Here is a 1,153,433-nt window from a genome sequence, read left to right as displayed (position 1 = left end):
TTACATTAAGTTTGAAAGGTGATATCACGTAGGTGGTGGCCGTCAGCCGCGATGCACTCTTGAAGGCGAATTCTGAAGTTTTCAACCGCTCTTCTGCACATTTCGATGGGTATTGCCGTAACTTCCTCTCTGATTCTGTCCTTAAGTTCTTCCTGGGTATGTGGACGATGTTTAAAAACTTTTTCCTTTATGTACCCCCCAAAGAAAAGAAATCACAAATGCTCAAAACTGGTGAGCGCGCAGGCCACTCCACGTCACCTCTCAAAGAGACGAGGCGCTGGGGGAACACTTACCTCAATCTCGCCATTGAAATCCTAGCAGTGTGGGATGTAGCCCCGTCCTGTTGGAACCAGATGTCTCCCAGTTTAGTTGCTTCACTCAATTCTTCCAGCTCAGGTTCGAAAAACTCTTCCAACATTGTCACATAGCGCTCAGCGGTGACAGTGACGGTTCGCCCAATATCCTCGAAAAAGTAAGGACCAGTAATCCCAAAGTGCATCGCGGCTGACGGCCGCCACCTACGTGATATCATCTTTCAAACTTAATGTAAAAAACTAGATTCTGTACTGAATTAAACAATATAAACATAATTTCTGCAAGTTGAATTGTTTTTGTTTTACATCCCTTTAAAACCGGTTCATACCTTTTGTCCCACCCTGTATTATACATTTTCACTTTAAAAGTACAGTACAAACTCGATTAACCGGGCTGACCTCCGGCTATATCCACCCTGGAATACTGAAATCCCGGTTAAACCGAATACACAGTATTACGTAGTAATACCATTACTGTTTCGCCCCAGAGATCAACTTCTATCTTAGACGGCGATCATTTTTTTTTACTTTTTACATACATATGATTTTTTATTTTTTGTTTTATTTTCTTTTTTTTAATTTTTTTTTAAAACTTTCAACGTTCAACTTTTTGAAAAATACTTTTCAAATGTTGTTTTCCATTGCGTAAGTGAAATAAAAATTGGACCGAAAGGGCAAACGAAAGATGTTTTCTGTAGGACGGAACTGATTAACACTGAAGACTAGCTTGAGATTAGGCTGCTCTCTGGGAAGATTAAAATAATGCCGGTAATTTTCCATAAAAATATTACATATAACTGTGAAGTTGATAATCAACCATTTACGGACACGTAAATCCCATGGTCTTTTGTAAAACCGTGGTAAAATCCCAAGAAATTAATTGCACCATATTTTGGGTTTTTACATAAATACATACATACATAATGACCCTTCAAGAAAATCAGGTATAAAAGAGTTGCTGGCACGCCTACAATTATGTTACATCGGAAGACAAAAAATTTTCCTGTCGCCACCCGAAAATTAACTTTTGTTTCGACGCCGATCCAGGTGTTCTTATGATGACTCAACATGATCCCGGTTAACCGAGGTTGTACTGTACCATTAAAAATAAAAAAATTGCTACAAATTCAAAAACTCTATTCAAATTAGTGGAACTTTTCCGGCCGCCATTTTTTTCAAATTTTGAATTTAAGTTATGTACCTAATATAATAAATATTTATATTTTAATTACGTACTTGAATCCTTCCCGCCATATATTTCAATCACATTTCCCTGCCTTCAGGTATTCAAGTCGGTTATCTGGGACACCACCTTGACAAACGATTGACATGGAACCCTCCAACGAACTGTACTGAATGACAGATACAGATGGTTATAGAAACTGACAAACGCTCCAGACTCACTCGACAACTAAACAACAAATCCCTTCTAACTCCTATACAGATTTATGGATTTGAACTATACGGGTCTACCGAAAATACAAACTTAAATCTTATTAAATGTTTATAGTTCAAAATCGTAGTCAATCATAGTCAATACTACCTTTTACATCACAAACCTCACCATTCATACCGAATTAAAAATACCCTTTGCTCTCCGTCAAAGATAAACTTCGTTACCTGTAATTTCATTCGAAATTACTCCCCCATCAAAGACACTTACCCAAGCCCTCTCAACCCTCATCCCACTAGAGGTATCCTTGCCTTTTCCCCATGAATAATTCCGAGGATTTTTTTTGATTACTTGTCTCGTTTTGGCATTGACTTTTCATCATACAGTCACAATACAATCAAATATCCATGCGTCAAGAATGTGCCAAGAATGCATTCACAAAATGACAAGAAAATATTTACAGTGAATATGAACAGGGACTGCATGGAAGATGGGATGCAATATGAACAGCCGACACTCCAACCAACCCGAAGCACTTAAACCTCTCTCACTTACTCAACTTTCATATTAAACGTCGGCATACTATTTGATCAGCACTAACAGCCCGACGATCAACACACTAGCATTATTCGAAAATACTATAGCCTACATAACGAGAAGAGGTTTCCTATATGTTTGTACACTGTTCAGAAACGTTGGTTTCTTTCATCAATATATTTCGGGCATTCCATCCCTAGTGTCTAAAATCATCTTCCTTTTTGCATTGATTACAATTTGGCGACTGTTTGACATTAATTCAGCAGACATCGTGGTTCAGCCTCAATCTATTTATCGCCATGATTGTCTAAAGCCCCAGGGTCTTTAAACCAATCATGGTATGGATAATTTGGATGTCACCATTTTCTAAAATTACCCATTCTGATTACTCTTATGATCCATTTGCTAGGATTCGAGCGCTCTTCTTGTAAAATGAGCGAGTTTAATTTTATGTTAGCGGTCTCTCTAGTTTTTGTCCACAATTTTATTTGGCACATTTTCACCCTGCATGATGCACTTGATCAGTCTCATAACTATGGGAGAAATCTCTGATTCTTTCATTTATGATGTTTATTATATCAACGGCTGGAACCTGCATCGTACTTGAATACAGATAGATAGATAAAGTGGTTTATTAACTTAAAATCGTACAATATAAATATATATATATTTTTTAAACAAAATAAACTTAATACATCAGTACAGTGGTTTTTGTAATACCGTCTGCCCAGTTTGCCTTTCTTGTAACACGTACATAAATAAACTACAAAAAAGTAGTTAAGCTAAAGTAATTCAAAACTAAAAAGTTAAGTTACTTTAACTGAAAATAATAAGTACCACTCAGGTAATGTACTCTATAAAGATGGTAAGCTGGGCAAATAAGAAATATTCGAGTATGAGCTAATGTTTCTACTACGTCTAAATTACAGTACATACGAGTATTTGCATTTCTCGTTGAAATTCACAATGTATTTAGATTTTTAAAAATAAATAACACATTTATCTATTGAAATAACCCGAAGCTGGCTAATAATTTTTATTATTTGCAAGTTCAGTTCTAATTGAAGTTATGAAATATTTTTATAAAAGTTGGTTTGGTAAAGGCTAGTTCAGGATGTATTTGACCACATATAGTTCAATTAAATTATTTTTCATATTTCTGAAAATATTCTTTTTTTAGATTAATAATTCGGTCCACGTTTTGGGATTGCCAGAGAAAGTTCATAGCCCAATACAGAAATCAACTTTTTTCAGTTGGCTCGCCTAATTGTTTTTTATATCACAGATTTTATAAAAAATTGTTTCCTATTTATTTATAAAAATTTTATCATACATCTGGGTTTCCAAACACTCAAAATTTTTAAAAGCCCCAAAGTTATATTAAACAAGGTTGTTAATCGAATTAATTTTTTACACCAAAAGCCTATTGCGTGTTTTCTACTACATTGGACAGTCTGTTATTTATTATCTGCACTGTTTTTATTATGTAATGTATGTGTAAAGAAAATGTATAAATAATTATGTAATGGACCTGTTTCTAAAAATAAGGAGTATTCAACGAAAGTGTTAATAATTTTATTAATGCAAATATTTGAAATTAATCGACTACTTTAAATTCTTTGAAAGACCTGGGCAGCACAGTACACAGTGGATTTGCAAACTGAATTACAAAATGTCCATTTATTTGAACAAATAAATTGAATTTTCGCTTAAAAGCTTTTTAAACATATACTTGCAGCCATGTTTTGCAGATGTTATTTATTTTTTTGCTTTAAATGGTTGGATATTGTTGTTCCCAGAGAGTTACCTATACTACCTATACTGAAAATTATCAAAGACGCGAATTGCACGCCAAAATAGCGCAAGAGGTTAAGGAATCAAATAACGAGGAATCGGTCCAAAAGAAAAGGAGTAAAAAACGATCTTCTGCGGAGTGAAATTTCTTTTAAAGGGGTTATGTTTTCTTAAGTTTTCAAAGAATTTTAAATTTAAACTAAATCTTCAAAATTGAAATTTAAACTAGTCGTTTATGAAAGTGATGGATCACAAATTAAGAAGAAATAACATTTCTCTTTCTCTCTGTGAAAGTAAAACTTTGTATTTTGAAATTAATGTCCTGTCACCTCATTTTGTCTGTTAAAATAGAACTGCTTATGTTGTAAAAATATGGCAAATATATATTACAGTTTAACAGGCTTTACGCCAAAAACTTTTATCGGTTATAAATTTCTAGTAAGTAACAAGGTGAAACGGGACAGAGAAGGGAGGACGGGCGTTCGATCCAGCCCCTCCTGTTATTTCTAGCTCTAAAATCTTTAAAGACAGAGGTCGGTGTATACGCTCCAAGGCTATGGACCGTGTATATATCACAGGCACACACACAGAGCCACCTATGAAAAAGTTGTGTAAGGCCAACACCACCCTAACACCAGTGGAAATAGTAGCTACCCCAGTTCTACCATCCTATTCCTGAAAGATATCTAAGGTTACAAAGAAGGAGAAGAAGAAAAATTCAATAAATTGGAAATAATATTAAGCAGGGAAAAACTTTATACATTAACGGGACAATTTATCGGCATCGTCCTGAAACCTTTTACATGTTTAAATTTACACTTTGCTTTGCCTTGTAAAGCCGCCCTTCAAGTTGTTGTGCACAGATTGCAAGGCCCAATTTAATGTCTTCCCCCAAGATTTACAAATAATCCATATGGTGAAAAATAAATCTTGAATAAAGTTAAATGCATATACTCGTATAAGAAATTATAAGAAGTTTTCATTTAACAATGAATTACGCTGTAATATCTTCGAATAGTGTAGGGAAGGAATTAGTTCAGAGTATTGCACATAGCGGCGGTCTGCGATATGGAAACGTCACACAGGACGCGATTCTTTTGTTAGAGCGGTCCAGTTTGGTAGTTCTCTTCTTGAGAAGTAGTAGTGCGCTTGTTTGTTATTTGTTTTAATTTTTATATATTGAGTATGAGATCGGACGAAGAGCAACTCCTTCTGCTATTAGCTTTGCAAAGCAAGAAGAAAAGACGAAGTTGGGTGTATGAAATTAATAAGATGAGAGAACAATTAGGGGAATACCACCGCTTATGTATCGAACTGGAGTCACATGAAGATAGGTTCTTCTAGTATTTTCGTATGTCGCGAGAATGAAATAAAAAATGAGTAATAAAGTTTCTTAACATTGGAATCTTTATTTTGTACTTACTAGGTGGCAAGGCGGTCACGTTGAAATCTATAATTTTGTACTAACAGATCGCTTGTCGTCGCGACAAAGACTAGCCCGCGGCGGTAGACCGCGTTCTGTTTGACAGAGATGATGCAACATTGTGTGAATACAACTAGACCGCCTGACCGCGTAAGTCGGAGATCGTTGCCCGCCGTGACAAACCGCTTTCTGTGTGCCCAAGGCCTTAGATAGCATCGCAGGAATATTATGTATTCCTTCCTAGGGGATCTAAGGGCCAGCAGCTGGTCATCAACGGCCAGTGAGCTGTAAGAAGCTCCTAGGAAGGGTCTAAGGGCCAGCAGCTGGATTTGAACCCACGATCTCCGCATTGGAATCCAGTACACGCTAACCTCAGAGCTAATTCCTCCACTACACGATTGCTTTATAATAAAAAAAATGTTCATGCAGAATGAACTTTAGATATAATTTTAATTAGAATTAAGTTCACACAACTATCTGTTCGTAAGTTATTTTCAATATCTTCAAAATTTTGAATTTATTTTAGATCCTGTATTATTTTCTCTTTAAATTTGTTTGGGCTTAGCAATTATTAGGCGCGATATTAATTGAAATTACTCTCCACGCGGAAAACGAACGTATTAGCCCTGAGCAGCAATAAGTTACACTCTCTCGTTCGACGACTTTGCGAAACATTTTCGACGATTATGGCCATGTGCTAAATAAAAAAAACGCAAAATTATTCTTTCCACGCAAAATTTCTAGCGTAAACCCTCTCTTACAATTTAAGTAATTAATTTTTATTGAATCAAACAATTTGTTCCGATATTTGACTTCAAAATTTTACCATGCGCTGAAATAAAATATAGCTGTTCAAAGAAAGATGGCATCGCAGCTTCTCTAATGCCACACTTTATCCTTTTAGAAAAAGTTTTCGATCCAAACTGTTGGATTAAAAATAAATGTATTGTAAAAAAAAGTAATACACGGCATCGAATTCCGTTCTTCGGAAACGGGTAATATTAAATTAAATACACGTTTTATCTTTCTGTAGTCTCATTTCCGGCGTAGTATACTATTTGTCCTGCTCGGAATTTTAATAGAAAATTTCATATTTAAATATTGTACGAGTACTAGTATAATAATCGTACTATCTAGCTTGGCACGTTAGAGAAAAGCCTTACGTTACTCCCATTCTAAGCGTCTCGAATAATGTAGCCTGGCTAAATGGTTCAATTGTGTGCAATACTCACATATAATGTAGAGTTTACATAAGAAGTTCAAAATAGAAAAATTGGTACAAATTAAAAAAAAATAAATAACGGTAGCCGAGTGGGTAGAGAAGAGGCCCACAAAGCTAAGAGTACTGGGTTCTCCTCTGTTTTGGCATCCTGCTAAGTATGTCAGTAGAAAGGAGGTTAAAAAGATATTTAAAGTAGCCTTTACAACAATCCTCAATAATACAAATATGGAAACCAAGATGAGATTAGTATCTAGGCCTTAGTATTTAGGTATTATTGCCTTAGGTATGACTTTTATTTTTAGGATCGTGATTTAGGTAAGCTAGGCTCCTTTAAGAGCCATGAGATTAACTCAAGGCTGGTATGGGACTGACTGGGTGCCCTGGATGAAATCAGTGACCAAAATAAGGTGTGGGTGCCCGGTCATTCAGGATATAAAGGAAAGGAAGCAGCAGATTCGCTGGCCCGTTAAGGCGCTACCGGGAGACTTCGTTGGAGCCCTACTTTGGGGTTTCCAAGTGCCTTAAGAGTGCGGCCATTAAATTATGGGTGCAGAGGAGGTCTCAGGAGTGGTGGATGGCCACCACTGGGCAGAGTCGGGCGAAGGAATTCATTAGGGTCTACTCGCTAAAGCTGACCAGCAAATTTAATCCGTCAAGGCCGTGTGGTTACTAGGATAATTGTAGGCCTATTAACTGGCCACTGCAGGCTTCGCAGAGTAGGTTCTGTCAGGAAGAGGAGGAAACGGCACTAGACGTGTTATGTCAGTGCGAAGGGCTTGTCTGGCTAAGGATGTTACTCCTCGGGAAGGAAAAACCAAGGCCTGAGAGCTTTACCCAGAAGCCGCTCTCCAGAATTAAGGTCTGATTAAACGGACGGGTCTGGAGAGTGAACTCTCGAGTGGTGGGAGCCACAATAGATCCATGGGGTCGCGGTGGCGGCGTAGGCCTTCAATGCCGCCTCGCTAGAATCTATCTATCTAGCCCAGTTTAAAATAAGTATATGATTGTAACTTGATAGCTCTCAGAATCGATTCCTACTGGACATGAAATTTATCGAACTTCCCACGTTTTCAGACGTTTTTAAAGCAATTCTACTGTTATGATCGTTGTCTGAGAACATCCAAACGGAATACGAAGATTTAGCTTTCTTTGGGTTTTCCATTATAAAAATATTCTGACACGTAAGGACAGATGTTTGGCTTTTGCAATTCGAAACTTTGACTACTTAAAGCATTTTCAGTTACTGCTCTTTAACTCTCTAACGAAGTGAGATTATCATCCATAAGCTTTTCTTAAAAAAATATATATATATATATTAAGTAATCCATCTAGTAATAAGCACGTCACGCTGCCTCATGGAGGGTCTAACCTCAGGACATTAATTGCTTCCCCTAATGCGAATCCTTGTAATTTAAGCCTTTGGACGGCATTTTTCTACTTCATTGTTTACGAATTCCATTCCCTTTACTTGCCCAACGGTTGGTTGTATTGTGGTTCCGTTGTTCTCTTTTTTCATTTCCTTCTGAGGTTTCTCTTAGTCATCCCAAGTAATCAATACCTTGTATAGGGGGGTAGCAGTGGGTGGGTGAATGGCTCTAGGTCAGGTCATTATTGCAAGAGAATCTGTTTAGAGTGGTTTTGTAGTAAAGAGTAGAAGTAAATCTAAAGCATTTACTTGTTTTCATCTTCATTAGAAAAGGGTTTTCTATATTCTGTTGAAACAGTAAACCTCTAGGGTTAGAACTGGAGACTGAGTGGTAAAGGAAGTTGAACAAAGAGGAAGAATGGGATGAGAGATGGGTTAGAATCAAGGTGGAAGAAGAAGAAGAAGGCAATCACGATATATCTTTATTATTTACTACACTTCTAGTAACACTGGAGCTCAACTTAACGGAGTAAAACTCAACGGGCGCTCAATTCTTGAGTTGTGGGCGGGAGTAGAATGTTTTTCCAAATGTCCCTGTCTTACCTAATTCCAGCATTCAGCCAATAAGTATAAATCAAGGGCCGTACATGACAAACTGAAATAAATGAAGAAAAGTATTACAGTAATTCAACAAAGTCTCACTCCTTAATCTCCAACTGAAAAGTAACAAATGGAATTTATTTTACGAAATTACTTTACATTAATTTTTATTTAGCACTAACCGAGAAGAAGTTCCAAACGGATGAATTAAATGTATTATTTATTTTCATTTAAATTTATTTATTCAAATGAAATAATACGGAGGAAGTATAATACATCAACTTTTATCTCGGATATCCGATTCACTTAAAATTTGAAACATTTCACTTTATTGCCGACGCATTTAAAACTGAATAGCAGGTATAAAATAATGAAAATGGCAGATTGGAAAAATAAAAACTTCTATCCAGAATTACCATCGAGTTGAGGGCAATATCGCTTTCTTTCTTTAGCGAATAGAGTGCTGTTCAAGTGTACGAGGTGTGGCTATTAAATAACAAGACTATTGCTGTAAAATATTTTATTTTAAATTTATACATATTTAGTTATTATCACCTTCAATATACACCCCTCCCCTAACCCTACAACGCTCCATGCGAATTTACCATTGTTCGAAACAGTGCTGGAAGTCTTTTTCTGTGAGCTTCTGCATGACGCGTACCGCTTTTTCTTTCACAGCTCCAACGGACTGAAATCGTGTTCCTTTTATTGCAGATTTAACTTTGGGTCAGGTCAGGCGAATAAGGCGGATGGCCTAAAACTGGGATGTTTTACTTGGCTTAGAAACGTCTTGACAGACAATGCAGTGTGAGCCGGCGAGTTGTCTTGATGGAGAACCCATGACTTGTTCTTCCACAAATCGGGTCGTTTTTTCCTTACTCTTTCACGGAGTTGAGCAAGCACCTCACGGTAGTAATATTGATTAATTATAATCGATATTTTCATCCGTTTTGGACGTGGAAGGGCGACCCGGGCGGTCATCATCTCCGACCGGTCTTCTCGGCCATCTTGGAAACGCTTGAACCACTCAAAAACTCGCGCACGAGATTAACATTCATCGCCATAAACTTCTTTTAATAAAAGATAAGTTTCAATAGCGGTTTTACCAAGTTTTGATGAGAAATTTCACAATTCGTTGGTGTATTACATGTGTAGTATCATGTTTTCGGCAAAACGAAACTAATACCTCTTACACAAATGACGGTTCCGATCAGACAGATTTCTCTACAAGCAAGTGAGATGCTGCAATCGAAATAGAAGGCTTTACGCTGCACAGCTGTCGGTCGCTAGGATTTGGCGCATTTATAGTTATTCTGTAGCAGCATCAGTCTCGTTATTTAATAGCCACACCTCGTATTCTTAGATCGGATATGACACCTTGGACTGCTCTAGCAGCTGAAGAGTTTTCTTCATTTCGCCTATTACCTTAACCTCGAGTCCTATCTCATTGTTCTTCAGAAGCAGCTGGTCATAAAGGAAGCATATTAGGCTTTATCCTATTATACGGTCTTCACAGTAGACATTCTATTGTGAATTTTGTAACAACTAAAAGCTATTCTCTTTACCTGTGCAGACAATAAATGCACCAGTACAATGTAGTATCTGAAAATACTAAATTCTGCTCGAACTCTATATACTACGGAAAATGCATAACAAATTCAACAGGAAATATGAGGACATAATTAATGAAAGTTGAACAATCAATTATCGGACGGAAGGGTGCTGCTAATTAATTTATAAATAATTGACGAATTTTCCGGAAGTTATTTGAGCTTAACTTTTTCGTGACACCTGCTGCTCTTCTGTTTTTATCTTTATTTATTTATTTTCTTCATTGTTCCTGTTTACGATTGCGTGCAAGTGATGTTGACAGGGTCAAATCAAAATGCTCGGATTGAATGATGATCAAATATTTGCCAGAAATATTAATTCAAATGTTTTGCTTTAAATATTTTAAATTAAATTATTTTTAAAGAAATGTTTTAATACAATTTATCTTTTAGTAAATTCTGAATATACTACAACTTCCAGATCTATCGAATTATTTATTACAAAATTGTTTATAAGACAACATAAAAAAATATTTATGGCATGCCAACTAAACCTTTCAACAATTGAATGGATAAGTAATTTTCTATAAACCAAATTTGACATTTACTCTTTAAATCCCCCTAGAAAGTGAAGTAAGTTTAGTGATTGTATTTACATCCATGCCTTGGAAGTGACTGTGATTGGTAGCCGACAGATTGCACTTAAATACATGCCTTGAAGTGATTGTGTGATTGATTGGTAGCTGACAGATTGTACTTTACTTCCATGCCATGAAGTGATTGTTTTATTGATAGTCGACAGATTGTATTTACATCCATGCCTTGAAGTAATTGTTTTATTGATAGTCGACAGATTGTATTTACATCCATGCCTGAAGTAATTGCGTGATTGGTAGCCAACAGATCTTATTTACATCCATGCCTTGAAGGGACTGTAATTGGTAGCCGACAGATTATATTTTATATCCATTCCATGAAGTGATTGTGTGATTGGTAGCCGACTGATTGTATTTACACACATGCTTTGGGTGATTGGTAGCCCACGATACCACTAATCTGTCTGCTTTCCTTCGCTCTTGGATTGTAATAAAAGGCATTTCGGCTATGCCAAATCACTACGTACTACTAGTTTATATGATTGGAAAGTGGAAATCTCCCTTTCAACCACTAAGAGATTTTGTTTTATAAGATCAGATACAGAAATCGGATCATGAACGTACTTCTCGCAATGATATCAAGTAGATTTCCAAGTTGTATTGGAATTATCTCTTTACTTCAATTTGGTACATTTCTGCAGAAATGTACATAAGTGCTAAATAAACTTAAGTAATCACTTAATCCAACCACATTTTCAAACAAGTGAGAATAAATTCTAACATAACAAAGCCATAATGTTCTTAACTGATAACAAATATCCCGAAATAGCCTAATATCTTATACTAACAGTTTTAGTTTTAAAACAATTTAACTTCAGCAAAAAAAAAAAAATTCCAAATGATGAGAAAAATAATATTTATCAATTTCTGTGTTGGATGAGTTGAGAAATAAAAGAGACAAGTCCCCTGTGTACATTGTGGTTAGCCAATGTTTCTGCTGTGGCAGTGGTGCTTGGGGCGACTATATGTGCTGTCGGTGCTCGGCAAGATGGTGCTGTCGGGCTGAGAAGGCCTAGTAATACCACTGCCAGAGGCATGAATTATTAAGTATTTCATTTTGAAGGTAGAAATATATGTTGAATATATCGCTACTGAATAAATATATAACCTTTTTAGATGTACTGTTTTTTAGTACGAGAATATAGCGCCATCTTTTCTTTTACATATTTATGTGTTTTTTAAATTTTAACTCTTATATAAACAAAGATAAAGAAGGCTGCTGGTGAAACCCCTATTTAAGTTATGTACGAGTATATATATACGAGTATATATGTCTATCATTTGCTAAATTAAAATTAACATTTGACAACTTATATAACAAAGTGGTGCTTTTTTGTTAATTTATTGTAATCTTGTAATGGAGAAATTAAAAGAGCATACATTGCATTTTCTCTCATGCAATCTGTGCGAAAAAACATCGTATTAGAAATTAAGAATTAGAAGGCTAATTTTCAATAGCAGGACATAATAGTTGAAGACGCCAAGGGACATCCTTCAAAGGATAGTCAAAAATACAACGGTAGGAAACATTTGGAGGAGACTAAAAACCTACGTCTCTAGGTTGTGAGTAAAGAAGACGAAATATAATTGAAAATTAGTTATAAAACTAAAAAGGAACGGATCAGCTATGCGTTTAGCGTATTGGATTCCTATGCGGAAATCTTGGGTTCGAATCCAGCTGCTGGTCCTTAGATTTTTTTCTCTTCTTAAGAGCTTCTTACAGCTCACTGTTCGGTGATTGACAGTGTTGTTTGTAACGTGAGAATGACTGTCCCAGAGACAAGCAGTTCGCTGAAAAAAGCTGTCAGATCAAGTTGATGCGCCTTAAATCATTAAAAAAAAGTTATAATTTTTTTTTTTTTTTAAATCTTTTATTGGAATTTACCACAATGCAACACAGTTGTTGCAACAAGCAAATATGGTAAAAAAAAGAAATAAAAGAAAATAATGAGTAGAGAAGGCACCCAGTGGTGTCACTCCAGTAACGTGCTTTGCTCTCACGATAAGAGTAGATCACGAGGCCATCTTCTCTTCAATCTCCTTAGAGGATTACCTGATACTGTGGAGGAAGATAGGTGTTCTATGAGAGGGTTAGGATGAGCTGCTGTAGAGGAATGAAATTTGAAGAAACGAGTGTTAGCAAGATCTGTAATGAAAGGGATTTTGAGGTCATTATGGATAGTGAGGTTAGATACATAGAACGGAACGTTAAGAAGTTTTCGAAGTATTTTTAACTGTAATGCCTGGAGGCGTAGTGAGTTGGAACGCTTAGTCGATCCCCATACTTCGATGCCGTATGACCAAATAGGTCGCAGTAACAGTAGATATAAGAGTCTTCTTGTTATGCAGGTTAAGTTTCGAACGTTTGTCAAGTAGTCTAGCGAGAAGTTTGTAACGTTGGTTAGTTTCTTGTCTTTTCAGTCTAGTATGGGGATTCCATGTCAACCGTTTGTCTAGGTGCAGTCCAAGGTAGCGTACTTTGTCCACAGTTGGTATAGGAGTTTGGTTCAAGATGATAGGATTTGCCGTCTAAGAGTAAATACTATAAATTTTGATTTCGTAACGTTGGTTTTGATTCTCCATTTGAAAAGCCAGTCCTGTAAGTGGTTGATGTGTGTTTGTATAGCTCGTGTAGCGATAAGAGGATCGGAATAAGGAGATAAGATTGCAATATTGTCAGCAAAGGTGGAGAGGATTGTAGTTGGATGTTGAGGTATATCTGCTGTATTAAGGAGTAAAGAAGAGGACCTAGGATGCTGCCCTAAGAAACGCCAGCTTTGGCTAGATGGATATCAGCGTCTGCTGCTCCACAGTCACTCTGAAATATCGATCTTTTTAAAATTTAAATTATTTATTGCGGTAAATTATTAGTTATTTAAAAATGCAGTTATTGAAATTATTCATTAGAATATCTAATTCCTTATTGAATTGATCAATTCTATCAATAAACTTCCTAGAATCTTTCTGTTTCTATTTCAATGAACGCTTGACTAATTACAGTTCACTAATTACACAAGAGCGGATAATGTCAATTGTAGGTACCAACCAGCAGCAAGATCTCTCTGCTAACCGCAATACTAGCTTTATCAATTTTAATAACCCTTTTCCAGATAACAGATTACTTCCGTACCAGATAACATTGAATTTTGGATTCTTTTGTTTCCCATTAATTAATATTAATCTTAAGTAAAGCTTCGTCTATTTGGGTTATGCTCAACTTGTGTCTACAATTCAGCGTTGGTGGTTATTATAAAGGAGAAATCGAAAGTTCTAGCTTCAATGCTTGAAACGATTGATTAATTACTAGAGCTCATCAATCAAAAATTCTCTGCACTAATTACTCAAATATTCCATTATGCTGTCTGCACAATTAATGATGAAGTGGGGAGTTTTTTGAAAGGTTATTTTTGATCAGATAATATGAAATGTGATACTAGCTTATAATGAACCATAATATCTCAAATTTTATAATATTTGGCCTGATGATATTTGATAATGAGTTTACGATACTAAGTTTTGCTCGTATCAACAGAAAAGATGTGTGCCGTTTATTTTGAAAGTGGGGCAAGTCCATTTTTTGTTATTTCGAGATATTTAAGGTTTTGCGGTTCAATAAATTTAAAAATATCGGTAAATATTAATAGACATATTTTTTGATTTTGTGGTGTTAGATAATGTAAGTTTTTAATCCAATAGTGTTCATAGTGCTGGCTAAGAAAAATAAAGATTTATTATAACTAAATGGACTTGCCTCACTTTCAAAATTAATGAATTATTGTAATCGTTGATTTAAATGGATAATATTTCAGTCGTATCAGTCTTTTTTTAACAATAAAAACAAAATACTAATCAATAGTTCAACTATTCTTCTTCTTTTTTTGAATCATTTTGGTCCGAATTGCCTTCGTATTCAGATTCTGATTCCAAGATTCTTCTTTTATTACCGATTCTCATGGGTCTTATTTCTACAAACATAATAAATATAATAAAATTACTTGCAAATGAGGATTTTATTGAAATGGCGGCGTTATTACCCAGAAAAGTATTTTTATTCTATTTTTGTGACCTACCAAATTCACTTTCAGATGCATCAGAGTTATAATTACCGTTGTAATCGGTTTCAGCCATTTTTTCTTTTTATAAAATAAACCACAATTCGTTATTAATTTTCAAATAATGAAACATTTTTCGTACACCGAGCACAAAACAACACAACTTACTTGATAGCCGATAATATAAGTCGAATGTTATACAATTTACAGTTTTTCAGAGCCAATAGTACTAAAATTTCCCGATGTTGGCGCTATTATCGTAACACAAAATTAAGATGTACTTATTTTATGAAATATTGTACACCCTACATTATTCAGACATGATGTTAAACCATCACAGTTGCTTCACCATACAGCAACCGGAGTTAAATTTTGCTGTTACAGTTTACTAATTACACAAGAGCGGATAATGTCAATTGTAGGTACCAACCAGCATCAAGATCTCTCTGCTAACCGCAGTACTAGCTTTATCAATTTTAATAACCATTTTCCAGATAACAGATTACTTCCGTACCAGATAACATTGAATTTTTGATTCTTTTGTTTCCCATTAATTAATATTAATCTTAATTAAAGCTTCGTCTATTTGGGTTATGCTCAACTTGTGTCTACAATTCAGCGTTCATCCTAAGATGGACTTGCACCATTTTCAAATTAAACATATTTACAATATTGTTAAGAGCTAAAACTTCCATCTCCCAAATATTAGGATTCTGAATTTTTTTGACTCTAAATTGATTACAGATAAAAAGATCATATTAAGTTTTATCTATAATTACCATTATCTTCATTTTTTTGCAAAAATGGACTTGCCCCACCTTCAAAATAAACGGCTCATATAACTGGAACAAAGATAAATGAATCGAAGAAAAAAAAGTCAAGAAAAGATTGAAAAAATCACAGAATTAAAGAAGAGGAAAATCTTGACGCTCAGTCTGTGTCTTATTGACGGCCAGCTTCTGACTCCCGCTTTTGACAGAATTGCTCCCGTGCAGTTGCCATGGAAATACAAGGCTTAAGTTTAATCTAATAAAAATTACCGTAAAAATGATCATCCCATGTGGAATTAGCGTTGAAAATAAAATTATAATTTTAGTAGCGGCTACATTAGATCCTGTGAAATCTAGTGGACTAACCTGCTTTATACATTTTCTTTGTTGTTTGAATTCTCCTATTTTGAATGTGCGTTTGCCTGTCTGTATGTAGATGCTGTTTCCAAGAGGAATCCCTGTGGAGGTTATTAAGATAAATATAGGAAGTGGGCTTTTAAGAAGATTGTCTTGTGACGCGCAATGCTACGTTGTTTTCTCTGTTCTAGAGTGACTATGATACGTCTTGGCTCTTTAAATGTATTTTTTCTTCATTACCATTTATTTTAGTGAATAAGAAAAAAATCTACTTTACCTGTATTAACCTTAAGGTTAACTAACTTCTAGTAAATAATGCAAAACATCTATTAAACATATTAAACCAGATAATTACATTAACTGACGGTCCACAAACTCTACGAGATCTATTCGGGTAATGTTTTATGCCAGGAGTGTCACACTGGCGGCTCCCGAGGTAATTTCTTGTGGCTCACGTTGTTCTAAAATAAAATTAAAATTGAAAATATGTAGAAAATAGCGCTTCGGCGAGATAGATGCAATACCGTATACAAAATTCCCTCCGTTAACCTTTTAAACTACGAAGACCGAGTATACGAGGTGTGTTCAAAAAGTAACGGGAATTTTCGTTTTTTGAAAAAAATATTTATTTATTCATCTACATTAATATTGTCGCCTTCAAAGTAGTCCCCTTCGCATACAATACACTTGTGCCAGCGCTTTTTCCAATCCTCGAAACACTTCTGAAACTCGATCTTTGTGATAGCTTTCAGCTCTTTCAGCGATTCGCTTTTAATGTCATCTATGATTGTAAAACGACGGCCTTTTAATGTTCTCTTTATGTTTGGAAATAGAAAAAAGTCACATGGAGCCATGTCTGGCGAATATGGAGGCTGGGGCATCGTTAAAGTTTTGTTTTTGGCCAAAAATTCACGAACAAGCAATGAAGTGTGAGCAGGTGCATTATCGTGGTGCAAAATCCATGAATTGTTTTGCCACAAATCCGGGCGTTTTTTTCGGATTGCTTCACGCAAACGGCGTTGAACTTGTAGGTAGTACTCCTTATTGATTGTTTGACCTTGTGGCAAGAATTCATGATGCACTATGCCATTAAAATCGAAGAACACAGTGAGCATAACCTTCACATTCGACCGCACTTGTCGAGCCTTTTTCGGTCTTGGCGATCCAGAATGCCTCCACTGGGACGATTGATCCTTAGTTTCGACATCATATCCGTAAACCCATGTTTCGTCACCTGTTATAACACGTTTCAGTAGATCCGCATCGTTGTCGACTTCATTGAGTGACTCTTGAGCAACTTCCATTCTCCGCTGTTTTTGTTCGAAATTCAACAATTTTGGAACAAATTTTGCTGCCACACGTTTCATACCCAAAACATCCGAAAAAATTTCATGGCATGAGCCAATTGATATGGCAACATCATCAGCGACTTCTCTGATTGTGATTCGGCGATCGTTCATAACCATTTCTTTCACTTTTTTCACGTTTTCATCGGTTGTTGATGTGCTTGGATGTCCAGGTCGTTCGTCATCTTCAACGTTTTCGCGGCCATCTTGGAAACGCTTATACCACTCGTAAATCCTTGTTTTACTCATAGCAGACTCACCATATGCCTTTATTAACATTTCACACACTTTATTTCATTTTTTACGCAAAATTTAATACAAATTCTTTGATCCATTTTTTTTAACAAACAAAAATCGCCAAGCTCGAAAAACACGTCTAACCTTAACGGCTGCCACTTAAGAAGTAAACAATGAATATTACTGAAAATTTTATCGTACTTCAGGGGCATGTGTACCAACATAATAAAAAAAAAAATTTTACAATCAGACTCTCCAAACCCGCGAAATTTAAAAATTCCCGTTACTTTTTGAACACACCTCGTACATGTGGCCCAATGTCTGTCTTCCTGGAGGCCTGCGGCCGTGTATAAACACGCTGACACAGTTCCGGCAACGTTTGGAAGCGATTTGTCTGCCACTCTAAGTTGAATTCCAGAATGATTCGGTTTTAAAAGACAAAAAGAAGTAGGAATTCCCCAAAATATACTCTTACTTTCTCAGTCTTTGAATCCAGATATAGCAAAACTTGTACGAGGGAAATCGCTGGCCAAGTTTCGGGTAAAAAAAGAATAATTTTCGTTTTATAAATACAATTATATAGTGTTTTAATTAATAATAATAATAATAGTCTTTATTAAAGACTGCCTCCTGGTCATCGACCATCGGGGGAGTCGGTCATCTCATACATTAAATTAAATACATTTGGTACATTACTAATAAAATACAAAAACAAAAAAACCAAAAAAAAAAATGAGATAGAAAATTTACACAAAAAATACATTCAAACGGGTAATTAAAAAATAAAATTCTCCAAATAAGCAAAAGTAAAATAAATTCAATAGGATGAAAAAATAAATGCCAATTTCAGTCATTATAAACTTTATTTTGCCGAGCTTTCGACCTAGGGACTAGGTCATCTTCAGGGCTAGTTTAGAAAGTAATACTATTACATTACAGGGTTGGTGTGTCTTCTGTCTTGTCTGTTCATGGACTGAAGAAACACCAACCCTGAAATGTAATAGTATTACTTTGTACGAGTGTCGTTTGAAAAGTCCGTGCAAAAATAAAAACTACTTAATTTTTGGGGGTAAACCTTTTTTATTTTTCAACATAGTCTCCTTTTAGGCTTATACACTTCGTCCAACCCTGCTCTAGTTTGTTGATCTAGAAGTCTGAAAAATAGCCATTCGTTTCTGCAATCACCTCCTCGTTTGAATAAAATCTTTTTCCCGCCAGCCATTTCTTCATATTGGGGAACAAATAGTAGTCCGTGGGAGCCAAGTCTTGAGAATAGGGGGGATGTGAAACGAGTTGGAACCCTATTTCCATTAATTTTGCGACCACAACTGCTGAGGTGTGAGCTGGTGCGTTGTCGTGATGGAAAAGGACTTTTTTGTGGGCCAATCGTGGGCGTTTTTCTAGCAGCTCGGTTTTCAAACGGTCCAATAACGATGAATAATATGCACCTGTAATAGTTTTACCCTTTTCCAGATAGTCGATGAGGATTATTCCTTGCGAATCCCAAAAGACAGTCGCCATAATCTTTCCGGCCGAAGGAACGGTCTTCGCCTTTTTTGGCGCAGATTCCCCCTTGGTAACCCATTGTTTAGATTGTTCTTTGGTCTCAGGAGTGTAGTGATGTATCCATGTTTCATCCACAGTGACGAAACGACGCTTAAAGTCCTGCGGATTCTTCTGGAACAGCTGCAAACCGTCCTTGCAACACTTCACACGATTTCATTTTTGGTCAAGCGTGAGCAATCGCGGCACCCATCTTGCGGATAGCTTTGTCATGTCCAAATGTTGATGCAAAATATTATTTACCCGTTCATTCGAGATGCCCACAGCACTAGCAATCTCATGCACCTTCACTCTTCTGTCATCCATCACCATATCATGGATTTTATCAATGATTTCTGGAGTAGTAACCTCAACAGGGCGTCCAGAACGTTCAGCGTCACTTGTGCCCATATGGCCACTCCGAAAATTTTGAAACCACTTATAAACTGTTCTAATCGAAGGTGCGGAGTCACCATAATGTTTATCAAGCTTCTCTTTAGTCTCCTGAGGCGTTTTGCCTTTCATAAATTAGTGTTTAATCAACACACGAAATTCTTTTTCGTCCATTTTTTGAAAATCACTCGACTTCCTCGATTCAAACGAATGCCAAACACAAAGAAATAGACCGATCTGGCTGAAACTTGGTGTGTGTTCTTCCAAGAGATGCTACTAACTAAACATAACCTCGATACGCGCCAGTAGTGCTACCTCTCTGACTTTGCACGGACTTTTCAAACGACCCTCGTAAACTAGCCCTGAAGATGACCCTAGTCCCTAGGTCGAAAGCTCGCGGCATAATAAAGTTTATAATGACTGAAACTGGCATTTATTTTTTCATCCTATTGAAACTATGAATCAGTCACCAAAAAGAATGAACATCAAGTAAAATAAATTGACAACCTGTATGCTTACGCAAAAATAAAATAAAAAATAATTAAATTAAATAATAAAAGATAAATAAAAATAAATAAATAACTAAAATAAATAACAGAAATACTAAATAAAAACTAAATAATCATCTCAAATTTTATCTACTAAAGTTTACATTTTGACGTAATCTTGTGGCAATCTTACAAAAATTGACAACTGAATTCCAGCCGTACTCTCCATTTAAATATTTTATTAAAACATCTTTCGGCAATATCTCTTGATTAAAACATTTTAATCTAATTTCTTTCAATCTGGGACAGACAGCTATGAAATGGAAAGAGTCTTCCGTTTGAGACAAATTACACAACGTACAGAGTGAGCTATGTTCGCTTTGTTGATAAGATTTTAATGTTTAAATTCAACAGGCCACTTCTGGCCTTCATAATCCAAACACTATCGCTCTTGTTATTGTCGTACACATAGCTAATACATTTATGCTCATAGTTCAGTTCTATGTACATCTAGTGTTTTAATTATTCTATCCATATTCTAGAATCCTCACTTCAGAATAGAAATTTAACAAAATTTTTAAATGTAATGTGGCGCGCGTGAATCTTGCCTGTAGCACCAATTGGCACGTGTTTTAATTGACTTTGACACCCCTGTTTTCGGCTAATAATCTTGACATTGATTTTCGCGAAACACTCTAAGCAAAGCAAACACTTTCGTCTGTATGTTTTTATTCAATTATAGGACCTAATAATATTAATAATAAGAAAGAATTAGGTCAGTGATCAGCGTAATTGATACCCACGCAACGATATCTGATTCAAATCCCAGCTGCCTGCCCTCTGAGAGTTCCTCTTTCTTACAGTTTCATACAGCTCACCGGTGATGTACAGTGTTGCCCGTACAACGAGACTACACTGCTCGGAATTCGGTATTGCCCAGTAAAAAAAAAGCTTACGGACGCCAATAACCAATGAAAAGTAGCGGAAGAGATTAGCTTAGTGTTTACTGCTCTGGATTAGGAAATTCCGGAATTGAATCTATTGCCCGCTTCTAGATTTTGTCTTTGTAGCGGCCTCTTACCTCTCCACTGTCTGGCGGGGGATGGATAGTTTTGTATGTAACGAGACTACACTGTTCGGTGGCAGGACACTTTGTTGTGAAATTTTGTGGGTGCCAGTGACCTTTGGTGTTAATGAGCGTAATATTAAAAATACGGTTTGAACATCATAAAACTATTATTAAGAAACAATAATAACTAAAAAGGTTATTCTAACTTCGATTTTCTAAACACCATTAATTCTTCTTAAGAATAGTTTTAATTCTAATAGTTTCGAAATCAGCTTTTCTCATATAATACTCGTAGTTTACTGTGAGTTTTTGATAAACCTTATTTGAAAGTATTTTTTTAGTCTTTTGTTGGCCTTGCAAACAACTTCTTTGCAAAAGAAATTTTTATTCCTGTACGCAACAAATAAATTGTAGCGATTTCTGGTTTAATAAATAAATAATAATTTGTATTATGGTTTTTAATAAATTTGGAATGAAACTGAATGTAGCTGAAAGGAACTTCTAAAATGCTTGTCTAATAAAATCGTGACTTTTGGCAGACATTTGTGTTTAGGAGGAACCTTCTATCAAACAATCCGTGCATGTGTCCCCAAGCAAAACAAAGCAGAATGGAACTTGATCCATTACTTTTCGTCCATAAAGATTTTGTGAGATAAAGTACAAGCTATAACATTGCAATAGTCCATTTGATGAGCAAAAAAATAACTTTAGATATTTCAGTTAAATATTGGAAAAGATAAATGACAGCGATAGTTAATAAAAAAGGGTGAGAGCTTTTAGGGTTGGCAGATAGTTGATCATTATCTCCCCTCTTTCTAATTTACAAGTTAGGAGAAGGGTGTTCATGAACGGAAATAAGATTACTGCGATAAGGCAACAAAACTCAGCTTTGCAACTGTTAAATTAAATTATTTAAAAAGCAAAACAACTTCCGTTTACTTATTAACTTAGCTGCAATAGTTGGTAGCTTCCTGAGTTTATAAAAGTGTTGAATGCTGAAAAAGCGCAGAGGGATGTTGGAACAGTAGCTGTTTCTTAAGGCCATTTACAGTCAATTTTCGATATAAGTAAAAATTGTTTTGTGGTCGATTCAGACAAACAGTCAAATAATTGTTGACTTTCGGAAATATTTTTTTAGGCCAGCGATTCCCAACCTGTGGTACGCGAGTTGCTGGTTGGTGGTACGCGAAAAATAATCAATAATGGCGGTCATACGAGTGTCGTTTGAAAAGTCCGTGCAAAGTCAGAGAGATAGCACTACTGGCGCGTATCGAGGTTATGTTTAGTTAGTAGCATCTCTTGGAAGAACACACACCAAGTTTCAGCCAGATCGTTCTATTTCTTTGTGTTTGGCATTCGTTTGAATCGAGGAAGTCGAGTGATTTTCAAAAAAATGGACGAAAAAGAATTTCGTGTGTTGATTAAACACTAATTTATGAAAGGCAAAACGCCTCAGGAGACTAAAGAGAAGCTTGATAAACATTATGGTAACTCTGCACCTTCGATTAGAACAGTTTATAAGTGGTTTCAAAATTTTCGGAGTGGCCATATGGGGGCACAAGTGACGCTGAACGTTCTGGACGCCCTGTTGAAGTTACTACTCCAGAAATCATTGATAAAATCCATGATATGGTGATGGATGACAGAAGAGTGAAGGTGCGTGAGATTGCTAGTGCTGTGGGCATCTCGAATGAACGTGTACATAATATTTTGCATCAACATTTGGACATGACAAAGCTATCCGCAAGATGGGTGCCGCGATTGCTCACGCTTGACCAAAAACGAAATCGTGTGAAGTGTTGCAAGGACGGTTTGCAGCTGTTCCAGAAGAATCCGCAGGACTTTATGCGTCGTTTCGTCACTGTGGATGAAACATGGATACATCACTACATTCCTGAGATCAAAGAACAATCTAAACAATGGGTTACCAAGGGAGAATCTGCGCCAAAAAAGGCGAAGACCGTTCCTTCGGCCGGAAAGATTATGGCGACTGTCTTTTGGGATTCGCAAGGAATAATCCTCATCGACTATCTGGAAAAGGGTAAAACTATTACAGGTGCATATTATTCATCGTTATTGGACCGTTTGAAAACCGAGCTGCAAGAAAAACGCCCAAGATTGGCCCACAAAAAAGTCCTTTTCTATCACGATAACGCACCAGCTCAGACCTCAGCAGTTGTGATCGCAAAATTAATGGAAATAGGGTTCCAACTCGTTTCACATCCCCCCTATTCTCCAGACTTGGCTCCCTCGGACTACTATTTGTTCCCCAATATGCAGAAATGGCTGGCGGGAAAAAGATTTTATTCAAACGAGGAGGTGATTGCAGAAACGAATGGCTATTTTTCAGACTTGGACAAATCCTGTTATTCGGAAGGGATCAACAAACTAGAGCAGCGTTGGACGAAGTGTATAAGCCTAAAAGGAGACTATATTGAAAAATAAAAAAGGTTTACCCCAAAAAATTAAGTAGTTTTTATTTTTGCACGGACTTTTCAAACGACCCTCGTAGCACGACACTTAATTTCGTATTGAATGTAAATAATGGTGGAGAATATATCATATTCTTTAGGATTTTAGTATTTTTGTGTTTGGAAACTCTAAAGTGCTTTGATGTTCTTTTTAGATATAAACGGAGAAAAATACTCAAAAAAAGGAATGCACTAGAAATGTTTTACTGAAAGACAGAAAACTGTATAAATTTCAAAACTGACAGGAACAATCTGAACAACATTTACGCCACGAGAAATTGACCTTTATTTTATTAAGTAGACAGTACCACTAAGTAGCTTTACTTACAAATCAAGAAGAAATTCATAAAAATTGAATTGTATGAAGGGATAGCAGATACGAAAAGAAAAAAATTGAATATGAATAGGTTTAATGGCTGACATTAGCACTAACTGTACTAAAGAGAGATAATTACAAGTACTTAAGCAATTTTTAATAATAAGGGAATTGGCCAAGCGGTATCATCACTAGATTGCTGAACTAGGAATAGTGTCTCGTTGTCTAGGGGATCCCCTCCAGTAAGGGCACGAGATACAGACGGCTCTAACGATCACTTCTGTTCCAAGCCTCGCCAATTCCACTTTTCTATCTAATAATTCCCACGAATTTATCTATCTTCTCCTGACACAAACAGTAATTTAACTTTCTTTTTTTTTACAATGTTTTACAAGCAGATGGTTTAAAAGAAATAGTTTTTTAACCTTAAAGGTTAACTTGTTGATTGATAAACCTAATTGTTGATTATAAAACCAGACTGTTCATTTAGTTTGAGATTAACACAATTTTTAAACCAGCTACCAAATAAAATGAAAATAGTCAAATAAATTTAAATTAGGTAATTAAAACCTGCGTTTAATGCAAAAAATTAATTTGTGTAAGCCCTGAAGATTACCTGTTTCCAAGTTAAGAAATAAGGCTGAAATTGGCAATAATTTCTCTTTTTTGGATGAATCAGTCACCTTAAAAAGATGAATAGTGCTTTGCGATAGTTTTAAGCTTAATTTAAAGAAGGATAATCTTTGTTTCTTTGATCGTTATTGTTCAAAAAAAAATTTTTTTAAATTTATTTATTTATTTGCAACTGTACAAAGTATACACCTAGCAAAAGAGTAATACAAAGAAACATTTTTGATTGTGCCACAGAGCTGGCTCAGTGCCACAATCAGGATGACGGGATGAGAGAAACCAGCCAGCGCTGGAACTCTCTAGGAACTTATTGGGGGTTTAGGAAGCAATGAGGTCACGTGGCCAACGCCGTTTTAAGCGACGTAGAGGATTGTCAGGATAGGACGATGTGGATAGTGATTGAGCCAGAGGATTTGGGTGATCACAGAGAGTTTACTGTGGAAATTGAGGAATCGGGTGTGGATTAACTCATTTACATAGGGAATATTGAGATCATGATGGAGGGTGTGGTTGGAGACATAGAATGGTGCGTTAACGATTCGGCGGAGGACTTTAGACTGGAAAGGTTGGATGTTGGTTGGTTTCTGCTCCATATGTCTATATTGGTTGTAATAGTGTTTTGTAAAGTGTAAGTTTGTTTTGTAGGTTCATGGAGGATTTCGGTCCAAGGAGTGTCCTTAGTAATGTCCGTAACGTCTGTTCAGTTCTTGTCTTTTAAGTCTTATGTGAGGGTTCCAGGTTAGACGGCTGTCTAGGTAAAGCCCTAGATAAAGAACCTGCGTGGAAGTCGGTAGGTCAGTATTGTTAATAGTTAGTGGAGGGCAGGTCTGTCTTCGTAATATGAATGTCACCTGTATACATTTGGTAGTGTTAAAGTTTAATCCTCCAAGTTCGGCACCAAGCTTCTATGAGCTCAAGGTGTTCTTGGACAATGTTAGAGACTTGAAGAGGATCAGGGTGGGAAGATAGTATGGCGGTGTCATCGACGTAGGTTGTGATTAGGGTTTGGGGATGGGTAGGGATGTCAGCAGAATAGGATCGGTCCAAGTATGCTGCCATGTGGCACGCCAGCGTATATTGCATGAAGATCAGAGACCTCTCCGCCGCATCTCACTCTGAAACAGCGATCGGTAAGTTAGGATTGCAGGAGTAGGTAAAAAGGAGTGGGGAGGAATTTTTTTAAGTTTAAATAGTAGTCCTGGGTGATTGTTCAAAATTAGCGATATGTTCAATAGCGATCCTAACAATACCAACTTAGACAAGTGATTTGTTCCTAAACATAAAGTTTAATTGAAACATAACTTAGAGAATACATTAATCACATTTTAATCGTTAACATTATTATAAATCGGTAGATATTAATATTGTTTGGGTGGTGTTTTGTTTGTTTGTAGTAACGCTACAGAACAATTAAAGCTATATAGTATCGCAAGTTAGCAGAAGAGCATCATCTGTAATAGAATTATGTTGTGGTGGTGAGTGTTGCAAGTGTCGCCCGCAAATCTTATTGGGACCGTGTCCTCTGGATGGTAACGCTTGCTTGCTCTCTATCCTTGTTTGACCCGTTGTAACATCGTTTTCTACGCTTTAGTTACAACTATAACCAAACTGTTCTCTGTATACACTATTTCCTATTCAAAACCCTAAACTACATTGCTCTCAAACCGTTCATAATATCTTTGAACAACAGCTGTGCTGTAATTTCTCGTAAACTATATTTACTTCTCTAGATGCTTTAAATACAGTCTAAAGTAGCATTTTCTTACTAACTGAACAATCTTTTAATCTAAAAATCCTCTAAATTAGTCAGTCTTTCCTGTTTTTAAATTATTGGAACTGAAAGGTTAGTATTTTTCATTTTCGACTGAAAATGAGCATTGAGCTTTTTCATGATTATTAGCATTTTTCAGCATGAAATTTCTTTCATGCAATTTTTTTTTTAAAGAAAAACATAAATCAAAGAAAAACCTTATATTTTGTTCAGTAATGTTATTCTAAAGAATATTGAGAAAAGATTTATTGACATGATTCCGATCAACAAAGCAATGAAGTATTAATTGGCCAAATTCTTTTTTGAAAATGTAAACAAACAATAAATTAGTATCAAATGCACAATAACCTTCTTTTAATGCAAACATTTCACCATCAATAAATTAACGAATTTATTTCAATATTAAAATGTTAGCCCAACGTTCATTTTATTTTATTTTTTAATAAAACTTTGTTAAAAGTTGTACTAGGCAATATACATTTCAGCTACCCTTTAACAGGGGCATGACTGAGGCTAGTCAGAGTTAACTCCAACCAAACTTACGGTTGATGGATTTTAACAGAAATCATCGTGCGGAAGCAAGTTGAAATATTAAGTTAGAACTTTCTTCGAAATATATTTTTTTCATAGCAAAAAAAGAAAAACTTCGATATCTACTTCAAGTTCTTGAGGTTTTCGAATGTTTGTGACAAGTTTTAGTTTATTTTAAGGGAATTTCTATTTTGACGTGAAGTAATTTAGTCTGCAAAATTAATGTTATATTAATTATTTAATTAAAAGCGGAAAATATGAAGTGAACAGAATTGGTGAATGTTATTTTTAATTACAAGTTAGGGGAATGTAGAGTATGATCCGTTTACCTCACAGGTATCGTAAATTGTTATTCACACCTATAACTTAGTCTGACATCTAGTGATAAAACACAATTACAAGGACCTTTATTAACTTTATGTCAATCATAATCTTTATCCATTTCATCGTTCCAGCTAGTGTAGAACGGAGCATGAACCAAGGAGTAGGTAAGGGAAAATATTTCGGAAATTCGCTAACAATAATTTTTCTATTTCTCTAAACTGAAAGGCGCCCGTACTTGTACAAGTTAAGATGGCTCTCTTGAGTTGTCATTGTTAGTTGATAGAATAATCTAGGTGTTCTTCCCACAATGTAATATATGGTAATATAACTAGATATGCATATTTTTAGTTTGTTGTAAAACTTCTTTACACCAAGTACTCAATTAAAGGGCTACATTAAATTAAAGTTTAAAAATGAATGCATTATAATTACAAGTATTGTTAACCACGTAATTTGTGCTCACTTAAGACGAATTCAAGACTGAAATTCAAACTCCGTAATTCAAATTACAACAGTATTAGACCAACTCTTACTTTCTCATTTGCTTTTTAATATGCGAGTGAATGTGATGATTATTCAGAATAGAGATAAATCACGAGAATAATTTGGAACAGGGTTAAAATGAAGTGCCTTTTTAATACTATGATGATGAGATACATCTTTTATTATTCTAACAGAAAAATATTTATGGGTGATAAAAGGCCAGCCCAAGGGTCTCTGACATCTAATACATTCTAAAAAATATGATACTAGAAGTATTAATGAAATGTTGGGTACTTGCTGATTTGTGTACCTTTTAGCGTTTAATCAACCCTTATACTTAACTTTTAAACCGTAAGTTTTTGTTAAGGAGATAAAATGAATACAATGCCTATATTGAATGTGTGTATCCACAAAGATTATGTGAGAACTAGTTACCTACAGCTTCAGAACGAGGCCGAATTATTGCTGATGAGCATGCAAGCTGGGTTATGGCTTTTGAGATAAAGTTTTTTCTTCGTGTTGAGGAGAAGTCTATAGAACGCTTTGATATTTCGATATTTCAAAGTCAACTGTTGAGCAGCAGACTCTGTTACCTATCTAGCCCGAGCTGGAGTCCCTCAGGGCAGTGCCCCAGGTCCTCCTCTTTACTCCTTATATTCAGCAGATATACCTCAACATCCAAATACCATCCTCTCCACCTTTGCTGACGATACTGCTATCTTATTCCGATCCTCTTATGGCTACACGAGCTCTATAAACACACATCAACCACTTACAGGACTGGCTTTTCAAATGGAGAATCAAAACTAACGATACGAAATCAAAATTTATAGTATTCACTCTCAGACGGAAAATCCTACCTCATCTTGAACCAAACTCCTACACCAGCTGTGGACAAAGTATGCTACCTTGGACTGCACCTAGACAAACGGTTGACATGGAATCCCCCATACTAGACTGAAAAGACAAGAAACTAACCAACGCTACAAAACTTCTCGCCAGACTACTTGACAAACGATCGAAACTTAACCTACAAACAAAAGACTCTTATATCTACTGTTACTGCGACCTATTTGGTCATACGGCATCGAAGTAAGGGGGTCGACTAAACGTTCGAACTCTCTACGCCTCGAGGCATTACAGTCAAAAAATACTTTGAAAACTTCTTAACGCTCCGTTCTATGTATCTAACCTCACTATCCATTACAGATCATTACAGATCTTGCTAACGCTCGTTTTCTCAAATTTCACTCCTCTACAGCAGCTCATCCTAACCCTCTCATAGAACACCTATCTTCCACCACATTACCAGGTAATCCTCTAAGGAGATTGAAGAGAAGATGACCTAGTGATCTACCCTTATCGTGAGAGCAGTATAGTAAGAGCACGTTAATGGAGTGACACCACTGGGTGCCTTCTCCATTTGTGCATTTTCACGTGATTTTTTTTTATCAGGTACCACATTGGCATGTGCATTTCAATAAAATATTTAAAAAACTTTACTTATTATTTGTTAGAAAAAATGTCAATAGTGAAGCATGTGCTTCCGTCTTTGTTTAAATAGACTCGTATTAAATATTAATTTTAAAAAGTTTATCAAAATAAATTAATTTTAAGTAATAAAAAAGCATAATTTCTATTCTTAAATGATGAATCGTATAATTCTGCTGGCAATTTGTTCATTACAAAGTATAGTATTGGTGCTAGTGGAAAGACGTGTTAATAGTTAGTTAGTAGATTGGTTTGGTAATTCCGCAGTGCGACATCTCTGAATACATGTTGCAATTACGTAACACTCATTAACGAGATGATGATTATTGCATAAGTGCTTACATCTCACTACTCATGCTGTGTGGTTAGTTGGTAACTATTGTCCTGCTGACGGTACAAGTAACTCGCATTTTATTTATCACCTTATTACCTACTCAAATGAAAAATGTTAATTAGCCTGGATTATACAAATGAAAAGTGGCGTATTAAAATTGGGAAAACATTTTTCCTAACTTTCAAGAAATTTTTAATTGGTTGAGAAAATTTTTAAACTGTTTACTGTAAGAGAAAGTATTGTCTCCCACTGCTTCAAGTGGTATAAAAGCGGACAGAAAGAAAATGATATACACCATTCCTGAGGAAAACAGAGTTTCCTTGTTCAACCATAAATCTGAGTTCGCCCACACTCGTGCTTGTGAACTTGTTTTTCTAGGGTAAATTCAATATCGATAGAATTTCTTGTCGCTTAATTAGATGAAAGTAACTTTGATTATAAATGTCACATTCTCGACCACATTTAATGAGCAAAACTATTGAATAAAGTACGAATACAAGATGAGTCAGACAAGAAGTTTGCTACAGATTCTGATTTTCAGCAAAAGAGAAATGGATTATGATCGAGAAATTGATCTTGAAGATCGCCCTTGGTGACATCTTCTGCAATACTATTTCACCTCTGATTGTTGCTTTTGCATATTTTTTAAATCCCAATTATTTTGTCGCTATTTTTATTTTATTCATTATTTATTTATTTAATAATTTGTAAAGCCTTTAGGCCCTACAAATGGGTACAGTGCATATTTTTACAAAATATTAAAGAAAAATACAATAAGAGATCGACTTTTCAATAAAACAAAATAATAAACTTTTCAGCAAACCAATAAATGATAATAAACTTCTTAAAACCCCATTGGGGGAAGAGGATTAGCCACTTCTTCAAGCTACTTGGTGTCCCTGCGGGTAACCCAGCCTAATAACATGAACTTATTGTTCATAATATACTGTTACTCCCCAATACATTTACACAGCCACAAAGGGCATAGTCTTCTGTACAAGGTGGGGGCTTATTAGCTCGGAACCGGTGTGCAGATTGTGTCAGGAAGAGGAGGAAACGGCCTCTCACTGGCTGTTCGATTGCGTTGCAATCGAGCGGTTGCGCTATGAAACCTTTGGAACATTGAGATCAAAGGAGATAGTAGCGCAAAAAGAACTAGTAGGGAAAGTCCTCAACCTTCTTAGTAGAGGAGGTTTCATCTATTTGACCCAAAGGGGAGGGCACAATAAGCCTCTTTTGACAGCGGTGCCGAGGAGCATAGGTCCCACCCCGGTAATCTAATCTAATCTAACTTCTTAAAGAATTAAATGAAATCAAACACTTGAACATAAGTTTAAACTAAACACGCAAAATAATTTTATAGCAGCTATAAATTAAGGGAGACATTAATTATAAAATACTGGAAGACATGGCCGTCATGTCCGTTAGTTTTCTGCATTCTGTTCCATTAATACGCCATAATTTGATTGCCAGCAACCTCTTGCTGGATGTTTTGTTTTTGTTCGACACTACGATGCCCCTTTACGAGGTAGATGGTAGACGAGAAATGAGGGATTGGCCAGCTTATTCTTTCTAACGGTTGCAGACTTCTTTTTTTTTCAATCAATTCAAAAAATCAAATTAATAGAGGCTCTTCTTGATTTGACAATCACGTATTTCAGAATTTTTAAAATTATTACAAATCTATTCTCCAGAAACTTGTATCTAAATTAATTTAAAGGGCTACTCATGAATAAATATTATGTAAAATATGTATATTTAAATAATACTCTCGAGGGAAAATTAACAGTTGTGTTGGAAAGGTTATAAAACAAAGGGCAACAAAGAAAGTATGATACACGGTGCTCTCGTTGCACCTCACATACACACCCGCGCGCGCGCGCACAGAGGCACTTAAGAGGAAGACAGAATGAGAGGAATTTAACGAGGAATATTTTAACATCTCTTTATAAAGTTTGCTTAGCGCCGCCGCTCGCTGTTCACAGTTCTATTCCTTGCTCCTTGTTTACGCATTGCAGGAAATATGAGAGGATTATAATATTTATGAGCACTTTGGTGACGTATGGCTTGATATTTTAAGTTGATGCTGCTGTTCAGTATAATTCTCTAAACATCTGAGAAAATGTAATTTAGAAATATTTTTTTCTCGTATTTAAATTTTATTTAAGTGTTTATTTCTCTTGAAAATCCTTTATACTTTCAATTTAAATCATTAAAATAGTTGATATTCGTCTGTTTTTAGAATTAAGTCAAGCTACATGAAAGTATTAAAATTTTAGGGAAGCAAAGATACTAATGTAAAACGAAAAGATCTCGGTTTTCATTGATGTCGTTGCTATCAATTAAATTTGTTTTTGTAATGTTGATATCTGTATCAATAAGATCTGACTGTGACAATAGAACTATCCAATGACTATCAGTTCAGTAAGAAATCTCCAGGTATAACTGCTGTTACTTTTTGCTTGGCCCACTGCGCCTTGCGTTTTTTGGCCATGTCCATCTAGATATCTTACCCAACAAATGACTACCTAACAAATTTTTACAAATTTGCATCACTTTACAATTTTGTAAAAGTTTTTTTGACTTGCGTTAGCTTCTTATCACTTAGTGATAAGGAAATTTGCTTAGGATTACCCTCATTTCATCGGCTGTAGAACAGGTTCTAATGATCTGATTCGTTGCTCTTAGGAGTTAATTGAAATTAAGCAGACTCTATATTTTACTCATCACATTAAAAATTTACATTCAAGCTTTGGCAAGAAACTATTAAAATTAGAGAAAATTAACTAGAGAATTAAATCTTCTAGTTCGCACTTAATAAAAGATTTCAATAAATATTTTATTTTTATGGAAATGACGGCATTCAAATAAAAAAGAAACGTCAGACTTCTGGGAGTATTCCTGTAAAACTTTTTCAAGTTAAAAAGCCAGTGTCAAGCTTTTAATAGATTTGGTTTATATTGATTTATGATGCATTATACCAAAATGAGGTGATCAAATGAGAGAACCAGAATAATGTCAGATTACTGAGTGCATAACGTGTCACCGTTAAGGAGTAGATATACGCGTCTGAGCTCTCTCCATTAGCAAACCTCTCGTTGTAGTATATTTAAGTATGCATTTGAATTTGTTTTTTCAATAATAACATTTTATTGAGCGAACATTTTGCATAATTAGTAATGCAAAAATTGTAAAAGTTGATCACAATATCATTTTTAGTTTTTACTTCTCATAATGGATTCCTGCTGATCTTTTTTTAATTTTGTTTTATTAAACAACTGTGTTTATAAAGTGTTATATTTTATTTACGTTGCTCTAAGGTGTCATTTCAATGTTTATTTAACTCCAATGATTTTTTTGAGATCAAATTCTCTACACGAAATGCATTAATCAATCTTTGAAAATGGATGGAAATCGTTAAAAAATAGTTAATACGGTATTGATGTCGTATAATGGCAGCTACGCTATCCATAACTCCGGAACTAACCACATTTTCAAATTATTTAGCATCTGTACATAATTTAAGGTAACATTTAAATCTTTTTCTTGAATTTCTGGAGTTAACTAGAAGAATGATTTTACTAAACGGTTTTCTGCCTTTATAATCTGCTTAGGGATACAAAATCCTGAAAAGGCTATTCAACAAACGATCTAAACTATCAATCAAGAAAAAAGAATCATTTACAATTTACTCGCTCTTGTATGGACTTGCACTGTAAGGCCCCATTTGCAAAACCCCGCCAATCCTGAATCCTTAGTACAATGGTGAACGTCCCATTTTATGTCTTCAATCTCACCATCGACTTAGACCTAAATATTCCCTCTGTCCTGTCGCAGACTTAGTTCAATTCCCCTACTCAAAGTTTCATGTCAAATTAGCGTCTAATTACAATCCCTTAAAGGCGCCACGGTAACCGAGCGCTTAGAGGCGAGACCTGTACAGCTAATATGTATTGTGGTACTGGGTTTGATGCCCGATCTTAGGCCTTGGATTTTATTTAATGGTTAAATGAGAAATAGTAAAGTACGTTTGCTAGTCGCCTCCGTCCACGACACCTTATTTGGTAGTTGGATGTAAAGTCCGCCTGAAAAAATAGGCAATTACTTTACTTTACCTTTACTTACAATCCCTTAATGCGCTCTCATTCCTCAAGAACTCTGTTCAGAGACTTAGGAGTCGATGGCATTGTTCACCATTCTAACTGCATTCTTTCTAGGTTGGCTGTCATGTAACAGCTAATGGCTGAACCAACATGGACTGGTCATTTGTATGAGAAGGGCTGTCTTTTGTTTTAATTTTTATCGCATTTTTTGTTTATTTACAACTGTAATCAGCTAATGTGAGCATACAAGATAAATAATTTATGTTGTAACACCGAGCTAGCATTGGTAGAACGTGATGAGAGAATTTGGCCGTCGATGGCATTCATTAGGTTAAATATATTTGAATAAATATATATTCTGAATTGCTATACTATTATTATAAAATAAAATAAGTAGCAATAATCTCTTTACACTTATTAAGCTAAGTATTATTTATTACCGGGTGTAGAACGTCTTTTTTAAAAAATATTTTCATAAAATTGTTTGGGGACCAATAAAAGAATTTAAAATCATATTATTGCGTTCTTTTGTTATAGTAATAGCTATTTTTAATTATCAAATACATTTAGAACAGAAGAATAATACATAAAAAACATGTTTAATGGTTAACCAAAATCATATTGATCGGAAGGCAGCAAAGTATTGGTAACAAATGGTTTCTCCTTTTTACCAAAGGCATTATTTTTGTAGTGGCTGTACCACCAACTGTTCTCTTTTACAGACCAAATATGTTGAGTGTTATCTATAGTTTTCTCCTTTATCTTTTTGACTTCTTATTGGATAGAAAAGGAAAAAGTAAAAAAAAGAAGCGGTTCGCGTATAAAAACACCGTCTCACACCACAACGATCTCAAAAAAAAAATAACAAAAATGATCTTATTTCTCTTTGGATCTCAGTTCTCTTTGTAACTAACTTTTCTTTTTCCATATTCCCCTGTATCTCTCGTTAGCTCTACCAGTTTCACTTTACTTCTTTTCCTTTTATGTTTTTCTAATCTACTTTTCTCTTAAGAATTTTGGTAAGTCTGGAGACCAATATGCAAAATATTTCATACTGAATATATACTTAAATAAGGGTACGTTTTTTAGGCTTCTCTCTCTCTATTAATAAAAAGAAGCTGCAAGTGATTGAAATCACTAAGATTTCCATTCGGAAACTGTAAGTTAAGATTCGCCTTGAACAAATGGCGTTTATATTTACTACACTAATTTAAAAAATAAAAATTGTTTTAACAAATTAATCTGTGCCTGAATCCAAAAATCGTAGAATTTTTGCAATAACATAGTTCACAAATAGATTTCGAGTTGCTAAAATAATTATTAATAAAAATTAAATAATTTATGTGATAAATTATTTAATTTTTTTTTTATTTGTTTGTTTATTTTACAACTGTGTGCAGTACAATAAGCAAAAGAGATGAGTGATAAGGAATGGCGCAAATACACATGCACGCCTCTATATGTGTATACATACATATACGCGCACTTGCATGTGCTCCATGAGGCATGAGAGGAGTGAACGACGGCCATCCAGTGATGGAAGCCGTTAGTTCGCCACGTTGGTAAGCTTACACAGCAACCATCCTAGGAGGTTGAGATGGTCGCGTGGCCACCGCCGCTTTAGTCTGCGTTGAGGATTAGAAGGAAGTGTTGTAGTAGACATGTTGTGGATCAGAGGTTTGTAGTGACTGTGTAACACTACACCGGAGTTTTGTGTAACGAGATTGGGCTATTTTAGAGGCGAGAGGAATATTGAGATCAGAGTGTATAGTGTGATTGGCGACGTAGAAGGGAGCGTTAACTATTGTTCTTAGGATTTTTGATTGTAAGGTTTGAAGTCGGTTGATGTTCGATTTTTTGGCGCTTCCGTAGAGCTGTATTCCGTACGTCCATATTGGGGCAAGTAGGGCGGTGTATAGTTTTCTTTTGTTTGTCAGGGTCAGTTTTGATCGTTTGTCGAGTAGTCTTTTCAACATTTTATATCACAGATTGAGGTCAATTCATTTGAGTCTCGTGTGGGGGTTCCAAGTTAGTCGTTTGTCTAGATGTAGTCCGAGATATTGTACTTGGTTGGAAATTGGTATAGAAGTATTGTGGAAGGAAAGAGGAGGGAGAGTTTTCTTGTTTAAAGTGAATACTTCAACCGACTTACCTTTATAAACTTATACTTACCTTAGAGCAACGTAAATAAAATATAACACTTTATAAACGCAGTTGTTTAATAAAACAAAATAAAAAAAGATCAGCAGGAATCCATTATGAGAAGTAAAAACTAAAAATGATATTGTGATCAACTTTTACTACTTACAGTTTTTGCATTACTAATTATGCAAAATGTTCGCTCAATAAAATTTTATTATTGAAAAAACAAATTCAAAACTCCACTCAAATCTACACAGTCATTACAACCTTCTGATCCACAACATGTCCACCAGAACATTTCCTTCAAATCCACAGCGCAGACTAAAGCGGCGGTGGCCACGCGGCTATCTCAACATATAACACCGATCTCCTAGGATGGCTGCTGTGCAAGCTTGCCAATCTGGCAAACTAACGGCTTCCATTACTGGATGGTCGTCGTTCACTCCACTAACGCCCTCGGCGCACATGCATGTGCGCGTATATGTATGTGTATATATACGTGCATGTGTATTTGCGCTATCCTTATCTCTCATCTCTTTTGCTTATTGTTCTGGATACAGTTGCAAAATAAATAAACTAATTAAAGAAAAAAAAATTGTGTTTTGATTTTAAAAATAGTTAAAAAAAAAAAAAGGATTTTAGCATGTAAATTGGGTTAAGACTCCAGACAATAAATAACTAATTTTCAATAGTGTGTGATCTAATTTAAATAACTATTACAGTTCTAAAGTCTAGCATCCTTCATGAACAGCTATTTTTATAACTCTTCGCTTGAATGAACATGATGTTATTGATGCTTGGGGGTTATTGGGTAGTCTTGGGATGATCAGACTTTTAGCGAGATATCGTTTCTCTCGAAGTTACGACGGTATACCGTTAGCATAAAATTGTGGAAACCCTACGGCAGATGGTGGAAAAATAAAGTACCCTTTTAATTAGTGTCTAGGGACAATGTTGTTGTTACTAGATGTTTTAGCAAATTAAGTTCTTTAGCCCTCCACTCCAACCTTAAAACATACCCAAAGGGCATTTAGTATACTTTTTTTTTTTTTTTTTGAACAACTCATTTGTTGCTAGGTAAATAGTTCGCCGGTTTAGGTTATTAAATTTAATTGCAAAATGTAGTAAAGAGAATTCCAGTCAAATATCTGGTGTGCAGGAAAGAAGTACAACTTATTTCAATGAGTAATATTTTAGGGATTAATGCCTTGTAATATTTTTTTTAAAAAAATTCTATCATTAATAGTTGCATTCACTCTGACAATAAATAACCAACTCTTACTTTAAAAAACACTACTTAGACCAATACGGACTTAGGGAGGCTCTTAAGTCCTCTTATTTATGAGGACATTCAATTTATTCAATGCGTCATATACAAATTCCATGTTAGGATTGTTATCTTGCTATACCTCCAAACATTTTACCTTAATATTCCCGTGGACCAAGAAGTAATCCACACCCAATTCCTAAATTTCCTAATTCATTTTCGATTCTGTATTCCCATAGCGAATTCTTAGCATTTTCTACTGGTTCTGCTGCCAGTAATTGCATGTTGATCAAGATTGATTCATGTTGAAAGCAATTAAGAATAAAAAGAACTAATTACTATTCTGCAAAATAATTAATTAGGTACTAGGTAATAATGTATATCTTCATTATGATTTTTTTTTCGTAAATTTACAGTTCTTGGAAGTTTTCCTAAAAAAGAAACATTTTGAAATAGTTTATAACAGAGTCTACTTTACTTTTAGCTTCCCATAATTTTCAGAATTTTCTTTTCTCCAAGAAAGAGTAGCGTACGAGCACAGAGTGCTTTTTCTGGCCTTAAGAAAGATAAAATCAGTTTACGACTGCAACCCCATTATTACATACGCCCCACACACACACATATAATATAACCAACCATTTTACACTCTCATGCTGAACGTAAGGTTATGTGTATAGGTACTGAGTGTGTTTTTATTTGGCTCACTGTTTTTTAAGAAAATCGAGTAAAGTTTCTCGAGTCTTAATTGTGTTCTTATTCGGCAGATTTTGCTTTGACAAAATTCTCTCTTTTTTTTTGGTTATTTTTAACGAAACTTCTGCTTATTCTATTTTTAATTTTCTAATTTACGTATTTCTGGAATCATAGAATGTTTACTAAAAGTTTTGTGTTCCTTGCTTTTTGGCCTCTTGTACTTAGCAAAACGGCCATTTAAATGTTGGGTGTTCGAACCAATACCTCTGAGTGTTAATATATCCAAAATCTCAATAAAGTATAAAATTAATTATTAAATTCTTATAAATGTAACGATTTTATTTTCTTTTCATTTATTGTTTAGGTTATTTTGCGTTTTGGTTTTTGATTCCTTTATTGTCTAGTGCAGGGGTCGGCAACCTATTTTAAGTAGAGAACCCATTTCTCCTTAAATAATTTTAATAAATCTTACCAAGAGCCGCAAGGATGATAGTGTAAAAAAACTCTGTAGATCATTTGTATTCACAAATTATTATTTTATGATATTCAATAACATTTAAATGTTTTATATATTTATTTTCACATATTACAAAGCAAATAAACAAATAAATAATAACTAAAACTGTATTTGAATGAAAATGGAGGCAGTCCTGTATATTACGTACTGTATTTTAATATAATTCTATTCAATTTCAAACCTATCACATTTAAAATTCTTTTTGAAAAAATATCTTTACTTTAATAAATGAAATTTTCATTTATTTCAATAAAATTGAAATATACAATTTATTTTGGACAGGCTGAAGAGCCACAAAATTTGGATAAAAGAGCCGCATGCGGCTCGCGAGCCACGGGTTGCCGACCCCTGGTCTAGACTATAAACTTTATACATGGCTAGAGTATCTTTAGTATTTGAGTTATTCTGTTGTTTTTTTATGAATCCAAAGAGTTTCTGTGTAAATTTTGCCATCATCAGATACTAAAAGTTCGATATCTTTAATATTAATTACAAAGGTTCATTACAATTATACACTGGTCAAAATCAGAAAATAATTTTGTGAGAAACAATTAAAATAAACTGAAAAAACGCTTTAGTAAGAAGGTACACTCGATTTGCTGGTCTTGACCAAAACCTTATTGTGGCATCCTCTCTTGTAGTTCCTCAGCGAAGTATCAAACTTATCCACGATTCTTCGTTTTTTTTGAGTTACACTGCACCCACATTAGCGCACACCAATATTAGAAAAACCTTAAAACGGATATGTGTGGTGAAATATCAAATTGGTAAACCTACACGTTTGCTTACTATTTCTAGATTTTGTTAAAGGGAAATTATAAATCCATAAAAAGAATTCAGCGTTAATGGAAACGAATCGTTATTGATATCTTCTAAAATACAACTAAAAATTATCTCAAACGAACTAAAGATAATTTATAAGGTCATTTTAAGTTGGTTGGAGTACTCAGCTAGACAGATCACTGGTAATTTCTGGTAGCCCAGCGATTATTTAAGGGAAATTTCATTATTATGACTTGATGTTTTTGGAATATTTTCAATTCTGTGTCAAAACCATCAGGCCCACAACGTTTATTATGAATCTGATTTGCGCGGCCAGTGAAAACGAAAACGTATAAAAACAATGAATACGGTTTTATAGTTTAGCTTTGAAGTAGTTTTGGAGACTGGTGGATTTGAAGCCTGAAGTATTGATGGTATTCAATTATAAGGTATGGTTGCCAGGCTATGTTTAGCTATTGGCTTTAAGTTATATCTGAGAGTGGCCGTGCGTGTATGTAATATGAGTGGACGAGACGAAGCGACGGGATTAGCAATGACCAGTCCTAAAGCGTACACGCTATCCAGCTATTGCCCCATATCGGCTTTATTAGCTATCTCTATCAGGGTCCTAATACTCCACAGTGGGCCAATTGGTCGTTCTATATAGCAAGGCCTAGCTACCCTACTCTCTGTCATACACAACCCTGTAGATTCATACAAAACCGACACTACTGCAAACCATCGAATTTTTGGCGTAATGTATTCTAGCATAATGCCGTTTGACGGCATCCCCGTATTATTACAATTTGCCTCTTTCGATCAATTTCAATTAAAATCCCAAATACAAGCCAATACGAGCTTTTACTCCCCTCAAATGTTCAGGAAATCAATCTAAATTAAAATACTCCACGCATGATTACCCGCCAATTTTTTACTGAAATCAAAATTACATGATTAAGTTTAATAATAATTATAATAAATTAAAAAATCTGCACTTTTCTGCACTCTTTCTGTTATTAATGTATTGACAGGTGCGTTTTACGCTGATGCAACAAGCAAATAAGATAAATGCACTAGTGCAGTATAAAAATCAAACAGTAAAACAAAACAAAGTAATAATGTGGAAAATAATATGATAAAACAAAATCTCAGGAAGGGCTTGAATGAAGGCCATCCAACGATGGCCATCATAAGTCGGTTAATGGAAAATACCGAATTCGAAGGACACCCTGTTTATCGTTCGACGAGAAGGTAGCGTGGCCATATTATCGCCTTAGTCTAGGAGGATTTGACTGGAAGATAATGCGGGACAAGTTGCGGACTAAGAGATAATGATGGTAACGGAAGTTTGGAGTAGAATTTGATATAGCTGGGACTGGGCAGTGGTCAGAACAAATGAAATTCGCGTAATGATGTGGACGGTGCTACAGTGATGATTGGAAGGATTATTTCACTGTAGGGTTTGGATCCTGTTTAGCTTTGAACGCTTTGCTCTTCCTTACAGTTTAAGTCCGTTCTTGTTTGTAAGAGTTAGTATTTATCGTTTGTTAAACAGTTTTCTTGGGCTTTCGGTGTATCTCTGGTTGAGTTCAAGTCGTTTGCGTCTAGTGTATGGTTTCCATGTGAGTCTCTTGTCAAGGTATAGCCCAAGATGGTATCTGCTCCAGGTAAAGGATAGTGATTCAGGTACACTGGTGGAAGTATTTATCTATTAAGAGTGGTACAGTGAACATTGTTTTTATTGACTATTATTCTCCATTTTGTGGAACTGGGATTTAAGGATATGAAGATGGTTCTGTAGGAATACCAGATCATTTCTCTAACAGATCTAAGTATATTTAGTAAATAAAATATTTAGAGCAAATCGTAAAAGCTATATTCAAAAAAATATCTTAAAAATAAAAAATCTATTTAATAATGAGATATACATAGAGGGGATACAAGTTGTTAGCATATATGTACTGGATCCCCATGCGGAGATCCCAGGTTCAAATCCAGATGGCCATTATTTCTTCCTTGTTCTTCGAAGGATGTTCTTTTCTTAGAAACTTCCATTATAATCGGCATTTCAGCAACATATTTAATACTACTTTATAATATTTGAGACATTGGATTGTAAATGCTTTTTAGTGGAATCCTCCAGATCCCCCTTTACCCAGACTTGTTCTAAATAGAGTATTCCCTTTAATGAATATAACTTTAAGTGGTGGGCAAACCCGGCAGGCGAGAGATTGGCCGAACTAGTTTATTAACTGCTGCTACTCGACTAAACTTATTGCTGCATTACTCCAGTAAGGCAGGGCAGCAATTATGTTAATCGTTGGTCTCTTCGCTAGTCATTGTTGGATTGAAAAACACCTGGGCCTGGTAAAGGGCAACTAGTGCTGCTGTCTGTCGGCAAGCAGATGAAACACATTGTAGGATCAGAGTGAAGGGGGGTGGTTTCCTAAGCGTTTTCTTCAGGGGGAAAAAAATCCTTGCCTTCTTACTTTGCCTAAGAGCGTAGCACTTGGTTACTAAGTCTAATTAAACATACAGGACACGGTGATTTCCTGGCCAACCCTCATGGATCCTATTGTGAATGGTTATTTCAACCAAAGAACCTCTTTTAAAAAATAACTGAGATCATATAACAGAATAACTGAAAATGAATAACAGCAGTGATGCCATTAAGGTTTTGTAAATAATGAATTAAAGCAAAATTTTATCCAAACTTTTGGGCCTACCAAATGGCTCTTGTTTATTTAATTTTCTTAAAAAAAAAAAAATTAAACAATCTTTCTCTCTAAATTAAACAAAAAATTTGGTGTTTTCTGTAGGAGTGCAGGAACAAATTTTAAAAATTCAAGAGTTGCTAGCAGGTGAAAAGGTTAAGATGTTTAACCTTTTCACCTGGCGAGACTATATTAACGGAAACGTATCTCTAAGTGGAATATGGACAGTTATGGACTGTTCTAAAACAATCAAATCTATAGTTGGCAATACCTCTAAATGCCAGCCATTTTTATGATGGGTTCCCCACTTTGATGAGTAAATCCCCCTGCCTTATTGTTATGGAAAATCTGTTGTTATTGAAAAACAGTCTTATTCCATCAATCAATCTTATTTGTCCATTGTTGCTACAGTACGTCTCCGTAGCTAACTTAGTGATATTAGTATGTACGCTTAAAGAATTTTCAGCCAGTCAAGCACCAATCGTGGTTGACTATGCTACGATAGATTGAGGCGTTCCCAAGTGATGTGAAATTGGAAATGTAATCTTTGTGGTTAATATTATTACTTCTTTTTTTTTATGATTTAAGGCGCGTCAACATCTAAGGTTATTAGCGCCCGTAGCTTTTTTCAGTGCACTGCCGGCCTCCGAACAGTGTTCTATCGTTATTATTATTATTACGGAATTTGACAGAGAGAACATCAATTCGACTATCATCATCATTATGTTCATCTTCAGTAGATGAAAGCCAATCTAATTGTATGTCGGGAGCAAAAGACGAATCATCGTCGCTTGGCATTGGCGGCTTTTCATGAGTTACTGGAACTGGTGATGTACCTTTTCCATGGATTACGTGTTTGACCCTTGAGATCTTCAAGTATTATTCTGGCTGTTTCTATTAGTACGTGAATCAGCCTTTGAAGGTCATCAGCAATTGCATCTGTTCCAGTTCTGGGATGTCTAAAAAATTGGTGCCGATGTGATCCCCTTCGAATGTGAATTAGTAAAAGTAAGATGAGCTGGTGAAATTGGAGGTTGTGGTAAGGTTTCAGGAAACGGTATACGAGTATAAGCAGGGTTGGAAGCGTTGCTTGATGCTGTGGTGTGGACCTGATGTACCTCGGGCCCATCGGCTCAATAGTCTGTAACAATCTGACGATGGTGATTTGTAACAATCTGACGATGGTGATTTGTAACAATCTGACGATGGTGATTGTGAAAATGCATTATACATTATACCTGCATCAATAGCGTTTTGTAGAGAACTCAAATTGTTCAGTGTTTTATTTTTTTATGTAAAATCAGCTGCCTACAATCTAGAGTAGATCAGTGGTAGGGATACCGCCGTCATCTTCCCCAATTCAAAGAAGATTGTTCGGTGACAGGACGACAGCAGGGAAGCACTTATATACAGAGACACGAACGAACTGAATCACCATTTCAGTGCAACACAGCCAAGATTCATTAACACCCACCCATTGTTCATATTTAGTTTAAACGTACTGGTGGAAGTGTTAGTGAAGAGATAGCTGTAGCTGAGAAATCTAAAAGCATGGCCAATGGCGAAATTCGAAGGAAACAAGTGAAAATTAAGAGTTGTATATTAAAGCAAGTGAAGAGTTTTAAATGGTAGGTGCCCACCTAAATGAATCAAAAGAAATAGTAGAAGTTGAAGGAAGGATAGATTTGGTAGAACGATTTTTCTGAGCAGATAGGAAACATTTTTTAGAAAGGACACACTGTGTATGTTAACAGTTGAAGAGCATCTACGGGAAGATATCTGAGAAAGGTTATTGACAAGACTAGAAGAAATATGGGATTAGGGATAACACGATAAGAAGAGATGTAGGTGTACAGCAGCTATAATGTGCACATAAAGAGAAATCAACTTTGCTGTTACGAGCATAATGATTAGTCTGGCAACAGAAGGAAAAAGACGACGGGGTTCGCCTCCGAAGAATTTGGGAGTAGAAATTAACTGAGGAATCGTAAGAATGAGAAATAGAAAAAAGATGAAAATTAAGAAATTGGCTATAAATACCTATAAATGGTTGAGAATTCGTTAGGCCGCTTGATGGCAGTAGAAGATTGGGGTCTAATGATGATGTTGATGACCTACATCATTAGACTTTACACAGTAGTTCGATTTTTTGTATTCTATTTAAGCAGTGGTGGCATCCAAAATTTTTAAGAAACGGTTCCATAAAGTCAAGTGATGTGTAGAAACTTATTCTTTATTTTTTAAGAGTGAAAACAAATCACTTACCTACTTCCATTTCATAAAATAAAGAAAAAATAAATAAATAAATAGCGGAAGATAAATAATATGTCGAAAACAAAACTTACCTGTACATTTACCTGCCGACATGAGGTCTAAAGTCTACACTACTAACTACGGCGAAATTTCAACGGTTCGAAAAAATGAAATATCCCTAGATTTTTACAAAATTTTATTTATTATTTATTTATAGTAGACATACAGACATAAATATTGCAAGGCTAACATGATACATAATGTATTAACAGTTTTACATCAATATTATTTATGTATTCTATTGTCTTTACAAAATATATTTGTAACCTAGGGGTATTTCATTGTTTTTGATCCGTTGTACTTTCGCCCTAACCTCTGCAGTCTACACTATTACGACACAGATTACAGCGCGGTTGCAATTTTGTAAGGCTCCTCAATTTATGCAGTTGCAACACTGCAGGGCATAGCGCACGATTCAAAACCAAAGTCAGAGTAAATCATTTATTTTTAATAACCGGTTCCCTAAGGTTTTATAATTTAAAAAAAAAACGGTTCGCTGCGAACCGGTAGGGTGCAAACATTGTATTTAAGGAATTCATTGCAGCCATCTTCCTAAATTCGAAAAAAGAAAAATGAATCAGTCCTTTCAATGAAGAGGTTTTGAGGGAGTTAGGAGTGAATATAAATTTATGATCATTGAAGGTGAGAAATAAATTGAAGTAATAACCTCCTTGGAAATCCTCAAAGCTCAGGGAATGTCAAATAATGCTGTCTGAGTCTCTGAAAATTTTTATTAAGGATGTAATCCAGTATACAAGCTATTTTTTCTTCACCGCTCGATGGTACACGTAACTTGGTGGTCCTGAAAAGGCCCAGTTACAAACAATATATCGGCACACGCTCCCCAGCGGGGAAACCACACAGTTGAGTGGCCCTGAAAAAGGCCGATCTCAATGTTGGTTAAGGTGAATGCGCCGCTCTGAGAATAGCTTGAACACAGCGCGAGCCCACAGAAAATGTGAAGTGAGAGGCCCTGAAAAGGGCCGTAAGCTAATACTAGGCAACCGGCTTTGGGAGCCCCGGCAGTGTGGCCAGCACCCCGATAAACCCCGGTACCAATTGGCCTGGTCATCGCTCGTATCTCACACTGTGGTAGCGCTGGTGATTCTGCTTGCCTCTGCAGATGGTGTACTAATGCGGCTCTGCGTACTGCACTTTCTTCTTTCTTCGATATATATGTGTTAAGTGTTCGATATTTTTTTCTGGTCCGGTACAGTGAAATTCTTTGGCTGGTACAGAGATTCAGGTGGTTTTTAAAAGTAAGGCCCAGTCAGCAACCTTCGAGCTAGTGTAGCTATTGTTGATGTTTCCAAGTTGAAAAATTTTCTTAGACTGATGCAGACACGGCCGATTCTGCCCTTTATATAGCAAAGCCGACCGTGCCGCGCTCTGGCGTCGCGACTGCGTCGCTATCTCTGTACCGTCCAAAGAACCAAACTGCCATTCCAGAGTCTTGAGAATGACTTTTAAAATTGGCTATTTGCCTCTTTTTCTTATTTATTTTTATTTAGTAAAAAACATTTATACATATAAAAATACATTTCTTCTATTTACAAAAATTATGTAGCTGTTCAATTATATAGCAAAGTAAAGTTGGGGTTCCAACAAGAATTATTTGGTTGAAAAGTGATAACTAATTTCTATTTATTTGATGATTTGTTTAGGTTTTATTGTTATTGATTCTGAATGGAATAATGCAGTTAAATTTTTATCTGAAACAAATTAGTTATCCTGTCCAAATTTATCGGTAGTAGAGTGGCCTCTATAATGGTCGTACCAAGCACTGCATACATGTAGATACTTGGGTCGCAATTTATATGGCAGATGTGTCATAACAGTCAGAATGTAATCCGGGCTTGTGGAGATGGGTGGTGGATTGGCTAGAGTGATGGCTGACGGTAGAAGTGCTTGGATGCAAGAGTAGTGGCGAACATAGTATCAAACAGGTCCCATCTCTGTGGCCAGCAGGCTGCTATCTACTTCAACGCTACACCGCCGGAAGGGGAGGAGTTGTTATGTGTTAGACCTGTGGCCATGTTTAGTCTAGTTGGTCCTGGAGTTTCCACACTTGGTTTATGTTCGATTAGAAACGCTGGAGTAAAGTGGCTTTCCCCACCTCAGCCACCTCTTGATTGTAAACCTCACTTCCACCCATCCCCCTAGATACCCATCGGTGTACTGACAACTTCATTTAACTTTATGTATAAAACCACTTTTATGGTTTCCCTTTCCTAGCCATTCACACAACCTGAATATACCAACAACCAGGCCTCCCAGACCAGAATGTAAACGAGTCCTTCAACAATAATATACACATTTTAGTTAGTTCAAGCGACCTCTGCGAATAGAACAAACTGCTCGTGCTGTAAAATATATTTTTATTTAAGAGGAAAACTTAAATCATGAAATATTGTTTCGAGTTTGTTTCCAGTTATAATGGTCTGGCTGAGGCCAGAAGCAGGATTCTCTTCAACATCGAGTTTCAGGACACCTCGAGGTGTCCTTCTTCAGAAACAGGATATCAAGTTTTTAAAATGAATTCAGTTCTATATAAAAATAATAATTGACTGTAATTTGATATCGGGGAAGAGAGTATTCCAGGTTATGATCGGAAGATCGGAGCTTACTGAAGATTGTCAGGCAGTGAGGCACAAAATAAGATAATACTCTAAATTTAAGTTATTAAAAAACAAAACAAAAAATGGATGAAGAAATAAAATTAAAAAGTAATGAAATAATTTAAATAATAAATTTATATTTGTGTAAAGCGTGGGTTCACTATTCACAATGTTCTTCACAAATGAAATTTACAAACTGTGATATCAAAGATTCCATTTCTCTATCCTATTCTAATCCTTTCTAATCTAATCCGTTACATTCAAATCCTTTAGCAAGGCGCTTCTCATCCCGAACTCTCCCTTACAACCCTCTTAGACGGTAAAACGGCAGAAACATCCATTTTAGTGAAAGTGTCGCTTTCCACTCACCATTTTAGTGAAAGTTTCGCTAAGTTTTTCACCAATTAGGAGTGTTACTTCTGGACAGTTTCTCATCTCGTTTGTACGAGGGTCGTTTGAAAAGTCCGTGCAAAAATAAAAACTACTTAATTTTTTGGGGTAAACATTTTTTATTTTTCAACATAGTCTCCTTTTAGGCTTATACACTTCGTCCAACGCTGCTCTAGTTTGTTGATCCCTTACGAATAATAGGATTTGTCCAAGTCTGAAAAATAGCCATTCGTTTCTGCAATCACCTCCTCGTTTGAATAAAATCTTTTTCCCTCCAGCCATTTCTTCATGTTGGGGAACAAATAGTAGTCCAAGGGAGCCAAGTCTGGAGAATAGGGGGGATGTGAAACGAGTTGGAACCCTATTTCCATTAATTTTGCGACCACAACTGCTGAGGTGTGAGCTGGTGCGTTGTCGTGATGGAAAAGGACTTTTTTGTGGGCCAATCGTGGGCGTTTTTCTTGCAGCTCGGTTTTCAAACGGTCCAATAACGATGAATAATATGCACCTGTAATAGTTTTACCCTTTTCCAGATAGTCGATGAGGATTATTCCTTGCGAATCCCAAAAGACAGTCGCCATAATCTTTCCGCAGATTCCCCCTTGGTAACCCATTGTTTAGATTGTTCTTTGGTCTCAGGAGTGTAGTGATGTATCCATGTTTCATCCACAGTGACGAAACGACGATTAAAGTCCTGCGGATTCTTCTGGAACAGCTGCAAACCGTCCTTGCAACACTTCACACGATTTCGTTTTTGGTCAAGCGTGAGCAATCGCGGCACCCATCTTGCGGATAGCTTTGTCATGTCCAAATGTTGATGCAAAATATTTTATACCCGTTCATTCGAGATGCCCACAGCACTAGCAATCTCACGCACCTTCACTCTTCTATCATCCATCACCATATCATGGATTTTATCACTGATTTCTGGAGTAGTAACCTCAACAGGGCGTCCCGAACGTTCAGCGTCACTTGTGCCCATATGGCCACTCCGAAAATTTTGAAACCACTTATAAACTGTTCTAATCGAAGGTGCAGAGTCACCATAATGTTTATCAAGCTTCTCTTTAGTCTCCTGAGGCGTTTTGCCTTTCATAAAGTAGTGTTTAATCAACACACGAAATTCTTTTTCGTCCATTTTTTGAAAATCACTCGACTTCCTCGATTCAAACGAATGCCAAACTCAAAGAAATAGACCGATCTGGCTGAAACTTGGTGTGTGTTCTTCCAAGAGATGCTACTAACTAAACATAACCTCGATACGCGCCAGTAGTGCTATCTCTCTGACTTTGCACGGACTTTTCAAACGACCCTCGTATTTGATTTTATATTATTTCTGTACATATTATGGCACTATGGTATCGGTAAAGTCCTTACGTGGTCAATAGTATTTTAAATTGATACATGAATAAATCAAAATGAATAAATAGTAATTTGTTTGCAAATTATCATTAAAAATTTGATGGATTCAGTATAGTTAGTTATTCAAGTCAGCCTTGCTGAGAAAACATAGTTTATTTCTTTTTATCTTTAAAACTTCTCCTTTTAAAATTGTAAAAATTGTACTTTCAACAAAGTTTTATGAGTTAAGGTAACATTTACCCAAAAAATTCCTTTACAAAAATAAAAATAAAAAAAGAATTAAAAATGGATTAGAAACTCGTGCTGTTCGGTAGATTCTATGTACTTTAGGCATCCCAACATAAACATGAACACTTTCCTAAGTTTGGGAAAGTGAGGGGGACTTGACGTGATGGAATTATGTTTTAAACGCGGATGGAGTAGGAGACTTACGAGCAGTGAGTGAAATGAGACTTAAATGGAGACTTTCGAGGAGTGAGTGAAAAGATTTTTAAAAGGAGACTTACGGGGAGTGAGTGGAAAGAGATTTAGAAGGAGTGAGTGAAAAGAAACTTACGAAGAGTGAGTGAAAAAAGGAGTGTCGTCTTTAAAGTCTCTGAAGCCTGACCTACTGCAATTCACAGCATCCTAGCTGTCCGCAACATACTAAATCATTGCACAACCAACTAACTCCCAAACCGAGCGCCACACTGTCTTAATTGCATTATTACCCGCATAACAATTAACCCGCACAATATGGTAAATAGACTAGTTGCTTGCCTCTTGAGTTTTTTGATATATAATTTTCAACGAAACCAAACCTAATTGTGTAAACATGGACTGAGAGACCGACAAAACATTTCTGCTTCCTGAAAGGAGTATTGCAATTAAAATACAAAAATTTTACCTGACATATCCGATATGAGATCTCCCAGTGTGAAGCTGGAGAATGAAAATTTGTCAATGAGGAATCCGGTTAGAACGGATAATGAAATGATGCATATTTACCAGGACATTTTTTGCAGGCAGGCGGTTGAATCTCTCACTGATCTAATGTAATTTAAGCATTGCAGACCTCATCTGCTTAGTAGAGTAGCTTAAAGTGAACCTTTTTTTTATAGATTCTAAAAGGGAAGGATCCGTCCAATATTATGTAAGAATGTTTGGAGTATAGGAAGATAAGATGCAGTATATGTAGAAGCTTAGGCTACTTCATATGAAGATTATTATTCGTTTTATTCAGACTTCTGTGAATCAAAAGCGGTTTAACCGGATCTGAACTTCCATCTCAGGCGCTGACAATTTCCTTAGAGATTTTACGCAAATACTTTTTCGATCTATTCATTTTTGTGTTCATTACAGTTATAACAGCCAGGAAAGATTCTCCATCATGCTCAGTTTATAAGAAAACAAATGAAAATTTCGGTACAAAGAGGTTTTCCGAAAATTTAGCATTCTTAAAAATTACTTACAAATTCTGAACAGGTTTCAATAAATTTTTATTTTAGGTGTAATATAATTCATAATTCAGTAAATTACATTTGCTTTCAGCTTTCTTAAAAATGAGCTTTCAATTTATATATAATTTAAACTTAACTATACTCTAGTTGCGTGAATAATTGGGGGAAGAAATAAAATAGAAAAGCTCTATGTATGCTCTATGTATGCTCTATGAAGCTCTATTAACTTTAAGTTTGGTGGAGAATTTTAAAACTAAGTTTAGAACTTCTATGTAATCACTTTCTGGGTGAGAATCAATAGATACGTTCGCAGGATGCTGACACAAAAATCAATGAAGGTCTATGATCATTTTCACTGATTGCGGTTATAGAAGGAGTAATGAGGAGGAGGAGGTACTGAGACTGCAGAGATTGATTTTATATCCTACCCTCAAGCAATGGCGATTCAAGTTTCTAATTGCTTTTGATTTTATCATCTGTTCAAGAATGGTGTTCTGTAAAATAAGGAAAAACGTTTAATTGCAAAAATGATTGCAATATTTTATAATTTGCTTTTTCTTTTTTTTTTTTTTGCCGAAATGGCACTCAAAATCTTGATGAAATATTGGTTTTGATGACAATATACAAGGTGATCCATTTAAAACGCACCAATCGCTAATAACCTTTTAGAAAAGCGGAAATCCGGAAAAACCCACGGAGTAAACTATATTTTTTTTAAGGTCTAGTTTACAAATTTTCCACCCCAATGCTGTATCTTCATTTTTGGCGGAGTTACGGGCAAAAACCTGATTGGGATTTCATAAGGACCACTAGTTTTCACAATGATTATGAAAACTATATAAAAAATTGTGAAATATAACGTTGACCCCGTTTTGATATCCCTTATATTTGTCGAGATATTTAAGATCAAAGTTACAATTTTTATCTATTCGTGATCAGTTTTAAATATTAATTTTCCACCAGAAATACGCGTTTTGGGAGGTCCTCTGACTGCAAAAAATGTTACTTGTGACGCAAAGTAAAAAAAATAATAGTAATTGAAGACTTTAAAACATGTAGTGTAATGTAATGGTTGTGGGTGAATCAGGATAAATTTGTTTTATCATCAAATAAAAGCAACCATCACATCATTTTAAAATGCACCCCGAATGCAAGACTACTTGACCTATGATTACGGTAAAGGAATATGTGAAAGTTGACGGTTGTAGGATTTTAGATTCGAGGAAAGGATTGCGGTATTGTCAGCGACTTTCGCAGTTGACAATGTTGAGATTATGAGCGTACGCTGTGTTCGGAGTGTAGAAGATTCTCTGCTGAATTGCCAAACCGTTGATGGGGAAATATGGGATAGGTCCTTCTACCTGAATATACTGGACAATTAGGTTAGTAACTTATGATTTGGTAATCGAGCGAGGGGATACTGAAACGTTAGAAATAAAGGTATTTGTTGAAGTTACTATCAAGACTATGAACAAAATAAAGTTAAAAGTTTGTTTTCATCTATTTTTATTTTATTATTTTTTTTTTTAAGTTAATAAAAAATGTTATTGTTAAAAAATAATTGTGTATATTTGAAAAGACTGAATGACGTATTTATGGCGCGTGTGTTCGATTGGCCGCTGGACCGAAGCCAGCCACAAACATCTTATTGATCCCGTAGACAGCTCACTTTGGCGACATTACCTGATAAACCTATTTACGATTGAAACGGCGACTAAACTTTTGAACCAGGTTTAGCACCACTAATACATTCTCTTGTATTAATTTGTTCCTTAAGGATATTACATCCACTTCAAGACATTGCTCAGCTTAGCGGTTAAATTATTCAATTATTTTTACAAAATTGACTTCATCCATCAATCGAACCTGCATAAAAGTAAAATTATACTCTCTAAACAATGTCTAAGTTATTAAGAGAATTTAATAATAACTTCTAATTGGTTTTTTAAGCATATTTACGCGTGCACAAGTACACCTGCATCAAATATTCGCAGCTGTTCCTTTGCATTTTGTGCAAGGAATATCTTATTTTTTATTGACATTCTTTGCTTTATTCCTGCGTCTTCTCAAGTCATATTCAATAGATTGCTTAAAATTAGTGTCTTTATATGTTTCTTTTAATTTTAATTTTAATTTTTTATAGTTTTATTTACTCTTTCTAAGGCGGATATTCATATTTTTATGTCCACCGATCTAAGATACCCTTTTTTGTCATTTGTACCTATCTTTTTTGTTGTAAAAGTGCTATGTCAGATGGATTTTTAAAATGGAAGATTGGAAATTTCCTTGTTCCATCATCACATATTTTTACTTTTGCCACAGTGTGGAAATGTCCCCCTTAAAGTGGCTATCTTGACGCCCATACACGAGAACTGATTGCTTAATTTGGCTACACCACTTCACTAAACAAGGCCGAAGAATGTAAGCCACGATGACCGACCTGAATCTTTTTCTAAGGTCTTGGGCACACAGAAAGCGGTCTGTCGCGGTGGGCAACGATCTCCGACCGAGGAGGTCAGGCGGTCTAGTTGTATTACACAATGTTGCATCATCACTGTCAAACAGAACGCGGTCTACCACCGCTGGCAAGTCTTTTTCGATCTGGTAGTACAAAATTACAGTATTCAACGTGACCGCCTTGCCACCTAGTAATACGAAATAAAGATTCCAATGTTAAGAAACTTTATTACTCATTCTTTATTCCATTCTCGCGACATACGAAAATACTAGAAGAACCTATCTTCATGTGACTCCAGTTCGATACCATAAGCGGTGGTATTCCCCTAATTGTTCTCTCTTCTTATAGATTTCATGCACCCAACTTCGTCTTTTCTTCTTTTTGCATTGCCAAGGTAATAGCAGAAGCAGATGTTCTTCGTCCGAGCTCATACTCATTATATAAAGATTAAAACAAATAACAAAAAAACGCACTTTCTCAAGTAGAAAGCTACCAAACTGGACGTCTCAAACAAAGATATCGCGTCCTGTGTGACGTTCTCATATCGCGGCAACACTGGACGACCGCTGGATCGCTACCCGCCGTGACAGAACGCTTTCTGTGTGCCCAAGGCCTAAGGTCATACTTCTCTAAGAAAATGTAGAACTGATTGACGCTGATCCAGGAACCTTTTCGATTTCATCTAGAAAACGCTGTCAATCGTCAAACATCATCTTCAGTAGATGTAGCGTTTTTCTATCTTTTAAATCCATAAATAAAGTAGAGCTATATTTTTCATAAAATCACATAAATTGACTAAAGTAGAGCTATATTTTTCATAAAATCACATAAATTGACTAAAACATTGTAAAATTTAACCTTGATCAAAACTCTTCACATTCTACATCGTGATTGTAAGATATCTGAAGAATATAGACGCATTTTTAGAGGCTATAACGTTAGAAAACAATTCTTTTCTTTCTTTTAGCTCACAGATATTTTTGAAAAATGCTTTAAAGTTTGGATTTATAAATAAATAAATTCAGCCAGAGCTTTCCGAAATATAGGTGTACTATTACCCAAATTAATAATTTTAACTTCCATCAAATCTTGAACATAAATAACTAATTCATTATTTAAAGGTAAGGTAAGTGGAATGAAATCAATTTGATCAGATTGCTACTTTAAGAGGTTCTACTAAAGTGTAAAAGAGCCAACAGATAGTGTTTATAAAGAGATATGCTATGAAGGGAACTTACTAAACTTTCTCCCAATAAACCCGCTTTACAAGTAACTGTATTGTATAGTTTGCAAGTTCATAGTAGCCAAACAGATCCTTGTTCAACTACCGTAACGGACATTCAGGATTTCTAGCTTGTTCAAACAAACATTAATCTATGCAAGTGAAGTTGTGATATATTTATTTATTTACTTACTTTATCATATAACTTTTTATCGTATTGTATCGATTTCCAACAATTAATGCAAGTGTTGTTTGACAATTACCATGAGCCCCTTACTGAAGTGATTTGATAGCGTCAAACTACAATTTTAGTTATCTAAGCTGTTTGCTAATACTGGGATGATTCTTTGAATGAACAAATTTGCTTCATTTTTTTTGGAAATGAAATATTGTTTTATATTTATTTTATTTCGCGAACTGACTGATGTTATCATTGTTTTTTTTTAAATTGGAGACTAGAAATGAGGTATAACTTATTCGCAATAAGGGCTCAAAATTTGTAGAAATAATCTAATTTAGCAATCGTAAGAATATTATTCTCTTATAAACGAGGATTTGTCCTATATTTTAAAGAAAAAGAGAAAAAAATTGTTAAAGTTGGATGTTTTTTATTTTTACGCTTTTTCGTGCAGTTTTTGACGTCAACTGCCGAACAGTTTCAATAATAAACTCCATTACATGGCTTAAATTGCATCTGATTAGTAAAGATACAGAATCCAGTGCTAGCTTTTTCCTTTTATTCCTGTTGCAGATTTTAGTAAAGTTCCAAATCATATTTTCTTGAATAGCTCAATAAAAATACAAGAATTATAATCAAATAAAAGAATTGTCTTCAACTAAGTTAACTAGACTACCAGGTTAGTTTATTCGAAGAGTCGTTTACACCATACTGAAAAGTCATAAATAATTTCTATGCAGATTTTGAGTACTCATGAGAAATAAAAGTCCAAAAAGGTAGCCTTTTTTTCAAATTGGCCTGTGGGTGTCTTCTGTTGCATATATTTGTGACTGTGAAAAGTATAATTGAAAACGGACAAGTTCAAATGTAGTATTTCGAATCGTCGCCATTATGGAAGACCCAATAATAAAGCTCTAGCACAAAATCAGCCATCTGGGAAAGGTCCCTAAGTTTTTGCGATGATCTCGAAATACGGTTTCAATGATTTTGTTTAAACAACATGAGCTCATTGCATACATTTATGTCTAATAAACTTGTATTTTAAATATTTCTCGTTTGACTTGAAAAGAAACGTTCGGAGAGATAAGACTTAAGAATGAGATAGAAGACAATCTCTTATCCTTCCAATACTCGCTGGAGTTCCTCAAGGATTCTAGCCCCCTTACTTTATATTCTCTATACTGCCGACTTACCAACTAACCCGACTACAGTTACTTTCACATTCGCCGACGACACTGCAATTCTATCACCTCATCTGGATCCTGTAATAGCATTCCGTGCACTCCAATCACACCTTAATATTCTCGAGCAGTGGCTGCAAAGGTGGAGAATCAAAGTGAATGAATTGAAATCTAAATACATAGTATTTACCTTAAACAAGAAAACTCTCCCTCCTCTCTCCTTCCACAATACTTCTATACCAATTACTAACCAAGTACGATACCTCGGACTACATCTTGACAAACGACTAACTTGGAACCCCCACACGAGACTCAAACGAATTGACCTCAATCTGTGGTATAAAATGTTGAAAAGACTACAAACGTTCAAAACTGACCCTGACGAACAAACGAACACTATATACCGCTCTACTTGGACGTACGCTCTATATGGACGTACGGAATACAACTCTACGGAAGCGCCAAAAAATCGAACATCAACCTACTTCAAACCTTACAATCAAAAATTCTAAGAACAATAGTTACCGCTCCCTTCTACGTCTCCAATCACTCAATACACTCTGATCTAAATATTCCTCTCGTCTCTGAAATAGCCCTGATCTCGATACCCAAAACTCCACTCAAATCTACACAGTCATTACAACCCTCTGATCCACAACATGTCTACTACAAACACTTCCTACAAAATCCACAGTGCAGACTAAAGCGGCGGTGGCCTCGCAATCGACTCAACATATAACTCCGACCCCCTAGGATGGTTGCTGTGTAAGCTTGCCAACCTGGCGAACTAACGGCTTCCATCACTGGATGGTCGTCGTTCACTACACTATTCTCAGAATAAAGCTTCTAAGCTTGAGATGGGGTTCTAATTTCTCTCTGAACTACCATTGAAATGTACTGTACGGGCTCAATATCTTTATAGTGCTAGCTAGAATTCGATATATAAAGTGATATGTTTTAGAAAACATCGTTATCACAAAGTACAAGGATAAGATTCCCTGAAAAGTTACAATTTAGCGTAATTCTACGGTTTTAGAAAATTTTTAATGTTGATTAAAAAATTAAATATGGCTAAAATATTCTGAGTTTAAAAAATATTTATGAATTAGATTTATGAGTAATATATGAGGCTGCAGACTAGATTTCTTATTAATGAATGAATAAAGCACAGTTTTGATATTTTATTGCTAGTTGGGAGACGTTGGTTTGCGAACATTGTTTTACCAATCTAATCGAAATTTCAGGTACTTTATAAATGAACAAAATTGTTCACATGTTGCCCCTTCCCATTGTACAATGTTCGCTAATTACTACTGGTTACGAGAATTTTGGACTCGGACAATAAAATGTTAATGAGTGAAGTAGGGACTGTTTATTCCCTGTGCATAATTTACCAAATATACTGTGAATGTGAAAAATACTCGATACTTTCGTTATGGAATTATTGCTGCAGAATATTTAGGCAGGACACCTCTGAGGACATCGCAGGAGCGATGGTCATGGTAATGATGGAAGTACTCAGTGGAAACTCGATATTAATAATTTGTCATTAATAGGGGAGGAAAACTGGGAAAACATAGGAAGCTTTTATATAATAAACACGAGATTGAAGTCGTCAGAGAGTTCAAGTATTTAGGCGTCATTTTTTCATCTAATGGTAAGTTTAAAAAAGCAAGTGACCACAGTAAATCGTTGGCTGTTTCAGCATCAAGTAGGGTTCACCATATTTTGCGTAAGGGCAAGTCCGACTCTTGGGAAGCCAAAGAGAGGTTGTTTGACTCAATGGTTGCTAGTGTTTTACTGTATTCAGCCGAGGTATGGGCCGCTCCTTATGTCGGCTCACTTGATAAGGTTCAAACCCACTTCTTTAAATCCTTATTGCAGCTGCCCAGAACAACTCCTGACGCTTTGGTTAGATTTGAAACTAGCAGGGTACACCTGGATTTTCAGGTATTTGTCAGACTGATCAATTGGTGGATGGTCATGTTACAGATGGGTGATGATCGTATACCTAGATTGTGTTATGACAGATTGTGTAAATTGGTTCACTGTCACTTAATGCCCTTTAACTGGAGTAGTTCTCTTTTGTGTTCACTTGAAAAAATTGGAGCATCAGATTTATGGATGTCTAACAACTTTAATCAGGTGAAAAAGAGTAAAAAGAATTTAATTAATGCATATAAGTTACACTTGATTAGTATTGACATTAGTAAAATCTATAATTGTAGATATAACAGCTACATCAGATTTATCAGTAGTTTTCATGATGATGAATCGTATTTAAGGTTAAATGCAAAGTTTGAGTTTGCTAAAATTCTTTCACAAATTAGAGTAGCTAATGAAAAATTTCCACGGATTATTTTAAAAAATAAAATTTACAAATTTAATCCTGAAATTAACTGCAAGCTTTGCTCAGAAAATTTGCGAGACACAGTCGCCCACTTTCTCATTGAATGTAAATTCTTCAGTAATTTCAGAACAAAGTACATTGGCCAGTACATTTTGCCTAATAATTATTGTCTTTTAGACCAGTTAGATCGCCTCTTAAATTGTGTAAGTGGAAAACAATTAAAATCTGTTGCTGTGTTCATTAAAAAATGTATAATAATAAAAGAAGAACTCCAACGTTGGCTATAATTCTGCTCGATATTGATGTATATAGTGTAATAAAAAGATAATTGATAATTAATTAAGGGAATACTTTTTTGTTTTGTTCTGTATATTATAATTAATTTGTTTATTTTTGGCTTCTTTGTATCTTGTATGATTATTGACTATTAAACCTAGGCTAGACTCCAGCTTTTATAAAAATTGTATTTTTAAAAAAAAAAGCAAATAAAATTTATTTAATAATTTGTCATTAGTGCTGTACTTCTTCTTTAGTTAGGGACTGCAAGAAAAAACGCTAAATCTTTATTTGAAATAACAGAAAATCGCAAGCTGTTTCATATACTCGTTTAGACGTCGCTACAATAAACGTAATTATTTGCGGGTCCGCATCTGGTTTCACATACTCACGCGCCTGCATATAGCTAGAACGTATAAGTTGGTGCGATCGTACAAGACACTGATCCGCCCAGTCTTCAATTACGTCTCTGAAACTTGGACCACATCTAAGGCGGATGAGAGAGGCCTCCCTAGTTTTCGAAAGGAAAATACCGCGGCGAATTTCATGCAGGAATGGAAGTCACGAACGAATCAGAGAGATGTATGCGCTGTTTAATAAAAATAGATGAAGTTGGCTAGACTTCAGTGGGCTGGACATATGGTTAGGTTGTGGGAAGAGGACAGCCCATAAAATAAAAGATGTCGAACGAGCACCTCTCATGGTGCGAGTTGGACGGCCGTGGCTACAATGAACGGACAGGTGTTGCTGGTGATGCGATGACGATATTGAGAATATCGCCGACTGGAGAGCGGCGGCAGAGAGCAGGACTGACTAGCGGAAAGTGACTAAGGAGGCCATGACTCAGCAATGAGTTGTAGCGCCATTGGATGATGATGATGTTATTTGGTTGTGCATTATTAGTGCACATGATTTTGTAAAATACTGTAAAGTTTTTTGTCCTTTTATTAAAAAAACTTTAACTACAACTAGTGACTGCCACTAGTTATTAAATAATAAGTGTGGGTTCGATAAATAATAAAACTCGCTAAACTTATAAGTAGTTTGATTTATTAACACATTAACATTTACTAACATTAACATTTACTAGCAACTATCGCAATTCATTACAGTCACCATTTACAACAGTTTACTGTAACTTACTCACTAGGTAAATACACCACAAAACTGTTCCACGACTGACTACTGGTCCGCACTGCGCTGAATTGCACTAGTCTCAGCTGCACTAACAAAGCTCTACTCACTAACTGGCCAACTGGCTAACTCTGCAGAACTCTGACTCTCTCCAACCGATACTCACTGCAACTCTGTCTGTCGCCCTCCTCCAACTGCGACTCCCCCACTCCAACTGGGACTGCTCCACTTTAACTCCGTCTGTCTCACTCCCACCTGCCACACACTGACTGGGAAAACGCATACTGCCCCCACCCCAACTGGGGCCGCTCCCTTAGCTTACTTTTACACAGTGGTAAATCTAGCCCTTTCTTCTTCGGCTCAGGTAACGTCCGGCCTTTTGTTTACACAGTGGTGGACCGTTATAGATTTTGGTCAGCCAACTCCCAGGACAATCTAGGCCTTTCTTCTCTGGCTCAGGTCAACTTTGTTACAATACGCTCATTAAAAATAAAAAACAAAAACAAATCCAAATTTGTCTGTGCAAATAAAGGTTCGGCGAGACAAAACAGTTTAGAAAAAATAAATTCTCTTTTTTTATTTTCCTTTATTTAAGTGAAAGTGAAAGTAATGTCTATGTTTTCAGGCGGACTTGACGCCCACTCACAAAATTAGGCGTCATGAACGGAGGCGACTAGCAAAACGTGCTTTACTAATAAATTATTCATGTAATCCATTAAATAAAATCTATAGCCTAGACCGGGAATCGAACCCAATAGTGAAAACAATCTTAGCATTGTGTGCTTCGTCTCCACTACTCGGCTAAGGTGGCGCCTATAGTATTTACAGAAATTAAAATTAACTCAAATTGGTCTGTCTTTCTGTTCATCCGTAACTCAAAAACGATCAATCGCAGATAGTTCACTAACTAAGAACCTTGAGGATAGTAGTAAGAGAAGTCGTATCGTTGCGCACCATATTTTTGGAACTATGAACAAAGTAACTTATTCACATTTTTATTTTTGTTAACATCATATCGTTGTGTAGATGAAAGTAGGTCGAACAAATGATTGTATTAGTGAAACGTCTTCATCTTGTTGGCCTGGCGAGAAGTGTAATGGCAGATGGAGAGAGTGAGTGATAAAAGAGAGATAGTGCTGCAGTCTCTGGGACCAGCAACACCCTCCATTCCTTCTTCCAGGATGAACTACCACCCGCAGCACAGAGCTGACTAATACTTCTAACTCGCAAGCCACATTTATTTCCACTCCAGATACCATTTCCTTACTCCTTCGCATCTGTCTTCTTCCTTTACTAGCAGCCTGTAATTATCAACCAGTCTCGATTAATTACCGCAACACTTTAACGCGTAATTCTTCTTCAAATGAAAATAACTTTTTCCTACTTAGAAATTAAATAATTCTAGGTTATTTATTTTTTTAACTTTTTTAAAATTTTTCACTCGCAATAAATAATTTTTTTCTTTTGTTAAAGGTAAAAATAAAATCCAAATTTATTCATAAAATGACTAGAAATCTCCGAAATTTAAAGTTCAAACTTGATTATAATTGAGATTGAGAAGTATTTGACTCACCTATGAACCGTTGTATGTGGTGTATCTAAATTCAATTCATCTGACAGCTGGGTCATTCTACTGCCTGCATTAAAGGGCACTAAATTTAGGGGAGGAATTAAAAGTTCATGATAATAAGTAAGTAAAGTAATCGCCTATTTTTTCAGGCGGGTTTTAACGTCCAACTACGAATTAGGTGTCGTGGATGGAGACGACTAGCAAACATAATTTACTGAAAATTTTTGATTAACCATTAACCCTTCAGCCTCACGACTGGTCATATTGACCCAGTTCATACTTTCAAGTCTTCTATTTTAGTTTCTATAAGGGCTGGGCTTGCGTAATTTTTATTTATCTCTTTTTGATGTATTTTGATTGAGATGGCATACGATTTTTTCCCGCTGCCTGCTGTACGGGTGCGAACAGCCATTTTGACCCGAGGTGACAGTGTGTGCCGTTCATTTCTTAGTCTTAGTTCATTTCTTAACCTTTGTTGGGACTCTTAGGGAAAATAAACCAGAAACCCCCACTGCATTTCTGCAACACAAGTCAAGGGAAGCGAACAGCTACCTTTTTGGGTTCACAAAGAAAATTTCTATGGTATCTTATGTACCCAAAAAATCAATAGCACTAATTTTGTTATCTACAATGCACAGCGATAAATCCATTGACAGCGGAACAGGGAACAAAAATAAACCCGAAATTATAACTTTTTACAATGCTACTAAAGGAGGGGTAACGACCAACTTTGTGTAAATTATTCTGTAGGAAGAAAAACGTCATTTTCAGAAGGTCGCTGAGCACCGTGATCCCACGAAATTTGAAGGTGAGGATCAATATGTTTCTGCAAGAAAAAAACGCAACAATTCTTCCGATTGCAACAAATGGAGAAGACATTCCTAACCCTAAAAAACGAAGAAGATGCCACATATGCCCTAGTACAAGAGACAATAAATATCCTACTTTTTGCAGTAACTGTAAAAACTACATATGTAAGATACACTCAGTAACTATTTGCACTAACTGTAGAAATAATTGTAATTAATTAACTGTTTTAATTTTAATTGTAAATTGTAAATATTTTCTCTGTTTTTCATTACATGCTAAGCAGCACCTCATTTAGAAATTACATCTTTATGTTATTGATTTTTTTTTAAATTTGTATTTCTGTTTTATTAAAGTATAAATAAATGTTTTGTCTTCGATTTCTATTCCCCACAACATGATATTAGTTAGTTTGTCCTTTTTATTTAATAGTTTTTAATGCTGGGTCAATATGACCCGAGGTGACGGATTATGGCACTTTACGAAAGGTGACGGCTCAAGTGTTAAATAAAATCCAAGGCCTAAGACCGGGAATCGAACCCAGTACCGCAATACATATTAGCTTCGCAGGTCTCGCCTCTAACCGCTCGGCTACCGTGGCGCCCTCATGATAATAATAATATATTTATTTGTTTTAAGATTAACTTATACAAAGGATTGGTGTGAATACAATAAACATTACAGTTCAAAAAAACAGTAACATAAAAGATTGAAACTGAACAGAAAGTTCTAAATTCTTAAACAGAATTTATAAATAAAACTGAAATATAAACTTTCCTTATCAGAAAATAATAGTCCTCGTTATAATTAGACTCCATAAAAAATTAAAAAAAATTATCTTTTTTTTACAATTCAAATTTTGAAAATGGGAAATTCAATTATTAATACAGTTCATTGCTCTAACTTCTAATCCCTTTAAAAGATATAAATATATGTCATTAATTTTGTTAATATCAATTTTGTACAGCAAAGGTCTCCATAGACACATATTCTCCCTGAGCTATAGGAGAGGGATTCATCGTATTTAGCCAAATATTTTTTCCTAATTTTATTAAACTTGCAACAATAAAAAAGAAAATGGTAGATATTATCATTTTGATTTAACGAACATAGAGAACATAATCTGTCTGGAAAAAATTTATAATTTTTAAAGTTAAGGTATAGAGTGGGATATTTTTTATTGAATAATCTCAGTTGTACAATAATCCTTATCTTATTAATATGACATCTATTAGTTAATAAATATTCCTCTCCAAAAGCTAACGAACAGCAGAGACGGAAATGTAAATTAAACGAAGAGTTCACAGCAAATTCAATATCTTTACAAATTAGATAGTTTTTAAAAGATTCACAAAGACCATTTTTAATTAAAATTTTATAAATAAGCAAGTTATTAGTGATCTAAGTAGACAAAATTAGAAGCCAGAGAGTTGGTAGTTCACAGCGCTTTAGACCTCAAATTATTCGCTAATACCAATTATTCTCCTAATAATAGAGTAATCAGTAACGAAGCGCTGATATTCCGCGAGTATTTTATAATCCATGGTCATCTTGAAGTCCAACTGCGCCATTATCGCTTTCGTCCCTTCTGGTACACTTGTATTTATTAGTGAAGTCTACCAAGTACTCTGGTACACAAATGATGCTGAAGAAGATAATGTGCTCATGCCGAAAGGGTGCCTCTAAACGCTTGTACCATCTAGCGAGCATTTTCTTCCTTTCTTTTGTACCATCTTGGACGTTTCATTATCATTTGCTTGAGATCTTCTTCATCATTACACTCTGCACATAGCGGTGAAGATCTCTAATTGATTCTTTACAGATCTTATGTTATGCTTCGATCCCAACCAAGTTTTTGTTAGTAGCCTCTTTTCCAAGCTTGTCTACCATTTTGTTGGCTCCAATGCCACAGTGTTTTCTTACCAAAACAAACCATTATGGGTTTCTTCCTCTATGAGGGAGGCTATAAGCTCTACGATCTATGAATGCATAAATTTAATATTTTGTGGAGGAAGGTCAAAATCCTTGTGCAACAATAATAATTAACAGTTTTTCTTGGATAGCGTTCGAATATATTGCAATGCCCACAGAATTACGATCAATTCGACTTTATAGATAGATGGTTCTCCTTAAGCTGCACAGATCATGTACAACACTACTCGCCAAAATGATTGCTGCCAAACAGAAGAAAATAAGCTGCAATCTTGAAGTATACTTACACAATTTATATATCTTGAATACACGATTGAATCTAAAATGGAAATGTAATAAAATGTCAGGAATTTCATTTGCCATTCTATTACAAACAACTCAACTTGGTTACATTCAATAAAATCACTGCATACCCTTCCTTGTATCATATCCGTCTGACATTAACGGAAATATGGCTCGGAATTCAATGTTTTATTACTACACCCGGTTTCATTTAATGTTCAATATTTTCTTGGAGAGTCTTCTTCTTTCAATAAATTTTTGAAAGTTATTAGTTATTTTTATCTAGTTATTATTTAATTATTACATTAATTAAAACGCACAGTTAGAGAAAATCTGCTTTCCACTTCGTTTGACTCCCACTTCAAGAATCCGGGCAAAATCTGTTGAACAAAAAGCTCCTCTCGTAAACTTCACGACAATTAAGCACTAAACTTAATAAGTCTCCTCAGTACATTAAAACCAAAACTATCAACTACAATTTTACAAGCTCCAGGATACAACATCTTTACTGTCTGAATACTATGTTATTAAGCGAAATATCCCAGTTAATACTTTAAGATAGCCGAGCGGTTAGAGGCGAGGCCCGCAAAGCTAAGATTATTTTGTTCGATTCCTGGTCTAGACCTTGGATTTTATTTAATGGTTAATATAAGAACAATAGTGAAGTGCCCTTCTGAAGAAATGGGCATTATTATAAACAGAATGCTATAATATATATTACTAACAACTATAAACTCAATCCTAAGACTGAATCATTTTCAAAAATAGTGAACATTTTCAAATTTAACTATGGCACCAAAACCTCACAAACCGATTCATCTTATCAACTTAGTATCTTCTTTGTACTTTCCAAAATTTGCCCAATAACTTACATATGTATTCATCTCCGACGTATACGTAGACGATATAATTCGTACCCAAAGTTGGGATTTAGGACATCATGCTCGATTGTTGTACGCTTATGGTTATTACTAACTGGTTCCCGTCAAGGCCGTGGGCTATCAGGATGATTGTAGGCCTATTAACTGGCCACTGCAGACTCAGAAAACACATGCATCACATTGGCCTGGCAGATGATAGCCTTTGTAGGTTCTGTCAGGAAGAGGAGGAAACGGCACTACAAGAGTTGTGTCAGTGTGAGGGGCTCGTGTGGCTAAAGATGTTACTTCTCGGGGAGGAAAAACCAAGGCCTGTGAGCTTTCCCAAGAGTCGCTCTCCAGAATTAAGAGTCTGATTAAAAGGACGGGTCTGGAGAGTGAGCTTTAAAGTTATGGGAGCCACAATAGACCCAAAGGGGTCGCAGTGGCGTAGGCCTTGAGGCCGCCCTAGTCTAATCTAATCTACTTACTGGTTCACCCTGTATAACTATAAATAAATAAACCAGTCAGATTACATAATTCAACTTGCTGCACTTTTAAATTTGTAACATTTTGTTTAAAAACAAAAAACTTTTTCTGACTCAGGATCCTTGTGAACCAATATTTTGGTTACAAATTTTAGAATCAAAAATATGACATTGCGATTCTTTCCTTGCATAGTAAGGGATATTAATTAAAATAATTTTAATTGTGTCTGCATCAAAGCTGTTGGGAAGGGCGATTTTTTTAAACTAGTATTTGTGCTGTCTAAAATTATAAAAGTGATTTTACGATATTCTTAACTGGAGTTTGTTACCTAGCCGTAACGAGTAATAGTAATGTAACTTCCCTATTTTATAACACTTATGTAACAAATAACAGTTTTAAACAAGCATAATTTGTGTACATTACAATCATGTAAATATGTTATTAGATGATTGTAATGTACATCACATTATATTAATTTACATTTTCATTGTATAAATAACGTATAATCAGCAAGTGGCTTAGATAATTGAATAGTTGATGTAGGTATTGAGTAGATTCACTAAGGTTGGATTTTGAGAACTCTGTAAACACCCTAAATAAATTATTATAATGATCTGGTAAAGTAAATAATGATATAAGATATTGGAAAAGTATGTAACATAACTAACTACATGCAGTGTTCAGTGAAATATGTAAAAGATCCTTAAGGTATACGAGGAATATCGTTTGACAAGATTTTATTAGAAAGTACGAGGGTCGTTTGAAAAGTCCGTGCAAAGTCAGAGAGATAGCACCACTGGCGCGTATCGAGGTTATGTTTAGTTAGTAGCATCTCTTGGAAGAACAAACACCAAGTTTCAGCCAGATCGGTCAATTTCTTTGTGTTTGGCATGCGTTTGAATCGAGGAAGTCGAGTGATTTTCAAAAAATGGACGAAAAAGAATTTCGTGTGTTGATTAAACACTACTTTATGAAAGGCAAAACGCCTCAGGAGACTAAAGAGAAGCTTGATAAACATTATGGTGACTCTGCACCTTCGATTAGAACAGTTTATAAGTGGTTTCAAAATTTTCGGAGTGTAGTATCATGTTTTCGGCAAAACGAAACTAACACCTCTTACACAAACGACGGTTCCGATAAGACAGATTTCTCTACAAGCACGTGAGACGCTGCAATCGAAAGAGAAGGCTTTACGCTGCACAGCTGTCGGTCGCTAGGATTTGGCGCATTTATAGTTATTCTGTAGCAGCATCAGTCTCGTTATTTAATAGCCACACCTCGTATTCTTAGATCGGATATGACACCTTGGACTACTCTAGCAGCTGAAGAGTTTTCTTCATTTCGCCTATTACCTTAACCTTGAGTCCTATCTCATTGTTCTTCAGAAGCAGCTGGTCATAAAGGAAGCATATTAGGCTTTATCCTATTATACCGGTCTTCACAGTAGACATTCTAAACAACTAAAAGCTATTCTCTTTACCTGTGCAGACAATACGAGGGTCGTTTGAAAAGTCCGTGCAAAGTCAGAGAGATAGCACTACTGGCGCGTATCGAGGTTATGTTTTAGTTAGTAGCATCTCTTGGAAGAACACACGCCAAGTTTCAGCCAGATCGGTCTATTTCTTTGTGTTTGGCATTCGTTTGAATCGAGGAAGTCGAGTGATTTTCAAAAAATGGACGAAAAAGAATTTCGTGTGTTGATTAAACACTACTTTATGAAAGGCAAAACGCCTCAGGAGACTAAAGAGAAGCTTGATAAACATTATGGTGACTCTGCACCTTCGATTAGAACAGTTTATAAGTGGTTTCAAAATTTTCGGAGTGGCCATATGGGCACAAGTGACGCTGAACGTTCTGGACGCCCTGTTGAGGTTACTACTCCAGAAATCATTGATAAAATCCATGATATGGTGATGGATGACAGAAGAGTGAAGGTGCGTGAGATTGCTAGTGCTGTGGGCATCTCGAATGAACGGGCACATAATATTTTGCATCAACATTTGGACATGACAAAGCTATCCGCAAGATGGGTGCCGCGATTGCTCACGCTTGACCAAAAACGAAATCGTGTAAGGACGGTTTGCAGCTGTTCCAGAAGAATCCGCAGGACTTAAAGCGTCGTTTCGTCACTGTGGATGAAACATGGATACATCACTACACTCCTGAGACCAAAGAACAATCTAAACAATGGGTTACCAAGGGGGAATCTGCGCCAAAAAAAGCGAAGACCGTTCCTTCGGCCGGAAAGATTATGGCGACTGTCTTTTGGGATTCGCAAGGAATAATCCTCATCGACTATGTGGAAAAGGGTAAAACTATTACAGGTGCATATTATTCATCGTTATTGGACCGTTTGAAAACCGAGCTGCAAGAATAACGCCCACGATTGGCCCACAAAAAAGTCCTTTTCCATCACGACAACGCACCAGCTCACACCTTAGCAGTTGTGGTCGCAAAATTAATGGAAATAGGGTTCCAACTCGTTTCACATCCCCCCTATTCTCCAGACTTGGCTCCCTTGGTCTACTATTTGTTCCCCAATATGAAGAAATGGCTGGCGGGAAAAAGATTTTATTCAAACGAGGAGGTGATTGCAGAAACGAATGGCTATTTTTCCGACTTGGACAAATCCTATTATTCAGAAGGGATCAACAAACTAGAGCAGCGTTGGACGAAGTGTATAAGCCTAAAAGGAGACTATGTTGAAAAATAAAAAAGGTTTACCCCAAAAAATTAAGTAGTTTTTATTTTTGCACGCACTTTTCAAACGACCCTCGTAGTTGTTTTAGAGAGAAATATTTATTACGTGTTTATTTTTGTTCAAGTATGATTACATTTGACAATAACACTATTTTTTCCCCAACAATTAGTGGGTATCATTTTTTTAAAGAAACCCCACATTAATAAACCCAGCATAAGAAACATAAGCAATGTGTTATGTTTGTAATAATTATTAGAAACCTAGGCCCTTTATTGTCTTCTTACTGGCTGAAGTTATATTATATTGAAAGCTTAGAATTTTGGCCAGTTTACGGTATATACAAAAATATTTATAAATATATACAGATAGGCCTCCTATAACGCGGTAGATATGTCTCTCGAAAATGCCTCATTTTGGAAATTTGCGTCATAGGAGACACCAACTTAATACGAGGTGTGGCTATTAAATAACGAGACTATTGCTGTAAAACATTTTATTTTAAATTTATACATATTAGTTAATATCACCTTAAATATACACCCCTCCCCTATCCCTACAACGCTCCATGCGAATTTACCATTGTTCGAAACAGTGCTGGAAGTCTTTTTCTGTGAGCTCCTGCATGACGCGTGCTGCTTTTTCTTTCACAGCTTCAACGGACTGAAATCGTATTCCCTTTAATGCAGATTTGACTTTGGGGAACAGATTGTAAGGTAGGAAAAAATAGGGAATGAACTAAAACAAGAGGTTAAACATAAAACACAATTTATTGGAGACCAGAGTAAAGAATAATTACAACTGAAAGCGATTTCCTTGTTAAAATAATAAAAGATAATATCCCAGTTGTCAGTCTGTGTCTTAGAGACCTCTCTCTCAGCTAGCCACGCACAGCAACAGTTCAGCAATCGTCAAAGCCCTCTCCGCATACAGTTCACCTAACGAGCGCTCAGGCCATTCTGGATGTCCGTCTCGCTGTAGGTCGCGCTCCCCATTCCACTATGCTAGGGGCCTGGGTACACCCAGCCACGGCCCCCTCCTTCTCGCGTTCTCTATTCCATTTCCTTTACATAGCCCCCTCAGAAAAAAAAGTGAAGTTCCTCCTTGAGGCCTCACTTTTCTTACAGCTTGCTAACTCTCTCTCTTGGGCTCGAGCATCGAGAACGATTCTACTGGGTGGAAATGGTTCTGGAATTACACCCAAGTTGTCCTAGGGGGTCCTGAGATCCCCTGGTTTCTGCTGGTTTCGGTCCCCAGTACATTCCGTCTTGATACTTCTGTCCTTTCCTCCAGGCTACTTGTTCTTCCGGACCATTGCCTTCCGCCACCAGTCGGCCTTTTCTTTTCAGTAGAAGAGCTTTTCTCCGCTGGGGGTGATCGGCTAACCAGCGGGTATAAAGGCCTCTGACTAGCGCCGATCAGCGTCAAGGTCTCCTAGTGCAGAGAGAACTAATGGCCCCCCCCAAACTCCAGCCCCACGTGACCAGTTAATTCTAGAATATCATCAACAGTGATTTCAGTGAATCCATCGCCTCTTACAGCGGGGTGCAAGGCTTTACTATGTTATTATATTCACGCTGAATTTTCCTGTCTAACCTTTTTCCGGTAATAAAGCTACACATTTCCTAAACCACGATGTAAGAAAATTACCCCGTTTTTCCAAACGCCTTGGAAAGATACCGCGTTGTAGGTGGCTTACTTTTCGATGTACCTATAAAAATCTTTCTAATTTTTTTGGTAAAAGATAAAATTTTTGGTTCAATAATTAATTAGAATAAAGTTAAATTAATTAACGTGAAATAAAGTTTAAATAAGTTAAAAGTTAAAGTTAAGTAGTAATTAAAATTTAGTTAATAATTAAAATGAGGGAAAATTATTTATTTATATCTGTGTTAGAGCGTGTGTTATTTATGATTTAGTTAAAATAATAGGTGTTACGTGTCCTGTTAGTTTTTGCAGTACACAATATAAGTTGATTAATTAACAATGATTAACAATAGAAATGTGTTAAGTGTTAATTTTTCAGAAGTAATCAATATAAATTGAACGTAACAAGAGTGGATGTGTCAAATATCTTGTAAATTTGAAGGCTTTTACTGAAGGCTCAAACCGTTGTTTAATGTCAACAACTTGTAAAATAAATTAACCACTTTTGGTACGAGAATTTCATCAATATAATGGTTCACTACAGGAACTGTTTTTCTCTTAATAGTCTTTCACATGATTTATGGTTAATCGATATCATTCTCATACTTTCCGGATACATCTAAAAACTACATGTTTTTCATCATGTTTGAAACTGGAATATAATACACTCGATAAAAACTTTTTGGAATTGCAGAAAGTAGTAGAAATTTGTAGTTAATGGGTCTGAATGTTCATTAAAATAACTTTGGTAGCAATGCAGTTAGCGTATTGGTTTCCCACGCGGAGGTCCCGGGTTCGAATCCAGCTGTTGGCCCTTAGATTTTCTCTTCCTAGGAGCTTCTTACACACACTGTCCGGTGTTGTCTTTAACGAGAGAATGGTAGTGCACAGAAAAAAAGCTCTGGGTGCAAATAACCTTAGATGAATCATTAAAAAATAATAAAAATAACTTAGAAATGTTGCAACTCTTTTCTCTAACTATGATCAATAACTAACGGGTTAATAAATGTTAATAAGTAATTATAGTTATCAAATTGAATAAAATTCAAGGCTTTGACAAAAAATCTTTTTCTTTTTTTTACCTCTAAGAAGCTCATGTCCTTTCCACGGCTGAATGCTTTTGCAAAACGATACATACATCAGCACTTAAGGGTTTAAGTTAAAGCGATTCCAATACATCAATTTTCGCACAATACTCAGCCCTACTCCCTTAGCTTTAAGTATATTAACTAGCTAAGGGAACAGCTTTCAAAGTTACACATCCGATACTTGTGTACATGGTACATGAACTTATAGAAGGATAAAAAACCCTTTCTGCTTACTTAAATTCTAAATATTAGAGGTGCCACGGTAGCCGAGCGGTTAGAGGCGAGACCTGCAAAGCTAATATGCATTGTACTGGGTTCGATTCCCGGTCTATAGGCCTTGGATTTTATTTAATGGTTAATAAAAGAAATTTACAGTAAAGTACGTTTGCTATTCGCCTCCGTCCACACCTAATTGGTAGTTGGGCGTTAAGCCCCGCCTGAAAAAATAGGCGATTACTTTACTTTACTTACTAAATTCTAAATATTACATCATAGTTATCAATATGGAGATGATAAAGCTGTTGAAAGCTTGAAATGTTCAAAAGAATTATGGCCTTAGGGTAGTAGCATTAAAAGACGGAAAATTGCGTGAGTAAGCTAAATTGCGTGAATACAAGCAAAATGTCTCTATGATGATAGATGAAACATGGAACAGAATGGACAACGTTGGCTAAAAAAGTTGAGAAAGATATTTTAGAGTCCTTTCAAGATAATATATCTTCTTTACAAAAAATAAAAATAAAACGTTCCTATAGAAACGGACCAGTAACTTTCAAAGCGGCGACAGGTACCAACAAAATAATCTGAGAGTTTCAACCTGCTGCATGAATTAAATTTTTACACGGCCAAACAGAAATGTAATTTCTATTAATGAAGGCAGATGATCAGGCTCTTTCTCAATTAGTTCCCATTTGTCCATATTTGAAGAGAAAATATTGTCTCTTTATTTTTTTTTTTTGCTGACCAATTTTTCAAAAGCATTTTGATTAAAATCAGAATTTTCATTAGGTCTCTGGGAAATTCCGCTTTTCTGAAGTATAAATATTTCTTGTTATCAGTTTTACAAGATTTTCAGCAAATAAAATTAATAAAAATCTTATTATTTTAATAAGTTAACTTGATGTTTCAGTCGCTTAAAATGTGAGAATAATTCTAGAATGCACTAACTAAAAAGTAGGTAAAATTGACAACAAATAGACAATTTTTGTCTAATCCAGGAGTTCTCCAACCTTTCTACATTTTGAGGAACCCTTTGAGCTCATGGTTTACTAGAAGAAACCTCATGTTTAAGTAGCAGGTAAAATAGTTTATCAAAGCTTTTTTCAATTCATATTCGCTAAAATATTCTTGTACCTTTATATTTAGTCAGTATACTTGGCCCCGTTCTCTACACAGTATCCACATCAGACATACCTGTACAACCCTCTACACTACTCTGTACATATGCAGACGACACAGCCATACTAGCCACAAGTACACATCCTACAACAGCTTCACACAAGTTACAGATACACTTACATAAAGTAGGATCCTGGGCAAAGAAGTGGCTCCTGTCCACCTGTCCTCTTCAACAGTGATTTCAGTGAATCCATCGCCTCTTACAGCGGGGTGCAAGGCTTTACTATGTTATTATATTCACGCTGAATTGGCTCAACAACATTTTCCTGTCTAACCTTTTTCCGGTAATAAAGCTACACATTTCCTAAACCACGATGTAAGAAAATTACCCCGTTTTTCCAAACGCCTTGGAAAGATACCGCGTTGTAGGTGGCTTACTTTTCGATGTACCTATAAAAATCTTTCTAATTTTTTTGGTAAAAAGATAAAATTTTTGGTTCAATAATTAATTAGAATAAAGTTAAATTAATTAACGTGAAATAAAGTCCTTGTACAGATCTGGTGCGCTACCTTGACTGCATGGACAAAAGACCCACGGTGGAACCCACTCACTAGACAAGCAAAGACGAAACGTGCAAAACTACTTTACAGACTACTTGGACGACGCTCCAAATTGCCCATTGAACTCAAACGCTTAATGTACAACACTATCCTCAAACCTATGTGGACTTACGGACTAGAGCTGTGGGGTTCAGCCAAACCTACAAACATACGGACAGTACAAAACATTTCAGTCAAAACTCCTCCGACAGATAGTTGACGCTCCTTTCTACGGTGACTAACCTCACTCTTCACAACGACCTCAACATCCCCTTCGTACACTAACTCGCCAAGATTAAATATCAAAAGTTCCATACTACTCTCTCGACTAGCTCTAATCCTCTTGTACTGTCTCTCGCTTTCTCTAACATCCCTAATTCTCCTCGCCGACTGAATAGCCAATGGCCCCACGACTTCCTCGCAATCTGAAGACCTAAACGTCATTCTTCTCCTATTGAGAGTGCTACCGCTGGGTAGTTTCTCTCCTCCAGCTCTTCTCCCGCACCAGTTCATCATACTCATCATATTTACTGATTTTATACATGTATATAGATTGTAATCTTAAATACAAAACATTTTAATAAGACACTTGTATAGATGATTTCCATTTTATGTTCATTTTGACTGAACAAATAGTGATCACTTGCGGAACCCCAGTCAACGTTCCAAGGAACTCTAGGGAACCCAGGTTTAAGACCCCTGGTCTTATCCAAGTAGAATTATAAGATATTTAGGAATAAAACAAAAAATTAAGTGATAATTAGGCTAGGCTTGATAATGAAAATAAATCAATAATACAACCAATTTAATGCTCTTCAATCCCTCTTCATTGAACACAGAAAGAAATTTTGCAAAAATTTTCCTAAATGTTCAATTTAGGTTTGTTGAAATTGCAATGAAATCCACTAATATCCAAATTGTAAAACGAATTACTTACCATATTTGGATTGCATTAATCCTTGGCTGGTTGCTTTTAGTATTGCAACCAGATTTAAAGCTGCGCTACTGTAAAAAAAAACGGATAATTCATACTTTAGATTTCCTCAAATTTACCCCTTTAATTGAATTTTTTTTAAAAAAAATCATTCTTATCAATGAAAATGATTATCGATTGTATGCCGCCACTGATTTTAATTATTTGAAAGAATTCTGAGGACGAATGGCGTGGGTATGATGTCGTTGTAATGAGCTATTATCTACTAGTTAATAATTAAGTACGTTTTAAAATTCCGAGTTTCAAAAACATAAGTGAAAACTTCGAGAATAGTCTCAAGAGAAGGTCATGAGAGTATTCAGACCATTTTATCTTTTTTAAATAATTAAAATAAGCGGCGATTTCGACACAATGAAAACTGAAGGAAGAAGAGCATATAAATGCACAATTTGGCAAGCATTGAGTACAAGTGTATGCTGATAAAGTCGGCGCTAAGTACACACTAATGGATATAGTGCTCATTAAGCTGATGCGCCGCTTAACTTGTTTAAGTCCTCTATCGGGACTACTCAAACTAACCTAACTTGCCCCATGTAAATCACTAGTTTACTTTGCTTTAAAAGATTAACTGTTTTCATCAATTCTAACTAGTTTAAAATCATTTATTTTTAATTTTATTCGTTTAAAATGCAATAAAATCATTATAAGCATTGTTTTGACTCGTATTTAAAAAAAAAAATCATTTTTACAAAATCTATACCTTTTTTTCACTGAGCGGTAGAATCGCATGGTTTTTCTGGAATAACGTTTTAACGACTGAAAATGCAGATTTTAATGACTGAAATGGCCAGTTATTTTACTACAACGTTTAACAAGACTATTAATATGGAACTATAGAAGATTAAGATTATAAAAAGTGGGACTGGACCCATGCCCCACGGCACCGCAGCCCCAAGAGGCTTATTGTGCCTTCCCTTTTTTGGATCCAGTAGACGAAACCTCCCCTTCTAAAAAGATTGAGGGCTTTCCCTACTAGTTCTTTTTGCGCTACTATCTCCTTTAGTCTCAACGTTCCAAAGGTTTTATAGCGCAACCGCTCGATTGCAACACAATCGAACAACAGGTGAGAGGCCATCTTCTCCTCTTCCTGGCACAATCTGCACAACGGTTCCGAACTGATAAGCCCCTATCTTGTGCAGGTGCTTTCTGAACCTGCCATGCTCTGTGAATAGACCTGCAATCAGAGTAATCTGATTTCTGCCCAAACCCAGAGTCACTTTGGTTCTTTGTTTGCACAACAAGGGCATAACCCTCTTGCTGAGTTTAACCCCAGGACATATCACCCAGTTCTTTTCGTGCTTCCTCCAGTTCCAATCTCTGAGTACCTCACGAACTGCACCCTTGGTGATCCCCAGGACTGGTTACTAGCTCCATTCCTGGCCAGTTGAACAGTTGAATATGAGGTGGTAATTTGTAGCGAAGTATTAGAGATGGAAACTGTAAGTATCATTTACTAAATTATTTTTTTCTAGAAAACTGATTATATTAATAATTTTAGAACATAACGGCTAGGTCGTAGGGTTGTGTTTGAAGTAATCAAACTTCTTCGTCCTTTTTTTGCGGTTCAATTTTATTTTACTAAAGCTTTCGAAAGTCTAACCATTTTATCTACTAAAGATGGTTAGGCTTTTCTAACCGAACAAATTAGGATAAACAAAATTTCAACTATAAAATGGGCGAAGAAGTTTCATTATTTCAGCAATCCTACCATCTGTAAAATCCATTTCTACAAAAACCAGTCTGGCGCTAACACTCTCATTTCTATTTGTTCTTCAGCCTCATGAAGCGTTATCCTTTCTCTGGCACAGTACACAGCCAAATCCTAAAGCTAACGGCAGCTATTCATCACCATCAAATCTTCACTAACTACAAACTTCAAATGATCTCTATAAATCATATTTTCTAGCTGGTCTTTGTAAATACGTTGTAACTTATCGTGTAAGTTTAAATCCTTCTTCAGCATCCCAGGTTTACTGCAACTCTCAACCCTGCTCTGCTAGAACTAGATTATCGCCGTAGAGTTGAGGTTACTTCTTCAATAAATGGAATTTACTCTGCTACAGATAATAATGTGAACACATTAGGTAAGTGATTCACTCTAGCTTCCAACAAAAAAAAACACAAAAAATCAGTGAAAGTAGGGTAATGATACTAGCCTCCTCGAGTTTAAGGGGGTTTTAACTAGAAAAAAGAACACCTGGTCGACACTTTAAAACTTTATTATTTTACATAGAAATCCTTGACTAATAATTAACTAATTACTGTAAATTGTATATATGTAACTTAACTAATAATACACGTAAATTGTAAATAGGTAAATGAACTAAAAAGGTGACAAAGATGTAAAAAGTAATTAAAAACCCTTGACTAATAATTATAAAAACCACCACTACGACAGGAGTTCCCCCTTACCGCCCGTCGCCCTGCCTACCGGGACCAGAGAGTGGCGACCCCAAAGATCTCAAGACAAATTTGGCTTACCCGCCGCCAGCACATGCAGCTTGACCATTCCTCGCCAAAAATCTTCTCTGATATTGTCAGGGTTTTTCGCACTCAGCACCAGCCACTCCTTTCGGTCACACTCACTGTTCTGTTTTTCTTTCCTTCCTTTCTCTCTTACTATCACTCACACAGACTCACATTGACACACCCTACACACACACACACACCACTCTCTAGGCCCCCACCATTCCGTCGGCAGCGCGCACAATGCTCCTATCAACTTCCTGACTATGCATTCTAAGACTACCTTATCGGCCTCGTGTTACATTCTCTATGTATAGCAATTTAATTCTAAAAGAAAATATAATTACAATTCACCAAAACCCACAATTCCGTCCCTTACAGTAGCGATGAGAGAGATGATTAAGAAGACAAAAAAAAAAAAGATATGAAAGCGATGTTACTGCCACAATGTTACAATATGTCGTAAAATTAATTGGAGTAATCAGTTAAATGGTGCGTTTGTGTAACTACAGAGGGGTGGAATTGCAGTTAGTGGAGATTTCATTGGACTCCTGGGAAACAGTGGACATCACTGTGACTCAATATCGTTGGCTGATTCATTTCCCAAATGTATCTCTGCACATACATAACATGCAGTTCATCTTGTCATTTGCACTGAAATTCATTTTCTAATCGAACGTAATGACACTTTCATTTTGTTAACATTTCCAATACAATTCAATCTATTCATTGCACAGTAAAAGTTTGTTTACAATTCTGGATATATTTTCAACATTTTTTTTTTTTGCGGATGATCAGGTAGATGGTGTTTGCTTAGGATAAGGATGACTTGGAACTGATACTGAAGAAACTAGAAGGGGCGTCTTCACACTCTTGAAAATTAATATAAGTTATGAAAAGACAGATTATATTAGGATTAAGACAGAGGAGAAAAAACGATTTAAAAATGAATGTGGAATACTTCAAAAAGAGAAGAGGAATTCAAATATTTAGGATCGTACTTGTGTATGTAAGTTAGAAGTGTTGGGAAGAAGATACAGCTGTAAGAATGCCTAACGCAGTTTTGTTGGATAGTGGTAATTCTTAAGCAACAAAAGAAAACAATCTTTTTCACAATCTTTGAGAGAATCCTAACACATGGCGCTGAAACGTTGTCCACGGCGCAAAAAAAAAACTTGTAAAAGTAAGAGAGATGTAAATGGATTTTTGTAGACATTATCTAAAACCACAAGTGTGAACACCATAAGAAATAATGTGATTCGACAGGAGATGGAAGTAACGAAATCAGTCACTCAAAAGACTTAAAAAAAACGTATGGTGGTAAGGAATTTTAGAAGAATGGCTTCTGGGAGATGGAAATGGTTAGGAAGTGGGTTCCGAAAAGGAACTTGAGGATGATATCGGAGTGATGATAGCTCCACTGTATTGTATTGGCACAATCGAGAATTCTGAAGGATGGATTTGACCTGGACTTATCATGGAATTCCTAAGTAAATAATGGTGGTCAACAACTCGTATCTAGTTTAAAATTCTAATAAAATATAATTACTTATTTAGCAATAAAGTATTATTTGAAAAAATTAGGGAGGCTCCGAGATAGCCGAGCGGTTAGAAGCGAGGCACGCAAAGCTAATATGGATTGTGGTACAGGGTTCGAGTCCCGTTCTAGGCCTTAGATTTTATTTAATGGTTAGTAAAAGAAATTTACAATAAACTACATATGTTTGCTCGTCGCCTCCGTTCACGTAACCTAATCGGTAGATGGACGTAAAGTCCTCCTGAAAAAATAGGCGATTACTTTACTTTACTTTTACTTACTGTTGAAAAACTAGAAATGTATTATCATTGATAGAAAATATAATAATTCCAGAAATTACAATTTTCTAAATATTGCTAAATAATATTGTAAAACTATAAAGACTAGCTAGCAATTAGGTTGCTGTTCCGTCACATGGCAACAAAAGATCTGGCTAGAGTTATTGTTGGCAACAAAAGGCGTATTCAACTCAACCTGTATACAAGAGAAAATACATTCTTCATCATTTCAAAAACATTCTTTACGTCCCTCTTGCTCTGATTCACGCAGTCTGTCTATTCTAGTTTATATTTCAGCTCGTTTCTATGTTAAGTATTCTTATTTAGTGTTAAGCAACACTAAGGATGTTATTACTTTAATCATTAAAATAGTTATTTTTCCGAAAATATTCTCTAGTTACTATTATAATTATTATTTTTTCTGTATAACGATCTTTAATAAATCCGTTCGTGCCTTTGCCACTTGGTTAGTCGCAAAGATAATCGTAATAAAGTGAGTAGAATTTTACAGGTTAATGTGAATCACTCTCGAGCTAATTTTCTTCGAATTTTTAGTAAAATTTAAATAAATCGCACTAAATCATATTGCAGATAAACTGCGCAGTTTCAGCGATGTCATTTAAAACCACTTCTTCATCCGAACAATCTTATAATGCATTTCCTCTGAAAAGTATCACGCAAATCAGAAAAGCTGATGATAGTTATTAAACAAATATTAAACATCAAAGGATAAGGTTCAAGATATATTTTAGAGCTTAAGATTGACACAGGACAGAGTCACCGTCTCCTGTGTTGGCAGTTATGAAATGCAAAAATACTATCTAAACTGCTGTGAGTTTTCTTTACATCCCAGGATGAATGTAAAAGTCGATCACCGAAAGTCGGAGTCTCTTATAAAGGCATAAAGAACCTCAACAAACACAAAACCATCAAGAATTTCTGAGGATCCGTCAAAAGCAAGATGCCGCCGATGGAAAGCGATTACCAAATTTTTTGTCTTGTTACTGGACACGATTTCCTTCAGACATAACTTTCTCAAGATTGAAATCGTTACAGAAAACGGTCCTTTGCGCTAGAATAGTAAGCGTAGATGCAGAAGACCTAGAGAGAGACACGCGTAGTGTTAAGTTGAAATACCCAGGTTGGTAACCAATGAACAAGGCTTGCTTGTGATGATCTTCTCAGCGTCAAGTAGTTACACCAACACGTGCGGTCGTTAGATAAAGTAAAAATACACAAAATGTATAGTTTCAGAAATTTTCGGTTCTTATATTTAAATATTCGTATTATCTTTTTTATTGGTCACATGGGAGAGTAATGTGAGAAATGTATTGATTTTTGCTGCAATAATAATGAAGAGGTGGTGCATAGGTGGTTTTGTTGTTGTATTCCTGATTTTGCAGACTGCAGTTGGACAGATGCATGTTAAGCGTCACCACGAACCAACTGAAGTGTGCATTCTAGACGCGTGATGAGGCACTGGAGATATGTGACGAGTGTTGTTGCATTTGTTTACGCTATGATGATTTCACAATAAGTGGCCATCCCAGGTGCATCCTTATTCCTATTTCTAAATAACCAAACTGCAAGTACCCTTTACAGTATCTAGTTAGTACACCTCCCATAGGTTTACACATAATAATCTCAGCCAATGTAGCCACTAGTGGTTCACATACACATCAAATACTCAAGCGCGTACGACTACCCACAATAACATTCCCATACACATACAAAGTGGGCCTTCCATCTCCCTAATTAGCAAGTATCTGGGATGCAACAATCCTGGCTGGCACTACAGATACAATGCACAATTCAATCTCGCTCTATCTATTGCATACACCTCTTTGTCAAGTTGCAACTAACGATATTTGCAAAATTTAACATTTTCATTAGTAATCTTGCTTCTGTAATGTTTCATTATTTTGTCGTTTTATCATCTTTTTTCATTAAAAGACGAAGAACATACTGCCGTTTCACTGTACAGCTTCTTCAGTAAATATTTCCAAAATTCTAAAGTTTGAAGGAACTTGATTCACTAGTATAGTTCACCGCACTGTTCATTGAAATTAAATTTTCCTTAATTAAATTTGAAGTACACTTTAAAAAGTTTCAAGTGAACTTTAATTTTATAAACATTTAGAGTTTACCACCTTGCTTAAAATTTCAGCACTTTCAGCTGGTAAAATATCTATAAATATTTAAGCTACTCTATGATTCCTTTAAAGTTTTTAATCGCCCTGATTTTAGGTGTTGAGGTAAGGAAAAGGTGGATGAAGTCTAACAACCAAATTCTTGACATTATTTTTATGTTTACATTTTAGAAAATTACAAAAATCATAATTTAGCGTTTCAGTTGAGGAGTTTCCGTGAAAGCAAGAGATGCTGCAGAACAACTATTTAATGAAAGTGATATTCTAATTAATTTATTGCAAAAGATAAATTAATTAAAATCAAGTAGGTGTAAATGAAAAAACAAAAAGCATATCGTGCATGATTTATGACATTAATGTACAAAAAATTTAACTTTGATGTACATCAGAAAGAAATTAATTTGACAGCATTTTGCCCTTGTATTAAAGATATTTTATGTTTGACAATCATTTCATTTTCCAATTTCATTTTATTTCCATTAAATTTGTTTTATATTCTACGATTTGTTGGGCGTAAATTATGATATTGATTTTGTGTTTCGGTGTTCTTTTGAAATTGTTAGAGGGAGCAGTCTGATTTTCAAATAGTATACTTCTCGGAGAGATATTTCAAAATACCAGCGTATTTTTTTTTTTTTAAGTTGTAGGTTGGGTCAAAGTGATCAAAAAGCCAATAATTGTTGTCTTCTGTGGTGAAATCTTTAAATTGGAAAGGCTTAAGTACGTCAAATCCATTATCCTAAAATAACTATTGAAGCTCATTAAAATGATAAGTTATCTCAGATTTTAGCCATCTAAATTGTGTACTATGTTAAATGTTGGTGAGTATGAGATGATTTTAATGCCAGCGGATGGGCTAAACCGAAATAACTGCACTCATTTATTGCATCTTTAAGATCTATGAGTACTAAATAAATAAGTGATTGTTTAGGTGTCACTATGTTTGTTTTTAGGTTGCAAGGTTTCTTTTACAGAGTCTGTTCTGTGAACCATTTACTGATGAACATAAAAAGGCGTCATTAATGGCGGAGAACAACAGTCAAAGTTCAACTTTGTGTTGGAGGTAAATCTGGAAGCAAAAGGCCCACCCAATGTGCGGACAGATTAGATAGTGTACCTCAAAAAATTGATGGAAGGCAGGTGCCCAGGGTTGAGGAAAACGACCAAAGACTGTAATAGAGGCCTCTCAGTACTTGAAGATGGACATTGATCTGGTGGGAATAGCTTTGAGTTACAAAAAAAAGAAGTAGAAGTTTAACGTTATCATTTAGCAGCATGACGACTCATTTCTAAACACCACAGTTTTTTGCTACTGCTTGCTAATACGTCACTAGCATAACTAGTTGAGGCAACCAAAGTTTACACGTCGCCAGAAAAAGACCGTTAGTAATAACTAAAAGTATAAACGTCTACATTTCAAGTTTGTTTATGAGAATCACTACAATTCGAAAGGGTTTACACGACTGCCCTCGGACTAGTTGACACTCCACAGAACCACTGTAATCTCATGTGCATCGTGAACCTTATAGCTTCAAAGTTTAAACAACCGTTGTAAATAGTGCAATTATTGTGTCAATAAAATGTAGTTTCGTGTTCTGTACAGTTTACAACAAAATAACTAATAAATCATTACCACTTACAACTTACTTTAGTATATTATATTTGACAAAAACAATGCCAAAAAGTAATAAAGTTATGAATTATTTGTTAATTTTAAAGTGAGTACTAGATCTGTATAATTTATGTAAGAAGTTGTTGGACGATTGGGGAGCTCGAGGAGTTGGCAAGAATGCAGGTCCTACCCAAACTGTAATACATCATTCTCTGGACCAGTATTTGACGCTAACTCCAGCACTGTTAATATCTCTATAAACCTAGAATCTTGTACTATGGTTATTTATAAACATTTTTTGTTTATATTAAGTTAATACTTTTATTGTTGCGAAATTAGTATAAAACTTTAAAGACTTCGTTGTCTTTGTATAAGTGAATTAGCCCTGTCTGATAAGTAAACTTTATTCTGAATTTTCTCTGAGATCACGTTGATTGGGGAGCCGCTGAACTGGCATTCCTCAAGATAATTCTCAAAATGGACTGATTATTGATATCACCTGCAATCTAAAGGTAAAATACCCTCAAAATCTTTAATTAGACCTATTGCGCCCTGAGATGGCCTGCGGGACCGGAGCTGGAGTGTATGGGGCTAAACCTAAGGTACTCATTGAGAGATATGCCACCGTCTTTCAGGCCGATGTTTTTGCCATTAAAGCTTGCGCTGGGGAAAATCTGCGAATGAATCTTAGAAATAGGGAGATTTTTTCGGACAGTCAAGCGGCACTGAAGGCCCTCCCTTCCTTCAGAACTACCTCTTCCCTGGTATGGGAGTGTAAAAAGGCTCTAGATCAACGGGCTCGGCACAATAAAGTCCGAATTCATGTCCATGTGGGGATTGAGGGGAATGAAATAGCTGATCAGTTGGCCAGGAATGGAGCTAGTACTCCCTTCATTGGCCCAGAACCAGTTCTGGGGATCACTAGGGGTGCAGTTCGTGAGGCTCTCAGAGATTGGATCTGGAGAGAACATGAAAAGTACTGGGTGATGCTTCCTGGGGTCAAACACAGCACGAGGGTTATGCCATTGCTGTGCAAACAAAGAACCAAAGTGACTCTAGGTTTGGGCAGGAATCAGATCTCTCTGATTACAGGCCTATTCACAGGGCTCTGAAGGTTCAGGAAGCACCTGCACAAGGTGGGGCTTATTAGCTCGGAACCGATGTGCAGATTGTGCCAGGAAGAGGAAGAAACGGCCTCTCAGCTGTTATTCGATTGCTTTGCAATCGAGAGACTGTGCTACGAAATCTTTGGTATCTTGAGACCAGAGAAGATGGTAGCGCAGAAGGATCTGGTAGGGAAAGCCCTCAACCTTCTTAGAAGGGGTGGTTTTACCTACTAGACTTTAGGGAAGGCACAAGAAGCCTCTTGGTGGCTGCAGTGCCGTGGGGCATGGGTCCCGTCCCGCCGTGTAAAATCTAAAAAAAAATCTATTGCGCCCTCCCTCCAGTAGGGCTAGTATAGACCTGTGCATCCTAGTTGGTGAAACAACTCGATTAGGTAATCTAGAGAATTTCGAGAAGAAAAATGAGTTAACTCACTCGAAAAGTATAGGATAACTACTTCCTGCAGCCAACTTACCTCTTTACCCGTAATACCTTCCCTAAATATTCTTCAACAATGGCTTCCACCAGAAGATTCTAGATGGAGTAGATTTTTTTGACTCTCCAGGATGCGTGGGAGCGACTTTCTCGACCATATCATTGTTCCAACGCTTCGCAGATGTTCAAAGAATGAGTCCACCTGATAGAAAAAAAGGTAACCAAGGCAAATTCTAGGAAAAGAATGGCCAGTTATAATCTTCTTGGCCATACGCTTCTGCGTGTAAAGTCTTCTTCAGAAGTCAGAAAAATCGACCATAAATAACTGTTTGAGAGAGTTCTGTGGAGAATGTTCTTTTGATTCGGATCAACCACTCACTGGCCACAGACTCCTCAAGTTAGAGATGTATATTATTGATTGAAAATCATCTCAATGCCAGTTATGAGGCAAATCATCATACTATCTCTGTTTGCATTTTTTAAAAACAGATATCTGATCAATTAAATTAAAAGTACCTATTTAGTTGCTATAAATTTTTAATTGTTTGTTGTAGTACACCTTTACGTATTTTCGGAATTTGATAATTTCAAATTAATAATTGATTTTATTTGTACACTATTATTCCTAACAACGATATTTTTTGCGAAGCAGGAAAAACAAAAATATTTCATCTAGCTGGAGCCATTGTAAGGGAAGTCCTATTAAGAGTTTGTTTTTGTGGAGAAGAGCGCCATGAAATCCATTCATAAAAATTCATTCTAGTTCCATTGATAGTTTAAAAACATCTAAAATCAGCTTTTCAAAAAGACCTTTAAGTATCTTTATCTGAAATATGAAAACTAATCGACTTCTCATGCTAAAAAGTTACATTCAGCTTTGAAATCGATACAAGCCGTATCATTATCTTTCTACGATATAACTGCATTTTTCCATTCAAATAAGTTTTTTCTTCAATTCGATCTAATCCCTAAATGTATACATATGAATGTTTGTATAGTATATTCTTTTAAATTAAAAGAATACAAAGTTTTAATTAGAAAAAGGTTTAATTATCTTATTAATTTTTAGAAGAAAGAAAAGGACTTTAATCTGTTTGAACAATACCCTTCAAATAATTGAGTTATAAAAATTTAAATAGCTTTTATTGCTTGAGTCTGTTTAGGTAATTTAAATTCATAGTTGTTGGGAAATCTAAATGAGAGTATCTTCCCAATCGAAATCTCTTCATCATTTCATTTTTTTCCCTCTTTAAAGACTTAGTAATCAAATCAAATCAAAATTTATTGTTTTTGAGTAATACAACTCATAACACGAGTTAGGCAAAATATATAAAAAATTAACTAAATACAAATCTGTTCAATATATACAATACAAAAATAAATTAACCACATAATTTTAATATAATAAAAATTAAATCACTGTTAATAAAACTAAATAAAACATAAAAGTAATACCATGAAAGTCAAAAAAACAAAATCAGTTTAATATAATATGACAATGTAATAATAAAATAAATATATGTTGATTGATGTAACACAGCTATCTCATCCTCATAAAAATAAATAAACAAACGTTACAAAAAGATGAAAAACTGAAAAATACAAGTCTAAGACAACAAACTAGATATAGAACTGGTACCAAGAATACTAAAATAATAACTAGACAATACAAAATTAACTACAAACCCGTCCAAATTTATATTAACAGAGGGAGATTACTCATTTAATAGGAAACTTCTGAGTGCTGTGGCTGCACAGAAATAGTTATATATCAAGTTGGCCTGAACTAAGGACTCAATTAAAAGTGATGATTCAAATAAATTATTATGGCAGGACATATCCATGTTTAGGTTTTCTGCTAACTGAATTCTAAGTGGCGCAAAAGGTCGGCACTCAAACATAAAGTGAAAGAGTGAGTCAGGCTTAAAAAGCTTGCACAAAGTACAAATAACAGAAGAATCAAAAATATATTTAGTACCCTTAATGTAAATACTTGTTTTATTTAGATTTGCAAGTCTTAGCTGAATAATAATTCTGGACTTAGATAAATTATAATTAGTCTCCAAGTAAAATTCACCAAGACCAAATGTACTCAAGTTTCTGTAAACTGTATTATATTTAGAATCTATAACCCAAGCAATGTCATTACTTAAAAATCTATTCTTTAAGGCATCAGTTATATTTGATAAAGATCTCTTAATTATTACTGGGTCCAGCGATAAAAAAGTGTCAAGGTGGCCAATCGAGAATAGTTCCAATTTGAGTTGGGAAACCCAATTAGAAGATTTAGTGCTTGACAATGAGTCCAAGCTCAGAAGTATATCAAAGCAAATACGGGGCAATCTATTAGAGGGCATCTCAAGAAGTTTTATTAAAAAGGTTAACATTGATTTGACTATAGTCAGCTTAACTGGAAATATTGCACATTCTAAGCGGAGATAACTATTAGGAGTTGATCTCGGCAGATTAAATATTTGTTTTAAGAATTGCACCTGCACTGCCTCCAGATCGTCGGCATACCTATAAGCCCATATTTCGCATGCGTAGAGTAAAGAAGTCTTTACAACAGCATCTAACAACTTTCTGATGGGTTTGATGGAATTTGCTTTAGACGTTATTAGAATCTGCCTTACCCGATTTGTTGCTATTTTACCTTTTGATATGAAATGTTTGGATGCTTGATAGAATTTCCCAGTTAGACTGAAAGGAACACCTAAATAAGTGTATGTATTTACAATGTTTATTGGAGTATTATTTATACAAACTTGCTTAAATTTTTTGGGGCGTGTACTTTTTGAAAAATAGATAATTTTTGTTTTAGATGTATTAATTTTCAGGGAGTTTAAACAGCAGTATTCTTCAAGAATTAATAACTTTTCTTTTACGTCAATTATAGAAGTAGCAAGGATGACAATGTCGTCCGCGTAACATAACAAACAGAAATTATTGAAGTTAGCCAGTTTAATCGAAGTGGCACCTTTCTCCGTGAAAAATCTAGTCAAATCCGAAAGAAATAAGTTAAAAAGCAACGGTGAAAGAGGTTCGCCCTGAAGTATTCCTGCCGAAACTTGAATATCATCTGTTTGTCCATTCTCAGTTAGAATCCTTAGTCTAGCATTGTCATATAGTGATTTTATAACATTTGTTAGCTTTGAACCCACTCCTACTCTTAGAAGTTTTTCATATAATAATGAGTGAGAGACCGAATCAAAGGCAGATTTAAGATCTATAAATATTCCAAAGAGAGAGGTATTATTGAACAATTTGATATTAATTACTGAAGAAAGAGTAAAAAGATTGTCCTGACAACCTCTACCAGGTCTAAAACCTGCTTGCTCCTCAGGTATAATAGAATGTTGTTCTGTCCAATTATTCAATCTCTTAAGCAATATGGAGGTAAATATTTTTGGAACACTATTTAGGAGTGCTATCCCCCTGTAATTTGAGGGGTCATTGAGAGAACCTTTTTTATGTAACGTTTTTAAGTGTATTAGTGACCAAGATTTTGGGGTTCTCTCATTTAGTAAGACTGTATTAAAGACGTTCAGTAAATAATGATCCCAAGACGGTGGGAAATTTTTATAGAACTCAAATGGAACGTCATCTGGGCCAGGAGTTTTATTTAATTTACAATTTTTCAATGCTTGCTGCAATTCAACTAAAGAAATACTAGCTTCCAATTGTGGATTAGAATAAAATATTTTAGGTAAATCAACTATCTTCTTAGGGGGATAAGAATTATTATAATAAATTTCCCAAGTCTCTATATCTATTACTGGTTTTACTAACTTAATAGGAGAAGCTTCACGGACTGCCAACCAAAAATCTTTTGTGTTCTTTATGTTAGAAATTTTATCTATTCTAGCTTTATAATAATTTTTCTTTTTCAATTTGACTAAAATGCGATATTGTTTTTTCTGAGTTATATATTGATTTAAATTTTTTTTTTCAAAATTTGATTTTTTGCACAACTTTAAAATCTTAATTAAATTTCTTTTCAAGGAAAGACAATCGGCATCAAACCACAGATTACCCCTTCGAAAAGAAGGAATAGTTGGCACTTTTTTAATCATATTTAACAAGTCAGCGACATTTTTAATTGCTGAATTTATATTTAAATATAGATTTTCAGTATTTGAACTATGGTAATATAATAAATCTGTACTGGCCATAAAGTTACAATAATCTCGTTTCAAATGATCCACCCATCTGTACCTCATCTATGCCGTGTAAAATCTAAAAAAAATCTATTGCGCCCTCCCTCCAGTAGGGCTAGTATAGACCTGTGCATCCTAGTTGGTGAAACAACTCGATTAGGTAATCTAGAGAATTTCGAGAAGAAAAATGAGTTAACTCACTCGAAAAGTATAGGATAACTACTTCCTGCAGCCAACTTACCTCTTTACCCGTAATACCTTCCCTAAATATTCTTCAACAATGGCTTCCACCAGAAGATTCTAGATGGAGTAGATTTTTTTGACTCTCCAGGATGCGTGGGAGCGACTTTCTCGACCATATCATTGTTCCAACGCTTCGCAGATGTTCAAAGAATGAGTCCACCTGATAGAAAAAAAGGTAACCAAGGCAAATTCTAGGAAAAGAATGGCCAGTTATAATCTTCTTGGCCATACGCTTCTGCGTGTAAAGTCTTCTTCAGAAGTCAGAAAAATCGACCATAAATAACTGTTTGAGAGAGTTCTGTGGAGAATGTTCTTTTGATTCGGATCAACCACTCACTGGCCACAGACTCCTCAAGTTAGAGATGTATATTATTGATTGAAAATCATCTCAATGCCAGTTATGAGGCAAATCATCATACTATCTCTGTTTGCATTTTTTAAAAACAGATATCTGATCAATTAAATTAAAAGTACCTATTTAGTTGCTATAAATTTTTAATTGTTTGTTGTAGTACACCTTTACGTATTTTCGGAATTTGATAATTTCAAATTAATAATTGATTTTATTTGTACACTATTATTCCTAACAACGATATTTTTTGCGAAGCAGGAAAAACAAAAATATTTCATCTAGCTGGAGCCATTGTAAGGGAAGTCCTATTAAGAGTTTGTTTTTGTGGAGAAGAGCGCCATGAAATCCATTCATAAAAATTCATTCTAGTTCCATTGATAGTTTAAAAACATCTAAAATCAGCTTTTCAAAAAGACCTTTAAGTATCTTTATCTGAAATATGAAAACTAATCGACTTCTCATGCTAAAAAGTTACATTCAGCTTTGAAATCGATACAAGCCGTATCATTATCTTTCTACGATATAACTGCATTTTTCCATTCAAATAAGTTTTTTCTTCAATTCGATCTAATCCCTAAATGTATACATATGAATGTTTGTATAGTATATTCTTTTAAATTAAAAGAATACAAAGTTTTAATTAGAAAAAGGTTTAATTATCTTATTAATTTTTAGAAGAAAGAAAAGGACTTTAATCTGTTTGAACAATACCCTTCAAATAATTGAGTTATAAAAATTTAAATAGCTTTTATTGCTTGAGTCTGTTTAGGTAATTTAAATTCATAGTTGTTGGGAAATCTAAATGAGAGTATCTTCCCAATCGAAATCTCTTCATCATTTCATTTTTTTCCCTCTTTAAAGACTTAGTAACTCTTTATAGTTACAGGCCAATTGAAAACAAGTGTAATGGGTTCAGATGACTTGAAGAGGAGGTTTATGATGCGGGAATTAGTTAGAGATTTGATAGATAGATAAAGAGTTGATATTCGGAGAATAAATATATATATTTTAACAATAATTTAGAATGATTTAAATTGTAACTAGAATGCACAACTATAACGACGTTGAATAGATATATGTTTAAACACTTAGATAGGGACGCGCTCGCGGTGTAACTCGCTGGTAGAATCTTGAGGTTACGGTGGTAAAAATCTGAAGAATAATCATCGACTGATGCCCCACTTCCTGTAGAGAGACCATATATAGCCCTCACCACACATTGACAAGTCTTGTAATTACGGGTCACACTAAAACATCTCTTGCCGTGTGTTGACCCTAGTCTTGAATAGGCCGGTGAAAGGTGTTGGATGTTGTCAAAGGGCTGTAGCCAGGTAGTCACTGTATACTGACCGTATAATGACCCTTTTGAAAGCGGTGTGTCTTTGGCGGGCGGTCCCTTTTTGCCCGTGCACTGACCGCGGCACTAGCGTCTGACTGGCACCACTAGTTATAATTTTTATAATTAAAAATTATATTTTTTTTCTTCTGTTATCACATCACACAAGCTACATTTACAGGAACCCAATTGCTTTGTTGATTGGATTGCCTTGAAGTAGATCCTCGTATAAGGCTTTGTAAAGAATTTTCTACTTGCGACTACCTTTGGCTTCTAAATGGAGATTGTCTGTGCTTTAAAACAAATACCTTCAAGTCTTCTAATGGAACAAATCAAATTATCAGCAGTTTCGAAACTACTGTGAATATTGACGCTTGTTTATTTTTTTATTGTGCTGTATAGTTTTATAAGGCAGTATTAAAATAATTCATTATTGAAATTTGGTCTTTATTTTCAGAGTTGGGCACTGATTAAAAAAACAATTAAATTCTAAATTTAATTGATTAAATTTTTTAATTGATTAAATTTATTTTTAATTTTAATCAGAATTTAATCGTAATTTCAATCATATGACAATTATTTAATCAATTAAATTTCAGATTTAATCGTTAATCAAACTAATTTAATCAAACTAAAAAAATTATGATTAAATCTGAGAATTAAATTGAACTTTTATTTTAATCCTAATTTTTAGTTATGATTAAAAATTTTAATTGATTAAATTCCGATTAAATTAAAAGTGAATTTAATTTTAATCAACTAATTTTGGCCGATTAAATTTTTTAATTTTAATCATGATTAAAATTAAATTTCGGTTTAATTCAATTGTTTTTTAATTGATTAAATTTTTGCCCAACTCTGTTTATTTTTAGGACAGGTTTTACAATCATTGTATTTATTTCAATATTTGTTGAAATTATTTTTAATTAACGGAAATAGTTACTATTTTATTCTTCTAATTCAGCGTTTCCCAACATTTTTTGGTTTGCGTACCTTTTGGTAGAACATCCTCATGCAAATTGTATTTCGTAAAATTTGTTATTCCGAGAGTCATTTTACTATTATTATCTTTATTTATATAGAGATACAATCAATCTGCTAAAAAGGAGTTCAAGTTCATGTTCACTTTATAAACTTTGTAACGCGTAAGATCTTAGTTTTAAAACTTTTTTTTAAATAATTAAAAATTGCGTACATATTTTTCTCTTCAAAATTATTAATTAATTTACAAAGTTCTTCTTTAGGATTATTATATTTGTGCACAAATCTTCTAAATTAATTTCTTTTAAGCATTCAACTACCTGTAAGTACCAATTAAATGTAATGTTACTGGGATAGAGCTTACTCATTACAATCAGTCTCTTTAAGCAGATTTTTACATAGTTATCGTTTAAGTTCTGTCACGTGATAATTCTATTAAATTTTCTTTATAGAAGGGGGTTTGAAATCCAATTATCATTCGTGTTTTCGGGTACTGGAAAATACTCTTTGAAAGACAATTTTAATCCTATTAAATGTGCTATTATATTTTCTCGTATATCTTAAGACAGACCAACCTTATTACTGTCAAGTATTGCATTCATAGCAAAGTACGACTCGAGCCTAGTCACCCCGCCGCTAGATGGGATGAGTATTCAACTTGATTAGTGGCCATCACCGTTTAAGGAAATATAACCATAGCGGCGGGTTACCATCCTATGTGTTCAAGCTAGTGATGTGCTGATGTGTCGCGTTCCTTTTATATTTATATTACTTTCTTTTATTGTATATTTTGTCTGTTTAATAAATCGTTTCTGTCATATTCCATGTTCATTTGTTCACACTGGGCATCTGCCACTATCCGACTTTTCATTTATCAGGTTATGGGCCCAGACTATTATAAGTGATAAAAACAGTTCTACTTGGTTTGCATTTTTATTTCGTATATTTTTTTGTGTTTTTACTTGTTCCGAAAATAACCTCGGTTGTAATAATTTATTACGGTTTTGTCTTATTGTAACAATATGAGTATCGCTAATTTCTCACGTTTTGAAACCTTATCAAAGGACAATTATGATACGTGGAAGTTGCAGATGAAAGCCCTTCTTATTAAAAATGATTATTGGTGCTATGTCAATGGAGAAAATAAGAAACCGGAACCAGCCGACTCGAACAAGGAAGCTATTGAGAACTGGGTAAGAAATGACAGTAAAGCTACATCAGATATAATCTTAAATATTAGCCCACCTGAACTTAAACAAATTAAAAATTGTTCTACTTCTAGAGATGTCTGGCTTAAGTTGCAAGACATATATCAGTCTAAGGGGCCAGCTAGAAAGGCCACCTTGTTAAAACAATTAATACTGCAAAAAATGCAGGAAGGTGAAGATATTCGTGAGCATCTAAGAAAGTTTTTTGATGCTGTTGACAAATTAAATGATATGGAAGTAACCATCAACCCTGACTTACTTGCGATCTTATTAATTTATAGTCTCCCCATAAGTTTTGAGAACTTCAGATGTGCAATCGAATCGAGGGATCAACTGCCAGACCCGGAATCGTTAAGAATTAAAATAATTGAAGAGAGCGATGCAAGAAATAATAGTAGGGCGGAAACTCCACAAAACGCCATGTACTCGTACAATAAACACCAGAAGTTCAAGTACAGAAACAGAGATAAAAGTGCGAATCCCCATCAAGCTTCACCTTGCAAAAATAATACCAAGGAGCCATTTAAATTTCAATGCCATAAATGCCGAAGGTTTGGCCACAAGGCTTCTGAGTGCAGAAGTAAAGACTATAAGAAGAGGGACGTCAACAATGTTGCAAAACAGGTAGAAGAAGACCTGTCGTTGTGCGCCTGGATTGGTTCGGAAAACGTAGGAATGAATACTAGTTACAGATGGTGCCTCGACAGCGGGGCAACCTCACATTTGAGCAACGAACCAAAAGACTTCATAAGTTTAGGAACCGCCCATGAATCCGAATTGAAGTTAGCTAATTACGGCTCGTCAAAAATTGTGTCCGCAGGCACAGCAACCTTTACATCTGATGTTTTCGGTGAAGTCAAAAAGATCACGTTGAACGACACTCTACATGTGCCTGAACTCCGCACAAACTTACTATCCGTAAGTAAGATGACAGACAAAGGCTATCAAGTGCTATTTCAGCGGGAGAAGGCCAAGATAATTGACCCGATTGGACATGTGAAATTATTGGCTGACCGCGTTGGAAATTTGTTTTTCGTCCGTGAATTGAAGCCTTTACCAGGTGCATCCGCATATAATTCGAGACATGACACATCACTTGAAACATGGCATCGTCGCCTAGGTCATCTTAACTTCAAGGACCTAGTTGAGAGTGTAAAGAACGGGGTTATCCAAGGCCCAAACATCGTAAAAACTACAGAAAACCCCACATGCGATGTCTGCTGCAAGGGAAAAATGACTCGTGCTCCATTTCCAAAGTTTTCAAACCGAAAAAGTGATTTTCTGGAAATTATACATACCGACGTATGTGGACCCATCCGAACAGAATCCAATGGAAAGGCCAAGTATTTCGTAGTGTTCATCGACGACAAGTCCAAATGGTGCGAAGTCAGATTTATCAGATCAAAAGATGAAGTCACCGAGAAGACTCGTGAAGTTATAGCCCTGATGGAAAATCAAAAGGGAAAAAGGGTCAAATGTATTCAATCTGACAACGGGTCCGAGTACGTCAACAAGGAATACGACAAGATGCTTAGTGAGCGCGGCATTGCCAGGCGACTAACCGTACCTCACAACCCACAACAGAACGGAGTGGCCGAAAGGAAAAACAGGACACTTATGGACATGGCAAGATGTCTGCTGATAGAGTCTGGACTTCCTCCGAGTTTCTGGGCCGAAGCAGTTAACACTGCGAATTACTTACGAAACCTTTGTCCTTCAAATAGTTTACACGGAAAGACACCTTACGAATTATGGAAAGGGAATAAACCCAATATCAATCACCTGCGCATTTTTGGGTCAAAGGTCTATTGCTTGAACAGAAATCCTAGTCAAGGAAAATTAGAGCCTCGCAGCAGGGAAGGTAGATTTATCGGGTACTCAGATAAGTGTAAAGGATACCGAATATGGTTATCCGATGAAAAAAAGGTTGAGATTAGTCGGGACGTTAAATTTGTGGAACAGTTGACTAACTCTTGTAGAGAAGTCGAAAATGACAAGATCCTTGAAGTCGAGGACAGAGAGGTTGGGAAAGCACCCAGGGAAACAGTCATAATTTTAAATAATCCTGCGGAGAAAAATGAAGAAGGTGACTCTCAAGCGGGAATACAACCTGCGAAAGAAGATAAAGAAAAAACATCGAAAGGCAACAAGGAAATAGAAGAAACAGGAGCTTCATTCAGAGGCCCTGGAAGGCCCACACTTCTCAAAACCGGAAGACGCGGAAGACCCAAAAAGATATATCACATGAAGGGAGAAGAGGCGGATAACACCGAGCCCGATGAATTCAGCATGACCTGCGAAATACCCATGAATCGTGCTCTATCGAGTCCCGATGCTGATCAATGGTACCAAGCCATGAAGAGAGAGGTAAGGTCCATAGTAAAAAATGACACCTGGACTATTGTCGATCGACCTAGTAACGCTGTAGTCATTGGGAGCCGAATGATCCTACGGAACAAATTCAAAGCAGACGGCAGTTTTGATAAAATGAAAGCTAGACTGGTTGCTCAGGGGTTTACCCAAGAACCAGGAATACATTTTAACGAGACATTCGCTCCGGTCGCCCGCCTCAGCACCATCCGGTTGGCAGTCGCTTTAGCCGCTCGAGATAACATGTTCATGGAGCAACTTGACGTCACCTCCGCTTACCTACAGGGAAACCTAGAGGAAACCATATACATGGAACCTCCTCAACAGCTAAGACGATTATTGGAAATGTTACTGGAGGATAGTGACGCATCCATTAGAGAGAAATCCGCCGCAATGCTTCGCAACCTAAGTAAAGAGAATCAAGTATGCCTATTAAAAAAAGGCGTTATATGGCCTGAAGCAGGCCGGAAGAGCTTGGAACAAGGTGTTAAACAAGGCTTTAACCTCGATAGGGGCTGTACCTTTGACGTCTGACCCCTGCCTTTATCGGATGAAAGACGCAAAAGACTTGACTCTAGTAATCGTGTATGTGGACGACATCTTATTGATTTCTAAAAGCCGCGAAACTATTAAGTACATTAAAAATGAGCTGGCGAAAAACTTTGAAGTCAAGGAGTTGGGTGATGTGAAAAGTTGCCTAGGGATGGAATTCTCGAAAGATGGAAGCAAGATCAATCTGCATCAAAGGGGGTATATCTCCGAAATCTTGAATCGGTTCGAAATGACCGATTGTAAACCTGTGTCCACACCGGTGGATCAGCACACAAAGCTGACAAAGCCGACCGAAGATCACAATCAGGTAGAATTCACACATTTACCTTACAGGGAGCTTGTTGGTGCGTTAACATACCTGTCAGTAACTACCAGGCCAGACCTGAGTTTTGCGGTCAGCTACTTGGGGCAGTTTAACAATTGCTACAACAGAACACACTGGACTGCAGCCAAACGAGTTCTTCGTTATTTGAAGGGAACCCCTGATTGTGGCATCGCCTACTATAGTAATCAAGAACCTCTTAAAGGGTACGTGGACGCCGATTGGGGAAACTGTGGCGTGGATCGCCGATCGTACACTGGATATGTTTTCCTGCTTGGAGGAGGACCGGTAACATGGGACTCCAGGAAACAAAAAACTGTAGCCTTATCGACAACAGAGGCCGAGTATATGGCACTGTCAGAGGCGGTCAAAGAGGCCATTTACCTACGACGTTTTCTAACGGAATCAGGCTATGAGGATGTAGCAAATGTCAACCTGCATATGGACAATGCGAGTGCGTTGAAGCTAGCTCAGAACCCGACTTTTCATAATCGAAGCAAGCATATCGACATTAGGTTCCATTTCGTCAGAGACGCACTGAAGGAAAAGAAGCTGACAATCCATCATGTGAGCTCCGAAGACATGCTGGCCGATGTTATGACGAAAGGACTCCCTAGAGCTAAACACCTCTCGTGCATCCAAGGGCTTAAGATGTCCGGAATCTGCCCGGCTCGCCTCGAGGGGGCGTGTCAAGTATTGCATTCATAGCAAAGTACGACTCGAGCCTAGTCACCCCGCCGCTAGATGGGATGAGTATTCAACTTGATTAGTGGCCATCACCGTTTAAGGAAATATAACCATAGCGGCGGGTTACCATCCTATGTGTTCAAGCTAGTGATGTGCTGATGTGTCGCGTTCCTTTTATATTTATATTACTTTCTTTTATTGTATATTTTAAGTCTGTTTAATAAATCGTTTCTGTCATATTCCATGTTCATTTGTTCACACTGGGCATCTGCCACTATCCGACTTTTCATTTATCAATTACTGTACACATTAACAACTTTACTGTATAATATTATTAATTAAAATAATTTTTATGAATTATAGGGAAAAACGTTTCTATGATAATTTTATGCTTTAATTTTTTATGTCCGCCATTACTGATTATTTTTCGCGTACCACCAACCAGCAACTCGCGTACCACAGGTTGGGAAACGCTGTTCTAATTTGTTAAATTTAGTGACAGAATGCTGCTAATTCAATAACTATCAAGTTAAACTTTGGTTAATTTACTAACAATACGTTACTGAATATGAATTTATCAGATAAGCTGCTAGAACTTTGATTTAATATTATTTATTATAATTTTTTACTTATTGATTTGGAGGGGTATAAACGTTGAGGGTGGCCTTCCCCTGCCTATAATAGGCTTCTATCCATCCATTATGTTACCCTATTATAATTCGGCTTGCCAATTTCCATTTGAACAACATTGCGTGATGTACCAAACGACCATGCAACTTTTCTTTCGACATCAATACCTATATTTTGTACAACTTACCTGTTTTTTTTTGTTAGAGAGGGGGAAAAATAATTGTATTTTGCCCCTACTTCTCTGATAAGGTGTTGAGATCGGGTTGGTTTTCCTATTTTGAGTTTAAACCGAAAATATCCTTTTAAATGTAAAAATAAATGAACAGTAAGATAAGTATGTAATCATTAAAAGAGATGTCTTTAAGAGAGAATCATATAACGAAAACAGAAAAACTTGTGCATTCTCTTGTAAGTAATATAATATCCAACTATTTTTTAGAAAAAAGAAGCACTAAATATGGCCAAGTGCGCCATTTTATAAGAAGAATAATAAAAAAGATGCCAGTAAATACGTTATTTATTTCATTAATGCAGCATGTACTGTGCCTCCAAAGGTGCCTCCTCAGATACAGAGAGTAGTTGAAAACCTCCTGGCTAACCTGGCTTACGAGCCACAGGAGGCATCTTTGAAGGCACAGTACATGCTTCACAAGTTGAGTAAATTGCATTATTTGATAAATTAAGGAATAAGTTTGATCCTTTAAATGAAAGATATTGATCACTTAAATATGTGGCAGGAGGTTTCCAATTTTTTTGGTAATTAATCGCAACTCTCCCAAAATTACCAAATAATTATTAAACCTTCTTGTTTGAAACAGATGTAAAATTATTTTTTAGCCATTTTGTGTATGCTTGAGAACATCTAAAGCTCTTATCATTTGATTTTTCATAGAAAAATCACTCGGAAAACTACTTATTTCCCGATATTTAAGACAAATACTAGCTTTACTGCCTTGGCAATATTTTTAGTAGAAAGGGGATGAGAAAATACATAAAAATGACCCATCACGTGCTCTTCTTTCTCTTTGATAACAAGTTAAAAAATTGAAATATGATTAATAAATACAAGATTTTGAAATGGCCTAGCACCTTTAATTTTAAAGATATCGAATTGCGGTTTTCGGTTTATTTAATAACTTTTTAGACTTTTTAAAACTGTGTATATGAAAATGGGGGTCAACCGCGAACCCTCACTTTTGGGCAGGAATCTAAAATCAAGTTACATATTCTGAAACTAGAGGTGACCAGCAACAAATTTTTCCTCTGCCATTTTTTTGCTCAGATCAACCGTTTAAGCATGAAATGCATTTGAGCCGTCTTAAAATGCACACCCTATACATATACAGGGTGTGTATACTATTCACATTTCTAAAATATTCGGTCCATTATACATATTTCCTTTTTGTGCTGTATTCTGTTTTACTGGTAACTGAATTAAATTTCTCTACTTAATATTTGCATATAAAGTTCTACCAAAATGTTTACTCTAAAAATATCTCTACAGGGTTGTAATAATAATGCTAGAAGTTTCCGCCATTTCCTTGTTCATACAAGTTGGCCGCTGGTGATCCTCTGCCTAGTTCTGTAGGCAGCACTGGGCTCTGACCATTTTACAAACTGCTCTGTCTTTGCCAACGTAGTGAAAATCTATGTACTTTTCCATTTGCTTGTTGAGAAACGAAGCCTGGCCGAAATGTTTGGACCCAAAATGTTAGACTAACCTTATATATATTAGGGTAGGGTAAGTGGTAAGCGATGAGATTTGCAAAGAAGTATGAGTAGTACTAGCAGCAACGATGGTAACTCGCCGAAATAACAGTTTGCGGTGGTGAAACGGGTGCGTTTTGTAATCACAAACCGTGTATTTATTGAGTTCCCTCTAGCCGGCTGTTTTACTCCATGCTCTGCTAAAGCTTTACTGCAGCTTGGCGTTACCGCTATGCTCTCCTCTCGGCCGTCGGCTTCACTATTACCGGCCTCTCTTGGTTGTCTCTCGGTGTAAGCCACAATGCCGGTAATTTCTAGCCGCTCGCCCCCTAGCCACAGCTCTCAAATCCCCGCTGCAACGTTAATTACTGGTCACCACCTTCCTCTGCTTCCATTCTGACTAGACTTACCTGTTAATAGTAAATTTACTGAGTATTTATATTATAAATTACGGGAACATAGTTTACTGTGTACATAAAAAAATAACACTTACAGTTCGGCAATTTATTTCTCTACAGGAATTAAAAAAAACATCTATATTATAAAGGCCACAGTGTAATAAATTAGTTATCATATAAATGAAATTTAACAGCAGTTTAATTCAATTTACTTTTCCTTTCTCGTCGCCATATTGAAATCGTCCAATTTTCCAAGTCGCATTTCCCAAACTAGTTTGTGTGGTTCATCGTAATTCAATCACCAAAATGAAAGAATTCAAACTTTATATTCAACTAAACAATCAACTGGAAACTATTTCACTGAATTAATCTTATTTAAACCGCTCCCTACAAGTTTCTGTAGAAGAATAGATAGTGTACAAATAGTTTTATTTGTACTTTTATTAGTTTTTCCTTACTTTTATTTAAACCTATTTTTCAAAGAAGATACGATTTTGGGAGGAAATAATGTAGGCCATCCTTCTAAAGAGCTTTACGTAAGCGAAATTATAATTCTGAAAAAATCAGATGACTTAGAGTATCATTTTATCAAATAATTGTTTTTTTTTGTCCCTAGCGATTTAACTCTGACGCTTCGGACAATAGTAAAGACTACTGGACAACAGATCTAAACACTCTCTGGACAACAAAATATTTATATAAGTGTATTAAAGTCCGTCTTAACATGTGGCATCGAACTGTGTGTTTGAACCAAACGCTTAAACCTCCAAAGGATCCAGTCCTTGCATTCTAAAACTATTCGCTCTTTATATAAAGCTCCTTTCTTTACACCTTATTTGAGGCGCCAGGGTAGTCGAGTGGTTAAAGGCAAGCCCTGTGAAGCTAATATGTATTGTAACGAAGTTGACCTGAGGAGAGAAGAAAGGCCTAGATTGTTCTAGGGGTTGAGCGACCAAAGTCGGTAACAGGCCACCACTGTGTGAACAAAAGGCCGGTCTCTACCTGAGCTGGAAAAGAAAGGGCTAGATTGTTCAAGGAGTTTAGTGACCGTAGCCTGTAACGGTCCACCGCTGTGTAAAAGCCAGCTAAGAGAAAGGCCTCAGTTGGGGTGGTGGCAGTATGTTTTTTCCCAGCCAGTGATTGACAGGTAGGAGTGAGGCAGACGGAGTTGGAGTGAGACAGAGAGTTGGAGGAGGACGGCCCCAGCTGAGGTGGTGGCAGTATGTGTTTTCCTCGGCCAGTGAGCGGCAGGTGGGCGTAAGACAGACGGAGTGGGGCAGTCGCAGTTAAAGGGAGGCAGACACAGCTGGAGAAGCTAGTTTTTGAGTTAGTGTTGGAAAGTTAGTTAGGAGAGACACTTTGGAAGTGACAGTTTCGAGAGAGTCAGTGTTGCGGAGTGCTTCAGAGTTAGCCAGTTAGTCGGTCAGTCAGTTAGTGAGTAGAGCTTTGTTAGTGCAGCTGAGACTAGTGCAATTCGGTGCAGAGCGGGCCAGTGGTCAGTCGTGGAACAGTTTTGTGGCGTTACGTAGTGGAGTAAGTAACAGTAAACTGTTGTGACTGTTGTAAATGGTAACTGTAATGAATAGCGTCAGTTACTAGTAAATGTTAATGTTAGTAAAGGTAATGTGTTAATAAATCAGGTTATTACTTACAAATTGAGCGAGTTTTATTATTTTATCAAACCCACATATTATTTAATAACTAGTGGCAGGCATTAGTTGTAGCTGTGAAGTTTTTTGTAAAAGGTAGAAAAACTTTACAGTATTGTGGTATTGGGTTCCATTCCTGGGTCTTAGGCCTTGGATTTTATTTAATGGTTAATGAGAAAAATTTACAATAAAGTATGTTTGCTGGTCGCCTCCGTCCACGACACCTAATAATTGGTAGTTGGACGTAAAGCCCGCCTGAAAAAAATAGGCAATTACTTTAATTTACTTTACTTTTACTATTCCTTATTTGAATCATATTTTGAGGACTCTATAGTTTAAATGGCACCCTTATAGAGTAGGTAGGTAGGTAAGTTCTGTCAAATTGTGGTATTTCACATAACGTAGACCCTGTATCATAAATACCATAGTTAAGTAATTGCAAAGTTTGTTTACAGATAAGGCTTTACGTTCGAAATACCAATTAGATGGTAATAGACAGGGACAGAACCATACACTTTACTATTAACATTTTTTATTAGATAAAAAGTAGCTACAAGCGGGATTCGAACTAAGGATCTATCTCTTCAAACTCACGTTTCTATAGAATAGAAATAAATGTTTTGCTAATAAAAAAATTTGTCTCTAAACTTCATATTTTAAACATAAAATGCGTATATACAGGGTGACCAGAGTTATATGCTCCACCCACTTTTTTTGTAAACGGCAGGAAATTTCGAAAAAATAAAAAACACGTGTTTAATCATTTTTAGTCTAGTTTATTTTTAGTGATCGACCCATTTTTTTAAACCCCTGTATCTCGAGATACAGCATCCAACTTTTGTTTTTCAAATGGAACGTTAAAAGTTTTGTTGCATATTTTTGTAGTATTTGAGCTCCTAAAAAAAATAAAAAAAAATTGTTTGAAATCGGTTAGGTTTTTCAATAGTTATGGTAATTTAAAATATGAAAAACAAAGTTCAGTTTACTGTCAAAATTACGTTATTTTTTTTAAAGAAGCTGTTCGGATAGGCAAGCCAAAGCTCTGGACTCTGTGGCAGCACTTATGGTGGCAAAGTCAAGATCTAGGCAGGCTAGAGTTATTCGATGTTCCAGATCTTCGACTGAAGCCACGAGATTAAGGATACTTCACACTTTATTTTTTAGGTATCCCCCAAAAAAATAGTCCATTTGGGTTAAATTCGGAGATCGAGGTGGCCATTGGATGAGAAAATGAGTTCCTAAGCACTTTTCATGGAAATTTTTGTCCAGGTAACCTCGAACCACTCTCGCATTTTGTGCCGGGCAACCATCTTGTTGAAAATACATATCTAGCCGACGTTGTAGATGAACATCTTCAAGCAGAACTGGCAAAATGTCTCTGAAAAAAAAAGTTGGATACCTTTCACCAGTTAAGTTCTCTCTGTAGAAGTATGGGCCGATTAGTTGATTTCCTAAAACTCCACACCAAACGTTTATAGAAAGACCAACCTGAACGCGGAATAACTTTAGCCTGCCTAGATCTTGACTTTGCCACCATAAGTGCTGCTACAAGCAAAGCGTGGAAGTCCAGAGCTTTGGCTTGCCTATACGTTGATGGTGGCCCAGTTTGAACAGCTTCTTCAAAAAAATAACGTAATTTTGACAGTAAACTGAACTTTGTTTTTCATATTTTAAATTACCATAACTTTTGAAAAACTTAACCTATTTCAAAAAAATTTTTTTTGTTGTTTTTAGGAGCTCAAATACTACAAAAATATGCAACAAAAAATATAACGTTCCATTTGAAAAACAAAAGTTGGGTGCTATATCTCGAGATACAGGGGTTTAAAAAAATGGGTCATTCACTGAAAATAAACTAGACTAAAAATGATTAAATACGTGTTTTTTATTTTTTCGAAATTTCCCGCCGTTTAAAAAAAAAGTGGGTGGAGCATATAACTTTGGTCACCCTGTATATAAGAGAAATATGAATATCGTCAGACAGTCCATTGTGTCGGATGTCTATTAATGTTAATCTTATTTTTTTCTGTGCATATCTGATGAAAAATTAAACATTATTCTACTTTATGTACATATATACAGGGAATATGTATCGTATACATAAGCTTGTAGTAATATTACAGAAAAATATAAAAAATACATTAACATTTTCATTTAATAAAATATTTAAAAAAATAAATAATCTCAAAGGGTATTATATTTTCTAATTGGATTACATTTTCATTAATTAATTATACGAGTATTTGAATAGTTATTATATACTCTTTTATATCTAAACTAATTACTTTATTTAACCATAATTACCAACAGTTATTAGCCATAATTAACAGTTTTGGAGTGGTAGGCGTGGTTGTTAAATCGCCTCAATAAGCGCCACGCAGCGAGAAGTGTCATTTGAATCGCACGCTACATACGCTTCTCAACTAGCGTATTGCCCAATAACACAAGTTTAATTTTTTCTTGTCTAAGATTTGGTAGTTAAATCAAAATGGAACGCAAGCTTTACGACAATTTTGGTCCATTTTTGTAAAAAAAGAAGACAAGAAGAGGTGACATTTTAGTAATACAATTTTTCCATATAATGTATTAAATTATTATTCATGTTTAAAAAAAATACCTAAAGCTCGTATTCAGCGATGAATGTAAGTGTGGTAACTATTTTATTGGGTTGTTTGTGTAGCATTAAGTAGGAGGTATGTTGTAACAGGATCACAAGAGTTGAAGTACTCTTCAACTGAGAAGTGAAACATGAGACGCATTGAGATATTTAGTGCCCGAATGAGTGTTAAGCCTGATGCACACCTATAATCCAGTTTTTTCCATGTCTCTGTGCTGTTATCTACCAAATGTTTTTGTGTTTAATTTCATCTTACGATGGCGTGACTGTTACTTTTCTCCTGAATGAATTTCTTATATGGTAAGCTGTAATGGATCTCCGTGGAGTGACTACTTAGGTAAATACAATCTCTCTTTTTAACTGGTTCTGGAAATGAAGATATTTCTGTTACTATTTCCCTTATATGTGATCAGTGTTATTCTCAAGTCAGAGCTTTCGTATTTTTGAGTTTTGGCCGTTCGAAATTCACCTCTTAATTTTCTCTATCAGTTCTTGTTGTTTTAATTCCGGTTCTAATTTGTTTTGTGGCAAGTTCTTCACTGCGACCTACTAATGCCAATGATACACTGGTGCCAGATGAGTTTCAGCTGCATCCACTTGTAAACTCTCCTAGGTTCTCTAGCACGTTCTAGAAAGAGACGTAGGAGGCGGTAATATCATGAATAACTACTCTCTGGATAAGCTGGAAGGGTACCAAGCTTTGGTGAGGAAGTTCTACGAAGTAAGGGATGATTGGTTGTTCTCGCTGTTGTCCCTTATATCTCCATAAAACCCTCTCCGAATATTCTAAAAATTAGCCCCAAATTTGAAGTTTAGGAGTATTCTAAGTAGGATAAAAAAAAATCTTTAACCATTAAACATACTGGGAGAAGTTTGGGATAACAGTTCCCTGGTGTCGACTTCTACCTCCACTTCCGCAGGAAGAACAAATGTATCTACAATGTCCATCTTATCTCTAGAAAGAGAGAAGGCGGAGCCAGCGTATTAGAATGATCACTCTCCAAAGCCTTATCACTTTTTCCAACCATCCTTCACTAAGAATTGCAAGGATTGGGCTAGGGAAGTGCTTAGAAGAGACGGAAGCAGCAGTCTTAGATTTCAGCTTCCTAACTCCGTTTGCTCCGTTTCCTATTCCCAAAAATCTTCTCTAGATGTTTTTGAGATGACTTTTTCCCCCTTTTAGCCCAGATAAAGGTTTATGAAATTCAGAATTACGGTCAATCCTTCAATGGAATAAGTCCTTATACCGTCACTGTTGGCCCGCTCCTAGGGTTGTCCGTGGATTTTACCGTAACAATTTTTGGAATTCAACTTCTTTTAATGCTTAAATATGAATCTCCTCATTTTCTCTCCATGTTTACGGAGACTTTTCAAGAAGTTCCAAAACATTTATGAAGTAGACGCCCCCATTTCCATGCTGATACATTAGCAACTGCTCATTTCTAGGGGCATGTCAGAGAATCGTTACCAGATTGTGGTAACCACAAGTTACCATAAATCGACAAGGCAGGGGATGAATAAAGAAGAAGTAATTGTGGATACTGCGATTTCGGCAAACTTTTCACCGAGAACCAAAGTTGAAATGAGGCGGGAACCTTAAGTCTTCAGAAAGGTCAGACACAAGTATTATTAACACCCCAACATTAGCGTAACCATGTACATACTTAATTTATCTCTAATCAATGGGTGAACTCAAAGGGACCGCCCTGATCTACAATTTCAGTGCAACTTTAATACACACGCCAGAATGGATATGCTCCTTTGAATGCAACACTCTAAGAGAGAGAGACAACTTAGAATGGAAGACATTTAGCCTAATTACCAACATCATTTCCGTTATACTTAATTATATGTGACCAACATTCATAATAGTTGAGGTTACATAAGCATATATCTATATTTGTGTATGTGTTTGCGATACAATTGGCCTTTGTGCTAGAGAATTCTGCAACAATCCTAAATAGATGCAATATGTTAAACAGTCGCTCATTGTGTCTATTGTCATGCATCCATTATGATGGCAATATTCACCCCACGACCTAATAATAATTATGATAAATATATCGCGTAATTTGTATGCTTCACTAATTAAATTTAACTGTTAAATATTCATTTAAAGTTATATTCTGGAAAAATGATTATTTTTTAAAATATAATTATTGTTTTTGCTATGAGTGTAAACTGAGAAATGAAAACTACACAGGGAAAATGGAGTAATATCCGCTTGAAACATACGAGTATATAATTGAACTATTTAAATTGATTGCAACCAGCCCTTAACTCAAAGAATGACAATCTAGAACGTCCCCCTGAGGACATTTATCCGGCCCCCGCCGCACTTCCGGAAGGGGCATCTCTTTCATTGGTGGCCAGTGAGAGGAGCACTATATGTGGCGATGCCGCAAAGCGCTGCGTCGCTCAGGTACGGTACTACTTCCGATGACGCGGAATGCACGCGTTACGGCTCCGAAAACAGTGTAAAATAACAGCAGAAGAAAGGCAAAGCACTATAACTAAACCGGGCATTGATCATCTCAGCCAAAAGCAGGTCCACAATTCCCACAGAAATACTGGGCAGTTTGTTGATTTAAATTTAATTGTTCTTTATTTGAAATATTCCATTTGTTCCCGTTTTGTTTTTTTTTACTTTAAAATAGTTTGTTTTATAGTCCGGCCCTCCAACGGTCTGAGGGACAGTGAACTGGCCCCCTGTGTAAAAAGTTTGGGGAACCCTGATCTAAAATGATCAGAGAGTTATTTGCGTATTTCTTAAGAGCATTTACCCTGGAGACGTTTATACATAGAGCCTGCGATGTACAAGTCTATCCCAGTACCATGGTAGTTGGTAACTCCACGTTAAAGACCCGAACTTGTTTCTAGTGCCTGATACGACTCATTTTGGCCTAATGAATCATGAATGAAATAGAATCGCAGGCAGTCTCATTATGGTTAATTCTAGACCGACAGTGCACCTACCGTTGCTAAGTTCTTTGCGGCCTGCCATTAAATTTCCCTGGCCTAATATTGTCAAACTTTTGAATAAATCATTTTATTCACCAAATATAGCAAAACATTTATTTATTTTTGTAACGTGTAAGTCGTTGAAGTTAATCATTGGTGCTAAAGTTACAATTTGGGGGTTAATTGTTTATTTAAGGTAATATTTGGAAAAATAGGTAGACCCAGTGTTCAGGATGCATTAGAGCTAGGTTTTAAACTATTGTGGAGGTCTTATGCTGCTGATTGATAGTCGAAGTTAGTTACGGTTATGGGATTGATTCTGTCCATAATAAGTTACAGTTACAGGTATTATGCTGTCGAAATAAAATCGTAGTTTAATAGTAATAGAAATAGTAATGCTACTAAATGAGCTACATTAATGTTGAGTGATATTTTGATCAACCGAATGATAGAATAGAATAGAATAGAAAATAAATTTATTATTTTGGGACAATTGTCCCCTAAGAATAAATACAGGAACAAATAGAGGCCTTAACAGTTTGGCCTGTGATTATACAGAAAATAAATAAATAAATAAGTATTTACAAAAAGTGAAAATAAAAATAATAGCAGAAATTAAGGAAATAAATTAAAACAATTAGAATTTCGGAGGAAGCTGAATAGAAAGGAGATAACTGAATAGACGGGATTTAAAGATAGATAGGGTAGGAGCATAGCGGACAGATGATGGTAAGGAGTTCCAGAGAGAGGTAGCACGTATTAGGAAGGATTTGTCAAAGGATGAGGTACGGTGAGAGGGAACATAGAGATCGGATGAGCGAGATCTAGTATTACGAAAATGGATGGAGGATTTAAACTTAAGGAGTTGAAAAATATAGGAAGGCCTTCGAGACTGGATGACTTGAAAAAGGAAAGAAGCCAAAAGATACATTTTTTAAATTTTATTTTGTAATTTAAGTGCGTCAAAATCTGAGGTTATTGGCGCCCGGAGCTTTTTCCAGTGTTCTTTTGATACATTCCTTACAGTGAACTATAAGAAGCTCTTGGGAAGAGAAAATCTAAGGGCCATTAGCTGGATTCGAACCCTGGAAATCTTGTTGAATTTATTTATTTCCTCGAACTGCCTGGACTTCAACATATAATCACTGCGGTCATCGGAAATTCACAGCTTGAACTCTTTTATTGATTAAAAAAGAAAAAAGTTTGTGTTACGCACGCACAAACCAACACATAAAACACAAAGGTAAAAGGTAAAAGTGAGTTATCTTTGTTTTAGTAATAGATCACCTACTGGGTTAACAGTCATTCGTGGCCAATAATTACCTTTCATCAATAACCTGATATGAACTTTAACATATATTCTGATATTTCCGTTTTTTTTACATCACCTGCTTCTTTTTTTCTGTTTGTTCTATTTCTGAGATATTTGTAACAGAGATATTTATTTTTCAAAAAGAAACTGAAAACGAGAAATCCATAGCTATAATTAAAAATGTAAACGGGCTAGATTTGTAGCTAGTTTTATTGAACCTATTTGCTGATGGAAATCTCTGCTTTTACGCTTCTTTATTTCTGCTATTTTATTCAGAACTTTCCAATAACCTTTTTCTTTTTATCAGATTGAAAAATTTTAAATCCGTACCTTTTTGGGGAATATAATTGATGAAACTGTTTATATGTGTATTAAAATGTAACTTGCTTCAAAGCTAGTTCTCCCAGTGTGATACAGACGGTCGCCAGTCGTACTGCGAAGGACGTTCTAGCGTAGAAGACTTTCGGGCAAAAGCGTGATGATAGTTGCGCAAGTACGAACTCTTAGTTGGTCTAGCCACTAGGCGGCTAGTAAGTTTTATACTGCCACTCGCGTGGGATGTAGGACCCAAAATCGGGGTCATACACCCCTTTTTTAAGCCAACTTCTTAAGCTATCAGTTGACGACGTTAATGATATAGTTTGATTGATATGCTGGGTCAGCCTCCGCTGGTGGTTTTTCTAGGATGTTCCAGGACTCTCTGTTTTTAGTCCGTAAGCTGAGGAAATGCCGTATCATTTTCCCCATTCTTTTAATTTGACATGAGTCTGACTTAACTGGTCGCCTTGAATGAACCTTCATTTTTTTTTACCACGCCTGAGCCAAGCGTTCGATGCACATTTCTCGGGATATATTAGACTCAGGTCATGTGCGAATCGGCCGAGTTTTATCACATGTTTCACCAGACCTCCAGCTATCCAGTAGGAATCTTCAGCAGTTGACTCCGTGTCTCCCTTGATAGAGGGCACTTAAATTCAACAGACATGGGCTTCACCATCAGCGCTACATAACTTTTCTTCAACAAATGATTCCTTAGCACGATCTTGGAAATATCTTTTGAAATTGTCTAATTTGTGCATGAAATAGTTGTTTAATGTCGACCAAACTTCTTTCTGCCCTTGGCTCGGGGAACGACCAATCTGACACAGCTGGCTGGCATGTAATGTTACCGGTTTTTGGCATAGATATCCGTACAATGATCTGCAAATCCTCAAGTTTGTGACATACTATGATATAATAGCAAAGAATTAATTTTTTTTATTATTATTATATAAAAAAAAAAAAAAAAAAAAAAACTAACTAACTTTCTAACTACTTCAATACAAACTTCCATTTGGGACTCTACCAAACAAACTTTCTACAAGACCGAATCCCGAACACGTAACCTTCCTGTTTTAATCAGAATGCTAATAAGAGAAAAACGACGAGCTCGAGCAGTATGGCAACGTACTCACTACCCGAGTGACAGACTGAATTACAACAGACTGACTAGACGGTTAAAACGTGAACTTCAAAACTTCAGATCCCTGAAATACGAAGAATATGTTACCTCCCTGGCATCTGACCGCAAATCACTCTGGACCGCTACCAAACGACTACTCTCTTACAAACTTGTTCCTTCTCCTTTAAGACGTAATGACGGAACATGGACGAAATCAGACTTAGAAAAAGCCATAGAATTCAAAGACCACCTGAGCAACATATTCACACCTCATCCAGACATTAGTGACGACATACACTCTGCTGAAATACTAACCGACTTAGATACCGCCTTGCCTCTCTGACTCCCTCCAAAAGCGTTCACTCCTTCTGACGTAAAATATTTAATAAAATCATTACCAAAGAAAAAATCTCCGGGCTTTGACTTAATAACTTCAGAAATTCTTCGTCATCTACCACAAAAGGCAATAGTATATCTCACCTACATCTTTAACTCAGTACTAAGAACTACATACTTTCCGGCATTATGGAAATTTTCAGTCATAAAAATGATTCCCAATCCGAACAAACCTTCTCATCTTCCATCCTCATACCGGCCCATCAGTCTGTTACCGACCATGGGGAAACTGTTGGAAAAATTATTGCTAAAACGCATCTGTCCTATTCTTGAAACTGCAAATGTCATCCCCTCTCATCAGTTTGGATTTCGTCAACAACACAGTCCCATACACCAATGCCATAGAGTAGTGGACGCCATTTCTTCTTCTCTCGAACGGAAACAATATTGCTCCGGGGCCTTCCTTGATGTGGCTCAAGCCTTTGATCGGGTATGGCATCTGGGGCTGTTGTGGAAGTTAAAGAGAAATCTTCCTTCTACTTACTACTTAATTATGAAATCTTATCTTACAGACCGTTTCTTTCAGGTTAGTTGTGGCTCTGCCACTCCTGATTACTCTCCCGCTCTAGCCGGCGTCCCTCAAGGTAGTATACTTGGTCCTCTTCTCTATACTGTATATACAGCAGACATACCGACTCACACTAACACAATACTATGCACTTACGCTGACGACACCGCCATTCTTGCTTCCAGTTCCGACCCTGTAACAGCTTCCACTCACTTACAGACACACTTAGACATACTTGAACCTTGGGCCAAAAAATGGCGATTAAAATTTAACTCTCAGAAGTGTCAAAACATCACTTTTACTCTGCGACGCCGTACTTCTCCACCAGTCAGCTTTAACTCTGTACCTCTTTCTCCTGCAAATTTGGTTCGCTACCTTGGGATGTATATCGACAAACGACTAACATGGAACCCGCATACTAAACTAAAAAGACTGGAACTCAACAAACGGAATAAACTGTTACTAAGACTAATTGGCAGACGGTCGAAGCTTCCAATAGAACATAAACGACTATTATACAACACCATACTTAGACCAATGTGGACTTATGGACTCGAGCTGTGGGGTTCAGCCAAACGCTCAAACTCACAAAAAATCCAGGCCTTTCAATCAAAAATTCTCCGCCAAATTACAGATGCTCCATTCTACGTTTCAAACTCTTCTCTTCATGAAGATCTCAACATACCCTACGTGACTGAAACAGCTAAAACTAAATACCGAAAATTCCATAACTCTCTTTCTCTATGCTCTAATCCTCTAATCCAAAATCTCGCCTCCATAGCTATTCCGGACAACCCCCCACGGCGGCTGAGGCGTTGCTGGCCCCGCGACCATCTCATGGATTGATGACCAACTCAAGCGGGAGTGTTGCCGGTGGGCAGCTTCTCTCCTCCAGCCAATCACGTCCATAGCATCATTCATCGGATTTGCTGATTGCATTGTTTGTTTTGTAGATAGTAAATGGCAAATAAAATTAAAAAAAAAAAAAATTATTATTGTATAACGTTTATTATTAATTATTGTTCCTTATTTTTGGTGGCTGATTCATAGCTTCAATAGGATGAAAAAATAACTGCCAGTTTCAGTCATGATATAATTTTATTATGCCGAACTTTCAACCTGAGAGACTAGGTCATCTTAAGGGCTGTAGAACATATTTACAGTGTGTTAACAATAAATATATTACATTATTACAATGAATATGTATAATGTAACGAAATTCGCAAAATTATTTACAAAGCAATATTTTACATCATGAAAGGGTTGGTGTGTCTTCTGTCTTGTCTGTTCATGGACTGAGTGTGATCGGTCTGTGTGTGATTGTGTTTGGTTGTAAGAAAGTCAGTGTTGCCAATTGTCAAGTAATCTGTAGTAAGTTGGCGTAGGTATATCTTGTTTAAATTGTTGGTGTCAATTCTGAAATTTAGACAGTTTTCTGTCTTTGATATGTATTATATTTCATTTCTAGCACTTTCATTTTTTTGGTATTTTGGTTTCTGATTTAAGTATCTTTTTATTTGGGAAATGGAAAGTGTGATGATTTTCTGTGCTGTGTAAGTGCTTCTTTAGTTTAGTGTCGTAAGAGTGTTGGTACAGTCTTTTTTTTTTAATATATCGTGACTGAAACTGGCAGTTATTTTTTCATCCTATTTATTATTCTCTGGACCTAAGGAGCTGAGCTGTGGGGCTCTGCGAAACCTTCCATCATCCAAAGAATCCAATCCTTTCAATGTAAAATCCTTCGGCAAATCGTCAACGCTCCTTATTGTGTATCCAATTTAGCCCTCCATACAGACCTCAGTATCCCTTTTGTCAATGACCTAATACATTCTCGACTTCTTTAATTTCCATAATAACCTAACCGCACATCCTAATCTCACAGCACAAGCCTTATCCACAACAACCCATCCCGACAGACCTCCACGGCGCCTGAAACGACATTCGCCCCGCGACCTTTTACCAATTTCCTAAACTTCCTTCCAACCCCTAGAGAGTTCCAGCGTTGGCTGGACCCTCTCAGCATGCCTTCCCAATTGTGGCGCTGGATACTCGTATTCAGGATGATCACATTTACTTAATGTATATGTATATGTACAGGTTGTAAATAAATATATTTTTATATAATTTATTATTAAACATTGTATAACAACTTCGCATGTATAGAAATGTGCTACGGATGTAAAAGTAAAGTAAAAATACTTCTCCCTAATGTGAGATAATCATAAGAAACAATCTACGGATCTACCTGGGTACTTAACGAGCCTTCAGAGTAAAATGTAGTGAACTCAGCGTCAGGGGAGCTTCAATTCAGAACTTAATATAGTTGGAAGAGGTTCTTGCACCAAAGGACATTATTTATATATCAGCAGGTAGAGTCTACCACCAACCAAGTTGTTGCGACTTAGATGGAGGGCCAGCACAATCGATTCCAACTTAACAAGCTACATAAATGAGTTGGAGGAGGGGATCTGTGTGTATATGAGAGGGGAAGAAGATGAATAGTTGTAAATGCTATTATGCAAATTCGGAGAGCTTTCCCTCTTAGTTCTTCATCAACTAACCACTCTCTCAATTCAACAGTTTGTCGGTGGGCCACGTTGGTGTACACTGACTATGCTAACCGCCTCGAACGAAGTAAATTGATTTTGAAGGAAGGTGCTATGAAGCGGCTAAACTTGTTATTAAAACCTTAATTTCAAAATTTCAAAATCCATTTCTTAAATTAGCATATAAAACAAAGAACTTCTCCAAAAACTAATTAATCATTTTACAATGATCAAGAAAATACACAAAATAATAGGGAATTGCAATTATTTCCTCTCCATTCAATTTGTTTATTTGAAAATTTCAATTTGGCATGTAAACATCTTATTCATTTATAATTAGCTTCATCAACAGGCATTCTGCTGAAATGCTGCTCATAATATCTTTCCGCTTCAATAAAAATAATCCATTTGAGGGATCGATGGTTAGCCTTCCAAGTTGAGGCAACATTGCTTCTTGGTAGGATCTTATCAGGATAAGGATAAGGCAGGACTGCCTCCCGGATGTAGAATATCAGTTATGTTGCAGAACTTCCTGCTTGAGCTGGATCTTCAAATTTACCATCAATTGTAAAGTGTACATATGTACTTGTTACTCGTACGTCTGTGTATAAATCTGTGTATAAATATGTATATAATGAGTAAATAAGAAAATAGTGAAGATAGATGGTGCGTGAAGAGCAGGAGGAGAGAAACTACCCAGTGGTAGCACACTCTCTACAAGATGAAGTGTTAATAATGATGATCTTCAGACCATCAAGGAAGTCTCGAGGCCATTGACGATTCAGATAGAACTTTGGGGTTCAACCAAACGAACTAATCTCCTAAGAATTCAATATCTACAATCTGAAATACTTCGATCCACAGTAAACGATCCATTTTACGTCTCTAACCGAACTATACAGATCTTAACATTCCTTTTATCACCCAAATCGCCAAAACCCGATACAGGAAACTCCATTTCGACCTACAATCACTCGAAAATCCTTTAGCTCAAAATCTTTCTACTAGATCTCTTCCTGGCAACCCAACAAGACGTCTTAGAAGACTGTGGCCTCGTGATCTCCTCTCTAGTGATGAGAGTGACTGATAGTTCAGTGTTTCAGAATGTTACCACTGGGTAACTAATCCAATTGTTTGCATCTACTTATCACGGCTATCGTTGTTACTTATGGCACCAGCACGCTGTTTGTATCATGAATAGTGGATAAAAAAATAAATAAATAAAAGTAACTCGTAAAAAATGAAGAAATTTAAAAAATAAGCATTAATTTTTACTGTAAATTTATTACTGAATTAATTAGAAAGAGGCGGCCATTACAGTCAGCATCGAGCAACATGGAGGGTATATGTAAAAGGCTTACAAATGTCGCTTATAACTTTAGGGAGCTTAAATATTCAAATACACCAGTGAGTTTATAAACCAGCATGGGCTTAATAGTTTCTGCGGCACCATCATAGATTTGAATTGAAGGTAAACTACTTGCCAAGTTCTTCCGTGGACTTTACAGACACGAAGATACTTAGAGTTGTGAGCGAAGACCCTGTGGGTATTTATTGAGTGAAACGATTAAATGTTTATTTAAAGGTGTGTGCCTGTGACCAATCACTTTTGGGTAAAATATCAGAAATATATTTAGCCATTTATCAGACCTTTATTAAGCTAACTTTAAAAACAAATCAAATTTAGTATTGGTGCCACATTGCCGAAAAAGACAATATGCTTTTGGAGCCGGAAAAAAATCAGCCAATCAAAGATCACTTTACTGTATTTTTCAGTTTTCTCAAAAACGAAATTTAGGACTTTCCTTAAGAAGCACAGTGCGCTTTTTGCTTATTAATATTTACACATCATTGCTTTAAATATCATTAAGTTTACATATTTTAGACATTTTTTTTAAATATTTATTTTCATTTTATACTTTGTCACAAGATATTATAAAGACAACGGCGCCTCTAGCCTACTCAGTGCATTTCCGACTTCTGGCATAGTGTTATTTCGCTAAAGGCAACACTGCAGTCCAGGACGCCTGGATTAGAACCTCGGGACTTCCGGGTTACTTGGTACACCGTGCTACCAGCTGAGCTAATCTCTTTTCTAGAAATAAATGTTCACGTGTGACATCTGAGGTTAGAAACCACATCACTGGTATCACTGCATTGACACTTGTATCGGCGAAAGTTCAGCTTTTAAGGGCAAAGACAGTTTCTTCTCCTTTTTCAATATCTCACGACACTCGTTCAGGACAAAGAAAACGCAGGCAAACTGGACAACACGACTATTATTTCCTCTACTCTCACGTGACTCCAAATTGACTGTGACCAAAAAACTCCTCCTCTACAAAGTAGTCATTAGGTGGAGCCTGACTTGTAGCAGTAACATCAAGAAACTCCAGAACAAATTTCTCAGACTCGTGACAGTCTCTCCTCGACGCATTGAAATTGACTCCCTTCATGCGACTGCATCCATTATCCCCGTACACTCATATATCCAAAATCGTCTGCTGAAACTCCTTTCCATCCTAGACTGTCACTTTAATCCATTCTGCCGCGACATAGCCTTTTATGATCATTCTATACCATGCAGGCACAAAAGACACATACTCCGTTTTAACTTTCTGCACTAGCTGCAGGTTTTTCCTTCTCTTTCCTTGCATTCATTATTCTTTAAATCTTATGCTTTACACATACCATTGTTATGAAGGTTATAATGTATTTATTATACATTGGCACTTCATGTATGTATTTATTGTATATATTTACGATAAAGATTTATTTATCTATCAACCATTCGCTTGTAGCAATGTAATCTTAAATCAACATTCATTCTTAGCTCGTGTTCAACCATTCTGTCTAACCGTTTTGCGCTTTCTAATTATATAATTACTTAAATAGAATTTAAAAAACGGTGTTTCAAGTTTAATGGTTTAAATTTTAATAACTTGGTCCATTCATAACTATCTCTCCATTAATTTAAATTAAAACCCCTTCACTTGCAAGCCAAAACCTTTCCCCATTTTATATCCGTAGTTTAATTAGTGTAAATCGCATTAAATAGTTTAAATTTTGATGATAAACAATAAACTTACTAATAGCGTTATACGAGGGTCGTTTGAAAAGTCCGTGCAAAAATAAAAACTACTTAAATTTTTGGGGTAAACCTTTTTTATTTTTCAACATAGTCTCCTTTTAGGCTTATACACTTCGTCCAACGCTGTTCTAGTTTGTTGATCCCTTCCGAATAATAGGATATGTCCAAGTCTGAAAAATAGCCATTCGTTTCTGCACTCACCTCCTCGTTTGAATAAAATCTTTTTCCCGCCAGCCATTTCTTCATATTGGGGAACAAATAGGAGTCCGAGGGAACCAAGTCTGGAGAATAGGGGGGATGTGAAACGAGTTGGAACCCTATTTCCATTAATTTTGCGATCACAACTGCTGAGGTGTGAGCTGGTGCGTTGTCGTGATGGAAAAGGACTTTTTTGTGGGCCAATCTTGGGCGTTTTTCTTGCAGCTCGGTTTTCAAACGGTCCAATAACGATGAATAATATGCACCTGTAATAGTTTTACCCTTTTCCAGATAGTCGATGAGGATTATTCCTTTCGAATCCCAAAAGACAGTCGCCATAATCTTTCCGGCCGAAGGAACGGTCTTCGCCTTTTTTGGCGCAGATTCCCCCTTGGTAACCCATTGTTTAGATTGTTCTTTGGTCTCAGGAGTGTAGTGATGTATCCATGTTTCATCCACAGTGACGAAACGACGCTTAAAGTCCTGCGGATTCTTCTGGAACAGCTGCAAACCGTCCTTGCAACACTTTACACGATTTCGTTTTTGGTCAAGCGTGAGCAATCGCGGCACCCATCTTGCGGATAGCTTTGTCATGTCCAAATGTTGATGCAAAATATTATGTACCCGTTCATTCGAGATGCCCACAGCACTAGCAATCTCACGCACCTTCACTCTTCTGTCATCCATCACCATATCATGGATTTTATCAATGATTTCTGGAGTAGTAACCTCAACAGGGCGCCCAGAACGTTCAGCGTCACTTGTGCCCATATGGCCACTCCGAAAATTTTGAAACCACTTATAAACTGTTCTAATCGAAGGTGCAGAGTCACCATAATGTTTATCAAGCTTCTCTTTAGTCTCCTGAGGCGTTTTGCCTTTCATAAAGTAGTGTTTAATCAACACACGTCGATTTTTTGAAAATCACTCGACTTCCTCGATTCAAACGAATGCCAAACACAAAGAAATAGACCTATCTGGCTGAAACTTGGTGTGTGTTCTTCCAAGAGATGCTACTAACTAAACATAACCTCGATACACGCCAGTAGTGCTATCTCTCTGACTTTGCACGGACTTTTCAAACGACCCTCGTATATGGAAGGAATTTTCTGAGTGATGAGCGATTACTAGATACCAACGCGAAGATCACGGGTTCGAATCCAGCGGCTGGGCCCCACAAGATCTCTTCCTTGGATTTTCTTGACAACTCAACATCCGGTGATGGACAGGGTTATCTGTAATGAGAGAACACACTATCCAGAGGCCGGCAGTGCACTGAAAAAGCCTCTGGGCGGCTATAATCTCAGGGTTATATGTACGGTAAAGAACAATTGGCGAAAGTAGGTTTGTAAAGACAACACGTTACATAAAGAAAAATGCCTCAGAGAAGAGCGGATATCTGAGTCTTAAAGAAGACGTCAGGTGGAGAAGATTATAGTCTCAGAGTCTGCTGAAGTAATGTTTTTAGTTTCACTGTGAACATTTTTTTATTTTTTATTAATTTAATTTTTTTGAAATGCGTAACGCGTAATAGAATAATTAAAGTATGGCGAAATAGCGATCTGGTAGTGGGAATATTTTATTCTATAAATCTAAAAAGGCGGAATTCTTTAAGAAATTACAAATTCAGGATGTTGTAACATCTTCATAAGTTACATTTTGTTTGAATCATAAAATTTGCAATCGCCTAATACACTTTAATAAAGAATAATTGACATTGTTACTATTTAAATGAAAATTGGAGAAGAATCAAAGGACATAAATTGGAATTTTAGCAGAAGTTAGGATTAGGAATTGGTTTGAGAGTTTTAAAATTACCCTGAATAGGAATTACATTCTAAAATTGTATTGTTTTGAGTAATCATCTTTAAAATTACTACCTCATTTTAAAAAAAATAAAATTTCAACAGTTCATTTAGGAAAAATTTATTTCAAAGGAAGCAATATAGTTGTTATGTATATTAATGTTTCATACAATGTTAAATTGGGTATTTTTCTTTGTGTTTTAGAATTTCAAATCTATTTTGGTAGGTACAAAATAAGTAGATCAGATGAAGAGAGGAATCTGTTAGTCTTTAGTACCAGAGGGACTGCCTGCTGGTATCACTCTCGACTTGATACCTCATTAGTTATCAGTCCTAAAGGAGGTCTCGGAACCACTGGAGCTTCAGTCGGCTTAGGGGATTGTCTGGGAATGGTAGAAGAGGCGAGAGACTGGGCGAAAGGATTAGGAAAATGTTGGATGATATTTCTGGTATTTTTCCTTGGTTAGTTACTTTGCGTAACGGGAATGTCCAGATTGATGTGTAGTGTCAGGATTGTAGCATAGAATGGAGGTATCAACTATTTGTCGTAGTATTTTAGATTGAAATATCTGTATTGTCCGTATGTTTGTCTATTTAGCTGCGATCTAGAGTTCTAGTCTGTTGGTCCATATAGATATTTTTCATCATACAGTTTTTATAGTAGTCTTTTTAGTTTCTTCAGTGCTTCCAATTAAAAATTTGACACGATTTGTCCATGGATTGTCTTTTAATTCTAGTGTTTTGGTTCCATGATAATGGTTTGTCCATGAACAAGGTAGCGAACCAGTGGCTGTGAAAAGAAACTGTTGTCAAAGAAGGACAGGAGTGCCGACGGAGGCTCAACTCTGGCATTTTTAGGGGTTGGAGTTTTATTTGGTAGGGTGGGATTGAAGGCGAGTCTGCAATTTGTGCGGAAACTGATGAAGAGTTTTGTACTTGTCTATAGTTTAGCTGGGTTGATTAACTTAATTACACATAGGACATCGTAGCATCAATTACACTGGCCAAGCTAATCTGTAGCAGATGAAAATAAATCTAAGAACAGGCAGCTGGGTAAGAAACAGGCGTTTCCGGTGTAGCCCAGGGTGTAAAAGCGCTGAGCTGGCTCCTACTCCGTAAAAATGAATATTGAATTCTAAATTTTTTGAAAGTAATCCGAATGAAAAGTGAATTTGGCAGTTCAATTTTATAAAAAGCTTTTTATAGCAATAAATTGATTGGGGATACTTTTTTTTCAGCTGAGAAAACTGTTTTTGATGGGGAAGTAAAAAATAAAAATAAAAATAAAAATGGACAGTTATAGAATGATTGTGACGTAGTTATCGTGGAAGGGGTATAAATCCGAGATACGGGCGTACATCGAGAGTTAGTGGCACGTCCGCAAGTCATTTGTTGGTGCCAACGACCAAAATGGCCACCAGGACTTTTGTACGGGACACATACAAACATCATACTAGCCGACACAACACGCATTGCTATCCCCCTCCGACCAATGCTAACACTCACCATTACACAATCATATTTCTGTGTGCAATAATATAAGTGTGAGTACACATACAAACATACAAAGATGCTTACTGCTCACGTCGCCGCAGGAAGTAATAAGAAGCTGAGAGCACGTGATTTAGCTTTGTCGACAAATCATTAGATATTTTCCTTTACAAATGCATCTCCCTTATAATAGACTCACACGAAAACACAAAGAACTCCCTTATTGCCTTCGTCTTTTTCAATAGATTTTCCTCACCATCGTTACAGATTATGTGGGTCCACCTCGACGCTATTCAGCCAGACTCCTTTTGATTGATTTTATTTATTCGTCCTGTCAAAGAGTTGAAAGATTTTTCTTTTAAATGAACTCTATAACAATAGGATAAAAAGGAAATAATGTCAGTTCCAGTCATGATATTTCTTTATTATGCCGAGCTTTCGACCTGTGAACTAGGTCATCTTCAGGGCTTTTACAATGTATTAAAATTACAAAAATTGTATTGAAGTGACTTTTGTATAAAGTAATGTAATTTACAAAATGATTTACCTAAATTACAATGTATTTTACATCATTATAGGTTTGGTGTCTTTTGTCTTCTGTCTTGTCTGGTTATGAACTGAGTGTGATCGGTTTTATGTGATTCGTTGTGAGGAAGTCAGTGTTACCAATTGTCAAGTATTTTGTAGAAATTTGGCGTACATCTCAATAACATTTTGAAAGTGAAACAAAAAACAAGATACAAAAGAAAAACCATATTCCAGGCAGATGGTTTGAATAGAATCAGAGATCTCTGGATTGTGCATTTTACTTATTGATTTATTATAATAAATCTTCGTGTTTTATTATATCAATATTTTTGAAAATTTTGCTAGAAATTGTTATTACAAAACAACACGTTTGGCAATATCACGATTTCATCATCACAACTCAAAAAAAAACAACTCCAATAGTTTGATATTTCTTGAAAGGTCTTGTAAACCGTTTTTTGGTCCGAATAGATCAACCGACAATTCTAAATTTATTTATAAAATTAGGCCTCTTTTATAGGGGTTTTCTGGACTGGAAATTTAAAAATGTTAAGAAGCGGAATTTATTCAGTATTAGCGGAATTTAATGAAGAATTTATTAAAAACAAATCAAAATCAAAAACTTCTATCTAAAGCTATCCAGATGTTAGGAAATGGAATGTTTCCTTCATATACCAACAGAATAACGAATTAAAAACCATCGCTGCAATGTCCTCTCCCACTCAGAAAGAAAAAGTTAAAAATGGGTTTAGTTAAAGTAAAGAGCTCTGGAAGGGAGTCACATTGTCCGTATCTAAGTCCCTCTAAGGCAGAGTGGGAGTTATTGGAGGGATCCAGTATATTGCACCTTAGGGAATTGTTGTGATCTGGATTCATTTCTCTGCGTTGGCAAACAGTAGGGACACTGCTTGACTGATAGTGTATTATATCCTATATATCCGCAATGGCGGACTTTCCATGCTAACCACCCTCAGTCTCACCCAGCTACTGATGAAGGTGCACACTCTTTGGCTCACATATTCTAAGAAATCTAATGGATGTAGTCAATTAGGTTCAGTGCTTTTCCACTTTTGAATCAAGATGGATTTTGAAATGAATAAAAATATAATGAGTATATATATTCAATTGGATTATTCCAAATTAATAATACTATGGAGTATCTTGGATTTAGCTATCTCCAAGAGAAGATAGCCCCAGAGTGTGCAGTGTAGGCACCTTGGTGTGCTTTTATACGTGAATTTAGTGTAAGTGTATTCTGTCCCTATTGTATAGTGAAAGTGGAATTGCAATTACCAACAAGCTGCAGCAACAGCGACTTCCTGCAGGAATTGCACAACTTAAGATTGTCAAGTATAAATACGAGGGTCGTTTGAAAAGTCCGTGCAAAAATAAAAACTACTTAATTTTTTTGGGGTAAACCTTTTTTATTTTTCAACATAGTCTCCTTTTAGGCTTATACACTTCGTCCAACGCTGCTCTAGTTTGTTGATCCCTTCCGAATAATAGGATTTGTCCCAGTCTGAAAAATAGCCATTCGTTTCTGCAATCACCTCCTCGTTTGAATAAAATCTTTTTCCCGCCAGTCATATCTTCATATTGGGGAACAAATAGTAGTCCGAGGGAGCCAAGTCTGGAGAATAGGGGGGATGTGAAACGAGTTGGAACCCTATTTCCATTAATTTTGCGACCACAACTGCTGAGGTGTGAGCTGGTGCGTTGTCGTGATGGAAAAGGACTTTTTTGTGGGCCAATCGTGGGCGTTTTTCTTGCAGCTCGGTTTTCAAACGGTCCAATAACGATGAATAATATGCACCTGTAATAGTTTTACCCTTTTCCAGATAGTCGATGAGGATTATTCCTTGCGAATCCCAAAAGACAGTCGCCATAATCTTTCCGGCCGAAGGAACGGTCTTCGCCTTTTTTGGCGCAGATTCCCCCTTGGTAACCCATTGTTTAGATTGTTCTTTGGTCTCAGGAGTGTAGTGATGTATCCATGTTTCATCCACAGTGACGAAACGATGCTTAAAGTCCTGCGGATTCTTCTGGAACAGCTGCAAACCGTCCTTGCAACACTTCACACGATTTCGTTTTTGGTCAAGCGTGAGCAATCGCGGCACCCATCTTGCGGATAGCTTTGTCATGTCCAAATGTTGATGCAAAATATTATGTGCCCGTTCATTCGAGATGCCCACAGCACTAGCAATCTCACGCACCTTCACTCTTCTGTCATCCATCACCATATCATGGATTTTATCAATGATTTCTGGAGTAGTAACCTCAACAGGGCGTCCAGAACGTTCAGCGTCACTTGTGCCCATATGGCCACTCCGAAAATTTTGAAACCACTTATAAACTGTTCTAATCGAAGGTGCAGAGTCACCATAATGTTTATCAAGCTTCTCTTTAGTCTCCTGAGGCGTTTTGCCTTTCATAAAGTAGTGTTTAATCAACACACGAAATTCTTTTTCGTCCATTTTTTGAAAATCACTCGACTTCCTCGATTCAAACGAATGCCAAACACAAAGAAATCGACCGATCTGGCTGAAACTTGGTGTGTGTTCTTCCAAGAGATGCTACTAACTAAACATAACCTCGATACGCGCCAGTAGTGCTATCTCTCTGATTTTGCACGGACTTTTCAAACGACCCTCGTATAATAAGAATCTATTTAAATAGGGAAAAATATAGTATCGATACAAGAATTAATTGTCAAGAATGTAATTTAAATGTGTAAGAAACATTGGTTCTCATCTTTTTGAATTACGTGCAGTATAACAGTTTGCAGTTTGTAAAGAAAATAATGATAACATAATTTAATATTAAAAATCATTTTCAGATGAAATGTATTTTTAGTTTTTTGGTTTCTGTTCTTAAATTTAGAGAATTTTAATTTTTTTGTTTTGGTGACTAGAACTTAATGTATTCTTCGGTTTTTATATACTTACATATTTATTTATTACGAGAGTTTAAGCTAATAAAGTGAGTTTGAATCAACTGAAAGCATCTGTCTACTAAAGATAGATAGTTTAATATATATTTTTTTAATTAAGATAAATGAAAATTTAAATTTTGGTTTCTCATGACAGCAGAAATTGAATAGAGTTAATTTGCAATTCAAATTCATGAAGAAGATAAAGTTGGTCGCATAAAAATAAAAAATAAATAAACAAAAAAAAAAGAAAAAAGAAATCTTTGTTGACAGCGAACTTTAGACAGAATTGTGAAAAATTAAAACCAATTCAAAGCAGAGAAGAAAAGCAGAGTTGCATATGCTTCTTTTGTGTGGTGTATTAAGGAGATCTTTGGTACATTTTAAATTTATTAGAGAGAGAGTGCAAACAATTCACAGAAAGCCTTTAGAGACCTTACTGTTTCCTCCTCAGCTATTGCTATGGTGACAGGAAATCTCGCGATGAATCTAGTTTTTCGAAATTCAGTTTCTATAGAAAATTGAGGTACACCGCAAAACTAAACAAAAATGATTATAAATTTCAGAAAGGCCAAATTTATTTGGTTTTTAAATATTTTGATCTTTAGCTGTTTACACAGAGATGTAGCTTAGGATTTTCAGCCAAGGGTTCTTCCTCTTGGTCTGATGGAAAGCAAACAGCCAGTACGTTGGAAGAATAGAAGCAAAAACTACCGGAGCTATCCTATCCCAATGATTCTCAATAAAATAGAAGACTGACGTAGAAAAGGAAACAATTGATATGTAGAAAAAGAAATTTTATAAATTTAATATGAAGCTTTATTTCTTGTCATTTTAGGCAAAATTTTAGGCAGGATTTGGCACTTTACTGAAACTTTTGTGGGTATTTTTTAAATTCTCTCAAAATCCGGCTCCTAAAATTTTATTTAAAATTCGTTATGTGAATAGAAAATAAAAAAACTACAATTTTTATTTCGATCATTTTCGATCATTTGGGGGAGAGGTTTGATTAAGTTTCATCCAAAGTGCCATTTTTGTTTAATGTACGGTTTTATTTCTTGGGCGCTGAATACGTTTGTGAAAATGTGAGGCTAAAATTCTGAACTTAGGGGGAAAAAGTTAGTAACAAGTAAAGTAATGCCTGTTTTTCAGGCAAGCTTTACGCCCAACTACTTGTCACCAACAGGGACGTACTTCACTATAAAGTTGTCATATTAACCATTAAATAAAATCCAAAGCCTAGACCAGGAATCGATCCCAATACATCTTAACTTTGCAGGCCTTGCCTCTAACCGCTCGGCTATTGTGGTGACTTCGTATTTGAAAAAATTCCATAACTAAAGATACCTGTACCCGTTATTAGATTGATCACTTTTTTTTGAGATTATTTTAAAAATGGCTCCTGAGTTTTTCATTCGAATCATCGTACATTCGAATAGATTTATTATAATTTCTGAAAAAAAGAAAAAAGTAAAGCGTTTTAGGGTAAAAGACTTCGTTTTGGGGTAAAATTTTCGATTTGAATTCATCAGATACCAGTAAAGTAGTTTTTACCCTTTAATTACCCCTTCGTGGGCTCCAAATGGTTTGTGTGTGCACTTTAATCGAAAATAGAAAATTGCGAAAATTTAAAATTTGGTGATTTGAATTGTTCACAGCATGAGATCCATTATTAAACTTTTGAATCAGCCATCCAGTCATGCTGCTTAACTGAATAGATATTCAGTTATCTATTTATATTTTTGCTTTTAGAAGTTATCGCTAAAAAGGTTTCTTAAACTTCGTCTGCTCATTGTAAACATGTAGCTCTAAAAATGACATTAAAACAGGTGACAGGAATTTGTATCATCCTTTAGTTTCCTTAAACTATTAAAATTTAGAATTAAACTAGCAAAGATTCGGTCAAAATAAAAAGCATAAAAACCTCCATCTTATCGCCAACGTTTCGACAGTTGGTTTCAGTTCTTTCTGTAACTGAACCCAACTCAGACGTATTAACGCCCTGAGGAAGACAGTAAATTTGTGGAAACGTTGGCAAAAAGACGGAGCTGTTATCTTTTTCTTAAATATTAGTGACAGAAGTGGTGAGCCCCTATTCTATAGGATCATTTGTGCTTAATGATTGGCTAATCTGCCCGCACAAAAGGTAAACAAAAATTGGGTATTGATTGGAAATAAATATGAAAGTAATTTAGATACCTAATAAGGGAAATTCACTTTATAGAAGTGGCACTTTACCGAAGAAAGTTTTTGGTTTTTTAGTGATTAATTCGCTTACAGACAAAACAGGCGCTCCCAGGATATTGTTGCGTAACTAGGGGAAGAATCGTGTGAGTGAAATCATACATCTAATTTTTTTTTTTTAAATAAAGACAAATTTGATTATATTAAAATTAAAGTGTACAGCAGTACTTTGCATTTTAAGTAGATTTACAGATTTATATTCAAATGTTAATGCAAACCCAAGCTTTACTGTTTTTGCATTCATAAATCAAGCAAGATTTTTTACCTTTTTATTTAAACTATTCTCGGGTCTTTCTCTTTTTTGCTCTCTTTCCGTTTTGTGGTAGCACATTATATGCGGAAGATTGCAGTAAAACTGCAGGTTATAGCGGGTTAGCTAGTATCTAGTAGTTTACTTTTGTAGAATCGAGTCCACATAAAACATAATATGCGTGACTTATAATAGCTCACTATGTTTTATTCTGTAATATTTTGACCCTTCTAGTTATTTTTTTGTATTATTATTTGATTTATTGAGCTGTATATTCGGCTTAATGCATTTTCACTGTTACACCATTCCTATATTTAAGTAAAAATAAATAAAGCCCCATAATATCATATTCTTTTCATGCACTTTTTACAGAAAGATTTTTAAAATTTAAATCGAGTGGCCGTATTTTTATGAAATATTACCTCAATTAACTGATACTGATCACATAAATTTTCAGTCATATTTAAATCTCTCTACACCTTTTCATTTAAAGACAATTTTTTGACATATTTTTTTATTAAGCTACTCATACTTCTTGCTGATATCCCATAAATTCTTCATCTTCAGTGTACGCCCTCTCAATCCAATTTTCACTTACCATATTCCATATGGCGGGGATACGGTGTATGGTGCGGATACAAGCGGAATTCTCCGAAGAATTTCTGACAAGAAAGGGTGCGAGGCGAGGCGATGCCTCTTGTTTAACCTGGTCCTGGAAAAGGTGTTAAGAAAATCGGGCATTCAAACAGATGGCACCATATTTCAAAAATCTGTTCAACTGTTTGCCTATGCCGACAACATTGATATAATAGGAAGGTCATTTAGAGCCGTGGAGGAAGCGTTTCTAGCTTTGGAAGGCCCAGCAAGAAGGATGGGACTCGCCCTCAATGAAAAGAAGACGTAGTAACATGGTAACAGGTCGGAGTACACCAATCACAAGTCAGGTGACAATTGGCTGCTACACATTTGAAAATATGAACGAGTTCGTTTATCTGGGCTCCCTGGTGAACGAAGATAAACGTATCAGCCGAAATAAGACGTAAGATTGTAGCTGCTAACCGATGCTACTTTGGGCTTCGGGAGCATCTGGAAAGACAGGCAGACGAAGCTGCGATTGTACAAGACTTGAATTTGTGGTTAAAATATTTCTATTTACCGGAATAAAAGGTTCTTTTTTTGAAAAATCACTTCTGATTTCTGCGTTTGCAGAAGTGGTAATTAGAAGATGGATTAGGATGGCCAAATTAGACCTATTCTGTATCTATTGTTGATTTCGAAACACTGCTATTGCAGTGTCTCTAGCGTTTCCAGTTATCGACGATTTCACAGAGTTCTTCATCAAGTAGAATTGGGAGTTCAAGGACAGGTAGGATTGGAAACTTTGATGTTAATTCTTAAAGAAGCTCCCATAGTTTCTATTAAAAAAAATAAATGCAAATCATTTAACGCTAGATAGATTCACTTAAATAGATACTGGCTAGATAAAGTAAAATCCATCATTTATCTATTCAAATGAACCAAGTAAAAAGAGATAACTTAAATTGTTTATTTCTTTGTTAAATGTTCTTTAAAATAAAAGAGAAAATAAAATAAATTAAAAATAAAAAAATGCTTCCGCAAACCTTGTATTATGTATGGAGTGGGGAATTAAGAGGTTGTAGAGGAGCGGTCAGGGGTGGAGCGTAATCAAACATTGTTGTGCGGTTTATCTGCCTGTGACCTAGATAAGTCCAGCTCAGGAAATTGGATTTTCAGGTTCAGGCAAGTTTCCTCTGTTACTATTTTCAAGCAATCATTTCTTTAAAAAAAAAAAATAAAGAGGGAAAAATTTTATGAAACACATATAAGCACACACGCTGTTTATATTGTGTAGGAGATGTTATTATTTTTTCCTCGATGCAAAAAATAAATAAATAATTTTTCTTTTTTGTAATATAAGAAGATTTCATCCCGCTCTGAGTTCAAATTCTTTCACCTAACTGCACTGTAATTCTTGAGAAATTGAATGCTCCATCAAGTGCATAGGAATATGCACAATATGCAATTAAAAATACAGATTGTTCAAATTACCTTCCTCTTGATGCAAGAAAATATAAAGCCAGTACAGAACTTTAAATACATAGAGACATTAGGAAGATTTAATACTTTAATATCTTAAAGGGCACCAACTATTCCCAAAATATTACCTAAAAATGTTATTTTGAAGGTGAATGTATACAAAATTTTATGTCATTTTCATCTATTAATTTTAGTTACAATCTTAACAAAAAAGTTGATTTAGCTGGTAAGTGAAGGTTACCTAAGCAGAGTTACCAATTTTTTTTTTTAACTATTTTCATTCAAAATCTACAAAAATAAAACGTAATTAGTAGGTAAATGTGCAATTAGCGCATTAGGGATTTTATTACATTCATAAATAAGTAAAAAGTTGACCACTCTGCTTAGATAACCTTCCTTTACCAGCTGATCAGGCTGGCCAGTTACCGGCGGTCATCCATTTGTAATTCGTTAGTGTTGCCTCTCTTTTAACGTGATTTTTTTAAGTGAATATTAGTGAGTGTTAAAGTGAAATTCTATTTTATAAATTGTGTTTAAGTTATACTTAGTGCGTGATATACAGTTTTAGTGCATATAGTGGTGTGAATTATTTTAAATAGTGTCAAGTGTCAAGTTGCTATTGGACTGGTAATCTATTGATATGCTGATTAACTTTAATATTTCTTAAACAAGGTAAGACTTTATATTTTTGCTACTCTTGCATGCAAATAACATTTAATAATTTATTTATTACTTGCAATTAATGCTCTGTCTTGATTAGACTCAGTGTTGGTTCAATCTTTAATTTTGAAAAGAATTTTAATGGATTTCTAAACCTTTTTTATAGATTCATTACTGTTATCTTTTTAATCAACTATAAGTTACAAATTAGTATTTCTAGTAGGTTTCACTAAGTGGTTTTTAGAATGGTTTTCTACCCTTTCTATTGTATTCTTCAATATTCCCTTTTTAATCGACCATAAGGTACAAATCAGTATTTTTGCATTTACAAAGTTGTTTTTTTAGAATTGCTTACTACCCTTTCTTAATATATTCTTTAATCCATCCTTTTTAATTGACTAGTAAGCCGAAAATTAGTATACTTAATTTCCTGAAGTTGATTTTTGGAATGGCATTGGATTCTAAAAGATTTCTCGGTTGTTTTTATAAATAGATGTTCATTTCGTAACATTCTTAGAGGGAATATTTTTGCTTACGTTTTTAATAGGTTTAAATTAAATTTCCTAACCAGATTAGTTGATGTCTACAGTTTAGTGATAGTTTCGGTAATGTCGGTGTATTTTTCTGTGACAACGCCATGACATTGTGTCGTAAGTAGTCAATATCGTCATACTAGGTTTAGGATGTCCGTAGAGTAAAAATTGAAGAGTATAGTTTTTATTTCTCCCTGAGGCAGGCTCGCGAGAATCGTCGTCGAGTACTGTAAGTGTTATTGCAAGAAAGTTAGATCTTGTAAGAAGGATCGTTTGATTTGAACAATGTAAGAGCGTTGGCATACAATAGGAATAGAGATATTAGGTCACAAAATATAAGGAAAACGAAATTTACTAAACTACATCTTACTATATTTCCGTTACTATTGCTTGTAGAATTATAATATTTCTCTCAATTGTTAAGATAGTTAAAGGCTTCAATTGTGCCTAAATACATAGAACATTGATGAATATTGATTTTTATCATTTTACAAATAATGCGTAAATAAATTAAATCTTAAATAGAACTCTTTTAATATTAGTGAACATACAACACGCTGGTTTCATTCATGTTTCCTTTTGTGAGCTTTGCTCAGCTGTGTCGGTGTGTTTGGTAGGGAATAACTTTAAATAGTGCATCAGGTTATAGTTAATTTGGTCTTTCATATTGTTTTGGTGAATGGATTTTTGGTTGTACATTTCTACTCTTTCTAAGATTTCGGTAAGTCTTCCTTTCTCCTGTACGTACAGAGTCATTTTGTTGTTGATACTGTCCAGTTAGTGACTGTGTTTGATAAGGAGGTTTGCGAAAGTTGAGTTTGTACGAGCGGAGGTTTTCTTTGTATCTGCCTTGCATTTCTCTTGCGCTGTGTTTTACATAGGTGCTATCATATTCTGGACAAACTAGTTCGTAAATACTGCTATCGTCGTAAGGGTTGTTAGTTTTGATTTGTGCACTGTTTCCCAGTTTGTTGTTGGTCCTAAGCACAGTTTTGAGGCTCAGTTTCTTGGAAAGGTTACATACTTTGCACTACTCGTTTTCGAAGTAAGTAAAAGTGGCGAATATGTTGAGTAGGTTAATGTTTTGGCCTTGGTTTGGGAAACGTTTGTTTGTACTCAGTATTTTATTAATAAAGTTGGTGGTGTAACTGTTATTTGTGGATCCTGTGCGAATGATGTTGAGTTCTCACCCATAGTTGGTCAGTACAAGAGGTTTAGCTTTCATTCTGTCAGTTGTCTGAGAGCGACTAGTTCATGTTGAATAGGATGGTAGGAACTGTTGTGTATAATAGTTTTAGTGGACGTGGGCTTTCTGAATATTCCGAATTCTAAGTTATTATCTCTTACAGTAAGTGTGATATACAGGAAGTTAAGAATTTTGTCGCTCTCATATTCATGGGTGAAATTTATGTTAAGGCGATGTCTGTTTAGTTAAGAAAATAATTTACGAGGGTCGTTTGAAAAGTCCGTGCAAAGTCAGAGAGATAGCACTACTGGCGCGTATCGAGGTTATGTTTAGTTAGTAGCATCTCTTGGAAGAACACACACCAAGTTTCAGCCAGATCGGTCTATTTCTTTGTGTTTGGCATTCGTTTGAATCGAGGAAGTCGAGTGATTTTCAAAAAATGGACGTAAAAGAATTTCGTGTGTTGATTAAACACTACTTTGTGAAAGGCAAAACGCCTCAGGAGACTAAAGAGAAGCTTGATAAACATTATGGTGACTCTGCACCTTCGATTAGAACAGTTTATAAGTGGTTTAAAAATTTTCGGAGTGGCCATATGGGCACAAGTGACGCTGAACGTTCTGGACGCCCTGTTGAGGTTACTACTCCAGAAATCATTGATAAAATCCATGATATGGTGATGGATGACAGAAGAGTGAAGGTGCGTGAGATTGCTAGTGCTGTGGGCATCTCGAATGAACGGGTACATAATATTTTGCATCAACATTTGGACATGACAAAGCTATCCGCAAGATGGGTGCCGCGATTGCTCACGCTTGACCAAAAACGAAATCGTGTGAAGTGTTGCAAGGACGGTTTGCAGCTGTTCCAGAAGAATCCGCAGGACTTTAAGCGTCGTTTCGTCACTGTGGATGAAACATGGATACATCACTACACTCCTGAGACCAAAGAACAATCTAAACAATGGGTTACCAAGGGGGAATCTGCGCCAAAAAAGGCGAAGACCGTTCCTTCGGCCGGAAAGATTATGGCGACTGTCTTTTGGGATTCGCAAGGAATAATCCTCATCGACTATCTGGAAAAGGGTAAAACTATTACAGGTGCATATTATTCATCGTTATTGGACCGTTTGAAAACCGAGCTGCAAGAAAAACGCCCACGATTGGCCCACAAAAAAGTCCTTTTCCATCACGACAACGCACCAGCTTACACCTCAGCAGTTGTGGTCGCAAAATTAATGGAAATAGGGTTCCAACTCGTTTCACATCCCCCCTATTCTCCAGACTTGGCTCCCTCGGACTACTATTTGTTCCCCAATATGAAGAAATGGCTGGCGGGAAAAAGATTTTATTCAAACGAGGAGGTGATTGCAGAAACGAATGGCTATTTTTTAGACTTGGACAAATCCTATTATTCGGAAGGGATCATCAAACTAGAGCAGCGTTGGACGAAGTGTATAAGCCTAAAAGGAGACTATGTTGAAAAATAAAAAAGGTTTACCCCCCAAAATTAAGTAGTTTTTATTTTTGCACGGACTTTTCAAACGACTCTCGTACATATGTCCACATGCAGTTTAAGAATGAGTAAAATATAATTTTGATGGAAGAAGAAGTGTCAGGGAAATTATTGCAATCGTAAATAGTCTAATTATTCTAGATATCCTAATATTTATTTATCGTTAGATCTCGTATTTAAAGTGGTTCAAATCATGGAACCGAAAAATAAAATCTATTCTATAGGTACAGAAATCTCCTCAACAAAAACTTACAGTACACCAATCAGCAAGTACCCAACATTTCATTCATACTTCAGCTTGTAATTTCAGCCATTTAGAAACGTTTTTTGAAATTTCATAACAATGATCATTTAAGTAATTTTATCGCATTAAATTTTCATTAATATTGTTTAGAATTTAGTAGTTGTTACAAACCCTAACGCTGGCCATTTTCGTGTATAAAATATTTGTTTAGTAAGGTGTGAATTTCTGTGACGATTTCCTTGTTATTTTATTACTTGGATTCGATAGCGAATGGTGCTTCTTCTGCGTCTCCCGCTCTATTCTCTGCGCATTTCACTCACATCTGTAACTATTTCTTACATTGAAGTTAAGTGTACCACTACACCTGTCACAGTTTTGGCGTGCTGTTTCTTTAGTTTACTCCAATTGTGCGAGTATTTAAACTATTGTGAGTATTGTTGTCAGCAAGTGAACACTGAAGAATAATAAACAAAAAATATGAATTTAAATTAATTTCTTTGGACCATAATTAAAACTGTCCGGTAGGGCAGTTGCCTAAGGGTTGATCATCAAAAAGTGCACGAAAGAGCTTAATGTTGAAAGCAAATTATGCAATAAAAGATTTTCTCAATAAAACATCAAAATCTATTCTTTAAAGTTAAATCTTTACTTTTAGCTTTTTAAACTGTAAGTTCTTGTTAAGTAGATATTTGTAGGTTTTACATTGAACGGTTAAAAAAGCCGATTCTATTGGTTTGGGTTTACATAGGTACGCTCCTTTAGTTGAGTGTTCATCGCGTTTCAGTTCTTGCGGTGATGAAGAAAATTAGAGCAGAAGAAGAGAAGCAGTAGTTGTGCGACAAAATGAAGCCAACTGATGATTGGCTAATGGAGCGACGGGGTGGTTGTATTGTCAGTGTTCAAGGCGGTAGAAAGTTAGCACCGGGCCTTCCTCACGGGTGGGGGCTCCACAACTCCCCCTCCCTTAACAGTTCACCAGAAAACCCTTCTAAAACCCCAGCTTTAACTCGTTGCCTTGTTTGAAATCAATGTCGGACAATAGCATAATATAATTGTCGAGTTTGTCTGAGCGATTCAAAACGGAGTTTGGTATTAATTGCCAAGTTGGTTGTATGAACGCGCCCCCCTGCCGACTTGGTTAGAGAGTGCCTTCGCTACTGGAGAGGAGGAGTTACTGCGAACGTCTCTTACCCCGTCTTTTCCCAACCAATCCCTCATCCCTAAAACCTATACTTCCTCATAGCTTCGTACAGAGTTAGCATCCCTTTTGAAAACAACTTTCCTCCGTTCCGCATACACAACCCTTACCCTTGTACTAAAGCTTCCCCTAGCATATCCACCAGACCTTCCATCTTTTGTACCAAAATCCATTCCTAATCTATTGTCCACCTCTTGCTTCCTAGCCCTTTTCCTTTAGTTCTACTAATACAAATACTAAAGAACTAGTAACGGTCTATCGGGCCTGGTCAATGTTTTGCACAAACAACTAAACTAAATCCATCCATTTGGTCAACTCAACTGCTGCAAACTCTTCCAACGGACCAATAACATTTGACAATAAAATCAAAAATTGACTTTTCGTTATTTGTTACAGGAAAATAACTATAAAGTTATATTACCAGTGCAACTCATATTTGAGAGCAATTTGAACTTTTCAAATGTTATTGCTAAAGTACATCGAGTGCTATAAAGTGAACAAAATTTGGCCCACTTTCGTGATTGATTGTTGGTACCCAATTATATTAATTGCTGGTTCCCCTTTCCAAAGATCTGCTCTACAAAATGTTTATCCCACTCTACAAGTGCTGTGCAAGCCTCACACAATCATTCCTGTATCCCCGTATCCAACTCCTCTTGACTTCTACTATCCATTTTCTTTTTTTGGTCTTCCTCTTTTTTGTGGAACCTTTCACCTCCGACTATGGTACCTCCTACATTCTACATTCTTTGTACGTGGCCAAACCACACTACAGACTCTGCTTCTCAATTGTTACGAGGAAATTTTCTTTTCTTACTCATAATTCTCATATTTCGGTATTACTCTTCTTGATTTTCTATCAGACCCCGTCTCTCAACAATCCATTTCGACTGCTAGCAATATCTCACTTCTTCGTTATAGTCCATGTTTTTGTGTCCCACATTTTGAAGTAATTTGAAAGATTGCATCGAGCATACCTGTTGCTTTTCTTGCTAGTCCAATTCTTGTCAGTATTTTATGAACATGGGTGACACTATCATTTGCTCCGAGTAATTCACTGCGTTCTAATTTGGTCCATTTAGCCCCCGTTTTTAATGCTCTTCCCTTTGAGGCTACTCTCTTTGACTACTTAAGGCACAAACATTAATTTAACGCGAACATACAATCAATTTACGACTTGCATCAAGTCCATCGACCATACTTGGCGATCCCAGTATATCTTTGTGATGCAAGGAATATTTATTCAACTTTTAGCAAACTCTACTTTTTACCACATAGTAAATTCACTTCATTGATTGATTGATAGTAAATTAATTTAAAATTATAACAATAAATGCAAAATACTGCATTGTCTTTGTAGCAAATTATATTTAAATAAACTTTGTACAATTACATGTTTTGCTAATAATTTGAAAAGATACAAAACATTTAATAAAGATTTTTTATAAAAAAAAAGCAAAACAAACATTTTTTGATCAATGGTAGCGACCTCTAAATATTAATCGATTTGGCTCTAATACGGACGAAACTTTTTGTTTTTAAATGCACTTTGATTTTCCGCCCGGCGCTGTTTAAAATTTAAAAGTCATCATTTTTTGAAACACCCTAGTGAGCAACTTTTTTGACCTAGAGGACCATCTTTTACTCTACTGTTAGGTACTATCGGTACGATATAACAGCCATATGTGACCTAGTGCAGGAATGGCCGACATTAATTTTTCAATATTAGCTATTCTACTTCCAATAATTCGCGACACTTTTTTATTTTTTAAAAAAGGTTCCGTAATGAAGATTTAACAAAATTTGCCAAGAAGTATTTAGTGATCTTCAGCTCAACTTATATTTGTGAACGAACTTTTTTTTTTAATGAATCTAAATAAAATTTAGGAGGCTGTGGGAAGAATAGCTGCTACTAGTTTAGATCCAGCCATTAAGAAAATACTAGCAAAGCTTCTCAACATGTCACATTATTTGTATTTTTGTTAATTTGTTTTACTATATTTCTAAAATTTATTCATAAACAAATTCAAAGATAAAATTTTGTTTACTTAAATGAAACTTTTTTACGTTTAACATTTTTAAATTTTAATATTTCGTTCGGCCCGAGACAAAAAGTTTTCTTTCTAGTTCAGCCCGGAGGCAAATACTGTTGGCCACTCCTAAGCTTAGTGCAATAAATAATTTTACAAAATTTGAAAAGGTATCACGTAGTAGTGTGTGGATGATAGAGTGATGATGTGATATTTGATAAATTTGGTGAATGTGATTGAATAAGTAATAGAATGTTTATAAAGCTAACATCACTAGAGATTGCATTGTGCTACCAGTTGCCAGATGAGTATAAGGGTGAATACGTTCTTGCACTGGTAAGATTTTGCGTAAGTTTTTCCTGAAGGAACCTCTGTCTTCACCTTTTTTGTTGGCTATTCCATAAAACAGCACATGTACGGTATTACGATGGAGTCACACTAAGGGTACGTTCACAACAGAGCTGTGAGCATAGATGATAGCGGAGATGATAGCAGTGATGCATTAGCGCTTATAGAATAACCTAGTACATTCTTATGTGATCGTGCACAACGAAGCTTCGACTAGTGACTCATACGCGCTGCTATAAACGAGCATAGATGATAGAATATAATTTTTCATTTTTCTGCTAGCTGAACTCCAGTATCGGAGCTTCAAAATGGACGTCGAAAAATTATTTAGTGCTGTCTTTACTCATAATTTTTGGTTATTATTTTATTATTTACTTTTAAACAATATTTTGTTTTTTAAATCGTGCTTACATTTATTTTCATGTGTATTTATTTGTTTTTTTTTTTCTCAATAAAACCATTACTTACCTAAGAGTAATCACTAGTTTTTCTTCTATGGTTATAGGATTTCCATGACAATTTTTGTAAAGTTTTCTTAATTTTGACCTTATTTTTTCTAAAATATAGTCGAATGTGGTTGGACCCATCCTCACATATTCAAAAAAACGATCCGGATAATTTCTAAGTTCCTTATATAAATAGTGAAATTCGCCCAAAGTACTTCGTTTTTTATTTATGGGATGTACATGATATTTTCTAAAGCGTTTTTTCTTTAAAATATACCATTTTGTTGCTGCTGAACATATAAAAACTCTTCTTCACTACTCGACATGTTGCATGTATCACAGCTTCGTTGTGCACACTAATCAGCGATTATATTTTACTCTATCAGTTATCATCTCTGCTATCATCTATACTCACAGCTCCGTTGTAAACGTACCCTAAGAGTCGAACTCCATGATCCCGAATGAACGACTGGATAATTGTTTAGCGAAGGAAAAACGAATAATATTAATTTCCATTGTAACGAGAATATATTTAATTAAATTAAAATAAAATTAACGTAGAATAAAGAAAAATGATTTTCTTAATTAAAATTTTCGGTTTAAACTTTAAACAATGGGGAGGCCAGTTGAAAGAAATCAGTTTATCACTCGGCTGAGATAAAGTTTTAAGCTTAAACTGCTTTTTAGTCGGTTGAAAACGTTAAGAAAGTTAATGGCAACGATAGTTTTTGCTCTTCACAATTCACCAAACTTTTCCAACCATCTTTAATCTTTTCCTTTTTAATGTTGCAAACTTGGGTGCGCACAGAGAGCCTTCAACCAAAGTTGGCTTGTTTTTCTTTTTAGCAATGAAAATAAAAACAAGAGCCGAATTTAAATCACTAATGTAATTGCACCAAAAAAACATTTTGACCTTCTCTTACAATCAGATGTAAGATAAAATATCACAGTCGCGACAAATTTTCAAAAACATATGCTTTGATCGGTTAAATTCGTTTCGAGATCTTCCAAGAATGGAAAAAGTGGAATTTACAAATTGATTTTTAGGCGCGACAAAATCTGAGATATCATTGGCGCCCGAAGCTTTTTTCTCAATGCTTTGCCGGCCACCGAAACGTGTTCTCTCGATACAAACAAATACTATCCATCACAACAAGACCATGAGCTGTAGGAAGTTTCTAGGAAGATAAAATTTAAATGGTAATAGCCGGGATTTGATCCCGGGATCTTCGCGTGAAAATTCAGTACGCTATGCACTGTGCTAATCCTTTCCCAGTGAGTATGGTTTTTATCTTGTATTTTTTTGAGGAAATTGCTGTTAAAAAATAAATCAGCCAATCGTGCAGTTTTATGAATTTCTTTTTAGTTTTACTGATATTTTATTTTACTTTTTAAAACTCTTACTTTTAAGGTACACTTATTGCGTATGAGTTACAATTAAATGTGACTTCTTCCTAGAAAATTCTATTAAGGCTTATCTAGGTGAGAACATTGGTTAGGTTTCCCTCCAAAATGTTAAATACAGTGAAACGTAAGAACTTGTTGATATTTATTAAAATTAATATATAACCAACATTTCTAACGTGAAGCAAATAATCTGACTGAAATTTATCAAATAATTTAGGAGTTATCAACAGAATTTCAAACAAATTAGGCCGCCTAGTGGTTCGAGACGAGGCCCTCAAAGCTAATATGTATTGTGGTACTGAATTCGATTCCTTGACTAGCGCTCGCATATTAATTAATGTTTAATACGAGAATTTTATTGTTCAGAACAGGGTTTCCCAACCTTTTCTGGCTTGCATACCACTTGGTAGTACATCATGCTAAATTGTAATGTATCTGTTACAAGTTCATGTTCACTTTATAAACTTTGTAAAGTGTAAGATCTTAGTTTTAAAATGTTTTTTAAATAATTAAAAATTGCATACATATTTTTATCTTCAAAATTATTAATTAATTTACAAAGTTCTTCTCTAGGATTACTATATTTGTGCCCAAATCTTCTAAATTAATTTCTTTTAAGCATTCAACTACCTGTAAGTACCAATTGACTTTAATGATGCTTGGATAGAGCCTACACATTACAATCAGTCTCTTTAAGCAGATTTTTATATAGTTACCATTTAAGATATGAATATATAGTTTTCGTGACCGCAAATTGTTAAACTTAGGATGGAAGATTTGCGAGGAATCGGTCAAATAAAACAACTCGTCTTTTTGCCAACGTTTTGACAAATATATTGTCCTCTTCAGGGCCTGGATATTTTTGTATTACTGATTTTTACTGTTTTTTCTATGTTACTGACTCTGTAAATTGTTTTGTATTTGTAATATCCAGGCCCTGAAGAGGACAATATATTTGTCGAAACGTTGGCAAAAAGACGAGTTGTTTTATTTGACCGATTCCTCGCAAATCTTCCATCCTAAGTTACCATTTAAGTTCTGTCACATGATAATTCTATTAAATTTTCTTTATCTTTTATCGATAATGATGTAGCTTTTCCTAAATTTTCTTTATAGAAGGGGGTTTGAAATCCAGTTATCATTTGTGTTTTCGGGTTTTGGAAAATACTCCGCGAAAGACAATTTTAATCCAGTTAAATGTGCTATTATATTTTCTCGTCTAACTTGAGACAGACCAACCTTATTACTGTACATATTGACAACTTTACTGTATAATATTATTAATTAAAATAATTTTTATGTATTATAGGAAAAAACATTTCTATGATATTTTTATGCTTTAATTTTTTATGTTCGCCATTACTGATTATTTTCCGCGTACCTCCAACCAGCAACTCGCGTACCACAGGTTGGGAAACGCTGGTTAAATATGTTTGCCGGATGCCTTCATCCACGACTCCCCCAATTTGTTGTTAGTTGCTCATAAAAGTTCGCCTGAACGCCTGAAAATGTAGGCATTACATTTTTTTTTTTAAAACAAATTAAAAATTAATAACTAAGATTTTAATGTTAATGAAAGCTGTCCATCAGTTTTTCCTTTATAATTACATAACCTGAATCAAACCTATTTATTATGAAAAAACAGAACAAATAGAGATAGCTGTATCCTAGCTCTATTATGAAATATGTACACTCGTATGTATGCGACGTTTTGTCGAACTGACTGGGTTGTATGAAGGAAAAATAGAAGAAAAACTTACAGGGAATACGTTTAGAATATCAATGAGAGTCCGTAGATCTAGCGACAGTCTCTTCAGGCCGGCATGACATCTTTTTATCTTATTTTCTTTTATTTTTATGGAGGAAAAGATTGCGTATTCTTTGTCTCGAGTTTTCATTATTATAGTTTTACTTATTTTATTTAGTTTTCCCAAGTTAGATCGGCACAAACCTTAATAAATACAACACAATTTATAACTTTCTTTTTGTTTCTTTTTAATATAACCAACAACTAACTTTTTCCATAAATTGTCAAAAAAATAACGTTGTTGTTCTTTTATTTTAAATAGTTGCCTTAAGTTTATTTCATTATTGCTTTTAAATAAAATAGAACTGTTTAAAGGAACATACATTTTCTTACTCCAGTTATTAAGGTTCTTGTTTGAAAAGTTTTTACTTATGCTGAATTTAAAATTTTAACTAAATCCATAATATTCACTCATTTAAATCTTCTCAAAACCTGGTGCCGAAAATTGAAGCTAAAAATGAATGAGAAAAAGTCAATGCACATTACATTTACATTACGGACCACCAGTTGAAATGAACGGTGTAACTATTCCTCCAGCTGACGTAGTACGATACTTGGGACTGTATATTGATTGTGGGAACCCACATACTCGATTGAAACGACAAGATCTAGACGACAGATCTTGACTTGATTAACAAACTAACCATCTACAAGAGACTGAAGTCCGATATGGACATACGAAGCAGAAGTGTGGGATTCAACCAAACCTTATTACAAAGTCACACAGACATTGCAATCCAAAATCTTACAGAAAATCCTTAATACATTACATACCGAACCTTACCATTCATATTGACCTTCACATCCCTATTGTCACCGATCTAATCAAGTCTCGATACCGCAAATTTCACAGCCTCCTAGCTCTCCATCCTAATCCTCTTTTCGCGATAGCTCCCCTCTCCACAACTTCCAGACAATCCTCCTCGTCGCTTGAAGCGAGACTTACTGATGTGAGTAAATCGATTGTAAAAGAGTTTCATCACTGACTGTTGGCTCTAACATGTCATAACAAGGGAATTGAACCTGTATCAATGACACAACTGTGTTGTAGTTGTATTATTAATAAAGTGAAAAATAAATTTAAAATTTTTAATTTTAACGAAAATAAATTATTGTTAATTAATTAAGATGGGAAAATTGATTCAATTTCAATGTATAATGATGCAGTATTATTAACTTTCACATTTTAATTAATGCGATGAGTGATTATGATAAGAAATTGAAATTGTTGTCACGATATATAAGCAAACAGTCCCTGATGAAGTTAACGAATTAATCTACATACCTATAGATACAATTCATTGAAGCTTGTATAGTGCAAGCTCTAGGCCACCATTTCTGTACTCTACTCTGGACAACTCGTCTTTCTTTTTACTTCAATTTATACCTTTGCTACATCCTTCAACGGTCCTCTCCAGTACATAACAAACCTTTCCTTGCCTTTAGAAACTTGTAAAACCTTGTAAAAACTCTCTGGGAAGTTGGTGTATAAAAATTAAAGAGGCAAGTTGAACTTTTCCATTAAGATAGACTGAATTGCCTCCGCTGTAACTAAAGGTTCGGTTCTTCACTTCCAATAGCCAAGCATGTACTTAGAATTGTTCATCGATAAACGTCTAACTCGAAACTTCGTACTCGACTTAACAAACTAAACTTCTATAACTGCGGCTGGCAAGATTCTCAAAGCTAAATCGTATATTACAAACCGATTGACTTGTTACTGATACAAAACCATGTAGACTTAGTTATTGAAGTTTAAACCAGGCATTACAGTTTACCGTTGCGTTTAAATGTTAAAAAAATAAATAAATAAAGTAACGTTAATTATAGGAAAGCAATTGCCTATTTTCCAATTTAGATGTTGTAGACAGTGGCAGAGCACATACGAGGTGAGGCTATTAAATAACGAGACTGATGCTGCTTCAGAAGGACTATGCATGCGCCAAATCTTAATGACCGACAGCTGTGCAGCGTAAAGCCTTCTCTTTAGATTGTAGCGTCTCACGTGCTTGTAGAGAATTCTCTGTTTGACCGGAACCGTCGTTTGTGTAAGAAGTGTTAGTTTCGTTTTACCGAAAACATGATGCTACACATGTAGTAGAGCAACGAATTGTCGTGAAATTTCACATGAAACTTGGTGAAACCGCTACTGAAACTTATCTTTTATTAACAGAAGTTTATGGCGATGAATGTTAATCACGTGCGCGAGTTTTTGAGTGGTTCAAGCGTTACGAAGATAGCCGAGAAGACGTCAGAGATGATGACCGCCCAGGTCGCCCATGCATGTCCAAAACGGATGAAAATATCGATTATAATTAATCAACATTATTACCGTGAGGTGCTTGCTCAACTCCGTGAAAGAGTAAGGAAAAAACGACCCGATTTGTGGATGTACAAGTCATGGGTTCTCCATCAAGACAACGCGCCGGCTCACACTGCATTGTCTGTCAAGACGTTTCTAGCCAACTGCAACATCCCAGTTTTAGGCCAACCGCCTTATTCACCTGACCTGGCCCCATGTGACTTTTATCTGTTCGCCAAAGTCAAATCTACATTAAAAGGAACACGATTTCAGTCTGTTGAAGCTGTGAAAGAAAAAGCGGCACGCGTCATGCAGGAGCTCACAGAAAAAGACTTCCAGCACTGTTTCGAACAACGGTAAATTCGCATGGAGCGTTGTAGTGATAGGGGTTGGGGTGTATATTGAAGGTGATAATAACTAAATATGTATAAATTTAAAATGAAATGTTTTATAGCAATAGTCTCGTCATTTAATAGCCACAACTCGTACTTCACTATTCGTATTAACGTTTTTTTTCTAACAAATAAAAAGTAGCTTCATTCGGATTCGAACTAGCAAACTCTCACTTACAAACCAACCCTTTACAAAGTTTGCTGCACCAATAACCGCTGCGGAAAATTATAACTTAGTATTTTAATGATTGCAGTAAGTAGAATTTGTACAAGAGTTTTATTTTTCCTTAATTTTAGTAAGTTTTACGCTTCTTCTGTGTTTAATACTATTACCAATCTTTTTTTCGACTTGGTTCACGACTGCGCTAGAAGTAATACTTGCACTTATTAAAACTGTCCGGTAGGACAGTTGTATAAGGGTTGACCATCAAAAACTGCACGAAAAAGCGTAACGTTGAAAAACACCCAACTTTGACAATTTTTTTCTCTTTTTCTATAAAAGATAAAATTCCCAAATTTTCTTTATAATATAGGGCAAACCCTCCTTTATGACTGTAATTTTTTGCAACAACCCAGATCTAATAGGTTTCGAGAAAAAAGTTGCCAAAAATGAGCAAAAACAGCTTTTTCAAAAAATGTTCTTGTTCTTCTTCTTCTTCTTCTTCTTCTTCTTCTTCTTCTTCTTCTTCTTCTTCTTCTTGTTACCTTTTTTGTAAACAACGTAGCGCCTAAACGCGTGAACCGATTTTCATGAATGAGGTGTCATTCGATTCGGAATTTTATGTAGATGTGCCTTTTGGGGGTCTCGATCCTGTACATTGAATGGGAGAGGAGTTAGCCCCCTTTATGTAAGGCCCCCTCCAAAATTATTATTACTAATTACTCTGTAAATCTTGGCCCGATTTTGATAAAATTTGGTAGGATGATAGGGTTAGGGCTCCCCTACGTAACATTAAAGCGACGATCTGCTCTTACACTTGTTAAGGGGAAGTATAGCAATCGTTGCAAATTATCGACACGTGAACCGATTTGCATGAATGAAGGGTCATTCGAATCGAAATTTTGTACAGATTTGCACTTTAAAAGTCTCGACGCCGTGCCTCATAAGGAGGGGAGTTTGCCCCACCCAAATAAGGCCCTTTCTAAAACTATTATTACCAATATTTCTATAACCTTAGTCCGATTGTGATAAAATTCAGCTCGAATAAGTGGTTAAAGCTCCTCTACGTTGCTGATGCTCTTGCACGTACTAAGAGGAAGTACTGCAATCATTTAAATTATCAATGAGTGAACCGATTTAAATCAATGAATTGTCGTTCGATTAAAAGATCTTTGCCTCTTTGCCTTTTAGGAAGAAGTACTGCAATCGTAGTTTATTTTTCTTACTCCTCTTAATAGGAAGAACTGAAATCGCAGTTTAATTTTGCTATTTACGTACAAATACCTTCCTATGTTATTCAAAACGCTTTTTCAAAAAAATTGTTATTGAGGATGGTTTGGGGGAACGCAACTATAATCATTCTTTAAAAAGATCTCTCCATTGGTAGTTACGGTTTCGACTTAACACCTTATCAGATTATAATGGTAGAATTGTTTTTTCCAAATTTTAAAAAAATCTGTAAAGAACATATGTAACTTTGTAAAATAAACAAAAAGGAAAATCTACCCAAAAGGTACAAAAATCTCCTTAACAAAAACTTACAGTTTAAAATGTTAAGTATAAGGGTTGATTAAACGCCAAAAGGTACACAAATCAGCGAGTACTCAACATTTCATTAATTCTTCATTAATAGTTAAGTAATTCTACTGCATTAATTTTCATTAATAAGTTATTTTTTAGAATTTATTAGATGTCACAGACCCTTATGCTGGCCACTTCATTTATAATATTTTTTTGTTATAATTATGATAAATCACATAAATATGTACATGCATGTTAAAGTAGAAAAAGACAAAGAGTAGGCTACTGTCTTGAATTCGTCTTACCGAAATATTCGTGAGCACAATTAACACACAGTTATAACAAGTAGATTATTAAACAATAATTATTCATTTCTCTATTGTAATTTAATTTAGTCCCCCGAATTTTACTTATAGTAAAATACTGGAATAATTAGCTGTCCTAAAAATATGCATATCTTATTTACTTTATATTACATATATAACATTGTGGGAAGAACACCTAGATTGAGAATGTAATTGAAGAAAACTATATTATTTGTGATAAAGCCAGATAATTATTACCTATTATTATAAACGTTTGACTACTTCATACAATAACAATTACTTTAATCAAAGAATGAACTTAAACCGACGATTTTTATTTAAAAATAAAAATAAATAAATAAATAAAATAATCAAAATCATTGATGTAAGTTTTTTATAAAAAAAAGTTTTGAATTTTTTAGCCTCATAATTTTTTTATATTTTTTATAACGTTTTTCTTTTTAACCTGTAATTAATAGTTTCATTATTATAGATAACTAGATATTACAGTCAATCTACAGTGCTACTTGAACATATATTTTGTAGACGAAAATGGCCAGCATAAGGGTCTGTGACATCTAATAAATTCTAAAAAATAACTTATTAATGAATCCATAGCTGCACTGTTTCAATAGCTGCAATTTTCAATTTTATACTTTTAATAGCATTCATTAGAAGCTTAAAGCCAAGCTTAAAATTAAATTAATATTTTATTTTTGAATGAAAAAATATTTATAAGAAAATATTAAAAATCGTTTTCTGAATGTTGGGCACACAATTTTTTCTAAATTGGGCCAAGGGTTAATGAAAAACAAATTCTTGGAATTCCATTCCATCGTTATTAAGTTGGAAGTGGGCAGAGTTAATATAACACTGAGATAACCTAAAGTAAATTTCGGCTTTTCCAATGATTGGATTGGACAAACAATGAACTTTTTTTTTTAAATACAAAATCAATATATATTTTTTCAAAAAAAAAAAAATAAAAAAAAAAATAGAACACAAAAAATGGAGTTGCGACTTTCAATTATAAAATTCTTTGAAAAATAACACGCTTTTGAAAATGAACTCACATTCAGAGTAAAGTTAAAAGGATTGGAATTGGTTAGATTAAATTACATAGTATGAAGTTGGTGAGGAAACATTACGTAACATGTACTACACTCAGCAATTTGTACCAGGTGATCCAATTCACAAAATACCTTACAGTATCTAGCTTGTCTTCCCTGGCAATAGCCTTCTTATTTAATGGTAAAATTGTTTATACGACATTTTGAAATGCCACATTTAATTGTGAGGTATAACGATTGCAATTTTAAAAATTATTTATAGTCAGTATTTCGTAATTAATTATGCCGCAGTAAAAGATGTTATTCGTTCCAGAATTCGATTAAGGGATTATTTGGCATTGCAATCGTCCAGGTTTAAGTCGAGCCTTACTTAGTCTTAGATTGAGAAAGTGCATCGTTTGAATAAAGTGGGTTGTATTTCCTTGTAAAAGGAGGTGTTACGACGAGAAAGAGAAAAATCAATATTTGATAAAAGTGGTTATGGGTGGTTTAAAGAAGGTATCTGATTGGTCAAGACATGGTTTCAATTGTTGTTAAGGAGGCACGCAGTAGGAGAAAAATCCAAAGATAATGCCATATTTAGAAAATATGGTTTTCCATTGTTCTGCCCTTCAGAACAGTTTTCTTTTCGATCTAGCTTCATTCATCTATTTTTTTCTTTGAACTCTCTTCATTTAATTTACAACTGCCTATTGGCAACAAGTAAATCGGATTACAATACATAAATAAAAATGGCTTGAAAGATCTGAATGAGGGCCATCCAACGATAACCATCATGAGTCGGCTAATACAGGATGCCGTTGAAGTGAATGCGAAGGATGCCCCTTTTTTATCATGCGATCAGGTGATCGCGAGTCCATCGACGCTTCAGTCTTCTGCGAGGATTTGAGGGAAGAGTAGTTTGGGATAGATTGTGTTTATGAGCGGGTTGAAGTGTTAGGAAAGTTTGGAATGAAATTTGGTGTAACGGGATTTGGCTAGGTCAAGAGCAAAAGGGATTTTTAGGTCAGTGTGGATGGTGTGATTGCTTACGTAGAAAGGAGCGTTAAGGATTGTGCGTAGGATTTTCGATTGAAGGGATTGGATGCGATTGAGATTGGATCACTTTGTAGTACCGTACAGTTCAAGTCCGTATGTCCATATTGGGGCTAATAGAGCTGTGTAGATTTTCTTTTTGTTGGTAAGCGTTTTTCGAGGAGTCTTTTGATCATTCGGTAACGTAAGTAATGTTCCTGTCGCTTGAATCAAGAAAAGACCAAAGGAGATTTCCGAACAGACGTCAACCTTTCTATCCCAATACCCTTATCGGCCATCTAGATTCCAGAGGCTTCAAGAGACAGAAAGCACTACTTCCAATCATCAAAGGGGCAACGATTGCAACAACAAAAGAAGGTAATCAACGCGATTTTTTTGTACAATTCCACCGTAAGTACTAAGACGCATTGTTGGGTAGTTGCATCATTCATTGAACATTGCGAGGAGGACAGTTCGCCGAGTTTAGGCTTTACAATCCAGATCAGATGAATTCGCTACAATAATGTGGTGGCACGTGATTTAAAATGATTGGCAGGTGTCATGTTCGCACACGATCCTATGGTGCACATCTTTAATGACTCACTAATTATACTGTTACAAAAATAACAATTGCTAACTTTAGCATATCTAGTTTCAATGATAAATACGTATAATATTTGCTTATTTAAATAAAGTTTATTAGGTTGTGGTTGGTTTTGTGCAGGACTCAATTAAACCACGGGCCTCTTGGTGCAACATGCAAGATTCACGCGGGCCACAACATACTAGGGTCGTTTGAAAAGTCCGTGCAAAAATAAAAACTACTTAATTTTTTGGGGTAAACCTTTTTTATTTTTCAACATAGTCTCCTTTTAGGCTTATACACTTCGTCCAACGCTGCTCTGGTTTGTTGATCCCTTCCGAATAATAGGATTTGTCCAAGTCTAAAAAATAGCCATTCGTTTCTGCAATCACCTTCTCGTTTGAATAAAATCTTTTTCCCGCCAGCCATTTCTTCATATTGGGGAACAAATAGTAGTCCGAGGGAGCCAAGTCTGGAGAATAGGGGGGATGTGAAACGAGTTGGAACCCTATTTCCATTAATTTTGCGACCACAACTGCTGAGGTGTGAGCTGGTGCGTTGTCGTGATGGAAAAGGACTTTTTTGTGGGCCAATCGTGGGCGTTTTTCTTGCAGCTCGGTTTTCAAACGGTCCAATAACGATGAATAATATGCACCTGTAATAGTTTTACCCTTTTCCAGATAGTCGATGAGGATTATTCCTTGCGAATCCCAAAAGACAGTCGCCATAATCTTTCCGACCGAAGGAACAGTCTTCGCCTTTTTTGGCGCAGATCCCCCCCTTGGTAACCCATTGTTTAGATTGTTCTTTGGTCTCAGGAGTGTAGTGATGTATCCATGTTTCATCCACAGTGACGAAACGACGCTTAAAGTCCTGCGGATTCTTCTGGAACAGCTGCTTCCGTCCTTGCAACACTTCACACGATTTCGTTTTTGGTCAAGCGTGAGCAATCGCGGCACCCATCTTGCGGATAGCTTTGTCATGTCCAAATGTTGATGCAAAATATTATGTACCCGTTCATTCGAGATGCCCACAGCACTAGCAATCTCACGCACCTTCACTCTTCTGTCATCCATCACCATATCATGGATTTTATCAATGATTTCTGGAGTAGTAACCTCAACAGGGCGTCCAGAACGTTCAGCGTCACTTGTGCCCATATGGCCACTCCGAAAATTTTGAAACCACTTATAAACTGTTCCAATCGAAGGTGCAGAGTCACCATAATGTTTATCAAGCTTCTCTTTAGTCTCCTGAGGCATGTTGCCTTTCATAAAGTAGTGTTTAATCAACACACGAAATTCTTTTTCGTCCATTTTTTGAAAATCACTCGACTTCCTCGATTCAATCGAATGCCAAACACAAAGAAATAGACCGATCTGGCTGAAACTTGGTGTGTGTTCTTCCAAGAGATGCTACTAACTAAACATAACCTCGATACGCGGCAGTAGTGCTATCTCTCTGACTTTGCACGGACTTTTCAAACGACCCTCGTATTTACAAATTTTTCCTAGTTTTCTAATATCTGGATTCAGAGACTAAGAAGAGACAATCTTCATTAAGGCAGATAGAAGTTTATCCAGTCAATCTTGATCTGTATGCCGTTTTATTTAATTTCATAGACGGAAATAGTTGCTCACACAGGGTCTCATACTCTTAAAATAACACAAAATTTGTGCAATATACATTTTTAGATATTTCTCACCTAAATAATATATTTTTGGAATTCTTACTTCGTCTTTTAAAACCGAATAATTCTGGGATTTCGCTGAGAGTGGCAGATATATCGGTTCTAAACGTCGCTGGAACTAAGTCACCGCGTTTATACAAGCCCACTGGCACCCAGGAAAGGCCCTGGGCCACGTGTATACTCGTTCTTCAGCAGTTAACGGAAACTGGGAATTGTATGTACGATATTGCCTCGATCTTCCCCTAAGCGCTCTATTTCCTTCATAAAACCTTTTTCTATTTTCATTTTCTTTCAGTACATCGTCCGCCAGTTTGACACCCCTGGTTTAGTGGTTATGAAGCGTGGCTTTATAAATGGGAGATCCCCAGTTCAAATCCCGCATGTGGCTGCAGGTTATTTGTTTGAAAAAAATGTTAAAAGTAATGCTTGTGCCTCCACCTAATTGGTAGTTAGACTTAAAGCCGTCTGAAAAAAATATGTTAAAAGTTTTGTAATTGACCACAAATATGACCTAAATCCATGCTACTATTGTTCACTTAAAATTACTTCTCCTTCTTTTTAGATTCGTTATTGATCAACCTTTGACCCTAGTTTGACTGTAACGGAGCGGTTATAGCACAGTTTTAACTGGGCTGAGAATCCAGTATCGATATACCACTATTTTATATTAACCCTTAACGAATGAAGAATAGTTGTCGATATTGCACCAAAGAGGAAATATAATTATTTAAACTACGAGCATTCTAAAACAATCATTCTAATAAAAACACAGATTAATGCAAATAAATGCTTTCATCCAAATAAATACAGACTCATTAACTCATATCTAAAATGCAGTCCGTTCAATTTAGTTATTGGGGCTTGTAAAAAGAAGATAAAACATAAAGGACCCAGTTTTATGCCGGCAGCTGCCTAATGGCAGTTGATATGGTAGATAATAATTAATGGCAGATAATATAATTATTATCTATCAGTAATTCAATAGTTAAACCATAGTCAGACAAACTTCGTCCAGCCATGAACTCCATCAAATATGTTAAACGCTCAATAAGGGTGTGTTTGTACGAGTGGAAAGTGAATTCTAACTTTGGAATGGCAGTGTTGTCTCGCTATTTACATAGGTACACTGAAATTTGCATCAACATTACCCCCTTTAAATTCCCCGCAAATAGTATAAATATACAGGGTGTACACGGAGGAGTGGCCGAAACTTCGGGAGGTGATTCTGGGCATCATTTGCAACAAAAAAAATCCATATAAACTATAGCTCGATTCGGCTCCGTTTTATAGATATTTTTATTTTTATGTTTTTTCATGGTATTACTACTTTTTAGCAAACTGTTGTCTATATTTCTCAAACTATTAAAGCTACAGCAATTTCAATAAGCTCATTAGAAAGAAGGTTAAATTTCCTTTTAAATAAGCTAATTGATATTCCAAAATAATAATATTAAGTGTTTCTCTTTGTGGCCCAAACATAAGAAATAGCAAGTTTCTAATTTTTTCCAAAAACTTTGACTTCATTTTTCTCAAAAACATTATATAAGTTTAAAACGTACACTCCACATGAAAAACATCTACATACGAACACCTTTCGAAAGGTACACCATGAATAGTGGTTATTTTAAAAATTGATGCTGAAATCTGTGATTAATTGCAAAAAAGTAGGCCTCAAAACAGCGTCGGCATTATGAAAGGAATTCTCCTACCATAAGAATATAATTGATTATAAACCATTTTTTACAAACGTGTAATTTAATAATTAATTAATTAAGAACTATATTCAAAAATATAAAATTTACATTATAAATAATAAAATAAAATAAAAAGAAGAAAATGGTGCATGAGGTTAAATGAGAGTTAGGTACCAATTTCGAAAGAAAGGATTTTCGTTTAACGAGTTTAGATCTGTGTGCTATTCTTTAGTTAATTAGAAAAATATGCTAAATATGTGAATAAAACACAGATATTCTTGAACTACACAATAAACCTTTCGAATTAATAAGTTGTAAAGGGCTAATAAATAAGCCGAGAACTTACTTATTGCTCTAATCTAGTGCAGCATGTACTGTCTTCAAAGGTGTGCTTCCTCTAGCTCGCAAACACATCTGCATACTCAACCTCCTCCAGTCATAAATTCCATCAAATATGTTAAACGCTATCAAACCGAGAGTATGTGTACTAGTGTTTTTGTGAGGAGAGAGATGGTAAATTTCATTGCTCCCACCCTACACATCAGAGCAACTGAAGAAGGTACACATCTATTTAGCGAAAGGATTGTACCGTACAATAATCAACAATCAGTATTCGAAATTTAAATTTTTTTTCCGCTCTTGAGGTGATCCAACTTCCTCGCTAGTTTTCTTCCAGTCTCTCTTCAGTTAAGAAACTCCCCACTTGTGCACAACTTGGCAATATGTTCCTCCACTTCCTTGCACCATTTTCTCTTCGGTGCACCAACTTTTCTTCTGCCATTGGATTTACTTCTTAACCACTTGCTTGTCATCTTGTCTCAACCAATGAATACTGTTCGCTTTAATTTCTGCTACTGTGTCTGGCGATTCGTACAGTTCACTGTGCTCCTTATTTTAACTTTACGTATTTTCCAAACTCCGCCTTCTAGTTTATGATCTTTTATCCCCTTAAATTCTTCCTCTTCAAAATTCTCTGCGCATTATTGTATCAATTCAGCAGCCATGCGTCTGGACCATAGTTTATCACTGGATGGAACAACTTTAGAAATATGAAATTTGTGCTTACACACAAATGGATGTGAACTTCAAATTCTGGCTCATTGCAAAAAAAAAGTAAAAAATTCTACTAAAAATCTTTCATAAATTGTACTCTTAACTTCTCACTTTTTTAAAAAAATATTATTCTTGAGTATTTACATTTTACATTTCTAAACTGTTTCCTGTGGATATTAACATACTTAGACTGACATATTATATGATGTGAAACCTTGAAGCGAGCGTATTCTTAGTTCTAATGCAGTTTAATTGACAGTCGACGAGCTTTACATCCCAATCGCTCATGGCTTTGCTCCAAAGCTCTAAAATTCCTACCATCTAATATAATCATCAATATACATATGTCAAGTACCGAATGAACAAGATGGTTGCTGGAATTTCACCAGAATCTTTTCGTATAATTATGAAAATCAATCAAGAAGGCTGCCATTGCAATCAGTTGACTTTAATCTTAATAGAATATTCACTTACAACATCAGAGAAACTGAAAAAGGTGGCAAATCTGTTCTATGTAAAGTACAAATCAATTTTAACTAAAATTATAACCGACAACGTTAAAAATTTATATGGTCAGTAATAAAAATAGTGTTTTATTAAAAATGAACTAGCGAACAATTAGCTTCTTAATTATTAGAATGTGTTGGTATTGTGTAATTGGTAACTTCGTTACAACAGCAGTTCGATATTGGCTTGAATATTCATTAAACTGTAACTCACAGTTGAAAACCGTTCGCTTTCACTTTGTTTGATTTTAATTATTACTTTTTATGACTTTTCTGATATCTGCACACTTTAGGCATGAAATGTGAGCTAGAGAATAGGTATTTTTTTTTACAGGTGAACAATTTGTTGGATGCAATTTGGATGTAAAGTGAGATTCTCTTCATTACAATTTTTGGAGAAAAAGAACGCGAGATGGTTGAAATCAATATGAGTGAAATTTGCTCTCGTTTCGACGGTTTCGATTAATTTTAACTTTTATGCTGTTAAACTTTGACTTTAGCTGCTGTATTTAATGATTTCTTGACTTCAAACAATCTGCAATCTACCATTAAGAGATTAGTTTCTACTTACATTTCTTACTCTCCTTATTTCTCTTACGATGGTATTACGATTGAATTATTGGTGGGACAAGGAACCTGTTGGTACAAATTTTTACAATAAGTACATTGATTCTTAAATCTTTATACACAGGTTGATCTATAACGAATGTAAAAATGAAATAAAAAAACGTGGGTTGTTACGACAATAAGCAGGCTGAGAGCGAACCACGCGGTGTGCGGATCGTATCTACACAGGATCAACAAAAGGTCCTCTCCTCTTTGCGTAGATTGCAATGAGGAGGAGGATTTCAAACATGTAATAATGGTATGTCCACGTTATGTGGTAGAAAGGAAACGAATGTTTGACGATATATACAGGTATTTAGATGCACCATTTCGCTACGAAGACATAATATTCTCCACCGACATTTATGTGCTTAAGTCGATAGCAGAGCTAGCAATGAAATATGAATGTATTTAAAAGCTATAGCCGAATTAGAATGAATGGAAGAAAATGCTTAGAGAAGGATTACGTGATTTTAATTTTGGTTAAGCTATAAGGATGGCAGGAGCACAGAGTGCTGCTCCATCCATTATCAGTAGTTTATGTAAATAGCAGTATATAGTAGAATGATGAACGTGTGAAGCGAATGTATTTGTAGGTAAGATTGGAGAGTGAGTGATACTCTAGTGATAAGCACCTAGACGATGCTGGCTGTATGGCGGAAGCCAATGCAAAAAAAAAAACGTGTTATTTTAAGTAAATAATGTTGTATGGACTAGATCGTGTGTTGAATTACTACAGATCAAAACTTTATAAATCTATTTAGGCAATCGTACATTACATCTATTTACACCTAAGAAAGAAGTGGGCGAACGCAGACTTGACTTCTTTTTTGTTTAAATTTATTTTTGAAAATTACTGCAGCGCTAGATACACTCTTAGTAAAAATGGCAATAACTGACTCTAAGCACTCACTAACTGAGGAGAGAAGTTACCCTGCGGTAAAACTCCCTTAAGTAGTCTCCAGGATTAAATACTCTCTTCAGAATAGAGGAAATCGTGAGTCCAGTGGCGTTAACTTGAATCCTGTGAAAATCATATTCACAAATATCACCGTTATTAACAACTGCTTATTGAAAACAAGTCAGTGAGATTTTTTAATGAAGCCAAATTGTTTGAATGATTTGAATGAGAGACATTAATGTGATACCACGTTAAGTCAGTTTATACGATGAAGTAAATTTAAAAGATGCCCTTTTTTCCATCATGAGGTCAAGTGATCGCTAGGCCATCGACGTTTCAGCCTTCGGAAAGGATTCGAGAGAAGAGTAGTTTGGGACAGGTTTCGGGATGAAGTATTGTTGTATTTGGAAATAAAATAAAACTTAAATAACTTGCAATAATGAATGTTTTAACTTGTTAAGTGCGTTTGACGTGTATATTCGTTGTGAAAAATATAAAATTGCCATTAACTATAAAAACTCGAAATTTTAATAAAATACAATAAGAATATTATTTGGTGGGATGTTTCCTTTATCTTACCCAATAGAATTGCCAAGTATTTTATACAGAGGGAGGTGGTGGGAGTTAGCCAAATGATAAGTGGTTGGTACATGTTTGGTCTCCGCATTAGAGATTGGGAATTAGGCACACAAATAGAAGCTCTCAACCCTTGTGCAATGCCGTTTTTACCTTAGATAGAGGTTCAGACCTCAGTACGAGCATGATTTCATTTTGCACAGAATTCAAAGCTCTTTTCTTCCTTGTAAAAGCTATTGCGTCTTAGTTAACTAGAGCAATGCATACGTGAAGCGGTGCAAGAATTTGAAAGAGCACAGATCGCTCTGGTAATCTCAAGCCCTATAGCAGTGATGGCGAACCTATGACCCGCGCAAACTTTTTCACTGACCCACATTTGCTAGGCAACCATTTGTTTGTTTACGCGGGTTGATTTAGATTTTCTAATTGTGTGGATAATTTATATTCTATCTGTATTTTTTTCAATCACGCATTGACACAAAAGCAATTTAAATGCTATCTATAACCTTTAGTTCGATCATTACAGTTCTAAAACCCGAATGACGACAAATGCTTTCTTAGTATTTGAAGTAAAGCAAAAGTGTTTACAAAATATCAAATAAAATGTATAATTTTACTCATATTTTGTTTGTTAAAAAAAATCGACAACCCAAAGCAAATAACCATATTTAGATTTTTCTTCAGATTTGAAGAAAATTTGACCCACGTCTCAGAAAGGTTCTCCATCCCTTCCCTAGAGATTGCAGAAAAAGTCGGTTGCAGTGACTATTACGACGTTGTAAACTTTTGGTTGTTTTGCCCTTCGTTCGACGTGTATGCACCTCATTGTCTGATTTTAATTCCGCACACTGTGGGGGTATTTTTTAAAACTAAATTCCACGCTTAACTGGTTTTAATCAAACTTAATGAAATTTAGGTAAAAAGAAATAATATTTAAAAAAAAAAAATTGTTAAAAAAGAGGTTTATTTTAACAATCTGTTTCTACCATGACAAAATGAAAACCATGCAGAGTTCACTTTATCTTATCTATAAACCTGGAGAACAGCACTCATGTTACTGGCGTTCAGTGACATGGTCGCCACCATAAATTGAACTACGCGTCCAGCAAATCACAACTAAAAGGCTGTTAAAGCTATGAGCTGCCATGGAAGTTGCATTTATCTTGTAAACTTCAGTCACGTCTGTGTTATAAATTACATCTACAATGGTTTTTAATGCATTACTTACATTTAGTTGAAAATAAAATTATTATTCTCTACTTTTATATTTATGATAAAATCTATGAATTTCTAAATTTATTTTAAAATAGGGCGTAAATGGGAAGAAGACAAATTTTACAGGAAACATACAAATATTTTTTGACGTGAATACGTATAAATATATGAATATAATTTGCTATCATATGTAGACAATCCAAAAAACCTAATGATGACAAAATCGGGGGATACAGTTTGGCGTTATAGTTTCGAATCTATCGTCTACATCCAAAATTAAATATTATACCACTGGATAGCTAAAGGATCAAAGAATTCATTACGATAAGCGAGGACTGTGACGCATCGCGCGCGGTGGAGGGGGAAGCGCCGCCATTTTGAGATCATTTTGCTGCGTATCGAGATTTGCAAATGGTATAACTTTTGACTCGGAGAAGCTACGATGTTCGTTTAAGTTTTAATCGTCAGCTGTCGTCACAATCTATCGATTATATACAAAACATTAGTGTAAAATAGTGACAGTGAATATACTAAGGTGTTAGAATAAAAATATATTATCAAAAATATATGTCGGCCTATACGCAGCGAAAAGCCAAAACCAAATACAGAGATCGTGTACGGTTGGAAAGGGCTTCTCAAGAACAATCGAATGGTAATAATAAAACACCATATGACCGAGTCAAGCTGTGCCGGGAACGTAAAAGAATGGATGCGGCCGAGCGGATCAACGACGGTGTCAGTACATCTGCAGCTGGGGCGGTTGAAATTATGCAAGTGGATGATGAAATCGCTTCTACATCGACAACTGACTGTATAGGCATAGATAGTGTTCGATCGTCGATTATGAAGACACATTGGGCAGCAGCTAGTGCACGTTTCACTACGACGTTTGTCAACAATCCATTCGGACATAAGTGAGATGTGTCTGATCGTCTATGGTTTCTGAGCTCATTGAAGCTAACAAAAGAAAAACACTTACCGCTGCTTAATAATATATAATTATTATTATATAATAAAAAATATAACCCGTTACGTAAACGCGTATTCACGTACAACACACGGCCGTGTCCATGACACAGCTACAGTTTTTTTTTTATAAAAAATTTAAGGCGCTCCAACATCTGAGGTCATTGGCGCCCGGAGCTTTTTTCTTCAGTATTCCGCCGGGTTATAATTATGAGAACTAAGAAAAGGTTATTGTTAGGAATTTCTGATAGGAGGGGAAAAACAACTCGTTGTTCAGGAAGCAAATAATCCTTCATCATTGGTAGGATTGCAAAAAAATAAACGGAAACTGATGAGCCATATTAAAACTGTCCGGTAGGACAGTTGTATAAGGGTTGATCGTCAAAAAGTGCACGAAAAAGCGTAACGTTAAAAAACACCCAACTTTGACAATTTTTTTCTCTTTTTCTACTAAAGATAAAATTCCCAAATTTTCTTTAAAATAAAGGGCAAACCCTCCTTTATGACTGTAATTTTTTTGCAACAACCCAAATCTTATAGGTTTCGAGAAAAAAGTTGCTGAAAATGAGCAAAAACGGCTTTTTCAGAAATTGTTGTTGTTGTTGTTGTTGTTGTTGTTCTTCTTCTTCTTCTTCTTCTTCTTCTTCTTCTTGTTACCTTTTTTGTAAACTGCGTAGCGCCTAAACGCGCGAACCGATTTTCATGAATGAGGTGTCATTCGATTCGGACTTTTATGTAGATGTGCCTTTTGGGGGTCTCGACGCTGTACACCGAATGGGAGAGGAGTTAGCCCCCTTTATGTAAGGCCCCCTCCAAAATTATTATTACTAATTACTCTGTAAATCTTAGCCCGATTTTGATAAAATTTGGTAGGATGATGGGGTTAGGGCTCCCCTATGTAACATTAAAGCGACGATCTGCTCTTACACTAGTTAAGGGGAAGTATAGCAATCGTTTCAAATTATCAACACGTGAACTGATTTTCATGAATGAAGTGTCATTCGAATCGAAATTTTGTACAGATTTGCACTTTAAAAGTCTCGTCGCTATGCCTCATATGGAGGGGAGTTTGCCCCACCCAAGTAAGGCCGTTTCTAAAACTATTATTACCAATATTTCTATAACGCTTTGTCCGATTTTGATAAAATTTAGCTCAAATAAAGTGGTTAAAGCTCCTCTACATGACTGTGAAGTGCCATCATGCTCTTACTCCTACTAAGAGGAAGTACTGCAATCGTTAAAATTATCAATGGGTAAACCTATTTACATTAATGAATTGTCGTTCGATTCAAAATCTTTGCCTCTTTGCCTTTTAGGGAGAAGTACTGTAATCGCCCGTTTATTTTTCTTACTCCTCTTAAAAGGAAGGTCTGAAATCGCAGTTTAAATTTGCTTTTTACGTACAAATACCTTCCTATTTTATATAAAAAGGCTTTCTCAAAAAAATTGTTATTGAGTATGGTTTGGGGACCGCAACTATAATCATTCTTTAAAAAGATCTCTCCTGTGGTAGTTACGGTTCCTACTTAACACCTTATCAGGTTATAATGATAGAATTGCTTATTCCAAATTTAAAAAAAACAGTAAAGCAGATATGTAACTTAGTAAAATAGACAAAAATGAAAATCTATCCAAAAGGTACAAAAATCTCCTTAACAAAAACTTACAGTTTAAAAAGTTAAGTATAAGGGTTGATTAAACGCCAAAAGGTACACAAATCAGCAAGTACCCAACATTTCATTCAAGCTTAGTTGATATAATTTAAGTAATTTTGCTGCATTAACTTTTCCTTCACATTTTTTAGAATTTATTAGATGTCACAGACCCTTATGCTGGCCATTTTCATCTACAAAATATTTGTTCAAGTAGCACTGAAGATTGACTTTAATATCTATTAATCTATAATAATCAAACTATTAATTACATGTTAAAAAGAAAACGATATAAAAAATTAAAAAAATTACGAGGCTACAAAATTTAAAAACTTTTTTAAAAAAATGCTTACTCCAACACACATCAATGATTTCGATTATTTTATTTTTAATAAAAATCCTCTGTTTAAGTTTATTCTTCGATTAAAGTAATTGTTACTTTATGTAGTAGTCAAACGTTTATAATAATAGGTAATAATTATCTGGCTTTATCGCAAATAATATAGTTTTCTTCAATTACATTCTCAATCTAGGTATTCATCCCACAATGTTGTATACATGTAATGTAAAATGAATAAGATATGCATATTTTTAGGACAGCTAATTATTCCAGTATTTTAGTAAAATTAGGGGGACTAAATTAAATTACAATTGAGAAATGAATAATTGTTGTTGAATAATCTACTTGTTATTAACTGTGTGTTATTTGTGCTCACGAATATTTCGGTAAGACGAATTCAAGTCTGAAATATTGTTTTAAATCCTCCGTGATTCAAATTTGAACAGTAGCCGACTCTAACTTTGTCTTTTTCTACTTTAACATGCATGTATAAGATGTGACAACTTCAGAATAAAGGGCATATTAAAGATAAATCAGAAGAATAATTTGGAATAGAATTAAAATTTAAAAACGAAGATATAATATACATTTTATCATAATTATAACCAAATAATATTATGAACGAACTGGCCAGCATAAGGGTCTGTGACATCTAATAAATTCTAAAAAATGTGAAGGAAAAGTTAATGCAGCAAAATTACTTAAATTATATCAACTAAGCTTGAATGAAATGTTGGGTACTTGCTGATTTGTGTACCTTTTGGCGTTTAATCAACCCTTATACTTAAGTTTTTGTTAAGGAGATCATTAAAAGAATCGACTGGTTCATCAAAATACTAATTGAACGCATATCCTGGGAGAGAATAATAAAAAAAACACCCTGATACCGAATGGGATGAAGTAATTTAAAACAATAAAAAATGCGACGGATCAAAATGGCCGAGGATAACCTTTGACCAGAAAGAGTAAAACAATATCACGTTTGACCCCCGTTTTCTGTAAAGAGTTAGTTGTGTAGTGAATCTAATGGAATAATAAAGTATTAAATAAATAAATAAAATAAAAGAAGGTAAATATAATGAGAAAAGTAAATTAGCAACTTTATTATTACTGTTTTAAAAAGATGTAAACTACAAGAAAAAAACTTTGTTTCAGTGAATTAATAAATACTTTATAAAACGGAGAAATATATTTTTTGTTTGCTCAAGAAACTTTAATTAAGTGTAAAGTTTAAGTTTTAATTTTTGTTTACTTTCTGTTTTCAGTTAATTGATTTATTTATACTGCAAAAAATTAGTGCGCAGTAAAAGAAAGTAAAAAGAAAGAAAATATATCAACTCTTCAGCTAAAGGTGTTATATATATTACTTAAAATTGGGACGAGTGTTGGCCTAGTGGTCAAGAGCGTGGCTTTGTGTGTGGAAGATCCCCAGATCAAATCCCACGTTGGCAACTTTTTATTTGTTAAGAAAAAATTGTTTATAGTAAAATATGAGCTTCCGCCTCAAACAAAAAGGCAATTAATTTACTTAAAAATTAAATTTATTAGTATTATAACTAATATATTTCTCAAAACCTTCCTTGCAAACGGATTAAAAAGAGATTCGCTTTGATTGGTGATATCCGAAGGATTAGCTGCTATAAACTGATGCTAGGCCTATCAACTTTGGTTATCTAAAATCCAGGCATTTTGAGACAGTGTAAAATATTTTTTGGATTGCATTGCGCACCAATTTCCCGTGATAATTTCTGATACTCTTTTTATTTCAGTTAAACTGTGTGAACATAGTTATTAGATTATTGCTTTATGTCAATATGTACTGCCAAACTTATTTAATGAATCCAAAAATGTGAATAATATGTACATAAGAAACAAAATTATATTTACAATATATTTAAATCAATTTATAAATTAATTAAGTTACCAAAAAAAAGAGTAATTATTGAAGAGAAGATAATTATTTTGAACTGATTGCACATCATATGAAATTACATCACAAAATTAAAGTTTGCACAGTCTGCGAAAGACAAATATACGTTAATAAATGGAGTTATTGAGTGCAAATTTAATAATAAGCAGTATATTTACACATGTCTGTCACATATGACCTTGTAAAAAGTGTTAACTTGGAGAGATTGTGTGTGTGTGTGTGTGTGAGTGAACTGGGATGTAATTAGTGTAATTGCAATGGCGTTGACGTTAACAGATCCAAATTTAATCGAATATATCATTAATTAGTGATGATTCAATCAACTAATAAAAACAACTAAATTTTCTGTTCCAATTAAATGATTTTCGTCGTTCCATTTTGTCGATTTTTCCTGTACTGTGCGGGGTAGGGATTTTTCGGTTTAAAAAATCCCGTTTTTTTTAAAGAAAATTTTGGAATTCGAAAATTAAATGTAACGGTTTTAAATGTATAAATAACACTTATATATTAATTTGCTAAAAAGATTAAAATATAAGCAAAAGTGCTCCTAAAGGACACTGCTAAGTAGTAAATCTATTGACGTTCTTTGCTGTTTGAAGTCATATTTTATTAAAAAGAACACTACTAAGTAGTAAATCTATTGACGTTCTTTGCTGTTTGAAGTCATATTTTATTAAACAGAATAAGAAATAAATTAATAATTTACATATTAAATGGTTAACTGTTAAGCATTTTTGAACTTCTGTAATTTTTAAGAGTATTAATGTATAATTATTTAAATGTTTTATTTTCATAATTTTGTGCATATACATATTATGTATACAGGGTGACCAGAGTTATATGCTCCACCCTCTTTTTTTTTAAACGGCGGGAAATTTCGAAAAAATAAAAAACACGTATTTAATCATTTTTGGTCTAGTTTATTTTCAGTGATTGACCCATTTTTTTAAACCCTTGTATCTCGAGATACAGCATCCAACTTTTGTTTTTCAAATGGAACGTTATATTTTTTGTTTCATATTTTTGTAGTATTTGAGCTCCTAAAAACAACAACAAATTTTTTTTTGAAATCGGTTAGGTTTTTCAAAAGTTATGGTAATTTAAAATATGAAAAACTAATTTCAGTTTATTGTCAAAATTACGTTATTTTTTTTAAAAGAATTTGTTCAAAATGGGCACAACCAACGGATAGGCAAGCCAAAACTCTGGACTCCCACGCTTTGCTTGTAGCAGCACTTATGGTGGCGAAGTCAAGATCTAGGCTGGCTAGAGTTATTCGACGTTCAAGTTGTTTTTTCTACAAACGTTTGGTGTGGAGTTTTAGGAAATCAACTAATCGGCCCATATTTCTACAGAGAGAACTTAACTGGTGCAAGGTTTCTAACTTTTTTTTAAGAGACATTTTGCCAGTTCTGCTTGAAGATGTTCATCTACAACGACGGCTAGATAAGTACTTTTCAACAAGATGGTGCCCGGCACATAATGCGAGAGTTGTTCGAGGTTACCTGGACAGAAATTTCCTTGAAAAGTGCTTAGGGAGTCCTTGTCCCATCCAATGACCACCTAGATCTCCGTACTTAACCCGAATGTACTATTTTTTTGTGGGGATATCTAAAAAATAAAGTGTACAGTATACAATGTTCGGTTTACTTTTTTAATTTTCCTCCTTCTATCCAGTCAACGCGAGAATGCTGAGAGATAAAAGATTTCAATTTCCGGGCTAACAAAACGATTACATCAATCGATCCGATATCCTCGGCACCACATACAAATGATGGTACTGTAATTCATAGAATTGTTAAATAACTGTAGCGATCAAATGCATATTTAGCGAATAGTCGTTATTAAGAGTTGTAAATATAGTTGTAGTTACAATAAAATGTGGAATATACGAGGGTCCTTTGAAAAGTCCGTACAAAAATAAAAAGTACTTAATTTTTTGGGGTAAACCTTTTTTATTTTTCAACATAGTCTCCTTTTAGGCTTATACACTTCGTCCAACACTGCTCTAGTTTGTTGATCCCTTCCGAATAATAGGATTTGTCCAAGTCTGAAAAATAGCCATTCGTTTCTGCAATCACCTCCTCGTTTGAATAAAATCTTTGTCCCGCCAGCCATTTCTTCATATTGGGGAACAAATAGTAGTCCGAGGGAGCCAAGTCTGGAGAATAGGAGGGGATGTGAAACGAGTTGGAACCCTATTTCCATTAATTTTGCGACCACAACTGCTGAGGTGTGAGCTGGTGCGTTGTCGTGATGGAAAAGGACTTTTTTGTGGGCCAATCGTGGGCGTTTTTCTTGCAGCTCGGTTTTCAAACAGTCCAATCGCCATAATCTTTCCGGCCGAAGGAACGGTCTTCGCCTTTTTTGGCGCAGATTCCCCCTTGGTAACCCATTGTTTAGATTGTTCTTTGGTCTCAGGAGTGTAGTGATGTATCCATGTTTCATCCACAGTGACGAAACGACGCTTAAAGTCCTGCGGATTCTTCTGGAACAGCTGCAAACCGTCCTTGCAACACTTCACACGATTTCGTTTTTGGTCAAGCGTGAGCAATCGCGGCACCCATCTTGCGGATAGCTTTGTCATGTCCAAATGTTGATGCAAAATATTATGTACCCGTTCATTCGAGATGCCCACAGCACTAGCAATCTCACGCACCTTCACTCTTATGTCATCCATCACCATATCATGGATTTTATTAATGATTTCTGGAGTAGTAACCTCAACAGGGCGTCCAGAACGTTCAGCGTCACTTGTGCCCATATGGCCACTCCGAAAATTTTGAAACCACTTATAAACTGTTCTAATCTAAGGTGCAGAGTCACCATAATGTTTATCAAGCTTCTCTTTAGTCTCCTGAGGCGTTTTGCCTTTCATAAAGTAGTGTTTAATCAACACACGAAATTCTTTTTCGTCCATTTTTTGAAAATCACTCGACTTCCTCGATTCAAACGAATGCCAAACACAAAGAAATAGACCGATCTGGCTGAAACTTGGTGTGTGTTCTTCCAAGAGATGCTACTAACTAAACATAACCTCGATACGCGCCAGTGATGCTATCACTCTGACTTTGCACGGACTTTTCAAACGACCCTCGTACTCGTAAATTTGCTTCATGCAATAAAACTTAACTGCAGTTTCTCCCTAAGTTTTGGATTAGAATGAATCTTTCGATTTTTTTTGTACTCTTATATTCATGACCCATCGTATTATCTAAAACCAGCCTTTAAATCAAGTATGATGTTTGTTTTGGTGAAGATCCTTCGCAAGCCTTTTTGCCAGTGGTATTACGCTATGATTTGCTGCTAATTACTGATTTCATCAGCCGAACAGTTCTGGATCTGAACTAAAGATTTGACCTTAGATACTAATCGGGCCATTAAGTGCATTTGCTCATTGCCCATTTGTCCTTCTTCATCTTCAAGGTTGGTAATCATTTTCTTACGATAATCACGTGGATTTGTTGAAGATCTAATAGGGTGAGTTTGTTTGATGTTTGCTAGCATTCTACGGTTTATTTTTTTAAAACAATTTTGTAAAGAGAATTGCAAATGGAAATGGGAAATTTGAAAATAAACTTTTTCTTACCTTTCCTTTGAAAAATTTAAAATTACAAACATCTGTGTATATATACATATATATAAATTCAATTACGCTGGTTGTTTAATCTGTTATTTTGTTATTTTAAAGTTTGAATCGATTAAATGCTTTATAAATCAAACATGGCTGTAATAAATCGTGAACAACGTACACAGTTAAATTAAAGGTCGTAAATCTCTTCTTTTTTTTAAAAAAAAACCATCAATTATTCATTCCCTCTTTTGATTTCTAATGCATCCACGACAGTGTTTGCTACGTGGTATAATGCCAATTATATTTTGATGCTAACTTTTATTATTTTGTTAACATTGTAAACAATTTTTAATAATTTTCCCATTTTGTATTTATTCGTGAATAAAGTTTTTTATGCAAACATGGTCTTTTCTTTTCTTTTTGACTGGCCTTACAGTCATTGATGGCCAGATTGTCAAGACTTGATTACTGTATAGCCAACAACTAGATTAGATTAGATTAGACTAGGGCGGCCTCAAGGCCTACGTCACTGCGACCCCTTTGGATCTATTGTAGCTCTCCTCACTTTAAAGCTCACCCTCCAGACCTGTCCTTTTAATCAGACTCTTAATGTTGGAGAGCGACTCTTGGGTAAAGCTCACCGGCTTTGGTTTTTCCTTCCCGAGAAGTAACATCCTTAGCCACACTAGCCCCTCACACTGACACAACACGTGCAGTGCCGTTTCCTCCTCCTCTTCCTGACAGAACCTACAGAGGCTATCATCTGCCAGGCCCATGCGATGCATGTGTTTTCTAAGCCTGCGGTGGCCAGTTAATAGTCCTAAAATCATCCTTATAGCCCCACGGCCTTGACGGATTACTTCTGTAGTCAGCCTCGGCGAATAGCCTTTAATAAACTCCTTCACCTGCCTCTGCCCAGTGGTGGCAAACCACCACTCCTGAGACCTACTCTGCACTCATAAGTTAATGGTCGCAGTCTTAACACACTTCGGAACCCCAAAACAAGGCTCCGGGCCAACGAAGTGTCCCGCAGAGCCTTCCCGGGCCAATAAATCTGCCACTTCGTTTCCCTTATATCCTGAATGACCAGGTACTCAAACCAGAAAGACCTTATTTTGGTCACTAATTTCCTCCAGGGCACCCAGACAGTCCCAAACCAGCCTTGAATTGACCTGGTAGGAACTAATAGCTCGTAGAGCAGCCTGACTATCCGAGAAAATCACGACCTTAGAATGAGTTATTCCTCGTCCAACAATCTCGACAGCACAGAACCTAATTGCAGCTAGCTCAGCCTGAAAAACTGTAGCTAGTCTTTCTAGGCTAACCGAAAATCTACATTTCGGCTTCACCCCGTACACTCCCGCTCCCACGCCCTCCTCCGTCTTGGAGCCATCTGTGTACCACATCGAATCTCCCACCACTGGGAGTCCACGTCTCCAAGACTCCCGGTCTCCAATTCAGACTTTGAAAGGCTTGTTGAAGTTATATTTGGAAGTCATAAAATCCGAAGGCAGGCCCAGAATAGGGTATAGTTTGCGAGGCAACTTCTTCTCATTCAGTTGCAAGCAAGTCGCCTATATTGGACGATCCATCTTAACCTTCCATATGTAACCATTCCTTCTAGCTCTTGTTTTCCGTTTCATTTTGCTAATCTAACTCCTGATTAAACCTCAATCATTATTGGTTATTCTGTCTATTGGGACCAAATATCTCACTGAAAAGTTTTCTCTCTCTAACTTCACTAAAACGCTGATCTTTTGTCAGCATCAAGGATTCACTACCGCGGGATGGGAATTATCCTATTAACTTTCCTTCTCTTGGTAATAACTATAAATTGCTATTTAGCTATTTTCTGCTGCTATTTGAGCGTATCTTCTAAAACTACTTCATTTATTGCTGTGATAATAGCTTGCAGGTATTTAAAAGTTTGGATCACACCAAAATCAAATTTAAAACACTTCAAATTACTAGAAAAATTATCAGCGCTTGTATTACTGTTGATCATAAACATTTAGGAATTTGAGAAAGGCTTCTTATTTCTATAGCCCACAGAGTACTATAGCCCATAGAGCACTATAGTGTGTATGAGAAAGAGGAAGAATAATGAAACTATGAATTCAACGTAATTCATTTTGTCAGACAAATTTAAATTCTATAATTTTTTTTGTTTTGTGTTACAGGTAAGATCTTCCTTTTCTACACAATTCCAAAATAAAGATAGAAATGATTTTTTGAAGAAATCTATTCCAATCAACCAACAAAAAATATTAAGGTAAAATTTTTGAATTTACTAAATTTTGTTGCCATATACGAAGTAGTATTAGATACTTATTTGGTCTTAGAAAGAAATATTTCATGTCTTATTATATTATTCACTGGCATAAAAAAAACTATATTATAATAATTATTATTTAATTATTTATTTGAAAGCACCATTTATTAGAATTGGTATTAAGTCGCAAGCAAATGTATAAAAGGTAACTAGAATGAACTGATTAGGTTCTAATTCAGTTGATGCATCATTACTCTATATTGAAGCATTAAAGTTTTGAGCGCAATCAGGTTCTTACATCAAAGATAATTTTATCGAAGGGTTTATATTTTGTATAAATATTCTTCGTCTGAGCTTGTTCAATGTGTCTTTATCAGGAGTAATACCAGAGGCACTATAACATTCCAGTTGTGACTGTTACTTGTTGGAAGATATTCTTAAGTCTTAAGCCGTAGCAGAGAGCAAGCGGTAATTAATTTAGATGGCAGCGAATTAAAGACAAGATGGCTTACTGTTATAAGTAAAAACTACAAAGGTTTAATAAAACTATTCAACATTTATTTGCCAGAACTTTTATGGCACATAAAGATGAGCTTAAATAAAGATTGTACAGATAGACGGACGGGAGTAACCGAGTGTTTTCTTAGTAAACTAAGATAACTAGCCTCAGTTGGGCTTTAACGGCTGGAATTGTCCATTGTTTTAATCTGCCGCAACTACTTTTTTAATGGAATTCGCGATTATTTGGCCACCATTGAATTATTTTTAATTTTTTTGAAATTCGCAATTCAGAATTTCTAAAACCTTGATTCCGACTAAGTTATTCTTGTCCCCAGGAGACATTTACTGACAACTTTTCTGTAAAATATTGGGAGAAAATTGTATTTTGGTGTGGCGAAAGACATCAATGAAACCTCTGCATCGTCAGTGCATATACTGTGCACTGCACATATTTACTTACACATTTTATTAATATACAGGGTGATCAATTTAAATCGCACCAATCGCTAATAACTTTTTAGAAAAGCGGAATTTAAAAAAAAAAACCCACGAAGTAAACTATATGTTTTTTTTTATCTAGTTTTCAAATTTTCCACCCCCGATGCTGTATCTTCATTTTTGGCGAAGTTACGGCCAAAAACCTGATCGGGGTTTCATAAGGACCACTGGTTTTGACAATGATTATGGAAACTACATAAAAAAAATTGTGAAAAATGCCGTTAACCCCGTTTCGATATCCCTAATATTAGTCCGAGATATTTAAGATCAAAGTTACAATTTTATCTATTCGTGATCGGTTTTCAATATAAATTTTCCACCAGAAATACACGTTTTGCGAGGTCCTCTGACCGCAAAAAATGTTCATTTGTAATGAAAAGAACTAAAAAAATAATAATTGAAGATTTAAAAAAATGTAGTTTAATGTAATGGTTGTGGGAGAATCAGGATAATTTTGTTTCATCATCAAATAAAAGTAATCATCACATCATGTTAATGTATCAGTATGCAAGACTTTTTATCCCTGGCAAGATTTTCTTACCCTAATCACAGGTCAAGAAGTCTTGCATACAGGGTGCATTAAAACGATGTGATGGTTGCTTTTATTTGAGGATAAAACAAATTTATCCTGATTCACCAACAACCATTACATTACAGTAAATTTTTTAAAGTCTTCAATTACTATTATTTTTTTACTTTGCATCACCAAAAACATTTTTTGCAATTAGAGGACCTCCCAAAACGTGTATTTCTGGTGGAATATTGAAAGCCGATCACGACTAAGATAAAATTGTAACTTTGATCTTAAATATCTCGACAAATATTAGGGATATCGAAACGTCATTTTTTTACATTTTTTATGTAGTTTTCTTATTCATTGTCAAAACCAGTGGTCCTTATGAAACCCCAATCGGGTTTTCGGCCGTAACTCAGCCAAAAAGGAAGATACAGCATCGAGGTTGGAAATTTTGAAAACTAACCAAAAAAACATATAGTTTACTTCGTGAGTTTTTTCAAAATTCCGCTTTCCTAAAAGGTTATTAGCGATTGGTGCGTTTTAAATGGATCACCCTATATAATTCATTACATGTAGCAAGAGTCCCAAAAAATGTAATAAGATTATTTCTGGGGTGTAGTAGCTGCGTCTATTTCGGAAAAGATATTTATAGTCATTTTTGGATGCGAAAAGAAAATCTTTTGTCAGCTTCCTGAGGTCCATTCAGATGACGGCCGAATTCATGCCGGCTTATATTCGCTCTGGTATAACCGGATAATATCTGAACATAATTGGAGGAGGAGTTACCACGCTTTCCACCTTGTTAGATGTAAAAAAAAAGACTTATTGCGGTTTTTTTTAGACTATAAAGGACCTTGAGCCAATTAATATCTGTTAACATTCAATTAAAAAAAAGGAAAAAAAATCCTTAAAAATACGTTGCTGTCCTTCTGCCGAAGCGCCATCCACTTTCTCTACGTCAAATTGTGCCCCCCAGGAGTTGTGTTTCATTTTCACAGAGTTTAAACCTTGATTTCAGCAATTATTAAAGCACTTGAAGGGACAACGTCTAAAGAAAACTCACAGCATAATTGTATTTTACCCAGATAAACAACTTGGGGGAAAAGAAAATCCTATTCAGTTTCCTCTAACGTTTTTAATAATTGCCCATTTTACGTTACATTTGCCTCTGGTCCTTGGAGCTCATAAAGGAACTCTTCTCGTCATTTTCCTTGATCAGCAATCTCAAACCAGCAGATATCATCAAAATATTGTTTTAAATGTCAAGGTTACTGGAAAATTCTTCGACTTCTCTCTCGTATTTCCCTCTGATATCTTTTTTTTTATTATTATTCTCTTGATTTCTCTCCGTTTCCTAATTTACGAAAAATTTGGGAACTATTAAAGAAAAACATTAAACCGTTTTTAAAGTTTGGAAAACATGAGTATAACTACGTTTGAAAATTGAACCCTCAATTCTGTATTTGTTCCTCTATCAATTTTTTAATTTTGTCTAGAAAATCTATAAAATTTAATCAATAAAATGTAAAAGTCAAAAATGAGGGAAAACAGTAGGGAACAGGGGGCACCTTTGAACAGTTTTAATTTCTCGCCAAATATTTAAAACATTTATGATTGGTCATTTTCTCCATATTTTGTGGTAGACCTGTTGTATTATTGACAGAGTTTCCCTTCGTTTTCATAGTTTGTAAAGTCAGAATTGAGGAATGTTATATTTTGTAAGGTGGAAGTAAAATTTTTTTTGCAGCTTTGGAAGTGTATTGTGAAGATTGTAGTGGACAATATTTAGTTAGTCAATATTAAAACTGTCCGGTAGGACAGTTGTATAAGGGTTGATCGTCAAAAACTGCACGAAAAAGCGTAACGTTGAAAAACACCCAACTTTGACAATTTTTTTCTCTTTTTCTATTAAAGATAAAATTCCCATATTTTCTTTATAATATAGGGCAAACCCTCCTTTACAACTGTAATTTTTTTGCAACAACCCAGATTTAATTGGTTTCGAGAAAAATGTTGCCGAAAATGAGCAAAAACGGCATTTTCAGAAAATGTTCTTGTTGTTGTTGTTGTTGTTGTTCTTGTACTTGTTACCTTTTTTGTAAACAACGTAGCGCCTAAACGCGCGAACCGATTTTCATGATTGAGGTATCATTCGATTCGGAATTTCATGTAGATGAGCCGTTTGGGGGTCTCAAAGCTGTACATCGAATGGGAGAGGAGTTAGCCCCCTTTATGTAAGGCTCCCTCCAAAATTATTATTACTAATTACTCTGTAAATCTTGGACCGATTTTGATCAAATGTAGTAGGATGATAGGGTTAGGGCTCCCCTACGTAACATTAAAGCGACGATCTGCTCTTACACTATTTAAGAGGAAGTATAGCAATCGTTTCAAATTATCGACAAGTGAACCGATTTTCATGAATGAAATGTCATTCGAATCGAAATTTTGAACAGATTTGCACTTTAAAAGTCTCGACGCTGTGCCTCATAAGGAGGGGAGTTTGCCCCATCCAAATAAGGCCCTTTCTAAAACTATTATTACCAATTTTCTATAACGCTTAGTCCGATTTTGATAAAATTTAGCAAGAAGAAGTGATTAAAGCTCCTCTACGTGGCTGTGAAGTGCCATCATGATCTTACACCTACTAAGAGGAAGTACTGCAATCGTTAAAATTATCAATGGGTGAACCTACTTACATTAATGAATTGTCGTTCGATTCAAAATCTTTGCCTTTTTGCTTTTAGGGAGAAGTACTGTAATCGCAGTTTATTTTTCTTACTCCTCTTAAAAGGAAGTACTGAAATCGCAGTTTAATTTTGCTTTTTACGCACAAATACCTTCCTATTTTATTGAAAACTCTTTCTCAAAAAAATTGTTATTAACGATGGTTTGGGGGCCGCAACTATAATCATTCTTTAAAAAGATCTCTCCAGTGGTAGTTACGGTTCCGACTTAACACCTTATCAGGTTATAATGATAGAATTGCTTATTCCAAATTTTAAAAAAATCTGTAAAGAAGATATGTAACTTTGTAATATAGTTAAAAAGGAAAATCTATCCAAAAGGTACAAAAATCTCCTTAACAAAAACTTACAGTTTAAAATGTTAAGTATAAGGGTTGATTAAACGCCAAAAGGTACACAAATCAGCGAGTACCCAACATTTCATTCATGCTTAGTTGATATAATTTAAGTAATTTGGCTGCATTAACTTTTCCTTCAAATTTTTTAGAATTTATTAGATGTCACAGACCCTTATGCTGGCCAGTTCATTCATAATATTATTTTGTTATAATTATGATAAAATGTATATTACGAGTATATCTTCGTTTTTAAATAGGTACTTTATTTTAACTCTATTCCAAATTATTCTTCGGACTTATCTTTATTATGCCCTTTATTCTGAGCAGTCACATATACGAGTACATGCATGTTAAAGTAGAAAAAGACAAAGTTAGAGTAGGCTACTGTCTTGAATTCATCTTACCGAAATATTCGTGAGCACAAATAATACACAGATAATAACAAGTAGATTATTCAACAACAATTATTCATTTCTCAATTGTAATTTAATTTAGTCCCCCTAATTTTACTTATAGTAAAATACTGGAATAATTAGCTGTCCTAAAAATATGCATATCTTATTTATTTTATATTACATATATACAACATTGTGAGAAGAACAGCTACATTGAGAGTGTAATATTATCTGAGATAAAGCCAGATTATTACCCATCACTACATCCCATTACAACATCCTGAACTGAGTCATTCTTGATTTTTGAACTAGATTTCAGTGGTTTGAAAGAGAAAGTAATGTAGTAGTAGTGAGAGAAATAGCTGATAGAAGGTAGATTCAGAGTAAAGTAATATCATTTCTTTCTATTTTATATTGGGGCAGCTATTAACATTTGTCACTACATTTTTAAATTAAAAAAATATAGATATTTACGTAAAGTACCAGCTGTTTATTAATATAGATCTGATAAGAAGACTTGATAGTTGAGAAAACAAAATAAAAAGGTTCACTAATACGATTCTGTGCACTCTGTGACAGAAAATGTAAATTCTGTTCAAATGTGCCCCCCTCTCACTGCAGGAAACAATCAGCCAAACTTTACAGAATTACTTCACTAAATATTTGATTATTATCAAAATAAAGTATACATATTAATAAAATTATAATACATAATTAATTGGCATCTTTATGAATATAAATGAAATAAGCGTTAATAAGTTCTTGCGTCAATTTGGAAGATGATAAGTGGATTATAAAATGTGTTTGTTGATATTAATTAGATTCTTGTTGCATTAAATGTAATGACTTGTCTGCAGCTTTACAAATCGATTAAGTAGACGATGTCGACAGAGAGTTGTGGAGGATGGGGGTACTAGAGGCGGTACATCCCCTTTGATGTACGCTTGAGATGAGTTAGCGGTAATACAAAGATACTCTTGTTATATTATGTAGTGTTTGGTTTCGTGATTAAAGTCACTCTACAGTCGACTATCAATCCGTCTATCTCTCGTTGCACACTTTAACACCATTATCATTAATAAGGCATCTAAGATGAGTCGATCAATCAGAATCATTTCTCAATTACAAAGTCATGTTGCAGCCCTAAAGTGATTCTTTTTTTAATATATATTTACAGCTTCTTCTCCATTAATTTGTTTTCTCTCCTTTTTTTTTTAAGCATTTACTTGGCACATTTTTCAAACCTTTTCCTAATGAGAAAAACTGGTGTGAACCGTCAAAAGACAATTTTCGAGTCGAGGTGATTTTCACGATGTAGATTCTGATTAAGAGGACAACAAATAAGCTTGATGCCTAAAGCATTATTTAAGTAATTACCTTAGCAGTTAGTTGATAATGTTAAAAAAAGTTATACAATATTTTTCAGATAAGAAATTTACAAAATATAGGATATAAATCCGTTAAATTATTGGGAAATAAGAATGCATTTTTTATTGCAGTAAAAAAATGCATGTTAGCCGAGACATTATATTGTGAACAAGTAGGGGGATGGCGACAGTGCAAAAAGTTTAGAAACCACTGCCTTAACTGGTCGAAAGTTTGTTTGAAGTTTAAGATTTTTTAAAGCTAGTTTCGATGTAATGGTGTCCATGTATCCTTTGTCTTTAAAAACATATGCTCTTATACTAGAAGTGATTCTTAACCTTTTTTATTATTTATAGTCTGCGTTTTGGTTGATGTTTAAGTTTATACCATGACAGTCTCTTCAATATCACGTTGATAAAGAAAACTTTAAAGTTACATTTATAAAAAAAGAAATTTGAACTTGCATCAAATTTGAACTTTAACATACAGACAGTTTGTAAGGCGCCACGGTAGCCGAGCGGTAATCGCCTATTTTTTTCAGGCGGGGCTTAACGTCCAACTGCCAATTAGGTGTCGTGGACGGAGGCGAATAGCAAACGTACTTTACTGTAAATTTCTTTTATTAACCATTAAATAAAATCCAAGGCCTAAAGACCGGGAATCGAATCCAGTACCACAATGCATATTAGCTTTGCAGGACTCGCCTGTAATCGCTCGGCTACCGTGGCGCCTTCACAGCATAAAGGATCAGCATTCCTATGATCCACTATAATCGACTTTAGCTTTTAATTTTTTTTCTCATCCATGATTTGTGACCCAATGCGCCCCACTCATGAATTGGGTTCTCAATGCTTACAAATTCATGGAATAGTAAGAATTCAGTAATTTAGAAGCAATAATTTTAATTCATATCATAAATAATTCATAAAAAACTATATTAGGAAAATAAAATTAATATTCCTCGCCACAATTTAATAATCAATTGCCACAGTTATGATCACCAAATGTGCAGTATTAAACAGAATCCAACTGAGTATTACATATTATTATTATTTAATGCTGCATAGTTACAATGTTCCATACAAAATTGGAATACTTCATTAGCGACATGGTATTAGTATTTTGAATAATGCACTTGTAATTTACTTTGGCCTTATTCCTAATTTAATAATACCATTAGCCTTCTGGACTAAAATTGGTTACTATTTATATGTTCGCGGTTGTTTGGTGTAACCGTAACTATTTACAGGTTTAGTTAACGCAATATTATATTACTTTTTAAATGCAATAAAGCAGTAAACAGGAATCGTTATTTCCATGGGAACCAAATAAGTAAAATTTAACATTTATTATTGATAAAAAGTTCGGTTCTAAACCTAGAAGATACTTTACATTGTTAACGTTTTTACCTTTTCGAACATGTTGGGTGTCCTTCTATAGGCACTGGTTAGTGGAGGTAGGGAATAAGTTACTGAGGTGTTGGAAACGACAAAAATTTATTCTTTTTGGAGCCAACCAACTTTTGAAACAAATGTTTAATCCTTGATTGAAATATTGGTAAATCTTCAGAATAGCTCCCCGGAGGCGTGGCCTAATTCGAAGTGATTCTGATTCGCTGTTACTATAGAACCCGCCATATTCAAATATAAATATAAAACTATTTCTTTATTTTATATTTACACTTAAATCTAGCGGGTTATATGGTAACAGCGAATCAGAATCACTTCGAATTATTTATTTATTTCTTAATGGGGGGCTTCGCCCCCCACACCCCCTGATTTTTTTCTTCCCTTCTCCTAACCTACCTAATCACCCTCAATTTTTTAATTTGTGTCACAAGATTCATTACAATAATTACACAGAACAACACAAAAGAAACTTACCTTATTCTGTGGAGTCCTTTTCCTGAGGAGGGTATACTTGGCGGGGTCGAATAGCCTCGGCACCTCCAACCATACTTATCAATCGCACTATTTTTTTTTTGTTATTTTCATATCACATCCACACTTCGGACATCCATATCTCCTACTGATCAAACCAACATCCATACAAAATTTTAAAACATTCATTACTCCATCCTCACTCACACTGCAATCATGCTTTAATTTTTAAAAAAAACTGCAAATTTAAAACGCTCATGCTCATAAAGTTACAAAAAAAAGGCACCTCAAATCACAAACAGGGCACTCGCGGGAACTAATAATACATTAAAAAGGAAGCAGTTACTATGCAGTAAGTGTACTGCGCATGCGCGCGAAACATAAGCGTTACGAAATTCGCACAATCCGAAACAGTTCATTGGCGGTAAATTTTCACCGGTAGGTGCGCTGTACTTCCCACTCCCTAAAAATAAACAGGCCACACCTCCGGGGCGCTATTCTATAGATTAGCCGAAATATTTTTTTACACTTTTCTTTAATGTCGAGTCGGAGGAATGTAGCGACGGCCGACAGAGAAGATACTTTGTTCTCACATCTGCGGGATGTCCTGCTGAATTAATCGAAACAAGTTGTTTCAAGCGGACGAAGCAGAATAATTAAGTTCATCAATTGAATGGTCAAGACTTATTTACAAAAGACACATCAACAAATTATTTTTCTATAAAAATAAAAGTGTGATTAGTTTGTAGCATTGTATTTTTTATATGGGTAAAGATAGAAGAAAGATATGAATGGAGAGTTCTGGGTTAGGAAGTGAGAAAGAAGTAATGGGCAAGAAGAATGAGATTTTGTGCTGGTGAAACGCTAAGGGATATTACGGTTGGTTCTAAGATCATGCAGGCATTTGGAGAATCTACGCGAAAGCAAGGAAGTATTCTTACACATTACTCTTAATTCGATTCCATAACTCGTTTGGCGAGCGCACTTCCTTTTTCCTTAAAAAAAAAATGGGTTTTCCTTGTTAAATATTACTTTTACCGCTTTTCTTCCAGGACTATATATTCTGCGATTTCCCACTTTACTTTCTATTGTGAGCGTTCAGTTGGAATTCCAAAGAATGGGAAGCTCTTTAATATTCAAAGCATCAGGATTCTATAGATTTCCCGTTAATCCAAAAACCTAATGAGATTTACTAATATAATTATAATAAATCTACTGTTAGGTTTCTTTCTTCGCTTTCAGTTAGTTCTACTAGTAAGGAATGGGTTCTGGTGGTAAGATTTCGAAAATAAGTAAGGCAACTTAAGTACTAATTTACTGTAACAAAGTTTGACATGATCTCGAAAAAACGGCTTCAAAAATTTTCTTTATAGGTACTTATACTTTTCGTGCATGAAGATTAATTATTGAATATTCCTTATTTACTTATGAAATCGTTTAAAAATAATAGTAATAACAATAATAATAATAAGGGAAGGGATTATCTATGCGATTAGCGTATTGGATTCCCACGCGGAGGTCCCGGGTTCGAATCCAGCTGCTGGCCCTTAGATTTTCTTTTCCTAGGAGCTTCTTACAGTTCAAAGTTCAGTGAAGTGTTGTCTGTACCGATAGAACACTGTCCGAAAGCCGGCAGGGCACTGAAAAAAGCTCCGGGCGCCTATAACTTCAGATGCTGAGGCGCTTTAAATCATTTAATAATAATAATAATAATAATAATAATAATAATATAGGGAAGGGATTAGCTATGAGGTTAGCATACTGGACTCCCACGCGGAGGTCCCGGGTTCGAATCCAGCAGCTGACCCTTAGATTTTCTCTTCCTAGGAGCTTCTTACAGCTCACTGTCCGGTGATGGACAGTGTTGTCTGTAACGAGAGAACACTGTCCGGAGGCCGGCAGTGCACTGGAAAAAGCTCCGGGCGCTAATGACCTCAGCTGTTGATGCGCCAAAAAAAAAAAAAAAATAAAAAAATAAATAAATAAATAAATAATAATAATAAATAGGGAAGGGATTAGCTATGAGGTTAGCATACTGGACTCCCACGCGGAGGTCCCGGGTTCGAATCCAGCAGCTGACCCTTAGATTTTCTCTTCCTAGGAGCTTCTTACAGCTCACTGTCCGGTGATAGACAGTGTTGTCTGTAACGAGAGAACACTGTCCGGAGGCCGGCAGTGCACTGGAAAAAGCTCTGGGCGCTAATAACCTCAGCTGTTGATGCGCAAAAAAAAAAAATAATAATAATAAATAATAATCCATATGAAAATGTTACATATAAAAGGGCAGAAAACATGACTGAAAACTGCCTGAAGAAGCATTCATAAACAAAATTATAAGAAAGTAGATTGATGCATGCAATATTGCAATTTTGTACAATTCAGAAATACTGATACTGAATTCAGAAAAATAAATCAGTACAATCAAATTAGCAATCTTTAGAATAAAATGATATATATATTAATAATACTTATAACATGGACTGTTGTTTGTAACGAGAGAAAATTGTCCGTAGACCGGCAGTGTCCTGATAAAAGCACTGGGTGCCAATGATCTTAGATATGATTTTGTCACGCCTTAATAAAAAAAAATAATCCTATGAACTTATGAAATAATTTGTACAAGAAATTGGACTAAATGAGATGCAATGCTTTGATACCTTTTTTCATAAAAACTACTTTCTTAAATAATTAAACAGAAAGATTCGTTGGGCCATCTCCCTTGAAAGTCTAATGACCCAAGGGCTTTAAATGATGTGTACCAAGTTGTTGATAAAGCTTAGAGGCCAACATAGATGGACAATCAATCTGGCACCTGGGAGATCCCAAGACCATAATCTCCTCTCCGATAAGAAGTGGAAGAATTACTGCTCTCCATCAGCGGTACACAACAAACTTAGTCACCACTCTGTCCAGCCAGGGACACACTCTATCCTTCCTCCTTAAATAATTAACCTCTTAGTCACAACAGCCACTAAAGATTGCTCAACTTCAGATTCGGATTCACCAAGATAGATCCCTAAAATCCCATTTCACATTGGTCAGTTTTCAATTGATAAGAAAACGTTTAGTGGTTTTCGCTCAACCGACACACTGTTCACAATATACAATAATAGATTCTGAATTTTTGGCAGTAAACGTTGACAAGTGTGATGGCCAGCAATTCCTAATTGTAAAATGAAGAATAACATTCCATGCAAGTTCCATCCAGCGACCCCCACCCATCAAAGATGCAGTTCTTACTTAACACTGCTACAGCAAGAATTCGAGACAATCTGAAGGCAGATAGAGCTGAAAATAATGTCATCTCTACGAAAGGAGTTGTAAAGGTTTCCTTTGAGGTTTCACTAATTGATGGTTCTTTCACTTGTTTATTACTAAATGTGGCCGAAATTTCGAGTTCAAGGAAAATTTCTCGATAGTTTGATCATTTTTTTGAGCTATTCTCGAAAATGGGCCCCAAGATTTTCTATAAACTTTTCTGGAATATTCATTTTAGGATAGCTACTGAGATGAGGATGGAATAAAATTAAGAATAAAATATAACTCAAAAGTAGAGAAAAAATGGTGGTTTTGGCGCACCTAAATTGTGCCAGATCCAAACACCTCCAAAGCTGACCGGGTAATCATCGAGTTCAACGAAGCTGTAAGCCATACCCATCAGCACCATTCTACCCCCACCTATCATCGAATTTGACGAGGCTGAAATCCGCACCATCTCAAAAAAAAGAGGAATCGTTTTAAAAGATCTAAAGATTTAAAAGATTTAAATCGGTATAGATATACTCAGAACTGTTAAATAATAATTTTTTTCAGAATAATGTTTGAAATAAATAGGTTTACGACAGAGAAGTTTAAAATAAACAACAGACTAAAGGGTGTTTTTAAGCGTATAAAAGAGTTTAAAAAAGCAACCCATATACAACTATCCTACCGGAGAGTTTTAATTTCTTTCAAACCTTCTAGGGCAACGGACTAAAAAAAATCCTCTTTCGCAGAGGAGAGCACTGTAAATGGCTCTTTTCGTCTGCTGACTGTAGATTTACCTTTCACTTTGTACAGTAGGGTAACTCCAGCGACTGGGTGCTTTTTAGCAGCTTTAGTAATTGATGTTCCTTGACCTACAACTACCTCCCGCAGTTAACAACACATTATTGGCATGAAATTTTGTTCACTTATATACTACAATTTACTGAGTTATAAGTTGTATGCTGTAGTTTCCTTGAGTACAGATCCATAAGCTGAAAAGATATTGAGAGTTGAAATTTTTTTGGGTCATGGTTTTGCTGTGAAATGGGGCCCTTATAATTCCCACAGTTAACAATAAATTATTCGTATGAAATTTTGTGCTCTTATACACTCTGTTTTACTGAGTAGTATGCTATAGTTTTCTTGAGTACAGATCCATTAGTTGAGAAGATATTGAGAGTTGAAATTTTTTTGTGTCATGGTTTTGCTGTGAAATAGGGCCCTTATCCTCTAGCTAAAAATCTTTCTTCTAGAACTCTTCCTGACAACCCGGACAAGACGCCTTACGAGACAGTGGCCTCGTGATCTCCTCTCAAGTGTAGAGAGTGACTAATAGCCTAATATTTTGGAGTGCTACCATTGGGTAACTTCTCCACTCGTATACTTCTGTAATTCATAGTTCTGTTATCACTGTTACTTATAGCGCCAACGCACTGATTGTAGCAAAAATAAACGCCAAAAAAAAAAAACTAATTAAAAGGGGAATGAGTTTTAAGTAAGAGTTTTTTAGTGTTTTCTAGAAGTTTCAGTTTCAATTTATTCGCGCTATATTTTAAGAAGTGAGAACCGAGTTTTTGCTCGGCCTTTTATCAGGGGAGGGAACAATTAAAATCAATTCAGTAGCTGCAAAAATTTATATGGCTTTTTTCTTTTATAGAGAGAATCTAAATAATAAATACAACACACCAAACATAAATAAAAACTATCGAAGATCAACTATGGTTGTCCAACAATCACTCTCCTCTCTAATAAGACTAAAGTTTGCTCCAACTCTGGTAATAACCTTGCTCAGAGATAACCTGTCTGAGTTGAGGTCGCGGATCACAATCACTACCAAAACTACTTCGTCCTAAATCTACAATTTCAATGAGATGCCAACTCCTATAAACTATAGTAATTTAAACAATTCAGAACTCTGAAATGTTATCCGATCTATGTCTTAGGGCAACGTTTTCAACTTCAGATCGATTAAAATTAAATATATTTGTATTAACGCAATATTTTAATTAAATTAATTTAAATTAAAATAGCTTATAATGAAGTTATTTTTTTTTTTTTTTGGCGCATCAACAGCTGAGGTTATTAGCGCCCGGAGCTTTTTCCAGTGCACTGCCGGCCTCCGGACAGTGTTCTCTCGTTACAGACAACACTGTCCATCACCGGACAGTGAGCTGTAAGAAGCTCCTAGGAAGAGAAAATCTAAGGGTCAGCTGCTGGATTCGAACCCGGGACCTCCGCGTGGGAGTCCAGTATGCTAACCGCATAGCTAATCCCTTCCCTAATGAAGTTATTAATAATAGAGAGATTTTATGTTCATTTTAATAATAATGGTAATTAATATATATTTTTCGCTAAATTCAAATAAATTTTATGCTTCCTTTATTATACTGTACTTGGGTATACATTAATTCAAATTTCTGCACTATCATTATGAAAATCTGAATGGAAAATTTTAAGCTCTGAATAAATGATGGAGTACCAAAATTATTTTGGTTAGGCACGCAATAATATTAAGATGTTGCTTTAAGTATATAGTTGATAAGATCCAGATCTTTGTAGTTAGACGCCTTCTGGCGTGTTTTATAATGTTTTATGTGGACATCGTTTGTTCTTCTTCCCTCTCACACACTATATCTTTCTCTTCTCTTACCTTTTTCCAAAAATGTATTATAAAAAGATATAAACATTCTTGTTTCGAAATTTGTGCCATTCTCCAAACGCAATACGAAATATACATATTTATTTTATCAAAGTTAAAGTAATTTTTCAAAGATACTTTTTATTTAAAAAGGTTAATTGTACAAATATTGGCTATCACCTCCGTACACAATATCTAAAATAACATTCCATAAAAAACATAAATAAAATTCAACCTCGAGTTTTCTAAAAACTGAGGTTTTCCTCAATCGAAATTTTCTTTAAGATGTTCCTTCCATCCTTCTCTGTGTCCTTGCACCTTTCTCTCGCAAACCATATCCTTGTAGGCTATCATCTAGCAAGTCCCCCCATGTTAGGTTTCCCTCATTGGGTCTCCCTCATTTCCTTCTGCCCTCCACATGCATGTTTTAAACCTAGTACATAAATTCAAAACATTATGGTTTCAAGTCAAAATCTAAAAGAAACATAATGTTACGTTCACAAATTTATTCTTAATAGTCACTTATTATAGTTGTTCGAGAAGGTTTGACCGACCTTATTTCAAGATCTGAGCTTATTTTATCGACAAGTTCTGTTGTGATTAAATCATTGTGAAAGAGTTTCACCAGTGGGTGATTGCTCTAACCATGACTTTACAAGTGAACTGAACCAATAAGATCAAATTTACTTGATGCAACATTTGTTGCAGTTGTAAATATGGCAAATAAAGTGGGGAAAAACAACAAAAAACAAATAATTTCGTCGCTGAAGGTAAGTCACTATTTCACTTCGATGAGTTACTATTCATAACTCAACTTGCAATACTGCTCCACAATACTTAATTATATCATATTATAGATCATACTTAAATTTGATCTAATTTCGCGTATAAGTATTGTATTTTGACGTTGAAATCATCTCTCTCTCATTGGGAAACTTAGCCCTTTTATATCCCTAAGCAATATGGTAGCTCCCTTACTAGAAGCTAGGATATTTGACCAGCACCTAACAGTTCTACCTAACCTTCAGAAATACCGTTTATTTATTCACAGAAATTTAAAAGATTAATCTGAGTTATTTTAATTATAATTTATCACGGGAAATTATTATTTCAAATAAATTATAAACTCTATCGAGTGTGTATTACAATGTACGTATATAAATATTCTTTGATTATTTTTTGAATAGAATAGCAAGGATAGATAATCGTTTTAGTGTAAATAGTTTAGTGGGAAAAACAAAACGGATTAATATCGAAACATTGCACACGAACAGAGGGGCGGGTACCTTTACAAAGGGCCGTAATCTACAATAACCGACCGGCGAGGGTGATTGGATTTGGTAGCACCTCTGAGAATTATTGTTTTATGTGATTAGTGATTGATTGGTTGCTCTCAATGACCAATGAAATTGAGTAATAACCTACCATTCCACACAGAAATTGCAACAATCAACACCCTCTCTATCCAAGATTTTCGCATTTAAATGCTATCAATTTTTCAAAACTGGGTAATCAATGGAAATCATTGTATCCAGGATTTTTTGTTATAAAAATAAATAATAAAAACGCTGCTCAGCGAATTTGGCCGAGACTGCGGTAAAATAATAAAATATTTTAATAAAATACTCGCAAAACTTTCTAAAATTGACTAAAACTGTCGACGTTCTAACTTTTAACTATGAATTTAGGAACACATGCAATCCTAACACTATTCAGATGGAACTTACGTTGAATTCCCCTTTGAAGAATTTAATTGTTGACTGTGCCCATCTTAGGGCAAATGCCTCTTCTTGTTTCTTCATCCACTTTTGTTTTATCCAGATTATCCTTCCATCTCAAGAACTACCTTCCTCTTTTCTAGTTCTGTTAATCTCCTCGTCCAGTTAACCTCATTCTTTCCGAATCCATTAAAGCAATAATGCCATTTTCACAGCATCAGTTGTAATTTATTTGAAGAGTTATTTATTTATTTTTCAAGTTTATATTCAGGTTAAATCTTTTGTTTAGTTTTTGGTTTCTTTATAATTCAATAATTGAATTAATTTTGTGTATCATACATATACAACTTGTAAAGCATGTACTGTGCCTTCAAAGGTGCCCCCTCTGGCTCGCAAGCCAGGTTAGCCAGGAAGTAATCAACTGCTCTCTGTAACTGAGGAGGCACCTTTGAAGGCAAAGTACATGCTGCTCAAGCTGCGTAAAGTGCGTTATTTGATAAATTAAGAAATAAGTTTGATCCTTTAAATGAAAGATATTGATCACTTAAATATGTGGCAGGAGGTTTCCAATGTTTATGGTAATTAAACGCAACTCTCCCAAAATTATTAAACCTTCTTGTTTGTAACAGATGTAAAATTAATTTTTAGCCATTTTGTGTATGCTTCAGAACATCTAAAGCTCTTAACATTTGATCTTACTTAGAAAATCACTCCGAAAACTACTTATTTCCCGATATTAAGAAAAATACTAGCTTTACTGCCTTGGCAATATTTTCAGCAGAAAGAGGATGAAAAAATACATAAAACTGACGTATGGCGTGCTCTTCTATCTCTTTGATAACAAGTTAAAAAATTGAAAAATGATTAATAAATATCAGTTTTTGATATGGCCTAACACCTTTAATTTTAAATATATCGAATTGCGGTTTCCGGTTTCTTTCATAACTTTATAATAATAATAATAATAATAATAATAATAATAATAATAATATACTTTTATTGAAATAGAAAAGAAAATGAACAAAAATTCTTATAGAATAAAACAAGAAAAAACAGAAATATGTAATATTCCAGCAATTTAATAATTAAATTCTTGGACAAGGAAATATCGGTACTGCCATGCACGACTAGCAAATATAATTAAATTTTTATTAAAAGAGTTTAGTAAAGTGACCATCTCAGCCTCAGAAAAGGTAGACGCACCCAGATACCTTGTTCGAAATTCTGACAGTATGGGACACGCTGCCAAAAAATGCATAATATCCTCCCTAACTTTCAAATTACATAAAGAGCAGAGTTCAATTTGCCTTTCGACCCAAGGAGTACAGTTTAAAAACAACAACTCTCCTCTCAATTTAAAAAACCAGCAAAGATCTTTTAATGGGTAAGAGTTGGCCTGGGAATCTCGCTCAAAAGAAAAAAGATTTAACGAGAAGTTTAATTTTTTATAGAACAAAAACTTTGTCGACTATCTGGCTCTTTCTACACACTCCTCCCGATGCGCCAGCCTAACAGTATCCAACAGAACAGGCAACTGACTCCATAGATGCATATTCTCAACTGAGGGGAAGAAACCAGCAGAATATTTGTCAAAAAGATTGATCCAGTGTTCAAACCAGAATACTTTACGTTTAATTACTTCCAATGCAAGTATTCTAGGAAGACGGTACTCAGGTAGATTCAAAACTTTTAGACAATATTTGAAATGCAGTCTCAGGGTAAACACCTCCAACAAGTCCACACCAGTCTCTAAATACAATATAAAATTTGGGGTTATTGACGGTAAGCAAAAAAGTTTTTTTTATAAAAAAAACGTAATAATTTTCATAACTTTATATACTCTTTAAAAGTGTGTATATGAAAATGGGGGTCAACTGCGAACCCTTTCTTTTGGTCGCGCGTCAGCCGCGTATGCGGACAGGAATCTAAAATCAAGTCACATATTCTGAAACTAGAGGTGACGGGCAACAAATTTTTCCTCTACCATTTTTTGCTCAGATTAACCGTTTAAGCATGAAATGCATTTGAGCCGTCTTAAAATGAACACCCTGTATACATACATATGTATACGTATACATGTGTATGTATAATACACATTATTCCTTAAAAATACGCTTAAAATTAAAATTAAATACTTGTGTACACTTTATATTTGGTAATAGAGGCTATGATTATTATCATTATTACTATTACTATTAACGAAGGAATTAAAATCGCCCTGAGAAAGTCCCAAAAAGGATTTTCCGAAACTACACTAAAAGATAACAATTCCCAATAACATGTCAAAAAAAACAAAAAAAAAAAATGTAATTTTAATCCAGTTAATTTACATTACTTAGGAAAATGATTCTCAATTTATTGTGGAACAATATTAGCCATGGAAAAAGCGTCCAAGTTTCCCTTGGGTCGCTTATAAACGTCAAAAAACAACTCCTCCAAATCTTGTGATATAAATTATGCGAAATAATAATTAATAAAACATTATTCCGGAAGATTGACTTTTAAAATAAAAAGTGGCAAACGACGGTGTTAGTGAAGTGGTAGATTCTTGTTTTTCTAGAACGGTTTTGTTTAGGGTTTCTTTATGGTGTGTTGTTGTGCTGCAACCAGATAGCGTACTGGCTGTCGTATAGATAGACGGTTGTTCGGTGGGGTAATGATTAGCTCAGAGCGTTCTAAAGAGACTCCATTTTTTGTTCTAAACTTTGTCCTTACAATGTACTCACGTTGAGCTATTATTTTTTTGTAAACTTATCCTACAAAATTCGATTAAGGACACAGCTCTGTTGCGTTGGATTTGTGTGACTTACCACTTTAAATTGGCTATTTAATGCAATTTGCGGACTGTAATGTAACTTTTTGCGGGAATCATTTCGTATCATTAACGTTTATCATTAATCTTTATTTGAATGATTTTTGATAGGAATATTCGTTTTAGATTTTAGAACATTCTGAGAACAGAATTGACATAAGGAACCTTCGTTTTTTGGTTCCTCGGTCCGTCATCTTTTGTGATTATTACGCTCTGTAGATTCCTTCTCATGTGAGGCTTCTTTTATCGAGACCGCCATCTCGTAACCTCTTTCAACTTTTCTCAGCGGCCAATTATCTCTATTTACAGGAATGGCTATTCCACAATTCAGAAAATGTCCTTTCAATAAACTGAATGCAGTTCACTCGTTAAGGTTGCCATGGTAGTTTTTTTTTTCTTACTTCATTACCTTTTTACTCTTCAGTTTATGTACGGTAGTTTAGACTTAGGGTGGCACTAGTTGAGTGAGCAAAGCTGGTAATAAACTGGTACGTGGGGGTGATGGTTCAACGATAAAAACGAGAAGGGGTAGGAAATAGTTGTTGCTAAGAAGTGATGTTCGTCTGTTCTCAGAGATGATAGCGGTATAACCCAGTAAGAAGAAACTTGGTACTTGGTACCAAAGAAATTTGAACCTTCCAATACTTTTTATGCAGTAATGATAGCTATGGCACTTGTGATGACGTAACTACAGATCTCTTTTGACCAAAACTTAGCCATTATCTTAATATCAGTTTAAGTTGTCTATTTTTCTTCGTTCCTTCCATTCGTCTCAATACTTACATTAAATCACTCAATAAAATTTATATAAAAAAGTGGCAAAATTTCATTACATCAATTGACATTAATAGAGTATCTTGCTGGCTTTACATCCATACAGTTTAAGTTACGCCATTCTTCAGTCATAACTGTTTTGGTACATCTATATAACAGTACCTTAAGCAGAACAGGGCCAAAGTCATACGAAACTTTAATGTTATCATTCCACAATTTAAAAGAAGTCTATATTTCAAGCTGTTGGCTTAGCCTTGGAGGTTGAAAGTTTTTTACCAAAAGACATGACCAACATTCCATTCTGGAATTTATGCTTCGCATTTTATAAAAAACTGGACTCCAATTACTCCAAGGGCAGAAATATTTTTGTAAACATGATTATTATTGGGGTTAATAACTGCATTATCTAAGTGTATTTATTACGTTATTTCCGTATGCATCAAACAGATTTGATGAACTAGTAACTATTTAGCAAATTAGCATCCTGGTCAAAAACTGTACCGATTTAAATAATAATGAGGGTAGAGAAGGAAGGAATTACTTCAGTTTTAAGCCAGATGGATTACCAAGCGAAAGCCCCGGGTTCTAAATCCCAGCTAGCGGCCCCTGAGATTTTCACTTACTAGCAAGTACCTTTTTACTCGCTACCCGGAGGTGAAAAATGTTCTCTGAAACTGGAGACATGTGGCAACCGGATAATTTGTTACATAAGGAGTTTCGTTGAGAGTTAGGAGATTGGGAAAGGTTTTTGTCACGAAGAAGGTTAGAAGGAGAGAGTTAGCGTGGTCGTAAAATATAATGGAAATTAGTGCTAGAAGGGTGTTTTGAAGAGTTATTACAAAGTGCGAGTTGAGTAGAATTAAAGTTAGTTTAGTTAGAATAGATTTGACTAGAGAGATGTGGTGTAGAAATATTGAGTAATCCATCTCAAGGAGAGTAAGAGGTACATGGTGTGGTATAGGAGTGCATTTAGAGAACTAAACAATGTGGAATTAAATTAGGATCGTACCTTATTAGGCTAAGTGCAAAGAAGTGGAGGAATATTGAGTACTCCACTATAAGTATGAATTGTTGGGGTGCATATGCACTTATTGTATCAGAGTAGGATGATTCGAGAGGGCTTGAATGGCGTAGGAATGTGGCGACACCACCACTTCCTTTCACCTCCTAGAAGATCAGTGGTAGCTTTCCAGTTCAGGGACTCCCATTAAATAATCCCCTTTTTCCTTAGTAGAATGCTAGTTAGTTTTAATGAGATGTAACTGTAACTCTGGGCCTTCAGGCAATTGACAGAATTTTGCAGCAGAAGCTAGTAGTTTGCAGGTATTAGTTCAACAAACGTCAGTTCAGTCGCGCTATACCTACTCAAAAGTGAATAGAGTGAAGTGCGGAAACTACAGGGCGCATGCGCTAGATCGAAACCTCATTTTTTTTTTTTTTGCAACTGGGTTAGGATTCGAGAAGGTAGTGGTTTGAAAAACTACTCTAATGAATGTGATTATGAGTTGAGTGAGAAGATACCGGCGTCACTTCAGTCCCAACTCGTTAGGGTGGCGTGCCTTCCCTAACCTTCATGTTATGGGGTAATGGAGTATGGCCACATTGTGGGAAGATCCATTACATGCACTAGTTGAGCGTATCTCAAAGTACCCTTAAATCTTGCAGGGTCTTGCACATCAACCGCTTCGATGCGGTGACATTTCCTCCTTGTAAAATGATCCTTGTAGATGCATAAGGCGCTGGTATACTCGAATAGGGTAGGAATGGTTCTTAATAAAAAAAAAGCCTGATCGGTAGGGAAAGAATATCCAGATGTCAGCATTAAAAGAAGATCCGGGCACCAATAACCAGTTGTATATAACGCACCTCGATTAAAAAAACAGAAAAAGTATAATGATAACAGTACACACAGCATTTAAGACTTGTAAATATTCTTTGCTGGGATGGTAGAAGTATAACCATCAATTGAAAATCTAACCCTCTATTGATAGAAAGAGAAAAGAAACTATCAACTCTGCTTTAGAAGTGAGGAAAGTTTGCGAAGTTGTTGGGTAGAAGTATGTTTGAGGGGATGTAGTATTTATTTGGGGCGATGCTACGAACTGGAATGATGGTAATATGTTTCCCCTTGAACAATATTGTCTGAGCGCCACCCCCATACTAGTACTAGTCGAGAGACTAGACACTCTCTGTGGCGGCCACCGCAATATACTCGGAACGTACATCACCGTAACTACAGCTCTGCAGTTCGTGTGGGCTTAGTTTGTTCAATATGTTTTCCAATTCCTCTTCAGTCTTACTACGCTCGCAGCACCTTCACAAATTCAGAGGAACTGGCAGCAACGCTAGTAGAAACTAAACTTTAAAAAAAAATATATGTCTGGTGCCATCAATACTCGCTTGACTAATTATACTTAACACAATTTTTGGTAAAAAAAAAAAGTCACTAAAAACCATTTCATTTTCTCTCTTTTATGTTTGCTACCTGCTTTTCAAATTTTTAAAAATATTTTAAATAAAACCAAGCAATGTTTCAGTCTTTCTTTTCTTTAATTCTTCGTATTAAATCATAGACACGTTTCGGAACCAACGGATATCTTGAGTCTACAATAGAGGGAACCTTAGTCTACTTCTATCTCGAGAAACATGTCTCCAAGAGGAAAAAAAAAATTACTTTTTTTCACTCTTCTATACACGTTGGTTATCGATTTTGAGTCTTATAGAATGAATGATAATTTAGGTATTTCCCGATTTGTGAACTGGTTATTCTTTAATCAACCATTATACATAACTTTTTAAATTAAAGTTCTACTATTAAAACGAAAACATGTAAATTAATTTGTGCTTGTTTTTTACCAAGTTGAAACGCACTTTATTAGCGTTTTTTAATCCATGAAAATTTCACCTCATTTAATCTTCCTTTCAAAATTTACAAACACTAACCATAATCTTAGAGATTTACGGATTGTATTTCTTTATTTAGAATTTAATCAGTCTAGTATACATTTTATTCCGATTTTAAAGGTCAATAGAAACAGCTAATAATAGTTATTTTACAAGGTATTTTACAGATATTCATTTCGCTAGTAAATATTGACTAAAGTATAAAAGTGCCCGTCAAAACATTGTTTGTAAGCAATAAATTTTGCTTTGATATGTTCTACTTAATATTAACAATATTTACAGAACTGTAACGTTTCTATAACTCGTGAATTTGTACTATTCTATTTTCCTGGAGGCTTTTAAATAGCGTCAGTTTATTTTAAATGGTGGATTTTTTATTAATTGGTTTTCGAATTTGTGTTTGTAGACTTTTTGTTTTTAATTTTTTATTGGAATTTACAACTGCAACGATTGTTACAACAAGCAAATGTGGTACCTGATAAAAATAAATAAATAAAATAAAAAAATACGTGATAATCACGAGTGGAGAAGGCACCCAGTGGTGTCACTCCAGTAACGTGCTCTTGCTATACTGCTCTCACGATAAGAGCAGCTCACGAGGCCATCTTCTCTTCAGTCTCCTTAGAGGATTATCTGGTAATGTGGAAGAACATAGGTGTTCTATGAGAGGGTTAGGATGAGCTGCTGAAGAGGAATGAAATTTGAGAAAACGAGTTTTAGCAAGATCTGTAATGAAAGGGATTTTGAGGTCATTATGGATAGTGAGGTTAGATACATAGAACGGAGCGTTAAGAAGTTTTCGAAGTATTTTTTGACTGTAATGTCTGGAGGCGTAGTGAGTTGGAACGCATAGTCGATGATCCCCATATTTCGATGCCGTATGACCAAATAGGTCGCAGTAATAGTAGATATAAGAGTCTCTTGTTATATGTAGGTTAAGTTTCGAACGTTTGTCAAGTAGTCTGGCGAGAAGTTTTGTAGCGTTGGGTTAGTTTCTTGTCTTTTCAGTCTAGTCTAGGGGATTCCATGACAACCGTTTGTCTAGGTACAGTCCAAGGTAGCGTACTTTGTCCACAGGGTATAGGAGTTTGGTTCATGAAGATGGGAGGTAGGATTTTTCGTCTGAGTAAATGCTATATATTTTGATTTCGTAACGTTAGTTTTTATTCGCCATTTGATAAGCCAGTCCTGTAAATGGTTGATGTGTGTTTGTAGAGCTCGTTGTAGCGTTAAGAGGATCGGAATAAGAAGATAAGATGGCAGTATGGTCAGCAAAGGTGGAAAGAATGGTATTTGGGTGTTGAGATATATCTGCTGTATACAAGGAGTAAAGAAGAGGACCTGGGGCACTGCCCTGAGGGACTCCAGCTCGGGCTAGATGGATATCAGAGTCTGCTGCTCCACAGTTGACTCTGAAATATCGATCTTGTAGTTAGGATTTGAGGATAAGGTAGTAAGCGTGAGGAACAATCTTCCTCAGCTTAAACAGTAGTCCCTCGTGTCACACCCTGTCGAACGCCCTGAGCGACGTCAAGGAAAATATAATTCCGTATCATCAATTCGGATTTCGGAGACATTACTCAACTTCACACCAGGTGATTCCTCCTCTGTCGCTACCTCTTTCGAGTGAAAGCAGTGTTGCCCGAGTCTAGACAACTTAAAAACATATTTTTTAATATTTAGGATCAATGAGCTTATTGGGCAAAATTAATTGTTTCGGTTTCTTTAGGCTCTAACGATTCTCTTTGGACTTCATATTGTGTTCATTAGATACAGTTACGATCTCTCACTTTTATCTGGAACATATTTCCGAAAAAATGCTTGTTTAAAGAGTTCTGGGAGAAAAGAATGTTTCTCTAACGTGTCATTTAACTTATATTGACGGACTTATTGCCAATGAGTTCCTTATTGATAAGTATTCAATGAGTAAATAATTGAATAATTCAATAAGTAAATAAAATAATAGGTTTTGAGATATAGCTTTTTTAATTTTGTGTTTTTTTAGTTATTTTTCGCGTGAAATTGTTTGAAGAAAATTTAATTAAAATAAATTGTGGTCAAATCAGAAATTCATATTTTTCTTAAAAAAAAAATAAAATAAAACAGTGCTCTGATTTTGATCTCATATATGTATATTTTATTGACACTCATTAAAAAAAAAAGTAAAGTAAGTAATTGCTAATTTTTTCAGGCGGGCTTTACGTCCAACTACCACTTAGATGTCGTGGACGGAGGCGACAAGCAAACATACTTTACTGCACATTTCTTTCATTAACCATTAAATAACCAGGGCCTAAGACCGGGAATCGATAAATTATAGCTTTACCGGTCTCGTCTCTAACCGCTCGGCTTCCGTGACGCCTTATTGACATTCATTATCTCGTATATGTGCAGTAGGTCTGAACCCTAGATTAAACTTTGGGCGTTGAGAGTTTTAGGAGGAAAAAATAATGGTTAAACTATTTACAAACATACCCACATAACATATGCAGGGTGACCAGAGTTATATGCTCCACCCACCTTTTTTTTGTAACGGCGAGAAATTTTGAAAAAATTTCAATCATTTTTAGTCTAGTTCAGTGATTGACCCATTTTTTTAAACCCTTGTATCTCGAGATACAGCATCCAACTTTTGTTTTTCAAATGGAACGTTATATTTTTTGTTGCATATTTTTATAGTATTTGAGCTCCTAAAAACAACAAAAAAAAATTTTTTGAAATCGGTTTGGTTTTTCAAAAGTTATGGTAATTTAAAATATGAAAAACAAATTTCAGTTTACGGTCAAAATTACGTTATTTTTTTTTAAAAAAATCTATTCAAACTGGGCACAACCAACGGATAGGCAAGCCAAAACTCTGGACTCCCACGCATTGCTTGTAGCAGCACTTACGGTGGCGAAGTCAAGATCTAGGCAGGCTAGAAGTATTCGACGTTCAGGTTGTTTTTTCTACAAACATTTGGTGTGGAGTTTTAGGAAATCAACTAATCGGCCCATACTTCTACAGAGAGAAATTAACTGGTGAAATGTAACCAACTTTTTTTTAAGAGACATTTTGCCAGTTCTGCTTGAAGATGTTCATCTACAACGTCGGCTAGATATGTATTTTCAACAAGATGGTTGCCCGGCACATAATGCGAGAGTGTTCGACGTTACCTAGACAGAAATTTCCATTAAAAGTGCTTAGGGACTCATTGTCCCATCCAATGGCCACCTCGATCTCCGGACTTAACCAAAATGGACTATTTTTTTGTGGGGATACCTAAAAACATAAAGTATAAAGTATCCTTAATCCCGTGGCTTCAGTCGATGATCTGAAACGTCGAATAACTGTAGCCTGCCTAGATCTTGACTTCGCCACCATAAGTACTGCTACAAGCAAAGCGTGGGAGTCCAGAGTTTTTAAATTCTTTTAAAAAAATAACGTAATTTTGACAGTAAACTGAAATTTGTTGTTCATATTTTAAATTACCATAACTTTTGAAAAACCTAATCTATTTCGAAAAAAATTATTTTGTTGTTTTTAGGAGCTCAAATACTATAAAAATATGCAACAAAAAATATAACGTTCCATTTGATAAACAAAAGTTGGATGCTGTATCTCGAGATACAAGGGTTTAAAATAATAGGTCAATCATTGAAAATAAACTAGACTAAAAATGATTAAATACGTGTTTTATATTTTTTCGAAATTTCCCGCCGTTAGAAAAAAAGTGGGTGGAGCACATAACTCTGGTCACCCTGTATATACATACCCAATTCATTGTAAATGAGTTACAAAACTCTGTAACAATATACTCTTCTTAAAGATTGCTTCTTCAGGGATTGTAAGGATGAGCTAAGGAAATAGATTTTACGAATGGAAAAAGGAGGCGAAAAACCCAGCCTGAGAAAAGTATTATCAGAGATGTTTAAAGCCTTCTATATCTGTTGAGAATAGAAAGTTCTTCAAGTGACTATTTTGCTCCAGAACGGCTATGGATTATACTTCAGAGTGCAGTGGAGTTTTTAGTCGACGGTTTTGCATGCAGTTATAGGCTGGGTCTATAGAAAATGATTTTTCCATTAAGGTGATTGATTTTAGTGCAACGTGGAAGTGTTTGGTGAAGTTCTCTAGTTGTCTAGCATTTCTGGTTATTACTGGTTCAGAACAGGCTCTAATGTGGAGCAAACGAAGTGTAACATCATCGTTTTGTTCGGGAAGAGATTGTTTTTGTCCAGCCATCTTTGGGTTCACTAAATTGTAATGGAAAAGGAATCGTTTAATCATTTTGGCGGAGTTAACGCTGTACGATGCTTGGACATGTTAGAGCAAAGGGTACCATTGCGCGGAGTTGGGTGTACCCCCCCAAAAAATGAAAAGTTAATGGTTATTAAATTTTGGTATTCCGATTTTATACTATTTCCTCTTCCACTGCTGATGTTTTCACCGTTTTCTTTAATCTTCCATCAGGCGCGTAAGATTAAAAGGATCCTAGGTGCTTATATTTGTAGCTTATGAGCATCCATTTCGAGGTGATTAATATACTGGATTCCCATGCCAAGTTCCCGGGTTTGAATCCGTGGGCCGGACTTTAGATTTTCTCTTTCTAGTAGCTACTTACAGCTCACTGGCCGGAGATGGACAGTGTTTTCTGTGACGAGAGAACTGTATCCGGAGGCTGGAACTTATTAACAAAATTCAATTAATTACAACATTTTCTTGATCATTGCTAAAATTATTTTCTTTATAGTTAGTTTACAATAACAATTTGCAGTACTAAAAGAGAAGTATTTCGAATGAATGAGAATATTTATTTACTTCCAAAAATGTTTGGAAACTGATTTCATAATAATCATTTAATGATTTTTTTGGCAATTTTTTCAGCCAACAATTACTAAAGTTATCCACTCTTGAAATTTATTCTACCCCAAAACTAAGTACATAACCTCAAGATACAGACACACTGAGATTAATTGCGTAACAACTAATTGAGAAGCGAAATAAGTCAGGTTCTTAGAAAATTAAAGCCACTTCACTTGCTACGGTAGTTACAAGGAACCCAATTTGGAATGTTTAATTAGTAACGTGTTTCAACTTTGCTGAAGATCTAATGAAGCGCACCTCAAACCCTATTTGCTTTCTCCACCTGTTCATCACCGTCACTCACTTTCCTATTTTGAGTAATTTGCAATTTTAGTGTTCCATATGTCGTCTATATTTTCATATAGTTCGATAGTTGTAACAATGGGACTATATTAAATTGCATGATTTGCCATTATTAGAGAGATAAAGGGAGGTAACAATCTTTATATGACTTCACGGATCACTGTAGGCCTAAATAGCGCATGCCAGGAAAAATGTTCTAACGTCACAATTGGTTCATAAAACCCAATCGTATGCGATGTGCACGAAGATTTGTTGATCTGTACATGTACAGTTGCACATACGGCACAGCAGTCTTGATGTAAATTATGTCGAGCTTGATGGTACTGCAGTTTGCTCGATTGTTGGTTTAAAGGAAACCCGCGCTGATGTCATGATCACTGAAGAAGTGATTAGTTCTGTAATGGGTAACTGCAGACTTGACTTATTTAAGTTAAGTAGTTCGAAGTTGCACTAAGTTACTCTGCTTACAATCCGAACTGTTAAATTATAAGAATAGATTGTTAGAAAATTCTACTAGAACTAAAATAGATTAAATATAAATAAGTTTAATGCCTAGCATTATCACACTAACTGCACTAACGAGAGATAATTACAAATATTATATTAGGGAACCAAATATACAATTATTTGGTAGTACGATACTTAGGACTGTACATTGACAAAAGACTCACGTGGAACCCACATACTCGACTGAAAAGACAAGACGTGAACAGACGCTACAAGCTACTTACTAGACTACTTGACCGCAGATCTTAAACTCGACTTAAATCACAAACTGACAATTTACAAGGCACTGTTAAGACTGACATGGTCATACGGAGCAGAAGTGTGGGGCTCAACCAAACTCTCTCTAACTCCAAACGCCTGCAAACACTGCAGTCTAAAATCCTACGGAAAATCTTGAATGCTCCCCTTTTGTCACTGATCTAATAAAGTCTCGCTACCGTAAATTTCACAGCCTTCTAGCTCTCCATCCTAATCCTCTTGTACAACAGCTCTCCTCTCCTCACCTTCCAGACAATCCTCTTCGTCGCTTGAAGCGGAAATGGCCTAGGGACCTACTGATGTGAGTAAAATCCACTGAGAAAGAGTTTCACCAATGGGTGTTTGCTCTTACATTACATTCATGAGAACTCAACCAGTTTCATCAAATTTACTTGATGTAACATTTGTTGCAGTAGTAAATATACTAATAAAGTGAAAGAAAAAGCGCCTATTTTGTTTAGGCGGGGCTGAACGTCCCACTAGGTTTCTTGGATGAGGGCTGAAGCCCACACTTTACTTTTAACATATTTTCTAACAAATAAAAAGTAGTCATACGCAGGATTCGAACTGGGGATCTTCCTCTTACAAAGCCAAGCTCTTGACCACTAGACCAACACCCGCCTCATAAGTACGGTTATTATTAATAACTGATCGGCTAAACGGCGCAGGTTAATTTTGCATAGGTCTAACTAGCGTGCAGAATTCGTCAAGTTCTAACTCCAAACGGCTGGACCGGCGCCGCTTCAGTTGAAAGTCTAAAAAATTCAAAACTAATTCGCCCTTATTTCACCAAAGAAGTAAATTAACGACAAAATGATATAAACGAATACATTTTTGCCTGAATAGTGTTCCCAAATTTGAAATCTAGATTCTTCTATATTATACGATACTTACAATATTCTAGCATTTATTAGGAGATATTTGAGTGGTGATATTGGGTGGGTTTGCAGGTAGAAGGAGATTAGTCTTAAGAATAAGGTATTTTGTTGGGATAAGATTTTGCGCAAAAAGGGATGGATGGAAGAAAGATTTGGATTAACGCTTTGGCGGAACAAAGATTAATTTTTAAATTAACCACAATAAAGACGTTCTATATTATTATACTGGCTTTCCCTCTTCTTTCTGCAGAAAGGAGAGAGATTGAGTGAATGAGGTGATGATGTGCTGAAATTGCAGGTTATTTTCGCTCATTAACTCCTGAGGAAACAAGTTGGGAAGGAGTTAGCAGGGAGAAAAAAGGTAACAGTATGTCCATTTAAGACTACCCAGAGCTACCCACTTTAATAAAAACCTACCTCAGCCGTTTCTTACGAACGGTCATTAGGTGAATCTGGTTTTTATTGTGTTCTCGCAGCCTATAATCCTTTTGTTGGCACAGATTGTTGAACCTTGGTTCCTTTGCACAGATACCTACACAACCTGCACCGGAAACTGTCTTTCAATAGCCGAAATACTGCATAGTTTTTACTTTTAAATCCCAAGTAATTAAATATATTCTTTTTCTGAGCTGTAACGCGACAGAAATATGATAATTTTTTTACAGCTTGACATTTCGGTTATCGCTTCTGCACTAAAACTGCAATACTTATTTTTAGAACTTCAATTTATTTTAAATAATTCTTAATTGAATTCTTTTAAAAAGTCGAAAGTTAAAATAATGGTTTATTTGATGCCTTTTAAGTTATAAGTTAATAGAATTGTATATGTTTATGGAAATTCGGCGAGCCAGTAAATTGAGGTAAACTTTTCCTTGGTGCCAAACACTTCCTCTAACACCTGGCTCTCTGGGGAACCCCAAGGAAGAAAGGGTAGCCGGCAATTTAGGATTGACACTTTTCCCCTAAAGCCAAAGATTGCCCCTCCCCAACAAGAAGCGCCACACTAGATGTTCTAAGCATGGCTCCATTTGCTCACCTCTCTGCAAAATGGCAAGTTTTAATATTGAGTAACATCTCAATTCTGGCAAAGAGATAGGTCCGCTAATCTTTCTGTTGACCTGTTCTTAAGAGCAGTTGTCCGTCGAGCACCACGGGATCGTAAATCAGCCCGCTAGTGTTCTGTCTCCAGGTTCACGAGTTCATGAAAGGTTTCGTGGTGGTTGTGGTAAAGCAGGGATGATGGTAGAGTCCCCTTGGTCTGCTGTGTGGGAGGAGAATGGTCGTTTAGCCTTCGGGAATTTTTGCGCCACCGCGAGAACATGTCCGTCGAGCACCACGAGGAGGTAGATATCTGTCCTCTTAATACTTAATAGCCTAGAGGTCTAAGTACTTCACTGTTTCAACGCGTAGTAGCGAAGGTTGGTGCATAAGAACTAGAGGTTATAACTAATTCTACTTTCAAAGAAGTTAACCTTCATTCTTTATCCGCGAAAGCCCTGTTCGAGAGATTGTAGTTTGAAGTTAAGAGCAGCGACTATTTCCTCTTAAAATTATTGCTCGATTTATTCGTACTAGGAATCTCAGGTGGCTCAGACTAGTGGCTAGATTTACATTGTAGACTATTAATTTTTTTTAACCAATCATCTTCTAGGTTGTTAGCACCTTTTTACTGATATTATTTTTGGGGGATAGAGGTTCAGTGTTCAGGTCGTTGCAATCCGGGGATGTTAATAGTGATCTTTAGCTTTCTGGAAAGACAACATCGGTTCTTTTGTTACAGACTGCAATGTCTTCAGTAGATGATGGGCTATATTTTTTCTCACCGTGTCCTTTTAAAAATTTAACACTACTCAAAGGAAACACCGCTGAAGATTAGTTTCGAACTAAGATATTAATATATGAGCCGTTCACTGCACAAATCGATTAGCTCCATTTTTTGAAATATCTTAAATTTAATTATCAAAGCACTTGGTTCATTCGTAACTTTTTATATTTATAATAAATTTCCCAAATAATAAAGATTAGACCATTAAACGATAAAAAGTTTTGGCAATTTATTAATAAATGATTTATTTCAAAAGCCATTTAGATTAATTTTAATGCTCTAATGTAAATCGTTGCTATAATTCACACTACGGGAGGCGCTAAATGAAAAAGGTAAACTTCTTTTTTTTAATTCGTATTGTAAACAGAATTATAAAAAATAATGCATACAATTATTTCATCCCATTTCTCCAATTTTTGTTTTATGGAGTTAATCGAGTTGTGCTGTGAACGGCTCATATATCGATCTATTAATTAAAACACTAGACGATTAAGAGTTTTTAAAAAAAGGTTGCCAACTTTGAACGGTTATTTGTCCTTCACCGATACAAATTTGTTTCAGCCATTAAAGTACAGCCCTTTTTTTAGATCATTATTTTCTAAATATAGAGTAGATAAAATAAATGAAAGGATGATCATTAACTGAGATATAATACGAGGAATATATGAATAACGTTGAACACTAGCATTATATTAATTAATTATTACCGTGTATAGAGAGGCGGCATGTAAAGATTGGAGGTAGTGTCCAATGTGGATGCTGTGGGTGTTTACATAAACGATACTCTTCTAATCTCAGTTTATCCCTTAAGTAAACATAGTAATTAATTATCTAACCATCCTTTAACTAATACATGTTCATGTTCAGTGATTAATTATGTCCTCTATTTTGTTTCGGTTCTGTCCTAGTTTGTTTTAATATTTTTTTTTAAATAACGTTCTTTTATTCAGGTCTAATAAATATTGCCCATTTAGTGAAATTATTGTACGGTTTGAAGCTTTTTATTAATGATATACCCAGTAGAATGGGGCAAAGAAAACTTTGTGGGTAACAAAAATAATGGGGGCATATTATATTAACTGGGGCTGTCAGCGTTATCTACTGGGGGTATCCTCATTACAACATTTCTTTGGACAAGCGCAATCTTCAAGCCTGTAACAGCTTGGCCCACCTGCCATATGAGTTATCATCCTTCTGAATAAATTAAGTTACTCAGAGCAAGCAGCAGTGACTCATTCTTAAGTTCACCGTTGCACTACTTCCAACTAGAGAATAAATGCAAAAATTTCGTCATTAAATTATTCCATTAATTACATCAAAACAATGTCTATAATATAACTTATTATTATTTTCATCGTTAAAAATGGTTTTGAAAACATACTAAACGGGGTATTCCGTGAATTTTACTTAAATCTATTGGGCCTGGTGCCTGGTGAGTCTTCGCAGACTGTAGCACCCCAAGAGATGAAGCGATTCGTACAGGTCCTCTGGAGTAGACCTAACAGAAGAAGGAGGCTGCCGGCTGATAGCAATATCAATTTCTTGAAGCCCCTCATTTCTCATCTTTCATCAGAGTATTTTTAGGAGTACGGGTAACCTCTTTTTGGTAACTACACAGCTCTCTAGGAAACCCCTAGAATAGAGTGGACTCCTCCAGTGTGGGATTATCATTCTCTGATAACCCCTGACAGTGAGGTATAAGCACTTTTTTTTTAGTGCCATAAGCTCCTAAATGTCCCTCATATTTTCGCTAGTTGTTCTGAGGTTACCCCTTTTTGTGCTCCTAAGTTAAGGATTACCTCAATCACGAAGTTGACTCAAATGTTAAAACCGTCTCAGTTAGCCTCAGCCTCAGGGGGAAACAGAAAGAGTAAATTTATCGGGCCAGCAGATGCTCGGCCAATGGGATTAGATTTAGATTTTGAAAGGCAGGACCGGACCCATGCCCTACGGCACCACAGCCACAAGAGGCTTATTGTGTCTTCCTCTTTAAGTCTAGTAGATGAAACCTCCTCCTAAAAAGGTTGAGGACCTTCCCTACCAGTTCCTTCTGCGCTACAATCTCTTTTGGCCTCGAAGTTCCAAAGATATCGTAGCGCAGTCTCTCGATTACAACACAATCGAACAACAGGTGAGCGGCCGTCTCCTCCTCTTCCTGACACAATCTGCACAACGGTTCCGAGCTGATAAGCCCCACCTTGTGCAGGTGCTTCCTGAACCTGCCATGCCCTGTGAATAGGTCTGTAATTAGGGTAATCTGTTTTCTGCCCAAGCCCAGAGTCTCTTTGGTTCTTTGTTTACACAGCAAGGGCCCCCGTGATCAACATGCAGGCCAGCCTTTGTACTCTGGCAATCTGTTGTTCAGTCTTCCTCCACCACACCACCGCTCTATAGGTGGTAATAGGTATGACTGTTCTTGTATAAAGCCAGTGGGTCATCTTTGGGCGAAGACCCCAAGTCTTCCCACAAAGGTCTTTGTTATACCACACAGAGTTTTTTTTTTAGCCTTTAGTGTGACTTTATCCAGATGTGCCTTCCAAGTGAGTCCAGAGTCCAGGATAACACCAAGATACTTAACCTCGTCTGACACATCCAGAGTTTTATCAAAAAAATTTAAGATTTTTGTAGCACTTCTTGTCCCTTCTTCTAGTGAAGGGTACCAGAGTAGTTTTAGAAGGGTTCACAGAGTGATCCACTCTTCTGCACCATCTTTCTATGATTTTGAGTGCTTCTTGCAGGAGTTCAGCGTGAACCTGCCAATGGGAACTACAGTCAAAGATTTGAAAAGAGATATTTTTGCTAATTACTAAAAATGGAAAATTCGCCCGATTCTAATACTTGTCCTTACATAACCAGTAATTTAGAATACATTAATTAATTCTGCACTTCGGGCATAGATAACTATGAAATAGGTAAAGGGCGATTGGTTCAGTTTTGCATTTATGGTTACCTGCCTGTTGGCAATTTAAGATAAGGGCATTAAATAGTAAAATAGACATCGATGGAAGCAAAGCAAAACAAGGTTGTGTAGTTATTTACACTAAACTAGGCTCTGTTCGCTAATTGAAAGTGGCTAGTGGATATTCCAAACGAAAGCAAATTTGCCAACCAAAGTCAATCCAATTTAAGTAAGCACCTAACAATCGCATTGGTTAGCCAAATAACAAAAGAAATAACAATGATTCTAACGAAACTGATGTTTATTATAAAATTAGAAGAGAATAGCTGAAATCTAGGGATAATCTAGTTTAGATTATTAATAATAATGATAATAATAAAGGTCAATGAAGGATGATAAGTTGCACTATAGTTTGCAAGTATTCCCCTGTCAGTTATAGTGATGGAGCACCTCTTAACTTAACGTTAAGCAGAAAGTCGTATAATAATCATGGTGTATACTATAACCTCAAATTCGTTATAATATTTGTTCAAAATTTATAATATTATTCCTTTAAACTTATTCTTCATTTTACTGTATTTATTTTCTCTACGAACGAACCACTAGGCTGATAATACAACATTTTACACTTTTTTCTGAAAAAAAAACAGAGCGCTTATGATTCTGAGAATGAGCCAATGAAATGAAGAGAAAAGATGTGACGTTAAATCGTACGGAAAACATAGGATGAAACCGATGGAGCATATTTAGTAATTATGTTAGCTAACGGAAATTTCGTTTAGGAAAAAACCTGACGATGTGAAATTTTAAGTTGCAGATCTGCAGTAGATTTTCAGCTTTCAACAGTGCTAATTGAAATAAAGATGAGAATATTGGACAGTTTCAAATTTAATAAATATTCAATTAATTGCGTTGAAGGACTCTCTTAAAGGACAGTTTCTAATTATGCTGCCTAAATATTTAATGCAAATAATTGCGAATTGTTTAGAGACTAGACACCACGTCTAAGAACTGACATGCCATTTTGATATTACTTCCTTGTATCTGTCTTCACATGCTTCTATTTGTACGAGTATGTCGTCTGGTACAATTAACTTGATTATTCATTCATCGCCATGTACAATAACCTACTTGAATTCTCTCTTCATGCTATTTAAGAATTTAAATTTATCATGTTGTATCAGCTTCACTGCTTTCAGTAATGTACTGCTGTTTTGAAAATAAATAATGTTAACATAATAAAGAAAGTTCTACGATTTAAAGTTTTTTTTCTTTTTTTTAAAAAATGTATTTGCTATTCACAATCTACAAAGAATAAAATGTAAAAAGTGAATATGATGAAAGAACACTTCATGACTGGATCAACTTGAGGAGAGAAACTGCCCACCGGCAACACTCTCGCTGGAGTTTCTTGCACTACTGAAGCTGGCCACGAGGCCAACAGCGTTTCCAATCGTAGTGGAGGACGATCTGGAATCGTTTTGGAGGCGAGATTTCGAACAAGAGGATTGGTACAGAGTGGAAGAGAGTCAAAGAATTTTCTATATTTAGGTTTAGATTCAGTCAGTTACGTATGAGATTTTGAGATCGTTATGGAGGGTACAGTTAGAGACATAAAATGGAGAATTCGTAATCTGTCGGAAAATTTTTGATTGGAAGGACTGTATTCTTTGTGAATTGGAAAGTTTGGTTGAACCCCACAGTTCAAGTCCGTAAGTCCAGATCGGTTTAAATACGCTGTCGTTTATGTTCCAGTGGTAGCTCTGATTGTCTGCCAATTAGTCGTAACAGTAATTGGTTTCATCCATTGAGTTCATGTCTTTTCAGTTTAATCTGCGGATTCCACGTTAATCTTTTGTCGATGTATATCCCAAGGTAGCGCACTAAGTTAGCAGAAGGAAGAGGAATTGAGTTAAAATTTTAAGTGGGACAAGAATTACGACGCAGAGTAAAAGTTATCTGTTCGCATTTTTGAGTATTGAATTTGACTCTCCACTTTCTGGCCTAGGATTCTAGTTTGTGTAGATGAGATTGTAGATGAGAGGCAGCTGTATTGGCGTCTGGGATTTAAAGTTATTGAATTAAATTAAAACCACAGGAGTCAATTTGTAAAACTTTTTTTCGTACTCAGGAGACATCAAAGCGGATATTTGTGGTGAGAACAGGAAATCTTAAATCTGCACGACTAGCAGTATTTACTAGCAAATGAGTAAGTGTGATAAAAAAATTATATTGATAAATTCCGTGCATGATAAACAATTACAATATTTAAATACTAATTAAACTATAAATTCAAAACTGGGAAGACCGTAGTGGAGAAAAATCAGATGGTTTTTAGTGCGCAAACTGGACTTGCACGCGGAGGCCAAGGATTCGAGTTTGTACACAGCGGTTTTTTACACATTCTCTTTCAAAGTAGGATTTCCTAGTTTTCTGGCAAAAAAGAGAGAGAATTTTGCCAGGAGAGCGCCAATACCTTTTTTAAGATCCATTTTGTTTTGTTTTTTTTAATTTAAGGCGCGTCAACATCTGAGGTCTTTCGTTAACATCTGAGAAGTTTTTTCAATGCACAGCCAATCTCCAGATAGTGTTCATTCGTTACAGGCAGGTTATTGAGCTGTGAGAAGCTCCTAGGAAGAGAAAATCTAAGGATCAGCAGCTGGATTCGAACACGGGACCTCCGCGTGGGAATCCAATACGCTATCCACTCAGCTAATTCCTTTCTTAAAATTCTATTATTTCTTTAAGCATATATTTTTTCATTCACGTAATTTTATATACGAGTATGTATAAACATTGATTTCTAAGTCCTCTAAGTGGTATTAATTGTATAGATTTAAAGCCCATCGTCGCTTGAAGATATAACACTATAGATCTAATAAGAGAAATTGATCTAGGCAAGAAGCTGGTACAGGAGAACATCGCCCTAAACTTTCCAAATGCTATCAGTAGACATAGAGGCGACCGTCTACCATGAATCTCACTTTCGCGATTTACTGAAAACTAATTAAACTTTTCTCAGAGCTTATATAAATGGGAAAGCGTATATAAAGTTAAAGATAGAATGGGCAAGTTGTACTTGCGGATACTGATGAGTATGGGGCGCGGGGGGTTCGTACACTAGAGAGGGCGGATGCCTCTCTTCTCCAAATATTCTACTCAAAACTGGCTCATATCTGTTTTACATGTTAGCTTTATGTACAAAATTCTATATAAAGTTTTAAACAAAATATCTTTTGTTTTTAAAAATAATAATATATACGTTAGATTGCCACACAATTTAATTATACAACTTCTCTCTTATACATAGTTAATGGTGGACTGTTTTTTTCTGGAGTTCCTCAATACTGGGCTTTTCCTTAACCAAATATTTCTTTTAATTTCAGCTTCCAGAAGGATCTATCCCGGATATTCTTCTCTCAGTCCTTAACTTGGAGACTTTCTCGGACGCCATCCTTGGAACTGCCCTTTCTTCTTCTTCTTCTTCGTTCGGCTTCCAAATCTATGATTCCTTTAGCCATTCTTCCATTCTTTTTAAATGGCCGTTACCCATCAAAATTTCTTTACCACTATCTTTTGCAGCAAATCTTTTGAAATTTTCATTTTCTTTCTTATTTCTTACTTTTTAAAATCTTAATATTCGTTTGCCCTTCTCCTTCACGGTTCGCGCAACTCTGCAGAGAGTCTAAACTGACCATAATTAACTAGCTGTTGATATACAAGATAGTAGGCTAAATCAAGTAATTATATCACGGTTCGCCTAGAACGATTTTAATTGAAAAGTTCGCCAACATGAAAAATTTTTCTTTATCTCCTTATTATTTGGGTCAAAACTAACCAAAATCCACTGAAAACCAAATCGGTTTATGTTGCGGATTTTTTTTTTAATTTTTCAGGTCAAAAAACGGGAATAAAAGGCTTTTTTTGCATTGTTAAGCCTAATAAATGGAAAAACAATACAGTTTTGCAAAACCAATGCATGCATTTTGAAGCTGAGGGAATTTCCGACAGATTGATGTATTTTATAAATGTTAAAAATGAAATTTCGACATTCAAAATCAATAAAAAAGACATTTTTGAGCAAAATAAGGCAAAAACAAGGGTTTCTCGCATTTCAAAGCATACTTAACAAATAAATCATCGTTTTTTTGTGGAAGGGAATGGGACTTTTCAAAAATGAGAAAAATTCCTGCAAAATACAATATTTATACAATGGGAAAAGTGAAATTTTCCAATTCTTTCCAATTAAAATCGTTCTAGGCGAACCGTGATATACCTGCTAAGGAGCAGGAAAGGATGGAGTATCATCTGCAGGACTGTAGAAAATTCAAAATAAGTTTCCAAAGCTGGCAACAAACTCGCCACGATATACAGAAAATTAAAAGACTTGCAGTGCAACTCTTTGAATGGTGGCCTTTTTAATAGCGTTAGTAATAAGCCGCTTTGTAGAAGCGTTGGCGGCTACAACGTTGGTGTGGAGTCCAGAGATGCAGAACGGTGAGACATAACTTTCTGAAGTAAAGTAAGCTTACAGTGCTTAAGGTTATTTCTTAATTTCTTTCCCTTAATTGTCTGATTTTGACCCTTTGACTGTAGTTGTACTCGTATACTAGTTGAGGTTACATTGTAGGCTGAAACTCCAGATGAGAAGCTGAACGTACGTATATCTTTGAATAAGTGTCTGCAAGTGATAATTTATCTGATCGTACCTAAATGTCTTTAGATATCATTTCTGACAATAGTGCATTTCCATTTCACTCCTCTTTAATTTACTTACCATCTTGTTTGTTTCCTTTCTATCCTTTTCTTTTTGCCTAAAAAAGGGAAATATATATATTTTTTTAGTGAAGAGGTTGGTAAACGTGACGCCCTTAAAGCTGGTACTGTGAGAATGCTTCGCTAAAGTGAAAATCCAATTTACTCAGGGAGCTTCTTATCTAGTGCTGCAGTCTTATCCCTAACGCTTATCTAATGACATCTTTTAACTACAAAGTCCTACTACAGTACTTTCCGCCAACACCTAAACTTCTTTTTAATGTATATTACAGAAATCGTTTAGTCTTTTCAATTCTCCGCTTAATCATAAATATAAATATATAAGTTTTTATATCAATTTTACTTAGCTTTTAGTCTTAAATTGCCCACGTTTATTATGAGAAATAAATTTCCGTTTTGCCCTATAATTGAACTCGTATCTTTCTTTTCACTTACACCAAATATATGGCCATTCTTTGCGTTCACAAAGGCCCTGTCTTTTCCTATCGCTCCCTTTAATCTCATGTAGAATCCCTTGAAATTTGGACAAAGAAGTGGAGAATTAAAATAAATGTAATTACTTTAATTCTCCCTTAGGCGAACTGTGCTTTCACCCATTTATCCAACCCACAGGCTCTTTCCTCCTTGTAGAACCTCTTTCCAACATCTGTAAGTACATAGGACTCTTCATAGACTAAAAGTCTAACCTAGAATCCCCATGCTAAACTAAAAAGAAAAAAGCTCCACTAACTAATAAAACTTTCATTAAATAATAAACGATTTATCTAACAATGGATACTCAAACCTGTCTGGACATGCAGAATAGAACTTTGGGTTCAAAACCAAAACTTGTAATATCTACAGAATCTAATCCTTCGAATCAAACAAAGAGCTAATGCTCTTTCCTTATCAACACAGTGATAACAAAACCTGTTCAGACATTTAAAATAAACGTTGAGGCTCAGCAAAAGCTTGCAATATCTGTAGAATACAGTCCTTCCAATCAAAAATACTCTATCGAATAGCGATTTCTCCTTACTTTGTTACTTAACTTGATCCTATCATCGAGACCTCCTTGTTCTCTACGTGTCCAAAGCTATAGGATCCCGCTATGTCAAGTTGTGCACCTCTCTCCTGATATTCTCCTTGTCTTCCAACTTGAATGAATGAATAAAAATAAATTTATTATCCTGGGACTATGGTCCCCTTACAATAAATACTTGTACAACTGGAGGCCCTATCGGTTTGGCCTATATTTTAGATATTTATAAACGAAAAAGGAGCAAGTATTTACAAAAATAAGAATTAAAATTAAGGAAATAAATGAATTCAATTATTATTTCGGAGGAAGCTGGGTAGAAAGGAGATAATTGAACAGAAGGGATTTAAAGATGGAAAGAGCATGGAGGACAGATGATGTTAAAGAGCTCGAAGAGAGAGGTAGCGCGAATTAAGAAAGATTTGGCAAAGGATGAAGTACGATGTGAGGGAATATAGAGGTCAGAGGGACGAGATCTAGTAATACGGGAATGGATCGAGGATTTGAACTTGAAGAGTTGGAAAATATAGGATGGCCTTTGAGATTGGATGACTTCGAAAAGGAATGAAGCCAAAATATACTGGCGGCGATAGGCAGGAAAAAAGCCACTTCAACTCATTGCAGTAGTGCGAAATGCGAGAGTCTCTGGAATTGCTGAAAATAAATCGTATGAAGTAGTTCATGAGGCGCATGAGCTTAGCTTCAAGATCACCAGAAAGACCGCGCCATACACTAAGCAACCATAGTCGAAGTGGGTGGAAAATAAGAGCAGGAAACTAGGAGTTGCCAGGTCTAATTGAATCATTGCAAGGAAATCCTCCAAGAAGATGGTTGCACTGGTGACAATAAGTGCCATTGCATAGTAGTGTAATGCGCTTCTGAGGGAGTTTCACGACAGGGCGATCTCTTTCATTAAGCAACTCATTTTGTACGAGTGTGTAATGTTCATCCTTTACTTGATGCAGAAATATATTTTTACTACAGAGTGAAAATAAATAAAGTAAAAAATAAATGAATACACTGAAACTACGGGGCTAAGCTATTTGTTTAAAGTTAGCAAAGTTGCTGTTGTAAATTATGGTAAATGGCTAAAAAACGATAGCGCCTGGACATGTCTGATGACAGTAAAAAAAAAAGTAAAACAAAGTAAAACAAATAATAATAAGTAAATAAAAATAATCGTGGGCAGTTTTCTCCTCTTCATTCGTTATCTTCCAGATTACGAACCAAATCAACACATCAACAGGTAGATTAATTACCCCCCACTCATATATCTAATCGCTAAGCAACTAGGCTAGTGAACGGTTCCCACGTTTCAGTGATAGCAGAGACTTTAACTCTAGTTAGCGTTAATGGTTCATTAAGTTTCCGCTAAAATTTGCTAGCAAATATAATTCAAACTAGCAATGGTCGCACATCAAGATCATTATTGGTTATGACATTGCCAGTGAGAAAGTGTATAACTCTTTAATTTTGAAGATGTTTATTTCTTTGGTGAAGCTGTGGTTGGCTAGTCGAATAGGATAGCTAATTTGAATTTCAGAGGCGAAAAGATGTCCTTAACCGCCAGGAGCTTTTTGGGTTCCGCTAGTTAATCTTAGAGGGAGAAACTCTTAGAACATTTCATGCTCTTGTATCCACCCAGCATCAGTGGACTCCTTGAAAGACTTCCTGCCCATCTTCATATTACGCACAAAAATTGTAGTGATTTAAGCGATTTAGAAATTCAAAACTCAGTTAATAGAATGGTACCTATCTCTGAGAACTGGCCTTCTCCAAAAACTTCTGCCAGTATCTTTGCCGAAACAATCCAATCGCAGTTACCTATTTTCTGTCTTCTTCCACCTCACCATGTGACCATCATTGTTCCAAACAATGGTTTTGTTAAAATTTATTTTGTCATTTCAGTGTCGCCAATTCTGGCTCTGCCACCATAGACGAACCAATTTAACAATTACGGTCACGATTATCTCGTTTGTACAAATCATATCTTCTCGGTTGGACTTTCTCCTACTCGCATGTCCAACCTGAACTAGCCTATAATATTTCCCTTTCAAAAAAATCATCTCCTTTTTTTTTCATCGGCTTTCAAGGAGTCGTAAACTAACACTAGGCAACGTTTTATATAGAAGAGTCTTAGTGGATCTGGATACGAGATGCCTCTTTTTAGGTGCCTGTGTAGACCTATAAAAACATTTGTTCCAATCCAAACTTCTTCAGTCAACTGAGAATAAATAATTTTATGTGATGATTTGAAATCCAAAATGAATGATTTTGATGATTGTATTTTGAAGATTTAAAGACCAGTCCAAACAGCAATGGAAGTACAGATAGTGACTCATATCCCAACATCATTTACTATTGGTAACAAATAAATATGATGGCGTAAATATATACACAGAATTACTTCGGGGAATTGAATGAAGGTCATCCAACGATGTCCATCATTAGTCGTCTAACGCAGGATATACAGTATAGATCATTTACTTAAGTTTACAATTTTTAAATGAACAAAAATATTTATTTGATTATGTAGTTGAAATTTCTTTATTAAATAATATTTCTCAAAACTAACGTTACGAAATCAAAATATATAGTATTTACTCTAAGACGAAAAATCCTACCTTGAACCAAACTCCTATACCAACTGTGGACAAAGTACGCTACCTTGGACTGCACCTAGACAAACGGTTGACGTGCAATCCCCATACTATACTGAAAAGACAAGAAACTAACCAACGCTACAAACTTCTCGCCAGACTACTTGACAAACGTTCGAAACTTAACCTACATAACAAAAGATTCTTATATCAACCGTTACTGCGACCTAACATATTTGGTCATACGGCATCGAAGTATGGGGGATCGACTAAGCGTTCCAACTCTCTACACCTCCAGACATTACAGTCAAAAATACTTCGAAAACTTCTTAACGCTCCGTTCTATATTTCTAATCTCACCATTCATAATAACCTCAAAATCCCTTTCATTAACGACCTTATTAAACTCGTTTCATTCCTTTACAGCAGCTCATCCTAATCCTTTAATTGAACACTTATCTTCTCCCACATTACCAGGTAATCCTCCAAGGAGATTGAAGAGAAGATGGCCCCGCGATCTACTCTCCTCATAAGAGCAGTATAGTGCATCTATTCACGTTAATGGAGTGTCGCCACTGGGTGCCTTCTCCAATCTTCATTCAAGACATTATATTACATCACATTTGCTTGTTGCAACAACCGTTGCAGCCGCAAATTTCAATAAAAGATTAAATAATAATAATATTTCAACTAGAAAGGACCCAAATAATTGCGGTTGTTGAAAAGATATCTACTCGATGTCTCGTAAAGGTTTTTTTTAGATAGGAATAAAAACCATTACTTTATTCTCTCGTTAAATTAAAAAAAACAAACTATTATTTGCCAAAAGATTAACAGAAAAATCACCTCTGCTACTATTTGAATTTTTTTATCACTTTTTTTTTTTTTGTAAAAAAAGAAATATTATTTCGAACTAGAAAAAATATAAATTGACAAGTAATATCGAATCGGCGGTGGCAAGAACGTCGGCCATTGTTATTTATGAATATTCTGTACAAATTGAGAGAGAGTTCTCATTTTTTTTGTTAGTGTATTGAATGAGCAAACGGCATCCAGACTCTGGCGGAAAAAAAATAATTAAAAACCCCAATGGAGATATATATATACAGAGTAGCAAGGATAACAATGTCCGTCTTCACTTTCTCCTTCCCTACGGCATATACCACTCCAATCTGCAAACATTTCTCTTTTTTATAATCAATGAAACCTTCAATTCATTTATTTACGTCTTCTTGTACCCTGTGCAGGTTGTTTTGTTCCGTCTGTGTACGAATAACTTGTAACATTTCTACAATCATTTTAAATCTTTTTTTTTTTATTTTTTCAAAGTTTTGGACATGGTGATAATAATTAATTTTGCTTGATTATATAACAATTAATAAATTTTTTTTAGTTTAGAAGTGTCCAAAAATAAAGTTAATATCTTAAAGGTAAAATAAGTGTAAAATATGCTCAAAACTTAGATGTGTAAGCAAAGTTTCTGCCCTTACATTATCGTAATACAGGCTTCCACCTCTAGCCAAGACTCAAGGGCGTAACACAACCCTAAGCTATGGTCTACAAACGAACTGCAGTGAGAATAGCTGGACCAAAAAGCTAGAGGATTTTTGGGCGGAATATCATTCCAGCAGAGCTAATGCTCGAAGCCACTTCTTTGACCCAAAGAAAAGGAAAAGGGTCAAGAAATCGCCTACAGGTACTCTGAAGTCCTTTTTTCGTCCCAGAAGCAGTTCAGCCTCATCGACTCAATCGGGTAAATAGGCAATGGCGATGGATGGAAACGAACGTACAAGGCGGCGACACATCGCAGACACTGGTTACAAATAAGTTTGAAAGTAATAAAAATAAGGTAATAAAGCACACACAAATCTCTTTAAATTCTTATTTAGGTACTGATAATAAAATTAACCTCGGTGGTTCATTAAATATACTATCCTATAATATACAGGGTCTAAATAATAAAAAATATGATGTTAATTTTTTGAATTATATTAAAAACTATGATATTTTTATGCTATATGAAACGTTTGTTGAAATAGATGATTGTGGAAGTTTAGAAAAATTATTTACTGAATATAAGCTTAAATGGATACCTGCAATAAGGACTGTAAAATATGGTAGAGCTAGTGGTGGGGTCTTGCTAGGAATAAAGTTAAATAAAAAATTCAGCGATATCTCTTTCATAAATCAATCAAATTTTATTCTGATTAAAATTAAATACGGCAATAAACTGGTGTATTTGGTGCCTGTCTACCTTAATTGCAATCATTGGAGCTATGATTTTGTTAAGTTACGCGATATGTTAGAGGAATATGCAGACAGTGAATTGGTATGTATCGGAGATTTTAACTGTAGGATTAAAAATATGCAAATTATTCCGGAAGAATTATATGTAGAAAATATAAAAACTGTGTCGAAAGAAAGGAGGACTAAAGACGAAATTATTAACTCTAATGGCAAAAGATTAATAGAATTATTTGATGATCATAACATTATTGTACTGAATGGTAGAACTGAAGGTGACCGTAATGGGGACTATACTTATTTAGGAGCACGGGGTAGCTCTACTATTGATCTATGCGGAGTTTCATATAGTCTGATTTCATTAGTTAAATACTTTAAGGTGGACGCCCAGATATATTCAGACCACTTGCCGGTTATCTTGACCTTGAATTTTCAGTATGAAAGAGATATAGATGTACTCCCGCTTATTCCTAAATTAAATTGGTCGACACAAAATATAAATACCTATCATCGTAAATTAAATTCAGATTGCAAAAAAATTGCAAAATTAGCAGATGTGAACTGCCATTATGTTCTCGAGCAAATAACAGAATCTATTAAGAAGGCCTCGAGTAATTTTTCGTTTAATCATTCACAACCAGGAGGAAGGAATCAAAAATGGTTCGACAAAGAATGTAAACGGATGAGACTGAAAACATTTAATCTATTAAATAGGTACAGGCATACTAATGGAATGGAAGATAGAAAAAATTATACTGATAGTAAGCGCGAATATAAAACCTTATGCAACGAAAAACGGAAGCAATATTATTTAGCAATAATAGAGCAATTCAAAATGGTAAATGACTCAAAACATTTTTGGGACTTAGTTAACACCTACAAAAAGCGTTCCTCTGTAATAAGCGCGGAAATAAGTGCTCTAAATTGGCTAAACTATTTTCGAAATTTGTACAATCCTCCCTTGATTAATGATAAAATCTCTTATGTCGAACCATTGGTACTAGATGTTGGTATGGATAAAGATTTCACGATGAATGAACTGAGACTCGTATTAAATAACTCAAAAAATAATAAAGCCCCTGGAAATGACCGTATTCCATACGAGTTTTACAAAAGTGCTCCTGACCAAATGCTTCAGCTATTGCTGAAAGTCTACAATAAAATGTATGAAACAGGAAAAACGCCTGCGTGCTTTAAGCACTCAATCATTTTTCCCATATATAAAAAAGATGATATTAACTGTCCAAGCAATTATAGAGGGATCTCATTTGGTAACACTATTGGCAAAATTTACACTGGACTCCTGTTAAAGAGGTTAACGGAATTCATTATAAATAATAACTTATTAAAAGAGTTCCAGGCAGGATTCCGTCAGGGCTACTCAACTTGTGACAACATCTATACCTTAATGAGTCTGGCGGAGATATCCATTACTAAAAAAAGAGGTAAAATGTATGCTTTTTTTGTGGATTTATCTGCGGCTTTTGACCGGGTTGACCGGCATGCCTTGATTTATAAATTGCACTCGTTAGGGATCTCCACTAAGTTCGTGGAAGCTATTAAAGATTTAGTAAATGGAACGACGAGCTCAGTTTGGTGTAAGGGAGGTTTAACTAATACTTTTGATATAAATATGGGGGTAAGACAAGGTTGTTTGCTAAGCCCGCTCTTGTTTTCATTATTTTTAAACGACCTAGAGGATTTCATCGAAGAAGGCGGAATTAAAGTTAATAATGTTAATATAAAAATTTTAGCATACGCCGATGATATAGTGGCAATTGCATCGAATTCGTACTCATTACAAAAAATGATAAATTCAATTGATAGGTATTGCAAGCTGTGGAATCTCCAGATTAACTTAAAAAAGTCAAAGATAATGGTGTTTAAAAATGGGGGCAAACGGGCAAGCAGGGAGAAATGGTTTTTAGAGAAGGAGCAAATAGAAATAGTAAACAGTTATAGGTATCTAGGAATATTACTCACACCAAGTCTTTCTTTAACTAAACACTTTGAAGATAGGATTGCAAAAGCAAAATTTGGCTTGAACACAGTGTGGAATAGTTTTATAAGTAATAAAAATGTACCATATTCCGCTAAATTAAAATTTTATTATTCCGCATTAAGGTCAATACTGTGTTATGCAGCACAAATTTGGGGTGGGTGCGAATATCGAGAGGTAAACAAATTTCAATTGTATTTTCTCAAAAGAATGTTTGGTTTACCATTCAATACACCAACTTATTTCTTATATATAGAAACTGATGTTAATTCCCCATATTTGCACACGCTACAACTGCATCAAGATTATCTCTTAAAAACACTTGCATTGCCCGATAACAGGTATCCGAAAATTATAACAAAAGAAATTATAAGCAAGAAAACCTCTTGGTATAACAATATTTTAAAACTAATAGAACACTGTGGTATGCAAATTGAAACAAATAATTTAACCTTAGACAATATTGATATGTGGCAAATGGTGTTTGGAAAAGTGCGCTCCAAATTAGAAATAATTATTAAAGAAAATTGTGTTAATAAGGCAAGAAGTTCTACCTCTGGTCGTTTATATTGTAAATTAGATTATGAATTAGATAGTAATAATAAATATCTAAATGACCATTTCCATTTTAATGACATAAAATGGATCTTGAAAGCCAGAGGAGGCTTGCTTTATCTCAATAGTGCACCTTCAAGAGAACTCCCAAGTCGGCTGTGTTCTCTATGTAATAAATCTCTACCGGAAGACCTGTATCATTTTCTGTCAGTCTGCCCTATTTCGAAAGAGTTTCGGCAAGCGTTTCTTAAAAATAGTGAATTGACGATGGAAGAAACGCTAAAATATTTAAATGGCGATCTCCAATGGAGACCGATTATTAATTACTGTAAAGGTGCATGGAGGTATAGAAAAGAATTAATAGCAGAATTTAATTTCTAAAATCAAGTGAAATAAATAAAAGTAGCAAATATTGTTATATGGATAATAGTTTTCTATAAAAATTCTTAATAAATAGCTTATAAAATAATAATAATTAGTTAAAAAATAGTTTAGTATGAGAAATGAATAATACATTGTAATGGTATCATAAGGTACAAACAACAACCCCGCTGATGGTCTCAGACCTAGTGTATGTCTTTATTTTGTTTAGTCTTATTATTTAAAGAAGTATTTCTTATTTATTATTTATTTTAAAGGTAATTTATAATTTTTGTGATTGTTTACTTTTTTGTTATTATAAAAGGAAAATAAAGACTTTATCTATCTATCTATCTATCTATCTATATACAGAGTAGCAAGGATAACAATGTCCGTCTTCACTTTCTCCTTCCCTACGGCATATACCACTCCAATCTGCAAACATTTCTCTTTTTTATAATCAATGAAACCTTCAATTCATTTATTTACGTCTTCTTGTACCCTGTGCAGGTTGTTTTGTTCCGTCTGTGTACGAATAACTTGTAACATTTCTACAATCATTTTAAATCTTTTTTTTTTTATTTTTTCAAAGTTTTGGACATGGTGATAATAATTAATTTTGCTTGATTATATAACAATTAATAAATTTTTTTTAGTTTAGAAGTGTCCAAAAATAAAGTTAATATCTTAAAGGTAAAATAAGTGTAAAATATGCTCAAAACTTAGATGTGTAAGCAAAGTTTCTGCCCTTACATTATCGTAATACAGGCTTCCACCTCTAGCCAAGACTCAAGGGCGTAACACAACCCTAAGCTATGGTCTACAAACGAACTGCAGTGAGAATAGCTGGACCAAAAAGCTAGAGGATTTTTGGGCGGAATATCATTCCAGCAGAGCTAATGCTCGAAGCCACTTCTTTGACCCAATTTGCAAGTGCTTTGATACCATTCATTTCTGTCAGCCAACCATTCATCGTACTTAGGTCGTTATTGTCATTTAGTGCTGAAGGATTCGTGTTTTCTTTGGTTTAACTCCATTTCTGTATTCAATTCCCACACAACCTTCTTCAATATTCATTATTAGGAATTGCCCCTGCTTGCAGACAGTATTCATTCCTCTTTCTCCCGCTAACGTGGTTTTCGACCTTCGAATGTGCATTGACAGTACGATTCACCTGCAACCAAGACCGATAATACTAGTTGAACAGACGTTTTGATGGCAGCAATGGCTGGAATTTGAGAAAATTTCAAATCATTTTAAAGAACAAAGAAATACTAGAAAATCTCCAGAGCTGAACATGCTGAGACCTCTTTGCCCTAAATTAAAACCATGGCCCCAGGTAAAGATCGGTGCACAGTACAGTGCAGGACGACTGCGAAAAAAGATAATGTTCGACAATTTTGAACACAATAACCACTCCCTCCTTGCACGTCACTCGCTCCCACCCTAACTCTCTCTTCAGACAAATTAGTTGACAGAATAGTTCGACATTTTTCATTAATAATTATTAATTAGTATACATTTTTGTGTATTCATAATTTAACAGCGTTATGATATTTAATTATCTGGCCGACAGCCTGAGTTAGCTGTAGCTTTACAGGTTCTTTGGAACTTTTAGTGGCCGTCAAGACCCAGCGATGTGCTACCCCACATCCTGTATACCTATACGGAACAAGCAGCTTCTGCGACTGATAAGTAAACGACCAAAATGTCCACTTCAACGTAAAATACCATTTCAGCACTTCAGTACACTGAAACAAAAATAGACTAACTGGCTTAAAACTGTATGGTTTAGAGGAGAAGGTGGTAATATGGGATGGTGTTGGAATTTGGGACACCCCTGTTTTTGTGAAACCAGTAGTGCTATCTGTTAGTTTTTGGTGCCTTACTACTCTTTGGAGTAGGCTTTGTCTGCTGCTGAAGGCAGCGCGTCAATCGAGTGACAGCTTTATCCAAGAGAGGACCGTGTTGATTTTGTCAATGCTAAAAAGTTTTCTTAAGGTTGATTTTCCTCTTCTTTTGGTTAATACCGAGGAAAGTTAGAATAATTTCCCTTAGACATTAAAAATGTAGAAAGTAGAGAGTTTTAATTGCCAGTATTATGGATTTCAAATATGAATGTATATTGGGGAAAAAAATGAGGTTATATTGTACGCGGTGTATGGTGGTATTATGGGACAGCGTTGTCCCCATATAACAACCTCGTTAATCGTCTGCCGAACAAGTGTGAAAAGTGGCACTGAGGACGAAACTAGTGTCTTAAATATTTTTTTCTACAGGCTACTTACTATGAAGGCCTAAAAAGATCATTTCAAAGATTTCTTGACATTTCTCTAAGTAAACTGATTACACCCTTAATATTTATCCTTAATGTACGATAATTGTATAAAATATAGTTTTGTGGCATATTTAAGGCTTATTTTTACAATTCATGGAGAAACGGGAACATTAAATATCATTATTATGTGTGTCCCATATTACCACCTCACTTTCTGAAAACCCAATATGGCATCAAGACAGACTTTTTCAATGTAACTCCAGACTCCTTGCTGTGATCCACTCCAAGGACGCCAAATTTACAAAGATAAATAATGTATGTCTATGATTTTACTTCAGAGTAGATTTTAAATTCTGTAGTGTTCGAAATATGCAAGGTAAAAAAAAGACTGCCCCAAATTACCACCTTCTCATCTAAATCTAGATATGGCAAGATAAATAGTTCCAGAAATCCATTTCTGTCGCAGCTATTTTTTTCGGTAACTTCTTGCTAATCGTCCAGGTCTCCGCAGCATAGAGCAGTATGTTCTGGACGATTGCATTATATATTAGATGCTTGGTCTTCATCTGGATATTGCTGCTCCATAAGATAGGGTTTAACATTCCAATAGCTTTTCTCGCACTAGTCACCCGTTTTTCTACTCGTATATCCAGATCCGACGCACCATCCAATTTACTTAATTTTCCATAATGAAATTCGTTCCATTGCAGTTTTCGTGTGGATGTTGTGAAAATTTTGGTTTTTAAATGTCGTTTAAGTGTTTGGTAATAGATTTTTGGTTGACGGTGACGTGAGTGAAGTCGAAATCTCTGCACTAAACTGATTATTGTATCTCTGGCACGTTGGATGATCTACCGGAACCGGTCAGGGATACAATAAACATGCGTGCTGCTACGGATAAAATCAAAGTTATTATTCAGCTCTACGGACCTAACTAAATTTTTAAAAAAAGTATTTCAGAATAAAAAAAAGAACCTCTGGTAACTGAAATTTAGTATCTGGCTAAAACATTTACTCCATGTCTGAACATGAAATTTCCTTAAGCACCCATAAATACTAATTCTCTTGTAAAAGGCTCCAGCATTTCTTTAATAAAAACTTGCTCCTGCCCACTTAAAAAATAATATTTAAATAATTACGTAAAGGGTGAATGGTTTTTTTTGGGGGGGGGCCTCTCGTGTAAAATTTTGGAAAATGGAATCAACAGGTTTTGACTAAACGCCCTAATTGTGGCCTAACTTTTAGAGCAGGGGATCTTCAACCTTTTACACTTTTAGGAACCCTTCAAGCTTCAAGGTTTTCTTTAAGGAACCTCATGTTTAAGTAGCAGATAAAATAGTTTATCGAAGCTTTTTTTCTACTCAAATTTGCTAAATTATTCTTTTATTTTTATTTAATATTAAATACAAAACATCTTAATAAGACAAGGAATAGTTAGGTAGCGAATCAGGTATTATTTTATTTATTTTCTAGAATACATTTTATGAATAATTGATCTTGATTGGTCTAAAGATTTCCATTTTATGAGTTATTATTAGGTAGGTTATAATAATAATAAAAAAAAAATAACCCTTTGCACTCGAGCGGCGCCGATAAGGCGCCCGGCCGATTTCAAGTGTGAACTCGAGCAGCGCTGCTGCAGTGCCCGAGTGATTTGAAGTCTTATCGAGCGACGCCGCTACGGCACTATCTTTCGTGGACATTATAGCCAAATCTTAGCTCAGTTCAGTTAGTCTCAGCGTAGCATTCGCTTGAAACAGTCATATAGTAACTAAAAAGTGTTTGAGCCCTAAAATATGGAGAAAGATCAGATCAGCTCGAGTTCGGACGAATTCGATTTTGCCGCTTGAATGATGAAGTTACATTGATTTCCGGCGAATTATGCCGAGAAACGAACGAATCCAGTGGAGAAGACAGTGATGCAGTAAGAGGTGTGAGACGGTGAAAAATTAGAATTATAGAGAGCGACAGTGAAGTTGAGAGTGATGTTGAAGGATGAAATGATGATGAAATTTTATTATTTGTATACGCTTGTTTGTTTATAAATGTTTTTAAAGTACCTGTGAGATGTTTACCTAATTTGGCCGAAATCGTCTCGAGTTGCCGGTTCGCGCAAGCGAAAAAGGCCTCGAGTGCAAAGGGATAATATTGTCTTCCAACTACTTTATTAATAGAAAATAATGACAATTAAAAGTAAATAAATAAATAATAAAGCAAATGAGGTATCGGTATCTTTCTTCCACAGCAGCAATAGCCGAACGGCACTGGATTGCTGTTATTGATTCAATTACACTTCTTCTTAAAGAATGAAGATCATTGACCGGCATTTCATAGACTTTTCCTTTAATGGCCCCCCCCCACGCAAAAACAATCCATTGGTGTCAGATCTGTGGAGAGCAAGCAGGCTAAGCCGTTGGTCCTGCTCGGCCAACCCATCGATTGGGATAATGTAGATTTAGCCACTTTCGTGGACCTCTGCCGCAATGTGCTGGACAACCATCTAATTGAAACCATGAGTTCCTTCTGAATTGAGGCGGAACAACTTCAATCAACGTGAATATCTCATAAACAAAGCGTTAACGGACATACCTTCAAAGGAAAATTTTTTCTTGTTTTGGGATCCTAAATTCATATTTTCGGTTAGGACACTTAACCCTGAAACACCCTGTATAATAATTCTGTAATTATTTACTTAAATATTATATTAATCTAATGTTTCAATAAGACCGTCCACTTCCCTGTTCCTGCATGAAAAATTTCTTGTATAGATGATTTCCATTTTACGTACGTTTTGACTGAGTAAATAGTGATCACTTGCGGAACCCCTGTCAACGTTCTAGGGAATCCAGGTTAAAGACCCACCTGTTTTAGAGCATAAACGTTTATTTATTTATTTTTTTTAAAGTGATCGAGTGTGTAGATCCAAATATGACTGCTTTATGTCTGGAAGTTTACATTTTAAGTTATAAATGAAGTAATCTTACGGATTTCAAATTTAATTTTGATTTCTTTCCTATCTATGGGGGGATGGAAAAATGAAGTTTTGCCGTCGTCTGCACCTATAAAACATGGAACGAGTAATACAGATTCAGTAGGATTCGCAACTAAACAGAACCGACTGAAAAAACAAATATGTAGAATAAAACAAAATGTTAGCGCATACTATAAATTAGAGTAAAAGTTTTTAACAAATACTACGCTGGTTTTTAAATTACTGAGCGCTAGCGGGTAATGGTGCAACCAGCGACACAGATTCCGCCCTTTTATTTAACTTACTTTTTCTTTTTTTTTATCCTGAGTTAGTAGCCGCAGACAAATTTATTAGGTCGCACCTGTTTTTAATTGTAAAATAACTTTCCTTTAGACACATCTAACGGGGAATGCAGACTAAGGGAGGTTGTGTCCGGAAAAACTATCTATGTTAAAATATCTATGCTGGAAAATTCTTCAAGCGTATTTCCCAGTTGGAAGTAAAAGTGTGAAGAGAAAACTAGGCTTTTTGTAAATCTTATAAAATAATTCTTTTAATTCCAAAGTTTAATAAACTTTTTTTCTTTAAAATGAAGTTACAGTGGGTCAAAAAAGTATTGGCGTTTTTTTTTGGGGGGGGGGGCCAGGAAAATTTACCATGAAAGAATAATATGACTTACTTTTTGCTAATCTATCAATAGCTCAAAGTGGTTTTTAGAAAGTGTGAGTGAATTTATGACGAACCTCTCAATAACGGCCAGTAGCTGGATTCGAACCAGCGATCTTCTCAACGGAATCCCATACGGCAGGAGTGGCCAACTTTTCTGTATAATAAGATCTACTTTTTATCTTAAAAGTGGGTCGCGATAGACTAGTTGTCCATAGGCGTAGTCTAAGGGGTGTGAAATGCATACTATGTTTATACACTGAGTTTCAGTATAAGGTGCATTCCAGCGAGGTATGGGTAGATAAGTAAAATATATTATTTTTTAAATCACTTATTAAGTTTTCCAGATATAGGCTCATGAAGGAAATAAATTTCCAGACCAACTTTTGATAGCAGCATTCGGTTTTCCGAAACTTTTTCAAGATAGATTTTTACTAACTTGAAATGCAATTTTTTTATCAACTGCAATGTATAAGTTGTGGTACTATTTGTTCGTAAATATGGAAAAGTTGTTATAAAAATGCTCAGTAAGGCTGATAATTTGATTTCAATATTTCACTTTCGCGTTTTTTTTGGGCCAGGAAAATTTATCATGAAAGAATAATATGAGTTACTTATTGCTAATCTATCAATAGCTCGCTGAGTACACCTCGTACTGAAATATAGATATACGGCTCATCTACCTGCGTAAACAACAACAATAATTATTTAAAGGGCCAAAAAACTCACATCCAGGGAATTAAAAGAACATGGATAATTATTAACAATATTTATTAATTCCAAATAGCTACAGATAAAGACAGATTAAGAATTTACTTTGTTGCCTTAACATTAATGGGAAGACTGAGTTTGCATGTCTCTAACCAAGGAATATTAGGTGTACGTATATCCTGACGAAGATAATACATGCAGTTAGTACCTTCTACAATCACTTCAAACCCCATGGTACAAGGAATTACAGTCGAACCTCTCAATAACGGACACTGGCGGGGGAAAGCAAAGTGGCCGCTGTTTGGAGGTGGCCGTTAGAAGGAGGTAGGGAAGTTTCATATTGAAAAAATATGGGTTTTTTCCAAACATCTATTTAAAAATTGTTTATTATTAATAGATTTAAAAACGTACATAATTGCATAATTATTTAGCTATATGATATGCATCAAGTTTTTCTTAATTATCCAAAAGATTTATCAAAACACTACTTAATTAATAATTTTTATAATAATCATCGAATTTATTCACAACAATAATAATTTATGGTAAAATTATCATCATACCATCATCTATTATTAGAAAAAATAGAACAAACCTTTCGGCAAGTTGACGATGGCTCGATTTGGTTTTTGCAAAATCTTCCAACACATTTATTTTCTCTTCTTTCCAGTTAACCACTTTCGTTTGGGAGATATATCGGAAAAAATAATTTTGTTCGTCAAAAGTAATATTGAAAAATGATTAAAATGGTACAAGATGTATGAGCTAGGAAACTTTAGGAAAAACCAGAAAAAAAAGAAAAACTTGAGAGGGGATAAATTTTGATCACCGCGTCAAACTAACTTTTAATAATAAGGTGGTCGTTGGTGGGAGGTGAAGCGTATAATCCGTCCCCCAAAATCAATGTCCGCGGTCGCTAAGTTGAGTGCCCGTTAGTCGGAGGTTCTTTTATATAGAAAGTGTATTAGGGGTAAAACGGGGAAATCCAAAAACTGTCCATAAATGGAGGTGGTCGCTAGTGAGCGTGTCCTTTATGGGAGGCTCATTGTACGTACACCCCTGACATTGCGAGCAATCGCCGATCGACCAAAACTGGCCTCGCGATCAACCGGTCGCCACCCCTGCCATACGGTAACAAAATACAACTTGAAGTCATTTTTTTTTTTATTGATAATTGTGATGTGGTAAGTCTGACAATAAAAGTACGAGTAAAGATACATCGCACCCTTGTTAAAATATAGAACCAAACATATCGGGCAGAATTAGCCATATTTTCAATCTAAAAGATCATTGTTTTTATCTTCTTCTTTTGGATTGCGCCCTTATTTTTCTTTTTTAGGCCCTTAAAAAGTTCTTCTAAAATTTAATAGCTGTGACTATTGCTAACAGCTGTTACTGCAAAAAGAAAGTTCTTATTTATCGCAATACTTTATGAAATATCTCTGCTTTTCGAGTGGATATTGTTATTAGAATTTGATCTCATTTTATTTAGAAAAATAAATAATTTCTTTTAAATTGAAAATTAACAAAAAAAAAGAAGCACGATTTTGGAAAATTACATGACCAAAAAAAAAAAATAATAATCTAATAAGGGAAGGGATTAGCTATGAGGTTAGCGTACTGGTCTCCCAGGCGGAGGTCCCGGGTTCGAATCCAGCTGCTGACCCTTAGATTTTCTCTTCCTAGGAGCTTCTTACAGCTCACTGTCCGGTGATGGACAGTGTTGTCTGTAACGAGAGAACAATGTCCGGAGGCCGGCAGTGCACTGGAAAAAGCTCCGGGCGCTAATGACCTCAGCTGTTGATGCGCAAAAAAAAAAAATATCTAATATTTAGAAATATCGTTTTTCGAATACTGTTTGAAAAATATGAATCAATTGTGATGTGGTATTTAAAGGAAAAAATAATTTTTTAGATTGGGATGAGTAGTAATTATAGTAAAGAAAGAATTGATGAGTTAAAGAATTGACTGTCTGTAGAAGGTACGTAAATGTTGAAAAATCGCAAGCGTTTTATAGCATTGATTAATAAATTTTAGATTCTGTTTAAAATCAACAATGCTTCAAAGCTACTAGTGCTGATTATGTCTGCACAATCCCCTCCCTTAACTGTCTGTAGCTATGTAGTGGGGGGAAAGTTACACCCCTTATTGCTACCACTGAGAGATCTTCTTCCATTGCGTGTACTTCCATGTTTCTTTTGCTTATCTGATCGCCCACTTCCGTTACACTTATACACAATATATCAAACAATTATGCTGATAAGACCTCCTCGACTGTAGTTTCAGTCATATCTCAATTGCCCAAAAAAGATTGACGTGTCCTGATTTTAAAATTCTGGTGTAAACGCTCTCACGATAAGAATTTTAAAATTAAATTTTTTGAACTTACTATTTTTAATAGTAAGCAGTTTTCTTTTTAAAATTAATTAGACATTACCGTGTACTACCAGAAATCGTTCCTTAGTTTTCTGCCACTTTTATTTTTGAGATACAGTCGAGCCTCCCATAAAGGACACTCTAGCGACCACCTCCATTTACGGACAGTTTTTGGATTTCCCCGTTTTACCCCTGTACACTTTCTATATAAAAGAACCACCGCCTAACGGACACTCTACATAACGACCGCGGGCATTGACTTTGGGGAACGGATTATATGTTTCACCTTCCACCAACGACCACATTATTATTAAAAGTTCGTTTGACGCGGTGATCAAAAGAATTATTCCCTCTCAAGTTTTTCTTTTTTTCTAAGGTTTTTCCTAAAGTTTCCTTTATAAGCTCATACATCTTGTACCATTTTAATCATTTTACAATATTACTTTGGACGAACAATATTATTTTTGCCGTTATGTCTCTGAAACGAAAGTGGTTAACTCTAGAAGAGAAAATAAATGTGTTAGAAGATTTCGCAAAAACCAAATCGAGCCATCGTCAACTTACCGAAAGGTTTGTTCTATTTTTCTAATAGATGATAGTATAATGATAATTTTACCATAAATATTTTTTTTTTTGGCGCATTAACAGCTGTGGTTATTAGCGCCCGGAGCTTTTTCCAGTGCACTGCCGGCCTTCGGACAGTGTTCTCTCGTTACAGACAACACTGTCCATCACCGGACAGTGAGCTGTAAGAAGCTCCTAGGAAGAGAAAATCTAAGGGTCAGCAGCTGGATTCGAACCCGGGACCTCCGCGTGGGAGTCCAGTACGCTAACCGCATAGCTAATCTCTTCCCTACCATAAATAATTATTATTATTATTGAATAAATGTGATGATTATTATAAAAAATTTATAAAAATTATTAATTAAGTCAATAATATGTAGTTTTTTTGATAATTTTTTTAGGATAATTAAGAAAAACTTGATGCATATCATATAGCTGCAATAATAATGCAATTATGTACGTTTTTAAATCTATTAATAATAAACAATATTTAAATAGATGTTTGGAAAAAAAAACCCATATATTTTCATTATGAAACTTGCCAACCTCCTTCTAACGACCACCTCCAAACAGCGGCCACTTTGCTTTCCCCCGCCAGTGTCCGTTATTGAGAGGTTCGACTGTAATTCCTTGTACCATGGGGTTTGAAGTGATTGTAGAAGGTACTAACTGCATGTATTATCTTCGTCAGGATATACGTACACCTAATATTCCTTGGTTAGAGACATGCAAACTCAGTCTTCCCATTAATGTTAAGGCAACAAAGTAAATTCTTAATCTGTCTTTATCTGTAGCTACTTTGAATTAATAAATATTGTTAATAATTATCCATGTTCTTTTAATTCCCCTGGGTGTGAGTTTTTTGGCCCTTTAAATAATTATTGTTGTTGTTTACGCAGGTAGATAAGCCGTATATCTATATTTCAGTACGAGGTGTACTCAGCGAGCTATTGATAGATTAGCAAAAAGTGTCATATTATTCTTTCATGATAAATTTTCCTGGCCCCAAAAAAGAAACGCGAATATGAAATATTGAAATCAAATTATCAGCCATACTCTGCATTTTTATAACAACTTTTCCATATTTACGAACAAATAGTACCACAACTTATACATTGCAGTTGATAAAAAAATTGCATTTCAAGTTAGTAAAAATCTATCTTGAATAAGTGTCGGAAAACCGAATGCTGCTATCAAAAGTTGGTCTGGAAATTTATTTCCTTCATGAGCCTATATCTGGAAAACTTAATAAGTGATTTAAAAAATAATATATTTTACTTATCTACCCATACCTCGCTGGAAATGCACCTTACACTGAAACACAGTGTATAAACATAGTATGCATTTCACACCCCTTAGACTACGCCTATGGACAACTAGTCGATCGCGACCCACTTTTAAGATAGAAAGTAGATCTTATTATACAGAAAAGTTGGCCACTCCTGCCGTATGGGATTCCGTTGAGAAGATCGCTGGTTCGAATCCAGCTACTGGCCGTTATTGAGAGGTTGGTCATAAATTCACTCACACTTTCTAAGAACCACTTTTTTGGTCTTGAGGAGATCTCAAAACGGATATTTCCTTTTTGGTGTTATCGTCAATACTTTTCCCTAGTAAAAGAAATTAATACAATTAAGTAGTAAATGAGGCACAGTTATTGTGTTTAATTTTACAGATGGATTTACTTGAATTTGTACCTAATTTCAACTCAGTAAATTATTATTTATAAGAAATATAATTGTATGGATTTAGGGTATGAACTAATCAAATTTAATCCGAAAATTGATTTACTATATTTCTCGTTATTGTTTGACCAGCCTATAAGTTTGTCAGTTCAACAGATTGAATCTTCTCTCTTCTATACTACTTTTTGTCTTATTGTTGTTTTCATTTAATAGTTCTTCTAACAAGAAAAGTCCAATCTAATTGTTTACATTTGCTGTCCTACACAAATAACCAACTTCGCAAATCAATGTCTTCAGTTTCAGTATAAATGCGCACTGATAGATTAATTCTTTGCTTCTCAATCTCTACGAACGTTTCTAACCAACTCTTTTTGTCTCTCTGATTCCAACAGCGTGCTACCACGACTTTTAAGTGCATACCGAATTTATTTTCTTTTTAACTTTTATTCAATGCTATCGTTTGCCTTATTTTATAATTTACCTTTAAGGGATGTTATTGGGTTATCCGGAAAATAATGCAGGATTGTATGTTTTCTTTAAAATACCCCTCCAAATAGTAAACTGTTTATGTTTGACTTTTATAAATGTAAACACTTATTAATCATCTTCCAAACAAAAATGTTTGTTTACCTCTGTAACATTTTGCTACTTGGAAATAATTCAGTATTTACTGAGCGTGATTTTCGCATAATTTTGTTTTACGAGTTCAAACTCGCCCGGAACGGGGCCCAAACGGCCAGAAATATCAACGATGTCTGGAGCGAAGGCAGTATAAGTGAGTGCAGTGTTCAACGGTAGTTCCAGAGATTTCGAGAGGGAGCCTTGAGCCTTTAAGACAAAGAAGGCCGTGGAAGAAGTTCCGCCCTTGATGACGATGGAGCTTTGGTGGAAGAAAATCCTAGAACAACTGTTCGAGAACTGGCAGGGAAACTCGAAGTCAACAAATCAACGGTCGATTACCATCTCAAGGCGATTGGGAAGGCGAAAAAGCTTGAAAGTTGGGTTCCTCACACATTACAACGACCGCCAAAAATATCAGCGGGTATGAAATTTGTGTTGCACTTCTTTGCCGAAACAACAGCGATTCTTTTCTGTCCAGAATTGTGATTTGCGATGAAACGTGGATCCTCTACAACAACAGGCGCTCTGGATAGTGGCTTGACAAAGGAGAACCTGCACGACATTTTCCAAAGCCCCAAAATCATCAAAAAAAAGGTGATGGTTACTGTTTGGTGGGCTTCATTTGGTCTGATTCATTACAGCTTCTTGAATCCTGGCGAAACCATCAATGCCGTATCGTATTGTAACCAAATTGACGTAGTGCATCAGAAATTCGCAATAATGAAGCCATCTTTAGTCAATCCAAAGGGGACCATTCTGTTGCATGACAACGCTCGGCCACATATCTCACGTTTGACTTCCAGAAAATTGTTGGAGCTTGGTTATGAGACTCTGCCACACCCGCCCTACTCACCGGAGACCTCTCGCCAACTGATTACCATTTTTTTAGACACCTGGAGCGCTATTTACAAAATAAGAAATTTATTGACCAAAGAAGATTAGAAAATGCGTTTTCTGAATTTATAAATTCTAAGGATTCCAAATTCTATACAGAGGGTATGGGAAAAGTTACCCACACGTTGGCAGAAATGTATAGAAAGTAATGGAGACTATTTGATTAATAAAAACAGTTATAAATCATTAATTTTTATTTTTTTCTTTTAAATCCATAATCCTGCATTATTTTCCGGACAACCCAATACTTCTGACCTAAATATTAATCTTCGTACTTAACAATCTCCTTCTTACTTTTCTTAAATTGCTGTCACTTATGTAACACCGTGATTTTTCCTCAGATGACGTAGTGTGTCTTCAACTGATTTGATGCTTGCGATAAATATTTGAACTAGAAAGATTTTATTATATATTTTTACTTTAAAGAGCGTCTGCTCTTTACTTGGAGCTTTCTTTTCAGTGCACTGCCTGTTTTCGGACAGTATTCTCTCGTTATCGACAACACTACCGCGGAAATTTCTAGAAAGAGGAAATTTAAGAGTAAAAATTTAAAAAAATTTATTAGAGAGCAGTATGGGGCAGTGTATGGTCAGTAAGTGTAGTGCGAGTTGGTAACTTACGTGAAATAATCGAAAGTGTGAAGTTTGAATCGTCGAAAAATATATGGATTTTTTTTGTAACCTTGAGATGATTACGAGGGTCGTTTGAAAAGTCCGTGCAAAAATAAAAACTACTTAATTTTTTGGGGTAAACCTTTTTTATTTTTCAACATAGTCTCCTTTTAGGCTTATACACTTCGTCCAACGCTGCTTTAGTTTGTTGATCCATTCCGAATAATAGGATTTGTCCAAGTCTGAAAAATAGCCATTCGTTTCTGCAATCACCTCCTCGTTTGAATAAAATCTTTTTCCCGCCAGCCATTTCTTCATATTGGGGAACAAATAGTAGTCCGAGGGAGCCAAGTCTGGAGAATAGGGGGGATGTGAAACGAGTTGGAACCCTATTTCCATTAATTTTGCGACCACAACTGCTAAGGTGTGAGCTGGTGCGTTGTCGTGATGGAAAAGGACTTTTTTGTGGGCCAATCGTGGGCGTTTTTCTTGTAGCTCGGTTTTCAAACGATGGTTAACGATGAATAATATGCACCTGTAATAGTTTTACCCTTTTCCAGATAGTCGATGAGGATTATTCCTTGCGAATCCCAAAAGACAGTCGCCATAATCTTTCCGGCCGAAGGAACGGTCTTCGCCTTTTTTGGCGCAGATTCCCCCTTGGTAACCCATTGTTTAGATTGTTCTTTGGTCTCAGGAATGTAGTGATGTATCCATGTTTCATCCACAGTGACGAAACGACGCTTAAAGTCCTGCGGATTCTTCTGGAACAGCTGCAAACCGTCCTTGCAACACTTCACACGATTTCGTTTTTGGTCAAGCGTGAGCAATCGCGGCACCCATCTTGCGGATAGCTTTGTCATGTCCAAATGTTGATGCAAAATATTATGTACCCGTTCATTCGAGATGCCCACAGCACTAGCAATCTCACGCACCTTCACTCTTCTGTCATCCATCACCATATCATGGATTTTATTAATGATTTCTGGAGTAGTAACCTCAACAGGGCGTCCAGAACGTTCAGCGTCACTTGTGCCCATATGCCCATATCAAAATTTTGAAACCACTTATAAACTGTTCTAATCGAAGGTGCAGAGTCACCATAATGTTTATCAAGCTTCTCTTTAGTCTCCTCAGGCGTTTTGCCTTTCATAAAGTAGTGTTTAATCAACATACGAAATTCTTTTTCGTCCATTTTTTGAAAATCACTCGACTTCCTCGATTCAAACGAATGCCAAACACAAAGAAATAGACCGATCTGGCTGAAACTTGGTGTGTGTTCTTCCAAGAGATGCTACTAACTAAACATAACCTCGATACGCGCTAGTGGTGCTATCTCTCTGACTTTGCACGGACTTTTCAAACGACCCTCGTAAGTTTTAAATTCTGTGACATTTACAAATAGCAGTGGAGAAATATCTTTAAAATATTCGCGTTTGAAATGATGAGAGTGTTCTGATACCCATAAAGAGTTTAGTGCCATGATACATTTGTGATGACGACATTCACTTAAGTGGTTGGATGTGAACCTATTCTGTCACTGTTTATCTTGATCACGCCACCAACCGCCATTTTCTTTCCACTTATTTTCACCTATTTTTCTTTTTCTTTTTTGGTTCTGCCTTTACCTTCCACTCTAACTTCTTTTATTTTATCACCCTAATTCTTCCGCCTACTTTCAACGCAGTATATTTACAAATAACTTATTCGTAATTGCATTAAAATGATGAACATCTCACATTTTTTTATGATGCCTGTAAACTTAAGTGAAAAGAAGAACAAAATTACTTCAGCTTTTGGAAACATTGTTGAGAATTCAACTTCTCTTTGGGTATTGAACAATGGCAGTGTTATGGTAGTAGAATCAGAGAAAACCTAATAATTGGAAATTATATTAAAATTTAAGAACTTAGACAGAGTTTTGGCGCGTATGACATCTTTTAAGGTGATAAAAAAATATTAATAAAACAACGACTTTAGAAGTATTAATCCAGGTGGATTTAATCCAGGCACCTCAATGAAGACAACCAGCAGAAACAATTATCTAAATTTAACCGTTAACCAAGCTGTTACGCTTCCATTTTGTTTAGGTGTTATTATAATTTACCTATTCGCTGTTAGAGGCGAGACCTGTAAAGATAAGATGTATTATTGTTGTGTAGTGGATTAGATTACCGGTCTTGGGCCTTGGATTTCATTTAATGGTTAATAAAAGGAATTTCTAGTAAAATATGTTTGCAAGCCTCCTATGGCATCTAATTTATACAAATCACGCCACGGTCTCGTATGTCAAGTGTCTCGTCTCGGGGTTACCAATCTCGTAGAGATATCTCGGTTTTTGAATGTTTTTGTTAAGTATTAAAACTGGAAAAAAAAATGAACCCAATATCTGAGGTAATCAAAGTGAATAAAAAAATGGTTTGTTATTTATAATCTTCAAAATTTATTAATTTTTCTAATAATTATTTTAATTTATATATTGGTAATGAAAATGTGTGTAAAAGAAGACAACTACTTACACTTCAATGCATCATATATTACTATTATTGTTATATATCTTTATATAATTTCAAAAAGATGTTAAAAACGCGCCAAATGAGAGACCCAAATAACATATCTGCCTCCTATATCAAGTCGATTCGTGAAATAAAAAATACATTTCCCAACAAACTTCCTGCTTTCTAAAATATAATTCAAGTAATATAATATAATACGTAATAGTTCTAAGTATTAGAATAATGATAGTGAAATTTACGATATAAAAAATTATGTAATTCGAAGTCAAATAGATGTAGTATTATTGAATATGTATATACATAATAAAATCTTACCTTTTAATAATTAATTCAATACCCGTAATGATTATTTATTAATAAAGAACAAAATTTTATAATTTTGTAGCTAAAAATTAATATTTGAAAAAGCAAGACGAGACCGAGATTTCTCGACGAGATATATATAATGTCTCGATCTCTGTCTCGGTCTCGGTCCTTCAAATCTCGTCTCTATCTCGGTACCGATTATCGTCCAACATTACATCTAATAAATAGTTGGACGTAAAGCCTGCCTGAAAAAAATAGGCATAACTTACGTAATTTTTATAAATTTGGTTAAACTAGGTTAATTTTTAAGCAACACTGTTTTAATAAACTTTGAAGAAATTTATTTTTCATTAAAACTTTTGCAAGTATTGTGTGGAAACTATGATTTCGTCTCTAATAACAAAGGAATATTCTATCTTCTAAGTGATTACTTTAATTCTAGATAAATATAAAGGTTAAAATCATTAAATTAATTTTGTAATAAGCTTAGAAAGTCATTAATTAAAGTTTATTTAGTTTATAATTAACTGAAATATGAGGTTCTAAATTTTATGCTTATTGTTAATTTAATATGATGTCTGTGTTTACCTTTTGACATTTTAGCCAGACTAAAACTTCCCTCCTAACTCTTACTGTTATTTGTTAAAATAAATTTTAACAAGTTTAGAGGGAATGTAAACATTTCCTTTTCAGTGATTTTAATTTACTTATGTAAACAGGTTTGCTTTATAAGAATTAGTACTGTGAAAATACCGTATTAATCTCTTATTTGACTCGTGCGGGTTTTCGTGTGATAAATGAAGGTTAGCGGAGATTTCTTTTTGGTTTTTTTCTCGTTTATCCTAATTGACGAAATTGCTTTTAGGGTCCCTAACTATAGTTTATTGTCAGTTCTAGTTCGCAAAATTTCACAATTTTTTATCTGGAATTCGGGATTTGGAAAACGTTTAAAATAAAAATGAAGTTTTATTTTGGAGAACTTAGACCATTCAGCGGTAGTCCCATTGCTATGTAGATGCTTCCTGAAGAAGCAATACACTATTATCATCTCAGTAGGCAATAATCGTCCTTAACTTGACTTATCTTTCACCCTAGAGGTTAGCTGAACGATTAAGGACCTCCAAAAAAAGATCTTGGAATTACCACATCCCTACCATATTCCATCAGTAGAGATTCGTTCAAAGTGTTCCTCACAAAAAAGCCAACACCGACAGCTTTTTTATACACACCCTTACATACACCCGGCTCTTACATCGTTAACACGATGTAACTAACACCAGACCTCATTTCTACTATCTACGAGGGTCGTTTAAAAAGTCCGTGCAAAAATAAAAACTACTTAATTTTTTGGGGTAAACCTTTTTTATTTTTCAACATAGTCTCCTTTTAGACTTATACACTTCGTCCAACGCTGCTCTAGTTTGTTGATCCCTTCCGAATAATAGGATTTGTCCAAGTCTGAAAAATAGCCATTCGTTTCTGCAATCACCTCCTCGTTTGAATAAAATCTTTTTCCCCTCCAGCCATTTCTTCATATTGGGGAACAAATAGTAGTCCGAGGGAGCCAAGTCTGGAGAATAGGTGGGATGTGAAACGAGTTGGAACCCTATTTCCATTAATTTTGCGACCACAACTGCTGAGGTGTGAGCTGGTGCGTTGTCGTGATGGAAAAGGACTTTTTTGTGGGCCAATCGTAGGCGTTTTTCTTGCAGCTCGGTTTTCAAACGGTCCAATAACGATGAATAATATGCACCTGTAATAGTTTTACCCTTTTCCAGATAGTCGATGAGGATTATTCCTTGCGAATCCCAAAAGACAGTCGCCATAATCTTTCCGGCCGAAGGAACGGTCTTCGCCTTTTTTGGCGCAGATTCCCCCTTGGTAACCCATTGTTTAGATTGTTCTTTGGTCTCAGGAATGTAGTGATGTATCCATGTTTCATCCACAGTGACGAAACGACGCTTAAAGTCCTGCGGATTCTTCTGGAACAGCTGCAAACCGTCCTTGCAACACTTCACACGATTTCGTTTTTGGTCAAGCGTGAGCAATCGCGGCACCCATCTTGCGGATAGCTTTGTCATGTCCAAATGTTGATGCAAAATATTATGTACCCGTTCATTCGAGATGCCCACAGCACTAGCAATCTCACGCACCTTCACTCTTCTGTCATCCATCACCATATCATGGATTTAATTAATGATTTCTGGAGTAGTAACCTCAACAGGGCGTCCAGAACGTTCAGCGTTATTTGTGCCCACATGGCCACTCCGAAAATTTTGAAACCACTTATAAACTGTTCTAATCGAATGTGCAGAGTCACCATAATGTTTATAAAGCTTCTCTTTAGTCTCCTGAGGCGTTTTGCCTTTCATAAAGTAGTGTTTAATCAACACACGAAATTCTTTTTCGTCCATTTTTTGAAAATCACTCGACTTCCTCGATTCAAACGAATGCCAAACACAAAGAAATAGACCGATCTGGCTGAAACTTGGTGTGTGTTCTTCCAAGAGATGCTGCTAACTAAACATAACCTCGATACGCGCCAGTGGTGCTATCTCTCTGACTTTGCACGGACTTTTCAAACGACCCTCGTATAGGTCTTACTGCGCTCATATTCTGCAAAGGTGTTTGTCTCTGCAACCAAATATGCACAAGTGGACCTAGCACTCGAAACATAGATTTGGAAGAGGGTTTATTGTGTATTCATACTTGGTTAACACATGAAATAATCCCTTGAACGTTGAGAATATGGCTCTGGCGATGTTGCAGAAGTCCGGAAATGAGATTGAATTGAAGATAGCTGGTCTTGAGGTTGGCAGATTGGATGGCAATAATGTTACCCAAGAAAGAATGCGGTGAAATGAAAGACAGTAAAGCAGTAATGGCATCCTACCAGTTCGCGCGAACCATTCTTTAAAATTGTGGAACCTTAGGGAAACGGTTATTAAAAATAAATGAATTACTCTTACTTCAGTTTTGAATCGTGCGCTATGCCCTGCATTGTTGCAACTGAAGACTGCATAAATTGAGGAGCCTTACAAAATTGCAACCGCCCCGTAATCTGTGTCACAATAGTGTAGACTGCAGAGGTTAGGGCGAAAGTTTAACGGATCGAAAAATGAAATACCCCTAGGTTACAAATATATTTTGTAAATACAATAGAATACATAAATAATCTTGATGTAAAACTGTAGTATATTATGTATGATGTTAGCCTTGCAATATTAATGCCTGTATGCCTGCGATAAATAAATAAAATCTTGTAAAATTCTAGGAATATTTCAGGTTTTTTTTTTTTTGGATCCTCTGAACTTTTGCCGTAGTTAGTAGCGTAGACTGTAGAGCGCACGTCGGCACGTAAATATAAATGTTAGCTTCGTTTTCGGCAAATTATTTATCTTCCACTTTTGCTAGAATTCCTTATGAAAGAGTAACTTTTTTTATTTAGTTTTAAAGTAATGTTTTCCACTAAAATTTTATTAAAAATTTTGGCTAAAGTTGGAAAGTAGAGACCCCTGTCAAATCATCTCTTGTCTAAAAAAATTTGAACTACAAATGTCAGTGGTTCTAAAAAGTTATTTTTGTAATAAGAGTTTATATTTTAATGATATGTTGCTTGAAAAAAGTGGTATTTTTCAATGCAAAGTAAGGCTAGGTAAGTGATCTGTTTTCATTCTTAAAAAATAAAGAATATCTCTTGACTTTATGGAACCGGTTCCTACAAAAGTTTGGATGCCATCACTAGAGTAAAGGATCCACTCAATTCTTTCATCATTGTCGCTTTAGGGTACGTTTACAACGGAGTTGTGACCATAGATGATAGCAGAGATGATAACTGATAGAGTAAAATATAATCGCTGATTAGTGTGCACAACGGAGCTGTGATACATGCAACATGTCGAGTAGTGAAGAAGAGTTTTTATGTTCAGCAGCAACAAAAAGGTATATTTTAAAGAAAAAACGCTTTAGAAAATATCATGTACATCCCATTAATAAAAAACGAAGTACTTTGGGCGAATTTCACTATTTATATAAGGAACTTAGAAATTATCCGGATCGTTTTTTTGAATATGTGAGGATGGGTCCACCCACATTCGACTATATTTTAGAAAAAATAAGGTCAAAATTAAGAAAACTTTGGAAAAATTGTCATGGAAATCCTATAACCACAGAAGAAAAACTAGTGATTCCTCTTAGGTAAGTAATGGTTTTATTGAGAAAATACAACAAATAAATACACATGAAAATAAATGTAAGCACGATTTAAAAAACAAAATATTGTTTAAAAGTAAATAATAAAATAATAACCAAAAATAATGAGTAAAGACAGCACTAAATAATTTTTCGACTTCCATTTTGAAGCTCCGATACTGGAGTTCAGCTAGCAGAAAAATGAAAAATTCAATTCTATCATCTATGCTCGTTTATAGCAGCGAGTATGAGTCACTAGTCGAAGCTTCGTTGTGCACGCTCACATAAGAATGTACTAGGTTATTCTATAAGCGCTGATGCATCACTGCTATCATCTCCGCTATGATCTATACTCACAGCTCCGTTGTAAACGTACCCTTAGGCTGGAAACATAATGGAACGGCGAGCAAAGCGGCGATGAGAGCGAAGAGCAAAGCGGCGAAATCAAACAAGTAAACATATGGGACCGCGCATAGTGGGGAGCAAAGCGAAGATAGAGCAACGCTATCTATATAGAGTGGAGCAAAGCGTTATGACATGTTTGATTTCTTCGCTCTTATCGCGCTCAATTTGTAAAGGTTATTTTTCAAAGGTTATGGATATTGATACATTTAGTTTAGTTTGTTTAAAGAAACCTCTGTGGAACATAGTATTTGCGAAGCTACAATAGTTTTTAACAATTAATAATTAATAGTTAAAATTAATTAACAAGTAGTTAATGGAGAATTCAGGTAATTTTTGCTACGTTCAATTGGTTCTCAATCCCTTAATGCTAACTTTCATCTAAATACTAGGCAAAATTAAATTACATTTTCACGTCCTACTACTTCTGATCAGGACGAATTCTCCAATCCTTCTTCTGTAGCGTCGTACTACTCCAGTTTTTCAGATGAACAACATTAATTTACGACAAATCATGGTGTAGAGATTTAATAAAATTATTGTTTTTTTTTTAATTGACTAATTTCTTTTTATCTGCATATATTTCTATTTTATTTTTATTTATTTTGATTTTCTTATCTTAAAGTAACTGCTAGGATTAATGGGGTTACACAGATTTGTATTTAGTAAATAATTTAGTTAATTTTTCGATATTGTGCCTAACTTTTGTTGTAAGTTGTATTATTCAAAAACAATAAAATTTGATTTTGATTAATGGGGTTACACTGGGCTAGTATGTAATCAAATGTTGATCTAGACATTCGAAAATACGCATGAAACTTGCCAGGATGCTCCCGAAGTTGTTGGTACAAGTGATGAAATTCACCAAGTTCATTTCTAGACTTATTTATGTCATGTACACTGCAGCTCCTACTACTAAGCTGCTGCAAATACTAAAGTTTCAACGAAGAATTTTCATATAAAAATAGTTCCTCCATCTTGTTTTGTCGAAAGGAGAACGCGACTAAACTCGTCGCTATGTGCATGCGAATCTTTGCTCGCTGCTCGTCGCTCTCTTTGATTTGAAGCAGCTATCATCGCCGCTTTGCTCGCCGCTTCACTATGTTTCCAGCCTTAGCTAGGGTGGGATTGCTACGCGCTTTGTGTTTCTTGACTACATTCTGGTGATGAGGATAATGGAGCACTTGCTTAGCCTCTGAGGTGTTTACTTATTGCATAACTTTCACTGAGAGAAGTATTCAATTAGGCATAATTATCAGGTGGCTAAATAATTAATGAGAAGTTTTAATAGAGGTATGTATTGCATTAGGAAAAATATCATTTGAGCTCAAAATGCTATTTTATTGGAATTAACAAATTTGTTTATGACTTAGAAGAAATGAACTCATTCCTTAGGCAAATACAAGGACCTACTCTATTGTTAGGTGATTTCAACGCGCACCATATAGTTTGGGGCTCCGAGGTTACTGAGAGCAGAGGAAGAGAATTATTGGATGCAATTGAAGAACAAAATCTAATTCTCTTAAATGACGGCAGTAAGACCTTTTTATCCTCATCATGGAAAATGATTGTAAATTATGGAAAATTGTATTTGGGAAAATGCAATTGAATTAATATTCTTTTTTACAAAAAAATCTTAAAACAAGATTTTTTCGGGGAAGAAATGTTGTCCCAAATATGAAAGTAGGCGATTGGCTGTATTAAGAAATAAGGATGAACAAAAAATAAATAAAAATATAATCTTCCCATAAATATTGCGGATAGTACATTAGACAGTGAATATTTGGGGTATTGATGTACCGTTTACCACAAGAAGCACGGTAGGCTTGTGCTGAATAATTTCAAGATAAATCTGAAAGGGTTGGCCGGCATAGGGTTTTTTTTTTATTATTTTCCTCTTTTTTGTTCTGGTCCATCCGCGTCTCCCTTCAATCCGGAGTACCCTTGTTCAAACCCGCATCGCCGCAGGCATATTTGGGAACGTTTTACCACAATAGTGGGCTCGGGGGTTTGGAGGGCAAGATGCTCGACCCGTGTTGGGAAAGAGGGAACTTCCTTGTACGTAAGTTCGGCACATGGGAAACGTGATGGCGAGTAGGACGGTCTAAAAAAAGAGAGAGAGGAACTCTTGTGATATATAGGTTGGATCGTATATCTTTCGAGAGTCTGGCGTTATACCCGCCGCAACGAATCGAACCGTCCGGACAACCTTATCCGGACGTCTAATCGCAATAGAGCGTACTGGCCAAGACAAACTGCCCTTAGGGACGCATTTCCTACAAGGCGCGTAAAACCTACTCACTTTTACCCTTCACATCTGATAACAGTTTCCTGTGTGTACCATATGGGTGCTTGTCTACTTTCAACTAAAAGCAATACATTTTAAATACAGGTAATTCCTATATCTCTTTTTATATTCTTTATTTATCTCGCCCCGGAAATAGCATCACCTGGGTTTCTTTTCCTTCTTCCTTCATGACATCCGAGGACCCTTCTTTTATAGTTTTTTGTTTTTAATATTAAAACAAAATTAGCTATATTATAATCAATAATCTAAACGAAATATATGTTACTGTTGTTTTAATCAAATCTACAAATCGACTATAATAACCTTTCCAATTGTAATAACCTTCTCAACCAATGGTAATAGCAGTTTGTAAATCTTTGCTAAAGTCTGTTTACCTGGTTTGGAACAGTGTAAAGCAAGAATTTGCGTATAGGTAGCTAACGCCTAACCCAAATACATTCACCCAAATTAATAATATTATTATTATTATTTATTTACAAGCTTATAGGCAAGCTTGTCCATGGGACATATTTTTCTAACCCATCTCATCCCATCCCATGGCAATTTATGCCTGTCCCATCCCATCCCATCCCATGGGATTCCCATTATAATATTAATATGGAATACATTTCAAATAAAATTATTAAATTTATGAAAGTTTACGTTTAGTGTTGTGACCGGTCAGGGGCGGTATCCTTGCGGGCGCCAGATAGCCGAAGCTATCAGAGACGATATCCCTAACCAGCCTCAAAAGAAAAATACCCTTAAGGGTGCCTCTGGCGGGATAGCTCACTGGTGAGAGGAGGGAGGGTCTTGGAGAAAATTCCCGGGGCGATAGGGAGTAAAATAAAATTCTCTCTTATGCTTAATGATCCAAACGACAAAATACCTTTAATTGAGGAAAAAAAATCATACAAAAGGAAAACTTATACTGGATACGAAATACTAATAAAAAGATAAAACTCACAGACGATAGATAACATAAGCAGGCACTGGCCAGGCCGAACGCACGGTAGAGAATGAATTTTTTTTTACTTTTATTTTGGAATATTAGCTGTAAACAGCACCTGGTCTTGCAGTCCAAAGTGCAAATTTATATTATGTAGCAGCTCCTGCCTCCTACGACTATTTTTCGGTTACAGTGTCTACTAAATAGGACTACATGTTCAAAGAGACATACAAAACGACAAAATTTATTAACTTTATTAACTTTAACACTCAAAAGTATAATCTAAGTATGACAATTCAGTATCATTCTGACACTCGAAATCCTTCTCATAGCACCATCCAGTTACATAGATGATGAATGAGTTCTATTTTGTTGCACTTACTCAACTGCAAATTTCAGCCTAAATTTATTTTACAATATCAAGTATCGACTACCACGGGAAATACAAATGTCTGCTGTCCCATCCCATCTCATCCCATGGGACGTTACCCATGGGAATAACATGGACAAACAGTAAAAAATAAATATAAATAGAATTATATAATTTTTACATAAATTCACTAAATTTCACTCATTCATTCACTTTCATAAATTTCACTATTAATAATCTATTACTTTGAACTTAGATATTATTTGAATTATATTTTAGAATTTTAGAATTAATGAATTTGATGTCTTCTTTCATCTTATTCACTGATTGCATTTTATTCTTTTGCAGATTGTGAATAACAAATAAATTACAAAAAAAAAAAAAAAAAAAAAAAAAAAATGAATTTGAAAAAAAAGACTATCTATGCATCTAATAAATATTGCCATAAATTTTCGTTTTTAAGTTACTCTTTGCCCAAGCATTGATACATAAAAGAGCTTTTACTGAGTCAAATATTAGAGAAGATCTTCTATTGGTCATTATCAAAGCAGCTTGTGAAAATAATCTTTCAGATGGCACTGAAGTTGCACAGATACTAAAAATATCTTTCGCCATTCTAGACAAATTTTTGAAGGAATTCTCATGTGTTTTCCACTATTCTAAAATGTCAACGTCTACTGGTGCTTGGTCTAATTTGGTATAATTAATTATTACTGACTTCCATGCTTCGGTGATATTTGCTGATTTTTTAGCAAATGGTGCAAAAATATCGATACAGTCGTTCGTCGTCGATAAATTAAAATAATTATTAGAACATAATAACAATTTTTGAAAAGATTATTAATAACAAACCATTTTTTTATTCATTTTGATTGAGTTCATTTTGTTTTTTTCTCACTCCTTGATAGCTCACTATAGTCGTCTCGATGTTTGTGAATTTACGACTCTTATAATAATTATCTTATTTTTATAATCTCAAACAGCACAAATGTTGAGCAACTAACTCAATAAGAAAGTGTTTCTATTGCATCCTAAATGAAAGAATAGTTTTAAATTAAAAAGAAAATAATGCATTTACTAATCAAACCAAACTCCTATCACCGAAAAATAGTTATTTATTTAACAAGTGTGAGGAAAATACTTGACACTCGAGTTAAATATTATATTTTTTCTGCAACCATTAGATTTATTAACTAAAAAAATTAAAAATTTCATTTTTACAGTCTACAAAAAGTAATTTATTTATTATAAACATTTATTGTTATATTACAATTATTTACATTACTTACGTGTTTACATTACTTATTACATTTTCTGCTGTTTCTTTTATTGATGGAGGAGTGTTTTCTAAACAGGAATCACTAGAATCCATTTTAAATTTCTATAAGGTAACACTATAACCTTTTTAACTGTTATAATTAAAAATATCTAATTATTTATTAAAGTATTATTTTTATTTCTATATTCCTTTCAATTTTTATTTTATTTTTTAATATTCGTTTTTTAATTATTTAGTTACGTTAAATAAGCTTATTAAAGTTTTACAGAAAATATTTATGTTAATAACAAAACTTCTTATATCAAGGAAGCACAATAAAGTTTTTCCACTCACTAGTGAGGAAAGTGACACTAATGGGAATTTTTCCCCACTAGTGTGGGAAGTTAGGCATTACACAGCTGATTTTAATTGAATAATGAGAACATTAGTTCCCATGTAGGGAACTACATGGTTGCAGAAAAAAATATGTTTAGCCATGATTCTAATCATATTTTAGTGAAAATATCACACTACGTAGTTGAAACTTATATAGTTTTTCCAAAGGACGTCTTTTTCATCTTATTCACTTTATGAGCTATTCTACTAGTAAATGTTTTACCATCACTTGAAGTGGTACTCAATTGCGAAGATATGAACACAACAAGAACTTCTGTTGGATCGATTCATTTCAAGGGGATGAAAAGGCAAAATATTAAATGAACGCAATAAAGATGAGAGAGTAAAAAAATTAAAATGCAAATTAAAAAATATAATCCTGCTGAAGTACAACTATACTCGCTTAATGCTTTTTCACTTTATACTATTTTTGTTATTTTAATTTTTCCCTTTTTTTTTACTGTTGTCTTTTTCTAGAATTTTTCTCACCGCCACGTGAAATAGCGAAGTAGTTTCTCTTGTTAACTTCAACTAGATACTTGCTTATTTTATTTTATTTTTTGCCTTTACAGCTATTCCTGTTTTGTTTTTGCCCGGGAAGAACTATTATATTTTTTTTTTTAATTTATTTATTTTCACAACTGCAGAATAATTCTGCATGAAGTGAAGCTGATACAACATGATAATGGAATAGATACATGAATGTATGAGGGGAGAATTCACCCATTGGTGAAACTCCCAAAGTGGTACAGTTCACTATTGTACATTGGCTCTTACTTCATTTAGAAGATCGCGTGGCCACCTGCGCTTCAACCGCCTGGGAGGATTTCCTGGTAGAGTGGTAAGTTGAGCTACTAAAGGATTGGGATGTGAGGTGATTGATGTGTGGAATTTAAAGTATCGGGATCTTACAGCTTCAGAAACATAGGGAACAAGGAAATCTCGGTGCAAGGTATGATTGGAAACAAAGTAAGGAGCATTAGCGATTCTACGGAGAGTTTTTGACTGGAAGGATTGGATTCTGTAGATATTGGAAGCTTTGGCTGAGCCCCAAAGTTCCATTCCGTAAGTCCAGGCAGGTTTTAGTATCATAGTATAGATAAGTCGTTTATTCTGTAGAGAGAGTTTAGATCGCTTGTCAAGAAGTCTAGAGAGAAGTTTGTATCGTCTGTTCAGTTCTTTCCGTTTGAGTCTAGTATGTGGATTCCAGGTTAGGCGTTTGTCCATGAAGAATCCTAGATACTTAACACAATCTGTTGTGGGAAGAGGAGTGAGGTTTAGGTAAACGGGTGGAAGGATAGTTCGCCTTAGGGAGAATGTAATGTAATTACATTTATTTTCATTAATTTTAATTCTCCATTTCTTTAGCCAAGGCTCAAGAGATTCTATATGGGATTGGAGGAAGCGGTAGGCAAGGACCGGGTCTTTATGAGGAGAGAGGATGGCCGTATCATCGGCATAAGTAAAAAGGAAGGTACGAGGATTGGTAGGAATATCAGCAGTGTATATGGTGTAGAGTACAGGCCCAAGGACACTTCCCTGGGGAACACCTGCTCGAACTGGGTAACAAGGAGAGTAGGAATTTCCACAGACGACACTAAATAAGCGTCCAGTAAGGTAAGATTGAAGGATGAGAAAATATGTAGTTGGTAGGATGCTCGTGAGTTTGGCAAGCAATCCCCGGTGCCAGACGCTATTATTTTTAAATTGAATTTTACAAACATAATATTAATGAAACTTATCTCAACTTCATTTAATTTATGGTATATTTTATGCATACAATTTACTAAATAACAAAATTTACTTTTAATGACTAAAACTTTCTTGCACACTAAAGAAAGTAGATTCTAAATTAGCTTCTAAGGGTACGTTCACAACGGAACTGTGAGTATAGACGATAGCAGAGATGATAACTGATAGAGTAAAATATAATCGCTGATTAGTGTGCACAACGAAGCTGTGATACATGCAACATGTCGAGTAGTGAAGAAGCAACAAAATGGTATATTTTAAAGAAAAAACAATGTACTTTGGGTGAATTTCACCATTTATATAAGGAACTTAGAAATTATCCGGATCGTTTTTTTGAATATGTGAGGATGGGTCCACCCACATTCGACTATATTTTAGAAAAAATAAGGTCAAAATTAAGAAAACTTTGGAAAAATTGTCATGGAAATCCTATAACCATAGAAGTAATGGTTTTATTGAGAAAAACAAATACACATAAAAATAAATGTAAACACGATTTAAAAAACAAAATATTGTTTAAAAGTAAATAATAAAATAGTAAAAAATAATGCCGGTTTTCACCAAATGTCTTGAAAAACAGAGGCATTTTGAACAGCAGTCAAATTTGAAACTTATTTTGAAGTTCCGATACTGGAGTTCAGCTAGCAGAAAAATGAAATATTTAATTCTATCATCTATGCTCGTTTATAGCAGCGCGTATGAGTCACTAGTCGCAGCTTCGTTGTGCACGCTCACATTCGAATGTATTATTTAAGCGCTGATGCATCACTCCTATCATCTCTGCTATCATCTATGCTCACAGCTCTGTTGTGAACGTACCCTAATTCGCCATATTTAAAGCTTAAATTATAAGATTGTTGATAATCTTCGGCACTGGACAAAGGAAGTCTTTTACAAAACTTTTATTATTTCTCTACGTAGCATTTCCGTTGGTGCCTTATGTGGCAGCAGTAATTATTGCAAAATGCAGCTGAACATGAGCCAGTGAAAAAAGATAGCATTAAAAATTAAAGTTGAATATTTTTAAATAAATTTAAAGTACAGTATACCATAACTAGCCAATAAAAAGGCAGTATAACTATTAACCCACTCTCCACGTACTGTGGGCGGCGATAAGAACTTTACTGGTCCTATTAGTTTAAGGGCTAAGGTAAAAAGGGCCTCCTGGTAGGCCAGGTAAAATTTCTATTCTCTCTTGCAATGAGAACGGGCAAACTGTTGTTTAAGTTACTACTTTAATACTACCTTTTTATTGGCTAGCGTTGTTCAACAATATTTTGTAATACTACTTCTTTTTTTTTATTGGCTAGTATTGTTCAGTTGTGTTTTCTAATTATTCCTATTGTTAGGCTTGCTTTGAGGTTTACAAGGCTGAGAATGAGTTCAAAAGCTCCTGTCAAAACGCAACAACCAAAAATTTATCTCTGGCCATTTCCGAAAAAACAATTTATTTCTATTTTTATAAAATATTTTAAGAGAAAATTTTCTTTTTAAAACAGTTAATTATTTAATTATTTCCTCTCTTTAATTTATTAAATTTTTATGCACATAATTAGTTGTAAAAAAAAGTAGACTTTAATATTTTTCATAATTAATATTAAGCCTTCTTTCTTTGAAACTTTTTTTCTTAATAAAAGAAATTATAAAGCCTGCAGACGAACAAAACATTGTTTTTTTAACTTTAAATAATAATTAACGAAATTAGCAGTAATTATAAGGACAACGTTCTTAAATACGTCACAAATTTATAATAATTGTAATTAAATTAAATTATCTCATCTAAATCAAGTAATCCCCATCGTTCCCTTTTAATGAGCTGTTTCAAATTTTATCTTAAATTTGAGTACTCATATTTATTTAAGATGTCTTTTAATTGTATTTTGTCTTTTAATTATGATCTGGTGTCATTTTTAACGTAGAAGCACCAATTTGGGAGAGGAATATACTCGTATTAAAGCCTAAAATTTAGTTATTTATACTGAAGGAACTGTTTTAGTTTGTAAAGTCTAATTTTTCCTTCCCTAATCAGAGGAGAAGCAAATATCGTTTTTATTTAAAGTTATGGGTCAAGTTTTTCCCAAATTTAACCTAAAACATAACCAGTGCCACTAGCTCAGTGAAGAAGGGGTGGGGAAGGGCGGTTTATAGTTGCCTTGAGCGCCACGCTGTTGTTTCGAGTGAAATAAGTACCGGTTTCAAGGGGATAAATGAAGATAAATAAAAGAAAATAAAATAATAAATGATTAAACAAATGGTGTAGGGAGAGAGGATGTTTATGGGCTGGTAAGAGTAGGTTCTTGGGGGTACAGCAGCGAAAACCCCCAATACCCGGAATAGTAGGTTGGCTGGAGTAAAAGAGAGAACAGTAACTATAAGGAAGCAGGAATTTAATTTAATTTAGATTTACGGAGCAATCAGTCATCGTGTAATGCACCAGCTACAGCAGGTCGTACTTCCTGCTAAAGTTAGGATGGTCGATTTCCTAGTAGTACCAAACCTGAAATACCCACTAATTCTCGGTATAGATTTTTGGACGAACATGAGTTTAGTACCCGACATAGGGAATCGGACGTGGACCTTCAATGATTCAGTCATGGCGGTAGAGGCGGTCCCAGCTTTAATTGATCAGTCCTCCTTAGAGGAGTGGCAGAAGCCAATCTTAGAGGAACTGATTTCTAAATGGAAGGGGACCCGACCTCAGAAACTAGGGTGCACCAGCAGAGTCAAGCACATGATCGAGACAGACCACCGTCCGATCAAACAGCGCTACTACCCGGTTTCGCCACATGTTCAGGAATCATTGAACAAAGAGCTGGATGACATGCTTGAGCAAGGTATAGTAGTCCCATCCAAAAGCCCATGGTCATCACCTGTCGTACTGGTAAAGAAATCAGACGGAACTTATCGGTTTTGTGTGGATTACCGGCAGGTAAATGCGGTTACGAAGAGAGATGCCTATCCTCTTCCTTTCGTTTCTCAGATTCTTGACCGGTTACGAGATGGACATTATCTCTCTTCCGTAGACATAAAGTCGGCATATTGGCAGATCCAAATGGAGGAAAGTAGTCAAGAAAAGACGGCCTTTACGGTACCTGGTCGTGGGCTCTTTGAATTCACGAGGATGCCATTTGGGCTTCATAACGCCCCAGCCACGTGGCAAAGGCTTATTGATCATGTTCTGGGGGCTGACCTAGAACCACATGTTTTCGTATACCTCGACGACATTGTGGTGGTGACGAACGAATTCGGAAAACATGTAGAGGTATTAGAAGAGGTATTTCGGCGACTGGCTGAATCAAAATTAACTATAAATTGGGACAAATGTCGCTTTTGTAGGTCGCAATTGAGGTACCTGGGCTACGTTGTGAATAAGGATGGGTTACAAGTAGACCCTGAGAAGGTCTCATCCATTATGACTTTTCCAGCCCCAAAGTCTATCAGGCAGGTTAGACGTTTTATAGGCCTAGCGTCGTGGTATCGTCGATTTGTCCCAGACTTTTCAACCATAATATCACCGTTAACCACCTTGCTAAAGAAAGGGAAAAGGTGGCAATGGAATGAAGAACAGGAAACAGCATTCATTGCCATAAAAGATAAACTTATTTCTTCACCGATCTTGACCTGTCCAGATTTTAGCCTACCCTTTATCCTTCAAACAGACGCGTCCTCTTCGGGCGTAGGGGCTATTTTGTGCCAAGAGTATCCGGAGGGCGAAAAGGCGATAGCCTACGCTAGCAGAGGACTGACCGCCTCTGAGAAAAAGTTCTCGACTACCGAGCAAGAGTGCCTGGCCGTTCTCTGGGCAATAGAGAAATTCAGACCCTACTTAGAGGGGATGGAATTTACGGTAGTCACTGATCACATGGCGCTTAAGTGGCTTAATAATCTAAAAGATCCACAAGGCAGGCTAGCCAGGTGGGCTGTGAAATTACAGCAATACACCTTCCAAATCCGTCACCGACCGGGGAAGTTAAACGCGGCCGCGGATGCACTTTCAAGGGTTGAGGAGGATGCCGAGGTGACGGCAATAGATTGCACTGGCCATACAGACTCCTGGTACCGAGATTTGTGCACTAAAGTCAGTACGCGACCTGATGAGTACCCACTATGGAAAGTAGAAGGGTCGAAACTGTACAAGAGAATAGTGGATCGAAGGAAAATCTTGGGGGAGGATCGTCCTTGGAAGTTAGTGGTGCCAAAAAGCGAAAGGAAGAAGCTGTTATTCGACTTCCATGATAGTTCTATGTCAGGTCATTTAGGTTCCTACAAGACTCTTCAGCGACTGAAGGAAGGTTATTATTGGCCAGGAATGGCTGCAGATACAGCGAGGTACGTTGCTAGGTGTCCGACCTGTCTCGCAATGAAACCCTCTCAACAGGGACCAGCAGGGTTGATGGGAGGGCAGAGAGTTGCGGAAAGCCCCTGGCAGGTAATTACTGCCGATCTAATGGGCCCACTTCCCTTGTCCACTAAATTAAACAGATGGCTGCTAGTGGTATGCGACTATTTTTCAAAGTATTCCATATTACTTCCGTTGCGGACCGCCACATCCAATAAGATAGCAAACTTGTTGGAAGAAAAAGTTTTCCTGAAGTTTGGTGTTCCCCAGATAATCATCTGTGACAATGGCGTACAGTTCAAAGGTCGCCAGTTACAGGAAAAGATGCAAGAATATGGGACAAAGACGTGGTTCACCAGTCTTTATCACCCTCAGGCGAATCCCACGGAGAGAGTTAATAGGGTAATAAAAACCATGATGTCGTCTTATATACGGGAGAACCATCGCCATTGGGATAAGGAGCTATCAAAACTGGAATTCGCGATAAAGACAGCAGTACACGACGCCACCGGGTACACTCCCGCATACCTAAACTACGGCCGAGAACTGCCCAGGACCGCGTTTGAGTATGAGAGGGACCCACCGGATGAGACCAGCGGTGAAATAGGTCTGAATCGCGAACGACATATGGAAAAGCTGAAGGCGATGCCAATCCTTTACAAGGAAGTCCAGGACCGTCTCGATCGCGCTTATGAAAAGGGGCAACGCGCTTATAATTTAAGGAGAAGGCCTGTGGAATATCTAGAGGGGCAGGTAGTATGGTGTAGAACCCATCCACAATCCGATGCTTCATCTTACTTTTCGGGGAAGCTGGCACCGAAGTTTGTCAAACGGAAGGTGAGGAAAAAGATTTCCTCTGTAGCGTACGAACTTGAAGACCCCTCAACAGGAGTATTTGCGGGGGTATGGAGCGTAAAGGACCTTAAAGAACAACCAGTGCAAGAAGAGTCCTAGTCCCATTAATTCCTTCCTTCGTTAACTTTTCTCTCCCAGGTTGCCGCTACATTCAAAGTTAATAAAAGTTATTAATCAGGCTACGTCTCGTTGTGCTATTATTTTCTTTCCTAGGAAGGAAGGGAGAATGTTAGGGGTTAAAAAGAAAATAATAGCTAGGTCAGTCAGTCTGGTGGAAGAGAGAGAGGCAGTGATTATTTATACAGACAAAAACCAAAATATATAAATAAATAATATTTTTTTTTTTGTTGAGAGGGGGGTCAGTCATTTGTAATGCACCTCTTAATGAAGTGAATTTGATTTTGTGTAATAAAAAAAAAAATTAGGCTTAGTAATAGTTGGGAAAAGAAAGGATTAGAAGACCAAAAGTGAGCGGAAACAAAAGAAGAGAGAAAATCCAGGAGTACAGAAGGCAGTGGGAGCAGATGAGGAAAAAAAAAGTTGCGAACCGAACAGAGTTGGTTCTGACGCTGGCGAAGTAAGTTGAGCCTTTGGATAGCTGGTGAAGAAAAGTAAACGAAAACTCGCTTGCAGGAGGATTTATCGTGTACCGAGAGAACGAAAACTCTAAAGGCGTACAGGCAAGAGTAGAGAACCAGGCGTCTGCCCAATTCAAGTTGAATTTAAAAGGAGCGGTGAGTGAACCCCAGCGCTGGTGGTAGCAAAGGTAATGGAGATTGGACAATTTGACAAAGTTTGAATCTGTTATTATTCCGAACTGAAGTTTTTTTTTTTATTATTATTATTATTTAAATTTATTTATTTTTCTTATTAAATGTATACAATGTGTTGAAAATATTCTTTGGTCAGCTGGGCCCATTAATTTAATTCCAAGCTTTGTTTGTATAACTAATATAATATTCATGTTCAAGAATTGCTAACCAAGCATTATATTTTCTGTTATAGATCATAAAATAGCCTATTCTGATATTGAAGTGAGTACGACCTGCTGTAGCTGGTGCATTACACGATGACTGATTGCTCCGTAAATCTAAATTAAATTAAATTCCTGCTTCCTTATAGTTACTGTTCTCTCTTTTACTCCAGCCAACCTACTATTCCGGGTATTGGGGGTTTTCGCTGCTGTACCCCCAAGAACCTACTCTTACCAGCCCATAAACATCCTCTCTCCCTACACCATTTGTTTAATCATTTATTATTTTATTTTCTTTTATTTATCTTCATTTATCCCCTTGAAACCGGTACTTATTTCACTCGAAACAACAGCGTGGCGCTCAAGGCAACTATAAACCGCCCTTCCCCACCCCTTCTTCACTGAGCTAGTGGCACTGCTTTGCCTTCCCCATCGGGGAGCGTAACACAGTATCGCGTGAAATATTTTTAAAGTTACAAAAATATCTTTCAAATAAATCAAGTTAAAAAAATAAACTGAATAATTTTAAAGAAATTAGATTATATTCTTCACTAGGATTGAAACCTCTATGTATTCCGTGTTTATAGAAGGCAAAATTATGAAATCAAACTCTTGTTTTCCTTCATATCCATACAAAGAAAGTTTAAATGGTTTCGAAACGTAAAAGAGAGGAGCTTGAAACAATCTAGACTTCGGCGGAATTCTTTAAAAAACATTTTGCCTATACCTCGCAGAGTCTCAGATACTTTATAATCAACTATCGTATTTAAAGTAATCGAGTTAAAGTAACGAGTTAAAAATAAACTTGCGTCCAAATTGTTTAGGAATTTGTGTTTTTGATCAACTCAGGAGACTTGAATTGAATTCTCATTCAGCACTGTTAACGCTTGTTTTTTTTTTTTTTTTCTTGTGTCCTTAAACATTGTAGATTGCAGAATAGCAGATCCAAACCGCTTCAATTGACTGTGCATTGAAGTCGGTGGCTCGCCTTCTGGAAATCCTCTTTTGCAAGTTCTTCCTAAGCAGTCGTGCTTTACAATATCATCATTCTATGGGCATTTTGGTTATTCTTTAAAGGGGTAGAAATCGATCATTAGGGCTGATGCTTGTATTGTCCGGAGCATTGTATCGAATGTAAGAAATTAAGTAAAATCTAAAATCAAAACATTTTCTGTAGATTATAAAACGTTTCACTTTTCGTTCAATAGGAGGAAACAAGGTATTATATATATTTAACTATTTTGGTAGGATAATTATTCATTTTTCACTCAAAATAGGAGCCGTATCGCACAAGAACGGGATCCGGAATCGCCTCAAAAATATCTAAATTCTTACTTCGATCTAAACCTCATTCTCTTGTCCACAGTGACTGGAAACCTGCCTGATCTATTAACGTATCTTCTTGATCAGGGACGAATCCGCTCTTACATGCAACTCTCTCTTCGGGCGGTCACCTAGGTAGTATGCCATTGTTTCACTTACTTCTTCAGCTCCATATGGCTGAAACTGCGCCTGTTGGAGTATCGCTTTTTGGACAGTTGATCCACAACCCTGGCATTAGCCATATCATATTCTTAAAATCTTTCTTGATCAAATAAATCAACTCTAAAGAAACATATAGTTTGACTTTATACGTAAATCTCTTGCGCTGGGGTGTCAAACTGGTGGTCCCCGAGGTAATTTCTTGTGGCCCACGATGTACTGAAATTATATGAAAATATAAAAAATTGTTATGAAGAAAGTAGCGCTTAGAGTAGATTAAGGCAATACCGTACACCAATTCTTTGTTAACCCTTTAACTACTGAAGACGTGTATACCCGTGGCCCCAGGGCCTTTCCTGGGGGCCAGTGGGCTTGTATAAACGTGGTAACTATTTCCGGTGACGTTTAGAGGCGATGTGTGTGCTACTCTCAGTAGAATTCCAGAATGTTTCGAATTTAAAAGACGAAGTAGGAATTCCCAAGATATATTCTTATTTAGGTTTGAAAAATCCATAAATGTTTGCTGCACTATTTTTATGTTATTTTAAGAGTATGTCCTTGCGTGAGCAACCATTTCCGTCTATGAAATTAAATAAAACGGCATTCAGATCCAGATTGACTGATAAACATCAATCTACCTTAATGAAGATCGTCTGTTCTCAGTCTCTGAATCCAGTTATTAGAAAACTAGGACAAATTTTTGAGTATGTTGTGGCCGGCGTGAATCTTGTCTGTTGCGCCAAGTGGTCCGTGGTTTAATCGAGTTTGACACCCCTGATCTTGCGATTGACCGCAAGTCGTAAGCTGTCATCATCTTCTGTTAGTCCCATTCTTTATTAAAATTTTATCCGAAATCGCTGACGAAGGTTTTGGCCTATAAACAGTTAGAATGAACCCATCTTTGTTACCCTCATTCTCCTGTTCATTACCCGGAATTCCTTCAACTCCAGGGATCCAAAAGGACACCAGTATCCTTTCCTCAAGTAATTCGTTGCCTCCTTTTCCTTATTTCCGCAAGGTTTGATTTGTTTACCAACAAACCAATAGGCGTTATAAATTAAATCCAGTCATTGTATTAACGCTGTAACCAACCATAATCTCAAGAGATTTACAAAAATATTAATAGATATTATACGGTTTTAAAATACTTTGCCATAATTTAACCACACCAAAGACACTAATGTGGTTAAACTTTGACGGTGTAGAATTAGAGGGTTAAACCTCGAGAATAATTTATAAATAAAAGTTTGGTTTTTTGTTAGGTAGGATAATTTAGTGAGTAAACTAGACCTTAACACGATTATGGGCTTTAAAGAGTTAGTTTTTTGTTACAGTATCATACCGCTAACAATCTCAGCGTGAATAATACTGTTTTACAAAATGCAAAGTTAATTTTAACTTTGTCTTTGTTTTGACCTTGCAATTGTGAAAGCGATAGTCACCATTGTTTGCTTTTAATTGTACACAAAGGGAATAAAAAAGATATATATGGTTATTTTCGCACTTTTCCGGATATTGGCCAATTCTGCCAAATAAATTTGACATCTTGTTTGCGACTAGTTCTGTTCATGGGAAGCAGAAGTTAGTAATGCCGCTTTAGAATTCTTTTTTTTTTGCCTATTGTCAACAAAAATAATATTTATTAATTAATTTAAGCAGTAACTGAAAGTAATGGAGTGTTCTCACTAGATTTTTTTAATATTTTTATGATAAAATGTTTTTTATTGCACAATTTGATAATTAACCACACAGAAATAAAACATATTTTGGACCAATTCAGGATAATCCAGGAACCTGATAATCTGACAGTTTACTAACCCATCTAGGATAGATGTCATGTTGTATTAACATGATAGTAACTAGAGCTATGTGATAGTACATGCTGCTATCAATCATCGATAAACACAATCCATAGCTAGGGCTACAATAACCATCTGGGTTACCTTAATATTCCTAAACTGTAAACCCATCCACTAACATTACCCAATATACACTGATTTTGTGGATTGTGAGGAATATTTTTTTAGTAAATTTTAACTCAATTACACATTCAACATGTATTTGAGTTTGATAAGGTAGCTTAAGGCGTTATTTGGTCATTGATAAATGTCCTTTAAATTACAAAATTACAAACTAGAAACAAGTGTACAAGAATATATGCAAATTAGAAAATAATTTTTTTCATTACTTCTTTTTACAATTTTTTTTTATTTATTTATTTTGTAATTTACAATCTGTATACATTGTATACAATAAGTAAATAGGAGGTGAATGAGATGAACTGGTAAGGGAAGAGCAGGAGGAGAGAAGCTACCCAGCGGTAGCACTCTCTATAGGAGAGGGGAGAATTTGTGGAGAAAGGAGAGATAGGAGAATAATGACGATTAGTTCTTCAGACTGTAAGGAAGTCGCGGGGTCACTGGCGATTCAGTCGTCGAGGAGTATTAGGGATGTCAGAGGAGGCGAGAGACAGTACAAGAGGATTTGAGCAAGTAGAGAGAGCAGTATGGAATTTTTGATATTTAGTCTTGGCGAGTTGATCTATGAAGGGAATGTTGAGGTCGTTGTGAAGAGTGAGGTTAGTCACTGTAGAAAGGAGCGTCAGCTATCTGTCGGAGGAGTTTTGATTGGAATGTCTGTACAGTCCGTATGTTTGTAGGTTTGGCTGAACCCCACAGCTCTAGTCCGTAAGTCCACATAGGTTTGAGGATAGTATTGTATAGTAATCGTCTGAGTTCAATGGGTAATCGTTTACAATTTTTTAAAAATTTATTTCTTATGCAATAAAGTAATCGCCTATTTTTTGAGGCGAGGCTTAACGTCCTACTACCAATTAGGTGTCTTGGACGGAGACGGAAGCTCATAATTTACATTTCACATTTTTTTTAATTCTAACAATTGAACTGGGAATCTCCCACTTAGGAAACCATAAGTCATTTTCACTAGACCAAAACACAAACAAGTTGATTGTTAGAATTAGGACATAGAGCTGAACCAATCAGGTGTAATACGTACCTCATTAGTTGAAATCATTGAAATGGTGCTAATTGATTGGTGGGTAAGTTTCTTGAATGAAATTTCGCTGTAATACTGCATCTGATTGGTTGCAATTGATGCAACTTGATTGACGTTTGATTTTATGAGTGAAATGATTAATAAAGTAAGTCAGAACTATTATATTTTTACAGTTTTTACCTTTATGTGAAAATTTTCATTGACTTCTTCACAGTTGAGTGAATCCTCAAAGATAAGGCCAACACGTTAGGTGCACTAATATTGTAACTTTTCCTTAATAATTTGCATTTTCCTGCGCTTTTTAATAATTTTGATCTTGAAGCAACTCCTCTGTTAGTTTTCCAATGGAAATCTGCAATACGTATAAAACTCTTTGATAGCATGCTCTAATTTATGGGATAACCTAGCAGTCTAAGTGGGAATTTAATTCTCTTTCTATGACGTTTTATCTTATTTCTTTGGCCGTATAACAATACTAATTGTGCTTAACTAATTAAATAAATTAATAATATAAGGTAAATATTATTGAGGCTCTTTCATCCGCAAGTCTATAAACAAATAGAATAAAGCACCTTGCACAAACTAGAAATTAATTAACGCGAATAATTGCGCTTTTCGTCGAATTTTCTATTATATATGTGGTTAACATTCCCAGCCAATCGTAGGACAAGTTCTAATCATTTAGGAACATATTAATTATACGAAACGTAGTGAACACTAAAGGTAGAAGTGACAATGGACCACCCATCTAGTTCACAAGCTCACATAGTTTGTGTATAACTTATCAATGTAAGCAAAATGAGTTTATTGATGTGAGCAAAGTTAGAGCTCCCCCCCCGGTGTTGTACATTGAGTTGCAAAACCGTTAATGAGTTAGCCAATTAAGTTGTTGGTCAATGTTGAATTAGTTCAGGCGTTTAATTTGACATGAATGTTTGTACATGTGAATTGATTCAAGTTACTTTGTGATGATAGATTGTTACGAACATTTGCTACACATACGTCACGAGGTCTACTCCATTAAAAGCCTGTGAATGGTTTGTGATTGTTCGGAGCATGCGTACACAAAGTTTGATGTTTCATCAGAATTCATATCAATTACAAATACTTGTTTTTTTTGTCGGCTGTTCCATCGTAATTTAAACCAACTTTAAACTGATTTTTGATCGATCAGATAACCAAACCATGGTTCCTAACCATGGTAATACCATGGAATTAGTTTAGGACGTGTGCGCAAAGTAATTGAAGTACTCCAAAAGGATCAAAATTTAAATACACGGGTATGTCCACGTTATGTAGTAGAAAGGAAACGAATGAGATGCAGCATTTCGCTACGAAGACATAATATTCTGCATTAATTTTTTGTGGGTAAGGGGGTCATTGTGTTATAAAAGAGAATGAAATTGTTGATAAACTTTCAAAGGAAGCCACCAATAGTGGGGAAATGGCTAATTATAAATTACCACACACCGATATCAAGTGCATAACTGCAAAAGCAGCACTACAAAAATGGCAGACAGATTACAGTAATGGTAATAAAGGGAGATTCTATAAAACTATGTGTAGATCAGTTACCTAGACAACCATGGTTTAAGGGGAACTGTCACTAATAAATGGGTAGTTACGACAATAAGCAGGCTGAGAACGAACCACGCGGTGTGTGGATCGTGTCTTCACAGGATCAACAAAAGGTCCTCTCCTCTTTGCGTAGATTGCAATGAGGAGGAAGATTTCAAACATATAATAATGATATGTCCACGTTATGTCTGTAGAAAGGAAACGAATGTTTAGTCTACTTATACAGGTATTTAGATGTACTATTTCACTACGAAGACATAATACTCTCCACCAGCATCTATGTGCTTAAATCTGTAGCAGAGCTAGCTAAGAAATATGTGTGTATTTAAAAGTTATAGCCGATTAGAATGAATGCAAGAAAATGATTACAGAAGAAGTACGTGATTTTTAATTTCGGTTAAGCTGTAAGGATGGCAGGAACATAGAGTACTGATCCATCCATTAGCTGTAGTTTATGTAAATAGTTGTATACAGTAGAGGGATGAATGTGTGAAGCGAATGTATTTATAAGTAAGAATGGAGAGTGAGTGATATTCTAGTGATAAGCACCTAGGCGATGCTGGCGGTATGGCGGAAGACAATGCCAAAAAAAACATATGCGCGCTAAATAATCACAAACTAATCAGCGAACGATCACAAATAGCCTGATGAAGCCTATAGAATATAGGATAATGAAACCTATAGAATGAATGTACCCTAACACGAAACGTAAGTCTCTTTTTTAGTAACTTAAAAGTTACATAAAAAAACTTTGTTAAGTATATATATTGTATATCATTGATTTAAAAAAAAAAATTGGATGGTCGATGAAAGAGGCAATGCAACTGACATACCGCATCATCCTAGCCAAGTTGCAATCACCTGTCAAAATCATCCGAGCGCCCATTATAAATGACACTTAGCACAATGTCGACAGTCTTGTTAAAAATAAATATACAAGAAAAATAATAGATGATGAGATTTTTTTTGGGGGGGGGGGGTTGTACACCCTAATGATTTACATGGCGCTGTTATTGCCATCAGAGACATGACTGATGCTTAGGCACTTCTTTACAACAGCTACTACATTTGCTACTTGGACAGGATTATTTAAATTGCCTAAATTATATCTAGTTTATATTTCTTATAGAATTGTATTTATTTATTTTGTGCATAAATATATATACTCTGTGATTGGCGCTAGCAAATGCTTTAACAAGGAGAATTTTACAAACGGGTACTATAAAGAGCTTGTCTTCGGGAATAGAGGTATGACCCTTCTTCAGCTGGTTGTTGGAAGGTGGACAAAGAGAGGTGTACTCTAAACAATCTAGGGAAGGCAGTCGGAATAAGGGAAGTTTTGGCTACAGGAAGTGGTCTTCCTTCTTAGATAGTTCCCCAGAAAAGGAGTTATCAATAGATGTAACATCGTCAGAAATGTTTCTTCAAGAACATGGGCGAATAGAATAATGAATCCACCCATTCGAGCATGAGAAACGTGATAGTTTATGGCATAAGAATGGTAAGTTTGGGCCAAGAATTAAAGAACCCGTGGCAAAATTTTGTGCCGTCTTTTAATTGCAAATACAAAGCTTTGGAAATAAGATTTTAGTGTGGTTAAGGTTTTGACAAGAGTCAGAAGATTTGTTATGATCCGTTTCCGAACTATTTTACTATAATTAAATTAGAAGATGAGGCGTCCATCTATACAGCGGAGCTAATTGCTGTTTTAACGGCTTTAAAATATATTTATTCGTTGTCGGAGAAAAAATATACCATTATTAGTGACAGCCAGAGTGCGTTGGGTAAATTATCACATACAACCAGTCTGCAGGAATGAATCATATTATCGCAGAGATTATAGAAACTGCAGCCATTTTTAAAGAGAAGGGGGTCTGCATTAATTTTTTGTGGGTAAGGGGGTCATTGTGGTATAAAAGAGAATGAAATTGTTGATAAAGTTGCAAAGGAAGCCACCAATAGTGGGGAAATGGCTAACTATAAATTACCACACACCGATATCAAGTGTGCAATTGCAAAAGCAGCACTACAAAAATGGCAGACAGATTACAGTAATGGTAATAAAGGAAGATTCTATAAAACTATGTGTAGATCAGTTACCTAGACAACCATGGTTTAAGGGGAACTGTCACTAATAAATGAGTAGTTACGACAGTAAGCAGGCTGAGAACGAACCACGCGGTGTGGATCGTGTCTTCACAGGATCAACAAAAGGTCCTCTCCTCTTTGCGTAGATTGCAATGAGGAGGAGGATTTCAAACATATAATAATGATATGTCCACGTTATGTGGTAGAAAGGAAACGAATGTTTGACGATATATACAGGTATTTAGATGCACCATTTCGCTACGAAGACATAATATTCTCCACCAGCATCTATGTGCTTAAATCTGTAGCAGAGCTAGCTAAGAAATATGTATGTATTTAAAAGTTATAGCCGATTAGAATGAATGGAAGAAAATGATTAGAGAAGGATTACGTGATTTCAATTTCGGTTAAGCAGTAAGGAAGGCAGGAATATAGAGTACTGATCTATCCATTAGTTGTAAGGTTTATGTAAATAGTTGTGTATAGTTGAGGGATGAATGTGTGAAGCGAATGTATTTATATGTAAGAACATCTAGACTGCCAGTAAAGCGCCGAATTTTAGTTATCAGCTTCAGTAATCAATTTTTAGATAATAGTTTGGGAATGTCTTGGCTAACGCAATGAACTGAGTCTCTCCTTGTTTTGGCATGGCAAAGCGTCCATCCCCTTTTCATGGGGCCAGAACTTTTTTCAGAATGAAGAGTAAGAAATGAGCACAGTTACGCTCTGGAGCATCCTCTCAGGTTTAAGGCAGGCAATGTTCTAGGTAATTGTTCCTGAGTTCGCTTGGAAACGGGCTTACTAGATATCAATATCCACCGGGATTATTCTTCTAAATAAGCATAACCTAACTCCATTTTTTTGTTTCAGGTAAGCACATTTTTTTGTTCTTCTCTTGTTGGGCGGACAGAAGTGTTCAGACAATTATCATTATTAGTACTATGGGCTAATTGAATTCAAGGAGTCTAGACAAAGGTTAGTTAAGTAATTTATAATACAATTTCATTGCTTAACTAAAGTATCGTTCATTAAGATGCAATCACAATCTGAACACAAATCACAATTTTCTACTTGAATAAGAATCAATTTGAATCTGTATCGGTGGGCAAGGATCGTTTTGGGTACTACTTGACGTGGAATAAATCATCTTTGGAAATTTACACGATTCTCTAGATAAATATGTTTGGAAAAGGGGCTTCTGTCTTTTTGGTGCATCGACAACTTAGCCCATTAACGCTATCTCTAAACCGCTCTAAAGTAGTATAGGACCGAGGTATATTGGAGTAATCGCCCCTCTTCAGCGCTTTAGCCATCGAATCCAATCGACGAAGGCCAGTAGAGTAAAATTATGAAAAAGCATGAAGTATATGAAAATTATACTTTCTTTATTTTTGTATAATGAATATTATTTGCTTATATTACTGAAAAATCTCCACCTCTTCTGAAGCTTTCACGTCCAGCATCTGCATCCATAAAGTAAGATCAGCTCTGACTTCTTTTCAGAGTAAGAGGAGTTTTACTAAATGCTAAATGCTTGACACAGTTATGGAGCATTATTATTACTCTTTCAGATAGGAGAAATGTAGTCGGCCATGTTCAGTTTTAGTGAAGGACATGGTGCAGATTGACCTTCAAATGTTTTTTTTCAAGGGATCTTGGTTGTTTTGGTCATGTAAAGTCTAATCGGATGTAAAGAGTAGAATTTTCTGAAAGTAATGATACCATACTCAATTTCAAAAAAGAAATTTGGACATACATCTTTTTGAAAATAACTGGTCGTCTTAAAATGCCCTGTATTTTATAAAGTTCTTCCCACAAAATTAAAGGCATTATTACAGTATGTTCATATTTTTCAGAATAGTGCTTCTCGTATTTCCATTTCGGTTAACTTACCTTGCATATTTTATGTGTAGGTTCTTAGTGACGCATCTGGTAATTTTTAGAATAATAGGACCTCTTTTTTTTACCATGATACTAAAACCAGCCTGGACTTACGGAATGGAACTTTGGGGCCTAGCCAAAGCTTCCAAAATCTATAGAATCCAATCCTTCCAGTCAAAAACACTCCGTCGAATCGCTGATGCTCCTTACTATGTCTCTAACTCTACCTTGCACCGAGATTTCCTTGTTCTCTGTGTTTCAAAAGCTGTAAGATCCCTTTACATTAAATTCCATGCTTCGATTATCTCACATCCTAATCCGCCAGTATCCCAACTTACTGCATTGCCTGGAAATCCTCCCAGGCGGATGAAGCTCCTCCACATGATCTTCTTAATGAAGTAAATGCCAGTGTATAATAGTGAAATGTTCTTTAGGAGTTTCGCCATTAGGTGAATTCTCTCCACATGCTACTCATGTATACAGGGTGTCCCAAGCTACATATATGGATAACGACTTTTTCTCGGAAATTAAGATAGCTAGAAAAAAACTAAAAAATACGTGTCCCCTTAGTCCCATCAAATTGCCTATCGAGATATCTCTTTACATGCCTGATGGTATTATATCGACACGGGGGGCGATTCAGTGGCCACCTCGTTCAACGGATTTGACACCTATGGACTATTTCCTTTGAGGATACCCGAAAAACAAGGTGATTATTCATAACTTTTTTCTTTCTTTTCTTATTTCTGCTTATCTAAAAGCATTTCTAAATCTAGGTGCATCAGAATCAAGCCGGAATTGCATCTGTAGATGAACTAAAGCAGAGAATGCCTGTAACTCGGTTAAAGCCGAATCTATTTCCTTGGCAGTAAGGGACAATTGGCAGGAAAGAGCATGTCTATGCATTCCTAACGGTGGAGGCCAGTTCGAGCATGATCTGTAATATTAATGAGGAGTAAAATTTATAATAAAATAGTACTTTTCTTCTTATTCAATCAAAAAAACCGTTATAATATTATCATTTTGAAATTTCTTATAAGAATCATGTTTTCATTCATAACTTGTAAAATATCGCTCACAGAAAAAAACTGTTCGAGTAAATTTTTCTTAAAAAAAATAGAGGAATCTATTTCTGAAATAAAAACCACACCCTCTCCATTTGAAAAAATGAAGTTGGTGCCTGTATCTCGCTTCTGGAAGCACCGAAAAAAATTTTACAAATTAAATTTGGATTTCTAACAAAAAACTAAGGGGACACGTATTTTTTAGTTTTTTTCTAGCTATCTTAGTTTCCAAGAAAAAGTCATCCATATACCTCGGGACACCCTGTATAATCGTGTTTTATTAGCTACACTTGTTGCAGAAGTGCGCTGCAGTTATGAATATAAATAAAGTAATAAAATATAAATAAGATATTTGCAATAAAAGCTCTCCGTGCTCTTGCTTCTCCCCCAAAGACAGCATTTTTCAAATTTTGGACACAACAAAATGATTAAATTTTTACTTTCCCAGACTATAATACCATGTATAGTTAGTCTAGGTAAATAAGAAAAAATAATTTCAATTAGGTAAAATTGTCAATTTCGGCATTTGACGGGAATATCTGTTTTGAAATCTCCCAGAGTTCCCCCAAAAAACGATTTTAGACAATTTAAGCCAATCAGAAGGCATTATTATTGAATCGATTTTTTTGTTTCATTTTTTTTATCAATCTCGATTAACTGTTCTCTTTAAACACTGCATTCTTATTGCAGATAATTAGTTCTCAACTTTGATTTGCAACATTGGAAACGGAGAATTCGATTAAATGCGCCTAGAGTGTACGAGTAGTTGGCTTTTGTCCAAGCATTGAATGCCTGTTGTACGATTCTCTTTAATTTACAGTATTTAACACAAGACTCGCACTTGATTGAATCACTTTTCTCTGAGTAGATATGATGTGGTTAGCACAGGCGTTAAGCATGCCTGAGTGTGTCAAGTACCTAATGAACAAAGTGTGCTAATTAAAAGTCTGTGATAACTCCCAAGTGTGAATGCTTATCTGATATTTGATAAGTACAGTAAGTTAGAGTTGTGGTAAAGTGGTGTAAAGATTTATTTTAATTTTAAATTACGTTTCACCATTATTTGATAAGTAGTTGATATGAAATATTAAGATAAGTAGATAAGTGGTTGCAAAATGTTAAATAAATTAAGGAAAATTCTCGCTTTTAATGATCACCATCACGACATTCACTGCCATTTCCTTTGCATACTAAATTTGAGATCACGTTTTTCCTAATTTAAGTACTAAATAGAATTTATTTAATTAGGACAATTTTTATGTAAGCTGATTTTAAAACCTTTTTTATCTGTACAAGGGAGATAATGATACGATTTTCTTTATTACAACATTTCTGTTGATTCTACTGATTTTTTTAAAATTAAATTTCACAATTAAGGTACGAATCGTCGGGTTCTAAAAACCGTTATTTTAAAGAAAATTTTGAAATTTGAAAACCGGTTATTCTGTAAAAAAAAAAAGATCGGTTTTAAATGTATTAATACATAACACTTATGTATTAATTTGCTAAAAAGATTAAAATGTAAGCAAAAGTACTCCTAAAGGACACTACTAAGTAGTAAATCTATTGACGTTCTTTGCTGTTTGAAGTCATATTTTATTAAAAAGAACACTACTAAGTAGTAGGTAAATCTATTGACGTTCTTTGCTGTTTGAAGTCATATTTTATTAAAAAGAACACTACTAAGTAGTAAATCTATTGACGTTCTTTGCTGTTTGAAGTCATATTTTATTAAACAGAATAAGAAATAAACTAATAATTTACATATTAAACTGTTGAATTTTAAACACTCTTTGGCTTCTGTAATTTTTAAAAGTATTAATGTATAATTATTTAGGTAAATGTTTTTAATGTTTTATTTGCATAAACATGGTTTTTTTTTTTTTGCATGTACATACATATACTCGTAAGTACTTTATCTATTCTTTTTTGTATTTTTGAATTATAAGAAACAAAAAAAAATTAAATTTCTATTTTAAGTTGTATTTCTTGTTTTTTATCCGGAAAAATTCGAAACCGGTTTAAACCAATTTTATGGAAAAATTAAAATTCGAAAACCTGTCTTTCAAAATGGCTGTTTTGGTATAAACCCTATTTTAAACTATAAACCCTCGTTTTTTGTATCATCCAAATTAATGAACTCCGCTTTTATTTTAACCTAACTAATAAATCCTTGCTTTTATTTTAACCTAACTAATAAATCCTTGCTTTTATTTTAACCTAACTAATATATCCTCGCTTTTATTTTAACCTAACTAATAATTCCTTGCTTTTATTTTAACCTAACTAATAAATCCCCGCTTTTATTTTAACCTAACTAATATATCCTCGCTTTTATTTTAACCTAACTAATAAATCCTTGCTTTTATTTAACCTAACTAATAAATCCTCGCTTTTATTTTAACCTAACTAATAAATCCTCGCTTTTATTTTAACCTAACTAATAAATCCTCGCTTTTATTTTAACCTAACTAATATATCCTCGCTTTTATTTTAACCTAACTAATAATTCCTTGCTTTTATTTTAACCAAACTAATAACCTCCGTTTTTATTTCTCTTCAGCGCGAATAAATCTTTCGCCTTTTACAAAGTATCATCTAAACAAATTTACAAAAATAAAAAAGGTAAGTAAATGTAGAAATCCGTAGAAATTCTGCTGTAAACACGGCACTAGACTGTGTTAACTTTGTCAAATCATTGTGTTTTTATTTAGTTTTGTTTACGCCGACAGCTTTTCTTTTTGTAATGTAAAAGCGACTACAACTTGTAGCAGACTTCTCTGGACGGCCATGTGCCGTGCGGCCCATTTACTATTGCGTGCTACATACAATTTAACTAAATTTCCATACACTTCATCATTACCGTGCCGTTCCATCCACTGCCTTGTTTTACGTGCTAATTTTTACATATATAGTTTTTTATTTTATTTCCTTTTGAGGCCTGTTTCTCTTGAACGCCCTTACAGCACACTTTTCCTCCTCAACTCCTCCACTCTCATAAACTCTTCTACTTTTATTTTCTTTGTTTCCTCTTTCTTATAATAAACTTATTTGATATTTCTGTCAGATTACAAGGCTAGATAACAAGAAAACTTTGCTTATCCTATTCTTCTTATTGTTTTACCTTTTACTTGTGCAAGATTTTTATGAAACTTCGTTACCATGGTTATTTTGCAACTATATTAACTTGAGCAGATGCTTATTCTTCTACTTGTAAGCTCAGGTATTGCTACCATACTGATTTTTCATTTTGAGCTCCCTTAAGGGCTAAAAAATTGATCTCTACGTGTGTCTGGAATCCACTTTAACTTTGAATGTTCAGTTAGATTCAGCCAAAATTGGCCGAACCTAATGTATCACTTAACATAATCGTTGTTTCAACTCTTCGAGATTTTTCTCGAATATGGTCTTTAAGATTATCATCAAACTTGATGTTCCAATTTCTTATATACAGATTTATAACTTTTATATGAACCTTATGAAAAAGAGTTGAAGTTGGGCTGACCATTAAAGAGCAATTTGTCTGTTTTTACTGTCTTGCCACATACAGTAGAACCTCTCAAAAACGGACACTGGCGGGGGAAAGCAAAGTGGCCGCTATTGGAGGTGGCCGTTAGAAGGAGGTAGGCAAGTTTCATAATGAAAATATATGGGTTTTTTCCAAACATCTATTTAAAAATTGTTTATTATTAATAGATTTAATAACGTACATAACTGCATTATTATTTAGCTATATGATATGCATCAAGTTTTTCTTAATTATCCAAAAGATTTATCAATAAACTACATATTATTGACTTAATTAATAATTATCACATTTATTTATAACAATAATAATTTATGGTAAAATTATCATCATACTAAAAAATAATATTTCATTTAAAACATTTCTCTGATAATTATCATCAACAATATCATAAATACAAATAGCAATATCAATTTACATTGCATTCTTTATCCACATTTCACTTTTTTATTACTTTATGAACGGTAAATTTTTGCTAAACGTAATGGACAGACGCACTTTTACTGTATCACACCTCAACATTGTAAAAATAAACACTAATTTTGTTTTGCAAGCCGTTTTGTTTTTTCACCGCGTAGATTCCATCTCGGTCCTTCAAAATATTGGTAATCTGCGTTTTCCCAACTCCAAACCTAATTGTACATAATTAACTTTTTGTTAGAAATTATGCAAACTCATAGAATAATTGAATTTCTTAGAAAAATTGAACGAACCTTACGGCAAGTTGACCATGGCTTGATTTGGTTTTTGCAAAATCTTCCAACACATTTATTTTCTCTTCTAGAGTTAACCACTTTCGGACATATCGGAAAAAATAATATTGTTCGTCCAAAGTAATATTGAAAAATGATTAAAATGGTACAAGATGTATGAGGAAACTTTAGGAAAAACCTTTAAAAAAAAGAAAAACTTTAGAGGGGATAATTCTTTTTATCACCGTGTCAAACGAACTTTTAATAATAAGGTGGTCGTTGGTGGAAGGTGAAACATATAATCCGTTCCCCAAAATCAATATCCGAGGTCGCTATGTAGAGTGACCGTTAGACGGAGGTTCTTTTATAATATTATAGAAAGTGTATAGAGGTAAAACGGGGAAATCCAAAAACTGTCCGTAAATGGAGGCGGTCGCTAGTGAGAGTGTCTTTTATGGGAGGCTCGACTGTATATTATTTCAGATCATTGTTGGAACTTATTCAAGGGACTCATTTCAGTTTAGAAAATTGTACGTGATCACAAGACTTTCCTTCTCTATTGCGAGAAGATAAAAAAAAGTACCTATAACCAATAAATCCGGCTATAAATCATCGAAACGGTGACCGTAGTTGTCAAATGCACATTTTGACTGCAAAGATAGTAGATTTTTTAATTGGATGTGATTCTTTCCTTTCCGATATTTTTTCTGAAGACTCCACGAAGGCGCATCTTCTTTGTAAGTCGTAGAAGTATAATACATCTCCAACAGCTCATTCCTGAGCGTAGTATATGTAGTAGGCGTACATAGCCTTTAGTAGTAGGAGTAGATTTCGTTTATTCTTACGAAATAATGTAGGAATAAATTATTTATTCTGTAATTTACAATCTGTATATAAATTTATAATTAGTAGGTGGATAAGAAATAGTGAAGGTACAATATACTTGGTGCGTGAAGAGCAGGAGGAGAGAAACTACCCGGTAGCACTCTCTTCAGGATATCGATGTTGATGATTATCTTCTGACGTCAAGGAAGTTTCAGGACTACTGGCGAGTCAGACCAAGTGGATTGTCAACAATAACAATAGAAGCGAGAGACTTTACGAGAGGATTAAAGCAAGTAGAGAGACCAGTATGGAACTATCGATATTTCGTCTTGGCGAGTTGTTATACGAATAAAGTAAATAAATGCTAACATAAATAAAAGCATTGTTTTATTTTTAAACATTAAAATACAGAATGAAAGTGAGTTGAACAAAGTTTTAATAGAATTCCAGTAGTCTAGTCGGGAATGTTGCTTGATAAACGTATCACTTGTTGAAAACGGGCCTGGTCCAACTAGATTTCTAAAGGCGAATGAATTGCGAATATAAACTGTGACTTTCTCGCCGGCGTAGGCGATGAGTCCTTCATAACCTACAAGAGATTACAGAACAAGAGGACGAGGTAGTCAGTCAGATTAGAACGTGCTATTTGCCCTGCTCAGTTTTAACAACGGAAGGATTTCGTTTAAAAGGTTGTGCGCAAATCGTCAGTTCCCTGTTTAGTTGTAAATCAACCAATTCAAGAATCTTTGTATTTATGGAAAACAAATCTAAGAGGTATCTTCTCTAAAATGATAAAGTAAATTCAAGATCAAGCAAAGCTAACATAAAACAGAAAGGAATTCAAAAGTATAAAAGGGGTTCTCCTTCAAAAGTATGGGAGAGGAGCTTGTGATAAGATCTGTTATGTTTCATCATTTGACTTAAAGGGATTAAGCATTAAGGGAAGCTGGATTAAAAAAAAAATAATCTCGAAATTGATATTGAAGACATCCTTAACAGTACCGCAGATATTTAATTTCTTTATTTTTAATACAGCAAAAACTGGAAGGTTACAAAGTACAGTCGATGAATTATATAGCAATTAATCGATTTGGCGCTAAATTTTTAAATCTATCGAAATAAAGTATTTCTTTTACTGAATCTCATGCTTATATATTTTTTATCATATTTTTAACACTTCTACCCAGGCTAAAGGTTCTAATCCGGGTTGTGGGAATTTTAAACTCATGGAACTTCAGTGTACGGGCTGCCAGAGAAAACAAGAGCAGGTTAAAACGATGCTACAAAAAAGAATTTATGAAAGCGGAAAAATCCTTTTTCAACAATTCCAGATTATGGACTCTGCGCCCTCACTGTATTTATACAAACTGGTTTTAGGGTAAAAAGGAAGTACAGAATTAGTAACTAGAGGAAGTCAGCTCCAGTCCAACATTAGAAGCAAAGAAAATATTCACTTACCTGCGACAAGGTTAATAAAAACAGAATCGCTTCTAAATGTTGCTTCAATGAGAATTTTAAATTAAAATTTCAGTAAATGTTAAACTGCGAGATAATTTTTTTTTTAATCATTGGAATTTACCACTGCAACAATTGTTGCAACAAGCAAATATGGTAAAAAAATAAAAATAAAAGAAAATCATGAGTGGAGTAGGCACCCAGTGGTGCCACTCCTGTAACGTGCTTTGCTCTCACGATAAGAGAAGATCACGAGGCCATCTTCTCTTCTATCTCCTTAGAGGATTACCTGGTAATGTGGAGGAAGATAGGTGTTCTATGAGAGGGTTAGAACTGAGCTGCTGTAGAGGAATGAAATTTGAGAAAAACGAGTCGCTTCGCTCGCTCGCTCGTGCGTGCAAACCCTGCCTCATGTGAGGAAAAGTACTACTTCCCACACTTGTTAAATAAATAACTATTCCTCACACTCGGCAATTTGCACTTGCAATCGCCTCGCTTCGCTCGCTCGTGCGTGCAAACCGTGCCTCGTGTGAGGAAAAGTACTACTTTCCACACTTGTTTAATAAATAAATATTGCCTTGAACTACGAGACAAAATTGTCGTGATTCAACCTTAAACTAATAGCTAAAAGTATAAGGTCAATAAGTTAGTTAATAATAAAGTTAGCTAAAGAAAATTACAATCTTTGATCGCCGCCAGTTCGAAAAAACTGTATTATTTTTTGAACAACACTATTTTGAAATCAATTTTCTGGCGTAAAAATAAAATTATCGAAACTTTGGCATAATTCACGTTGCTTTCCTCTCAAATCTGAGATACAATCTATAATATCTCAGTGGCTGACATCCAAGCACTTTATTCCCTCAATAAATGTCTGATAATTACTGCTAGTGATCAACTATTCTATTAAACTATTAAGCACTATTTATTACTTGGGTACTCAGAACCCTAACAAGGTGAAGTAACTTTGGGTTAGTCACTTTCATCTAATTAACTTACTCATCTTGTTCTTAAGTAAATCGATTATTGCCTTACTTTACTCAAGATGTATATCTAGCTCGCGATTACTTGATTGCATGGATGTGATTGCGAACAGTCGTCTTACGTATCTTAGAGGAACTGAACAGGCCCTAAATTCTGAAGCTAGCGTTAGAATGGCACGCGTTTACAGCAGTTGGTAAAACATTAGCGCTATTTAGGTATTGGAAATAATGTTTTTAGCAGATTTCCATCTGCCAGATGAAATTTTTGAACGAATGGTTACCCAAGCTACAAGAGCTTTTTTAAATTTGCTGAAACTTTGGTATTACGATTCAAATGTAAAAGCTGGACCACTCTTCTGGTCAGAAGATAAAACCAAATTTGTGGATGTAATAAAAACTGTCCGGTAGAGAAAGATTTCAAAAACGTTGACTGAAAGTGTTGTTTTGTAAACTGGCAAGAACTCGTTTAGAATGGGGTTCCTTCAATGAAGTACTCTAAATCAAGTTTTTCGAAAAAAATATTTTGGAATATAAATAACAGATTTAAGGTTACGACCATCCATTTAAAGATGTGGGCGAAAGGATTAAATAAACCATCATATTTCTTCGCATATAATATCAGCAGAATCACAATAAAAGCTAAGATTTTGAAAATAGAAATTCAGAAATTGGAAATAATCTAAAATAAAGTAAAGGTTAGTCGGAGTTCAGGAGCGGGGTTAGCATTTAATTGAGGTCGAAAGACCAAAGTGGTTTACTCATGGACCTTAGGTTATTTCCAAGGTTCAATAAACCAAGGACAATCAAATGCTCTGTCTTATATTAAATACGGGACTTCGACAACAGACAGAAGAATCCTATTGCAACCTTGCAGGTTCACTGACAAGTTTGTTTACCCATTTTAATTATTACTTCGTCGTAGTATTGAACTAGTCATTTAATTAGATCTAGTCATAGGTTCATAACTCTGTAACCAAAGCTTTAAGTAAATCATTTTATTTCTTTAAATAAATATTCCCTAAAGACCGCGACGACGATAAATAAATAAAAATATATATTCCCCTTTTAGCTATTCTAAAATATACAAAGCGAACATACTACTACACTACATATTTACAAATTATTAGCTAAAAACATTTAATTAAATCAGAATTTAACTTGGAACAAAATCAACTGTAATTTTCGGCGTATAAACTACGGGATAAATTCAATCCGTTCAATATAATGCTATAAAAGCTGTTTGTACATAAAGCTAAAGTAGTACAAAGGCTATTCACTGAGTTCCAAAAAGGTGTACAATGAAATTTAGCTGGAATTTATCCCCACTCTAGGGTCTGCGATAAGATAAACTGTGCTGCTGTTTACTAGAAATTATGTAAGAGAACTTTAGTCCTTTCTATAGCTATATAAGACCACCTTGTTTGGGTATCAACATGGCATTGTTTTGTAATATGTAATAACTTGTAATCTAAATCCTGTTTTGAAGAAAATTTCTATGTTCTTGATTATTACCTTATATTCTTGTCATATTATATATTCTTTTCAAATTTCCTCTTCTTATTTTAATGGTTTTATAGCTCACGAAGGTCCTTTGGCCTCTACAACCATTCACAGCAGTAATCCTTCTCAACCGTCTTAGCACGAGACTTCTCAAATCCGGGTCCATCTGAGATCCTGCCACCTTAGTCTCGGTTTTCCTTTTCTACTAGCCCCTCAAGGATGGCCATGTAACTTTTCCTTGAGGGTCCTGGTATCCTCTAATATTTTGTTATGCCCTAAACTACTGAATCCTTCCACTCTTGATCCAACCTACACCTTTCTGATCCTGTAATTGCTCCCTATATTTTTTTTTATTCTATACCAAAGATCTTCCTGAAAAGCTTTTTTTCCCGAAGATTTAATAACCCTTATCTTATTAGTACACGTCGGTAATATGTAACTTGTCGTATATAACTTCCACGTTAGTCTGGATAGCGTTCGGTAGTTCAATATTTTTTTGTAGGACGCAAAAAGATCAATCGGCTGTCGTTATTCTAATCGTGATTTCTGTGTGTACACTCAGTTTTCTCGGTTTAAACGGATCCCAAATATTTGGGACCTAACCCTAACCTTTTTTGAAATTATGAAATTCACTGGTGGTCTCCTTCACTTCTTGCTTCGAGCTGAACATGACCACAAATCTTCCTTCGTTTTTTGCTATCCCAAACGTTTTTCATTTTATTAATAATAATGATTTATTATTGAAACTGTTGAGCTCATGTACATAACAGCTGAGTTCAGCGTGACAGATTTAATATTTATGTAGGTTGAAGTACAATAATATTGTCTTATATTACAAAAGAAAAGGGAAAGAAAACAAACTGTCCAATGAAACAAACATCTTTTAACAAAAGTAAAATGACATTGTAAAAGAAACAAAACTAACATTTATATATCCCGTAGGGGGAAGTGGATTAGCCACTTCTTCAGGGTATTTGGCCTCCCTGCGGGTATCCCAGCCTAACAACATGAACATGAGCAAAATATGTTGCTACACCCCAATACATTTAGACAGAATACATAATGCATAGTCATCTGTACAAGGAGGGGCATATTAGCTCGGAACCGTTATGCAAATTGTTTCAGGATCAGGTGGAAGCGGCATCTCTCTGGCTATTCGATTGCAGCGCAATCGAGTGGTTGCGCTAAGAAACCTTTGGAACCTTGAGACCAAAGGAGATAGCAGTGCAAAAAGAACTAGTAGTGAAAGTCCTCAACTTCTTTAGTAGGGGAGGTTTCATCTACTAGATCCAACGTGAGAAAGCACAATAAGCCTCTGTTGGCTGCGATACCGTGGGGCATAGGTCCTACCCCGATAATCTGATCTAATTTAATCATTTATTTTAAAAAATGTCTCAATTTTAAAGAATTATTAAAAAACTAAAATATGTGGATAATGAGGTGCCATAAAAGATCCTCTGTGCTTCGTCAACTCTTTCAGAATCTTATCTAAACTAAGTTCGATGGATTCATGTTTCAGGTGCAGGACAGCTAAGCCATTTAATCTTGTCTTAGAGCCAATTACATTTTTACAGATTACATTATTTACATTATTTCATTTTAAAGATTACATTATTTACATTATTACATTTTAAAGATTACATTATTTACATTATTATATTTTAAAGATTACATTATTTACATTATTACATTTTAAAGATTACATTATTTACATTATTATATTTTAAAGATTACATTATTTACATTATTATATTTTAAAGATTACATTATTTACATTATTACATTTTAAAGATTACATTATTTACATTTTTATATTTTAAAGATTACATTATTTACTTTATTACATTTTTATAGCATATTATTAGAAAACTATCGGGGTGCTTTGCAATTTCTAATCCTCATCAACCGGATGCGTCTATGTTCTGAAACATAAGGTCGAACAATTTTGAAATATTGTCTGATCGCAATACTAGCGTTTGTACGGTTTTAGAAAAAGTGAATGTCTTCAATTAAAAAAAAAATTAATAAATAACAATAATGTCATAAAATAATTTTTAAAAAACTGATCCAATGCGTTAAATTAATAATTTATGAAGAGGCTTGAACTGATTAATAATGAGCTTGTATAATTAATTACGCATGCGTGCTCAATTAATTTAGATTAGCTTTGTTAATTAGCCGATCGCCACATAAGCTACTAGTTGGACCAGTAGTTGGCTGCCTGGATATTAGGACAATTTATTTTATTACAGATATAAATGTTTAAGGGCTGGCGAATGATGAGGTGTTAGCGAGTTGTATATTTGATTACAACTTTATTGATACTCAATAATCTATCAGAGCATGTTCATTATGGTTTATATAATATTTCGATTTTATTCGACCTTCTTTGCGGTGTGTGAAAAGTTACAATAAAATTGTTGCACATTTTGAATGTGAATTATTGCAATCATATAATTAAATTCAATTTTATTTCTGTATAAAATTTCCAGATTTATATAAAACAAGTTGGTTGGTAACAATAAGTGACAATATTTGTTAAGTTTTTATACACTAATTTCTTTGTCCCTTTCTGAGATTCTCTAATTTCCCTCGTGGGTGTGGGCCAGTTAAACTAAAAATTAAATCGCAAAAGTTCCAATTTCTTGCTTCGTACTTGATGCATAAGCTTTAGGGCAATTAGCTAAAGGAAACGCTAACTGAGCATTACGAAATATAAGGGCTCAGCTAGTTAACGGCCAGTAATTAATTATAAAAAAATTCGATAACATGAAGCAAATTGTCTTTTTTTTAAAGAAATAATTTAATGAATTAAAGATTTGTTTAACTTTCTTTCTTTATACCTGTACATAATGTACAATTAGTAGTTGATGTTACTGCATCACTGTCAGGTACTATAAGGCAGTAGGAGTTTATTATGGCAACTAGGTTATGTGAATTAAGTAAGATATCGAGGTCTCAGAGGCTTCAGTCGACGACAGGTTTTCCTCGAAGCTGGGAGGAGTTTAGCTGCACGATAAGAGGTTTTGTGTGGGGTGATAGTGATTCATGGAAATGTTTTGAAACGGAAAAAACATTAGGTCTTTGATGTAGGGAATATTCAGGACTGTGCGCAAGGATAAATTTTGATAAATAAACAGAATGCTTGGGCATTTTTTTTTTTTGGATCTGCTCTACAGAGAAACTAAAGATAAAAATGAAATAAAGAAAAAACAAAATGGAAATTGAATAAAAAAGAAGCAATCAATGAATGGGTGGACGAATGGGTGTGGTAGGGAGTAGGCTTTCGTTTGTCAAGTCACGAGCCTCGTATTTGATATCGCTAGTGATGGTAACATCTGGGGGTAACTGGGTAAAGCTGTCTGCGTGCTGCCTAGTCACTGCTTATAGTATGTGTGTGTGTGTGTGACGCAGAGAGAGAGGTAACACAGTCTGCTATAGTGTGTATGTGACGCAGAGAGGGAGGTTATACAGTCTGCTATAGTGTGTTTGTGTCGCAGAGAGAGAGGTTATACAGTCTGCTATAGTGTGCGTGTGTGTGACGCAGAGAGAGGTTATACAGTTCAGGATTGCTGACATCAAGTACAGTAGTCGTAAAGATCTATAGCCTCTATTAGTATCGGCGTGTCATGTGCTTAATAACAGTACTTCATGCACTGATTTTTACAAGTAGTAAACTTGCCTAATAAGTTTTGGTGTATTTTTCAGCTCAGCCTGAGAAATATAATTTTTTGAAATTAACCGATATTCAAATGTAACGCAAAAGTAGACCGACCGTCAAAGATTATGGCCGTCAGGATGCCAAAGTAGTGGTGGAACTTGAGGAGGATCTAGTTCCTCAAACCATTGCGACCATCGTGGCTTATTGAACCATCTCCTTAAAAAATGCCTCCATATTGTACGGGGTCCACGGGTTCTATCCGTGTTTTTTGCTATTGTTTTTTGCGACTTGATTTCTTTTGTTATCAATACGAGTATGCCGCAGATCGCGTTTCTCAATGTCTGTTTGGTGGCACTAAGCGATCTTGTGAAGGCTTCGTCACTGTGTGGCCCATATAATTCTAGTAGAACACGCCTTTCTTTAAAAAAATTTCAGTTAAATGTGTTGTCTGTAACAGTCACCACCAAGTGTCAGGATACCTCATAACGCAAGGTTAGTAACTGCCATCTGACAGAGTGAATATATAAGTAATATGTAGAAGTTTTCTATCTTGCTGTAATATTCATCACAGACTCTGGCCAATCTTGAGTTTTATTAAATTGGCTCCGGCGATCATTGAATAGTGTTCTAACAACTTCTATTTGAAACAAAAAATGTTCCAGAAAAATTTGATTAATAACAGAAAAAAAAGAGAGGCTATGATTCTTCTTCATTATTATTTTAGTATGATGCACAAACTTATATTATATCTATGTAATAAATGAAGATCAAATGAGGTATTTATTATAAATCATATTTTGAGGGAACTTTAAGTATCATTTCTCCGAATAGACATTTTCTATTTAGAGATTTGGAAAACTATCTTCTTTTTTTTACTTATTCTGCGAAGTACCAGGTCAGCTTAAAGTTCGTTCCTGCTTCTTACAAGCGTTATAAAGTTGCATAAAATCTGATGCTGAAACACTGAATCTTAATTTCCACCACTGGATATGGTAGTTTTGAAATTGAAATTGTCTCTTACGATTTCGTTTAAACTCTGTATTTACTATAAACACTATGAAATTATAATTTTATAGTGATAATAATAATTTAATTATATTTTTATGTCGTTCTATATAAACTATAAACACTATGAAATTATAATTTTATAGTGATAATAATAATTTGATTATAATTTTATATAGTTATTAGTTATTACTATAAACACTATGAAATTATAATTTTATAGTGATAATAATAATAATTTAATTATATTTTTATGTCGTTCTATATAAACTATAAACACTATGAAATTATAATTTTATAGTGATAATAATAATTTGATTATAATTTTATATAGTTATTAGTTATTACTATAAACACTATGAAATTATAATTTTATAGTGATAATAATAATAATTTAATTATAATTTTATATCGTTCTATATTAACTATAAACACTATGAAATTATAATTTTATAGTGATAATAATAATTTAATTATAATTTTATATAGTTAATATAATTTTATTTAATTTTCTATAGAAATTCGTATTACAGCTTTCAGAAGAGTGCTGGTGAAGATTCAAATTGTGTTTTCGGCATAATATACGGTTTTACAATCTCGTTATTGTTAATAAGAATAAAATTTATTGAAAACTTAAAAAAAAAACACTTGAATAAAAGAAAGTCAACTGAATAAATTAAATAAATGAAAAATTAAATAGACTTTTAGTTGGGTTCACGATTTTTCAGTTTTGCAATTTTAATTAGTGTTTTTGGATAAAATACCTAATATTCAAGCATTTATCTCACAATATTATATTTCAACCAACTATTACGCAGTATTCGCACAGTGTAATTTCTTAACATGTTAATAACTTGCCCGAGAATTATTTACTTACATCATTAGTTGATTTTGTGTTTGAAGGAGGAGTTGAAGTGATAATGACTAAGGTAGAAGTCATTGGGATTGTGGCGCCAAGGATGACCCTTCGCATACCCCAGACATAGAAGGGTGAGAAGAGTCCACTCACTACTAAAAGGGTAGACGAGTTCCATTGGGAACAATCTCTCGCCAACAATGTTCCAGTTATCTGGGAGAAGTGAGGTAGATGGACAGAGTTTCACAAAGGGTGAAACAGCGGAATGGCGGAGGGTTTAATGGTTATACATTTCGGCTTTGCACTCAAACCATGGTTACAAAACCTAGAACCAGTGACTGTTTCCAAGTGAAGGAGCGAAAGCAGCTGTAATCTGTATCGCTTTACCATTTACTAGTCAACAAACATCAGGCTACAGAATTGCTGTTAAGCTACATATTCAACAATTCAATCTCTTAATTAATTAATGAGAATCGTGTTAATGAACAATCTGATATGCTGTTACTCCTTCTCTTTCAAACATGGATTTGTTTGACATCTGATACAGGACTCGAAAAAGTTCTGGGACATTTGTTAATATGTCTAATGTTCTCACGATTTCGCGACCAAAATTTACCAACTCTAAGCATTTATATGAAAAAGAACAATTTTTATAAATGTTTTCTATAAAAAAGCTTTGATATAACAAAAATAAAATGAACTTTTTTAGAACTTCTGTTTATCTCTAACTAGAACTTATTAAATAAGTTTTCAAGGGGTTCTAGTTAGAGATAATTTTAATAATATGTAATTAAATTTTAATAACATTCCACCATAATTTTATAGTTTATTAATTTTATAATTAAACAAAAAATTGTTCCAATTGTCAATATATTTATTTTATAGATAGATATGACTTTCCTGTAATTATAAATGCTCGGGTCTTAAGATTGAATTTTGATAGAATTATTCTACAGTTTTAAATTCTTAAGAATTCCTTTATTGTTTTTGTTAATTGCGTAAAAGTTGGCTTAACTTAATTATTTGGTTCGAAGAATCCTCTAACATTGAGGTGAACCATTCTCATTATCTATACATATGAGAGAGTGTGTTTGTTATTTAATCCCCTTTTAGCTTTAATTATTTTCTTTTTAGAATTTTAAACTCTGCTATCTTGTGTACTGATGAAAACAGTGTCTATTTCATTTGGAAAGTAAACAAATCGCAATTAATCTGAAATTATTTGTACTTATTTGAAAGTAAAGATTCTTAATAAACTTAATAATAAATAGACTGAAGGCGTGTTAGTTGAGAAATAAGAAAATAAAATTAATTAACTAATTAATAAATAAAATTAAATTAAAATTATTTAATTAATTAAATAAAATTAATTAAATAAATAAAATTAATTAAATACATAAAATTAATTAATTAACCCCCACCATGGTTTTTTATAATTTTATATTAAGTAAATCACCTAAGTTACATCATCCTCTGAGACTATTCTCCAACAAAGTATTTATCTTTCTACGAATGCCCACGGCAAATATTTTAAATGGAACTCATTAAAAAAAATACGAGAGTTAAACTTGGTTAGTAAGTGAACATTTAGAGAATCATACTTTAGCAAGAAAGATTTTAACCGTTCTTTTGTTGTTTTTGTTCCTAAAAATAAATCTGAATCACAAAATACGACAAAAAGAAATTCTTACATTTATTTTTTCCTTTTGAATTATTCATCCGGTCATTTTGAATTCTTTCATTGTGAAAAAATGTATGGATGAAATAATATGATTGAAATTTCCAGTTCTAAAGAAATTTGTTCTTCTTTTTATTATGACGATGGAAGCAGTCATGGAAAGATAATACAGGCTATGGACTCCAAGTTATGGTTGCTGGAGAATCAACTTAGTTTTAATCGTGAATGGGTCACAAAAGAATGGTTTTTCCTTCTTTTACACAAGCGCCATTTTATCAGCGTAGTTTAGAAATTTTTGCTGCGCATTTAACCATTTTCTACTTGGTTTGTCGGAGGCGTTAAGAACCGACCCCTTTTTTCTATATTCTTGAACATTAAAAGAGGTAACTCAGAAGAGTTGGTAAAATTGAAAATCTGAAGGGTACCATTCATTGGATCGAAATAAGCAATTTTGTTTAGGATAGTGTTCTGCAAGAACGTTTTCTTTAAATTCGGAGGCTTTAGAAAAATTCAAAATTCTGAGATGCTATTTATTGTTTGGGTTTAACTACTGGATTCAATAAATTCACTACTTAATCAGTATTCAAAATGCTGAAGCAGACATTTAGATAAAGATCTCGGTTCTACTTCATCAGAATACCTTAGAAATCCATTTTCTTACTTTGTTTTTCAAATAAATGTAGCGGTTATAACGGATATAATCAATATATAATCAAAGAGGAATTTAAATAGAATTCGTAGGCTGTGTAAATGATAACGGAGAGCTGAGAAGACCGGTCTTTATTATTTTATACAGGTATATTACCAAGCTCTACACTTCATACTACTTAATAAGCTCAATTTTTTTTTTTTTTTAAATTTGTTGCCAAATTTCGTACAACACCTGATGGAACTGATCTCTATTGTTTTAAGTAAATTAGAAATCGATTAGAATAACATGGAACTAAATATAAATAAGTGATAAACATTGATAAAAAAACTCAATTTTCAATTGATTGTATAGTTTTTGATTGATAGTTGTATTGATTGTATACTTTTTGATTGATAGTTGTATTGATTGTATACTTTTTGATTGATAGTTGTATTGATTGTATACTTTTTGATTGATAGTTGTATTGATTATATAATTGTGGGACTCAGCGAGTCCAGGTTTTGTCCACAGGAACATAAACACTCCCCAAAGTAAGCGATATTACATTTTTCCCACAATCATTGCAATAATTTGTAAAACATAACCACCAAACATAGAGGTAAAGGCTACCCGCTGAAGGTTAATTAGGATATTGGATTAATTATAAATATTCGCCCATCAAGTGGGTGTTCTCAATTACCCTAGGCTTCCTTCTCAAGTAATTTCCGCTTTGTTTTCTAGGTATATTTCGTGAACTTCCTGCTATAATTTATAATACTGACGGATGAGAAGAAAACTAAATTAAATATTTTCTTTAGGCATTTCACTTTCCGGTTCATCGCATGATACCCAAGCCGATTGCAAAATCACGTAAATTCTATAGCCCTAATTTAACCATTTTTTCGGTATTGATTGAAATCGCTGATAAAACAATTGCTTTCTAATATTAAAGCTAATTTCTAATACCGGACAGTTTTAATAAATAAAATCACATATCAAGTGAGCAGTTTTTCTTTTAATAAAGTGTTAAATTTGCCAGGTTTTCACTAGGAAAAAGAAAAATGAGCAACAGTAAAAAAAAAATTGCAGAAATATTATTCAGTTTCATCTTGCAGCAGAGTCAGAGATAATCTTCAGTGCGCTGCATATCAGAATGCAAATCTCACGAAGAAAAAGAAATTGGAGTTAAATAATGAAACAACATTGCATTATTAAATTTTCTTTTCAAACTTCTCGCTTTAGATGTTCAATTTAGATAATTGTCATTTTCATACTATGTTTAGAGCTGATTTAATTATCATTATTTAATTATAATAATATAACAATAATTATTGTTGATTCTTTAAAGGTCGAATTATGTACATTTATATTATAAAATACTTAATTGTAATGAGTGGAATATGGAACATTCCCTAAGTCCTTGTCACTTCTTAATTGATTTTCCACAAAATGTATTGGTCTAGTGGTCAAGAGCGTGGCTTTGTAAGTGGGAGATCCCCAGTTCGAATCCCGCTTATGACTACTTTTTATTTGTTAGAAAAAAATTGTTTATTGTAAAGTATGAGCTTCCGCTCCCGTCCACGACACCTAATTGGTAGTTGGACGTTAAGCCCCGCCTGAAAAAGTAGGCAATTACTTAACTTTACTACAATATTAATGTTCTATGTCAACCCACCTTTATGTCTTAACGGTTTGAAACCATTCTGGCTGTTAATAAACACTTTTAATGAGAAATTGTTGATGGTAGTAAGTTTATGAGGTCTTGTGTTTCTACTTTTAGTGCTTTGAAGACACAAGATCATGCTATGTACTAAATATAGAATTGTCCATTTACTTAGATACCTGCTCTAGTATTCCGTTTAAATTAAAATATCATCGGTTATAAGCGAATTAAAGTAGCATAGGTTTTAAGCAATTTAAAATAGTTAGCATAGGTTTTAAGCAACTTTAGATAGTTAGCATCGGTTTTAAGACTTAAAAATAGCGTCGATCACAAGCAACTTAAAAAATAAAAAAAAATTATGAAGTTCTCTCACTAAATTTATTGTAATATTGGTCCAAAGCTTCTTAAAATACACTTTACCCCTACTTTAAATTTTTAAATTTAAAACAATTGAAATAAATTTTAAAATTATAGAAACATTATGTGTGCCGTTTACAAAGAACATTTACGAACTCAATAGAAAAGTAGCTTTATATAGCCTGCAAGTGCTGGCAGAATGAAGTACACACCACTGTTCCAGTAAGTAAGCTTTTGGAGTTAACAATAAGTTCTTAGGCTTCATAGTATCTGTAAATGACGTTAGAAGATGAAAACGTAGGAGCTGTTCTTTGGCAAGAAACTTGAAACTAGAGCCGCTTTTCAAACTAATGTTAGGTAAAGTTTAGATCTGTTGTGGAGGCTGCATTACAACAACCTAACTGATGTTTATAGAGAAAAAAAGTCTTTTAAATTTATAGTTTTTTTTAGTTACTAAATACAATTATTTATATATTTTTGTTTATTATTAAGAAATTTTAAGATTTTATCTTTCACGCTTTTTAAATAGGATTTATTATTATTATTTTTATTTAAATTTTTTTAACGTCTGAGGCGCTCATAGCTTTTTTTAGTGCACTGCCTGCCTCTGGACAGTGTTCTTTCAGACAAAGAAGTTCCTAGGAAGAGAAAATTTAAGGGCCAGCAGCTGGATTCGAACTCATGATCTCCACGTTGGAATGCAGCATTCACTAATCACTCTGCTAATCACTTCCCTTGTTATTATTATTATTACTATATTACACATATTCTAAAATACTGCCATTAATATCGCTCTGATTTCGTGCAGGTTGGTCGAAAGCGACCAAAAGAATTACTTCACTGCAGTGTTTTTTTTTGTTGTTGTTGGTCCTAAGCGCGGTTTTGAGGCCTAGTTTCTTTGATAGGTTACTATAGTTTGCTTGTCTCGTTTCCAATGTAAGTAAAAGTGGCGAATATGTTGGGTAGGTCATTGTTTTGGCCTTAGTTTGGGTAATGTTGGTTTGTATTTGGTCATTGGTATAACTGTGGATTAGTGGATATTGTGCGAATGATGTTGAGTTCTCACTCATGGTTGGTCAGTACAAGAGGTTTCATTTTCAATCTGTCAGGTGTCTGAGAGCGACTAGTTTATGTTGAATAGGATGGTAGGAACTGTTATGTATAATAGTGTCAGTGGACGTGGTGGGCTTTCTGAATATTCCAAATTCCAACTTGTTGTCTCTTATAGTAAGTGTGATATCCAGGAAGTTAAGAGTTGCGCCATTCACATATTCATGTGTGAAGTTTATCTTAGGGCGATATCAGTTTAGTTAAGAAAATAATTTACGTATGTCTGCATCTAGTTTGAGTATGAGTAAAATATACTCGTAATTTGGCAGGAAGAAGAAGTGGCAGAGGACTTATTGCAATCATGAATAGCCTAATTATTCTAGATATCCTAATATTTATTTATCATTAGATATATTTAAAGTTGTTTTAATCAAGGAATAATAAGAAAAATCTATTCAAAAGGTACAAAAATCCCCTTTAACAAAAACTTACAGTTATAAAGTTAGATATAAGGGTTGATAAATTTAAAATTTAAGTGTTCCATTAGTGTCCAGTGTCTGTTTCGTTTGTCAGGCCCGTAATGGCGTGGTACTTGCTATCTTGCTTTATTAGGGTGTTAGGAAGATATGGCCAGATGGTCAAATGTAAATTAGAACTAAATGAATTATTAAATTGAAAATCAAATAAATTATTATATTACTTGTGCATAACAAAGGTAGTGACTTCAATTGTTGCAGATTAAATAGAATCTACTTCTTTCTTCATTCAATAAATTTTTTTAGAAACCTTGAGCGTCATAATCTAAAAACGAATTGATTTGTACAAACGATTTCTTATTTAGAATGAACAGTTTACAAGTATTTGTTTCACAGTAAGGCTGGAAACATAGTGGAACGGCGAGCAAAGCGGCGATGATAGCGAAGAGGAAAGCGGCGAAATCAAACACAAGTAAACATAGTGGCGAGCAAAGCGAAGATAGAGCAACGCTATCTATAGAGAGTGGAGCAAAGCGTTATGACATGTTTGATTTCTTCGCTCTTATCGCGCTCAATTTGTAAAGGTTATTGCTCATAGGTTATGGATATTGTTACATTTATTGGTTTAGTTTGTTTAAAGAAACCTCTGTGGGACCACAGAATTTGCGAAGCTAGAATAGTTTTTAACAATTAATAATTAATAGTTAAAATTAATTAACAATTAGTAGTTAATGGAGAATTCAGGTAATTTTTGCTACATTTAATTTGGTTCTCAATCCCTTAATGCTAACTTTCACGTCCTACTACTTCTGATCAGAACGAAATCTCCAATCCTTCTTCTGTAGCGTCGTACTACTCCAGTTTTTCAGATGAACAACATTAATTTACGACAAATCATGGTGTAGTGATTTAATAAAATTATTGTGTTTTTTTAATTGACTAATTTCTTTTTATCTGCATATATTTCTATTTTATTTTTATTTATTTTTTTCTAACCTTAAAGTAACTGCTAGGATTAATGGGGTTACACAGATTTGTATTTAGTTAATAATTTAGTTAATTTTTCTATATTGTGCCTAACTTTTGTTGTGAGTTGTATTATTCAAAAACAATAAAATTTGATTTTGATTAATGGGGTTACACTGGGCTAGTATGTAATCAAATGTTGATAAAGACATTCGAAAATACGCATGAAACTTTCCAGGATGCTCCCGAAGTTGTTGGTACAAGTGATGAAATTCACCAAGTTCATGTATAGTCCTGTTCATATCATGAACACTGCAGCTCCTGCTACTAAGCTGCTGCAAATACTAAATTTTCATATAGAAATAGTTCCTCCATCTTGTTTTGTCGAAAGGAGAAACGCGTCTAAACTCGTCACTATGTGCATGCGACTCTTTGCTCGCTGCTCGTCGCTCTCTTTGATCTGAAGCAGCTATCATCGCCGCTTTGCTCGCCGCTCCACTATGTTTCCAGCCTAAGGGTACGTTTACAACGGAGCTGTGAGTATAGATGATAGCAGAGATGATAACTGATAGAGTAAAATAAAATCGCTGATTAGTGTGCACAACAGAGCTGTGATACATGCAACATGTCCGAGAAGTGAAGAAGAGTTTTTATGTTCAGCAGCAACAAAATGGTATATTTTAAAGAAAAAACGCTTTAGAAAATATCATGTACATCCCATAAATAAAAAACGAAGTACTTTGGGTGAATTTCACTATTTATATATGGAACTTAGAAATTATCTGGATCGTTTTTTTGAATATGTGAGGATGGGTCTACCCACATTCGACTATATTTTAGAAAAAATAAGGTCAAAATTAAGAAAACTTTGGAAAAATTGTCATGGAAATCCTACAACCATAGAAGAAAAACTAGTGATTACTCTTAGGTAAGTAATGGTTTTATTGAGAAAAAACAACAAATAAATACACATGAAAATAAATGTAAGCACGATTTAAAAAACAAAATATTGTTTAAAAGTAAATAATTAAATAATAACCAAAAATAATGAGTAAAGACAGCACTAAATAATTTTTCTACGTCCATTTTGAAGCTCCGATACTGGAGTTCAGCTAGCAGAAAAATGAAAAATTCAATTCTATCATCTATGCTCGTTTATAGCAGCGAGTATGAGACACTAGTCGCAGCTTCGTTGTGCACGCTCACATTAGAATGTACTAGGTTATTCTATAAGCGCTGATGCATCACTGCTATCATCTCCGCTATCATCTATGCTCACAGCTCCGTTGTGAACGTACCCTAAGGCATTTCCCATTGTTTTTATTCCATTTATGGTTTATACCATAAAATAATCACGCAACGATAGTGCACACAAATAATAACTATTTCATAATTTATTTATTTTTCTCGCAAAACACATTTAATATCTATTATTTGAAAAAAGAGAATAATAACGAATGAATATTATAAAATCTTTCCGCCTGAGTAGACATATCTACTCGCCTGTTTTCAAATTATTGAACCATTTTTATGTTTTGCTGTTCCATGTTTTTCTCAGACCATTGACGTACTCGTACTTCTAAATTCTTCACATTTGTTTTCTCTCCTCCTCTTCCTCACTCCCCCCAAAAAACAGCTGGAAGATTTTTCCCCCATGGTGCTTGTTTAGTATCATCACTATACAAAAGAGCGCAAGCTTTTTTCCTTTTTTTTTTTTTCATTAGCCAAAAATCCCGCCTCTTGTTAGCAAGAGTCTACAAAAAAAACTGTAAACTCTCTCGTTGTTTATTTATGCTGCCAACAAAACAATCTTTTCATGCACGAGAGCCAACAGAGTAAATCTTTTATAAAAAAAATATTGGGTTGGAAATGAAAGCCACAAATAAATATAACCAAATAAAAAATAATATGACTGTAATATTAAATATAAATACTTGTGTTTAAGTCAATATGCAAATATTAAATCTCTATTTATTTAATAAAAACTAATATACACAATTAAAACAAAGATTGGGAGATAGATTAATAATTATTATTACTAATATTATTTTATATTATTATAATATGATAATAATAATAATTATTATTTATAAATGAGTTCGTGTGCTACTCGTTCAGAGGTAACAAAGACAAGGATCCTGTTTTTACCATAACTGAGGTAATGGCTTTGAACGCCTTTTCAAGTAACTTTAGGAACTGACTGGGTTACAGACTGGACCATGGGTCCCATATGATTTCAAGAAGTTTTGGGTCTGGCCACTGTGGGATAATGCCAAAGATGTTCACTGATTGTTCTCTTGGCAGTTGCATCACAAGTTTCCTAGACGCAAATTTTTGCTATGAAGACGCTGTGTTGAGGACTTTAGATATAAAGAGATTCACATTTCTTTGGACATCCAGGGCTGCTGATAATAGCTTGTAAAATAATTGCATCTATTGTTTGGGAATGCTTTCTCGGCACAATAAAGGAGTCTTTCAGTTGGTGCCAGGTTATCAGTGGTAAGGAAGTTGTTGATAAAGTTGGACAATAATAGAGCGACCAATTTGTTTGATGGTCCTTGATAATAAAAAAGACTCAGTGCTAACGGCTCTGAAACAATGTCTTTGGAGTGAGCAGGACAACTCCTGCAAAGATGTTTTCTAGGAAGCAAACACAGTTCTAGACTTATGCCTAATCTGTTTAAAATCATTACCTAGAAAACACTAAGGTTACGTAAGAATCAGGATTATCTGGCCTCCTTACAGAACACAGTAGGTTCCGGAAATACTTCAAAACGGTAGGGTTATTTTAATCTGAACCTATCTGCAGCCTTTGTCAGGTAGTGGAAGACATTTCCTGTTTACGCGAGGTTGCCATATGAAATTTGTGGCCCTCTGCAGAGGGGATCATATTGAAACAATGTCTAGTACGAAAGATCCTGATTGTTGTAAGGAGAGAGAGATTTACCTACTATACTATATTAGGGTATACACGGAGGAGAGATCGAAACTTCGGGAGGTGATTCAGAAACTCAAATGCAACAAAAAATATAATTACATTCAATGATTATAGAATCAAGAAGTCACCAAATTATAGTAAACGTTGTGCATTTATTGAGCTTCAAGACCATATGGATGTTTTTGTTTTTAATTAAAAAAGAACAAAACAAAAAATCATTGAAAAAATGCAGTTGAAAATTTTAACAGAAATCATGGGGAACGAATTTTTTAGACATTGAAGTAAAAATTTCATTGTTTATTAGAAACGTTTTTAAGCTCTGGGTTAAGCAGATTTATAGGAAATTTAATGCTCCTTCGTTTGGAATAAGCAGATTTGTTGGAGGATAAAGGGTGGAAAAGTTACGATCGTTTTTGTGGTGAAAAACGCGAATATCGACGGAAAAGTTAAAAATGCAAATATCTTGGACACTATTAAGAATCGGGCCAAAGTGAATAGAATATTTTTTGTTGCAATTGAGCTGCTGAATCACCTCCCGAAGTTTCGACCACTCTTCCGTGTATACCCTGTATAGAGGATGGTATATAATAAGCAAGCTTCTCTTGCTGCTGTGCCTGGTTTTCAGGACCCGCTCTTTTGACTCCATAATAATAATGAATTATCACCAAGTACGAGGTGTGGCTATTAAATAACGAGACTATTGCTGTAAAACAGTTATTATCACCTTCAATATACACCACTCCCCTATCCCTACAACGCTCCATGCTAATTTACCATTGTTCGAAATCGTGCTGGAAGTCTTTTTCTGTGAGCTTCTGCATGACACGTGCCGCTTTTTCTTTCACAGCTTCAACGGGCTGAAATCATGTTTCTTTTAATGCAGATTTGACTTTAGGGCACAGACAAATGTCATATTGGGCCAAGTCAGGCGATTAAGGGGCGGTTGGCCTAAAACTGGGATGTTGTACTTGGCTAGAAACGTCTTGACAGGCAATGCAGTGTGAGCCGGCGCGTTGTCTTGATGGAAAACCCATGACTTGTTCTTCTACAAATCGGGTCGTTTTTTTCCTTACTCTTGCACGGAGTTGAGCAAACACCTCACGGTAGTAATGTTGATTAATTATAATCGATATTTTCATCCATTTTGGACGTGGAAAGGCGACCCGGGCGGTCATTATCACCGACGTCTTCTCGGCCATCTTGGAAACGCTTGAACCACTCAAAAACTTGCGCACGTGATTCGCCATAAACTTCTTTTAATAAAAGATAAGTTTCAGTAGCGGTTTTATCAAGTTTTGATGTGAAATTTCACGACAATTCGTTGCTCTACTGCATGTGTAGTAGCATGTTTTCGGCAAAACGAAACTAACACCTCTTACACAAACGACGGTTCCGGTCAGACAGATTTCTCTACAAGCATGTGAGACGCTGCAATCGAAAGAGAAGGCTTTACGCTGCACAGCGTATGAGATGAGCTTTAAAGAGCTGTAAATCGGGGCATATTTGAGATACACTGAACCTATCACAGACGATTACTTCAGGAATCGCGAAACTTTACTGAATAAAATCGGAGATCCAAGTCCCACTATGACTATGCGGGATGTCAGTCCCGATAGAAGAGCGTCGAAACAATAATATTTAAACAAAATAGCGTTTCTTGGCTCTCCAGCCAACTATCACACCGTACATTGAAACTAGAACCTAAAAATTCAAATAATTTCGCTGATTTCAACCATCGTATTAACTCAATGAGGTATAACCTGACTCGAAAAACATGGTTGAAGTCGAATCCTCTACACCAAATCGATTAATCAACATCTGATATCGGTTGAGAGTTCGAAACTTCCGAAAAAACATCTGTTTTAGTAAAACTTGTTTCAGTTTTTATGTGAAATGAGCGTCATTTTGTACAGCACTGCGGGCAAAATCACATTTTCACCCAAATAATCATCAGTATATGAAAAATTATAAGTTGCTTGTAAAAATGGATTTCTGTTGGTACGCTTGAAAGCTATTTTGGCCAAATCGGATGATACCACTTTTCAATTCTTCTAATTATTTCCTGTACTGCTCCAGAGATACTTACCAATACCTGTCAATTAAATTACCCTTGCTGTTGAATTTGTCCTGTAAAGAGAACTGTTTCATCAATCATCAATAAACAAGAAACAAATCTGTCCTGTCCAATTAGCTTCAGTATGGTAACACTAGGACATTTGATGTTTTGATAAATGCCCATCAGTTTGGTTCGCTTTTATTTAGCCACCACTTAGATCTTTCTACCAGTCGTGTTATTTCTTGTTTAATTTATATATATTTTTCGTTTTGCTGTCCATTTCCACTGCCATGGTGGAACAGCGGAAGGAGATTCGATTTTGAATCAATCAATCAATGAGAGCTGATGAAATGCCATCAAACGTGGCATTGCAGTACTGTTAAATGAGATGAACGAAATGAAACTAATGAAGAGGAAGAATTTCTTCAAAAAGGTGGTGAATTTTATTTTTTTTGAAAAGAAGTCGTTCTAGTATTTTTCTCAAGATGGGTAGCAAGCTGATTGCTAGGTAAGGCTGGAATCAAAGAGAGCGACGAGCAGCGAGCAAAGAGTCGCATGCACATAGTGACGAGTTTAGACGCGTTTCTCCTTTCGACGAGACATGATGGAGGAATTATTTCTATATGAAAATTCTTCGTTGAAAATTTGGTATTTAAGCAGCTTAGAAGCAGGAGCTGCAGTGTATAAACATATTTGTACCAACAACTTCGGGAGCATCCTGGCAAGATTCATTCGTATTTTAGAATATCTATTTCAACATTTGATTACATACTAGCCCAGTGTAACCCCATTAATCCTAGCAGTTACTTTAAGGTAAGAAAAAAATAAATAAAAACAAAATAGAAATATATGCAGATAAAAAGAAATTAGTCAATTATAAAAAACAATAATTTTATTAAATCACTACTCCATGATTTGTCGTAAATTAATGTTGTTCATCTGAAAAACTGGAGTAGTACGACGCTACAGAAGAAGGATTGGAGAATTCGTCCTGATCAGAAGTAGTAGGACGTGAAAATGTAATTAAATGTAGCAAAAATTACCTGAATTCTCCATTAACTACTAATTGTTAATTAATTTAAACTATTAATTATTAAAAACTATTGTAGCTTCGCAAATACTATGGCCACACAGAGGTTTCTTTAAACAAACTAAACCAATAAATGTATCAATATCCATAACCTATGAGCAATAACCTTTAAAAATTGAGCGCGATGAGAGCGAAGAAATCAAACATGTCATAACGCTTTGCTCCACTCTCTATAGATAGCGTTGCTCTATCTTCGCTTTGCTCTCCACTATGCGCGGTCCCATATGTTAACTTGTGTTTGATTTCGCCGCTTTGCTCTTCGTTATCATCACCGCTTTGCTCGCCGCTCCACTATGTTACCAGCCTAAGATGAGTTGGTTTATTAGGCATTAGGTACCCCAATGATGATGGCGAATTTCAAAGTAGAGCAAAAATGGATTGTTCGAAGTACTGAATTTTTAAGAAAGAATAAAGAGCGTAGAACTTTCTAATGTCAGATGAAAGTTGTGTTAAGATGAATCCAGGGGATTTTTCAGAGTATTCAAAATGATGAATTTGATTTCAGCAAGCTAGAAGGCGTTGGGTTGAGGAGATAATAGATGTTAAGTTTTTCCAGATCACTTGACCACTGAATTGGTTCGTGTGTTTTTTAATATTAACCATATCTTTGATTGTAGTAAATATTATACAATTTTCAAGCAGTTTTTATTATATCTTTGTTATGTATTTTAATGCTAAATAAATGGTCATTATAAAATAGTCAGAACACGATATAGAACAAGCAGACTACGTAATGCATTTGAATTTATGTAAATGATGATTCAAAATTATCTTTACGCCATGTTTATGTTAATTTGGAATTAGACTGGGCAACTAATCCTACTGTAATTTTCGTATCAAAGTAGAATTGTAATGATAATACCTCCATTATTCATTTGAATCTCAAATGTACGTTTAATTACATATAGCGTCAAATATTGTAGACAAAATTTTATTTTATCAAAAATATTATTACTTTTAAATAAAATTTTACTATTAAGTTCCCGTGGAATTCTATTTCTATTACTAAGTTCTGCTATTACGGATACGATTCTTCCTGAATGAACTTTAGTGAGATATCTCAGAAATATTGAGGTGAGATAAAGTTAACATTGAATTGGTTTGTTACATTGAAAGATATTACACACAGTTTTAATGTGCACCTCATTGTATTGATAGTCTTGAAAATAATTATCTTTTTATAGCTTACAGAATGAGAGCCCACATATCTAAAGCTTCTCTGAATCTATTAGTCAAATAACAGAAAATTTCTCAGTATAAGATTCAAAATTAGAATATATAGAATGTAAGATAAGATTCTAGGAGGGTGGCCCAAGGCCTACGCCACTGCGACCCCTTTGGATCTATTGTGGCTCCCACCTCTCTAGAGCTCACCGTCCAGACCGTCCGTTTAATCAGACTCTTAACTCTGGAGAGCGACTCTTGGGTAAAGCTCTCAGGGCCTTGGTTTTTTCCTCCCCAAGAAGTAACATCCTTAGCCAGACAAGCCCCTCACACTGACATAAACATATCTAAAGCTTCTCTGAATCTATTAGTCAAATAACAGAAAATTTCTCAGTATAAGATTCAAAATTAGAATATATAGAATGTAAGATAAGATTCTAGGAGGGTGGCCCAAGGCCTACGCCACTGCGACCCCTTTGGATCTATTGTGGCTCCCACCACTCTAGAGCTCACCGTCCAGACCGTCCGTTTAATCAGACACTTAACTCTGGAGAGTGACTCTTGGATAAAGCTCTCAGGGCCTTGGTTTTTCCTCCCCGAGAAGTAACATCCTTAGCCAGAAAAGCCCCTCACACTGACATAACATATCTAAAGCTTCTCTGAATCTTTTAGTCAAATAACAGAAAATTTCTCAGTATATGATTCAAAATTCAGAATCTATAGATTGTAAGATTAGAAAGAATCAGAACAATTCCGAAAATTTCTTTAAGATGGTTTAAACAATCCAAGCGCATTTTCTAATCTCAAATCTCCTTACATCCTCAGTAGTCTGGCATGAGAATGTCCCTTAGTAATGCCATCTCTTAGTTGGATGTGCTCCAAACTTATGATCCGGTGCTTTTTTTTGGGGGTGAGAGGTGGGAAAGATAATATTTTCTCTTGTTCCTACTCTTATGGGTGCAGTCCGTTTTTTATGCATGCTACATGAATAAAAAAAATAAATAAAATAAAAATAAACTTCGTTGTTCTTTAAATTGTTGAAGTGATTGTAATAAATCAAGAATGATATTAATGTTCTAGTAGAAGGAATGCATTTCCGGCACGTAGCCGAATGTTTTTCACATAGTTTTGTAAAATATATTTACGTGCCTGACAACACTGTCACGCAATCCAACTGTATATACAAACCAGATATACAAAATTCCGAACAACTGGTTACTTGTCCAACCATATTGCTTAAAAAAAAGAAAAAAAAAAGACATAATTCACTTCGATTTCGCCCTTGAATCACAAATACGAGGTGTGTTCAAAAAGTAACGGGAATTTTTAAATTTCGCGGGTTTGGAGAGTCTGATTGTAAAATTTTTTTTTTTATTATGTTGGTACACATGCCCATGAAGTACGATAAAATTTTCAGTAATATTCATTGTTTACTTCTTAAGTGGCAGCCGTTAAGGTTAGACGTGTTTTTCGAGCTTGGCGATTTTTGTTTGTTAAAAAAAATGGATCAAAGAATTTGTATTAAATTTTGCATAAAAAATGAAATAAAGTGTGTGAAATGTTAATAAAGACATATGGTGAGTCTGCTATGAGTAAAACAAGGATTTACGAGTGGTATAAGCGTTTCCAAGATGGCCGCGAAAACGTTGAAGATGACGAACGACCTGGACGTCCAAGCACATCAACAACCGATGAAAACGTGAAAAAAGTGAAAGAAATGGTTATGAACGATCGCCGAATCACAATCAGAGAAGTCGCTGATGATGTTGCCATATCAATTGGCTCATGCCATGAAATTTTTTCGGATGTTTTGGGTATGAAACGTGTGGCAGCAAAATTTGTTCCAAAATTGTTGAATTTCGAACAAAAACAGCGGAGAATGGAAGTTGCTCAAGAGTCACTCAATGAAGTCGACAACGATGCGGATCTACTGAAACGTGTTATAACAGGTGACGAAACATGGTTTTACGGATATGATGTCGAAACTAAGGCTCAATCGTCCCAGTGGAGGCATTCTGGATCGCCAAGACCGAAAAAGGCTCGACAAGTGCGGTCGAATGTGAAGGTTATGCTCACTGTGTTCTTCGATTTTAATGGCATAGTGCATCATGAATTCTTGCCACAAGGTCAAACAATCAATAAGGAGTACTACCTACAAGTTCAACGCCGTTTGCGTGAAGCAATCCGAAAAAAACGCCCGGATTTGTGGCAAAACAATTCATGGATTTTGCACCACGATAATGCACCTGCTCACACTTCATTGCTTGTTCGTGAATTTTTGGCCAAAAACAAAACTTTAACGATGCCCCAGCCTCCATATTCGCCAGACATGGCTCCATGTGACTTTTTTCTATTTCCAAACATAAAGAGAACATTAAAAGGCCGTCGTTTTACAAGCATAGATGACATTAAAAGCGAATCGCTGAAAGAGCTGAAAGCTATCACAAAGATCGAGTTTCAGAAGTGTTTCGAGGATTGGAAAAAGCGCTGGCACAAGTGTATTGTATGCGAAGGGGACTACTTTGGAGGCGACAATATTAATGTAGATGAATAAATAAATATTTTTTTCAAAAAATGAAAATTCCCGTTACTTTTTGAACACACCTCGTACTCCTCACCAGTAGAGTTTTGTACTTCACGATTTACGCTACAAGTATAGTGGATCATGTTAAATTTTCCAAATTAAAGATTTCAGTGGATGATACGTGTTCCATTGTTAAAATTTAGGAATTGAGGGGAAAAATTGCTGTAACGACACTATTCATAATTTTAAATAACAGGAGAGCTCTTTCCCCATGATAACTCTAAAATCATCTGCATGATTACAATAGTTTATCTTACTGCAGTAGACTGAGTGATCGTAAACATTGATAACCCATGCAGTGAAGTGATGCATCCGGTTGAACGGTTTTTAGTCTATTTTCCAGGGAAAGACAGAGAGAGAAGCACCATTTAAATTTATTTTTCATATACAAGCATATGACTCGCAAGCCAGGATAACCAGGAGGTTATCAACTGCTCTCTGTATCTGAGGAGGCACCTTTGAAGGCACAGTACATGCTGCAAAAGTTGAGTAAAGTGCATTATTTGATAAAATAAGGAATAAGTTTGATCCTTTAAATGAAAGATATTGATCACTTAAATATGTGGCAGGAGGTTTCCAATTTTTTTGGTAATTAAACGCAACTCTCCCAAAATTACCAAATAATTATTAAACCTTCTTGTTTGTAACAGATGTAAAATTAATTTTTAGCCATTTTGTGTATGCTTGAGAACATCTAAAGCTCTTAACAATTGATTTTTCTTAGAAAAATCACTCGGAAAACTACTTATTTCCCGATATTAAGAAAAATACTAGCTTTACTGCCTTGGCAATATTTTTAGTAGAAAAGGGATGAAAAAATACATAAAAATGACCTATCGCGTGCTCTTCTTTCTCTTTGATAACAAGTTAAAAAATTGAAATATGAATAATATATACCAGATTTTGAAATGGCCTAGCACCTCTAATTTTAAAGATATCGAATTGCAGTTTCCGGTTTCTTTCATAACTTTTTATACTCTTTAAAACGGGTCAACTGTGAACCCTCACTTTTATTCGCGCGTCAGCCGCATATACGGGCAGGAATCTAAAATCAAGTCACATATTCTGAAACTAGCGGTGACGGGCAACAAATTTTTCCTCTACCATTTTTTGCTCAGATTAACCGTTTAAGCATGAAAAGCATTTGAGCCGTCTTAAAATGAACACCCTGTATATGTATTTTTTTTTTTTTTTATAAAAGATTGTTTATTAATTACTTTTTTAAAACATCTATTTATTTATTTGCAACTGTAACATTTACAAGCAAATGTGAACCTAGAATAAAATGAAACGAGTTACATTTGAAGTGGTATCATCACTTGATGGCGTTGGAATTAGTGAAGAAAAGGCTTTTGGCACTTCAGTCGTCTAAAAGGAGTATCGGGTAAAGTTAGGCTTGAAAGCTGCGGTACAAGAGAACTCTGGTGATAGAATAAGGAAATGTAAAACCTTGGATACCGGAATTTCACTAAATCGGGTACGATGAGAACGGATAGATCATTATGTAGAGTTTTATTGGTATTGTAGACCCAGATCAAATACTCAAGATAATGTGCAACTGATTTTATTGTTTCATAACTCGTTTCTACAAAACAATACATATTTGTACATGTGTAAACATAAATGCTTAAAAATAGTAACAATTAAGATGGTATTTACCACATTTTATCTCTCTCCGAGTGAAAACCCAAAACCAGATTATCCAGTAAATTACTAGTCTGAATACATAAATAATGTTCTTAAAAACACAAATCACATGTTAGTTACCGTTACGGCCAATTAAAGTTATTCCAATATATTCTAAAGTAGAAACACATATGTTGTACACTAACAATCGGAGACGTAATAAAGGGGAATTGGAGATATTTTGAAGAATTTCGGATTTGGAAGGACTGGATTCGGTAAAGATTGGAATGCTTAACCGAATCCCGCACCTCTAATCCGTAGGTTGTAACAAAGTTTTGTACAAAAATTAGTTTGTTTGCGAATAGTCTTGTCAGTATGCGATATCATCTGTTAGATTTTATTCTTTTGCAGTCTAGCGTGAGGATTCCAAGTTAGTCGTTTGCCATTGTGAAATCCAAGTTAGCGTATTCTGTCAGAAGTTCGAAGCAATGTATTTATTATTCAATTTAACACCAGGACAAGTGGAATCTCTGATTGTAATAGTGGAATGAATACATTTTTGTTCATTCACCCTTATCTTCCATTTTTAGCATCACTTTTCTATTAAGGAGTAATGTTCTTAAAGGTGTCTAGATACAGAGATATGTTCGGGATGAGTAGAGGGGATGACAGTATCATCAGTTTAGGTCTATGTTACTGCTCTAGGATATAAAGGAAGATTAGCAGTGTGAATTACGTTTAAAATAGTTTGCATAAATACTTTACTGCGGAACTCATGCTTTCAAAGAAATGTAGTCAGAAAAAGAAGTTCCTTAAGAGACATCCCCGGTCTCTGAAGTAAGGAAATAGGTATGGAGTAGGATTGCCAGAAGCCCTGGATGCCAATTTGCCTAATGCCTGAAAAAGAAAGAAGGCTTCGTACAGTAAGTTTTTTCTCAAAGAAGGAGACTGCAGCTTATTAATAACTTATATTAAATTTTAACTGAGGTAGCGCTGAAATATCTGCACCCAGGCTCCTTTTACCCATGCGGAGGCACTAAACTAATGGATTGCCAAAGGCCTAAATATGAATTTAGGAAATCTAAAAATGAAAAAAATTATTTCTTTTCATAATAGCAATAAATTGTTCATGAATTGTACAATAGTTTGTTATATCTGTGTGGTGTGTATTTGCGTTATTCTTCTGACAATGAAAACAAATTTTCTATCCATCGCTGGATCTATTTTTAGCCTTAATATTAATGGAGATCTATGGAGAAATTTTGTTATTTGTTTTGAGAGAGAAATAAACTGAGACGCCTATAAAGTTCGCAGACGTCTACATTAGGCTTCTCTCTGAAAGCCTTTCTTTCTTTCTGTAAAGCTAACTGGCAGCCTTCGTCAGAACACAGAGGCGAACATGTGTACGTATGTTCGCCGTGTAGAGGACAGTCAGAGGAGATGTCAGCCTCTATGTGTGTTTGTTAGGCTGAGGATTGTTCTGCCAATGACAACAAATCGATGTGCTCTGCTTTTCTTTATACAGCCTATATAACTTCAATACCTTTCAATCTACCAATACAGTATAGCCTTTATATATATTAGCTTACTGCTAGTTGTGATAACTTGCAATAAACTAGTAACTTATCTCATCTGCACTGTACTTGATCATTCATTGTAAATCTCTACCAATCGTTCAATGGAGACATTCTATTTCTACAAAATCAATGCAATCTTCCATGAACCACTGAAAGATTATTTGAACTTAAACAATGTTCCTTGCTTTTAATCTTAGTCATACTTCTAAAGTTTCACTAAAAACAAAAATTTCAGATGATGATATACAATTTATTTATGTTATTATATTTCAAAATTAAATATGAGACTCGTCAGAGTAAAAATGCCAACTTTACGATATATTTTAAAGACCTAAAATTTATTTTAAAAAAATGAACTGAACAAACACACTACTCTCGCAAGGTTTTAACCAATAAATGTACTCCATGAATAAGTTTAAATCATATTTAATTCTCATTACTAAGGCGCCGCAGTGGTCGAGCGGTTAGAGGCGAGAACCGCAAAGCTAATATACAGGGTGAACCAGTAAGTATTGTCCATAGGCCTACTGTGTGTAGTACTACATCTAAAGTGGAGTTCAATGACGTATTGGCCAACTTCATATTTTCCACTGTTCTTGAGTGACGTCACTTTAATTTTTTTTTCTAAAATCATTACTTTTTTCCAATAAAAATGTTATTACTCAGAAAGTTTTAGTCCGAATTCGATTCTGGCACACGAAACTAACACTAACACTTGTGTTTTCTTGCAAAACAAACGTAATTTCTCATACGAAGATAAAAGGAATCCCTGGAAAATGATATACTGTTTGAAAGCCTACATTAGACAAGGAAACTTTTATAAAAAGTGCCAGCACCTAGGTCTGATAATGATCACATAAGAGCCTAACGAGTTTTCTTAAAAATTTCGATTACTTTTATTTTTCTGGTATTCTGAGGAAGATTTGGAGAATACTGTAAAGTTTTTCCCAAAAACTTTACTTACACAACTAATGCCTGCCACTAGTTATTAAATATGTGGGTTTGATTAACTAATAAAACTGGCTAAAGTTGTAAGTAATAACCTGATTTATTAACACGTTAACATTAATCACATTAACATTTACAAGCAACTAACGCTATTCATTACAGTCACCATTTACAACCGTCACAACAGTTTACTGTTACTTACTCACTTCGTAACGCCACAAAACTGTTCCCCGACTGACCACTGGTCCGCACTGCACCGAATTGCACTAGTCTCAGCTACACTAACACAGCTCTACTCATCAACTGACTAATTGCCCAACTAGCTACCACTGAAGCACTCCGCAACACTGACTCTCCAAGACTAACTCATAAACTTGACTAATAACTATAAACTCTAATAACTCCTTAAAACTTGCTTAAAAACTCTTAAAAACTTGATTAAAACTGACTTCTCCAGCCGTGTCTGCCTCCTTTTAACTGCGTGCCTCCCTCCAACTGGGACTGCCCTCCTCCAACTCTCTGAGCATAAGTTTCCACGCCCTCCTGATGTTCATTGGCTGGAGAAAACATACTGCCACCACCTTAGCTGTGAGCCGCCTCCTCCCATTCTCTGTCTCTCTCCAACTCCGGCTGTCTCACTCTCACCTGTCAATCACTGGCTGGGAAACACATATGCCACCACCCCAACTGAGGCCTTCCTCTTAGCTGGCTTTTACACAGGTCACTAACTCCTTGAACAATCTAGCCCTTTCCTTTCTAGTTCAGGTATAGACCGGCCCTTTTGTCTACACAGTGGTGGCCTGTTACCGGCTTTAGTCGCTTAACCCCTAGAACAATCTAGGCCTTTCTTTTCTGCCACAAGTAGATACCGCCCCTTTTGTTTATGCAGTGGCGGCCTGTTACTGACTTTGGTCGTTCAACCTCTAGAACAATCTAGGCCTTTCTTTTCCGCCCAGGTCAACTTCGTTACAATACCTTATGCTTCGAAATGGAATCTGTCTTTCTAACCGTGTCATCAGAATCCGAATTCGGACTAAAACTTTCTGAGTAATAACATTTTTATTGCAAAAAAAAGTAATGATTTTAGAAAAAAAAAATTAAAGTGACGTCACTCAAGAACAGTGGAAAATCTGAAGTTGGCCATTACGTCATTGAACTCCACTTTAGATGTACTACACACAGTAGGCCTATGGACATTACTTACTGGTTCATCCTGTATATTGTGTGGTACTGAGTTCGATTTCTGGTCTAGGCTTTAGATTTAATTTTATATTGCTAGTTGTCTCTCCGTCACGTCACCTAAACGGTAGTTGGATCTAAATTTAGGAGTACATCTATTCCTAGAACTATATTATGTAATAATTTTCCGAAAAGTGGTTCAATTAAAAGTAAATGTTTTTTATGGGAGCTGTTTAGCCCTGAATTTTATGAAATTTGGTGAAGCCGTTTACTACGAAAAAGCTTCAAAAGCTTAGAAACTTATTCTTTGAATGCCTACTTCCGCTTATAGTTTTCCTTCACATTTAGAATTCTAACAATGTTGGTGGCCCTGTCATTTGAGTAAGTGACAAAATCGCATATAAAACGCAAGCGACAACTTATAGTTTTTTAATGCACCGATCTACAGAGAACTCACAAAAAAATAAATCGATTTCCCTAGGAAATTTCACAAGTGAAAATGAAAATGTTTTGCATAAATATGGATAAATTAATATAATCTTTGAAGTCGTTGGAATGAAAAATAGAAATTAGAAAAACATCATTAAAACTTTACACTCATTCTAGAAACGCTTCATTAAAATTTGCCTTCACTAGTGGTTGGTTATTGGACATGTTAGTAAAAGTCGAATTGTTAACGGTTTGGTGATGCCAATAATCGCTAAGAAACTTCTGAGTTACTGTAGATTTACTATTTTACAGTAGCAGTTTACTACTATCAGATCTTGGTAAATGGTAGCTGAAAATTTACCTTCTGCTGAGTAGATAAGCCCCTTCCTGCATGTAGATATCAGTACAGTACTACCAGAAATAGCATGAAGAAATGTCATCTATTGAATGATAACCAACAGGGATGTCAGACATTTCATCATTTATCATTTAAATTGACGTGCTAGTCATGAAGCATTTTAAACTCACTTTGCAGCCAACAATAACAATAGCATTGTTAAATTTATTATTGTTATTTTTACAATAAAATAGAATATTTGTTGAAATTTAATTATTAATAATATTTAAAATACCCCTTAAATGCAATAAAATAGTTGCATTTACTGTTATACACTCCTGAACATTCTACAATTGATAACTGATTCTCCTAAAATACTATTTCTATGTACTCATTCTGTCTGTAATGTGTTCTCTGTTGACAACATTTTTATCTGCGTGATATTAATTTTTGACTGACTTTAGAACAGTGCTCTAGAACAATATACAAAAGTACTCCGAACCTTTGTGAAATTGTGCCAATCCGTTTGTGTCGTTATTCCGTAGCTGAAAAAGCGCCCCAAATGTGGCCTACAGTATAATAAATTAGTTTGATGCCATTTTGAATCGTATAGACTTCAGAGTAAGGAATACAAGTTGCCTGTGAATGTAATTTTATACAATCTTCACATCCTTTATATGGGAGGACTGTAAGGATTCAAAGGCGCCACGGTAGCCGAGCGGTTAGAGGCGAGACCTGCAATGCTAATATGTATTTATGGAACTGAGATCGATTCCTGGTCAATGCCTTGGATTTTAATTAATGGTTAAAATGAGAAATTTACAGTAAAATATGTTTGCTAGTCGCCTCCGTCCATGACACCCAATTTGGTACTATGTAAAGCCCGCCTGAAAAATTAGGCATTGCCTTACATTAAGGATTCAAGGATTAACAATAATCAATTATAAATTTTACTTGTAAATTACACTCCAATGTAAAAAAAGAAGACTTTTGTGCTAACTTAATCATGAATGTATGGTTAAACATGAATTAATTGTTGTAAAGCAAGTGTTTGGACATGTCATGATTGTTCAACATAATGATTACTGATGTCTTAGATTGCTTCGTAGTCTATTTTCTTGAAGGTAAAGACGCCGGCAAATGGGGTACCTTACATTTCTCACCAATATAGACTGTGCTCTTGTTTTACAATGGTAGGAGCTATTTTTTTTTTTTAAACTCTTTAGGCACCATGGTAGCCGAGCGGTTAGAGGCCTTGGCACGAAGAGTTAATAAACTGCTCCACAAAAAAAGTGGCGCACTTTGAAAAAAGCGTTTATTTTTTGTTTTATCACATTTTGGGGAAAGATTATTAGTTTTAATTATTTTCATAAACTGTCAGGGAACAATTAATCGAAACAAGACCCAAAGTTTCTTGAAAATAGTGAAGCAATTCCTCGTTTAATCCCCTTCGGTCTTTTTGTGTAAACAACAACGTGAACTTTACCTCAACAGTAAATAAATTTATTGACCTCTACAGTTGCGTTTCGACTTTTTTCAAGCTGAAAGCATTGCAAACTCTCAATTACAGCAGAGCAAGTGGCCCGTATTATTGCATTAGTTGAGGATGGACGGAGTCAGCGGTAAGCAGCACGAACGTTAGGGTTGCCTGAGACCACCGTCCATAGAACCATCCATCGTTACCGGGAGACAGGCCTCTGCACTCGCAGGCAAGGTCCGGGTCGACCAAGAGCCACAGAAGCACTTGATGACCGATTTATTAGAATTCACACTTTAAGAAATCGTACATCAACTGCTTCTGAAACAGCTCAAACACTGCTTACTGTTCGTGGAGTTTCAGTCAGTGCTGAAACTGTACGAAGATGGTTCGCTGAAATGAATTTACGCCCTAGGAAGCAAGCCACAGGACCATTGCTCAACGTAGACCATCGGAGAGCCCGTCTAGAGTTCGTTAGGGAACACCGCAACTGTCTGAGAACGATTGTAGAAACGTTCTCTATTCAGACGAGTCTCGTTTTGCTCTCTACGCACCTGATGGGAGGCGACGAGTTTACCGAAGGCCTGGGGAGCGCTACGCTCCGTGCAATATTTCTGGTAGACTACCATTCGGAGGTGGTTCAGTGATGTGTGGGCTGGGATTTCTATGGGGGCTTAAACTGAGCTCCACGTGTTCAACAGGGCAATCTTGAATGTAGATTTGTATGTGAGGGAAATTTTGCAGCAATATGTGATACCCTATGCACCATTTATTGGGGAAAATTTTATTTTTATGCAAGATAATGCCCGACCACACACTGCCGCCTGTGTTGTTCAATATCTACAGGATACTGGCATTCGTGTTCTGAGATGACCAGCACGCAGCCCGGATTTAAATCCAATTGAACATCTTTGGGATGAGCTCGGTAGGCGATTAAGATGGAGTAATAATCCTCCCAGGAGCTTAGAAGAGTTGCGAGGTGCTCTGGTGGAGATATGGGAGGAATCAACACAAGATTTCGTGAGAAATTTAATAGGGAGTATGCCGAGGAGATTGGATGCAGTAATGCGAGCAATACACGTTACTGAAATTCTTTTTCTCTTTCTTAATCGGAAGAAATACATTTTTTTTCAAACTCATTTTTTGCCGAGAAGTACTTTTTTGTTAAATTAAAGGTTTTCATTTCTTTTAGATCATTTCTTATTTTATTTTAGCCTTCCCGTAACTTCATACTTCTTATATTTGCTAACTAAAATAAAATGTAGAACAAAAAAGTTACAGAGAAAAAAAATAACGCATTTTTAAAGTGCGCCACTTTTTTTGTGGAGCAGTGTATGTATTGTGGTACTGGGTTCGATTCCCGGTCTAGGCTTTGGATTTTATTTAATGTTTAATATGAGAACTTTGTAGTAAAGTATGTTTGGTAGTCGCCTCCGTCCATGACACCTAATTTTGGTAGTTGGACGTAAAGCCCGGCTAAAAGTTCAATCTCTTCTTTACTACCGTTTCGAATAACGGAGTGTCCATTGCGTTAGTCCCATTTCAAAAGTACGTTGTATTTTTATAATAAATTCGGTTCAATTTTATTTAATTGTTTTGCAAAACATATTAAACGTGATAAAAAGAGAACAAAAATGTCTGCAGAAAAGTAGTAAAAGATACGATGAAATTAATTTACTAACTTTTTTTTAGCAACTCGTTTTTTTATTTAGTTTATTTTAATTAAGCCATTCTAAAATACAACAGTAAATACAAATAATATTAATTCTTGACTAAAATATATCATTGAAATCGTGCCGTGAGTAGAACATATTTAACGTGTTAGTCACGAAATCTGTTTCTTAACTAGAGTTTTGGCGCATTAAAAACTATTAGAGGATAGACTGTTAAAACAGCACGCCTCCTCTTGAGGTGAAGTAGTCGATAATTGAAGTTAGGGTTGTAAGTTGGCCAAAGGGCCCACAGTATTGCACACTTCTAACATTAGTTGATTGCCATTCTTCTCCTTGCTGAAATAATTACACTTGATGTTAACTAAGTAATATTAAAACTAGAAATTTTTAACTATTTCTATTAATGTTTACAAACTTACTCTCACAATGACTAAACATTTATTTAAATTAATTTCAAGTGGTAATGTAAAAACTGCCCTTTTTGGATTCATAATCGATTACATTATCTAATTATACTAAGATTAAGATTTAGATTGAATAGCGGGACGGGACCCGTTCCCCTGGGCACCGCAGCCACAAGAAGCTTATTGTGCCCTCGCCTTTGGATCTAGTAGACAAAACCTCCCCTACTAAAGAGGTTGAGGACTTTCCCTAATTGCTCTTTTTGCGCTACTATCTCCTTTGGTACTCGTATCAAAGAGCCAAAGGTTTCATAGCATCGATCAAGGTTTCATCGAACCACAAAATGAGGAGTCGTTTCCTCCTCTTCCGAACATAATCTGCACAACGGTTCCGAGCTAATAAGCCCCCACCTCGTACAGGTGCTTCCTGAACCTACCAAGCTCTGTGTATAGGCCAGTAATCAGAGTAATCTGATTTCTGCCCAAGCACAGAGTCCCTTCGGTTCTTTGTTTACACAGCCAAGGCATCATACTCTTACTGAGTTTGACCCCAGGACACTTCACCCAGTTCTTTTCATACTTTCTCCAGATCCAGTCGCTGAGAGCCGCACCAGGGCAGGTTCCGGGCCCATGAAAGGAGTGTTAGCTCTGTTCCTGGCCAGTTGATCGGCTATTTCATTCTCCTTGATCCCCACATAGCCTGGCACCCATTCCAGCCGAACTTTATTGTGCCGCGCCAGTTGTACCAGGACCATTTTTGCATTCCCAAACCAGGGAAGAGGCAGTTCTGAAGGAATTAAGTGTCTTCAGTGTAATTATTTTAAATAAGAAGTTTCCGAATTCAGTTTTCATTAGAAATATCCGTTTTAGGTACCCCTGAGCCTAAAAATAAGTGCTTTTACAGATTGATGTGGGAATCTTTCTGTTTGTGTAGTTCAGATTTGATATCTGGTGCCTCCAGTGGGTGGCTCCTGCTGAGATTGCGTTTTTTATTATTTCATTTTGACCTTTCCTTTTAAAATTCACTACTCCTTTGGCAAGATTTAGAATTATCCATCTCCTATTTCCTAGACTTCTACGTGTATGGATTGATGAGAGAGACGGAGAGTCCAAGTGCAATGCTGATTGTTTTTTTCCTTCGATGTTTCCAGTATTGCTTGAAATGTAATTGTTCGCCTTCACCTCAAGAGTTTCTTATCATGGTGCTATGGAAATAGTTGACTGGAGAGCAAGGCTAAGAACTAAGCAGCAGAGAAAGGATTACTATTCAGCTGATTATAACCAGCTTACGATAACTAGCAACGTCTTCTTCTGATAAACCTTTTTTTTAGGAGCTTCTGTGTATTACAAGGTAGTGAAATTGGATTGATGGTTGCTGAGTCTTTTGCAGATTTCTATTAAGTACTTCGTTTATTCACTTAAGGAACATTGTTATGTTTTAAGTAGATATTCCCTTAGTACGAGTACTTTACAGTTTGTTAGATGGAAGAAGAAGTTAAGTCTTCCTCAACTTCTGGTAAAGGATTTGCGTTGTATGGAGTGATCAGATTAAAGTTAATTTGAATTTTGTACGAAGGGCTTTTGGCAGGGCTCTAGTTATTGTTACTGTTTCCCGAGAAAGATTGTTTTACAAACTGTACTTAAAACTCTGATTCACTACCCTCTTCCTTCACAAAAATAGCACGCATCCTACGCATCCTGGATGAAATCTTATAAGAATCAACAATATAATTTCTTCTTTTTTGTGTGTGTCTTAGTCATTAATCCAAAAGAAAGAAAAATTAGCGCCTGTTTCATTCGTAATTTTCTAAATTTCAGTCATAATTTATGACTGTACGAGGTGTGGCTATTAAATGACGAGACTATTGCTATAAAACAATTTATTTTAAATTTATACATATTTAGTTATTATCACCTTCAATATACACCCCTCCCCTATCCCTACAACGCTCCATGCAAATTTACCATTGTTCCAAACAGTGCTGGAAGTCTTTTTCTGTGAGCTCCTGCACGACGCGTGCCGCTTTTTCTTTCTCAGCTTCAACGGACTGAAATCGTGTTCCTTTTAATGCAGATTTGACTTTGGGGAACAGATAAAAATCACATGGGACCAGGTGAGGCGAATAAGGCGGTCGGCCTAAAACTGGGATGTTGGCTAGAAACGTCTTGACAGACAATGCAGTGAGAGCCGGCGCGTTATCTTGATGGAGAACCCGTGACTTGTTCTTCCACAAATCGGGAGTTGAGCATGCACCAAACGGTAGTAATGTTGATTAATTATAATCTATATTTTCATCCGTTTTGGACGTGGAAGGGCGACCCGGGAGGTCATCATCTCCGACGTCTTCCCGGCCATCTTGGAAACGCTTGAACCACTCAAAAACTCGCGCACGTCATTAACATTCATCACTATAAACTTTTTTTAATAAAAGATAAGTTTCAGTAGCGGTTTTACCAAGTTTCATTTGAAATTTCATGACAATTCGTTGCTCTACTACATTTGTAGTATCATGTTTTCGGCAAAACGAAACTAACACCTCTAGTACACAAACGAAGGTTTCGGTCAGACAGATTTCTCTACAAACACGTGAGACGCTGCAATCGAAAGAGAAGGCTTTACGCTGCACAGCTGTCGGTCGTTAGGATTTGGCGCATGCATAATATTAAGTCAGTATACAGAGGCAGCAAAGGCAGAATAGTGACAGACAGGAAGGGACCCTATTTTAGCATTGAAAGGGGAGTTAAACAAGGAGACCCACTGTCACCTGTTCTGTTTAACTGTGCCCTTGAAGAACTGTTTAGCTGTTTAAACTGGAAAAGTTATGGCATCACTGTAGAAGGAAGAAAACTCAGTCAACTCAGGTTTGCTGATGATTTAGTATTGTTTGCCAATACGTGCGGAGATTTCGGAAAAAATGTTGATAGAACTAGAGGCAGCTAGCAGAGAGGCAGGACTAGTTATTAACCTTGACAAAACTGTTTTACTTACAAATCCTAACAATAAAACTAAAGATATTTTATTACAAAATGTTAATTTAAAATGGGTTAGAGAGGCAGTTTATTTGGGGCAGATAATTAGTTTTGATAACAGGAATAGCAAAGAAATAGAAAGTAGAATTACGCTTGCCTGGAAAAAATACTGGTCATCGAAATAGTTAATGAAAAATAGAAATATTAATACTATTAAACAAAGAAGTCAAGTTTTAGAACGTTGCTTAATGCCCTTCCTTCAGTGTGGTGCTGAAACATGGTCTTACACAAAACTAAATCTAAGTAGGCTTCACACTACTCAAAGAACTATGGAGAGGAGTAATGCTAGGAGTTTGTCGAAAGGATAAATTCAAGAGCACATTTATGAGAGAGCAAACGGGATTGACAGATGTTATAGAAAGGTGAAGCTGGCCTAGTGGAAATGGGCAGGAAAGCTGATGAGAGTGAGAGATGGTTGTTGGACTAATCGACTTACTAACTGGTCAATGGAATTGAGGAAAAGAAAGGTCGGCAGACATTATACGAGGGTCGTTTGAAAAGTCCGTGCAAAAATAAAAACTACTTAATTTTTTGGGGTAAACCTTTTTTATTTTTCAACATAGTCTCCTTTTAGGCTTATACACTTCGTCCAACGCTGCTCTAGTTTGTTGATCCCTTCCGAATAATAGGATTTGTCCAAGTCTGAAAAATAGCCATTCGTTTCTGCAATCACCTCCTCGTTTGAATAAAATCTTTTTCCCGCCAGCCATTTCTTCATATTGGGGAACAAATAGTAGTCCGAGGGAGCCAAGTCTGGAGAATAGGGGGGGGGATGTGAAACGAGTTGGAACCCTATTTCCATTAATTTTGCGACCACAACTGCTGAGGTGTGAGCTGGTGCGTTGTCGTGATGGAAAAGGACTTTTTTGTGGGCCAATCGTGGGCGTTTTTCTTGCAGCTCGGTTTTCAAACGGTCCAATAACGATGAATAATATGCACCTGTAATAGTTTTACCCTTTTCCAGATAGTCGATGAGGATTATTCCTTGCGAATCCCAAAAGACAGTCGCCATAATCTTTCCGGCCGAAGGAACGGTCTTCGCCTTTTTTTTTGGCGCAGATTCCCCCTTGGTAACCCATTGTTTAGATTGTTCTTTGGTCTCAGGAGTGTAGTGATGTATCCATGTTTCATCCACAGTGACGAAACGACGCTTAAAGTCCTGCGGATTCTTCTGGAACAGCTGCAAACCGTCCTTGCAACACTTCACACGATTTCGTTTTTGGTCAAGCGTGAGCAATCGCGGCACCCATCTTGCGGATAGCTTTGTCATGTCCAAATGTTGTTGCAAAATATTATGTAGCCGTTCATTCGAGATGCCCACAGCACTAGCAATCTCACGCACCTTCACTCTTCTGTCATCCATCACCATATCATGGATTGTATCAATGATTTCTGGAGTAGTAACCTCAACAGGGCGTCCAGAACGTTCAGCGTCACTTGTGCCCATATGGCCACTCCGAAAATTTTGAAACCACTTATAAACTGTTCTAATCGAAGGTGCAGAGTCACCATAATGTTTATCAAGCTTCTCTTTAGTCTCCTGAGGCGTTTTGCCTTTCATAAAGTAGTGTTTAATCAACACACGAAATTCGTTTTCGTCCATTTTTTGAAAATCACTCGACTTCCTCGATTCAAACGAATGCCAAACACAAAGAAATAGACCGATCTGGCTGAAACTTGGTATGTGTTCTTCCAAGAGATGCTACTAGCTAAACATAACCTCGATACGCGCCAGTGGTGCTATCTCTCTGACTTTGCACGGACTTTTCAAACGACCCTCGTACAACATGCTGGACTATCATGGACCAGGAAAGCGAAAGATGAAGAATTGTGGAGTGCAATGGAGAAGCCTATGCCAAGTAGTGGGCCTAGTTTCAAGAATAAATGGATATTTAGTATTCTTTTTTTGAAAAGTTTTTATTTTATTTATTTTATTATAAAATGTATTATTCTGAGGCTTTATTATTATTATCAATGACTAAATCAAAGCTAAAAAAAAGACATGTTGAGATTGGCATCTTAACTGTATCTTGGAGTTCAGCTATAAAGAAATAAAATAAAAAAATCTTCATTAAAATAAATATTAGTATTATAGTATTCATGCTTCATTCCTTATTCCCGACTTTAGAAAAAAAGTAACTTGAGTAAGATCCATGATTAAATAATTACTCGAACTACTTTATAGACTATTCAGGTGATCAAGGCAGTCACGTTCCTAGACCTTCACCTTTCCTTTCCTTATTCTTCAACCAGATTATACTAAAACAACCGTACCATCTTAGAAGAAGATCCTTTGATTAGAGGAACATGGTCAAATATTTATACAATTCCTGTTATTTGATTAGGAAGTGCCCCGGCTTTGTGGCTAATATAATCTAGAGCTGTGGCCTCGTGTGTTTAATTCTCTCTACTTTAGTACCGGACTTAACACGACATGCCTTGGCCGTTTTAAAAGGCACTTTGACTTTACTTGTTTGTAATTACTTCATTTGTCACACTAGGTAAATACGGCTCGTTTTTATTCAATTAATGTACTAAAATCTGTTGTAACTATAGCGAGATTACGAGTGTAGTTCAATTTGTATTTGTATTTAAGTAAAACTAATGGTATCGTAACAGAATGTTCTAAACTTGACTTCCTCTTTTTTTGAGTTTTGAACAGTAATAAAAACTGTAATAAGTTTTTACATCCGCAAAGAAGTTGCTTTTATTTAAGAAACGATCACATTCAAAGAAAAAAGTCTTATAACTAAGCAGACGAAAGAAGTTGACTGTGAAAAATAGAAAAAAAGTCAAGTATTTGCCTACTTTTTTCAGCTGTAATGTTTTGCCTTTCTAATGATGGACAGTGTTGCCTGTAGGGAATCAACACTGTTCAGAGGTCGGCAGTGCACTTTAAAATCTCGTGGCGCCAATGATCACAGATGTAGACTCGCCTTAAAATAAAAATTCTTAAAAAAGCTATCGCATGTGTTAAAGAATATCTCTATTTTTACAGGAGGATGTAAATATTTCCGAAGTTCGAATGAAATATGCGAGTTTGGAAAAAGTGCTGTAGACCATACCCGGGCAGTCTCTTTACTTCGTACCCTGGTTCCACACTTTTCTGAAACTTGGAGCTTTTTAGTGCTCAAGATAGCCATTTCCACTGTCATCACCTCCTTATCATACAGCAGGACATCAGGTCCGTTTATTTTGAACTGTTCTGTCAGTGAGCACCGTCTGCCCGCAGTACTATCTGAAACAGTAATACCCAAGCACAGGTTGAGGCTTATATTGGTTGTAACGTACACTTCAATTAACTCACCAAATTTTCGTTGTTAACTTCTGATGTGGATAATTTTAGCCACCCGGTTGAGCCGTTCGCAAGGGATTATTATGAGCTATATAGTGTCTGGCATTTGATAGCACAGTCTACAGTTATAATCCTGCATTACCTTAATCATGTATGCGGATAGCTTGACCATGGGTAGCTGTCTTGAAACTCTTTGTCACTACAAACGAATCTTCGAGAGTTCGACGCGTATTACTCCTCATACGATAGACTCAGGACATGTGGGGTTCGACCATGTAATGACATTTGCTTTTAAAAACCTCAATCTTGCAGAACATGCGCCTCTTTGTCTCCATTCTTGAATTAATTGTAATTATATTCACAGATTCAGTTAACTGAACATCGGCCTCACATACGCTTTTGTGCAACGAGGATATCTTAGTACGATCATGGAAATATCTCTGCCCAATTTATGCATGACAGGTTGCTTAAAATCAACAAAACTTCTCTCCACCAGCGAATCGGGAAACGGCCAGTATGACACTGCTAGCTTGCATGGTATTTTTTGCAATGCTTTGTTATATGCACCGCAACAATGAACTGTAAATCCTCTTTTATCGGACCATGATATTATACAAAAAGAATTTGTGATTGGAATCGCTTATGGGTTAATAGGTTGAGTAGGGTTAACGCTAGTGAGCTCTGATTTGAACACATGTTGAGACGCTTCGAGATAATTCCTACCAATTCGCTGAAGACTTTTTTATGAACAATGCTCTTAGCTTGCTGAAAGCCAGTATATTTTATTATGAATATTAAAACTGTCCGGTAGGACAGTTGTATAAGGGTTGATCGTCAAAAACTGCACGAAAAAGCGTAACGTTGAAAAACACCCAACTTTCACATTTTTTTTTTCTCTTTTTCTATAAAAGATAAAATTCCCAAATTTTCTTTAAAATAAAGGGCAAACCCTCCTTTAAAACTGTAATTTTTTGTAACAACACAGATCTTATAGATTTTGAGAAAAAAAAGTTGCTGAAAATTAGCAAAAACGGCATTTTCAAAAATTGTTCTTGTTCTTCTTTTTCTTGTTGTTGTATGTAGATGAAAATGGCTAGCAAAAGGGTTGTGACATCTAATAAATTCTAAAAAATATTAATGATAATTTAATGCAGTAAAATTACTTAACCAGTTAAGCGTAAAATTTAGTTTTAAAAACACCCCCACATTGTGCGAAATTAAAATCAGACAATGACGTGTATACACGTCGAACGCAGGGCAAAACAACTAATAGTATACAAATCACTGCAAGCGACTTTTTCTGCAATTTCTGGGGCTTCAGATTACAGAGCTCATTCAAAATCTTGCACCGCTTCACGTATGCATTGCTCTAGTTAACTAGAGACGCAAGAGATTTTACAAGGAAGAAAAGAGCTTTGAATTCTGTACAAAATGAAATCATGCTCGTACTGAGGTCTGTATCTCTATCTAAGGTAAAAACGGCATAGCACAAGGGTTGAGAGCTTCTTTTTGTGTGCCTAATTCCCCAATCTCTAATGCGGAGACCAAACATCTACCAACCACTTATCATTTGGCTGACTTCCACCGCAGTTCTATTGGTAAGATAAAGGAAACATTCCACCAAATAATATTCTTACTGCATTTTATTAAAATTTCGAGTTTTTATAGTTAATGGCAATTTTATATTTTTCACAACGAGTATACACGTCGAACGCACCGTAATAGAGATTTGGTTTGACGTGTATACACGCGCTTAACTGGTTAAATGATATCAATTGTTATAATAATTCCATTAAACGGAGCGGAATTATAAATGAAATATTGGGTACTTGCTGATTTGTGTACCTTTTGACGTTTAATCAACACTTATACTTAACATTTTAAACTGTAAGCTTTTGTTAAGGAGATTATAATCATTAATGTCGTGCGATTTATTTCAATATATGCTAGTAATTAATGCAGAGGGTGATATACAGAGTAATCTGCTTCATTACAAAATGTCGGGGAAGTGTTAGTTCCTTTTCTTTCTTCTTTTTAAGAAAACAGAAAAGATTTTATTGTAGAAAGAGTCAGTAATAACGAAAGGCTTTAGTCTCTTTATAGGAGTTTTTACTATCTTGGCTAGAAATTTAAGAGTTCCATTAAGAGCGTATGTGTTGTGTGGAGCAAACTGAAGGCTGTGAATAGCCTGCCAGCTGGTGGGGTGCGGCCCCACTATGGCGAAGCACTAACAATGGCGGAGCTCCTTGTCCCACCATACATGTATCCCCACCCGTCTCTACACCTCTTGCACCATTTCTGATTATCTTGACAGCCTTAAAGGGAACCTTTTTTCATTTTATCGCTTTACCAACAGAAATAAATTGACAATGATTATTAAAAAAAACAAAAAAAAACACAGTAATCATTAAAACATGGCGTTTAAGTTATTGTCACTAAACAACAGACAGGTGATGTTTATCATAAAGCACTAACTTTTTCTTATACAGCAGGTTTTAGGAACTGTTGGGTTCTACGAGCAAGATAAAGTCGGAACTCATGGCAAGGTGCTCGAAGAATTAAAAATTCTGTTCCAAAACGCTCTCTTATGCTTACCGATATTTACGTGAAAAAGTGATTTGGCGCAAATTCTACAGTTTTAAAATCATCCACTTATTTATTTGCAACTGTAAAATTTATAATAAGTAAATGTGATACTAGAATAAATAGAAACGAGTTACATTTGAAGTTAAACATGACCACGAGCCTACTGGCGCTTTAGTCGTCCAAAAGGAGTATCGGGTAAAGTTAAGCTTGAAAGGTGCTGTACAAGAGAACTCTGATGATAGAATAAGGAAATGTGGCATCTTTAAATACCGGAATTTTATCAAATCTGACACGAAGAAAATGGAGACGATGATAAGGAGTATTATTGGAGACGACAATGAGTATTATTGGAGACGATAATAAGGAGTATTATTGGAGATGATAATGAGTATTATTGGAGACGATAATAAGGAGTATTATTGGAGATGATAATGAGTATTATTGGAGACGATAATGAGTATCATTGGAGACGACAATGAGTATTATTGGAGACGATAATAAGGAGTATTATTGAAGACGATAATAAGGAGTATTATTGGAGACGATAGTAAGGAGTATTATTGGAGACGATAATGAGTATTGTTGGAGACGATAATAAGGAGTATTATTGGAGACGACAATGAGTATTATTGGAAACTACAATGAGTATTATTGGAGACGACAATGAGTATTATTGGAAACTACAATGAGTATTATTGGAGACGATAATAAGGAGTATTATTGGAGACGACAATGAGTATTATTGGAGACGATAATAAGGAGTATTATTGGAGACGACAATGAGTATTATTGGAGACGATAATAAGGAGTATTATTGGAGACGACAATGAGTATTATTGGAGACGATAATAAGGAGTATTATTGGAGACGACAATGAGTATTATTGAAGAAGATAATAAGGAGTATTATTGGAGACGACAATGAGTATTATTGGAGAAGATAATAAGGAGTATTATTGGAGACGATAATGAGTATTATTGGAGACGATAATAAGGAGTATTATTGGAGACGACAATGAGTATTATTGGAGACGATAATAAGGAGTATTATTGGAGACGATAATAAGGAGTATTATTGGAGACGACAATAAGGAGTATTGGTGGATTTTCGAAGGATGTTTGATTGTAAGGATTGGATTTAAGAAAAATACAAATATCTTATTTTCTAAAGAATCGTCGTCAAACGATGTAAATGTAAAAGTCTTTTTTTTTAATCTTTTATTGAAATTCGGCGTCTGCAACAACTGTTGCAACAAGCAAAGGTGATATAAAACAAAACAATAACTTGAATATGGATTGGAGAAGGCAACCCATTAGTGTCCACTGCATTATCGTGAATCTATAGTACTACACCGATCTTATGAGAAGTGTAGATCGCGGGGCCATCTTCTCTTTAATCTTCTTGGAGGATTACCTGGTATTGTGGAAGAAATGTTAAAGTAAAATAATTTTTTTTTTAAATTGTTTTTACTAATTTCAATAAATGCAATTAAGTTAAACTATATTTTGACCATATGCATTGAAATGCAATGTTTTTTTGTGGACCAACCATAATCTAACTTTGCGGATTATAGGAAGGAAATAGTTCCATCCCCTTCTTTTTGTGGAAGCAAAGAAACATTTTGTTTTACCTTGACCTTGATCCGCCAATTAACTTGTCCCTGAGATGCCATAAAACTGCTCTATAAAAAATTCCATTTTGTTTTTACTACTAACAGATTTCTTTTTTTTCAAAGATTCTTTTAAAAACAGGCATTATATATGTAACAAAAAGTTAGCTTAATGACAAATATTATACCTCTATCTAAGAATTATCTACGTGGTTGTAGATTGAAGACATATTGGCTTAATAATGTTAAATCCAATAATTCTAAGTGGTCTATAGTGGCTCTCTTGAATGTCCGAGTTTGTTCACAAAACGTTATTGAAGGAGGTTATCAATAAATTGTGAAATGATGAGATAAAAAGTTAAACAAAGCAAAACGTTTTTAACAGTTGAACAAGGAAAGAAAAACTAGATTTGGTTAGAACCGTCTAAATAATAATGTAATAACTAATTCTTATTGAGGTTGGACATCCTTTGAAGCACACAGACATGCGGTCAGTCGCAGCGCTATTTAACAAGGAAATCTTAACTAATTAACAGGTCCCCCAACTAGGGTTTCTAATTTAACTCAATTTCATTGAAAATTTTTAAACATTTTCATAAAGCGTTAGTTGATTGTTATTTCAACAGTGTACTTTATAAATGTATGTAATGTGTAATTATTCAGAAATGGGGTATGCAGATTAATGCAAACACTAAGAAGTAATGCGGTTAAGAACAGACGTCGTATGCTAGAAATACAACGATTTATGAAAACATTCATTTGGCCTCTATACCGCCCGCCGCATTTCGTATTTGTGTAGACTTTGCGGGCGAGGTTGGTCGGTTTGTTCTATAAAGTATAGAAGGGGTTGCAAAGTAATGCCATAGCTTCACCCCAAAATGCAAATGGTGTCTATCTTGCCAAAGCAGTCGCATAAATACACTTGAACAGAATATTCAACGCCATGCTGATAAACTATAGCCGGCAGTACAGCCAACCACCCTTTGTAAAGACACTACATCTCCTCTACAGTGATGCCACTCTATATTTATATTCCATTTTATAACCACTTAGATTTAAATTTATTAAATTATATAGCCATTAGCTCTTTCTTACTATTTATTATTATTCTGTTCTATATTCGATTTGTATTTATCTTAACCATTCCGGTCGAGTACTGGACTTGAATCATTAAGGCATCGAGAGAAAGTAATCCTCATAAAGATTCATTTCACATCAATTTTAATCACAAACTCCAAAAACCAATCAATTTGCGACAAATACAGTGATTTCAACCAGCGATAATAAAGAAAATACGTGCTACAATATTTATTTATTTATTTATCTTTCAGCCATTCACAACACAAACTTGTTAACTCCACTTTTTGAAATATCTTAAATTTAATTGTCAAAGTACTTGGTTCAGTCATAGCTTTATATATTTATAATAAATTTCTCAAATAATAAAGATTAACAGCATAAAATGACAAACACATTTTTGTCCATCAATTATAAATAATTTATTTCAGAAGCTATATACTATAAACAGAATTATATAAACCAAGTACATTATTTCATCGCATTTCTCCACTTCTTGTTATGGAGTCAATCGAGTGGTGCAGTGAACGGTTCATATTACTTTTAAGAGATTTTTTAGATCGATGTAAATTCATTTTGTTCTTTAATTAACAATTATGTTTTACTATTCATTAAGAACAGATTTTGAGTTACTCCTTTTTGTGATTTTGTATGTTAATAATTATTTATTTTGATTTTTCAAGAATCTATTTTCTGTGTTCAGCCATTAGAAGGGTCTTAATTTGTATGGAATGCATAAATTCCACTCCTGCTTCTAGAGCAATGTAACCCATAAGCAATAATAATAATTTAGCTTTGAAATTGGAGCTATGGATGCGCAAAAACGCTATAACAATACCATCATGTTGTATTATTGGGATAATGCAATCCAGTATTTCCATTTCAGCTAATGCTATTATTAGGTTATTGCTACCACAACAACTGTAATCTATTAATTAAATAAATTTATTAATAGTAATTCGTGTAACTAGTGTGAAAAGTGATCCTTTTCTAACGAGTGTGTAATAATGCAACAACGAGTTGCATACAATATTTTTCATATACTCTATAAAAATTTATTTAAAAAAAAATGTACCATTTTAAAATATTATAATCACAAAATGAAATAAAGTTTAAAAAAGCATTGCCATGGTAACATTGGTAAACAATTCCAATATAACAAAGCGATACTTTCTGCTTAAAATATCTAACTACTCAAAATCAAAAATAAAATAGTTACAATTAGACTTAATATCTCATGAATACAGACGCCTTAAATATTAACACGCTCTATCCTTTTTATTGATAAAGTAAATGAATCAAAACTACATTCTTTTTAATGATAAATACGAGGGTCGTTTGAAAAGTCCGTGCAGAGAAATAGCACTACTGGCGCCTGTCGAGGTTATGTTTAGTTAGTAGCATCTCTTGGAAGAACACACACCAAGTTTCAGTCAGATCGGTCTATTTCCTTGTGTTTGGCATACGTTTGAATCGAGGAAGTCGAGTGATTTTCAAAAAATGGACGAAAAAGAATTTCGTGTGTTGATTAAACACTACTTTATGAAAGGCAAAACGCCTCAGGAGACTAAAGAGAAGCTTGATAAACGTTATGGTGACTCTGCACCTTCGATTAGAACAGTTTATAAGTGGTTTCAAAATTTTCGGAGTGGCCATATGGGCACAAGTGACGCTGAACGTTCTGGACGCCCTGTTGAGGTTACTACTCCAGAAATCATTGATATGGTGATGGATGACAGAAGAGTGAAGGTGCGTGAGATTGCTAGTGCTGTGGGCATCTCGAATGAACGGGTACATAATATTTTGCATCAACATTTGGACATGACAAAGCTATCCGCAAGATGGGTGCCGCGATTGCTCACGCTTGACCAAAAACGAAATCGTGTGAAGTGTTGCAAGGACGGTTTGCAGCTGTTCCAGAAGAATCCGCAGGGCTTTAAGCGTCGTTTCGTCACTGTGGATGAAACATGGATACATCACTACACTCCTGAGACCAAAGAACAATCTAAACAATGGGTTACCAAGGGGGAATCTGCGCCAAAAAAGGCGAAGACCGTTCTTTCGGCCGGAAAGATTATGGCGACTGTCTTTTGGGATTCGCAAGGAATAATCCTCATCGACTATCTGGAAAAGGGTAAAACTATTACAGGTGCATATTATTCAACGTTATTGGACCGTTTGAAAACCGAGCTGCAAGAAAAACGCCCACGATTGGCCCACAAAAAAGTCCTTTTCCATCACGACAACGCACCAGCTCACACCTCAGCAGTTGTGGTCGCAAAATTAATGAAAATAGGGTTCCAACTCGTTTCACATCCCCCCTATTCTCCAGACTTGGCTCCCTCGGACTACTATTTGTTCCCCAATATGAAGAAATGGCTGGCGGGAAAAAGATTTTATTCAAACGAGGAGGTGATTGCAGAATCGAATGGCTATTTTTCAGACTTGGACAAATCCTATTATTCGGAAGGGATCAACGGACTTTTCAAAAGACCCTGGTATACTGCGAATTGAGCTAAAATGTCAAATTTAAGTTGGTAATCGTGATATCATTAAGGGATGGGAATATACGAGTACGTCTGAGGGTTTTGGCCAGTAAAAATATTCCTGTGGCTCCTCAGCCTCCTTATTCGCCTGACTTGAGTCCTTGTGACTTTTTTTCTCTTCCCGAAGTTAAAAAATCACCTCACAGGGAACTCATTTTGGGACAGTCGAAATCATTCAAACGGCTGTAACCGACCAGCTGAAGGTTATTCCAGTATCGGAGTTCGAGCACTGCTATAAGGAGTGGAAGAAACGTCTCCAGCGCTGTGTGGCATCAGGAGGAAGTTATTTTGAAGGTGACAATATAGAATTGTAATTCTTTTTGAATAAAAAAATTTAAAAAATCCGTCTCATTACTTAATTTACAGACCTCGTATTGTCGCTAAATAAGGACTATCATAAAGGAACTTCTATTTTCTTTACGGCCGTAGAAAAATGTATTTATTTAACATTGAATTGTAAATGAATTGTAAATGCTCCAAAAATTAATTAAAATGCATAAAATAAATGCCCTCTTTTAAAAGGTATTGACCAATTTTAATTATTTACTTCTTACTCATATCATTTGAGTGCTCTTGAAATTATCCAATTAAATAACATTCGCCCAACAATCCAGTTTGCGATCCAATATAATTACCATGAAAACAGGACTTCCGTTTAATCAACTCAAAATGACCGGAAAAATGATCAGCACGGTTAAAAATAGGCCTTCAGTGGCGGAGTAGATTAGATTAGATTCTGAAATTGGGAGGGTTATTTCTCCTCTAGCAGTTCTGCCAAAACAGGCTTGTGAAACAAAAAAAAAATCCCTCTAAGGAATTGCCCAGTTACTACAACCAAGATCCAGCGGCCACTTCCAGATCCAGGCGGAATGTCGCCCTCACAATTCAGTGCTTACATTTCCTAACAGCAAGGAAAAGGCCTACGCTGGCTTCTCAATGTGAAGTCAAAAGGTTAATTCAATCATATTTCAATTGTGGTTTTGTTCTTAGTCATTAAGACAACGATAACTATTTGTTACAAAATTCTGAAGCCTTTTACCATTTATCTGTCCATGTCCAGTCATCAGCCATTTTCATTGCATAATGCTCGGTATAACCCTTTTATCTGCTGTCACATCTGGCAAAATCTTGTAAACTGTCCTTACTTTCAAAGGCGGGGTCCACACTATATTCCCATCCAGTTATCCTGGAGATCTCGCCCACTGACCACTTCCATTTTTAGCAGCCAAATCCTGTAATCACCAAATATTCCATTTGAAAAGGATTTTGAGATATTTGCGGGGCTTAACATGTCCTGAATGTTTCCAATACTTTTCATTGTAAGTAATATGATTAAAGAACAGTGTCGTTTTTGCTGTGCAAATATAGTGAAGTAGTAACTACTAAACATTACAATATATTTACCTCATCATTGAACATTATGAACTGACTTTCAAGCCCAATGCGCTTTAAAGCATCTTCAACGACCAGTTGCTCCGTGATCTTCCAAATTGTTTGAATAGATTCGTAAGCTATCTAAGAGAAGATGAAAATTTCTGGACCAAGCTTATTTATAAAATTGGCTGTAATAAATAATGTACCAATAAACATGGTATGAATTAAATATCACTGAGGGCCATTCTGTTAATGTAAAAACATCGATACTTTTCTTCGAATCTAATATAAATTCAAATTTACTCGTATTTTATTCTGTCAGTTTTACAAATACGCAATCAGGAGTGCTTCAGATATATCTTCAACTCCTTCACTTCTAATTAATTTATTGCTGAGTTAAAATTCCTATAAAAGAGAAAATACCGTCGGAATTTAAAAAGCTTTTAAAAGTACTTCATTCAAGAAATAAATAAATAAAACAAAATAAACACAATTTCTGTGAAAACCATGACCGTGGGCTACTCAGAAATGGCAGCGCAGTATCGATTTTGTTTCAAAAATCGTACTATCGATCCTCTATTGATAACTAACTTAAATTATCAAATAGAGGAGCATGCTGCTAATTTTCAGTCCGGAGCGAACACAAACTATAAACATCTGTAGGATTGATTTACTGACTTTTATGAGGACAAAATATGTGTAATATACAGGGTGGTCCATTAAAAACGCACAAATCGCTAATAACTTTTTAGGAAAGCGGAAATCCGGAAAAACCCATTAATTAAACTATATGTTTTTTTGGGTCTAGTTTTCAAATTTTCCACCTCCGATGCTGTACCTTCATTTTTGGCGGAGTTACAGCCAAAAACCTGATCAGGGTCTAGATATTATTTAATTAAAAAAAAGTATTACGATATATAACTTATTAAGTATTATGTATGACTCCATTCGGGAGATACGAACTGGGGATCTCCTACTTACAAAGCCATGCTCTTGACCACTAGACCAACACCCTGGCAAGATATTCTTAACGTAATCATAGGTCAAGAAGTCTTGCATATGGGGTACATTAAAATGAAGTGATGGTTACATGTATTTGACGATAAAACAAATTTATCCTGATTCACCCACAACCATTACATTACACTACATTTTTTTTTAATCTTCAATTTTTTTTTTTAATGATTTAAGGCGCGTCAACATCTAAGGTTATTGGCGCCTGGAGCTTTTTTCAGTGCACTGCCGGCCTCCGGACAGTATTCTCTCCATCACCGGACAGTGAGCTGTAAGAAGCTCCTAGGAAGAGAAAATCTAAGGGTCAGCTGCTGGATTCGAACCCGGGACGTCCGCGTGGGAGTCCAGTATGCTAACCTCATAGCTAATCCCTTCCCTAAAAAATCTTCAATTATTATTATTTTGGTTCTTTGCGTCACAAATAACATTTTTTTTTTTTTTGCAGTCAGAGGACCTCCCAAAACGTGTATTTCTGGTGGAAAATTAATATTGAAAACCGATCACGTATAAGATAAAATTGTAACTTTGATCATAAATATCTCAACAAATATTAGGGATATCGAAACGGGGCGAACGTCATTTTTCACAACTTTTTATGCAGTCTTTATAATCAATGTCAAAATCAGTGGTCCTTATGAAAACCCGATCAGTTTTTTGGTCATAACTCCGCCAAAAATTAGGATACAGCATCGGGGGTGGAAAATTTGAAAACTAGACCAAAAAAAAACATATAGTTTATTTAATGGGGTTTTTGCGGATTTCCGCTTTCCTAAAACGTTATTAGCGATTGGTGCGTTTTAAATGGATCACCCTGTGTACTGTAACCTACTGCAAAGAGCAACTGTCTGCTCAAGTAGGATTTGGACTTCCTTAATAAGTTTTAAGAACAGCCATCTGTTCCTAGCCGAAATTCTCGCCTTAATTGCTGCAGTTTATGTCGTCTTATTCGAAGCAAGCCGACCCTAAATTTAAATATTGTAATATTTTGGTATTGATGATTTCGAAGGTTAATAATTGTTGAGTAATTGAATTGACATATTCCATTATTTATCTTGGATTAATCGTTTGAATGGAGAATCTGCCTGTGGCTTGCTTTATTGTACACAGATATAAATGGCTCCCAATCTGCTATGAGGAAAGCTCTATTCAATTAATGCGTATAACCCGATTGACAGGAAGCGATAATGGTGTGAGATTGTGATGGAATAATGTGAGAATCGTGTGTATGTTAGGGGAGCCAATAGGGAGCTGAGCGAGACGGAAGTTAGTGATCTATACAGGTTCACCTTGGAGCCTTGGTGGACGATGGTATGAGTAACCGCCCTGGTTACTGACAGCGCTCCCTTTGTAAGGTCCATTGTCTAAGTGGCAATGGCCAAGAAGTGTGGGTATATAGTGAGGACACTGTGGGCACATCTGTTCCACCCCCTAAATCACAATGGTCCACACATTTCTGTCTCCAATTGTTGTAAAGATGGTGGAGTTGGGGCGGCCAGGACAATATAACGGAGAAACTAGGCCTAAGCAATATGTTTTGTTCCACCAGTTAGGTCCTTCTAATTAGATTCGCGGTCTGTCCCCACCTCACACCCAGTTTCCTTGCACATATTACAAAAGGAAAGCTGTCCTTCGTGTATTCCTTTCTCCTAATTTGTCCCAGTGAATCATTCATTCCTCCTTGTTCTTCAGCCATTTACTTTCCCACCACCTTAAATATCTTCGGTTCATCAGAGACATCCATCATTTAGCTATTTCTATTTTTAATTATCCTTCAATTATTAAAGCCAGAATAAAATTTGTTCGTACCTTTCACAGAAATATAAGTTTATCATTAATCAAACCAACAAAGTGACGAAGGAATGGATTTTGCCCCTGAATCTTATTATTCTTTATCTGCTCCATTTCTAAAAAAAAAAAAAGGTTTTAGCATTTGATAGGATTCTTAAAAACCGGTAGGAGATCGCAACTACCGATAAGATCAGCGAACCCCAAAATGGACGCAATACTGCCCTACAATATACATATAGCGTCAACTTTTAGATAACTGAGTAACTAAAGGAATAGCCTGCTTTAATCACCAACTTCTAACTTAGCAAAGTAGATGTTGTGGCAGCTGTCAGCTGTATTACGATTAACATTTTTAAAATAAGTAAACAGTAGATACAAGCTGGGCTTGAAGTGAGAATAATATACTAGCTAGTTCAAACTCATAATAATACAGGAGACCAAACTTGTATAATATTGTTTAGGTGGTATGTAATGCCAAAACAACATTCCAGGTTGGGAGAATATCTCAATAAACCGAAAGGGCGACTGACTGTTCAGAAAGGCGTTTTTTAATGTCTTATAATTTTCTAGTTAGGCAAAATTGTAATTGAACTTAGGCATACCATTTGTTAGGCCTATACATTGTTTTTGATAATATTGATCAAGTATACAAAGAATTCTTAGGCGTGCTCTGCATTTATCATGGAAATAGCAAATGTCCCCCTAAAGTTGAAGGGTGACTGGAAAATAAGAAAGAACCAAGAATTGATGGAATTGTTTGGATAATCAGACATAGTCGCCCAAATAAAGAAGTGGTGATTGAGATGATTGGAACACGTGGAGAGGATGGTTGCCCCGAAGACAATTAAATGAAAACCCAGGAGGGAGAAGTATTTATAGGGCGCCCTCGACTTAGTAGATGGTTGGAAGATGTGGAGGAAGACCTTCTTTGTCGAATTGGAGTGAGAAGATGGTCGCATTAAGGCAGTAGACCTTGAAGATTGGGGAAAACTTGTTGAGGAAGCCCAGGTCCTGCTTTAAGGACAGTTGCACCAAGTACGAGGGTCGTTTGAAAAGTCCGTGCAAAGTCAGAGAGATAGCACTACTGGCGCGTATCGAGGTTATGTTTAGTTAGTAGCATCTCTTGGAAGACACACACCAAGTTTCAGCCAGATCGGTCTATTTCCTTGTGTTTGGCATACGTTTGAATCGAGGAAGTCGAGTGATTTTCAAAAAATGGACGAAAAAGAATTTCGTGTGTTGATTAAACACTACTTTATGAAAGGCAAAACGCCTCAGGAGACTAAAGAGAAGCTTGATAAACGTTATGGTGACTCTGCACCTTCGATTAGAACAGTTTATAAGTGGTTTCAAAATTTTCGGAGTGGCCATATGGGCACAAGTGACGCTGAACGTTCTGGACGCCCTGTTGAGGTTACTACTCCAGAAATCATTGATAAAATCCATGATATGGTGATGTATGACAGAAGAGTGAAGGTGCGTGAGATTGCACTAGCTGTGGGCATCTCGAATGAACGGGTACATAATATTTTGCATCAACATTTGGACATGACAAAGCTATCCGCAAGATGGGTGCCGCGATTGCTCACGCTTGACCAAAAACGAAATCGTGTGAAGTGTTGCAAGGACGGTTTGCAGCTGTTCCAGAAGAATCCGCAGGACTTTAAACGTCGTTTCGTCACTGTGGATGAAACATGGATACATCACTACACTCCTGAGACCAAAGAACAATCTAAACAATGGGTTACCAAGGGGGAATCTGCGCCAAAATAGGCGAAGACCGTTCCTTCGGCCGGAAAGATTATGGCGACTGTCTTTTGGGATTCGCAAGGAATAATCCTCATCGACTATCTGGAAAAGGGTAAAACTATTACAGGTGTATATTATTCATCGTTATTGGACCGTTTGAAAACCGAGCTGCAAGAAAAACGCCCACGATTGGCCCACAAAAAAGTCCTTTTCCATCACGACAACGCACCAGCTCACACCTCAGCAGTTGTGGTCGCAAAATTAATGGAAATAGGGTTCCAACTCGTTTCTCATCCCCCCCCTATTCTCCAGACTTGGCTCCCTCGGACTACTATTTGTTCCCCAATATGAAGAAATGGCTGGCGGGAAAAAGATTTTATTCAAACGAGGAGGTGATTGCAGAAACGAATGGCTATTTTTCTGACTTGGACAAATCCTATTATTCGGAAGGGATCAACAAACTAGAGCAGCATTGGACCAAGTGTATAAGTCTAAAAGGAGACTATGTTGAAAAATAAAAAAGGTTTACCCCAAAAAATTAAGTAGTTTTTATTTTTGCACGGACTTTTCAAACGACCCTCGTAATAAGTTAAAGTTTGGAGAAATAAGCGAATCAGCCAGCCAATGTGTTTCTGAAGTATTTCCACAAAAATAGTACAGCATTGGCAAAAATCAAAGCTTCACCAAATTAATACTAGAAACAAGAAACTTAACAGGCAAACCGTAATCGAATACCAATGGTTGAATAAAACCGATTGGCCCAATTTATACACCGTAAAACACAACAGTTACCCACCTTTTATTATCCAAAATATTATTTTGAGATTCCTTTTTTTAAAGTTTTTACTAACTTTTAAATTTGTTTAGAATTATTCATCTTTCTAAATTCAATTCTTAATTTATTCTTAACTGCTTTTTTTACTGGTCAAATTACTTTTTAATTATGGCAATTAGCCTTTCAAAAGAGTTCTAATGATTCAACTTCAAAACAGGTTATTGTTTTACATTTTTTATAAGTTGAGTTTAGGTATTGCTTGGATACTTTACTTCCTGTCTCAGTGTGAGAGAATAAAGTCTAGTAACACATCAGCAGCTCCATGTGTGGACTTATGTCTTCTCGATGAATGATGTTCTTCCGGTAAACCTGCATAAATTACTAAGATATATGGGAAGTTGTTATGAAAAGAAAAGAAGATCAAATATCTAACCTCTTTTCGTTGAATTGTTAATTTTTAATTAACTTTTTTTTAATCTTCATTTTTAAACTTCTTAACGCAGACATCGGTGGCCCCACTTTGTGTTCCACCAGCTATGTGGCCCCAAACACTCTCAGTAATCCTTACTTCCAACTCTCCTCGAAATCTCCGACAAAAAAAAAGAAGCTATCCTGGGCTTCCTAGCTTAACTATTTATCATGCCTAGTTAAAAATTCATGAATTTTCAGAGACTTTCACCCACAGCAATTTATTTTGTTTTCTACACAAAAAACAATACCTAATTCTGAATTGAGAACAATATAGGTTAAAAACAAAAATCCTCTTACTTTACATTCCTAGGTAAAAGGAAGTAATTCAATCGGGGGTCGAAATTTCTGAATCAAGTTATCATTGGAGATATCCTTTTTGAGGTCTTCAGGGGCCCGAAAAAGAGCTTTTCACAAATTGGGGTGCCCAATTTCTTTGACAAAAACTTTCATTTTAAAAAGTAAGGACCATCAATTTTTTTGTATAACTTTTTTTAAAAAACATTTTTTTTTATTTATCTTTTTAATGAAATTTACTCCTGTACCTACAGGGTGCAATAAGTAAATGAGATAAGTGTATAAATAAATAGCTTGGCAGACGTGAATGACGGTCATCCAGTGATGGCCGCCATTAGTCACCCTGTTGGTCACGGGCGCCTCAGCCGTCTTCGAGGATTGGAGGGTAGCGTAGTTGAAAGACAAGTTTGCAGCTAAAGAGTTGGGATGAAGTGAGAGTTTTTTGATGAAAATTTTTATATCTAATTTTGGCAAGTTCGGAGATGAGTGGAATTTGGAGAACTGTATGTATTGTGTGTGGTTGCTAACATAGAATGGAGCGTCTACTATGCGGCGGAGTATTTTGGATTGGAGTGTTTGCAGTCTATTGATGTTTTAGCTGTTCCGTAAAGTTCCGAGTCCGTAAGTCCCATATTGGTGTGAGAAGAGCTGTATAGAGTCGTCGTTTGTTATGTAGTGAGAGTTTTGAGCGTTTGTCGAGTAGTCTGGCTAGTAGTTTTTTATCGTTTGTTTAGTTCGGTACGTTTAAGTCTCGTATGGGGGTTCCAGGTAAGTCTCTTGTCTAGGTACATTCCAAGGTACCGCACATGGTCGGCTGGTGGGATAGGAGTGTGATGTAAGAAGACAGGTGGTGGAGTTTGTCATTTGAGAGCGAAGACTAGGTATTTAGACTTAGTTGGGTTAATTTTTATACGCCAGTTTTCTAACCAAGGTTTTATTGAGTGAAGGTGGGACTGTAGTGAGCGTACTGCGAGGATAGGGTCAGAGTGTGTGGAGAGAATGGCAGTGTCGAAGAAACATCGATATTAAGCTCAACATGGAATTCTTTGCATAACTAATTGATTTAAATTGAAAATAATAATTGATTTGCGTCAGGTGCGTGCACATCTTTTGTTTTTGTCTTTCGTAAGCATTACAAAATGCCCCTTTTGGCCATACCTAACCGGAATCAGTTGGTTGTTTTCTCTAGATATCGTAAGTTTTTTAAGTATGAATTAACTTTGACTCCTATACATTATAATTGGGAGATAGATTTATTCTTCTATCCATACAATAGCCATCCATGCATTTAACATAGATCCATGGATTATATACGTGAATAAACTGCACCACCATTGCTTATCATATATACCGATTCTACCAATTGGCCAATCATGCCAAACTGTTTTTGTATGAATTCAGCAATTAATTGTGGCCCCTCAAATTACCACTTTTTTTTATTGTTTTTCTTTGTGGAATATCTTTTCGCATAGGATTCACGCGCAATTTGGCAACAAAAGTCCTTAACGGGTTGTAATGTATAATATTAAGATAGATACAAAGAGATATTGAAATTTCCCAGTTCGAAGACCCTGACTTCACCGGAAATGCCTCTTTTCTGAATGTTTTCCGTTTAGTTTAGATTTAATCGAAAACGGCTTCTAAATTTCGTATTTCTTATTATATCCATCGCTTGATACCTCATCAATTTATTATAATCTTTTTGTTTTCAAGTGTAGGTCACCTTTTGGAGGAAGGATTATAGTAGGCTCCCTCTAGAGCAGGGGTGTCGATCTGGCGGTCCGCATGCGGCCCCTGAGGTAATTTTTTTGTGGCCCATAATGTTGTGAAATACAATGAAAATATAAAAATTTGTTGTGAAGAAAAAAATCGTTTAGAGGACATCAAGGCAATACCGTACACATAATTCCCTCCCTCGTTAGCCGTTTAGCTCCTGAAGTGGACCCAGTACCTTAGCTGGAGGCCTACTAGCGTAAATAAAAACGCTAACTCAGTTCCGGCGACGTTTGAAATTCCAGAATTATTCAGTTTTAAAAGACAAACAGAAGTAGGAATTCCCAAAATATATTCTTATAACTCAAGTCTTTGAATCCAGATATAGCAAAACTTGTACGAGGAAACCGCTGCCAAATTTCGGGTAAAAAACAATAATTTTCGTTGTATAAATACAATTATATAGTGTTTTAATTATTCTATCCATATTCTTGAATCCTCATTTCAGCATATACATTTAACAAAATTTGTAAATGTGATGTGGTTTGCGTGAATTTTGCCTGTAGCACCAATTGGCCCGTGCTTAAATTGAGTTTGGCACCCCTGCTCTTTCAGTTTCAGTGTGGTGAATAGTTTTACAAACTACGTAATGTTTGGAGTTTGAATATATATACGTAAATCTTGAAAATCATAATAAGAGAGAATCGTGTATGTTCAAACCATTTTATTTATTTTTAGTATCTATGAAGTGTGAAGCTATATACGAGTATTACTATGTAATACTGTCTATTCGGTTTAACCGGGATTTCAGTTTTCCGGGGTGGTTATAGCCGGAGGTCAGCCCGGTTAATCGAGGTTGTACTGTAATTATTTTTTATTTTATTTCTACCGAATTCATCACTGATTTATTTGTTTTAATTATTACCCTTGGGGTAGCCAGGCTTCTGCATACACTGAGCTCATTCTCCTCCATTCTGCTCTGTCTAGGGCGATTCTCTTCCATGCTACTCCGCCGCAGCATTTCCTCATCTCTTAGTCTAACCCCTCTTTCTTTTAAAAATCTAGGGGGCACCATTCCAGGATTTTCTAGGCCCATCTGCCATCTTCTGAACGCACAATATGGCCGTAGATCTATGAATTCCAGTATGGAATAAGCAATGCGGTCTTTCTAAATACAACTACATTTCAACATTGTCTACAAAAAGTTATTTTATAATCTTCCTAACTTTACAGTCACTCTAACTTTACTGGTCATCTCTTTTCTTTTCACCAGTAAACTACCTTTTGCCCTGACAAAATACTAAAACTTTTAGCAACTCTATTACATTGCATCAAACTTGACAAAAAATCTAAAAACAAACTACAGTATACTATGTCTTAATGTCTTATTACTTGCTGCAACCAAAATTGTATATTACCTCACACTTTTTCTTCAAATTTCTAAGGAACTTAATATTTTTCCGAAATCTGGCGCAATTATAATTTTTATTTTTTAGGGATCTAATTACCAATTTACTAATTAGCTAATTAATTAAATTAATTACCCTTCCCCTTTAAGCAAAATTAATTGTATTAAATGTATAAATAGTATAGATTATTCATTAACAACTTTAAAGAAAATACTAATTAAACAGAAAAATGGACTTCATTATGAAAAGAAATTAGTTGAATTTTTATGCGAAATACAAATTACAGTAGCCAATAATTTAGTGGCGACTGGAACATCGTTGTCAATTAGTACATGTGATGTAGGAGAGTCATTAGTCTGCAGCTGAGAAATGGACCATTATAATGGTACGGCCGTATTCAGTTGCTCTACAAGTGGTTCTCAAGTCAGGACAGACCTTCCTTGACAAAAGATGTTATCCAGTAATGTTCTAAAATGTTATTTTTCAAATGAGAGCGTTCGAAAAACAAGAAGGAGTGGCATGAATGTCACACGACTCAATGATCTTATTTTAGCTAAATAAATTTCCTGTATATTTTTAAAAAATGGCGTCAAAACCTTTCACCAAAAAATGGAACACCGCTTCATGAACTTTGGTTCAGTTACGGTTTCAATGCAGTATTGTTAAATATTATTTAAATAAATATATTTATTAGTATTTTGCATTTTGTATTTTTTTAGTATGCAGTATTTTAAATAAATATACAGGGTGTCCCAAGCTATATGGATAACGACTTTTTCTCGGAAACTAAGATAGCTAGAAAAAAACTAAAAAATACGTGTTCCCTTAGTTTTTTGTTAGAAATCCAAATTTACTTTGTAATTTTTTTCGGTGCTTCCAGAAGCGAGATACAGACACCAACTTCATTTTTTCAAATGGGAAGGTGTGGTTTTTATTTCAGAAATAGATTCCTCTATTTTTTTTAAAGAAAAATTTGCTTGAACGGTTTTTTTCTGTGAGCGATATTTTAGAAGTTATGAATGAAAACATGATTCTTATAAGAAATGTCAAAATGATATTATAACGGTATTTTGATTGAATAAGAAGAAAAGTACTATTCTAGTATAAATTTTACTCCTCATTAATATTACAGATCATGCTCGAAATGGCCTTCACCATTAGAGATGCATAGACATGCTGTTTCTTGCTAATTGTCCCTTGCTGCCAAAGGAATAGATTCGGCTTTAACCGAGTTACAGGTATCTATTATTCTCTGCTTTAGTTCATCTACAGATGCAATCCCGGCTTGATTCTGATACACCTAGATTTAGAAACGCTTTTAGGTAAGCAGAAATAAGAAAAGAAAGAAAAAAGTTATGAATAATCACCTTGTTTTTCAGGTATCCCCAGAGGAAATAGTCCATAGGTGTCAAGTCCTGTGAGAGAGGTGGCCACTGAATCGTCCCCCGTGTCGATATAACAATCAGAATCAAGCCGGAATTGCATCTGTAGATGAACTAAAGCAGAGAATAATAGATGCCAGTAACTCGGTTAAAGCCGAATCTATTTCTTTGGCAGCAAGGGACAATTAGCAAGAAACAGCATGTCTATGCATCTCTAATGGTGGAGGCCAGTTCGAGCATGATCTGTAATATTAATGAGGAGTAAAATTTATAATAAAATAGTACTTTTCTTCTTATTCAATCAAAATACCGTTATAATATTATCATTTTGACATTTCTTATAAGAATCATGTTTTCATTCATAACTTCTAAAATATCGCTCACAGAAAAAAACCGTTCAAGTAAATTTTTCTTTAAAAAAAATAGAGGAATCTATTTCTTAAATAAAAACCACACTCCCCATTTGAAAAAATGAAGTTGGTGCCTGTATCTCGCTTCTGAAAGCACCGAAAAAAAATTTACAAATTAAATTTGAATTCCTAACAAAAAACTAAGGGAACACGTATTTTTTAGTTTTTTTCTAGCTATCTTAGTTTCCGAGAAAAAGTCGTTATCCATATAGCTTGGGACACCCTGTATTTCCATCAATGAATACAAACTATAATCGTGTAGCTGATAACTCTATAAATGTGTTGGTCAAATGTTTTTATTGATGGATCGCCTCATTCCGTGTCGTATGCGTGGCTTATATAAATAAATTAATCTCAAACCCTTGTGATAACAATAAGAGCAGAAGTTCTGCAACTTATTCTTGTTGCACAGCCAGTGTTTGGTGGGAATCAACCTGATTAAATTTGGAATTATTGTATTTCACATAATGAATAATTTATAATTATTCTAGAATTATTAAATTACTACAAAACGGGACTCGTTAATTTAATTAAAAACACGTAGTTATGTTCGAGTCGCTTAGTTTATCCTTACTTTGTAGTCCTAATGTTTGCATTTTTCTTTGATTTATCGCATTTAGTTTAGTTACTACTTTCTCTTACTTCTAATTACAGAAAGTATTGCGATTTTGCTAAATTTTAAACACTTTTTTGAGGCCATGTAAGTCGCACGAATAAAAGTTGCTTCATACTGGGTGGGACAAAAGGTATGAACCGGTTTTAAAGGGATGTAAAACAAAAACAATTCAACTTACAGAAATTATGTTTATATTGTTTAATTCAGTACAGAATCTAGTTTTTTACATTAAGTTTGAAAGATGATATCACGTAGGTGGTGGCCGTCAGCCGCGCTGCACTCTTGAAGGCGAATTCTGAAGTTTTCAACCGCTCTTCTGCACATTTCGATGGGTATTGCCGTAACTCCCCTAAAGTGACTGTATGGTGTGCAGTATCCCAATTTGCGATTATTGGTCCTTACTTTTTCGAGGATAATGGGCGAACCGTCACTGTCACCGCTGAGCGCTATGTGACAATGTTGGAAGAGTTTTTTGAACCTGAGCTGGAAGAATTGAGTGAAGCAACTAAACTGGGAGACATCTGGTTCCAACAGGACGGGGCTACATCCCACACTGCTAGGATTTCAATGGCGAGATTGAGGTAAGTGTTCCCCCAGCGCCTCGTCTCTTTGAGGGGTTGACGTGGAGTAGCCTGCGCGCTCACCAGATTTGAGCATTTGTGATTTTTTACTTTGGGGGTACATAAAGGAAAAAGTTTTTAAACATCGTCCATATACTCAGGAAGAACTTCAGGACAGAATCAGAGAGGAATTTACGGCAATACCCAACGAAATGTGCAGAAGAGCGATTGAAAACTTCAGAATTCCCCTTCAAGAGTGCATCGCGGCTGACGGCCGCCACCTACGTGATATCATCTTTCAAACTTATTGTAAAAAACTAGATTCTTTACTGAATTAAACAATATAAACATAATTTCTGTAAGTTGAATTGTTTTTAAAACATCCCTTTAAAACCGGTTCAAACCTTTGGTCCCACCCTGTAATTATTACCTACCGCAGCACAACCAACAAATAACTTATAAAATGAATAGCCTAGAATTTTTATAAATGATTGGAACAAAAAAAGCTCCTGCTAACTGTAGTGACCTACAAACATCGCAATAAAGCGAGAGAGAATATTTATGTTCTATGACTTTAGAATTTATTTAATCAAGCCAGAACCCAGGACGGGCAGAGTGGATATAAAACTCGTCTACGAATGTTTTCCCCAGATCCTGCAGCCTCATTCCAGATGATAGAAGAGCCAGCAGGTAAACCTCTTACAATTAGTAGTCTAAAGGATTACCTCTAAGCGGATAATGTTAGTAGCCATTGCAGTGCTATTCATTTAATTTTCTTTATATTACTGTTGTGGTGATTTTTAAACGAGAAAACTTCTCCGTGAAACGGCTCCTATTATGCAGTGGTTTCCTAATACTGGTAACCAACGCCTTTCCGCTGGGACACTCTTGTTTTTCAAAGATTCCAGCGTTTACAACATTCTTAGAATTTGTTTTCTTTTATTTTAGTTTTCGCTTAGCTAAAGATGTTTTCCTAATCTAGGTTATTTGGGGTTTTCAGGGCGACGAAATCAGCAGCCTTACTCCCCCATATCTGTTCCCCCAAATCAGCAGTTGTGCTTTGATTCCCGCTTGACAGGTTTCCAAGCATGGACAGCATTCATCCTAATAAACGTGAGATGTCGATAGTCTAAAATATTTTTTCTAGCCCCACCCAACCTTACGTTTTACCATCCTTTCTCAGAAACGTGATTGATTCCTTCACAGGGTTTTAAGGTTTAAAGAGAACATAGCGAAACTCAAGGTATTGTATGTTAATGTGTTTCGCTGAATTCTCAGGGTCTCTATGCTGATTTCCGCCCCTTCCAAGTCTGTTCCTTAAGGACGAGGGATGAGCATGAAAGGAATCCTTATCTACTTTAGACGTCCAGCTTTCGCAGCTTCCTCCATGCCACCGTTCATTTCCCTAGGCACTCATGACGAATTCTTTGGCCATTTTTTTGCTTTTAAATATCCGGAAATCCACTCAGCTCAGAAGACATCTTCCTTAGGCTGGAAACATAGTGGAGCGGCGAGCAAAGCGAAGATAGAGCAACGCTATCTATAGAGAGTAGAGCAAAGCGTTATGACATGTTTCATTTCTTCGCTCTCATCGCGCTCAATTTTTAAAGGTTATTGCTCATAGGTTATGGATATTGATACATTTATTGGTTTAGTTTGTTTAAAGAAACCTCTGTGGGGGTAATAATATTTGCGAAGCTACAATAGTTTTTAACAATTAATAATTAATCGTTAAAATTAATTAACAATTAGTAGTTAATGGAGAATTCAGGTAATTTTTGCTACATTTAATTTGGAAATAGTTCCTCCATCTTGTTTCGTCGAAAGGAGAAACGCGTCTAAACTCGTCACTATGTGCATGCGACTCTTTGCTCGCTGCTCGTCGTTGTCTTTGATCTGAAGCAGCTATCATCGCCGATTTGCTCGCCGCTCCACTATGTTTCCGGCCTTAGCCATCAGATGAACAGGAAACTCACCTGATGATCTTAGACCAGCAGGTTTCGGGGCCACGTTTAGTTGCTTCAACCATGCATACAGCGATGACCATAGTGCTGTCAGCGATTATTCATTTTAAAAGTTTCCAAACACAAAAAACGTGCGCTAGTATTTTCAAATAATTATTTACGACATCAAAGCTCTTCATGAATCTATATACATTTTCTGAATACCGAAAGTTTGTCATGGCCGTAATTAATTATTTACTGTGGCAATAGAAAAGAAGACATTTTGGTAAATTTGGGATATTTAAGTAAAACTTTTCAAGAATCTTAACGAGGAAACTCGATGTTGATGCGTTTCTCCAACTCAAAGCGCCATTTTTATTTTATTTTTTTTCCTTTCTTCAATTTTAATATAATGCGAGATTTATGCCAATATAAAAGTAAAAACACAAACTACTCAAATATACATCTCTTGAAGTAAACAACATAAAACGGAAGCATTGTTTTGAATGAAAAGGCTGTAATAAAGGAAGGCTAGGAAAGCTTTATTACTAAAAAGCAGCCGAGGAAAAACTGAGGAAAAGAAGCTTTTTTTTTTCATTTATGGAAATCACCTTTTCCTCTTATAATGGGTTGCATACATGTTGAATTCTTTTAGACTTTAATAACTCATAGAAGTATTCAATTTAATAATAAAACTTCTTTGTTTTTTGATTCCTTAATTAAAACATATTCTATGATAATTTAATTAGTTTTCAAATTATTACTTCATAAAATTTATTATTTCTTTGTAATAATGCGTATTGTATTATACAAAATCTGTGACTCTACAAAAACTCGGGTAGAGTTGGTAGGTCTTTTTGGTTGTAAAAGATATGAAATTAATTACTCAAGGAATTTGCCACGTTGGGCCTTATTGCAGGCTTTTGTCCTATCTTTTGAAAATATAGCTTCTCAGTAGCCATTAAATTTTCATGTTTTCTTATTTGATGTACAGAATTTCGTTGAGTTGCGCGTAAGTGAAGAAATGAAGAGGATGTATACTCTGTTAGATTTTTTTGGTCATCTTGGTGGTTCTTTGGCCCTTCTACTTTCTGGAAAAGCCTCGAAAAAAATAATGAAGTAGAAACAGAAGAAATTAACAAACTATTCAGTAAAGTGAAGCGTTTTGCCGACCATTCTGATCTAATTGTCTGATAGAATAAAACGCGGAGAGAGCAGAGGAAAATCGATATCAATCTACGTTCTGGAGTATACTTCCTTTGCCTAAAACATGCAGATCTTCGAGGATAATTTTAACAGGAACATATCTTCGTAGTGTATCACCTACCACCTGGGTAAGGATGGATTCTACAGTCTGTCAGGTTTTCTTTTCAGAGCATTGCCAAATTAGTGGACACATGAAGAGGCTGGGTCTATGGAACGAATATTGCAACTGAAGATTTTGTGGGACAGATGATTATCTAAGAAAGATGCAAGGTTTCATAGGAAAAGCTACCAGCTGGACCTAGAAAGGATGCACAGGATATACTCCTGCTAGAACTCTCTCAGATTCAGGGATTTCTTAGGGATATCTGGAAAATGGAGATGATAATGTAGTGACTCGCATGCATGTACCAGTGACTGGGCTTAGTAGATCCTGCTACGATCAGATAAAGGCATGAGATTGCGCACATCAGACTGTTTGTACAAAGCTATGATCCTTCTGAACAAATATCTGTTGAAATTGAAGCATCTAGAATTTCAAAATCACAATATGTTTATTCAATAATAGTTCATCGATTCTTTACTGACTTATTAAAACTGTCCGGTAGGGTATAAGGGTTGATCGTCAAAAACTGCACGAAAAAGCCTAACGTTGAAAAACACCCAACTTTGACATTTTTTTTTCTCTTTTTCTATAAAAGATAAAATTCCCAAATTTTCTTTATATTATAGTAAATATCCTCGTTTATAGTGTTATTTTTTCGTTAAAATGGATTAATTAGTTTTCAAGGAAAACAATTCCAAAAATGAGTAAAAACAGCCGTTTCAAAAATTGGTCTTGTTCTTGTTCTACTTATTGTTGTTACCTTTTTTGAAACAACGTAGCGCCTGAACGCGCGAACCGATTTTCATGAATCAAGGTATCATTCGATTTGGAATTTCATGTAGATATGCCTTTTGGTGAACGGACAGATCTTAGCTTTGTATGTACTGTGGTGAAGTTTGGAAAAAATCTACCGAGTGGTTTCCCTGTTATTAGTGAAATAACAATTACAGTTTTAATAGATTTTTTCTAATTGAATGTAACAGGTAAACTTGGAGGGGATAAAGAAAAGGCTAATCAAGTCACAGGTGGGGATCTATTTACTAATAGACCTAATATTTACCTAATAGATCATAGATCATATTATTTATATATCTCAATGAAATAAATAACAACTTATTTATTTCTCTATCGAAGTTAAGAGAAACAAAAACAACTTATATTGAAATAGTGCTTTTTTTTTTCTTGGCATCTCATTTTTGACAAATTTAAGGGTTTTTTTTCCGTCTTTTTTTTTTTTTTTTTTTTTCTTTTCTGTTTTATGCTGGTTATTAATTATTAGTTATTTGGAAATAAGACAAACAAAATAAAGTACAGTAAAATAATTAATGCCGCAAGAAAAAATTTATAAATTTTTGGCAAGTAGTAATACTTCATCTTCTGATAATTCAACGCCTACTAAGAGAATCCCTTTAAAGAGAAGTAGGAGCTCTCCGGAGAACCTCTATTCACAACCTGATAAGAAGGTGAATTTATTAAAAAAATCCGACGAGATGGGCACTTCCAATAACGATGAATTGTTGCAAGCCTTTGGTAAGATGATGGATGCTAAAATAGCGATACTTCCAACAAGAGATGATTTTAATTCGTTCAGAGAAGAAATGAGGAGCTTAAAAATTGAAAATGAATCTTTGAAAATGGAAATAAAATCTCTTAAGGAGAATGAGCGTCAGTTAATAAGGCGGATAGATATACTTGAAAATAATGCACGTAAAAATAATCTAATTATAAAAGGGCTCTCATTTACTGATCAAGATAATCTTTTTCACTTGGTGAATGAATTTATCTCTAATGTGATGCAAATTAAAGATAAGTTGGAAATAGTTGAAGTACGCCCTCTAGGGAACAAATCTATGAAGCAGAGGCATGTCTTAGTTACATTCCTGCGCAATCATGAGAAATGGGCTGTTTTAAGGCAGTCATTTCGACTAAAGGGAACTGTTTGGAGAATAGTGCAGGACTTTCCTTTTATGGTGCGCAGGCGGAGACATAATCTGTTTCGTTTACGATGGGAGATTCGCCGCCTAAACAGCAGCGTTAAGTGTGAAGTCAGATCGGATAAATTAATTTTAAATGGTAACGTGTTATCATGGGATGACTCCACTGGGCTTATTTATAAAGGAGATGTAGGAATATCTAAGTTGAAAGAGCTGGTGGGTCATGATCTCACTGGGTACATCGGCGGACTTCTGGCGGAACAGCCTAATTCCCGCAGCATCGTCAGGGCATCCAACCCTCCAGTGTTACCGGGGCGCCAACAATCAGCATCTATTATAAATAAGGCTTGAGATACACCCGTCTGCCGGAAAAATAGCACTTCTAACGGTAATCAATTACATTTAAGTTATGTTAACATTCTTTCTTTTAATATTGCGGGCCTTAATAATAAAGTAGGAGATTTTTTATTTATTAATTTTGTTAAATCATATGATGTTTTTTTTCTATTTGAGACACATGTAACGGATAACGGTAGTTGTTCATCTTATTTTGAAAATTATTTTTCTGAATTTAATCTTATCTGGATACATGCTATTAAGCAGCATAAATATGGTAGGCCTAGCGGAGGTGCGCTATATGGAATTAAAAAGAGATTAAAACAGAGAATTAAATTTTTTAAAATGGGAGATTCGGAAATAGTTTCATGTCATGTTGGTAGTACTTCTGAATTTTACATTGTTCCAACTTATTTAAATTGTTCTCATTGGGAGGAGCACTTTAATGGTCTTACTGAGTTTATTTCTGAATTCGCTGAGGCTGATATTATTGTGGTGGGTGATATTAACGCTAGAACCGGAACATTGCAGGAAATAAGTTCTGAGTTACCCATTGATTCAGAGAAATATGACTATGTCAGACGTTCTAAAGATGATGTAGTGAACACAAGAGGGGGTAAATTTGTTAATTTATGTGATGAATATGGGTTAATTATATTGAACGGGCGATCTAAAAGTGACGCTGAGGGCCATTTTACATATGTAGGCGCACGCGGTAGCTCCGTCATCGACTTGTGCTGCGTCTCACTAAATGTTCTCCCAATAATAGATGACTTCTCAGTGGAATGTGAGACTTTTTCTGACCATCTCCCAATTTCGTTTTCCATAAAGTTACTAAATGTAGATGAACAGGTATCTCCTTTACTTCCTCAAATAAGATGGGTTGATAACAATAAGACTCTATACCAGAAACGATTGGTTAAGGAGGTTCAGCAATTCAGTGATCTTGAGCAGTGTGATCCTGAGAACGCCATCTCGCTCCTGGTTGAATCTATTCGTAGAGCAACTTTTTGGCACAACTCGTGTGATAATAAAATGCAGGTATTTAAGCAACCATGGTACGATTGGAACTGTTATAAGGCTAGGAAGAAATCGCGAAAGTTACTTAAGCTTTACCGCAGGAGCTCATCTCAACTTGTTAAAAAAGCGTACTTTGAGGCCAATAATAATTATAAGCAGTTAATAGTTGTTAAAAAGTCTGAATACTATAAAAATTTGTTGGAGAAATTTAAAAGTGTCAAGTTAAGTAAAGATTTCTGGGATGTTGTGAAAGCTTTTAAAAAGCCTCGTCATTTTATCGATAGTGGCATCTCTTCAATTGATTGGGTGCATCATTTTAAGTCGTTATTATGTCCTCCTCGCTCTACGTGCGCTCTTCACTGCTATGCTCCACCCTTAAACATTTCTCCTCAGTTGGATGGCGCTTTTTCAATGGATGAACTGTATGCAGTTCTAGGGAAAGCAAAGAACAATAAAGCTCCCGGAGTTGATAGGCTGAGCTACGAATTCTTTAAGAACGCACCCTCAGAGTACCTGGAACGGCTTCTTCTTGTCTTTAATGAAATTTACGTTACTGGCAGTGTCCCGTCCAGCTTCAAGGAGTCTATCATATTCCCTTTATTTAAAAAGGGTTCTATATCTGAAGCCAAAAATTATCGAGGTTTGTCATTTTTGAATTGTATCGGTAAACTTTTCTGTGGGCTCTTATTGAACAGGCTGGAATTATTTGTTAATTCAAATCAGATCCTTAAAGAGTGTCAGGCTGGCTTCAGGAAGGGCTACTCCACGGTTGATTGCATATTTGTTCTGTTTAATTTGGTTCGTATACAGTTACATAGGAAAGGGAGGAAACTATATGCTTTCTTTGTGGACCTAAAGGCTGCATTCGACACTGTAGATAGGGATGCTCTCTATTTGAAGTTGTTCAATTGTGGAATTTCTTCACGGTTCATTACTGCCCTAAAAAATATGTATAGGGGATCGGTTTCTTCGGTCTGGACTCCGCAAGGTAGAACAGAGACTTTTAGTGTGAATACTGGAGTACGACAAGGCTGTCTACTTAGCCCACTCCTATTCGCATTATTTATAAATGACTTGGAGGATGAATTTGAATCAGGAGTGCAGGTAGGAAGTCAGGTAATTAAAATTATACTATATGCGGATGATATAGTACTGATTGCTGATAGTCCGCGAGCCCTACAGAGAAACATACTGAAGCTGGAGCGGTATTGCGAAAGGTGGAACCTTCAAGTGAACATTGATAAGTCCAAAGTGGTTGTGTTTCGCAATGGAGGTAGACTTGGAGCTAGAGAGCGCTGGACGTACAAGACCCAGGAGATAGAGGTAGTAAATCGTTTTGTCTATTTGGGTGTGTTGTTGACCTCTCAATTGAATTTAAAACCTCATTTTCTCGATAAATCCTCGTCAGCTAAACTTGCGTTAAATGTTATTTGGAGAGGAGCGATAATGCAGCCTCAAATACCTCTGAAAGCGAAACTCCAAGTATTTAATGCGGTGTCGCGTTCTATTCTTTGTTACGCAGCTCAAGTTTGGGGGTCAGAGGAGTTCCGTGAGGTGGAGAGAGTCCTGTGGTTTTTCATAAGAAAAATATTTGCTTTGCCAAATTTCACTCCATCATACATACTTCACTTAGAAACTGGCCTTGAGCCTATATTCTTTTATACCTTGGCATTAAATAGTCGGTATCTAGTAAAGGTGTTAAATATGGATCAATCGAGGTTTCCCAGGATAGTTGCTGAGGAGATCGTAAGAGTGGGTATATCATGGGCTAAAAGTTGGAACGTTTTGGCTGAGCGGGCTCAGGTTAATCTGAGGATGAGCGTTCTGGAGCGAGAGGGACTCCCTTCACGCTTTCAGTCCATTATTGCTTGGTTGAGGAAGGGTTTTTTGCTGAACCAACTTGAAAGGGCGCAGGCTTCACATAGATATACGATTTACAAGTTGCTTGACCACGAGGTCAGGTGCGCAGATTTGACTGGTGGTGGCGGGATGGAAAACGGTATTACTGAGATAAGGTGGATATTAAAGCTGAGAGGAGAATTGCTGAACCTCAACCATAAACCTTACAACCTTGACAGAGAGGAGGAATGTTCTCTTTGTAATTATAGGGTAAAGGAGGACACCTTTCACTTTGTTGCAGAGTGCCCTATTCTTGCTCCCTACCGTTTATCTGTGTTTGGGGAAAGATTTCTTTCGTTCGGTTTCTTCCTCAATCTGCTGAACGGTCCTGATTGGTCTCACCTAATTAGATACGTGGTTGCAGCATGGCAATACAGGAGAATAATAAAAAATGAATTTAATTTTTAAATTTCTCTTATATACTATTTGTTAATTATAAACGCACTAGCCCTAGATTTAGTATTCAGTAGTTCTTCAACGAATACAATATAAATATTGTTCAATAATGAATTGTTTTATCTATTAGCAGTTTTGGATGTCTTTTGATTTGTATTTAATAACAAAATTGTAATTTATCTCTCTCTCTTTCTCTCAAATTTTCGTTTCTTTTTTTCTTTTCTTATACTTTGTTTCTCTTTTTAATTTTCAGTTAATAGTCACTATTATTATTATTATTATTAAATTTGTAGTAAATAAATTTTGAAATTAATGGTAATATTTTGTTGAATTTATATTGTATAAGGCACTGCCATAATTGTATCTAACCAAACCCCGGCAGACGGTTATCCTTGCCGTATTAAGTTTTCATATGTATTAATGAATGTATTTCTTTCTTTTTATGGTATTATGTGAAATAAACTTACTTATTATTATTATTATTATTATATGCCTTTTGGGGGTCTCGACGCTGTAAATCGATTGGGAAAGGAGTTAGCCCCCTTTATGTAAGGCCCCCTCCAAAATTATTATTACTAATAACTCTGTAAATTTTAGCCCGATTTTGATAAAATTTGGCAAGATGAAAGGGTTAAGGCTCCCCTACTTAACATTAAAGCGACGTTCTGCTCTTACACCTATTAAGGGGAAGTTTTTCAATAGTTTCAAATTATCGTCGCGTGAACCGATTTTAGCGAATGAAGTGTTATTCGACTCGGAATTTCATGTAGATGTTAAAAATTGAAACTGGTTTTGGCCGGTCTTAGCAGTAATATCAATTTATTTTGTGATTTTCACAAAATTGTCCACAATTGCGTTCAGACCGCTTCAATATATTGGTTATGCAATGATTGAAAAAGGGGGACTATGGCGTATACTATTTGTATATATATTTATTAGACATACTCTCATATATTCGCACATTTTAACAAATACATGTATGTGATATGCAACCGTTTGCTTGTGTTTGCTGATAACTAAACAGGACCGTATTGCAAAGAGCACATATAGAGGAAATACGAGTATATTCTAGTCAGACGGGTGTCAATCACCAATGTCAGAGCAGAACACTTGTATTTCCCGAATGTGAGGAAATGGGGCCCAATGTTGTCGACCGATCTCCTATCACAAATAGTCCATTTCTGCCACCCATAATGAACTCCAAACGATGCTCCCCACGGAAATATCTGTCTACATGTTTTTACATATTAGATCTACAATTTTTCTTGCAATTTATAAATTCCAAATTGAAAGTATAGTCAGACGGACTTGACGTCCGTGTTGGGTTTAGTCTTGAAACTTCTTGTTAATTGCTAATTCTAGGTATTGCTATGGCTTTCCCGTGGATAGTCTTTGTATAGTATAGTCTTTGCAGATACTAGAGAATCAAAAAATCATACATGTTACAATACTCTCTAATAACATCAGTATTTTCTACGATTTCAAGCTTTATTTATTTTTTTTAAATCTTTCATTGGAATTTACAACTGCAACGATAAAAAAAACAAAACAAAAAAAACGTGAAAATCACGATTGGAGAAGACACCCAGTGGTGTCACACCAGTAACTTGCTCTTGCTATACTGCTCTCACGATAAGAGTAGATCACGAGGCCATCTTCTCTTCAATCTCCTTAGAGGATTACCTGGTAATGTGGAGGAAGATAGGTGTTCTTTGAGAGGGTTAGGATGAGCTGCTGAAGAGGAATGAAATTTGAGAAAACGAGTGGTCAGCAAGATCTGTAATGAAAGGGATTTTGAGGTCATTATTTATTTATTTTTATTTTTTTAAATGACCTACCAAGGGACTCGACTATAACTTAACGATCAACATTCCTGAAGCGATTTTAGCTAGGCACCTTCCTATTGTATTTCATTACTTCTGCGTTTTATTGCTACTTTATCTTTTACTTCCGTTTTATAAAATAATAATTGTGAAAAACTAAAATGGTTACTTTTCTTTTTGTTCCTTCTCCAAAAATTGACATTTGAGTAAATTAGTAATGAAAAGTCGGTTACGCAAAATCCCAGTTTTTCTGCATTTACACCATTCTGTTCGGGGTAGGGTTTTATTAAAAACGAAAAAAAAATCCATATGGTCTGGTCTTGAAGCTCAATAAATGCGCAACTTTTTCTGCAATTGGATGACCCCTTGATTCATTAATAATTGAAAAAATACAGTTGAAAATTGTTAACAGAAATCATCGAGAATGAATTTTTTAGACATTAAAGTAAAAATTCCATTGTTTATAAGAAACGTTTTGAGGCTCTGGGTTAAGCAGATTTATAGGAAATTTAATGCTCTTTCGTTTGGAATAAGCAGATTTGTTGTAGGTTAAGAGACAGAAAAGTTACGACCGTTTTTATGGCGGAAAACGCGAATATCGACGGAAAAGTTAAAAATGCAAATATCTTGGACACTATTGAGAATCGAGCCATAGTGAATAGAATACTTTTTGTTGCAATTGAGCTGCTGAATCACCTGCCAAAGTTTCGACCTCCCTTCCGTGTATACACTGCATTAGTATTTTTTTTTAGCGCTTACAATGCTAAGGAATTCATTTAAATCTACAATTTTTATTGAAAATATTTTCCAGGAGTTTTATTTAAAGCACTTCTAGAAAGCTTTTAAAAAATAAAAAATCCTAGTAAAAGTTATAAATTGTACATGTACGAGGGTCGTTTGAAAAGTCCGTGCAAAAATAAAAACTACTTAATTTTTTGGGGTAAACCTTTTTTATTTTTCAACATAGTCTCCTTTTAGGCTTATACACTTCGTCCAACGCTGCTCTAGTTTGTTGATCCCTTCCGAATAATAGGATTTGTCCAAGTCTGAAAAATAGCCATTCGTTTCTGCAATCTCCTCCTCGTTTGAATAAAATCTTTTTCCCGCCAGCCATTTCTTCATATTGGGGAACAAATAGTAGTCCGAGGGAGCCAAGTCTGGAGAACAGGGGCGATGAGAAACGAGTTGGAACCCTATTTCCATTAATTTTGCGACCACAACTGCTGAGATGTGAGCTGGTGCGTTGTCGTGATGGAAAAGGACTTTTTTGTGGGCCAATCGTGGGCGTTTTTCTTGCAGCTCGGTTTTCAAACGGTCCAATAACGATGAATAATATACACCTGTAATAGTTTTACCCTTTTCCAGATAGTCGATGAGGATTATTCCTTGCGAATCCCAAAAGACAGTCGCCATAATCTTTCCGGCCGAAGGAACGGTCTTCGCCTTTTTTGGCGCAGATTCCCCCTTGGTAACCCATTGTTTAGATTGTTCTTTGGTCTCACTAGTGTAGTGATGTATCCATGTTTCATCCACAGTGACGAAACGACGCTTAAAGTCCTGCGGATTCTTCTGGAACAGCTGCAAACCGTCCTTGCAACACTTCACACGATTTCGTTTTTGGTCAAGCGTGAGCAATCGCGGCACCCATCTTGCGGATAGCTTTGTCATGTCCAAATGTTGATGCAAAATATTATGTACCCGTTCATTCGAGATGCCCACAGCAATAGCAATCTCACGCACCTTCACTCTTCTGTCATCCATCACCATATCATGGATTTTATCAATGATTTCTGGAGTAGTAACCTCAACAGGGCGTCCAGAACGTTCAGCGTCAATTGTGCCCATATGGCCACTCCGAAAATTTTGAAACCACTTATAAACTGTTCTAATCGAAGGTGCAGAGTCACCATAATGTTTATCAAGCTTCTCTTTAGTTTCCTGAGGCGTTTTGCCTTTCATAAAGTAGTGTTTAATCAACACACGAAATTCTTTTTCTTCCATTTTTTGAAAATCACTCGACTTCCTCGATTCAAACGAATGCCAAACACAAAGAAATAGACCGATCTGGTTGAAACTTGGTGTGTGTTCTTCCAAGAGATAAACTAACTAAACATAACCTCGATACGCGCTAGTAGTGCTATCTCTCTGACTTTGCACGGACTTTTCAAACGACCCTCGTATGCAATTAATGCATCAATTTTAAAGAAAATACTGGAAACTATTTTTACTTAAATCTCAAAAAAGAGGAAAAAGAAAATTCATTTAGTAAATTGGTTCTTTTAATTGAGGGATTTGGATCTAAAAATAAAAAACGAAATTTTGAGCTTCAACTTAATGTGTTGTTAAAGTTGAACATTTAGACGTAAAAGAAAAGTAAATTGCAGTTAATGAAAGTTTTGAGTATTTGAAGTCAGATTTTATTAATTAATTTATTTTTTATTTATAATTATTTACTACGCGTTGAATTTATTTTTAGTCCAACCTATTCCTCAGTTATCGACAACTACAAATTTTGAAAAAGCTACATCTTAACTTCTAGTAAAACTGAAATAACTTCACAAAAAATTCTAGAGAAAAATTTAAAAAGTTAAAGTAAAACTTAGAAAATAAATTTCTTGGAGAGATTTAATAGCCAAAGAAGACTCAATTTGGGAGCCATTGCAAGTAGCAACTAAATGAGGTTTTAGGTAATGATGCCAATAATTTCTGTATGATTTAATCATCCTTTTACAGCACACTTGGGAGAAATTTCAACTGTTTGGCTAATAACAATTCAAATCCCTTAACGGCTATAACCCCTAGCTACAATAATTAACTGCCTCCAATCCGTAATGTTTATCGCTTTATTTCGGCTTTCTTTATTCCACGAAAACTCTGCTTCTTAAGGCTCATTAAAATTGATGATATACGCGGTTGTTAATAAGCATCTTCCTTTTTTGGATCTAACATCACTTTTGAGGACATCCTGTGAGATCTTTCTTTACTTTATCAAATAGCTTCAACTCCATTGTACTTCGTTTCCTATCCACGGTTGTTCCATGTTTATTGAAAAATATTTTCACTTAGTTGAATCAAGTCTTTCAATAAAAACTAGCTTTGTCTTTGATGGCTGCATTATACAAGCCATCTGTACGTGGTGTGAGGATATCGTATCTATCACAACAGTGTCCGCGCTTCCTGAGGTTTAAGACTAGAATATTTAGTACTGACCAGATATTAATCATAAACATTCATTAAACATTAATCATTAAACCAGATAAACATAAAGAGAAGAGATAGGATCAGAAGCCAAATTATAAGGGAAAAAACTTCTGTGAGAGACGCCGCTCGGTGCTGTAAGAAGTTAAAGTGGGAGTGGGCTGGACATTTGGCCAGAACAGATTCCCATAGATGGACAAGGATGGTTAAGAAGTGGTTACCTTTAGAAGGAAAAAGGAAAAAAGGTAGACAGCGCAAAAGATGGTCCAGACGAGATGAAAAAAGAAGAGGGAGTCAGCTGGATGTGGAAAGCGGAAGACAGAGCCTGCTGGTACAAGAAATGTGAACAGATGAAGAAATCAGGGAACTCTTATTCTTAGGTACGGCTGGTCACCGTCAAAGGACCAAAACTCCCCTATGGGAAGGCCTACTTATTTACAGAAGAATGGTTCAATGAACAATTATTTAAACAGAGTAGTTTTATTTTATTTATTTTTTAATTTTTGTCTTATTTAAACTGAACGATGGATATTTCTTTGTTTTATTATTTTTCTGTAAAATATGTAAATAAAGGCTATTATTATATTATTTTTTTTTTTTTTTTTTTTTTTTTTTTTCTCTGGCGCATCGACGTCTGTGGCCATTAGCGCCTGCTACACATTTTCTTTTCTTATTCAAAGGCCACTAGAGCTGGGAAGGTACCCTATTGTCCTATCAGGCTGCCACACACATATCTTGCTCAGCAAGGCAGGGTGGAGCCTAGGCAAACGGAAGCAGACCGCGCTCCCCTCTTACATCATCGGTCTAGCCGACGAGGGGGAATGCGGTTTCGCCGATGGTACCATCCCTTATGTTCACAAGTTGACATTTTCTAAAATTCATGCATTTAAAAGTACTTTGGGTTTTGCTTTAACAATTATAAACATGTGTGTAAGACTTATATAGTAGTATATGACATATGTAACAACGACTTAATCTAGTTCATGTATATAGTCTATCCTAAGGAGGCTATTTCGTAGAATCTAACTCAAGTGTGCAGTACTTTTAACAAATGTTCCTGCACACTCGAAAAGTGACCTAATCCTAAATGAATTTAAACCTAAGGGGGGTTGAAATACTTTTATAAATTTCTTTCAACCCCGGATTAAAAGCCTAAATCTAACAGTCATACCAACATTCTCGCAATAAATACACGTACACTGATAAAATCATTCATGCTAATAAATACGTTCACGCTAATAAATACATTCACGCCTATAAATACATTTACATCAATAGCAATCTCGCAAATAAATACTTTCACGCCAATAAATACACTCACGCTATTAAAAACAATATACTACTCATTCACACAAGGGGAAAGTACTCGATATTCCTTTCCCCTTTAAAAGAACTAAACTATAAACTAACCTAATCTATATCTAAATTTTATCATAATAATTTATATTTTTTAAGAAATCAAATAGCCTCCTTACATAAGGAGAACCCTCTTGGAGAATTGCGCGCTGGTCATGTGGCAGGCCTGCTCTTTCTCTTTGGCTACGCAGTGCCTGACACCCTTCCAACACGTGCGACACTGTCAGCCTTTCTCGGCATCGTGGGCACCTCGGCCTTCTTTCGGCAATAAGGAGGTACCCATGTGTCACACGTGTATGCCCAATCCTTAGCCTCGTTAAAATTACTGATTCATGCCGCGGGTAGTTCTCGACTTTAGCATTTCGCACACATGGTTTAAATTCTTTAAGTTTTTCATCAATATTATCCCACTGACTTTGCCACTTTCTATTTATAATATTTTTCATATATATTTGTAAGTCAGTGGGCCGAACAAGGATGGTATGGTTAGTTTGTGTAGAGGCTGCTCGTTTTGCAGCCTCGTCCGCCCTTTCGTTTCCGGACACGCCAATGTGGCCCGGCACCCAGGCGAACACCACACTTCGACCATGTATGCTTAGCTCGGACAATAAATAGTGTATTTTCATGACCATTGGGTCTGTCGAGAATCTATCCCGGAGAGCCATTATTGCACTTAAGGAGTCGGTAAGTATTAATGCTTTTGTGCAATAATTTCTTTTAATGAACTCTATGGCCTGGCAAATAGCATAAATCTCAGCCGTGTACACGGTCGCGTAATGCGGGAGTGTCCAACTGAGGGTGACTCCCTCCGTGTACAAGGCACTTCCAACTCCGTCGTTTACCTTCGAGCCGTCTGTAAAGATCGGTCGGAAGTCATAATAAAAGTTTAAAAGTTCTAGAAGTCTTTGTCTGTAAACGACGGGTGGTGTTTCTTCTTTTTTAAATATTGCCAGGTCCATGCGGACGCATGCGGAAGGTAGTGTCCATGGTGGGGAAGGCGAGAAGCCCCAATCCATCACCGAACACAATTGCACTCTTTCCGTGTCTAAGAGCTCTTTGGCCCGAACCCCGAGTGGGCGCGTCCGCGAGCGTTGTCTTCTAAATTCATCTTCATGTGGGCTCTCAAATATGGTAGGAAACAAAGTATGAAAACGTTTTCCCCATATTCCGGCAATGTAGGTCAGGGTGAGCTGTTCTCTCCTCAGCTGAGGAGGATGCATCCCTGACTCCACATAGAGGCTTTGCAAAGGACTAGTCCGGAAGGCGCCTGTGAATAATCTAATTCCTTCGTTGTAAATTCTATCTAATAGTTTCAGGCGAGACTTGCGCGCAGAACTATACACTGGGGCTCCATATTCTAACTTGGAACGGGTTAAGGAAATAAAAATACTCTTCAAGATTTCCCGCTCCGTCCCCCATTTGTATCTTCCAAGGAACTTCAATAAATCGAGGGTTCTCCTTGCTTTAGTGCTAATGTAATCAATGTGATCCTGCCAGGTCAACCTACTATCAAATACGAGGCCCAGGAAACGGACACTTTCTTTACAGCGGATCGGTGTGCCATCTAGTACCAGTGTTGGAGGATTGCAGTTCCGTCTTAGGCGACAAAAATGAAGGCACACGGTCTTAGTTTTAGAAAATTTAAATCCGTTCCTAGATGCCTCTTCAGCCACTCTCTCTACAGCCTGCTGTAGGGTTTCCCCGACCTCATCGATATCACTACCTGATAAATAAATAGCGAGGTCGTCAACATATAAGGATACTTGTAGTGGGTCACCTACAACTTCAGCAAGGCTGTTTACCGCTATCGTGAACAACGTAACGCTCAATACCGACCCCTGAGGTATGCCATTTTGTAGTTCGTGTGGGTCCGAAAGGACCGACCCCAGTCGCACTCGGAACCTTCGCAGTTCTAAGAAGCTACGGAGGAACCTCGGCAATCTCCCTCTCAGTCCCCACTCGTGACACTTCCGCAGAATCGCGTATCTCCACGTCGTATCATAGGCCTTCTCGAGATCGAAGAACACGGCCAGCACGTGTTCTCTACGCATAAAAGCGTTTTGCACATAGATCTCGAGGCGGCTCATCTGATCCAACGTGGAACGATATCTGCGAAATCCCGCCTGAAACTGGCTGTAAAGTCCTCTCGTTTCTAACAGATACACTAGTCTATAATTAATTATAGACTCAAGGACCTTACTTAAGCAGGTGGTCAACGAAATAGGTCTGTAACTGGAGGGGTTACTAGGGTCTTTTCCTTCCTTTGGGATCGGTATAATAATAGCGTCCCGCCAACCATCAGGGTATTGGCCGGTATCCCATATGCTGTTATACAATTGGAGAAGGCCTACCTTCCCATTTATGTCCATATTTCTGATCATTGCATATGGGATCCCATCCACTCCTGGGGCAGAGTCTTTACATTTCTGTAAGGCATTGTCTAATTCGTGAATGGTTAGCGGTTCATTGTATGTTTCATTGATAGCGGCATCAAAATCGAGTGGCTGTTGCTCCACGTCACCTTTTCGCCGGAGGAATTCCGCCGAATAGCTCCCCGAGCCAGACACTTGAGAAAAATGCCTGGCCAAGGCCTCAGCGACCTCTTCTGCCTCGGTGACGACGACATCATTTATTTTTAAGACTGGTATCGACGGGGTTTTATGTCCACCAGAGAGGGCTCTTATCTTACTCCACACCTCTTTCAACGTCGATGTTGAGGAGATTTTTGACAAGTAGGAGGTGAGGGTTTCCTTTTTTTCCTTTCTAATTATACGCCTCTCCCTGGCTCTTAATCTTTTGAAGTTTATAAGATTTTCCTCCGTCGGATGCCTTTTGAATCTGTTTAAGGCCCGCTTTTTTGCTGCATTAGCTGCCCGACATTCCGAAGTCCACCAGGGGACAGGGGGTCTAGTGACCTTCCCGCCCACCCTAGGAATAGTGGAGCCAGCTGCAAGAGTCAACCCTTTAGTAAACAAATTTGTATCAAGGTTGACATCCCCTGTAAGGGGTGGTATCAACACTTTGGCAGCATAAGCAGACCAATTTGCTCTTTTGATGTCGTATCTCCAGGGCATAACGTATTCTGACCTGGAGATGGAGCTTGCTACTAATATTGGAAAATGATCACTGTGGTATAATTCTTCTAGTGTGGTCCATTCAAGTCGAACTGCAATTGTGGGAGTTGCCACACTCAGGTCAATTGCACTGAATCCTCCTGAGTGTGCATTAAAATGAGTTGCTTCACCACTGTTGAGGAGCATCAGGTTAGCGTTGTCTATAATCTCCTCAAGAGCTCTACCTCGAGCGTCAGTTCTGACGGAACCCCACCAGGTGCTGTGACTATTAAAGTCACCCATTAGCAGCACCGGTGCAGGGAGTTGCGAGAGTAGATTCTCCAGGTCACCTCTTCGCCAATAGATATCTGGTAGGTAAATACTAACTAAAGTGACCTGCAGTGGTGTAGCTAGGCGCACGGCAACGGCTTGTAAATTAGTTTGTAGTGGTAGCCGCCTGCTGGAGATATTTTCCCTTACACAGACGGCGACTCCGCCATGCGCCCTCCCACCGGGGGCTGGTTGCACTTCTTTACTGTAAACAGTGTACCCAGGGATTCGTATGATTTGTCCTGGGCGAATCTTGGTCTCTTGGAGGCACAACCCGAATGGTTTGTGTTCTCCTACGATTCTGCGCAAACCTTCCATGTTGTTTATGAAACCCCGCATGTTCCATTGAAGAATGGACTCACACATTTAAATATTATTAGTAACCTGACCTGGCAGAAATATTCTATTAACTAAGGATAGACTATATACAATAAAAGCAATACATTTGATAAAAATCTTAAGATAATACATGTTAAAATATTTTGTAGATAAATACCGAATTGGAAGAGCTATATACTTCATTTTGCCGACTCGTAGTCAGTGCCACAATCGTCCCCAGTTTTACCCCTGGGCAAACCCTTTTTCTTTCTTCTTGGAAGGAGGGAAGAGGTGCTTTCACCACCTTCCGATTCTGAAGCATCCATGTCTGTCCCTATTAATTCTCTTTGTTGTTTTAGAGAGCTAACAACAAGCTGAGAGGACGCTTGTTGCTCTAATGTTTTAGTTTTCCCCCTTGTCTTTAAAGGGGGTGGCAAAGAGGATTTTGATATTTTCTTTTTGGGGGATCGTTTTGGTGGATTTACCACCTTCCACTCCCCATCAGAGGGACTCATTTTTTCTGGTGGGAGTGATCCCACCTTTGCATCATTCCTGCTAGTAGCAGGAATGCTTTCTGGTGGTCTTTCGACCACCAGCACCCCTAACGGGGCGTTTTGGATTGGTGGTGGGATTGCTCCCACCTTTGAAGAGTCCCTCCCCACAAATGGGGAGAGCCTCTGAGGTGGTGGGATTTCTCCCACCTTGATAATAGAATCTTTTAAGGTCGAGGAAGGGCCATTTATTTGGACTCCTCGGGTCTTTGCAGGGGTTACAATTGAGTGTGGCACTGATACGGGTGCCCTCATCTTTTCTGCATAGGATATTTCTTTTGTCGCATACGATTTGCTTTCCACTAATGCCCTAGCTTCAAGGTAGGGTAAGTTTTGCAAAGTCTTTACTTTTTGTATTTCTTTTTCCTTTGCTAAAGTTGGGCACCCCGATGATCTGGCATTATGTTCTCCGCCACAGTTCACGCATGTAATTGGTGGTGTGCAATCTCCTTCGTGAATAGATTTACCACAAATGCACACCGGTTCTGCAGCCTTACATCTCATAGCAGTGTGACCAAACTTTTGGCATTTAAAGCACCTCATTGGCGAGGGTATGTATGGACGCACTTTTAATTTATAGAAGGCTGCATCTACCATCTGCGGCGGTTGAGGACGATCGAAAGTGAGGACCAGAGAGGCGGTATCCACTAGGGATCCTTCTTGCCTCCTCTTTATTCTCCTCACTTCTATAACTCCTTGGTCAGCTAGGCCTTCTTTTATGTCCTCTATACTACTATTGAGAAAGTCCCGGCAAGTTATCACACCTTGCGATGTATTTAAACGTTTATGGGGACCAGCTTCCAATTCGGTATCCATATATTTTTGTAGGTTCAAGATAGCTCTAACTTGGTTGCGGTTATCCGCTTCAATACATATTGAACCATCGTTAAGTTTTCTGATACTCTTAGTCTTACCCAAAGTACTTTTAATAAACTTGTGAAGCTTAAAGGAACATTCGTTTGAAAATGTTCCTTCCTTCTTTTTCAAAACAAAAAATCTTCCCCAGTTGTCTTCATCTAAATTAATAAATTTAAAAAATGATTCACTTACCTTCCTGTGGCCACCCTTGGCTTTCTTCCTTGGCGGGGAAGAAGGGCTATAGGGTTGCAGTGTAATCTGCTCCCTAGAAGTCGATGTTCCTAAATCAGTGTCCATGTCCATGCCGAGTTTTCCGCCAGTTGTATCCATTGTAGGGAGTTGAGGGTTAAGGAGTTGGAGATTATTGGTAGTAGGAACGGTAAGGATTTGGGACGATGTAGGTAAGAGGAAAGGATTGGGATTCGTGGGGTGAAGGGAGGTAGTTGGTGGGCTAGGCCCGAAAAAGGTTGGTTGATTCTCCATAGCAATCAACGAAGATTCATCAGGGCGCGTGATCCCGCCTCCACGGACGCTCAATTGGATCCGGTTACTATCCGGATGGATCATCGCACCCCAACATAGACCGGTGCCGCGGAAGACAACGTTCCGGTACCAGGTACCGACCCGTGCCCCCGCGACCCCCTTCCTACCCCTAGGAACCTGTCTGAGACAGTGTTCCCTAGCCGATTTCCTGAAGTAGGGGTATCCTCCAGGTGGAGCTCTTGGGTGAAGCCGAGGCCAAAGACATGTGTTGGGATAAGAAGCCCGCAGGTCAACGTCTCCCTCAATGCCCAGGATCCTCTTTTCCACCCTAGCCCCAAAGCCTCGCCACGGCACGCGAGGGAGAGATATTTATACTCTGACTCTCGACGAGTGCGTGTCCTTGTTCGTGCAGTGTGTGTAGTCGTCTGTATAGTGTGAATGTTAAGGTGTAAGTGATTGTGTGTGGTGGGGAGCTCGAGTTTACCTGTGGGTTCGCTAAGTCCCAAGTAGCTGCACACAGCAACTACCTCTGCAGGTCCTAGGTGTAGTGTGAAAGTGTGAAGGGGTGTCAGTGTGTGTGTTGAAGTGTTGTTAGACTGGGATAACCGCAGGGACGCCAAGCTCCCTGAAGAAGTGGCTAGTCCACTCCCCCCTACGGGGTATTATTATATTATTATAGATATTAATGGAGGATCTCGGTCAGTTGTAGGCAATCATATTCTCAGACATTTCATTGAGATCAGCAGATTGACCAGAGAACTTTGAGGAATTCTTTTTTGGGGGTTAAGATAAGTAGTTTTTGCAGTCACAAATCTCTGGCGTATTAGCGGCCCTAACGTGAATCAAATACGTAGGTGACTCAAATATTTACCGGACTTCTCTCATTGACGCTACTTAGGTGAAGTGAGTAACGAGACGTCACAATATAAGTTGGGTGGAGATATACGAGGGTCGTTTGAAAAGTCCGTGCAAAGTCAGAGAGATAGCACCACTGGCGCGTATCGAGGTTATGTTTAGTTAGTAGCATTTCTTGGAAGAACACCCACCAAGTTTCAGCCAGATCGGTCTATTTCTTTGTGTTTGGCATTCGTTTGAATCGAGGAAGTCGAGTGATTTTCAAAAAATGGACGAAAAAGAATCTCGTGTGTTGATTAAACACTACTTTATGAAAGGCAAAACGCCTCAGGAGACTAAAGAGAAGCTTGATGAACATTATGGTGACTCTGCACCTTCGATTAGAACAGTTTATAAGTGGTTTCAAAATTTTCGGAGTGGCCATATGGGCACAAGTGACGCTGAACGTTCTGGACGCCCTGTTGAGGTTACTACTCCAGAAATCAATGATAAAATCCATGATATGGTGATGGATGACAGAAGAGTGAAGGTGCGTGAGATTGCTAGTGCTGTGGGCATCTCGAATGAACGGGTACATAATATTTTGCGTCAACATTTGGACATGACAAAGCTATCCGCAAGATGGGTGCCGCGATTGCTCACGCTTGACCAAAAACGAAATCGTGTGAAGTGTTGCAAGGACGGTTTGCAGCTGTTCCAGAAGAATCCGCAGGACTTTAAGCGTCGTTTCGTCACTGTGGATGAAACATGGATACATCACTACACTCCTGAGACCAAAGAACAATCTAAACAATGGGTTACCAAGGGGGAATCTGCGCCAAAAAAGGCGAAGACCGTTCCTTCGGCCGGAAAGATTATGGCGACTGTCTTTTGGGATTCGCAAGGAATAATCCTCATCGACTATCTGGAAAAGGGTAAAACTATTACAGGTGCATATTATTCATCGTTATTGGACCGTTTGAAAACCGAGCTGCAAGAAAAACGCCCACGATTGGCCCACAAAAAAGTCCTTTTCCATCACGACAACGCACCAGCTCACACCTCAGCAGTTGTGGTCGCAGAATTAATGGAAATAGGGTTCCAACTCGTTTCTCATCGCCCCTATTCTCCAGACTTGGCTCCCTCGGACTACTATTTGTTCCCCAATATGAAGAAACGGTTGGCGGGAAAAAGATTTTATTCAAACGAGGAGGTGATTGCAGAAACGAATGGCTATTTTTCAGACTTGGACAAATCCTATTATTCGGAAGGGATCAACAAACTAGAGCAGCGTTGGACGAAGTGTATAAGCCTAAAAGGAGACTATGTTGAAAAATAAAAAAGGTTTACCCCAAAAAATTAAGTAGTTTTTATTTTTGCACGGACTTTACAAACGACCCTCGTAAAGAGGAGCGGAGTAACTCAGTCCGGCTCTCCAGAGCAGTTTGGCTGTTAGTAGCGCCATGTCTGAATAAGAGGTACACATGTCTGTTGGGCAACGCAATATTATTAAATTTTTGTCCCGGTCAGGGCGTAAAACCTGCCGAAATTTTGCGTCGACTAACTGCACAGTTTGCTGAAAAAACGTTTTCAAGGACCCAAGGTCTACAATTGGCACAAAGAAATTTTCCAATGGCCGAGAGTCAGTGCAAAATGACACCCATGCACGCCTGCACTCAGACAAGCAGCAGTGACGCGAACGTTCTTGTGATCCGTGAGATGATTGAAGGAGACCGCTGGCCTTAAAATGTGGGAAATTGCTGCCCACGTTGGAATATCGTATGGGAGTGCCCAATTAATCATTTCCGATGATTTGGGTTACCGAAAAGTGTCGGCAAGTTGGGTTCCCCGCCTGTGAAAGACTTTTCGAACAGAGGGGGATGCTTTCTTGAGGCACATTGTCACCTGTGATGAAAAGTGGGTGCATCATTACACCCCTGGAGAGGTCATCACTTTGACGACGACGATGGTGTAGAAACGTTCTTGCGCAATTGGCTACTGACACGACCAGATTCATTCTTTGATGACGGAATTAAAAAAGGTCCGATTTGGAGGGGAAAATGTGTAAATAAAAGAGGAGATTATTTAGAAAAATAAGGTGTATTCAAAATTTTATTTACTGTACCAATAAATGTTCTAAAGAAAAAGTCCGGTTCATATTTGATTCACCCACGTAATCATAAGGACATCACAAAAATTTTGTTTCGTGAAAGAAAAACAGAACCTTGCTGTTCAATCATACAATTTCTTAATGATTGATCAATTAACTGCAATGTGATCAATGCCTATATTAATTGGTTTTCCCTTATCGGAGCTTATTTTCGATTCTATTTCAATCTGTAATACAATGTTTTAAAAATTTCATTTTACTACTTTTGTTTACTTGATAAAGCCGAACTGCTGGGGGAGGAAATTTGTTTACGAAATGAGATGTAAATTGTTTACGCTGTTGTACGCTACTATGCTGCAAACATAATTTTATTATGGAATTTTTCTTTTTTCCGTTAGCAGAGAGTATGGAGCAAAGAGCAGTTGAGAAAAAAGTGATGTCAGCCGCTGGGCTGGTTCTTTATTAAACAAAATCCTTGCAGCAAGTATTGTTTTCTTTTACAAGAACATCGTACACATAGACAAACTGAGAGCTGGGGCCGCCAGAAATATTGAAATAGATCACCTTAGCAACCGCGGAGGCGTCTAACCGTCCAGATGAAATATTAAAACAACCACCGATTCTTTATCTTCTTCTCTGCGCTTCTTCTTTGCCCAAGCTCTCGTTTAGTTGATGTATGAAATTAAACTAAACATGTTGTTTACAAGGAACTATACCACTGATAAATATATTAAAAATTTATTATCACAGGCGCAGCAAGCAAATAATTGCTCATTTTTCTGTCTAGCCTTAATGAAATTGTGTTTAGTTAACTAAACAAACAATTGTGAGTTAAAAATAAAAACTTACAATTTATTTTGTATAATTACCATTACGAATAAAACTTCTAAGTGTATTCAGTTCTATCTTATTACTGTTGAACGTGGCGGACGAAAGAAGTAACGGCGCTGCCGACATTTTGGGCAAAAAGACTAACATCATGTTGCTAACTAGCTGCACCCGGCCAAGCGTACGTAGTAGCTCAGTCCACAAAAAAGCAGCAGCAGATCGATTCGACGATGGCATTCCCAGTCGATTCAGAACTTCGTCCGCAATTTCTAAGCGCAAGTCTTCGATCATTATCAACGCTTCGTTGTAGATTTCAGCTGTGAAATCCATGTTCATATTGGAATTTTCCTAGCGTATTCGACGGAAAATATCTTCAGCCATGTGCGATTTATATTTTTCTTCCATAACTCTGTTGGAGATGAAGGAGAGCAGGCGATCACTATGATTGAAAATAATGCACGAATTTGATTTGGATATAAAGTGTTGCATGCATACGAGGGTCGTTTGAAAAGTCCGTGCAAAAATAAAAACTACTTAATTTTTGGGAGTAAACCTTTTTTATTTTTCAACATAGTCTCCTTTTAGGCTTATACACTTCGACCAACGCTGCTCTAGTTTGTTGATCCCTTCCGAATAATAGGATTTGTCCAAGTCTGAAAAATAGCCATTCGTTTCTGCAATCACCTCCTCGTTCGAATAAAATCTTTTTCCCGCCAGCCATTTCTTCATATTGGGGAACAAATAGTAGTCCGAGGGAGCCAAGTCTGGAGAATAGGGGGGATGTGAAACGAGTTGGAACCCTATTTCCATTAATTTTGCGACCACAACTGCTGAGGTGTGAGCTGGTGCGTTGTCGTGATGGAAAAGGACTTTTTTGTGGGCCAATCGTGGGCGTTTTTCTTGCAGCTCGGTTTTTAAACGGTCCAATAACGATGAATAATATGCACCTGTAATAGTTTTACCCTTTTCCAGATAGTCGATGAGGATTATTCCTTGCGAATTCCAAAAGACAGTCGCCATAATCTTTCCGGCCGAAGGAACGGTCTTCGCCTTTTTTGGCGCAGATTCCCCCTTGGTAACCCATTGTTTAGATTGTTCTTTGGTCTCAGGAGTGTAGTGATGTATCAATGTTTCATCCACAGTGACGAAACGACGCTTAAATTCCTGCGGATTCTTCTGGAACAGCTGCAAACCGTCCTTGCAACACTTCACACAATTTCGTTTTTGGTCAAGCGTGAGCAATCGCGGCACCCAACTTGCGGATAGCTTTGTCATGTCCAAATGTTGATGCAAAATATTCTGTACCCGTTCATTCGAGATGCCCACAGCACTAGCAATCTCACGCACCTTCACTCTTCTGTCATCCATCACCATATCATGGATTTTATCAATGATTTCTGGAGTAGTAACCTCAACAGGGCGTCCAGAACGTTCAGCGTCACTTGTGCCCATATGGCCACTCCGAAAATTTTGAAACCACTTATAAACTGTTATAATCGAAGGTGCAGAGTCACCATAATGTTTATCAAGCTTCTCTTTAGTCTCCTCAGGCGTTTTGCCTTTCATAAAGTAGTGTTTAATCAACACACGAAATTCTTTTTCGTCCATTTTTTGAAAATCACTCGACTTCCTCGATTCAAACGAATGCCAAACACAAAGAAATAGACCGATCTGGCTGAAACTTGGTGTGTGTTCTTCCAAGAGATGCTACTAACTAAACATAACCTCGATACGCGCCAGTGGTGCTATCTCTCTGACTTTGCACGGACTTTTCAAACGACCCTCGTACATCCCAGTATAGGTTGTTCTCCAATAAATTCAGATCTTGACATGCACCGCGGAAAGTGGCATGTGTAATGCCGTTGACAATTCTCAATTTCTGGAAAGATGTTGAGACCGGGAATATTTACCAACAGCATGCGAAGAAAGAAGCATTCATCTTGTAGTAGCGGGGGCTAAGACAAGTTACTATGAGCTTATTAAGTTGAGCTTAAGGAATGTAAAAAATAGTAAAGACTTTTGGACCGCTGTAAATAATTTAAAAAAAAAAGACTTTCAAAAGAACCCGATTGGTATAGAAATGTGGGAATCTTTCCTTTCAGATGTGTACAATAACGATCCTATCTCTGAATGTATAGCGCAATTTTCCGGCCATCCTTTTTTGGACTATGAAATAACTTTAGATGAGCTAAACGAAAGTGTTAGTAATATTAAATTGTTCAAAGCTCCTGGACCTGATAATATTATTAATGAATGCTACAGGGCGTTACCTGCGAATTGGATACATTATATGTTAAATTTATTTAATACTATTTGGCTATCAGGGAAAGTCCCAAAAGGATGGGGAAAAGTTAACTGAAAATGATTTATAAACGAGGAAATCCTCTTGAGCCTACAAATTATAGGGGAATTGCCCTCATAAATAATATTGTTAAAATTTTTACTCGCATTCTAACCAATCGGCTGACAAATTGGGTGGAGAGTGAACAGATCATTCCTGAGGAGCAAGTGGGTTTCAGACGAGGAAGGGGATGTAGGGATGCTATTTTCTCGTTGGCCTCTTTGATCAGCATTAATCTCCGGACTAAAAGAGCAAAACTGTATGGGATATTTGTGGACTTCCAGCGCGCTTTTGATTGCATTCCGCATGCAAAACTTTGGGAAAAGTTGAATGGAAATTCTATTTATGGTAAATGTATAAACGTAATTAAAGACTAATATGAGAAAGCCGTAATTTTCATTGATAATGATGGAGCCACAACAAAGGAGTTTAATGTATCACAGGGCGTGCTTCAGGGAGAAAATCTCTCCCCCCTCCTATTTTCGCTGTACTTGTGCGATATTATTCAGTTTTTCAGGGATCACGGGGCGGTTGGTGTCAGTGTTAATGAAAAAAATGATGTACTTATGTTACTGTACGCTGATGATATCGTCATTCTGGCCTATTCATGGCAAGACATTCAATTTAAGTTGGATTTGTTGCACAAGTACAGTGAAGCGAATCTTTTGAAGGTTAATGTGGATAAAACGAAAATCTTGTCTTTCCATAAGGGAGGAAAACTGGGAAAACAAAGGAAGCTTTTGTATAATAAAAACGAGATTGAAGTTGTCAGAGAGTTCAAGTATTTAGGCGTCATTTTTTCATCTAATGGTAAGTTTAAAAAAGCAAGTGACCACAGTAAATCGTTGGCTGTTTCAGCATCAAGTAGGGTACACCATATTTTGCGTAAGGGCAAGTCCGACTCTTGGGAAGCCAAAGAGAGGTTGTTTGACTCAATGGTTGCTAGTGTTTTACTGTATTCAGCCGAGGTATGGGCCGCTCCTTATGTCGACTCACTTGATAAGGTTCAAACCCACTTCTTTAAATCCTTATTGCAGCTGCCCAGAACAACTCCTGACGCTTTGGTTAGATTTGATACTAGCAGGGTACACCTGGATTTTCAGGTATTTGTCAGACTGATCAATTGGTGGATGGTCATGTTACAGATGGGTGATGATCGTATACCTAGATTGTGTTATGACAGATTGTGTAAATTGGTTCACTGTCACTTAATGCCCTTTAACTGGTGTAGTTCTCTTTTGTGTTCACTTGAAAAAATTGGAGCATCAGATTTATGGATGTCTAACAACTTTAATCAGGTGAAAAAGAGTAAAAAGAATTTAATTAATGCATATAAGTTACACTTGATTAGTATTGACATTAGTAGAATCTATAACTGTAGATATAACAGCTACATCAGATTTATCAGTAGTTTTCGTGATGATGAATCGTATTTAAGGTTAAATGCAGAGTTTGAGTTTGCTAAAATTCTTTCACAAATTAGAGTAGCCAATGAAAAATTTCCACGGATTATTTTAAAAAATAAAATTTACAAATTTAATCCTGAAATTAACTGCAAGCTTTGCTCAGAAAATTTGCGAGACACAGTCGCCCACTTTCTCATTGAATGTAAATTCTTCAATAGTTACAGAACAAAGTACATTGGCCAGTACATTTTGCCTAATAATTATTGTCTTTTAGACCAGTTAGATCGCCTCTTAAATTGTGTAAGTAGAAAACAATTAAAATCTGTTGCTGTGTTCGTTAAAAAATGTATAATAATAAAAGAAGAACTCCAACGTTGGCTATAATTCTGCTCGATATTGATGTATATAGTGTAATAAAAAGATAATTGATAATTAATTAAAGGAATACTTTTTTGTTTTGTTTTGTATATTATAATTAATTTGTTTATTTGTGGCTTTTTTGTATCTTGTATGATTATTGACTATTAAACCTAGGCTAGACTCCAGCTTTTATAAAAATTGTATTTTAAAAAAAAAGCAAATAAAATTTATAAATTTATAAGAAGCATTCATCTTGTATTGGGATGCACGGTGAACAGTATGTCTATCGTAGTTTCTTTAAATATGCCAGGTTGTCCGTTCCGTCGACTCGCTCTCCTCGTTTGCGTCATTCAAATGATTTTCTGCTCGCATTCCATACGTAATACGTTGGCACTTCCGAATACAGCAGTGTTTTCGCTAACGCATCATTTTGCCATAACGTGCCACAACGTTGTAGCCGATGGATTCAGGGCTATTTGTTACACATTAAAAAATCAATGAACATTAATTTAACAATGGAATCGTAAAATTAGAAATTTGGAAATCGTAAATGAATCTTTGTCGGAAACATTGAAATGGAAAAATATTTAGTATAGCTTGTGTTGCTTTTGCATCCAACAGATGGCACTGTAAAAAAAACATGTTCTTACATGTACTGTCACAGGTGTAACATCTATATAATAGATATATAAAAACACGCCCTTATTCGAAAGCAACGTTGTGTCAACATTTCAAAACAATTGATCAAAAGAACTTTTGGAGATTTAAGATTTATACACTGAGATATACATTTTTATTTATGTAGAAGATTCACATCTATAAATAGTTATTTGTGTGACTAGTGCGATAAACGGATCTTTTTTTTGTAAATTTTGCAAATGGCGACAGGAGCGAAAGACTTTTATGAATAAGAAAACGTTTCCGCGCTAGACACCCACAGTATTTTAGTATCTTAATTAAAGAAACCATCGCGGGCATTTAAAAGTAATAACAATATCTGTATTGAAATTTCTTATAGCAAAATTTGTGTGTTAAAATACGATCTGTTTGCGCCATAGACTATTGGTTGATGAGAGAATATTATGCTAGCAACAATGGTTTGGCTGAAACTGAAGTTTCAATGTCTATAAATTCAGGCGATCTTACCTTCAGATTATCTTACTGCTGACCTGCCATTATTTCGTTGTCCATTCAGCAGCTTTACCAAACCTTGCACAAACATCCCTCTCAAACATGTTAATCGCTCTTGAATATAAATCCCTAATTAATAAATCATTAATGCTCCAGCTTGATTGTATCAAATATTCCAAAAATAATTTCATCTCGTTAACAGCGTCATTAAAATAGGATAATTAAATCCTTAAAATTATATAGTAAAATTTTTAACCATTTAAATGAAATCATAATTTTTTAAAAAAATATAACGTTAAATCTTGTGTAAAAATTTAAAAAAGTACTCTTTAATGTTCGCCATTTTCTGCATTGAATTCTCAAGTTTCTGTTATGAACATTATTAAATTCTTAGTTTGTTTTTTTTTCTACAATGAAGTTATTAACCATCTCTTTGTTCTCCTTCTTTACATCAAATATTCCCACCCTTTCTGCAACAATTGTTCTCACGAAATAGCTCCGAATATCTTGCCTCTAGCTGTTCAGAACCAACTGTATTTCCAAGAAGACTGGCAAACGAAATGGGAGTAAAAGTTAACTGTAATAAAGCAAAAATGGTTTCTTTTAACCTTTGCAGTGACATTCTTTCTCCAACCTTCCTCATAAACGACTGTAGAACGACTAAACAACGGTTCGGATGTTTGGTAAAACGACTAACATGGGACCCTCATAAAAGAATAAAAAGAGTTGACTTCAATCAACGATATAAACTTCTCTCCTACAACTTAACATACACTCTTGAAACTCTCAATATTCAACAAAAGAATAATTTACAACTTGTCATAAACCCACTGCGGATATTCAGATGCAAGGTTTGGCATTCTACCGAGCAGCTCCACTTCTATCGTATCCAATCCAAAGTCCTCGGACGAAACATCAACGGAAGATATTATGCTTCAAAATGAACCAATCAAATGTCGTAATCGCAAATTCTACGAGACTAACCTCTCACCAACGATCCTAATCCTTCTTATTATCCTTTGACTCTCCTTAATCCTCTAGTTCGGATTAAAGCAAAGAAATAAGCCACTCTGGGTGTTTAGCTAAAACTTAACTTTTTTGCTTGTTAAGCTGTCTTCCGTTACACATGTTTACTAAGTTCAATTATCATAAATCCTGACGAATATCTGATGAATCTGAGTCCTAAAGGGTAATGCGAGACAGTAACGTAAGTGAAGTCAAAATCTCTACACTAAACTGATTATTCTGCCTATGGTGATGGATATAAGTCTGAAACTGACCAGATATACAAAATACTCGTATATTCGTGTTACGCTTGGGAAAATCTGCGAATGAATCTTAGAAATATGGAGATTTGCATTTTTTGCGGCACTGAAGGCTCTCTCTTCCTTTAGAATTACCTCTTCCCTGGTCTGGGAGTGTAAAAAGGCTCTAAATCAACTGGCTCGGCACAACAAAGTCCGACTTGAGTGGGTGCCGGGCCATGTGGGAATTGAGGGGAATGAAATAGCTGATCGGTTGGCCAGGAATGGAGCTAGTACTCCTTTCATTGGCCCGGAACCAGTCTTGGGGATCACTAGGGGTGCAGTTCGTGAGGCTCTCAGAGACTGGATCTGGAGAGAACATGAAAAGAACTGGGTGATGCTTCCTGGGGTCAAGCACAGCAAGAGGGTTATGCCCTTGCTGTGCAAACAAAGAACCAAAGTGACTCTAGGTTTGGGCAGGAATCAGATCACTCTGATTACAGGCCTATTCACAGGGCACGGAAGGTTCAGGAAACACCTGCACAAGGTAGGGTTTATTAGCTCGGAACCGATGAACCGATGTGCAGATTGTGCCAGAAAGAGGAAGAAACGGCCTCTCACCTGCTATTTGATTGCGTTGTACTAGAGAGACTGCGTTACGAAATCTTTGGTACCTTGAGACCAGGGGAGATTGTAGCGCAGAAGGAACTGGTAGGGAAAGCCCTCTACCTTCTCAGAAGGGGAGGTTTCACCTACTAGACTCAAGGGAAGGCACAATAAGCCTCTTGATGGCTGCAGTGCCGTGGGGCGTGGGTCCCGTCCCGCCGAGTAAAATCTAAATCTAAATCTACGTTGGATAAAATGAAAAATATTATCCATCACTGCGTAAATAACCACATTTTCAACAATTATTTGGTTGTTCACTGGATATTTAGCCATTATTATAATGACATGTAGTAATTGGTTGGGGCCAAAAAGCAGAATTATGTTTTAGAAGTCAAGTATTGCCTTGCATCTTCTGTAACTCTAGGACTTCACTTCCCTCTAAAGGCATCCGAAAACTTCGAACCAATAATCTTTCTGAAAGAAAACTGTACTAAATATTTAGAGTATTTAGTTCTCTCCAAGTAAGAATACATACTAACCAGATGGCTCTTTCTTCGGCTACCTTAGTATCTTATCTCAAAATTCCCAGCAATCGCCAAGTTCAGAGACTGTCTTAAAGTGTTCTGTCGCCAGCCATTGGTTCTACGATTATTTTAGGGATCAGTGCTCAATGTTCAATGATCAATCAGATCATATCCACTCATCCTCACGCCAATTATACTTCAGTAATCGAACGTTCAAAATAAAAATATGAAATTCTGCATAATTGCAACATTTTCTCTGCAAAAACAGGAGGTGATTAAAAAAAATCGCGTAATTTTTTAATTTTTTGGAGAGATTTTGTTCGTAAAACACGCCACAAATTTATGACGTAGTTTTTTTGTACTTTAAAGCAAGCGTTCTTTTCCGTATATGTTACTAGAGAGAACAATTTTCTATAAATCAAAGGTATCAAAGGAGATTGTTGAACCCTCAATCTCTTCTTAGCTGTCGAAAACTCTAACCTCATCCCTGAGGGAATTTCGCCCTGGAAAACAGAAAATTGACCCAAAGTTTTCAAAACAAATATCACCCTCTGGAACTCATTTCTGGAAAATGACCGCCATTACTCTTAAGAGGAAAAAAAAATGATAAAAAATTAGCCGCCCACTTGAGAGGTTTTTATAATCTTAATATTAGTTGGTTTAATTTAGGATTTATTAAAAATGTGAAAAATTTACTTTTATAACGTAATATTTTTCTTATCTTTATTTCTTTGTTTTATACGGTATTAGCTCTTTGAGGAAAGAAAGAAGAAGCCTGTTGCTCTGAGGAAACGTAATATTAGTGGCCCCCACTTGTGGTGGTCTGGTTTGACTTGAGTATGTGGTGAACCTCTTACCTCGAAGAAGAATACCAATTTATATAGTCTTCTCTCTAGCAATATGTTCCTTCTTTACTTCTCCTTATTCCATTGTTTAGATCTTACCCACACATTCTATTTCACTCTGAATAAAAAATAAATAATTCTACAAAATTGGTTTTATGTAATAGATCTTCTAAAAGAGCTTTAAAGTTATTCATTTTCCAATATCTAAGCTTGTATTTGTCAGGCTGATGGTTCTTTCTTTTGCTAGTAAAGAAGAGGGCGTCTCCATTTTTACCTTTTACTAAGCCTTTTGGTACATTTCCAATTCTGTCTTTAGGTAATAAATTTGTAAAAGTGTTCTTATGGGTATGTAATGTATCGAAAATCCGTCATATTTGAGCATTCCTTTTATGTCCTCTTACTGCTTATGGTTAAAGGGAAGGGTTAAAGCAATCGTTTCAAAGCTTCATAATTGAGATTAAACGGGAAATACTTGTTTTGGAAAGCTCTCTTCAACTCTCATTCAATGTGAGCGTAATACGTAATATTTGTTGAAAACAATGAAAAGTAAAGTAAAGGAATGCCTGTTGTTTCAGGCGGCTTTGCGTCCAACTATACTAATTTTTGTATCGTGGACGGAAGAAACCAGATATACTTTACTATTAAATTCTCATATTAACCATAAAATCAGTTTCAATGCCTAGACCGGGACTCGTACCCTGTACTACAGAAATAACTCCTAGCTTTGCGGTTCTTGAAGCGCTCGGCTACTGTGTCGTCTATGTTATCAAGTCTCAAGAAAGAAACTTTGTATAGAACAAACTTGGAATGTCGTTTTATTACTAGATTTCTTAATTATTATTAAATTAAAAGGAAGGGATGAGCTATGCGGTTAGCGTATTGGATTCCCACGCGGAGGTCCCGGGTTCGAATCCAGCTGCTGGCCCTTAGATTTTTCTCTTCCTAAGAGCTCCTTACACAGCTCACTGTCCGGTGATAGACAGTTTTCTCTGTAACAAGAGTATATTGCCCGGAGGCCGGTAGTGCATTGAAAAAAAGCTACGGGTGCCAATAACCTCAGATGTTGACGCGCCTTAAATAATAATAATTTAGAAGATTAAAGATTTTTTGTTTTAATTTATTTGTTATTCACAATCTACAAAAAGAATAAAATGTAATCAGTGAATATGATAGAAGACTTCATGACTGGATCAGCTTGAGGAGAGAAGCTGTCCAACCGGTAAAACTCTCGCTGGAGTTTCTTACATTACTGAGGCTGGTCTCGAGGCGAACTGCATTTCAATCGTCGTGAAGGACGATCTGGCATCGTTGTGGAAGCAAGGTTTTGAACAAGAGGATTTGTACAGAATAGAAGAGAGTCAAAGAATTTTCTATATTTAGATTTAGATTCGTCAGTTACGTATAAGATTTTGAGATCGTTATGGAGGGTAGAGTTAGAGACATAAAATGGAGAATTCGTAATCTGAAGGAGTATTTTTGATTGGAAGGACTGGATCTTTTGTGAATTGGAATGTTTGGTTGAACCCCACAGCTCAAGTCCCGTAAGTCCAGATCGGTTTAAGTACGCTGTTGTATATTAATCGTTTATGTTCCAGTGGTAGTTTTGATTGTCTGTCAATTAGCTGTAACAGTGATTTGCCCCGTCGGTTGAGTTAATAAAGATTAACACAATTAAACGACATTGAATAATAAATAATTTATTTCAGAAGCTATTTTGATTAACTTCTTGCTCTATTATAAATCTTTGCGATAATTCAACTCAAATTGTGTTACAATTTATTAAATGTACAAACCGAATGAGAAAAAACAGTGTACTTACATTATTTCATCGCATTTCTCCATTTTTTGTTTTTGTTTTATGGAGGTAATCCGAGTTGTGCAATGAACGGCTCAAGTACAACTCAAACGTTTAGAGTTTGAAGAACATAGAGAATAGTAAGTAAGGGAAATTCTAGCCACATTCTCCACCCGTTATAACGATATCGGGTTATTTTTGTTTGTTTATGCGAGTATTTTAACAATAACATTGTCAGTTTCTATTGAGTTTAGAATTTGGCGTACGGGCTTCACCTTCTTAAATGAAAATAGCGTTTAATGAAATTATTAATAGAGCTTAAAATGGGCGGGAATCCTACATATGGGGAGGGGTGCTTGCATTAATAACTTGATAATTAGTTCTTGAACTCGCTCAATAGTTTGTATGAGGTTATCTGCTGGGAGTTCTTGGGAGTTTGGTCCCACCCTGAGCTTCCGATTACCTTCCTCCTGCTAAATTGCCCGCTAATTGTGATTCATTATGCTAAAGTTTATTACTGAAGCATTCGGTAATATACCCTTATCTATGCTTATGTTGGTAAGAATATATTTATATAAATTTAATAATATTTCTTTCCCTTCTTTTTGTATTTCTTCTGATTGTAATGCAGCCATAGGTTCCGTTGAGAGTCGGACAAGAACAGACTACTACAAGCCTGTGACATGCTTGGTATCTAAGAAAAGTAGAAGGAATAAAACAAAGCAAGCATTCAAAACACGACCATTAGGTCTTCATTGACCAGGTGGATAATAGCGCAGCTGCCTTTAGTTTGGACATTTCTCCCATGAAAGGCTTTCGAAACGAAAGTAATGGGAAATCGTTCCAGAGGAAGAAGAAGAAGAAGTATTTCCTGGAAAGTTGAAGCTAAAAGAGAAGATCTAGAACTATGGCGGAAGCCAGAATCATGGCCAAGAACAAGAAGACTTCAGAGAGTGTTCAAACCAGATTTCTGCCCCCTTTAGTGATGTTAAGTCTTTTAAGAAAGTAAAGTAAAGTAATCGCCTATTTTTTCAGGCGGGGCTTAACGTCCAACTACCAATTAGGTGTCGTGGACTGAGGCGACTAGCAAACATAATTTACTGTAAATTTCTTTTATTTAACCATTAAATAAAATCCAGGGCCTAAGACCGGGGAATCGAACCCAGTACCACAATACAATATTAGCTTCGCAGGTCTCGCCTTTAACCATTCGGCTACCGTGGCGCCTAGTTTAGTCATGTATGTTTTATACTTTATGAATAAATTGCCGTTTTTTTAGTGAGTTGAGAATTTAGCCTTAGTCTTTCATTTATTTTTCACGAGGGAGAGACAGACGAAGTTAGGCTATTTGCCAAGACTGACTGCAGAATTAATCCGCCAAGGCTGTGTGGTTATCAGTGTAATTGTAGGCTTATTATCCGGCCATGGTAGGCTCAGAAAATACATGCATTACATATGCCTGGCAGATAGCCTTTGTAGGATCTGTCAGGAAGAAGAGGAAATGGCACTGCACGTTTCGTGTCTGGCTCAGGATGTTACTCCTCAGGGAGGAAAATTCAAGGCCTGAGAGCTTTACCCAGGAGTCGCTTTCCAGAATTAAGAGTCTGATTAAACGGATAGGTCTGAAGAGCGAGCTCTAGAGTGGTGGGAGCCACAATAGATCCAAATGGGTCGCAGTGGCGTAGGCCTTGAAGCCGCCCTACTAGAATCTTATCTCATCTTACATTTATTTTTTGGAGACACCATAAAGTAGAGGAGACAATCAAATACTTAACAGTTGCAGAAGAAGGCAAAACACAAGTGAATTGACTGGGTTAGCAGGAGTTCTACCTATTATAGTACAGGAAAAAATAAAAATAATTAAAAATTAATTATTAAAAATTAATGTACATCAAATTAATTAATTAAAAATAGTTAATGTACATCAAAACATATACTTTGGAAGCCAGGTTTACAATAATGTTTTACAGCGCTCTGTGCACAAAGCTGTATCGTAGCTGGTGATCTAAAGTAATGTACGATTAATTTAACGTAGCACTAGTAAAAGGCCACTTGGTGGTGTTGGCTGCAATACCCCGTACTAGCGACTTTCTCGTTAATGGACACAGAACTTAACAAAAATGAGGCCCTCTACACAGCTGCACCGGCTCCGCCATACTTTATGACGCCACTTTACATTTGTTTCGTGCCTCAGCACCACTTTAATTTTAAGTTATGTGTCCATGTTTCTGTATGTAAAATTCCTTCCACAGGTGCCTTTATCTATACTTTTTAACAATTTCCTTTAAACGGTTCAATTTAATTATTGAAAAGTAATTAATACTTGATGGATTCACTAATTAATCTAAAAATTAGTGTTGCTTCAGTATCTTTTTACCTTATTTTTTCTCTTCGTAAGAAAGTAAAGTTCTATCTACGTCAGGGGTCGCCAAACGTTTTTGATCATGGACCCCTATATAATTTTTCGAAATCTCCATCGACCCCTATAAAAGTAATTTTCAGTTAATTAAAATAAAACTATCTATTAGGTACTGTGTTTGTACATTTATTTTATGATTTTAAACATTTATTAAAGTAATTTTACTTATGTAACAATAGTTTTATGAAAAATGTCTTAATGTTGAAATTTAAATACCTTAATATTTATTAAATAATAAGTAATTATAAATAAGTAAAGTAACTACAGTATTGCTTCTTAATTAATGAGATGGGTGTGCCTGTTATTTCTTTGCAAGGTTCGCTATATTGGGTTCGAAATTGTTTTTCCTTCTACCCCCTGGCTCAGATAGACCCCTACTTTTGTTAAATAGACCCCTGGGTGTCTATACAGGGTGAACCAGTAAGTATTGTCCATAGGCCTACTGTGTGTAGTACATCTAAAGTGGAGTTCAATGACGTATTGGCCAACTTCGTATTTTCCACTGTTCTTGAGTGACGTCACTTTAATTTTTCTTTTCTAAAATCATTACTTTTTACCAATAAAAATGTTATTACTCAAAAATCTTTAGTCCGAATTCGATTCTGATGACACGGTTAGAGAGACAGACAAATTTTCTAAAAATTGATACCATTTCGAAGCATAAGTTATTCTCCAAACAGCCTCAATCTTCCTCCGGATGCTGGAAAAATAAAAGTAATCGACATTTTTAAGAAAACTCATTAGACCCTTACGTGATCATTATCAGACCTAGGTGCTGGCACTTTTTATAAAAGTTTCTTTGTTTAATGGGCTTTCAAACGGTGTATCATTTTCCAGGATTCCTTTTATCTTCGTATGAGAAATTACGTTTGTTTTGCAAGAAAACGTGTTCACGAGCACTCAAGAGTGTTAGTTTATCAAGTTATTTAATTCATTGAAAACTCTTTTAGATGGACACAAAATAATATTTTGGTCTAAATCTGAATCGAATCGATTTTACAGTTTTTCTAAAAAAAAGATTTTGATTTTTTTAACTCTTTTGTGTGTGTGTGTGTGTGTGTGTGTGTGTAATGTACGGACCTGCCATATTTGTACTGTTAAAGAGTGTCAAACCTGATCATGTGAACACTGTGGTATCATTGAACGGTTACATTTTAATGAAATAACAGTTTTTACAAACTAAATAATCTCGAAAATATAGGGCGCTTGTTGGTCTAGTGGCTAAGAACTTTGCTTTATAAGCGAGAGATCGCCAGTTCGAATCCCGCATAAACCTATTTCTTTTCTATTTGTTAGAAAAAAAAGTATTAACAGTAAAGAATGAGCTTCTGCCCCTGTCCACGATACGTAATTGGTGGATAGACGTTAAGCCCCGCCTGAAAAATAGGCTTTACTTGCTTTTAATCTCGAAAATAATTAATTATGAAACCTTCACATTGAGACGCCATGTTTACTGTTGTGAAATGTACCTAAGAAACATAATACGAGGGTCGTTTGAAAAGTCCGTGCAAAGTCAGAAAGATAGCACCACTGGCGCGTATCGAGGTTATGTTTAGTTAGTAGCATCTCTTGGAAGAACACACACCAAGTTTCAGCCAGATCGGTCTATTTCTTTGTGTTTGGCATTCGTTTGAATCGAGGAAGTCGAGTGATTTTCAAAAAATGGACGAAAAAGAATTTCGTGTGTTGATTAAACACTACTTTATGAAAGGCAAAACGCCTCAGGAGACTAAAGAGAAGCTTGATAAACATTATGGTGACTCTGCACCTTCGATTATAACAGTTTATAAGTGGTTTCAAAATTTTCGGAGTGGCCATATGGGCACAAGTGACGCTGAACGTTCTGGACGCCCTGTTGAGGTTACTACTCCAGAAATCATTGATAAAATCCATGATATGGTGATGGATGACAGAAGAGTGAAGGTGCGTGAGATTGCTAGTGCTGTGGGCATCTCGAATGAACGGGTACAGAATATTTTGCATCAACATTTGGACATGACAAAGCTATCCGCAAGTTGGGTGCCGCGATTGCTCACGCTTGACCAAAAACGAAATTGTGTGAAGTGTTGCAAGGACGGTTTGCAGCTGTTCCAGAAGAATCCGCAGGACTTTAAGCGTCGTTTCGTCACTGTGTATGAAACATGTATACATCCCTACACCCCTGAGACCAAAGAACAATCTAAACAATGGGTTACCTAGGGGGAATCTGCGCCAAAAAAGGCGAAGACCGTTCCTTCGGCCGGAAAGATTATGGCGACTGTCTTTTGGGATTCGCAAGAAATAATCCTCATCGACTATCTGGAAAAGGGTAAAACTTATTACTGGTGCATATTATTCATCGTTATTGGACCGTTTGAAAACCGAGCTGCAAGAAAAACGCCCACGATTGGCCCACAAAAAAGTCCTTTTCCATCACGACAATGCACCAGCTCACACCTCAGCAGTTGTGGTCGCAAAATTAATGGAAATAGGGTTCCAACTCGTTTCACATTCCCCCTATTCTCCAGACTTGGCTCCCTCGGACTACTATTTGTTCCCCAATATGAAGAAATGGCTGGCGGGAAAAAGATTTTATTCAAACGAGGAGGTGATTGCAGAAACGAATGGCTATTTTTCAGACTTGGACAAATCCTATTATTCGGAAGGGATCAACAAACTAGAGCAGCGTTGGACGAAGTGTATAAGCCTAAAAGGAGACTATGTTGAAAAATAAAAAAGGTTTACCCCAATAAATTAAGTAGTTTTTATTTTTGCACGGACTTTTCAAACGACCTTCGTATTAGAAGATGAGAAGATAATTACAATCTTAACTCTCTCAAACTGATATATTTATTACACTTTAAAGGAAAATGCCTTAGTAAAGAAGGAATAAAACAAAACAAAAAATGTATTTAGGTCATTCGTTTATGTTTTTTCTGGAGAACCCAAAATAATCGGGTACATGTAGACTCGCGTGTAAAGTACATTATATTTGTCTTGGTCTTGGTGTAATATGTAATTTTGTACTGCACATAAATTACAAATAATCTAATTATTCGGATATATGCCGTAGCAATTGTTTATACAACGTTACGATGTAGGGAGTTCTTCCTGGTATGGGTAATAAGAGTTTGGGGATAGGGTTTAGCCAGAGGTATTACAACATATATATATAGCTAAATATATTCAGTAAGTGTTAGTGTGTGGTACACTGTTCGCCTGAGGGTGCTAGTTATGAAATACGAACGCTACTATATTCTGTAATAGAGTTAGCCGTGTAGATGATTGTACTATTTCTCATTCTCTCAGTGTATCCAACTCCACTGGTAATGCTTGCTCAGTCCCAGTTGGCTAATTGTGCCAACTAACACGCATCCAATGCTACCAACCTTCGTACCTCCTTCACATGTTACCACCCACACTGGTACTTGCTCTACACACTGCCACCTGAATCTCAACTATCCTACTATTGAGTCAACTAATATTAATTTACTATCTTAACTGGAATGGGCGAATGGTATAGTTGTAATACTTTGCCGCCCGCAAGGCTATTCATATTCTAGGCGTCCCAGAGGTTAGCTCGACCACACTTGGGATTTCTGTACGGTTATCTTAGTTCCTTCCATTTTCATAACTTCCTGTCTCACTTTTATGTTGCTTAATTAAAGAGGATATTCTGTTTTAAATGTTCTCATTTTTTCCCCTCCTAATTAGGGTGGGCTATGGTAATGGCGCCTGAAGATATTTTTAATGTGATGCTGGCCTCTGGACAGTTCAGTATCTCGTTACAGACAACACTGTCTATCACCAGCCAGTAAGCTGTAAGAAGCTTCTAATGGCCGGCAGCTGTTACCTGGAATTTCCGCTTAGGAATCCAGTGTGCTCACCACTGAGCTAATCCGTTAATCCCTAATCCCTGGTGACATTCAGGATTTTTACGCGGCGAGTATCCATTACTATAAACACTGAACTAATTCCTACAGTCCCGTTAACCTTTACTACATATAAACAGAGATACTTGCCTCAGAATTAGGACGATCTGATCCTCATAATTGATGCCTAGAAATTTACTTTTGATTTTTTTTACACTATAGTGTGGAGAAACCATCAATCTGGTATCACTCCAATGACGTATTGAAGTAGATGCGGTTAAAAAACATTTCTCTGCAAGAATCGGCATAAGAATTAGAATTACCAACGAGACGGGACCTGTGCCCCAAGGCACCGCAACAACAAAAGGCTTATTGTGCCTTCCCCTTTGGATCTACTAACCTTCCCTACTAAAGAGGTTGAGGACTTTCCCTACTAGCTCTTTTTGCGCTACTATCTCCTTTGATCTCAAAGATCCAAAGGTTTCATAGCATCAATCAAGGTTTTCCGGACAACAAGTAGAGGCCGCCTCCTCCTTTTCCTGGCACAATCAGCACAACGGTTTCGAGCTTATAAGCCCAACCTTGTACAGGTGCTTCCTGAACCTGCCATGCCCCTTGAATAGACCTGTAATCAGAGTAATCTGATTTCTGCCCAAGCCCAGAGTCTATTAGGTTCTTTGTTTACACAGCAAGGGCATGGACACTAATGCCGTGTTTGACCCCAGAACACATTATCCAGTTCTTTTCGGGCTCCCTTCAGATCCAATCTCTGAGCCCCAGGACAGGTTCCAGGCCGATGAAAGGAGTGTTAGCTCCGTTCCTGGCCAGCTGATCGGCTTTTTCATTCCCCTTGATCCCTACATGGCCCGGCACCCATTCCAGCCGAGCCAGTAGTTCTAGGGCCTTTCTGCATTCCCAGACCAGGGAAGAGGTAATTCTAAAAGAAGTAAGGACCTTCAGTGCAGCCTGGTTGTCCGAAAAGATGCAGATCTCTCTGTTTCTAGGATCCATTCTCATGTTTACCTCAGCACATATTTTAATTGCAAGAACCTCGGCCTGGAAGACGGTGGTGGTGGTGTATCTCTCAAGAGATCTCTCAATGATGAAGAATCGACATACTAAGTACACAAATTCAGTAAATTTGTAATACTTTATCGTACTTTTTATTCGAATAGGTAAGAATGTAGGAGTAGCGACTACTTTGTCCCGCGTGACTTAAGTATCATAATTTTTTTTTTTTTTATTATCCTTTTAATGAAATTTACACCTGTACCTACAGGTACAATAGGTAAATGCGATGAAAGTATGTCAATAGCGTGGCATACGTGAATGACGGTCATCCATTGATGGCCGCCGTTAGTCACCCAGTTGGTCACGGGGCCAACGGCGCCTCAGCCGTCTTCGAGGATTGGAGGGTAGCGTAGTTGAAGACAGGTTTGCAGCTAAAGGGTTGGGATGCAGTGAGAGTTTTTGGTGAAAATTTTTGTATCGAATTTTGGCAAGTTCGGAGATAAGTGGAATTTGGAGATCTGTATGTATAGTGTGGTTGCTTACATAGAATGGAGCGTCTAGTATGCGGCGGAGAATTTTGGATTGCAGTGTTTGTAGTCTATTGAGGTTGGATTTTTTAGCTGTACCGTAAAGTTCGAGTCCGTAAGTCCATATTGGTGTGAGAAGGGCTGTATAGAGTCGTCGTTTGTTCTGTAGTGAGAGTTTTGAGCGTTTGTCGAGTAGCCTGGCTAGAAGTTTGTATCGTTTGTTTAGTTCGGTACGTTTAAGTCTCGTATGGGGGTTCCAGGTAAGTCTCTTGTCTAGGTACATTCCAAGGTACCGCACATGGTCGGCTGGTGGGATAGGTGTGTGATGTAAGAAGACAGGTGGCGGAGTTTGACGTTTGAGTGTGAAGACTATGTATTTAGATTTAGTTGGGTTAATTTTTATACGCCAGTTTTCTAACCAAGGTTCTATTGAGTGAAGGTGGGACTGTAGTGAGCGTACTGCGAGGATAGGGTCAGAGTGTGTGGAGAGAATGGCAGTGTCGTCAGCGAAGGTGTAAATAGAGGTATTAAGGTTAGAAGGTAAGTCGGCAGTGTAGATTGTGTAAAGAAGAGGAGCTAAGACACTTCCCTGTGGCACACCAGCAAGGACGGGATAGATGGAAGAGTGAGTAGTGCCTTGAAGAACTTGAAAGAATCTGTCAGAGAGGTAAGAGCTGAGTATGAGGTAATAAGTGCTAGGAAGGATGTGTTTTAGTTTCCACAGTAGACCTTCGTGCCAGACTCGGTCAAAGGCTTGCGAAACATCGAGGAATACTCCAGCGCAGTACTGTTTTCGCTCGAGTGAAGAAGCGATGGTGTCTACAACACGATGGGCCTGCTGGATCGTCGAGTGGCAGCTTCTGAAACCAAACTGATGGTCCGGTATAATTTCGAGAGATTCTGTAATTTCGTAGAGGCGTGGTAACAGAAGTCTCTCGAATATTTTGCCCAAGAGAGGCAGTAGGCTTATCGGTCGATAGGAAGAAGGTAGTTGAGTCGGTTTGTTGGGCTTGGGTATCATTCGAACTGTAGAAAATTTCCAGAGTATAGGGTAGTAAGTAGTTCTGAGAATAGAGTTGTAAATGGTAGTGAGGAAGACTATTGCTTTTTTGGGTAGTTGGAGTAGGATGTTGGCAGTAATTAGATCGTAACCAGGGCTCTTTTTTTTATTGAGATTAATAATGACTTGCTTGACTTGGGAGGGTGTGAACGGTTTTGGAGGCATAGAAAGAGGTAAAGGTATGTCTAAGTCCCTAATAACATCTTGAGTATGTTGTGAGTTGAGAACGTCAGGATGCGGAATGAAGACAGTTGAAAGGTGCGTTGCAAATAGCTCAGCTTTTTCCGAGTCACATTTAGCCCAGGAACCGTCAGTAGTACGAAGAGAAGAGGAGGTAGGTTGAAATTTTAGAATACGTCTAGTGGCAGCCCAAAGGGAGTTGTCTTCAGTAGTCAGAGATTTGGTATATTCGGTGTATTGTTTGTTGTAGTATTTACGGAGTTCTTTTTTAAGTTGGTTTGTCAGGTGATTAAGTTGTTGTTTATGAGATGGGTATTTTGTACGTTGCCAGAGAGATCTCGTTCGTCGTTTGTTAGTTATGAGTGTGCGCAAATAGAGGGGTAAGTTATAAGGTATGCGAGCAGGTTTTTTAGCGGTGCAGTTAGTCGTCGCTTGCCAGATACTCTGCTGGATGGCGGCAGTGAAGTGATCAACGGTATTGTCTAATTCTTGGGGTGTTTTGAGAGGTATTTTGAGGTCAATTTTCTTCTCAAGTAAGTCTCTGAAGAAGTCCCAGTCTAAAGGTCCGTTTATTAGCGTTGGTTTTGGTGGTCTAAGTTTGTGGTGGATGTCTATTGTGAGGATGACTGGACTATGATCAGAGGAGAGTTCATTTAAGGTGAATGAGTGAGTATGAAATGATGAGATGTTAGAGCAGATGAAAAAGTCAAGCAAGTCAGGGAGTTTATTGGGAGCAGTCGGCCAGTAAGTTGGTTGAGAAGGTGATATGTATGAGTAGCTAGTTAGAGAGAGTGCATTGTAGAGTAGGCGTCCTCTTGGGTTTGCCACCCGACTACCCCAGCGAGGATGCTTCGCATTGTAGTCCCCACCGCTTATGAACCTGGGACCCAGAGACTGGAAGAAGGATAGAAATTGGTTTTGAAGGATTGTGTGATTAGGTGGACAGTACACTGAAGCAATGTTGTAGTGGAAGGGTTCACTTTGGAGAGAGATCACAGTAGGTTGTATGTAGTTTGAGGCATTGTATGGAATGGGAAAGTGAGATAATGAATTTTTTATGAGAATAGCAGAACCGCCATGTGCAGTACCATCAGGATGGTCAGTTCTGTAGGTTTGGTAGCCATTGATGTAGAAGCGTGTTTTCTCAGTGAAGTGGGTCTCTGTTATAAGGGCAATGTCTATCCGTCTGTCGTGTAGGAGGATGTCCAGCTCTTGTCTGTGGTTAGTTAGTCCGTTTGCATTCCATAATAATATAGTAAGAGAGAACTGAGTTAGAGGCATTAAGGAGCGAGACGGGGAAGTAAGGTGTTGACAACGGTGGTGAGAAGAGTGACGAGAGGAGTAAGGAGCGATTTGAAGTCAGAAAGGAAAGAATTTAGCAAAGTGGTAATGTCGGAAGGAGAGGCTGACTGCTGAGGCGGCGGCGGACCCGCGACCACTCGGGCATAAGATGAACAATCGTTGACGTTGGCTGAAATGTTGTTCCGTGGGAGGTTCCCTGATGAGGCCGAAGCAGCAGGTTGCTGAACAGACGCAGCTACTCTGTTGAGGGCTGAGGGATGGTCGTAAACTGGCGGTCTTCTTCTTGAGCGTTGAAGTTCCCGGTGGACTATGCATCCTTTATAGTTCGCAGGATGTTCTCCATCACAAAGAGCGCATTTAGGACGTTCTATGGTGAGCTTGCCACATTCTTGAGTGAAGTGCTCGCCAGCGCACTTGACGCACCTTGGTCGATGCTGGCAATAACTTTTGGTGTGACCATATTCTTGGCAACGTTTACATTGCACAATAAGCCGCTGTTTGTGAGGTTCCTCAACTGTTATTCTCGTGTAGCAAAGTAATTCTAGGTCAAAAATATCCTTGTTATTATTATTTGGCTCGAGGTCAACGAAAAAAAGTGGTAATGTTTGCTTTGTAACAGGATGAATAACTGGAGTGATACTGCGGGCAATATGCCCATGTTCCGCTAGTTCCTCTTTTATTAAATCGGGAGGTGTGCTTTGATGCAGATACCTTATTACTACCCGATATGCTTTCTCCTGTTCAAGTTGGTAGGTATGAAATTCTGCTTTTTTCTCCCTGAGGTAGTGGATTATTTGTCTGTAGCCGTCAACTGTTTTCGCCTGTATAATTAAATCAGTTGCTCGGGCTTTGCATGTAAAACAGTTTGGACCAATTAACTGTGTCAGTGCTTTACAAAGATCAGCGTACTTGGTTACGTTTTTTTAAATATATTGGCGGTGGTTTCGGTATTTTCTGAGACTGAGTAGGCACAGATGCAGGCATTTCATCTGGAGTAGCTAGGGGAGTGAACGGGTTGTAGGTGAGTATTCCTGGAGCTACTATTGTGTCTGGCATGGAATTTGCAGTTGCACTGCTAGGCTCTGGATTCAGCTCGGGGAACAGAGTGGGTTTGCTTGCTAGGCTTGTTTTCGTAGTTGCTGCAGGCGGAGCATTTTTCTTTTTGTCTTTGGGGGGAGAGCTGTGAGGTGAGATTGTTCTTTTTTTAGTTGTTTTTGAACTTACAGAGGAAGTAGACAAGCTGGCGGGAGATGATTTGGAGTTAGATGTGTTGCTGAGACTCATCTTTAGAGTTGAGAATGGAGAATTGGAAGATAAATAAAGAGGGGTGAGAAATTGTCTTAGCACTTGGTTTTACACTCAGAAGGTCAAATACTTACAGAACTGAAGGTTAGAGGTCACTATGAATGTTTTGCACAAAAAAACTAAGAAAAAAAAAAAAATTATATTTACATTGTTCTTGCACACCGTTAAACTGGTTAAAAGTACTTTACAATCATCTATTAACACAACTTAAACTCTTTTAAACTGATTATTTAAGAGAGCAAAATAAAATAATTTTACTATCAAGTATCATAATTAAAATTAAAAAATTATACATAACTATCCTTATTGTTTTTCAGCTCTTAAATTTTATTAATTCTTTTTTATATAATCTGTTTTCTCTTTGTAATATGTAGGGAACGGATTCGTATGTATTTACATATTTTTTTTCTAGGCAATTTACAGACGTTTTTCAACTAGAAGTATTCATACTGACACTTTTTAAGCCGTTTGAGTCTACTTTTATTTCACATATTTCCACATATTTGGATGTTATCGCATATTTATACATATTTGATTAAAATAAATAAATATTTCTACATATTTAATCAAAATATGTACATATTTTTTCATATTTTTCATTTTGGGCATATTTTCATAATTGGGAGGTGGTTGACAGGAACTGTGAACCACAGACTGTAGGGCTGTGAATCACAGTGGGTACAATGGTTATTGTAATTTACACAGAATGCTGCTAAACAGTGACGGGCACTTGTTAGTTCTTTGCAGTTGTCTGACGTTGTCTGTTCTTTCAGCTCGTTCGTTGAAGTGTCCAATTCATTTCGTTCGGTCACTTAATGTATTCTTTTATGGGTGAAATGCCACGAACATCGGCCTCAAACAAACAACTGGTTGCTAAAGATCTTCGCGAGTTTCCAGCAGAACGTTTTCTTGGGAGTAAGGGAGATCTGATCAGATCAAAACTGGTAGAAGTACTGAGCAAGAACAAAGGGTGGGAGACCATCTGCCAGATTTCTGATATTATCAGTGGAACAGAAGTCACCTCAGAACATCGTGTACCCTTTACAACCAACGAGATAACTTCTTTCAGCAAGGCACCTATAAGATCTGTAGATGTTGAACGATCTTTTAGTCGTTACAAGTCCATCTTACGCCCAGATCGTCGTCACTTTACGTTCCAACATTTGAAATTTCATGTGGTTGCAAACAATTTCGAAGAGTGAAGTTTTCAAAATTGAAAATTTAACACATCTTTTTATAAATAGTAAAAATGTTCTTTGTTGTATAAATCATTATAACTTGTAAAAACAAATTATTTTGTTCCTAATAAATTATTATAAATTGTAAAAATGTTCTTTTCTTGTATAAATAATTATAACTTGCCCCCCCCTTAAAAAAAATTCATTTTCATAAAAAAAAATGTCCATTTTACTTAAATATTCCAGAAAATATTTTAAGTAAATCACATATTTTCCACATAATTGACGAAAATAAATGCATATTTTAATTAAATATTTGGCATTTTTTAAATACATAAAAATCCGTTCCTTAGTAATATGGTTAAGATTAAAAATGTTTACCATTTCATAGCTGTAAGTTCCTACCTCAAAGTATTCAAGTTAAATAACTTGACTAAGAACAGACTATCGAAGGAGGTGTTAATATCATATCTAGATGGATTTAGAGGGTGGTTATCACTAATTAGATGTTGTACGAATGTCAGATTAAAGTAAAAAGTAACTTTTTAATTCTAAAGTTAGAATAATATTTTATTTTGTTGGATAATTTTGTTCATTTAGTTTATTTTTATATTTGTAGTTTTCATTTTTTTTTTCTTTGGCGCATCGACTGTGATGGATATCAGCGCCCTACATACAGTTTCCTTCTTGTTCTGAAGCCACTCGATCTCGATGGCACTGGCTATTATTTTATATTGCTTCTAGCCCACAGTACCTTGTCCAACAAGGCAAGGTTAAGCTTCGGTTATTGGGTATCTTCCTCGTATCTTATTTCATCGCACTCGCCGACGATGAAGAGAGCTTGGTCATTTAGTTCATTATTTATTTATTTGGTTATTTATTAATCACTATTATGTTTCACTATATTTCATGGCGAGGACCTTACATTTATAAAAGAACATCCTCCGCTGATGGTTGTGGCCAAGCGTGTCTTTTTAAATTTTCTTTTTGGGTATATTTTCAGGGTAATAATGAAGGCATTATCATAGTAATTTTAGGGGAGGAAGTTTTTTCAAACACTCATTACTGAAATAACTTCCAACCCCAGTTTTCTAAAATACTTCTTTTAATCACTGAAACTAGGAATGATTGGAATCAATAACGAGTGAAAGAATGTTAATCACTCGACCTTCTTTCTCTAAATTTATTTGAATAATGGGCCCACTATTTAATGATTGCAACAAAACTAATGTCTTTTTTTCTATTTTACTCTTCTCTAGAATTAAAAGCTTTATCGCCTGTAGATTGTTAATTGGCTCTTCCATTAACATGATGAATTAACGCTTTTTGTTCTTCTTACCACCGTGTAATATTCAAACGTTTTCAGTTTATATACACCATTTTCAAAATTTTATCTAGAAGAGAAATTTGACAGTCACACGAACAGGTGGTGAATTAAATTACAAAACTATAATTAATTTAGAAGTGTAAGCTTTAATGCCAGGGTGAGAACAGTTCGGTTGGTTAAAAGATGAAGATTGGCTAAAAGGGAATGTGCTATGTGTCTTTTGGCTGGCAGAAATATGGGATCTAGAGGAATTACACCATTTGCAAACCTTGCATACCTAAATTACTTCACTTGAAACTAGCGTATACACACTGTCTTTTGCTTTTATATATACGTACATATATATGCATATAACTCTGTCTGTTCGTATTTATTCACTAAAACACATACTAACCGCACGCACAAAACCCCCCATTACCTTAATTGGAATAAACTTCAACCATTTTCTTTAAAATTTGAACAATTTAATTAAGGTTTTCACTTTTAAGAGTGTTCAATTACAAATATTGCAAATTTTATGTTCCAATTTTAACTTTGTTGAAGTCATTATTGAAATTGTTTCATACTTTTATAATGTTGTATCCATTGGAAAAGCTTGTATTTAACTTTATAGAATTAGAAAACTTTTGCTCTATTATTATTATTTATCTTTTTGTGTAAACAAAATACCTATACACCCAAAGAACAAAATTCCTAGCTGACATTTGTTATACTATTTTTATGCCGTGGATCTGATTCGAACAAATTAAAATCCATCTGCCGTAATTGAGTTTTACCTACCATACTTTTATTACAATTTTCTGGATTTTTTTTTTTATTATTATTATTGCATTAGAAAATACAATTCTATGGCAAAGGAGTGGCTGGCCAATACAAATTTATTCACCACTTCTACAGAACTCAAAAAAAATGAACATAACCCAGTCGTAGACATTACACTTGATATTAGATGAATTTAATCTTGGTCTGCAGCATTTCTTAGTTTTAATGTATTAATAAGAAATTTATAATAAAGCATTAATTTTATTTAAATCTATACTTTGAAAAAAAATTATCATTAGCTCTTCAGGTGACGCGCCATGTTTTAAGAATTTAACTAAATATTTATTCCTTTGCGAAGAAAATGCATGAAATTTAAACAAAAAATGAGGAAAGTCATCTAAATGATTTTCGCTGAAATGCGAACAAAATTTGAGGGGGGTAAAATAGTTATTTATTTAACAAGTGTGGAAAGTAGTACTTTTCCTCACACGAGGCATGGTTTGCACGCACGAGCGAGCGAAGCGAGGCAAGTGCAAATTGCCGAGTGTGAGGAAAATACTTTACACTCGAGTTAAATATTATATTTTTTCTGCAACCATTAGGGTTATTAACTTAAAAAAAAAAACTAAACAGGAATCACTAGAATCCATTTTAAATTTCTATAAGGTAACACTATAACCTTTTTAATTGTTATAATTAAAAATATCTAATTATTTATTAAAGTATTATTTTTATTTCTATATTCCTTTCAATTTTTATTTTATTTTTTTAATATTCGTATTTTAATTATTTAGATAAAATAAATTTAAATAAGCTTATTAAAGTTTTGCAGAAAATATTTAATAACAAAACTTCTTATGTCAAGGAAGCACAATAAAGTTTTTTCACTCACTAGTGAGGAAAGTGACACTAATGGGAATTTTTACTCACTAGTGAGGTAAAGTTGGGCATTACACAGCTGATTTTAATTGAGTAATGAGAACATTCCTACATGGTTGCAGAAAAAAATATTTTCTAAATTACCTTATTATCTCAAATACGCATTCAAATGATAAAGTGTTATCAGCAAATCCGACAAAGAATCATAAAACTTGAAAAAACCTGGGGCCACTATGAAAACTAAACAGCTTACTCAATACTCTCCTTGCATAAATACCAAATTACAAAGAATGCACACTGCTGCAATTATCTCGAATAGGTCGCAACATTACAGACTGGTATTTATGCAAATTAATTCCTGACCAAATGATAAAATACAAACAATTATGCAGGGAAATATCTTGGCAGGATAGTAGCCCATTTGATCGCTAAATCTTGAGCCCCGCACATGAGCCAAAAGCTCCGCCTCTTGAATACAGGTAAATAGGGAACAAAAGGATCCTCATCCCGTTTTTTATTACCAGGCGCGCCACTTACTGCATAGTGTAGCCTAACACAATATATGAATTCGTTATTGATTCAGTGATGACTAATAAAAGACAAGGATACATTTACAAAGACTAATTCGTACTATATCTTCTATAAATTCTTTTTATTCCGACATGGCCTCAAAGTATTCCAAACTACTGGCAGTTTACGAATATATTTTAGTTTTAACTAAAATTGCAAAATTAACTGCCGATGGTCACTACTGAAAACGCATGACGAATATCCTCGTCATAACACAAAATTTTAAACTTTTTTAATGACGAATATCTTCGTCATAAACTGTTGGCTGGTTAATAAAATCTTCTATTTTTCTTTCACGAAAACATTATTAGTGTGGTTTAATTGTCAGAAATACCAGAGATTTCCTAAAGTATCCTTAAGGATGGAAGTTGTTTAAGTAAAAAAGAAAAAGAAAATATGAAAACCACCTTCCATCGGTTTTAACATTTTAACATCACTCTCCACCAACTAACCCCAAACATTTTGTAGGTTGTTGTTGGAGGATCGGTTCTCATCTTTTGTTGTCAATAGCAAGATCGTTTGCTTACATTGCTGCCAATGTTTGTCATCTTTACCGCTAGTCGTAACCATCAACATTTGGCACAATATTTAAACGCATATCCAACATGTCCGTCAGCTACATAATCTTCTTTCCAAGAGTTATTCCTTCAATTTCCTGCTCTATTAAGAATGGTGTCACTCACAGGGTTCCACTCACATCTTGAATACAACTTTTTACTCTCCACTCCTTTCACAAGTATTTCCCTCTCTGTTTCCTACTTTCTAGAATGTGTGCATTTGCTGAATGAGGAGGAAGTATTATACTCGTATATGTACCTATCGAGGGCAAGATTATTCAAGATTTGAATAAAATGAATATATGTACTATATATATTGAATAAACTTGCTTTCCATCTCACAAACACATTTACTATACTTGGAGGTAGACAGATGTAGACACCAATAAAACTATAATGATTTGCATGCTAAATTGATCTAAATCATGTTGCATTTAATTATAGGTACATAATCCATAGATTAGATTAGATTTAATTTGTATTTGGAATAAGGCTCCAATACAAATGGAGTTAAGGTTTAAATGGTACATTTGACAAATAATACATAAAATGAAAAATAGAAGGGTTGTAAAAAAAGAAAAAGACAATTAAAGTATTAGAATAAAACGCAAGCTAACGAAATTTGTTCTCTTTATTTTTGGAGACCTTATTATTATTAAACAAGTGGTTAGAAAGGGTAATAAACAGTAATGACACGTTAGCCTAACCGCTTCTCTCTCAGAATTGCCCTTAATTTAATTATCCTGACAATTGTTTCGAACAACACTTGTAGGTCTAAATATTCTCAACTAATAATAGAAGTTTTAGAATATGCTACTTTCGATTGATTGATTTTGACCAAAACCTTATTTTGTAAGTATCCAGGTTAGTATCTAAGCGAAATATTCAAATTTCAATTTACTCACGCAAAACTGAGTTGCCGATAGATAAACAGGTAAAAAGACAAATAACCAGACAGACCATTTTGATAAATACCACTCTTTACGTCTTCAAGGGTCCTCAAGATAGTGTTCATTGCCAAACAAAGAGCTACAAGAAACTCCTAGTAAAAGTAAATCCAAGAGTAACTGGATTCAAACCCGGGAACTCCTCATAGGAATCTAATTAGGACTATATTAAGGATTCAAAGTATATAATATTCAAAGTATATGATTGAATAACCTGATGATAACATACATTAACCTGTGATGATTTATTTACCCAAGGTTATTTCTTGAACTGACAATTTTGGATTATTTTATCCATTTCATATGGATTTAAGCAGACATTTCTTGTTCGTTAAATCTAAAAGGAAAATACTAAAAGAAGTGACAGGTTGTTATTCATTATCCTTAAGTTGCCGAATTTCCTATTTCCATAGTTTTCAGCTCCAATATTTGCATCTATCACCGATGTAAATAGAACAAGAGCCAAAGAAATTTGAACGGATAGTAATAGCAGACAAATTGGCCCAGAACAAAAAAACAACTCCGTCTTTTTGCCAACGTTTCGACAAATTTATTGCTCTTCTTTAGGGCGTAGCTATGCGGGTTGGTTGAGTTACAGAAAATTTTCGGCAATTAGTAGTTGAGAGAGGGGCACATTTGAACAGAATTTACATTTTCTGTCACAGAGTGCGCAGAATCGTATTATTGAACCTTTTTATTTTGTTTTCTACAACTTTCAAGTCTTCTTAACAGATCTATATCAATAAACGGTTGGTACTTTACATACATATCTATATTTTTTTAATTTAAAAATGTTGTGTCTGCGAATAAACATAAAAAAAGTCACAAACTTGCAGGTCGGTAGGGCACATTTTAACTGAGATGTTGAAATGTGGTGTCCCTCTCCTTCCATAAAAGAAATTATAGTATCCAACACTTTTTGCAAGCAAATAGACTTTAGTAAATACTAGATTTAATAATACGAATTCCAAATGTTAATATGGACTAACAATACTTATACCTTGTCCACTACAATCTTCACAATACACTTCCAAAGCTGCACCAAAAATTTTACTTCCACCTTACAAAATATAACATTCCTCAATTCTGGACTTTACAAACGACGAAAACGAAGGGAAACTCTGTCAATTATACAACAGGTCTACCACAACATATGGAGAAAATGATCAATCATAAATGTTTTATATATTTGGCCGGAAGTTAAAACTGTTCAAATGTGCCCCCCTCTCCACTACTATGATTATTTTTAATGTTAATATCTTTATTATTATTTATTAATTATTATTATGTATATATACAGATGTGTATCTTTAAATAATTTACGTGTTACTCTGCAAGTAAGCAGTGATAATGATGACAGTATCTGGGAATTTGTTGAGTATATGTTCACAAAGATGTGAATGTTCGTTTAAGTGTAATAGAGTTTAGTGTTGGAGGCGGAAGATGAAGGAAATTAAACATAAAGTGGGTCGATGTAGGTGTGTCAGTAAGTTGAGTCAGAGCAAATTGTATCTCTCCCCAGTGCCTTGTGTGTTTCTGTGTGCTGCTGGAGGATAAGAGGTGCCGGTGACACACGGAGAAGAGGGGCTAGGATGGTGGTAGTAAGTTGAAAACGTTGGAAAATATGGCTCTCAAGAAGACTAGAGAGCTTGGTTTGAGCTGGGATTTACAGAATAGATGGCACTAGGTTTGGCACCTTGCCACACAACCTCTTCTCAATCCTCAACCACTTTGCCAATATCCTACGGCAGATGCGAAGACAACCTAATTGTTCATATATTCTTACTCGGTTAAATTTCCTTCTCACTTTTTACTCTTGTATTATGTAAAATTATTGGACCTAATACGCAATGTCCGGAACTATTGACAAGGCGTCTACTTCCGTTTTGTGACCTAATTGTTTTTATTTATTATCTTTTACTTTTTAGTTTTTCAAGAAAGAAGTAACTTGGTTTTTTTTTGGATTCACTTTTCTTGTCTTTCCTTGCATATTTCTCGACATCCAATTCATTTATTAAAACTGTTTTATACAAGTTTGTACATTCAGTGAAACATAGTTTACGCTAATCAAATACATTTTTCTGAACAAATGAAGTAGTACAAAATTAATTAAGGATAACTTGAAATAGATGAACTTTAACATTAAACTTAGATGATTCAAAAAACAAAGCGGAAGTGAATACCTAATCCATTACATAACCGCCATTTTATGATAACTCAAGAGCCTTTAACCTGATTACAGAATTAATAACAAATATACATTACAGAACTGATCCTTATTCGATTTTGTAAGGTAATATTTTGGAGAATAGTGGCCTTATACACGTAATAATAAAATAATTAATTTTTATTCATTTATTACAATATCGTAATTATTCGCATTGTTGAAGATTTTTCCAAACATGTTTTATGAGTTCTGTTAAACTTCATTGGAGAGAAGCAAAATAATGATTAAAAAAAACCTTTATAATAACAAAAAAGCGTATTATTAAAAATATAAAGTGAAAATGACAAAATATAAATAATAATATAAAGTTCAAATTATAATAATTTTTGGCCAAAATAAATTTTTAATCATTATTATACACTATAGAGCAGTGTGCTTCCCAACCTATGCGCCGCGGCTACGGTAGAAGCGTGCCGTAGTAAAGAAATTTTAAAATTATAATGGCGTTGCATTAAAATTAATTATAAGTTAAAAATAGTGTAACCTCATATTCCTATAATGAAATAAAACATAAAATGATTCGAGTATGTATGCACTGAATTCGAGCATGCAGGGCAACGAATCAAACATACTCTCTGCTACTGACAAAGTATGCGCATTTCGTGGTCACATGAAGTAGAAGCAACTAATTCAGTAGCCATGTTTCGTCGTGCTGTTGAAGTTGATCCTGGTGCAGCTGTGTTACATGGCCATAGTTATTGAGAAATTGCAACACTAGCTTTGCAAGTCTAACTCTTTTTGACAAAGCTTGGATTAGAAACCCACTTCATATCCAAGTTGGTAACTCTGGCCTACGATTAATGGAAAAGGAACAGCTTATTGTCGTTGCAGCTGATAGTACACTGCGATTGAAGTTTCGGGAAATGAATTTAGTAGAGTTCAGGATTATGGTTGAAAAAGAATACCCATTGATAGAGGTAGTAAGGCAGTCGGAATACTGGCTTCCTTTCGGCACTACTTACCTGTGTGAGAAGGCATTCTTAGCAATGATACTGATCAAAACGTAACACTGAGTGTGCTTGTCAACTGAGGTTAACGCTCAAATTGAAACACTTTCACGGTCCTTGCAAAGCCAGCCGGTCTCATTAACACACTGTTGGTCACTTGACTAGTAACTGTTAACTAAATTAGTAAAATATGTCATAGCTTTCGTTCTTCTTTATTGACTGTTTAGTTTTTGTAACTTTAATCTCATTTAGAGGTGCTTTTAATCACTTTCTTTTAGTTACGGATTTACAATTTTGCATGAATTACAGGCACTTCTTGACATCAATATTGGCATTAAAATAAAGAATTTCTTTGTCATAAGATCCATTGCTACTGTATACATGTAGACAGAGAACGGTATAGACGGGTGAATGATTGGGTTTGTTATTAATGTTACAGCCTGCCACGAAAACTTGTATTTTTGTAGGATTGTAATAGTGTTGTTGTTACAGCACTAGTTGAGCATAATACGTCATTTTAAAATGAATGGGAGCATTTCAGTTCCAGTGTGCCGTTTACTGTTTGGTATCTGACTAATGTACCATCACCAGAAAAAAGATTGAAAAAGCAGTGCTAAGGAGGGACTAAGTAAAGTAAAAAAAGGCCTATTTTTTCAGGCAGGCTTTACGTCCAACTACCTAATAAGATGTCGTGGACTGAGGCGACTAGCAAACGTATTTTACTGTAAATTCTTTTTATTAACTATTCAATAAAATACAAGGCCTAAGACCGGGAATTGAACCCAGTACCAACAATACTTCGTTAGCTTTGCGAGCTTCACCTCTAACCGCTTAACTGTAATGATGCCCTTATACAGAGGGACTAATTTTCATATAAAAACACATAAATTTGTGGCTGAAGGTTAGCTCTTGTTCTGTCTGATGAGTAAAATTTCTCATAGCACATTTAAGCGATTCAAAAGCGTTACTGTTCCCCAGTACTTACTTTGATCTATTTATTTCTTACATCACAGTAAACTCTACTGACCTTAAACTTTTATCACTCCTAGTAGCTGCTAGGAAAAGAAAATTTAATAGCCGTGAGCTGGATTCAAACCCAGGATCTCCACGTGGAAATCTAGAGTGCGCTTACCATAATCTCTTCTTTGGAAATTTAATTATTATTGTAGGCGCGTGAAAGCGCCCACACCCAGAAGCGGAAGACACGAGAGTTTTAGAGAGAGTTATTCTCTTGGGCCCTTAGTGCGTAAGCACCACCACCTCGACAAGGTTGGACACCAAGTGGGGTCAAGACCGGCAGGACCAGGTCCATAAAGAGGGCAAATTAAAAGACACCGAGACAACTCCTGCAGATGAAGAGGGAGTAAAACTGATGCTGAAGAGATGAATATGTAAAGGATACAGGAAGGCGGTTGTTGTTCTTGCCTATGAACGAGGTGCACTGTAGCCTGGAAGAAATAGAAATGAGAACACAGCAAAGGTTATAAGAAGTTTGGCGGGATCCAGAAGCGCGGGAAAAAGCATGACGGGAAAGTTAAAAGGGCTGCTAAGAAAAGCTGTGCACGACTGAACAATTATATTCAACGATTTCTTGATTATGCCTCTCTTGCAATGTATGTTTACAAAAATTTTCAGTGGTTGGTACCACTCATCAAACCATTGTGGTTTCTTTTTTTAATTTTTGCCTTTGGAAAGTGTTTGGAGAACTTAACCTTGTTAACCACTGTCCAGAACCAAATTTATGTACAGTACCCAATTTTTGTGTCACGTCATGTCACGATTAGATCCTTTTTTTTTACCTCAAGGCTGACCAATAATTACCAATTTTTCAAATAATGAGGCACTCTCTTTTTTCTTCTTGGCGCCTGAAGAACTTTTTTCAGTGCACTGCTGGTCCTCTGGACAGTGTTCTCTCGTTATACCATCACCGGCATAGTGAGCTGTACGAAACTTCTTGGAAGAGAAAATCTGAAAGCCAGTAACTGGATTCGAACCAGAGATCTACGCGGGGAAATCCTATACGCTAACCACATAGCTAATCCCTTCCCTAAATTTATTTATTTAAAAAAAAAAAAATTTAAATAAGAAAAATATTGCGATCATTTTTATAAATTTAGTTAGATTGCTGGGTTTGAAGAAACTCATTTTAACTGGCGGGTTCTGAGCTTACTTTCTTGTAAGGACCAATCATAATACAAAGAACCTTTTGCTGATTTTAGTGTTGAGGTACTTTGTTCAAACACTTCTATAAACCATTTGCTGATTTGTGTTTTTTTTTTTTTTTTTAGTATTACAGAGACCACACACTAAATATCCAGCAAAATCTCATTTTTTAAAATCACTAAATAATTGAGGTACTTACGAGCAAACAAAAGGAGATATACTTTTGTTATAAATAGCACTTTGAAACATTCTAACCTAGTGGAACCAGTCCTTCCTTTTAACTATTGACATTTCAATCAAGTATAATTTCATACAATTGACCCAGACTTGACGAAGAAAATGCATTAAATATTACTACGTATACTTCAAACACACTCCCAGAAATTGATTATGTCCTATTACTCTTAGTTTGAATGTTTAAATTTTAATGGAAATTACACTGGAGCTTCAATTTAAAAGTGATCAATTAAAAACCAAATAATACATATAATTACACTAATAGAAAAAAGAAAACACCTTTTTTATGGGTATAGATCCCGTTTTTGGCGATCGATTGAAATTCACCATAGTATGACCCAGTGAGCTTGTCAGTATAACGAATCAACACGATGTTATACGGAGCTGGCCGATTGTATTTGCCCGGGCGAGTAGAAGACCTACGCCCACCTCACACATATATTGTTGGGTGGAACTGCTGGCTGGCTCTGTAAGAAAGTGAAATTGTATCTAGTTTGCGCTTCAAAAAGCTCCTAAAACTGATCCAAACATGTATTTGTAATAGTGTGCTTAATGGCTTGTTGTGTACAGCAGAATCTAAAGCGCACTCAATTAAAGCTACCTTAATTAGTACTTGGTTACAAATTAATTACTAAAAAGCACATATATGTAGGTTGCTCTTTTATTTTTTTGATTACTAAATAAAAGTTTGCTCAAGAAATTAGTGCTAGTGGTTTGTGTACTTTGTTTTGTTTTAATAAAACGTATTCCATTGTTTATACATTCAATTTTACTTTCATTTCTCAATTGGTTTTAAATAAACTAATTTAGAAGGTACCCCTCCCCCCAAGGGGAAGTATCCTTGGGCCTGTACCAGCGTTTCCCAACCTGTGGTAAGCGTTCTTGCTGGTTGGTGGTACAAGAAAAATAATCAATAATGGCGGACATAAAAAATTTTCAAAAAAATTCAATCATAAAAATATCATAGAAACGTTTTTTCCTATAATACATAAAAATTATTTTAATTAATTATATTATACAGTAAAGTTGTTAATACTTACTCAATAAGGTTAGTCTGTCTCAAGATATACGAGAAAATATAATAGCACATTTTACAGGATTAAAATTGAGTATTTTCCAAAACTCGAAAACACAAGTGATAATTGGATTTCAAATCTCTTCTATAAAGAAAATTTAGAAAAAGCTACATCATTATCGATAAAAGATAAAGAAAATTTAATAGAATTATCATGTGACAGAACATAAATGATAACTGCTTAAAGTTATCTGCTTAAAGAGACTGATTGTAATGAGTAAGCTCTATCCAAGCAACATTAAAACTTAATTGGTACTTACAGGTAGTTGAATGCTTAAAAGAAATTAATTTAGAAGATTTGGGCACAAATATAAGAATCGTAAAGAAGAACTTTGTAAATTTTGTAGCGAAAAATATGTACGCAATTTTTAATTATTTTAAAAAAAGTTTTGAAACTAAGATCTTACACTTTAGAAAGTGTATAAGGTGAACATGAACTTGGAACTCCTTTGTAACAGATACATTGTATCTCTATACAAATAAAGATAATGATAATAAAATAACACACTCGGAATTACTAATTTCACGGAATACAAATAATTTTTTACGAAGTGGTACAATTTAGCATGATGTACTACCAAGTGGTACGCGAGCCAAAAAAAGGTTGGACAACGCTGCTCTACACCATATACACTGCTGATATTCCTACCAATCCTCACACCTTCCTTTTTACTTAAGTCGATGACACGGCAATCCTTTCCGTTCACAAAGACCCGGACATTGCCTATAGTTTCCTTCAAACCCATATAGTATTCCTTGAGCCTTGGCTAAAGATATGGAGAATTCAAATAAATGAAATCAAATGTAATTACATTACATTCTCCTTGAGGCGAACTATCCTTCCACCCGTTTACCTAAACCTCACTCCTCTTCCCACAACAGATTGTGGTAAGTACCTAGGACTCTTCATGGACAAACGCCTAACCTGGAATCCACGTACTAGACTCTAAACTTCTAAACTAAAACTTCTAAACTTCTAAAATTCTCTCTAGACTTCTCGACAAACGATCTAAACTCTCACTACAGAATAAACGACTGATCTACAACACTATGATACTGAAACCTGTCTGAATGGAACTTTGGGGCTCAGCCAAAGCTTCCAGTATCTATATAGAATCCAATCCTTTGAATCTAAAACAATCCTACGAATCGCTAATGCTCCTTACATTGTATCAAACTCATCCTTGCACCGAGATTTCCTTGTTCCTTATGTTTCAGAGGGTATAAGATCCCGTTATATTAAATTACACACATCAATCACCTCACATCCTAATCCACTTGTATCTCAACTTACTACTCTACCAGGAAATCCTCCCTGGCGGTTGAAGCGCAGGTGGCCACGCGATCTTCTAAATGAAGTAATTAACTGCCAATGCAAAATGGTGAACTGTACTACTTTGGGAGTTTCACCAATGGATAAATTCTCCTCTCATGTATCTATTCTATGTATCATGGTGTATCAGCTTCACTTGTTGCAGAATTATACTGCAGTTGTGAAGGTACCCCTTTAGTAATTTGTAATTTTGTTACCCATCTTTAAAGAATGCGGTTGTAATTTTTGGCTTTAACTTGAAGTATTCGTTGTGTGGATCACTGAATAGAATAAGATGGTTTTTATAAGTAGGAACAATGCTTTTACGTCTGTGTGTATTTGATGAAGTAAAAATTATTTTCTGCAACTATGACAAAGCCATGTGGCATCCACTTGTTTTAATTGGGCACATTGCCTCAATAAAACGTGTCACTGCACATTCTTGCATTTAACAACCTCTGGTCTTGATTTGTCTTACCTGAATAGTGTCGTCAATTAGATGAGTAAGAAAATGAATGATAAAGGCAAATGATACGGTAATGTCATACGAGTCAACGTGTAGTCAGTCATTGGTTTGCCTCATTAAATACATGCTAATCGCAATTTTTATTTAACAATTATTCATTAAAATTAAATAAAACCAAGAATGCGAGCCACAATACATAAATAAGAATCAAAAAAATAAGAAAAGCAAATTTCAAAAAACATTTCAAAATTTTATTCCTTCAGTGATTTTTTGGCTTTTTGAGTTATGCGGAAATGTAGTCCAATTAGTAAAAACACATTTTGTGTGAATGAGACGCTGACATTGGTTTAATTTTCCTCTTCTTTTCAATTCTGTGACTTTTTAAGAACATTTTTTTTTTTTTTATAGATTTTTATGAGAGTCCTTAATCCATTAGTATAAATCCAGACCTCCTAAGAGGAGACCCTGTCGTTGAAGACGATAGTCAATAAAGGTGCCAGAATCAAAAAAACTCTTATCTGCTCCTTCCATGTCTTTAAAGACCAACGCCTTTAATCCGGATCAACATCCGGATGCCGGGGAAGTTTAAGACTGGCGCATCTCGAAGCCTAGTTCCGGTGAAATGAACGTGGTGCACCTACACAAAATAAAAAGATTTAGTTTCCTAAAAGTAAACCATAATTTAGTCCACTCAAAAGAAAAGCATGATAATTTGGAAGAATATGTTATTATTATCTATGAAGGAAAACTATATTATGTTTTAGATAAAAAAAAAATAGAAAAGAGAAACAAGTGGGACTTGTGAAGCCAATGGAAAAGTGATCATCATACAATATAAGCAGGAGGAAATTTGCAGAAACTTTATATATAAGTATAGTTGAATTGGAAAAGGGAAATATGAAAATGCAGGTCACATACCACATAAAATGAGGCTTGAAAGCATGCACACACGTGCATAGAATACATGTAAACTTCTACCTTCTTTATTTATACTGTTTATCTCCTTTAAATATAAGGAAATTGTCGGAGAAATATATTTTTCATTTCCACTGTATTGAATAAATGTTACAGATAATAATGTTATTGCCCAGATTAGGCCCAAAAAAAACTAGGACAGATTGTATATAATATAACTTAATCCGGACTTAGAGAAAGTAATTTGAAGATCAAGCAATATTAGATTACTTGATTTCCCTTTTCTTTTTTTGAATTCCCTATGTGTTTTATTTTTGAGCTTGAATTTCTTTCTCAGCTCAATTGGATTGATGTTCACGGTAATTCTGTGAAGTCTTTGATGTAGTTCCACTCTAATCCTTGTTCTAACTTATTTTTCTTTTCATGAAATAAATCTACTATAATTAGTTTTAGGATAACATTAATGAAATGTCTGTGTTAGTAAAGAAAAAAAAGCATCATTAGAAAAATACTAAATTTATGTGTTTACATTCTGAGTTTGATGATCTTGAAACGACTTAAAGCCTAATTTTGTTGACAAAATGTCATTCCAGTTCAAACTTGTATTAGATATAGGGTAAAGTCGGGTGAGATGGCCAATTGGGAGAGATGCCGAAATTTAACCGAAATGTCGGCCGACGGTGCTGCGTGACCTCTCGAGTGATGAACGTTCATGTCTGACTACAGTGAGTTCATTTTGGTCTGCGTCAAAGCGTTATTAATTAACTCAGAGAATAAAAACATTATCGTCTCAACAAAAAAAATTTATGATAGTTACATATTGCGTGCTGCAGCGAATGTATGTGTCGAAATTTTAGTGTTGTTTTCTACATATTAGGTAAGTACTGTACACATTAATGAATCCTAACCTCTAAAACTGTCAAAAATTATGCGTTGTGTTATGTTTATCATGATGGACATCTCTTCCTAGCATTCGGGACAGATGGCCATCAAAAATATTTTATTTAACCAAATTCCATTTGTATAGGGTAGTACCCTGAAAACTAATAAAATTAATCTATTCTATTGAGTCATTCCATGTCAAATCAACACGGGGTCTGAACCTCACCATCTCGGATTTTCTTGAAATTTGGCACATGTCTACTATTGGTATAGACTTGGAAAAATATGAAATTTTACTGTGATATGTCAACTGGTTTACGAGTTACAGGGCTGTAAAGTTGCCAAAAATGGGCTGAAAAACAGGGAACCCCGTGTTTTTGAATTACTGTGGAAGCTTTCCTAATTGAGCCACAGACTTGGGATTGGTGTCATTTTATAGCATATATAATGCCCTTTCCTGTGATATGCGACACCATATGGGTTAGGATAAATAAAGTTTGTTAAATTTAAATTTTAAATTTTTTAAAAAGTACATATTTTAAAATTTTAAAATTAATTCCATGAATAGCTAGTAGTGTTATGAATCACTGGGCAAAATATTAATTTGGGACGACAATGGCTTCATTGTTAAAAAAATTTAAGACTAAAGCTCCAATCCGATTAATTCAACTCTGAATTCATGTTAATGCAATAATGCTAATAATAATTCCACTAACAAGTCCAAAGTAAAACATACTATTAAGTAATAGGATCTCTTTATTATTTTAAGCTTGAAAAGGCTTCATTTGTTTGACATGCATCACTTTCTAGTAGGACATATGTAAGTTCTTCCAGTCAGAGTCACAGGATCAATTTTTATCAAAACATCCACTACTGAGACCCAAACAATATCGGCATTTCTTGGATGCGAGATGATTTAGAGGGTCCAGCTGGATGAAGAAAAGTTACTTTTACTTCATCAAGTTCTTCATTTTTCTCTAAAACATATCCAAGCCACCAGCTTCTTTATGGACTACACTGATATAACCTGATATGTCGGCTAATTTTAGTTTATCAGGGAATTTTGAAACTTCCATTTCGCAAGCTTCTGAGTTCATAGAAAAGTTTTTAACCAATATTTTGGATTTACTTCTGGGAATGAAAGCATGGTATTGCTTGTTCCTTTAATAGCCAATGCTTGAGCAAACCGATTTTTTAAAAAACACTCAGATTCAACGTAGTCTTCCTGGGTTGAATATGCAAAGTCTATGTTGGTGATGTTTTCTAGTGCCCACTCAAAAAGTTGTAGTGAAGTTTGGATTTGATTTTCATAGAGTCGTTGCAAACTGGCACGAGCTGCCAGTCTCTTTACCGATCCCCCTACGCCATCACAAGGCCCTTTGCCGACTTAAACCAACTTAAAGAGGCTGTTATCTCAGCCAAAGAAGTCTGTTCTTAAACAAACATATTAAATTGAATTATTTTTGTATGATTTGATTAACTGCATAATTTCATTAAAATAATATAATTAATATGATTAATTTCTGTAATCATAATTATTAATTCTAAAAATGATTTCAAAATCAATATTTTAAATCTTAATAATTATTAATTATGATTCATTGATTCATTATTACTATTTTCAATTTATTTATTACTTTAATTTTCCATGAAAAGGAGCTTTAGTCATAAATTTTTTTAACAATGAAGCCACTGTCGTCCCAAATTAATATTTTGCCCAGTGATTCATAACACTACTAGCTATTCGTGGAATTAATTTTAACATTTTAAAATATGTACTTTTTAAAAAATTTTAAATTTAAATTTAACAAACTTTATTTATCCTAACCCATATGGTGTCGCATATCACAGGAAAGGGCATTATAAATGCTATAAAATGACACCAATCCCAAGTCTGTAGCTCAATTAGGAAAGCTTCTACAGTAATTCAAAAACACGGGGTTCCCTGTTTTTCAGCCCATTTTTGGCAACTTTACAGCCCTGTAACTCATAAACCAGTTGACATATCACAGTAAAATTTCATATTTTTCCAAGTCTATTCCAATAGTACACATGTGGCAAATTTTAAGAAAATCCGAGATGGTGAGGTCAAAAATGGTCTTTTTTTGTGTTGATTTGACATGGAATGACCCTATTCTAATTTGAGAATTAGAATTTTGGAGGTTTTTAAATTTCATTCTAAAAGTAAGAAAATACAGTAAGTTTCTGATATTTACCCTTTACTATCTGAAATGTAATTACCTATATTAGGTAGGTAATAGCCAGTCTATGAAAACTGTATTTTACATTAGCTATTGAAGGAATAATGCATTACAATGCCCTACTATTTTCCTTGATATTTTAAAGTAAAAAAAAATATATAATTGCTTAAACAATAGTAAAAACTTGTATGGAAAATCTGGAAATGATAAAAAAATCTTATTTAATCAGTTGGGCTTTTCGTCTAATCACTGATCTGGTGTCATGAAAGCAAGCGAATAAAAAAAATATGTAGTCTTTATTCCTAATAATTAGACGTTTATAGTTTTTATTCTTTACTGGACATGTACAGTCTTTATCCATAATAATTAGAAACATATAGTCTTTATTCCTAATTAATAGAAATATCTAGGTCTTTGTTCCTTAACAATTAGAAATAACATATTTCACCTTTATTTCTGAGAAAAATGTCTTTATTCCTGATAATTAGACGTTTATAGTTTTTATTCTTTACTGGACATGTACAGTCTTTATCCCTAATAATTAGAAACATATAGTCTTTATTCCTAATTAATAGAAATATCTAGGTCTTTGTTCCTTAACAATTAGAAATAACATATTTCACCTTTATTTCTGAGAAAAATGTCTTTATTCCTGATAATTAGAAGTACCAAAATAGACAACTACTTTACAGATTTTTATCTTTTTGAACAACCGATTTTACACTTCTTCAATTGACTTAAACTTTTAAACCCGTATTTTCACTATAAATACATATTTTAAGATATTTAAACCGAATACTAAAAGTCCTATATCTTCTGATTCTTCATATTTTATACGAATACGACAAGCCTTTCAAAGTCTGTATTGGAGACCGGGAGGCTTGGAAAAGTGGACCCCCAGTGGTGGGAGATTCGATGTGGTACACTGATGGCTCCAAGATGGAGGAGGGTGTGGGAACGGGAGTGTATGAGGTGAAGCCGAAATATAGCTAGGAAAACTAGCTACAGTTTTTCAGGCTGAGCTAGCTGCAATTAGGTTCTGCGCTACCGAGATTAATTGGCGAGGAATTATTAATTCTAAGGTCGTAATTTTCTCGGTTAGTCAGACTGCACTACGGGCAATTAGTTCCTACCTGGTCAACTCAAGGCTGGTTTGGGACTGTCTGGGTGCCCTGAAGGAAATTAGTGACCAAAATAAGGTCTTTCTGGTCTGGGTACCTGGTCATTCAGGACATAAGGGAAACGAAGTGGCAGATTCATTGGCCTGGGAAGGCTCTGCGGGACACTTCGTTGGCTCGGAGCCCTGTTTTGGGATTCCGAAGTGTGTTAAGACTGCGACCATTAACTTAGGGGTGCAGAGTAGGTCTCAGGAGTGGTGGCTTGCCACCACTGGGCAGAGACAGGTGAAGGAGTTTATTAAAGGCTATTCGCCGAGGCTGACTGCAGAATTAATCCGTCAAGGCCGTGGGGTTATAAGGATGATTGTAGGCCTACTAACTGGCCACTGCAGGCTCAGAAAACACATGTATTGCATGGGCCTGCCAGATGATAGTCTGTAGATTCTGTCAGGAAGAGGAGGAAGCGGCACTGCACGTGTTGTGTCAGTGTGAGGGGCTCGTGTAGCTAAGGATGTAACTTTTCGGGGAGGAAAAACCAAGGCCTGTGAGCTGTACCCAGGAGTCGCTCTCCAGCATTAAGAATCTGATTAAAAGGACAGGTCTGGAGGGCGAGCTTTAAAGTGAGGGGAGCCACAATAGATCCAAAGGGGTCGCAGTGGCGTAGGCCTTGAGGCCGCCCTAATCTAATCTACGAATACTGATTTTTATTAGAAGTTTTTAGTTATCCTATTATTGGACGTTATAATTACAAGCAGGTAAGTGAAGTGGTAGTTACATTACTGGTATGTTTTCAAATTATATCTAAAAGTATACAACCCCAAAAAATAATTTGTTTTGAGAAATTATTACAAAAACAGAAACTGTCTGTTACATAAACAAAGATAAATGAAAAATATTAAATTAGAATACTGTCAGAATTCTCAATTGTAAGTTACTCACTTACAGTTACAGTTCTAGCTTTTTGGGTTGAAACTTTGGTAATGTATTAATCGATTGTCTGTGCGAAATGTTGTCTTCAAAGTATCGCTCTATACATTCACTATTCCAAAGTAAAGAGTTAACATTCGCCGACATTAAAGAATATTAAATTAGAATTCTGGGAAGGCTGTGGCATGTCAATGTTACAAGCAAAATCTTAAGTCACAAACCTTCTTTTGATGAAGGTAAATATAATCGTCTTTCAGAATTGTAAATCTATTAGTGGTTAAAAGCGGTATTTCCCATTACTATTTTCTTATTAGCATCTTATCTTGTGATGGAAGGTTCTTTAGAAATATTCTTCTTAGGTAGATGAATAGAATGAAATGGTACCTGGTAAATTAAACAGCTAGTTCATCATTCCTCTACATTCAAGCTGCGAGCGTAATTAAGGATGGCAAATCTTATTTGGTTTTCTGTAGTTTTCATGTAAAATTCAGCAGGTGTTGCTGGCAGTTTCTTTGAGAACTATATTTTCAAGCTATTCCAGGTTGTTTTTTTGTAATATCGGTTACAGGCTCACAGGTAATGACGCAACAGGATAGCTCTTAGTACTAGGGGATGTTGGAACGAAGGAGTACCTTATCGTTGGATGGTCTTTGCTTTGAAAACAGAAATATCGCCAGGATTGCGTGGGTAAAACCTTTTTTCTTCGCAAAAGGAAGATCAGAACTGTTTCGGTGAAGTATAAAAATAGTGAGGTATGCTGATTTTTTAAAAAATATTTTTCTCTTTTTTGTAAAATTGGCCACCACAAAATCCCAGCGACTCTCAACTTTCTTTTGATTTAAAGAATAAAAAGGTTTCTTCAAGGAAAAAGAAAAAGTTAAAAGAGGAAGAACAAAAAATAAAAAAGAGGATTGAAAGTAAAAAAAGGAGTGTAAAAAGAACTCCGAAGAGAAGTTGCAGATCAGTTGGAAAGAGTGAATCAAACTGTTTAGCCTAGGAAAGGTGGGGGGAATTATCTTTGAAAAGCTATGGGGAAAGTGTGGCCAGTAGAGTAGACAGTGTTCTCTGAGGCTGTCATTCGTCTGTTCCAATGCAAATCAGGCGATTACCATTCATCTCGATACGGGATTTAACGCACGCTACCTCTCGCTTCCTCAGCGAGCAAGGCTCTCACCACTACAGCACGCTACGCCATCGATTTTGGTCCATACTTGGATGGGAGTTTGCAATCACGCTCTGTTCCTCTAAACTCCATCAACATTTCCAGATTTTCCATACGAGTTTTTACTTCTGTTTTTAGCAATTATCTTTTTTTTCAAGCAAAATATTAGGGCATTGTAAGCATTCCTTTAATAGCTAATGTAAAATACAGTTTGCATAGCCTGACTATTACCTTCCTAATTTAGGTAATTACATTTCAGATAGTAAAGGGTAAACATCAGAAACTTACCGTATTTAGTTACTTATGGAATGGAATTTAAAAACCTCCAAAATTCAAATTCTCAAATTACGTAGAATAGAACAGAATAATTTTATTAGTTTTCAGGGTTCTACCCTATACCAATGGAGTTTGGTTAAATAAAATAATACCTTATTAAACATAAATAAAAACCCTAAACGGAAAACTAAAAGTATACATTCTAATCGAATAAAAACAAAAAGAACCTAAATTTAGAAACAAAACAAAATTATAAAAGTCATCTTTTATAAACACAAAACAAAATTATAAAAGTCATCTTTTATAAACACAAAACAAAATTATAAAAGTCATCTTTTATAAACACAAAACAAAATTATAAAAGTCATCTTTTATAAACACAAAACAAAATTATAAAAGTCATCTTTTATAAACACAAAACAAAATTATAAAAGTCATCTTTTATAAACACAAAACAAAATTCCTCATTTTCAAAGCACCTAGTACGAAATAAAAATAAATCATTTAATTTATCAATATCGGCTACATCTAATAGAGCTAGAACTTGAATATCTACATCTGAAATATTAGAGATGTATTTATTCAAGTATTTATCTCTATAAGATTGCAGCCTTAAACATTTTAATAAAAAGTGCAGTAAATCCTCTCTTTCGGGAATGCTGCATATAGGGCAGCTGGAGGTATCTGTTTGAAAACTGTTTCTGAAACCAGAAGAAGTGATTGGAAATAAACGAGGCTGACATAACCTCATTTGACTGATTAATTTGTTTAATAATTGGCACCCTCAGAGTCAAATATTGCTTACCCAGCGTTTGGCTACTTATCTTTCTAAAGTCTGGGTTATAATTTGAACGCATAACTGCGTTAATATCTATAGAATTTGTTGTTTTTTTTTTTTGGCATTGGCTTTCGCCATACAGCCAGAATCGTCTAGGTCAGGGGTCGGCAACCTATTTTTAGTAGGGAGCCATTTCTCCTTGAATAATTTTAATAATTCTTACCAAGAGCCGCAAGGATGATAATTTGAGTAAAATTCTGTAGTTCATTTGTATTCAAAAATTATTATTTTATGATATTCAATAACATTTAAATATTTTAAAACTGTCCAGTAGGACAGTTGTATAAGGTTCCATCGTCAAATACTCCACGAAAAAGCGTAACGTTCAAAAACACCCAACTTTGACAATTTTATATATTTATTTTCACATATTCAAAGTAAATAAACGAATAAATAATAACTAAACCTGTGTTTGAATGAAAATGGCGGCAGTCCTATATATTACGTACTGTATTTTAATATAATTCTATTCAATTTCAAACCTATCACATTTAAAATTCTTTTTGGAAAAATATCTTTACTTTTATAAATGAAATTTTCATTTGTTTCAATAAAATTGACATATACAATTTATTTTGGACAGGCTGAAGAGCCACAAAATTTGGATAAAAGAGCCGCATGCGGCTCGCGAGCCGCGGGTTGCCGACCCCTAGTCTAGGTCAGTGGTGGGCAAACTTTTTTAATGGGGGGGGGGCCACAAAGTTTAAGAAATTCTAGAGGAGGGCCAGAATTATAGAAAAAATGCATTTTGTGTTAAAGCTTTTAATCATAATATTATAAAAACATTACAGCATTACACACTTGTGTAACTACGCGGCTAGTTTAGCTTCACCTATAGGTTATGCATCTATTATTCTACTAAGTAGAATCTACTTTATACTTCTCGACCGTCAAAACGTAATTATAGCGGGCCATATACTATCCATGTCGATGGACCCTCGGCGGGCCGGATTAAATACTTTCGCGGGCCGGAGTTGGCCCGCGGGCCGTACATTGCCCATCACTGGTCTAGGTGCTTATCACTAGAATATCACTCACTCACTTATAAATAAATTCGTTTTCAGGATCTATACAAATGGAGTTAGGTTATATAAAATGAAATCAAATATTATTATAAAAACTTAAATTGAAAACTAAAAATATACATTCCAATCGAATGTATATTCGATAGTATAAATTAGATGTATAGTAGTATTTTTCATAATACTACTATTGAATTCATCCTTAAATTGTAACTTGCCACTAGTATTTTCTAAGCTAACTACAGTCATCCCTCAGTTATGGCGGTTAATAGGGGGGACCAGAACCGGCCGCGATAAGTAAAAAAGTTTTTTGCAATTGATCAGCTTTGCGCTATTCTTCTCTCTTACCTGATCTAAGTATTAACGTCTAAAACTTCGTGTTCCTCTAAATAAATATACAACCAACCGATCAAGTCTTAACAATACAGTTAATATAAGCTAGTATCGAATTATTTGCCAAAGTAGAAATGATATTTAGTTTTAACTGTATTATCTGAAAACCATTAATTACTGACTAATTAGGGTTGTCTATACTTGACATTTTACAATTTCAAGATAAATATTATTCTGGCGTTCATGTTTAAAATGTTAAATTACTTTTTCTTTTATTTATTTTATTACTTCTGTTCTTATTTCTAATCATTTCTTTGTAATCTAATTATTTTCAAAATGCTACACTTAGCATAAATACGTTTAATAATAATATTACTCATTTGAAATAAATAAGCTTCTGAAAAATTAACGAATTAAACTTTTTTTTTTCTGTTCAACTAGATCTTGGTTATTAGTCGCTTTTCCCAGCGGCATATCTAGAATCTTAAGGAAAATTTAAATAAGAGCCAACTGTAACCGAAAAAGATGAAAGTGTTCAGGTACACTAACAAGCAATTTGTACGTGTATTTGTTAATATTATTGTTCGTTACATAAATTGTAACATTATTATTACCGTAGAAAAAGTTTTGGTGCTCTACAGTTTTACCAGTCTTATTGGGCATGAAGTATGTTGCTAAAATTTTCAATTTTCAGAAAATTTGCACTTACTATTGGGAGAATGGTTATCTAAGGCAGTAGTGAAGGTATAAGTCTGATTGATTATGAACCGTTCTATCTATGAAAACAATCACTTTTTCAGAGACGATTGTGGTGATTGTTGAGCAAGAAATATAAACAATAAGGGTCAAGAGAACTGTACGGAACAAAGTGCCCAATTATCGTCAATTTGCACTAACCCTGTTAGTCCCATGGTCTTGCTTTATCAATAAATTATTAAATTTGTTGATCGCATCTTATAATGGCATCGATAAAGGTTACAGGAAATATTACAAAGATATTTCCCATTGTTTTGAATTTTAGCTGATCTGTAAAGCAGCATTTTTCAAAGTGTATACCGCGGAGTAATAATGTTTCTTTAATCTGGCTGTGTGCGGATCGTATCTTCACAGGATCAACAAAAGGTCCTCTCCTCTTTGCGTAGATTGCAAACATATAATAATGATATGTCCACGTTATGTGGTAGAAAGGAAACGAATGTTTGACGACATATACAAGGTATTTAGATGCACCATTTCGCTACGAAGACATAATATTCTCCACCAACATATACCTGCTTAAGTCTATAGCAGAGCTAGCAATGAAATATGAATGTATTTAAAAGTTATAGAATGAATGCAAGAAAATGATTAGAGAAGGAGTACGTGATTTTAATTTCGGTTAAGCTATAAGGAGGGCAGGAATATAGAGTACTGATCTATCCATTTGCTGTAGTTTATGTAAATAGTTGTATTTAGTAGAGGGATGAATGTGTGAAGGAATGTATTTATAAGTAAGAATGGAGAGTGAGTGATATTCTAGTGATAAGCACCTAGACCAGTGGTTCCCAAACTTTTTTGACCCATGGACCCCTTTTTATAGTCAAATCTTGCCCGTGGACCCCCAAGTGAAAAAGCTACATAAATGCATAGTATAAAAATTACAAATTTAAAAAAACATTTTGTTGAAGAAGTATTTATTGAAATTATAACTTTTTTTTAAAATAAAATTTAAAAAAATTAATAATTTGGATGAACGTGATGAGATGTTATGAGTGTATTTATATCCGGCTCAATGTTTGTGAGTAGCTTCCGCAAATCCCCACGAGTAATCTTTGGTTCAGGTCTGCATGAAGAGCCGTTAAGTGTTCGACACTGAGCAAGCAAATCTTCATCTCTATTTTGCAATTTTGAAAGATTTGGAAACTGAGAACGTTCTCCTCTTCCCAAGTTTTGTATTTACAGAAAAAGTTTTGCAACAAACGCAGATATAACGCTTTTGGTTTTGATTAAATTTAATTGGTCACCTTGTTAGTTTATAATTTCCATAATAATAAAAATGGATCACAGTTTTATTATTTTATATTGAACCTTGCGCGGACCCCCTGATGTTGTTCAAGGACCCCCAAATCAATTTTAATTTTCCACGGAACCCCTGAATGATACCGGGGACCCCTGGGGGTCCGTAGGGACCACTTTGAGAACCACTGACCTAGACGATGCTGGCTGTATGGCGGAAGCCAATGCCAAAAAAAGAAAACAATAAAGCACGAAGTATTACAAGAAATCAGTTTTGTTGAAGGTACTTTTAGTGAGGAAGATGTTATTGCTGATACAGATGCTACAATTAAATCTGCTATCTCGAAACCATCAAGAAAGAAAATCTAACATCACCAATCCGTTCAATAAACCGCAGGTATAATACCATTTCCTGTTATATAATTGAATTATTAAACTCGTATACTGTGATGTATAATAGCAACCATAGAATATTATTTACTGCTAAAGACATTTCTCATTGTTTTGCCTTTCCATTTTTTAATACAGTGGTTCTCTTTGTATATTTCTTGGAATGGTTAATCCACCTCTTTCTATCCTATTTTAATAACAGTAATAACTCTTCTGTTACTGTTAATAACAGTAATAACTCTTCTGTTACTGTTAATAACAGTAATAACTCTTCTGTTACTGTTAATAACAGTAATAACTCTTCTGTTACTGTTAATAACAGTAATAACTCTTCTGTTACTGTTAATAACAGTAATAACTCTTCTGTTACTGTTAATAATAGTAATAAAATTAGGTACAACGTTAACTGGTTTCATGTAACTCTAACAGTGCTTGTTTTTATTTTCTTTCTAATTACTGGCCAATATTAAAACTGTCCGGTAGGACAGTTGTATAAGGGTTGATCATCAAAAACTGCACGAAAAAGCGTAACGTTGAAAAACACCCAACTTTGACAATTTTTTTCTCTTTTTCTACTAAAGATAAAATTCCCAAATTTTCTTTAAAATAAGGGGCAAACCCTCCTTTATAACTGTAATTTTTTTGCAACAACCCATATTAAAACTGTCCGGTAGGACAGTTGTATAAGGGTTGATCATCAAAAACTGCACGAAAAAGTGTAACGTTGAAAAACACCCAACTTTGACAATTTTTTTCTCTTTTTCTATAAAAGATAAAATTCCCAAATTTTCTTTAAATTATAGGGCAAGTCCTCCTTTATAACTGTAATTTTTTTGTCAAAACCCAGATTTAATATATTACGAGAAAAAAGTTACTGAAAATGAGCAAAAACGGCATTTTCAAAAAATTGGTCTTGTTCTTGTTGTTGTTGTTGTTGTTGTTGTTCTTCTTGTTGTTACCTTTTTTGTAAACAACGTAGCGCCTAAACGCGTGAACCGATTTTCATGAATGAGGTGTCATTCGATTCGGAATTTTATGTAGATGTGCCTTTTGGGGGTCTCGACGCTGTACATCGAATGGCGGAGGAGTTAGCCCCATATATGTGAGGCCCCTTCTCAAAATTATTATTACTAATAACTCTGAAAATGTTAACCCGATTTTAATAAAATTTGGCAGGATGAAAGGTTTAGGGCACTCCTACGTAACATTTAAACGACGTTCTGCTCTTACCCTTATTAGGGGGAAGTATGGTAATCGTTTCAAATTATCGAAACGTGAACCGATTTTCATGAATGAAGTGTCATTCGAATCGAAATTTTGTACAGATTTGCACTTAAAAGTCTCGTTACTATGACTCATAAGGAGGGGAGTTTGCCCCACCCAAGTAAGGCCTTTTCTGATACTATTATTACCAATATTTCTATTACGCTTAGTTCGATTTGGATAAAATTTACCACGAAGAAGTGGTTAAAGCTCCTCTACGTGGCTGTGAAGTGCCACCATGCTCTTACACCTACTAAGAGGAAGTACTGCAATCGTTAAAATTATCAATGAGTGAACCTATTTACATCAATGAATTCGATTCAAAATATTTGCCTTTTAGGGAGAAGTACTGTAATCGCTGTTTATTTTTCTTACTCCTCTTAAAAGGAAGTACTGAAATCGCTTTTTAATTTTGCTATTTACGTACAAATACCTTCCTATTTTATTCAAAACGCTTTCTCTAAAAAATTGTTATTGAGGATGGTTTGGGGGACCGCAACTATAATCATTCTTTAAAAAGATCGCTCCAGTGGTAGTTACGGTTCGGACTTAACACCTTTTTAGGTTATAATGGTAGAATTTATTATTCCAAATTTTAATAAAATCTGTAAAGCAGATATGTAACTTTGCAAAACAGACAAAAAGGAAAATCTATCCAAAAAGTCCAAAAATCTCCTTAACAAAAACTTACAGTTTAAAATGTTAAGTATAAGGGTTGATTAAACGCCAAAAGGTACACAAATCAGCAGTTCCCAACATTTCATTAATACTTCATTAATATTTAAGTAATTTTACTGCATTAAATTTCATTTATTTTTTTGAATTTATTAGAGGTCACAGACCCTTATGCTGGCCAGTTCATTTATAATTTTTTTTTTTATTGATTTAAATCGCGTCAACATCTGAGGTTATTGGCGCCCGGAGTTTTTTTCAGTGCACTGCCGGCCTCCGGACAGTGTTCTCTCGTTACAGACAACACTGTCCATCACCGGCCAGTGAGCTGTAAGAAGCTCTTAGGAAGAGAAAATCTAAGGGTCAGCAGCTGGATTCGAACCCGGAACCTCCACGTGGGATTCCAATACGCTAACCGCATAGCTAATCCCTTCCCTTAGTTCATTCATAATATTTTATTTTTTGTTATAATTATGATAAAATGTATATTATATCTTCGTAATTAAATAGGTACTTTATTATAGCTTTATTCCAAATTATTCTTCTGATTTATCTTTATTAGGCCCTTTATTCTGAGTAGTCACATATACATGCATGTTAAAATAGAAAAAGACAAAGTTAGAGTCGGCTACTGTTTAAATTTGAATCACGGATTTAAAACAATATTTCAGTCTAGAATTCTTCTTACCGAAGTATTTGTGAGTACAAATAACGCATAGGTAATATCCAGTAAATTATTCAACAATAATTATTCATTTCTCAATTGTAATTTAATGTAGTCCCTCTAATTTTACTTATAGTAGGTAAAATACTGGTATAATTAGCTGTCATAAAAATATGCATATCTTATATTCCAAATATATAACACTGCGGTAAGAATACCTAGATTGAGAATTGAAGAAAACTATATTATTTGCGATAAAGCCAGATTAATTATTACCTATTATTAAAAACGCTTGACTACTAAATAAAGTAACAATTGCTTTAATCGAATTACGAACTTAAACCGAAGATTTTTATTTAAAAATAAAAATAAATAAATAAAATAAACAAAATCATTGATGAATGTTGGTGCAAGCATTTTTGAAAAAAGTTTTTGAATTTTTTAACCTCATATTTTTTTTTTATAAAGTTTTTTTTTTAACCTGTGATTAATAGTTTGTTGATTAGATATTACAGTCAATCTAAGAAATAGTGTTCTATTTGAACAAATATTTTGTAGACGAAAATGGCCAGCATAAGGGTCTGTGACCTCTAATAAATTCAAAAAAATAAATGAAATTTAATGCAGTAAAATTACTTAAATATTAATGAAGTATTAATGAAATGTTGGGAACTGCTGATTTGTGTACCTTTTGGCGTTTAATCAACCCTTATACTTAACATTTTAAACTGTAAGCAAACCCTCCTTTATAACTGTAATTTTTTTGCAACAACCCATATCTAATAGGTTTTGAGAAAAAAGTTGCCGAAAATGAGCAAAAACGGCTTTTTCAAAAAATGTTCTTGTTCTTGTTCTTCTTGTTCTTCTTCTTGTTGTTGTTACCTTTTTTGTAAACAACGTAGCGCCTAAACGCGCGAACCGATTTTCATGAATGAGGTGTCATTCGATTCGGAATTTTATGTAGATGTGCCTTTTGGAGGTCTCAACGCTGTGCATCGAATGGGAGAGGAGTTAGCCCCCTTTATGTAAGGACCCCTCCAAAATTAAAACTGTCCGGTAGGACAGTTGTATAAGGGTTGATCGTCAAAAAGTGCACGAAAAAGCGTAACGTTGAAAAACACCCAACTTTGACAATTTTTTTCTCTTTTTCTACTAAAGATAAAATTCCCAAATTTTCTTTAAAATATGGGGCAAATCCTCCTTTATAGCTGTAATTTTTTTGCAACAACCCAGATCTAATAGGTTTCGAGAAAAAAGTTGCCGAAAATGAGCAAAAACGGCTTTTTCAAAAAATGTTCTTGTTCTTGTTCTTCTTGTTGTTGTTGTTGTTGTTGTTACCTTTTTTGTAAACAACGTACAGCCTAAACGCGTGAACCGATTTTCATGAATGAGGTGTCATTCGATTCGGAATTTTATGTAGATGTGCCTTTTGGGGGTCCCGACCCTGTACATCGAATGGGAGAGGAGTTAGCCCCCTTTATGTAAGGCCCCCTCCAAAATTATTATTACTAATTACTCTGTAAATCTTGGCCCGATTTTGATAAAATTTGGTAGGATGATAGGGTTAGGGCTCCCCTACGTAACATTAAAGCGGCGATCAGCTCTTACACTTGTTAAGGGGAAGTATAGGAATCGTTTCAAATTATCAACACGTGAACCGATTTTCATGAATGAAATGTCATTCGAATCGAAATTTTGTACAGATTTGCACTTTAAAAGTCTCGACGCCGTGCCTCATAAGGAGGGGAGTTTTGTCCCACCCAAATAAGGCCCTTTCTAAAACTATTATTACCAATATTTCTATAACGCTTAGTCCGATTTTGATAAAATTCAGCTCGAATAAGTGGTTAAAGCTCCTCTACATTGCTGATGCTCTTGCACCTACTAAGAGGAAGTACTGCAATCGTTTAAATTATCAATGAGTGAACCGATTTAAATCAATGAATTGTCGTTCGATTAAAAAATCTTTGCCTCTTTGCCTAGAAGTTCTGCAATCGCAGTTTATTTTTCTTACTCCTCTTAAAAGGAAGTAATGAAATCGCAGTTTAATTTTGTTATTCACGCACAAATACCTTCCTATGTTATTCAAAACGCTTTTTCAAAAAAAGTTGTTACTGAGGATGGTTTGGGGGACCTTAACGATAATCATTCTTTAAAAAGATCTCTCTAGTGGTAGTTACGGTTCCGACTTACCATCTTATCAGGTTATAATGATAGAATTGCTTATTCCAAATTTAAAAAAATCTGTAAAGCAGATATGTAACTTTGTAAAATAGACAAAAAGGAAAATCTATCCAAAAGGTACAAAAATCTCTTTAACAAAAACTTACAGTTTAAAATGTTAAGTATAAGGGTTGATTAAACGCCAAAAGGTACACAAATCAGCAAGCACCCAACATTTCATTAATTCTTCATTAATATTTAAGTAATTTTACTGCATTAATATTCAATAATATTTTTTAGAATTTATTAGATGTCACAGACCCTTATGCTGGCCACTTCATTTATAATATTTTTTTGTTATAATTATGATAAATCACACATATGTACATGCATGTTAAAGTAGGCAAGACAAAGAGTAGGCTACTGTCTTGAATTCGTCTTACCGAAATATTCGAGAGCACAAATAACACACAGTTATAACAAGTAGATTATTCAACAACAATTATTGATTTCTCTATTGTAATTTAATTTTACTTATAGTAAAATACTGGAATAATTAGCTGTCCTAAAAATATACATATCTTATTTACTTTATATTACATATTACATTTTTTTTATAAAAAAAAGTTTTGAATTTTTTAGCCTCATAATTTTTTTTTATTTTTTATAACGTTTTTCTTTTTAACCTGTAATTAATAGTTTGATTATTATAAATAACTAGATATTACAGTCAATCTACAGTGCTACTTGAACAAATATTTTGTAGACGAAAATGGCCAGCATAAGGGTCTGTGACATCTAATAAATTCTAAAAAATATTAATGAATATTAATGCAGTAAAATTACTTAAATATTAATGAAGAATTAATGAAATGTTGGGTGCTTGCTGATTTGTGTACCTTTTGGCGTTTAATCAACCCTTATACTTAACATTTTAAACTGTAAGTTTTTGTTAAAGATTATTATTACTAATTACTCTGTAAATCTTTTGCCCCTATTTTGATAAAATTTGGTAGGATGATAGGGTTAGGGCTCCGCTATGTAACATTAAAGCGGCGATCAGCTCTTACACTTATTAAGGGAAAGTATAGCAATCGTTTCAAATTATCGACACGTAAACCAGTTTTCATGAATGAAGTGTCATTCGAAACGAAATTTTGTACGGATTTGCACTTTAAAAGTCTCGACGCTGTGCCTCGTAAGGAGGGGAGTTTGCCCCACCCAAGTAAGGCCCTTTCTAAAACTATTATTACCAATATTTCCATAACGCTTAGTCCGATTTTGATAAAATTCAGCTCGAATAAGTGGTTAAAGCTCCTCTACGTGGCTGTGAAGTGCTATCATGCTCTTGCACCTACTAAGAGGAAGTACTGCAATCGTTAAAATTATCAATGAGTGAACCGACTTAAATCAATGAATTGTCGTTCGATTAAAAAATCTTTGCCTCTTTGCCTTTTAGGGAGAAGTACTGTAATCGCAGTTTATTTTTCTTGCTCCTCTTAAAAGGAAGTACTGAAATCGCAGTTTAATTTTGCTATTTACGTACAGATACCTTCCTATTTTATTCAAAACGCTTTCTCAAAAAAATTGTTATTGAGGATGGTTTGGGGACCGCAATTATAATCATTCTTTAAAAAGATCTCTCCAGTAGTTACGGTTCCGACTTAACACCTTATCAAGTTATAATGATAGAATTGCTTATTCCAAATTTGAAAAAAATCAAATCTGTAAAGCAGATATGTAACTTTGCAAAATAGACAAAAAGGAAAATCTATCCAAAAGGTACAAAAATCTCCTTAACAAAAACTTACAGTTTAATAAGTTAAGTATAAGGGTTTATTAAACGCCAAAACGTACACAAATCAGCAAGTACCCAATACTTCATTAATTTTCAAGTAATTAATACTTCATTAATATTTAAGTAATTTTACTGCATTAATATTCATTAATATTTTTTAGAATTTATTAGATGCCACAGACCCTTATGCTGGCCACTTCATTTATAATAGTAAAAGTAAAGTAAGTAAAGTAATCGCCTATTTTTTCAGGCGGGGCTTAACGTCCAACTACCAATTAGGTGTCGTGGACGGAGACTACTAGCAAACATACTTTACTGTAAACTTCTTTTTTATTAACCATTAAATAAAATCCCAGGGCTAAGACCGGGAATCGAACCCAGTACCACAATACATATTAGCTTCGCAGGTCTCGCCTCTAAACGCTCGGCTATCGTGGCGCCTACTTCATTTATAATATTTTTTTGCTATATTTATGATAAATCACATATACGTACATGCATGTTGAAGTAGAGAAAGACAAAGTTAGAGTCGGCTACTGTTTAAATTTGAATCACGGACTTTAAACAATATTTCAGTCTAGAATTCGTCTTAAGAAGTATTTGTGAGAACAAATAACGCGTAGGTAATATCAAGTAAATTATTCAACCATAATTATTCATTTCTCAATTGTAATTTAATGTAGCCCCTCTAATTTTACTTATAGTAGGTAAAATACTGGAATAATTAGCTGTCATAAAATATGCATATCTTATTGTATATTCCAAATATAGTGGAACCTCGCATAACGAGCACCTCTCCTAACGAGTAATTCGCATAACGAGTAAAACAAATTGATTCTTATAGCGAGCGATGTTTCGCATAACGATAGTTTTCTAATGACATTTCGCTGACTGCGCAGTTTTCGCTGACTCATCGAAAACTGCGCATTCTTCGATTAGTCATTCCTGTTTACGCATATGCGTTTCATATTCTCCACGTATCCAATGCATTGATACAGTCGGAACCGAACTTCATCGAATGAGTGGTGTATAGGGGAAGTCCATATAGTGATATTTGTGTTTAAATATTATTGTGTTTATTTTGTTATCCCTCTAACAAAATGGTTTCGAAAAGAATTGAAATAACGTTAGAATTGAAACGTAAAATCATTGAGAAACGAGAAAATGGTGTAAGTGTGGCTGATCCCCTTTTATTTTAATTTATACAAAAAATTGTTTCGCTTAACGAGTATTTCGCGTAACGAGTAAGGTTCTGGAACGAATTATGCTCGTTAAGCGAGGTTCGACTGTATATAACACTGTGGGATGAATACCTAGATTGAGAATGTAATTGAAGAAAACTATATTATTTGCGATAAAGCCAGATAATTATTATAAACGTTTGACTACTTCATAAAATAACAATTACTTTAATCGAAGAATGAACTTAAACCGACGATTTTTATTTAAAAATAAAAATAAATAAATAAAATAAACAAAATCATTGATGTATGTTGGTGTAAACATTTTTTAAAAAAAGTTTTTGAATTTTTTAGCCTCATATTTTTTTTTTATTATTTGTTTTTATAAAGTTTTTTTTTTTAATCTGTGTTTAATAGTTTGTTGATTAGATATTAAAATTAATCTAAGTTAAATGGTGTTCTACTTGAACAAATATTTTGTAGATGAAACTGGCCAGCATAAGGGTCTGTGACATCTAATAAATTCTAAAAAATATTAATGAAAATTAATGCAGTAAAATTACTTAAATATTAATGAAGTATTAATTACTTGAAAATTAATGAAGTATTGGGTACTTGCTGATTTGTGTACGTTTTGGCGTTTAATAAACCCTTATACTTAACTTTTTAAACTGTAAGTTTTTGTTAAGGAGATCTTAATAAATTATGCTTTTTATTTAAGTGTTTTGTAAGGAAATTATCATGTGAGACGTGTTCCGCTGTACTGTAAAGATTAAGAACCACTGTGTAATTTATTGTTTTCAATTATTGTTCTGTTTATATTGTTAGCTTTTTTTGTTCCTTGATTAAACACTATTAAATTCATTCATTTCTGTTAAAGAGAAACTATACAGAATGGGCGGTACACTATCGTACCTTTACTTGGATTTTTTAGGGTTTTTCTCTTTTTGTGATGCCATTCTTTGCGAAATTTAACTCGACTACCAAAAAAGGTCCTGTCGATCATCCATTTATGTTTCCTAGCAACTCTGGGACTCTGGTCTTTCTTCTTCATCCTCAATAACTTTACATCAACAATTTTTTCGTTTTCATTATATATAGGAGAGGTCGAAAAACTTCGGGATGTGATTCAGCGGCTCAAATGCAACAAAAAATATTTTATTCACTTTGGCATGATTTTCAATAGTGTCCAAGATATTTGCATTTTTATCTACTCCGTCGATATTAGCGTTTTTCACCACAAAAACTTTTCTAACCCTTATCTTACAACAAATCTGCTAATTCCAAACGAAGGAGCATACCTCTCTGTTCGGGGTAGGGTTATATTAAAAACAAAAAAAAATCCAAATAATCTTGAAGCTCAACTTTTTCACACAACTTTTTCTGTAATTGGTTGTCTCCTTGATTCATTAATTATTGAAAAGATGCAGTAGAAAATTTTAACAAAAATCATCGAGAACGAATTTTTTAGACATTATTAAAGTAAAAATTTCATTGTTTATAAGGAACGTTTTGAGGCTTTGGGTTAAGAAGATTTATAGGAAATTTAATGCTCTTTCGTTTGGAATAAGCAGATTTGTTGTAGGATAAAGGATAGAAAAGTTACGGCCATTTTTATGGTGAAAAACGCGAATATCGACGGAAAAGTTAAAAATGCAAATATCTTGGACACTATTGAGAATCGGGCCAATGTGAATAGAATATTTTTTGTTGCATTTGAGCTGCTGAATCGCCTCTCGAAGTTCCGACCAACCCTCCGTCTTGATACTCTTCCTTCTTCGTTATTTCTGTTCTTAACGTGTTTTACTGAATTCTTTATGCTCAAAGGTTACTATCTAGTATTTAGACGGCAGTTATCAGTTTAGGAATCTGTACAGAACGATTGATGCAACAGTACCAATGAAAACATTTGAGTTATTCTTCTGGTCGGAATTCCGGTAGACATTTCTGTGTAATGAAGTAACCATAAATTGTCTAAAATAGCACTTTAGAGAGAAGTTTTACTTCACCGGTCTCTAAGAACCCCGCATAAATATGGTAACCTGAAAAAACGTTTTTAATACATTTAAAATAGTCCCTCATGTATGCCCAACTCTTCAACCTAAAGTACTTTTTTTATGAATTCACCTGGATAAAAGTTACAGACCTACCTAGATGATTGATTGATTGCAAGTTAAAAAGTAAAATCGAAGGAGAAGTTTTTGAGAAAAATAAATAAATGAAACTGAAAAATCGATTTATCAATCGATTATTCATCAAAAGTGGATACTTCAAGTTGGAAATTTTTAGTCAAAAGCTAGTCGGATAGTGGAAGCTAAAGTTAATGCGAAATTTGAAGTTATTGCTTGTTTCGTTTGAAAGTAAAAAGGTTGGCCTTGAAATTAATGTAACTAAAACTAAATACATGGTAGTGTCCCCGTCTGACTTAAGAAGAAGACTGACTTAATTTGGTTGTAGGCAACTATTGCTTTGAAGCTGTTGATCGTTTCACGCACCATGGAGTAGAATTAAACTGCGAAAACAAGGGAAGTGAGGAGATCAGAAGTAGAATCATGGCGGGCAATAGAGTCTACTTTGGCCTGCAAAAACTTCTGAATTCAAGACTGTTAATCAGGCAAACCAAACTTAAAATGTACAAATCGCTGATTAGGCCGATAGTTGTGCTAAAAGGAGCCTGAAAGTTGCAGACCAGTTGGCCCCGAAGGGTCTTTGAAAGAAAGATAATCAGACGCATATTTGGCCCAGTTTGCGTATACGGTACATGGCGAGTTAGGAAGAATAGAGAGAACTTGATGAACTTTAGGGGCATAAGAATATAGTTAGGTTTGTGAAGTCGAGAAGAATCAGTTTGCTTGGGCATATAGGGAGATTACTAGAGGGCACTGATGACGAGAAAAATAATGAAGCAGGAGTTTGATGGAAAAAGAAGAAGAGGGCGTCCCAGAACGAGCTGGTTGAGAGACGTGGAGCAGTCTTGGAGTGACTGCAAGGAGGACGAAGGCGTTAGTTCGGGTTACCTGGAACAGGATTGTACTGGAGACCAAAGTTCATATCGAACTGTAGCGCCGGATAAGTAAGTAAGCTTGTTTCGTTTATGTGTGACCACGCACTTCAGTCACACATACGCGCATATGCACACAAAATTTTTGGGTAAAATCAATTTAGAAAAATGGAACACGATCAGAAAAAAAAAAAAACTGAGGCTGTGTCATGGACACGGCCGGGTGTTGTACGTGAATACGTTTACGTAACGGGTTATATTTTTTATAATATAATAATAATAATATGTTATTAAGCAGCGGTAAGTGTTTTACTTTTGTTAGCTTCAATGAGCGCAGAAACCATAGACGATCACACACATCACACTTATGTCCGAATGGATTGTTGACAAACTTCGTAGTGAAACATGCACTAGCTGCTGCCCAATGTGAAGTTGTGTCTTCATAATCGAAGATCGAACACAATCTATGCCTATACAGTCCGTTGTCAATGTAGAAGCGATTTCATAATCCACTTTCATAATTTCAACCGCCCAAGCTGCAGATGTACTGGACACCGTCGTTGATCCGCTCGGCCGCATTCATTCTTTTACGTTCCCCGGCACAGCTTGACTCGGTCATATGGTGTTTTATTATTACCATTCGATTGTTCTTGAGAAGCCCTTTCCAACCGTATACGATCTCTGTATTTGGTTTTGGCTTTTCCACGCGTATAGGCCGACATTATGTATTCTAAAACCTTATTATATTGACTGTCACTATTTTACACTAATGTTTTATATATAATTGATAGATTGTGACGACAGCTGACGATTAAAACTTAACGAACATCGTAGCTTCTCCGAGTCAAAAGTTATACTAATTGCAAATCTCGTTACGCAGCAAAATGATCTCAAAATAGCGGCGCTTCTCCCTCCACCGCACGCGTCACAGTCCTTGAATTCTTTGATCCTTTAGCTATCCAGTGGTCTAATTTAATTTTGGATGTAGACAATAGATTGGAAACTATAACGCCAAACTGTATTCCCCGATTTTGTTATCATTAGGTTTTTTGGATTGCCTCCATATGATAGCAAATTTAAAGACGTATTCACGTCAAAAGTAAAACTAGATACATCCATAAGTCAGATCAATTCAGTATAAAAACATTATATAGAATAACTGGCATTTGGGAATGTTGTATCAGTATGTACTTTATTCTGAGTACACAATTGATCTGAGGTTTGTCGGTGTAGAAAACTACCAGAGTCATTTAAAAGGAATGTTCGAGGAATCTTTTTTTTTTAAATTCCGCGCTTCTTCCCCGAACTGCTCATCCAGCTATTCAGCTTTTATGTTTTAAATTTTTAGGAAATGGAATTAGTGAAGAAGATAGGTATTTCTTTTTTTAATTTTTAGTTATTTTTTTAAGCAGATTATTTTTTTTTATCCAGTACCATTTTATCATCAGAATTTCATTTAAATCCTCTTCTATTGGAAGGCTTTAAAGGGAAGAGCTTTTTTACTTATTTTAAAATGTTATACAAGTAATTGAGAAGAATTTCCTTAATGCAGAAGAGAGACGGAAGTTAAAGAAAATTTTCTAATAAAGGTCGTCACACGGATTTTATTGTGGCAAGTCAATAACTTTTTTCCTGATGCTTGTTCTCCATTCGCTATTACTCCGGTATTTCTGAGTTGCAATGAGATAAAATATCCTTTTACCATTTGTAAGCCAGGAGATCTTAAAAGTAAGTATTGCTAAACGCCTTAAATTTTAGATTTTTTTTTTAGATTTTGAAAAGACGGGGCGGGACCCTATCCCCACGGCACTGCAGCCACACGAGGCTTATTGTGCCTTCCCCTTAAACCTAGTAGGTGAAACCTCCCCTCCTAAGAAGGTCGAGAGCTTTCCCTACTAGTTCCTTCTGCGCTGTTATCTCCTTTGGCCTCAAGGTTCCAAAGATGTCATAGCGCAGTCTCTCAATTGCAACGCAATCGAACAACAGGTGAGAGGCCGTTTCCTCCTCTTCCTGGCACAATCTGCACAAAGGTTCCGAGCTAATAAGCCCTATCTTGTGCAGGTGCTTTCTGAACCTTCCGTGCCCCGTGAGTAGGCCTGTAATCAGAGTAATCTGATTCCTGCCTAAACCTAGATTCACTTTAGTTCTTTGTTTGCACAACAAGGGCATAACCCTCTTGCTGTGTTTGACCCCTGGAAGCATCACCCAGTACTTTTCGTGTTCTCTCCAGATCCAGTCTCTGAGAGCCTCACGAACTGCACCCCTAGTGATCCCCAGGACTGGTTCCGGACCAGTGAAGGGAGTATTAGCTCCATTCCTGGCCAACTGATCAGCTATTTCGTTCCATTCCAATCGGAGTTTGTTGTGCCGAGCCAGTTGATCTAGGGCTTTTTTACATTCCCAGACCAGGGAAGAGGGTAATTCTGAAGGAAGAGAGAGCCTTCAGTGCCGCTTGACTGTCCGAAAAAATGCAAATTTCCCTATTTCTAAGATCCATTCGCAGATTTTCCCCAGCGCAAGCTCTAATGGCAAAGACCTCGGCCTGAAATACAGTAGCGTATCTCCCAAGAGGACTCTCAATGAGTGCCTTAGGTTTAGCCCCATACACTCCAGCTCCGGTCCCGCAGGCCATCTTGGAGCCATCCGTAAACCACATGACTCCCTTCTGGCACTGTTCGGTCCAGTTTACCCTCCATTCATTCCTCGATCTGAGGATCACCTGAAACGGAGTCTCGAAACTGTATCTAGGACAGACACTGTCCCCAACCATGTCTAATACTGGCAAAGGGTCGACCTTCAATTTATCCACTGCCATTTTTTTTTTTTTTTTTTTTGGATCAAGCATTATCAGATTTAGTGTTGGCTTATACTTATCCACTTATACCAATACAATTAGCTTTACGCTGCGATTTCCATTCAAGAAGCAATGAATTTAGTAGAAAGTTTAATCGAGGACAAATGTTTCAAGTAATCTATCGATATCGAAAGTGCATCGAAACATTACTTCCTAAACGGATTCTCCATTTAATTACTTACTAATGGTCTCTACCGTTCTTGAAAATCCTCCTCATCAATTTTCAGCCACTCATAAAGAACTTTGGCACTTGATTGCCATCTTCTTATTCAGAGACTTTATAAGATGTCATATACTCTGACATCCATTCAACTCCGCTAAGCCATTTCAATCGTATCTCTTAACACACTTAACATGTAGATTTCTTCCTACAGTTTTATTAATCTCCGTTTGGACGGAATTTCCTAAAATCCTTCGCGCAACACCGACCTGCAATTATCTTCAGCAATTTTCATTCTCACACCAAAAGGACTCTTTCCTTTTTTGTTTTAAATTAATAATTTCAGGTCCTTGAACATGACGGAAGTAGTTAATGTTTTATAATTGTAAAATGGAAGTTGTGAGAACGTAAGCAGGAAAAACTAGATCATACTTAGTTCATTTGTACTGGGAAATCATTGTTAAATTAAATATTGATGAATCAGTGATTCTAATCGTTTTTCAAATAATGCGTAAATAAATGAAATCTTAAATAATAAACTTTTAATAGTAGAGAACATGCTACACGCTTTGTGAGGTTTGCTCAGCTAACTAATTAATTGGTAAGTAATAAATAAATGATAAAATGTTATTTGCATGCGAGCATTATAAAAATATAATTCAAATTTAAAATTAAATAGTTGGCCGCCAGTAACTGAGCTAGCAAATCAGCTGGTAAATGAAGGTTATCTAAGCGCAGTGACAATTTTTTTCTCTTCTATTTACCTATTTGCCATTCATATTATAAAAAAAAAAAAATCAAATATACCTAATTACTGAATTTATAATTAGCGAATTAGAGATTATTTTCATCGATTTATTTTAAAGACGTCTTTGAAATATCAAAGAAGATTTAATTTAATATTCGCAAATAAAACGACTTAAATTTTATTGTAGCTTAAAGTTTTATAATAAAAGGTGACATTTTATTTTGGTAGATTGTGAATAGCAAATAAAGAAAAATAATGTTTGTCACTCAGTTAAGATAACCTTAATTTACCTTACCAGCTGATCTGACTGGTCAGTTACCGGCGGACATCTTTAACTCGTCAGTTGTGTTTCTTTATTATCGTGATTTTTGAAGTGAATATTAGTGAGTGTTAAAGTGAAGTTCTATTTTATAAATTGCGTTTAAGTAATTCTTGATATACAGTTTTAGTGCGAATAGTGTTGTGAATTATTTTAACTAGTGTCAAGTGTTATTGGAGTGGTGATCTATTGAGATGCTGATGGACTTTTATATTTTCTAAACAAGGTAAGACTTTATTATCAATTACTTATAATTCTTGCATGAAAATAGCTTGTTATAATTTAAGTATTCCTTACAAATTAATATTAATTCTAAGTCTTGACTGTGTTCAGTGCTAGTTAATTCTTTTATTTAAAATAGTCCTAAAGTATTTCAATTGATTTTGTAAACATTTTGGATGTATACTTAGTTATAATTTAGGTTTTTGTTTCACAATTTATTTTTCTAAGCTTTTTTTTTTTGTAGAATCTTTAATCTGTACTTTTATATCGACTATAAGCTATAAGGGTTTTTGAATCTCAAAATAGTTTTCTAAGCCATTTTGATGTATTCATTGATCTTTTCATTTTAATCGACTATAAGTTCAAAATCAGAATGTTGTTTCCTCAAATTAGTTTTTTGAATTTTTTTAAAAATAGTTTTAGTTGTGTACATGGAATTTTTCTTTTTGATGGACTATAAGTTTAAAATTGGCATTCATGGTTTCCCAAATTTTTTTTTTAACTTTTTTAATGTGTTTCTCAATCTTTTCATCGAAAAGATCTTTCTTTTTCTTTTATTCGACTATAAGTGCAAAATTATCATTCTTGGTTTCCCCAAATTTATTTAAATTAATTTGGTTTTTATTTGATTTCTTAACCTTTTTAAGGTATTCTCTCATCTTTTCTATTTACGTAATTGACTATTAGTTTAAAATTAGCGATCTGTTTCCTCAAGTAGTTTTATAGATATGATGTATTTTTTATTCTTTACTTATTAATCGACTGTAAGTTATACTTTAGGGGTTTCGTTTTCCCAAATTGTTGTCTAAGCCTTTTTAATATGAAATCATATCAAGTGCATCACTTTAAAGTTTTCAAGAAGTAGGTAATTACTTAAAATCAATTCGATCACTGCTAACCAAGTTACCTACCAAATTAAATCAGTTTCTTTTAATAAGATTGACAATAAGTATAAAAGGCAGTTAAAAAGACAATAAGTAAATTGTTAAAAGTCTGTGTTTTTATTTTAGTACAACCCGAGATCCATTGAGTGAATTAGTGTGTTTCTGGTGAACAAAGAGATGTTTAGTGAATCATGTTTTATAATGTCTTTAGTTGTTTGGTCAGTGGTTTACTAAATGTTATCCAAATTTGACAGGATTATGCTAGAACAGGTTTTAATAGCGCCTTGTATGTTATTGTTAGTGTTTTTATGTTAATAAGTTGCAATAACTGTCTCAGTTAAGTTATGATTGAATGCAGTTTTGTGTTATGTCGACGTCCGGAGTTACGTCGAGCTAGCCCACCCTTTGATCTTACTGATTTCTTGATTGTTTATAGGGGATCTTAGATGATCATTTCGTAACCTTCTTTGAGGGAAGATTTGTGCTTACGTTTTCGACAGTTTTAAATTCAGTTTCCACTTTTTTTTTAATCAGTTTGTCATCAGTAGGGAACGGATTCGTATCTGTTTACATATTTTTTTCTAGGCAATTTACAGACGTTTTTCAACTAGAAGTATTCATACTGACACTTTTTAAGCCGTTTGAGTCTACTTTTATTTCACATATTTCCACATATTTGGATGTTATCGCATATTTATACATATTTGATTAAAATAAATAAATATTTCTACATATTTAATCAAAATATGAACATATTTTTCATTTTGGGCATATTTTCATAATTGGGAGGTGGTTGACAGGAAATGTGAATCACAGACTGCAGGGCTGTGAATCACAGTGCGTACAATGGTTATTGTAATTTACACAGAATGCTGCTAAACAGTGACGGGCACTTGTTAGTTCTTTGAAGTTGTCTGTTCTTTCAGCTCGTTCGTTGAAGTGTCCAATTCATTTCGTTCGGTCACTTAGTGTATTCTTTTTTGGGTGAAATGCCACAAACATCGGCCTCAAACAAACAACTGGTTGGTAAATATCTTCTGCGAGTTTCCAGCAGAACTTTTTCGAAGTGATGGAGACATTTTGTACTGCACAGCTTGTGACAAGCGCGTTTCTTGCTCTCAACGTTCCCAAGTCACCCAACATATTGCCACCGGATCGCACATAGAGAATAAAAACAGAAAGAAAGGGAGGACGTCCTATCAAGCCTTCCTTACATCTCCATCATCAAGTAAGTCTACTCTGTGTCGGGCTTTGGTTAGAGCAGATATCCATTTCCACAAACTTATTTATAATTGTAAAAATGTTCTTTTCTTGTATAAATAATTATAACTTGCCCCCCCCAAAAAAAATCCATTTTCATAAAAAAAATGTCCATTTTACTTAAATATTCCAGAAAATATTTTAAGAAAATCACATATTTTCCACATAATTGACGAAAATAAATGCATATTTTAATTAAATATTTGGCATTTTTAAATACATAAAAATCCGTTCCTTAGTTATAAGATTAGTTGATGTCTGTAAATCGGTGTTGGTTAATGTCTGAGTTGCCGTCTTATCTTTATGACATCGTGTCGTAAGTAGCGAACATCATTATACTGAGTTTAGGTCAGTCCATAGAGTAGAAATTTGAAGAGTATAGGACTTATTGCTTTCTGAGACAGACTTGTTTCAAACTCAAAATCAAAACAAAATCTAAATGAATAAAACCATTCAAAGATAACCATAGTTTTTGGGTTTTTCTTATTTATGCTTAAGCGAAAAGAGAATATGGTAGACTTGTATGATTCTATGAGAAAATAAGGGCAAAAAACAAAAAAATTTACAAGAGAATTTGCGGATTGTCTTTTAATTAAAACTGATCAGTTGAATTTTGATTAATACCCTAGTAATTAATGTGCAATACTTTACGGTTCGCATTGTAAACTTATGGAGAATATATTTGACCTGAAACTTGAATTACAATCCAGCTCAACGGGGGAGTTAGCTTTTAAGGACTTTTATTTTTGTATAAGTTCTTTGCAGTAAAGGAGAGATCCGTTGTTCAAGAAGAGCTAACGGTTTTTTTTATGTAATGGGTAAAGAATGAGCTTCCGTTCCCCGTCCACCACATCTACTTTGACCGTTGGATAAGTCCTACCTGAAAAAAAATAGGCGATTACCTTACTTTACTTAATTATTTCCCAAAATCAATTAACTTTTCAGGAAAAAATCGTGTTTTAAAAAAATCATGTTCATAAAATGTGATAAAAGAATATTCTGTTAGTGTTTACATCAGAAGTTTCACCTGATAGATGATTTTTTTAGATTTTGGAAAGACGGGGCGGGACCCTATCCCCACGGCACCGCAGCCACACGAGGCTTATTGTGCCTTCCCCTTAAACCTAGTAGGTGAAACCTCCCCTCCTAAGAAGGTCGAGAGCTTTCCCTACTAGTTCCTTCTGCGCTATTATCTCCTTTGGCCTCAAGGTTCCAAAGATGTCATAGCGCAGTCTCTCAATTGCAACGCAATCGAACAACAGGTGAGAGGCCGTTTCCTCCTCTTCCTGGCACAATCTGCACAAAGGTTCCGAGCTAATAAGCCCTTTCTTGTGCAGGTGCTTTCTGAACCTTCCGTGCCCCGTGAGTAGGCCTGTAATCAGAGTAATCTGATTCCTGCCTAAACCTAGAGTCACTTTAGTTCTTTGTTTGCACATCAAGGGCATAACCCTCTTGCTGTGTTTGACCCCTGGAAGCATCACCCAGTACTTTTCGTGTTCTCTCCAGATCCAGTCTCTGAGAGCCTCACGAACTGCACCCCTAGTGATCCCCAGGACTGGTTCCGGACCAGTGAAGGGAGTATTAGCTCCATTCCTGGCCAACTGATCAGCTATTTCGTTCCCCTTGATCCCCACATGGCCCGGCACCCATTCCAATCGGAGTTTGTTGTGCCGAGCCAGTTGATCTAGGGCCTTTTTACATTCCCAGACCAGGGAAGAGGTAATTCTGAAGGAAGAGAGAGCCTTCAGTGCCGCTTGACTGTCCGAAAAAATGCAAATTTCCCTATTTCTAAGATCCATTCGCAGATTTTCCCCAGCGCAAGCTCTAATGGCAAAGACCTCGGCCTGAAATACAGTAGCATATCTCCCAAGAGGACTCTCAATGAGTGCCTTAGGTTTAGCCCCATACACTCCAGCTCCGGTCCCACAGGCCATCTTGGAGCCATCCGTAAACCACATGACTCCCTTCTGGCACTGTTCGGTCCAGTTTACCCTCCATTCATTCCTCGATCTGAGGATCACCTGAAACGGAGTCTCGAAACTGTATCTAGGACAGACACTGTCCCCAACCATGTCTAATACTGGCAAAGGGTCGACCTTGTCTGTAATTTTCATATGCCCAATAGAGGAGCTAATGCGCCTCCATTGTCCATTCCTCACTAGTCTGTACGCGCCAGCTCTTCCCTCCGCTTGAATGACAAACTGGAGCGGAGGCAACCCTTCACCTGATAAGCAAGAATAATTTTTTTTTTATTAAAATCTAAACAGCCAACTCAATAAAATTTTTCATAAAATGGAGAAACTTGCGTTTGGGAAAATTTATAAATAAAGCCCAAAGATTTAACTCGCTATTAATAATCTTAATCTAGCGGTTTTTAAGGATTAGGTGTGGTTTTAGGTGAACATGTGGACCGCGGGCATAAAGTATTAACGTTTATAAACCCACCAGACTCATTATTTATTACGCATTTCGTTTGTAAAGACTCACATCCAGAAGAGTTTTCTAATTTGGTATTTTATTTATTTCCTCGGTGATTTTTTTTTGTTTTATTGTTACACTGTCTCTTTATTTCTGGAGAGGATCTCTCACTAGAAGTGCGGTAATAATTTATAGTTAGCCTTCTGGCGCTTAGAGTCACTAAACTTTTAGACACTTAATATAAAAAATTCATCTCACTTAAGAGAAAGAAAATTATCTGCCTTCTTGATTAGAGCCGACCTAGTGATTTATGGTTTATATAGGTCTTGCTAAACGGATGCTATATTGTTGTTTTTAGAGTTGACTTGTGCAATTTTTATATTCTTTTCGTTTTTCGGGCGCCACGATAGCCGAGCGGTTAGAGGCGAGACCTGCGAAGCTAATATGTATTGTGGTACTCGGTTCGATTCCCGGTCTTAGGCCTTGGATTTTATTTAATGGTTAATACAAGGAATTTACAGTAAAGTATGTTTGCTAGTCGCCTCCGTCCACGATACCTGATTGGTAGTTGGATGTTAAGCCCCGCCTGAAAAAATAGGAAATTACTTTACTTTACTTTTTATTCTGTTCGTTTCTAATCCATTATTTTTAGAGTAGAGAGATGAGATAGATAGATGAGAATGTGGTAATTTGGGACAGTCTTTTTTTACCTTGCATATTTTGAACACTACTGAATTTAAAATCTACTCTGAAGTAAAATCATAGATATACATTATTTGTCTTTGTAAATTTGAAGTCCTGAGTGGATCACAGCAAGGAGTCTGAAGTTACACTGAAGAAAGTCTGTCGTGGTGCCATATTGGGTTTTCAGAAAGTGTGGTGGTAATATGGGACACACATAATAATTATAGTTAATGTTCTCGTTTCTCCATGAATTGTAAAAATAAGCCTTAAATATGCCACAAAACTATATTTTACACAATTATCGTACATTAAGGATACAAATTAGGGTGTAATCAGTTTTCTTAGAGAAATGTTAAGAAATCTTTGAAATGATCTTTTTAGGTCCATCATAGTAGAAAAAAAAATTATAAGACACTAGTTTCGTCCTCAGTGCCACTTTTCACACTCGTTCGGCAGACGATTAACGAGGTTGTTATATGGGACAACGCTGTCCCATAATACCACCATACACCGCGTACAATATAACCTCATTTTTTTCCAATATACATTCATATTTGAAATCCATAATACTAGCATTTAAAACTCTCTACTTTCTACATTTGTAATGTCTAAGGGAAATTATTCTAACTTTCCTCGGTATTAACCAAAAGAAGAGGAAAATCAACCTTAAGAAAACTTTTTAGCATTGACAAAATCAACACGGTCCTCTCTTGGGCAAAGCTGCCACTCGATTGACGGCGCTGCCTTCTGCAGCAGACAAAGCCTACCCCAAAGGCACCAGCAACTAACAGATAGCACTACTGGTTTCACAAAAACAGAGGTGTCCCTAATTCCAAACCCGTCCCATATTACCATCTTCTCCTCTAAATATCGTGTAATGAAACAAATTGATTTCGTTCCAAAAGTCTTTATTCCGATATTTTTCAGCATTTTATCAACAAATATAAATTCAATTAGTCATAGTTAAAACATTTCGTAAGTAATAAACCCTAATAACTTCTCAATTCTAGAGATTAGAAAGCTACAGCATCGATATTGAATCATGGATTCAGACTATTAGTTACTGACATTTCCGAAAATATTGCTAGTTTTTTAAACGAGATTTATGTTTAACTACGAGGGTCGTTTGAAAAGTCCGTGCAAAAATAAAAACTACTTAATTTTTTGGGGTAAACCTTTTTTATTTTTCAACATAGTCTCCTTTTAGGCTTATACACTTCGTCCAACGCTGCTCTAGTTTGTTGATCCCTTCCGAATAATAGGATTTGTCCAAGTCTGAAAAATAGCCATTCGTTCCTGCAATCACCTCCTCGTTTGAATAAAATCTTTATCCCGCCAGCCATTTCTTCATATTGGGGAACAAATAGTAGTCCGAGGGAGCCAAGTCTGGTGAATAGGGGGGATGTGAAACGAGTTGGAACCTATTTCCATTAATTTTGCGACCACAACTGCTGAGGTGTGAGCTGGTGCGTTGTCGTGATGGAAAAAGACTTTTTTGTGGGCCAATCGTGGGCGTTTTTCTTGCAGCTCGGTTTTCAAACGGTCCAATAACGATGAATAATATGCACCTGTAATAGTTTTACCCTTTTCCAGATAGTCGATGAGGATTATTCCTTGCGAATCCCAAAAGACATAATCTTTCCGGCCGAAGGAACGGTCTTCGCCTTTTTTGGCGCAGATTCCCCCTTGGTAACCCATTGTTTAGATTGTTCTTTGGTCTCAGGAGTGTAGTGATGTATCCATGTTTCATCCACAGTGACGAAACGACGCTTAAAGTCCTGCGGATTCTTCTGGAACAGCTGCAAACCGTCCTTGCAACACTTCACACGATTTCGTTTTTGGTCAAGCGTGAGCAATCGCGGCACCCATCTTGCGGATAGCTTTGTCATGTCCAAATGTTGATGCAAAATATTATGTACCCGTTCATTCTAGATGCCCACAGCACTAGCAATCTCACGCACCTTCACTCTTCTGTCATCCATCACCATATCATGGATTTTATCAATGATTTCTGGAGTAGTAACCTCAACAGGGCGTCCAGAACGTTCAGCGTCACTTGTGCCCATATGGCCACTCCGAAAATTTTGAAACCACTTATAAACTGTTCTAATCGAAGGTGCAGAGTCACCATAATGTTTATCAAGCTTCTCTTTAGTCTCCTGAGGCGTTTTGCCTTTCATAAAGTAGTGTTTAATCAACACACGAAATACTTTTTCGCCCATTTTTTGAAAATCACTCGACTTCCTCGATTCAAACGAATGCCAAACACAAAGAAATAGACCGATCTGGCTGAAACTTGGTGTGTGTTCTTCCAAGAGATGCTACTAACTAAACATAACCTCGATACGCGCCAGTGGTGCTATCTCTCTGACTTTGTACGGACTTTTCAAACGACCCTCGTATAGAAATACTTAGTTCTTTCTTTTTTTATGAACATAAAGGGCGCGTCAGTAAGATTACATTATCGCTACAACTTGACGTGCCTTTAATTAAAATAATAACAATAAGGGAAGGTTATTGCGGTAAACGTATTGGACTCCCACGCGGAGGCCCCGAGTTCGAATCCAGCTGCCGACAGTAAGATTTTCTCTTCTTAGGAGCTTTTCTTACAGCTCTGTTTTCCGTTGATGGACAGTGTTGTTTGCTACGAGGCCGGCAGTACACTGAAAAAGGTTATGGGCGCCAATAACCTCAGATGTAGACTCGCTTTAAATCATTAAAATAATAATAATAATAATAATAATATTTTTTGTTCAATGACTTAGACAGTTATAGAATAATACATTAAGAAAAATCCTAGTTTTTGAAATGTACAAAATAATATTTTCATTACGCTCCGTATATATGTATTAAGGTGGCAACATTTGCTAACAAAATTTAGGAAAGCGGTTGATCGAAGAATTCTGGGTAGTTTTATAATAGCTTTAGAACTGTCCTGGTTTTTGTAGAAGATTCAGATCTAACCAATAATAATAATTGTTTTTCAGTTCAGTCTTTAGTTTTTACAAAATGGATTAAGGTCAGCAGAACAGCTTATTCCTCTTATTTTTTCATGATTATAAGCCGAACTTACCCCATTTATAAAAAACTGCAGATCCAATCGTATTCCTAATATAAATAATTTGTTAGGTGCCCAGTTCTCTAATTAAATATTAACAACATGTGCTTCTTTCATTTGAATAAATATTAAGGTTTGTGCTTATTGAATGAAATTTAAGTAAGATTCTTACATTAGTATAAGGAACAGTGTAACTAGAACATTACCATGTATGGCAAGTTGAAAAGGAAATGGCGGAATATGAGGTCGTAAGCATGCAAATTGTCCTTAAGTTTGCAATTTTGGGCGCTATACACTCTCGTCTAGTCCTTGGATTATTATTGGAGAACTTTCTTTACAATCGCATCGATATTCTAGTCAAACCGAAGGATGTACTTTACGTTAAATTAACAATCTTATGGTGTCATAAGATAAAATTACTTTTTACAATTATAAATTATTTTGAAAAAAAGACTTATACTGAACCTTATTGTAATTTATGTCAATAATGTTTAGTTGAAACTATTTCGTGCAAATAAAAGAGCAAAGTTTATCCAGCAAAATGGCACCTCTGCTTCACCGATTTCTTCAAAATTTTAATTTGATTTTGGATTAAATTCCTGTAAATATTTATGGGTGAAGATGTTGCTCATTTCACTTGATTGATAATTTAAACTAAAGCTTAACCTTAGTTTGTGCAAAGAGAAGATTATATAAGAATAGCAGGATCACGTTGTATGTGCAAGTGAACATAAAATTGGGTTATTTTTCTAATAATTTAGATTGGGAAATCGAATTAATGCAACGAAATGAGTTATTTGACTCATCATTAATTTGAGTATAACCTTTCATTCTTATATTTAAATAATAAGTTACTCTTTTCAAAAAATTAAAAAAACCATATCAAAATTAAGATCACGATGTTGGTAATAAATGTAAAAAATTTGTCATTTTGATATCATTAATATTGCAAAATTATGGAAGCAAGCTAGAAAGTTGGTTCCAAAGCATTAGAAAGTAACGTACAAACTCTAAAGCGTTCTTTCTCTCTCACTAACTGTAATTCACCAAATGTTTGTTAGGAGATTGTTTTGCCTCGGGGAATTGTTACAATACTTTTGAAACCCTTACAGCTGCAATATTAATAATGGTGGAGCAATAATTTAACGGAAACTTTTAATGTCACAAAAAAGAAAAAAACTTTTTGTAAAATAATGTTCTAAATAAAAGTGAAATAACTTTATTTAACGCGTAGACATTTTGTATGTTGTTAATTCTCTTAGCCTAAAAGTATACTTCTACCCGTTTAATATGGGAAAACACCTGTAATATTTTCCATCAAATTCAGCTTTCATACAATCAAACATACTATTTTTCAACGTAATTAATACTTACTGCGAACAATTTAATACTTTTTCTTCAATGTGTAACCATTTAATCAAAAAATAGTCTCAAAAATTGAATGTGTAACAACAGAAAGTTCAGACAGTTGTTTCTTCTACTTATTTTGACAACTCAGATTCTTTATTTTATTATTTACCTCAAGAATTAGCTACTCCAGCCAGCTTAGTTTCCCAATTTTTATTTATAAACAGTTGATGCATATAAATACATAAACTGCTTAAATATAAATATAGGGGAGAGGGGGCACATTTGAACAGAATTTACATTTTCTGTCACAGAGTGCACAGAATCTGTATTATTGAACCTTTTTATTTTGTTTTCTACAACTTTCAAGTCTTCTTAACATATCTATATCAATAAACTGTTGGTACTTTACATACATATCTATATTTTTTTAATTCAAAAATTTTGTGTCAAATGTTAATATCTGCCCCACTGGTGGGGTACCTTTGAACACAATATAAAATAGAAAGAAATGTTATTACTTTACTCTGAATCTACCTTATATCAGTTATTTCTCTCACTACTACATTACTTTCTCTTTTAAACCTCTGAAATCTAGTACAAAAATCAAGAATGACTCAGTTCGGGATGTTGTACCCGAAGTGGTGACGGGTTTAGGGAGTTTGAACAAAATATTCGGTTTGTTGCGCTTCTTAATGTAGGTTCGGACCACTTTCCCCTTCTCTGCGATTAAACAAAAAAAAAGTCACAAACTTGCAGGTCGGTGGGGCACATTTTAACTGGGTTGTTGAAATGTGCCCCCTCTCCTTCCATAATAGAAAATGTAATATCCTACAATATTTGCAAGCAAAACTATTGTAAATACTAGATTTAAAAATACTAATTCCAAATGTTAATATGGACTAACAATACTTACACCTTGTCCACTACAATCTTCACAATACACTTCCAAAGCTGCAACAAAAATTTTACTTCTACCTTACAAAATATAACATTCCTCAATTCTGTCTTTACAAACAATGAAAACGAAGAGAAACTCTGCCAATTATACAACAGGTCTACCACATAATATGGAGAAAATTACCAGTCATAAATGTTTTAAATATTTGTGCGAGAAATTAAAATTGTTCAAAGGTGCCCCCTCTCCCCAACATGAAATCGTTAATTTTTGTTTATCGATTTTTCTTTTAATTATTTTTCAAATATATGACTACTTAGCCAAGTTAATAATTTTCTTGTTAGCATAGAGATGAAGTTGATATGATCTTGATGAATGGTTCCTTTAAAAAATTAAAACAAAAACTCAGAACTACGACAAATATGTAAATAGCACCTTGAAAGGGAAGGTTATTATTAGTTATGCGCCAATACATCAGATGTTGACGCGCCTTAAATTAGCAAAATAATAATAATAATGAATAAGTAGGGTAAAGTCGGGTGAGATGGCCAAGCGGGAGAGATGGCCAACAGCCGAAATTTAACCGAAATGTCGTCCGACGGCGCTGCGTGACCTCTCCAGTGATGAACCTTCATGTCTGACTACAGTGAGTTCATTTTGGTCTGCGTCAAAGCGTTATTAATTAACTCAGAGAATAAAAACATTATCGTCTCAACAAAAAATTTTATGATCGTTGCATATTGCGTGCTGCAGCGAATGTATATGTCGAAATTTTAGTGTTGTTTTTTACATATTAGGAAAGTGCAGTATACATTAATGAATCCTAACTTCTAAAACTGTCAAAAAGTACGCGTTGAGTTATGTTTATCATGTTGGCCATCTCTCTCTAGCATTCGGGACAGATGGCCATACCAACAGTAGGGATAGATGGCCAATCATTTTTACTTTTTTTCTGTTATAGTTTGGCTCAGTTTCCAATTCAGTGCAGAAAAATGCCAACTCAGCATAAAAGACAGAACACTAACCGCGGAAATTATACTGAAGAAAATTTGAGATCGTATTAACCCCACACCCAAACTGTCGTCTCTGTAAGAAAACGAGCTAAGTCTGTTGTCACTTTATTAACTTCTTTCGAGCACATTGCTGTTGTGAAAAACAGAGTTGCAAAAAAATTCAAACCAACAAGAAATACCATCCCCAAAGAGACAATTCTGAAAGAAAGGATTGTCCGAAAAAGAAAACGCTCACCTTCCCCAAGTTCCGATGAAGAGGACGAAACAGGTATCGAATTTGAAGAGGAAAGTGATGCCATTTTAGAAATCGATGAAACTGAATGTACAGGATATGGGGAAAGCTACAACAAGACCAGAAAGAAAAGATTGGTTGGAATGCATAATATGCCGGAAGTGGTTCCATGAAAATTGCTCTTCTTTTGCATACGCTTGCCAAAATTGCAGTAAAAGAGCATTTAAAAAGAAGAAGAATAAGTAAATATTAAGTAACCATTCATTTTTTTCTGTTATTTTTACGTTTTACTAGCGCAATTTCATTTACAATATGTGGCCATCTCTCCCAAGTTACATTGGCTAACTCACCCAACCCAGTGGGGATAGATGGCCAATTGCTATTTTTTTTTTTTTGTAAGAATAAAAAAATGTTTCCCTTAGCATTTTTTCTGAAAGTTTTTTCCTTATCTTATGTTTGTGAGCGTATGAGGTTTCCAAAAATAATAATAAAGTAAGCCTAGCCCTTACCAAAAATTTGCAGGCACTCTCCAAATAAAATGGTGGCCATCTCACCCTACTTTACCCTATAATAAAATAAAGCCCGGTTGACCGAGTTGATGTCGATTTTGGTATTAATTATTACTGCTATAGATCTATAAGGCCGTTCTGGAGCTCAAAAAGTGACAACACTGGGTTCAAGGGGTGTTTTATTTATTTATTTAGTTACAATAGGATGAAAAAATAATTGCCAATTCAGTCGTGATACATTTATTCTGTCGAGCTTTCGACCTAGGCACTAGGTCATCTTCAGGACTGTGGAACATATTTACAGTGTGTTAACAATAATAATATTAAAATTAATACGTATAATGTAACTTTATTTACAAAATTATTTACCTAATTTACAATATGTAATATTTTACATCATTAAAGAGTTGGTGTGTATTCTGTCTTGTCTGTTCATGGACTGAGTGTAATCGGTCTGTGTGTGATAGGTTGTGAGGAAATCAGTGTTGCCAATTGTCAAGTATTTGATAGTAAGTTGGCGTATATGTTGTTTAAATTGTTGGTGTCAGTTTTGAAATTTAGACAGTTTTCTGTCTTAGATATGTACATCATTTCTAGCACTGTCCCTTTTTTTGGTGTGCTGGTTTCTGATTTAAGTATCTTTGTGTTTGGGGAAATCGAAAGTGTAATGATTTTCTGTGCTGTGTAATGGCAATTACATGATTGAAACTGTCAGTTATTTTTTCATCCTATTGAAACTATGAATCAGTCACCAAAAATAATGAACAGCAATTTATTGATTTATTTTATGATTTGAGGCGTGTCAACATCCTAGATTATTGGCGCCCGGAGCTTTTTTCAGTGCACTGCTGGCCTCCGGATAGTGTTCTCTCGTTACAGACAGCACTGTTCATCACCGGACAGGGTGCTGTAATTAGCTCTTAGTAAGAGAAAAATCTAAGGGGCCAGGAGGTAGATTCGAACCCGGGATCACCGCGTGGGAATCCAATACGCTAACCGCATAGTTAATACCTTCCCTTTCAAGGTTGTTATTTGCATATTGTCGTAATTCTGAGTTTTTGTTCTGTTTTTTTAATGGAACCATTCATCGTATGTAAAAAATATCTTTTTTCGGCAACCATGTAGGAATGTTCTCATTACTCAATTAAAATCAGCGGTGAAATGCCCAACTTCCCTCACTAGTGGGGAAAAATTCCCATTAGTGTCACTTTCCTCACTAGTGAGTGGAAAAACTTTATTGTGCTTCCTTGATATAAGAAGTTTTGTTATTAAATATTTTCTGTAAAACCTTAATAAGCTTATTTAAATTTATTTTATCTAAATAATTAAAAAACGAATATTAAAAAAATAAAATAAAAATTGAAAGGAATATAGAAATAAAAATAATATTTTAGTAAATAATTAGATATTTTTAATTATAACAGTTAAAAAGGTTATAGTGTTACCTTATAGAAATTTAAAATGGATTCTAGTGATTCCTGTTTAGTTTTTTTTTTAGTTAATAACCCTAATGGTTGCAGAAAAAATATAATATTTAACTCGAGTGTAAAGTATTTTCCTCACACTCGGCAATTTGCACTTGCACTCGCCTCGCTTCGCTCGCCCGTGCGTGCAAACCCTGCCTCGCGTGAGGAAAAGTACTACTTTCCGCACTTGTTAAATAAATAACTATTTACTGTTAAATTATGTTATACAGTTTAACGGTATGAGGAAATCAAATATGGCTGTAGTCATCGAGTAGATTTGGTTATATTATAGTCATATAGTCCGTATAAAGTCCTAAGTGAGTTGTAAGTAAAACATTCGGAGTTTAATTTGTTATTTTGTTCTTTAGGATGTTTATTTTTGCATATTCTAGTTCTGTCCTTCCAACCTCTTCGTAAAGTCTGTGAAACAGAATTAGGTTTTTCTTTTTTTTACTCCCAACTTGCCTAGAAACCCGAAATTCATTTGAAATACGTGTACGCAAGCACTTTATAAAATTAAAATTTTACTTCCACAATTTATGAAAAGAGCCAATAACTTGATGCTCTCTTATTAATAAACGCAATGAATCTGAATTAAATAAAAGAAAATACTTGGGAAATGAATGGAAAATTTTTTTCGAGGGGATGAGAGTTGAACCGGAGAAGGAAATGCGAATGAAATTGAATTGCGTAAAAGTAGCGCTTACTTCGAACTCTGGCTGAAAGAACGAAAAATTCTTAATCTTCGGGATTTATTACTGGACTTTCGTAGCCATTTTATTCTCTCTCTTCTTGCTCCACCTGTACGTATATTTTATTTATTCCGCTACCTCTCGCTACATTTTAATTTCATCTCAACATTAAATTATGTTTTATATTCAGCTTAATAATATGGATTAACTGTAATTCGTTTTAGTCGAGCTCTTTCTAGATGTGTTTCATGCTATATGGATTCAAATATTTGTCTTTGAGTTTTATTATTCGGTCCCCTTAACAGTTTTTTTTTTTTTTTTAATATTTTATTGGAATTTACAACTGCAACGATTGTTGCAACAAGCAAATATGGTACCTGATAAAAGAAAATAAATAAAATTAAAAAATACGTAAAAATCACGAGTGGAGAAGGTGTTACTCCAGTATCGTGCACTTGCTATGCTGCTCTCTCGATAAGAGTAGATCGCGGGGCCATCTACTCTTCAATCTCCTTAGAGGATTACCTGGTATTGAGGAAGAAGATAGGTGTTTAATAGAGGGTTAGGACGAGCTGCTGTAGAGGAATGAAATTTGAGATTAGCAAGATCTGTAATGAAAGGGATTTTGAGGTCATTATGGATAGTGAGGTTAGATACATAGAACGGAGCGTTAAGAAGTTTTCAAAGTATTTCCTCATACTTCAATACTGTATGACCAAATAGGTCGCAGTAACAATAGATATAATAGTCTTTTGTTACGTTTGTCAAGTAGTCTGGCGAGAAGTTTTGTAGCATTGGTTAGTTTCTTGTCTTTTCAGTCTAGTATGGGGGGATTCCATGTCAACCGTTTGTCTAGGTACAGTCCAAGATAGCGTACTTTGTCCACAGTTGGTGTAGGAGTTTGGTTCATAAAGATTGGAGGTAGGATTTGCCGTCTAAGAGTAAATACTATGAATTTTGAATTTCGTAACGTTAGTTTTGATTCGCCATTTGAAAAACTTGAGAGTTAAAAAATAAAAGTTATAATAATAATAATAATAATAATAATAATAATAATAATAATAATAATAATAATACAAAAGACGAGGTCAATGGGATAGATTGATTGCACGACGTAAGCAGTAATTCTAGATAGTTTAGTGTTAACCAGTGCAGCGGCAATTCTAGAATTACTACATTTGGGTTTTGCTGCACGCCACTGTGCTTTAATATTGCTTGCTAGTTTGTTCAAAGTAAAATTGTGCAACTTTTTAGAGAATTAGTTTAGGGAAATAAATAACTTCTTTTTTTTCGAGCTAAGTTTTTACCGAATAGCGTAATGGCAGTTGTTAGCAGTGTTTGAAATATTACTAAAAAAAACAACGACAAAAAATGCCTCGACGTTACTCTTATATATGCTTATGCTGTTTTCCATGTCAGTGAAGTAACAAAAGAGAGAATGATGTTGCCATTTGTTTCACATTCGGTTCACGGATAAACTAATTAGCCGCAGTGTATATTTCTGCCTTATACATCAGCTCTTTTTGGCCACGTAATACATTGGACTTGTTATTATGTGGAGTTTGTTGTCGTGTTATTATTATTCTTGAATAATAACCGCTGGGATCTTAATGGCTTTATTATTAGTAAGATTTTTTTTAACGCAGTTTTTTTGTCCCGCGAATGGATGATGTGTGATTGTGACCTGTTCTAGGCGTTCAGTATTTTGTAATAAAAAACTGTTGGTTGTAATTGTTTTTTGGTAATGAAATATAGAAATAGTATCTCACTTTTTGTACACATAGCACTTCATAAAAATTTGGAACTTGAAAGTTTTAATTAACCACATCATCTTTCTTCTTCTTACCGACCAATAAGTCTACTGCCAATACTTGGAAAAATTCTTGAAAAACTTCTTTTAAAACAAATTATTTCCATACTCGAATCCTCTAAGATTATTCCAGACCATCAGTTTGGATTTAGGCGACGACACTCTACTGTACAACAGTGTCATCAAGTGGTAGACACGATTTCATCCTCTCTTGAGAAGAAAGAGTGTTGCTCGGGTGTCTTTCTCGATGTGAAGCAAGCCTTCGATCCGGGTGTAGCACCCGGGCTTGTCCTATTTGTCAGATCGCTATTTTCATATTCAAATCGGTACATCGTATTCAGCTAAACATCGTATTGAAGCTGGTGTTCCTCAAGGAAGCATCTTAGGACCTATCCTATATGTTATATACACAGTAGACATACCAATTCATCCTGAAACTGTCCTCCTAACTGATGCAGATGATATCGCTATACTTTCTCCTCAAATTGATACGGTAACTTCAAACAGAAACCTTCAAACTCATCTCTTTTCTTTTGAGGAATGGTTTAAAAAATGAAAAGTCAAGTTAAATGAAACCAAATCCCAAAACATTACTTTTACTCTCCGATCTTCTGTGACTCAATTCCAATTCCTCCTGCCAAAATGTTGTCCGTTATCTTGGGCTGTATTTAGACAAAAGACTGACTTGGAACCCGCACACTCGACTTAAACGAACTGAAGTTAACAGGCGATATCGACTATTTAAAAGACTACGAGAGTAACGATCAAATCTTTCTCTTAATAACAAACGATTGCTTTACAATTCTATACTAAAACCCACCTGGACGTACGGTATTGAACTGTGGGGTTCAACGAAACGCTCAAATCTTCAAAGAATTCAATCGCTTCAGTCTAAAATTCTCCGCACTATCGTTAACGCTTCATTTTACGTTTCAAATTTAACCATCCACACAGACCTAGAAATTCCGTTTGTAGGTACAGGTTGCACGAACTCGCTACAAAAAGTTTTCATCAGAACTTGCACTCTCATTCCAATCCTCTTGTCCGCCATTTAACATCTCATCACCATCCAGATCATCCTCCCAGATGATTAAAACGCCCAGTGGCCTCGCGATTTTCTCTCTTCTTAAGAGAGTAGCTAATCCTGTGAGACGACTTAGGGAGTGTCATCACTGGGTAACTTCTCCTCTCAATTATTGAGTTTGTAGTGGTGTCAGTTATTGTCATTGTCACTTATAGTGCATCTAGCGCTGGTGTCACTTAACAAATAAATTTTTAAAAAAAGTTTTAATTAATATAAATTGAAATATTAAGGTTTCAATTGGCGAGGAATCGGCCCAAAAAACAGAAAAATCAAAAACAACTCCGTCTTTTTGCCAATGTTTCGAAAAAATTCAGAGTTTTCTATAACTCAACCAACCCGTACAAGCCACGCCCTGAATATGGCAACAAATTTGCCGAAACTTTGGCAAAGAGACGGGGTTGTTTTTTTGTTCATGTTTTTGCACCGATTCCTCGCTAATTGAATCCTTAATATAAATATTTTACGGTCGCTAAAAGCTGATACAAATTCAAAAAAAGTGAAATAATAAAAATGAGGGAAAAAATGTATTCGAAAAAAAAAATATGGGGGAATGCATACTTTCACAGCATTAAATGTATTATTTATCAGTTAGTAAATAGCTAAAGGAGTGAAGTGTATATTGAGATGATGTCTTTAAAAGGAAATATCTCATCTATAAACCTTTTAGGAATTCATGAGATCTGGAGCACATATCTCTGTCTCATCTTTCATTTCATATTCTTCAAAAATAAAAATAAATAAAAAATGTAGGTACGGAGTTTATAAAATACTAACTGATTATGAGTTCAAACTGTATTAATATTATTATTATTATTATTATAAATTTTGACTAGCAATAGACTGAAGAACGTTTTTGGTTTTTTTAAGTTTATCAAAAATAATTTACTAATGAATAGGGAACGGATTCGTATGTATTTACATATTTTTTTCTAGGCAATTTACAGACGTTTTTCAACTAGAAGTGTTCATACTGACACTTTTTAAGCCGTTTGAGTCTACTTTTATTTCACATATTTCCACATATTTGGATGTTATCGCATATTTATACATATTTGATTAAAATAAATAAATATTTCTACATATTTGATTAAAATAAATAAATATTTCTACATATTTAATCAAAATATGTACATATTTTTTCATATTTTTCATTTTGGGCATATTTTCATAATTGGGAGGTGGTTGACAGGAACTGTGAACCACAGACTGTAGGGCTGTGAATCACAGTGGGTACAATGGTTATTGTAATTTACACAGAATGCTGCTAAACAGTGACGGGCACTTGTTAGTTCTTTGAAGTTGTCTGTTCTTTCAGCTCGTTCGTTGAAGTGTCCAATTCATTTCGTTCGGTCACTTAGTGTATTCTTTTTTGGGTGAAATGCCACGAACATCGGCCTCAAACAAACAACTGGTTGGTAAATATCTTCTGCGAGTTTCCAGCAGAACTTTTTCGAAGTGATGGAGACATTTTGTACTGCACAGCTTGTGACAAGCGCGTTTCTTGCTCTCAACGTTCCCAATTCACCCAACATATTGCCACCGGATCGCACATAGAGAATAAAAACAGAAAGAAAGAGAGGACGTCCTTTCAAGCCTTCCTTACATCTCCATCATCAAGTAAGTCTACTCTGAGTACAGATCTGTGTCGGGCTTTGGTTAGAGCAGATATCCTTTTCCACAAACTTAAAAATCCTCATTTCAAAGGATTCTTAGAGACCTATATTGGGAAAAAAAATGCCTGACGAGAGCGCTTTGAGGAAAAACTACCTGGAAGATATCTATAAAGATACACTAACCAAAATTCGAGAACATATCAAAGATGGACCGATTTGGGCGTCAATTGATGAAACCACTGACGTTGAGGGCAGGTATATTGCCAATGCAGTTATTGGAAAACTTGACAGTGATGCTGATGTGGATTCAAAGCCATTCCTTTTGAACTGTGAGGTTCTCGAAAAATGCAATCATTCCACCATTTCACGATTTTCATAAAAAAAAAAAGTCCATTTTACTTAAATATTCCAGAAAATATTTTAAGAAAATCACATATTTTCCACATAATTGACGAAAATAAATGCATATTTTAATTAAATATTTGGCATTTTTAAATACATAAAAATCCGTTCCTTAATAATGAAAATGAGAATTTATCCTGCAGTTTTTTTTGTTTTGGTTTTTCTCGTTTTTTGGGCGGCGTACTCCTGGATATTTGACTAACACGTGCCCGCTCAAGATGGTACATTATCTTGTCGCCTCTACAGTATCAAATAATTTTAAAATCGCTACTAAAGTTTTCTAGTTAGAAGATAATCTGTCGGAAAGATGTAATTTTTTTTTCTGGTTTTTCTGATAACCCATGCGCTGTAGTTATACTATACTCGGAAAGATAAATTAGTTACTTTACCATGATATCTACCACTTTTTTTTTAAAGATTCATTTGAATCCTTAGTTCATTTTCCCAGAATTATTGTACCCTGGAAGAGATGCTCACGAAGCGTACTTCTGCACCATATCCTGGGCTTCGGGAGCATTTCCCTTCATTATTAACCCATTACCTGCCATAGGCCCCATTTGGGGATCATAGCTTTATTTAGGTTTTTCAGTCGGCCGAATTGATAGTTTTGAGATTCTATATCGTTAATAATACAGTGTGTAAACATTTTAAGTGAGTTTGGAATAAATAGAGTTTTTTTTAACTAAAAAATAACATTTTGAAGTTGTCATCACGCAAGGTGTGCGGTAAGAATAATTATGACCGAGTTCACAATTTAAAAAAAATATCAACGAATGGTAGTTAAAAACTTATTCTGCGTTTAATATGTGCCCTATATCTTTAACTTTTGAAACATATAGCTTTCTTCTCAAATGAAGCCTTTAGTTTAAGTTTTGACCTTATATTTAAAGATCCCCATTTGGGGATTATGGCAGTTAGAGGTACATTTTTTATGAAATCAGTTTTTTTGGTTTCTCCAGCTATGAGTTCAAAACAATTCACTTTAGGTGAACTTAGAGTCAACAGAAAATGATCCCTATTTTCTAGAATAATTTGATGATGGAATTGAGGGCAGTGATGTTATCAACATCGTGGAGATACCACCAAATAAAGTAGCTGCTCTGACTGATGACGAGGAGATTGATGAGAATGTCTTAGAATCTACAGTCCCAAAGAACCTACCAGGACGTATCGAAATTCACAACAATCTTCCTAAAGAAGGTATCAATGAAGAATTACCTTGCCCGCCTAAAAAAGTCACAAAAAAAAAATAGCCTGTGATGTCATCTTGGAAAAAAATGAAGTGATTTCTTCAAACTCTTTGAGGACAATAGGTAATTTTAAAAAGAGAGGAAAAAAGAAAAAGTTCTTCAAGGGAAATCACCTGAACGGATGTTCGAAACCCTGTTATCAGAAGACATAATGCTGTATATCGTGAAAGTGAGTGTGTATCTGACGCTGCCAAAATAATCGTGAAATCCATTTTTCTATAGATTGCCTTCGTAAGTTTATTCTATTCGTACTGCTTACTGGATACCTTTGTCTTCCGTAAGAACAGATATATTGGTACGAGGATGAAGATGTGAAAAACTAAGAAAATGCAATGTAGGGATACATGTAGAATGTATGGAAAAATGGCGCTCCTATTTTCAAAAATTTGATAATTCTTATTAATTTTTTTAAAACCTAATATTTTAAACACTTAGGTAATTTCTTTTAATAATAAAATTATCTCTGTTGAAGTATATACTTTGTTTAAACAAAAATCAAAGGTTTTTAAAAATGATTGTTTGTACCTGTAGTTGCCAAAATCCCCAAATGGGACTTTTCAAAAAACTTAATTTTTTTAATAAAATGAAATGTTTAAATACTATTTATTTAATACTGGAGTTATTAAAAAACTATATTTTTAGAAAAAATAGTAAAATTTCGCAAAAAAAAAAATTGGCAGTTAATGGGTTAAGTTACTGTCAGCAGTTATAGGATTCATATTTTGAGGGGATTCCGTCGTTTAAGGATTCTCTCACCCCAAGCTCATTTAATTCTTCATTTTTCTTTTCCAAGTGTCTCTGTTCTTTGCGTCTTCAATAATTAAAAAGCCAGATTTAGACATATTCTCCTTAGCCATCTTCAGCCATAACAGTATCGGCCTGCCCCTTCTCCTTCTCTGGGTCCCGTTCCATGATCTGTCTAAGAAATCCTTTGCTCTTCCATCCTTGAAACATGTCCGAGCCACTCCAACCTCTTCTCCGTAATTTTTTGGAGAATGCCCTTCTCTACATTCATAGTCTTTCTTATCACCCAATTTTTGACTCTCTCTAAACGGGGATTCTAAATGGGGAGCTGTTCATCTCCAAAAATCCATCTTGGTTGCCATCAATCTGGAGTTCCTTGTTTCACTAATCTACAGTATGATGCTTTCAACTATGGAATTATACTTCAAATTCAAATTCTATTTTGCTTTTCAATATACTGTATACTGTAATTGTATGTCTAGTTGAGATTAGTATGTCATTCGCCAACGAGAAAATTAAATATAAATATTACTCAATTCAATTAGAGTTAAGATAGTTTACACAGGGTGCGTTCCACTAAGCGACCACAACGACCACGCTCACGACCGCGATTTTGCCCGTACCACTTGCTTGCGAGCGTTGCGATCGAAAACCCAAGTGGAATGGACTGTGGGCGTTTTAACCGTTCATGTAAACATTACATATGGCGGCCTCGAAAATAAGTTAGAAGCTTGAAGAGGTTATTTTTTAATTTTAACCCCGTTTATAAGCAGTTATAATAAACTTTATTAATTATTGGTATAGTTGACTTATATTAAAAGAATATATATAATTCAATTTTTTATATTACATTTTAGTGGAGAATTTATAAAATTTACGTTTAAATACCATTAATTTGTCTTTTGTGGCAACAGTTGGATATTTATTAATAATGCTTTAGAAAGTTCTTTATCTAGTTCTGACGAAGAGTGGAATGCAATTTTACAAAATCGTAATGATGAAAAGCGAAAACTTAGGCCACGTATTATTAGCTATCAGAGTAATTGATCTTTATTCAGATGAAGAATTTAAAAGTTATTTCAGGTAAATGATTTTGTGATATTCAGTGATTTAGTGTGTAAAGGGATAAGTAATTATTTATTTATTTTAGACTTTCGAGAAACACATTCTATTATTTACACGAGATAATACTTTCATTTACATGAGATAATTTTTTCGGTCGCCATATTTTGTTTTAAAAATTGCGCCATATTTCTGAACGCCCACTTCGACCCAGCTCTTAAGGTGGGGCGTTGTGGGCTTAGCGTGAGCGAAAATAGTGACGTCATTAGTGACGTTTTTGCCACGACCACAACGACCGCGGTCGCCAAGTGGAACGCCTGAAAGTATGTTTTGATCGTTATGGTCGCTTAGTGGAACGCACCCATAAAGAGTTATTAGAGTACATTCAGGACTTAACTTTTTAGGTTAATTTCTCAAAACAAAACGACAGATTAAAAAAAAATTGATGTCACCAACGCCTTTACTAAGATTACTTCTAAGTAAAATAAAAATCTCAGCACGAAACTTATCTCTGATGATTTTATCCCTCCGAAAGTGGATGCGTACTATAAAAGCAAAGATATATTGTAAGTTGTCATATTAAGGCCATTAATACTTACTGTAACTCTGTTATATAAAAATTTATTTCCAAATGGTTCAGTTTGAGAGACAATAATGGGGCCTCTAACGTTTTAACTTAAAACCATTTTACTTTTTCCTTTTGTATCTTGCCATCTTTATACTTTAGCATTTATCCCTCACTTTCTTTACTTCTTAATCAAATAACCGGAAAGAATTCTGCTGCTCTTTGATGACTTACAAGAAGTGAAATGTCTGGAATTAGCAAAGTTCCTACAAAGAGCAGGGAGAGGTGTGTCGTCCCCCTTTGCGTGCTTTTCTTAAGGCAGTGTCACACTTGTTTTCGGTTTATCCCTTTTTTAAAAAAAATATTTAAATTTAAATTTGAAAATATTCTGATGTCTCAAGTTCTATTTCTCCCCATACGTATAAATATATATAGGGCTAATATCCATTCTAAAAAAGGTATTATCATGGAATTGATGTATTAAAATTCATTCTAGTATTAAAAGTTGTCAATTTCACGGAAATACCACACAGATAGTTGGATTTAAATAGATCTAACCCACACACAAATAGATGCACATATTTGTTGATTTCCTTTTACGATCTGTAAATAATGTTCTGTTAGTTGTTTTATTCCGGTATTATTTGTTTTATCAGCCCTTTCTTTAGTACATTTGAAAATAATATCCTTTTCATCTGAAAATTAAACGCTAGCAAAATTTTAAGTAAACAAACGAATTGTAATCAAACTGAAATTAATTGTAAACTAAATGCATGCAATCGAATTCTGATGTAATGAATTTCCCGTTCCATTAGATTCTTGTTTGTGGGAGACAAATAAAAATAATCTGCTAATAATTATTTGTAATTAATAATACCTGACAAGTAAAATTGGTTTTCTCTGTTTTCGATCTGGATTAGTGTGAATGGTAATACGTTTCAATTTGTAGTCTAAACTCTAAATGTTCTAATTCTTTTATTGCTCTAGTTCGTATTATTGTTCATTATATTGCTGTTGATAATGCTTTAACAAAAGAAGTAAGAAACTAGCTGCAACTATGTCCCTAATCTTCGACTTTCAGGGCTGTAACAGTAGCCTTGGAATGTAACCTCAGAATGGTGAAGAACTGAGTCCGGAGATTTGGAGATTTAAAAGGTGTGCGCATACAAAAACATATTATCCTGTATCCTGCTGAATGCAAGGAATTATGATGCTGACGGGTACTTTCTATTTCCAAAATACTTAAGGAAGAAATTGAAAGAAATCGGGTCCCTAAGTGTAAACACGCGAATAGTCAAAAGTTGTACCACTGTCCCGACAAATCGTCTTGATTTTCAAACAGGTTTGATTTATATAGAATTATATTGAATTGAAATGTGTTTTATGTAACGCTTGGTACAAATCTACAAATATAGATTTATTTCTATTAAGGATTGGGATTCTGCAACCGACAATAAGGAATTTTTAAATAAGTTATAATCAAAATGTTGAATTCTCATTCCTTGGTCAACCCACATTAAGTACTTAGGGCTAACTTTAGACAACAAACTGACTTTCACTACGCACGTTCAGGACAAAGTAAACGCAGGCAAACTGGCTATACGACTATTATTTACTCCAAAATGACTATGACTAACAAACTCCTCCTCTACAAAGTGGTCATTAGGCCAATGTTGCTCTAAGCCTGCTCTGCCTGGAGCCCTGACTTGTAGTAGCAACATCAAGCAACTTCAGGACAACGCAAAACAAATTTCTGAGACTCGCAACAGACTCTCCACGACGCACTAGAATTGACTCACTCCAGGAGACCTGCATCCATTATCCCCCGTACACTCCTATATCCAAAATTGTCTGCTCAAACTCCTTTCCATCCTAGACTGCCATCCCAATCCATTATGCCGCGACATAGCCTCCTACAGATCCTTCTACAACATACAGTCACAGAAGACTAAAGCATATCCTACTTTCTACACTAGCTGCAGGTTTTTCCACCTTTTTTCCCTGCATTCCAATCCTCCTCACCTAACTTTTCTCTTTCTTCACTTAAGAGGACTTCACTTAAGAAGGTTGAAATGTATTATACATTTATGCTTCTATATTTATTTTATGTACATACGAGGGTCGTTTGAAAAGTCCGTGCAAAAATAAAAACTGCTTAATTTTTTGGGGTAAACCTTTTTTATTTTTCAACATAGTCTCCTTTTAGGCTTATACACTTCGTCCAACGCTGCTCTAGTTTGTTGATCCCTTCCGAATAATAGGATTTGTCCAAGTCTGAAAAATAGCCATTCGTTTCTGCAATCACCTCCTCGTTTGAATAAAATCTTTTTCCCGCCAGCCATTTCTTCATATTGGGGAACAAATAGTAGTCCGAGGGAGCCAAGTCTGGAGAATAGGGGGATGTGAAACGAGTTGGAACCCTATTTTCATTAATTTTGCGACCACAACTGCTGAGGTGTGAGCTGATGCGTTGTCGTGATGGAAAAGGACTTTTTTGTGAGCCAATCGTGGGCGTTTTTCTTGCAGCTCGGTTTTCAAACGGTCCAATAACGATGAATAATATGCACCTGTAATAGTTTTACCCTTTTCCAGATAGTCGATGAGGATTATTCCTTGCGAATCCCAAAAAGACAGTCGCCATAATCTTTCCGGCCGAAGGAACGGTCTTCGCCTTTTTTGGCGCAGATTTCCCCTTGGTAACCCATTGTTTAGATTGTTCTTTGGTCTTAGGAGTGTAGTGATGTATCCATGTTTCATCCACAGTGACGAAACGACGCTTAAAGTCCTGCGGATTCTTCTGGAACAGCTGCAAACCGTCCTTGCAACACTTCACACGATTTCGTTTTTGGTCAAGCGTGAGCAATCGCGGCACCCATCTTGCGGATAGCTTTGTCATGTCCAAATGTTGATGCAAAATATTATGTACCCGTTCATTCGAGATGCCCACAGCACTAGTAATCACACGCACCTTCACTCTTCTGTCATCCATCACCATATCATGGATTTTATCAATGATTTCTGGAGTAGTAACCTCAACAGGGCGTCCAGAACGTTCAGCGTCACTTGTGCCCATATGGCCACTCCGAAAATTTTGAAACCACTTATAAACTGTTCTAATCGAAGGTGCAGAGTCACCATAATGTTTATCAAGCTTCTCTTTAGTCTCCTGAGGCGTTTTGCCTTTCATAAAGTAGTGTTTAATCAACAAACGAAATTCTTTTTCGTCCATTTTTTGAAAATCACTCGACTTCCTCGATTCAAACGAATGCCAAACACAAAGAAATAGACCGATCTGGCTGAAACTTGGTGTGTGTTCTTCCAAGAGATGCTACTAACTAAACATAACCTCGATACGCGCCAGTGGTGCTATCTCTCTGACTTTGCACGGACTTTTCAAACGACCCTCGTATTTATTATAATAAATATTTATTCTTTTTCTTAAAATGTTGAATGAAATTTGGTTTAACCAGTTGACTGTTTTGACCTTGTTAGAAAATGTGTCCCCTAGGTGCGTCGTACAAATTAAGCAATGACGAATGTATTCGTCAAACCCAGAGTATGTTTGATATGAAATTGGGTTGCAATGAAATGATTTTTATATTTTTATTCGTTATTCATTTCATGTACTCATTTATTCATTTATTTAAATTAACATAAATAGGAACCAAATACATCAACTAAAAATAAATTGACGAATACATTTTAGTTCTAACTAAAATCGCAAAATTAACTGCCGATGGTCACTACTGAAAACGCATGACGAATATCCTCGTCATAACACAAAATTTTTACAATTTTTTCATGACGAATATCTTCGTCATAAACAGTTAACTAGGTTAAATTCATTAAAAAGAAATATTGAGTCATGAAGATTAAAAATAAAAATAAACTAAATAAACATGATAATTTTAATGATAAAAGATCATTGGCTCAAGGCATCCTTCGTTTTCAATCCATTCGGTATTTTACTTTAACCGACTTATGATGGTCATCGTTGGATGGCCTTCATTCAAGCCCTTCCAGTGATTTTATTTTATTTACTTATTTATTTATTTATTATTTTACTTCGTTTTTTTTTTTTATATATTACTTTATTTTTTGTTCTAAATTTCATATTTATGCTATACTTTACGTTCGCCAGATTTGCTTGTTCCGTCAATGTATTACGCAGTTGCGAATTGATCAATAAAGGAAGGAAAAAAAAAGATTATTGGCTACAGTTACATTAATGAAATTGTTACATTAACTTTTTTCCATGTAGAAAGTAAGAATCTGCACAAAAGAACAATAAGTAAATAAGATGTGTGGTGGATAAGTAGCGGAGAATAGGAGGAGATAAGCTATTCAGTGGGCTGAACAGCCTCGATGGATATCTCGGGTCCTCGGCTTGGAAGATTTTAGGGATGGTTGAAGAGGCTGGTAATTGTTTGAAAGATTAGGGCAATGAAAAAGAGCTGACTGGAATTGTGCGTAAGGAATGTTTGAAATTGCAATGAATAGAAAGTTTGTGACATGAACTAACTGTCATAGTAACTTAGACTGAAATGATTGTATTGGTAACGAGTTTGTCAGTTTTATTGAACCTCACTGCTCTGGTTCTGAGGTCTATTCAGGGTTTTATAATTGTACATATATTTTGGTTCTTCAGTTTTTATTTATTTTTTTAATTTAAAGGCAACCCGGAGCATTTTCAGGGCCAGCCTCCAGTCAGTGTCCTCTCGTTGCGGACAATTAACATAGTTGTGAGGAGCTCTTAGATTAAGGAAATGTAAGGGGTTGGCAACCTGGATTCCGTGTGAGAATCGAAGAAGCTAATCGCTGGGTTAATCCCTTTCCATCCCTCTTAGTTCTGTCAGTAATTTAGACATTTCTTCTGAGAAGTTTTGCTTAGTAATTGTTTGTCTGTTAGTTTCCTATGTTAGGTTTCAAGTTAGTGATTCGTCTTTGAAGAGCCCTAGTCTGTACAAAGAGGGAAATTTTTATCACAGAAGTCTGAAGTACGGCCGGAGAATAATTGTACCATTTTGGCATTTCTGTGTGTGTGTGTTCATTTTGTTCATCCATTTTCTGGCCCAAGTTTCTATTAGATCCAAACGTGTTCTCAATTTGTGAGAAGCTGATGTTAGGTCTGCTCTTATTAGTATTGCTGTGTCGTCTGCAATCAACTAAGACTTCTGCAATCATAAATGATTTCTGTATTCCTATATTTTTTTAACTCTTTTTATTTAATTTACAACTGCCTATTGGCAACAAGTAAATATGAAGGCTTATGAATAAGGGCCAACCAACGATCTTAAGTCTACTAACACAGGATGCCGTTGAAGTGAATTCGAAGGATGCCCTTTTCTATCATACGATCAGGCAATCGCGAGGCCATCAACGCTTCAGTCTTCGGCAAGGATTCGAGCGAAGAGTAATCTGAGACAGGTTGTGCATGAGCGGGTTGAAGTTATGGGAAAGTTCGCTAAGGAATTTGGGATTTGTTTAGAAAATAGACAAAAGAACGTTGAATTAAATGATAAAAAACGTATATTTAAATAAAATTAAGAATTCAAGATTGGCGAGGAATCGGTCAAATCAAACAACTCGTCTCTTTGCCAACTTTTCGACCAATATATTGTCTTCTTCAGGACCTGGATATTACAAATACAAAAATTCAAACAATTTAGAGAATCAGTAACATAGAAAATCAGTAAAAAATCAGTAATATAAAAAAAAAGTAAAATACAAAAAATTCTTTATAATTATTGAAACTTACGTGGCTATGCGGGTTGGTTGAGTTACAGATACTAAGAGCCAGAAATGGAGAAGCAGTTATATAATGGGTTGGCAACTAAGTCATTGCGGATTTTGCCAACAGATGGCTTTAGCACATTCTTTTGCTTTGTTTACGTGATCAAAGCATCTACGCTGGATTGTTTTCTTGTTCTTAGGACTTTCGCCTTTAATTTAGTAAAAAAAAATTTATCGATAAGTCATTTAGTTTCCTTTTTATCCAATTTAAAAATGGAAGAACAAGACGCGCATTTCAGACAAATTTTATTATATTATTTCCGAAAAGGCCAAAACGCATCGCAAGCACATAAGACGTTATGTGCCGTATATGGGGCATGAAGCCTTGAAAGAAAGGCAGTGTCAAAATTGGTTTGCCTAATTTCTTTCTGGTGATTTTTCACTGAAAAATGCGCAACGATCTGGCTGTCCAGTTGAAGTTGATGAGACCCATATCAAGACTATTTTTGATTCAGATCATCATAGCACAACTCGTGAGATTGCAGAGAAGCTCAATGTATCGCGTACATGCATTAAAAAAAAAATTAAAACCACTTGGCTACGTCAAGAAACACGATTTATGGATCCCTCATCAGCTTAAGGAAATTCATTTGACGCAACGCATTAGCGTCTGCGATTCGCTTCTGAAACACAACGAAATTGATCCATTTCCGAAACGACTGATTTACTAGCGACGAAAAGAGATTAGTTTACAACAAGGTTAATCCGAAAAGGTCGTGCATGATGCAAAATGAACCAGCCCAGACGTCACCAAAAGCTGAGATTCAACAAAAAAAAGATTATGCTGTCAGTTTGTTGAGATTATAAAGGAATTCTGCACTTTGAACTTTTACCAAGAAACCAAACGATTAATTCAAGCGTCTACGTTGAACAACTCGCCAAACTGAGCGATGAAGTTCAAGAAAAGCGGCCAGAATTGGCAAACCGTAAGGGTGTTGTTTTCCAGCATGATAACGCAAAGCCCCACACATCTTTGGTCACCCACCAAAGATAATTGGAACTAGGTTGGGATGTGTTGTCACATCCACCATATAGCCCAGACCTTGCGCCTTCAGTTTTCCATTTATTTCGTTCCATTCAGATCTCCTTTAATCGTAAAATTTTTAATGATGCTGATGATGTAAAATCACAATTAATTCGTTTTTTGCTGGCAAAAATCAGAAGTTTTCTGAACATGGAATTATGACACTCCCTGAAATATGGTAAAAGGTCATCGACAAAAACGAAAAATGCTTAATTGAATAAAGTTATATTTTTAAGCAAAAATTTTGAATTTTCCTTCTTATTTAAAATCCGCAATCACTTAGTTGCCAACCCAATAAATACAGATATAGCGGGACTTACACGGAGGAATATGAATATTGGTAATGACAATAAAGAGATGGGACAGATACAATCCTTGATTGATATCTTGGCTCCTTAGTTTAATAATTTACGGTCACAAAGCCTATATATTCATATTTAAATAAAATGTTATTGTTTTGGATTTAATTATCAAAACTGTGGAGTGAATAAGCTAGTATGCAGAATTGTTAACATTTTTTGAATTTCACTGTGACGTACTTGGCTAATTACATAATGGTGTCATTAAATAAATTTAATCTCCTCTTTTATATCACGTGTTTTGTACACGCTACTATCGGAAAAATAATTGTGTCAAATTAGAGCTTGAATTTTGCCAAAAAAGACCTTTGGTTACAACTAGAATTATCATCAAATTCATAATTAAAAACAAAGACAGTATAATTCGTGTTAAATCACTAAATTCCGTGATAGTTGAATTGAATTGAAAGACAGGCTAGATGCAATTAAAAAACAAAATCCTAATTCAAGATTGAAGTAGCTTAAACAATTTTGTAGCGTTTACATCATCGCTTGTTACCATAATAACATTGCTACAGTAAATTACTATGAAAACTAAATTAAAAGAACGAAATGTCGCGTGTTCAACAGTTCTCTTCAAACGATTTTATTAATAAAATGCCATTATTTTATATATTTTTAAAAAAGATAACCTTTTTGGCAATTATTACCATTTATTTTTAAATTATCGCACATTAAATTTTCTTGGGAGAATTTGATCAAAATAAACTGCATCATGGGAAATTGTACGCAAGGGAGAATTCCTTCAGATTTTGCAGGCAATTGAAGCTGCCGAAAAATTTACTTCAAATTGGCTCCGTCATTAAAGAAATGTTAAAAATAAATCCCGAATAATGACATTTTATGAAGTATCTAATTTCTTTTCTATAATTGGTTTGAAATTATTCTCTCTTTTTTAACTGAGTGAGGCTGTACGTTCAAAAAGGAACTCATTTACCAGAGTTCCGATTTCAAATAGAACCAGAACGGTTACTTTATACAGGGTGAACCAGTAAGTATTGTCAATAGGCCTACTGCGTGTAGTACATCTAAAGTGGAGTTCAATGACGTATTGGCCAACTTCATATTTTCCTCTGTTCTTGAGTGACGTAACTTTAAAGTTTTTTTCTAAAATCATTACTTTTTTCCAATAAAAATGTTATTACTCAGAAAGTTTTAGTCCGAATTCGATTCTGATGTCACGGTTAGAATGACAGATAAATTTTCTAAAAATTGACACCATTTTGAAGCATAAATTATTCTCCAAACTGCCTTAATCTTCCACCGGAACCTAGGAAAATAAAAGTAATCGAAATTTTTAAGAAAACTCATTAGGCTCTTATGTGATCATTTTCAGACCTAGGTGCTGGCACTTTTTACAAAAGTTTCCTTGTCTAATGGGCTTTCAAACGGTATATCATTTTCCAGGATTCCTTTTATCTTCGTATGAGAAATTGCGTTTGTTTTGCAAGAAAACGTGTTCACGAGCATACAGCAGTGATATTGTATTGTGTTGTTTAATTCATTTAACTCTTGTGGATGGAGCTGTAGTCAATTTTTAAAGTAGATTGTCTTAAAATAAGGTAGTCTAAGGTTACTTATTGCACATAAAAAAAAAAAAAAATTATAATCGAAGGCTAATTTGCTTAGTTTCAAATAGGGTACAATAGAAAATTTTGAAATACCAAGTCTAACAGATAAGAGAAGTTTAGTCAGTTTAGTTGTGTTCTTATAATTTACATGATCATGCCCCGCTACATTTACACTGATGTAGAGTACGCCGATATGGCTTGAGGCAGTTATGGAACACCGACTGCATTTTTCTTCACGACGCGTCCCGGACCGACCAACTATTGAAACTGCATTTTCTAACATTTTGTCAAATATTTCAGTTTAGATTTTTTTTTTTTTTTTTTTTTTTTTTTTTTTTTTTTTTTTTTTTTTTTTTTTATGTACAATAAGTAACCTTAGACTACCTTATTTTAAGACAATCTACTTTAAAAATTGACTACAGCTCCATCCACAAGAGTTTAATGAATTAAACAACACAATACAATATCACTGCTGTATGCTCGTGTACACGTAGGTTCCGGTGGAAGATTAAGGCAGTTTGGAGAATAATTTATGCTTAAAAATGGTGTCAATTTTTAGAAAATTTATCTGTCTTTCTAACTGTGACATCAGAATCGAATTCGGACTAAAACTTTCTGAGTAATAACATTTTTATTGGAAAAAAGTAATGATTTTAGAAAAAAACTTTAAAGTGACGTCACTCAAGAACAGAGGAAAATATGAAGTTGGCCAATACGTCATTGAACTCCACTTTAGATGTACTACACACAGTAGGCCTATTGACAATACTTACTGGTTCACCCTGTATACCAAGATTCAACCTTTATCAAAAAAGCTTAATACACTTTTTGTAAAATCCATTTTGTTTTTAGACGCTAGGTATATGAAAATGGTCAATAACTGTATTTCTTGCCAGATATTTGTTATGTTTGCGGCACTTCATGAGTTAAATGGATCTGCAGTGGTCAGTTACTGCTGTTTTGCATATTTCAAAGTTTGGAGTTTTTGTAAATTTTGAAGATTATTTGGACCCGGTTATTTGATTGGGTGAATATCCATGTCTAGTTAATTGTACTATTTATTATTTTAGGTGTCAAAAGTGCCCAAATGGGTTCGTACTCAACAATACCATTCCTACCTCATTTCTATTTGGGCAGTAGTCCCACACACTGGACACAAAAGACTATAACTAAAAAAAAGGTTCGGACAACTAAGGCGCAAGATCGGACCTAAATCTAATCTAAGCACACCTAAAATGGATTAACCCTCTACAAGACGTTACTTAAACCCATCTGGGCTTACGACTGTGGGGCTCACCTAAACACTCCAATATCTCCCGCATCCAATCCTTCCAATCAAAAGTCTTCCGCCGTATTAATGCTCTTTCTAAATTCATGCTTTACAAAGATCTAAATGGTGTTGTCTACCTGACTTAGATTATTTTCATGAATAATAGCTAATCTAACAGTAAACTATGTTGGCTCAGTGGTTATAAAAAGTTGATTTGTAAGTTGGAGCTCTCCAGTTCGAATTCCACGTGCAGCAAAAACAGAACAAAAAAAATGCTAATACGAGGTGTGGCTATTAAATAACGAGACTGTTGCTGTAAAACATTTTATTTTAAATTTATACATATTTAGTTATCACCTTCAATATACACCCCTCCCCTATCCCTACAACGCTCCATGCGAATTTACCATTGTTCGAAACAGTGCTGGAAGTCTTTTTCTGTGAGCTCCTGCATGACGCGTGCCGCTTTTTCTTTCACAGCTTCAACGGACTGAAATCGTGTTCCTTTTAATGTAGATTTGACTTTGGGGAACAGATAAAAGTCACATGGGGCCAGGTCAGGCGAATAAGGTGGATGGCCTAAAATTGGGATGTTGTACTTGGCTAGAAACGTCTTGATAGACAATGCAGTGTGAGCCGGCGCGTTGTCTTGATGGAGAACCCATGACTTGTTCTTCCACAAATCGTTTTTCCCTTACTCTTTTACGGAGTTGAGCAAGCACCTCACGGTAGTAATGTTGATTAATTTGTAATCGATATTTTCACCCGTTTTGGAGATGGAAGGGCGACCTGGGCGGTCATCATCTCTGACGCCTTCTTGGCCATCTTGGAAACGCTTGAACCACACAAAAACTCGCGCACGTGATAAACATTCATCGCCATAAACTTCTTTTAATAAAAGATAAGTTTCAGTAGCGTTTTTACCTAGTTTTGATGTGAAATTTCACGGCAATTCGTTGCTCTACTACATGTTTTCGGCAAAACGAAAGTAACACCTCTTACACAAACGACGGTTCTGGTCAGACAGATTTCTCTACAAACACGTGAGACGCTGCATTCGAAAGAGAAGGCTTTACACTTGCACAGCTGTCGGTCGTTAGGATTTGGCGCATGCATAGTTCTTCTGTAGCAGCATCAGTCTCGTTATTTAATAGCCACACCTCGTATGTGCTTCTTTACCCGTTCACCTAATTCGGTATTTGTCCCGAGAGTATTTTTGGTTTTAGAATTCAATTCTATTTTAGAGAATTTCGATCGTTAAGATACAGTTGGTACTCCTGATGAGTTCCAATCAAAATATTAACTTTTTTCTGCAAATTTTCGTTTTTCTGATTTTTTTGTTCCCTCTTTGCACACAGAATGTGACGAGATCATTTTCTGAAAAAATACTTTTTCTTTCTCAGTAGGCGCCAAAAAGACTATTTCAGATAAAAATCTTGAAATTGAAAATTTATCATTTACCTAGTAAGAGGAGGAAATGAAACTGATAGCTAACTGGGTCTTGAAATAATACAATTAATTATTATATAATATAATTGAATTTCACATACTCTATGATTACGTAATAAATTTTTTTAGATACTGAGTATATATATCTTGAAATATGTCAGCTCTATATCAATTTAAAAATAGTATAAATAGCAGAGAGTATTGGATAATCCCAAAAACGGAAACTAGGGTCCTTTTCAGGGTCCGCTTTCTAAAGCAATTGCTGGATCACTTTCCTTCCTACAGAACTGGAATATCAGCAAAAACAACTGTATTTGACTGATCAACAATAACATAAGATAAGAAGAAAAGTAGAGTATCTTATTTGTGGACAAGGATGGGATAGAAGTGACGTCGAAGGGATAAGTTTGATGACGTAGCTCACCTATATCTTGTTTGCCCAGGTTTCCACTATCAGTATAAGTCTACTTATCAAAAAAAAATAAAATAAGTATATATAAAATATCAATATCATCTGAAGTAACCAACAAATACTCCAGAGTCTAATGCAAGCTGGTTTCTTCTACTAGTACCTACCTTTTTGGGTATTTTTATTTTGTCTTCTTGTTACCATCTTGCCAGTACCATATTCTTTTTTTTTTTGTTTCTGTTATACAGGAATACGCAGCCATTAAGTGTGCCTTTTCCATTCTGCTAGGTTCGCTCTTGATCCTCGTACTCCTGACAAACCTCCTCGTTCTTTTCCTTCCTTTGTTATATATGCAGCCTTTCACATGTCCTCCATTTTGTGTGTGTGTGAGTGTGTCTATAGAAGAAGGAAATAAGAACACCATGGATAAGTTCGGCATGCCTTCATACTTCTTGTGGCGATGGTAGCCATAAAGCCCTCTCTATACCACAATCTCCACTTCCACGTCAACTCTGTTCTCCGTTCGCCGCTAGCAAACCAGCAGCAACGTCATTGGAGCGTGCTCTCCACCCTTTCTGCTTCCTGCAGAGGGCTAGGGTGGTGAAAGACCCAGTCTATACCAAGCACCCCATCCCCTAATATCCTTCCAAGGATCCTCCAAATAATAATACACACACACACACTCACACATGCACTGTAATGCATGTACTGTTGCAACCTCCATTGGGACGCCTGATTTACCTCCTAAAAGTAACACCTCCGTCGCCTTCTCTGTCATCCCCATCTTCCACTCGGGGGGTTCCCCTTGCTGCTAACACCTCCACGTAGCCCTTCTTATACAAAAACCCCTTTTCTCACGCTCCACTTAACCTCTCACTACTTCGATATGCTTATAATAAAACTTGGGCCTGTAATATGCGCATGTTTTGTATGGGAATATAGATTTTATGTATATAAGTATACTTTTTTAAAGCCTATTTATTTCTGCATTTTTACTTTCTCCTGCTTCTACTGGGTAATTACTTTTTCACACTATTCTAGGGAACGTTTGGAGATTCGCGATTTGGTCTTTCTGTCGGTCCGTAAAGTATATTGTCAGCAAAACTTTTTTAATTTTTTTTATTTATCTTTTTAATGTAAATGCGATAAGTGTATAAATAAATAGCGTGGCAGACGTGAATGACGGTCATCCAGTGATGGCCGCCATTAGTCACCCAGTTGGTCACGGGGCCAACGGCGCCTCAGCCGTCTTCGAGGATTGGAGGGTAGCGTAATTGAAGATAAGTTTGCAGCTAAAGAGTTGGGATGAAGTGAGAGTTTTTGGTGAAAATTTTTTATATCGGATTTTGGCAAGTTCGGAGAAGAGTGGAATTTGGAGATCTGTATGTATTGTGTGTGGTTGCTAACATAGAATGGAGCGTCTACTATGCGGCGGAGTATTTTGGATTGGAGGGTTTGCCGTCTATTGATGTTTGATGTTTTAGCTGTTCCGTAAAGTTCCGAGTCCGTAAGTCCCATATTGGTGTGAGAAGAGCTGTATAGAGTCGTCGTTTGTTCTGTAGTGAGGGTTTTGAGCGTTTGTCGAGTAGTCTGGCTATAGCAGTTTGTATCGTTTGTTTAGTTCGGTACGTTTAATTCTCGTATGGGGGTCAGCAAAACTTAGGAATGAAAAAGTTGCCGCAAATTTAAATTTTTTCATATTAAGTTTTAGCTCTGAACATTTTGATATCTAAACTTTTAAAACTTCTCTATTTTATTTAGTTTTAACATTGGCTGTTCTAACCTTAAGAGCTCAACTGAAAAAATTTAGTACGTTTCTTTAAATTTCTAAAAGTGTAAAAGTGTGACTAAATTATTTTTTATTTTAATATAAGGCGCTTCAATATCTAAGATCGTTGGTGCTCGGAGCTTTTTTCAGTACATGGCCGGCCTCCGGACAATAATACGTATCTCATTACAGTCAACACTGTCTTAGAAATAGAAGATTTTTTTCAGCCAGCAGCTGGATTCAGCAGGGTTTGTACCTGGGCTCTCCTCGTTGGCAAGTTCAACATTCAATCTTTCGTTTGTTGAAAGAAGTTTTACACATTAGTGCTAGATTTGCTTATTAAATTTTCATTTTTGCATTAAAAGTAAAATAAAGTAAAGTAATCGCCTATTTTTTTTCAGGCGGGGCTTAACGTACAACTACCAATTATAGGTGTCGTGGACGGAGGCGACTAGCAAACATACTTTACTGTAAATTTCTTATATTAACCATTAAATGAAATCCAAGGCCTAAGACCGGGAATCGAACCCACTACCACATTACATATTATCTTTACAGGTCTCGGCTCTAACCACTTGGCTACCGTGGCGCCTGATTTTTGCATTATTTACACACACACACACAAAAAAACATTTAAACTATGATAACTACACGTTTTACATATCTATAATACGAGTATGTGCTACCCTGTTAGCAAACCTGTGCGTGATTTGGTTTAACTTTAACGATTCAGCACGGAACTTTTCGCGATATTGATGTTTATAATTCTGAAAATATTCTTAAAATTAAATAAATTTCAAAGAACTAACAAAAATCGCTAACAGAAAGCAAAATGTAAACAACAAAATTACCTAACATTGCAGTCAAAAAATCAATTTTAAATACGAGGGTCGTTTGAAAAGTCCGTGCAAAGTCAGAGAGATAGCACCACTGGCGCGTATCGAGGTTATGTTTAGTTAGTAGCATCTCTTGGAAGAACACACACCAAGTTTCAGCCAGATCGGTCTATTTCTTTGTGTTTGGCATTCGTTTGAATCGAGGAAGTCGAGTGATTTTCAAAAAATAGACGAAAAAGAATTTCGTGTGTTGATTAAACACTACTTTATGAAAGGCAAAACGCCTCAGGAGGCTAAAGAGAAGCTTGATAAACATTATGGTGACTCTGCACCTTTGATTAGAACAGTTTATAAGTGGTTTCAAAATTTTCGGAGTGGCCATATGGGCACAAGTGACGCTGAACGTTCTGGACGCCCTGTTGAGGTTACTACTCCAGAAATCATTGATAAAATCCATGATATGGTGATGGATGACAGAAGAGTGAAGGTGCGTGAGATTGCTAGTGCTGTGGGCATCTCGAATGAACGGGTACATAATATTTTGCATCAACATTTGGACATGACAAAGCTATCCGCAAGATGGGTGCCGCGATTGCTCACGCTTGACCAAAAACGAAATCGTGTGAAGTGTTGCAAGGACGGTTTGCAGCTGTTCCAGAAGAATCCGCAGGACTTTAAGCGTCGTTTCGTCACTGTGGGTGAAACATGGATACATCACTACACTCCTGAGACCAAAGAACAATCTAAACAATGGGTTACCAAGGGGGAATCTGCGCCAAAAAAAGGCGAAGACCGTTTCTTCGGCCGGAAAGATTATGGCGACTGTCTTTTGGTATTCGCAAGGAATAATCCTCATCAACTATCTGGAAAAGAGTAAAACTATTACAGGTGCATATTATTCATCGTTATTGGACCGTTTGAAAACCGAGCTGCAAGAAAAACGCCCACGATTGGCCCACAAAAAAGTCTTTTTCCATCACGACAACGCACCAGCTCACACCTCAGCAGTTGTGGTCGCAAAATTAATGGAAATAGGGTTCCAACTCGTTTCACATCCCCCCTATTCTCCAGACTTGGCTCCCTCGGACTACTATTTGTTCCCCAATATGAAGAAATGGCTGGCGGGAAAAAGATTTTATTCAAACGAGGAGGTGATTGCAGAAACGAATGGCTATTTTTCAGTCTTGGACGAAGTGTATAAGCCTAAAAGGAGACTATGTTGAAAAATAAAAAAGGTTTACCCCAAAAAATTAAGTAGTTTTTATTTTTGCACGGACTTTTCAAACGACCCTCGTATAGCAAACAAACGTACAAAGAATTGTTTTATAAAACGAAAATAATTAAAATAAAATTACTAATTTTTGTTAATGTTAACCAAATAGTATTCTCTAAACTTCAATTAATCTAATGTTCTATAAGCAGCATTGGCAGTCTTTGTGTTTAATGTATAAAGCATTTATCTGTAATATGATGGCAAGATAGCAGAGAAATATTAATAACATCTAAAGAAAGTGTTTTTACTCCCTGGTTTCGATGCCCACTCGTTACGGATATGTAGACAATACCTGAACCCATGAGTTACAGTAACACTTCTTTTACTCGTACTATAAACAACTCTTTTATCACTTTTGAATTTTATAATTTTGTTGATTATCTGATAGAATATGCGCAAAATATTTCTCTTTTAACAATTTCGAATTAAAGCGGATTCGGTTCGCAGAAGAGTTTCCACATTATATTGATTTTGAGCTAAAAAAAGTTGTGCTAAAATTTATTTCTTTATCAATAAACAGTAAATATTATATGTTTATTGTTTTTATAAATAATGTCAACATATTTCATTCCACCAATACTAATATAATGTTTAAAACTATCTACGTAAGCAGTAACATAAAGAGTAAATGCAGCATCTTTAGAATAAATCGTTTTCCTTTTAAGAGATTTATTACACGTACTCCCTTACATAGAACAATATAGCAGCGAAAAACTGTACAAGCTTTATTCTCCATTTTAAGATTTATCAGAAATAAGTTTCTTTGTAATCGATATAAATATTTGAGGATGTTGATAACATACTCGATTTCTTGGACTTTCTTGGTTCTTTTATCAATTATTTTAAATGTTTAAGAAGTGCAAAACAATTTTTATATTAAATTTTTTCTTTATTCTTCACTACAATAAAGTAATCGCCTATTTTTTTCAGGCGGGGCTTAACGTCCAACAACCAATTAGGTGTTGTGGACGGTGGCGACTAGCAAACATACTTTACTGTAAATTACTTTTATTAACCATTAAATAAAATCTAAAGAAATATAATCCCGAATTCTAAGTGGCCGAAAAGCCATAAGAATATTGAATTCCGTATTGTGGAATCCACACATATCAGTTGGGGTGAAAAAGCAAATTTTTTACGTCCATTGTGGAGAGTACATTGCTGTATGGGAGCGAGACCTGGACTCTCACGAAAAAACAAATGCAAAAGCTTAGAGCTGTCGAAATGGACTTCTGGAAAAGGTCGGCGCGATGCTCACGAGCATAATGGTTGAAGTCAGAAGCAATAAGAAGACTCATGGAAGTGGACAACGACATAATAGTCCGGATATACCAAAGTGGTTTAGCTTGGTATGGTCACTTACAGACAATGGGAGACGACGGATGGCCCGGAAGATGTTTAAGGTGGCAACCACCCTTTAATAGAAACAGATGCCGACCGAGGCGGGACTGGCAACAGTGCATCCAGAAGGTTATAACCGGCTGGGGACTGCGGGACAGTGAATGCCAGGATAGAGAAGTTTGGAGAAATAAGATCCGTGCAGGCAACCTTCGGGAGACGCCTGAGTAAGTAAGTAAGTAAGTAAGTAATTAAAATCCAAGGCCTAAGACCGGGACTCGAACCCAGTACCACAATACATATTAGCTCGGCTACCGTGGTGCCTTTATTCTTCCAGTATATGTTCTAGAATTTCTTCTTCTGAACGTTAAATATTAAATGTAGTGGATTTATGATTGCGAGGATCCGGGCTATAAATCAACTTTATTTTTACGCCAGCGTTTCACATATTTCTTTCCTTCTTCACGTCTTGAATTGTACAAATAGAACACACTATAATAATACAAAAATTGTTATTAGAAACAATAAAAACTATACAAACAGTTTTGTATTAGGTTCAAGGTTTAGCCCTTACTTGCTCAATAAGTTCTTTTTTTTAAAATGATTTAAGGCGCCTTAACATCTTAGGTTATTGGCGCCCGGAGCTTTTTTCAGTCAGCAACTGGATTCGAACCCGGGACCTCCGCGTGGGAGTCCAGTACGCTAACCGCATAGCTAATCCCTTCCCACCATAGCTAATCCCACCAAGTTCTTGGATGCTGCAGTACTGTAATTCTGTTGGGGTTTCAGTTATTGTACCCAATAGCCTGCATCCAAACTTCCGAAGTTTTCTTCCATGTAGATTTAAAATATTTCACACAAAGAGGATCAATTTCTGTTTGCAGAATCGAAAATTGAATGATGTTGCTTAAGAACTATCAATCTGCTGACTTTTGCATTGCTGACCAATGGTATCCTGATTCAAAAAATAAAAATAAATCTCTTATTCCTAGCGTTGCTGGAAGTTTTTGTGGTTCTAGTTTTAGTGAGAAGGAAGAGACATGAATAAAGAAGTGGAGAGTGTGCTGCCTACAGATCACATTGGCTTTCAAGTAATCACATCATGTGATCTGAAGTGACACACTCAGCTTGGAGATGTAGACTTCTGTCCCCACCACCAACATCTTCTTCCTTCTAGATCGTCCTTCAGTCCCAAAAACACACAGGAACGTACTTTTTCTCCTGTGACAACTTTCCCAAAGAGAGAGAGTGAAGGAGACAGCCAACAAGCCGGCATATATTTGAATCCAACCTGATTTACATACGAGGGTTATCGGTGAGAAGTGAAAACCATGTACATTTTAGATAAGGCAGAAATAGAGAGAGGCAGAAATAAGGAAAAAGGAAATCAGCGTCACAATATAAACGGCTAAGCGGATTTGCAAATTTATTGACGTATAAATTTTATGCTGTTTTATTTTTCAAAAAGACAAAAAAAAGGAGAAAAGTAGTAACCTAAAAGGCAAAGGTTATCTTTTTTAAATTAAACAAATTTTATTTGCTTTTCAACTACGCAAAAGTCTTCTTTCTTTTGAAGATGTGGTTAGGTCCTCCACAGTTATGTATAATAATATACATCGCTCGTATCCAGTGTAGGGTGAAATGAAAACATCAGTGACCTTTATAAAGATTACTTATAAGAGAAGATAGAATATCTAGACCAAATATAGTAATCTATCACTAATGATCTATGAAAGCCCAAAAACGGCCAGGTCAGGGAATGCCTGTTACGAAAGATGCACCATTTCGCTACGAAGACATAATATTCTCCACCAACATCTATGTGCTAGATAGATAAGATAGATAAAAATTTATTTTACATATAAAATACATACATATATACAGAGTGGAGTACCAGTTAAGAACTATAACCTCCAGACATAGTTTCTTACAACTAATTTATTAAATTATATTCTATACTAAGGGGATAACAATGAAAAACAATGAGCTTATAAGAGAGATTTCAATTCAGGGAGTCCCTAACTCTCCTGTGCCTGTGCACCGCGTCCTATTCGTCTGCAGAGGTGGTTGTGACTGGATTCGCATTTGCTGAAATAACCAGTAGCGAGGTACTTGATGTAGTGTTCTACATAGTCCATGTTGGTGTTGGCGTGTAATACGCGTGTAGCCGGGGGGAAGTTGTCACAAGCCTGAGGAATTTATTTTGGATTACTTGCGTGGCGATATTGGATCGGCATGTCAGACTCCAGGAGGGACAAGCATAAAGTAACATGGGCCCAACCACTACCTTGTACAGCAGGAGTTTATTCTCTGGGGACAGTTTAGAGTCCCTGCAGAACAGTGGGAATAGCACTCGAATGGCTGTCTTGCCTTTATTGACTCTGTCCTTTATATGGGGGGTAAAGGTCAGCCCTCGATCCATTAATACTCCAAGATTCTTGATAGTGGCAGACCACGGCACAACCCGTCCCCCGAAGAGGACATTTCGATAAGAAATACGAATGTATTTAAAAGTTATTAGAATTAGATTTAAAGCCGATTAGAATGAATGGAAGAAAATGCTTAGAGAAGGATTACGTGATTTTAATTTTGGTTAAGCTATAAGGATGGCAGGAGCGCAGTGTACTGATCCATCCATTAGCTGTAGTTTATGTAAATAGTTGGATATAGTATAGGGATGAATGTGTGAAGCGAATGTATTTGTAGGTAAGAATGGAGAGTGAGTGATATTCTAGTGATAAGCACCTAGACGATGCTGGCTGTATGGCGGAAGCCGAAAAAAAAAAAAAAAAAAAAAAAATCAGTATACTCTGCTGTCATCGCAAAACAATTTTTGTCTTCTCTACGTTAATAATTTTAAATAACATATTCTTTTAGTAGAATTAGGGATTTTTGTTAATTTTCATATATTTAATTTGAATTTTACAATAGTGATTTGTTTGACTAGTGCTTGAAGTGTGATAATTTTCGTCACGAGTGTAGAACATTTCAACACGAGCAGAAGTTTTGTAACCGCACGAGTAAGAGTGCACTTCTGCAATGCAGTGACACGCTCACTCTATATGGTCACACTATACAGGTTGTGCACGGAAGAGAGTTCGAAACTTCGGGAGATGATTCAGCAGCTCAAATGCAATAAAAAATATTCTATTCACTTTGGCCCGATTTTCAATAGTGTCTTAAGATATTTTAGCGATTTTAGGTAAGCACCTGCCTACGAGTATTGTATTTTATTACTACTTTACGAGGGAAGGGATTAGCTATGCGGTTAGTGTATTGGATTCCCACGCGGAGGTCCCGGGTTCGAATCCAGCTGCTGACCCTTAGATTTTCTCTTCCTAGGAGCTTCTTACAGCTCACTATCCGGTGATGGACAGTGTTGTCTGTAACGAGAGAACACTGTTCGGAGGCCGGCAGTGCACTGTAATTGGTTGACTCCTTGATTCATTAATCATTGAAAAAATACAGTTGAAAATTTAAAAAAAATCATTGAGAACAGATTTTTTAGACATTAAAGTAAAAAATTTCATTGTTTATGAGAAACGTTTTGAGGCTCTGGGTTAAGCACATTTACAGGAAATTTAATGCTCTTTCGTTTGGATTAAACAGATTTGTTGTAGGATAAAGGATAAAAAAGTTACGGCCGTTTTTATGGTGAAAAACGCGAATATCGACGGAAAAGTTAAAAAATGCAAATATCTTGAACACTATTGAGAATCGGGCTATAGTGAATAGAATATTTTTTTGTTGCATTTGAGCTGCTGAATCACCTTTCGGAGTTTCGAACTCTCCTCCGTGTACACCCTGTATAGTCAATAGTCCCTCAATATATTTCCCTACCGTCGAAAAACCTTAAAGAAAAATCACTACTTCTATCAAGGTCCTGTCTTCCATATTTTCTTCCAAATCTGAACTTTTTGGTATTTAATTCTTATCAAAATTATGCAGCTTATAACCGTAATTTACACTAAAAGCCCTACCCCTGAAACTCTTCACCAAGAACTGCCTTAAAACGGAATCCCCCAAGGAAAATGGTGCAAGAAAAAGCTTAGTAAATTTATGTGTGTGTAAAGTACATGTAAACCGTTTATAAGAAAGCCTTCCGATTGAAGGGGCTTTATTCAAACACGATTTTAGAAACATATTTAACCTTCCTTCCCTTAAATGGGCACATTTCAGGAAAAGAAAAAACACTTTAGATAGAATTTTCTCTTTCCTTAATCGAATTTTCAGGGTAAACATGTTATTACAGATAAAAGTTGTGTATCTTCATGTACACAATTAGAACGCCAGAAAACCATAGTTATTTGGAGAAAATCTCCAAATGCTGGAAAAACTGTTCATTATGTAGCATCCCGTTTTAGTAAAGTGGTTCTTTTGATTAACCGATTTTGGCCAAAACTGTAGTAATATTTTCTGGTTGTACCTAAGCGATATGTAAGAATTTCAATCTGCAATTTTGCTTTTTTATACATTCACTTAGACAGGCACTCAATAACTTTGTAAAAATAATTTTTTCGCTATCTCCGGGGGACTCCGATCGATTTTTTACGATGATTTATTCCAAAAATTGAAAATCTGCGCAATAACAGATTACTTCTCTTACTAGTGAAAGTGAAAACATATTTGAAAAATAAACATAACCTGAAATAAAATAAACAATGGTCCAGTATGGTTCTGTTAATCTTTTGCAATAACAAATTGATATTTTTAAATTGAAATAATCTCGTGCACTTAAAATAACAAAAACACATCGCAGTTAGATTTAATTGTTAAAACAATTTATTAACATACAGTACAGCTCAAATTGTAAAGTTTATTATTAATTTATATCTACACACAATAGAAGTTAGGTTAAATTAAAATATCTTTCTGTTTTTATTGTGATTTGTACAGAAATTAACTAAACAGTTTTGTGCAAAGTAGAATGGAGTATCTAATTTTTAACGCTATATTGGAACACGAAGTAATTACTTCCTGAATATATATGAATATACTTAAAAATTAAAGCCGATTAGAATGAATGGAAGAAAATGATTAGAGAAGAATTACGTGATTTTAATTTCGATTAAGCTGTAAGGATGGCAGGAATATAGAGTAATGATCCAGTTTATGTAAATAGTTGTTTATAATAGAAGGATGAATGTGTGAAGCGAATGTATTTATAAGTAAGAATGGAGAGTGAGTGATATTCTAGTGATAAGCACCTAGACCTGGCTGTATACATAGACGATGCTGCCTGTACACAAAGACGATGCTGGCTGTGTACATAGACGATGCTGGCTGTATACATAGACGATGCTGGCTGTATACATAGACGATGCTGGCTGTATACATAGACGATGCTGGCTGTATACACAGACAATGCTGGCTGTATACAAAGACAATGCTGGCTGTATACAAAGACGATGCTGGCTGTATACATAGACGATGCTGGCTGTATACAAAGACAATGCTGGCTGTATACAAAGACGATGCTGGCTGTATACATAGACAATGCTGGCTGTATACAAAGACAATGCTGGCTGTATACATAGACGATGCTGGCTGTATACAAAGACGATGCTGGCTGTATACATAGACGATGCTGGCTGTACACATAGACGATGCTGGCTGTACACATAGACGAAGCTGGCTGTATACATAGACGATGCTGGCTGTATACAAAGACGATGCTGGCTGTGTACATAGACGATGCTGGCTGTGTACATAGACGATGCCGGCAGTATACAAAGACGATGCTGGCTGTATACACAGACAATGCTGGCTGTATACACAGACAATGCTGGCTGTATACACAGACAATGCTGGCTGTATACACAGACAATGCTGGCTGTATACACAGACAATGCTGGCTGTATACAAAGACGATGCTGGCTGTATACAAAGACGATGCTGGCTGTATACAAAGACGATGCTGGCTGTATACATAGACGATGCTGGCTGTATACAAAGACAATGCTGGCTGTATACAAAGACAATGCTGGCTGTATACACAGACGATGCTGGCTGTATACACAGACGATGCTGGCTGTATACAAAGACGATGCTGGCTGTATACAAAGACGATGCTGGCTGTATACATAGACGATGCTGGCTGTATACATAGACGATGCTGGCTGTATACATAGACGATGCTGGCTGTATACAAAGACAATGCTGGCTGTATACAAAGACGATGCTGGCTGTATACATAGACGATGCTGGCTGTATGGCGAAAGCCAATGCCAAAAAAAAAAGCAAATAAATTACTTCCTGTACCGCATATTGGCTAACAGTGCGGTAAGTTAATGACGCAAATAAATCTTTTCCGCACTTGTAACTATGAGCAATTACTCGTATCTGCTCCTTAACGCACTGAATTCAATCCAGGCTCCCTGGCTAACTCCAAACAGAGTAGTCTGAGATAATATCTCGCTTACTTTTTCTCCCCCCAAAAAAAAATATTTAGTTGTTCTGAGAATTATTCGTTTTGCCTAAGTCTTGACAAGATGGAGTGGTGAGAGATTGAGAATTATGACGACAATCCTGGCTCGGGATTGCAGGAACGAAGATTGAACTCTGAAAAGTTTGAAACTTTGTTATTACAAAGAATAACAAAATTTTGGAGCTAAATTGGTGTTTGATAACTAATCGTGAAAGTATTAAAACTGTCCGGTAGGACAGTTGTCATAAGGGTTGATCGTTGAAAAAGTGTAATGTTGAAAAACACCCAACTTTGACCATTTTTTTTTCTCTTTTTCTATAAAAAATAAAAATTCCCAAATTTTCTTTAAAATATAGAGCAAATCCTCCTTTATGACTGTAATTTTTTGCAACAACATAGATTAAATAGATTTTAAGAAATACGTTGCTGAAAATGGGCAAAAACAGCTTTTTCAAAAATTGGTCTTGTTCTTTGTTCATCTTGTTGTTACCTTTTTTTGTGTTAACAACGTAGCGCCTAAACGCGTGAATCGATGTTCATGAATGATAAGAAATTGATCCGGAACTAACAATATTAGCTTATGCAAAAAATAAAATTGGTTTGAAAAAGAATTTTTTAATACAAAAATATTTTCTTAAAAAACTAAAAATGTATGAACTATCTACTTATACTACTTACTCCATTTTCTGTTCTTCAGAAGGGGAAAAAAAAGGAAGAGAATAATAATATTAAAACTTTTCAAAAGTTTTTTTGAATATTTTTTGTATATCTGTAATGTGTGCCGGGTTGGCAGGGGAGGTAATATTTGCAAGATAAGGTAAAAATCGGCTTTACTAAGAAGGGAAAAATAAAAAAAAGCACTGACAATGGTGAAAATTCAACAAAAATCACCCAAGATAAAGAAAAGGTGTTAAGAAACTCGGCTATTTAACTTTAACTCGAGGCAAAGTTTCAGAGGTACCTCGGCTTTTGGCCTTCTTAACCCCCTAAGTTCACAAACTTTGTCCGTTTCATAGTGAAACGGTGTGCGTGCTATTGCTGCTGTTGCAGGTAAAGCGGGGGCAGAAGGTCAGAAGTTTGCTAGTCCTAGGATGAGAGCTTCAGATCCCAGGCATACTCTCACACACACACTGTTCGGCAATCTGAGAGAGGTTATTTGCTTTGAAGCACACCAAGTTCTCGGCTTCATCATTTGCCATCGCACAAGTTGTTACCGCTCCTCTGTCTATTTTCGTCAACCTATTTGCTTCAACATCGCTTGATATTACAAGTTGTGTTTTACACCGATGTAGAGAGCGTAGTTGAGAATGTACGAGAGAGAGAGAGAGAGAATAGGAACCCGCGCCTTTATTAACTTCCCCTGACGGTACATAATTTACCACAACAGTCATTAATTCCGTACATAATCAATATAGATGAAGGATTTCGGATATAGACAGAGCCGCGTTCCGTTCTATTAAATCGCATACAGTTAAACTTATATGGCATTTATGACAGATAATATTCTAAGACGTCCGCGTATTTCATTAATTTCAAGTAATTTAAATTGTTTAATAGAAACAAATTACAACAAATTTGTTTTACGAAATGCCATTTTATTTCTGTAACTCACACAACAACGCCCTGAGGAAGACACGAAACGTTGGCAAAAAGATGGAGTTGCTATTCTTTATTTTGACGGAATCCTCGCTGGTGTAATCCTGAATCTTAGATAAATTTATAAATTATAAATACGTGAGAAGCTAGACAAGTTACTGCACAGAAAAACGCTCTGTTTTATACACATGTGTTTCTAGTTTTGGTAAAAAAAAAAGTTTTAATATTGCTAATAATGCGCTAATTATGGCTTCTTGGATTAAAATGTATGATTCTTTAATATGGATCCATAATATTGCATTTGATTTTAATGTTTTCTTTAGTTTGTTCTTCCTTTGTTATATTCTCTTTTTCAGTGTACATTTTTGTTAAATAATAATTAGGCACTTAACATTTTTTTATAAAGTGAAAGAAATGTTATTTTGTTTATTTTCTTAAGTTCTAAAGCAGAGGCAAATGTTATTTATATTTTCTGTAAAAAGACTTTTTAAGAGTAAGAAATTTTGTTTTGGGAGATTTAATTATATTTTTAATTTTTTCTTTATTTTATTTTATTTTTTTGTTCCTTCGAAATTATATTTGAAACAAATCTTAATTTACTTCTCTTTCTCTCTTACCTAAAAATTAATTATTAATTATTTAGTTTACTCTACCAGAGTGGTATTTTGGTAATGACTATAAAGAGATGGGACAGATACAATAGACTAATTAAAATGTTGAACTTTGACAAAAGAGTAAATACAGTAGATTTTGGGAAATGTCTTTTAATACAAAAACGTTTTCTTTAACATAGGAAAAACCAAAAACCCGTACGAACCCATCTATAGATACAGAATTAGTAGTCAACATAGTTGCCCAAAAAATGGAACACTATAAAACAATACACACAGATACCGCTGCAAAAGTTTGGTTTTTCCGGTGTTTTGTGTTTAACGTTTTTGTTAATTGTTAATTTTGTTAACCGATTTTCTACATTACACATTCTCTAAATTGTTTGTATTTTTGTATTTGTAATATCCAGGCCCTGAAGAAGGCAATATATTTGTCGAAACGTTGGCGAAAAAGACGAGTTCTAATTTTTATTTGACCGATTCCTCGCCAATTCTAAAACCTTAATTTAGTAATTTACGGTCATGAAACAAATATATTCAAAAAAATAAAAATAAAAAAGTAAAAATAATTGGGCATCTATCCCTACTGTTGGTATGGCCATCTGTCCCGAATGCTAGAGAGAGATGGCCAACATGATAAACATAACTCAACGCGTACTTTTTGACAGTTTTAGAAGTTAGGATTCATTAATGTATATTGTATTTACCTAATATGTAGAAAACAACACTAGTAGAGGGAAAATGGCGGTTCTGGCGCACCTAAAATTTGCACCTTTTTTGTGCAAGATGGCCGCAATCCCCACTCCGTTCAACATTACCCCACCAATCCTTATTGAATAATCATGGAATTCGACGAGAGTTTAGGCCACGCCCCCCCTCCTTATTGACTAATCATCGAATTCGACGAGAGCCTTAAGCCACGCCCTCTACCCCTACTTATTGATCAATCATCGACACACCTAAATTGTGCAAGATGGCCGCTCTCCCAGGCAATCCGAATTCGACGACATCACCTTTACTCAGTAAAACAGAGTGTGTAAGAGCAGAAAGTTTCATACGAATAATCTGTTGTTTACTATGGGCCCCATTTCACAGCAAAACCAAGACCCAAAAAAATTTCAACTCTCAATATCTTCTCAGCTAATGGATCTGTACTCAAGAAAACTATAGCATACTACTCAGTAAAAATGAGTGTGTAAGAGCAGAAAACTTCATACGAATAATCAGTTGTTTACTGTGGGAATTATAAGGGCCCCATTTCACAGCAAAACCATGACCCAAAAAAATTTCAACTCTCAATATCTTCTCAACTAATGGGTCTGTACTCAAGAAAACTATAGCATACTACTCAGTAAAACAGAGTTTGTAAGAGGAGAAAATTCCACACGAATAATCAGTTGTTTATTGTGGGAATTATAAGGGCCCCATTTCACAGCTAAACCATGACCCAAAAAAATTTCAACTCTCCATATCTTCTCAAGTAATGGGTCTGTACTCAAGAAAACTATAGCATACTACTCAGTAAAACAGAGTTTGTAAGAGGAGAAAATTCCACACGAATAATCAGTTGTTTATTGTGGGAATTATAAGGGCCCCATTTCACAGCAAAACCATGACCCAAAAAAATTTCAACTCTCAATATCTTCTCAACTAATGGGTCTGTACTCAAGAAAACTATAGCATACTACTCAGTAAAACAGAGTTTGTAAGAGGAGAAAATTCCACACGAATAATCAGTTGTTTATTGTGGGAATTATAAGGGCCCCATTTCACAGCTAAACCATGACCCAAAAAAATTTCAACTCTCCATATCTTCTCAAGTAATGGGTCTGTACTCAAGAAAACTATAGCATACTACTCAGTAAAACAGAGTTTGTAAGAGGAGAAAATTCCACACAAATAATCAGTTGTTTATTGTGGGAATTATAAGGGCCCCATTTCACAGCAAAACCATGACCCAAAAAAATGTCAATTCTCAATATCTTCTCAACTAATGGATCTGTACTCAAGAAAACTATAGCATACTACTCAGTAAAACAGAGTTTGTAAGAGGAGAAAATTCCACACGAATAATCAGTTGTTTATTGTGGGAATTTTAAGGGCCCCATTTCACAGCAAAACCATGACCCAAAAAAATGTCAATTCTCAATATCTTCTCAACTAATGGATCTGTACTCAAGAAAACTATAGCATACTACTCAGTTAAACAGAGTGGTTAAGAGCAGAAAGTTTCATACGAATAATCTGTTGTTTACTGTGGGAATTATAAGGGCCCCATTTCACAGCAAAACCATGACCCAAAAAAATTTCAACTCTCAATATCTTCTCAACTGATGGATCTGTACTCATGAAAACTATAGCATACCACTCAGTAATATAGAATGTGTAAGAGCAGAAAGTTTCATACGATTAATCTGTTATTTAATGAGGGAATTATAAGGGCCCCATTTCACAGCAAAACCAAGACCCAAAAAAATTTCAACTCTCAATATCTTCTCAGCTAATGGATCTGTACTCAAGAAAACTATAGCATACTACTCAGTAAAAATGAGTGTGTAAGAGCACAAAACTTCATACGAATAATCAGTTGTTTACTGTGGGAATTATAAGGGCCCCATTTCACAGCAAAACCATGACCCAAAAAAATTTCAACTCTCAATATCTTCTCAACTAATGGGACTGTACTCAAGAAAACTATAGCATACTACTCAGTAAAACAGAGTTTGTAAGAGGAGAAAATTCCACACGAATAATCAGTTGTTTATTGTGGGAATTATAAGGGCCCCATTTCACAGCTAAACCATGACCCAAAAAAATTTCAAATCTCAATATCTTCTCAACTAATGGGTCTGTACTCAAGAAAACTATAGCGTACTACTCAGTAAAACAGAGTTTGTAAGAGGAGAAAATTCCACACGAATAATCAGTTGTTTATTGTGGGAATTATAAGGGCCCCATTTCACAGCAAAACCATGACCCAAAAAAATTTCAACTTTCAATATCTACACACGTAATGGATCTGTACTCAAGAAAACTATAGCATACTACTCAGTAATATAGAATGTGTAAGAGCAGAAAGTTTCATACGATTAATCTGTTATTTAATGAGGGAATTATAAGGGCCCCATTTCACTGCAAAACCATGACCCAAAAAAATTTCAGCTCTCAATATCTTCTCAACTAATGGATCTGAAATTTTTATACGAATAATCTGTTGAAATTTTTTTGGGTCATTGTTTTGCTGTGAAATGGGGCCCTTAAAATTCCCACAGTAAACAACAGATTATTCGTATGAAACTTTCTGCTCTTACACACACGGTTTTATTGAGTAGTATGCTATAGTTTTCTTGAGTACAGACCCATTAGTTGAGAAGATATTGAGAGTTGAAATTTTTTTGGGTCATGGTTTAGCTGTGAAATGGGGCCCTTATAATTCCCACAATAAACAACTGATTATTCGTGTGGAATTTTCTCCTCTTACAAACTCTGTTTTACTGAGTAGTATGCTATAATTTTCTTGAGTACAGATCCATTAGTTGAGAAGATATTGAGAGTTGAAAATTCATTCTAATTCTCCAGTAATTTTTATTGGAAATGGAAAACTCACCTTTAATTATGGTAATTTCAAATGGATTCAGAAATTGAAAAATCAAGAGACGATTTAAAATATTCCAAGTCTTGAAATCTATTTTGAAATTCTGTCAATATTCCTTCTAGCTTGATTATATACTCGTTGAGTTTTTCTTGTTTAATATTGGAACATAATTTTTTAATTCGAGGAAAATGACAAAATGATTTATTTTTTAATGTCCTTGTGAAAACGTTTCAATTTAGTTTGAAAACTAAATATACACTGTGAGAGGTCAGATATTATTTTATCTTTCCCCTGCAATTGTAAATTCAGTGTGATAAATGAATACATTTATCGAGAGCCACAAATAATCCTTCAAAGAGCCGCATGTAGCTCGCGAGCCGCAGGTTGTGCCCTCCCCCCTGCTCTATAGCAATAAATAAATGAATAAATACTAATAATATCACTAACAACTAGATGTCCTGAGTTGGACAGTGTTGTTAGTAAGTAGTGGTCACTTTTTTGGAAGCCCGCAGATAACGAAAAAGGCGAACAGTGACCTAGATCTTGATGCGCCTTAATTACAAAATACTATATGCATTACAAATACATCGAACTAACAATTGTTGTTTCGTGCAATGGACTGTTCATGATGATTGTCAGGAAACGAAAGCAAAATTGCAATATTTGTGTTTGCTGCATTAGGATCTCCGCTATTACAAAATGGGGTCATATTGCTGCTGATTTTAGTATTATTTTTATCGGCTAGATATTTATCTGCTTGATTATTGTCGGCTTTCTATCGTGTGATGGCCAATCACTATTTTCTTCTATGTTTATTTCTAGGTTTTCTTTTTTGTTTTTTCTTAAATTAAATTGTCGTCTATTCTTGATTTTCCACGAACAATCAGAAATTTGGTAATCAATAGCTGTTTAACCCCACACAATTTTTCAAATAAACAATTAGGTTTAAAACTTATTCTTTCTTTAAAATAGCTGGGACTGCATTGAGCTAGTTTAGCTAAGACTGCAGCCATATTCTTCTTCTAGAAATAGATAAATTTTGTAAAAAGGGTCAACTAGTTTGGTATCACAAGTGAGTTAGTTTTTTTCTTTTTTCTTTACTTCAAAAGATCCACTTTCTTAAAGGATCTATTTCTCAGAATATTATTAAAAATAATTTTGGGCAACATGATGTCTTTATGCTAAAAAATAAACATTAATAATTGACTGTCATTGATTATTACTCAGTTGATTAATTGTGCAATTTGCAATACCAGAGAGTCATAATTTTCTCAGACATCCAAGTAGCTCTACAAGGGACCAAAGTCCTACGAAGTAAATTCAAGGAGTGAGATACTTCCTGAATTGATAAATATTTTGATGTCCGGGTGTCCAAGTATTTAGAAAATAAAAAGAACGCGAAATTAGACGGCGGTTAGCGGCCGCAACAATATCACATCATGGGCCTCGGAAAATAAGGTTACTCTGAATGTAAAAAAGACCAAAGCAATTGTTATTGGCTCCAATTCACTCCTTAAATCATTGGCTCCTCTTCCTTATCTTATTTTATTGGGGTATTATAGAGGAAAAGATGTGAATAGGATGTGAATGGAGCGGCGAGAGATTTGGAAAACATGGTTTTTCCAGGAGAGGTTTTGGTCAAAAGTGATACTGAGGTTCTTAGCAGAGGAACCTTATTTTATTGGGGTATTATAGAGGAAAAGGTTCCTCTGCTAAGAACCTCAGTATCACTTTTGACCAAAACCTCTCCTGGAAAAACCATGTTTTCCAAATCTCTCGCCGCTCCATTCACATCCTAAAGCAGTTTAATAGTTCCCCGCCACCAATTAAGACCCGGCAACTCCTAGTTTCCTGCTCTTATTTTCCGCTATTTCGACTATGGTTGCTTGGTGTACGGCGGTCTTTCTCGTGATATTGAAGCTAAGCTCAAGCGCCTCATGAACTGCTTCATACGATTTATTTTCAGTATTCCCAGAGACACTCGCATTTCGCACAACTACGATGAGTTGAAGTGACTTTTCCCCTGTCTACCTCCGCCAGTATTTTTTGGGCTTCATTCCTTTTCCAAGTCATCCAGTCTCAAAGACCATCTTATATTTTCCAATTCTTTAAGTTCAAATCCTCGATCCTTCTCGCAATACTAGATCTCGTCCCTCTGATCTCTATATTCCCTCACACCGTACTTCATCCTTTGACAAATCCTTCCTAATTCGCGCTATCTCTCTCTGGAACTCCTTGCTATCATCTGTCCGCCATGCTCCTATCCTTTCCATCTTTAAATCCCTTCTGTTCAATTATCTCCTTTCTACCCAGCTTCCTACGAAATAATATTTGAATTCATTTATTTCTTTAATTTTAATTCTGATTTTTTTAAATACTTACTTATTTTTTATTTATAATTATCTAAAATGCAGGCCAAACCAACAGCGCCTCCATGTGTACATGTTTTTATTCTTAGGGGACAATAGGCCCAAGGTTAATACATTTATTTTCTTCTTCTTTTTAGTCTAGCCTGAAATCTTCTCCATATTCAAAGGACCAGAGCCGTTTAAGGCGACGTAAATATGTCAATAGTGCACCAAACCAAGCGTTGAAATAAAACTAATAAGTTGGTAGCGATTGGTGCGCGCAAATAACTTTGAGGCGAAAAAGTTCATTATTAGCGTAACTCTAATACGGTATTTAGAGAGATGCTCTATCTTCAGAGTACCACAAGAAGTCACGGCGAAATAGGCTGGCCAGCCAAAAACCAAGTAAACTAATCTAACCTAAACTTACGTCTAAATTTTAAATTAAAGATTTATGTTTGGATTGCAAATAGATGGATTAATGTTTCTAAACAGATTTAGAAAAGTCAAGCCATATGATCTTGCCTTAATATTGGGATTTCCTAAATAATGTTTATAGCCCACCATGAAATTACCTACCTGATTTGCAGCAATATATTATTTTTTTGTATAAACTACAACATGTAAAGTGGTCTATCTATATTTGACTTTCTGCAATAATGTTCTGGTATGATCTAAGTAAGAAGCGTACGGTTTTCTGCATCACGAACATTTATTAACGAATTCAGAATTATAGCACCAGATTCATATTTAAATGAAAAAACAACTACAATTCAAAAATTAAATTGCTTCCGACTGATTGCTTAACAATTGATTTTTTTTTAAATAAAGTAAAGACACAATGCATTTTCTATGTACGAGGGTCGTTTGAAAAGTCCGTGCAAAAATAAAAACTACTTAATTTTTTGGGGTAAACCTTTTTTATTTTTCAACATAGTCTCCTTTTAGGCTTATACACTTCGTCCAACGCTGCTCTAGTTTGTTGATTCCTTCCGAATAATAGAATTTGTCCAAGTCTGAAAAATAGCCATTCGTTTCTGCAATCACCTCCTCGTTTGAATAAAATCTTTTTCCCGCCAGCCATTTCTTCATATTGGGGAACAAATAGTAGTCCGAGGGAGCCAAGTCTGGAGAATAGGGGGGATGTGAAACGAGTTGGAACCCTATTTCCATTAATTTTGCGACCACAACTGCTGAGATGTGAGCTGGTGCGTTGTCGTGATGGAAAAGGACTTTTTTGTGGGCCAATCGTGGGCGTTTTTCTTGCAGCTCGGTTTTCAAACGGACCAATAACGATGAATAATATGCACCTGTAATAGTTTTACCCTTTTCCAGATAGTCGATGAGGATTATTCCTTGCGAATCCCAAAAGACAGTCGCCATAATCTTTCCGGCCGAAAGAACGGTCTTCGCCTTTTTTGTCGCAGATTCCCCCTTGGTAACCCATTGTTTAGATTGTTCTTTGGTCTCAGGAATGTAGTGATGTATCCATGTTTCATCCACAGTGACGAAACGACGCTTAAGGTCCTGCGGATTCTTCTGGAACAGCTGCAAACCGTCCTTGCAACACTTCACACGATTTCGTTTTTGGTCAAGCGTGAGCAATCGCGGCACCCATCTTGCGGATAGCTTTGTCATGTCCAAATGTTGATGCAAAATATTATGTACCCGTTCATTCGAGATGCCCACAGCACTAGCAATCTCACGCACCTTCACTCTTCTGTCATCCATCACCATATCATGGATTTTATCAATGATTTTTGGAGTAGTAACCTCAACAGGGCGTCCAGAACGTTCAGCGTCACTTGTGCCCATATGGCCACTCCGAAAATTTTGAAACCACTTATAAACTGTTCTAATCGAAGGTGCAGAGTCACCATATTGTTTATCAAGCTTCTCTTTAGTCTCCTGAGGCGTTTTGCCTTTCATAAAGTAGTGTTTAATCAACACACGAAATTCTTTTTCGTCCATTCTTTGAAAATCGACTTCCTCGATTCAAACGAATGCCAAACACAAAGAAATAGACCGATCTGGCTGAAACTTGGTGTATGTTCTTCCAAGAGATGCTACTAACTAAACATAACCTCGATACGCGCCAGTGGTGCTATCTCTCTGACTTTGCACGGACTTTTCAAACGACCCTCGTATTCTTTCAATATTTATTTCGACATATTTATTAACAACATATTTTTGCATTGTTAAACAATGTACAGTCACACATTGAACCTTACCCATGTCAGTCAAAAAGCGTGCTGATAACAGACTAAAAAGCTTTACAAGCGGAAGTTAAATTTTATGACATAATCCTAACGATTTAATCTCTGAAGATAGATGAGAATCTGAAATCTGTCAGATTCACAAAAAAAAAAGTAAAAAGCATACTGTGACGAATAGATATCGCTGACATTAACCAGCAATGGAAAACCAACTGTTTTGTTCTAAAAACATAAATCAATATTTTCTTTTATTTACTTTAATCTTTCAATTTATTTGATAATATTCTTTAGGGTGGCCATAAATAAGGAAAAGTAGAAGGTATCTCTATTATTACAGGCAACTATTTCTAACTTATAACTGAGACAAATTGAAAAGTATATAGCTTTTAAGGGTAGAGTCATCGCCCTACTACGCTTTGGCAACATTCCAGATGAAGCTGCTTTTACGCTCGGTTATTTCCAAAGAAACCTTCTCCCAAAAATTTTATCTTCTAGTTAACTGTATTAAATTTTGGGTAATTTCTTGTTAGGAATGAACGGAAAGAGATATGGGTACTATAAACACTAAATTATTATATTTAATGGAATTTGAGATCAAGGAGAATTCTTAAACTTATACTTATACTATATTCAAGATGTCGGTCTAGCGTTTCAAGTTTTTAACCAAAAAAAGTAACCAAATATAAAGTGTAAAGAATGAACAACCAACACTGAAATATTAGATCTACTTAATCTGGGTTGTTGCAAAAAATTACAGTTATAAACAAGGATCTGCCCAACATTATAAAGAAAATTTGGGAATTTTATCTTTTATAGAAAAATAGAAAAAAAGTGTCAAAGTTGGGTGTTTTTCAACGTTACACTTTTTCGTGCAGTTTTTGATGGTCAACCCTTATACAACTGTCCTACCGGACAGTTTTAATTCACAAGATGCTTAACTGTTTTCATCTCTTATTTAATCCTCTTTTAATAGTGCGCTAAACTATTTTAACTCCCTCAACCAATTTTGATCGGTTATTGTTAACAACCTCATGAGACAGTCGTCTTCATAGCAAGGCGATCTAGATCTGAACAGAAAACATTTTAAGGAGAAACTAAACCCTTCAAATGCCTTCAAGGAATATTATTTGAATAAAATCCATTCGGGGTTCATTGATCCATTGATTAAGAAAATGGAAAATCCATTCGTTGAATTAATTCTTACGGTCGTGGAATTTTTCTTAATTCAAAGTTTCGCTTTACATTTATCGCTCCATTATTAAAGCTGTCCGTTACGTACACGAAAAAGCGAAACGTTGAAAAACACCTAACTTTGACAATATTTTTCTCTTTTTCTATAAAAGATAAAATTCCCAAATTTTCTTTAAAATATAGAGCAAATCTTCGTTTATAAGAGTAATTTTATTGTAACTACGTAGTTAAAACAGATTTCGAAAAAAAAAAGTTGCCAAAAATTGAGGAAAACAGTATTTTCAAAAAATGTCCTTGTTCTTCTTCTTCTTGTTACCTTTTTTTTTGTAAACCGCGTAGCGCATAAACGCGTGAACCGATTTTCATGAATGAGGTGTCATTTGTTTCTTAATTTCATATACATAGATGTTATTAAGAAAAAATTACAGTTATAAACGAGGATTTTTCCCTGTATTATACAGAAAATTTGGGAATTTTATCTTTTATAGAAAAAGAGAAAAAAATTGTCAAAGTTGGGTGTTTTTCAACGTTACGCTTTTTCGTGCAGTTTTTTGACGATCATACCTTTATACAACTGTCCTACCGGACAGTTTTAATGAGCCCTTTGAGGGTACACAACGCTGTACATGGAATGGGTGAGGAGTTAGCCCCATATGTATGTAAGGTTCCCTTCAAAAGTATTATTGCTAATAACTCTGTAAATCTTAGCCCGATTGGGATGTAATTTGACAGGATGAAACGGTTAGTACTCCCGTATGTAACATGAAAGCGACGTTCTGCTCTTACACCTACTAAGAGGAAGTGTTGCATTCATATCAAATTATCGTCGCGTCAGCCGATTTTCGTGAATTTAGCGTCATGATTTATAGTATAAGGTACAGAATCAAGTATTATACTGATTGGTACTTATACGAGGGTCGTCTGAAAAGTCCGTGCTAAAATAAAAACTACTTAATTTTTTGGGGTAAACCTTTTTTATTTTTCAACATAGTCTCCTTTTAGGCTTATACACTTCGTCCAACGCTGCTCTAGTTTGTTGATAATAGGATTTGTCCAAGTCTGAAAAATAGCCATTCGTTTCTGCAATCACCTCCTCGTTTGAATAAAATCTTTTTCCCGCCAGCCATTTCTTCATATTGGGGAACAAATAGTAGTCCGAGGGAGCCAAGTCTGGAGAATAGGGGGGATGTGAAACGAGTTGGAACCCTATTTCCATTAATTTTGCGACCACAACTGCTGAGGTGTGAGCTGGTGCGTTGTCGTGATGGAAAAGGACTTTTTTGTGGGCCAATCGTGGGCGTTTTTCTTGCATCTCGGTTTTCAAGCGGTCCAATAACGATGAATAATATGCACCTGTAATAGTTTTACCCTTTTCCAGATAGTCGATGAGGATTATTTCTTGCGAATCCCAAAAGACAGTCGCCATAATCTTTCCGGCCGAAGGAACGGTCTTCGCCTTTTTTGGCGCAGATTCCCCCTTGGTAACCCATTGTTTAGATTGTTCTTTGGTCTCAGGAGTGTAGTGATGTATCCATGTTTCATGCACAGTGACGAAACGACGCTTAAAGTCCTGCGGATTTTTCTGGAACAGCTGCAAACCGTCCTTGCAACACTTCACACGATTTCGTTTTTGGTCAAGCGTGAGCAATCGCGGCACCCATCTTGCGGATAGCTTTGTCATGTCCAAATGTTGATGCAAAATATTATGTAGCCGTTCATTCGAGATGCCCACAGCACTAGCAATCTCACGCACCTTCACTCTTCTGTCATCCATCACCATATCATGGATTTTATCAATGATTTCTGGAGTAGTAACCTCAACAGGGCGTCCAGAACGTTCAGCGTCACTTGTGCCCATATGGCCACTCCGAAAATTTTAAAACCACTTATAAACTGTTCTAATCGAAGGTGCAGAGTCACCATAATGTTTATCAAGCTTCTCTTTAGTCTCCTGAGGCGTTTTGCCTTTCATAAAGTAGTGTTTAATCAACACACGAAATTCTTTTTCGTCCATTTTTTGAAAATCACTCGACTTCCTCGATTCAAACGAATGCCAAACACAAAGAAATAGACCGATCTGGCTGAAACTTGGTGTGTGTTTTTCCAAGAGTTGCTACTAACTAAACATAACCTCGATACGCGCCAGTGGTGCTATCTCTCTGACTTTGCACGGACTTTTCAAACGCCCCTCGTATAGCGCCATGAAAGCCGAGCGGTTAGAGGCGAGACATGCAAAGCTAATATGTATTGTGGTACTGGGTTCGATTTCCGGTCTTGTAGGCCATGGATTTTATTTAATAGTTAATTATGAGAACTTTCTAGTAAAGTATATCGCTAATCGCCTCCATGCACGTCACCTAATTTGATAGTCTGAAAGAAATAGGCGATTACTTTACTTTTTTTGTATCATTACCACTTTTCACCGCAAGAACTGTAAACTTAATCCAATTTTTTTTATAAAACAGCTTCAAATAAAAGCTGCACCCAACCAGATGTACAATTATAAACAAAATTTATCAGAAAATCGGAGTAATTTTTGAGAAAATTTCAAAAAAAAAAGCCGGCTCAGTGATTGGGTATTTCCGGCTTCAAGGATTCTGGACGAAATATAAAGCTTCATTTTCCCGCGATTTCCACTTAGTTTCCAAATTTGTACAATAGATTTACTTTATTGTTTCCATATTTTCTTACTGAGAAGTTTTTGATATAGGTTCTGCAAAATTCAATGCCGCCTTCATTATCGTAAAGAATTACAAAAATTTGCGGTGTTGAAGTAAATTGTTTAGAATGTACCTTAACTTTGCGATGCTCCTGCAGGCCGTGAGCAAAATGAAAATAATGATTTCATACATAATGTCAAATGCAATGTGCGAGCGGAAAGTTAGTTCATAACGCAAAAAAGTACTTTCCAAACCCTAATCATGTGGTAAAGGCCGATTTTCTGCACAAGCGTAGCTAAAATAAATTAAGAAATTGTGTATAGAACTCGCCATGTTTTAATAGAAATATCGTTGTAAGCATTGCAGAAGTGTAGGAATGATCTATTGCAGTTGTTAACCTAGACATTTTAATAGAGTAGCTAGCAAAGAGTTGGAAAGTGTAATTTATGTTTGACAATTGTAAGAGCAGTACTTAGTTCTGTAGGGAATGAAGAGGAAGTGCCTAAGGTTTAGTGGCGCTACTTCCTTTAGGAGTTCCTTTGGAAAGGGCACAAAATATAACCCACCTGGCGACATCTCAATGCTTGGCTAATACATTATCCCAACTCCAATAATAGACAGGGTGAGTTGTAGTAGAGGAAACCACGTGGACAATAGCTGTGCACGATTCCGCCCCCGCCATACTGTCAGCAAGCTCGCCCGTTAGCTGGCCTGAGCTCTAGCTAGCAGGTGAGAGAGAGAGAACAGCCTCCTAGATAGAGGCGATGGTGTTGGAGCAATTGGTCGGAGACAATAGAACCACGTTCCATTGTATTAGTTTGGTGCGTCTATACTTGTAGGAACTACCGTCTCATTTCGTAATAATATTACCTCATACATCACAATATATATACCATCAGACCAATATCTATTCGTGATTTACACCTCTACCAACCAATTCATGCATTTAGCCTCCCACAACGTACTGTTCTCTCTCGATTCATACTATTTACCCATAACTACATCATCGCATAATAAGTAAAACGCCGTTTGATATAATTCCATGTTCATCAATATTTCACCTAATTTAATAATTAACAAGAGCACTTTGTCCATTTCCTCTTAGTTTTACTGCGGTATAAGATTACCGAACATCCAAACCACTTTTTACCACTGGATATTATTTTATTATTGCTTTCTCGTGGGTACGCTCCGCTATAGGTATTTAATGTACAGGATTTCAGACTTAATAAATCGGTGGCAATGAGAATTTTAAAGAAAAATATCTATTAGACGGAAGAAATAAATAAACATTTAGAAAAGGTCAATTTAAATTCATTTTTGCTGCGAAAAATTTAGTTGCATCCATCGGCGAATTTTGAAAGAATACTGGTCTAACATAAAAGTGAAAATTATTGAATGCTTTAGTGATTTGGGACTAATTAAGTGTTAATCTAAATCTTGATCAGATGAGTAGGATTATCAAAGTACAAGCTGATTGAACTTGATAAGGGTATCCTGATTCTTTCTTCCAACAGCCTCATGAAGAGTTACGGCGTGTATGCTCGATGAATTAATTTAGGATTGATTTAATTGTATGGATAATTTCACCATTCTGTTGTATACTGATTTGCCAGAAACGACAAACTACTATAAAACTAAAAATTTGACAAGCAGGATTTACGTTCAACTATCAAAGTAAATGTCGTGGACGGAGGTGATAAGCAAGCATACTTTACTATAAATTCCCTTGATTAACTCTTAAATAAATACCAAGGTCTAGTTTGGGAATCAAACTCAGTTCCTCAATATATCTTAGGTCTCCAGTAACCTTGGCGTCTGAAAAAAAAATGATGTAAGATTATTGCTATTTTAAAACTTTTAAAAAAACCAAAACATTAATACTATAAAAAGCAAAATGAACTCTCCAGCTCCCTTCAGTGAGGCTTTTATACTGACTGTTAACGAAGAATGATCTTTATCTTGACTGACTACTCACTTGAAATCCATCCTCAAGGTTAAAAAAGCTGGGAATTTAGACTTGGACGGTAAAAAAAATATTTCTAGGCTACGTGACAGTCGCTCGAAACATTCTTTGGAAAAAGACTGTTCCAAAATAATGAAACAAAAGCCGCTCTAAAGACTCAAATGCGAGGTTTAAGATTCAACAATCAAATTCCTTGTGACTCCAATTCGAGGTTTACGATTCAACAATCCAATTCCTACCAACTACAATCTTAGTTGTTAGGAAAATTACCTTCATACAGACCTCGAAATTTCATTAGCTCGCCATCTTATCAAAAACTGTTTCCAACATTTCGTGGCTTAACGTAAATCCTGAAGTTTCAAGCTTTAATTGTCCGAATTAAAATTTTAAATTGAATTCCTCCACCTTCTTAGGTATCTTCCTCTTCAGATTTACTGGTAATACTTGTTGTACAGTTATGAATAAAAAAATAGATAAAACAGTCACTGAATACCTAAGATTCTATTGTGACTCCTCAATCACATATATGTCGATAGGGTTTAGGTTAGGTATAAATAATCTGCTCACAATGGAATTTATTCACACAATAACTGTGAGAATAGAGATGTTATATTTAATGAATCGTGGGCCAAATGATTTATAACTCTTGTCGTGCTCTACTATAAATAAATAAATACAATCTTCGAATGAAATAGTGCATTGATGCCATAGCTATATTTTATTGTACTGCGAAATTACAGGGATAGATATCATTATTTAAATGAATAACGATTTACAAAATAATTTGAAGTGCACTTTTTTGTTTGCAATGCTACTAAAAGTAACCTTATTAGGATAGAATTTATAACCGAATTAAGCCTTCGTACTTTATGTTTCTAGCTTGAAAAATAGTAAATAGACACCCGTGGTAATTCTAAAATTGTTGCAGTTATTATTGGAAGAGATTGTTTTTTAGTGATAGTTTGTAGTTTAGTTGCGGTCAATTGAGTCTAGTCAGTGTAGTTTATCGCAGAGGATTGCATAAATGCCTTAAATTTACTATGTTCTTTAAGAATATGTGGGAAATCAAAGTCAAAGAGTTTATTAAGGCAATCGTATATTTATCGGAAATGCTGTGATGAAGTTAGTCCAGCTTTCATTCAAATTGTCGCAGTGATCTACTTCTACTTTATCTGCAAATTAAGGTTTTAGAATAGTTCGTAGCAATTTAAGATCCAGAGTCTCTTCCTTTGAAGACTCTTCTTCGTCGATTTTTCACAGCCCTCTCCTTCTAAATGAGCTTCACTCGTAATTGTTAATTTTAAATTTGAACTAGAAGAACTGTAATCCAATGCGACCTGCGAGTTTTATTTAAGGCTTTCCTGCCTCTTAAGCGTCATACCCCGTTCACAGACGAACGTAAGCACATAAATTTGTGAACTGGTCACTCTTTCAGCTTTTGTCACCTTTGAAGACTACAATTGATTTACATTGGTTTTAAAATTGCAATTTATTGGTTAAAAAAAATTGTTTTAACTTTTTAACGCTTCCAAATTTCTTTGTATTCAATTAATGTTCCTGCTGCAACTGCAGCATCAGTCTTCTCTTTGTATTCCAAAAAATAACAGCAATTGGCTGCTGAATAAATTTGCTTTTATTTAATTAGATCGATTATAAACTTATGCACACAGAAGTACGTACTTTACAATTTATGTATTTACTCCTCCGACAGATAGCTGACGCTCCTTTCTACGGTGACTAACCTCACTCTTCACAACCACCTCAACATTCCCTTTGTAGACCAACTAGCCAAGACTAAATACCAAAAATTCCATACCACTCTCTCGACTAGCTCTAATCCTCTGGTACTGTCTCTCGCTTCCTCTGACATCCCTAATACTCCTCGCCGACTGAATCGCCAGTGGCCCCGCGACTTCCTTGAGGTCTGAAGGCCCAAACGCCATTATTCTCCTCTCTGCTATAGAGAGTGCTACTGCTGGGTAGTTTCTCTCTTCCTGCTCTCCTCCCGCACTTAAAATTTATTATATATTTATGTAATGCGTACATGTACTAATGTATCATAATGTTAGATTTTGGTTTGTAAGAGAGGATTTAGTTTTGCGAATCAATTGCAAGATTTATTGTGGCTCTCTCTAGATTCAGTCCCAGTTCGTGAGACTGCACGCAACTGCTGATTGTATAATGCAGGGTATAAGAAATATGCTGGAGTTGGCCTTAGAGTGTCCTAAATCCAAGCTGTTCACATTGACCAACTCTTATTAGGCCTACTGTATTTTTTTGCTTCCGTTTTATTAAATAATAATTGTTAAAAACTAAAATGGTTTCTTTTCTTTTTGTTCCTTTTACAAAGTTGACTTTTGAGTAAATTAGCAGTGAAAAGTCGGTTACGAAACTTCCCAGTTTTCTGCATTTACACCCCTCTATTCAGGGTTGGGTTTTATTAAAAACGAAAAAGATCCATATGGTCTTGAAGCTCAATAAATGCGCAACTTTTTCTGTAATTATGTGACTCCTTGATTCATAATTCATTAAAAAAATACAGTTGAAAATTTTAACAGAAATCATGGAGAACGATTTTTTAGACATTAAAGTAAAAATTTCATGTTTATAAGAAACGTTTTGAGGCTACGGGTTAAGCAGATTTATGGGAAATTTAATGCTCTTTCGTTTGGAATAAGCAGATTTGTTGTAGGATAAAGGATAGCAAAGTTACGGCCATTTTTATGGTGAAAAACGTGAATATCGATGGAAAAGTTAAAAATGCAAATATCTTGGCCACTATTGAGAATCAGGCCATAGTGAATAGAATATTTTTTGTTGCATTTGAGCTGCTGAATCACCTCCCGAAGTTTCGACATTTCCTTCGTGTACACCCTGTATACATTTGGCCATTTAGTCTTAATTTCCAATAAGAAATTCTAAATGTACTGGGTCCTTGTCTTTAAAATTCTCTTAAGGCTTTATTTTTGAGCGTTAATATCCTACTCGAGCACTCGTTATAAGAGTTCTTGTTCTAGTACATAATGGTTGTTGACATGTTTCTTTTTCCTCAGAATCCTTCAAAATTCAATTTTACTGAAAAAAAAGAATCAAGTAATTGGGATTGGTTAATATGAGAAGTTTCATAGAAATAGTTAAAATTATTTTTGAAAAAAAAAATCGCGAATAAAGTGAATTGGTTTTGTTTGAACGATAAAGCGTTTTACAATTTCCCTACTATGTTACACTGCTGTTTGTCCATGAATAAGTAAATATAGAAACTAACAAACAAAACCTGTCTAGAAAGCAACATACTTTTGTAAACATTTATTTATCCCTTCATTTACAATAAATACAAGAAAACAGTAAACATTGCCGTAGGGTCTGGGCCTGGTATTTCATGACTCTCTCTGTTTTATGGTCATAGATAAAATCCCGATGCTCTTCTTAGCCAGAGGTCCGCTGCCCTACCTTAGATTCTATTTCAACTTTTATTGTTGTCATAAAAATAAAGTTTAAAGCAAAACATAGTAATTCAGGAAATGTTTACTGAAATAGATTCACCTGTTGGGTTTCTTAGATAAGTACTTTTTTTTTTTTTTATAGTTTCAACCTAAAAATTTTAAGATTTGTTTTTAATTTTTGTTAAATATTATTAATAGTTATTTATTTAACAAGTGCGGAAAGTAGTACTTTTCCTCACGCGAGGCAGGGTTTGCACGCACGAGCGAGCGAAGCGAGGCGAGTTCAAGTGCAAATTGCCGAGTGTGAGGAAAATACTTGACACTCGAGTTAAATATTATATTTTTTCTGCAACCATTACATTTATTAACTAAAAAAATTAAAAATTTCATTTTTACAGTCTACAAAAAGTAATTTATTTATTATAAACATTTATTGTTATATTACAATTATTTACATTACTTACGTATTTACATTACTTATTACATTTTCTGTTGTTTCTTTTATTGATGGAGGAGTGTTTTCTAAACAGGAATCACTAGAATCCATTTTAAATTTCTATAAGGTAACACTATAACCTTTTTAACTGTTATAATTAAAAATAGCTAATTATTTATTAAAGTATTATTTTTATTTCTATATTCCTTTCAATTTTTATTTTATCGTTTAATATTCGTTTTTTAATTATTTAGTTACGTTAAATAAGCTTATTAAAGTTTTACAGAAAATATTTATGTTAATAACAAAACTTCTTATATCAAGGAAGCACAATAAAGTTTTTCCACTCACTAGTGCGGAAAGTGACACTAATGGGAATTTTTCCCCACCAGTGTGGGAAGTTGGGCATTACACAGCTGATTTTAATTGAGTAATGAGCACTTCCCTACATGGTTGCAGAAAAAAAGCATTTTCTAAGAACAGACCTTCGTCTTTTACATGTTATTAACGACGACAACTGTTGATTTTTACTGTTCCATTATTTTTGGTGACTGATGCATAGTTTCAGTAGGATGAAAAAAATAACTGCCAGTTTCAGTCATGATATATTTTTATTATGCCGAGCTTTCGACCTATGGCAGGGATGGCGAACCTTTTTGAGTCGTTGGTCAAATTTTGTTCATTTTTTTTTTTTTAGTACTACCTCTTGGGTCACTAATGCCCATTTGCACAAGAGTTAAGTTTAAAAATTTTAAACTGAATATTTGTAAAACTAAACATCTTTAAAATTCAGTTGGCTTAACGGGTAAAACGGGACGAAACAAGTGCTATGGAAGTCTCTTTTTACAAACAACTGAACAAAACCTTACAAAAGCGTGTTTTATCTGAAGAAAAATCTAAATATGGTTATTTGCTTTGGGTTGTCGTTTTTTTTTTTAACAAACAAAATATGAGTAAAATTATACACTTTTGCTTTATTTCAAATACTACAAAAGCATTTGTCGTCATTTGCGTTTTAGAATTGTAATGATCCAACTAAAGGTTATAGATAGCATTTAAATTGCTTTTGTGTCAATGCGTGATTGAAAAAAATACAGATAGAATATAAATTATCCACACAATTAGAAAATCTAAATCAACCCGCGTAAACAAACAAATGGTTGCCTAGCAATTGTGGGTCAGTAAAAAAGCTTGCGCGGGCCAGTGTCTGACCCGCGGGTCATAGGTTCGCCATTACTGCCCTAGGGACTAGATCATTTTCAGGGCTAATTTACAACGTACTATTTTAGATCATTAAAAGTGAGTCTATGAGCAGAAAAGACAGAAGACACTCAATCCTTTTTAAATTAGCCCTGAAGATGACCTAGTCCCTAGGTCGAAAGCTCGGCATGATGAGAATATATCATGACTGAAACTGGCAGTAATTTTTTTTATCCTGTTGTTTTTTACATTACCATAACAACATGGTCTACACTTAATTCGTACTATAATAGAAGAAATAATCGAGGACTCCCAGAAGATACTGCAACCCTTACAGATCTAGTATAACATTCTCCTGGTTATTTAAAGTCAGTGACAAGCACAATGCTTGCAAGTAAGCCTCCTAAATCTCATTGAGCTCTTCGCCTTGGGCGTTTCTGTATCCCTGTTTAAGGTACCTCGTTTTTGCCCTCACCTTAACTAGAGAAGATGACGTGTTTCTCTTCAAGTAAAACCTATAAAATCGTCCTAACCCAGAAGGTATGTCTTCTGACCCTGAAATTTTAATATATACATACGAGGGTGGTTTGAAAATTCCGTGCAAAAATAAAAACTACTTAATTTTTTGGGGTAAACCTTTTTTATTTTTCAACATAGTCTCCTTTTAGGCTTATACACTTCGTCCAACGCTGCTCTAGTTTGTTGATCCCTTCCGAATAATAGGATTTGTCCAAGTCTGAAAAATAGCCATTCGTTTCTGCAATCACCTCCTCGTTTGAATAAAATCTTTTTCCCGCCAGCCATTTCTTCATATTAGGGAACAAATAGTAGGGAACAAATAGTATCCGAGGGAGCCAAGTCTGGAGAATAGGGGGGATGTGAAACGAGTTGGAACCCTATTTCCATTAATTTTGCGACCACAACTGCTGAGGTGTGAGCTGGTGCGTTGTCGTGATGGAAAAGGACTTTTTGTGGGCCAATCGTGGGCGTTTTTCTTGCAGCTCGGTTTTCAAACGGTCCAATAACGATGAATAATATGCACCTGTAATAGTTTTACCCTTTTCCAGATAGTCGATGAGGATTATTCCTTGCGAATCCCAAAAGACAGTCGCCATAATCTTTCCGGCCGAAGGAACGGTCTTCGCCTTTTTTGGCGCAGATTCCCCCTTGGTAACCCATTGTTTAGATTGTTCTTTGGTCTCAGGAGTGTAGTGATGTATCCATGTTTCATGCACAGTGACGAAACGACGCTTAAAGTCCTGCGGATTTTTCTGGAACAGCTGCAAACCGTCCTTGCAACACTTCACACGATTTCGTTTTTGGTCAAGCGTGAGCAATCGCGGCACCCATCTTGCGGATAGCTTTGTCATGTCCAAATGTTGATGCAAAATATTATGTACCCGTTCATTCGAGATGCCCACAGCACTAGCAATCTCACGCACCTTCACTCTTCTGTCATCCATCACCATATCATGGATTTTATCAATGATTTCTTGAGTAGTAACCTCAATAGGGCGTCCAGAACGTTCAGCGTCACTTGTGCCCATTTGGCCATTCCGAAAATTTTGAAACCACTTATAAACTGTTCTAATCGAGGTGCAGAGTCACCATAATGTTTATCAAGCTTCTCTTTAGTCTCCTGAGGCGTTTTGCCTTTCATAAAGTAGTGTTTAATCAACACACGAAATTCTTTTTCGTCCATTTTTTGAAAATCACTCGACTTCCTCGATTCAAACGTATGCCAAACACAAAGAAATAGACCGATCTGGCTGAAACTCTGTGTGTGTTCTTCCAAGAGATGCTACTAACTAAACATAACCTCGATACGCGCCAGTAGTGCTATCTCTCTGACTTTGCACGGACTTTTCAAACGACCCTCGTATTTCAAGGTTACCTGGTAAAAAAAAAAAATTATTATGCAAACAATTCTTTCTCAAAATTCTGTACCCAATCGTGAAGTATATGCTATAACAAAAATGTTTTACTATGAAGACTACTTTAAAAGAAGAAAATCATTACTAAGTACGTGGTCAGTTACCTAATTCTTTATGTCGCGTGCACTATAGTTTTACCCCTCGTCAGGTTTTATGGGTCACTGTCTTTGTAAGATTGTCTTGAATAACTTTGAATGTGATACAAAATAAAAGTAAAATTATGATTGATGGTGTGCATAATTTAAAAAAAAAAAAAAAAATTGATGTATTAACTAATGATGTAACTTTTTATTAATTAAGTCAATGGTTTTAGACGGCATGGACCCTGTTTTAATATTTATTCTTAACAGTATCATAGCTCCCATTCTTGGTTCGCCAATTTTTGTAAAACTTATTTTAATGCTCCATTCTAATGCTCAATTTTACGTTTCTAACTAGACCATCCACAAAGATCTCAATGTTCCTTTTGTACGCGGACCTTATCACATCCCGGTACAAAATAAATTTCATAACTTCCTCTCTCTTTACTACAATCCATTAATCTAAGAACTTTCTTCTCAATCCATTCCTGGGAATCCCAACTGAAGACTGAGACGACGTTGGCCAAGAGATCTACTGTTGGAGTAAAAATGATTTATAATTTTTTCTTTGTCAATCTGTAAATATGTAGATTAGTTTAGATTATCGGGGTGAGACCTACGCCTCAGGGCACCACAGCCAAAAGAGGCTTATTGTGCCTTCCCCTTTGGATCTAGTATACGAAGCCTCCCCTACTAAGAAGGTTGAGGACTTTCTCTACTAGTTCTTCTTGCGCTACTATCTCCTTTGGTCTCAAAGATCCAAAGGTTTTTTAGCGCAACCGCTCGATTGCAACGCAATCGAACAGCAGTGAGAGGCCGTTTCCTCCTCATCCTGACACGAACTGCACAACGGTTCCGAGCTAATAAGCCCCCACCTTGTACAGATGACTATGTGTACTGTGTAAATGTATTGGGGTGTAACAGTATATGTTGCTCATGTTCATGTTGTTAGGCTGGGATACCCGCGGGGACGCCAAGTACCCTGAAGAAGTGGCTAATCTACTTCCCTCTATGGGGTGTAAATATCCCTCTCCCTTCTCATTCAGTCAAACTCTCAGCGCTATTACTTTGTCAATTACTCGCATCTAGGGAATGCAATACCGATATACCAGTATACCGAAAACCGGGATACCGTCCAAATTTTCGCCGGTATTAATACCGGTATTCACCTTAAAAATACCGGTATTTTTCGGTATTGGAACATTAGCGCTAGTTGATAGACGTTACACGGAAGCTTGATTCGGAGAATCTCCCATTTACTTAGAATCAAATGAGATCCCGTCCACTGTAGCTAAAGGCTGTTAGTTCAGTGCGGAGTGTTTTTTCAGTACGTAGACACAAATTGAGAGTGAAAGTTGTTAGTTTTGTGCTTGTGCAATAGTTAATATATGTAAGTAAATTTGGTAGTCCTAGAGTTTAAGAATCATGAAATATGTGTATCCTAGATAAGATTAAATAAATGTAATGTAAGAGGGTTTTCAAAAACAGATTTTATTATTCTGTAAAGAATAATTAAATTGCTAGTTATATTTCACCGTCGTTAAACACTATAAAAAACTGTAACGTAAACACTCTAAAATGACGCTAAACTTTCCTAGACTATAACCTAACCTTCAGGCTGTGTGGCGTTGTTGGCAGCCCCCTCTGATGGCACTGGGACTGGAAGTATAGAATAATGCAAAGACGAACAAACATATCTCAAGTTTTGCAATATTTACACAACGCTTCACAAAACGAAATCGAAACGGATACAGACTTATGTCCTAAACTTAAAAAAAGGTTCTATTACAAAAATATTGATTCCTCTTATAAAAAACGCCTAGGGGTTAAAAGTAATGAACCAAACAGTGAAGATTTTGATCTTGAAGATTAAGATACACCAGTTACATCTCTCTCCGCTATTAATACTGCAACTGTTTCATTAAAAAACAAATTAGAGAATGTGATTAACAAAGCAATGACGAATGTTCCAAACCCAAAGAAACAAAACAAAAGATTAGAAATAGAACATAAACTTAAAAAAGAATTACAATTTTTTGAAGAGCATGGAATTAGGGGGGTGCATCTAAAGCGGGGTGCATCTAAAGCTTGCTTATAAATACTTGTTAACCATACCACCAACAAGTGTGGAGTCAGAACGAGCCTTTTCGGCTGCTCAACATATAACCACAAAAATAAGATCGAGGTTAGACGACGGTACGTTGGATCATATATGTTTTTTGAAATCATATTTCAATTTGCATCAAAAATAATAATCACTTGTACGAATTAATGTAATATATATTAAAAAAGTTGGATTTTTTTTTTTTTTTTTTTTTTAATTTGCTATTCACAATCTACAAAGAATAGAATTCGTAATAAGTGAATACGATAAAAGAAGTCTTCCTGACTGGATCAACATGAGGAGAGAAGCTGCCCACCGGCAACACTCTCGCTGGAGTTTCTTACTTTACTGGAGATTGTCACGAGGCCAACAGCGTTTCAATCGTCGTGGAGGACGATCTGGAATCGTTGTGGAGGCGAGATTTAGAACAAGAGGATTGGTACAGAATGGAAGAGAGTCAAAGAATTTTCTATATTTAGGTTTAGATTCAGTCAGTTACGTATGAGATTTTGAGATCGTTATGGAGGGTAGAGTTAGAGACATAAAATGGAGAATTCGTAATCTGATGGAGTATTTTTGGATTGGAAGGGCTGTATTCTTTGTGAATTGGAATGTTTGGTTGAACCCCACAGCTCAAGTCCGTAAGTCCAGATCGGTTTAAGTACAATGTTGTATATTAGTCGTTTATGTTCCAGTGGTAGTTTGGATTGTCTGCCAATTAGACGTAACTCAGTAATTTGTTTCGTCGGTTGAGTTCTAGTCTTTTCAGTTTAGTGTGCGGATTCCACGTTAGTCTTTTGTCGATGTACATCCCAAGGTAGCGAACTAAATTAGCAGAAGGAAGAGGAATTGAGTTAAAATTTAAAGTGGGACAAGAATTACGACGCAGAGTAAAAGTTATCTGTTCGCACTTTTAAGTATTGAATATTAAAAAAGTTGGATTTAATTTTATTAAATTATTCTTAAAAATAAATGTTTTGTTGTATAGTCGTGTTTGACATATATTTGTACTAACCCTAAATAATAACATAACCTATAGTAAGTAAATTTTAATTTTGTTTACATTTTTTAAAATAATACTAATACCGGTATTTTACCGGTTCTAAAAGCGAAAATACCGAAATACCGGTATTGCATTCCCTACTCGCATCTCGCTCAACTCGGTTGTTCACTACCCTAATCACAATCATTATCTATCGCCTGCATATTTCTCCTTTCTCACTGCTTGTAAATATCTCGGAGGGTTGTCAGTGGACAACTGCTCCTCTCTTGTGCTCATCTTTTGCACTTATCATATTTATTTACAAGATGCAAGTGTATATATAAGCGCCATCTTGTATCTTATCCTGAATACAATTTATAATAATTCCCATAAAAATATTCAAATTAATGAAATCTCTTGAAATTGCTTTAGGTTAAAAGTGAAATGGCCAAAATTTATGTATAGGCATATAGATGTGTGTATATGCTAGTATAGGAGTCCGTATCTGTGTTTTTGTGTAGATATGGACTTTGGTGTGGTTAATAGACTAACTATGTAAGAAAGGTGCAGCATTCTGAGCACGCACATCTCTTCCTTAATGTACTGACGACACGTCGCCAACCTTCTTTTGCATACTAAGTCTTCAGCGTACCCGCCACTCCAGTGGCCCATGGCTCTATGAGAATGTATATACGCGTCTTGTGTGTGGGGAGTGGAGGTTGTGGAACCCCAGCCGCTCTGCTCATTGCTTATCGCATCCTTCAGGACCCGACAGACAAGTGTGTCAGTGGTGGCACTACGCCCTAACTACTGTTCTACCCTTACAAACCTTTGCACTATATGTGCCCATCACTGGCAGCCATGTTCACACTGTAGTAGTTGTCCTAGCTTAGTCCAATTTATTTGTGACACCTGTCTATATATCACTGTAGTTCATACTACCACACATATGAAGCTCATAGACACAGTTTTCCTTCCTTGCGCACATACGATCAACTGACATTCCTTTTCTTAACTCTTAAAGTTCCCTTACCAGCGAAATTACTATCACCTCCGTCTCTTATCCTCCAAGAAAGAAGAACAACTTCTTCTTACCTCTCCGCCTACCTTACCATTACTTTCTCCAATGTTTCTCTTGTTGCCATCGTCAACATATCTTCTTCCTTCTTTCTTTGCTTTCCAAACTAGGCTGCAGCCTAGGTAACCATGTCAGAATTATCCCATCCATGCCTACATCATCTAGCTATCAGGTAAACAAATAGGTTTAGGTTTTTACAAACTCAGCACAAACTCTGCGCCGCAATAAAGAAAAAACTGGAAACCAACAAATAAAATCTCTTCGCAAAAATTATACAGGTTTGCCACTCACATTGCGTAGTAATGCTTTCTCTTTTTTACATTTATGAATCGTGCAAGCACCACAAACAAATATATTATTTTATGTTTCCTTTTATGTATGTCTAAGTAATAAATTTCTAACATAATATTTATCATTTTTGTCGTTTCACCGTGTAAACCCATTAGGGTTCTTTTTTTTATATATATACAGGAGTATACGCACGCATTGTAGCATGCCCATTTGCATTGTGCCTTCTACCTTATAACTTAGTTTTTATAATAATAAATAAAAAAAGTTATGATTTAAATGTAATCATATTTATGTTCAAAGAAATATTAAATGAAATATACTTTCTCATCAGTGTTGATATAAAGCTAAACGTCTCTTTCATTAACTCATCTCGTAGAACAAATTGAATATCATTATCTTGAAAGTTTTTAGATGTTGCCAATGTTTTTCATATTTATCGCTAGCAGTTAGTTAATATCTGTCTATTATAATTATTTATTTATTTCTATTTTTTGGAGGCGCGTCACCATCTAAGGCGCCCGGAGCATTTTTTCAGAATACATGGTGGCCCCTGGACAACCTCCTTTTATTACAAGCAACACTGTCCATTATTGGAAAAGTTAGCTGTAGGTATCTCTTAGAAAGAGAAAATCTAAAGAACAGCAGCTGGATTCGAACCCCTTGATCTCCGCGTTGGAATCCAGTATATTGCCTATCCTGCACTACGCTGTGGAGCCGAACTCTCTGAGCAGCGCAAAACCTTTCCAAAATTCAGAGAATCCAAAATTCTTTCAATCTAAAGTCATCATACTTGACAGCGCTCTTTATGTCTCCAATTTTTCTGCGTTTTCAATTACTGTATCCAAAAAAGTTTTTACAAACTGACTATTCTCCTCCTTCGTATTTTATAAGACACCAAAACATTATGTGTAAAGCCAAAATAATAAACCTTTTTTTTTTTTTTAAATATTTTTAAACAAATAATAAGGCGCCACGGTAGCCGAGCGGTTAGAGGCGAAGATCGCAAAAGTTAAGAAATATTGTGGTTCTGGGTTCGATTGGATTTTATTTAATGTTTAATATGAGAACTTTGTATTAAAATATGTTTGCTAGTCGCCTCTGCCCACCACACCTAATTGATAGTTGGACGTAAAGCCTGCCTGAAAAAATATACGGGTTTACTTTACATTAAACAAATAATAGTTTGGGTTTGAGGTAACTAGGCATTAGGTGAAATTTCAGTATTTCATGCCATTCTGGAAACTGTACATTATTATATAATCTGGTATGGCCATCAAGATGATCGCAAAGCGATTGTTGGTCGATCAGAGCCGACACGAGACGATCTCAACCCTTAAGGAAGTCTGCACATCGTTCTCTACTTACAGATTCCCATACTGAAGACTCCTTACCATTATCTTAGTCTGGATGTATGCCAAATTACGATTTCTTGATTAGAAACACGCAGACAAAGGCTTCTCAATGATGATAGGGCAGTCAAATAAAATATAAATCTGTACTTTTCCTGTAGTTACTTCTCAATTAATAATACTATCTATTATTTTTATAAAAATGTAAATGTTCTTTTGTTCAAAATCTTAAATTTCCAAAAGTTCTTCACCGGTTGCTTTGAAATTTGGACACAACGTTGCATCTGAATACTGGCGTGTTTCTATATGCCTAATATACGGATATCATACTTCTGACTGGTAAAAACATGTTTAAAAAAACAGCGCCATCTGTTAGACTTAAAAGTAACAAACGCTATACTAAATCGCGAACAAAGTTCTCAATTGACTGGGAATGCCATCACCGAATCGATCTCCTGCTGCTTCGCTGCAGACTGAGCCAATATTATGTTGATTTAATATCCTTTCCCCCATTTTTACTTATTACGTATTAAATATCAAAATTTTAGTAAGTAGATCGTGGCAATTTTGCCTGAAAAAAAAGTCGATCTTGTATATACAGAACTTGGTCACACCTGATTTATATATGATTGTAGAGAGCTGAATTAATTTAAAAATGTGTACATACAGGGTGATCCATTTAAAACGCACCACTCGCTAACTTTTTTGGAAAGCGGAAATCTGGAAAAGCCCATGGAGTAATCTATATGTTTTTTTGGTGTAGATTTCAAATAATCGAGATGTCTTGCATACTAGGTACTTTAAACTGATGTAATGATTGCTTTTATTTGATGATAAAACAAATTTATCCTGATTCACCCACAACCATTACATTGCACTACATTTTTTAAAAATCTTCAATTATTATTATTTTAGTTTTTTACATCACAAATGTTATTTACTGCAGTCAGAGAACGTGTATTTCTGGTGGAAAATTAATATTGAAAACCAATCACGAATAGATAAAATTGTAACTTTGATCTTAAATATCTCAACGAATATTAGGGATGTCGAAACGGGGTCAACGTCATTTTTCACAGTTTTTTTTATGTAGTTTTCATAATCATTGTCAAAACCAGTGGCCCTAATGTAACCCCAATCGGGTTTTTGGCCATAACTCCGCCAAAAATGAAGATACGGCATCGGGGGGTGGAAAATTTGAATACTAGACCAAAAAAAACATATATATTTTATTTAACGGGTTTTTCCGGATTTCCGCTTTCCTAAAAGCTAATGGTGCGTTTTAAATGAATGACCTTGTATATGTAAATTTACGCAATTAAAAATTTAATCGGTGATTTCTGGAATTCTCATTTTATTATTAAATCCTTTCTGTCTTTTGCTATTGATCATTTCGATACCCTCCAATATTCACTGTCTTTGCTGAATGTTTCAAACAACCTTACACATCTACACAAGTATTTAATGAGAATCGAAGGTTAAAGGAACACATCTTGGAGCCGAATAGTTTTAGCAAAGAGTAATTTCCCAAGTATTTAGTTAGCTTTATGAAGCATTAAAAGATCAGTTGTCAATAACATGAATACTTGAGATTAGCATGGAAATTGGAATCGCTAGTGAAGCAGTCAATTACTTATATATTGATGCAGTTATGTGGGGAGGGAGGACGGATGCTGGATGAGATCTAGACGACAGTTTCTGGTATTCTGCCTGGCGCCGCATTACGCTTGGATTGGCTCTCAAAATGTATTAAAGCATACAACTTGTTAGCATTGAGCTAGGTTCCATGATGTATAACTTCTTAGTTTTCACTCACTGTAGTTACAGTTTGTTCGCTGGTCTCTCCGCCCGGCAACTGTACCCTGCCTTCCGTGCATATATCATCCCAATACGTGACTCACATATTACTCTGGGTAATGCCCCTCGTATTCCTCCATCTGCACTTCTCAACATAGCCCATCCAAATACAAACTACTCGCTGGCATAGAAATAAATGGGGCGTTCCAAATAAATATTCATTTAGCTACTGCGCATTCATATTCTATGAGACCATGAGAAGAGTACGGGTGCGTACAGAATAAACGCAGCGAAATAGTTTTATTTCCTTTTTCTACTAATTTCTCCTACCTTTTTATATATTTTTTTTATATCCGTCTTTTTTTATTCCGTTTTGTCTGTCATCCAGCGATGTACAACCAAATACATCGTGCCAAATATTATCCTCTTAATAATCTTCTTGCGTTTTCCAACAGACAGACAAATGCAAAGATAACCCAGCTTCCATATAGCAATTGCCACATCAGAGAAATATCCGGTTATCTTTGTCCCCGATATGATGGAGGTGATTCAGCATTTAGTCTTGAGTAGTAAAGTAAAATAATCGCCTATTTTTTCAGGCGGAGCTTAACGTCCAACTACCAATTAGGTGTCGTGGACGGTGGCGACTAGCAAACATACTTTACTGTAAATTTCTTTTATTAACCATTAAATAAAATCTAAGGCCTAAGACCGGGAATCGAACCCAGTACTACAATACATATTAGCTTTACAGGTCTCACCTCTAACCACTCGGCTATCGTGGCGCCTAATTAAAGATACATATATTTGATATTACTTATTTTTATAACCAGTATTAACACTCTTAGAACAAGAGAGATAATGTAAGTAAAGAAAACGCTTATTTTTTCAGACAAAGCTTAACGTCCAACTACCAATTTGGTGTCGTGAACGGAGCGTGGAAGCTCATACTTTACTACAAAAACAATTTTTTTCTTATCGAATAAAAAGTAGCCATACGCGGGATTCGAACTGGTGATCTCTCACTCACAAAGTCAAGCTCTTAACCACTAGACCAACACCAGCCCCAGACCATGAGTAGTAAGTAACCTGAATGAAGCAAAGACTCTTTTTTTTTTTGGAAAGGATCTTGGGAATTGTACTGAGAATTATAAACATTCACACCGTTCCCTTGCAATAAGCATGTTAAGCTCGCCAGTGACTAATTACCGTTTTTTGGTAGCTATGTGGAAAGTAATTGGACAGACCGTCTGAGAGGCATTTGACTCATTTCTTTCGCAAACAGATAAGTCATTTTTTTTCGGGCGATTCCTCTGTGGCCTGGGATCCAATAGAAAATGATCTCGCATTGTCGCTTATCTTGCTAGTGCATACCCTTCCCGCAGTCACTGACCTCAGATATATCGCCGACTTCTGGCTTCAGCACCTCGATTGGATGTCTACAATACAATATAGAATCTTTTTTTAAATCACAGCTCGGGCATTTTTTGGCAGCCCATAATATATAATTTTGCCATCTAAATTGGGGCGATTTTAAGTACTGATGCTGACAGCTGAAGTAAAGAAGAATAGAGACTCTAGCCTCTAGATTTCTGGCAACACTCTTATGATGATCGTCTGCCGAATATGAATCCACTCCGTAGCCAGATAGCGTTCTGTGAGAGTCCTAATCGTTATTGTTAAAATGGGAAGGCCCTTCGGATGGATTTGTTTAGCTTCTAAAATACGGCAGCCATTAAGTGTCATTTATATACGAGGAATTTTTCTTCGTTCTCTTTTCGTTGTCATTTTAATAGTTAAAAGGGTAGGGATGAGCTATGCTGTCCGGAGGCCGGCAGTGCACTGTAAAAAGCTCCTTACGTCAATAACCTCAGATGTTGAAAATAAAATAAATAACAAAAGGCAGTATTATTTTTATAGTTTCCCGCATTGAATTTTGAAAATATTAGGGTTAAATGAGAAGAAAAAATTTCTCAATTTACTAGAGAAAGCCTTTTCAAAAAATTTTCATTGATGCTCTAATTTTTCTTCTATAATGTATTTAAAGAAAATCATGGGAATCATTTTTGAAAAAAAATATAATGAAAATAGAAGCAGTGAACTGTACTTTTGGTCGCCCAAATTTAGCCAAAACCTTATGGTTATTCTTTTTTTTTTTTTTTTTTGGTATCTTAGGGAAATAAGTACGAACCTTCTGCGTTCTTTCGTTCTGGAGTTACTATGGATACTTACACATATATTTTTAGACCAATGTGCAAAAAAAATCACTTTTTGACGTGAATACGTCTTTAAATTTGCTATCATATGGAGGCAATCCAAAAAACCTAATGATAACAAAATCGGGGGATACAGTTTGGCATTATAGTTTCGAATCTATCGTCTACATCCAAAATTAAATTAGACCACTTGATAGCTAAAGGATCAAAGAATTCATTACGATAAGCGAGGACTGTGACGAATCGCGCGCGGTGGAGGGGGAAGCGCCGCCATTTTGAGATCATTTTGCTGCGTATCGAGATTTGCAATGAGTATAACTTTTGACTCGGAGAAGCTACGATGTTCGTTAAGTTTTAATCGTCAGCTGTCGTCACAATCTATCGATTGTATATAAAACTTTAGTGTAAAATAGTGACAGTGAATATAATAAGGTGTTAGAATAAAAATATATTATCAAAAATATATAATGTCGGCCTATACGCGTCGAAAAGCCAAAACCAAATACAGAGATCGTATACGGTTGGAATGGGCTTCTCAAGAACAATCGAATGGTAATAATAAAACACCATATGACCGAGTCAAGCTGTGCCGGGAACGTAAAAAGAATGAATGCGGCCGAGCGGATCAACGACGGTGTCAGTACATCTGCAGCTGGGGCGGTTGAAATTATGCAAGTGGATGATGAAATCGCTTCTACATCGACAACGGACTGTATAGGCATAGATTATGTTCGATCGTCGATTTGTTTCCTTGATTTCATCCTAAATACATAAATAAAAATATTTTATACAAAAAATTTAATCCGTTACGTAAACGTATTCACGTACAACACACGGCCGTCTCCATGACACAGCCACACGTTAATTTTTTCTTCCTTAAGGCACCTCAAAAGGGATATCCCGTTGAAAAGGCAAAATGAAATATGACCTCCAAATTTATATTTATGTTTGCGTAACATAAATTTAATTTTGTTATTTGTTATGCTCGTTTTTTTGTTTTTTTGTTTTTTTTTTTTTTGATAACCTATATTATTGCGAAGTATCATTTAGTAAAAAGGCGAATATTGAATACAACTTTCGGTATTGTTGTATGAGGATGACAAAGATTTATTATTATATTTGCTGACCTCAGACAACTGTGTTCGTATTAAGTAAAATTCTAAGACAACAGCTGCACTAAACCTACGATGAGCGCAAGGGATGTGCAGTAACACACAGCCAAATCATCCCCATAACTTGTTATTATTTACATTGATATTCTATCTTAGTGTATTACATATTTATGTGAAACTCTTTGAACTCCTCAGTCTCTCCAAGAGTCAACATAGTTCCAATCGATGTCCTAGGAAAGAGCGTTATTTGTTCCTATAAATATGATTGTTTTACTTGAATTGAGGTCAGAAAGTTCAGAGGATGTGAAAAAAACAAGTCCGTAAATTGAGAGCTTGATTTTGTTTGTTTTTATAGCTCGCTTATCTAGCAACTAGGAGGATATTTTAAACCATTTGTTTGCTGCGCTACTGAAATAAACCTTTCGATTCTATAAAATTTGCAACTTAATAAAAGGGCAATTTGTTATTGAGGTTCTTTTTTTAAAGTAGGACTGATGAGGTCTGTGCGGGGGATCTAATGAAGGTTATTTATTAGTTTGGGAAATCAATTTCTGTATGCAAATGGATTTTGAAGTTATAAAGGCTGTGGTGTAGCTTCTCATTAAACTATAAGAGTAAACCTTATATTTATAGCAAAAAGAAGTCTTTCTTTTATTAGCCTTTTATAAATTACCTTGATTTCTCCATATAATAATAATAATAATTTTGAATCACTTGCTTTACGAATAAACCAAGCCAGAAAGTTCAAGAATTATACCGACAACTAGCACACATCGCAGCCTCTAGCACTTGCAAAATTCTCCACACCAGCTGTAATTATCACTTGATTGTCTATAGAAGGCATGGCAAACCCACAGCCCGCAGGACGCATGTGGCCCGTTTTCAATAATTTTATAGCCCGCGAGATTCAACCTAATTTTACGAAAATTGTTTACCATCTACAAATGGAACACGACTTACAATGAAATGAACTGAAACATATTTTTTGAAACATCAGAATTAAAAAAAAAAGAAGAAGATTATTAAAACATTTAATGACACAAAAGAAAACATTTCAAATTCAAGAAAAATGGCACAAAAGTTGTAAGCACATTTGGATCAAGTTACTCCTGCAATCCGTTTTATTCGAGCATTACGAGTATATTTACCCGTTTACCTCTACAATTTGTGCACAGTTTCCAGCTTTCTAGCTGTATTTGTAAAGGGAATATAAGATGATAAATATTGGGAGTTTTGCATTTACTTTATATTACGAATTGTTGTAAAAAGTGAAGTAATTACCTATTTTTTCAGGCGGGGCTTTACGTCCAACTACCAATTAGGTGTCGTGGACGGAGGCGACTAGCAAACATACTTTACTATAAATTTCTTTTATTAACCATTAAATAAAATCCAAGGCCTAAGACCGGGAATCGAACCCAGTACCTCAATGCATATTAGCTTTGCAGATCTTGCCTCCTAACCGCTCGGCTATCGTGGCGCCTACAAATTGCTGTATCTTCCGTCCTATTAGAGAAAACTGCAAAAATATAGGTAATTCTAGTACTCGTTTACCTCTACAATTATGCACAGTCCAGCTTTCTAGCCGTATTTATGAATTTGTATGTATTAAAGCTGTATTTATATCTGAAGATATAAGATTATAAAAATTGGGAGTTTTGCATTTACTTCACATTCCGAGTTGCTATGTCTCCTGTACTGTAAAGGTAGAACGTTCGAAGGCTATCATTTCGGCTGCCTCCGAGATTTATCGGTGGTACAATAGGTGTATCCAGTTTGAGCATACTATAATTTCGAAGTGAAAAACTTTATGTAATATGCCTTTTTGCAGTCCAGCCAAAAAAAACCAACTGTGGCTACTCATGGACCCGGCCGTGTGTTGTACGTGAATACGTTTACGTAACGGGTTATATTTTATATATGAAAAATGGACGTCGACGCCCGAAGCGAACACAATCTAAGCCTATACAGTCCGTTGTCGATGTAGAAGCGATTTCATCATCCACTTGCCTAATTTCAACCGCCCCAGCTGCAGATGTACTGACACCGTCGTTGATCCGCTCGGCCGCATTAATTCTTTTTACGTTCCCGGTACAGCTTGACTCTGTCATATGGTGTTTTATTATTACCATTCGATTGTTCTTGAGAAGCCCTTTCCAACCGTATACAATCTCTGTATTTGGTTTTGGCTTTTCGACGCGTATAGGCCGACATTATATATTTTTAATATTTTTTTATTCTAACACCTTATTATATTCACTGTCACTATTTTACACTAAAGTTTTATATATAATCGATAGATTGTGACGACAGCTGACGATTAAAACTTAAACGAACATCGAGTCAAAAGTTATACTAATTGCAAATCTCGATACGCAGCAAAATGATCTCAAAACGGCGGCGCTTCCTCCTCCACCGCGCGCGATGCGTCACAGTCCTCGCTTAACGTAATGAATTCTTTGATCCTTTAGCTATCCAGTGGTCTAATTTGATTTTAGATGTAGGCGATAGATTCGAAACTGTAATGCCAAACTGTATCCCCCAATTTTTTTATCATTAGGTTTTCTAGATTGCCTCCGTATGGTAGCAAATTTAAAGACGTATTAACGTTAAAAGTCCTTCACCAATTTCAGGCAAGTGTATCCAATGTTTTCTAGCCATATTTGTTAATTTATTTTTATTAGTAATATTTACAGCTGCGACAAATATTGTAATAAATATTGTAAATTGGGTGAATTTGATTTCATTTCTCTTTTTATTAAATTTTAGTGTAATCACTCAGTGATGAAACTCTTTTACAATGGATTTACTCACATTGCTAGATCTTAAGGCCACTTCCGCTTCAAGCGCCGGGGAGGACGTTCTCGAAGTTGAATGTAGGCAACAGACTCATGCACTGTTTGTAAAAAGATTCGCCATGGTTTGGGAAAAGCTAAACTTGTTTTATGTTTTTTAATAATATCTCAAAATTGATATTCGAACGATTTCAAAAAAATCTCCACGCGAATAGAACAAAAGTTAAGATTTAAATGTATCGAATGCTCTTTAATGTTATTTTGCAAGTGGTGAAAAATAATTCATAAATGCAAACTTCTTTTTTGTTTTTTTTGCTTATTCTGTTTAGCCATAACAATGGGTTCGTACTACATATTTCAACTGGGTGACTTTATGAAGGAAATATTCTTCCTTCCGGAAGGAAGTTACCCTTAGAATTTATCGTTATTAAAAATAAAGCCAACGCCTCCTAGTTGTTTAAAAATGTTTTTTGTTTGTTTTTCTCTTTTATTTTTTTTGTTTTAACTTGGAAATAGGGAAGCCATTGTTGTTTTTAATTACAGTTTGAAATTTATGAATTAGAAAGAGGATGGAATAAATCCCTTAATTACTAATGTACTTGTTTTATGTTGGAACATCATTTTAGGTTGTATGATGGAAATATATGAAGAGAAAATATTATTTTATTGTAAAGTATTGAGTGCGAGATTTCCATTAATTCTAATTATACAGGGTGATCCATTTAAAACGCACCAATCGCTAATAACTTTTTAGGAAAGCGGAATTTCGAAAAAACCCATGAAGTAAACTATATTGTAACGAAGTTGACCTGGGCGGAGAAGAAAGGCCTAGATTGTTCTAGAGGTTGAACGACCAAAGTCAGTAACAGGCCGCCACTGCATAAACAAAAGGGCGGTATCTACCTGTGGCAGAGAAGAAAGGCCTAGATTGTTCTAGGGGTTAAGCGACCAAAGTCGGTATCAGGCCACCACTGTGTAGACAAAAGGGCCGGTCTCTACTTGAACTAGAAAGGAAAGGGCTAGATTGTTCAAGGAGTTAGTGACCTGTGTAAAAGCCAGCTAAGAGAAAGGCCTCAGTTGGGGTGGTGGCATATGTGTTTTCCCAGCCAGTGATTGACAGGTAGGAGCGAGACAGAGAGTAGGAGGAGGCCGGCCCCAGCTGAGGTGGTGGCAGTATGTTTTCTCCAGCCAATGAACGTCAGGAGGGCGTGGAAACTTATGCTCAGAGAGTTGGAGGAGGGCAGTCCCAGTTGGAGGGAGGCACGCAGTTAAAAGGAGGCAGACACAGCTGGAGAAGTCAGTTTCAATCAAGTTTTAAGGAGTTATTAGAGTTGTTAATCAGTTTTAATCCGTTAGTTTTAAATGAGTCTTGGAGAGACGTTAGTTTGGAGAGACACTTTGGAAGTGACAGTTTGAGAGAGTCAGTGTTGCGGAGTGCTTCAGTGGTAGCTAGTTGGGCAATTAGTCAGTTGATGAATAGAGCTGTGTTAGTGCAGCTGAGACTAGTGCAATTCGGTGCAGTGCGGACCAGGGGTCAGTCGTGGAACAGTTTTGTGGCGTTACGTAGTGAGTAACAGTAAACTGTTGTGACTGTTGTAAGTGGTGACTGTAATGAATAGCGTTAGTTGCTAGTAAATGTTAATGTGAGTAAAGGTAATGTGTTAATAAATCAGGTTATTACTTACAAATTTAGCGAGTTTTATTATTTTATCAAACCCACATATTATTTAATAACTAGTGGCAGGCATTAGTTGTGTAAGTAAAGTTCTTTCTTAGTAAAAGGACAAGAGAAAAACTTTACAATATTTTTTTTTTTTTGGTCTAGTTTTCAAATTTTCCACTCCCGATGCTGTGTCTTTATTGTTAGCGGAGTTACGGTCAAAAACCTGATTGAGGTTTCATAAGGACCACTGGTTTTGACAATGATTATAAAAACTACATAAAATATTGTGAAAAATGACGTTGATCCCGTTTCGATATTCGTAATATTTGTCGATATATTTAAGATCAAAGTTACAATTTTATCTTATTAGTGAACGGTTTTCGATATTAATTTTCCACCAGAAATACACGTTTTTTGGGAGGTCCTCTGACTGCAAAAAATATGTTATTTGTGACGCAAAGAACAAAAATAATAATAATTGAAGATTTCAAAAAATGTAGTGACATGTCATGGTTGTGGGTGAATCAGGATAAATTTGTTTTATCATCAAATAAAAGTAACCATCACATCATGTTAATATACCCCGTATGCAAGATTTCTTGATTTATGATTATGGTAAGAATATCTTGTAAGAATATTTTACCTTCAGGGGACCTCCCAAAACATGTATTTTTACAAATATTAGGAATATCTAAACTGGGTTAACGGCATTTTTCACAATTTTTTATGTAGTTTTCATAATCATTGTTAAAACCTTAATTAGATTTTTGCCCGTAACTCCGCCAAAAATGAAGATACAGCATCGAGGTTGAAAAATTTGAAAACTAGACCAAAAAAAACATATGGTTTACTTCATGGGTTTTTTCGAAATTCCGCTTTCCTAAAAAGTTATTAGCGATTGGTGCGTTTTAAATGGATCGCCCTTTATATTCCGGAATCCCTGAATTTAATAACTACTATGCACCCATATATGTCTACAATGTTTTTTTAAAAAAATATCTTTTTTTGACTTTTTTTTTTGAGGGTATTCCTGGAGGCTGTTTAGCTCTCCTTTGACGTATTGGCTTCTGTATTTTGCTGACGTTTCCCCATTTTTACTTATTTCTTTGTTCTTGCTTTTACTAACCGAATTTCATCTAGTTGTTAGTAAATTCGAAATTTATTACTAGCATAATTGTAAATGTATCTTTGTGATGAGCGCATACTTTACATTAATGACACTCTGGAAGAAGAAAGATTTTTTTTATATATATATTTCATCTTCTTTGTCAGATTAGTTTTTAACCTTTTTTTTTGCCGTCAGGTATCTCAAAATCTAAAATCTGAAGAGAATGTTTAAAAAAAGATCCTACTGATGATAATTGTTCCGCATTATTTTAGACTAAAACATTATAATTGAGACGTGCATACAGTTGCCTTTGCTCACTTGGTGAAATTAATTTGCTGAAGCTGTTTATTTGTGAATGTTCTTTATTAATTATTCATGCTAACTGTTGTCCATAAAAACTGCTAACAGAGTTTATGCCTATTCAGGTGCGTGAATTTAGACCTGAGAGAAGATGTACGATATTCTGTTTTGGTATCATTGTTCTGTCTAACCGGAACCGTCGTTGGTGTAAGAAGTGTTAGTTTCGTTTTACCGAAAACATGATACTACACATGTAGTAGAGCAACGAATTGTCGTGAAATTTCACAACAAAACTTGATAAAACCGCTACTGAAACTTATCTTTTATTAAAATAAGTTTGTGGTGATGAATGTTAATCACGTGCGCGAGTTTTTGAGTGGTTCAAGATAGCCGAGAAGACGTCCGAGATAATGACCGCCCGGGTCGCCCTTCCACGCCCAAAACGGATGAAAATATCGATTATAATTGATCAACATTACTACCTTGAGGTGCTTGCTCAACTCCGTGAAAGAGTAAGGAAAAAACGACCCGATTTGTGGAAGAACAAGTCATGGGTTCTCCATCAAGACAACGCGCCGGCTCACACTGCAAATGTCTGTCAAGACGTTTCTAAGCCAAGTACAACATCGCAGTTTTAGACCATCCGCCTTATTCGCCTGACCTGACCCCATATGACTTTTGTCTGTTCCCTAAAGTTAAATCTGCAATAAAGGGAACACGATTTCAGTCCTTTGGAGCTGTGAAAGAAAAAGCGGTACGCGTCATGCAGGAGCTCACAGAAAAAGACTTCCAGCACTGTTTCGAACAATGGTAAATTCGCATGGAGCGTTGCAGGGGTGTATATTGAAGGTGATAATAACTAGATATGTATAAATTTAAAATAAAATGTTTTACAGCAATAGTCTCGTTATTTAATAGCCACTTCTCGTATATTAAATTTGTATTAAGAAATTATATGTTTAAGAAGAGTATATGTTTTAGTTTATAAACAACTTGTTTGAGAAATTTTAATTTATCAAATATTTCTAAATCTAGCTTCTTTTTTATTGCATTTAAACAAAAATAAAAAAATATTAGCTGCATTTAATCCCGCAGGGGGTCGCTGTTGCTTGCAGCTTCCTGGGGGTTGCAATCCCACGGGTTCCTAGCACAGTACCACCATGCACTTTTACTGTACAGTAGGGACACAATACACTTACATTCACTTGAACAAGCACACCAAGGCAACATGTATTACATAGCCTTTGGAGATAGCTCCGGCAAAGGGAGTGAAACCTTTTAAAAAAAATCCAAGGTCCTCCATTGCATCGGGGGTTGGCCGACGGTAACCCTACCCTGCAAAATCTTAATACGTCTAGAAACCTGAATTGGAAAATTGAGAAGACTAGGGTCCTTCATGGACTGTAATGCCTTGCATGAAAAAGAAGAAGTACTTATATTTAATAAATTACCTTCGTGTGTCTGTCTAAAGAATCGAATCTGTTAGAGGTTTTAGGCCACGTGGCCAATAAATACCACAAAATAAATCGATAGGCCATTCGCTGATCTTTTCTAAGGAACTGATTAAGCTTCAGTTCACATTTCTACAGATGAGTTGCTTGGTAATTGTTTTTGCAATCGCAATGGGATGCTTATTTTGCACAGCGTGAGCAATTAAGTGCTCCATCGTAGAACCAAGCTTGATTGATGAGTTTACCAATTTCTCATTTTTGTTTGTAATCTAGGTACTTTCAAATGTGAAATTTGTAAAAAAAAAAACAAAAGAAAACAACCAAAAATCCATCATTTTGTCTGTGAGGTAACTGAACACTTGTACGAGCACTTGTATACACACTAACATACCTACAGACATGTTTGAAACTAATAATACGATACGTACTAATATAGACACCACAATTTCCGTATATTACCTTTCACAATTCACAAATTACGACCTTAATCCTTATCACTTTCCCAACAATCCTCCCAAATCGCCTCCTGTTCCACAACAAATTATGACATAATCCTTATCAAACTCACCCATTCGCTGTCTCTCTTTCAGATCACTCGTCATCTCACTTATCACGCAGATAGTTTTTTTCATAACACTTCTATCTTTTTCACAAATTACTTGTAAATAATGCTTGTCACATGCCTAAAAAGTCCCTTAATATTGTTTCTCACGGCTCCGCCTTATATTGTCTCTTTCTCCACACAAATTAAGGTATTATCCTTATCAAACTCGCAACAATTCCCTCATATCAACTTTCATTAGGGTGTGTAATATTTTTCCGATCCCCTGATTAATTACTTGTAAGAAATTTATCAGCTCTAATTTGATTAATTCTATTTGTTACAGGTAAGACCCTTAATTGGACTGAAAGCTTATCGACAACCTATTTATTGCTTGAAGGACAAAAATTAGAGTAATAGAGGTATGGCTTATAATCATACTTATCATTGAATGTACGAATTATTATGACGATTTGGGTTTAGACCGTGTTAAAACACGTTCCATGCCAAGCCATTTTTGCCTGGACTTGTCGTTTAGGCCATTTGATATTTTGACTAAAGGTTGATATATTATCACACAATATTTCATTACATCATCAATCGATAAGTAGTTCTCTTGTTTAGAAGTAGCTAACACATCGTGTACCATTTGTGGTATGAAAATAAGAACTCGTCTTCAGAAACTGCGACCAACTCAAGAAGTCGCCACGAAATTAAAAAGAAAGAGGGCAAAGCGAGGACAGCAAGACGAACGTTGCATTTCTTGCTACAAACAAAATATTAAAAAAATTCGCTACTGAAGCAGCAAGAGAGAAAACTATAAGAGTAATGACGTTTTGCAGCGATTGCCCCGAAATAGCCGTCTTTATGTCTCCCTTGCTTTAACAAAATCTATTATTAAATGTAATTATTAACTATTGTACATGTAACAATTAAATAAACTTATGTGTTTTGATCTTTACTCCATTTTGTATAAAGTCTCATTTTTTTGGTAGAAATATATTTTACAGAATTACATTTGTCATAAATTATGTTTTCAACGCATTCAATAAATATGACTGCTTGTACCACCGGTGACACGAAACGTGTTAATAGATAATCCTTTTGAATTTTGAGGAGAGGCTAATGAAATTTTGTAGGCTAATTTCCTTTTTTTGCCGACGTTTCGGCAAATTTATCGCCGAAAAATTTATAAATTTATAGATTAGAATTTGCCGAAAAGTAGGTAAAAAGGGAGAAATTTGTCTACATAATTTTATTGATCTCTCCTCGAAATTCCCAAGGATAATGTACTAATTATTATTAGACAGTAATATACAGTAATTATAATATAGATGCTTCTTTATTAAATACTGAAAGAGATAAACTAGAAGCCTATTTTGATAAAATGTATATGTTGGTTGTTAGATGAATGAACGTCATGGAAACCAAAGATTTTGTTCTTCTCTAATATGAACCACATTTTATACATAATTAATGGCCGTGATTTGATTGATTGAAACGGAGATATGATTAATTATGATTATGTTAGCGAAGAATTAGTGACTTTTTCTTAAAAGTGCTAATCAATAAGATTCTTTTAAGAGCAAAGTGACTGAAATATAAAATTCAGTCGCTGCAAAATTTCTTTTATCTGTATAGACTAGACTAAACTGGAGCAGGTTAAGTTTTCTATCTAGGAAAAAGAGGTTGCAAAAGGGTTACTTTACTGCACTTTGTAAACCTCTTGGTTTACTTCTTGTTTTCATTAGAAGACTTCTTCTTATTCTTCTTCTTCTTATATTACAGTAAGTAAACAAAAGCTTCTACCTATTTGTATATTAGTTCCAGTATGACTAGTTGAAGGAATATTGTAGTAAAGTTACAATTCTAGATTTGACTTTTAAGAAAATGTAATAAAATTGTCGAAACAAAAGCGTGCGATAGAACAACAATATAACAGCGTCCAGAGGCGGGATGTGGATGCAGAGATGATTTGGATGCTGTAGTGAGAGAAAAACAGAAAAGGGCGCAAGATTAAATATTCTAGATGTCTCGTTATTAAAACATTCCTCTCCTTTGACATCCTCTCATAACTTCTATTTTCATGACGTCAGCCCACTTTTACAAAATAATCTTCATTCTTTACTGAATAATTCTTTCTTATTTATTTATTATTTGGCCAGTAATAATATGTAGATTGTAATTTGTATAAGATTAGCATGATGGCGATATTCACTTATTTCTTGAATTTCATTTTATATTTCTTTCATTTTTTTTATTAATATTTAATTTGATTTAGAAATTTTTAACATCCATCTACGTACTGCCAGACATTTTCAGTTCATCAACAATATTTAATGTGGCATTTTTCTCAAAGCCTCTCTTTCCCAGCACAGTGTACCCAGCAAAAGAGGACAAAATAGCAGTCAGTATTCAGCCGTCAAACTACAGTTTGCAGTATTTCCGTTGGGTCATTTAGTAATTTCACAACTGTTTTCAATCGATAATTATCAAAAAAAGATTTCGGCTTAGTTCATAGTATTCATTTCACTGAACTTTGGCGAATACTTCTGACTTTTACCATCTCAATCAGACTTCACTGCTCTTTCGCCTGTCATCTACAAATATATCTTACTTTAACGTACATCATTCATCCTATTTCGCATCATTAATTTGCAATTATCAACAGCAACCCTCTTCCTTATACAGATATGGTGCACTACCTTGGGCTCTACAAAGACAAACTACCACAGTGGAACCCACACACTTGACTTAAAAGACAAGCAATGACAAAACGTGCGAAACTGCTTTACAGACTTCTTGGACGACGCTCCAAATTGCCCATTGAACTCAAACGATTAATATACAGTACTATCCTCAAACCTATGTGGACTTATGGACTAGAGCTGTGGGTTTCAGTCAAACCTACAAACATATGGACTGTACAAGACATTTCAGTCAAAACTCCTCCGACAGATAGCTGTTGCTCCTAACTACGGTGACTAACCTCACTCTTCACACCGACCTCAACATTCCCTTCATAGACCAACTCGCCAAGACTAAATACCAAAAAATCCATACTGCTCTCTCTACTTGCTCAAATCCTCTTGAACAGTCTCTCGCCTCCTCTGACATCCCTAACAATACTCCTCGACGACTGAATCGCCAGTGGCCCCGCGACTTCCTTGAGGTCTGAAGAACTAAATCCTCTCCTCTCTCCTACTCATATTCTCCTCCTCACATTCCCCTATCTCATATAGAGAGTGCTATCGCTGGGTAGCTTCTCTCCTCCTGCACTTCCTGCACCAGTTCATCTCATTTACCTCCTATTTACTTATTGTATATATTTATACAGATTGTAAATTACAAAATAAATTTAAAAAAAAAAATTACAATTATAATGATGAAGAAGCATGATTGATAATATGAAGTCCACATTCAAAATTTCAGTTCCTCAAATAGATGCATCTGCCCCTTTTCGACCTACAGAAATGAGGTTGCGCCTCAAAAGCCAGCTGATTCCTGGCGCAAAGTGGGAAATTATTATTTATTATTTTTATTAATTATTACTATTTTTTTAATTTTATGACTCAGTAAAATTTGAAGCCCCTTTTTTATTTATTTATTTTTATTTTTTTGATTCGTTGAAAGAAAAATGTTTTATCGATCAAGCGGTTTATGAATAATATTGGTCATTAAATACTTTCACAGATCATAATATAAATATTACGACGCATGTTAATGACGTGGTATAATACCGATAAGGCGATAATCGTCAAGATTGTATAATCGCTAGTATCATTAACGTTTGGCATACATGATGTCTAGTCATTTAATTGCCATTAGTTGCTAGGCTCACACATAAGCAAGTAATAAGGCTGGCGATGATATTGGTGCCATTTACTCTGGGATGTTCACATCTGTGTGAAGGAGTATCTCTGCGTGTTTCTGGACTAACTTCAGAAACTAAGAATGGTGGACAGTTTTTCTTTAGTATTTAAATGACAAATACACTCAGTGACAAAAAAAACCGGACACTTATATTTATAATAAAAAATGCCGCACACTTGTATTTATTCGTTTAATTCCAATTTTTTATCTATGTATTAATTATAACGCATGTAATAATTTACTGAATAAGTTAATTTTAATGCAATCAGATCAGAAATTCATAAGTTACAGAAAAATTATGTAAACACCGGAAAATCTTTATAGTGATAAATTGAAATTTAAGTAGCAATTATTACCTTGTTGATTTCTAATACTGCGTATTACCTCCTCTGGCCCTTCGGATGGCTTCCAGTCTCCTAGGCATCGAGTAAATAAGCGACTGAATTTCATCTTGTGAAACAGCATCCCATCACCAACAGCAGTTTCTAGCTGATGAACATTTGTTGGGGTGACGGAAGTTGCCTCTTAAACATGTCCCATAAGTTTTCAAAGGGATTCATGTCTGGAGAACGTGCTGGCCAATTCATTGTAGTAATTGAAACATCCTCCAAGTAAGGGGTAACAATTCGAGCAACCATACGGTCGAGCATTATCCTGCATTAACACGAAGTTATCCCCAAAAAATGGAGCAAATGGAACCACATCTTCCTGAAGAATCTCTTCAATGTATCGTCGAGCAATCAAAGATCCATTCTGTATAGTAATTAGTTCGGTACGGGCTTGGGTGTTGGGATACCATAATTGACTGCCTTTGAAAAGGTTGGGATTTTCGCATGGTACATGAAGCATAGCGCTCACCAGGTCTTCTCCACACACGGTACCGGTCATCTGATTGCCACAAAGCAAACCGGCACTCATCTATGAAGAGAACAGCCCCCCCTTTGCTCAAGTGTCCAATGGAGATACTGCTTTACAAAAAGTCTCCTTTCTACTCGATGCCTCTCCAGTAGAAGAGGACCTGATGCGAGACGTCTAGAGACTAAGTTATTCTCTTGAATCCTTCTAATGACTGTCCGAGAGCTCACCCTGACATTGCGGACCGTTTGTAGTTCGCTACGTATCTCGGGAGCGGTCACATGACGATTTCGCAGTACTGTAAGAGTAATAAAACGATCGTCTCTAGGCGTCGTACATCACGGTCGACCGCTACCTTCTCTTCGATCGAGACTTCCGGTGGTCCTAAGTTGTTGAAAGCCATCGTGGATGGTAGAGCGCGGCCACCTATGACTTCAGCGATGTACCGCACGCTACGCCCTTCGTTGGCCAAAGCATCTGCCCGGGCAAGGTCTTCACGACTTAAAACCATCCTTTTTGGGGAAAAAGTCAATTTAATTAAATTTTTGCAATTTATGTTTAATCAAAGAATATAATTTGAAAAAATTAAAAAACTCACTTGATCAGCTGACTCAAGAAAAAAATAAAAAAATCTGTTAACCCGTTTTAAACACTTTAAAAGAATAAGCATCACTGATAAATGGTAAACAACTAGTCTGCAATGATTAGTTTGAGCTCAAAGATCATTGCTAACATTTGTACCTAATTATTAAAGAAGATAAACAAATAACTACAGGTGTCCGGTTTTTTGTCACTGAGTGTATATAAATTGAATACTGGATATTGTTAAAAGTAAAAGAGCAAGTGAGGCATTTTTATCTAAAAAAAAAAGTAAAGTAAAGTAATCGCCTATTTTTTCAGGCGGGGCTTAACGTCCAGCTACCAATTAGGTGTCGTGGACGGAGGCGACTAGCAAACATACTTTACTGTAAAGTTCTTTTATTAACCATTAAATAAAATCCAAGGCCTAAGACCGGGAATCGAACCCAGTACCACAATATATATTCCGCTCGGCTACCGAGGCGTATTTGAAAATGAAAGACGCAAAAGCTGGTGATGTCTGTCTAGTAAACGTAAAGGCCAATGGCATCTTCAAATTCATACCCGGATGTGTGTATATCCATCCGGGCACAGCGTTAGCAGAAATCCTTCAGAATACTTATCAAATGCTTCCTATGACTCCAATTTAATTTATTTTCAAATACTTTTTTGCCAAATTGATTCACAAATTGGCTACACTTTTTTTCCTGGCATTTTATAAGATAATCTGGGCATTACATTTAAAGCCTAAATTAAAAATCGCTGAATGTTTAATTTTAATTGAATTACAGACATAGTAACGTAACATTTTAGCCAATCTATAAAGCAACGAAGCATTAGAACAAATGGATATCCGTTGATTTATCAAACAAATATTATATTTCGATAAATAAAATATTCCTGTTAAATTTAATGAAAATATCAAAGAATTTAAATTTCGTTTATGGAATAAAATTTACCTTTGGTGTTGTATGAATTTATACAAAAAAAATATATATTATATTAGACAGTAGACATGAGCCTCATATGTATGGCAATTAGGTGAATTAATATATCTGACAAACTTTGAGAGCGGGAATGAATTCTGAAACTCTAGAGCTGTTTAGTTTGACAGATTTAATATAGGAGACAATGACATTGTGACAAGTTAACAGCACTTAATGTGATTAGCTGTTTTACCATTATGATCGTTCTACATAATGACGATCATTCAGAACAGTTTAAAATGAATGTACTATTTGAAATGGCAAAGACACAAAACTAGCCTATTTCACCACAAAAGTTTCTTAGAATTAGTCTTTACATCAGTAAAATCTAAAAAAATGAAATTTTACTCGTATCTAGTTTTTACAAATTGGTTTACATTGGAAATACATATTGTCGGTATCTAAACGGTGTCAACTTTGAGCTTTGAAAGAGTGTTGTAACACATAGCTCGCACACTTACATATTGACTTTTTCTGAATAAAACTTTTTTCCTAGAACCTTAAAGGTGTATGTTTTGATGACGATTCAAAAACTAAAAATCTGGGCGTTTAATTTTTACGACAAAAACGCAAAAAACAAATGGTTCATTCGCATTAATCTTAGCTCTACGTGATGACTCGCTACAGTTTTCTGTATTTTTTGGGTTATTTCAGACATTATCCACCGGTTTAGATTATATGGGTCTGGTAAAGTGTTTTGAAAAGTTTATATAAAATTGGAATTTAGATGGAGACCATTTCTACACACACCCAAAAAAAAGGGCGTACATGAAACGGAAGTCCTCAACAAATTTACAGAATGCAGCCTTTAAGAAGTGCACAGGCTCTTCTAAATCTTAGCTGTTTTGATCAAGAGGGCTCATCTCCATGGCTTTTGAATCCTATGTGGATTGAATCCCAGACCTTCTCCGGAACTGAACCCAGTCATGAATTTTTTTATTGAACTCCTCACATGCTACCATCTTTGCTATTTCTTCGAGGGCTTCTTGCAATCAATTTATTTCAGAATATATACTTTTTCTTGAAAAGTTAGAGCCGTGTAATATTAGATTTTTGGAAACCCAAGATCCAAACAAAATTTATTCCGACATCTAATCAAAATATTGGAACATGAAGCTTTTGCTAGTCTAATCCAAGATTTGAAGAGTAATATGGCTGCTGAATTTAGAATTCTGTGCTTATTTAGTTACAATCAACGCATTGCGTTATAAGCGACAATGGTAACAAGAAACACCATACGAGGTGGGGCTACTAAATAACGAAACTGATGCTGCTACAGAAGAACTATGCACGCGCCAAATCCTAACGAACGACAGCTGTGCAGCGTAAAGCCTTGATTGCAGCGTCTTACGTATTTGTAGAGAAATCAGTCTGACCGGAACCGTCGTTTGTGCAAGAAGTGTTAGTTTCGTTTTGCCGAAAACATGATACTAAGTACACATTTCGTAGAGCAACGAATTGTCGTGAAATTTCACATGAAACTTGGTAAAACCGCTACTGAAACTTATCTTTTATTAAAAGAAGTTTATGGCGATGAATGTTAATCACGTGCGCAAGTTTTTGAGTGGTTCAAGCGTTTCCAAGATAGCCGAGAAGACGTCGGAGATAATGACCGCCCGGGTCGCCCTTCCACGTCCAAAACGGATGAAAATATCGATTATAATTAATCAACATTACTACCGTGAGGTGCTTGCTCAACTCCGTGAAAGAGTAAGGAAAAAACTACCCGATTTGTGGAAGAACAAGTCATGGGTTCTCCATCAAGACAACGCGCCGGCTCACACTGCATTGTCTATCAAGACGTTTCTAGCCAAGTAAAACTTCCCAATTTTAGGTCATCCGCCTTATTCGCCTGACCAGGCCCCATGTGACTTTTATCTATTCCCCCAAAGTCAAATCTGCATTAAAAGGAACACGATTTCAGTCCGTTAAAGCTGTGAATGAAAAAGCGGCACGCGTCATGCAGGAGCTCACAGAAAAAGACTTCTAGCACTGTTTCGAACAATGGAAAATTCGCATAGAGCGTTGTAGGGATAGGGGAGGGGTTTATATTGAAGGTGATAATAACTAAATATGTATAAATTTAAAATAAAATATTTTAGAGCAATAGTCTCGTTATTTAATGGCCACACCTCGTATAACATTCAGAGTGGAGAAGTTACTCAGCGGTAACATTCCAATAAAATTTTACTTTCTAACATATTGACTCTCTTCATCAGAGAGGAGATCGCGAGGCCACTTGTCTTTTAAGACGTCCAGAAGTGTTGTCTGGAAATGTTCTGGAAGATAGATATGTACAAGTGGATTGTGATGTGATTCAATGTTAAGATAAAATTTTCTGTATCGTGTCATAAAAATATAAAACAACTAAATAAAAAAAGATTTCTCGATAAAACAAAAAGCGTTCTCCACATAGTTCTCTAATATCTTGAAAAGCTAGTGGCCAAAAGTGGTAAACTTTGAATAATAGCAGAAACCTATCGTAAGAATGGAGAATAAAGTTACTCAGGCAATGAATAACTTTCGTTCATCGTTTCATTTTAGATAGCTGAACTATCACCGCAGATCTGCGCTGTTGTGAGTTTTAGAATGAGAACTTACTCCACTAAACTTTAAGGGAATCTTATATCGCCATTGCGAAGCATCCGCCATTCGGGGTGGACGCATTACGTTGCCATTCACAACTACAGCGGAGAAGGGAATAATTAAATGTCATTTTCTGAAAATTGTTTTCTATAGGAATTTAACATTCCATTATTTTCTCCTTAATGTCAAAATTGTTGTTCACTGAACCGTTATTTGGTATATTAATTGGAAAATAGAGCTTTTCACATGCTAAGTCGCTATACTAAAGCTAATGAAAATAGGAATATGCTTGTAAATTATTAATATAACCAAAATTTTGTGTGACAAGTCGAAATTTGGAGTAAATATAATTTGATAGTATTGTACATGTTGATGGTATTTAAGTAAATTTCTTGAATCTAAAATGGAGAGCAATTATTATCTCCATTGATATTTACTATAATTATTTTCAGACATTGCTGATTTCTCCGCTAAGCTATTTGTCCTATGAATGAGTCTAATATGATTTTTTTTTTTCTACTGATCAAGATTGAGAGACAACTGGCCAGGAATGGAGCTAACACTCCTTTCATTGGCCCGGAGCCTGTCCTGGAGATCACCGAGGGTTCTGCTCGTGCGGTTCTTAGAGACTGGATTTGGAGGGAGCACGAGAAGAGCTGGGTGATGTGTCCTGGGGTTAAACATAGCAAGGCTATAATGCCTTGGCTGTGTAAGGAAAGAGCCAAAGAGGCCTTGTGTTTAGGCAGAAATCCGATTACTCTGATTTACAGGCCTATTCACAGGGTATGGTAGGTTCAGAAAGCATCTGCACAAGGTGGGGGCTTATTAGCTCGGAACCGCTGTGCAGACTGTGTCAGGAAGAAGAGGAGTTCGATTGTGTAGCAATCGAGTGGATGTGCTATGAAACATTTGAAACCTTGAGACCAAAGCAGATAGTGGCGCATAAAGAACTAGTAGGGAAAGCCCTCTTCCTCTTTAGTAGGGGAGGTTTCGTCTACTAGATCCAAAGAGGATGGCCTAATAAGCCTTTAGTGGCTGCGGTGCCGTGGGGCGTGGGTCCCGTCCCGTTTTCCAATCTTAATCTTAAGATGGAGAGTACTAAGATTGAAAATTATGTTCGTAATTTAATTATTTACAAACAGAAATAAAAATTATGGGTGGAAAATAGAAAAATAATAAAAATAAAAATACAAAATACAAAAAAGCACTGGGAGCAAATATGTTTCACAAAGCTATTGAATTATTTAGCATTCATTCGCTTATGCACTAAAGGTGCTAAGATCAAAGCAAACTAACCCTCCTAAAATATAAATTATTTGGCCTAGTTCTGGTTTGTACTGTTATAAACAGAGTTAAAACCACTTGGTTTTTATCGTTCTATTCTTTTCCTTTAGGCAGATGACACTGTGCTTATTAAATCCCTTTGTTAATCCTTTGCAGCTCTTTCCACCCCCTTTATTGTGAGTGTGTGCGTTTAGTTGGTGGGAAGTTGGTGATGAGCTTTTGAGTTCACTAATGGACGAGACACTTGTTTCTCATCTAGCAATAACTAGACTCAAAACTAATTGAATGAACATAAAACTAACTTACTTGAATTAGATATTGTGAACTTTTTGTATTACAAAAAAATAATGTAGTTTTGCTGTGGTTTGCCACAATACTCCCCCCGCAGAGGGATAGAACCGTCAATATTTAGCAAGAGGTCGAACCTTAATGCCGAATCGGGTCGTCCTGTAGCCTGATATCGATTAATAGTTAAGTGCAAGTCACCTGTAGATTGATGGCGTGAATACCATGTTCGTGGAGGCTGTGGCGCGATTTGTTTCTTTGGGATTAAAACTTATCCGGTACCATAGTTGTATAAAGCTTAATCTTCAAAAAGACAGGACAGGAAACATTATACAGGGTGTTCATTTTAAGACGGCTCAAATGCATTTCATGCTTAAACGGTTGATCTGAACGAAAAATGGTAGAGGAAAAATTTGTTGCCTGTCACCTCTAGTTTCAGAATATGTGACTTGATTTTAGATTCCTGCCCGCATACGCGGCTGACGCGCGTCCAAAAGTAAGAGTTTGCAGTTGACCTCCAATTTCATATACACAGTTTTAAAGAGTATAAAAAGAGAAAAACAGAAAACCGCAATTCGATATCTTTAAAATTAAAGGTGCTAGGCCATTTCAAAATCTGGTATTTATTAATCATATTTCAATTTTCTAACTTGTTATCAAAGTGAAAGAAGAGCACGCGATAGGTCATTTTTATGTATTTTTTCCTCCACTTTCTACTGAAAATATTGCCTAGTCAGTAAAGCTAGTGTTTTTCTTAATATCGGGAAATAAGTAGTTTTTCGAGTGATTTTCTAAAAAAATCAAATGTTAAGAGCTGTAGATGTTCTCAAGCATAAAATTAATTTTACATCTGTTACAAACAAGAAGGTTTAATAATTATTTGGTGATTTTGGGAGAGTTGCGTTTAATTACCAACACAAAATTGGAAACCTCCTGCCACATATTTAAGTGATCAATATCTTTCATGTAAAGGATCAAACTTATTCCTTAATTTTTCAAATAGCGCACTCTACGCAGCTTGTGCAGCATATACTGTGTCTTCAAAGGTGCCTCCTCTGGCAAAGCAAGCCAGGTTAGGCCAGGAGGTTATCAACTGCTCACTGTATCTGAGGAGGCACCTTTAAAGTCGAGTACATGCTGCACAAGCCGCGTAAAGTGTCATGTAAATAAAATAAAACCCTAATTAATTAAGAATATTTAATCATTTTAATGACTTCCTAGATGCTGTTTCATAATCTCTTTTCAAGTTTTGAGATATTTGGGTGATGGTTGGTTGGTTTGTAAAAAAAAAAAATATATGATTATGAATTTCCGTTAGTTAACCTGTTTCGCGATGAACTGAGATTTAACTTCATTTTGGGAAAATACTTGCATCGCATGAGTAGCTGGGCCCAAAAGCTGATCGTAAAGCGAAACCAAACATTCTTTACCGAAGAAAACTTGAAAGGAAGTGATGCCCAACATGTAGCCATCATGCTCTAGTGATTTTCATCACTTGTTTCAAGTTCTCTTCTAAAAGAAAAATATCTAACCGATCGTCATAATTAATAATTTTTCACTGGTTCACTAAAATTTTACTTCAACAGACAAGATGGTCGTAGGCTAAGCTACTTCGGCTATAAAGAACAAAAGAACTATTATCAATGATTAAATAGAAGACTGCATTATTCAATAATATTCGTGAAATTTGGATTATTTAAGAGATTTTTTTTCTGTACCAGCTCAATCACCATTTATGAACTACTCCATCTTCTTTTACGGCCATCTTTCTTTTGACTTTTTTTGCAAGAAATATTAGTAATACCAATAAATTGATACAGATTATATTTCTTGGAAGCGTTAAATCTTCTTGGCTGAGAGTTATCAGAATAAATGAGCTCTTTCATAACAAATTGAATCTTTAATCCCGGAGTGAATGACTTATCTCATTTGAAATATTTTCCATTCTGATGACAATTGAAGACCTGATAGGGTATTAGACATTTTATCTCATTTATCTTTAAGGGATAGTACTTCCAGCTTCTACATAGAGTTGTTGCCGTTCTCTTAGAGGGTATTACTCTCTCTTTTAGAGGGGAAAATGGAAAGAAGAAGGAACGGTTACTCATTTCGCCATTTCACCCCTTGCCAACATTTCTGCAAACCCCATCTTGCCGCCTCCAATCCCAAACTACTACCATCCAACCACCACTTTAGTTACTTACCCCTCTCTAAAACAACTCCTACTGCTGTCGGCTGGATGTAATTTTAGAAGCTTTTAACTTAGTACCAATCAATCAACGCCTTCTCCATTTTCCAAGCCTCGACAGAGTAAAGACAGTGCATATTATGTCTTTCACTCTCGCCTGACGCTTTATAATTCGTCTCCCCAGGCTTTCTTAGAGTCTTTACTTAAAGCTCTTTATCCATCAGCGTAATCTTTTGCAACTTAAATTATATTCTTATTCATTTTTTTTTTGTCCTTTTTGTAAAATAAAAATACAAAACGCACACGGTTTACTCTTACCAAAATTAAATTTTCTTGGAATTTAGGATTTCCTTTAAAACATTGATTGAAAAAAGTTTTAAGCCAAACTGATCGATTGGCAGAACAAACATTTGGTCCACGTTCAAATGAATCACTTTGGCAACGACATAGAAAATTAAAAGAAACATCAAAATAATCCCTTTATTTAAAGTCGCTCTTCTTACTCACAAAACAAATTCACACACAAAACTACCTCTACAACTTGATATTAATTTCCAAAACTGTAATTTGACCTAAATGTGGGAGAAACACCAAACCTTAAATTTTCCTCAGCATAAAGACAACATTTCAGCATAAATTTAGATGAATTTAGGTTACAGATTTCATATTTGAATATCATGCTGGTTCTAGAAGCGTACAATTTCTAAATTGACACGTTAGAGGAGAAAACTTACTCTCAAGAACTTTGCTTAAATAAAGCAGCCTGGGAAAATGTTTCAAAGCAATAAGATAGTCCTACTGAGTTCACAATAATAGTTTTTTTGGAACTTTTTTGGAAAGTGGCATACCTATTCGGCTAATTTTCACTTATATATGGACCGTTTATTTTGAAAGTGGTGTAAGTCCATTTTTGAAAAAAATGAGATATCACGTAATTCATGCTTAAATTTGTTAATTTTTTATGTATAACTAGTCCGTGTTTAATTGACACGGTAGTAAGTCCAATTGACAGAGGTAGGCGGCTTAGCAGATGGTTGCCGATCAGTAGCCTGTTATTTTACATTTGTTTTATATTAAATACTATCAATATCTTGTAATTTTAACAATGTAATTAGCGTCTAAAATTAAAAATATTACTTCTATTTTATGTCGTGTCATTATTATTTGTAAACAAAATTGGATTTATATGAAGTATACTATTATTTATTAACATGAAATATTATTATATATTAGTATATTATTATTTGAAAATATATATTATTTGATTTTTCAAAATTGTAACTAAACGATTTGAATTGACAAAATTGACTAATTTTGAAAGTGGTGTAAGTCCATTTGCAGCCCGTAAGTATACATCAGTTTAGTAAAATACGCCTAAAACAAATTTATAAAACCAAATTACATATTGATAAAACAGTAGAAACATTGCCAGACTTCATATAATTTGTCTAAATTTTATAATTAACAGATATGTTAACCTTTAATTTTCTCGAAATAACAGAAAATGGACTTACACCACTTTCAAAATAAACGGGCCATATATTTAATTCATGTAATTTTTACGATTGTAGATATTAGGGTATCAATTGGATCAAACAACCTATTTTTTTTATATTTTTTTTTTTTTAGGCGCGTCAACATCTGAGGTCATTAGCGCCCGGAGCTTTTTTCAGTGCACTGCCGGCCTCCGGAAAGTGTTCTCTCGTTACAGAGAATCACCGAGATAGTAGCCGCTTGTAATTGAAAATCAGCCAACAGCTGGATTCAAACCTGGGATCTCCTCCGTGTTGGAATCCAATATTTAAGGAGAATCCATTATTTTGTGCTAAAACTTTCACTTGTAGAGGTTGTTATTTTAGACCAGAGGAAGGCCAAAGTCTATATAGACCCCCAGGGGGTCTATTTAACTAAAGTAGGGGTCGATCTGAGCCAGGGGGGTCGAAGGAAAAACAATTCTTAATATGCAAATCACACATACCTAACACAAATTGAAAATATTAAGGTATTTAAATTTCAACATTAAGATATTTTTCATAAAACTATTGTTACACAATGTAAAATTGCTTTAATAAATGTTTAAAATCATAAAATAAATGTACAAACAAAGTACCTAATTCCTAATAGATAGTTTTATTTTAATTAACTGAAAATTACTTTTATGGGGGAGTCGATGGAGATTTCGAAAAATTATATAGGGGTCCATGATCAAAAAAGTTTGGCGACCCCTGTTTTGTTTTAGATTAAAAATATTATTGTAAAATTCAAAATCTAAAATTTAGCTTCTTCCCATGCTTTCCAAAAAAATAAATAAATAAATAAATGAAATAAAATAATCCATCATTTAATATTTACTGAAAAAATGTTTTAATTAAATTTAAATCGATATAGATATAAATCGAATTAAATCGATTTGCAAATTTGTACTCTAAGTTTAAATAGCATTGAAGGACGGACCCCCTTTGGAAAAAAAAAATTAAAAACAGCTTTTGACGAGTTCCATAGTGAAATTCAAGCTAAAAATCGAATTTGACTTTTCTGGTATTTTAGAGATATTTTTATAAAACAACTTTTCTTAATAACTGACCTTCAAAAACATGTATTTCATGTTCATTAATTTTGAAAACACGATAGCGTGCTTCTGCGCTAGCCTAATTATGGAAACTTAACTTGGCCATATCACTAAAGTCATCTAAAGGTAATTAAAAAAACAAAACACTTCTGGATTAATCAGTTGATGCTATAGCTAATTGAAATAATAAGTAAAGTGTTTAAGTAATGTATATGTAACTATAGCTTGTATACATGTGACAGAAGAGTCATGGCTGAAGCTACCCCCCCGCAGCGCTTGGCCTTAACACTGCACTAGACGACAGAAATTAGTCGAGTTATGGCTGTCGAGTTAGAAACAAATTAGCTACCAGAGAGATAGATGCGGCAGATAGAATGAGAAAGCTTTCCCACCTTCTCCTCCATACAGTGTGTAACATGCGTGGTAGTGTGTTGGTGTAATTGAGTATGTTTGAGTATACGAGTATTGTGTTAGTGTAGTTGAGTTTGGTGAGAATACGAGTAGTGAGTTTGTGCTACTCGGTACGAGTCAGACAGCGGCCTACATACAAACTTGAAATTAGATAAAGCCCCTCCCATGGAATTAACCTCATCTCAACACTCTAATTCCTTTACATTCAACTGCCAGAATCTGCCCATTCTTCTTACATTTATCTCCTACAACGTTATTAATTTTATTATTATTTTAATAAATGTTGAGTAGCTTTCTTAGGACAATTCTAGCTATTTTCAGTAACTATTGCTAGCTGAAAACTGATACAAGTGCTTTTTTTTGGGTATCTTTTTACGTGGAAACGTAGAAAAGTATTCTATAATTAGATTGGGAAGTACAAACTAATTAAAGTAATGCCCATTTTTTCAGGAGAGCTTCGCTACCTACTACCAATTAGGTAGTACGGAGGCGACTAGCAGAAACATATGTCTTACGACAAAGTTCATTAAATAAAATAAACTTGGAATTCTAGGTTAGCGAGGAATCGGTCAAATAAAAAACAACTCGTCTCTTTGCCAACGTTTCGACAAATATATTGTCCTCTTCAGGACCTGGATATTACAAATACACAAATACAAACAATTCAGTAATATAGAAAATCAGTAAAAAAATAGTAATATAAAAATAAAAGGAAAAAAAATAAATAATAATAAAATACAATAAATTCTTTATAATTATTGAAAACTTACGTGGCTATGTGGGTTGGTTGAGTTACAGAAACTAAGAGCCAGAACTGGAGAACTGGTGTATACGATATATACAGATATAGCGGGACTTACACGGGAATTTTGGTAATGACAATGGGACAGATACAATAGACTAATTACAATGTTCAATTTTGACAATAAAATAGATATTGGGAAATTTCTTTTAATACAAAAAGCCGGAAAAACCAAAAACCCTTAAAAACTAAATAACATAAGAACCAAATGATTAGTAAATTTAAAAAACACAGCAATAATTATGTGTACAGAAGTTAGAGATCTGTTTATTTTTTAATGATAAAATTGTAGCAGTTGGCTAAATTCGTCTGTCAGCTAAAGTGTACTGTGTTGTTTTGTTTCACTATGTGGCACATTTCTAGAAAATTACGTTTCTACTGGTTCTTTTCCCTATCGAGTACTGTCACATTCTGAAAGTCTAAATTATTTTTGTTGTCAATGTGGTGTCTAAGTTGCGCGGTGGTATTGTCGTCTTTTTTTGTCTTACAGTCATACTGATGCTGGTACAACCTTGCCTTAAGATACTGACTTGTCTGGCGATCCCTTGCTAACCTAGAATTCCAAGTTTAACAATTTACGGTCACGAAACCTATATATTCATTAAATAAAATCAGAGATCTCTACACCAGGAATCGAACCCAGAACCAACAATACATATTAGCTTTGCAGGTCTCGCCTCTAACCGCTCGGCTATAGTAGCGTCTATACCAACTAATAATATTGTAACGAAGTTGACCTGGGCAGAGAAGAAAGGCCTAGATTTTTCTAGGGGTTGAGCGATCAAAGTCAGTAACAGGCCGCCACTGCATAAACAAAAGGGCGGTATCTACCTGTGGCAGAGAAGAAAGGCCTAGATTGTTCTAGGGGTTAAGCGACCAAAGTCGGTATCAGGCCACCACTGTGTAGACAAAAGGGCCGGTCTCTACCTGAACTAGAAAGGAAAGGGCTAGATTGTTCAAGGAGTTAGTGACCTGTGTAAAAGCCAGCTAAGAGAAAGGCCTCAGTTGGGGTGGTGGCATATGTGTTTTCCCAGCCAGTGATTGACAGGTATGAGCGAGACAGAGAGTAGGAGGATGGCAGCCCCAGCTGAGGTGGTGGCAGTATGTTTTCTCCAGCCAATGAACGTCAGGAGGGCGTGGAAACTTATGCTCAGAGAGTTGGAGGAGGGCAGTCCCAGTTAGAGGGAGGCACGCAGTTAAAAGGAGGCAGACACAGCTGGAGAAGTCAGTTTTTAGAGTTCTTAACGAGTTATTAGAGTTGTTAAATCAGTTTTAATCAGTTAGTTTTGAGTGAGTCTTGGAGAGACGTTGGTTTGGAGAGACACTTTGGAAGTGACAGTTTGAGAGAGTCAGTGTTGCGGAGTGCTTCAGAGATAGCTAGTCAGGCGGTTAGTCAGTTAGTGAGTAGAGCTTTGTTTGTGTAGCAGAGACTAGTGCAATTCGGTGCAGTGCGGACCAGTGGTCAGTCGGGGAACAGTTTTGTGGCGTTACGTAGTGAGTAAGTAGCAGAAAACTGTTGTGACTGTTGTAAATGGTGACTGTAATGAATAGCGTTAGTTGCTAGTAAATGTTAATGTGAGTAAAGGTAATGTGTTAATAAATCAGGTTATTACTTACAAATTTAACGAGTTTTATTATTTAATCAAACCCACATATTTAACGTAACTAGTGGCAGGCATTAGTTGTGTAAGTAAAGTTCTTTCTTAGTAAAAGGACAAGAAAAACTTTACAATATTTACTATATAAACATTATTTCTGACGGGCTTTACGCCTAACTAGCGATCAGCTAACATACTTTAGTTATTTTGTTATTCAATATATTTACTAAATAGAGTCCAAGACAAACCAAACGCACAGATAATGTGGTGAATTACTAAATGGCGCACATTAAGATATAATTGATAAAAAAATTATTTGTATTGTAAAGTTTTTCCTGAAAAGCACAACTAGTGACTGCCACTAGTTAATTAGGTTCGTAAATGATAAAACAAGCTAAACTTATAACATCTGATTTATTACACAGCACAGTAAATAAAATTTACTAACAACACGACTATTTACTGCACTAATTCACTAAAGTCACAACAGTTCATCGTTAAATACATAACATCACTTCATAAATTCACTAAAAATACTGCACAATGACTATTCAAAGAAGACTCACTCACTGGAGCCGCTCTCTTGTTTTTTTTTTATACATTTGTAGAATGTTCTAGAGCAGCGGTTCCCAACATGGGGTACGCAAAAGGTTGTTTAGGGGTACGCAAAAAAAAGTTATTATCGCGAAAGATATAAAAATTATACAGATATATTATTAATGAGAAAGAAATTATACAATAATAAATGATTCCTACAACTTAATTACAAAATTATTAAAGTAAAACTGAACAACATATAAATTGACAAGAATTAAGTACTCATTCGATACTGCAGTATTTTTTCGATACCAATATAATATCGAATGATTCGATACCGATATTCAGATTGTTTTGCTGCTAATTTAAAGTTACGATACGTAAAATCAAGAATACGATTATTTATTTATTTTTATTTATATATTATATTACATATTTATATATTAGGGGTACTCACTAAGGAAACAATCAGGTAAAGGGGTACACTAATGAAAATAGATTGGGAACCGCTGTTCTAGAGTCCGCCAGAAGCTTACAGCATAAGCTTAGGCATTTCTGTTTGCCTCTGGTCAAGTCTAGACTTCCAACTTATGCTAGCTCTTCCTAGTGGCTCCCTAATGAACTAGAGGTTCTATCTCCTCCCAAGAGGTAGCGCTAAAGTCACTTCTTTACCAGTATTAATGTCCTCCGCGCCAACTACTTTACTAATTATCTATTTAATATTTTAGCTTTTTTTTTTTAGTCGGTGCAATAAGTTTTGGGTTGAGACACCTTTAAAATATCGTTCTTTTAAGGCTTTTAAGCATTAAGCGAATACCATTACACCCTTTTAGGTGCTATTAGGAAGGAATGTTGGTGGGACTTACCTCTAAAGTGCCGCTACAGTGTAATTTATGGAGTTATCTCTCAAATAATGAGTTATTAGAATTCGCCTACAAGTGGGGATGTGACAATAAGCTATTTTACACTAATGTTTTATATACAATCGATAGATTGTGACGACAGCTGACGATTAAAACTTAAACGAACATCTTAGCTTCTCCGAGTCAAAAGTTACGCAGCAAAATGATCTCAAAATGGCGGCGCTTCCCCCTCCACCGCGCGCAATGCGTCACAGTCCTCGCTTATCGTAATGAATTCTTTGATCCTTTAGCTATCCAGTGGTCTAATTTAATTTTGGATGTAGACGATAGATTCGAAACTATAATGGCAAACTGTATCCCCCGATTTTGTTATCATTAGGTTTTTTGGATTGCCACCATATGATTCAAAAAAGACGTATTCATGTCAAAAAAAAAATCATTAAGGATTAATTGTAGGAGAAACATGGCTATTCAATTTAGGATTATCAATCTCTCAATTACTGTCTAATCCAATCGTGTAACTTAGTAAATTAAAATTTCAGTCAAATGCTCATTATTTTCGGATTAATATTAAAGATAATTTTATGCTTTATATAATTTATAATTTGAAAGATAAAATAGCTATCCTGTCCACTTCATTTATCATTAACCAAGCCGTACAGAAAGTGGCGTATGCCTCATTAACCTGTAAGGATGTAACCTTCCACTTAATGCTTTTACTAACTCTCGCCACTGTGTAAGTCGGAAATCCCTGCATTAGCTTTTGCTTGACCCTACTAATTAATATTCAGTGTAACCACTTTCTAATAGACCAACTTCCAAATTTATATTTAATATTACCGAGCAAAGTCATTTTACTTCATTAATCGTTTATTTTTTGTTTTTGTTTTAACCAATTAAGAGGGGAAAATTGTTTTGGCGCATTTTGAGTGTGCGGGGTGTGAACAGAATAAAAAATGGCAAAATGTTCCGACATTTTTAGTTTTTAGTGTTTAGTTTTTTTTAAAAAAAACCGAATACGGAACTGCTAGAATACTGAAACAAGACTTCAGTTTGATGATGCTTTGGTCTTTTAAGATCCATTGTGACTTCATTTACTGCTGCTAGGTGAAACCCTACATCACCCCTTCCTGACAAAGTTATCTAATAAGAAATCTCAGAGTCTGAGAGAGTTCTAGGGTGGTACACTCTTCTCCATTACCTAAGTAACTTTCCAAGGGTCTAAATGGTCAAATACTGGCATAACAGCCAGTTAGAAAGGTAGTAAAGTTTTCTAAAATCTCCCCCAAAGAAAATACAGGTACCATCACTAAACCAGACTTTCAGATTCTTCAGGTATGCTCTTAACATTTCCCTGATGTCCCTAGGAGCCAGATCAAAAAGAGCCAAGTCTTTCAGGAAAGTGAGGAGAGCCAGTAGTCAAGTAAAAAAATCTCCATGTTGAAAGCCTACCACAGATAATCCTGAATTGGACACCAATTTGAAAGGTTGCGATTGTTTTAAGGATGGCTTATACACTGTTAACTGTATAGGATTGGGAAGACATCCCACAGACTATCTTCCGCTAATTCCCAAAAGAAGGGCATATACCCAAACCATCTGGGAAACTTCTATAAATTGAAAGCCGGCCGATTAGGATGTCAAATTCCTACACGTATTCATATAGATTGAATAATAACAATAATTTATTTATTTACAAGGGCGTCACGGTAGCCGAGCGGTTAAGAGGCGAGACCTGCAAAGCTAATATGCATTGTAGTACTAGGTTCGATTCCCGGTCTTGGCCTTGGATTTTTATTTAATGGTAGACGAGAAATAGTAAAGTACGTTAGCTAGTCGCCTCCGTCCACGACAACTAGTGAATGGTAGTTGGACGTTAAGCCCCGCCTGAAAAAATAGGCGATTACTAGTTATTTACAAACTTTAAATATGTACACAAAAATGAAAGAATCATCAGATAAATATTAGTACAGATTAAAAGGGAACATATTTACATATTAAGGGAAGAAATAACAAATAAACCTTACATTGATACAGGTAGTTACGACAAAATATGCTTAGAGCGCTTATGTTTATATTTTTTATGGCCAAGAGGACTTATATTATAATTTACAATGGCTACTATATGAGGGTACGGACTATTGTAACAGGTAGCGAAAAATTTTTCTAAAGACAATAACTAGTAGTGGAGATGCTAAGTACCGCGTGCATGTAGTCTATGGGCGTCCATCTGGGAAATGAACCAATCAATCTAAGGCTTTTATTTTGTACACTCTGTATTTTACTAAGCAATTGGTAGCACTAGTGTGGGGCTACATCCAAGAGTATTGGTCGAATATAAAGATAGAAATTTCTTATTTTGGAAATCCAAGGATGAGTTTGATAAATGAACTGTAGAAAAAACTGCGATCGCTTCGCCATTAAAAAAAATATCGTTAAATAAGTTTGTAAAAAATGTTTGATAAATGAGACAGGTTTAAAAATTAATTTAAAACAGTAAAATGAAGTAAAAAAAAATCCCTTCCACATCTTTTATCATACCTGTTAATTTATATATATGCCAACATAGCTGAACATGCTCCAACAAGTCTGGACATGTAGCCAGCTGCCTCTTTCGCTTTAACCGTTTTTTTTTTTGTTATTATGAAGTTAAAAGTAAATTGAACTTTGAACTTTCATATATCTTATTATTATTTCCGTTTACCAACTATACAAACCTGTATGAACATATCATCGGTGTAGTCTCAATATGTGTGATTACCTGAACATGCTCCAACAAGTCCGGACATGTAGCCAGCTGCCTCATTCGCTTTAACCGTTTTTTTTTTGTTATGTGTGATTACCTGAACATGCTCCAACAAGTCCGGACATGTAGCCAGCTGCCTCATTCGCTTTAACCGTTTTTTGTTATTATGAAGTTAAAAGTAAATTGAACTTTGAACTTATTAATAAAATATAAATAAGTTTTAATTTACTTTTCTTTATTTATAAGTGTATAAAGTAAAAATAAGAATGAACAAACATTAATTAAAACATTTTATTTTTATTTAAAGGAAGTATACAAGTAAAATAATAACATTTATTTCACAGTATAAATTTTATTTAAATTCTATGTCATATCTTCCATTATTAAAGCCTTTGTACATTATTAACAGTTTTTTCTTTGATTGTTGGTAATCTTCCACCATTTCATCAGTTATCACTGCCGCAAATCTGCGTGGAAGGAAGATCCTCGTTGGGTAGTCCATTGTCGGGCCAATATAATGTAAATGGGCAACGATGGCATCTCCAAATTTAGTGTTGATTCTTTCGAATTGCTTCACTTCGTATGAGTATCCGGTTCTTAGATCTGATAATTTGCCAATGCCCACAGACCTTGTATTCACATCATTTAAAAAGCTTGCCAACTTAGACATCTAAAAGAAGAATATTATATGAAAGTATCACATCATTATCAATATATTGTTTCAATAAAAAAAAGTATTATTACTTACCTTTGAAGTATGAAGTTAACCTCTCGAGCTGTGGGCAACGAATGACGAATTACCTTACAAGCTTCACTACTCTACCGTTACGGATGTCCCCCCCCCCACTCTATGACGTCACTTATAGTTAGCCAATAGAATTGCGCGCTTGTCTTCCCTCTCTCTCTCTCTTGCAAGTGTCTCTCTCTCTATAAGGTGAATCATACCTCCCACCTTTGATGCAGGACTCAACCTGTCCGTTAACTTCATATATGTTTCTTAGAAAAAACAATATTTTTAAAACTGAACTTTGCCCTTATTAGCTTTTATTGCTTTATAAATAATAAAACTTTGAATGTTTGTAGACTTAATAACTTACTTTTTAAAAAAATGTTAACACGCTTGCACAACATGTTTGAACAGGCAAGTAAAAATAATGATGACTCATACCATTGTCATATCCTCAACGAGCACAAACATGCTCCAACAAGTCTGGACATGTAGCCAGCTGCCTCTTTCGCTTTAACCGTTTTTTTGTTATTATGAAGTTAAAAGTAAATTGAACTTTGAACTTTTTAATAAAATATAAATGTTTTAATTTACTTTTCTTTATTTATCACATAATTTGTATATGGCTTAATATTGCTCAACTTGCATGTCTGAGCTTGCCCTGTTTGAATTGGTCAGTAACTAACTGATGTCTCCCACCCTTGGGCATGACGTCACTTATTGTTAGCCAATAGCATTTCGTGTTTTTATGAAAATGTATTAATTTTCAAATTATCTTCAAGAGAAAAAAAGTTAAATTACCTGTAAAAAATATAAGTAAATCTATCTTCGTATTATTTATATTCTTATTTGTTTTTTTATTTTTAGTATCTATATTGTATATCAAATATATGTAATGTAATTGTTTGTGCAATATATATAACTTGATATATTTTGAAATATCGGAGCTCCGAACGCTAAGGAGTCAAGATTAAAAATGAACTATATTGTGCCTAGCAAGAGATTAACATGCCTGCACATGCCAGGCAAAACATGCAAGCGCAGGTCTGATAAGTTTTGTGTCTGTGCTCCACTAAAAAAAAAAGGCCTGCTCTGACATGCCGTTTTCAGACTTTTCTTTTTAAATATCATTATTCTTTTTAATAATTTATTTTATTTCATTATAATGTATTTATTCAAATATTTTATTATTTTATTTTCATGTTATTCATTTTTTTTTTTCAATGTATATTTTTTTATATAAATTATTTTATTTTATTATTTATTATTTTATTATCATTAGCAAGAAAACAGGGGAAGAAAAAATGAAATAAAAATTTTCTAAATGCAATTTTTTTTTTATTATTAAAAAAAAAAGAAATTAGAGATATTCACAATTTTTTTTTTTAATATAATCATTTACATTATCAGTTTAACCATTACTTATATACAAACATCTTTTATACAAATACAATACATATATTAAAATTAAATTTTTCTTAATACATTTGAAATTAATATCCAATGTGAAAGAGCATATACATGAAAATGGGTACACATCGTCGGAGTCTTGTTATGAAGAAGACACTGAGTGCCATCGTTTAATGGTCTTAATTGAGAAATTTGAGGGCAATCGAATTCTTCTAGGTTGATTACGTTTCCACAATAATGATTTAAAAATTGTTTTTTCTGGAGTCCTTTTACAAAGATTTTGTTGTAATGGGTAAGATGTTTGTGTAGAATAGCATCTAATTCCACATAGTCCACCTCTCCTTCTTCCCATTTAATTTGATGAAAATTTCTAGTTAACCATGAATTTACTCGATAACTGAATGCATTTAATGACAGATTTTCTGGCGGTTTAAACAACCAGTGTCCACTTGAAAGATTCTCCATGTCTAAAATAGACAATTCTTTCACGATATACAGTTTTGAGTTGTCTATGAAGCACTGCATGTCTACGACACACGCACCCGACGAGGTCATGATTGCAATTGATACAACTGAATGAAATTTTTAATCGAACTGGCTTGTCTTAACATGTCCCAACGTGCACAAACATGGTATTGCAATTGATACTTCTGAATGAAATTTATAAGTAACTGGCTTGTCTTAACATGTCCCAACGTGCACAAACATGGTATTGCAATTGATACTTCTGAATGAAATTTATAAGTAACTGGCTTGTCTTAACATGTCCCAACGTGCACAGACATGGAATTTATTACATTTTCCTCTAAATAATTAAAATATTTTTTTTTTTTTATAAACTTAATTTTTCTTTCATTTTTTTTTTTTAACTAAATTATTTTTTTTAATAATTTTATAACAGAAATCTTGCACTAAAAGTATTATTTAAAAAAAAAAATATATATCTTCCAGTTTTACATAAATTAATTTCTTCCATTTTTTTTAAACTAAATTATTTTTTCTTTTTTAATTTTATAACAGAAATCTTGCTCTAAGAGTATTATTTTTAAAAAAATATATATATCTTCCAATTTTACATAATTTCTTTCATTTTTTTTTTTTTTTTTTTTTTATATATATATCACATAAAAATAAAAATAACTTAAATAAAAATAAAATTAAAATAACACTTAAAAGAATTCCAAATCATATCGGCGATTTTTTATTCCTTTATAGAGCAAAGCTATTTTTCTGTTTGTAACATCATAATCGTCGATAATTTCTTTCGTAAACATGTCGGTGAATCTATTTGGCAGGAAAACTATATTTGGTTCGTCCTCAAACTGTGTAGGTCCAACATACGATCTGATGTGTGCTATTATGGCTTTTCCATATTTAGTGTTAATCTTATCAAATTTAACTATTTCATAGCTAACTCCTACGCGAAGGTCGGCAAGCCTACCAATCTGTGAGGAGCTTTGGTTAGCATCGTTGAGGTACGCTGCCAAAGTCGACATCTGAAGGGAATTTTGAAAAAAGTACATATGTAATTAGAAAAATAATATTTTAATTCAATCACTGTGAAGTGTATAAAGATTTATGTAAGTATAAAATAGTAGTATAAATACTTACTTTTAAGTATTGATAAAATTTAATTTAATCCGCCTGGGTCGAGTTCTAGAGAAGAAATGATGTTGAATCCTTTATCCTATACCCCCACTACCAGTCACAAAGCCGACATGTCAGTGCAAGTCTAATAACTAGCTCAAAATTCAATTGCTAATACAGGTGTGCATAAACATGTTTACACCTGCATAGACCTGATTAGCTTCAGTAATCATTTAATGCATGGGTTATGTAAATTGTACGGAATACAAAAGTAATGATAGTAGTTTTAAGCACTCATTGTACATAATTTATTTTGTCTCTCAATTAAGATTACAAAGTAGAATATAAATATAATTACCATTAAAACTTGAAGTTGCTCAAAGAATAAAATAATGTTATTATCCAGAATATGGTCAAATATTATGGAATTTTGTACAGATTCTTAAGATTTAGCAATAAATGCAAGTGCTTATCATCGTCGTTGAAGGTTAATACTACTTTTTTCATGTCTCACCAGATTTTATTATAGGTGCTTGGAAAAAATTATGATAATAATCGGTATTGACAAATTGAATTTCACAATATATTATTTTTTATGAAAGACTTGCTTCTTTTTTCATCTCATTTTGCTTGTGAGTAATCAATGACAATATAAAATGTTACAAATTAATTTGGTGAAAAGGATCTAAGATCTGTGAGCTAGCCTGTCTTTGAATTTGAACTATACATGACAACATAAAATATTCCCAGTACTACACAGAAGTACTTAATTATAATCTGTAACGTAATATTATATAAGAAAAAGTTTTTAAAAGAGGGTAGGCATGAATAAATACATAACTCAAAAGGTAGCGTACTATTTTTTCATATCTTAGGATAAAACTGTCACTAAATATTTTCTTCTTCTTTTTTCTGGTGTTCGTGTCGTTTATGGCGAATGAAGAAGGATGGATGAGATCTAGCAGTTGTTGCCTAAAGGTTGGAAATGATTCACTCTTAAGAGGACTCCATCGAACTTTTTGATTGTCCATCCACTTTCCTTAAGTGAGGATTCCTCCATTTCGGAAATCATCTTATCAAAGCCTTCTCTTAGAGACTTTTCAATAGAGGAGTCTTTGCAAATTATCTTGTTTTTTGTCTTGAATGCGCAATTAGTTGTTTCCTCTTTCATATTTTCAAATGTAGCCTCCAAAACCAAATTATATTTTATTGCGGTTTTATCGCCATCCATGGCACTTTCAATCAGTCGATGCAATGTTTCTTGCTTACCTGCTAGAAACTCCATTACATCAACTTCTCCAGAGCACGGTATGAAGAAGGTTCTCAGAGTTCCACCAAACGACGATTCCACTTCGTATAATTGTCCTTGTGCGGCGTCCAATCGTGTTTTTTTTTTTGGTTAAGTTGGCCGGCGCTTTCTGTCCACAGCTACGAATGTGACAGTTTAAAGTTTTCTTAGTAGAATAAAACTCGCCGCATGCCACACATTGGAAACGAGTCTGACGTTTCAGATATGTTTTTTCATGGCGTTTTTTGGAAAATGCTCAACTTAAGAATGTATGAATGCTGTAGCTTAGTAGATATAATTGCGGTTCTTGAAATCAAAGGGTTTAAGTGTACAAGTGTCTAACGAATTAACAGCTTGCGCACAGTCATAGAACTAATAAAAAAAATGCATACTTCGCAACACTTTTATCGTGCAAGGGATTAAAATCGATATTAGCGTTTCTGTCGGCAAAAAATAATAAATAAATCTAAGATCTGAACTGGTCGTAACATGCATGTTATAGCCCCCGCCCCCCAACCACTAACTTAGGTTAGGTTATGATACTGTAAGTTGCGTTTGATTAGGTTGGGTTAGGTTGGGTTAGGTTAGGTTAGGGTTAGGCTAAGTTATCGAATTTACAATTAAATACAATTTAGTACTGTTAAATTCGATTAGGTTTGGTTAGGTTAGGTTAGGGTTAGGCTAAGTTATCGAATTTAATACAATTTACAATTAAATAGGCTCAATTCGATAACTTAGCCTAACCCTAACCTAACCTAACCCAACCTAACCCAACCTAATCAAACGCAACTTACAGTATCATAACCTAACCTAAGTTAGTGGTTGGGGGGCGGGGGCTATAACATGCATGTTACGACCAGTTCAGATCTTAGATTTATTTATTATTTTTTGCCGACAGAAACGCTAATATCGATTTTAATCCCTTGCACGATAAAAGTGTTGCGAAGTATGCATTTTTTTTATTAGTTCTATGACTGTGCGCAAGCTGTTAATTCGTTAGACACTTGTACACTTAAACCCTTTGATTTCAAGAACCGCAATTATATCTACTAAGCTACAGCATTCATACATTCTTAAGTTGAGCATTTTCCAAAAAACGCCATGAAAAAACATATCTGAAACGTCAGACTCGTTTCCAATGTGTGGCATGCGGCGAGTTTTATTCTACTAAGAAAACTTTAAACTGTCACATTCGTAGCTGTGGACAGAAAGCGCCGGCCAACTTAACCAAAAAAAAAAACACGATTGGACGCCGCACAAGGACAATTATACGAAGTGGAATCGTCGTTTGGTGGAACTCTGAGAACCTTCTTCATACCGTGCTCTGGAGAAGTTGATGTAATGGAGTTTCTAGCAGGTAAGCAAGAAACATTGCATCGACTGATTGAAAGTGCCATGGATGGCGATAAAACCGCAATAAAATATAATTTGGTTTTGGAGGCTACATTTGAAAATATGAAAGAGGAAACAACTAATTGCGCATTCAAGACAAAAAACAAGATAATTTGCAAAGACTCCTCTATTGAAAAGTCTCTAAGAGAAGGCTTTGATAAGATGATTTCCGAAATGGAGGAATCCTCACTTAAGGAAAGTGGATGGACAATCAAAAAGTTCGATGGAGTCCTCTTAAGAGTGAATCATTTCCAACCTTTAGGCAACAACTGCTAGATCTCATCCATCCTTCTTCATTCGCCATAAACGACACGAACACCAGAAAAAAGAAGAAGAAAATATTTAGTGACAGTTTTATCCTAAGATATGAAAAAATAGTACGCTACCTTTTGAGTTATGTATTTATTCATGCCTACCCTCTTTTAAAAACTTTTTCTTATATAATATTACGTTACAGATTATAATTAAGTACTTCTGTGTAGTACTGGGAATATTTTATGTTGTCATGTATAGTTCAAATTCAAAGACAGGCTAGCTCACAGATCTTAGATCCTTTTCACCAAATTAATTTGTAACATTTTATATTGTCATTGATTACTCACAAGCAAAATGAGATGAAAAAAGAAGCAAGTCTTTCATAAAAAATAATATATTGTGAAATTCAATTTGTCAATACCGATTATTATCATAATTTTTTCCAAGCACCTATAATAAAATCTGGTGAGACATGAAAAAAGTAGTATTAACCTTCAACGACGATGATAAGCACTTGCATTTATTGCTAAATCTTAAGAATCTGTACAAAATTCCATAATATTTGACCATATTCTGGATAATAACATTATTTTATTCTTTGAGCAACTTCAAGTTTTAATGGTAATTATATTTATATTCTACTTTGTAATCTTAATTGAGAGACAAAATAAATTATGTACAATGAGTGCTTAAAACTACTATCATTACTTTTGTATTCCGTACAATTTACATAACCCATGCATTAAATGATTACTGAAGCTAATCAGGTCTATGCAGGTGTAAACATGTTTATGCACACCTGTATTAGCAATTGAATTTTGAGCTAGTTATTAGACTTGCACTGACATGTCGGCTTTGTGACTGGTAGTGGGGGTATAGGATAAAGGATTCAACATCATTTCTTCTCTAGAACTCGACCCAGGCGGATTAAATTAAATTTTATCAATACTTAAAAGTAAGTATTTATACTACTATTTTATACTTACATAAATCTTTATACACTTCACAGTGATTGAATTAAAATATTATTTTTCTAATTACATATGTACTTTTTTCAAAATTCCCTTCAGATGTCGACTTTGGCAGCGTACCTCAACGATGCTAACCAAAGCTCCTCACAGATTGGTAGGCTTGCCGACCTTCGCGTAGGAGTTAGCTATGAAATAGTTAAATTTGATAAGATTAACACTAAATATGGAAAAGCCATAATAGCACACATCAGATCGTATGTTGGACCTACACAGTTTGAGGACGAACCAAATATAGTTTTCCTGCCAAATAGATTCACCGACATGTTTACGAAAGAAATTATCGACGATTATGATGTTACAAACAGAAAAATAGCTTTGCTCTATAAAGGAATAAAAAATCGCCGATATGATTTGGAATTCTTTTAAGTGTTATTTTAATTTTATTTTTATTTAAGTTATTTTTATTTTTATGTGATATATATATAAAAAAAAAAAAAAAAAAAAATGAAAGAAATTATGTAAAATTGGAAGATATATATATTTTTTTAAAAATAATACTCTTAGAGCAAGATTTCTGTTATAAAATTAAAAAAGAAAAAATAATTTAGTTTAAAAAAAATGGAAGAAATTAATTTATGTAAAACTGGAAGATATATATTTTTTTTTTTAAATAATACTTTTAGTGCAAGATTTCTGTTATAAAATTATTAAAAAAAATAATTTAGTTAAAAAAAAAAAATGAAAGAAAAATTAAGTTTATAAAAAAAAAAAAATATTTTAATTATTTAGAGGAAAATGTAATAAATTCCATGTCTGTGCACGTTGGGACATGTTAAGACAAGCCAGTTACTTATAAATTTCATTCAGAAGTATCAATTGCAATACCATGTTTGTGCACGTTGGGACATGTTAAGACAAGCCAGTTACTTATAAATTTCATTCAGAAGTATCAATTGCAATACCATGTTTGTGCACGTTGGGACATGTTAAGACAAGCCAGTTCGATTAAAAATTTCATTCAGTTGTATCAATTGCAATCATGACCTCGTCGGGTGCGTGTGTCGTAGACATGCAGTGCTTCATAGACAACTCAAAACTGTATATCGTGAAAGAATTGTCTATTTTAGACATGGAGAATCTTTCAAGTGGACACTGGTTGTTTAAACCGCCAGAAAATCTGTCATTAAATGCATTCAGTTATCGAGTAAATTCATGGTTAACTAGAAATTTTCATCAAATTAAATGGGAAGAAGGAGAGGTGGACTATGTGGAATTAGATGCTATTCTACACAAACATCTTACCCATTACAACAAAATCTTTGTAAAAGGACTCCAGAAAAAACAATTTTTAAATCATTATTGTGGAAACGTAATCAACCTAGAAGAATTCGATTGCCCTCAAATTTCTCAATTAAGACCATTAAACGATGGCACTCAGTGTCTTCTTCATAACAAGACTCCGACGATGTGTACCCATTTTCATGTATATGCTCTTTCACATTGGATATTAATTTCAAATGTATTAAGAAAAATTTAATTTTAATATATGTATTGTATTTGTATAAAAGATGTTTGTATATAAGTAATGGTTAAACTGATAATGTAAATGATTATATTAAAAAAAAAAATTGTGAATATCTCTAATTTCTTTTTTTTTTAATAATAAAAAAAAAATTGCATTTAGAAAATTTTTATTTCATTTTTTCTTCCCCTGTTTTCTTGCTAATGATAATAAAATAATAAATAATAAAATAAAATAATTTATATAAAAAAATATACATTGAAAAAAAAAAATGAATAACATGAAAATAAAATAATAAAATATTTGAATAAATACATTATAATGAAATAAAATAAATTATTAAAAAGAATAATGATATTTAAAAAGAAAAGTCTGAAAACGGCATGTCAGAGCAGGCCTTTTTTTTTTAGTGGAGCACAGACACAAAACTTATCAGACCTGCGCTTGCATGTTTTGCCTGGCATGTGCAGGCATGTTAATCTCTTGCTAGGCACAATATAGTTCATTTTTAATCTTGACTCCTTAGCGTTCGGAGCTCCGATATTTCAAAATATATCAAGTTATATATATTGCACAAACAATTACATTACATATATTTGATATACAATATAGATACTAAAAATAAAAAAACAAATAAGAATATAAATAATACGAAGATAGATTTACTTATATTTTTTACAGGTAATTTAACTTTTTTTCTCTTGAAGATAATTTGAAAATTAATACATTTTCATAAAAACACGAAATGCTATTGGCTAACAATAAGTGACGTCATGCCCAAGGGTGGGAGACATCAGTTAGTTACTGACCAATTCAAACAGGGCAAGCTCAGACATGCAAGTTGAGCAATATTAAGCCATATACAAATTATGTGATAAATAAAGAAAAGTAAATTAAAACATTTATATTTTATTAAAAAGTTCAAAGTTCAATTTACTTTTAACTTCATAATAACAAAAAAACGGTTAAAGCGAAAGAGGCAGCTGGCTACATGTCCAGACTTGTTGGAGCATGTTTGTGCTCGTTGAGGATATGACAATGGTATGAGTCATCATTATTTTTACTTGCCTGTTCAAACATGTTGTGCAAGCGTGTTAACATTTTTTTAAAAAGTAAGTTATTAAGTCTACAAACATTCAAAGTTTTATTATTTATAAAGCAATAAAAGCTAATAAGGGCAAAGTTCAGTTTTAAAAATATTGTTTTTTCTAAGAAACATATATGAAGTTAACGGACAGGTTGAGTCCTGCATCAAAGGTGGGAGGTATGATTCACCTTATAGAGAGAGAGACACTTGCAAGAGAGAGAGAGAGGGAAGACAAGCGCGCAATTCTATTGGCTAACTATAAGTGACGTCATAGAGTGGGGGGGGGGACATCCGTAACGGTAGAGTAGTGAAGCTTGTAAGGTAATTCGTCATTCGTTGCCCACAGCTCGAGAGGTTAACTTCATACTTCAAAGGTAAGTAATAATACTTTTTTTTATTGAAACAATATATTGATAATGATGTGATACTTTCATATAATATTCTTCTTTTAGATGTCTAAGTTGGCAAGCTTTTTAAATGATGTGAATACAAGGTCTGTGGGCATTGGCAAATTATCAGATCTAAGAACCGGATACTCATACGAAGTGAAGCAATTCGAAAGAATCAACACTAAATTTGGAGATGCCATCGTTGCCCATTTACATTATATTGGCCCGACAATGGACTACCCAACGAGGATCTTCCTTCCACGCAGATTTGCGGCAGTGATAACTGATGAAATGGTGGAAGATTACCAACAATCAAAGAAAAAACTGTTAATAATGTACAAAGGCTTTAATAATGGAAGATATGACATAGAATTTAAATAAAATTTATACTGTGAAATAAATGTTATTATTTTACTTGTATACTTCCTTTAAATAAAAATAAAATGTTTTAATTAATGTTTGTTCATTCTTATTTTTACTTTATACACTTATAAATAAAGAAAAGTAAATTAAAACTTATTTATATTTTATTAATAAGTTCAAAGTTCAATTTACTTTTAACTTCATAATAACAAAAAACGGTTAAAGCGAATGAGGCAGCTGGCTACATGTCCGGACTTGTTGGAGCATGTTCAGGTAATCACACATAACAAAAAAAAAACGGTTAAAGCGAATGAGGCAGCTGGCTACATGTCCGGACTTGTTGGAGCATGTTCAGGTAATCACACATATTGAGACTACACCGATGATATGTTCATACAGGTTTGTATAGTTGGTAAACGGAAATAATAATAAGATATATGAAAGTTCAAAGTTCAATTTACTTTTAACTTCATAATAACAAAAAAAAAAACGGTTAAAGCGAAAGAGGCAGCTGGCTACATGTCCAGACTTGTTGGAGCATGTTCAGCTATGTTGGCATATATATAAATTAACAGGTATGATAAAAGATGTGGAAGGGAAAGGGGGTGGCTTGCTACAGAGACCTGTCCAGAGAGGTAATCATTTGGAAAAAAAGATGCAATTCTATTGGCTAGTTAGAGTGTGACGTAATTGTGGTGGGGGGTTAATGCTAGTATCGCAGTCCAAGTGTCAGTTCAGGTTTAGTTTTCAGTGAGTGTAGGTCGCGTCATCAGCAACGGAAGCAGTCCAGGTGGAGGGGGTAAGTAAATAATTTTTCTATTACCTAAAGTGAGGTTATCCATTTTTATTTAAGTTGAATATTTTTGTGATAGTGGGGGTAATTTAAATAAAAAAAAAAAAAAATCTTTGTAAGGGGGGGGTTAGATTTTTTAAAAAATAATTCCAAGTTAAAACATAAGAGAACATTCAAAACTAGAGTAAGCGAGACTACCACTGTGGCCGACTGGTGCAGATGACGTGTCTATCAGTACGAAGGTTGTAGGATCGAATCCCAGGTAAGTAAAAATAATTAAAAAAAAAAATCCCCTCCTGTCTATCAACGGGCGAGGGGGGGTGGAGGTATGAGGTCCGCCATCTTGTGGTCATCAGCTGGTACGAGGTCGGCCATCTTGTGTACTACAGCTGTTAGGAGAGCCGCCATCTTGTAGGAGGAGCTTAAGAGGCCAACGAATACGACGACCTAGAGGTGGTGGGGGTAAAGGTAGGTGTCATGTGATAGGAGTAGGGCTAGGGTGGGGGTAATGAGGTGTCGTCGAATTCGCTGATTGGTCAATTAATAAGGGTGGGGGAAGGAGTGGGGGTAAAAGGGGTGTCATCGAATTCGCTGATTGGTCGATTAAAATGGTGGAGTGGGGGAAGGGGCGTGGCCTAAAGCCCTCGTCGAGTTCGATGATTGGTCAATAAGGTGGGGTGGGGGTAGGGGGCGTGGCTTAAACCCTCGTCGAAATCGATGATTGGTAGGGTTAGGGGAGGGGGTGGGAGGGGAGGGGATGGCCGCCATTTTGTATTTTAGGTGCGCCAGAACCCCCAAATCCTCTCTACTTTTATTTATTTTTATTTATATATTATATTACATATTTATATATTAGGGGTACTCACTAAGGAAACAATCAGGTAAAGGGGTACACTAATGAAAATAGATTGGGAACCGCTGTTCTAGAGTCCGCCAGAAGCTTACAGCATAAGCTTAGGCATTTCTGTTTGCCTCTGGTCAAGTCTAGACTTCCAACTTATGCTAGCTCTTCCTAGTGGCTCCCTAATGAACTAGAGGTTCTATCTCCTCCCAAGAGGTAGCGCTAAAGTCACTTCTTTACCAGTATTAATGTCCTCCGCGCCAACTACTTTACTAATTATCTATTTAATATTTTAGCTTTTTTTTTTTAGTCGGTGCAATAAGTTTTGGGTTGAGACACCTTTAAAATATCGTTCTTTTAAGGCTTTTAAGCATTAAGCGAATACCATTACACCCTTTTAGGTGCTATTAGGAAGGAATGTTGGTGGGACTTACCTCTAAAGTGCCGCTACAGTGTAATTTATGGAGTTATCTCTCAAATAATGAGTTATTAGAATTCGCCTACAAGTGGGGATGTGACAATAAGCTATTTTACACTAATGTTTTATATACAATCGATAGATTGTGACGACAGCTGACGATTAAAACTTAAACGAACATCTTAGCTTCTCCGAGTCAAAAGTTACGCAGCAAAATGATCTCAAAATGGCGGCGCTTCCCCCTCCACCGCGCGCAATGCGTCACAGTCCTCGCTTATCGTAATGAATTCTTTGATCCTTTAGCTATCCAGTGGTCTAATTTAATTTTGGATGTAGACGATAGATTCGAAACTATAATGGCAAACTGTATCCCCCGATTTTGTTATCATTAGGTTTTTTGGATTGCCACCATATGATTCAAAAAAGACGTATTCATGTCAAAAAAAAAATCATTAAGGATTAATTGTAGGAGAAACATGGCTATTCAATTTAGGATTATCAATCTCTCAATTACTGTCTAATCCAATCGTGTAACTTAGTAAATTAAAATTTCAGTCAAATGCTCATTATTTTCGGATTAATATTAAAGATAATTTTATGCTTTATATAATTTATAATTTGAAAGATAAAATAGCTATCCTGTCCACTTCATTTATCATTAACCAAGCCGTACAGAAAGTGGCGTATGCCTCATTAACCTGTAAGGATGTAACCTTCCACTTAATGCTTTTACTAACTCTCGCCACTGTGTAAGTCGGAAATCCCTGCATTAGCTTTTGCTTGACCCTACTAATTAATATTCAGTGTAACCACTTTCTAATAGACCAACTTCCAAATTTATATTTAATATTACCGAGCAAAGTCATTTTACTTCATTAATCGTTTATTTTTTGTTTTTGTTTTAACCAATTAAGAGGGGAAAATTGTTTTGGCGCATTTTGAGTGTGCGGGGTGTGAACAGAATAAAAAATGGCAAAATGTTCCGACATTTTTAGTTTTTAGTGTTTAGTTTTTTTTAAAAAAAACCGAATACGGAACTGCTAGAATACTGAAACAAGACTTCAGTTTGATGATGCTTTGGTCTTTTAAGATCCATTGTGACTTCATTTACTGCTGCTAGGTGAAACCCTACATCACCCCTTCCTGACAAAGTTATCTAATAAGAAATCTCAGAGTCTGAGAGAGTTCTAGGGTGGTACACTCTTCTCCATTACCTAAGTAACTTTCCAAGGGTCTAAATGGTCAAATACTGGCATAACAGCCAGTTAGAAAGGTAGTAAAGTTTTCTAAAATCTCCCCCAAAGAAAATACAGGTACCATCACTAAACCAGACTTTCAGATTCTTCAGGTATGCTCTTAACATTTCCCTGATGTCCCTAGGAGCCAGATCAAAAAGAGCCAAGTCTTTCAGGAAAGTGAGGAGAGCCAGTAGTCAAGTAAAAAAATCTCCATGTTGAAAGCCTACCACAGATAATCCTGAATTGGACACCAATTTGAAAGGTTGCGATTGTTTTAAGGATGGCTTATACACTGTTAACTGTATAGGATTGGGAAGACATCCCACAGACTATCTTCCGCTAATTCCCAAAAGAAGGGCATATACCCAAACCATCTGGGAAACTTCTATAAATTGAAAGCCGGCCGATTAGGATGTCAAATTCCTACACGTATTCATATAGATTGAATAATAACAATAATTTATTTATTTACAAGGGCGTCACGGTAGCCGAGCGGTTAAGAGGCGAGACCTGCAAAGCTAATATGCATTGTAGTACTAGGTTCGATTCCCGGTCTTGGCCTTGGATTTTTATTTAATGGTAGACGAGAAATAGTAAAGTACGTTAGCTAGTCGCCTCCGTCCACGACAACTAGTGAATGGTAGTTGGACGTTAAGCCCCGCCTGAAAAAATAGGCGATTACTAGTTATTTACAAACTTTAAATATGTACACAAAAATGAAAGAATCATCAGATAAATATTAGTACAGATTAAAAGGGAACATATTTACATATTAAGGGAAGAAATAACAAATAAACCTTACATTGATACAGGTAGTTACGACAAAATATGCTTAGAGCGCTTATGTTTATATTTTTTATGGCCAAGAGGACTTATATTATAATTTACAATGGCTACTATATGAGGGTACGGACTATTGTAACAGGTAGCGAAAAATTTTTCTAAAGACAATAACTAGTAGTGGAGATGCTAAGTACCGCGTGCATGTAGTCTATGGGCGTCCATCTGGGAAATGAACCAATCAATCTAAGGCTTTTATTTTGTACACTCTGTATTTTACTAAGCAATTGGTAGCACTAGTGTGGGGCTACATCCAAGAGTATTGGTCGAATATAAAGATAGAAATTTCTTATTTTGGAAATCCAAGGATGAGTTTGATAAATGAACTGTAGAAAAAACTGCGATCGCTTCGCCATTAAAAAAAATATCGTTAAATAAGTTTGTAAAAAATGTTTGATAAATGAGACAGGTTTAAAAATTAATTTAAAACAGTAAAATGAAGTAAAAAAAAATCCAAAGGTACCGTTTGACAAAAGATTCGGGTCAGCACCAACACTCTTTCACTTAAATATCGGCCATATGCAGGACTCAGCACTTCTGTAGCGAATTCTATATTCATTATAAAGAAATTTATTTGTATACTTTCTTTCCAAAACCTAGAATTTTGAATTTTAGATTCAAATGATTTAGCTGTATGGCTGTCCAGAGTCCAGTACTTTAAAGTCCCTAATTTTTTACTTGCAAAAGAACGATACAGATTCAGATCCTATTTCATCTACATTTATAATTTATTTGAGGGAATCAAAATATTTGACTTTTTTTTATTTATGATTATAATAGCAATAGAAAACTGATCTGTCGTGAACAGTTGGAACATGGTAGAACTATCTTAGCTTGTGAGGAGCCAGATTGTATACTTAGAACGCTGAGGGGCACTAATGGCCACAGCTGTCCATGAGCTAGGAAAATGGAACAAAAATAAATAAACCAAAAATCTAGTGCATACACAGTCGACTTTCTCACTAAAATGGCGCTACCACTTAACAAAGTCACTTCAAATTTGGAAATTACCAAACTATTTAAATAATCTATGCCCTCTAAATAAGAGTCATCATTAACTTACATTTCCCTCTAAGTGGAGAATATTGTTTCTCGTGGAATTTATTAACAATACTTGTTGCATCAATATCAACCCTGCATGAATCAAATGTTGCAACTTAAATGAAAACACAAGACAATTCAATATTTATTTTTATCGCGTAAAAAGAAAATAGGTTCTTTTTTCAATTAATTTTCTAACTCACTGCTAAGAATTGTGTAGTAAAGTATCAGTTCTATGAGCTTACTTCGGCCTACTCTCCAAAATGGAATTTCTATTTCTATCTCTTTCAAGTACCCAACTATCCCTTAGTACGATAATGTACATTATTAACGTACATTATCTTTTGTCGATTTCAATCTGCTGCCTAACTATGGAATATTTCACGTAAAGAAAGTAACTTTAGTGCTAATCCTTTGTGGACTTGTAAGTTCACATCCCAGTTTGCATTAGTATACTTTTTATTAGTTGAAAAAATGCTAATAGTAATTTAAACCTTCATTTAACGTCAGTTTTCTATTACTGATTAATAAATTCTATTTTTTTATTACCTAATTTTCAGCTTTTTATTATTATTATTTTATTCCAATACTCTTGGTTCTTTTTTAATATATATGAGCCGTTCATTGCACAAATCGATTAACTCCACTTTTTGCAATATCTTAATTTAGGCGTCAAAGCACTCGGTTCAGTCATAGCTTTTTATATATTTAATAAAATTTCCCAAATAATAAAGATTAACACCATTAAACGACAAATTTTTTTAGGCCATTGAATGGTAAATAATTTATTTCAGAAGCCATTTTGTTAAACTCCGTGTTCTAATTATAAATGTTCTAATTCAACTTAAACTCACTAACAGCCGCTGAATGATAATGGTAAATTTATTTGAATTTATACAATAATATAAACGGAATTTCCGAAAACAATGTACATTATTTCATCGCATTTCTCCAATTTTTACGTTTTGGAGTTCATCGACTTGTACAGTGAACGGTCCATATGATTATAAGTGAATCGATAAATGGTGTATTTAAATCCAAAAAATTGTATACTTAACTGTTGCTAGAGCACGTATCCGATAATAAGCGAGTTTTTTTGTTTAAACCTTCGCTATCCAATGCCCCTCATGTTTCATGTTCATCTCCTCATTACCAACAGTCAATTTGAGACCGCTATAAGATCTATGCTCTCACTTGTTCCACCTAAAATTCACAGTTAAAACGGATTGTTCAAAGAGTCTAAAACCTCTTCTCACAACCCCAAAAAACCTATCTATAGATGAACGCTAGTTTCCGATTTCTAAAGACAAATTTTAAAGAAGTAACTGTATATACTTTGTTTATGTAGAGATATTTCTTTGAAGACAAGGCCAAGTTAATATTCAAGCTGGAGTCTCAGTAAAGCCCCATGAAAGACAGTAGAAACGTCGCACTTTCAGTCCTGTTACTGTCTTAATCAGCATTTTTACCTTTTCGACAGTAAATCGAGATCATTAAAAGTTACAAGTGCTGTGTAGCGGTATAAAGATCATAAGAACCTTCTTAGCAACAGTACGATCTACTTGGGAATGCTAAGTTTCCAAACAATCCTTGGGAAGTGCGCTACAAATTTACCGGAAACGCAGCAGAAACGGTTCCGGTTGGCGATATGAGGTTCCGCGAAAAGAGAACTATTATTGAAATATTTTTATGAGAAACTTTTCATAAAATGAAATCAAAAAAATCCAAAATAGAAAATTTATTCAAATGTTTAATTTACAATCAATTTGATTCGCAGTTATTATTTTATCAGATAAACTGTTTTAGTTGGATAAACATAAAACATTTAGATTGAGCATTGAAAGGAAATGTAACATTAGATGGAGAGACTTGTACATCTCTCAGCAATAGAAGCTTTTGTCCACCAGTGTTCAGAATTAAGAGGTTTACTACTAATCCTGTGGCTTCACTGATTCCCGCACCCTAAGGCTTTTCAATTCACCCCTAAACACTTCTAGAGCCTTCCAAGTAAGGCTGACTAGTTCTAATAGCTCGCTAGCAAAAGACCTTCCATTATCCTGGTTTTCTTTCTATAGTCACCCACCATCAACCCAAATACCAACTATACTGTATACACTTAATACAAACATTTCTTAAACTTTTAGCAGTTGAACTTAAGGCTTATTCTTAAATAACGCATAAATAAATGAGCACTAGAAGAATAATACCATTTTTTCTGTCATTTATAAGTGTAATTGATAAATATTTATTCCACCTAAAGATTAAAGTGACACTTTTAAGAACTATTGAACAAAGCGAAGTCAGGTGTTGCCAACAAGTGATTGTAACCAATTTATTAAATGATTTTAATTCTAGTTTTTATTAGAATTGAATCGTCTTGGAATCAAGGTTATTGAAAGAATAATTATTCATATAAACTAACACGTATGCGGAGGAATGGTAGAAACTTCGGGAGGTGATTCAGCAGCTCAAATGCAGCAAAAAATATTCTCTTCAATTTGGCCTGATTGTCAATAGTGGCCCAAGATATTTGCATTTTTAACTTTTCCGTCGATATTCGCGTTTTTCACCATAAAAATGGCCGTAACTTTTCTACCCTTTATCCTACAACAAATCTGCTTATTCCAAACGAAAGAGCATTAAATTTCCTATAAATCTGTTTAATACCGAGCCTCAAAACGTTTCTTGTAACAATGAAATTATTACTTTAATGTCTAAAAAATTCGTTCTTGATGATTATTGTTAAAATTTTCAACTGCATTTATTCATTGATTAATGAAAGAAGGAATCACATAATTTCAGAAAAAGTTATGCATTTATTGAGCTTCAAGGCCATATGGATTTTTTTGGTTTTTAAAAAACCCTACCCCGAACAGAGGGGTGTAAATGCAGAAAACTGGGATTTTGCGTAACCGGCTTTTCACTACTAATTTACTCAAATGTCAATTTTTGGAGAAGGAACAAAAAGAAAAGTAACCATTTTGGTTTTTAACAATTATTATTTAATTAAACGGAAGTAAAAAGTTCAGTAGCAATAAAACACAGTAGTAAAAAATCATCGAGAACGAATTTTTTAGACATTAAAGTAAAAATTTCATTGTTTATAAGTAACGTTGTGAGGCTCTGTATTGAGCAAATTTATAGGAAATTTAATGCCCTTTCGTTTGGAATAAGCAGATTTGTTGTACGATAAAGGATAGAAAAGTTATGGCCGTTTTTATGGCGAAAAACGCGAATATCGACGGAAAAGTTAAAAATGCAAATATCTTGAACACTATTGGGAATCGGGCCACAGGGGATAGAATATTTTTTGTTGCATTTGAGCTGCTGAATCACCTCCCGAACTTTCGACCACTCCTCCGTGTACACCCTGTATATAAAAAAAGGTGCACTAACCTGCACTCACAAAGCACTGATATTCGATATTGCCAGGCAACCAAATTAATGAAATACTCGTATTTATCAAATGAATTGGCGGCTCAAGATCAAATTGCTTATTAATCTTTACCACTAAGCATAGGAAACGTCAGCGTTGTTACCTTCCTGTCATCACATGCGCAAAATTAGTCATGATAACGTCAAGAACAAGAGTATTTCATTTCACCTAATTAAAGTATCTTGAACTAATATTTCATTTTTCATATTGATGTTCGCATAAAGTATTTACAGAATGTATCTATTATTGATAAAAAGTCATATATTTCGTTCGTCAAATAATAGTTTTTTGTTGGTCTAAACCAAAAAATATCTTTGAAAAGGAATTACGTATTTTGTTTCCAAATAAAGGCAAAGCAAAACCTGTGAAATGTTTTTTTTTTTAAGTAACTACCCTTAAATGTAACTTGTTTTAATTTTTCCCATTGCTTGACTAGTTTAAATCTAAGCAATTCATTCGAAATAAATAATGTTGTACAAGACATTTTTTTCCTTTTTTGCCATCAATGGAGCAGCTCTTGACTGCACTAATTAGTTTCCAAATTAAGTTTTTTCATTAGTGAAGTAATATTTGAAATGTAATGAGTTGGTGGGTCGATTTGATAAAGTTGGATCACAAATGTGCATAGAATGGGCGCCTTGATAACAGCAGTCGCAGCACCAACCAGCGATCTTTTCACCAGGATGTAACTCACTTAGATTTACGGTCTGGTATAAAACTTTACAGCCACTATTGCAAACAGTGTAGCCAACACTAGTGCCGTTTCCACCATCTAGTACTACCACTACAAACTTTGGTCGTTAATTAACTCATTAATGTGGAAAATTTACGTTTTAACTCAGGCATAATTACGTCATGAACACAAAGTATGAAGGCTCTCGACCAGCTAGCCTCTTCTTCCATCTTTATAGCAACCAATTTAAACTGTACAAACTATTAGCTAATATGTAATCTCTTCGAAGTAATATATAAAACTTAACTGAGTTAAATATTTTTCTAATTAATCTCTTAATTTATGCAACAACGTAAAACAAGTCAAAAATTATGCTAAATTTTTTTTTTTTATTCTTAACTTGTTACTTTTTAAATTGATTTGTTATAATTTTTTTATGTTATACTATTCAGCAATAAACGCTTCTTTAAGGATTGAAATAGTTCTGAACAATAGTAGGATGCCCTACCGTGACTTTAAGGTCCTTAATATGAAGAAAATGTATTTTTCAATGCAATCACGAGCTCGAAGGTGCTTACTGATGGTACTGCAGAAATTTGGAAGTGAATAACTGAAGTATTAAATGAAAAATAGCACTGCTAATCTAATCATATAAGAACGTTATTTATTAATAATTTTAGATCCACTTTATCCTCGATAAGTAGTAACTTCTCGAATATTACTTTGAAATCTCGTCACTAACCAAACTTTTGATTTGAAACCCCACTCTTGATATGAAACCTTTTCTTAGCCATCTCTGTTATGCGCTGGGAAGAAATTTCAATCTAAATTAAAGGACACATCAAATTTGCATACTCTCCTAAACGTGGGAAAGGTGACATTCATTTTTGTGTGTGACCATTTCCCACACAGACACACTTCATTTTTTAACTTTTTTTCTTTTTTATTTACAGAATTAGCATTAAAAAATTCATAATTTAGTGTCAGTATTTTATTTTGTCCAAAAATAAATTAATACAATTTATTTTACATTTAAATGCAAACTGTCATATTTCAAAATTCCACAAAATATTATTTATAAAAAAAATTAAATTAAATTCACACCGCCCTTATTAAAATTGAAAAATTGACACTATTTCCGTCTTTACAATTACCTCATTGTTTTTTTGTTTGACAATGAAATGCCCAATAACACCACATTTTTGTTGGGGTTCTAAAGAAAGGATAGTCATCTTTTTAGTTGCCAAATATGCAACTTACAATTTGTTCACCTTTTCACATTCACAAAGGACTGCTATCTTTTTTTTTTAGTTTCTTTTGTAGTACCGACTAGGTTGATCTCATTTGAAGCAAATCCAAACTTAGAGCGGAGATGCTAGATTCGAAACCAGCTGCTGGCCCTTATATTTTCTCTTCCTAGAGAACTTACAGCTCACTTTCTTGTGATGAAGTCTTGCCTAGTCACAGTACTCGAAGTTCCTTATCTCTTAAAACAAAAGAAATAAAAATAATGAAAATGTTTTACACAAATCAATTTGAATTTAGAATAATACGATATACACTACTGTACATTTGAAAATGTTTGTTACTTTAATTAATATTTTATGTAAGTTTAATTATACGAGGGTCGTTTGAAAAGTCCGTGCAAAAATAAAAACTACTTAATTTTTTGGGGTAAACCTTTTTTATTTTTCAACATAGTCTCCTTTTAGGCTTATACACTTCGTCCAACGCTGCTCTAGTTTGTTGATCCCTTCCGAATAATAGGATTTCTCCAAGTCTGAAAAATAGCCATTCGTTTCTGCAATCACCTCCTCGTTTGAATAAAATCTTTATCCCGCCAGCCATTTCTTCATATTGGGGAACAAATAGTAGTCCGAGGGAGCCAAGTCTGGAGAATAGGGGGGATGTGAAACGAGTTGGAACCCTATATCCATTAATTTTGCGACCACAACTGCTGAGGTGTGAACTGGTGCGTTGTCGTGATGGAAAAGGACTTTTTTGTGGGCCAATCGTGGGCGTTTTTCTTGCAGCTCGGTTTTCAAACGGTCCAATAACGATGAATAATATGCACCTGTAATAGTTTTACCCTTTTCCAGATGGTCGATGAGGATTATTCCTTGCGAATCCCAAAAGACAGTCGCCATAATCTTTCCGGCCGAAGGAACGGTCTTCGCCTTTTTTGGCGCAGATTCCCCTTTGATAACCCATTGTTTAGATTGTTCTTTGGTCTCAGGAGTGTAGTGATGTATCCATGTTTCATCCACAGTGACGAAACGACGCTTAAAGTCCTGCGGATTCTTCTGGAACAGCTGCAAACCGTCCTTGCAACACTTCACACGATTTCGTTTTTGGTCAAGCGTGAGCAATCGCGGTACCCATCTTGCGGATAGCTTTGTCATGTCCAAATGTTGATGCAAAATATTATGTACCCGTTCATTCGAGATGCCCACAGCACTAGCAATCTCACGCACCTTCACTCTTCTGTCATCCATCACCATATCATGGAATTTATCAATGATTTCTGGAGTAGTAACCTCAACAGGGCGTCCAGAACGTTCAGCGTCACTTGTGCCCATATGGCCACTCTGAAAATTTTGAAACCACTTATAAACTGTTCTAATCGAAGGTGCAGAGTCACCATAATGTTTATCAAGCTTCTCTTTAGTCTCCTGAGGCGTTTTGCCTTTCATAAAGTAGTGTTCAATCAACACACGAAATTCTTTTTCGTCCATTTTTTGAAAATCACTCGACTTCCTCGATTCAAACGAATGCCAAACACAAAGAAATAGACCGATCTGGCTGAAACTTGGTATGTGTTCTTCCAAGAGATGCTACTAACTAAACATAACCTCGATTCGCGCCAGTAGTGCTATCTCTCTGACTTTGCACAGACTTTTCAAACGACCCTCGTAAAAGATAACACAAATTCAGATCTGATTACCTGTATCGACTTTACAGGTGTGAGTAAGATGTCATGAATTACCACCTGGTTAGCAATAATGGGGTTGCATCTCAGAAGGATATCTTCTTGTGTACATTGAGCGTACGTGCTTATTTTAAGCCTCAATTAACATGTGGCTTAGTTGCAGTTATATCACAATAAATCGGGGTCATTGGCTATTTCAGGAACTCTTGATCCAGTATATTTCTTGTTGATTGATTTTACTGAAAGATTTGTTTTTTTTACGAGTTCCTAAAAGCCAAATTAATTGCTTATTTAGAGTGAGTCAGATAATTTCAATCATCTCTTAAATTTCTGTTCATACTAAATAAATGTATAGTTCTGATACTGCTTAAAGAGATTATTTTAAAGTTGAAAATAGCAAATGTAAATAACCAATAACTAAATTTGAGATTTAATTTAGCATCCTTTGAGTAAGGTTTAATATTCGACAAATACATTATTGTTGCGCCCTACTTGCCAAAACACAATTTACAATTTATTATAACAATTTCGTTAAGAAGTTTAGTTTTGGAATGTAAAGCGAGCCAGCTCTTGATGTGTCCATGAGTTTGAAGGCTGAGGAGCTGACCCAGTCTGTGAGTGACAAGTGCTCCCAGTCCACAACTCAACTATGTTCCAACTTGCCTAACTTACCTTATTTCACTTGGTCCATTATCAAGTTTGGCTACAACGTTGCTTGTTACCTATCTACTCCATTCCCTTGACTGCCCACCAGCTGAAAGCAAATATAACTTTGGTGACCTTTAAGTTGAAATACTTCTATAGTTGTATGTAACTTATAATATTTGAATTCTTAAAATATTTTCTACGGTAGTTAATATTAGTTTACAACCAAAGACATTATTTTGTAATGGAATAATGATTTAAGGTAAAACTTCTGCTTTGAAATGTGTATATTGTTGCCGAATTCATAATTAAATGAAACTATAGTTAGAGACGATTGAAATTTCTGCGTATAAAAAATCAGATTTCATTGTCAATTCTGATTATAACAATGAAGTTTGAAAATTTTTACTATCGCACAGAGATTTTGAAGTAAGTTAAAATAACGCCATACTAGACTGAAAAGACAAGAAACTAACTAACGCTACAAAACGTCTCACCAGACTACTTGAAAAACGATGAAACTCAATCTAAATTACAAAAGACCTATTTGGTCATACGGCATCGAAGTATAGGGATCGACTAAGCGTTCCAACTCACTACGCCTTCCAGACATTACAGTCAAAAATATTACGAAAACTACTTATCGCTCCGTTCAATTTTTCTAACCTCACCATCCATAATGATCTCAAATTCCCTTTCGCTAAAACTCGTTCCTTAAAATTTCATTCCTCTTAAGCAGCTCATCTTAACCCTCTCATAGAACACCTATCTTCTTCCGCAATACCAGGTAATCCTCTAAGGAGATTGAAGAGAAGATGGCCCCGCGATCTACTCTCCTCATAAGAGCAGTATACTCGTAGTGCATCTATTCACATTAATGGAGTGTCGCCACTGGGTGCCTTCTCCAATCTTCATTCTCGACATTATACTACATCACATTTGCTTGTTGTAACAGTTTTCGAAGTTGTGAATTTTAATAAAAGATTTATAAAAACAATAAAATAAAAATAAAAAGTTAAAATAAAGTAATCTTTGTGGCAAGCATTTGATTCAATTTTGTATTTATTTATTTTTTTATTAAAGACATTTAAGACGTCAAAATTTGAAATTATTGGCACTCGGAGCTTTGTTCTGCTTCTTCGTCTAGTTGCCCATTAGCAACGCCCTCTAGAAACCTTGATTCGGGTAATTTCAGGCGGGGCTTTACGTCCAACTAAATTAGGTGTCGTGGATGGAGGCGACTAGCAAACATACTTTACTGTAAATTTCTTTTATTAACCATTAAATAAAATCCAAGGCCTAAGACCGGGAATCGAACCCAGTACCACAATATTTATTAGTTTTACTGGTCTCGCCTCTAACCGCTCGGCTACCGTTGCCTTGATTCGGTTAATTAAAACTTCTCAATAAACAACTAAGTTGAAAATATCGATATTTGAAACATTTGCAACACATTCCCTTAATATTTGGTTACTGAAAAATATAAATTTTCAACATACGAGGTCTGTAAATTAAGTAATGAGACTGATTTTTAATTTTGTTTTATTCAAAAAGAATTACAATTCTATATTGTCACCTTCAAAATAAAGTCCTTCAGAAGCCACACAGCGCTGGAGACGTTTCTTCCACTCCTCATTGCAGTGCTCGAACTCCGATACTGGAATAGCCTTCAGCTGGTCGGTTACAGCCGTTTGAATGTTTTCGACTGTCCCAAAATGAGTTCCCTTGAGGTGATTTTTCAACTTCGGGAAGAGAAAAAAGCCACAAGTGTGCCACTGGTGACGAGTCTTGGATGTTTGAGTACGACCCAGAAACCAGAGCATGGAGTGGCACACTTCAACCTCTCCAAAGCCCAAAAAAGCAAGGATGGCGAAGTCGAAGATCAAATGCATGCTGATTTGTTTTTTCGATATCCACGGAATCGTCCACAAAGAGTTTCTACCTCAATGTCAAACTGTCAATCAACACTTTTACCGAGAGGTTCTTGAAAAACTTCGAAAAAGGGTCATTCGTGTGTGAGACCAAACATAAAGAACAAGTGGGTGTTGCATCACGATAATGCTCCTTGTCACACAGCAATTTCAATAAACGAGTTTTTGGCCAGTAAAAACATTCCTGTGGCTCCTCAGCCTCCTTATTCGCCTTACTTGAGTTCTTGTGACTTTTTTCTCTTCCCGAAGTTGAAAAATCACCTGAAGGGAACTCATTTTGGGGACAGTCGAAAACATTCAAACGGCTGTAACCGACCAGCTGAAGGTTATTCCAGTATCGGAGTTCGAGCACTGCTATAAGGAGTGGAAGAAACGTCTCCAGCGCCGTGTGGCTTCAGAAGGAAGTTATTTTGAAGGTGACAATATAGAATTGTAATTCTTTTTGAATATAAAAATCAGTCTCATTACTTAATTTACAGACCTCGTATCATACAATTTGTTATTGTTGAGTATTGTTCATTGTTTTTAGTGGCTGATTTATTACTCCAGAAAGAAGAAAGATTATAACCAATTTCAGTTATTATTTTGTGTTTTTGTCCGGGCTATGGATAAGTTCACCTTCAGGGCTTAGGCTATTGATAGTTGTAATTTATGTATTACATGGCATTGGAAGCATTAGTGGGATTCAAAACTTTTGTTATCTTATTGGGTCAGATTAGTGTTACAACCACAGAAACTAGTATCATTAGAAGATAATTTCATTTTATTAGAAAACATGGAGAATACGTTTTTGAAAATAGGGTAGAGTATTGTGTAATTTAAGATGGCCGGTGGGAAGATCTTGGTTATAGTACTTGTAAAAACTACTAACATACCGAAAAGAAGTGGAATGAATAGTCGGCAAAGAGGCCAGATGATACTGCTTTCTAAAGGTAAAAGTAGCAACCTTCTTTTCTTACTTTTTCTTATAGTATCTTCAGTTAACGTATTTACAAGGGTGAGAATAAGATTGCAGAACGAATGGAAAAAGGTAGGATAGTTGTTCTTTTTTAGTAACGAAGAGAGAGCAAGATGTGGGAGTTGTTGTATAAAGAGTTTGGGGCAATGGATTCTGAAGGAGAACAGGTGTAACTGAAACGGGGCTTCCTAAAGTCTTCAGAATGCCCCCACTATGGATGGCCAGCCTGGTACCAAACTTTACCAATTCCCCCCTTTAAGTTGCTATCGTTCTTCCAATTTCATTTATGTGAACATTCCTTACTGAACATTAGCTCTGTCAAATATATTCTCCGCTTTTTCAATATCAACCTTTCCTTATTGTCTATTCACTTTTAAAAATTATTAAAAAATCTTTTTATACCAAAATTAAGACCACTCAATTTTATTTGATTTTCAAAGAACAAAGTATCATCTCGTAATTAGCGCAAATCATCTACTTAAACGGGACAGCTCCATAATTTATATCTAAAAACAAAAAAAATTATTTAATGATTTCTTGCAACATTAGAAACATCTGCTGTAAGCGAGCCCATATCACTTTCTCTGTCTGCAATATTCCAGGTATTAAATAAACTATTTTTTCGAACTCCGAACACATTTAACACTGCATTGCCAATGCTCGAACTTATCAGTTATTGCCAATGTGGTAATTTGCATTAAAGGATGAGAAAGGATAGGAACTAAGAACGAAAAAACAAATTTTGGCGCTGTCCACAAATCGGCTTTAACATTTCGCGCAGAAGGAATTAACTTCAACTTAGGATCGCAGCAATTTCAGTATTTTCTAGAAACCTGATTGGCGCCTTCTGATTAGGGTCTTTTTCATTTTTTTTAAATTGCATTCACTATTTTTTTCAATTACTGAGCGCTGTTGACACGGATCAGGAAATTACCCAATTCGCTGCAAGTTTTTGCTGCAATTCGGACAGAAAATCAATTCTAGAAAGAGGCTTTTTTTTTGTGCCTTGATACTTTCTATGAAAATTATGTAAATTTATCAAATAAGCATTTAGACAATAATCTGGAGTCAAGTTAATAACAGAATATCTACTAATATTACCAATCAGGAGTCGAAATGACTCCGATATATCTACGTGTAATGCCAATCTGGAGTCAAAATGACTCTTATGGTTCAAGTAAACTAAACTGCAAAAAGAAACTAAGAATTCCACGGCCTTTAGCTCGTGACTATCGAATGGTGAGAGAGTAGAGTATAGCATATCTAAAAGCATTTTGGGATCGCTATGTGATGTGGGGAAACAGAGCCATTCCTATTTTTTTGGAGTCAAATTGACTCCAGTTTAGCAATGCAGTGTTAATTATCAAAAATATTTATTAGTTTATATTATATATCCGCACATTACACAAAAATGAACTTAACTCAACAACAAAATGTCATTATTCAATTAAAAGTTAATATATATGTAAGAAGTTACACCACCTAATTATATAATAATTACTGTAAAAAGTAACTTAATACCTATTTTTCAGGCGGACTTTACGTCCAACCACTGTTTAGGCGCCGTGAAAGGAAGCGACTAGCAAAAATACTTTGTGGTAAATTTCGTTTATTAACCATAAAATAAAATCCAAAGCCTGGACCTGGAATCGAACCCAGTACCATAGAATACATCTTAGCTTTGCGGGAGCCACGCCTCAAACCGCTCGGCTATCGTCGCTCGGCTATAATAATTATTTTCAAAAATTTCTTTTAAAAAAGTGAAAAATCCATTCATGAAAATTGATACTTGAAAAGTATCTTAAATTAAACTGGAATAATATTCTAAGGGAGAAGGGCTAACCTATCCCTCACTCAGCAGTGCTATTAATTACTTTCTTTTTGGAAATAAATGTTTCTAATTAAAGTTGCCTGCGATTTTTGTACAAATTTTGGAAATAAATCGTGGGAACTAATTGAAAACCACAAACAAAATCTCAAAAAGTGGTAGGAAATTAAATCGCAAGTTTTACTTCTATTTTAAAACCCATCTGGGCGTATGGAATAGAGCTGTGGGGTTCAACCAAACGCTCCAATCTCCAAAGGATTCAATCTCTTCAATCTAAAATACTTCGAACTATTGTAGACGCTCCTTTTTATGTCTCCAACCTGACTATACACTCTGCCCTTAACATTCCTTTTGTCACACAAGTTGCTAAAACAAGATACAGAAAACTCCACTTTATCCTGCAATCTCATATAAATCCTCTAATATGTATAATAATATGATTTTTTGTGGTTTGTTAATTTAAAAAGTGCGTCAACATCTATCGTTTTTTTCCCGAAGCCTTTTTCAGTTTACTGCCGGTTCCCGGACAATGTTCTCTTGTTACAGGCGATACTGTCCATCAACAGAAGCTCCTATGAAGAGAAAATCTAACCTCCGCCAGCAGCTGGATTCAAATCCGGGAACTCCTCGTCAAAGTTATTCCCACTGAGCTAAAAGTCTGTGTTTATTAGAATTATTATTCTTTGCTGTTTTTACTACTTTGAGTATTGTTGAATATATCGAATTATCTGAACATGAACAAATTGAATTATTCCCCCATATTTGAGTAAAATATGTGCAGTACCACATTCTTTGGGAAATACCTTTGATTTTTTGTTTAGTTGCATCTAATCTAGATGAGAACCAATTCCGTTTCTTTACTTTCTATTCTTTTTCAGTTTTCTCAGACACAGATGTTATTTAGTTGTGTTTAAACTTTATAATTCAAAGGTTCGAAATTTATTATATAATCTGGAAACATGGAATAATAACCTTTTACTTAATTTAAAATAAATCTTCAGTTTTGCGTAAAAGGGAACGCTGAGAGTGGAGCAACGCAAACAAGAGTTTAAACTTGAATAATCTGTCCTTTTCTGAATAAATTTCAGAATAAAACTGAAATATTGATGTTGAACATTGTTCATCCTTCTTTTCCTATACAAATAAAATTGTTTTCTTATAATTTCATACAAAAATACGTTCTTATTTACTTTATTATAATAGAAAATTATTATAAATATTTAACAATATAAAAGAGATTTTCCTTTTTAACAAATTGGATTTTACCTCTCTCTTACACAAAATGTATACCAACAGAGACTGTTGTTAAATAACAAGGTGAGGAATGGCACAAATTCGTTGATATATATATATATATATATATATATATATATATATATATATATATATATATATAATAACCAGTCTGGAATAATATGAATTTGAAAAACAATAATTCAAGACTTTTCTATCTCTTACTAGGGAAGGAAAAGCATTCCGAGCATGCTCAATTTCCAAAATTGGTGTTTTAACCCAAAATATCTGTTTTGAGATGTCCCAAGCCCAATAAAATGACTTTTTAGATAATATTGTTTACCTTTTTACAATACGTATATCTCACAATAGAACATTGCAGGATGAATATTTAAGATATCAATTTAATCCTTTCAGGGTCCAGTCTGTATCATAATGAACTAAATTCTTCAGTCGATAGTACCAAACTGGGAATTCGACCCTGGTTTAAGAAGAGTAGACTTTGAAGTCATGGCTTCGCAGTAACTCCTAGACCTAATGGCGTGAGATGAGCGAAGGAATTCATTCGTGGGCATACCGCCAAAAATTTTGCAGCAGACTTGCTTAACCAGTGGTTCAGTAGCTTTCATAGGTCAGCTGGCTAAGCATACAAAAGACCTATGAGCTCGTAGTTGGATGTAGTCGATGGTGACCCATTGCAGGGTACGCTTGGACTGAGAAAGTGTTCAGCACTCTATGGGCACTTCTCTTGTGAGGATGTGGCAGCAACTTGGTTCCACAAAAGGGCGTATATAGGTTTTCGGCTTTGAGCTACAAGGTGGCGTTTCTCAGGTGGTTTTGAGACCTGTTTGTGGGCATTAGGCTTTAGGTATGCTCGAAACGATCGTTTAACTTTGGTCATCAGCGGAAGCTATTTCAATAGATCTTTACAGATCGCAGTGACTATGGTCCGATTAGCTCTCAAAGTCTTCTTTCATTCATACAACATTTTGCTACAAATAAACTGAATTTTCGGATTATGGTCTTGTGCTAGCATGAAGTTTTTTAGAAGAATTAGAATTAGAAAGCAGAACGGAGCCTACCCCCTCGGCACCACAGTCCCCTTTTTGGATCTAGTAGGCGAAACCACCCCTACTCAGGAGGTTGAGATGTTTCCCTACTAGTTCTTTTTGCGCTACTATCTCCTTTGGTCTCAAGTTCCAAAGGTTTCATAGCGCAACCAATCGATTGCAACACAATCGAACAACATGTGAGAGGCCGTTTCCACCTCTTCCTGACACAATCTGCACAACGGTTTCGAGCTAATAAGCCCCCACCTTGTACAGATGCTTCCTGAACCTACCATGTCCCCTGAATAGGCCTGTAATCAGAGTAATCTGATCTCTGCCCTAGCGCAGAGTCTCTTCGGCTCTTCGTTTACACAGCCAAGGCGCAATAGTCTTGCTGTGTTTGACCCCAGCACACATCACCCAGTTCTTTTCATGCTCTCCAGATTCAATCTCTGAGAGCCACACGAACTGCACCCTTGGTGATCCCCAGGACAGGTTCCGGGCCAGTGAATGGAGTTTAGGCTCCGTTCCCTTGATCCCCACATGACCCGGCACCCATTCTACCTGAACTTTATTGTGCCGAGCCGGTTGTTCCACCGCCTTTTTACATTTCCAAATCAGGAAAGTGGTAGTTCTGAAGGAAGTAAGGGCCTTCATTGTAGCCTGGCCCTGTCCGAAAAGATACAGATCTCCCTATTTCTAGGATCTATCCTCAGGTTTTTCTCAGAACATGTTTTAATTGCAAGAACCTCGGCCTGGAAGACGGTGGCGTACCTTCAAAAGGATCTCTTAATGAGTACCTCTAGCCGCTGAAAAACACCCGAAATGAAGCCTCGAAACTCGAATCTATAATTTTAAAATATTGGAATGACTAATTTGATGAATAAAATAATGCATGAACTTAAAAATATAATGATATTATTATAATAACTATTAATAACTCAATATTATTTACAGTATAAATGTTGCTCTTAAGAGCAAAACAGATTTTTAATTTATTCCTCTTCCTCAAGAATTGCATCAATATTTCAATACGTCACTACAACTCCGTTGTCCTACTAGAAACAGTTGTCCGGGTAGAGGCAATGTCAAGTGAAGGTTCGAAGACTAATCTTTAGTATATCTTTGAAAGTCCCGGACATCCTGATGAAGGAGTTTGCATACTAACTAGGAAAAAAGTGACCAAATTCTACAATAAAAGTACGAAGATAATTATTGTTAAAATGTAGAAATAATACCATTTGTTTTAACAAATTACTAATAGTAATAACAGAGCCTGCTACTAGGATAATAAAAAATACATATTATTTCTTCCAGAAATAATACATATGTCCGGGTATAAAACAGCGAACCAGATAACTTGCTGGATACCTTCCAGCAGTACATTAGTTTATTTTGCTCGGGTAAAGTTGAGAGAATTAAATTACTAAATAAATATTATATAAACGCAATATAAATAATTAATTATTTATTCTGAAATTTGTTACCTCATTAATAAAGAGTAAATGTTTTGTTCTTAAATGTTTCTATTTTTTTCACTATTTCTTTGAAATTTATTATAAATTTGGAGTGTTCTTTTCATTTGTGAAGTAAACAATTTTAATAAAATCTTTACCATTAACTTGACTTGGAAACATTTCCCTGAATTCAAATTTTTTGACGTGAATACGTCTTTAAAGCTATCATATGGAGGCAATCCAAAAAACCTAATGATAACAAAATCGGGGGATACAGTTTGGCATTATAGTTTCGAATCTATCGTCTACATCCAAAATTAAATTATACCACTGGATAGCTAAAGGATCAAAGAATTCATTACGATAAGCGAGGACTGTGACGCATCGCGAGCGGTGGAGGAGGAAGCGCCGCCATTTTGAGATCATTTTACTGCATACCGAGATTTGCAATTTCTATAACGTTTGACTCGGAGAAGCTACGATGTTCATTTAAGTTTTAATCGTCAGCTGTCGTCACATTCTTTCGATTGAACATAAAACATTAGTGTAAAATAGTGACAGTGAATATAATAAGGTGTTAGAATAAAAAAATATTATCAAAAATATATAATGTCGGCCTATACGCGTCGAAAAGCCAAAACCAAATACAGAGATCGTATACGGTTGGAAAGGGCTTCTCAAGAACAATCGAATGGTAATAATAAAACACTAAATGACCGAGTCAAGCTGTGCCGGGAACGTAAAAGAATGAATGCGGCCGAGCGGATCAACGACGGTGTCATCTGCAGCTAGGGCGGTTGAAATTATGCAAGTGGATGATGAAATCCCTTCTACATCGACAACGGACTGTATAGGTATAGATTGTGTTCGATCGTCGATTTGTTTCCTTGATTTCATCCTAAATACATAAATACAAATATTTTATATAAAAAATATAACCCGTTACGTAAATGTATTCACGTACAACACACGGTCGGGTCCATGACACAGCTACAGTTTTTTTTTCAAATTATTTCCTATAGGTAATAACTTTACACATTAACGAAGAAATACTTACTGTTATATTTCTGCCAAAAAGTGTAAAAAACTATACATTTTTCGTTTATAGCTTTCTTTAATTTTTACTTGCGAATGGCGGTGAGTTTAGTGTTAATAATTGCTTCTTGCTTAACTTTTCTGCCATTTCTATAACGGATTTGTGTTAATTGATTTAAAATAATCAGAATATCTTATTCTATAACTTGTAGATGTTGCTGTTCATTACTTCTTTGCCAGTCGGTGTTTTTTTTTTTTTATCCTTCCAGAAACGTTTCAAAACTAGACCATTAATTTCCGAAAAATGAAATTCATTCATTATAATGAAATAGAAATGAGGAGGGTGATACACTCTAGTTCTAGTTTTGGTCGCTTTTCTTTTAAATTAGAGTGGGTGCTGATATGGCGGATATCAGGGGATTGTCAAGAGCTCAAGAGTAGGAGCGGTATTACCTATATTGAGGGGATAATCAGATCGGAAACGAAAGGGGGTATGAGGCCATTATGGATAGTGAAATCGGAAACATAATAGGGTGCGTCAATAATTAGTCGGAGAGATGATTAGGATGATTGGATGACAGGAATCCGGGGAGTCTTTGTTGAACCCCATAGTTTAGCTATTATCTTTTCTGCCATTTCTATAACGGATTTGTGTTAATTGATTTAAAATAATCAGAATATCTTATTCTATAACTTGTAGATGTGAATCCAGATAGGCTGGATAATTGCCGCGTGTATCAGTCTTTTGTATTGAAGAGTCTTTTGTATTAGGAGTAGACGTTCAAACGTTTTGGAGCTTATTATCATTCTTTGTTTTCTGATGTGGAGTTTCCAAGTTAGTATTTGTGGTAGAGTTTGAGAAATCTAAGAAAAACAAAGGGTCCACTTTAATTAAATCATTGATATTTTTATATTAAGGCACGTTAAACTCTGAAGTTATTGGTGCATGGAGCTTTTTTCAGTGCACTTCAGCCTTTCTCGTTACAGACAACACTGTCCATCACCGGACAGTTAGCTGTAAGAAACTCCTAGGAAGAAAAAATTTTAAGGGCCATCAGCTGGATTTGAACCCGAGATCTTCGCGTGGGAGTCCAACACGCTAATCGCATAGCTAATCTGTTCTCTAATTATTATTATTGTTGTCGTTATAACTAGGGGATTCTTTATTGTAAATCCACTCAAATTGTTTAGGAGAATAATGTTCAGAATTATACCATGCTACTGTTTGTTAAATAGAAGCAGTCGCCCAGGGCTTGGTATTTAATTATCTTTTTCCCTCTTTACTTCGTTCTGTAAAGTATTTCTTTCTCTTAGAATTTTGTTCTTAAAAATGACGTGCCTTCTTGCTAAGGTTAGCAATACTTCTTTTAACCTCTTCTACTAAATACTTTTCGACTATAATTAGATTTTGTACGTAGTAAAATGCAATTTTATGTATTATTCACTTCATATTCATACAGATGTTTATTTTAAACTTCATTAGCAGTAGGCAACTTTCATCAGTTTTACAAAAGCTGGCAATTAAGACTCCATGCTGTTCATTTTAATTAAATAAAGATATAGCTGTTTTGCACAGTTTGAACAGCCTGCTGCTATTTACACAACAGTATAACTTTCAGATATATAACGGTTATTGAAATCATTTTTTCGTATATTTTTCCAACGAAAAGCAAGTTTATAAAACTCACACAATATATACACGATAATTAAGCGAATAATGTTCTTAATATATGGAATTTTTACGAAAAATGTAAAAAACAAAATTGGTCAGTTGTAAGGCCTTAACGCTATTTTTGTTGGGCTCTCGTGACGGCCTGGATCGCACAGAATGACGTGAAGAAGAACAGTGTTTTGAACTGTCTCAACCATTGAGATGACTAAGTCGCTTCAGTCCGACACTACGGCATAATTGGGAAACGATGAGCCAGATCGGCTGGTGAAAAGAGGAGAGGATTTAGATCAACGAGGATAAAAACTGTCCATTTGCACTACTTTTTGGGAAAATCGAAGGAAAGCGCTGTCACATTGTGGTTGAACCAGGCGGGCGAATTTCTCCTAACCTATCTACGGACAAGGAGATTACATGGTTTCAATTTTTAAGTGGGCATGATCATTTACTGACCCAGGAATAGTGGTGAATTCATACCAGAGTTCTTCGCGGAAGAAAGGCTATGAGGTCAGACTACCTAGACTCTTTTTCTTCAAGGGTGAATATTAATTTTAGGGCAGCTAGCCAAGGAGTGTAGCGATGCCCGCAAATGTATCGATGTATGGTAGTGCTGGGTTCGATTCCCAGTCTAGATCTTGGATTACATTTATTGTTTTATATGAGAAATTTATAGTAAAGTAGTCGCTTCAGTCCTCGACAGACAATTGGCTAGTAAAATCTGCTTAAGGCATTACTCTACTTTATATTTATTAATTTAGGCTACTTCTTAGGCTTAAATGAAGTAAAATAGTCTAATGTAAAACATACAATAAACCAAGAAAAAAAAAGAAGAAGTTATATATGGTTTTTAAAAGAAATCCGTCTTTGTAATTGCATTGAAGGAACTTTCTTTGCATTTCAGTCGATTTCCAACAAAAATGAGTAACGACAATTACTAGTTCACTGGATTGTTCTCATAATCGCCCCAGTTCAGATATTGTTAACGTCACTTTTTGTTGAACCAATAGAAATGGTTCCTTATTTCTAATAACATCTCTCATAGTTTCATCAGTAAGTTTTCAAATGAGTACAGATCTGTTTTATACGATGATGCTGTCTTTTAGTTAAGTTCTTTCAATTTAGTTTTCTGTGAATGCTGTAAGTTTAATTTAAATTTACCGTCAGTGAGGTACTAAATTTCTTATTTATTATTAAATCCGGCTGTGAGCTACATTAGAAAGAGAATCTTATACCTTCTTATCTCAGTCAGGTGCTGTGTAGAATTACTTAAGTAAAACTTTTAGGCGAACTGACTCTCGCAGTGCCTCATACCACAACGGGACTTGTTCTAGCCCATCTCCTGAATTTATCTTTGCCTTTGAGCCCTCCCTCTTGAGTAGAGGACACTTCCTGAGATTACCATAAATTCATAAGTTAAAATCTGAATAAATAATGATTAACCAGGCGCTACGGTAGCCGAGCGGTCAGAGGCGAGACCTGTTAAGCTTATATGCATTGTGGTACTGGGTTCGATTCTCGGTCTTAGGCCTTGGATTTTATTTAATGGTAAATAAAAGAAATTTACAGTAAAGTATGTTTGCTAGTCGCCTCCGTCCACGACACCTAATTGGTGTTGGAAGTTAAGCCCGCCTGAAAAAATAGTCGCTCCCAATATTTAAGTGCCTGTATCCCACTCGTTAGAATACAATCCAAAAGTACTAACCACTGACTGAGTAGCAATGTCAAGAAGAAGAAGAAGGAGGGCTAGATTGTCCAGTATGGGTTCTGGATTAATAAGTAATACTCCTTTTGGCCCTCTACTTGCACTTAAACCCTCACTAGAAGTGCCAATGCAGTAGTTTTCTTTCCAAGTACATTCACTTACGAGATGTGGCTATTAAATAACGAGACTGATGCTGCTACAGAAGAACTATGCATGCGCCAAATCCTAACGATCGACAGCTGTGCGGCGTAAAGCCTTCTCTTTCGATTGCAGCGTCTCACGTGTTTCTATAGAAATCTGTCTGACCGGAACCGTCGTTTGTTTAAGAGGTGTTAGTTTCGTTTTGCCGAAAACATGATACTACACATGTAGTAGAGCAACGAATTGTCGTGAAATTTCACATGAAACTGAGTAAAACAGCTACTGAAACTTATCTTTTATTAAAAGAAGTTTACGGCGATGAATGTTAATCACGCGCGCAAGTTTTTGAGTGGTTTAAGCGTTTCCAAGATAGCCGAGAAGACGTCGGAGATGATGACCGCCTGGGTCGCCCTTCCACGTCCAAAACGGATGATAATATCGATTATAATTAATCAACATTACTACCGTGAGGTGCTTGCTCAACTCCGCGAAAGAGTATGGAAAAAATGACCCGATTTGTGGAAGAACAAGCCAAGAACGTATAGAGGTCTACAGCTTGAAAGATGAGCTTGGTTTTGAATTGTCATTTGATCTTGGTTCATCGGGATAGGATTTTTCTTTTCTATACTTTCTCTCTTTTTAACAGGGTTTAATGATGCACAGCAACCTTCGAGATCTATTAGGGTTCTTTCTTACTAGTTTTAGACCCCATGGCACCTCCTCCAGTCTAATATACCTAAGAAATCTCCGAATTTGATTGAGTTCTTGGAAGTTACACCCGTTCAGTTTCTGGTCAATTCCATGATTCTAATTCTTCTATTTTGATAGTTGCATCACCATCTTCTTCCAACCGGGGAGTTTGGAGTTACCTTCATATCTTCACGAAATCTGTAAGTACCCTCTCGTTACAGATCCACCTTCTAAAGGTGTTCTCTGCGTTGGCATGATCTTTAGGAAAGCCCTCATCATTTTTAACTGCTGATATCTTACTAGTCTATCAACCCAAAACTTGCCTCAAAGCTCCTTAACATTTTATAAAAATGGCCCTTCTAACTTAAAAAGTGCTAGAAAAGAAAGATGCCTGTATTCAAAGTAAAATCTTTCTGGAGTTCCGTGCATTCCTTTGCACTAAGCACCCTCCAGATATTCCAATAATTGACCCCAAATTAAAATGTTTTTTAAAGGAGCGTGCTTAGATTTGATATAATAAGTGATTTCCAAAGATGATTTGTGAAATTCTAGTGATGCAGGAGTAGGATGATCATTCCGTAAAGCTTTATGACTCCTTTACCCCAAGAAAAAGGATTCCTCCATCACCCAACATCCTAGTGATGACCATTGCCTCATAGGCTTCGTTTTCAACACTCTCACTGCTGGTCTGTTCCATCTATATAATTCCACGATTATGTTAGATAAATTTTAATTAAATCTTTGATTAAAATAATGTTCTGCTATTTAGTTTTGTGAGAAATATTGAATAAATGTGAGAGTGGGATTAACAAATTCTAAACAAGTAATTAGTCATCGAATAGGTTGGATTAATGGAGCAAATCTAATTACAGTAAGGATTTGGCAGTAACCAATGGTATGGGAGCTTTACCCGACGCGAGTATTGCTGGTACTGGGTATGGATAAAATGGATTTTGCGATAAGGGGGCGGCAGTGTTTAACCATACGCCCTGTAATTGTACGAGGCAAAGCCTTTGCATGAGAAAACCATTTAGCTGGAAAGCTGGTCCATATCCAAATACAATATATAACTAGTGTTCCCCTTAATTCAAGTATTCATTACAGCCAGCTCAAAACATTGGAGTGATGTGGTAGTGACCTAGCGTAGAGCTTGGGGGCCGGTTCTCGCGCAGGAGCGCCAGTGGTCGGGGGCGGTGTACGCTCCGCTGAGGGAAAACCGTTCATATTTTACTAGGCCAAATTAGTAAAGTCTGCCTGTGTGAGTAGACTCGTATTCCTTTAAAGTCAAACTCGCACAATTTCTACACAATATATACTTATACACAAACACATTTACTTATTTATTAGTAAACGAAATGTGTTTTCCTTGCTATAAATGCATGATCTAAATTTATGATATGCACGGCATTAGATAAGAGAGACGACATTCAAAGAGGACGGTGAAAGGGAGATGGGCCCATATGAATGGAGGTTCTTGATTCAATCAGTATGAAAGAGGATTCAAAGGTGTCAAAGATGTTTTACCTGTTGTCAAAATCTACACTTTCATTATAAAGAAAGCTGACTAACTAGGATTTCCATATACTTTTAGGGATCTGAAATTGTCAAACGGATTACTTCAATTAATAATTAAACTTAATGTTGTGGGATTTCCCTAAGGCAAACTCTAGGCCCACTTTTTCATTCTCACAGTTAATCTTTGACAGCAAATGTCTTGGCAAAATCTTTGAATCTTATAATTTTTAGTCGGTCATAAGATTCCCAACTAGAGTGACGGATTCAGGAAGGAGGTTACTTGTCAGTGGTTAGTGCTTGGTACGCTCTCCTTTTTTGTTTTTTTTGTTCACTTTATTTATTTTCACAACTGCAGTATAATTCTGCAACAAGTGAAGCTGATACAACATGATAATAGAATAAATACATGAATACATGAGGGGAGAATTCACCCAGTGGTGAAACTCCGAAAGTGGTACAGTTCACTATTGTAATTGGCACTTACTTCATTTAGAAGATCGCGTGGCCACCTGTGCTTCAACCACCTGGGAGGATTTCCTGGTAGAGGATTGGGATGTGAGGTGATTGATGTATAGAATTTAATGTAACGGGATCTTACAGCTTCTGAAACATAGGGAACAAGGAAATCTCGGTGCAAGGTAAAGTTTGATACAAAGTAAAAAGCATTAGCGATTCGACGGAGAGTTTTTGACTGGAAGAATTGGATTCTATAGATATTGGAAGCTTTGGCTGAGCCCCAAAGTTCCATTCCGTAAGTCCAGGTAGGTTTCAGTATCATTGTGTAGATAAGTCGATTATTATGTGCGCTGTCCTTAAATTTTATTCTCTAAGTACCTTTTCTGCCGCACAGACATTCGGGTAATGCTAGCTCTGAGATGATTCTAGGGACCATTGGGCCTCGACATTGTCACGCCTAAACTTTTTTTTTTTGACGTTTTGACACGATTTTTCGTTTATTCCTTTAAATTTCGTTTCATATTCAAAATTTCAAAGACATTTAAGTCTTTCTCAATTTTTTTTTTTTTAATTTATTTAGTTATTAACAATCAGCATAATGAGTAAATGGGAGGTACATAAGATGAATAGATGCGTGAAAAGCAGGAGGAGAGAAACTACCCAGCGGAACCACTCTCTACAGGATGATGATTATGGTCTTCAGACTTAAAGGAAGTCTCAGGGCCATTAAAGATTTAGTCGGCGAGGAGGATCGTTATGGTTGTCAGAGGAGGCGAGAGACTGTACAAGAGGATTAGAGCTAGTAGAGAGAGCAGTATGGAACTGGCGATATTTCGTCTTGGCGAGTTGGTCTATGAAGGGAATGTTGAGGTCGTGAAATGTCTGAACAGTCCGTATATTTATAGGCTTGGCTGAACCCTACAGCTCTAGTCCGTAAGTCTACATAAGTTTGAGAATAGTGTTATATATTAAACGTTTGAGTTCTATGGGCAATTTAAGTGTTGGGGTTCCACGTTAGTCATTTGTCATATCAAATTGTAAACTTGTAAAAAACAGTATATTATACTACAAACGGTATTAAAGAGTCTACATCAATTTACAGTACATCCTCAAAATGAATACTCCTGCGAGAATCATTGGTTAAGCGAAATAAACTACTGAAACACCAAGAGCTGTTTTAGTATGTCTCGCAGTCCCATAATATAAGACTACATCTCTTGGCCAATGTATTCGACGAATAAGTAAAGTAAACGCCTATTTTTTCAGGCGGGGCTTAACGTCCAGCTACCAATTAGGTGTCTTGGACGGGGGTCCGAAGCTCTTACTTTACTGTATAAAATATTTTTCTAGCAAATAAAAAGTAGTCATACGCGGGATTCGAACTGGGGATCTCTCAAGTACAAAGCCGCTTTCTTGACCACTAGACCAACACCCGCCGCTATATGACTTATATCCAAATCCAAATCTTGAATTATAATAAATTTAAATCCATAATGCAATATTACTTTTGTTTAAATTTCTATTTAAGGTCAGTATTAAATAATAAAAAAACATTTAATACAATTACTAGTGCCAAATTTTATCTTCAATATAAATTTATTGCTACTAACAATAAAGCTTTAAGTAAACTTAAGTAACTCGTAAAACTCAATTTTAGTCACTCTAAACAATAGAGAAAGAAAATTTGTTATTAACCTTACACTTATGAAAACAATTAAGCTAAAAAGGAAGCCTTTCAGCTGACCTATATAAGGCAAACTTTACTTTTTGCAGTAATCTAAACAAATACAAAATTCCAATCTTTTTGCCATTCGCTCTGGCTGACACTCACACTGACAATTTTTTATTAAAGAGTTGTGTACTAATTTCATTAAAGGAACAGCAGCATCTAGCTAGAAAATCTACAGCATTTTCTACCTTCCTTCGTACAACACAAAGGATAAGTTTGTGTTAGTTGCGTTGAATTATATCTTTTGTAATTTAAGTCTACAAATTCTCCTTTGATTATCATTTTCCTGCTAATTTCATTTATATTATTATATTACAATAAAATTCTTCTCCTTTTACCACGTAATTTAGTAAATTTAGAAATAATGTTAATTTAATTACTCCTAAATCCTAGTCAGAAAACCATGAGTTTTACGAGGGTCGTTTGAAAAGTCCGTGCAAAAATAAAAACTACTTAATTTTTTGGGGTAAACCTTTTTTATTTTTCAACATAGTCTCCTTTTAGGCTTATACACTTCTTCCAAAGCTGCTCTAGTTTGTTGATCCCTTCCGAATTATAGGATTTGTCCGTCTGAAAAATAGCCATTCGTTTCTGCAATCACCTCCTCGTTTGAATAAAATCTTTTTCCCGCCAGCCATTTCTTCATATTGGGGAACAAATAGTAGTCCGAGGGAGCCAAGTCTGGAGAATAGGGGGGATGTGAAACGAGTTGGAACCCTATTTCCATTAATTTTGCGACCACAACTGCTGAGGTGTGAGCTGGTGCGTTGTCGTGATGGAAAAGAACTTTTTTGTGGGCCAATCGTGGGCGTTTTTCTTGCAGCTCGGTTTTCAAACGGTCCAATAACGATGAATAATATGCACCTGTAATAGTTTTACCCTTTTCCAGATAGTCGATGAGGATTATTCCTTGCGAATCCCAAAAGACAGTCGCCATAATCTTTCCGGCCGAAGGAACGGTCTTCGCCTTTTTTGGCGCAGATTCCCCCTTGGTAACCCATTGTTTAGATTGTTCTTTGGTCTCAGGAGTGCAGTGATGTATCCATGTTTCTTCCACAGTGACGAAACGACGCTTAAAGTCCTGCGGATTCTTCTGGAACAGTTGCAAACCGTCCTTGCAACACTTCACACGATTTCCTTTTTGGTCAAGCGTGAGCAATCGCGGCACCCATCTTGCGGATAGCTTTGTCATGTCCAAATGTTGATGCAAAATATTATGTACCTGTTTATTCGAGATGCCCACAGCACTAGCAATTTCACGCACCTTCACTCTTTTGTCATCCATCACCATATCATGGATTTTATCAATGATTTCGGGAGTAGTAACCTCAACAGGGCGTCCAGAACGTTCAGCGTCACTTGCGCCCATATGGCCACTCCGAAAATTTTGAAACCACTTATAAAATGTTCTAATCGAAGGTGCAGAGTCACCATAATGTTTATCAAGCTTCTCTTTAGTCTCCTGAGGCGTTTTGCCTTTCATAAAGTAGTGTTTAATCAACACACGAAATTCTTTTTCGTCCATTTTTTGAAAATCACTCGACTTCCTCGATTCAAACGAATGCCAAACACAAAGAAATAGACCGATCTGGCTGAAACTTGGTGTGTGTTCTTCCAAGAGATGCTACTAACTAAACGTAACCTCGATACGCGCCAGTAGTGCTATCTCTCTGACTTTGCACGGACTTTTCAAACGACCCTCGTAATGTTATTATTTCCTCTCTTTTTGGTCACACTTACAGTTTTTCTATTATTAATTAAATGAAATAACTTTTTACCATTTTTCATTTTGAGTTCTACATGAGAATCTTTTATTTGATTAAATCATTGGGAACAATGACGCAGTTTTGGATAAGATTTGTAATAGGAGAGATTCTGAGGTGATAGTTATAATTTCAGGGTAATAGCCACCATACCGATTCTGTGAAGGCCATCAGCCTCTTGCAACATCACTTACTGCCTCTTCAGCAATGGTTTCAGAATAAGATCTGTTATAGTAGAGATCCTAATGTGGTAGTTACAATTTTAGGTTAATAACCAATGAAATAGCCACCATAACGATTCTGTAAAAGCCATCAGCCTCTTGCAACATCACTTACTGCCTCTTCAGCATTGGACAATTCAAATAATAATGTTCAAAAGTGCCAAAACATGAAGTTTACACATTAACCGATCTGCACACTGATATCTAGCCACTCCCTAGCGCAGATAATTCGATTGTATATCGAAACATGACTGACATGTAATCTGCATACGAGATTCAGAAGACTAGATCTCAAAAACCGTTACAACATGCTATCCCTAACTTGTAATCAGAGGGTCCAAATTAACATTGAAGAACGAACTCCCGAAACCGGTGTTGGACGAGTCTCGAACTAAGGGCGCCAACCCCATCTTTGCAACATAGAATTTATCGTCGAATAACCAATCCTTCTTCAAATAGAATCGTTCATAATAATTCATTCATTCAACCTAATCATTCATAAAGGTAGTTTTTGTAAAATAAGCAGCTCTACGATTATTATTTCACAATGTTTGGCACTTCATTAAAGAAAAACCAAAGCCCTGTGGCTTCAGACTATTCCCGTTCTTCAAAGCCTAATCAAACACAATTTCAATGACTAAAATTACTGTTTTTGTTTACAGAATATAAAATAATATATTAATCAAAAATATATTCTCTAGGAATAATAGAGGCATCCGAATTATAGATTTGTACGAGTACAGAAGCAGTTGTGCTAATCAGAGTACTCAGATATCTTGAGTTAGTGCACTAACTGTGCGTTTCACTTTGGCCCATTAATCGAGTACATGTAAACTGCTTGAACCCTATTAACCATGCCTTCCTCTTTTCATAATTAAACTTTGTAACAACCAAGTTGGCGACTATTTGATTCTTTTTTGAGCTTTCTTTTTCTGTCGATTAATTGAAGCACTTCTTAAGTAGTAAGGCTTCCCTGTAAAGATTGATTTCACTGCGATATTACTAACTAATTAAGTATTTTGTTTAAATTCCAAATTGGGAAGGAAATCACTTGATTGGATGTCTGAATCTTTTGATTAATTGATTTCATTAACAGCTTCAGCTTCAGATTAAAAGATTGATTTGGTTTTGAAAGTGTAGCCTTAATTCATTAAAAAGTTAAAAGTTTGAAAATTAAAAAACTAAAGAATCGCCAAATAAAAAGTGGCGATTTAATTCAAGATTTTTTTTATTAACATCGCATTAATTCACAGCACATATCTAAATTAGAATACTATCCAAGTATAACATAATAACTCTTTCTAAATGAAATATTTAATATTGAAGAGAGTCATGAGCGTGTAGATGATGTTTATCCTGCAAAGCCATGTTGCGGTTTGTTGTTAAAGCATACAGCATTTCATATAGCATATATAATATTATTAAATGAACATATTACCAACTTAATATGTTATCATTCTACAGAGAGGTTATGGAGCTAGTACTTTTGCAACTGGCAGTTCTACCAGAAGATATAACTTCCAAGTTAATATTTTAGATATATATGTATATGTTTACTATAGGTTCTGCCACCAGTTCTAGAGAGATAGCAATATTGTGTGTTTTTTTGGGCTGTTAAAAACGACTTTTATGATACTTCTGTTTTTGAAGCAAATTAGCATAAAATTCGAAAAGAGAAACGATCACCCTATCTAACTCATTCAAAATTGAGACTGTATACAGTTCTTCCAGTTATAGGCAGTTATCTTTAATAATTATCCTAAGTGCGGGCAATGAGAAGACAAAAGAATTAGCTCGTCAGGACCCAGCAGATCTGTTGAGGCATCTGTAGTCCAGGTTTTATGTAATAATCAGCATGATTGAGTGAGTGAAATAGAGCTATGGATGATCTGTATCTGTCCAATATCATTTATCTGAGCTTTTGCTCTTTTAGGAACCATAATACACGTTTTTCAATTTGTTTTTCTTCTGAAGCTTCATTAACAGTAATAAGACTGTTATGTAGCTGAGTCTGGGTCCAGAGAGAGCGCGCTATGACTGGTTAATCTCTCATTCGTTTCGCATTTTTTCAAGCTAAAGCATAGTATTGCAATTTTATAATTTTTTTTCTCGAATTTATGTCTTCTTTTCCTGAAAAACTAACCTGTAACTCTTGTGCTGCGAAGAAAGCAACCTTTAGTCTTGGGTTTACAGTAAACCTGTTGGCCTAATACTACTAGCCAAAGGCAAGCAATAGTGTTCCTTCAAAGACCAGAAACTGGAGCACAGTCAGCGACCAATGGATATTGCAGGCGAAAATGATGAATAAACCTGCTGGAACCAATTGATGGTGGTGGCCATTATAGGTTTTCTTGGTTGATAGAAACAGAGACACAGCCCTCATTCTTATGTTGTTACTACGGTTTGCCAAAAGAAAGGTTCCTTAAAAAAATTTATGCTGAAAACTACAAGGCAATGAGTTATGCAGAAGTGGTAGCATTGACGGCTGCTTGCATTGGGTTTGTCTATATTCTGAGAGCCTTCCAGTTAAAGGTAGTCAACTAGGGTATGCTAGGAAAGGTTCTTAAGAGGATGCACTGACGATGGGCCATTTGATTCACTCCCCATACTATTTTTTCTGATCTATTGGAGCATTCTATTGGGGTGTGGCTTACTAAAGCGAAACCTTTAAAGATCTTTTGCATCTTCCTTAAGTGCTGTTGCCAGTCGTAAAGTGAATCCTTCTGTATTGTATATAATGTGTGAATGTGAGCCATTTTGAGCGATAAAGTTAGCTGCAATGTAGTTGCATATGTCAAACTTTTTCCACAGATGCAATGTGTAAGTATGCCAAAATACCGGAAGTGATTCTCCGTTTCTGCGGAGATTCCATTCTAACTTTTTTAACTTTCTATCTAGCTCCGAATGGAACCAGAAATCTACAAGAAAACTGATAATTGGGATGTGTTTCTATTTTGTAACAACAGTTTCCTATGTAGATCACCAAGGTTAGAGGGATTCTAAACACTGCATATACCTTAGAGCTTGCTTTCGACAGAGTTTGGCACCCAGGACTACTATTTAAACTTAAAAAATTCCTCCCCACTTCTTTTTACCTACTCCTGCGGAGATGCGGTGGAGAGGTCTCTGATCTTCATCCAATACACGGTCAGCGTTCCACAGGGCAGCATACTTGGACCGATCCTATACTGCTGACATCCCTACCCATCCCCAAATCACAACCTACGCCGATGACACCGCCATACTATCTTCCCACCTTGATCCTCTTCAAGTCTCTAACATTGTCCAAGAACACCTTGAGCTCATAGAAGCTTGGTGCCGAACATGGAGGATTAAACTTAACACTACCAAATGTATACAGGTGACATTCACATTACGAAGATAGACCTGCCCTCCACTAACTATTAACAATACTGACCTACCGACTTCCACACAGGTTCGTTATCTAGGGCTTTACCTAGACAGCCGTCTAACCTGGAACCCTCACACAAGACTTAAAAGACAAGAACTGAACAGACGTTACGGACTACAAAGAAGACTACTCCTTGGACCGAAATCCTCCATGAACATACAAAACAAACTTACACTTTACAAAACACTATTACGACCAATAGTGTCATATGGAGCAGAATTGAGCGGCTCCGCCAAATCATCCAACATCCAACCTATCCAATCTTTCCAGTCTAAAGTCCTCCGCCGAATCGTTAATGCACCATTCTATGTCTCCAACCGCACCCTCCATCATGATCTCAATAATCCGTAGGTAAATGAGTTAATCCATACCCGATTCCTAAATTTCCACAGCAAACTCTCCGATCACCCCAAATCCTCTGGCTCAATCACTATCCACATCGTCCCATCCTGACAATCCTCCACGTCGCTTAAAACGGCGCTGGCCACGTGACCTCATTGCCTCCTAAACCCCCAATAAGTTCCTAGAGAGTTCCAGCTCTGGCTGGTTTCTCTCATCCCGACATCCTGGTTGTGGCGCTGAGCCAGCTCTGTGGCACAATCGAATGTTTATCTGTAAATATGTTACACATTTGCTAGATGTATATTTTGTACAGTTGCAAATTAAAAAAAACAAAAACAAACAAAACCTTAGAGCCTAGAGTTCTCCATGTAAAATCATTCTCGTGCGCAGGTGCATAGTTAAGAGTCCACATTGAGGCAATCTTTGCTTTTTACTGTCCATACCCAATCTACAGCTTTCATTTCATCAGTGATCTACAGTTTTCTGAATCACGGGTGTCTTGAAGGTCGGCTATCTTATGAAGACAATAGAAGCTAATGAACACAGATATTGGCACACCTTAATTATTTATAAACATTTGACTTTTTAAGAAGTTTGCCACTTTGAAAAGATAGTTTCCATAATTGTTTCTAAGTGCCATGAATTTACAGAAATTAGTCCTCTTTGTCTTTGATGGTTTTTGGCAAAGAAAGAGCCCTAGTAAAATTATTCACTTATACATGAAATATATATTACACAAATATAGTATCTGGGATTAATAGATACGGCCATAGAGCTAGTTTTATAATTGCACAAAAACTACGTGAAGAGAGGCCATGTGTGTAGTTTATTAACTGAGGGCGGTAATTCGAATGTACGCGAGTAGTTTTATGGCGGGAAAGAACACTGTTGCGGCACAGTTGTATTGTGCTAAAGATGGGAATGTAGCACAGGTAAACTGGTTTTGTTAATTTAGTTAGTTGGTGGAAAGTTATGGCATCCTAAAGCCGGCGTGGACTTCTCTCCACCACATCGCTATAACTTCGTCTAACTTTTAAAATAAAGTTTTTCCTTACGAATTAAACTTTCTAAAACCGCCACTAGAGTGTGTATTTATTCAAGGGTTAAAATTTATTTGCTACGCTTTGTATTTTATTGCTTTACAAATAAATATTAGTGGGCTTTAACTTTAGAATATTATTGAATGTAATACCACTTTAAGGTATTATTTTCTTTTTTAAGTAAGCTACAAATAGGTTATTAGTTATGTTTGAATTCAAACTAATTTTATTTTTCCGGCGCCTCAACGTCTACGGCCATTAGCGCCTACTACAAATTTTCTTTTCCTATTCAAGAGCCACTAGAGCCAGGATGGTACCTATTGGCCTATCGGGCTGCCTACATTCTTATCTTGCTTAGAGGCAAGGTGGAGCCTAGGCTATCGAATGCAGACCGCACTTCCCTCTTACATCATCGATCTAGCCGACGAGGGGGAATGCGGTTAGGCTGACTGTACCATCGCCTTATTTTCCACAAACTGACATTTTATCAAAATTTAAACAATTAAGATACTTCGGGTTTAGATTTGACTATAGAGGAAAAGGTGGTACTATGGGACGGGGTTGGAATTTGGGACAACCCTGTTTTTGTGAAACCAGTAGTGCTATCTGTTAGTTTTTGGTGGCTTACTACTCTTTGGGTTAGGCTTTGTCTGCTGCAGAAGGCAGCGCGTCAAACAAGTGGCAGCTTTGTCCAAGAGAGGACCGTGTTGATTTTGTAAATGCCAAAAAGTTTTCTAAAGGTTGATTTTCCTCTGCTTTTGGTTAATACCGAGGAAAGTTAGAATAATTTTCCTTAGACATTAAAAATGTAGAAAGTAGATAGTTTTAACTGCCGTATTATGGATTTCAAATATGAAGGTTTATTGAAAAAAAAGAGGTTATATTATACGCGGTGTATGGTGGTATTATGGGTTTGCGTTGTCCCATATAAAAACTTCGTTAATCGTCTGCCGAACGAGTGTGAAAAGTGGCACTGAGGACGAAACTAGTGTCTTATAATTTTTTTTTTTTTTTCTTCAGGGTACTATAAAGGGCATAAAAACAATGATTTCTTGATATTCCTCTAAGAAAACTGATTACACCCTAATTTGTATCCTTAATGTACCATAAATTGTGTAAAATATAGTTTTGTGACATATTTAAGGCTTATTTTTACAATTCATGGAGAAACGAGAACATTAACTATAATTATTATGTGTGTCCCATATTACGACCACACTTTCTGAAAACCCAATATGGCACCACGACAGACTTTTTCAGTGTAACTCCAGACTCCTTACTGTGATCTACTCAGGACTCCAAATTTATAAAGACAAATAATGTATGTCAATGATTTTACTTCAGAGTAGATTCAGTAGTGTTCAATATATACAAGGTAAAAAAAGACAGTCCTATATTACCACCTTCTCATCTAATTGTTTATAAATATGTACATAACCGACTAACAATTATACTATAATAAATACATTTACATTACCTATAACATACATAATAACGGCAATCTAGATCATGTCATGACGATGAACTCTTATACAACTGTCCAACTGGACAGTTTTAATGAATTTGAATTTTTAAAAACTTACTTTATTCGAATCTTTTAGGATTCTGTTCTATAACTTATCCAACATTGCAAGTACCTAACTTCAAAATTTACCCTTCAAAATATGTTGTGACTTCCAGGATAGGTGCAATGTTCACTCTATTGCTGAAGAATCTCCAATGAGCAGAATGGGCAACTGAAAATAAGCCTCAGAATTATGGCCGGAGAGCCATGTTGAAGATCCGGTTCTCTGTTTAATGAAACGCCTAGAAATTTATGTCTAATTAAGAAAATAGAAGGTTTATTTGATAATCGATATTGTTGAAATGCCCAGGCTTATTTTCTGTAGTTTTTCTAGATAACCTATTTTATTGTTCTGTAAATTTTAGTTTAAAAAGTTAACAATTATAGGCTATTTTGTCCTCTCTGCTTTTTGGATTATATAATTATCAATAAAATTACACAAAAATGAAATAAACACAGAAAATATATCTGTAAAACTGCCATCAGAAGGGGCTGACGACAACGCCACACAGCCTGAATGTTAGGTTATAGTCTAGGAAGGTTTAGCGTCATTTTAGAGTGTTTACGTTACAGTTTTCATAGTGTTAACGACGGTGAAATATAACTAGTAATTTAATTTGTAAGACGGTTTTCGAAAACAAATTTTATTATTCTGTAAAGAATATAATTTTATAAATAAATTAATACAAAACATTAATAAATACATACATAAATAATTAAAACAATAAAATACCTGTAATGAATAATTAGTAAACACTCTAAAATGACGCTAAACCTTCCTAGACTATAACCTAATCTACAGGCTGTGTAGCGTTGTCGGCAGTTTTTCTGATTACATTACCTATAACATACATAATAACGGCAATCTAGATCATGTCATGATGATGAACTCTTATACAACTCTTATACATATATATTTATCTCCTTCCAGGCATTGGTGTCCCTCACCGGGTGAGCTGTTAAAGGCTTCTAGAAACAAAACAGAAAATAAAAAACCTGTCCTATATAGGACAGTTGCATTGTACTGACACAAATCTCTACAAAGAGTTTAGAAGGAAGTGACATATTAGATATTGGAGTTAGGGAAGGATACGGAGAACTGTTTAGTTATTCTTGCTGGTAGTAGTGCTTGTATCATCTGACTAAATGGGAGGTACAAGTCTAGGAGTGTCGTAAAAACAAGTTAGAAATGTAAAGGATAGGTTTGTGTTTGTGAGGAGCAGTGCCAGGATAGAGAGAAGGATGAGGGAGGTACATTGAGATTCAAGGAGGGAGACCAAGAGGTTCTATGTCGCTACTAATACTAATGCGCGCTAGTAGTAGTACTGTTAGTAATAGTAGTATAAACCTTGCAAAGGGGAAGCAATCGTAGGAAGCGTCAACTCCAAGTTGGAAGCCCTAGGGTCTGCTCAGTGAAGTAATCACGACCAAGTGAATAGGAATAAGGGATACAAGTCCTATGGCAGGGTAGATGGTTTGTTGTGAGCAAGGGAGCTAGAGATATTGGTAACGGAAAAGACATGCAGGCTGAGGAAGTGGGTGGGTTTTACGTTTAAGCATGTGTGGGACGGAATGCGCATATAGTAGTAGTAGTAGTAGAGAACTGGAGGAGCAAGATCAAGTTGGTGGAGGGAATACCTTGCAAGGCCCAGAAGCCTTGTAGTGGTGAGCCCTGAAGGGGAGGTGTCGTCCAGGCTATGTCGGTGGGTCACGCTTGCATCATGCCCATACCCACCACATACTCCCTGACCGTGACTGGGCTGCACAATCAATCCCTTTCTCCTCCTAGAACCCACTACCGTCTTCTCCTTTCTCCCACATCCACCTCCAGAGTCTGTGAGGAAAGAGACGCTACCCCGGATCTGTTGCTCGGACAACCCTTACATTAAATTATTCCCGCGATGAATTATTAAAAAGGTCCGTGTAGCTGTAGTTGAGGTACACGCTGCTCTTCTTCCGCTTTCACTTCTTTCCCGCTCAGTTTTAAGTGGAAGCTAAACCCTTTACTGGTCATACAATTTGGATTCTCCTGGAGATGTTCCAGCGTGCTTGTAGGAGCACCATGTAGCCATAATTCCTGGTATGGAAATCATTTTTGTGGTTGCTGGGCTTAAGCATTGATTTCATTCTCGCGTTAGTTTTAATTTTCTTCCCATTATCTATAATTTTGATTGCTTTTTTGGGGGGGGGAACATTCCTACTGCAAACTGTTTTGAAATAATGCTCAGATGTCAATAATAACTATAACTATTTATACCAAAAATAATGACATAATTTCATTAATTATTTTTATACTTTTTGAGAGCTTGTACCACTTTGTAATCTACATTTTTGAGTACCACCATCTTATAAATTTAAATCTGTGTTTCCCAACCTTTTTTTGGCTCGCGTCCCACTTGGTAGTAAATCATGCTGAATTGTACCACTTCGTATTTAGTGAAATTTGTTACTCCGAGTGTGTTATTTTATTATTATTATCTTTATTTGTATGAAGATACAAAGTATCTGTTACAAATGAGTTCATGTTCACTTCATAAACTTTGTAAAGTGTAAGATCTTAGTTTTAAAACTTTTTTTAATAATTAAAAATTGCGTACATATTTTTCTCTTCAAAATTATTATTTATTTTACAAAGTTCTTCTTTAGGATTATTATATTCGTTTATATGGAGTGGGATTCTAAAATTTTTATAAACTGGGCAGCTGATAAACAATTAATGTTACCGCCTCGTTCTTATTACAACAACGAACTTTGGGTTTGATTGTATAAATAACTTTGGTTTTAAATTTAATAAAATAAGGGCCACCCAATCTTATTTCAGAAAGAATTCTTATAACTTGAAATGAAATGAATTTATGTAAATATGTATTAATGATAAACATTTTGCAATATATTTTGTGAATTCCAAAATATATTAATATAATATTATTTACTTAAAAAAGTTAAGTGCTGCAAATGTTCCCTGCTTTAGTTTAGAAATATTAGGATTGTGATATAAGCATTCTAATGAGCAATTCTAATTCTAGAAGGGGTTTGAAATCCATCATTTGTGTTTTCGGGTTTTGGAAAATACTCCTTGAAAGACAATTTTAATCCTGTAAAATGTGCTATTATATTTTCTCGTATATCTTGAGACAGCCTAACCTTTCTACTGTACATATTAACAACTTTACTGAATAATGTTATTAAATTAATTAAAATAATTTTTAAGAATTATACAATAGAAAAAACGTTTCTGTGATATTTTTATGATTTTATTTATTTTTATTTTTTAATTTTTTATGTCCGCCATTATTGATTATTTCTCGTGTACCACCAACCAACAATTTGCACACCACTAGTGGTACCCGTACCACAGTTTAAGAACCACTGATTTAAATGGATTTAAGAATTGTTTTTGTCCAATCTGCTGCGGATCTATATTTAGGCACTTACCATGTCCGCAGTGACTGGACAGAAAGTTTGGAGTGAGATGCTAGGCTATATTGACCTCTATAAAATATAAGATTAGTGGCCAACAGGAGTAACTAAAGTCATTTGTCTTCGGTGTCGTATTCATCTCTCTCCTTTCTCCGCCTACCACGTCCTCTCACCCTTGGGCAACTTCTCCACCCCTAACTATAGCCACATCATTCATGCATAATTCCACTCTCTCTGACATTTCATATTTTACCTTATATAATCCGTCGAGAAATATCTAACCTAATTTTAATAATTTTTTGTTTTTTTGCTCTTGTTTTAAAGATAATTATTTGATGATAAAAATAATCTTTGTTTTAATTTTAAAACAATTGTTGTAAAATGATTGTTTACAGTTACAGATGATATATCAAAAAAACCTTCTTTCATAAAAATCTGGTCCCACTCTCACGACCTTTTCCTATCTTTGTTTACGTAATTATTGTTATTATTGCTTTACAAAAGTGTAGTACTTTATGTGACATTGTGTTCTACAATTTTGTAAATTTTCTAAAATCTTTTGAATCTAACAATTATTTTTAATTTATTTTTGCTAAATTTTATTGAAACTTACAATTTGTACTCCAATAGTAGTTGAGAGGGGGGCACATTTGAACAGAATTTACATTTTCTGTTACAGAGTGCACAGAATCGTATTATTGAACCTTTTTATTTTGTTTTCTACAACTTTCAAGTCTTCTTAACAGATCTATATCAATAAACAGTTGGTACTTTACATATATATCTATATTTTTTTAATTTAAAAATTTTGTGTTAAATGTTAATATCTGCCCCACTGGTGGGGTAGCTTTGAACACAATATAAAATAGAAAGAAATGATATTACTTTACTCTGAATCGACCTTCTATCAGTTATTTCTCTCACTACTTTTTTTTTTTTTTTTTTTTTTTTTTTTTTTTTTTTTTTTTTTTTTTTTTTTTTTTGAGGCACTTAACTGCTATGGTCATTATGCCTTAAGAACATCCACTATATATAGTTATTAAACTGTCCACCCTTACCACAATATGTAACAAACTCGACTAGATAATTTTATAAATACCGTAAAACAAAACAAATAAATACTATAATACAAATATATAACAATCTCTAAAAAATAATGTTATAAATACTATATACAAAACAAGACAAACAAAAATATAGAGTAAATAAATACTATAAAATAAATATTAAATATAAAATATAAAATATGTAATAAATAATCTCTACGAAATAATGTAATAAATGTTAATATCTAAAATAAAACAGATAACTAGATAATTTTTTTTTTTTTTTTTTTTAAGTGAAGATTGTCTAAATGAGGTTGAACAAAGAGGCGGCTTTTAGGTAAGCCAGGACATTGCTCACTACTAAGTGGTCATCGCCTAGTGCCTCTATGACCGTTGGTGGTATTTTATGAAGTTTTCTGTGGCGCTTATATCTTGAACACGAGACCAGGATATGATCTACCGTTAGCAAGGTATTACATGTTTCACAGAGAGGCGGCAGTTGACGACACATTAAATAGCCATGCGTGAGGCGGCTATGACCAATCCTAAGACGAGCCACGACCACCTCCTCCCGTCTGTTGTCCCGTATTGAACTATCCCAGGAGCGGACACTTTCCTTTATTAGCCTCAACTTATTGTCGCTCACGTCTCTCCACTCATCCTGCCATACCTGCCAGCACTTTCTGGCACATTCGGTAACCACAGCTGATGTGCAGCATCTTTCAACAGTTGGAGGCATTACGGTGGCTAGTTTGGCCAACCTGTCCGCCTCTACATTTCCAGTGATACCAGAATGTCCAGGTACCCACATAAATATCACCTCCGTGCCGCTTAATTTCAAGGTGTACAGCATGGTGTGTATGTCCTGTATAATAGATTCCTCTGAGTATAGGTCTCTTAGACTATCCATGGAACTTTTAGAGTCTGTACAGACGACTATTCTGCCCGAAATGCCATGTATAAGACTTAGGGCCTTGTATAAAGCGTACATTTCTGCCACATATACATTGTTTTCTGCTCGGAGGCTGAACATATACGACGTGTTTCCCATAAATACTCCCGAGCCACAGCCTCTTTCGCTCTTGGAACCATCAGTGTAGATTACTTTCTTTGGTTTCATCCGTGCTAGTAAATACAGGAAATTTTGATTATAAACCACATCAGGTGTTGAATGTTTGGAATCCGCAAGCAGATTGTATTTGGCAATAATTGGTGGAACCAACCATGGAGGGATTGGGCTGAAGCGCATTTTGAATACAGGTGGAACAACATAATTATAGCCAGCAAGCAGTTCTCTACACCTAATTCCAAATGGTTTGTTTGTACCCACTGAACTGTACCTATAAGCTTGGGGAAATCTAAAAGCTGCTGCAAAACTAGGGATGGTCTGTTTACTTTTCAGTTTCACATAGAAAGATATTCCCAATTTATTGCGCCTGTACGCCAAAGGCATCTCGCTGGCTTCAGCGTACATACTCACAACCGGGGAGCTCTTAAAGGCACCTATAGCCAACCTAATTCCTTGGTTATGGATGCTATCCAATGGTTTGAGTTTCCGCGCACTTGCAGATGAATATACAAAGCAGCAGTAGTCCAACCGTGAGCGGGTAGTGGCGCGATACAGGCGTAGCAGGACCGAACGGTCAGCTCCCCATTTAGTGCTTGCCAATACTTTCAGGAGGTTAATAGATTTTCTGGCTCTGCCACATATTTCGCGAATATGTGGTATCCAGGATAGTGTTTTGTCCAGGGTAAGTCCCAAGTAACGTACAGTATTGGCTACGTTGATTGGGGCACCCCTCAGAGACAAGGTTAATGGCGACTGGTGTCTGCGGGATCTAGAGAATACTATACACTTAGTTTTATCGGGAGAAAAACTTAAACCATTATTTATAGACCACGTACTTAAATTGGAAAGAACATTTTGTAATATGGATTCTCCTTTTTTAACATTATTGACGGTAGCATAAACAGTAAGGTCATCGGCATATAATAGATACTTAGCTGGGGGAGGAATGCATTCTGCTATGCAGTTAATTGCAACTTTGAAAAGCAAAACACTTAAGATACTGCCCTGCGGTACTCCATTTTCTTGGCAACAATAGTTTGAGCATTTATTTCCAACTCTTACTTTAAATCGTCTATTGGCAAGAAAATTATTGATAAATTTAAGTATGTGACCTCCGATGCCCCACTGATTTAAAGTTTCTAAAATTTTCCTTCTCCATACTGTATCATAAGCGTTTTTTATGTCAAAAAATATTGCGGTAACCACATTTTTGTTTAAAAAGGCATCATGAATTTCGCGCTCAAGTATTATCAGAGCATCCGCTGTCGATCTGCCCTTACGAAATCCAAATTGGAAGGTAGATAAAAGGTTTTTCTTTTCTATGAAATAGTCCAATCTATTGGTGACCATGCGCTCCATTACTTTACAAAGACAACTAGTAAGGGATATAGGGCGGTAACTAGTCGGAAGGTGTTTGTCTTTACCCTCCTTTAATATTGGGATAACAATCGCGGTTTTCCACTCGTTAGGGAAAGTGTGACTTTCGAAGATTTTGTTGTAAAAGCAGAGGAGTGAATTCTTGGAGGTCAATGACAGATTTCTTATAAAAGCATAAAGGATATTATCCGGACCAGGAGCAGAATCGTTGCATTTTTTTAAAACATGTTCTAATTCCCACATAGAAAAGGGGGTATTCAAATCCTGTCCACTTTCACTTACGTCAAATTGCAGTGGTCTGTTTTCGAGTTGAAGCTTTCTATATAAAAAGGTTGGGTCATAAGCCGAATCCGAAGTATAGTTTGAAAAATGATTTGCTAAACAATCGGCTATGCGTTCTGGGCTGGTAAAATAACAATTATTGCTCACAAGACCTGATATTAATGGGCTTCTATAACACCCTTCAACTTTTCTTATTCTCTGCCAAACATCATTAGCAGAAGAATTCCTCCCTAAGGACGACACAAATTCCCTCCAAGATATTTTTTTTTGTTGTTTAATTACATGCCTCGCAAAGGCGCGTGCTTTTTTATATTCTATAAAGTTTTCTCTACTGTTCCGAGCTTTAAACCTTCTCAGTGATCGGTTGCGATTTCGCAAAGCGTCTCTACATTGATCTGTCCACCATGGGACAGTGACTCTGGGAAGGGAACCTTTTGAAGCCGGAACAGAAACTTGAGCAGCGCTGATCATCCTATTTGTCAGTAACGCGTTTGCGTGGTCAATGTCGGTAGACAGTTCTTCTTGGTTGATCGCTGATAGTAGTGCATAATTATTCCAATCAGCCTTCTTCGTCAGCCACCTTGCTGGCCTAAACTGACAGGGAAGTCGGTTAAGGAAATGGAGGTATACAGGAAAATGATCACTTCCATATGTGTCATCTAATACGGACCATTCATATCTAGTGGCAATTGCAGGAGAAGCTATGGAGAGGTCTATGCTACTGAATGTTCCAAAGGAGGAGGATACGTATGTTGGTCGGCCTGTGTTTAAGGTAACTAAGTCATTTTCATCCAAACATTCAAACAAAATCCTTCCTCGTGTATCAGTGTTGTCACCTCCCCAAACTATGTGATGGGCATTGAAGTCACCAACTATCAGCAGCGGTCTCGGAAGTCCTTGCAGGAACCTTTTAAACTGTGTTTCGTCAATCGTCAACGACGGAGGCAGATATATGCAGCAAACTGTTATTTGGTTGGGAATGGCGATCTTAACTGCGCAAATTTGGTAGGGGCTGACTATTGAGGCAGGTTCACAGATGATATCTTCTCTTACCAGTATAGCCACACCCCCACAGGCACGTTGCCCATGAAGATAGTCTTTACGATAAGTTTTGTAATGTTTAATTTGGAGAGATTGATCAGGTCGTAAATGAGTTTCTTGAAGACAGATGAGAGCTGGTGATTTTCTATGAATTAAAATTCTGAGATCTTCCTGATGAATTTGAAAACCATTGATATTCCACTGAATAATACTCATGTTGTATTCTCTTTATCAATTGATTCACCTAATCGTTTTCTTGAATTTTGTTTTTCCCCTGGTGGAGTCCTCCATTTTTGAACTACCTCCTTTTCCTTTTTGGCTAGTATCTAACATCTTAGAACCTTTCCTTGGCTGACCAGTGGAGGAGGTTGATGTAGACGATGTAGCCGATAAGGGTCGTCGTAGAGATTGCCTAGTAATTCTAGAAGTTTCATCTAGCATATGACTCGTACTAGGGATTGCAGCGTATAAAGGTGGTTTTGAAGGAATGGATAGCTCCATCTGTTTAGATGAATCTTCTTTAAATGTCACTTCGCGTGACGGATTTTGGGTACTACACGTAGGGGTTGAAAGAACCTCAGGTTTTGTAGGGGGGAGAGTTAAACCTAAACTATTAGGTGACACTTCTTTAAACGGCATTTCACGCGACGGGATTTCTTTGTTTCCCCGATTCAGCTGTTCCATTATTCCCACGAATACAGTTTCCATCTTCGCTATACGTTCGGTTAGTAAGGCGATTGCGTTTAAAAGTTCTTTATTGGTTGATCCTGCACTAGTATCAGAAAGGGTTGAGGGAATAGTAGATGAAGCTAGTGTAGGCGCGGCCGCTGTTGCGGGAGCAACAGTTTCAGCGTAAGTTTGATGGGTTGTAGGGGGAGGTGAGATTCGTCGAGACGCCTCCCTGAATGACAAATTCTGAATAGTCATCAATTCTTGTATTTTGACCGCTTTTTTGTATACATTACAGGATGTTGAGAGGGAAGGATGAAGTCCCTGGCAATTAATACATTTTGGAGGGGAGGTGCATTCACCGTCGTGCATTATTTCAGAACAGATTTTACAAAGTGGTAGACTGGCACATCGCGAAGAGTAATGGCCTATCTTCCAACAGTTAAAACATCTCTTGGGATTCGGGATGTAGGGACGAACTCGTACTGAATTAAACCCGAAGTTAACTCTTTCTGGGAGGTTAGGGACATTAAAAGTGAGGATAAGAGCTGGAGACGGTTTAGAGGGTCCATTTTTCCTAGAATTTAATCTTTGGACACTAATTACATTTTGGGATGATAAGGCGTCCAGGATAGTAGTTTCATCACTGTTTATAAGTGGGTACCAAGATACTATACCCTTGCAGGTATTGAATTGTCGGTGAGGTTCGACATCAATTCTATAATCTCCTAAATATGTTAACTTTTCAATTACTACAGATTCTTCTTTAGACTTCGTCTTTATTTGTATACTTCCGTTTCTTAATATATTTCCCTTTATACCAGGTACTATATCATTCAAACTTTGATACAGTTTTATGGGACATACTTGGTTAAACAATATATTCGTGTTAGTGCTTTTAATGACAAAAACTTTATCAAAATCTTTATATTTATAAAAATTTAATGAACTGCCTGATGAGGAAGGTAACTGAGGAAAAGGATTTCTTTGGGGAAAAGAAGGGAGAGGGTTACAGGGGTAAGAGGAAGAAGTGGGAAGCAAGGTAGCCCTACAAGGGGCGGCGCCTTGGGTCCGAGACCCCCCGCCGACACCCAGGGAAGACGATCGCATATTTCCCACGCAGGCCTCAGTCTCCACGACCTGCGCGCCGAGTGGCAAAATCGGGTCGCCCGCCGTCTCATACTTATTTATTTCCAAATCCATATTTGTTAAAGTGGTAATAAGAGGCGATGCCTAACTCCTAGGGAAGGTAACCCTAGGGTGTGTACTGTATATGACTTAGTATAAGAATGAGTGAATGTTAGTGTAGTGTACTGTGTTTGTGTTGTCTGTGTGTGCACGTAGTTAGTATGAGCTAGATATCCGTTAAGGGCGCTACTCCTCAATCTGCCTTACGTGTAGGCAGCACCTTCGGTCCCTAAGTGTTCCGTGTAAGTGGAGAAGGTGTCAGTGTAAATGTTCGAATGTAAGTGTTGTCAGGCTGGGAAACCCGCAGGGACGCCAAAATCCCTGAAGAAGTGGCTACTCCACTTCCCCCTACGGGGTCTCTCACTACTACATTACTTTCTCTTTTAAACCACTGAAATCTAGTTCGGGATGTTGTACCCGAAGTGATGGGTTTAGGAAGTTCGAACAAAATATTCGGTTTGTTGCGCTTCTTAATGTAGGTTCGGACCACTTTCTGTTTCTTTGCGATTAAACAGAAAAAACTGAGATGTTGAAATGTGCCCCCTCTCCTTCCATAAAAGAGTATATAATATCCAACACTTTTTGCAAGCAAAAATAGACTTTTGTAAATACTAGATTAAAAAATACGAATTCCAAATGTTAATATGGACTAACAATACTTACACCTTGTCCACTACAATCTTCACAATACATTTCCAAAGATGCAACAAAAATTTTACTTCTACCTTACAAAATATAACATTCCTCAATTCTGACTTCTACAAACAATGAAAACGAATGGAATCTCTGTCAATTATCCAACAGGTCTACCACAACATACGGAGAAAATTACCAATCATAAATGTTTTAAATATTTGGCGAGAAATTAAAACTGTTCAAAGGTGCCCCCCTCCCACCTATACATATGTAAGTGTCTAAAAACTACAAAAATATCCTATGACATTTGCATTTTTGGTTAGCCTTTAAAAAAATAAATAAATACAAGAAAAAAGACAGTAAACTTGAACTAGAAAGTGGAGTTGAATCCAAAAAACTTATTGTCAAGTTCGAGTGAAGCACCCATAACTGATAATAACTTCTTTGATTAACAAATATGAAGTTTTTGGATTCAAGTATAGGAAATCGTTTGTACAGACGAAACAGTTCTTGGTTATTCAAATGGTTCAAACTACCTTGAAAATAGATTACAATTAGATCGATTAGCGCAATTTTTTTCTTTTTAAACATCGAGATTCTATAAAAATTACCGTTAAATCAAAAGTCAAGATTTTCGTTATGAACAAATAATAATTCAGGTAGACCTAGTCCCTAGGTCGAAAGCTCAGCAAAATAAAGAATTACGGCTGAAATTGGCATTATTCTTTTCTTGCTAGTCAATTCAACTGTTTTTTTCAGTTCAAAAAGACAATGTGATTCAAACGTCCCTCATATCTCCGACTTCTTCAGGAGTTATTTGAAAGGCTAGAGTTCAGCCTCTTAAGACTATCAGGCAATAAACTGAATTGAACAAATGCGCAATTCCAGCGTCAGCCTTTTGGTATAATTCTTTAAAGTTCATGCTTCGTTTTATTGGTGGAGTGCGTAATTTAAAATGTTTTTTTAAAACCTTTTTTATTTTTTACGCATTTGTTTGCGTAATATTGGAAAAAAAAATTATAATAAAAGCAATTTTTCCTTTCTTCAAAAAAATATTATGGGTAGACTCAGCCTAGAAGACTTACAGGAAGCTACGTCATTCACTGCATATCCATTAGCCGGAAAATGTGAGAAGCATTAATAGAGGCAGAGAGAGTAACTGGGTAAATATTAAACAACGCAAGAAATTTTAGGGCGGAAACGGTGTTCTTAAGGAGACTTACTACGTCACGACTTAATTAAGCGTCAATCACCTCAAGAAACTTGGAAGAAAAAGCTCGGGTTATTTAATCATTGAATAGAAGCAAAGAGAACGTAGAGCTTTAAATCTCCTTATAAAATCGTAACAGCATTAGTGTGCCTGCTAATAATGTGTGGTTCATGCAATATTTGCTTCTTTTGCAGCTCCCATCTCTTATTCAACTGAAATAAAGATCTTTTTATCCTGACTTGGTAAAGGTGATTAGATTTTCTCTCTCAAACATCAATATTAGGTAACGGATGGGGGTTCAATCAAAATATCATTTTTTTTACTGAATCAATAATTACCGATTTAAAAATAAAGATTTACTTATTATTATTATTTTTAATGATTTAACATCTAAGGTTATTGGTGCCCGGAGCTTTTTTCAGTGCACTGCCGGCCTCTGGAGAGTGTTCACTCGTTACTGACAACACTGTCCATCACCGGACAGAGCCGTAAGGAACTCCTAGAAAGAGAAAATCTGAGGGTCAGCAACTGGATTCGAACCCGGGACATCCGCGTGGGAATCCAATACGCCAAGCGCATAGCTAATCCATTCCCTATTATTATTATTTTTTTTTTTTTTTTTTTTTTTAATTAAAGGCGCGTCAACATCTGAGGTTATTGGCGCCCGGAGCTTTTTCCAGTGCACTGCCGGCCTCCGGACAGTATTCTCTCGTTACAGACAACACTGTCCATCACCGGACAGTGAGCTGTAAGAAGCTCCTAGGAAGAGAAAATCTAAGGGTCAGCAGCTGGATTCGAACCCGGGACCTCCGCGTGGGAGTCCAGTATGCTAACCTCATAGCTAATCCCTTCCCTCCCTATTATTATTATTATTATTATTATTATTATTATTATTATTATTATTATTATTATTATTTATTCCCATTTTTTTGCCAGCCAGCCCAGTATTTTTTAACTTTTGAGATCGAATGGTTTCTTTTCCCAGAAAAAGAACATCTCCAAAATGTTCTCTCTTCTTCGCCACATACCATTGTCATTAATTGGTCCAAAAATATGGCTCAAAATATGGCCAAAAATATAGCTCTTCCACCCAAACCTCTTCAAAACAGGTTCACTGCCTTTTGGTTGAGCGTCCAGTTTTCTGTGGCACTTGAGAATATTATCAAGCCCAAAATAGGCTCTATTCCTCCAAAATCCATTTGCTTTTCCCCCCAGCTTTGCTATTCTTCAATAATGTTTTTTTTTTAAGCGAACCAGTACAGGGTCTGGAACCCTATCCGGAAAAATGATTATATTATGAAAATGACGCAGACGCTCGCCTATACAGACGATGTTGTTATTGTCGGAAAATGGCTTCAAACTATCAAGGAGTCTTCCAGAAAAGCTAGTAGTCTTAGTTGTGCAGGATAGGCTTTAACTGAAAAATCCTTCTACTTTAAAGAAGAGTGGGCCGTCAGCTGCATTAGGTAGATGCAGTGTGCAGTTTTCATTACCGAAAAAATTGGATGAAGGTAAGAAGATGCGTGATCTTGTTCAATCTAATGTCCAAAAGTTACTTTTAAAAGTAAACTATGATCTATACCAGGGATGGGGAACCTTTTTGAGACGTGGACCTTTTTGAAATTTTGTTCATTTGACATTATTTTCAAAACTAAACATCTTTAAAATTCAGTTGACTTAACGGGTAAAACGGGATGAAACAAGTGCTATGGAAGTCTTTTTTTACAAACATAACTGTACAAAACCTTAAAAAAGTGTATTTTATCTGAAGAAAAATCTAAATATGGTTATTACTGTTCATTATTTTTGGTGACTGAATCATAGTTTCAATAGGATGAAAAATTAATACCAGTTTCAGTCATTATAAACTTTATTCTGCCGAGCTTTCGACCTAGGGACTAGGTCATCATCTGTAAATTAGCCCTGAAGATGACCTAGTCCCTAGGTCGAAAGCTCGCGGCAGAATAAAGTTTATAATGACTGAAACTGGCATTTATTTTTCCATCCAAATGTGGTTATTTGCTTTGGATTGTCGATTTTTTTTTAACAAACAAAATATGAGTAAAATTATACATTTTATTTGATATTTTGTAAACACTTTTGCTTTATATTTACTACAAAAGCATTTGTCTTCATTTGCGTTTTAGAACTGTAATGATCAAACTAAAGGTTATAGATAGCATTTAAATTACTTTTGTGTCAATGCGTGATTGAAAAAAGTACAGATAGAATATAAATTATCCACACAATTAGTAAATCTAAATCAACCCGCGGAAACTAATGGTTGCCTAGCAATTGTGGGTCAGTGAAAAAACTTGCACGGGTCAGTGTCTGACCCGCGGGTCATAGGTTCGCCATCACTGATCTATACAGAACTTAACTATTATCAGTATGCCTTTACAACATTTAATAAACATTTGGGGTTACTTCAGAAAGTTGAACATAGCTCAAAAAATAAATATATTAACAAAAGTTTACCTCCAGTAAAAATCCCGTACAAATATTGGTTGTGCCAATCCTACCGTTGACATAAACAAAATTTTCTACATTAAAACCTGTCAAACATATTTTTCATAAGTTATATACTCGTGAACAAGAAATAACTTCAGATATTAACTTTTCCTAATTTTATATGAGAAAAAAAAATGTTCAATTTAAACGTGTTCCTTAAAAATGCAGCTTGTAATATGTGAGAGAACATTTAATATTTAGCCCTAATTTTCCATCATCATTTCCTTTTTATTCAAAATCATCATATTCTTTCTTTTAGTACATTCTTTTAGTCTAAAAGAAACAACGAGCCATCTTGTCAAAGCAACAGTTTGGGCAATTAAGTTTACGCAACTAATTCACTCAGTAACGTAAGTTAATATAATATTTGTAAAATATTTTTTAAATTTCTTCGTAATCCAGTTTTATTATGTATTGCACTTTATTGTATTATGCATAATATTGATATATTATAATAAACTATGTGGACGATGCCCAGAGTAAAAATAACAAGAAATAATGCACTGATACGAAACTGTAATCTAAAAAAAAATAAAAAAAAAGGTTAATGCAAGAAATGTTTTTAAAGAGGAATTTGGCTTCAATTTGCATGAAAAGGCATTATCGGAGAGCCAAGCAGACTTAGAATGGCAAGTATTCGCTGTGAGTGCTAGAAAGAAGTTGTAGAAGCAGAAATAAACTCGGTAAGCCGATTAAAGTTGAATGGTATTTCAGTCCCGTGGAAAATGTAACTCTTAACGTTAGATAATTTATTTTACCAAGTCTAGTGCTATTGTATACTTAATTAGTTATACCGATTTTACTCAAAATTGAGTTTTATTTAGAAAAAAAAAAAAAAAAAATGTGAAAACAATCATAAATTGAAGACATCCTCAAAATTCAGTTTTTACCTTCGGGCATTTGTGCAATTCGTGTAAATCGTTCAAAAAAAAAAAAAAGTTTAAATGCTCAAAATAAAGCTAAGTTCAAAAATCAAGATTCGAATCGAAGTGATACCACAATAGTTTTGGACCAGTTGCAAATCAATTCTTGACAAATTACCCAAACAAAGGACACGTTTTTCTTGCTTTAAATCAAATTTGGGTAAATATGCTTTAGGTTTTAAAACTTTTCCATGTACAGTCGAACCTCGCTTAACGAGCATAATTCGTTCCAGAACCTTACTCGTTACGCGAAATACTCGTTAAGCGAAACAATTTTTTTCATATAAATTAAAATAAAAGGGGATAATTGCTAGATCAGCCGAACTTACACCATCTTCTCGTTTCTCAATGATTTTACGTTTCAATTCTAACGTTATTTTAATTCTTTTCGAAACCATTTTGTTAGAGGGATAACAAAATAAACACAATAATATTTAAACACAAATGTCACTATATGGACTTCCCCTATACACCACTCATTCGGTGAAGTTCGGTTTCGACTGTATCAATGCATTAGATACGTGGAGAATATGAAACGCATATGCGTAAACAGGAATGACTAATCGAAGAATGCGCAGTTTTCGATGAGTCAGCGAAAACTGCGCAGTCAGCGAAATGTCATTAGAAAACTATCGTTATGCGAAACATCGCTCGCTATAAGAATCAATTTGTTTTACTCGTTATGCGAATTACTCGTTAAGAGAGGTGCTCGTTATGCGAGGTTCCACTGTATATATGTATATACGTTAATCACTCTCAAATGAATCGATACTGATCTCGCATTGCCAACTTCCAAGTAAAAAAATGATCTTCACACCAATACTTTTCAAGGAATTATTAATTTTATATATTATAAATTTCAATTTATATTATAAAGTTCGAACAGTATAATTTTATTTAAATTATCCCCACATTATTTGCATGATAGGGTCTATGCAACAGAATGGCTTAGTTTCCCGCTAAGCTGCTAGGCTGAGCCTGCGCAAAATCGAAACTAGAAGAAATGTATGCAGTTTTTGTTAGACAAATGACGGATTACTTGGTGCATGAATAAACGAAGCACGTTCAAGCACAATACCTAAGGCTTTTATGCATTTGCACAGATTTCCATTCTAGTGGCAAACACTGCTTTAGAGTATTGAGATCTGAAAGGCTAGCCTTTTGGCTTTCGTAGAAACTCTTCAGAATGGAAAGGCGCGCATCGAGTTAATCAAAAGGTCATTTTGAAGTGAAAAATTCTACTCTTAGATCAAGAATCATACTTCATCAGATAATTCGTCCATCAATGCCCAACACAATCAATATATCACGTCAATATTAGCTCTTGCAGCAATAAGTAAAGTAAAGTAATCGCCTATTTTTTCAGGCGGGGCTTAACGTCCAACTACCAATTAGGTGTCGTGGACGGAGGCGACTAGCAAACATACTTTACTGTAAATTTCTTTTATTAACCATTAAATAAAATCCAAGGCCTAAAGACCGGGAATCGAACCCAGTACCACAATACATATTAGCTTCGCAGGTCTCGCCTCTAACCGCTCGGCTACCGTGGCGCCTTTTTTTCCAAATTATTTCCTATAGGTAATAACTTATAACTTTACTCATTAACGAAGAAATATTTACTGTTATATTTCTGCCAAAAAGTGTAAAAAACTATACATTTTTCGTTTATAGCTTTCTTTAATTTTTACTTGCGAATGGCGGTGAGTTTAGTGTTAATAATTGCTTCTTGCTTAACTTTTCTGCCATTTCTATTACGGATTTGTTAATCAAAAGGTCATTTTGAAGTGAAAAATTCTACTCTTAGATCAAGAATCATACTTCATCAGATAATTCGTCCATCAATGCCCAACACAATCAATATATCACGTCAATATTAGCTCTTGCAGCAATATTTATTTTAATTTTTCCCTTGTGAGATTAAAATTTAAGAATTATAGACAGATAATAAATTAAAATAAGTTTTAACAATTATAGAATCGTTCGATTTTTGTGTAAGATATGGATTTAATTGAAAATGGAATTTAACTTTTTTTTTACTCTTTTAAGTTGGGTAAACTCAAGCAACATGAACATAACTTATTTAACAATTAGCTTAGTCATCTGAAAGAAATCTACATAGCCCTGCTAGCCCCAATCTGTACATACGGAAGAATTTATGGTACAGCTAAGCACTCCAGTATTAACTTCATCCGTCCAATCATTCCAAATTACGCACCTTTGTTAACGCACCTTTCAACGTTAGCAATCAGACTATTACAATGACCTAAAAATCTTCTTGACCTAGCGAAATCAAAACCAATAAAAAAAAATGTATATTTTTTTGATTAATTGTCTTTAAGTGATATTCTTTTCCTTGATAGCCTGCATTTGCATAATAAATGCTTCTTTTCAACTAAAAACGATTTGTGAAACAAAAAATTTCCAAATCTCTAAAAATTGCATAAATTATAAAAATAAAGTAATTCAAATTTTGGTCAAACTATTGATTAAATTAAATCTATGAACTGGAGCATAAGTTAATAATAATTAGCATAAACATTAATTAACTTGAATGTGGAGAAACCAAATCCATGATGGTGTACTGTATAATTCACTGTGTGACTATACCAGTGTACTGTTACACTGAGTTCAAATTAAAGTTTGAACCTGACTACATCAGTTTGTTTTGACCACATACTAGAATGTGACCGCAGTTGCTAGTAACTTTTTCCTGATACTCGGTGTCTCGTTTTACCTATATTATAAATTAAGGTCCTTTTAAAGAATTAAAAATAAAAAATTCAATTAATTTCTAACATTTTACCAATTTAGTAGCCACTCATCAATAAATAATGATACTTCTTAAATGAATGACAGTTGCACTACGAGCGACCTCCATCCCAATCACTATGATAGCAAGTATTTACCATATTCAAGTTGTCTCGCTGAGAGGAAGGATCAGAGCATTTAGTGGCGTCCAAGGCTGCTTGCTTGATCGTGACAGTTTCCACGAACAGCACATCCATTGCAATCTTGGAGGTTGTTTTTACTTTACCCCTACTTCATATCTAAATCCAAGGCGTTTTCCAAAGCTCTGGCAAAATGCTATTAAAGGGGCAAGCTTCCATCTGTTCTAGGCGAAGCGAAGCACAACCAAAGCAACGCGAGGAGCTGGTGGCTGATCCACTGTATGTTATTTCCTCTTAACAGAAACTCACCTTAATACAGCTTCAGCAAGCCTTTCCATGCTCATATCCCGTACAGTAAGGCGCGGACGGCCAGAGTAAGGTATGGTACAATGATGGCTCCAAAACAGATGAAGGAGTGTGAATAGGAAGGAATGTGTGGAGCTAAACCAAGCTTGAAAAATTGGTAAACTTAGATAGTCTGGCTACACTTTTAGACGAAACAAGTCGCGATATATTTTTGTGAAACCTCAAGGCGTGGTATAATTAATTAGAGGTGTCGTTATCTTCTCAGATAGACTAACAGGCCATCAAGTTCTATGATCTAACTTCAGTGGCAATGATACCGCAGATCGCTTGATCCCGGAGAAATCATAAGCTGTACTCTAAATACCTTCTGTTCCATTGCAAAATGTCTTGTCAGTGCGGCTATCAAATAATAGCGGCACAATATGGTCGCAACTATGGTGGTGGGAACCTCAGTCCAAAGACAAGTGCCTTCATACTTCGACCTGTAACTCTAACAATTCCTTAATTAAACATGATGAACTCTAATTGGTAGAGGAACTCTAGAAATGGGTGCCACAGTAGACTCTCAAATGGGTTTCATTGATGTTGGGTTTCTAACCCACCTTCATAGACAATCTCATCTAGTTATTACTTAGCAATACCCACTTCCACCACAAAATTCTTGAAGCACTGCTTAGACAATCTTTGTACTTAAAACATTTACAAAAGACAAAAGAAAGGAACTAATCCGACGATTCAGCCTAATCAGAAAACTAAGAAGGCCTACATAAATCTTGATAAAGCGCAACCAATTGATTCATAACTTTACAAAACCAATATGGATTTATGGAGCAGAATTGGGTATATCTACCAAAGCGTTCAAAATATTTCATATTGCCAGCCGAGTCCATAATATGGTCAATATAACTTATTCAATATAACTTACTTTTATAATTTTATGTTGTAATTATGTTCTAAAAGTCAAAACAACAATTATAATTTTCCCTTCTTGCCGTAAATGTAAGTAAATGATCCTAATTAGCAACTAAGAATAGCCTGTGCTTTGATACGTCATTAGTAATTATTTATTCTAGATGTACTAACTAATTATCAAAAAACAATGTAATAAATACATAAATTAAACATAAGAATAGCGTCCAAAATGTATTTTAAACAATAAAGTTGTACAATACAAGCTTAAAAGACTGTTTATTTGTATAACTTTCCCTTTAAAACTTTTATATTTTAATTACAAACTATATACTTTTTTTTTTAAATTAGGTGTTTTGTGGTAATTTGTAGTTAATTGGGCTTCTATTAACACGAAAATAAATGAAATAAAAGGAAAAACTCGGAATTCGATGTTTAAAAGTGCACGAAAATTGGGGTAAAATTGACTATTTCTATCCGGGTAACATAATCCGATAGGAGCTTCGCTTACAATCCTGTTCTGCTAGCCTGCACCGAATTGGAGAATGCGACAGCCAATCAGAACGCAGTATTTTATAGTGGGGAGTGTCGCATTACGGCTGGCTTTAAAACTTACATTTTTCGACCAGTCAGCAACCAATACGATGAATAGGTGTCAGCTGAAAGAGTTTTGATTTGCTAGGAGTAAACTGATATTTATTTGTTATATAATTGCACTAAAAAAGTGGTTTTTGGCTATTTCCTGCATTAAAGAGTTATTAAATGTTACAAACAAGCTAGATGATTAATTTAAGAATTGTATAAATGTTTTCATATTGCCAGCCAAGACTATAAGATTATCTACATTCAATATAACTTACTTTTATTATTTTACGTTGTCATTCAGTTCTTAAAGTCAAAACAACAATTACATTTTTATTTCTTGCTGTATATGTAAGGAAATGAACCTACTTAGCAAATAAGAATAGCCTGTGCCTATCTAAATTTTATTTTACCTAAAACGTCTGCAAATAGAAGTGGTGTTAATTTCGAAATAAACATTTAATTATCGTCTTTATGCGTGTTTCTGGCATTCTAAATCTTTCTGATGTACTTCTGTTTTATAGGAACTGTATTTCGTACTCGTAACTATTCTTTACCGAAGAAGCCGTCCTTGAGGAATTGAATTTGATGAAGCTAGTACACATGTGTAAAGGCTTAGCTATCTTGTTGGAAGTTCAAGATATTACTGCAACAATACGAGTAAAGTATAATTAAAATAAAGTTTCTGTAACTAACTTAATAGGTTAATAATGTCTTATCTTGTAGCAAAGCAGAGCGGTATGTTAAAGTTATAAATTCTGTGTAAAGCCTTTTTTAAGAGAGAAATCTTCTTTTGAAGTAAATAACGGCTTGATTCCTTTAACGGTTATGACCGTAAGCTGGTTTTTCCTTAAGCGTTGCCAAGATACCGTCCGCCAATAGGAGGGCGCAAGGACTAGTGGCTACAGAACTTTGTGGGTACGGTTGTCTCTTACACTATCTCAATGGTAATTGAGACTTAATTGAGTTTTGCTAGGAGGCCGAGTCTGGGTCAAGACATCTCAGAGACGCGCAGCGACTCAGTGCGCGTCAGCATGTTTAGTTATAGTGTGTACAAGGAAGGCACATAGTTATAAGGCAACACTTTGCCTCCTTCTTACTACTTTTACATTTACGAGTAGTTATAAAACTGTCTTTTTCAAGGCAATTTACTGTTTCCGTGGGTTAGGTAAAAACTGCAGTAACAGTTTTTCTCAGTGTCCGACGGTTTTTACTTCATCCTTGTTCAAGATTTTATCACGAACAAAAATGCTAATTTATCTTTAATTATGGAGCCGTTTCTATCAAGAAATGTAAGACCAAATTAAGTATGTACTATTCAAACTACTGGATCCACCCCGTGTTCTGCTGGAACAAGAGCGATCTCGTGCTATACCCTCTTTCTTCTAGCTTCCAGCCATTACTCAGACCCATGGTTCTCTTCATTTTCCCCTAATATTCAACCAAGTCATGGTAATTTCGTGGAATTATAAATATTAAACTACCATGTCTTGCTGTTCCTTTACGTTTCGGTCTATTATTAACTAGGATATGGCCCTAGATACATTATCTAATACTTCCCACCCAACCGTCCGCAAATAATTGAGTGAAGTATAAATTGTTGTCAGTCTGTTCTATCGCTTATTATTTGCATAAACCGTTACGTCTAGCTGAGAAATAACTTCTTCATAACTTTTTCTATCTAATTATCTGATCAGATATGGATCATCCACGCTGGAGTAGACATGCTGGAATTGGTCAAATTGGGAGCTAGCACATTGCTGTTTTAAATTAGAACTCTCCTTTTTTTTTTTATGTAAAGCACTTGTTCTCGAAGATGGCGAGAACGCCCCCTAGTTCAGAAGTCTTAGGAAGCGGTAATGGACATTGGGCAGGGATGATAAGGAACAAAAATTGGGACTTTGTCTTTATAGTGTGGCGACCCACTGTTGGCACGAGACTGCCTCGGGCTCCTCTGAGGCGAAAATGTGTTTTATTTGATTTATTTCTATTTTTATTCATTTAAATATTTACACATGTTTTTTGTCAATATGACACATGTGAGTTTTTTCATAAAACACTAGGACCTGTTAAAAAAGCAAAAATAGATTGTATGTACTAAGGTACAAGAAATACAGCTTTTAAGATACATATTTGTGGTTCTTATTTTACGTTTAACCACAATATATTTAATGTCGAGTATGAGGAAGCTGTTCAATAATTGTACCTAGGTCTATTTGTATGGTGTACATTGCAGTTCCTTCTCTCACCCCAAGCTTCGCTAGATGGAGAAATAACATGCGAACAGGTTCCCACTGGCGCCGCCTTATGAAGGTCCATATCCCGTACTCTCACGAACTGACAAGACCCTATGTATCGACCGACGGGGCAAAAGTAAAACGGTCACCATCGACCGGGTCAAGGCGGCCTATGGACTGGCCACACCAGGCCTTGTCATAACACCAGCGGCGCCAGAGCCTACCCAGGTCCAAGAGAAACAACTGGGAGCACACCCGATCGACACCACACAGAATCACGCTACACGATCCGGGCGAATCAGCAAAACTCCGCAGCGCTATGGTACGCAGCGCTGCTAGGAAGGAGGGTGCTGTGGCGACCCACTGTTGGCACGAGACTGCCTCGGGCTCCTCTGAGGCGAAAATGTGTTTTATTTGATTTATTTCTATTTTTATTCATTTAAATATTTACACATGTTTTTTGTCAATATGACACATGTGAGTTTTTTCATAAAACACTAGGACCTGTTAAAAAAGCAAAAATAGATTGTATGTACTAAGGTACAAGAAATACAGCTTTTAAGATACATATTTGTGGTTCTTATTTTACGTTTAACCACAATAGTTTTATTGATCTGAAGATACAGAAAAAAAAGTATTGTGGCTGTGTCATGGACACGGCCGTGTGTTGTACGTCAATACGTTTACGTAACGGGTTATATTTTTTATATAAAATATTTTTATTTATGTATTTAGGATGAAATCAAGGAAACAAATAATTACTGTGTTACAATATAACTTTATTAAATACATAGTATTATTATTAAGCAGGGGTAAGTGTTTTTCTTTTGTTAGCTTCAATGAGCGCAGAAACCATAGACGATCACATACATCACACTTATGTCCGAATGGATTGTTGACAAACATCGTAGTGAAACGTGCACTTGCTGCTGCCCAATAAGCCTTCATAATCGACGATCGAACACAATCTATGCCTATACAGTCCGTTGTATAGCAGCGATTTCATCATCCACTTGCATAATTCAACCGCCCCAGCTGCAGATGTACTGACACCGTCGTTGATCCGCTCGGCCGCATTCATTTACGTTCCCGGCACAGCTTGACTCAATCATATGGTGTTTTATTATTACCATTCGATTGTTCTTGAGAAGCCCTTTCCAACCGTATACAATCTCTGTATTTGGTTTTGGCTTTTCGACGCGTATAGGCCGACATTATATATTTTTGATAATATTTTTTTATTCTAACACCTTATTATATACACTGTCACTATTTTACACTAATGTTTTATATACAATTGATAGATTGTGACGACAGCTGACGATTAAAACTTACACGAACATCGTAGCTTCTCCGAGTCAAAAGTTATGCTAATTGCAAATCTCGATACGCAGCAAAATGATCTCAAAATGGCGGCGCTTCCCCCTCCACCGCGCGCGATTCGTCACAGTCCTCGCTTATCATAAAGAATTCTTTGATCCTTTAGCTATCCAGTGGTCTAATTTAATTTTGGATGTAGACGATAGATTCGAAACCATAATGCCAAACTGTATCCCCCGATTTTGTTATCATTAGGTTTTTTGGATTGCCTCCATATGATAGCAAATTTAAAGACGTATTCACGTCAAAAAGGCAAAATATAGCATAGCTCTTGATCTTGAGGCCCTAGGCTGAAGCCTAGTTAGCCCATAGGAAAATCCGGCCCTGGTTATAGCTTTTTTTTTTTTCTAATAAATTGCCCAAATAATAAAGATTAAAAGCATTAAACGACAAAAAATTTTTTGGGCATTGAATGATCATTTATTTCAGAAGCAGTTTTGATTAGCTCCGTGCTCTAATGCAAATCGTTACAATAATTCAACTCAAATGCAGTAGCAGCCATTAAATGGTAACAGTAAATTTATTTGAATTTATATTTTAAACAGAATTATGAAAAAAACAATGTACATTATTTCATCGCATTTCTCGTAACTTTTTGTGTTAATCCGAATTGTGCAGTGAACTGCTCAAATAATTTTCTTCATTGAAGACAAACCGTTGAAATACACTGTGTGTGAGCTTAAAGTTTAACGACGGAGAGGCGGCATAATTTCTTTTATGCAGTTCATTTTTATTTCGTCACCAGTTTACGATTTCTTTCTAACTACCGCCTTTACATATGTCGCAGAGCTAGAGCTATACATGTTTAATCTCTTTACAAATGGCACAAGCATTGAATAAGTTTTGTCTAATGATCAAGTTATCACTTCAGTACTGTGCATTTGAAATTACTAAAAAATTTAGGGCTATTCTAAGCTTATTGATTGCGTCCATGACATTATTACTCCTCAATGTACAAATTTCTTCTGCAGCAAAAAAGAATTGATTACAGTTCTTTTTGTTGTTTTTTTCCTTGATAAATAATGCACGTGATATCAACTTTTACGCCTGCATCTCAATGGGATTCCACAAATGGTTGAGAATGTAAATTTTCATTGACTATGAGAATTTATATTCGTGTTAAATTTTGTTAAGTTGAGATTTCTAAATTTTAGTTAGTAAAATCTCTGTATGTACTCTCTTGACGAATAAATACTTATAGTTAGTTATCTTCCCTGTAACTATAAATATCTTATAAACGCAATAACAGCATATTCGGCTGCACTGAAGCTTTGGTTTGCCTTAATATTTTCTGCTGATACTAAATTATTTTGTATAGATTATATTTTTAACAATTATTAAAAATCAATGACAAAACATTGATCATTTATTGATCAAAATAGAACTTGTATAAAGTTTTTTACTTACAATAATTTGCCCTAACAAATTTCCAAAGTTTTATAAATCCGTTAGAGAACATTCAATGTATTAAACTATAGTTTGAACACACATTAATAAATCATACGATAAAATATTCGTTCATCATTTTGTTTTTGATAAATATTTTAGCTTCTGATAAATCGTCGTTGTGACTTAATATTGGTGGAGACTAAGACAACAATAGAACCATTAATTTCATTTTGCCATCCAAGTTACATACGAGAAAGACTAAATTTGTAAATATATTTGAAGATATATGGAATTGGGTCATACTTCCTGGAACATAATACAGTTGGTAGAATGTTAGGCCTAATGTGGTTTGATCGGGACAACTTGGTTAGCATAAACAACAGGTACTCTACCTTACTTTGGGCATAATAGATCTCGACATCCAAAGAAAAAACTTGCTTCTCCGTGGAAATTAGAAGTAATCTATCTGGCTATTTGATATGTATGATACCTTTTTAAGGTAAATGAGTCAAAAAAACATGCGGAAAAATGGCTGTAGATTTAATAATGGATAGAAATTAAATCGCCATTGTTGACAATGTTAGGGTACAAGGGACATTTGATTTTGTATGTTTAAATATCCCTTATTTCAAATGACCCATCCAAAACACAATCTACTCTGCAGACATCCCTATACATCCTCGAACTCTAATCACCATCCTGATTCTACCTGATTAATTGCTATCATTTTGTAAGAACACCTTGAGCTCATAGAAGCTTGGTATCAAAAATGGAGACTTCAACTCAACACTGCTAAATGCTTACAAATAACTTTCACTTTTCGAAGTCAGACCTACCATCCCTTATACATCAGGAACTCTGGACGTACCCAGTTCTACGCAAGTACGATACTTAGGTCTTTACTTAGACAGTCGCCAATCTGCGCTGGCTGTGGTGAGTCCAATGAGATTGCGCTTCACTTTGTAGAGGTGTGTCCCGTTTATTCTATATCTAGATTTCTCATCTTCGTGAGGTTAAATGTTTCCCTACCGGAGATTGTGGCATCAGGTAATCTTTACCAGAACTAGAGTGCTCCCTAGTGCCTTTTCACTACTTTTTTAGTTTATTGTACCGTTATCTGGCAATTTTTAGCCGGATTTGTTGGTTTTGAAACCCCAGTGTCTCTCATGAGATGATGGATGGGTGGGGAACAATGGGCATTTTGGATTTCCTTTTCTTTTTTGGTGGAACCTCGCCCTTTTAATACAATCTAATCTAAACAATCGTCAAACGTGGAATCCTCTCACAAGACTTTAAAAGGCAAGAACTTAACATAAATTATGGACTTCTGAGGAGTCTCCTTAGACCTAAATCCACCCGGATGTTACCCAAAAAACTTTTATTTTACAAAACATTGGTTCGATCAGTATGAAGCAGAATTATGAGGCCTTCCAACAAGTACTTTGCAGAATTGTGTGTTCACCCACCTAACTATGTCTCTAGCCGAACTCTCTAACATGACCTTGAAGTCCTTTTTTGTCAAATCCATTCAACGATTCCTAAATTTCCACCTCAATCTAGCAGATCATCTGAATATCCTCTCGCCCAATCCTTAGTTACACACACACTCTCATCCTGATAAACCTCCGCATCGTTTAAAACGACATTCGCTCCGCTTATCTTTTTACTTCAAAAACCTCTTCCTTCAACCAGTGCTGACTGGTTTCTTTCATAAGGTCCTCCCAGTTGTGGCGCTTAGCTATTTATCTTGTACAGACACACTTGCTGATGTACTTAATTTACAGTTGCAAATAAACATTTAAAAAAAGTATCTGTTTTGTTGCCTCTATCGGAACTTGAAACAAAGAATGCTTAACGGAAGTTCCCATTTACTAAATCGATTTATCAGTTTTATAAGATTTTCTTAAAAACAAATCCAACTATTTCACTTAAAATATGCATAATTACAGCTCATAATTTAAGTACTATAATTTTTACTTATAATGTAAACCTAAAAAATTGTATTAAGGGCAAGTGGATGGTTGGGCTTTCCTATAAGGTGCCATTACGGAGCAATATATGGATTTATCTACATAATACAAGTTAATAATAAGGATTATTTTTTAAAAAGAAATAACCCTTCAAAGTGAACATGTACGAATATAGCTTTTGAAGTCTACTAATGAACTACTTTTTAGTAAAAATTGTAAGTTTCAAAAGAATATAATTACGTTAATTTCAGTAAGAAAAAGTCAAGTGAGTTTTATACCCAATTTTTCTATATCTATTCTTCCTTAACCCGTTGCCGCAAATGACGGCAATAGCTGTCCGATCTTTGTTGATATGTAGGCAAACGACGTCTACGAGGTGTGTTCAAAAAGTAACGGGAATTTTTAAATTTCGCGGGTTTGGAGAGTCTGATTGTAAAATTTTTTTTTTTATTATGTTGGTACACATGCCCCTGAAGTACGATAAAATTTTCAGTAATATTCATTGTTTACTTCTTAAGTGGCAGCCGTTAAGGTTAGACGTGTTTTTCGAGCTTGGCGATTTTTGTTTGTTAAAAAAAAATGGATCAAAGAATTTGTATTAAATTTTGCGTAAAAAATGTAATAAAGTGTGTGAAATGTTAATAAAGGCATATGGTGAGTCTGCTATGAGTAAAACAAGGATTTACGAGTGGTATAAGCGTTTCCAAGATGGCCGCGAAAACGTTGAAGATGACGAACGACCTGGACGTCCAAGCACATCAACAACCGATGAAAACGTGAAAAAAGTGAAAGAAATGGTTATGAACGATCGCCGAATCACAATCAGAGAAGTCGCTGATGATGTTGCCATATCAATTGGCTCAATGCCATGAAATTTTTTCGGATGTTTTGGGTATGAAACGTGTGGCAGCAAAATTTGTTCCAAAATTGTTGAATTTCGAACAAAAACAGCGGAGAATGGAAGTTGCTCAAGAGTCACTCAATGAAGTCGACAACGATGCGGATCTACTGAAACGTGTTATAACAGGTGACGAAACATGGGTTTACGGATATGATGTCGAAACTAAGGCTCAATCGTCCCAGTGGAGGCATTCTGGATCGCCAAGACCGAAAAAGGCTCGACAAGTGCGGTCGAATGTGAAGGTTATGCTCACTGTGTTCTTCGATTTTAATGGCATAGTGCATCATGAATTCTTGCCACAAGGTCAAACAATCAATAAGGAGTACTACCTACAAGTTCAACGCCGTTTGCGTGAAGCAATCCGAAAAAAACGCCCGGATTTGTGGCAAAACAATTCATGGATTTTGCACCATGATAATGCACCTGCTCACACTTCATTGCTTGCTCGTGAATTTTTGGCCAAAAACAAAACTTTAACGATGCCCCAGCCTCCATATTCGCCAGACATGGCTCCATGTGACTTTTTTATATTTCCAAACATAAAGAGAACATTAAAAGGCCGTCGTTTTACAAGCATAGATGACATTAAAAGCGAATCGCTGAAAGAGCTGAAAGCTATCACAAAGATCGAGTTTCAGAAGTGTTTCGAGGATTGGAAAAAGCGCTGGCACAAGTGTATTGTATGCGAAGGGGACTACTTTGAAGGCGACAATATTAATGTAGATGAATAAATAAATATTTTTTTCAAAAAACGAAAATTCCCGTTACTTTTTGAACACACCTCGTATAGCCGTCGTGCACATTTTAATTAATAAAAAAAGTACAGCGTTAGTACGAAGTGTACTAACGCATACACTTGTTAATTATTGAATTAGTAAAGCAAATGCTGTATAGTAGTCACGACGGTCATAGCCGTCATGACCTCTGGAAAGAGAAAAAAATGACATGATGAGCAAATGACGGTTATAGCCGTCGAGAGGTTTTTTTGGAGAAACCGTGGCCAAATGTGATAATTTTTACTTCCAAACTTACAACTTACACTTGATTCCATCTGGCAGCCATAAACAATTGAGAAAAAAAAAGTGCGTTTCTGAGCACGATCATCAAAATAAAAGTGTGCGGCAACGGGTTAATTTAGAACTCCTTCCTAAAAAATTATTCTTCTCGGTACAATTAAAATTATGAACATTCAAATAACTGGTAGCTTCCGCAATGCTGGACAATATGATATTTTGTATCCGTTACTTGTTCTGCAAAATTCTAACTGGGTTCGGATTTTAATTTGTATCAGGAATGTAGTGTTAGTTTTGTGAGGAGAATCACGACTTTTACTTTTAAAATTTTTGCTATTATCGTTTATGCAAAATAGAGAAAGACTTATAAACATGTCCCCCTCTGTTTCTATGCTCTGGTAATGGATGAAAATCCCGAACTTGTTCAGAATATTCCCAAAAACATGCATGATAAGAGTGATAAAATGTTTGTTAAATGATATAAAGGTTTTATGTTAAAGTTTGGTTATTGGTAAATGAATCTGTGCTGTGGTTTGTACTAATGAGTTCATCAAAGGGAAACCAAGATTGGTTAACGAAGGTAACAGTAAATTGGTAACATTTATATGTGTCAGCGTGATTTTAACATTCATTTGCAATATATGTATATGCTATTAGTAATGTATCCAGGCAGATTGTAGTGAAATCCTTTAATCATGGCCAATATCTGTGAGCCGGTGGTAGCAGAACCAATGCTACATTCAGGTAAAACCGCAGCTTTTGCGGAATAATTACTGGAAAATTCTATTTTGGAAGTTTAAAATTAATTGAAAAAATTCAGCAATAAATTTGATTCATGTTATCAAATCACCGACTTGAATAATATTCAGCAAAAGGGACGCTACCGTTCTACTGATTTTCTCTTAATTTGAAATTTAATCTATAAATTCAATTCCTATTATTTATGCTTAGATGAGATGGTGAAATGGACTAAACGTTGATAAGATATTATTTTTTAGGAATCTTGTATTTTGGTTAGTTTATAAATAAATAAACAAATCTTTGTACCAACGTCTTTCGTTGTATTTAGTTCCTTTTTAGGGCTACAAAACAAAAAAACGAGAGATCTTAGTGAACACACTTCCCGACAATTAAAATTTATTGTGAGAACACTTTCAAAAGTTTATTTAATAAAATTTTCTAAAAAATAATTACCAGAAATTATTTATTCATTAAAGTGGTGCGATAGCATTTGTTCAATAACTCATTATCGGATCCCCTTGTGTGCTTAGAACAATAGTTATTTATTTAACAAGTGTGGAAAGTAGTACTTTTCCTCACGCACGAGCGAGCGAAGCGATGCGAGTGCAAGTGCAAATTGCCGAGTGTGAGGAAAATACTTTACACTAGAGTTAAATATTATATTTTTTCTGCAACCATTTATTAACTAAAAAAATTAAAAATTTCATTTTTACAGTCTACAAAAAGTAATTTATTTTTTTTATAAACATTTATTGTTATATTACAATTATTTACATTACTTACGTATTTACATTACTTATTACATTTTCTGCTGTTTCTTTTATTGATGGAGGTTTTCTAAACAGGAATCACTAGAATCCATTTTAAATTTCTATAAGGTAACACTATAACCTTTTTAACTGTTATAATTAAAAATATCTAATTATTTATTAAAGTATTATTTTTATTTCTATATTCCTTTCAATTTTTATTTTATTTTTTAATATTCGTTTTTTAATTATTTAGTTACGTTAAATAAGCTTATTAAAGTTTTACAGGAAATATTTAATAACAAAACTTCTTATATCAAGGAAGCACAATAAAGTTTTTCCACACACTAGTGCGGAAAGTGACACTAATGGGAATTTCCCCCCACTAGTGTGGGAAGTTGGGCATTACACAGCTGATTTTAATTGAGTAATGAGAACTTCCCTACTTGGTTGCAGAAAAATACCATTTTGTTTTTTCGTAAGATTCACCTTTGTTTAAGTTATACTAATTTATAAACGCATTAACAAAAACGAAACACATATAGAAACCAAAGTGTAAAAACTACTTTTCCGTTCACAGCTCTCAATGTAAAAAGTTCCTGTGTAAACAAAAGAAAACGAAGAAAAAAAAAGAAAAAAGCGTGATCACGAAACTTCTTATACTAAGGGTAAGAGAAAAAAAGAAAGTGAAAATGGTGGTTCCTAAGTTCAGTTTATAAGGAGTTCTTCTAAATCCTTCAATGGAGAAACAATTTCAATGGAAACATTTCCAAAGATTACAAGTAAACAAACAGTTTATAAACATAATACAACTCTTAAATTAAACAAAATTCTGATAAATTAAGAAAAATTGCAGATTCTTGGATTAAATTTTAGTTGAATATTTTCAAAACTTAACAATTTAATGTTGAACTTTTTATTAAATTTGAATTCAGTATACAATAACCATGAATAAACAAATGATTTTATAGATAAACTTAATTAACCATCCATTAATACATTAATTTGAACTGTCACTGATTGGAATATGGTCTAAAATCTGTGTAAACAATAATAGATAATTGAATTATGATGTTATCTAGAAATTATTCATTAAATTACATCAATGAATAAATAACATATCTTTATGAAGTTCTGTTGCTTGTTTCTGATTAGTGAGAAATATTATAAACAGTACTTATAATACTGTTCTTAATTCTAAACTTTCACATGAAAACAAAGTACTATTTAAACATCAGGGTTTGAATTAAGCATCAATTCCATTAGCATTCTTGCTTTAATCAATACAATTTAATTCAGAAGAATTGCCTACGTATCAAACTTAATACTTCAAATTGATCTTAAAATGTATAGTATTTCTTCTTTTTTTTCGTGCAGAAAAACAGCCTTTACCGCATGGTTTCGAGAGCGGAAATTTCTTCTTTGAATTTACTTTCAGCAAGCACGTGGCATTTAGAATTAGATTAACTATTTTATATTCTATATTAATTTATTTTACCAATTTGTCTAATTTCTTTCTATAGAAATACACACACACAAATGGAGTATTAATTAATTTAACTAATACACAAAAAATAATCTTTACTGTTTTATAAATAGATAATAATTATACAGAGTTCAACGATTTTCTGTTTTAATATTTAGTAAAGAATTATTTCTTGACTTATTAAATCAGGAAATAACTGAATTATAGGTGTTTTTATTATTATTATTTAAAGTAGATGAATTCTTTCACCGTAGAATACAGCTCGCTATTCCAAGATTATTGGTCCGATTCCCAGTCTTAGCCTAGGATTTAGTTTAATGTTATTTTAATTTGACGGTAATTTCACCATTAATAATTGGCATTAATTTACTTACTGCTTAATTAATTACTCTGTTAATGCAGTTTTTAATCTCTTAATTAAACAAATTGAAGGAATAAGTAAATAAATGTAATTATCTTCATATTAAATTTACTTATATACATATACGTATATGTATAGGGCTAATGGAGGGGGTGAAAGGACAATGGCGGGCATACAGAGAGAACCCTGCAATGTGACCCAGAGCACGTCCGCCTTGGATAAGCAATTTACTCTGCGGTTCGAATTCAACTACCACAGCCTAGAGCTCCATCCTGGCTGGCAGGTCTATTCGTTCGTAGTTCGTTCGTAGTACAGCTGGACTGTAGCTAATATCTGGTCCACATACAGTTTCTGTATGCCATGTTGTTGGTCCTACATCCATCTCGTGATGCTCTCCAATTACAGTAAAATGTGCATGTCCAACAGAATGTAAACCTTAACGCAAACACAATCTATATTGTACATTGACCTCAATGACAGCCATCTTTTTTTTAAAAAAAAACTAAAAAAAATACAGCATCAGAAAACTCATATAAAAACACAAAATTTAAGAAAACAAATAATTATTTATTTTGAAGTACGTAATGAAAAACCTACAAGGTCTGTAAATTAAGTAATGAGACTGATTTTTTTTATTCAAAAAGAATTACAATTCTATATTGTCACCTTCAAAATAACTTCCTTCTGAAGCCACACAGCGCTGGAGACGTTTCTTCCACTCCTCATAGCAATGCTCGAACTCCGATCTGGAATAGCCTTCAGCTGGTCGGTTATGTTTTCGACTGTCCCAAAATGAGTTCCCTTCAGGTGATTTTTCAACTTCGGGAAGAGAAAAAAAGTCACAAGGACTCAAGTCAGGCGAATAAGGAGGCTGAGGAGCGACAGGAATGTTTTTACTGGCCAAAAACTCGTTTATTGAAATTGCTGTGTGACAAGGAGCATTATCGTGATCCAACACCCACTTGTTCTTTATGTTTGGTCTCACACACGAATGACCCTTTTTCGAAGTTTTTCAAGAACCTCTCGGTAAAAGTTGTTGATCGACCGTTTGACCTTGAGGTAGAAACTCTTTGTGGACGATTCCGTGGATATCTAAAAAACAAATCAGCATGCATTTGATCTTCGACTTCGTCATTCTTGCTTTTTTGGGCCTTGGAGAGGTTGAAATGTGCCACTCTATGCTCTGGCGCTTGGTTCCTGGGTCGTTCACAAACACCCAAGACTCGTCCCTAGTAATGACACGTTCCAAAAAACATTCAAACGGCTGTAACCGACCAGCTGAAGGTTATTCCAGTATCGGAGTTCGAGCACTGCTATGAAGAGTGGAAGAAACGTCTCCAGCGCTGTGTGGCTTCAGAAGGAAGTTATTTTGAAGGTGACAATATAGAATTGTAATTCTTTTTGAATAAATTTTTTTTAAAAAATCAGTCTCATTACTTAATTTACAGACCGCGTATTCTTACTTTTCTCTTCATGAAATTACAATATTATTATTTTAATTACTATTGTTGTTATTTTTACCATTACTGTTATCTTTATTATTATTGTTGTTATTTTTACCATTACTGTTATCTTTATTATTATTGTTGTTATTTTTACCATTACTGTTATCTTTATTATTATTGTTGTTATTTTTACCATTACTGTTATCTTTATTATTATTGTTGTTATTTTTACCATTACTGTTATCTTTATTATTATTGTTGTTATTTTTACCATTACTGTTATCTTTATTATTATTGTTGTTATTTTTACCATTACTGTTATCTTTATTATTATTGTTGTTATCTTTATAATTATTGTTATTATTTTTATTATTATTGTCATTATTTTTATTTAATTAAATAATACAAGGGTTCTGCGCGCGCCAAAAGGAAGAAAGAGTTGACAGTGTGAGTCTATGCTTGCCTAGCTTTCGACCTAGAGACGCGATCAACCTCAGGGCTTATGCTGTTGACAATTATAATACTTTTTACATTGTTATACGTAAGGCTGGGTGTATCTCCTGTCCTGTCTGTTTATATACTGAGTAAATTGGCAATATCCTGCCTTCCATCTGGATTAAAGAATCAGAGTCACCAAAATCCAGATTTCGCCTGTGAAAAACTCAAAATAAAAAATATGCACAGCACAGCAAAACATTTTCTTATAAAAGTGCAGTGAGATAAAGTAAAGATATTGACTATGAAAACCAATGACCTTGTGCAGTGTTATTAAATTTACTGTGATTCCTACTCTGGCTGTAACTGTCATGAGTTTCAATGTGATTGTCAGCACAGTCGCTAATTTGTACTAAATTAATACGAATTTAATTAAGCCTCTCCACAGCTTTATCGATCGATATATAATTAATTCTGTATCATTTTAATAATTCTCTAATCACAAATATAATACGGATAGCTCTAACTTTTTTGATATTCTAAGGAAAGTTTTCTCAGAAATGTTTCTACAAAGAGATTAGATTAAAACTATATTGTGGAATCAAAAATTATCTTTCATAACTTCCATTACTTTCGCCATTATGCACTTAAAGAGTGGTTTTTGGACAGAAAATATTAGAGTACTGCTTTAAGCAGATGAAATTTTCACGAGGCCAGTGAACCATGGATAGACTGCATTTGTTAAACCGTCATTAATGGAATTTTTCCTTGAGAAATCTAAGATGAGGCTGTTGGCTGGGGCCTAACGAATGATAGGCTGTTGGCTGGGGCCTAACGAATGATAATGGCGAAATTAATGGAAGTTATGAAAGAGAATTTTTGATTCCACAATATAGTTTTAATCTAATCTCTTTGTAGAAACATTTCTGAGATCTTTCCTTAGAATATCAAAAAAGTTAGAGCTATCCGTATTATATTTGTGATTAGAGAATTATTAAAATGATACAGAATTAATTATATATCGATCGATAAAGCTGTGGAGAGGCTTAATTAAATTCGTATTAATTTAGTACAAATTAGCGACTGTGCTGACAATCACATTGAAACTCATGACAGTTACAGCCAGAGTAGGAATCACAGTAAATTTAATAACACTGCACAAGGTCATTGGTTTTCATAGTCAATATCTTTACTTAATCTCACTGCACTTTTATAAGAAAATGTTTTGCTGTGCTGTGCATATTTTTTATTTTGAGTTTTTCACAGGCGAAATCTGGATTTTCACCCTGTAAACCAAATGTACCTAACTTCCAAAAAAAAAAAACGGTTTATCTGTTACGTTAAGTGCAGTTTTAAAGTTTACGAAAAACTTTAAAACTGCACATTAACTTTATACAGTTAATGGCGTTTCCGTCGCATTTTAATGTTTAGAATATCAAGTAACTTTGATAGGTTGCCGTTTTATATTATTCGAATTGCTGAATTGCTTTCTGAAATCAGGCTGAAATTCGTTAACTTCGTTTTTTTCTCTCGATCTAATTAGCACTAAAATTAGGTCACTTTGAAGTTGTATTAAAAAAAGGATAGGTCCCGAAAATTATTGATTGTCTCCTTTTTTTCTAAATAAGGGGAATTTTATAGAATTACTAAAAATTTTTGGCATCATATGCATTTTAGCTTTACAGGTCTCGCCTCTAACCGCTCGGCTACCGTGGCGCCTCCTGTCCACCGTGGCGCCTCCTACCGGCGGGGCTCCTGTCCACCTGCCCTCTTCAACAGCAATCCTCTTCTTTGTACAGATCTGGTGCGCTACCTTAGGCTCTACATAGACAAGCGACTCACGTGGAACCCACACACTAGTCTTAAAAGACAAGCAATGACAAAACGTGCGAAACTGCTTTACAGACTTCTTGGGCGACGCTCCAAATTACCCATTGAACTGAAACGCTTGATATACAGTACTATTCTCAAACCTATGTGGACTTACGGAGTAGAGCTGTAGGGTTCAGCTCAACCTACTAGCATGCGGACTGTACAGACATTTCAATCAAAACTCCTCCGACAGATAGCTGACGCACCTTTCTACGTGACTAACCTCACTCTTCACAACGACCTCAGCATCCCCTTCATAGACCAACTAGCCAAGACTAAATACCAAAAATTCCACACTACTCTCTCGACTAGCTCTAATCCTCTTGTACTATCTCTCGCTTCCTCTGACATCCCTGATACTCCTCGACGACTGAATCGCCAGTGGCCCCGCGACTTCCTTGTAAGCTGAAGATCTAAATCATTATTCTCCTATCTCTTCTCTCTCCTCCTCGTATTCTCCTCACATTCTCCTATCTCCTATAGAGAGTGCTACCGCTGGGTAGTTTCTCTCCTCCTGCTCTCCTCCCGCACCAGTTCATCCCTTTCTCCATATTTACTTATTGTATACGATGTGTACAGATTGTAAATTACAAAATAAATTAAAAAAAAAAAATATGCATTTTAAAAATAATCTTAGCACTGTTATTTTGAAGTGGATATCGTTGCATCCACTCTTGAGAGGAACGAATGCTACTCTGGTGCTTTCCTCGATGTACAGAAGGTTTTCAGTAGAGTTGGCTTAAGCTTCCTATGGAACCTTAAGAGCAATTCACTATCCACAAAGTGATGGCATCCAACTTTTTTCTAATATTATGAAACTTTAGAGAACCGGTTATTAAAAATGAATTAAAGTTTTGAATTGTGCGCTATGCCCTGCAGTGTTGCAACTGTAGACTGCCTAAGTGGAGAGCCGTACAAAATTGCAACTGCAATCTGTGTCGCAATAGTGAAATAACAGTGGAATTTTTAATGCAAAATAAGGCTAGGTAAGTGATTTGTTTTCACTCTTAAAAAATAAAGAATAGGTTCGATATCACTTGACTTTATGGTACAGGTTTCTAAAAATTTTGGATGCCATCAATGAATCCTCGTATTATTTACTCATAAAATCTTGCTGCGACATTATACCTCAACACTTATACACAATATTTACCATATTGCTCAACCAATTGATTTATATAAATATTCGGCACATTTGTAAAACTCCAATTTTATTGAACAACCTACATAACATTACTTGCAGCAGTAAACTACTGCATCCCTGGAGTCAGTTATTTAAATTCGATAAACCATCTCGTTTAGGTCCCAAAAAGTATTGTTTTGCTTTATTTTATTTTATTATCGAATAATACCGATATATTCCATCATTAAATTGATCGATTAGTCTCATTTTTATTTTCAGTAACTTACACTAACATTTCCCTTATTTGTCTGTCAAATCTCGGTGCTATCCACTGTGTTTTTCAATTTATTTGCATTTTGCAGAACCAAGAATTTATCTGACAAGAACGGCTTACCTTAAATATTTCTTTCCTCCCAGTCTATATAATCTATTAACATCAGAGCTTACATTTGGAATTTTGAAAGAGAGATAATAAGATCATTTTGAATTTTTAAATAAGGGAAAATTCTGTTGTAAGGTTGGCATTAGAAATCAAGGTTTGACGTATTCAAAACGCGAACTAGATCTAAAAAAAAAAGTGAAAAATTTGGTTTTATTGTTTTATTTTTTTAAATTTATTCTTTATTTTCAATTTTATTTGTTATTTATTGTATGATTCATTTCCACTGTTTTTAGTATTCTGACAGACGGCCAAAGCTGTCAAATGCAGTTTCAATTTCATATTAAATTTGTGTATTTTAAATAAAGGTTATTTCTCTCACTCACACACGTAAAAAATATACTATTTCTGTCCTCCTTTATGTTCATTGAATGTTTAACTAAAATATGGCATATCAAGTACCTCAGCTTAACTAGAACCTCCAATTAACCTGATCTAACCTCATGCAACACAAATTGAAATGTAAAAATGAGTTCAAACAATTCATCGAAGGTACTGAATAAAACTCTTCCACAAAGGGATCATCTGAATGATTTTATTCAGCATTTTCTGTGCCTGATCTGAAATTCCAGGTAACTCTAGAACAGATTCCATTGACTTACTCACTAGAATCGACCAATTCCTTCAATGAGATACTTTCCAAAATCCCATTACTCTCATTTATTCTAAACGTCTTCTTACTTCCGCATCATTAACCTTCATCCTAACCCTCTCTACCGTTTAATAGTCACCACCTATGATCCTTCCAATCCCTTACAAGTACCAAAGGCATTAAGTAACCTCACTTTCCGTGTTCAAGATGGGGCTTATTAGCCTGGAACCATTGTGCAGATTGTGTTAGGAAGAGGAGGTAAAACTGCCTCTCACCTGTTGTTCGATTGCACTGTAATCGAGCGGTTGCGCGAAGAAACCATTGGAACTTTAATACCAAAGGAGATAGTAGCGCAAAGAGAACTAGGAGGGAAAGTCCTCAACCTCTTTAGTAGGGGAGATTTCGTCTACTAGATCCAAAATAGAAGGCACAATAAGCCTCTTGTGGCTGCGTTGCCCGTGGGGCATAGGTCCCGTCCATTTTCTAATTCTAATCCTCACTTTCAGCAATCTCCTCTAACTGCAGGCTTATCCCTCTTTTTCATATGCATAGGATTCTTCACTCCTAATCAAACAATGTAAGTTCGGCAATAATGTTTGAGGTATTAACACTTTTTTCTTTTTTTGTAAATTTACGATAGTAAGAATTTGTAAATAATTTGTACTGTGTAAGGGTTGGCCGCCCTTGACGCGCTTGTTTTGGGGAAACAGGAAGTGGTCACTCAATTACAACTCCAGAGAATTACAGTTTTTGGCTACACAATTTATTTAAATAAATAAAACCCATAAACAAATTATCTACAAATAACCAAATTGAATTATACCCAATGATTCATTCCTTACTATTTACCTAAACCAACCTAATTAAATATTATCATACAATTATATATCTCAGTCGCCTCTACATATTACAAAAAGTGCCTCAACACATCAATAAGTTAAAATTTCCAATCATACACATACCAGTTACCAATTCTGTCCTTGCAACCACTGAGTCGACCACTCTGGGGCTCAACAATTACCGCAATTACAGTTCTCACTGGGCTACAACTTACCAGCCACCAGCCAGCCGACGAAACCCTTCGGCAGCATGGGTCTTCCTTCCGCCGAAAAACAACTGAGGCTCCTCCGCAAGACCACTGGCTCCTCCGCAAGGCGGCTGTCTCCTCCGCAAGACAACTGGCCCCTCCGAAAAACAAGTGAGACCCTGGCCAGCCAGTAGCCCAGTTTTATATACGATACGTTGTCGACTCAGCGGTTCCCACACCTTTAGTCCGCTGACCCGCACAGTAATTTAATTATTTTCTTCTCTGAGAACATTTTATTTAACTTTTCCCAATTCATAAATCTTAAAACAACTTAATCTGACTTACATAATTACATAACGCTAATTCTAAGCACCCAAACCGAAATACAAAACTAAACCCTAAATGAAGACAAAACAACTAAACTAATGCTCTTTCTGATAAGAAAAGCAGGACCCTTACATACTGAAATATGGAAATTTGGTTTGAACTAAAAGAAAAGTTCGTTCTACATCAGTTGCAATGGCATCACTATATTGGGGTCAAATATCCATCTTAATGCGCAGAGAAATAGTAAATCGTAGGACTAGCGTCTTCGTCTAGGATCTTGGCGATCTCTGAGGGCATTCCAGCGCAGCAACATACTCTAAATAAGTTGACTTTTTAGGGCTCACCTAGTGGATAGGAACATAAATTTTTATATAGCCTATCCACAGGCATACTCTAGCTGATCCATACGCAACTGAAAATTATATACAGATAGGATTATATAAGATCTTAATTTTATATACAGATGTACCTCTCTGTTTTCGTTCCTACAGTTTCTAACTAACCAAAAACTTTGGTCTAAATATTACTATTCTTCAGCACAGAGCTCCTGTGATCTTATCTAATTTAAATGCAGTGAATTTCTTTTTAGTTTTCCTTTTCTTCATCGAATGGAAACTTTCAACTAACTACTAATTTCTCTAGGAGTTTTAGTTCCTAAAGGAGCTGAGTTCTAAACGAATTACTAACATAAAATAAGTTATTCAATTAGACTTTTCCTCTCCGCATAATTTCTTTATAAATAAACAAGATGGAGAGTTGAATTTAAATTATCAAAGAATTTCTACTAAGTCTTCCGAAGACTAGAGACCATTAATTAGATAGAAACCGTTGTTCTAATGTAGTTCGAACAAAGGACTAGTTACATGGAGGGGTTTCTGTGCCAAACTTAGCATTCCTGAAGAATGATTTCACTAATTACCCATCCTAATTTAGAAAAAAGTCATTTGAGTAGATAAGTGGCTATGCAGGGTGAACCAGTAAGTAATGTCCATAGGCCTATTGTGTGTAGACCATCTAAAGTGGAGTTCAATGACGTATTGGCCAACTTCATATTTTCCACTGTCTTGAGTGATGTCACTTTAATTTTTTTTTTTTTTTTTTCTAAAATCATTATTTTTTCCAATAAAAATGTTATTACTCAGAAAGTTTTAGTCCGAATTTGATTCCGATGACACGGTTAGAAAGACAGATAAATTTTTCTAAAAAATGGCCACCATTTCGAAGCATAAGTTATTCTTCAAACAGCCACATTTTCTCAAATATTTCAGAGTTTACATTTTTTTTTTTTTTTTGTTTAGTGCAATTTGTAACCTTTGACTTCCTTATTTTAAGACAGCCTACTTTAAAAATTGACTACTGGTCCATCTAAAAGAGTTTTCAATGAATTAAACTACTTGATAAACTAGCACTGTTGAGTGCTTGTGAACACGTTTTCTCGTAAAACAAACGTAATTTCTCATACGAAGATAAAAGGAATCCTGGAAAATGATGTACAGTTAGAAAGCCCATTAGACAAGGAAACTTTTATAAAAAAAAAAAAAAAGTGCCAGCACCTAGATAATGATCACATAAGAGCCTAATGAGTTTTCATAAAAATTTCGATCACTTTTATTTTTCCACAGCATTCGGAGGAAGATTGAGGCTGTTTGGAGAATAACTTATGCTTCGAAATGGTATTAATTTTTAGAAAATTTATCTGCCTTTCTAATCGTGTCATCAGAATCGAATTCGGACTAAAACTTTTTGAGTAATAACATTTTTATTGCAAAAAAAAAGTAATGATTTAAAAAAAAAAATCAAAGTGACGTCACTCAAGAACAGTGGAAAATATGAAGTTGGCCAATACGTCATTGAAATCCACTTTAGATGAACTACAACAGTAGGCCTATGGACAATACTTACTGCTTCATCCTGTATACTTATTTTTTAGGAAATTATCTTTTTTCAAATTAGGTTTTTTTAAAACGTTAAAACGGGTAAACTAAGCTCAATATCTTAAACAATAAAAGCAGTATTATTGAGTCTTTTTGTTTATTAATCTATTGTGTTTTTGATCAAACTTTTACTTTCATTAATAAAATATGAATTTGTATTCATACTTTTTTGTGACCATAAATTATTAATATTTAGTATTGGGAGGATAAAATAAATAAATAGGGAGGATTCGGTCAAAATAAAAAATAACTCAAGACTTTAAGCGAACGTTTCGACCAATTTATTGTCTTCTTCAGGGCATTTGTCGAAAACTGAGTTGCTTTTTTTTTATTTTGGCCTAATACTGGCTAATATAATTCCTAAATAGTATTAAAATAATTAATTCGCATTACTGGGTGGTTGTACAAAGGAGCCTTTGTAGCATTACAGCAATGAGAGATGAAGTAATGAAAATAGCTTATTTAAATTTAAAAGTAATTTACTTTTAAGTTTACTAAAAAATGATAATTAATGTAAAAATATAAATTATAATGGTGTCAGTGAATCAATAATTTTATCTATATGATAGAAGTACTTATTTTCTTAAAAAATACTTAAATAATTTGGCCCTCCAAAAAGTCAACGTTTCACATAATTAAGAACATAACATTTAACTCGACTAAAACAATACTTAAATTTGAACTTAGTCTTGGTATAATAAAACAGAAACTGACTTTGATCTGCCCTGCTTTGAAAGCCCTTTTATATTTCCTATAGAACATTGTATTTGTTATTTCTATACTTCATATTAACATAAATTTAGCATTCATAATTAAAAATATTTTCTTACGCTAAAATAATTTTTAACATAAAATAATATTTTAAATAAATTAGGTTCTATCTCGACAGAAGACATCGTTTTAGTCTTTAAATCTATGAAAGACTTACTTGCTCTTGGAATCCTCATAACCAGTTAAGCGTGGAATTTAGTTTAAAAAAAAAACCCACAGTGTGCGGAATTAAAATCAGACAATGACGTGTATACACGTGCCGAACGCCGGGCAAAACAACCAAAAGTTTACAACGTCGAAATAGTCATTGTAAGCGACTTTTTCTGCAATCTCTGTGGCTTGAGATTACCAGAGCATTCTGTGCTCTTTCAAAATCTTGCACCTCTTCACGTATGCATTGCTCTAGTTAACTAGAGATGCAAGAGCTTTTAGAAGGAAGAAAAGAGCTTTGAATTCTGTGTAAAATAAAATCATGCTCGTACTGAGATCTGAACCTCTATCTAAGGTAAAAACGGCATTGCGCAAGGGTTGAGAGCTTCTATTTGTGAGCCTAATTCCCAATCTCTAATTCGGAGACCAAACATGTACCAACCACTTATCATTTGGCTGATTCCCACCGTATAAAATACTTGGCAGTTCTATTGGTAAGATAAAGGAAACATCCCACCAAATAATATTCTTATTGTATTTTACTAAAATTTCGAGTTTTTATAGTTAATGGCAATTTTATATTTTTCACAACGAGAATACACGTCGAACGCACCGTAATAGAGATTTGGTTTTTACGTGTATTATTATTTTTTACAACGAGTAGACACGTCAAATGACTTTAGAAAACAGATCAGACGATTATAACAACTTAAAACACTTAATTTGGTCACAGATAAAAAGTCGCTGGCAATATAAGACTTATGTAAGTGTAATCAAGGCCGTCTGTGATTATGGCATAAATCCTGCAAAAGATCCCCCCAGTCCTTGCAATTTGAAATTGCTCACTCTGTAATAGACGCTCCTTTCTAAGTCACCAAGTTGTTCAAACCTGTTACAGGATCTTCCATTTTAGCTTACAATGTCATCAACATCCACTGTTGATGGAACGGAACAACACCTTTCTTTCTGGGCACTTTAGATAACTTCTTAGACGTTTTAAAGGATAGCTATCTCACTATCTCCTCTTTTATCACCCAGTAGATAGTGAAGTATGCAGTAGACATTCCTTGATGTACTTGGTCATTCTTGCGCAATAATAGGCCGATTGTAACTAAGTGGAGAGTTCAATGGAAAGAAGAAAAGTTATCTATCGAGATACATATTACAATTTTGATGAGGTTACGCTTCGAATAGAAACATGTTTGCACAAACTAAAATAACAGAATAATATGTCAGTCTTTATAATAAACATATAAAATATATACAGCGAATACAATAAAAGTGGCTTTTAGCAGTGGTAGAGAAGAGAAGTGTTGAAAATTGGTAAAGATAGCACTCAGGTATGAGTAGTTAGGTTGGTCTGAGCGATAAGGTGTGAGCTGGGTTTAGGATGGGAAGTTACGCTGTTTGGTATAGACGGTAGGAGACGCTGTGGTACCCATTACAAAGGACCCCAGACCAAGCACGTTATCCTAGGTATTACAGCATATTTTATTCAAGGCTTCCTTTTACACAAGAGCCCACAGGTGCCCTTTGTATCTAAATTGTGGGCGCATAGCTTCACTTTCTTCTCTACATGCCTTGTTTAAAAATTTAATATTCCCTATCCCATGCGAGAAGCGTGCATCAGAGCAACTACACCATCTTGTATTCCTTTCAGTTCATTCGCGCCTTCTCTCGCTATTTTTATATTTAGCTATATGTCTGGAGAAATAGTTTGACTGGAGGCTACGTGATACTGGTGTAGCGCGGTACGAGCGGCTTCTTTCACTATTGATGAAGATATAACACCAGAAAGACATTAACCGTAGATGTACTGCTATAGATTGTTGCTTCTGGATTTTTTTTAATTATTATACTTGCACGGTTTTGAAATTATCGTCTCCTCTATTATTTCTAGAAAATTCTTCACAACCGCTTCTCTTCCGAGGTAAATGTGACAAATGATTTCGAAAAAACCCTCATATTCCCAGGATTTCTGCTCTGTACATTTCAATGAACAAGCATCAGCAGTCTTCTGTATCAAGTGCATGTCCCAGATTGACAGCAGATAAGATCCATTTGTAGGAATTACAAATTTAAAAAATCCAAAAAATAGAACCCTTTCTATGCCATCTTCCCCGAAATCGCTGTAACGAATTGAACTATATGATAATTAGGGAACGGATTCGTATTTATTTACATATTTTTTTCTAGGCAATTTACAGACGTTTTTCAACTAGAAGTGTTCATACTGACACTTTTTAAGCCGTTTGAGTCTACTTTTATTTCACATATTTCCACATATTTGGATGTTATCGCATATTTATACGTACATATTTGATTAAAATAAATAAATATTTCTACATATTTAATCAAAATATGTACATATTTTTCATTTTGGGCATATTTTCATAATTGGGAGGTGGTTGACAGGAACTGTGAACCACAGACTGTAGGGCTGTGAATCACAGTGGGTACAATGGTTATTGTAATTTACACAGAATGCTGCTAAACAGTGACGGGCACTTGTTAGTTCTTTGAAGTTGTCTGACGTTGTCAGTTCTTTCAGCTCGTTCGTTGAAATGTCCAATTCATTTCGTTCGGTCACTTAGTGTATTCTTTTTTGGTGAAATGCCACGAACATCGGCCTCAAACAAACAACTGGTTGCTAAATATCTTCGCGAGTTTCCAGCAGAACTTTTTCGAAGTGATGGAGACATTTTGTACTGCACAGCTTGTGACAAGCGCGTTTCTTGCTCTTAACGTTCCCAAGTCACCCAACATATTGCCACCGGATCGCACATAGAGAATAAAAACAGAAAGAAAGAGAGGACGTCCTATCAAGCCTTCCTTACTTCTCCATCATCAAGTAAGTCTACTCTGAGTACAGATCTGTGTCGGGCTTTGGTTAGAGCAGATATCCCTTTCCACAAACTTAAAAATCCTCATTTCAAAGGATTCTTAGAGATCTATATTGGGAAAAAAATGCCTGACGAGAGCACTCTACCTGGAAGATATCTATAAAGATACACTAACCAAAATTCGAGAACATATCAAAGATGGACCTATTTGGGTGTCAATTGATGAAACCACTGACGTTGAGGGCAGGTATATTGCCAATGCAGTTATTGGAAAACTTGACAGTGATGCTGATGTGGATTCAAAGCCATTCCTTTTGAACTGTGAGGTTCTCGAAAAATGCAATCATTCCACCATTTCACGATTCTTCGATGCCTCAATGCATATCCTATGGCCCAGTGGAGTTTTGAACGAAAAAGTTCTTTTATTTCTCTCTGATGCTGCCCCCAACATGGTCAAGGCTGGGCAATCTATTCAGGTATTTTATCCTAAGATAATTCATGTGACGTGTATTGCTCATGCCTTGCATCGAGTAGCAGAAACTGTCCGATCTTTGTTCAGTGACGTAGATTCCTTAATCTCCTCGGTTAAAAAAGTGTTCTTAAAAGCACCAAGTCGCATTAAAATGCTAAAAGATCTCTATCCAGACTTGTGCCTTCCACCCAGAACCAATATTGACATGATGGGGTACTTGGCTGGAAGCAGGTCAGTATTACTATGAAAACTACAATAAAATCAAGAATGTCCTTTCACATCTCGAAGACGAAGCAGTAGCGATAAATACAGCCAAGTCTTTATTCGAGAAACCTAATTTAAGGAACGACCTTGCATTCATTTCTGACAATTGCGTATTTCTTGCACAAGCCATTACCCAACTTGAGTCCCAAAATGTTCGACTGACAGAAAACGTGTCCAACGTTAAAAAAGTCATCGAAAAGGTGGAAGGAATACCTGGGAGTAAGGGAGATCTGATCAGATCAAAACTGGTAGAAGTACTGAGCAAGAACAAAGGGTGGGAGACCATCTGCCAGATTTCTGATATTATCAGTGGAACAGAAGTCACCTCAGAACATCGTGTACCCTTTACAACCAACGAGATAACTTCTTTCACAAGGCACCTATAACATCTGTAGATGTTGAACGATCTTTTAGTCGTTACAAGTCCATCTTACGCCCAGATCGTCGTCACTTTACGTTCCAACATTTGAAATTTCATGTGGTTGCAAACAATTTCGAAGAGTGAAGTTTTCAAAATTGAAAATTTAACACATCTTTTTATAAATAGTAAAAATGTTCTTTGTTGTATAAATCATTATAACTTGTAAAAACAAATTATTTTGTTCCTAATAAATTATTATAAATTGTAAAAATGTTCTTTTCTTGTATAAATAATTATAACTTGCCCCCCCCAAAAAAAATCCATTTTCATAAAAAGAAAGTCCATTTTACTTAAATATTCCAGAAAATATTTTAAGAAAATCACATATTTTCCACATAATTGACGAAAATAAATGCATATTTTAATTAAATATTTGGCATTTTTAAATACATAAAAATCCGTTCCTTAATGATAATGAACTGGTCTAACGAACTGGTGTTATTTATTTCAAATCGGAGCTGACGGCACACAGATTGCTTGCCCCAGGATCAGAAGCTAGTGTAACATAAGTTTTCAAAGCTTGTTGAATCATTTGCTGATACTCTAATCTCTCATGTTTAGAACAAAAGCTCTTTGTTCGAACTACAATTTATCGTAGAAAAATATTTCTAGTTTAACTTCGAGTGAAAATTATTTGTTGCAGTAGTGTGAGTACTAATAAGTAGAGAATATGCAGTCAGTTAAGATTATATTTTAATAAAAATTGTTATATTTATTGTAATAAATTTGTTCAAGATTACCTTGTCCGTTGTGCAATAATTGTTTCGATGATCTTAAACATTTTTCATTTCGTCCTGCTCTTATACCTACTATCAAGAAGTATTGCAATCGTTTGAAATTAACGACGCGTGAACCTGCGAACGTTCTAACAAATTCTATTTTAGAATTCTAAAACATTACATAAGCGCAAAACAAGATGTCCCTTAAATATCTGCTTGGATTCTTTAATTTTATTTCAGCATTGGTTAAAAAAAAAAAGATGTTCACCTAGTAGGATTTGCACCAACTACTTTCGTCATGTTCAAGGACCGGAAATAATATATTTATTTCTGGCATATCGAAAATCTGCACGATTGTAATACTTCCACATTTGAAGAGAGAGACAAAGTAAAAAAACCTGCAAAAAATTGCCTAATCTAATTACTAATAAGTAAAATCTAATTTACTGAACGTATTTAAAGTGATCAAGGATTTTAAAAGTTCATCAGCATCTTAGTTACATTGTTATTCACAACACTAAAACTGTATATCATGCGCTAAGTATAACTTGTACACAATTTATAAAATAGAAATTCACTTTAACTATCATTTAAAAACTCGCTTTAATAAAGAGACATCAATATCTAGTTAAAAAATGCCGCCGAAAACTACCCAGCGAGATCAGCTGGTAAGTGAAGGTTATCTAAGCAGAAGGAACTTTTTTTCATTTATTTTTAATAAAAATAGTAATAATAATAAATAAATACATGTAATAATTAAATGTGTAATTAACGAATTAGCGATTTCATTTTATTCATAAATGAAAAAAAGTAGTTGGTCACTCTGCTTAAATAACATTAATTTACCAGCTGATCTGGACTGGCCAGTTACCGGCGGACATCTTTAACTCCTTAGTAGTGTCTCTTTGATTAACGCGATGTTTTAAGTGAATATCAGTGCGTGTTAAAGTGAAATTCTATTTTATAAATTGTATGTAAGTTATACTTAGTGCGTGATATACAGTTTTAGTGCGAATAGTGTTGTGAATTATTTTAACTAGTGTCAAGTGTCCCAGTGCTATTGGACTGGTGATCTGTTGAGATGCTGATGGATATTCCTTAAACAAGGTAAGATTTTAGTATCAATTATTTAATTTTAAATTTGAATTATATTTATTATTCTTGCAAGCAAATAACATTCAATAATTAAATTATTGATGTATTATTTAATATTTCATGTTAATGACTGAAAGTTGAAAACTAAATTTCTACGTTTTCTCAAATTATTTTTTTGGAATTGATATATGAAATATTTTCATGTATTAACCTTTCCATTTTAATTGACTCAAAAACTAAATTTAATAAACTTTACCTTACCATATATTCTACACTATTGCATCTAGAAACATCATACTTCTCCCAATAGTTAAGATACTTGAAGGCTACTATTTTCCAAAATGTAAAGAATTCCGTGAAATAGAAATCAAAGTATTAGATCACAAAATTTAGGAAAAACGGAATATTACAATACGAATCGAATTATCAACAATCAAAAGTTTAAGGGAATCGGAAGGTTACAAAAATTTACCTTGCTTTACTATTGCCTGTAGAATCATCATATTTCTCTCAATTGTTAAGATAGTTAAAGGTTTCAATTGTGCCAAAATACATAAATTCCGTACAATAGAAATCGAGATATTAGGTCACAAAATTTAAGTAAAAGTAAAATACTTCAAAAGTATTTTAATTTATATTTAAAATTTTTTAATATATTGTTTAATCTTTTCTTTTTGCCTAATATTTCAAAATAATCATGGTTTCCCCCGATTGTTTTTTTGGAATTGATATCTTCCCTTTTTCAATGGTTTTTTTTTAATCTTTCTTTTAGTCTATAAATTTTAAATTTGGTTTGCTTGTAATTTTGTATTTCTGGTGAACGAAGAGACGTTCAGTGAATAATTATTTGTAATGTACATTATTTAGCTTTTAGGTTAGGATTTGTGTACTGTTTCCCAGTTTGTTGTTGGTTCTAAGCGAGATTTTGAGAACTAGTTTCTTGGGAAGGTTACATTATTTGTATTTCTCATTCTGATGTAAGTAAAAGAGTCAGACATGTTGGGTGGGTCATTGTTATTGCCTTGGTGTGGACAATATTGGTTTCTACTCAGCAATTTATTAATAATGTTGGTGATATAACTGTTATTTATGGCTGTTGTGCGAATGATGTTGAGTTCTCTCTCATAGTTGGTCAGAACAAGAGATTTAGTTTTCTCTCTGTTAGGTGTCTGAGAGCGACTAGTTCATGTTGAATAGGATGGTAGGAACTGTTGTGTATAATAGTGTCAGTGGACGTGGGCTTTATAAATACGAGATCTGGATGTCGTGGAATAAGGTGTTTGTCCAGAGGGTCTAGATCGAATGGATCGTATTCACCTTGGCTGGATGGCAATCGGGGAAACGGTCGCTCAAATCGATCATCATAACCTCCAGTTGTTGAATTAGGCGTAGTACTTTTTGACCAATTAGAATATCTAGGTGATGGTACGCTTCTTAGGGATGAGAAATCATCGCCATATCTGGGCGTAGTGTTTACGTTTACCATCATCTCTGGGAGTATTGTTCTGTCTTGGTGTCGATCTAGAATCTTGATTCTTCGGCGTACGAGAAGGTACTGATACCGCTCGCTTATGCCTAGCCCATTCTTCAGCCGCTTTATTCCTCTGCCACCACAGGAACGCTCGTATTCCGAATTCTAAGTTGTAGTCTCTTATAGTAAGTGTGATATCCAGGAAGTTGAGAGTTTTCTCGTTCACATATTTATGTGTGAAATCTATGTTAGGGTTATGCACCCCTTTCAACGTTCCAGGGAACCCTAGGGTTCCGCGGAACCCAGGTAGAAGACCTACCCTGCTTTAGAGAAAAGTTTAATTTTGATTTTTGAAGAAAAATCTTGATTCTGAAATAGTGGCACTTCCGTTATTGACCGAAATTAAAAACTGCAATCTTATAGCGCCATTCTTTGTTGGCACTTAAGGTAAATAACAAATTTGAATATTGAAATTTTTCTTTTTTGAATTTATGTAGGAAGAACCCCCATCCATAGACCACAAACAACTTTTATCCTCTATTTCGGTCTCTGCAAACCTTGAAACTGCACGATTACAATATCTCTTTTTAGAAGAGTAAGAGAAAGTAAATGCAAGCAAAAAAATAATCATAACGATTCACTGTTTTAAATATTTAATTTTTCATAAGTTGTGACTAACGTAAATTTGGAGAATAGTGTAGGCTGAATATTTCAAAATTTATTTAGTAGTTTGTTGCCTTCACCATCCCAGATGTTTTTGCCATACCCGAATGTACGAGGTGTGTTCAAAAAGTAACGGGAATTTTCGTTTTTTGAAAAAAATATTTATTTATTCATCTACATTAATATTGTCGCCTTCAAAGTAGTCCCCTTCGCATACAATACACTTGTGCCAGCGCTTTTTCCAATCCTCGAGACACTTCTGAAACTCGATCTTTGTGATAGCTTTCAGCTCTTTCAGCGATTCGCTTTTAATGTCATCTATGCTTGTAAAACGACGGCCTTTTAATGTTCTCTTTATGTTTGGAAATAGAAAAAAGTCACATGGAGCCATGTCTGGCGAATATGGAGGCTGGGGCATCGTTAAAGTTTTGTTTTCGGCCAAAAATTCACGAACAAGCAATGAAGTGTGAGCAGGTGCATTATCGTGGTGCAAAATCCATGAATTGTTTTGCCACAAATCCGGGCGTTTTTTTCGGATTGCTTCACGCAAACGGCGTTGAACTTGTAGGTAGTACTCCTTATTGATTGTTTGACCTTGTGGCAAGAATTCATGATGCACTATGCCATTAAAATCGAAGAACACAGTGAGCATAACCTTCACATTCGACCGCACTTGTCGAGCCTTTTTCGGTCTTGGCGATCCAGAATGCCTCCACTGGGACGATTGAGCCTTAGTTTCGACATCATATCCGTAAACCCATGTTTCGTCACCTGTTATAACACGTTTCAGTAGATCCGCATCGTTGTCGACTTCATTGAGCGACTCTTGAGCAACTTCCATTCTCCGCTGTTTTTGTTCGAAATTCAACAATTTTGGAACAAAGTTTGCTGCCACACGTTTCATACCCAAAACATCCGAAAAAATTTCATGGCATGAGCCAATTGATATGGCAACATCATCAGCGACTTCTCTGATTGTGATTCGGCGATCGTTCATAACCATTTCTTTCACTTTTTTCACCGGTTGTTGATGTGCTTGGACGTCCAGGTCGTTCGTCATCTTCAACGTTTTCGCGGCCATCTTGGAAACGCTTATACCACTCGTAAATCCTTGTTTTACTCATAGCAGACTCACCATATGCCTTTATTAACATTTCACACACTTTATTACACTTTATTTCATTTTTTACGCAAAATTTAATACAAATTCTTTGATCCATTTTTTTTAACAAACAAAAATCGCCAAGCTCGAAAAACACGTCTAACCTTAACGGCTGCCACTTAAGAAGTAAACAATGAATATTACTGAAAATTTTATCGAACTTCAGGGGCATGTGTACCAACATAATAAAAAAAAAAATTTTACAATCAGACTCTCCAAACCCGCGAAATTTAAAAATTCCCGTTACTTTTTGAACACACCTCGTATTAGTTATATTCTAGCATTAAATAAAAAATAACACTTTTTCACTGGAATATAACCAAGTTGAAAACCTCCATAGTACAAATCGATACAATGCAGATGAAGATCTAGGTACCCGGCAGTGGTATTAAGCTGCCTTATTAAAATATCACACAAGAAAATTCATGAAAATTAATGCCATAGATTTGCACAAGCTAGCGCCGCCCACCATTTTGACAAAGATAAATTATTAGCAAGCAACTTAACGGATTACCTCTTAAATCTTTCATTTCTCATTACTAACTCGCTTTTTATCTATTTTTCCTTCAGCGCAAGCTTTTATAAATTACCTTCCTTTAATAATTAATTTATTTTGCATTATACAAAAAGAAAAAAAAGATTGGCATGGAGACTCGCCCGACTTTTCTTCTACTAAGGTCCTAACTTTTATTTTTTCCTCACGCCATTTTCTTTCTTCAAATTATTCTGCTTTAAGCGAGTTTGTAGAGCTGCATATTACATTAAATGTTTTTCTTTTTATCTATATAATTTCTTTCTGAATTTATAACTGACAATATTTTTTAGGTGCATAGATAGTCTTTTTTTTCAAATTCTCTAATTCCAAAATTCTAAAATATAATTCAAATAATATCAAAGTTCAAAGTATTAGATTATTAATAGCGAAATTTATGAAATTGAATGCATGAATGATATGAATGGTGAAATTTAGCGAATTTATGTAAAAATTATATAATTCGATTCCCGGTCTTAGGCCTTAGATTTTATTTAATGGTTAATATGAGAAATTTACAGTAAAGTATGTTTGCTAGTCGCCTCCGTCCGCGACACCTAATTGGTAGTTGGACGTAAAGCCCGGCCTGAAAAAATAGGCGATTACTTTACTTTGCTTACTTTACTTATGTAATTCGAAGTCAAATAGATGTAGTAATATTGAACATATATAATAAAATCGTATCTTTTAATAATTAATTCAATACCCGTAATGATTATTTATTAATAAAGAACACAATTTTTTAATTTTGTAGCTAAAAATTAATATTTGAAAAACCGAGACGAGACCGAGATTTCTCGACTAGATATATATCATGTCTCGATCTCGGTCTCGGTTGCTCAAGTCTCGTCTCGGTCTCGGTCTCGGTACCGAGACCGAGACCGAGCTTTGTCTCGTTTTTCGTGCAGCACTATCAATAGCCAAAAAAATTTTTGCGGTTTGTGTTAATCTTTATTATTTGGAAAATTTATTATAAATATTAAAAGCTATGATTAAACTAAGTACTTTGACAATTAAATTTAAGATATTTCAACAAGTGGAGTAAATCGATTTGTGCAGTGAACGGCTTATATAAAAAGATGTCAGGATGGAGTCAAGGTTGCTTGAAAGTGCATCGTAATCTACTTTCAAGAAGCAGAAGCTGCATCATCATGAAACAACTGTCGGATATTGATTCAGTTCAAATCCGCTATTTATTAATTCAGTTACACTCAGTAATTGTTGAGTTGTATAATTACATCACAAGTCCAATTAGAAACTTGATTACAATTATAATAAAATATAAATTAATATAATTACAATTAAATACCGAGCTGGACTAATTTATTTAAATATAAACGCAGTAAGAGATGAACTGACTTTACGGCGAAACGCCAATAATGTGTTTGAAAGAGATCAATAAGGTCAACAAGTTGATTAAGAATCCAGGTCGAAGGCCCATTTTTAGCTATGTCCACTCGGAATCCCACCTAACTACTTGCTTTAGCCAATGATTCTGAACTCCTATTTCATGTACAAAGCGTCGTATTGCCAGCCCCTACGCGCATGCAGTATTATCCAGTGTGACCCACTAATAGAAAAGTGGTTTAGACTAAACATGCAAAATTAAATTTGATTCCATGGATTAATACTATTTTCAGCAAAGGATAGTCAATCAATTGATGATGTTTAGCAGGAGTGGCCAACTTTTCTGTATAATAAGATCTACTTTTTATCTTAAAAGTGTGTCGCGATCGACTAGTTGTCCATAGGCGTAGTCTAAGGGGTGTGAAATGCATACTATGTTTATACACTGTGTTTCAGTATAAGGTGCATTCCAGCGAGGTATGGGTAGATAAGTAAAATATATTATTTTTTAAATCTCTTATTAAGTTTTCGAGATATAGGCTCATGAAGAAAATAAATTTCCAGTCCCAACTTTTGATAGCAGCATTCCGTACATGCGGGACCTAAAATATTCTATTTTCCGACACTTTTCAAGATAAATTTTTACTACATTAAAATGCATTTTTTTTTTATCAACTGCAATGTATAAGTTGTACTATTTGGCTGATAATTTGATTTCAATATTTCACTTTCGCGTTTTTTTGGGCCAGGAAAATTTATCATGAAAGAATAATGTGACTTACTTTTTGCTAATCTACCATTAGCTCGCTGAGTACACCTCGTACTGAAATATAGATATACGGCTTATCTACCTACGCAAAAAACAACAACAATAATTATTTAAAGAGCCAAAAAAACTCACATCCAGGGGAATTAAAAGAACATGGATAATTATTAACAATATTTATTAATTCAAAGTAGCTACAGATGAAGACAGATTTAGAATTTACTTTGTTGTCTTAAAATTAATGGGAAGACTGAGTTTGCGCGTCTCTAACCAAGGAATCATAATTAGGTGTATATCCTGACAAAGATAATAATAATGAGTTTTAAGTATGGGAATCAGTCAGGACAGAACTTTGCATAGGTATGTAGATCCGAAACAAGAATAGATATATTCGCTACATTTGGTGATACTGGGATATTTTTCGATATTGCGAACGATCGACCAAAACTGGCCTCGCGATCGACCGGTCGATCGCGATCGATTTGTTGGCCACTCCTGTTGTATAGGTTGAAATTAAGGCAGAGAAAAGCACTCTACTATGGTGACTCAGAAGATTTCTCGATTTAAGTGTGGGGATGTACTACAAGAAGGGTGGTACAGGCCTGTAGAAGGAGTAGAAGAGTGGTTGCTGCTGGCCTCATCTGTATTCACCTTTGCCCCCCAGGTCTACTGTTATACAGCATCCCTGCTATCCTGACCTATCTGCTACAGGCCGGACCCACAATTTGCATGTACCTCATCTCGTCCCATTCATAACAGCTCACATAACCGCATCTCTCTCTCTATCTCCCCCACTTCTTTGCTCTCCATTTTTTTTTTTTTTTTTCTATTTTGTAACTCCGGAATAAACCATCACTAATATTCTCCCTGGACCTGACCTGGAAACTTCCCTTGGCTCCTGGATAATTATTTAAGGAAAAAAAATCCTTTTCTTTTAATTTTTATTTACCTTCCATTTCTCTTAATTTTCTGTTTTCATTATCTTTTATCATTTTAACTTTTATCTCGTTAGTAGCCACTTTTGTTTCCCTAAGGATCCTGTATTTCTATTTCTATTTTGGTTTTTTTAAATAATAGAAACAAAGTAAATTACCTGAAAACTATACAAGTCAGCAGTGCCGAAATAATTCAAGGCACAGCACAGGTAGCCTAATTTAATTCTTCTCGCAGGAAATAGCAAGTATCGTGACTTTGACAAATCTTCAGTTGCCTTCAGAAATACAGTACAACCTCAATCAACCGGGCTGACCTCCGGAAAACTGAAATCCCGGTTAAACCGAATACTCAGTATTACATAGTACATTACTGTTTATAATGTGGATTTTTTCTTCGATAGATAAACAAATATACGTTTACGTTTAGCACCAGTTTTCTTAACAGATTCCATTGCGTAAGTGAAATAAAAATTCGACCGAAAGGGCAAACGAAAGATGTTTTTTCTGTAGGAAGATCTGATTAACACTGAAGACTAGCTTGAGATTAGGCTGCTCTCTGGGAAGATTAAAATAATGCCGGTAATTTTCTATAAAAATATTACTTATAACCGTGAAGATGAAAATCAACCATTTACGGACACGTAAATCCCATGGTCTTTTGTAAGACCGTGGTAAATCCCTAGAAATTCAGTACTAGAGTTTAGATTAGACTAGGGCGGCCTCAAGGCCTACGCCACTGCGACCCCTTTGGATCTATTGTGGCTCCCTTCACTTTAAAGCTCACCCTCCAGACCTGTCCTTTTAATCAGACACTTCAATTCTGGAGAGCGACTCTTGGGTAAAGCTCACAGGCCTTGGTTTTTCCTCCCAGAGAAGTAACATCCTTAGCCACACGAGCCCCTCACACTGACACAACATGTGCAGTGCCGTTTCCTCCTCTTCCTGACAGAACCTACAGTGGCTATCATCTGCCAGGCCCATGCGATGCATGTGTTTTCTGAGCCTGAAGTGGCCAGTTAATTGGCCTACAATCATCCTTATAGCCCCACGGCCTTGACGGATTAATTCTGCAGTCAGCCTCGGCGAATAGCCTTTAATAAACTCCTTCGCCTGTCTCTGCCCAGTAGTGGCAAGAAATTCAGTACTAATTGCACCATATTTGGGGTTTTTACATACATACATAATGACCCTTCAAGAAAATCAGGTATAAAAGAGTCGCTGCCACACCTACAGTTATGTAACATCGGAAGACAAAATATTTTCCTGTCGCCACCGAAAATTAACTTTTGTTTCGGCGCCGATCCAGGTATTCTTACGATGACTCAACATGATCCCGGTTAATCCTAATCCCGGTTAACCGAGGACCACTTAGTCGAGGTTGTACTGTATTAGTTTTGTGATCTTTGGAGCCCAAACAAAAGTGATTTTACATGTTGGCCTTTATCTGATCAGGGATTGTCTGCCCTTCCTTTTCAGTGGGAAGTACAGAACTTACACTCATTAAAGTAAAAGTAATATTTTTTCAGGCTGGGTTTAACGTCCAACTATCAGGTGTCGTGGACGGAGGCTACTAGCAAACGTACTTTACTATATTTCTCATTTAACCATTATAGAAAATCCAAGGCCTAAGACCGGGAATCGAACCCAGTACCACAATGCATATTAGCTTTGTAAGTCTCGCCTCTTAACCCGCTCGGCTACCGTGGCGCCTCACTCATTAAATATTAATAGGTTTTTCGTTTTTGTTGGTCTTCTGTACGCACAGATTAGCTAAGATTAATAGTTAATAGGGGCGCTAATGATGTCAGTAGTCGTTGCGCCTTAAAATAAATTAGATATTAATAGACCCTGACGAACAAAAGAAAACTGTACACTGCCCTACTTGTCCCAATATGGACGTACAGAATACAGCTCTATGGAATCGCCAAAAAATCGAACATCAACAGACTTCAAACCTTACACTCTAAAATTCTAAGAACAATAGATAACGCTCCCTTCTACGTCTCCAATCACACAATACACTCTGATCTAAATATTCCTCTCGTCTCTGAAATAGCCCAATCTCGCTACACAAAACTTCACTCTAATCTACACAGTGATTACAACAACCCTCTGATCCACAACATGTCCACCAGAACACTACTTTCAAATCCACCGCGCAGACTAAAGTGTGCGGTGGCCAAGCGATCATCTCAACATATAACGCCGACCTCCTAGGATGGTTGCTGTGTAAGCCTGCCAACGTGGCGAACGGCTTCCATCACTAGATGGTCGTCGTTCACTCCACTCACGCCCTTGGCGTACATGCATGTGTATTTACGCTATCCCTTATCTCTCATCTCTTTTGCTTATTGTACTAGATACAGTTGCAAAGTAAATAAACAAATTACAAAAAGAAGAAGATATTAATAGAAAATATCTAATATTTGTCTGTGTCCAGAACTTCCGCCTTTTGCACGCCTTGCACACATTTTCAATTCTCTCGAATTCATTTCCTCTTCTCCTGACTCTAAATGTCCTATTCTAAAAGGTAACCATACTTCTTGAGAATGGCCAAAATTTAGGTTTTTACCATTCTTTGAAACCGGAGACTATAAATGGAATATCTTTAACTTTTTTTTCTGGCAGTTTAAAAATCTCCCAAATCTAGAGAGCCCTTCTTATTCAACCTCATTATCTCGCTTAAAAGGAAATGCAGGATGAAGACATAAAAAAAGGAAACCTTGTACAATATGTTTTCCATTTCCCCTGAAAAATAAAGTCTTACTCAGAAACTAGAAAACTGACTGTTCGTGGAATAAAAAGAACAAAAGCAAAGATCTCTTTAAAGTATTTGCTTAATCGAATTCTTAGAAAATTCACACATAAGGATATAAAGAAGGTGCTGGTGAGGTCAGAGGTATTTCTCTTTCAAAGAGGTCCTATCCTCTAAAAGATCGCCACTTTATTATTTTATTTAGATCAAGTTGTCGGCTGCTGCATCCTTAGTTCGTGGAGCATCATTCCCTTTGAAACCTAATATAAATGTTCCTCTACCTCTCTAATATATATATATATATATCGGACAAAGGAATAGAATATTACATATTTTTTGAAGCATAAACTCGTTTTACTTTTATGCTTTAAAAAAAAGAAAGAAAAAAAATTGGTTCGTCTCCCGTTGTTTTTGCGAGAATACGGTAATTCTATAAGACCTCTATTTACCTGCAGGGTAAACATTTTCCTTGAAAAACTTACATAAATATTCATTAGCATAAAATGAGCGACTATTTCCAACTTTTACTCTCCATTATTTTCCGAGCCTCGCCGGTTTTCTGGAAAAAAAAATACTAATAATAATAGAAGTAAAGAAAATGTTATTTTGCTTTCATTACGTTGACGGTTCTCAAACTTTGCTGCAAAACTGTTCAAGAAATTTTTTTTTATTCTTTTCTGAAGGGAGAGAGTTTTACTGTATCTAACGAAATTTGTCTCTTGAATTATTTTCTTTAAATTTTAAAAAGGAATTTATTTCTTGTACTTCAAAAGACATCATGAGAAAGAATTTTACAAAATGAGAAGAAGATAAAATTGTACAAATTCGGTATAAATATTAATTTTGAGAGATTTCGAAGTAGGCTTGTGATAACGTTTACAGACGATCTGTTGTTCGAAGCTTTACGTGCCTAAGGGTACGTTTACAACGGAGCTGTGAGTATAGATGCTAGCAGAGATGATAACTGATAGAATAAAATATAATCGCTGATTAGTGTGCACAACGGAGCTGTGATACATGCAACATGCCCGAGTAGTGAAGAAGAGTTTTTATGTTCAGCAGCAACGAAATGGTATATTTTAAAGAAAAAACGCTTTAGAAAATATCATGTACATCCCATAAATAAAAAACGAAGTACTTTGGGTGAATTTCACTATTTATATAAGGAACTTAGAAATTATCCGGATCGTTTTTTTTGAATATGTGAGGATGGGTCCACCCACATTCGACTATATTTTAGAAAAAATAAGGTCAAAATTAATAAAACTTTGGAAAAATTGTCATGGAAATCCTATAACCATAGAAGAAAAACTAGTGATTACTCTTAGGTTAGTAATGATTTTATCGAAAAAAAAAACAAATAAATACACATGAAAATAAATGTAAGCACGATTTAAAAAACAAAATATTGTTTAAAAGTAAATAATAAAATAATAACCAAAAATAATGAGTAAAGACAGCACTAATTAATTTTTCTACGTCCATTTTGAAGCTCCGATACTGGAGTTCAGCTAGCAGAAAAATGAAAAATTCAATTCTATCATCTATGCTCGTTTATAGCAGCGAGTATGAGTCACTAGTCGAAGCTTCGTTGTGCACGCTCACATAAGAAAGTACTAGGTTATTCTATAAGCGCTGATGCATCACTGCTATCATCTCCGCTATCATCTATGCTCACAGCTCCGTTGTGAACGTACCCTTAGACACATGCCGTTGATGCTTTTTTTTAACCTCTTGCTCGATTAATTAATCAGCAAAAATGTGTGCCCATCCCACTGGGGAAAAAAAGCAAAATATGCTTTCAATATAGCATTGACTACTTGTAACGGTGTAACATTTTTGACCCATAACTTCGAGCGTTGATTTTTCTATACCGAGAATTCTCGAGAAATGCCATACTTTACTATTATTTGGTCCATTTTTCCACACCCAAACAGTTCCATCTTCTTCGTCTGAAATTCTAGAGTTTTTTCCCCGAAATGAACAAACAATATCGATAGATTCACTACCAGTCTCCTTATCCTCGCTCTCTTTTTGAGAGTGGTCGAATAATATCGCTACCTTCACTATCATTATCCATTTTAGGGATCTGAATAAGGATAATACTTACTAAAAATAACAATGAAACTATTATTGTACTGACCAGGTTTTAATTTATTATACCGCTATAAATCTAATATGTGCGGCTAAATAAAAAAGGTAGTTCTGTGTAATTGCACTAATTTCACATTTGAATAACGGTGTTTAGTTAAGAGTCAAGTACAGTATTACCAACTCGAAAAATAGCAAAATGTAGCAAGTATTACAGTGTCTCAGAAAATTTAGTAGTCGCGCGATGCACGTTATTTTCAGTATAGGAGAAAATGATCAAAGACGTACATTGCGCGCCAAAATTGAATTCTATCAAAATTTTATTGCTTTCAAGATATGAAATTCATAGCATGTAGTAGGAGTTTTAAAAGGGTTATATACATAAAATATTTCAGTTATTCACAAAAAAAAAAAAATATCTAATAAATGAACTAATAAATTTGGGTGGTGTGGAATGTATAAAACGCATACATCAGGCTAAGTATGGACAGAGAGTAAACTACAAAACATGATGCGAAAAACGGCCCGGCATAGCCGACACACACCGCAACCGTACGGACACAGGAAAAGGGAAATCAGTCAGTGCTGACCCTCACGGGAATTTTAGTTGCTGGAAAGGTGTAGGTTAGGCGATCACGAGGCCAACGTAGTATTAGACATCGTGGTGGCTTATGAGTATGGAAATATAGAGGAAAGAGTTCGAGCGGTTGAATTAGGATGGAAGGATAGGCCTCTGTGGATATTGAGGAATCATGAATGAATGAATTCGGTGACAAAGGGGATATTTAGGTCTTTGTAAAGAATGAGCTTAGAGGGAGCATTAACAATACGGCGGAGGACTTTTGATTGGAAAGATTGGGGATGCGGGAGATATTGGAGGTTTTAGCTGAGTCCCACAGTTGTAAGTCCAGATGGATTTAAGTAACGTCTTGTAGAGGATTAGTTCATTTTTGGTGTGCTTAGATTAGAGTTAGGTCCGACCTGGCGTCTTAGTTGTCCGTAACTTTTGTTTTGGCTGTAGTCTATTAAGTCTAGTGAGTAGGTTCCTTGTGAGTCTACTGCCTAAGTAGAAACCCAGGTAGCGTTCGAGGTGGGGGATAGAAGTGTTGAGCAAGAACCCATTGGGGCACGTTGTGAGGATGGCAGTGTCATCAGCGTAAGTAGTGATTAAGGTGTTTGGGTGAGTAGGAATATCAGTTGTAATAAAAAGAAATAAATGCTGAAAAAATTAAAAAATAAAATAATCCGTTAAAATATGAAATATACTGATAGATAGATTAAACTAGGGCGGCCTCAAGGCCTACGCCACTGCGACCCCTTTGGATCTATTGTGGCTCCCCCCACTCTAAAGTTCGCCCTCCAGAACTGTCCTTTTATTCAGACTCTTGATGCTGGAGAGCGACTCTTGGGTAAAGCTCACCGGCCTTGGTTTTTCCTCCCCGAGAAGTAACCTCCTTAAATATACTGAGTAACTTCAACATTATCAAACTTGAGAAAATAAAATAATTAACTACGTTAATATCTAAAAATACATCTTGCAGACGGGGAATAGTTTTTAAATCAGACTAGATGAATATTACGAATTTTTCTTTCGTTCATTGTAATTGTAATTGTTCTACGTTGGCCATGGCATCTTTTACAGTCGAAAGATACTGTTGCAGATAACTATCTGGGTATCATAACTATGTGTGTTACTATCTGGGTAGAAGAATGCGCAGTACCGTAGATCGTCTCTCTCGCCCGAGTTACCCACTCTCCATGTCTGCATTTCGCAATGAAGGAACGCATTTGTAGGTTACATCGAACATGCTCCAAGAATTGCGTTTATGTAGCATTTTGATCTGAGTGCGATGAAATTAAAAGTAAAAAATAAATTATTTGTAAATATTAAGTTTTGCTAACTATTTTAGTTTTTATATTTAATTTAAAGAATAAAAATAAAATCATACAAATTTAATTAATAAATAAATAAAAAACCTATTTAAATATTATTTTAAAACGGATTGGTGTGTAAATGAAAGAAGAATTTGCAGAAGAAGAGAAATGATAGTATGATGTCTGCAATGCGGAAAGAAATTAAGTCGAGTTGGATTTGTGCCCAATCCTGTAGTTAGTAGTTCTGTACGGCGGACTTTCCACTATTTGCAGGTTCACTGATAGAGATTCTCTGTTCCAAAATTAAGTCCTGCAACTAATGCAATGAGTCTAGTAAAATAAATATTATTTTTATCTTGATGAATTTATTTATTTTAAATTATTGCATTCAGTTAAAAAATATATGGGTTTATATAGGCGGTTACTGCTAGTATTTCTCATTTACTTTTCTCTAATCACTATAATCAACAATATTTATGCAAGAACTTGACGTATTTTCTATATACCATCAAGGAAAGAACCGTCAATAATTGTACCTTAATTCATGAAATATTCTTAAAAGAAGATGATTATAAAACATTTTTCTCTATTTTTACAAAACTGTTTCATTTGTGTAAACACTCTAGTCCAGTGTTTCTTTAACTTTTTGCAACTGCGACCTATTTTTAAAGTAAAAATCTCTTGGCGACCTCTTCACGAGGGTCGTTTGAAAAGTCCGTGCAAAGTCAGAGAGATAGCACTACTGGCGCGTATCGAGGTTATGTTTAGTTAGTAGCATCTCTTGGAAGAACACACACCAAGTTTCAGCCAGATCGGTCTATTTCTTTGTGTTTGGCATTCGTTTGAATCGAGGAAGACGAGTGATTTTCAAAAAATGGACGAAAAAGAATTTCGTGTGTTGATTAAACACTACTTTATGAAAGGCAAAACGCCTCAGGAGACTAAAGAGAAGCTTGATAAACATTATGGTGACTCTGCACCTTCGATTAGAACAGTTTATAAGTGGTTTCAAAATTTTCGGAGTGGCCATATGGGAACAAGTGACGCTGAACCTTCTGGACGCCCTGTTGAGGTTACTACTCCAGAAATCATTGATAAAATCCATGATATGGTGATGGATGACAGAAGAGTGAAGGTGCGTGAGATTGCTAGTGCTGTGGGCATCTCGAATGAACGGGTACATAATATTTTGCATCAACATTTGGACATGAGAAAAACTATCCGCAAGATGGGTGCCGCGATTGCTCACGCTTGACCAAAAACGAAATCGTGTGAAGTATTGCAAGGACGGTTTGCAGCTGTTCCAGAAGAATCCGCAGGACTTTAAGCGTCGTTTCGTCACTGTGGATGAAACATGGATACATCACTACACTCCTGAGACCAAAGAACAATCTAAACAATGGGTTACCAAGGGGGAATCTGCGCCAAAAAAGGCGAAGACCGTTCCTTCGGCCGGAAAGATTATGGCGACTGTCTTTTGGGATTCGCAAGGAATAATCCTCATCGACTATCTGGAAAAGGGTAAAACTATTACAGGTGCATATTATTCATCGTTATTGGACCGTTTGAAAACCGAGCTGCAAGAAAAACGCCCACGATTGGCCCACAAAAAAGTCCTTTTCCATCACGACAACGCACCAGCTCACACCTCAGCAGTTGTGATCGCAAAATTAATGGAAATAGGGTTCCAACTCGTTTCACATCCCCCCTATTCTCCAGACTTGGCTCCCTCGGACTACTATTTGTTCCCCAATATGAAGAAATGGCTGGCGGGAAAAAGATTTTATTCAAACGAGGAGGTGATTGCAGAAACGAATGGCTATTTTTCAGACTTGGACAAATCCTATTATTCGGAAGGGATCAACAAACTAGAGCAGCGTTGGACGAAGTGTATAAGCCTAAAAGGAGACTATGTTGAAAAATAAAAAAGGTTTACCCCAAAAAATTAAGTAGTTTTTATTTTTGCACGGACCTTTCAAACGACCCTCGTATAACCTAAAACATAATGATATCGGCTACAAATACTGACAATTGAGCTGAATCTTGAATGCCTATAGACTCATCAATCTGTATGGCAAATTTTGGGCTTTGTTTAATTCATTCTATTAATTTTTGAAACAAGTCTCAGCTATTTTTGTAATCCTTTTACAAACTGTATCATTTGATAATGGAATTTATACGCAGTTCGTCTGCACACTTTTTTCTATGAATCAACTCAGTACCTTTAAGTGCTACGAGCAATACAAGTTCCTCACCAATTGTGAAAGTTTTTTTTCGCTTTCGCTGTTGAAAATGATGCTTCGTAGGATGCTGATATAGTTATTTATTTAACAAGTGTAGAAAGTAGTACTTTTCCTCACACGAGGCAGGGTTTGCACGCACGAGCGAGCGAAGCGAGGCGAGTGCAAGTGCAAATTGCCGAGTGTGAGGAAAATACTTGACACTCGAGTTAAATATTATATTTTTTCTGCAACCATTAGATTTATTAACTAAAAAAATTAAAAATTTCATTTTTACAGTCTACAAAAAGTAATTTATTTATTATAAACATTTATTGTTATATTACAATTATTTTCTGCTGTTTCTTTTATTGATGGAGGTGAGTTTTCTAAACAGGAATCACTAGAATCCATTTTAAATTTCTATAAGGTAACACTATAACCTTTTTAACTGTTATAATTAAACATATCTAATTATTTATTAAAATATTATTTTAATTTCTATATTCCTTTCAATTTTTATTTTATTTTTTAATATTCGTTTTTTAATTATTTAGTTACGTTAAATAAGCTTATTAAAGTTTTACAGGAAATATTTAATAACAAAACTTCTTATATCAAGGAAGCACAATAAAGTTTTTTCACTCACTAGTGAGGAAAGTGACATTAATGGGAATTTTTCCCCACTAGTGAGGTAAAGTTGGGCATTACACTGCTGATTTTAATTGAGTAATGAGAACATTCCTACATGGTTGCAGAAAAAGTATTTTTCCTGGACCAAGCATATTTTTCAAAACTTAGTTTTTCTTTTTTTTAATTTTTCAAAAAAACATTCAAAATATTCGCCTGTTTTATTTGAGTGGTGAGGATGCTTCGTTTCAAAATTGCCAAAGTTTTGGTTGCAGATTCAACGGTTGCTGCATATCGTGATGATTATTGAAAGTAAACCCGTATTGCAGAAATGTTTCATTGTATGTTTTCTTTTTTTGACAAATCTAGCTCTTTTCTTGTATTTTCGACTCTTTTTCCGATATACTCGAATACTCGAAGTCGCTTTGGTTTCTTCTTTTCCGGATTCACATTTCTTAGCTTGATTTAGCCAATTATCCATTTTAGAGTACAAATTCTAACTAAAATAAATCGTAAATAAGCATGGATGTTTTTAATTTGTATGAAATGTAGAACTTTATAGCCATCAACAGTTACCATGTATCTGAAATATTAATGGACACTGTGCAATTGGGAGAAACCTAAACTCCATTGAAAAGTGTACTGCCACAGAACAACAAACTTATACTTCATTTGCATGGTATCTTTGATAGGATCACTACCAACATACATCCCCACTACTTGCTGAACGTTGCCGAGTTTAAACCCATAGTTTAAGAAGCCCTAAGCTAAGTAACAACTTAAACACCATTGTAAACCTCTCTCATTCAGTTAGCAAGTTTAGTGTATAACAGAAACATAATGGAAGTATTTATCTATAAGTGGCTAGGCGCCACGATAACCGAGCGGTTCAGAGGCGAGACCTGTAAAGCTAATATGCATGTGGTACTGGGTTCGATTCCCGGTCTTAGGCCTTGGATTTTATTTAATGGTTATTAAGAGAAATTTACAGTAAAGTATGTTTGCTGGTCGCCTCCGTCCACGACACCTAATTGGTAGTTGGACGTAAGGCCTGCCTGAAAAAATAGGCAGTTACTTTACTTTACTAATGGAAGTCAAATTATTTAGAAAAATTCTCTTAAATAGGGTAATAGAATAGACAGCACTCGGATTAATAGACAGCGCATCTAGGAAAAAATATAATAAATATTTATTATAATAAATATAATAATTATTGGAATTAGTTGAAATTTAACTATCAATTTAAGCCAGCGTTTCCCAACCTTTTTCGGCTTGCGTACCACTTGGTAGTACGTCATGCTAAATTCTACCAGTTTGTAAAAATGATTGTATTTCGTGAAATTTGTTTTTCCGAGTGTGTTATTTTATGATTATCTTTATTTGTGTAGAGATACAATGTATCTGTTACATTGTATTAAATTTTATTGATTATGATTTAGCTTTTCCTAATATTTTCTTTATATCAGGGGTTTGAAATCCAATATTCATTTGTGTTTTCAGGTTTTGGAAAATTCTCCATGAAAGATAATTTTAATCCTGTTAAATGTATTATATATTCTCGTATATCTTGAGACAGACTAACCTTATTCCTGTAAATACGCGGGTCGTTTGAAAAGTCCGTGCAAAAATAAAAACTACTTAAATTTTTGGGGTAAACCTTTTTTATTTTTCAACATAGTCACCTTTTAGGCTTATACACTTCGTCCAACGCTGCTCTAGTTTGTTGATCCCTTCCGAATAATAGGATTTGTCCAAGTCTGAAAAATAGCCATTCGTTTCTGCAATCACCTCCTCGTTCGAATAAAATCTTTTCCCCGCCAGCCATTTCTTCATATTGGGGAAGAAATAGTAGTCCGAGGGAGCCAAGTCTGGAGAATAGGGGGGATGTGAAACGAGTTGGAACCCTATTTCCATTAATTTTGCGACCACAACTGCTGAGGTGTGAGCTGGTGCGTTGTCGTGATGGAAAAGGACTTTTTTGTGGGCCAATCGTGGGCGTTTTTCTTGCAGCTCGGTTTTCAAACGGTCCAATAACGATGAATAATATGCACCGTTCCAGATAGTCGATGAGGATTATTCCTTGCGAATCCCAAAAGACAGTCGCCATAATCTTTTCGGCCGAAGGAACGGTCTTCGCCTTTTTTGGCGCAGATTCCCCCTTGGTAACCCATTGTTTAGATTGTTCTTTGGTCTCAGGAGTGTAGTGATGTATCCATGTTTCATCCACAGTGACGAAACGACGCTTAAAGTCCTGCGGATTCTTCTGGAACAGCTGCAAACCGTCCTTGGAACACTTCACACGATTTCGTTTTTGGTCAAGCGTGAGCAATCGCGGCACCAATCTTGCGGATAGCTTTGTCATGTCCAAATGTTGATGCAAAATATTATGTACCCGTTCATTCGAGATGCCCTCAGCACTAGCAATCTCACGCACCTTCACTCTTCTGTCATCCATCACCATATCATGGATTTTATCAATGATTTCTGGAGTAGTAACCTCAACAGGGCGTCCAGAACGTTCAGCGTCACCTGTGCCCATATGGCCACTTCGAAAGTTTTGAAACCACTTATAAACTGTTCTAATCGAAGGTGCAGAGTCACCATAATGTTTGTCAAGCTTCTCTTTAGTCTCCTGAGGCGTTTTGCCTTTCATAAAGTAGTGTTTAATCAACACACGAAATTCTTTTTCGTCCATTTTTTGAAAATCACTCGACTTCCTCGATTCAAACGAATGCCAAACACAAAGAAATAGACCGATCTGGCTGAAACTTGGTGTGTGTTCTTCCAAGAGATGCTACTAACTAAACATAACCTCGATACGCGCCAGTAGTGCTATCTCTCTGTCTTTGCACGGACTTTTCAAACGACCCTCGTATCTATTACATTGTATTAAATTTTATTGATTATGATTTAGCTTTTCCTAAATTTTCTTTATAGAAGGGTTTGAAATCCAATATTCATTTGTGTTTTCAGGTTTTGGAAAATTCTCCATGAAAGATAATTTTAATCCTGTTAAGTGTATTATATTTTCTCGTATATCTTGAGACAGACTAACCTTATTCCTGTAAATATTAACAACTTTACTGAATAAGATTATTAATTAAAATATTTTTATGGGTTATAGGAAAAAACGTTTCTATGATATTTTTATGCTTTAATTTTTTTTAAATTTTTTATGACCGCCATTATTGATTATTTTTCGTGTACCACCAACCAGTAACTCGCGTACCTCAGGTTGGGAAACAGTGATTTAAGCTAATATAGAGTGTTGGACTTAAGATAATACTAATAACCGTAATAAATTTTTTTAAAAAAGTCTTTGTCTAAGCAAGAAGTATAAAATATTAAAAAGTAATAAGCAAAGTTTTTAAGAACACAATTCCGGATTCTTTTCCAAAGAAATATAATATTGAAGTGGCTGAGATGCGGGCGAGAGAAATACAGAAAATGGGTTTTTACTAGAGGTTATATGAGGAGTAAATAAGTTATGTAGAAAGAAGGTTAGAACACGGAGGCAGCACACGCGCTACCAACTTATGGTACTACACTTAGCCGTATTTACACATAACTCTGTCGAGTTGTACTGAACAGAAATTCAACTTCAAGTGCTGTGACTGAGTGAAGCGTATGTGTTATGCGCGCTCGCCCGTATGTGTGCCAGTTATGTGTAAATATATATACTCACTTCTTATTTCTTCCTTTACTTTTTCCTTTACTTCACCAGCAATGTATCCTTTACAAACACTTGTTACGGGTTTCTCTTAGCTACGTCATTTCCTAGCCAACATCTTTAGTTTCCTTGGCTAACACCGCATTAAACACTTCCTTTAGCCTATAAAATCTCTTTTAAGATCTCATATGCTGTAATATGAACGGTTTAATTTTTATTTTTACTTTTTTTTTAATGTTTAATTTTTTCCAGAACTTAATTGAACAAAAACTGCAATACTCTTGCTAAAAATTAATATTTAAACTCATAGAAAATACTAATTTTTTGAGAGAAAAGTATTTTTTTTTAGTTCATTTAGTTAAAATCAACGCATTTTATTGCGTTATAAGCAACAATGATAACAAGAAACACCATATAACCCTCAGAGTGGAGAAGTTACCCAGCGGTAACACTCCAATAACATTTTATCTTCTGTTGACTCTCTTCATCAGAGAGGAGATCGCGAGGCCACCTGTCTTTTAAGACGCCTAGAAGTGTTGCCTTGGAAATGTTCTGGAAGATAGATGTTGTACAAGTGGATTGTGATGTGATTGAATGTTAAGATGGAATTTTCTGTGACGTATTTCAGCCACTTGTGTGACGTAAGGAATGTTCAAGTCTGTATGAATGGTTTGATTGGTGACGTAGAAAGGAGTGTTTACTATATTGTGAAGAATTTTAGGCTAAAAAACTGGGATCCTTTGGAGGTTTGAGCGTTTGGTTGAATCCTACAGAAATGATTTTTTTTATTAATTTATTTAGTTACTTACAATATTTATATTATCTGTATATTTAATATACAATAAGTAAATAGGAATGTATAAGATGAATGAATGCGTGATAGGCAGGAGGAGAGAAACCACCCAGTTTACAATCTAGAGGATATAATGATCTTTATGTCTTAAGACTGCAAGGAAGACGCGGAGCCATTGGCGATTCAGTTGGCGAGTATTGTTAGGAATGTCAGAGGTGGCGAGAGACAGTATGGAAGAGATTAGAACAATTACAGAGTGCAGTATGGAACTTTTGGTATTTCGCCTTGGCGAGTTGGACTACAAAGGGAATGTTGAGGTCGTTGTGAAGAGTGATGTTAGTCACCGTAGAAAAGAGTGTCAGCTATCAGTCGGAGGAGTTTTGACTGAAATGTTTGTACTGTCCGTATGTTTGTAGGTTAGGCTGAACCCCCACAGCTCTGGTCTATAAATTCACATAGTTTGAGGATAGGAAACAAAATCTATTATTATTATTATTTTTTAAATGATTTAAGGCGCGTCAACATCTTAGGTTATAGGCGCCCGAAGCTTTTTTCAGTGCACTGCCGGCCTCCGGACAGTGTTCTCTGGCTACAGACAACACTGTCCATCACCGGACAGTGAGCTGTAAGAAGCTCCTAGGAAGAGAAAATTCAAGCTGGATTCGAATCCGGGACCTCCGCGTGGGAGTCCAGTTCGCTAACCGCATAGCTAATCCCTTCCCTAACAAAATCTATTATTTAAAAATTCGAAAAAAACATGTATACTGATTGTTATAACCGCACACCCGTCCAATCAGTGTGAAAGTCTAAAGTATTAAAATGAAAATATCGCGTAAATCTACGAGACTTTTTTTTTTTACTTACAGGTTTTAGAGCACTGTAAGACAGACATAAGAAATGGCAGAAATAAGTGATAAGTGAAAAGAGAAATGACGTCATAAAATAGTTTGTTAATGGTGTTCAATGATTTAAATGTTTATGTAATTAATTTGGAAACCATCGTTAAAAATCGTAATATTTCTGAATAAAGTGGCTCCATTTACCATAAATACGTAAGGAGGGGTCTTTATTAGGTTGTATTCAAATTGGCTATAGGATTAGCGTGTGCTCCTTTGCGGACCAACCGAATAGTCTTGTTTACCTTCTTTCACTTCAAATACATACTGAATCTTGAGCAATTCCGAGAGAGAGACTTTTTAAACGGAAAGAAACCCACCAAACATGTAAAAGAAAGATGTAAATTTGAAAAAAGAAAAAAAAAATGTAGGTTCCAAGCAGATGTCATTAAACGCTGGTGAGAAGACACATCTTAGTGGCCAGCCTCTTAAACATCGATTATGAGTTAAATAGGTTTTGTAGTGTTACCAGATTTGGGTAAATTTAACCCCAAAATTTCTATAATTTAAGTGGAAAATATGTTTTATTGCCTTTAATGTGTCACGTACGAGGGTCGTTTGAAAAATCCGTGCAAAGTCAGAGAGATAGCACTACTGGCGCGTATCGAGGTTATGTTTAGTTAGTAGCATCTCTTGGAAGAACACACACCAAGTTTCAGCCAGATCGGTCTATTTCTTTGTGTTTGGCATTCGTTTGAATCGAGGAAGTCGAGTGATTTTCAAAAAATGGACGAAAAAGAATTTCGTGTGTTGATTAAACACTACTTTATGAAAGGCAAAACGCCTCAGGAGACTAAATAGAAGCTTGATAAACATTATGGTGACTCTGCACCTTCGATTAGAACAGTTTATAAGTGGTTTCAAAATTTCCGGAGTGGCCATATGGGCACAAGTGACGCTGAACGTTCTGGACGCCCTGTTGAGGTTACTACTCCAGAAATCATTGATAAAATCCATGATATGGTGATGGATGACAGAAGAGTGAAGGTGCGTGAGATTGCTAGTGCTGTGGGCATCTCGAATGAACGGGTACATAATATTTTGCATCAACATTTGGACATGACAAAGCTATCCGCAAGATGGGTGCCGCTATTGCTCACGCTTGACCAAAAACGAAATCGTGTAAGGACGGTTTGCAGCTGTTCCAGAAGAATTCGCAGGACTTTAAGCGTCGTTTCGTCACTGTGGATGAAATATGGATACATCACTACACTCCTGAAACCAAAGAACAATCTAAATAATGGGATACCAAGGGGGAATCTGCGCCAAAAAAGGCGAAGACCGTTCCTTCGGCCGGAAAGATTATGGCGACTGTCTTTTGGGATTCGCAAGGAATAATCCTCATCGACTATCTGGAAAAGGGTAAAACTATTACAGGTGCATATTATTCATCGTTATTGGACCGTTTGAAAACCGAGCTGCAAGAATAACGTCCACGATTGGCCCACAAAAAAGTCCTTTTCCATCACGACAACGCACCAGCACACACCTCAGCAGTTGTGGTCGCAAAATTAATGGAAATAGGGTTCCAACTCGTTTCACATCCCCCCTATTCTCCAGACTTGGCTCCCTCGGACTACTATTTGTTCCCCAATATGAAGAAATGGCAGGCGGGAAAAAGATTTTATTCAAACGAGGAGGTGATTGCAGAAACGAATGGCTATTTTTCAGACTTGGACAAATCCTATTATTCGGAAGGGATCAACAAACTAGAGCAGCGTTGGACGAAGTGTATAAGCCTAAAAGGAGACTATGTTGAAAAATAAAAAAGGTTTACCCCAAAAAATTAAGTAGTTTTTATTTTTGCACGCACTTTTCAAACGACCCTCGTACTGCATGAATTTCTGAGGGTTTTCTATTGGTCGAACTCTTGGTATCACAAAGCAAGATTATTTGGGTAAACATTATAATAGATCAACCTGCTGAAGTTATTTATTTGCAGGAAAATTTCTGTTAAAATTAATGTTACATAATATGGAAATTTGAAAAGTAATTAAAAAAAATATTAAATTAAAAATTTTCGATAAAATAATCATTTGTTTAAATTATTAAATTGCAAAAAGTACATAAAGTAAAATGGTTAACAAAATTAGAGCACGCGAGCTTTTTAAAATTATTAAAAAATAATTTTCGTTTTTAATCATCGTAGTATAAATTTTTAATAATGTTTTCATTTGATAAAAAAAAGAAGTAAAATATTCTCTTTTACAAAATATTCTTTTTTTCATATTCATGCAAAAATAATTAGTAACAACTCTTCTTTAATTCTTCTAGCTTACAAAAATTAAAAAAGGATTTGAATATGTATAAAACTAATATGAGGTTTCAGAATTAATTACAAGAAAGAGAGTTATGCATATTTCGGGTCTAGAGAGATAGATGATCTGGAAGCGACGTGAAAGATTGTGAGCTGTTTAGATCTTTGAGATATTTAAGAGTGTGTCAGACACAGAAATAAGAAGCCAAGAAATCCTCTCCAGATGACTATGCAAAAAGTAATGGCTGTAGAAAAGAATAACATCAATATTAGATTTGTTCAAAAATTTTAGGTGGACATTTCAACAAGACAAGCTAAGCAAAAACAAAGACAGTAAAGGATGTAATGTAAGGTGGAGGTCCAATAAAAGTATTGGACGGAACCATCGCTGAAACAGAAGAAAGATAGAAAATTGGTAAAGTAATGCCAATCTTTTCAGGCGAGCTTTATCCATCTACCAAATTAGGGTCAAAGGACGAAGGCAACTAGCAATATACTCGTATTTTACTAATAGAGTTCTCATATTAAACATTAAATATAATTCAAGGCCTAAGACCGGGAATCGAACCGAGTACCACATTACATCTCTGCTTAGAGGGCCCCTCCTATAACCGCTCGGCTGTCGTGGCGCTTTATGTGAAGAATGGTTAGTTGAGGAAGCAGCAGGTGAGATGATTGTAATAACAGAATGAGTGTTCGACTGAATACGATAACTCTTTTATTTGGAAGAACTTAATGTGAATGTGAAATTGGATGGTAGACAGCGTTAGAAGATTATTTTGTGCTTAGACATTATAATTGGGACAAAAGCATTTCTTAGAGGGTTGAAGAACTATTTGTTCAAGGTTGTTCTTGGGATTAGGACATTAGGAAGTGGCTAGTACTAAGTTCTTAGTTGGTCTGCTTGTTTCTAGTCTCGTAATTCAAATACCAGAAATGGTACGCTTCACAAAATTCATTCATGTGAAGCATTTAACTGAGATGAAGGCTTATTAAACTTTAATAAAGAGGTTTTGTACAGAGTTAATTGTAGCATTTATACTTACCGAGAGTTAATTGTAGAATTTATACTTACCATCTATAGTATATTGTCCTTTTCAGGACAATCCGTTTATTCTAATTAGTGGGTTAAAGTCCGATTCCAGATTTTTGACTTATATATTCTCTTTTGCGTTTCTTTTTCAGGGTCCTTTTAACATAGAGATTTACCAATAAACATAGTCTTTTATTCTTCATGAATATTACGTAAACGTTTCGGTCTTTTACAGGAATAAAATCATCACGGAAAAGAAGAAGTTTATCAATAACTTGTAAACAAAATATGAGCCGCATACATCTTTTGCGCAACTATGGAATTTTAATTTTACATATCTATAAAAATTTCCTTTTTGAAATTAGAGAATTTTCCGGGAATGTTTTAATAAAATTGTAGGAAGCGTTTTCGAAGAAAATCTTTAAAAAATATTTTTTCACTAAAGTGGCGTTTCTATTAGCCATTTACTCGACATTCAGAAATTTCGTTTTATATTTTATTTTTAATATTATTATTTTGTACCACCAAACACGGTTGCCTCGCATCTGCTTTGACGCTCTTCTCGCTAGAGAAACACTTCCGTTTAATAAAGTTCAATAAAACTGGGTCACCCAGTTTAAATCAATCTTAAGCTGCATAGGTGCTTTAGATTTTATGCAGAGAGATCCCGTTATTCTCAAATCCAAAAATTAAAAGTTTAGAAAAACAACTTTGGAATGACTGTTTAAGTAGGGATATCGCCTATGTAATTGACCGTTGTAAATCCAATATTTTGTACCATCGTATAAGTAGTCTGGGCAGCAATGAACAGTATCTATCTTGGCTTGTCTTCATAAAAAATTGCGTTTAATACCCCAGTTTAGATGAGCTAACATCAATAAGACAAATATTTATTTCAACTCTTGTACCTATGTCATTGATTGCTGCACGTAGATGCACTCTATGCAAAAATAGCCTTTTAGACTCCTTTCTGCACTTCCTCTTACCGAGTCTTTGAGCCTTTCCGGTCACATATACAGGGTGACCAGAGTTATATGCTCCACCCACTTTTTTTTTAACGGCGGGAAATTTCGAAAAAATAAAAAACACGTATTTAATCATTTTTAGTCTAGTTTATTTTCAGTGATTGACGCATTTTTTTAAACCTCTGTATCTCGAGAGACAGCATCCAAAAAAACAAAACAAAAAATTTTTGAAATTGGTTAGGTTTTTCAAAAATTATGGTAATTTAAAATATGAAAAAAAAAAAATTCAGTTTATTGTCAAAATTACGTTATTTTGTTTAAAGAATCTGTTAAAACTGGGCACCATCAATGGATAGGCAAGCCAAAACTCTGGACTCCCACGCTTTGCTTTTAGCAACACTTATGGTGGCGAAGTCAAGATCTAGGCAGGCTAAATTCGACGTTCAGGTTGTTTTTTCTACAAACGTTTGGTGTGGAGTTTTAGGAAAACAACTAATCGGCCCAAACTTCTACAGAGAGGACTTATCTGATGCAAGCTAACTTTTTTAAAGAGACATTTTGCCAGTTCTGCTTGAAGATGTTCCTCTACAACGTCGACTAGAGATGTATTTTCAACAAGATTGTTGCCCGGCACATAATGCGAAAGTTGTTCAAGGTTACCTGGACAGAAATTTCCATGAAAAGTGCTTAGGGACTCATAGTCCCATCCAATGGCCACCTCGATCTCTGGACCCCAATGGACTATTTTCTCTGGGGATATCTAAAAAATAAAGTGTACAGTAACCTTAATCCCGTGGGTACAGTAGATGATCTAAAACGTCGAATTACTCGCTACAGACAAAGCGTGGGAGTCCAGAGTTTTGGCTTGCCTATCCGTTGAATGTGCCCAGTTTTAACAGATTCTTTTTAAAAAAAATAACGTAATTTTGACAATAAACTGAATTTCTTTATCATATTTTAAATTACCATAACTTTTGAAAAACCTAACCGATTTCAAAAAATTTTTTTTTGTTTTTTTAGGAGCTCAAATGCTACAAAAATATGCAATAAAAAATATAACGTTCCATTTGAACAAACAAAGTTGGATGCTGCATCTCGAGATAGAGGGGTTTAAAAAAATGGGTCAATCACTGAAAATAAACTAGACTAAAAATGATTAATTACGTGTTTTTTATTTTTTCGAAATTTCCCGCCGTTTAAAAAAAAAAATTGGGTGGAGCATATAACTCTGGTCACCCTGTATAAAACATTATTTTAACAGCTTACGTAACTCAGAAAACTATCTGAATCTATTTACTATTACCTCTGTACATCAAATCATCGCTATATATGATTATTCCAAATTATATTTAAAAATAAGAAGTATTTTACTCAATGAGTGGTAATTTTTTAAAAACTAAGAATGCTAATCAAAGTGGAGATGTGACGTAAGACAGAAAGAAAAAGAAAAACTTTAAAGAAGGCGATATAATTTTGTTTTCATAAATTTAAATTTGGTAATTTGGAAAATTCAAAAAGTTATTGAGTAATTGTATTTTTTTGTTTTTAATGATTTAAAGCGCGTCAACATCTGAGGTTATTGGCGCCCGGAGCTTTTTTTCAGTGCACTACCGGCCTCCGGACAGTATTTTCTCGTTACAGACAACACTGTCCATCACCGGACAGTGAGCTATAAGAAGCTCCTAGGAAGAGAAAAAAAATCTAAGAAGCCATCAGCTGGATTCGAACCCGGGACCTTCGCGTGGGATATCAAATACGCTAACCTCATAGCTAATCCCTTCCTTTGAGAAATTATGTGCTTAGTGTTCAGTTATTTTAACTGAAATCTCATTGTGACATCCATTGTTCGCACTGAAGAGAAATATCAAACTTTCTACGATTTTTTTGAGTTACGGGTGTATTTTTGACAATCAGTCAAACAATACCTTTTTTTTGGGTAAAGACCAATACCATTTTGAGAAATTATGGTAATTGAAAGTATGGCAAGGTTAAAGGTTAAATCATTGTGTTGGTGATTAGGGATGTGTGTTTTTAAAAAAAAAAGCGTACGTAAGAGTGACATGGCGCGACGAAGTGAGAGAATAAAGTGCAGTAATGTTCTTTCTGTTAATGTGAGTTATTTATTCGGCAGAGGGCACTGAAACACTGCAGTATAACCACTACTTGCTACGAAACCTCTCTCTCTCACTGCCATATATATATTTGTACTTGTAGAAGGTACAAAACAAACTGGGTATATACCAACGCACTAACACAGCTAGATACCTAACACGGTACATTACGATCGGTATGTGCCTTCATACCTCATTAAACATGACTGATTGATCATGCCTTGTAAAGTGGAACGGCGCAAATAAGTGTGCCGTCTATTTCAGTCGCTCTCTACCGTAAAAATTCTTGTACTATTTCAGAGTTCCAACCCCATTATATACTTTGCCGATAAGAATGATAAGCTGAACGAAAAAGGGTGGGATTATTTCAACTTTTTGCTACTTTTTCCTCTTTCGTTATTGTCCATTTTTCAAATGTCTAACTCATTGCTGCAACCTCTATGGTTGTTTAAGTGGTTTGTTTACTGTTTTATTTGCTTTAGATAGACTTAATAATGCACCATATTTTATAGTTATTTCTTTGATAAGTGCATCTGCAACAATAGTAGCTCAAATAGCACTGAAAACATAATTAGCTGCAATTTCTAGTCGTTAGATTTGGATAAGAATAATTGCTTCTTGTTATTTATTAGCACATTATTTCAGGATAAGAGATATCGCGAGGGCCTTTTTATACTCTTCAGGTATGCGCAAGCTTGCAAACTTCGTCTAAATCAGGGGTGTCAAACTCAAAAGCTAACTTGGGCCAAATAAACAATGCTTAACTTTAGGTGGGCCGCAAAAAAAAAATATATATATATATATTTGTTCATAGAAACAAATATTTTTATATTGACTAGTACATTGTAATAAACATAAATAAAGTTAAATTATTGTTTACGTCCTGATACTTGACATCTCTTCTCTGATACTATCTTTCCTATTTCGGTAGCTTAGCTGAAACGGACTCCGTTTATTTTATTTTTACTTTGCGTCGGATATATTGACTGGGCCGCAAAAATGTTCATCTCGGGCCGCATGCGGCCCGCGGGCCGCTAGTTTGACACCCCTGGTCTAAATGATATCTGATTATTCAGGATCTCAGCGCATGATTAGCACTAATATATTATGAACAAGAATAGTCCCTTCAGAGTTATGATCCTATTTGTCTGGACTGCTGTGAATCAGATGGATTATTATGGGTCCAGTACCAATGGTACAATGAAGTAGGTCGCCTTTTGAAACATTACCAAAATGTGTTTAGGGTTTATAGAAGACACTGTAGGGTGAAGATAGTTTTTGAGTTTTGGTTTCATTAAGCTGAACTTTCTAAATATAGATTCAGAAAAGTGGTAATTCCAGCTTACCGATTTGTGGACCAAAACCAAAAAATATTGCATCCTATGTTGGCAGGCACCTTTCCAAAACTTGCAAATTTGAAATTTATAGAGTTCTGGTACTTGAGCTAAGATCACACCCACATACAACTAGACTAGTTTGCAAGAACCACTTTTTTGGGGGTACTCTGCGGATTTAAAGACAGATAATTACGGTGAAAAGTCCACAATCTGCACGATTCCAATTCTTTTCTTTCAAGTATTAGTGCCCCCCACACTAGACTTGAAAGAACAGAACTAAACAGACGCTATCGACTACTTAAAAGACTCTTAGACGATAGATTAAAGCTCTCTCTGGACAACAAAAGACTAATCTATACTTCGGTTTTAAAACCCGTCTGGAAGTATAGAATAGAGCTGTGGGGTTCAACCAAACGCTCCAATCTCCAAAGGATTCAATCCCTTCAATCTAAACTACTTCGAACTATGGTAAACGCTCCATTTTATGTCTCCAACCTGGACTATACACACCGACCTTAACATTCCTTTTGTCACACAAGTTGCTAAAACACGATACAGAAAACTCCACTTCAGCCTGCAGTCTCATATAAATCCTCTAGCTCCAAAATCTTTCTTCTAGAACTCTTCCTGATAACCCGACAACGCGCCTTGAGAGACAGTGGCCTCGTGATCTCCTCTCCAGTGAATAGAGTGACTAACAGTCTAATGTTTTGGAGTGTTACCACTGCGGTAACTTCACCACTCGTTTGCTTCATTTGTTACTCTGTTATCATTATTACTTTTAGCGCCAATGCGCTGATTGTAGCACAAATAAACGCAAAAAAAGTATTAGTGTGTATATTTAAAAATGTCAGAAATTTGGAAATACCAAAACTAATCAAAAACCAAATATATTTCAGATATCCCTGTCTGTATGGTAAGGCTGGAAGTAGTGGATATTTTACTAGGTTGTTATTCCCAGGTGTATAGTTTTGTCCTTTTCTGGTAGAAATTTTAGACGTTCACTCAGCCGAATGTAATAAGGTAACTCTAGACCAGACTGCTATAAATGTGAAAAAAACAAAAAGTTTTAGCAACTTGCTGGTTACTTCTTCTTCCCTAGTTTGGTACTGGCAAGGGTAACATTTTTCTGCACGTATCTTTTGTAGCCTTTGCTATTCTTTTTAAACGACTTCGGTAACTTTTTTTGTTTTACTTTAATTATAGAGTCTCCAAACTGGGCTACCTTGCCATCGCTTTTAATATATTTCTTATTATGAATACATAAACTTAATTAGAAAATGATCGCTTCTACTCTAGTTGGAATTCAGTAGTGATATAATGTAAGTTCGTTATTTACTACTTCAGTTGGAGCTAGTTTTTAAACTAAGCGGAGCAAACAGCTAATGGCTTTTTCTTGCAAAAGTTTACTTATTTGTTTAATATTTCGTTTTTCAATGGATCACAAATGTATTGTAATTAATTTACCTGTGACTGGCAATAGTGAAACTAAAATGGAGGACATGTCTGTCCTAAAAAGAACAATGATCTCTTTTTACATGATTTCAGTATTCTAGTTTAGCGTTTCCCAACCTGTGGTGGTACCATCAGTGGTACGCGAGTTACTGGTTGGTGGTACGCGAAAAATTATCAATAATGGCAGACATAAAAAATTACATTTTAAAAATATCATTGAAACGTTTTTTCCTATAATACTTAAAGATATTTTAATTAATAATATTATACAGTAAGGTTGTTAATATGTACAGTAATAAGATTAGTTTGTCTCAAGATATACGAGAAAATAAAATAGCACATTCAACAGGATTAAAATTGGATTTCAAACCCCTTCTATAAAGAAAATTTAGGAAAAGCTACGTCATTATTAATAAAATATAAAGAAAATTTAATAGAATTATCATGTGACAGAACTTAAATGATAACTATGTAAAGATCTGCTTAAAGAGACTGATTGTAATGAATAAGCTCTGTTCAAGCAACATTAAATTTCATTGGTACTTACAGGTAGTTGAATGCTTAAAAGAAATTAATTTTGGAGATTTGGGCATAAATATAATAATCCTAAAGAAGAACTTTGTAAATTAATTAATAATCTTGAAGAGAAAAATATGTACGCAATTGTGAATTATTTAAAACTAAGATCTTACACAAAGTTTATAAAGTGTACATGAACTTGAACTCCTTTGTATCTCAGATACATTGTCTCTCTATACAAATAAAGATAATAATAAAATAGCACACTCGGAATAACAAATTTCACGAAATACAATCATTTTTACGAAGTGGTAGAATTTAGCATGATGTAGTTACTACCAAGTGGTACGCGAGCCAAGAAAGGTTTGGGAAACGCTGTTCTATCTCGATCAGTTGAACAGAGTTAAAACCCCTTTTCGATTTTTAGACCCTGTTTCATGTAGCACAATTTAGGTATGTCGAAGATTGAATTTCTCAATGTTTTGAAAAGTATTATCTCACTTCTCCAAAGAGCGGTGCCAGTCATACCAGAGTTCTGAAGATGGTGTACGCCTTCTCATCATCCAATGCGTCACACTAAAAGATTAGTCACCATTAACTGCCCGGTGAGAAGCGTTTCAAAACTTCTTTTCTCCTATATTACTCCTAAAACGAGAGAATTTGTCTCCTTATCAAAGATAGTGGCTTATCCGAAAACTTATACAATATTTTTAAGCTGCCCGGAATTCTGAATTATTATTGGTCTCAGTTTGTGAAAATATTTTAATGGGAATCTAATGGAGCAGTTTAATGCATATTTCAACATAATTAAGAGTTAAGAAAATAAATAATAGATGCAATCATTCAAGCGTATTGCATCAAAACGCTCACAGAGCATTCGTCTTTAGAGATTATTGTAGCGTGCTAGAAACAAGAAAGAAAAATGTAGCATGATTTTGCCACAAAAAAAGGTTCTAGTTCGCAATTGTTTGTTTTCCTTTTTTGTAAAAGTATAGTAAAGTATATTGGTTATAAGTTACAAAACAAGTGAGCAAGGTGGGGTTTCATTTCTTTTGGACAAACGGAATAACAGACCACCAGGGAGGAGTTTTTGGGTATTTAGACAGGAATAATAGGAAGGGATTGTGTTTAGAAGTGAAAGCCAAATGTTAGAGTAGGTAGTGGGTGGATTTTGTATAAGGTTTTCTAAGTCCGTTTAGAATCTGTTTGAAGGGGCGGCAAGAGACGGTTGGAATAAGGCGGAGGCGGTGGGCTAGGCACAAAGTTTGGTCTTTTTCTTTGTTATCGCTAGCAGAGTGAGAGAGGCAGGACGACCGCAAACCTTTCACCTCCCTTTGCCAGCACAAAATTAAGAGGAAACAAGCGTTTTCTATCTTTCAACGTTTTCCCCAGTTAGTTTTTCATTCACACAAAACAAATAAACTGCAGTATTATTGCTAATAGTTAGGTTACTGACTCCTTAGTCAGCTTTTGCCTCATTTCTTATGTTCTCTAAAGGGGAAAACAAAGGAAATCTACAATGATTTGGAAGAAAGAAGCTGGCTGTATCTAAGTCCCTATTAGAAGATTCATGTTCAGGAAATACTTTATAGGCTTTTAGCCAATAATTTTTTTTTCTGTTTTCAATCAGTTTCTTAACTGTAGAGAAATAAAGAGCAATTCGCTCATTTGTTCATTTTTCCCAGCAAATAAATGCACTAAAACTGACAGATCTTCGGTACGATGCTCAGACAGACGACTAACTTGGAATCCCCATACAAGACTGAAAAGGATGTAAACCAACTTACGATTATGCATGCTTCCAAAACTTTTTTCTAAAAACGATCTAAACTTAAAATACAAATGCTAGCTTTACTTGCGCAGAACTTTGTTACAGTCTATAAGACCTTATTAGTCTCAAGGTGTGGAGTTCGGTAAGCTGTCCACCAATTCTTGCTATCAATAATCCTATAAAAACCACAACAATGCTGCTTATTTTATCTGCTACAAAATCCCACAAGCAAGCCTTACCTTAACCAAAATGCACCCGTTAGATGGCTGAAAACTCCAGTGCCTCGAGATTTATTCTAATTGCAACGCCAGGAAGTGATAATGCAACTTTGTCTCTTCACACGTCATTCTTATCATTTAGTTCTGTTAATGTATTAGCTTGTTTATTGATATACAGTGGTGAATAGGTAAATAATAATTAATCGATCGTAGATGCATTATTCTTAAAATGCAGATTTTCTTGATATCTGTGGTTTACTATCTTATAGTTTCTATAAAGCGATGTTGGATTCTAAACCAAGTTCATTTTCCAACATTTTAATATTACAGCGCGTTCATTTTAAGACGGCTCAAATGCATTTCATGCTTAAACGGTTAATCTGAACAAAAAATGGTAGAGGAAATATTTGTTGCCCGTCACCTCTAGTTTCAGAATATGTGACTTTATTTTAGATTTCTGCCCGCGTACGCGGCAGACGTGCGACCAAATGTGAGGGTTCGCAGTTGATCCCCATTTTCATATTCACAGTATAAAAAGTTATGAAAGAAACAGGAAACCGCAATTCGATATCTTTAAAATTAAAGGTGCTAGGCTATTTCAAAATCTGTTATTTATTAATCAACTTGTTATCAAAGAGAAAGAAGAGCACGCGATAGGTCATTTTTATGTATTTTTTCATCCCTTTTCTTCTAAAAATATTGCCAAGGCAGTAAAGCTAGTATTTTTCTTAATATCGGGAAATAAGTAGTTTTCCGAGTGATTTTTCTAAGAAAAATCAAATGTTAAGAGCTTTAGATGTTCTCAAGCATACACAAAATGGCTAAAAATTAATTTTACATCTGTTACAAACAAGAAGATTTAATGATTATTTGGTAATTTTGGGAGAGTTGCGTTTAATTATTCTTTAGACTTTTAGATAAAAAATATTATTGGTACTTTTCCGTTAGCCGGGCGCAAGCGAAAAACAGTATTGGGTAAAACTGTTTTCTTTACAATTCATTAATATTTGTTTGTAGTTGAACTTGTTTTGCTTACTATTAATTAATATTTGTTTATAGTTGAACGTTTTCGACTTTTTTCCGTTGACTTGACTCGCGTTTGGTTCACAATTGGCGACATTTGCGCCCGGCTAACGGAAAAGTACCTTATTATTATGTAGAAAAGATTTTATGTAAAATATTACGTTATTATGTATTTAATGAGAAGTTTGGCATTGATTTTTAAGCATCTAATTCGTCTATATTTGGAGATATATGTTAAAATATGTGTAGATATGTTAAAAGATACAAATTACTATAATTTTTTATATTTTTTATTGTACTATAATTTTTTATGGAACTGTTAATGGGCCGCCCAGGAAAGTATGGCGGGCCGCGGGTTGCTCACCCCTGCTTTAGAGATTTATTTGCTAAGGTCACATATTTTTTTAGTCTTATTGTATATTTCAATTTGTTCCTCATTTTCAAAGTCAAAGCAGATAAACCGACCCAAAATAACCCAGCTCTCCCCCCTCCTCAATATACTTCCATTTCCCCCACCACTAACCATACATTGGTAACTACAAAAGCGCCGATATCACAAAGCTTCAATAATTTATTTCCAATGACATTTTTTATCTTTAGAATTTCAATTTAAAGAGACATTCAATTTATCAAATATATGGCTACGTTCCAATTCTTGGAGGGGAAAAAAAGTATTGATACGCGGGCATTGAGATTCTCCCATTTTTAATCTGTAACATTGTCCTAGTTACTATTACAGAACAATCATTTCATTTTTATCAGATATCCAGCTTTTCGGTTAGGATTTCGAATTTCTAGTGAAGAGTATGAATGTTATACATACTTCCGCCGAAGTTGGATTTCACTACAATCATGGATATTGGCGAACAAATTTTTACTAATTAGATAGAAAGCTTTTAATTTCAAATAGTATGGTTGTACCTAAAATATGAAATACAATCTTTTAAATCAACTAACTGGGTTCGATTCTCTGTCTAGGGCTTAGATTTTCTTAACCCTTGTGTTTGATGTGTATACAAACCAAATCTCTATTTCGGTGCGTTTGACGTGTATACTCGTCGTGAAAAATATAAAATTGCTATTAACTAAAATAGCTATTAATGCCGTAGAGGATCCACTTTTCATCGCAAGTCACAATTCTGGACAGAAAAAAGGATCGCTGTTGTTTCGGCAAAGAAGTGCAGCACACATTTCATACCCGCTGATCTTTTTGGTGGTCGTTGTAATGCGTGAGGAACCCAACTTTCAAGCTTTTTCACCTTTCCAATCGCTTTGAGATGGTCATCGACGTTTGATTTGCTGACTTCGAGTTTCCCTGCCAGTTCTCGAACAGTTGTTCTGGGATTTTCTTTCACCAAAGCTCGGAGAACATCGTTATCAAGGGCGGAACTTCTTCCACGGCCCCGTGGTCAAATATTTTATTTGCGCAGTTTGATTTCCAAAACAACAGTGCTCTGAAAAATAAAGTTCATAATGTGTTGGCAGCTGTAGATGAGGTGGATGTCATTGATTAAAGCTACGAAATGGAGATTTATGTAGTTATTAATTTGTAGGCAAAAGCGGAAATTTTGATTTGACCAAGGGCTAAGATGAATTAAAGGTAAAATTACTGTCCAAGAGTTTAGTGGCTAGCATTAACACTAACTTAACACGTTCCGTGCCACGTGTACCACCGGTGGTAAAACGCAGTCATATTTATTTAATACGTTGAAAACATATTTTATGACAAATGTAATTCTGTAAAATATATTTCTACCAAAAGAATGAGGTAGAATGATTATACCAAATGGAGTATAGATCAAAACACAAGTTTATTTAATTGTTACATGTACAATAGTTAATAATTACATTTAATAATGTATTTTGTTAAAGCAAGAGAGGCATGGAACACGGCTATTTCGGGTAATCGCTGCAAAACGTCATCACTCTTATAGTTTTCTCTCTTGCTGCTTCAATACCGAATTTTTTTAATATTTTGTTTGCAGCAAGAAATGCAACGTTCGTCTTGCTGGCCTCGCTTTGCCCTCTTTCTTTTGAATTTCGTGGTGTCCTCTAGAGTTGGTCGCAGTTTCTGAAGACGAGTTCTTATTTACATACCACAAATGGTACACGATGTGATAGCTACTCTAAACAAGAGAGCTACTTATCGATTAATGATGTAATGAAAGATTGTGTGTTAATATATCAACCTTTAGTCAAAATATCGAATGGCCTGAACGACAAGTCCTGGCAAAAATGGCTTGGCACGAGACGTGTTAACTAAATAGGGTAAAACTAAATGACTTGCGAAGAGAGTGTTAGAATGAATCCTCAGCGTATGCATTGAAAGCAACGACTGAATGCAGTTGAGTGTCCCTAGCAGTGGTCTGGCGTCCATATACAGGGTGTCCCAAGCTATATGGATAACGACTTTTTCTCGGAAACTAAGATAGCTAGAAAAAAACTAAAAAATACGTGTTCCCTTAGTTTTTTGTTAGGAATCCAAATTTACTTCGTAAATTTTTTTCGGTGCTTCCAGAAGCGAGGTACAGGCACCAACTTCATTTTTTCAAATAGGAAGGTGCGGTTTTTATTTCAGAAATAGATTCCTCTATTTTTTTAAAGAAAAATTTACTGGAACGGTTTTTTTCTGTGAGCGATATTTTAGAAGTTATGAATGAAAACATGATTCTTATAAGAAATTTCAAAATGATAATATTATAACGGTTTTTTGATTGAATAAGAAGAAAAGTACTATTTTATCATAAATTTTACTCCTCATTAATATTGCAGATCATGCTCGAAATGGCCTCCACAATTAGAGATGCATAGACATGCACTTTCCTGCCAATTGCCCCTTACTGCCAAAGAAGTACATTCGGCTTTAACCGAGTTACAGGCATCTATTATTCTCTGCTTTAGTTCATCTACAGATGCAATCCCTGCTTGATTCTGATACCTAGATTTAGAAATGCTTTTAGATAAGCAGAAATAAGGAAAGAAAGAAAAAAGTTATGAATAATCACGTTGTTTTTCAGGTATCCCCAAAGGAAATAGTCCGTAGGTGTCAAATCCGGTGAACGAGATGGCCACTGAATCGTCCCCCATGTCGATATAATACCATGAGGCATGTAAAGAGATATCTCGATAGGCAATTTGATGGGCATGTTATATCGACACGGGGGCTATTCAGTAGCCACCTCTCTCACAGGACTTGACACCTATGGACTATTTCCTTTGGGGATACCTGAAAAACAAGGTGATTATTCATAACTTTTTTCTTTCTTTCCTTATTTCTGCTTACCTAAAAGCATTTCTAAACCTGTGTGTATCAAAATCAAGCCGGAATTGCATCTGTAGATGAACTAAAGCAGAGAATAATAGATGCCTGTAACTCGGTTAAAGCCGAATCTATTTCTTTGGCAGTAAGGGGCAGGAAAGTGCATGTTTATGCATCTCTAATGGTGGAGGCCATTTCGAGCATGATCTGTAATATTAATGAGGAGTAAAATTTATGATAAAATAGTACTTTTCTTCTTATTCAATCAAAAAACCGTTATAATATTATCTTTTTGGCATTTCTTATAAGAATCATGTTTTCATTCATAACTTCTAAAATATCGCTCACAGAAAAAAACCGTTCCAGTAAATTTTTCTTTAAAAAAATAGAGGAATCTATTTCTGAAATAAAAACCCCACCTCCCCATTTGAAAAAATGAAGTTGGTGCCTGTATCTCGCTTCTGGAAGCACCGAAAAAAATTTACAAAGTAAATTTGGATTTCTAACAAAAAACTAAGGGAACACGTATTTTTTAGTTTTTTTCTAGCTATCTTAGTTTCCGAGAAAAAGTCGTTATCCATATAGCTTGGGACACCCTGTATACTCAAGATGCTTAGACAGCTTCTATTGTTCTGAGCCTTGTCTAACTCATTTTAAACCTTTCACAACTTTTGAATTTCATAATTCTACAACACTACAAATAGCAAACTATAATGTCAGCGCGCTGCCGGCCTCTGGACTGTGTTCTCTGGTTACAGGCAACTTTGTCCATCTCCGAATAGTGATTCAGATGTACATATCCAGCTCGCTATTAACTCAGCTTTTCTCTGTTCTCGTCTGTAACCTCTCTAATCACTTCTTTACTTGGTTTTTACTTCTTACGATTCGCCACTTTCATATTCTTATGCCCGAATAACTAAACACGGATGAAAGAAACCCATTTTTACTCTCCATCAAGAATTGCCATACATTTTAAAATGCTATTATAAATAATACTAATAGACAACAAAACTGACTGCAAAATTAAACTATTTCATTACGAATTTAATTTTCATAACTTAACACTTTACAAATTCCGTCTGTAACAGATCTTATGAAGTTCTATTACAAAAAGTCTACAATCAAAACGTAATACAATTAATCGGAAAACATAATAAAACGGACATTTTCTTATTTGCAAAAAAAGAAGGATATAAAGTATGTATAAAAAAAAAAAAACCTGAGAAATCATAAAGTACAAAAATTGGTGGCACTTTCTTTACGCCGCGGAGTTTGTGTTTGAGAATTTAAAAATGATTGGTAAAGCAAGTTCGTCGAGTAGATGACGTATTGGAAATTTTCCAATATATAGATCGCGCAAATATAGCTAGCATATCGAAAGGAAATCACGCGGCATCAACATGCCCAGCATTTTTATACCATATTAAGAAAGGGGAAAAAAAAGCGACTGGAATAAAAGAGCCGCCCATGTTATGTAAGCCGAGATGGGGTAACAAAGCAATAGCGGTTCAATGGTTGGTAACCAATGGCATGTTTTCTAGTTTCCTACAATACCAGCACTTCTGATCTCTAATATGGCTTTATGGCAATTGGTGAACAGAATATTAACTGCTAAAAATGTTTTAACTGCTAACAAATTATACATCTTACTACAGATTACAATGTACAATAAATGTCCGAGGAATAAATTAATCACTAACAAGAGGTTGGCGCGTTGTCCCTCCTCTAACCCTATAGGGGGAAGTAGATTAGTCACTTCTTCCGGGTACTTGGCGTCCCTGCGGGTATCCCAGCCTAACAACATGAACAAGAGCAACTTTACACTGTTACACCACAATACATTTACACAGTACAGATAGGGCGTAGTCATCTGTACAAGAAGGGGGCTTATTGGCTTGGAACCGTTGTGCAGATTGTGTCAGGAAGAGGAGTTAACGGCCTCTCACTTGCTGTTCGATTGCAACGCAATCGAGTGGGTGCGCTATGAAACCTTTGGAACTTGAGACCAAAGGAGATAGTAGCGCAAAAAGGACTAGTAGGGAAAGTCCTCAACCTCCTTATTAGGGGAGCTATCCTCTACTAGATCCAAAAGGGAGGGCACAATAAACCTCTTTTGGCTGCGGTGCCGTTGGGCGTGGGTATCTCCCCGATAATCTAATCTAACTCTCCACTCCAAATTTGTTCAAATGGGAAGTCAAACTTGAGATATGTGGCCGAGCGTTGTCTTGCAACAGAATGGGCCCCTTTCGATTGACTAAATATGGCTTCATTATTGCCAATTTTTGATTCATTTCGTCAATTTGGTTACAATACGATTCGGCATTGATGGTTTCGCCAGGATTCAAGAAGCTGTAATGAATCAGACCAAATGAAGCCCATCAAACAGTAACTATCACCTTTTTTTTTTTTTGATGATTTGGGGGCTTTGGAAAATGTCTTGCAGCTTCTCCTTTGTCAAGCCACTGTGCAGAGCGTCTGCTGTTGTCGTAGAGGATCCACTTTTCATCGCAAGTCACAATTCTGTACAGAAAAGAATCGCTGTTGTTTCGGCGAAGAAGTGCAGCATAAATTTCATTCCCGCTAATTTTTTTTTTTTGGCGGTCGTTTAATGTGTGAGGAATCCGACTTTCAAGCTTTTTCACCTTCCCAAGCGCCTTGAGATGGTCATTGACGGTTGATTTGCTGATTTCAAGTTTCCCTGTCAGTTCTCGAACAGTTGTTCTGGAATTTTCTTCCACCAAAGCTCGGAGAACATCGTCATGAAGGGCAGAACTTCTTCCACGGCCTTCCTTTGTCTTCAAGGCTCAAGTCTCCCTCTCGAAATCTCAGGAATCACCGTTGAACAGTGCACTAACTTATACTGCCTTCTCTGGCCCCAGACATCGTTGATATTTTTGGCCACGTTTCGACTGAGTTTGAACTTTTAAAACAAAATTACGCGAAAATCACGCTTTGACATCTTAGTAGAGACTGGATTATTTCCAAGTAGCAAAATGTTACAGAGGTAAACAAACATTTTTGTTTGAAAGAGGATTAATAAGTGTTTTCATTTATAAAAGTCAAAAGTCCAACAAACATAAACAGAAAACATAAAACCCTGCATTATTTTCCGGATAACCCAATATTACTATTATTTTATTTAGATTTTGGAATTCGCAAAATAGATATTTCTGGAGCCTACCAAAATTAAAAGTCAGAATGATCGAAAAATAATTTTTCTTACTAAAGTAAGAGAATGCTTATTCTTCTTCTTACCTAATAAGAGAAATTGAAAATTGAAACTGTAGTAAATTTAAATGTATTGGAATGTTTGATATTTGGCAACCCTGTTGAGGGTGTAAGAGAAGGGGCGACCGTTAGGGGTAGCTAGAGGGTTGCAGGTAGTAAGAGACATTCCTTAGTTGAGTTTAATTTTGTCACTCTTTATGGAAATTATGCTTTATGCCTTATGAATTAAGAGAATAAACTATATTTAGGTTAATTTGTGTTTATTCCAACCCTTAAGAATTAAGTATGTAATTATTATTGTTTTATGTGTTTTAAGTTTATTGTGTTAACTCCCATTTTATTTCATTTTTTTTCTTATTTTACAAAACTAACGATTCAATAATAGAATATACTGCACAAACATTAGTGTACTTATTAAGAAATTCTAGAGAAAAATTGTATACGTAGCTGTTTTTCACAAAATCAAATCAAAGAATTGATTGTATATAAAAACGTGGACATAATGGTGAAAAAGCTGACGGCAATAAGACAGTTTGTAGAATTAATTAGTAGGGAATGCCTGAAGGGCGTAGGGCGAGCTGAAGGACGAGCTAGCTGGGTAAACAAAGCACACTAATGCCCTAGACATACATCACACACTTGCTCCTTCTTACACATATTCACGCACAGTTTGGCGCACACTTAAACAACAAAAACGCACATGTATATATATATAGAACATGTAAGATAGAATTACGTTCTCTCAAGACTCCACCAATCAGCTTCCGTCTCGCACCTAATTGGATTATGTCTAAGGATTTGCCGGATGCTCTCCTCTCTCTGTATATATAAGTAAACATATATACACATTCAGTAGCTGCTCTCATTCAAACTCTTCCTTCGCTAAAGTATCTAAACTAAATTATTTTCCTTTTGTAAACATTAACTTCTTAAATGTTTAATCAAAATGGCCATATACGTATACCATAATTTTAACAAAAAGCAACATATTTAAAGCGAGTGTTAATAAAAAACTTTTACTATTCTAGTTCCGTTAAACTTTTGAAACTTTATAACCAATTTTAGTGATAATTCTTCTTAGTATTCCTAAACATCATTAATTTCTTAACTATAAAGTTTGAGTACTCCTCTAGATAGGGTGCCAACTGCCTTATTAGGCCAATAAAATTAGGCAATAGAAGATATAGTCTGTGAAAAATTTGCGGAACATTAGTTAATTCTATCAGTATTTTTTTTAATTTTTTTTTTTTAAGATATAAGGCGCGTCAATATCTGAGATTATTGGCGCTCTCAGCTTTTTCTAGTGCACTACCGGCCTCCGGATACTGTTCTCTCGTTACAGACAACACTTTCCATCACCGGGCAGTGAGCTGTAAGAAGAGAAAAATCTAACGGCCTGCAACTGGATTCGAACCCGGGATCTCCGCGTGGGCAACCAATACGCTAACTGCATAGCCTAATCCCTTCCTTTTTTCTTTTTTTTTGGCGCATCAACAGCTGAGGTTATTAGCGCCCGGAGCTTTTTCCAGTGCACTGCCGGCCTCCGGTTCTCTCGTAAAAGACAACACTGTCCATCACCGGACAGTGAGCTGTAAGAAGCTCCTAGGAAGAGAAAATCTAAGGGTCAGCTGCTGGATTCGAACCCGGGACCTCCGCGTGGGAGTCCAGTATGCTAACCTCATAGCTAATCCCTTCCCTCCCTTCCCTTATTAATTTTCATTTGTATGAGATTTATTTTCAAATGCCTCCGACGTTTTTATTTAAACTGGTCACAGTTTTTGGTGACTGAATCATTGAACTAAAGAGAAATTATTGCCTATTTCAGACATAATTTTTTATATATTTTTTTTTTCTTGCCCGAGGTAAAAAAACGAAGTTTATAATTTACTCGCAGAATCGCAACAATTCTTTATAAGTCAAATTATATTTTTTAAACAAACTGTAGAAATGTAAATTAAATAGGGAGAATAGGTTAAAGTCGGGTGAGATGGCCACCATTTTGTTTGGAGGGTGCCTGCAAAATTTTGGTAAAGGCTTACTTTATTATTATTTTTGGAAACCTCACATGCTCACAAACATAAGATATGGAAAAAATTTCAGAAAAAAATGCTAAGGGAAACATTTTGTTATTCTTAAAAAAAAAAAAAATAGCAATTGGCCATCTATCCCCACTGGGTTGGGTGAGTTGGCCAATGTAACTTGGGAGAGATGGCCACATATTGTAAATGAAATTGCACTAGTAAAACGTAAAAATAACAGAAAAAATGAATGGTTACTTAATATTTACTTATTATTCTTCTTTTTAAATGCGCTTTTACTACAATTTTGGCAAGCGTATGCAAAAGAAGAGCAATTTTCATGGAACCACTTCCGGCATATTATGCATTCCAACCAATCTTTTTTTTCTGGTCTTGTTGTAGCTTTCCCCATATCCTGTACATTCAGTTTCATCGATTTCTAAAATGGCATCACTTTCCACTTCAAATTCGATTCCTGTTTCGTCCTCTTCATCAAAACTTGGGGAAGGTGAGCGTTTTCTTTTTCGGACAATCCTTTCTTTCAGAATTGTCTCATTTGGGATGGTATTTCTTGTTGGTTTGGATTTCTTTGCAACTCTGTTTTTCACAATAGCAACATGCTCGGGTGAAGTAAATAAAGTGTCAATAGACTTGGCTCGTTTTCTCGCAGAGACGACAGTTTGGGTGTGGGGTTAATACGATCTCTAACTGGGAGATTATTCCTTTAGAGCAGCAACTCAGTTCAAATATTTGGGGACCATTTTGACTGAAAGAAATGAAGCAGAAGAAGATATAAAGGATAGGATTGCTGCAGGAAATAGATGTTATTTCTCCCTACAGAAAACCATCGTGTCCAAAATGATGTCACGAAGAGCTAAATTGCTGGTTTACAAAACCATTATCCGACCGATAGTTACCTTTGGCTGTGAAGCATGGGTATTATTTATAAGTAAGAATGGAGAGTGAGTGATATTCTAGTGATAAGCACCTAGACGATGCTGGCTGTATACATAGACGCAATAAATTGACCAAGGATAATGAGCGTCTTCTAAATATTTGGGATAGAAAGATTTTAAGAAGGATTTTTGATCCCTTAAAGGTAAATAATATTTGGAAGATCAGAACTAACAATGAGCTTCGTGACTTATATGGCAAACCAGATCTGGTCGGTTTCATTAAAGCCGCCAGATTAAGATGGTTAGAGCACGTAGAAAGGGGATGCCCGAAACAAGAATTCTAAAGAAATTGTTATATGGTAATCCAAGGGGGCAGAAGAAAAAGAGCAGGTCCTCGCTTGAGATGGCTGGACGATGTCGAAAACCGACATCAGAAGGCTGGGAGTCAGAAGATGGAGACTCAGTGCTTTGGACAGGTACGAGAGGAATGCTGTGCTGAAGGAGGCCAAGGTCCGACCTTACAGGACCGTAGCGCCCTATAGTAATGTGAATGAAATAAGAAGCTCATAGGTAGAGAAAATCTAAGAACCAGCACCCGTGATCTCCGCTTTAGAATCCAATACGGTAACCATATAGCTGTTTTTTTTTGCATTGGCTTCCGCCATACAGCCAACATCGTCTAGGTGCTTATCACTAGAATATCACTTACTCTCCATTCTTACTTTTATATACATTCACTCACTTCACACATTCATCCCTCTACTATATACAACTATTTACATAAACTACTGCTAATGGATGGATCAGTACCTTATATTCCTGCCATCCTTATAGCTTAATCGAAATTAAAATTACGTTATCCTTCTCTAATTATTACTGTTAACCATATAGCTAATCCTTTCCATTAAATAGTTATTCTAAATCGTAATAATAATACCTTAGTGTGATAATTAATGATCTTCCATTTTGAAAGTAAAAAAATTGAAAAAATAACTCTCGGCAAAAAAATTTTATGAGGAATTTTTCAATAAAACCTTATTACAGAACGAATTACACATGTTTTCACTTCAAGCTTGAAAATATATTGCTTTAAACAACCCACGCAAAAAGGTTAAAGTGGTTTAGAGAGTGAAGATTGCCGTGTTCCAGAACTCGGTCCATTCCTCGCTTGCTTTCCCTCAACAATTACTCATACATTGCTTTGCCACTTTCCCAAGTTGGGGCAGTATAAATACGATCGTACGTTTTGTCCTTCAGCGCACTTCTAAAGGTCAACTGGTAGGTTAAGCGGTTCTAGTACATCGTTTCGTTTTTTTGCTGGGGTCACATTATTTTTAAGCAGGAAATCGCCGCGTAATTTATAAATATTAGCCAGGTTACCACACCAAATTAGTTTCTAAAAATGTGTCGGACTTATTTATTTCGCTGGAAAAAAGAAAAACTAGAGAACACCATTTAAAACTTGCCACAGTTTTTTGTATAACTCGGAATAACATTCACATTCTTTGGTGTGCCACCTGAACAATCGTCCTTTATTTCACACTAACACATCCCCCATACATATACATATTTACGTACATCTACATCAAAATACAAAGACACTAGGATTGCGCGCACCGATATTTTCCCATTCTCTAATTAAAACTGTTTTATTTCCATAGAATAACAATATCGGTTTTCAGGTTAGCCAACTTTAGGAGATAACCAAAACCTTTTCACCTCTAAAATAGACAGGATATAGTGAATACATTTTTTATTGATTGATACCAGCTGTCCTTTTTTGTTTTGTTTTAGTATTTTTGTCCCTACTGCACACATTGTGAAAGTTGGCTATTTTAAGTATTTTAAGTATTTTTTAATCAGTAAATAATTCTAGGCCAAAAAATTGAATCTTTGAAACAGATTGACTTATACCGTTTATTACGTAGAATGATTCCACAATAAATTCAACCCATTAATCACGGTAACCATTTATAACCTACTCTACAAATAGTTAGGCACAAGAAAATCCGCAAGGGAACGCATTTGGTCTAATCCGAATTAATGTATTTTATTATAACTTACGAGGGTCGTTTGAAAAGTCCGTGCAAAAATAAAAACTACTTAATTTTTTGGGGTAAACCTTGTTTATTTTTCAACATAGTCTCCTTTTAGGCTTATACACTTCGTCCAACGCTGCTCTAGTTTGTTGATCCCATCCGAATAATAGGATTTGTCCAAGTCTGAAAAATAGCCATTCGTTTCTGCAATCACCTCCTCGTTTGAATAAAATCTTTTTCCTGCCAGCCATTTCTTCATATTGGGGAACAAATAGTAGTCCGAGGGAGCCAAGTCTGGAGAATAGGAGGGATGTGAAACGAGTTGGAAGCCTATTTCCATTAATTTTGCGACCACAACTGCTGAGGTGTGAGCTGGTGCGTTGTCGTGATGGAAAAGGACTTTTTTTCTGGGCCAATCGTGGGCGTTTTTCTTGCAGCTCGGTTTTCAAACGGTCCAATAACGATGAATAATATGCACCTGTAATAGTTTTACCCTTTTCCAGATAGTCGATGAGGATTATTCCTTGCGAATCCCAAAAGACAGTCGCCATAATCTTTCCGGCCGAAGGAACGGTCTTCGCCTTTTTTGGCGCAGATTCCCCCTTGGTATCCCATTGTTTAGATTGTTCTTTGGTCTCAGGAGTGTTGTGATGTATCCATGTTTCATCCACAGTGACGAAACGACGCTTAAAGTCCTGCGAATTCTTCTGGAACAGCTGCAAACCGTTCTTGCAACACTTCACACGATTTCGTTCTTGGTCAAGCGTGAGCAATCGCGGCACCCATCTTGCGGATAGCTTTGTCATGTCCAAATGTTGATGCAAAATATTATGTACCCGTTCATTCGAGATGCCCACAGCACTAGCAATCTCACGCACCTTCACTCTTCTGTCATCCATCACCATATCATGGATTTTATCAATGATTTCTGGAGTAGTAACCTCAACAGGGCGTCCAGAACGTTCAGCGTCACTTGTGCCCATATGGCCACTCCGAAAATTTTGAAACCACTTATAAACTGTTCTAATCGAAGATGCAGAGTCACCATAATGTTTATAAAGCTTCTCTTTAGTCTCCTGAGGCGTTTTGCCTTTCATAAAGTAGTGTTTAATCAACACACGAAATTCTTTATCGTTCATTTTTTGAAAATCACTCGACTTCCTCGATTCAAACGAATGCCAAACACAAAGAAATAGACCGATCTGGCTGAAACTTGGTGTGTGTTCTTCCAAGAGTTGCTACTAACTAAACATAACCTCGATACGCGCCAGTAGTGCTATCTCTCTGACTTTGCACGGACTTTTCAAACGACCCTCTTATTTTTCTATTAAAATTATGCCCTAGTGCAATTATGATCATGTCAATTAGTTACGACATACTACAAATCACAAGTAGTAACTTCTTATTTTGTTTCGCCAAATATGCTAAGAGCTACAATTCAAACATGCATAAATATGTTCGATCAACTATGGAGTATATATTCCAAAACAAATACAATGCTGCACATCTATTTCCGAATGCAATTATTCAACTCTCCACTATTATTTAAACTAATCTGCACTCATCTGATCATCTCGATTCTTATGTCAACTTGCCAGCTCTCTCTATTTTTTCTGCAAGATTATATCGTATCACGATTTGGATTGTATTAATTTAACAAGAACCAGTTGTGTTCAAAACTTTTATCCTTTTAATGTATATTTTGTACAATTGCAAATAATTAAATTAATTATTTACAAATTTTTTTTTTAAACATTCATGAGGATGAATATTAAACATATTTGAATTGTTAATTTAAATCATCATAGCTAAATAATTAACAATCTAAATGTCAAAAATTATGAAATCAAATAATAATATTTTATTTACAAAACAAATCAAATTTGAACACAAATTCATTTCTGCTTTTCATATCATTTTCAATTATCATTTATTAAAGTTGTTACATAAAAAAAACAATAGGTTGAAATAAACATAATTATTAATAATTTGCGTAAATCCTATCATCAATAATTAACAAATCGTTTTTTACTGTACAAAATTAACATCAGATGCATATATCAAATTTCTAACAGCATATTAAACTAAACTTAGAAGAAAATAAACCGAGGACTGAATGGAGGGTGAACTGGACGGAGCAGTACCGGAAGGGAGGCATTTGGTTTACCGATGGCTCCAAGATGGACTGTGGGACTGGGTCTGGAGTGTATGGGGTTAAACCCGAGGTACTCATTGAGAGATCTCTTGGGATATACGCCACAGTCTTTCAGGCCGAGGTTTTTGCTATTAAAATATGTGCTAAGGAAAACCTGCGGATGGAACCTAGAAATAGGGAGATTCGTATCTTTTCGGACAGCCAGGCTGCACTGAAGGCTCTTGTATCCTTCAGAATGACCTCTTCCCTGGTTTGGGATTGCAGGAAGGCCCTAGAACTACTGGCGCGACACAACAAAGTTCGGCTGGAATGGGTGCCGGGTCATGTGGGTATTGAAGGGAATGAAAAAGCTAATCATCTGGCGAGGAATGGAGCTAACACTCCTTTCATCGGTCCGGAGCCTGTCCTGGGGATCACCAGGGGTTCGGTTCGTGCGGCTCTCACAGATTGGATCTGGAGAGAGCACGAAAAGAACTGGATGATGTGTCCTGGGGTTAAACACAGCAAGACTATGATGCCTTGGCTGTGTAAGCAAAGAACCAAAGAGACCCTGTGTTTGGGCAAAAATCAGATTACTCTGATTACAGGCCTATTCACGGGGGCACGGTAGGTTTAGGAAGCATTTGTACAAGGTGGGGGCTTATTAGCTCGGAACCGTTGTGCAGATTGTGTCAGGAAGAGGAGGAAACGGCCTCTCACCTGCTGTTCGGTTGAGTTGCAATCGAGTGGTTGCACTATGAAACATTTTGGACTTTGAGACCAAAGGAGATAGTAGCGCAAAAAGAACTAGTCCTCAACCTCTTTAGGAGGGGAGGGTTTGCTTACTAGAACTAAGAAGGGGCTGGCACTATAAGTCTCTTGTGGCTGCGGTGCCGTGGGGCGTAGGTCTCGTCCCATCTACTATTCTAACTCTAATTCTAGAAGAAAATAATTTTCAATCTTTAATTATTTACTTATTCATAGCTTTGTGATTTACTATAAAACATGGAAACTTGCAGTTAATTTGATAAAATCAAGGTAGAGAAAGCGAATGAGTCCAATTTCCTTTCGTTGTACAAGGTTATAATAATTAGGCCCAGCAAGCAGGCCTACAAAGTGTTGCGAATAACTTGAATATTACCCTATCCATCTGTAGGTGATTTTTAAATTAATTGGGCAATTAATCTCTGTTAATAATATTGTGATTAGATCTGAACAACAGAGACAGCAGCTCTTTGTCTGGAGCAACTGGAGGATTTTTTTTTTATCACTATGTGGGTGTTTGTCCAGTCCTGACGGAATATAGGGTTATGTGGTTAGGGAAAAAGATTTTTTCTCTTTCCGAAGTGATATTTTTGTTCAATGATTGAACTGGAAACATTTCCATATTACCGCATACAAACATCGGGCCTTTCTGATAACTGAATATACGAGGGTCGTTTGAAAAGTGCGTGCAAAAATAAAAACTACTTAATTTTTTGGGGTAAACCTTTTTTATTTTTCAACATAGTCTCCTTTTAGGCTTATACACTTCGTCCAACGCCCTATTTCCATTAATTTTGCGACCACAACTGCTGAGGTGTGAGCTGGTGCGTTGTCGTGATGGAAAAGGACTTTTTTGTGGGCCAATAGTGGGCGTTTTTCTTGCAGCTCGGTTTTCAAACGGTCCAATAACGATGAATAATATGCACCTGTAATAGTTTTACCCTTTTCCAGATAGTCGATGAGGATTATTCCTTGCGAATCCCAAAAGACAGTCGCCATAATCTTTCCGGCCGAAGGAACGGTCTTCGCCTTTTTTGGCGCAGATTCCCCCTTGGTAACCCATTGTTTAGATTGTTCTTTGGTCTCAGGAGTGTAGTGATGTGTCCATGTTTCATCCACAGTGACGAAACGACGCTTAAAGTCCTGCGGATTCTTCTGGAACAGCTGCAAACCGTCCTTGCAACACTTCACACGATTTCGTTTTTGGTCAAGCTTGAGCAATCGCGGCACCCATCTTGCGGATAGCTTTGTCATGTCCAAATGTTGATGCAAAACATTATGTACCCGTTCATTCGAGATGCCCACAGCACTAGCAATCTCACGCACCTTCACTCTTCTGTCATCCATTACCATATCATAGATTTTATTAATGATTTCTGGAGTAGTAACCTCAACAGGGCGTCCAGAACGTTCAGCGTCACTTGTGCCCATATGGCCACTCCGAAAATTTTGAAACCACTTATAAACTGTTCTAATCGAAGGTGCAGAGTCACCATAATGTTTATCAAGCTTCTCTTTAGTCTCCTGAGACGTTTTGCCTTTCATAAAGTAGTGTTTAATCAACACACGAAATTCTTTTTCGTCCATTTTTTGAAAATCACTCGACTTCCTCGATTCAAACGAATGCCAAACACAAAGAAATAGACCGATCTGGCTGAAACTTGGTGTGTGTTCTTCCAAGAGATGCTACTAACTAAACATAACCTCGATACGCGCCAGTAGTGCTATCTCTCTGACTTTGCACGGACTTTTCAAACGACCCTCGTAAATACCTAAATAAATATTTACGGCAGAATATAAGACGGATAATTTTGGGTTTATTTGAACTTTTGCTGTTTTTTTTTCTGATTTGCAAAAATATTAAATAACTTTAGGCTGACAGTAATTTTCAAATCCGAAACTGACTTTGTTTTTCTTAAAGTGTTGTATATAGCTCAATAAAGTCATTCTTTTCTCTTTTTGCTAGCTTATATTGATATTTAGATATACTGTTTAATTATCTAAAGTCAATTATTTGAGTAACTTAAATCAAATTTTATTATAAAGAAACTTTTTGCATTACAAGAGAACTTACATTTTAATTTAATAATTACTCTTTAATCTAAATTATCCAATGAAGTTAAATAAATTAAAATTGAAATAATAAATTAAAACTGCCCGGTAGGACAGTTGAATTAGGGTTGATCGTCACAAAGTGCACGAAAAAGCATAACGTTGAAAAACTCCCAACTTTGACAATTTTTGTCTCTTTTTCTATAAAAGATAGAATTCCCAAATTTTCTTTAAAATAAAGGGCAAATCCTCCTTTATAACTCTTAATTTTTAATGTATGCATCCATTTCTGAAATATAATTTTAGTGGCAAATATTCTGAAAGGAAATATCCAACTCGTACTAATTTTTGTAAGCAACTCAAATGTTTTTTTACCGTTTTTACATCCATATCTAACTTTATTATCTCAATATGCAGTTATATCCGAAAATAGCCATGCCACTGTCTACGCCAACAAGCAACGTTTGGCCCGAATGTAGCGTTCACCTTGACTTCGGATATCAGCCAATGAGGGAATGCATATTCAGTTATCGGCAACAACCAAATCAAATGCGGTGTTCGCCCAAACACAATGCTATGTCCTTTGTTACGTTAGCATTTGCTTACTTTAAAGTCAAAGGTAAGGTATACAAACAGACAGAGTTGCCTAAAGAAGGAGAATTCCAGTCATACCTCTTGCCACAAGAGAAGCATAACCACTACTGGCTTGCTAAAGTGTCGTAAAATTTCTCCAGCGAAAACGATAATGAAGTGTCCATAAAAAGTAGCGTAGAGTTTATAAATTGGAAAAGTTGTTAATGGCAAGGCATAGAAAAGGACCTGAAAAGGAGCTCTTTCTAACTCTTTAAAAAAAAAAAAAAAAAAACTGACTCCCTACCCAAAGGACATTCTACTCTAGCATGCTTAGCACGAACATTCTGTTCTAGCACTCCTATTACGCTCATCATTAGGAGTTGAACATTCTAGTTTAGCTACATTCGTTTAATCTCGAATTGTATTAGTTCCCTAGCTTAGTTTTGTGATTATCTCTCGTATTAGTAATAGTGCCAGACATTAAACTGCATAACCTTCAATCATTTCTTCCTGCAATCTCTATTAGTTTAATACTAACAGATCACCGCTCGAACTGTAAAAATTAACTTCCTTGTAAACGGCCAACAATAATTAATAGCGCTACACCATTTTTTTTTACACTTAATCAACTTTATTACCAAATATGTACACTACTTCAAAGCAAAAAAAAATAAAAAATTATGAATGTAATTATTTTGTATAACAAACAAAATTACATAGTTTAGGGATCACTAGAGATGGGAGAAAGTATATCATTTGCAGAGAAAAGGTTTATAAAAACCTGCAGCTAGAAGAAAAAGAGGACAAATCATATGTGCAATGATTGTTCATTTCGCTGACGTCACCTTACAATTCAAATTAAATAAATTCGCTTCAATATTCACAGCTGAATTATTTGCAGTATATCAATGTTTAAAGTCTGTAGATTCAATAGATTCACCAATCCCTTGTTTTAATTCTCACAGCAAAAGTGTTCTCCAAAAACTACAAAATTTCGGAAATAGTGCACCCGCTTTAATCTTAGGAACTTCCCAATTATAGAAAGGCAATAAATGTAGAAATTATTGCTATTTTTAAAGAGAAGGGAGTCTGCATTAATTTTTTGTTGGTAAAAGGTCATTGTGGTATAAAAGAAAATGAAATTGTGGATAAACTTGCAAAGGAAGCCACCAATAGTGGGGGAAATGGCTAACTATAAATTACCACACACCGATATCAAGTGTATAATTGCAAAAGCAGCACTACAAAAATGGCAAGCAGATTACAGTAATAGTAATGAAGGGAGATTCTATAAAACTATGGTAGATCAGTTACCTAGACAACCATGGTTTAAGGGAACTGTCACTAATAAATGGGTTGTTACGACAATAAGCAGGCTGAGAGCGAACCACGCGGTGTGCGGATCATAACTACACAAGATCAACAAAAGGTCCTCTCCTCTTTGCGTAGATTGCAATGAGGAGGAAGATTTCAAACATATAATAATGATATGTCCACGTTATGGAAACGAATGTTTGACGACATATACAGGTATTTAGATGCACCATTTCGCTACGAAGACATAATATTCTCCACCAACATCTATGTGCTTAAGTCTGTAGCAGAGCTAGCAATGAAATATGAATGTATTTAAAAGTTATGGAATGAATGAAAGAAAATGATTACAGAAGGAGTACTTGATTTTAATATCGGTTAAGCTATAAAGATGGCAGGAATATAGAGTACTGATCCATCCATTAGTTGTAGTATATGTAAATAGTTGGATATAGTAGAGGGATGAATGTGTGAAGCGAATGTATCTATAAGTAAGAGTGGAGAGTGAGTGATATTCTAGTGATAAGCACCTAGACGATGCTGTTCTTCCCAATTATTAAATGGTGTTCTAAGAAAAGGCAAATCGGTACATTTAATCTGGATTAAGTGGCCACACAGGTCTGAGAGGAAATGAAATCGTGGATGATAAAGCCAAGGAAGCGATCTCCCTGCAACATACATCTCCATACTCAATTTTAGCCTCCGATATTAAAAATTATGCAAAAGTAGAGTGCTATATCGAATGGTAGTGGATATACAAATTGCCAAAGGCGAGAAAAGGCCAATTTTACACACATCTAGTGTCCCCCAAAAGACCATGGTTTTCCAGATATAAGAACAACAATGCGAAATTTATTAGCACACTTATTAGAATGCGATTTAATCACAATTATTCGCCTCACCATCTAGCCCAGGATTGGTGTAGAAACAACGCACAAGTATTCGAGTACTTCTGAAATAAAAGCAGACGCTAACCACCTAATTCTGGAATGTGCTAACAACTCTAAAGGAAGAGAACGATTGCGCAGGGCTGTTCTAGCGGCCTGGATGTCCCATACCTGTCAACCTAAACACTATTCTTGCACCTGATGATGGCAGCATTTACACAGAACTCTTTGAGTTCATAAAAAAAACAACAGAATAACGCTGTAATTAATAAATAATAATAATAATAATATATTAATTGCATTTAAGGTTACAATACTCTTTTGCAAGGAGTTTGCGTTTAACATTCTTTTAATAAAAAAAATAATAGTAAATCAATTTTTACTTTTCGATACAAGAAAAAACAAAAATAACTACCCGTTGTATATAAAATTATAAAAATCAGAAATTAAAAACGCGAAGATACTGGAAATCTACCAAAACTAGTTATAAATTGAAGAAAAAATAAATATAACAGAAATATAAACGTTAACATATATTAAATAATTAAAAATAAATACTATTGGCTAAGAAAGCTGTATAACAAATGAAATTCAAACATTTATACATTAAATTCAATAACGCTGTAATGAATCAAAATACTAAAGACGCTCGTCATGTATAAAGTTTATAGACTAGACAACTAAGAAATCAAAAACCAAAACTCAAAATAGGTTAAACAATAAATGTAAAGAAGACATTGATTTTATTTTGAATGTATTAATACTCAAAGATATTTGTTCAAACCCCCAACATTTAAGTGGCTGATTTACTAAGTTCAAGAGGCCAAAAAACATGAGGGAACAAAAAATTGTTTATTATCTTTTCAATCTTTTAAGGAATGAAAGGATATTTTGCGGTAGAGTGAGTTAGGATGACAATCTAGAGTGGAGAGGAGTTTCAGTGGACGGTTTTGGATGAAGGAATATGCGAGGATTATGGGAACCTCTTGGAGGATGTTAATTCTAGTCGCAAGAGTATCAAAATTTGTTCTATGTTGTCTGGAGTTCGTTGATGTTGTTATAACTGCAGGTCCAGGCTCTTGGCTTAGTTGTTCTGTGTTTATATTTCACAAACTTCTTTAAACGATATTCAAGCTTTCAGTCAATGTTTTAATTTATATAAATAATGCTACGATATTAATATTAGTAAAAAATGATAATCATACGAAAAACAGTTTATTTAAAAACCATATTAACCTCAAAGGAACTTTTTACCTCTACATTTACTTATAAGGAATAATATATATGTAAAAGAGCAGTTAAGAAAATGGAATAGCATTATAATCAACGATTTCATTGGTTATTAGGGGCGCAGGTTGTATACTTTAATGTGTGGTCCAATGTTCAGTAACAACATTTTGGGGAGATTCCTCTACTGAAGGATATCGGGGCTGAACAGCGGTTAGTATGATAACGTTTTGGTCGTTTGAATAATAAGTGCAACCCTTGTCTTCAGCATTCAGAGAATCTTCCTTTGATTACATAACATAACCACTTTGACCATACTAACTTCAAATGACTCCTATATGTATACGTAAGGAGGTTAACCACAAAACTGTAGGGACTTTTCTAAAGTATATAACTTTTGCCCATTTAAGAACAACGATGCCGTGCGCTCAGAATTTTTGTCAAATACACGATTGCCATAATAATGGGAAATTTGTTTCATTATAATATAAATTTAATTGTTCATTTACGAATTAATTTCTTTAAAGGAAATAGTGAAATGACGAAGAAATCAAGAAGTATATGAAGCTAAAAACTTAAAATCTACTTTTAATCACTTGATTGAATCGGCAACGCTGTTATGATTTTATTATGAGACAAGTGATGCTGTTTCGGATCCCGCTTAGGGATTAAAAAAAAGTATTATGTATACATACGTGGGATTCGAACTGGGGATCTCCCACTTACAAAGCCACGCTCTTGACCACTAGACCAACACCCTGGCAAGATATTCTTACCGTAATCATAGGTCAAGAAGTCTTGCATACTGGGTACATTAACATGATGTGTTGGTTGCTTTTATTTGATGATAAAACAAATTTATTCTGACTCACCCACAACCATTACACTGAATTTTTTAAAATCTTCAATTATTATTTTTGTTCTTTGCGTTCCAAATAACATTTTTCGCTGTCAGAGGACCTCCCAAAACGTGTATTTCTGGTGGAAAATTAATATTGAAAACCGATCACGAATAGATAAACTTGTAAGTTTGATCTTAAATATCTCGACTAATATTAGGGATATCGAAACCGGGTTAACGTCATTTTTCACAACTTTCTATGTAGTTTCCACAATCATTGTCAAAATTAGTGGTCCTTATGAAACCTCAATCGGGTTTTTAGACGTAACTCCGCCAAAAATGAAGATACAGCATCGGGGGTGGAAAATTTGAAAACTAGACCAAAAAAAACATATAGTTCGTGGGTTTTTTTCGGAATTCCGCTTTCCTAAAAAGTTATTAGCGATTGGTGGGTTTTAATTGGATCACCCTGTTCATACATATCTTTAACAAACACTTACAGTTTAAAATGTTGAGTATAAGGGTTGATTAAATGCCAAAAGGAACACAAATCAGCAAGTAACATGTCGTTAATACTTCATTCATATTATTTAAGTAATTTTACTACATTAATTTTCATTAATAAGTTATTTTTTAGAATTTATTAGATGTCTCAGACCCTTAGCTGGCCATTTTAATCTACAAAATATTTGTTCAAGTAGAACACCATTTAACTTAGATTGACCGTAATATCTAATCAACAAACTATTAATCGCAGGTTAAAAAGAAAAACTTTATAAACAAAAATGCTCACACCAACATACATCAATGATTTAATTTATTTTATTTTTAAATAAAAATCGTCGGTTTAAGTTCATTCTTCGATTAAAGTAATTGTTATTTTATGAAGTAGTCAAACGTTTATAATAATAGGTAATAATTATCTGGCTTTATCGCAAATAATATAGTTTTCTTCAATTACATTCTCAATCTAGGTATTCATCAAACAATGTTGTATATATGTAATATAAAGTAAATAAGATATGCATATTTTTAGGACAGCTAATTATTCCAGTATTTTACTATAAGTAAAATTAGAGGGACTATATTAAATTACAATTGAGAAATGAATTGTTGAATAATTTACTTGATATTACCTACGCGTTATTTGTGCTCACAAATACTTCGAAAAGACGAATTCTAGACTGAAATATTGTTTTAAATCCGTGATTCAAATTTAAATAGTAGCCGACTCTGCCTTTGTCTTTTTCTACTTTAACGTGCATGTACGAGTACATACATATATGTGACTACTCAGAATAAAGGGCCTAATAAAGATAAATCAGAAGAATAATTTGGAATAAAGCTATAATAAAGTACCTATTTAATTACGAAGATATAATATACATTTTATCATAATTATAACAAAAAAATAAAATATTACGAATAAACAAAGGGAAGGGATTAGCTATGCGGTTAGCGTATTGGATTCCCACGTGGAGGTTCCGGGTTTGAATCCAGCTGCAGACCCTTAGATTTTCTCTTTCTAAGAGCTTCTTACAGCTCACTGTCCGGGTAATGGACAGTGTTGTCTGTAACGAGAGAACACTGTTCGGAGGCCGGCAGTGCACTGAAAAAAGCTCCGGGCGCCAATAACCTTAGATGTTGACGCGACTTAAATCATAAAAAAAAAAGAAAAAGAAAATGAATGAACTGGCCAGCATAAGGGTCTGTGACATCTAATAAATTCTAAAAAATAACTTATTAATGAAAATTAATGTAGTAAAATTACTTAAATAATATGAATGAAGTATTAACGACATGTTACTTGCTGATTTGTGTTCCTTTTGGCGTTTAATCAACCCTTATACTTAACATTTTAAACTGTAAGTTTTTGTTAAAGAGATTTTTGTACCTTTTGGATAGCTTTTCCTTTTTGTATGTTCTGCAAAGTTACATATCTGCTTTACAGATTTTATTAAAATTGGGAATAATAAATTTTAATTGTATCATTATAACCTGAAAAGGTGTTAAGTCGGAGTTACTACCACTGGAGAGATCTTTTTAAAGAATGATTATAGTTGCGGTCCCCAAACCATCCTCAATAACAATTTTTTTTGAGAAAGCGTTTTGAATAAAATAGGAAGGTAATTTGTACGTAAATAGCAAAATTAAACTGCGATTTCAGTACTTCCCTTTAAGAGGAGTAAGAAAAACAAACTGCGATTACAGTACTTCTCCCTAAAAGGCAAAGAGGCAAAGATTTTGAATCGAACTACAATTCATTGATGAAAATCGGTTCACTCATTGAAAATTTTAACGATTGCAGTACTTCCGCTTAGTAGGTGTAAGAGCATGATGGCACTTCACAGCCACGTAGAGGAGCTTTAACCACTTATTCGGGCTGAATTTTATCAAAATCGGACTAAGCGTTATTAAAACTGTCCGGTAGGACAGTTGTATAAGGGTTGACCATCAAAAACTGCACGAAAAAGCGTAACGTTGAAAAACACCCAACTTTGACAATTTTTTTCTATTTTTCTATAAAAGATAAAATTCCCAAATTTTCTTTAAATCTTACTCCAAACCCTCCTTTATAACTGTAATTTTTTTGCAACCACCCAGATCTAATAGGTTTCGAGAAAAAAGTTGCCGAAAATGAGCAAAAACGGCTTTATCAAAAAATGTTCTTGTTGTTGTTGTTGTTGTTGTTGTTGTTGTTGTTGTTGTTGTTGTTGTTGTTGTTGTTGTTGTTGTTGTTGTTGTTGTTGTTGTTGTTACCTTACTTGTAAACAACGTAGTGCCTAAACGCGTGAACCGATTTTCATGAATGAGGTGTCATTCGATTCGGAATTTTATGTAGATGTGCCTTTTGGGGGTCTCGACGCTGTACATAGAATGGGAGAGGAGTTAGCCCCCTTTATGTAAGGCCCCCTCCAAAATTATTATTACTAATTACTCTGTAAATCTTGGCCCGATTTTGATAAAATTTGGTAGGATGATAGGGTTAGGGCTCCCCTACCTAACAATAAAGCGACGATCTGCTCTTACACTTGTTAAGGGGAAGTACAGCAATCGTTTCAAATTATCGACACGTGAACCGATTTTCATGAATGAAGTGTCATGCGAATCGAAATTTTGTTCAGATTTGTACTTTAAAAGTCTCGACGCTATGCCTCATAAGGAGGGGAGTTCGCCCCACCCAAATAAGGCCCTTTCTAAAACTATTACCAATATTTCTACAAAGCTTAGTCCGATTTTGATAAAATTTAGCACGAAGAAGTGATTAAAGCTCCTCTACGTGGCTGTGAAGTGCCATCATGCTCTTACACCTCCTAAGAGGAAGTACTGCAATCGTTAAAATTATCAATGAGTGAACCGATTTACATCAATGAATTGTCGTTCGATTCAAAATCTTTGCCTTTTAGGGAGAAGTACTGTAATCGCAGTTTATTTTTCTTGCTCCTCTTAAAAGGAAGTACTGAAATCGCAGTTTAATTTTGCTATTTACGTACAAATACCTTTCTATTTTATTCAAAACGCTTTCTCAAAAAAATGGTTACTGAGGATGGTTTGGGGACCGCAACTATAACCATTCTTTAAAAAGATCTCTCCAGTGGTAGTTACGGTTCCGATTTAACACCTTATCAGGTTATAATGATAGAATAGCTTATTCCAAATTTTAAAAAAATCTGTAAAGCAGACGTAACTTTGCTAATAGACAAAAAGGAAAATCTATCCAAAAGGTACAAAAATCTCCTTAACAAACAGTTTAAAAAGTTAAGTATAAGGGTTGATTAAACGCCAAAAGGTACACAAATCAGCTAGTACCCAACATTTCATTAATACTTCATTGATATTATTTAAGTAATTTTACCGCATTAATTTTCATTAATATTTTTTAAGAATTTATTAGATGTCACATACCCTTATGCTGGCCAGTTCATTCATAATAGTTATAATTGTGATAAAATGTATATTATATCTTCGTATAAATAGGTACTTTATTTTAACTCTATTCCAAATTATTCTTCTGATTTCTCTTTAATATGCCCTTTATTCTGAAGTTGTCACATATACATGCATGTTAAATTAGAAAAAGACAAATTTAGAGTCGGCCACTGTTTAAATTTGAATCACGGAGGATTTAAAGCAATATTTCAGTCTTGAATTCGTCTTACCGAAATATTCGTGAGGACAAATAACACACAGTTAATAACAAGTAGATTATTCAACATTATTTATTCATTTCTCAATTGTAATTTAATTTAGTTCCCCTAATTTTACTTATGGTAAAATACTGGAATAATTAGCTGTCCTAAAAATATGCATATCTTATTTATTTTATATTACATATACACAACATTGTGGGAAGAACACCTAGATGGAGAATGTAATTGAAGAAAACTATATTATTTGCGATAAAGCCAGATAATTATTACCTATTATTATAAACGTTTGACTACTTCATACAATAACAATTACTTTAATCGAAGAATGAACTTAAACCGACGATTTTTATTTAAAAATAAAAATAAATAAATAAAATCATTGATGTATGTTGGTGTAAGCAATTTTTAAAAAAATTTATGAATTTTTTAGCCTCATATTTTTTTATTTTTTATTACGTTTTCATTTTTCACCTGTAATCAATAGTTTGATTATTATAGATAAATAGATATTACAGTCAATCTAAGTTAAATGTGTGCTACTTGAACAAATATTTTGTAGATGAAAATGGCCAGCATAAGGGTATGTGACATCTAATAAATTCTTAAAAAATATTAATGAAAATTAATGCGGTAAAATTACTTAAATAATATCAATGAAGTATTAATGAAATGTTGGGTACTAGCTGATTTGTGTACCTTTTGGCGTTTAATCAACCCTTATACTTAACTTTTTAAACTGTAAGTTTTTGTTAAGGAGATAGAAATATTGGTAATAATAGTTTTAGAAAGGGCCTTACTTGGGTGGGGCAAACTCCCCCTCCTTATGAGTCACAGCGTCGAGACTTTTAAAGTGCAAATCTGTACAAAATTTCGATTCGAATGACACTTCATTCATGAAAATCGGTTCACGTGTCGATAATTTGAAACGATTGCTATACTTCCCCTTAACAAGTGTAAGAGCAGATCGTCGCTTTAATGTTACGTAGGGGAGCCCTAACCCTATCACCCTACCAAATTTTATCAAAATCGGGCTAAGATTTACAGAGTAATTAATGATAATAATTTTGGAGGGGGCCTTACATAAAGGGGGCTAACTCCTCTCCCATTCCATGTACAGCGTCGAGCAAAAGGCACATCTACATAACATTCCGACTCGAATGATACCGCATTCATGAAAATCGGTTCACGCGTTTAGGCGCTACGTTGTTTACAAAAAAGGTAACAAGAAGAAGAAGAAGAAGAAGAAGAAGAAGAACAATTTTTGAAAATGCCGTTTTTGCTCATTTTCAGCATCTTTTTTCTCAAAATCTATCAAATCTAGGTTGTTGCAAAAAAATTACAGTCATAAAGGAGGATTTGCCCTATATTATAAAGAAAATTTGGGAATTTTATCTTTTATAGAAAAATAGAAAAAAATTGTCAAAGTTGGGTGTTTTTCAACGTTACGCTTTTTCGTGCAGTTTTTGATGATCAACCCTTATACAACTGTCCTACCGGACAGTTTTAATCCTACCGGACAGTTTTAATACAAGGGAATAGTCTTATTTTTGAGTATAATTTGGTCTAAAGTGCATGTATTAGAGAACTGAAATTAAGAGTACATTGTTACAAAAAGATACGAGTTACTTATTTACGAGGATATGCCTTATATTTGACAGAAAATTTGGAAATTTTATCTTTTACAAAAAAAAAAATGATGAATTTGGGTGTTTGTGAACATTACGCTTTTTCCAGCAGTTTTTTTACTGATCAACCCTTATTCAACTTCTAATAAAGTTTTTATAAATATTCTTAGATATCTAGGAGCTTTACCACATCTAGATATCCTGCAATAAAGGTTTTGTACTAGTAGATTGAGATGGGATGCACAATTTAAAGTGTAATTTTCAGTAAATGGAATCGAGCAATTTGTGGATGATAGTAAAATTTAGATCTGTGTGCATGATTTTATTGGTGACGTTTAGAAAGGAGCGTTTAACTATAGATCGAAGAATTTTAGACAGCAAATCATGTATTTTATGAGGATTTGAGCGACTGTTTGAAGCCACAGCTCCAAACATACTCGACCATAAATACGAGGGTCGTTTGAAAAGTCCGTGCAAAAATAAAAACTCCTTAATTTTTTGGGGTAAACCTTTTTTATTTTTCAACATAGTCTCCTTTTAGGCTTATACACTTCGTCCAACGCTCCTCTAGTTTGTTGATCCCTTCCGAATAATAGGATTTGTCCAAGTCTGAAAAATAGCTGTAATCACCTCCTCGTTTGAATAAAATCTTTTTCCCGCCAGCCATTTCTTCATATTGGGGAACAAATAGTAGTCCGAGGGGAGCCAAGTCTGGTGAATAGGGGGGATGTGAAACGAGTTGGAACCCTATTTCCATTAATTTTGCGACCACAACTGCTGAGGTGTGAGCTGGTGCGTTGCCGTGATGGAAAAGGACTTTTTTGTGGGCCAATCGTGGGCGTTTTTCTTGCAGCTCGGTTTTCAAACGGTCCAATAACGATGAATAATATGCACCTGTAATAGTTTTACCCTTTTCCAGATAGTCGATGAGGATTATTCCTTGCGAATCCCAAAAGACAGTCGCCATAATCTTTCCAGCCGAAGGAACGGTCTTCGCCTTTTTTGGCGCAGATTCCCCCTTGGTAACCCATTGTTTAGATTGTTCTTTAGTCTCAGGAGTGTAGTGATGTATCCATGTTTCATCCACAGTGACGAAACGACGCTTAAAGTCCTGCGGATTCTTCTGGAACAGCTGCAAACCGTCCTTGCAACACTTCACACGATTTCGTTTTTGGTCAAGCGTGAGCAATCGCGGCACCCATCTTGCGGATAGCTTTGTCATGTCCAAATGTTGATGCAAAATATTATGTACCCGTTCATTGGAGATGCCCACAGCACTAGCAATCTCACGCACCTTCACTCTTCTGTCATCCATCACCATATCATGGATTTTATCAATGATTTCTGGAGTAGTAACCTCAACAGGGCGTCCAGAACGTTCAGCGTCACTTGTGCCCATATGGCCACTCCGAAAATTTTGAAACCACTTATAAACTGTTCTAATCGAAGGTGCAGAGTCACCATAATGTTTATCAAGCTTCTCTTTAGTCTCCTGAGGCGTTTTGCCTTTCATAAAGTAGTGTTTAATCAACACACGAAATTCTTTTTCGTCCATTTTTTGAAAATCACTCGACTTCCTCGATTCAAACGAATGCCAAACAGAAAGAAATAGACCGATCTGGCTGAAACTTGGTGTGTGTTCTTCCAAGAGATGCTACTAACTAAACATAACCTCGATACGCGCCAGTGGTGCTATCTCTCTGACTTTGCACGGACTTTTCAAACGACCCTCGTAAGTATCGTATAAAGTTATTTAGGGAGAGTTTTAATCTGTCGCCTTGTAGTCTTTTAAGTTGCCGGAATCGGCTGTTGAATACTATTCTCTTGGGTCATTCATGAGGATTCTAAGTCTTTTGTCAGTGTAAACATATTTATGAATAAAACCACAGAAAATTTAAATTAAATTCCTAGTCTACACAATATAGTCGAGGTACATGCGAACTAAGTAAATTGACTACTTATCGCTTTGGAAAAACCAATTCTCGACCTTGTTAGATGATGTTAAACTGGCACTTCTTCCGCTTCCTCTAACTACTTGAGATTTACCTTCTACAATCAGTTAGACACTGGCTGTAAATTATTCTCTTTTGATCATTATCCAACTTCATTACACTAAAGAGATTTGAGATGGTTACTTAAGATGAAAGACGAATTACTCTCTGAATTTGCGCGGTGGGTGGAGACGATGGCAGGGGGTTTATAACCTTAACACTTGAGAGGATATTGTGCACTTTCTGGCAGTACTGGCCAATTCTGGCAGAATTTGAAAATGCTATATCTCGGTGATCTATCGTTTTCTAATCTTCTTCTTTTGTAACCTTCTTAATTTTTTTTTTTTTTTTTTTTTTTTTGGAAATCTGGCTTAGTGGTGGCCAGTATCATTTTCAAAATTAGTGCAAGAATTCCGCTTATGAAACTGTGAACATTTCTGTAGAGAATTGTTCATCTTCTTGGTGGCTGTTTTATTAATCCAAGGGAAGATAGATTGTTGCCAATTTCAGTTATAATGTTTTGTTTATTATTTCCCAATCTTTTGCCCTAAGGACTACGTCATCTTTAAAGCTGTGGAACATATATTACACAGATAAAATGTTTTTATTGAATCAATGTATAATGTAATTTCTTTTTGAAAACATATGCTCCGGAGTCCAGAAGATGACCTAAACCCTAGGTCAAAAGCTTGGCATAAAAATTTAAAAATTAAGACTGAAATGGGCACTAATCCATTTTCGACCTTTTAGTAGTAATTTCCAGTATCTTGTCAACTTGTCCTTCAAAAGGTCCTTTTGGGTGGGGTGGGGGGTTGGCATTGGCTTTCGCCATACAGCCAGCATCGTCTATGTGCTTATCACTAGAATATCACTCACTCTCCATTCTTACTTATAGATACATTCGCTTCACACATTCATCCCTATACTATATCCAACTATTTACATAAACTACAGCTAATGGATGGATCAGTACTCTGTGCTCCTGCCATCCTTGTAGCTGAACCGAAATTAAAATCACGTAATCCTACTCTAATCATTTACTTCCATTCATTGCTAACTCTGCTATAGACTTAAGCACACAGATGTTGGTGGAGAATATTATGTCTTTTCTAAATGGTGCATCTAAATACCTGTATATGTAGTCAAACATTCGTTTCCATTCTACCACATAACGTGGACATATCATTATTATATGTTTGAAATCCTCCTCCTCATTGCAATCTACGCAAAGAGGAAAGGACCTTTTGTTGATCCTGTGTAGATACGATCCGCACACCGCGTGGTTCGCTCTCAGCCTGCTTATTGTCGTAACAACCCATTTATTAGTGACAGTTCCCTTAAACCATGGTTGTCTAGGTAACTGATCTGCAATAGTTTTATAGAATCTATCTTTATCACCATTATTGTAATCTGTCTGCCATTTTTGTAGTGCTGCTTTTGCAATTATACCCTTGATATCGGTGTGTAGTAATTTATAATTAGCTATTTCCCCACTATTGGTGGCTTCCTTTGCAAGTTTATCAACAATTTCATTTTTTTCTTGTATACCACAATGACCCCTTACTCACAAAAAATTAATGCAGACCCCCTTCTCTTTAAAAATGGCTACAATCTCTGTAAGGAGAGGAAAGGAAAGGTCCTTTCCTTTCTGCCTAAAGGCTAGAAATCAGTCGAAATTTTAATAATTCTTAAACATTCTGTTTTTCAAAAAGGGACAGTTAAGGGTCAAAATTTCAAACTACTGTAAAAGACATTAATTAATTATAAGCATTGGTACAGTTAGTTTTGGTTTTATGTTATTGGTCCGGTTTGATTTAATCGATAATAGGGTTAATTAGGAGTGTTTATCTAATTAGTCGTAGGCGATAGAATAATGTAATTAATGTTAGTAGGGTTTTAATTATAAGCTTAGCAATTTACATCTGTTTGGTTTCCTCCCTTTCCTCGAAGACAGTTCGCCGATTCTATTAGGTGAAAACGATTCAAGCATGCTCTTATCCTGCCATGGCCTAGAAGGAGTTTAGATCTTTTTGTAGTTTGTTGATTTTCTGCAGTTATAAGTCGATCAGTAACTTGAGGAAAGAACTTTCTAGTCGTATTACCTTTCCAGGAGGACTTCCCAAATGGAGAGCTTTGCCATTCCCTGAGGAATGTTTTCGCTCTTCAGTAGCTGAAAGAACGAAGTTGGAACATTGTCCTCGAGATCCGAATTAACTGTAGATTATCAGCTATCTCCTAAAGGCAGTTTCAATATGCGCCATTGCCCTACTAGTATCTGTAGAAATACTTAATACTTTAAGAAAGTTCACTAATCTGGAATGTGTGTTAAACAGTAGAACTCAAATAGAATCGAGATAAATTCAAATTTGACATTCGAATTAGTGCTAACAATCGATCTGGTAATAAACCATCGAGGTTAGAGTGTCTTCTGTCCTGTTTGTTTATCTCTATATACAGAGAACAGAAGTTGACAGAAGCCGTACATACAGGGTGTCCCAAGGTATATGGATAACGACTTTTTCTCGGAAACTAAAATAGCTAGAAAAAAACTAAAAAATACGTGTTCCCTTAGTTTTTTGTTAGAAATCCAAATTCAATTTTTAAATTTTTTTCTGTGCTTCTAGAAGCGAGATACAGGCACCAACTTCATTTTTTCAAATGGGAAGTGTGGTTTTTATTTAAGAAATAGATTCCTCTATTTTTTTAAAGAAAAATTTACTTGAACGGTTTTTTTCTGTGAGCCTGAAGCTGGTGCCTGTATCTCGCTTCTGGAAGCACCGAAAAAAATTTACAAATTAAATTTGGATTTCTAACAAAAAACTAAGGGAACACGTATTTTTTAGTTTTTTTCTGGCTATCTTAGTTTCCGAGAAAAAGTCGTTATCCATATACCTGGGGACTCCCTGTATTTATAACAATGTAAAAAAAGTATTTTATTTGTCAATAGCACAAGCCCTGAAGATGATCCAGTTCCTAGATCGAAAGTTTGGCAAAATTAAAGAATTTCTGACTGAAATTGGCATTATGCCATTCATCCTTTTGCACTTCATTTAATTTAGATTGATTTTGAAAAAAAGGAATCAAACTATTAATGCACAGGTTTTTAATGTAACGCTATTTACCAAAAAAAAAGAAAATATATTATGATTCTGAACACTTTTCTTAAAAAAAGGCAAAAGCCTTTGATGACAATGACATCACAAAACTTGAATGAAAATGGCCAGCATAAGTGACTATGATATCTAAAAAGTTCTAAAAAATATTAATTTAAAAAATTTAATCCAGTAAGATTACTTAAATAATATCAATGGAGTATTAATGAAATGATGGGTTCTTGCTGATTTGGGTACCTTTTGTCGTGTTATCTACCATTATACTTAATTTTTTAAACTATAAGTTTTTGTTGACGAAATTTTTAAACAATATTTATTGAGGTAAGGGATTAGCTATGCGGTTAGCGTACTGGACTCCCACGCGGAGGTCCCGGGTTTGAATCCAGCTGCTGACCCTTAGATTTTCTCTTCCTAGGAGCTTCTTACAGCTCACTGTCCGGTGATGTCTGTAACGAGAGTTACACTGTCCGGAGGCCGGCAGTGCACTGGAAAAAGCTCCGGGCGCCAATAACCTCAGATGTTGACGCGCCTTAATACATTAAAGTAATAATAATAAATAAAAATAAAAATATGTATTTATTGAGCAGAAGTAGCACTTTATTAAACAAAATTTTATAAATTACGCCAAGAGAAAAGTTAGTTTGTGTTAGTACTAGATTTTTAATTTTTGAATTAAATTATGTACCTGCTCGGCTGAAACTTCTCACGAGGTATTAAAGTAGCATCAAATCAATTCAATCAATCTATTCAAAGTTTTGAATCATTCTTTTGGAATTTGTTTGTTTGATTAATCTTTTCATGTAATGGACGTTTTAATGGAAGTGAAATCAATGTTTTAATATGAAGATATTATCTATATAAAAAAAATAAATTATCGTATAAATCTCCTTAACAAAAACTTACAGTTTAAAAAGTTAAGTATAAGGGTTGATTAAACGCCAAAAGGTACACAAATCAGCAAGTACCCAACATTTCATTAATACTTCATTGATATTATTTAAGTAATTTTACCGCATTAATTTTCATTAATATTTTTTAAGAATTTATTAGATGTCACATACCCTTATGCTGGCCATTTTCATCTACAAAATATTTGTTCAAGTAGCACACCATTTAACTTAGATTGACTGTAATATCTATTTATCTATAATAATCAAACTATTAATCACTGGTGAAAAAGAAAACGTTATAAAAAATAAAAAAATATGAGGCTAAAAAATTCATAAACTTTTTTAAAAATTGCTTACACCAACTTACATCAATGATTTTATTTATTTTTATTTTTAAATAAAAATCGTCGGTTTAAGTTCATTCTTCGATAAAGTAATTGTTATTTTATGAAGTAGTCAATCTGGCTTTATCGTAAATAATATAGTTTTCTTCAATTACATTCTCCATCTAGGTGTTCTTCCCACAATGTTGTGTATATGTAATATAAAATAAATAAGATATGCATATTTTTAGGACAGCTAATTATTCCAGTATTTTACCATAAGTAAAATTAGGGGAACTAAATTAAATTACAATTGAGAAATGAATAATTGTTGTTGAATAATCTACTTGTTATTAACTGTGTGTTATTTGTCCTCACGAATATTTCGGTAAGACGAATTCAAGACTGAAATATTGCTTTAAATCCTCCGTGATTCAAATTTAAACAGTAGCCGGCTCTAAATTTGTCTTTTTCTAATTTAACATGCATGTATATGTGACAACTTCAGAATCAGAAGAATAATTTGGAATAGAGTTAAAATAAAGTACCTATTTATACGAAGATATAATATACATTTTATCACAATTATAACTATTATGAATGAACTGGCCAGCATAAGGGTATGTGACATCTAATAAATTCTTAAAAAATATTAATGAAAATTAATGCGGTAAAATTACTTAAATAATATCAATGAAGTATTAATGAAATGTTGGGTACTTGCTGATTTGTGTACCTTTTGGCGTTTAATCAACCCTTATACTTAACTTTTTAAACTGTAAGTTTTTGTTAAGGAGATTTTTGTACCTTTTGGACAGATTTTCCTTTTTGTCTATTAGCAAAGTTACATATCTGCTTTACAGATTGGATTTTTTTAAAATTTGGAATAAGCTATTCTATCATTATAACCTGATAAGGTGTTAAATCGGAACCGTAACTACCACTGGAGAGATCTTTTTAAAGAATGGTTATAGTTGCGGTCCCCAAACCATCCTCAATAACAATTTTTTTGAGAAAGCCTTTTTATATAAAATAGGAAGGTATTTGTACGTAAATAGCAAAATTAAACTGCGATTTCAGTACTTCCTTTTAAGAGGAGCAAGAAAAATAAACTGCGATTACAGTACTTCTTTCTAAAAGGCAAAGATTTTGAATCGAACGACAATTCATTGATGTAAATCGGTTCACTCATTGATAATTTTAACGATTGCAGTACTTCCTCTTAGTAGGTGTAAGAGCATGATGGCACTTCACAGCCACGTAGAGGAGCTTTAATCACTTCTTCGTGCTAAATTTTATCAAAATCGGGTTAAGCTTTGTAGAAATATTGGTAATAATAGTTTTAGAAAGGGCCTTATTTGGGTGGGGCAAACTCCCCTCCTTATGAGGCATAGCGTCGAGACTTTTAAAGTACAAATCAAAATTTCGATTCATTCATGAAAATCGGTTCACGTGTCGATAATTTGAAACGATTGCTATACTTCCCCTTAATAAGTGTAAGAGCAGATCGTCGCTTTATTGTTAGGTAGGGGAGCCCTAACCCTATCATCCTACCAAATTTTATCAAAATAGGGCCAAGATTTACAGAGTAATTAGTAATAATAATTTTGGAGGGGGCCTTACATAAAGGGGGCTAACTCCTCTCCCATTCGATGTACAGGGCCGAGACCCCCAAAAGGCACATCTACATAAAGTTCCGAATCGAATGACACCTCATTCATGAAAATCGGTTCACGCGTTTAGGCGCTACGTTGTTTACAAAAAAGGTAACAAGAACAACAACAAGAACAACAAGAAGAAGAAGAACAAGAACAAGAACATTTTTTGAAAAAGCCGTTTTTGCTCATTTTCGGCAACTTTTTTCTCGAAACCTATTAGATCTGGGTGGTTGCAAAAAAATTATAGTTATAAAGGAGAATTTGGAGTAAGATTTAAAGAAAATTTGGGAATTTTATCTTTTATAGAAAAATAGAAAAAAATTGTCAAAGTTGGGTGTTTTTCAACGTTACACTTTTTCGTGCAGTTTTTGATGGTCAACCCTTATACAACTGTCCTACCGGACAGTTTTAATATGGTGTTCTTATGAACTGGAAAACAATTTAATACTAGACAAATTATATTGGTAAAGTAACATGATCTAGAAAGCCTTAGTTCTAAGTTAGGAGTTAGAAAGATTGACAGTATTACTTTGGCCCATTCTCAGCCACTGTATGGGAAATACTCTGGCTTCCTGTTTACTTCCGATTTGCCTCTAGCTGTCGAAGATAATGGTCTTGAAGTTGACATCTCCATAACGAGCCCATTTTGAGCAGCTTTCGACCATCTTTGTAAAATGAAAAAAAAAAAAACATTTTCTTATTTTCTTTATTTTTCTTTAAAAATATATTATATTGTCAGAAGGAAACATTACTTTATTCACAAGGACTGAAAGATGTTCAATTATTCTTTTATATGTTTTGTTATACGAGGGTCGTTTGAAAAGTCCGTGCAAAAATAAAAACTACTTAATTTTTGGGGGTAAACCTTTTTTATTTTTCAACATAGTCTCCTTTTAGGCTTATACACTTCGTCAAACGCTGCTCTAGTTTGTTGATCCCTTCCGAATAATAGGATTTGTCCAAGTCTGAAAAATAGCCATTCGTTTCTGCAATCACCTCCTCGTTTGAATAAAATCTTTTTCCCGCCAGCCATTTCTTCATATTGGGGAACAAATAGTAGTCCGAGGGAGCCAAGTCTGGAGAATAGGGGGGATGTGAAACGAGTTGGAACCCTATTTCCATTAATTTTGCGACCACAACTGCTGAGGTGTGAGCTGGTGCGTTGTCGTGATGGAAAAGGACTTTGTTGTGGGCCAATCGTGGGCGTTTTTCCCCTTGGTAACCCATTGTTTATATTGTTCTTTGGTCTCAGGAGTGTAGTGATGTATCCATGTTTCATCCACAGTGACGAAACGACGCTTAAAGTCCTGCGGATTCTTCTGGAACAGCTGCAAACCGTCCTTGCAACACTTCACACGATTTCGTTTTTGGTCAAGCGTGAGCAATCACGGCACCCATCTTGCGGATAGCTTTGTCATGTCCAAATGTTGAAGCAAAATATTATGTACCCGTTCATTGGAGATGCCCACAGCACTAGCAATCTCACGCACCTTCACTCTTCTGTCATCCATCACCATATCATGGATTTTATCAATGATTTCTGGAGTAGTAACCTCAACAGGGCGTCCAGAACGTTCAGCGTCACTTGTGCCCATATGGCCACTCCGAAAATTTTGAAACCACTTATAAACTGTTCTAATCGAAGGTGCAGAGTCACCATAATGTTTATCAAGCTTCTCTTTAGTCTCCTGAGGCGTTTTGCCTTTCATAAAGTAGTGTTTAATCAACACACGAAATTCTTTTTCGTCCATTTTTTGAAAATCACTTGACTTCCTCGATTCAAACGAATGCCAAACACAAAGAAATTGACCGATCTGGCTGAAACTTGGTGCGTGTTCTTCCAAGAGATGCTACTAACTAAACATAACCTCGATACGCGCCAGTAGTGCTATCTCTCTGACTTTGCACGGACTTTTCAAACGACCCTCATACATATCCTTTTCTTTTTCAACTTTTTTAGTTCACTAGTAACTACTTCTTTAGGGCTAAAAATATATACATCATCACTCTAAACTATAAGTAAAAGAGGTACTGGCTTAAAATAATGAATAAAACAATAATTATTCCAATATAACTAATTGAGAAGAACCAAGATATGCTAAAAAGCCAGTAAATTCCTTGTTTGCCCGTTGAGCAAATAAAGCTTGAAGATTGACATATCATTGTGATATCTGGAAAGAGATTGTGTTAAATATTTAATATTATATTAACGTATCAGATCTTGTGCGCTACCTTGGGCTCTACTTAGACAAACGGCTCACGTGGAACCCACACACTAGACTTAAAAGACAAACAATGACTAAACGTGCGAAACTGCTTTACAGACTACTTGGACGGCGCTCCAAATTGCCCATTGAACGCAAACGCTTGATATACAGTACTATTCTCAAAACTATGTGGACTTACGGACTAGAGCTGTGAGGTTCAGCCATACCTACAAACATATGGACAGTACAAGACATTTCAATCAAAACTCCTCCGACAGATAGCTGACGCTCCTTTCAACGGTGACTAACCTCACTCTTCACAACGACCTCAACATTCCCTTTGTAGACCAACTCACCAAGACTAAATATCAAAAATTCCGATTCTGCTCTCTCGACTAGCTCTAATCCTCTTGTACTGTCTCTCGCTTCCTCTGACATCCTTAATACTCCTCGCCGACTGAATCGCCAGTGGATCCGCGACTTCCTTGAGGTCTGAAGAACTAAATCTCTCCTCTCTCCCACTCGTATTCTCCTCCTCACATTCCCCTATCTCCTATAGAGAGTGCTACCGCTGGGTAGCTTCTCTCCTCGTGCTCTTCCCGCACCAGTACATCTGAATCACCTCCTATTTACTTGTATATATTTATACAGATTGTTAATTACAAAATAAATTAAAAAAAAAAATAAAGTATAAACATTTAATCAATGATTAGGACTCATTGATCATAAAAATAAGATTTTATTTTCAAAGGGATATCGTGGGGTTTGTGATTACTTAGAATACGGGGTGTGAAATTATGAAGAAGCATATAATTTTAAATAATAATTCAAAATTTTATAATTTTAACCCAGTAAACAATTTTTGTATTAGTTTTAATAAGACTCACTTTATAAATTTGAATCTGAAGGTTGGGGCCCTTAGTAACATTAAAACTGTCCGGTAGGACAGTTGTATAAGGGTTGACCATCAAAAACTGCACGAAAAAGCGTAACGTTGAAAAACACCCAACTTTGACAATTTTTCTCTATTTTTCTATAAAAGATAAAATTCCCAAATTTTCTTTAAATCTTACTCCAAATCCTCCTTTATAACTGTAATTTTTTTGCAACCACCCAGATCTAATAGGTTTCGAGATAAAAGTTGCCGAAAATGAGCAAAAACGGCTTTTTCAAAAAATGTTCTTGTTCTTGTTCTTGTTGTTGTTCTTGTTACCTTTTTTGTAAACAACGTAGCGCCTAAACGCGTGAACCGATTTTCATGAATGAGGTGTCATTCGATTTGGAATTTTATGTAGATGTGCCTTTTGGGGGTCTCGGCGCTGTACATCGAAAAGGAGAGGAGTTAGCCCCCTTTATGTAAGACCCCCTCCAAAATTATTATTACTAATAACTCTGTAAATCTTGGCCCGATTTTGATAGAATTTTGTAGGATGATAGAGTTAGGGCTCCCCTACGTAACAATAAAGCGACGATCTGCTCTTACACTTGTTAAGGGGATGTATAGCAATCGTTTCAAATTATCGACACGTGAACCGATTTTCATGAATGAAGTGTCATTCGAATCGAAATTTTGTACAGATTTGCACTTTAAAAGTCTCGACGCCGTGCCTCATAAGGAGGGGAGTTTGCCCCACCCAAATAAGGCCCTTTCTAAAACTATTATTACCAATATTTCTACAAAGCTTAGTCCGATTTTGATAAAAATTTAGCACGAAGAAGTGATTAAAGCTCCTCTACGTGGCTGCGAGGTGCCATCATGCTCTTACACCTACTAAGAGGAAGTACTGCAATCGTTAAAATTATCAATGAGTGAACCGATTTACATCAATGAATTGTCGTTCGATTCAAAATCTTTGCCTTTTAGGGAGAAGTACTGTAATCGCAGTTTATTTTTCTTGCTCTTCTTAAAAGGAAGTACTGAAATCACAGTTTAATTTTGCTATTTACGTACAAATACCTTCCTATTTTATTCAAAACGCTTTCTCAAAAAAATTGTTATTGAGGATGGTTTGGGGACCGCAACTATAATCATTATTAAAAAGATCTCTCCAGTGGTAGTAACTCCGACTTAACACTTTTTCAGGTTATAATGATAGAGTAGCTTATTCCAAATTTTAAAAAAATCTGTAAAGCAGAAGTAACTTTGCAAATAGACAAAAAGGAAAATCTATCCAAAAGGTACAAAAATCTCCTTAACAAAAACTTACAGTTTTAAAAGTTAAGTATAAGGGTTGATTAAACGCCAAAAGGTACACAAATCAGCAAGTACCCAACATTTCATTAATACTTCATTGATATTATTTAAGTAATTTTACCGCATTAATTTTCATTAATATTTTTTAAGAATTTATTAGATGTCACATACCCTTATGCTGGCCATTTTCATCTACAAAATATTTACTCAAGTAGCACACCATTTAACTTAGATTGACTGTAATATCTATTTATCTATAATAATCAAACTATTAATCACAGGCTAAAAAGAAAACGTTATAAAAAATATAAAGATATAATATACATTTTATCATAATTGTAACAAAATAATATTATGAATGAACTGGCCAGCATAAGGGTCTGTGACATCTAATAAATTCTTAAAAAATATTAATGAAAATTAATGCGGTAAAATTACTTAAATAATATCAATGAAGTATTAATGAAATGTTGGGTACTTGCTGATTTGTGTACCTTTTGGCGTTTAATCAACCCTTATACTTAACTTTTAAAACTGTAAGTTTTTGTTAAGGATTTCACACAGCACTAAAGCTTATTTATTCTTCAGAACAATAGAATTCTACCTAACGACTAATGAATTTGGCCACCACCTAACGGTTCCATTATTCTGCATAACCTGCGGGGAAATTCCCGTCTTTAACTTATAAAATAAGAAAAATAACTTAAAATAAATATTAATCCATATATATGCGTTACATATTTTTTCCTCTGGGGTGGATCAAAAAAAGGTGCACGTAAACGCCCCATTTTTTGTCTCCAACCTGGATTATACACACTGACCTTAACATTCCTTTTGTCACCCAAGTTGCTAATACAAGATACGGAAAACTCCACTTCAACCTGCAATCTCATATAAAATCCTCTAGCTCAAAATCTTTCCTCTAGAACTCTTCCTGACAAACCGACAAGACGCCTTAAAAGACAGTGGCCTCGTGATTTCCTCTCAAGTGAAGAGAGTGACTAACCATATAATGTTTTGGAGTGTTACTACTGGGTAACTTCTCCACTCGTTATCACCTTATCATGTATTACTCTATTGTATCATTGTTACTTATAGCTCTAACGCGCTGATTGTACCACAATAAACACAAAAAAAAATATACAAACTATAGGGCTATGAAAGTCAATATTACAGACCGAAAAGTCACATAGTATGAGATATTTTTATAATTTAGTAAGCACAAAGTTGAATAATATTGCAATTTAAACTTGATTTTATTCTTTTTGGTGTCCATCTGGATTTTCTCTCTAGATTGCACTCTCTTTTTTGATAAACTTTTTCTTGGCCAATGTCCAAGACATCGAGATCAGCAATTGTGTCCTCTTGATTTTAAAAAAGATATTCTAGAGAAATTTACGTGCCCCGTTCCTTTAGTCATTGCAGTGCACCTTTGCTATAACTTGCAGAAATGGACAGTTGCATCAGTGAAAATCGCTTTTTGTTTTGTTTTTAGGTTTAAAAAAAAAACACCAAGTAAAATAAAGTTTTCTTTTTAAAGCTTTTGGTTCCATTTATTAATCTAAAAAGAAAGAAAGAATATTACTTCTAAATTCAGTAATAATTTCTTATCATTTTTGGCAAGCTTTTTGACCTAGGGACTAGTTCATCTTCAGGGCTCATGCTTATTAACAATTATAATTTGTTTTACGTTATTACCTCTAAGATTCGTGTGTTTTCTCTTCTGACTGTTTAGGTACACATAAAAACGCCTAAAACTCCAAAGAAAAAAAAGAACAATTCCTTCTCAAGCATTGTGAATCTCTGCTCTACGTGATTATTAAAGCTATTCTCACGTACATAAAGTTTTCCTTCGTCACTAAATTGACCAAATCTGTTACAGAAAATTCTACCTTGACTCAGAATCTTTTTTCAATGCAAATATAAAACAACTTACCTCTAGAATTGCGTAAATGAAGATATACTTTTCTCTTAAGGCACTTCTGGATAGCTAGATTTTTGGCTACATATGCAGCCTCCTTTAATATGTAATAGGTGATAAATCTGTAATTATAATAAAAGTAGTAGTAGTTTTTATTTCATTTTTCACCGCCAGAAAAGCCTTTAAAAACTGATAAATTGTTTCAGAAGGTGGCACTTTAGGTTGGCTAACTTTAACTTTAGAATCGAAACTACAACTGCAACTAAATTACAAGTTTGAAGGTTTCGTAATTTTTCCTTTATGGATTATGGTGAGTGACCACACAGAAATCATACTCAGGCACTCATATGCACAAAAAAGTTGTATATTTTGGGACTAAGGGGATCTCAGAACGGTTTATTTACGGTAAAAATGCAATATTTGAGAAATTGGGCATGATCGCAATGTATTCCCTTATCTAGAATTGTGAGGTAAAAGAAAAAAAAAAAAATGAATTTGTTGGATGGTTTAGCCGTTGTTACATTACAAACTGCAGTTGTTGGGGCTAGAGCCAAACTACTGCAGTTTGAAGCGTACTGCAGAAATTTAATTAATTATTTATTTAAATGAAATTGTTGGATCTGTCTAGTAAAGATACCTAGCGTTGTAGATACAAGTTAGTTAAAAGAATTTAATTTCTGAATATACTATCAATATTAGTCTTTTGATTCTCATTGGACCGTAAAATTGTCTGATACAGTGTAAAATACGGTGCATAAACAAATTGGAATTATTTATTTAGTTACATGGTACCTTCATTGTTTGCTAGAAATGCTTATTTATGATCAGTTTCGAAATCTATTGAGGAGTACGCTGTTTTTTTTGTTTTTTTTTATTTGAGGCGCGTCAACATCTAAGGTTATTGGCGCCCGGAGCTTTTTCCAGTGCACTGTACGGCCTCCGGACAGTGTTCCCTCGTTACAGACAACACTGTCCAGACAATGAGCTGTAAGAAGCGCTCCTAGGAAGAGAAAATCTAACGGTCCGCAGCTGGATTCGAACCCGGGACCTCCGCGTGGGAGTCCAGTATGCTAACCTCATAGCTAATCCCTTCCCTCTCCAGTACGCTGTTAATTTTTATTTTTATAAAAGTGGCTACTTTACATATTTCTATTTTATTTTTATTATTCTTTTTAGTTCTGTTTTCAATGTTATGAAGAAAACCCATTTGGGCGGACGCTGATTCTCTGATTAGGCTAAAATCAAAAAAATAATAAAATAAAAATCAATATTTCTAAAGAATATATCAGTAGATGGTTAGGAATCATGGCAGGAAGAATTTCAAGCGAAATTAAAACATTTAAGAGGGGGTTAAAATCAGCCTATTCCTAGCCTTAAGGGTAAAAGTCAGGTAAATTTAGAAACAATGGCGCTGGCTGATATAAAAGCCAGCGAGTTCTTGCAGAAGGTACAGTCACTAATTCTTCTTTCACAAGTGCACATCATGTGTGTTACTCGCGGTCTAGCAGTCAGCACATATCTAGTTTGTATTTTATCTAGTTCTTGAATATTCTTAGTTATTTTTTGGGTAAATTATTATTTGAAATTAGTTAGTGTTAAGGGATGGTTAATTAAGCGATTTTCAGTATTCAGTCGATTCTTAGCAGCCACACGAATGAAGGTAGTGTCAACGAAGAAAGAACCGAAAACACATTCAGGTGCAGTTTCATTTTTGTTATTGGTACAATATTAAGGCTCCAAAATGTTTAATTAATAAAAATTTAAATTTCGTAAAATAAATCAGAAAGAATCGGTTCAATCATTGGTGCAGCCTTTCTCTGATAGGGTCTCCGAAATTTTTGAATTTAATTTTTTTTAAATTGTAATTTTACTCTTGTATGGCGGAAGTTAATGCATTAATTTGTAATTGACCTTTTATTAATAATGCATAATTGTACAAATTCTATGCTTGCTTACGCTCAAACATTTTATATACATTTTTCATTAGCTATTATAAAATATTGACAAATGGTTCGTAACATCTTTAAAACAAATATAAAATATCCCATCGCAGGCAGTGTATAAAAGTGTATCTTTGGTTTTAATCGGGGAAATCCCTGTTTTTATCCATGTTTCTCTGTATGCCTTGTTCCAGAGAGACATCGGTAAAAACAGAGATTTCTCCCATGGCAAACTGAAGGTTTTATCGAATAAATTTGCAGATATCTTTGGTTTTAATCGGGGAAATCCCTGTTTTTATCCATGTTTCTCTGTATGCCTTGTTCCAGAGAGACATCGGTAAAAACAAGAGACTTCTCCCATGGCAAACTGAATGTTTTATCGAATAAATTTGCAGATATCATTGGTTTTAATCGGGGAAATCCCTGTTTTTATCCATGTTTCTCTGTATGCCTTGTTCCAGAGAGACATCGGTAAAAACAAGAGACTTCTCCCATGGCAAACTGAATGTTTTATCGAATAAATTTGCAGATATCATTGGTTTTAATCGGGGAAATCCCTGTTTTTATCCATGTTTCTCTGTATGCCTTGTTCCAGAGAGACATCGGTAAAAACAAGAGACTTCTCCCATGGCAAACTGAATGTTTTATCGAATAAATTTGCAGATATCATTGGTTTTAATCGGGGGAATCCCTGTTTTTATCCATGTTTCTCTGTATGCCTTGTTCCAGAGAGACATCGGTAAAAACAAGAGACTTCTCCCATGGCAAACTGAATGTTTTATCGAATAAATTTGCAGATATCATTGGTTTTAATCGGGGAAATCCCTGTTTTTATCCATGTTTCTCTGTATGCCTTGTTCCAGAGAGACATCGGTAAAAACAAGAGACTTCTCCCATGGCAAACTGAATGTTTTATCGAATAAATTTGCAGATATCATTGGTTTTAATCGGGGAAATCCCTGTTTTTATCCATGTTTCTCTGTATGCCTTGTTCCAGAGAGACATCGGTAAAAACAAGAGACTTCTCCCATGGCAAACTGAATGTTTTATCGAATAAATTTGCAGATATCATTGGTTTTAATCGGGGAAATCCCTGTTTTTATCCATGTTTCTCTGTATGCCTTGTTCCAGAGAGACATCGGTAAAAACAGAGATTTCTCCCATGGCAAACTGAAGGTTTTATCGAATAAATTTGCAGATATCTTTGGTTTTAATCGGGGAAATCCCTGTTTTTATCCATGTTTCTCTGTATGCCTTTTTCCAGAGAGACATCGGTAAAAACAGAGATTTCTCCCATGGCAAACTGAAGGTTTTATCGAATAAATTTGCAGATATCATTGGTTTTAATCGGGGAAATCCCTGTTTTTATCCATGTTTCTCTGTATGCCTTGTTCCAGAGAGACATCGGTAAAAACAAGAGACTTCTCCCATGGCAAACTGAATGTTTTATCGAATAAATTTGCAGATATCATTGGTTTTAATCGGGGAAATCCCTGTTTTTATCCATGTTTCTCTGTATGCCTTGTTCCAGAGAGTCATCGGTAAAAACAAGAGACTTCTCCCATGGCAAACTGAATGTTTTATCGAATAAATTTGCAGATATCATTGGTTTTAATCGGGGAAATCCCTGTTTTTATCCATGTTTCTCTGTATGCCTTGTTCCAGAGAGACATCGGTAAAAATAGAGACTTCTCCCATGGCAAACTTAATGTTTTATCGAATAAATTTGCAGATATCTTTGGTTTTAATCGGGGATATCCCCGTTTTTATCCATGTTTTTCTGTATGCCTTATTCCAGGGTGGGTTCGGTGAAAACAGAGGTTTTCTTTTTTGCAACTTAGGAAAAAGGACTTAAGAAGGTAATTACTGTAGATGGGCTAAAATCAGGGTGTCAGTTTCAAGTCAGGTGCACTCAGAAAATAATAGTTACGTTATCGTTCTGCCTTCATAACTGGCACATGTCTTGGCGTAACAGTTAACCAATTAGTTGCAGCTTGTTTTATCACTAGTTATTTAGTATACCTCATTTGTTATAGTAATATCGGATAGTGATGGTATAGTCCATTAAACTTTTCTTCATTACTCTTGATTTGATTTGCTCATAGTCTTATTTATCCAAATACTGTTTTTAATGATCTGTTAGTTAAACGAAATTAACGTAGAACATGATAAAGTCTGTGCAGTTATATCATTCAAAGAAATATGCAAAATTAGATGGTTATAAAAGCCTCCTCGGTCACTTCTTGATCGTTCGGCCACCTATATTTTTGCTTTTCTTGAAGCTCAATAAAATTAGAATCCTAAAGTGGTTGGAATTTATTCATCTATTGCAAGGGTGGCGCCAAGTGGCCCGCTAGGAATAATTTTGTGGCCCGTGAATTTCATCTTTTTATTTATCAGCTGCCTCATCTACGAGGGTCGTTTGAAAAGTTCGTGCAAAGTCAGAGAGATAGCACCACTGGCGCGTATCGAGGTTATGTTTAGTTAGTAGTATCTCTTGGAAGAACACACACCAAGTTTCAGCCAGATCGGTCTATTTCTTTGTGTTTGGCATTCGTTTGAATCGAGGAAGTCGAGTGATTTTCAAAAAATAGACGAAAAAGAATTTCGTGTGTTGATTAAACACTACTTTATGAAAGGCAAAACGCCTCAGGAGACTAAAGAGAAGCTTGATAAACATTATGGTGACTCTGCACCTTCGATTAGAACAGTTCATAAGTGGTTTCAAAATTTTCGGAGTGGCCATATGGGCACAAGTGACGCTGAACGTTCTGGACGCCCTGTTGAGGTTACTACTCCAGAAATCATTGATAAAATCCATGATATGGTGATGGATGACAGAAGAGTGAAGGTGCGTGAGATTGCTAGTACTGTGGGCATCTCGAATGAACGGGTACATAATATTTTGCATCAACATTTGGACATGACAAAGCTATCCGCAAGATGGGTGCCGCGATTGCTCACGCTTGACCAAAAACGAAATCGTGTGAAGTGTTGCAAGGACGGTTGGCAGCTGTTCCAGAAGAATCCGCAGGACTTTAAGCGTCGTTTCATCACTGTGGATGAAACATGGATACATCACTACACTCCTGAGACCAAAGAACAATCTAAACAATGGGTTACCAAGGGGGAATCTGCGCCAAAAAAAGGCGAAGACCGTTCCTTCGGCCGGAAAGATTATGGCGACTGTCTTTTGGGATTTGCAAGGAATAATCCTCATCGACTATCTGGAAAAGGGTAAAACTATTACAGGTGCATATTATTCATCGTTATTGGACCGTTTGAAAACCGAGCTGCAAGAAAAACGCCCACAAAAAAGTCCTTTTCCATCACGACAACGCACCAGCTCACACCTCAGCAGTTGTGGTCGCAAAATTAATGGAAATAGGGTTCCAACTCGTTTCACATCCCCCCCTATTCTCCAGACTTGGCTCCCTCGGACTACTATTTGTTCCCCAATATGAAGAAATGGCTGGCGGGAAAAAGATTTTATTCAAACGAGGAGGTGATTGCAGAAACGAATGGCTATTTTTCAGACTTGGACAAATCCTATTATTCGGAAGGGATCAACAAACTAGAGCAGCGTTGGACGAAGTGTATAAGCCTAAAAGGAGACTATGTTGAAAAATAAAAAAGGTTTACCCCAAAAAATTAAGTAGTTTTTATTTTTGCACGGACTTTTCAAACGACCCTCGTACAACTGATTGACTTACTTTGTAATAATTAACTAAATAAAACCCATTTTTGATACTTCAGAATCAAAAATGGGTTTGTGTAACACTTTATGTTACGTCATTATAGAAAATTTTTTTAATTTGAGAAATCTGGCACAAAAAGTTGTAAGTGAATTTTGTTTGATCCACTTACACCTGCCATTTGTTTTTTTCGATAATGTTTACCAAACATAAATCATGCTTCAACTTAAGGGATGATAACTTATAACATCAAGAACGGTGTGCAAATACGCGCTTTGAGATCGTCTTTTACAAGAGAGAAGTGAAAGCGTTCAGGAACAAATACCTCACTAATTAAATAAATTTAATATTGTTCGACCATCTCACAATTGTCATAATATATCTATGTTTTGATGTACGAATAATAATTAAAGCAATTATCATTGATTCCGTTTTGAATTTTCACTGTTTCAGTTCATTTCACTGTTCATTTTCAGTCGTTGTATTGAGGTCTAATCTAATAGATAGACATATAAATTTATAAGCGGCCCGCAGTCTTATAATGAATTTCCAATGTTGGCTAAATGACCGTTTGGATTGGCCACCCCTGATCTGTCGCTTTTCTTGCGGTAGATTGTGTGATTACCTACCCTATTTCACATAATTCATTACTTCCGTCTTTGCAATTTGGAATTTCTTAAATAATTTTCTTGTTCAATACAAAAAAAAAAAAATTGAGATTAAATAATCTTTATTTATTTGTTTGCAGGTTTGTAGAGCTCAGAATATAGAAGATAAGCTGCTGCAGTAAGTGAGAACATATAACTTATTATTTATTCGAATAAGTAGACAACACTTGCTGCAAAAAAAATAATAATTTTGGGAAGGCTTTGTGACGTCCGCAAGATTTTTTAACTTGAAATCGTCAAAGAAGCAATGTGTTTGCTTTTAGTATATCATAGAAAACAATACATTTCAAAAGTAGCTTTGCCGTACAAGTTGAAACTTGTCTCTTTTTGAAGCGGCATGAGTTATGTACAATTTTAGATACAATTTTGAAAATTCAGTTGTGTTATTTCATATATTGAGTACATATTTATGATGAGAAGTCTGAAACACCATTTTCGAGGTTTCTTACAAATATCTATTCTTAAATGTTGAATTGAGAACCTCCTATAAGACATTACTTTTAAAAGAAGCGTGTTAGTTTAAAGTCCCGGCTAATTTAGCTGGTCTTAAATTTGCTTCCTATTTTTTTTTTTTTAAGACTACATTAACATTAGCTTTATAAACAAAGTTGTCCTTTGGATTTGTGCCCTTTCAACCCTTATTGTACCACTGCCCTATCGGAAAGTTTTAAAATTAAGAATATTGTAAAGTTTTTCTTGTCCTTTTACTAAGAAAGAACTTTACTTACACAACTAATGCCTGCCACTAGTTACGTTAAATATGTGGGTTTGATTAAATAATAAAACTCGCTAAATTTGTAAGTAATAACCTGATTTATTAACACATTACCTTTACTCACATTAACATTTACTAGCAACTAACGCTATTCATTACAGTCACCATTTACAACAGTCACAACAGTTTACTGTTACTTACTCACTACGTAACGCCACAAAACTGTTCCCCGACTGACCACTGGTCCGCACTGCACCGAATTGCACTAGTCTCTGCTACACAAACAAAGCTCTACTCACTAACTGACTAACCGCCTGACTAGCTATCTCTGAAGCATTCCGCAATACTGACTCTCTCAAACTGTCACTTCCAAAGTGTCTCTCCAAACTAACGTCTCTCCAAGACTCACTCAAAACTAACTGATTAAAACTGACTAACAACTCTAATAACTCGTTAAGAACTCGATTAAAACTGACTTCTCCAGCTGGGTCTGCCTCCTTTTAACTGCGTGCCTCCCTCCAACTGGGACTGCCCTCCTCCAACTCTCTGAGCATAAGTTTCCACGCCCGCCTGACGTTCATTGGCTGGAGAAAACATACTGCCACCACCTCAGCTGTGAGCCGCCTCCTCCCATTCTCTGTCTCTCTCCAACTCCGTCTGTCTCACTCTCACCTGTCAATCACTGGCTGGGAAACACATATGCCACCACCCCAACTGAGGCCTTTCTCTTAACTGGCTTTTACACAGGTCACTAACTCCTTGAACAATCTAGCCCTTTCCTTTCTAGTTCAGGTAGAGACCGGCCCTTTTGTCTACACAGTGGTGGCCTGATACCGACTTTGGTCGCTTAACCCTTAGAACAATCTAGGCCTTTCGTTTCTGCCCAGGTCAACTTCGTTACAATATCTTAGTTTCTTTTAACGGAAAAATTGCTGTATTTTCCGCAGTCAAGCTTAACGTTCTTCAAATAGTCTGAGAAAACGCACTTTATATGAAAACGTTGAGCTCTACAGTAGAATGATTTAGATCAGGGGTGTCAAACTCGCGACCCGAGATAAACATTTTTGCGGCCCAGTCAATATATCCGACGCAAAGTAAAAATAAAATAGAAATGTGAATTTAGAAACGAAACCAGTATATAAAATTATAATATACTTTATTTATATACTTTACGGATCATTTTAAATTGTACGCGCGAAAATGTAAAATTCTAATTGGCTGAAACCCTCACGTTGGGGTCAATTTTGAAAGTAGTCTCGGCCAATAAAATTTCTCCCGAAATAGAAAAGATAGTATCAGAGAAGAGATGTCAAATATCAGGACGTAAACAATAATTTAACTTTATATATGTTTATTACAATGTACTAGTCAAAATAAAAAGATATGTTCCACCGCATTGTTTATTTGGCCCAAGTTAGCTTTTGAGTTTGACACCCCTGATTTAGATAAATACAACATTTAAATCTTCGGCTAATAAAATATTGGTGGGGTCACATTAAACTAGAATTAACTAAATATTTCTGGGGCCCCTAAATGCGTTGATCGTGAGGTGATATCCATCTGTTAGCATTTAGATTTTCTTTTCCTTCTTGCAGCTTACTCGATTAACTCCATGAAGCAATAAAGTGTGCGTTATTTAATGCGATTAAATAATGTACTTTTTTTTTAAAATTCCGTTTATAATATAAATTCAAAGGACGGTTCAATTAACGCTAGATCAAAATGTTAAATGACGTCTTTCTAGAAAGTAAGTTTCCGTTTCTGTGCAACTTGGTTTTTCTTGTGGTTCAATTCAGTGTTCTGACTTGGTACTGAAAAATTTATCGGCTTATCTTTAGATGATATCTTTCAATTTGTGTGTTTGGTTCTAATTGGTGTATTGAAGTAAATTGAATTGGTGTTTAGTGAAAGGTGCCGCCATCAGAAGATGAATTCGAAGTTGTTGGAAGTTATTAATGCTTTACAGAATATTGAGATAAATGAATTATTTTATTAAAAGATGTGTTACTTTTCAAAAATGCTATTTAATGGAGCATTGAGTGATGAACTGGTTGGTACTTGTAGGTTAGTTTTTTTCATCTCTCTTATCTAACATTTTACGTAATTTCTCAAACCAAATTAGTCTAGTTCTAGGGTTCGCTCAATGTTCTAGTTTATTAATTAGGGTTAGAAGTTATGTTTTCTACCGTCAACGTAGAGTTCATTCTAGTTCACTCTCTAGTTGTGGTTAGTTTAGGAAAAGTTTTGGTTTTGATAGGTTTAAGTTTTGGTTAACCCCATATTAACTTTTGTACAATTTTGGTTGATTAATAATAATTGTAAAATATTGTGCAGGTGTTTTTTTTTTAAAAAAGAATCAGTTTGTATACGAGGGTCGTTTGAAAAGTCCGTGCAAAAATAAAAACTACTTAATTTTTTGGGGTAAACCTTTTTTATTTTTCAACATAGTCTCCTTTTAGGCTTATACACTTCGTCCAACGCTGCTCTAGTTTGTTGATCCCTTCCGAATAATAGGATTTGTCCAAGTCTGAAAAATAGCCATTCGTTTCTGCAATCACCTCCTCGTTTGAATAAAATCTTTTTCCCGCCAGCCATTTCTTCATATTGGGGAACAAATAGTAGTCCGAGGGAGCCAAGTCTGGAGAATAGGGGGGATGTGAAACGAGTTGGAACCCTATTTCCATTAATTCTGCGACCACAACTGCTGAGGTGTGAGCTGGTGCGTTGTCGTGATGGAAAAGGACTTTTTTCTGGGCCAATCGTGGGCGTTTTTCTTGCAGCTCGGTTTTCAAACGGTCCAATAACGATGAATAATATGCACCTGTAATAGTTTTACCCTTTTCCAGATAGTCGATGAGGATTATTCCTTGCGAATCCCAAAAGACAGACGCCATATTCTTTCCGGCCGAAGGAACGGTCTTCGCCTTTTTTGGCGCAAATTCCCCCTTGGTAACCCATTGTTTAGATTGTTCTTTGGTCTCAGGAGTGTAGTGATGTATCCATGTTTCATCCACAGTGACGAAATGACGCTTAAAGTCATGCGGAATCTTCTGGAACAGCTGCAAACCGTCCTTGCAACACTTCACACGATTTCGTTTTTGGTCAAGCGTGAGCAATCGCGGCACCCATCTTGCGGATAGCTTTGTCATGTCCAAATGTTGATTCAAAATATTATGTACCCGTTCATTCGAGATGCCCACAGCACTAGCAATCTCACGCACCTTCACTCTTCTGTCATCCATCACCATATCATGGATTTTATCAATGATTTCTGGAGTAGTAACCTCAACAGGGCGTCCAGAACGTTCAGCGTCACTTGTGCCCATATGGCCACTCCGAAAATTTTGAAACCACTTATAAACTGTTCTAATCGAAGGTGCAGAGTCACCATAATGTTTATCAAGCTTCTCTTTAGTCTCCTGAGGCGTTTTGCCTTTCATAAAGTAGTGTTTAATCAACACACGAAATTCTTTTTCGTCCATTTTTTGAAAATCACTCGATTTCCTCGATTCAAACGAATGCCAAACACAAAGAAATAGACCGATCTGGCTGAAACTTGGTGTGTGTTCTTCCAAGAGATGCTACTAACTAAACATAACTTCGATACGCGCCAGTAGTGCTATCTCTCTGACTTTGCACGGACTTTTCAAACTACCCTCGTAGATTCTCGTAAACGGCTCCTAAGATTTTCTTTAGACGTCATATTATCAATGCATTCGTGACATTTCATTTTTTAGAGAATTACATTTCTTTGAGTGATTTAGACCCTATTCAAAATTTAGTTCGAAATAAAGGCGACATCAGAATATTTCTAGAAAGATATAAAGTGTATTTAATTCAAAGAGCGACAATGTCAAATTTCAATGTTTTTTGGGAATGAGTCCCTTTTGTTAGGGGGGACTCAGAAATATCTCCAATTTTCAGTTCCTTTTAAAATTATTAAAACGTTCGCAAAAATAGGACTTTCTGGTCCAAATTATATTAAAGTCACCTGTAATAAAATAACTTACAAAATTAATCCGAAAAACCTATGCCTCTTATGTAATTTAAATAAACTTGAAACCCTATCTCATATATTTATACAATGTCCACTGTATTAGATATTTAGGAAAGCTCTAAATTTATTCTTTCAAAACGACCCTAATTTAGAATTTTCAAATCTGATAAATGATATTACTGTAAATAGTATGTTTAAAATTCAAAAGTTCTTAAAAAATGTGCTGATGGTTAGAGCTTTTGCATTGAATTAATGATCCAATTTCTGTATTAATGCCCTTGCATTACATTATATATTATTACATTTATCTTTATTTAAGTATGTATCATTACTATATCTTAGACATGGACGTGTATCATTTTATATCTTTCTGTGTATATATTTTTTTTTTTTAGAATATTATGCCAAATGACAGAACTCTTTTTTGTAACAAGTATAAAGCTTTGAACAAAAATAAATAAATAATAATAATAATAATATTAATAATAGAGAAATAATAATGAAGGGATTAGCTATGAGGTTAGCATACTGGACTCCCACGCGGAGGTCCCGGGTTCGAAACCAGCTGCTGACCCTTAGATTTTCTCTTCCTAGGAGCTTCTTACAACCCTCTGTCCGGTGATGGACAGTGTTGTCTGTAACGAGAGAACACTGTCCGGAGGCCGGCAGTGCACGGAAAAAAGCTCCGGGCGCCAATAACCTTAGATGTTGACGCGCGCGCAAAAAAAAAAAATAATAATAATAGAGAAATGTTCTTTTACGGTCTCATTACCTCTGTATAACATAATAAGGAGACCAGTATTCAAGTAAAAGTCCAAATTTGACAAAAAAGCTCTAAAGAAGTGCCACTTTATTGAATGTATTTGGTTTTTAACGATGATTTTTTTTTTTTTGTTACAATTTACTTTTTTTCAAAAAAACGTCCCTAAGGCTGGAAACATAGTGGAGCGGCGGGCAAAGCGGCGATGATAGCTACTTCAGATCAAAGAGAGCGACGAGCAGCGAGCAAAGATTCGCATGCACATAGTGACGAGCTTAGTCGCGTTCTCCTTTTGACAAAACAAGATGGAGGAACTATTTTTATATGAAAATTCTTCGTTGAAACTTTGGTATTTGCAGCAGCTTAGTAGTAGGAGCTGCAGTGTTCATGACATAAATAAGTCTAGAAATGAACTTGGTGAATTTCATCACTTGTACCAACAACTTCGGGAGCATCCTGGCAAGTTTCATGCGTATTTTCGAATGTCTATATCAACATTTGATTACATATTAGCCCAGTGTAACCCCATTAATCAAAATCAAATTTTATTGTTTTTGAGTAATACAGCTCATAACATGAGTTAGGCACAATATAGAAAAATTAACTATTTAGGTTATTTACTAAATACAAATCTGTGTAACCCCATTAATCCTAGCAGTTACTTTAAGATAAGAAAATCAAAATAAATAAAAATAAAATAGAAATATATGCAGATAAAAAGAAATTAGTCAATTAAAAAAACACAATAATTTTATTAAATCACTACACCATGATTTGTCGTAAATTAATGTTGTTCATCTGAAAATCTGGAGTAGTACGACGCTACAGAAGAAGGATTGGAGAATTCGTCCTGATCAGAAGTAGTAGGACGTGAAAATGTAATTTAATTTTGCCTAGTATTTAGATGAAAGTTAGCATTAAGGGATTGAGAACCAAATTAAATGTAAAAATTAAAAAATTAAAAAATTAATTCAGCAAAAATTACCTGAATTCTCCTTTAACTACTAATTGTTAATTAATTTAAACTATTAATTATTAAAAACTATTGTAGCTTCACAAATACTATGGCCCCACAGAGGTTTCTTTAAACAAACTAAACCAATAAATGTATCAATATCCGTAACCTTTGAAAAATAACCTTTACAAATTGAGCGCGATGAGAGCGAAGAAATCAAACATGTCATAACGCTTCGCTCTACTCTCTAGAGATAGCGTTGCTCTATCTTCGCTTTGCTCGCCACTATGCGCGGTCCCATATGTTTACTTGTGTTTGATTTCGCCGCTTTGCTCTTCGCTATCATCGCCGCTTTGCTCGCCGCTCCACTATGTTTCCAGCCTAACGCAAATTGCAGATTGAGAAAGATGTTCTTGCTGAGAGTTTAAAGTTAAAAATTCATTCCATTCCAATACAGAGGTAAATCGGAGATGAAAATGGAGGCAGAAACTAAGTGAAAAAAGTGAATATCCGTAAAAAAAAGATGACGCTAACTTGGAATGTCAAATCAAACTCCCTGTGACGATTCCCTTCAAATTTATAGCATACGCCCACAAAATATAACATACTTACAAAATATAAAAATGGACATTTTGGTGTGAGAATTCCTAGGTTTGTGCGTATGGCATATACATCAACTGAAGAAAGTCATTGTTAAGTCTCTTGATGGAGCAAGAACAGGAAAGTGGAAGTAGACTTTTGGTCTGGAATTGGCTGGCTTGGAACATTGTGAGTCCATATCCGGCTGTCAAAACCGGACTTATACCCAGTCTGGGCTTGTTCCACTCGCCATTCATTCGCCTCACTAACCAGCAGAACCTCTACACGGCGCTCTGCTTTCGTTCTTCAACTCCACAACTGACATCATCCCATCTTAAAGAACATTTATTTATTTCCTTTTCATTCCTTCACTTCCAGTTCTCTTGTTAGCGCATAATGCACTTTTAAATATTATTGTTATATAATCAATAAATAAGAAATGAAGCGTATAAAGCTATTATTTATTATTTACTTCTATATATATATATATATACAGGGTGACCAGAGTTATATGCTCCAACCACTTTTTTTAAACGGCGGGAAATTTTGAAAAAATAGAAATAGAAATACACGTATTTAATCATTTTTAGTCTAGTTTATTTTCAGTGATTGGCCCATTTTTTAAACCCCTGTATCTCGAGATACAGCATCCAACTTTGTTTTTTCAAATGGAACGTTATATTTTTTGTTGCATCTTTTTATAGTACTTGAGCTCCTCAAAAAAAACGAATATATTTTTTTTAAATCGGTTAGGTTTTTCAAAAGTTATGGTAATTTAAAATATGAAAAACAAATTTCAGTTTAATGTCAAAATTACCTTATTTTTTTTTTTAAAGAAGCTGTTCAAACTGGGCACCATCAACGGATAGGCAAGCCAAAACTCTGGACTTCCACGCTCTGTTTGTAGCAGCACTTATGGTGGCGAAGTCAAGATCTAGACAGGCTAGAGTTATTCGACGTTCAGGTTGTTTTTTCTATAAACGTTTGGTGTGGAGTTTTAGGAAATAAACTAATCGGCCCATACTTCTACAGAGAGAACTTAACTGGTGAAAGGTATCTAACTTTATTCAAGAGACATTTTGCCAGTTCTGCTTGAAGATGTTCATCTACAACGTCGGCTAGATATGTATTTTCAACAAGATGGTTGCCCGGCACATAATGCGAGAGTTGTTCGACTTTACCTGGAGAGAAATTTCCATGAAAAGTGCTTAGGATCTCATTGTCCGATCCAATGGCCACCTCGATCTCCGGACATAACCTCAATGGACTATTTTTTGTGGGGATATCTAAAAAATAAAGTGTACAGTATCCTTAATCCCGTGACTTCAATCGAAGATCTGGAAAGTCGAATAACTCTAGCCTGCCTAGATCTTGACTTTGCCACCATAAGTGCTGCTACAAGCAGAGCGTGGGAGTCCAGAGCTTTGGCTTGCCTAGCCGTTGATGGTGCCCAGTTTTAACAGCTCTTTTTTTTTTTTTTTTTTTTTTTTTTTTTTTTTTTTTTTTTTTTTTTTTTTAAAAAAAAGGTAATTTTGACATTAAACTGAAATTTGTTTTTCATATTTTAAATAACCGCAATGAGTCAATCACTGAGAAAAAAGACTAGACTAAAAATTATTAAATACGTGTTTTCTATTTTGTCAAAATTTGTTAGAAAACATCTCATTTGTTTTCGTTTTCTGAGTATATTTCACATCTCGGGTTGTTACTGTACTTGTATTGATGAGAGCAGATCACGTAATTTAAATTTCAGGTGACGTGAGGTTCGAGTGAAATTTCTTTAGAGGTACGGGGCGAATAAAATGGTTGGAAACCACTCTTCTAATAGATGATTAAAGAATCGTGCAACTTAACCAGAAACTCTCCGATACTTGAGGTTTGCTTTGAGTGAGAAATAAGAAAAATATCTCTCAGGATTATTAGCCTTGTCATTTCGTTGCTGGTCAAGCTGCGAGAAATACAACAGGGTTGAAATACATTTGATTTAATATCTTATATTTGAAATTTGTTTGGATTACTTGTCACCATTTTTGGTTTTTTTTTTTTGACGTGAATACGTCTTTAAATTTGCTACCATATGGAGGCAATCCAAAAAACCTAATGATAACAATATCGGGGGATACAGTTTGGCATTATAGTTTCCAATCTATCGTCTACATCCAAAATTAAATTAGACCACTGGATAGCTAAAGGATCAAAGAATTCATTACGATAAGCGAGGACTGTGACGCACACGCGCGGTGGAGGGGGAAGCGCCGCCATTTTGGGATCATTTTGCTGCGTATCGAGATTTGCAATTTGTATAACTTTTGACTCGGAGAAGCTAAGATGTTCGTTTAAGTTTTAATCGTCAGCTGTTGTCACAATCTATCGATTGTATATAAAACATTAGTGTAAAATAGTGACAGTGAATATAATAAGGTGTTAGAATAAAAAAATATTATCAAAAATATATAATGTCGGCCTATACGCGTCGAAAAGCCAAAACCAAATACAGCGATCGTATACGGTTGGAAAGGGCTTCTCAAGAACAATCGAATGGTAACAATAAAACACCATATGACCGAGTGAAGCTGTGCCGGGAACGTGAAAGAATGAATGCGGCCGAGCGGATCAACGACGGTGTCAGTACATCTGCAGCTGGGGCGGTTAAAATTATGCAAGTGGATGATGAAATCGCTTCTACGGACTGTATAGGCATAGATTATGTTCGATCGTCGATTTGTTTTCTTGATTTCATCCTAAATACATAAATAAAAATATTTTATACAAAAAATTTAACCCGTTACGTAAACGTATTCACGTACAATACACGGCCGTGTCCATGACACAGCCTCAGTTTTTCTTTCTTTAATTTTGGTCTTTTTCGTTCATTTCCAGACTTTATTAAATTCACAAATACTTTTTTACATTAAGTGAAGTAGTTAAAAAGCAATTAATTGAAAAATATTTCAAATAATGAATCGTCATCTTCCTTATCTGCATGCATGATCGACTCGGTTCTGTGAACAACGGTTACTAATTCTGAATAACAACTTAAACAAGACAACAAGCTGCTTCATCCAATCTCTAAAATCATTCCACAGATGATGCGACAGCATCCAAATTCTTTTCTTCAAAATGATTAGCGCGAACCCAGGTTATCCACTGGAATAATACTGTCAGGAAAGTTACAAGATGACAAAGAAAGCCCTCGAAGTCCCTTGAAAATGGGGTTAATAAAAAAAAGAAGGAAAAATATGTATTTTGAAATAATATTTAGCCTCAAAACTTTTTAATAGTTGTAAAATCTCTTACATTTTTAAGAATAAAACAACAAAAGTTTAGAGAAAAATAAAAATAAAAGTTAGGAAAGCTTTATGTCTAATGGAAATTGCAAAGTTTAGTATACAAGTTAACGTTCCTCTATTATTATACAAAACTTTCCGTTTTTTTTCCGACCGACTTTCCATCTAACTACGCTCAGGTTTGATGGAGAAAGAGAGAGGCTGACGGATATTTTTTACATTATTTGTAATAGATTTTTATAAAATCCAAGGTTCGGCTTAACAGTACCCACCCCAGCTTAGCCTGGTACCGCACCACAAACCAGCTAACCAATCTGCAGTTCTAACTGCTGACATTACCGCCTGAATAAGCAATCAGTTTTCATGATAACAGAGCATTCAACAAAAAATACGCAGTCACGAAATAAACAAAACAAATGTTTATAAAACACACCTATCACTATCTTTCAATGCAGTTTCTTGCTGATGCAAAAAAAACAAACAAATCTTATTTGGATTTTCTGTTAACTAGAAAGTTTAGAAATATATCTTACTGAGCCTTCAATGGTACTGTAAAGGTGTAAAGCCAAACAACCTCTAAGAACAAAATGGTAAAAAGGTAATATGAAATGTAACACCTTTCAAGGAATCCGTTAGCGTGGTCAGCTAGATCTGGTAACACTGACGGACGTAGAAATAACGTACAAAAGTATACTTTATACAAATAAGGTAAGTGGGGGAAGATGCAAGTTTCGTCAGATTTTGCATATCTACAACTGGATGACAGCAATACCTACGTTAAATTGTGTATTAAACAACTGTGAATACCGTGCTTATGAGTATTTCTATTTATATCTAGTTTAATCGTCGTTAAACTGAAAATTCAACTCTTTGAACCTGGTGAGTACCCATGTTATAATAATTCGTTGTCGATACTTAAGGTTTGGTGACGGATTGACTAGATTAAACCTAATAATTCCGTGATATTTGTGTCGTGTACATCTTGGTGAATACGTGTTAGCTTGAAACAACATGACTGAAGCCTTAGTACAAAAATAAACCTATGTGGAGTCTTCCTGCAGTGCTTGGGGTAAGATGCCACCTATTGAAGTGTTTCAATTTCATATTGATTCTCATTCATTATTACATTATAATAATATATTTTATAATATAAAATCAATATAAAACAATTACTGACACACGAAATATAGTTTTTGTATAATACATTAATATTATTAACCCTTGAGCCGTCACCTTATGTGAAGTGCCATAAGCCGTCACCTCGGGTCATATTGACCCAGCATTAAAAACTATTAAATAAAAAGGAAAACTAACTAATATCATGTTATAGGGAATAGAAATCAAAGACAAAACTTTTTGGCAGCAGGCCCTTAACAACCCGTACGCAGAATCACCAGACTTCAATTTGGGTCTTTGCTAAGCGCAGCGTGGAATAGGGCAGTCACTGTTGGAAATGGCAGCGTGGGATTTTCTGCATGCGGAATATATCCATACGATCCGCAAAAAATTCCAGAACATGGTTATACCATTTCTTACAATATGAAAGAAAATTTGAATGCCACACAAGAAGTTAACGCACCTCTGGCAATAGCTTCAACAAGCAGCAGCGGTGCCATCACTTCTTTTGAAGAAATTAGTCCTATCCCCAGATTTCAGAAACCCAAGCAAACTCGAAGAAAGAAAGAAACTGCTGAAGTCCTTACGACGGTGGAGAAACGGGAGATATTGAGAAGAAAGGCTACTCTGCCGACAAAAAAAGGGGGAAAAGTGCAGCAGAAAAACGAAAGGAAGGACAGTTCATCTTCAGCATCCTCCGCTCCCGATAATTTGGTAATGACCAGTGGTGAGAGTGACATTGAAGAGGAGGACGATGATTTTTGTATTGAGTGTAAAGGATATTTTTATGATAGGAAGGGCCCAAAATGCGATTGGCTTCAATGCATAACATGCAAGAGATGGCTACATGAAATTTGCATTGCAAAAAATGTTAAAAATTAAACAAAAAATGTCTTTTGTTCGGTGTTCCTTCCCCTCAGTGTTTAATGAGAATATTTTGCAGTTTACCTAACATTAAATTTGTAATTTTTTCTTTCTCAATTTATATCTTAAGATATTGTTGCATCTTCCCCCGCATCAACTGGCCCGCATCAACCCATATGATGGGGGAAGATGCCAGTTTTGACAAATTTCATTCAAATGCATTTTTATCGGTTTTGCATTTAATTAAATATACTAATATATATATGTAATTAAAGAATAAAAAACAACCTGGACGTTGATACATTTGGTGTTGTTTTTCGATAACCCAGTTTCCTACAAAACGGAAATAAGTGTTAAGTGTGGCATCTTCCCCCCACTTACCTTATACGTATACTTTTCGATTCCCGATCTTGGTATTGGAGGTCATAAATGGTTTAAAAAATATATACCATTTAACCTGTTAAGTACGTTCGACGTGTATACTCGTGAAAAATATATAATTGCCATTAACTATAAAGAGTCGAAATTTTAATCAAATACAGCAAGAATATTAATTGGTGGAATGTTTCCTTTATCTTACCAATAGAACTGAGGTGGAAGTCAGCCAAATGGTAAGTGGTTGTTACATGTTTGGTCTCCGCATTAGAGATTGGGGAATTAGGCACACAAAAAGAAGCTCTCAACCCTTGTGCTATGCCGTTTTTACCTTAGATAGAGTTTCAGACCTCAGTACGAGCATGATTTCATTTTGTACAGAATTCAAAGCTCTTTTCTTCCTTGTAAAATCTCTTGCGTCTCTAGTTAACTAGAGCAATGCATATGTGAAGCGGTGCAAGATTTTCAATGAGCACAGAATGCTCTGGTAATCTCAAGCCCCAGAGAGATTGCAGAAAAAGTCGCTTGCAGTAACTATTACGACGTTGTAAACTTTTGGTAGTTTTTGCCCTGCGTTCGACGTGTATGCCACGTCATTGTCTGATTTTAATTTCTCACACTGTGTGTGTGTGGGGGGGGGGGGGGGGTTAAAACTAAATTCCACGCTTATCTGGTTAAAGGTCATAAATGGTTTAAAAAATATATACCATTTAAAAGCTTCTATACCAAAGGCAGGAAATCCAACGTTTTACCACAAACTATCTAAGCTTTGCGATTATCACCAGCAAATGCTCGGCAAATCATCTATCAGCTGTATCCGTCAAAATCGCCACAAGAATGAAGACCTGTTCCGTCATCAAAATTGTTCCTCACAAACTTGTTTCAATTAACAATCATATTTTAATATTTAACTATCATTCTTAGCTCGGTATTTTAATTAACAATAAATTAGGCCACTCGGTATTAGAAGTGGGACGCACAGAGCTAGGATATTTTGTGGTATTGGGTTCAATAGAATCAATGTTCCAATAGAAATCAATTTCAAACCAGTACACGAGATCTCTAAGCAATCACTTTGCTTGATTGGAACAGACCTAATAATAAAGTAAAATATTCCTCTAAATTATAATCTTAAACAGTTGACTAATTACGAGTGTAATAATAAATTGCTCTATAAGTCGGTTTTAACTCATAATTCTCTTATAATTCACTCATCACAATAGGTTAGTTTTATTGGCATTTTTGCCATTTTTCTTATCCATAAATTCTGTTATAATCATAGAGTTATAGATAACTTAGCATTGTCTTGAATTTAGATTTTTAAAAGGCCGGACGGAACCCATGCCCCACGTCACCGCAGCCACAAGAGGCTAGTAGATGAAACCTCCCCTTCTAAGAAGGTTGAGGGCTTTCCGTACCAGTACCTTCTGCACTATAATCTCCTTTGGTCTCAAGGTACCAAAGATGTCGTAGCGCAGTCTCTCGATTGCAACATAACAGTAGGAGAGGCCGTTTCTTCCTCTTCCTGGCACAATCTGCACAGCGGTTCCGAGATACTAAGCCCCCACCTTGTACAGGTGCTTCCTGAATCTGCCATGCCCCGTGAATAGGCCTGTAATCAGAGTAATCTGATTTCTGTCCAAGCCCAGAGTCTCTTTGGTTCTTTGTTTACACATCAAGGGCCATGACACTCTTGCCGTGTTTGACCCCAGGAAGCATCACCCCAGTTCTTTTCATGCTCCCTCCAGATCCAATCTCAGCACACGAACTGCGCCCTTGGCAGATCCCCAGAACAGGCTCCGGGCCAATGAAAGGAGTGTTGGCTCCATTCCTGTCTAGTATATCAGCTGTCTCATTCCCCTTAAAACCCCACATGACAAGGCACCCATTCCAACCGAACTTTATTGTGCCGAGTCAGTATTGTCTTGAATTACTAGTAAATTAATTTCTTTTAATGTTTCAATGTTTGGTTTACGACTTGTTGGAAAGATTTGAAAGATTGAGTATAACTCAGTCGTTACAACTATAGATAACCTAATTCTGAAACAATTACTTAATTCTAACCAAGATACTCGTAGTTTAAATGTGGAAATGCTGTATTTTCTGTTTGGATTTTAAATAACCATTAATTGTTGCTAAAGCCCTAGTATAAATTTAAAGGGAAAGAAAAATGGCCGTGTAGTCCCTTTGGGACAAAGAAGTGATAGAATTGGAGCCTATTCTTTAGGTAATGTTTTGCCTTATTGTCATTCCTTAGTGCTGCTTACAGTTTGAAAGGGCTCCTGGGTATACTGCACTAAAAGGTTTAATCCCTGGCGAACATCGGAAATCTTTCTAGTTTCCCACTCATGTATATATCTTCTTTCCTTGGGATCCCATGAGGTAAATATTTTCTGCCGGCGTTACAATATTGTAGCAGTGTCCGTTCGCTCGATTACTTTCAGCTATAATTCTTCTCATTCAACATATATTTGGTACTGAACAATGTAAGAACTTTATAATCTTAGCTTTTATACTAACTGCCATTCTAATCTAAGTTCTATTTTAAGTGGGCTAAAGATTTTTTTGTCTTTTTCTTTCTTAAATTTGCTTTCGGGTTCGACTTTCATCATCCAGCCGGCAGACATTTAGTTAATCTATGCATATATGTTCACTAATACGGATTTTATGATGCAAATGATAGAATTGCATCTAAGTACCCCAATGTTGTGAGTTCACTCAGTTAACTGTGGTGCTTTCAAGAGACCGTTGATCGTCTCCGAATGGCCTTTACAGATTTCACCCACTTTTGCCGCAAATATTTGTGCAATCACGTCTTCTACCATAAATTGGTCAGTTAGATTGATGATATCTTGAGGGTATTGCCACACCAATGTACGTCAAATCTCTTCAAAATTTCCATCCACATAGCATCATACTTCCCTTGTATTAACTTCGTAAGACTTGATGGCTTGATCTGTGAAAGTACAACTCTATGTTTGATTACTTTTCTATTACAATCTCAGCAGCATAATTGTATGGCAATTAACTTTATCCAATCATTCAGTTTCCCTAAGCATATCTCAAATTAACTCTATCCAATCATACAGTTTTCCTAGGCATATCTCAAATTAACTCTATCCAATCATTCAGTTACCTTAAGCATATCTCAAATTAACTCTATCCAATCATACAGTTTTCCTAGGCATATCTCAAATTAACTCTATCCAATCATTCAGTTACCTTAAGCATATCTCAAATTAACTCTATCCAATCATACAGTTTTCCTAGGCATATCTCATATTAACTCTATCCAATCATTCAGTTTCCTTAAGCATATCTCAAATTAACTCTATCCAATCATACAGTTTTCCTAGGCATATCTCAAATTAACTCTATCCAATCATTCAGTTACCTTAAGCATATCTCAAATTAACTCTATCCAATCATACAGTTTTCCTAGGCATATCTCAAATTAACTTTATCCAATCATTCAGTTTCCCTAAGTATATCTCAAATTAACTCTATCCAATCATTCAGTTTCCTTAAGCATATCTCAAATTAACTGTATCCAATCATTCAGTTTGCATAAGTATATCTCAAATTAACTCTATCTAATCATTCAGTTTCCCTAGGCATCCCTCAAATTAGCCCCACGCACCCTTTCTTAACCCCCTTCTTCAATCTTAAGAGTTTCTTTTTAAATCTAAAACTGGTTTTCCTAAATGTTTACTTTTTCTTAAATTTTAATAAATACCATTATCTAACTAAGAAAGAATCACAGACTATTTTCTCAGAATGCATTGTTAGAGATCCAACAGTAAAGTTTAGCGAACCAAGCTAATCCTAAATACGTGACAATGTTGAATAAATATACCTATTCAATCAGCAGACAAATTTACATGAAAGCAGAAGCTTTAGGTTTCACCTTACCAGCGGTCTGGTTGTTGAAATGGTTGCATTTCAATAGTGAGATATCCCAGCCAGCACGTGCTATTTACCCTAGCTATCACAGAAACAATTTAACCAAAACAATCCGTGTAAATAGGCAATTAAAATTCGGCTCTTATGTGAATTTACTTTGAAATAGAATCATTTCTCTACATTGGATTTGATTTATGCATTTAAATTCAGTTCTTATACTAAGGAAACATTTTAAGACATTCTTATTTATATTTACAAATTAAAAATGGGGTCAGCTCATTAAGAGCTTAACACATCTTAATGTATTTAAATGGAGCTAAAAAAACGTGATTAGAAAGAATTCAGATTTGAAAAAGAAACCGTTAATTTTCGAAGTTGGGATAGCAGTACTGGTTAACTCAATGTAGGGCAGCCGTATTAAGTAAGTCCAGAAATACCATACCCTACATTTTCAGAAAGGGTTCTGGCAAAAATATATTCGACTAGTTTTTTTTGTAGAAGGGCTTTACTATAACCTTTTTTCTAGAAAACCCCTTTTATTTTTCTTGCTTAGCGAATTCAACCCACTTATTCAATCTTGATTATTTTTTTTTACTTTTTCCCTCAAAAAAATATTTGAAGAGGTGCTTTTGGTATTTCAAGTTGTATTTTTTCCTTCCATTAACTAATGTAGTCACTACCTCCTCTAGATCTTGAATCATATCGATCTTCAGGGCCTTATACTGGGTTGGCACTATACTTCCGTTCTAATTTGCCATCCACCACAGCATCTAGGCCAGCAAGAAAACAACTTCAGTCGGTTCGAAGCCATACGTCCTCTCTTAGCCCATCAGTATAATTGAAGAGAAGCAGTATCGTAACCTGGTTGTGCCAACTATTGCAATATCAAACAAGTCCTTCCTAAGTGAGAACACTTAGATAATATTTTGATTAAAAGCCAAGGCTTTAATATATTTATTAAAGTTTAATGTACAAGTAAAGTAATGCCTATTTTTTTAGGCAGGCTTTACATCAAAGTACCTAATTACGCATGGAGGCGAATAGCAAACTTGTTTTTTTTTCAAGTGGCTTTATTTCCTCACGTAGTAGATCCCTCTCAACCTACTATCCGAGACGATTTTTCCATTTCTCCTTATTCGCGGCATCGGCCTCCGTCAAACCGTATCTCCCACCAGGAATTCTAATACGGAGTCTTTCCACCTGGTCCTAGGCCTTCTTCTTCTTCCCTCAACCATCATCTCATACAATGCCTTTGGGATTCTCTCTTCTCCCATCCTTAACAAATGCCCCAACCATTTGGACATTCAAAGCTGTTCAAATGTCCACATTTCTTATTTTTTTCCCTTCTGGATCAACCTGCTCCCCTCCTCCTGTAGTCCATTTCGGTGGATAGCAATCTATTTCTTTCTTTTTTCTTTAGAGTCCAGGTCTCGTAAGGTTGCTTAAGTTTATAAATTTTCCTTCACTTTCATACTCACATTCTATGGCAATTACTTTTCCATCCTTTCAGAGCCATATCTAGATAAATTTTGAAAAGTGTCGAAGACATGCAGCAGCCTTGCAGTAAGCCTTTGGCAGTGCGAAAACTTTCAAAGATTTGTGACTCGTAACTTTACTAGCCATTTATTATCTTTTGTAGATTCTCTGCATTACCGCGATAATGGATGATTTCAATGCCAGCCTGCCTCAAAGCTGTCCAAAGACGATTCTGTGGTACGCTGTTGTATACTTTTTCTAAATCTATGAAAACCATTTCAAATTCCTTAGATTTTTAGCTTTCATGCTTCTCCATTATTTGTCGCAGTGTAAAGATATGATCTATGCAGGAGCGTCCTGCCTGGAATCCAGATTGTTCCTCGCTGGTAACATAATCTTCTTCCAATTTCCGAGAAGGTTAGCAATACTATTTGTAACACATATGCCTCTGTAAATTGCGTAATCTCTTTTGCTTCCTTACAAATATAAATAGTCAAACATACTTAACTGTAAAGTTCTCATATTAAACATTAAATAAAATCCAAAGCATAGACCGAGAATAGTACCAACTACCACAATACATATTAGCTTTGCAGGTCTCGCCTCTAACCGCTATTTTATATTTCATAGTTCTTTAGTTTTAATGGATTAATATTGTGAATAGTTACAGTTTCATTTTGCTGTTTACATTACGAAATACATACTCCTGTTCCCTCAAACGTCTTAATACCTAATAATTACTAATAGTGCAAATTAACCTTACAATTCTCTACCACTTAAACTAATGTACCCACGAAGACTATATATTCTCAATTCATGCTTCCACCTACAAACCAAGCTAATAAATACATGCACAACTATAAAACAGATTCAAAATTGATTCACACAGTAGGAAGAACTTGCCAAATTTCTATTTCACTTAAAAGCTAACTTTAAATATGATAATAAAAACCAATTCTCTTTAAAAATGCAAATTCCATGTTATATTATCCTTAATAAATGAGGGTTTAAATTAAGGACATCTCTAATTCATTAAATATATTACAATTTTTCAAAGTCGGCGTCTGCAGAAAACGTTGTAAGTTTGTTTATTTCTTCCCTCTATATATCTCCCTCAGATCGCAAGTGGTGAGAAGGAAATAATTAATTATTTTTGGTGGGTTTAAATGTTCAGAATTCATTTACATCAACTCCTCATTATAAGTGGTGTGCCAAGGTTGTTTCATTAATGGCTAAAAGAAGATAAACCACATTTTTTATTATTAACAAATTTTAATCATATATATTTGAACAAAACTTTAAGAAAAACCATGAAAAATGAAAACAATCAACGTAACGATGAGTACGAGGTGTGGCTGCCAAATAACGAGACTATTGCTGTAAAACATTTTATTTTAAATTTATACATATTTAGTTATTATCACCTTCAATATACACCACTCCCCTATCCCTAAAACGCTCCATGCGAATTTACCATCGTTCGAAACAGTGCTGGAAGTCTTTTTCTGTGAGCTCCTGTAGGACGCGTGCCGCTTTTTCTTTCACAGCTTCAACGGACTGAAATCCGTGTTCCTTTTAATGCAGATTTGACTTTGGGGAACAGATAAAAGTCACATGGGGCCACGTCAGGCGAATATGGCGGATGGCCTAAAACTGGGATGTTTGTACTTGGCTAGAAACGTCTTGAAAGGCAGTGCAGTGTGAGCCGGCGCGTTGTCTTGATGGAGAACCCATGACTTGTTCTTCCACAAATCGGGTCGTTCACGGAGTTGAGCAAGCACCTCACGGTAGTAATGCTGATTAATTATAATCGATATTTTCATCCGTTTTGGACGTGGAAGAGCTACCCAAGTGGTCATCATCTTCGACATCTTCTCGGCCATCTTGGAAACGCTTGAACCACTCAAAAACTCGCGCAAGTGATTAACATTCATCGCCATCAACTTCTTTTAATAAAAGATAAGTTTCAGTAGCGGTTTTAGCAAGTTTTGATGTGAAATTTCACGACAATTCGTTGCTCTACTACATGTGTAGTATCATGTTTTCGGCAAAACGAAACTAACACCTCTTACACAAACGACGGTTCCGGTCAGACAGATTTCTCTACAAACACGTGAGACGCTGCAATCGAAAGAGAAGGCTTTACGCTGCACAGCTGTCGGTCGTTAAGATTTGGCGCATGCATAGTTTTTCTGTAGCTGCATCAGTCTCGTTATTTAATAGCCACACCTCGTATGCAAAACTGTTCATAATTAGATCCCACAAATTTACGAAAGATATCAGTCTCCTTCGAAAAATTGTCCCATTACTTAACTATTTCATACTTTGGTAAGACAGTTTTTTTTAAATGATAAGTGATCTTCAAATGGAAGCTAATTGAAACAAATTTAAAACTGAAAGCTGTTTAATTCATAAAATGTAGCAATTAAATTCAAAATAAAATTGATTATTTATTCAGTTGACGGTGTACAGTGTGTTGCAACAAAAATTAAATACTTTAGGTTGTTTGAAACTTTCTGCTAGATTTAACTGGAAACAACGTCCTTAAAAGTTGGTCCTATTGTTAACCAGACAAATTTAACTTTTATAACGTGAGAGAGATAAAATCTCCAGCTCCTCCATTGTTATTGTCATAGTCGGCAAATATCAAAGGAGAACACGTAAATGAAAAAGTTAATAAAAGTGAAATTTAAATATAATATTTCAACTAAATTATTTATAAATGCTATTAATATAATATTCTATTAGTACTATTTAGACGCAAATTCATTTATTTAATTTCGTAGACGTTACAATGTATTTGTAAATCGGAATAGAATATCCATAACTATAAGTAATAATAAAAATTATCATAAATAAGATAAGCATTATTGCCAACTGAGATTATTTAATAAGAAATATCCCCCTGTATATCTTAACTTTAAAAATTATGAATCCATTCCAGATAGATTATTTTCTCTATGAACGTTAAATTATAAAGATAATATCTATTATTGTTGCAACTTTAATAAAATTAGGGGAAAAATATTTGGCGAAATATATTAATTTCTCTCCTTATATCTCATGGAGAATACGTGTCTATGGAGATTTTATTGTACAATATATTGACATTAATGACGATTTATATGTTTTGAAGGGATTAGAGTTTATAGGAATGAGTCGTCTAATTAATTAAATTTGGCACTTTCAGAATTTGAATTGTTTACCTTACTGAAATGTAACTATTTTATAGCAGCGTTTCCCAACCTTTGGTACGCGGGTTGCTGGTTGGTGGTACGCGAAAAATAATCAATAATGGCGGACATAAAAATATCATAGAAACCTTTTTTCCTATAATTCATAAAAATTATTTTAATTAATAATATTATACTGAAAAGTGGTTAATATGTGCAGTAAGTACGAGGGTCGTTTGAAAAGTCCGTGGAAAGTCAGAGAGATAGCACCACTGGCGCGTATCGAGGTTATGTTTAGTTAGTAGCATCTCTTGGAAGAACACACACCAAGTTTCAGCCAGATCGGTCTATTTCTTTGTGTTTGGCATTCGTTTGAATCGAGGAAGTCGAGTGATTTTCAAAAAATGGACGAAAAAGAATTTCGTGTGTTGATTAAACACTACTTTATGAAAGGCAAAACGCCTCAGGAGACTAAAGACTAAAGAGTGAAGGTGCGTGAGATTACTAGTGCTGCGGGCATCTCGAATGAACGGGTACATAATATTTTGCATCAACATTTGGACATGACAAAACTATCCGCAAGATGGGTGCCGCGATTGCTCACGCTTGACCAAAAACGAAATCGTGTGAAGTGTTGCAAGGACGGCTTGCAGCTGTTCCAGAAGAATCCGCAGGACTTTAAGCGTCGTTTCGTCACTGTGGATCACCCTCGGACTACTATTTGTTCCCCAATATGAAGAAATGGCTGGCGGGAAAAAGATTTTATTCAAACGAGGAGGTGATTGCAGAAACGAATGGCTATTTTTCAGACTTGGACAAATCCTATTATTCGAAAGGGATCAACAAACTAGAGCAGCGTTGGACGAAGTGTATAAGCCTAAAAGGAGACTATGTTGAAAAATAAAAAAGGTTTACCCCAAAAAATTAAGTAGTTTTTATTTTTGCACGGACTTTTCAAACGACCCACGTATATTCTCTGTTTAAGAATTTAGATCTTTCTGTTCGGTTATAATTTTCTATGTATCTCATATTTCGTTTTTGCTTTTACGTTTTGTAATGTTTATTGTACACTCAGCAACCCTTTGTATGTGATATCATAAAACAAATAAATATATATACATTTATTTCCATTAAAAAAAACTTATAGTTTAAAAAGTTAAGAATAAGGAATGATTAATCGATAAGGTACACAAATCAGCCAGCACCCAATATTTCATCCATTCTTCAGTTTATAATTTCTGACATTTAGAAACGTTCGATTAAAGCTTATGCTTTTTTATTCAATTTGTTTTCCAATGTTACCCCCAAATTGATTTCTCTCAATTTATCTCAATAAAGATATAAACATGTTCTTTATTTTAAAGAAAATTTGGTAATTTTATCGGAAAAAGAGAGAGAAATTTTCAAAGTTAATTGTTTTTCAGCAATACCTTTTTTTCGCTCATCTTTAGGCATTTCGAATCACTGGGAACGCTATTTTTCCAATCTCTCCTCTCATATTGAAATTAAATAAGTTGAACTAGCCAACACCACCATGCCGCAGCTGTAACTTAACTGTGTTGGACATAATGCCGAAAATCATATGACATTTAATTACTTTCTAAAGCTAATTTAATTGTTAATTAACTCTGCCTTGTAGCGAAAATAATACTCTGCAAAAGATTTACATATTAATTATAGGTAAATAAATGATCGTATTACCTGTTTTTCTGTATTTAGTTCCTTAAATTGGGGGGGCCTACCGATTCGTGCAGTCGACATTTACTCTGGTTTAACTCACATTTTGGATTCAATCGGGCTTTTAATTTTGTTTCTATAAATCCGTGATGGGTAAATAATTACAGTTTATATCTTTAAAATCTACCTGCATTCGTTTTAATTTTTTCTTCAATTAGTACTTGGTTAAATATTTACTATTGGGAAGTATTAAATATACATTCTTTTCTTTCTTGTTATAATGACTCATACAAGGTATCCCTCTGAAAGGCGCCACGGTAGCCGAGCGGTTAGAGGCAAGGACCAGTGAAGCTAATATGCATTGTGGTACTGGGTTCGATTCCCGGTCTTTAGGCCTTGGATTTTATTTAATGGTTAATAAAAGAAATTTACAGTAAAGTATGTTTGCTAGTCGCCTCCGTCCACGACACCTAATTGGTAGTTGCGACGTTAAGCTCCGCCTGAAAAAATAGGCGATTACTACTACTGCTTATCTTACTGAAAATGCGCAGTTAAGGATTATGAAAAGATAGCATTAGAAAAGTTTAATAAGGCAGGGTAAAAATTATGTTTTCGGCAACCATATAGGAATGTTCTCATTACTCAATTAAAATCAGCTGTGTAATGCCCAACTTTACCTCACTAGTGGGGAAAAATCCCCATTAGTGTCATTTTCCTCACTAGTGAGTGGAAAAACTTTATTGTGCTTCCTTGATGTAAGAAGTTTTGTTATTAAATATTTTCTGTAAAACTTTAATAAGCTTATTTAACGTAACTAAATAATTAAAAAATGAATATTAAAAAAATAAAATAAAAATTGAAAGGAGTATAGAAATAAAAATAATATTTTAATAAATAATTAAATATTTTTAATTATAACAGTTAAAAAAGGTTATAGTGTTACCTTATAGAAATTTAAAATGGATTCTAGTGATTCCTGTTTAGTTTTTTTTTTTAGTTAATAACCCTAATGGTTGCAGAAAAAATATAATATTTAACTCGAGTGTAAAGTATTTTCCTCACACTCGACAATTTGCACTTGCACTCGCCTCGCTTCGCTCGCTCGTGCGTGCAAACCCTGTCTCGTGTGAGGAAAAGTACTACTTTCCACACTTGTTAAATAAATAACTATTAAATCCTTTATTAGTGAGTTTGGAAATTTTCTTCTACACAGAGTTGTTATTATAATAACATTTTATAACAATTATTCTGTGATTTCTATTTTATTATTTAATGATCTAAATTTCGAAATAAATTTCTTGTTAAAACGAGTGCCTGACCTATATTCCTCCAGCGAAGACGGATATTTCTAGAAAAAAAAAGTACTTTCGAATAAAATGGTGATGCTTCAGGCGTTCTAATAATTTTATTTCTGTTCCTGCTCAAAATAGAACTTACCAAAGGATGGGGTATAGAAAGAAGCATCCTGATTTCTCGTTAAAAAAATAATTTAATTCACAAAACCCATTTATTATATGTTAACATTTCCTTCTACTACAATGTTCCAAAAAATACCGAAAACGTGTTCTGTAAGTTAATACCTCGTTGAACACTATATTCATATCCCTTCCACATTAAGACGAGAACTTGCCTCCACTCTACTGTTAGCCATTAAGTTCTGCCATCTTCTGTCACGAGTAACATGTAAGGAAACTATTCACCAAACTTAACCTGATTTCTGGCCTTTCTGTACAACAGGCTTTTAAAATGCCGGACAATCTGGTTTTCATCACGCGTCTCCTTCTTTTGTCTAATAGTGATTTCTCTCTTTTCAACATCTTGAATAACTTCAGCTTGGTCATACTTTACAATGGTCCTGACCTTCAGCGAAAATAATGCAGGATTATAGTTTTAAAAGTAAAAAATAAAAATTAATGATTTATAACTGTTTTTATTAATCAAAATAGTCTCCATTACTTTCTGTCCATTTGTGCCTACGTGTGGGTAACTTTTCCAGACCCTCTGTATAGAATTTGGAATCCTTAGAATCTATAAATTCAGAAAACGCATTTTCTAATGTTCTTTGGTCAATAAATTTTTTATTTTGGTAAATAGCGGTCCAGGTGTCTAAAAAAAATGGTAATCAGTTGGCGAAAGGTCTGGTGAGTAGGGCGGGTGTGGCAGAGCCTCATAGCCAAGCTCCAACAGTTTTCGGGAAGTCAAACGTGAGATATGTGGCCGAGCGTTGTCATGCAACAGAATGGGCCCCCTTTCGATTGGCTAAAGTTGGCTTCATTATTGCCAATTTCTGATGCATTATGTCAATTTGGTTACAATACGATTCGGCATTGATGGTTTCGCCAGGATTCAAGAAGCTGTAATGAATCTGACCAAATGAAGCCCACCAAACAGTAACCATCACCTTTTTTTTTTAATAATTTGGGGGCTTTGGAAAATGTCGTGCTGCTTCTCCTTTGTCAAGCCACTGTCCAGAGCGTCTGCTGTTGTCGTAGAGGATCCACTTTTCATCACAAGTCACAATTCTGGGCAGCAAAGGATCGCTGTTGTTTTGGCAAAGAAGTGCAGCACAAATTTCATGCCGCTGATCTTTTTTGGCGGTCGTTTAATGTGTGAAGAACCCAGCTTTCAAGCTTTTTCACCTTCCCAATCGCCGTGAGATGGTCATCGACCGTTGATTTGCTGACTTCGAGTTTACCTGCCAGTTCCCGAACAGTTGTTCTGGGATTTTCTTCCACCAAAGCTGGGAGAACATCGTCATCAAGGGCAGAACTTCTTCCATGGCCTTCTTTGTCTTCAAGGCTCAAGTCTCCCTCTCGAAATCTGTGGAACCACCGTTGAACAGTGCACTCACTTATACTGCCTACGCCCCAGACATCGTTGATATTTCTGGCCCCGTTCCGGCCAAGTTTAAACTCGTAAAACAAAATTATGCGAAAATCACGCTTTGACATCTTAATAAATACTGAATTATTTCCAAGTAGCAAAATGTTACAGAGGTAAACAAACATTTTTGTTTGAAAGAGGATTAATAAGTGTTTACATTTATAAAAGTCAAAAGTCCAACAAACATAAACAGTTTACAATTTGGAGGGGTATTTTTTAAAAAAAGATAAAATTTTGCATTATTTTCCAGATAACCCAATAGATAGTTCTGCAAACTCTACCTTGCGCAGTCTTTAAAATCATAAACTGACCTTTCCTATCCCTTATCCTTGATTCAGACGTTCTATATTAGCTAGTGGCTAATCAATCCTATTTAGCTTCGAGAACTTTTCATATTTTCGAAGCAAAGTTAAGTTGCCTTAAAATATCCTGTTTTAAATCTTCTTATTATCTGGTTGCTAAGCCTCTTTAGGTTTAGCGCAATCTTCTTCTAGAGCTGTCGTATCCTAGACATTACAACCAGCATTTCCTAAAACGTACATATACAGGGTGTCCCAAGCTATATGGATAACGACTTTTTCTCGGAAACTAAGATAGCTAGAAAAAAACTAAAAAATACGTGTTCCCTTAGTTTTTTGTTAGAAATCCAAATTTACTTTGTAAATTTTTTTCGGTGCTTCCAGAAGCGAGATACAGGCACCAACTTCATTTTTTCAAATGGGAAGGTACGGTTTTTATTTCAGAAATAGATTCCTCTATTTTTTTAAAGAAAAATTTACTGGAACGGTTTTTTTCTGTGAGCGATATTTTAGAAGTTATGAATGAAAACATGATTCTTATAAGAAATTTCAAAATGATAATATTATAACGGTTTTTTGATATAATAAGAAGAAAAGTACTATTTTATCATAAATTTTACTCCTCATTAATATTACAGATCATGCTCGAAATGGCTTCCACCATTAGAGATGCATAGACATGCACTTTCCTGCCAATTGCCCCTTACTGCCAAAGAAGTACATTCGGCTTTAACCGAGTTACAGGCATCTATTATTCTCTGCTTTAGTTCATCTACAGATGCAATCCCGGCTTGATTCTGATACACCTAGATTTAGAAATGCTTTTAGGTAGGCAGAAATAAGAAAAGAAAGAAAAAAGTTATGAATAATCACCTTGTTTTTCAGGTATCCCCAGAGGAAATAGTCCATAGGTGTCAAGTCCTGTGAGAGAGGTGGCTACTGAATAGCCCCCGTGTCGATATAACACGCCCATCAAATTGCCTATCGAGATATCTCTTTACATGTCTGATGGTGTTATATCCATCACGGGGGCTATTCAGTGGCCACCTCGTTCACCGGATTTGACACCTACGGACTATTTCCTTTGGGGATACCTGAAAAACAAGGTGATTATTCATAACTTTTTTCTTTCTTTCCTTATTTCTGCTTATCTAAAAGCATTTCTAAATCTAGGTATCAGAATCAAGCAGGGATTGCATCTGTAGATGAACTAAAGCAGAGAATAATAGATGCCTGTAACTCGGTTAAAGCCGAATGTACTTCTTTGGCAGTAAGGGGCAATTGGCAGGAAAGTGCATGTCTATGCATCTCTAATTGTGGAGGCCATTTCGAGCATGATCTGCAATATTAATGAGGAGTAAAATTTATGATAAAATAGTACTTTTCTTCTTATTCTATCAAAAAACCGTTATAATATCATTTTGAAATTTCTTATAAGAATCATGTTTTCATTCATAACTTCTAAAATATCGCTCACAGAAAAAAACCGTTCAAGTAAATTTTTTTTAAAAAAATAGAGGAATCTATTTCTGAAATAAAAACCGCACCTTCCCATTTGAAAAAATGAAGTTGGTGCCTGTATCTCGCTTCTGGAAGCACCGAAAAAAATTTACAAAGTAAATTTGGATTTCTATCAAAAAACTAAGGGAACACGTATTTTTTAGTTTTTTTCTAGCTATCTTAGTTTGCGAGAAAAAGTCGTTATCCATATAGCTTGGGACACCCTGTATCCATATAGCTTGGGACACCCTGTATCCATATAGCTTGGGACACCCTGTATCCATATAGCTTGGGACACCCTGTATCCATATAGCTTGGGACACCCTGTATCCATATAGCTTGGGACACCCTGTATCCATATAGCTTGGGACACCCTGTATCCATATAGCTTGGGACACCCTGTATCCATATAGCTTGGGACACCCTGTATCCATATAGCTTGGGACACCCTGTATCCATATAGCTTGGGACACCCTGTATCCATATAGCTTGGGACACCCTGTATCCATATAGCTTGGGACACCCTGTATCCATATAGCTTGGGACACCCTGTATCCATATAGCTTGGGACACCCTGTATCCATATAGCTTGGGACACCCTGTATCCATATAGCTTGAGACACCCTGTATCCATATTGCTTGGGACACCCTGTATCCATATAGCTTGGGACACCCTGTATCCATATAGCTTGGGACACCCTGTATCCATATAGCTTGGGACACCCTGTATCCATATAGCTTGGGACACCCTGTATCCATATAGCTTGGGACACCCTGTATCCATATAGCTTGGGACACCCTGTATCCATATAGCTTGGGACACCCTGTATCCATATAGCTTGGGACACCCTGTATCCATATAGCTTGGGACACCCTGTATCCATATAGCTTGGGACACCCTGTATAACTGGTCTTATTTTACAGCCAAAAATAATGGTGTCAAGTTTTTTTTTACAAAGAAAAATTCTTGCCTGGAACTTTTTTTTCAAAAATTCTTTTCAAATTACCCGCTGGGGCAATCGAATTGCCATTCGATTCTCTCAATAGTCCAATGCTAACAGTTGATAGTTGGTCCTAGTTGATTTCGTTTAGAATTCTGCTCATTCCTTTAAAATTTGAACCTATGTCACTCTAAACATTGAGACTTGGCCCGTTTTCACCGAGTAATGAATCTATAGAAATACCATCATCATTTTGTATCACTTCTGCATCATTGCTAACAACGATAGAGGAGCAACATCCAAATGAACTGCGCCATAAATAGCATAAATAAAAAATTAATATCCCTATATTTTGACTATCGCGCTGTTACAACGGACTACTTGCCACGTACTTCAGAAAATATCAGCATCACTCACGCCATCTTCTCTGGTAAAGGTTCATTAGCAGACAGGACAGAAGATTCACCTACTTACATATAACCATGTAAAAAAAAACATACAGTGGTCAAAAAAAGTATTCATACACTAAGTTTGTTTACTTTATCTACGGAACTTTTGTTTCTAGGATGACTATTTCTTCAGCACTGAAATCGAAGATAGTAACAATGAATTTAATGCTCTCATTTTCTTTTATAAACAGTAAGAATTGAGTAAAAAGCAGAAAAATAATTTATTGCATGCAAAATAAGTATTCAAACACTCAGTCTGAATGTTACGAGTATAATTAACGCATATAATTACATCGTATAATTAACGCAAAACTAAAGACCTAATATTTTGTGTGCAATCCCTTTGCATTTGTTATTTCCTGAAGCCTCCTTGGCATAGATTCCACCAGGTATAGTGTTACTTGAGATGTGGTTTCTGCCCATGATTTCTTTAAATTGGTTATGAGCTCTTTTCTTGAGGAACATTTCAATTTTCGAATTTTCCGCTCAATATCAAATCGAATTTTCTGCTTTTTACTCAATTATTTATGTTTATAAAAGAAAATGAGAGCATTAAATTCATTGTTACTATCTTCGATTTCAGTGCTGAAGAAATTAAAACTGTCCGGTAGGACAGTTGTATAAGGGTTGACCATCAAAAACTGCACGAAAAAGTGTAACGTTGAAAAACACCCAACTTTGACAATTTTTTTCTATTTTTCTATAAAAGATAAAATTCCCAAATTTTCTTTAAATCTTACTCCAAATTCTCCTTTATAACTATAATTTTTTTGCAACCACCCAGATCTAATAGGTTTCGAGAAAAAAGTTGCCGAAAATGAGCAAAAACGGCTTTTTCAAAAAATGTTCTTGTTCTTGTTCTTCTTCTTCTTGTTGTTCTTGTTGTTGTTCTTGTTACCTTTTTTGTAAACAACGTAGCGCCTAAACGCGTGAACCGATTTTCATGAATGAGGTGTCATTCGATTCGGAACTTTATGTAGATGTGCCTTTTGGGGGTCTCGGCCCTGTACATCGAATGGGAGAGGAGTTAGCCCCCTTTATGTAAGGCCCCCTCCAAAATTATTATTACTAATTACTCTGTAAATCTTGGCCCTATTTTGATAAAATTTGGTAGGATGATAGGGTTAGGGCTCCCCTACCTAACAATAAAGCGACGATCTGCTCTTACACTTGTTAAGGGGAAGTATAGCAATCGTTTCAAATTATCGACACGTGAACCGATTTTCATGAATGGAGTGTCAATCGAATCGAAATTTTGTACAGATTTGTACTTTAAAAGTCTCGACGCTATGCCTCATAAGGAGGGGAGTTTGCCCCACCCAAATAAGGCCCTTTCTAAAACTATTATTACCAATATTTCTACAAAGCTTAACCCGATTTTGATAAAATTTAGCACGAAGAAGTGATTAAAGCTCCTCTACGTGGCTGTGAAGTGCCATCATGCTCTTACACCTACTAAGAGGAAGTACTGCAATCGTTAAAATTATCAATGAGTGAACCGATTTACATCAATGAATTGTCGTTCGATTCAAAATCTTTGCCTTTTAGAAAGAAGTACTGTAATCGCAGTTTATTTTTCTTGCTCCTCTTAAAAGGAAGTACTGAAATCGCAGTTTAATTTTGCTATTTACGTACAAATACCTTCCTATTTTATATAAAAAGGCTTTCTCAAAAAAATTGTTATTGAGGATGGTTTGGGGACCGCAACTATAACCATTCTTTAAAAAGATCTCTCCAGTGGTAGTTACGGTTCCGATTTAACACCTTATCAGGTTATAATGATAGAATAGCTTATTCCAAATTTTAAAAAAATCCAATCTGTAAAGCAGATATGTAACTTTGCTAATAGACAAAAAGGAAAATCTGTCCAAAAGGTACAAAAATCTCCTTAACAAAAACTTACAGTTTAAAAAGTTAAGTATAAGGGTTGATTAAACGCCAAAAGGTACACAAATCAGCAAGTACCCAACATTTCATTAATACTTCATTGATATTATTTAAGTAATTTTACCGCATTAATTTTCATTAATATTTTTTAAGAATTTATTAGATGTCACAGACCCTTATGCTGGCCAGTTCATTCATAATAGTTATAATTGTGATAAAATGTATATTATATCTTCGTATAAATAGGTACTTTATTTTAACTCTATTCCAAATTATTCTTCTGATTCTGAAGTTGTCACATATACATGCATGTTAAATTAGAAAAAGACAAATTTAGAGTCGGCTACTGTTTAAATTTGAATCACGGAGGATTTAAAGCAATATTTCAGTCTTGAATTCGTCTTACCGAAATATTCGTGAGGACAAATAACACACAGTTAATAACAAGTAGATTATTCAACATTATTTATTCATTTCTCAATTGTAATTTAATTTAGTTCCCCTAATTTTACTTATGGTAAAATACTGGAATAATTAGCTGTCCTAAAAATATGCATATCTTATTTATTTTATATTACATATACACAACATTGTGGGAAGAACACCTAGATGGAGAATGTAATTGAAGAAAACTATATTATTTACGATAAAGCCAGATTGACTACTACATAAAATAACAATTACTTTATCGAAGAATGAACTTAAACCGACGATTTTTATTTAAAAATAAAAATAAATAAAATCATTGATGTATGTTGGTGTAAGCAATTTTTAAAAAAGTTTATGAATTTTTTAGCCTCATATTTTTTTATTTTTTATAACGTTTTCTTTTTCACCAGTGATTAATAGTTTGATTATTATAGATAAATAGATATTACAGTCAATCTAAGTTAAATGGTGTGCTACTTGAACAAATATTTTGTAGATGAAAATGGCCAGCATAAGGGTATGTGACATCTAATAAATTCTTAAAAAATATTAATGAAAATTAATGCGGTAAAATTACTTAAATAATATCAATGAAGTATTAATGAAATGTTGGGTACTTGCTGATTTGTGTACCTTTTGGCGTTTAATCAACCCTTATACTTAACTTTTTAAACTGTAAGTTTTTGTTAAGGAGTAATCATCCTAGTAACAAAAGTTCAGTAGATGAAGTAAAAAAACTTAGTGTATGAATACTTTTTTGACCACTGTAATTGTCAATAGCATAATCCCTGAAGATGACTTAGTCCCTAGGTTGAAAATTTGGCAACAAATAAAGTAATAATGACTGAGATTGGCAATATTCTTTTTTCCCATTTGGATTAATGAATCAGTCGCCAAAAACAATGAACAATGCTCTATTCAGTAAGGTTATATTTAATGAAATTTACAGTTTTAACGAATCATATTGTTGCTTAAAGAAGTTTGGTTAGTAGTTCACAACAGATTTTAACCTAGTTTCCCTGCATTGTTAGAATTTATTCGTTATGTATGTTATTACATAATGTTGAGTTTGTTTTCATGTAATTCGCTGGACAGCTATAAAATAGTTAATTAATGTAATAATTACCTATTTCTGAACATATCTCCTTCTCAAATTCTATGTGAAACTAAATGAGTTTACTACAATAGAGTGATGTAATGCCCTTAAATAGTGAATACATTAGATAATGGATGAACTGAGTCCATCCACTTCACCATCTAATGGCGCAATACGAGCTCCCATGAAGTGGTAGCCATGTTTATTTTCAGAATTCAATAATTATAATTTATTGGAAACAAGGGATGATCAGAATACTGTGTTATATACAATACCAGCCTTGTTATTACCCTAGTATAAAATTTAACAACCAGTTCTCAATTAGACAAAATTAGCCTAGTGGAAAATAGTAATCTACTGAATTAGCGCAATATTTAAATTTGTAGATGAAAATTACTACTGATCTAATGTTAAATTTTAGTACACTTATAAGAGATGCCTTGTCAGTAAAATATTCTAATTAATGCAAGAAGTGTGTATGCTTTTTGGCGATACACGAGGTCTGGCTATTAAATGAGGAGACTGCTTATGAAATAGTAATTTATTTAACAAGTGTGGAAAGTAGTACTTTTCCTCACGCGAGGCAGGGTTTGCCGAGTGTGAGGAAAATACTTGACACTCGAGTTAAATATTATATTTTTTCTGCAACCATTAGATCTATTAACTAAAAAAATTAAAAATTTCATTTTTACAGTCTACAAAAAGTAATTTATTTATTATTTATTTATTTAAATTTTACAACTGGCTTAACCCATATAGGGTATACAGTTGGAGATAGACCTCAAAAAATACATAAATAATAGTTATACATAATTAATAAAAATAAGAAAAAAATAATAAAATTTAAATTCAAACATAAACAAGTAGCCTCATAAGGCAAAAGGTAAACAGAAATACTCAGTGGTTCCAACAAAACAAATTAAAAATAAAAATAAGAAATACTTCATTGCCCTTAATAAATAACAAAAAAAAAAAAAAAAAATTCGGATCTACCTATTTAAAGAATAAACAAACTCCAGATAACTTAGTAAAAAACAAAATAATAATAATTACCAAAATATAAATATAAAAGGCAAGAATAGTAAAAAATAAATAAAATGATAGAATAACTTTGAAAACTAACAAAAAATACTTCTTAATTTAAAAATATTTTGACAGAAAAGAAAAACATCATTCAACTTACTCAGATGACCTGGCTCCGTAAAAGAAAGAAAATTTACAAAGATGTCATCACAATTGTCCACAGCACCACAATATTTCTGAACAAGTGGATCTCTAAAAGATGAAAGGGTAGGGCACCTTGCGATGGCATGAGCTATGTCATCAGGTTCATTTAATGAACACAGTTGACATAATTTATTACTATTAAATTCAAATTTTTTCCGATTGAAATATATTTTACAGACCTTTTTGTAACTTAAACGAAGCTGAGCCATTAATCTCAACTTTTCAATATGAATATTGTAAGTTAAGTAAACTTCTCCAAAATTTAAATCGCTTAAATGTCTGTAACGCGGACTATAGCGACTATTCAGGACTGACTCGATATCTTTAGACAGCAAATTGTTCCCGAACGAGTCCAACAATCCACGGAATTCTTCACGAGTCACAGCTACGCTCTGACCAGCCCACAGGTCTTCAGCACCGATAGAAGAGAGGCAATGTCTCAGTGAACTCACCCAATTATATGGTATATTACAACTACCATCCAATTCCTTCAACCTTAAATAGCACAGTTTGGGAAGGCGACAATCTGGCATTTCTAGCAGCCTTAACCACCAGCCTAAAACTCTTTTAAAGATCTTAAAACCAGTATGTATCCTTCCCGTTTCAATCCGTACAAAACAATCAGGTGTATTCCTTGGTAGATGCAGCAGTAATTTTAAAAATCTCAGTTGCCCTCTTTCTATAACATTACTGAGGTTACAACCCCAGATTTCCACCAAGTACAAAAGCACACTCTCAGAGATGGAATCATACAAAGCAAGCTTAGTTTCCCAACTGTCACTCTTACAAGACTTTAATAATGACATAACCGAAGCCGTAGCAGCTACATTCTTTGAAAGAAAATATTTGCCTGCCTTTGTAAACTTTGCGGATGGAGAAAAAGGGACCCCCAAATAAGTGAAGTTATTAGAAAAATTTAAATTATTCTCTCCATAACTCAATTGCTTTACATTTGATAAATTTCCACCCTTCGAAAAGACCATTGCAAAAGTCTTGCTGATATTGACATTCAATAAATTCTCCTCACAGTACTCCTTTAGAGCAATTAATTGCTTTTGGGAACTCATCCAAGTGGGGGCAAGAAGGACCATATCATCTGCATACAAAATCATATACAGATCTTTGTCTTTATTTAACGTGAGTCCAGTTAAGTTTCTAGAGTTGAAGAAAGTAACTATATCTGAAATATACAAAGAAAACAAAAGAGGACTCAAGATTTCGCCCTGTAAAATCCCCTTTTAAACATTTATTATAAACATTTATTGTTATATTACAATTATTTACATTACTTACGTATTTACATTACTTATTACATTTTCTGCTGTTTCTTTTATTGATGGAGGAGTGTTTTCTAAACAGGAATCACTAGAATCCATTTTAAATTTCTATAAGGTAACACTATAACCTTTTTAACTGTTATAATTAAAAATATCTAATTATTTATTAAAGTATTATTTTTATTTCTATATTCCTTTCAATTTTTATTTTATTTTTTAATATTCGTTTTTTAATTATTTAGTTACGTTAAATAAGCTTATTAAAGTTTTACAGGAAATATTTAATAACAAAACTTCTTATATCAAGGAAGCACAATAAAGTTTTTCCACTCACTAGTGCGGAAAGTGACACTAATGGAAATTTTTCCCCACTAGTGAGGTAAAGGTGGGCATTACACAGCTGATTTTAATTGAGTAATGAGAACATTCCTACATGGTTGCAGAAAAAAGAGTTTTATTTTAAAAAATATTCTACAATCAAAAGCTCCCCTTTAATGAACTCCGCTCCCCTCACCACACACCGTTCCATTCGTTTTTTCCATTGGTCAAAGCAATGCTGTAGAAGTCTTCTTTTGTAAGAGCATTTAGGAGCTCCACCGAATTTTGCTTCACCTCTTCGTGCAAGACCAACGACTTGTGGATACGAAACTCGCTCAGAGCAGTGTTGCCAAAACTTTCAAATAGTAAGTTTGGTTTACAGTTTGACCCTCTGGAACCCATTTCATTGATTTTGGTCACTGTTTGCGAGAGTTGAAACAGAGACAGGTCGACCTGGACGTTGGACATCTTCGGTGCTCTCTCGGCCTTCAGAAAACCGTTTATACCATTCGGAAAACACGCGCACAAAAAACAGAATTCTCACCATAGTTCCCTTTTCATCAACTTATAGCACTCAGTCGGAGTTTTTTTTTTTAATTTAACGAGAAATTTTACATTGATCCGTGGCTCGTGTTTTTCGTTACATTGGCCGAGATTTCGGGACCGTATCTTCACAACGAGAGATTACCGGTTAAATTTGGACGATTTGTTTCTTCTGTCTGTGAAATTGAAGATTTTTTTTCACTTAATAACTTATCCATATTTGAAAAGCCCCAACGAGGGTTACTTTCAAAGCAGTTTTTACTCGAATAATATATAAAAACAATTCTGAGAATATCCTTTAATACAGAAATAACTTTGTAGAAGATAATTAATATCCTGTATATTAATATTCTAAATATTGTATTAAAGCAAGTAAATTATTCAAATCTTATAAAATGGGTAGCTTTTTTAGAAAGTACTGCATTTCAATTTGCAGAAAAGCAAAAGAGATGTGAGTGTATGGCGACTTCTGTTCTAAGTAGCATTCAGCGTTATTGCTAGTAAATTGGGTGACTTTACGTTGCAAAATGGATTCCTCACTTCTCAGTACTGTGTAATTTATTATTTCATCGCATGAATTTTAATATTAAGATTATTTCTTTATATTTTAATGGCACCAAAAAATTTAATAAGTTTTTTTTTTTACTTTTTCTTACAAGATATGGATAATATTGCGATTAAGTAATATTTTCAGTTTAATGTTTTAAAGCCAAAATATCCGCTTTGATGAGATTTTTGAGGGATTAAAAATATTTTGGTGTTTCAGATTATGGTCGTTTGTGAGTGAAAGTGTTAAAAATATCACTTTATCTCCTTAGTCGATTGTCTCATCCAGGAGACCCCAAACTTTTTACACAGGGGGCCAGTTCACTGTCCCTCAGACCGTTGGAGGGCCGGACTATAAAACAAACTATTTTAAAGTAAAAAAACAAAACGGGAACAAATAGAATATTTCAAATAAAGAACAAGTAAATTTTAATCAACAAACTGCCCAGTATTTCTGTGGGAACTACGTGTATGGGCCTGCTTTTGGCTAATGAGATGGTCAATGTCCGGTTTAGTTCTAGTGCTTTACCTTTCTTCCTACTTCTGCTGTTATTTTTCGGGCAATCCGCGTCATCGGAAGTAGTACTGTACATGAGCGACGCAACGCTTTGCGGCATCGCCACATATAGTGCTCCTCTCACTGACCATCAATGAAAGAGATGCCCCTTCCGGAAGTGCAGCGGGGGCCGGATAAATATCCCCAGGGAGCCGCATGTGGCCCGCGGGCCGCAGTTTGGGGACCCCTGGTCTCATCTAACCCTATGGTAAGGAGGCTTTTAAAAAAGACCGCCAGTGGTTTCTGTCCTCTACTTTGCAAAACTCTTTTACCATTAACTTCCTAGGAAATACTTCTTCTTCTTCCTCAGATACGCTTCCCTATCACTTTCATTTCGAAAGCCTTTCGTGAAAGATCTGTCCGAACCATCGTAGCTGCGCTATCTTCCACCTGGTCTATTAGTGGTTCAATTTACAACGAAGACGACCTGATGGTCGTGTTTTGAATGCGGTCTTGCCTTGTTATTTTCCTTCTACTTTTTTCAGATACAAAGCTTTTCACAGGCTTGTAGTCTGCTCTTGTCCCATTCTTTAAGGAACCACGGTATACAACCATAAGTGAGTGAGGGGATAAATTAAAAATATCTCAAAAACCAAAAATTTTAGAAAGATGAAAACTGAATATATTACATATATAATACATCTATCTATTAAATCATATCAGGTGACTCGGGGACTCGCCTACAACTTAGCGATCTTTGTATCCTCATTGCATTCTGATTGATCTACAAATTATATTTGAGAATTTGAGGGTATTTTGGGAGAGGGACGTGAGTAGGCTCTGCTCTCAATGATCATAATAGGAATAATATAAAGTCATTTTTAGCCTTAGGCATTATTAAAGGAGGCGTTGCTAACTAGATTATTTCCTGACTTCCTGTAAATTAATTTTTTTTTAAATATCTTGATAAAATTATCTATCTAGTTTCTTAGACAATTCAAAAAGTGAAAGTACCATTTTACAGCATGAGTTTTTCGTTTTTTTGGAAAATTTTTGTTCCAGGTTTATAATTTATCTCCTCATTAGGCGGCGGATGTTGGTCTAGTGGTCAAGAGCGTGGCTTTGCCAGTTCGAAACCCGCGTATGGCTACTTTTTATTTGTTAGAAGAAAATTGTTTCTAGTAAAGTATGAGCTTCCGCCCCCCTATTCACGATAACTAATTTGGTAATTGAACGAACGTTAAGCCATGGCTAAAAAATTTACTTTTACTTTACTTAAATTGTTTTACTAAATAAAATTACCCATCCAACTATGTAGCTTGATTGAGTAATATACATTAATTATCAGAGTAAATTAGTCTCTGTTGCCATGCAATGATATCGTATTGTGATATAATTATGGAAATTACTTAGCCTGTAGTAAGTTCATCATCATGTCCGCACAATTCAATATGTACCAGCGCTTGTTGCAATTGCCTGCATAGGCAAACAATGCACACTGTTGCTAATATAATATTCAATTCAGTTCATTGAAATTAAAGAAATACAGCTATTTGGTACTAAATTATACCGAATGTTCAATAATAGAGTGATGTTGTGTTCACTATTTATATAACTTTTCAAATTCTGGATCTGGAATTCGAGTTAAATGAAAATCTTTAGGGATTCTTTAGAGAATGTCTTGGGAAAGTATAAAACCAACTCAGTAATGCGTCACTTCCGGTAGACCTATTTTGATAAAAATCTAATTGGCTATAAGGCATCTTCTGCTGGCACCTAATTGAAATATCAAAATTTGAAATATCTGCGATTTTTTTCATTTTTGAGTTTCGGTGGGGATACACCCAGCAACGGAGAAAGGGAGACCATTCTTTAAAAAACCACTTTATCGTACACAGAATCTCATACTTACTTAATCGGCGAGCCAAGCCGAAACGTAGCTTTTCGGTTAGCCTAGGAAAACTAACTACAGTTTTTCAGGCTAAGCTAGCTGCAATTAGGTTCTGCGCTACCGAGATTAGTAGGCGAGGAATTATTAATTCTAAGGTCGTAATTTTCTCGGATAGCCGAGATAAGTTTCTATCAGGTCAACTCAAGACTGGTTTGGGACTGTCTGGGTGCCCTGAAGGAAATTAGTGACCAGAATAAGGTCTTACTGGTTTGGGTACCTGGTCATTCAGGATATAAGGGAAACGAAGTGGCAGATTTATTGGCCCAGGAAGGCTTTGCGGGACACTTCGTTTGACCGGAGCCCTGTTTAGAGGTTTCGAAGTGTGTTAAGTCTGCGGACATTAACTTGTGGGTGTAGAGTAGGTCCCCAGGAGTGGTGGCTCGCCACCACAGGGCAGAAACAGGCGAAGGAGTTCATTAGAGGCTATTCGCCGAAGCTGACTGCAAAATTAATTCGTCAAGGCCGTGGGGCTATAAGGAAATTGTAAGGCCTATTAACTGGCCACTACAGGCTCAGAAAACACATGCATCGCATAGGCCTGGCAGATGATAGCCTTTGTTGGTTCTGTCAGGAAGAGGAGGAAACGGCACTGCACGTGTTGTGTCTGTGTGAGGGGCTTGTACGGCTAAGGATGTTACTTCTCGGGGAGGAAACACCAAGGCCTGTGAGCTTTACCCAGGAGCCACTCTCCAGAATTAAGAGTCTGATTAGACTGCAGGGCGAGCTCTAAAGTTGGGGAGCCACAATAGATCCAAAGGGGTCGCGGTGGCGTAGGCCTTGAGGCCGCCCTAACTAATCTAATCTACTTAATAGGCGAGTTCCCTGTTTCGGCTCAATCCTAATCTCTACAATTCTCTATTCTGGGCATCACCTCTCAGCTGTCTCTTCCTTAATCTCCTCTTCTATTTCTTTGGGGCGTCCATCCTCTTACCACTTCTGGACACCTGCCTGGGGGGAACATCCTCCTAAGGTGCCCATCTTAACTTCTTTTTCCCTATTCTCTTTTCCATTGGCTCTACTATCCTCAGTTGATGTCTAACATCCCTGTTTCTCATTCTACCCATCCTAGTTTGTTTTTTTTTTGCTAGCACCTCCTCCAATAGTCCAATTTCTTCAACCCCATATCTTTGAGCGACACTTCTGAGTTGTAGTCCTGGCCTCGGCGCCATAAGCAAGAATGCTTTCGATGATGGAGTAGAAGACTACTTCTTTTATTTTCCTTGGAAATGCTTTTATTCCACAATACTGGGTTTAACTGAAAATCCCTCTAAAAACTATATTCACAGCCGGAAATCTGCACGATTGTAATACTTTAGTTACTAAAAGAAAATAAAAATTCTTACCTTCTAGTAAATCAGTTACATGGAATATTACAGAAGAGGACTTCCGAGTCCTGTCTGCTTTAGAAGACTGGTAAGGTACTTCTGGGCAAAATATGAAGGCGTGTTGTTTTATTTCGTCCAAAGAGCCGACCGAACCCTGAGGAAAACTGGCCCTCCACAGTGACACAACGAGCAGAACTGTTTCATCTTCTTTTTGAAAAAATCTTTCCAGGCTATGCTCTGTGTTCATTCAGTCTACAATAGCACGTTCAGAGACCTAACCATCATCTGAATAATCTTCTGGTCTTGTACGTAGCTTTAATACTTCAGTTAGTTTTGGAGTTAGTAGCTAGCAATGCGACTATCAAAACGTTTTTGCCAATTTTTGGCCACAGGATTTCTCTCGTCACACGTTTTATGCACTTTATTCCTGCACTACTGAAGCATTATGAAATAGTGAAAGAAAGGGTTCCGGTACTGCGAAAGCTTGGCACTATTTTTTCAATTGAAAAATGCATAATATTGTTTCAAATGAAATGAATTTTTTTAATGAAAATTACAAGACACAATGTTGCTAAATTATTTTAGTTCTACATTCTTTCAAAGGTGCATTACTGACGCGGAGACATTCTTAGAAACTGATTTTTAAACAACTCTATGAAGTTAAGCTTCTAACAAGTGAAACAGTATTAAAGCAAGTGTTAATATTATCACACATATCAAAGTAAATATGTTTGAGATGAGAAACACTTGTTTTCAAACAGACAGACGGCTATTATATGCGACAGGTCACGTGCTGCACATAAACTGTACAGCATTAGATATTTGACGTCATAGTTACTCTAACAACACACAACGTGCGAACCGGCACATAGCACACATATCGTTCATTTGCTGCTACAGGCGACCTGAACAAATCACCGTGATCCATCCTAAATCCATCATAAATTATGTTATTCACTGCCGCTTTAATCATAAATTATAATATTTCCTAAAAATGATAATGCAATCAATAAATAGGTGATTGTGGACGGACTGATTGTAAAAAATAGCAATTTTTTCTCAAATTTAAGATAAAATTTACTATAAAAAAAATATATAATAAGGAGAGACCAAAATTGTTTTGATTGGGGTTGAGTATTAGACCCTAAAATAGAATTATTGTTAAGCTTTATTACCTTCCTAGACTAGATAATTCACAAAAACTTGCTGTGCATTGATAGCAAACTCATTTACCTCAATAAAATATTATTGAAACGTAAAATTCAAATCTGATTGCTGTTATTGTAACTTTCTGTTATTATAGTTATTATAACTATAATGTAAAAATTTATTGGGTAGGTAGATAAAATTATTGACAGCAGAATGGGTCAAGTCGAAGCAAATACGCAAACTTGTGAAGTATAAAGAAAGTATTGAGGTTTTGAACGCTAAACGCACAATCTACTCAACGTTAGTTTCCAAAATTTAGGAATGTGGACACCATATTCTTCAGAAGGTGTACCACTAGTTGGAATTAGCAAAATGACAAGCAAACTCCTTTCAAAAAGTACCCTGTTCACAGACTGGCTGTAATTGATTTACAAAGTATTGATGCCCAAGGGAGTCGCAACTCAACTTACCCAGCAAGCGTGTAAATTTTGTCTTATAAATCTGAAACACGAGGATAAATTCTGGATTTATTAATTTCAGTGAAGGAATGAAAACATTTTGTAGTTTTGTAGTGATTTCTGGTTAAAAATCCGTATAATATTTTAGCCATTCACTGGACTCGGATTTTCACCTACCATTGTTAAGACTACTTTTCCATTATTGTTCTATTAAGTCACAGAACGTTTTTGGGTGTGAAACAAAAAGTATATGTTACTATTCTTTGAGATAATGGAAATAAACAAAATAGGTTCTTAACTTCTTCTGTCGTTATGGAACCTTCCTTTTGGGATATCATTGGACAGAATTATCTCTCAATTACATCTTTGTAGATTAAAAGATGTAAATCATTATTTTAATAGATCTTTGACTGTAATTATATCTGTTTAATTTGACCTTTTTTTGCGAAGTTTTCTTTTTGACCATAAAACTTTTCAACTTATTCGATCTGTTTTTCCACTAACTTCTTAACATTTTCTTTTTATAAAGAAAATGAAATTTTAATTTGTTTATTTCTTTAAGTTCTAAAGGAAAGAAAAATATTATTTATAATTTCTGTAAACAGTCTCTTAAGGGGTAAGAAATTTCATTTTGGTAAATGTAATATAATATAAATTATATTTACCTATAAATTTATTTATTTTCCTTCTTAAAAATTATGTTTGGCTCAAATCTTTATTTAATTTACTTTCTCTTTTATCTACTGAGCAATTATCTGCTTTATTTTCATTTTTAATTGATTTTTTCAATTTTAAAATATTATTTATTGTTTTATATTAGATGAGGTCAGTCTTGTTTTACCTTGCATATTTTGAACACTACTGAATTTAAAATCTACTCTGAAGTAAAATCATGTACATATATTATTTGTCTTTGTAAATTTGGAGTCCTGAGTGGATCCACAGCAAGGAGTCTGGAGTTACACTGAAAAAGTCTGTGGTGGTACCATATTGGGTTTTCAGAAAGTGTGGTGGTAATATGGGACACACATAATAATTATAGTTAATGTTCTCGTTTCTCCATGAATTCTAAAAATAAGCCTTAAATAAGCCACAAAACTACATTTTACACAATTATCGTACATTAAGGATACAAATTAGGGTGTAATCAGTTTTCTTAGAGAAATGTCAAGAAATCTTTGAAATGATCTTTTTAGGTCCATCATAGTAGAAAAAAAAATTATAAGACACTAGTTTCGTCCTCAGTGCCACTTTTCACACTCGTTCGGCAGACGATTAACGAGGTTGTTATATGGGACAACGCTGTGTCCCATAATACCACCATACACCGCGTACAATATAACCTCATTTTTTTTCCCCAATATACATTCATGTTTGAAATCTCTAATACTGGCATTTAAAACTCTCTACTTTCTACATTTTTAATGTCTAAAGGAAATTACTCTAACTTTCCTCGGTATTAACCAAAAGCAGAGGAAAATCAACATTAAGAAAACTTTTTAGCATTGACAAAATCAACACGATCCTCTCTTGGACAAAGCTGCCACTCGATTGACGGCGCTGCCTTCTGCAGCAGACAGAGCCTACCCCAAAGAGTAGTAAGGCACCAAAAACTAACAGATAGCCACTACTGGTTTCACAAAAACAGGGGTGTCCCAAATTCCAACCCCTTCCCATATTACCACCTTCTCCTCTATTGATTCTATATTTTATCTACATCTAATTGATATTATTGTTCATATATTGGCTAACTCACACACAGAAAGCATGTGTATTCTATAGCAATAAATGAAATAACAAGATAATTGTGGTACTGGGTTCGATACAGGTCTTGGGTCTTAAATTTCATTCAATGGTTAAAATAAAAAAAATTACAGTAAAATATGTTTGCAACGCTCCACCATCCACTTTTTAATTAAAAATGCTCCAAACATTTTGAGCGTTGAATAATTTGGAGTCTTAGAAATGTTTTTATTCCAGCCTGTACGAAACAAAACAAAAAACTAATTTTATAAACAATTAAAGCAGTTTTAAATATCGGTTCTACCCTGTCCGTCCATATACAAAACAATTGGCGGACGTCAAAGAGAAAAATAATAGTAGAAAAAAAGGTCGGAGTCTAAAATGAAACGAGCGAAAGAGAGCTTCTACCATTCATTGTCGAAGAGTTCTAAATCAATTCCATTGTTTTACTAAATAAATATGGTTTATCTTCGACATTTTTCTTCTGTTTCAGTTCTTTTTCTTTTGTTTTCCTGTTATAAATTAATGGGAAAACATATAAAAGCTTTCATAATAAAACTTTTCTCCTCATATATGTACTACCAGCTGATTCGCTGATAATAATTTTGTTCCTTATGAATATTGATTGACTTTATTTTTACGTACGAAAATGGGTAGCAAAGGAGAAGATATTTGTGTTGTTGGACTTGTCTGTCAGAACTAGCGGCCGATCTTTTCGATCCTTAGTCAGTTAGTTTTTTTATCCTCTGCAGGCAATGCCTATTTTCGCTCATAAAGTGCCCAGTTACGTTATATTTGCTTTATTTGATTGTAGTGCAACGTAGAGAAACCTTTTGACACTATTAATAGGATGTTAAAATATTCTGGGTGTAAAGTAGACTGTAATTCTACAATTATTACTTACTGTATCTCTTCGGCTTTATACGAGTGAACGCCATACTGCCATTTTGTTGTTTATTGGTTTTCGTTGTGGTGGAACTTAAGTGCTTCTTCTCTTCTCTTCTTTTACTCTTATATTGAAGTTTATAATTGAACGTGATTTAGATCAGAATAAGAATAAGCATACCATTTTAAAAACATTAAAAAAAATCATTGTCTCAGTTTGAGTATTGATAGATGTATTAATTCTTCTTTTAGCTCCGTTTTCAGAAAAATTAGCACATTAGGTTTGGGTGAAAATTACATAACTTGTAGATACTTAATTTACAAAATTAGAACAATAGCACAGATCAGATTAGTTATCAAGTTGTTTAATTCATTGAAAACTCTTTTAGATGGACCAGTAGTCAATTTTTAAAGTAGATTGTCTTAAAATAAGGAAGTCAAAGGTTACAAATTGCACTAAAAAAAAAAAAGTTTAAGGTTTATTCGCATTCTTTTCTTTTTCAACGGTGTAGTTGTGGTGAAATAATAATTTGGAGTAAATACAAACTATTTGAATTTTCGTTTATAAAAATAGCACTTGTTTAAAATATTTCATTACGTTTTCTCAAATATTTCAGAGTGATCGGATTTTTTTTTTTTTAAGTGCAATTTGTAACCTTTGACTTCCTTATTTTAACACAATCTTCTTTAAAAATTGACTACTGGTCCATCTAAAAGAGTTTTCAATGAATTAAACAACTTGATCAACTAACACTGTTGAGTGCTCGTGAACACGTTTTCTTGTAAAACAAACGTAATTTCTCATACGAAGATAAAAGGAATCCTGGAAAATGATATACCGTTTGAAAGCCCATTAAACAAGGAAACTTTTATAAAAAGCGGCCAGCACCTAGGTCTGATAATGATCACGTAAGGGCCGAATGAGTTTTCTAGAAAATTTCGATTTCTTCTATTTTTCCAGTATCCGGAGGAAGATTGAGGCTGTTTGGAGAATACTTTATGCTTCGAAATGGTGACTAAAACTTTCTGAGTAATAACATTTTTATTGGAAAAAAGTAATGATTTTAGAAAAACAAATTTAAAGTGACGTCACTCATGAACAGTGGAAAATATGAAGTTGGCCAATACGTCATTGAACTCCACTGTAGATGTACTATACCTATAGACAATACTTACTGGTTCACCCAGTATAGTCTCGTATATAGTCTACGTTACAATTATGTTTATAACAAATTATTGGCCCTTCTAGGTGTACTTATGGTGCAGAGAATTCCTCCATGGTTTTCGCATTATTGTATATAGGGAGAGGGGGCACATTTGAACAGAATTTACATTTTCTGTCACAGAGTGCACAGAATCGTATTATTGAACCTTTTTATTTTGTTTTCTACAACTTTCAAGTCTTCTTAACTGATCTATATCAATAAACTGTTGGTACTTTACATATATATCTACACTTTTTTAATTTAAAAATGTTGTGTCAAATGTTAATATCTGCCCCACTGGTGGGGTAGCTTTGAACACAATATAAAATAGAAAGAAATGATATTACTTTACTCTGAATCTACCTTCTATCAGTTATTTCTCTCACTACTACATTACTTTCTCTTTTAAACCACTGAAATCTAGTTCAAAAATCAAGAATGACTCAGTTCGGGATGTGGTACCCGAAGTGATGATGGGTTCAGGAAATTTGAACAAAAATTCGGGTTGTTACGCTTCTTAATGTAGGTTCGGACCCACTTTCCCCTTCTCTGCGATTAAACAAAAAAAAAAGTCACAAACTTGCAGGTCGGTAGGGCACACATTTTAACTGTGATGTTGAAATGTGCCCTCTCTCCTTCCATTATAGAAAATATAATATCCAACACTTTTTGCAAGCAAATAGACTTTTAAAAATACGAATTCCAAATGTTAATATGGGCTAACAATACTTACACCTTGTTCACTATATACTTACAAAGCTGCAACAAACATTTTACTTCCACCTTACAAAATATTTACATTGCTCAATTCTGACTTTACAAACAATGAAAACGAAGGGAAACTCTGCCAATTATACAACAGGTCTACCACATAATATGGAGAAAATATAGAAATGTATAATATGGAGAAAATTATTAAGAAATGTATTCAGCTTCCCTTAACATGTGTAATGTTAAGGAGGGCTTTAAGTCCAACTACCAATTAGATGTCGTGGACAGAGGCGTCTAGCAAACATACTTTTTACTACAAAGTTCACATATTAAATATTGAATAAAATCCAAGACCTAGGTCCCGGGAATCGAACCCAGTACCACAATACATTTTAGCTTCACAGGTCTCGCCTTTAACCACTCGGCTATCGTGGCACCACTCTCAGCAAGTGCATTTGAGGTCTACATCTATCATGCTCTTACAAAAAAACTGACAATAAATTCTAAATTGAAGGTATAATATCGCGAATAGGAAAGTGGTATAATAATTACTTACGTATTATCTAATCAGTCAATCGCAATATATTAATGTTTTGTTCATTTATCTAATATGAGATATACGCTTATCTCTAGAATGGGGCATACATAACATTTATATTGTAACAGTGTAGAAGCTCTGCTGCGAATAGCGTTGAATTGAAATTGATAAGCGAATGAGAGAGAGGGACTCTCTGCCGGCCGGCCGAGCCGCCCTTGGCCGGGGGCGACAGTCAGCGAGATGTCGTTCGGACATGCATGCACACACACTTCCACCTCTTGGACCAACGGCGAACAACCAGCCGCAGATAAACTATCACATAAAGCACTGTCAAACGGTGACGTTCCCAGTTAAATATTAACTAGTGTCCCAGTGACGACTCCTCCACTATCCCACTTTTATTCCCATATCAACAACACTAGCCCAATACCACATTTCTACACACAGACACATCTATTCAGATATTTTATGTATATCATAACTGTATATTTAATTGGTTTGTTTATTTTTCGACTTGCTATTTGTTTTTTGAATAAATATTCTGAGAAAATTTTGTTTTATTGCCTTTTAAATTTAGCTTTGCTTCTAATTTTCATTTCGTTATTATTTACTTATTTATTCTTTAATTTAAGGCATGTCCACATCTGAGGTTTTTTGAGTCCGTAGCTTTTTTTCAGTGCTCTGCTAGACTCCGGGCAATGTTCTCTCATTACATTAGTTATTATTCTTTAATATAATTTTGAAACTGTCGAATCTTTGATTTTTTTTTTGAAAATATTACCGATTCATTTAGAATAGAAGCAAATAATTTTTGTACTGCAGTTTCTTACGAGGGTCGTTTGAAAAGTCCGTGCAAAAATAAAAACTACTTAATTTTTTGGGGTCAACCTTTTTTATTTTTCAACATAGTCTCCTTTTAGGCTTATACACTTCGTCCAACGCTGCTCTAGTTTGTTGATCCCTTCCGAATAATAGGATTTTCCCGCCAGCCATTTCTTCATATTGGGGAACAAATAGTAGTCCGAGGGAGCCAAGTCTGGAGAATAGGGGGGATGTGAAACGAGCTGGAACCCTATTTCCATTAATTTTGCGACCACAACTGCTGAGGTGTGAGCTGGTGCGTTGTCGTGATGGAGAAGGACTTTTTTGTGGGCCAATCGTGGGCGTTTTTCTTGCAGCTCGGTTTTCAAACGGTCCAATAACGATGAATAATATGCACCTGTAATAGTTTTACCCTTTTCCAGATAGTCGATGAGAATTATTCCTTGCGAATCCCAAAAGACAGTCGCCATAATCTTTCCGGCCGAAGGAACGGTCTTCGCCTTTTTTGGCGCAGATTCCCCCTTGGTTACCCATTGTTTAGATTGTTCTTTTGTCTCAGGAGTGTAGTAATGTATCCATGTTTCATCCACAGTGACGAAACGACGCTTAAAGTCCTGCGGATTCTTCTGGAACAGCTGCAAACCGTCCTTGCAACACTTCACACGATTTCGTTTTTGGTCAAGCGTGAGCAATCGCGGCACCCATCTTGCGGATAGCTTTGTCATGTCCAAATGTTGATGCAAAATATTATGTACCCGTTTATTGGTGATGCCCACAGCACTAGCAATCTCACGCACCTTCACTCTTCTGTCATCCATCACCATATCATGGATTTTATCAATGATTTCTGGAGTAGTAACCTCAACAGGGCGTCCAGAACGTTCAGCGTCACTTGTGCCCATATGGCCACTCCGAAAATTATGAACCCACTTATAAACTGTTCTAATCGAAGGTGCAGAGTCACCATAATGTTTATCAAGCTTCTCTTTAGTCTCCTGAGGCGTTTTGCCTTTCATAAAGTAGTGTTTAATCAACACACGAAATTCTTTTTCGTCCATTTTTTGAAAATCACTCGACTTCCTCGATTCAAACGAATGCCAAACACAAAGAAATAGACCGATCTGGCTGAAACTTGGTGTGTGTTCTTCCAAGAGATGCTACTAACTATACATAATCTCGATACGCGCCAGTAGTGCTATCTCTCTGACTTTGCACGGACTTTTCAAACGACCCTCGTAAATCAAGAAGTTTTTAGTTCAGGAAAACTAGAAATTCTTTAGAACCAAATGCATATGTTTGTTCCTCGCGAGAGTCCATAGTTGGTTTAGGTGCAATCAATTCATTCTTACGTGGTTTCGTTTTACTTTTTTGTCAAGTGACATCGTATTCTAACGATTACCCAGATATTGATTACTTGCATTTGGATTAGAGTATTGCATTCAGCATTATAACAGAGCAATTTCTTTAAAGACGCTGAGCATTTACTGGGATCAATCGTGGCAACCTTCGTACACTTGAATACGCTCTTATTTCTTTCCAGGGATTTTTGCTTAGCCGTTTAAGTACAAAACACGTTCTAAATTAAAACTAGACTCCAAAATTGAGTAATATTTTCCATTATAGCTTTATTAATTCTTTGTATCTAAAATGGATTTATGCTCATCATTTAAGAAATATAATAATGCAATCCTGCAGATTAAATGTTAATGCAGTTAAAACCCACTATCTGGGATCGGATACGACCCAGCTCTTACATTTCTGTGAACTACGCACGTGATATCATTTTGGCACCAAAATGTATTCAGGTATCCTTTCTCCCAATAATAAACACGTTCAGTAGGTAGGTTATGATTTTAGTATTCTTTTAACCGAGTTCTAATATCATTTTTACAAAAGTTTGTCTCTTGGGGTCGAATAAGACCTTGTTCATAAGACATCTAAATTGTTTTTTAGTCAATCAAAATGAGTAAAAAATGGAGGATGAAATAAGCGAGGAGTTTTTAAGACAAAAGACTGAATCTGACGGTGAATCTGTGGAAGAAACATGTTCTGAGGAAGAGGATGACCTTTTATCAAATGATGATAATCAGGACGAGGTTTTCGATGCAGGAGGTGAGGGACGTAATGTATAGTTGTGATGACGAAGAAAGAGAGGAAAGAAATTTTATTTAAGGAAAGAATTTGGAAACTCTATGATCTGACAAACCTCTTAAATCAAAATTCTCCAAAACTCCTAAAAGAAACATTGTTACACATCTCCCAGGTGCCAAGGTAGCTGAGCGGTTAGAGGCCTGCGAAGCTAGTATGTATTGTGGTACTGGGTTCGATTCCCGGTCTTTAGACCTTGGATTTTATTTAATGGTTAATAAGAAATTTACAGTAAAGTACGTTCGCTAGTCGCCTCCGTCCACGTCACCGTAGTTGGTAGTTGGACGTTAAGCCCCGCCTGAAAAAATAGGCGATTATTTCACTTTACACATCTCCCAGGGCCAAAGAGTGAAGCCAGAGAGCTTTTTGAAGGAGGGAAATTATTCTCGTTGTTTATAACAGACGAAATGATTGGCACCTTAGTCAGCTGTACAAATAAAGAAATGGAAATGAGATGTCAAAAATATAGGACTAAGCATGGTATACAGCAACCACAAACTATACACACAAACCAACATTAATCATTATTAGTTAATATTTACTTTAAAAATGCAAAATGAGAAGTAGGCGAAATAAAAAAAAATTTACAGGGTCGGATCCGACCCCACCTTGTAAAAAAGGGAACGATGGTTTACTTTATGGGCAGAGGGCTGATGGTTGTGCTGCTGGTACAAATTAGTGAGCTCTGTGTCTGTTTGTAGTACCAGATTAGGTTGTCATCTTTCAAGATATTCAATAGACCAGGGGTCCCAAAACTACGGCCCGCGGGCCACATGCGGCCTCCTGAGGACATTTATCCGGCCCCCGCCGCACTTCCGGAATGGGGGCATCTCTTTCATTGGTGGTCAGTGAGAGGAGCACTACATGTGGCGGTGCCGCAAAGCGCTGCGTCGCTCATGTACAGTACTACTTCCGATGACGCGGGACGGACGCGTCACGGCTCCGAAAACAGTGTAAAATAACAGCAGAAGTAGGAAGAAAGTCCAAAGCACTATAACTAAACCGGACATTGACCATCTCATTAGCCAAAAGCAGGCCCATAGTTCCCACAGAAATACTGGGCAGTTTGTTGATTTAAATTTACTTGTTCTTTATTTGAAATATTCTATTTGTTCCCGTTTTTTTTACTTTAAAATAGTTTGTTTTATAGTTCGGCCCTCCAACGGTCTGAGGGACAGTGAACTGGCCCCCTGTGTAAAAAGTTTGGGGACCCCTGCAGTAGAACATGTATGGCGGCTTGCTTATCAGTCAATTGCCAATTCAAAAACTCGGTATAATCAAACATTAAATTCAACATTTGAATCGCTAGCGAGCATCCAAGGCAAATCTTAAAATTCTGCTTGAATTTTGTATGAATGAACTAGATTAGATTAATTTAGGGCGGCCTCAAGGCCTACGCCACTGCAACCCCTTTGGATCTATTGTGGCTCCCCGACTTTAGAGCTCACCCTCCAAACCCGTCCGTTTAATCAGACTCTTAATGCTGGAGAGCGACTCTTGGATAAAGCTCTCAGGCCTTGGTTTTTCCTCCCCGAGAAGTAACATCCTTAGCCATACAAGCCCCTAACACTGACACAACACGTGCAGTGCAGTTTACTCTTCTTCCTGACAGAACCTACAAAGACTGTCATCTGCCAGGCCCATGCGATGTATGTGTTTTCTGAGCCTGCAGTGGCCAGTTAATAAGCCTACAATTATCCATATAGCCCCACGGCCTTGACGGATTAATTCTGCAGTCAGCCTAGGCGAATAGCCTCTGATGAACTCTTTCGCCTGTCTCTGTCCAGTGGTGGCGAGCCACCACTCCTGAGACCTACTCTGCACCCATAAGTTAATGGCCGCAGACTTAACACACTTCGAAACCCCAAAACCGGGCTCCGGGCCAACGAAGTGTCTTCCCGGGCCAATAAATCTGCCACTTCGTTTCCTTTACGTCCTGAATGACCAGCTACCCAAACTAGAAAGACCTTATTCTGGTCACTAATTTCCTTCAGGTCGCCCAGACAGTCCTAAACCAGCCTTGAGTTGACCTGGTAGGAACTAAATGAGAATGAACTAAGAAATTACTTCTTAAACTAAAAATATTATTCAGTTCCCAAAATTTCATAAAATTGGTGATAATTTACCAAGCGCTCTAATTTCTGCAGCATCCTGTCATCAATATCTAAATCCTTTGGTCTAATTCCTATATCCTTACTTTTTAAAATGACCTCAAGCAAAAGTGTCAACTCAGAACTGGTTACCACTAGTTATAAGTAATTCCAAGCCAATCTTTCCACTCATGCTAATCTCCTGATAATCTCAGAATCAACTACTACTCAACTTATGTTCTGTATGTGAGCAATAATGACAAAATTAATTCCAAATTGTTAAACAAAGCACAGCCAGGTCAGAATCTTGTTGGGAACACATTTCTCCAGTGGATGATTCTCATAAAAGATAAAATTATAAAGTGTTTGAATCCAATATATTTATTATGTATTAAATTTGAAACGTGCATCAGTCAAATATTTTGTCAAAACATGTTTAAACATGATTATTTTATTGGAAAGCATTTAATCTGACCCAAGATATGAATTATGCATAAATGAAATTATAAATCAAAAAATTAATTAATTTCATTAAAACAGTCGTTGAAAAGAGAGAGAGAAGAAAAATATCTGATTTACGAAAATCTATTGACGGGTTCCTTGGTAATTTGTCCGTAAAATATGACAGTGATTACTCCATTCAATGCTTGTCAACGGTAATACATTTTCAAGAGACATCTAGACAATACTTAATTTTCCATTTTATAACATTCAATATTATTTGATTAATATTTCCCGTATAAAATGAAAATGCTTTTACAGTAAAATATTAAGAGGACGTTCGGTTAAATTATATGAATAACTTAATAAAGTGAGAGAGGGGGAAAAAAATGACTGTTCAGACTTGCTACTCAGAGATAAGATATAAAATAAAAAAGAAGAAGAGCCTAAATTGAATCTGAATTGATAATCGATAAAGCTCATAACGGTTGGAAATGGAGGATTGTGCCAGCCAATCTTTATCCGTTCCGGAACTAAAGAAAATTGGAACGCATCACTTAATTGGGCCATACTATGTCAAATGTTCTCCCAATATTTTTTTATTTATCTACATTTAATGAACAGTTAGTACATTATTGTCAATAACATTCACGATATATCTCTTATTATTTATTTTTAAACAAACTTAATAACAATTAAATAAAATATTAAACGTAATAGAATAGAGCTTAGTTTTCTCTATGTTGACGTAAATTACAAATTATTTCATTCTTTTCAATTTCATTGTAAACATCCGCACTCTCATGCACATATTTCACATAAATATTAGAAATGGAAAACAATTGAACAAAGTATTCACTGAGTTAAACAAACTTAAATGAAATACTCGGTAATTACGAGTAAATAAGAAATTGCTAATAACAACAAACATAATACGAGAGAATAAAACTGCTTCTTCGAAATGTTTTAGTTAAAATTATTAATTCTAATTCTTTCTTCCTTTTATATCTTGATTTCCAATTATTTTTAAGATATACATCCGCTTGTACACACACAGACTCACGTTTATTATCTACTTACTTCGTTTCATTTTACTTTTAATTACTCTTTTAACCTCTCTTTCTATAGTAGTTATTATTGATGGAACAATATAATGTATTGTAACGAAGTTGACCTGGGTGGAAAAGAAAGGCCTAGATTGTTCTAGAGGTTGAACGACCAAAGTCAGTAACAGGCCGCCACTGCATAAACAAAAGGGGCGGTATCTACTTGTGGCAGAAAAGAAAGGCCTAGATTGTTCTAGGGGTTAAGCGACCAAAGTCGGTAACGGCCACCACAGTGTAGACAAAAGGGCCGCCTCTACCTGAACTAGAAAGGAAAGGGCTAGATTGTTCAAGTTTAGTGACCGTAGCCGTAGCGGTCCACCGCTGTGTAAAAGCCAGCTAAGAGAAAGGCCTCAGTTGGGGTGGTGGCATATGTGTTTTCCCAGCCAGTGATTGACAGGTAGGAGCGTGACAGAGAGTAGGAGGAGGGCGGCCCCAGCTGAGGTGGTGGCGGTGTGTGTTTTCCAACCAATGAACGTCAGGAGGGCGTGGAAACTTATGCTCAGAGAGTTAGAGGAGGGCAGTCCCAGTTGGAGGGAGGCACGCAGTTAAAAGGAGGCCGACACAGCTGGAGAAGTCAGTTTTTAAGAGTTTTTAAGCAAGTTTTAAGAGTTTTTAAGCAAGTTTTAAGGAGTTATTAGAGTTTATAGTTATTAGTCAAGTTTATGAGTTAGTCTTGGAGAGTCAGTGTTGCGGAGTGCTTCAGTGGTAGCTAGTTGGGCAATTAGTCAGTTGATGAGTAGAGCTGTGTTAGTGTAGCTGAGACTAGTGCAATTCGGTGCAGTGCGGACCAGTGGTCAGTCGGGGAACAGTTTTGTGGCGTTACGAAGTGAGTAAGTAACAGTAAACTGTTGTGACTGTTGTAAATGGTGACTGTAATGAATAGCGTTAGTTGCTTGTAAATGTTAATGTGAGTAATGTTAACGTGTTAATAAATCAGGTTATTACTTACAACTTTAGCGAGTTTTATTAGTTAATCAAACCCATATTATTTAATAACTAGTGGCAGGCATTAGTTGTGTAAGTAAAGTTTTTTTTAGAAAAACTTTACAGTATTATTCATTAATAATTAGTTATTTTAACTATATGACTTCCACAGTGAAATAATAGAACTTAAGTGGTCGAGATTGTTGATTGTCAACAACTCATTAAATAAATCTGGTTCTACGCTTTCATTCATTCGAGGCAATGTTTGACAAATAGTGCATCCTGATCGGGCTATACGTAGATAAGACGCTGAATCAAGATTTGTTCCAGGTTTTCTAATTTTTCTTTAAGTTGCCCATATTATAAAGGGAGTCCATACTTATTGTGTGATTCCCACTTTTTTTTAATTTCTTTATTGGAATTTACGATTGCTCCTGCAGCAAGTCAGATGCCTTTTATGTAACATGCAAGAAGTTAGATAGATAGATAAGATAAATTTCTGTATTTCATGTAAATTTACATATTACAAGGGTTCTGAAATGTACAATAATTTTAAATAACCACTACTATATTGTAAATATAAACATTAAATATAATAAAATAAATTAAACACTTCTGTATAAACAAATAATATTAATAATAATAATAATAATAATAATATAAGGGAAGGGATTAGCTATGAGGTTAGCATACTGGACTCCCACGCGGAGGTCCCGGGTTCGAATACAGCTGCTGACCCTTAGATTTTCTCTTCCTAGGAGCTTCTTACAGCTCACTGTCCTGTAATGGACAGTGTTGTCTGTAACGAGAGAACACTGTCCGGAGACCGGAAGTGTACTGAAAAAAGCTCCGGGTGCCATAACCTTAGATGTTGACGTGCCTTAAACTTTAAAAAAAAAAATAATAATAATAATCATACTGATGTAAATTAAACATTTTAGCTACTATAAATTCTATTTTTTTTATTCATTTCTCACAAATTATTTTAGTTCTAAAGATTCTATAACATAATGGTAGATCTTATTTAGGCGATCATATGTGTTTGCTTTTAGAATAATTATTAATTGGGACTCTTTTTGAAGAAACTCTCCCAAGTAGTGTCTTCTCAGTGGTGAATACAGTGGATATATAAAGAGATAGTGCTCCAGGGTTTCAATTTTATTTAAATTGCACATTGTGCAGATTGAGTTGGTGTCTATGTGGTAATAACCATTTCTAGACTTGATTCTCAGTGGCTTGCAACTCGTTACTCGAATCTAGCTGACCACCCTGAGTTTGTCTAAAGCGCAAGTACAATAAATATAATCCTCATTTAGACCCAATAAAAACATGCAAGAAGTTACCACCCACCTGAGTGCCTCTTTAACTTATTTTTTTTTTGTTAACTTCAGACGCTTTAACACCAGAGATCATTGGTGCCATAAACCTTTTTCTTCAGAGCACTGCCGGCCAACGTTCTCTCGTGACAGACAGCACTGCGCAATACCGGAAATCACTACCATTGGGACAGAGAGTTTTATATCATTTTTAGAAAGCTCTCTAAAGAATCACTGCTAGCTAACTAATCTGTTTGATAGAAAACTTTAAGAAGTAATCTTCTTATGCCGCTTCTCATAGATTTATCAAAAATATATTGGATTTGTTTATTTATTTTGCAACTGTATCCAATGCAACAAGCAAGAGAGATGAGAGGCGCAAATACACATGCACGAATAAATATGTACATACATACACGCGCATATGCATGTGCGCCAAAGGCGTGAGTGGAGTGAACGACGACCATCCAGTGATGGAAGCCGTTAGTTCGCCACGTTGGCAAGCTTACACAGCAACCATCCTTAGAGGTCGGCGATGTATCGAGATGGTCGCGTGGCCACTGTCGCTTTAGTCTGCTCTGAGGATTTGAAGGAAGTGTTGTGGTAGAAATGATCAGAGGGTTGTAATGACTGTGTAGATTTGAGTGGAGTTCTGTGTATCGATATCAGGGCTATTTCAGAGACGAGAGGAATATTTAGATCAGGGAGTATATTATGATTGGAGACGTAGAAGAGTGTTATTTAATGTGAAATATTATTCCAGATCGGAAAGTTAAGTACGAGTTCGTATAAACCGAATGGAGGTTCATCAATTTCTGTAGTAATGTACGGAACTTTTCTCGTGCCCTACCGGTCTTTAGAGAGTGTTCTCTCATTACAATGAATACTGTATCTTGCATTACAGGCATGCGCATTTAGTGGGTGATAGATTTAACCTTTTTGTTACTTCAGATATTGGTGATATACCGCCTAACTCCGCTTCTACTTCAACAACTTTCTTCCTTCCGCCCAGAGAAGTTATACCAAGGGAAACAGGCTGACCTTTCTCAAATTAAGATCTTCCTATAACTATAATTGAATATTCTATTGCCAATTCTTAAGGAAAATTGTATAGCATAGTAGTTACAACATTCTGTCATTAATAGCCTCGTCACTAATCAACTTAACAATTATATTTCCAACTTCATGTTTGGATTTCCAAACAACATTCTATAAAGTAGCAGTGCTGTCCATTGAAATCATAATTCTGTCCGTTTCAGTAGTAATCAGATTTCAATATAAATTTATCAAGCACTCCCATTGATTGGGAAACAGCTATTGTTTACAGCAATAAATTCTCTAATAAAATTGAATCGTCATCATATTTTACAATTCCAAAACTTACAGCTAATCAACGTGTTTATGCACAGAGTGACCTAATTATAATTTATTGTTATTTGATTTCCTGTAATTATTTGCATTTTTTTTTTTTTTTAATCAAATTACAATATTTTCTCTTACTAGGAAAAAATCTAGATTATCGTTTTTTAAGGTCACCTCCAAAAAAGTGTTTTGTATCCGGCGCGCAATTTATGTGAACAATCTGGCCCGTGCAAAATGCTCGTAACTTTTTATTTTAATTAAGATTTCCCTTCATTACTTCCCTAAAGAATCCAAAGGAAATGGTTTTTCGACTTGATCTATATGTCAGCCTCTGGAGCATCTGGTCAGCATTACTCAAAAACTAAAAAATTCCTTCCAAAAGTTCAAATTTATTACCAGGTTTCCCTCAGCCAGACTCCCAGTCATCTGTCACTTCCAGACCTAGCAAGCAGTCGAATTGAAGAGTAACCAAAACACAATGAATGCCCACAATTTGGGAGTCTTTGGAGGTAAAGGTAACGCAGAAGGACCAGTTTATGAATGTAACTTTGACTTGAAAAGGTAGCCGGATTGGTAGGATTATACGAGGAATGGTTATTAAATAACGAGACTGATGCTGCTACAGAAGAACTATGCATGCGCCAAATCTTAGCGACCGACAGCTGTGCAGCGTAAAGCTTTCTCTTTTGATTGCAGCCGTCTCACGTGTTTGTAGAGAAATCTGTCTGACCGGAACCGTCGTTTGTGTAAGAGGTGTTAGTTTCGTTTTGCCGAAAACATGATACTACACATTTAGTAGAGCAACGAATTGTCGTGAAATTTCACATGAAAGTAGGTAAAACTGCTACTGTTACACTTATCTTTTATTAAAAGAAGTTTATGGCGATGAATGTTTATCACGTGCGCGAGTTTTTGAGTGGTTCAAGCGTTTCCAAAATGGCCTAGAAGACGTCGGTGATGATGACCGCCCGGGTCGCCTTTCCACGTCCAAAACGGATGAAAATATCGATTATAATTAATCAACATTACTACCATGAGGTGCTTGCTCAACTCCGTGAAAGAGTAAGGAAAAAAAGACCCGATTTTTGTGGAAGAACAAGTCATGGGTTCTCCATCCAGCCAAGTACAACATCCCAGTTTTAGGCTAACCGCGTTATTCGCCTGACCTGGTCCCATGTGACTTTTATCTGTTCGCCAAAGTCAAATCTGTATTAAAAGGAACACGATTTCAGTCCGTTGAAGCTGTGAAAGCAAAAGCGGCACGTGTCATGCTGGAGCTCACAGAAAAAGACTTCCAGCACTGTTTCGAACAATGGTAAATTCGCAAGGAGCGTTGTAGGGATAGGAGAGTGGTGTATATTGAAAGTGATAATAACTAAATATGTATAAATTAAAAATAAAATGTTCTATAGCAATAGTGTCGTTATTTAATAGCCACACCTCGTAAGTGGCCAGTGTGAAGGCTTATTGGGGGTTTTACATCAGGTAGGATAGGAGCCAATTTGAGGCCTAGGTCCTTTGTCTTAGAGCATCCGTCTCGAATAATAGTGCCATCAGGAGGTGTACAAGTAGTCTTGAGAAGAACAGGCTAGTATAGGACTGGAAGTACCTATCTTTGTAGCCTAATCCGAGGGATCCGCTCTGTCAGGACCGCCGTCAGGTGCTTGCCATAAGGCCAGAACAGAAAGGGGCGTCCAATGACCTCCTATCTTGTTCATTCGTCCAAAATAAGGTACCAAGCATGCTAGAAACACAATATATCTACTTTAAATACTAATCCCTACTACCTCTTCTTAGCGCCATCAAGGTCACTGAAATAAAGGCAGTAACTCAAGCATGGATCCTTTGGTAGCGTAGTTCTGTTCAGTTCCTTTGCTTGTATTGTTCTATCACAGTTCTGTTCTTTCAGGAAACCAGTTGAACTGTGCAGAGAGAGCATTGTTTTACTTCCCCTAGCTGTAAAAAGAGAAAAAGTGGAAGAGAAATTAATATCTCTCTCTCGATTAGCCTTACCCTTAAAAGTTTCTCGTTTCATCATCTCTTAAAGGAGTTAAACAAAAGAGAATCCTCTCTTTTACTGCAAGATCTAAACCATAAATAAAAGATATTCGTGGGGCCCTTATAACTTTGGTATAATTCTTCAATTCTCCGATCAATATTACAAGACAATCATTAACAAAGATTACATCATCCCTAGTAATATTTTCTGCGCAACAGCCTCACACTCCCTATTGGCTTCAGACTCTCTCAGACAGACGGTTTTTAGAATTAATAACTAATTAAAAAGTGTTTGAAATACACCGGAGTTTTGTCCTCGTTGAAAATGGGAAAATTTCTGCATCATTGATTGAATTCAGTTTGTTAGTAACTCAATTGTTAGTGAAAAACTTTTAAGCTTTTTTTTTTTTATATTTTTCTATTCGATAGTTTTTCTTCTTTCAATAATATGTTGCTGACTTCTTTCTTAACCCAAAACTCATCCATTTATTAAGCAATTTGGTCTGGCAATTGTTAGTTGCGCGCTAAATCTGTAGCAGATAATAGAATGCAAAGGAAGAAGGGTATCTCCCAGCAGTGCTTGGAAGAAGGAATGAGAGGAGATCTTGGAACTAAGCTTTGTGTTTCAAACAATGCGCAAAGTATCATTCCATTCCCTTCTTTTTTACTTACTTTTTATGAAACTCAATTAAATCCGTGAAATAGGTTTCGCATTAAACACCCTTAGGGTTCTAGGGTCTTTTGTGTATGGTATCCCCCCTCTCTCCTCTAATATTCTTTTGAATATAATTGAGTTTATATAAGCCGTTTATCCCTTTCTTGTTTCTATTTTTCTTTAATAAATTCTATCCTTATATCTGGGTTAATATTTATATTTTTCTTGTTGAAAAAAATATTATTTATTTTTACGTAGAGATACAAACAAAATTCAACTTTAATCAAATAATATTTGTAAAAAAATTAAGTAAATAAAACAAAAGTTCTGGTGCAAACAGTCGTATCTGTATCCGCGAACTGCGCACTAATATTCTCGAAATGATTATTCACCAAAATGGCACTTTCGCTTCGATTAATCAATTTTTTAAAATTAAATTTACATTACTCTTTAAAGGGAGCAAAATCCAATCTCCAGGCTTGTCCTACATATTTTTATGGGACATATTTTTCTGACCCATCCCATCCCATGGCAATTTATGCCTGTCCCATCCCATCCCATCCCACGGGATTCCCATTATAATATTAATATGGAATACAGTTCAAATAAAATTATTAAATTTATGAAAGTTTACGCTTAGTGTCTACTAAATAGGACTACATGTTCAAAGAGACATGCAAAACGACAAAATTTATTAACTTTAACACTCAAAAGTATAATCTAAGTATGACAATTCAGTATCATTCTATCGACTACCATGTATCGACTACCATGGGAAATACAAATGTTTGCGGTCCCATGGGAATAACATTCCTATGGACAACACTGCCAATCTCTGGATGGGATTTCCGCTGAGAGGTCAAGATCGCTGAAGAAGTGGCTAGTCTTCTTCCACTTTAGCATGGTGGTTAAATTAGATTATTAGATGGGACGGGACCTACGCCCCACGGTACCGCAGCCACAAAAGACTTATTGTGCCAGCCCCTTCTTAGTTCTAGTAAGCGAACCTTCCCCTTCTAAAGAGGTTGAGGACTTTTCCTACAAGTTCTTTTTGCGCTACTATCTCCTTCGGCCTCAGCGTTCCAAAGGTTTCACAGCGCAAACGAACAACAGGTGAGAGGCTGTTTCCTCCTCTTTCTGACGTAATCTGCACAACGGTTCCGAGCTGATAAGCCCCACTTTGCATAGATGTTTCCTGAACCTACCGTGCTCCGTGAATAGGCCTGTAATCAGAGTAATCTGATTTCTACCCAAGCACAGGGTCTCTTTGGTTTTTTGTTTACACAGCTAAGGCATCATTGTCTTGCTGTGTTTAACCCCAGGACACAGCACCCAGTTCTTTTCGTGCTCCCTCCAGATCCAATCTCTGAGAGCCGCAAGAACCGAACCCCTGGTGATCCCCAGGACTGGCTCCGGACTGATGAAAGGAGTGCTAGATCCATTCCTGGCCAGATGATCAGCTTTCTCATTCCCTTCAATCCCTACATAACCCGGCACCCATTCCAGTCGAACTTTGTTAGCCCGAGCCAGTAGTTCCAGGGCCTTTCTACATTCCCAAACCAGGGAAGAGGCCCTAGCAGCATGGTGGTTACCTTTACAATCGACTTTTTCTCTAGAAAATGTCACTTATGTACTTTATTATCTCATTGGAAGTCTATGTGTGCATGACTCCCAACCAAGCGTTCATAAATTGGTGTATATTCTGTCCAAGGAAACGAAAATGAATCTTAGAATAAAGAACAGTATATGGGAAACGAGTACTGTAGGTTCGTGAGTTGTATTAAAAGGCCTGTATTCAAATGTTTTCTGCTTTAACTTCACAAATCTCACGATTAGTTTCAGCCGTTTTCACAAATTTAGCTGTAAGAAAACGAATCACAGCGCGTGATTTCAGTGTCGGCGAGATTCTCAATCGGCGGAGACATTATAAGTACTCACAAACAAACCTAAACACGATCGATTGTTTCCTTAATAACGTCCGGTTTCTTCCTGACTGATGTAGATATTCAGCGCGCATGCGCCAAATCCGACCGCAGCACTTTCAAATTTCAAAACAAGCCATTTAGATCCAAAACAAGATTATTCCCTACATTTTGTTTAATATTAACAACTACTTGTCTCGATTGACATATTTCTTAAAATGTCGTTTGCTTAGAGGACGCGCCGATGTGCCTGTTAGATCGCGTGCTTGACAGTGATCAGATGACAAGAGAGATTTAGGACGTCTTTCTTGTCGTCTAGCGCGGGAGGTGAAATATCATTGTCAACAAATTTTCAACGATTAAGTTGCGTTTGAATGCTGTAATCGCCTCGTTTGGCTGTAATCAGCCAAAAATCGCTTTGCTGTCGATGTTATACTTCTACAACTAGTATGTATTTTCGTACTTCTAAGTAGCCTATAAAAACGGGGACGATAATATTCCCAAACATAAAAAGCATCAGTAGAAGTAATAGACTGGTCCCGAACCCTGTAAAAAAGGTTTTAAAAAAGGTTCTAAAGAAACTAATGGCCGCTAGTTGGATACCATAATTATAGAAAGATTATTACGATATTATCTGTTATCACAATATTTCCGATTCATCACCAGAAATTTCTTTAATAATTCTAAGTCCCAATTATTAATGTTGAATTCCACGAGAACGATAAGTTTATGGACGTTCAACAACATGTCAAACGGATATGCATTACACTACTTGGTCCATAAAAACCCAAATCTTGCAGAACACGTAATAATTATTGTACGAGTGTACTTTTACCTATATTGGATTCTTCATATAATTATTATTTTTTAATTATTTATTTGCATAATAGTATGAAGTTGTACAAATTGATCGTACCATTCATAAACCTGACGACGCCATGGAAGATAATATCAGGATTAATATAAGAATATGATACGCGAACTTCTTCAAACATGTTGATTAAAAATTTGCAATTATTACGATTTTCGACTAAAAAAATGGATGAAAAAAGCTGAAATATTCCATTTTTAAGAAATAATAAAAACATTGTTGCCTCATTGATAAATTGTCAAAGTTGGGTGTTTTTCAACGTTACGCTTTTTCGTGCAGTTTTTGACGATCAACCCTTATACAACTGTCCTACCGGACAGTTTTAATAAGGAGCCTTTGCTGCTTCAAAAAAATGTGTATTCCCATCAGAAATTCGTAACACGAATCTGATAAAACACAAATTTGCTCTAAACATTTTTAGCGAAGTAATAAATTTTCAGTTTTCTGTAGTATTAAAGTTTTTGTCAGTGAAATTTATGTCATTTATAGAGCTCTAGAATTTAGCGTGACATTTTCAATAAATGTTTTAGTTAAGATCAATTTCAATTAATATCATCAGCGCTTATCACCTATCTCTTTGTTCGACTGATATATTTGTTACATCTTTTTTTCTTTTTTTAGTTTGTGTGAGTTACAATCAGACTTTCGTTGTGTTGTACGTCGAGTTTTTGTGACTTTTACTCGATACACCATTGTACAAGTCCTGTAGTCTCCTGTTGATAATAAAGTTGTCTGTGACTTTCCACATGCCGCTACAGTAGAAGAACATAGACCTCCACAAGTAAGCATTATTCTTTCTTATCTATAATAAGCTTACCCATCTTTCTCCCAGCCACCAACTCCTTTTCTCTGAACTTCCTCAGACCTAAGTACACTTTTTGTATGTTTAATGGGCCAAAAAAAAGGAAATAATAGAGTCCTTCTTATCATTTTTTAAGGAAAAAAAAGTAATAGAAGTGGATAGAAGGAAAAAAGCTAAATTCGAGTTTCATTAAATTCTATTATTACTTTAATATTCTGACAGAAACCTTTTTTCCTTCTGTTTTCTCTTGCATAAGTACGAGAGGGTAATGTAATCGTGCAGATGGTCGATTTTAAGAGTTCACTAGAAATATCCGTGCTGAAGTCCTCTGAATATGAAAAAGTGATTTTTAACAGATTAGTGAGGGTATGGGTATCCACCGTAAATCAAAATCAAAAAATCTTAATTAGTTCAAAATTAATATTTAGCTTGGGTGCTAACAGAGAACGCCACAATAAGATTTTAGTCAAAAACGTTTTCCCCAAAGACCTATTCTACTGAGTCAATTTTCTAGTTTTTAAATTGTTCTCGCAAACAATTTACGGCTCCTACGTAAACTTAGTGTACTAGTTGCATATTATACGTAAACGTTCAATTAGGTAGATCAGCAAGAAAAAAAGACTTGTAAAGATCATACTATTACCAAAAAATAAGGCAAAAAATCTTTTACTCAAGTTTAGCTGAGACATAAAGAGTGACGAATGAAGCTGCAAGGAATTTGGAAATAGAGGAGATGGATTTCTTGAAAAGTTCAGTAGGTTGGCAAGATAAATAACAGTGAGATAAGGAGCCGATGGTAATCCTATTAAGTTTCTCCTAATAATAAGAAAAATAAGGAGTATTTTTGTAGACTTGAAATAAGGCAAATCAAGGAGAAAGGAGAAGAACATTATCCTAGTTACGAAGCGGTGTTGGAAAAGGTTGCGTGATAGAAAGAAGTAAAGATGATGCTTGATTCTGGAAGGCAAGAGGTGAAAGATACCGCAATACTAAAAATTAAATTATGTGTAAGGATATTCCAGGTTACCGCACTCAGTCTCCCGAGGTCACAAATATCTTCAAGGACTTAAATATCCAAATAAAGTGCCTAAAAGAAGATATTTGCCCAGAATCGGTGGGCAAATTTGCTGTACGATTATATCAGCAATTTTATCTGCTTTGCTCCCTCTACGTTCGTCTGTGACGCGAACATTTACGAGATGTGGCTATTAAATAACGAGACTGATGCTGCTACAGAAGAACTATGCATACGCCAAATCCTAACGACCGACAGCTGTGCAGCGTAAAGCCTTCTCTTTCGATTGCAGCTTCTCACGTGTTTGTGAGAGAAATCTGTCTGACCGGAACCGTCGTTTGTGTAAGAGGTGTTAGTTTCGTTTTGCCGAAAACATGATACTACACATTTAGTAGAGCAACGAATTGTCGTGAAATTTCACATGATACCTGGTAAAACCGCTACTGACACTTATCTTTTATTAAAAAAAGTTTATGGCGATGAATGTTTATCACGTGCGCAAGTTTTTGAGTGGTTCAAGCGTTTCCAAGATGGCCGAGAAGACTTCGGAGATGATGACCGCCCGGGTCGCCCTTCCACGTCCAAAATGGAAGAAAATATCGATTGTAATTAATCAACATTACTACCGTGAGGTGCTTGCTCAACTCCGTGAAAGAGTAAGGAAAAAACGCCTCGATTTGTGGAAGAACAAGTCATGGGTTCTCCATCAAGACAACGCGCCGGCACACACTGCATTATCGGTCAAGGCGTTTCTAGCCAAGTACAACATCCCAGTTTTAGGCTAACCGCGTTATTCGCCTGACCTGGCCCCATGTGACTTTTATCTGTTCTCCAAAAGTCAAATCTGCATTAAAAGGAACACGATTTCAGTCCGTTGAAGGTGTGAAAGAAAAAGCAGCACGCGTCATGCAGAAGCTTCCAGAAAAAGACTTTCAGCACTGTTTCGAACAATGGTAAATACGCATGGAGCGTTATAGGGATAGAGAAGGGGTGTATATTGAAGGTGATAATAACTAATATGTATAAATTTAAAATAAAATGTTTTACAGCAATAGTCTCGTTATTTAATAGCCACACCTCGTGTATCAGTCTGAATGCAGAACTTCTCATCTTCGCTATTGTATCTTTATCATAAAAAAAAGTTAATAATAGATCCGTAAAAGAATGCATTTTATTTCAGATGGCCGTCCAATTACCGATCAGATGTCTTGGACGGAGGCATAAGAAGCTAATGGTACTTTACTATTTATTTGTTTCAATTCCATTAAATAAGAACTTAGGCCATGACCGGAGTGGAACCAAATCCAGTATAACCGCAATAAATTTTAAGCCTCGACATCATTTTAGCCTCTAGGCTATCATCCTTTCATTGTCTCTGTGTGAGGAAGTAAAGGAGAAATTGCAATAAAATAATGAAATATATGAACACTAATACGATATATGAACAAAGAACCACTAATTTAAAAATCTGTAATTCCGGAATAACAACTTAGGCTCTGATTTTTTTTTGGCATTAAATACAATTGTAAAATTAAAATTAGTTTTAAATCTTTACTAATGATACGCAATCAATGCTCATTAAATATAGCTCATTTACGAAAGAAAACGCAATATCCACAAGCTGACGCGCTATAGCTGAATTTGCTTGTAACACTGATACAACCTAATTACTACAACAATTAGTAAACTTCTATTTTCGGTGATTGCTATTTCTGTCATTAATCATCGATGTAAGTTAATACTTAATAGTTTCCTGTGTCCATATTAAGATGTTTTATCTTTTTTTGTGAACACTTAGCCGTCTTTCTCCTTCTAACATACAATTTTTAAGGTTATGATACAAATTCTTTTGACTCTCAATTACAGAACATACGAGGTCTGTCAAAAAAGTATCCGACCTTTATTTTTCTCTCGCAAAATAAAGACGATAGCGAGGCGGCACTGTACTCAGTAAAGGAAGACACCTTCATGCACATGTGTGAATTTTGTCACTGCCTTCCAGCGCGTAAGTCGCTGCCTGTAGGTCGCTGAGTGAGGTGCTAATCAACGTGTTCGTCGCATTACCGATTTTTCTACTTCCGGATCCGATTCTCTCAAGATGACTGAACGTGTTGAGTAAAGGCACTGCATCAAATTTTGTCAAAAGCTTGGTGATTCTCAAAGTGAAAGAATTCGTAAGATTCAGCAGGTGTTTGGAGACGAAGCGATGGGTGAAACACAAATTAAGGAGTGGTTCAACTGCTTCAAAATGGCCGCACGTCAGCGGAGAGTGACCAAGTTGTTGTCGCCGGAACGAAATGACCTCCGTATTGAAGTTGCACTAACTCCAACCTCTTAGGCAATCTCCCGCACGGTCAAGCGACGATCTGCCATCACCAAATTTTGCACAGTCTCAACAACGGCTGCACTCCGAGCAGCCTGGGGCCTGCCAGAACGCTGGCCACTCTCCGTTGATGTGCGGCCATTTTTTGAAACGGTTGAACCACTCCTTAATTTGTGTTACACCCATCGCTTCGTCTCCAAACACCTGCTGAATCTTACGAATTGTTTCGCTTTGAGAATCACCAAGCTTTTGACAAAATTTGATGTTTCAGTCATCTTGAGAGAATCGGTAATGCGACGAACACGTTGATTAGCACCTCACTCAGCGAGCCACAGGCAGCGACTGACGCACTGGAAGGCGGTGACAAAATTCACACATGTGCATGAAGGTGTCTTCCTTTACTGAGTGCAGTGGCGCCGCGCTATTGTCTTTATTTTGCGAGGGAAAAATAAAGGTCGGATACTTTTTAGACAGATCTCGTATTTGTTCTGAAATACTCTATAGTTTAGTAGAAGCGTGCATTATATTAAACTAACACGTTAAAGCCTTTTTTCAAACCTTCTTAAAACTGCCGTAAAATGTACGATATATCTAAGAAAAATTATTCAACGTTATATACGCTGTGTATTAAGTTGAAAGAAAATCAAAAGAATCAATTTCGAGAAAAACTCAAAAAAAAAGATGGAAAAACTCCTCTAATAAAGTGATATTTCTGATGAAAAAAAATTTTCCACCAAATTAGACAGTCTCCTTAAATGCTGAAGAAAAGCTTCTAAATTTTCACTATCTTGGCCTTAATTAAAACAACAACAAAATTATATTCTTTCCATTTAAATTAACTAAGAAATATTGGATGGAAATTTTTGATACTGAATGAAATATTATTTTGGGGTGGAGAGTAACAAAAAAATAAATGAAAACCTAAAAAAAAAAAATGTATATATATGTAATTTGTTTTTCAATTTTTTACAAATTTTTTTGAAGTAGTATTTCTCTGCATTCTAATTACAATACCATTATCTAGGTGTAAAAGCCGCAATTAAAAAAAAAAAAAAAAAGCGCTAGAATATTTGGCAATTTAGAGTAACGGTAGCCTTCGGACCCGTCTTTGGGCTGTAAGGGGGCTCCTTTCTAGTGAAAGAAAATTCTAGGGCAGGGGTCCCCAAACTTTTTACACAGGGGGCCCCAGGTTCACTGTCCCTCAGACCGTTGGAGGGCCGGACTATAAAACAAACTATTTTAAAGTAAACAAAACGGGAACAAATAGAATATTTCAAATAAAGAACAAGTAAATTTAAATCACCAAACTGTCCAGTATTTCTGTGGGAACTATGGACCTGCTTTTGGCTAATGAAATGGTCAATGTCCGGTTTAGTTATAGTGCCTTGCCTTTCTTCCTACTTCTGCTGTTATTTTTCGGAGACGTGACGCGTGCGTACCGTGTCACCGGAAGTAGTACTGTACATGAGCGACGCAGCGCTTTGCGGCACCGCCACATACAGTGCTCCTTTCACTGACCACCAATGAAAGAGATGCCCCTTCCGGAAGTGCGGCGGGGGCCAGATAAATGTCCTCAGGGGGCCGCATGTTTTCTTCTAGCACGAACCCCCCTCAAACAATTTTTTAATTCTAATAATGACAGTGTGATCAGAAGTCTTCCTCAAATGTTCAAGGCAGTGCTTTGACGATGAAAAGAATTTAGATACCTTTGAGGAATGATCTAGTTATCAAGTTTTATTAATGACGAAGTTAAATCTTGCCTTGTGCGAGAGTCCATATTCCACATGCAAGAGACTCAGATGCAATTGTTTGACATTACTTACTTCTCTCCAACGCTCATTCAGCGAATAGTAAAGTGGTAAACAGGTGCTGTAGAAACCGAAAAGTTCGGTGCCCCAAGAGCTGGATAGGTTTGCATCAGATAAGATTTTCATTCTTCATTAAAAAGGGGAAAAAACTTCGTTTTTGTAATCACTAGAGGCTGTACTGTTCATTTTATATTCTTTTCATTCATTCCATTTATCTTTTGAATGACCAAATATTTTGACTTAGTAGCTGTAACTCAACAAATACAGTACAAGCTCGATTACACGAACCCGGGAATCCCCGACGTGGAAGTCCAATACACTAACCAATGAGCTTCAAGCGCTCAAATGAAGGTAAAATAAAAAAAAATTGTTAAAATTTAATTATCTCACGGAAGAATTAATAAATAGCAAAAAGTTTTTAAGCTCAAATTAATATGTTCGAATTAATATCGTATGTTGAATTCAAATAGTAATATTTCTATAGTTGAATACGTGGACTGAATAGCCCAATATGGATTAATTCTGGATGAAAAAGTATTTTAAAACGTAGTGTTTAGAAAATAAAAAGAATAAAAAAAGGCCAAAATAATAGCATCCACGGTGCAAGATCGATTTTCATGTTGGAATGATTGAAGCAAGTCGTCTGGAATATTTACTACATGTACTCAAATCTGTGAAGTTTTACACATCATTTCATTTTGATTACAAATTGTATGTCGATCCATAAAGTTCAACTTTTATTAAGAGCTTGCCCTGCTCAGATCTGTTTTATTCTATTTTTACTTTTAATTTTTTTTTATTAAAAATAAAATACATTTTTTTATTGATTTATTAAAAGACCAACTAACTTTTTATGCATAATAATACAGTTCTGTTATCGTGCTAACCGATTTTATCACTATTTTTATTTTACAGTGCAACCTCGATTAATCGGCCTTCGGTTAACCGGGATTCGGATTAACCGGGATCATGTTGAGTCATCATAAGAAAACTTGGATCGGCGCCGAAACAAAAGTTAATTTTCGGTGCCGACTGGAAAATTTTTTGCCTTCCGATGTAACATAATTGTAGGCGTGGCAGCAACTCTTTTATACCTGATTTTCTTGAAGGGTCATTATGTATGTATGTAGGAAAGAAGAGAGTAGATAATACTTAACAAGAACGAAAGAAAGAAAAACAAGGAATCACTGCACTAATAATCAATATGCAATAATGTATTTAAATCGCCTTTACACCTTTTTTTCTCAAAACACACATTCAATATGATATTATATTTAACGCCTGGAAATAATTTAGACAAAACAATATCTTTTCCCATTGCCATCAGTATAAATATTGCCATGGAATAGTATTTAACTAAAATAAATTTATCAGGGGGTGCCTCCACGGATGTATGTATGTAAAATCCCAAAATATGGTGCAATTAGTACTGAATTTCTTGGGATTTACCACGGTCTTACAAAAGACCATGGGATTTATGTGTCATAAATGGTTTATTTTCAACTTCACGGTTATATGTAATATTTTTATGAAAAATTACCGGCATTATTTTAATCTTCCCAGAGAGCAGCCTAATCTCAAGCTAGTCTTCAGTGTTAATCAGTTCGTCCTACAGAAAACATCTTTCGTTTGCCCTTTCGGTCCAATTTTTATTTCACTTACGCAATGGAATCCGTTAAGAAAACTGGTGCTAAACGTAAACGTATTTCTACATCTATCGAAGATAAAATCCACATCGAAACAGTAATGTATTACTATGTAATACTGTGTTTTCGGTTAAAACCGAGGATTTCAGTTTTCCGGGGTGGTTATAGCCGGAGGTCAGCTCGGTTAATCGAGCTTGTACTGTATTTGTTGAGTTACAGCTACTAAGTCAAAATATTTGGTCATTCAAAAGATAAATGGAATGAATGAAAAGAATATAAAATGAACAGTACAGCCTCTAGTGATTACAAAAACGAAGTTTTTTCCCCTTTTTAATGAAGAATGAAAATCTTTTCTGATGCAAACCCGTCCAGCCCTTGGGGCACCGAACGTTTCGGTTTCTACAGCACCTGTTTACCACTTTACTATTCGCTGAATGAGCGTTGGAGAGAAGTAAGTAATGTTGTACAATTGCATCTGAGTCTCTTGCATGTGGAATATAGACTCTCACGCAAGGCAAGATTTAACTTCGTCATTAATAAAACTTGATAACTAGATCATTCCTCAAAGGAATCTAAATTCTTTTCATCGTCAAAGCACTGCCTTGAACATTTGAGGAAGACTTCTGATCACACTGTCATTATTAGAATTAAAAAATTGTTTGGGGGGGGATTCGTGCTAGAAAAAAATTCTGTGGCTCTGTCATGGACACGGCCGCGTGTTGTACGTGAATACGTTCACGTAACGGGTTATATTTTTTATAATATAATAATAATATATTATTAATCAGCGGTAAGTGTTTTACTTTTGTTAGCTTCAATGAGCGCAGAAACCATAGACGATCACAGACATCACACTGACTACAGCTGACGATTAAAACTTCAACAAACATCGTAGCTTCTCCGAGTCAAAAGTTATACTAATTGCAAATCTCGATACGCAGCAAAATGATCTCAAAATGGCGGCGCTTCCTCCTCCACCGCGCGCGATGCGTCACAGTCCTCGCTTATCGTAATGAATTCTTTGATCCTTTAGCTATGCAGTGGTCTAATTTAATTTTGGATGTAAACGATAGATTCGAAACTATAATGCCAAACTGTATCCCCCGATTTTGTTGCCTCCATATGATAGCAAATTTAAAGACGTATTCACGTCAAAATCGTGTAAAAAAAAGAGTTTGGTGTATTGTTTATACAGCTCAATTCAATTTATATAAAATTATTCTAATTCCAATGATACCGTTCATTCGGTTAAATCTAATTTCGGTTTAAAAATGAATATGTGAATTGACAAATGGTAATGTCATTCGGCCGAGAAACCGAGAATGTTCATTAAAGTTTAATTCTAATTTTCTGAAATAGCTTTTGAACTTGAAGACCTTGCACACCTAGGGTGTCACAGCATCCTTGCCTGCATCTTGATTCAAAGGTTGCTTTTGCGTTTAAGAACACTGGAGTAGACAATCACCGGATTTCTTTTCTTTAAAAAAAAAAAAAAAAATGGGTCAGAAGGCGTGAATAGCCTTTGTTCTTGACGTAGGCTTTTTATAGAACCACAAAGTAGAAATTAATCCTCTTCCTATCCACTGAGGCCCTGAGGCTATTCCTCTAAGTCTGCACAAACACACATTCACATACTCTGATCAAGAAAACCTGAAGATGAGCGAACTAAGAGATTAATTGTCCATCCACACAGTTCCATATATTGCCTGTTGGTGGTTAATGACTCCAGCTTACTTCATAAAACTCTTCTCACGTTCAGCTCATCATTGTAATACTGTACTTATCACTAGGTATAATAACCAATCTGATTACTAGAAATTCTCGAAGAACTTTTAAGTGTAGTTTTGGTGATGAGGTTAAGCCTAAAGTCGTTACCTCTAGAAATCAAGTCGTTTAGTGAATGCCAAGTTGAAATACCATTTCCTTCCGTTTATATTACATCATATAGAGTGACATTTTCCTCTAATCAACCATTTCATTGTAATGTGCGATCCTGTGCCTTGTACAGGGTGTATACGGAGGAGTGGTCAAAACTTCGGGAGATGATTCAGCAACTCAAATGCAACAAAAAATATTCTATTCCCTTTGGCCCGATTCTCAATAGTGTCTAAGATATTTGCATTTTTAACTTTTCCGTCGATATTCGCGTTTTTCGCCATAAAAACAGCCGTAACATTTCTATCCTTTATCCTACAACAAATCTGCTTATTCCAAACGAAAGAGCATTAAATTTCCTATGAACCTGCTTAAACCAGAGCCTCAAAACGATTCTTATAACAATGAAATTTTTACTTGAATGTCTAAAAATTTCGTTCTCGATGATTTTTGTTAAAATTTTTAACTGCGTTTTCTCAATGTTTAATGAATCAAGGAATCACATAATTTCAGAAAAAGTTGCGCATTTATTGAGCTTCAAGATCATATGGATTTTTTTGGTTTTTAATAAAATGTGCACCTTTTTTGTGCAAGATGGCCGCCATCCCCACTCCGCCCAACCCTACCTCCACCCATCCTTATTGATTAATCATCAAATTAGACGAGGGTTTAAGCCACGCCCCCCTTCTTATTGAATAATCATCGAATTGGACATTGGGTTTAAGCCACGCCCGCTACCCCCTCATTATTGACTAATCATCGACACACCTAAAATGTACAAGATGGCTGCCCACCCAGGCAATCTTCGATTTCGACGACATCACCTTTACCCCCACCCCTTCCTAATCGACCAATCAGCGAATTCGACGACACCACCACCCTTATCCCATCCTTCTTAATCGACCAATCAGGAACTTGGATAAGAGCTTTAAGCCACGCCCCTTCCCCCTTCTTAATCCATTAATCGGCGAATTCAACGACACCACCTTCACCCCCCCCACCCAGCCCTACTCCTATTACATGACACCTACCTTTATCCCACCTCTCAGTCATCATATTCATTGGCCTATCAATCCTCCTAAAGATGGGTTAACCGCTGTAGTGCACAAGATGGCGCACCTCGTATTAGCTGATGACGTCAATATGGCGGGTTTCATACCACCTTTAGTACTCAAGATGGCGGACCACATACCAGCTGATAAAACATACCTCCACCCCCTCGCACATTGATAGACGGGAGGGTGCATTTTTTTTTTTTTATTTCTTACCTGAGATTCGATCCTACATTTTTCGTGTTGGAAGACACGTCATCTTCACCAGTCGGCTACAGTAAGCACACTCTAGTTATGAACGATCTCTTCTTTAACCTTCACCCCCTCACCCGCCGATGGGAAGGTTTTCTCACGTGGGGGTCGATCCTACAATCTTAGTGTTGGATATTACGTCATCTTCACCAGTAAGCCACATAGTCTCGCTTACTCTAGTTTTGAATGTTCTCTTATGCTTTACCTTGGAATTATTTTTTTAAAAATCTAATCCCCTTACCAAGAATGTTTTTTTTTAAATTTAAATTGCCCCCACTATCACAAAAATATTCAACGTAAATAAAAATGGATAACCTCACTTTAGGTAATAGAAAAAATTATTTACTTACCCCCTTCACCTGGACTGCTTCCTCTGCTGATGCCGCGACCTACACTCACGGAAAATTAAACGCTAACAAACACGGGATATCCTACCAGCTAGCTTGTAGCATTATCCCCCCACCACAATTACGTCACACTCTAACAAGCCAATAGAATTGCGTCTTTTTTCCAAATAATTACCTCTCTGGACATGCCTTTGTAGCAAGCCCCCCCCCACCGTACCACAGCTTTATATTTTCTGTTAATTCATACATGTGCCAACAGCTGTTTTTTAAATAGGAAAATGATTTAAACTGCTAACTAAAAAATTTCAAATCTCAATAACTTCTCAAGTCATGGATCAGTACACAAGAAAACTATAGGATACTACTCAGTAAAACAGAGTGTGTAAGAGCACAAACTTTCATACGAATAATCTGTTGTTTACTGTGGGAGTTTAAAGGCCCCATTTCACAGCAAAACCATGACCCAAAAAAATTTCAACGCTCAACATCTTCTCAACTAATGGATCTGTACTCAAGAAAAGTATAGCATATTACTCAGTAAAACAGAGTGTGTAAGAGCACAAAGTTTCATACGAATAATCTGTTGTTTACTGTGGGAGTTTTAAAGGCCCCATTTCGCAGCAAAACCATGACCCAAAAAAATTTCAACTCTCAATATCTTCTCAAGTAATGGATCAGTACACAAGAAAACTATAGGATACTACTCAGTAAAACAGAGTGTGTAAGATCACAAACTTTCATACGAATAATCTGTTGTTTACTGTGGGAGTTATAAAGGCAAAACCATAACCCAAAAAAATTTCAACTCTCAATATCTTCTCAAGTAATGGATCAGTACACAAGAAAACTATAGGATACTACTCAGTAAAACAGAGTGTGTAAGAGCACAAACATTCATACGAATAATCTGTTGTTTAGTGTGGGAGTTATAAAGGCACCATTTCACAGCAAAACCATGGCCCAAAAAAATTTCAACGCTCAACATCTTCTCAACTAATGGATCTGTACTCAAGAAAAGTATAGCATATTACTCAGTAAAACAGAGTGTGTAAGAGCACAAACTTTCATACGAATAATCTGTTGTTTACTGTGGGAGTTTTAAAGGCCCCATTTCACAGCAAAACCATGACCCAAAAAAATTTCAACTCTCAATATCTTCTCAAGTAATGGATCAGTACACAAGAAAACTATAGGATACTACTCAGTAAAACAGAGTGTGTAAGAGCACAAACTTTCATACGAATAATCTGTTGTTTACTGTGGGAGTTTTCAAGGCCCCATTTCACAGCAAAACCATGACCCAAAAAAATTTCAACTCTCAATATCTTCTCAAGTAATGGATCAGTACACAAGAAAACTATAGGATACTACTCAGTAAAACAGAGTGTGTAAGAGCACAAACTTTCATACGAATAATCTGTTGTTTACTGTGGGAGTTATAAAGGGCCCATTTCACAGCAAAACCATGACCCAAAAAAATTTGAACTCTCAATATCTTCTCAAGTAATAGATCAGTACACAAGAAAACTATAGAATACTACTCAGTAAAACAGAGTGTGTAAGATCACAAACTTTCATACGAATAATCTGTTGTTTACTGAGGGAGTTATAAAGGCCCCATTTCACAGCAAAACCATGACCCAAAAAAATTTCAACGCTCAACATCTTCTCAACTAATGGATCTGTACTCAAGAAAAGTATAGCATATTACTCAGTAAAACAGAGTGTGTAAGAGCACAAAGTTTCATACGAATAATCTGTTGTTTACTGTGGGAGTATTAAAGGCCCCATTTCGCAGCAAAACCATGACCCAAAAAAATTTCAACTCTCAATATCTTCTCAACTAATGGATCAGTACACAAGAAAACTATAGCATACTACTCAGTAAAACAGAGTGTGTAAGAGCACAAACTTTCATACGAATAATCTGTTGTTTACTGTGGGAGTTTTAAAAGCCCCATTTCACAGCAAAACCATGACCCAAAAAAATTTCAACTCTCAATACCTTCTCAAGTAATGGATCAGTACACAAGAAAACTATAGGACACTACTCAGTAAAACAGAGTGTGTAACAGCACAAACTTTCATACGAATAATCTGTTGTTTACTGTGGGAGTTATAATGGCCCCATTTCACAGCAAAACCATGACCCAAAAAAATTTCAACTCTCAATATCTTCTCAAGTAACGGATCAGTACACAAGACAACTATAGGATACTACTCAGTAAAACAGAGTGTGTAAGAGCACAAACTTTCATACGAATAATCTGTTGTTTACTGTGGGAGTTTAAAGGCCTCATTTTGCAGCAAAACCATGACCCAAAAAAATTTCAACTCTCAATATCTTCTCAAGTAACGGATCAGTACACAAGATAACTATAGGATACTACTCAGTAAAACAGAGTGTGTAAGAGCACAAACTTTCATACGAATAATCTGTTGTTTACTGTGGGAGTTATAATGGCCCCATTTCACAGCAAAACCATGACCCAAAAAAATTTCAACTCTCAATATCTTCTCAAGTAATGGATCAGTACACAAGATAACTATAGGATACTACTCAGTAAAACAGAGTGTGTAAGAGCACAATCTTTCATACGAATAATCTGTTGTTTACTGTGGGAGTTATAATTGCCCCATTTCACAGCAAAACCATGACCCAAAAAAATTTCAACTCTCAATATCTTCTCAAGTAATGGATCAGTACACAAGATAACTATAGGATACTACTCAGTAAAACAGAGTGTGTAAGAGCACAAACTTTCATACGAATAATCTGTTGTTTACTGTGGGAGTTTAAAGGCCTCATTTCGCAGCAAAACCATGACCCAAAAAAATTTCAAATCTCAATATCTTCTCAAGTAATGGATCAGTACACAAGAAAACTATAGGATACTACTCAGTAAAACAGAGTGTGTAAGAGCACAAACTTTCATACGAATAATCTGTTGTTTACTGTGGGAGTTTTAAAGGCCCCATTTCACAGCAAAACCATGACCCAAAAAAATTTCAACTCTCAATATCTTCTCAAGTAATGGATCAGTACACAAGATAACTATAGGATACTACTCAGTAAAACAGAGTGTGTAAGAGCACAAACTTTCATACGAATAATCTGTTGTTTACTGTGGGAGTTATAAAGACCCCATTTCACAGCAAAACCATGACCCAAAAAAATTTCAACTCTCAATATCTTCTCAAGTAATGGATCAGTACACAAGAAAACTATAGGATACTACTCAGTAAAACAGAGTGTGTAAGAGCACAAACTTTCATACGAATAATCTGTTGTTTAGTGTGGGAGTTATAAAGGCCCCATTTCACAGCAAAACCATGACCCAAAAAAATTTCAACTCTCAATATCTTCTCAAGTAATGGATCAGTACACAAGAAAACTATAGGATACTACTCAGTAAAACAGAGTGTGTAAGAGCACAAACTTTCATACGAATAATCTGTTGTTTACTGTGGGAGTTATAAAGGCCCCATTTCACAGCATAACCATGACCCAAAAAAATTTCAGCGCTCAATATCTTCTCAACTAATGGATCTGTACTCAAGAAAAGTATAGCATACTACTCAGTAAAACAGAGTGTGTAAGAGCACAAAGTTTCATACGAATAATCTGATGTTTACTGTGGGAGTTATAATGGCCCCATTTCACAGCAAAACCATGACCCAAAAAAATTTCAAATCTCAATATCTTCTCAAGTAATGGATCAGTACACAAGAAAACTATAGGATACTACTCAGTAAAACAGAGTGTGTAAGAGCACATACTTTCATACGAATAATCTGTTGTTTACTGTGGGAGTTTTAAAGGCCCCATTTCACAGCAAAACCATGACCCAAAAAAATTTCAACTCTCAATATCTTCTCAAGTAATGGATCAGTACACAAGATAACTATAGGATACTACTCAGTAAAACAGAGTGTGTAAGAGCACAAACTTTCATACGAATAATCTGTTGTTTACTGTGGGAGTTATAAAGGCCCCATTTCACAGCAAAACCTTGATTCATTAATCATTGAAAAAAATGCAGTAGAAAATTTTAACAAAAATTATCGAGAACGAATTTTTTAGACATCAAAGTAAAAATTTGATTGTTATTAGAAACGTTTTGGGGCTAGGTATTAAGCATATTTATAGGAAATTTAATGCTCTTTCGTTTGGAATAAGCAGATTTGTTGTAGAATAAAGGATAGAAAAGTTACGGCCGTTTTAAGGGTGAAAAATCGCGAATATCGACGGAAAAGTTAAAAATGCAAATATCTTGAACACTATTGAGAATCTGGCCAAAATGAATAGAATATTTTTTGTTGCATTTGAGCTACTGAATCACCTCCCGAAGTTTCGACCACTCCTCCGTATACACCCTGTATAATATCTTTAAGAATGAAGCAATGTATTGCTTGAGTTTCATATTTGAAGGAAATTCCTCAATTTATTCTAAGATTTTATCGACAATGATTCTTTTGAATTTTTTCTAAATTAAAAATAACATACGCATAGAACTGTTACTTGATCTGAAGAATTTTTCAATTCGTAATGGTAGGGTTGTTGTGAGGAGGGATGAAACAGGTTGTACTCCAAAAATATCACAAATTTTAAAATGAAGTAAGCATTTTAATCGGAGTTTACACCAGATTTATCTGACTCTCATATTCAGTTAATCATTATAAAAAGATAGACAATTAGAGATTTTGTTGAATCATCGCTTTCTCTTCCTTTCGAAAGGGGAAATATTATGATCGCAAGTATAGCGAGTTTGAATTTTCACCTGCAGTACACGCTCTGAGCTACTCGGAGTTAGAAAAAGTCGATTAGTCAATCAAGTTGGTAGTTTTACTCTACTAAAAACCCTTTTTCAGCTTTTTGAGATTCTATTAGAACTTTGAATATTTATTTTAGTAAAGTCTATAACTTTTATTTAAAAAAATTTCTAAGATAATTCAATCAAAGAGTTTTATGTGTTTTAAAATGTCATTTTGGTATAATTCAGTTTTATTATAAATGAAAATGATTATTGAATTTTGTTGATTTTATGCGAAGTAGCGCGCATTCCCATTATATCCTAGATCGATGTTATCCTTATTAAACTAGGACTAATTTGGGAATTAGGGCATTTCTGAGGGAGAAATGGAATAAGGCTTTCCTCTATTGCAGGGGTGGCCAACAAGTCCATGGCGAGGCCAGTTTTGTTCGATGGTCGATCGCTCGCAATTTCCTGGGGTGGAATTCCGTGTACCATGGACTTTGAAGCGATTGTAGAAGATAAAACTTTCTAGCAATAGTTTAATACATTCTGGGTATTCTTTCATGATAAATTTTCCTGGCCCCCTAAAAAAGACGCGAAAGTGAAATATTGAAATCAAATTATCAGCCATATTGTGCATTTTTATAACAACTTTTTCATATTTACCAACAAATAGTACAACAACTTATACATTGCAGTTGATAAAAAAATTAAATTGCATTTTAAGTCAGTAAAAATCTATCTTGAAAAAGTGTCGGAAAATCGAATATTTTAGGTACCGCATGGACGGAATGCTGCTATCAAAAGTCGGGTCTGGAAATTTATTTTCTTCATGAGCCTATATCTCGAAAACTTAATAAATGATTTAAAAAATAATATATTTTACTTATCTACCCATACCTCGCTGGAATGCACCTTATACTGAAGCACAGTGTATATACATAGTATGCATTTCACACCACTTCTCCCCCCTTAGACTACGCCTATGACAACAAGTCGATCGCGAAACACTTTTAATATAAAAAGTAGATCTTATATACAGAAAAGTTAGCCACCCCTGCACTACGAGGTGTGTTCAAAAAGTAACGGGAATTTTTAAATTTCGCGGGTTTGGAGAGTCTGATTGTAAAATTTTCTTTTTTATTATGTTGGTACACATGCCCCTGAAGTACGATAAAATTTTCAGTAATATTCATTGTTTACTTCTTAAGTGGCAGCCGTTAAGGTTAGACGTGTTTTTCGAGCTTGGCGATTTTTGTTTGTTAAAAAAAATGGATCAAAGAATTTGTATTAAATTTTGCGTAAAAAATGAAATAAAGTGTAATAAAGTGTGTGAAATGTTAATAAAGGCATATGGTGAGTCTGCTATGAGTAAAACAAGGATTTACGAGTGGTATAAGCGTTTCCAAGATGGCCGCGAAAACGTTGAAGATGACGACCTGGACGTCCAAGCACATCAACAACCGATGAAAACGTGAAAAAAGTGAAAGAAATGGTTATGAACGATCGCCGAATCACAATCAGAGAAGTCGCTGATGATGTTGCCATATCAATTGGCTCATGCCATGAAATTTTTTCGGATGTTTTGGGTATGAAACGTGTGGCAGCAAAATTTGTTCCAAAATTGTTGAATTTCGAACAAAAACAGCGGAGAATGGAAGTTGCTCAAGAGTCACTCAATGAAGTCGACAACGATGCGGATCTACTGAAACGTGTTATAACAGGTGACGAAACATGGGTTTACGGATATGATGTCGAAACTAAGGCTCAATCGTCCCAGTGGAGGCATTCTGGATCGCCAAGACCGAAAAAGGCTCGACAAGTGCGGTCGAATGTGAAGGTTATGCTCACTGTGTTCTTCGATTTTAATGGCATAGTGCATCATGAATTCTTGCCACAAGGTCAAACAATCAATAAGGAGTACTACCTACAAGTTCAACGCCGTTTGCGTGAAGCAATCCGAAAAAAACGACCGGATTTGTGGCAAAACAATTCATGGATTTTGCACCACGATAATGCACCTGCTCACACTTCATTGCTTGTTCGTGAATTTTTGGCCAAAAACAAAACTTTAACGATGCCCCAGCCTCCATATTCGCCAGATATGGCTCCATGTGACTTTTTTCTATTTCCAAACATAAAGAGAACATTAAAAGGCCGTCGTTTTACAAGCATAGATGACATTAAAAGCGAATCGCTGAAAGAGCTGAAAGCTATCACAAAGATCGAGTTTCAGAAGTGTTTCGAGGATTGGAAAAAGCGCTGGCACAAGTGTATTGTATGCGAAGGGGACTACTTTGGAGGCGACAATATTAATGTAGATGAATAAATAAATATTTTTTTCAAAAAACGAAAATTCCCGTTACTTTTTGAACACACCTCGTATTGTAACAATTGTTTGAATTGAATAGCCTTAATTATTTGTGGAAGAAATAAAATGCTGCTAATATTTTTGGTTTGAAAAAAATCGCTGGACTAGAAGTGAAGATGAACTAAGGAACTGCTCTTGTTATTTTTTTTTTAAGCTTCTGTACAAAGGTCTGCTTAAAATATGCATCTATTTTATTTTAGAAAAACTACTATAATTAAAAATAATTTCAAGGAAGGGTTCTAGAATAAGCCAACTAACAATAATAATTCGGATTTTGAATTACAATGCTTGGAAGTTGTATTAGGCAAGAATAGTCTGGAGTTTTCAAATCATCTATATTATTTATTTCTTCTGAGGGCACATATTACTTTATTAGAGAGAATAACGTATTCAATAACTCTGTAGAAAGGTTTTTTGAATCATTTATTTAGTTACAATCAACGCATTGCGTTATAAGCAACAAGGGTAACAATAAGCAACACATGACACATATCAGAGTGGAGAAGTTACCCAGCGGTAACACTGACTGACTCTACTGACTCTCTTCATCAGAGAGGAGATCGCGAGGCCACTGTCTTTTAAGACGCCTAAATGTGTTGTCTTGGAAATGTTCTGGAAGATAGATGTTGTACAAGTGGATTGTGATGTGATTGAATGGTAAGATGGAATTTTCTGTATCGTGTTTCAGCCACTTGTATGACGTAAGGAATGTTCAAGTCTGTGTGAATGGTTTGATTGGTGACGTAGAAAGGAGCGTTTACTATAGAGCGAAGAATTTTAAATTGCAAGGACTGTATCCTTTAGAGGTTTGAGCGTTTAGTTGAACCCCACAGTTCGATGCAATAAGCCCAGACTGGCTTTAATATACTTACATAAATAAGTCTTTTGTTGTCCAGAGTAAGTTTTGATCTGTTGTCGAGGAGTCTTTTCAGTTGTCGAAAGCGTCTGTTGAGTTCTGTTGTCTTAAGTCGTGTATGAGGATTCCGTGTAAGTCTTTTGACAAGGTAAAGCGAACTAAGTTGACTGCTGGTAAAAGAATAAGATAGTAAAAGACTGGAGGAAGAGTGATGCGTCTAAGAGTGAAGGTAATGTTTTGAGATTTTGCCTCGTTCAGTTTGATTGCCCATTTTTTGAACCATTTTTCTAAGGAGGTGAGGTGAGACTGAAGGTTTCTATGAGCTATTATTGGATCTTTGTCAGTAGATAAGATGGCAGTATCGTCAGCATAGGTGAGAAGAGTAGTTTGAGGATGAGTAGGTATGTCTGAGGAGTAGATTGTGTAGAGAATGGGGTTTAGTATGCTGCCTTGCGGAACTCCAGCGTCAGCATGGCTGAATGGAGAAAGAATAGTTCCTACCTTCTACCGATTTAATTGAAATTATTAATGAGTCTGAAAACCATTATATTTTACCGGTCTATTTAAATTGTAACTCGTGGCAATCAGATTTTAATTCACTCTATAATTTTTTAAATAGTTTTCAGAATTTGCAGTTTGTATTGATCGGAGATTTTAATGGGAGAATTAGTAATAAACAAACAGTACCTGAAGAACTAATGTCTGGTTTAAATGTAGACATTAGTAGAAATTCTAAAGATCATATAGTCAATACAAATGGGCAGCAATTATTGCAACTTTTCGAAGATTTTAATTTAATGATTTTAAATGGCCGCGTAAAAGGAGACACTAATGGCGATTACACTTTCATAGGGGCAAGGGGTAGCTCGGTAATAGATCTGTGCGTTTTATCTGTTGAATTAATTTCTTATGTAGAGTCTTTTCAAGTGTTTAAGCAACCTTTCTCAGATCATATGCCCATAGTGTTAAAATATGTATTTAAAGGTATAAAACATTATGATTTATTACCTGTACTTCCCAAATTAAAATGGGTGCCCAGTTCTAAAGAGATCTATTTCAAAGAAATTGAAAATAAAATGAATGGGACGTTTATTAGAATAAATGCGCCAGTGATAGGTGTAAATCAATTAACAGAAATAATAACCAGTGCGGCGCAAAAGTATAATATGTTTTATAAAGATACAGTATCTGTTTTTAAACAATGTTGGTTTGATGATGATTGTTTTAAAGTACGTAAACATTTATACAGTTTGTTAAATATCTTTAGAAATACTAATTCCGTTACGATGAAACTATACTATTTGAAAATCAGGAACGAATATAAAACTTTGTGTAATGATAAAAAAAAGAAGTATACAGAGAATATTATTAATGAATTTAGTAAAGTTAAAGATACGAGCGAGTTCTGGAGTATGGTACGTCACTTTAAAGAAAAGAAGTACATTTTTGACAAAAATATATCTGCTGTAGAGTGGATTAATTATTTTAAAAAGCTTTTAAATCCACCGCTGAATGCCACCCGAATTGCCTACGCGGAACCCTATATTGTCAATGACTTCTTAGATGGCCCTTTTGAGATGACGGATTTATTATTAGTTTTAAATAGAGCGAAAAATAACAAAGCACCGGGGACAGATAGGATATCATATGAATTTTGGAAAAGTAGCCCTAAGAGTTTTTTAGAAAAATTATTAGAATGTTTTAACGAAATATATCGTACGGGCAAAATACCTGAATGTTTTAAAAATTCTATTTTGTTCCCAATTCATAAAAGAGGGCCAACTGATGAGGTGTCAAATTATAGAGGGATTTCTTTTTCTAATACTGTAGGCAAATTGTTTACTGGTCTCATTTTGGACAGAATCACATTATGGGTTAACGAACAAAATCTTTTGGGAGAATTTCAGGCGGGTTTCCGTAAATCCTACTCAACGGTTGACAACCTTTATAACCTGATGAGCATCATTAAAATCAATCTAAGTGTGAAAAAGCAGAAGGTCTTTGCTTTTTTCATTGACTTGGCTGCTGCATTTGATCGGGTTGACCGATATGCTCTGTATTTCAAGTTGTTTAACTTAGGACTGTCCACAAGGATGATAAGGGTTTTAAAAAATATGCATGAGAGTAGCTCGGCTCAGGTTTGGTGCCAGAATAACTTATCAGAACCTTTCGAGACATTGATGGGGCTGAAACAAGGATGTTTGTTGAGTCCATTATTGTTTTCCTTGTTTATTAACGACATTTATGACAACCTTGAGGGTGGAATTAAAATTCAGGGCAGCACAATTAAAGTTTTGGGATATGCAGATGACTTGGTGTTACTGGCCTCGAGTAGGTATTCTCTTCATAAAATGATATACTCCCTATCTGATTACTGCGATTTATGGAACTTGGTTGTTAATTTAAAAAAATCCAAAATTATAGTGTTCAGAAATGGGGGTAGGATAGCTAGAAGAGAAAAGTGGTACTATAAAAATGAAGCAATCGAAGTCCTTAATACCTACAAATATTTGGGTGTCACGCTGTCATCGAAACTGTCTTTAGAACAGCATTTTAAAGAGAAAGTGGAGTGCGCGAAATTTGCTTTGAATACTTTTAATAAATTAATAGCGCATAAAAAAATACCTTTTGGGTCTAAGTTGAGTGTTTTCAAGGCAATTTCGCGTGCAATCTTGTGTTATAGCGCACACGTGTGGGGTTTCCGTGTATATGACCATGTAGAGATTCTTCTAAGATTTTTTGTAAAGAAGTGTTTCGGATTACCCAGACATACTCCTGACTTTAACATTTATTTGGAAACAAATCTGAATTTAATATTTCTGCATACTTTCAAATTACATTTGAATTACGTAAAAAAATGTCTCAAATTACCACATTCTAGATATCCTTATATGCTAACCAGAGAAATTATAAAAAAGAAAATATTCTGGTACAAAGAGTGGCAGGTATTGTGTACTAAATGTAATGTTGCAATAGAAGATCTTCTGAATGGCGATGTATCCACCTCAGATATTATAGGAAAATTAAGAGCAATAACAGCTGAAGAGTTTAAGGTAAAAGCATTGAACAGCAGCAGATATACTTTATTCAAACAGCTACAGCCAGGCAATAAATTTGTTTACGGCAATCTGCCGGCTAACCATATTGGTTGGCTAATAAAAGTGCGGGGTGAGCTGCTGTATTTGAATAAGTATATGTTTAATCAGCCGGTAGCATTATGCTCTTTATGTAACAAAAATGAGGTTGAAGATGTCTTTCATTTTGTAGCTTCCTGCCCAATTTTATCTGAATTTAGAATAAAATATTTAAATAAGACAACATTAGACCATGCCGAATTTATTTCATATTTGAATGGAAAAGATTGGGCTGGTCTTATAAATTATTGTATTCATGCGTGGAAGTACAGGTTCTTTTTAGTTTCAGAGTTTAATTATTAAGATAATTATTTTGTTTATATTTTATTAGATTTGTTTATTTTACTTTGCTTTGGTTATTCAGTAGGTTTTTTATTTTTCTTTCTATTTCATTATCATACTTCCATTACAATTATGTTTTTTGTTTTTTTATATTTACTAAAATAATATACAACAACCCCTCAGACGGTCATTGACCATGAGTAAGTCTTGTTGGATACTAAATAAACTTTTAAATTGGCAATCATATGTAACCAAAATTACAATAAAGACTGTTATTATTATTATTATTATTATTAGTTCCTACCTTCACCCTAAATTGTCTGTCAGTCAAGTATGATTTCAAAATGGGGAAATAGGTGGCTGGAAGGATGTTCATGAGCTTCCAGAGAAGTCCAGTGTGCCACAACCGATCAAAGTGTAGAAAAGTTAATTTTTATTTGAGAACATATGTTCTGGTCTGACAAGCTCTGGCGTGAGCTAAATCTGCCTTCTTTGCAGACGAAAAGAATTTATTCTGATCTTATAGTAACGTATAAAATTAATCACCCAAAGATAGATTGTTCACATCTATTTAGTTTAATTAATTTCCATATTTCATTTTATTCTGTTGGATATAAAAAAGTATTTTATGTTAAAAGAGTTAGGAAAGAATTAGCGCCAGAATGCACCACTAAACTGATGTACGACTTGAGCTAACAATAATGTAAAATATTTAACTTGGAATTTAACAATTTACATAGCAGTCAAGAAATTAATGCAAGAAGCAATTTCTGATTTAGAATATTTTAACTAATTTTTTTATTTTGAAATTAATTTTAGCTGTAAATTTATTTGAACTAACATTTGCTATAGTTATTTTAACTTTTTCAAATGATTATAATAAGTTTTTGTTGCTTCAAGTAATTCATTATTGTAAATTGTAATTTTGTTCCATGACAAGTAAATGAGTGAGGAAAGCTAAAAATATTCCATTAATATAATTTCTCTACTTAAAATCACCTTAGATTTCCCACTAAATTCAGTGAATAATTTTCTTTAAATTGGTTTTCACTTTTTTCTGAATTATATGCTGCGCTGGAGGTACTGCTGGGGTTGCCTCCGCTCCAGTTTGTCATTCAAGCGGAGGCAAGAGCTGGCGCGTACAGACTAGTGAGGAATTACAGACAAGGTCGACCCTTTGCCAGTATTAGACATGGTTGGGGACAGTGTCTGTCCTAGATACAGTTTCGAGACTCCGTTTCAGGTGATCCTCAGATCGAGGAATGAATGGAGGGTAAACTGGACCGAACAGTGCCAGAAGGGAGTCATGTGGTTTACGGATGGCTCCAAGATGGCCTGTGGGACCGGAGCTGGAGTGTATGGGGCTAAACCTAAGGCACTCATTGAGAGTCCTCTTGGGAGATACGCTACTGTATTTCAGGCCGAGGTCTTTGCCATTAGAGCTTGCGCTGGGGAAAATCTGCGAATGGATCTTAGAAATAGGGAAATTTGCATTTTTTCGGACAGTCAAGCGGCACTGAAGGCTCTCTCTTCCTTCAGAATTACCTCTTCCCTGGTCTTGGAATGTAAAAAGGCCCTAGATCAACTGGCTCGGCACAACAAACTCCGATTGGAATGGGTGCCGGGCCATGTGGGGGATCAAGGGGAACGAAATAGCTGATCAGTTGGCCAGGAATGGAGCTAATACTCCCTTCACTGGTCCGGAACCAGTCCTGGGGATCACTAGGGGTGCAGTTCGTGAGGCTCTCAGAGACTGGATCTGGAGAGAACACGAAAAGTACTGGGTGATGCTTCCAGGGGTCAAACACAGCAAGAGGGTTATGCCCTTGTTGTGCAAACAAAGAACTAAAGTGACTCTAGGTTTAGGCAGGAATCAGATTACTCTGATTACAGGCCTACTCACGGGGCACGGAAGGTTCAGAAAGCACCTGCACAAGATAGGGCTTATTAGCTCGGAACCTTTGTGCAGATTGTGCCAGGAAGAGGAGGAAACGGCCTCTCACCTGTTGTTCGATTGCGTTGCAATTGAGAGACTGCGCTATGACATCTTTGGAACCTTGAGGCCAAAGGAGATAACAGCGCAGAAGGAACTAGTAGGGAAAGCTCTCGACCTTCTTAGGAGGGGAGGTTTCACCTACTAGGTTTAAGGGGAAGGTACAATAAGCCTCGTGTGGCTGCAGTGCCGTGGGGATAGGGTCCCGCCCCGTCTTTCCAAAATCTAAATCTAAATCTTCTGAATTATATGTACATTTTATCAAGTTGCTTTCACTAAGTTCTGATTTTTTAGCTCTTCTTTGTAGTTCTGAATTTGAATGTACATTACGCTCTCTAGCATTTGTAGAAATTGCAATCTAAAATACAATTAAACAATTACTTTGAAATTAAAACTAAATATGAGATTTTTGAAGCTAAATTAATCAAACTGTAGAACGCAATGTTAAGGGCATTATGGTGCATTGGTTATACAAGTTCTGGGAAGTATTGCATGAATTCTCCATCCCCTTAACCCTTTGAGTGTTTGAAAACAATAACCCGAGAGAATGTGAAATTATTAAAAATAATAAACACTAAAAATAAAAGAGTCATACTTGACCCACGGCTAACGATGTCGTCCAGCGGTTGGAGTTGTACCACTTGCCGAATAGCACTCGTATGAATCACTTCACACTTTTAATTTAAAATGCGAATATTTTCGCTCAGACTTGTTTTCTAACTAAAGCTTAAACTAATAAAAAATAAATTAAATTTCTTTATTTTACTGTAATCTCTTTTTGTGCTATGCAAACGTTATTGAAGCTCTCTACATCAATTTAAGTCTAATAGGTTATGTACCGCAGTTATGCTCTGTTTTTGGATTTAAAGTTCTTCAAAATTTCATTACTTTTCGTTTCAGCAACCAGATAAGAAAAGATTTGCGTCTTGTTAGGTTCTAAAATCATGTTTATCGGAAATAATGAAAGAGATAAACTGATTGGGATGAAAGTATGATATTGTTATTCCAACTTGAACCATTGTACAATGGCCGAACATTGAAGACTCAGATGGCACATGATTTTATTGGGACTAGTGGTAGGTTTTATTTGACTGAGAAATACGTACCGTTTTCTAGTTCCTTTGCGATTGCATGAGCGAAACAGAAACGAGATTCCTTACATATTGAGTAACTCCACGCTGTTGCTAATCGGGGGTTGTTACAATAGATCCTTGAGGATCGCGGTGACTATAGGCCGATTATTTCTCTCTACTTTTGAATGTTCTTTTGTATTACTAAACAGATGTGGCCGATATTATACTAAACGGAAAAATTAAAATAGTTATTGATAAATATCAACAATATTAATGTAAACTCTTGAATTAATTGATACGATGACAAAAAACAAGGTAAAATTTTGTTTGTAGTAGCATGAAGCAAAGACTTTAGCTTGAAAAAATTATTTAAAAGCATTCAATAAGATTCAAAAACATTTATGATAGACACAAATTGCACTGGCGACAAGTGAACAATGAACAGTTGCTGAGAAAAATGGTTCTCTGTAACCCCAGATGGCTGCAAGAGGACAGATGTTCTGCAGACTGCTATCGTCGGAAGATCCTTTTGGAAAGTCCTGGATCCTCTTTAAATAGAGTAGATTAGATTAGACTAGGGCGGCCTCAGGGCCTACGCCACTGCGACCCCTTTGGGTCTATTGTGGCTCCCCTAACTTTAAAGCTCACCCTCCAGACCTGTCCTTTTAATTAGACTCTTAATGCTGGAGAGCGACTCTTGGGTAAAGCTCACAGGCCTTGGTTTTTCCTCCCCGAGAAGTAACATCCTTAGCCACACGAGCCCCTCACACTGACACAACACATGTAGTGCCGTTTCCTCCTCTTCCTGACAGAACCTACAGAGGCTATCATCTGCCAGGCCCATGCGATGCATGTGTTTTCTGAGTCTGCAGTGGCCAGTTAATAGGCCTACAATCATCCTGATAGCCCCACGGCCTTGACGGATTAATTCTGCAGTCAGCCTCGGCGAATAGCCTTTTAAATAGAGTAACCTAAGTGACCATGTCAGGTTTAATATTTGTGGGTTGTTTGTAGTTCTCTTTGAGATTCGCCTTTATATAAGAACGTCTTCTTATTTTAGGGAGCTGTGAGCAAATTTTACCATAGTTGAAATCCACTGACCAAAAGTGCTTTCGCTTAATAGTCACTTCAGCTAAGACCCTGGGCATCTTTCTATAGGCTTATTCTAAATTTTCATTGTTTCAATTTCTAACCGAAATCCAATAACTCGAGAAAGGATTAAATAATCAAAAATTCGCAATCAGGAACTCCTTTCACTTCCACATTAATTTTAATTCCGCAAAATCTGCGTAGTGAACTCATTTCTCTTTAACGTTTGAAATATCAGAGGCCACAATTCAGATTCAAATCCCACAAATCCATCTATCCATAATCCATATTCAGTTGATTTCGAAACGAAACGATAAGAGGTAAAGTGGCCACAGAAGGGAAAGCATATAAGGAGCATTGTGTCAAAGAGATTGCAGTTGGTGAACAAAATTCTCCTGCACGAACTGACTTACAATACTGGGTTTCAGAAACAGTTTAAGTGGGTTTGAGACTATCGCTATATGCTTACATTCTTTAGAATAGTGTCCCGCAGCCAAAATTATTCAAGAACAAAAATCATATTAATAATTATATTCTTTTGGAATTGATATTTTTTTTTTCTTTGTTATTGGCCTCTTGAGCTAGCAAATCAGCCATTTTAAATTCTTCTTTCGAAGCTTCTTTAGTATATTGAATATTTACAGGGTTTTTTTTTTTTTTTGGCGCATCGACGACTACGGTCATTAGCGCCCCTAGAGCTATGTTCTTTTCCCGGACCAGGATGGCACATGTCTCTCCACCCGATTAGCGTCCAACCAATGTCTCAGCCAGTGAGGCATGGCGGAGCCCCGGGTAATCCGACCTAGGTCCACACTTCCCTTCATAGGTTATCGGTCCAGCCGACAAGAGGGAGTCCATCCTCTTCTTACCCAACCCATTCGTCTTGTCACAGTTTTATTTACCACCTAAGGCTATTTGCATCTATATCCTTTCCCAAACTATCCTAGCTATCAGTTTTGAACTTTGTACTCTTGTAAATATTCCTACACCCCTTAAAATATACTAAGCCTAGCTATATGTACAATATTTACACTCATTATACCTACATTCTTCTTAATTAAAACATTCATGCTTACAGAGTTATCTTGTTGTTTGTTATGAACTCAAAGAGTTCTGTGTAAATACTGCCATCATCAGCTGCCAGAATAGTATTTAAATTGGCAGGTAATGGCCATCCAGTTGCTATCACAGCCCTCCACAATCGTTCTCTTCCTTTAGTATTGTTAGCACATTCCAGTCATTAGATGGTTGGCGTCTGCTATTATTCCAGAAGTACAGTGAGATGTTTCCACCCCAATCCTGGCTAGATGGTGCGGCAAATAATTGTGATTAAACCTCATTCTAATGACTGGGCTAACGAACTTCCTATTGTAGTTTTTATGTCTGTAAAACCAAAGTCTTTTAAGGACACTAGATTGTATGGCTGTGTAAAATTGGCGAGAATTGATATTGTTAAGGTTAAATTTTAAAAAGAGTGATTTTTAATAACACTTCATTATCGCAAGGGGCTCGCAAGACTTCAAGACACATTCTAGGGGTGGAGATGTCTTGAAGAGCCAATTATCTTTAGAAACCATAGCCGATGTATTTAATCTGTAGTTTGTTTATCTTCAATCGACTCCTCAACATATTCCCCGCTCACCAACGCTAGCTGTCATTTTCCAGTTCACATATAGTTTAAAATAACATACTTTTTTTGGAGGTAATTCTGTCAGTATGTAAAGTAACCATTTCATTATACTTTAGCCAGTTTCAATTAAACATTTCACCTTTACTTTATTTCAGTAGATAATTTTATAATGAAAGAAATAGTAGAGAGGGTTCATTATGACGTAGTATTTCATGCAAATAAATATCTAAAGAGAGCGTTGGCCCAAAGATGGGTGGAATGTATCCTGCAAAATGAAAAGGCTGCAAAGGAAACCTTTTGTAATTTCCTTTCTTATGGAGGATGTTCTATTTTGCAGCTTCTCTTTAGCAAGCTGGCCAAAATTGAATTTTTACCTCTCTCTTTTTTCTCCCTTTTTTAAAAAAATATCTTCATCTCTTTTTTTTTGTTCATCTTGTGCCTGTGTAGTTCGTAGTGTTTCTGACATCCCCTCTGAGGCGGGCATGGTTTCACTCAGTTAATAATTAAGAGCAAGTTTAATGGGTGTGATTATCTAATTAACTTCCCTTTGAGTGTTCAGCTGTAATTTAAAATTAACTACAAAACATTGAGCGGAGTCAGGTGAGTCAGAAGGTTGTACTCATTGTGCAATTACATTTTCCCATAGGCTCTTCTTCTTTTTTTTTATATATATCTTCTGCAACTCGAGCGCTTTAGAGCTTCTTTAATGAGAGCTTTATTTTATTTATTAATTTACAACACAGGAATACTCGTCAATTTTCCTTAGAGACTTTCTGGGCGAGTCAGATCTTTGTATGTTCGCAACATCTGCATTGAATTGTAGATCAGTTATGTTTTTCCTTTTTTCTTATTGAATACATAAAGCAGGTTGTTCTAATTTATTTTATATTCTTTGCTACTAAGAACAATTTATTACTTAGTATGAGCTGGGATCTCATAAGTTAAATTATAATAACTTAAAATTTAAGGATTTACAAAGAGAAAGAAAAATAACAATGAATTCATATTATTTATTTCTTAAACATGGGGAAAGAAAGTCAAAAATACACAACGCTTTAAAACAAAAAAACCCATAGCTTCTAATAATTTACAGGTCATGTACAATATTCGCTCTCAAAATAAAATAAATACTAATTATGAAAGTGAATAACATAAAATTGCAATACTTATTTAAAAAAAAAATATTCAATTTGTTAAGATGGAAATGAAAATGTGCAAAAAAAACTGTGTCTGTGTCATGGACACGGCCGTGTGTTGTACGTGAATACGTTTACATAACGGGTTATATTTTTTATATAAAATATTTTTATTTATGTATTTAGGATGAAATCAAGGAAACAAATCGATGATCGAACACAATCTATGCCTATATAGTCCGTTGACGATGTAGAAGCGATTTCATCATACACTTGCCTAATTTCAACCGCCCCAGCTGCAGATGTACATACTGACATACTGTTCGTTGATCCGGAACAGCTTGACTCGGTCTTATGGTGTTTTATTATTACCATTCGATTGTTCTTGAGAAGCCCTTTCCAACCGTATACGATCTCTATATTTGGTTTTGGCTTTTCGACGCGTATAGGCCGACATTATATATTTTTGATAATTTTTTATTCTAACACCTTATTATATTCACTGCCACTATTTTACACTAATGTTTTATATACAATCGATAGATTGTGACGACAGCTGACGTTTAAAACTTAAAAGAACATCGTAGCTTTTCCGAGTCAAAAGTTATACTTATTGCAAATCTCGATACGCAGCAAAATGATCTCAAAATGGCGGCGCTTCCCCCTCCACCGCGCGCGATGCGTCACAGTCCTCGCTTATCGTAATGAATTCTTTGATCCTTTAGCTATCCAGTGGTCTAATTTAATTTTGGATGTAGACGATAGATTCGTAACTATAATGCCAAACTGTGTCCCCCGAATTTGTTATCATTAGGTTTTTTGGATTGCCTCCATATGATAGCAAATTTAAAGACGTATTCACGTTAAAAAAAGACCAAAACTTTTGAAGGATCGTTTCTTTAAGAATTCAAAAAGTAACAGAGCAATTTCAATTTGTACACTAAGAATTTATGAATTAAAATGTTGTTTTCTAAAATGTTAGCAGAAAACATCTCTTCATTTTTATGCTTTTATGAAATGCATACTTCTTTTTGTACAACTATGTGTCACGTAAAGATATTGGTGGTTAGTACACGACTAATTTTATCTTCTACTCTAGACAGATGAAAAATTTTTAAGGCAGAGAATTTTTGTTTTCAGACAGACTTTGTGTCCATCAAATGAGGCGTCTTGGACAGAGGCGGCTAGCAAACATACATTACTAAATGAATTCTCATTATTAAAATCATTAAATAAAAATCTAAGGCCTAGACCGGTAATCGAACCCACTAACCACCAATCTTAGCTCTGCTAGTCTCGCCTCTAACCGCTCGGCTATTGTGGCGCCTACTCTATTTAGATTTTACTAAACTAGAAATAATAATGATCTGTCCTTTCTATTGCCAAAACATCATTCTATTTGAAAACTTTGAAGCAAACAGCTGCTATGCGAAATAACGATTAATCCACGAAATCCAATATATAATTTAATGAGCAAATAAACTTTTCTATATAAAATCCAAGGCTGGCTTTAATGGATTGATTCTTTTCTCTAGGTTTTTAAGTTCTCTTGTAAGATAGATGGTAAGTCATTAAAGGGGAATGGTGTTATATCACGAAGAGCAGTGACCTCAGGTGATTTTCCTAGGAACTAAATTAAATTGACTGTATCTTTCATAATAAATGGCAGACTGTATAAACAACTGTGTAACCTCTTCGTTTGGTAAAAAAAAAAAATAAAAGAAGTAAAAAATATATTTATAAATATCCCGTGGTTTCAAACCCGCTTGTGACAAAGACTGGTGATTGTGAGCAATTTAGAACATTAACGTCCCATAAAAGTTTTTGAAGAGACTGTACAATAATAGTAACTGCTTTGTACAAGAAGAATAATTGGAATAAAAGCAATAGAAGTGACGAATATTTAATTATTATAGCGATTATTATAGTAATACCAGTGTCATTAATTTCTTTCTATTGCCAATTAGTTAACCTCCTGTACTCATTTTATTTTTGTCTTGTTTTTTAAATTACCTCCGTACACTGTTAAGAGTCATGTTCAATTTCTTTAATAAACCAAAGAAAATTGACCAAAAACATCTTACAAAATTTAGAATTACAATATAATTACAAATTTAGCGATAGGATCAGTGGTGTTTTTTTTTTATTCGAATTGTTCAAAGAAAATCCGCCCAAAATTGAAAATTTCCTACTTATTTTAATGAGGATTTGAGCTGGTGAATCACCTCGAACATCCTCGAAGTTTCGATCTCTCCTCCGTGTTTACACCCTGTATACAACAATGCACTTCCAGCGAGAATTCAGTTAAGGAAATTTACCAAGATAGCAGTAGGGGTGAGGGGGCACCATTGAACAGTTTTAATTTCTCGCCAAATATTTAAAACATTTATGATTTGTAATTTTCTCCATATGTAGTGGAGACCTGTTGTATAATTGACAGAGTTTCCCTTCGTTTTCATTGCTTGTAAAGTCAGAATTGAGGAATGTTATATTTTGTAAGGTGGAAGAAAATATTTTTGTTGCAGCTTTGGAAGTGTATTGTGAAGATTGTAGTGGACAAGGTGTAAGTATTGTTAGTCCATATTAACATTTGGAATTCGTATTTTTAAATCTAGTATTTACAAAAGTCTATTTACTTGCAAAAAGTGTTGGATATTATATTTTCTTTTATGGAAGGAGAGAGGGCACATTTCAACATCTCAGTCAAAATGTGTGCCCTACCGACCTGCAAGTTTGTGACTTTTTTTTTTGTTTAATCGCAGAGAAGGGGAAAGTGGTTCGAACCAACATTAAGAAGCGTAACAATCCGAATATTTTGTTCAAACTTCCTGAACCCATCACTTTGGGTACAACATCTCGAACTGAGTCATTCTTGATTTTTGAACTAGATTTCAGTGGTTTAAAAGGGAAAGTAATGTAGCAAAGAGAGAAATAACTGATAGAAGGTAGATTCAGAGTAAAGTATTATCATTTCTATCTTACTTTATATTATGTTCAAAGCTACCCCACCATTGGGGCAGATATTAACATTTGACACAACATTTTTAAATTAAAAAAATATAGATATGTATGTAAAGTACCAACTGTTTATTGATATAGATCTCTTAAGAAGACTTGAAAGTTGTAGAAAACAAAATAAAAAGGTTCAATAATACGATTCTGTGCACTCTGTAACAGAAAATGTAAATTCTGTTCAAATGTGCCCCCTCTCCCCTGTTCCGTTATATTACAGAATTAAAAATAAGTAAATAATCATGAGCCATAGCCGAGTGATTATTTCAGAGTAAAGAAAGCTCTCAATTTGACATAGGTCAAGAAATAAGGTAGAAGTGAAGAAGATACTTCTAGATGTTTGATGGGATGTTGGTTTGCCAGATAATGTGTGTATTTGTATTTATGAGAAGTTGCACTATATGACGAAGGAGAGCGGTGTAACGGCTGTCAAAGCAATAACAAACAAGCCTCTGTGAGGTGTTCAATTTGACAATTTCCTCTCTGCGAGCTAGTAAATCCTTGGCCGGTACGTTATCAACATGCTGTCAGCGCCACATCTTGAATTATTTACTTCTGTTAAATATAGTAAATCTACTTCCACGCTAAAGCCATCACACCAAACTCACCATAAACCTGCCGCAATATCTCTCGGTTCGCCCACTCACAAATCATCCTCACCATCTACTGAAATCATTTTCTACATCATCCTACAATTTATATTATTTTACAAAATATAATGATTACAAATTCTTACTATTTTTACCGTTTGTCTTTTTCTTTTTTTAAAAATTTATTTCCAATTAAAAATAAATAAATCAAAATGGAAAATATACAATTTGAATTACTGGAAACTACAGCTTCAATGCGGGACAAGTTGTCTAGAATGAGTTTGGATCTGTTTTCTAGAAACCTAATAGATTAGAAAAATGATATATTTTAATATTAAAATGATATGATTCCAACGAAGACAAAACGAATAATTCCGTTGGTGCGGCTTTTGCAGTTAAAAAATAACTGATCAGTATAATGCTGTGTATTGTGCTAAAGTGGTTCAAGTCTATTTCCTTGTTATCCAATGACTAAGGATTCTTTAGAGTCAAGAAGAATAAATATTAGATTAGTGTCATGTTGCAATAGAGTAGTACAACCAAGACCACTTCTCTGATCAAATGAAGATGTAGTTACTCATCTGCTTTATTCTTTTTAGTCAAGTCCTAACAGCTAAATTCGATGGCACAAAAGAAATTTGCAAACACCAAACATATATTCCAATCTAGTTGTAATTGATAAAAAATCAATAACTAGAACTGTAGGCGCATTCTTGTGATCAACTTAAGTACTAACTGCTGCACTTATTAGAATTACGACTAATCATAAATGAAATGTGGAATATTTTTTTATATAATATCTCTTTAGCAGCGATCTTTACTGATTTCACCTTCGAAAATTATAGTAATACCTCTCATCTTTAAAGCTAAGAAATGAGAAACGAATTACCACAAAGCCTAATTTAACAAAAACCCAGAAATAAAGCCTTTTCCCTAAATGAATGTTATGTGTGGTATATTTCATTCATGGACGGGAATATAAGCAGATCTCCTTTAGTAATTACGTTTTTCTTACAAATAAAAAGTAGGTACAGTGGGATTCGAACTTGGGATCCCCCAGGTTACAATTCCTGGCTTCTTAACTATTATTACCTATATGTGAATACTTAAAGTGACGTAACTATAATTTTATAAATATAATAAATTGCAATATTTAATCAGTGTAATTTTCTTTCAATGAATATTCTATTAATGGAATAAAGAATAATTTTCTTAACCATTAAAAAAATGTCCCTTTTAACATTAAATGGCGCATTAGGATCCCACTTTAGTAAGCTCCTTTTTTTAGAAAGTGTCTCTGCAAAGCTGTAGGCCTCTCTAATTAATTTATTTTTAATTCTTTTTGTTTTACTTTCTTGTTTTATGACTACAGTTCGGTTGCTCCGCCATCTTTTAATTAGTTATTTTTCAAAATAATAATTATAATCAATAAAACAAGGACAAATTTATCTTTGAGAAAAAAGTGAACAAATTTTTTAAAAGGGTGAAATAATTTTTTATTTACCGTATTGGAATAAAAGTTGATTATGATTGAACAAAGCAGATAGTGTTCAACATAATATGTATACAGGGTAACCAAAGTTATATACTCCACCCACTTTTTTTTTAAACGGCGGGAAATTTCGAAAAAATTAAAAACACGTATTTAATCACTTTTAGTCCAGTTTATTTTCAGTGATTGATCCATTTTTTTAAACCCCTGTATCTCGAGATTCAGCATCCAACTTTGTTTTTTCAAATGGAACGTTATATTTTTTGTTGCATATTTTTGTAGTATTTGAGCTCCTAAAAAAAACAAAAAAAAATTTTGAAATCGGTTAGGTTTTTCAAAAGTTATGGTAATTTAAAATATGAAAAACAAATTTCAGTTTACTGTCAAAATTACGTTATTTTTTTTAAAGAATCTATTCAAACTGGGCACAATCAACTGATAGGCAAGCCAAAACTCTGGACTCCCACGCTCTGCTTGTAGCAGCACTTATGGTGGCGAAGTCAAGATCTAGGCAGGCTAGAGTTATTCGACGTTTCAGATCATCCACTGAAGCCACGGGATTAAGGTTACTGTACACTTTATTTTTTAGATATCCCCACAAAAAATAGGCCATTGGGGTCAAGTCCGGAGATTGAGATCTTATTGGACCGGACAATGTGTGCCTATGCTCTTTTCACGGACATTTCTGTTCAGGTAACGTCGAATAACTCTCGCATTATGTGCCGGGCAACCATCTTGTTGAAAATACATATCTAGCCGACGTTGTAGAGGAACATCTTCAAGCAGAACTGGCAAAATGTCTGTTAAAAAAAAATTAGATACCTTGCACCGGCTAAGTTCTCTCTGTAGAAGTATGGGCCGATTAGTTGATTTCCTAAAACTCCACACCAAACGTTTTTTTAGAAAAAACAACCTGAACGTCGAATAACTGTGTAACTGTCTAATTAAGCCTGCCTAGATCTTGACTTCGCCACCATAAGTACTGCTACAAGCAGAGTGTGAGAGTCCAGAGTTTTGGCTTGCCTATCCGTTGATTGTGCCCAGTTTGAACAGATTCTTTAAGAAAAATAACGTAATTTTGACAATAAACTGAATTTGTATATGCAGTTTTTGCAAGTGAACTTGGAAATTGATTAAACTTTCTTGAGGAATGAATTCTTACAGAATTATTTCTTCATAGTTCCAGAAAACGCTCTACTCGAATTTTATTTTTCAACTGCCGTCATACATCAGCAAAAAAAAAAATTCCAATTAGGCTCCGATTGAGCAATTGATACCTTTTTTTCATAATTCAGCCACTTCTCATCCTTTTTTTGTTTTTTATAGCGCATCAGCTGCCAAGGCTAATAGCCTTCACATTATTAATAGCAACACACTAACCAATCAGCTGTCTGTCACCGATGAAATGGCGTCTAATCACCACGTCCTGCATCCAGCAAAGCACCTAGCCAGGCAAGGAGTTTGGTGGAGCTGATATATTTCTTTCAAAATATTCTATAATATTTCTTTGTTTTGATTTTACCATCACCATTGTGGAGTTCCTCAATTGGGCCTTCAATATTAAACCTTTACCTCATTTCTAATAACTGTACATTATTATTATTATTATTTAGTTATTTTTATTGGATCCCCCATACTAGACTTAAAAGAGCAGAACTGAACAGAAGCTATCGACTACTTAAAAGACTCTTAGACGATAGATCAAAACTCTCTCTGGACAACAAAAGACTGATTTATACTTCTATTTTAAAACCCATCTGGGCGTATGGAATAGAGCTGTGGGGTTCAACCAAACGTTCTAATCTCCAAAGGATTCAGTCCCTTCAATCTAAAATACTTCGAACTATTGTACACGCTCCATTTTATCTCTCCAACCTGGACTATACACACTGACCTTAACCTTCCTTTTGTCACACAAGTCGCTGAAAACACGATACAGAAAACTCCACTTCAACCTGCAATCTCATCAAATAAATCCTCTAGCTCAAAATCTTTCTTCTAGGACTCTTCCTGACAACCCGACAAGACGCCTTAAGAGACAGTGGCCACGTGATCTTCTCTCAAGTGAAGAGAGTGACTAATAGCCTAATATTTTGGAGTGTTACCACTGGGTAACTTCTCCACTCGTATACCTCTGTAATACATAGTTCTGTTATCGCTGTTACTTATAGCGCCAACGCGCTGATTGTAGCGCAAATAAACGCCAAAAAAAAAAGAAAAGTTATTTTTATTTGTTGACAATCCTATCGATTATCGGACAGTGGGGCTGTAAGGAGCTCCTAGGTAAAGAAAATCTAAAGGCCAACAGCTGGATTCGAATCCATTATCTTTGCAGGGCAATCTAGTATGCCAAACTCACAAAATTTGGCGCAGATATTGGATTTCTTAATGTATAAGACATATATATATTTCAACAGCGACTTAATTACTTTTACGCAGGACATAACCTAGCAAGTATTAGTACGCTGTAACTCCTTCTAATCCTGTAAATCCTAAATCAATTGGCCGTGTATGATCAATATTGCAGGAAACGGCTTCTGGTTGCTTTCTCTCTTTTAGTTATAGCCTAACATATAAGCTAGCATGTTTCCCGTTTGTTTTTATTGTAGTACAGCTGGTGTGAGTGGTAACAGTAGTAGAGAGGTTAATAGTGAACATGTAATGTTTATGTTACAGCCGTATTGAGCGCTGAAGGAGTTCACCAACATATAAAGAGGTTTAGTGGTTTGTATACCGGCCCATATTTCGACCCAGCCACTACAACCAACATCACTACCCAGCTGGGAACCCATGCCTATCTGCCCTGCAAGGTGAAACAGCTTGGCAACAAATCTGTAAGTACATTAATGTACCTATTTCCTTTTTTTACTTTAAATGGGTCATCCTGTAATTAATCTAACCTCTGATGATAGGTGATAATTCGAAACTGATTTGGAACATTAAAAAAAAATAATAATAATAAAAGAAGCGGGCTAAGGCAGATAAAACCTGCGATATCATTTGCCTGACCACATTTTCAGCGCTTATAGAATCTTGGGCAATTTCAATAAGCCAACAAAAATGCCAGAATGGACACAATTACATCTTTCCCAGCTACAGACCCAGCTACATTGGGCTACAATCGCCAAACTTCAAAACCAAAAGTAAGACTTAACAAACAAGCAATCACTAAATGCCCAAACATCTTAACTGATGAGTAGGACGGCGTTCTAAATTACTCGTGGAACATAACGATTACTACACGGCACAACTCGATTAACTCCTTAAAACAAAAACAAAAATGGAGAAATGCGATGAAATAATGTACATTGTTTTTTATAATTCTGTTTACAGTATAAATTCAAATAAATTTACTGTTACCATTTAGTGGCTGCTACTGCATTTGAGTTGAATTATTGTAACGATTTGCATTAGAGCACGGAGTTGGTTGGCTTCTGAAATAAATTATTTATTAATCAATGGCCAAAAAACGTTTTGTCGTTTAATGGTGTTAATCTTTATTACTTGGGAAATTTATTATAAATATAAAAAGCTATGACTGAACCAAGTGTTTTGACATTTAAATTTAGGATTTTGCAAAAAGTTAAGTTAATCGATTTGTGCAGTGAACGGCTCTTAAATTACTATTCTTGAAACTAAGTGGAGTTAAGGGCTAGAGGTATAAGATTCAACCAAATATGGCCCGGTGAGAATGAAAGTGGCGTAAGTCGATTTTTTATTGAAATAAAGGTAACGACAGCTTTGTATTCTAGTTACTACAACTGTTTTGTTTAGAGTGACAATGCAGTAAGTTCTCAGTGCATTTATTGGCCATCAGGAGAAGCACTAAGTTTTAGTACTTAATCAAAAGCTCATACTGTTGAGAATGACAGTGGCGTAAGTCCACCAGATTGTTTGTTTCTTTATGACTGTTTTCTTGGTGAAGTTTATTGTCGTGTGGTGTTAATTAGTAAATTGTTATATGGTTTTAGTTAACTAAAAATTAAAAATAAGCCTTAGTGTTGGGGTTATTAGTTAAATTTTAATTTGGATTTTTTTTTCTACATTATTTACGTTCACAACTGCAATATGTTTCTGCAATAAGTGAAGCTGATACATACGAGGGTCGTTTGAAAAGTCCGTGCAAAAATAAAAACTACTTAATTTTTTGGGGCAAACCATTTTTTATTTTTCAACATAGTCTCCTTTTAGGCTTATACACTTCGTCCAACGCTGCTCTAGTTTGTTGATCCCTTCCGAATAATAGGATTTGTCCAAGTCTGAAAAATAGCCATTCGTTTCTGCAATCACCTCCTGGTTTGAATAAAATCTTTTTCCCGCCAGCCATTTCTTCATATTGGGGAACAAATAGTAGTCCGAGGGAGCCAAGTCTGGAGAATAGGGGGGATGTGAAACGAGTTGGAACCCTATTTCCATTAATTTTGCGACCACAGCTGCTGAGGTGTGAGCTGGTGCGTTGTCGTGATGGAAAAGGACTTTTTTGTGGGCCTATCGTGGGCGTTTTTCTTGCAGCTCGGTTTTCAAACGGTCCAATAACGATGAATAATATGCACCTGTAATAGTTTTACCCTTTTCCAGATAGTCGATGAGGATTATTCCTTGCGAATCCCAAAAGACAGTCGCCATAATCTTACCGGCCGAAGGAACGGTCTTCGCCTTTTTTGGCGCAGATTCTTCCTTGGTAACCCATTGTTTAGATTGTTCTTTGGTCTCAGGAGTGTAGTGATGTATCCATGTTTCATCCACAGTGACGAAACGACGCTTAAAGTCCTGCGGATTTTTCTGGAACACTTCACACGATTTCGATTTTGGTCAAGCGTGAGCAATCGCGGCACCTATCTTGCGAATAGCTTTGTCATGTCCAAATGTTGATGCAAAATATTATGTACCCGTTCATTCGAGATGCCCACAGCACTAGCAATCTCACGCACCTTCACTTTTCTGTCATCCATCACCATATCATGGATTTTATCAATTATTTCTGGAGTAGTAACCTCAACAGGGCGTCCAGAACGTTCAGCGTCACTTGTGCCCGTATGGCCACTCCGAAAATTTTGAAACCACTTATAAACTGTTCTAATCGAAGGTGCAGAGTCACCATAATGTTTATCAAGCTTCTCTTTAGTCTCCTGAGGCGTTTTGCCTTTCATAAAGTAGTGTTTAATCAACACACGAAATTCTTTTTCGTCCATTTTTTGAAAATCACTCGACTTCCTCGATTCAAACGAATGCCAAACACAAAGAAATAGACCGATCTGGCTGAAACTTGGTGTGTGTTCTTCCAAGAGATGCTACTAACTAAACATAACCTCGATACGCGCCAGTAGTGCTATCTCTCTGACTTTGCACGGACTTTTCAAACGACCCTCGTACAATATGATAATAGATAAGTACATGAATAGCATGAGGGGAGAATTCACCCATTCCCAAAGAAAACTCCCAAAGAGGAGTTCACTATTGTGCACTGGCACTTACTTCATTTAGAAGATCGCGTGGCCACTTGCGCTTCAGCCGTCCTGGAGCATTTCTTGGCAATGCAGTAAGTTGGGATACTAGTGGATTAGGATGTGAGGTGATTGATATGTGGAATTTAGTGTAACAGGATCTTACAGCTTCTGAAACCGTAGGAACTAGGAAATCTCGGTGCTAGGTAGAGTTAAGGACATAGTAAGGAGCATTTGCGATTCGACGGAGTGTTTTTGACTGGAAGGATTGGATTCTGTAGATACTGGAAGCTTTGGCTGAGCCCCAAAGTTCCATTCAGTAAGTCCAGGCAGGTTTCAGTATCATGGTGTAGATAAGACGTTTATTCTGTAGTAAGAGTTTACATCGCTTGTCGAGAAGTCTAGAGAGAAGTTTGGAATCGTCTGTTCAGTTTATTGGGAGAGAGATGACTGTTGATTGAAGAGAATTGGTAGGATTATTTGGGTTCAGATTGTGTTGAAGACAGTTTTTTATTAGAATTGCAGTATCATCAGGGTGATCAGTTCTGTGGATAGTGTAGTCGGTTATGTTGAAATAAGATCTGCTAGTAAAATGAGTCTTCTGCATTTTCAAGAATTAGTTTATGGAATAAAACCCTTAAATTTGGTTTTAAATGTCGCTTTGTTCACCTCAAACCTCAAAACAACAACTTACCTTGTCAAAATTTATTGAACACCAAACTGCTTTTTCTTTGCATTCTCTAATCTTTTTGTTCAGTCTTCCGTCTCTACTGAGATTCATGTCACTTTGAACCGAATCATAAATGGCTCTCGTATACTTGCTCAAGATCTGTATCAGATCAGCTTTCTTATCTCGTAGAGAATTCCACCGCTGAGTATATTTACACGCTTATACACCGTTTGTAAATTACTAAATAAATATAAAGAAAACTGTTGACAAAGATGTTAACACAGGGCGCCGCTGAAAAGAAAGATTTTAATTAATCTGTCAGTAAAAAATTGGGCGAAACCAACAGAAGACTAGTCGTTATTATTATTTTTTAGGAGTGAGAATTTCGTTCGTTAAATCTTCATCAATAGCAGTACCTCTTTTATGTCTTTATGTTTTACATACTCAGTTAAAAAAAAAGAAAAGTTGCAAAAAAGCGATTCTTGTTATTTTTAGGTCCGTCTAAAACGTGGAGTTATAATTAAAAGAATAACTGTTTTTTGTAGCTCTCTTTTTTTGCATTTATTTATTTTTTTTTTACTTGAAAAACTAAAAGCTCAGTTTATCAGAGACTTTGACGATTTGACAACTTTTGATTTGAAAATACCAATTAAATTTTACAAGTGAGATAATATTTACAATAGGATGAAAAATAAATGCCAGTTTCAGTCATGTTAAACTTTATTATGCCGAGCTTTCGACCTGGGGACTACGTCATCTTCAGGGCTGTGGAACATATTTACAGTGTGTTAACAATTATATTACAATGAATATGTATAATGTAACGAAAATTTACAAAAATATTTACCTAATTTACAATATACTGTTTTACATCATTAGAGGGTTGGTGAGTCTTCTGTCTTGTCTGTTCATGGACAGGCAAGTGTGTGATTGTGTTTGGTTGTGAGGAAGTCAGTGTTGCCAATTGTCAAGTACTTTGTAGTAAGTTTGCGTATATGTTGTTTAAATTGTTGGTGTCAGTTTTGAAATTTAGACTGTTTTCTGTCTTAGATATGTACATCATTTCTAGCACTGTCCCTTTTTTTGTGTGTTGGTTTCTGATTTAAGTATCTTTGTGTTAGGGAAATCGAAAGTGTGATGATTTTCTGTGCTATGTAAGGAAAGTGCTGTGGTGTTCTTAACAGAAAAAATCCGTTTGTATTTCGAATTTTTTGTTCCAAGTTTGCCTTGTACGAGTATACAGAGTAGAATACCATTGGGATACATGAATAAGTACTCTTAAGTTCGAGACTAACTCTCGGAAGTCCATGTAAAGTACTGGAAAATGGGCTGAACCGAAGATTTTCTTAAAATTTGAGTCAAAAGAGGTCAGTACCACCAAAATGTTCAATGAAATCAGGAAAGTTATGGAAATAACATCGTCCCTTCAGAAGAATTTTTAAATTAATTTAGAATCGTCTATTTATTCCAGCCTTCTATTTATTGGTATTTATTATAAAACAGTTTGTGATATTTATTTACTTCATGTAAAGATCACATTTTGAGATAAAGTTATATATAGGGATTAAGAATATAAATTCCAAAAGGCAGATAATAAAGATTATTTACTCCCTCATCACGTAGAGGACATCGACCCAGTCCTACCTTTCATTAAATCTAATTTAATATTTATATAAAATGAGAGCGCCAGAGACTTAAAGCAAATCTCAAAGGGCAACATCCTATAAATAATTCAGTTCTTGTCAAATTACATATTCTCATTTCATAGTCATTTATTTGATACAGCACTTTCTGCACAAATACACAAATACGTACCTAATCATAATCAAATGTTATTCTTAAATGTATACTCGTATATATTATCTCCTTTGCATGTTTAAAATTTTATTTTTATTTTTTTGTAATTGCTTTACATCTGTACTGCACTAAAAAATTAAAGAATAAAGTAATGCCTATTATTAAAGCTCTGGCCTCTCCTAGTAAGAACCAAATTTCGGTCAATTCTTGCCATGCTGCTCTCAATTTGTTGGGAGCTTTGAATACTGTTTCGGTTGCTTGGTCCCCTGGTCATTCCGGGATTCCGGGTAATGAACTAGCTGATGAAACAGCAAAGGAAGGAGCTACGATGATAACAATGACTCCTCATTATCCCTGTATCCTATCGACGTTGTAGAACAGAGGTGGAGCAGTGGAATTTGAAGGAACATCGGAAACGGTGGAGATCCCGATCAGTAAGGAAATTCTTGGCCTGTCGAAAACGGATATGGTTGGTTTTAGCAGGTCCCGCCAGTTGGTTCAGGTGTTGAGTGGACTTGCGAATTTAGCGTATCATCTTTTCAAATGCGGCCTTAACCAGTCGCCAATCTGCGCTGGCTGTGGTGAGTCCAATGAGACTGTGCGGCACTTAGTAGAGGTGTGTCCAGTTTATTCTAAAACTAGATTTCTCGTCTTCGGGGGGTGAAATGTTTCCCTACCTGAGATTGTAGCATCTGGTATCTTTACCAGAACTCTCTAGGTTTATTCAGTGCACTGGGCGATGGAGTCGCCATGCTCGCTAGTGTCCTGTTGCTACTTTATTAGTTTCTTGTATTGGCATCTGGCAAACTTTAGACGGATTTGTTGTTTTAAAGCCCCGGTATCTCTCATGAGATGAGGGGTGGGCGGGGAACAATGGGCATTTTGGATGGCCGGCGTTCCTTCCCCTTTCTGGTGGAACCGCCCTTTTAATACAATCTACAAATCTACAATGGCTATTTTTTCAGGCTTGCTTTACGACCAACTACCAATTAGGAATCTTGGACGGAAGCGAATAGCAAATATACTTTAAAAATACTTTACTGTAAATTACTTCTATTAACCATTAAATAAAATCCAAGCCCTAGACCGGGAATCGAACCCAGTACCACAATACATTTTAGCTTTGCAGGTCTATCCGCCTCTACCCGCTCGCCTATCGTTGCGTCTGTCAGTGCTACGCTATAAATAAGAAATTTCACACTAGATGGCTTTGAATTAAATGCCATCAAGGTGTAAGTTCTTCAACATATTGGACAAACTTGATATTTTTTTTCTCCATATTTTGAAATAACATCCTTCATAGGGAATGGATTAGCTATGCGGTTAGCGTATTGGATTCCCACGCGGAGGTCCCAGGTTCGAATCAGCTGCTGACACTTAGATTTTCTCTTCCTAAGAGCTTCTTACAGCTCACTGTCTGGCGATGGACAGTGTTGTTTGTAACGAGAGAACACTGTCCGGAGGCCGGCAGTGCACAGAAAAAAGCTCCAGTCGCCAATAACCTTAGATGATGACGCGCCTTAAACATTAAAAAAATGTAAAAAAATTAAAAGAAAAACATCCTTCATCAGCTTCATACAAGTTACAGACTCACTTACATAAAATAGAATCCTGGGCAAAGAAGTGGCGGATTAAAATGAACCCACAGAAATGCCAGCATGCCACGTTTACTCTCTGGCGGGGCTCCTGTCCACCTGTCCTCTTCAACAGCAATCCTCTTCCTTGTACAGATCTGGTGCGCTACCTTGGGCTGTACATAGGCAAACGACTCACGTGGAACCCACACACTAGACTTAAAAGACAAGCAATGACAAAGCGTGCAAAACAGCTTTACATTCTACTTGGACGAAGCTCCAAATTGCCCATAGAACTTAAACGATTAATATACAACACTATTCTCAAACCTGTGTGGACTTATGGACTAGAGCTGTGGAGTTCAGCCAAACCTACAAACATACGGACTGTACAAACATTACAGTCAAAACTCCTCCGACAGATGGTTGACGCTCCTTTCTTCGTGACTAACCTCACTCTTCACAACGACCTCAACATTCCCTTCATAGAACATAGACCAACTCGCCAAGACAAAATACCAAAAATTCCATACTACTCTCTCGACTAGCTCTAATTCTCTTGTACTGTCTCTCGCTTCCTCTGACATCCCTAATACTCCTCGCCGAATGAATCGCCAGTGGCCCCGCGACTTCCTTGTAGGCTGAAGATGATTTAGGAATCATTATTCTCCTATCTCTCCTCTCTCCTCCTTGAATTCTCCTTCTCACATTCTCCTCTCTCCTATAGAGAGTGCTACCGAGATTTTGCATAAAAACGTTCTTCTATAAACTTTTATATGAAACATATTTTTAAAAACTAATTTAAATTAAACTTATGTATGTTATACGTCATTTTATTTGATTTTTAGGTATTCAAATGTAATAATTTAGTTATTATTACCAAATTAGAGTAATTTGTGCACATATCAAGTTATAAATGGTCAATTATGGGCACATAGCAAGTAATGGTAAAAAAAACATGTCCAATTTACATTAGTATTTTATTATTGTTGAAAAAAAAACTACCATTAATCAGACTTATACTTTAAACAATCATAAAATGGATGGTAGTCAGGGTCAAGTTCCTGTAACTGATTGAACTTAGATCGAGTTATTTCCAATGGGCCGTCATACAATGTTGAAGGTTCAGGGATACTCTCGAGGAAGACGCCTTCGTTGAGGAAGTATTATATAATCATGTGGATGGTGAAGTTTGAAGCACATTTCCACTATTAGATCTGTTTAAAAATCCTCTGATATCAATTCAATGTGGGATCACCCTTTACCAGCTCTGATAGACTGAAAATTGGTGGTTAGATGCTCATAATCTTATTTGATTACGTTAGTTTTCTTGGTTTGTATTTGACAATATTCTGGCTGATGCACAGAGCATATTTAACGACCACAGTTCATCGTATAATTCTTGAGAGTCACATAACAGTTTTTATATACGAAACTTTGGTTAGTAAACTAGTCATAATAGTCAAAATGTCGAAATCTCCAAAAAGTGGAGCAGATATTGGTTTGACAGCGATTATACTCTTTGTATCCGCTCCCGAAGCTTTTAATATTTGGTTATTTTTCGAAATTCCCGTCAATCATTTTCCACAATATTTTAGGTTAAAAAGTTTAGGGACAAGTTTCATTATCAATCCTAGAAGTGAAAAGTCAGTAAATTAATGTTTCATACCTTGTTCTGTAAAGTTCACAATATCCATGTTGGCTGTCATTAAATTTACTGTATTTAAATTAAATAAAAATGTATATAAAATTAATTTTTCTAGAGCTATTAAGAACATTCGGCATGTGTTTAAAACAGTACTATACAAAGTGTATAATAAATCCGGAACGTTCCATGTCCCAAACAGGGGTACCATTTCCTGTTAGAATAAATTAGCATAAATTTAAATAAGTTGTTCATAAAGTTGGAAAAACAAATTAGGCAACAATAATTTAGTAATTTATTACTGTATTCACTTTTATTAGAGGCTGAGTAATTTTTTTTGGCCTGCGTTTTAGTTTCTAGAAGGCTGTGGGATATTATATGTTGTAGGTATTTATAGTGAATGATTATGGGAATTGCATGTTTGAATGATTAAGGGCTATTTCATTCATTCACAATTCGAGGTGGCCGTGGCTGACTTTAGGATACTCTTGTAGCCATAATATTTAATTCATTGACGCTGATATACAGCGCTAGTTTCATGGCCATGAGTATAGATCGGTGATCTTGTCTAAAAGCATTAATTAATAAGTAAGAGGTTGCGACACTTATCAAGGGGATTGCCTCCAGTATAAAAGTGAAGAGACAGTTGCAACCAATATCTCTTAGTTCAGAGTGAGTTAAATACGATCTCGCAAACTTTTTTTTAAAAATTACCCCAAAATTTATTTGGTAACAGCCCAAGTTGTAGTTCGTACGTCCAACAATCCATGCGGTTGCCATCACTCTAGGGACAGAATGATATCTTTATTGCTGTTTCCAAAGATTGCACTTTAATTTCACTTTTATCACACTTTTTGTACCCAACTTTTCTAGAAAACTTCTAAGGACTTCGTTTTTTTCTTCTGCGGAGAGTCCACCATTAAAGTAATCTGTCTCTACATTATCGATTCAGCTCTCTTAGCTACTATGGAGCCAAAATTTAACAACAATAAAATAATATTTTTATTTATTAAAATAAAAAATGAGAGGTTACACCCTGACGTACACAATACAGTAAAGGGTAACCGGATGTTTCCAAGCCATTGAAACTTTGCTTACTTACTTCCTGCAAATTTAATACTTTTTTAAAAAAATAATGCATTATTATTATTATTATTACTGTTAATATTATTATTACTATTATTATTAATTTTTTTTTGATGATTTAAGGCGCGTCAACAACTAAGGTTATTGCCGGCCTCCGGACAGTGTTCTTTCATTACAGACAACACTGTGCATCACCGGACAGTGAGCTGTAAGAAGCTCCTAGGAAGAGAAAATCTAAGGGTTAGCAGCTGGATTCGAACCCGGGACCTCCGCGTGAAAGTCCAGTATGCTAACCTCATAGCTAATCCCTTCCCTTATTTTATTTATTTATTTTTTTTTTTGGCGCATCGACTGCTGAGGTCATTAGCGCCCCTAGAGCTATGTTCTTTTCTCTTCTTTTATCCACTCGAGCTGGGTCGGCACGCGGTACCTTCGGGCTTCCACATACTGCACCTTGCTCAGCAAGGTAGGGTGGAGCCCAGGTATGCTGGAGAATATATCCCACTCATCCCCTCTTATCCATCGATCCAGTCGACGAGGGGGAGAGTGGAATATATTTGTGCCTTCCCCTATCTACATCAACTAAAGGTAATAAAGCAAGACCAAAAGTGTTATCATTATCGAATATAACTAATTACTAGACCTAACCTACCATAAGGAGGCTATTTTCCTTAGAACTATGATAATGTGCAGTACTTTAAACAAATTTTCCTGCACATTCTAAAATAAACTTCTAAAATAAAATTAACCTAGAGGGGTTGAAATACTTTTATAAAATTTCTTTCAACCCCGGACTGTGATCTATCCTAAACATTCATACAACATTCTTGGTAATAAATACTTTTCTCAAATAAATACATTCACGCCAATAAATACATTCACGCTAATAAATACATTCTTGCCAATAAATACATTCATGCCTATAAATACATTCATGCCAATAAATACATTCACGCCAATAAATACATTCACGCCAATAAATACATTCACGCTAATAAATACATTCACGCCAATAAATACATTCACGCTAATAAATACATTCATGCCAATAAATACATTCTTGCCAATAAATACATTCACGCCAATAAATACATTCATGCCAATAAATACATTCTTGCCAATAAATACATTCACGCCAATAAATACATTCACGCTAATAAATACATTCTTGCCAATAAATACATTCACGCCAATAAATACATTCACGCCAATAAATACAGTCACGCTAATAAATACATTCTTGCCAATAAATACATTCACGCTAATAAATACATTCACGCTAATAAATACATTCACGCTAATAAATACACTCACACCACATTTCACACAAGGGGAAAGTACTCGATATTCCTTTCCCCTTTAAAAGAACTAAACTATAACCCCTTCCCTTATTATTATTATCATTATTATTATTATTATTATTACTTAGTATAATAATTAAAGAATAAAATTCAAATAATAAACAAGAAATTAAATAAATTTAAAAAAAATTATATAAAATCAAAATTAAGTGCTAAGTACTCTATTTCTAATTGTTATTTAGCTAGACCCCCAAACTAAAAAGGTCGATTAACGTGGTTGTTTGGCAATGTGATCCCAGTGATTGACGATAAAATGAAAGGTGATCGGTTTCATTGGATATAATAATGATATCAAGTATAGAGTATGTGGAAAAGAGACTTATTTTGTTGTAAGAAAGTTAACACCGCAGGAGGAGATAAAGGAAAGAATTTGAAGATTATCGATATGAAAGTTGACGAAACTGATTAGAAACATGAGATTTAGATATTTCCTCGAATGAAAAGGAGTAGAAGATTTAATACTGACTGTCACATAAGAGATATCAGTTTATAGGAATTCTGATAGCTATGTTACAGTCTAAGTTTACTAGGTTTCTAAGGTACTTCATTTTAGGGAAAATTAAATGACAGTCGTAAAATTATTACATTAAATTGGTAATCAATGCAGCAATAGTAAAGTCAATTGAATAATCACTCAAATTTTGGTTAATTTGTCCCATTAAATTCATTTTTGGTTGAAAATATCCTTCTCTCTGTGTGCGAACTGGATTTTGTAAAATTTTTAATAATGTAGATTTATAAATTGTAAAATTTTGATTTCGCTTATTTGAACGATCTGAGCAATGGTATTTTTGAAGTAATAGCAGAGTTTCTATTGGATATTACTGTTTCCAAAAATGGGCGGAATATAATTATTTTTACAGCATGAACCAAAATAGAAATGATATAAATTTGTCTTTACCTTTTTTTTTTAAGAAAAAAGAGAACCATTTCTTCTCATCTTCCCTAAAGAAGTATTTTTCGAGTCAATTACTTTTTTATGGGTCCTAAACTGAAACAGTTTTTTTTTTTTTTTTCATTCTATTTCTTTCTCACTCTCATACTCTTTTCTGAACAGAGCCGAGTATACCAGCGAGGTGACTATAGAGGATTGGGGATGAAGAGTTACGGGTCTCAAGTAAGGGTGTTTTTCAACTCTGATAGTCACGTTGTGCCTGTGCGTTGGCGGCCATTGGCGGAAGATTTTGTACGTGCCTTAAATTGCCATTTTACCCGTGGTAAAAAGGATTGTAGGATCGATCCTAAAGCATCTAATCTGAAGTGCTTGTCCTCGTCCTTCTCTTTTTTTGGGGCCACTCACACAGAAAACACGTAAACTTACTTATATTGTATGTATAATGTAAAATTTTGATTTCCCATAAAAACTTTTAAATGTTTTTTTCCCAAGTAGATATATTTTCTTATAACTAATTTCTGAAAATGAAATTTGAACATTTTTTAAGATAGATGTAAACTGTATCATACTCTTTCGTTAATTAGACACAATCAGCGGTCCAGCTTACCTTTAAGCTCCAAGGCTGAGCCAATGCTTTTATTAATCTTTTATACTTATCCATATTATAGTATACAAATGCAATTTAGTTGAAAAATAAAGTGCCAAAACCATCAGATTACAGGGAACAAGAAAAACTTCGCAACTACAATTTCAAGAATTTATACATCTGATATTTTAATATAATATAATTTATTAAAATGGAATTTATATTTTTAAAAAAAGTTATTTCAGAGTCAACTCTGAATATATCCATCTAGCCAGAGCTGGTGTTCCTCAAGGCAGTGTCCTAGGTCCTCTTCTTTACTCCTTATATACAGCAGACATACCTCAACATCCAAATACCATCCTCTCCACCTTTACTGACGATACTGTCATCTTATCTCCGCATCACGATCCTCTTATCGCTACACGAGCTCTACAAACACATATCAACCACTTACAGGACTGGCTTTTCAAATTGAGAATCAAAACTAACGTTACGAAATCAAAGTTTATAGTATTTACTCTCAGGCGGAAAATCCTACCTCCCATCATCTTGAACCAAACTCCTATACCAACAGTGGACAAAGTACGCTACCTTGGACTGCACCTAGACAAACGGTTGACATGGAATCCCCATACTAGACTGAAAAGACAAGAAACTAACCAACGCTACAAACTTCTCGCTATACTTGACAAACGTTCGAAACTTAACCTACATAACAAAAGACTCTTATATCTACCGTTACTGCGACCTATTTGGTCATACGGCATCGAAGTATGGGGATTAACTAAGCATTCCATCTTACTACGCCTCCAGACATTACAGTCAAAAATACTACGAAAACTTCTTAACGCTCCGTTCTATGTATCTAACCTCACCATCATTCATAATGACCACAAAATCCCTTTCATTACAGATCTTGCTAACACTCGTTTTCTAAAATTTCATTCCTCTACAGCAGCTCATCCTAACCCTCTTATAGAACACCTATCTTCCACCACATTACCAGGTAATCCTCTAAGGAGATTGAAGAGAAGATGGCCTCGTGATCTACTCTTATTGTGAGAACAATATAGTAAGAGCACGTTACTAGAGTGACACCACTGGGTGCCTTCTCCACTCATGATTTATTTTTTTTACCATATTTACTTCTTGCAACAAACGTTGCAGTTGTAAATTCCAATAAAAGATTACACATTAAAAAAAAGTAGACTTTGAAGTAAGAGTAAGGTGGGAAATAAAACGTGTCGATATCAATATGATGCCAAAATTAATAATGTGGCCAAAAGCTAAGACAAGTAGCCGAAGCTTAAAATTCAACTTCTCAGGCGCCACGATAGCCGAACGGTTAGAGGCTAAGCTAAGAGGTATTATGGGTACTGGGTTCGATTACCCGGTCTAGGCTTTGGATTTTATTTAATGTTAAGTATGAGAAATTAAAAGTAAAGTAAAATTTCTAGTCGCCTAATTTGGTAGACGCCTGTAAAAATAGGCATTACTTTACTTTTTTATTGTACTCCAGGTAGGTACCTAAATATTTTAGTTTAGGTATCTCAGCTATCGGAGAAACCCATAAACCTCTTTTTTCAAATTTTCTTTCTTACAAATTTTTGCTGGTAGGTATGCGGTTGAAAATCATTTTAAACTAAGGCTCTAAGAAGAAAAAGAAGCAACAAGCTTTATCATTCCAGAATTATAGCATAATTTCGGCTAGCTTCGGGAGTTGTTAGAGAGAAGAGATAAGCGTTAATCGCACTGTCATTATTAAACTAAGATGCTTTGTTACTAATCTGTGCCCTGTCTGAAAATTCGTTTCGTCCATTCCGGAAAAGCGTATCATTGCTTGCTTGCTTGCTTTATTAGAGTGCTTTCATGAAAATGAAAATTATCAAAGTACTTAATTTATAACATTAGTTGTGTTCTTCAGCAATCTTGGCTTGAATTAAAAAGGAAAAATTATCGAATATTTCAAAATAGAATCTCCATTTGTCTTCACTGACTAATCAAATCAGTACTAATAGATCTACATGTAATCTCTCTCCCTCTAAGAAATTTGGATGTAGTTGAAAGTATATATTTTTTTTAATAAAGATTCGTAAAAACCAATAATTTCCTGGCGAGAAATTGAAAAAATATTATTGTATTTCTCTGCTAAATAACTAGTGCATCTACAAGTGATTCTTTTACGTTGAGGGATTATCACTATCTATCTATTTATGACCACCATGACAAGTTCAATATTTTGAAAAATTCGTTTTTTTGATTAAAAAAAAAAATAGAAAATACAACTCGGTAACGGTCTAGCAACAAAGCTAAAGCTACATCACTGTAAACTAAATAGTGCAATAAGTTTCTAAGGTCATCTAGATTAAATGACTAAGACAGAGATGGTTAATTTCACCAACGAGGCATGTGGGAGCCATTCTGGATTCGAAATTGATAGAAGGTTAGATGAGAATTTCCTTTTGGCTTCGACTTTTACCCCTTCCTATCCAAGCCATACAGTCTGCGCGCTTTTTCCTCGACTATATTAGTTATTACTATGGGCGCCCTAAACTTTGCGTCAGCTACTAATTTAATTATACAAAAGGTAGTCATTAATGATGAGGTAATACTAGGAATGATATTTATGTTCGCTATTTTATTAATTATTCCATAATACTCGTATTTCTTTTATCCTTACTCAATTCTTCCCCCTTAATACCATCAGCTTCTTACAAATGCTTTCCGCCAATCACCACAGTATTTGATGTGCCCTCCGATTGTATTCTCCTGGTCCGATTGACTTTAGATTTTTTTATTTTGCTTTTATTAAATAAACCTTTATTTAATAAACTTGGTTTCTTGTTTTATTACGTATTACTATTATTAGTTTTTTTTTTATGATTTAAGGCGCGTCAACATCTAAGGTTATTGGCGCCCGGAGCTTTTTTCAGTGCACTGCCGGCCTCCGGACAGAGTTCTCTCGTTACAGACAACACTGTCCATCACCGGACAGTGAGCTGTAAGAAGCTCCTAGGAAGAGAAAATCTAAGGGTCGGCTGCTGGATTCGAACCCGGGACCTCCGCGTTGGAGTTATAGTTAATCCCTTCCCTTATTACTATTATTATTATTATTATTATTCTGCTTTTTACAAGAGTGATCTAATTTGAACTTTTCTATATCAAAGTACCATCTTCATCTGTGAATCCAATGTTCGCTATCCCTGATTACAAAAATACATTTTACACATTCTGATAAGAATTGGTTGTGGAAATATGTACTGAAGTTGGCACTTTGATTTCGAAACGTTCATATTAAATTACCAACATTAAAAATAGAATAATTAAAAACAAAAAAGCAGACCAAGTTTTGAGTAAAGGCTTAATTAATATCAAAATAAACGCAAGAATAGTCAGTTCATATATAAAAGAAAAGCCTAAATAACTTTAGGCTTTTTCAAAGACTATGTTGAGAACATTGCATATTAGTATTCTTGTTGCTTAATAACACAGTAGAAGCGTTGGTTCTAACTAAATAAACGATCAAATAACAAAAAATCCAAGCCCAAATTTAGTTACCAGCAACTTACATGGCAATCTCATAATTGAGTGACTTTTTGTTTTGCGGCAACTTTTTATCTTACTAAATAATACAAGTTGAATTTTAAGCTTCGGCTACTTGTCTTGGCTTTTGGCCACCATTATTAATTTTAACATCATTGATATCGACACGTTTTTTTTCCATCTTACTCCTACTTCAAGGTCTACTCCAGGAGTTAAAAATGTTTTTTGCTTGTTTTCCTTATTAATAAAATGATTCAAAAACCTAATTCTATTTACTTAATGGTGTATAAAAATTACCAATAGAGTATTCAACTAATAAAACTGTCCCTTATAGAGTAACCCAAAGTGAAATCTCACGAGAGACACAAACTCAATGTAGCTCAACGTGATTTGACTTAATGAAAGTAATGGAATACTTTCCCACTTCTCAATTTAATGGAACACTTGAAAAATTGAGCTAAAGGTATATTTACCTGGTATATTCCAATTAACAGCCAATATTTGCTGAGTACTCGTTTTTATAGAGGCAATATCATTCAACCATTTCAGGAATTTACTTAATTAATTATTTGACCTTCCCAGATAGAAATCTCCAAATAATGGCTAGGCATAAAAACAACTTCTGCTAGTAAAAGTAGTTTTTTTACGAGTTTTATTTTTTATTATCTATTGATTACTCTTACAATGAGACTTTCGTCTAGTGCAGGACAGAAAACCAAATAAATCTCTACAACTAGACAATCAATGAGTCTGAAACAAAAGTTTCCTTTGTTTTTCCTTCGTAGAAACTTTTTAATAAAGTATAAAACTAAATAAACGTTTTTCACACCATTCGCTTCAATAAACAAGCCAGTGTAGCATGAATGTTTAAAATGATGCAGTTCATTTCACCCAGATCAGCGGTTTATAACCTTATTTTTCTCCCGTTCTACTAAATTAGGGTTTTAATTTATGAGTTTTCCCTTTCTTAACACATCATCAATCCAACCGCGTAAAAGTTTCTTCTGGTAGTAATGTTGGGTTAGCTAAATAGCCAAAAGATGCAAATTATGAAGAATAATATCCTTAGTCCTCCAAGAAACTTTTTTTAAGCAATAAACCTTTTGGTTGTTATTCTGTTTTAGATACTGGTAGATACATGTGCTCCTTCTCATATTCAGTTGTTCATACGATAATAATACCTTTCTGCCAAGCCTTGCTCAGATCCTGCTGCCTGTTTGGCTTCCTTAAACATCTAGACAATAAAACATAACAGTTTTAAAAGGAAGAAAGATTATTGCCAAATTTCCGTCATAATTTTGTACTATTTTTCTTGCTAAGTTTTCGATCTAGGGCCTAGGACACAACTTTTGAAGTTATAAATGTAAAATGAAATATAATTATTTATAAGCATAAGCCCTGAAGATGACCGAGTTCCCTAGGAGGTCGAAAGCTTGGCAAAAATTAATTTTAAAAAAATTTTGACCGAAATTTGACAATAATCTTTCTACTTTTTTTGGAGAATCAGTCACCAAAAAGAGAGGATCAATTTTTACCCAATAACAATTCTTCCACCAAATTCTTGTCTGGGTGCCTGGCCAGATAGACATTTCGCGAAGTAATGAGGTGGATCGGCTGGCCAAATTAAGCGTTTCTTTCTAACTCATTTGTTCTTTATGGTCGACCCGGTGGAGCTCGCCGAAGAGGTAGGACCTCGCTTGCGCTGGCTGGACGATCTCCAGGATGACCTCACCTCAATTGGTGATAGGCGTTGGAGAATGAAGGCCAAAGACAAAAGGGTGTTTGGCAGAAGCTTGTGGACGAGGCCTGGGTCCACTGCCATTGATGTGTTCTGTAAGAAGCTTGAAACTCTGATTTCTAGTCATTCACGGCTTCACAACAATTATTTATTTCTACCTTATAACATTACACAATGTTAACGGTAGTGACAAAAACAAAGTATAATAATAAAGCATCAAGTTCATGGCTCAGAGATTCTTGCTTGTATTTTGATCTTATTTTTTTATCTCGTATCTTTCTATACATGGCGCAACAGTCCTAAAGGATCCATGCCTCGTCCACAAGCTTCTGCCAAACACCCTTGTCTTGGGCCTTCATTCTCCAACGCCTAACACCAATTGAGGTGAGGTCATCCTGGAGATCGTCCAGCTAGCGCAAGCGAGGTCCTACCTCTTCGGCGAGCTCCACCGAATCGACCATAGAGGAGCCTTTTAGGCAGACTTTCCTCCTCCATTCTCTCTACATGACCTAACCAGCGGAGACGACTTTTCTTTATAAAGGTCACGATATCTTCTTCTTTGTACATCTGGTACAATTCTTCGTTTTTCCTAATCCTCCACTGGCCGTTCACAAAGCATGGGCCAAATATTTTTCTCAGGACCTTTCTCTTCCACACCCCAAGTAACCTTTCGCTCTCTTTTTATATATTTCGCTCTATTTTTTTTATATCTTTTAAAAACAATTTGAAATTTTGTAAGTTAAGATAATCGAAATGTATTCAGATTAGATCTATCTATTAGCCGGAATGTCTGTATAAGATTTATTTCTGACATCGTTAAGTACCTTGTAAACCATAAACAACCACTGGTAATTAAACAAAGAGGTACGGAACATTACTTTCTATTTGTATTGGTCTGCAGTGTCTTCACTAGCTTGATCATCAATCTGGCGTTCAGAGTTGTACCCTACAGTAAAAAAGCCATCTGTGATTGGAACGATCTGTATTGAGCCATTACCTGGAGGTCCCATTTCACTGCCCGTTTTTCTGCATCTATCCTTTACTGTAGATAACTAGCTTGCGAGGATATCTGTATGATGTTTCTAGGTAAATTATTGTACCTAAAGTGATTCCTAAGAAGGTGAATGCTTTTATGTTCGGCGTTCTTACTTATGGCAAAATATCCTGCCCAATATTAAGGATTCAATTTAGCGAGGAATCGGTCTAGAACCAAAAACAACTCCATACTTTTTGCCACGCCTTGAAGAAGGAAATAAATTTGCCGAAACTTTGGCAAAAAGATGGAGTTGTTTTTGTTCTGAACCGATTCCTCGCTACATTGATTCCTAAATACGTATCCTGTCCAACCTTTTCTGCTCATTTATAATCATATTATTAAATGCTTTCAACGCATTTCTTTGCTGTTCCCAGGTTTTCATTTTGCTACCATATGGAAGAGTTAGCAAATCTCTGGCTTTAATGATAATGGTCATAACATCAGCACATTTTAGACATTTTTGTGGTAGTATTTCAGCAAAATTATTGAAATATATTTTGAACGTCCTTATACATAGATTGGATGGAAGTTTTGGGAAAGGCTGCCTACTTTGACTTTGGAGATAACTTGGTGATGCTTCTTGAAAATCTCACTCGGATTACTGTTTACCAAGCTGTGGTTTATTGCTACCTAAAACATCTTTGTTGTTTTTCAGTTGAGCGGTGTCGCAACTCCTTGTTAAAACAAAGTGATTTGTATTTGTTTGGGTATCTAATAAGCATTTCTATTTGTTGCACAGGTTTCGACAACTAAATCTTTAATTAAAAATATACTCTCTTCTGAATCATTTTCAATTTTCGCATTTTGCTTATTTATTGCAATTTTCTATAGAGAAAATTGCAAACGTACATAAATTGCAAACACTGATTGTGTTCTCCAATCTTGAAATTATTTTCAAGGTTCGATATTAATAATAATAAATAAATGTATTAATCAAATCTTTTACAGTTAAAATTTAAATAAATTGTTGACTACTTATTTTTATAATTATTTCTTTATAAATGTGTAATATAAATGATAAAAGAAAGGATAAGCTCAATGTTTAGTGCACTGCAAACCTACGCCGAGATCTTGGGTTCGAGCCCTGCTGTTTTCCCTTAGTTTTTCTCTTTCTAGAGAGTCTCTGACAGCTGGTGAGAGATACACTTGTTTTAAACACGTTTCAGGGCCCGGCCAGGAAAGTTAAATAGGTTTTGGCTACCCAATTGCATAAGATATAATTTTGGAGTGGGCCTTACATAAAGGGGGCTAACTCCTCTCCCATTCGATGTACAGCGTCGAGACCCCCAAAAGGCACATCTAAACTGCGTTTAGGCGCTACGCAGTTTACAAAAAAGGTAACAACAACAAGAAGAACAAGAACAAGAACATTTTTTGAAAAAGCCGTTTTTGCTCATTTTCGGTAACTTTTTTCTCAAAACCTATTAGATCTGGGTTGTTGCAAGAAAATTACAGTTATAAAGGAGGGTGTGCCCTTTATTTTAAAGAAAATTTGGGAATTTTATCTTTAATAGAAAAAGAGAAAAAAATTGTCAAAGTTGGGTGTTTTTCAACGTTACGCTTTTTTGTGCACTTTTTGACGATCAACCTTTATACAACTGTCCTACCGGACAGTCTTAATGTAAGGCACTTGAATTAAAATAAAACCAATGAATAATAATATCCTATGATATTTTGTTGAAAAGGTTTCATGGATCAGGCGGAGAGATGCACACATCCTGACAGTGGATAGATACACATTCATAGCCGATGACAGGTTTCAAGCATTCCTTGTGGAAGCGACTGATACTTGGACACTGCAGATCAAATATGTACAGGCTCGTGATGGTGGACAATATGAATGTCAAGTGAGCACCGAACCAAAAATGAGTCACTTCATTACTCTGAATGTTGTTGGTAAGTTATAATTTGATGTATTTTTAAATATGGTTAACAAAACCAAAATACCTAACTATTCTTTCCGATCATAGAGAATTTAGCAAAGACTTAATTTACTTTTTCCGTCAATAAATGATTTAAAGGAAATAAACTTAGTCACTATATATTTTGTGGTGTAAACAACAGAAACGATTGCTGAATTGCTGATGGCAATTTTCAAGAAATAAAACATCAAAGAAGTTCATTGTGACAGAAGTCATATATATCTACAGGTCTTTTATAACATTCTAATAATTTTTCGCTCAAAGAAAACCTGCCTAGCGCAGTATATTGCTTAGTTTTTATAATAAAACAAATAACTTTTTTTTTTGTGTCGTCAATTGTTGTATAATGGGAGCAACAATACGCGATTGGATGTTGTTACAGTTGTTGTACAATGTAGGATAGCCTCGCCAGACAAATCCATGAAATAGTGCACTCCTTCTCCCTGAGAACAGGGGGGTAATGTATCAGAATTCAATTTTTCCCAACTACGCTGAAAATCAGTTTTCAAAAAAAATAAAAATCAAATAAAAATCTTGTTGGTTCAAAGTTATATAAAAGGCGCTGGACGAATTTCAGTCACATTTCTGGTGAACGATTGGGCAGGAAGTTTCAAATCAGATCCAACTTCTTGCTAAATATTTTTCAATTTCTTGAGATTTTTTGTTTGATTTTTTAGTATACACAAAATACATAATATCATTGGTATTTCACTTATTTAGTCTCCAATTATTTATTTATTTATTCCGTTAAAGACATAGACATACAGAAGAGGTTGGCCCAGTTATAAGTATAAATAAAAAAAATTAATAAATGATATAAAATAAATGTACCAGAGTTATAATCAAAAGAAAATAAATAAAAAGTAAACTAAAAAGTAATAATAATAATAAATAAAAATATTTCTCTAATAAAAATGAAGTGAAATAAAAATAAATAATAAAACATTTACCATAATACTAAATGGATAAGAAAAAAAAAAAAAATAATAATAATAATAATAGTAATAATAACAAAAACAAATTAAAAATCAAGATAGGGCAATTTGAAAAGATTATAATAACCTACTAGCCAAAAATTAATAATTAATAATCATTGTACAATGCGACAAGGCGCCACGGTAGCCGAGCGGGTTAAGAGGCGAGACTTGCAAAGCTAATATGTATGCATTGTGGTACTGGGTTCGATTCCCGGCCTTAGGCCTTGGATTTTATTTAATGGTTAAATGAGATATAGTAAAGTACGTTTGCTAGTCGCCTCCGCCCGCGACACCCTAGTAACTGGTAGTTGGACGTTAAGCCCCGTCTGAAGAAATAGGCGATTACTTTACTTTACTACTTTACAAAATGTAGAATAAAATAATAATAATAATAATAATACTAATAGTAGTAATAATAACAAAAACAAATTAAAAATCAAGATAGAGCAATTTGCAAAGATTGTAATAACCTACTAACCAAAAATTAATAATTAATAATCATTGTACAATGGGACAATTAAAAAAAAAGGTAAATAAAATTTAGTCTCTAATTAAGCAGTTCCATTAGTATATCTTGATTACTTTAACAACAGGAGATTGGTGATTTTCTGAAATGCAGTTTTTTTTTTTTTTTTTTTCTATTAATAATTTATTTACTACGCGTCAACGTCTGGAGTCAATTGTCAAGTCATTACCGGACAGTGAGCAGTAAGAAGCTCCTAGTTACAAAAAAAAAAAATCTAAGGACTGGCAACTGGATTCGAACCCCGGGATCTCCGCGTGGGAATCCAGTACGCTAATCCCTACCCCCTAACCAAGGGTTTTTATTTGGTTTTTCTTATCAAGAACATTTAAATATTATAATTCTTGTAAACCTCTTCTGACGGTTATAATGGTAAGGAAATGCCACATAAAGATGGGTAGCAGCTTCACCTAATACGAGTAATAACAATTTTATTCGAAAAATTGCCAGTTTAATCTGTCAAAAGTTTATGCTGAATTTGTCAAAAACCATTTTAATTTATCAAAAAATACTTCGATCTTGAAAATATTTTCTTCATCTAATGATTTAAGGAAAATACTATTTTAAGTCATTTAAATTGTATTGAAATACGAGTATGAATTCAAAATCTATTCTGATTGAAGAAATAAGATTAATATCGTTATCAATGAAATTCCATATCATTCCTTAGGTTGTCCTCAGGATATACATATTTCATTTATTCTTGGACAATCTTTAGTGAAGTAGAATCTTTATGTGTTTTGAAAGCGACTTTTTATTCAATCTTTCCTCTTAAAGCTTTATATTTTATGTTTTGAACTGCATAGAAAAGGCTGCAATACAATTTGCATTCATTGGCTCTATTTCCAGTATACTTGGCCTAATAATTATTTGATTGCAACTACCGATAACTATTAAACATTTAAACTTTTTTTATGTATTGATTAGGTTTACAGTTGATTAATAATAATCATACAAAAAAACTGACGTTATATAATTGTTCCTGTTTCACGTTACTTGTGTAGCTGTTAAGAAGGGCCAAGAATGCTCTGTACCTCTGAGAAAATAAGAGATGAAATTTCATTTACATATTTAACGAATCTTGGTAAAATTTACAAATATTTAAATGATAATAAAAAAATAGTTTTTCGCAAAACCAACTGAATACCACAGTATGAAGTTGATGCCATTTGTTTAGTTACAGTCACACAAGGACCCTTACAGCAGGGAATAGTTGATTAATTCGTAAATTTGTATGAATAAATAAATAGTTTTAATGAATCTCTCTACTCCATTTTAGTTTCTGTTACAGAATATATTACAATATTTTTTTAGTAAATGAATATAACATAAATGCAAAGAACTTCTGATATGCTGAACGTAACAAGCAAAATCTTTGCAGTTTTAATTAGGAAAAAATAATTGTATTACCCTGATAGTGGCCAAGTTAGTTAGTGTTCATGTTAGATTTACCGTTGTTTGGATTTTCCTCTTAATTTTTAGAGAACATTTGTTTTGAAGAATTCCCTTTTTTTAGTTTGTCCAACATTCTTGGTTTTTATTTCGGGATCTGCAAATATATATATATATACGAGGTGTGTTCAAAAAGTAACGGGAATTTTTAAATTTCGCGGGTTTGGAGAGTCTGATTGTAAAAAATTTATTTTTATTATGTTGGTACACATGCCCCTGAAGTACGATAAAATTTTCAGTAATATTCATTGTTTACTTCTTAAGTGGCAGCCGTTAAGGTTAGACGTGTTTTTCGAGCTTGGCGATTTTTGTTTGTTAAAAAAAATGGATCAAAGAATTTGTATTAAATTTTGCGTAAAAAATGAAATAAAGTGTAATAAAGTGTGTGAAATGTTAATAAAGGCATATGGTGAGTCTGCTATGAGTAAAACAAGGATTTACGAGTGGTATAAGCGTTTCCAAGATGGCCGCGAAAACGTTGAAGATGACGACCTGGACGTCCAAGCACATCAACAACCGATGAAAACGTGAAAAAAGTGAAAGAAATGGTTATGAACGATCGCCGAATCACAATCAGAGAAGTCGCTGATGATGTTGCCATATCAATTGGCTCATGCCATGAAATTTTTTCGGATGTTTTGGGTATGAAACGTGTGGCAGCAAAATTTGTTCCAAAATTGTTGAATTTCGAACAAAAACAGCGGAGAATGGAAGTTGCTCAAGAGTCACTCAATGAAGTCGACAACGATGCGGATCTACTGAAACGTGTTATAACAGGTGACGAAACATGGGTTTACGGATATGATGTCGAAACTAAGGCTCATTCGTCCCAGTGGAGGCATTCATTCTGGATCGCCAAGACCGAAAAAGGCTCGACAAGTGCGGTCGAATGTGAAGGTTATGCTCACTGTGTTCTTCGATTTTAATGGCATAGTGCATCATGAATTCTTGCCACAAGGTCAAACAATCAATAAGGAGTACTACCTACAAGTTCAACGCCGTTTGCGTGAAGCAATCCGAAAAAAACGCCCGGATTTGTGGCAAAACAATTCATGGATTTTGCACCACGATAATGCACCTGCTCACACTTCATTGCTTGTTCGTGAATTTTTGGCCAAAAACAAAACTTTAACGATGCCCCAGCCTCCATATTCGCCAGACATGGCTCCATGTGACTTTTTTCTATTTCCAAACATAAAGAGAACATTAAAAGGCCGTCGTTTTACAAGCATAGATGACATTAAAAGCGAATCGCTGAAAGAGCTGAAAGCTATCACAAAGATCGAGTTTCAGAAGTGTTTCGAGGATTGGAAAAAGCGCTGGCACAAGTGTATTGTATGCGAAGGGGACTACTTTGAAGGCGACAATATTAATGTAGATGAATAAATTAATATTTTTTTCAAAAAACGAAAATTCCCGTTACTTTTTGAACACACCTCGTATATATACAGGGTGACCAGAGTTATATGCTCCACCCACTTTTTTTTTAAACGGCGGGAAATTTCGAAAAAATAAAAAACACGTATTTAATCATTTTTAGTCTAGTTTATTTTCAGTGATTGACCCATTTTTTTAAACCCCTGTATCTCGAGATACAGCATCCAACTTTGTTTTTTCAAATGGAACGTTATATTTTTTTGGCATATTTTTATAGTATTTGAGCTCCTAAAAAAAAAACAATTTTTGAAATCGGTTAGGTTTTTCAAAAGTTATGGTAATTTAAAATATGAAAAACAAATTTCTGTTTATTGTCAAAATTACGTTATTTTTTTTTAAAGAATCTGTTCAAACTGGGCACAATCAACGGATAGGCAAGCCAAAACTCTGGACTCTCACGCTTTGCTTGTAGCAGCACTTATGGTGGCGAAGTCAAGATCTAGGCAGGCTAGAGTTATTCGACGTTCAGGTTGTTTTTTCTACAAACGTTTGGTGTGGAGTTTTAGGAAATCAACTAATCGGCCCATACTTCTAACTGGTGCAAGGTATCCAACTTTTTTTTAAGAGACATTTTGCCAGTTCTGCTTGAAGATGTTCCTCTACAACGACGGCTAGATTTTCAACAAGATGGCCCGGCACATAATGCGAGAGTTGTTCGACGTTACCTGGACAGAAATTTCCATGAAAAGTGCATTGACCCATCCAATGGCCACCTCGATCTCCGGACTTAGCCCAAATGAACTATTTTTTGTGGGGATATCTAAAAAATAAAGTGGACAGTAACCTTAATCCCGTGGCTTCAGTCCATGATCTGAAACGTCGAATAACTCTAGCCTGCCTAGATCTTGATTTTGCCACCTTAAGTGCTGCTACAAGCAAAGCGTGGGAGTCCGGAGTTTTGGCTTACCTATCCGTTGATTGTGCCCAGTTTGAACAGATTCTTTAATAAAAATAACGTAATTTTGACAATAAACTGAATTTTTTTTTCATATTTTAAATTACCATAACTTTTGAAAAACCTAACCGATTTCAAAAATTGTTTTTTTTAGGAGCTCAAATACTATAAAAATATGCCAAAAAAATATAACGTTCCATTTGAAAAAACAAAGTTGGATGTTGTATCTCGAGATACAGGGGTTTAAAAAAATGGATCAATCACTGAAAATAAACTAGACTAAAAATGATTAAATACGTGTTTTTTATTTTTTCGAAATTTCCCACCGTTTACAAAAAAAAGTGGGTGGAGCATATAACTCTGGTCACCCTGTATAATATCAAATAATAATTAAAATAATTAGAATTTAATAAATTCACTAGAAGATAACAATTTTCTACAAATGGGCGCGATTAACCTAAAATAGGAAGGCATTTTTCTGTGAAAGCCTGAAGAAATAGTAGAACTTAGACAAAATTTAATAAAAATATATATAATATTTATTGCTTGCTTTAAAAAAAGAAAATAATAATAATTGATAGAATGGTGATGCTAAAGAAGTCTGATAGACTTCATCTCCAGCGCTTTAAAGATTTTTTAAAGAACATTATTTGAAGAGTATAACATAAACAATGGAAACTTATCACATAGATTGCTGATTGACCAAAATGTGAGTTACTAACTTGAGAATAACTTGACCAATTTAATAGCTACTGAGCTTGTTATCAATGTGAACTTTGTGATGAAGTACTAAATGCAAGTGGTGGAAATATCTTATTAATTGAGGTTAATTGTATCTTAAATTCTAAGATTTGTCAAATTTCTTATCAGCAATAATCTGTTTCTATGTTTTGTTACATTATGCCCATTTCAAACTTCATTACATTCATAATTCTTCTCGTACTGCATGTAATTTATAGCAAAAATAGGTAAAGTTGTTAAAAATCGATTAATGGGAAAGCGTTAAAAATAATAAGGGATGGCTACTTTTTTGACTAAAAAATATAGAATACAGAATAATTAAAATACTGCTCTGTAACAATCAAATAATCTCCACAATAGGTTAGCTAGATCATTTTTGTTAAAATTTCTTTCAACGCTTATATAATCGCTGATTTAAGGCAAATTTAAATTCTCTGCATACTCACAAAGGGATATTATTAGCAACGGAGCAGAAACATAATATTGCATTAGTATTCATATACAGTAGAATTCAAACAAAATAAGATTATTATTACATTATTATTCAAGAAACTAAATATTTATTCAAGTGTAAATTTATAACTTCTTGCTTTAGTTGATGAATTTCATTTATTTATTTTATATTTTTGTAAATCTTAAACGAACTGTATTGTGCACACAACTGTAAATATAGTTTTTCTGCAACCATGTAGGGAAGTTCTCATTACTCAATTCAAAACAGCTGTGTAATGCCCAACTTCCCACACTAGTGGGGAAAAATTCCCATTAGTGTCACTTTCCTCACTAGTAAGTGGAAAAACTTTATTGTGCTTCCTTGATATAAGAAGTTTTGTCATTAACATAAATATTTTCTGTAAAACTTTAATAAGCTTATTTAACGTAACTAAATAATTAAAAAACGAATATTAAAAAATAAAATAAAAATTGAAAGGAATATAGAAATAAAAATAATACTTTAATAAATAATTAGATATTTTTAATTATAACAGTTAAAAAGGTTATAGTGTTACCTTATAGAAATTTAAAATGGATTCTAGTGATTCCTGTTTAGAAAACCCTCCTCCATCAATAAAAGAAACAGCAGAAAATGTAATAAGTAATGTAAATAATTGTAATATAACAATAAATGTTTATAATAAATAAATTACTTTTTGTAGACTGTAAAAATGAAATTTTTAATTTTTTTAGTTAATAAATCTAATGGTTGCAGAAAAAAATATAATATTTAACTCGAGTATTAAGTATTTTCCTCACACTTGGCAATTTACACTCGCCTCGCTTCGCTCGCTCGTGCGTGCAAACCCTGCCTCGCGTGAGGAAAAGTACTACTTTCCACACTTGTTAAATAAATAACTATTTGTAGACTGTAAAAATGAAATTTTTAATTTTTTTCGTTTAATGGTTGCAGAAAAAATATAATATTTAACTCGAGTATTAAGTATTTTCCTCACACTTGGCAATTTACACTCGCCTCGCTTCGCTCGCTCGTGCGTGCAAACCCTGCCTCGTGTGAGGAATAGTACTACTTGTTAAATAACAATTATTAATAATATCTATTATTGATTCCTTGATTTTGTTTTATAAAATTTCAGTTCGCGGTACGCATTACAGTTATAATCCCTGTACGGATTGAAAACATATTTTAGTAAGCAAGAATTCAGGGTAATTTATCCCTAAATCCTTGGTTAATCTACGAGTGTAACCTACTACCGTAAGTAGGAAAGAAATTGCTCAACTTGAGTAGATATTTCTTGCGAACTTTAATTTAAAATTAAGGAAAGAAATAATATCCTAACATGATTAAAATCCACTAAATGAGAGAGAAAAAGCAAATGCTCTCTATAAGGACAAATTCTATTTAAATTTTAAGAATGAGGAAACAATTACTAACTGTAGAAACAAAACAAAAAAATAAGTTTCCCCCTTTTTAGATAGATAAAATGTGTACCATCTTATTTTCCAAAACTTTAAGACAAGTTTATATAAAATCCTCTTTTAATACAGAACAAACTTAAGAGAAGTTAATAAGATAAAGTTTGTTCTAAAAGCTCTTATGCTGCCGCAAATAAATCTTAAATTTTTGTTTTTATTTGATAAACTTCAATTATTTTTGTTTAGATTTACAACAAGCAATTAATTACATTAAATATCCCGTTTAAAAAAAAAAAAAAAGAAGAAGTCTTTTGAGTGCTTATTGTCACAAGTTTATTATTTTTAAGTCGAAAGCTGGCGCAGGAAAAAACCATAGCTTGAGAAGGTAAATGACGAGAATTTCGCTCAACCTGGTAGTTGCTTAGTTGTGCCTAAGTTAATTTATTACAAATTGAAGGTTTATGAAAACCAAAATGACAAGAAGAAATTTAATTTTTATTTAAAAAAGTCCACAATGTCTATAACGTTGCAATTGTATATATTTTGCAAAAGAAGTAAGAAAGTAAAACTATTTTAGATTAAAAAAGAAATACATAGGCTAGCTGCTGACTTTTATTCATTCTAACTTTAATGACCTCGTAATAGCTTCGAGGTAATGGAACTGTCTTCAGAAATCCTTGAAGGAGTCCAGTAGATAGCTGATTCAATGAAGAAGAAGTAGAAAATAGAAGTGAACTAGCCTGAAAAGGAAAGTCAAAAGCATGGATTGAAGGGATTAAAGATGCTACTGAGCAAAGTATACCTTTAATGGAGATATGGAAGACCAAACTTGGGCACACAGTTCCAATCACTTCTCACTGATAATTTGAACTTACCGTTTTATTCTTTTCCAATCACTTCTCACTGATAATTTGAACTTACCGTTTTATTCTTTTCCAATCACTTCTCACTCATAATTTGAACTTACCGTTTTATTCTTTTCCAATCACTTCTCACTCATAATTTGAACTTACCGTTTTATTCTTTTCCAATCACTTCTCACTGATAATTTGAACTTACCGTTTTATTCTTTTCCAATCACTTCTCACTCTTAATTTGAAATTATCGTTTTATTCTTTTCCAATCACTTCTCACTGATAATTTGAACTTATCGTTTTATTCTTTTCCAATCACTTCTCACTCATAATTTGAACTTATCGTTTTATTCTTTTCCAATCACTTCTCACTCATAATTTGAACTTATCGTTTTATTCTTTTCCAATCACTTCTCACTCATAATTTGAACTTATCGTTTTATTCTTTTCCAATCACTTCTCACTCATAATTTGAACTTATCGTTTTATTCTTTTCCAATCACTTCTCACTGACAATTTGAAATTATCGTTTTATTCTTTTCCAACCACTTCTCTTTCGATAATTTGAACTTAATGTTTTAAAACCTTAATATTGACATTTTTTAACGCAAAAGAAAAGCATTTCTGAAAGAATCATGAGAGCAGCAAAGTTCTGCTTTGCAAATCGATCAAAGCGACAATAGAAGAGCCAATCCAAATACCTCAGGGATTTTTGATAAGGTCACACTTCTCTTGGACTTTTTGCGTGGTTTGAATTTCTAAAACACTGCCTCTGGCCGACCGCTCCTCTCCTCCGAGAATTCATCATGTTTCCCTTTTTTTACCAATCCTATTCCCTACACATTTTATAAAACTAAAATAAATGTGAATTATACAAAATATTTGTTGTAAGAATTATTGAAATTGTTATTATATAATAATTTAATACCTTTATTTTTACCTTAACATCTCTCACCCGTGGTATTACATTAGGATAAGGGTCCAGAAAACCTGCGTCACCGATAATAATGGCACTTACTAGTTAGACAACCTATCTTGACTATTTGATTAGACTTAAGACATGTAATTGTGACTTGCATTCTCCTTTGCTGAGAAATTCAAGGTTTGCTTTCTGTGTACACTATCGCTATTCATGTAGAATCCTAAAGAGAAGTGGGAAGCTGCCATAGTTATGGCTAGCAGACCTGTTGGTGAAGACATACACATTTATGATAACAAAAGTGTTGATGGCGCCCTAACTTGGGTAATACATGGGCTTTTTGCCATGCAAATTGAAGGTCTTTAGAATGTAGATAATTCAAACGCAAGCCAGACTACTCGTAGGTTTGGTAACTTTAGAATTTGTGTAACTTTTTTGGGACAATCCTCTTCAAAATGGATAATCGAATTATAGAAGCGCCATAGGTCAACATCATGTTACCAGTTAGCCAATAATTGTGTGACTAATCTATTAGATCAGAAAAAAAAGAAATCAAGTTTCTTTCTTTCAGAAATTCATGAAAAATGATCTACTTAAAAATGGCTTCGAAGAAGACTGTTTTCACATTGGTTCCTACTTTTCTAGATTCACTGAAGCTTTCAGATTCGGCTTCAACATCGTGAAATTTTTTTTTCTAATTATGCACCAACACACATCTTGTCTGAAGGACGAAATTTCTGGTAACCGGCATTCTGTATGGATATAAAACCTTAATGAAAATTTATCCTTAATTCGTCTCTAGGTTTAATTTGAAACAGCCCTTGTAAAAACTGAGTTCTTTCTTTTAGAGCCCCTCCTTGGGATACCTTTTTGCAGTATTTCATAAATGTCTGGGATCATTGTTAACTAGTTTCACAAATGTTTAAGAGAAGTTGCTCGTTTCTTCATCACGACAATGTTCCTCACTGAACAATACGAGTATACTCTACACGCCAGATTTAGCTCTGTGACTTTGTTTCCTTCCCTAGTTCAATTTGGGGCTCCGGATGGGCATTTGGGGGATTTGCTAGTCATTGAAATAGAAATGGTCAACAGCTGGTGAAGTAATTAAAAGAAGAGGACTAACTTTGCTGTGATAGTGGAGGTGAAATAAGTCAGATTGGAAGTACTCTGATGTGGACTACATCGATTATTAAAAAGTAATTTTAAATATGGTTACCTTTTATAAAGATAGTGCTCATCTTTTTTTTTTTTGTTTTCTTCTTTTGGCATTGGCTTTCGCCATACAGCCAGCATCGTCTAGGTGATTATCACTAGACTATCACTCACTCTCCATTCTTACTTAGAAATACATTCGCTTCACTCATTCATCCCTCTACTATATACAACTGTTTACATAAACCACAGCTAATGGATGGATCAGTACTCTATATTCCTGCCATCCTTATAGCTTAATCGAAATTAAAATCACGTAATCCTTCTCTAATTATTTTCTTCCATTCATTCTAATCGGCTATAACTTTCAATACATTCTTATTTCATTGCTAGCTCTGCTACAGACTTAAGCACGTAAATGTTGGTGGAGAATATTACGTCTTCGTAGCGAAATGGTGCATCTAAATACCTGTATACGTCGTCAAACATTCGTTTCCTTTCTACCACATAACGTGGACATATCATTATTATATGTTTGAAATCTTCCTCCTCATTGCAAACTTCGCAAAGAGGAGAGGACCTTTTGTTGATCCTGTGTAGATATGATCCGCACACCGCGTGGTTCGCGCTCAGCCTGCTTATTGTCTTAACAGCCCATTTATTAGTGACAGTTCCCTGAAACCATGGTTGTCTAGGTAACTGATCTTTTATTGGACAATCTTCTTGTACTTTCTCAAAATATTTTCAATCAAAAAATGTTTAAAATTACGAGTTCAAAGCTTCGCACAAAATCGAAATTTATAGTGATAATTAAAAAATGAAACATTTTTCGGGATGCCAGGGTTAGTTAAATGAAACTTTTTTTACTCAATAGTCTTTCAATAATATCAGTTTCTGTCGTTAAAAAAATTCTGTTCCAATCTGTGATTGAAACACACACGAAATTTCAGCCATGAATGGATCCAGCTGGAAGAAGACTTGTGTTAATTTGACGAGAAAAAAAAAAAAAGTTGGCAGATTGCCAAAGTTGAATGCAACGTTGCTGAACGCTAAACATTGGGGCGGTCTGTTACTGCCAATAATGTTGTTTTGCTAGTCATCTGCTACAAACTTGCTCACCCTGTCCGCTCTTATATATGGTTGAAGTGCTACTGAGCTACATTTACCGTCAGACGCACGCACTCTACATCCAAACTAGAAATAATAATTTCGTGCACCTCACACACCGACTTGGTTGAATTTGTATGAATGAAAAGCAACAGAAGAGTTATTTGCTACATACAAACACAAAAGTATATAGATACGAGTATGTGTTTCCTTCTCTGTGTGTGTAGACGTGGCAATGAACATGTTTGCTACATACTGTATGACCTGATGTGCAGTGAATGGAACGGATATTACCTTCAGTTTCGCTTGTTCATAGCCCCATGCCAACAATATCCCTACTTCGCAACCAATAGGCAATATCTTCATACTGCTTGCGGGCATTGTCTTCCCAGAATTACATGTACATATGTAAATATAAATAAAATAAAAACTCCATTCATTTGTCTAATTTCATGCTTTTAGTTTGTGACAGCATTTTATTATCAACTTTAATTTTTTTTTTTTTTTTATGATTTAAGGCGCGTCAATATCTAAGGTTATTGGCGCCCGGAGCTTTTTTCAGTGCACTGCCGGCCTCCGAACAGTGTTCTCTCGTTACAGACAACACTGTCCATCACCGGACAGTGAGCTGTAAGAAGCTCCTAGGAAGAGAAAATCTAAGGGTCAGCTGCTGGATTCGAACCCGGGACCTCCGCGTGGGAGTCCAGTATGCTAACCTCAAAGCTAATCCCTTCCCTTATTATCAACTTTAATTTTTTTTTTTTTTTTTTTTTTTTTTTTTTTCGGCGCATCGACGACAGTGGTCATTAGCGCCCCTAGAGCTGCGTTCTTTTCTCGAACTAGGATGGCACATGTCTCTCCATCCGATTAGCGTCCAACCAATGTCTCATCCAGTGAGGCATGGCGGAGCCCCGGGTAATCCGACCTAGGTCCACACTTCCCTTCATAGGTTATCGGTCCAGCCGACAAGAGGGAGTGCGGGTACCTAGTAGTGCCATCCTCTTCTTACCCAACTCATTCGTCTTGTCTCAATTTTATTTACTAGCTAAAGGCTATTTGCGTCTATATCCTTTCCTAAACTATCCTAGCTATCAGTTCTGAACTGTAGGGTGTAGTACTCTTATAAATATTCCTACACCCCTTAAAATATACTAAGCCTAGCAATATGTACAATATTTACACTCATTCATACCTACATTCTTCTTAATTGAAACATTCATGCTTATAAATACATTTATGCTTATAAATACACTCTCGCTGATAAATACACTCACGCTGATAAATACATTCACGCTGATAAATACATTCATGACTACTGATACATTCATACTTCGTCCATCCAGAGGGGAGAGTACTCGATATTCCTCTCCCCTTTTGTTAAACTAACCTATTAGCTAACCTAACTATTAAATAACCTAATCCTAAATTTTATGGTAAAATTGAATTTCCTTCAAAAATGCAAATAGCCTTTTTTTGTGAGAAGACCCTATTTCTAACACTGCACGCAAATCACCTGGCAGACCTGCTTGAGCTCTATGTTGACGCAGGGTCTGGCATTCTTCCAACACATGTGCCACAGTTAGCCTTTCATTGCACCATGAGCACCTCGGTCTTCTAGCCCCAATGAGGAGATGCCCATGGGTCACTCGAGTGTGCCCAATCCTCAGCCTCGTGATTATAACCGACTCTCGCCGCGGGAGATTCTCGACTTGCCTGGTTCTTACTAAAGGCTTCACGTCTTTCAATTTATCACTCGTGAGGTTCCACAGATTCTGCCATTTACTTATCATGACCTCTTTCATTAGTATTTTCAGATCATTAGGGCACACTGGAATGACCACATCCACATTCCCGGAGGCCGCACTTTTGGCCGCTCTATCAGCCACCTCGTTGCCGGAAATGCCTATGTGGCCTGGCACCCATACAAAGACCACCTTTAATCCCAGTGAAGAAAACTTCAGCAGTATTTCAAAAATCTTCATAAGCATTGGGTCAGTCGAAAATTTGTCCCGGAGAGCCTGTATTGCACTTAGAGAATCGGTTAGCACTAGTGCCCTTTTATAGTTTTTTTCCGAGATTAGTTTCAAGGCCTGCCATATAGCGAACATTTCTGCTGTGTACACTGCAGCGTAGTTCGGAAGTGTCCAAGTCTTGGTGATTCCTTCCGTGTAAACAGCACATCCTACACCGCTGTCAGTTTTTGACCCATCTGTAAAAATGGGGCGGTGGTCCATATAGTAGTTTAATATTTCTAATAGTTTCTGCCTGTAGATAAAGGGAGGTGTCTCACTCTTTTTTTGAACTGACAGATCTATGCGTACGCTTATGGGGTTTATCAGCCAAGGAGTATAAGGAGCAAAGCCCAGCGGTTCTACCGGGCCTAGTTCCAACCCCTCTGCTTCTAGGAGGCTTTTGGCTCTTACCCCAAAAGGCCGCGTCCGCGTTCTTTGTTCTCGGAATTGTTCAGTCAAAGGGCTCTCAAATATGGGTTTAAACAACGAATGTGTCGGCTTTCCCCATATTCCGGCTTAGTAAGTCAACGTTAACTGCTCTCTCCTAAGTTGAGGCGGCAGTAAACCCGACTCCACGTAGAGGCTCTGCAGGGGGCTCGTGCGAAAGGCGCCCGTAATTAATCTTATCCCTTCATTATAAATCCTGTCTAGTATCGTAAGACGTGACTTGCGCGCAGAACTGTATATTGGAGCTCCATAGTCCAATTTCGAGCGGGTGAGGCAAATAAATATTCGTTTTAGTATTTCCCGCTCAGTACCCCACTTGTAACTCCTTAAAAGTTTTAAAATATCTAGGGTTTTTTTGGCCTTAGCATATGTTAGATCCAGATGTTCTGCCCAATTAAGTTTGCAGTCGAATATGAGGCCTAAAAAGCGAATACTTTCTTTATACTGTATTTGTGTGCCGTCCAGATACAAAATTGGTGGATCATGGTCATGCCTCAATCGGCAGAAATGGAGGCAAACCGTTTTCTCTTTTGAAAATTTGAAGCCTTTTTTCGATGCCTCGTTAGCTACTTTATCTATCGCCTGCTGTAGAGCAGTGCCAACCTCACTCAGGTTATCTCCCGCCAGGTAAACCGCAAGATCGTCTACGTATAGAGACACCCGAGCAGGCTCCTCCACAGCATCGGCCAAACAATTTACCGCCACCAAGAATAATGTTGTGCTAAGGACTGACCCTTGAGGTATCCCATTTTCCAGTTCAATGGGGGTTGATAACACTGTTCCTAGACGTACGCGGAACATTCGAGATTTTAAGAATTGTTGGAGGAACCTGGGTAGGTTCCCTCTTAACCCCCACTCCTAGAACTTCCGCAGGATTGCAAATCTCCATGTTGTGTCGAATGCTTTTTCAAGGTCAAAGAATACGGCGAGCACATGTTGCCTGCGGATAAAGGCATTTTGGACATAAGTTTCTAGTTGACACAACTGATCCAAGGTGGAGCGGTTCTTACGGAATCCTGCTTGATTATTGTTGTATAGACCTCGGGTTTCAAGCAGGTAGACTAATCTATAGTTTACCATTGCTTCGAGGACCTTACTTAGGCAAGAAATCAAGGAAATGGGCCGATAACTCGAGGGATTACTGGGGTCTTTTCCCTCTTTTAGGATAGGAACAATGAGGAATTCCCGCCAACTATCAGGATACTTTCCACTCTCCCATATGATGTTGTACAGTTTAAGGAGTTGCTCCTTTTCAGCGATACCTAAGTTTTTTATCATTGCATACGGTATGCTGTCCTCACCTGGAGTGGTATCTCTGGTTTTCTTTAAAGCATGTTCCAGCTCTTCCATAGTCAACGGGGAACTGCACGCCTCGCCACAGTCAGTTTCGAAATCAACTGGCTGTAGCTCCATCTCCATTTTCCGTCGGACAAAGTCAGCTGAGTAGGCCTGAGTTCCTGACACTTTAGCAAAGTGTGTGGCTAGGCACTCGGCAACATCCTGTGGCTCAGTTATGTACTCATTATTAATTAGAAGTGTTGGTATTGTCGGGATATTTCGACGGCCAGAGAGGTTTTTTATTTTTTTGCCATGCTTCCTTTAAGGTTGTCGACGTTGTTATTTCTGATACATACGTTGCCAGGGTTTCTTTCTTTGCATTTTTGATGGTAAACCTCTCTCTCGCTCTTAATCTTTTAAAAATTAATAAGTTTTCTGCAGTAGGGTATCTTTTAAGTCTGTTAAATGCCTTTTTCTTGGCTGCGTTGGCAGCTTTACAGTCAACGTTCCACCACGGTACTGGTGGTCGTGGAATCATCCCACCCATTTTTGGTACTGTGCCCTCAGCCGCATCTATCAAAGCTTTAGTAAATAAGGCTGCATCGAGGTTGACATCTTCTCTGAAAGGAGGTATTTTAATTTTGGCAGAGAAAGCGGACCAGTTTGCCCTTTTAATATCATACTTCCTAGGCGTGATATATTCTGTTCTTTTGAGAAGAGTCTTAACTATTATAGGATAATGGTCACTTTGGTACAATTCCTTAGCAGTTGTCCATTCTAGACGAGTCACTAAGGTAGGTGATACTATGCTTAAATCTATTGCGCTAAAAGTACCAGAGTAAGCGTTAAAATGTGTGGGGGCACCGTTGTTAAGAAGCATTAAGTTGGCGTTATCAATTATATCTTCTATGGCTCTACCTCGGGCGTCGCACCTATCTGAGCCCCACCAAGTGTTGTGGGAGTTAAAATCTCCCATCAACAGCACCGGGGTAGGCAGCTGTGAGAAAAGACTTTCTAGTTCGCTCCTGCGCCAGAAAATGTCGGGTAGGTAAATACTTGCAAGAGTGGCTCTAATTGGTGCCTCAAGTCGTACGGCCACAACCTGTAAGTTTGTGTTTACCACTAATCGCTTGTTAGGGACATTCTCTCTGATACATATAGCCACTCCTCCGTGCGCCCTTCCACCTGGGGCGGGCTGTACTTCTTTGGTATACATGGTATATCCGGGGAGATGGACTGTATGGCCCGGACGCAGCTTTGTCTCTTGAAGACACAAAGCTATTGGACGGAGTTCCGCTACCATCCGGCGAAGTCCTTCTGTATTGTTACCAAAGCCTCGCATGTTCCATTGAAGTATTGATTCAGTCATCACAACGTTTTTCTGCTGCTACCTCAGGCAGGGTTTTAAACGATCTTAATTTAGCGAAATATATGAAAAATTTAAAATGGCTATAGTATTCACAGCTACTTGTAGTTTGCCATTTCTGTGTATCACTGTTTTTGATTTTACGTAGTACAATCTTTGTAAATACAATATTAGTGAAACGTGCAATTTTTAACAATAATAACCTGTAAAATTGTAAATAATTGATCATTTTGATTTGTATATTAGATATTTCTTATTTTGATACATTCTTATTTGATTTTCTTTTCATTCGTCCTCTTCTTTTGCGATTCGATGAACGGTCTGGTAAGCCACCCCCTTCGGAATCGGAGGCGTCTAAGTCCGTTCCCGTTTGTTGCCACTGTTGGCGTGGGGAGCGGAGATGATAATTTGAACTGGAAGTTTGACGGTCTCTGTCTTGCTTACAGTTGCTTCTTTGTTCTTTGATTACTTCTGGCAGCAGTTTTAGTCTGTGTTCTCTCTTCCTAGGAGAGCCAACCGACTGCCAGACATCCTGAGCGGGAATGTTGGTTGAATTGGTAATCAAAGGGGGTGTTAGATTTAAATCAGCCCCACTAACTGTGGGGGTAGCTGCCAACCCTGTGGACGGCAGTGGCGGGTTTGTACCTGCCATTTTGTAAAGCTCTCTGCTGGGAGCAGAGGCTGCTGGTGTCAGCTCGGGAGCCGACAATGCTCTAAAGGGAGCGATATTTCGGAGTGGAGGATCACCTCCAATCTTATTCATAATTTCAGTGAAGGCCTTTTGGCTTGCTCCAAAGTTGTATGTGGATGACTTCACTTTATCTGTAAAAGAAATTGACGGTGCAACGTAGTATTTGCTCTCTACAATAGACCTTGCTTCAGGGTAGGGTAGTCGTTGAAGAGTCTTTAACTTCTGGATTTCTTTTTCTTTCAATAGCACTGGACATATGTTTGATCTAGCGGTGTGGTCGCCCCCGCAATTTACACATTTTATAGGTGGAGTACACTCCCCTTCATGACTGACCTTACCGCATACACACACCTCTTCTGCTGCCTTGCACCGTTGTGATGTATGTCCGAATCGCTGGCACTTATAACAGCGCATTGGCGAGGGGATGTAAGGGCGGACTTTGAGCTTGTAGAAAGCAGCCTCAATTTCTGTAGGTGGTACAGGTCTATTGAAAGTAAGGACAAGAGAAGCAGTGTCTATTAGGCTTTCCCCTTGCCTTCTCTTTATCCTTCGAACATCTATTACACCTTTAGATGCTAGTCCTTCTTTAATATCTTCGAGGTTGCTGTTTAGGAAGTCTCTGCACGTTATGACTCCCTGCGATGAATTTAATCTTTTATGAGGAGCAGCCTCAATTTCCACTTCTTCGATATTCTTTAGCGCCAGTATTGCTGCTGCTTGAGTAGGGGTGGTAGCTTCAATACAAATTGAGCCATCTCCCAACTTTTTTACGCTCTTGACCTTTCCTACCGTATTTGATATGAATGCGCTCAATTTGAAGGAACAGCTTGTGCTAAAACTTCCTTCTTTCTTTCTCAAGGTAAAAAATCGAGCCCAGTTATCTTGTTCGAGATTTAAGAATCGAGATTGGATTGTCTCCTTTTTCTTTCCATTGTTGCCACCCTTTACTTTCTTCCGTGGCGGAGAAGAAGGGTTATAAGGTTGCAATGTGGTTGCAACATTGGCTGAGCTAGCCGTTGGTTCTGTAGTCGTTTCCATAAGCATGCCGGGGTCTAAGCCAGTCAATTCAGGTCCAGAGGATGTTGGGTTATGGGAGAGGGAGGTGGTTTGAGGATTGGGGAAAGGATTTAGAGAAGGATTTGGAGAAGGGTTAAGGGACTGGGGTATAGGGTTTACTAAATCTAAAGGTTTATTTGGATCAGATTGCATTCTGTTCCCACGAGTTGGGACGGACTAAATATCACTCACCGGTAGTGCGCCCTTGCCGGAGAGAAGACCTAATTTCGCACTGAGTGCGGTCTGGTTCTCAGTGGGGCCGATTCAGTGGGCCGATACCCCCGCCCACAAACCTCCCGGCTCGGTACCTAACACCGGAATTTAGGGGTTCTTCTGTCTGTATGTGTTTGGTTGATTTGTGTGGGTTTTTGTGATGTACGTGTACTGTAGAGTGGTAGTGAGCTAGGGTTCCGTGGGTTCGCTAAACCCATATGGCTGTAAACCAACCATCCCTGCGTAGTCCTTTAGTCGCCTCTTACGACATCCTGGACGGGAGCAGGCCTATTCTGTCCCCGGACCTGCAGGGGCAATCAACTTTAATGTTTCTAAAGTTAGTACTAAACGTTAATAAATTCTAAAACACCATCTAAAACACTTCAATCCTAGTAAACGCACCATTTTATGTCTCCAATCGGATTTGAACATTCCTTTTGTCACCCAAGTCGCTAAAACACGATACAGGAAACTCCATTTCAACCTGAAGTCACCCGCAAATCCTCTAGCTCAAAATCTTTCTTCTAGTACTCTTCCTGACCACCCAACAAGATGCCTTAAGAGATAGAGGACTCATGATCTCCTCTCTAGTGAAGAGATTGACTAACAGTGTTTCGGAGAGTTACCACTGAGTAACTTCTTTTATGATTTCTTTAAAATACCCTTCCAAATACTAAACTGTTTATGTTGGACTTTTGATTTATATGAATTTAAACACTTATTAATCCTCTTTCAAACAAAAATGTTTGTTTACCTCTGTAACATTTTGCTACTTGGAAATAATTCAGTCTTTACTAAGATGTCAAAGCGTGATTTTCGCATAATTTTGTTTTACGAGTTCAAACTCGGCCGGAACGGGGCCCAAATGGCCAGAAATATCAACGTTGTCTGGGGTGAAGGCAGTATAAGTGAGTGTACTGTTCAAAGAGTGGTTCCAGAGATTTCGAGAGGGAGACTTGAGCCTTGGAGACAAAGGAAGGCCGTGAAAGAAGTTCTGCTCTTGATAACGATGTTCTCCGAGCTTTGGTGGAAGAAAATCCCAGAACAAATGTTCAAGAACTGGCAGGGAAACTGGAAGTCAGCAAATCAACCGTCGATGACCATCTCAAGGCGCTTGGGAAGGTGAAAAAGCTTGAAAGTTGGGTTCCTCACACATTATAACGACCACCAAAAAAGATCAGCGGTATGAAATTTGTGCTGCACTTCTTTGCCGAAACAACAGCGATCCTTTTCTGTCCAGAATTGTGACTTGCAATGAAAAGTGGATCCTCTACGACAACAGTAGACGCTCTTGACAGTGGCTTGATGAAGGAGAAGCTGCACGACATTTTCCAAACGCCCCAAATCATCAAAAAAAAAGGTGATGGTTACTGTTTGGTGGGTTTCATTTGGTCTGATTCATTACAGCTTCTTGAATCCTGGCGAAACCATCAATGCCGAATCGTATTGTAACTAAATTGACGTAATGCATCAGAAATTGGCAATAATGAAGCCATCTTCAGTCAAATGAAAGGGGCCCATTCTGTTGCATGACAACGCTCGGCCACATATCTCACGTTTGACTTCCCGAAAATTGTTGGAGCTTGGCTATGAGACTCTGCCACACCCGCCCTACTCACCAGACCTCTCGCCTACTGATTACCATTTTTTTTAGACACCTGGACCGCTATTTACCAATATAAAAAATTTATTGACCAAAAAACATTAGAATATGCGTTTTCTGAATTTATAAATTCTAAGGATTCCAAATTCTATACAGAGGGTATGGAAAAGTTAACCACACGTTGGCAGAAATGTATAGAAAGTAATGGAGACTATTTGGATTAATAAAAACAGTTATAAATCATAATTTTTTTAATGCCATAATCCTGCATTATTTTCCGGACAACCCAATACTTTTTCTCTTCACTATCATAGCGCTAATGCGCTGATTATAGCACAAATAAACGAGAAATAGAAAAAAAAGCTAAAAAACATACATTAATAATTACTTTAAACTTCTTGCGGTACCCAGACGACTCGAGGACAGAAGAAAAATTGCACCAATCCGAGGTATGTGTCCTCGGTAAGCCTAGGTTTTTAAGATAGAGCTGGTTGTAACAAAGTTGTGTGGCTGAGATTATAAAAGATGATAAATAATTCCAGTAAATTCCAATAAATCCAGATGGATATTCTGATATTGGCACATATGTTGTGGTAAATGAGACAGCAGTTTTTCGAACGTAAGAGGAGGAAAAAAAATCCAAAATCACAATTCAAGACGTAATATTGATTTAATCAGATTAAAATAAATAAATTGACATATGTACATAAGTAGCATGTATTAAGTTTTCCAAAACAGTCTGTTTATTCGTAACGCTTTCTTTTGCAAGGAAAGTCTTTTTATATTACGAAAAACTTTGTTGGGTAGTTCATCCTAGTTTCCTTGTAGCCAAGCCATTTGGGTTGGACGACACAGTCTCATCCAGTGTAAATAAAATTCATTTATTAATGCATCTAGTTGGTGAAGGTCTTAATTATTTCTAGTAAAAATTCACAGACAAAATTACTGCAAAACAAAAATTATTTTATTAAAAGGAGAATATTTAAGTGGAATCTTCAAATCTAATAAGGTGACTTAGATAATAATAATTTATGAGAAAGAAACAAAAAAATATTGAAGGAATAATAATTATCTAAAATATAAAAATAAATACTTAACAGGTAGGTACATTTGTTCTCTAATCTTGATCTTAATTTAACATTGAAGATGTACAAAGTGTAGAACGTTAAGCCATTGTTGTTTAGCAAACCACGGAACACATTAATTTTCGCGATAATCTTGAATATTCCTAGGAACAAACTGTTCTACTATATTTCATATTCTCAGTTGTTTGAATGCATTCACTTCTAGTTATTTTATTCTCGTCTCTCCGCTAACTCAATTTATCTTAACTGAAGTGAGTTATGTTCTCTCCAAAACAGTATTCTCTCAAAGTTGGCTAACAGCTACAATTCTTTTAACCTTTCCATTTTTACGTGTACTCATTTTTTGTTTTTTACTTAACCTTATTATTTTTATCTTTTCAATCTTTCTTTTATTCGCTAGCCACATTTGCTTTGTTCGCCTTCTCATTTTTGTCTGGCTAATTTCGTTAAAATTAGCCGTTGATTTTTTTTTTGTCAAAAATAATTTCCTATTTGATTGCAAACCAATGTATTGCCTCCCAAGATTTCTGTAATACATTCCCTAGTGTCGTGACGCAGAAATATAATTCTTTCATTTGAACAGGGGGCACCTTTGAACAGTTTTAATTTCTCGCCAAATATTTAAAGCATTTATTATTGGTAATTTTCTCCAAATTTTGTGATAGACCTGTTGTATAATTAACAGAGTTTTCCCTTCGTTTTCATTGTTTGTAGAAGTCAGAATTGAGGAATTTTATATTTTGTAAGGTGGAAGTAAAATTTTTGTTGCATCTTTGGAAGTGTATTGTGAAGATTGTAGTGGTCTAGGTGTAAGTATTGTTAGTCCATATTAACATTTGGAATTCGTATTCTTAAACCTAGTATTTACAAAAGTCTATTTGCTTGCAAAAAGTGTTGGATATTATATTTCCTTTTATGGAAGGAGAGAGGGCACATTTCAACATCTCCAGTTAAAATGTGCCCTACCGACCTGCAAGTTTGTGACTTTTTTTCTGTTTAATCGCAAAGAAAGGGAAAGTGGTCCGAACCTACATTAAGAAGCGCAACAAACCGAATATTTTGTTCAAACTTCCTAAACCCATCACTACATCCCATTACAACATCCCGAACTGAGTCATTCTTGATTTTTGAACTAGATTTCAGTGGTTTAAAAGAGAAAGTAATGTAGTAGTGAGAGAAATAACTGATAGAAGGTCGATTCAGAGTAAAGTAATATCATTTCTTTCTGTTTTATATTGTGTTCAAAGCTACCCCACCATCGGGGCAGATATTAACATTTGACACAACATTTTTAAATTAAAAAAATATAGATATGTATGTAAAGTACCAACTGTTTATTGATATAGATCTGTTAAGAAGAGTTGAAAGTTGTAGAAAACAAAATAAAAAGGTTCAATAATACGATTCTGGGCACTCTGTAACAGAAAATGTAAATTCTGTTCAAATGTGCCCCCCTCTCCTACTATAAATATAAATTGCAGTTTTTTCGTATAAGAAAATTACATTTTGATCGGAAGCCTAAAGTAATAGCACCTCCGACATTTACGTGAAATTAATAACTCTTCCCTTTTTGCCCCAGTAAAAATCATTAAACTGGCTTAAAATTCGTTCAATAAAGACGACTTCGTTCACCTTCTATCGCTAAATATTAGCAGTACAAGCCTCGCATTGTTAAACAGTAATAGACTATCATTAACCGTTAGCTTCAATTTATTCCATAATTTGTTGTCCATTTAATTAAAAGTTTGCCCTCTCTCTCCTTCCATAAAAGGAAATATAATATCCAACACTTTTTGCAAGCAAATAGACTTTTATAAATACTAGATTTCAAAATACGAATTCCAAATGTTAAGTACTCAAACAGTTCAGTATTTATTGGAGAATTTAATTTTGTGTTTACATTTCGGTTATGCATTGTTTATTTTTTTAATTTTAATTTTATGAATTACTAGCTGTACCCGTTCACACGTTGCTGTGTTTGAACAAAAAGGCAGTTTTGATACCTCAAACATAATTTATTAATGATCAAATGTATACAATACATCGAAATGAAAATTAACAATAAAATTATCCCTACTTCAGAGTACAGTAGTGTCCTTGCAAAGGTATCATTTCTACATAATGTGAAAAATTCAGTTAATGTTGTTGGCGGTGGTGACATTGCTCTTGCACGTACATTTTCTGATGTAAAATACACACGATGTCCATTTTCTGCTAAATGAACAACCGTTGAATATCGCTCATGAATGGAAAGTGATATACAGGTAATACGCCATACAGCCTCATTGCTACTTATGAAGCGTCCCAGTTGATATTGGGTGACTTCATCGTTAGATGCAGTTGTATTTTCCACTCCAAACACTGCCATATCGCTTCCTTTGTTCACATATTTGCAAATATATTATCGCTTTCACTGAATTGCAGTACTCAGCATTTATGTGTGCGTTATACGTTTTTAGTAGTAATGGAGAATATGGTACTACCCAACGATTATCAACATCAATAGTATTGTTGAGTTCTTTTAGTTTAATGGATTTTCCACCATCTTCGGTATAATTTATTCTCGTATTAATAATTGCAAAAAACTGTTTTTCATGGTTTTCATGGTTACACTTTTAACAAATATTACTAATTAAATGTTATTTTGATATTTTTGGGATATTTGTTCGGGAGCACCTAGAGTCCCAACTCTGATTTAAAAAAAAATTGCAAAAACCTACCCGGGGATATACCTAATAATTTCCCAAATTTTCACGGCGATTGGATGTATGGTTTTTGAATCTATCGAGTACAAACAAACAGACACACATTCATTTTTATATATATGGATTTCTGTAATACCATCCAATGAGATGGGGAAAGTGGTTTGGCGAAGTGAATAAAAGGTGGGCCCAGCGTCTTTTGAAGTTTTGGAGCATGCAAAATGTAGGACCATTTGTCACTTGACTGTCACCTGCCACCGACAGAACTCAACTGTTTACACAAAGAGAGTAATCCAACAGATATATTCTCATCCACACACAAAGACACAGAGAGAGTTAATGTCTATGTAAAAACCAATTTGGAGGGGGGGACAGGATATACTCGTAGAATTGCGCAGCTGAAGCATATTTTTGATTTGATTAATATAGCTCTAACAGAAAATTTTTAAAATTATCGTATTTGATGATTTGTTGTTTTTATTTACCAAAAAATAGTTGGTCTCAGAAATATTTATCTTAGAAATATAAAAACTTCTTTTATTTTATGTGAATACTGACGAGCATACTGATTGAAGATTGACCGAAATTTTGCGCTGATTCTCTCTGCCTCAAACTCTAGTGGCCTTTAGTCTTCAAAAGACAAATAAGAGTGATATACAGCGGGTTCATTTTAAGACGGCTCAATTGCATTTGATGCTTAAACGGTTAATCTGAGCCAAAAAATGGTAGAGGAAAAATTTGTTGCCCGTCACCTCTAGTTTCAGAATATGTGACTTGATTTTAGATTCCTGCCCGCACACTGTGAGGGTTCACAGTGGACCCCCATTTTCATATTCACAGTTTTAAAGAATATACAATGTTATGAAAGAAACAGGAAACCTCAATTCGATATCTTCAAAATTAAGGGTGCTAGGCCATTTCAAAATCTGGTATTTTTAATCATATTTCAATTTTTTTAACTTGTTATCAAAGAGAAAGAAGAGCACGCGATAGGTCATTTCTATGTATTTTTCATCCCCTTTCTACTAAAAATATTGCCAAGGCAGTAAAGCTAGTATTTTTTTTAATATCGGGAAACAAGTCGTTTTCCGAGTGATTTTTCATGCTTTCGCAGCAAGAACTGTGTCTTGAAAGGTGCCTCCTCAGACTCGCAAGCCAGGTTAGCCAGGAGGTTATCAACTGTTCTCTGTATCTGAGGAGGCACCTTTAAAGGCACAGTACATACTTCACAAGTTGAGTAAAGTGCATTCTTTGGTAAATTAAGGCATAAGTTTGATCCTTTACTGGAAAGATATTGATCACTTAAATATGTGGCTGGAGGTTTCCAATTTTTTTGGTAATTAAACGCAGCTCTCCCAAAATTATCAAATAATTATTAAACCTTCTTATTTGTAGCAGATGTGAAATTCATTTTTAGCCATTTTGTGTATGCTTGCGAACATCTAAAGCTCTTAACATTTGATTTTTCTTAGAAAAATCACTCGGAAAACGACTTATTTCCCGATATTAAGAAAAATACTAGCTTTACGGCCTTGGCAATATTTTTAGTAGAAAGGGGATGAAAAAATACATAAAAATGACCTATCGCGTGCTCTTCTTTCTCTTTGATAACAAGTTAAAAAAATTGAAATATGATTAAAAATACCAGATTTTGTAATGGCCTAGCACCTTTAATTTTGAAAATATCGAATTGCGGTTTCCGGTTTCTTTCATTACTTTTTATACTCTTTAAAACTGTGTATATGAAAATGGGGTCAACTGCGAACCCTCACGTTTGGTCGCGCGTCAGCCGCGTATGCGGGCAGGAATCTAAAATCAAGTCACATATTCGGAAACTAGAGGTGACGGACAACAAATTTTTCCTCTACCATTTTTCGCTCAGAACAACCGTTTAAGCATGAAATGCATTTGAGCCGTCTTAAAATGAACTCTTACCACGCTAAAAATTCTCACACTACCTTGCTACTTATTCAGGACTACTATATCCCTAAATACCCTTGATAATCCAACCAAATTTGGGCGCAGAAGGCAAGGAAATTCAAGTCAAGGGAAGGTGTACGCATATAATATACACTAAATTTAGAAAAATCTCACTTACATGGTCGGGTAAATTTACAAATATTTGCTTGAAGTGATGCTAAAATTTAAAACTGTCGTGTGCCCCAAAGTTTACGGACACCTGAATATTATGATCTCTTCATAAACGTTTGACATGATAATATGTTAAGGTTTGCAGTTTTGAATAATATCTTATTCGTCATAGCTCGCGTGAGTATTGTGCGCTTCGAACTTTCGTCATCAGATTATGATTAGTCAGTTTCAATGGCTTTAGAACTTCCTATTGGATGCAAATTAATCCTATTTTTTTTATATCCAATCTGATTCGGAATTATTGACTTCCAGTAATACTAATTTTCTGTCTTATTAAACATATTTGAAAATATATACTTTAACTGATAAATAATATACAGGGCGATCCATTTAAAACGCACCAATCGCTAATAACTTTTTAGGAAAGCGGAATTTCGAAAAACCCCACGAAGTAAACTATATGTTTTTTTTGTCTAGTTTTCAATTTTTCCTTTCCGCGATGCTGTATCTTCATTTTTCACGGAGTTACGGCTAAAAACCCGATTGGGGTTTCATAAGGACCACTGGTTTTGACCATGATTATGAAAACTACATAAAAAACTGTGAAAAAATGACGTTAATTCCGTTTTGATATCCCTAATATTAGTCGAGATATTTAAGATCAAAGTTACAATTTTATCTATTTGTGAACGGTTTTCAATATTAATTTCACACCAGAAATACACGTTTTGGGAGGTCAACTGAATGCGAAAAATGTTATTGGTGACGCAAAGTAAAAAAATAATAATAATTGGAAGATTTTAAAACATGTAGTATAATGTAATGGTTGTGGGAGAATCAGGATAAATTTGTTTTATCATCAAATAAAAGCAATCATCACATCATTTTAATGCACCTAGTATGCAAGACTTCTTGACCAAACGTTACGGTAAGAATCTCTTGCTACATGATAAGTTTATCGAAGTTAAATATTTGAATTCATCGTAGCATTTAGTATTGATGTAGAATATATCCTTATAAATAAATAAAAACTTACATATAGTTTAAATATAGTCTCATGTATTTGGTTTATGGCATCAATTAAACGTAAAAACTCAGAGAAACCTACGAAATTCCATAACTTCTCGAAATTCCTATCTGAAATTGAGGTAAAATTCACTTTTAGTATCAGTTGAACATAATGGTAAAGGAGCTCGTTGTGCTATGTACTTGGCAAGGGCGACGAATATGATTGGTGGAAATCACCAGCCAATCAGGCGTCAAAAAACTGATCTCCATTTTGCCTATTTACAACTTAGCCAATGAGATAGTGGAATCATAGTAGGCTACCTTTACTTCTTCTGATTGGCTGACGGTATCTTCCAATGGCTTCATTATGTTCTCCTGACACAAAATTTGCTATTTTCTAAGATTTTAAGTAGGAACTGATGCCATATTACTTTTCTCTTCTTATACTATTGCTTATTAGGAATTATTGACTTACAGTAATACTAATCTCCCGTCTTAATAAACATATTTGAAAATATATACTTTAATTGATGAATAATATATAAGTTATAAATAATCTCAGAGAAACACAGGTTTTCCTTTAAGGGAAGCAACATAATTTTATTTATTAACAAACTATTTATGTAAACGTTAACACAACGTCTTTGTAAATAAATAATCACTTTTAGTTTAGTCTAATGTAATTGTTTGAGCATCATTTAAAGGTATACGCATTGAAATTTCAAGTTATGTCTAAAAATCTTTTATTATTTGAATGGGAAGATCAGTGTTTGGACGATTTGTCTCGCAAGTTAGAGATCCAGATTGAACCTAATTGATGCGCTTAGATCCTCATTTCCTATGAGCTTTTACAGCTCACTGTGTAGTGGTAGATTTATCTGAAACGAAAGAACATTATTTGTGTGATTTTAATAAAACAATCCGGATGTCATTGATTTTCATATTGTTAACACTTTTTTTTTGTATTCCTGGAGTATCATCTACCCTCTGAGCTGCCGCACTCTCATGAGAAAATGAGGAAACGTGCAACAAACATTGTTGCAATAATTAACCCTACAGTTATTATAAATTCTCTTCTAATTTTTGAAGACATGAAATAAATTCATCATTAACTTTTTCAAAGTTATAAAAGCGTCAAAAGTTTTGTTTGACGGTATTTGTAGTGTTGTTTAAAAGGTTATTAGAAGAAACAGTTGATGAGTTATTTGTGCCATTACGTCTAACTACAGCCAGATATATAGAAGTGTTGCACGAATCATCTCTGTCTTGTAAAGTGCAAAAATGACTGACATTGCACGCAAGTCTAGCGGCAGCCATGTTGCACTATTAGAATTGTTTTCAATTAATAGTAATTCTAGAAGTTTAATAATTAAGTTTGGCATTACAGCTGACTCCATTTGTAATTTTTTTTATTTATTTATTTATGAAACCAAACAGGCAACACTTGACTTTTACTATTTTTAAGCAGCTCTGGGATCAGGAAGAAATATATTTAGCAAATCTTGAATATTTTTTTGTTTTCTTTTTTTGGCATTGGCTTCCGCCATACAGCCAACATCGTCTAGGTGCTTATCACTAGAATATCACTAACTCTCCATTCTTACTTATAAATACATTCACTTCACACATTCATCCCTCTACTATATACAACTATTTACATACAAACTTACAACTAATGGATGGATCAGTACTCTATATTCCTGCCATCCTTATAGCTTAACCGAAATTAAAATCACCGTATTCCTTCTCTAAGCCATTTTCTTCCATTCATTCTAATTCGGCTATAGCTTTTAAATACATTCATACTTCATTGCTAGCTCTGCTATAGACTTAAGCACTTATATGTTGGTGGAGAATATTATGTCTTCGTAGCGAAATGGTGCATCTAAATACATGTATATGTCGTCAAACATTCGTTTCCTTTCTACCACATAACGTGGACATATTATTATATTGTAAAGTTTTTCTTGTCCTTTTACTAAGAAAGAACTTTACTTACACAACTAATGCCTGCCACTAGTTACGTTAAATATGTGGGTTTGATTAAATAATAAAACTCGCTAAATTTGTAAGTAATAACCTGATTTATTCACACATTAACATTAACTAACATGAACATTTACTAGCAACTAACGCTATTCATTACAGTCACCATTTACAACAGTCACAACAGTTTACTGTTACTTACTCACTACGTAACGCCACAAAACTGTTCCACGACTGACCCCTGGTCCGCACTGCACCGAATTGCACTAGTCTCAGCTGCACTAACACAGCTCTACTCATCAACTGACTAATTGCCCAACTAGCTACCACTGAAGCACTCCACAACACTGACTCTCTCTAACTATGTCTCAACACTGACTCTCCAAGACTAACTCCAAAACTCACTGACTGGTTAAAAACTCGGTCTAAAAACTCTAATAACTCGTTAAGAACTCTAAACTCTAATAACTCTTTAAAACTGATTAACAACTCATTAAGAACTCGATTAAAAACTTGATTAAAACTGACTTCTCCAGCGGTGTCTGCCTCCTTTTAACTGCGTGCCTCCCTCCAACTGGGACTGCCCTCCTCCAACTCTCTGAGCATAAGTTTCCACGCCCTCCTGACGTTCATTGGCTGGAGAAAACATACTGCCGCCACTCAGCTGTGAGCCGCCTCCTCCCATTCTCTGTCTCTCTCCAACTCCGTCTGTCTCACTCTCACCTGTCAATCACTGGCTGGGAAACACATATGCCACCACCCCAACTGAAGGCCTTTCTCTTAACTGGCTTTTACACAGGTCACTAACTCCTTGAACAATCTAGCCCTTTCCTTTCTAGTTCAGGTGGAGACCGTCCCTTTTGTCTACACAGTGGTGGCCTGATACCGACTTTGGTCGCTTAACCCCTAAAACAATCTAGGCCTTTCTTCTCTGCCACAGGTAGATACCGCCCCTTTTGTTTATGCAGTGGCGGCCTGTTACTGACTTTGGTCGTTCAACCTCTAGAACAATCTAGGCCTTTCTTCTCCGCCCAGGTCAACTTCGTTACAATATGTTTGAAATCCTCCTCCTCATTGCAATCTACGCAAAGAGGAGAGGACCTTTTGTTGATCCTGTATAGATACGATCCGCACACCGCGTGGTTTGCTCTCAGCCTGCTTATTGTCGTCTGAGTCATAAAAAAAATTATTCATAAAAGCTATTGCTATAGTTATTCGTTCCATTGAACTTTTTAAGCAAAATAGTTTTGTCAGCAAATAAAGTATTAATGCTTGTAATAATACCTAATATGAATGATATTCGACTCTATAGAATTGGAAGATACTGAAAAATATGTATGGAATTACCTCAACTGCTAAAACCTAAGAACATTATACTTGACATTCGGCTTCCGCCTATCCTTGAACTTGTCTAGAGGAGTACTTTGTTCCCTTTGATTAAGCGGAGCCATCTATAGAATGTCTGGGGAACTTGTGAATATGGCACTTTTGGAGAGTTACCAAGTTTTCTGAGTGCCTAGATCGTTACCAGGTGTTAGAAGATAGTAATCCTCTTAGGGAAGCTTTTTCCGGAATATTTTGGGAGGAAGATGTAGAGGAGAGATGAGATAGCTCCTGGAAGTTGGTATTCTTAACTGCCGTCTCCCCGTTTTTCTTCTCGAACTTTTCTTGCATAAAGTGCCATCTTTTTTGAGACGGCAAACTAATCACCTACCAAATCAGGAGTTGTGGTCGGAGATGATTACCAAACATACTTTACGACAAAGTTCTCATAGTAAACATTAAATAAAATTCAAGACTTAGACTGGGAATCGAACTCCGACGATATACAGGGTGTACACGGAGGAGTGCAATTTTAACTTTACCGTCGATATTCGCGGTTTTCATCATAAAAACGGCCGTAACTTCTCTATTCTTTATTCTTCAACAAATCTGCTTATTCCAAACGAAAGTTAATGGTTATTTTCTTTTTGTTCCTTCTCCAAAAGTTAATTATTAATTCGAGTTAATTAATAATTTGATATCAGTGAAAAGTCGGTTACGAAACTTCCCAGTTTTCTGTATTTACACCCCTCTATTCGGGGTAGGGTTTTATTATAAACGAAAAAAATTCACGTTGTCTTGAAGATTAATAAATGCACAACTTTTTCTGTAATTTCTGACTCCTTGATTCATTAATCATTGAATAAATACAGTTGAAAAGTTTAACAAAAATCATCGAGTACGAATTTTTTAGACCTTAAAGTACAAATTTCATTGTTTATAATAAAACGTTTTGAAGCTTTGGGTTGAGCAGATTTATAGAAAATTTAATGCTCTTTCGTTTGGAATAAGCAGATTTGTTGTAGGGATAAAGTTACGGCCGTTTTTATGGTGAAAAACGCTAATATCGACGGTAAAGTTAAAAAATGCAAATATCTTGGATACTATTGAGAATCGGGCCATAGTGAATAGAATATTTTTTGTTGCATTTTAGCTGCTGAATCACCTCCAGAAGTTTCGACCTCTCCTCCGTGTTAATGGTTTGCGAACCACTCCTCTAACTGTAGCGCCTACTTTCCCAGAATGTCTGGATGAATTGTTTCATTATTTGGGAGTACTGCAGAGTCATTTAGCATTTTAGGTAGCACAATATTTCGGATATTATAAAAGTTATTGTGTTAATAAAAAAAAGCATTAGTTTAAAATAGTTTGACAAAAAGTCTTAAAAACGTACATCAAGCATGTCTGCCTGTTGGTTTTAATTCTTTACAATTTTGTATGAAGTCTTGAACGCCAGGGATTTTAGAAGTTGTGGATTTGAAAAGAAATGCGTAAATGAGTTTTGTTCACATATGAAGGTCATTCCACAATCATCCAAGCGCATTGTTTTCATCTTAAACCGTAAAATCTCCTTCTCGCCATATATTTTGCAATCACACTTCGCACCTAGCAGTTTCTCGTCCGTTATCTAAGACTCCATTTTGACCAGCGATTGATAAGGAACCTTCATACTAAACTCAAACGAACTGATTTGAACCACAGGTAACAGAATGTTAAAGAAACTAATAGATAAAAGCTCCAAACTCATTTTGCACACCAGACAACTGTAAAACACTCTACTAGCTCCTATATGGTCTTATAGACTTGAACTTGAGTTCCATAGGCTTTCCTCGCGCATTACCTCTTGGTAAATACTGACTTTAAGCACGACTCTAGGCAGAAATATTTACGTAAACTCTCATTGTTGTATTTCTTTCTAAAAATTATCTGCTTCTTGGTCATCCGCTTCTTAGATATCATGGTTAAACTTTTCTAAGAAGGTTGGAGTATGTTTGAACAGAGACCGTAAACCGTCTGGACGCTCTATGCCTTATTGATAAATATTGAGAAAAAAAAAGAAGCTTTTTATAATTTACAACTTACTTTATTCAATTTTAAAGTTACATTAAATAAACACCGAGTTCCAAAGACAAATTTAAGACTATTTACGGTGTGCCCTGGCAGTTTCCATTGAAAGTAAACAAGTGAAATTCTCTTGATATTTCACTAAAATACGTGAAGCGCTATTTTATACTGGCTTTTTCCCATTTATTTTATTTATTTTTTTCTTCCCAAAAAATATACAACTTCACGAAGTTTATACTTAATTTAACTTAAATTATAAATGTTTAATTACGTTGCTACGTTTATTAAAAAAGTTGGCTAATAAAAAAGAGTCCCCGCTTTTTTACTTTTGCCAAAGATTACTTTTTATGAAATTCTATTCTATTTCAGGTTATTATTACTTCTAGAAAGTGAAGGAAATTGTTTTATTCAACTTATTATAGAGGACTTTTGAGACGAAAATGTTTACCAAGCACTGAACTAATACATTTAAAATTGTTATTCATTTTTTTGAGTTGTGTTTTTATACAATTGATTTTCTGAACTATGTTCAATGGATTGAACTGTGATCTTGCAAAACGCTTCTTCAGAAGAGATGACGAAAGGGAATAGCGCCACCGCGTTGATTGTAGCATAAAAAAGAGTGAACTAAGGTATTAGTGGGTTCCGTTAACATTACAAGGAAAAAAATAATGTGGCTGTGTCATGGACACGGCCGTGAATACGTTTACGTAATGGGTTACATTTTTTATATAAAATATTTTTATTTATGTATTTAGGATGAAATCAAGGAAACAAATAATTACTGTGTTACAATATAACTTTATTAATTATAGGTCTGTGATACGAAAAGTACGACACAAATGGCATACAAGATACATCTAGATTTCTGGTAAACGTTAAATCAATACAGGTATTACCTAACGTTGTTGGAGAAGTTTCAATATAAGACAGTAAGATCAGGCTCGTAATCGTTGTTTTTGGAATATTTTAACAACGATCGTAACATAAAGAGTTTAATTTCTGCTCACGCTGTGCCCGGATGGATATACACACACCCGAGTACGAATTTGAAGATGCCATTAGCCTTTTTCGTTTACTAGACAGACATCACCAGCTTTTACGTCTTTCATTTGTCAATGATAACTCTATTACAATCAGTGAAGCTATTGATGTTGCGATATATGGCGACTCCACCGGCTTTGCGACTTGATGATGATGATACCGCTACCGATGATGTAGTTGCAATTTGTCTGTTCTTACCGGTATTACAATTTGATCTCAGATCAAAGCCAGACACATTCACTGGCATGGAATTTTCCATCCATGTTTCGCTGATTGCCAAATAATCAGATCGGTTGATGATGGAATCGGTAGAGATGTCTTCTTCTTTTACGTTCCCGGCACAGCTTGACTCGGTCATATTGTGTTTTATTATTACCATTCTACTGTTCGTGAGAAGCCCTTTCCAACCGTATACGATCTCTGTATTTGGTTTTGGCTTTTCGACGCGTATAGGCCGACATTATATATTTTTGATAATATATTTTTATTCTAACACCTTATTAAATTCACTGTCACTATTTTACACTAATGTTTTATATACAATCGATAGATTGTGACGATAACTGACGATTAAAACTTAAACGAACATCGTAGCTTCTCCGAGTCAAAAGTTATACTAATTGCAAATCTCGATACACACCAAAATGATCTCAAAATGGCGGCGCTTCCCCCTCCACTGCGCGCGATGCGTCACAGTCCTCGCTTATCGTAATGAATTCTTTGATCCTTTAGCTATCCAGTGGTTTAATTTAATTTTGGATGTAGACGATAGATTCGAAACTATAATGCCAAACTGTATCCCCCGATTTTGTTATCATTAGGTTTTTTGGATTGTCTCCATATGTTAGCAGATTTAAAGACCTATTCACGTCAAAATTGCGAATTGCCCTTTTAGGTTAAATAGGTTGCAAAAGCCTAGTTTAGACAGTTGTTAGGATAAAGATAACAAAAATGTAAAACATAAAATGGAGTTAAAAAAAAAAAAAGGTCTCCAAGGATTATAAAAGTATGCTAGATTAATGATACATGTAAAGACTGGACCAAAATCGATAAGCGGGCATTTTTATTTTCTCTGAATGATGACCATCCACCACAAAATGTCACATGGAATTAGGAATATAACTAGTCCTACCTCCTGTTATTTATTTAATTTTGTATTTTTTTGGTATCCCTTCACCCACAGAAATATAGATTTATTGCCATGAATTCAAGATAAAATGTTCTTCTCAAATATTATTTTCTTAACGACAGTTTGGAAATGTCCGGCTCGTTATTGTCTCTGAAGAGTTATAAAAAAAAAGTTATATTTATAACGGCTATAAAAAAGTAACTTGGGACAAATTAATATGATATTATTATTTATTATTCGCCTGCCGGGAGACAGTACGCCGTTAGCTTCTGAACCCTCCAGCTCCATTCATTTCTTTATAAATAAATAACAACTTAATGACTAAACTCGGATGAAAAAAGTAAAGGGTGTTTTTTATCTTTTAATTCAACCGACGTTTTGCTGATTGTCATCTTGGTTACTAAGCGTTTTAGTTCTACTTTTACTGACAGTTTATGCTTATATCAGCGTAAAGAAAAGATCAGTGAGATTTTATAGAATGATGGTGTTTATTCTAGAAATTAGGGCAATTTTGCTTTAAAATATTTACAAGGTAAAAATTACAAATAGTGTATGTAAATAATTAAAACTGTCCGGTAGGACAGTTGTATAAGGGTTGATCGTCAAAAACTGCACGAAAAAGTGTAACGTTGAAAAACACCCAACTTTGACAATTTTTTTCTCTTTTTCTATAAAAGATAAAATTCCCAAATTTTCTTTAAATTATAGGACAAACCCTCCTTTATAACTGAAATTTTTTTGCAACAACATAGATGTAATAGGTTTCGAGAATAGTGATTCAAATTTTACGAATTGAACTGTTTGCTTACAGAGGGGTTCAAGATATAGAACATAATGGTCTATAATTCGAGAATTACCAAAGCAAATAAGCAATTTTTTAAATTATAATTAAGTGAAAAACGCACGTAATATTTTTTTCAGTCTTGTCCTATTAAAAATCGGATTGCTAAACTTAAGATTCTGTTATCCGAAAACACAGGGGATAGTAATTGTGTTAAATAATTTTAAAAAGAAGTCTTAAACTTGTCCAGTTTGACAGACTTTTTATCCCATCCCATTTCACACAATCGACTGATTGACTAAAAAAATGAATCGATAATTTTTTTTTCCTCTATAGCATAAAGTTTTATCCCCATCGTCTAAACCAGAGGTCGCCATTGTGGTCCCCACGGGTCTATTTATTTAACAAAAGTAGGGATCGATCTGAGCCAAGGGGTCGATTGGGAGGTCGAAGGAGGTAAATTTCGAACCCAATTTAGCGAACCTTGCAAAGAAACACCAGGCACACCCATCTTATTAATCAAGAAGCAATACTGTAATTACTTTACTTATTTATAATTACTTATTATTTAATAAATATTAAGGTATTTTTTAAAAATCTTTTATTGAAATTTACCACTGCAACAGTTGTTGCATCAAGCTAAATGTGATCATGAGTGGGGAAGGTACCCAGTGGTGCCACTCCAGTAACGTGCTTTGCTCTCACGATAAGAGAAGATCACGAGGCCATCTTCTCTTCAATCTCCTTACAGGATTACCTGGTATGTGGAGAAAGATAGGTGTTCTATGAGAGGGTTAGGATGAGCGCTGTAGAAGAATGAAATTTGAGAAAACGAGTTTTAGCAAGATCTGTAATGAAAGGGATTTTGAGGTCATTATGGATAGTGAGGTTAGATACATAGAACGGAGCGGTAAGTACTTTTCGTAGAATTTTTGACTGTAATGTCTGGAGGCGTAGTGAGTTGGAACGCTTAGTCGATCCCCATACTTCGATGTCCGTATGACCAATTAGGTCGCAGTAACAGTAGATATAAGAGTCTTTTGTTATGTAGGGTAAGTTTCGAACGTTTGTCAAGTAGTCTGGCGAGAAGTTTGTAGCGTTGGTTAGTTTCTTGTCTTTTCAGTCTAGTATGGGAATTCCATGTCAACCGTTTGTCTAGGTGCAGTCCAAGGTAGCGTACTTTGTCCACAGTTGGTATAGGAGTTTGGTTCAAGAAGATAGGAGGTAGGATTTTCTGTCTAAGAGTAAATACTATAAATTTTGATTTCGTAACGTTGGTTTTGATTCTCCATTTGAAAAGCCAGTCCTGTAAGTGGTTGATGTGTGTTTGTAGATATCGTAGCGATAAGAGGATCGGAATGAGAAGATAAGATTGTAGTATCGTCAGCAAAGGTGGAGAGGATGGTATTTGGATTAAGGTATTTAAATTTCAACATTAAGATATTTTTCATAAAACTATTGTTACACAATGTAAAATTACTTTAATAAATGTTTAAATCATAAAATAAATGTACAAACACAGTACCTAATAGATAGTTTTATTTTAATTAACTGAAAATTACTTTTATGGGGGTTGATGGAGATTTCGAAAAATTATATAGGGGGTCCATGATCAAAAAAAGTTTGGCGACCCTTGGTCTAAACAAACGGCAGAATTCGATGTCTACTGTTAACACTGACGGAATTTGTGAATAACAGTTTACATACGCGCAACAGAAAAGTGGGTAGCTAGACATCGTCGACTAAGGGGATTTGTTGAAAATCTAGCCGAGCCCCACGACGCCTAACCATCTGAGATCCCCTCCAAGTGCGGTGAATTTTGAATCGACGTAGTTCCATTTTGGTTTGTTGGTTCGCTCGATTGTGTGCAGCAGCTTTTAAAATAAGTCTTTTTTTAGACAGATGTCGTCAAGAGCAACTGCATACTAAATGATAGCATTAACATGGGTAACGCTACCTATAGCAAAACTATGTTGGCCAACATTAATGCCAATGGCTTAACATTCGAAAAAGAGGGAATAAGCCAGGGATAGTCCTCCTACAACTTTAGACCACAGATGTCGCTGAAGATGGCTGTGTGACTTACAAAACTTATTTTCTTACAAGAACGGCATTCTCAAGGCAATAGGGATGGTTGCGGTTAAATTCTTATAAATTACGTTATTATAGCTTTTTTTTTGTTCTTTTATTATTTTGGGGATCATCGCTATTGAAAACAACATCTGAGCACTTCAGAGTCACAAATATGTTACCATTTTCTAGAGTTAGCAACTGAAAATAATAAAACCATTAAGAGAAATTAATAAAAAAATTCGACTGTGGGTACCAGCTGGGGTAACACTTATGAATATGCTAATTCTCAGCATAAAAACTTATATAAAAGTTGATTCCTTTAGAAAAGTTTAGTACCTTCTAAGGTGTAATACAGGCTAGAATATAATGCAATTCTGGACACGTTTGTAAAAGTAATAATAAACTGCGTGAAGTAACTTCAGTCTGGTGCAGTTGTTATAGTCGGTTCAAGTAACTTAACTTTGTTACCTAGATGAAATATACTGTGGTATTACTGTTATAGTTGACACAAGTATTGCCATTCGAATGTTTCCTTGAAGAGTTAATAAAACTTTGAAGTTATAGGAAAAAATAAATTGAATAAGCAGAGAATTGCAGATATTGGACCATAATCTGGCCTGGTGTGGATAAATTTAGAATTAAATAACACGCTAGCAATATGAGTTACTGTGCGTAGTTGCATAATATAAGAGCAGGCAACAAAATGCAAGTAGGTGGAAGAACTATAACAGTACAGGAAGTGAGAAATAAACCTAGCAAGTGAGAATGAAAGGTAGAAAAGGCTTAGTAAAATGGTAGAGCGGATAAGAGATAGGTAGAGGGAGGATAGAGAAAAGTAGGATATAAGTGAGAAACATTGCCGGACACTCCACAACAAAGTTTGCTTTATTTCTCGCAAAAACTTTTCATATATCTCAACAGATTTCCCCTGGTGGAATCTTCTAAAATATGAAGCCAAGACGAATTAGGATTTACGACCTGCGAAAGAATTACCTACTTGTTTTTATCGAACGTTTTATTGCTTTTTTATATTTAGTGGATAAAAAAGGAGCTATTTCTATTATTAGGAAGGTTTCATTTTAATAGTGGTTTGACAAGTTGGAAAACTACACTTTAACACTGCATTGCCAAGCTCGAACTTAGTCAGTTATTGGCAATGTGGACTCATATTGACTCCATAATTTATTTTTATCTTTTTTCATATTGATTTAAATTTTAAAATAAAATTTGCATTAAAGGAAGAGAAAGAATAGGAATTAAGAACGAAAAAACAAATTTTGTCCCCAAATTCGGTTTTAACATTTCACGCAGAAGGAATTAACTTCAACTTTAGGATCACAGTAATTTCAGTATTTTCTAGAAACCTAAGTCCTTGGGCACAAAGAAAGCGGTCTGTCGCGATTCTTTTGTTAGGAGCGATTCAGTTTGTGTTGAGAAGTAGTAGTGCGTTTTCTTGTTCTTTGTTTTAATTTTTATATGTTGGAGTATGAGTTCGGACGAAGAACAACACCTTCTGATATTAGCTTTGCAAAGCAAAAAGAAGAAAAGACGAAGTTGGGTGCATGAATTCAATAAGAAGAGAGAACAATTAGGGGAATACCACCGCTTATGTATCGAACTCGAACTGGAGTCACATGAAGATAGGTTCTTCTAGTATTTTCGTATGTCGCGAGAATGAACTAAAAAATGAGTAATATAGTTTCTTAACATTGGAATCTTTATTTCGTACTTACTAGGTGGCAAGGAGGTCACGTTGAAATCTATAATTTTGTACTAACAGATCGCTTGTCTGTTAAACTAACTGCAAAAAACAAAACATCGAACTCAGTTTACAAATGTTTGATACCCGAGATAATTGTGCTAAAGTCAGATTTTCATTTTAAAAAAATTCATTAATGATGCGAATGAAATAATGCTTTACAAATTAATAAGGTTGAATGATCAAAGAGTTTTAATTCCGTAAATTGCTGTTGAAAATAAATCCCATTTAATTACTACTTGCTTTGCACATGAATATTTATATGCTTAACAAAATTGCTTCAGAGTTATTTATTGATTTTTCTCAAATATTGACCAAAGGGTTAAAAAGATGAATGTACGAGGGGGTACCCAAAAAAAACCGGAATTATTTTTTAAAAGCTATTTATTTACAAATTTTTTACAGAACAACCTTATCCCCTTCAAAATACTCTCCATTACAACTAATACATTTGTCCCACCGGTGCTTCCACTGTTCGAAACATTTTTTGTAGTCATCTTTAGAAATGGCTGACAGCTCCTTCTTCGTTTTTTTCTTGACCTCTTCAATGTTGTCAAATCGGTGACCTTTCATGCCCTTTTTCATGCGTGGAAATAAGAAAAAGTCGCACGGAGCCAGGTCAGGCGAGTAAGGTGCGTGGGGCAGCGGAACCATGCCATTTTTAGCCAAAAACTGTGTAACAGAGATGGCCGTGTGTGCTGGTGCATTGTCGTGGTGGAAGAACCAGTCTCCTGTTTGCCACAAATCGGGTCTTTTTTGGCGAACACTATTGCGCAATCTTTTCAAAACTTCCAAATACAAGGTTTGATTGACGGTCTGACCTGGGGGGACAAACTCTGAATGGACTACGCCTTTGGCATCAAAAAAGCAAATCAGCATTGTTTTGATGTTTGACTTGACTTGACGACATTTTTTTGGTCGGGGTGAAGATGACGTCTTCCATTGGCTCGACTGTTGCTTTGTTTCTGGGTCATAACCATAGCACCATGACTCATCACCAGTAATGACCTTTGACAGAAAGTCTGGATCAGTTTCAAGCTGTTGTTTCAAAGCACGACATGTTTCAACTCGATGTTCTTTTTGATTGTCAGCCAGAACTCGAGGAACAAACTTGGCAGCAACCCTTTTCATCCCCAAATCTTCCGTTAAAATTCGCTGAACCGAGCTCCAAGATAACCCACTACTCTCTGACAGTTGATCAATTGTCTGTCGACGGTCTGTGAACACCAGCTCTCGAATTTTTTCAACATTTTCGTCGATTCGGGCAGTTGATGGACGTCCAGAACGAGGTTTGTCATCAATCGACATGTCGCCATTTTTAAACCGAGTAAACCACTCGTATACTTGAGTTTTTCCCATAGCGTCATCTTTGTAAGCTGTTTTCAACATTAAAACACTTTCAGCAGCATTTTTGCCGAGTAGAAAACAAAATTTCAGAGCTGCACGTTGTTCACTTAAACTTGCCATCATAAAAAACGAAAAAAGAACAAAACAGCGCTGGTAAAAACAATCACTGCAGATGAACAGAACAAGCCAGGCAGACAACACAGGCAGGACTGAACTGGCAAGGAATTGCGCTATACACGTCTAGCGGCAGAAATGCGTACTACATATAAGCTCCATGCGCGGCAACGCAATTCCGGTTATTTTTGGGTACCCCCTCATATAAATAGAGTTAATAATAATACCTATACTCTTGTAACGGCATATACGAGTAATTTTGTCCTATTTATAGTGAAGGAAAACATTTGTTTACTTTTTGATATTTCATTTGTGTTGTTTTTTTATATCGTATCTAGGTGCTAGATTTTTTGAAATCTTTGGAATTTTACATTTTGTAAATTTTCTGTAAAGATACGTTGTAAGGTAAGTCAGTGGGAAATATTGCACTGAAATCGTCTTAGAAGAAAGCTAACAACTTTAATCTCTGGAAATTGGACAAAAATCAGGTTAAATTATACTGTGAGCATTCGTCCTTTATTTAAGAGGTCCTTTATTTCACTGCTCTGTCCTCAAACTTTATTTATTTTGTAAAATCACGTAAGATGAATTCAAGACTGAAATTTCGTTTCAACTCCGTAATTCAAATTACAACGGTAAAAGACCAACTCTAACTTTCCATTTTTCTTTTTAATGTGATGATTGATCAGAATAAAGATAAATCACAAGAATAATTTGGTATAGAGTTAAAGTGAAATGCCTTTTTAATCCTAACTATTATGATGAAATACATCTTTTATTATTCTAACAGAAAAATAAAAAAAAGTAATCGCCTATTTTTAAAGGCGGGGCTTAACGTCCAACTACCATTTACTAGGTGTCGTGGACGGAGGCGAATAGCATACGTACTTTACTATTTCTCATTTAACCATTAAATAAAATCCAAGGCCTAAGACCGGGACTCGAACCCAGAACCACAATGCATATTAGCTTTGCAGGTCTCGCCTCTTAACCAACAGAAAAATATTTATAGGTGATAAAAGGCCAGCCCAAGGGTCTGTGTCATCTAATACATTCCAAAAAATATGATACTAGAAGTATGAAGGAAATGTTGGGTACTCGCTGATTTGTGTACCTTTTGGCGTTTAATCAATCCTTATACTTTTAAAACTGTAAGTTTTTGTTAAGGAGATTTTCTAAAATAGGTCTTTTGTCCTTTATTTTGTAAAGTAGACGCGAAGTTTTTTTTTTAAAAAAAATCGAATATATTCATTGGTATTCGAATATATTCATATGTGGACGAATTGAAAAACCCAGTTAAAGGTAAGCACGTTAGAAGCATGTATTTCCGTCAAATACAACTTTCAAAAGAACTGTACGGAATTTTAATACTTTTTAAAGCGTGTACCGGTGCTATTGATAGAAATGAATTCTACTGAAAAGTATCAAAATTAATGTTATTTAAATTTTAAGCTGTATCCCCGTAATGGGCCTTCTTGATGATCCTCTGCTAGTCCCCTCGATTCATTGTGGCAGCCTTCCAACTGATGCTTAACTACGCTTCTGAATGTATCCTCTCTCACATCAACAGCCCATCGTAGTCTAGAACATTCCATTGTTTGTATGCGGTCGAGTCGTTCCTCCATAACTTTTTAGGGAATCTCGGTGCAGTCCATTCTAACAACATGTTCTGCCCATCTTAACCTGCCCAGCGTAAAATTCTGAGGTCAGGCTCCTGAAAAGTCACAACACTTCCCAATTTGTTCATCTTCTTTTAATGAGCCGAATATCCTAAAAAGGATTTTGCAGCTCGAAGGCTAACATTCCTTTCTCGTCGGATTTGTTGATAACTCACGTCTCGAATCCGATTGTAAGAACAGAACTGGGAAAGAGTTTTATTCTGGAGTACTTTTGTATCCCTTGGATACCAGTTTATTTTTTATAAACGCCGATTAAATCCAAAGTAGCACCTATTTGCCAGCATCTATCTCCTTTTGATTTCTAGGGCCACTACGATATCCCTGGAGACAAGGGAACCTGAATAGGCAAAGAGCGTAATTACTTCCACATATACATTGTAAAATATAAACTCTCTTCTTGAGAATTTTATGAGGGATTTTGGTTTTCCTCATACACGATTAATAAGTTAAAAAAAATAAGTTTTTTCTGCGTTTATTTGTGCTACAATCAGCGCTAGCTATAAGTAACAATGATAACAGAGTAACAAATGATAAGGTAACGAGTGGAGAAGTTACTCAGTGGTAACACTCCAAAACATTAGACTGTTAGTCACTCTCTTCACTTGAGAGGAGATCACGAGGTCACTGTCTTTTAAGGCGTCTTGTTGGGTTGTCAGGAACAGTTCTAGAAGAAAGATTTTGAGCAAGAGGATTTATATGAGATTACAGGCTGAAGTGGAGTTTTCTGTATCTTATTTTAGCAACTTGTGTTACACAAGGAAGGTTAAGGTCAGTGTGTGTAGTCAGGTTGGAGACATAAAATGGAGCGTTTACAATAGTTCGAAGTATTTTAGATTGAAGGGACTGAATCCTTTGGAGAATTGAAGCGTTTGGTTGAACCTCACAGCTCTATTCCATAAACCCCAGATGGGTTTCAAAATAGAAGTATAAAGCAGTCTTTTGTTGTCCAGAGAGAGTTTTGATCTATCGTCTAAGAGTCTTTTAAGTAGTCGATAGCGTCTGTTCAGTTCTCTGCTTAAAATAAAAAGTAAGTAGTTCTTATCATTTAACAAAGTATGCGAAAAACTGAACAAAAATGGACTAGTTAATTCATGTTCAAGGTTCAGTTAGGTGCACATAAACTAGTTATTTAAGGGTACTATGATAACAGAGGGACTTATCTGTGTAAGAGAAATGAACTCTTAGCTGCTTTCCCCTTATCAAGAAGTAGGTGGCGTTCATTATCCAAGAAGTTAGGGACAAAAATTTCTGTCCTAGATAAAAGAGTTCAGATGAGGATCGCAAGTTGCCTTTTAAAATGGTCAGCTTTTAGAAGTCAGTTTGTTTCGAGCCTAAACCATCGCGATCTATGGCTTTAGTAAAATTACAGTTCTGCCATCAGTCTAAAACCGCTACACTATGACAAGTAAAAAGTATACTTACAATAATAACAGCACCTTTCATTTTGATATATTAAAACTAGCGGACAATCGATCTCCTTATATTCTTATTCTTCCTCATCTTATAATCTTATTTTAAAAATAATTAATTTAGTTATAATTTAGTTAATAATTAATTTAGTTATAATTTAGTTAATAATTAATTTAGTTATAATTTAGTTAATAATTAATTTCGTTATAATTTAGTTAATAATTTTTTTTTTGTTTTCTTTTTTTGGCATTGGCTTCCGCCATACAGCCAGCATCGTCTAGGTGCTTATCACTAGAATATCACTCACTCTCCATTCTTACCTACAAATACATTCGCTTCACACATTCATCATTCTACTATATACCGCTATTTACATAAACTACTGCTAATGGATGGAGCAGCACTCTGTGTTCCTGCCATCCTTCTACGAGCTTAACCAAAATTAAAATCACGTAATCCTTCTCTAAGCATTTTGTTCCATTCATTCTAATTCGGCTATAGCTTCTAAATACATTCATATTTCATTGCTAGCTCTGCTATCGACTTAAGCACATAACTGTTGGTGGAGAAAATAATGTCTTCGTAGCGAAATGGTGCATCTAAATACCTGTATATATCGTCAAACATTCGTTTCCTTTCTACCACATAACGTGGACATATCATTATTATATGTTTGAAATCTTCCTCCTCATTGCAATCTACGCAAAGAGGAGAGGACCTTTTGTTGATCCTGTGTAGATACGATCCGCACACCGCGTGGTTCGCTCTCAGCCTGCTTATTGTCGTAACAACCCATTTATTAGTGACAGTTCCCTTAAACCATGGTTGTCTAGGTAACTGATCTGCCATAGTTTTATAGAATCTACCTTTATCACCATTATTGTAATCTGTCTGCCATTTTTGTAGTGCTGCTTTTGCAATTATACCCTTGATATCGGTGTGTGGTAATTTATAATTAGCCATTTCCCCACTATTGGTGGCTTCCTTTGCAAGTGTATCAACAATTTCATTCTCTTTTATACCACAATGACCTCTTACCCACAAAAAATTAATGCAGACTCCCTTCTCTTTAAAAATGGCAATAGTTTCTACAATCTCTGCGATAATGTGATTCATTCCTGCAGACTGGTTGTGTATAGTTAATAATTAATTTAGTTATAATTTAGTTAATAATTAATTTAGTTATAATTTAGTTAATAATTAATTTAGTTATAATTTAGTTAATAATTAATTTAGTTATAATTTAGTTAATAATTAATTTAGTTATAATTTAGTTAATAATTAATTTAGTTATAATTTAGTTAATAATTAATTTAGTTATAATTTAGTTAATAATTAATTTAGTTATAATTTAGTTAATAATTAATTTAGTTATAATTTAGTTAATAATTAATTTAGTTATAATTTAGTTATAATTTAGTTAATAATTAATTTAGTTATAATTTAGTTAATAATTAATTTAGTTTATTTAATAATTAATTAATTTAGTTTATTTAATAATTAATTTAGTTTATTTAATAATTAATTTAGTTTATTTAATAATTAATTTAGTTTATTTAATAATTAATTTAGTTTATTTAATAATTAATTTAGTTTATTTAATAATTAATTTAGTTTATTTAATAATTAATTTAGTTTATTTAATAATTAATTTAGTTTATTTAATAATTAATTTAGTTTATTTAATAATTAATTTAGTTTATAATTATACAGGGTGATCCATTTAAAACGCACCAATCGCAAATAACTTTTTAGGAAAGCGGAATTTCGAAAAAACCCACGAAGTAAACTATATGTTTTTTTTGTTTAGTTTTCAAATTTTCCACCCGCGATGTTGTATCTTCATTTTTGGGGGAGTTGCGGCCAAAAACCCGATTGGGGTTTCATAAGGACCAATGGTTTTGACAATGATTATGAAAATTACATAAAAAACTGTGAAAAATAACGTTAACCCCGTTTCGATATTCTTAATATTAGTTGAGAAATTTAAGATCAAAGTTACAATTTTATCTATTTGTGAACGGTTTTCAATATTAATTTTCCTCCAGAAATACACGTTTTTGGAGGTAATATGACTGCGAAAAATGTTATTTGTGACGCTAAAAACAAAAATAATAGTAATTGAAGATTTTAAAACATGTAGTGTAATGTAATGGTTGTTGGTGAATCAGGATAAATTTGTTTTATCATCAAATAAAAGCAATCATCACATCATTTTAATGCACCTAGTTTGCAAGACTTCTTGACCTATGATTACGGTAAGAATATCTAGTCAGGGAGAGGCGAGTGTTGGTCTAGTGGTCATGAGCGTGGTTTTGTAAGTGGGAGATCCCCAGTTCGAATCCCGCGGGTGCAGTCATTCACAATACTTAATACATCGTAACACTTTTTTAAATAAAATGTAGTCAAACGTGGGATTCGAACTGGGGAACTCCCACTTAAAAAGCCACGCTCTTGATCACTAGACCAAGACCCTGGTAAGATATTCTTATCGTAATCATAGGTCAAGTAGTCCTGCATACGGGGTACATTAACATGATGTGATGGTTGCTTTTATTAGATGATAAAACAAATTTATCCTGATAACCCTCAACCATAATATTATACTACATGTTTTAAAATCTTTAATTATTACTATTTTTTTACATTTCTACACCAAAAACAGTTTTTGCAGTCAGAGGACCTCCCAAAACGTGTATTTCTGGTGGAAAATTAATATTGAAAACCGTTCGCGAATAGATAAAATTGTAACTTTGATCTTAAATATCTCGACTAATATTAGGGATATCAAAACGGAATTAACGTCATTTTCCACAGTTTTTTATGTAGTTTTCATAATCATTGTCAAAACCAGTGGTCCTTATGAAACACCAATCAGGTTTTTGGCTGTAACTCCGCAAAAAATGAAGATACAGCATCGGGGGTGGAAAATTTAAAAACTAAACAAAAAAAAACATATAATTTACTTCGTGGGTTTTTTCGAAATTCCGCTTTCCAAAAAAGTTATTAGCGATTGGTGCGTTTTAAATGGATCACCCTGTATAATCTCAGGGATAAAAGAAAATTGTTAATTAGTAGTATAATTGCCTAGAGCTAAGTGTGAGTGTTCACAATAGGTTGACAGTGCATTAACGAAAACCTGCTCTGCATGAACTTCTCTGGATGACAAAATTCCTTCTTGTATTAGTAAGAGAAAGGAAACAATGGGAAGAAATAAATAAATGTAAACATATATAAACTGATTTAGTGTAAAGGTTGAGTGATAGGCAGAAGGTGTAAATGTGGTTTATTTTAAAGAGTTATACAGACAATAAACGAAAACTTTTTGAATTAGTAACAAACACATGTTGTGTTTATTGTCTAGGGATTGGCCAGCCTTTTCTATGCTCTACATTTATTATTTACCTTTCTCGATTACAATGTTACACTTTGTTACTACACGTAACAACCAGTTTATATTCCTCGCTTCACTGATTTATTATATACATTTGAAGATTTTATTTAACTTTTTTTTGATAACAATGTTCAAACAATAATAACTGTTAAATTCTAGTAGAACTTAAGTACTCATAAAAAAATAAAATGTGTTAAAATGAAATCTTTTAACGAAAAAAAAAAAACTTCATTAACAAAAAGTTAACCCAAAACATTTTCTACAAAGCAGTGGCGTTAAAAGTTAATTCTGTTATTATTCTTCTCGACAAAGTCTGAGGAGCAAGGCGGTTCTTGCATAAACGTTATTAAACAAGTGTTTTCAAATGGGCATCTTGTAATATAGAGCAAACTTTTTAACCCAAAAGGGCCACTTGAAGTTTTTTTTTTTAAAAGTGTTGACGGAAAAAATATATTCTTTAGTTTTATTGAAGTATGTTTTATAGAAGACTAGATATTCTTTTTACTGAAAATATTTCACAGATAAATTGGACATTTATTTCACCTTTGAGCGACCCACACAACTGTCGTGTCGTTCTGAAGAGGAATTGTTTCAATTCAATAGATGTTTCGCACTATTTATTGATTTTAAGAAAAATATTATGGGATTTCCAAATGTGATTAGCCTAAATATTATTTAGTAATGTAGTTAATGAGTTGGATTGTTCCAATACTCTCCAATACGGTCCAATTTGCTATCATATGGAGACAATCCAAAAAACCTAATGATAACAAATTCGGGGGATACAGTTTGGCATTATAGTTTCGAATCTATCGTCTACATCCAAAATTAAATTAGACCACTGGATAGCTAAAGGATCAAAGAATTCATTACGATAAGCAAGGGCTGTGACGCCTCGTGCGCAGTGGAGGGGGAAGCGCCGCCATTTTGAGATCATTTTGCTGTGTATCGAGATTTGCAATTAGTATAACTTTTGACTCGGAGAAGCTACGATGTTCGTTTAAGTTTTAAACGTCAGCTGTCGTCACAAACTATCGATTGTATATAAAACATTAGTGTAAAATAGTGACAGTGAATATAATAAGGTGTTAGAATAAAAAAATATTATCAAAAATATATAATGTCGGCCTATACGCGTCGAAAAGCCAAAACCAAATATAGAGATCGTATACGGTTGGAAAGGGCTTCTCAAGAACAGTAGAATGGTAATAATAAAACACCATATGACCGAGTCAAGCTGTGCTGGGAACGTAAAAGAAGAAGACATCTCTACCGATTCCATCATCAACCGATCTGTTATTTGGCAATCAGCGAAACTTGGATGGAAAATTCCATGCCAGTGAATGTGTCTGGCTTTGATCTGAGATCATATTGTAATACCGGTAAGAACAGACAAATTGCAACTACATCATCGGTAGCGGTATCATCATCATCAAGTCGCAAAGCCGGTGGAGTCGCCATATATCGCAACATCAATAGCTTCACAGATTGTAATAGAGTTTTCAATGACATTTCGGAAATTTATTTGGAAATGAAAGACGTAAAAGCTGGTGATGTCTGTCTAGTAAACGAAAAAGGCTAATGGCATCTTCAAATTCGTACTCGGGTGTGTGTATATCCATCCGGGCACAGCGTGATCAGAAATTAAACTCTTTATGTTACGATCGTTGTTAAAATATGCCAAAAACATCTCTAAAATTATACCCGATTAAGAGCCTGATCTTACTACACCAATTATGATAGTTGGAGACTTTAATGTTTAATGGGAACGTAAAAGAATGAATCCGGCCGAGCGGATCAACGACGGTGTCAGTACATCAGCAGCTGGGGCGGTAGAAATTATGCAAGTGGATGATGAAATCGCTTCTACATCGACAACGGACTGTATAGGCATAGATTGTGTTCGATCGTCGATTATGAACACCCATTTTCGTATCAATCTATATGTAATATGTAATAGAAATCTAGATGTATCTTGTATGCCATTTGTGTCGTACTTTTCGTATCACAGACCTATAATTAATAAAGTTATATTGTAACACAGTTAATATTTGTTTCCTTGATTTCATCTTAAATACATAAATAAAAATATTTTATATAAAAAATATAACCCGTTACGTAAACGTATTCACGTACAACACACGGTTGGGTCCATGACACAGACACAGTTCTTTTTGTTTTAGTTTTTCTCCAGAATATTACACGGTACATCAAGTACACAATGGCTTGGTATTTTAGTTTTAAAACGTTATTACTTTATTGAAAACTGCTTTAGATTAATAACTAACTTTAGTAAAATAAGGAAGCTAGAGATTATGTTAGTCCTTTTTTTTAATCATTTTAAACTGGATCTCGGTAAAAAAAAAAAATTATGCACTGTAATAAATAGAAGAATTTACAGAAAGGTTATGGCTGATGGCGAGAAAGGCAAAGGAAACATTCTTCTGCCCTTAATTGCTAAAAATAAAAGTTTCACCCTATGTTAGCCGGAGTAATATTACATAAAAAAGAGAAGAAGGACTAGAGAAGAGAACGTTACAGAATTACATGTAATTGATTCAATTACAGTCACCTTGCCAAATTCGATTGGAAGTTTACTTCAGTATCGATTGGTAGGAAAGCTATTTGGTGCTCACGGTAAATACGGCTCTAACAAATTGTGTATATAGATATATCTGTATATATTCCGTTCTCCTCTCTTGAAATTCCCTCTAGTTTTTAAAGGTCCTTTTATTCTATTTTTTCCCCTCTCTTTCTTTCCAATCTTTTTTTTGTTACCAATTTTTGTTAGTTTATCTTGCCTGCTCGAGACGGCCTTCATAAACAATCAAAAAAGAAAAGAGGTAAGAAAAATAAAGAAAACTAAAAAGGAGAAAGGAGAAAGTTTATTGGATGAAATCAAGGAGCATTGCTCTCGTCGCTGATGGATGGATGGCTTTAAGCAAATAAATAAGTCCAAAATATGATCAAACTTTCCTACTCTCGATATACATCTATATTTTTTTTACTTTCTTTTATTTTCAATTTGGTTATCTTTCATAAGTATTCATTTCTCCTTTCCTTGGTAAATTGTAATAAAATCCAATCAAAACCAATTTTATAACCTTTCGACCATCTAATACAGGTAGGGTTGCCAACTCTATAAAGTTCCAAAAAAGGACACCCAAAAAAAAATTGGGTACATTCAGGGCCGTCGACAGCATTTTGGGAATATACGACGGTGGTTTGAAAAGTTCTCTGAATCACCGCTAGATGTCTGTGCTAGAGCAACGAGGTTCCCGCGCAATAATCACACATCCTTTGTGAGTGAACACGTGGCGCGTCAGTGCTCTTGCTGCAGGAGAGTGGTAGTGACGACTCTTTGTTGTTGTTCCCGCTTAGTGATTTGTGACAATGGAAAAAACTGAGATTCGAGCAGTGATTAAGTACTTTGTAAAGAAAGGTATGAAAGCATAGGAAATTCATGCCGACTTTCAGAACACACTGGGGGACTCTGCTCCTTCATATTCAACTGTTGCCAAGTGTACCAGCGAGTTTAAATTTGGTCGAGAGAGCTTAGATGATGAGCCGCGTAGTGGACGGCCAAAAAGTGCTACGACCCCAGAATTTATCGCAAAAGTGCATAAAAAGGTCATGGAGGATCGTCGACTGAAAGTGCGAGAGATTGCTGAAGCTGTAGGGATGTCATCTGAACGGGTATATCACATTTTAACCGAAGAATCGGGAATGAAAAAAATTATCCGCAAGATGGGTGCCGCGGCTCTTGACATTGGACCATAAACGTACCAGTTTGGAAATGTCCGAACAAAGTCTGGCCCGTTTTCAGCGCAACCAACAAGATGTTTTGCGCCGGTTTGTGACTACAGATGAAACTTGGGTCCACTACTATACCCCAGAGACAAAACAGCAGTCAAAGCAGTGGAAACATTCTGATCCACACCACCGCCAAAGAAAGCAAAGGCAGTACGTTCGGCCGGAAAGGTCATGGCCTCAGTTTTCTGGGATGCAAAAGGCATTCTGCTGATAGATTATCTTCCTACTGGCCAAACAATTACGGGGCAATACTATGCAAACCTCCTAGACCAACAACAGGAAAAGATACGCGAAAAAAGGCCTGGTTTGGCAAGGAAAAAGTAATCTTTCATCAGGACAACGCCCGCCCGCATACAAGTGTTATTGCCATGGCAAAACTTCATGAACTGAGGTACGAATTGTTGCCACATCCACCTTATTCACTTGATTTGGCACCATCAGACTTTCATCTCTTCCCCAAGCTGAAAATTTTCCTCGGTGGACAGAGATTTCCTACAATGGAAGAACTGACAGCCGAATTGGAGAGGTATTTTACAGGCCTGGAGGAATCTCATTTTCGAGATGGGATCAAGTTACATCAATAACCTGTTGACCTACTTAGTTCAGTTAGAACCCCACATTAATCTTTCGGTTTTTTTTTTTTTTTTAGAATTCACAGCCTTCATAAAAGAACTTTTAGAATCCTCCGTTTTGTAGAATCCTCGTGCCTTGCGTGACTGCAATATTGTCGTTGCGAATACTATGAATAACTAATTACCAAACCATGGCGGATTTTGTTCGCAACATGCTATTGGGATTCTTCACCATTGGCATTTAAAAGTGTGTTTATAAACATTGAACCTGGTTACTGAATATGTATTTACATTTACAATAACTGTAGAACCTGCTTGGTCTTACAATTTTTGCCTCAAATGCTTTTCTTTTTTGTGAATTAATCAGGTAAAATAATTAATTCTGTAAAAACAGTTCTCACTCAAAAATAATAATCTTGTTTTTGTTTTGCTTTGTTTCAGTACCAAAAGTAGAGATCCTTGGAGAGACGGACATCTACGTGAAAGCAGGAAGTACAGTAAATTTGAAATGTGTGATCACACAAAGTTTGGAAGAACCAGCGTACATCTTTTGGTACCATGATGGCCAAAGAGTACTTGATTATGATCGTAAAGTCTTGGATATCAAGGCGGAGAGAGTAGGTGCTGATACTACAGTTGGTACCTTAATTATTTATGAAGCAAAACGAGATAATTCTGGCAATTATACCTGCCATCCTTCAAACTTAGACTCATCAAGCGTAATGCTACATGTTCTTAACGGTAAAATCTTATACATTATTTTGTTATTTAATTTACAGCTAAAAGAACCTCTTTTTTGTTGTAATTGACTGTATTCTGCGACCTTTAAAATTGTGGCCCTTTACTGGTGTCAGGCGAGTCCCTCCAGTCAAAGTTATTGGATAAATCTCAGGGTCTAAGAGAGTTCTAGACAGGTTACATCCTCCTCCAGCTCCCTTCAATAATGCCAACTTAATCAGAAGATGTAATGAATTTTTTTTTTTATCTCCCATTCATATCGGTTCACGGTCAGTAATTTTAAAATATTGCTAAACCACTTTAAAGATCAGGATGCACTTTATTTTTGCGTAGAGTCACCCTAACACTAATCATCCTACAAAATAGTATCAAAAAATCGGATTATGATTTTTCAGATTTATTAATCATTTTAGAGGGGGCCTTACCAAACGTTGGGTTAATTCAGTATGCTAAATCAGTAAGGGTGCGTTCCACTAAGCGCTCTCAACGATCACGCTCACGACCGCGGTTTTGCCCGTTCCACTTGCTTGCGAGTGTTACAATCGAAAACCCAAGTGGAATGGACTATGAGCGTTTTAGCTGTTCATGTAAACATTACAAATGGCGACTTCGAAAATAAGTCAGAAGCTTGAAGAGGTTGTTTTTTTAATTTTAACCCCGTTTATATGCATTTATAATAAACTTTAATAATTATTGGTAAAGTTGACTTATATTAAAAATATATATATAATTCAATTTTTATATTACATTTTCGTGAAGTATTTATAAAATTTACGTTTAAATAAAATTAAAATGTCTTTTGTGGCAACAGTAGGATACTTATTAATGCAACGTAATAATGCTTTAGAAAGTTCTTCATCTAGTTCCGATGAAAAGTGGAATGCAATTTTACAAAATCGCAATAGTGAAAAGCGAAAACTTAGGCCACGGATTATTAACTATCAAAGTGTAATTGGTCGTTATTCAGTGATTTAGTGTGTAAAGGGATAAGTAATTTTTCATTTTATTATTTTTTTTTTAGACTTTCGAGAAACACATTCAATTATTTACATGAGATAATACTTTCATTTACCTGATATAATTTTTTCGGTCGCCATCTTTGCTTTTAAGAATTGCGCCAAATTTCTGAACGCCCACTTCGAGCCAGCTCTTTAGGTGGGGCGTTGTGAGCTTCGCGTGAGCGAAAATAATGACGTCATTAGTGACGTTTTCGCCACGACCACAACGACCGCGGTCGTCAAGTGGAACGGCTGAAGGTACATTTTGATCGTTGTGAGCGCTTAGTGGAACGCACCCTACTCGTAAGTGTAGTGCAAGCTAGAAACACAAGTGAAGTCAAAATCTCTGCACCAAAGTAATTAATCTACCTCTAATAATGGATTCAAAAGTCCGAAACCGGTCAGGGATGCAATAAACATACTTGCTACTACAGATAAATTAACACTGCTGACCTAATCACGTTTTCCATGGTGGAGAAATTATGTATTAATTAATTTGAAGTAGCAATATTTGAAATTTGTTTGTGACTATTTTGCGTCAATTAAGGAGAAAAAAAGTCAAAGTCATTCAATTATAATAAAACAATATCGAATTATTACCCACAAACCAGTTTCAATATTAATTAAAGAATTACATAGGTACTATCAGTTAGTATCGATTTGAATTAGTGAGTATTCGATAAAGTTGCTATTATGGGAAGGAAACTTATTGGAAACTAATTAACTTAAACCGAAACCATGCTATCTGTTAGTTACATCAGTTCTAATCACAAGAACGTGATAGGGAAGGTTGGAAACTAAACTGTAAGTCTGTATGTACTGAACTGATATTTCTAAATAATTTTATTTTGTTTAAATTGAATTGCTAGCTAGCACTACATACACGAATGGACAATCATTTTTAGCTTTTATCTTGAAATAATATATGTAATATATATAAATTTCAATCAGAGCTTGCGAGTGAAATAATGCGATCAAAGCTTATTATCCAAATTAATTTTAATTTGTTTTCCAGTCGCATGGTCATCTCCAATACATTTTTCTGTAGGAAATATATTTCCACAGAATATCTATCACGTTTTTAATTTTATTTTTAATGTTTAAAAAAAAAAAATTAATTTGTCTTTGTCGTGGCAATTTTGCTAATAGCCTTTCAATTTCAATGTTTTATTTCAATTCATTGAGTTGCAATATCTTGCATCAATTCAAACAGATCAGGGAGTGGGCAAAGTGCGACCGCTTGCGGCACTTTTAATATTTTACTGCGGCCCGCAACATAAAACGTCAAATAATAAAAATTTAAATCATGAAAGATTTCAAACTTGATGTTAATAAAGTTTGGTAATTTTCCCTCGTACATACTTTCATTTACCTGATATAATTTTTTCGGTCGCCATCTTTGCTTTTAAGAATTTTTTTTTTTTTTATTATCCTTTTAATGAAATTTACACCTGTACCTACAGGTACAATAGGTAAATGCGATGAAAGTATGTCAATAGCGTGGCATACGTGAATGACGGTCATCCATTGATGGCCGCCGTTAGTCACCCAGTTGGTCACGGGGCCAACGGCGCCTCAGCCGTCTTCGAGGATTGGAGGGTAGCGTAGTTGTAGACAGGTTTGCAGCTAAAGGGTTGGGATGCAGTGAGAGTTTTTGGTGAAAATTTTTGTATCGAATTTTGGCAAGTTCGGAGATAAGTGGAATTTGGAGATCTGTATGTATAGTGTGGTTGCTTACATAGAATGGAGCGTCTAGTATGCGGCGGAGAATTTTGGATCGCAGTGTTTGTAGTCTATTGAGGTTGGATTTTTTAGCTGTACCGTAAAGTTCGAGTCCGTAAGTCCATATTGGTGTGAGAAGGGCTGTATAGAGTCGTCGTTTGTTCTGTAGTGAGAGTTTTGAGCGTTTGTCGAGTAGCCTGGCTAGAAGTTTGTATCGTTTGTTTAGTTCGGTACGTTTAAGTCTCGTATGGGGGTTCCAGGTAAGTCTCTTGTCTAGGTACATTCCAAGGTACCGCACATGGTCGGCTGGTGGGATAGGTGTGTGATGTAAGAAGACAGGTGGCGGAGTTTGACGTTTGAGTGTGAAGACTATGTATTTAGATTTAGTTGGGTTAATTTTTATACGCCAGTTTTCTAACCAAGGTTCTATTGAGTGAAGGTGGGACTGTAGTGAGCGTACTGCGAGGATAGGGTCAGAGTGTGTGGAGAGAATGGCAGTGTCGTCAGCGAAGGTGTAAATAGAGGTATTAAGGTTAGAAGGTAAGTCGGCAGTGTAGATTGTGTAAAGAAGAGGAGCTAAGACACTTCCCTGTGGCACACCAGCAAGGACGGGATAGATGGAAGAGTGAGTAGTGCCTTGAAGAACTTGAAAGAATCTGTCAGAGAGGTAAGAGCTGAGTATGAGGTAATAAGTGCTAGGAAGGATGTGTTTTAGTTTCCACAGTAGACCTTCGTGCCAGACTCGGTCAAAGGCTTGCGAAACATCGAGGAATACTCCAGCGCAGTACTGTTTTCGCTCGAGTGAAGAAGCGATGGTGTCTACAACACGATGGGCCTGCTGGATCGTCGAGTGGCAGCTTCTGAAACCAAACTGATGGTCCGGTATAATTTCGAGAGATTCTGTAATTTCGTAGAGGCGTGGTAACAGAAGTCTCTCGAATATTTTGCCCAAGAGAGGCAGTAGGCTTATCGGTCGATAGGAAGAAGGTAGTTGAGTCGGTTTGTTGGGCTTGGGTATCATTCGAACTGTAGAAAATTTCCAGAGTATAGGGTAGTAAGTAGTTCTGAGAATAGAGTTGTAAATGGTAGTGAGGAAGACTATTGCTTTTTTGGGTAGTTGGAGTAGGATGTTGGCAGTAATTAGATCGTAACCAGGGCTCTTTTTTTTATTGAGATTAATAATGACTTGCTTGACTTGGGAGGGTGTGAACGGTTTTGGAGGCATAGAAAGAGGTAAAGGTATGTCTAAGTCCCTAATAACGTCTTGAGTATGTTGTGAGTTGAGAACGTCAGGATGCGGAATGAAGACAGTTGAAAGGTGCGTTGCAAATAGCTCAGCTTTTTCCGAGTCACATTTAGCCCAGGAACCGTCAGTAGTACGAAGAGAAGAGGAGGTAGGTTGAAATTTTAGAATACGTCTAGTGGCAGCCCAAAGGGAGTTGTCTTCAGTAGTCAGAGATTTGGTATATTCGGTGTATTGTTTGTTGTAGTATTTACGGAGTTCTCTTTTAAGTTGGTTTGTCAGGTGATTAAGTTGTTGTTTATGAGATGGGTATTTTGTACGTTGCCAGAGAGATCTCGTTCGTCGTTTGTTAGTTATGAGTGTGCGCAAATAGAGGGGTAAGTTATAAGGTATGCGAGCAGGTTTTTTAGCGGTGCAGTTAGTCGTCGCTTGCCAGATACTCTGCTGGATGGCGGCAGTGAAGTGATCAACGGTATTGTCTCATTCTTGGGGTGTTTTGAGAGGTATTTTGAGGTCAATTTTCTTCTCAAGTAAGTCTCTGAAGAAGTCCCAGTCTAAAGGTCCGTTTATTAGCGTTGGTTTTGGTGGTCTAAGTTTGTGGTGGATGTCTATTGTGAGGATGACTGGACTATGATCAGAGGAGAGTTCATTTAAGGTGAATGAGTGAGTATGAAATGATGAGATGTTAGAGCTTGACTTTTTCATCTGCTTTTAAGAATTGCGCCAAATTTCTGAACGCCCACTTCGAGCCAGCTCTTTAGGTGGGACGTTGTGAGCTTCGCGTGAGCGAAAATAATGACGTCATTAGTGACGTTTTCGCCACGACCACAACGACCGCGCTCGTCAAGTGGAACGGCTGAAGGTACATTATTTAATTTATTGTCTCAGTATTCAAATCTTATATTTGAAATCCGCGCTCTTTCTTTGTATGATGGCGTGACTTTTAGTACGCCACTTTGACAACAGACAGAGCGTGTTCTCGCCGTCGAAGCTACGGATTAGTTATTTATTTTATGGTGTAACAGTTGATGTATAAATGTGAATGCAATCGCGTTATTTTTATTTCGTCTGGCTTTTTAATTTTAGAAAAAATGATGAAGATATGAAACAATTTCATAAAAGTTACCTGCGGCTCTCGGTAATAAACCAATAACCATTTTTGGCCCTTTACAGAAAAAGTGGGTCCACCACTGTTATAGATAATACCACTGATTAATTTAAGGTGATTAACTCATATTAATCTTTACTTTTTTTTCACTACATATAAGAAGAAAGATAAATTTTTGAAGTGCTCTAAATAAAAGAAATTTTTTGGATACTTTGTGTCTGTGCTTTTTTTACAGAATTTAAAAATATTTGTGGCATTAATATGGCGAGGTTTGCTTTTTTAATATGCCACATCAAAGTACGAATCTATAACCTGAAATCTAATAAAGGGAGTTAAGATAAAAGTTTTTCTCTTCCTCTCTCGAAACTTCAATTTATTTCCTAAAATTTGACTTATTAACGGTTCACTTGAAACTACAAAACCTTGGTACCAATCTTTATTTTTTTTTAATTTATTTTAGCATTACCTTAGGAGAGGGTACTTCGAACATCATGCCTAAAAAGTCCGCAAAGATGTATTTTATTGTACTATAGGATTTGATTTCCGGTTTCGGTCTAGGATTTTATTTCCGTGATTACTAATACGAGTACCCTAGAACAGAGGTCGGCAACCTATTTTAAGTAGAGAGCAATTTTTCCTTAAATAATTTAAATAATTCTTACCTAGAGCCGCAAGGATAATGTAAAAAACTCTGTAGTTTATTTGTATTCACAAATTATTATTTTATGATACCAAATAACATTTAAATGTTTTATATATTTATTTTCACACATTGCAAAGTAAATAAACAAATAAATGATAACTAAACGAATGAAAAGGCGGCAGTCTTACAATATAAATTAAGTACTTTATTTTGATATTGCACAATTCTATTCAATTTCGAACCTATCACATTTAAAATTATTTTTGAAAAAATACCTTTAAGAAATGGTATTCATTTCATTTTTACAATAAATTTAAAATGTGCAATATATTTCGGGCAGGCTGAAGAGCCACACAATTTGGATAAAAGAGCCGCGGGTTGCCGACCCCTGCCCTGATAATGCAGCTCCGTCCACAAATTGGTAGTTGGTCATATGCCTATCTGAAGAAATAGGCATTATTAACTAGATATTGTACATCATTTTTAACAATGTTGAGGAGATTGGGTATCGGAAATAACATGACCTAAAGTTTGTTAAAACCCTAATAAAAATAAAAAATAAATTAATATATTTTATACATATAACATAGTTCTGTATAATTAAGTATATAAAGATCAGTTCAGATTAGTGTGTGAATTATTTTGTGCCAGGAGAGCATCCGGCTGCAATGCAGCGAGGAAAGAATTCAGCATCCCCTATACCAGGCAGATGGTGGGGTCCACTGTCGGCTGGGCTTGGTCTGAGCGCCTGTTTTCCGCCAAGAACCGCCACAGCAGCTGTAATAGCCATCGGCATAATTGGGCATTTGGTCTTCACATGAGTAGATGGCGCCAGTATACATTATATACAAACAAATTTTTACACTTGCTCATACATAGACTGAGAGTGTTACCAAATTAAGAGAATCAAAATATTTAAAAAAGATGAAATAAAAATTAAAAAAAATTAGTTTTGTTTATTTTAAAATTATTAAGTTCCTGTAACATGCAATATAATTGAAAATTTTATATCCATATTTAATAAAATAATTTATTTAACTGTTAAAATCTTTTATCGTTACCTTAATTTCTGTAAAACTAGGAAAACATTTTTAATTTATTTATTTCAATTTAAGATTATTTATTTGTATAATATTGTATAATGATATTACTATAGCTGATTTTGCGTGATACAGGATGGTAAAATATGTTCGCAAGGGTAATGCTGAGACATGTAAACTAATATATATATATTACAATAAAGCTAGGCTAGTATTCATTCATAAAAAGAGATTTAAAACAATAATAATAAAAAAAAATTTAAGAAGCAAGAGATAAAACTTCCAAGGAAAGTAACTAATTTGTATATTTTTCGTGTCACACAGTCCAGAGATGCTGTGGCAAATAAGAAATATGTTTTCACTATATATAACACATTTAAATTATAAATAATATTATATATACACACACATATATATATAATGCATATATATATATATATGAATATGTATATGGATGGACCTTCGACACTTCCAACGTTAGACATAAGCCCTTCATTTTTGATGAAAATAAAGATTTAAAAAAGGAATGAAGAAGCTGAGATTGTGTATATACATTTTAATATTATAAAAATTAATAAAAATAAAAAAAATTAATAAAAAAAAAACTAAAAAAATCCTATAAAAACGTTAATGTATGAAAAGATAATTTAGAAATGTTTTATACTATATTTAAATAGTTTTCGATCATCAATTTACCTTACCTATATTCCAATCCTTCCACCCTGCCATTTTAAAATAAATTAATAATGAAAAAATATATATGGAAAATTAAACAACAGGTAAACAAGTGAACCTAAATGTAATTAAAATTAAGCAGCTATTGATGTTCTTCGCAAATATTACTTTCAAATCTTTCAAAGTTGATATTATATATATATATTTTTGTGTCTCATTTATAATTATGTATGTATAAATAATACTATGTACTGTACTTACATACAAGGTCACCCAGTCTTAAACCATGCAGCAGTTTTTCTATTATTTGAAACAAGAGGTACCAGATTTAATTTGTATTTTCCTTTCTTAGAAAGAAAGATGAGGAATCTATGACAGCAGGACCATTTTTCTAAATGAAAAATGTATATTCAATCTACTTTTGTTTCTTCTGTTTTAGTAATCTGGTTCTAAGATGCTATACGTTGGATCCGTCAGTGTATTTAGAATTAATCCACTCTTCAACAATCAAGTTGAACAAGTCCACATTTTGATCAAGTTCAGGGAATTAGGGTTCTCGGTAATCTCTCGCAAATGGACAGAACAATTTTTTTTTTTTTTTTTAATTAAATTCTGTTGAGAATTAAGTGAAAAATATATTTTACATTGAATAACTAAAGTAATTTTAATACTCTTCTCGACTTTGCAATTTGATAATAAAGACAATGTCTCTGATAATAAAGACAATGTCTCTGATAATAAAGACAATGTCTCTGATAATAAAGACAATGTCTCTGATAATAAAGACAATGTCTCTGATAATAAAGACAATGTCTCTGATAATAAAGACAATGTCTCTGATAATAAAGACAATGTCTCTGATAATAAAGACAATGTCTCTGATAATAAAATTAAGAAAATTTGATAAAATGATATTTGTATTGAAATAGTCAGGTAGGTGGGTGGCATGTGCATGAATTCCCACCAAAACTCAATTAAAATTAACATGCTAATGTAGTGATAGTTTCTATCAGAAAGAAAATAGTATTATTTTTCTGTTTCTGACTTTTACAAATTTTCTCAGAGTTTGTTTGAATTTGCATATCACACCTTCAGTCTATTCAAAGAAAACTGATTAATTTTACAGGCCGAATTATGTGCCTAATATTTAAGTGAAATGATTCCAAACAATCGACAATCTTATTCTACTCATTTATTCGTTCAGATTTTTTTTAATGTATTAATAATATTACTACTAAGCACAAATATTTTTATTTAACGACCTATATATGCTATAAAATACCTTAATTCCTTTGTGACAGTTTTAGAGTCTCCTCTTTCTTTTTATGATGAAATCAATGTGGATTATGTTTTCAACAATTATTTTAAAAAGTAAATGTCTTCAAATTTGAACCTTTATTATTATTTAATAATAGCTTTGTCATCTTTTAAAATTATTTGAAGATAATTTGTTTTATTTATTTTTTCTCAAGGATTTCCATTGTTTCGTGATTTCTTTCAACCTTAAAAGAAACCCCAAACTCTCGCATAATCCCTTGCCGATCTTTCGACAATCCATATCTGCTCTCTTCCACATACCCATTTTTCATCAGGATTATCATCTTATAAGCTTGGCTCCAGTATGTTTCTCTCCACTATCATCCTCTTTCATAAAGCTAAGTTTTTACATTATTCACGCCTCAAACACCTTGCTATCACCTTTAAAGTCTTCTGAATCGACAAGTTCCTAGCGATTCTTTTGTTTAATACTGAACTTTCTCCATAACATGGTGTAATAATTTTAAAAATTGTTATAAACAGGTTGTGCGTAATTCGTTTCTGTTGGAGAGCACCAAATTATTAAACTTTTTTTTTTTCTTTTCCGAAATTTGCCACTTTTCACAAGATCCATTCGTTTAATGTGTTTGTAATAAATGCTCCGTCTTATCGAAATTTATCCAATAAACTTCCTCAGGGTAAAGGCAGCATCAAATCTATCTTTTACAATAATGGTCTGGGTCCTCAGCCAGTAGTTTATAGAAATATGCTGGTTCTTTGCAATCTTAAATAACAATCCCTCACAATTTTTATTTATTTATTTTATTTTCTCACTACAGCTTCATAGTATTTTGTTTCAAGAGGGATGGCCACATTCAATGTTCCGATGCAGTCCTTTAGATGTGAATGCCTATAAGTAGTCTAAAGACTATTTTGATTATGCGATTGAAATTGTCACACATTTCCCTAAAGGTTTGTTGTTCACTGTTACCTCAATCATCAGGACTTCTTACAGAGGAGAGATTAGCTTATAGAGTTATTAAATAATAATAATAATCAAAAATATAACTTTTCAATTCATAATTGAATAATACTAAAAATTAAACGAAACCTAATTTAATTCTATTTACTTTCAAGAAAAACTGCTAAATTTATAGATGGGCCACCCAGTTGTATGTACATATTACATAATATATATTATATATACATATATAGTGTATATATATGTAGAGAAAAACCAAGTAATATAAATGTCATTAAAACTTATAATACTAATAATAATCATGCATATTTACACAGTGCTATCTGGGGAAATGTCACTTAGATAATTTTTATTTTTTGCTTTTGGTTTTTATTTAATTATTATTTTTTTAAAATACACTTTCACTGCATATAATGTATATGCATATGCATGTATATAAACGTATGTGCATATAGCGAAATCCTAATTAGGAAACATAAAACTGTTTTGGTTGTAAATACTGGTTGGATGATGTTTGTACTCAATCTTTCATGAAAAGTTACCCGTAAGATTTCTTAACATTTAAGTCACCTTGATACTTGACTTAATACCTGAATACTTAACACGATAGCTAATCGCAGCTGCGCTTACAAATCTAATAATTTTATTGTATGAAGAGCAAAATAAGGGTGATTTTATCTAAGAGTGGAAAATTAGTGTAATATAAAAATATATATATTCTTTTTAAATTGTCATGAAAAAAAGGACTTAAAAATTACTATATACTTTTTTTTTTGTATAGGCAACTGACAAAAAAATCATCTCCAATAGCAAGTTTTTTGAATTTTTTGCATTTAACGAGAAAGAGCTACTTCGAAAGACCATGAATTAAGAGTTAAAGCAATTTTCTTTCCTCTCGAAAAATAAAATGTAAGCTATTTGATGTATTCGCTGGAGATTAAGGCTCAAAACTTTGGAATGGGTAGCAGTTCGGCACAGCCATATATCCTTATGCCCATTCTAGATTGAGCCCACTGCCAATTTTCTTGGCAACAAAAGAAGAGAAAGCTGAGCCTAAAAAGAGAAAGACCCTTGCAATCCTTGAGTCTTCCTGCATGAATTCGATGAATAAGAATATCTATTGCAAAAGTTAGCAAACTGTAATAGCAAATTTTCTGCACATTTCTCAATCAAGTATTTGATTTGAATTATAAAGCACAGAAAAATGCAGATCTATAGTTCATACGCCTTCCTTAATCTAAATCTTCCCGTTTGAAGTCCGTTAACAACTATGGCATTTGGGTTGTGATAATTCTTAAGTTTTTAACCAAATTGTTATGTGAAGGTGCCTCTACAGGCAAGAATAAGATACTCTATTTCTTGGGATTAGACCAAGTATTTAAAAGCAGAAACTCTTGTATCTACCATTGAATATATATTGTATTTCAGGATAAATAATTTGCTAGAAGATTAAACTTTAATGAAACAAGATAGATTTAAAAAAGACCGAAATATAAGTGCGTGAAAATAAAGTAAACAATGCAGAGGACCTGGGTGATATATTTTCATCTAACACTAGAAAAATAGGGTGTCTCGATACCTAGGTTCCTACTCTACCAAAAAATGATTAAACAAATTAGTTTACCATAAAATAATGCAAAACTCTTCGCTCAGGCTGCCGCTCACTTCGATTGCATGAACTGTACGGCCTAAACAAAAATAAATAAATAAATCTACGAAAAATGAGTTGCTTGCTATTACAATTCTGAACCATTCCTTCATAATGATACTTTCGATCTCACATTAAAAGCCATGCGCTAATCCGAATTGAAATAATTCGAGAAATACTTAAAATCACCCAGATCTCTTGCTTTGCAGTTATGTGTTTTACTTTTTTCAAACTACCAAATTATGCTATCAAACGAATTCGTTCAAAAACCAATTCAAAGAAGAAGTGACCCTTAGAAATAAATAGAGCATTGTACAGCATGATATTGAATTAAAAGTTTGAGTCCTACCTTACTTCAACTAGTAGATTGTATGTAATCGTAATTTTTTATATTTTTTTTAGGTTCTCTCTTGTAGTTCTATTTAAACCAAACTAAGAAAATGTTTCCGAAAGTTTAAAAAGCCGCAGATTAAAAATAAATTTTTAGCTCGTAGTTTTAAACTATAATGTTGACTGCATTGAGTTGAAAAGTTTAATAAATTATTTTAAAAAATATATATATATATATATATATTTACGAGATAATATTGTATTATTTTAATTTTGTAAATACATTCTTAACAAAAAGATATAAAGTGTGACATTTGAGTGTCCTTTTTATGATTTTTTTTTTTTTTTTTTTTTTAAAGTAATAATTATGATAAAAATAGTAATTACATATTGAAATTGACTTATTGAAAATACTTTAAAAAATAATAATAATAAAGTTAAATTTATTGTTAAAAATAAATTCCTTGCCCTAAAAGAAGGAGTTTCCATATTTTTTATGTGAAGTACTGAACATAATTCTATTATTTTTACGGTCCCATGTAAGTTTTATACTGTTTTTCCATCCATAAATAAATTTGCTTATGGCTAATAATTTTCTGGAAAACATAAAATATAGTAATAAATTATTTAGTTAAAATTGTATAATTTATTTTTAATAGACGTCTATTTGATTTCCTTAATTGTTCAGATATTTGTGAAAAACGTATCCAAATCAACATTTTTAATTTTCTTCCTAATTGAAATTTGGAATAGAGGTGTCTTATAAAATAGCTGTAATGTACAGGTTAAGGCAAACATCATTTAGAACATAATATTAAATGCTTATATGGTATACTTAAACCTGTCGTTCTTTTCAGAGCATCAAATGAGTTCTTAGAGACTGTGATTTCTGTAAATCCCAGAAATTATTTGCAAAGATAAGAAAAACTTGTTTGAAAATAAGCTTAACTGGTTAATTTATTATTATTATTTTCTTCATGATTTAAGGTGCGTCAACATCTGAGGTGATTTTTTTTTTTAAATTATGTAAATTTATTCCTGCTATACATGGACAACGCAAAGCTTTACTGACCAATCCCCGTTCGCTTATCTCATACTTTCTGTGAATCGGAAGATACCAAAAATTGGTTTAGGACGTAGCCCTTAGTTCTTGGAAAACTCTTCTAAACTATCTTATTTACATACAAGCTGGCATAGCTTCTTAAAACCTTTGAATAATTTCCGTATTAAAAAATGGAGTTTAAAACTTAATAGAACATATCCATCAAAAGTTTCAAAACTGTTATCAAATTGTTATTAACCCTGCAGTTACAAAAAGCACCCCAACAATAACTCAAAAAAAGCTACAGGGGCGATACTTACTTCAAGGCAATGAGATTTGCTTAGGAGTTCTATTATATGCGTTTTATCTTGTTATGGCGAAGAGCTACGAGAAGCAAACTATTTAGAAAGAAAAGCGGTTACAAAGAAAAGAAATTTTACGTGTGATCTTCATCTCATCATTACCGACACATCTTCTTTATTGTTGTATTCTGGTCACTAATTTGATTGGGACTTTCCATCCCCCAATTTTCTAGCTTTTTCTGAGTCAAGTGTTAAAATACAATCTGATTTCTGATCCTTAACAAAAAAAAATTACTCATTTTAATCATTCTGATCATCAAAAGCACCTTCTCACTGCTTACGTTCTTTAATAATAATTGACAGATAGGGAACATAAACGGATAGTCCCTCATATAAAAGGCAGCGTATGAAAAATCAATCAGTTAATTCGATAGCTGAGAAAGATAATTTTATTTTCGTTCTTATATGAATGCCTAAATTTCCAGGGTATATTCACTAAGCCTCAGAATCTTGGATAATCTCACAACACTCCTGCCTACATTACCTTGTGCTGCGACCTTAAAACCTCTTTAGTGTTTACAATCTAGTTAAGAATAAGTGTCAGAACCATTCCCAGGTACCTTAATATAAATATAAATAGCTATGTATAAATTTATATATAAAGTATTTGAAACATATATTATTCACTGAAGAAAGGTGTTCCATTTCTAACCACCAAATAAACTATCTACAATGACTTTACCGATCTGCTTACAAGTGTAAATTTTACTCCATTTTAGTTAACTTTCCTCTGTAATCCGAAACAAAATAGTATTAATATGTCTTTCTATTTTTATTTCAGTTCGATTCCTTCAGATAGATCTTGAACAGTACATAAAATCAACATTCTTATTTCAAGATAGTTATATTTGGTTTAGGGTTCTTCCGTAATTCTTAATTTTATTCATTTACTTAGTTCACGAACTAAACCAATGAATGTGCTATTTCTGGCTAACTGTCATAACCAGTTTTTTTCCAAGTTCATAAAAAAACTAAAGGAGGTCAATATTCTTGGTTCAAGTCTTCCAATTAACAGCAATTGAAAAATTAATTTGCCAACTTTTTAAGTATTTAATTTATTTATAATATTATCATCTTACCATTCATCTTATTCCCGTTAAGTAACATACCATAACCAGTCTCTAACTTCATTTCACTTAGGAACCATTGATTTTTTAGCAAATTAAGTTTGCATCATTTATCCTCCTATTTTTCAGATAAGGATCACTAGATGTTCTACTCACAATTTTTCTTGGATGAATTAACTTCTCCTTTTGCATTTCTTTCCCTTTTTTTTGCTACTAGGTAAGATTATGAATTGAATTCGTTATTTCTGACAATTATATTGACGTACGATCACAATCTACAAAATTTTTTTATTAAAACATGTTTCCATTTTATTTGTTTACTAGGCTCAGCCTGCTTGCTCCATCGTAATCATTAGCCAATTCAAGAGCAAGAGTGTTTAATCCTAAAATTACAAATCAATTAATATTTTAAATACAACACAATCAAATGAATTTTGTCTCATCCTGTAAAGATTAAAACTAATGTATCAATCTCGAAAGACATCTGACATCTCTTTAAATCAAGGAAAACAAAATCTAAGGACTTGTCAAAAAAAACCAGTGATAATAGCAAAGGCACTATAGAAATGTGAAATAAAAGTAACTATAATTGTTATCTATTATGAATTTATTCCTTTCTGTGAATTATTGTACATAGATATCAATTATTATGTAATTAAGTAAAAAAAAATAATAATGAAACTATTTAAAAAAAAGTAAGATGAGTTTTATTTATCTAGATAAATCAAATTCTCTTCAAATAATGTGAGAACAATTATTTATTTATTTATTTTTATTATTTTTGTAAACATCTAATATGATAATGCAGGTTTGGTGTTTCTCATTCATTAATAGTTCTGTAAAGAACACAACAAAATTGTTTAGAAAAAATTAATGTAATAAAATGATTTTTTGAAGAAAGAAATCATAATTCTCTTAAAGCAACAAAGAGAATAAACTACTTGATTAATAAACATGATTTTTGTCTTTGTAATTATCAGCATACATTTGTGAATTCCAGCTGAAAAATAGTTTAAAATGTATAATTTTTTTAAATAAATTATTTTAATGAAATTAATAGATGTTCAAATAATCTATTAAATGATGAACATTATGACCGAGAAAAAAAGAGAAAACTGAAATTTCAGGATTTAAAAAAAAGAAATAAGTGGTGTCTATTATTAGATTTATATATTCCATAAAGATGATGATATAAATAGCGTGTTTGGATTTCTGTTTATTTAATAGTGTTCTTTGTTTACTGAAAGATAAGGAATCGTTGATATATTTCTGATGTATAAAGGAAACAAGAATTGGATTGTATGTTATATTGTTTTTGTTAACTATTATTTGCTATTTTAAAAACAATGGTCTTATTATCATAAATAACTGTTAGTTTTTTTATCTTTTATGTTTATTAACCTTTCTTTTTCTCTTATTTATTAATTTTTTTCCCTTTAATTTTGTAGGAGGTAGAATTAATTACAAGTGAGCATGTGTGCTCAGTCAAAACATAGAACCAATTTTGTTCAAATATTATTATTAATCTATCGTTTTATTGAGGTTTTTAAAATTTATACACGGTTTATTTGAGTTTGATCCAATACGTTTTTTCTAAAACTGTAATCTCTAGGCTTGCAATAATCGCTCGCTCCGAACAATAGAAATCACTATTTGGTGCAGAAATGAGATGTAAACCTGTGGAATGAGAGAGAGAAAAAAAAAACTGATTTAAGTTGCGGCTTAAGAATCTATGGCTTTTGAAAAAAATCCTTGTTCATGATAAAAAATATTTTAAAATTTCCTTCAGCTGTGATTATTTTACCTCTATGGGATAAGAAATATTATTTCTAAGCACAGCATTATGTTCGATGGATATAGCTGATGCAAGTTTCTAGCAAAGTTTTCTGGTCTAGCAGACCGGAAGAAAGGTTTCTCAAAAAAGAAATAAGAGAAATTCTGGGATCCATCAGCTACTAGAAGGGTAAATTACTTTAAGTAAATTGTTACATTTTGATAAAGTTTCTTTATATTTTAAAATTTTTGCTGAAGTCTTTAGCATATAGATAAATAATAAAAAAAAAATTAAAACTGTAATTGAATATCACTGGCAATGTTTTGCTCACTGCCTTAAGTGCAGTTGTTAATCTTCAGGATGGCCAATATTACGTGTATAGCTTCTTCTTCTAAAGCGTTAATTTTTTTTATTATTTGCATTCCATTTTTTTACACTTATTAATAGTTCATACTATAAATCTTAAATGATAATTACTCCACCTTAGAACAGGGAACAGTAAGCCATCTTTAAATAAGAATAATTGCTCATTTTGCAGGCATAGTCTTCCTCCGTGTGGACAATTGGTTCCGTCTTGCGAGATAGACCGTAAAGATTTACAAATAGGTAAAGGGAATCATAAGTACAATAACTTGCCAAAAAATTATTTTGCCTTATCAGACTCACGATTAGGCAATTTTTTATTCATTTATTTTAATCCTGATTTTGTGGGCATCCTCCAGGAGATATCTTTCAGGAGATGTAGGTGTTCCGATTTGCCTACAAGGCTAAGTAGAGGAGTAATTCACACCAAATATTTATATTGCTATTCATTATGTTGAGATATTTTTACTACCACAATATCACCTGGAATCTAAAATTTTGATGACTTCTAAGCCTTTAGAATTTTATAATTTACATAAGCTTTTCTGCATTCTAAAGAAGTTCGTAAATTCCCTGATCACTAGTTTCTTGGCCCTTGGACAGAGTCCCAAATTTGGTTTTTTGTATTAAATTTATTTTTAAACACAAATATAAACTTCCATTCATTTTAATGGAACTTCAGAAATGGAAATTTCAGAACTCGAAATCACCAAAATAAATCCAGCATTATTTAATATTTATCAATTTTGCGGTATTGACAGAGGTCTTTCAGTTTCCAATACCAAAGGATTTGAGCACAGTAAATTGTCCATTATAATTGTTTTTTGTATTTGTTAGTTTTTTTAAGTTAGATTGGCCACAGTATGAATGCTCCATATAATGTAGTAATTATTTTTTGAAATAGGAAAATGGAGCAAAATATACGTATATATTATATATTTAAAAAAAAAACTAAACTCGATTTAGGTTTACTTGAAGAAAAAGCGTATACTTGGCTTAAATTAATCTTGAAGAAAAAATAAGAAGAAAGTCTGTCATCAATGCCCATTATGAGGTCGGAAGAGATTAAAGTATTCAAGAATTTTGTGTAAGCAGTACAAGTAATCTAATTATCAAACTGTGAGGAAGTAGTAATTCCCTTTTTCTCTAAGGCACAATAATTTTTACGCTATAATAATTGACGCTGAATGGGAAAATAGCCAGATGTGTTGGTACTTTACCATAAACTTCTATTACATTTCCAATTTTCTTTATAAAGATAAACTTAATGAATTAACCTCATTTAATTATTTACAGTCTAGTAATAGGGCGTTTAAGCCTGCCTATGAAAATAACTTTATGGGACAGCCATATCACTGAACATGAACTGCAGGACTTGCTCTAAACCTCCTTAAAACATTTCTTAATTTTATGCCTCCAGATTGCCAGGTAATCCTCTAAGGAGATTGAAGAGAAGATGGCCTCGTGATCTTCTCTCATCGTGAGAGCAGTGTACCTGAGCACGTTACTGGAGTGACACCACTGGGTGCCTTCTCCAATCATGATTTCCTGTTATTTCTTTTCTCTTTCACCATATTTGCTTGTTGCAACAACTGTTGCAGTGGTAAGTTACAATAAAAGATTAAAAAAAAAAAAAAATTATGCAACGCAATATCTATCATATAATCTACTACTAGTCTCTTAACTGAGAGAGGTCTTAGCCTATACTTTCGCAGCAGTTTGTTGTCCAAGAATTACAATATCTAGCAAATAGATTTCTGATCCTTTCTTTCTTTTCTCGGCTCTCGTATTACATGTGGTGGCGATTACACCGCTAAGAATCCAAGATGGGATTTCTTCTTCACCAAACTTTAGGTTTCGACTGTGCCACCAATCTGCCAAATTTCGGCGTTTGAGCTGCAATATTAAAGTAAAGGAAGTTCAGTCAAAAAAGGGGCCTCCTCAGCTTGACTGTATATATATAATTATTATGGAACAATTCAATCGCGAAATTGATTAAATATCTCTTTAACAAAAACTTACAGTTTAAAATGTTAAGTATAAGGGTTGATTAAACGCCAAAAGGTACACAAATCAGCGAGTACCCAACATTTCATTATACTTCATTAATATTATTTAAGTAATTTTACTGCATTAATTTTCATTAATATTTTTTAGAATTTATTAGATGTCACAGACCCTTATGCTGGCAATTTGCACCTACAAAATATTTGTTCAAGTAGCACACCATTTAACTTAAATTGATTGACTGTAATATCTATTTATCTATAATAATCAAACTATTAATCACACGTTAAAAAGAAAACGTTATAAAAAATAAAAATAATTACGAGGCTAAAAATTTCATAAACGTTTTTTAAAAAATGCTTACACCAACGATTTTATTTTATTTATTTATTTTCAATTTTAAATAAAAATCGTCGGTTTAAGTTCATTCTTCGATTAAAGTAATTGTTACTTTAGTAGTAGTCAAGCATTAATAATAAATAATAGGTAATAATTAATCTGGCTTTATCATAAATAATATAGTTTTCTTCAATTACATGTTCAATCTTAGGTGTTCTTCTTACAATGTTGTATATATATTATTGAGAAATGAATAATTATTGTTGAATAATCTACTTGTTATTAACTGTGTGTTATTTGTGCTCACGAATGTTTCGGTATAACGAATTCAAGACTGAAATATTGTTTTAGATTCTCCGTGATTCACATTTAAACAGTAGCCGACTCTAACTTTGTCTTTTTCTACTTTAACATGCATGAATATGTGACAACTCAGAATAAAGGGCATATTAAAGAGAAATCAGAAGAATAATTTGGAATAGAGTTAAAACAAAGTACCTATTTAATAACGAAGATATAATATACATTTTATCACAATTATAACAAAAAAATATTATGAATGAACTGGCCAGCATAAGGGTCTGTGACATCTAATATATTCTAAAAAATATTAATGAAAATTAACGCAGTAAAATTACTTAAATAATATGAATGAAGTATTAATGAAATGTTGGGGACTTGCTGATTTGTGTACCTTTTGGCGTTTAATCAACCCTTATACTTAACATTTTAAACTGTAAGTTTTTGTTAAGGAGATATTTAATCAATTTAATGTAATAATAATTTTGGAGGGGGCCTTACATAAAGGGGGCTAACTCCTCTCCAATTCGATGTACAGGGTTGAGACCCCCAAAAGGCACATCTACATAAAATTCCGAATCGAATGACACCTCATTCATGAAAATCGGTTCACGCGTTTAGACGCTAGGTTGTTTACAAAAAAAAGTTAACAAGAACAAGATTTTTTGAAAAAGCCGTTTTTGCTCATTTTCGGCAACTTTTTTCTCGAAATCTGTTAGATCTGGGTTGTTGCAAAAAAAATTACAGTTATAAAGGAGAGTTTGCTCTTGATTTTAAAGAAAATTTTGGAATTTTATCTTTTATAGAAAAAGAGAAAAAAATTGTCAAAGTCGGGTGTTTTTCAACGTTACGCTTTTTCGTGCACTTTTTTACGATCAACCCGTGTACAACTGTCCTTCCGGACAGTTTTAATTCAACATTTGTTTGCTAAAAAGCCTTTTCTTTCTGTTAAATTTAGTTACAGTTTGTAAAATTTCTTCTTATTGTTTGCTAGAGCTCCACTTACCCATACTGATTTTATAGTTTGCTTAACATATCTATGCTCATTCACAGTGACCCAAACTACGAGTATGAGTCAACAATAGCTTCAATGTGTTAGTTTTTTTTTTAAATTCGTTGGCATGAAAAATTTTTTTGTTTGCCTAATTATGGGTTGTCACAATTAAAACATCAAAACACTAGATATACATTTTTATTTTCTACAAAATAATTTTGGAAAAGGAGTTCAATAGAGAGAGTAATAATAAAATTATTCATTAAAAGATTTATTTATTTACAAAGCTTACTTCTAATTTTAAATTAATCGTCAAAAGAAATTTTTTTGCCCTCAAATGGTAATATTGTGGTTATTTTCTTTCTTGCTTCCCAAGATGGATGTAATTGTATTTTGTTTTCGACTAAAGGTAAATTTCTTTTGTTTCTTCTCCTTAATAAATCATCATTCCTCTGAAATTTGTCACCATTCCTTAAATTTTTAAAACTCTTTTCACTAGTCCAACTTTTTATTGAAGTTTTTAATTCTTTAGGTTTCGGCAACGATTCGTTCGACTCTGCAACAATTTTCCCGAAAGTCATATACTTTTCATTATCTTTTGTTAGAAAAAACGGGTCTTCGTGCTGTTGAATCTGAAATGATTCACTTTTGTTTTCTATTTTACAAAACGTTGGTACATCTTGCTCAACTTTCTTAGAAACAAATACCTCGAACTTTTCTTCTGAGTTAACTGTTTTTAAATTTGCTGGATTGTCATTTTGTGAAGCTTCACTCTCATTACAGACAATATTATCACCTTCATCTTCTTCAGAATTCAAAGGGAAATCTTTACTCTTCTGATTCTGGTATGCTCTGAATTTATCAAGATTTCTAACTGGTGAAACAGACATTTTAATTTTCTTTCTTTTCTTTCCGGAAATATCCTCTATGTCAACACTTTTAAGTTGAAATTTCTCTTCTGTGAACTCTTCATTTACTCCTTTAGAATAAGAACTATTCATTCTGAATTGTACTAAATTATTTTTTATTTCCTTCTGTTGATCGTTTTCTTCTCTTTCTTCTTTTTTTCCCAAAATATCATTATTTTGGTCAAGAGGTTCATGGTCAACTCTCTCTGACGTACTTGCGCACTCTGCAATATTCTGGATATTCCAATTTATTCCTTTGCTTTGCGCACTCGATGATTTTTTTAAGATTTTTGATTTGGTTTTCTTAAAAGAAAGAGTTGAACACTTCACAGAAGATTTCTTTGAAATAGTTACTTCCTTTTTTTTAATCTTTGTATTTTTTTTCAAAGGATTTGTGTCATTTGGTTTTTTTAAATTTATCTCATCAAATGATGCAGAACCTTCTACGCCAATAAATTTCTTCGGCCTAATATCTGATATGTCGAACTGGTTAACACTGTCACTACTGAAATAACTACTTTCATTGCTATCGTTGTCGCTGACATATTTGCCCATTGATATATTTTGTTCAGCATCGTTTGCTTCATTGGTTGATATTCTAATCTCTTCATTAATTTTGTTTTCTATATTTGTAGAAGCTGCGACACCCGTTTGATCAGTATTTTTAACTAAAAGCTTAGGTAATGAATCTTGCCAATTTTGGTACTTTTCATGAAACGATTCCACCATTGGTTTTATCAGCTTTTGTAAAGCCAATTTCGCTAATGCTCTTTGTCGTGATGAAACTTCTGGCTGTAAACACAAAATTGAATGTAGACATATGACTTGACAATGAATCAGCATCAAAATCCCTCAACTGGGAATACCACTTTACTCATTCCAATCTTCTTATTAAGCGATACGATTACAAGAAATAAAACACAAATAAGCTATGCAACTCAAACTTGAACAGGAAGAATACTCAATCTCTAAACCAGCAATAATATAACATTATTTTTAATTAACTTACGTTTTTCCTCAACGACTCAGCCGATTCTGCGGTATGAGAAATCACGAATTCTGCAATTGAATTCAGCTTCAGTTGCTGAAATACATAAATCAGAATAGTTAAAAGAATAAGTAGCAATTTAGTAATAATTTACATAAAATAATAATTGATTTTATGGCCTACGAAAACTTTCAGTGACTTGAATCAGAGCAATATAAAATCAAGGACGGCTACTGTGATTCTAAATTTTTAGGTCCAATAAGACACTTATTGATAGCTTTCAAACGTATATGCGCGTATGTTTGATTAAAAGATTAAAGTAATGGTACAAAACATTTTTCTAGAGGAATTTAGGAATATTTCAGAGAAATCACTTTTAGTAATTCTGCGACAAATAATAGAAAGTACGCCTGAAGAAAGGAAGGAGCTTCATTATTCTGAAGTTCGCAGAGACATACATTAAATGGTACATTAATAATAGGTTATCGAGCAAAATAGATATTGTTTGTAGAAAATCTCTTTACGAGTAAGCCTGGAAAAGGTTTGACAGAAAAAATTAATGTAAGGCTGAAAAGAAGAGAACTAGGCTAGTACGGTAGCTGGAAACACTTGACTCTTTACAGAGCCAAAATAGCTAGAAAAGCGGTAGTTTTGCTGCAAAAAATATTGTCAAATTGAATAAGAATTTTATTTATCAAATTTTATGAAGTACGTATTTTCCTCTGAACCTCTCTTCAACCACGTTTATATCCATATTTAGCCTTTTTTATTTTACTTATTTATTCTATTTTTAGGGTCAATGCTGGTGTTGCACTCTTTAAGTATTCTGCCAATTCGTACTATTTCCAGTACACGCCATAGGTTTCTCATATGGTAGTGAGCAACAAGCCTTTATAAATTGTAAGTGAAAGCCTTAGGCAAGCGAGAAGTTCATCGTCTGAGGTTACTAAAAAAATTATGCCCGATAATGCCGGATGGGCTATTTTCAAGACCGTAGGGAATCTTACGAACCCATTCAAATTCAGAAAGCACATGTAAATGGACAGTCTGATTAGGTTAGTTTAAGAAAAGAAAGAAATTCACGACACTGGGTGCTTTAGTTCCTTAAAGTCAAATCCATGGGGTCAATTGATAGTACAATGCAACAAAATGTCTAGTAAATTTTATCGAAAAAATCCTTCGTTCGGGAAGTATTTTACTTGTTTCACCAATACTTTTCACAACCTAATAAATATCTTATAAAATTAATAATATTTCAGATATACTGAGGCTACAAAAAATTCGATTATTGACTAAAAAGGAATTAAATTTCCTGTCTGCATATCCTGTAATTAATCTTAAGTATCCAGAGATTAGAGCCCTTCAAGTGATTCCCAGAGTTTGGCCATTAAGACCTGAAACAACCTCTGGTTGGGCCTGAAAGGGCTAGCTGATCTTCGTTCTTTCGAAGTGAAAACTTAAGCTCTAATTATGAAACGTGAATTGAAGCACTACTGTTTGACAATGGTCAAGTTTTGAGACATTCAAGCACTCAAACATAGTTAACTTTAGTTATAATCTAACTTAAATAGAATTTTAATCAAACTAAAAATGTATATTTACCTTCAACTCATGAACTTCATCGGTCAATCTTTGTATTTTCCTATGATTCTTTTCATTTTTTAACTGGTCATTAACTTTTTTCTTGGAAAGAGTTCTAATATCTGCTATTAATTTTCGGCACAAATGCACTCTTCCTCGAGCAATTGACTGTCGCATGGACTGGAACTAGAAGGAAAACCAACATAATGAACCTCTGAAGATTGTTACAGCGACCTAGTGCAGGAGCGCGCACGCAGGCAAATTATTTTTAAAGCAGACATTCTCATAAATGGAAACAAATGTATTTTTCTTTATTTGGAGATGCTGCTAAAGAAAAGGCAGTGAGGCTATCGACATGTTTCCGTGGTACGGCTAGTTAAGCAGAGGATCAGCTTTGTTTCATGTTTCTTGACAATTTAAAATGTCAGAAGTCTTTGAATCAAGAAAAGTATGGTAAGTAGCGCAATGAAGCTAATGAATTTTATAAGAAAACACATTAATTTGAAAACAAGCTTGCACATCTATTTTTTAAACCAAAAAGAACGACATGGAATTGCACTCTGCATATGATTAACATGTTTATAACACATAACTCTTCCTCATAAAAGACGTTTCTTACCTCCATGCGAAGTTTATTTCGTGATAAAGCTTCCATATCCTAGAATAGTTTTTAATGTGAATTTATTATGCCTCTTGATCATCAACCTTCATTAATAACTTATTTGAGCCTGAATAGCTCATTTCTACAGCAAACCAAGTTAACTTCTTCTAAAACCTGATCAAGTAAACCTTATAGTTACCTTCTAGTGTTCGTTGGAATTCACATGTTGTCATTTAAATAGTCAAAAAATGAGAAATCTAAAAGTTTCTTTGGGAATAAAGCAGGATATTGCGGGTATGAATTGTGATTTTGTAACAAGCGGAAAAGCCACAACAAATTCAGATGGTAAAACGCTTTGGAGAAATTTATTTGTATTTCAAGGTGACACTCTTTATTTGTTAACTATTAATGGAATACTGTCCAAGTGCAGCTTATCTCATTTTTTTCCTGAACAATGCCCACAAGTTAAGGGAACTTTATACGTTGACATTTTTGATGCATTATATAGCTTTCACGAGACGGGCGAAGTTTTATCTTTTACAGTTGAACCAGGTTCTTCGTCCATAATCAGTGAGTTTGTAGTACATTTAAATGAAGAAATACAAGTTATAGAATGGAGCCCGGATAAAGAAGTCGGAGCTTTAGTAACTAGCGACAATAAACTTAAACTTGCAATGTTGACTTCAACTATTGACGTTATCTTTGAATATGATTTGGCTGACACATCACAAGAGGGACAAAAACTTGTCAACATTGGATGGGGAAAGAAAGAAACACAATTTCGCGGTATGGAAGGAAAAAAAGCTGTTGTACCTAACTTAGATTCGAATTTGGAAGGTTCGTTTGATAAATCTCCTTGCATAACATGGAGAGGAGATAGCTCTCTGTTGGCTGTTGGGTTTTGGTGCAGAATCTCTTGTAAAAGAAGGATAAAAATTTTTTCTAAAGATGGTCCTTTTGTATGCATTAACGAAGATATGGCAGGTAAGTGGTAAAATTGATATTGAATATATTATTTAAAATGTCAATTATTATTTCAGTTTTTTACTTGCAATTAGAATGAATATTATTTTTTCATCGTTTCCAAGGATTAGATGGACCGTTGAGTTGGAGGCCACAAGGCAATCTGATTGCATTTAGTCAACAATTAGCTAATAAGTATGTAATTTCGTTTTTGGAAAAAAATGGCTTAAAACATCTCGACTTTGAGCTTCCTAAAGGATTTAAAGTAAGCATCTTACACATGTTCTATCTTCAATAAATATTGTTTTTCGGTTAAATATGTGTATATCTTTTTTATGAAAGTCAACAACTATTCATACCCAAAACTACGGAACCTTCCTTCCCTACTTTCTCGTCTGCTGGTTTCGTCCCATGGTTGGCTGATTCATTTTGGATTCAACACTTGCTTGTCTGTTCTTTTTTTCACCTTTTTTTTATGTAATCAAATTGGCCTGTAATTGACTTTTAGGTTTCTTATTATTTATTAGCCACGGGTCATCGTGTTCCATGAGTATGAGATTATCGTTTTACTGATATCATTGCTGATAGATAAGTAATACAAATTAACATTTTTAAACATTTTGCCTGTAATCTTAATTCTCCTTAATCTTATTCCCTAAATCATGTTTACCTATGTAAGTGTTTAAAGCTAGTGACCTAATTTCTCTTTTATCCAGTAGCTAGCTACCTACACTCATTGTTTAGTGCTGCACTTGTACTTCCTCATAATTTTGTTGTTAGACTTGATTCGAGAATTATAAATTTGCTTGTTTAAAACTGAAGACCGAGTGTTGAAACATATTCTGCTTAATTCCATGGGCATAGTCCAGTTTCTCGCCTTCTCTTATCTTGAAAAATTGTATCAAATCGTGAATGTCGTTGTCCACCAAGGCTAAATCAGTTTGAAACTAATTTTATTATTATTACCATATTACAAGAAGTTTATAGAAACCGAAGTGGTCGCTGACTACAATTCCTAGACCAGTTTCGTAATCATATCTTAATATCCTGTTTACCTGTTCTAGGTAAAACATATGTCTTGGAATATGGATTCCAATATTTTATGTTTATTAGTGAAGCAAAGTGAATTAACTAAAACATATTTAATGTTATGGACGTGTAGCAATTATCATTGGTTCTTGAAACAGATGTTCCTATTAAGCTTTGAAGTGGTAAGTAATAATAACTTGAAGTAATGTGCGTTGTTTGCCTTGATGATGATGATGTTTGATGTTTTAAAGTATTAATTACTCCGAAGGCTAAAATCATCTGGGATGAGGATCGAGAAAATAAATTGCATCTTATACTGCGCAATGGAACATTCTATGAATTCGAATTTTCCTGGATTATTGACCATAGCAATTATGCTTCTTTTGCTAATAAATACTATATTTCAGTAATTGATAAAGGTGAGCGTTGATTTTTATTACATTTCTTATTATGATTTTGTGTGCATATTTGATTCTTTATTGAGAATATATTAGTTTTAGAATTTATAGTCAAGAGTTTTTACTGTGATAAAAAAATTGCAATTGTAACAACGTAAATAATATATATCAGAGCATACGTTCAGTGCGTTTCCAATCTGTTTTTATTTTTATTTTTAATATTTAATTTTGTTGAACAACACCAATAAAATTCCTTTCGAGCGGACATGATAGTACGAGTAACAAACAGGTTGCTGGATCAAACTGATTAATACCTAACTGAATATAATAAGTGAAAAAATGGATCTGAGGATTTGATTTACTAATTGAATAAATCTTCCATTACAAAAATGTCTTATTAAATAAAATAAGGTTTAGAAATTTAAAATTAATTGGGCAAAATTATTATTCCAGAGACAATTTTATTGACGCCGTTCCATTCATCCATAATTCCGCCTCCAATGAGTAAATGGACTTTGAAATGTCCAGCTTCTGTAAATCAAATACTGTATCCTCCTACATATGGGTGAGTAATATTTTTAAACATAATATCACCCGGATATTTTTGATATTTTCCTTTGATATTTTCTTCCTAGGAGCTTTTTGTAGATCACTGTCTGGAGGATGGTGATGCACTGAAAAGGCACCAGGTGCCGATGTTGACACATTTTTTAATTAAATGAAGTACTTAATTTACAAAAAAAAAAGCTTTTTTTTAAATAATATACTTCAAGAATCTTAGTTTTTTTGAGAGTTGCGACCTAAAGCTGACGCTGTCATCAGCAACATAATTCATGTAGTTCACTCAGAAATAGCTGATTTGCTTTGGGTTCAGCGTACCCAAAAGCAAAGCCAGTAATTAGGCAGCACTGAGACTTTCCGTTCTTACACTTCGAGGGAGACAAAATCTCTAGGTTTATTGGTTTTAGCTTTGTAGCGGCCCCCTATATTATCTATCTATCTGAAGAACATACTTTGGGGCACTTAGATGAAAAGAATTAGTGGGAGTGCTGCTTCCTGGAGCAATCTGTTGTGATAACAGTTGTATTATTAAATGAATGTGAAAGGCATAAAATATGTAATCAGGTAAGAACAAGTGAAGTAAGTTCGCCCTAGATCGTGCTGCTCAAATCATGGTTATATAACCATGAGGACTCCATTTTAGGTGATATTGGGAGAGTCCGGATGAAATTCAAAGATTGAATTGTAAACGTGTATTGCAGGTGTGTGATTCCTTATAAAGATCTGAGAGCATTTGTTATGAATGTAGTTTATAACTCGTTTTATCATTATAGAACATAGATAAAAAGATAAATGCTTTTTTTATTTAGTTAATATACTATATTGTGCAATAGCGCTTTGTTTTAAGCTTGAAAATAAATGTTTTTTTGACCTTCAGGGATGAAGAATGCAAATATTTTATGTGTGCCTTGCTATGTGATGGAAAATTTTGTTTCTTTAGTGAAAATTCAGAAGAACCATATATCTCAAGCAAGTAAATTTTGTCATTTGTATTTAATTTACATAATGTGTAATATATCAATGATACTGATTTTCTAAATTTACGTTTATCACAGGAATTGATGAATTATTTACACAAAAATGTTTCTCTGATTTAACCATGCACCACTGGGCGTGGGTTACCAACACTACGATTATCGGTGTTAGTATATTTGAAGGAGGTCGTTCCAAAGTCATGAATATTCAGATAGCTGAAGATAAGTTAGAGCTAGTGTACGTTTATAGTTGTTTTACATTGTATATGATATGAATGTTATCCATTTAGTTTAATTAGTAAACAGTCAAATCCACTTTATAGCCATCTTGTTTTAAGTTTTAAATCATTTTCCAGAAATAATTCAGAGATAAATCATCACGTCATAGCTGTAGTTGCAAATACTAAGGATGTTTACATGTATTTACTGGATGGAAGATGCATTGAATATGATATTGAAAAGAATTCTATAAGTGAAATAAAAGCTGGGTTCCCGGAACCTTGTTACCATGTGGTCGCACATTCAAAAGACAAGTATGGTTTAAGCGAATGGAATCGTTTATATAAAAATGGCAAAACTCTCTCTAATAATATAACATCTTTTTTGATACATTATCCGTTTATACTAGCTACTACATCTAATCATACACTTCTCCTAATGAATTCAGAAGGATCAGAAGTAAGTTAATTATTTGCAGATATTAAATATTATGTTAGTCAAATATTATGTCCCGAATACACCGGAAGTCACAATATAATTGTTCAACTACATATTTCTGTGAAGTTATGCAGATATTAAACAGTTTTTTTTTAATGTTCAGAGCTGTGTAAAGATAATCATCCGAGGTTGAGCGGGTATTTGGGAAGTGGTTTACGCTTGCTGCTTTGTTCTAAGTGGTTAAGGTGATTAGTGATTATGGCTGAATTTAAAAGGGTACAGATAAGATTTATTTTCCGTGGCATGATTTGAACCTCTATATAAGGGATATCCTGGATCAAAGCGTAGTTATTTTTTATTATTTTTTTTATTTTTTATTTTTTATGATTTAAGGCGCGTCAACATCTAAGGTTATTGGCGCCCGGAGCTTTTTCCAGTGCACTGCCGGCCTCCGGGCAGTGTTCTCTCGTTAAAGACAACACTGACCATCACCGGACAGTGAGCTGTAGTTATTACAATCCATCTTCGTAATGATAATAGAAAAGTTAGCATATAGCTTTTATTAAATCTGAGTCATAATATTCTTTCAAGGGAACTACAAATTGTGCATATTACAATTAACCTTCGGATAATTGTTCAAGTTGAAAAAATATTAGTTCTAAAGTAATATGTATTGTGGTACTGGGTTCGATTCCCGGTCTTAGGCCTTGGATTTTATTTAATGGTTAATAAAAGAAATTTACAGTAAAGTATGTTTGCTAGTCGCCTCCGTCCACGACACCTAATTGGTAGTTGGACGTTAAGCCCCGCCTGAAAAAATAGGCAATTACTTTACTTTACTTATTAGTTCTAGAGTTAAAACGAAAATCAGAAGGCAGTAAGTTTTGTTAGAAATCATGTTGGAAAATATTGTTCTCGGTAAATATTGTATATTTAGGAAATACAAAATTTTAAGGATCGTTTCAGCAACATTCAAAAACTAATTTTCTTTCCTTCGAGGAAAGCTAGTTTCTTTCGATTTGCAGTAATACAATCTCAAATTTTAACAATAAACTTGGAAAAATTAGTTTTTCTGTTAGAAATTAGGAACCAAATGTCTTTTTAACTCTTCCAAAAGAACTCTTTCAAATTGAATTGTCATAATTTAACATTAGCGAGACGGTTTGTATCTAAATATAGTTACAAATGCAGAAAATGTGTCCCCCATTGTGAATAGGCTGAGAAAACATTTTTAAGATTATTTGTTTGTTTTTTGTTTAATATCTTAATACAGTTTTATAAACAATCCTGAATACTATTTTAGGTTGAAGAAATATCAGTTCGAAAATTAGAACGAGGCAGTAAATTAGTTGCCGTGACTGGACAAACCGTTATTATGCAGTTGCCTAGAGGAAACTTGGAATCTATCCAACCTAGAGCTTTAACAATTATGAATGCTGGAAAGTTACTTGATAAGAAATTATATAAAGAGGCCATCCAATTATTAAGAAGACAGAGAATTAGTTTTGATTTATGTTGTGATCATAATCCTTCTGAATTTTTTGCCAATATAAAACATTTTATACAAGTTGTGGATCCACAGTGGATTACCTTATTCGTCACAGAACTATTGCCTACTGATGTTACTAGAGGAATTTACTCGCAGTATTACAAACAGGTATTTAATTTTATTTCTTCTTGATCAATAGTTTAATTCATGTCTTCTCTTACTTATATTGATACAGAGTTTTTCAAGCAAATAACCGATTTGAAGTGTCTGTGTCCGAAAGAGAAGTTTTTAGAAAGTGTTCTCTGTAAGTGTATGAATAAAATTATAAGAGAATTAACTTCAATTTTCGTTGAAAACATATATATATAAAAATATGATGGGATTGTGGAGTACTTTTACTTTTTCGTTCATACTAAGAGAAAGTGTGCAGAATTTGTATTTTTATTTTCACCTGAAATATCCGTCCTGAGATATAAATGTCCTCAGAGTTCTCTCTCACTCGTGTGTGTGTATATATATATATATGTGTGTGTGTGTGTAAGGTATCCAACGCAACTCAAAAACATAAAAATCACAGTACGTTCATATTTGATATTTCAGGAGAGACAGCTGATTTATCCTGAAGAACAAAAAATAAATAAAATATGTATCACACTTTTGGAAGCCCTCCAAAGTTCTGAAGAAGAGCATAAATATATGTTACCAATACTTAGTTGTTTAGTAAAATCAAGAAACATAGCCGAAGCCATTAAATTAGCCAATAGTGATCAAGCAATGCAGCACTTGCTATTTTTAGTGGATGTTGACACTTTATATAATGAAGCACTTGGATCTTACAATCTTGAAGCAGCATTACAAATTGCAGGTATGCATTTTTTTATTTAGAATGCTAACATGGTTCCTTAATGAGGCTCACAACAACAAGCAGTATTAATTCTATGTGTAGATTTTGAAGCGTTCGCTGTCAGAACTTGTTCTACGCACGAGAGTGAATAAATCATTATCGCTTATTATATTTTAATAATTTGTTACTTTCTTTACTACTGAAGGAAGCAAAGTATTGCGACTATGTCAATTCTTTAATATCGATATTGAAACTCGCTGAATCAAAAAAATTAGGGCGAAACGTCGTGTATTCTTCGTAACTAACAATTACAATTAACTTTAATTAGAATAATTTTCTAGTAATATTTGTTTTGAACCCTTAATAAGAAGAAATGAGGTAGACTGCTCTTTAGAGTAAGAATTAAATATATTTTGAAAAAAAAATGTGTAAACTAGAACCTGATAATTCGGATCAGATCCAAGAATGAACGGTTCGACACTGAGTACGAGTATATGAACATTTCACGCAAGCATTCGCGTTTGTTTTAAATTACTGACTTTAGATTACGTCTATTTCAGCTAATCAATTCAGCTGAACGTTATTCATCTTTTAAGTACGATTACATAATCATTTAATTTTTTCTTCAGTTTTCCGGCAGGTTTGCTTTATTTTTTCTAAGGCAATTTTATTTGGACACTTTTTGTCTTAGAAATCTTGCGAATCTTGGCAATTTTCATCCTTACATTTTTTACACTTTCCAATTTATTTTCTTACCATGTTGCAAATATCTCAGTTTGATCTAAATTCTTAAATATTCAAGGTAAATCACAAATGGATCCAAAAGAATACATTCCATTTTTGAATTCTCTCAGAGAAATGGATAGTAACTATATGAAGTATGAAATAGATAAAATGTTGAGAAGACAAGATTCTGCATTGCGTAACTTATCCAAATGTGGTGATGATAAATTAGAATTAATGTACTCATTAATAGAAGAACATCAGTTATATAATTTAGCTCTAGATTTATTTAAAAGTCAACCTGAAAGGTATACTTTTTTCAAACATTTTTGGGTTATTTTACCAAGAATAGATGGTGTTTGCTTCTGTGAAAAATAATCATATTTTGACAGATTTACTGAAGCAGCTAACATGTATGGAGATTATTTATTTAAGCAAGCAAGTTTTGAAGAAGCAGGCGTTCTTTATATGAGAAGCAACAACCTTCCTAAAGCAATAAATGCATTTAAAAAATCTGGAAACTGGAGGAAATGCATGTTACTTGCAAACCGTTCTAATTACAGGTAAATATTTTTCTAGATTTATTTTTAATAGGCGAGTATTATTTGCTGATTAAATTTGTCTTTTCCTTTAGCGATATTGAATTAAGAAAGCTTGGAGATTCATTGTGCAATACATTAACTTCTTCCCACAAGTTCAGGGAAGCAGCTGAAATGTATAAGGATTGCTTCGCTGATACAAACAAAGCTATTGAAATTTATTTACAAGGTCATTTGTGGGAGCAAGCGCTTTATATTGCAGAAACTTCTGGATTGAATCAACTCATTGGTTTGTTTTGAAAACTTTCTTTAAATTTTGTTTTTTTTATTTTTTAATTTCCAGTTAGTTTAATGTTTTACAATCCATCACCAATGCAGAAATTTTTGAAGTCGGTAAACTGAGAGATTTTCTCTAATGAGGTACTTCTAATTGCAGAAACAACAATTAAAACTAGTGCTTTTGATGCTGCAGCTGCATTAATAGAAGAAATAAATATTAACAAAAACAAATTGATTGGTTTCAATACAAGGTTGAAACAAGTCAGATTAGAGAAACTCAATAAACCAATAATTAGAGATTTCGGTCAGTTTAATTTTAATTAAATTGTAAATTTTCTTTAGATCATTTTTTTAATTAATATTTATGAATTAGATGAGATGAGTGATACTAGTAGTGTTTCATCGAGAAGCCAAAAGTCTTCATTGTAAGTACTTACCGGTTTTTTACATTTATTATTCATGTATTTACTACTGCTTAAAAAATGTATTCGTTGTTAGTTCAAAGTCCAGTAAAATGACCAAAAAAATGAGTAGAAAAATGTGGAGTTTAAAAGAAGGAAATCCTCGGGAAGAAGAAGCTCTTTTATCAACTTTAAGCCAGACTATAGTAATGACGGAGAAGATTATCGGTATGTGGTTTAAATCAGAAATATACACATTTTTATAAACTATTTTCTTATATGAAGAATTATTTTATAGAAGAAGCTAAAAACATTTCTGTTGCTCTTCTTCATTTAAATTCTGATGAGAAAGGTACAACACTTCAAAATAATGTTGAAGATTTCTTAAAAATTATAGATGACATAAAAAGTGATGTCTGGCCAAAGGTATAGATAGATTATTAATTTATTAATAGATTTTGGAGAAAAAAATTCTCTTTAACAGATATACTCTACTAAATAACATCATTTTTTAGGATCCTAATGAGAACGAAATTGCTGTTATAGGTAAGAAAATAATGTTGATAAATGGTTTGCTATGCTACGATTGTCAGAATTTTTCAATTGTATCTCTCTCACCCGTTATTATCTTGCTTGCGTGTGCCCTATTCTCTCCAAACCAATGTTTAACTTGACTGTTACTTTGCATGTTCCTATCACACATTATCGTAGATTCTTTGAAACCAGCACTTCTGCAGTTGTTCTGAAATTAGAATCACCTACAATTTAGTTTACCATTGTAAGTACACACTAGATGGGTGGGTACTATTAATTATTCCTTGATAAACTCTAATTAGTTTTTGTCCCAAAGCGAACAAATCGAAAAAAATACATTCACCCAGAGTGCAACAGATTTTGCTAAAGCACTAAGAGTTTTTTTAAGTAACTCGGTAATAATTTCTTTTAGTTTATCTAGTTTAGTTAATTTTTTAGTTTCAGATTTGAAATATTCTAAAACTCAATACTCTGAATTCGCATCACTATTCGTCTACTTAATTGAAGTACTCTTTGCCAAACTGATCTCTACTTTTACTTCTCCTAGACCAGGGGTCGGCAACCTATTTGAAGTAGAGAACCATTTCTCCTTAAATAATTTTAATAAATCTTACCAAGAGCCGCAAGGATGATAGTGTAAACAACTCTGTAGATCGTTTGTATTCAAAAATTATTATTTTATGATATTCAATAACATTTAAATGTTTTATATACGTATTTATTTTCACTTATTACAAAGTAAATAAACAGATAAATAATAACTAAACCTCTGTTTGAATGAAAATGGCGGTAGTCCTATATATTACGTACTGTATTTTAATATAATTCTATTCAATTTCAAACCTATCACATTTAAAATTATTTTTGAAAAAATATCTTTACTTTAATAAATGAAATTTTCATTTGTTTCAATAAAATGGAAATATACATTTCGGACAGGCTGAAGAGTCACAAAATTTGGATAAAAGAGCCGCATGCGGCTCGCTAGCCGCGGGTTGCCGACCCCTGTCCTAGACACTTATCTTCTAGCAGTGCAGTGCCCTTGTAAACTATTTATTGAGAAGTATATTTCTTAGTGCTTCTTCGAATTTATTTATTTTCCTGATTTTTGCACTCAATATTTAAGCAATAACCTAATAGTAACTGACTACTGCCTCTAAAGATTACTTTTAGAGGACAAGCATCCTTTAGATCCACCATTTAATACTGTTTTTTACCTGGAAATCTCCTTCTATCCACAAAGAACGTTCGTGGTAATGTCACTGCTGTAAGTAAGGTTGATAGCATTAATTTATTGTTTTGAAGTTAGTTTCTAGTTCCAGTTACAGTTTTCAATCTTAACAAATAGAAATGTAATTAATAGAAAATCTTTCTTTTTCAAACGAGATTTGTTTTTATTTTTATTTCATGTTCTTCTTAGTTTTTTTTTTTTCCTAATTAATGATTTCATGTAAGATTAAGTTTATAGATTGAAACTAATGCTTCTATTGTTTTCCAGATGCTAAACTTAAATATCCCCCAGATATGAACATAGATACTCACTGGAAACTGGCTGTTTTTAGTGAAAATTAAAGAATTTATGTTTGTATTATGTAAAAATTTTGTAAATACATTTGTATCGTTTTTAACTGACATTTTGAATTATTTAACCTTTTAAATTAAACAAAATTTGTATTTATTTTATTAGTTCCTATTAATGAAACTACGCTACAGAAATTAATTGTTTAAAAGTTTATAATAAAAAATAAGAAGATATACATTTTTGGTCTGCATTTTTCAAAGATTGTATTAAAAGCAGCAACCATACAAACAGAAGTTATTGTTATTGAAGAGATTTCTTAGCCCTGTCTGGTCAGTATAATAAAGCTTTCCTTCAAACCGTGATTCGAACTTAAGATCCACTCACTTCATTATACGCAATGTTACTGATAACCAAAAATAATAAATAAATAAAAATAAGGTAACGATAAAAAAAAAATTAATTAAGGTGAATTATAATTTTCTTATGATAATTTTTATCCGACAATACACAGTAAAAAATATAAAAAACCATTTTGATTCTTAATTTTATTAAATGTAAATTTTAAAATAAAAGTACATTTCTAGATTCAGAAATAACAGAGAACAAAATTGCAATACAAAAATCTCACTCTTAAATAATCAGAGAAGGGTTTCTACTTCTATAATGCATTTAATTAATTAATTAAGCTAAAGACTTTTCGGGTTTATTCTGCTAGATTTTCGAATATAAATTGATAAGAATTAGAAAATTACAAGACTACGAACGTCTTTTTTTCTTTTTTTTTAACAAGACACTTCCAGAGACGGTTCCAATGCAATTAAATTCAATTCTTTTTCTGAAATTAGCGGATAAATCAGTCAGATTCCATTTTAATGTTCTGTAATATCTTCACTTTTTTTTACAAAATCTCCAAGTTTTGTTCCCACTATTTTCTATACTTCTTAATTTAGAATGCTACATAATTATTCAAAATAGAACTTATTGGAAAAACAATCTAAATTAAACAAGACAGTATTGCAGGTACTACTGTAGCATAAGTAATAGCCGTACTTTATTTTCTTTTTTTTTTTTAAACATTGGGAAGCAATAACTTTTTCTCTGATACCTTTTTAATAAGTAACAAAAGTTAAATCTTTATATATATAAAAAAAAAACGAAATAAAACAAATTTACTCTCACCATGAATTTCCCATAATTTTGTGACTAATTTTGTGCAAAAAAGAAAACCCTTGGTAAAAATAAAAGGCAAGACTTTTTTTTTCCTAAACAAATCAAATTCAGGATATAAATGATCGACCAAGAGTTAATTTTCGCACACTCATACCAACGTAATAATAATAAAATAAAAACAAAAAATTTCTATCACAATAATTTCAAGTTTCCCTTATCATCTAACGCTATATATATCTTAGAAGTTAAAATTGTTGATTAAACTTCTTAAAACTGAGAATTTATTTACATAAAAAAGCAATCAAATCACGTTTCTTCTGATAATTCCTCCATCCGACAATTAACTGCCATTTGTACAACTTCCAGATTTGGATAATCCAGCTCCTTAATTAGACAAAGCACCGCATTTAATACATTCGTTCTCTGAAATGAAAATTAATTTCCTCAGATCAAGAAAATGCAAATAATGGAGGTTTTTATTAACTAGTTAACAACTTTACTAAGTAGATTTATAATGTTTAAATTAATGATAATTTAACATTATAGATACAAGAAACTATTTATTCCCCGCAGGTCTATTATTTTCTGTTTTTTGTGTACATCTTTTTGACATTGGCTTTTCTCCATTAAACACTTATACCTGAATTTTGAAGACGATTACAACCTCATTCGCCCCTCACTCATGCAAATAATCACATTCGCCCCTTTAAGGGGTTATAGGCAGTCAGAGGCGCCAAAAAAGTCATTTTTTCAATTTTTTGGGGGGGAAAAACGTGTTTACTTTTTTATTCGGGAACTTTTGCGTCATATCAGTCTATGTTTAAAGAACTTATTGTAATTTTTTCGTTACAAATTAATAATAATTGTACTAATGGCGAATATTTTAATGCAACACGTCAAAAAAAATGCAACCCTCTCGTGGACATGATATCTTGAGACTGGATCATCTGAAATCAACATTTCGAAAAGATTTCGTTAGTAGATGACTTTATCTCGTACTTGACCGAAGGATTTAGAAAAAAATTGAATTTTTAATTTTTGGCACAACTTTAAAGTTTGATTCACGATTTTCACTAAAAAAATTGACCATTTTATGTTTGTAAAACAAGTTCTATTCATTGAAAAAAAAAAATCCTTCGTCCAAGTACGATTTTAATATGTGTAAAAGAAATACGTAAAATTTCAAAAAGATCGGTGCAGTAGATTTTGAGATATCGTGTCCACCGTCTTTGAAAATGTAGTTTTGAGAAAAACGCGTTTAAAGTTTTCAGCGGTTAAAGGTTTGCGAATAAAACCTGGATAATCTTTTTTTCAACTTACACAGTGTCATCGATTCCAGGCCCATAAAATAAGTCCTCCATGTCTTCTAAAATGTCCAAGTTTTTCGATTTCTGCTGTCTGCGTAGGATTCTTGCCTATCGCGTAGCAAGTTGAGCTCTGTGCTCAGCGATGGTAATTCGAACGGTCGGGGCTTGTAAACACTTTCACTCTTACAATTTTGCTCGGATCGACTTGAAATTTTAGGACAACATTCCTGAGATACTATACTTTAATATAAAGAAATTTAAAAAAATCGATTTTTTCAAATTTCTGACTGCCTATAACCCCTTAATAAACTTAAATACTAGCTCTCAATTTTATGTAAGTATATCTCTTTATAATGGAACAGTACTAGCTATTACTGCCATAAAAAAGTAAGTAGTGTAATGCTTATTTTTTAAGGTTACGTCCAATGCCAATTAGGTGTCGTGGGTGGAGGCGAATAGTAAATAATATACTTCATTATATAGTTCTCATATTAAAAAATCCAAGGCCTAGTCTGGGAATCGAACCTAGCACCAAAATACACACTACTTTACGGGCCTCGCCTCTAACCGCTCGGCTACTGTGGCGCCTAATTCTTTATAGGTAATAGGCAGATATCTCCATAATTCCTGTCAACCCTAAAGAGAAACTTCCAGGCACAAAATTTAATTTTACATGCTTCGATTGGCTTGGAAATGTTAAATATTGAAATTTACTGTTTCATATTATATTCTTATAACATATCAGAAGTTTTAGACCAAGACGATAACACAATTTTAAGTAAATTTTTTTCACAATATAATGTAAAATATATTGCCTTACACAACTTCAAACATGTAATAAGTATTTTTAGTATTTACAACGGACTTTTAAGAGAATCCAATGTTAAAAAACATCTGATAAAAAAATCTTTTTCATAAAAAAAAAAGCGATAGTTCCATCACTGAGGCCCCGTTATGAAAAGCTTAAAAGAAATCGTAATATTTATTATTATTATTATTCAAGACGCCCTACGGCATAGAACCTAGTCTACGATTGATCTTTAGAGTTTCTGCAATTTTAGTTAACTAATCAGACATTTGATCCAAAATATTCGAAATCAAGGAACACTGAAATGTGTATTTCCACTGAAACTTGAAGTTTGACATGACTGCAACACTCAGGGAGCCCAATAAAGCAAAACTAAATTTGGCAAATAAAAATGTAAGGATATGTAAGCTGAAATTTTAAGTGAGTAAGTAGGATATTACTAACCTTTTTTTAAAGTAGAATCCTTACAACTTTTTTACACTTCAATTAAAATTCCTAAAGTGCAGAGAAAGAAAAATAAAATTAAATAAAAACATGTTACATACTCTTTCATTTGGCCTTTTTTGCGCAGCCTGGACACAACAAGTGGACCCTTGACAACTTCTCTTTTTCCATTCATTGTTGTAAGCGAATTCACCATCCGTCTAAAATTAAAGTTGATTTCAGTTAAAATAAATTTATTTCATGATAACAAGTAATGTATTGAGGATCCGTTTCAATTATTACTATTACATTAGGAATGAGTTGTTACAATTCTTTACCTAGAAAACTATTGTATTGGCTGTCCAAAGGCGAAAATTAATTATCCAATAAATATGAGAACTGTACGAATAATATTTACATATTTACTTAAATAATGTACTTTTTTAATATACAGAACTATGAATACCGTGCGGCTCCTGGGGATAGTTGCACATTGTGGAGTTGCAAATAGTTGTGCCAAATGTGGTGATCTTTGGTTTGTATGGGTCTCCGGTTTTTCTTCATACTGAAAAATTAATTAAGCAAAAAATGTAAAAGTATGGCTACTTAATAATTTTTTGTTTAAAGATTTTATTTTATTTTTAATTTTTAAAATAAAAGGGGGAATCTTGCCTTATATGTCCTAGTTTGGATTTCAGATGGTTCAGTGGGCGGAATTTCTTCTTTGATTCCTTCGTTATAAACATTCTGTTCTTTCTAATTACAAACAAGCGAAAATGCACACTGAATGTCAGAAATACTATTTTACTACAAAGTAAAGTAATAATCTATTTTTTTCATGCGGGCTTTCCGTTCGATTACCAAATTAGGTGTGGTGGACCGGAGGCGACTAGCAAATATACTTTACTACGAAGTTCTCAAATTGAACAATAAATAAAATCCAAGGCCTTAGCCTTGCGGGCCTCGCCTCTAATCGCTAGGCTACCGTGGCGAAAAAAACCAAACAGGAAGATATTTGGAAAATAATTATAGAGTTATAAACTGACAAACCAACTATCTAAAATTAACTTAAGTAATTAACTACTTTTTTGTTTATTTCTATGCACAAAGTTACCAAATTTAAATTGAAAATTACTCTAAAACATTATTACCTCATAGGTATTATTTGGTACATATTCTCTTTCTCTCTGGTACCTGAAATAAAATATGTTCATCCATGTTAGAGGTAAAATTAAACTCCCACAAAATAATACACACGCAAAAATTATACAATAGAAAATGAAGACTGCTTATCAGAATTCCGATAAAAAAATTATTGATGTTACAAATGCTTAAATATTATACATACGCTAAAAATAATAATCAAGATAATAATGGAATAAATAAATAAATTTATGTAGGCATATTTTTAATAATATGCTTGTAAAGTTGTGGGTAGCATCCCCCATGGGTGGCCATCATGATCATACACTTTAATTTTGTATTTTATTTTATTTATAAAAAAAAGAGGTTTTTTTATTGTTATAGTGGGGTAGTGGAATCAAGCTTTAAAATCATTCATACATAAAAAAACTTACTGAATTTGAGGCTCAGGACTGTAATTATTTCTTTGTTGCTCTACGGGTGGCGGTGCTTCGGGGGACGGACACCTTTCCTGCAAAATTAAAGATAATTAATAAAAGATTTTTTTTTTTTTTTTAAATAAGAGCTTCAAATACCCATTTGTTACTTTAATATAAGTAATGAAAATGTTTTATTGGCTCACTTAAGTGTAAGCGAAAATCTTTTATTTAAGTCAAATCTTTTGGGCCACCTTGATCAATAAAATATAGAAATAGAAAATGAATGAAAATAATAATAATAATTGCGCGCATAATAAATATCTCACGTAAATAATAATGTACACCCAGACAAAAAGTGGGATGAAAGCATGAACCCTTCGCTACCTGGTGGGCGAAAGGAACCGACTCAGCTAAAAGTACCTTGACAACGCCTACCTACCACAATGTAGATCACACTTTTTACGTCATCTTATATTATTATTTAGTCGATATGATCAAATAAACGATCATATTTTGCCTGAAAGACACCTATCTAAAAAAAAAAATGTAAATAATTATCTCCTACTTTGTACAATAAAGTAATAACTGAAAAATGCACTCGAGTTATAAATTCATTAATGTTGATGTATTATTTACATTAATATTATGCAACAATGGTATGTTTGCAAATGTTTTGGGCATCATGTGCATTCTGCACATAACACATTCACAATCACCTAATGATTAAAGGTTGTCTATTAAAATACGTTAAGATGGCACATATCTATAATTACAAGATTTCATAATACATCATTCATCTTGCTTTCAGACTTCCCTCTCATCGATGAAACTAATTCGTGCGATAACACAAACAAAAGCACCCAAATAATTACTGTGACGCTGCCATGTGCAATGAGGAATATGACATTCAAATTGAATAGTGATGCTTGCAAAGCTCAGGTAATGCATAAGAGGTGAAGGGGATCGCTCTCATCAAAATCTCAAGCAGACGATTGTTTTTCCTCGTAGCTTACAAATACAGCGATTATTCTTATTTACAATATTTACACAAATTCAATCATTAAAATAAAAAATACTTCTGTCAGAAATGAGTACTTAAATTATATTTAAATGAACCGTTTAAATTAATTGTAACTAATACTATTTCACAAATAGATAATAGATATTAAAGTGAAATGGAAGCTATGAACTGAAAAAGTGCCCTCTAAACAAGCTAGTGAGGAGGCAAACAAAATGGGAGTAAAGATAAATGCAAAAGTAATAAATTTAAGCAACAAAATTTTGGGGAAAATAAAACGTAGAAAGTTTATGAAAATTTAGAAAAAAAGATGAAAAACCCACCTTTTTAACTTGTATGTAGTTTTTCTCATATTCCTCCTCATCGGAATCTGAATAGTATTCCTAAAAATTGAGCAGTGCATAGTTCATATACAAATCTAGAGTTGTAAGCTTGTACTTTCGCATGCAATATATACAAAAAAAATTAACTTTATTATTTAATGAGGGGCCGATTCTTGTTAAACTTTTCACTTTTGGTATTTTTTTTTTTTAAATTGCTTTGTTTGTTACAGGTCTTGAAAAATCTTATCTTTTTTTCTATTACTGCCACAAATATAATTGACTATTTTGTCGTATCAACACACCATAACAGGGCGACTTAAAAATAGACATTCTCTGCAACTAACATTTGTCCAATGTAGTATATAAATAAAAAAGAATTCGCACGACCTATAACCAACAAACCAAAAGAAATATTCATGTTTAATTTACTAAAATTTCTTGGTATTAAATTTTCCAATGTCTTATTGAATAAAGAATTAAGGATTATTTCATTTCTAAATAACTGATTCTTAAATGTTTAAAAATCATAAATATTTTTCACATTTCATTAAAAAAGGTCTCAAAGGGTGACTACTGTATAATTCACAGATTATAAACTTGATTTTGATTCACACACACGCATTCATAACAATATATAGATATAAATATGCCCTTCCAGACAAACTAAAACCAAAAGCTAAACTTTCCCCAAAAAAAACGTAATTGGTAAGACGAAAAGGTTACTTCACTCAAAAGCAAAATAATTAAATAAATAAATACCGCCATTTGATCCGGACGATACAATGTTTTTCCATAATTTTGAGCCTTTACCGTTTCACTATTTTCTATGATTACATTGTCAAGTTTTTCTAATTGAGGTAAAGCTTTTATAACAGCCAATCTGTACCTATAAACAAAACAAAATTTAATATGTATTATAAAAAATAACAACTTCAATTTATTATTAATAATAATAATAAAAAAAAAAAGACTGTGAAACACAATTGTAACTTCTTTTTTAACTTTATCTTTAGAAATGAACTGATTTTGAATTTTGAAAAATCTTCTATTCTTGCTTTCAGTAATGACTTGTTTATGAAGTACAAATACATAAAAAGGGAGATTTTCTACCATATAACTACACTTATCTGCATTAGAAACAGTTCTAGTTGCTTTTACAAGCTAATATTCCATTCTAATTTAAGCTAATGGAAATCCATTCGTATTATTCGAAATAGACAATGTTTTTTTACTTTCTATCCAGTATCCTGACACATTGCATAACAATCATTAACTTGCAATGTGAGGGCTCTGGTGCTTTGATACCAGAGACGATAATTCGCAAAATCAACTGGTTGGAAACATTGGAATTTGTACAAAAGGCGAGATTTTTTGCTATTATAACTACATATCCTCTCATCTTCACAAGATAAGTTAATTATCCTAAAAACGTTGATTGCAAATGCTAGATAACAGCATGAAATCTTTGGCAGGCTGAAACAGAGTTCATATAGGAAAAGCGAATAGAGAGTAAAACCCTGGGGACCTTATAAATTGGTGAGGTTGTACTAATAGGCATTTAGAAAGATGCTATAATGAGCTACTTTGGCTGCAGTGCCTAGGTTTTTCAAATTTTTCATAAAATAAATAATTAAATTAATTAAACTTTAAAACATGTACATTACCCATCATTATTAATTGTACAAGGATTTTCATCAAGCCAGACGCTCTTTAACTCATGTAAATCTTTTAAATAACAAACTTCATTCAAGTCTTTAATATTATTCTTTCTGACAAATAAGTCTTGAAGCCGCTTACAGTACTGGATATCCACTAATGTGTCTATATTGTTTACACTAAAAGTAATAAATAATTCATTGTTATCATAAATAAAAACAGAAAAGATAATGAAATCTTAATTTATTGATAAGTAATAATAATAAAAATTCATTAAGTAATACTAGGCGCAACGACCCTCCAAAAAAATAAAGGTACCTTTCCTTCAGAGTTAAAAATTTCTTTTCATCGTGATAAGTGAGAATAAATTTGTACAAATCTATTACTTTGTTAAATTTAAATGTGAAAAGAACACAGTGGGGCTCATTTCCACGCAAATCTCGTCATCAGATAAAATTCATTATGAAGTGTACCTTTGACTTCCAAAACATAACTTCTTGGAAGGCAAGATGTATCAAGTTTGAATGTTAGCCATTTTTTCCAATACAAAATAATAATAATAATAAAATAGAAAAGAATATGTATTTAAAAAAAATTGTGGAACTAATACATTTACAAAAATAAAAAGAAAAATACTTGTTCACGATGAAGGACAATACTTTTATTTTCTTATTGATTCTACGCTATTGATATAATAAAGGGAACATCCTCTAAATTTAGAATAGTCTAACAGTGCCAGGAACCAAGCAAGAACCAATTTAACTTCCACGTAATTTAAAGTATTATCAAGAAAAGGATTTTACTGGCTGGTGATTCCATATTACATAGCTATAAGCATAATATATTTGAATGTTTTTATTATTCAACAGTTTCTAAGTAGTATTTGTTAGATATGTTAAAACTAGATGTGGGAAGAACCTTGAGGAGACACCTACATACCTTTGTTATGTTTAACCATAAAGGAATCCCCCACATGAAAGTGGGTTATATCAGCGACTAAATAAAATCATTGTGTATATAATATATGTGTATGACTGTGTGTAAGCATTTAGTAAGACGAAAAAAAAATTGCTTTGTAAGTAAAGTAATCAGATGGGCTTAACGTCCAACTACCAAATTAGATAAAGAAATAAAATTATTTTCATTTATTATTGATTATTCATTTAAAATCGAATCCTGGCTGTTTTTGAATAATTAATTCAAAAGAGCATAAAACTGATAATAAAAAACGAAAACAAAGTAAAATTTTCGATCAATTGGTGATGAAAATTAATGATTTTAAAACCTTTTAAGGGTTTTATAACCTTCGCGAATAATATCAAGATAATTTCCATAAGCGCTGTCCATGTACTTGCTAATTATTCATAAAGCTTTATTTACTTTTTTGTGGCGCATCGATTGCTGGGGGCATTAGCGCCAGCTTTATTTATTAAGATTAAATGTACTTACTATTTCTCGAGTTATGTTTATCTTTTTAGCCCCCATTAGAGAAAATATTGCAAACATGCAGTTTTTGATTAGAAAATGTACGTTTAGAAAGCCTAAAGAACGAAAAAGTGTATCTCTTAATTATCAGGCGTATTTGTGAGCACGTACAAATACATTTATCAAACTTACTAAAATAAAGAAAATTGCGGAGAGTCATATTTGATATTAATTTCAACTAGGTACCGCGTACCAATAAGGTTTTTAGTTAAAAATTGTTTAACCGAAAATACTGACCTATTGATATAATTTCTCGTTTTTTTTTTTTTTTGTTTTTTTAGATTTTCCCGAAAATGGCTCCTACTAATTTTTTTTAAAAAAAACGAAGTGCCTGCATGTAAATTAATGATAACTTTTATTTGAAACATTTACTCTTTTTAAGGAATTTCGGGTGTGCGGGGATTGAAGTAGGGTTTAAGCTTCCTTCTAAATCAGTGTATGTCCACTTCTAATCGATGATTAAAACTAGAATTTGAACAAATTTGAGATCATAAAGGTGCTAATTTCCAGGAGTTATTTCAGTTTTCCGTGATTTTTTTTGAAAAATCACTTCAATTGATTTTCCTAAATTTCATATTTATTATTTATTCTGTTCTTTGGGTATCGGCTTTCACCATCGAGCCAGCTATATTTTATTAATTTATAAAAATTCTGTAATTTTTGAAAAAGTGATTAAGTCTATATTGCTGGATAAAATTATAATTTTAATCAGCGATAATTTTTGGTTGAAACCTTCTGGAGAAGGTATTTTTAGAAGGATTCCAAAAGAGTGAGCACTTTAACTTCCCCTAAGACAGTGATGGCGAACCTTTTGAGATCGGTATGTCAAAATTTTGAAAAATCGAAACATAATTTTCGTGGCGTGTCTTACATCACAAAAAAAAAAATAGTAATATTTATAATTTTTTTAAGTTAATTATTTGTTTAATGCCATTTAAAATACAAAAACCCAAATTATGAAACCAATTATATTTACATTAGGAGAATTTGTTTTACATAGTTCATTGATATTATTATTAATAACCAACTCTGGCCAATATGAGAGACAAATATTTGAATTATGAAATTTTTTATCTTTGAAGATGCGTGTCACCAAAAATGAGCTCGCGTGTCAGCACTGACACGCGTGTCATAGGTTCGCCATCACTGCCCTAAAGTATCACTGTAAAGTGACATTACAGCGAATAAAACTGCTTTAAATCTAATTTAAAATTGCTGGAAATAAATGCCAAATTCTGAGTTATCTTGATCGGAAGGTAAATATGTTTAAGGCGAATGAGGATTTGCTTTTTATTTATCATTCATTTCTACACAAGAACTTATGCTTTTTTTTATATGAAAACTGATCTGAGGGAAACGCTTCCTCTAGTCAGTTTATTGCCTGAAATTTTTAAATTTTATTAAAACAATTATAAATCAACGTGCGAAGCGAGATGAAAATTCATAAGAATGGATGTAAGGGAAATGGGTGTAAGGATTCACATAATATTTTTTCTTCAGAAATAAATAAATTTATTCCAATTAACAAAGAAAGAAAAAATCTAATTGCTGCGGGTTATAGGAGACTTATAATGCTCAGTTATATGTAAATTAACCCCTCAATACGATTAATAAAGATTATTAGGCAGTAAAATAGTACTCCTCTAAATATTTACGGATTAAATTACTTAATAATGGATAGAAAGGTAATCCACTATACTTTTAAGTTGTTTAAAATTACTTAAAATAGGGGACTGTTTCTTAAAAAGATAAAAAATAAACGACTAATCACGTAGTAAATTACTTTATATGGTTCTATTTTTCTATAAAAAAAAAAAATTACTGTTTTACTAGTACATTCTATTAAGTATCCTAGCATTAGAAAACCTTTATCCCAGAGTTAACTACAGTCTGTAAATGCTTAGACTAATTTCAATTTAAAACAGATCAACAAGGAACAATTGCAACACATGCATCAATAAATAAAAGTACATTAGGAGTTGGTAGATTCACTTATCTAAATTTAATTTTGTAACTTTCAAATAACGCAATAGTATTTTAAGGTCTTCTGCAAAGCATAGGTGGAAAATGCCTTCTGGCTTTTGTTTAAACAGTGATAAAGACGATCAAATTTTAACGTTTATGTCCCGTTATTATATGGCATAAATGTTTCCTATCTGGCACAACATTCATCATTGTATAAATATAATAAAACCATATTTATGAGTCAGACGTTGCGAAGCTAAGAATTAAAGAAAATTATTTTTGAAATAAATTAAAACAAAGATTGAAAGCACGCCTCTTAAGGTAAACAGATAACAGGATAAATTAAAAAATATTAAAAATCTAAACCTCACTCAATTAATGAAAGTGCTAAGATGAGGGAAATGACAACTGGCGCTAATGATCATCGCATACGATGCACCAAAAAAAGAACAAAAATGGATTTGTTTTTCAGCACTGAGTTGTCGCAAATATCAATAATACACTATTATGTCATAGTTCAAATTAATTGAAGTAAAAATTCAAAAGATGTTTGGATAGATGATATAGTGAAACTATAATTAATGTTTTAAAACTTTAAAAAAATATATATATACTCCATACATGCATTAAAAGTAATTGAGTAAATAAATACACTAACCTTAATGATAGAATCACCACATTTGTCATTTTTCTTAAAATACTGACATCTGATAATTGACTACCCCTGAAAATGATTTAAGATATATTTGTAACAGATGAACAGGAGAATTTATCACTCATCTTCATTTCTTAAATGATACGTTCAAGATAACTTTCAAATTCACTTTGATAAATATAGAAGAGGAAAGTTTGTCTACATTAAATAAAACTTACCAAAAATTTAATTTTGTTATGGCTCCTAAATTTGATTGCTTCGTTCTTACAATCACCATTTCTTCTGTTAGCATAACCATTATTACATTTAACAAAATTAACAAGGAAAACAATTAATTCAATCAAAACTAACGAAGTTATTTGTTTGTTATATATACATTAAATCAAAAACTACCACCATAACCATGGTTACTGACACAGAACCTACTGACGACACATTCTGTGATCTAATGTTAATGTGAATTGTGTGAAAGTAAATGTAGAATTGCCTTCTCCTTTAACAACTTATCGATACTACCGCTAGATCGATGTAGGATCTTCATTTCGATTATATAATTAATCGTAATCATTCATCATACAAAGGAAACATTAACGTTGAAATTGACGTGCAAAATCAGAGGCACTATTGAAAACCTTTAAAAAAATTGAATAAACTTCTTTTTTTGTTTTATAACTCAAGAATTACTTCTAAACACAAAAATTGTTGAGCATCCTCATAGTAGAATTGTCCATTATTTAAAGTAGATGTGCATACGGTCAATATTTAAAAAAAAATCTATCCGGGTCAAAGTGTCCCCCTCGGATTTGGCTTAGCCAACCATTTGGAGTAGGTGCAATCTGATAAGAGCAGAAAGTAGGTGTTTCATTTTCTCTATTAAAGCACTGAAACACTAAGGAAATCACAAATATCAGAAGAAGGCAGCACTCTCTTTAAGTTATAGGCAAACACCCACATACGCCTGAAAACTCAAGATTAAGCGAGAGCTTCTTGGGGATAGAGATTAGCTATGTGGTCAGCGTATTGGATTCTCATGCGGAGATCTCGGGTTCGAATCCGGTTGCTGCCTTAGATTTTCTCTTCCTTGAAACTTCTTACAGTTCACAGTTACGAGAAAATATATAATTTAAATTATATTATTTAATTTGACAATCTTGTAAATTCAGAACCTAGTTCTTGTTACACTTTAAAAGACAGAGAGAGAAATACCATATTGAATCCATGAACTTGACTTTATATCAGGGGTGGGCTAATTTTTCCAGGGGGCTACATGAGAAATTGGAATAGTTTTCGAGAGTCGGACTAATACACTTAACTCAGTTCTACTCAAGAGCGGCGAGGCAAGAGAAGGGCGGCAGAGGGGCGCCAGTCGTCCCCCGCGGCTCCACGGTTAGAAAAAATTTACAGGTGAGCCGCGACCGGCCCGCGGGCAGCCAGATACCCAAGCCTGCCTTATAAGACCAAGAGGAAACCTATATTTCATAGCTAAGAGCTACAATTAGCAACGTCCGCTTTTAAGAACCCAGTCTATCTGATGGAAAGGGTAAAATAAACATAAGTAAGTTGTAAATAGAAACATATTTGAATGACATTAATTTTTCTTTTACAACTTAATTTTCTGGAACAAAACCTAAAATTTTGTTCATCTTGGGATTAAAAAAAGCGAATGACTCAATTTGATGGAGGAAATTTTGCAGGGTTTTCATGCGATATTCTTTGCTCTACTCATTTTAAAAATATGTGGTTGGCCAGATTAATAACCACTTATTATCATATTTAAATCTTGGATCTGAACTTTCTCTGTACGGAAAAGAGGTAGTTAGCGATGAAGTAAATTTATGATATAGAATTTTTAAGGAATTAGCGTTTTAAGGTACTCTTAATCTAAATAAATGCCTGCGTAAAAAATATCACAACACTAAAAATCATAGAAAGTTGTTAAATAGTTTTCTGTTTGAGACCGACAAGGAACCCTATTGAAAAAAATTCAAAGTTCTTTAACCGTAAGAAACTACTCAAATGATATTCCAGTTATTTGATATTTTCTCAAAAATGGCTTAAAAGTTATTGTTGAACCTGAGTAGTGATTACGTACATGTAGATCCACTTTTCTTTAAAACATTTGAAATTTCTTCCAACGTGCCATTTTAGTGTAGTGAATTATATACCATTAAGAAAGAATTGTTAATATAATACTGCATAGATTTTTCACTTTTTTGAAATTTTCTCGAAAATGGCCCCTGGATTTCATCAAAATTCTTAGGTAATTTACATACTCATAGCTCTATAACTTTAATTTAAATTATTTGTTTGATTAGCTATGAGGTTAGCATACTGGACTCCCACGCGGAGGTCCCGGGTTCGAATCCAGCAGCTGACCCTTAGATTTTCTCTTCCTAGGAGCTTCTTACAGCTCACTGTCCGGTGATGGACAGTGTTGTCTGTAACGAGAGAACACTGTCCGGAGGCCGGCAGTGCACTGGAAAAAGCTCCGGGCGCTAATAACCTCAGCTGTTGATGCGCCAAAAAAAAAAAAAAATTATTTGTTAAGTTCGTTTTATGATAACTTGGGGCGTGGTTTGGGTTAAGGTTCCTTGAAGGTTATTAGTTCTATTTTATCAGTTTTAAGTTGACAGAGGATATGCTTTTTGTAATGTAAACCTTATTTCTGGTGCAAGTACTTGAAGGAAAGGACAATACAAGACGCTGTATCCTAAATTATTAACTGTTTTAGCAAATAAAGCATTAATATTTTGTTAACTCAGTTCCAGAGTTGCTTAGAAAGATGGAAGAAGTTAACAGAGCTAAATTCAGAAGTAATCTGCCACATCTGAGGGCACACATTACCGAAAGACTTTTATGGGTGACTAAAACTGAAAGAATCTGTAGCGTGCTTAGTCAGAAGGTGGAGAAAACTAACAACTACACCACCTAACGATCTATATTATCATCATTTAAAATAGATTTGGAAGCCTGGGTAGTTTCCTGGAATTTTAGATTATAAGAGGATACATTTCCTCTATAAACTTCCAGATTATGAGATTTCTCATTGTTGCTAGGACTGATTAAAACATGATCACATTCAGCATTGCGGAGACGATCATCATATTATTCAAAGAGTAACCTGAAATTAATTCAGAATTGTTTTTTTAAGCAAGGTCAAACATAAGAAAAAAAAAAAAATTGAAATACAAAACCACACTTGAAATATTGTTCTTCGAAATCTGATTAAATGTCTGATCTGTAACATAAACCTAATGAACTGTGGATGAAAAGAAAAAGTTGACAAATTATCTATGTACATAAAGTGCATTTATTTTTATCGTACAAAATTGCTAATAATTTTCTTCTCTCCTTTTTATTTATTTATTTTTATTGAAAACAGAGATATTAAAGAATTTCTAGTCAGTTTCACGCAGTTTCAGCCGGACTAGAGATTAGTACAGAATGCACAAGTATACTAAAACTCTAGACACTAACATCAGGTGTAATCCATCACTTTTAATGATTTATGACTACACCGTCATAAAAATTGATAACTACGATCAACCAACATTATTATTTTTTTTAATGGGTCCATAAAGCTCGTGTTTCTTGTTTTTCGTAATTAAACATTGTTATTTATACAATAGTGCCCTTTGTATCAATCATAATCAACACACATTGCTTCCTGTAAAAAGCACGGACAAATTGAATCTTTAAACGAAAAATAAAATAATAAAATAGAATAAAAACGAAGAGAAATTATAATATACATACATACTACATCTATCCAATCTACTAAATGAATAATTTTTTTAGTAACATTAAACATTAAGTCATTTCTAATTAAATGTAAACATTCGCTAATTTCTAGATTATAATAATTTAAAACAGATAAGAAAACATACTAATATTATCGATAGATATATCTCATATTAACTATTGCTTTCATGCGTTCTTAGAAGTTGATTTATCTTTTCTGAACATTTCATAACAGACTTTTTTTTCTTTTTTTTTTAATTTTGCTAACTTTAACTTTATTTAAAAAAGAATCTCGGAATGCAACCTAAGATTTTTTAGCTCAGAACCTTTTTAAGGAGCTTCTGAAGGCAGTCTTCTGAATCGTTTTCAATAAACCGTTTATTACAGAACATTAAAAAATTAACTTTAACAAGACAATATCATATCTGCCATATTCAAAACAATTCTGAATGCTTTTGAGAGACAACAGAATAAAAGCTTAGAAAGCTGGGTACAAAGAACATCTTTGCTATTCTAATTGAATTCTTGGATCCAATTTGATTTTATGAATTAATTTTTGATTAATAAATGATCTGTCATCTCAAAACAAAAATAAAAAATTAATTTAGATATTTCTAAAATAAAAAAAGATATACTGAAATAGCATCACTTTCCTACATACATATTAGTATTAATATACATATTAGTATTAACTAGTGTTACAAAAATAATTTGTCATTAATTTTTTTACATTGTATTACCTCTTTTAAAAATAATAAAAAAAAGAGGTTGGTATTTAGAAACAAATATCTCTTTTTTGCACTAATTACGAAAAGTAATTACCTGTTATTTCAAGAGTGATATCATATACTGTGATACCATATTATAAATATTGATAGTTTCTTCAAGAAACAATTTATTCACTATTAGGAAGAATCTCTTTTCAAATGTGTGAATGCAAAAACAGTTTTATTAAAAATTAGACTAGTTGGTAACACAATTTTCCATTTTATTTAATTTGGATTAAATTATTTGATATATCTAAACATAAGGTGATCTAAGAAGGTAAAAAACTTTAGAAATTTAGAAGAAAAGGAAGGAATAGATAGGGAATGTACAGATAACTCTAATTATCTTGTTATGAGATAGCAGCAACGTTGTTTAAGGGTTTGCCATGAAAAATCTAAAGTATCCTAAGTTGTAAGAAGAGTCATGTTGTCAATGGCTAACCGCAGTAAAGAAATTAAAAATTATGCTTTATCCTATTATTTTTCTTTAACAGATTTTCAAATCTATAATTTTAGTTAAGAAGACAAATTTTAATTAGAGGAAGTACGCCTAAAAAGGTCCAGAGTTTCCCAGCCAAAAAAAGCAATAAACCAAAAAATTATAAAATTGTAGTTACTGTTCATTATTTTTGGTGACTGAATCATAGTTTCAAAACGGTGAAAAATTAATTCCAGTTTCAGTCATTATAAACTTTATTCTGCCGAGCTTTCGACCTAGGGACTAGGTTATCTTCAGGGCTGTGGAACATATTTACAGTGTGTTAACAAAAGTTTATAATGACTGAAACTGGCATTAATTTTTCATCCTATAAAATTTTAGTTCATTTAAATATCTGCCCATTCTCAGTAATATCCAATGTACTTTTCGAATAGAGTCAAAAGTCCTCATAACAATTAATTGCAGACAAACTAATGAGAAGAAATTATAATTGCAGATTTACATACAATGTTTTGAAACATTTAAGAACTTTGCTGTTACAAATGAAAATTCTGGTAATTGTCCTTAAGATGCAATTTGAAGATATGCTGTGATACATATCTATTAGAGGATGATCTTACAAGTTTTATTGTAAGCCAATTCGTTAGGAAATTTTTGGTCTACAAAGTTACAATAATAATTGTCAACAATAAAAAAAACAAAAAAAAAAACTGCTTTTACATGCAAAAAACTTAAGCAAAGTTACACATTTCTCTAAATTAGTTTTTCTTTTTCTTCTAATAGCAATATTTTCAAATAAGTATATGATTAACTTGAGAATTAATTTTCGGAATGTATAATTGCCTCTATATCACTGGTGATGCCTGATATTGGTTCAGTGCTTGGATCATAACGCAAATATGGATAACCTTTTGCATCAACCAAAAATTTTTCGAAGTTCCACCTCACATCCCAATTTTTGAATGGAGCGTAGAAAAGTTCGTGCTTATTAGAAAATCCATCTCTTGTGGAAGGACAGTATTTCTGAAAACAAAATATTTACCACTTTAACATGTTTTTTACTCTTACCGCCATAACTTTCATCTCCTTACAGTAAATTGTAGCATTTTTTTTAATGGATTTAAAGACTGGATCTTTCGTAAAAAAGAACTATGGAAACATATATTTTACATTTAAATAATAAAGACATCTTTCATGATCGTTAGATCGTCGGAGGAGCCTATATGCGCAGACAATGCTTTAATAAATAAGATTAGTAATGTATAAATTAATATTAAGGATAATATATCAGATACTAATTGAAATATTATTAGGTCTGAACAGAAATTAATTACTTAAATAACCAAATTATAAGCTACCATTATGCGTAATTTTTGTAATGAAAATATACCTTAGAAAGCGAAAAAACTCAACTAAAACAAATAGATAATTCCTAATAATTTTTGCTTAAAGTGTTCAGCGTAAATTTGGCAATTTATAAAAATTCGGATTAAAAATTGTTATTATCAATTATTATAGTAATTATATTTTGGAGATTTTCCAAATTGTACCTACTCTTGGAATCTATATTAAGTGAAAAGTACAATAATGAAAGGACCGGAAGCCGGGACCGTTATTTCAAAACTGACCGTTCCAGGTAAAAGTAGGACGTATGATAAAATCAGAGATTACTTGATAGACTTGAATGGGAGAATTTTGAACCATATTTGAAATTAGAACAATTAGTCAACTCGCATTCGTTCCCAGAACATATCACTGAGCGGATTGTCATTAGGTGTTGAGCAGGTCTGTTATTATTAGGCCTAATGTCTGGTTAAGTTATTATTATTAATGGTGGTTTATTCAACAAATTCTAGTCTGGGTAATAATGTCCATTTAGTGCTAATGCACAAGCGTATGGCTATTAAAATATCGATCGCTTTGCTAATAATAATTACTTCAGATTATTTAGGTACAATTCCCTGGATCTAAAATTTTGTCATATCTCTCTCCTTTGGCAAAATATCCAGGATTGATTCTGGTCAAGGGGTGTTCACCATTTTCATGAAAAAGTGCATCCATTCACAATACTTCGCTAGTGACTGCAGAAGAAACATTGTGATTGGCAGCCATGGTTTAACACCAAGTTACGCTCTCAAAAATAATAATAGTAATATTAAAAAATGTTCGAGAAGAAAGGAAAGTAGGTACCTTAATGACCATTAGATATCGATGCACTGCAAAGATAATAATAATAATAAATAATAAAATAATCGCTGAAATGGAGGCCCTTTTTTAGATTGGAAAGCTGCTTCTACTCACTTTCTTACAAACTGTGATTTCATAAAATTAAACGTCTAAAAACCTTAACACTACTTTACCTTTAGATAGGTGAACATGGGATGTTCATTCTCTCCGTTTACATCTATTTTCTCAGTTAGTGGAAAACAAGGAATAAAACCATTTCCTGGTCGCACATATTTTATTCCATTCATTATTTCTGAAAAATTTTTACCAGGTTCTTGCTGAAAATAATTAAAAACAAATTATAATTAAATCGATCACTTTGAGACTTTGGAAATATTGCAATTTATATTCACATACCATTCCAAATTGATTGCATGGGACTCCCAAAATTTCTATTTTCTCCCCATATTTTTCTTTTAGTGCATTCAGTCCAAAATAATGGGGAGTGAAACCTCAGTAAGTCGCTACGTTCACTATTAATAACGGCTGTAAAAAGTTAATCAATTATTATAGTAATTATATTTTGGAGATTTTCCAAATTGTACCTACTCTTGGAATCTATGTTAAGTGAAAAGTACAATAATGAAACAAATTTCGGGTAGATTAGTAAAGTAAATAATCATTTCTTAACCAAACTTCCTTCAGAAATTTTATTAATACAAAATGTATACCAAAATGCTGACGTTTACGTCAATGTACAGTTCTTCGGTAACATGATATGATCAGTTTTTGTGATGAATTTATGAAAATTTGTCAAATTGAAAGCTTATATTCTTGCAATTATGGTGTACGCGATTATTACTTTCAAAGCGTTTTTTTTTTTTTCATGCTGCAACACTGTCAAATACAGAGTATATCGTAAAAAGTCACTTGCCGCTTTAAGGGCGAAATTATTGTGAGTGGGTTCCATATATTCCATTGTCTACATAGCTAAAAAATGTCATCCTTTTAAATGATAGAAAGCTACTAATTAGAGGAAAAAACAATGCATTCAACAAATTGTTAAAACTATCCATTTTAGCTTATTTGATCTAAAAGTCGCCCTAACAAACATCGTTTTGGCCTTCTCTAATTGAGCAAATAGTGGATAACATGCAAAAAAAAGAAGCATTTACTCAAACAATATGGAAAGTTCTTTTGGTTGACATGAACACATGAGTTTTATCATTAACTTATACCTGCCAGCCTTTTATTACTGTTTTGTTAACATTAAAAGAGTCACTACTTTTTATGTGTGAAAGAATTCAAGGCCGTGGCGCTCCTATTTCCGCCTTCATTACAAATACAAGTTATTCATCATAATTATTTTTAATGTTTTGTTATTTTAACATTATAGAAATATGTTTAGAAATTATGAGCGTAAGCAAAAAAGAGCCGATAAACATTCAAAGGGAGGAGTTAGCTCATTGCCTCAGGGTTCTAGTTCAGCTTCTTCCGCTGCATTGCCGGCATCTGGACAAAGTCCTCTCGTTACAGACAACACTGTCCACCACCGGACAGTGAGCTGAAAGAAGCTTCTAGGAACAGAAACTCTAAGGGCCAGCAGCTGGATTCAAACCCGTGGAATCCAGTATTCGCTGACCACTCGCTGATCCCTTCCCTAGTTAGTGCTAGTCTTACGGTTTCTGTTCGCAGACATGTGAATTAATGAATATTGTCTTATTTAAATTTATTAAACTTATTTAAATAGAAATAGAGAACATTCTCGGACAAAGAGAATACAGACACAGCATCCATTTGCTTGAAATGATTGAAACAAAAGTAATTACATATTTATGCGAACCACATATTGAAGTAGCCATGATTTTGTTTCTCATCATAAACTACGTATATTTTTTTAAAAATGCATTACTTTTTTCCGTACTTCTGTTTTATTACCATTTTTGTATCGATACAAATCACATAATTTTTTACAGTAAATAAACAATTAAATTTCTTTAATATTCAACGGTTTAAAATCCGATTGTTCATATAAAATTTTCGAAAAAAATTCTTACGAAAATATTATGAATTATTGAATCGAGGAATTTTGAATAAATTATCTGAGATAATAATCTGTATGTTGATAATTACTTTAATACCTGTTCAATTTTACTAATGTATTTTTTATTTTACTCAACTTCAGTCTATTCAAACTTTTATTGAACTTTTTTAAATTAATTTATAACTCATAAAATACTTAACCTAACTGTTCAAATCATTTAATAGTTTAATTTAGTATTACTATTTTATTGGCGCTAATGGCCATAGACGTCGATGCGCCGGCAAAAAAAAAAAAAAATTACTATTTTATTATTTCTAACAATCGCCAAACACATAGCAAAAAAGTTGCAAATAACTTAAATAATGTAAATAATTAAATATTATCCAAATTTGCTTTTACCCCAAAGCTTTCACTCGCTTTTCCTTGAGAAAAACTTTTTGGTGTAAGATGAGAAACTTTTCGTTAAGTGCGTCAGAGTTGATTCCTTTTAGTTTTGTTCCATAACAGAATATCAAGGCCAATTAAGCTAGTTGCAACATCTATCCATAAAGAATGTCTTAAAGTATTTCACTTTATTTTCCGACGCCAATCCATCTTTAGGAAGTTTCTTTGGCCCAGCTAGATGTTTCTTTAATTGCTTTCCATAAATATCAACCATGCCAATTTTTAACTGCGAAAGGTAGACCGAGCAATGAAAACGAGCTTAATTTTTCCAAGCATTTAAATAAAAGAACATTGACTATTGATAAATATTCATCCTAATACTGATCAATTGAAATTAGTATTGACAATGGTTCATTAAGAACGGACCTTAATTTTTGTTTCTATGTTTACAGGAATAAAACAAAATAAAAAAAAAATTGTCAAAGTTAGATGTTTTTTCAACATTACGCTTTTTCATGCAGCTTTTGACAATCCTTATACAACCGTCCAACCGGACAGTTTTAATATCTCCTTCATCTTCTTGTGTCTCTATTGAAAACCATTGATCATTGAAAATATATTTTATTCTTAGTTAAATTTAAAAAAAAATCTTATTGTTGAGATAGATGTGTAACTTCCATGGTTCCAATTAATTTATAGAATACTGTTATTGATACATAATTATTTACGAGTATAATTGGGTCATTTTAAATTTAATGGAACTAGTAGTAGTGATGAAAATATTGTTCATTTTGATTGTACCCCACTTTTTACAAGAATGCAGTCTAAGATTGTTAAACAAGATAAAGCTCAATAATAATGATGTATTAGACTATTTGAATGGTAAAAGCTGGGGAAAGTTGTTAATGTTTTGTTATTGTAGTTATAAATACTAAGAATTCTTAGTGGAGCAGAATAATTTGAGGACAGCAGAATAAAATTAATTTACTTTATGAAATTTACTTGATATTAACTTTCCTAGCAACCTTTTGCTAGGATCATTTGATTGTAATATATTGTCATTAAATATTTAAAAAAAAACCTTGATACATTATTGCATATTCCTGGATCTTACAATTGTTTTTTGAACAGTTTTTTTGTACGAGAAAAATTCACTTAAAGGCAATTTTTAGAAAGAATCTGGGTAGACTATAATTTATCGCAATGGACTGTCTCCTCGCTTTTAAATTATTAAGGAGACTTGTTGCTAAAATTCAATGTTTGAAAATAATTTTAGCGCCAGAAGTGCTAATTTTCCTTATGATTTTTCGAAATTTTAAATCACGAAATTATTAAACTAGGCAGGCTAAATACTCATGTAAGACATTATCATTTCTATTATTCTTATCTTAATAGTAAAAGTTGTAGTAAAATTGTAATAAAAATGAACAATGCATACCTAGTTGGACTTATCAGTTTAACATAACACGTTCTTTGTGAAAATTCATTGTAGAAGGGTTCTCTAAATAAGGTTATTTGGTACATTAGAAGTATTTTGGCTTCCCTTTAGAATGCCACTGATTGGTTTTATCACCCATATTTTTACCGTAATATGTTAATATGTTTTTGAAATATGTTGCTCTAATTCCGAATATTATAGCTTTGACTATGAGAATTAGAGTAAAAGAAAGTCGTGTTTGGTGTTTCACAATTAACGTTTTAGAAATAAATTTGAGGTAGCCCTAGTCTTCTGTGGCTACCTATATTATGTGCATTTTACGATAACTATTTATCAAAACACAAATTATCGTCTTGGCTACATGTTATATTTTAGATAATTTGTACGGAAAAAGGACATAGATTATACCTATAGATGATTATTATTATTATGTAGTGAAAGTTTACAACTAAAACGATAACAAAATGTTTCATCAGAAATTTGTTTCCATATTATCTTTCACTTTATTATTTTTATATTTTGTACCTTCTGATCGTATATGATCAAATTACTTTAGTTTTTTTTTAAATGAATATTTTAAAAATTTACTCTATTTTTAAATTTTTTTTTTCTTTAATAATTATATAATAATTCAAAAGTGGTGGAGACTGATATATCTCCATCGTAAGAGTTTGATTCTAGAACATAGGTAAAGCCATTGAATTTACTTTTAAATTTCTCTAGTAAAAACTACTTCAGCTTTAATTAACAACAGAAATGTAAACTTAAATTAAAAAGGAATACAATGCCCTTACAAGATCACAATGAACCAAAACCTGTAAGAAAATCCTGTAACGGAAATTGAGATAGGAAGCATGTTATGAGGGATAAAATCTTAATAAATTCATTTATCTTGACAAATTTCTAAATAAGCAAATTTGGTAGGAAAATTAAAATCCATGATATCTAAGGATCAAGAAATTATCGTTATCGTCTTTTTTTTTAGCAATAAAGCAGAGATAATGTTCTATACTCTGCTTCTTTGGTAATTTTAAGAACATACAAAATCGCATTTAGTGCTGAAGAATTATTTTTTCCAAGCATTTACAGTGACTAATATTAGAAGTTTCTATCAAAATCCGCCAAATAGAAGAGAGTTTTTTTCGCAACTTTCTCTTTTGAAAATAGATAAAAGTTAATATAATAAGCTCTATCATTTTTCTTTAAATTTATAACTGTAATTAATAGGTACAAGCTATAACTTCAGTTTGACTTATTTTTAAAAATTAATTGATTTTCTAAGTTCAAATTAAAGACATAGAACAACTGAGTTAGAATTTTGCCAATGATGTTACAGATCTAAATGGGCAGTAAGTCAACTATTTAAATCCGACCTGATGAGTAAGAAAGCGCAAAGAATACTAATTCGTTAGTTTCAACACTACCTAATGAGCATACCTTGAAGCCTTAAAGACAACCTTAATGCGTCATCTCCACATTCGTTTATTATTCATACTCAAGTAACAGGAATGAGCAAAAATAAGATAAGGATATGAAAATAAAATAATTTGCTTAAACGTCCTTAGAAAAAAAGAAAGTAGTTTTTTTATAACATAAGAATAGTGCTTTTTAAAACTGAAAGGTTTTAACTATTACATATGATAACATTCGTTTAATTAAGATAACTGAAAACAGTGCTCATACAATTTCGAACTAAATAATTCTATGTTCAAAAATTAGAGATTAAGACAAAAAAAAAAAATTGGTGATAGCATTTAATATGAAGCAGCAGTTAAGTGAAAAGTGAAGAACTAGTGACAAAAGATTTTCTGCTTTGTAATTACAAGCAAGAGTTTAAGGAAACTGTTGATGCAATAATAATAGTTTTATTCTTCAAACAAGGAAAGTACTTGAAGTAAATAAATGAAGGTGAACTACTTATTAGTATGCAACAAAAAGAGGAATGTTATCTTAAAGTAAGGAGAGAGAAACTCACGACTGTTGGAATTTAGTGATCTTCTAAAAATAATTCAATTACTTGTATTTAGGAATTAAACACTTGTATACTTGTATTTTCTACACTTACCTTCCCAACATAATCTGCTAAGTTAATTACAGAATCGCCAGAAAGATGACCAATTTTATAGTCGTAAATTGTTTCATTGTAGTCATTTCTTAGACATTTTCTGCGTGGTATTCTTTGTACCGCACCATCCACTGTCCAACAGGAAAAGAAAAACAGAACTAAACTGAAAACAGCGGTGGGTTGCATCTTTGCTAGGGAAACTGAAATAAACGAATTAAATTTTTGAAAATATTTAGTAATGTTTTAAAATATCTAAGAATGAATTAATTAAATTAGAATAAAAATCTAAATCGCACAACAAATCTAACAATTCTACTCACATACTTTCTCCCAGCTAAAGACGAGACTCTACTGAGTTATGATCACTGAGTTAAACTAGCAGCCTACTTTTAAACCCGTCTTCTTATCAAGGACTCTAATGTGGTTGACCTTCAGTTTAACAATGCTAAATGTAATCTAGTATGTTTATAATAAAATTGTATTGCTTATCAATAACACATAATCTTTATTTATATCTTAATGGCATGTGAAACATACATAATGTACCTACCGGTACCTACTTGTAAACATGTCATAGAAAAAATCTCTATAAATAAACTATTTTTTTTATCTAATTCTCAAAATCGAAATAAATTTGTGCTTTTCATTTGTTGAAATCATGAGATGATTAAACAAAAACATTGGGAGTTCCAAATTCCATTAGCCTTATGCTAATTAAAACGGATAAGTTAACTCCAGAACTAACGTCTTTGTTTCACATATTATTTTATTGAACTTTCAAAGTATGGATTTACGAACTACTAAGCAATGTGTGCGCAATATACAAGTTAAAAAATATATATATTGATGCTGATTTCCAGCTCAATCGTCGTTCTGGGCATTCTTTTTCTTTCGATCTATTCCGTAACCTGTTTTGGAAAAATGCATTTCACTTATTTCGGCAGGACCAATAGTTATAGAATTTTAAAATAACTGGATTTGTTGGTCCGTAGTTTCTTTTAAATTAATCACGTCATGGGTCATAGTTTCGATAAGAATTGATGAATAGATTTAGCGAACATTATGGAAGTTTTATCAAACTACAACCTACAATACTCAATGGAAAAGGTATATTGGGCTCTTTCTCTTAGAGGTTATCTCAAAGCTTCTGCAGAACAATGGATCTACCTTCGTTTCCATGGGCGTTTCAATCCTACGCTGTCCAATTATCTGTGCCGACAGGAATGTGCGGGACACTAATGAAGCTGCCATTAGACTTCTTCAAAAAAGCAAACGTAACACCTACTTATACAACTTTGTTAGCCAAATGCAATTTAAGATTAATAAAAAACGCAGGTTGCTTCCAAAAATCATATACATATTCTTTCATTTAAGTCGTCTTTGGCCGAGTTATGTTCTAAAGTGACCTTGGTGCAATTCTATAAAGCTTATTCTGTAGTATCATTAAAGCGAAATATAACAGGACATACTAAGGGCAAAGGTGAGTGAAGGTGAAGCAAAGGTGAATAGCCATAAACATTCTGAGTACCAAAAAAATTGTCAAAGATAAAAAAAATAATAAAGATATTGATATCTCCACTGGTCAAATAAAATCATATAGATGCAAAGAAAATTAAGGTAGTATTTACTTTTTAATTATAAGATAGATAAGCTCAATTTAAACCATAATCATATCAAGTTTACATCAACTAGAATATTAATGGGCGTGAAATTATTTGCTTTGGTACTGATCCAATTATTTAAAGAAGTAAGAAATGTATAGAAACCAAAAATTTATTAAATTTTCATAAGTTTTTGGTTTTACGATATTTTAGAAATCAAAACAAAATATTTTAATTTTTTAATATTAAAATATTTTTTAAAGTTTAGATAATTAAATTTTTTTTAAACAAATCACAAACCTGTACAATAATATGGAAATATTAGAAGACCTGCACTTAGAACTGCATGCTAATATCCTGTCACAGAACTACTTAACTAAATTTAGTATAAACTAACAGCCTAAAATGTTTTATCACTCCTAGACATATGGTGATAATGCGGCTACATAGCAACATTAAAACTGAACTAATTATAATTGCACTAGCTAACTTTAAATTACAGATTTTTTTTTTTAATCGCAGGAACACAAATTTGACTCAATTTACTTTATTTCTCTACTGCTGGATATTTTTTGCAGGATAGAATTTAAGTATTCCGCATCGACTTTTACGTTGATGGATATACATTTGGAAACAATCGTGATTCCTATTCGACCCAGAATAAATACCGAGAATATTACAGGTGGTACGGACTGAAGATGTGATTGAACCACATCCTGCTTATTGCTGTATATAACTTCCTACTTTTAGGATCTTTAAACAGCTCCTTTATTGGCTAAAATGTACCCTAGATTATATAGTCAGACTCGAAATTGCAAGGGCACGCTTAAGTGTGACTGATTTTAAGAAAATGTCTTACGGACTAGAGTTCTGACAATGGAAGAGTACAGATTACCAAAATTTTGTTTTGAAAGGCTAAAAAAATTAGTAAAAATTAAAGGCTAAAAGACTAAGTGATAAAAGAGCAGAGAGGAATTGGTTTAATCAGTTGCAAAAGTGGCTACCAATTAATGAACCAGATATTATTTATAAAATAGAAGTAAATTTAGTTATAAAAATGCTACCTTATCGAACAGAGAAATGGAAAAAAAAACACGAAATTTTAGAGGATGTTTACCGAGCTATTAATTCAAGTTACAGAACTGTTTACAGACATTGAAGTGGGTTAAGTGCGACAGAACAATATGTAACGTTCAATAGATAGATAAAATAGATAAGCTAAGAGCTTCTAGCGACAAAACAATATAACAATAAGAATATGGTATAGAGCTGAAGAGCTATAACTCTATTGACGCTCAGTCTGTCTGGAATGTCTAAACCTTAAATAAGTGTGAAAGTTTTAAACACCTCTTACAAGAATTCCCCAAATTATGCCCCATTAAGGAAGCGTTATTTATCTGAAATTTTTTTGCCAATAAAGCGGATATTCATTTTCTCTTAAGCATTCAGAATAATATCCATGTGGGAAAAATATATTTTTTTTATAGTGGCAGCACTAAAATTAAGATAGTTCGGGCTAAATGAATAAAGAGAAAATAAAAATAATATGACAAAATTAAATTTAATAAATATGAAAAGAAATTTTAAGTTCAAGTATTTATTAAAGAATTAAGAATATTTTTATTTGCAAAATTTGTTTTTGACTTATTTCATTTTATTTGTACTTTTTAAAATTATGTATTACTTTTATTGCTACTATTATTATTATTATTTCCATTTTTAATTTTTAAGTTGGTACTACAGTTATTATTATGTTTACATTTTCCATTTACATTATGATTATTATTTTATCATTTCAATCTTTTGTAAATTAATTGTGTAACACAGAACCCCTGTAATATGTATATTTGCACTAAATACAGAACATTATCTATCTATCAACTTCCTACTTTCGCTGAAAGCATGGGTTCATTGGTTTAATGGGGATGTGAAGTTGCAACCCGGCTATGAGGTTAGCATACTGGACTCCCACGCGGAGGTCCCGGGTTCGAATCCAGCAGCTGACCCTTGGATTTTCTCTTCCTGGGAGCTTCTTACAGCTCACTGTCCGATGAATGGACAGTGTTGTCTGTAACGAGAGAACACTGTACGGAGGCCGGCAGTGCACTGAAAAAAGCTCCGGGCGCCAATAACCTTAGATGTTGACGCGCCTTAAATCATAAAAAATAAAAATAAATAAATAATAATAATAATCGGCGCTGCAGTTCGTTATTCTACAATTAGTTTTAGGACGGGTTGGATTCCCTTTGTCATTTCAGTGTGCTGACCGGTACTACGAAAATAAATATTGTTTGAATTATATATGTTTCAAAAATTCGTAGTTTATAGGTAGTAAAAGATTAAACCATAAGAATTTAGTAAGAGGATGTATAGTGAGGAACATACTTACTTTTTAATTGATATTTTGTAGTTTTTAGTGCTGTTACGAATATCGTTCCAATAATCTTCTGGAAGTGAATAGCGAATGGAAGATAAGAAAAAATGAAAAATTGATGGAAATGTTTTGAGAGCCAGGTATAGACACTCAGGTAAAGTAAGAAGATTTAGATGGTTAGGATACGAGGAAAGGATGCCTGCGGGGAAATTAGCACAAAAATTAATATGAGGAAATCCAGAAGGCGCAAAAATTCTAAGAAAAGAAGTGAAAGCCGGCAGTTAGAAATAACTATTCTCTGCAGCTCACTCATTCCCCATTGCATTTCCATCCCAGATAATTCTAAGAAAGCTTTCCCAAGAGAATCGTACGTCGGGAATATTCTCCTCTAGCAACCTAGACTCAACGGGAAGCATTGAGGTCTCACCATCTATGCCACTTTCAGAATGTTCCCCAGAGTTTTTTCGGCACAGAAATCAGCCAGATCAAAAAGAGAACTAAACTTTCCAAAAAATGTGCTAGTACGAGTTAGATGTCAGTAGTCGAACATAATCTCTCTGATGTACCCTCCCTTCAATGCCCTGCCCAGATATTACCCCCAATTTTAAAGGATGGTGTTGATCTTAGGAGGATACATACCCCTCAAATTCAGGTGACCGCTCAGGCTCTCTAGGAAATCAACAGGAATTGAAAAGTCGGGAGATAAATCATAAATGAAAATTAGCACGAAGCCGTTTCAAGAAAATCCTATTTAGTAACATGCCGGATCTGTTAGAAAAGTTTCCGTCAAAAAAAAGATACTTAATTGATGATTCTTTTTTTTAACAAACTTTCTCATCAAAAGTTCTCATTCAGGCTATACAAATACTGGTTCTACCTCTTTCCCCACATCTGCCGTCATAAACTCAATCAGTATTTTTTCTTCAAAACTTTCGGGAGTTTCTTTTCATCTGCCTTTTTGACTGTCCTGGATTGGTAGAACTGGACGTATCAGTGTTCCATAAAGACTCACTTTCGTTCTTTTTGAGATCCGGTTGATCCGAAATTGTTGGCTGAGCCCTATAATAATATAAGTGGGCTACAGCGATTCTCATTTCAATATTTTGGGAGATATCGCTTCGGGAGTTTATTTCTGATCCCAAATATAAGGGGAATGCTCTCACCACAATTTTTTCAAATCCAAGGGTTCCAATAAAAGATGTTTTGAGAAGTAGTCCACTGCTTGGGACTCACTGTTGTTCAAAGAATTTAATATTAGATTTGTTTTTAATTTAAAAATTTACTTAAATTGTAAAACATCTCTTTCAAATCTTGGATGGATATATAAATACTCGTATATATGACCCACCTATGGTGGTGAAATTAAATATAAACTGCCTGAAGTGTTGTCAGTGTAGATAGCAACCATGAAAATTGCAATTCCAAGTATCCAAAAACATTTAGTAGTCAAAATATATCATAATTCTAAACGCACAAAAAATCGCCTGGTAATTAAATACATTGTACCAAAACTAAAAAGAGCAAGTTGTTTTGCATTTATCTCATCAAATTTAAATTAATCATAGCTTCTTTGAAATTAAACAATTAATTTTTTAAGTGTTAGTCGGCTTGAAAGGAAAAGGAGGGTGAATTTGTCCTTGAAAGTAATAAACAAGCAATTTAACTAAATCAGAACAGTAATTAAGACGCAATTTCACTTTAATGTACAGCAAACAAATTATTAGTAATATATTAATAGGTTTTTATACACATTTCAGAAAATACATTAACACAGCCAGATTGTTATCGAATTTTTTAACACAATCATTACCAAATTCTTACTTTACAGGTTATTACTTAACAAGTAAAAGTAAAGTAATTGCCTATTTTTTCAGGCAGGGCTTAACGTCCAACAACGAATTAGGTATCGTGGACGGGGGCGGAAGCACATACTTTACTATAAAAAAATTTGTCATAACTAATACAAAGCAGCCACACGCGGGATTCGACCTGGGGATCTCCAACTTACAAAGCCCGCTCATCACCACTAGACCAAATCCCGCCCCTAATTTCTTAATACTTTGTAGGGTAATAATTAAAACTGTCCGGTAGGACAGTTGTATAAGGGTTGATCGTCAAAAACTGCACGAAAAAGCGTAACGTTGAAAAACACCCAACTTTGACAATTTTTTTCTCTTTTTCTATAAAAGATAAAATTCCCAAATTTTCTTTAAAATATAGGGCAAACCCTCCTTTATAGCTGTAATTTTTTTGCAACCACCCAGATCTAATAGGTTTCGAGAAAAAAGTTGCTGAAAATGAGCAAAAACGGCTTTTTCAAAAAATGTTCTTGTTCTTGTTCTTGTTGTTGTTGTTGTTGTTGTTCTTCTTCTTCTTGTTACCTTTTTTGTAAACAACGTAGCGCCTAAACGCGTGAACCGATTTTCATGAATGAGGTGTCATTCGATTCGGAATTTTATGTAGATGTGCCTTTTGAGGGTCTCGATCCTGTACATCGAATGGGAGAGGAGTTAGCCCCCTTTATGTAAGGCCCCCTCCAAAATTATTATTACTAATTACTCTGTAAATCTTAGCCCGATTTTGATAAAATTTGGTAGGATGATAGGGTTAGGGCTCCCCTACGTAACATTAAAGCGGCAATCAGCTCTTACACTTGTTAAGGGGAAGTATAGGAATCGTTTCAAATTATCGACACGTGAACCGATTTTCATGAATGAAATGTCATTCGAATCGAAATTTTGTACAGATTTGCACTATAAAGGTCTCGACGCCGTGCCTCATAAGGAGGGGAGTTTGCCCCACCCAAATAAGGCCCTTTCTAAAACTATTATTACCAATATTTCTATAACGCTTAGTCCGATTTTGATAAAATTCAGCTCGAATAAGTGGTTAAAGCTCCTCTACATTGCTGATGCTCTTGCACCTACTAAGAGGAAGTACTGCAATCGTTTAAATTATCAATGAGTGAACCGATTTAAATCAATGAATTGTCGTTCGATTAAAAAATCTTTGCCTCTTTGCCTAGAAGTACTGCAATCGCAGTTTATTTTTCTTACTCCTCTTAAAAGGAAGTAATGAAATCGCAGTTTAATTTTGCTATTTACGCACAAATACCTTCCTATTTTATTCAAAACGCTTTTTCAAAAAAAGTTGTTACTGAGGATGGTTTGGGGGACCTTAACGATAATCATTCTTTAAAAAGATCTCTCTAGTGGTAGTTACGGTTCCGACTTACCATCTTATCAGGTTATAATGATAGAATTGCTTATTCCAAATTTAAAAAATTCTGTAAAGCAGATATGTAACTTTGTAAAATAGACAAAAAGGAAAATCTATCCAAAAGGTACAAAAATCTCTTTAACAAAAACTTACAGTTTAAAATGTTAAGTATAAGGGTTGATTAAACGCCAAAAGGTACACAAATCAGCAAGCACCCAACATTTCATTAATTCTTCATTAATATTTAAGTAATTTTACTGCATTAATTTTCATTAATATTTTTTAGAATTTATTAGATGTCACAGACCCTTATGCTGGCCACTTCATTTATATTTTTTTGTTATAATTATGATAAATCACACATATGTACATGCATGTTAAAGTAGAAAAAGACAAAGTTAGAGTAGGCTACTGTCTTGAATTCGTCTTACCGAAATATTCGTGAGCACAAATAACACACAGTTAATAACAAGTAGATTATTCAACAACAATTATTGATTTCTCAATTGTAATTTAATTTAGTCCCCCTAATTTTACTTATAGTAAAATACTGGAATAATTAGCTGTCCTAAAAATATACATATCTTATTTACTTTATATTACATATTACATTTTTTTTTATAAAAAAAAGTTTTGAATTTTTTAGCCTCATAATTTTTTTTTATTTTTTATAACGTTTTTCTTTTTAACCTGTATTTAATAGTTTGATTATTATAAATAACTAGATATTACAGTCAATCTACAGTGCTACTTGAACAAATATTTTGTAGACGAAAATGGCCAGCATAAGGGTCTGTGACATCTAATAAATTCTAAAAAATATTAATGAAAATTAATGCAGTAAAATTACTTAAATATTAATGAAGAATTAATGAAATGTTGGGTGCTTGCTGATTTGTGTACCTTTTGGCGTTTAATCAACCCTTATACTTAACATTTTAAACTGTAAGTTTTTGTTAAATTATTTCTATAAATAAATGCACAATTAGCGTTCATTGAAAAAAGGCCCTCCGAATTAAGTACTACTCATTTAATATATAGAGTTATATAGCAAACCACTTTCACATCACAATTATTTACCTTTATTTTGTCATAAAGCTTATAATAAAGTAGCCGGCTCTGACAGTTCTATAGCGCTAGAAGTACGAGTTTCCGCCTCACCATGTACGTGTTTTCTTGGCCCATGAGCAGAATGTCCAAATAGATGCTGCGCTGGATGATCTATATCGACTTCCCGTTAAGTATGAAGGACAAAGTATAGTTTTTCATACTGGGCATTGGAACATCCAAGGAGTTGAACTAGGCGGAGGCGCTTCTCAAGGCAGCTAAGGAGGCTACTTGTGAGCCATGGGTTGCGCATATGCTCATGTACGCGCATATAGTCAGGGCCGGATTTTCCTATAGGCTAAAACTAGGCTTCAGCCTAGGGCCTCAAGATCAAGAGGGGCCTACATTCAAATCGTTAGCAAAATTAAAATTACACTATTCTAAAAACAGTGCACACTAAAACACTGTTTTAGTGATGTATCAATGTAGAGATGTATTATATTATCTCTCATGTAATTTACAAACTTAAAAATGGGCGGTGAATGGGCCTCATAAGTGGAATAGCCTGGGGCCTCTTTTCATCTAAATCCGGCCCTGCATATAGTAACATAATTCTGTTGAAGGAAGTGTACGAAACTGCTCCCCTTGAAATCACTAATATCAATATTCTCTTGAGAAAAGATAGGCCTACTATAAAGTAGTAAATATTCTTTGTTTGCCCGTCAAAAGAAACAAAGAAAATTCCAGAAACTTAAATAAATCGTTTTGTACTGTCTCACAACGTTAGGCTGATTTGTCTAATTCGTAATTGCGATTAAACAAATATACAATGGGTGTAGGTGTAATGGTTATGAAGCATGAATTTGAAAACAGGAGATCCCTAGTTAGAATTCCACTTGTAGCTACTTTTTTGTGGACAAATGTTAATAGTAAAGTACTATATCACCTAATTTCATAGTTGGACGTTCATAGTTATCTGTTGGTACATAGCAAATGATATGTGATCATAAATTTAATGTAGCATATTTTTTAAATATCATCAGGAGTCATATAAAAAACTCACACAAAAAAATTGAAATACTATAGTCTCTCAGTTAAAATAAAACTTTATTGGTTCGACGTTTCGAATACTCTAATTTCTCAAACAGGACCACAAAAATGTCCGAAAACGTCGAACAAATAGTTTTCTTTTTTTTAAAAAGATTTTTCCCCACAAACTAGCGCAGCACCAGCCAACCAACAATCTAATTATCATTTTTTTATTTTTATTTTACTAAATAATACTGTTTTAATAAACCAACAAAAGAGACCAATAGGAAAAATAAATTTAAAATATGTTGAGGGGAACTCGTGGAGTACCTTGGAAATTCAGATCTTTCCCCTTATAATTCAAAATTTTTAAACGTGGTTATTATTAGAGAGAAATTAATTTTTAATAACTATACTAATTACACTATTATTTAAATTTTTTCAAAAAAAAAAAATATATATATACAGGGTGACCAGAGTTATATGCTCCACCTACTTTTTTTTTAAACGGCGGGAAATTTCGAAAAAATAAAAAACACGTATTTAATCATTTTTAGTCTAGTTTATTTTCAGTGATTGACCCATTTTTTAAAACCATTGTATTTCGAGATACAGCATCCAACTTTTGTTTTTCAAATGGAACGTTATATTTTTTGTTGCATATTTTTGTAGTATTTGAGCTCCTAAAAACAACAAAAAAATTTTTTTTGAAATCGGTTAGGTTTTTCAAAAGTTATGGTAATTTAAAATATGAAAAACAAATTTCAGTTTACTGTCAAAATTACGTTACTTTTTTTAAAGAATCTATTCAAACTGGGCACAATCAACGGATAGGCAAGCCAAAACTCTGGACTCCCACACTTTGCTTGTAGCAGCACTTGTGGTGGCGAAGTCAAGATCTAGGTAGGCTAGAGTTATTCGACATTTCAGATCAACGACTGAAGCTCGGGATACTTTACACTTTATTTTTTTAGGTATCCCCACAAAAAATAGTAGTCCATTTGAGTTAAGTCCGGAGATCGAGGTGGCCATTGGATGGGACAATGAGCCCCTAAGCACTTTTCATGGAACTTTCTGTCCAGGTAACCTCGAACCACTCTCGCATTATGTGCCGGGCAACCATCTTGTTGAAAATGCATATCTAGCCGACGTTGTAGATGAACATCTTCAAGCAGAACTGGCAAAATGTCTCTGAAAAAAAAGTTGGATACCTTTCACCAGTTAAGTTCTCTCTGTATGGGCCGATTAGTTGATTTCCTACAGCTCCACACCAAACGTTTGTAGAAAAAACAACCTGATCGTCGAATAACTCTAGCCTGCCTAGATCTTGTCTTTGCAACCATAAGTGCTGCTACAAGCAAAGCGTGGGAGTCCAGAGTTTTGGCTTGCCTATCCGTTGGTTGTACCCAGTTTGAATAGATTCTTTAAAAAAAATAACGTAATTTTGACAGTAAACTGAAATTTGTTTTTCATATTTTAAATTATCATACCTTTTGAAAAACCTAACCGATTTCAAAAATTTTTTTTTTGTTGTTTTTAGGAGCTCAAATACTACAAAAATATGCAACAAAAAATATAACGTTCCATTTGAAAAACAAAAGTTGGATGCTGTATCTCGAGATACAAGGGTTTAAAAAAATGGGTCAATCACTGAAAATGAACTAGACTAAAAATGATTAAATACGTGTTTTTTATTTTTTCGAAATTTCCCGCCATTTTAAAAAAAAGTGGGTGGAGCATATAACTTTGGTCACCCTGTATACAAATAGAAAAAGAATTTTTGTACTCAATACATAAGCTCAAATTTATATCAATTTGTGACTTTACTTTAAGCACACTAAACAATTATAAAAACGTTTAATTGTTGGGAACAACATGAGCAGAATTATTGGTGGAATGCAATACAGGTACACTTTTAGTTGAGTCAAACGTTGAGGCAACCAGAGAATTTGATAACAAAAATATTCGCCTTTCTTGTCTGGGGAAAAACAATAATTATTCAATCATTTATGATCAATATAGATTAACATAATTACATAATTTGGAAAATTCAAATCGAAATTATACCAACCTATTACAGCCAGTCCATACCCAATATTCTGAACTCCCATGCGATAAGAACATGTAGGAACTAATATTTCATTTGTATGCGACTTACTACTCTGAAATCTCCATTTCGGCAATCTGTCATATTTAACCCTATCGTTAAAAACTTCCACATAGATTGTCTCTCCTGTATTAAGGTCTCCAACAAAATGAACAGATTTATGATCGTGACCAGAAAATATTAGGTGAGGACGTAATCGAGTGATCACCTTGCAAATAAAATTTTTTCAAAATTAAAATGCTTTCCAGGTTTGTATTTCTTCCTTAAGGACTGCATTAATGTAAAGAAATAAAGTATAAACTTATTCATTTGTAGTTTTACAAATAATTCGAAGAAAGTTATTTAAATGTATCAACTCTCATCAAATGTATATTGTGTAGCGAGTGAATGTAAAGTAAACAAGCAAACACACAAAAAAAAGATCTTCATGAGAAATAAAATGTACAAGACATATTGGTCATCCTTCTATTATTATAAATAAGGTGTATTATCCATTAAACCGAAACATGTTAATAATATATATATTATATTATATATTATAATCTTTGCCATTTCCATTGCTCTGGGCAATAATGTCAAATTGAGGTACGGTTTCTTTTTTAAAATCTTCACAACCGGTCTCAACTTGATCTGAACTCTAATTTACTGTTTTATCAAATTCCGTGACCAATAATTAAAGAGCTAATCTCTCAAAATTTATAGTTAGAATCTTCTTCTCGCTATTTTGATTTACAAGAAAACTTATCCATTTTTTTTTTTTTTTTTTTTAAGTAAAGGTACTAATTGAACATTTAACTATCTTTCCCTGCTTGATTTTTAAATCATCAATATAATTTTTAAGTAAATTTCACTATATATTAAACAGTTACAATAACTTTCTATTTATTCTTTGGCAATTGTAAGCAGATTTCTATTCAAATACTATATACTTAATCTTTTAAGTTAATGAAAATAATTACTTTTTCTGTTGTTTCATCAGCATATCCTAACAGAGGAATATGGCTCACTGCTATTCGGATAGTATTGTTTTTATTACTAATAGTAGGAAATCTTCTTAATAATTTATTAACCTGAGAACATAATCGTCTAGTTTTAAAAATTATTTTCAAACATAAATACATGGATTGAAATTGTTAACTAAATTTTTATTTGTGCGGCAAACACTCATAACAGCCGATTTCGTTGCCATTGGGAGTTTTATACAAGTGTCCCTCAGCGATCCGCCATGAAAGATAATGAATTTCCTTGCACATTCGACTTGTATACTGACACTACTTAACTTTAGAAGGGAACTACCTGCTCTTGTACCTCAGTACCGTTCTATGGAGAATGAAGACGCCGCCGCATCTACGTGTACACCTAACGTGGTTAGAGAAAACCTTTACAAAAGATGAGGAATTCTAAACAAGGCATAAATCATTGCACACAAAATCCAGAAGATCTAATTTGTGTAGAAAGTGACCTTTCCAATCCAAGCTAGCTACTATCCCTCCACTTGTTCCGAAATTCGAGAAGGCGAAAGTATGATGTACTCACTTTAAACACTCTTCAGCCTCTTGTGTATGAGTTGGAAAACAGAGTAAGAAGTACTACAAGAAGAAGATCTTAAAAAAGTCATCCGCTAACTGCCGAATCCTAAGGCTATCCATCCCTCTTTATTAGGAGAGAGAGTAAGTTTGGGTCAGGAATTTTCTCCGGAGCCAGATGGTAAGTATTATTATATACAGTAAAAAAATAATATTACTAATAATACTACATCAGGCAATTAAAATTAACATCGACTTTTAGAATCAAAGGGAACAGAGCAAATTCTATTTGTTTGAAACTCAGAACTCCCTTTTGGGATTCCCACTTTCTCAAGTACAGTTCTGACAATTAAAATACGAAGAAGCCAAGAGGAACGAAAAAATTAGTCTTTCACTAGCAAAATACTGTAAAAGTAGGCCAATTTAGAACATTAAAAACTAATAATACATTATTTCTAAATTTAATATTAGAATAACAGAAAAGGATGTTATTATTCTGAAGTAAATGTTGCATAGTAACGTACAATAAAACTTTTGAAACTTTCAATGGACGAAGATTTCAAAAATGAGGATGAGGAGGATTTCAAACATATAATAATGATATGTCCACGTAAAAGTAAAGTAAAGTAATCGCCTATTTTTTCAGGCAGGGCTTAACGTCCAACTACCAATTAGGTGTCGTCGAGGGAGGCGACTAGCAAACGTACTTTACTGTAAATTTCTTTTATTAACCATTAAATAAAATCCAAGGCCTAAGACCGTGAATCGAACCCAGTACCACAATACATATTTGCTTCGCAGGTCTCGCCTCTAACCGCTCGGCTACCGTGGCGCCTATATGTCCACGTTATGTAGTAGAAAGGAAACGAATGTTTGACTACTTATACAGGTATTTAGATGCACCATTTCGCTACGAAGACATAATATTCTCCACCAACATCCATGTGCTTAAATCTTTAGCAGAGCTAGCAAAGAAATATGAATGTATTTGAAAGTTATAGCCGATTAGAATGAATGGAAGAAAATGATTAGAGAAGGATTACGTGATTTTAATTTCGGTTAAGCAATACGGATGGCAGGAATATAGAGTACTGATCCATCCATTAGTTGTAAGGTTTATGTAAATAGTTGTATATAGTAGAGGGATGAATGAGTGAAGCGAATGTATCTATAAGTAAGAATGGAGAGTGAGTGATATTCTAGTGATAAGCACCTAGACGATGCTGGATGTACGGCGAAAGCCAATAATGCCAAAAAAAAAAAATCAAAAGACATCATATACAGTCAACAGCTCAGAAATTAAAATATAAACTTGGTATTAGATACTGCATTACCTTGTAAAATTCTATGTTCTGATATCTCTCCACAATTGGTTTTTTATCAAAATAATTTTCAAAACGCTTTACGTTTGGGAAAAAAATTAGTTCATCTTCACCACCAATATCGTTATCACCTGGCAAAAAAATAGTCTGAAAATAAACAAACATCCAATAATAGACTGCCAATTAAATTTTAATTAGAGCATTATTAAGCCCGATATTCACCATATTTACTGAAGAAGATTCATGATTAAATATCCTTTTGAATCTAGTAAAATAACGTGAAAACTGCTCATCATCTGCTTGGCTACCCTCATCCATTAAATCGCCCAGAAAAACTACTACCGATGGTTCGGCATGCTGTAAGGCATAAAGATAAGTTTTTCGAAGAAATCTGAAAGTAAAACGAACATTTATTAATCAGGGCAATAAAAGCATTTAACAGAAAATATTAGTTTAAATGTAAGTAAAAGTCAACAAATGATAGAAATTAGTTCTGAAAGCTTGGATTAATTTAGACGTAATACCAAATTAAATTTCTACCTGTCTGAATCCCATCTTGCAATCCAAGACTCAGTATTTTCTCCTAGTATTTGTGGATCTGCTACAAACAGTACTTTATAATAGTCTTGTAAGTCACCACAAATTGTATTAGGCCAGAAATTTTTGTAAGAACAGTATACAATCCATTCATTGATGACAACTATAAATGCAATTAAGTGCAGTAGTAAAGAGTTACTGTATTTTCCCCTAAAACTGTTATTAATACCTCTCATTAATTCGGAACAAAAAGAATATTAAGGATAAAGTATTACATATTTTAAATAACATACTAAAATGTATTTGTACAAAAAACAGATACTCGTAATAATTCTAAATTTTGCATATTGTTCTTACTACAATACTATTTAATTCCGGTTAATAGCATACAGTTAAAAAATACCATAGTATGCATTTGCATAAAGTTGTCTACCATATTTTGAAAATGCTACGGTATCTGTGATTAATCTTTATGCTTCATTTCATATTATAAAGAAACCTTTGCTACGTATTTCGTTTGTGGCTGCCTAAATATTAGTAAATCGTAAATTATTAAGCAATTGCCAACAACAATGGAATAAAAAAAGAATCTGAATCTATCTACTATCTTTTTTGTGCGTATATAGGTAGGAACAAAGAAGCAGGATTTCATTTGTAATAACCCAAAAGCTGGGTAGTGTACAAAGCAGCACAGATCTATCTGAACATAGTCAGGAATCTTCATTTGAACCCATTTAGTGATTGAATGAAAAACTTAACTGACGAGTGGGTTAAGTTTTAAATGCTAAAAAAGGGCTGCAAACGAGACAATTCTAAAGAAACCAACTGTGCAATATATACTAATATGCAAAATATGTACTAAATGTGCAACGTTTAAGTATTCTTACTCGTAAAAGTAACGAGTTTTGGCATTTTATTTTTTTGTATTTACTTATTTCTTTTTTTAGAGCTAAATTTGTTAACTTTCATTCAAAGGAATGATTAACGCTTGTTACTCTGCCAAAAGTTACATTAGCAACGTTCTAATAAGTTATTTTAATTTATTGTAACACTTACTACTTTCTCAGGGTAAAAATAAGTTTCCTACAGAAATACATAGGCATTTAACGTATTTCCCTTCTTATATTTCTAAAATCTCTTTTAATAATTCCGATTATTCTTACGTCATTTGCCTCACATTTTGAACTATTACACATCTGGTCACTATTCTAAATCTAAAACCAAAGTTGTTTACCAAATTAATTAAGTTAAACTGTTAAAGCATCGAGGGTTGCAATCATAACAGTAACGAAGTGTAACCTTCCCGAAACTTTACTTAAAAACACAGATAGCAACGAGCCTGTTATTTTGGATAAAATTTAATTGATAATTTTTTTTTAATTGGAATCATCATGTGATATTCAAAGTTACTAATCACTTTTACTAGTACTGAAGTTTGCTTAGTAATGATTTCTCAACTTTTAAATTATTGTCATGCCTCTAATTTTTGCATATACCAAATTCAGAGAACACAATGTGTGTATTTTAGTTCAGTTGTCACCTTTTCTAAAGTAGACGAATGACACATCATAAACATGTCTGAACTTAATGTTTCTCAGGATCTATTTGAAGAATCATGCTCTTCACAAACAGTTAGCTCAGAAAAAGGTATATCCTCACTTTAAAGTTTTTAAATCATTTTATTTGTGATTTACTGTAAATCTAATATCTGTGGGAGTAGAATGGCTTGGAGTTAGTATAGAAGAATTTAAGCTTAACACAACCGAAGACTATGTTCCTGTGAAAGCATCGTCCAACCATACAGTTTTGTTTAAGGTACCTTTATTTTATTCCTTTCATTTCCACTGCTTGAGAGTAAATTCTCTTATTTGTGATTGTAGTAGCGAATAAATCATTACATAGATGAAATATTTTCTTGATATCCTCTGTTGGAAACTTTAATACATGGATTTCAGAAGCATATGTTTAACGCTCAGATAACATGTGACCATCCTCCTTCTTTTACCATATTTATGTAAACTGTAGTAATGCAATTCCAAATATTCAATATAAAACAAAAATTCTGAATTTTTAATTTTGTTATTAATATTTTTAAAAAAGGAAGTTACCTAGCTTTTATAGATATTTAAAATAATTTATTTTAGTAAATTTGTTCTTTAATTGTAGGTGCCGGTTGAAAATGATGCCTTTGAACCATATCCCGAAGTGAAAGTTGATAAATGGGATGCACATCATGTGAGGATGCCTCATTCCCCTCAGAGCCTTTTTCCAGTGTCTGAGGTAAAGCCATGTTTCGGGTTCTTAAGAACTTATTGCGCCAACTTTAGGTGTAATAATAGATTGATGCTTTCAGAGCTGTTTACACTTGAAACCTTAAACTTGCCCTTTCAAGTTTTGTTCTCGATCCCCAATGTACGTTTCTTTCCTGAGAGAATAACCTCCCCACGAATCATACTCCTGTCTGTAGTACATCTCCTGTTTCCATTGATGGCTCACATGAGCAGTTAGAGAAATATGAGTCCAGACCTTCAACAAACAAACCAGAGTTCAAAACTAAAAAGTTTAACAAGAATTCTCACCATTTTAAAATTATAGTGATCACACTCGAATGAGAGGCGATAACCAACTAGAATTAAGAATATTTAATATGAAGTTAATTCAAAATATTTTTTGGCTAATGGCCACAGGCATAGGCCCCAAAAAAAAAAAAAAAAATATTTTTACGAAGTAAAACATTTATTTTTTTAGTCTCGCTTAGAATCCAGGTGGCCTTTAGTAAAAGCTGCTCTTAAAAAAGATATATCGTCAAGTAAGGAATTAGAGTCTGCTATATTTTCCTACAATTCCAAAGGCAGTCAAAAATGGTCATTTGATGCTCTTCACCAATTTTTTTCTAAGGTGAGAGGGTTAGTATGTTTATTAGTATGAAAAATTAATCTTGGGTGGTATTTTCGCAGTTTTTAAAAATTTAATTTATTTTTAGACTCTTGATCCTGGCGAAACGAAATATTTTTTTAAAACTGTTCTTCCTGGTATAGTGGAGTTGGCTTTTGACATTGAAAGAAAAATCCCTGGTGGCATACCTTTTCTGAAAAAAGGAATGAATCGGAGTATTAGCATGTCACAGGAACAAGCTGCAGTACTTTTAGCTAACGCATTTTTATGTACATATCCCAGGAGAAATTCAACTTCTCAGAACATGCAGTTTCCTAGCATAAATTTCAACAGGTTTGATTTTTGATTTCAAAGTACATTCAAGTAAATACATTGCTTTCAATAAACCTTGCCCAAATATAATCAAATAATTTTTTTTAGACTTTTTCAGTGCGGTTCTTTAGTTAGTGTTCAACAAAAATTGAAATGTTTTATTAATTATTTTAGAAGGGTTTACAAAAAACGTTAGTAATGTTTTTCTTTTTATAATTTAACACATTAAAGCAAATCAATAAATGATATCAATTTTTAGGACCTCAAGGAGTAATAACATTTACAAGGCGATGTGTAAAAGCTAACAATCTTCCTATTTGGGCAGAAAATGAGTCAGAACTGACTAAACTGTATATATCTCACAAAGGGACTATTGAAGAAGATGGCGCAGGATTGTTAGAAATTGATTTCGCCAACAAGTAAAAAGTGTTAAATTTTTAATTAAATCTCTTATTGGAATTTCATAAGTAATCGAGAATACATTTGAATTCGATAATTTCACCCAGATACTTTCTTTGAGGTGTGTGGGTTTTTGCACGATTATTGTTTCATTATACACACCAGTTTAGCATTTTTCTTTGGTATATGTGATCGGTGGTGACACTATTCTGTAGATACATTTATTTTGTTCGCTATACAAGATGGATTTGTGTAGTTTCCAAGTTCCGTAGTGATAAACAGTAGTCTTCTTATCTTCTTTGTAAGTCCATGATTGTGTTCGGCTGAGGCACTTTGGTTATGCAAATTTTCCAAAGTTGCTTCCATTGAAAATTATTGAAACTCTGTGTTGGGATTTTATTTGTATTAACAAATTGTATAAGCTATATTATAAAAGTTATTGGCTGTACCTAAAATCCTTTTTCCGAATTCTTTAACAACTTGTATGACTCTTTTCCTATCCAGAGCAAGAATCAGTGAAATAAGTATTTGTCTTGTGATTAGGATTTTTGGTTTTAGTTAATTTTTTTGAAAGATGTGTGAATGATTAACCTAGTCTACTTATAACATTGATCCGAGCGGTTATGAGTTAGCGAAAGTGCATTTTTTTTTATTTCTCTATCACTTTTTTTATGTTTGTTATATTCTTCCTAGAATTTTGACTTTTAGTGGGCCCAAGGTGAAATAAAAATTGCCTCTCTGAAAAAAGCACTTCAGAATGTCAAACTATAAAATTGTTCTTATTTTATTACTATATTATTATTAATTTTTTAATGAAAAAATTTTTTGTATACAGGGTTTGATGCAAATCAGAGAACAAATACAAATTCTTAGAAAAAGTGTCTGTTGTGAAATATATGAATACTTCTTAATCTATGAAAATTAATTGTGCTCTATTGTTTAAACTTTTAGATATATTGGTGGTGGAGTTTTAGGCCGAGGAGCTGTTCAAGAAGAAATTAAATTTCTCATTTGCCCAGAATTAGTTGTCTCAAGATTATTTACTGAATGTTTAGATGATAATGAAGCACTTATCGTGACGGGTAATTACAAATCTTGGCCAATGAATGTTTTTTGGGATTTCTGAGTCTACTGTTTTAATTTTAAAATTATTACTTTCAATAATATTATAAAATTCTTAAAAGTTAAAAAACTCTTTATTGTAAAAGAAATTGGAAGAAATTATTGTTTATCTTTACCGTCATAGCTCACATGTTTTCCTTAGTTCTTATCCTTCTTCAGAGGTTGATTTGCAAGTAGTTGAAGGGTTTGGCTTCAAATTAGAAAATATGTGAGTTATGACGGGTAAAATCACTGCTATTCATTGGAAGAAGTAATTCATCATATTTTTCCTTACCAATCATCACATCTCAGTATTTATTTAAAAATATTTTATATAAACTGTCATTTACAGGTTGTGAAAGGTTTAACAAATACGTAGGATATGGAGATACGTTTACTTGGGCCGGCAATTATGTAGAAAGTAAAATGAATTTGGATTCTTATAGAAGGCTTAATTCTGTAGTTATAGCCATAGATGCTACACATTTTAACGCATCTCCTTCTGAGCAGTATAAACTTGTTGCTCTTAATAGAGAACTGAACAAGGTAAAATTAGAAAAACTAAATTATAAGCTAAGATAGTGATAATCATTGACTACTTTGCTGTCACAGTGTTTCTAAAGGCATTCTGAGAGAGGTCGTGTATATTGTAGATCCTTGATATTTTCTAACACCATAGACCAGTGGTGGGCAAACTTTTTTAATGGGGGGCCACAAAGTTTAAGAAATACTAGAGGAGGGCCAGAATTATAGATAAAATGAATTTTGTGTTAAAGCTTTTAATCATAATATTAAAAAAACATTACAGCATTACACACTTGTGTAACTACGCGGCTAGTTTAGCTTCACCTATAGGTTATGAATCTATTATTCTACTAAGTAGAATCTACTTTATAATTCTCGACCGTCAAAACGTAATTATAGCGGGCCATATACTATCCATGTCGATGGACCCTCGGCGGGCCGGATTAAATACTTTCGCGGGCCGGAGTTGGCCCGCGGGCCGTACTTTGCCCATCACTGCCATAGACAAACACCAAAATTTTTGGTTTAGATAACACTAAAATTGTTAATTTTGTTATTATCAGTTATTAAATATGGTTCGCTGACTAGATTTGATTTATTTATTGGCAAAAGCAGTCAGAACAGTCTCATGACTCCCATTTTTATTTTTCCAAAAACAATTATATGAGAGATGTTTCGGAACTCCCCGGATCCATCATCAATCTCGAAACCAGTTTCTTAAAAAAGACGTAAAATTGCTAAAATCTATTTTCATTATACATAATACTGTTAGTATAAAATACAATAAGTTTCTGTTTTTGTTTTTTAGTCTTTTTTTTATGAATTTGTTTCGAGACGATAGATAATCACTGTCTTTGATAAAAAACTTTATAAATATTTAGTCTTAACCTGTTCTACATAATTAGTTAGAATTTTTTGTTGAACAGAATGACTGTTACTCCTTAGATATCAAGCTTGATAGGTTTCGGATCTAATTTTTTCAAAATAGGCGTATACTAAGCTGAGGACTGTGTTGAATGTTAGAAAAAATCATTAATAAAGATCAAATAAATAAATATATTTAACATTTTAGGCGCACGTGGGATTTTCATTTGGATCTTATGGAAATATAGCGACTGGAAACTGGGGATGCGGTGCATTCAAAGGTGATCCAAGGTTTAAATTTTTAATTCAATTGATGGCGGCTTCTGTTAATAAAAAAAATGTTGCCTATTTTACGTTTGGAGATATTAAACTCCGTGACGATTTATATGCAATGTATAATTTCATTAAAACTAATAAAGTTACAGTTGGTAAGTTTTAATAAGCACTAAATCTTCATCCTAAATTGAAACTTTTGGTTTTAAAATCATTCTACTTTTGTATAGGTACATTATGGCACATATTGAGCGCATATTACGATACAAATGTTGCTAAGAAGACAGGTTTGTCCCTCTATGATTATTTGCATTCCACTTTAGGAACTGAAAAAGGTACATACAGACGTTTAACTAAATTGTTCATGTTTTGATCCCTCAATTAGAAAATTAAAAATAAACGAAAAAGTTTTAAAATGTTTTTGATTGTTTTAGAAACATTGATGGAAGTTTCCGATAATTCTATTGATGAAAACAAGTCACCAGAAAATGACGATGATAGTATAAAAACAAATGATACTTCTGTGAAATGTCAGGAACCTGTAGAAGCTACAGTATATTCTTTGAAAACTGATGAAGGGAGGAAAAGATGTATAGAAACGGAAAAAGAAAGATGGGGTGCATATCAAGACGCCATGGCAAAACATTCAAATAGTGATGAAAAAAATATAGCTAACAGAAGTGGCATGAACAAAAATGCTCCTGTAAAGAGAAAGATATCAGATTATTTTGCTAAAGCAAGCAATAATTGAAACTGTTGGACTGAGCGTAAGAGCTTTGTGAATTGTATATGTTAATTTTTATACCGTTTTGTTATTTAAAAAAATATATATCGATTTCATTATTTTTTATCAGTTTTGAGCCCACAAGAAGTTTATCAGTTGATCACAAGTTACATAAACTATTATGTCTTACAATTAAGCGATTAATTTACTCTAGCAAACTCCAAACCAGCTTGCAGTCCAAAGTCGCCCTAAAAATCCTCTAAGGTAATGTTTTCGGGAAAAAAGTTTAAATAAAGTAATAGACCTAAAAATGTTTGGTGTATATTAAAAGAGAGTACAGAGTTAAAAGAAAATTCATGTTCCATTTTCAAAAAATGTCTTTAAGACTGATAACGATTATTCATATTTTGAATTTGATTTAAGTATTTAGGTTCTATAATAATTATACAGGAGATGAAGCCCTAATGTCTCGCTGAAATAGCACTTCTAAGTATAGTCTTTTTATCCTTTTCCCAAAGTTCCCTTAAATGAATTTTTCCAATTTAAAAATAAAAATAAAATTTGTGAAATTCGTACATACCTTCCGTTACAGATTTAATTCAAATTTGAAATTCTAGCTATGCTTTTAATGAAACTCTGAACACTGAACTCACTGAAGTAGCACTAAAGGTTTTTTAAAAAAAAACAGAACACCCAAAAAAAAATCAATTGTGCCAGCTTGAAATTAAGTGATAGTCATTTTGATGAGGAAGAACTTTTAAGTCGTTAGAGTCATTTGTATGAAAACAATCGTATTAATAAAGTCGCACTTCCAGATTTTGGGCCATATCTTTAGCATCAAAAGCAAAACACAAAATTTGAACTCGCGACTTTTTGTTTTTGAGGTAGTTTGTAAAACAGCGCAAGCACACCAAGCGCTAAAAACCTTTTTTTTCGTATTATTCAGGGGTTTTCACGACATGTACTTCTGGATACAACTCAAAATAGAAATATAGACTCTTATGTTAATCCCATAAAATTCTATGTACAGTTATTCTGTCAAAAGTCTCAATGGAAATCGCCCTAACAGACAGGTGGATCCTCAAATTAATATGCTGCAACAAAAACTTACCAGTGCTTGACGAGGGAAAGGAAATCAGGAATAGAATTTCTAAAGGAGAAAGAAGAATTTTAGATTAAGAAAGAAGCATGTTTTGTTAGGCATAATTTCAAGACAGCTTCTATTCGGTATTTTGTTAATAAAAAAAAGTTGAATTTATTAGTTATCAAAAATCATCGTCTTTCTCGGAATTTATGAACTTTATACCATGTACAAATTTTCTCTTAACGCGTTCACGTAATTTTACTTTCTTGTAACTTGGATTTTATACTGTTTTGGAGTCCAAGTAATGTTATTATTTATTTTATCAAGTCCAATTTTTTGTGATTCCTTTCTAAAAGTACCCTTCATAGATTTTTCAGGGAAAATATTTCAAATAAAACTGCTCAATACGTATACCAAGATTAAAAAAAAAAATATCTCCTAATTGTTTTCTGCAAACTGAAACATTGATAAAATAAAGTGATTTTCTTGAGGTTTTGACGATTTTTACCAAAAATCTGTTGTTATGTCGCCCGATAGTTCCTAAATGAAGTGCAAAATTTTCAACTTTCAGCGATTTTTTGCTTGTTGAATTCGGTAGGTACATTTATGCTGTTAGGAGGAGACCAAAATAACGTGAAATAACGAAAATAACGTTTTAAATTAAAAGACCTAAAATTAGCAAATCTAAAAAACAAAGCTAAACTGTTATCTCAGCCGTACTGTGTTTTTGAAAATTTTTATATAGTTTTCACAATTAATTAATTGTCTACAATGCCAACCATCTTTCAAATTCTAGGAATTTTGTAAGAGAAATTTTTCCCATCGTTTAAACAATATCATTTTCTTATATTATCTAAGAATTAATATGTGAAATCGAAATTATTCTTTATTTATGTAAAATGGTCCTTTTTAAGAAATCTATGATATCAGTAAGACATATTTAGGGCTCTGAAGAAAAATAATTCAAATTGTCGTAACCCTAAATATATTACAGTATAACCCAATGATTTCATTTATTTAAGAGAGTTACTAAAATTAAGCTTAACTAATGGATCGTTTGTGTTATAATTTTGTGTTCTTTACGTTTAATGGATGTTGTTATAAAGGCAAAGTGCAACCATTTTCCGCGTGGAGCACTTTGCATTGAAATATTCCTTTTATGCAGGCTGTACATAAAGCTGGCGCTGCAAAGTCTACTTAAGTATTGACTTTGTAGCTATTTACAGCCTAGTTATGGTCATATGTGCTGAGAAGCATCACTTTAGTTCAAAACTTAGTACTACATATTATCAGTGTACATTTATTACTATCTAAATGTTAGCTGTTCTCATAGAACACTAAACTTAAACATGAATACAATTTACTTGAACTTATTTTAATATCGTAGTATTAAATTCATTTATAAAATGAAAACATTTGGTAGTTGTAATTAAACGAAATATATTGAAGAAGCTAAAATAATCAAACGTTCATATGTGAATACTCTACGCAAAGTTAAAAATTTAAATCATTGGAGCAGAGCACACTTGGTTTTGTACGTTCTGATTATTACTGATTATCATCTTCCTACAGAGGATGATGCAACAGTTATGTACAGAGAAGTTTGATTTTCAAAAACAGGTATGTCACGTCAGATATACATATTAAATGCATCAATCTTTGTCAAGACAACGACGGACAATCATTGACATTTGTGATGCTGAAAAGTGGTATACGTTAACAAAATTAATACTCAAAACGTTTTTAGTTAGTCTGTTCTTTCTGTGCTTCCCACAATTCGCATTTCAAGAAAGGAAGTCAAAGGCGCTGATGAAAGATATTTTTTCCCTATTTTGCAATCCAGACATATTACATCCAGTTGATCCAAAAACTTGCTTAATCAGTTATTGTTATTTATTTATGCATTTTATCAATTCAACGAAGTACAGACAACACGTGAGCTTTAAAAAGTTGTATTGATAGATAAACTTCATTATAAAATATGTGCAATTAATTACATAAAAAATGCTTGTTGGAACAGTTGTTGCAGTTATGAATTTCAATATAAGATTGAAAGAAAAAAAAAATGTAGCAATTTGTTTTCATTTCCATCTACACTTTAGGATGGGGCAAGGATAATATATGCAGAGAAAAAGGATATAAAAACCTTCAACTAGAGGAGAAAGTTAGAGAAGGACATGTTTAATTCTTTTGTGAATGTTGGGAAAGGAAGGATAGTAAGTGGCTATTTCGTGGTTTGTCCTTTCCACAATCTAGAATGGAAAGGAATTTCAGCAGACGCTTAGATAAAGAAGTGAACGGGGATTATGGAAGCTATCTCATTGAGTAAGTCGAGAAGAGTTTATTGTACAGCATCAGCCTTCTCATAGTTTATATTAATTTTTCATTTAGTGAAATTTATAGTTACTTTATCTGTTGCTAAAGAAAGTCTGTTGGTGACAGTGTCGATTCTCCATGATGTGAAGTATAAAGCACGTCATTAGCGAACAAGGCAAGATTGATATGATGAGATTTAGGGGAAAAAAGTTGTATAAACACAACTAGCTATTCAACTAATCAAGTTACTCATTGATGTAGATTATTTAGTTGCATGTACCAATAGAAAAACAAAATTTCGTTGTAGAAACGCAATCTCTTGCAAGGCCGAAACCATTTCGTTTTGGTCACATGCTTACGATTCTGAGGAGTAGAACATTAAACGATATTGTCACTTGCGATGATGAAAAGTGGAATACTTTAACAAAACTAACGTACGTTAGTTAGTCTATTCTTCCTGTGCTTCGAAGAAATAGTGCACAACGATTTGGTTCCCGGTAGGCGAGCTGTCACATCTGAAATCTATTCAGCGCATTTTTTTTTTTTTTTCTGCGAGAAGACCACTCACAAATTTTCTTCGCGTCAGGTTACTTCAAGAATTAATGAACTGGAATTTGAACTTTTTCCTCCCGCTGTTTATAACCCGGACCCTACTCCTAATTCTGCTACATGATTCTTTTTTTGCGGGGTAAAATTTTTTCAACGGGATAGTTGGTGAAAGCAGTTTGTAATGAATTCTTTGCTTCCAAAGAACCTTCCTGGTATCAAAGATATATTGGAATTACTGGCACAAAAATGGATCATCACAATGGATTATCTTTGAATTAATTGGGTGTTTCTTTAAAATATTTGTTAAGGAAGAAGAAGAATATGAACGGTCTTTAATTTTTTAATTATTTTATATATTTTTCATTAAGATCAAAAATAAGAATAAACACTCTTATTTTGTTCAAAAATTCATTGCAAATAAGCGTAGGAGGGACATGATGAATCAGAATTTTCCACAAGAAAAAGTGGGGTTTTGAGTGATGTGATAGAGAGGGATTTTTGGGAACAACGAAGTTATTGTCTATGCATGACATCATCAAGCAGTGACAAATACTCGTCACGTGACCACCCTTTCCGTCGTTTGAGTATAGTAAGAAGGTGGTGTTACAAGAGGCAGAACGAAAGGATGTGATTTATCTTTTATAATAGGGCAGTTAAGGACAAACTCGAGTAGCCCTTCCACCTGCCAGTGGTAAAAGCCTGCGTCTACTCCAATTGAGAAATTGTGAATATTTGAACAATATTTTACAATTCCAACGAATAATTAATTAATTATACGTTTCTAGCGGAAGAAATAACGATTCCTAATAGTATCCCACACAGGGCGTACAATGTTAGTATAAGATAATGTTAAGTAAGTAACTTATCTTATAGTGATTTTGTTTTTTACTTATACTAGCGGGCGGCACCTCGTCTCCCTTTAAAAGTAGATGAGCGTCCAACCTATCAAAGTGACAAAGTGTATACGAGATGGAGAAATATTGCTAATCAAAAGATAATGAACTGTTGATGAGCACAAAGCATACTTTGACATATATTGGAAGATTCCAGAAATGAGAAGTGCAGTTCTTAAAATAGATATTGCGTATTGATTTGCTCTCTAACAAAACTGCTGCTGATTGCACGATGGAGGTACTTCTGGCTGCTAGAATAACACTCAAGCTTTGGCCAATTATTAATACCTTACTACCTCCTGGAATCTCCACTTGGTATAGGATTCACGGAAAAAGAAGTTAAAGCCAACGTTGAGAAGTTTATCTTCTGCAAATGTTGGTAAGGGGGTTCTCTCAGACAGTCATCAAGGAAATTAGAAGGACGAGTGGAAAAATGTTTACCTGCTAATTTATTTAAAATTTTTACTACCCATAAATCCCGCGAAATCTTTCAACATTTTCATACAAACATTTTCTACTGATTTAACGAGACATTTCTCTGAGACTGATTTAACGAGAAACAGAGTACAGTTTTTAGAAACATTTTATAAACCGAGTATCTCCACAATAAAAAAGGATCGTGCTGTCTATTACAGAGTACAGTTTCGGTAATAAGATATTTTACTTTATTTCAACTACATAATATAACAAATCTAGAATCATTATCATAGGTAATAACCATTAGTTATTTTGGAGATGTGTAAGTAAATGAAAAAAAGTACGAGATAAACAATAAAGGACAAATAAATTAGAACACTTTAATTAAAACTTACTTTTAAATATTAACAATGCGATAAGAAAGTATTTTAGAATAAGAAATATTTACGGAACCAACAATGATATTTTTGAAAAGAAGATGATAACTAATGAATACTAGTATGAGTTTAATTAATTTTGTCTGGTTTGATTTCGCATTAGTTAATCTCAGGATATGGGGTTTTCTTATCTATTTTACAGATCTGCTTTTCAACTAAAGCTGGAAACTTCTTCAATTCTAGTTTTTGAAAGTGAATTTGAGTAGATTTAAAAATGACAAGTTTATACTTGCTAATGCAATTCTTTCTGCGTATTCATAGACTTTATATAAAAGTAAGAAAGAAGTATTTTAAATCAAATTACGATCAACTAAATTGAGCTCTAGAAATCAATTATTCAATCAGTTTTATGTGAAATATAAAAAACTAATTAAACTTAATTAGTAATCAAATTAAACTTTCGTAGGAGCGTTTTTTATTCTTGCTTATTAAAAAGTGAGGAAAAGAGTTATTTTAATTAACAAATGAATAGTATGACTTTAAAAAGTAGTCTTTTTCTGTTTTAAACTTATAAGATGTATTGCATGTCAGAGAGCTTAAAATTTAACAGTGCATTATACATTCTATTATTCCTGTGCAAATAAGAATTGCATTTTTATATATTCCATTTCTTTAATCTTTGTTGCACATTAAATGCCTCGGAAGCACTACGTAGTAATACACCTGCTGAGATTAATGCCAATTAAAGATTTCTAACAAATTCCTCCTTTATTTTTTCAATAGCCATTGTAATTTTGTAATAGTACTTAATGAAATTTATATAGAAATATCTCGTATGAATTTTATTATTAACTCAATTTGAGGCGAAACACTCTTAATGGAGGCATATTTTTTTGTTTTAATAACTGAACAGTTCAAGTTATCTCCTTAGCGGAATGTGAACTCCAAAGGTTCCAAGAATCTTATGCCAAAATCTTTGAGGACGAAATCAGGACAAGGCTATATTATCTAAGCCCTTCTGGGTAGAGTAGAAACACCTAATTTATACCAGTCTCTGAAGTGCTGATTAATGGTCTATTTTACATGATAATCATTGAACAAAGAGAAATTTACATATCCAAGTAGATGTTGGTTATTATAAATAGATCAGCATTGATGTAGGATGTGGTTTTCATTAAAGGTACACCTACCTGATAACCTGACCGGGATAATTTCAGCTAATATTTGAAGAAAATATACTGTAAATTACAAAAAATAAAGTAATGGCTTATTTATTTTTTATTATTCATTACTTATTGTGTGAGGTGGTTGTCAGTAACAATACAGTCAACATATACATCACTGATGGTTCCTAGGGAAACAAAATATCTAAGATAAGGCAGGACTGAGACTTGGGATCATTGTATGAGAATACCTGAAACAGTATGTAATCTATGTGCAAAAGAAAAGAGTTGTAGAATAATTTCAAATTGATAAAATGTAACAATTAATAAAATAATTCCTTGTATCTCAAATTAAATTGACCAAATACTGAAACTATTCGAGGGTTCTTGCGTTAAATCAGTGAAATTGCTAAATTTTTCCAAAATGTTAGCAGTTTTTCTCCATATTCTTTAAAAATTGTTTTCTTACTGACTTTTGAATCTTCTATCAATCTTGTAACGAATTATACATGTTCACTTATTGAACAGCTCGCCTTCTTAAAGACCCAATGCTTACTACTCAGCTGGTGGCTGCAAGTAGGTAACGAACAGTTAACAAGATGGTTTCAGATATACCGAGCAATTACTAGTCTTGTCAAGAGATTATTGAACAATCTACCCTAGGCTATCTCAAGATCCTGTCAGATTCGTCCTTCGCTCGGTTGGTCTCCTCAAGTTTATCGAAACTACAATTAAGCGCAAGTGAAAAAAGTAAATTTCTATCATTCAATAGCCATAAACTCTTACTATTCTTGGGCAGCCATTTTGGATACATGCAGACAGCGGTATTTGGCTTTTTGAAACGGATATATATTATAAATCATCATGAGTCTATTCTAGTAGACATACAGAAGTGAGCTTTAATTTGATTTTATATTTTATGTACATGTTAACCGGGAGAAACACGCGTTAGTGTTAGTGTGGGTGGTAAAGCAGGGAAATTAGTAGGTCCTGATGAAATATTAGGCAGAGTGCTGGCCTTATGGAACTGTTGTGTCGCTGGGTATTGAGAACGGCACACCGTATTGCTTATGAATGAATGGAAGTGAAACATGGCTTGCATCGGTGGGTGGTTGCTCAGGCTGCGGCTTCATGTTTAGTTAGGTTACCCCACTGTATCGTCGCTCAGTTAGTGTCAGACCTTACACCTAGCTGAACCAATTTCTTTGCTCTCTCAAAATTTCTGTCTTCCCTGTAAATATACGTACATCTTAGACATTTCCTTTTTTTTACTTCAGGTAAGTTTTATAGGTTTAACATATTTTCTTCTTTTCAAGTTATATTACATTTTTCCAGTGAGAAAAAACATACAGAGGGCTAATTTCATTGATATTTTTAAAAGTTCATCTTTATGAATTCTGAGAGATAAATTTTACCAATTGACCGTTGTATTTAATTTTAAAATCAGTACTCGAGATTCTAGGCTATAGCCCATAAATTCTTGAATAAAACTTTCAATATCATTTTTAGTATCCAACATAAAGCTCCTTACCACAGTTTCAATACAATTATATTTTTGATACCTTACGCCTTCTACCTTAATGTACCATCTACTTATTTAATATTCACCATTCAACTGCTAATTAACATTAATAATTCATAACCAGGATTTACATTAATTAAACATTTACATAAACAGACCATACATGATTAACCAAGAAATAATTTCATAGCCAATAAAAACATTTCTTCTACTAATATTCATCCATTAAATTAAATTGGAGTGAATACTCTTAACTTAAACCCTTAAAACATGAGTCTATTAAAATTATTCAAACTACAGTCACGCTTGCGTTCATAATGTTACCGCGAATGTCAATTCCGGCTCAAACCCTTCTCCACCAAGAGAAAGTGGCTCCCAGAATTTAAAAAAATTGCTGGGAATCTTCCTAGGCTAGGGTCAAAGTTGCCCCTCTTGAGTGTACTCCTCAATAAACCTAAACCTATTATCAAACAATTTATCCTACTTGGATACTGACAACAATTTTACTTATTTTTTAAGAACTATCCTAATGAATATATATACTTACGTATAAATAAATTTATTTATAATGTATGAAATGCTTTCTATCATAATTTTCTATAATTTGTCGTATAAATTAGAAGGAATAGAACGCCACGTTCGAAACTCCATTTTGGAACTGATCAAACTTTTGCCACACTAGATGGAACTTCGCATTAGTATATACTCCAATATATGCACAAAGTACCCCTTGATATTCAGACAGTCATAAATTCTCACTTTAATTCTATCTTTAAAAGTAGAGGGTGCAATATTTACATGAAAGAACGTCTGTTTCCAAGCTCAGCATTAGCCAATTATGGACGAGTCAGCCTCTCTACTTTAGAATCGTTTACAATTTCAAAGCGACTTTGAATGCCCGGTATGTAATACTCGTGACCAGGACAGTCTTTACCACTTTCTGATTATTTGCCCTAAATATAAGCTGCCAAGAAATATATTAGGTTTACCAATCAATACAGATAAACGTGAAGTAGTGTTAACAATTTACTGCAAATTTCAGATAAAGTTAAGCTAGATGATCTCTATTACTTCACCATTAAATCATTAAAAACTCGAGCAACATCAGTTGAAGATATTTTATCGTAAATTACTTTTCAAAGCGCATTAAAAATTAGATGCAAGTGTGCACATGTTTAAGTATGTTCATATCTCCAAAATAATGAAAGTTTACGTTAATGTATTGCAAACTTACTCTATTTGTATAGGGAAATATCCCTAAAGAAAATAAATGAATCTATCCTCTATTGCTTGCATACGTATGCACCAATAGACCATCTATACATATTGGGTTTTTTGTCCTTTTTCCCAAAATATAAAAAGAAAAATTTTTTAAGCATGAAGAAGTTTAACTTATTTTTGTCAGAGGAAAAGAACTGGTTCTGGTACTCCAATGTTTATATCAAGTAAAAACTATTGTATTATTTGGACTATTTGACCATCTATACATGAAGTATTTTTTACAATTTTTTCACTCACTCTTAGAATTAAGAGATCATTAGTATTTAGATTTTTGAAATTTAGTTTTCACTAAATTGATGTATATGTTTTGAGATTTTTGGAACGAAAAAAAAAAATTAGGCGTACCTACGTGTATATTTTGTACAAGGAACATCTTGAAAAAACTAAAACCATAATCGAAAGCTTAATTTTAATATTCTATTTTAAAACTTTTGACACTACCATGGAAAAACACTTTGCGTCAATTGGAACCAGAATTACAGTGTCGCATCTACTCTGAATTTGATTTTTTTAAAAGAAATTAATAGAATGTTCAAATTTGTGGCATATCGGATGTAAAAGAAAATTTATTGTATTCTTTTTTTACCTACCCAGCAACTTTTTACTACTTTTTAGATTTCATATTAAACATAAAAAAAAATCCAAGGCCTAAGATCGGGAATCGAACCCAGTACTACAATATACATAGTTTTTTATGTATATAATATTCTTTCTAAGAAATAAAAATAAACGATCACTGAAAAACTGATATTTTGCAAGGATTTATTTAATTTTCTGTATGCATTACTAATTTATTAGATATTACTTGATTGAATTTCTTATTTGCTCTGTTACGTACCCAAATTGATTTTGCATGCCTATTATTGTATGGCAGGTAAACCGTGGGACCAAAAGGGAGAGTAATTTATGTGGGTTTATCCAGCTGTTAAAACAAGATTGCTCGATATTTTAGTGTAAGGACTAATATGGTAATTCTACTGTGGGTTCATGTCTGTTTCTTCTCCGAAATTACCCGCATCATTCACAATTCCTGTCTATATTCACATTTTGGTTTGGTCTCGCACTTAACGTTAGCGATTTCTAATTAAAAAAAAATTGGAAACCTATTTTCTTACAAAGAATTTTATTTTTTAGATGAATTTTATTATAAAATAAGCTGGCATTACATGGTTACATAAACCTAACAGTTACACTACAGAAACCTTATTGAAATTTAAGGTGTATTTGCCTACATCAGCACATACTTTCCTTCTCCACAATTTTTAAACCCTTGTCCTTTAGGGCTGCTCGATTCAGTCTGACTTATAATAATAACCTAGTTTTCACCAAGCCTATTGCTACTGAAATAAAAAGAAAAATAAGATAATAACAATAAGAATTAAATAAATAAATTAACAGTAAGAACTAGTATGAAAAATTGAGTAGTAAAAATTACTTTGCTTAAATTCTTTCTAAGGTGATTTAAATGTTTTAAAAGGGAAAATATGTTCAGTTAAAAAAGCTTAAGTTTTACAAATTTTGAAGTAAACTCTTAAGTTATTATTTTAGACGCATCCAAGGTTAAAGGCACTAGGCATCCAAGTGTAACAAATTGAAATTGACAATTAGTGCTGGCACCAATAACTTCTGAAGTTGACTCACCTTAAACAAATATATAAAATGCAATAAATGTTTTAATGAAATACACTCCCTCTAAAATGCGTTACACATAGGCATGGTTGTTCAGTATAAAGCTTTGATATTTTTTTAAACGAACGAATGAATATTTACATAAAATAATATTGTATAAGAGGCGTGCTCAGAGGTGATATTTATTTCGGTCACAAATGAAAAAGGAAATACAATGTTATATTAGCGAACACCTGTTGATAGCGGAAAATAATTGCCACATTTTTTACCGCTTATTGTAAATGGAAGACATCAAGCAGCCATTAAGTAAATTATGTAGAAAATTGTATAAGCAGGAGTACATGAATAGTGAAGTTATTATTTTTTCTTAAAAACGGATGCATTAACATTATTTAAAGTTTGTAATCTTTATCTTTTAAAGTGGTTATTACTTAGAAGGAATTAAGTGGTTATTACTTACTCAGAGGGAATTACAACATATGTATATATATTGTATATATCCAGGATCAGTAATTTTAGTCGAGTTCTGTACTAAGAATTTGAGAATCTACGGTTTCAAGTGTTTTTTGGGACGCAGTGGAGTAATATTTTTTACACTTAGGCTTACCATATATATTCTTGCCTGTATATCATTTTGTCCCAGTTATTTGATAAAAATGTTAAATGTAGGCTGAACGTTATGAGCGAAATTTGATAAAATATGTCGTAAATTACAGCATACATTTTCTGCATACCTACGTCCGTTAAAAAGATATTCTCAGTAATGAATAACAAGTGGTCTCAAGTAAGAAATAAGATGGTTGAAACCACAGTAAAAGGTCTATAGTGCTGAAAATACAACTCTCAACTATATTTTACTGAATTTTTCGACAAAAAAAAAATCCCTTTAATTTTCTGAGCAGATAGTTTCTACCTTACAAAGTACAATATTACCCACAATACTAAGTGTAGATTTAAAATGATCACTAACTGATTTTTAAATTTGGAAGTATGTGATAGTTTAGGCTTTAACCCCTAGTCGCTTTGTTTTCTTTCCCACAATCAGTGGTATTGTTAGTGCAAGAACATACATATGTATGTGTTTCTATTTTGGAGTACCTATTGGAATAACTATCATGTGGTTTGTGCTTTAAGAACATTATTAGTATTCAGAATTGTGTAATTTGCTGATTGATCAGGTTTTGGGTTTTGGATTCGGAGAGAGAGACAAAATTTGGTAAATACCATATTTAATTGTTAATTTAAAGCATTTATTGCCACATATGTACCAATAAATATTGGTATCAATAAATTGTATTTATGGTACCAATAAATATTGTTTGTAGAAACGAGTTATGAGTTATGGGAGAATAAACTCCGTTACACATTATCCTGGTTTTTGATCTGGATCCAATGCAGGTATTATCCAACATCTACACTTCATGGGGTTTTCTTTAACAATATGTGAGTTGTTCTGTCCGTCTTTAAGTATCGGGTACTCAACTTCTTGAGGATTTTGTATAAGTCGACAATTAGCTTTTAATTTTAAAAAGATTTCAGCACATTGATGGCAGTCTTAATAGCACCAATGGGCAAGGGTAAATCAGTAATAGTCTGAGTAGAGGTATAAAGTTTCATAGATCCGTCGGTTTGGATAGCTTAGAGCTGTCTTAGAGTATGATAGGACTATCTCAACTTCTGTGAAATGTATGGTAAGGTTATGGACACAAGTAGAGTTATATGTAATTAGCTAAAAATTTTTACTACAAAATTGATGCATTTTGGTGACTAGTCCGCTCTTCAGCCTATTCAATTATAGGCCTACAGCTGTAGAAAGCGTTCCTTTGAAGTGTTCTGTTTCGAACACCTTCGACATTGTCCCGGATTAAAGAAAAAATATTATAAATATTGACACTTACAAATAGAAAGAGTATTTTGTAAGCGCGAATCCTTTAAAGAACGTTCTTTGTTTCAAGAACGGCTTTCATTTATGATTGTTACAATAGTGTAAGGGAAAGTGATGTGGCTTTCCCGCAAGTTTGGGTTAGTTCGGCGTAGAACCTTTGAGATAAATATGCAGAATTAGTCTAAATATATTGAATTTAGAGCAATGAAGTAATGTAACAATGGAAGGATCCAAATGAAAAGCTAAGTTATAATTATTTGTGTGGAACATATAGAACTAGTATGAGAATACGATCCCAATGGTTAGAAGCCTCATGTATGAAGTATAAAGCAAGTAAACTGAAAATAGGTTCACATTAGAATGTAGAAGGGAAACTCCACAGTCTGTAGAGGAGACTGAGGCTGGGAAGAGCAGCACTTGGCCAGCATTATACAGCCCCACGAGTTCGTCACTATGAAATAACAATAGGCGTCCTAGCGGTGGCCTCTATTGGGCATGGGTTGTGAATTCCAAATTGGTAAAGAGGAATATTCTACCATTACTGTCAATACAATATTTGAATTGATATTCACAGTTAAATGGTACTCACAGAAATGGCTGTATTAAGTGCTGTTATTGTAATAGTTCACTTCACTAAACATGCCATTTAAATTAACAGGAACAGCAATATTTCAATTGTAAAGAAAATCACATCATTTAGGACTAACTATTAACAATGTTTAAATCGACTTTTTTCCTATTATTAAAGCAAAACAAGTTAAATTACAAATAAAAATTAATTCCTTCAAATTTTCCCCTATTTTCTGAAAATGAAAACTTTTTTCCATGCTAATTCCTGCATCTAATTAAATAAGGCAAAATGGATCCTCTTTCCCATGTGAAATAGCTTTCCTTTGCCCATTTTTTTTAAGCTTCAGAGCTTTTTCCACCAATTTTTGCCTATTACTTTTCCGATTTTAATAAGCTAAGAAACCATGTGGAAAACTAACAACCGACTAACAGATAGCGAACCTTAGAGCGATGTTTATGTGATTGATTAGTCGAGCAGGTTTGTTGTCTTAATGTAAATGTATTTTGCACGCATTTTATCTTGTTTAGATTAATTTGCCAACAAATAAGGTGAATATTATAATTTGCAAGATCGCGGTGATCCTGCATATTTCATGAGGTTTAAGAAGATCGGAGAGTGAGGAAAGTTTAGCAGTACACACCTTTTCAAAGGCTTGTTAAAGAAAGCCTCCTAATCAGAATATTTATTTATTTTTTATACAACGGAAAAAAGGTTCTGTTAAGATTTACGTTTTGAATTAGATTAAAATCTTTAACAATTAAATTAAACTCAAAGTGATTTGTCTTACGGACTTGAACTGAAGGATTCAAGCAATGTTTTTAATTCACACAACATCCAATCTTTTAATCAGAAATAATTAATCAGATTACAGATGTTCCACTTTAAAGCAGATTTTCATAACAATCTTAAATTCTGTGTAAAATCAAAATATCAAAAAATCTTCGATTCTCTTTCTTTCTTTTCACTCTTCGATTCTAGGTTGTCCACCATTTCCAGATTGTATCGTTGTTTTTGACTCGTGTAAAACTTTAGTGAGGGCAGTGTCCAATTTCTCTTCTCCAGCTTAAACAAAAATAAATAATTAAATACTTCAGATTTGCTGTTCTTTTATATTCTGTTCATTGTGAATTGTAAATAAATTTAAAAAAATAAATAAAACTTCTCTTAATGAAGTATGTGTTTTATTTAACACTTAGAAATACAGCTTGTAGAGAAAATAAAAAAAAGTTAATAGGCAGACATGTAACTGGTATTTACATAGGTTCTCAGTAGACAGAGTTAATGATTTAGATTGGATTTTAAATGAGTTGTTTAGGAAGTGATTGTGTGCCCATATTCTGTTGAAGATTAGTGATCAATCAGAACCTGATTGGCGAAGAGAAGTAGTTGTTTACAAAACTACAAACTATTCCATGCAATTACAGAAGTGAATACTGTGGAGGACTTGGACGACTCTTTAGAATTACATCTCTGTCGGTCCGGGCGTATGTTTTGGTCAATAACGTTTCTGTTTAGTGTGTTTCTTAACACTGTATAAATTATGTGTTCATTCGATAAAATCTCAAGTTCAGCTGCTCTCCTTTGCTATTATTCTCCTTCTAATCTAATATCATTTTGCTAAAATGGCTGTTTTATACCTTTCATAAACGATTCAGTAATTAAATTATACAGTAATATGATTTCCCGGCTAGTCCTTGTGCTATACAATTTTGAGAGAATAAGAACTTTTGATTTAAGTCGACCAAAGATTTTCTCTCAGTATCAATAATTATATTGATACTTCTAATTTGTCACTTTAACTGTAACAGTCTTGTCTATAATAAAAAACCTTCCAAAAAACAAATAATTGATGATCTACTTTACCTGAGGCTAGTCCTCTTTGGAAAGAATCTGTAGTAGAATTGGTTTGAATTAAATAATACTGAATCTTTTCCAATTTCGGATTCACTTTTGAATTACATGTATTCTATGAATGTTTGCTTGTCATTGTTTTCAGTTCTGTTCCACAAAATAGAACTTTTGAAAGATTTCCCTTTGGAAATGGATTGTGATTCTTTCTTTTGAAAAGAATTTAAACTTTTAAATACTATTATTTTAGTATGGCTTTTAAAAGCTTGCTTTCTTTAATTCTGATATGTTCGGAATTGCTTTCTGTCTTCAGTGAATATGTTACATCAGGCATGGGCAAAAAATTTCATTCTCAGAATTTGACTTTCTGATATTGCACATTAAAAAACATTAGTAGTAATTCTAGTTTACAGTGGGAAGAAAAGCTAAAGATAAAGCTGGCATAATGGAGTAAAAGGAACAGTGAAGTCGAGGAACTTTCATCCTTGTTCTAGATCAACGGGAAACATCCTTCCCTTATCTTAGGGTCTAAAAATTAACTCTTGAATCCCCAATATACAATAACCAATCTACGATAACAGTATTCAATAGCCGCATTCCATTCTTAGTGTATCATCAAGTTACATTTTGCCATAACTACCACTTTATCAGATAAATATTCTTTAAATTAGCTCATGTTTTCGTTGTAATAATGTAGTACAAAAGTTTCTCCACTCATTTTAATTCCATTTATTTACATGATTAGATTTCTTAATGTAAAAGTCTCTTTAAGTTTTCCGTCAATTTACATCAATCCTGTCACCAAACTAGTTCATAATTTCCTTAAATGAATTTTTAATCAAATTTCAAAAACTATTTTAAAACATGCTTTAAACTTTGGAAGTTGGCAATTCATTTAATAGTAACATGAAACTGTTGCTGCGATCCTCATCACAAACTCAATTATTAATACAAAATTTTCTTGAAACACTGTCCATACTTTTTTAATGGTGGAAGTAAATAATGAACTGTAAATATTAAAAATCTAAGTTAGAGATAAATTGGATGATTATTTATTCGTGGGATTTTTTTTTTATTAAAATTTTCTTTCCATTCTCTGGACCTCTAGATCTTCATAGAAAAATTAGTTTGCAGAAGATTAGAATGATTTATGAAATCTAGCCAGCTACCTTAGTAACACTCCTCTGTTTTAGGAAAGAAAGAAATATGTAAAACTAAAAGATTAATTCTGTTACATCTAAGAGTTCCACAAAGATAGTATAATTCTCAGGAACCTTAAAAATACTAATAATATCATATTAAATATTTCCACCTAGATTTTGTAATTGCTTTACTTTTTGCATTTATTTGTTGACCTGAAAAATATCGGCTTTTAACAGCCAAGAAGCATCTTAATTAAAAGGAACCTTTCTTCGCACAATTCTAGATTCTTCATAAAACTATTTGCTTAAGTCTAAATGCATAAATTTCCTCTGGAATTGATTATTTCTTTTTGATAGTATCTTCGTTCAAAACTTCCATTTTTTCCAATCTACAAGAAACATGGCCTGAAATTTTGTTGAATTAATAATTAGAAAATGTTTTTTTATTAAATCATTACTAAAATATGCTGAACTTTTTTTAGTTGTTGAATATTTATTTATTTTTTTTCACATTGAACAAGGGATGAAAGAGGCTAAGATTATTAACTTACCTCTAATCTTCAAACATTATGGAGTTAGAAAAGAAGCCATTCTCTAAATATTTTTGCTAAAAGTTAGGGAACTTAACCATTTTCGTTTCCAGTTGAAACTAATCAAATGAATAAATAAAAAAAACTATACCTATCATACATAGGATCCGCCGAGCTACCAACTGTACGAGGGTCGTTTGAAAATTCCGTGTAAAAATAAAAACTACTTAATTTTTTGGGGTAAACCTTTTCTATTTTTCAACATAGTCTCCTTTTAGGCTTATACACTTCGTCCAACGCTGCTCTAGTTTGTTGATCCCTTCCGAATAATAGGATTTGTCCAAGTCTGAAAAATAGCCATTCGTTTCTGCAATCACCTCCTCGTTTGAATAAAATCTTTTTCCCGCCAGCCATTTCTTCATATTGGCGAACAAATAGTAGTCCGAAGGAGCCAAGTTTGGAGAATAGGGGGGATGTGAAACGAGTTGGAACCCTATTTCCATTAATTTTGCGACCACAACTGCTGAGGTGTGAGCTGGGGCGTTGTCGTGATGGAAAAGGACGTTTTTGTGGGCCAATCGTGGGCGTTTTACTTGCAGCTCGGTTTTCAAACGGTCCAATAACGATGAATAATATGCACCTGTAATAGTTTTACCCTTTTCCAGATAGTCGATGAGGATTATTCCTTGCGAATCCCAAAAGACAGTCGCCATAATCTTTCCGGCCGAAGGAACCGTCTTCGCCTTTTTTGGCGCAGATTCCCCCTTGGTAACCCATTGTTTAGATTGGTCTCAGGTGTGTAGTGATGTATCCATGTTTCATCCACAGTGACGAAACGACGCTTAAAGTCCTGCGGATTCTTCTGGAACAGCTGCAAACCGTCCTTGCAACACTTCACACGATTTCGTTTTTGGTCAAGCGTGAGCAATCGCGGCACCCATCTTGCGGATAGCTTTCTCATGTCCAAATGTTGATGCAAAATATTATGTACCCGTTCATTCGAGATGCCCACAGCACTAGCAATCTTACGCACCTTCACTCTTCTGTCATCCATCACCATATCATGGATTTTATCAATGATTTCTGGAGTAGTAACCTCAACAGGGCGTCCAGAACGTTCAGCGTCACTTGTGCCCATATGGCCACTCCGAAAATTTTGAAACCATTTATAAACTGTTCTAATCGAAGGTGCAGAGTCACCATAATGTTTATCAAGCTTCTCTTTAGTCTCCTGAGGCGTTTTGCCTTTCATAAAGTAGTGTTTAATCAACACACGAAATTCTTTTTCGTCCATTTTTTGAAAATCACTCGACTTCCTCGATTCAAACGAATGCCAAACACAAAGAAATAGACCGATTTGGCTGAAACTTCCTCGATACGCGCCAGTGGTGCTCTCTCTCTGACTTTGCACGGACTTTTCAAACGACCCGTACTTGTAATAAATACTATTAGCAAAAACTTATCACGTTCAAAGGAATAACTCAGGTATTGTGTTTAGACAGAGAATTCCACTTAGCTCTGTCTTATCTCTTGAGAAGAGATAACTAGACGCCAACCGCTTAGACTTTACGCTTCCGCTCTTTCTTCTGGTTTCCGTCGGCTATTACGAAAGTAGTCTGTCTGGACTCGCAATCCAAATATATTTACTCTAGCAAATACATAGCAAGCTAGACAGTTTTTATTTACATAACTAATTCACAAAAATCATGCTTTTAAATTTGATACAAAAAGATATCGAAATATTCCTACCTCAACAGGTAACAACTTTTAAATATTGTTTTGAATATGTACCTTAAATAATTCAATTTGCAACATATATGGAACTATAAATATTTAAAGTATTAAAAAAAGATCATTTACAGCGTCCATAAATGCATGTGATTAGTACATATGATAGTCAACATGTCTTTGCGGAAGAAAAATATAGTAAATACACAGAAATTTGTTGTCCAACTCATCGACATCTTGAAATATTATAATCTATGATAACTTAAAACCATGGTTCTTCAATACTCTTAGTGTTCAATCAGCTTTTATATCATAATTTAAAAATATAGAACCAACCTTCTTGATCATCAAGTCTCAGTTAACTGTTTAACACTACCACTTAAGGGATTGGTTAGCATACTGGATTTCTTCACGGAGATCCCTAGTTCGAATCCAGCTGATGGCCCATAGATTTTTTTTCTTCCTAGCAGCTTCTTACAGCTGACTGTTCGCTGTTGGGACAGCGTTGTTTGTAATGATAGAACATGTCCGGAGGTCGGCAGACACTGAAAAAGGATCAGGGTTTCTATAAACTCAGATGTTGTTTCACCTTCAGTTAAAAGAAAAAGAAAAAAAGTAACTCCATCTTAAAACAAACATCCAAACACTACTTTTTCCCTTTACAGCATGCATTTACTGTAAAATGGTGTTTACAGAATAACGCTGATATTTAAACTACATGAATGTACTGTGTGAAAGAATGTGAAGTAGCATAGAATTGATGTACGTAATAATTAAATTATACCTCAATATTAACAAAGTATTCAGTAATTAGGTGATTAATTATAGCTGGTGAGAGAAGTATAATAACTGCTTCTGCTAGGAATGACAATTTTTATTCCATCTCATCAGAAATGTCACGATTTTTCTGGTTTTTATTTGTGAACCAAACTACAACCCTGAATAACTACTCTTTCTTCTTTATACACCACTGAAATTGGTATTCTATTGCTTTCGATAACTTTTACGTCTTCCAGAGCATTCGCCCATGATCCAGGAGGAATTTCAGAATAGTGCTTTGCAAAGAGCTTGCAGATGTTGAGAAGCGATCTTGGCAGCTTTTGCTCATCTTTTAATGATGGCAACTTTCTGAAACAAGAGCAATAAAGGTGTAAGACAAATTGGTGTTTAATTTTTTTAACTTTTTTATCCACTGACCGTGAAAGATGGAAAGTTGTCAACTTGTTACGGTTCTCAATGAGTTTAACAACGACATTATCTCTCAATACAATTTCTCCTGTACAAGGCGGCAGGTTAATACATAAAGGATTCATTACCGACAGTTAATTGAACACCACTCTCCTCTTCCTTGACACTTTAGAGCTCCCTCTATTGAGAAAAATTAACTTACTCTTCTTCGGTTTAATTACAAGTCCAATCTCAGACTTAGGTGGATAATATTAATGACTTTTTTTTGCAAGTTTCATAAAAACACCTGACCAAGCCTGGGTATTCGAAAAATAAACAAGAATTATATATAAGGAAAGTGAAGAATATAAGAAAAGAATTATAGCTATACTGATTTTCATACTGTCCAATCCGATTTTTTAAAAAGCCAATAACTCAAAGATTTCCTAATGTAAATGATAATTGGCAATATCAATGTGTGTAGACATTCTATCAGATTATCACTTCTTGTATTAAAGACACTCATTTTCTTGACCCCAGCAGCGCTCACTTTTAATTATCACACATCAGCGGTCTCAAAGTCGTTTAATAAATAAGTGGATGATCCCAAAGACCAACATTGTCAAAAGAGCATCAGGACACGTGGATTATTAATGAATGGTAAAGTATCATTTTCCTTCTTAGCGCCTTTCAGAATTGTTTTGATACTTTTCAGTTACTACGATACCATGGTTTCTCATATTTTGTAAAGAGTAATCATTTTTGCGGTCATTAATTCTTCAAATTAAAGTAATGTAATCTCTTAACTATTCAGGCGGGCTTACATCAAACTACCAATAAATTTTCCCAATTAATGAAAACACTTTATTTGTAATGTTTATTTCATTTTATTAACATTATCAATCTTAAATCATGATTGAAATTGTAATGGTTAGGCCAAAAAATAATAGTTAGGCCGGAAATAAGTTTCACCCAAACAAAAAATTCATAGTTTCTCTGTAATTTTTAAGATCTAGACTTCCTAAAGCAAAGTTAAATCATTTTTTTTTTTTTTAATTGTTAATGATATACAACCACTGGTTGGAGGTCCTGTATAAGTCTAGTGAGTCGTCAACAAGAATAAATAAATGAATCATTCACGACTAAGGCTAACGATTAACTTAAACAACTAAAAAAACCAATTAACGACTAAATTAGTCGTCGCTCAATGATGCGACTAATGAAATTAGTCACCTATTTTTGGACGACTAATCTCAATTAGTCGTCAATCATATGGTGACTAATCTGAATTAATCTTTAGTCGTGATATATTCCACGACTAACCTTTAGTCGTTAGTCGTAATCGGTCTGTGACTAATTTAGTCTTGAGATTAGTCGTTAGTCGTGATTGAAGTTTTGCCCAACTCTGACAACCAGTACCACTAAATATAAGTCAAACTGTTCCGTAACAGAAATAATTTCTGCTCAATTAATGTCAAATATTACTTTAATTTGTCTTGTGGATTAAACCGGTTACAAATGTGTATGTTCGACATTAAAATTTAAGCAACAGAAAATATCAGAGTGTAGAAATGAACCATTCATTTGATCATAAGAATCAAGCGAAATAAAATAATGTAAAGCGTGTGGGGCGAGATATTGAGATTTTGGGCGATTTTTATGAGTATGAAAAGTTTGGTTGCCATTATTTCCTAATGTAATACACCTAAAGACTTTATATTTTACTCGTATATAGTTACTGATATAATTTATAAATTGTTAAGTTTTCGTAATCATCTGATTAGTGTGAAGCGAGATATTGATACTGGAATTAAGATTTTTTGAACTATGAAAAGTGTAGCTGTGTTGCAGCACTTTTCTGAAGTAATGCAAATAATATAAACTGTAAACTAAGATTCCTTTATTAGTATTGTTAATTTAAAAAAATCGTGAGGAAGCTACAAAGTTCTCTTAATCCAGGGGCTCAGCCTTGATTTAGCTCTGAGAGCAAAGACTCATTTCCCAGCTTATCAAAATTAAACTCTTCTCTTGATTCTCTTGTAAAAGGGGAATTTAACCAAGATATATTGCAAATCTTCTTGAAGCATTTAATGCAAAGAACCTTTGCAGTTAATCTGATGGTTAATTTCGTACTTAATAAATGCGTACGTTACTTTTATGTTAGAATTGCTACGTATTCAAATTTGCGAGTGTTGTTGTAAAATAATAATAATAGTAATAATAATAATTATTATTATTAAAACTGGAAGGCATTACTCTAATACTTTATCTTTAAAGAATTGTGTAATTTGAGGCAGAAGTGTTAACTGCTTACAACATTCACTGAGTTTGCCCAACTGAGGCTTGCAGAGACCCGCAACGAACTTAACAGTCTGTATGGGTAGACGCAAAAGCAATAAAGGTATTATTAACATAATAAATGTATTATTCTAGTGTCCTAACTTTATCCTAGAAATAGTAAAACTGAAATTAATTAATTATTTGATGATACAAACACAAACAAAATAGCAACTGGCATCTTCTTTACAGTAAACCAACAAAATTAATGTTGTAAACTGCAATCTCTGTGACAAATAGATTATAAAACTAAAGCTGGTAATTGTTTACTTGAACAAATGTTCTTCAAATACTACAAATATAAAATTTTGTACTCTTTATTATCTAGAAAATATAGTTGGAGACAGTTTTCATTGTGTTTTTGTATGCAATTTTATCTAGTATTTTTCACTTAGTATTCAATAATACTAAGTTAAACGCAGTTTTTAGCTGCTTCAATGGTCTTGTTTAATTGGTCAGTGTAACCAAGCTTGGCTTTTAAATATGATTTGAGAAGGAAGTTCAATTTATTAGATTTTTTAATGTGTGTTCTATAGTTTGGTAAGTTGACAGTTTTTTGTTATCTCATTTTTACCCTGGCTACCAAAGTTCCATTATTGTAATATGTATATTTTTTGTTTACGTTATAATAAATAATTTGGGGATGGAAAGTTGGTAGAATGGTTTAAAAGCTTGGATTTATGAGTGGGTGATCCCCAATTCGAATCCGAAGTTCGCAATCATTTTTACAGTAAAGTACTTATATGTTTCCGCCCATGTCTACGACATCTAATTTCGTAGTTGGATGTTAACGTTAAGCCCCGCCTGAAAAACATGCAAGTATTTTACTTTTATTACTTTTCTTAGTAAATAATTAAATATTTGTTTTGTGAGTGGCGACCATCTTTGACGTTCATTAAGCCCAATGAGTATGTCAGTCAGTTTTAGTTCTTCAAGAGTTTAAAAGAAGTTCAAATTGATTCAATAAATTACAGTTATTATATTATACTCAACAAAAATAGAATATGAAAACTTATAAAATATAACAATGTTGTCGAAGGGGATACTGAGTTAAATAGTCTTCAAATTGTTACATTAAGTTATCAGTACGGCTGCAGAAGTACAAGCAAGCAGAAGTGTTTAATTAGCTATACACATAAGACTAATTATGACTTGCAACACGAAATCTACGATTTCCCTTGGGGCATATCTCTAGCAGTTATAATTAGTTATTTATATTAACTAATGAATTAGATGGGTCTTTCGAGGAGAACTCATTACAATTTATCGTTGATTTTCTCCATCACAGCATGCATGATTTCGTTACTTCTAATGCGGTTTCGGTTTTTCATCCATTGTCCGAAGTATTTATCATGGCTAATGCGGTTTCGGTTTCAAAATGCCAAAACAAATGTTTCAGGCCAACATTTTTTTGAATTTTAATTGAAGTAAATTTGACTAATTCGAGAATTTTCTTTGGAAGAACTTGCCATTAAGGATGGACTATTATTTATTAATGGTAGAAATAATTAAAGGAATGCAGCCCACTTCCAATAATAATTTTTTAGTGTTCTTGTTTATGACACTTGGACTGCCCAGTAAGATGGTTTTAAGTAGGAGTCTCGTTCAGGGAACAAGTATTCCAAAGCAGAATATGGTTTCCGAGAGAAATTTACTTAAGTTATAGATTACTAGGTCGGCAATGGGTGGGGAGAGCTCTGTGATGGAGCATTGTTCCAGAGTTCTGCCACCAGATGATGCTACAGCTTCTCCCTTCTCTGGCTCAAATCTTTCACGCTGGTATTGCTTGGTACTCCTTCTACGGTCGATTTACAAGTTAGCAGACAATTCTGTTAACCAATACAACCACCTTGTATGGAGTACCAGAACAACTATTGCACCAGCTGTCGGCTTCAACTATCCACACAACTCACCCACCGGCAAACTACTTCCGTAACACCCTCTGACAAGAATTCTCTAGCTGCATTACTTAGGTATTAATAAAGTAACGTGATGAAAGGCGTTCTTTGTATGTTTCTTCTTACAATTTTACATGACAAACACTTGCAAGACATTCCTTAGCAAAATTCCCAAAATTCTCTTAAACATTTTATTCAAACTTCGCTATTCAATCAAATGTTTGTTACTTATCTCCAATTTGACAATAGCATTGCCAGAGCCACGTCTACAAATCTGATGAAAGGGTTAGCTATCGTCTGCTTCAGGAAAAGCGAAGCATAGAATTGGCAATGTTGGAGCCAGATTCGCTGGCAATGGGTCTGAGCTATGTTAAAAACAGTTTTTTAGAGATTGGCTAATTTTGTCCAAAAGTTTATTGTCGAGTCTTAAATCGAGTACCGAAACCAAGTAAGAATAATAATAATAAAGTCTTTTATTTTTAATTAATTTATCCATAATATTACAACTAACAAATCATATTTACACAAAACATGGATAGCAGTCCATCTGCTTGACCAATTCGAATTCTATTTAACAAATTTACAATAGCAGCCAGAACTTAATCGTATAAATTCAGTTATACGCATAATCACTATTATAACTTCTATATTCCTAAGAGTTATATTATTGTATGAGAGTACTTCTGTATTTCCATGCTCTAATATGGTAATTATATAATTTATCCCAGTCGCGACCATTTAAATATTCAATACACTCTGATTCAGTTAACGTTTTCTTTCCTATCCATCTTTCTCTGAATGCAGATAATGCCGGTTAGATACTTACATAATGAAAGGTATCTTCAACAACAGACTGGTTACACATAGAACACAAATGTACAATTTCATCACTGGCAACATTAAAATTCAGATTCAACATTGTCCTCTCAATTTGAAAATAACTTGAATAAAATTTATTCTAAATTTATCAGAAAAATAATTGTTCAACTCTAGGTCAATATTTAGTATTTTATATGATGCTTGATAAGTATAGTTTTGGGCCTTCGAAATTAAGTTATTGTATTAATACGTATTTTCAAATAAACCATTAAAACATTGTTATTTCCATTAATCAAGTAATCACTGTTTTCCCAATCATATTTCTGGCAAGTAATTAACCATGTAAGAACAATTAGAACTTAATGCGGTTTTTCTGTTTTTGCCAAGTTAGGCACACAATCCACAGACAGAAGGTACACTTACAGACCAATTTTTTGTTAACAACTTTTTTGGGGGGAGGCTCAGTGGTCTTAAAAGGGATATTTTGGGAGAAAACTTGAAATCAAAATTTTCGACACAATCTAAAATAAGTGAAAGTTGAAAAAGAAATTTCATTTTTAAATAAAATGCAATTTATTTAACTGTACAAAGAGATAGTGTGAGATTTTCCCCTGTTTATTTTTATTATGTTCACCTTTCACTTTACACAGAGATATCTAGTTTGCGTGGAAATATACTTTTATAGAACTTTGCTGGAAAAAAAAAAATCATGATGCTAAACAAGCTTTGTTAAGAGAAACTGCGTAGCTTCCTAAAGAGGATAACAGTGCTACCCGGAGTCCTATTACCAACCTTGCTCTAACTCTGTGGCTGCACCATCCATCTCCCATCTTCATAAATTTTCTATCAGGATTATTGCACTTGCGCTTTACGACATATTTTATTAAAATTTTCCACTGTAATTTAAGCACTCGCTTCCTGGATGATGTTATACAAATTGTAAAGGCGCTTATCTGGTAGATGGGTTTAATATTTCCAATATTTATGAAAACAAGTTTTAAAGTAATCCTAAAACATTTAAATATTAAATTTTGACATTTTACTCAGCATTAGATATGTTCCATCAATAAAATAAAATTTATCAGATAAATGAGGCCATGCTTTTCTCCTACAGAAAAGCCATTGAAATGAATTTTCCTGATAAAATGTTTTAAATAACAGTGAAAAGCTTTCATGTAATTTAGTAAATAATATGGACAGGCAAGAAATCATTAAATTTTCTTTTTTTGAATTATGGTGGACAGACAAATTTTTAAAAATCATATAATCAAATATATTATAATGATTTTCACGTTATAGTGATAAACTGGCAGTTTTGAGATCTACTAAAAGACTGAAAAATTCTGGTTTTATATTACACCAGGACTATTCAGAGAATGTTCGCAGAAAACGATCCAAACTTCTGTTAATTCGCAGAGAACTATTACGTTTGAAAAGTTCATTAAAAGTGACAGTGGTTAATGATCGTCTCTACATCGATTCTCACCGTTTTGATTTTTGTCAGGTGTATGGTTTGAAATTTGGCTCTGAAAATGGTGCGGATAAGCTCAAGGATATTGTGGGCTTTGACATTTCCTCTTTCTTGTCTGCAGTTTCTTCGAATACTCTGCCACGTGATTACTTCTCCCGTACTTCTGCTTTGGTGAAGGGAGTTGTTCAACCTAAGGTCACTCCCAGCACTTCTGGAAAAATTGATGGATGAGATTTAACCGTCTGTCGGCATGTCCTGGACTGTATTGTTGAGCATATTCATTCCTTGTCTATTATTTCATACAACATCTGTGGTTTAAAAAGCAAAATTGAAAATGTTGATTTTTTGAATTCATTAAGAACATACGATATTTTTATTCTGCTAGAAACTTTTGTAGAAGAAAAAAAATTTGATTTTTATGAGAAGTTCTTTTCTAATTATAATTTACTTTGGGTTTCTGCTACTAGATCTTCTAAATTCGGAAGACCTATGGGTGGAAGGGTATATGGTATTAAAAATAGCTCTTTTTTTAATACTCTTATTAATTATTGTAAGCTAGATGGTGTTGACTTAATACGAATTAAAAACACAAATTTTGAAATATTTTTGTTGCCTGTATATTTGAACGCTTGGGAAGATTTTTCCTACTTGTCTAATTTCCTAGAATTGAATTGTAATCTTAAATTTATCTTAATGGGAGATTTCAATGTGAGAGTGGGTTCCTCACAGGAATTGCCAGGTGATTTGTTGATTAATGGTCTCAATTGTCGCCATATGAGAAATTCAAAGGATAAAGTTCTTAATGGAAAAGGTTCCAAATTTATAGATCTGTGCAATAGCCTAGATTTAATAATTTTAAATGGGCGATTTCAGGGTGATCTTCAAGGAGATTATACCTTTATTGGAAGTATGGGTTGCTCAGTCAACGATCTGTGTTGTGTCCCCCTGGATTTAATCTCCAATATATTTAATTTCGAAGTATTATCTCTTAATTTCTCAGACCACCTCCCGATAGTTTTATCTCTAACTTTGTCTATCACTGCTAATCATGACACCTTACCTTTACTACCTCAGTTGATCTGGCGCGAGAGAGATGCGGAAATTTTCAAAAAAACGTTGGAAACTAATGTAAATAGTATTTCTTCTTTTCCTAGTTGTAATAATGAATTTTTAACTGTTCTAGTGGATCTAATTAAATGTTCTTATCCTCATATCCCAGGTTGCTCTGATTTCATTAGATCAGTTCGTAAGATGAGTTGGTTTGATGGTAATTGTTTTCGAGCCAGAAAAAAATGCTTTGCTCTTTTAAATTTATTTCGTAACTCTAATTCTGATTTAGTTAGAAAAGCGTATCTGGCTGCTAATTATTCATATAAATTAATCTGTTTAGAAAAGAAAAAAGAATTTTTTAAGTCGCTTACTGAACAGTTTAAATCAGCTAAATGCTCAACAGATTTTTGGAATCTTGTCTCTCACTTTAAACGGAAATCGTTTATTTGTAGTTCTAAAATTTCTGTCACTGAATTAGTTACCCATTTCAAAAGTTTACTTAATCCACCGCCTCCCTCCTCTACTGTATTATATGCCCAACCCTTGATTCATTCTTACGCTCTTGATTCCCCTTTCTCTCTCCAGGAATTAAATGCTGTTATTCAGAACTTAAAAAATAACAAGGCACCCGGTTTCGATCGTGTTACCTATGAGTTTTTCAAAAATTCCCCGGAGGTTTTTCACTCCCAAATGTTATCACTCTTCAATAGAATTTATGATTTTGAAGCTACCCCACCTTCTTTTGGTAGATCGATTATTTTCCCACTCTTCAAGCAGGGTAATGTGAATGAAATAAGTAACTATAGAGGAATCTCTTGCTTAGATGCAGTTGCTAAAATATTCACTGGACTTTTGCTTCGTCGTCTGGAATAGTTTCCTACAGACAACTCCCTTTTAAGTGAATTCCAGTCTGGTTTCAGACGTGGTTACTCCGCGATTGACAACTTGTTTGTTATAACCAATATAATTAAGCTTAAATTTATGCGACCAGGGAATAAGTTGTATTGCTTTTTTGTAGACCTAAAAGCAGCCTTCGTTTCTGTAGATCACAATTCACTATTTTTGAAGCTCTTTAATCTTGGGGTTTCGTCCAAATTTATTAATACTTTGAAAAGTTTATATGTCCAGGCGTCTTCTGCTGTTAGGTGCAAAGATGGCATTTCTGACTTTTTCAGAGTCACTAGTGGGGTTCGTCAGGGCTGCCTGCTCAGTCCGTTATTATTCTCGCTTTTCCTGGACGATTTACCTCTGGCCCTTGAAGGTGGTGTTCGTATAGGTGGAGTTGTATTCAAGATATTAATGTATGCCGACGATGTGGTGCTTTTAGCGGATAACCCTACTACTCTCAAAAGAAATATTAAAATTTTAGAATCTTATTGTGATCTCTGGAATTTATCCTTGAATTTAACAAAATCTAAAATTATGGTATTTCGGAAGGGAGGTAGACTTGCTTCTTCTGAACGTTGGCTTTACAAGGGTTCACCCGTGGAAGTTGTTAACCAGTATAAATACCTGGGTGTTTTGCTGTCTACCCGATTGTCTATGACTTCACACTTGAAAGATAGAATCTCTTCGGCCAAATTCGGGCTCAACAGGTTTTGGTCCGATTTCATTGCAAATAATTCAGTCCCGCCTTCGGCTAAATATACTTTTTTTAATGCTGTTTCTCGTACCGTGGTTTGTTATGCATGTCAGGTTTGGGGCTTTCAAAGGTATGAAGAATTAGAAAAGTTTCAAAGATTTTTTATTAAAAAAGTTTTCAGATTGCCTTCAGTGACACCTAATTATATGCTTCCTATTGAAACGTCCACAACTCTTATTAAGGTTTTTACTTTTTCTTTACATTTTAGCTACTGTCTAAGAGTTCTTAACTTGCCCGATTATCGCCTTCCCAAAATATTGGCTTTGGAGATTATTAAAAATAAAATTTCTTGGTTTAAGCACTGGTCTTCTTTAGCTCAGCGCTACTCTTGTGCATTTGATTCATCCATTGCAAATATGTCTAATTGGCGGACGCAACTAACGGCCATCGTACAAAGAATAGGGGTTCACCATCTTGAGGAGTGTGTGGGGTTGGCTCGTTGCTCTACGAGGTTTTTATTGTATAAAGAGTTGGATTATTCTGTCAAGCCTTGTAGCTTGGTGTCCAACTCAATGAAACTAACGCTTAGTCAACTTGGTTGGCTATTCAGACTTCGTGGTGAGCTACTCTATTTAAATTATACCCCTTGGGTTGAGAGAAGTAACTCCTTGTGCTCTCTGTGTAACTCTCGAGCGAGGGAGGATGTCTGTCATTTTTTGGCAGACTGCTCCATTCTCTCGGAGATACGTAGGCTTTATGTTGGTTGTGGCAAGTTATCTAGATCGGAGTTAATATTGATGCTCAATGGCGAAAACTGCATTGGGATTATTAATTTTGCGAGACACGCCTGGCAATATAGATACAATTTAATCATGGAATTTAATTTTGATTAAGCTTTCTTTGTATTACACTATACAGGTTCTTTTTGCTTTAACTAAGGTACTTAGTTTAGTAGTTCATATATTTAGTATATTATTGTTATTATTATTATTATTATTTTTTTTTTTTTATTATATTTAGTTTATTTTTTTATTATTATTTTTTTTTTCTTTCTTTTTTATTATTTATTTTATTTTTTTTATATTTAGTTTATTTTTTTATTATTATTATTTTTTTTTCTTTTTTATTATTTATTTTATTTTTTATTTTTTTTTTTTTATATTTAGTTTATTTCATGTATTTTTACTTAAAAAGAAAAAGAAGAAGAAAAAAATAGAAAATAATAATTTATTTTAAGAGAATAACTTTCTTTTCTTTTTTCTGCTTATTATTACTATTTTATTTGTATTATTATTTATTTGTTTGTTTTTTTTTTCTCATCTTTTGTATTCTCTTTTAGCAGTTTTTGTTTTTAATTACTTAGTCAATTTATAAAGCAATTTGTAATTGTTATTTTATATATGTATATCAACCTCCGGCAGACGGTTTTCCATTGCCGTAGAATACTTTTCTTTTCATTTTTTATGTTTGTATTAGAATTTCTTTTCAAATAAAGTATTATTATTATTATTAATGATTTAGCTTCGTTATAAGTGTTTGTTGAAGAATAAAATGTTCGGGTGATTCGGTCCCTTTCTGCAAAATATTATAAGTATTGTTACATTTTAAATCTTTAATTTTTTTTTTTTTTTTTTTTGCAAACAATACGATTTTTGTCAGTCAATGAAACGCAACTTTTATACTTTTGTAGCTAACAAATGTATTGTATGCAAAGCAACTCCCTAACAACGTTCGAAAAGTTAGCGCTTCAACTCTAAACTTTGTGTGATTCAACAAAGAGAGATTCTGTTTACTTTCTGTGAGAGAAATTTATTGCCTAGAAAGTATTAATCATGCCAGGCTACAGACGGCCACATTCATCTGGCTATATGGTCTAGAAGAAAACATTATTAAGCGGTAAATTGATTCGTGTATAACGTTTGAATAACAACATTAATGATTGATAAATGTTAATGATATTTTTATGCATGATGCGGCCCCAGCACGTTTGTTATGGAATTAGGAAGAACGTCATTTTTCAAAAATATGTTATTTTGGGTCAGACAATTTTGTTTTCTTCTTAATTTATTTAAATCTTTAAAGTATATTAATGATGTTTGATCATTACCTTCCCCAAGATTCTAATTTATACAATCCTTAATATTCAATATTAAGTTATACTCTGCTTACTAAACATTTATGATAATGTTTTTCTTATTAAAAAACAAAAACAAATGGCCGTAAACTGGTCAACAGAAATAATCATGTCTATCCTTTTATTATTATCAAATACAGAAACAGCAGCCTTTTTGTGAAATTAAGAGAAAAGTTCCACTTTTTACAAAGCTTTTTACTTCTTGTTTTACAAAACAGATCGACCCAAGTTGTACAATATAGCATTGGCCTTAATAATAATAATAATAATAATAATGTATTTATTATTGATCAATTACAAAAGCTACTATTTACAAATAAACGGATTCATACAAAGCATGGACAATAGTCCATCTGCTGAGTTGCGTCGTAATAGTTCTTTAATTTTCATACATATATGTATATATTTATAACAAAATAATAATAACTCTTGATATAAACAGAAAAATAAAACCAAAACTAAATAGAAAATAAGCAGTAATACTTCCAGATTCTTTAAAATATATAAAACAAATAAAATTATATTATATTTTTAGTTATTTTAATGGTAATTAAGTATTATAATTTTCAATTAAAAAACTCCTGTATTTCCAAGCATTAACGTGGTAATTATATAAAGCTGCCCAGTTCTGACCATTCAAATTCTTCTTTAGACAAATATTTCTTACCGAACCACCTTACCCTGAACTCACCCAACACCGGGCATACTGCTAAATAGTGGAAAGTATTTTCTATGGCCTTACAATTACACATTGTACATAACTGAATCTCCTCTCTCCGTGTTATATTGTAATTTAAATTTAACAATTGACCTCTTAACTTTATTATTGTTTTCATAAAATTGAAATTAACATCGTCAGAAATATAATGATTATTACCTAAACTTAAATTTAACTCACTATACAAACGGTGATACTGGGAGTTTTGAGCTTTTACGATTAAATTGTTCTTAAAATCATTTCTAATATTCCCCAGTAAACCTTCAAAACATTGTTTAGTCTCATTAATGAAATAGTAACTGTTTTCCCAGCTGTACTTTTCACAAATTGCTAGAAATTCCTTATACCAAAATAGTTTTTTACTGATTATTTCCCTTGCCAAAATTTTTGGGATTCTATTATTAGGCAGAAGCAACACTTTTTGAATATATTTCAAATGCAGTTGGAGAGTAGATATGAAGGGCGGGTCAATTCCAGTCTCCAAATATATTACATAATTTGGTGTTGACCTATAAAGTGAGAAGAGCCTTTTTATAAAAAAGGTAAACAATTTTTCTGTTGCCTCTATACGCAAAAAACCCCACACTTGCGCAGCATAGTTCATAATCGCTCTACTGACAGAGTTAAACACTTCTACTTTTGACGATAAAGGGACATCTTTATTTTTAAAAAATTTTGAATAAGTAGAGTGAATACTGAACTTGGCAGCACTTAACCTGTCCTCAAAATGCTTCGCGAAGGAGAGTTTAGGTGTTAAGACAAGGCCCAAGTATTTATAGCTGTTGACGATTTCAATTCGTTCCCCATCATTGGCCTTAATATTAACTATCAATACAGAAACAGCAGCCTTTTAGTGAAATTAGGAGTAAAGTTCCACTTTTTCAATGATTTTTACTTCTTGTTTTACAAAATAGATCGACCAAAGATATACAATGTAGCATTGGCCTTAATATTAACTATTAATACAGAAACAGCAGCCTTTTACTGAAATTAGGAGTAAAGTTCCACTTTTTTCAATGATTTTTACTTCTTGTTTTACAAAATAGATCGACCAAAGATGTACAATGTAGCATTAGCCTTAATATTAACTATCAATACAGAAACAGCAGCCTTTTAGTGAAATTAGGAGTAAAGTTCCACTTTTTTCAATGATTTTTACTTCTTGTTTTACAAAATAGATCGACCAAAGATGTACAATGTAGCATTAGCCTTAATATTAACTATCAATACAGAAACAGCAGCCTTTTAGTGAAATTAGGAGTAAAGTTCCACTTTTTTCAATGATTTTTACTTCTTGTTTTACAAAATAGATCGACCAAAGATGTACAACGTAGCATTGGCCTTAATATTAACTATTAATACAGAAACAGCAGCCTTTTAGTGAAATTAGGAGTAAAGTTCCACTTTTTTCAATGATTTTTACTTCTTGTTTTACAAAATAGATCGACCAAAGATGTACAATGTAGCATTAGCCTTAATATTAACTATCAATACAGAAACAGCAGCCTTTTAGTGAAATTAGGAGTAAAGTTCCACTTTTTTCAATGATTTTTACTTCTTGTTTTACAAAATAGATCGACCAAAGATGTACAATGTAGCATTGGCCTTAATATTAACTATTAATACAGAAACAGCAGCCTTTTAGTGAAATTAGGAGTAAAGTTCCACTTTTTTCAATGATTTTTACTTCTTGTTTTACAAAATAGATCGACCAAAGATGTACAATGTAACATTAGCCTTAATATTAACTATCAATACAGAAACAGCAGCCTTTTAGTGAAATTAGGAGTAAAGTTCCACTTATTTCAATGATTTTTAATTCTTGTTTTACAAAATAGATCGACCAAAGATGTACAATGTAGCATTGGCCTTAATATTAACTATTAATACAGAAACAGCAGCCTTTTAGTGAAATTAGGAGTAAAGTTCCACTTTTTCAATGATTTTTACTTCTTGTTTTACAAAATAGATCGACCAAAGATGTACAATGTAACATTAGCCTTAATATTAACTATCAATACAGAAACAGCAGCCTTTTAGTGAAATTAGGAGTAAAGTTCCACTTTTTTCAATGATTCTTACTTCTTGTTTTACAAAATAGATCGACCAAAGATGTACAATGTAGCATTGGCCTTAATATTAAAACTATAAATACAGAAACAGCAGCCTTTTAGTGAAATTAGGAGTAAAGTTCCACTTTTTCAATGATTTTTACTTCTTGTTTTACAAAATAGATCGACCAAAGATGTACAATGTAGCATTGGCCTTAATATTAACTATTAATACAGAAACAGCAGCCTTTTAGTGTAATTAGGAGTAAAGTTCCACTTTTTTCAATGATTTTTACTTCTTGTTTTACAAAATAGATCGACCAAAGATGTACAATGCAGCATTGGCCTTAATATTAACTATTACTACTGAAACAGCAGCCTTTTAGTGAAATTAGGAGTAAAGTTCCACTTTTTCAATGATTTTTACTTCTTGTTTTACAAAATAGATCGACAAAAGATGTACAATGTAGCATTAGCCTTAATATTAACTATCAATACAGAAACAGCAGCCTTTTACTGAAATTAGGAGTAATGTTTCACTTTTTCAATGATTTTTACTTCTTGTTTTACAAAATAGATCGACCAAAGATGTACAATGTAGCATTGGCCTTAATATTAACTATTAATACAGAAACAGCAGCCGTTTAGTGAAATTAGGAGTAAAGTTCCACTTTTTTCAATGATTTTTACTTCTTGTTTTACAAAATAGATCGACCAAAGATGTACAATGTAACATTAGCCTTAATATTAACTATCAATACAGAAACAGCAGCCTTTTAGTGAAATTAGGAGTAAAGTTCCACTTTTTTCAATGATTCTTACTTCTTGTTTTACAAAATAGATCGACCAAAGATGTACAATGTAGCATTGGCCTTAATATTAAAACTATAAATACAGAAACAGCAGCCTTTTAGTGAAATTAGGAGTAAAGTTCCACTTTTTCAATGATTTTTACTTCTTGTTTTACAAAATAGATCGACCAAAGATGTACAATGTAGCATTGGCCTTAATATTAACTATTAATACAGAAACAGCAGCCTTTTAGTGTAATTAGGAGTAAAGTTCCACTTTTTCAATGATTTTTACTTCTTGTTTTACAAAATAGATCGACCAAAGATGTACAATGCAGCATTGGCCTTAATATTAACTATTACTACAGAAACAGCAGCCTTTTAGTGAAATTAGGAGTAAAGTTCCACTTTTTCAATGATTTTTACTTCTTGTTTTACAAAATAGATCGACCAAAGATGTACAATGTAGCATTAGCCTTAATATTAACTATCAATACAGAAACAGCAGCCTTTTACTGAAATTAGGAGTAAAGTTTCACTTTTTCAATGATTTTTACTTCTTGTTTTACAAAATAGATTGACCAAAGATGTACAATGTAACATTAGCCTTAATATTAACTATCAATACAGAAACAGCAGCCTTTTAGTGAAATTAGGAGTAAAGTTCCACTTTTTTCAATGATTTTTACTTCTTGTTTTTCAAAATAGATCGACCAAAGATGTACAATGTAGCATTGGCCTTAATATTAACTATTAATACAGAAACAGCAGCCTATTAGTGAAATTAGGAGTAAAGTTCCACTTTTTCAATGATTTTTACTTCTTGTTTTACAAAATAGATCGACCAAAGATGTACAATGTAGCATTGGCCTTAATATTAACTATTAATACAGAAACAGCAGCCTTTTAGTGTAATTAGGAGTAAAGTTCCACTTTTTTCAATGATTTTTACTTCTTGTTTTACAAAATAGATCGACCAAAGATGTACAATGCAGCATTGGCCTTAATATTAACTATTACTACAGAAACAGCAGCCTTTTAGTGAAATTAGGAGTAAAGTTCCACTTTTTCAATGATTTTTACTTCTTGTTTTACAAAATAGATCGACCAAAGATGTGCAATGTAGTATTAGCCTTAATATTAACTATCAATACAGAAACAGCAGCCTTTTACTGAAATTAGGAGTAAAGTTTCACTTTTTCAATGATTTTTACTTCTTGTTTTACAAAATAGATCGACCAAAGATGTACAATGTAACATTAGCCTTAATATTAACTATCAATACAGAAACAGCAGCCTTTTAGTGAAATTATGAGTAAAGTTCCACTTTTTTCAATGATTTTTACTTCTTGTTTTACAAAATAGATCGACCAAAGATGTACAACGTAGCATTGGCCTTAATATTAACTATTAATACAGAAACAGCAGCCTTTTAGTGAAATTAGGAGTAAAGTTCCACTTTTTTCAATGATTTTTACTTCTTGTTTTACAAAATAGATCGACCAAAGATGTACAATGTAGCATTAGCCTTAATATTAACTATCAATACAGAAACAGCAGCCTTTTAGTGAAATTAGGAGTAAAGTTCCACTTATTTCAATGATTTTTAATTCTTGTTTTACAAAATAGATCGACCAAAGATGTACAATGTAGCATTGGCCTTAATATTAACTATTAATACAGAAACAGCAGCCTTTTAGTGAAATTAGGAGTAAAGTTCCACTTTTTCAATGATTTTTACTTCTTGTTTTACAAAATAGATCGACCAAAGATGTACAATGTAACATTAGCCTTAATATTAACTATCAATACAGAAACAGCAGCCTTTTAGTGAAATTAGGAGTAAAGTTCCACTTTTTTCAATGATTCTTACTTCTTGTTTTACAAAATAGATCGACCAAAGATGTACAATGTAGCATTGGCCTTAATATTAAAACTATAAATACAGAAACAGCAGCCTTTTAGTGAAATTAGGAGTAAAGTTCCACTTTTTCAATGATTTTTACTTCTTGTTTTACAAAATAGATCGACCAAAGATGTACAATGTAGCATTGGCCTTAATATTAACTATTAATACAGAAACAGCAGCCTTTTAGTGTAATTAGGAGTAAAGTTCCACTTTTTTCAATGATTTTTACTTCTTGTTTTACAAAATAGATCGACCAAAGATGTACAATGCAGCATTGGCCTTAATATTAACTATTACTACTGAAACAGCAGCCTTTTAGTGAAATTAGGAGTAAAGTTCCACTTTTTCAATGATTTTTACTTCTTGTTTTACAAAATAGATCGACAAAAGATGTACAATGTAGCATTGGCCTTAATATTAACTATTAATACAGAAACAGCAGCCGTTTAGTGAAATTAGGAGTAAAGTTCCACTTTTTTCAATGATTTTTACTTCTTGTTTTACAAAATAGATCGACCAAAGATGTACAATGTAACATTAGCCTTAATATTAACTATCAATACAGAAACAGCAGCCTTTTAGTGAAATTAGGAGTAAAGTTCCACTTTTTTCAATGATTCTTACTTCTTGTTTTACAAAATAGATCGACCAAAGATGTACAATGTAGCATTGGCCTTAATATTAAAACTATAAATACAGAAACAGCAGCCTTTTAGTGAAATTAGGAGTAAAGTTCCACTTTTTCAATGATTTTTACTTCTTGTTTTACAAAATAGATCGACCAAAGATGTACAATGTAGCATTGGCCTTAATATTAACTATTAATACAGAAACAGCAGCCTTTTAGTGTAATTAGGAGTAAAGTTCCACTTTTTCAATGATTTTTACTTCTTGTTTTACAAAATAGATCGACCAAAGATGTACAATGCAGCATTGGCCTTAATATTAACTATTACTACAGAAACAGCAGCCTTTTAGTGAAATTAGGAGTAAAGTTCCACTTTTTCAATGATTTTTACTTCTTGTTTTACAAAATAGATCGACCAAAGATGTACAATGTAGCATTAGCCTTAATATTAACTATCAATACAGAAACAGCAGCCTTTTACTGAAATTAGGAGTAAAGTTTCACTTTTTCAATGATTTTTACTTCTTGTTTTACAAAATAGATTGACCAAAGATGTACAATGTAACATTAGCCTTAATATTAACTATCAATACAGAAACAGCAGCCTTTTAGTGAAATTAGGAGTAAAGTTCCACTTTTTTCAATGATTTTTACTTCTTGTTTTTCAAAATAGATCGACCAAAGATGTACAATGTAGCATTGGCCTTAATATTAACTATTAATACAGAAACAGCAGCCTATTAGTGAAATTAGGAGTAAAGTTCCACTTTTTCAATGATTTTTACTTCTTGTTTTACAAAATAGATCGACCAAAGATGTACAATGTAGCATTGGCCTTAATATTAACTATTAATACAGAAACAGCAGCCTTTTAGTGTAATTAGGAGTAAAGTTCCACTTTTTTCAATGATTTTTACTTCTTGTTTTACAAAATAGATCGACCAAAGATGTACAATGCAGCATTGGCCTTAATATTAACTATTACTACAGAAACAGCAGCCTTTTAGTGAAATTAGGAGTAAAGTTCCACTTTTTCAATGATTTTTACTTCTTGTTTTACAAAATAGATCGACCAAAGATGTGCAATGTAGTATTAGCCTTAATATTAACTATCAATACAGAAACAGCAGCCTTTTACTGAAATTAGGAGTAAAGTTTCACTTTTTCAATGATTTTTACTTCTTGTTTTACAAAATAGATCGACCAAAGATGTACAATGTAACATTAGCCTTAATATTAACTATCAATACAGAAACAGCAGCCTTTTAGTGAAATTATGAGTAAAGTTCCACTTTTTTCAATGATTTTTACTTCTTGTTTTTCAAAATAGATCGACCAAAGATGTACAATGTAGCATTGGCCTTAATATTAACTATTAATACAGAAACAGCAGCCTATTAGTGAAATTAGGAGTAAAGTTCCACTTTTTTCAATGATTTTTACTTCTTGTTTTACAAAATAGATCGACCAAAGATGTACAATGTAGCATTAGCCTTAATATTAACTATCAATACAGAAACAGCAGCCTTTTACTGAAATTAGGAGTAAAGTTCCACTTTTTCAATGATTTTTACTTCTTGTTTTACAAAATAGATCGACCAAAGATGTACAATGTAACATTAGCCTTAATATTAACTATCAATACAGAAACAGCAGCCTTTTAGTGAAATTAGGAGTAAAGTTTCACTTTTTTCAATGATTTTTACTTCTTGTTTTACAAAATCGATCGACCAAAGATGTACAATGTAGCATTGGCCTTCATATTAACTATCAATACAGAAACAGCAGCCTTTTAGTGAAATTAGGAGTAAAGTTCCACTTTTTTCAATGATTTTTACTTCTCGTTTTACAAAATAGATCGACCAAAGATGTACAATGTAGCATTAGCCTTAATATTAACTATCAATACAGAAACAGCAGCCTTTTACTGAAATTAGGAGTAAAGTTCCACTTTTTCAATGATTTTTACTTCTTGTTTTCCAAAATAGATCGACCAAAGATGTACAATGTAACATTAGCCTTAATATTAACTATCAATTCAGAAACAGCAGCCTTTTACTGAAATTAGGAGTAATGTTCCATTTTTTTCTAATGGTTTTTACACTTTAGCACAAAATATTAAATTAAGAAGTTTTCTTGTGATGTTTCATTCTCTGTTGTTGCTCCTTATTATTACTATTACTTCTAATTTAAGTTATGTAAAAATAATTTCTTTCAAAACGTGTACCTTCAAAATAGACTTCACTTCACTTAATCACTTCTACACGGGTCTTCGGAGGAAGTATGGAGAAATTTTATTGTAGAACGGAACCCATTTGCTTCATGGTTTGCTGCCAGCTTTTTTTTTTTGTACAATCCATACCTTTTTGGTGAAAGTAATTTTCTTCATCTACAGTATAATATGTTCTCCTAGCGATTCCAATCGAATGGATTATGAAGTGCATACAGGTTTGCTCGGCCTTATGAAAATAATTTATTTAATGCACTAAAAAAATAAATTAATAATCCAAAATATCTCCTTATTTAAAGCAAAAGGAGAGTCAACTAAAAATCTATTTTAAAAAACAAAATGGTTGGAGGTTTTTGCTTCAGAAATCTATTACACAAAAGAAAAGTCGGTTTCATTACTCAGTGAGCTTTAAATAGAAGAAGGTTCTAGCTTTTTTTCACTTTAAATTTTTCTCATCTTCAATTGAAATGCATAGAAGATCCTGCAAGAACAGTATGTGTTGGAATATCATCCAAGATTGAGGGAATTCACAATTGTTATCCTTGTACAGAGGTTTCTAAAACAATTAAAGAACAACTACTACTAATTCACTAAATGCTACTATCTCTAATGTTTATCCTGAAAGGCCCATTTATTATCAGACCAAAGGCCACACTACAGCTGCTACCGAGTTTAGGTTATTTTACAACACGCAGTTGACACATGGATTCTAAATAATAAATAATTCGGTATTCTTGTTGATGGAAAGTAATAGAAGCAACCTGCTGTAGGTCCAGAATTCACTAGGTTTTAAAAATGCGACCTCTACCTCTTACAGTCCCAACTTTTACAACTCAGATAATTTTTTTTTACGTTTAAATTATTGGGTGCTGCATTATTTGAGATGATTGTCGCCCTTAATCTTTTTCAGTACACTGCAGAACTCTGGACAGTGTAGTCTCGTTATAAGAACATTGTCCATTGCTGTATGGTAAGCAAGTTAGAGACTGGAAAAGAAAATCTAAGAGCAGGCAAATAATTTTTTGTTGTAATAATTTTTTTTAAAAAAGAAGATTTTCCTTGGTTGTCTAAACAACGCATACAAATTTATTCCCGAGAGGAGAAAACATGTTTTCCTGCAATATATATGGGAACGACAGCAGTTGACTGGTTAAAATATTTCAGTCTCTTCTGCTATTAACTTTTCTACCTTTAGGATGACTTTTATTTGACGTAAAATTTACGTTAACATGTCCAAACCACAATTAAATTCCACATTCATATTGTACTTTTTGAATTTAAAAAGCCCTCAGGGCATGATGACATGGGCTAGCAATCAACTATAATTGACACTTTGATTTCAAGTACTGCTAACCATTGTTCTATCTCTCAAATTAAATTTTATTTATTATAAAAATAAACAAAAAGTGTAGGTTTTATTATCTCTAATTTTTGCTTATTTACTGGTTAACAAATAATTTTTTGAACATAATTTACGTTACCTTTTCAGTTTAAATACTCTCCGTCTTCAAATACATCCACCCATCTTCATCCTTGGGCTATACATACCTTGAAAGCTATAAAGTTTGAACTTTTTAGTTTAAAAGATGAATAAAAACAATCTGAACAATAATTAGTGATTGAGCTGTTTTAGAAGTGATTCTGCCCTAAGAAAACATTCGTTACCAGCCTCTATTTATTTTTACAAGTATTCATACTTGCTTGTATTTTCCGATAAAATTGGAAGGCTTATTATTATTTATTTATTTTAAAGCACGTCAAAGTCAAAATCTGTCATCGCACCTTATAAATTCTCAGAGTGCCCCGGTCCATGATTCTTGTTCCCTAAAGTTGACGTAACAAAACAAACCTCTCCATAACACAGGACAGTGCGCTCTATTGGCTACTAAATGTAAGAAATCTTTTGACTGGCTGAATATACACTGGAGCTGAAAGTTCTCCTATATTAATAGAAAACATTGTTCGTCTCCTACGAAATCTTTTGGCAAAATGCTCTCTAAAGAGCTCTTCTGAACTCGAAAGATTGTAAACCTCTTGTAAATCTAGCACACTCAGCTTATCTGTAAGACATTAACGTGGTAAAGATACATTTTTCATTTGTTACATTGTTTCTTTTTTAAACTGCCTTTCCGAAGCATCATTTTTGTTATTACGCTTATTTTTTTAAGCAATGGTGAATTTACTTTAATACTGTTAATGCATATTCACTTTCAATTAACCACTGTTGAATTAAATTAAATAATAACTTGTTTTTGTGTTTATTGCTTAAAAAAAAAATAATAAGAAGTTGAATTTAGTTTCAATAGATAGTTTTATTTAAACAGGTAAACAAACTTAATTTAATCTAAATTAATATATGAAACTAATTTGGTTGCAGTAAATTATTACTTTTCCCATTATTTAATTATTAGTTTAAAGTAGTAATTATAGATTAGATTTCCAGATCGATATTCAAAGTATAAGCGCTGTTGTGCACGATTTTAGAAATATTTTTAAGTAATCCAGCTCATTTTCTTTAAACATTCATGATAATTTCTGTGTTTTAGTCGAGGCAGACATGCTGAAGAATGGACAAGGATGAAGGCATGCCAATGGTAAGGATAGACGACGGATAGTGGCATGGAGGTAGGCATTAAACCTTTTTGTGTATTAATTTCTTTTAGATCAATTACAGAATCTTATAACTAAAAATGTATACTATTTTTTTTTAAAGAACAATAATTTTGTTAATGTTTGGCAAGTAGATTTATCACAGAAAGTGGATCCCGGTATGGATTAGATACCACTTCCTAAACTTGAAGATCCTTGAACATAAAATTTAATAGAATAACTATTGAGTTCAAGCAACCCAATTTATTGAAAAAAAATTTTTTATAATGTATCTCACTTGAAGTTGCCTCACCCAAAATCATGTTTTTCTTTTTCATTTGAGTTTATTTAAACATTTATTGTATTACAAATACCTTCCAACAATATTTTAATCCTTTTCAATAAATGCGCTGTATTAAATACTTTGAAAGGTTCACCTAAATATGTTATTACATAATGTATGCAAATACTTAATTATTGCATGCTAATATTAACAATAGCTATTACGTACTTTTGTTAAAATTTTGTGGATTAAAATCTGTTGAATAATTATAAAAAACAACCTAAGAGATTTGAACAAGAATTTCTATGTACAGAAAGTTTTATATATATGAAACAAATACACATAATACTTGAGTGAGACGTTGCGAAGATTGTATTAAAAACTGTGAGACACGCCTCAGTTTATAGTACAACTCAAATAGTGGAGCCCAGAATGCTTAACAAATTCAATACAAAGCTGAAATATAAAGAAGAAAACAAATTAGTTATGAAAGCCAGTCACTGCAGAAGCAGTTCACTTTCCTAACTGGGAGCACTTTAAGAGTACTCAAACTAATATTTACTACTAATGTGAAAACTATAGATAGTTACAACACACCATGATTTTGAATAGGGCCAGTACTTTAATTTGTAGCTATTCAAATAGTTCAGAGTAGTGATTTCCAAAGTTTCTATTTCTTCGCTCCTTCTTGTTCATAGGGACCACTAAGATTGATGTGGAGGTTGTGTCGTTGCAATGCGGGATATAAGATAGCATGTGCGAATTGGAGCTGGCCAATCCCGTCCTGAATTGTAGACTAAATGTATTACTAAACAGCGCTAAAATCATTGAGCATTAAGTTGTTCTTCTTGATACAAAGAAACTATTCAAGTTGAAGCTCCCAAGCGCCTTAGTAGTAAGTAATATGCTTTAGATTCATCACTTGAATTTCTCCAACATCATTTCTATATAGAACTACTTAACTAATCGCCTAAGTGCCCTCGAGGTAATATAGATATTATACAGAACATCTCTACACATGTTCATCCTGCCATTATTCTACTATGGCCGAATGAAGCTGACCTTTAGAAGCAGAAAAACCTTCAGTGGCGCAGGTTAACTAGTAGAAAAAGAGAAGGTTAAAAATTAAAACAATCACTTCTACGTTTGATCCGTTCTTATAGTAATTAAAAGTAAAAATATAGACACTAGCGGCATCTCTTGGATCCAGACAACACTAAGATCTCGAAATGCCTGGCGATATGTATAAATAAAGTTAATTACTATTGTCTACATTCTTATACTGTGAATAATACTGAATTTGATTTCTTACTTTGATAAGATTAAAAAAACAAAACAAAACGGGATGGTACCTGTGCCCTACGGCACCGCAGCCAATAGGCTTATTGTGCCATCCCCTTTTTTGGATTTAGTAGACGAAACCTCCCCTACTAAGAAGGTTGAGGACCTTGCCTACTAGTTCTTTTTGCGCTGCTATCTCAGTCTCAATCTACAGCCAAAGGTTTCATAGCGCAACCACACGATTACAACGCAGCCGAGGAAATCGTTTCTGGGAGACCCTCAAGAGCTTCCTTTTATGGAGGGGGCAGGTCAGTGTTTCGCTCCCTCCAGAAATGCTCTTCTGTGGTCTCACCGCATCCATCTTAAGATCACAATACCATCCTTAAGTTCAGAACTAGCCGGCGTTCCTTCCTCAGAAACGCTGAGGAACACTACTAGCTGGTGATTTCCATTTTTTTTATTCAATTTAATCCCCACTCAACGGTCACCTGTAGCAGATCCCCACTGCCACAAGAAGGCTACATTACAATGGGGTTTTACACGGTGTTCCAAGGTGATCGTTGCCGCACACATATTTTACTACCCTGTACTCATTCAGCCTTGACATGAGTCCCCATCTCAGCTTGGGCAGAGATCCAGGGGGTCAGGAAAGGGGTAGACAGGATCAAAGGAAGGATAGAATCAAGGATTAGCAGGGGTATACCATCATTATGCCCTATGTGTAAATGTATTGGGGTATTACAGTGTATGTTGCTCACCTTCATGTTGTTAGACTGGGGTAACCGCAGGATCGCCAAGTACCCTGAAGAAGTGACTAATCCACTTTTCCCTACGGGGTACTTTCTTACTTAATGAAACCTCCTACCGCCAGGTGTGGAGGTGAATAATATTGAAAAGAAGAAAAGCAAAAGTGATATGACAGAGTTTGAACACTTTCAAGCCCAAAACCTAATCTTTATTAACGTTAAATATTGCATTTATAGTTATTAAATGGGGTTCTTTAGAATATAGAGGGAATAAATAAATGTTTAATTTATTAATGGGCAACTAGCCACGGAAATAAAGATTTTTTTATTATCAACTCTAAGGCACAATAAGCCTCTTGTGGCTGCGGTGCCGTGGGGATAGGGTCCCGCCCCGTCATTTTAAATCTAAATTTATTATCAACTCTGCGCGTAATTCTTCTTTAAAATCACATAATATTCAATTGAATGAGTGTAACACCGGTGTGTCTCCGAGTTCTCTAAAAAACGATTGCCAATTGAAGAAAAAAAAAAAACTAAAAATGTGTATCTAAATGAAAAGTACGGTTTTAATTAAAAATTTATGCAGATGATATCTTGAGGCTTGTTTCGACTTAAATAAACAGTTAAAAATCTTGGTATTCCTTTTGCAGGAAATTCATTAAAAACTTAAGAAATTAATGTTCTGTTTTCTTATTGAAAGAGATTTGATGATTTTTAATGCTTTAGGGTTAATAGCAATAATAATAATAAAAAATTGAACACTTAAATTAACTTAAAATTTGGTTATTCCAATATACGGCCATCCTAGAACCATACAGAGCTATTAGATTAAAGTAATTGCTTCATTATTAATACCAATGTCAATCTTAAATATTGAATATTTTATAGCTTAAATTTTGTAAACATCTTTCAAGAAATAATTTGATTAAGAAATTGATCATGTTGTGTCCTCATTAAAACAAATTGTTTTAAAAAATAAATAAATTACTGCATTTACCTCTCAAATCAATTTAAAAAAAAAAAAATCTGGATGCGCTCCTGGCAGGTTCAGTTAATTTTATTTTCAGATTTTATCCGTTTTTTCATTAAAAAGGAAGAATGTGTTTAATGGAAGCGATGGAATGACTTTTTAGAAATTACCCTAGAGACTTTAGTACGTTTGTAGGGATCTTTCTTGTGTGATTTAAGCTAGATTATTTTTGCCCTAGTTTTTCTAGTGACAATAGTTATTATTATTGATTATTGAGTTAATATTAAAAGTCATTCTGTAATTTGGCCGAATCACATGTAATCTTACTTTCGAATGCGAATAATATACGAATGTTCTGAATTCTTCAGGAGTTTCAGTAGTTTAACGAAGTCCTATATTTCTACTAAGAATAGTTTTGGTACGAGTGTTCCTCAAAAAGCCAAGTCTTTTAATCATAATCATTTAATGTCCATTTTGCAAGCCAGTTTTAAAATTTGCGCTGAAATATGGGCTGCAAGAGTAGATACGTTTCATATTGTTTTGTTCTCTATAATTCTTTCAAGTCCTCTAAAGCGAAATTTTTGACCTTCATCAGCAAGTCTTAATCTCCATTTTTTTTTTTAATTGAAAAAATGAAACTAGAATTATTTTTATTACTAAGATAAAGAATATTTTCTCTCTGAGCAATCAATTAATGCTTCTCACTAACCTAAATACAAATAATTTCTATGTAAAAATATTAAGGTAGGTTTGTTGGTTTTTAGTTGATAGAGTTGTATGGTACCAAACTAGGTGGTGTTTAAACAAGTGGTCGGGTAACGTGGAAGTAACTATTGCACTAAAGAACTTAAGTAATGATAGCCAGTGAACGTTATTACTTATTACTGACTGCATACCCTTACAGTCCAGATAGTAGTAAGAGCTGTGTCGTGAGTAGTGAACATTAGTTGACAAGTATTTGGCCGACTACTTACTCGAATTACTTTGAGAACTCCAACTCATCAAATGGCTTACACAATCCTCACCATTCATCATCGAAACGACTGTGTTATCATTCAAGAAACAAGATCTTCCCTTGACTTACTTATAAGTATGGAATACCTATAGAAACGAGAGCAAAAAAATGTAAAATAAACAATAGAAAAGGTTTCAATCCACCATATAACATGCAGTAAGAAAAGCACCGTTCTAATGGAGAAATTATATAAAATGAAAATTTACGTATTTCACGATGTTTTGAAACAAAATAAAATAATGTCCATCTTTTCAGGCGGATGATTATGCACCATGCAAAATTGATAGCCTTTTGTTTCTGATATCAATATGTTGGATTAATGTTGGTATACTCTGGGCCCCATTGTATTGGGTTATAAACACTACGTGTTTGAAATATTAACATCAAGTTCATTTGAGGTGGTTACATCAATGAACGGCCAGTATAACATTTCCACTTGTCTACGCAGTTCAACGTCATGCATTTATAAATCTCTCTAACAAAAACTAACAGTTTAAAAAGTTGAGTATAATGGTTGATTAAACGCTAAAAAGTACATAAATCAGCAAGTACCTAACATTTCATTAATACTTCATTGATATCATTTAAGTGATTTTACTGTATTAACTTTTCATTAATATTTTTCAGAATAAACTCATAGAATAAGTTTAATTAATAAATTAAATGTCACAGACCCTTATGCTGGCCATTTTCATCTACAAAAGTGTTATTCAAGTAGGTAGCACACCATTTAACTTAGATTGTAATATCTATTAACCTGTAATAATCAAACTACTAATCACAGAATTTTTTTTTTTTTTTTAATCTTTTATTGTAACTTACCACTGCAACAGTTGTTGCAACAAGCAAATATGGTGAAAGAGAAAAGAAATAATAGGAAATCATGATTGGAGAAGGCACCCAGTGGAGTCACTCCAGTAACGTGCTCTTGCTATACTGCTCTCACGATGAGAGAAGATCTCGAGGCCATCTTCTCTTCAATCTGCTTAGAGGATTACCTGGTAATTTGGAGGAAGATAGGTGTTCTATGAGAGGGTTAGGATGAGCTGCTGTAGAGGAATGAAATTTGAGAAAACGAGTGTTAACCATGATCTGTAATGAAAGGGATTTTGAGGTCATTATGGATAGTGAGGTTAGATACATAGAACGGAGCGTTAAGAAGTTTTCGAAGTATTTTTGACTGTAATGCAATCACAGAAATATAAAAAAAATAAATGTAATTATGAGGCTAATGATTAAAAAAACTAAAAAAAAATGCTTACGCCAACATACTTGAATGATTTTGTTAATTTATTTTTTAAATAAAAATCGTAGGTTAAAGTTCATTCTTCGATTAGTAATTGTTACTTTATGTAGTAGTCAAGCGTTTATAATAATAGGTAATAATTAATCTGGGTTAATATTAAATAATATAGTTTTCTTCAACTATATTCTTGGTGTTCATCCCACAATGTTGAATATATGTATGTATATAAAGTAGACTAATATATGCATATTTTTAGGACAGGACATAAATTATTAAAGTATTTTACTACAAGTACTCAATTAAAGGGACTACAGTAAATTACAATAGAGAAATCAATACTTATTGTTGAATAATTTACTTGGGTTTAAACTGTGAGTTACTTCTATGGTGTTAAACGAACTGAAGATTCAAATTTTGTATTAAATCTGATTCTAATTTAAACAGCAAACAACTCTTATTTGTCTTTTTATTTTAAGGTATGTGATTAAACAGAATAAAGGGTAAAATAAAGATCAATCAGAAAAGTAATTTGGATTAGAGTTAAAAAGTGCCTCTTTATTTATGTAGACATATTATATCATTATTGTACATACATTTTAACATTATTGTAACCAAAAATTATTACGAATGAAACAGCTAGAATATTAATGAAAATTTAATGCAGTAAAATTACTTAAATGATATCAATGAAGTATTAATGAAATGTTGGGAACTTGCTGATTTGTGTACCTTTTAGCGCTTAATTAACCATTATACTTAACTTTTTAAACTGAAAATTTTTGTTAAAGAGATTTTTGTACCTTTTGGAAAGATTTTCCTTCTTGTCTATTCTGAAAAGTAACATCTGCTTTATATATTTTCTAATATGGTACTAAGCTGGAACCGTAACTCTAGAGAGATCTTTTAAAAGAAAGTTTATAGTTGCGCTCAAACATTAGAAACTAGAATGAATTTGAAAATCTACAAATTTAAACCTTCTATATCTCGTAAATGATAATCACTAGAATATTGTATTTTATACCAGTTCATTCATTAAAATCGGAACAATAGGAAGGGAGATATAGAGGTTTGAAATTTGAACGATTAGTAAAACTACCAAAAATGTAACCTTCTATATCTCAATAGCTATTATCACTAATCCACTTCGTTTTAAACCAGTTATAGAGCTAACTCTTCTCTACAATTCGGTGTAGAATATATTGTATTCCCAATAATACAAAGGGAGATATAAAGATTTGAAATTTGAACGAATTTGAAAACCTCCAAAATTTAACTTTCTATATCTCATAAGCGATAATCACTAGAACATTAAAATTTAGCTATACGGCTAACTTTTATCTACAATTCGGTAAAGAATTAATTTAAATCTCATCAATATGAAGAAAGATTCAAAGGATCGAAATTAGAACGAATTCGAAAACATAAAAAAATTAACCTTATAAACATTAATCACTAGAAGATTAAAACGTACAGTTATTAAAACGTCTCTATACGATTCGATAAAGATTTCATTGAATTCTCAACGATACAAAGTGAGATATAAAGATATGAAATTTAAACGAATTCGAAAACCTTCGAAATTTAATCTTCTAAGTTAGGATCAATACATCCAGTATTATAAGTCTGGCTCAAAGTATATTATAGTTTAGAGCGTCCCGACCCCCTCAGAGGTTCCTAAAAGAGCTGCTTCATCTCAACGCGATGCTGATACACCCGACTGAGAATTACAATCCTTATCATCCTTTATCTATCTCTCACTTCTTCTTCTGAAACAACCATTACCAAAATTTGTTCCATTCTTCTAATCTTTCTATCTCTATATAACTTTTAAAAAGATAAATGGAATTTCAGACTACTCTTTTAATATATCTGTTGATTAATTTCACTAGAAAATATATCGCTGCCAAGTTTTCCTTTTATTTCTGATAGCGTGTGGTTACCAGCTCCATTTCTTCATCAAAACTTAGAGCTTTTTCAGCCATTGCTGGAGAACTAACGGCGTCAAGCTTATCATCACCCTCTCTCGCTCTTATTTATTTAAGGCGCATTAACAACTTAAGTTATTGGCGCCCACAGATTTTTTTCAGAGCACTCGCGGCCTTCAGACAGAGTTATCTAGTTATAGACAACCCTATCCATCGACGGGCAGTGTGCTGCAAGAACCTCTTTGGAAGAAAAAAAAAAAACCTAAGTTCCAGCAGCTAGATTCAAACCCAGAATCTCTGCATGGAAATAAAATAAAGCTCGACTGAAAAAAAAAATTGGGATCACTAAGTAGTAAGTAAAAGAGTACTTTTACTTATTCTCGAAAACCTGGGCTACTACAAAGAGAATGTGCGAGGAGAAAAGTACAGCATAATTGTAGAAGTGATAGAGTGAGAAATAAAAAAAAAAAAAAAATCAAGACAATTGATTTAAGGGATCTTGGGAGGAGAGAATAGCAAAGAGAAAGCTGAATTGATAGAGGCACTTCTGAAGAAATCCCTTTGGAAAGAAGGCCAGAGATGGAAAGTGGAAATAGAAGACGGGGAAGGCCTGTCTGTCGATAGGAGGAGAAGAAATCTAGAGGGACAGAATTTTGAGAGACTAAATGACCAATCAGAAGGGTGGAGGTGGTTAAGAAGGGTAGTACAAGTAAATTTTTGAAAATAGGTGCTTATAATTCAAAATTATCTAACGTTAACTATAAAATTTTTACAATAGTTAAAAAATAGAGTGTTCTATAACTGAAAATTTACTCAAAATGACAACAACTTTTCATGAGTGTTCCAAATAAAATAAATTCAAGTATGTAATCCATTTTATGATTACCTTTTCTTGAGGTGTATAGCGTCCCGAAAAGCATTACATTTCTCGAATCAAGGACTCACTCTGTCCTAAAGTACTTGTACGTGGATCGTAATAACCGCAATGATTGTTCACTTAACGACTCTTTTTATTTAAAAATAAGTTACGTATTATATTTATTTTTTTTAAACGTAGTGTGAAAGTCCTTATGCCTATCTCTTGTCCAGATGTGTTCCCGAGATCGCTGTTTTAGTGAGGTTTGATTCTGGAGATTTAAGAACACTAACTGCTCTCTACCTGTAACTGTTCTAGATTAATGGGTTTTATTTGAAATGTTTTTGAGTTTATTCAAGTTTTTAGCGTTAATTTTATTTTTAAAGTACTTTGCAGGAACTAGAGCAGTAAAAAACGTGAAAAGATTGAAAAAAAATAAGCACAAAACAAACATCAGACGTAATGTAGGCTTTAAGAATAGAGCCGTTAATTACTCTGCTTCTGTTAATTAACTAGAGAAGTTCTTTTATCTACTTTGCTGACAGTATTGAAAAAAAAATGTGTGTAAAGAAAAGGAAATGACGCTGGAGGTATGGGAGGCCTAATGAAGTGGTACAAACGACTCTTAATGGCCCAGAATTGACAATTTAGCAAAGAGAAAAAAAACTAATTTTTTTCTTTTTCATGAATCAGATATTAACAAGTGTACGAGTGTGAGATCTCGTATGTGAGATGTGGATGTTTAGTCTGTTGCAATACGAGGGTCGTTTGAAAAGTCCGTGCAAAGTCAGAGAGATAGCACCACTGGCGCGTATCGAGGTTATGTTTAGTTAGTAGCATCTCTTGGAAGAACACACACCAAGTTTCAGCCAGATCGGTCTATTTCTTTGTGTTTGGCATTCGTTTGAATCGAGGAAGTCGAGTGATTATCAAAAAATGGACGAAAAAGAATTTCGTGTGTTGATCAAACACTACTTTATGAAAGGCAAAACGCCTCAGGAGACTAAAGAGAAGCTTGATAAACATTATGGTGACTCTGCACCTTCGATTAGAACAGTTTATAAGTGGTTTCAAAATTTTCGGAGTAGCCATATGGGCACAAGTGACGCTGAACGTTCTGGACGCCCTGTTGAGGTTACTACTCCAGAAATCATTGATAAAATCCATGATATGGTGATGGATGACAGAAGAGTGAAGGTGCGTGAGATTGCTAGTGCTGTGGGCATCTCGAATGAACGGGTACATAATATTTTGATCAACATTTGGACATGACAAAGCTATCCGCAAGATGGGTGCCGCGATTGCTCACACTTGACCAAAAACGAAATCGTGTGAAATGTTGCAAGGACGGTTTGCAGCTGTTCCAGAAGAATCCGCAAGACTTTAAGCGTCGTTTCGTCACTGTGGATGAAACATGGATACATCACTACACTCCTGAGACCAAAGAACGATCTAAACAATGGGTTACCAAGGGGGAATGTGCGCCAAAAAAGGCGAAGACCGTTCCTTCGGCCGGAAAGATTATGGCGACTGTCTTTTGGGATTCGCAAGGAATAATCCTCATCGACTATCTGGAAAAGGGTAAAACTATTACAGGTGCATATTATTCATCGTTATTGGACCGTTTGAAAACCGAGCTGCAAGAAAAACGCCCACGATTGGCCCACAAAAAAGTCCTTTTCCATCACGACAACGCACCCGCACACACCTCAGCAGTTGTGGTCGCAAAATTAATGGAAATAGGGTTCCAACTCGTTTCACATCCCCCCTATTCTCCAGACTTGGCTCCCTCGGACTACTATTTGTTCCCCAATATGAAGAAATGGCTGGCGGGAAAAAGATTTTATTCAAACGAGGAGGTGATTGCAGAAACGAATGGCTATTTTTCAGACTTGGACAAATCCTATTATTCGGAAGGGATCAACAAACTAGAGCAGCGTTGGACGAAGTGTATAAGCCTAAAAGGAGACTATGTTGAAAAATAAAAAAGGTTTACCCCAAAAAATTAAGTAGTTTTTATTTTTGCACGGACTTTTCAAACGACCCTCGTACAAACTTAAATGTTTGACTCGGATCAAAAAGAATCTCAAGTTTTCAACGTTTCTGGCACCCTTGTGTCTTTACAAACTGCTGAGTAATAAGATAAAAATGTAATATTAATTGCTGATAAATATGATACCAAATATGTGGTGGTTGCAAAGATCTTCTAACTTTTGCTTTTATATTTTATAATACTTAATAAAGAAGTTTTTAAGCTTTAAAAATAGAAGTTCAAAGTGAATTTTTATGTAGTTTGAAAGAGCTGCATAATTGCAGCCCATATTTTGACTAAGTAGCATTAGCAGCCTCTTCTGTTGTTTATTATTTTTGCTAGCCATTATCCGTGGGCATGAACCATAAACCATTGAATACATTTTCTCTATTAAAAATTGGGAAATGCCACCTTAAACTTAACTCGTGTGATTATGGAATGCCTTGAAATTTTCAGTTCTTTCTTTTCTTCTATCGAAAGGTCGACTCGCTTGTTGTACCTTGAAGATCGTAAAAGGATTAACGCCGAAAAGTTTACGATGTTAGAACAGTTCTTGTGCCAGGAAATCAAAGCTGGAAGCGAAACTTCGTACTATGTGGTAAACTACCCAATAGCATATGTATTAGACAAAATCTGTAAATCCTAAATCGGGAAATAGATTAACACGGCATTGCCAATGCTCGAACTTAGTCAGTCATTGGCAATGTGGAGTCATATTGACCCCATAATTTATTTTTATCTTTTTTTATATTGATTTCAATTTTAATAATAAAATTTGCATTAAAGGATGAGAAAGAATAGGAATTAAGAGCGAAAAAACAAATTTTGGCACTGTCCACGAATCGGCTTTAACATTTCACGCAAAAGGAGTTAACTTCAACTTAGGATCGCAGTAATTTCAGTATTTTCTAGAATCCTGATTGACTGCTTCTCATCAGAGAATTTTTCATTTTTTTTAAATTACATTCACTGTTTTTTCAATTACTGTGTGCTGTTGACACGGATCGGAAATTATCTAATTCAAGTTACTAAAGCAAGTTTTTGCTGCAATTCGGACAGAAAATCAATTCTAGAGAGAGGCTTTTTATTGTGCCTTGATACTTTCTATGAAAATTATGTAAATTTATCAAATAAGCAATTAGGCAATCATATGGAGTTAAGTTAATAACTGAAAATCTACTTATATAACCAATCAGGAGTCGAAATGACTCCGATATGGTTGACTCTTATGATTCAAGTAAACTAATCTGCTAAAAAAAAACTAAGAATTCCATGGTCTTCAGCTCGTGACTATCGAATGGTGAGAGAGTGGAGATAGCATATCTAAGAGCATTTTGGGATAGCTATGAGATGTGGGGAAACAGAGACCATTCCTATTTTTTTTGGAGTCAAATTGACACCGGATTGGCAATGCCATGTTAAATCTTGATGAGATGACAATTTACGTAATCTTCTTTCTTGGTCCAATTCAGTAGTTATTGTAAAAAAGTCCAACGGAAACTATTGTATTCAACATTGGCAAAATTTAAGCTTGATACTTTAAAAAATAAAAATAATGAAATTGTTGATAAACTTGCAAAGGAAGGCACCAATAGTGGGGAAATGGCTAACTATAAATTACCACACACCGATATCGAGTGTATAATTGCAAAATCAGCACTACAAAAATGACCTGACAGATTACAGTAATGGTAATAAAGGGAGATTCTATAAAACTATGGTAGATCAGTTACCTAGAGAACCATGGTTTAAGGGGAACTGTCACTAATAAATGGGTTGTTACGACAATAAGCAGTGGTGTGCGGATCGTATCTACACAGGATCAACAAAAGGTCCTGTCTCCTCTTTGCGTAGATTGCAATGAGGAGAAGGATTTCAAACATCGTATAATAATGATATGTGGTAGAAAGGAAACGAATGTTTGACGACATACTATATATAGATATTTAGATGCACCATTTCGCTACAAAGACATAATATTCTCCACCAACATCTATGTGCATAAATCTACAGCAGAGCTAGCAATGAAATATGAATGTATTTAAAAGTTATAGCCGATTAGAATGAATGGAAGTAAATGATTAGAGAAGGATTACGTGATTTTAATTTCGGTTAAGCTATAAAGATGGCAGGAATATAGAGTACTGATCTATCCATTAGTTGTAAGGTTTATGCAAATAGTTGTATATACGAGTAGTAGAGGGATGAATGTGTGAAGCGAATGTATTTATTAGTAAGAATGGAGAGTGAATGATATTCTAGTGATAAGCACCTAGACGGTGCTGGCTGTATGGCGACAGCCAATGCCAAAAAAAATAAACAAATAAATAAGAAAAAGATATTCTGCTTAACACATTTATTTACTCAAGCCAAACACAAATGTACGTGCCATTACTTTATTATTCTTAAAGGAAATCTTCAAGTACGTACATCTGATAAAATAACAAAAGACAAAAAAAAACTAAATTTTGAAAATTAAAATTAAAAACGTTATTTTGCATGATGGAGAGAAAGTAAAAATATAAATATAAATAACAGAGTTTATGGCGTTTCTACAAAAAAAACACCTTATTTTGTAAGCCTAAAGGAGTTTATGTAATTATTCTAGAGCAAAGTATATTGGTCCTGACAGACAACCTAAACCTTAACGCTGCCCTACTTTTAATAAAATGTAAATAGAATTTATTTGACAGAAATATTTTGTAAAAAAATAAATAAAATAGAGTTGAGGCAAGAAATATAACAGTATTTTTCAACATCACTTGTAAGGCACATTAGTCCTACTCATGTTTCCTCTATTCACCATCTCTTTCTAGTTTCTCTGTGGATATTTTTCTTGATATTATGCTGATTTTATTTCGTTTTATATTTCAGAGCTGGCTGAGATCAGGTCTCATGCTTGTATCTCTGGCGTTGGAGACCGTCTTCGGGCTAAATGCTGGTATGACCATTAATTGTAATTATAACTATTATTATTTAATACGAGGGTCGTTTGAAAAGTCCGTGCAAAAATAAAAACTACTTAATTTTTGGGGATAAACCTTTTTTATTTTTCAACATTGTCTCCTTTTAGGCTTATACACTTCGTCCAACGCTGCTCTAGTTTGTTGATCCCTTCCGAATAATAGGATTTGTCCAAGTCTGAAAAATAGCCATTCGTTTCTGCAATCACCTCCTCGTTTGAATAAAATCTTTTTCCCGCCAGCCATTTCTTCATATTGGGGAAGAAATAGTAGTCCGAGGGAGCCAAGTCTGGAGAATAGGGGGGGGATGTGAAACGAGTTGGAACCCTATTTCCATTAATTTTGCGACCACAACTGCTGAGGTGTGAGCTGGTGCGTTGTCGTGATGGAAAAGGACTTTTTTGTGGGCCAATCGTGGGCGTTTTTCTTGCAGCTCGGTTTTCAAACGGTCCAATAACGATGAATAATATGCACCTGTAATAGTTTTACCCTTTTCCAGATAGTCGATGAGGATTATTCCTTGCGAATCCCAAAAGACAGTCGCCATAATCTTTCCGGCCAAAGGAACGGTCTTTGCCTTTTTTGGCGCAGATTCCCCCTTGGTAACCCATTGTTTAGATTGTTCTTTGGTCTCAGGAGTGTAGTGATGTATCCATGTTTCATCCACAGTGACGAAACGACGCTTAAAGTCCTGCAGTTTCTTCTGGAACAGCTGCAAACCGTCCTTGCAACACTTCACACGATTTCGTTTTTGGTCAAGCGTGAGCAATCGCGGCACCCATCTTGCGGATAGCTTTGTCATGTCCAAATGTTGGTGCAAAATATTATGTACCCGTTCATTCGAGATGCCCACAGCACTAGCAATCTCACGCACCTTCACTCTTCTGTCATCCATCACCATATCATGGATTTTATCAATGATTTCTGGAGTAGTAACCTCAACAGGGCGTCCAGAACGTTCAGCGTCACTTGTGCCCATATGGCCACTCCGAAAATTTTGAAACCACTTATAAACTGTTCTAATCGAAGGTGCAGAGTCACCATAATGTTTATCAAGCTTCTCTTTAGTCTCCTGAGACGTTTTGCCTTTCATAAAGTAGTGTTTAATCAACACACGAAATTCTTTTTCGTCCATTTTTTGAAAATCAACTTCCTCGATTCAAACGAATGCCAAACACAAAGAAATAGACCGATCTGGCTGAAACTTGGTGTGTGTTCTTCCAAGAGATGCTACTAACTAAACATAACCTCGATACGCGCCAGTAGTGCTATCTCTCTGACTTTGCACGGACTTTTCAAACGACCCTCGTAACTTCTACAATTATAAGTTAGTATAAATCAATTTGATAAGCTTTTTTAATTATCATTTTTAATTGTAATCAATCCAATAATACCGCAAATTTTGCATTTCTTATTACCAACTTTCACGACATTACTAACACTATGACTACTACTGACTAAATTAAAAAGTCATCCAATTTTTGCCAGTTGCAGTAAACAACCACAGCCATTTGACCAATCCTAGCTAACATTAAAGTAGAATCCAGAGCACGATCATTATAAACTAAAATGACAACAAATTTCCTCAAAATTAAATTTGTAAGTGCTCTTCTTTCTTGAATACAATACTTTTAACGAATAATGTCAGAGCTAAATAAAAATAAAGTAAAAAGAAAGAATTTCATTAAATTCAAATAAATCTCAAGAATATTTGAAAGAATTAAATTAAAACAAAAATAGAAAGAAAAAGTTTGTCAGGAAAGAAAAATAAACATACAAAAATAAAAGAGATAAATTAAATAAGTTCAGTGCGTTTAATAAAATTCTCCTTCATATAAGGACCACCTGTCTTCTTCCATTTCTATGAGATTCCTTCTCAAAGGATTGTCCGCTCTTATACTACACCCTCCGACCCAAAAAAGAGCTGAATTCGTCTTCGTCTTCTTACTATTTCTAACAAAACTTTAACGCTATTCCACAGTTTCATTGTTCATCTGTGCCCAATAATCTGGCAGTAAATTTCGTCCTTTTATCATCTTACCTACTTCTCAAACTCCAAATAAATGTCGAAAATTGCGGCAAACGTTCAATACGTCTATTATTTTAAGTAATAATTCATTTTATGTTTATTAAAAAACATTGGATAAAAAGATCATGGTAGCTTTGATTAAAAATAGTATGAGCCCAACGTCTGCTAAATTGCTCTAACTTACAAAAGCATTCTAACAATTCTAAAATAATTCAAGCCTTACCATAAAAATCTTCGAATTCTGGCATCGAAGATAAAACAGATTCAATACTAAAGACAGTAAAACAATGATTTAGACGATAAATATTGGTTTGTAATGTGATAAAAGAAATCAATTCAACTGCCTAGGATGGCCCGGGCAATCTTTCTTTATTCAATAAGAATAAACATGCTTTATATTATACACTCAGTTATATGCGTCTTTGAGTGAGTAATCGAACAGAAAAGAATCTATTGATTTATTAAATCAAACGATGACTTTGGAGGTTGCCAAAGTGGTTTATATAGACCCCAAAACGTCTGTTTAACAAAAGTAGGGATCAATCTGAGCCATGGGTCGAAAGAAAAACAATTTCGAACCCAATTTAGCGAACCTTGCAAAGAAATAACAGAAATAAATATTAAGGTATTTAAATTTCAACATTAAGATATTTTTCATAAATCTATTGTTACACAATGTAAAATTACTTTAATAAATGTTTAAACTGAAATAGCCCCTTTAAGTATCATTTCTGACCATCAGTTCGGTTTTCAGAGTTGCCACTCGTCTGTTATCCAGGCACATAGAGTAGTGGATATAATCGCTACTTCCCTTAAATTAAAGCAGTATTGCCCGGGTATCTTCCTTGACATATCTCAGGCATTCGACCGAGTATGGCACTAAGGACTGCTTTATAAACTCAAACGCCTACTGCCTTCTACCTCTTACCTCATTCTTAAGTCTTATCTCTCCGACCGTTTCTTCCAAGTCAAACAAGGTTCTTCTTCTTCTTCTTCTTTTATCCTTCCAATACTCGCTGGAGTTCCTCAAGGAAGCATTCTGGAACTATGAATGGAAATTTATATTAATGGTGGAGGCACCACGATTAGAAGTGTGGTCCGCAAAGCTAATATGTATTTTGGTACTGGGTTCGATTCCCGGTCTTAAGCCTTGGATTTTATTTAATGGTTAATAAAAGAAATTTACAGTAAAGTATGTTTGCTAGTCGCCTCCGTCCGCGACACCTAATTGGTAGTTGGACGTGAAGCCCGCCTGAAAAAGTAGGCAATTAGTTTATCTCTGCTAACATGAAATTGTTTGTTATCTGTCCAGAACCTCGAAGATAAGGCTTTATAGAACCTTACTCAGGCCGGTTCTTACATACGGTGCTGAAACATGGACGTTCACATCTGCCATGATAGATAGTCTCAATGTTTTTAATCGTAAGATCTTAAGGAGGATTTATGGTCCAGTTTTCGACACGACTTCTCGCATATGGAGATCCAGAAAAAACTGTGAGCTTTATGCTCTATATGGGGCTGAGAATGTGGTTCGTTTCATCAAGGCTCGACGATTGGAATGGTTAGGCCATATTGCAAGAATGCCAGAAGACAGGATGCCGAGCAGACTGCTGCGTGGTACCGTCATAGGCATGAAGAAGAGAGTTGGCCGCCCGCGAAGACGTTGGCTTGATGATGTTGAGGAGGACTTGAGAGTCCTTGGAATGTCAGGATGGAGGCAGAAACAGCCAATAGAGATGTCTGGAGTCGCATTATTAAGGAAGCCAAGGCCCACCCCGGGCTGTAGAGCTACGTAATAGTAGTAGTACTTTACCTCTACTACTTTTTTATATTAATAATTTAACTTACATAACTAATAAAATAAAGAGTGACATTTTAATTACAGGATGAAAAAAACTTACTGATTGGAAGCAGTAGTTATGTAGCTTTCAAACTATAACCTGATAGCTTTAAAAGGAGATTTCAGTATTTATAATACCATCATTGAAGATAGATTATTTTCTCGTTCATCATTAGAGGAACGTTGGCAATAGTAGAGAACGCTTTTATTAATCTTCTGTCCAAATATACAAACAAATTGGTGAGGTAATGAAACCAAATTCACCAGTGCACCCGCTTGAGGTTAAATTTTTAAAATACTTGATTTATAGCTTTGATCATGACGTTAATGAGCGCATTAAAAGCATGAAATATTTTTATAAGTTGATTATCATTAATTTATTTCCTTTTCCTTTCTGTAAAGTGCAAAAGTTCAGAGAGAAATAACCACAATGACAATACCAAATAATATAAACTTCCCACTGAAGGTTATACATCCTTTTTACGATCTACATGCTTCTCTAGCAGTATTTTTTTTTTTTTTTTTTCTGCTGTAGTGGCATGTAAGGAGAGTCAGTATATTGCTCAGTGGTGCACATCTTTATTGGACAGCCAATGGACTCTTGTTTGGTTTCAGAAATATTTCTATTTCTCCATAAGACATGTCACTCGGGACCTCCGTTTTATGTTTTTCAGACAACATATTGTTATAATATGAATGACAACAGCAAATAATACTTACCTTGCGGGCATTAATATTCTTACTATCACAAACACACATGCACATATTAGACTAACTCGGTTCACAAAATATCTTATTGAATACAAATAAACCGTGAATAATTCAAAGTATATTTGCCAGTTATAGTTACGTATTTTGACCTCCTTTTATATCTCAAATTATGATTACAGTAAATATAATAATAATAATAATTTATTGTTCCATATAAAGATACAAGATCTCATTGGAGAGAGTTCACTGTTTACAGCAAATACAAAAACAAAACATTTTTACTGTTTAAAATAAAAATAAATCTACAAAAATAAAAATAAAATTACATCTCAAAAATTGGTACAGAACTTTAAATTTACTTATTCAGAATTGCTTAAAACCCTAGAATTCTCTATTTTTTTTTTATTTTTTTTTATACATTTTTGGTGGAAAAATGATTTGGTGGAAATACAATATATCAACTATTCATATAAGAGCTACAATTTTTTATATCCAACTGTAACATTTTAAATTTGAATCTCAATAATGAAACAAATTGCACACTAATCCAGCAGGGAAAACAATGTTACTCTTGTCAGAAATGGAAGGAATATTTTTCTGAATGCAAATACAAGAGCATGTTTTTTAAGTTTTTTACTTAAGAATGACAGTTTGATCTACGACAGATTGTGCACCTCATCACTCCAACAATTGCCGGAGTTTGCAAAAAGGCTAGTCTAATATTAAAAATATTAGTTTTGGAATGTACCAATTCTTCCTTGACGGCTCGCCGCTAACTTACTAGCTACCGCATTTCTTTTCTTTGCCAGAAGATCTGCTAAAGTCACTTCAGAAATTGATAACCCGGCGGATCCGACAATTTGTCCATATTTCAGCATCATACGACAAAAACTGACTGGGTTGCGAACATCAAGCAAACGGAGCTTGCTCAACTGAAGCCCACTCGTATTGACCCTCAGCCTGCCAATACCAGCCAATATCTGCCAACTTCTTTTGAAGTTCAGTGTATCATAAAATATCTAAGAAGACTGTTATAAGATTACGAAAGTATTTTATAAATTTTTAAGTAATAATTTAAATTATACGATATTAAGTCATTCCTAATTATATTCGATGGTGCAATTATATTAAGATTTATTAACTATTGTTGGTGAATTATTAATATTAACATTTTTTTTAAAATATTTTATTCTTTCCTGCAAAACGCTCTTAACTTGCATACATCACGGACATATTTAAAAATGGTTTTTAATTCAGGTTCAGATGTCATACTAAGCATTCTAAGTACATCCTCATTTTGAGACTCATTATGGATATTAAGTTCATTATAAAGGTGTTTCCTTAAAGGGGCATAAATTGGACATCTAATAAATATATGATAAATGTCTTCCATTTCTAATAGGTTGCAGATTGAACACACTTCCTCAGTTTTAATTATATACATTTTTTATGACAATTTTCAGTATTAATTTATTACCAGTTCACAACTGTGCCAGTACTTTAGTGATATAGTGTGGAATTTTAAGCAATAAATAAGATTGTGGATTTTCATAATTACAATTAATGTTTAAACACTTATAGATTGGACAGAAACTACTCTTAGCCAAGCTTGCTTTATCTAATTCGAGTAAATAATCTTTGTATTTCTTTAAAATTTTTTTTTTTAAATATTCAAAATTGAAATTAACTGAATCTAAATTATATCCACATTTTGCAATAAATTCTTTAGTTGCGTCCACCAATTAAACTTTACATATTTTATATTTTTGTGGTCCAATTTAACCAATTCATTGAAACAAATTTTCGGGAATCTATCAGATTCCATAGCAAATATTTGTAACAGCCATTTCAGGGCAGACTTCAACACAAAATATGATACCGGACATGTGCCGATCTCCAATCTAATTATATAATGAGGCGTGTTGACCGCAAGTGAGAGCAATTTTTTATAAAATCCTAAGTTGCAAGACTCTAATTTTTGTAAATATCTTAAGGCCGTAACCTGTGTACCGTATAGTAATGAATTTAATGTTAACGAATAATACAATTTGTTGCGAACCTCCCATGAATTACATTTTATATTACATAATATCTTCATCACAGAGCCAAATCCGATATTATAGTTCTTGCCACTAAAGACTCAACTGCATTTTTAAAGACACCAGAATTACGCCTAAATACGAGTACTGCCTCGCTTGCTCTAAAATGTCATCACCGTACCTAAATGGAATTTTGGATTTCACATAGTAAATATAATAAATAATAACTAAAGGTCCGTCAGATTTTTGAGATCACACTCGCCGAAGCTTCTTAAAGTTACTTTTTGTTTTGAGCACCACTGATGTCCTTCATCTGGAGCTACTTTCGGATCTGGACTCTGGCTCGCTCGACAGTCTTACGCTGGATAAAAAAGCTTCATTTCTATGTAGAAACACTTGGAAATCCTGAGTTTGATTCAGGCTACCTGCCTTTCGGTTTATTTCTTCTTAGGCGTCTCTTAGTGCTCATTGTGTTGTTATTCCTTTGTCAATAGTGGGAGTATTCTTAAGCTGGTGGCGCACCGAAATAAATATGTTCAGAGCGCCAATGACTTTAGTTGGCTAAAATAAACAAGAAAAATACACCTTATATTGTTGAATAGCTATAAATATAATTGCAACAATCCCGATCACAAATTGTGCCTTTTTTATATTGAATATGTCGTAGGAATATGGAACATTTCGTACTATTACTTTTGCAAAACATCTGAAAATTAGTACTTGTAATTATGTTAAAAAAAGTTAAGGTTTTTTATTTAAGTTTAACAATAGTTATTTATTTAACAAGTGTGGAAAGTAGTACTTTTCCTCACGCGAGGCAGGGTTTGCACGCACGAGCGAGCGAAGCGAGGCGAGTGCAAGTGCAAATTGCCGAGTGTGTGGAAAATACTTAACACTCGAGTTAAATATTATATTTTTTCTGCAACCATTAGATTTATTAACTAAAAAAATTAAAAATTTCATTTTTACAGTCTACAAAAAGTAATTTATTTATTATAAACATTTATTGTTATATTACAATTATTTACATTACTTACGTATTCACATTACTTATTACATTTTCTGCTGTTTCTTTTATTGATGGAGGAGTGTTTTCTAAACAGGAATCACTAGAATCCATCTTAAATTTCTATAAGGTAACACTATAACCTTTTTAACTGTTATAATTAAAAATATCTAATTATTTATTAAAGTATTATTTTTATTTCTATATTCCTTTCAATTTTTATTTTATTTTTTAATATTCATTTTTTAATTACTCGTATTTAGTTACGTTAAATAAGCTTATTAAAGTTTTACAGAAAATATTTATGTTAATAACAAATTTTCTTATATCAAGGAAGCACAATAAAGTTTTTCCACACACTAGTGCGGAAAGTGACACTAATGGGAATTTTTCCCTACTAGTGTGGGAAGTTGGGCATTACACAGCTGATTTTAATTGAGTAATGAGAACTACCCTACATGGTTGCAGAAAAAAATAAGAATTATTCTATATCTCTGCGCCATATATAAATGTTAATTTATTAAAATAAGTGGGAAAAATATATGAAATATTTCAGAATCTGTCTGTAACTAATTTGGAGTGTAATTAAAAATTTGCAAATTAAAAATTTATCATTGCACCATGCACTGTTAATGTTTTAATGATATTCAGGTTCATTTTTTATGAACATTACATTGGGTAAATAATTACCTTCCTTGTAAATGTATAAAGTAAAGTAATGCCAATTTTTTTAGGTAGGCTTTGCGTCCCTATTACCAAATTAGGGGTCTTATGCAGAGGCGACTAGCAAACATACTTTACTGTAAATTTCTTTTCTTAACCATTAAATAAAATCCAAGGCCTAAGGCCGGAAATCGAACTCAGTACCACAATACATATTAGCTTTGCGGGCCTCGCCTCTAACCTTTCGGCTCCCGTGGCGCCTCCTTTTAAATGTACGATGGAAGAGTGTAAACCATGCAAGTATTAGTGTATTTTTAATAATACTATACGAGGGTCGTTTGAAAAGTCCGTGCAAAGTCAGAGAGATAGCACTACTGGCGCGTATCGAGGTTATGTTTAGTTAGTAGCATCTCTTGGAAGTACACACACCAAGTCAGCCAGATCGGTCCACTTCTTTGTGTTTGGCATTCGTTTGAATCGAGGAAGTCGAGTGATTTTCAAAAAATGGACGAAAAAGAATTTCGTGTTTTGATTAAACACTACTTTATGAAAGGCAAAACGCCTCAGGAGACTAAAGAGAAGCTTGATAAACATTATGGTGACTCTGCACCTTCGATTAGAACAGTTTATAAGTGGTTTCAAAATTTTCGGAGTAGCCATATGGGCACAAGTGACGCTGAACGTTCTGGACGCCCTGTTGAGGTTACTACTCCAGAAATCATTGATAAAATCCATGATATGGTGATGGATGACAGAAGAGTGAAGGTGCGTGAGATTGCTAGTGCTGTGGGCATCTCGAATGAACGGGTACATAATATTTTGCATCAACATTTGGACATGACAAAGCTATCCGCAAGATGGGTGCCGCGATTGTTCACGCTTGACCAAAAACGAAATCGTGTGAAGTGTTGCAAGGACGGTTTGCAGCTGTTCCAGAAGAATCCGCAGGACTTAAAGCGTCGTTTCGTCACTGTGGATGAAACATAGATACATCACTACACTCCTGAGACCAAAGAACAATCTAAACAATGGGTTACCAAGGGGGAATCTGCGCCAAAAAAGGCAAAGACCGTTCCTTTGGCCGGAAAGATTATGGCGACTGTCTTTTGGGATTCGCAAGGAATAATCCTCATCGACTATCTGGAAAAGGGTAAAACTATTACAGGTGCATATTATTCATCGTTATTGGACCGTTTGAAAACCGAGCTGCAAGAAAAACGCCCACGATTGGCCCACAAAAAAGTACTTTTCCATCACGACAACGCACCAGCTCACACCTCAGCAGTTGTGGTCGCAAAATTAATGGAAATAGGGTTCCAACTCGTTTCACATCCCCCCCCCCTATTCTCCAGACTTGGCTCCCTCGGACTACTATTTCTTCCCCAATATGAAGAAATGGCTGGCGGGAAAAAGATTTTATTCAAACGAGGAGGTGATTGCAGAAACGAATGGCTATTTTTCAGACTTGGACAAATCCTATTATTCGGAAGGGATCAACAAACTAGAGCAGCGTTGGACGAAGTTTATAAGCCTAAAAGGAGACTATGTTGAAAAATAAAAAAAGTTTACCCCAAAAAATTAAGTAGTTTTTATTTTTGCACGGACTTTTCAAACGACCCTTGTATGTATTGATACTCAAATCTCAAATAAGATGAAAAGTCAAAACTCTGAACAAATTTTGTTTGTTTGTGAAAAAAACTGGAATGTCTTTTGTTTAAGAAATAGCCGAACTCATTTTCAACCCGCATTTTTGATTTGTTGCAGAAAAAAAATGAGGCAAATTCTTAGCTAACTGAAACGCCATTCGAAGCAAGTCTCAAGACAGTTATCCCGTAGAAGTTTTTTCTATTGTCAGGCAGTATTCTGCAAGCATTTGCTCGATGACTTTGGGCAGAGCTGTTGGTCGGCCAATATTTCTATTAACCATATCCTCTGGTTCTCTAATGGGGATTCGACATAATCCTTCAGCGTTGCTCTTGGAACTTGGAATGTCTTTGCTGCCGTTTTGTATCCCATTTCTTTTTTTTTTCTCGCCGCCTTCACTGCTTCTACCATTGCCTTAGGATTCCATTGCTTATGTTTCGCCAGTTGAATCGAAAGCAAATAATCAACTGTTTTGTATAACTTTTTCAAATATGAAATAAAAATAACTACTTAAGGAGACTGAATTAGGAACAATTACATTTTTAAAGATGGCTACCACTATAGATACAACACATGAATGAACTGGCGCTTCGTTGAAGAATTTCAAAATAAAGACAATATGTGACATGCCCTAAGCAACATCAATATTTTAACGAACCTTTAAAAGACTGGAATACGTTTTGAAACACTACCAAATATAACAACTTATATGACAACTTATAATAACACTTCAAAACTCGGCTGGACATGAACCGTACCCCGAATTGACGTTTCCAAAAGATTACTGCTGCCTCAATGTAGCTTTCTTAAAATTGCCATTAGTGTGCAATACTTGGCGATTGTTTTAAATAGGGGGACAATATTAGGCGCTGGGACGAAATTCGGGCACTTTACCCTAAGTTAAAAATCAAAACCATTTTTCTACTCTTAATAACTCGCATTTCCCTGTAACGGAGCTTAATTATCTTTAGCAGTTTGTTCATGTGCAGTTACTCCTGCGTGTGACTAGGCGATATCACTTATAATAATAATTGAACTCAAACAGTGGTTGATAGTACATCTCATAACCGTAAGAAAAAGCTCCCTCAATGAAAACGTCACACGCTTCATCTGGCTGCATTGAGAGACAGGGAGTAAAAACTTTAATAATTAAGTCCATCAAAAAGTTATTTAGACTGAATCCAAACAAAAATAAGATTTCCTTCTTCTGTTCCTGACAGACATGTTGACGTAATATTTGAAGCAAAATTATAAAGTTTTAATGTAAGAGCAAACACATTGGCGAAAAACAGTGAAAATGGAGAATCTTATAGTATTAGAAATTGTTGGATAAGGCGGCACAAACTTTCCTCTCCTCCACTGTCTGGACCACAAACCCACTAATATAATCTTGGCGTTATGTAGGACAACGACCAAAACTCCATTTTACTAAAGCCGACATTCTAATTTAACAACGCGATATTACCACGCCATATCACTAAAGTACTGGCACAGTTGTGAACTGGTAATAAATTAATACTGAAAATTGTCATAAAAAATGTAATGTATATAATTAAAACTGAGGAAGTGTGTTCAATCTGCAACCTATTAGAAATGGAAGACATTTATCATATATTTATTAGATGTCCAATTTATGCCCCTTTAAGGAAACACCTTTATAATGAACTTAATATCCATAATGAGCCTCAAAATGAGGATGTACTTAGAATGCTTAGTATGACATCTGAACCTGAATTAAAAACCATTTTTAAATATGTCCGTGATGTATGCAAGTTAAGAGCGTTTTGCAGGGAAGAATAAAATATTTAAAAAAAAATGTTAATATTAATAATTCACCAACAATAGTTAATAAATCTTAATATAATTGCACTATCGAATATAATTAGGAATGACTTAATATCGTATAATTTAAATTATTACTTAAAAATTTATAAAATACTTTCGTAATCTTATAACAGTCTTCTTAGATATTTTATGATACACTGATCTTCAAAAGAAGTTGGCAGATATTAGCTGATATTGGCAGGCTGAGGGTCAATACGAGTGGGCTTCAGTTGAGCAAGCTCCGTTTGCTTGATGTTCGCAACCCAGTCAGTTTTTGTCGTATGATGCTGAAATATGGACAAATTGTCGGATCCGCCGGGTTATCAATTTCTGAAGTGACTTTAGCAGATCTTCTGGCAAAGAAAAGAAATGCGGTAGCTAGTAAGTTAGCGGCGAGCCGTCAAGGAAGAATTGGTACATTCCAAAACTAATATTTTTAATATTAGACTAGCCTTTTTGCAGACTCCGGCAATTGTTGGAGTGATGAGGTGCACAATCTGTCGTAGATCAAACTGTCATTCTTAAGTGAAAAACTTAAAAGACATGCTCTTGTATTTGCATTCAGAAAAATATTCCTTCCATTTCTGACAAGAGTAACATTGTTTTCCCTGCTGGATTAGTGTGCAATTTGTTTCACTATTGAGATTCAAATTTAAAATGTTACAGTTGGATATAAAAAATTGTAGCTCTTATATGAATAGTTGATATATTGTATTTCCACCAAATCATTTTTCAAAGGGATTTGATGAACAAAATTTTACCACCCGTCAATTACAAAAAAGATTCCATACAATATTTCTGTCAATATTTGAAAATATTATATAGAATTGACCGCTAAATTAAAACTAGGAAGGAAGTTCCTCAACAGCAGACATGTCTCAACATGTTCACATGACCTGTGTTTTATCACTAAAACTGATTCCTGGTGTACTTAGATTCCAGATGTCAGATTCCTATGTCATATACAATTTTTTCATTTTAATTGGTAATGTCAAAAATAAATGAATAAAAAGTCAGCTATTCAGTAAAGTCCGTTTTCTCACAACAAATGAACCCCGCGGCTGCGGGTCTACACAAATAATATAAATATTCTAGGATGGTTTTGGTTTGTTCGACCATTGTTGATAGATGATTTTTGGTTAATATCGAGGTACACGAATTTGACTTTGACAACACTTCCATACTTGGAACTAACACCAACAGAAACAAACGAAACATATTAGAAATGATACACATTAAAAAACAACAAAAATCTATCAACTTTAGGACAGACACGAACAATCTTTCTAATTTCTACAAGAACATTCTTCAGACAGTAACTTAACAAATTACTCGCCACATACCTTAGGTTTTTCCAGCCCTATTGTTTTCACCCCTCCCTTACCTCTATATAAACCCGCTTTTCCGTCAATCCTTAACAGTTATGATAATATACTCGTAGCTCTACATTAAACTTCACAAACTTTTATTTTTATAATGTAAGTCTTTCCAAATTATATTTATCTATCTATTTAATTTTATATTTTAGAAATAATCTTTATTTATTTAATTTTATATAATTCTATATTAGTGTAATATTCCTTTTGTACAGACCCTGAAGAAGGTAGTAAAAATTACCGAAACGTTGGTATAAAGCAAAAAAGTTGTTTTTATTTAAGAACGCACCTCGATATTTCCCAAAAATCATAACTATTCTACGTTATTGGATCCTATTATATTTATTCTAAATCGTAGAATCAAACTTTTCAAAATTATTGATGCATAAATTATGTTTATACGCGTTAGTATTTACCAAACTTCCGTCAAATCATCAAATATTTCACCCTTTACCAATATTATCGTCAATATCGAAGGATACTGGTAATTATATCGACCGAAATAGGTGCGCTTATCTACTGCCCTTCGGATACCTTCAATTCGAATGTTTCTGAAACGACACTTCGTGAATCCAGGCCTGAGCATTTGTTTTAGGCTCCCATCCACGCTAATCAAGGAGTAAAGCTAATAAATATTTTCTAAACTTCCCAAATTACTTAATTTTAAGCGAATTGATAACAAATAATTATTAGATGATAATTATTGGATGATATTAACAATTAAAAGAAAAGATCTAAATTGTATTGCTTCTTCTTTTACAATAAAATTTCCTTTTGTTGTTCCTCAAGCACTACTTAATTCCTTTTTTAATCAATTCCAAGGGAGCCAAATCACCCGAGGGTATTTTTGTGATATTCTGTAAAATGTATAACCAACAAGAAGCAGAAAGCCCAATTCAAGGTTATTTTAATAATATAGCAATTTAATTGCAAATTATCCAGTAAGAGACACGAATCAATGAATACAAAATAAAGAATTATAAAAAAAGAATCATACATTTTTATGAATTACTTTCTGAAGAATATAATGCATATGCGAGACAACACTCTTGCTTCAGTTTTTTTGGAAATTCAGAGTTTTTACCACTTGAAGCCGCAAATGACCAAATATTCGAAAAGAAATTTTGGAATAAGTCAACTTAGTTGCTAGATAACTTCTACTCTTTCAATCAAGCATTTGTACAGTGTGGATATTTAGGTTTCGTGACCGTAAATTGTTAAACTTTGGATTCTAGATTGGCGAGGAATCGGTCAAATAAAAAACAAACTCGTCTTTTTGCCAACGTTTCGACAAATATATTGTCCTCTTCAGAACCTGGATATTACAAATACAAACAATTCAGTAATACAACAAATCAGTAAAAAATCAGTAATATAAAAATAAAATAAAATACAATAAATTCTTTATAATTATTGAAAACTTACGTGGCTATGAGGGTTGGTTGAGTTACTAAGAGCCAGAACTGGAGAGCAGGTAAATATATACAGATATAGCGGGACTTACACGGGAATTTTGGTAATGACAATGAGACAGATACAACAGAGTAATTACAATGTTCAATTTTGACAATAAAATAGATATTGGGAAAATTTCTTTTAATACAAAAAGTCGGAAAAACCAAAAACCCTTATGAAGTAAATATCATAATAGCCAAATGATTAGCAAATTTAAAAAGAGGACAATAAGTATATTTGTCGAAACGTTGGCAAGAAGACGTTTGGTTTTTATTTGACCGATTCCTCGCCAATCTTAAATCCTAAGGTTTACATTTGTATAGTTTTAGATTATTTGCTTAAATAAGTTTTAGACCTAACTATGAATGTGTCTCTTGTTTTCAAATCAATAAAATAATTCCTTATTATTAAGGAATATATGCTTATAAAATATAAATATCAAGCGATTGTTAATAAAAAAATATTTGCAAACAGACCATTTCTTAAGATGGGTCCACGTGAAACAAGATTCATGAAATATCCATTTGTTTCTTCTGATAAACATTCATTAGAGCATTCGAAACACTTCAATGCACTGACAGCCTACAGAAAGAGATCTGTCGTTAATCCCGACGTCGATTACCGAACAATGAGCAGCTCGGGGGCTTCTAGGGAAAAAAAGTTCTTTCTGTTATTCGACAATTATGAAGTTGACTTCAATGGTTAGAAGTTATCAAGAGAATTAACAAAATATTATCACTTTTAAGGAGGAAATCCCTAAATCATGTTCATTATAACTTTCTTCTCATTTGAAAAATGAGTTCAAAATGTTGACATTGAATTCTATTAAAAGAAATTAACATATAATGAGCTATTTGGGTAATCGCGTCTAACAAAAACATCCAAACTAGATGGTTTATTCAGAGATAAAAGTTACCGAGATGGAAGTTTGGTTCTGAAACATTTTCTGGTTTATTTATGCTGGATACAATGGAATGTGTACCTTTACTTATTTATAAGAATAACTTTTGCTTCAAAGTTACTGTTGAGAGGAGGTTTGATTCGATAAAAAAAGTTGCAATATTGGCTATACTAAAGTGAAAGAGTGTTGACGGTAGTGGAAACATAAATTACGAAGTACGAATCGCATGTATATGACCATCATAAATCATATACCAAATGTTGCATCCAATGGAACATAAATTATTCAATGAATTCTGAATAGAAATTATTCTCTGTTACAAAGTTATTTTTTAAAATAAAATTCTAAACTTTCTTTGTTCTTAATATTTTTGAAAAAAAAAATCAATAAGTCCTGAAGTTTTTCAATTTGTTTTCGAGTATACAAATCATTGCTAATTTTCTACAATTTTATTCAACAATGCACTTCAGTGGAAATGACCTGGTCCAATATAAAGCCTAGATAAATCCTCACATTTCTAGGTTGAAAGCCAAGGCTTAGAAGGTTAGGCTGCTCCTCCCCCCAAAAAAAGCAACTATTCACTAGGAGATACAAAGAAATAAGATGACCAAAGCTGATGACTTCCGAATAATGGCCGAGAGGTAAAAGCAAGCATAAAGTAGAAATGCATTGTTGGTAATAATTCTGAAACAGAGTAGTACAAGAAGGCGCCAAGGTAGCCGAGCAGCTGGAGGCGATACCTGCAAAGGTAATATGCATTGAGGTACTGGATTCTCGGTCCAGGCCTTGGATTTTATTTAATGTTTAAAATATTAGAACTTTATAGTGTAATATGTTTGCTAATCGCCTCCGTCCACGACACCTAATTGGTAGTTGGACGTAAAGTCCGCCTGAAAAATAGGCATTATTTACAAGAAGAAGAAAAATTCAGAGAATTGATCGCGGATCAGCACCGGTTTGAGGGCGTTAGTGAATTTAAAAATATCTAGGAGCTGTTCTCACTAACAAAAATGTGGTAAGCCGAGATATAGAAAATAGGATAATGGCCGGAAATAGGTGTCTGGGAGCACTAAGGCGGACATTCTATAATAGATTCCTTTCAAGGAAGTCCAAATTGATGATCTACAAGTCAGTCCTTAGACCCGTTGTAACGTACGGCTCGGAATCGTGGACGTTGAGGCATGTAGACGAATCGAAATTGAACTGCTGGGAAAGAAAGGTATTAAGGGCGGCCTAGGGACCAGTGTGCCAAAATGGAGTCTGGAGGTGCCGAAAAAACGCGGAGTTAAGAGAGTTGTAGCCCTACTAGGGAAGTGAAGGATTTAGTGCCCGTCGTCAAGCAGGGAAGGTTGCGTTAGGTGGGACATGTGCAGAGAATGGAGAGTGAGAGAGCACCAAGAAGAGCGCTGGAGGGTTACCCTGGAGGCAGTAGACCGAGTGGGGAGACCTAGGCTGTGTTGGATGGGCGATGTGGTGGAGGATCTCTGGGAACTAACTGTAAGACAGTGGAGAAGGAAGCCTTTGAATAGAGGGGCTTGGGGTCAGGTACTGGCGCAGGCCAAGGTCCTACACGGGCCGTAGTGCCACAGTTGAGTTGAAAATAAGAAGGGAGCCAAATACAGTGTAGTCTCGGTTATCCGTCATGACCGGGACGGACACGTGACGGATAGTCGAATAGACGGATAATGGAAAAAAACAGGAAAATTTCCAGATTCTTTTGTTTAACGTGTATAAAACTTTGTATTAACTGGTATACATATTTTATACGTTTATACGCTTAAGCCTTAAAGGTCAGGTATCTTTCATCATTCAATTCATTCTATTGTGTATTAAAATTAATGAATACAATGTCTGCGACATCTAATCGGTTTTGTGGGCGGTTTTGTTTGTGGTTGATATTTTTAGGAAAAAAACCCACAAACTGTCGAATGATGGACACGAGTATGTACCTAAAAGACAAAGGAAAACATCTCAAAAGAAAATATTCACACTCTGCGTGGAACGGGGTTGTGGCCGTCACTAATCTTAAATTAGAGCCCCGTTTTTTTAATTTTTAAATACTGAGGACAGTGACGGTTAATTGGAATAGACGGATAAAAAGGTGACGGATAACCGAGACTCCACTGTATGTTACTCTTTTTGTCTACTGTCATTTTGCAGCGAAATCAGTGAGGATTAGTTTAATTAGCAGTAGCAAATGTTGAGAAATCCCAATTCCGTTGCAGTAATCAGAAGATTCAAACCAAGTAAATTGAAAAAATAAATAAATAAATACAAAAAGGTTTATTTAGAAGTAAAGGGAACAAACAGTTAACAAAAATTTATACAAATAAACACAGAAAAGATCTGCGCCAATTTTTTCAAGTGTCTATGTGCACGTATATATTTATAAGAGTACACAAAATGTATGACTGTCCTCGTAAATGTCCAGAGTGTGCAACGAAAAGCCCATATATTCTCTGTCATACAGACGTGTTCACTAGATATCTATATTATATTTCTTTCTTGTTTTTAATTCCCCCCCCCCATTCCCGTGATGCTTTTTCACGTTTGGGCCAGAAGGTACAGATATCGCGTACTTTTGAAGTGGTTTCCTGTATAGTTCGATAGAGAAGGGAGTGGTTGTTGTCTGGGAATGTATCAGAAACATTGTAAATTACCTTCAGACTTTTGTATATAAATCACGGGAATAAAACGTTTCGCTACATATCATCAGTCATTGATCACTGCCCTAAGTAATATTGGCCAAGTCCTCCCATCTATCTGCCATTTTTTCCATTATAAATAAGTTTTATTTTTTTTTGGCTAACGCTCTCTGTAAAATTGTTAGCCTCTGCTTGCGATTGTTTCATATATTCTTATTTTATACCGCATGCGGCTCTTTTATCAATATTTTGTGACTGTCCAAAATAAATTGTAAGTACATTTCAATTTTATTGAAAAAAAATGAAAATTTCATTTATTAAAGTAAAGATATTTTTTCAAAAAGAATTTTAAATGTGATAGGTTTGAAATTGAATAGAATTATATTAAAATACTGTACATAATATATAGGACTGCCACCATTTTCTTTCAAACACAGGTATAGTTATTATTTATTTGTTTATTTAATTTGCAATATGTGAAAATAAATATATAAAACATTTAAATGTTATTGAATATCGTAAAATAATAATTTGTGCATACAAATGATCTACAGAGTTTGTTTACACTATCATCCTTGCGGCCCTTGGTAAGATTTTATTAAAATTATTTAAGGAGAAATGGCTCTCTACTTAAAATAGGCTGCTGACCCCCTGCACTAGAGGATAGTACAACTGATGAATTCACTTGATTGGCTAACTCTGATTAACGTCTGGGTCTTGAGAAAATTTTCAATCTGAAACAAAAATTAGAGAATTACTCTTTTTTTGAATATATATATAATTCACAAATTGTTAACCAGGACAAGGGCTTTTTGCTGGTGTTCCATTGACTTTTTCTTTTACGAATAGGTCCTTCGTCCAATCATGGCGTAGACAACGCCAAGGTGCTCGTCATAGACATAGAGTGATAAATAATTTTGTCAGTCACAAAATTAAAGTTTACATAAGAATTGACCGCAACTGCAAAACTGCGAAATTAGTACTGCAATTTATACTTTATTTACTTTTTTAAACAAGTATTTCTGTTACTTTTGAATTAGCAGAAAAAATATAATATTTAACTCGAGAGTAAAGTATTTTCCTCACACTCGGCAATTTTCACTTGCACTCGCCTCACTTCGCTCGCTCGTGCGTGCAAACCCTGCCTCGTGTGAGAAAAAGTACTACTTTCCGCACTTGTTAAATAAATAACTATTTAGCTGGTGTAAGATCTAACTTACGATCTGAGAGCAAGGATAGTGCACTTTACTAAATTTTGTATAACGTTTTACACAAATGATGCAATCCCAACACGCTAACATTACAATTATTCTATAACAAAATCACACTATGGATCTCGACAATAAGCCATCCTCGTGCTTTGACTCCTCTCGCAAGACTTCTCTTAAAAGCCGAGAGGAATACAGAACTACAGCTTGTACCAACACTACCACAGTCATTTTCTTATTCTCATTTTACGTTAGTTCTCTACACCAGTGGGTGAGGTGCAATCCCCACGCCAGATATAATTTGAAGCAACTTCTCTCGACTGGAAACTTCTGTCTACATTAACGATATTTTACCCCTTAACATTCTTTACTTTAATCACTTGTCTTATATTTACCCACGAGGAAAGTGCATATTTATTACTGAACAACACTCTTTCCTGCTATCATCACCACTGCATACGCTCTACTTCACGCACCGTAGCTAAGATGTTGAAGATGTGCCACATTAGTTAAGGGGTTCTAAATAAGCTGTACAGCAATCGTCCGGGTATTAGTTTGAGTTTTTCTCCATATTTTAAACTTTCAGTAAATTATGCTGGCTATCCTTTTCCTTGCGCTGCACTTGACCGAAACGAACATGTAAAAACCTGCAAAAATGGGTGTAATTTATATATTTTTTGAGCAGAGGATACGGTTTAAAGCTAGAAAACTGCTAGAATTTTAGAATAAACACTAATTAATATTAGTTTCCCCAAGAATCTGATGAATGAGAAGAAGTGACTTAGATGGGTGAAAAAGGCCAAAAATCATGATCTCCTTTAAAATCAATAGAAGTCTGTTAAGGGAGTAGTAATATTTACTTGCGCATAAAATGTGGATATCGTAAAGCCTGCATATGAGCTGAACAATAACTGCAGTCCTTTGTGTATTGAGGGTTTTTTTGGAACTCCAAAAGTTCGCGTAGAAAAAAATCTGTGATGAACTTGCTAATCCGATTCTTCCGCAAGAAGTGAAGAAATCAAAGAAATTAGAATAGTCAAATTACGTTCACCTTCAAAGTTCGATAAAGAATATTTAATTATTCATCAACTCCAACTGAAGCAGTACCTGTTTAACCGATAGACTAAACTGCATTACAGGAAATCTTTAAAGTAAAACTCTTCCATCTTTTCCTGCTTAAAAAAAACCAAGAAGATGAAACCACGGAGTTGATGCCATGAAAAGACTAACTTCTATACGTACTTTATGAACTGATTCATTCACTTTTCATGACATAGCATTCATCTCCATCCTACTGCTTTGTGATAGCTGAATTCTTTTAAAAAGCACCCTTATTAAAGTTGTTGCATAATTAATTCATACTTTGGTCTCTCTCAGCTTTTCTGAATTCCTACAACGGTTAAACAGTTTGTTTTGGCTTTTTAATGAGAAAATACAGAACATTTAATAAGCCGCTGTTAATTTCATTTTATATTATTCTTAATTTATACTGTTGAGACAGTGAAACATTTTTCTTCTAACAATTTTTCTCTTTAGAATTGTGAGATGAATAGAAAGCTTTGTATGATTTTATTTAAACTCAGAATAAAACAATACAAAATCTGATTTAGTCTTTTAAAAGACTTTTCCTTAGGAATATCTAACTTCAAGCATGGATTTTAGAAACATTTAAATTCTCATTGCTAATTATGGTAATTAAACTGTACAATTACGCTTAATCACTTTAGACGAAAGTTCACAGTCATTTCTTCGACGGAGCCCTCCCAACAAAAGTTACAACCAAACATTATAGTCTACATTGTGAGTAATTAGGTATATCACATTTAAATAAATCAATTGAAGAGGTATTTAAAAGAAATTGCGGAAAACTTAAAGAAACAAAGAAAAACTCGCACTTTGTGATAATGATCTCTTCAAACTTTCATCTCATTTGTTCACAAAATTTTAACAATTTTTTTTTTTTTTTTTTTTAATCATTTATTTAGTTACAATCAACGCATTTTGCGATATAAGCAACAATGATAACAATAAATAACAGAATAAAAGAGTGGAGAAGTTACCCAGCGGTAACACTCCAAAAACATTTTACTTTCTACTGACTCTCTTCATCAGAGAGGAGATCACGAGGCCACTGTCTTTTAAGACGTCTGGAAGTGTTGTCTGGAAATGTTCTTGAAGATAGATATACTCATATAAGTGGATTGTGATGTGATTGAATGTTAAGATGGAAATTTCTGTAACGTGTTTTTGCAACTTGTGTGACGAAAGGAATGTTCAAGTCTGTGTGAATGGTTTGATTGGTGACGTAGAAAGGAGCGTTTACTATAGAGCGAAGAATTTTAGATTGCAAGGACTGGATCCTTTGCAGATTTGAGCGTTTGGTTGAACCCCACAGTTCGATGCCATAAGCCCAGACTGGCTTTAGTATACTTACATATATTAGTCTTTTGTTGTCCAGAGTGAGTTTTGATCTGTTGTCGAGTAGTCTTTTCAGTTGTCGGAAGCGTCTGTTAAGTTCTGTTCTCTTAAGTCGAGTATGAGGGTTCCATGTGAGTCTTCTGTCAAGGTAAAGCCCAAGGTAGCGGACTACGTTGACAACAGGTAAAGGAATAAGATTGTAAAAGACAGGAGGAAGAGTGATGCGTCGAAGAGTGAAGGTGATATTTTGAGATTTAGTTTCGTTCAGTTTGATAGCCCATTTTTTGAACCAATTTTCTAAGGAGGTGAGGTGAGTCTGAAGGTTTCTATGAGCTATTATTGGGTCTTTGTCAGTAGATAAGATGGCAGTATCGTCAGCATTGGTGAGAAGAGTAGTTTGAGGATGAGTAGGTATGTCTGAGGAGTAGATTGTGTACAGAATGGGGCCTAGTATGCTGCCTTGCGGAACTCCAGCGTCAGCATGGCTGAATGGAGAAAGAATAGTTCCTACCTTCACTCTAAAATGTCTGTCAGTCAAGTAAGATTTCAAAATGAGGAAATAGGTGTCTGGAAGGATGGAACAACAAATTTAAATACCATTATTATGCTCAAATGGAAATTTTGAGAGAAGTGCCTTACAAAGAATTTTCTTTGGAAAAATGATTTAAATAAAAGTTATAGTTCTACCTTGTTAAAGAAAAATTGCAGAAGCGACTTAAGACAAAAATCAAAATTAAAACTGTGTTGTCGAGTTCCCTGAAGGCAGGCTAAGCGAGACATGAAATTATACGTTTTGGTTCCTTCCAGTTTTGAGCCACATCGATTGATACACCTACAAACATGAGCCCATTTGTAAAAAACAGAGAAAATAAAATAAATAAATAAAATATAAATAAAGGCTAATGTCAACTTGACGCTTCTGTGTTATCACAAAGTTGCAGTTTTCTTTCTCCTGTGAGCAAATAAATTGAATTGAAAAAACAAAAATCACTAATAATTCGTATAAACATCTATTTCATCTTCGTGACACTTAACTGAGATAATTGTACATTTATCTGGGAAGATGTACATAACGGTACCACCTACAGTGGCGGCCAAAAAAGTATTCATACACTAAGTTTGTTTACTTTATCTACTGAACTTTTGTTACTAGGATGACTATTTCTTCAGCACTGAAATCGAAGATAGTAACAATGAATTTAATGCTCTCATTTTCTTTTATAAACATAAAGAATTGAGTAAAAAGCAGAAAAATAATTTATTTTTGGAGCGGAAAATACGAAAATTGAAATGTTCTTCCAGAAAAGAGCTCATAACCAGTTTAAAGAAATCATGGGCAGAAATCACATCTCAAGAGACACTAAACCTGGTGGAATCTATGCCAAGGAGGCTTCAGGCAATAATAAATGCAAAGGGATTGCTTACAAAATATTAGGTCTTTAGTTTTGCGTTAATTATAACATTCAGACTGAGTGTATGAATACTTATTTTGCATGTAATAAATTATTTTTCTACTTTTTACTCAATTCTTAATGTTTATAAAAGAAAATGAGAGCATTAAATTCATTGTTACTATCTTCGATTTCAGTGCTGATGAAATAGTCATCCTAGAAACAAAAGTTCAGTAGATAAAGTAAACAAACTTATGAATACCTTTTTTGACCACTGTAAGTAAACTCTTTTTTTGAAACTTATAATAGAAAACGAGCACTTAGCAATAACAAGTGGTTGAAAACCTTGCCATTTTATTTAAAATATGAAACATAATTCGTTGTCTGTTTCACAGGTTGTGAATGTCTAGTTTATACGGGTACCTACGGCAAGGAATACGGCAAATTCAGCACGCCAGATTATCCTAAATCTTATCCAGATAATATCAACTGCATCCTGTACACTTTCATAGCAGCTCCTACAGAAATTATTGAAATTAATTTCCGTCATTTTGATCTGCATCCGTCTTCAGAAGAGTAAGTAGTTACATCTTTTTTATTTTATTCTTTATCTCTAATAATCTTTTAAAAAGATTTTTATGTCAACGTTTCATTGTGTATGAGTAGAATTTATAGCAAAAGTTGAAGGTTGTTCAGTTAAATCACTACTTTTTTTTTTCTATTATGTTGTCTTCTTGCGAGAACTTTTTAATCAAGTCGATTATCTTTATATCATGCAATTTCTTGATGGGGTTTGCATATAATCAATACATATGTTCAGATTAAAAAAGGCAAGAACTCAAATGCCTACATATTCAATCTCAACAAAAATGACTTATTTAAAAAGCAATTGCGAAAAATCCTTCTTCATCCCATTTGAACACAATTTGGATTTTGACTCCAAATTACATTTTTAATCACCCGATAAGTTACCATAGTATTTTTTGAAAGTCTTCAAAAAAATTTTTATTTTTTATTTTTAATATACATATTTGTTAAGTTACATCATCGCTAAATACGCCATAGGTAACAATGACAATAACAGAGACCACTACAAACTCACTAAGTGAGGGGAGAAGTTACCCAGTGATAACACTCTCTAAGTCGTCTCCCAGGATTAGCTACTCTCTTCAGAAGAGAGAAAACCGCGAGGCCACTGGAGTTTTAATGGCCTGGGAGGATGATCTGGAAGGTGATAAGATAATAAATGTCGGACAAGAGTATTGGAGTGAGAGTGCAAGTTCTGGTGAAAACTTTTGTAGCGAGTTCCTGCAACCTGACCTACAAACGGAATTTCCAAGTCTGTGTAGATAGTTTTGAAACGTAAAATGGAGCGTTAACGACAGTGCGGAGAATTTTAGACTGAAGAGATTGAATTGAAGATTGGAGCGTTTCTTTGAACCCCACAGTTCAATATCGTACGTCCAGGCAAGTTTTAGTATAGAATTGTAAATCAGTCGTTTGTTATTAAGTGAAAGTTTTGAACGTTGGTCTAGTTGTCTTTTAAGTAGTCGATAACCAACAATGGGGATGCCGCACGACTAACCCACGCGAGCGTACATTCATGAATGTCCTTTCTTCAAAAAAACTACAACATTGTTTCATCTAACCAGCCTACCTACTGGCCCACATCCTTGTCCAAACTCCCTGACATTCTAGACTTCTTCATACTTTCTCAGGTAACTCACTACTTTGAAGTTTCAATCTTGACAGAACTTTCTTCAGACCATAGCCCAGTTCTAATTACTCTCGACACTTGTCCCATCCACAGACTTTCCAAACCATCTCTTATCACAGGCCCCGTAGATTGGGAAAAATTCCAATCTGAAATAGATAGTAAGTAACATAGACCTACGTATTCCTCTTAGAACATTTAACTAAAACCATAAAAGAATCTAAAAGACAATCAACATTAAACCACACTAACCAACGAACACCAACAACGAACTCGCTCATCCAATATCCCTTTGTTTATACAGACTCTTATTATGGATAAACGACGTGCAAGAGCTAAGTGGCAACGAACTCGCTACCCATCTGACAAACGACTCTACAGTAGACTAACGCACCAACTTAAAATTGAACTTAAACAGTTGAAGGATGAACGATTCCAAGACTACATACTAACACTAACTACGTAAGAAAACTCGCTCTGGACTGCTACTAAGAAAATCTTGTCTTACAAAACCACTCCAACACCTCTCCGTCTTGATGACGGCTCTTGGGCTGCATCTGACGAAGACAAAGCTTCATTGTTCGCCTCTCATTTTTCCACAGTTTTTATTCCTTATCAAGAAATGATCAAATACTTCATTCCACGAATCCTTACGATCAGATCTTGACCTACCTCTTCCTCTCTCCTTACCACCGAAACATTTCACTCCTTCTGACATTCTATTTATTATTAAAAAAAACTTAAATATTAATACTTCGACTAAATGATTAATAGAAAGCTGAATGTTTAAGAAGATTGTGTTATAATAATGATTCTAGTTATCATAATTCATTGTCTTAAATTATACGAAATTATCGTACTTTTCAAAGCTGGAATTTAGTAAATAATGTTATTCCAATCAGCTTTTTTCTGTCATAAATGCTGTTACAAAGTTCCCTTCAAGGTTATGAAGGATGTAACTTCATTAAGATTAGTTACATTTTAATGTTTTAGTAATAAAAGCTGTCCGGCCAGGACAGTTGTATAAGGGTTAATTGTCAAAAAAACTGCACGTAAATGTGTAATGTAGAGAAACACCCTATTTTGTCTTTTAGTAAAGGTTTTAACTTCTAATCAGTACAAATATCTACTTTATTTAGGGAAGGGATTAGCTATGAGGTTAGCATGCTGGACTCCCACGCGGAGGTCCCGGGTTCGAATCCAGCAGCTGACCCTTAGATTTTCTCTTCCTAGAAGCTTCTTACAGCTCACTGTCCGATGATGGACAGTGTTGTCTGTAATGAGAGAACACTGTCCGGAGGCCGGCAGTGCACTGGAAAAAGCTCCGGGCGCTAATAACCTCAGCTGTTGATGCGCCAAAAAAAAAAAAAAAGAATCTACTTTATTTCGTTTATTTGGTACTTTCTTATAAAACACATACAGATTTTGCTCAACAGGACCTCTTTTAGAATAATTGTTAAAGTTTTATGGACAGATAGATTGGGTAATTTGTGATTTATGGATTTTTTTTACTGAACTCAGCCTCGAAAAGGCCAAGAGCAATCTTATCAACCACTTCATTTTCATCCATAACCATTTTATCCCTATATTTCATCCGTATTGATTGTCGTCCAATCGGAATTAGACCTTAGTAGATCAAAGAGCGTTTTGGTTGTTTCTGTCACAGTCAGCGCAGCTGCTGGGAGGTAAAAAAAAAAAAATTGTGGGATATTCAATGGAGATGTTTTTTTAAAACAAATACAGTGCCTTTTAAAAAGCTGGATAAAGTCGCTATCGGCTCATACTAGAATGGCAATCCTTTTTTAGGACACCAGTAAAATTACAGAGGTAAAGGGAAATTTAGGGTTCCAAAACGAAATAATAACAGAAGGAAATTACTCTTCTATTTTTGTAATTCTAAACCTCAATAAACTTACTGATTACTGATCCTGTAAAATTTGGGTTTTATCGATTTAATAATAGCTCTATAATAACAGAAACAATGGAGCCTTTCCAACATCAAAGCTCTTTGTTTCTTCACATTGTACGGAATGACAGTACAATTGTTCCATTCTATTAATTAGATTCTACAACTCTGTTGATTTCGACTTTATAATTAATTTATTTTATTGATTCCATTGTTAAGCGAATTTGATTAACAACGTTATTGTTCTTTGCATCTTGGAAGAATATTTTATTGTTACGCTGTCTATTTAAATTGTGTTTACGTTTATATAAACAAAAGGTTATTCTCATCCATGTCCGAATCATTTTAAAGGAAATCATCCCACGAAATAAAATTTCATTTCTTTCAGTATCATAAATGGATCTTTAAATTCTTGTAGAATGTAGGATATATCATTTTTCTGCAACCATGTAGGGAAGTTCTCATTACTCAATTAAAATCAGCTGTGTAATGCCCAACTTCCCACACTTGTGGGGGGAAATTCCCATTAGTGTCACTTACCGCCCAAGTGAGTGGAAAAACTTTATTGTGCTTCCTTGATGTAAGAAGTTTTGTTATTAACATAAATATTTTCTGTAAAACTCTAATAAGCTTATTTAAGTTTATTTTATTTAAATAATTAAAAAACGAATATTAAAAAATAAAATAAAAATTGAAAGGAATATAGAAATAAAAATAATACTTTAATAAATAATTAGATATTTTTAATTATAACAGTTAAAAAGGTTATAGTGTTACCTTATAGAAATTTAAAATGGATTCTAGTGATGCCTGTTTAGAAAACACTCCTCCATCAATAAAAGAAACAGCAGAAAATGTAATAAGTAATGTAAATACGTAAGTAATGTAAATAATTGTAATATAACAATAAAGGTTTATAATAAATAAATTACTTTTTGTAGACTGTAAAAATGAAATTTTTAATTTTATTAGTTAATAAATGGTTGCAGAAAAAATATAATATTTAACTCTAGTGTAAAGTATTTTCCTCACACTCGGCAATTTGCACTTGCACTCGCATCGCTTCGCTCGCTCGTGCGTGCAAACCCTGCCTCGCGTGAGGAAAAGTACTACTTTCCACACTTGTTAAATAAATAACTATTACTTCACCCACACGCCAAGCCATCCTGTCGAAAAAAAAAATTATAATAAATTAAAAAAATAAAATAATAAAGGATGATTAACCTTTAACTACAACTTAGTCACTTCCATTTTTATTTGTTGATTCATTCCTTTACGTTCCCGACACAGCTTGACTCGGTCATATGATCTTTTATTATTACCATTCGATTGGTCTTAAGAAGTCCTTTCCAACCGTACACGATCTCTGTATTTAGTTTTGACTTTTCGACGCGTATAGGCCGACATTATATATTTTTGATAATATTTTTTTATACTAACACCCTATTATATTCACTGTCACTATTTTACACTAATGTTTTATATACAATCGATAGATTGTGACGACAACTGACGATTAAAACTTAAACGAACATCGTAGCTTCTCCGAGTCAAAAGTTATACTAATTGCAAATCTCGATACGCAGCAAAATGATCTCAAAATGGCGGCGCTTCCCCATTCACCGCGCGCGATGCGTCACAGTCCTCGCTTATCGTAATGAATTCTTTGATCCTTTAGCTATCCAGTGGTCTAATTTAATTTTGGATGTAGACGATAGATTGGAAACTATAATGCCAAACTGTATCCCCCGATTTTGTTATCATTAGGATTTTTTGGATTGCCTCCATATGATAGCAAATTTAAAGACGTATTCACGTCAAAAACCGTGAGCTTTGTGGCTGGTAAGAAGAAAAAACGAAGAATTTGCCGCGTTTCTTATCTGTCTGTAAGTCGAGCTGTACAGTGCTTCTAATAGCATGAATTTCAGGCTGAAATTACATTAGAATCACCACAACTTCATCGAACATGCATTTCCTACACTCCATGTTCTCTTTTAGACAAACTATAACCTTAAGGTGATTTATATACCTTATTCTTTCATGCCAAACATGTTGTCGCGCCTTAAATAAAAGAACTAGTAGCAAATCAACTGATTCTAATCAATATAAATACAAAACACTTGATTTAGAATTCTATTGGAAAAAGTTGGGCTGTTTTTTTAAATAAATACTACTTATAATTTAATTCAGTTATAAAATTTCAACTTATTTTCTGCTGCAGATTTAAGATTTATATGGGGCAGTTGGAATATAAAAAGTTGGTGTAAGGTTGTTATTTAGCTGGCATGAAAAAAGAGCCAGTGAAAGGTCCCCTGAGTCAGTCTACAACCTGAAATTCTTCTTTTCCTGTTTCATCTTATTCAATATTTTATAAAGCCAGCAGCCATTTCACTTCTAAATGGGATAGAAGTATATAGAAACCTTTTATTTTAGCTCCATTTTATTTCAAGTTACCATCTTGTAATATATTACTTCTCATTTTAGATTAGATAACATCTTGTTTTGTAGCAAAATTAATATTAAATTTTTGCCTAGTATACGATAAATAAATAATGAATATTAGAACTATTGAACTATTTTAGAACGGTTACCAATGACTGTTTCAGATACTTCTTCTCTGACCATCACAGCCCATGAAGGGCCTGAGCCCTCAGCCATTACTGTACCGAATTTGGTCGAAATCGATGCTACGTTGTAGGAATCTGCTACAGTAGGAAATCTGTAATATGAACCTCTGTGATCAAAATGAAACAATATTTTAAATAATAACACATATTATTAGGGAAGGGATTAGCTACGCGGTTAGCGTACTGGACTCCCACGCGGATCTTTAGATTTTCTCTTCCTAGGAGCTTCTTACAGCTCACTGTCCGGTGATGGACAGTGTTGTCTGTAACGATAGAACACTGTCAAGAGGCCGGCAGTGCTCCTGGCGCCAATAATCTTAGATGTTGACGCGCCTTAAATCATTAAAAAAAAAAAAAAAAAAATTACTATTGTAAGCGAGGATTTGCCCTATATTTTAAAGCAAATTTAGGAGTTTCACTTTTTATAGGAAAAGAGAAAAAAAAAATTATAAAGTTAAAATGTATAACCCTTTTTCATGGTTTTTGACGATCAACCCTTATAATAACTGCCCTACCGGACAATTTGAACATTCAACTCCTGTCTATAGAAGTGCACATCGAAATAATTATTACAATGAACGTACACTTTCTGTTCTATACTGACCATGTATGAAATTTGTGTATAGCATTTTCAGTAATACATCTGTTTTAGAATGAAACCCGATATGTTATTCGGTAGCTCAGTATTGTGATGTTGAATTAATTGACGACAAACTGCCTCAGTTAGATAGCTAATATAAACAATGCAGTTAATGCAAATACATTTAATCAATACTTCAATAATTGTAACATCAATTCGATAGTAACTTTCTCTGTCCGAAAATGTAAAATATCTCATTTGCAAATTGAAAATTTTTAATGTAAAGTAGTATATAGTTTAAAGACGATAAATAATGTGTTGTAGAATGATTTTTGTGTTTGTATTAAGAGATTTAATCAAAGCTAAAATTAGAGGTGTGGAAATTAGCGTAAGAGAAACTTTTGTGTAAAATTTGGTATTTTCCTCTTTGAATGTGTTTTGATTTAAAGTAGTGAGTTCATCAGTACATTATCTATTGATTATCAGAGAGAGAGAATAAGATCAATAGTTTTTTATGCTTTTTATCACTGAATACTCCTTTACAATTTACCATTGCCGTCTTTAATTTTATAAGTGGATTTCAAAAGGTGGTAATAATACTAAAGGGTACGTTACTGATACTGTGGCCAGAATTAATCGTCCACAGTTTGGTAAAGTTAGCAAATTTTGCCAATATCCCTTACAACATAGATTGTAACACAAGGGAGACCCTTGTCAAACTTAGGATATACTAGAGTTACATATATCAATTTTAACTACAATTATATTTGATTTATTCTTCCAGTTTTCTACAATTTATTGTTTTACTCTTTATTAGAAAGTGAATTTACACAATATTGATACTGTAATAACATATTGTTCATTATTTATTTTTATCTCGTTTCTTTGAGGCTGGGTAATTAGCGAAAAAGTTTTTGTTAACCTATCGCTTTATTTCAATATAAACGGGGCGAGTGTTTGTCTAGTGGTCAAGAGCGTGGCTTTGTAAAGTGGGAGACCTCCGTTTCCTGAACCCAGTAAAAAAAAAGTAAAGTAATTGCCTATTTTTTCAGGCGAACTTTACGTCCAACTACTAATTAGGTGTTGTGGACCAAGGCGACTAGCAAACATACTTTACTGTACATTTCTTTTATTAACTATTAAATAAAATCCAAGGCCTAAGACCGGGAATCGAACCCAGTACCGTAATATATATTAGCTTTACAGGTCTCGGCTCTAAGATAAGATAAGATAAGATTAAATTAGGGCGGCCTCAAGGCCTACGCCACTGCGACCCCTTTGGATCTATTGTGGCTCCCCGACTTTAGAGCTCACCCTCCAGACCCGTCCGTTTAATTAAACTCTTAATTCTGGAGAGTGACTCCTGGGTAAAGCTCTCAGGCCTTGGTTTTTCCTCCCCGAGAAGTAACATCCTTAGCCATACAAGCCCCTCACACTGACACAACACGTGCAGTGCAGTTTCCTCTTCTTCCTGGCAGAACCTACAAAGGCTGTCATCTGCCAGGCCCATGCGATGCATGTGTTTCCTGAGTCTGCAGTGGCCAGTTAATAAGCCTACAATTATCCTTATAGCCCCCCGGCCTTGACGGATTACTTCTGCAGTCAGCCTCGGCGAATATCCTCTGATGAACTCCTTCGCCTGTCTCTGTCCAGTGGTGGCGAGCCACCACTCCTGAGACCTACTCTGCACCCACAAATTAATGGCCGCAGTCTTGACACACTTCGAAACCCCAAAACAGGGCTCCGGGCCAACGAAGTGTCCCGCAGAGCCTTCCCGGGCCAATAAGTCTGCCACTTCGTTTCCTTTATATCCTGAATGACCAGGTACCCAAACCAGAAAGACCTTATTTTGGTCACTAATTTCCTTCAGGGCACCCAGACAGTCCCAGATCAGCCTTGAGTTGACCTGGTAGGAACTAATTGCCCGTAGAGCAGCCTGACTATCCGAGAAAATTACGACCTTGGAATTAATAATTCCTCGCCCTTTAATCTCGGTAGTGCAGAACCTAATTGCAGCTAGCTCAGCTTGAAAAACTGTAGCTAGCTTTCCTAGGCTAGGTCTCGGCTCTAACCGCTCGGCTAACGTGACGCCTTCCTGAACCCAAGTATACCAAACACTAAACTACTCTGTGAGGAGTTATTTTATTTTTATTTTTTTGCGTTTCTTGTGCTACAATCAGCGCGTTAGCGCTATAAGTAGCAATAATAATACAGTAATAAATGATAAGGTAACGAGTGGAGAAGTTACCCAGTGGTAACACTCCAAAACATTATATCGTTAGTTAATCTCTTCACTTGAGAGGAGATCACGAGGCCACTGTCTCTTAAGACGTCTTGTCCGGGTTATCAGGAAGAGAAGAAAGATTTTGAGCTAGAAGATTTATATGAGATTGCAGGCTGAAGTGGAGTTTTTCTGTATCGCGTTTTAGCAACTTGGGTGACAAAAGGAATGTTAAGGTCAGTGTGTATAAATAGTTAGGTTGGAGACATAAAATGGAGCGTTTACGATAGTTCCAAGTACTTTAGATTGTAGCGATTGAATCCTTTGGAGATTGGAGCGTTTGGTTGAACCCTACAGCTCTATTCCATACGGAAAGATGGATTTCAAAATAGAAGTATAAATTAGTCTTTTGTTGTCTAAGAGTCTTTTAATTAGTCGATAGCGTCTGTTCAGTTCAGTTCTTTTAAGTCTAGTGTGGGGGAGTTATTTTATAAACGTAAAATTTGGTGAAAATAAGTTGATAAAATTATATTTAATAACAAGATCCGGTGCTTAATTAAGAACCAAACATCTTTGAGCCAACCTTAAAGCAATGTTGTTAAACAACAAATTTTGTTGACTAAATTTCAGTAATGTTTTAACCCCCGACTAGCAAAACGTAGTTGTTAAATTGAATATTAACATGTGCTCTGAAATATTAAGTAAGACTGAAAGCTAAGGTAGTTTCGCCCAAACCAGGTTAAAAATTGAAGCATCTGGGCTATTTTGTGACTCATATAATTCACTATATGACCTAACAACTAGCGAACTAGTGAACGACTATTTTACAGTAAGTTTTTTGTTGCTAACTATTAGCACTCGACCTTTCACTTTAACTATTTCAAATTAAATTCATCCCTAAATGAAATACTTCCGGATGAATCGTGTTTTTTGAATTCATGTAAACTACAACACTATAAATTCATTCCTTATCTTAGATAATCTTCTTTAAATTTGCTATTATTTTTTTATATATCACATTTCACCCAGATATTATTTGTATCTGTTAATTAGCAAACAGAATATTACCTAATATACGTATGTTCCTTTATGACGTTATTTTTTAAAGTGGATTACTTTTTGAAAACCCATAAAAAAAAAACTCTCTGTTGAAGATTGAGCGAGTGACAGCGTGAAGTCTGAAATATGAAGATGGCGTCCCACTGGATTTGACAAAGAGATTCCCATTAATGACTGAAGTAGAGATGGTTGTGTTTGGTGATAAAGAAGGGCGATGTTGGATGACCTTTACCTACATTCTCTTATACATTGGTAATTTCTATGTCGGCTAAACAATGCTCTTTAATGCAGACAGACATTGTGTTGTAGCTTTACTTGTAAAGGAACCCGATGAACTCCCCCCCATCCACAAACCTCTAATTTAATGCGAATTCCCATTAGGTTAATTTTCTCGCTGTTGGCCTTTGAAGCCACCTCCTTTACCTAATCGTCGTATATGACTGCTCTCTTACGTACTTTTACTTTTACGTACCTCACTTAAAATTGCTTTTACTGGCAATTTTTAGGAGTTTGAACAATTATGTACACATAAAACTCGCTATAGCGTATAAGTTCATTATAAAAAATTAAATTTAATATTAAGGACGAGGTTTTTACGCCCGGCAAAGGCTGACGACGGTGGCGCACATGTAGGAAGGTCGTCTAATGGCTAGATATAAATAATTAATCTAAATTTCAACCCACAAACTCTATTTGAAAAAGTGGTGGTCTTTCAAGAGATAACTACCAGATTAAGGAATAAAAAGATTGGAACCCTCTTGATATTGCCGTTTAAGTTGTCTCTGTTTTAGTCGGAGAAGAAAGCAAGAAGAATGAAGAAACCTTTTGAGATTGCCGCTTAAGTTGTCTCTGTTTCAGTCGGAGAAGAAAGAAAGAAAAATGAAGAAACCTTTTGAGATTGCCGCTTAAGTTTGTCTCTGTTTCAGTCGGAGAAGAAAGAAAGAAGAATGAAGAAACCTTTTGAGATTTCCGCTTAAGTTGTCTCTGTTTCAGTCGGAGAAGAAAGAAAGAAGAATGAAGAAACCTTTTGAGATTGCCGCTTAAGTTGTCTCTGTTTCAGTCGGAGAAGAAAGAAAGAAGAATGAAGAAACCTTTTGAGATTGCCGCTTAAGTTTGTCTCTGTTTCAGTCGGAGAAGAAAGAAAGAAGAATGAAGAAACCTTTTGAGATTGCCGCTTAAGTTGTCTCTGTTTCAGTCGGAGAAGAAAGAAAGAAGAATGAAGAAACCTTTTGAGATTGCCGCTTAAGTTTGTCTCTGTTTCAGTCGGAGAAGAAAGAAAGAAGAATGAAGAAACCTTTTGAGATTGCCGCTTAAGTTGTCTCTGTTTCAGTCGGAGAAGAAAGAAAGAAAAATGAAGAAACCTTTTGAGATTGCCGCTTAAGTTTGTCTCTGTTTCAGTCGGAGAAGAAAGAAAGAAGAATGAAGAAACCTTTTGAGATTTCCGCTTAAGTTGTCTCTGTTTCAGTCGGAGAAGAAAGAAAGAAGAATGAAGAAACCTTTTGAGATTGCCGCTTAAGTTGTCTCTGTTTCAGTCGGAGAAGAAAGAAAGAAGAATGAAGAAACCTTTTGAGATTGCCGCTTAAGTTTGTCTCTGTTTCAGTCGGAGAAGAAAGAAAGAAGAATGAAGAAACCTTTTGAGATTTCCGCTTAAGTTGTCTCTGTTTCAGTCGGAGAAGAAAGAAAGAAGAATGAAGAAACCTTTTGAGATTGCCGCTTAAGTTGTCTCTGTTTCAGTCGGAGAAGAAAGAAAGAAGAATGAAGAAACCTTTTGAGATTGCCGCTTAAGTTTGTCTCTGTTTCAGTCGGAGAAGAAAGAAAGAAGAATGAAGAAACCTTTTGAGATTGCCGCTTAAGTTGTCTCTGTTTCAGTCGGAGAAGAAAGAAAGAAGAAAACTTTTGAGATTTTCTGTTTAAGTTGTCTCTGTTTCAGTCTACAGAACAGGAACCCTCTTGTTAATTGTATTCTCTTTAAAAGTTTATTCACAATAAATATTGTGAGAATGCTGATAAATCAGAAATTTTAACTTCACGAAATTCTTCCTTAAAACAGTTCAATTTTACGGGAATGACAAGATAGGAAAACAGTAGAGATTTATGCATTTGTTTACTTATTTACTTTATTTTTTTGTTATAGTCCTAATGTGATTTATTGTAGCCGAAGTTAATTAATAATAATTTTGTTCGAAGTAGTATTCATGAAAATAATTTATTTTAACGCATTAACAGAAATTAAAAAGATAAAAAACGTGTTAAGGGTTAGTGTATAGCTAATATTGCTTATAGTGTGTAAAGAGTTGATTTGAAGTCATGTTTTTTTGGGTGGCAGCCTAGGGCGTGTGAGTGATATCCATGAGGGATCAGCGCCCTGGGGACCAGTCAGCCAGCTGACGTGACCAGAATCTTACATGCGATTCTTCAATCCAGCACTTACTTGTTATTTTTCATTTCGTGTTATATCACCATTCCATAAACCATTGTGCCAAATTAACTGCAATTTTCTTCTTTTTGAATAATATAAACTTATTCCCTCGATTGTTATGATTGAATATGTCTTGATTTGTGTTGGCTAAATATACTTTTACTATAATCTTGATAATAAGTAGTATAAGAAATAGATGAGTGACCATTCACTCGTCTTTCTCTTAATTCTAATCTCGAAGTTCTAGCTAACAAATTTTCTATAACTCCGAACGTTTAAGTTATGTTTAGTTTTTAATTCTATAGAAGGAATCCATCCACTTCCTCTGTCCAAAGCAGTTTTTCACAAAGTTGAATAAAATCCAAGCACCACTTTGCAAAAATAAACTGAAACATCTATTTTGTAAAAATATAAACATTCAGTTCCACATTCTATTCATATTAATAGTATGAAGATGGCAAAGCATAAACGATCCTTTCATACTTTTGACTTCTTATTGTGCAATACGAGGGTCGTTTGAAAAGTCCGTGCAAAAATAAAAACTACTTAATTTTTTGGGGTAAACCTTTTTTATTTTTCAACATAGTCTCCTTTTAGGCTTATACACTTCGTCCAACGCTGCTCTAGTTTGTTGATCCCTTCCGAATAATAGGATTTGTCCAAGTCTGAAAAATAGCCATTCGTTTCTGCAATCACCTCCTCGTTTGAATAAAATCTTTTTCCCGCCAGCCATTTCTTCATATTGGGGAACAAATAGTAGTCCGAGGGAGCCAAGTCTGGAGAATAGGGGGGATGTGAAACGAGTTGGAACCCTATTTCCATTAATTTTGCGACCACAACTGCTGAGGTGTGAGCTGGTGCGTTGTCGTGATGGAAAAGTACTTTTTTGTGGGCCAATCGTGGGCGTTTTTCTTGCAGCTAGGTTTTCAAACGGTCCAATAACGATGAATAACATGCACCAGTAATAGTTTTACCCTTTTCCAGTTAGTCGATGAGGATTATTCCTTGCGAATCCCAAAAGACAGTCGCCATAATCTTTCCGGCCGAAGAAAAAAGTCTTCGCCTTTTTTGGCGCAGATTCCCCCTTGGTAACCCATTTTTTAGATTGTTCTTTGGTCTCAGGAGTATAGTGATGTATCCATGTTTCATCCACAGTGACGAAACAACGCTTAAAGTCCTGCGGATTCTTCTGGAACAGCTGCAAACCGTCCTTGCAACACTTCAAGGTTACTGTACACTTTATTTTGTAGATATCCCCATAAAAAGTAGTCCATTGGGGTTAAGTCCAGAGATTGAGGTGGCCATTGAATCGGACAATGAGTTCCCAAGCACTTTTCATCGAAATTTCTCTCCAGGTAAAGTCGAACAACTCTCGCATTATGTGCCGGGCAACCATCTTGTTGAAAATACATAGCTAGCCGACGTTGTAGAGGAATATCTTCAAGCAGAACTGGCAAAATGTCTGTTAAAAAAGTTTAACTCCACAACAAACGTTTGTAGAAAAAACAACCTGAACGTCGAATAACTCTAGCCTGCCTATATCTTGACTTGCCACCATAAGTGCTGGTACAAGCAGAGCGTGGGAGTTCCAGAGTTTTGGCTTACCTATCCGTTGATGGTACCCAGTTTGAACAGATTCTTTAAAAAAAAAAAATAACGTAATTTTGACAGTAAACTGAAATTTGTTTTTCATGTTTTAAATTTCCATAACTTTTGAAAAACCTAACCGATTTCAAAAAATTTTTTTTAGGAGCTCAAAATCTATAAAAATATGCAACAAAAAAATATAACGTTCCATTTGAAAAAAACAAAGTTGGATGCTGTATCTCGAGATACAGGGGTTTAAAAAAATGGGTCAATCACTGAAAACAAACTAGACTAAAAATGAATAAATACGTGTTTTTTATTTTTTCGAAATTTCCCGCCGTTAAAAAAAAGTGGGTGGAGCATATAACTCTGGTCACCCTGTATACACAGAAAGGTATAGAAATGATAGAAGTCCATGTCTAAGATTTAGTAATGATACATACTTGAATAAAGTTAAGTGTAATAATATATAATGTAATGCCGAGGGCATTAATACAAAAATTTGATCATTCATTCAATGAAAAAGCTCTAACCATCAGCACATTTTTTAATAACTTATGAATTTTAAAATAAAATTAAAATAAGGAAAAAGATTAATTTTGAAATTATTAAGTCATTATTAAGTCATTATTAAGTCATTATTAAGTCATTATTAAGTAAAATTCATAATTATTATAGCGTAGGGAATCTTCATTAGGAAGAAATTGAAATTTCTTTATTTAAGTTTTATAAGTAGATAGAGGGGAATGGTTTACTCTAAGTCCAATCCATGTGTCAAAGTAAACAGTGTTTACACTTGACAAACAACCGAACTTGAAACATTGAACAAACATTGGGTGTTTGTGGTTATTGCTGTTTAAGTAGCACACTATATCAAAGGTCTAACAGTTCAGGCCAGAAAATAGATCAACCCATCAATTACTCTCTACTTTTTTTTTATCTGTGTTTGTTTGTTTTACTTTAATGAACTGTTTTTTGTAATAATCCTCTTTGTACACTTCTCCAAAATTATAAAATTTTCATTCCCTTCAAGCACCAGGATTTATAGAACTTCTAATCCTGCCTCTCTTTCCCAAACTAGTGGAAAAATTAACAAAAAAAAAAAAAAAAAGTTTAATTTGAAAAAGATAAATAGAAAAAATCCTAAACTTGTCAAAGCAGGGTTAACCTAAAATCAGTAAACTAACTTAAACTTTTTCAGAACCCTGGGTAAATCAGTCACTAGTAAATCTTTTCTCCTCTCATCTTCATTAAAATAAATTTAACTATGGTAAGAGTCAGCTGTGGCTAGTGACACGGAAAGTATAGATAAATTTCGCTCTTGAAATCTGTGTTATTTTCAAAGGTAAAAGTGTACAGTTTAGTGTGTGGAGATTCTCCTCTCATATAGCTTAACTTTCAGTGCATGTTAAAACTCTAAGTTGTGATGTAGGAACCAAAATATTTTATTTAGTCCTACAAATATAAACTGAACTTTTAAGGTTAGTTAGTAAGTTATTTGAACATTTTGTTTTATATATATATATATATATATATATTTCATTAAATTTAATTTAATAAAGTGTCCATATGGAGTGTAACCACGCAACAACCAGCTGTGATCAAGAAGGCAAGAGCATCACTAGTACGGTTATAAATAAATGTTCTAAGAGAACAAATACATCTTCCAATACTCAACAAAAAAATAAAAAAAATAAAGGAAAATCCCGAAAGACCTCCTCTACTGAGGACGACGAGATCTTCGAAGATAATACAAGTATCCACCAATCATTAGAATCTCTCCGAGAAAATCCTCCGTCAGCAAAGGAGACTGATCATTCCCCCGTAAAAATTAGCAATTGTGAATCTAAATTTTATACTCCTAATCCATTTGCACCCCTGAGCGTGGAAGATGAACCAACACATGAAGAAAATCAACCTCAAAAAAATACCAAACCACCTCCAATATTCATCAAAAATGTGTCAAATTATGTAGAATTTTGCAAAGTACTAACTCAGATTATTGGTCCAGACTCGTTCGAATGTAAATCCAGTGTAGACAGTCTACGGCTGTCCACAAAGACAGTCGAAGCATATAGATTGACAATACACTATCTTCAAGCCAATAAAGCAGAATACCACACCTACCAAATTAAAACAGAAAAAGCATTCCGCATTGTTATTCGGCACCTTCACCATTCCACCCCAACTGAAATAATTAAAGAGGACCTGGAACGCCATAATTTCAAAGTTAGAAACGTAACCAATGTCAGACATCCAAAATCAAAATTACCGCTTCCATTATTTTTCGTTGATCTTGAGCCCCAAATAAATAATACAGATATTTTCAAATTACAAACGATTGTACACACAAGAATTAACATAGAGGAACCACACAAGACAATAGAAATCCTACAATGTAAAAGATGCCAACAATATGGCCATACGAGGTCATATTGCAACCATAATCCGAGGTGCGTAAGATGTGCAGGTATGCATCCATCTTCAGAATGCAAGAAACCAATAGAAACTCCTCCAACATGTGCACTTTGTCTTGAAGCCCACTCAGCAAATTACAAAGGTTGCACTGTTTACAAAGAACTTCAGCGCCTCAGGAGAAGAAACATCTACGCCAAAAATGGAATCTGGCCAGATCAACATCAGAATGGTTCATCACAGCAAACTGCTCTTCCTCCAAGAAGCTCCGAATTTCCTGTGCTTCCTGCTAAAGAATCTACTCGTGAACATCCTCTACCAACCACCACCAGTAACAGACCTACATATGCAGAAGTTGCGGGGCCTTCAGCGATTCGTCCAGCTTTTACTCAACCATCCCCTATCTCTCACGACCTCACCTCTCTCCTTAACACATTCTTCTCCGAATTCAAGTCTCTCATCACTCCACTCATCACATTACTCACTTCTCTGGTAACAGAAATCATTCCCAAACTCTCACGTTGAACTCTAATCTTCAGCAATCACTCGCAATTCTCCTTTGGAATGCAAATGGTTTGAACTCTCACAGAGACGAACTAGAGATATTTCTAAATGACAAACGAATTGACGTTGCACTTATTACCGAGACTCACTTTACTGGACGATCCAACTTTTACATAACCGGATACAAAACGTACAGGACTGATCACCCAGACGACACATCTCATGGTGGCGCAGCTATTTTAGTCAGAAGCACTCTAAATCATCATCAAATTCCTTCCTACCAGAGAGAATTCCTTCAATCCACAGCCATTTCTCTAGACTGCCAACCTCTAGGGTTCAATCTAGCAGCAGTTTACTGCCCTCCTAATAAAGCTATCTCAGCAACGGACTTTCAATCTTTCTTCCATTCCCTAGGGCCTAAATTTCTTGCTGGAGGAGATTACAACGCCAAGCATCCTCAGTGGGGATGTCGTACATCCAATCCACGGGGACGCACACTGCTGGATGTTCTTTCTCGTAAACAGTACGATGTTCTATCACCAGACCGACCGACATACTGGCCTACTGCACAGTCCAAACTACCTGACATTCTGGACATCTTCATCTCTTTTAATACGACGTCCATTTACAAAGACATTTATACACTTACTGACTTATCTTCTGACCACAGCCCTGTACTCCTTACACTCAGTGTAGTAGCCAAACCCACTCCTTCACCTCCTACACTAATCACTGGGCCTGTAGAATGGACTCTCTTCCAACCTATCTTAGCAAACAAACTAAATCTGTTAACATCATTAAAAACCCCTGATGAAATAGATAACGCAGTACAGACACTTACTATTTCTATTCAAACTTCCATTTCCGAATCCACCAGATGCACTTCACTAAAGAATAATTTTCGACAACACAATGTACCTATTGCCATAAGAATGCTAATAAGAGAGAAACGAAGAGCCCGTGCTTTGTGGCAACACACTCGCTATCCGAGTGACAAGCTGACCTTCAACCGACTGACGAGACAGCTGAAACGAGAGCTTCAAAAACACAGATCCCTAAAGTATGACGAGTACGTGACCTCTCTGGTATCTGACCGCAAATCTCTTTGGACAGCCACCAAACGTCTTCTCAGATATAAATTTGTCTCCTCTCCTCTTAGACGTGACGATGGATCTTGGACAGTTACCGACAATGAAACAGCGACAGAATTTAAGAACCACTTAACTAACGTATTCACTCCTCACCCAGATATTCAAGACGAGTCACACTGCACTGACGTCATAGCAGACCTAGACATCCCTCTCCCACTCTCGTTACCACCAAAACCATTCACTCCGTCTGACGTTAAACACGTAATAAAATCCCTACCGTACAAAAAATCTCCAGGATACGACTTGATAACAGCACAAATTCTTCGCAATCTTCCGAAAAAAGCAATCGTTTTCTTAACATACATTTATAACTCAGTTCTCAGGACAACATACTTTCCCTTAACTTGGAAATTCTCTGTAATAAAAATGATACCGAAACCTAATAAATCCTTACACCTTCCAACCTCTTACCGACCTATTAGTTTGCTACCTATTATGGGAAAAATATTGGAAAAACTTTTACTTAAACGCATCTACCCTACACTGGAATCTGCGACTGTAATTCCAACACATCAGTTTGGCTTTCGACAACAGCACAGCACTGTTCACCAGTGTCACAGAGTAGTAGACGCCATATCTTCCTCTCTGGAGCGGAAACAATATTGCTGTGGGGCCTTTCTCGACGTGGCTCAGGCCTTTGATCGAGTCTGGCACCCAGGACTATTGTGGAAGTTAAAGAGTGCTCTTCCATCAACTTATTACTTAATTCTACTATCATTTCTTACCGACCGCTTTTTTAAGATAAGTTGTGGATCTGCCTCTTCCGACTACTCTCTGGCACGGGCTGGTGTACCTCAAGGTAGTATTCTCGGACCGCTCCTCTATACTGTGTACACATCCGACCTACCAACTGACTCAAACACACTGCTCTGCACTTACGCTGACGATACTGCTATTCTCTCTTCTAACTCAGACGCCACTACCGCTTCCTCTCATCTACAATCTCATATACACAAACTAGAACCCTGGGCCAAAAAGTGGAGAGTCAAATTCAATCCTCAAAAGTGCGAACAGATAACTTTTACTTTGCGTCGTAATTCTTGTCCCTCTATAAGTCTTAACTCAATTCCTCTTCCTTCTGCTAATTTAGTTAGCTACCTTGGGATGTACATCGACAAAAGACTAACGTGGAACCCGCACACTAAACTCAAAAGACTTGAACTCAACCGACGAAACAAATTACTACTGCGACTAATTGGCAGACAATCCAAACTACCACTGGAACATAAACGACTAATATACAACAGCGTACTTAAACCGATCTGGACTTATGGACTTGAACTGTGGGGTTCAGCCAAACATTCCAATTCACAAAGAATACAGTCCTTCCAATCAAAAATACTCCGTCAGATTACGAATTCTCCATTTTATGTCTCTAACTCCACCCTCCATAACGATCTCAAAATCTCATACGTAACTGACGAATCTAAATCTAAATATAGAAAATTCTTTGACTCTCTTCCATTCTGTACCAATCCTCTTATTCAAAATCTTGCCTCCACAACGATTCCAGATTGTCCTCCACGTCGATTGAAACGCTGTTGGCCTCGTGACCAGCTCCAGTAATGTAAGGAACTTTAGCGAGAGTGTTGCCGGAGGGCAGCTTCTCTCCTCAAGCTGATCCAGCCATAATGTCTTCTTTCATCTTATTCACTGATTGCATTTTATTCTTTTGTAGATTGTGAATAACAAATAAATTACAAAAAAAAAAAAAAAACTATGGTAAACCGAGTCGTATATAATTGTTTTACGGTTATTCATTAAACTGTATTCGATTAAAAATGAAACAAGAAAAAAAGGCATGTATATTGGGGCATAGAAGAACAAAATTCATCATTATTTTGGTCATTTTTTCAACCAAATACTGATACAATTTGAATCATTAGTGTTTTTAAAATACATATTCAGGTCATAACATTTATTAAAAAAGTTCCGAAGATATCAGTTTTCAGCTATTATTAATAATTTTTGTCTGCAATCTAATTGATTTTAAACGTCCTAATTTATCAGATGTACTTTTTTGAAAATTTCCTGTTCATCCTGGCTGAGTTGTTTCAACACCAGGAGGTGCTGCTGGATTAGTTGGTTGCAGTACAAAATATCTCGTTAACAAATAACGAATTGCATATTGTTTGCACCTACTATTTCCAGTTACTTATGTATTCATATATTTTTGTTTTGTCCTCTTATTGAATAACTTTTAAAATTATTTAAAAATAAAGAATCTAAATTTGCCACGTACACAATAGTTATTTATTTAACAAGTGTGGAAAATACTTTACACTCGAGTTAAATATTATATTTTTTCTGCAACCATTATGGTTATTAACTAAAAAAATTACATTTTATTTGTCAGTGCACCATCTCTTAAAATTATTGTAACAACTTGTATAACGATCTTTCGATTTATTTGGTAATAAATTACTTATTACATTTTCTGCTGTTTCTTTTATTGATGGAGGAGTGTTTTCTAAACAGGCATCACTAGAATCCATTTTAAATTTCTATAAGGTAACACTATAACCTTTTTAACTGTTATAATTAAAAATATCTAATCATTTATTAAAGTATTATTTTTATTTCTATATTCCTTTCAATTTTTATTTTATTTTTTAATATTCGTTTTTTAATTATTTAAATAAAATAAATTTAAATAAGCTTATTAGAGTTTTACAGAAAATATTTATGTTAATAACAAAACTTCTTATATCAAGGAAGCACAATAAAGTTTTTCCACTCACTTATGCGGAAAGTGACACTAATGGGAATTTCCCCCCACTAGTGTGGGAAGTTGGGCATTACACAGCTGATTTTAATTGAGTAATGAGAACTTCCCTACATGGTTGCAGAAAAAATTAATTTATAAACTAATTTTTAATTTTCTTTACACAAAAATTAGAACTAAACCTCTCTCTAGCTCTTGATCAACATTTGCTTTAGATTTTTTCGGTATATTAGTAAGTTGTCTGAGAATTTTGTCATGAGTTCACATTTAAAATTCAGTAAATTTCATTCATTCTGTTCTTTCATTTATTAATAAATGTGGGCTATATTTTTTAAATTTACAATTGTATAGGGTTTAGACAAATCTATAGTGCACAAAACAAACTGCTGAACTGCAAGGTTAAAGAAACCGACTACAGTGACACAACCTAATAATAAAATTCATGAAAATTCACTCTTTGTATCGGGTGAAGGGACCAGTAATTGACAGCTTAAGAAAAAATTCGAGTTTAAGATAGAATATAGCTCTAGGTGTAGGTTGTACAATTGTACCGCTCCAGTAGGATATATTGTGTATTATTAACATTTTAATAGCAGTAAATTCGATCCTCATGTCAACCAAAAATGATTTTTTTTTTGTATGTCAATGACCCAGTAATTGACATTAAATTTTCGGTGGTAACCAGTGATTGACATTGGGTGGGACCAATAATTGATAAACAAATATATTCATGAAACGACATAAGGTACAGGTACGAGGGTCGTTTGAAAAGTCCGTGTAAAAATAAAAACTACTTAATTTTTTGGGGTAAACCTTTTTTATTTTTCAACATAGTCTCCTTTTAGGCTTATACACTTCGTCCAACGCTGCTCTAGTTTGTTGATCCCTTCCGAATAATAGGATTTGTCCAAGTCTGAAAAATAGCCATTCGTTTCTGCAATCACCTCCTCGTTTGAATAAAATCTTTTTCCCGCCAGCCATTTCTTCATATTGGGGAACAAATAGTAGTCCGAGGGAGCCAAGTCTGGAGAATTGGGGGGATGTGAAACGAGTTGGAACTCTATTTCCATTAATTTTGCGACCACAACTGCTGAGGTGTGAGCTGGTGCGTTGTCGTGATGGAAAAGGACTTTTTTTGTGGGTCAATCGTGGGCGTTTTACTTGCAGCTCGGTTTTCAAACGGTCCAATAACGATGAATAATATGCACCTGTAATAGTTTTACCCTTTTCCAGATAGTCGATGAGGATTATTCCTTGCGAATCCCAAAAGACAGTCGCCATAATCTTTCCGGCCGAAGGAACCGTCTTCGCCTTTTTTGGCGCAGATTCCCCCTTGGTAACCCATTGTTTAGATTGGTCTCAGGAGTGTAGTGGTGTATCCATGTTTCATCCACAGTGACGAAACGACGCTTAAAGTCCTGCGGATTCTTCTGGAACAGCTGCAAACCGTCCTTGCAACACTTCACACGATTTCGTTTTTGGTCAAGCGTGAGCAATCGCGGCACCCATCTTGCGGATAGCTTTGTCATGTCCAAATGTTGATGCAAAATATTATGTACCCGTTCATTCGAGATGCCCACAGCACTAGCAATCTCACGCACCTTCACTCTTCTGTCATCCATCACCATATCATGGATTTTATCAATGATTTTTGGAGTAGTAACCTCAACAGGGCGTCCAGAACGTTCAGCGTCACTTGTGCCCATATGGCCACTCCGAAAATTTTGAAACCACTTATAAACTGTTCTAATCGAAGGTGCAGAGTCACCATAATGTTTATGGTGTCTTTCTCTTTAGTCTCCTCAGGCGTTTTGCCTTTCATAAAGTAGTGTTTAATCAACACACGAAATTCTTTTTCGTCCATTTTTTGAAAATCACTCGACTTCCTCGATTCAAACGAATGCCAAACACAAAGAAATAGACCCATCTGGCTGAAACTTGGTGTGTGTTCTTCCAAGAGACGCTCCTAACTAAACATAACCTCGATACGCGCCAGTGGTGCTATCTCTCTGACTTTGCACGGACTTTTCAAACGACCCTCGTATCTTGGAGAAAAATAAATAAGTTTTGTGAGAAAGTTGTTCGGGATAAGCTGGTCTGTGAAGTTTTATTTTTCCAAGTTCATGACGAAATGAATACCAAACTCATGTTGTTTATAAAATAATTACCGCAGGGTATATGTGTAAAGTATGACGACCATTTTTCAAACTTACATATTTAAAACATATTTACAATGTACACACTTCATATTTCATTTAAATTTGTGTTTAAATAAAAGAAGAGGTTCAAATAAAGTAATAATTATTAATATTTATATTTCTGAATTAGGGAATAACCTACGTTATTCCAACCTATTTCAGCTTTTAAAATAGCATGATCAAAATAATGTCATGAGAGCTTTTAGAGAGACAAAGCAATCTCTACTGTTGGAGCATAAAATGTGTTTTTACTCCAGCAATTTTTACATTAAGATAAATCAACAGAAGAAACTTTTACAGATTTAAACAGATACCGACGAAGAATCTAGTGAATGTGTTTTCCTAACATCTTTGTTTTGTTATTCCTTAAATAATAATTTAACTGACAATTTTATTAATAGAAGCTTTAATAAATGTGTATTTTATTTAATCTTCATCTAGAAAAATGATTGTGATATTTCCTTACATTGTACTGAAATTAAGTTGAGAATGAGTTTTATATTCATTATACTCAGAGATGTTGAAATTTTCATTGCTGATCTATTATGAAGCTTTGACACCTGTTACAACTATTTCGTTATTGTGTATGTAACAAGTGTTTGCAGCGCATAGTTTATTCAAACAAATTTTTCATAAATCATTTTCAAGAGAAATTAATACATTTCTCTAAGGTTTTTATTATGTTTATAACGGTTTAATAGTCCGTTGAATTACCCTAAACATGGTTCCAGCAATCAATAATTTAGGAGTTGCCCTATTTAAGATTATAAATAAATTTGATGTACATATTGTATCAGGGATTATATAAGCTGTTCTCTTCAGACTTCAAAATTAGGTAGCATAAACGATTGTAACGAAAGTGTAGAATTTAATATTGTATCACATGGTTAATGTTTAATGTCTGCATGAAATAAGCATAGTTTTTAGAATAAATAACTGAATATAATTTTATTTGGCCCACCTACCGTGAGCATGCAATTAGCATGACAAAAAAAGAAACAAAACAAACATTGAAATTTAATTATTTACCATCATATACTAATTCAGCATCAAGAAGTGTTTCAGGCCAACTCCCCTACATATACTAACCAAATAATTAAAATAAAAGTATTTGCTTCGAGTTAAATCTTAGCATATTGACAAGTTAAGGAAACAAATAAGATAAAACTTCAACATGAAAGTTACTTTATAGTAAGAGTACTTAATTATTTTATGTTTATATCTTTCGTACAGCATTGTGTCTTTATTATGGCCCCCTATTTTGGCTGCACGACTACTAGCACTGTTAGAATAAGACTGCATAAACCTTTCGATTGAGTTATAACTAGTGGTAGACACACTAGCAACATCTAGCGGGCATATGGTCAATCGCTGTCCATCTGGGAAAGGACCCGACTAACTGCTAACATTCATTTTATACTGCTGCATATTACAGATCGTACTTATAGTTACATATAGTTTTTTTGAGTCTAGTTTCTGTTCAGAAGAGGCAAATGGCTGCAGGTAAGACCCAAAGATCTATCACAGACTTTATATGTTTGGTGAACTTAAACTTGGGGTTTAGCAGGTTTGTGCGAGTAAATATAACTTAAGTTTTTAATTCGTTCGGTCTTATCATCCACTTCAAAAGAAAAAATGAAGCTCTTGTCTAAAGCTAGTGTGAGTTTTTTTCCTCAACCTTGGGTTTTCGACTGATTGTGAGATGACGTGTTGTTGTATAAAATGGAGATAGCTGTGTCATCTCATCAGCATAGAGAGCACAGCTAGGTTAATATTTAGTTTAGAAAAAGCATGATTATTAGTATGTTTTTTTTAATTATTAAGCCAAAAAGCCCTTTTTATTGTAACCATCAATAAAACATATTTGGACAAAACGAATTAAAGAAATATTTATCTATTTCATTTACTTTAAAACATTGTCCCAGATATATTCGTACACCACTTTTCTTGTATTAAACTTAATTATTCGTTAACAGATTTGGTAGGATTTTTTAGTTACATAATGTACAATAATTATAATTAAAATTATATTTTGATTACAGTTGCAGTACTGGAGATTATTTGCGGGTATACCTAGAGTTGGACAGCGCCCGTGTCTCGGAGCTGAGTCCAGTAACTGGACTGCTTTGTTCAGCGTTACCCTCACTTCCACATTTACTGTACAGCTCTGGTTCTGTGTTGATATTAGAGCTACATACTTCTCATCGTCCGAGAAACGCCAATTATTCTGGTTTTGTTGGCACTTTTCGTTTTATCGACACTAGTAAGTATTTGTGAAGATCTTTAATAAATTTGACTTGATTTTTCTAAGTAATAGAACTTATTATCTTCCATTCCCTAATTATAATACATGCATATTGAAACAGTTCTGAAATGGCACGAAATTTTACGATGTTATGTCTCTTATTCTCAAGTTTTAGCAAAAATCATGAGATTTATTGCAGCATTATTAAAAAAATTAATGATTTCCATTTTTATGAATAACTCCAAGGTAAATATATATATATATATATATATAAAATGAACATATTTCTTAGCATATTATCTTTTCAGTATGTGCATCCATATAGGGTTCTTTTCAATATTTTGAATGTAAACTATCAAGCAAAAGCTTGATATTATACTCAATATTCCACTTATAATTGTATGTTTCTACTGTACTTCTTCTTTTCTTTGGAAACCTCTCATAAAAATATTCTCTGGAACTTTCTTTGATAATATTATAACCAGTAAATATAAATAAAGGTTTTTAGGTCAATTTATACTCTTTGTAGCTAGGATTCATTATTTCAAGGTCTTTTTGAGATAGTGGCAAAGAAGTAAAAATTACGATATCTGTAGTATCTAGTGATTTGTCATCATCATTGAGAATGTTTTACGAAATTTTAAAATATTAAGATGATTATCAGTGGAGCGAATTTGTTTCTAATCTGCAAATATGTAGTACAGAAGTTAGTCGTGTTATGCCGCTTCTCGTTAAGAGCATATGTTTTACAAATATTGTTTTTTTTATTTTTTTTTTTTTAAGAACTGTGAGATCTCACTAGTTCCATTTATGTCATTTGGGCAGCGGTGGGATAGGGCATAAAAACCAAGGAGATTTCCTTCGGAATGAGGTACATTGTGCCTTGATTCTATGAATGGTACTGGTTCTGTTCTCGATTCTTGAGTTTTTACGTTGTAGAACAGACTAGATCGTTCAAGATTATTGGTACATGGACTGAAACGTGCTAGGTGTAGTCAACCATAAGTCTACTTAATCAGAGTGGAGTCTTGTTAAAACCCTTCTTGTTACAAAAATGTGGTATAGTTTTCAGTTTTGCTTCCTCAGATTCTCGAAACTGAGCGTTGATATAAACTTATAAAAGATCATTTAGTTAAAGAATATTCTGTTCAAGTTCCCTTCATTTTGCTTTTTAATGATTTTGTAGGATTACCAAGTTTAAAATATTCTTAACATTTATAAAGACGACAACATTAATATGGAACTTGATATATCTTGCTGTACGCTATGTTTATTTACATGAATTACACCATAGTTGCTTTTAAATTAAGGGTAATGAATCAAATTCTTGAATAAATGTTAGAATATCGAAAATTGTTCAAAAAAACGCAAGATGAATATTTTTATATTGTCTGTTCTGCTGCAGAATCAAAAACTAACCCGTCAATTTAATTGTTACTTTATTTCAACTATGTAATAAATATTTGCAATAAGTTTGAACTTTGAATAAAACTAAACATGGTCTTGTGTAATGTGAATATAGTTCCAGTTACACTTAATCAACGATGGCTACCGACTTGGAAATTTAGTAATTTAAAATGAATAAAACTTTCATCACTAATTATTGAACTGTAATTACATTTCGAATTATTTTTTCCTTCTCTCTATAGTATCTGGTAAACAAATTATACCAAATTACGTACTTTAGTAACCAGAATCTGATGGTTCAATTAAAATGAATCTGATTTGACATCAAGTATGCTTACAACGTCGATGTAATGTTAAGTGTTATTAATTGAACTAGCTTTCCTCTACCAGAGCTTTAATTACCTGTGTTATGTCAGTACTGTTACCAGTTGTAATGGATTGCAATTACCATTGTAATCGAAATCTGTTAATATGAACTCTCGATTAAATTTTCTGCTAATACGATTGTTTTTTGGCTTTGCATAACTTGATTTGATACAACTGTCTTAGTTATCAACAACGACTGGATACTCTCGTTTAGAAAAAAATGATTTGAATAAATATTGCTTCCTAGAAAAACTGTATATTGATTTAATATTCTGGCATTGATTTCGTATTCTCTTGGATTATAAAAATGGTGTGAACGCTTCAGCGCTTCAGATTAATTCGACAGGACAGAGGTGACTGCTTTTAGACCGTCCAAAATCTTCCACAATAAGATTCTATTTGCTAAAAATGTTGGGCGTTTGAGAACTCAAAAACAACGAAAACCTGCTGAATATGGGAAAATTGCTTTTATAGATATTTCCATAGTAGTGAGTCAACAACATGAGAATTTCAGCGAACAGATTCCGGGGTACAACATACTCAGCGTTCAACTTGACTGCACAGAAAGAGCCACGGTTGACTACTTATTAGTGTAATGATCTAAAAGTTAAAGAGCTTCATGGCCGAATGTTGTAATCTTGGAAGCAGAAGGCGTTTCTCGCAAGATATCGCTAGAATGGATGGTGCAAAGTAACCTATTTTCGGAAACAGTTCGTTTTATTTCGCAATATAAGAGCAAATGATTGCGACAAAGGGATACCACTAATTGATTTTAAGGGAAAGAGAATTAAAACTGTCCGGTAGGACAGTTGTATAAGGGTTGATTCTCTAACCGATGTAGCTTGTTACAGCATGACTGCAACATCTATACAGCATATCATAAGGTGGATGCTCTAATCTGACTGGTTCAAAATAATTACAGTTATAATGTAGCGTAAGTTCTTCGCTAGCCATCTGCCAGACTCATTGTTTTCAATGTGGAGAGAAGCCCCCATTTTAAAAATCCTTCCTCGATGACCATACTCGAAAAAAAGATGTAAGGATACGGGTGCGAGGTCTCTGACAAAACTGCCTTGCTGGAATATACTGGAAATTCTTATTTTAGAAAAAGAAACAGTCTTTTAGTAACAAAAGATACCAATATAAAAAGGTAACTACATTCCTTAAATAGTTTAAACAGATAATAAAACTAAAATCACTCTCTAATACAACAAAAAACTGTTCTATTGAAACTAAAATAAAATGAGTGTTTTTTAAATGGCATTAAATTAAACTTATGATCCATTTTTACTTTAAACACCGCAAGAGTGAAGTAATTTCCTTTGAAAATATTTAATCACCGAAAATCATTGGTTGCAAAAATGCGGAGTGACAAGTTCTAGCTTTAAAACTAAAAGATATGTATCACAGCTAAATGTAGTAGACTAGTAAACTCTCCAGAATGTACACGCTCTGGATTTTTTATATCTCTGGCAGTTGAAGGAATCTCAGAAATCTGTTGTGCTGGGTCAGGACTGGAATATAGTACGATAGCTTCTCAATATGTGATTATTTTAATAAGTAGTTTGGAGATAATCTCTCAATGGCAGTAAGTTACACCGATGTAAGGAACGGACCTCAAATAACTGACTGACTAAGTGGTTCTGAGCTGGAGTAAACTGTTTCAAAATTTTGTATCTCTTCTTAATAAATATGGCAGCTCTGGTTGAGAGATTTAAAAAACACAAACAAAGAAACATAAATTTCTGTTTACTCACGTTTTCTGGAAAATCTTGATTATTATAAGAATTTATTTCAACGTCATTGGATCGTTCGTAAATATAGTCAAGGACAGCCTTACAGAACGAAGTATAAAATATTCAGTATTGATGGGTACCTGTTTAGTTTTTAAAAACTAGGAACATAAATTTATAATCATGCAATTAACATGCTGAGTAATTCTGCTCATAACCTTCCTTCACTGACTGAGAAGCAGTAGAAGTAGGCGTGCTAAAACAGAAGCGTAATAAAGTTGAAGAAATATTCCTCCCTAGCACTTGCAATAAGACTTACTCTAACATTCTACCACTGAATAAGTATCCTCTCTCCACCCTACATGGGAATAAACATGACCCATATTAGAAGGATAAATCAAGATTGAGGCAGTAAAAAGAGAAAACTCAAGCGTAAGATGTGGTGGAAGTGGCGTTGAATTTAAAAAGGTAGACTGGTCATTTATCCCAGAATGAATGAGGATATAATATAGAAGCAAATAGAGAAACTCTGTGAAGACCGTCCACATTCAATGGTCGGGAAAAGGAGAGATAGACTTCTCTTGAGATGGAGAGTTGATATCTGGCAGATTCTGTGGGCACTGGTGGTTGGAGCAAGCACAACAAAAACGGTTGGTTCACCCTAGTAGAAGCCATCGCCAAAGAGGAGGCCTAAGATATGCTCAAAGAAGAATAAATTGGTTTATCTAATTACTTTCAGATAATATGGTTTTATTTGGTCTTGTTTTTAGCTTTTAACTTTTCATTTACTTACTTTTACTTTTAAATTAAATTAAATGAATTAATGGTTGGAAGGTTGACAAAGTATTACGAAGGAATTACTATTTATTTATATTTGTATATGCTTAAAGATATAAAGGATGGCTGTTCGTTGTGATTCCCATAAAAGTACCTTTTTTACATTAAAAGTGAACTAAAAAACATTTTTGTTGAATTAAAATAAAATACAATGACCTACTGAGTAGGAGGAAAAAAACAAATAAAAAGGCACGGTTGTTACTCTTTGTTCAAGTAAAAAACAAATTTATCTTATTTCAATCATAATTAAGTGAGTTGTGAGAAAGCTCTAAAGAGCTTTAGAAAATCCAGATTCTTTGAGTTAAAACCTTCGTGGATTAAATTTAACACTTATTACAATATAGCTACAGACGTTCTGCGTATTTCATTACTGGCAGACCATCTGGTCAATCATTACTTTTATTTTATTTTGAATAAAATTATTAGAAAAAAAATTATTATTATTATTATATTTGTATTTGTTTTAATATTATTTTCTATTTATTATTATTATTATTTTGTTTTTTTGGCGCATCAACAGCTGAGGTCATTAGCGCCCGGAGCTTTTTCCAGTGCACTGCCGGCCTCCGGACAGTGTTCTCTTGTTACAGACAACACTGTCCATCACCGGACAGTGAGCTGTAAGAAGCTCCTAGGAAGAGAAAATCTAAGGGTCAGCTGCTGGATTCGAACCCGGGACCTCCGCGTGGGAGTCCAGTATGCTAACCTATTTATTATTATTGTTATTATTTTTCTTCACCACTGTAATCAGAACTGTTGTTTTAGTTATTATGTCAGTTCCAAATTTATTTCAGTTTATGTATTTTATTTACTTTTTAGTATTGACATTATTATTAATTTCAAGATTATCCAAATGTCATTAGCACAGAACTCCTGTAATGTGTTAATACACGAAATACAGAATTTTTTCTATTCTGACAAAAAATGAAATTGTTGATTTAACGATGTAAATAAAATTTTGCATCTGATGAAGTGAATTTTCGTCATGGCGTTACTCCAATTAGCGTTGCTTGCACCAAGTATCCATGTTTTGGATTGTGAGCATCGCTTCCACTCAAACCTCGTGCAGTCGAATATCTGCACGAACCAGCTATCACCTCCTTGGCGGTTACGAATTAAGAGCTCCCTTTTTTAGGAAGTTTCTCCTTATTCTTGCCCAGACGACAGCCTCCATCGTTCATTGATCCGATCTAGGATTATGTGCTTTGCATCTGCCATTGCTCTTTAATAGTATTTGGGACTCTATCTAAGATTATTTTTCTTATACACCTACTCCAGAAGCCATTTTCTGATGCTTCAACGATTTGGTCCTTAGCGTCCACCTCTTGGATCAATTCTAGGCTTTCCATTACGCCAATGAAGGTATATTTTGTGAAGATCCAGTTACAGCACTTCTTCCCTTAAATATTTTTTTTCTTGCATCTTCAAAACTAGCACTTTGATTATTTAATACTGATCCAAAGACTTACCGAATTAGATAAAAAATAATATCCGATACACTTTATTTCATTAAAAAATAATTTATATATGAAATAATAAAATAACAAATTACGTTCAGATACTTTTATTAATATTAATGTCGCTTATATTGAAATTTTCTGCCATAAAAGAAGAAAGTGCCCTTTATTAAAGAGTAACCATTTTTCTTTATTTTCTGCTTACATTTCAACGACCCCTACAGCTATTTTTCTTCAGAGTTTATATGAGAGGGTAGCAAAATTTAAATATTTCTCTCAGTATGTATTCACCAAAAAAAGCACAAAATTAAATAAGATAAAATACAAAAATATTTTCACCGCATCAGTGAAGAAAGAAAGCTTTTTTTAAAAAAAATAATATTAAAATATTATATAAAGTAATATTTAAATAAAAGTTTCTATTAATTTGTTTTACGAACAGCAATATTATTTTTAAATAATTTATTATACCGCATTATTGAATATTAAACAATAAAAGTCCAACTTAATGTGATAAAAATTTAGAAAACAAAGTGAAATCCTATCAATGAATATTTGTACAGATTGTTTAGAGGTGTAAACCAAGTACGAGGGTCGTTTGAAAAGTCCGTGCAAAGTCAGAGAGATACCACTACTGGCGCGTATCGAGGTTATGTTTAGTTAGTAGCATCTCTTGGAAGAACACACACCAAGTTTCAGCCAGATCGGTCTATTTCTTTGTATTTGGCATTCGTTTGAATCGAGGAAGTCGAGTGATTTTCACAAAATGGACGAAAAAGAATTTCCTGTGTTGATTAAACACTACTTTATGAAAGGCAAAACGCCTGAGGAGACTAAAGAGAAGCTTGATAAACATTATGGTGACTCTGCACCTTCGATTAGAACAGTTTATAAGTGGTTTCAAAATTTTCGGAGTGGCCATATGGGCACAAGTGACGCTGAACGTTCTGGACGTCCTGTTGAGGTTACTACTCCAGAAATCATTGATAAAATCCATGATATGGTGATGGATGACAGAAGAGTGAAGGTGCGTGAGATTGCTAGTGCTGTGGGCATCTCGAATGAATGGGTACATAATATTTTGCATCAACATTTGGACATGACAAAGCTATCCGCAAGATGGGTGCCGCGATTGCTCACGCATGACCAAAAACGAAATCGTGTGAAGTGTTGCAAGGACGGTTTGCAGCTGTTCCAGAAGAATCCGCAGGACTTTAAGCGTTGTTTCGTCACTGTGGGTGAAACATGGATACATCACTACACTCCTGAGACCAAAGAACAATCTAAACAATGGGTTACCAAGGGGGAATCTGCGCCAAAAAAGGCGAAGACCGTTCCTTCGGCCGGAAAGATTATGGCGACTGTCTTTTCGGATTCGCAAGGAATAATCCTCATCGACTATCTGGAAAAGGGTAAAACTATTACAGGTGCATATTATTCATCGTTATTGGACCGTTTGAAAACCGAGCTGCAAGAAAAACGCCCACGATTGGCCCACAAAAAAGTCCTTTTCCATCACGACAACGCACCAGCTCACACCTCAGCAGTTGTGGTCGCAAAATTAATGGAAATATGGTTCCAACTCGTTTCACATCCCCCCTATTCTCCAGACTTGGCTCCCTCGGACTACTATTTGTTCCCCAATATGAAGAAATGGCTGGCGGGAAAAAGATTTTATTCAAACGAGGAGGTGATTGCAGAAACGAATGGCTATTTTTCAGACTTGGACAAATCCTATTATTCGGAGGGGATCAACAAACTAGAGTAGCGTTGGACGAAGTGTATAAGCCTAAAAGGAGACTATGTTGAAAAATAAAAAAGGTTTACCCCAAAAAATTAAGTAGTTTTTATTTTTGCACGGACTTTTCAAACGACCCTCGTATTTAGCAGATTGATATTTGGCGATACTCCCAAAAAATTGTATTTTCCATGTGGTGCAAGAATTCTTCATTTAAGAATTAGTGGCGATTAAGATATTCCAAATTTTTTTTGGATATTTTATGCAACTCTGATTTTTTCTTATTCATTCTTCCACAATTTTCTCCTTTTTACATAGAATTTATTAAGTGATTTCATTTTGCCGACTTAATAATAATTAATTGTTGAGAGATGAGGTTTCTTAAAACAATCCTTTATCATTCTTCTAATAACACCGTTAAATGATTTTTCATCAGATGCTCGTCACCTCGCAGCTAAATTTATTTAATCTTGCCTAACAAATTAAAAATATTAAATTGATTAAATATCATTGATGGCTGAGAAATGCCTCCAGACATATAAATAAACAGGGAGACAAATTATCGTGAGTAGATCTAACCTAAATAAACCAACTATGAACCTAGGTCTTAGGACTTTATGGCCATAATTGTGCTGAATTTATTAAAATTTGCTTTTACTAATTGTCTACAAGCTATTTTCTCCTGTAAATCATAATACAAATAACCATAATAGTATTAATCCATTTAGAAGAACCAAATAACTCAATTTGTGAGAAATTGGTACTGTTAACTATGAAAATTTGACCCAAACTGACATCCATTTAATTGGGGAAATATATAAATTCTAACTTCATGAGTTATAATCTGTTTAAAACTTAATCATCATCAGTTTCTAATGTTTTAGAATATTTATTTTGGTTGTCAATTAGTTGAATACTGATTAGTTTTAGTTGTGTCATTTATATTTGGTGTAATTCCCATGCCTCTTATTGATATTGTTTCTGTATTTAATTGATTAACAACCTGACTGGCGCAATTTGAATGGAATAGTTAAAAATAATGTACATCCCGTCAATGAAACAGTTGATTTCACTCGTCACTGAACTCCTGATGTTTTATTTTGTCTGGTCCATTTAGGATTATACACTGCTACATTAGATTGATGTTTGATGATTTGGTTCAGTTGAAAATAACCATTTCTAGGGTAAAATGGAAAGTTAGAATCTGAACATAAATGTCCCACAAAAATATAATTGAATACTAATGAAGCAAAGAAACAGTGACATCTTCTTAGGATCCTCGAAGCAGTAACCTAAACTGGAGCAGAGAACTGAGTAAGTGCAGGAGGCTGCGAAAAGCTCCATCATTTGGTACATTTTTGAACCTTCAAGGATTCGTTAAAAGAATGAATCTCCATTTGTATGCTGAAATATAGGTAACTAACTATTGTCTTTAGACATAGCCTTGAATGAAAGCTACACCACTGTATAATTCGTAAGTCATCCACTGAGGAATCTAGACGTGACATCCACCTGGTTCTAGGATATGATGGCACTTGCAGATTTAGTGAGGAGATATAAAGCAAAAACCTGGTACACTCCAAAGTGATTGTGATGCCATGATTGTAAAAGAAGATTCAGACACTTGGGAAACTACCAGGTGTTGGAGGAAGATATACCTTTCTTGGACCCATCTCTATTTTCCCGTCAACTAGATAATAAACAAACAGTCGGAGAACTGGAATAATATTTAACGTTTGTATGAAGACAAACCGATTCATTAAGAATGTAATTACTGTAGCTAATGAGGTTTAGAAATAAAATTGTAGTTTCATGTTGTGTTTTTCGGGATTAATTTGGTAAGAATTGCATACATTTTGTAGTAATGCGCAATCGTCTAGCAGTCTTTCTTTTTTACAATGATCCTATTGATAACAAGATGTTACTATTTCTTTCTGGAAGAAGTACTATGCCGATTTTATTGTAATATTTGAATTTATGCTTCGCTTAAACCGCTCGTCTATTTTCATTAACAGAAATAATTGATGATACCTAAGAACCATCATTGCTAATTTTTTTTTTTTTTTTTTTAATGATTTAAGGCGCGTCAACATCCAAGGTTATTAGCGCCCGGAGCTTTTTCCAGTGCACTGCCGGCCTCCGGACAGTGTTCTCTCGTTACAGACAACTCTGTCCATCACCGGACAGTGAGCTGTAAGAAGCTCCTAGGAAGAGAAAATCTAAGGGTCAGCTGCTGGATTCGAACCCGGGACCTCCGCGTGGGAGTCCAGTATGCTAACCTCATAGCTAATCCCTTCCCTCATCATTGCTAATAAATGTAAATTGCACATTTATAAGTTATTTAAAAAGGAAAGAATACATTTACTCTATGCCAGCGTTTCCCAAAGTGTGGGTCGCGACCGGGCACCGGGTCGCAGAAAAATTCAGCTGGGTCGTGGCAAAAATTGTAAAAACACAAAAAATCTATAACATTTTGCTCTAAATTTAATATTTTTCGAAACTTTTTCAAGTACTGCAGGTGGCAACCTTTTACCACCGTTTCCTACCGGACCGTTTAAATTCGGATGCTCTGATTGGCTGATTTCGATTCGTCATTCAGTGCCTTCTGTCGATATCGAAAAGGAAGAAATGCTTAATCTTAGTGACCAAGAAGTTGATTATTTTTATTGAAATTTCATGTGTCACCGATCTTGAAAAAGTGTTTGAAACTGTACCACTAATTAATTTTTGGTTGCGCTGTCAAAAGGAATATCCAAGCGTAAGCGAAAAAGCGATACAATTTTTAATGCCTTTTGTCACCACTTATACGTGTGTAACTGCGTTCTCAGCCTTGGTGTACTTAAAAAATAAGTATCGAAACAGATTGGATGTCGAACCTAATTTGAGAATAAAATTAACATCATTAAGTCCTAATTTGAAATTACTATGTGATGAAAAACAACATCATCCTTCGCACTAAGGTCAAAATATGTAAAACAAAATGAAGATAATGGATTGTCTTTAATTACTTATGTTTTTGTTATATAATTATTTTGCAATTTTTGTGTATGAAATAAACAAACAAATAACTTGAATTTTGATTTTTATTAAAAAATAAAATTTGTTTTGTAAATAAATGTTTTTTTTATAAGGTGGGTCGCGAAAATATTTAAAATTTCGTACCGGGCCGCGGACAAAAAAGTTTGGGAAACGCTGCGCTAGGCGGTTCCAAATTTGGTAGCAAAATTATTTTTCACTTTCACTAATCTGCCCTCCTTTTTCGAAAAGAACTAAGTCTTTGAGAAGTTTCACTCACTTAATAATGTATTTGATGAACTAAAGTTAACGTTCTAAATTATTTGTGCAGACTTTACTATCTTTGCAACAGGACACTAAAAATAAGATTATTTATTCTAAGCCCTTACTGCTATATTCTTGCTTGTATTTCAACCTTTTTTTTTTATCTGTAATGGTAGTGGTACTAAACCTTGCAAACAAATTTTGATCTAACAAATTTATAATTATTATTAATTCGTAAAATAAACTTCCGACCTACTCTGATTGGCGGTCAGCTAGTTTGTTTACCTGGATAAATAAAAAGTTCTACCAGCCAGTTTTAAACTTTAACGAAATGTTGCCAGCCAGTAATCTAAAGGAAACTTCTAGTCTCACATATATCTACTTTGAACCAATGAGAGAGAGTTTGAACTTTATTCAGTATACTGGTCTAGGGCAAAGCGCTGAACATCAATACATAATATATTTGCAACGTCTTACTATCAGCACTTTAAGTTCAAGTTTACTCAATTTTAATAACTTTTCTATCTTGATAACACATCTATTACTTCTACTTTAAAAATAAAAAAACTTAAAAAAAATTAGATCTAATGTAAACAAGGTTTTATTATCTTGTAAGGTTCAGTTCAACTTGAATATCATCATGGTATTATTTCTTATTTTTCTTGTCTTTAATGAGGCAATAATTTTTTAAAAATTTTGACAAATAAAGTTATTAATACACCTATTTTAATATCTTTGTACAAGATATAATTATATTTCAGGTTAAAACTAGTCTTATTCATAAATACAAATCTTCTGACTGTTTTTTTCCTTATGTTGTTACCAGTTCAAGCTTTTTTGCTAACTCTGACGCTTTTACATCTAAATCTATGCTATACCCAGTGTAGTATACGGAAAGCTTCTATTTGTTTTACTCATTTTACTAGAACCATTGTAGTTAGACAGTGAATGCGCTCTGTCTCCAAATTTATTTCTTGATTTTTGAGTCGTTATTTAAATCTTCTTTCAATGATATTTCTTTGACTGGTTGTTATAAAAAAAGGCGGTGAGCTAAGTCTTGCTCATTCAGGCGCCCTCTCTCCTTTCATATTTATCCTGCAGTTACTTCTCTCCTTTGAGAGAGATATATACGAGGGTCGTTTGAAAAGTCCGTGCAAAAATAAAAACTACTTAATTTTGGGGGGTAAACCTTTTTTATTTTTCAACATAGTCTCCTTTTAGGCTTATACACTTCGCCCAACGCTGCTCTAGTTTGTTGATCCCTTCCGAATAATAGGATTTGTCCAAGTCTGAAAAATAGCCATTCGTTTCTGCAATCACCTCCTCGTTTGAATAAAATCTTTTTCCCGCCGGCCATTTCTTCATATTGGGGAACAAATAGTAGACCGAGGGAGCCAAGTCTGGAGAATAGGGGGGATGTGAAACGAGTTGGAACCCTATTTCCATTAATTTTGCGACCACAACTGCTGAGGTGTGAGCTGGTGCGTTGTCGTGATGGAAAAGGACTTTTTTGTGGGCCAATCGTGGGCGTTTTTCTTGCAGCTCGGTTTTCAAACGGTCCAATAATGATGAATAATATGCACCTGCAATAGTTTTACCCTTTTCCAGATAGTCGATGAGGATTATTCCTTGCGAATCCCAAAAGACAGTCGCCATAATCTTTCCGGCCGAAGGAACGGTCTTCGCCTTTTTTGGCGCAGATTCCCCCTTGGTAACCCATTGTTTAGATTGTTCTTTGGTCTCAGGAGTGTAGTGATGTATCCATGTTTCATCCACAGTGACGAAACAACGCTTAAAGTCCTGCGGATTCTTCTGGAAAAGCTGCAAACCGTCCTTGCAACACTTCACACGATTTCGTTTTTGGTCAAGCGTGAGCAATCGCGGCACCCATCTTGCGGATAGCTTTGTCATGTCCAACTGTTGATGCAAAATATTATGTACCCGTTCATTCGAGATGCCCACAGCACTAGCAATCTCACGCGCCTTCACTCTTCTGTCATCCATCACCATATCGTGGATTTTATCAATGATTTCTGGAGTAGTAACCTCAACAGGGCGTCCAGAACGTTCAGCGTCACTTGTGCCTATATGGCCACTCCGAAAATTTTGAAACCACTTATAAACTGTTCTAATCGAAGGTGCAGAGTCACCATAATGTTTATCAAGCTTCTCTTTAGTCTCCTCAGGCGTTTCGCCTTTCATAAAGTAGGGTTTAATCAACACACGAAATTCTTTTTCGTCCATTTTTTGAAAATCACTCGACTTACTCGATTCAAACGAATGCCAAACACAAAGAAATATACCGATCTGTCTGAAACTTGGTGTGTTTTCTTCCAAGAGATGCTACTAACTAAACATAACCTCGATACGCGCCAGTGGTGCTATCTCTCTGACTTTGCACGGACTTTTCAAACGACCCTCGTATTATACATTGCTTTTAAAGCACCAACATCAAACTTTTGATTTAAAAATTGTGACTACTTCTTCGCTGCCTGCCCTATCACTTTATATTCATAGAGGAATTCCATTTCAATTCTCTTATTATGAAATGAGAGAACCTACAGAAATGAGTTCAAAATATTTGGCCACTTCTTTGCATTAAATTCTATCTGTAAATCTTGGTGAATGCTACAAATAGCTTTGCTTTCAAATTGTTCTATTGTTTCTATTACACTGGGACGCTATACAGAACCTAAGAAATCTTAGAATTACGAAGGGTTCTAGGAAGAATTGTTCTAGGACTCTTCCTGCAACACCTGGTAACTTCACGGGCATCTAAATCTTGACATTGTTTTTTTTTTTTTCACTAATTTTTAAAACTGTACAGCGCAGGACAACAAGCAAAACTGAGTACATTCCTAATGGAATGGTTTCATTACTACAAATTTACATTTCTGGATTAGATGGTCTCTACACCATTTCGCTTTAGACGCGCATAGTTTTCTTACTCTTTTTTGCCCAAATTATCTCCCACTACAGGATACATTGTTGGGAAGCGTTTGATTACGTGCGTGGTTTTTAAGAGGTTAGCCCTTCGGAACGACATACGAGAAGTTGAACTTTATTATAGTTGTTATTATTGGGAACATCAAATCTAATCTGATGGGTATGTTATTTACTAATGACTTACCTGGAGAATGTTACACCTTAATGACACCTGATTACTAAGGTTAACCCCAGTAATCAATTTAATTGACATCCTCGTTGATTCAATACTCTACAAAGTTAGTATGTCCAATGCATACAACATAATGGAATTTAACTCTCATTAATGGAATTATATAAGAAAAATAGACATTTACCATTACTGTTCATTAACAGTCCATGAACAAACAAGACCAGAAGACACACCAACCCCTCCAATGATGTAAAACAGTATATTGTAAATTAGCCCTGAAGATGACCTAGTCCCTAGGTCGAAAGCTCGGCATAATAAAGTTTATCATGACTGAAACTGGCATTAATTTTTCATCCTATTGACATTTACAATTTTTTTGTTTACTCTGTTATTAACTTATTGTACAGTTTCTATGGTTTGCTACAACAGTAAATTCACAGAAAATTTTATCTCATTAATTATTTTTTATTTTATTTTATTTATTTTTCTTTTTTTGGGATGTTCCATATAAATCTATTCCCAGCTCATAAATAAATATTCTTGTTTCCTTTCAATTTTAATGCTCCTGATGTAGGACATCATTCGTACCCAACATATAAAATAGCAATTTTTATTGCAACGATATCTTTAAGCAAATGTGCACAATAAAATGTAACAAAAACAAAATCGGACAAAGAAACTACCAACTGGTGATACTCTTAAGAGATCATGAGGCTAGGTCCGTTGAAGAGAGACCTAAGAAGTGCGCGTGATGAGGAGCGACGAACGAGAGGATTCTAATGGGAAGATAAAGGTAAATGAATTTTCTACATCGTTTTTTAATAATATTTTTTTGGAAAGAATGTTGAAGTCATTAGTTGATCTTTAGGTTGGTTGAATTGCTAATACTGTTATTAAAATTTTTAGTTGTAGTTGTATTGTTGTAAAATTTTTAGTCAGAATGTTTGGGTAGAAGTCTCGTAGTCTTCAACAAGTCAGCATCTTTGTTTGTCGCCGATTTGTTCTCTTATCTTTTAAATCGAGTATTGGGGGGTTTCTCGTCAATCTTTTTTTCAATATAGAGCCAAGATGACGAACGTCAACAAACATTGGTGAGTGGGACTACAGTAGAAAAGAAATCCACCAATCATCTAGTTATCTAACACAGTTTGAAGCAGATTTGGTAGCATCTATTTGAACAGCTTTAAAGATTTTTGCTGCAAAACAAAGTTCTTAAAATTATTTACATTTAAAAAGTAATTTTTTAATTTGTATATCCATCCATCAGCTAGTTCTCAGAAAAAAAAAAAATTATTTCTATCTCATTCACCTTCTCCGTATACAATGTGTGACTATTAAATAACGAGACTGATGCTGCTACAGAAGAACTATGCATGCGCCAAATCCTAACGACTAACAGCTGTGCAGCGTAAAGCCTTCTCACAGCGTCTCACATGTTTGTAGAGAAATCTGTCTGACCGGAACCGTCGTTTGTGTAAGAGGTGTTAGTTTTCTTTTTGCCGAAAACATGATACTACACATATAGTAGAGCAACGAATTACCGTGAAATTTCACATGAAACTGGGTTTTTGAGTGGTTCAAGCGTTTCCAAGATGGCCGAGAAGACGTCGGAGATGATGACCCTTCCACGTCCAAAACGGATGAAAATATCGATTATAATTAATCATCAACATTACTACCGTGAGGTACTTGCTCAACTCCGTGAAAGTGTAAGGAGAAAAACGACCCGATTTGTGGAAGAACAAGTCATGGGTTCTCCATGAAGACAACGCGCCGGCTCACACTGAATTGTCTGTCAAGTACAGCATCCCAGTTTTAGGCCATCCGCCTTATTCGCCTGACCTGGCCCTATGTGACTTTTATCTGTTCCCCCAAAGTCAAATCTGCATTAAAAAGGAACACGATTTCCGTCCGTTGAAGCTGTGAAAGAAAAAGCGGCACGCGTCAAGCAGGAGCTCACAGAAAAAAGACTTCCAGCACTGTTTCGAACAATGGTAAATTCGCATGGAGCGTTGCAGGGATAGGGGAGGGGTGTATATTGAAGGTGATAATAACTAAATATGTATAATATTTAAAATAAAATGTTTTACAGCAATAGTTTCGTTATTTAATAGCCACACCTCGTACATGTTAGTGGCAGGGTAGAGAGAAAATTGAGTTGACTCACTATAGTTATGTCGAGGCAGCAGTACATTCAGTGTGTAATAGGGGTCATCAATTTCACGAGAGAACAAGATGGTCCCTTGACCTCTATTGGCTCGTTCTTCCTTGCAAAGGATAAATGCCTCTCATGCATTTATATTTATTGCCTTTAACGTCTTTACTTGAAACTCTATTTCCTGTTTTTTGTTTGGTTAATACAAACACTGACTGGCTCCCTTGGTGGAGGTCGTGTAATAAACAACCCTTCAGTTCTTCCATTTCTCTTTTTGTTTACATACTTTTATTCAAATTCCTATCTCAAAATTAATATTTTTACAAAACGTTTCCTTATTTTTCAAGAGAGCAGCATGTGAATACAAATACAAATGTCACAGAAACGAAGGTAGCTTAAGCTCAATATTGAACATCTGTGTTTTCGTCAGCTCCACCGGTTGGATGTACAATTCACTAAACATGTTTTCCTTTTTTATTTTTGTATTTTATTAAAAAAAAAAAAAAACAAAAAAACTTACGACTTCGTTTAGCAATTTACAAACTGATAATTGGATCTATTTATTGGATGGATTGGTTGATGGAACTTGGTTGTAATCCAACCTCACTCATAACTCACATAAAAATAATTCCTCAATTCTAATACATTTTCCTGCAAATTTTTAAAATATTCTTTTTTTCTTTTTTTACCTCTGACCGTTCAATTATAAACTAGAACCATACTTGGTAATCCAATGAAACGAATCATAATTTGAGTTCAGATTATTCTGAACCTTTCATTTACTAACTTCTCCATTTTTTTTTTAAAAAAAAAAACAAACCTACTTTTCACAAAATTAAAAAAAACATTTATACAAACCAGTTTTATCTCTTCCTATTTCCCAGTAATAATTAAAATCAAAGAAAACTGACAGTATTTCAACTAATAACGCTTTTTAAAGTTACGAGGGTCGTTTGAAAAGTCCGTGCAAAGTCAGAGAGATAGCACCACTGGCGCGTATCGAGGTTATGTTTAGTTAGGAGCGTCTCTTGGAAGAACACACACCAAGTTTCAGCCAGATCGGTCTATTTCTTTGTGTTTGGCATTCGTTTGAATCGAGGAAGTCGAGTGATTTTCAAAAAATGGACGAAAAAGAATTTCGTGTGTTGATTAAACACTACTTTATGAAAGGCAAAACGCCTGAGGAGACTAAAGAGAAGCTTGATAAACATTATGGTGACTCTGCACCTTCGATTAGAACAGTTTATAAGTGGTTTCAAAATTTTCGGAGTGGCCATATGGGGGCACAAGTGACGCTGAACGTTCTGGACGCCCTGTTGAGGTTACTACTCCAGAAATCATTGATAAAATCCACGATATGGTGATGGATGACAGTAGGTGCGTGAGATTGCTAGTGCTGTGGGCATCTCGAATAAACGGGTACATAATATTTTGCATCAACATTTGGACATGACAAAGCTATCCGCAAGATGGGTGCCGCGATTGCTCACGCTTGACCAAAAACGAAATCGTGTGAAGTGTTGCAAGGACGGTTTGCAGCTGTTCCAGAAGAATCCGCAAGACTTTAAGCGTCGTTTCGTCACGGTGGATGAAACATGGATACATCACTACACTCCTGAGACCAAAGTACAATCTAAACAATGGGTTACCAAGGCGAAGACCGTTCCTTCGGCCGGAAAGATTTTGGCGACTGTCTTTTGGGATTCGCAAGGAATAATCCTCATCGACTATCTGGAAAAGGGTAAAACTATTACAGGTGCATATTATTCATCGTTATTGGACCGTTTGAAAACCGAGCTGCAAGAAAAACGCCGACGATTGGCCCACAAAAAAGTCCTTTTCCATCACGACATCGCACCAGCTCACACCTCAGCAGTTGTGGTCGCAAAATTAATGGAAATAGGGTTCCAACTCGTTTCACATCCCCCCTATTCTCCAGACTTGGCTCCCTCGGACTACTATTTGTTCCCCAATATGAAGAAATGGCTGGCGGGAAAAAGATTTTATTCAAACGAGGAGGTGATTGCAGAAACGAATGGCTATTTTTCAGACTTGGACAAATCCTATTATTCGGAAGGGATCAACAAACTAGAGCAGCGTTGGACGAAGTGTATAAGCCTAAAAGGAGACTATGTTGAAAAATAAAAAAGGTTTACCCCCCAAAATTAAGTAGTTTTTATTTTTGCACGGACTTTTCAAACGACCCTCGTACTCTCACTTATCGATCTTAATTTTCCTAACAAAATAAAATGCTAAGTTGTTTCAACATCATTTAATTCTAAGGTTATTGAAAAAATTTCACTTGAAAGGTGCATCTCCATTTCTACAATTACCCAGTTGTTCTTTGTTTTTTTATAATATTATTGGTAGCTACCCTTCCCATATTGCACAGTTCCGTCATATATATTTTTTTCTTTTGCGTTTATTTGTGCTGCAGCCAGCGCGTTGGCGCTATAAGATAACAGCAATATATGATAAAGTAACAAGTGGCGAAATTACCCAGTGGTAACACTCCCAAATATTGGATGTTTAGTCACTCTCTTCACTTGAGAGGAGATCACGAGGCCATTGTCTTTTAAGACGTCTTGTCGGGTTCTAGAAGAAAGATTTTTAGCTAGAGGATTTATATGAGATTGCAGGCTGAAGTGGAGTTTTCTGTATCGTGTTTTAGCAACTTGGGTGATAAAAGGAATGTTAAGGTCAGTGTCCGTCGTATTTTCAGAGCTAATTATTTTAATGTGTATTACTAATAAATTCGCATTCATGGCGTCCCCCCTAGTTGAGAAGATTCAATGACTTAGTGATGTATTATATTTAAAGAACTCTAAAAAAATATTATAAAAATGTACAACTCTCATTGAACTTTATTACAAATTATTTCAACGCGTTATCTTAATATAATTCATGTGTAAAGTGAAGTCTTATTACTTTGCATAAACATAAATCTGATGAGGAGGAATGATAATGTGAAACCAGTTAGAATGAATTAAAAAGCATTCTGTGACGACTGAAATAATTGTTTAGTATTTACTTAATGGCCGGCCATAAGCCTGTTAAACAGGCTAAAAGCCTATAAGCTATATATTTATAGAACTTTAAGCTGCTATTCACCCTTTATAGGGACTTAAGCGGTGCCGTATCCAATTTGCCAAGGGCGGACAGTGGATAAAAAACCATATTGAACTATTTCTACTTTCCACAAATATATTTTAAAAGTTTGTATTCATTCTAAAACCTAACATAAAAACCTTCGTAGAGTCACATTCGATCGATGAACAAATAAAGTTAACTATTTAATTAATAGAATATTACCAAATACTTCTCATTAATCTAAACTTTAATTATAAAGTTTAAGGATATTTAGAAAAGCTTCTATTCAAAAATTGTAGAGACTAGCATTGCAAAACTCTATTGCTACAGATTAATATGAAGAATGGCTGAGATAAAGTTTAATAACCGAACTAAAGAGGAACTAATTCCAGATTTGCTATTTCTTCAACTCTGACGATCTGCTGTACAATTCTCTAGTTAGAACTTAAGTGAAATGTGCCTCCATCATCTGGTCTTCAGTGTATATAGATAATCCAGCATCTGTTCAGAGACGTTTTTTAAGATGTTGATTTTTTTTTTGGCATTGGCTTTTGCCATACAGTCAGCATCGTCTAGGTGCTTATCACTAGAATATCACTCACGCTCCATTCTTACTTATAAATACATTCGCTTCACACATTCATCACTCTACTTATACAACTATTTACATAAACTACAACTAATGGATGGATTAGTACTCTATATTCCTGCCATCCTTATGGCTTAACCGAAATTAAAATCACGTAATCCTTCTCTAATCATTTTCTTCCATTCATTCTAATCGGCTATAACTTTTAAATACATTCGTATTTCTTTGCTAGCTCTGCTACAGATTTAAGCACATAGATGTTGGTGCAGAATACTATGTCTTCGTAGCGAAATGGTGCATCTAAATACCTGTATAAGTCGTCTAACATTCGTTTCCTTTCTACTACATAACGTGGACATATCATTATTATATGTTCGAAATCCTCCTCCTCATTGCAATCTACGCAAAGAAGAGAGAACCTTTTGTTGATTCTGTGAAGATAAGATCCGCACACAGCGTGGTTCGTTCTCAGCCTGCTTATTGTCGTAACAACCCATTTATTAGTGACAGTTCCCTTAAACCATGATTGTCTAGGTAACTATCTGCCATAGTTTTATAGAATCTCCCTTCATTACCATGTTGATCTTTTCATCCCAGAATTGATATCTCAAACTTAAACACGGTGTTAAATCTCTCACTCCTTTACCCAGGTAAAATCTCTAAATAATTAAATCTAATTTTTCTTATCTAACACTTTAAACTCCGAAATCGGTAGATCCTCAAAATCTGTTCTTTATCTCCTTCAATGTTCCTTCTTACAACATCAGAAATATCCCACTTTTCCATATTCCCTATTCAAGATATATTCCTTTACTCTCCGGTTTGCAGCATGATTTATTGTATGATTTCGCACGTTTATTGTTTTTGGTGACTCATTCATTAATCCAGAAGGAAGAATAATGCCAATTTCAGTCATGGTCTTGTTATTATTTTGCCAAGCTTTTGAGCTAGGGACTTGGTCATCTTCAGGACTGTGGAACATATTTTACAATATAGTTATAATAATTGTGTTATTTATAATGAGTTTGTATAAAGTTATGTAGTTTATAAAAATTATTTAACTTATAACATTTTTACATTAGTATCTGTACCGCCGAAGCGAGTACCTTGGGATGTACTTAAACCGAAGACATTCTTGGAACCCCCACACTAGACTTAAAAGAACAGAACTAAAAAGACACTATCGACAACTTAAAAGACTCTTAGACGATAGATCTAAACTCTCTCTAGACAACAAAAGACTGATTTATACTTCTACTTAAAAACCTATCTAGGCGTATGGAATAGAGCTGTAGGGTTCAACCAAACGCTCCAATCTCCAAAGGATTCAATCTTTTCAATTTAAAGCACTTCGAACTATCGTAAACGCTCCATTTTATGTCTCAAACCTGACTATACACACTGACCTTAACATTCCTTTTGTCACTCAAGTCGCTAAAACTTGATACAGGAAACTTCCTTTTAACCTGCAATCTCATATAAATCTTCTAGCTGGTAGCCGAGCGGGGAGACCTGTAAAGCTAATATGTATTGTGGCACTAGGTTCGATTCCCGACTTAGGCTTTGGATTTTATTTAATGGTTAATAAAAGAAATTTTCAGTTTGGTATGTTTGCTAGTCGCCTCCGTCCACGACACCTAATTGGTAGTTGGACTTTAAGCCCCGCCTAAAAAATAGGCAATTACTTTCCTTTAAATCCTCTAGCTCAAAATCTTTCTTCTAGAACTCTTCCTGACAACCCGACAAGACTTCTTAAAAGACAGTGACCTGGTGATCTCCTCTCAAGTGAAGAGAGTGACTAACAGTCTAATGTTTTGGAGTGTTACCACTGGGTAACATCTCCACTCGTTACCTTATCATTTATTAGTCTATTGTATCATTGTTACTTATAGCGCTGACGCGCTGATTGTAGCATAAATAAACGCAAAAAAAAAACATTGTGATTATAAAGCTGTAAAAAAAAATAATTATATTATCAATAAAATAAATTATGTTTGTAAACTACATAACTCTTTGCAAATTCATTAGAACACAATTATTATAACTATACCTACTATGTTCCACTATGACTTAGTCCCTAGGCCGATAGCTCGGCAAAATAATTAAAAATAATAAGTAAATCTGGTATTATTCTTTCTTGCTTCACATGTTTATTTCATTTCTTATTTATTTTTATTTTTTGTGGGTGTAATATTTGTTATTGTTATAAGTTTAGCAGTAGTGAGGTGTGAATAAACTTCACAGAAATTTATTATATTCAACCAGGAGAGTATGGTTGGTACTACAGTTATTTTCTTAAAATATACCAGATATCTTTTAAATTTAAACATTAATATTAATGCACCCCCTAGGGTTTAAACATAATTATCTTATACATGCTAATGTCCTGTTAATTTAAGAGGAATAAAATAACATTCAAGTTTCTCTTATTTTCTTTAAAGAAAAATGCTTTTAAATAAAGTAGATTATTTATTTTTTTAGTTTAAATATTAAAGAATATTTATAATTTACATCTGTTGATGTTTTACGCCTAAGCAGTGATAAGGCTTTTAACGCAGAGGAAACAGGCTTAAGCCTGTGTTGTTTTGAGGTCCACTAAAATATGCACGAATCTCAAGGGCGCTTCCCTGTAAGCCTCATCCAGTAACTGGCGGAACACCTTGTTGTAGCTGGGGTTGTTTGTTTTTGGCGAAGTGAGGAGCCCTTTCCCATGTCATCCACTAGCCCTGACTTTGTCCCATCAAATATGTAACCTCAACAACATTTCTCTCACTGTTATCCTCGTATCTCCGGGCCGTGTTCACTTTGTCATGTGTGTATGTAGCCTGTCTATAATGTCACCTCATACTCTTTCTGTTTCTCTTTTCTCTTCCCTCATGCAGCCCCTAACTTTTTTTGTATTTCATCCCACTTGTTCTCTGACGTAAATATCAAAGCAGCCTATGAATAAACCAAGTTATAAACAGAAAATTTCAAATTAATATTTCTATTTTATTTTCATTTATTACCAAGAGCAATGGCGTAGATCCCCTTAGGCTTCAAGACTAAGCATTCCCTATGTATTTCATATATTTCAGCAAACAAATACAACTTTTATAAAATAATCTTTTTGAATTGCATGCTTTAAGAAAGAATCAAAGCCTCACCGAACAAGAATTATACCAAAATGTCTCTTGCTTTTCACCGGCTCTTTCTCTAGCATACTTGGTCCACCAAGTTGTGATAACTGCTTGGTAGAATCGAGATCTGAAGGCATGCCTCTCGGCTACCTCAATGAGTGGTCGGATAAATGATACCTGTTTTAATCAAACTGTCATTTTGAACCTAAAAAACCTTTATTAAATTTTTTAACATCTAGCCTTCAGTCATAACATTTGTTCTTTAACACAAGCATAATACGGCTTTCTTGTTTTATAAGAGTGTGACTTTTTTTAAAAAAAGCAAGAAATGGGGCCAATTGTAAAATGAAAAGTAGTACTTATAAAATTATTTGTTCTTGTATGACAGAGTAATTGAATTGAAAACGAAATTTTGACAACAACTTTAGTTGAAACTTGAAGTATTTTATTTTTTGTCCTAAACTCAATTAGTTATTTTATTTATTTATTGTTTTAAAACAAATGCAAATCACTTTTTTTAAAATTCAAACGGAAGTTTTGATTGTAAGGATTATTTTGGTACAGTATTGTTACGTTACTTCGTTAAAATCCATTTTAATTTCTTTTTGAATGATCTGCAAGTTCACCTAGTGGCAAATAATTCTGGCATTATATCAACTCTGCTTCTTCATGAACGACGTATAGTCTATTTCCAAGTTCCTGCTCAAAGCTTTGTAAAAAAATATGAAGAGATATTCTCAGAGGTATTGCATAAATAGTTCTTGCTGAATAGAACGCCGCGCCCTTATGGAAGTAGAGGTTACGCTTTTATATAATCTAGTCCCTTTGGTGCATTGTTTAGTTATTCATGTTTTAGCCACTATGTTTAATATGGATTTTCATTATATATTTATTTTCAATTAATAAGCTATAAGTTGAATTGTTGCTTCTACATAGTTTAGAAATAGGTTTTGGGCACAGATTTAAATTGAAAGAGGTGTTAAAACTTCTTAAAAATTGATAACTCAATGTTAGTGAGTGTTGGTGGAGATAAGTTTGAAAGTGTTGAAGAAGCCACTTAAGGAAAAATCCAAAAAGACTAGATAGTTCAGCGAATTGTAATATAAATAATTGAATCAGCTAGTGTATTGCGAGATGGTAATGTAAGTGAAGACGAAATCTCTACACTTCACTGATTCATCTACCTCTGGTGACTAGATTAGGCCGAAACCAGTCAGCGTTACAAGAAATATGCGTGCGACGATGAGTAAAATCAAAGATATAAATATTCCCTTTTAAAAAGAAACGATCTTAACCGACGGAACAAATTACTGACTTTGTTAATTGACAGGCTATCATAGCTACAACTGGTACACGAACGACAAATAATCATCAGCTGGACTTATCGACTTGGACTGTAGGGATCAATTCGTAATTTCAATAAAAAATACTTCGTCAGATAATGGATTCTCCATTTTATGTCATAACGACCTCAAGATCGCAAATGAAACTGAAAAATTAGAATCTAAATCTAGAAGTGGCGGATTAAAAAGAACTCAAGGAAATGCCACGTTTAATCTCCGGCTGGGCTCCTGTCCACCTGTCCTCTTCAACAGCAATCCTCTTCCTTGTACAGATATGGTGCGCTACCTTGGGCTCTACATAGACAAACGACTCACGTGGAACCCACACACTAGATTTAACTCTTTGAGGCACACGATTTTAAAGAAAATAAAAGCCCCAGTTGCACACAATTTCTTTTATATAACAAAAAATGGAACTAAACATTCATTTCCATTATTTTACATATGTAATTATCCCTCTCAAATAATCATTACTCTCAAAATAAGTAAAAAAGAAAAGAAAAAATTAACATTTCAATAGTCCTTTTTTAGTGTGGGACACTGGTATTGTATAATACCACTGTGCAACTAATGCTTTATATGATGTTCATTCAAACACAACTTTTTACCAAAACAAAGCGGAACTTTGAGGCAGTGCAGCACTGTCCTTCAGCGCACTGTTCCTTGAAATGTTTTGTCCCAATTGTTTATAAAAACAATATATGAATTAACAACAGCTGCATCCAAATAATAGAACAGTATGCGGTGCCACCAGTTTTAACTATCGGTCAAGTTTATAATTGATATACAATTTTTTTCACTTATTTACGCATTTACCATTGGTGCATAGCACTGCCAACTGAATGAAAAACTTTAAATAACATATTAAGCTGCATGTATGAATAACTTCAACTTTTCGAGGTGGGTTAAAATATATCCCACCTTGCAGCAAAAGCTAAGCAAAAGGTGGGACAGTTTTTAACCCACCTAGCCGCAGAGTTAAAAGACAAGCAATGACAAAACGTGCGAAACTACTTTACAGACTACTTGGACGACGCTCCAATTTGCCCTTACAACTCAAACGTTTAACATACAACACTATCCTCAAACCTATGTGGACCTATGGGACTAGAGCTGTGGGGTTCAGCCAAACCTACAAACCTCAACATTCCCTTCATTGACCAACTCGCCAAGACTAGATACCAAAAATTCCATACTACTCTCTCGACTAGCTCTAATCCTCTTGTACTATCTCTCGCTTCCTCTGACATCCCTAATACTCCTCGCTGACTGAATCGCCAGTGGCCCCGCGACTTCCTTGTTGTCTGAAGGCCTAACCGCCATTATTCTCCTATCTCTCCTCTCTCCTATAGAGAGTGCTACCGCTGGGTAGCTTCTCTCCTCCTGCTCTCCTTCCGCACCAGTTCATCACTCTCTCCTTATTTACTTATTGTATACAATGTATACAGATTGTAAATTACAAAATAAATAAATAAATAAAAATCTAGACTCTGTTCTTTTCTGCAAGAAATCCTCTTGTTCAAGATCTTGCCTCTACGATTCTAGGTCATCTTCCACGACGATTGAAAAACTGTTGGCCTCGTGATCATCTCCGACAGTAACGTAAGAACCTCCAACGAAAGTGGACGCAACTGGGCAGCTTCCCTCCTTCAGCTGATCCGTTCATAAAGACTACTTTAATTAGATTTTCTTTTTGCGGATCGTCAAAGGCAAATAAATGAACAAAAGAAAGCTAGATTTGAAGGAGGAACCATAATATACCTCCTTTGCACTTTATTTATCAATAATAAATTAAAGATACCCCGTCAATTATGTGATGGTTCGCTGCTTTTTCTATTAATTTTTATTTTTAACTTTAATTATTTTTTAGGGAAGCCATAAAATTTTAAATAGTTTTAAAATAGTGGTTTAATTAATTTTTTTGTAAGTAGCTATTAAGGTTATTGGAATTGGCAAACAGAGAGGACGAGCCGAACCGCCCACAGTCACTGTGCCCCCATTAATTACGTTTATTAATTTAAGAAGTAATTATCTTTTTTACCAATTTTTTAACAGAAGATGGTAGAAAGCATGGTAGAGCGGAACAAACCAAGGTTTTATATTGCATGTCTTACAACAGTTCTGATAGAAACATATTTTTACAACTGTTAGATGAAAGAAAAACCATTTGGATTTGAGAAAGGAAGTTTGAGTGTGGTTTACTGGTGCGAAAGTTGATGTAATGCTTCGCCGCACCTGGAATCCAAGCGAATGCTCGCTGATAATGGAGAATTCAGTGGAACAGACTTTATTTTACTGAAAATCTTCTGATGAAAAGGTAAGCACGTTGGATGTGAGGGCACAATAAAAATTGGGAAAGCGCTGAAACGAATTAAAACTGTGTTTATATGGTTGTCATAGAATGTAGACTTTGTGCAGTTTACAATGTGTACATAAGAATAATTGTTTTTTGATAATAAGCTACAGTTAAACCCCGTGTATGTACCCCTTTAATCCAAGCAACAAACTCCATGAGTTTATCAAGTGTTATCTGTTGCTAGCCTACCCGCAGAAACCCCAAGTTTCCTGTAGAGTAGCTGATCTTTCTACCATGTACACCGTGCTTAAATCTACGTTCCAAGCTCTTACCATCTTTTTCCTTTTTTTTTTTTACTAGAGCTTATCTGTCCGCCTCTATTTCGGTAAGTTCGGAAGCGGCGTTAGTAGCGTTGCAACTTCTTTTTCATGTCGTGGCATAAACTTTCCTCCACCAAATTCATAAATTCATATTGTTTTTGAAGAATCTTGAATTTTAGTCAGTTATATGTTAAATAACAAATATTTATGCCAAAGTTTCGAACTATAGTTTATCTTCGAAGCTACACAATTGGGCGTTAACAAGTTTATTAAGAAGACTAACAACATTTAATACAAATTTAAACTTAAACATAATTAATATGTAAACTATAACAAATAAATAAAAACTTAAAGTAATGAAAAGTAAAGTAAATAGAAAGTAATACTTAAAGTACATTTCTAAAAGATAAACATAATTTAAATTCTATATTTAAAACAAGTTATAACCTTATTTATTTATAATTTTAATTTACTTTTATGTTTGTGATTAATAATTGAGCCGTTCGCTGCAATAACTCTTATTAACTCCATAAAACAAAAAAGTGGAGAAATTCGATTAAATAATGCACTTTGTTCTTATTATTCTTTTTATAATATAAATTCAAATAAATTTACTGCTATTATTCAGCGCCTGCTACTGAATTTTGAGTTGAATTATTGCAACATTAGAGCACGGAATTTCATCAAAATAGCTTCTGAAATTAATTATTTATTATTCAATTGCCAAAAAATTTGTTGTCATTTTAATGGTGTTAATCTTTATTATTTGGGAAATTTATTATAAATACAAAAAGCTATGACTGAACCAATGTGTTTTGACACTTAAATTAAAGATATTTTAACAAGTTGTTACTCGGTTTGTGCTGTGAATGGTCAAATTTTAGTATCTGTTTTACAAACATTTTATAATAATCACAAATGTAAAGGCAAATTAAAATTACAAATAAATATGGTCATACTGAGTTTTAAGTTTAGAATTTGAATTATGTATCTCTTAAAAACATACCATTAGCATTAATTATTGTACTGTAATAAGTTTTTACTAACATATTAATTATGTTAATATTCGTATTATGTTCGTAACAGTGAAATCTCTTTTTTTTTTCTTTTTTTTTGTATTGTATCCCTAAAGATGAACAAAATGTTGTTGGAGTAAGATTTGTTATTTTTAAATTACCAACACTCAAAAGTTTTCTGAAACAATAACTGATCAAAGAATGGAAAGAATGTTTTATAACTGTCTACCATCTAATATATATTCATCACAGTGAATTTTAAAAACTCTGTAAAGTCGCATAGAACTTTCTATAAGCTGATTTAAGTAATTAAACTTAAAGTACAACCAATAAGAAAGTTTGGTAAATGAAGTAAGGAAACCAAACAAATACTGATTTCAATTTATCAAAAGAAATAAATACTCTGGTTAAACTCTTAAATAAATAGGTATTTGGATTTTAATGAACAAATATAGAAATAAATACTTCATTCAAAAGTTTGTTTTAAATTGTTTGTATAAAAATACCTAGTGTAGGGGCGCGAACACGCCTACACCCAGATGCTAAGGTGCCCAAGTGGGCGCTGTAAGAAGTAATAGTAAATAAAAAAATAGGGAAAAAGGGGAAGGTACTTACCCTTTGGTGCAAGGAACGATGTGCGTGAGGTATGTTGACAAGACTGAGAGGAAAAGGAAGCTGTGGAGCGGAAGCGGGTGTATATGTTTGTGTAAGTGTGTGTGTGTGTGTGTGTTGAGCTCTGAGAAAGGTAGGCAATATTTGTGCTCAGGCTCAGAGAAGCGTATCGGAAGTGGAAGTGAGGTAAGCGGAAGAGTAAAGGGGAATAGTGCAATAATGCACTAGATGCGGTTGAGGGAAGATTAATAGTGCAATAGATGCGTGTAGATGCGGACTGCTAGGTGTCAGCGGCAGTGAAGCGTAGCGGGTTGAGATGCGTTTAGAAGAACACCAAAAGCAGACAGCAGAAGCGTATGATGCAATGCCCCTCAGAGATCTACTAGGCGTCAGCGGAAGTGATGCGTAGCAGGCTGAGATGCGTTAAAGGTTGCTAAAGAGTGATTAGCAGAAAAGCGTCTGAAGGAAAGCCTAGCAGGGAACTGCATAGACGGGAAAGGTGACCACATGGTCCAAAAGGAAGTAGTGGGGCAAAGGGTCTAGAATATAGACACACAAATAAAGGAAATAGAAGCTATAGGTAGTGACGCATTTGGCATAAGAAACGGAAACAGGTTGAGATAGATAGAAAGTTTAAGAGAATAAAACGGTGTAAAATAATAACATAATAAAAAGTGATAAGAAATGTGTAGAAAGAAGGAAATTAAGGCGGATGCGTACATTAGTAAGCGCGCGGCCGTGAAGCTGACCCGCGAGAGTCGGAAGCTAGCCAAACTGGCCGAACGTCCTCGGTCACGACCGAACACCTAGTGAAGTGATTAATGTGGCACGTAGAACTCTTTGTCCTCAAATACAATTTTAATAAAAATATTATTATGAGGAAAGTACATCAATGTTGAAACAACATCAAGTTTCACGTCTTTCTATTGATTATCTAATTAGCTTGAGACATGTTTGTAATTTTCTAACTCCAGCGGTAAATGTAAATAAATTTGAAAAGTTTTAAAATAACTTGGTTAAAAAAAATCAGCCTTTTTCTTTCACAAAGTAATAAATATTGTGTTAACAGAGAAAAACAATAAAAATATTTTGGTACATGGAAGACTGCTAGTAAGACTTTTATAATGGTTTTTATTTGAAAAGAATATTAGAAGGTGTAGAGTATATTATCAATTAATTAGTGCAGCTAACTAACTGTAATTAAAACTTGAATATTTCTTATTAAACTTGTATCAGCATGGAAAAGTTTTGTGAACAATTTATTACTTGCTTTAGCTATCCTGAGGAATAAGTTTTCATCACCTGAGATAAAGTAATTATATATTTAATGGGATAAACCTTTTAAAACAAGATTTTTTGGGCTTATTGAAACTTTTATTTTTTTTTACAATATTCATCAAAGTTACTGCAAAGTTCTAAGGTTTTAAATAAATTTATCTTCCTAATTCGAATTTACAACTTGAAAGGAGGATAGAGTAAATGTTGATTTAAACAACAATCAAAGAGTTTTTTCGCTTGTTAAAATTGTAGTTGAAATATTTTTTACCAAACATGAGTTTTACGAGGTGTGGCTATTAAATAACGAGACTGATGTTGCTACAGAAGAACTATGCACGCGCCAAATCCTATCGACCGACAGCTGAGCAGAGTAAAGCCTTCTCACGTGTTTGTAGAGAAATCTGTCTGACCGGAACCGTCGTTTGTGTAAGAGTTGTTAGTTTCGTTTTGCCAAAAACATGATACTACACATGTAGTATAGCAACGAATTGTCGTGAAATTTCACATCAAAACTTGGTAAAACCGCTACTGAAACTTATTTTTTAATAAAAGAAGTTTATGGCGATGAATATTAATTACGTGCGCGAGTTTTTTTGAGTGGTTCAAGCGTTTCCAAGATGGCCGAGTAGACGTTGGAGATGATGACTTCTCGGGTCGCCCTTCCACGTCAAAAACGGATGAAAATATCAATTATAATTAATCAACATTACTACCGTGAGGTGCTTGCTCAATTCCGTGAAAGAGTAAGGAAAAAACGACCCGATTGGTGGAAGAACTAGTCAAGGGTTCTCCATCAAGACAACGCGCCGGCTCACACTGGCATTGTCTGTCAAGTACAGCTTCCCAGTTTTAGGCCATCCGCCTTATTCGCCTGACCTGGCCCTATACGAGGTGTGTTCAAAAAGTAACGGGAATTTTTAAATTTCGCGGGTTTGGAGAGTCTGATTGTAAAATTTTTTTTTTATTATGTTGGTACACATGCCCCTGAAGTACGATAAAATTTTCAGTAATATTCATTGTTTACTTCTTAAGTGGCAGCCGTTAAGGTTAGACGTGTTTTTCGAGCTTGGCGATTTTTGTTTGTTAAAAAAAATGGATCAAAGAATTTGTATTAAATTTTGCGTAAAAAATGAAATAAAGTGTAATAAAGTGTGTGAAATGTTAATAAAGGCATATGGTGAGTCTGCTATGAGTAAAACAAGGATTTACGAGTGCTATAAGCGTTGCCAAGATGGCCGCGAAAACGTTGAAGATGACGAACGACCTGGACGTCCAAGCACATCAACAACCGATGAAAACGTGAAAAAAGTGAAAGAAATGGTTATGAACGATCGCCGAATCACAATCAGAGAAGTCGCTGATGATGTTGCCATATCAATTTGGCTCATGCCATGAAATTTTTTCGGATGTTTTGGGTATGAAACGTGTGGCAGCAAAATTTGTTCCAAAATTGTTGAATTTCGAACAAAAACAGCGGAGAATGGAAGTTGCTCAAGAGTCACTCAATGAAGTCGACAACGATGCGGATCTACTGAAACGTGTTATAACAGGTGACGAAACATGGGTTTACGGATATGATGTCGAAACTAAGGCTCAATCGTCCCAGTGGAGGCATTCTGGATCGCCAAGACCGAAAAAGGCTCGACAAGTGCGGTCGAATGTGAAGGTTATGCTCACTGTGTTCTTCGATTTTAATGGCATAGTGCATCATGAATTCTTGCCACAAGGTCAAACAATCAATAAGGAGTACTACCTACAAGTTCAACGCCGTTTGCGTGAAGCAATCCGAAAAAAACGCCCGGATTTGTGGCAAAACAATTCATGGATTTTGCACCACGATAATGCACCTGCTCACACTTCATTGCTTGTTCGTGAATTTTTGGCGAAAAACAAAACTTTAACGATGCCCCAGCCTCCATATTCGCCAGACATGGCTCCATGTGACTTTTTTCTATTTCCAAACATAAAGAGAACATTAAAAGGCCGTCGTTTTACAAGCATAGATGACATTAAAAGCGAATCGCTGAAAGAGCTGAAAGCTATCACAAAGATCGAGTTTCAGAAGTGTTTCGAGGATTGGAAAAAGCGCTGGCACAAGTGAATTGTATGCGAAGGGGACTACTTTGAAGGCGACAATATTAATGTAGATGAATAAATAAAGATTTTTTCAAAAAACGAAAATTTCCGTTACTTTTTGAACACACCTCGTATGTGACTTTTATCTGTTCTGCCAAAGTCAAATCTGCATTAAAAGTGAACACGATTTCAGTCCGTTGAAGCTGTGAAAGAAAAAGCGGCACGCGTCATGCAGGAGCTCACAGAAAAAGACTTCCAGTACGGTTTCGAACAATGGTAAATTCGCATGGAGCGTTGTAGGGATATGGGAGGGGTGTATATTGAAGGTGATAATAACTAAATATGTATAAATTTAAAATAAAATGTATTACAGCAGTAGTCTCGTTATTTAATTGCCACACCTCGTATTCTTCGCGTTAAATAAATTTAGTCCAAAGATATTACTCGTACTTGCGGTGGGCACATAGAGCTTAAGCTCTTCATGAAAGTGATTACATTGTATAACAAGAGTTCTCTGTCTTTCTTAGTTAAATAATGCAACTCAGATTATAGTCTACAATTTCTGGAATCTCACGAAATCAGTTTTTTACAAAAGATTTATTTAAATTAAAACGATAACAATAAAGTTAACACTCTCTATTTAATAAAGAAAATAATTAAATCGTTCTTATAAAAATTCTAAAACTAACAATGTGTCATTTTTAAACTTTAAATTGACAGTGGCCTCGCGATCTCCTCTCTGATGAAGAGAGTCAGTAGAAAGTAAAATGTTATTGGAGTGTTACCGCTGGGTAACTTCTCCACTCTTTTATTCTGTTATTTATTGTTATCATTGTTGCTTATAACGCAAAATGCGTTGATTGTAACTAAATAAATGATTTAAAAAAAAAATTAATTCATTTATTTTATTTTTAACAAAATTTTGGATATTTCACAGAAAATATAAAAATTATTTTTTTTCTGAAGGATGGACTTTTTTTGGGCATTGGCTTTTCACCGTACAGCCAACTTCGAAGTTCATTCCTTCCCAGACCAGAGTATTTGTTCTTAACTTTCTATCCACAAATATATTTGTTAATCACGTCTTCAACAGGTTTCAGACATTATTAGAAAAGATGATGTCTTTGTAACAAAACGGCGCAGTCAAATTTTTGTAAAGCGAGCTGAACAGCTCATCTCTTTCTTTCTTATACAGTGAACATTCCATGACGATATTGTAAAGTTTTTCTTGTCCTTTTACTAAGGAAGAACTTTACTTACACAACTAATGCCTGCCACTAGTTATTGAATATCTAAAAGTACTTTATGATAATGCAGTTTTGCAAGTTAGGGTTGGTAATCAATTATCGGAACCAATAGAGGTCACTGAGGGTGTTTTGCAGGGGGAGTCGTTGAGTCCGCTCTTATTCAATTTGTTCATTTCCGATATTGAGACTTATTTTAGAAGTAGGGGACTGTTCGGCGTTCCTGTGGGGCATCGCTCTGACATTCTGATGTTGTTATATGCCGATGACTTGATAATCTTTGGGGATTCGTTCACCGATATTCGATCGAAACTGAAATGCTTGGAATCGTACTGCAAAGAAAATTGTTTAAATGTTAATACCAATAAAACCAAAATTATTAGGTTTTCAAAAAGTTTTAAGAAAAAAGTCAGAAATTTATACTTTAACAATGTTTTGATAGAACAAGTTTCTAATTACAATTACTTGGGGGTTTTATTTTCTAATTCTGGGGTTTTTCTAAAAGCGTCTGAAAATGCGGTATCTAAAACAAATGCGGCTATTGGAACTGTGTTAAATACTTGCGCTGCATCGAAATTAATCTGTTGGGATTCCAGGGTTAAACTGAATGAAGCCATTGCGATGAGCGTATTATTGTATGGTGCCCATATATGGGGGCTCAGGTACAGCAACACGTTGGATGCATGTAGTCTAAATTTTTACAAGCGTTTGCTTGGATTACCGCGTTGTACGCCCAACTTTGCCGTGCGTTTGGAATTTGGTGTGGTACACATTAGTTATCTTCTTCTCAAGTTTGCTGGTAACTGGATTTATAAATTAAAAGCTATGTCGCCCGACAGATACCCGTTGCTGTGTTTTCTAAAGCTGTTGGAATTAAGTCGTAATGCAGTAAATACCAAGTATAATTGGGTTTCACAATTAAATTTCTTGTTTCCTTCTTTAAATCTATCAGATATTTTATTCAATGACAATATTTCCAGTTTGAAGAAGCAGTTGAAACAGTTTTTAGTTAGCTATAAAAAGTCGCTTAAAGAATCTGACCTTTGCAAATTGCACAGCTCCAATTTCAGTTTAATCTATTCTGCGTTAGTTTTTAATGATCAGGAGCCACAGAATTATTTGAATTTTCCTATTTCTTTTAAATTTATACGATTGCTCTCTCAGTTGCGTTTGTCCTCTAAATATGTATTGAAGATTAGTATTGGTAAAATTACATATACATTAAATCCAAATGAAAAGTGCACTTTGTGTAACACCGCCCAATTTGAAGATTTGTCCCATATTTTGTTAAATTGCCCAATATATTTACAATTTCGTTTAAAATATTTAGGTTTTTTACAAGATGTTGATCAATTTAATTTTCCAATATTATTTCATAATATCAGCGCTGAAAATATAAAAAAATTATACTATTATGTGGAAAATGTGTTAAAACTGAGGGCATTTATTCTAAATGAATAATACAGTGTTTAACTAATAATATGAATTATTGATTTATATGAATATTTAATAACTCATTTATCGCAAGAGATTTTGATTTCTATTAATTATTACTTAAATTATAACACTGGTATTGTTTTTTTTTTTGTTTGCTATGTAAGATGTACAAGTTTTTCTTTTTGTTTTTTGTATATGTACTGTTTTTTGTTTTTTGTAGCAACTCCTTTGCATAGGGCTATGCCCATGTAACAAATAAATAAATAATAATAATAATAATAGTTATTGAATAATATGTGGGTTTGATAAATAATAAAACTCGCTAAAGTTGTAAGTAATAACCTGATTTATTAACACATTAACATTACTCACATTAACATTTACTAACAACTAACGCTATTCATTACAGTTACCATTTACAACAGTCACAACAGTTTACTGTTACTTACTCACTACGTAACGCCACAAAACTGTTCCCCGACTGACCACTGGTCCGCACTGCACCGAATTGCACTAGTCTCTGCTACACAAACAAAGCTCTACTCACTAACTGACTAACCGCCTGACTAGCTACCACTGAAGCACTCCGCAACACTGACTCTCTCAAACTGTCACTTCCAAAGTGTCTCTCCAAACTAACGTCTCTCCAAGACTCACTCAAAACTAACTGGTTAAAACTGATTAACAACTCATTAAGAACTCCTTAAAAACTCGTTAAGAACTCTAAAAACTGACTTCTCCAGCTGTGTCTGCCTCCTTTTAACTGCGTGCCTCCCTCCAACTGGGACTGCCCTCCTCCAACTCTCTGAGCATAAGTTTCCACGCCCTCCTGACGTTCATTGGCTGGAGAAAACATACTGCCACCATCTCAGCTGGGGCCGCCCTCCTCCTACTCTCTGTCTCGCTCCTACCTGTCAATCACTGGCTGGGAAAACACTTATGCCACCACCCCAACTGAGGCCTTTCTCTTAGCTGGCTTTTACACAGGTCACTAACTCCTTGAACAATCTAGGCCTTTCTTCTCTGCCACAGGTAGATACCGCCCTTTTGTTTATGCAGTGGCGGCCTGTTACTGACTTTGATCGCTCAACCCCTAGAACAATCTAGGCCTTTCTTCTCTGCCCAGGTCAACTTCGTTACAATATGTTTAAAATCTTCTTTCTTCTTACGTTTTTCGCACAACGGAGTAACTCGCTTACCGATTCGATTTAGGTACGACCCGCAGATTGCATGGTATGCTCTCAATCTGCTAATTGTAGTAACCATTCCTTTGACTCCTTTGTTCATGCCTGTACCTTTTACACCAAGCTCTTTTAGCCAATTGGTTCACAATACTCTTTTAAAGGTTTCCCTTTTTACCATCAGTTTGCCACATTTGTTATGCCGTTTTGGTTATTCTTCCTCTTAAATCCGACATTGGAACTTTGTACTCTTCCCATTCTCCATATTCAGCGGCATCTTTAGCGAGTGTATCCACTACTTTATTCCCTTTAACACCGCTATGTCCTCTTATCCAAAGAAAGTGAACGTAAACGCTCTCCTCTTTAAGAAGTGCTATACGCTCTACTATTTCCACAATAATGTGATTTATCTTACAAAGTCCGTGCAAGTTTGTTAATTTATGTTTATTGATAACATTCACTTAGAATTAGAAACTTTTTCTCTAACAAGGAGCAAATATATTTCAGTGACATCAGTACAGCGTCTAATTCTGCAGTATAAATAGATGCCTCATCTCTAAAATTAGTGGTTGTGGCAAGGATCATATACTGCACTCCCGACTTTGTTATAAACAGTATGCGTTCGGAAATGTAATCTGTCAGCGAATAGCTCATGTTTTAGCGCCATGGACTCAGTAAGCTGGAGGATTCAGGATGAAATCCACGGCTGGCTTTAGATTTTTCTCTTCCTAAGTCTGTTCAGTTTGTTGTACGGCGGTGGCTGATTCGTGCTCTTGTAATGAGCAAACATGTGGCCAAAAAAGAACTCAGGAAAAGCTAATTTACTCAGATTTTGACACGGTTATATAAATATATATAAAGGCCAGGTAGAAGGAGCAGTAGGTTTATTTTTATTGTTGCTAGGGCCGCAAAAAATGCGAGGGACCTGATCCTCTAAGTTAGTCTGTCGATCTCAAAGCAATAACTTAGTCTGAACTTCAACTGGTTCCTTCTAACTAGCCAGTACCAAATATTCTAAACCTAAACCTTAGGAAGCGAAAACAATGAGCAAATAATAATCTCTCGGTCCTCCTTCTCACGCCTAGTACAAAGGGGGTTGATTTCCCTTCTGATGGAGTACAGGTGACAAGCTGTCAGTCTCTTCACCGACACCAGAACGCTTAATTCTTACCTCAAATCCAACAAGTGTCCTGAATCAGGACTCCTGATTAATACCACCCCCAAAAAACTCAACCCGCCGACAACCCCTCTTCTCGGTCCTGAGCCTTTCCAACTCTTTCGACTCACACTTCCTGACACCACAACCTTTGACCAAGGTTAGTTCGAGTTCACACAGAATGATATGCCGTACTCTTCTCTCGCAATTCCATCAACTTTATATAATTTATGTATCGTATATATCATGTTTAAATGTTCTGACGAATCATCATTTGCTTGTTCCATCAAGTCAAACTAGATGAGAAGTTTATGTTTATAAACTAATTCTGATATAGAATCGATTCAACTAAAATTGCCAGCACAAAGTTGTCCCTTGAAATGTTGTGTAGGTGAAAATTTAAACAGTTACTGGACAGCGATACGCAACAAGTAGTTGTACTGCGTGATTTCTGCTCACATCGTACGGAATTCATTATAGACTAGAAGTACTCTTGAACTTTCTCGCAAGCTCTGGCTTATATCTATAATAAATAGTTTTGAAACCAGTTATATAATCAAGTAAATTGAGAATATATTCTTTTTCGAATAATAAAACTTTTAATTTATAGTTTCAGATGTAAATATCAGATCGCTATAAACAAGAAATCTAGAATCACTTTTGAGTCAATCCGTGCTTATAGTGATTCATTTCTTATATAATCTCTAATTAAATTAATTACATTCAAATTTTTGCCTCCTGATGGACAATCCATCTTCAAAAAAGCAAATACTCAAAAATATATAAAGAAATAAACCAACTGAATCCAGGTCTTTGCAAGGCCAATTGTCCTCCACTTATCGTATGTCGACCACTTAGATCATTTTCATGAGAGATTTCTCTCTCATAATGCTTCTATCCACTAATAGGATAGTATTCACTTTATCCTGGTTGCTGGAGAAATTAGGTCAAGAGAGCAAAGAAAGGGCGAATGATCTGACCCCGGGTTATATTTCAAATTGGAACCTGATCCTTTCTTTATCATCAGAAGCCCAGAACGAGAATAACCAGACTTCACGTTCTAGGTAATTGAGACCTGGTGACGTAACGCTTCTGGAAAAATTAGCAAAATAGGATTTTCGCCGACGTTAAAAAAAAAGGCCAAGTGGTTCTTAGAGTTATTGTTGGGTTCGCTGACCGGGCACATATAAGTCTGCTAATTCTAATGGCGGTGGTCATTCCAAGTTACGTTTGACAAAGAAATGCCACTTTTTGAGGCGGTTGCGATGAATGGCTAGATAGATTCCACGAACTGGGCGTTTAAACTGTCAAGGCGATGGGTGATTGTACGAATGAAAGGTACTTTTAGGTTAGGTTACGAAAAATAGCGAAGGACGCTGCGTAAACCTTGATTCAGTTAGAATAACCTGGTTTTCCATGATTGTTACGATAGATATCTTTTGGGCCGCGATAACCGTAGACGTTTGGCCAAATCCTCATTTGTTATATTTCTTTTTAAACATTTTTATACGATATCACCGATTAGTAGGTCTACAAAATGAAAAATAGATTAAAGCACCGGCAATTTAGTGAGTAAGAAAGTTGACTGGCCATCCTTAAAGTGAAGTCCTGGCCAAATCGCGTCGCATGGACTAACACCTCACTGGTTTAGAACTAGTCAACAAGTCCTCCGTTTCAAAGAGCAATTTCCTCCCATTGGCTCCAAAAATGCTCTAACTTGGGCTTTGTGGAAATTACTGCCTCGCATTAGGGTACGTTCACAACGGAGCTGTGAGCATAGATGATAGCGGAGATGATAGCAGTGATGCATCAGCGTTTATAGAATAACCTAGTTCCCAGTACATTCTTATGTGAGCGTGCACAACGAAGCTGCGACTAGTGACTCATACTCGCTGCTATAAACGAGCATAGATGATAGAATTGAATTTTTCATTTTTCTGCTAGCTGAACTCCAGTATCGGAGCTTCAAAATGGACGTAGAAAAATTATTTAGTGCTGTCTTTACTCATTATTTTTGGTTATTATTTTATTATTTACTTTTAAACAATATTTTGTTTTTTAAATCGTGCTTACATTTATTTTCATGTGTATTTATTTGTTTTTTTTTTTTCAATAAAATCATTACTAACCTAAGAGTAATCACTAGTTTTTCTTCTATGGTTATAGGATTTCCATGACAATTTTTCCAAAGTTTTCTTAATTTTGACCTTATTTTTTCTAAAATATAGTCGAATGTGGGTGGACCCATCTTCACATATTCAAAAAAACGATCCGGATAATTTCTAAGTTCCTTATATAAATAGTGAAATTCACCCAAAGTACTTCGTTTTTTATTTATGGGATGTACATGATATTTTCTAAAGCGTTTTTTCTTTAAAATATACCATTTCGTTGCTGCTGAACATAAAAACTCTTCTTCACTACTCGGGACATGTTGCATGTATTACAGCTCTGTTGTGCACACTAATCAGCGATTATATTTTATTCTATCAGTTATCATCTCTGCTATCATCTATACTCACAGCTCTGTTGTAAACGTACCCTTAGAGGTGGTAGCGTAGAATAGAATACATGAAATAATAATTTCATGCCATAACTTTGATTCTTATTTATTATATACCATATTAAAAGTTTTCTGTTTATATTATACATTCATAATCTAAACGAAAAATCCAATAATATTAGACCTACATTATTATTCCCTCAAGTTTTATAAAAACATTGCTTTAGCTGATTACAATCTAAAGATCTGTATCTCCTTTGAAAAAGGAGTTTGCAAAAGGAATTTTATTAAGAAATTAGGTTTAAAACTTAATTTGGACAATTCTTGTCCTTTACAAAATAATGGGGTTAGGCGACAAAAAGCCCCACGCTTTCATACATGCTAAAGTCTTATATTAAGTTATTTCTAAAGCATCTCGTATTTACAGAATGCTGTAAAAGTGAAATAAGGTTTTGCCAATGAAAAACTTCAAAAGTTATAGCAACAAACTTTTTTTGTTTTGGGCTTAATACTTCATGAAGGGTTTACTCTGAGTTCTAAATGGTTTGTAACAAGGCTGAATGCTATTTAAAATAAAGCAAATGACATTTTCCAGGAAGATATAGTATAAAGAAAATACTTTTTTCGTTTCAGGTTCAGCGTAATGAAATTTTTTTCTTGAGTGGAAAAAACAATGTTTTTAATTTACTACTTCAATGTTTGTAGTACGAATCACATATTACATTCAAAACATTCCAAATATATTGTCAGACAATTCACCATAGTAACAGAACACTTTATTTTCCCATTCATTTTTCGACTAGTTATTGCTGAAAATAGGAATACAGCAAACAAATTTAGTAAATGAATTTCCTGTAGTTTTATGAAAAGGTCAATTTATATAAAATTTCAAAGCAATTGGAACTATTTTTAGTAGGAGCAAGAGAAACTAACAATAGTAGACTCAGGTCACTCTTATTCGAACAGATTTCTGTAGAAGTTTCAAAGAAAAATAAAAAAAAAAACTGTAGTATCCTTTGAAATTATTAAATGATCTTAGTGGCACTGATTACTGGACTGAACTTATGGTTAACTCTGGTTTAACGTGAAGGTAATTCGGCAGGCCCAGTGTCAATAGTGAAGGTTAAGGAGTCTACTTAGTCTATTGTATAATCCTTGGAGTGTATGTGATTTGGTGGAACAATTTTGTTTCTGTGGACGTAATGTACGCAGAGGCTGGCGAATTACCGCTCGCTTATAGAATGGAAGTACTATCCGATCGATATGTCTTAAAAAAATTAGCCACGAACCGGATAATTTATAACAAAATAAGCCAATTAAATACCGAAGTCCTCACTCACAAATATTGGACAAAAAAGAAAGGCCCCCATTTACACAGAAAGTTTTATTAGAATCTCTACCTTTAGAGATAAGGTACGAGGGCCGTTTGAAAAGTCCGTGCAAAGTCAGAGGATAGCACTACTGGCGCGTATCGAGGTTATGTTTAGTTAGTAGCATCTCTTGGAAGAACACACACCAAGTTTCAGCCAGATCGGTCTATTTCTTTGTGTTTGGCATTCGTTTGAATCGAGGAAGTCGAGTGATTTTCGAAAAATGGACGAAAAAGAATTTCGTGTGTTGATTAAACACTACTTTATGAAAGGCAAAGCGCCTCAGGAGACTAAAGAGAAGCTTGATAAACATTATGGTGACTCTGCACCTTCGATTAGAACAGTTTATAAGTGGTTTCAAAAATTTCGGAGTGGCCATATGGGCACAAGTGACGCTGAACGTTCTGGACGCCCTGTTGAGGTTACTACTCCAGAAATCATTGATAAAATCCATGATATGGTGATGGATGACAGAAGAGTGAAGGTGCGTGAGATTGCTAGTGCTGTGGGCATCTCGAATGAACGGGTACATAATATTTTGCATCAACATTTGGACATGACAAAGCTATCCGCAAGATGGGTGCCGCGATTGCTCACGCTTGACCAAAAACGAAATCGTGTGAAGTGTTGCAAGGACGGTTTGCAGCTGTTCCAGAAGAATCCGCAGGACTTTAAGCGTCGTTTCGTCACTGTGGATGAAACATGGATACATCACTACACTCCTGAGTCCAAAGAACAATCTTAACAATGGGTTACCAAGGGGGAATCTGCGCCAAAAAAGGCGAAGACCGTTCCTTCGGCCGGAAAGATTATGGCGACTGTCTTTTGGGATTCGCAAGGAATAATCCTCATCGACTATCTGGAAAAGGGTAAAACTATTACAGGTGCATATTATTCATCGTTATTGGACCGTTTGAAAACCGAGCTGCAAGAAAAACGCCCACGATTGGCCCACAAAAAAGTCCTTTTCCATCACGACAACGCACCAGCTCACAACTCAGCAGTTGTGGTCGCAAAATTAATGGAAATAGGGTTCCAACTCGTTTCACATCCCCCCTATTCTCCAGACTTGGCTCCCTCGGATTACTATTTGTTCCCCAATATGAAGAAATGGCTGGCGGGAAAAAGATTTTATTTAAACGAGGAGGTGATTGCAGAAACGAATGGCTATTTTTCAGACTTGGACAAATCCTATTATTCGGAAGGGATCAACAAACTAGAGCAGCGTTGGACGAAGTGTATAAGCCTAAAAGGAGACTATGTTGAAAAATAAAAAAGGTTTACCCCAAAAAATTAAGTAGTTTTTATTTTTGCACGGACTTTTCAAACGACCCTCGTATATTCTAATAATAAGTTAGATGTGTACAACTTAAAATACGAACATTTATTGAGCGAATTAAGTGTTAACACTTCCTTCGACTTGATAAAGGTACCGGAAAAGATGAGAACCGCGGCCTTCGAAGATTACATTTCTTCCCATTATCCGGGCTCATATCGTTTATTTACAGATGGGTCCAAAATCAATAATAAAGTCGGAAGTGCTGTGTATGATCCGGTTCGGAACTATTTTACGATAATTAAATTAGAAGATGAGGCGTCCATCTATACAGCGGAGCTAATTGCTATTTTAACGGCTTTAAAATATATTTATTCGTTGTCGGAGAAAAAATATACCATTATTAGTGACAGCCAGAGTGCGTTGTGTAAATTATCACATATACACAACCAGTCTACAGGAATGAATCACATTATCGCAGAGATTGTAGAAACTATTGCCATTTTTAAAGAGAAGGGAGTCTGCATTAATTTTTTGTGGGTAAGGGGTCATTGTGGTATAAAAGAGAATGAAATTGTTGATACACTTTCAAAGGAAGCCACCAATAGTGGGGAAATGGCTAATTATAAATTACCACACGCCGATATTAAGGGTATAATTGCAAAAGCAGCACTACAAAAATGGCAGACAGATTACAATAATGGTGATAAAGGTAGATTCTATAAAACTATGGCAGATCAGTTACCTATACAACCATGGTTTAAGGGAACTGTCATTAATAAATGGGTTGTTACGACAATAAGCAGGCTGAGAGCGAACCACGCGGTGTGCGGATCGTATCTACACAGGATCAACAAAAGGTCCTCTCCTCTTTGCGTAGATTGCAATGAGGAGGAGGATTTCAAACATGTAATAATGATATGTCCACGTTATGCGGTAGAAAGGAAACGAATGTTTGACGATATATACAGGTATTTAGATGCACCATTTCGCTACGAAGACATTATATTCTCCACCAACATTTATGTGCTTAAGTCGATAGCAGAGCTAGCAATGAAATATGAATGTATTTAAAAGCTATAGCCGAATTAGAATGAATGGAAGAAAATGCTTAGAGAAGGATTACGTGATTTTAATTTTGGTTAAGCTATAAGGATGGCAGGAGCACAGAGTGCTGCTCCATCCATTAGCAGTAGTTTATGTATTTGTAGGTAAGAATGGAGAGTGAATGATATTCTAGTGATAAGCACCTTGACGATGCTGGCTGTATGGCGAAAGCCAATGCCAAAAAAAAGGCAAAAAAAAAAATTTGTTTCTGTAACGAGTTCAACAAATGTACTGCAACAAGACTGGTAGATTCAAAGGTGACCATAAGAAGTTTCAATGTAAGAATTGGATGAGATTTAAGGTTTTCTATTGGCTAGGTAGACCCGATTCCTAAACTGTCATTTATGGACTGTGATTTTAAAATTCATGGCTGACTACGGCACAATTTTAGGAAATAAAGTGCTAGCTAACACTTTTCTGTACATTACTTAATAATAAAACATTTATTTACAAGATCAGTTATTTACTACAGGCTATTCTCTCGTGCTCTTTTCTGAATTTTTTTTGTGAACCCTTTAAAATTTCAATCTACTGGATGGGCTCTTTATCTAAAAGTTTTACCCTATCTGGGCATCGATTGTATAGAGACATGCTAGAAGGAAGAACGAGGATCCAGTAAAGCTGCGGCTACTAAATCTCAGTAATTGAATTAAAGTGTCCAATTCAATACCTACGAAAATTTCTTCATTTTGTTTACCTTTAGATTTTTTGTTTGTTTGTTTGTTTTGCTTTATTTTGAAAAAGCTTTATAATTCAATGTTTATAAATTACGCCTTCATTATTTATTTAATACTTGGGAAGCAAGTAAGACATTAATATGTTTAGTTATTATTAGGCAATTAAATTCAGAATAATTTTCAAAGATTACAGGCTAAGTTCATAGTTTTGCAGAATATGACATTATCTTCTTTTCTTTTGAGGTTTAGTCAAACCTTTATGACAATGGTTTGAGGAATCTAGCAAGGTCAGCTCGTAGAGGGCCTTTAAGAATGGAATATCTTTTAATTACTACCCAAAATAAATTTTGTAAGAATTTTTTCTGAATCTAAAATTTTTTTAATTTAAAAAAAATAACACTATGCCTATAAAGTTACGAGTTTTTGTCTTAATTTTTGTGATTTGAAAGAATTAGTAAATTTGCTACAACTGTATTACAACGTAAAAGAACAGTCATCCTATGATTACTAGCCTTATAATTTGACAAAGTTCCATTTGAGAAGGTCTAGAGACCCTAAAGCTCTTCTTCAGCCCATGTTTAGAATTTCCTGGGTTGTGAGAGGAATTTTTGTGAGCACAACTAGCGGATTTAAGTGAGTTGATAATGATTCATGGAAATTTTGGTTAAAGATATAGTATTTCGATGTAGAGAATGATCAGGTTAATATGAATTGGTTAAATTAGAAACATACAGTAAAAGCTCTAATATCCGGCACCCTTGGGGTCAACATGTTGCCGGATATCGAAAATCTCCGGATAATAGAACGCTAATTTCGGCGCACGTAAATTAGATGTAAAATATGATTCTTTAATATTTCTCAGTGAAATACAGAACTGTACATGGGTTTAATGTTCTAATAAAGTAGGCCCTACCATATTGTTAGATACAGTACTACATTAAAATTGGGTGTACAAGAAATTAATATAAATTAATTAAATATAATAGTACATTAAGAGTTATGTTTTAATGATTTTTAAAATAATGGCGGATATCTGACTGTTTGATACGCGATTATCGTTTTTAAACAAATTTTGAATGAAGCATATGCAGTCGCAAAACTTCCTGAGCCGAGTAACATTTCTCACCTTCAACAAACGTTAGCAGCGTTGTAAAAGCATCTGCAACACTACTCCATGAAACGTTTAATTTTTCTTGAACTATTTCTTCATCTGATGATTCACTGTCAGCTGTTTTTTCTTCTGTGATTGCCCTTATTAAATCTTCATCAGTTACATTGTGTGATACGTCTGTGTTTTCACACGCATGTACCCACTCTTCAATATCGTTTTGAGAAACATCCCTTAAATGATTTGAAGTTGGAAGATTTTTAATGCAGCTAACCATCTCTTCTATTGGATTTATTTCACTTGTGTCTACTTCTTCTACGTGCCGGGTGATGTAAATAATAATGAAAAAGTCTACATTTCTGTATTTCCAAACAATCAAATCGTGTAATAACAATTACTGTATAACAAAAGCCATTTCAACACATTTTTTTTATGAGTACGTAGCTAGTTGAAAATTTGCCGGTTAATAGAACGTTCCGGATGTTGGAATGCCGGATAAAAGAGCTTTTACTGTACCAGGTTATTTGAGTATTCTTTTATAGGGTAGGATTCTTTTTGAATTTGAGAACTTGGTTGAGCCTAACAACTCATATCCATGAATTGCTCTTATTATAGCTTTTTTTCACCAGAATTTGGTTATGTATTGATATTTTGGAACATTAGTCGAATAGTCTTATGAGTATTTGTATCGTCTGTTTGTTTTTGGCCTTTTTAACCAGTTAACTGTTTCGACTTTGTTGGAAAATGTATCCCTTAAGTGCGTCGTACAAATTAAGCGATGACGAATATATTCATCAAACCCAGAGTATGTTTGATATGAAGTTGGGTTGCTGCAATTATCCCGAGTAGGGGGCAACATTACAGACTGGTATTTATGCAAATGAATCCCTGACCAGATGATAAAATACAAATAATTATGCAGGGAAATATCTTGGGAGGTTAGTAGCCCACGACTCAGCAATTTGGATGATCGCTAAATCCCCGCACATGAGCCCCAAAAAAAGCTCCGCCTCTTGAATACAGGTAAATAGGGAACAAAAGGATCCTCATCCCGTTTTTTATTACCAGGCGCGCCACTTACTGCCATAGTTTAGCCTAACACAATATACGAATTCGTATTCAGTGATGACTAATAAAAGACAAGGATGCATTTGCTAAGACTAATTCATACTGTATCTATCTATTAGTTCTTTTTATTTCGAGATGGCCTCAAAATATTTCTAACTTCTTGCAGTATACGAATATATTTTAGTTTTAACAAAAAATGCAAAATTAACTGCCGATGGTCACTACGTACTGAAAACGCATGACGAATATACTCGTCATAACACAAAATTTTACATTTTTTTCATGACGAATATCATGGTCATAATCAGTTAACTAGTTAATCTAGGTTAATCTAAGGTTCCCAGGTCTTTTACCTAGGTACATATTCAAGTCTAAGGAATAAAGGGATTAAAAGGTTAGTGGAAGACATTTCCTGAGGGCTAAAATGAATTTTAAATTGGTACTTTGTCCTTAGTTAATTCTTATTTTATTCCTTCTCGTCCATTGCTGCAATTAAGTGAACAGCTGTTTACATTTGGCAGGTAACAGTTACAGGAATAGCGTTCAGGTTCGAGGGAAGGATGAGTGTTCTGGAACCTACATGTATCAGTCGCGCAGGAACACATCTTAGATGCGACACTCTAAAACGCATCTAAGAAAGTAATTCACACGTGATATGATATATGTATAAGACCTTTTTATAAAAATACAGTATTCCCTCCCAGTATTACAGACTTCATTTAAACTTTGTCAAAGTCAGATAAAAAATAGAGAGATAGAACAGTTGTACGCTTCGCATTGCCGATTAGTTGATTATTTTGCGCAAACAACCTGTACAGTGATCGTCGGTGAATCTGGCGATGACAGGGTTGGGATTGTAAGCGATATCGGTTGTTATAGAGTGTAGAGAAATTGGCCACGGATACTGATTTGCGACACCAGGTAGAGATTAAATAGTTTTGATATTGCATTAAAATTTGTTGTATTTTTTGACGCTAAACATTTATCTTGGGTATCATTAAAAAAAATAAATAAACAAGAAAATCTATTAACAAATTAGTACTCTGTATAGATCAAGTCCAATACGGAGCGCAGTTTCGCCTTCATTTCTGATTAATTAAGAAGTAATTATGCCAGCTGGTAGATTAATGTCATGTCATTACATCTTAGGCGACCCTACTGACATTATTAGTATAATAATTTTTGTTACAATTTTTGTTAAAGAGCTAGCTTTGACCTTACAGTTTCCATTTCAATTCTTTATTATAATTTAAAAAAATACTCTTCAAACTTGTCTTCATGTTATACGAACAATTCATTACAAGATAAAAAAACATTGGGATAAAATCTCATGTGAGACAACAAATATCAGAGATACCTTTAAAATGTTTTTTACTTTCGCTTTTTCCAATTTTAGCAGTCAAATTTTTTCAGGTTCTTGTAGAATATAGTTTACGGAGATTTTAAGTCATTTTTTATCACTAACAAAACCTCAATAATTAGTATAATCAATTTTTTACTTATTTTAAATCAATTATTATTTGGCACAACTACATATTGTTCAAAATAAAATGGCTAAATGCGGTAACAATATAGGCACGGTAAACAGGAGTAGCTAATCGATATAAAAAATAAAATATAAAATTTAAGAAAGATAGATTAATGCAACGTAGATAATTAAAAAGGTATATACTAATACAAAAAACATGGTTTTACTATAACATAACATAATATTACGTATATAATATCAAAATATTTAATGTATAATACATATATTATATGTATGTACATACAGTGACTCCCATTAATATTGGGACAGTACATACAGAAGTTAAAAATTGACGAAGATTAAAAGTGGCACCCATTTATTCAAATTTTTATAAATTCATTTCATTTTATAATTACTATTAATTAAATAAAAACTATTTAAATAAGTACATAAAAATGTTTTGGTAGATTAAAAAAAATATATATAATAATAAGAGCAAATTCTACCTCTCATAAATATTGGGACACTATTATAATTTATAGTTTGCCCAAGGTTTTGCCCGAATATTTATACAATTTGTAAATATATACCTTAAGCATATATTCAATATGAAATTAATAATTAAATTAGTTTATATAAATCAAGCCAAGTGTAACATGTCGCGCAAAAATACAAATACAACGATTGAACAAAGAAATATTATAATTTCTTTGCACAAAGACAATAAAAAGTGTTAGAGAGACAGAAAAACTGATCGGACCTAAAACATCTACTGCGTGGAACATCATTCAGCGTTACCAAAAAGAAAAAAGAATTGTTTCAACCCCACAAAAAGGCCGTCCTCAACTGCTCTCTGAGAGAGAGAGCAGCGTTATATATTAAAAGAATTAGAAAAGATCACCGACTTAGTGCTCCAAAACTTCAATGTGAAATTTTTGACATGTTCAGAGAGCAAAAAAAGGAGCAGAAACAGTTCGGAGAGTGCTAAGAAAACTCGACTATCATGGTAGAGTAGCCTGGAAGAATCCTTTTGTCAGTAAGATGAATAGTGTTAAGAGAGTGAAATTTGCCGAAAAATATTCCAATGTAAATAGTGACTTTTGGAATGATATACTCTAGCGATGAATCAAAATTTAATGTTTTCCAGTCAGATGGAAGGGTTATGGTCTGGAGGAAAGCGAATGCTGAACTCGAAAAGAAGAATTTACAGCCAACTTTAAAGGGTTTTAAAGCTGCACCTCCGGGTGGAGGTGGGTCAGTTCTGGTTTGGGGCTGGATGTCCGCATCAGGATTTGGAGAATTAGTGTTTATTGATGGAATGATCCACAAAATGGTTTATTGTAATATATTAAAATATAATTTGAAAAAAGTGCCCAAACATTTGGTATTTTAGGGTCTTCTAAATTCTACCAAGATAACGACACCAAACCTACGGCTTGGGTGATACGTCAGTGACTGTTATACAATTGCCCAAAAGTATTCCAAACCTCTCGGCAGTCACCAGATCTTAATCCCATTGAACATTTATGGCAATATTTAGCCAGTGCTTTAAGAAAAACGAGTAATATCTAACAAAAATGAATTAAAACTATGTTTCCTGGAAGAATGGGAAAAAAACACCACCTGAATTAACCAAAAACTTGTTTCACCTATGCCTGATCGTTTGAGGGCTATTGTAAGTCAAAAAGCAATTATTAGATTATTACCAACCAATTATTAAATAGTAGGAGATTTTAAATATTGAACATTTAAACTCTAGCACTTCTGGTGTCCCAATATTTTTGAGAGCCTTATTTTACACTTTTTCAAAAAGTGCTACCTAACAGTTTGGAATTTTATCGATTTATACTTATATATAATTTCTACAGATGTTGCTAATGTAATTTAAAAAAAAAAAAAATCCAAACTTTTGTATGTTGTTTTCATTTTCCTTTTAAATCATTTTGTAATAGGTGTCCCAATATTAATGGGAGTCACTGTATGTATAAAAGCCATTAACAACTATGTGAATAAAAAGCCATTAAATTTATTTTGAAGAATTATAAGTAGAAAATGAAATAAAGACAGATGTCCTGTAGAGAGACCTGGCGTAGTTTATTTAATTATTTATTAATGGTTTTTATTAAATCGCTTTTAAAAGTTCAGCGCTTATTTGCAACTTTTCTCTCACAGTAACGAGTAGAACTCTCCATCTCCAAGGACAAATTATATACTGCATTCTGTAGTATATAGTTAGATTTGGTCCATTATAGTGATAAAACTCAGCGGGAGAAAAAAAAATAGACATTTATTTTACTTTTTGGTTGCGTTGCATTTGTATTAAAACTAAAGTGGACGATTTTATAGTTGAGGAAATTCCATTCCAGATCTGTAGGTATTTTCATTGATTGTTCGCTCCTGCTAAACCACTTAACATAATTCTTAGGAGTTTATTAGAGAAAGTTCAATTGAGGAAACTTTTATTTAAAAAAAACTAAAAAATAAATTAATAATAAATAAAACTGTCTAATAAGGACAGTTGTATAAAGGTTATTTGTTATATGGTAAGGTTATATGTGTTACTTAGCTGATTAATTTTGTTTAATTATGGAGATGAAAAGATTTTGTGGACAAACATATTTTGAGGGTAAACAATTTATTTTCCAAAAAGAGAAATATTATTATTCAACTGAGTCAAGAAAACTTTAAAAATGGATTTCTTCAAATTTAGTGTAAGATGTGAAGTTTACATAACAGTCGTAAATCTAAAACAAAATGCTAAATTAAGTGAACAATATTTACTTTTTTTAAAAAAAAGGAGCATTTGAAATATTTGAACAAGCAGTAAAAGGTCGAGGCCTGCAGATGAACCAAGAAAAGACGATGCTTATACGCAACACAAAGTTTCAGTGTCAACGCGAAGAGCAATAAATAATAAGGCCAGTACGGTAGCAAGACTTGGGCAATGATGCAAAGAGCGAAAATCTGCTTAGAAAATTTGAGAGAGAACAGTGCTGCCTGGTATTGATTAACGGTGATAAACGGATCCGAAGATACGAAGAACTCAAGAGACTATACGGAGAACTCGAGATAGTTTCTTGTGTCAGAAAAAGGCTCGTAATGATAAAAATGAAGAAACAATTGTTAAATTTTGTAACGATATTTTAGGAGTGGGATTCGCCAAATCCGATATAGATGAAGTGGTTCAGATTAAAAATTTAAAAAATGAGAAATGTATGCTTAAAGTTACATTTAATGCGAGAAATGTGGTTTTAAAAATTATCAAAAATTCAAAAAAATTGAAAGGCACGATGTTCTCTGTAAGTAGAGATTATTCTTTGGCAGTCAGAAATAGACGAAAGATGCTTCACGAGTTTAAAAGAAGTATTCTTCAAAGAAAAAGCAATAAAGTGGTATTGATTAGGGATGATATTCTGATTATGGACAAGAAATTCTACTACTGGGATGAAGAGACGAGAAGTGTGAAGGAAAGAGAGAGACGAGGAACTATATGCGAGGGGAAGAATTCCACTGAAGTACACTTACCAATCGTTAACAAAAAGCCTGAAATTATATCTATTCCTGAGAATATTGTGGCTCCTGCGACTTTATCTGGAGAATCCAATTTGAGTGCGTCTTTAGCTGGTACCACGAGTTGTGCTCACCACTCTTTCATTTCGTTCGAGCGTGGAGTAGGCAAGGGTGTCCCTGAGATTGTTCCTTGTCAGGAAGTTAACTCTTCACTATGTTCAGATAGAGGTCAGTCTTCGGCCTCAAACATGAAATCCCCGCCAACAAAAAGAAGAAACTCTAAAAAGAAGAAGAATATAGCTAAAGGTGGTGCACACCCATCCGATGGAACTTCTTATCGTTCTGGCGGCTCCCTTGGATTGAGTGTTCAATGTGATGCTGCTGGCTCTGTATAGCAGTTATTGAGGTCTTCCATCTTCCCAGCTGGCGTTAACGATTTCTGCTCTTCTCACGGTTATCAAGTTATTTATGTTACATTGTTGGTTCAAGGCAGATTAAGATAGTACTAAGAAAACTTTTGTATAAACATCCGGAGGTAGAGACCGTCCCAGAATAAGATGGTTTGGATAAAGCAGAAACCAATCTGCGGAACCGCAAGAGATTGGAAGATAGCAGCAAAATAAGCCGAAGAGCGTGTGTTGCCTAAAATTAGCCAACTAAATAGCTTTTCCAGCATTGCAGGCCGCTATCTGTTTTCTAGTCTTTTACATGTAAACAAATTTACCAAGTTAAAAAATCAGATGGTATTAGACAACACACATCCCAAAATTTCAACGACGATAAATTGGGTATTGATTTTTTTTCTTTTGCTGGGCCCTGAATGCTAACTTTAGACCAACATTGTTACATTCAGTAAAAAATTTAAATAATTTTTACCCTTTCAGGAAACGAAAGCATTAAACTTTAAATTTTTCAGTCTACTGATTTTCTCACTCTAAACATTAATTAGATCTTATAATTCAGTTGAAATAATGAGCTTATTATTATACTTGATCAGTACAACGAAATAGGAACCGACAGATATTAAAAGTTGATTACATCAAACAAGTTGGGAAATTGAGATAGACTAACTCTTTTATGTGCCTTTAATGTAATCATTTTCAGACTCCCTTTTACGACATATTTTCCTACAGCAAAGAGATAAAGCTAGATAGTATCTTTCTTCTTTTCCTTCTTTTTAACTGAAGGTAAACCGTATTCATTTCTTAAACAGTATCTTATAATATCTTTTTTCTAGTTTAAGTTTGACTGAAATTTTTGCTAAAGTATCCTTAATATTATTATTATTTTAAGTTTGTTTACAACTCATTACAATTGCTGAGGCACCAAGGATATCTCCTGTTAACGAACAAGTAGAGATATCCTTGGTGCCTCAGCAATTATAATGATTTCTGAACATGATTTCACCTAAGTTAGGCGATGTTGACAAATTAATTGCTCTTTATGGAAGCTGAAATTAAATTGGGAGTCCACTACGATGAACTCTCAATTACTATTGCACGGCAGATAAATTGACATTGCCTAAATTTATGTACCTTTACCTTTGTCTTTACCAAGAGCTCAATCTGCGACCACGAACATTCCAATCAAGTGAACTATAATAATTCTTTGTAAACATGTAAAATATCGCTCTCTAATAACTCCGAGAGCTATTATTCTACTAATTACTCTCATTTTCTTAAACTTTACTTGTATGTACCTTAACCTCATTCATTTCTATCGCTTGTACGTATATATTCTCATTTCTCACTACTTGTAATTGTCTGGGATTTTTCAGAGAACAACTGCTCTCTCTTTGTACTCATCTTTTGCACTTATCATTAAAACTGTCCGGTAGGACAGTTGTATAAGGGTTGATCGTCAAAAACTGCACGAAAAAGCGTAACGTTGAAAAACACCCAACTTCGACAATTTTTTTCTCTTTTTCTACAAAAGATAAAATTCCCAAATTTTCTTTAAATCTTACTCCAAACCATCCTTTATAACTGTAATTTTTTTGCAACTACCCAGATCTAATAGGTTTCGAGAAAAAAGTTGTCGAAAATGAGAAAAAACGGCTTTTTCAAAAATTGTTGTTCTTCTTCTTCTTCTTGTTACCTTTTTTGTAAACAACGTAGCGCCTAAACGCGCGATCCGATTTTCATGAATGAGGTGTCATTCGATTCAGGATTTTATGTAGATGTGCCTTTTGGGGGTCTCGATCCTGTACATTGAATGAGAGAGGAGTTAGCCCCCTTTATGTAAGGCCCCCTCCAAAATTATTATTACTAATTACTCTGTAAATCTTGGCCCGATTTTGATAAAATTTGCTAGAATGATAGGGTTAGGGCTCCCCTACGTAAAATTAAAGCGGCGATCAGCTCTTACTCTTGTTAAGGGGAAGTATAGCAATTAAGTTTCAAATTATCGACACGTGAACCGATTTTCATGAATGAAGTGTCATTCGAATCGAAATTTTGTACAGATTTGCACTTTAAAAGTCTCGACGCCGTGCCTCATAAGGAGGGGAGTTTGCCCCACCCAAATAAGGCCCTTTCTAAAACTATTATTACCAATATTTCTATAACGCTTAGTCCGATTTTGATAAAATTCAGCTCGAATAAGTGGTTAAAGCTCCCCTACGTTGCTGATGCTCTTGCACCTACTAAGAGGAAGTACTGCAATCGTTTAAATTATCAATGTGTGAACCGATTTAAATCAATGAATTGTTGTTCGATTAAAAAATCTTTGCCTCTTTGCCTTTTAGGGAGAAGTACTGCAATCGTAGTTTATTTTTCTTACTCCTCTTAAAAGAAAGTACTGAAATCGCGGTTTAATTTTGCTATTTACGTACAAATACCTTCCTATGTTATTCACAACGCTTTTTCAAAAAAATAGTTATTGAGGATGGTTTGGGGGAACGCAACTATAATCATTCTTTAAAAAGATCTCTCCAGTGGTAGTTACGGTTCCGACTTAACACCTTATCAGATTAAAACTGTCCGGTAGGACAGTTGTATAAGGGTTGACCATCAAAAACTGCACGAAAAAGCGTAACGTTGAAAAACACCCAACTTTGACAATTTTTTTCTCTTTTTCTATAAAAGATAAAATTCCCAAATTTTCTTTAAATCTTACTCCAAACCCTCCTTCATAACTGTAATTTTTTTGCAACCACCCAGATCTAATAGGTTTCGAGAAAAAAGTTGCCGAAAATGAGCAAAAACCGCTTTTTCAAAAAATGTTCTTGTTCTTGTTCTTCTTCTTCTTCTTGTTGTTCTTGTTCTTGTTGTTACCTTTTTTGTAAACAACGTAGCGCCTAAACGCGTGAACCGATTTTCATGAATGAGGTGTCATTGGATTCGGAATTTTATGTAGATGTGCCTTTTGGGGGTCTCGATCCTGTACATCGAATGGGAGAGGAGTTAGCCCCCTTAATGTAAGGCCCCCTCCAAAATTATTATTACTAATTACTCTGTAAATCTTGGCCCGATTTTGATAAAATTTGGTAGGATGATAGGGTTAGGGCTCCCCTACGTAACATTAAAGCGGCGATCAGCTCTTACACTTGTTAAGGGGAAGTATAGCAATCGTTTCAAATTATCGACACGTGAACCGACCGAAGTGTCATTCGAATCGAAATTTTGTACAGATTTGCACTTTAAAAGTCTCGACGCCGTGCCTCATAAGGAGGGGAGTTCGCCCCACCCAAATAAGGCCCTTTCTAAAACTATTATTACCAATATTTCTATAACGCTTAGTAAGATTTTGATAAAATTCAGCTCGAATAAGTGGTTAAAGCTCCTCTACGTTGCTGATGCTCTTGCACCTACTAAGAGGAAGTACTGCAATCGTTTAAATAATCAATGAGTGAACCGATTTAAATCAATGAATTGTCGTTCGATTAAAAAATCTTTGCCTTTTAGGGAGAAGTACTGCAATCGTAGTTTATTTTTCTTACTCCTCTTAAAAGGAAGTACTGAAATCGCAGTTTAATTTTGATATTCACGTACAAATACCTTCCTACGCTTTTTCAAAAACATTGTTATTGGGGATGGTTTGGGGGACCGCAACTATAATCATTCTTTAAAAAGATCTCTCCAGTGGTAGTTACGGTTCCGACTTAACACCTTATCAGGTTATAATTATAGAATTGCTTATTCCAAATTTTAAAAAAATCTGTAAAGCAGATATGTAACTTTGTAAAATAGACAAAAAGGAAAATCTATCCAAAAGGTACAAAAATCTCCTTAACAAAAACTTACAGTTTAAAATGTTAAGTATAAGGGTTGATTAAACGCCAAAAGGTACACAAATCAGCAAGTACCCAACATTTCATTAATACTTCATTAATATTTAAGTAATTCTACTGCATTAATTTTCATTAATAAGTTATTTTTTAGAATTTATTAGATGTCACAGACCCTTATGCTGGCCACTTCATTTATAATATTTTTTTGTTATAATTATGATAAATCACATAAATATGTACATGCATGTTAAAGTAGAAAAATACAAAGTTAGAGTCGGCTACTGTCTTGAATTCGTCTTACCGAAATATTCGTGAGCACAAATAACACACAGTTATAACAAGTAGATTATTCAACAACAATTATTGATTTCTCGATTGTAATTTAATTTAGTCCCCCTAATTTTACTTATAGTAAAATACTGGAATAATTAGCTGTCCTAAAAATATGCATATCTTATTTACTTTATATTACATATATACAACATTGTGGGATGAATACCTACATTGAGAATGTAATTGAAGAAAACTATGTTACTTGCGATAAAGCCAGATAATTATTATAAACGTTTGACTACTTCATAAAATAACAATTACTTTAATCGAAGAATGAACTTAAACCGACGATTTTTGAAAATCATTGATGTATGTTGGTGAAGTTTCTTTTAAAAGAAAGTTTTGAATTTTTTAGCCTCATAATTTTTTTTTATTTTTTGTAACGTTTTTCTTTTTAACCTGTAATTAATAGTTTCATTATTATAGATAACTAGATATTACAGTCAATCTACAGTGCTACTTGAACATATATTTTGTAGACGAAAATGGCCAGCATAAGGGTCTGTGACATCTAATAAATTCTAAAAAATAACTTATTAATGAAAATTAATGCAGTAGAATTACTTAAATATTAATGAAGTATTAATGAAATGTTGGGTACTTGCTGATTTGTGTACCTTTTGGCGTTTAATCAACCCTTATACTTAACATTTTAAACTGTAAGTTTTTGTTAAGGAGATTATAATGATAGAATTGCTTATTCCAAATTTTAAAAAAATCTGTAAACCAGATATGTAACTTTGTAAAATAGACAAAAAGGAAAATCTATCCAAAAGGTACAAAAATTTCCTTAACAAAAACTTACAGTTTAAAATGTTAAGTATAAGGGTTGATTAAACGCCAAAAGGTACACAAATCAGCGAGTACTTAACATTTCATTAATACTTCATTAATACTACTGCATTAATTTTCATTAATAAGTTATTTTTTAGAATTTATTAGATGTCACAGACCCTTATGCTGGCCACTTCATTTAAAATATTTTTTTGTTATAATTATGATAAATCACATATATATGTACATGCATGTTAAAGTAGAAAAAAACAAAGTTAGAGTAGGCTACTGTCTTGAATTCGTCTTACCGAAATATTCGTGAGCACAAATAACACACAGTTAATAACAAGTAGATTATTCAACAACAATTATTCATTTCTCAATTGTAATTTAATTTAGTCCCCCTAATTTTACTTGTAGTAAAATACTGGAATAATTAGCTGTCCTTATCTTATTTACTTTATATTACATATATAAAACATTGTGGGATGAATACCTAGATTGAGAATGTAATTGAAGAAAACCATATTATTTGCGATAAAGCCAGATAATTATTACCTATTATTATAAACGTTTGACTACTTCATAAAATGACAATTACTTTAATCGAAGAATGAACTTAAACCGACGATTTTTATTTAAAAATAAAAATAAATAAAATAAACAAAATCACTGATCTACGAGGGTCGTTTGAAAAGTCCGTGCAAAAATAAAAACTACTTAATTTTGGGGGGTAAACCTTTTTAATTTTTCAACATAGTCTCCTTTTAGGCTTATACACTTCGTCCAACGCTGCTCTAGTTTGTTGATCCCTTCCGAATAATAGGATTTGTCCAAGTCTGAAAAATAGCCATTCGTTTCTGCAATCACCTCCTCGTTTGAATAAAATCTTTTTCCCGCCAGCCATTTCTTCATATTGGGGAACAAATAGTAGTCCGAGGGAGCCAAGTCTGGAGAATAGGGGGGATGTGAAACGAGTTGGAACCCTATTTCCATTAATTTTGCGACCACAACTGCTGAGGTGTGAGCTGGTGCGTTGTCGTGATGGAAAAGGACTTTTTTGTGGGCCAATCGTGGGCGTTTTACTTGCAGCTCAGTTTTCAAACGGTACAATAACGATGAATAATATGCACCTGTAATAGTTTTACCCTTTTCCAGTTAGTCGATGAGGATAATTCCTTGCGAATCCCAAAAGACAGTCGCCTTAATCTTTCCAGCCGAAGGAACGGTCTTCGCCTTTTTTGGCGCAGATTCCCCCTTGGTAACCCATTGTTTAGATTGTTCTTTGGTCTCAGGAGCGTAGTGATGTATCCATGTTTCATCCAAAGTGACGAAACGACGCTTAAAGTCCTGCGGATTCTTCTGGAACAGCTGCAAACCGTCCTTGCAACACTTCACACGATTTCGTTTTTGGTCAAGCGTGAGCAATCGCGGCACCCCCATCTTGCGGATAGCTTTGTCATGTCCAAATGTTGATGCAAAATATTATGTACCCGTTCATTCGAGATGCCCACAGCACTAGCAATCTCACGCACCTTCACTCTTCTGTCATCCATCACCATATCATGGATTTTATCAATGATTTCTGGAGTAGTAACCTCAACAGGACGTCCAGAACGTTCAGCGTCACTTGTGCCCATATGGCCACTCCGAAAATTTTGAAACCACTTATAAACTGTTCTAATCGAAGGTGCAGAGTCACCATAATGTTTATCAAGCTTCTCTTTAGTCTCCTGAGGCGTTATGCCTTTCATAAAGTAGTGTTTAATTAACTCACGAAATTCTTTTTCGTCCATTTTTTTGAAAATCACTCGACTTCCTCGATTCAAACGAATGCCAAACACAATGAAATAGACCGATCTGGCTGAAACTTGGTGTGTGTTCTTCCAAGAGATGCTACTAACTAAACATAACCTCGATACGCGCCAGTGGTGCTATCTCTCTGACTTTGCACGGACTATTCAAACGACCCTCGTATGTTGGTGTAAGTTTTTTATAAAAAACAGTTTTTGAATTTTTTACTCTCATAATGTTTTTATATTTTTTATAACGTTTTCTTTTTAACCTGTAATTAATAGTTTGATTATTATAGATAAATAGATATTACAGTCAATCTACAGTGCTACTTGAACATATATTTTGTAGACGAAAATGGCCGGCATATGGGTGACATCTAATAAATTCTAAAAAATAACTTATTAATGAAAATTAATGCAGTAGAATTACTTAACTATTAATGAAATGTTGGGTTCTCGCTGATTTGTGTACTTTTTGGCGTTTAATCAACCCTTATACCTAACATTTTAAACTGTAAGTTTTTGTTAAGGAGTATTTACTAGATGCAAGTTTATGAAGCTGTAAATTTTTCAATAAATAATTTGAAAACAAACAAATTGGACTAAAATCTGCATTCTTTTTGGTATCAACATATGCCAAAAGAAATATTAAAAATAACTACAAATGCAACATGAATGTTAAAATCCGAAGAATTTTTCATTTAAAACTGTTAGCATTGCAGTAAGACATTGTCGTGTATAATTTACAAAAATTTGCTATTTTAAGCACTATCAAAATCGTTGAATAAGATACTTGCTTTGAAGGGTAAGTTTATATAATTCACAACACAGACTATCGGGACCTGAAATTTTCTTGTCCTTTCAATTGGTATTGGCATACCTAATTTCACTAAGTAAAAAGCGTCGAAGAAGGTATGTAGAAGGTATTAATGAAAGGGATTGTGGTTTAGTCACAGCAAGCGGATAAAGTGAATTGAGGTCTCAACCTGAATCTACACTCAGTACTTCTACACTTCTTCAAAAACTTTAGAACAGTTGTTAACATTACAGACGGAAATTCCTAAATCAGGTTAATAAGTTGCCTTTTATCTTTTCAGTCGTGTCTATGAATATTTCTTTTTTTTATTTCTGAATTCTCTAATGAGTTCGAAATTGGAAGCAGATATTATGTATAATTTTTCATGTTTAAAAACTGTAAATTTATGAATTTAGAAACCTTCAAGCCCTACTATGTATGAATAATAAGAAGATTAACACGAGGCAGGTTCTTTTTAGTAGGGATAAAGAATAAAGAGTGCCTCTACTGGTGTGTTGTAAGTAGGTTTATTAATGCGTATATGTAAGTAGTAGGTACTTATTATATACAAGATGGAGGTGTGTTAGACTGAATTATTCAATAAGTAAATGTATGGATGGTGAAAACTGGTACCAATAAAAGATAAAATGGTAATAACAAAAACGTGAGACGTGCGAGTGTTCTGAAAAAAGGTTGGAATTAATTTTACGTGAAGGCACAGTTTGTTGGTCAGTATTATATTTCCTAATAATTTACTGAGATATTAATTCCCTGAATTATTATTTTAACAATGAAGAAAGAACAATCAGCATGATTCATAACAACATGGAACAATCAGCTCACAGAACAATTCGTTTGGAAAACGAAATTAAATTTGTATTTGAAATATAAAATTCAAGATGTTAGATTATGTTTCTGTAGTTTATTTTCTGAATATTGTTTTTTTAGAACTGCAGAAAACAGTTCAATTTTTCCGCGTTACACATTATTTATAAGATATCAACTCCATTATTTATTTAATTTCCCTTCTTCTCATTTTAAGGAAGTCTTTTCTTAAAAATACTTTTTTTTGTGCAACCATGTAGGGAAGTTCTCATTACTCAATTAAAATCAGCTGTGTAATGCCCAACTTCCCACACTAGTGGGGAAAAATTCCCATTAGTGTCACTTTCCTCACTAGTGAGTGGAAAAACTTTATTGTGCTTCCTTGATATAAGAAGTTTTGTTATTAACATAAATATTTTCTGTAAAACTTTAATAACCTTATTTAACGTAACAAATAATTAAAAAACGAATATTAAAAAATAAAATAAAAATTGAAAAGAACATAGAAATATATATATAGGGGAGGGATTAGCTATGTTGTTAGCGTACTCGATTCCCACGCGGAGGTCCCGGGTTCGAATCCAGCTGCTAACCCTTAGATTTTTTCTTCCTAGGAGCTTCTTACAGCTCACTGTCCGGTGATGGACATTGTTGTCTGTAACGAGAGAACACTGTCCGGAGGCCGGCAGTGCACTGAAAAAAGCTCCGGGCGCTAATAACCTCAGCTGTTGATGCGCTTAAAAAAAAAAAAAAAAACAAATAAAAATAATACTTTAATAAATAATTAGATATTTTTAATTATAACAGTAAAAAGGTTATAGTGTTACCTTATAGAAATTTAAAATGGATTCTAGTGATACCAGTTTAGAAAACACTCCTCCATCAATAAAAGAAACAGCAGAAAATGTAATAAGTAATGTAAATACGTAAGTAATGTAAATAATTGTAGTATATCAATAAATGTTTATAATAAATAAATTACTTTTTGTAGACTGTAAAAATGAAATTTTTAATTTTTTTAGTTAATAAATCTAATGGTTGCAGAAAAAATATAATATTTAACTCGAGTGTCAAGTATTTTCCTCACACTCGGCAATTTGCACTTGCACTCGCCTCGCTTCGCTCGCTCGTGCGTGCAAACCCTGCCTCGCGTGAGGAAAAGTACTACTTTCCACACTTGTTAAATAAATAACTATTTTTTTTATTGCAAACCATAGAAAAGCCAAAGATATTCAACAAAAATTCCCACTAGTCGTAAAAATAAATAAATTATAAAAATCAGAAAATAATTGTAATAAATAAGTTTAAAAATAAATAAAAAATCAGTACTTAGCACCAATGTTTGGTTAGTTGAGTTCAAACATTCGCTATATAATTCATTAATTCATTCTTTAAAAGGACATAAACTTTTTATCATTTTGCTGGTTAGGACATAAGCACAAAAATATTGAGAAAAAGTAGTAACCTTATAAAACGGTTTCAAATCTTAGTGTGACTTCAGTGAGATCTGGCATTTAAGTTTTGAAATTAATCGGAAATGTAGGAGTGGTAAACTTAATGTTTAAAACAGAAAAGGCAGATATATCATAATTACGTTTTACTAATCTTATCTATCATCAGATGTGACCATTAATTCTTATATTAAACATGCATCATGAATTATCACTAACAGTACCACAGCAAGTCTGAAGTTAACTAATTCTCTAGGCCCTTGAACATACGTATTAGTAATTTGAGCAACTTCGTCTCTGGGGGCAATGTTATTACATTTAATTATTATTTTCTACTATATTATAATACTTCCCTAATATGATTTTCGAATTTTATATCACAATTGACAAAAACATCAGGGGAACGATGCCTGTGAGGCTAGAAATCAATAAAAAAAATCGTAAAATACTTATTGTAGAATATTTTTTTAGAGGCTAAAAGTCGCAAAAGAAAAACTATTGGGTTGGTAATAAAATTGTGCCGTCCTCCGGTTGCGAGAACCTACATAAATATAGCAAACTTATCGAGGAGCTTAGACGGGCAAAAAAAAAAAAAAAAATATCAGGACGCTTGACTTTATGCATTTCAGGTTCTGCAAACCGGCAAACACAGCCACAATAACTCACTTATTATGATATTAAGACAAGAGCGCAACGAATTTACGTATCTACCCATTAAAAAATAAATGATGACACCCAAACTTCTGAATACTTTTCAGTGTATTCAGCTCGGAGTACAAGGGCAACTTGTCTGTATACTGTTTGCCACCCAGTCTCAGAGTAATTTGGACAGATGATCAAAGAGCCCCTTACTTATCTATAATACAAAATTCCTTTTTGCTATTTTCATTAACATGAAATGTTATTAAAAAAATGTTATTTTACAGCCAAATACGAGATGGAAGGAAACACTGCAGGCGACTGTGATTATCAGCTTCTCGAAGCTAAATCTTCTTCACCAGCTTACCTGTATTCACCTAGGTATCCTTCGAGTTACCCCAAAAATGTTAGATGTACTTATACTATTTCGGCCAGGTATGCATTCTTTCTATTCTATGTGATTCTTTATTAGTTATTTAATAAATATTAAAATTAAAAAGGACAATAAAAACACATTTTATTACTTATTTATGCATCTCAAATTGGCACTAAATATACTGAAGCTACAGTTTTAAAGTGATGGTACAAATTGTACCGTCTTGTAAGGTTTAAGTCGGCGTTGTTATTGACCCTAGCTTCTGTAGATTGTAGGTTATTTAGAAATGTGGGCGCTTTCATCTTGGCAACATCTTAATAAACCACTTGTTGATCTCACTAAAGAGAACAAACAAGATGACATTGCTAAAACTTTGCAGTATTTTTAATCAAAACTGGACGCATTGATCTGGAAATTCATCTTTTTCTTTTTAATTTGGTCCGTCTTTTTCCCTTCTCTTATTTATATGACTCATTCTGTCTGTCGAATTTACGAGCCTGGATATTCCTTTAAATTTTTAATGTTAAGATGTTAATATAAATATTATATTTTATTCATGTTAATTGAATTTATGGTATGTTATTTACATTATATACGTGACTGAAACGTGGATGCCCTCGTTATATATGTAAATCTTTTTGCTTGATAAAAAGTTAATTGTTTAAAAGCTGTAACGAGAAGTGTTGCTTACTTCTCTCAGCCTAGTTTATTTTAAATAAATAAAAATCATTACATTTACATTAACGTGTTACATTAATTTTGGTCTTTAAATAACACGCTGATTGTTGAATAAACAATGTCAGAAAATAATTGTCATAATTCATGTTTTCCAGTTGTTATACAGAATTATTTAAATACAACTTATTCGCAGGGAAGGAGGCAGAATAAAATTATTGTTTGAAGAGATGGATTTACAAAGAGGGGATATCAGGTAAGTTTTAGTATAATAATTTGAATTTATTTATTCACATCATTTATTTAATGTTTGCTTTAAAACATTAAACAAGAATTTGCATAAATATTGTTCGTAATGAAAGTAGGAATTCTTTTATTCTTGAGTTAGACTGGGAAAGCAAGCAACCGCATTCTTGTGGCGAATTATAGAATTTACCCAAGAATGTGCTGCTATCAAGTGAATATTAAATTAAAATGTACCTTACAGGAATATGACTGTGATAATGTAAAAGAATATTTAGATAAATTAAAGTATTTGCTCATTAATTTGTACCTAGTTATAGTAATTGCTTAACTATTAATTACTGTATTTATTAGAATAGTTATAGATTAAATTTTATTAGTCATTGTGAACTGCTACTGCAATTATTCTTGACTGTCATAAACATTGTTGCATTTATTTGTAAATATTTCTATTTGTTCTTGCGTTATTGTTCTATTTCTGTGGCTTTCCCATTGATAGTATACACGTATTTTTGTTTTTATTACAGAATAACCCAAGGAAAAATATATTTAATGCAATAAGTATTTTTTATCATATAAACCGAACGAATTTGATTGAACTATATTCTGTTTAATAAACATCACTTAATCCAACGCTGTAGTTTGAAAAAGTTATGGCAATAAACCTAATTTTTTTGCGATAAATTTATTGAAAGATACAAACAGAAACAAAAGAAAATAAATATAATGTGGCGATGCGTGGAACAAGTAGAGATGCTCCTACACTTTACTTCTCCCGGATTGCCGAAGATGTTTACGAAATAAACCGAAGAGGTTTAATCATGAAATACACGAAATAAGAGATGATGAGAGGATTTTAGTGTAAGGATAAAGTTCATGGAAGTTTCTGTATGGGACATTGATAACACCTTAAGGTTATTGAGGCTTTGTGAATCTATAAGTTGTATACGTACAGCAACATATATGTACAGCATATAGTTCTAAGGATTTTTAATTTGATGGTGAGTGGAATGTTTGGTAGAACCCCACAATTCAAGTACTATGTCTTGAGGCTTAGTATCGTTAGATAATTTATGTATATATTAGTCGTTTGTCTTCAAGTGATGTAGTGATCTGATATCTTACAGATTCTTACAAAGATTTCCTTATTCCATTTCGTTGAATTTATTTATTTATTTTGTATACAGAATTAGTTGTCTGACAGTTGTAGTTTCTCAGACATTATCCATTAATGCTTGGAAATAAATTTATTGCGACTTTCTACATATTCTTTTGTATATACCATGGTAGCTGAACGGTTAGAAATGTGGCCCGCAACGCTAATTTTTATTGTACTGGGTTCGATTCCCAGTCTAGGCCTTGGATTTTATTTAATAGTCAATAAAATGAATTTATAGTAAAGTATGTTGGCTATCCAAATGGTAGATGGACGTTAAGCCCCAAGAAATAGTAGGCATTACTTTACTTTTACTTTTTTCCTTACATGTACCCCAACAATTTTTTTTTCACCCACCTCTATTACAAAAAATATTTATTATAAATGCTTTTGTGTTCGCAGCTGTTTACTACGAGAGGATGTGGTTCGAGTGCATGATGGTGTTGGACCATTGTCTCCGGTAATCACATTCTTATGCAACCAAGAGGCCCATGCCGAGATCCTATCGACCAATGAATCTCTCTTCATTGAGTTTACCTCAACTTCCGTATGGCCCGGCCATGGTTTTAAGGCTGTGTATTATTTTGTACATAATTCAGGTAAGTTCATGCTTAAATTGCGCATTAGGTAAAATTACACTTTCTTATTGGGAATGTTAGATTAATAACAAAAATTCTTAACTTTTTGTGAAAAAGGAGCATTCATTTCAAAATTTTGTACATAGAGTTTGCATGTTCTCTTTCAGGGAAAAAATTATGCTATATATATTTGGTACTATCAAGGGAAGATTTACATTTGACTTCCAGTCTTATTTCAAAAGGTTGGCCAGTGGTAGCATAATTAAAAGTTACTATTCAAATTCAAAAATTATTTCGAAAGTGTTAGAACTCATGGGAGAATCATTCAGTTATCAAGTTATTCAGTTATCAGTTATTCAGTTAATCAGGTTCTTTTACTGATTTCAATCTTTCTTTTTCATTTCACTCAGCTAAATTTGCCTCTTTCTCAGCTGCAAGGATTATTTTTTTCTGAATCCGTTTTGCGTTCAGTGTCTATGTCATATTGTCTATATCATATACATTGTCCATTTTCAGATAATTATATCTATATTTTAAAATAGTTTGGTTAAGGTACTCAAATGAATTATATTAACACTCTCTGATTGGCTGGATCGTTGGCCTGGATGATAAGCACATAAGGAATCAATCACAAGTCTGTTGAAGGGCAGATAATAGAGGCTAAACATTGGCTGGGTAACATTGATTTTGGAGCTATTATTTTGAAAAGTTAATGAATGAAATAGTTCAGTTAGAAATATTTAAGTGAACTCTGAGAAAACTGCCAATCATGGAATATTAGACCATATTTCAAATTCCGTTGATATTATCTGCAGTAGCTTGTAGGTTTTCTTGTTTCCCTCACTGTTTTCGGTATTTAATCTAACATTTAAGATTTATTAATCAGTATAATTTACAGAATTTAAGTTTTGGTCTAAATCTACACTTGGTGACTAAGTATTTGGCTATACGAGCTATGAATCAGATAAAATCAGTGATATTGTCCAGCATTGCGAACCTAACCACATTTTTGACTATTTAATTAATTATTTAAAAAGCCAAACCAACTCGTGATGAACATGAGTGACTCCGTAAAACCATCAGTCCTCCTAGATTCAGAGTGCTGAAATAAACCATTTCTGATTAGCTCACATCTGTCCTCTAGGTGCTGAATTTACCAAATATTTTCAGTAGGATTGATTAACCAATTAAACGTACTAATCATATTCATTTATTATTGTTACAGATAGTGCTAAAATGGATGCCAAAGTTGGAATCGGGCCAGCAGTAAGCGCTACCAGTGAGTAATTCTATATATAATACTCATTTATTTGAACTAACTAATAAAAAAGTGTAGTAATTTAAGATTTTTCATCTATGTTTTAACAGCCTAAAATTTCAATAATACTTTCCATAGAAACACATTGAGTGAAACAAATGTTCAAATTTTTAGTCTGCTCCTTTAGAGATTAAAATTTAAACTGATTATTAGGAAAGAAAACCACCACGTCAGAGATAGAGCCTTCTAGTAAACTAAAATTGTGCACTAACTAAATTTACTAGAATTGGTTTACTTGAAAAGGAGAATGCTTATTTTATTACTTTAATGCATTCACATCATAATACAAACATTATTATAAGCTGTTTTAAAATATATCTTCATGACAATCATTATCATTTTGCATAAATAAATTCCTTAACTTATATACATTATATATTATAACTGGCTGGTAGGATAGTCGATTATAAATTAAGGGTATGATTACTTAAAGATTAAAGCGATATTTAAGAGCATTTCATTTCTTAGTTTCTCAATTAGGTTGCTAGTTACTGTACTGCCCACTAGATAGCTCAAGCATGCCTTTAGTCTACTTGATTCCCCTGTTTGTATTTACCCATGTTTTATTGTTAATTATTTCTGTCGTACAAACGCTGATGGTAATAATTTGTAAAATTTTATTTAAATGACTGATCCCTGAGTACCTAAGAAATGACAAATATTAGGCTAATGTTTTTAGTGAACTGCCAGCTTCAGGAAGAGTTCTCTCTTATTAATAATACCGCCCTTAATTGGGCAGTAAGCTGTAAAAAAGTTTTAGTAAGAGAAAAATCTAGGAGCAATAAATAGCTGGATTCGAACCTGGGATCTCCAAATGGGAATCCATTATATAACAACTGAGCTAATCTCTTATCCATGTTTTAGCATGTAGAACATAGGTTTCAGATGCTTAATACACTAAATAGATTAATGTTTGGCATAATTTTAAAGTAATTTCAATTTGTTATGATTTTTCTATCAGTTTTTTCTTTCGAGGAAAATATTTATTTTAATTTAATGGTGAGTACCATCAAAAGTAAAATGTTTATACAGAATTTTTTGCTTTTCTAATAATAAGGGTCACTGAGTATTTGGGTAGAAGATGGATATGGGTTATTTTGACTAGAACCTATGCAAATTGCAGAAAGTTAAACAGTATTAGCATTTCTCTCAGATTTTTTTTTTTAAAAAGCTATACGTGCCCAGAATGTTAAAACAGATAACCATACGTTGTGTTTAATTACCCGCAAAAGACTGGATTTTTGCTTTGACAGTACTAATTAAATTCTTTGTAACATTTTGTGTTATATAAAACTTCAGTTCTATTGATCTTGGGGTTTGACATTTTTTTTTTCTTTTGTATAAAAAAAAGCTTTTCCTAATTTACTTTTATTTTAATGACTGAAATTTTGATGCCAGAGAATTTCCAACTTGGAAAAATAATTATTTAACTCCTTTCACATCGTTTAAAATTTCCTTTTTTTAAGTTGTAAAAGTTTACAAAATAAAAAAAAATAAAAATGAATCTTTTAATTTTAAAATTATTTAAAGAATTCATCTTATAATTTTAAACAAAACTATTTCTTGTTATTAAAAATGGGGTATATTTACATATAATCTCCCTTTCATTGTGTAAGAATGTAAAGAAGCTTAATTTAAAATTAACATCCCACAACTTCTGATGTTCCTTAACATGAAGTAGGAGTATCGTTGTTTGAATTAAACTGGGTTGAGACATTGTATGTTTGGCTAATAAAGTTCGAATTTGAGGTAACCACGCAGTAACTTAAAGTTATTGGTAAAGATTAAACAGCGTTCATAGACAAAAAACAAAAAAAGATGTCGATACAATGTGGAAGAAATAGGAAAAGTTTCTGTATGGAAGTGATACTCAGTATAAACAGAACAGCATGGAAAATATAAAATGCTTAAAAGTATAAAAAGAAAGGGATTTTGGATTGGCTGTACGAAAATGAGGATAAGCAGGAGAACGAACAGCAATAAGGAGGAATTCTATAAGTTGAACTACAAGTAAAGAGTCAATGCAATTTTGTGTAGCTAGGTAAAAGATATTTTATAAACCAAACAGACTTCTTTTTCCTGTTTTTTTGGCCTCTTGAACTTAGCAAATCAGCCATTTAAATGTTGGGTGTTCGAAGAAATACCTTAATATCTCAATAAAGCATAAAATCAATGATTCTATTCTTACAAATTTTTACGCTGTTGTTTTCTTTCCGTTTATTGTTTGTTATTTTGAGTTTTGGTTTTTGATTCCTTAGTTGTCTAGTATATAAACCCTGTACATGACGAGCGACTTTAGTATTTTGATTTACAGCGTTATCCTGTTAACTTAATCTCGTAGAAGAATGTCAGTATTCTTTAAAATATTATTGAACAGACGAGTAACTAGGAATCTTTGTTATGCTGTCAAAATTCTTAGTTACAGCAGTTTAAGGAAAGCAGAAGTGTAGTGCTTGTTTATGTAAATTTAAATTGTGCAAAATATTCATGCTAAATAATTGTTTTAACATTAATTATCAAAACGCAACACATACAGGAAAGGTTGTTTAGTTAGTACAACTCTTTTAATATTTATTTCCTGAAATTAAGCATAAATTATCTTTATATTTTTTTAGCAACAACTGCACCATTAAAATAAAGTATTTAGCAAAAAATCATCACTTTTTTTGTGCCTCTTACATTGTAAATACGGATGATATTCAAATGTTCTTAGAGGTGAGCAGCAACCCATATGTGGAACCTGCAATGTAGTACTCCATCATATTTTCGTAGAATGTACCAGATATACATGGGCTAGGCGGAAGTTAAACATGGGTAATAGCATGAAAGAGATACTGGACGATAATGAAGACAATGCAAGGAAAGCCTTGCAATACCTTAAAGATATAGATTTATATAGTCTCATATGACACTATGCTAGTCTCTAATTATGAAAGTATGTAAATATGTTTTTATCTTAGATTAAGTTATTAATGTGATGCGAGGAATATCAAGTACTTCATCACAAATCGCGATTAGATTTAATGTGTGTGATTGTATTTATTTAGATGAATGTATTTATATGCATGAGTGTTTTTTATTAGAATGATTGTTTTAGTTTAGAATGAACTAGTACAGTGTCATTCAGCAACATTGTCAGGTGCGAAGGACCTTAGATGTTGAGCACCTTTAAAAAGAACAAAAAAAAAAAGTTCATCTAAAGTAATAGTATATTTAATATTTAGCTAGATCTTTTAAATATTACCAGCTCTATTGGTTGTCATCGCAATTTTATGCTAAGTATTTTGTTCATCAATAATGTATAAACAAAATTTTAAACTAAATATTTATATTAGACTTTCTTATTTTTGAAACTTCAAAATAGTTCAAAACTGAATTTTCAGTTACAATTAAATTAGTTGATTTGATCCATCGCCACTCTTTCTTCCTATAGAATGAAGAGAAAATTAAAAAATAAAGAATGTACGGGGTAAAGAAAACTTGTTTAATCAAGTACTGTTCCAACTTTTTCTGTGTGCCAAAATTCAATTTTTGTTTACTGATTAAAAAATTCCGCAGCTTCCAAAATTCTGATAATATTATCACTAGCCAATGAAAGGAATTTTTCCATATAATTAACGTTATTAAATTTCCCCATCTGTTTAAGATTCACTGGAGTGTGCCATCCATAATTAGATATTGAACTTTTTTAATTTTTTTTCCCCTTTCATGTTTAGTGAGGCACATCCTGGTGGAAGCTGCTGGCTAAATTTATTTTTTGTTGAACTTATCGAAGAACCAACGCCTGTTCAGTTAAGAACTTTTTTGTAAACAAAAAAGAATTGTTCAATTAAGAGGTAAATACACATAAGATTTAATCCTCATACTGTAAATGGTTAATATTTTATTGATATTTAATGATGTTAAATCTAACTTAATGTATGATTGACGGTTACTATTTAATTTACAGATTAACGACATGACTGTTACCCAATATTATTGAATTTAAGCTCAACATTGCTAGTTTTTTGTATCCATTTCTAATCATTTTTGTGCTTCTTACGTCTTTTCTCATCCAGTTTACTAATAGGTCAGTACTAATTAATATGATTGGCCACACCTAGAATTTTACCACTTTTTCCAAAAAATCAACAGCTTATTGAGTAAAGAATTCTACAAGAAGAGATCAAGCTTTATCTCCTGCGGCCATATTTTAAACCATTACCTGTTTTATCAAAGAGTAGTGATACTATCTGCATTATCGTTATCTCATAATAGTAAAGTTAGTTACTCGGTCATCAAATTCTTTCCAACGAACTCCGCTACTTGAATAAGTGTAACCATTAAATATCTTTATTTTAGTATCATAAAGTAAAGTTTAATAGCAGCACTTTGACCATTTTTAAGTTTAACAGCTGAGGAACAGAAGGAAAGTGCACTTCTTTAGGTGCCACTTGTGTGTTTTTTTTACATTTCTGAACTAATTTTACTTGATATGGTATTAAAAAGTTGGGGCTCTTTCATTTGAATTTCATGCCATGGCTTGTCCGTCCTGATGCTAACTTTGTGATCCCTTTGTGAGGGAGGATTTGTATCATTTTTTTGTGCGAGTATACTGCCCTTAGCAAACTGCGGGTGCATCAGCACTGATATCCTTTCTTAACGCTTCTTCTGAGAAAGATTGCAAACGGTTAATCGACTTTGCGCGATATGCTTGGCATTATCGTCGACGTATGATTTGACCATCACAGTATTATTGTTTTCAAGGCTTACGTGTATTTCTTATAAATATATTAATTAGGTATACTACATTCTTTAATTTTTCATTTTTGCCTTCTAATAAGGTACTTTTCAGTTTTCTTATTTTCTATTCTATTTATTTATGTATTTCTCTTGTCTTTTTTCAAAGTATGTGTAATTTTCCTTTATATCCTTTAGATTAGCAGGTATCTATTATTCTGTTTCTATTTCTTTTTCATTTTTTCAAGCTGTCAATTTTTTATTTAATTTTTCTGTCTCTTCTTCTTCTTAACTGGCGCTACAACTCGCTTGCGCGAATCTTGGCCTCCTCTATCAAAGTTTGCCAGTTGTCCCAGTCCAATGCTGCCACCAACCAGTTTCTGACACCAAGGAGAGTTCTTGCATCCTTCGAAACTCCATCGTGACCTCGGTCAAGCCCACTCGTCGCGTGCCATATATATTTTCTTTAATTATCTTATATGGTATTTCCTCGGGATTCATTCAGCCTACGTGTCCTGCCCAACGAAGGCGTCCCAAGCTTCACCAGACTCACCAAGTCGACGTCCCTGTACAAACTCCTTAGTTCTGCGTGTTACTTCTCCGTCTCCATGTTTTGCCATCCAAAATGGCTCTATAGATCCTTCGAAGAATTTTTCTTTCGAACCCAAGGAGAACAAGCTCGTCATTTTTGGTGGTGACCCAGCACTCTGAGGCGTACCTACGTTAAGACGGGTCGGATAAGGGTCTTATAAAGTCTTTGTCGACCTGGAGAGTAATTGACTTCAATTTTTCTGTCTAATGTTATAATTTTTGTACTGTGTTACTTAGTGCTTATTTTGTTTTATTTATTCTGCGTTAACGCTCCGGCAGACGGAATTTCCATTTCTTAGAATGTTTTTTTATTTTGAAGAAAATGTACTCACTTTTTCTTTTTTTAAATAAAACATTATTATTAAAAAGTTGACAATTAATAAAATGAAATATAAAAAATATGTTTGTAGGTGAGAAATAACAACTCTTAGGTCTCAAAACAATTCTCCCCTAAAACTCCACAGGTTTAGAGTTCTCGGTCCTTCTGAAGAAGTTCTACGAAGAGATGGTTATTTCTTAGTCTGGTATAACCCTACCTGTTGCCCATGTTTTTCACCTAAATTCTAAAGATGAGACCGCAAATTAGACTTTGGAAGAGTGCGTGGGAAGTCACCTCTCCAACCTACAGGCTTTCTAGCGAATCCTCCCATAGGAAGAGAAGTAGAGAATAACCATACCCTGATGTCATCACTCCAGCTTATCCTCGCCTGATACCTGGCAATTACCCAGGTCCTATAAGGAAGTTCCTTAGACGAAGCTAGTTCTAGTGCTCTAATCTCGGGATTTATGCAGTAATCTCAGGCTCAACACGTTACGAGAATAGCTCCTTTCCCCTTTCTCTTAACCACTAGATGAAGAGGAGGTAATAATTAGGATTACATCATTCCTGAGGAAGGTACGAATTCTTAAATCACCTCTGTTAGCCTCCTAAAGTCAATGGTCCGAGGTTATTTCTCTCTTTCTCCACATACAATTTATTCACTTCCTTTTTGGTGAACAAAATTATGTTTGTGGTACTTTTTTCACCTTTCAACTTCGTGTATAGTTCCTTTTCTTAAATTTATTGTGTTACATTTATGTGGGTCAGACTTTTAACCCGTGCCCCGTCTTTTGAAGATTTAGAGTATCCAACTTGACACAAATACTAGATTCTGTTTTAAATTCTTTTGCGTAATATTTGTTTGATGTTTATTTTAAGTGGTACTACCTAGATTTTTACTGTTACGTCAATTATTATTTATGATTTTTATGTATTTTTTCTTATTGATTGAAATATTTCTTCAGTAACCGAAAGAATAACGTGGGTTTTTGTCTCATTTTGTTTCTAATATGCCAATCTTTCAACTTAAGTTTATCGGAAACGTGATTCTTTACAATTAGATTGTTTATAATTAAAATTTGTACTCTAAAATTATTTAAGTTTTGGGTTGTGAATACCTTCACGAACAATAATATATTTTTTTTTATTACTTCATATACAAGCTATACTTACAAGAACGTTTATGGGCCAAGCTGCTTTCCTAGTTTGGACGATGAGAGCAAGAATTTGCCAATGGATTCGATAAAAACTCAAATATAGTTGCAGCTGCATTAGGGTGTTTCAAAAAATGATCACTTTTAAATTTTAAAGAGCGCCGGGCGGAAAATCAAAGTTCATTTAAAAACAAAAAGTTTAGTCCGTATTAGAGCGAAATCGATTAATATTTAGAGGTCGCTACCATTGATCAAAAGATTTTTGTTTTGCTTTTTTTTTATAAAAAATCCTTATTAAATGTTTTGTATCTTTTCAAATTATTAGCAAAACATGTAATTGTACAAAGTTTATTTAAATATAATTTGCTATAAAGACAATGCAGTTGGAATCATTTTGGTGGCCTTTTTATTTTCAAAGTTATGAATAATTAAAGAAGCTGTATTTAAATAAAAAAATATTAAGAAAAATATACATTTTTGAAAAATTTCGATTAATTAACGTTAAAATCACTTCATTTTTTATGTGTTCCGTACAGAATTTAAAAAACAAATAATTTTGGTTACCGAAACGTCTAAATTAGGGAATATTTTGCATTTATTGTTTTAATTTGAAATTAATTTACTGTCAATCAATCAATTAAATACAGCTTCTTTAATTATTCATAACTTTGAAAATAAAAAGGCCACCAAAATGATTCCAACTGCATTGTCTTTATAGCAAATTATATTTAAATAAACTTTGTACAATTAATGTTTTGCTAATAATTTGAAAAGATACAAAACATTTAATAAGGATTTTTTATTAAAAAAAAGCAAAACAAAAATCTTTTGATCGATGGCAGCGACCTCCAAATATTAATCGATTTCGCTCTAATACGGACGAAACTTTTTGTTTTTAAATGAACTTCGATTTTTCGCCCAGCGCTCTTTAAAATCTAAAAGATCATTTTTTGAAATACCCTAATCTGCATTTTATATTTTGTGTATTTTGCGCTGTTGAAGTGTGCATTGTAGGCCTCAAAATCATTAGTAATCGTAGATAATCGGCAACTAATCTTGTTATACCCAGTCATATGTCACTCATACCGGCGATAAATTTTGATTTAATCTACCATTTTGTATTATATCTACCATCACTGATAAGTCTCTTAATAAATTCTCTCTTATAAGAAACCAAATTTCCTTTTAATAATATTTAAAAATTCGCTGTAAAGAGTGTTTTATAATGTAGTATAGTCTTAAACAGCGTTTTAATAGAATCTATTTTCTATAACACCCTTCCGTTAAATTCTGTATAAATCTATCTCTGAATAGAGTTAATCAATTCATATCGACACCACAATTATCAATTCCCATGCAATGTATAGTATAAACACGAGAATGTACTCAAGTGGTAATAATTGTTAAGGGCGGTACAGCGTACGTTTGCATTCATTTAACCTATTCAACGGAGATAATTCATTTTCATATTAATTCATATTTAAACTGAATTATATTGTACCAGCAGCTGTTACATTCGCTATTAGAATGCACTCTTAATAATTATGAAACATCCTCGCATTTAATGAATTGATCTGCATAGATATTGTACAATAATTATGGTTTTTTCTGAGATAATTTTTTCGTTTAATTAAGTTCCTTGTATAAGAAGTCTTCATTGCGATTCCTAATGTAATGAAGTGCGGATTACTAATACCTTGGAGTAATTATCTATTTTGCGACCAAGGAAGGCCAAATGTTTACTCATTGGCAGTAAAGGGAAATACTTGTTAAGTTGAGGAACAAATGGGATACATAGGTCAGTGTGGGTGGTATAATTGCTTTACATTAAAGGTCATATCCAACTCCGTTCGAAGAGTACGAAAAGCCTGGATCCGGTTTAGGATTTAATGATTTGCTATTCTGCATAGATCAAATCTGCAATTCCAGACGGTAGCGGGTAGAGGACTAAGTAAAGAATTTTCTTGTTTTTTACTGTAAGATAGTTTGTAAACCATTGTGGTTGAGCTCCAGTCGTTTTAGAGGTTACCTTATGAGCTTCTTGTCAAGAAAAATACCGAGATATCGTACGGTACCTGCTGCAGGAATGGGATTTAGAGCTTAGAAGAGAAATGAAGGATATGTAGTTGGATCAATTTCCATTGACTGTTAATCTCTTTTTTGTGGAACCAGGATTTCAGGATATCAATACTAACCTGAAGCCTACTAAAGGAGGTAACAGGGTTAGTACGAGATCTGTAAATAAGGTAATGAGACTGATTTTTTTAATTTTTTTTTATTCAAAAAGAATTACAAATCTATATAGTCACCTTCAAAATAACTTCCTCCTGAAGCCACACAGCGCTGGAGACGTTTCTTCCACTCTTCATAGCAGCGCTCGAACTCCGATACTGGAATAGCCTTCAGCTGGTCGGTTACAGCTGTTTGAATGTTTTCGACTGTCCCAAAATGAGTTCCCTTGAGGTGATTTTTCAACTTCGGGAAGAGAAAAAAAGTCACAAGGACTCAAGTCAGGCGAATAAGAAGGCTGAGGAGCCACAGGAATGATTTTACTGGCCAAAAACTCGTTTATTGAAATTGAAAAAAAGCAAGGATGGCGAAGTCGAAGATCAAATGCATGCTGATTTGTTTTTTCGATATCCACGGAATCGTCCACAAAGAGTTTCTACCTCAAGGTCAAACACTTTTACCAGCTGAAGGCTATTCCAGTATCGGAGTTCGAGCACTGCTATGAGGTGTGGAAGAAACATCTCCAGCGCTGTGTGGCTTCAGGAGGAAGTTATGTTGAAGGTGACAATATAGAATTGTAATTCTTTTTGAATAAAAAAATTTTAAAAAATCAGTCTCATTACTTAATTTACAGACCTCGTATAATGGGCGAGTAGGATTGCTGTGCCTTCTTCGAAGTTATAGACACTTTATACTTGATAGAAGAGGAAGGTCAGCCGTGTAAATACGTCAATAAATGCAACAATACTTCCTTACAGGACTACAGCAAGGATTAAATTTATTATCTAAAAGTACAGAGTCAGCCGTGGCTTTGTAGAAAGTGCTCTTGAAGATCTTAATGAAATGTTGTCTAAAATAGTTTACTGTAAGGGCCACTTCCATGAATATATTTTTTCAGTTTTTGCAATTTGTTTGAAAGTAGCCTCAAGATGTGCTTTAAATTTTTACTTATTCTTCGTACATTTTTCTACGACTTTAAACATCATTCTTGAAAAATACGAAAAAAGACACTTCTTCAGAAGTTATTTCTATTCTAACACTGAACTTCTTATCTTATGCTTTTAGTTAGATGAACTATTCACCTTTGGGGAATTAACTACAGTACTGAGTGTTCACTGAAAAATAACAAAGCACAGATCAGATAAACTATGAATTATACTTACAGACTGTGGAAAAGTTTTATTAAAAATTCATTTTCTCTTTTCAGCCACATTTATAATTTTGGTATAACTCTGTCCTCATTATTCTTCCGGAGAAGTTAATGATCCTATAAACTACCGAAGTATTTATTTTGCAGACAATATTACTAAGATTTTGGGTGTACTATTTGGCAGACTATTAGCTAAAGTTTTGGTGTTGTGGTAACGAACAATGGTTAATACTTGCAAATCAAGTTCTCGTCATTTTAGAGAGTGTGAAATAGTTTCTATTTATTTTTGTTTGAATGAATTCTTATTTACGTACACTTTGTATGAATATTTTTCATTTTATTATCGTTCATTTGCAGTAATTTCGATTTTGAGAGATTTTGTTTACATCTAGAGAGAGTTACAATTCCCTAAAAAAAAAACACTTTTCTAGACTACAATCTTCACGACGGTCGTTTCCCGTAAAACTAAATTTTCAAAAACTTAATTACATCTAAGTTGTCTTAAGTCTCATCTTTTTTTCATTATTAGTTTATTAAAGATAGTAGTCGACGCTTGCTTGCTCTTGTTTGTCAACTCTTTTATCAACAAAAAAATAGAGTAATCTGAATTACTGAGAATTAAAAAAATATCTCATTTTAGTTTATCTTCTTATTCACTTTTAAATTAATATGCCTTACATAGTAAGCAAGTTGCGATGAGGTGTTATTAATTTTTTGTTTTTGTTTTGTTAATAAAAAATTATAAGGTTTTAAGTTGGAGGCAGCTAAATAGAATTATATGACGAGAAAGGTAATTAAGGCGGCTAATACCAGCACGTCAGCCGGAGGCAGTAATCTGAGGGCGAGACGATTGGAGGTGGAAGGAAGAGGTTGTCCTGACTGTTGCCGCATATCAAATTACTGGCACCGACCTTCTCACTCGCCCCTTTTGCTTAGTTTGTTTAGGGGTCCTGAATAATTATTATCAGGCAGGCAAACACATTTATACAACGTTTTACCTCATTAAAATAAACTCCTTTTAGTGATTTTTAAAGCGACATCCAGGGAGTTTATAATAATGTTCATTCTACGCGGAATAGAAGGTTTCACACATTGTTACGAATTGTCCAGACCTAGGGATACACTTCAGCGTTAAAACCTCTAGAGAATCGTGTCCTAGTCTAGAAAAACAAGCTATTTTTTCCCAATCTTTGGCAATAGGCGGCCAGGTCCGGGAATTCTAATATCATTGCTACTCTAACCTTCCTATCTCAACTTCTAGTAGAGGTAGAAATAGTGAACTAGCTGCTTCTTCAGGGATCTAGCCCACCTAATATCCCAGACAGACTCGAAGACCAAATTTTTTGCACTCAGAAGTCGTCAAAACGCATATTTTCAGTGGAAAGTCAGAATCAAAATTTTGACACAATTGCACAATTTCGTCTTACCTAGGACCAGAAATTTAGAGACATGGGCGTGGCTTTAATTTCAACCATTAAAAAAAATGTGTAGGGCTAATAAATGAGAATAATCGCTAGATAAGAATTCTGTCCGCTTCCGCGAGATACCTACCCTTATTTCGGTAGCATACAACGAAGATGCTTGCAAGTTTGTTTAAAAAAAAGTTTTATCATTTCCACCTAACTTCGTGGTTACCAGCGTTTATTACATTTTTTTCTACACTGTTAGCGCTCTCTCCTTTACTTGACTTCTGTTTTCAGGGGCGGCTTAACCTATAGTGCAGGGTGTGCAATGCACACGGGCGCCGCTGTCTCAGGGGGCGCCGCGGCGCTCCTTGAGACAGCTAAGAGCATCGTCTTGGACCATCATGGTACAACAATGATATGACAGAAGCGGCCAGCCAGCGCGGTGGCGGCAGTTATCAAACGCGAGCGCCCTATGGGCGGCTTCTTTTTCGAACATTTTGTTTCAACTCCAAATAAACCTTATTTCACGTATTTAAAGTTTAGAAGTTTAATATGAAAAAACTTTCTTGTTACGACGGCAAAGTTAATAGTTATAGCCGCGGGGGGGGGGGTCAGGCCTAGGGGGCGCCAGGGTTTCATTGCACACGGGCGCTACACGCGCTAGAGCCGCCCCTGTCTGTTTTACTAAAGATAGTTGAAACTATTTCAACACAAAACTATCATTATTGTGTGAACCTTTTTCTCTAAGACTGGGAGAGCGCTGAAATATAACCACTTTGGTATTAACCGAATTCAATTCAAGTAAATTAGATTGGCAATATTATAATGTACAATTTAACGTTTGTAGATTATCATTACGAGAGGTAGTAAAGAGAATGTTTATCTGCAACATTATGCAACTTCTAAAAAAAAAAAAAAAAGAAGTCGTTATTTCTAAGATGCAAATCAAACTCAGTGGTTAAACTAACTAAGTGACATTGGTGATAATGAATCAGCCCTAACACCCCATGGGAAATCTTAATTTTTCGATGCAATAAATTGTTATTTTGCTGTAGGTATATTTGTGCTTCTATACAAATTTTTAAATATATGGCTAAATGTTACGCTTACGTTTAAAGAAAATTATTTATGTCTTAATAAACAGAAGTATTCGTTTTTGTATGCCTTGTGAATGAATAATGAAATTTAAGTTCAAGTTCCTCGACTAAGCGTTCCAACTCACTACGCCTCCAGACAATACAGTCAAAAAATACTTCGAAAACTTCTTAACGCTCCGTTCTATGTATCTAACCTCACTATCCATAATGACCTCAAAATCCCTTTCATTACAGATCTTGCTAACACTCGTTTTTCTCAAATTTCATTCCTCTACAGCAGCTCATCCTAACCCTCTCATAGAACACCTATCTTCCTCCACAGTACCAGGTAATCCTCTCAGGAGATTGAAGAGAAGATGGTCTCGTGATCTTCTCTTATCGTGAGAGCACGTTACTGGAGTGACACCACTGGGTGCCTTCTCCACTCATGATTTTCTTTTATTTCTTTTTTGTACCATTTGCTTGTTGCAGTGGTAAATTACAATAAAGATTAAAAAAAAAGTTCGTGTTTACTTTTTTATTTAAAATGTATGAAAATCAAGGCATTTAGTCAATTAGTTAGTAAATTTATTAATAAGCAGGAATTAAGTGTACATGTAATTTGATTATTTATTATTATTATTATTATCTGATTATTATTATTATTGCTATTACTCTAATCTAACAGTTAAGATGTTTCAATGTGCAAGTATCGGCCAGTTGTTGCACTTTCTTTTTGCAGGTGTTAGCATTGCTTTTAGATAGCAATATTATTATTAAGTTATAATTAATTAAAATGTCTGTATTTTTTGAACGTAGGACAAATATTCTAAGTGACTAAGGGTACGTTCACAACGGAGCTGTGAGCATAGATGATAGCGGAGATGATAGCAGTGATGCATCAGCGCTTATAGAATAACCTAGTACATTCTTATGTGAGCGTGCACAACGAAGCTTCGACTAGTGACTTATACTCGCTGGTATAAACGAGCATAGATGATAGAATTGAATTTTTCATTTTTCTGCTAGCTGAACTCCAGTATCGGAGCTTCAAAATGGAGGTAGAAAAATTAATTAGTGCTGTCTTTACTCATTATTTTTGGTTATTATTTTATTATTTACTTTTAAACAATATTTTGTTTTTTAAATCGTGCTTACATTTATTTTTATGTGTATTTATTTGTTTTTCCTCAATATAACCTTACCTCAGAGTTATCACTAGTTTTTCTTCTATAGTTATAGGATTTCCATGACAATTTTTCCTACGTTTTCTTAATTTTGACCTTATTTTTTCTAAAATTTAGTCAAATGTGGTTGGACCCATCCTCACATATTCAAAAAAAACGATCCGGATAATTTCTAAGTTCCTTATATAAATAGTGAAATTCGCCTAAAGTACTTCGTTTTTTATTTATGGGATGTACACGATATTTTCTGAAGCGTTTTTTCTTTAAAATATACCTTTTTGTTGCTGGTGAACATAAAAACTCTTCTTCACTACTCGACATGTTGCATGTATCACAGCTCCGTTGTGCACACTAATCAGCGATTATATTTTACTCTATCAGTTATCATCTCTGCTATCATCTATACTCACAGCTCCGTTGTAAACGTACCCTTAGGGTAGGTAGATAGCAGAGATGATAACTGATAGAGTAAAATATAATCGCTGATTAGTGTGCACAACGGAGCTGTGATACATGCAACATGTCGAGTAGTGAAGAAGAGTTTTTATGTTCACCAGCAACGAAATGGTATATTTAAAAAAAAAAAGATGTAGAAAATATCATGTACATACCATAAATAAAAAACGAAGTACTTTGGGCGAATTTCACTATTTATATAAGGAACTTAGAAATTATCCGGATCGTTTTTTTGAATATGTGAGGATGGGTCCAACCACATTTGACTAAATTTTAGAAAAAATAAGGTCAAAATTAAGAAAACGTAGGAAAAATTGTCATGGAAATCCTATAACTCTAGAAGAAAAACTAGTGATAACTCTGAGGTAAGGTTATATTGAGGAAAAACAAATAAATACACATAAAAATAAATGTAAGCACGATTTAAAAAACAAAATATTGTTTAAAAGTAAATAATAAAATAATAACCAAAAATAATGAGTAAAGACAGCACTAATTAATTTTTCTACCTCCATTTTGAAGCTCCGATACTGGAGTTCAGCTAGCAGAAAAATGAAAAATTCAATTCTATCATCTATGCTCGTTTATAGCAGCGCGTATGTGTCACTAGTCGAAGCTTCGTTGTGCACGCTCACATAAGAATGTACTAGGTTATTCTATAAGCGCTGATGCATCACTGCTATCATCTCCGCTATCATCTATGCTCACAGCTCCGTTGTGAACGTACCCTAAGGCTGGGAACATAGTGGAGCGGCGAGCAAAGCGGCGAAATCAAACACAAGTAAATATATGGGACCGCGCATAGTGGCAAAGCGAAGATAGAGCAACGCTATCTATAGAGAGTAGAGCAAAGCGTTATGACATATTTGGTTTCTTCGCTCTCATCGCGCTCAATTTTTAAAGGTTATTTTTCAAAGGTTATGGATATTAAAATTGATACATTTAGTTTAGTTTGTTTAAAGAAACCTCTGTGGATCATAGTATTTGCGAAGCTACAATAGTTTTTAATAATTAATAGTTAAAATTAATTAACAAGTAGTTAATGGAGAATTCAGGTAATATTTGCTACATTTAATTGGTTCTCAATCCCTTAATGCTTACTTTCATCTAAATACTAGGCAAAATTAAATTACATTTTCACGTCCTACTACTTCTGATCAGGACGAATTCTCCAATCCTTCTTCTGTAGCGTCGTACTACTCCAGTTTTTCAGATGAACAACATTAATTTACGACAAATCATGGAGTAGTGATTTAATAAAATTATTGTTTTTTTTTAATTGACTAATTTCTTTTTATCTGCATATATTTCTATTTTTTTATTTATTTTTTTCTAACCTTAAAGTAACTGCTAAGTAACTTAATGGGGTTACACAGATTTGTATTTAGTTAATTTTTCTATATTGTGCCTCACTCATATTATGAGGTATTATTCAAAAACAATAAAATTTGATTTTGATTAATGGGGTTACACTGGGCTAGTATGTAATCAAATGTTGATATAGACATTCGAAAATACGCATGAAACTTGCCAGAAGTTGTTGGTACAAGTGATGAAATTTACCAAGTTCATTTCTAGACTTATTTATGTCATGAACACTGCAGCTCCTACTACTAAGCTGCTGCAAATACCAAAGTTTCAACGAAGAATTTTCATATAAAAATAGTTCCTCCATCTTGTTTTGTCAAAAGGAGAACGCGACTAAACTCGTCACTATGTGCATGCGAATCTTTGCTCGCTGCTCGTCGCTCTCTTTGATTTGAAGCAGCTAGCAACGCCGCTTTGCTCGCCGCTCCACTATGTTTCCAGCCCAATGCGTAATTGTTTTCTTACTCTTTACAACACGATCTGTAGGCTCGCGTCACAATATTCCATATTCGCAAGAAAAAAATCATTTTTCGCCTTAGTCACACAAATAAATAACGTCTAACAGTTAAGAATTTTTTTTTTGCCCCAGTCCCTATTGTAACAACAGCTAAACATCCAACTTATTCATCAAATAACTCTATCATAAAAAAATAAAAAAAACTTCGAGTTGAAATTATTTTTAGAAGTAATTACCCGGTGCAAGCCAGTCAGAATATTCAAACTCACTTAAAGCTTCTCGAAACCTGGTTCCGAAAATGGAAAATTAAAATTAATGAACAAAAGTCAGTACACATTACGTTTACTTTACGAATATCTGCGAGTCCACCAGTTCAACTGAACGGTGTAACGATTCCTTCAGCTGACGTAGTACGATACTTAGGACTGTACATTGACAAGAGAAGTGGAACCCACAAACTCGACTGAAACGACAAGACGTGAACAGACGGTACAAGCTACTTAGTAGACTACTTGACCGCAGATCCAAACTCGACGGTGAATCACAAACTGACTATTTACAAGATCCTGTTAAGACCGATATGGACATACGGGACAGAAGTGTGGGGCTCAACCAAACTCTCTCTAACTCCAAACGCCTGCAGGCACTACAGTCTAAAACCCTACGGAAAATCCTGAGTGCTCCATTCTACATTTCTAACCTTACCATACACACTGACCTTCACATCCCTTTTGTTTCTGATCTAATAAAGTCTCGCTACCGCAACTTTCAGAGCCTCCTAGCCCTCCATCCTAATCCTCTTGTCCAACAACTCTCCTCTCCTTACCTTCCCAACAACATTGCACACCCTGCACTATAGGTTAAGCCGCCCCTGAAAACAGAAGTCAAGTAAAGGAGAGAGCGCTAACAGTGTAGAAAAAAATGTAATAAACGCTGGTAACCACGAAGTTAGGTGGAAATGATAAAACTTTTTTTTAAACAAATTTGCAAGCATCTTCGTTGTATGCTACCGAAATAAGGGTAGGTATCTCGCGGAAGCGGACAGAATTCTTATCTAGCGATTATTCTCATTTATTAGCCCTACACATTTTTTTTAATGGTTGAAATTAAAGCCACGCCCATGTCTCTAAATTTCTGGTCCTAGGTAAGACGAAATTGTGCAATTGTGTCAAAATTTTGATTCTGACTTTCCACTGAAAATATGCGTTTTGACGACTTCTGAGTGCAAAAAATTTGGTCTTCGAGTCTGTCTGGGATATTAGGTGGGCTAGATCCCTGAAGAAGCAGCTAGTTCACTATTTCTACCTCTACTAGAAGTTGAGATAGGAAGGTTAGAGTAGCAATGATATTAGAATCCTCCTCGTCGTTTGAAGGGGAAGTGGGCTAGAGATATATTGTGATTAAATCATTGTGAAAGAGTTTCACCAGTGGGTGATTGCTCTAACCATGACTTTACAAGTGAACTGAACCAATAAGATCAAATTTACTTGATGCAACAATTGTTGCAGTTGTAAATAGACGAATAAAGTGAAAAAAAAGAAGAAGTAATTACATATTTAAAAGAATAAAAACAAAAGTTGAGTTTTCATTCGGCAGATTTCAAGATAAAAGTTAAAACGTTTTCTAACCATTAGAGTCTGCTCTTCTGAATTTTAATTCTCCACTTTTTCCATTTTGTTGTATAAATAATTCACGTTCTATAATTTTTCCATTTCCTTAATAGACGGCCTAAAAATAATTAATTTATTCAAGAGATTTTTACTGTGGAACATAAAAAAATTGGTAAATAAATAAAATAAAGTAATAAATAAGATGCAGCAACTGTAGAGAGGACTATTTGATGAAATAAATAAGATATCCGACAAGAAACTTTTTTATTATTAGTACAGGATTTTGTAGCCTAATCTTCTTCATAATCCTGCCCTCTTCTTCAAAAATATTACTCTTAATGGAACATTTTTTTTTTTTTTTTTTTTTTACATTTAAACGGACTTTGATTCAGTTCCGCATTCTGCAACTGAAATTTTCTAGTTCTTGGGAACTACAGATGTCCTTCTTCTATCATTTCTTCAAAGAATGGCAAAATCTATGAGGTTCCTCTTAAGGCTGTTTATGTAGGTAGTCCTCGGTTTACGACGGTCTCGAGTTACGACGTTTCGTGGTTACGATTCCCATTTACAGTACTGTAGAGTATGTATTATGAAAAGCCCACGAACTACTGTACGTATTTTGGTGTGCTGTCCTGTACAGTATTATGAAAGTTTTATTACAGTACACTACTGTTTTTTATTACTGTTTCATTTCATTATTAAACGTACTGTACAGTATTTTATAAGTGTGTTTTGATAATTATGTAGCGTACTGTGTAAGGATAGGCTAAGTGCTTACAGTACGTACTGTTATTATGGTAATACAGTACTGTACTGTACTTTATATGGTACAGTTTACGTATGTTCCAACTTTCTTCCAAAAAAACGGTTTACGACGCCGCGTAGGAACGGATCAACGTCGTAAGTCGAGGACTACCTGTGTTAATGCTGTTCGAAAAAGACGTATCTCAATGCTCAGTTCAAGTTAAACAACGATAGCTTGAGAAATATTACTCCGCTAAATGTAGCACCATCAGAGAGTGACGTGTTATTAGTTTTAGGAAAAGGAGCCAAAATACGGCTAGCTTAGGATTAAGGTTCTAACAAAAATGTGAGATAATTTTCTTTTCAAAGTTATGCAAAAGTTTAATATTAATTGCTCTCACTTTTATTTCCATTGTACCCACTTAATTATTATAATTGATAAAGTTTGTTTCGTGGGGCACCTTATGTTTACTCGGACTTGTATTAGCAAAAAAAAAAGTAAATTAAGAATGCTAATTATTAAGAAAAAGTAAATAAACTTAAAAAAAAAGAAAATTTGTGCAACTCAGGTCTTTTTGAAATTTACAACAGTAAAAATATGGTGTGGTTACACTGTTTGATTTATCTGAACGGCAAATTATACAGTGATAATTAAGGAACGGATTTTTATGTATTTAAAAATGCCAAATATTTAATTAAAATATGCATTTATTTTCGTCAATTATGTGGAAAATATGTGATTTTCTTAAAATATTTTCTGGAATATTTAAGTAAAATGGACATTTTTTTTTATGAAAATGGATTTTTTTTTGGGGGGGGGGCAAGTTATAATTATTTATACAAGAAAAGAACATTTTTACAATTTATAATAATTTATTATGAACAAAATAATTTGTTTTTACAAGTTATAATGATTTATACAACAAAGAACATTTTTACTATTTATAAAAAGATGTGTTAAATTTTCAATTTTGAAAACTTCACTCTTCGAAATTTTTTGCAACCACATGAAATTTCAAATGTTGGAACGTAAAGTGACGACGATCTGGGCGTAAGATTCGACTAAAAGATCGTTCAACATCTACAGATGTTATAGGTGCCTTGCTGAAAGAAGTTATCTCGTTGGTTGTAAAGGGTACACGATGTTCTGAGGTGACTTCTGTTCCACTGATAATATCAGAAATCTGGCAGATGGTCTCCCCCACCCTTTGTTCTTGCTCAGTACTTCTACCAGTTTTGATCTGATCAGATCTCCCTTACTCCCAGGTATTCCTTCCACCTTTTCGATGACTTTTTTAACGTTGGACACGTTTCTGTCAGTCGAACATTTTGGGACTCAAGTTGGGTAATGGCTTGTGCAAGAAATACGCAATTTTCAGAAATGAATGCAAGGTCGTTCCTTAAATTAGGTTTCTCGAATAAAGACTTGGCTGTATTTATCGCTACTGCTTCGTCTTCGAGATGTGAAAGGACATTCTTGATTTTATTGTAGTTTTCATAGTAATACTGAGCTGCTTCCAGCCAAGTACCCCATCTTGTCAATATTGGTTCTGGTGGAAGGCGCAAGTCTGGATAGAGATCTTTTAGCATTTTAATGCGACTTGGTGCTTTTAAGAACACTTTTTTAACCGAGGAGATTAAGGAATCTACGTCACTGAACAAAGATCGGACAGTTTCTGCTACTCGATGGAAGGCATGAGCAATACACAATCTCCATGATGGAGATGTAAGGAAGGCTTGATAGGACGTCCTCTCTTTCTTTCTGTTTTTATTCTCTATGTGCGATCCGGTGGCAATATGTTGGGTGACTTGGGAACGTTGAGAGCAAGAAACGCGCTTGTCACAAACTGTGCAGTACAAAATGTCTCCATCACTTCGAAAAAGTTCTGCTGGAAACTCGCGAAGATATTTAGCAACCAGTTGTTTGTTTGAGGCCGATGTGCGTGGCATTTCACCCAAAAAAGAATACACTAAGTGACCGAACGAAATGAATTGGACACTTCAACGAACGAGCTGAAAGAACAGACAACGTCAGACAACTTCAAAGAACTAACAAGTGCCCGTCACTGTTTAGCAGCATTCTGTGTAAATTACAATAACCATTGTACCCACTGTGATTCACAGCCCTACAGTCTGTGGTTCACAGTTCCTGTCAACCACCTCCCAATTATGAAAATATGCCCAAAATGAAAAATATGTACACATTTTGATTAAATATGTACATATTTTGATTAAATATGTAGAAATATTTATTTATTTTAATCAAATATGTATATATATGCGATAATATCCAAATATGTGGAAATATGTGAAATAAAAGTAGACTCAAACGGCTTAAAAAGTGTCAGTATGAATACTTCTAGTTGAAAAACGTCTGTAAATTGCCTAGAAAAAAATATGTAAATACATACGAATCCGTTCCCTAGTGATAATATTGTCATTAGTTCGTCCAAGAGGTAGTAAGATCGCAGCACTTTAAGCATCGTTAAGGTTTTCTTAGGAGGGAATTGGAGGCTAGGGTTTGTTGATACAAGATTCGGGAGAGCTAAGGAATTTGTTTGGAATCTGTAGTAAATGATTTTGACAAAGTAGATGACGAGGAAAAGTTTATTAATTATCTATGCGAAAGGTAAGGGTTGGATTTGTAAAGGGAGATTGTTTAATTTGTGAATATTTGTAAATAATAATTGAATAATTAGTAGAAAAAAAAAATGTAATTGTTAAGCTAAACTGCTGACAGCACGGTAGCGGCCAAGAGTAATGTACGGTATGTGTGAGAGAGAGAGAGAATAGCGAGCGCGTGGTGTATAGTGTATAGACACCGGCAGAGTTAGTTAGAGTGTGTGAGAGGAAACATGCATATGCGTTTGATGGTATTGTTTTGCCGTGAGTATTGAACATAAATTGTTAGCCGGCCGAGGCTCTGTTGCCGTAGTGAGGGAGGAGTACATTTGCTAGAGTGTAGATTAACAAAGAATAACCGATAGTATTAGTAATAACAATAATAATAATACTAATAATAATATTAGTAATAATATATTAGTAATAATTACTAATAATAATATACTAATAATAATAATAATATTAATTTCTGAGAATAAGGGCCCAACTTTATTGATTTAAATTGTAGTTTGCCTATTTAATCTTAATTTTATGAAGTCTTATAGTTTATTCAGTTTCATTTATATTTCTATTACTAATTACTTAATGAAAGTTTCTTTCTTTACTTATTATGTTTTTTGGAAGTATTAGTTTAGGTTTGTATTAATGAACTCAACTCTTTGTATGTGATTGTCTAATTGGTGTACGATATTGGGGCCAACATTAAATCAGTGTAATCATAGCCTGACGAGTTATTTGACCCCCCTGCTGAGCGAGCGAAATTCCCCGTGCCCTGATCGCCCTCACCGGCGACCGGTCACAGATTCATGGAATGACAAAGAATTTTGGATTTGTTGATTTGGATTCGTCTAAATTAGAATGCTTTAGAGATACACGTTCAAAGAGAACTCTGTAAGGATGAGTAAAGCAGTCTTTTGTTAGATAAGTTTGAAAGGTTGCCAAACAGTTAAGAAAAAAGTCTGAAATCGTTTTTTACCGCTGCGCGTAAGTCTTGTCCAAGTATAGAACAATGCAGCAGCAAATGATCATCTTGAGGAAAGAGAATTCCAATAAGAGATAAAAGGAGAGGAAACATATAAGATTTAAAGTAACCGCTACACGCAATTTCCTACATTCATTTTTATGTTTCACTTTGAAGGAGGACGTAATATAAGCTTGGAGAGAAACAGGATGCTGTGACAAGATCCGGGTTTGGTGAGAGAAAGATGTTATTAATGCGGCGAAGAAGTAAACTGAAGTATTTCTGTCCTAATAGGATTGTCAGCTGTTATATAAGAGGAAAAGACACAGTATACTTTCTTACCAAACATCAACTTGGACAGACAATTAGAGGTGAAGAATTGCCTTCTAAATTTGAAAGCATCTGTACTATATAAATAAAAAAATGCAATTTGTTATTGGTCTATACATCATTCATTATAAATTGTTGCAAGAAATAAAATATAAAACGGAGAACTTTCGAAATTGTAATACACCCATCAAAATAGACTGGCAAGTAAACCATTAAGTCTTTTTGAAAATTTCTATTTTAGAAGTTCATCCTTTAATTTTTTTTTTGTTTTTAAATCTTTTATTGTAATTTACCACTGCAACAGTTGTTGCAACAAGCAAATATGGTAAAAGAAAAAAGAAATAGAAGAAAATCATGAGTGGAGAAGGCACCCAGTGGTGTCACTCCAGTAACATGCTTTGTTCTCACGATAAGAGAAGATCACGAGGCCATCTTCTCTTCAATCTCCTTAGAGGATTACCTGGTACTGTGGAGGAAGATAGGTGTTCTATGAGAGGGTTAGGATGAGCTGCTGTAGAGGAATGAAATTTGAGAAAACGAGTGTTAGCAAGATCTGTAATGAATGGGATTTTGAGGTCATAATGGATAGTGCGAGGTTAGATACATAGAACGGAGCGTTAAGAAGTTTTCGAAGTATTTTTGACTGTAATGTGTGGAGGTGTAGTGAGTTGGAACGCTTAGTCGATCCCCATACTTCGATACCGTACGTATGACCAAATGGGTCGCAGTAACAGTAGATATAAGAGTCTTTTGTTTTGTAGGTTAAGTTTCGAACGTTTTTCAAGTAGTCTGGCGAGAAGTTTGTAGCGTTGGTTAGTTTCTTGTCTAGTATGGGGATTCCACGTCAACCGTTTTTCTAGGTACAGTCCAAGGTAGCGTACTTTGTCCACAGTTGGTATAGGAGTTTGGTTCAAGATGATAGGAGGTAGGATTTTCCTTTTAAGAAGAGTAAATACTATAAACTTTGATTTCGTAACGTTGGTTTTGATTCTCCATTTGAAAAGCCAGTCCTGTAAGTGGTTGATATTTGTTTGTAGAGTTCGTGTAGCGATAATAGGATCGGAATGAGGAGATAAGATTGCAGTATCGTCAGCAAAGGTAGAAAGAATGGAATCCTTTATTTTATAACAAAAAATTAAATTAAATTAATAATGAACAATTAATTATTCACAATTTCATTAAATTTAAATTATAATTGGCTTACTATTGAAAGATAGACAGGACAAAACAAAAGCAATAAATTCCACTTAAGAATCTACCAACTAAATTGCCTCTACACGTCATAATCCATAATATTGGTTGAACGAAGGATTTGGTGGCTGTTCCATACTAAGGATAACAGTACAATAAGATGCGATTATGGTTTAGACAGCAAAACAACTGAAGTTGTCCAACAGAGTGTACTATAAGTTGTTGCAGTATTCTATTTTGGCAATGAGAAATCTGAACTTATAAGAAGATATGTAGGTACTGAAGTACTTCTTTCGCCCTACAATTCATTCGATCACCTTTTGGATTATTTGAAACTTGAATAACTAAGCTCCATTGTTTTCAGCCACAACTTTGATCTGATCCAGAATCAATTTGTTTAATTAATATAAGGCGCGTTAACATCTGAGAGCACTGGCTCCCGATACCTTTCCCGACGTAATACTAGCCTCAAGGTAGTGTTCTCTCTAGTTACAGACAACTTTGTTCATCTCCGCGGAAGTGTGTCCATCCCTGGATATTGGACCCATCATAGTGAATCCAACCGCGGACAGTGAGCTGTAAGTGAATTTAAGGCGAGAAAAAATAAAATCTTAGAACATGAACCTTAGCTTAGTTTGGTTAATGTAATTATTTACAGATATTGTAGTTTCATTTATATCAATTAGCATCATCTATTTTGCGTAAATTTCATTGTGTTCCAATTAAATTCAATTATTTCTTGAAATATACAATATTTCAATAGAGCAACTGAATGAATTTTCAGCTTATTAATAACTCTGCGATTTTGAGGCGGTAATAACAGTACAAAATTCCATTATGCTAAGAGTAAATCAAATAACTTGCTTGATACTAAGAAAAACTTGAGCCTTGGAAGGTTGAATGTAGTATAGTATTAAAAGAAAAACATTAGTGTGTTCTTATCAGGTTTCATAATTAAATTCCAGTTTCTTAAACTACCGGTTCAGTATTAACAAAAGGGTGTTTTTTCGCTGCTTCCTTGATGATGGAGGCTAAGTTATGGCCAGCTGTACATAGCAGGAAGATAACCGGAAACTACGAATATAGACCGAACTGCGGGAAGCGGTTGTGAGAAATTAGAAGTAAAGGAAGTACAATTATAACCTCTATTAGAGATTGGCTTCTCAGAATTGCGGAATTGCTTATAAATCTAAATACAACACTTCGTTTTACTGGGAATCAGTTATTAAATATAAAACTAAACTAATGAAGTCTTAAATAGAAAGTTAATAAAGAATTTAATTCTAATAAATAATGTTTTCTTCAAATTTGTTTCTTATCAAAAAATTTACGTTGCTTTCACTTGTATTCTATTAAAGAGATTAAATGTGGTGCTAAAAATCTGATTTTGGAACATTCCTCGACACCGGTACAAACCAAATAGTTTATTTAGTTTTTAGGCATCTTTGCAAAAACGGTTCTTACTGTAACTTTTCAAATCTTGCACTAATGTACAACTATTACTTCTATTTGATTTTTTTTTTCCCCCCAAGAAAATAATTAATAATACATAA

The 1,153,433-nt window shown here is 34.8% G+C and overlaps 9 protein-coding genes, 2 long non-coding RNA genes and 1 pseudogene across 17 annotated transcripts; 6 read left to right on the top strand and 6 right to left on the bottom strand.

Annotated features, from left to right (window-relative positions):
- Window positions 1-243,750: 243,750 nt before the first annotated feature.
- On the bottom strand, window positions 243,751-244,347 carry LOC141451039 (uncharacterized; annotated as a pseudogene).
- A 167,788-nt stretch (window positions 244,348-412,135) lies between these two features.
- Window positions 412,136-891,387, top strand: LOC141451037 (uncharacterized). Of its 3 annotated transcripts, none has more exons than XM_074122055.1 (5): window positions 412,136-412,344; window positions 802,572-802,729; window positions 822,956-823,166; window positions 875,606-875,905; window positions 882,271-891,387. In XM_074122055.1, exons 3-5 carry the CDS (start codon window positions 823,136-823,138, stop codon window positions 882,435-882,437), a joined length of 498 nt encoding a protein of 165 aa, XP_073978156.1. In that variant the 5' UTR covers window positions 412,136-412,344; window positions 802,572-802,729; window positions 822,956-823,135; the 3' UTR covers window positions 882,438-891,387. The 3 variants fall into 3 exon arrangements, with proteins under 3 accessions (XP_073978156.1, XP_073978154.1, XP_073978155.1); XM_074122053.1 differs by having other exon boundaries at window positions 412,154-412,344; window positions 882,268-891,387; XM_074122054.1 differs by lacking the exon at window positions 412,136-412,344 and adding an exon at window positions 620,696-620,881 and having other exon boundaries at window positions 882,268-891,387.
- On the top strand, window positions 533,204-534,157 carry LOC141451032 (uncharacterized). The gene is made up of 2 exons (XR_012456499.1): window positions 533,204-533,686; window positions 533,765-534,157. It is a non-coding gene; the product is annotated as an uncharacterized lncRNA (long non-coding RNA).
- Window positions 577,424-581,104, bottom strand: LOC141451525 (uncharacterized). Its single transcript, XM_074122963.1, has 2 exons — window positions 580,197-581,104; window positions 577,424-579,260 (listed from the first exon to the last, which is right to left on the bottom strand). Exons 1-2 carry the CDS (start codon window positions 581,102-581,104, stop codon window positions 577,424-577,426), a joined length of 2,745 nt encoding a protein of 914 aa, XP_073979064.1.
- A 4,591-nt stretch (window positions 891,388-895,978) lies between the features above and the next one.
- Window positions 895,979-900,033, bottom strand: Rlb1. The gene is made up of 4 exons (XM_074122048.1): window positions 899,893-900,033; window positions 899,295-899,459; window positions 897,714-897,788; window positions 895,979-897,496 (listed from the first exon to the last, which is right to left on the bottom strand). The coding sequence occupies exons 1-4, from the start codon at window positions 899,926-899,928 to the stop codon at window positions 896,102-896,104; spliced, it is 1,671 nt and encodes a 556-aa protein (XP_073978149.1). The 5' UTR covers window positions 899,929-900,033; the 3' UTR covers window positions 895,979-896,101.
- A 15-nt stretch (window positions 900,034-900,048) lies between these two features.
- Elp1 (elongator complex protein 1) lies at window positions 900,049-910,897 on the top strand. Its single transcript, XM_074122047.1, has 19 exons — window positions 900,049-900,858; window positions 900,963-901,102; window positions 901,902-902,048; window positions 902,135-902,285; window positions 902,718-902,829; window positions 903,703-903,794; window positions 903,881-904,037; window positions 904,156-904,477; window positions 905,760-906,113; window positions 906,546-906,810; window positions 907,592-907,820; window positions 907,905-908,075; window positions 908,147-908,340; window positions 908,488-908,634; window positions 908,704-908,755; window positions 908,829-908,959; window positions 909,030-909,157; window positions 909,247-909,277; window positions 910,764-910,897. The coding sequence occupies exons 1-19, from the start codon at window positions 900,123-900,125 to the stop codon at window positions 910,835-910,837; spliced, it is 3,633 nt and encodes a 1,210-aa protein (XP_073978148.1). The 5' UTR covers window positions 900,049-900,122; the 3' UTR covers window positions 910,838-910,897.
- A 1,324-nt stretch (window positions 910,898-912,221) lies between these two features.
- Window positions 912,222-923,606, bottom strand: LOC141451035 (uncharacterized). Of its 2 annotated transcripts, XM_074122050.1 has the most exons (11): window positions 923,378-923,606; window positions 923,163-923,228; window positions 919,063-919,233; window positions 918,158-918,284; window positions 917,399-917,458; window positions 916,073-916,149; window positions 915,647-915,689; window positions 915,168-915,251; window positions 914,962-915,060; window positions 914,618-914,716; window positions 912,222-912,380 (listed from the first exon to the last, which is right to left on the bottom strand). In XM_074122050.1, the coding sequence occupies exons 1-11, from the start codon at window positions 923,455-923,457 to the stop codon at window positions 912,264-912,266; spliced, it is 1,023 nt and encodes a 340-aa protein (XP_073978151.1). In that variant the 5' UTR covers window positions 923,458-923,606; the 3' UTR covers window positions 912,222-912,263. The 2 variants fall into 2 exon arrangements, with proteins under 2 accessions (XP_073978151.1, XP_073978152.1); XM_074122051.1 differs by lacking the exon at window positions 917,399-917,458.
- Window positions 923,607-926,734: 3,128 nt separating this feature from the next.
- Window positions 926,735-938,221, bottom strand: LOC141451036 (glutathione peroxidase 6-like). Of its 2 annotated transcripts, XM_074122052.1 has the most exons (5): window positions 936,524-936,638; window positions 936,204-936,403; window positions 930,690-930,818; window positions 930,467-930,610; window positions 926,735-929,129 (listed from the first exon to the last, which is right to left on the bottom strand). In XM_074122052.1, the coding sequence occupies exons 3-5, from the start codon at window positions 930,690-930,692 to the stop codon at window positions 928,926-928,928; spliced, it is 351 nt and encodes a 116-aa protein (XP_073978153.1). In that variant the 5' UTR covers window positions 930,693-930,818; window positions 936,204-936,403; window positions 936,524-936,638; the 3' UTR covers window positions 926,735-928,925. The 2 variants fall into 2 exon arrangements, 1 of the variants encoding a protein (XP_073978153.1); XR_012456500.1 differs by lacking the exons at window positions 926,735-929,129; window positions 936,524-936,638 and adding an exon at window positions 938,105-938,221.
- A 9,056-nt stretch (window positions 938,222-947,277) lies between these two features.
- On the bottom strand, window positions 947,278-952,918 carry Mppe (Metallophosphoesterase). Of its 2 annotated transcripts, XM_074122046.1 has the most exons (8): window positions 952,785-952,918; window positions 952,022-952,179; window positions 950,969-951,181; window positions 950,651-950,819; window positions 950,441-950,575; window positions 948,540-948,650; window positions 947,545-947,788; window positions 947,278-947,451 (listed from the first exon to the last, which is right to left on the bottom strand). In XM_074122046.1, exons 2-8 carry the CDS (start codon window positions 952,066-952,068, stop codon window positions 947,297-947,299), a joined length of 1,074 nt encoding a protein of 357 aa, XP_073978147.1. In that variant the 5' UTR covers window positions 952,069-952,179; window positions 952,785-952,918; the 3' UTR covers window positions 947,278-947,296. The 2 variants fall into 2 exon arrangements, with proteins under 2 accessions (XP_073978147.1, XP_073978146.1); XM_074122045.1 differs by lacking the exon at window positions 952,785-952,918 and having other exon boundaries at window positions 952,022-952,281.
- Window positions 952,316-958,184, top strand: LOC141451030 (poly(ADP-ribose) glycohydrolase-like). 2 transcript variants are annotated; one of them, XM_074122044.1, is made up of 12 exons: window positions 952,316-952,612; window positions 952,686-952,780; window positions 953,132-953,245; window positions 953,714-953,863; window positions 953,949-954,193; window positions 954,281-954,363; window positions 954,432-954,591; window positions 955,523-955,653; window positions 956,025-956,218; window positions 957,270-957,342; window positions 957,565-957,669; window positions 957,769-958,184. In XM_074122044.1, exons 1-12 carry the CDS (start codon window positions 952,540-952,542, stop codon window positions 958,083-958,085), a joined length of 1,740 nt encoding a protein of 579 aa, XP_073978145.1. In that variant the 5' UTR covers window positions 952,316-952,539; the 3' UTR covers window positions 958,086-958,184. The 2 variants fall into 2 exon arrangements, with proteins under 2 accessions (XP_073978145.1, XP_073978144.1); XM_074122043.1 differs by having other exon boundaries at window positions 957,270-957,489.
- A 7,659-nt stretch (window positions 958,185-965,843) lies between these two features.
- On the top strand, window positions 965,844-1,132,185 carry LOC141451029 (neuropilin-2-like). Its single transcript, XM_074122042.1, has 10 exons — window positions 965,844-966,134; window positions 1,000,325-1,000,403; window positions 1,013,596-1,013,662; window positions 1,037,230-1,037,410; window positions 1,061,983-1,062,203; window positions 1,124,252-1,124,399; window positions 1,125,212-1,125,271; window positions 1,126,817-1,127,013; window positions 1,128,218-1,128,271; window positions 1,132,027-1,132,185. The coding sequence occupies exons 2-10, from the start codon at window positions 1,000,398-1,000,400 to the stop codon at window positions 1,132,056-1,132,058; spliced, it is 966 nt and encodes a 321-aa protein (XP_073978143.1). The 5' UTR covers window positions 965,844-966,134; window positions 1,000,325-1,000,397; the 3' UTR covers window positions 1,132,059-1,132,185.
- Window positions 1,004,201-1,006,684, top strand: LOC141451569 (uncharacterized). Its single transcript, XR_012456895.1, has 3 exons — window positions 1,004,201-1,005,210; window positions 1,005,290-1,005,376; window positions 1,006,165-1,006,684. It is a non-coding gene; the product is annotated as an uncharacterized lncRNA (long non-coding RNA).
- Window positions 1,132,186-1,153,433: the final 21,248 nt, after the last annotated feature.

This window comes from Rhodnius prolixus, unplaced genomic scaffold (genome assembly GCF_049639745.1).
Source record: "Rhodnius prolixus isolate KJV_2025 unplaced genomic scaffold, Rpr scaffold_8, whole genome shotgun sequence".
Taxonomy (NCBI): Eukaryota; Metazoa; Arthropoda; class Insecta; order Hemiptera; family Reduviidae; genus Rhodnius; species Rhodnius prolixus.
This window is presented reverse-complemented; position numbering and strand designations above follow the sequence as displayed.

Bases quoted from the DNA above. Each gene is read 5' to 3' on its own strand.
- LOC141451525 (XM_074122963.1), bottom strand. From the start codon at position 581,104: ATGAGTATTATTCAGTGGAATATCAATGGTTTTCAAATTCATCAGGAA. The intron at 579,261-580,196 runs GTTTAAAGCTCG...TCTTGCCAATAG, and splicing joins CGCAACCGATCACTGAGAAG to ACGATTTAAAGTAAGAGTTG.
- LOC141451037 (XM_074122053.1), top strand. From the start codon at position 823,136: ATGAGTCACTTCATTACTCTGAATGTTGTTG. The intron at 823,167-875,605 runs GTAAGTTATAAT...GCTTTGTTTCAG, and splicing joins CATTACTCTGAATGTTGTTG to TACCAAAAGTAGAGATCCTT. The intron at 875,906-882,267 runs GTAAAATCTTAT...ATTTTGTGCCAG, and splicing joins AATGCTACATGTTCTTAACG to GAGAGCATCCGGCTGCAATG.
- Rlb1 (XM_074122048.1), bottom strand. From the start codon at position 899,928: ATGGAAGCTTTATCACGAAATAAACTTCGCATGGAG. The intron at 899,460-899,892 runs GTAAGAAACGTC...TTTTCCTTCTAG, and splicing joins GAAATAAACTTCGCATGGAG to TTCCAGTCCATGCGACAGTC. The intron at 897,497-897,713 runs GTAAGTTAATTA...TTGTGTTTACAG, and splicing joins CTGAGTCGTTGAGGAAAAAC to CCAGAAGTTTCATCACGACA.
- Elp1 (XM_074122047.1), top strand. From the start codon at position 900,123: ATGAGAAATCTAAAAGTTTCTTTGGGAATAAAGCAGGATATTGCGGGT. The intron at 903,795-903,880 runs GCAAGTAAATTT...CGTTTATCACAG, and splicing joins AGAAGAACCATATATCTCAA to GAATTGATGAATTATTTACA. The intron at 908,756-908,828 runs GTAAGTACTTAC...ATTCGTTGTTAG, and splicing joins AGAAGCCAAAAGTCTTCATT to TTCAAAGTCCAGTAAAATGA.
- LOC141451035 (XM_074122050.1), bottom strand. From the start codon at position 923,457: ATGGTTATGCTAACAGAAGAAATGGTGATTGTAAGAACGAAGCAATCA. The intron at 916,150-917,398 runs GTGGGTTTTTCA...TTAATTTTGCAG, and splicing joins ACTACATACAAGTTAAAAAG to GAAAGGTGTCCGTCCCCCGA. The intron at 915,061-915,167 runs GCAAGATTCCCC...TTAATTTTTCAG, and splicing joins TCCAAACTAGGACATATAAG to TATGAAGAAAAACCGGAGAC.
- LOC141451036 (XM_074122052.1), bottom strand. The intron at 929,130-930,466 runs GTAAAGTAGTGT...TTTTGTTTTCAG, and splicing joins CCATGTTCACCTATCTAAAG to AAATACTGTCCTTCCACAAG.
- Mppe (XM_074122046.1), bottom strand. From the start codon at position 952,068: ATGCCTATGTATTTCTGTAGGAAACTTATTTTTACCCTGAGAAAGTA. The intron at 948,651-950,440 runs GTAATGCAGTAT...TTATGTTCTCAG, and splicing joins AGAACATAGAATTTTACAAG to GTTAATAAATTATTAAGAAG. The intron at 947,789-948,539 runs GTAATTATTTTC...TTTATTTGCAAG, and splicing joins CTGATGAAACAACAGAAAAA to GTGATCACTCGATTACGTCC.
- LOC141451030 (XM_074122043.1), top strand. From the start codon at position 952,540: ATGTCTGAACTTAATGTTTCTCAGGATCTATTTGAAGAATCATGCTCT. The intron at 953,246-953,713 runs GTAAAGCCATGT...TTATTTTTTTAG, and splicing joins GCCTTTTTCCAGTGTCTGAG to TCTCGCTTAGAATCCAGGTG. The intron at 957,670-957,768 runs GTACATACAGAC...TGATTGTTTTAG, and splicing joins CACTTTAGGAACTGAAAAAG to AAACATTGATGGAAGTTTCC.
- LOC141451029 (XM_074122042.1), top strand. The intron at 1,013,663-1,037,229 runs GTATGACCATTA...TCTGTTTCACAG, and splicing joins CGTCTTCGGGCTAAATGCTG to GTTGTGAATGTCTAGTTTAT. The intron at 1,125,272-1,126,816 runs GTAAGTTTTAGT...TTGTGTTCGCAG, and splicing joins TTACAAAGAGGGGATATCAG to CTGTTTACTACGAGAGGATG.